This window comes from Mesocricetus auratus, unplaced genomic scaffold, assembly GCF_017639785.1.
Source record: "Mesocricetus auratus isolate SY011 unplaced genomic scaffold, BCM_Maur_2.0 Super-Scaffold_100040, whole genome shotgun sequence".
NCBI classification, from domain to species: Eukaryota; Metazoa; Chordata; class Mammalia; order Rodentia; family Cricetidae; genus Mesocricetus; species Mesocricetus auratus.
This window is the reverse complement of record NW_024429217.1, coordinates 8384220-9537652: the sequence shown is the minus strand read 5'-3', so window position 1 is coordinate 9537652 and position 1153433 is coordinate 8384220.

The following is a 1153433-nucleotide window of genomic DNA, read 5'->3' as shown; positions in this document are numbered from 1 at the left end:
CTTAAAATCCAGGCAAACCCTTTTATTTTTCATTGGGAAAACTGGTGGAAGAAAGAAACTGTTCTGCAGAAGATATTCTGTCTGGTTGGATCTTGTCTAGTAACATATTTTCTTTCTATTTTAATATGAAGATCACAACTCTTCTACCAATATTTACTACTAGTGGCATTAAAGCAGACAAAAGAGGCTTGAGGCATGAATGAGCAGTTAAGGGTACACACTGTCCTTCCAGAGAACCAAGTTTTGTTTCCTAACATGCACACATGAAATGCTTCACAACCACATTTAACTACAGCTCCAGGGGCTTCACCTCCCTCTTTTGGCTCTGTCAGTGTGGTAGTTTGAATATTAGTGTCCCCATAGGCTATGTATTTTAATTCTTAATCACCTGTGAATGGCACTGTTTGAAAGAAGGATTGGGAGTGTGGATGTGTTGGAGGAAGGGTCCAAATGGAAGTGGGCTGTGAGGTTTCCAAATCCTATGTCATGTCTGGTGTCTCTCTCTTGGCCTGAAGAACAGTATATAACTCTTAAGTACTTTTCCAGAACAATGACTAAAGAAAGACTAAGACTCTGAACCTGTAAGCTAGTCCCAAATTAAATGCTTTCTTTTATAACAATTGCTCTCACTATGTATCTCTTCACAGCAATAGAATAGTGATTAAGACACACGGTTATTATACTCTTATGCAAATTCCCACACACAGCCCCAACCATAACCATAAACACACAAGTAAAATTAAAAGCAGAATCTCAAGAGAAATAAGAGAGAAAAGCATTTAATTACCTAAGTTGATTCATAACTGATCTATGACATTTATGAGATTAGGAGAAGAATGCCAAAACTGCATAAGACACTCTAAAGAAATCACTCAGGTAGTCAAAGTCAGACATACCACTGCAACACATGATGCTAAGGATCACACTAGACACAGCTATAAAGGACTTTGGGGATATAAACAAGAAATAACAAACTCAGCTTGAGTGTTGGTACAGAAGTGCCATATTATGGGAGGAAGTCAAGATGATTGAAAGCAGAAGGATAAATATACTGCTCTCCCTAGGAGCACTCTGGGATTCCCTGGCCTGGAGGTAGTTGGGATGGGCTCTCAGATCCATCACAGCCTTTATCTGAGCATCTGACACACCAAGGTCAAGACAACAAGAAACCTCAAACATCCAGCCAGCATCAGCATTGATTGATGACTTAATTATCTTGGGCTCCTGATGAATGAATAGTGTAACCATTCCCAGGAGGTACTATGTGGTCCTCAAGTTGACAATGACTTAGTTAAATGGCTTATTACAGCCATGATCTGGTAAGATAAAAATATTTCTAAGCTACAAAACATCACTGTTTTATCCTGAGATGACTATACAATTTCTTGTGGTATAACAAAATAGCCTGCCTATTAACAGATGGATACCACTGATACCTGTCTGGAAGCACACTTGAAGAAGGACATGATTTCCATTTGCTGCAATAAAAGGGTATTGGTAGACAAGCTTAGCAGAGTGAACTGACTAAATGAGCATCTAGTTTGATGTATACAAATACTCATGTATACATGTATTATTTTAGGTAGCAAAAAGGAGAAGAGATTATTTGTGAGGTTATTAAAATTAGAGATGTATTGATTTGCTTTCAAAAAGGTAGTAACTAACTATCTTGAAGTTAACAAGTATTCAACGACACAGGTAATAAAATGTGTTTAGTTTATACACAAGGTATTTACATCATTTTAAATCAGATACTGTCTCCGCTAATTTGCAGACATTACATTTTATTCTCCTTTTGTGTGGAGGAGAAATCATTTGAAACTTCCAAACAAGTGTGACTACAGAACTGGAGTCATTCTGCTGTCCAGTATGGATAATTATAAGGCATATTGAGAACAGAATTGGTGGGTGAACTGAGAAGAGCACAAACTTCCAGTTTATATTCTGAGGTCCAAACCAGTCTTCTTCGTAATGACCAAAAGCTCTCTTGAGTCACCAGCCTGAGTAGCAGTGCACAAACTAAATTCACTAATGTAGCTTCACAATATAAAAATAGTGATATAAATCTTGACTTATTTGCTACAAATTTCAATCCTATGATCAATGATTAAGGTCATCTTTCATTACACAACAAAGGAAAAAATCAATAAATTGTTGGGTTAAATTTATATTTAAGAAAAATTCAGGTTTGTATATTGTAATATGAATATGTTCTGAAATCTCATCACTCACAAATTATCATTTTAAAAGAATACTCTTAGAGCTCTACAATATTTTCCCATTGTAATTATATAAGAAAATACTTTAAAGATGCACATATTAAAGAAAGCATAAAAGCTACATGATTATTTCAGTAGGTACAAAAAATTCAACACCCATTTATCGTAAAAACTTTACAAATTCAGAATAGAATAAAGTCTTTAATACAACAGAAAAAATGCAGGGCAAGCTGGAGATTAAATTTATCCTCAAAGTGAAAGGTTGTGTCATTTCCTTAGGAATTAGGAACCACTCAAAGATACCCACCTTTTTCATTACTTCTCAGTAATTTTCCTGAACTCTGGCCAGAGAAAGTAGGTAAAAAAAAAGGACACATTGTATGGAACGAATTAAATTTGGCCCATTTTTAAAATTGTATTTCTTCCTGTGTATGTATGTGAGACATTCTGTTTGAGGCAAATATGTGCATAGAAAAGCATTGAAATTGATTTTTGGGGGGTGGGTGGCAGCACATAGCTAAAAGTTGCAAGTTAACTGTAGTTTAACTGTAGTAAAAAGTGGAGAGGTCCATGACTCTCAATAGCATATGAGGATTGTGGGAGTCAAAAAGGAAGAGTATTGATGTAGGCTTTAGAGGAAGATACAAGGGATAGTTCAGAAATGATTTGACATTTGAAAGGTTTCCAAGAGTTTGAGATTGAGAACTCAAAGAGACTCTCAGAGATGGGGCCTCAGGTGAGAAAGCTTTTATGCATAAAGAATGAAATATTTTCCACTTGTGAGAAATCTATTATTTGGCCAGAGGACAGAAAGACTGCAAGGAAAGGACAAGAAATGAAGGATATGATAGGAGGATGAGAAACAGAAACCAAACTTTGAGGGCTGCTGTGACATGTACGCAAGCATTAAGGAGATGTTATCATCCATGACAGGAGAAGGGCACAGAAGTCTTAGCTCCAGAAAAGTAAAATGAGAACATATGACATAATTTTCAAGAGAGTGTGCTGAATTATGTGGGTGACATTTTCAACACACTGGTATCTTTAGTCTACTGGGTGTAATGAAGACATTATCCCTTTCATGTGGATTCTGCTTTTCTCTGTATTATTGTGTATGTGGATATGAGATTTGTAATGTACCTGTGTATGTCTATTTGTTTGAATGATTTACAGGTAAATGGATACACAGAAAGATAACACTTGATAATAGAATAATGGATATATAGAATATAGGTAGATAGATGATATCGAACTACTTGATAGATTGAAGATAGATATACAAATAAATACACGACACACACATAGAGAGAAAGACACACACAATATGGAGAGAGAGAGAGAGAGAGAGAGAGAGAGAGAGAGAGAGAGAGAGAGAGAGAGAGAGAGAGAGCAAACAACTACCAGATTCTCATGTCTGCAGTGTGAATCAAACTTTCCTGGTCTAGCAGGATAGCCTACTATAAACAAATCTAATTAATTTCCTTATATGCATTCAGTATTCTATTAGTTATGTTCTTTTGGAGAACCCTGACTAATACGTTAGTTATATAATTGATCACCTATACTGAGCTTAGGGGCTTCAGTAGAAATTGTGTTCTGTATCATTGTACTATTGCTTGTTTCCTTGTGATAACTTCCTTAGCTCTTCAGGATGACACTATAAACACTGGGAATTTCTGGGCTGTTGAGACATCTCACAGAGCATACCTGGACTACTTAATGTTGTCATACATAAGAATATTGCCACTTTCTTTGTTTTTATTTTCTCTGTTTCAGAAGCATTGGTCCAGCTGAATATATTAGTGAAGAGTTAACATCCCTTCTTTTTAAAGTATCTAATTAAAGTTTTACCTCTGTACTAATTCCTGTGGCTACTGTAACCAATTATCCTGTACTTGGTGATTTAAGCACTAACTTCTCTATGTTCTAAGTCTCAAGACTGAAAGATTCAGGCCTCACTAGTCTAATTAATGTCAAGATGTTGGCAAGCTTTCTCTTTCTAGAGATTCCAGAGGAGAACCCAGTGTTTTCCCATGTTATGCTTCTAAAGGCTGAAAGTATAAGGTACATATCGTTATCAACCACTAACTAAATCCTCATATTGTAGCTCCTTGATGAGCTGCTTTTGTTTCCATCTTCCCACAATAAGGACTCCTATGGTTGTCTTGAGTTAGACTGGTAACTCAGGTCAATCTCCCAATGTCAAGGTCCATTAGGAGTTTTTTCAATTCCCATCATCCTCTTTGAAACCAGCATAGAACCCTGTGCTGACCAAGGTACTGTTTTAGGGCATTTTTCCCGGTGACAGGAGCAGGCCAGCATTATGCTTGAATCCTTAGAGATATGGGTAGCTTTTAGACTGAATTTCTTTGTTATCCTGAATAGCTTTTAAGGAATAAAACTGAATTTTTGCATAATTAAGCAAGTTGTATAGATATGAGCTGCATACGTAATACCTTAAGAAATAGAAACAGATATGCAATATAAAGACAACACCCTTACATTTTTATTAATATGACAAAATATCTTAAACAAAAGTTGAAACATACATACAGTGTAAGAATAAAACAGATTTAAATTTGTATAAATATACAAAAACCTTTTAAAAAGAATAGAGACACAGTGCAACAAATTAACTTAAAATTTGTACTAATTTATCAAAATATATGCCAATGCAAATATCTGAGAATATCAGTCGTTTCTTTAGCCTATATTCCTATACTACCCTAAATAAAACAAACATCCATAACATCCCCCCAACTTTTGGGAATGTGGACATTGTTGTTTTTCCAAACTGCTTCCTAATATCTACAGGGAAAGTACCTTAGGGCCCCTGAGAAAATTTGAGATAGTAGTTAGGTCAGACCATTCAGAGGGCCTTGCTTGATCTAACCATATTAACATGGAAGGAATCCATAGTATCTCACCTTCTGTCGAAACAAAAGCAGAACCTCTTTTGCAAAGTAACATATTCTTAGACCCAAGTTTTGAAATAAAGAATTATTTAAAATATATGTTTGTTTAACTTGGTAGTCTCCACAATAAAATGTCTCTCAGCAGTTATCCTATTAATAGTCAAAAATTCAAAGAAAATATAATAGCATACATAATCTAGACTTTGTATTTTTATGTTACTTTTATTGTCCCTTTAAACAATTTATTTTTTAAAACTATTTCTTTCTATAACTGTTCATAATCTTTCCTCTCTCTCCCAAGTCTATGTACAGAGTTTCCTTTTTGTCTGAAACTGTCTTTATTGTATACCTGTAAACATTTAAAATTAATTTTTATTTGAGTTAAAAATAATCTTATTTTACATAGCAATCCCAGTTCCCTCTCCTGCCTGTCCTCCCATTCACCCCACCAATCCCTTATCCCACTCCCCATCCACTTCTCAGGGAGGGTGAGGACTCCTATAAGGGAATCATCAAAGTCTGTCACATCATTTGGGGTCGGACATAGGCCCTCCTCCGTGAATCTAGGCTGAGAGACTATCCCTCCATAGGGAATGGGGTCCCAAAACCCATTCGTTCACTAGGTATAAATACTGGTTTCACTGCCTGAGGCCCCATAGACTGCTCAAGCACCCCAACTGACACCCAGGTTCAGGGCACCTGGTTCAGCACTACACTGGTTTCCCAGCTGTCAGACTGGGGTACCTGGGCTGGTCAGCTATTTCTGTGGATTTCCCCAGCATGGTCTTGACTTCTTAGCTCATCACTCCTCCCTCTCTACACCAGGATTCCAGAAGTTCAGCCCAGTGCTTATCAGTGAATCTTTGCTTCTGTTTACATCAGGTACTGGATGATGGCTCTATGCTGGCATTTAAAGTAGTCATCATCCTCATATAGAGGAAGGACATTTAAGGCAGTCATTAATGTCATTGTAGGGGAAGGACATTTAAGGTAGCCTCTCCACTATTGCTTAGATTCTTGGTTGGAGTCATCCTTGTGGATCCCTGAAGATTTCCCTAAGTTCCAGGTTTCTCATGAAGCCCATAATGGCTCCCTGTATTAAGATAACTCTTTCCTTGCTCTCCTTCTCTGTTCTTCCCCCAACGTGACCTTCCTGATCTCCCATGTTCTCCTCCCCCTCCCCTTCTCCTCTTTCTCCTACCTCCCTTTCTCCTTCCCCTTGCTCCCAATTTGCTTAGCAGATCTTGTCCCTGTCCCCTTCTGGGGGGGTGGTGGGGGTAGGGGAGTCCATGAATGTCTCTCTTAGGAACCTCCTTGTTTCCTAGCTTCTCTGGGGTTTTGGATTGTAGGCTAGTTATCCTTTGCTTTTAAATTGTTTAGTGGCATGGCTGGGATCAAAGCATCTGCTTTGGCTATTTGTTCCCTCTTATTGTTTCAACACGGTGGAGGTAGCAAGAAGAGTCACACGTATACTCCACATTGCTGCCATTAGGTAACATGCAGCTGGCTTCTAAACTTTTTTTGTCTGTATGAGTATAAGCTAAATACAACCCCACAATGAGGTGTGTCTTGGAATCTGCTGTGGGAATGCACCATGCTGTATTCAAGCCTGTGTGAAAGATACAATTAGGAAGCTGTTTGTGGTTCTGTTTATGTGTCTAGAGCCCCCTTTTTAGCTTTCTCAGACCCTATGGAAAATTAAGATCCCTACATTGGTGTGCCAAATGTAGCTGGAAGCTTTTCTTTGTCCTTCTCAGTCCCCCTGGACTGGTTTCTCTCCCACCCACCTGTCCCTGAAGCTTCTTATAAAACAATCACTCAGAGGATTAATATTAATTATATTTATTTGGCCAATGGCCCAGACTTATTACCAACTAGCTTTTACATTTAAATTAACCCATTTCTATTCATTTGTGTATTACCACGTGGCCTGTGGCTTACTGGTGGTATGTTGCCATGTCGCTCCTTGTGCATGTAATCTTCCATACCTCATCCTTCTTCTCCTGTACCTCTGCTTAAATTTCCCAGCTGGTTCTATCCTGCCTTGCCATAGGTCAAAGCGGCTTTATTTATCAACCAATGAGAGCAACAGATATTCACAGCATAAAGAAAAGACATCCCACATCCGCACTAACCCTGTCTCTCTATCCAACTCTACAAAATAAATGCACTGAGTTTCTGGAGCTCTGTAGTTTTCTCCAGTCATCAGCTCAGAACAGCTGATCCCAGATTTTCTGTCTATCAGTCCATGTGTCTCTCTGTTATTTCTTCATTCTTTACATATTTCTAGGTAGGCCTTTCCTGGAGTCCTTCATGGATGTGGCAGTCTCTCTTTTAAAACACTGAATAAAGCACATAGCTTTATTTGCTCAGAGGCATGAATCTTGAATCCAATAGACCATCAGATAGCTTAAATTTCACCAAACCATGATTCTTATCAACTGTGAATTGTTGGACAAGGGTATTGGCTGACTTTATCTTAAATTTTCTCAACTTTAAAACATAACACTGCTTAGAATGGTAGCATGCTCCTGTAATCCCTAGCACTCTGAAAGTTGAAGTAGGAAGGTTGAAGGGTGAAAGCCAGAGTCAGGTATTTACTGAAAGGTAGTGAGAGAGAGAGAGAGAGGATATGGACAGAAAAGTAGAATATGTAACATTAATTATAGCATCTAGTTCTTGGTAGGGCTTTAGGACAGCCCCAGAGGCAAGATAAAATCAATGGAGAAGCTGTGAACAGTTCTTTCTGTCTTATACTGTTGGACATTTTCCATGATACCTAGCTGCCTCTCATACCCTGGGCATGGCCAGTTTTAAGTTTTTGACTACGTATTAAGATATTATCCTTCTGTTTCTGTTTCCACCTCAGTGACAGGGTCCCCCAAACCTCACAATTCTTGTTTCTCATTTCCCATGAGGCTGTAACCTCCTCCTTGCCACTCCAGGATCACTTGAAAGAATTGCTAACATTAATGAACACAACTGGTGTGGTTTCCTGCAAAGTTGCTCTGGTGGAAAATTAGATAGATATACGCTGAGGATAAATAAAGCATAGTCTCAGAAGGTGCGTGTATCAGGGGAAAATGTCAATACAAATGTGTTTGTATTTGACCTGTAGGGAGATTGAGTTGGCTTTAGAAATACACACAAATATGAAAGAATATGAAGTAATATGAAGACATGAGAGATGATAGAGAGGCATGGTTTTATTTAAAGCAAAATATAATAAGAAAAGAGGGAGAAATAACAATTTGGAAGAGTTTCATGAGTACTAACTTCTATAACTGCACCTAGCTGTGAACATTTCCCCTAGTATTTTGGTCATAAACAGGCATTTCTCAGTTAACACTATAAACCAAACAATCTAGAATCAACTGATGGGTTCTACAAGAACACTTGGAACTGAAGCCAATGTGACATTATATAGGCTAACATAATTCTCTTGTCATAGGTACTGAAGTTTTTAGTACTGAGTATTGAACCCAGGGGCATTTGTGTTGGGCAAGTGCTCATTGCTGAGCTGTTTGTGACATTGTGATTTTGGTTTTACTCATCGATACACTGATTATAGGATGTCCACCATGTTTTAGAATTATTTGGGGTTTTAAACTGATGACATTGCTTACCTCCAGAAATTCTTTTTAATTCAGGAAGAAATTAAATAGGGAAAAAAATGTCAAAACTGAAAAAGAGAGTAGAGCGTTGTAAAATTTATACACATTGTTTCCTATTTTGACTTTTAAAAACCTATACTTTATGATATGTTCAGATTTGACAAAGGTATATAGGTAAGCTCTTTGATTGCTATGTTTGAGGTTATTAAAATATGGAACATAGTTACAAACATTGAATATCAGCAGTATACATAATTTAGTTATCATATCTGTTCGAACAAAGGTTTGAAGTATACTAAAAGGCAAAGCTTAAATTTTAGATAATGATAAGTTCAACTAAAGTTTTCTATATTAAGCAACACATATAATTTATTTTGATAAAGAGAAGTGGGTTGGGCACTGGGGTTGGATAAGTAGGTGAAGTGTTTGCTGTGTGAGTTTGAGGACCTGAGCTTGAAACACCAGAGCTGTGTTAAAGAGGCAGAAGTAGGAGAATCTTCAGAAGCTGAAGATCAGCTGTCCTGGCACACACAGCAGTAACAACAAAGAGATTAGGTTGCCAAAGAGGTAGATGTCCAGGGAAGACTCACTAGAAAGACACATACACATACACATACACATACACATACACATACACATACACATACACATACACACACACACACACACACATACAGAGGGGGGGAAGGGAGGGTAAGAGAGAGAGAGAGAGAGAGAGAGAGAGAGAGAGAGAGACAGAGACAGAGACAGAGACAGAGACAGAGACAGAGAGAAGAACAAAACAAAAACTAGAATACTAGAATTAATTGCTAAAGAGAACTGGCATTTATGGAGGCTGGCAGGCTATCAGTGGCCTAAGTTTTACACCCCAAACTGGCTTTCTTTTGAGTCCTCTGGACGGATGGTGGGCAACCATGCTCTCTCAACTTCACTGCTGACAATATCTTTCCAAGTGGAGAAAATAGGAATACATATGAGAGAAGCTGCAGTCTACAGAAACTCAGTTACATAAGCACCTTTATCCTTATAGAGTGTCAAATGCTCACATTTGCGTTATGTAGGAGATACTTGCGAATATCTTTACTATTTAAAGTAATAACAGAAAACACTGGATCACCTATGACCTTTGAAATTCATCTTTACTTTAATATCCAAACCATAAATATGTGTAGGGATGTATTGGTATTAAGTATTAGAGCAAATTGGAGATGAGAGATGGTTATAGAAGTAAAATAAATTAGTTTCTCACATCTTTTATTAAATTTAAAAATGTTCCCTTGGATTATATTATTTTGATTTTTCAAAGTGTAAAACAAAGTACTTAAAGCTTTTAACAAAATTCATGAACTGAAATCCCTCAGTAGGACTTGTAATTTGTTTTGTCCTGATATGGCAAACCTGAGCTGTAATATAAAATAGGGATATTGAATGCTGACAATAAAAGCTAACACTGTATGACCTAACTAGAGACTGAAGACTGTTCCCTCCGTGGTTTCTTCTCTTGATATTCTTTAACTTCCCAAGATCTGCTGTCTCCTTGAGAACAATAATGTCAGTCTGCAGAATAACATGTCATGTGAATACTCTTGGCCCTCATACTATAACAACAGGGAGGAGTCCAGTGATTTCATTCACTTAAAGATTAGACATTTTGATAGTGATTTCTCCTGGAGGCACTCCGTTTATGAGCTGCAGAGCCAAGCTCAGACACTGGTCTATATGACTCTGCTTTCCTTATGTCCACAGCATATTCTGTATCAGTCCTGCCGACCTTAGATCCAGTGCTGTTCACATTTTCTTACATGCTGACTGCAGACCCAAATCCATTACAGATACCAATACAGGATCACAAAGAAATGCTGGAATACTATCCCCTCCATTGTGTGTTACTGTTTATTCACTGTGAGAATTAATTGAACATCTCATATATATGATAAAATAACATTAGCTTTTTATATACTGTATCTCATATAGTCTTCATAACAGCTTCTTGTGGAAATTCACTAGATTTTTTTTACTTGTTTTCTTCCATTGAGAAAACTGAAAATAAAGAATGAAATTATCTGTGGTACAACAAGCAGCAGTTGAGGTTAAATTTCTATGACCCAAAGCCATAGCACCGTGGGCAACAGAATGATTAACTCTTACTGTGGCCATGAATACACATGTCTTGTGGAAAGTTTTAAATGTATCTATATTAATCCACAATATTCAAAGAAAATAAAATGAGAACTTGAAGCTCAATAGTTTAGCAAATGCAGAACAGCTGTCTGTCTGTATCCATTCATAGTAATATGATGTCTGTCTACACATGATTCTTGAATTGAATGTGTTATTTTAAAAGTGTTGTTTGTTGATTCCGATGAACTAATGAGGGCAATGTATAAAAATGAACATTTTCATCCCAGATTTGATCATAAGGAACAGGCCAAAAACACCCTGACTTTTTATGTAAACAAAGGCTGTGCTTGACAGTCTGTTTTCTCATGTCTTAGAGCTTTAAGGGGGTGGGAATTCAACAGAAATAACTGGACAGAGTTCAACAAAAGCATGCTTTTGGATACCAGAGGCCTGAAACGTATAAATGTTCCTAGTTTCAAACCAATTCCTCTCAAACCCCTAAAATGTCAGTGTGTGAAAACCAGGCAATGCCTTCAATTGCTTTCAGCATTCCAGAGAAAACACTTCCAATGTAAATGTAAATTAACAGAACCTGAATCTATCCACAATGTGCTTGGCACTGCAGAGGGCATGAGGTCCTTCTGAAATGTCTAAAAAATGAAAACCAAAGACTCAGGTTCCCCTCCATCTGTCACCTATAGATAGTCCCCAAAGAGGGGTAAGAAAGATCATAAGACTGAGATGGAATGTTGAGCTATAGTCTGTGAAGACTGGAGCCAAACTTTGAATTACCAAACTCGGGGTGGTGTACCAAACACATGCAGAATTCTAATAGCCATGGCAAGATTATTTTATGTGAAAAATGAATTTTATGTTATAATAGAGTTTCCTTAGAATCATATATATATTGTTTTAAATATTTCCAGTCTAACTAGTTATTGACTTTATCTACTATTGTAAGAGATGAAAGATTGGCAATATGACTTAATCTTTAATAAATATGTATGTTTTTGGAATAAATAAGATTTTCATTTGTTCAGGGATGTGAAGATGTGTTACATGTGCTGCATTTGTTTAATTATGTAAAGTTGTGTTATACTTGTTTCACCTTGCCTGCCTGATTGGTTCAAAAAAATTCTGAATGGCCAATAGTTGGGCATTAGAGGTATAGGCAGGGCTGGCAGGTAGAGAAAATAAGTAGGAGGAGAAATTTAGCCTTCAGAAAGAAGCAGGAAGAGAGAATGAGGGAGAAAGAGAGAGAGACACAACCAATCCAGAAGCCAGGAAGCCACCACTCTGACAGACAAAACAGCAAAGTTGGACATACAGAGAGAAAGAAATGTTAAACACAAAACAAAATGAAAATGAAGGCAAAACATAAAGAAAATAAGATTAAAATAAGAGATAGGTAAAGCCAAACATTCCTAAGTAATAGTAAGTCTCTGTATCATGATTTCAAAGCTGGTTGGTGACCTAAACAAAGCCTGTTTCACACATGTCTGTGACGTCATGTGTGATATTCATTCTGCCTCTTCCTTACACACCATCCAGCTTTCCCATGCTTCCTGGTGTGTGTTTATGTTGATTGATTTAAATTCCTGCTGACAATGTGTCTGGGTATTAGGACTGCACTCCGTGCTACCTCTCTGTCTTATTCTTATTTTCATGTCACTAGGATCAATCAGGCCCCTTTTCTGCACAGTGCACACATAAGCATGCATGCACATGTGTGTACATACACAACATACACACAACATGTATACACACACAAAATGGAACAGAGAGAGAGGCATGTGTGTACACACATACAAACACACACACATATACACACAACTTTCAATTATGACTTATTGAAAAATACATTGGCTTTCACATAATTATCAAGAGCTGATCTAGCTAGTCAATGGCAAATTTGATCTGAATCTTTTCTTTGGGACAATCTATGAAAGTCTCAGTCTTTCAATTCTAAGTTTACTACTAAAGGAAATTTCATAGCCTTAGGAAACTTCCCAATTTTGGACTAATCACAAATCCTAGAAGAAGCCTTAGAAACTATTTTACCTCTTTGATTTATTTATTTATGAGAATTCCATGTATCAGTGCTATATTTATGCTATTCTAATCCTCTTCCCCCTCCTAGGTCTTTTCTCCCCGACTCCCATTCCCTTTCATATTTATAGCTTCCTTTTCTATAGTAATCTACTGATTTAGTGTTACTCATAAAGATGGCTTTAGGACTGACCACTGAGATTACATAACTTATCATAACGCTCATCCTGGGGAAGTCTGATTCTCCTGGTCTCAGTAGTCTTTAACTACCTATAGCTCTTCATCTTGAGGTTGGGAATAGTGAGATTTTCCCACTTCTGACACCATTATGTTAAGAGAAGCTTTTTCTTTGAAAGAAGCCTTCCCACCAGCCTGGTTCTAGAGCCGCATCAGTCCCAAATAAACACACAGGAGGCTATATTAATTATGAAGCTGTTGGCCTTGCTTGTTTCTTACTGGCTACCTCTGCTTTAAGTAATTACCCCATAATTGTTAATCTAAGTATGTCTCTTACCGGAGAATAGTTCCGGGCTCCTACCCCATGGCATTACATGTTGACTCTCTTGTGTTTCTTCTTCCCAGAATCCTCCTGGACTCCTAGTCCCACCCATCTAGATTCCTATTGGCCAACAGTGCTTTATTAACAAATGTACAGGACTTCCCCCATCATCCACCCACGTTGGCAAGTAGACAGTTATTGTTATTACACAGGACTTATTTAGGAGAGCATACTGCTAAGGTTTCAATGGTGCAGCTTCTGGCATTTTGGTCTTGTCTAGACGACACAACCTCTTATTAAGTATGCTGGCCTTCTATGCTCTACAGTCTTCCCATGCCATCTTCCACAATTTTCCCTGAGTCTTATATGTAAAGGTTGCATTATAGATGTGTTAATTGGGGCTGGATTCACCATGAAATCTTATTCTCAGCATCCCAAAGAGTTGTGGCTCACTGTAGTACCCTCTGTCTCCTGCAAACAAAGAAACCTCTTTGATGATGTATGACCAACACTTACCTGTAAGTGTAAGGATAAGTATTAAGAATACAGTTAGAAAATATATAGCAACAGTGAGTGAGTTATTTCTTGGGTCCACAACTTCTCCAAGTATGAGCAGTGAGCCAGGTTTTTACAATGCTAGGCATGAATTCCCTCTTATTGAGCAGACATTCAATCAAAATAGAAAGATCTTGGTTTTTACTTTGAAAAGAATGTACTTACATATTTTATGTATTTTGGTCATTTAAGCAGTTGTCTTGTGGTATGTGTGTGTGAGTGTGTGGGGGCATATTAATGCCATGGTGTCCATGTGCAAATCCTCCTTTAAAAATTGCTTGAAGAAATTGTTTCTTTTCTTACCTAATGTGGTACCTAATGAGGTTACAAATGTCCATGACCCACTCATTCTTTCTCTCTGGCCTCTTTGAATCAGATGGGAGCTCTCAGCTACTCTTCCAAAACCTGTAATGCTTCACACCATAATGAAGGTAAAACTGGAAGCAAGTCCCCAACCAAATGCTTTTTCTTATAAACTGCCTTGGTCATGGTGTCTCTTCCCAACTATAGAACAGTGACTAAAACAGACATGGAAGCATCCTCAATGCAAAGAATTCTGAGCTTACTACCATGGTTGTATGCAGAAATAGAGCAGGCTGTTGATTCTACTTTTCCTTTCTGTAGTGTGGACTCCACACAGTTTTCTTAACCTGAGAGTAGAGGCATCCTGACAGAAGCTGAATGGGTCACTGCACCAGCGTGGACACCCATGAAAAAGCTGGAAGAAAGGAGGGTAGATACAATACCGGTTGCCTTCTTTGTATAAACAACTCAAAAATAATACAAACCAGTTATTCAATAAGGAATTACCTAGCTTTCCCTAAGCAATTAACCTCTCCCCTAAACAGCACTGCCATGTGCATTAACATATATTCAGGCTAACATGTAAATACCAGCATTCACATACTGAAAAGCAGTAACCCAGGATCTTCAAGTTGAATAGTTGCTATTTCCCCTCTTGACTCATTTATGCTAGAATAAAGAATGTTTGTAGAAACTTAAGAAATGGACACGACACAGCTGCTGTACATGAACTCAAACAGTAGCAGTGGCCACCTATACTAAGACTTCAAAAACACCGAGCCCATTGACATTTCATCATGAAGTGACACTAATGACATTTAATCTTTGCTGGGGCACAGGGGCTCATATTCTTCAGTGACATATCCGTGATAAGATGCTCTTGTTGCAGGGGAGCACAAACAAATAAATAATAGCATGAAAATAAGAGAACTTGTTGGAGAAAGAGGGCTCAGGTAAAGTAAAAGGAGATGAGAGCATAAAGTGGGAGAATATGTACAGAGTACATTACATATGTAATGAAATTCTGAAAAATACATAAATAAGACTCAATAAAGCATCATCAAAGCAATGGCTAAATTAGTGTTTGTCTACCTTGGACATATGCCAAGCACTGATACAGGATTCAGTTAAAGAATTATCAGAGCAGACACACCAAGACTCTGTATATAGAACAAAAGAAACATTGTGCAAAAAAGAAAAAAGTTATCTGGCAACATCTGGTTCCTAGTGCCCATTTCTGCACTATTACTTTTAATAGCTCAGGTCAGTCTATGCCCTAGGTAATGCAATAAAAAGACTTAGCCTTGAAGAAACTCAAAGTTCCCCTCTTCTTTCTATCTTCACTTTCTTCCTCTGCTAAGTCAAGGAGAAGGTTTCTTTCACAAAGCTCCTGTAAGAGGCTAATTGGTACATTTGACACGCTTGACGTCCTGCCTAGGCAGTTGCTGCCTGTAGCTTGAGATTTTGATTTCTGGGAAATGTAATCTCCTGTGGGGGAAACACAGCTTTAGTTTGAGAGTTTTGATAATAGATTTTTATATGGTGTCACCATGGAGACCAGGAGTCCTAAAAGATAGAGTAACAGGGAGGGAATGAAGAAAAGAGAGGTATAAGCAGGACTAACCTCCCCAAGCTTCCCTGTCAGTATGTCCTCCTCAGTTATTCCCTCAGGAAGACATGCTTACATAGACAGCATCATTCTCACTCATCCAACTCTTTAAGAAGATTTTAAATATGCTTTTGGCCCAAGGAAAAATTACAATCTCATTTTCAACAATGGACATTCTGCATGACTATGGAGCCTCTTTGCATGACACAACTAGATCTGTCATGCAAAACAGGCTTCCTCTTCAAGACACGTTACACTGCAGTTCTATTCTCAGGGCTGAGGAGGAGCTGAACTGTAGAAGAAAAAAATATCAAGGGATAGGAGTAGAACTTTCTGGGTACAAACTCAATATCCTAAAATCCAATGGTCTTGTATGTCATAGAAAAAAGGTAAAAAGCATCCAAGAATAGTCTGTCCCAGATGCTAACATTGACTCCTGAAACTTCAGGAGCAGGGCCTCCATTATAATGCTCATGGTTTTCAGCACTATTGTCTTCCAAGTTCCTATTAAGGTAACCGGTTAAATCCTGTTCACACACTGTTCCAATCCAAAGGCCTATAGTGTCCCACACTCATAAAAATGGGCAACAGAAACAAACAAGCAAACAAAACACATGTTCAGGCCTGTCATAGTAACTGTGCACTCTAATGCTGGGTTTTCTTAAATGAATCATTTGATTGAGGTCAGAAACCGGTAACTGTAGTTCTCATCCTTCCTAATGCTGCAACCCTTCAATATAGTTCCTAATATTGTGGTGACTCCCCAACCATAAAATTATTCTTGTTGCTACTTCATAACTGTGAAATACTGTTATGAATTACAATGTAAATATTTTTGGAGATGGATGTTTGCCAAAATAGTTGTGTCCCAGAGGTTGAGAACTCCTAATACGTTAGAAAGCTGGGACACATAAAATGGCATGGGTGAAGGAATATTTTGTTCTTTGCCTGCCTTCCCCACTGTCACTGGCAACAAGTTCATTTATCCTCTTGTTGAGACATCCTTTGCTAGTATTAGAACCTACTTTGTCAAGATTTCAACATAGACTAAAGACTGACAATGCTCTACACATTCCTGAAGACTCCATTATGAAATTGTGAGTGTTGAGACATCCAGTCTCATTGACTGAACAACTACTACTACTTGAACTTTCCATCAGGAGACAACCATTGTTGGACTACTCAGAACACAATGCAAGAAACACCAGTAAATCTCTGAGATAACCTTGTTGTTTGCCTATGAAGAGCTCTGATTAATACAGACACTCTGTGTTTAATTCCTTGTCTCAGCAAATGCTTGCGAGTATAAGTAAAATGAACTTCAGTACTAGGCATCTTTAGTACAAGACAAATATGATTGCTCTGTCTTTAAAAGTTCTCGTTCTCTTGGGAGTTATTGCCATGAAAACAAATGCTTAGCAGTTGCGTCTATTTCATTTATTACATGACAGAAAGGAGCATATGTCAAGGCAATTTTAAATCACACAAAGTGTGCTATCTTACTCTCCCACACTTTGAAGAGACTGTGGTCCATGTGGTTTTTTTTCATTTAAAAATTTTTAAATCCTTTTCATACAATATATCCTGATCACAGTTTTTCCTTCCCCAACTGTTACCAGATCCTCCCCATGCTGTCACTATACTCCAGGCTTTTCTTTCTCTGTCTCTCTTTAGAAAGCAAGCCCACCATCAAACAAGCAAACAAACCAGTCAAAAGAACACACACACACACACACACACACACACATGAAACTATACACAAACACATATACACACATGAAACTACACAGACATGCAAACATACACAAGAAACTACAAAGACATACAAATACAAGAAACTACACACACACACATACACACACAAAAAAACTATATACACACACATGCTTGCACACACCACAAATATACATTCATTCACACAAACAAAGCCCATAAAAGCACAAACTTGGAAACTATAATATACAAGGAAAAGACAAATAAGAAAGAAAAATGCCCAAACAAACAATGTCAGACAAAAAGTCTACACAACTTAGTTCTTTTTGTGTTGCCCATCTACTGCTGGGCCAGTTAGAGCAGTTAATATGTCAAATGTGACTCCATAGAAGGAAATTGATTTTTCTTTTCAAGATGGTTTCAGTTGCAGATAGCTTCTCAGTTAGGAGTGGGAGTCCATATTCATGTCCCCCTCACATTGCTGGGACCCTGTCTGGCTTGGAGCTGTACAGGCTGTGGTGCCACCATTTGTCAGTTCACCATTCTTCCTAGTGATATGACCCTATAATTCCTGATAGGCCAATGCCAGCACAAAGTGATTTGGTCACTTCATACATTCCTAAGTGTAATTCTTTGGGGCAGACATGTTTGAAACGGTCCCTTTTCTGAATTATTTCAGAGCAATGGGATTCCGCAGGACATCACTGAACCTCACTGTGTACCTTTGCTTTCCATTTTTGAAAGTGCAGCCTGGAAGAAGGCAGCTTTCACATCCTGTCTCTATGGAGGACATTGCTTTGCTGAAAGATGAGAGCAACGGCTTCATTTTCTGATGTAAGGCCCAAGATGAATTTTTGAATGTCAGTGTGGCATTTAACATTTGAGAGCCATATCCGATGAGTCTATTAGGCTTTAGCAAGTCGACTTCCTGAGGCCTTTGTAAAGGAGAGCTATTGATCACACTTGGCAAAGAGGCTGGAAGTCTGGAAGAGGGGGAGTAGTTCTGAGAAAGGCATTAAATTGGATGGGACGAGGAGAGTAATGAAGTGAAAATGGCTTATGGTGTGAGTGACCAGTGCTCCCTTGAAGTCCCTTATGAAAGTCCCATACAAATGACAGAAAATGTCTTGTGAAATAAAACCTCAGGTGAGTATAAACTTAGGAAGTATTTTAATATATTCAGTGGCAAAATTGTTTCTAGGCCTTGAGAGATGTCATGATTCCCTTTCAGAACTTGTCATTAGCATTTATACCAAACCTTGCTTTTTAGTCCATCAGTTCACACTGTTTATAGGGATGCTTCATGAGGAAATCCCAAGGGTGGCCATTGTTCAAAATCTTCCTTGTTTGTAGTCAACTACACGAAACTGAAATAGCATTGTATGCCTAAAAAAGCAGAGTATATCTTATAGGTGAGAGCCTCATAGAAAACGATGGAAAACACAGTGACATGTCATAATTAACAAGTGACCAGAGACATATTATGCTTGTCATTGTAAATTGATTTTTGTTATTAAAGGTGATTGTTGCACACCCAGACTACTTGAAGAATACAAAGTTGGTGAATTATTTTTTCTTTTAGTTTGATTGCTTCACATTGTCTAGAGACAGAGTATGCTTGTGTAGCCCTGGCTGGTATATAATTTTTTATGTAGACCAGACCTCTGTGTCCTGAGAGCAGAGATAATTCATGTACACTATGCCTTCTTTTTAAGTCTCCTTTATACATTGAGTTGTGTGAAATCTAGCTATTTCTCTTCTGAGAAAAATTCTTGTGAAAGGGTGGCCAGACAACTGAGATTACTGTGTCATGGTTCTTTGATTCGATAAGAACAAAGAAAAATGTGGCACACACACCTATTTGTCCACATGTAGACTTCAGAGGTAAGCTTTGGGTATGTTCATTGGCTGTTCTCCAAAAAATAATTTTGAGACAGTCTTTTGAATGACTTGGATCTTGCCCATTTGCCTAGACTGGTAAGCATGAACCCATGATGTTTGTTTCAGTTATCCCAGGAATGGTGTAACAAAAGCAGTCCATCATGTTGAGCTTTTAGACGTATGCCAGGGATCTGAAAGTAGGTTCTCATGTTGCTCAGTAGGCACTTTACCTGTTAAGTCATCTCCTGAGCCTAACATATGTGAAATTTGAGGCAATTACAAAGTTTTAATAGATGGATCAAAAGAAAAGATAAGGGCTGGAGGTGGGACCCAGTCAGGGTGTGTTTGCAGGGTGAACTTAAACCTTCAACGCAAATAGCAAGAAAAGTAGGTTAGGAGAAAGGCAATAGCATGGTAGAAACGCAATACTGAGATCATATGATCAAATTCATTTTGGAGTGTGTTAATAGTGAATTCATTCATGGCCTTATATATGCTAGGTAGGGAATTTATAGAGCTACTGGCCTAGTCGTACTTTGCTACATATCCCAGGTTGGCCTCGAACCTGTGTCCCTTCTGCCTAAGTCTCCAAATAACTAGGACTGAAAGTTTTCACCACTAGGCCAGGAACAAGCTCATCATTTTTAGTGAGATTTAGGAGAAAGAGACCCAGATTTGTGAGCCTATTAAAATGATGGAAAAATAAATTGTATAATTTTGTGGAAAGAGGTCAGTAAGGATGGGTGGAATCTAGCATTTGGTATGTCTACCTATGCCAAGCACATTTCAAATTGATTCCAAAGCCTGGACTCATATCCCTAAAAAATTGCCTTCCATTGTGATTTATCTTTCTTGTGAAGGGAGCATTGTGAGCCTGGAGGTCAGGAGTCAGTCTTCATAAAACTCTAACGCTCCTGCAAAGAATGCCTATGAGAATGCCTCACTTTCATGGATCTTCCTTTTATGCTATGCACTGTTAGACTTTTGTCTCAAGAATAGTACAGCATGGTGCCCAGAGCACAGGCTTAGCAGCCAAATGGCAAGTTACATGTTATCAGTGCCTCAGTTTTCTCACATGGGCCTGTTGATGACAGTCTTTATATGTACTTTCATAAAATTGTTGTCTTGAGCAAGTGTATTCTTTAATGCATACCAAGTATCAGAGCACATTAAAATATATTAGCTCTTAATAACGTGCCCCTCACCAAGCATTTGAGATTTGTAATCATCTCTCTAGTTTTTAAAATTTTGAATCCCATTAGCCTATAATATATTCCCAATATTTCTATCATATAAATTCTTTAAGTTTACAAGTTTGAACTTGTGGTCCACTCCTTTAAAATACCCAAAGATTTCTGTGGTTTAAATGAATCACAAATCAAGACATAAATCCACATACTGTATGAACACCTTATTTTTGACAAAGAAGCCCAAATTTTATAACAGAAAAGAAAAAATTTTCTTCAACAAATGGTGCTGTTATAGCTGGATATTGGCAAATAGATCCATATCTACTACCCTGCACAAAACTCCAGCTCAAGTAGATCAAAGACCTCAACATAAAACCAGGTACACTGAACCTGATAGAAGACAAAGTGGGAATAGCCTTTAACCAATTGGCACTGGAGACAACTTTCTGAACAGAACACCAATAGAGCACATAAGGTCAACACATAACAAATAGGACCTCATGAAACAGAAATGTTTCTGTAAGGCAAAGGACACTGTGAATAGGACGAAATGGAAGCCTACAGAATGGGGAAAGACCTTCACCAACACCTCATATGACAGAGGACTGATTTCCAAAGTACATAAAGAACTTAAGGAGCCGGGTGGTGGTGGCACACACCTTTAATTCCAGCACTCAGGAGGCAGACGTAGGTGGATCTCTGCGAGTGTGAGACTAGCCTGGTCTACAAGAGCTAATTCCAGGACAGCCTCCAAAGACACAGAGAAACCCTGTCTCAAAAAAAAACAATAAATAAATAACTTAAGAAACTAGACATCAATAACCCAAATAATACGATTTAAAAATGAGGTACAGATCTAAACAAAGAATTCTCAGCAGGGGAATCTCAGATAGCTGAGAAACACTTATAGAATTGTTCAACATCCTTAGCAGGGACATGCAAATCAAAATGAGTGAATTTCCATCTACATCTGTCAGAATGACTACAATCAAAATACAAGTGACAGCTCATGCTGGTGAGAAAGTGGTGCAAGGGGGACACCCCTCCATTGCTGGTTGAAGTTCAAATTTCTACCAACAGTTTCAGAAACAAAACGGCATTTTCTCAGAAAATTGAGAATCCATCTACCTCAAGACCCAGCTCTAACACTCTTAGGCATATACCAAAGGATGGGCAATCATACTACAAGGATCCTTGCACGACTCTGTTCATAGCAGCTTTATTCATAATAGTCAGAACCCGGAAACAACGAAGATGTTCTTCAACCAAATGATGGATAAAGAAAGTGTGGTACATTTACACAATGGATTATTACTTAGCTGTAAAAAACAATATCCTGAAATTTGTAGGCAAATGGATGGAGTAGAAAAAAATCATCATGAGTGATTTAACCCAGATCCAGAAAGATCAACATGGTATGGACTCCCTTTTAGGTGGATATTAGGTGTAAAATAAAGGATAATCATTCTATAATCCAGAGACCCAGAGAAGCCAAGTAACAAGGAGGGCTCAGCTGGGGGGATTTTTGGATCTCCTTGGGAAGGGGCAATAGAATAGTTTTGCAGGTGGACTGGGGAAAGTGTGATGTGAACAGGAAGGGTCAATTGAGTAGGGATGGAGGAAATTACTGAAAGAGACTACTGGAAAAGGGGACTATTTCAGGGTGTGGTAGAATCCTAGTGCAATGGTAAGTCTTATGAATCTATGAGAGTGACCCCAGGCAAGACTCCTAAAATAGGTGACATGGAGTCTTAACTGCCCATCTCTTGTAAACAGGTAAAACTTCCAAGGGAGAGATTGGTACAGCAACCCAGACACATAACCTTCTACCTAAAAGTTGTCCTACCTACAAATCGAGCTGGGGTAAAGATGGCACATAAATTGTGGGAGTGGTCCACTAATGACTCTTTCAGTATGAGATCTATGCCATGCTCACCCCTGACACTTTCTGTAATGTCAGGACACAGAGGACAGATATCCCAGAGACCTAGGATAGAATTCAACAGTGGGAAAAGAAGTAAATGTAATGATGCTTAATGATATTTTGTTATACTCATAGATTGGTGCTTAACCCAATTATCACCAGAGAGGCTTCATCCAGCCACTGATGGAAATAGATACAGAGACCCATAGCCCAACTTTAGATAGATCTTGGGGAATCCTGCAAAAGATGATAACTAGGGATTGTAGAAACCATATGGACTAAAGACACCACATGAAAACTCACAGAATCAACTAACCTGCACTCATAGGGGCTCACAGTGACCGAATTGACAATGAGGGAGTCTGTAAGGACTGACGTAAGTACTCTGCAAATGTTACACTTGTGTATCTTTGTCTTCTTGTGGGATTCCTTAGAGTGGGAACAGGGACTGTCTGACTCTTTGTCACTTTTGGGACACTACTCTTCATTCTGGGCTTCCCTGTCCAGCCTTAATATGAGGAGAGGTGCTTGCTGCATGTGCAGTCTCTCTGCAATTTGATATGCCATGTTTAGTTGATATCCATGGGAGGCCTGACGTTTTCTAAAGAGAAATAGAGGAGGAGTAGATGGACTGGGCAGGATAGAGGAGGTACAGGGTAGGGACTGGAAGAGAGGAGGGAAGGGAAACTTCAGTCAGGATATAATGATAGTAATAATAATATAATAATAACAATAATAACAAACTCATTTTAGAAAATGAATCTCAAGACTCTATGTAAAGTAGGGAGCCCATCCCTATACAGCTCCCAGGACATTAGTTGAACTTCTGGAACTGGCTTCTGGTTCTTATTTTTTACTTTTTCTCTTTTAGAGTTTTTCCAAATAAATCCAGCTTTTGAAGCTAGCTATATATTTTACACATCTTAACGTTATCTGTAGAAACCAATTATTATATCCTTCCTTATTCTCTTCTGCTTCACTCTTCCCGTTTTGTTCCTATTCTCTTTTCTTTCTTTTAGCCTTTCTCTCTCCCTTTGCTACATCTTTCCTTTGTTCATTTGGTTATTGAATCATTTCTGCTTAGTGATAGAGGAAATCTGTTCAAAGTGCCTCCCTTTTCCTCCTGTAAAACATTGAGTTTAGCAGGTTCATAGACATAATCTTCTGAGGTAAACTATCTATTTGCAAACTGTGTTTCTACTGGATTCTAAATATCAGCAACTTCATCTACTTCCACGTGTCCATGCAGTTACCTTAACACATAACATTAAATGCATGTTGTTTGAATGAATTACTCTACTCAGTATTTCTCAATTAGTTCATGAGAACCCTGGTATAGAGAGATGTGCAACAATAATTTAGTGTAGGATAGAGGTGATCACTGTGGTGAGTGTAGACTCTGCTGTGTTGCCTGCTAGTTTGGTGTCAAGAGTTCACAAGCATTAGATCAGGTGTCACAGAAACCTACAAAGATATTCTTGACAGTCATACAGCTTGTTACTCCAAGTAAACACTTATCTGCAGATATGTCATCAGAAATTTCATTAGGGAGACTAAAAAGAGCCATACAATATAGCCATTGGCTTAGTAGTCAAGACACAACAAATCCCATTATCAGTCACCAAATAATTCAGAACATTTTTAGGTTTAGCTAACGCCTTCTCCAGTCATCTTCTCATGACTTCTTTTAATATCATAGGCTATATGCTGTATATATCTGAACTTAAGACTCATGCGGATGCTTGAGTAGAATGGATTTAATATTGCTTTTGCATCTGTAAATTTCATAGATGAAGTGAAATACACTGGTCTCAGTCTTCTGCAGCAGAATTTAGCAGTCATAAGTCATCAGACTAACAGGATAATGCCTCCCTGTACTGGTTCTGTATGGAGGGCTTTGTAGGTATTAACATTAATGGATTGACACTTTCTCCAACCTAAAATACCACTATACATAACATGTATTATTCTGATGACCATATAGGCACTCAACACTGAATAATTTTCTTTGTTGCTATGAAAGTGGGAACAGAGGGAAGATAATGCCTTAGGTGACAATATGGGGATAAAAGACTCCATATAAATACAACTTAAATAAATCTTTAATTTGTTAAATTAACGTAGACTTGAAGAACACCTCCATCATTAAAAACAGGTGGATACTGACTACCACACATATTTAACACTTGGTTGTTCACTAGATTTGCAATGTATGTAGATATTTAATAGATAATCAGTTTGACCTAAGTCATCAAAGGAACCACAGCTTTGTCGTAAAGCCGATGATCACATGGAAGGTAGATTTTCACAGTAAAAGGAAGTACTCCTTGATATTTCAAATTTTCATAACTACATTCATCATTTTCTTTTTTATTATGTCAGAGACATTTCCAATTTATTTATTTATTTGGGGTCAGATTTTCAAGTGTTCTGCACTGACCTCAAATTCAACCTGATCCTATAGCTGAGGATGTGTTTGAACTTCTGACCCTATGGCATTTGCCTCTCCAGAGCTTGAATTAGAGCTCTGAGGCAGCATGCCTGCTTCATGTTATGCTGAGGATCTGGCAAGTGAGCCGAGGGATTTGAGCATGCTAGACAAACACTGTGCCAAAACAGACACATCCCAGTCTCTAAGCATATATTTTAAAAGTAAATTGATGCTGACATCCCATAGTATAAGCTCATATAACAGGGAAATGTAGCTTAATATTCTGAATTTTGGGTTTTTTGTATATTAATGATTTTATACCTTATGTAAGGATTCAAAGAAGACAGCTTCATTGTCTTTGATAGAGAAATCATTAACATTTTTAATAAAAACTCATTATAGAAATTGACAAGGTAACATTTTGAATTAGGAGTTGTCATTCATTTTCATTTGTGAGGTATAAAATCTTTAAGAAAAGGTGTAAAGTCAGGGTTTGAAAATTTAAGAGATACTGTGTTATAAATTACTCATTTTAGGTTTCCCCCCTATACTGAGGAGGAATGAATTCTTCATGAAATATAAAGAATCCATGAATTCACCTTATTGACATGACATTTAGTATCTTACAGAAACTCTCTAGGTTTATGTAAGGATAAAGGCACAAAATACTTCCTAAGTAACTCTGAGAAAACCTGGGAGTTGATGGGTTTCAAGTACTAGGAGAAAAAACTACTACACTGTTTCTAAAAATTGTAATACAACAGGAGGTGGTGGTGTATACTGTTAATCCCAGCACTCAGGAGGCAGAAACAGGCTGATCTCTGTGAGTTCAAGGCCAGCCTGGTCTACAAACTTTTCTCTACAGAGAAACTCTGTCTCAAAAAAAAGATAGAAAGAATTGCAATGCATTTTTATTCAAAATGACAGAAATTCCATTATTCTAAATAAAGTCTACATTACCACTCACATTACTTACCTGAATGACAACCCAGTAATTCTTTTGTATTACTGAAATTGCTCAGCGGTGTCCCCACAAGCATGAAGACTGGAGTTCAGGTTCACAGAAACCCTGTAAAAGCTGAACAGTTGCCTTTAATCATAGAATTTAGGAATCATAGCTGTAGAACTCCTCAGGCAAGTTAATATTTAGACTAGTTGATCCTGGCAAAATCCAGGTTACACCCCATGATATTCTCTCAGAAAAAAAAGGGGAAGACCTTTGAAACTTCAGACTTCCACAACCACAAGCACAGGTCCCCACTTACATATAAACATGATACATGCATGTTCAGTATCCTACAGAAGAGGTTCCTGTGAAAATTTGGATACTTTCTCTAGATGCACTGAGTTACAGACACAAATTTTAGTACTAGATATGTACCAAATGAAATAAGTATGTATATCTTCAGTTCAGTGGTGCTGTGTACTCTCAATGCAAAAACTCACTCAGAGGGTTCTCATTTAGCAGACTGGTTTATGAAGGTGTCACCTAAAAATGAATGTATGAGAAGGCCTAGGCAAACACAGATGGATAGCAAGCATTATGTGGGAGATGTGGCTTCCTGGTAGCAAAAAGCCTGTAGCATATGGGTAGTTAAGGCATAAGAGATGGCATAGCTGGGCAGGAAGCCAAGGAGGGGGCAGAGGCCAGGTTATGTAAGGGATGTAGTGTACTGTAAGGTCTTTGGCCATTAAAAACAGAATGAAAAGTCTTCAGAGTTCAGACCAGAAAAAAAATGGAGTCTTCACCATTCTCAATTACCAGGATAAGTCTGAACTCTATTTGTGCATAGGATGATATATGGGAGTTGGGAAACTGTGTCCATTGAGAAGAATGATGAATTATCAGGTTAGCAGTATCAAGTGTTACAAGGGTATTCATTGTTGGATTTGGGAAAAGGTCTGAATGTGAACATGAAATTAACTGATAATGACATGTGGAAAGTGAAAGGAAAATTCTCTTTTCCTTAAACTAAACCAGGAGAGAAGGTTGAAGTTTTACTGAGATTTACAGTCTGAAGAGAGGGCAAGGCTGAGGCCATGCTATGTACCTAAAGGAGTCTTTGTTCTGAAGTTAGTCTATTTAAATGATAACTTTTAGAATGATGCTTTGTAGAAATCTAAGAAATCTGCGCTCTGGAATTTGTGCACACAGAACAATTGGGGGAAGAAAGAGAAGCTTTAGAAATGGACAGTTGTTTCTTTCTCTTTAGTTGTATCCAGTACATAGACATGCGTGTATGTCCTTACTCATCAAGGGTTAACACAAAGTGCATGCTTGTCTTTAATATCAGACACATCTGTGAAGGTACAGATGCAAAGAGAGGCCTTTCATGGACAAGCCATGACTGATTTCTTTCTGGTCTAACATCCTTTTATTTTTTTCCACATGATCAAGCAATCACAGCAGTTGCTCCTAGGAAAGCTGGGTGTTGTCATAGCAACCTTTAAAAATCCTCTTCAGGGTCTGTTTATACTAATATTAATTGATGAGCTACAACCAAGTTTAATCTAGACAGTACCAGCACAGAAAGCCTCATGTGATCTGAAGGAAATCTTCCAGTCACTCTTGTAGACCACATTAGTAATATACACACTTCATTGACACTGGGGACATGGGACAGCTGGCAACTGACACCATCTGTCCTCTTAAGGCTGAAGACTGAGTCACGAAGAGGACTGAGTAGAGTTCCTCGGTTTTCCTTTGTGTGTCTTTGTTTCAAATAATATCAAATGTGTTTTTTAATCCGGGACTACAAAACTAAGATAGACTCATCACACAATCTGAGATGAGGCTCAGTTAATGGAAAAAATATGGTTTTCAATGGACTGGCAAGCTAAGGAGCCACAAATTTGTTATGCAAAAGAGAATTTTCTGAGATAACAGGATGCCTATTAAGAACATGGGGAGATGGCAGGAGAGAAGGTTCAATGAGTAAAGGCACTTGCCATGCAAGCCTGAAACCTGTATCAAGATATAAGGAAAGAACTGACTACAAAATGTTGTCCCTGATGTCCACACACACACACACACACACACACACTCAGTAGACATGAGTTTGTCTCTCCCCACACAAGCCCAATAATGATAAATAAAAAGAGGATATATAGTAGGAAATCATGAGTAGGTGACTCATGAGGACATGGGAGAGGTACTCATTGACAGTACTGAAAGCTGCCAGAATTTATTTGGTACTGCCTACTTCACACATATGTCATCTAACTCCATTTAACCTTTCTAGCAGTTCCCTGTATCATTGCTGCAATAAAATACCTGACAAAATTAACTTAAGAAATGGTTACTTTATTTTTTAAGCTTTTAAATGAGATAGAATTATATCACAGATTTGCTCTCTGATGGTTCTTGAACTTTTAAAGCTGGATAACAACATTAAGCATTATAATGTGTGTGTATGTTGGTTTGTGGGTACAATTAGGTGCAGAAATGCAGACATGTATGGAGACCAGAGAAGATATCACAACCTAAGAGCTGGAGTTATATCCTTTGCAGATCACCTGCATTTAATGGAGGTGGCCTGCTCTGGACCCCAGTACAGACTACCCTGCTGTGTCTATAGCTGGAAACATCAAACAAAATTCTATAATTTGGGAAATAATGTGGTGATTGGGTGGGGGGCTTGGGAGCTGGTGGAGGGACAAGGGAGGAGGGGTGGGAGAGGGAGCTGGGATTGACATGTGAAGCATTCATGTTTCTAATTTAAATAAAAACATTACAAAAATTTATAACCCTTGTACTAATATATAATTATTTAAGTCCAACAGATACATGATATTTTTATGAAGATTATTCTGAAATCTAGAATGTAAAAGGCAGTAGAATTGTTTGACAGTTCTGAGACCTGTGTAGTCTCATGTTGAATAGTTATATATAATCTCACTGTATTAAGAACTCTAAAATCCCACAAATTGATATAATTGTTGTTATCCAGGTTGTTTTTGTATTTAGGATATTAACAAACAATAGAAAAACTAGCAAAATATGATCACTTCTGCATTTGGTGGATGTTTTACTAACTTGTTTATATTGTTCAGTGAATTCACAGTTGAGACGATTTTCTGATTTTTTTTGTTTGTTTCTGTCTTTGTAACACAAACAAAATAGTCTGTTTACTATATGTAAAGCACTATGATTCTTTCCATTATAGTGAGTACTGGATAATATTTAATGAATTATGCCAAACAGGGGGATATACACACTGTGGAATAATGAGAGCCAATTCCCATTCAAGATCTACTTCAATGCTCAGGCTGCTCCGTTGCTAAGTTATAGCAAAGACATTTCAAAGGTCATTATTTTATGCATCAGCCAGTGATTCTAAGTTAGGTAAAACTCAGGACACCAAACATAAATTTATGCTATGACACAAATCTGCCTGGAGAAAGAAAAAGCTGCATGGACGTTGTCTTTCCCTTATTTACAACAACAGTGACAATCAATGCACAGCTTTCAATCCTGAGACAAATTCACAACGGTATAATTTGAGGCTGTGATTGCTTACTGAGGATTTGGGGAAAATGTTCACGGGAAAATACACACACAGAATGGATGGATAATGAACTAATCAATTGTGTAAACTCTTCAAAGGTGAGGGAGTTGGGTAAGCTCATTTCATAAATCCTGAATGAAGAGGTAAGAGGAGAATGTTGAAGAGCTGATTTAATGAAGTTTTATGCTTTGTGCATAACCATGATGAACCACAGCATGGGGGAGACTTCTGTTAATGAGGCAAACTTTCCTTGATACAAGTGAGCAACTAATAATGTCTACCTTTAGGGCAGATGAATCTATTATTTCAGTCCTGGTGAACAACAAAGAGGAGGGGTGGGGTGGGAGAGGAATATAATGTAATTGCCTCTTGAAGGAAAGCCTATTCTGCTTTGCAATGGAGACCCACTGATTTGGCTTCACAGAAAAGCTTTTTTTTTCCCTTTTCTATTTCCACCTGTATTTGCTAAGTTAATAATCTGGTTAATTCCCTATCCCCTATTCTTAACTCTAATTATCTGAATTTATAAACAAATGCCCATTATCTAGACCTCCCTTTGATTTTGAGCAAAGCAAAAATAAATAATACAATTCCATCTTTACTAAATTTTACAAATGAGATCAAACTCTAGACAATGAAAATAACTAACAAATAGATGGTTTGAGGAGAAGCAGTCTCTCAGTTCTACTTCATCCTTACTTTAATGAGTTAGTTCAGATAGCAATGCCAGGGATGATTTTTCACTTAACAGACCTAATTATAATATGGGACAGTGCCAGGCTGGTTTTATTTATTTTTTCATAATAAATTTTTAATTAAAATTAGATGAAATTTTGATGTAATTCTCATTATTTGCTACTTCTGTTGGCTAGAAAGAAGATCATTGTCCTGATTTCTCCATGAGTCTTCTATTGCCAACCATGTGTTCTAGACAGATATCTCTACTTAGTTGCTTTCACCAGTGTGAGGGATGGCATCTTAGACATTTCCCCTACAGTGAGACTTTGGATTTTCTATTCAAAGGTTTAGAGAAACTGGAGGGAATTGTAGCAGCATATATTAGTGATAATCTGAAGATAGAGGTTTCTGTCCCAACTAGTCCCACCACCCTTCAGCCCCAAATAATCACACAGAGACATATTAATTATTAAACTGTTGGCTGACGAATGACTAGGGCTTCTTACTGGCTAGCTCTTTTTCAATTATTATCTCATAAGTATGCATTTCTATGTGGTCTGATCTTACCGGAAACTCCTGGTGCATCCTGTCTTCTTGGACTCTACATGGCATCTCTCCCTGGTGACTTCTCTGCCCTTCTCCCCAGAATTCTCCTCATTTCCTAACCCTGCCTATGTTCCTACTTCTTCTGGCCAATCAGTGTTTACCCATCAACCAATAAGAGGAACATATATACAGAAGGATACCCCTCATCAATAATCTGTCCAATCTAAAATTCCTTGAGACTTGTGCTTGGCTACTTTTCTTGTTTCAAGGGACAGTCTTTAACTTTATAGATGCAAGGGACAAGCTCTGAACTTTCTCTGTCTTTTAGACCAAGTCTCATATTGTGGGAAGAGGTGAAATGGATTTGGAGACTCCAGGGGGTTTGGAGAACTGCTTTTCCTAACTGAATGCTAATGGATGAAAAAGCAAGTTGCCAGTAATGATGCAAAATTTCATTTTAAGTTTAGTTTGACCTTTCCTGGGCTTTAAGCTCCACTTAAGAATATGATTCTGCTTTATCATTGAATAGAAACTAATTTTACAGAATAAATGGCACATTGTACTCACAAATTAAAATCTTTTGGGAAAGCATTAATTGTAAAATTAATAAGCAATTTACCTCCTTTGATAATCATCAAAACTTAATAAAAATAGGGCAAGAAAGATGACTCTAGATTTATGTCATATGTTTCAGTAAGGTGTTCTTGGCAATGAGATGAGATTCTCTTTGTTTCTAGTAGTCAATGAAATACCTACTGAACTGGAAAATATTGCCATTCTCTGCATCTTGGGGTTTCAAGGTGAAAGAAATATTGAATCAACTTATAGGCTGTTTTCTCATCTATATATTGCAAATAGCAGATCTGCCCTTTCTTATTTGTTTGTTTAAATCTAATGCCTTTAAAACCTTGTGTGTGGTGATACAGGTTTTTTTTCTGTGAATTTGGAGAACTCTGTGTCTAATTACTGATGGCCTCTTCACTAGTAATCTTTTGTGTTGCTGTGATAAAGTATTCTGAAAAAAGAAGGGTGGAGAGGTTTTATTCAGATGACATCTTTTAGTCATAACACATCAATGAAGGAAGGTAAGGCAAACACCAAGTGTCAGAAACCATGGAGGAATGTTGCCTTTTTGTTTGCTGCTTGAGTCATTCTCTCACTCTTGCTCAGCTAGACTCCTTATAAAGCTTCTTGCCTAAGGATGGTGCTGCCCAGAATGGGCTGTGTCCTCCCACATCAATAATCTATTAAGACTATCACTCAGATACTTAGCCTCAAACCAGTCTGATCCTGGTGATCCCTCAATTGTTACTACCTACACAGATGACAGTAGGCTATGTCAAGTTGACCTCTGAGGCCAGATAGGGCAGCCTTACAGCTTTTATCTCCTCCTTGAGTCCTGGTTGTCATCCTGTCTGTATACCATCTTCTCTGAAAGTGCCAGTGTAGAAAAGATAGAATATCCATAACTTGGCATGAATTAATAATATGCTTATGCTTTGTGTAGAGATGTTTCCTTCTATATAAATTGCCTCTTGATGAGATCGTGCCTATTTCAAATGGAGACAATAATAGTAATAACAATGAGAACACAGTTAATGTTAGAATCCACTTCAAGCCAAATTTAATCCTTGAACTACAGCACAAAATAATGTTTATTTTTGCTAGTGTTTCTAGTTTGAATCTTTTTTCTGTCTATAATGCATTTTTAGTTTTATATACAAAGAAAAGATGGAAAATGTCACAAAGATGATTGCTTCTTAGTGGCTTATTTGTGTACATGAAAATAACACATAGTTGTAGTATGTAAGTTTAAAACAAAACACCAGTATATCTGATGGAGAGCCTGTGCTGTGGGAACATAATACACTGCAATACAGACTGTTTACTGCACTCTAATAGCTCCATTGATTACAGCTGGGGTAAGGAATTGCTTATGTTAATTGTAATTGGAAATTGCTTATTTAAACACCTATCATTACTAATTTAAGTTTCAATAATGGGAAGTTAAAATTACACAATTAAATTGATTTTATCAAGCTTTCTTTTGGGGAAAAACATAATTATTCTGATATGAACTCTGTTTCAATACTAGCTTTCTTTTAAGCTAAAAGGTTGATTTTCAATTAAATAAGAGAACTATAATTATAGAAAAAAATTCTAATGTACAGGCTTAGGTGTGAGTTTTTCTGTTTGTTTCCTTAGTGTTTAATTATTTTTCCACTTTTACTGTAAAACTTGTTTTAAAATTTAAGCAAATAGAATTAAAACCCAGTCAATATGTCAAAATTCATTATTGGATGTAAACTCAATAATGCAAGTAAATCTATTTCTGTCAGTACATGACAGCTAAGAGCCAAACTGAGATTATTATATTTTTAAAAATTTCATACACTTTTGTGAGGAGCCGCCCTCGCTATCGCTATCGCCATTAGAAGATGGCGCCGATATCCGTTGTTGGTTGGAGTCCACCGTTTAAGCTCTGCCTCTCCCATGGCATCATCTGTGGTGATGAGCAAACCACCAATCCCGGCTCTACACGTCTCACTCAGAGCTCCTAGGCTTATATAAGGGGCTGGGTTTCTTAGCTTGGGGTCTCCCTCTCAGAAGCTGATCATCTATCTCTCAAGATGCATTAAAGCTTTACTGCAGAAGGATCCGAGTGTCCTGTTTCGTTCTTGCTGGCGAGACTGTGGCGCCGGACATCTGGTGCCAAAATCCGGGAACTCTTCAACATCGCCAGCGCTGCGGGAGACCCCTCGGAAGACGGGGCAGATTCAGAACTGCAGGGAGGTAAGTTCGGAGAGGTATGTTTGATCCTGAACCCCCCCTTCTCGACTTTGGCCTTAATTTGTCCCCACCGTGGGACGGGTCAGTGGTGGCTTTGGTGCTAGTCCTGTTTGTCCTGCTTCTTCATCGTGGCTGGTGCTAACAGAACGGTGCTGTCAGTCTGGTAAAGGAGTCGAGCGCCGTTTTTTACTTTTGTTTTGCCTCCAGCCGCGCAATTAGATAAGCTGCCAGCACGATGGGGTCATCACAGTCAGTGGTTACTGCCCTACAGACTGTGCTGAAACAAAGAGATCTTAAAATTGCACCACGAACACTTCAAAATTTTGTGAAGGAGGTAGATAGAGTGGCACCATGATATGCTTGTTCCGGGTCCCTCACTGTGGCCTTGTGGAACAAGCTAGGTAAAGACCTAGACAGGAAGCATGCAGTAGGAGATCTCCGCTTAGGTACCAAAGCCATTTGGAAGCTAGTTAAAAACTGCTTGGAGGATGAGGCCTGTCACCCTGCTATAGTAGAAAGTCAGGGAACCTTAGAGGAAATTCAGGATAGCATGTCAGAAACTGAATGGAGTGAGAGAATGGTAGCTCGCAAAAGGAAAGACATGTCTAAGAAAAAAGGCCCTCCCCAAGAAGTTAAGAAAGGGGGAGAGAAAGAAGGGAGTGATCATTCACCCCCTAACAAATCTAAGAAAAAGAAAAAGCCAGAATCTAGCCTATACCCTACGGTAGAGCTAGAAGCCTTGGAGCTAGATAATTCCGATCTGACACTCTGGATTCTAGCGAAGAAGTTGGTCTAGAGGAGGAGGCGGCACGGTATGAGGAAGAAAGATATCACCCTGATAGACACCGGCCGCTGAAAACAAAAATGAATGTGAGGCCACTGCCTATAAATCCGGCGGGCTCACGCCCCTCGGCGCCTCCGCCATATGAGCTTCGGCTGAATACTGGTACTGACTCCTTTTTACCTTTAGAGGAACACAGAAAACTACAAGTGGCTTTTCCAGTATTCGAGAATGCGGAAGGCGGAAGAGTACATACCCCCGTAGATTACAATCAAATCAAAGAATTGGCCGAATCTGTTCGTAATTATGGGGTCAATGCTAACTTTACCACAATACAGGTGGAAAGGCTTGCTAATTTTGCCATGACTCCCACTGACTGGCAGAGGACAGTGAAAGCAGTGCTTCCCATCATGGGACAATACATGGAATGGAAGGCTCTCTGGTATGATGCAGCCCAGGCGCAAGCTAGAGTTAATGCCACGGCTGGAGATGAGAATCAGAGGCAGTAGACATTTGAAATGCTGACAGGTCAGGGTCAACATGCCCTTAATCAAACCAACTACATCTGGGGCGTCTATGCTCAGGTGTCGGCCGCCGCCATTAAAGCATGGAAGGCCCTCACAAAAAGGGGAGAATCCGGCAGACACCTTACAAAAATTGTCCAAGGACACCAAGAGACATTTTCGGACTTTGTGGCCAGAATGACCGAGGCCGCCAGTCGCATCTTTGGTGGTTCGGAACAAGCTATGCCCCTGATTGAGCAACTTGTCTATGAACAAGCAACCCAGGAATGTCAAGTGGCTATTGCCCCTCACAAAAGCAAAGGTTTACAAGATTGGCTCAGTGTGTGCAGGGAGCTGGGGGGACCCCTAACCAATGCAGGACTAGCTGCCGCCATTTTACAAACGCACAGGCGTAGAGATTTATCTAATCGAAAAGCTTGTTTTAATTGTGGGAAAATGGGGTACCTTAAGAAAGATTGTCAAGCCCCTGAAAGAACAAGAGAACTGGAGCTTTGCCGTCGTTGTGGTAAAGGTTATCATAAGGTTAGCGAATGCAGGTCAGTCCGGGATATAAAAGGGAGGCTTCTGCCCCCTATTGAAGAACCCAAGGTACCCCAATCAAAACACGGGTCATGGGGCCCATGGTCCCAGGGCCCTTAGAAATATGGGAACCGATTTCAGAAAAGCAATCAAGAGAAGGTAGAGGCTTCCGAGGAACCCCAGGAATGGACTTGCGTGCCGCCTCCGACTTCTTACTCATGCCCCAAATGAATGTTCAACCGGTCCCAGTCCATTCCCCTGGACCTTTGCCCCCTGCCACCATTGGGCTTATTCTCGGCCACGGCTCCTTAACTTTACAGGGACTCATTATATATCCTGGGATTGTTGACCCGTATCATAAAGAGGAGATTCAAGTTCTCTGTTCTAGCCCTCAGGGCGTATTTTCTATAAAGCAGGGAGATAGAATTGCACAACTGGTGTTGCTGCCCTCCCTCGGGGATGGAGAACCTACACTTTACAAAAAAGGGCTATGGGATCTTCTGGAAGTGATTCAGCCTATCTGGCTATACCCCAAAATGAGAAACCTACAATAAAATTGTTAATTAATGGAAAAGAATTTGAGGGATAATGGATACGGGAGCAGACAAAAGCATTATTTCACTCCATTGGTGGCCGAAGTCTTGCCCCACTGTTGTTTCTTCTCATTCTCTACAAGGTCTTGGATACCAGTCCTATCCTGACATCAGTGCCTCAGCCTTAACCTGGCAGAACGCTGAGGGCAAACGGGGCTGTTTTACACCCTATGTGTTGCCACTCCCTGTAAATTTATGGGGACGGGATGTGTTACAAGCAATGGGCATGACCCTAACTAATGAATACTCCCCCCAGGCATCAGCCATTATGGCAAAGATGGGGTATACAAAGGGTAGAGGCTTGGGTAGGCAAGAACAAGGCAGAATAAAACCCATTATGCAACACGGAAATTGGGGTAGAAAAGGACTGGGTTTTATTTAGGGGCCATTGAGGCTTCACGACCCATACCATGGAAAACAGAGGAGCCGGTATGGGTCTCTCAATGGCCTCTATCCTCTGAAAAATTAGAGGCTGTCACAAGATTAGTTCAAGAACAGGAATGGCTGGGGCATCTAGAACCTTCTACCTCCCCATGGAATACACCAATTTTTGTTATTAAGAAGAAATCTGGGAAGTGGAGATTACTCCACAACTTGCGGGCCATTAACAATCAGATGCATCTTTTTGGCCCTGTTCAAAGAGGTCTTCCTTTGCTTTCTGTGCTTCCTCAAGATTGGAAGCTTATTATTATAGATATTAAGGATTGTTTCTTCTCTATTCCACTTTACTCATGGGATAGACCAAGGTTTGCCTTCACTATCCCTTCTCTTAATCATATGGAACCAGACAAGAGATTTCAGTGGAAGGTACTGCCGCAAGGCATTGCCAATAGCCCAAAGATATGTCAGCTGTATGTGCAAGAGGCTTTGGAGCCAATTAGGAAGCAATTTACATCTTTAATCATGATCCATTATATGGACGGTATTCTTATTTGTCACAAAGAGTTAGATGTTTTACAAAAGGCTTTTCCCATGCTGGTGGCTGAATTAAAACAGTGGGGATTAGAGATTGCCTCAGAAAAGGTTCAAATTGCAGATACAGGCCTCTTTTTGGGCTCAATGATTACTCCCAAAAATATAGTTCCTCAGAAAATAGAAATTCGCAAAGACCACTTACAAACATTAAATGATTTTCAGAAACTTCTGGGAGATATAAATTGGTTGAGGCCCTTTTTAAAAATTCCATCTGCTGATCTAAAACCCCTCTTCGAACTCCTGGAGGGTGAGCCTCATATCTCCTCACCCAAAATATTTACCTCTGCCACCCACCGAGCCTTACAGATGGTGGAAGGGGCCTTACAGGAAGCACAATTACAATGTATTGAGTCACTACCTTTTAGTCTGTGTGTTTTTAAGACTGCTCAATTGCCAACTGCAGTCCTGTGGCAACACGGACCATTACTTTGGATTCATCCAAATGCTTCCCCCGCTAAGATTATTGACTGGTACCCTGATGCTGTTGCACAGCTCACGCTTCGCGGAATAAAAGCAGCTGTTACGCATTTTGGCAGGGATCCTGATTCCTTGATTGTGCCTTATACTGCTGCACAAGTTCAGACCTTGGCAGCCACATCTAGTGACTGGGCAGTTTCAGTTACTTCTTTTTCACGTCAAATTGATAATCATTTTCCAAAGCATCCAATTTTACAGTTTGCCCTAAATCAGGCTATAGTGTTTCCACAAGTGACAGCTAAAGACATCACTCCCAGATGGGACTGTGGTGTACACTGATGGATCGAAAACTGGTATGGGAGTTTATGTGGTCAAGGATAGGGTTATATCTAAACAATATAATGAAACTTCACCTCAAGTTGTAGAATGTCTGATAGTACTGGAGGTTCTTGAGGCCTTTCCAGGACCCCTCAATATTGTATCAGATTCCTCTTATGTGGTTAATGCAGTTAATCTCCTTGAGATAGCTGGAATAATAAGATCCTCCAGCAGAGTTGCTAACATCTTTCAGAAGATACAAGCTGCCTTGTTAAATAGGAGATTGCCTGTTTTCATTACCCATGTCTGAGCACATTCTGGACTCCCAGGTCCCATGTCCTCAGGGAATGACTTAGCGGACAAGGCTACAAAGCTGGTGGCCGCTGCCTTGTCTACCCACACACAAGCAGCAAAAGAATTCCATCAGCGCTTTCATGTGACGGCTGAGACCTTGCACCGTCATTTTGCTCTATCCAAGAAAGAGGCTAGGGAAATTGTTACTCAATGCCAGAATTGCTGCGAATTCTTACCTGCTCCCCACGTGGGAATAAACCCACGTGGCATTAGACCATTGCAGATGTGGCAGATGGATGTTACTCAATTTCCCTCTTTTGGAAGTCTTCAATATGTTCATGTTTCTGTTGACACCTGTTCTGGCGTAATGTTCGACACGCCCCTAACAGGGGAAAAGGCCTCACATGTGATTCAACATTGCCTTGAGGCCTGGAGTGCTTGGGGAAAACCCAGAATTTTAAAAACAGACAATGGACCAGCATATACCTCTCAAAAATTCCGACAGTTTTGTCGGCAAATGGATGTTACCCATCTAACTGGCCTACCTTATAACCCTCAAGGACAGGGTATTGTGGAACGTGCCCATTGTACACTCAAATCATATCTGATTAAACAAAAGGGGAGTATTGAGGATGTTTTACCCTCGGTACCAAGAGTTGCTGTGTCCATGGCACTTTTTACCCTTAATTTCTTGAACTCTGATGCCCAAGGCCACACTGTGGCTGATCGCCACAGTTTAGAGCCTGATAGGCCAAAAGAAATGGTAAAATGGAAAGATGTCTTGACTGATCTCTGGAAAGGCCCGGATCCTATTCTTATAAGATCCAGGGGAGCTGTGTGTGTTTTTCCACAGGAGGAAGAAAACCCCCCTGTGGATCCCTGAAAGACTCACTCGAAGAGCTCCTTCACAACTCCAGAATAAGAAGGATGGAGGCCAAGTGGGTGATGAAGACTCTCCTACTCGGGATGATGGTTCCTAGTATGATGGGAGAGTTACGGTGGGCCATCATGTCTACCTTCCCCCTACTGATGCAAGTGATGCATAATGCCCAGGTGTTCCCTAGATTTTTCACAACTAATAGAGAGTTGGGGCTTGCCTTTTTTGCCTTTGGATCCTCAGATACAGAGTTTTCAGGATGAGAGAACCTTGTCATTGGTAGGAAGCTTGTGCTTTACTGTGATTTCTTCATTAAAGGGTAATTTTACTCATATGGATCCAGAAAGATCTAATGCTAATCCTTTTGATCAATGGTTGCTTTGCGGAATTAATGGAAGCTGTACTGATCTTTCTCCTATGGCAATGATTGCTGGAGGATGTAGTGAGAAGGGACAGATTACTTTTGATTGGAAAGGGGCATTAGGCAACAGTCTGAGTAAGGGACAGAGCTCTGGATCATCTGATTGGTCCTCCTCCAATGTTAAGTATACCCCTTTTAAGAGAACTAATTATTCAGCCACCCTTTATTTAGGTTGTGAGTAATGATACCTTAGGTAAGAATCAGAAAGAAATAAATTGCTCTGCTTAGAATTGTTTTTATGCATTATGCTGGGATGCTATTAAGCACCCTTTTGCTTTGGTAATGTACATGCCTCGATTTGTTCCAGTTCCTGTTGAGGCGCCAAGTAGTTTGAGTTTGTTTAGGGAAAAGCAAGATTTTTGGGATCTCTGCTATTATTGTGGGCCTGATAGCCGCCGCTGCGGTTACTGCTTCGGTTACCGCCTCGGCCCTTGCACTTTCCGCCACTGTGCAGACAACTCAAACCATTAATGAACTATAGGCCACTGCCAATTCTCAGATACAAGGAGGCCTGATGTTGGTAAACCAACGGATTGATTTGGTTCAGGAACAATTGGATATATTATGGCAGATGGCCCAATTGGGATGTGAACAAAAGTTGCCTGGCCTTTGTGTCACTTCAGTACAATATGAGAATTTTACAAGAGCGGCTAACCTTTCAAAAGCTCTGTCTCAACATTTATTACAGAATTGGACTTTTGAGTTTGAGCAGACACTCCGTGAGTTGAGAGTGGCGATCCTGCAAGTGAATTTGACGCATCTGGGTCTTTCTCTGATGGAAGGCCTCTCCTCCTGGATTTCATCTGCATTTCCTTATTTTAAGGAATGAGTGGGGGTGGGATTATTTAGCCTAGTTCTCTGCTGTGGAATAGTGTTGATGCTTTGGATGGTGTGTAAGCTCAGAGCCCAAACAAAAAGAGACAAAGTGGTGGTGGCACAAGCACTTGCTGCCTTAGAACACGGAGCCTCCCCTGACATTTGGTTAACCATGTTAAAGCAATAGGTCGCTGGCCTCCCAGCTCTTGCACCCCATGAGGCTAGTCTCATTGCATGGGATAGAGTGGGTAGGCTTCAGCAGCCCAAGGAGTTGCAAGGCTAAGCACTGCACAGGAGAGGTCTGCGGTATAATGACGTTGTCCTGGGAGATAAATCATCTTGCATGAAGGTTCTATGTCATGATCTCCTTCCCCCAGAAAAACGACATTGGGACTGGTCAGGGCTCCCTCTGGGGATAAGACCCTGGAGAGGAGCTTTGTACATGTTCCAAATTTGCACATGGGGATTTGACCTCTATCTCCACTCCAAAGTTGTGGGTGTCCTATGGCTTCAAAAATAAATGAATAGGGGGAGATGTGAGGAGCCGCCCTCACTATCGCCATCGCCATTAGAATATGGCGCCGACATCCGTCGTCAGTTGGAGTCCCCCGTTTAAGCTCTGCCTCTCCCGTGGCGTCATCTGGGGTGATGAGCAAACCACCAATCTCGGCTCTACACATCTCACTCGGAGCTCCTAGGCTTATATAAGGGGCTGGGTTTCTTAGCTTGGGGTCTCCCTCTCAGAAGCTGATCATCTATCTCTCAAGATGCATTAAAGCTTTACTGCAGAAGGATCCGAGTGTCCTGTGTCGTTCTTGCTGGCGAGACTGTGGCGCGGGACATACTTTATTTTGTTCATGTTCATCTTCAATTTTCCCCCTAACTTTTCTCAAATCAACTCCTCTCCTTCCTGAATTCATCGCTTCTTTTTTGTTTTAAATAACTTATTAACTTCAATATGTATTGACTGTCTCTAACTAGATATAGGACAATCTAATGGGGGCATGGTTCACCTACCAAGAGGCACATCCTAATACAAACAAACAAAAACAGCAGCATCAGCAACAAGATACCCGAGTCGTGCTCATGCAGAAGCCATCATTTTTCCAAGTTCTCAAGTTGGGGTTAGAGGCTCATGAGCCTCCTCCCCTTCTGTGCTAGGATACCGACTGCCTCGGCCTTTTGCAGGTCTTGTACAGACAGCCATGAGTTCATGAATGCATTGGCCCAGACAACATTTTCTTTCAGGTCATTCCTAATATTTAGATCTTAAAATCTTCCTTCCTGTCTTCCATGATGGCCCTTGAGCCTTGTGGAGGGCATGTGATGTAGAGGTCTGTAAGGAACTATTGTATGAGGGATTTGTTCTCCATAACAGTGCTTCAGATATTTCTTTAGTGATAATAAATTTCTTTTCAAAGCTATTACTGTGATTCTATGGGTAATAACAATTTTCTCAATTTCACAGATAAAGATGTAGATGATAAAGATAGTTTCTCAGCAGACTGGACACCAGAGGTGATTCTTTTGTGCATGGTGGCTCTTTCTAAAGCCACACAGAGAGAGGTGATCACAACCAATCTCAGTAATGAGTTGATTTTTCTCAACTTTTAAATATTACTTTTTAAATTATTTTATTTTGTTTACTGAGTATGAATATTTTATTTGTATTTATGTCTGTGTACCACATGTGTGCAATGCCTAAGGAGGCCAGAAGAGAATATCAGAGTTCCTGAAACTGGAGTTATAGATGGGCGAGGGACTCCATAAATGTTCTGGGTTCAAATATGAGACTTTTGGAAGGACAGTCAATGCTCTTACACATTGAACTCTCTCTACAAGCCCATGAGTGGACTTCCTTATTAGAATGTGTTGAGTATTCTGGATTTGAGGGACTAGCACTTCCCTGCTCATAAGTAAGTGGAGTGCTGTTGACCAAATAAGTCTCCATCATGATCTAGTCAGTGGTGCTCACACAAACATAGCAAGGGTCATGTATAGTCTCAGATGAAAGTTTCCAAGATTTATTTTTACTTTCAACTGTGATTGTTTTGTTTTTTTATTCTTGTGGTAAATGAAAAAGAAATACCATAGGACATAAAAATTAAGAATATATCTTTAATATGATTCTGTGCATTAGTTTTTACTGTGTTCGTTTCTATTTAAGTAGGATAGCAGAATTACTATGAATTTAGCATCACAGAGATATTATCACAGTTAATATTCTGTGAGAAGTAATAGAGAAAACTTTGAGATAACCCCTGGTATGGTAGGGAACTTGACATTTTCAGGAAGCTGGGGCATATCCATATTTTGTGATTAAATTTGTAGATGGTGTTTGGAATAGAAATTAAGGAGGTATCAGAAGGAAGAAACCAATATGCTTTTGTCCATACTTTTGACATGAGATTTTTTTTCTCCCTGTACAAGTAGTTGACTATCTGGTGAACGTAAGCTAGATGCCTCGTGTTTTGTGTCAATAACTCAGATATAACTCAAGAGACAGCATCAGATTCCACAGTACCTACCTCAGTCACCATGCTTCTGTACAACCAGCTCCACATCATGTTGCTGTGAGCTCACAGATACAGAAGTTAGCTTGCTAGATGTGCTCCAAGGATGTTAGACTTGGTTCACTCATTTGACATGTAGGATATTGCAACAGAGACACAAGAAAGATGTGCAGGTTAACATGTGCATTCCAGTCCACAGGCCTTCTCCAGGTGTGCATTACAGTCTCCCTGCCTTCTCCATGTGTGCTTCACAGTTAACACACCTTATCAAGGTGTGTATCACAGTCTACATGCCTTGTTCAGGTATGACACTTGCTGAGAACCCTTCTGGACTTCTTAGACTTTCAGTTCACTCCTAGGTCCCATTTATTTTCTTATGCACACTACATTATGTAAGCATGATTGATTAAATCATTAGTCACACATGACCAAGTCAATGTTCAGTACCTCTTCTCTCCCTGGAGGTTAGACAGTTGGAGTGAATGTCACTAAACTCTAGTATGGCTTCTTCTAATCATTTTGTCTGTGTAATTATTTTGTTTAGAAGCCTTGATGATCAGTTATCCAAAGATGTAATAATCTCAGTGATCAATCCAATGGTTTGAGGTGCTGTGTGTTGGACTCCAAGGATAGAGACTAAATATATAATTTAGCATAATATTGCAAAAATAGTTTGATTTTCATAATCATTTCCTTGGAGTTTGCAGGAAAGCACCCAGCAGATTTAACAAAGAAGGAGCATAGGGCTGGTTGAGACAGTGATAGGTTAGCCCACTGGTAGCATGCAGCCTGTCAGTCACAGATCTTGATTGGATTACAGTGAATTTATTGAAGCCCACAGATAGCCGCATTCCAGAATGCTTAAACTGAAACAGCAGTGTGTAACTAAGTCAGAAGGCCGTCATAAATACCAAAACTGCTCCAAAGCTGTCTTACATCCTCTCATTGGCAATTTTTATTGCTCTATTTTTTGGCAGTGGTTGACTTTTGACTCTAGACTATGTAAAACTTCTTTCATTTAAGTTTTAATCAGTGTTTTCATGCCTATTAGCAAGGTTGACTATCTTTCAAGAACTTGAGTTCGGAAGTTTTTCCAGTGGGCAAAGTATTTTCTGTGTAATCATGGGGATCTGATTCAAATATGGAACACCTATGTAAAAGACAAGCTGTGATAATACTAGCCAGATAGCCTTGCTATACTGACAAGCTCCAGATGCAGTGAGAGACACACTTTCAAAGAATAAGGTGAATAATGACTGAGGAAGACTCATGACATTGACCTCAGGGTTACACACACACACACACACTCCCATATACATGCAAACACCTTAACACATACATTCACATACACAGAAAATACAATTCAAATATTTGCTGTGCTCCTAATATTCCCCTTTCCTGTGAAGGGTGTTACAGTATTTTCTCAATATTTTCTTTTCTTCTGATTCGCTTTCCCCTACATATTCATAGGGGTTCATTTCATGTTGTAACAGTCATATGCTTAATGAATATCATCACAGTGACAGGCTGTATAATGAGGTTACAGACAGCAACAGGACAAATAACTTGACAGTGGTCCTATAAGTTCAAAAAGGAACTGAAGCATCCCTGTTGCCTAGAGACAATGAAGCTGTCAAAGCATTGCAGTGTTCAAGTGTCTGTAAAGATACTGTTATAAACAACCCCACCGTGCTGGAGTTGAGTGATTATTTATTTCAGCACACAAGAACTGATGAGGAGTGAGCACTGGTCTTACTGGCCTGTGTATCTTTTTCACGTTGACCCACTATTTTCTAGTATCTTCCTATCTTTTAGAAAAGAGAAGCTATAGAACAGTGTGTTCTATAACCCTGACCACAGCCTCTCTGAGTTGTGTTTACCAACTCTCTTCAGTGCATCTGGCCACCATGGAGGGGATCTGACTTGTATCATCTCGAATTTTATATGCACTGAGATAGTTGTGAATCTGTGGAATTCCTGAATGATGCTTTCCTTTCTCAGAATGGAATGCTATGGATAAACTGTGTGTGCATACAGTTGTTCTTCTTTGGGCCTCAATGAGTTGTGTGTAAAACTACCCACCTAGCCCCCTGTCTCTGTCTCTCCTTTCCTGTGCCTCCATCAGGATTTCTTTATAATCCCTTTGGTTAACATGGTACATGAAGACTTACAGTCATTTATTAAGATATACATCTAAGATCTCTATTTGACTGTGACCAGAGATTTTTAAATTTTGAAGTTTTGGGAGGAGTTTTGTTGATCACAACCTTTCCGATTTCATAGCATTCTGAAATCTCAAACTTTTGTACTGGGAAAAAATCTGTAGTCTTCATTTGGTGTTAAAGGTTTTTTTTCCCATTTTCTCCCCAAGTCACATTTCATCTCTTATCTTTGCACTTAACTTCAGCTCGAGGGTGTGTACCTGGAAGAAGGCTTGGCTGCCTTTTTGTGTTCTTTTTCATACATTTTTTTACACACTGCTGGTATCCAGCCGTGGGTCCTGACTTCCCATTACTGGAACATACCAGAGTTTAAAAAACCAACAACAAAACACCGCAGAATCTATTGGAAACTTTTTACTTGCCAGGCTCTGTGTGTCTGCTCTTACTTGAGGTTCCATACACGTTCTCTTTGCCTGGTCAGGTTTTGACCTTGAAGTGCCCTTTCCAAGATGCATGTGGTGTTTTGGTTTTTCTGCTTGGTGCCCTAAATCACTGCTCACAGTCCATAGGCATCTAGCATTTCTTCCTCTAGATTGAGGTCAAATCTGCTTTTCATCCACACCCTAGGCTGGAGTCATCAGGGCTCCCACCAATCATTTCCAATTCCCATTCTGATCTATGAATAATATAAATGGATCTTGCTCGTAGTATTGGTAGAAGTTAAGCATGCTTGTATTGCATTGTCTCTCTTAATCCTTTCATTGCTCAAACTCAGTCCCATCATCTCAATTTTAGATTTCTTCAGAAAAGTCTCTTGATTGACTTCATTATTATATACTTCAACCCCCAACTGCCACAAATGCGCAAAATTCTTTGATATCGCATCCTTAAAAAATCTCTCCAAGTCAGACTTAGGTAAGAAAGACCTCCTACCTCCTCAAGGTACTTATATTCCTGATTATGCATTGGGATAGAGATCCAAAAACAATTTAAAACTTTTTAATGATAAATCCTATAAGTCTTTACTTGGAATTTGAGAGACCAGGCCACAAATTATTTTCTAACTGAAATTTTAATCTTCAATCAAATCTGAGACAGAAAGACATTACTAACTTTTGAAGAAATCTGGCTCATAAGGAATCCCTGATATCTAATATTTGAATAGATGCAATGGGTTCATGGATGGCTGGCATTATATATATATATATGAACAAGATTACTGACAATCAATTTTAAATTAAGAAACAAAAGAATGCTGAATAACAACTTAGTTCATTTAGGTGTTTGATTTAATTTTCAGAATGGTCTCCGGGATGGTCAGTTTTAGGATGGACTCAGTTTTGGCCTTACTGCTTTCTGAATCATTTTTCTTTATTTGAGTGGGAAACTAATTGGTTTTGAGTAGAAAAACAACCCCCATGCATTGTTGTCTCTTCCTGAACTTATCTCAAATACCTCATTCTGTTTTAAAAGACAGCGGTGAATCTAAACCACATTTCATTTTGTGAACAGCCAAGAAGCTAAACTTCCAGTTGCATGTGCATTCATCTCAGAGTCTTTACTTTAACAGTCTTGGGAGAAATGTTTTCCTCATGAAATTGGTAGCTGAAAATATAATAGAGGGTGTTTTTTCCTTAATCGATCATTTATATTAAAGAACTAGAATAAGGCAAAGGAGTGGAGACTTGTGTCTAAGTGAAGCTCACTCCCCAGTTGAGTCAGCTATGAAGAAATTATAGTCGTGTACCTTGTCACTTATATACCTGCTCTCTGTTTATCTCTTGGATCGCCACCCTCAAATCCATTCGCCATTAGTTTTGGTTTTACGGGACCTGATATTCAGTATGAATTGCCTTCACAATAACAATTCCCAACTGAAAGAGGGGAGTTCTATGACTCCCCCGAAACATGTGAACAAATGTCTACCTACCCCTGTAGGGCAATTGCAATAGATAAAACAAATATGACTCCACACAAGTTCGTCAATGAACTAATGAGATTTTGGTGTTATTTGTGGAAACAAGAGTAGGGGTTACCTTCAGGAACATGGATGAATCAGAGACAGCTGTATCACTGAAAAGATGACCCAAGCATGTGAGAAGACTCAGTAAAGTTGCTGCCTTGGAGCTGTACACCTAGCTTGTTGCCTGCTCCACAGAGAACCCCTTTTCCCAAGTGATTTTTTACTGTCCTTGTAATGTGTGACTCTCATAAATGCCTGACCTTGCTTAGCCTTTTAAATTTCCTTGGATTCCTGAGTCTTAGGGGTCTCCTAGTTCTCTCCAGATGGAAGAACTTCAGTGTAAAGGCAACACTGTACATGTTGGAATGAAAGCAGGTCCTTTGGTAAGTCCAGCAATGCTCTTAAGTTCAGCATGGCCTGAAGAAAAGCCAAAGCTGCAAGATATGGCTCTCGGTAGTGGTGCCCTTCCTCACACACCATGGGTAATATTGTTTTATCTTTCATATCCGGATTTTCAAACTTATTAATAACTGATAGTCTTCAGAATTTATTGCTCACTGACCAATGTCATGTCATGAGGGAAAAAAGGGTATATTGGTTTATTGTGAAATCTAGCACTAGCAAAAGACATAGGATGCTAGTCCTACTTTATAACAGATTAACCATCACAAACCATTTTGAGCAAATAAAATAATGCTGCAAATCAGTAGGGTCATGACCTCCTTCCTGCTTCGGTTTGTAACAACGATCTATGTTAGTTAGACAGTAGGATTTGCATCTTTTAATGCCAGGTTGCTTGGTTGGTCAACTTGGCAGATGTTAAATTACACATACATTATTTCTCAGATTTTAAATAAAAGCTCGCTCAAAGACCATATGTCAAAAGGAAATATTTCATGCACGATTCTCTCTGGAAACTCATTTTCTTTCCATGTTTCCTGCCAGCTCTGTTTGATTTTCAGACAAGTACAGGTCTATTTGACATTCTAGGCTTTGAAGAAGTTCTGTCTGTTACTGCCACACAATCAAATGCCGCATAAAGTCATACTGAAAAAGCATGGATGTCTAGACAGAGGAATGGAGGAAGCTCTGGCTTTCCTGCTCAGCAACTTTGGTCACACATAGAATGTCTTCAAACTTTTCACTCCTCCAAGTTGGGCTGCATTAGTAAAGATGGTACAGAGAGGTCTGTGAGATAAACGGAGGGGTCCCTCTAACTGCATTGATTTGCTTTACCAGAGAGGGACTTTCTGTGTGCGTGGTCTCCCTCTGTTTTTCTGTCTTTCTATCTCCCTGTCTCCTTCTCTTTTCCTCCATCCCCATTTCTTCTCTGTGTGTGGGAGAGAAAGATGTGGGAAGAGGAAAATATAATATAGTTGGTGTGCAAGATGGTTTAAAAATATCTGTAGGATTGCTTTAAGATTTACTCTGTTATGATATGGATAATGGGACTATATATGCTGTGAAAAGAATACAACATTGCCATGTGATATTTCAAGTGGTGGAAGCTACTATAAGCATGTGTCTCATTAATTTACACAACAGAATTAAATCCCCCAACCCTTCCTAAATCTTTGCATATAAGAAATACTCATGATTTTGCTTATTGTTATTTTTTCAGAAAAAATGTGTTCCCCAAATCCCCAAACTTTTAATTGACAAATATTTAGGGAGCACTACCTTGACAAAAGGTACTTGTTGCATATTTCTATAAATGTTTTTTCCATTATTGCTAATGGCATTATATTAGACAATTGTTGCTTTCAAGAGTTGAGAATAATCAGACCCATAATTGAATTTAATGAATATTTAATATATATCCATTTTCTCTCTACTAACTGATATAATCACTATCAAATATTTGTTTTTTAATTTTATTTTTAATGGACACAGTGGTTTTCGATGTGGTATTTGGAGACATGCACACATCCTGTGAAGATCAAAGTTATCTTATTCATCACTTCAAACACTTAGCAGATCTTTGTTCTAGCATCCAAAATTCTCTGCTTAGCTATTTTGAAATGTAAAATAGTGATAAAGCTTTAAGGGACAGTGTCAAAGCAAATCAGACAGATGGTGATTAATGTCTCTGAGATATCTACTTACCTATGGAAGTGAAGGGTCTCTCTGCTTCAGAGGCTAGATACTGCTCAGGAGGACTAAGAGAAGGCTGCTGGCCTTACATTTTTGAAGTCAATGATTCTGTGAGGACACTATCCAATCATTTGCTTTAATTTACCCCCAGTGACAAGAGAGAACATTAGTTCATGATCATTGCACACGCACATAGCAGGTTTCTCTGAAAGGAAAGACTAAAAAGAATGGTACTGTAACAGGACAGAGGTGGAGAAGTGCCTGTCCCTGTGAATCTACTCGCTAAGTGGTACAGCACATAGCACCTTCCTTATTACTCCTATGTAAGATGCACAGCATACACTTAATGTTTGTCTCTCTTTTTTATTTAGAAACAATCATTTTACATACCAATGTCCCCATTCCCTCTCCCTCCCATCCTCCCATGCCCCCTACAAACCACCCAACCCACCTCCTGCCTGCTCCCCAAGGATGGTGAAACCTTCCATGGAGGACAATCAAAGTCTGTCACATCATTTGAGGGGAGGGCCTAAGCCCTCCTCTGTGTATCTGGGCTGAAATCGTATCCCTCCATAGGGAATGGGCTCCCAAAGTCTGTTTGTGCACTAGGGACACTAAATGATTTTATAAGAACATACCATGCAAAATATAACATAGCAGTAAATTTCATTCTCTCACAATTTCATACATGTATATGTTGTATTCTGATTTCTCTCTCCCACCCTTGGCTATTCCTTCACACTCATCATGCCTCTACTCCTCGGTATACACTTTCTCCCTATTTGTCAGTTTGGGTCATGTTATCCACAGAGGTTAACGAGGGCATCTGTGTTACCTCGCATTTGTTGCTGACTGAGCCCAATGGGCCCACATGTTGGCATTCAGGTGAATATGCTGCCTTCCCATCTCTCAGAATCTGTTCCCAATAGTAACTAGTGGTCTCCTGTGTCCCTTCCCTTCTACAGCTGCTAGGATGTCCCAACTTTATCCTGTGTTTTAAATTGTGGTACACTATGCACTTTTCTTAATATAAGCTGAACATATTTGGGGAATGAAGTTCTTCATTTGAGTTATTATAAGGAGATAAATGAGTCTAATTATCTGTATGTTACTATTGGTGATATTGAGTTGAGTGTGTAAGATCATGGGATCGGAAATGATCTAGTTGAAATTGTACTTTTTATGTTTTCAATTTGTTATATTTCCAAACACAGTATTTCTGTCCCATCGTGGCACAGCTTCCTTAAGAAATGGCTTGGCAGAATTAAGGCACGTCATGAAAAGGCAAGCTCTCTTAGATGACCAAAAGGAAAGGCAGCCACCCTGTGATGTGTGCTGACATGAAGGCTGCTGAGTAGACCTGGATTGTTGTTAAAAGTATTTGCTTTTAACAACTGGATTTGAACTTCTAATACTTATTTCAAATTTGTTATGTTAAAACTAAACTGGAATTCACTATGGTTCCTAAACTTAGTTCTATCTTTTCTTTGAATACATGGGAATTCTACTACTTTAGGGTGTTCACTCAGGTCAAATTGGAAAGTTCCTATCTTTTATTAATGAAAGCTTTTTGTTATATAATGACTTTTTAATGACTGAGAATTTCATACATACATATAATTGATTTTTATTAAATCACTTCCTCCCTCCAGCTTCTTCAACCATTTTTTTTTCTCTCAACATCTTGTACTTTTAAAAAAATGCTGAGACCCCTTAGTGACGCCTTAATGTGTCTGGCTACAGGACAATCTCCTAAAGTCTTAGTAATCATTTAGAAGTGAAATCCCTAAAGAAAACTGACCCTCATTTGCCTAGAAACCATCAACCACCAATATCTCCTAAGGTAGGGGTGGGATTGCACGAGTCCCATCTCCAAAATGCCCATGCCGGGATTTTGGTTATCCTGGTCTTCTGCACAGTCTAGCCTGTGTTTTCATGTGTGAAACATCAGTGTAATATCTGGAAAACACACTTTCACCACAGTTGTATACCATGTTTCAGTCTTACAATCATTCTGCCTCCTCTTCTGTAATGATCCCTGAGTCTTGGAGGGAAGAGATATGATTTGGATGCCCCATTCAGAACTGAAAAATCCTCTCATTCTAGGCACTTTGAGCAGCTGTGGTCTGTGTTACTTATCCTCTATTGCAAGAAGACACTTCCTTGATGTGGGAGGGTCACTGCATTAAGCACCCACCATGGTCACGTCAGGTAGAAGAGTCTGTCATAACCCCTTTCCCTTGCTCACATTCAAAAGAAAGTCAGCACATCCTACTGGTACAACTTAAACATTATATTTAAGTTCAATTGACTGCCATCCACTGCTGTCATTTTTATTGATCTGTTTTCTGTGTATTAAGTAAATTATTATGAGAAACTTGTAAGCCATTCGCATTATTATTTTGCTGTAGCTCTTAAATACACATGTAGACTGATCATGTTACTGTGTGGCTCAGGAGTTGTTACTGATCCTCTTTTGAAACCCTCCCATATCTCCTACCATTTCTCAGTGTATCATGACTTTCACTGTCGATGCTGGCAGCAGACAGACATCCTGTACACTTCTCCATCCTGACACTCCTTTGTGTCTTATCTCCAGCTCTGCTCGTCACTGACCATACTGTCATCTCAATGTTTGTTGGTTTTCAAGGCTCTTCCTTGCCATTTCCCATGGTTTATTGTCCAAATTCAACTGCTCCCACAGTGGCAGATTGTGCAATTTTTTCTGCCGTGCCCCACATTTTCCTTTTTGTCCATTTGCGCTTACATTAGCATCTGATGTATGCTTTCTTTATATTGTTGCTTTTGTCCATCCAAAAGGATGCTAGTTCTAGCATAATCTGGACTGAGTGTATTCTGATTTGCAAGTCTTGAGTCCAGCAGAATGCCAGGCACACTGCAGCTTATAGTCACAGATTACAGTGTGAAGAAGCATTTCTCTCTCATCACTGCCTGATTATTTTCTCTAGGAAAATCCCCACTTGTTTAAAAGGAAACTATGTTTCTTTCTCTAATTCTCTACAAATAACTACTTCTATTCAATTTTATTAAGCCAGTCTCAGGCTTGCCTTGTCAGCATTTTTAAAGCAAAATGTTATTGAAACTATTTATGTATATTTGGACTTATTTAGAATATTTGTATATTAAATATGTTAAGACTTTATTCTTAACTATACCATCCAATTGCATATTCTTTCACTCCAGCTCATGCTTACATTACATGTGGTGCTTCACAGAATGTTAATGCCATCATCGACTCCTGTTCTTTTTTTCTTGGAATTCATGTTCTTGCTTTCTGAATAACAGCTCTTAAATTCCTGATTTTTTAAAAGTATTTTTACTGTCTCTGGAATTGTCGTCTGACAATGAATTGTAAATCTAGGTACCTGAATACTTTTTAGAGACAGCAAAATGTCTCCCAGAAATGGAAGAGAAGACTTTTCACTTGATCACTTCAAAAATATTAATCTGTCCATGCTTTGAATACTGTATTTTAATGAATTTACCTAAGGATCATAAGTATAGAGTAAAATGAATCTTAATATGATTTTACAACACACAATAGTTGGGTATGATTGGATATTCCTGTAATTGAAATACATGGGAGCAATATCTGTCATATTTGTTTTTATCATGATTTTTTAAAATTTCTGATACTTTGCCTTTATAAATAAAACAGGGACATTATATCAAATGATATTATGCAGATTGAGCAGACTTTATTCAAAGTCTTTGGATACTATCACACTTTGGGTTTTAGAATTTAACAGGATTTTATGGTGTTATTGATGTATCTTGGGAATATAACTCGAGCAAGCCCAGATTCCATTGTTTCACATATGTGTTATACAATGACCTCACAGGTAAGTTTACACTCTCCAATTTGCATACCACCCTTTCCTGCAGATCTATCTTATGGAACCAGAATTTGATGCTCTACTGCTGAATCATGTTGCTACATAAAAAGTGTTTGACTCTGTTAAAAACTTAATTAATGAATATCCTTGACATCGAAAACATTACACTAGAGAAAACAAGGCATTATGTTTGAAACAATGTCTTATGTTGCTCCCACAGACAGTAAAGTCTTTATGTAGGTGAGGGTAATTTTGGCACAGAAGATTGAATTCAGAGCTCCCTGGTTGCTAAGCAAACTTCACTAATTGAGCTTTATCCCAAATCCATTCTTAGGAAGTCTTTTACCTAAGTTGTGAATATAGAGCCCAAATAATCTAGCGAATTGAAATTATTATAAAGATTTTATAATTTAAACATTTTGGTTATTTATGATACATTTAATTCCTATTTTACAAACCCTCTTGGGGATTTATTAATGCTATTTCTACCAATTTTTTCATAGTTGTTTTAAAGACTATGTGAGATAACTCACATGGAAACGCTTTCAAATGAAGAGAACTAAATTACACAAGGGATATCTCTATGGTCAATGCAAAAGACACTCCATTTAAGTGTAAATATTTATATTCAGAATTATTATGACATATGTTCCAGGATGGCATGGGTAACCTAGCTAGACCCTGTCTTAAATGAAATAAAGTAATATAAAGTATAAGGTAAGGTTTTGGAATTTAGTTCATTGTTTGTCTAGCATGAAGTAGGCTGTCCGTTCAGTTCCTAGTGTGTGTTTGTATTTCTGACCTCACATAGACTTTTATTTCTTCTGTGATGTTACTTGAAAACACCATGGAAATTTCTTTTCCTGGGAAATATGACCTATCATATCAGTGAACTCCTTTGCCTCCAAAAAGTTTTTTTCTTAAACTGCTAAGGAGCAGGGAAAGTTTGAACCTCAAGGCTAATAGCTATCTCTTGAAAGAAAATGATTTGTCAGTGTTTATTGCTAAACTCATTGAACCTTATAACAGTCTTAGACTTGACAAGAATAGTCAAGAAACATGGAAATAGTCCCTTTCTTCTAATTTCTTACAATGTTTGCCTCTGGTGAATTTCTGATTTAAAGTTAATTAGGTATCCTTCAGGCTCACTTTTCATTGGTTCCTCAGTAAATGTAGTCTAAAATTGCTACCTTTAAACATTTAATTTGTTAAGGATCAAATAATGTTACTATTACTGCTAATACTAAGTAAAAGCCCAAATTCCTCACATCTTTCTCTGGCCATTGTCCTCCAATATTGAACAAGTTGAGAGTATTAAAAACATTCAGAAAATAATATAGTATGTTGAACTAAAATGTTATTTTGATAGTACTAGTAATGGAATTTAGAAATAGCAGAGCTTAATTTGCTTCAGTATATTTTTACATCTTAAGGCAATGTAACATATAAATAAGTATGGTTTGTAGTTTTAGAGTAATTGGTTATGAACCAAGCTACATAACTATTTTCCTGAGGATAATAAAGAGAGACAGAGAGAGAGAGAGAGAGAGAGAGAGAGAGAGAGAGAGAGAGAGAGAGAGAGAAAGGAGGGATGGAGGGAGGGAGGGAGGGAAGGAGGGAAGGAAGGAGAAAACAAAAAAAGAAGTCCTCCAATTTCCAAGCCTCTGCATGTGTATTACATGTAGGGAAGAAACAGTTCAAACTTCTAGAGCTGAGAGGTTGTGTAACAGGTGCCCTCAGATGTATACAATGAACTGAACTATTCATTCATATATTTGAAAAAATTAGCACAGCATTTTAGAATCTTACCAAATTAATCACTATAACTCCCTTTTGCGAAATATAAGATGAAGAAGAACTCAGAAGACTTTATATTCTCTAGAATTCAAGGCACCTTAATTATGGGTGACAACGTATTTCCTAAGCAAAAATCATGTCATGTTTATGAGGTATTTTCCATGTCAATGTACACTATCTTTATGGAATGTGTAATTCAAAAATGAAGTGTGTAAATATGACTTCGCTATGCAAAGAAGGACTATGGGAATATGCACCAAAGATAACTGAATTATAATTTCTTCTCAATAGACTCTTCATCTTCTAGAAATGCAAACATGAGAAATTACAGGCATATTTGACACTTCCTATATGAATTTCAAGACTAATCATAGGAAGTGGGGAACTATTTGAGCAGGAATGCATGGACACCAATAAGAAAGAGAACTGAGTCAAGGGAATGTGATGTGGGAGTGGTGAACAAAGAATCATCATGTGTGAACATGGGGTATTACAGCAATTTACATGTTAACTAACATTAATGGTAGAGAAAACTCAGACAAAAGTGTGATTTATATTTACAGACCGTCAAGGATAGGGTTATTCGCATTCTGAACCAGCTCCTCAAGAGTTCCTTTACTCCCAGCCTTGCAGTGTCAGTAAGCATCTGTGCAGCTCTGTGAACACCAGGGTGGCGTGGGTGAACTGATGAAAGCTGTGCTCCTTCCAAGGTGTCCGTTAATAAACTCACAACACAGCTGTGATGGAAAAGGGGCACTTGTTTTTCTCTCTTGGTTCTGCCTTACTTGCGGCCTCCAATTCCAATAGTGTTAATTATTTGCTTCTTCAGTGGAACTAAAAACAAATATATACACATGGTTCTAGTTTATATAAATCACTTTGTTCCTGTTTATCCTGCCACCCATTTTTAACTTGCCCTTTTTTCTAATTCCAAGTGTATTGATCTGCATTTTCCATCTTAGGATCATTTATCTTTGGGATGTTTGCCTTGGTGGCATGTGTGTACTGAGGCAGCCATTCTTAACCTGCTCTGAAGCAGCTTAACACATGATTGTCTTTCTAAATCAATGGATTTAACTATCTCCAAATCTCCTCTGAAAATCCATTTTATTTCTATTACCTTTGCAAGTCTCTTTAGTGTATTAAAGAGTCTCAGAAATTGCTGATGAGACAGAAGTTCAAAATAGCTACATTATGAATTTATTAACGAACAGCTCAGAAGGGGAATAGAGCTTCATCAATTCACCAGTTTCTGCATTGTTCTTAATGTAACTGCACATTGGGTTACTTAAATTACAAGACTGAGGATCAACATAATTATAATCACTTTAGGATATCAGACGCAAATTTCTTTTTGTACCATGCAAAACCATCTAGCTTATATTCAGGAGGATTTCCTGAATTTTTATTGTTACAGAAGTATGGAGTATTATGAAAATGTAGAGAGTGTTAAAATTGCCATCTTATCGTTTTGGCTCAGAATTTGTGGCTTTAGTGACTAACATTATTGAGTCTCCACTTTTTTATTTCTATAGTTAATAACAGTGATATGCACTAAGAATATTCTTTTTAGAAGGCTGGTGTGAGAAGTATTCACAAGTAGCATACTCATTTATTGGTTGTTAGAAAGACACAAGTTGTTCTTCTTCTGGGACTCTTCAAACAGCTACTAAAACCTTGCAGAAATGAATAGATCTACTTCTAAAATATAATCAGTTTGATCAAAGCTTCATAGATGCATGGAATGTGTATCATTCGGGATTCTCTAGGGGAACACAACTGAATATATACATATATTCATGGATATTCATATATGCATGTCCTGTTGTATCTATTCAGTTCTATAGTGTATTAACACACATATATAGCATATAGATTTAAATGTATGGGATTTACCACAGTGACATATAGGCTGTGATACAGCTAATCCAGTGATGGCTGTCTTTTGATGGAAAGTCCAAGAATCCAGCAGTTGTTCAGTTCACTAAGCTGGATGTCTCAGCTGGGCTTCAGTATATGTCAGAATCCTAAAGAACTAGGTTCTTGTGCCAGCGAGGAAAAGGTGTTGCTAGTGGGAGTGAGGATAAGCAAACAAAAACAGATAGCTTCCATCTTCCATGTCCTTTATATAGGCTGCGATCAGATGAGGCATAGAATAAAGTTGGATCTTCCCACCTCAAAAGATTTAATTAAGAAAACATCTCTCACAGGTTTACGCAGATGCTTTGGTCTTAGTTAATTTCAGATGTACTCAAGTAGACAATCAAGAATAGCCATCATAGGATGCATGAACACATATGTTTATGCTACTAATTATCATTTCAGTAGTTCATAGCTAGGAAGGGTTTTCTTCCAACCTTTTGTAAATGAGTTGCCTGCAGTCCTCTGCACAGTCAGTCACTGATGAATTCATATCTCAGTGACTGGAACTGGATGCATGAGAATTTCTTGAGTTGAAATTAGGCAGTTCACTATCTTGTGTTTTTTGTTGCGACTTGTTCATTTGGCTCCCTGCTAAACATATGTACAAACCAACCATCCACTTGTGTGTCTGCATTTGGATCATTTGCTGTTTTTGGTTCTGAGGGAGGATATTGTGAATATTTGGGCACATGTGTGTAGGCCTGGTATTTCTATAAGTGAACTGTAACAGGAGGTATTCTTGACCTGGCTAGGTCCTGACATCGTTCTCTGCCCTAAATGAACATGAAAGACTTATATTAGTTATAAATCTGTTGGCCGTTAGTTATGGTTTCTTATTGGCTAACTCTGACTTCATTATTAACCCATTTTTAATAATCTAAGTATTTTCACATGGTCTTCTCTTACTGAAGAAAGGGTCTGGGCATGTTACTCCTCTCTCTTCCTACATGGTGATTGACTGTGCCTACATTTCCCAGAACCCTTCACCTCTCCTAATCCCATCTATCTTGCTTTCCTATTGGCGAGCAATTCTTTATTCATCAACCCATAAGACAAACATATACAGAAGAACGTTCCCCATCATCTCCTCTTTTCTCTCTAAATAAAAAGAAGGCTTTTACCTTTAGCATAGTAAAATTACATAAGGCAAAAACAGTTATCAAGTAAGACTTATAGTTACCATATTTAGTCCATTAAAATTTAGCAAAATTTCCCATCATCTATTCTATCTTTGTATGTATAAAGCCTCATATGTAACTTATCTATTATCATAACTAATGAAACCATAACCATAACTATCTATCATCAACTCCATGAAAGTCCACAGAAGGATAGTACATAAACTCTAGTATTGACATAGACATCTCCCTACTTGGATCGTCATTCAAAGTTCTTCTGGAATCTTGGGGGATCCATCTTTGGCCCATAGGCCATACTGTGTCTGACAGGCTTCTCAATGAAACAGGGAAATTTAAACTGTCTGCCTGCATTGGCAGTTTGTCAGTCATTTTTCTCTTTGTCCTGCAGAATGTCTGGCAGACTTTTCCATGTAGCAGGAACCCCTCAGGAATGTTTTATTTTGCAAATTCAACAGAAGCATTCCTGTGGATCCTGCATGTCCAGTCTATCAAATAGTCCAAACAAGAGTGGTTTCTTGCCCAAATGGTAAATCTTGCCATTTTGAAGGCAAACTCCATATTTAGTTTCTTCAATGCTCATCTTCCTCTCAGATGTAATTGGTGTTGCCAGGAGCATTTGTGTCTCACAGTCATGAAAATCCCTAAACCACTTTAAATGTAATACTCTGAAGGTCTTTGAAAGGTTTGACGGCTATCTATCCATCTCAAATATATCTCTGTATATCTAGGAAGCCTAACTAACCTAACTATAAGTTTTGGCAATTATAGGTGACTATATACAATCTGTAATTATACATTACATTTTAAAATGTGATGTATAAACTCAATACCTAAATAAGAGGAGAGATATACATATAACAAATTGACCTTAAATTTGTATTAATAAACCTAAGTACATTCCAATACAAAATATTCATTCCTATATCCTATTCCACCCTTTTTTTCTTTAGAAATATATTGGTTGCTATCATTAATCATTTATAACCAACCCCATTTAAATGAAAATAAACATTTATAAACAATATTGGGGATTTTGGACACAGTTCTCTCCAAACTACTTCCTGCTCTTTGGGGGCACTGTGAATCATGAGAAAACAGAAACCAGGCCAAACATTGGTTGTTGTAGTCTGTAAGGCTGTATCATGTCTTAACTCAGTTGTTTTGCATGCTGGAGCAGTTGGGCCACTGCTTCAGCTGGTCTTGCTTGATCAAACCATATTAGTCTGGAAGGAATCGACAGCTTTTCATTTTCTGCGGAAACAAAAATAAAGCCTCTTTTCCAAGGTAACACATTCTTATTTAAATTTTGGAGACAAGGCATTTTTTAAAATATATAAATTGGATTAATCCAGCACCATTTCTTTTAGCAGTTGTCGATATTTCCTAAGCAGTCAAACAATTCAAATACAACACGATAGCATATAGTATCCAGACTCTGTGTATTTTCCATCTTTACATGGCTTTTTTCATTATTCTATTTTTTTACTTTTATTTTTTCATTTTTTGAGACAGGCTTTTTCTGTGTAACTTTGGATGTCCTTGACCTCACTCTATACACCAGCCTGGCTTTGAAATCACAGAGATCTGCTTGCCTCTGTCTCCTGAGTGCTGGGATTAAAGGCAAGTGCCACCACACCCAGCTACAATATTTTTGTTTTTCCTTTTCTTTTTAAATCTTTCTCTGCACTTTTTCTTTTCTCTACCAAGTCTAGTATATTTTTAAACACACTATAAATCTTTACGAGATTTTACTTCATCTGAATCTGTCTTTACTGTAAATCTTTATCTTTTTCTAGACACTAGTCATTTATCTGTTAAACAACATTGCTAAAATTAAAGCCACCACTGTTTAGCCTCTGTCTGTCCAATGGCAAGGGTACATTTACCACCAGCACTGAGAGCTGTGCTCACCATCTTGGTCTATGCTGCCATGAAGTCGCATGCTGCCGGCTTGGAGATGTGGTAACTGCCATTGCCAGCTGCTCGTACACCATTCAATTGTTAGCAGGGCATTTTAAAATTGCCTTGCATTTTTTGCCACTTATTCTGACTCAGGAAACCTCCCATAAGGGAGCCATGCAAGTCTGTGCTTGTCTCTAGCAAAACAGAGCTCACCTGAGAAAAATGCTGCTACCAAGAAATCATGCTTGCCTCTGTTACTTTGTTTTTAAGATTCCTTTAAGTTTTTGTCATGTTTTAAGTGGAAGTTCTTAGTACCCACATTGCCAGCCTTGGCCCACTGCTGCGTCAGTCCCAAATGAACATGCAAACGCTATGTTAGTTATGTAAGTTATGAATACTATTGACCGTTGGCTATAGTTTCTTATTTGCTAGCTCTGACTTAATTATTAACCCATAACTACTAATATATGTATTTCCATGTGGTCTTCTCTTACTGGAGAAAGGGTCTGGGTCTGTTACTCCTCCAGTGTCCTACATGGTGACTGTCTGTGCCTACATTTCCCGGAATCCTCCACCTCTCCTAGTCCCACCTATCTTGCTTCCCTATTGGTGAACATTGCTTTATTCATCAACCAGTAAGAGAAACACATACACAGAAGAACATTACCCATCAGTGTGCATTTGAATGGTTTGAACCTTTCAGGATAGCTTGCCCTGATGCACACTATTGGATAGGAGCATTCATGTATCTTGATTTTCTATCTGCTGTAGAGCTAAGCTATCAATTCCAGTTGGTAGACAGGGATCTTGCTCTATCCAGATGCCATCACAGAGAAGGAGAAGCCCTCCCAATGTGGGTCTCCAGCAGCTTTTGATTCCTGTATTGCTTTACAACAGTGAAGGCAGGAGCAGCTAGTGTCCTCTGTAACAAACCTTTCCAGACCTCTGAACTCATAGCTTTTCTACCCATACCCCCCTTCTCTCTCCATAATTTTCTGTTTTTTTTTGAGACAGGGCTTCTCTGTGACTTTGGAGCCTGTTATGAAACTTACTATGTAGACCAGGCTAGCCTTGAACTCACAGAGATGCTCCTCTGCCTCCCAAGTGCTGGGATTAAAGGTGTGTGCCACAACTGCCCAGCGCTAACCTTACACCTCTTATGGAGACACATGGAGACAGGATTCCTTAGTTCTTGGCAGCAACTGGCACTGCAGCTGTGGAATATGCATGCACAGGCACAGGGGTCACCCAGCCCTTGGCAGTCAAAGTCACAGTTCCTGAGCATGGGATAACTGAAATTCCTGACCTTCAGTCTTGACAGCTGTCAAGCACTCTCTTACTCAGGAGAAGCTGCAGCTTCCCTCCTCCTCTCTATAGCTGTTTATCCATCCTCAGCATCAGTTCTCTACTCACTCCTGATGTCCTCTCTTCCTGCTTCTGCTGTCCTCTCTGACTGCTCAGCTGCCAGGGTGATAGTCGCTTTTCAACTGTTTCAGCTTAGCCTGGAGCCTGATTGCCCACCACCACCACTCAGCTGCCTCTGATGTTTCTTCATGTTATCCACTGAATTTGTGCTGTGGAAAGTAGGTAGGAAAGACTGCTTGACTCTCTTGGGACCAGTGTCACAACTCCACATGAGCTAGCACAGGTGTTTCTGAGGCAGCATAGTAGGTGTTCTCCCCAGCCTCCTTAAATAGCTGGAAGAGGGATATTTGTACCAATCATAGGGTACCTCACATATAAAGGGATATTTCTGTGGCACCAGTCACAGAAGTCCCTCTAACAGTGCTCCAAGAAAATTACTCCTGGACTGCACTAGGTGGAATGGTTGCAGGGTCATCTCGGTCCATGTGGGCTTGTGATAGCAAACAGCCTGTGGAAACCCATTTGAAACCACCCTGGCTGAGATTGTCCCTTCAGTAACTGTCACAAGCAGCTTCAGATGTGTGTGGTTTCCTTAAGCTTGCCTAGATTATTTAGGACGACTGTTGTTGGCATGAACAAATTCTAGCTGGCTAGTATTTGAGAGATGGTCTGTTAGCTCACAGTAGTCAGGAGAAAGAGAGAGTACAATTGCTAATTGGGGAGTGAAATTACCCATTTTCCAAATCTTTTTCCAGGAAGTGAATAATAGAAGCAGTATTTGTTCTAATAAGAACATAGGGACTTTATCATTAACTGTATCAATATTTCCACAGGTTCTCACAGTGTTTTATAGTGATTGATATACCCATTTCATTGGGGGAGAGGTGGGTTGTACTCCTTTGTTCCATAGATTGGGAAATTTAATCTTTTAAATTGAGATCTCTTGGCTTTACTATGAATTTATTTGGCTGTAACTTCATCATGAGCAGAGAGATCATTCTATCCAATGGTCAAAGGGCTCATATATTCTCTTCCCTCTTCTCATATTTAAGCATTGACTGTCTGAAAGGTGTACTTCTCTGCCTTGCCATTGTTCTGCTTCATATATAGGAAGGAGCAGGTTAGTAATTCACAGCCAAGGCCAACAGCACTTGTAGTTATAATTTTGAAGAGGACACGGAGTAAGAGGAAAACGATAGCAGCTGCTGTCATCAGTGGGTTGGGCACAACTCCTTCTGTGAGATCCCTGTAAGTACAAAGTCATTGTGTTAATAAGCAGTCAGATGGTACTGCATGGCAGCAGAAGCAGAGGACAAAGTCCTGTCTTTCCTGCTTCTTCTCACTCAGCTTCATACCACCATTCTGGCCCTTGCTGCTCTGTTTATTCAGGAGTAGGAAAAGTCAAGTCATGATCAAGCTGATCTAGCAAAAGGGGAAGTAAATGTTGCTTCTCACATCTGGACTCATTCTGAACTTGGTGTTTGTAATCAGACATAAGACTTTTCTGCAAGAGGAGGTTAAATAACAGAGACCACCCCAGGCACAATGTATTCTTCAAAAACAATGCAGGTAAATGATGGTACAAGTGTAAATTGACTTGTGAAAAGGGAAAAGGAAAGGTGTTAAATACAACCTAAATTCAACCCATTTTCTAACAACACAAGCACAAGTTTGTATTATATGATGAAACATGGCCTCCAACCCTAGCAACTTATTCCCTGCCATTCTTGTGGCAGGGAAAGGAAAAGTGATGTTAGCATACAAATTTTATGTTGCTTTTACTGCTTGTATAAACTCTATTCAGTTATCAGAGTCCATCAAAAGTAAATTCAAAACACTGTCAGATCCAGTCATGGTTCACCAGCACCATGGCAGTTCCCAAGGTCATTGCTCCTCATCTGTGGAATTTCTTCTTTTTACTGGGCTCAGCAACTAGGTCTGTCCTCATTGCTTTTCTGATTCTTCAGTAACTGTAGGAAATGCTGTAATCCTTTGAAAGCACTCTGTGAACAGCAAGTCTAGGGTGGCCCACTGTGCTGCTGATGTGCTGATGACTGGGCTTTAGGCTACACCCTGAGAAGCCCAGCTGCACTCTCCATGGGCAGCAAAGTGGAAGACATCACTTCATTAATGGTTCACAGCACAGAAATCAACAGTAACCCGAGTCTTTACTGTGTTCTGTTGGATACAATGCAAATATCCAAGCTAATCATAAAGCAATGGGTATATAAATTACCTTAATTGTGGGGCCCATTATCTCATATCATTCTTATCCATCAAAATACCATGTTGCATTCCTTAAATTTACATAAATTTTACCAATAATCAGAAATTAATAAGGCCACAAGGACACCATCACACAAATATGACCAAGAGCATGAACTATGCATTATTGCTAAATCTTGACATCATTGATTTAAATCATAGGATGTGCTCACAACACAACATGGATCAGAAACAAATTTGTATGTGCAAAAGTTTGGTGTGGTAACTACATTCATAATACTGACATTTTAATGATTTCTGGCTGGTGAAATTCTTTCCTAGTTAGGGTTATTGCTGTGATGAAATACCATGATCAAATCAACTTGAGGAAGAAATGGTTTATTGGTTTACACTTTTTCATCACTGTTCATCATTGAAGGAATTCAACCCTGGAACTCAAACAGAGCAGGATCCTAGAGGCGGGAGCTGATGCAGATGACTTGGAAGGGTGCTGCTTACTGACTTGCTCCTCAGGGCTTGCCCATCCTACTTTCTTCTACAAACGAGGACCATTGGCCCAGGATGGCACCCTCCTCCAACTATTACTAGTAAGGAAAATATCCTCTAGGCTTGCCTACAGCCTTATCTTAGGGAAAATTTTCTCAACTGAGGCTCCCTCCTCTCCGATGAATCTACCTTGTGTCTTCTTGACATAAAATTAGCACAAATACTGATGAGTGTATTAAGTGAAAGGAAAAAAAGGAGATACTTGTATATGTTACTGGAAATGTAAATTAATGGAATCCTTTTGGAAACTTGTTTGACAATGAACATCAAGAGATTTCATAACTTTTTCACTTCCAAAACACAAACTCTAAGAATAAGCCAAAGCCTGACACGTTTATGCTCAATGATAATTTTGACATTCAGAAAACAGATTAACTCTCAGCTCTTTTCTCTCTTGTTGATGCCTTTGTGCACACTACAATGACAGTTGAAATTTTTACCTTCCCTACTCATCTGCCCTCATTGTATGTACAATAACACATGAGCAAGCACACACACACAGAGAGAGAGAGAGAGTCTATACTAATAGCTGTCTCATCAGAGATTCAACCACATTCCAAATTTGTATTGAAGCCATTTACAAAAAAATTGCATCTGTGCTATACAAATATAGTACTCTGTTTTCTTTTGACATCTTCCCTAAGTAACACAGAGTAAGTGATATCTGGATATCACTTAAATTTGATTAGGTGTTGTAGCAATGTTAGAGTTGATCAAACGATACAAAACGATGTATATCAACTATATGCACGCATTATACTATTCTAAATGAGGGCCAGAGCACCTGTGGGTTTTGTTGTTTGTGGGTGGACTTCTTGCAGTTAGCCTTCTATAGTGTGTGTGTGTGTGTGTGTGTGTGTGTGTGTAAAACTATAGTTTCTTCCTTTACTGAAATAGACCTGTTTTTATATAAGGTTTCACCTTCCTTCATAACTGGCTGGCTTTTCCTCAAAACACCATTTATATATACATTTATTTATGTTATTTATAATATATATTTATATTATTCATTCCTGCACATTAAATCAATACATACCCATATCCATTGTACTGTTTCTTGAGCTTCTGCATTCTACTTGTTCTATGACTTTGACCTAGCTTCGTAAGTTATATTCACCACAGAAGGAATCTTGGGCAGGCTCATCTGCGTATCATGTTTGGTGAATTTCAGATAAAAGTGAAGAATGTGTGTTGTACTCAATAGATTTTGTTTTCTCACATTTGCTGTGACCACATGACAAAAACTATCTGAAATTGCTTTAGATCATTAAGCACTAGGAAGTAGTCTCACGTGAAGTCTTCAGTGTTCATAAGGGAAGAGGAGAACAGGTGAATGAGCAGCCATGATGGAGTGGCCACTTCCCATCCGTGCCGCTGGCTCCTTTATCCTGTGAATGCTTCATCTGTTCTTGCACCAAGGAATTCCTTGGTTCAGCATAAATGGTTCCCAAATGACCTGGGAGCGCTTTGGTGACAATGGGAGAAATAATATTTAAAATTTGCCTTTGACAAACCACACTCTGCTCCATCCCCCATTCCCCTTCCTGAACTCCACTAACACCCACAGCATTTACTTAATACAGTCTTTCGTGGTATGATTGATTAAGTTCCTTTCCTTTTTAGCTTTATGTATTTTTATTTCTTTCCTATTATTGAAAATAGATTCTCACACAATATATCCTGACTACAGTTTCCCTTCCCTGTGCTCCCCATCTCCCCTATGCTCCAGATCAATTTTTGTGTCTCACTGAAAATGAACAGGCTTCTAAGAGATAACAATGAAATATGACAAAATAAAGTATTCAAAGATAAAGCAAAAAACTATCATGTTGGAGTTGGACACAGTTACCATACAGGAAAAAAAGTTTCCAAAGCAGGCACAAAAGTCAGAGACCCACTTGTTCTCACACTCAGGATTCCCATCAAAATACTAAGCTAATAACTATAATATTTAATCAGGGATTCTGGTGCAGACCCATGTAGGTTCTGTGCTTGTCATTTCAGTCTGTGTGAGCTCATATGCATTTTGCTTAATTGATTAAGAGGGACTTGTTCTCCTGGTGTCTTCCATCCCTTCTGGCTCTAACAATCTTTCTCCTTTCTATTCCACAGGATTTCCTGTGTTCTGAGGGGAGATATTTTATGGGGGCCTCCCATCTGGATTCTCAACTTCTTATGGAAAAACAAAAACACCAGGATAGCTAAAGCAATATTTAACAATGAAAGAACTGCTGGAGGTCTCACCACTCCCTATTTCAAGATGTATTACAAAGGTAGGACAATAAAAATACAAGGTATTGACATAAAAACAGACATGCTGATCAATGGAATCAAACTGAAGACCAAGACATATATAATGACTTATCTGAACCCTTATTTTTTACTAAAAAATAAGCCAGATGCACATTAGAAAAAGATATCTTCAACAAATCGTTCTGGTCAAGCTGGATGTTATTCAGCATGTATAAGAATGTAAATAGCCATACTTATCACCCTGCACAAAACTCAAGTCCAAATAGATCAAAGATCTCAACATAAAGCCAGATACACTGAACCTGGTAGAAAAGCAAATGGGAAATACCCTTTAACACATTGGCACAGAAGAAGACTTCCTCACAGAACCATGATAGCACAGGCACTAAGATCAACAATTAACAACTGAGACCCCAAGAAACTGAAATGCTTCTGTAAGGCAAGGACACTGGCAAAGACTTTTACTAACTCCCCTTCCAACAGATGCCTAATATGCAAAATATATAAAGAACTCAAGAAACTAGATATCAGAAAAACCAAATAATTCAATTTTAAAACGGGGTACAAATCTAAACAGAGAATTCCTGCCAGAGGAATCTCAAATGGCCAAAAAACACTTAAAAGAAATATTTATCATTCTTAGCTATCAAGGAAATGTCAAACAAAACTACTTTGTAATTCTGTCTTATATGTGTTAGAATTGCTAAGATCAGGTAATACAAGTGACAGCTCATGCTGGTCAGAATGTGGAGCAAGGGGAACACACTTTCATCGCTGCAGGGAGTATAAATTTGTACATTCTCTATGAAAGTCAATATGCCATTTCCTCAGAAGGTTGGGAACTAATCAGCCTCAAGATTTAGCTGTACCACTCTTGGGTACATACCCAAAGGACACAAGGACACTTGCTCAACCATGTTCATTGCTACTTTATTCATAATAGCCAGAAACTGTAAAAAACCTAGATGTTGCTTAACTAAGAAATGGATAAAGAAAATGTGGTACATTTACAAAATAGAATATTATTCAAATGTTAATAAAATGACATCATGAAATTCTCCGGCAAATGGATGGTACTAGGAAAAAAATCATCTTGAGTGAGGTTACCCAGACCCAGAAAGATAAATATGGTATGTGTTTGCTTATAAGTGGACAACAGCCATTAAGTAAATGATAACCAAGCTACAGTCTGTAGAAGGTATGTAAAGAGAAGGGGCTCAGGGAGCGGCCCAGGAATCTCCCTGGGAGGGGCAAATAGAATAGATTTTACGAGTAGACTGGGAGTGTCTGCAGATGGGAACAATCACGTGTTCAGGAGATGAGGTGGAAAGAGATGGCTGGAATTGGGGGACATTTGGGGCATGATGTGGAAATGTAGTGAAGTGGAAACCTGGAATGTATAGAGGTGATCCTAATGATGACTCCCAGTGATGGGAGAAAAGGAGGTTCCCCTGGGACTGCATTGCATTCAATTAAGTTGACCAAGAGGACCCCACAGAAACATAAAAAAACCCAGACTGTTGCTAAGAACTGTTCCTTTCTTTTCTTTCTTTTTTTACTACTAAGCACACTTCCTGGAATTTGTCTTTCATGATTTGTTTCCTACAGATTTCACAGATTGAGTTTAGCGGTTTCTAGATTTGCTGGTGCATCATCTCAGTGGGAACCCAAAAACCCTGGGATATGTTTGGCCTGTTTGCACGTGCTTAGTGTCTGGTGCTGGTTATGACTTTGTCCTGGATCTCAAATCCCAACACTCCTGATTACAATCTCCTATAGCAGCTTGCTGCACCCAAACATCAGATTGTCAAGGGTATATTGGCAAAATATAACATGTATCACTGAATATAATTTTAAACCTGGAATAGAATTGACCTAGCTTTGTAATAATCATAGCCTTAACTCATTCTATTCTGGCTTCCCTTTAAGTTAGAACAAAGGTGGGGGGCATTACCAAGGACTGTTTTCAGTTGACATATCGTTGTTTTGAGCACATTAATTCCTACTGGGTGTCAAGGTTTGGGGTGCAGAATGATAAAGGTCTCTGCTATAGGTATTTTAGACTTAGGCAAGGATAACAAATAATATCTTAGAGAATTAAGAATGAGGCAGACACTTGCATTCAGAAACACTGAGAAAACTCTGATGAATTACTGCAACAAACCCAACAATTGTCGTCTAGGAGAATTCTTTATAAAGGTTTAATTTGTTAAATTTTATAATGTGCGTATACTGAGGGGAGGCATGTATGTGCGGTACCTAAGGAGGTCAGAAAAGGGTGCTGAATCATCTCCTGGAGTTCAGGTGCAGGTGATTGTGATACACTAAATGTGGGTGCTAGAAACTGAACTCAGGTACTTTGGAGCAGCAGTAATCACTACAACCACCAAGCAATAAGCACTCCTGAACACCGAGTCATCGCTCTACTCTCTGGCATTGAAAACTTAAAAATAAGGTAGAAAATAACATTGGGCAACACTAATAACTGGTATTGTGTGGCATTTGTGGGTTGGAGGAAATGGTTTGGATGCATGTCAGAGTCTTATATGGTAATCAGTTCCTGTGCTTACACAAAAATAGAGAATGCCAGAAGCCTCAGTGTCATTATTGTCTCCAAAAAGTAGGAATGAAGTTAGCCAACATCCAAGGTAAATGAGACTGTGAAGTCCTCCAAAATATGATGTTTACTCCATCAGTAAAGAGAAAAAAAGCCTAAGTGGTTTAAAGGGATATTTGATATGCATGTGGTTTGACACTTTAGAGATTTTAGAAGTGTTTAAATTAGCAAAGAATATCCAAACAGCTCAAGCTGTAATTGTACACCAGGCAAGATTTAGTCTAAAGCACCAACCTAAAATAATTGTTAGTTTAAGCTCTGCAGTAATTCCTATTTACAATGGAAAAGAGGAATGTCCAGGGACAGGCACAATTGGCATACTCAAGATAAAAATGTAAGAATACTTCAAGATCTGCTCTGGGGTACTGCTATGTTCAAATACAAATATGTCTACATATGGCACTTGTTGGTTAATTTTAATTTCAATTATACGGTCATAATTTAGTAATAATGACAGTAACTATTTTGCTTCAACTTCAAGGTATTCTCCATTTTGTAAACATTTTTAACACCGGTTGCTCAACTTCATGGTGCAACATCAGGCACATGCAACTTTTTACTAAATGACAGTTCTATATCAATTGGCATGTATATTAAGAATCCTAAAGTTGTCAATAATTGAAAATTGTCCCCAGATAATTGTGTCTTTACTGACAGATTTTCAGTTTTACATTTTATTTGTTATGTATGTATGTCTGTGTTTGTGAACATGTATATGCCATGGCATTTATGAAGGGATCAGAGAACAAGCAGGGGAGTTAGTTTTTTTTTTTATATCATATGATCCCTGACTAAGGAATTCAGGTCTTTAGGCTTTGTGTCAGGTGGCTTTATGTGTTGAACCATCTTCCCAGGTCATCAGAAAACTTAAATTTCTACTTGGAAAACATTCAGCTTTATATTACAATACACATAGATCAAAAAATTGTAAGTTTGAAACACAGAATTAAATAAAAAGCACCTTAAAATTTGTTGCTTTTATTGATGTTTCCCTCTTTTCCAGATTATTCATATATGAAGTCTTTTCTCCAAAATAGTAGAATTATTTTAGCTTTTTGTATCCTTTCACTATGGAAACTGTCGTTAGCAGGTTTTCTCACACCTAGGTACAGATTTGAGGAATACCAGAGTTGAGAGAGCCCTTGCTTTCTCCACTTGCATGAATGTGATGGCAGATAAACATGAAGCCACCTTTTTTATCATTTTTTATTTTAATTTTACATAGCTTGTTTTTCATGTCAATCCCAGTTCCCTCTCCCTCCCCTCCTCCCGCACTCCCCTTCCCCCCACCCTCCTACCCTATTGCCAATTCCTTCCACATAGGGGATATCTAGAGTCTGTCATTTCACTCTGGGTAGGGTCCAGGCACTCCCCTAAGAGTCCAGGCTGAGAGAGCATCCCTCTTTGTGCTATAGGCACACGATGACTGTTTGTATTCCAGGGATAGACACTGATCCACAGCTCAGGGCCCCATAGGTTGCCCAGGCATTCTTGCTGACACTCACATTTGGGCGGTCCAGATCAGTCCCATGCTGGCCTCCCCACTGTAGCTCTGGGGTCCAAGAGCTCTCCCCTGTTCAGATCAGCTGCCTATGCTGGTTTTGCCAGCCCATTCTTTGCCAATTTGCTCATCACTTCTCTCTCTCTCTGTCACTGGGTTCTTTGGGTTCAGTTCAGTGATTAATTGTGTGTTTGCCTCTGCTTCCATCAGTCACAGGATGAAGGCTCCCAGATGGTTATATACATCAAGTTCATTACCAGGAATGGGCATTCGAGGTGGTCTCTCCACTATTGCTTAGCTTGCCAATTAGTGTTATCCCTTTAGATCACTCCAGGTCACTCTGGTGCCTGATCTGTCTTCTATCCTATGATTCCCTTTTCCCCTATTCTACCCCCACCCCTCAACTTCCTGTTCCCCCATGACCAACTCTCTTCCTCTTCACCCCCTCTCTTCTTCCCAGCTCCCACTGCCCCCCACCCCTCGCCGTGTTCCCCATCCATACAGAGGATCTTGTCTCAATCCTCTTCTCTTGGGTACTATGCATATATGCATATCTTTTAGGTTGTTTCCTGTTTCCCAGACTCTCTATCAGTGGAAGTGCAGACTGGCACTATCCTGATCCATGTCTAAAATCCATATATGAGTGAGTACATACCATGTTTGTCTTTTTGCGACTGGGTTACCTCACTCACGATGGTTTCTTCCAGTGATATCCATTTACCTGCGAATTTCAAGATTCCATCGTTTTTTGTTCTGCTGAGTAATACTCCATTGTGTAAATGTACCACATTTTCTCTATCCACTCTTCAGTAGAGGAGCATCTAGGTTGTTTCCAGGTTCTGGCTATTACAAATAATGCTGCTATGAACATAGTGGAGCAGATGCCCTTGTTGTATGAATTTGCCTCATTTGGATATATGCCTAAGAGTGGAATTGCTGGGTCTAGTGGTAGATTAATTCCGATTTTCCTGAGGAATCTCCATATTGATTTCTAAAGAGGCTGTATGAGTCGGCACTCCCACCAGCAGTGGACAAGTGTTCCCCTCTCTCCACATCCTCTCCAGCATACACTGTCTTCAGTGTTTTTTATTTTAGCCATTCTGACAGGAGTAAGATGGTATCTCAGAGTTGTTTTGATTTGCATTTCCCTGATGGCTAAGGATGTTGAGCAATTTCTTAAGTGTCTCTTGGCCATTTTAGCCTCCTCTATTGAGAATTCTCTATTTAGTTCTGTACCCCACCTTTTAATTGGATTCTTTGGTGTTTTGGAGACTTGTTTCTTGAGTTTTTTGTAAATTTTGGAGATTAGCCCTCTGTCAGATGTGGGGGTTAGTGAATATCTTTTCCCATTCTGTGGACTGCCTTTTTGTCTTGTTGACTGTGTCCTTTGCCTTACAGAAGCTTTTTAGTTTCAGGAGGTCCCATTTGTTAATTGTCGATCTCAGTGCCTGTGCCTCTGGTGTTATATTTAGGAAGTGGTCTCCTGTACCAACTCGTTGAAGAGTATCTCCCACTTTCTCTTCTAAAAGTTTCAGTGTGGCTGGATGTATGTTGAGATCTTTGATCCATTTGGACTTAAGTTTTGTACAAGGCGATAAACATGGATCTATCTGCAGTCTTCTGCATACCAGTACCCAGTTATGCCAGCACCATTTGTTGAAGATCCTTTCTTTTTTCCATTGTACAGTTTTAGCTTCTTTGTCAAAAATCAAGTGTTCATAGGTGTGTGGGTTAAAATTAGGACTTTCGATTCGGGTCCATTGGTCTTCCTGCCTATTTTTGTGCCAATACCAAGCTGTTTTTAGGACTATAGCTCTATAATAGAGCTTGAAGTCAGGTATGGTGATGCCTCCTGAAGGTCCTTTATTGTATAGGGTTGTTTTGGGTATCCTGGGCCTTTTGTTTTTCCATATAAAGTTGATTAATGTTCTTTCCAGGTCCTTGAAGAATTGCGATGGAATTTTGATAGGGATTGCATTAAATCTGTAGACTGCTTTTGGCAAGATTGCCATTTTTATTATGTTGATCCTACCAATCCAAGAGCATGGGAGATCTTTCCATTTTCTGGTATCTTCTTTGATTTCTTTCTTTAAAGACACAAAGTTCTTGATATACAGGTCTTTCCCTTCCTTGGTTAACATCATCCCCAGATATTTGATGCTGTTTTTGGCTATTGTAAAGGGTGATGTTTCTCTGATTTCTTTCTCAGTCACTTCATCATCATCTGTATATAACAGGGCCACTGATTTTTTTGAGTTTACCTTGTATCCTACCACATTGCTGAAGGTGTTTATCAGCTCTAGGAGTAACCTTGCGGAGTTTTTTGGGTCACTTATGTAAACTATCATATCATCTGCAAATAGTGAAAGTTTGACTTCTTCATTTCCTATTTGTATCCCCTTTATCTCCTTTTGTTGTCTTATTGCTGTAGCTAGAACTTCAAGTACAATATTGAAGAGATATGGAGAGAGTGGACAGCCTTGTCTTGTTCCTGATTTTAGAGGAATTGCTTTGAGTTTCTCTCCATTTAGTTTGATGTTAGCTGTTAGTTAACTGTATATTGCTTTTATTATATTCAGGTACGTTCCTGTTATCCCTGATCTCTCTAGGACCTTTATCATGAAGGGGTGCTGGATTTTGTCAAAGACTTTTTCATCGTCTAGTGAGATGATCATGTGGTTTTTCTTTCGCAGTTTGTTAATATGGTGGATTACATTGATAGATTTTCTAATGTTGAACCATCCCTGCATTCCTGGGATGAAGCCTACTTGATCATGGTGGATGATTTTTCTAATGTGTTCTTGAATCCGGTTTGAGAGTATTTTATTGAGTAGTTTTGCATCGATGTTCATGAGGGAAATTGGTCTACAGTTCTCTTTCTTATTTGTGTCATTGTGTGGCTTGGGTATCAAGGTAATTGTAGCCTCGTAGAAAGAGTTTGGCAGTAAGCTTCCTGCTTCTATTGTGTGGAATACTTTGAGGAGTATTGGAATTAGCTCTTCTTTGAATTTCGGGTAGAATTCTGCACTGAAGCCATCTGGGCCTCGGCTTTTTTGTTTGGGAGACTTTTGATGACTGCTTCTATTTCATTAGGGGTTATAGGTCTGTTTAGATTATTTATCTGTTCTTGATTTAGTTTTGGCAAGTGATATCTATCCAGGAAATTGTCCATTTCCTTTAAATTTTCAAATTTTGTGGAGTACAGATTTTCAAAGTATGCCCTGATGATTCTCTGGATTTCCTCAGAGTCGTTGTTACATCCCCTTTTTCATCCCTGATTTTGTTAATTAGCATGCTCTCTCTCTCTCTCTGTCTTTTGGTTAGTTTGGACAGAGGTTTATCTATTTTGTTGATTTTCTCAAAGAACCAATTCTTTGTTTCATTGATTATTCTCAGTGTTTTCCTCGTTTCTACTTGTTTGATTTCAGCCCTCAATTTGATTATTTCCTGGTGTCTGCTCCTCCTGGGGGAGTTTGCTTCTTTTTGTTCTAGAACATTCAGCTGTGCTATTAATTCTCTAGTATGACTGTTCTCCAGTTTTTTCATGTGGGCACTTAGTGCTATAAACTTTCCTCTCAGCACTGCTTTCAAAGTGTCCCATAAGTTTGTGTATGTTGTGTCTTCATTCTCATTGAAATCGAGGAAGTCTTTAATTTCTTTTTTTTATTTGTTCCTTTACCCAGGGATGGTGCAATTGTGCATTGTTCAATCTCCATGAGTTTGTAGGGTTTCTGCGATTTGTATTATTGTTGAATTCTAATGTTAATGCATGGTGGTCTGATAAGATGCAGGGGGTTATTCCAATTTTTTTGTATCTGTGGAGATTTGCTATGTTTCCTATTATGTGGTCAATTTTAGAGAAGGTTCATGTGGTGCTGAGAAGAAGATATATCCCTTTGTATTTAGGTGGAATGTTCTATAGATGTCTGTTAAACCCAGTTGGGTCATAACTTCTATTAGTTCTTTTGTTTCTTTGTTAAGTTTCTGTCTGGAGGTCCTGTCTAGCGGTGAGAGTGGAGTGTTGAAGTCTCCTACTATTAGTGTGTGAGATTTTATGTGCGTTTTGAGCTTTAGTAATGTTTCTTTCACGAATGTAGGTGCCTTTGTATTTGGGGCGTAGATGTTTAAAATTGAGACTTCGTCTTAATGTATTTTTCCTTTGATGAATATGAAGTGTTCTTCTTCATCTCTTTTGATTGATTTTAATTTGAAATCTAATTTGTTAGATATTATGATTGCTACACCCACTTGTTTCTTGGGACTGTTTGATTGGAAGATCTTTTCCCAACCCTTTTCTCTGAGATAAAGTCTGTCTTTGATGTTGAGATGTGTTTCTTGTATGCAGCAAAAGGAAGGGTTCTGTCTTCGTATCCATTCTGCTAGTCTGTGTCTTTTTATAGGCAAGTTGAGGCCGTTGACATTGAGGGATATTAATGACCATTGATTGATGATCCTTGTTTGTGCTTGATTTATTGTTAGTGAAGTTATTTTGTGTAGTTTCTCCTCCCTTTTTCTTTTGGTGTTTTGTAAAGTGTGATTATATATTGCCTGTGTCTTTGTGAATGTAGTTACCTTCCTTGGCTCTAGGTTTTCCTTCTAGCATTTTCTGTAGAGCTGGATTCATGGATATGTATTGCTTAAATCTGGCTTTGTCATGGAATATTTTGTTTTCTCCATCTATGGTAATTGAGAGCTTTGCTGGATATAGTAGTCTGGCCTGGCATCCTTGTTCCCTTGGCGTTTGTAGGACATCTGTCCAGGATCTTCTGGCTTTCATCATTTCCATTGAGAAGTCAGGTGTAATTCAGATAGGTCTGCCTTTGTATGTTACTTGGCCTTTTTCTTTAGCTGCTCCTGGATATTTTGTGTTAAGGATTTGTTGGTTTTGAGATTTTCTTTGGTTGACGACTCTATATCCTCTAATGAGTCTTCAACACCTGAGATTCTCTCTTCTATCTCTTGTATTCTATTGGTGATACTTGCATCTGTAGTTCCTGATCATTTACCCAGCTTTTCTATTTCCAGCATCCCTTCATTCTGTGTTTTCTTTATCGTTTCTATTTCAGCTTTCAATCCTTCAACTGTTTGAGTTTTTTCCTTAATTTTTTTTGTTGTTTTTTCTTGGTCCTCTTTAGATTCTTTGAGAGATTTGTTTATTTCTTGAATTTTTCCCCCATTTCATGGATTTTTGTTTGTTTTTTCTTTTATTTCTTTAAGGGATTTCCTTGTTTCTTCTTTGAGGGTCTCCATCATCTACATGAAATAATTTTTAAGGTCTGTCTCCTCTTCTTCCTCTATGTAGTGCTTTTCAGGTCTTGCTGGTGTTGGATCCCTATATTCTGGTGGGGTCATGGTGGTGTTTCTATTGCTGAGTGAGCTCTTATTCTGTCTTCTTCCCATCTCTTCTTCCAGTGGGTGCTGGTGGGATCTTTCCATCTCCACTGGTCTCCTTCCTTCCTGAAGCTGAAGCTGGGGATGCTGACACGGAGTTTGGGGCCTGGAAGAGCTGATGTGTTTCCTGAAGCTGGACTCTCTGGGGTTGGGGTCTTGGAAGGGCTGATGTCTTTCCTGTGTGGGCGGGTCTTCTGGATGCCAGGAGTGGCCCCGGAAGATCAAGGGGATGGGTGTTGGGCAGGGGGTCCTGCCAGAGACCCAATCTCACCTGAAGCTGGACTCGCTGGGGTTGGGGTCTTGAAAGGGCTGATGTCTTTCCTGTGTGGGCAGGTCTTCTGTATGCCAGAAGTGGCCCCGGAAGATCAAGGGGATGGGTGTTGGGTGGGCGGTCCCCGCCAGAGACCCAATCTCACCTGAAGCTGGACTCTCTGGGCAAGCCACCTTTTTCATTAGAGTGTGTATAGACTGATGTCAGGTAGATTGGGGAACTATGTGACTTGGGTTCAGAGAGTCTTCTTAGATTCAAAACTAGACTCTATAAACAATAATAGTAGTAATCAGGTTGCATTCTAATTATTCCATGGAATGTTGTACCATCATACATGTAATCATAGTACATGTATAAATAAAACTGATTCTCTGTAACAGCACATTAATTTATTCTCAGACAATAAGATCTTCTTTACACAGATGCCTCTGACCTCTGGTTTTGTAAATCAGATATGTGCCAACACTTTGTGTTCTAATGAAATACACCAAGTCAGTTTTCTACCTGTGTATTAACCATAATAGTGACATCAAAATTTCTGACATGACAGCGCAGTCTTGTCATCTAGAAACGTGTTCAACCACATTACTCTGGGACATATATTTCTCCATTGCAGTTCGATGTGATTCTAAAGAATGCTTACACTGGGCATTGAAATAAGTTTAAGACAAACTAAAATAAAGATAATTTTCAGACATATTACTGATTTTTACCAGAGTCATAGGAAGATTAGAAGAGCAACAAACATGGGAGTCTTTCTTTCCAGCCCTGATTCCATGAATATATTTTTCTCTGTTATATATACTATGACACCATAGTAGTTAAAACACCCAAAATAAAACACATATAACTTATCATTAATTCCTCTCAAAATACAACCTGTTTTCTAATGCTGTGACAAAATACATGAGACCTAAAATCTTGGAAGTAATGGAACTTTGTTCCTGCTTCTGGACAGTTCAATGGCATATGGAACTAGATTTTAATGTGGATCTTCTCAATTCACAGCATGAGGGAGAAATTTTATGACAAGACAAGGAGATGTGGTAGATCTGGACTCTCTTCCTTTTCTGTAAAGCTACTTATGCTATGATGAATGTCAGTCTTCATGATCTAAATGCATAAGTCCTTTCCATCATCACTGGTGTATGACCTGAGAAACACATTTCCAACACTTTGGGAGCATATGTAAACCATAACTGTGGTGGTTTGAAGTATAAATGTCACAAGAGGCTCATGTACCTGAACACTTGGTTTCAAGTTGGTGGTTCTGTTGTGGAGGTTATGGAGTCTTTAGAAGATAGAGTCTTGCCAGTAGTATATCACTGGTGGTAGAATTTGAGGGTTTATAGCCCATCCATAATTTTTCTCTCTCCCCTTCCCTTCCCTCTCTCCCTCTCATTTGTCATGTGCTTATGAAAAAGTAATCAATCACTTGTGGCACTTGTGGCATGCTTTCCATGTTGCTATGTAATTTCTATCATGATTAATTCTATCTCTTTTGAAACAGTGAAGCAAAAGAAATTCTCCCTTCATTCCAATACATTCCTCAGAATATTTTGTCCCATGAACTGAAAAGTAGATAGATCACTTGGATATATAAGGTGTGTGAAGCAGGTTACTTTGAGTAAAAATCTAGTTATTCATATTAATTTGGTTTAGAAAGAGTTAGACTGCAAACAAAGTTGAAAGTCATAATTTGCATCTTCAGGAGAGCTTTGTTATCGTTTGATGTGCTTCTAAAGAATGCTTACACTGGGTATTGAAATTAAGTTCCAGGCAAAATAAAATAAAGGCAAACCACCCATAAATGTAAAATTTATTCTGTGAGAAAAGAATGTAAACTTAAAAGTATCTTGTCAACTTGTCAAGACATGTGATATAAGTAACAGCAAAGTAGGACAGTAGTTACCGTCACGAAGTCCATTAGGTTGGAAATACCTGTCATCTTGCTCTCAAACACTGAGATAATGATCAAATACAAATTTAAGATGTGAGGTAGCTCAGACATAGTGTCTCACTTTTCCTTTGTGACAATACAGAATGCATGTCTTCTCTGTGACAGCCATGAGGTTATGACAGTGAAATTCTGTAACCTCAGTAGATGGTATGAATTTTGTGTCCTCTGCATCCATATTAAATTGTATGATAGGAGCTCTTCTCTTTAATATTCAACATTATTGGCCTTGTAGAGGTCTTATTTTAAATGTGTCTCTTACTTTCTGTGTCCATAGTTGCAGCTCTGATTTCAGAGTGACTTTCTTGTGACATCATCTTTTGTTTTTTCCCAGATTCGTGCATGAATTTTTCCCTTCTTCAGAGGGTACTAAACATTTTTTGACTATCTCCTTCCTCATAAACTTTCCATCCAAATGTAATTAATATAAATTTACTTGTTATCTTACAGGTACAGCTATATCTGTTTTCAATACTCATAATAATCTTCTATCCCCATGTATACTTCAAGGATTATCCATTGCTTTCACTCATTGTTCTTCAGCTGGTACTTTCCATTGGCTTTTGTGTCATCTGTAATTCTGGTTTCATGCAGGAAGCACAAGTTCATTTTGCAAGGTCATGATTTCCCTCCATCTCTATACCATAACCATAGGTTAGTCATATTAATGTGGTTTAATATCTAGTATCTACATTTCTTCAGCATTTCTTTATCATTAGGATCATATCAACTAGGGATAGAAAGATGACACAGAACCCAAGACAGTGTTCTCACCACTCATATTCTACCTTACAACTAACCACCTTTAACTCCAGGTCCAAGGGATCTCTTGGACGCCATCTTTCGGCCTTCATGGGCACTTGCACTCATGTGAGCAACCCCCCCAACACAATCCAAAATAAAACAAACCCCAAAGGAGTGAGGAAATTATACAAAGTACAAATTTCTTTAATGTAAATCTTGAATCTTTGTTTTCCTCTGCACAGTGATGATGAAATTCAGATTGAACAAACTACAGGGTTGTCCCAAAGCAAACAAACAAAAAAAACCATAGTGATTATTTTTAGTTAAATACAATTATTCAAATATCCAAGATGTTGAAAATTATAGAAGTGTCCTATACTGAACTTTGATTTTTGCATCCATCCCTAACCCTATGTGTACAAAATTTTATAGGATAATTTAATCTTATTGTTATAACCTTATTGTTAAATTTAACCTTATAACAATAATTTTATATGCTTCATTTATTCTCTCCAATATTCAGTTTCAAAAATAGAGGAAAATTTCTGAGCATAATTGTAAATTAGTATGTAATTTGTTAGCAAAATACTTGGAAATAGACACAAACACATCATTGAAAATTATTATTAGAAATAAAGAGATATTAGACCTATGATATATCAGAGAATGGACTTCTAAAAAATCCCAGGGTCAAAATGAAATGGTTCTTCCAAAATGAATTTGTTCAAATGGCGGCAGGAATCATACAACCAAAGAATGTGCTAGGAAAGTAGTGAATTCAAACAGAGACATAAACAAGATTGTGTCACAACTGGGAGACCAAATAGTGTCCCATAGCTAGATACATCATGGACTATGGCTTTATAGTTTAGAGTAGGTGTGTATTTAGCATGGACAAGAGATACACCAAAGAACACGTATTTAAACTTATGTTCCCACAACAATGGAAAATTTTAGTTGCACTCAACCATCTTCAGAGTGCATTAGGTAATGAAAATGACCATTGATCCTCTGTTGTTAGTCATTCTTCTTTCATGATCCCATGCATTAATAATAAAATACCATGGTTGTGACTCTGACTTCCCTCTTACCATGGGTAAACTGAATGTTACAAAGATTCTCTAGCATCATAGAATTTATCACAGAGCCCAAGCACTTGATTCAGTAGTACTGATTCAACCCTTGCTTTTATCTAAATGAGGTCAGCAATGGTATTGATCATTTATAAGTTTTTACTACAGAGATATTTTCATGCATATTGGGGTGTGTAAGGGAGGAACAAAACTGCACTTTTAACCTATTTTCTGCTTTTGGATAGGTCAGCAACACTGTTATGTAATCTGTTTTGCTCATCAGCATGGCAAAATTCTCAAAGAATCCCAAAGTGAAGATTCTATTGGGTCACAAATGACAGGTGTTGCGGTTTTTGGTAGCCAGAGAGGCTGGCATAGTCTTTTTAGTTTGGTCTACATAGTGAGAGTTGGATTTCAGCTTGACTTGCTTATGCCTTGGAAATATGTGAAGCAGAGAAAGGTAGACCTGAACGGGAAGCAGGTATAACTTTCCAAGTTCTGCCCAAAGTGGTCTGCTCACAGCGTCCAAACACCATATCCTATAAGTGGTACACCTCCTAAAATTATTCCACCATCTGAGGAGCAGAGTTGGATAGGGCATTTCATTTTCAAATCTTGAGATCAGGGAGTCTGTGGAATCAGGCAGTTCTACACACCAGTTGTTTATGGAATCAAGATGCATGTCTCCCACCAGATTACTGTTTGTTTTGTTTGTTGTTTGGGGTATCATATTAATCAAAGTAAAGGTATGGAGGATAGTTATCATTAGTTGATTGTCTGCCTAAGACACATCATCCTCCAGAATGTTTCAAAAAAGTCAATCTGAATTGATTTGTTTAGACTTTAAAAAATAGTATTATATGTATTTCCCATCTGTGTAGAAACCATTTTATTTAAAGTCCACATGCATTTTCAATTGCTCTTGAAGCCAGTTGTCATGGCAAGAGTAACGAGCCATTCTATAAAACTCAGCAACACCCCAGACTGCATATTTGGAGTCGGAAAACTCGAGAAATCAAGTCCTAGACACAGTGAAGAATATATATACTCCATCACCCATGGTAATACTGTATGACTCAGTCAATTCACTCATTCTTCCATTAAATTTTTTCCCATTTTATCCAAAATCATGTCTCTCACATCTTCACTGTGGATCCCAAAAAGAAAAAGGAATATAAGGAATTTTTTCTTACAGACCTGAAACTTGAATTTCAGTTCATAGCAGAAGCATAGCAATATGTATAAAGTATACATAGAACTGACTCAACTTCTATGTCTGGGATATTAACCTGGATAAACATGCAGCAAGAATGGCTCTTATGCCTACACCTGTTATACACAGGTACACATGTGTCAGAGGCACATTTCTGGAAACCTTTTCATAGCTGTACTTAGCAGCTTCAGACATGTTCAGACAAGGCTCAACTGCTCTCAGTGGGGCTGGATGACTCCTGAAGTGAAGCACACCTGCTGCAGCCTGAGCAGGAGACTCACACCACCTGTGTCTTCAGTCTCAGGGAAATCCTTTCCCTGACCACCATGTTCCTGTGGAGGCACATACATACTACATATAGATGATATAGATATAGATGCAAACAACACATTTCACTCATAAAATAAAATAAATCTAAATAAAATTAGGAAATACTACACACTCAATGGCAGCTAGGGGGTATGAACCAGAATGTCAAGTAAGAGCAAAACCCTGAAAATATCATATAGGCTTTAAGAAAAAAAGGTAATCTGTATGAAATGACAGACTATGGACACCCCCATGGAGGGCCTCACCCTCCCTGGGGGAATGAGGGGGATAACAGGGGGGGGGGTTGGGGGGAGGGCACAGAAGGAGGGGAGGGAAAGGGAGAGGGACCTGGAACTGACTTGTGAAGCAACTTTGTTTCTTATCTAAATTTAAACTGGAAAATTAAAAAAAAAGGTAATGCTGGTAGTGATGGAAGACTTTTCTTGTGACCAAAGGATAATTGAATTAAAGAGACCTAGATGTGAGATGTGCAGGAGACCCATTAAGGTCATCTCATTTACTTGCTGGCAGCAAAGGGTGGGTCCCTGTGGCATACTCCATAGCCCAATAGAATAACGTCTGGAAAAATTAAAGACTGAAATGCTTTTCCCCCAGTCCACACTAGATCATCATTGCAAATAAGAAGCTCTCAAGCCATCCATCCTGCACCCTAGCCTCCTTTGCAAATTAAAATGATGAATAGGCTTTGAGGCTCCAGACCTAGACAACAAAGGAAGAACTCGGCACCAAATTTCACAGCAAAAGGCACTGATTTAATGAAAAGGTTTCAGGTGAATGGGGTGAATCATGGAAGAGTCACACACAATAGGGACCGTCCCAGCTGAACAGAAAGGTTCAGGCACCTGTGAGAGCTTACCCGAGTAAGCTTAGGACAAGGCAAAGTTTCCAAAGATCTGAAGTCCAAGCCTTTAGTGCAGGCTTTAGATGGAAGGAATGCTTTATTCTCTTACTTGGGAATCAAGTCTCTATACTGAAAAGCTCTCTTAAAAGTGTCCACAGCATTACAACTTAAAACAACTGTGCATCTTATAAAGGGTAATTGCTATTCCCTCACTGAATTTAGAATATCCTGAGATTAGTGGGCAGAAACCTAAATGAAAAGATCAAATACATCAAAAGGTCAAGAGACTGACTTTCAGGTCTCTCTAAATTGGTTTGTCTTTCTTTGTAAAATGTGTTTGCACAAGTCTCATTTTTCTAATTTTTCCCTCATACCTACAGGTGCTGTAAACTACAGCAATGGTAATGCTTAATCAATTCCTAACATCCATACTTGTGCTAAGAATATTTAAGCACTGGTGGGCATTTTCTTACTGAAATCACCAGTCTCCTTAGATGTGAATGTCTTTTGTAGATTATGTATTATCTATTTTCTTATTGCTGACAAAATATCCAATAAATAACCTAAGAAAGGGTTTATTTTGGATCACAGTTCAAAGAGCTAGTCCACCATGGAAGGGAAGCCATGAGAGCAGGAACTAAAGGTTATGTTGCATCTACAGTGAGGAAGAAAGATGATTGTTAATACTCAGCTCACCTTCTCCTTTTCATTCAGTCCATGTCTCCAAGTCATAGACTGCTGCACTCTTACGTAGAATGTCTTCCCATCTTCATTAACCCACCCTATAAATTACCTCATGTATATCCAGAGTTTGGATTATTCCACAGCCTGTCAAACTGACAATCCTTATTAAGCCAGTACAGATTCCAAGTTCCTGACATCCAGTGCACCAACTGAGTTTTGCTGGAAACAGAAAAGTGCCCAGTGAAGTATAGGCATGTGTTCCTGGAGATACCCAGCTTAGCATTGTTTCTGAAAGAAGACATAGGGAGGCAGTACTGTGTTGGACACGGGTCTGTATAGACGTTCGAGCAATATGGTGATCTCTTGGGTATGAATAGTCATTGCCTCCACATTTACTGTTTACTACATGATAAGAATCAATTTACCTGTCTTGTTGCTGTGACTGAATGCTGGCCTAAATCAACAGAAGAAGTAAAGGTTGTTTTGGCTCACCTTTAAGCACACAGCCCACTGAATAAGGGAAGACTTCAATATTAGCTCTGCCTGTACCGTCATCAGGTTTGTGAGACAGCTGTTAGTGTTGCATCTTCAGATATTTTACACACGCATACACACAAACACACACGCGCACACACACAGAGGAAGGGAGGAAGGGAGAGATGAATATAGGTGTCAAATTGGCTTCTCCCTTTGGCCCTTTTAATTAAGTCCAATATGTAAAGCATGAGGTGGCACTCCTCTTCTCAGCTAATCGTCTCCAGAAATGTCCTCACAGGCATCCACAGGGGTGTCTTCCAGGTGATTTAAATCCAGTCAAGTTGCCAATGAAGATGAACTACCACAGATATGCATGACTGTTCTTGGACCCAAAATCATCAGTAATTTACTAAAGCCTAGTCTTTTCTGAACTAGAATTCCCTCTTATGAAGCCACATAATTGTATCTTCTTTATATCTCACCATTTATAATATTCGCAACTCATCTTATGCCATTTACAGAATTTACTTGAAATTATTTTTGAGTTTTGTTCCCTAGATCAATTTTATTATCTTTTGTTGATAAATAAGATACATTGAATCTTTTCCTGTTTATCTGTCAGTCTGGTCAAGAGCCAACCATACATTATTTTCCCCCTGTATATGTTATATGTTATGCTTATACCCTGTCTAGCACCTCTCCAGGACTCTGAAGTAAAAACAGTCACTTTTTTTGTATAAGTGAATATTTTAATGCTGTATCCTTCAGGTTTAGTTTTCATTGAGTTGTAATTCTTTTTTTTTTTTTGGTTTTTCGAAACAAGGATTCTCTGTATTGTTTTAGAGGCTGTCCTGGAACTCGTTCTGTAGACCAGGCTGGCTTCGAACTCACAGAGATCCACTTGCCTCTGGCTCCTGAGTTCTGGGATTAAAGGAGTGTGCCACCAACACCTGGCCTTGACTTGTAATTCTTAACTGCAGGATGACATTTTGGGTTTAAAAAATATGTGGTTCAAGGATTTTGCAGTATGCCCTCCATAGTAAAAACAAATTTTACTAGTTAAATTTAGAAGAACCTTTGGCAAATGTCAATTTCCACTATTCATCTTATTAATGTTTTCAGATCCATTGAGAATACATTTCTTCATGCAGCTTTATAACATGGCTTTGCAATGAGAATTTCAATACTAGAGTAGGTAGATTTTATTGCACTCTGTTTGAGTTTCTGTTAGCCATATACAATAAGACTAGATGCTCATATTGTCAAAATCATTTTATCTTTTGGAAAGGTGAGACTGATAATATCACCCATATCATGAGACATGAAGAGATAATTGTTTAAATGTGTTTTAAAATTCTGTTTACTTGGATTGTAAATAATATGCTGTCTGCAATGTTGCTTTCTGAATTTGGCCACTATAAGTTATAGTACATAGGTATACGTGCATACATATATAATAACACATTTTCCTTTGTCTCTGTATAAACAGAACAAAATGAAAGTATAATATTACTATGGTCTTCCATAAGGTAAAGTCTGATTGGGTGACACACAAAGATACTGTCACTGCAAGTGTACTGGGGACACCTCATACCTATGCCAATCAGAGATACAGATGTTTAGAGAAGAAATCTGTCTAGTCTGTGCATAACTAACATTATTGCTCCCAAGTTCTGGTTATTCCATTTGAAACCACAATCTTTTGGAGCCAGCCTAACACAGAGACAGACAGAATCCGCTTCTTAGAGGTGTGATGCATGTGTTATCAGTCCTTTTAGATACGCATCATAAGACAGTTTTCAGTGTGTCAATGGGGTTTACCTTGGAAATTATATTAAAGTGAAGAAGAGAAGGACAAAATAAAAGTCATACAAGAGAGAAATAACCTCCTTTTGGTTGAGTTTGGAAATAGAAAGCTAATGAGATGGAGAGTAATAAGAAGCATGTTCGAGGCAATGGAAGTTACTGGGGAGAGTTTCTGATTTCTAGCACCGGATTAATTAGTAGGTTAGGACTGGGTGAGAGAAAATTACAGAGAATAGATTCGATGTGGAAAACTTTAAGAAGTCTATTGCAGGCAAAAAAAAATCAAGAAAACCAATGCCTCAAATACATTACTGGGGAGAGAATAGATGTGTCATCCTATGATGTCCTGTTCCTGTGTTCTCCAGGAAGTCTGTGGTGTGGGTGTGAGACTTCCTGCAGCTCTGTTCTACAGGTCAGTGTGGGATATACCTTGGAACTTGCAGAAAGTGAACCTGGAGAAGCTTCCACAGAAGTGAACAGGGTAGTTAAAATGAGAGGCACTGAAAGTATGGGTATGCAGGTTGCATGGAGATGCCACTGTGTCACAGTGGTACACACAGACAGATTTTCAGAAGGGACTTTAATGTGATTTTAATGTGTTTGTAAAAGCTGGGGAAATCTTGGCACATTGCCCAAACCATCAAGGCTCCATGGAAGTAGGTCGGAGGCAAAGTGTGAGACAGAAACTTAGAGAAATAGCACCAAGCAGACCATCAACAGCTGAAAGGCAAATCAAGTTTATTAATTAGAGGAAATTATTGTAGCTGTGACTTTTGCCTTATGTGATCAAAATAGATGGGCAGAAACAGATGGTAAAATCTATATAGTTTAGTTACTGAGCTTAACATATAATTTTAATGAACCTAAAGAAATAGATGAGTAGGATCAGTAACTCATATTTTTAAAGTGTAATTTAGTGATTCTTATCTTTTAGGGGTCTGGGTTCAAATTAATCCAATAAAAGATGTTAGTCAATTGCTAGGTCGTTAGTTCAATATAAAAAAGGCAGCCCTAAAATAGATATTACTAAAGGCGAAACTGTACTATGAATTACTACTGATTAAGTGAAACAGATTTTTATTTCTCTTTCGAATGTTGAAAGCTTTACTCAAATATGTTTTCTGTGTCTTAATCTTTGAGTTTTCCTGAGGGTTTCCTTGGATTTTGTTTATGCCATACAATTTTCTGGATCAAAACTATTTACTCTCTCTACACCTTGTAGTGTTTATTTTTAGATTTTATATATTTTATGTTTGTGTATGTGTGTGTTCCTGTGTGAGTTTATGTTCACATGTATGTGGAGGTCAGAAGCAGTGTTGGATCCAGTGAAGCTGGAATAACTCGCATGTTTGAGCAGCTGATGTGGGTACTGGGAACTGAACTCTAATCTTCATGATTGAGCAGCAAATGCTCTTAATCACTGAACAATTTTTCCAGCCCCTATTACTACTCTTATAGATTACTTTCAAAAATACAACTTTCAACTTAACAAAACACCTAATCCATTTCTTGTGCAGATAACAACAAGCTGAACACATCTATTTATGTAATATAATACCCATTACATTTGAAGTTAAAATAAATAATTAAATAAGCTCTTCTGTAATCCATATAGCACTTTCTCACAATTATCTCAATTAATGATTAGAATTAATCTGTGCCTTATACTTATATTTTGGAATGGGCATATGACTTGGCTAGTATTTTTGTTTGGCAATATATTTCTGTGGTTTAAATGTCAATATTTGTACTATTAATCCAAAAATGAATATATGAAAATCTTAGGTCTATATGATACATTACAGACAACACTAAGACCTGAAATATAAAATATATTGACTCTCAAACTAAATATCCTTGAGTAGAAGAGAGTTATTTCATTTAGTGTAAATGACAAGAGCCTTGCCTGAATATAGTGTTGAGGAAATGGCATTAGCATCAATATTTTGATAATATCAAATGAAGGATAAGGCAAGATTATGGAAGAATGATTCAAAATGCCTGACCTGGAGTATGTGAAGCAAAAACTATTTCTAAAATTAATAAGTTTTGCAAAGTTATGATACTGTGTAAAGGCATGTGCACATATACACACAGGTATATAGACATAATATCCGTATATAAACATGCATATTTATATGAATATAAATAAATGAGATGGGGAGTGAGAGAGAGAAAGGGGAGATAGGTTACATGTGTGATGGTAGAGATACAGACTGGAAATATGGAGAAGAGAGCCATAAACATGGAACAGACCTTGTGTTCAGAACTTCCAGTTATCATTGTAAATCAAGCATCTTGGTCTCAGTAATTCTCTTCCCTTTCCCTCACATCCTCCTGTAACTTACATTCAGGTGAGACTGTACACATTGAATATTTGGGGAGCTAATCACCTGAAAGAACTCATGGTTCTGCATGTGTTTGTGCTTTGTAAATGATTATATTGGGTTGGAAATATGAACCATTCATTAAATCACTTTCTACAAAAGTATGAGGTCCATTTTCAGATCCCCAGAACCTATTTGAATGCTAGGTAAGCTTGGTAGTCTGTCTAGTAAGGTGAAGAAATGGGTTAACATAGAAAGCTGACCAAAAGGTGTCTTAGTTTGGGTTTATAAGGCTGTGAATTGACACCATGACCACATAAACTTTTCTAAAGGAAAACATTTAATTGGGGCTGGCTTACAGGTTCAGAGGCTTAGTCCATTGTCATCATGGTGGGAGTTGGGAAGCATGGTGGTGTGTTGCACACATGGAGCTGGAAATGAGCTAAGAGTTTTACATCTGGGACAGAAAGAATCAGGAAGAAAGAGACACTGGGACTGTCTGGGGCATATGAAACTTGAAAGCCCACCCCCAGTGACACACTTCCTCCACCTACTCCAACAAGGTCACATGGCCTAATAGTGTCACTCCTGGGTGACCAAGCATCCAAATGTACGATGGGGAACATTTCTATACAAACTACCATACAAGACTACCTTTTTTGCAGAGCTCTGGGATTAATCAAAAGACTTTTCATAATTGAATATGACATACCAACAACCAAAGATAGCTTTCTATGTCAAACTCAGGCTTCCATAAACATTCAGACACACTTCTTGGGTCCATGAATGTAAAAACATGCATATGGAATCATGTAACACACACACACACATAAAATCAAAAGTGAAGATATTATAGTAGTACTCATCAATCAAAGTTATATGTATGGAATTATCTCTTAAAATAAGTTTAGTTATAACTTCATTATTCTTTATAACACCCTAAAAAGAAAAAAATGAAACACTGATAGTGTATAATTTTATCTATGATGGTACATGTTGAATATTTAATTTGGACAAAGAAGTAAATTATAAATTCTACTGAACTTGAACAAATGTTCTATTGACTGTTATTTTTTCTCATTTTCCTTCTATGTCACTTTGATGGTGTCTACACAACAGAAATGCAAATAATACTTTTGTTCATTTGGGAAGAGAGGAAAGATCTAAAAATAAAACAGGTCAGGATTCTAATGGTTCTGAATTCTGAGGAAAATATTTTGTATGCACTTAAATTCTCAAAAATATAATGAAACTCTATTTTTAAAGGAAATTAATGATGTGCTGGATACAACCACTGGGTCATAAGCAAGGCTCTTAAGTCAGGTTCAAATGTTACTAAGCTTCAGTTTCTATAGTCTACAGTAGTTTTTGAATTTTTACCGGTGTTACAGAAGTAAGCTTAGCATGCTCCTTTTTGCGGAATTGTGTGCAGGGAAATGAAAAGGAAATATAACTGTACACTGGATAAGGTTATTGTTGGCTACTTACTGTGGGAAAATACAAGAGAAACTGTTAACCCAGGTCAGTCTCTGCAGCTTTCTGAGACCCAGCCAGAACCTGGCAAAGAGAGCTTGTCCTCTTTCTCCCAGTCTTTATTTCACACACCTTCTATGCACCTGTGACCATGCCTAAATGGGCATGGTCAGTGCTACAGGTACCTAAGAGCTCTCCCTACAATTCCCCCTTTACTCTAAAGAAAAGATTTAGTCATGAAACAAAACTAAGTTGTGTCAATACACAAAATGCCTTAGACATATGTAAAAGCATATATACATAGAAAATGATAAGGATATTTATGCACTAAAAATCATAAGTAGAAAGAAGACTTTACACAGTATGACAAATTACAATAAACAAATTACACATAAGTTACATCATATGAGAATCTATAACAATGTAAGGTGTCTATAGCTAAATAATCACTGAGGTAAATCACAGGAAGATATGATAACCTACCCATGTCTCATCCTAACCATATCTATCCCATCTAAACCCTAAGCTCATCTGAAATAGGTGCCTAAGTGTGAACATCTCCTTCCAAACCAGACCCTAAAAAGGTGTAAATTATTCTTTGGTGTAAACAGTAGGGAAAGGGAACATAGCATTCTCAGAATTACTTCCTGCTGAGACAGCCTCATGGGATCCTGTAGGAAGAAAATATTAGAGTAGTGAAGTTTGAGTGGAGTGGACTAGCTACAACATTTGTAACCATTCTCTGTTGACCTAAGTTCTTATCTTGATTGTCTGAGGCTCTGCCCAGAGTGTAATAAGAAGGGGCACCATATCAGCTAGCTAGTCTGGAATTGTCTAGAGCAATGTAGTCCCAAACTTGTTTTAGAGGGGTCAGTTCAAATACATCAAGTTAGATCAAGCGGAATCGATGAAGTAGGGCCCCATTTTCTTTTTGGAGAGCTCAAAGATTGTCATTAGGAAATCCTTTGTTCACTGTGGGGGATTTAAACATTAATAACAACGTGGAAATTTCAACTTTTATAGGTATGGACACCAGGAAAGTTAATGATAAGTAAGATAATAACTATCAAGGGAATTAGACTTTCAGAGAAAGAACCAAGTATAGGCAAATGACAGTCCCTAGATTTTGTTTTCTTCTGTCTTATGTCAACTGGCCTCTTGATATAATACAGAAACTCTGAATTTTATTTTAACAACATGCTAGGATTTAGAGGAGGAGAGCCAGATCCAACTCCAAAGCCAGTATTGGTTTAGTGAACTGGGACTAAAAGAGTACTAAGAAGTAAAGAGAAATAGATTTTTTGTAAAGATATAGGTTAAGAGAATTAGACATTGGTACAAATATTAGATTCTTCTTTGTTTGATGGTTCTTTTGGATAGCTATACTCTCTTCTTTTGGTATCTACACATTCAGTGTCTTCTCACGTGTTGGAGATGAGTTTTCCTGTTAAGACAAGAGCAAAACACTTCCCTTTCCTTTTTGAGGTCTCCATGCACCTCGTGGAATGGGACTTTGTGAATGACCAGTCATCTTTCCTCATAGCGAGGTTTCTCCCTGTTCGAACCAAATCTTGATCAATTTTGATGGTATCCAAAGTTTTTCTTCTCCTATCCCACTTCTAACCCCAGCTGAAAAGGAAATATAGCTGAACACTGGATAAGGATATTGTTGGTTATTTATTGTGGGAAATTGCTCACAAAAGTACCTGGTAACCCAGGTCAGTCTCTACAGATTTCAGAGAGGGGGCCAAGAGAGTGAATCCTCTTCCTCTAAGCTCTTTTTATTCCACATGCTGTCTACATACCTGTGATCCTGCCCAAATGGGTGTGGTCAGCACTACAAGTACCTAAGATCTCTCCCTACAGGGAAACTTTATTACAGCATTCATACCCTTTGATTTACTAAACACAACTACTCCTCCAGTAGTTGTGGTAAGGTCTCCAGGCTTATTGTCTCTTCTAATGCCTGTCCAGTTGGTGAGGTGGGACCTTAAGTGTATTCCCATGAAATGTCAACAATTTTGCTTCTAGATTAAAAAGACAGCATTCAAACTATATTTCTTTTGAAAAGATTTAATATACTTTACTCTTTGACACAGCACAGAAATAAAGCTATTAAAAGTTTACAGAATTGTGGTCATTTATCATTCATCAGCTTTAGATACATTATTTACAGAAATTTTATGTAAAACAATAACACTGAAGACAATAATTTATGTGATCTGATGCCATTAAACGATTAATTATGATACAGATTTTCATTAAGCATTCTTTTAGTTATAGACTTTATATGTCCATTCTACACTCTCTCCAAATATCCTTGTTGTCAGTTTTATGAAAAAAATTAATTTAGGTGGAATATTTGAGATATAGGTGCAGTAATTTGGAATGGAGATATGTCCTGACACAGTAGAGAGAATAAAACAGGCAATTCAAGAAAAGAGGGTCAACGTTTACAAAAAACAGGTGACAGAGAATAAGACCAAGAAGGGAATAAATCAGAAAAGATGAACTGTCATCACTTTAGAAGGGTTAAAATCCACTGGGTAGTGTGAAGAGTTAAGTAGCAGGAAGAAAAGTTTAATATCTCAGAACAGAACTTGGACAGAATAAAGGAGATGGCAGAATGGGGGCAAGGGAAGGAAAGGGCTTCCTCTCACGAAATGGTGAGAATTCTTTAAGTGAAAGAATGACCTAGAATGAGTTGATATTTTTAGTGTAATGTTACCTTAGAAAAATGCAGCTGACAATTGTTGAATAAAGGTCACTCGATATTTAATTTTAGAATATAGTTTTTGGTCTCAGGAACTTTTAAAAATCAAATTTTGATTAAAGTAGTATATATTTAGGCTATAGAATCCATTATTTTCTGGCTCTTTAGATATGAGTGGTATACATCTAAACAATTACATCATCTTTTAAAATTCAATGTTGTTTGAAAGATATCCTCTCTTGAATTAGAATTCACTGCATTTTCATTTATATAATATCAATTTTTCTTAGAAATTTTAGATTCAAGTAATTCTAGAGCTTATTAGCAGTAGCTCATGAGTGTAAGAGAAACAAGAATGATCATGAAATGTAAATCTCACAAGCAGCCCCCATCTGCTATGTAGGGTTGTCTGATAGTTATGAGGCTCAGCATGTGTCTTTAATACACATGTGAGCAAACATACTTGCATGACACTCTCTCAGGGACCAGTATGAGTCACCTTGCTGTTTTGCCTCTTTCAATTTTTATTTCACCAAAGGTCACTGTATTTGTTCATTGCTGAGACCAAATGTCCAACATGAAGCACTAAGTAAAGGTGTATTTGGTCCCACAGTTTGAGTGTAACAGTTCATCACTGGGGAAAGACAATGCAGAGAGGATGACTCTAGCTGTGATCTCAGAAGCCTGAAACTACTGGTCACAGAGTCCACGGAAACAGGGAGACATCAAGGACAGTGGTTTTTGTCTTGTTTAGTCTCTCACATACTCCATAACATGGGACACAGCTCCCCATATCCATCTTGCAACTTCATCACTGTGGTAGTATGGATGTAACTGATTCCCATAAACTCATAGGGAGTAGCACTATTAGGAGGTGTGGATTTGTTGACGTATGTATGGCCTTTTTGGAGGAAGTGTGTAACTATTTGTAGCAGGCTTTGAGATTTCCTAAGCTCAAGATAGTACCCATCTCATTTTACCTGCAAGTTGTAGGACTGTCAGCTACTTCTCAAGCTCCATGTCTGCCTTCATGCCACCATACTCCCAGCTTCCATGCTCCCCACCATAGAGATAATGGACTGTATTGAGCCACCAAATTAAATTTTTTTCATTTCCAAGAGCTGCCATATTCATAGTGTCTCTTCACAAAAACAGAAACCCAATCTAAGACTGAAGTTGGTACTAGGGACTGGAGAATTGTTGTGATAGGCTTGACCATGCATTTGCTTGGAGGAATTTGGACTTTGAGAGTTTGGGTTACAAATGCAATTGTATGCTTTAAGTGAAGCTTGATGGGCTATGCCACTAGAAGCATGGAAGAGAATGACATTGAGTGTGATTTGATGAACTGTGTTGGGGGACCTACCTCATGTGGTTTCACGGGAGAAGAGTTTCAATACACTGTCTAAAGATCATTCATATATACTTTGGAGAAGAAAGTGGCTGTTTTCTGCCCCTGTCTGAAAAGTTTTCCTTTGAGGTCAGCCTTGTTTACAGAGCAAGTTCTAGGTCGGTCAAGTTTACATGGTGAAGGAAATCATCAGAAACAGAAATCGGGTGAAGGTGTAATTGAAAATGGGAGCCATATTTATTGGGGGAAATTTATCTTAAGGAGTGTGACTTTTGTTTGTGCTGCATTTGTTAACTCTGTGAAACTGTGATTATTTGCCTGTCTACAACACTTTGTGGACCTAATAAAGACCTGAGTGGCCAAGAGCAAGGCAGGAGCAAGGATAGGTGGGGCTGAAAGGCAGAGGGTATGTAGGAGAAATAAGGAAGAGCAACGAGGGGAGAAGGATGGCAGGGGTCAGCCACCCAGCCAGCCACTGAGTAAGACTGAAAGTAAGATATACAGAAGCAAGAAAAGGTAAAAACCCAGAGGGAAAGTAGTCAGGATAATTTAAGAAAAGCTACCTAGCAACAAGCGAAGCTAAGGATGGACATTAATAACTAAGAATAAGCCTCTGTGTGTAATTTGCTTGCAAGCTAGATGGTAGGTGCCCCCCAAAAGTGAACATCAGACTCTTCTCCAGCCCTTGGTGTCAGTCAACGGCAACCCTAGAAGAGGGAGTGAGAATGGGGAGACGAGAGAAGCAAGAGACGGAGACAAGACAGGATTCTGATCAAGTTTCCTTTATTGAAAGTACCAGCAGGGCTTAAGTAACGGAGGTAGCAGAAGGGCGGGGGGAGCAGAAGTTTTTCTTGGCAGAGTATGTTCCAAGGACACAAGTCTACAGCTGGGGCTTTGAAAATGTACTGTACAAGAAGATATGCAGACACAGAGAAATAGAAACTTAACTATGTGTTAGTCTCTAAAAATACAGTAGGAATATTAAGATGGCTTTTATTATGTTATCCTTATTTAGGTCCCTCCACAATACTACAACCCCAGCAAGCAGCAGAAATTGTCAACTTTTGCCATGTGGTTCTGACTTTAGAGTCAAGATGTTAGAGATGTCAGAACAGTAGGACACCTGCCCAGGAGTGTTCCTAGCATGGAGTAGAACAAGTCCAAGAGAAAGAAGTGTGTTGACACTAACAGAGCTACAAGGAGTTGGAGTTCTCTAGAGCATTTTGAAATTGGACATGGAAATGCAGAGTTTGGAGTTTGACCAGCTGGTTTTCAGTCATGCTTTGGTCTAGTATTTCCTCACTATGCTCCCTTCCCTATGTTTTGGAATAGTAATGTATATCCTGTGCATGTTGGAAGTATGTGATCTGATTTTTGATTTAGATTTTATAGAGGATTAATCTCAAAAGAAACTTTGAACTTTGGACTTTCAAACATTGTTGAGACTGTGATAGACTATGGGGACTTTGAAGTTTGATTAAATGCATTTTGCATTATCATATTGTTAAAAGCTTATAAGGTACATGGAGTAGAATTTGGTTGTTTGAATGACATTGGCTCCCACAAACTCATAGGGAGTGGCACTATTAGGGAGTGTGGCTTTTTTGGCATAGGTATGGCCTTGTTGCTGTAGGGATGGGTTTCAAGATTTCATATACTCAAGGTTACCGCCCAGTGTCTCAGACAATTTCATGTTGCCTAGAAAATATAGGATTCTCATTCATTTTTCCAAATAGTTGTGAGCCACCATGTGGGCAGTGATAATTGAACCTTGTTCTTTTGGAAAAGTGGGTAGTGTTCTTAACAGGATTCCTCTCTCCAGCCCGCCCTTTTATTTTTATATGCATGCATTTTCTTTGTCCCTAGCCATGTCTCGTTAGTATTTGTCACAGAAACAACACACATAAGACCACCAATGTGTACAGTGGGCACTAGAATAGCTGTTGCCATTCCTGAGAACCAATAGGCTATTCAGTCCACCCATGCGGACAGGTCTTTATTCTTTCCTTAAGTTTTTTGAAATTTATTACTGTTTTCCATATAGTCAGTTTTATCATCAGTTGGCTTATTAATGTTACAGGAAATAAACTTCCTAGGACCAGTTCCCTCTGCTACTTCCTAGCCAAGCAGGCAGGTTCCAAATTAAGGTGTCTTCTGATGATGTAAACTGAAGCGATAACAAAGTGAATGAATTTTAACCAGATCCTTTATCTGTATTTGCATTACTTCAAGAATATACATGAGGGCAGGTGACATAATTCATCAGGTAAAGACTAACCATCAGATCTTAGTGAATCCTCAGAACACACATGGTACAAAGAACTGACTCTTACAAACTGTCCTCCACAAAGCTTGCTATGACACACATGTGCAGACCACATAGAGACAATCATGCATTTACAAAAGTTGGGGGTAAGAAAAAATATCTAACATTTTGTGTGGGAAATTATTTTATTTTTTTTCCTGTCTTCAAGACTTTAGGTTTTGGCTGGATTACTGTGAAGATACATGCCGAGGACACATCACCTGCACAGGAAATCGACCTGTTTTCTTCTCCATTTTCATCCAACTCTTTCCTGTTTCTGGCCTCTTTCCTTGTCAAATTTTGAAATTTTATCACAACTTTCAAAACTAATCTTAGCTTTAGTGGAAACTCCACTCTTGTACATCCTTGTATTTAACCTTTCCTAAATTTTTAATGGAGAAAAAAAAAGAAAGTAGTGATGATTACTGCTTAGTTTCTCACCTTTCCAGAAGCAACTAGTGAGGTTGTGATTTTCATAATAATTAAGCTAATTGATAGACAATACATTAAAATTGAAGAATTGCTCTATAGTTTCTCCACAGTGGTTTAAGACAAGCTCCATGAAGGTAATAGCTCTTACCAATTTCTGTTTCTCACATGAGTTGGGTAATGTAACAACTATATTCAACCTGCATTAGAATTACAGTGTATTACTAGCGGCATATATATTATACATTTATATGTACATATTTGTTATATATGTAACTATAGTTTATACAGCTAAATATATAAAGTTTATTTTATATTAGTATTACACATACATATTTATGAGTGTGTACATATACTTTATCTGCAAGTAGCTGTTTACAATTGTGCAGAAAACATTTGACAAAATTCAACATTTTTACCTCCTATCTTACCTTCTGTGATAGTTGTGGATGGACAGATGCTGAGCTGGATTGGCAACAAGGGTATGTACCAGTTAGAATGAGATCCCTAACTTCTGTTTCTGATACAAGAATTTGTTTAATGGATTTCAGCAGTCAGTGCAATAATGGTGGCTAAAATACTTGCATGAGTATGCAGATCTACAACTGCAGAATAAAAGTTTCAAAGTCTCTTATCAACTAAAATATTGATGGATTTGAAAATAATTACATTCCATAGCATGCACAATCATAAACTAGTGTTGAATAAATTCGCCAAGACTTGCACAAGGTACAAGAGTCATTATATTTTGGTGAATCAGTCACTAGACTCATCTACATTGCTTTGTTTAGATCATTTTTATTTGATCATGCTTTTACATTTAGAATAAATATTCAGCACTCTCTTAGAAATATTTCATATATTCCGACAATCATTCAGGCCCAAATAGACCCAGGGCTATGTAGTTGGGATTTAACTGCATTTAGTTTATTGCTTTTTAAATATTTATATCTACTCATCCTTCAAGGCCTGACACAAATTTATTCTTTCTGAAAATTTCTACTTGTCCTTTATTTATAACCTTAGGTGTGTCTGTGATCAAATTTCATCATTTCTGTGTTTTTAAATTAGATCGTACTTCTGTAAACTTCATCTACACAGTGTGTGCAACAATTTTGAATTTTGAGAATTGCAAGATTAGTCTAATGGAGAGCAGATATTTATTATCTCTCTTCCCCATCTGTTTTGGAAAGTGAACATAACTTAAGTTTATCCATTTTTATCTTCTGTCTTTGGAATTTCCTTTAGAGAAAGTGTCACAATATGAAAGCTTAGCTAAATGTCTTGGCAGATACATGGATCTCAAAATAGCAGCAAGCTGGGTGCTGGCCTGTGTTCTGGTGTCCACATGTGGATCTCAGGATGTCCAGGGCTGTTGGTTTTGAGGCAGATACAGGACATGAATGTGCATTAGTGAGAAGATGTGGTGGGTTCTCAATGAACCCCATTTTGTTTTACCCAGTTAGTAATTTTCAAGTGCAATTTATGTTGACCCAAATGACTAAAAAATATTTGCTGTGCATTATGGTGTTATAAAGAGTCAAGCTCAAGGAATTGTTGATTTAGATGGGAACAAAGGATATTAGAATTTCTTATCCAGATTAAATAAATTAAAGTTTAGTTACAACTGAGACACAAAAATTAAACATCTATTGTTCTATAACAAATATCTGAGTTATCAAGCTTCCTTAACTGGAATAAATTGCCCAGTGAAGCAACACTTTAAAAAGGTAAGTTACAATTAATGAAAAAAGAAAAATAGAGTCATGGATTTAAAGAGAGCAACGAGATATATATGGGGGGGGGTGTAGAGGGATGGAAGGGATAGGTAAATTATGTAATTTTTATGTAATCTCAACAAAAAAGAATTCATGTGCTGATAGTCTTGAAGCAATATGGAGACAGGAATAATTTACAAAGTGTAGGTGGAAGATCTTTATTTGTTAGTTTTGTTTTTCTACCTACCACAGTAAGTTGTTTTTAAATTGTGGTTGTTTAAATGTAATTAGTCACCATAATCTCACAGGGAGTGTACTGTTTGGAGGTATGGCTTTGTTGGAGTGGGTGTGGCATTACTAGAGGACCTGTATCACTGTGGGGGCAGGGTTTTACATTTCTTTTGCTCAGGATGCTACCTAGAGTCTCATTTGTGTTCATGTTATGTATAAGACATAGGACTCTCAGCTAATAATCCAGCAACACATCTGTCTACATGTTTCCATGGCCCACATTATGATTACAATGCACCTCTGAAACTGCAAGTGAGCCAGCCCAATTAAATGTTTTCTTTATAAAAGTTGTTGTGGCCATGATGTCTCTTCACAGCAATAAAAACCCTAAAACAAGCAGCATTGAGTAATTGCAAGCATACTAAAACAATAAGACTATATTCTAACTTCGTATCAGATGCTAAAAACACCTGATTTTCCATGAATTTGCAAGAAAGGATGTTTCCTTTATTTTGTTGAAATCACTTGTGAATTTTGCTAATATTCATGTTTAAAGGTTAGATACATGACACCCCACAAACATTTTAAGTGAGATCTGTGACATATGCTAGTAATAACTAACCCTGACGACTAAGGTGAAATAAGAAAGCAACGTCCCTCTGTCTCCTGACCTCTCCCCAGTGTGATTACATTTCCTTTCAAGGTACAGTGCCTTCTTTTCTGTTACATCAAGTTCTTGCTTTTTCATTTATTAATAAGCTGTAAGTTCTTTATAAAGAAAGTACTTTTCTCTCCCATTGCAGCCCTTAATTCTCCTTTCTCCTGAATTAGATGGACTACAGCATACTGCTTTCAAATACAGTTAAACTCCTGCAGAGAACAGGGTTCTGTGTTTTAGATCTGTATTTATTTGGGTGTGCCCTCTGACAGTCTACAATCTGCAAAGAATGATAATTATAATGGGAAGTATGAAAGAGAAACCTCTGATCTCTCAGTGCCTGATAAAATACTGAGCAAATAGCATTCCATTCTAGAATGTCAGATAAAGCATTCCCATCAAATGAAAATTCTAGTTGAAGATACATAGCTGACTGCCTATCAAGTTTAACTTCAATAGACAGAAGATGATTACTGTGGTTAGACGCTGAGTTGCCTATTTTTATGTTATAAGGTAGACTTGGGGAAGGAGAAGACTAGAGAAAGTAATAAACTATTGATAGTGTAAGGTAAAAGTTTTGAGCACTGCTTTTGTAAAGGCATCTAGATTTACCAGCTTTGTTACGATGTGCAAGCAACTTTCAGAGAACCAGGTGTTCAGAGCTTTGGCTGTGCTTTCCCATGAGTGATTTAGATAGACTTATGCCATGGCTGGGAATCCTGAGAACCATTCACTCAGAAATATGTCACCTCAGACAAACTACTGAAACTGAGAGTGCAATGGAGAATTTCAAAGGTGCTTCCAGCATCATAGATTATGACCTGAGATGTTAAAGATGTTCCTGAATACAGAAGGCAAATAAAATCAAATCTGCATGATGGCTGCCTAACAGGATATCGTCCGCTAGAGTGAAATGAACTATACTTGTAAAGCAGCTGATATGCCAGGGTTTTCTTTTGTAAGTTTCCCCAATGTTGTTCTTTTGAATCCATAATTTCATTTTCATTCTGGCTCTTGCTTAATTCCTTCCTTCACACCAACAATGGACATTTCTGTGTGCAATACTTGTTTCTGCCTTTAAAATGTCTTTATATGACTGGTGACTAGGATAAAAATGTGGGAACCCCATAAACATGGTTATTATCAAAAATTGGAAGAAGGTAGGAGGAAGGATAGTGTTAGAGTTTAGAATGACATCAGAGTTCAAGGAACAACAAAAATATTTTTACATTTTTTTCTAAGTATACCAACCTCTCAGAATTTTTTTCACAGTGGAGTGTAACAAAAGCCACAGTCATGATTTCCTATGAAGTCTGAATTTTAAGGAAACTTTTACACCTTTTCCTTTTCCTAATTAAATGATCAGGGTAACAGCAGATAAGTATGAAGTTACTGGATTATGCCCAGTCAGAGAACTAAAACTAGAGAGACAGACAGAGGCTCCTATGAAGATGGTTTTTCTTAATGTTATTGTTCCTAGATATCTGTATGTATGTTCAGAAATCCTTGCAAAGCAAATTTACAACTTGAGAGCAGCCTGCAGCTCTGGAATACTAGGTTCAGGTTGCCGCTTTTATGGAAAGCAGGTGCCTTTCTCAGAAAATTCTTAGTTCTTCTGCATTTGGGATTCTCCAGTTGCTTGACTAAAACCTACCAAGATGCCTTATTTAAACTAAACTGGTTTCATGCGTTAATCATGCCTACAAATATCTCCACAACAACGCTTGGATTAATGGGCTTTTCTGAATAACTGTGTACTACAGCCAGGTCTGATTGACATAAAATATTGACTCTCATAGTTCTCTCTCCAGCCATCATCAGCACACTAACTCCATCTCTTTGGGTAATGATTCTACTTTCAACATTAGTTGTGAAATTGTGATGGATGAATGTTGAGAATATGGACTTTCCTCATGCTGTGTCTTGCCTTTGGGTGTGGGGATGTACCTGCAGTTCAATAATATTTGAATCAGAGCACACAATTACATTTTGAAGTGAAAAGGGAGATCTGACATAAAATGGGAAGTCCTCAAAGGTATGAATAACAGCTCCAAGCAATTTCCCAGACAGGAGAATCAGATCATTTCATAGTGCTGGATCATGTAACTTCTATAATTTAGTGTGTTAAAAATAAAACCTTTTATAGAAATGCATTTGAACTTACAAAGTGGTTAGATCACAGTAGCTGAATTCTGTCCCTTATTGTTCTCTGTACAAAGGGACTAAGTACCTTGTTGAAAAGCACCCGACTTTCTGTGTTACAGGTTTTACGTTGTGGGACTTAGCCAGGTAATGATATTCTATTAACTTCTAAAGATTTCTTAGTTCTAATTTCATTGTAAATTAAGTAATAATCATTTACATTAAAGGTGACTTCTTCCACTTTTCCCCTGTCTGGGTTTTAAAAGTGGGGCAGTGTTCAGTTTCCCATGCTTGTGAAGCTCGGAGGCTTTGGTAAATCGCTGGTGTTCTCAGTGCCTCCACCACAATTCCCATAATGCAATAGCAAATCCTGATGTTACCGTCATCATCCTTGTTAACAATAATGCCAGATATTACATCTGCATAAAGTTAATCGACAGAAGGCATGTAAGGATCCATCCACTCTTGTGTCTCCACAATCATTTTGACTAAATTTCTGACTATTCTTGTATCCACTGCCAGGGCAATGCCTTGTACCCCCAATAACATCAATATCTATCTTCATCATAAATCTCAAGATTTGTATGCTACACCTTTCTTTCTTCTCCTTGAAGACTAGTCTTCCCAGGGGCCTTGAACTAAAGCTAGCATGGCTGCTTTCTGAACATTATCTTTCCTTTCTTAGTTTTTTAAATGGTGCTATAAGTTTTCTTATTTAATACATAGACGTTTTTATCTGGCTGCACGCCTGTGTATAATTTGCATGTCTGATAACAATGGAGACAAGGAGAAAGTGTCAGGTTTCCTGGTACTGGAATTACAGATGGTTATGAGCTGCCATGGGCATGCCTGTAAAATAAACCAAGTCCTTTGCAAGACCAGCAAGTGCTCTTAACCTCTGAATCATCTCTTCAGTACTCTCTATTTTTTGTACGTATTGTGTGTGTGTGTGTGTGTGTGTTTGTATGTAGGAGAGTATATACATTTGTAGACGCACAAATGTACATGTATAGGCTCATTGTTGACTTCTGAGGCAAAATCTTTTAATCTACCTGAAACTCATGAATTCTGGTGAATTTAGAGCGTATTCTCCAGGTTTTGCTATTCCCTACCTCCTGTACATTGAGACTGCATGTGGCCTTCATGACTACCCTGCTTGTATAGAGTGTCTAGGAATATGAAATCTAGTCCTTATGGTTGCAGGCAAGTGCTTTATTCACTAAGACACAATGCAGTTCTGTGCTTTCTTTATAGTACACATTCCATAGAAATAACTAAAGGCAATGGACATATACATGTGAGAACCTGAGTGTGATCCCATGACATATGTAAAGCTACATGCAGTAGCGTTGTAATCATGGGACTCCTACAATGAGATAAGGAACAGAGAAAGGAGACTAGAAGCTACGGGGATATCTGGCCTAGCATAAAATGCCTTAAACTCAAATAAGACGGAAGGCAAGGACCAACAACTAAAGTTGTTCTCTGACCTCAGGAACAAACTGTGGCACATTTCCCCCTCCACATACACACAAAATGGCATGCACACATGTATGTATCATATGCAAACATGTGTATATCATGTGCACATACAGATTAAAAGCTAGACAATTGACACTCAATGGCAATATTCTAAAATTATAGGAACGGTTTTCTGTTATGTCACATTCAGATACTCTCAATTAAGTATTAGGACATCAGAGTCTCTCCCACTCCATGTGCTGAACAATTCTTTGTGAATTTTTAACGGTCTCCTGGCATTCCTTGTCTTCAAATATAACTTCCTTAGAGTCATTTGCATCTACATGGACTGGTGAATTTATGTGGATTTATGTGCGTTGTTGTTTTTTCCTCACTTTTCCAGTTTTAAATGTCATACCACAATTTGAAATAATTATTGACTTTACTCTGCATACAGAATGTCTGAATGGCCATTTTAAAGTTCAGTCCACATCCTTATACCATAGAAGCTTCACTGTTGGAATCTGGTCTGCAAGGACTTGTGGATGGGTAGTTCTGCATTCATTCATCTTCATTTCCTTACAGTATAAGAAATGATCCTATACATACCCTTGTTTACTTCAGGCGGATATAATTAATGAATTCCTAGGAGTCTGATCATATATTTGTAAATATGAATCCTGTCTTACTTCCTTCTTCATGAGGATGCAAGTATTTTTCTATCTTCATGGAGCATTTGTAAGCCTACATTTTCTCTGGTTGAGTCATAATACTTGACCATGTTTAAGCAGCAATGTACTGCTCTGCGTCAATTATTATTTATAAGATTTTAGCTAATGATCAATTTAGGATACTTTTAAAACTTTTGTCATTTGAACATATTGGTTATATTTGAAATCCTATCTTTTATTTATTTATTTTTATTACTTTAATTTTAAATAGCTTGCTTCACATGTCAACCCCAGTTCCCTCTCCCTCCTCTCCTCCTACACAACCCCACCATCCCCCCAGCCTCCCTCCCTATCCCCACTTCCTAAATCCTATCTTCTATTCTGAGGAATAGTGTACCATTGTTAATTTCTTGACTGTACTATGAAGGAGATCACAGACTTTCTTCATCCTGTTGCACTGTAACAGTGTATTCATTGTCAACCTCTCTTCCCTTACTACATTGATCTCTGATAAACACATATAGCTGTCAATTGCCACGAGAGCTATACATTTTGGATTTCACATGAGTGAGATCTTAGGATGCTTGTCTGTGGCTGACATTTGTGTTTAATAATGTCATCCATTCACAACCTTTTTGTCACAGGTGACAGAATTTCCACATTCATAGGGATAGACAGTATTCCCTTTGATGTTAAATATTTAATAATACTTTCAAGAGAATGTCAACCATGGTTAATAGGTAATAAATATGTTCAACATCACTAGATATTAAGGAAAAGTAAATCAAATCTACAATGAGATACCACTTCCTTTTAAAACAAAGTTATTATCCAAAAAGTGAAAAATAAATGCTGTCTAAATCTGCCTAACTCTGCTTGAAATCACGTATTCAGTACTTCCCCTTCCTGTCACCCTTGCTGTACCTTCAGTTGTTTTTCTAGTTTTTTTTTTGGGTTTTTATGAGACAGGGTTTCTCTGTATTGTTTGGAGGTCCAGCATGACCTCGAACTCACAGAGATCCACCTACCTCTGCATCCTGAGTGCTGGGATTAAAGGCATGTACCACTAGCGCCCTGCTCAGTTATTTTTTTAAAACTGCTTCCTAAAAAGTCTTGGATGATAGAGTCTTGGATGATACCTAGACCATGTGGTGTCTCCTTTTATAGGTCTCATCTATTTTTCTTTTGTTATTATTTTCATTGTGTATAAATAGTTGCCTTAAATTTAGTAAGTTACTCTTTAAAGGAAATGGATAACTTCCTGGATAGCTATCTTTTGACAAAATTAAATCAAGAACACATAACAATTTATATAGACCTATAACTCCTATGGAAATAGAAGCAGTCATCAAAAGTCTCCCAACCAAAAAAAGCCCAGGTCCAGATGGCCTCAGTACAGAATTCTACCAGAAATTTATTTTATTTATTTATTTATTTTTTTATTTTATTTTCCAGTTAAAATTTAGATAAGAAACAAGGTTGCTTCACAAGTCAGTTCCAGGTCCCTCTCCCTTTCCCTCCCCTCCTCCTATGCACTCCCCCCATCCCCCCCCACGTTATACCCTCATTCCCCCAGGGAGGGTGAGGCCCTCCATGGGGGTGTCCATAGTCTGTCATTTCATATAGGGCAGGGCCTAGACCCTTCCCCAAGAGTTCAGGGTGAGAGTGCACCTCACATTGTTCTATGGGAGTCCAAAGTCCATGTGTATACTTGGGATGGGTACTGATCTGCTGCCCAAGGCTCAATAGATTACCTAGGCATCCTCACTGACACCCAGATTCAGGGGGTCTTGATCAGTCCCATGCTGGATTCCCAGGCTGATGCCTGGGATTCAAGAGTTAACCTTTGTCTGGTCAGCTGTTTCTGGGGGTTAAACCAGCCCAGTCTTAATCCCTTTGATCATTACTCCTCCCTCTCTGTTATTGGCTTTCTTGAGTTCAGCTCAGTACTTAACCTAGGGAGTCTGCCTCTTCTTCCATCAGCCACTAAATGAAGTTTCTGTTTCCCAGACTCTCTGGCCATAGGATTGTAGGCTGGCACTCCGCAGATCTATGTCTAAAATCCATATATGAGAGAGTACATGCCATGTTTCTCTTTTTGTGACTGGGTTACCTCACTCAGGATGGTTTCTTCTAGTGTCATCCATTTGCCTGCGAATCTCATGATTCCATTGTTTTTTTCTGCTGAATAGTACTCCATTGTGTAAATGTACCACATTTTCTCTATCCACTCTTCGGTTGAGGGACATCTAGGTTGCTGCCAAGTTCTGGCTATTACAAATAAAGCTGCTATGAACATAGTGGAACAGACATCTTTGTTGTATGAATGGGCATCTTTTGGATATATGCCTAAGAGTGGAGTTGCTGGGTCTTGAGGTAGGTTTATTCCCATTTTTCTGAGGAATCTCCATACTGATTTCCAAAGTGGCTGAACCAGTTGGCACTCCCACCAGCAATGGAGGAGTGTCCCCCTTTCACCACATCCTCTCCAGCATAAATTGTCATTGGTGTTTTTGATTTTAGCCATTCTGACAGGAGTGAGATGGTATCTCAGAGTTGTTTTGATTTGCATTTCCTGGATGGCTAAGGATGTTGAGCACTTTCTCAAGTGCCTCTCAGCCATTTTAGACTCCTCTATTAAAAACTCTCTATTTAGTTTTGCAGCCCACTTTTTAATTGGGTCCTTTGATGTTTTGGAGACTTGCTTCTTGAGTTCTTTGTAAATTTTGGAGATCGACCCTCTGTCAGATGTGGGGTTAGTGAATATTTTTTCCCATTCTGTGGGCTGCCTTTTTGTCTCGCTGACTGCGTCCTTTGCCTTACAGAAGCTTCTCAGTTTCAGTAGGTCCCATTTATTAATTTTTGATCTCACTGTCTGTGCTACTGGTGTTATGTTCAGGAAGCGGTCTCCTGTACCAATTCGTTCAAGGGTACCACCCACTTTCTCTTCTAAGTGGTTCAGTGTGGCTGGATTTATGTTGAGGTCTTTGATCCATTTGGATTTAAGTTTTGTGCATGGCAATAAACATGGATCGATCCGCATTCTTGTACATGGCAGTCTCCAGTTATGCCAGCACCATTTGTTGAAGATGCTTTCTTCATTCCATTGTATATTTTTAGCTTCTTTGTCAAAGATCAGAAGAAATGTGCTGTTTGCAGACGATATGATAGTTTAGATCAATGACCCGAAGAACTCTACCAGGGAACTCTTACATCTGATTAACACCTTCAGCAAAGTGGCAGGCTACAAGATCAACTCAAGAAAATCAGGAGCCCTACTATGTACAGATGATAAAAGGGCTGAAAAAGAAATCAGAGAAACATCACCCTTTACAATTGCCACAAACAACATAAAATACCTTGGGGTAACGCTAACCAAACAAGTGAAAGACCTGTATCATAAGAACTTTGAATCTTTAAAGAAAGAAATTAAAGATGCCCTCAGAAAATGGAAAGATCTCCCATGCCCTTGGATAGGTAGGATCAATGTAGTAAAAATGGCAATCCTTCCAAAAGAAATCTACAGATTCAATGCAATCCCCATTAAAATCCCAGCACAATTCTTCACAGACCTTGAAAGAACAATAATCAATTTTGTAAGGAAAAACAAAAGACCCAGGATAGCCAAAACAACCCTGTTCAACAAGGCAATGTCCGGAGGCATCATCATCCCTGACTTCAATCTCTATTATAGAGCTATAGTCCTGAAAACAGCTTGGTATTGGCATAAAAATAGACAGGTAGACCAATGAAATCGAATTGAAAATCCTGATATTAACCCACACACATATGAACATCTGATCTTTGACAAAGAAGCTAAAAATACACAATGGAATGAAGAAAGCATCTTCAACAAATGGTGCTGGCATAACTGGAGACTGCCATGTACAAGAATGCGGATCGACCCATGTGTGGGTTAATACCCGGATTTTCAATTCGATTCCATTGGTCTACCTGTCTATTTTTGTGGCAATACCAAGCTATTCTCACTCCTGTCAGAATGGCTAAAATCAAAAACACCAATGACAATTTATGCTGGAGAGGATGTGGTGAAAGGGGAACACTCCTCCATTGCTGGTGGGAGTGCCAACTGGTTCAGCCACTTTGGAAATCAGTATGGAGATTCCTCAGAAAAATGGGAATAAACCTACCTCAAGACCCAGCAACTCCACTCTTAGGCATATATCCAAAAGATGCCCATTCATACAACAAAGATGTCTGTTCCACTATGTTCATAGCAGCTTTATTTGTAATAGCCAGAACTTGGAAGCAACCTAGATGTCCCTCACCCGAAGAGTGGATAGAGAAAATGTGGTACATTTACACAATGGAGTACTATTCAGCAGAAAAAAACAATGGAATCATGAGATTCGCAGGCAAATGGATGACACTAGAAGAAACCATCCTGAGTGAGGTAACCCAGTCACAAAAAGAGAAACATGGCATGTACTCTCTCATATATGGATTTTAGACATAGATCTGCGGAGTGCCAGCCTACAATCCTATGGCCAGAGAGTCTGGGAAACAGAAACTTCATTTAGTGGCTCGTTAAGTACTGAGCTGAACTCAAGAAAGCCAGTAACTCAAGAAAGCCAGTAACAGAGAGGGAGGACTAATGATCAAAGGGATTAAGACTGGGCTGGTTTAACCCCCAGAAACAGCTGACCAGACAAAGGTTAACTCTTGAATCCCAGGCATCAGCCTGGGAAGCCAGCATGGGACTGATCAAGACCCCCTGAATCTGTGTGTCAGTGAGGAGGCCTAGGTAATCTATTGAGCCTTGGGCAGCAGATCAGTACCCATCCCAAGTATACACACGGACTTTGGACTCCTATAGAACAATGTGAGGTGCACTCTCACCCTGACCTCTTAGGGAAGGGTCTAGGCCCTGCCCTATATGAAATGTCAGACTATGGACACCCCCATGGAGGGCCTCACCCTCCCTGGGGGAATGAGGGGATAACGGGGGGGGGGTGGGGGGAGGGCACGGGAGGAGGGGAGGGAATGGGAGAGGGACCTGGAACTGACTTGTGAAGCAACCTCGTTTCTTATCTAAATTTAAACTGGAGAAAAAAAAAGAAAGTTATTTGAATGCATGTTAAAAAAATATATACTAAGGGGTGAATATCTCCTTCTAGTGTACTTATCTATTTAAGTCAGAAGTAGAAAACAAAACAGGTTGAGAGGCCTGAGGCTAATAATTTTCAGTTCCAGGTAAACAAAATATTAGTTTCAAATGGAGTGTCACATACACAGAGTTTCCAGGCATGACTTTCTCACCTCCTGGTTTGTAGTGCTGATATACAAGACAGAGTATTGGCCAAGAAAGTCTCATTAGTCAAGTGGATCCATCACTCAACCTACATTAACTACTGTGACAGAAAATGCTAACTGGGAAGATATAAAATTCTAGTTTACAAGTTCACTTTGCTTCCCTGGACTTGAATTTTATCCTGGGCTTCCTCCTTGTGCCATATAGCTTTGTGTTAACTTGAAGCAAGCTAGACTAAGCAAAAGGAAATGAACCTTCTTTAAGAAAATGCTCCCAACAGATGGTCCTGTCTGCATGCCCATTGGAGTACTTTCATTGTTGATGACTGGTATGGAAAAGCCCACCCACTGTGAACATTACCATTCCTGGGCAGGAGGTCCTGGATGAAAAGAGAGCAGACTGAGGAAGCTATGGAGAGCAAATCAATAAGCAGCCTTCCACCATAGCTTCTGCTCTAGTTCTTGCCTCCTGCTTGATATCCTCCCCTCACATCATTCTATGATGGACAATTTCCTGAAAGTGTAAGGTGAAATCAACCCTGTCCTTCTCAGTTTGCTTTTGGCCCTAGCGTTTTATCACAGCAAAATAAGCCTAAATAAACCACTACCGCACTGTGTCATCCAGCTAAGGAGTTGAAACCAAAGATAAAAGTATGTCACTTGGGAAGTTGAGGAGAATTCATCTATCAGTGATGTCAAAGTCACTTGGGTAATGATCCTTGCTAGGGTGCCCTGTGATTCACTGCTGGTGAGCGGTCTTAGATAATGACTGAATTGCCATATGCATATTTAATTAATGATACTTATTAAAAGTATTTCTTTTCTGAAATGCATGGGTCATATTGTTGTTCACAAGTAGATTTTTGAGCAGCATGAAACTCCTATTTTTAGATTAGGGATTCTGATGCTGTATTAACCATGGTTACTATTCTGAATTGGTATTAATACATACTGTCATGTAGCTATTGATCCAGGAAATGATTTTTATTCAATGCATTCAGAAAAAAAGATATAAGAAACAATTTGCTTTTGTCTATTAGAGAAATAGCATATCATGAAGATTTTATCTTAGGGCATGTGGACTCTTTTCTTTTGTGTAATGGCATAATTTGAGGAAGCTTGATCTGCAGTGCTCAGGATGTCTTTATCTCGAACACTGATGTTTTGTGACAACTTTGTTGGCTGAGTGAGAAATTAAAAACACTCAGATACCTGAAACAAAATGGGATAGAAAATCATGAGGAATTCAACAATAAGATACATCTGAGGGAATTCTGGTGTTTAGTTTGGGGGTTATTTCAGCAGACCTTAGATTTAATGACGAATTAATGTTCTTTAGACCACCTATTAGGTCCAAAGAATAATTAGTAGGCTTCCTTGATTTTTAAAGAGCAGTCACTTACAGTGATGTTTAGAGAAGTCTCTCTGTCCTATCTAAGCTATGGTACAAGCAAACCTGCCACTTAGTCATATGATCCAGAATACATATGCTCCCTTAGCTGACAAGATGAACAGACTGAAATCTGCAAAGAGGTAAAAGTACACAGTCCCAGTAATGGCTCAATTTTGTGTCAGTCATGCTATGTTCTGATGACAGAGTGTGTAGTTCCTCTCCTATTATTGGACCATATAGAGACAACACTCAGTTGTGATGCTTTGAGTGAATAGAAACACGTGATATCCATACTGAAAGATGCTTGTCAGTTGGGCATGGGAACATTAATTCGGATGAAAAGGGAACATATTCTAATTTAAATTTAAATTAGAAACAAGGTTGCTTCACATGTCAATCCCAAGTCCATCTCCCTTTCCCTCCACCCTCCCATGACCTCCCACCAACCTTCCCCCAGTACACCCTCCTTTCCCCAGGGAGGATGAGGCCCTCCATGGGGGTGTCCATAGTCTGTCGTTTCATCCAGGGCAGAGCCTAGATCCTCTCCCAAGAGTCCAGGCTGAGAGTGCATCTCTCATTGTGGGATGGGCACCCAAAGTCCATTTGTATGCCAGGGATAAATACTGATCTATTACCCAAGGCCTCATAGATTGCCTAGGCCTCCTCACTGACACCCACAGCATGGGACTGATTAAGACTCCCTGAATGTGGGTGTCAAAGAGAACTTTTTTATGTTGAGGATATAGCCAGAAGGCACAGAGAGATGCTTGGCATCATGCCTCATACTCTTATGATAATACTTTTAAGCACTTTAACTCCATCTCTCTATACTTAAGTGACCTCAGACATAATTCCATGCACCCATCTTATCAGACCCTAGATAACCAAATCTGGTTCTAGCATATCTTTGGTACTTCTCACTATACTGCTCACAGCATGACAACAGAATCTCAGAGACCTCTTTGATAACTAAGAATAGGAAGAAAATGTTTCTGTGAACAGAATTAGGGAAGCATGCTTGGATTTTGTTGAAAGAGCAATAGAAAGGAATAAGGAGTTACAGATTTCTGGGGCGTGGTGAATGGGCTGATTCCTGGTGAATGAGTTGGTGTTGAAAAGTGTGGGTGTTCTGTGTTCTGGGAGGCAGCCACTCCAGCATGCTTCCTCAGCAGCAGCAGGGGAGTCAGCCTCTGAAAGACAGCCTCATGGGTTTTCAAAAGCTTCTTTATTGTAACAGAGAGACACCTTCAGCAAGTCAATTTCCACACACCAAAATCTCTTATCTGGACTTGTTTGAAGGAACCACTACCTAAGCAATTCTCAGTCACAAGGTACTTCCTGGTTTACCAGTTATGTCTAAGACTAAGCTATGCCAAAGTTCTGTGAATCCTTCAAAAGAGCGATTTAGATAACACTCACTGACAAAGGGCACTTCAGAGCCCAGCTGCCATCTGAGAATTCATGTCAGATACAATGGCTCTGTTCAGTTATTCACTGCAGGAAAGGATAAGATGGCATGCAACTCCAAGGGGTGTCTGCTCATAAAATCCCCACTGAGGGCTTGCTAGACAGTTTCATGCCAGCAAATAAGCTGCCATACTGGTCCACTCTCTATATAGCAGTGTGCCTTATTGCAGAGTCTGCAATGAGCCTTCACTGTACACACCATGTTCTCCATCATATGAGAGCATCTCACTTGACAGAACTTTAAATCGCACTGCCAGCTGCAAAATAATAACCAAGTACATTCTGTGATATCCTATGACATATGATAAATGCCTTAAAACATATACCAGTTTAAGATATGACTTTCTCAAAATTTCCAATTTTGGACGTTCAGAAAATTGAGAAGTCAAACATTCATCAAATAATCCACTGAAAATTACTTGTAGTCTTAGACTAAGAGAAGTGAGAATTTCTAGTATTCAAGAGGACTCTAATTTTTCCAGGAGACAGGAATCTCAACTACTTTCAACTAGAAAGTTAACATTGGACTTCTACAACTTTGTGTTCTATGGCACTAAACTCAGAACATCACTGAATCATTATAATGGGCAGCACACTTGATCTCCATAGCATTGTGTAACCTACAAATAGCCGCATGGTGTAATAGGTAGATCTGTGATGCGAATCTGAGAGGCAAAGTGTGCAGTCCTGTGACCCCGTGTTTAATAATAACGACTAAAAGAATCTGGAATAGCTCCATGGAAACAGGCCCTATTAGGCATTGGTAATTTATAAGAATCGAGTTTGAGTTGTTCCCATAGGGAAGGAGGAAAAAACAACAACAAAAACCCCTGGTAAGCTTTGCTGTTGTTGGAGAAGCCATATAGACAGTGTCTATGGTATAGGCAATGAATCTATGATGACTGATTTAGTTTTCATTGCTGGATACGGGAACTATCACGGCATTATTTGCTCCGCATTAACTGCTACACATTAATCTACAAATATATATGCATCAATACTATTGATGGATTAATTTTACTGGTGCAATCATGGTTTCCCTTGTGGGATAATAGATGAGATGTAGTATTACCTCGTCCTGTGGGAAAATTGGAATTTCTTCATTTTAAAATGTTAGAGTGGATGCTGTGCTGTAAGAGAAAGTGCAATGGTGAAAGCAGCTGCATTTAGGAGTTTTATATTCTAATAATCTTTCAAACTCTATCCCTAAAACACTGAGCATATCTACACTGTGTTATATGAACCTCACTTTGCTCCAATCTTTTAGAAAGAATTGACAGTAATAGAAATCTGTAAGAGGAGACAGAGAGACCAACTATGATTGCCTCTTATTGCTTGATGCCAGATGGACTTCTCTGTTGCTGCAATAACAATACAATGACAAAGACAACTTAAGGGAGAAGGGGCTCATTCCAGCTCACAGTTCAGGGGTACAGTTCACCATGGCAGGGAAGTCATGATTGCAGAGAGTGAAGAATGCTGATGCTCAGCCAGTTTCTTTCTCTCTGTGAAATATAGTGTTCAAGTCCAGACAGTAGTACTACCAATAGTGGGTGGGTCTTTCTACCTCAATTAAATGTATGAAGATAATCCTCCCTACCTTCTGCATTCTTAGAGGCCATATCACAAGTGACACTACGTTTCACCAAGTTAACAATTGACATAACCATTGCAGTGCTTGTCTATAAAAACAGATTCAGGCCAAAGATATGAAGGTCTTCAGCTCTGACTTGCTTTACCCAGACTCTCTCTCTCTCTCTCTCTCTCTCTTGGTTTTTTGAGACAGGGTTTCTCTGTAATGTTTTGGACCCTGTCCTAGAACTCGCTGGGTAGACCAGGCTGGTCTCGAACTCACAGAGATCTGCCTGCCTCTGCCTCTGCCTCCTGAGTGCTGGGATTAAAGGCATGCATCACCAATGCCCAGCTTCCCAGACTGTAAGAGCTACTGTGGATATGTTTTGGAGGGTTTTCGTGTTTGTTTGTTGGCATACTGTTTTGGCTCTTTTTTTTTTAAGATCAGGTCAGTGATGACAATAGAGATGCTAGAATCCTATTACTTATAGTGCTTTACCAAGTACTCTAGATTTTTTATTTTTATTTATTTAAATTAGAAGCAAGCTTGCTTCACATGTCAATCCCAGGTCTCTCTCCTTCCTCTCCTCCCCTACCCCTCCAGCAAATCCCCCAACCCCCATCCAATTCTCACTGGACTCTCCAGGGAGAGTGAGGCCCTAGTACTCAAGTCCCCAAAGCTTGCTGAGGCCTCCTCACTGACAACCACATTCAGGGGATCTGGATCAGCCCCATTCTGGCCTCTCAGCCATCAGTCCGGGGTCCATGAGCTCCCCCTCATTCAGGTCAGTTGTTTCTTGGGCTTCACCTGCCTGATAATGGCCCCTTTTCTCATCACTCCTCCCTCACTGCAACCGGATTCTAGTTCAGTTCAGTGTTTAACTGTGCCTGTCTGCCTCTGCTTCATCAGTCACTGGATGGAGACTCTAGGATGGCATTCAATGTAGTTGTCAATCTCATTAACAGGGAAGGGCTTTAAGATAGCTCTCCATTATTGCTTAGATTGCCAGTTGGTGTCATCCTTGTAGATCTCTGGAAATCTCACTAGTGCCAGATCTCTCCTCAAACCTAAAATGACTCCCTCTATTACGATATCTCTCATCCTGCTCTCCTCTATTCTTCCCGCAACTCAACTTTCCTGCTCCCCATGTCCTCCTCTCCCCTGTCTTCTTCCCCTCACTATACCCCAGCTCCATGGAGCCTTCCCCCATCCTCCCAGTCCACTCCACTCTGAGTCACAAAAAGACAAACCTGGTATGTACTCACTCATATATGGATTTTAGACATGAAGCCAGGGAGTGCCAGCCTACAATCCCATAACCAGAGACTGTGCGAATCAGGGAGGACCCTAAGAGAGGTATGCATGGTCCCCTTGAGAAGGGGAATGGGACAGGATCTCCTGAGTGCTCAAGATTTCTTAATCCTATGTGAGATACTGTTGATTATATCCCAGCCGGGTAGATCTTCACATGCAACTCTGAGTCTTGCCATTATGGTGACAGAAAACAAAATTTTTTTTATTTCTTTTTAATCTTAAGTTTTCTGTTATAGGCAGGAGAAAAATTTCATATAGAAGATATAAAATGATTGTAATGAGTTTTGGGGATTTTATGATACAGTTTAATTAATTCTATGCATCAAACTATTGAATTTTAAATGCCATCCTTTGGGCTGTTGCACCTAAGTAGCATACTGTTACGGGTACATGTGATACTGAGATTTATTTTACACTGAGACACACAAAGTAATAGCCTAATAAAAAGAGAGATACGGTTTTAAGAGGAGGAATAATTATATGGAAATGTTGCCAAGTTGCTAAGGATAATTTATCATCATCTAAGTAAATAATAGCCATCACTTTACAGAAGAACAAATGGGGTTCTCAAGCTCCTGAGGTCATGGGCATGCTATTCTCTCTTCCTTTTGTGGTAGCACATCAGAGAAACTTGTTCTGTCTCCCCTGTGACCTTGTGAGGGAGAGCAAACAAGTCTTTCTGACACCTGAAAGATGTCATTTCTAAACAGCCACCACGACATGCTGGGTATTTAAAGCTTCCCATTGTTTGTCTAAAATAGCTTGTGCAGGCTGAGTGTGTCTCCTGAATATGGTTTGCTTGGACTGTTCATTATTTCACTCCAACCTTCAGGATGGCAATTTCTAACAGCTTCCCAAACAGGTCAAGCGAGAGATGCTATTGAAGTGTGTGGTTTCAGACTATGAGAAAGCTAGGCATTAGTGTGGGTGAGGGGCAACGACGCAAACACAGAAGACTAACTCCATCTGAGGGTGAGGTTAGTTTCACAGAACCTGAAGGACGGAAATCAGGACATTCATTTTTTAAATCAGGTCAAGAAGAATATTGTCATAATTTACAGGAATGAGAATAAATCAAGTCAAGGAGCAATTTTCCTTTCTCAAGCCCATCTTTATCATATCTTCTTTAAGGAGAGTAGAAGTAACTTCCCACAAAGCAAATTCTGTTATTCTTAAAATTTTCCCAAGGACATAGATTTCAAACCTTTTAAAAGAGTTCTACAGTTAAATCAGGTCTAAGCCCCTATATTCCTTTCTCACCTTTGCACATGTTTTAGAGATCTCTGTCACCTGTCTGAAACACTTACAGCAGTTCCCATGTTGACACATATAAAAATGTTTTTCATTGTTATATTTAAATTGCTTGTGTGATATGTATAAATGAGCACTTAGTTTATAACATACAAAATTTAGGAGCCAAAGAGAAGCATTGGAATTGACTGATGGTATATTATACTTTGGTTAGAAAAAGGAAAATTCATGCTATGACCAACTTGGAGATAATCTGTGAACATAATTTCATGTCTCCACAGCTTTTTCAGCCTTCTCCCAGTTTCTTTTTGCTGGAATAGGAATCTAGTGTCTAATCCCCTACATGACATGAAGTCATATTCTGCTGGAGGAACCAAATATCCTCCTACAACATCCCCTGCTATATTATCTGACTTCTCAGGTTGTCATGGACAATTAGTCAATATTTGTGTTAAAATTAATCTCTTTTTCTGATCTCTAGTAAGTCAAATTCTTTAGAGTGAGGCTGAAATTCCTATCTATAAGCACATCACTTGAGACTGGTTACCTTTTTCAGACTATTCAAATATTTAATAGATCATAATTGCAAGCCCTGACTGAGAATCTTAAAAGTTCATGTGATATTTTGTTTGTAATCTTGCCTGAAGATCAGAGAAGCAAAACGGCCAGTCACTAGGGAGTTCTCACCTCTATAAATGCACAGGCCAAAATGATGATCCTGCCCTCAGATTGTATCACCAAACCTCAGACTGCGCTGCTCTCCACCAAACCTCAGACTGCCTCTGACTATATCTGTCTCCACCAAACCTCAGAATGCCCTGAGCTCCTGTCTCCTCCTGCTTTATATTCTTCTCTAGTGCTGTGATTTAAGGCATGGGATACAAAATACTGAGATCACCTTTGTGTGAGTTCTGTTTCTCTTTTAGACTGGATCATTTCTTTGTAGCTCAGGATGACTTTGAACTCACAGAGATCCATCTGCCTCTGTCTCCTGAGTACTAGTATTAAAGATGTGTACCAGCACTACCTGGCCGATATGGCTGTGACTAGATTTGCACTCTAATCACCAGGCAATCTTTATTTGTTTGATCATAGACAAAATATCGCCATGAGTGCACATTTTAATATAAGAGAATACCACCATAAAAATTCAAGACAGACTTCGGTGCTAAGTTAATGCTTGTCTATGGCTGGTGTTACCCATAAGCCCTGGTCTGTGTTTAGGTATTCCCATGTGGGACAATGACAATTCAGCATACCAGAGACAGAGGAGTTCCCTCAACTTGTTGATGTGCATACCAATTGTAAAGCCTGGGGATGTGGTGCTTAGAGACTGAGATACCAGTTTCTTTTGCAAAACAGAGTGAAAGATCAGCGAAGAAAAACAGAAAGAATATATCAAAATGTTCTTCATCTACCTTGAGGTTGCTTTTGTTTGTTTTTCACTGTTTGTTAGCATACCCTATAGATCAGATTCCTCCTCTAGCTTGTCAGGAAACCAGTCCATCATTTAACCTCCGACAGCTACAAAACTGTATCTGTGTATCGCTTTGTGATGTTTGTCATATCACCACCTTAGTGTTCTATTGCTGTGAAGAGACACCATGGCCTGGGACCGTTTTTGAGTAAAACCTTTAAGTGGCCCTGGTGTAGAGTTTCAGAGGTTTAGTCCATTATCACCATGGTGGTAAACTTGGCAAAGACTTGCTCAACTATGTTCATGGTAGAATTATTCTTAATAGCCAGAACCTGGAAACAACCTACATGTCCCTCAACTGAAGAATGCATATAGAAAATGTGATATATATATATATATATATATATATATACACAATGGAATATTACTAAGTGGAAAAAACAATGATATCATGAAATTTCCATGAAAATGGATGAAACTTGAAAAAAAATACCTGAGGTAACCCAGACCCAGAAAAACAAACACAGTGTGTACTCACTCATAAGTAGACATTAGATATAAATTAAACTATAAACAGGATAAAATCTTCAGCCCCAGAGAAGCTAGGAAACAGGGAGGACCCTAAGAGAGAAGTATGGATCTCCCTGGGAAGAGGAAATAGATGATATGTCCTTGGTAAACTAGAGCAGAGACGTCATACAGGCAGGGGATAGGGAAAGGGATATGGGAACATGGGGGATCAGGATAGTTGAGTTGTGGGTGAGATGGGGGGAGTAATAAAGAGATATTTTGATAGAGGGGGCCATTATGGGGCTAGGGAGAAACCTTGTATCAGCGAAACTCACAAGAACCCTCAAGGATGACTCCCAGCTAAGACTCCTAGCTTGCCAATTGGTGTTATCCCTTTAGATAACTTGAGATCATTCTGGTGACTGATCTGTCTTCTATCCTATGATTCCCTCTTCACCTCGAATGCCCATTCCTGATAATGATCTTGATGTCTATAACCATCCGGGAGCCTTCATCCTGTGACTGATGGAAGCAGAGGCAAACACACAATTAATCACTGAACTGAACCCAAGGAACCCAGTGACAGAGAGAGAGGAGTGATGTGCAAATTGGCAAAGAATGGGCTGGCAAAACCAGCAGAGGCAGCTGATCTGAACAGGGGAGAGCTCTTGGACCCCAGAGCGACAGTGTGGAGGCCAGCATGGTACTGATCTGGACCCCCCCAAATGTGAGTGTCAGCGAGAAGGCCTGGGAAACCTATGGGGCCCTGAGCTGTGGGTCAGTGTCTATCCCTAGAATACAAACAGTCATCGTGTGCCTATAGCACAAAGAGGGATGCTCTGTCAGCCTGGACTCTTAGGGGAGTGCCTGGACCCTACCCAGAGTGAAATGACAGACTCTAGATATCCCCTATGTGGAAGAATTTGGCAATAGGGTGGGAGGGTGGGGGGGGAAGGGGAGTGCGGGAGGAGGGGAGGGAGAGGGAACTGGGATTGACATGTAAAACAAGCTATTTAAAATTAAAATTAAAAAATGATAAAAAAGACTCCTAGCAATTGTGCAGAAGGTACCTGAACTGACTTTCTCCTCTAGTTAGATGGTGACTAACCTAATTGTCATCATAGAACCTTCATCCAATACCTGATGAAAGCAGATGCAGAGATCCATGATCAAGCATTGGACCAAGCTCTGGGAGTCCAGTTGAAGAGAGGGTGGAAGGATTATACGAGGTAGGGTGTCAGGATCATGGTGGTGAAAACCACAGAGACAACTGACCTGAGCTTGTGGGAACTCACAGCCTATGGATGGACAGAGGAGGAATGGAGGGGTTTGGTAGAAGGGAGTTGTGCAAAAGGGAATGAGAGGAGAGGAAGGAGGGGAAGTGTGGTTGGTATCTGAATAAAATTTTTTAAAAGATGAATAAAAAAATCTAGGAAAAAAAGACTAGGTGCTGAAGAAGTTGCTGAAAGTTTTACATCATGTTTCACAGGCAGCAGAGTCAACTCTACCAGACTGGGCATAGCCCACAACCCACAGTGACACATTTCCTTCAACAAAACCACACCTACTCCAATAAAGCCACACCTCCAAATAGTGCCACTCCTTATGTGTGCCATCTTCTTTCAAACCAACACAAGCTACTATTTAATGGCAGTAGCAATATCCACCAATTAAAAATAAAAAAGACAAGATAGGAAGAAAAATGAAATTATCTCCCTCTTCTGTATCACATCACATGGGCTTTACTAACTAACCTTTCCAGTTTCACATTTACTGGGATTATTAGATAAGTTTCCATAGAGTTTTTTACATATCCTCCCTGCAGGGTAACCCTCTCTCTACCCCACTGCCTTCCCCCATATCCCAAAGCTATAGATTGTTAAGCCAATACTTAATTTCTCATATGTTCAACTAAGGTAAATTAAGAAAGTGGGTGTTATATAATTCGACACAGTAGGACTCTGAGTCTCAGGAATTCCAAAGGGAAATGCCAAATAGTGAATATTCAATGGTCTAGAAAGTGCCTGATAGGACACAAGCTAGAAAAATGGCATTTTAAACTGAATTTTGATAAAAGGGAGTAAAATATCTATAACCTCTTAATCCGAGAATGATATTGAGATGGAGTTTTCCCTTCTTCTACAAAGAATAAGAGAAAGAACTGCTTCTGTGGCTTGTGCAAACCAGCATTGTTATTTTGCATGTGTTACTAAGCATTGATATAGCTCTATAAACTTGGCACATTTGCTATCCTAATTTTAAAAGAAAATAAATTCTTGAAAATCTATCATTATATATAATGTGTGGTATTGGTATACTAAAATATTAAAATATAAGCTGAGATGTCTATTTAGTGCACAGTTATGAAATTTCTGGGATTGAGACTGAGAAACTGGGATACTTTTCTGTATGAGGACAGGACATTAATTTAAAGAAATACACATCTTTTTCTGTCTATACTGGAAAGACAATAGGCAATTTTATCTTTCATATAAGAATTAAGTAAGGCTATTTGGTAACCAGAATAATGCTTTGATCAAACCCCTGGATAAACAAATAATTTAATTTCCAAGGTGGGACAGAATTCACTGGTTCAAACCATAGTTACATGTTTGTTTCAGTGAATGGATAAATGACATATAAGAGAGGGAATCATTATGTGTTGTGATGTACAGGTTTTACTACTTTGTGTGAAGTTAAAGAAGTAAGACAATCTTTTCTTGTGCTGATTCGAGTCTGTCCCCGGTGGTGCTTTTTGCAGACAATGTGTGCCTCTTCAGAACCTATCTGAATGGGATGCACATTGGTATTTCTGTTATAGCATTTTAGCCCACATCTAAGCCTGGATTCACCATGACTCTGTGAATATCAGTTTAAATGACCCAATGACTCATGCATTTTACAGATGATCGTCATACTTGCTGTTGTGTCAAGACTCTGATAAAATTTAGAACAATTGTTTGACTTATTTTGTGTTGTTTAATTCATTATTAGACTTAATAAGATAATGCTAGTGACCTAATTCCATCCAGGCTTCTGTTTAACTCTCTAGATAACAATTTCAAACATCTATAGAATTGTGTTCACCAAAGGTGCCAAAGAAAGAGAGAGGAGAACTTGGGAGTGAAGCCTGGTCTCATACGTCAAACCGCTGGAAAATAACTTCTTTGCATCCATTGGAGGGTGCAGAGGATACAGATGAGAAATTGAAGCATCTGTCTTGACAGTCCTTGGAGAGTCTCCATCATTTGTAGAATGCTGTCTGAGAAAAGGCAGAAAGCTAGCAGAACATCCCAGAAGTAATGGACAAGCTAAGCAGAGAAGGAACAGTTTCCCTACACCCACTCTGAGTGCCATTAGTTTGAGTCAGTGGGATGATCAGAACATGACTTGCTAGCGTTCATAGCATAGGCAGATAATGATGGTGTTAGGCCAACCATCAACTGTGTACCAAGGGTATGCAGCCCATGATCTGAATCGATCCTGTATCTGGCACAAAGGGATGGCTTCTTCAATGTTGCAGGTTGGTACCAGTTTCATGGCTTTCTTATAACATGATGAGGAAGAGATAGTTGCATCATCCAGCAAGAGAACTAGGAGGTTGACCTTAATTTTAACCCTAAACCTAAACCTTTCCAAATAGAGATCAAATTCTTGGCTAGCCTGTGGCAGTGGTGTTTTGGAACACAAAGAGACAATCCAAAAAGAGACTGATGAGTTGAAATACAGAGTGAATTTATTTTGCATCAGGGACTAAGAGGAGGGAAAGTAGTTAAGGAATCACATTTCCTTGTAGACTTCATTGTGCTTTAAATGTGTAATCTCCCATAGGGTCATTCACTGAAGGACATTATGGGAACAACTGAATCCTGAAAAATATGATTTAAAAATGATTTGCTCATTAGTTTATTTATATTTGAAAAGGGTTTTCAGTGAAGATAGAACTGTGGGAATTTGGAAGAATTGGGTCAGAAGTGTTCTTTGAAGTTTGACTTGCCCAGGTCACTTATGTCTCTCACTCTGGTTCATGGTTCTGGTTTGAAGCTTTTATGACATACCTTCTCAACACAAGGAAGATATGATTCACTTCAGGCCCAGGTCAAGGGAGTCAACTGACCCTGGGCTTGATCCTTGCAATTGTGCTATATTTTGTATTTCTATATTACTGTTTAAAAGTTGATTCTATAAGTGTATCCCCAAATAGAAGTGAAAATGAGAAAGTACAACGGGGAACATTTATTTAAAATTTGATTGCAGCTCCAAACCAGTCTATTCATTGAGTTTGTAGTGAGATAATGACAATGGGATATGAAAGAATAAATCATGGCTCCCAAGCATGTATCCTTCTTGGAATAACAGAATCTTGGAGGATAAAAAACAAGAAAGAAAGACTGTTAACTTAAGCCAAACAAATGAAATGAATACTGCCTGAAATGTGAAATTAGTTGTGTCCTATATCAGGCCAATGAGAGAATTTGATGTTGCCCCTGTGTGGTAGGATGCTTCCAACCCATGTCTTCCCCTAGACACCTCTCCAGCTGCCCATCAAGTGGCTCTAATGAGGACACCAAAGGCAGCTTATTCTCCTCCCTTGAATGTTTCCTCCTTGAAATAGGCTGCCTTAATGGAAAGAGTCCTTTCAAGACCAAAGAAATAATCTGAAAACAAATAAAACAAAACAAAACTGCCTATATTTCTTGTGAGTGGCAGTTCCATCTATATTTTATGTCTTTAAAATTTCCCACCTACTCTTGTTTTGCTTTATAATAGTCTATGTAGTGTAAAGGCACCCTAATTAGATATGACCTTGAAAAGAGCATATCATGTTGATTATTTTGATTTGCATTTACTTCCATGATGATATGCTGTAGCTAGAGGAGATATTTTGAGAATGTAGAATAACATTTATTTTAAGGTACAAGAGTATATACACATTCATACACACACACACACACACACACACACACACACACACACATATATATACATACACATGTGCCCAGTACACACACATACGCATGCAAGCATACATCCAAAGACACACGTATATGTGCACAGACACATGAATATGCTCACATACATATATATGTACATATTCTCATACACTCACACATGCATACACATACTACATGAACACAAATGTACATACAAATCAACAAATGCACTCATACATACATATACACTTGCACACATGCACGTACATATTCACATACACACATGCACACACACTGTTTGACTTCACAGAACAATTCAGAAGATAAACATCATCATTCCTAGGCAGATTCAAAGTAAAGTTAAACTACATAAAAAAAACTGTGCCATCATGGATACACAATTGTAGCTGTGCAACATGAAAGACAAAGGATTATCATACATGAGGTTCCGAGAAAGCTGCTCTAGTCTAATGTAATAACATACTGTTCCCCTTAAAATGCTCTTTCCAGTGTGTTTTTCCATTCCTTATTGCCTAAAGCCCATGCTTGGTGGAGTGCTTTCTGTCTTCATCAGTGTGGTCCCAGAGCCATGTCAGTTCCAAATGAACACGCAGGATGCTATATTAATTATGAAGCTGTTGGCAATTTTCTGTGGTTTCTTGTTAGCTAGCTCTGACTTAATTAGTAAACCATAAATTCTAATCTGAGTATTTCCTCATGGTCTTCTCTTTCCAGAGAAAGGGTCCGGACTTCTTACTCCTCTTGCATCCTACATGGTGAATGCCTGTGCCTCCATTTCCCAGAATCCTTCACCTCTCCTAGTCCCACTTATCTTGCTTCGTTTTTTTTGTATATCTATCAGTATGTTCTCATCTGCTTTTACTTTAAAATGATTTTTCCATGTGGAATACACAGCATGCTCTCCTTAATTGCCAAGTTGAGTTAAGCTGTGTTGTTATGTGTTCTAATATGATACTGTGGTTAAAAAATAAATAATAAAAACAGCTAAGGGCATTGATCTGAACTCCAATTTAAATGTATTTTTGTACGAGTTATGTAACCTTATAAGATCTATTTCAACACCGCTTAATCTTGAAGGTTAAAACACTGACAATGTAAATTTTGTTAGCTCTGTTCAGAGTGGGAGGGATTATTAGTATTTGGTGTCTTCTGTGTGGCGTGGTCACACAGAAGGCTGACTGTGACATGCTGACAACTTTTCTGAAAGATGGTCAGCATCTCTTCATGACCCGCAGATTGAGCCCCTCCTTCCACAACCTGGGAATCTGAAAGCTTCTGTTTCCAAAGGTCTGTGCCAAGGACTCAGTACAAGAGAACTGATGTAGCAAGGACTGGGTACTGAGCTCCCCCTCTCCAGTCATCTCTGCTATCAAAATATTCCTGCCCTTCCAAACACATATTTTTGAATGTCTGTTTTAATGCTTATTCTCCAACCCCTTAAGGTACTCAACTATTTTATTCTGAAATTAGGAAAGAGGAGAGCAGAAGGGCACTTTAAAGATACTTCATTTCATGGTGTCACATTGTAAAAAGCCATGAAAACCTCATCTCTGAGCTATGAAGACGTCAAATTTAACTTTACAGTTACCCCAGGCATAGCCATCTGATGGATTGAAAGATACCGAATTGACATCTGCAGCTTCAGAGAAGCAATGAGAACATAGTGGGCATGTATTGAAAAGGGAAATTGGGCTTTGGGGCATTGAAAATGAGATTCAGAAACATTAATGTCCACATTCGTGACTAAATATATTTATAGATGTAGAACAATAACACTATGATTGCTTCCTATGAAGTGAAATGCTGCTTTGCCAATAGTAATGGTATTGTTGTCAACTTGAGTGATTGATTATTTGAAAATGCTGGGAGAGCAAGTGGGGTGGCTCAGTGGGTAAAGACACTTCCTGCCAATCTGGACGACATGAGTTCAGTCTTGGAAACCAAATGGTACAAGAATAGAATCAATTACTTAAAGTTGTCCTATGCCACAAGTATGACCTGGCATATTTGGAAACACATATACACACTACATGTAAATAAAACAAGTTAAAGTTTGGTGACAGTTCCAATATGTGGAAGAGAAAGCAACAATGGAAAACTCTGGTTGTTTCCCATGAACATTGTTAGATTTGTTTCTTTTTTAAAACTCTAAAAATAAGAGAAGACTCTTTTATTATGTATCTTTAGAAGTCAGATATTTCCTACTAACATTAAATTAATTGCATTTGTTGAATGGCATGTATCCATCCTTTGGAAGTAAAGGGACTATCTGACACATTTTCCTTTGGTAAACTCAAAAGAGTTTGTTAAATGATTTTCTCAATTTGTGTCTTAATCTATCTGTTTTAATATTATATGAAAATATCTGAGGCTGTTATACACATGGGAGAGGAAGACTAGTACAGAATCACGTGGTGGGAGGATACAGGGCAAGCCAGAGGAGCAAGTAAGCCTCCTTCATGACTGACTTGAGACTAATCACGGTGGAGGCAGTCTCAGGTAGTGAGTATGTCTTGCCCATACTGTTGTGTAATCCCTGGCTTCAGACTGGAACGAACACATCATGGACTGAAACCTCTAAAATGAGCCTAAATAAACATCTCCTCCTTTTAAACCGGTGGTGAAAGGTCTCACACACCTCATACCTTGTAATCTACTATAATGCATTTGAACTCATCATGGCAACACCTAGATTTTGGAAAGGATATACACAATGACAAATAAGTCTCTTCCAGATTTACTGATTTATTCCCATTTATTCCCTGCGTGCCTGCATATATACTACCTGTGTGCAGGTGCCAAGGAAGCCAGGAGAGGTGTGAGATCCCCTGATGCTGGTGTTACCTGTGGTTATGTGCCACTTGATTTAGGCAGAGAATTGAACTTGGGATCTCTGAAAGTGCTGCAGTTGCTCCTAACTTCTGAACCATCTCTCCAGAACCCAAATAACATTTAAAATGGTTTGCTTCCAGACACAAGTTTCCTTAAAAAAAGTCAATCATATAATGGAAGCTGTTGATAGTATATGTACATTTTTGTATAAGTATAAAACTGAGATCATCATGTTTATTGTTTTTAAAATGTATATTATATTTTATTTATTTTTGTGTGACCCCAAATAGAGTATTTATGTGAAAGTATGTATTCATGTATGGTCACATGTATGTCACTGCATACCCGTTAAGGTAAGAGGACAACTTGAAAGAATTGGTTCTCTTTCTACCACTGACACCCTCCTCACTGACACCCATATTCAGGGGGTCTTGATCAGTCCCATGCTGGATTCCCAGCCATCAGTCTGGGATTCAAGAGATAATCCTTGTCAGGTCAACTGTTTCTAGGGATTAAACCAGCCAAGTCTTAACCCCTTTGCTCATCAGTTTTCCCTCTCTGTCACTAGGTTCCTTGAGTTCAGCTCAGCATTTAGCTGTGGGAGTCTGCCTCTGCTTCCATCAGCCATTGGATGAAGGTTCTTTTCCCCAGACTCTCTGGCCAGGCGATTGTGGACTGGTACTCCCCAGATCTATGTCTAAAACCCATTTATGAGAGAGTACATACCATGTTTGTCTTTTTGTGACTGGGTTACCTTACTTAGGATGGCTTCTTCTACTACCATCCATTTTCCTGTAAGGGCTGAAATCAATAAAGTAAAAACTAGGAAAACAATACAAAGAATCAATGCAATGAAGAGTTGGTTCTTTGAGAAAATCAACAAGATAGACCTTTGTCCAAACTTACCAAATAGCAGAGAGTGAACATGCAAATTAACAAAATCAGAAAAGAAAAGGGGGACATAACAATGGACTCAGGAAATTCAGAGAATCATCAGGTCATACTTTAAAAACCTGTACTCCACAAAATTTGAAAATTTAAAGGAAATGGGCAATTTTCTGGATAGCTATCACTTGCCAAAATTAATACAAGAACAGATAAGCAAGTTGAATACACCTATAACCCCTATAGAAGCAGTCATCAAAAGTCTTCCAATCAAAAAAAGTCCAGGTGCAGATGGCCTCAGTGCAGAATTCTAGCAGAAATTCAAAGAACAGCTTATACCAATTCTTCTCAAAGTATTTCACACAATAGAAGCAGAAGGGTCTTTGACAAACTCTTTCTACGAGACTTCAATAACCTTGATATCTAAATCTAAACCACACAAAGACCCAACTAAGAAAGAAAACTTCAGACCAATATCACTCATGAACACTGATGCAAAAATACTCAATAAAATACTGGCAAATCAGATCCAAAAACACATCAGAAAACTCATCCACCATGATCAAGAAGGTTTCATCCCAGGGATGCAGGGATGGTTCAACATATGAAAATCCATCAATGTAATCCACCATATAAACAAGCTGAGGAACAAAAATACCGTAATCATCATCCCTGACTTCAGGCTCTATTATAGAGCTGTAGTCCTGAAAACAGCTTGGTATTAGCACAAAAATAGACAGGTAGACCAATGGAATCGAACTGAACACCCTGATATTAACCCATACATGTATGAGCATCTGATCTTCAACAAAAAAGATAAAAATATAGGAAAAATGGTGCTGGCATAACTGGATGCTGGCATGTAAAAGAATGTGGATAGGTCCATGTCTATTTCCATGCACAAAACTTAAGTCCAAATGGATCAAAGAGGTTTTCAGATTTTGTACCACTCAGACCCATGAAGGATCTCTTGGGATTTTGTACCCCCGCACTGCTCTTAGACCTACAGTGGTCACATATCTTTCTTCCTCACTCACGGAGGAATCAAAGGGCCACTTCTACCGGGAAACAGGAATGTGTTTATGGAGGCCTCCATCTTGGCCATTTGGCCTCCTGACCTAGCTGTAGGCATGCCCACTCAGTCTAGCCAACTTCTGCTGGCAAACATTACTGACAGATACAATTCATCTGTGCTTTTATTTTTGTCTCTGATTTCTTCCTTCACTGGCCTGTTTTACATGACTTGTTTATGGATTACTATTCCAATCCAGGGCTCCCTTTTCTATCTGCAAAGGATCTGCCTTCTCACTGACTCTGTCTCTTTAAATATGTATGTGTACTTGAAGCTGCTGTTTAAGGAATGTAAGGTAACTTTGTATACAATTGAAATTCAACTATAGTAAATATCAAATAGTTCTAAACTGTTCTATCTTTAAGTGATGGTAAATATTTAAAGTTATAAAGGTCTACTTCAAATTAACAAAATATTTATAGTACCCAGTCCTTCATGCAAACTGTTTACAAAGGCAAAGGTATTACAAAAGGGAATTTTTCACTAGCCATCTATCTGCTTAAGGAAAGACACTAAAAATAAATTTTATCTGCTGAAATATACTAAAGAGATAGACAGCCCTCAAATGCTCAGAGATCTAGAGAACATGTCATTTAAATGTTTTATTAAAAAGGTTTTTTTATAACAGAGAGACAGGCCAGCTGCTGGCAGCACCCCATTTCCTCCAAGAAGACTGGTGGGCACTGAAGAATCTCCATCCATAAAAGTGGCAACGCTGGTCACCGAGTGACCCTGCCCTTCATTTCAACTGCTACAAAGGACTCTTCAGACAAGAGGACACAGGAATTGACTTTCTCCACGTTGCTTGGGTCAATGGCAGGCAAGTCTTCCTAAAGTCCCTAATCCACAGGTCATACAGTATCAACAGAGGCAGGTTTCCTTAAAATCCTCTAACTTCAACAACTGTGACCTTGGGGATGGCTGTCCATGCAGTCAGCTGGTAATTCTCTCATTCCATAATCTCAGGTAAAATATTTATCCTTTTCAAGAACTCTGATGCTTTTGATGACTGGTAGCTTTGCCAGCTTAAAGTAACAGACAAGGAAATGCTCTAACTGTCACAAAACAGATTTCAGGAACAGGTATTCTAAGGTTTATCTATATAACATGGTAATGTAAGGTGTATAAAGTTATGAAGGTCTGAGAATGGAAGGTCCAACATGGTGATGGACGGTGCATTAATTAAAGTTACGAAGCTCTAAGGATAAAAGGCTTAAGGGCTGACAATGAAAGTGAGTTGAGACATTAAAAAGAATAAAATGCGTTCCAGATTTCTCTCTTTCATTATGTTCATAGTCTTAACATTAATCAATAAAGTTCTGATGAGCTACTAATCTAACTCCAACAGAGTACTAAACATCTATACCACGATATGTTCACAGCTGGGAAGTCACAATTAAGGTACTTTTTATTATACTAAAGAAACATCTAGACCACTATACAATCATAACTACAAAGTCAAAATTAAGGTACTTTTCATTGTGCTAAAAATATCTGTTACTTTCAAAATGTTAATGTTTTCAGCCAAATCATCTGTAACATAAATATGCTGCTATTGTGTCTAGTAGTTATGTTTTCACAAACTTAAAAGATTCTTATAAGTTCTAGGGAGCCAAATTGGACCCATCCAAACAGATCAAAATCACTCCAGATATTATTCAACCTTTCCCCCAGTCCCAGGACTCCCTTCCCTCTTCTTGGGACCCCCGGGGAACCCTCCCACATCTTACAAACTTCCTTTCAAATACAAGGACCTATGAAAAAAATTTTCTAAACTTAATCTTGTCCTCTACTCTGCTAACATCTTGCCAGATCTACAGAGATGCCAGAGCTCCAAACAGCCAGGATGCCAAGGGAGCAATGAGATACTCTGGACATGGCAACACTCCAGCTTTCTCAGGTCCCCCAAAGATGGTCAATAACCCCCAGGTCAGCAGGAAGCAGTCTTAAGAACTTGATGTCCATATTCCCTAACCTGCTTTGTCTAACACCCCACCTCTTGTTAATAATAAGTAAAAGTAAGAATGAGAGGTTCAGGCATGATGCTTGTCTACCCTTGTTACCTGACAGGATTCACTCAGGCAGTTCTCTGGCCAGCCCAGAGTTCCATGAAAACCAGTCTACACGCAGGTGCAAAGGACCCCTTCAAAGGAGAGATCCCTGCCCACTTATGCTCTCTCATCTTCTCTTCTCCCTTACCTTACTCTCTCTCTCTCTCTCTCTCTCTCTCTCTCTCTCTCTCTCTCTCTCATCTGTTTCTCCCTTTCAGTCTTGCTGTAATAAACTAGGATTAGTACAGTCTCCATGGCTCGTGGTGTATCCAGATGGTCCTGGTTCTGTACCCGTGCTCATGTTTCACCATTTGCCCCCTTCTAACTTCTGATTTAAACTAATTAACAATAAATAGAAATGTGTTAAGTTATAAGAGCTAATAGGATAAGCCTAAGTTATATGCTTTCATAATTAATAATAAGTCTCCGTGTTTTGTGAGCTGGTGCCCCAAAGAAAATTCCATTTACATCAAACTACATTTTTGTTTCCTATTTTGTTTGTTTGTAATAAGATTGGACAAATAAAAATGGTGTGGTGACTGAACAGACCATTCACCTGATTGAAAAGTCATTTTACCTCTAAGCCCTTGCATTCTTTAAAAGATACATAGTGTGTTATAATACTGATTACTGCTGGGGAATTTTTGTTAACATAAGTGACAAGAATGAAAATAATTCTATCTTTGAAATACAAAGATTTCAAAAGATAAGTCACCACTGGATGATTGTACTCAAAGATGATTTGGTGAAGTAGGCCATTGATTATCTAAATTGCAATGTGTTGGGAAGAAAAAAAAGACAGTAATTGAATAATATAATCTAAAGATGTGTAACTATGATAAACTATTTAGGGAGAGTAATGGTATTTATTTTGTACATTAGGCATTTTTTAATGTTCTTTAGGAATTATAAGCCATCACTATCAGATGTTGAGATCTAATTCAGTAGTTCTCAACATTCCTAATGCTGGGATGCTGTGGTGACTCCCAACCAGAAAATTATTTTTTTCTGCTTCATGAATGTAATTTTGTCAGTTATGAATTGTAATGTAAGTGTCTGATGTGTAGAACATCTAGCATATGACAGCTATGAAATGGTCGTTTGACCCCTGAAGGGGTTGCAACCCACAGGTTGAATTCTAAGTAATTGGGAGTTTTGTTCCTGATTCAGCTAAATTAAAGCAGCATTGTATGATCCATCCTATTTGAAAAGGGAAGCTAACTTTGTTTGACTCCAGGGCAAATAAATGCACTTTAGTGCTTATCCTTATTTGTTTTCCTTCTTAGACTGAGAAGCTACCGTGAATTCTGCATGCTTTCCAGGTTCCTGTGATCAAGACCAACCCAGCAACACCAGATAAAGGAACAAAGTGTCCTGCCTTCAAGCCTACCCCATCAAAAAAACACTAATGAGGTTCCCTGGTTCCATAAATGAGAGTTTCCTTGCCAGCAGTACAATTTCTAGAAAGTCCTGCTGTGTAGGCTGTAAGACTTCAAGCCGAGCTCTTTATTCAGCAGTAAGCTGCCCTTAGATAAATTACACTGATGACCAAGTGCGGCTCAGGTAATGTGAGACCACAGTATCGCTGGCATTCTTCATGTCACGCACCATTATCAGACGCAATGAAGCAAACCTTGGAGATCAAAGAGAAGCCTGGTCCTACCTGCTTTTTGCTGTGCTGAAATTTTTAACTGCTGGATAGTCTATTTTTAGCTTATTTAAATGGAGCCAACTGCTTACTGGCTCAGAGAGCACTGAGCCAAGGACTCTTGCTGGCTTGTGTGGTTCTGTCCTTTAAGAACTTCGTGCCCCAGATTTCCCAATGCAGGTCCTGTTTGAGGACTTACAGGTTTAAGATCTGATTGGCATCCCTTAGTTAGGGGAAATTAACTTGAGACCAATGTGCTTGGAGAGTAAATTGTTGTTAGGTAACTTTGGACAAAAAACCCTGAGAAGCAGACAAAGTTCAATCATGCCTTGGTCACAAAAAAAGCTCTATGGGATTCTTCAGCTAAGGGCAAACACAATTTAATTTAAAATGAGTAGACTGCTTTCTATCAATTATCTGTAGTGTCATGATGGTACTGAGGTGTTAATAGACCGAAATGCTTCTTTGTTACTTTGTTAATCTACCCTCTGGTTACCCAACTTTATGAACTGGGAAAACTGTGGACCCACAAAATATGTTGCTCTGTGAACCAAGAGCAAACAGATCCAAGAAGAAAGCATACCACAGCAGGTATAGAGGTCTTCAATGACCATGGACCTGTTGGTGAGAAAATTTAGGCACCACAGGACAGAGTAGTTCTCTGTATTTGTGATATATGCTTGCCTGGCCTTATGGAATGAAAGAGAAAATATGTGGGTGGCATGCTTCTAATGTGTGTTAAGTCATCTGGTGTAGTGATATTTTGTTTATGATCTAACAAATAAAGCTTGCCTAAAGACCAGAAAAGCAAAGAAGCCAACCACTAGAGAATTCTTACCTCTACCAAGGTTAGGGTAACCCTGTGCCTCTCCAAACTGCACTGTTCCTCCCACTGCCTAGACTGTAATGAGTTCCTGTCTCCTCTTGCCTTGTATTCCTCTCTCTGCCAAGCCATATCTTGTCTCTATCTCCCTGATGCCGGGATTAAAGTTGTGAGCTCTATTTCTCTTTTAGACTGATTCACTCTCATGTAGCCCAGGGTAGTCTTGAACTCACAGAGATCCATCTCCATCTCTCTTCTGAGTCCTGGGAAAAAAGGTATGTACCACCACTGCCTGGCCTGCACAGCTGACTAGTGTGGCTAGCTTTGCACTCTGATCTTCAGGCAAATTTTGTTAGATCATAAACAATATTATCACCACAATCTGGCTGCTATCTTCATTTATTTTCTATGTACTATGTGATGTCCTGATTACATTCCCAAGATGATATGGCCAAGGATTTAGGGAAGCAGAAGCAACAGTCTTGATTTCCTGTTTCCTTTAGGTGTCCTGTCTGACATCTCAAGTCAGGTCCTGGAATATTCCTTCACCACTCTCTACTACTTAGGATTGGCCTTATGCTTTAACACAAGGTGTCATGAGGAAGGTAGCATCATTTGCCTGCTCATTGTCATATCACAACTCTGTACAGAAATAATAGACACATTCAAGGAAAGTCAAGCCATTGGTCCCTGCAATGCTTCAGCAACATTGCAATGATCCATTGCTGTTCTTCCCATGTGGAACCTGAAGCTTAGTTACTCAGGTGGTTGGGAGATGTTCAAGCTAAATTTGGTGCTGTGTGTCAGATTCCCAGAGATGACTCTATGTGTTATAGTGTCTGACTCAGCAGTGTGTCTGGGAGAGATTGCTTTCATTTCCATAGGCTATTTTCGTATTCATGATCTACTTAGCTATTCACTGTACATAGGGCTGGTAATCTTTGAGAGGGTGACACTGTGCTGTAGCCAATCTTTGTAACTCTAGAATTCTTTCATACACTTTTTTTGTGCTCTTCTGACAATGTATTCCAGGCTATAAAACACTCAAGTGATATCATCATGCATGCTTTTCAGAATCATCCAAGTTCTACTCTTTCCCATGACTGATTTTTCTTCTCTCATTCGCTGTATTTCTTCCATTAAAACAACCATGAAAATGATGGCATATTAATGTTTTCAATCACAAAAGATATACCACTACCATATAGGTTCCTTTTTGTTATTGCTTAGACTAATTGACTCTCTATTTCATGTGAAAGACTGACTGAACATCAGATACTCAAAAGGTAAGTGAACTAATTTCCGAAATTCATAAATATGGTGTATCTGAGAATTACTCTAGGCAGGTGTTGAGAGATTTTGAGATTGGAGAATGCTCTGTGTTTGTCCCCTTTGTTCTCAGTACAGCAAATGTGTGTTGTGTTGCTTTGGAGGAGAGGCATGTGGGGATGTGACACGGGCAGGGGAGGGAAAGGCAGTGGAACCAATGAGACAGAGATGTAAGCAGTGCAGGTACTCGAAGGGAAATCCTGGAAGATGAGGCACGAAAACTCAAAAAGTAGACTGTCCCACCAGGCCATACACACAGCAGGTAGACAGTTTCAACTTAGGAGCAGTGAATCTGTGTTATGTTTATCATTTATTTGTTAAAATTCAAAACAAACTAATAAATTAACCTCATAACAAGTATATCATTAAATTTGAAACAAACATATTTCTGAATAGGAAGAAGTAAAAGTAAGACGTTTCCTGTGGTTTCATTAAGAAAATGCTGGAAACTGTGGCTCATGATGACAGACATTGACTTACCAGTACAGGAGGCTGTAACACAGATTCACTGCTCTTAAGTTGAAACTGTCTACCAGGTTATGGCTATTACAAATAATGCTGCTATGAATATAGTGTAACAAACGTAGCTGGGAGGCCAGCATGGGACTGATCCAGATCCCCTGAATGTGGGTGTCAGTGAGGAGGCCTAGGCAATCTATGGGGCCTTGGGTAGGAGATCAGTATTTATCGCTGGCATACAAATGGACTTTGGGTGCCCTTCCTACAATGAGGGATGCTCTCCCAGTTAGGACTATTGGGGATGGGCGTAGTCCCTGCCCTGAATGAAATGACAGACTCTGGAGATCACCCATGGAGGGCCTCACCCTCCCTTGGGAGTTGAGTGGGGATTGGGTAGGGGGCTAGGGGACCTGGTGAGGGAGGCAGGGAAGAGGAGTGGGAGAGGGAGCTGGGATTGACATGTGAAGCAAGCTTGTTTCTAATTTAAATTTAAAGTTTTAAAAAATGAAAAAATGAGTAGATAGTTTGGGAGAAAATTGAAATGAATTAATCCCCACTGAGGTGATATTGAGGGCAAACAAAAGTTTGAGAGCTCTGAATCTTGTGAATTGTATATGTATACACACATGTGTATATTTAAGTAAAATAATGGACTTGTGTAACTTTACTTCAATTAACAAATGAGTACTAATTGAGAATATAGATTAGTTTTCATACTCTTGAGATGCTTAGATGACTACATGCACTTGCCCATGGTCTGATAAAAGGCACTTGTGATAAATGATATTTTGATGTAATTTCTGGCATATAAAATCTAATACTGGTCTGAAGCAATGTCCTCTTCATATTTTGGCTTGTGTGTTGTATAATCATATCTGTGTATATTGTTCCCCTTGTGTGTGTGTGTGTGTGTGTGTGTGTGTGTGTGCTTTGTGGAGTTCCAAGACTCATGTCAGATGTAACCTTGATCCTTTTTCACTTTACTTATTTAGATGGGGTTTTTACCTCTCTTGAGGATGTAGATCAGGGAGAATGGAGCCAATAATAAGGCAGACTAAAGTATCATGCAAGAGCCAATTTTATTCAGAGTCCCAGACATTTTATACTCTAAGAGTTAAGAGAAGTCAGGCGTTGGTGGTGCATGTCTTTAATCCCAGCAATTGGGAGGCAGAGGCATGAGGTCTCTGTGAGTTAGAAACCAGCCTGGTCTACAGAGTGAGTTCCAGGACAGCCTCCAAAGCAATAGAGAGAAACCCTGTCTGGAAAGAAAAAAACAAAAGAGAAGACACATAAGTAAAGTGTACAGTTACAAGGACAAACCCCATGTGTCAGAGATGTTACACATAGCAGAACCATTTGTGTACGGGCATATAAACAAAAACTAACAACTGGTTGTGTAATAGTCTGAAGAACAGTCTGAATTAAACTCAGTCCTACCCTATACATCTGTGAGGTGGACACAAAAACACATTCTGAGAACAATTCTGTATTTGAAGGCACCAAGGTCACAAGAGTCTTGTCTTGTTTTCCTGAAGTATTCTCACAACACTCATAATTCTGCTCGCATGACTCCATTCTTGGATTGTGTTCAGACAGTAGGTTATCTCTCTGAACCTGCTTGTTCACTGATTGTGGCTAGTCTAGCCAGTATGTTCTCAGTGTGTCTCCATCACTGCTCTTGTTAAAGTGGGAAGGCAGATGAGCTGCCATGCTCTGTTGGCATTTACCTGTCCCAAATGACAGACATATTTATTAACTACATCAGTCAGCTGTACTCTGGGAAGGACAGTCTTGAATAATCTAAGAGCACATACTCAAAAGTCTGTCTTTGTCCAGTTACATCTAAGATCCTGCTGTTTCTTAACCTCTGTGTGGCTAAGATATCTCCTTTGTGAAATTAATAAAATAGCCATAGTATTTTTTTCGGTGATGGACCCTGAGTCTGTCATAGGAGATGATATATGGAATACAGAGAGCTGGTTTACATCAGGGAAGATTTTCTCCTCGCTGCTAGTGTTTTGTCTTACTCTATTCCACTTCAAACCATATTAGGACAGTTTCAAAACCACTTCTAGAAGACCGTGTGCTCCTTTACATTCAGAGTAGTTAAATAGTAGAGGTCGGTGACCTCATAATAGATACATTAACTCAAGAGGCAGTTGGCTTAGCTTCAAGACTCTGCAATGACTCTCTTCACTAAGTGTATTACATGTGAAGGCAATGAAATTACGTTTCATTTGTGATCTGTCTTCTTATCCATATGCTTTCTCAGATACCGTCTCATACTCAGTGTACTCGGTGAAATTGCTGATGATTAATGCAGGACTGAATTATTTATCCTTTCTCTTTAAAGGTTTAAGTAGAACAGATAAATTTATTTGTAGACAGATAAAATGTTGGTATGGTATTAAGTTTTTTCTTACTAGAAAAGCTTTCTCATTCCATTCTCTCATCTTTATTTGTTTGCTTGTTGAATTACCTTTTATACCAAGGCAGCATAGGGATAAGACTGACTTCAATTACTGTTATCAAATGAAATCCTATGAATTGGAAATGTCTTTAATTTCATTATATGGATTATCTCCTCCAAGTACATCAGCAGTTTTCACCCATAACTATACAAGTCTATGCTAATAATAAGTAGCAACAGACTCTTTAAAAACGTGTGGGTAAGGATTCAGCAGTTTGAGCATTAGTCTATCACATTTTTCCAAAGATGTATGTTACATTTTGGTAAATCAGGACACATCTGGGAAAAATGTTTTTATGGCACACAAGTCTTTCATTCTCTCTCACAATAACCCAACTGATGCTGAATATCTGAAAATAACTTGCCAAGAAAGTAGGAAGTGAAGTTTAGATGTAACTCTTTAAAGATGATAGAATTCTCATGCTCCTAATATTGCATGGTTAGTTTAATTTTTTAAATCACCCAATAAATACAATAAATGCTGTTTCAGATGACATAAAACAATCCTGAAATAATTTGTAATATTTAGATCTATCAGAAATCTATCAGAAACAAAGATTTTTTTCTTTTCAGATAAAATCAAGAACACACCTGGAGAAAAGCAGTGTATTTTACATCTATGATATTCAAATAGGTACATGTAATCAACTAGAGAAATAGATTTTGTTAAATTGTGTGTATTTGTATGTATGCACTCTCATGTACAAAAACATATGAACAAGCATCCCCTAGTAATATCTATTAGGAACAGGCTTATTGGAAACCTTTGTAAGCATGGGCAAAAACCTAGAAACATATAAATAATAGTTAAGCTGTACCTTTCCAAAGTGATACATTGTTTTAAGTTGACAAATAGAACCTCCACCAACTGATCTAAAGGACTGAGGGATGACTTCTATGAAAGTTAACAGTCTATCATAAGACACAGGTAAATTCATTGGAAAATAATGAATTTCCACACAAATCAATGACTGTTACTAGGTTACACAACTTAGCATATTACTTACTTCTTATGATTTTCAAAATGGCATTGGATTGACACAAGCTGTAGAATGAACGGCCCTAATGAGATTGTACTGAAAGTGAATAGTAGTGTGTGGGGCTGCCAAATTGTTCTTTATTTATTTATTTTTATTTTTAAATTTAAATTTAAATTAGAAACAAGGTTGCCTCACATGTCCCTCTCCGTTTCCCTCCCCTCCTCCTGTGCCCTCCCACCAACTCCCCCAAAACCCCCTCATTTCCCCAGGGAGGGTGAGGCCCTCAAGTTCCATCATGCAAGAATCTGTCTGTAGTAGATTGCTCATTGGCATCCACATTTTAAAAATGAGGAGTGGATTATTCAATGAATCATGTGGGGACTGGGGACATTATTCCCCCTTTTTTATTTTTTAAATTTTGTTTGAACTGTTGAAGTTGGACCATAACAGTAGAAGGATTTGTCTACCCTCCTTAGTTAACTATCTAGGTGAATTGGGATCACTATCTAAATTATTAGTAGATGTCCTTTAAAAGGGACATAACCATTAAGTTTTTTTTAACTTTTGAGAATCATTTAAGGATTGTAAACTATACTATGTTTTAAATAATTTTGACAATTATTTGAAGTCTGTGAGTAGTCTTTTTTAATCTAAGATTAGGTCAGTGATCACTCCATCATAGGTATGGGAGGGATTCTTGATACTTCACCCCTTTTTGAAGAGCAACTGTCAAGTTAATGATTACTGGGGGAGAGTAATTTTCTTCAGTGGTGTAGTCAATGACGAGTTGCCCAAGGTCCAGTAAATCATTCCCAACTTGTACTCATGCGGGTAATTTTAATTAGACTAGGTGAATTACAAAATTAAAAATGAAAAGATATCATAAATGGGCAGCAACTCATTGGGTAGAAGCAATTCACTGGGAGTAGGAGATAATGGAGTGGAATATGTTAACACTATACTATATATGTGTGTGTGTGTGTGTGTGTGTATGTGTGTGTGTGTGTATGTGTGCATGAAACCATTAGTAAATATGTAAAAATATGTTTTGAAAAACAAGAGTCCATGTAGTAACACAACCAGTTTGACACCATTTGATCCACATAAAGTGTAGCCAGTCAGATGGTGGGGAAATATAGAGAGACAGAGATGAGAATTAGAAGCCAAGGCTGGATTGCAGCAATACAGGTGCTGGTGCTGTCCTTAGACACTCCTTGCCACTTGGTTCACCAAAAACAAATTAAAACAAAGAATTCTAAGCCATCTTGGAGAGCACTGTCCACAGTGGTGTCTAGTCATAATTCTCTGTGCCTTTGTTATCACCCCTTTATGCTCAATCAGATTTTATTTTTTAAATCATGATAGTCATGCCCACCCTCAAGCTTCTATACGCCATCCAAAAGATAAATAGGGGATCCAAAGCTTTTGACATGATGGTAATTCTTATACAGATATTTCTCCCTACCTCTTTGCCATTTATCTCCCTTTATCCAGATTTGTAGGCTACATTGCAGGAAGACTCTATTTCCTACAGTGTGTACTAAGTGTAAGCAGAGTGCCTTTGAGGACTGCAATAACTCTCCTCACTTAGTAGGTTCAATACCTGCCCTTTATGGCGTGGCTATATTTTACTGTATTTGTCATCTACTGAGTGACAGACATTTCTCTATGTGGTGTTGGACCAGCATGATTATGTTTCTTATTTGTAGTCCTTAGGAAAATCTGTTAAATAAAGCTAGGAAGTGGAAATGCGAAAAGCCAGAGTTCTGTTCCAATTCTAGTCTTTGAAGTTTCTTCTCCACTTTAGCCAACATTACCTATTTTCATTAACTGGATGGGATGCTTTCCTTTCAGGTCACTTGGATTAGGAACAGTCAGTACATGTGTACTAATGACTCTGTGCACCACTGAGAGTGCTGTTGAGCCTTAGAGGAACAACTTCCCAGGACACTGGGCTTTGTTGACCTTTGCTTTCATTTTGGATAAAACAAATTCACTTCTTTTTTCAGATTATTTTAAATTTAAATTAGAATCAAGCTTTTTTTACATGTCAATCCCAGTTCCCTCTCCCTCCCCTCCTCCCCTGTCCTCCACCAACCCCCATTCTGCTCCCCATGGAGAGTGAGGCCTTCCATGGTAGATTGTCAAACTCTGTCATTTCACGTGGAGCAGGGCCTAGACCCTCCCTGTATGTCTAGTCTGAGAGAGTATCCCACTGGATCAGTATTTATCCCTAGTATATGACTGGACTTTTGGGGCCCATTGCAAACCCACTGCTTATAGCCTGTGCTCTTATGCATCCAGTCTTGCTGCATTTGGACAGGTTGGTAGCAATGCATGGTGAATCTATTTAACAGTGGCTAGTAGGAGACAAGCTTGCAGATATTGAGAGACACAAACTGTCTTAGAAGGCACTTGCCTCTTTTTCAATCAAAGCAAAAGCCCCTATCACCTGTCAAAGAGAGAAGGCAAGATCTGAAAATCTAGCTTCTCTTGAAACTGGAACTCACAAGGCTCTCAAACCTACTATGTAAAGCCTATTGGAATAGCATCATGCATTCTTCATATTAATATAGAAAAGAAATCTTTTATTTCCTCTTTTAGTTTTTTTCCTATTCCTTCTGTAGTGCTTGGTGTGTAGTGCTACACACCAAGTCTCCATTTCATTGGTTGTATACAACTTTATTTCTAGGACTCTTTCTAATTGACTCTCATCCAGACTGCAGTTGGCATTGTTGATATCTGAGTAGAGCACCATGTTGATAGTCCCTGATGCTCAATTATTCCTCCCTGGTCCAAGTCCAGCACATCCATTTCCACTTTCCAGGCATTTCATCCATATCAAGTGTGTGTTAAAAAGTTCTTCATTTTGACAGAGTCTGTACTTATTTGCTTGGTGTTCTGAACTTCATTTCAGGATTATCCTGACCAGAATGATGGATGGCAGATGTTGGTCTTGAATAGCACATATATGTTTTTCTTTAAGCATCAGCTTCTGTTTTTGTTACAAGCTCTAGCAAGAACAAAGATTTCTGGTTACTGTCAGGGACTGCTGCTGTCAGGCTGCAGAGTTTCTGGGATTTGTGGTTCTAATATTCTCACGCTTATCATCAAAATGTTGACACTGCAGATCTCATTATCTCAGCCAGTCCCATTGGAGCTTTGATTTTTATGGTAGAGATCTTTTGAATATAAGCATAGCACCCCTTTCATTTCTCCCAGGTACTGGATTTGATATTGAGAACATTCTGTAAAAAAAATGGAGTTTTCTTAAGGCTTATCATACACCCCCTCATATGGCTCACTCAGGAACTTGACAGACTTAGTTGACATGTATGGATTTTTTTCTTCCCCAAACAGAAGCAAAGCATCCTTTATTCTATTCAGGGGTACATGCTGTAGCTCCAAACTAAATTAAACTTGGGCTACAGAAACAAATTCCTGATAATAATAAAGCAAGAAAAAATAAAAAATAAAACCAAGAGTTTTAAAATAGATATCTGGAAAAAACTGTCACTTGTGCACTATTCAATATTCAATTATACCAAGTTTTCTGCTTAAGTGAAAGAATTAAAGGCTGGGTAGGCAAGATAGCTTAGGTGGTTAAGGTGCATACTGCCAGCACTGTTAACCTGAGTTAAATCTCTGGAGTTCATATGGTAGAAAGAGAGACTTGATTGAAAAATTGTCCTCCAACTCCCATATACTTGCTGTGACACAACACTGATATTATACACACACACACACGCACACACATACACACACATAGAGAGAGAGAGAGATGTAATAAAAGTTTTAAAAAGAGTTATAAAACCTTATTCTGTTATGAACAGTCCAACAGACAGGAAATCGAAACTCTGAATATGTTGTAGAGTGACAGAAGTAACCCCAGAGTGTTGCCCTGGTGGGAAACTAGAAGGACATAAGAGATTGATGGGTAAAAGAGGCAATGGAGAATGAAATGTGAGAGGAGACTATGTAATGTAACCCTACAAGTAAATTGCTACAAGGCAGCACTAAAGGATGAACTTTTCTTTGTCTGTGTTGAACATTTGTGATCAGAGTTCTCACTTGAGCCCAAGGCTTAGTGGGCTCACAAGAGTCATCTGTGAAGCCTACAGACGTAGATGGGCATCTCCATAAGGACTATTAGAGAAAAATAGATATTCACGTATTAGTAATTAAAATTAAAATACGTTGCTCACTAAAGGTCAAGATGAGTAAGATGTATTTATGGTGACTAATATGTATCCACGGTAACGAGTAGCTGTAAGCCTCTGGCATTTTGAATGTGCTTATATGTGACCTGACAGGGTCTATTTGCTAATTTGGTTTGTGCAATAGAAAATGCTTCATTTACACTAAATAATGTGAAAAATACAGAAAATAGTGACCATGTTTAGAATGATGCTATGAAGTATTTTGCATTCTAACACTTTTATTATCATATAAACAAAGAATCCAAGTGTGTGTTCCATGAGATGTTTATATTAAAGTAGGCAACAGAATCATAGTTATTTCTATTTTCAAAAGGGCAACTGAAAGCCCAAGCAAGTTTTGTGACTAGCTAGAGATGAGAAAATAAGTAAATAAATAAATCTCAAAGATGAGGAAAGATGTCTGCTTTAACCAGGTTCCCAACCTAATGCAATTTGCAGACGACATCGTATTGCGAGGTAATATTTTCTTGCTTTGTGTGCTTACCTGATAATTTGAGCTGTGACGATTACTGCCCTCTCTCTGGGACATGCAGCACATTAAGGGTGAGCTAGGGTAATGGGGTGAGTATGAGGAAGCTTTGAACTTCAGTATGTGCAGAGGTTTTGGTTACTATTCCAATTCACTTCTCTCCTGATGAAGGATTTCAGATAATAATGATTATCACTGTTGGAATTAATTTTCTGTATGACTGTAGTATAACCATTTCATCTAACTGATTTGCATCTGTAGCAATTATAGATTCTCACTATTAACTTAATGAATGCATGTTTTCCTGTTATCCATACGGTTTATGTGGTGTTCAGTGTATTCTAGTTTGGGGCATAAAAACTGTAAGTGAATTCTATATAAAACACATTAAATTATGTTTTCAGTACTGAGAGACTCAATAATACTTGTTCAAAATTTTATATCTACATAAAGTACTGCTTCTTGCAGTTCTTAGGGTGTGTGTTTCTTTTAATAAAATTGATAGACTAGTCATGTCCAACTACTCCTTATCCTTGAAAAATTTTTGTGACTTGATGATGAATACTTAGGAGAGGCCTAAGACAGCAGTATTGTTTTGGGGCCTAGTGAGTCAAAGAAAAAATAAATTATGATGCAAGCATGCTCTATGTATCTTAGGAAAATATCAGAAAATACAAGGAAGTGATCTAATTTATTTGGAAGTTAGCACTCTTAAACACACAGCCGAATGGTCTGTTTGGCAGGGTTTGACACAACATGCCGTTCTATTGAGAATAGAGAAATCTACACCATGGCCAAATGAGAAGGGGTCTGAATGTCTTATATGGGTGAAAGTAGTAGACAACCCCAAAATGTCCCTGGTGATAACCATAGCCAGCATTGTGCATGTGAGAGGCCCTGGGAAGAAATGGGCAGTCATTGGAGGAGGAATATCCAGGGCTGCCTTTTCAATAATTCAACGATTAAGTAAAAAAATATTGTATAATGCTTTTCACCCATGTTCCCATTGTGGTCCTGGCCTCAGTCTTTCATATTATTTTAATTTTGTGTTTTTCTTCAATTCTGTTCCAAAAATAATGCTGAAATTTCTAAACTGAGTCTTGTTCTTCCTTGTGTGACTCATGATGCCTCCCAGAGGACTTTGGTCAAAGTGAACAGTGAATGGATACAACTTGAGTAAGAAATGAACAGTAGATTTAAAAAAAGAATAAAATATATTTACTGCAAAATATGAAATTGGTCTATAAGGGTCCCATTCTGATCATACATCCATTATGTTAGTGACCTAAATGTTTTGTAGAGAAAGTGCATATATTTAAATAGGACTAATTCTAGTTAACAAATCCATAGCTTCTCTTACACTGAAGATTTAACAGTAAGTAAAATGGATAAACCTGTAGCCCAGTGATGCTTATATCCTTGGGAATATTAATGCAGTTGTAAGTGAAGAGCATGTGCAACAATGACAAGAGCTATTAGAGAAAATAAAGCAGAAAGAGTGATATTGCAAGTTATTAAGGGGTAATAAAAGACCTCACTGAGAAAATGGGTATTTGAACTAAGACTGGTGAAGGTAAGAGAGTGCAATGTACCTGTGGGCAAAGAGAGCATCTCAGCAGAATATTCCCATCTTATTTTATTGTGTGTATGTATTTGAGTGTTGTTCATGCATGTAGTATGTGCACTACACACATGCATAGTGCCCATAGGAGTCAGAAAAGGAGCAGATTCCCTGGAACTGAAATTACAGATAGCTGTAAGGACCCAGGTGGTTGCTGGGAATCCAACAAATGCCTTCTGGAAGAACAGTCACTGCTTTTAACCACTGAGCCATCTCTTCAGCCCCCATAGGCAGCCTATCCTTATGCAGTTCTATTGTTAAATAAGCAATTGGAGGACTTACTTACAGTAAATGGCAGCGAGAAATGTGTACACATCATTTCCCTCTGAAAACTAGAAGGAAGGCCAGATAGGTGTGGTATGTCCATCACTGTGAGGACACTGATGTGTGGCAGCAGCCATGTTTGGGGTCAGCTATTGCAGTCACCTGGGCTGCAGGATGAGGAAAGGCATTAATGTGTAGAGAAGTCAATGAAGTCATGTTGAAGTGAGAGGAAGAGTTGAAGACAGAGCTAATAGGATGGATGAGGGGTGCGAGAGAAGATCAGAGATGATGACAAGACTTTCGGGTTGAGTCAATGAGAAACGTTGACATTAACTGCATGGGGGAGAAGGTGTAGTGTGTCAAGAGTGAGAAATAGGCTTGTTTGGTTTTGCTTTCAGTGTTTTAAAATATTGTAATTCTTGGCCAGTCGGTGGTGACAGAGGCAGGTGGATCTCTGTGAGCTCAAGGCCACCCTGGTCTGCAGAGCAAGTGCCAGAATAGCTTCCAAAGCTACACAGAGAAATCCTGTCTCAAAACAAAACAAAAAAAGAAAACCAATAAAACCGTAATTCTTAAATGTCATTTAGTCCAAAGGGAAAGAAGGAGTGAAAAAAGGAAATGGAATGGTGTTTGCCAGCAATACAGAAGTCATCAGCATGCCATCTTGACTTAACAGTCACAAAGGAAAGGTGATTAGCAGAAGCTCATTAAAAAATTCAAAAGCAAGGGAGGGAGCGTGAACATGGGCAGGAGGGAATGAAAGACAAAAAGGGGAGAAAAAGGACTAAGAGTGTTTACACCTCATCGCAGTTTACTTTCTTAAATTCTGGGACTCAGATAGGAAAAACCAGCATCACTGGGTAATGCTCAAAGTGCAGCAGGAAATGCTTTTTCTGGAGCACACAGCAGGTACCTGGCGGGGGAGGGCTGGAGGTGGCTTCACATCTCTTGCCTTTTCCTGGTGCCACAGACTTCTGCAGTTCATGCATGGTACATGATTCCAGGCTCCATCTGAGAGCCAGCCATAGCATCACTGTTGATTACCTGGAGTGTCTTATCCATACATAAGCACTTCAGAATTTCCTTCCAGTGTATTTCAAGTTACCCAAGACTCCTATCCACCATTCTGAGTATATATCTATTGTGTAAACATTTGCCATAAGTAGGAGACATTCATGATATAAAGCTTCTAGATGGACATGGGCAAGTCAGTGTTTTTTAAAATAATATCATTATGGGTGGCATTTTAAACTATCAGCCTGGTCTGCCTGAATGCTCTTGAAGCAAGTATCTGTCCTGAGGCTCCACATGAGTTTTGTTCTCGTGTGTAAGGGGCAAGCCAGGTGATTTTTGTTTTTTCTAATTTTCAAGAGCCCAAGACCAGGTATGCCTGACAATCATGAGGCAGAAGTTTTATTTTTCTCATTCTATAACACACTTTCCAGAAAGTTTTTGGTATAATTGTAGCTAATATGGTCTTACAGCACACATGGACAGATGCATTAAATAGTTGTGCATTGCCTCAGAACATGGAGGTAGAAATTTTGGAACTAACATTTATTCATTTTTTGTATTTCCTATTATTTTGTGATAACACATACCAATTTCCTGCTGTTTTTAAAACCATAAATAGCATAGTGGTTTGCATTATCTCACTCGGTTTGTCTGTGCTGCTGGCATTCAGTTCCCGAGACATATCTTTGGTTGAAGGACGAGTATCTACCCATTTCAAATTGCTTTGCTTTGTTCTATTTCTGCTGTGTGCCTTTTCTGTTATTAATCACTTCATATGATTCTGTCACTTTAAATAGCATCTGTGGGATAAAAGCAATGCGTCGCAGAGCAAACTGTAACAGAAAATGCTCTCCATTTTGCTCTGGGCTTTGAGAGTGCTTTAGCTTACTAAATTCCAAATAGCTGTATTTGAATTGGCCTGTGAACAAGTTCTTCACTGGCTTGTCAGGCCAGGCAGATGAGTTCAGAATGTGTATCTTTCTAAAAATATAAGGTATCATGGGTATGTTGGCACATGATTTTCACCAGTTAACATCATTAGAATGAGTTAAGGCTCAAAAACAATTTCATTAAATACTGTAGAGAAAATTGGCACAAAGAATGTCAGGTTGAAAGTCTGAATGGAAATCCAGGTCTCCCTACTTCAAAAATGAAGGGAGTCCCCCTGCCCCTTGTGTTGTTTTTGTTCCCTTCTTCCTTTTAACCTCTGTTATCTGTTCATTTGGAAGGAAAAATTAACCCTAATAACTGAACCACACATAACTTACCAAGGGCAACTCTTCCGTCAGGTCTGCTTATATGACTAGATATTTATTTGGATGATTTTTTAAAGTTTTTATTAGGGCATATTAATTATATCCAGTGATGGTTATTATGGTATGTTCATACAAATACATGATGTACTATGGTCACAAACCGACTATCATCTCCCCTCCTACTGTTTCCTTTCCTCTTCCCAAATAGTAGTCCCCTTCAACTTTCAAATTCCTCCTTTATTGTTAAAGCTGTTGTTGGTGAACCCATGAGCTTAAATTATGCTTACGTACAGGGGCATGAACATGTTACCTGTGGTTATACAACTGTAGATAGTCTCTCTCACTCCTCCAGAAATTGTATAAATCCTGGGAGAGCCGGAGGCATGGGAACTCCTGCCCATTCCATGCTGGAATGTAGATGGCCCATGCTGATATCTGAAACAGGCCTTGCACAGGTCATAACAGCTACTGAGACTTTTAAATGTGTAGTTGTGACATCATGCCTGGAGGCCAGTATTCCATTGACACTCCCCGGCTCCAGGTCTTACATATCTTTGCCCAATGGTGCCTGGTACTCTCAGAGCTGGCGGTAGGATGAAAAGAGTTGTCTCCTGGGACTGAGCACTCAGCAATTACTTAGTTGCAGTATTCTGACTTGGAGGAAAGACTGATTTTATTGCATTTTGTTGGTTGGAACTGCATTGGTGAAAAACCAAGGAAGTTCAGGGAGAAGTTACTTGCCATCAGGGTGGCAGATTTCTCTGACAGGTAGACACAGTGTATCTGGAAGAGGCAGGAGAGAAATGAATGCAGTGTCTGCAAGTTGTATTCACCTTTTTATTTAATCTGGGCTCCAGTTTTCTGCCCACATTCTGGATGGGTCTTCTGTAATCCTTCTGATAAACCGTGTTATAAATACTCAGAGACTCATACAGGAGTGTGACTCCATGGTAATTCTGAGTCTGAACCCACTGTCAACCAAGATAAAGTATCATAGGTCCAACCCTTGAGTCATATCACACCTCTCAAAGAGGTTTGTGGAAGTTTGTTCCCAGAGTAGTTTTGCAGTAACAACACTCTTAAGACATGAGTTTGCCTGTGATTATGTTTTTTGATAATATTTACTTGAGAATTGTGTGCCTTGATATAATGTATCTTGGTGCCACCTGCCCATTAATAGCTTATGTTAATGTTTTAGAGATTTTTAAGAACAGTACTAGTCCTGTTTCTTCTGGGGTCATAAGCTCCCTCTCTCTAGTCATGCTCCTGAATTACACAAGAGCTCTGACATAGTCACTCCCTCTCCCTGCTCATTCCACTATTCTAGTAATGAGTAAGAAGCAGAAAACCTGCCCTCCAACTTACAATACAGGAACGCCAGGAGCGCTAATGAGGTGAACTGCGTAAAACACTTGGAGCATAAAGAATGACATCAATTATTTCTGCCTATTAATCTCATGAGATGTAATTCTCGGCTTTGTAATGTGGCTCTACACTGCAGTCTCAGGTGTTCAGTGACAGCCCTACTAAAACTGTTCTCAGTTCTGCAGCTGTTCAGTTCTTATAAAGAAATAATTGTGTGGGGAGAAATGAAGAGGCTTTCTGCAAGTTGCAGTAGCAGAGTCTAGAAAACTAACCATACTGTTGAATGTTAAGAGTGGAAATTTCTAGTTCCCGTTGCAGCAGTGAAGGTCCAATTTTCCTTCAGTTTTTCAAGGAATTGGAACTTATCAAAATTCTAAGATTTAGAACTCAGTGGGGGAAAACACTTGAAGTGATCTTATATCTCGATTTCTTGTCCTCAGTTAAAACAGGGCATTGTCCTGCTCCATCCTTTAATTTTCCATTTATGTTTCCTGTATGTTGGGTATCTATGTAAGTATGCATTTGCACATGTGTGAGGATATTTGAGAGTGTAGATATGTGTGCGCATATGAGTGAATCATTTGGGTAGGCTGGAGATTGGCATTGATGTATCTAGTATGTTGAGACAGTGTGGAACTCAGGGCTTACTGATTCTTTTAATCTAACTAGTCACTTTGCTCCATATGGCTAGTCCCTCCTTCATTTATCAAGTACTGAGATGAGAGGTGGGCCGCCATGCCCACCAAGCATGTGCATGGTTGCTAGGGAGCTGGACTCTGGTCCCCTCTCTTTCATTGTGTGTGTTTCACCTCCTCAGACATCTCCACAGTCCTGCTTCAACCTTCCTATATTTTCGTACACTGATGCCTCTTTTTTTAAAAATTTATGTCAATTTTTTTCAAGAAGTTTAAATCTGTGTGGCACAGAGTCAGTGACTTGTCATAGATATCAGGATGGCATTTAACTTAAAACGTAACTGACAAGCTGTGCTGTTGAAGCCGAGTCATTAGAGGCAGGCTGCTGTGGGAGCAGCCACTAAACTTGGATCTCAAATGTCTCTGTGAGGCATAGGTATTGAGTTCTCAGTTTTGTCTTCTTCTGATGTGACTAGTCTTTATTTACCCATTCTTACCACTGCTTTGATTCCTGATATGTGTATATACTCATATCTGTTTGTTACAGTTATAAATTACAATACCTTGAACTTGGTATGCCTACAAAGAGCCATACACGAACACGGGCATGTGCAGACACACACTCACACGCACACACTCACACACACTCACACAAACACACACTCATATGCACACACACTCACACAGATATTCAGACACATACTCACAAACACACACACACATACACACACACACACACACACACACACATACTCAGGCACAGAGTGTGATTTCTCCCCCAGTCACCACTTTAAAGAAGACAACTATCCACGGGCTACTAAAAGAGCCTGTGGTCAGCTGTCTCAGTCCCAAGACCTTTAGAACCCAGAGATCATGTGAGCTGAAGCCAGGCTCTTGCTCAGTAGCATTAGTTGATGAGGATAGTGTTGGCTCTGTATGGGCTTTGGTCACTGTAGACTAATGAAGAAGCCGTCTATTGGCAGTCTTCAAACCTGAGCTTCCTGTGAGGCTGTGATATGTCACTGTGAGGTGTTTCCTACCCAGTGGAGGTCACATTGGGGTCTCAGTCAGCAAGTTTTCCTGCTGTGGTTTACACAGCATTGCACAGATAACCTTTAGTCCTTCCTAACTCTGTCAGACTCTGTGTTGATGACGTCTACCTAGAGAACACCACTGAAGACAGCATAACTCCTGCTTAGTCTTGTTATAGACATTTCTGGCTTTTATAAGCAACAAGTCACTATGATAAGTGGCCCATATTATTGGCTTGGGAGCATCTTGGGCTGTTACTCTGAAGTCTAGGCAGATTGTACTGAGAAAATCACCAGCAACCCACTGGATCCCACATATTGTTTCTAGAATCTCCCTATCTTTATTAGCTGGTATTCTCATTCCTATGACAAAATTCCGGACAATAGCCATTTAAGGGAAGAAGAAATGCTATTTTTCAACTCATAATTCCCCAGGGCAGAGAAGTCATGACAGCAGCAGGAAAGTCAAACAGGCCGGCACATCATGTCCACACTCCCGGAGCAAAGGGAGATAAACACTGAAGCTAGTCTCACATTCTTCCTGCATCCGGTCTAGGAAGTAAGGCAGTAGGATGGTGCTGACCATATTCAGGGTGGGACTACTCTACTTCCGTTAGTCCCATCTAGAAACTCCCTCACTGGTTCGTCCTATGATTGGTTCTACGGTGATCTCAAATCCCATCAAATTGACAATCACTATTAATCACCATAGCATGTCTAGGAATTTGCATCTACAGTTCAAGAGGTATTATTGTATCTGTCTAAGCATCCTAACCTTCTGATCGTACCTTATCCACCTAATACACTCCTGAAACTGTTGGGAATATAATCTAACTTCACGGCTGTTGATAACATTGCTACCTTCCTACCTGCTACCTCAGCTCACTTTTGTCCACAGCCTTTCAAGCATTTCTCTGGCTTTGTTCTCAGATTCGTGTAATGTGGCAATCTGATTTTATGGTTAAATAGCCAAATTATTCTGTATATAAGCTACTAGTTTGTTCAAATTGTAAAGGGTAGACAATTATTAAAGATATGTAATTTCTGTAATCAAATCCACAACACAGAGTTTTGATTGGAGTTTGGTGTAGACAAAACAAGTTTGGTGAAAACATTTCCCCAAAACTTATTTTTTGAAAATCTTTCTCCTAATTATTCCCTGTAGGTAATGGATTTAAACACAAGAACAGTGAAGAAAATATGCTTGTATAAAAACGTGAATTTCAGTTTAACCCAATAAAATATTGAGACAATAATTCAAGTCAATCTCTATATCTCAGTTTCCCCATGTGAAGAATTTGCAGTTGGTTTGCCTGAACTTCAAACAAGGCTGATATTTATTTAAGAATCTCAGCACATTTAAGCACAATTGGCAACATTGTACAAGTTTTAGCTTGAGTCTCCACAAAAGCAAGCTCTTTTCCAGACACTGTAAGAAATTGTCAGCAAAAACAGAATGCAGACAGAACTGAAACAGAAAATGCACATCACTTTTGGAGGGTTTGCAACTCTCAAGTATATTCTATAGCAGTAATTTTGTAAATAAAACAAATCCTGGACAGAAGTTTGCACTTTACAACACCATTTTCAAATCCAAAGGAAATAAAAACAACAACAACAATAAAACCCTGGAGCAAGAAAAGTCTAAGAAAACCCAGAGCAGCAGCAACATGGTGTCTTGCTGGAAAGTAACATGTAAACTATAGAAAAGTAAGACCACAAGGACAATAAGTCAGGCATGCCATTTACTTTTTCAGCTGGGTGTCCCTGACTCATAGATAATTTATAACGCTGTTCAATTAGCAAGTTAGACTCAGCGAGCCCCAGCATCTGCCCATGCAGCTGAAAGCAGAATCTTTGTACTGGGTGTTATTGATGATTATGGGGGAAAAAACCCTCCAGTAGCATGTGAAGGAGATTTAGTTTTCTTCAGGGCTGGGGGTGGGTGGAATGAATCATCAGAGAGGAATCTTTGGAGATTCAAACTTGGCAAATAAATCTATGGTCTGGAGGGGGAAGCCGCAGGCACTAGGTGAAATACGCAGCAGCAGACTTCTAGCTTTGGGGTAAATGTAGGTCTTGACAAGATGGGTACTGGGCATATGTTTTCTATTCTGCCCTTACCCTCTACAATTTCAAACAAGGTGGTTTCCTTGTTTGTATGAGACAGGTACTTCTCATGAATGGACAGATGTTTTCTTAATCCAGATGGCTAAAATAGAGAGGAAATGAGAAGAGACATTCTAACTAGATTTGTGAAAGGTATCTATGCTTTATATTTGAAATTATTGTAAGCATAGAATCACGTGATATTGGGATTTAAGACCCAGAATTGCCTCTTTGCACTGATTCCTTGCCCACCAACTCAACATCTCACTCTCACACTGGGCATCTGGGGTTTGCAGTAGAAGTATTTCTGGCAGTCTCTCCAGCTGATGAAAGTGCACATCTTCTTAAAACCCTGGTCCTTATCTGCTATATCCCTTACAAATAGATGCTGTGAAGGAGACGGGTACTTGAAAAGTTGTTCAAGCACAGCCCATCCATTTTCTTGGCATTATAGCTTTTCCATTAATTCACAAAATTATTAAATATTCAATACCTGTTGTATAAATTAGTAAGTAGAGGATATATGAATTTGTATTTCATTTTACAGTCCCTGGGATAGCCATATGAGAATGACTATTTTATTCATCATGCAAGGGGACAGTGCTAATGGCTTCACATTTCAAGGTTTAAGACCCTTCATGCCATGCTGGAAAATGAGAGTTTCACAGGGTATATGGAGGAAAATGCTTCCAGTTAAAACTAAAGCTGTTAATTTTTGTCAGAAATATGGACCAGATCATTGGCTATTCTTCTACAATTTGGAAAAAAAGTTAACAGACAAAATGCTCATTTATCCTCTGCCATTTTTGCATAATTGCATGGTTTACATTCTCTGAATCCCATCTGTTGTGTGAATTTCTGTTCATGTGCAGAACCTCAGTAAACCTCATTTTCTTTTCTAACTTCTTCCTGGAGTCAAGCATCTCAACAGAAATTAGCCAGTCCCTTTCTGTATAACTTACACTACTTTTATTTAACCCTGTGCAGCTATTTCCTCCATGTAATGATGACAGTTTTTCAATGTGATGTTGGGGAGTTAAAGAAAATACGTTTTCAATCCTCAGAAAATGATTGTGTAACCGTACTATACTGTGAATATTATAAATACGCCATTACATTTTAATGACATGCAACATTCTTTCTTGGAGAAGTTGTACCCTGATTGAAAGTTTAGCAAAAGAAACTGTTCAGAGCCCATGTGAGAGGGGAGAGCAGGGACTGAGTGTACACCTTCCTCAGGTTGGGGGGTGGTCTTTGCTGAAATATGTGGGGAAGTAATTTTGTCATTATTTAAAAGGTGTCATCTGGGCAGCAAATCACTCAAACCTAACAAGGTAAAAGTGGGTGGCCGTAGGTTCGGTGACAGCTGTGCATGTATTCATAGGCACCGTGGGACATGCTGATGACATAGCAGAGAGACTAAAATTGTGGCTGCATTGTTAAATGATTTATCTTTTGAGATAGGTCCTCATGTATCCAACGCTTGCTTCTCACTCACTTTGTAGAGCTAAAAATGACTTTGATCTGAACCACCTCCCTTCCCCTCTCTTAGGCTGTGACTACAGATGTGCTCCCTCCCACATTGGTTATGTGGTACTGGGAATTGTACCAATATCTTTGTGCCTGCTAGGCGAGCACAGCCCTGCTGAGCTACACCCAGTCTATTGCTTAATGAAAGTTTGACTTTGTCAATTTCTACAAATGTTGAATTACTGCTGTACATCGGTTTTACTTACAATTTTCTCTTAAGCCAAGTGGTTTGGTTAATAATAATGTCTGAACAGCTGGCATAATATAGGTAGTAATTTTATTTATTTCCTCTGCAGGCCTTCCTTTGGTAGCTCCTCTTCCCTAACCATACTTTTGCTTAGTCCTTTTCTGGGTTTACACTCACACCCTGTTTTTCTCTCATTCCCCCCTCAACTGCCAGCTCTTCATTTTTCCTTTGATCTTTCACTATTTTATATCATTTTATTCTAACTCAAAAATCAACACTAAGTAAAAATTTAAGAATCCATTCGACCTTTACAAGAGTGATAATGATTCTCCCTTAAGGGTCTCTTGTGTGAGTTTCCAGCCAAGACCGCCCCATTTGACCTTCTCAAACCTTTTATCTAATAAGATGGGAATGGAAAGCAAGGAGACATAGTTAGTCTGAGACTGGTTGGATATAATTCAAGCATCTCCCCTTTTCTCTCTTTTTATTAACCAAGAAATGCATGAATGCCAACTTTGGTTCCTTCAAACCATGAAAATTCTAAGAATAGCTTCTGCTTTGGGAAGTTCAAACAACTATTCCTTCTAGTAATGATAAATGGAAATGCATTTATGACAGAGGAAAGATGGTTGGTCCATATACCAAAGTGACAAGCTGTGTATAATAACGAATTAATTGCCTACTTCATTGGGCGTCCTTCTATCACAGCAAATCTGACACATCTCATAATGCATTTTATTCTTCTCCATGTATAGTCACTACCCACAGAAAAGTTTCCCACCATTGAGACAACAACAACAAAAAGATCCCCTATCTATTAAATGGTTATCTCATGAGCTAACAATAGATTGTTTTAAGATTAAAGCCTAACATAATTTATTCTGGCACTGAAATCATACTGCACATGAAGAGAGGTAATTTTGATACTTTTAACATTGCTTAAAGTAAAATGACATGTTCTTATTTAAATAAGTCTAAATATCTTCACATTCCATGCAAATCCTCCATGCAAATGTCATGACTCACTCCTTTTGAAACCTCTGTGATCATGTGTTTGAGTGAAGCCATTTGTATCCCATGACACGTGTGGAGGTTCGAAGAAAACCTTAGAATTCAGCTGTCCTTTATCTTTTGCTTGTTTGAGAAAGGGTCTCTTCACTGCTCATTGCTCAATTTATAAGACCAACTCTTACAATCTCTTCAAGTAATGACTATATATCTGTAAAGTCTCTGCTACTCTTTGCTGTCTGTATTTCAGCTGAAACAGGTTCTCACAATGGAAAGGTTTTCATTATGTTATCAACTCAAAAAACTTATAGGACTCCCCCTTTGTATTGGGACAAAGAAAATACATCTCTTCATATTCCTCATGTGGCCTCAGGTCCTGGTATGTCATCGTGTTAGTGTTGTCAGAGAGCATCTGTCTTGCTCAGGTGAAGCTGCACTGCTTCCTGCTTTCAGCCCGGTGTCATTTCTTCTTTAACTCTCCTTCCTGGAATTCACTGTCTAGTCCCTGTTCCACTGATAACTCGCTATACCCATTACACTTATCATAAAGATGTCAACCCAACGGGACAGGGTAAGCTTCTCTAAGCTCCATGGGAAGACCAGATTTTGCTGCATATCTTTGCACATGGTAATTAATCTTCACTGAATTTGTCATATCTTGAAAACCTTATCCTTCCATTTGGACCTTCCTTAATATTTAAATTAAATTTAATGTTTAAATCTCCTACCTAGATCCTTGGTATCCATGCTATTTTCTGTTATTTTTGTACGATCTACCAATAATGGCAGGCTACCTGTCACCTGAAAATACGCTGAATGAAAGAATCAGGAAATAGGTGAACCCTTTGTGATGTTGCACATACTTAATTATTAATTGCTCTAGTTATTTTTTAATTCTGGGAATCAATTCTAAAAGGGTTTCCATTCATTAATGAGGGAGATTAATCTCAAAGAATTTCTTTTGGAGCAAACCAACTACTTATTGTAGGGAGATACAGATGATGGTTAACTCTACTTAGTATGTCAATAACAAGTAAAATGTGTGTGACAGTAAAAAGTCCACTAAACATACAATTATATATGAAATATCTACTAATATATGTAAATGCTATACATTATAATGTTACATATGGTTACATATTAGTTAATATATGTCTGTATTGTGTAATGACTAAAATGAACAAATATGTACATGTAAAATTGGCTTTTCTGGAGATGGCAGTTTGAGGAAATTCTTCATTGGTTTGGCTGCTCTTGATCTTGACATTCTCACAGGAAATGGGCTGAAATGACAAGGACAAATACTTGGGAGTCCAGGTTTCATCTGACTTCAGTATTGAAAACACTGCCTTTGGGACAGTCATGCTTCTTCATTTGTGACTTGGAGAACTGAGCTACTAGATCTGCCATTTTCCTTTAGCTCCATATGTGATTTCTTTGGAGTGGGATGACAGTTCTATGAACAGAGTTTTCAAGTAATAGCATGGAACTGAGAAAATGATAACAGAAGTTGATTGGGTAGGCTTCCATCAAATATCACAACATAACAGAGCTGGAAAAGCTGACCTTTGATATTGTTTCATGTCTGATCGCTGAGAACTCTGGAAATTAGAGGAAATGGTTCCACCCCATTTACATGATTAGAATTTTCTAGAATATGTTAAAAGATGATATGCAAAAAAATCTCTTGGATATTTATCATAGAATTTTTTGGATTTATCACGCAATCTATCTGATAAATACAATGGATGAGAAATTGAATATCTACTTAACCGGGACTTACACTCCTAGTCCTTCAGAAACTATAAAATGTATAGACCAGCCAATTAAAACCAGGTAAAATTACTCAACGAAGAAATTGGGTATTATTAGATATTTAAAGTGAGAGTCCTGGTGAGTGAATATAATCAAACATTCAATTTTCAATAAAGTTGGCCAAATCAAAAATGAGTTTTTCATTTTGTAACTGCATAAGAACCATGACAACATAAACACTATTAAGACTAAAAGTATATGGGAATCTAGTTTAGATTTTTAAGTATTTTGTTGAATGTATTTAACTTAGTGTGCATGTGCATATTGTCCCTCCTTCTACCATGTGAATCAAGGCACCAAACTCAATCATTAGACTCAGTGCTAAGTGTCTTTACCCACTGAGATCTCACTGGTCCCTATCTGTGATTTTACATTTTTAGTAGATGGAAAGATGTCTTCACATTTTTTACATTTTATTTTATATGCATTGGTGTTTTGCCATGGGTGTTAGGTCCCTGGACCTGGAATGACAGACAGTTGTAAGCTGCCGTATGAGTACTAGGAATTAAACCCAGGTCTTTTGGAAGATCAGTCAGTGTTCTTAACCACTGAGACATCTCTCCAGTCCCCTATATACTCACAAGTTGTAGTTCTTCATGCTTTAGAAATATTAATTGAAACTTAAATGAGTAGTCATTACTGTAGTGTAGCTATTCATACCTGCTTATAGACCCAAGAGCATGAATGGGACACATTTCATTGTCACTAATAATGTAATGAAACTTGGAGTATGACTAAGATTGTGACAACTCTTAGTACTGTTGTTTCTTTCCTGAAGACATGTACCCAGGACAGCTTTACTCTCATGGATTATATCCAGGTTTCGACAGCTGCATATATCATATAAAGGTTGGAAGCTGGGAGACAGCTCACAGAAATAATTAGGAGCTAGATATCCAATGGTCATCTTAAAACCATTTAGCTAGAGACAGCCATATGGCAGCCAGATACTGCAATGGAAGATGCAACAATGAAGGCAATGGCTATGCATTGTAAAATACAAAAATCCGCATGTCTGCCTTTCTACTTTAATTGAAGCTCCTATTAATCTGATACAAGCAAGCAGAAACTCACAAGATATGAAATTCATGTGAAGTAAGGATTCCATCAGGTCTTGTACAAGGGTTGGTGGGGTTTGTTAAAGTCAGAATCCCTTGAACAAAGACAAATAGTATAACATCCATGAGTTAGAACTAACCTCAGAGACACCCCAAGTATTCCCCTGTTCTCAATGAAAATGTCCCTAGGAAGGAAGAAACAGTGTGAAGGACTCTACTGTTACACATTTTGAAGTTCCTCACTGGGAAAGCCTGACGTGATGCTTCTGAGAACCTTTTGATTGTATGGCTTCTCTGCCTGGATGTGTGAGGAATGATGATTATCTTTCACATTAAGGACATGGGGACAAAAGGAAGAATTCCAAAATTTCTTCCTGACTATTTATAACTTCTGAATATCTTACATTTATTTTGAACTGTTCTTTCCAGTTCTGGTGGGAATAGAGAAGGAAGCATGTGTTTATTCCCCTGTGGGTGATATCAGAGACAGAGAGAAGATTTCTTTTGGATCTGCTCAGTTTTCACTGGTTAAGTTGAAAGCTACAATATTTCTGATCTTAATTTGGATATTATGCCTGCAAGCCTATTCCATCATCACCTGCTTGTGGGTTTGAGTAAAACAAACATTTAAATTCAGCAGTGTAATAGAATTATAGAAGAGAAATAAATGCCACCAATAAAGAATTGAGTCTCTTTGCAACTCTATGACACTTCTTCTGTAGTAAAATCCCCAAGACATTTTGAATTGTTTTATTTAAGATGAGATTTTCTGGAGTTTTGATGCCATTCATGGGCAATGAGCCATTCACTTATATGACTTCCAGGTCTTTTCTTAGCCTGTTTTCCAATACTATCATAGAGTACAGTAGACAAGGCAATTTTGTGAAGAAGTGAGGCTGATTCAGCTATTGTTTCCGGAGCTGAGAAGTCTAGTGATGTATGCAGAGGTGAGTGGAAGTGATCCTGATGCTGTGAAGCAGGAGAAGTTGTGACAGCATAGAGAAGGGTGTGCAAGCAAGGGGAGTGGGCTCACTATTTCAGTAAGTAAATCACAGCATAAGCACTGTGATCTACAATGGGGACATGAGTCATTACCAGAAGCTCTGTCCTCAAGACTGTACCCCTCACCATCACTTCTTAAGTTGCCTCTCCCACACTGCTACATTTGGAGAATCTAAACTCCAGCCAGATTGGACAATTCTAATATTCACACTGAATTTCTTTTTGTTTTCTTAGGCCAAAGTTTCATGTTGCCCAGACTGGCTTACAATTTACCATGTACTTGAAGATTATTTTGGACTTTTGATTCTCCTCTCCTACTTGACAGAGTACAGTCTGTTGAATCTCTCTATGTTGAGAAGTGACACTGGAGCTGAGAAATAGCTCAAGGGTTAAGAGCACTTACTTCTCTTTCAGCGGACTGAGGTTCAGTTCTCAGCACCCACAACTGCCTGTAACTTCAGATACATGGGATACAACCATCAGCATTTGCATGGCCTACACTCAACACACACACACACACACACACACACACACAAACACACACACACGATAAAAAATTAAGAACCATGATTTGACTAAGTAAATATACTTCATCTTCATTGGAATGCTTCCAAGTAATAACTTAAACCTCTATATGATCAATTGACAGTGTGTTATTTTACAAGGGAAAGAAAAATTTGTGTGTTCACGTTTTCTCATGGAAAAAAAAAACAATATAACATATGCCAGGTGAAAAAAAAGAATGGATTGTATGTGTGTGTGTGTGTGTGTTTGTGTCTGTGTGTCTGTGTGTCTGTGTGTCTGTGTGTCTGTGTGTGTGGAGGGAGTCTAGGAAATAGCAGGCCTGCTTTTGAATAAGAGTCCCATGTGGAATTACTGAGAAAGGTCGGTGAATATTAAGGGCTCCTTCAGGGGACAAGGAGTGAGCAGGATACTTTACATGCTTTTTAAGGCTTTCTTTGGGTGTTTTCTGGGTTTCTGGGTGAGACATAATTTAGCAAAGTGTATCTGGATCCTGGTCACACATATGTGGGTAAAACTCACTATGAAGGTTCTTAACTCTGCTACCTAGGTTTTCAGGAATTGAATTTGGGAGGGTAAGCAAGCATGCATTAGACACATTAATAAAATGATCCATGCCTTGAAATTCTCTTTGCTCATCTGCAGTGGACATTAGGAAAGAGACTGCACAGCTGTTGCTAAAGAAAACATTGAACTAAATATGTTGTGTGAGGAGTAGAGTTTATAATTTGAAGGCAAGAGAGATATTTGTTAAAAGCCCGTTCACACATGAGCCTCAGGAGAACTTCTTTTGATAGGCTTGAGGAGGTATTTTTATCACAGCTTAAAAATTCACTGATCTGAGGCACCATGTAGTTGTTAAGGTCAGTTTCTTTCCCCTCAGGCAATGGGTAAAACTCTGCTTTTGTGTAGCAATATGGTTTATCTCACCATGTAGCTTTTGTGTGACTTAATTTTGTAATGTTGCAAAACATGCTACTTTTATCTCCCATGTAAAAAAAATCAGCTATACCCAACTTCTAAACAAATTTTGATAGGTGTAAATATATTCTACCAGTTTAGCTGGCATGAATTTTGATTTTAGCATTGTGATTTTAGTCTATTAATGTATCACAAAGCTGTATTTTCTAATAATATGTACTTGAGCTAATAAATCTAAGTTAAGTCATATTTTAGCTGCTATGTTTGCTTTTGAGGTCAGAGTATACTTTTTCTGATCATTATATTACTTTCTCAATGAGTGTGGCTACATTTGTGAAAACAAAACCAAATGTCAGAACTGAAAGCAGCTAACATTATGTCAAAGTCTTTGTAGATGTGACTGTGTTACCGAAGCAAATACTAACTTCGTGCAACAGATGGGCTTATCCTGTTCTTGCTGAGTTTGTGTGGTTGTTTTCTTCTTATTGGAGATGGTATCATCAAAACAGCCATGATTTATATTGGTGGCTATAGGGGCTAGCAAAATTCCATGCTCAGTTTCCCTATCCTGTGGGGGTGGAGGTTCAATTCAGGTGCAACTGGAAACTTGACTTCAACATGGAAAAGGGTTCCAGGGTGAACCAGTGTGAGGCAGAGTTAGAGTTTATTAAGAGATTCTTAGATATGGAGTTAATGGAATCAGGTGTTTGGAGAAAGTGCCAGACATACCCCAGAGTGGAAGTGTGGGCTTCTCAAAGGATAGTCATACTCTATGGTTTTTTTCAACAATCATATGTAGGATTTTAGTCAGTTATGAAGCTTTTATCTTTATAGACTTGCTTAGGTGTTTAAATCAGAAAATTGGTGGTACCAGAGGTAACTTAGCAGGATTGGATTTGATAAGGTAAAACTCTAGATCCCAAGAGTTGTAAACTTGAGGTTGGAGTAATTACACCATATATCAACTGAAAGTCTTGTTTGTGAAATTTCCTAAAGGAAAAAGAAATAAGTGAAGAAATAAGATCATACCTAAAAGTACTAGGCTTAGATTTTAAACATGGTCCAACAACAGTTCTGATGGGGAATGTTCTTTTTTATATATGTTTCTCTTATGGGTTAATGAATAAAACACTGATTGGCTGATTGACCAGATAGGAAGTTACAAAGCTGGTCAGAATCAGGATATAAGCAGGGACAATCAGGAAATCACTCTCTTCTCTGGGGAGAGGCTGAACAGTCATCATGTAGCAGGCAAAAGAGTTGCAGGTTCAGTATTTCCCAGTAAGTCAAGACCACATGGAAACATGTGGATGAATAGAAATGGGTTAACAGTTAAGACAGCTGGCCAATAAGAAACCCAAGACAAGAGCCAGCAGCTTTATAACTAATATGGTGTCCATGTGTTTCTTTGGGGCTGAAAAGGGTGGCTGGACCTGTTAGGTCAGAAAAAGCAAAGAATGCTCATAACAAAATGGCACCAGCAACATGTGGCATGAATTTCCACAAGGAACCTCACAAAAGTTTCCAAAGGAATTTTAGAGACAAAAGCACAAAGATAAGCATGGCTTCTTGGTAGTAGCATTTTCTTGGGTGGGATCTGTTTTGATAGAGACAAGCAGAGACTCCCAAGCTCCTTTAAAGGAGGTTTCCTGACTCAGCATAAGGAAATAAAAACAAACAAACACCACAGGGCTCTTTTAAGAGGCCCCACTACCAAACACAAATGGTGTGTGCCAGCAGCTGGCAGTGGCAGTGACCACACTCCAAGCCAGCAGCGTGCTGCGTGATGGCGGCATAGTCTAAGGCGATGAGCACAAATCCCAGTTCTAGCAGTAAAGGTACCATCCCACCATGTTGGAAAGTCAGAAGCTATAACAGCTGCCATTTTAATTTTAGCAATGTTGTTTAGCAGATAAAAGACTTGTGGCCAGAAATAAGATAGTCATATACAGTAAAAACAGATTCAGATGAAATAAAAACTCTTAAAGTTTTACAATGTGGCTTGTAAGTGAAAAGACGCAGGATAAAGTGGTTAGAAAAAAAAAGAAAGAAAGCTGAGTGGTTGTGGCACACACCTTTAATCACAGCACTCAGTAGGCAGAGGCAAGCAGATCTCTGTGATCTCAAGGCCAGCCTGCTGTACAAAGTGAATTCCAGGAGAGGCAAAAGTACACAGAGAAACCCTGTCTCAAAAAATGAAAAAATGAAAAGGAAAAGAAATAGAGTAATAAAAAGTCTTGTGAAGATGGAAAATCCACGGAGCCTGGGAGGAACTTTGTGTGACTGACCAGAGGAACTTTGTGTGACTGACCAGGGAGCAAAATGTCTCAGTCAATTCTAGTGTTTATATATTATCCTTCTATGGTCTTTGATGGAGTTAAAGTCATAATTATGGTTATGGTTTTCTTTGGTTATGATAATGGATAAGTTACATATAAAAGTTTAAACTCACAAAGATAAGATAGATGATAGAATATTTTCTTTAAATTTTGTTAAATTGTAATGGACCAAATATTGTTAACTATAGTTTTGGCTTAATAAATGTTTTGTTACATATAATTTTACTAATTTGAAGTTAAAATCCTTTTTATTTACACAGAAAAGAGGAGATGGTTGGGAATGTTAATATATATATATATGTCTTATTGGTTAATGAATAAATACTGATTGGCTGATTGGCCAGACAGGAAGTGACATAGCTGGGCACAATCAGAATATAAGCAGGGACAAAGAGGAAATCACTCTCTCCTCCTCTGTGGAGAGGCTGAGCAGTCTTCATGTAAAGGGCAACAGAGTTGCAGGTTTGTCATTCTCCGGTAAGCCAAAACCACGTGGAAATACCTGGATTAAGATAAATGGGTTAATGAGCTAGCCAGTAAGAATCCCAAGTCAATATGTGTTTCTTTGGGGCTGAGAAGGGTGGTGGTACTTGCCAGGTCAGAAAGGAAAAGAGAGCTCATAATACACTTTAGTGTGTATGTATCCCTATATAAAAGGACTATCTTTCTGTCATCTGTCTACCTAGATTAACATACTGATGAAACAAGCCAGAAATAGGAAAGAATGAGAATGAATGAACGAATGAATGAATGAGTGAATGATTAAATAAATAAATGAATGAATGAATGAATAGTAACACTCTCAAATATAAAATGACAGATCTGGAGCTACTTTCATAATTTTTGATAACTGAGAGTCATCTCTTCAATTCTGTTTGAGTGCTATGTAAAAATTTCAGTGTGTGTTGCTCTAAAATTGTAACTAGAATGAACTTACTTTAAGCTGTTGGAGTGATGTGGTAAAGAAATCAGATAAAGTTTCAAAATTCAAGTTTTAATAGTAACAGCAGTTCACACAATTACGCTAACAATTGAGCAAGCTGCATCTTTTTGCAATTCCCAGCTGTAACACCTCATGGGACAGCATTGTAGCCTGTGGTTTCACATTCTTGTTGATATCTTGTGCTAGTGAAGCATCTGTTGCCCCCATAAAATCAGACACCTATTTCAATGCCTCTCCTCCTCGTAATCTTAGCCTGATTGTGTTTATATAGTTACATAGATGGGAGACATTCTCCGTAAGATTTTGTGCTATTTTCTCATGTCTGTTTTTTAATGGTGGGTATCTGTAAGACACTTTCCTGAGTTCATCTATAGAAAGACAGACACTTTACATGTTCCCATCTCTCCCTTTTCCCTTTTTAATTTATTTATTTCTTGCCTTGAAGAAACTGTCGCAGTCAAAGCCAGGATTACTTTGCAACACCAATGAACAAGTTATTGGTGGTGAGGAACTAAAGCTTCACTGTCTCACAGCCTTGTGACATGGGCTCCATTAGATGTGCATTAGCACATAGAATCTATGTCACAGACTCACAAAGACAGGGGTTGGTCAAGGAATGTGAACTACCTCTATGCACATGATTTCTGAAATAATAAGAGCATATAAATATATAAATGAGAGCCTTTTGGATCTAGCCCCAAGACTCTCTTCAAGATTCAGAATCAGACACTACAGCAAGTAAAAAGGATTTTTTTTGGTTATGTGCTTTTCTTAATCTCTTTATTCTTCTGTTTCTATTCTAATCTCCTGTCCTAGTTCTAATTCCTCCTAGCTTTTTCCTCTAGCTTCTCCCCCTCTAGTCTAAAAACTTTCTTTCTCCCAGGAGCCTTGAAGCAATAAATAAAGTCCAAGAGTTACTTCTCCTTGGTCAAAAGCACATTCCTATGGTAAGCAATAAGGAGTTGAACCATTGCCATGGCAACACAAGGACTTCAAAGTTTCAGGAATAAAACTGTATCCAGACCAGAGTGGGGTGCAACGCCCAGTGGCAAACTTTGAGACATAGATCTATTGTTAGCAGACTGGCAATTGAAGAATTGGTATGCTTTTCCTAGGGTGTTTTGTGTAGTAACTTTGGTTAGACATCTTCGACTCTGACCTTGAGCATAGCTTTAAGGTTTAAAATTTATGTTCTATTTACACAAAGCCTTAAGTCTAGTTTGAACTTCCTCTGAGGTAAAAGTGAGGTAATTGTGTGCAATTAGTCAGAGCAGAAAAAACAAATCAGGTCAATAAGTGTCTATAGTTTTCATGAGACAAATAGATTCAGCTATGAAGCATGTCCCAGTATACTTTCTACATATCAAAGTAACACAGGTAAATGACAAGTCATCTTCCTGACCACCTACAGATATGTGTGTGCCAAGTAGATAGAATATTCTCAGGAGATCAACGTACAAAGTTGATCTTAGGCAGGAGAAAAGAAAGGAGAAAACACTCAAAGTTATTCTTAGGCAAGCAATGAAGTTCTTAGAGAAGAAATGAAGTGACACATGAGAGAAACTACAGACAGGAGGAAATGGTTTCCACAGCCAGTAACTCCACAGTCATCCCAGGTGGGGCCTTCTATCAGAGAATAGCTCATCTGTTAGCATCTGGTAGGTTGAGCCTATTGAACACTAGTTCAATAGACCTGCTCTGTTTTTCATGTCTCCTGACGTATAATACACACACATGCGCACACGCTCGTACACACACATGTGCACACATAAGTATAAACACAAACAGAAAGCACATAACAGTCTTAAATTTCATATATATATATATATATATATATATATACTAGGAATGAGGAGCACAATCTTTGTATTTGTTTAACTGTGATTTTAATAACTTAAAATGAAATGCACAGTGACTTTCAACTAAAGAAAAATACATCTCCTAAATTCTAAATAATGGAGGACAAATTTCTTGATGGTGCTTTCATTTGTTTTAGGCGGAAACACTTCAAACTATGAAGCAGCCAAAATGGGCCAAGTATTCCAGTTAAGGCTTCATTTGATTGACAAGTAATGTTTTGTCTCTTCTTCTTTTTTTTTTCATGCTGTCTTTCTTTTTGTTGTAGTATATAGACGCGAGTAAGTTTGGTCCTGTGAAATTACACAAAGGTTCTTTCATGAAAAGGAATGGGAGGTAACTTATTCTAGAGTCAAACATAAGTGAGCATGGCCCAACAACACAGATTCAGGTTACCTCAAATAACATACCATAGTGACAACAATTTGATGAAGTTTTCTTAGTTACAAAATAAGAAAAGTTATAAATCAAAAAACCTCTGAAATACATTGGTGGAAACATTAGGCCATATTAAACAAGGAAGTATCTGCTAAGATCTTTAGATACTAAATGTCTGTTGACACATTGCAAATAGATTCACCAATACTTATAAGGATGTAAGGTCACACTCAGAAGAAAACAGCTAAATTATAGGGAGATCCCAAGATAATTTGATGCTAGACCTGCAGCATTTTAACTATCCCACTTTGTGGAATATTTCACATTCATGTAGATTTTTTTCATGGGAGTATTAGTTATCATGGAATATAGGAAATAGTATTGACTAGTAGTAGGGGCAGATACAGTGATTGGATGAAAGATAACTTTAACATGAAAGTAAATATTATGTCTAAAGAGGTGTAAAGTGTAAAAGGTTGGGAAACATTGAAACGTGATTTGATAATGGAAATTAGAATAGAAAGTGAATTAGGTATGACCTTCAAGACTGAGCAATATAGAATGGATGTGCAGTATATTCTCTGAATTTGTTCAATGTGTAAATGGACTAGACATTGTTGATGTATTCGTTGCCTGTATATATTGTATATAGTGTTTCCTTATATTAGTGATAACTTTTTTATTTTAGACAAAAAAGGGGAAATGTGGTGATATTTTGTTTATGATCTAACAAATAAAGCTATGCAAAGATAGCCATACTAGTTAGCCATAGAGATCAGGCAGTGGTGGCACATGACTTTATTCTCAGCATTTGGGATTCAGAGGCACATAGATCTGTGTTAGTTCAAGGTTACCCTGAGCCACACAAAATTGAACTAGTCTAAAGAGAAGCATGTCTCATACAAAGGTAATCTCAACACTTGCGATCCTATGCCTTTAATCTCAGCACTAGAGAGGAACAGAAAGCAGAAGGAAACAGAATTCAGTGTAGTCTGAGGCTCAGTGGAAACTCATGCAGTCTGTAAATGCAGTCTGTGGACAGGATCGCCCTTTCAGTCTTAACATAGGTAAAGGTGAGAACTGTTTAGTGGCTGGCTGCTTTACTTTTCCAGTTTTCAACTCTAAACCCAATATCTGTCTCTGGGTTTTTATTATTAATAGCAATTAGAATTCATGCTACAATACCAGGAAAATTAATGAGTACACTTAAATTAATCAAAATGGCTTTCATAGGTGTAAGAGAACAAATAGTACATGTTGGTACATTCTACCAAGATAACATGTAGAGTCTAAATGTAGCTGATCTAACTTCAGTGTCATGGAAAGGAAAACATTTATATTTGTCTTCCAGGTTTTACTGAAGAGGTAAGAAAGTCAGTGAAATGGAGAAAATGAATGTCAGGACAGATAAAAGTTTCTGTTTACATCATTTCAACTAATATATTAAAACTTCTTTGGAATATCATTCTGTAATTGCAGAGGAGGGAACCTGGCTTTCCCATGAGCACACAATCAAATCCACTAACAAGTTATGTTGGAATCCAGGGAGCCATGAGTGGGCCTTCATGTGCAACTTCTCAACAAGGATATTAAAAGGAAACAAAGGACACCATAGGGTGGAGATTGGAAATGAAGCTTTCTCCTCCCTCTTACTGCAATGTAGCTGTGACAAGGAGATTGCAGAAATGGATAGAAAAGCAGTTGTGGTTAATATTCTTAGTAACATAGCTTCTTGAGGAAATAAAAAGAATATGCAGCGGAAAGAGAGCAGAGACAGCAGAGAGTCTCTAGGGAATCATTAAATGTGGTTCCATCAGTCATCAGTCACACTTGGCGTGTTCACTGGAAGTTTTGCAGAAAGAGTCCATTCATCTTGCAGAAGTCTCATTTCTTTAAGGTTCATGGCATCAATTACCTGGATGAAACTTGATTTTTACATAAGTCAGAAGGACACCTTGTGGGAGCTTAAGAACAAGGGAACTATGAAATAAACAGTCCACATTTGATATTTCTACTTGTTGGTTTTATTAGATAAGCTCTGTATGACAAATATTTGAACAGATAATTTGAAAATAAGTTCAAATTTTTTATAAATTTCCTTTTATCTCATTTTCCAATTCTAACACATTATTAAAAATGATTGACAGGAGCACAAATGGATGCAGGCATGGATAAGGCTGTCAGATGCTCAAGTTTACTCAGCATCGGAAATGATGGGAACCAAAGGGCAGAAGAAGGGATGAATTAATTGCTGTTTGTATGCAAAGATGAGTCACTCTAGAGTAAGTGATAACTATGAATCATGACTGTGATGCTGAAAGAGCTGCTTTCAAAGAGCAAGTTCTAGCTGTGACTGATCTCATGTATGGAACCCTGGGCTGAGCAATTGACTGTAGATACTTAAGTACAGAGAGCCTTGAGAAAGGAAGGTATCTCTTACTTAATTACTTATATTCTGGGAGCATGTAAGAATAAAATAGGGAGAAAAGTATTTTCTAGAACTTAGAACTGGACAAACATAGATGTAATTTCCACATGTTGTTTCTAAATTTGTCTGTTTGAGAAGACTACGCATTATCACTTCAATTTTAGCCCCTGGGGTAGCAAATAAAATCAGTACCATGTAACAGTACATTTTAGATTCTTTCAGATAAGAAAATAAAATACAAACCATGGATTTAATCATTTGCTTGTCTGGTGCTATTTTGAGTTTGGCCATGCAAAGTTACACATAGCTATGAACACTATGGATCCCTCTATCTAAAAATTCACCCATTTTGCTTCCATGAGATTTTATTATCAGGTTTGAGTCTTTTGACCTTTAGAAATTTTTTGCTATCATCAGTGTCAGAATGATAAATCCAAATAGATTGGGATATGCAGTTGAGACGATCTGTATTTAAGGCTTCATAAAACAAAGGGTGTTGCAGAGTTGCATGATCTTTATTATTATTTAGAGGGTAATGCTTCCATTAATGTTTTCCAGGAAATAGGTATTAGCATGTGTCAGCTCATATAATTGTCAGAGAAAAGTCTTAACAGAAAATAGTAGATTAAACTGTCAAAATGTCATGCATTTGCATCATTGAACAAAAATTTCAGTCCAGTCCTACTAATTACATATTTAAAACAGAGAGACACTGAGGGTATTTAGCATATCTAGTGGTATGTGCTAATGCCATTGTATACTTATAGGTTGACTGCCTAACTGTATTTATCTACTCTTTTCTAATGTCTGTGTATATACATGTATATGTCTGCATATGAGCATTTGTATGTGCATATGTGTATATTGGTGCATATTTGGTTTTGTGTATGTGCTTGTACATATGAGTGTGTACTTGTAAATATGTGTGTGTGTGTGTGTGTGTGTGTGTGTGCGTGTGTGTGTGTTGGGCCTAAAAAGACACAGATACAATAACTAGTGGAATTTCCTGAGCCTGGCTAGAGTTTGGAGACCTGTCTCTGAGACATCACTTCTGCATCGGAGTGATTCAGCAAAACTGCCTGTGCCCAGCTATAACATGGTGGAATGTAATTGGCCCTTACACCTCATCCCATCCTGAGGTCTTCACCCACTTTCCCAACTCTATATAAGCACATTCCTGCTACAATAAAACAAGACTCTGCTTTGACAGGTCTCTACGACTCAGTGTGGTTCTCTCCGGTGAGTATGAAGTGACACGCTGGACTGGCCTTCCCACATCCCTGACTGCTGGAAGACCCAGCAGAGTAGCAACCGAACCGGGACATGTCTCTCTCTAACAGAAGAACACTGACAGTCCAATTGGTCTCCGGGTGGTGTATCCCCATAAATTATGAGGCAGTCTTTGTTCAAACCAAACCCCAGCCCCTTATGCCAGCCCGAGCCCTGGTATGCATCCTTAGACCCTTTCCGGACGGCCCCCTGACCTGCCAAGGAGCCACGCCCCACCCTAGATACCCTCACTAATTAATCCCTTTCAAATTTCTTCCATACTGCTGCTGTCCTATTACAGGGACAGCACCCCTGGGGCGGGGGAAATGACCAGCCTCTTTCCTGTAAGTGTTAACCCCCAGCGGCAATTGCCCCAATGACTGGTACCCCTGGAAAGCCCAGGAGCACAAGAGACTGTTTCTTGCCATCAAAAGGTTTAGTTGGGTGCATATCCTAAGAAGCAACCTCATTTTTCAGAGGCACCCCCTATTTTTTCCCTTCGTCTTTAGACTAGGTCTGGGGTAGGGACGAATCCTCTACCCATGGCTGGCGGCCAGGTGCTAGCCAATACCTTTTCTCAGAAGGTTCTCAGAGATCCTCACAGATGTGGCCACTGCGACCTCTTCAGGTAGGAGGGGTTAATGACTCTGAAGCAGTCTCAGATGCCTCTATTTTACCCTATTTCAGTGGCCGCTCAGCCTCCAGTCCCCATCACATTTGCGATGCCTTCAGGCACTGCCAATCAATTATCTACAGGCCTTCAACAGGTTGCCGTTCCTGATTTGTATCAGAATCAGATGTGAGTGATAGGGCTAGCCTCATGGAAAAAACTGGAGGAGGGTCTGACTGAAGCCACTGTCGTGGCAATTATTCAAAAAGCTAGTGAGGACCTGACCTCCTTTATAGAGAGAGTTGAAAAATGCCTACAGAGAAAGTTCCCTCCTGACATTCTGCAGGGTGATTTCAACACAACCGAGTTCAATACCCAGCACTGTCCACCTCCAGGTATGGTTTTTGTCTGAGGTACTGGGGGGTTGCCTATGACTTCCTATCCACCAAATGGATATGTGCCCCAACCATCTTAATCCCCAATGTCGATATCATCCCCGGAGATGAGGCCTTTCCCGTACTCTCCTTTGATTACATCCGAGGAGACCCAAAAGAGCTGTACAAATTATACCATTACTCACTGGGTTAGGAATAACTTCACGAATGGCCACTAGAGCTGACGATATGGTTATAAGAAAGGAAGAAGCTCCTCACTTGTGACAGTTAGGTCCAGTAGGTGGACAGTCTACATCATGGGAGACAGCTAGCTGGCTGCCTTGGACCAATCCCAAAGTTAACCACCCGGAGTTGTACTCCCTAGTGGTCTCCAGCCTGACAGCCAACCTCTTAGGTCAAGATATCCTTGGAGAGGCTGAGGCTTATGATTTACTCAAGAAGAGAATGAGCAACAGGGGCCTGAAGAGGACTAGACTACCTCCTCACAGCAGGAAGAGGGTTTGGATGTGTTTTCCCTCAAGATGAAAAAAAGACCCATCTAGGTACCCTCAAGAAACCTCAAATATTTACCCCAACAAGGGGATGATGACAATTACCTTTTCAGGGAGTGTTCCACCCCTGAGAACTGTGCCTCCTTGTTTCTCCTCCAGGAACGACTGGAGATGTGGGTGCTGCTGCCTTTCCTGGTACTGGTGATACTCATCTCGCCCAGTGACAAAATGAAAAGACTTCAAGAGGACTTGGAAAGGAGAGGTCAGGACCTCCAGGCTAACCCTTGTGGGACAGGCCTAATGGCTTCTACCTTACCTTCTCCCTATACTTGGATGTTTCCTCCTACTTCTCCTCCTTAGCCTTACTGCTGGACCCTGTCTTTTCAAAAAGACCATACAATTCATCCGCCAATGGTTAGAGGCAGTAAAAATCATGAGGTCAAAGTACATTGTCACAGGCTCAGTACTCAGGAGTCAAACTTGTCCTATGATTGGCGGCCCTCCTATGAGCATCCCTCCCCTGCCCTCCATATGACCAGTGATAGGTAAGATCTCAGATAGGTTGGGACAACCTAAGACAGGTCATGGAGCTGATTCTCGATGAGTCAGATACACGGTACTCAATAGCGGGTAAGATCTCCAGGTGGGAGACAATCTTAGACAGGGACCATATCTTCCGTCATCGTTACAAAAACAAAAGGAGGAAATGTTAGGCCTAAAAAGGCCTGGACACAAGGCCTAGAGTTTGGCTACCTTTCTCAGCAAAACTGCCTCTGCCCTGCTAGAGCTAATATTATTGGTCCTTACACCTCACCCCATATTGAGGTCCCCCCTACTTTCTCAACCCTATATAAGCATATGCCTGTTACAATAAAGCAAGACTCTGCTCTGACAGGTGTCCACGGCTCAGTGTGGTTCTCTCCAGTGACCAGAAAGGGGGTGTGAATTGCCAACACTCACCATCCTGCTCAGTCCTGGGAAGGGACCAGCTGAATTGGCCCTTTCCACAGCCCTGACTGCTGGAGGACCCAACAAAATGGTACTCGAAATGGGACCCTGGAGTGTGTGTCTATGTGTGCAGGCCAGAAAAAGACATTGGGTATCCTGCTCTGCCTCTCAGGATGGCTCACTGATTGCAGAGCTAGACTAAGCTAGCTAACCAAGTGATTGCCTTTGCTCTGGTGTTAGAGATGCAGGCTGTACACCAATACATTTGGCTTTTTACATGTGTACTGAGTGTTCAAAGTCAGTTATTCCTGCTTGGGTAGCATGTGATTGTACCCGCTTGGCGATCTCCTAGCTCATATTTTTCTCTTTCCATCCAAAATTCAATGGTTCCACACTAGCTTATAAAACAGGCAAGCAGACAGTGTTTTGCCAAAGACAATGGGGCAGTAAGATCAGTTGAGAAACTAATATTTGCTCTAACTTTGAAATGATCTGTCTCTTTGACAAGATAAGTTTTTATGTCATATTATGAAATTGAGGACACATCCAACCTGGAGGATAATCTGAAGATTTTTAAAGAGTTTTCTCTTTCTAACTGTAGTCATTAGGATTTCAAAGACACCTAATTGTCATGTAAGAACTTTAAGCTTGACTGTTAAGACAGTAATTGGTATTTACTACTTTTACCTTTTGACATCAAAGAATCTTCTTCATGCTTTGTGTTTGTGTACCTAGCATAATTTTCATACAGGAGGTATAATCTAGTCAGCCTATTACTTTGGTGACAATGCAATTTGTTTCTAATTCATCATGCCGTGTGAATTTTTATGATAGAATGTGTGATTGGAAGATGTTTCCTTTGAAAGAAATGAGAGGGCTCACACCTTATTTGCATTCATCCCCTGCCTGTATGCTACAGATCTTTCTAACACACCCTGTCATTTACAAACTTTTCTAAGGCTGCTGACAGCACTTAATAAAATGAGAATCCTTTAACAACAATCAAGACTGAAATGCCTTCCAATTTAATTGGAAGTCATTCTGATTCTTTTCTGCATAATAGTAATAGCATAATATCTCACTCTAAATGATAGGGAAGGAAACAGCCCCTCCCTGTGTGATGAGTCATAGTCTTGTAGACCCTGAGTTAAGTACCCTAATGTGGGTTTTAGCCCAGGCCTGGCAGCTTAACTTCAATGCAATTGTTAGTCTCATTAGGTGAGTTGATGGAGTGGTTTTAAATTTAATAGTATCTCAGAAATATGCATAAGGTGGTGACTATTCTTTATATGATATTGTACTGATACTCTGTATTTGATAGTATACAGTGTAACCTTAAACTTGTTATAAAAACACACATTATTCTAACTAAGTAAGTTTATTAGAGTTCTCCAGAGAAACAAAAAGTTGGATATGTGAGTTCAAATATACTCAGAGACAATGAGGCTCTCCATAATCCCTGAGGAGCCAGGTAACAAGGAAGACCCCTAAGAGAGATATGCACAGATGTCCACAGAAGGGGAAATAGATATTATCACCTAATTAAATTGCGGAGCTAGAAAGGGGAAGGGAAGAAGAACATGAGGGAAAGGAGTGGTTGAGTTCTCAAAGGGACAGAGAAGGGGAGCAAAGAAAGAGAAATCTTGATACAGAGAGCCATTATGGGGTTAAGGAGAAACCTGATGCTAGGGAAACTCCCAGGAATTTACAAGAATGATCCCAGTTACAACTCTTAGCAATAGTGGACAGGGTGCCTGTACTGACCTTCCCCTGTAGTCAGAATGGTGAATACCCCAAGTGTCATCATAGAGCCTTCTCCCAGTAATGCAGAGATCCTCAGCCAAGCATTGGACCAAGTTTGTGGATTCCTGTCAAAGAGAGGGAGGGATTATAGCAAAGGGATCAAGACTATGATGGGGGAAACCCACAGAGACAGCTGACCTGATCAAATGGGAGCTCACTGACTCTGGACTGATAGTCAGGGAACCTACATAGGACTGAACTAAGCCCTCTGAATGTAGGTGACAGTTCTGTGACTTGGACAGTCTATTGGGCCACTGGCAGTGGGACCAGGATTTATCCTTAGTGAATTAATTAACTTTTTAGAGCCCATTCTCTAAGGTGGAATACTGTGCTCAGCCTTGATATAGCAGTGAGGGATTTGATTCTGACTCAACATGATGTGTCAGACTTTGTTGACTCCCTATGGGAGGGCTCACCTTTACTGAGGAGTGGATAGGCGGTTGGATAGGGGCAAGGTACAGGGGGAGCAGGAGGCAGGGAGGGAAGAGGAAGTGTGGTTGTTAAGCAAACTGAAAAATACCTTTTAAATAAATAAAATAATTTAAAAAGAGAAACAATGAGACTCATGCATGGCAAGCCGAAGGCTGTTTGTTGGCTGAATTCTTATTTCTGGTGAGGTAAGTCTTTGTGTATTTATGCCATCAAATATTTAGATAATATACCTACAGGATGAAAGGGAAGCTGTTTTATTAAAATCTGCTGATTTAAATGTGATTTTCACCTTAAAATGCATTTATAGAGCCATTAGAATATTGGTGATTTAAATGCCTGGGTTCTGTAGCTGATGATAAAATTTATCATCACAGGAGGCAGGACCTTACCTATGAAATAGGCTCTTTTCCTTAACCTTTCCACAGTTTTTCAAATTAGATATTATGTGTTACAGGTGCTAAGAATAAAATAGCCCTCAGAACTGGCTAACTGGGCAACAGGGAGTGGGAAAGTAGATTCCAAGTTGGCTCCTTGGGCTCATGCACATACTATTACAACAGCAAGGCTAAGTATATCCTAGGGATGGTAAGTATCAGCAATGTGGGCATTCAAAGGGGTTTTGATGGGTTATGAACCTTAACTAGAGAAACTAGAGAGTCAAAAGGAAGAACTGCCAACTAGGAAGAAGAGAATAATTTGAAGATGGTGGCAAGATCAGATTCCCCCTCCTGTCAACCGTAACTCTCTTTAACATCAAAAGGATGCTTCCCAGTTCATTCAATGGATAAGTACTGTGTAGTGATGTGGAAAGGTTTGCCTTGATGGAGCACAGAGCAATGTAGTTTATCATAGCTGGAGACACTGTCACCGCATCTCAAAACTAGATGTAGATGAATTATGGACATTACAGAGAGAAAGTTTCAATCCCTAGTTAATTACTCTATTCATTAAAACATTAAAAGTCTATCATTTCAGGTATTATGTCCTGTGTCAATCTTGAAGGAACAAGCAAGAGAAATAATTGGCGTTCATGAAATCTACAAAGACACTGCAATAACTACAAACATGTACAATATTAAATAGTTGAATAGCTCAGCAAACTTCAAGCTCTTAAGCATAATTTCATCCTTGACTAAATACTGCATGCCTCCATTATACTCAGCAACTAAGAGAAGGCAGCTATTAATACAGTGTCATGTTCACTTTCTGTACACATACATATAAAAGTACATTCTGTGGCATTTCCTTTTGCCACCTCCTTTACTAGGGAGAGTTTGAAAGGTACTCTTCAAAGTACAAAAATATCTTCAAGCTAAAATGTTTTATCATGAGGTCAAATCTGATGAAAAAGTGTGAAGCATGACATTGATTTAATACCCATCCATGACCTTGGGCATGTCAGTCTCCCAGAGATGTGTTTTAGAAAGACAAGTAGCACATTTGTGATTCAGAGCCATTGGGAAGAAACAGTCTCAGACAAGCACATAACATTCAGAGAAGGCAAAGATTCAAGAATATGTGAGGGAAACACATCCATCTTAAGACCTTCCAGTGAGACAGATCCCCTGCAAACATAACAAGTGGGAAACTTCATCCCACCTATGAGAGTAACATGCAGAGATGCAGCTTGAATTTCTCCCTGTGGTTTGGTGGCTCAGGTTTCTCCCTTGGCTGCTTTTGTGGGATCCTACAAACATAGATGTGAATGTGTGAATGCCACATTCCTCTTGCTTGTATACTGTCAATGAGAAGCACTGCATTGCCAAGAAAAGGACTTGGAATTTCTGTACCAATAACGTGCAATATATGTGTATAAAATGCATCAATGCCTTTCAGACTTATTCTTTCTAGATGACAGTGGCTGTTGATGCCACACACAGCCTATCTAAAGCTGCATAAACTTCCATGTCTAAATCACCCCTGGTTCTTTATATTTCTTGTGGAATCATCACCCATTTGGATGGTTTCCTTTCCTGCCCAGTCACAGTGCAGATTTTACTATGAAAAAAAATGAGGATGACAACAGTTCCATTCATGAGATACTTAAAATATAGTTTATGTCATTCTTCTAAGTCTCAGTAGATCTGAATTTTCTGACAAGTTATCTAACATTGCAAATTGAAATAGACATATACAAAGAATTTAGAATTGTTTCAGGTCTTACTGCTATTATTATGTTTTACATACCTTGGTTATGATTCCTTAGTTGTGGGGCATTAGATGAATGTTGAATAATGACAGAATATTTGGGTTTGTGACTAAGTGCAAAAGACACTACCTAAATTGTGGCTGACATTGGCCTGTTTTAGGCAGCTGCTGTTGCTCTTGAGCTAGCAGAAAACTGACATACAATTTGGACTACATGTAGTTCTTAACAGGAAGCCTTCAGTTTTAGAGATATTCAGGTGATGCTAAATGAAACATCCCTCCATCTTTGGTTTATTTGGGGTAAGTAGGGTGATGATGTTTGAGAATTTAAACTCTTTTGTTTTAAAGGTTGGTTAGTTTTCTAATTCATGTGTATGTGGTAGGAAATTATATGAACTGCTCCCTGGGGAGGGCAAACAGACACTGGATTTCCTAGAGCTAGAGCCACAGACCACAGGGTTCTAGCCTATTTGTCAGTGATTTTAGATCCGTGAGTTTCAAATATAAGCCTCATTTTTGGCATGAATCTGGGTACCCACAGACACTAGATGTCTGCTTGCTCAATGCTAGACTATCTGTTATTGCTTGGGATAGGCCACTGTGGTGCTGGGATGATGTCTAAAAGTCCAAGATCCAAGAATATACTGTATACTGCTTAAGGAGATATGCTACATATGGAAGTTCACAAATAAAATGTTAAAAGATGAAAATGTATTTTCCATGCAAATAGAAATAGCAAGAACAGAGGTAACTGAACTCCAAGTCACACAGACAGAATTAAACTAAGTGAGCTATATGACAAGATAGTTATATAATATTAAAAGATCTAGTTAATCAAAAATATAATAAGTATATATGCATCCAATAATAGAAGATAAACATGGAAATATTAATAGATTTTAGAAGAAAGACATGTTTTGATGCATATTGATATTATGATACTTTTCAATATTTCAATAAAACAGATCATATGTAAAAATTCAAAGAGCAAGCTTCAAACACAAATTCATCTGGGCAGGTATCAAATGTACTTACCAGACATGTAAAAAGTGCCATCAACTACACTGGGTTATAGTTGATACCAAAAATTACAATGTTCTGAAAATCTAAAGGAATAAATTACTCCACAAGTATCATACTAATAGTAAGTTAGAATAAAGAGATATAAAACAAGGAACCAGTAATAAAAAATTGAGACAAGTATTTTATTCAAAGTTTTAGGGTCTATATTTATCAGGTATTTGCCTGTAATAGTCTGACTCTGTGTGTCTCTCCTTCTCTTTTCCACTTGGTGTTATTTCCATGGTAACACCATCTTTGTAAAGGTAATTTAAAAGAGTTCATTTTTCTGTTTTATGGAATCATTTGAGGGGTATTGGTGTTCTTTGAAGTTGTATAGAAATTTGTACCAAGTCAATATGGACTTAGGGTTTTATAACAAATGCCATCATTTCTTATAAAGCCTGTTTAAATTATTTACTTCATCTTGTTTTAATTTTGATAGGTCATAACCATCTAGATTTTGAGGTTAGAGTAATACACATTTTTAAAGTATGTCTTCCAGAATCTCTGAATTTCTCTGGTGTTTATTGTAATGTGTACATTTACAAATTTGTTCTTCTCTTTACTTTTTAATGTCAGTTTTGGGAAAGGCATTGTCAATCTTGTTTATGTTTTTCAAAGAGACAACTCTGTTTTATTCTTTGGATTCTCTTTCCATTTCATTAATTTCTCTGCGTGTTTTTCTTATATGCCTCCATATTCTGCTTTGGAAGTTTCAATTTTTTTTCCTTATGAATGCCCAGTCTTAGCTTGCAATTTTCTAGCCAGCTTTTCTTCCTTCCTTCCTTTCTTCCTTCCTTCCTTCCTTCCTTCCTTACTTTTTTCACTTTTTTAATTTAAATTAGGAACATGCTTGTTTTACATGTCAATCCCAGTTCCCTCTCCATCCCCTCGTCCCCTGCCCCCCACCAATCTCCTATCCCATCCTCTTTTGCTCCCCAAAGGATGGTGAGGCCTTCCATGGGGGAATCTTCAAAGTCTGTCACATCATTTGTGGCAGGACCTAGGCCCAAACCTGTGTTTCTAGCCTGAGAGAGCATCCCTCTATGTGGAATGGGCTCACAAATTCCATTCATATACTAGGGATACATACAGATCCACTTCCAGAGGCCCGATAGATTGCCCAGGCCTCCTAACAGATATCCTCGTTCAGAGGATCTGGGTCAGTCCTATTCTGGTTTCCCAGCTATTAGTCTGGGGCCCATGAGCTCCCCCTAGTTCAGGTCCGCTGTTTCTGTGGGTTTCTCCAGCCTGGTCTTGACCCCTTTGCTCATCACTGCTCCCTCTCTGTAACTGATTCCAGGAGTTCAGGTCACTGTTAACTGTGGGTGTCTGCTTCTGCTTCTGTCAGCTAGTAGATGAAGGCTCTAGGACAGCATATAAGATAGTCATCAGTCTCATTATCGGAGAGGGGCATTTAAGGTAGCCTCTCAATTATTGCTTAGATTGTTAGTTGGGGTCATCCTTGTAGATCTCTGGACATTTCCCTAGTGCCAGATTCTTCCTAGTTGGCAGTGCTTCCTTTTGACACTCTAGTTTCCCCTTCTCCAGGGATTTCTTTGTTCATGTTTTTCCAATGTTTAGCATTCAGAAAAATGTTTTATTCTCTCATTAATTAGATTCTATTAATTATAATCAGTAAATTTTGGTGTAATGTATAATACATAAAATTTAATCTATTTCTGTATACTAATGCTAAATAATCTGGAAAGCAAACAAAGAAAGAAATTTTGTTTACAGTAGCAACTTAAACTCCAAATACTTATTAACAAAGGAGGTAGAAGACATACAACAAAGACTATAAAATATTGCTGAAAGATATTGAAAAGACAGAAATAATGAGGGAAACAACTTGTGTTAACTGATGGGAAGAATTTTTTGACCTGATTTCCAAATTACCCCAAATGATCTATAGATCCAGTGAACACATTCAATGGAAAATTTCAATAGTAAAAGGAAAAAGTTTCTTAAAATTCACATAGAATCCTAAAAGTTACTGAGTACCCAAAGAAAGTGTAAACAGAACAAAGTTAGATGCTTCATATACAACAACTAACTTCAAAATTCACTACCAAGAAATAGTGTCTAAAATACTACCAATTGATGTAGTATAAGACACACAGACCAAGGGTGAAGGAGAGTCACATTTTCTTGAGAACACAGGCATTGGTAGGTTGTCAATGACCTGGTGATGACCCCCAAATATGCACATATGGCCAGTGCTAATTGAACTCACTGACTTACATAGTTTAAAAAAAAAGATACAAAGTTGTTAGGGACATGTATTGGAGTGGATACTGTTAACATACATTGTATCTATGCATGAAATTGTCAAAGAATAACTAACAAGAGAAAAATACTAGTTATTGTAGCCAATGAACATACACTATCTTAGTCAATTTCTTCTGCTCTCTTTGGTGAATGTCTAGATGTTTCCTTATGAGTTCTAAATAGATGGTTTCCTGATTTTACCAGATAATTTAAAGTCAACAAAGAAACAGGAATACCTTTCATTGGTTTTTTTATTGTAGAGTTCACTGATATTTAGCTCTAGTTTTCTTTTTTTTATGGAGGTAGGGTTTTTTTTTTCTGATAAATAGTCAAAACACAGCCAGAAAAGCAATTGACCAGTGGATTGTATCCAAGTGAGAAGTCTCAGCATTGTGAAAAGCACAATCAAGAAAAAGAACAGAGAGGAAATATTTGCAGACGGTGTATGTGTCTGTGTATACATGCATATATTATGAGGGTTTCATATCTGTAATATATTAAGAAATCAATAGCCAAAATAAAAATTTGAATTATATGGAGTTTCAAAAAACCCACTAAACAAACAAATAAAGCAAAGCCACAAAACTCTAACAAGAAGTTTCCCCAGAAAGAATGTACAAATAACCAAAAGGTAAATGGACGCATCCTGGTCATTGATCAGGAAAACTGAGACTATAGACAGATAGAGTATAACCCCGGCAAGACTGGCTAATACGACTAAATGATCACAAGGAAATGAAGCCGAGCACAGTGTAGATCTGCCTGTGAGCTTGTGTAGTGCTCATGCAATGAGGTGTGGAGGTTACAAACCCAAGGAAAACTATCATAATCTGTAGCCATGTCACTCGCATTTACTCACACAAAATAAATTGCCTGGCAAGGGAGATCTCTTCACTCCTGTGCTAACTACAGCACTAGTGCTAACAACGATGATGTGTAGTCAGCTTAGGTGTCCACCACCGTGTGAAGGAAGAAAGAGGAGAGGTGGCAAGTAGTCAATGGAATAGTACTCAGCCATAAAGGGGAGGTGGGGCCAAAGAAATGCCTCAGTAGATACAAATGGAAGTAGTAAAACCTGTGTTTAAATCATCAGCACCTTCGTGAAAGCTGGTCATGACAGCCCCTACCTGTAATCCCAGCAGTAGGGATCTTAGACAGTTTCCATCAGCCGGCTAGCCCAGATGATGGCAAGTTGCAGGTACACAGAGATATCCTAACTCAAAAAAGGTGAGAGCAAATATGAGAAGACATCTGATGTCATTCTCTGACCTCCTGATGTACATATTGGGCATGTACACACAAACAAGGAGAACTAGGCACTCCTTCATTCCTGGATGTATTAGCTTAATACTGACCTTACAGAGAAAACAGAATTATAATAACACACAATTAACCCATAACAGGGAGAGAATGAATTAACGAACAATAAAGGGAACGACAGAAACTTGAAGCCCTGTGGGAAGTTGTCTTTTCGGGTCTGCAGTAGGAGCCAGGTAGGCAGCCCATGGTTCGTACCTGAGAGTGGGAGTGTGGATTAAAGAAAGGCTAGCTAAAAGATGTTAAAGGAAAGGACAGAAACACAGGATAAAAGCAGGAGGACAAATCAGTCAATACTGAAGTCCCACGAGTCTATTTTTTACTACTCTTAAATACCTTAACCAGAAAGGGGAACATGGAATCATGTATACAGAACAAACAGACTTTTCCTAATTCCTCCAAGGATTCAATAACCACACCTTAGATTCAACTCCTTGTTACCTGGCCTTGGGGGTCAGGAGTAACCACACCTCAGACTAAATCTGTTGTCATTTAGATAAGACATCCAAGGCCAAGATCGAATATCCTGCTGTAGCCATGCCTTTAGGTCTTATGACCTACTGAGGACAGTTTTTGAACTCTCTGCCCTTGAGCCGAGATAGAGTGGAGCCATCATTATGGGCACTGACACAGTCCTATATCAATCTTATATACTTCAATGAATTTTCTCAAGAATTCACAGTTAATTTTTTACAAAACATAAAAAATAATAGATACAAGAATTTGCCTAATTTGTTTACAAAGCTGTTCCTTACCTCATATCAAAGCAGATAGAAACATTCATAGGGAAGATAGAACTTTATGCTAATAATATTGAAGCAGATACACGCATTTATAGGAAAGGCAGAACTTCACACTAACATCAAAGCAGATAGATACATTCGAAGGGAAAAAAATTCACACTAATATACACTTTAAATATAGATATGCAAAACTCAAATTAGTGAACTAAACTAAAGAGAGTGGCACATACAAGTTATGTGCAATTACTCTTCATCACAGAAACCAAATATATTTTGAACATAAAAACTGACCAATGTGTTATACTGTAATGAAGAGGAAATGCCACAGCAACCTTTCAAGAGAGGAATAAAATCCTTTAAGAATTTCCATTTCTGTCAGCCTTCCATGAGGAAAATCCTCAACATCCTATGAATTGTAGGCACTATCTGCATCCTGATCAAAGATGTGTATTTTAAAGTTCCCACAGGTAACATCTTATGTGATGTTAATCACACATACTCTAATGCAACCTACCATAGAGATAACTCAACACTCACCTGTGCTCACCTGTGCTGCAGAGCTAGTCACAATATAAAAGCCAGAAAACTAGCCTAATGTCGATCAACAGATTCAAATGAAAGGAAAATGTGGTATGTATTAACAATATAATTATGGAGTCATAAAGAAGCATGACATTTGCCATTTCCTGGAAAATCAATGCAGTTAGAGACTACATATTAAGAGAGTCAGATGTAGAAAGACAAATCTCTATGTTTTCTCTCATTTATAGGCCCCAGAATTCTTTATGCTTACTCAAACATATTTATTTACAAATATGTAAATATATATATACATATATATATATATAAAGCACTGGAAGACTACAAGAAGGTATGAGACCAGTGGGAAGGGGAAAATTGAAAGTTCAAATTAAGTGTGGGACTACACAAGGGGGTAAATATAGTCAAATTTCCTGATTCACTTAAGAGAAATGAATCTCATTCAAGACAGAGTGTACATCTTTGCTAACAATGACTACAACCAAACCCTCAATAAGACAAATTAAAGTAAAAAGAGGCTAAATACTAAGTTAGAAGGTAATAGGAAATACCATGGGCTTTTCACAGACTGTGACACAGTATATTTTAGAAGTCTACATACATGAGTTAGAAACAATTGGTCTAGTTGTAAAATTCTTGCAACCAACCTTTATTTGTGACTCTGAATGCAAGTTCAGGGATCCATAAATCAGTCCAATATTATATGATCGAAAGAACAGTGTTTTTCAAACTGTGGGTCACGACCCTTTTACAATGAACAATTATATAGTTGGGGGTCACTGCAATATGAAGAAATGTCTTAAATGGTCACAGGGTTAGTAAGGTTGAGAGCCACTGCAATACAGGGTTACACAAATCTCATGTAAACAATAATGCCCATGTTTTTTTTGTCAAAGGATCTGGGTTTGAACCATTAGTGATAAATGTCTCACATGAGGACCCATGAAGCACTAAGACAGAAATATTCTTTCTCTCCTACGAACACCATGCATACCCTGAAATGGTGCACAATAAAATGTATAGAATATACAGCCACTCTCCTGAGCATAAGCTGGCAACATGTCATCTCCACACAGTTGACTCCCACATGACCAATGTAAATCATCCTTCACTCCAAAGAACTAAGGAATAACTTCTGGTCAGCTGGAGTTTTCATAACTTTCTAAATGTGTTGAAGATAAGAAACCTGCACTTGGACTGCAGTCATGCTTTTCTGTGCACCTGTGACAACAAAAATAGCACCCAGGAGGGGGAGTAACAAAGTCCATAATCGTAAAACGTATTATTTATAGTCCACAACCCCCAGTCACATCTGTATGTCACATAAAGAAAGTGATGCTACGTTGCCTAGACACAAAGTTGCTGTTTTTGTGCCACTGTTGCTTGGTCCACATTATACATTGATAATCTATTATGTTCCAGACTAGGTGTTAAGTATCCTACAGGCAATGTCTCTTATAACCCTTAACAACATGATAACATTGTTGTCACAACCTTTATATGTGGAAGAAAAGCCCAGCAGTCTTCTAGTATGTTTAGAAAACTTGTTATTCATTCTTTGAGGATTTTTTCTCATGTCCTGTGTGTGTGTGTGTTGTTGTTGTTGTTGTTCTTTTGATTATGAACATGGAGGTAACTGTGATGTTCTAATCGTTAACATCTAGGGAACTGTACCACAGTTCTGATTGTGAACATGGAGGGAACTACACCATACAGTGCTGATTGTGAACATCTATGGAACAGTTTCACACAGTTATAATTGTGAATAATTAGGGAACTGCATCACATTTCTGATGGTGAGCATAAAGGGAACTGCACTCCCCAGTTCTCCTTGAAGGACTTTTACATTTTACACCTAGGCTGTAACAATGTGACGCTATGAGGAGTGGTGGTGTATGCTGGTTTTAAGCCTGATTGTAAATTCCTCAGAATGACATTTTAGATTCCATACAACTCTTCCACTGTAATATCCAAAGACACATCGCTCTCACAAACTGTACCTTAAATCGAAAGTGTCTGGATCATGGTGTCTCCTTTGCAAAGGTGATGCTTGGTCAATGTGACTAAAAATCTAATTGTGTCATGTTGTTGAATGTTTGAACACATGTACTATATTTATACTGGCTGCTAGAGTGTGACAGTAATAGCTCCAGGCAAAAACTCAACATGATATGCTTTTTGGTAAACTATGGATAATTGTCATCTTTATAATTACATACTATCTGCCTTCCAAGCCACCAGAGGGAAACCTACTTTTCCACACTGGTTGTGTGGACAGGCATATACTTTACATCACGAACACACTAGCATTTCTATGCTCTCCAGGTAGAATGATCAGTTTTCGTTGTAAATGGTGAGGAGAAGGACTCATATAGACTTCAGCTTTGACAAATATATGTATAGTAATGCAAGAAGTAACTTGAAATATTCTTGTCTCTTTACTTACAAAAATCCCATTGATAACAACTTACATAAGGATGTGTGGCAACATTATGAACACACATTTGCTTTCACTATAACTGGAAGAATGCTGAATATTTTTCCCTAAAAAATGCATTTCATAATATACTTGCCAAACAAGCAGGAGGATTTCAGTTTGATTCCTAGCACACAGATAAAAGTCAGGAATGATGGCAGGCACTTGTAATACTAGAGTTGGGAAGGGCTCTTCATAATTCTCACCAGGGAATCTAATTTAATTGGTGAGCTCTTTGAGAGGGACCCTGATAAATATTAATAAGGTACAGAGATTTGAGAAACATGCCTGATACTGGTGTCTGGCCTCTACGTAAGCATGTGTACACAAGTGCCCACATATCCACTAATTAAAAAATAAGTGCCTATTGTTTCTCAGAAAAGGATGTGATTGGATGAGTCACTAGACCGTCGTATGTCTTCTAAGTCTCAAAAGTTTTTGAATATTTACTGCAATGCATTTACTCTTCAAGACACACATTTACTTGATATGCCTTGCTCCTAGATTTATTTTTCTATGCTGCTCTCTGTACACAATAATATGTATTGTTCCATCTGTTTGGCATAGAAAAGTACAAACTTGGCCATTTCTCCTATTTTCATATAGATACCAAAAAGCAGCATAAAATATACACAAAATCTACCTTCAGCTCACATGGGTTTTTATATGCTGTGATGACAGAGAAATAAATAGATTGGGAAAATGAGTTTGTAATGATGTGCTGGTTAGTGGGCCCAGATAGCCAGTAAAAAAAAAAGCTTTTAGTCTTGTGAACCATATCTAATGCTGAAATTGTGTGACCTCGATGTGAACAGCTTCCTCCCACTTACAACGTTCCTTGGGTCTATGAACAGCACCTCAAGGTCATAAATAGAAGAATAGTGAGCCAGAGCAAGCAAGAGAGAGAGGGGGAGAGGGAAGGAAGGAGGGAGGGAAGGAGGGAGAGAGAGAGAGAGTAGTGATCAAAAATTGTGTCCATACATATTCTACTGAAATTTGGTTTGGTTGTTTTCGTGCATCATCTCAAAGCTCCGTCTGTTCTAGTGACTGGGACCCACTTTAGGGGGTCTTTCTCAAGTGGTGACACATATAGATATGACTCATCTGATATCCACTGAGCAACCTGTCTGTAAGCAGTGGCAGTTAGCACTGGCCTCAGCCTTCTTAGATATGTGCTGGGAGGCAGAATAAGCAGGAAATAGATAGTAAACCTTTATGAGAAGCCATGTAGTCCTTTGCACATACTTTGTAAGCTGAAATAAATACATGATGGAAGATAAAGAACTTCACATCCTGGATAAAATCCCATCAGATGGTGCTAGCTAGCCCATTCTGTAAGGCCCAGGTCCCTTTGAATTGAAATGGATTCAGAATTCAGAGTCCAGGGTGTTTTTATGAATTGTCTATACCTGTGAAGGGAACTTGAGGAAAGAAGTGTTTACTCTACAAAAGTCTAAACTATGTAAGTCTGTTTCAGACATTAGCTAATGGCCTTTTGGGGTTGTGGGCTAAGATGGACCATCAGTTACTCATGTCAGATACAATGCCTACGTTTTTATACCACAACCCTGCTACGTCACTGGGTGCAGACCCACCTAGGAAACATTTGCATTGAAGGTAAGACAGCATCTGAATTTGAAGCCAGTTTTTGCTGTGGTTGACAGCCAAGGTCATCTGCCATGGTACTTCTAGAATCCACTGCCTGCTCTTTCCTTGAAGCAATATCTGCATGGCTTCTTTTTGTTTGTGTGAAATTCAGACCCTTTCTCTACTTCAATGCATTTCTCCACTTGCCACTGGGCAACAGCATTTGTTGAATTTAGGCAAGCATAATTTCTCATGTGAGAACCTTAAACCAAGAAGAAATTCCAACTAGTCCTGTTACAACAGTCCATGTTTTAGTTGGTATATTTTCCAGAGAGAACATCATGTACTTGTTCTAAGTGTTAGGATGTCATATATGAGGGAATCAACTTACCACCTAAGTCAAGGTGTATTCTAACTCCTATAGGTACCACCATGGCCTCATCTTTAACTTCCAAACTGCTTTGAGATTCTGTCCAGTAGACTCTGTGTTATGACCAATGAATCCTGTATCTAAGACAGTATTATTACACTTTCCTTTAGTTTAAATAACATTTATTATAGTCACATAATGTATGGTATGGAAATAGCCATGTTGGCTGGAATTAGATGAACATAAAATACAAGTTCCTATATCACAATGTATTCCTGCAAGATTAGATAGTTGACCCTCATTATGGTAAGATACAACTGTCAATGTGACATAATCCAGCATCATCTGTGTGGGTCTCAACTGGTATATTTCATTGATCATTGACCAGTGGCCATATCTGTAAGGTATTAATGTTTTAATTTTTATTTTTAAATTTAAATTAGAAACAGGGTAGCTTAAAATGTCAATCCCAGGTCCCTCTCCCTTTCCTCCTCTCCTCCCATAACTTCCAACCAATCTCCCCCTAATACTCCCTCCTTTCCCCAAGGAGGGTGAAGCCCTCCATTGGGGTGTCCATAGTCTGTCATTTCATCCAGGGCAGGGCCTAGACCCTCCTCCCAAGAGTCCAGGGTGAGAGTGCATTTCTCATTGTGGGATAAATACTGATCTACTACCCAAGGCCTCATAGATAGCTTAAGCCTCCTCACTGACACACACATTCAGGGGGTCTTGATCAGTCCCATGCTGGATTCCCAGCCATCAGTCTGGGGTTCAAGAGATGCCCCTTGTCAGGACAGCTGTTTCTGGGGGGTAAAACCAGCCCAGTCTTAGCCCCTTAACTCATCAATCCTTCCTTTCTGTTACTGGGATCCTTCTCCGTGTTTAGCTGTGGGAGTCTGCCTCTGCTTCCATCAGTAATTGGATGAAGGTTCTGTTTCTCAGACTCTTTGGTCATGGGATTGTAGGCTGGCACTGCCCAGATCTATGTCTAAAATCCTTATATGAGAGAGTACATGCCATGTTTGTCTTTTTGTGCCTGCGTTACCTCACTCGGGATGGTTTCTTCTAATGCCATCCATTTGCCTGCAAATTTCAGGATTCCATTGTTTTTTGTTTTGTTTTGTTTTCTGAACAGTACTCCATTGTGTAAATGTACCACATTTTCTCTATCTACTCTTCAGTTGAGGGGCATCTAGTTTCCTTCCAAGTTCTGGCTCTTACAAATAATGTTGCTATGAACATAGTGGAACACATGTCCTGTTGTATGAATGTGCATCTTTTGGATATATGCCTAAGGGTGGAATTGCTGAGTCTTGTGGTAGGCTTATTCCTTCTGAGGAATCTCCATACTGATTTCCAAAGTTGCTGTACAAGTTTGCCTTCCCACCAGCAGTGGATGAGTGTTCCCCTTTCTCCACATCCTCTCCAGCATAAACTGTCTTTGGTGTTTTTGATTTTAGCCATTCTGACAGGAGTAAGATTGTATCTCAGAGTTGTTTTGATTTGTATTTCCCTGATGGCTAGGGATGTTGAGCACTTTCTCAAGTGCCTCTCAGCCATTTTAGACTCCTCTATTGAGAATTCTCTATGTAGTTCTGTGCCCACTTTTTAAATTGGATCCTTTGGTGTTTTGGAGACTTGTTTCTTGATTTCTTTGTAAATTTTGGAGATAAGCCCTCTGTCAGATGTGGGGTTAGTGAATATCTTCTCCCATTCTGTGGGCTGGCTTTTTTTGTCTTGCTGACTGTGTCCTTTGCCTCATAGAAGCTTCTCAGTTTCAGGAGGACCCATGTATTAATTGATGACCTCAGTGTTTTTCTTAATGACTGGTGTGGAAGGGCTCAGCCCACTGTAGGCACCACCATCCCTAGACAGGTGAGTAGGAGCTCTACGAGAAAGCCAAATGACCATGAAACAGAAGCGAGGTGAGTAAACTACTCCTCTGTGGTTTCTGTCTCAGTTTCTTCTTGAATTCCTCCTTGATTTCTCTCAGTGATATACTATGTCCTAGGAAGCCAAATGAGTCCCTTTCCCCTGTTGTTTCTGGTTGTGGTGTTTACTATAGGAACAGAAAAGAGCCTAGAGCAATCCTCCTCATAAGAATTAAAATATAAAAGACAAAGAAAGAACAAGCAACTGAAGATTAAAAAATAATAGTGTCTTCTGTTAGTTCATGTAATTATAAGGGAATGTGAATGAAAAACTGCAACAAAGCAAAAACAGTTCATTGTTTAATTATATTAAATGATGTTAATTCCTTAGTGTTCTAATTGCACCGTGTCTCTGTTTACATTGAGGGAAGCGAGGTGAATAATTTATGAGAAAATCTGCAGTCTTCTCAAGCTTCTGCACATCCAAAATTAATACAAAAGTAAAGCAAGTCTATTTGGGGACCATATTTTCCCTAGCTATGTTTCCTATGTAGCAAAATTTGAGGCCAATTTTAATGTTCAGTGTGTTTACTAGCAGTTACCATAAGATTGACACCTATGGAGAGAGGAAGGAAGAGTAAAGGACAGAAGGAAATACTAAAGTGCAATGCTAGATGCCAAGTTAAACATGTCCATATCTATGTGGTTTTTCTGGAGTGACAGTGTCCCAATGACAGCAGTTCACATTGAATTTAACTAGCTGAGCCATTGCTCCCCCACATGCCATGGAACTGAATATATCCTATGTGGGGGAAGGTTTCATCATCAATTTGAATTTTCTTCATTGCAGGTTATCACTACATGGACTAGTAGCTGAGGATTGCCCAGTGTTGAGACTCCCAGCAGAGGTAAGGATGGGATTCCCTTCAGTTAAATAAATGAGGCTAATCTATACCTATGCCCATAATCTTGTCACACTGTGTGAAAGGAGGTATGATATACTCCACAACTCCCATCAGTCTCTATAGCTTTCAATATTTGGTTTCATGGTGTTATATTGTATTTTAGATCTGTCACTGAACACCTACTCTCTCACGGGATACCAGTCTTTAGAGCTTAGCAAACCCTAAAGTCAGTATATGCTGATAAGGTAAGTCTCAATTCCCCAAACTTGAGACTGGTGAATTCTCACAGAGCCTTAATGCTGGACTACTTCTTGTGGCTCAGTCCAACAGTTCAGTATTCTGCCAGTAGAAACCAGTGTAAACCTGACTTCCACAAATGAAGCTTCCAGAAATATTCTTTTATATTGATATTCCTAGATATTCCCAGAAATCTAACTATTCCTTTAAGTTCCAAGCTAGAAATCATCCAACATGAAAGATAAGCCCCTACGGAAAGAGATTCTAAATGGTTCTAAAAAAATCCAGATTCATTGTGATCAGGAATCAGGCCAGTACATGTTATAGACATGACCTTGTATTCCAACTTCAATAGTCTTCCCAGAAGCTGAATGATCTCCATTTTACTATGCCCTAATGTACACAGTGACAAAGTTCAATTTAGTAGACTTCAGTGCCAGGAAGTGACCCTCTGTTACAGGTATCACACTTTGCTAGCTAGAGTAGACTCAGGACTCAGACCAGCACCTGAATTGGGCTCCTGCCCCATCCACTAACCTAGCCAGCCTTTACATACATAGGCTCAAAACCCATGTGAAATATTGTATGACAATCATGGATGCATTTAAATACCTGTCTTACAGATGCTAGTGCCAGACTCAACCCTGGAGAGCCAATCAAATGGGTCAATATCATTGAGTCCAGAATAAACTCTAGAGTGATTCAACACACTCTGAGTATGGTGGAGATCATACTGTAATGTTGATATTGCCCTATACTTGTGATATACAGTGTGATCTTCTCCCTGTGGTACTGGGCAACAGCATTGACTCAGCCCCTTATTAGTCATGGCACTCTCAGGCTAAATATAATGTTCCTCAGGCACTGAGTTGTTAGCACTTTCTATAGGAAATATAAGATCTAGGTGTATATTCTTTATTTTCATATTGGAAGTTTTCTTCAGGTGGAGGTAAGAAAATAAGGGCAGGAAAAAGAAAAGAGGTAATAAGATACAGAGACACAGACACAGAGCAGAAGAGAAGAGCGGGGAGAAATTCTACCCATCAGGTGTTCAGTGGGAAAAGAACCTAGTATATATTCTTTCCAAAGTGGATGTCTAGTACCATTTGTAAAGTATCTGTTCTTCTGTTAAAAATCAGTTGAAACGTGTGTGTGTGTGTGCGTGTGTGCACGCACGTGTGTATGCTATTTTCTGTTGACCAGATGAAAATCTGGAGTTTCAGGTGTCTTAAATACTGACACTGACAATACCAAATGTTGCAGAGAAATAAGTTATCAATCACTTATTTTGGTCAAATACTGTCACTCAATCCCTATTCAATTAGATATAAAGGTGGGCAATAACTTTTGCTGCTATGCATCAAGCACTATCACCAAGAGCTATAACAGGATGATCTGATTTTAGTTCCTTCTCCTAATAAAGAAGAGTGTTTTCATTTAAAAATTCACCCCAAATGGTTCTTTTTATGTTTATCTCTTCCATCATTCATTCTCCAGAGAATTCTATTTCTATGATAACAATGTTGCCATCAAAAATAAGATGAGAGACAGATACATAGTACTGAGACCACAGATAGGTATGTCTGTAAACCAGTTGTTCTCAACCTTTGTAATGCTGTAACTCCTTAGCATAGTTCCTCATGTGGTGGTAAATCCCAACCATAAAATAATTATAACTTTTTGTCACTGTTATGAATCATAATGTAAATATCTGTGTTTTTTGATGGTATAAGGTGACCTCTGTACAAGGGTCATTTGACCACCCAAAGGGGTTGCTACCCTCAGGTTAAAAACCTCTGCTCTGAACAAAGAGTTTGGTCTACAGCCAGAACCATGAAGACAAAAAAAGAGAAGAAATTTGGCAGTAGTACAATACTTAAGGATCATAATATTAATGGGTTCTATGAGCAAAGATCAGCAATTCTATAAATCAAGGAAGGTCTTGGGAGGGAATGTAGATAGCTCATAGAAAATATGACCATGTTGCATAAAGATCACATGCAAGTAGAGAGAATGCCCACTTAAGAATGAAGTAAACAGTAATCCCAGTCACACCTGTGAAAGGCTAGAGTCTTCCAGCAACACCCATTGTGATTATAACATAGCTCTGTAGAAAATCCCAAGACCTTATTTTACATGGACACTTGAAACTATGGGTAATTTCATCAGAGAAATGCAACTCTCATTCTTTTCCATGTTATGCTTTCTTATCAAATTAATACACTGGCATGTATTGCTTTTACAGACATTTCTTTTTCTTATACCAACTTCCTTCCTTTTAGCATGAATAAACTCACAGTTTCTCTGTACCAGGAAAGGGAGCCGTGTGGTATAATCTTGGTTTAAATCTCTTCATTTTAAACACTGTGGGACTCTCTGTCTCAACTAAACATCAACTTGTCTAACATTTTCTTAGTTAGGGCTACACTTTAGTGATAAAAGAGCATGATCAAAACAACTTGGGGAGAAAAAGGTTAATCTGACTTGTATTTCTATGTGATATTCTATTGCTGAAGGAAGTCAGAACAGTACCTCAGGCATACCAGGAATATGGTGATAGCAGCTGATGCAGAAGCCGTGGAGGGGTGCTGCTCACAGACTTGCTCCTCTTTCTACTTTGCTTTCTCAGCCTGCTTTCTAACAGAACCCAGAAACCCAAACCAAGGAGTGACCTATCCACAAGAGGCAAGGCCTTCAATCATGAACCGCTAATTAAGAAAATGCCATACAGACTTACCTATAGTCTGATCTTACGGTGGCATTTTCTCAGCTGACGCTCCCTCCTTTTCAATGACTCCAGCATGTGTCAATTTGACATAAAATTAGCCAGCACACATTGTTATTAATAATATGGACATCACAGGTGATGAATATTTTGAAAGAAACTATCAGAGGTGGGACACTTTGACAGATAGTAACCTCTCTATGTATATTAGTTATCAGTCATATACCATTACCCAGAACTCTGTGACTGTCATCAATTGTATTTTATCAAGCTTATGTTCCTCAAGATGACCTCATGTTAGGACATTCTCTACCAGAGTAAAAAGTAGCTTTGCTTTTGGTGTCTTAGACAGCCTTAAGTTCCATATCATAATAGGGGAAAACCTGTCAGTTTTTACTTTTTAAATGAATAGAAAACGTACTTTCTCTCTTAGTTTGTTATAATAAATACACCTTTCACAATGATATATTTCTTTTTGTTTTATGTATATGAATGTTTTGCTTGCATACTTGTATGTGTACATGTATGTCCCTGGTACTGACATGGTCAGAAGAGGCCTTTGGATCTCCTGTGTTTGGAATTCCTGACAGTTGTGAGCCACCACGTGGGTGCTGGGAACAAAACCAGCTTCTCTGGAAGGGAAGCCTATACTCTTTTACTGCTGAATTACTTCTCCAACCCCAGCAAATACTACTTTGAAGGGAAAAATTCTCTCCATCCCTCTTCCAGCAGAATTATTTTATGGGGTTCCTCTACCTACAGAGTATATAGTCCAGGCATAGCAGAAGAGGGACAGACCGTTTGGGGTCAGAACTGGCAAGCATATTTCCTCAGCTGCGTTTTCCACAAAACTGATCCAGTACAGCAGCTCCTTATGATAAGTCTTGTATATACATCTCACTGTGAAATATATGTATGTGTGTATGCATACATATTAAAAGTATCTTTGCTTCTGTCACTATTGAACACATGCTAATGTATTCTTTCATATTAACTTGACAGAAACTTTATAATAAAAGAATTAGCATCAATGTATTTAGCTATTTGGGAAGTAATATACTAAATTGTTTAATCTCAAATACATTTCAACTCAAAGTGTTGCTATGATTTTATTAAACATTTATTATGCTGTTTCTTAAATTGATTTATTTTTATTTATGTGAGTGTTTCTGCCTGCTTGTCTGTATGTGTACCATGTGTCTGCCTGGTGCCTGCAGAAACTGGAAGAGGACTTCAGATCCAAAACTAAGATTCAATGGCAAAAACAGAAAGTGCTCTTAATCATTGAACCATTTCTCCAGTCCTGTAATTTATTCTTTTAGTTTAGATAAACTGTCGATGAAAATTTCCGTTCCAGCTGGTCCCACAGCCATTTAGTCCTAAACAAACACACAGAGGCTTATATTAATTATAAACTGTTGAGCCAATGACTCAGGCTTCTTATTGACTACCTCTCTCTTAATTATTAACCCATTTCCAATGGTCTGCATATCTCTCTGTGGTCTTGCCTTACCAGTGATGCCTAGATCTCTTTCTTCCTCGGCAGCTACATCATGTGTCCTTGACTCTGTCTACTACCTTTTTCTATCCCTGTTTGGATTTCCCACCTGGCTAAAACCTGCCTGTCTATTGGCTGAAACAGCTTTATTCATCAACCTATAAGAGAAACATATATTCACATACAGGAATACATCCTCCATTAATAAACTAAGATGTTCAATGAGTAAAAGAAAAAATATATTTAATGGCTCTCAAGGAGGAGGCAGACACTGGCAAACAATTTCAAAGCAAGGAATAAGAACAACCTACAGGTTTTTTTCTGTAGAATAGTTTTAGGAAAGATTGTTTCAAAGACTCTTCTTTTGGGCAAGTGTGTTTGAATTGCCTTGAAATATAAATTTCCCTGTCCAGGTAGATATCCAGCATCTTTCTGGGCAATGAGACACAGAGCAGGATATTACATGTTCTGCTATTCTTGCTTATTATTCAGCAAGGCACTCCTGGTCGACATAGATGGAAGTTGAATTGTAGATACTGGGTCTCCTATGCTCTGCTGGGATGTTTGGACACCTTTATCCTTGGTGATGGGTGACCACTGGAATGGTTATAATCAGTGAAGTGACAAGAACCATTTGTTTCCCAGAACAATTGCTCTGTCAGACATATAAAAAATGGAGTAGTGTGACAAGGAAGACATGCTCATACTTTTCTTTATCTTACTGCAATTTTATTTATTTTCTTTTTTCCCCAACAGTTTTGAAGAAAACAAAAGGGTCTTCAGACACTATAAATACTGTATTCAGAATAAAACTAAGCTTGTTTGTAACTTCAATAACTGTGTAATTGATACCTGCTTAAAAATGCAAAAAAGAAAAAAGAAAAAATCCCTATAAAGGTCTCATATTAGGGTCTGTGTTTCTGACTTCTCCTGTGGAAGCAGAATGAAATAAATCAACAAGAACCCAGATTTTAACAGGAACATGTCTCAATGAGCAGATATAAGCTGTGTGGGAAATGCTAGATTAATGGGACAATATTAGCAGAAAGGAACAAACATTTGTTTGCATATGTGTGCCCACATACAGCTCTGCTGGGGACCACAGCTTCTTCTGAACAGAAAGCACGATTTTCCCATTGGAAAACAATTTCATAAGTATGAAATACTGTTTGGGGAATGGTAGGAAGGGTTGTTTCTGTGCAGCCACTTTGTAGCTCCTGCACAATTCATGACACAGTATATGGTACATTAACTTTGAAAACAGAAAAGTGTTGTTGTGAGAATAAGTTGGGAAATGGCAGAAATTTAGATAAGATAAGAAGCAGAGATGCTTGAAAGTAGTATGTTGTGTTGTCTTGGGCTAGACTGTGATGAAATGCCCAATATCATAGATGCTCAACATCCATGTCCATGCTGCTAACTCAAGACAAAGTAAAGTTGGAGAAGCTGATTCCTCTTAAACACATTGCCAAGGATACTAACAGTGTTAAGTCTGCTTGTGTTGTATCTCGTTAACTATTAAGATACATGAAATAAGAATGGAAAACACACTATAGACACATCTAACTGGAAAATGCTTGTTCCATGTCCCCTGTTTAGGATTCTCTCCATTTTCATGAGCTCTGCAGTTATACTTGATTTTTGTTCATGGTAAAAGAAATTGCTGAACTTGGGGTTTGTGGGAGACCACAGAGTTTGTTTTTCTTCTAAGTATACTATCAATTAATGAAATAAATTTCCTTGTAAATAGTTTCATCTGGGTCATCTAAGAAGATATGTGCTCAGTGGATAAATTCTTTACATCTTTCCTCATGAGTGTTTCAGGAGGAAATACAAGATTGTTGCAAACTGTGTTTAGATAATTAATGATATTAGTTCAACATAATTAAATATTCTTATTTTCCTTTTGCACCTATTTTGTGTAGAATGGGAGGTGATAACATGTGAAGTAGACCATAGAAAAGCAAGAGTAAAAAATACACAAATGCAAATAAGCATCTGCTTGAAATAAGTTACAGAAATACTCTTCCATTCTATTTCTTTGTTATAAAATATGTCTATTTATTTTGTTTAAAACTGGTATAACGAAATGACATTGTACAGCTACTTCCTCTTAACAGAGGCTTCATTAGCACAGAGAGTTGCACAGTGTGCAACGCTCCTCTCCAAGGTTATACATACAGTAAAAAAATTCTTGAAAAAGTAGAATTTTTCTAAGTAGCTGCTTTTATGTTAGACAGGAAACTCCAAGGACACAGGTTGTGTATGCTGCCCTCAGGCTGGAGTAGACTTTGTAGTGTCACAGCTGCCATTGAGTCATCTATTCTCCTGTAAATAAGTCCATTAAATTCATAGGCTCATATATTTGAATTCTTAGTCATCAGAGAGTTGCCCTAGTCCAGAAAGATTAGGAGGTGTGGCTTTGTTGGCATAGGTGTGGCTTTGTTGGAGGAAGTATTTCACTGGGTTAGGCTTTGAGGTTTCCAAAGTCCAAGCCAGGCCCAGTGTCTCTCTTAATCCTCCTGTGGCGCAGTGTGTACAAATCTCAGATACTTTTCTAGCACCATGTCTGTCTGCTCACTGTCATACTTTCCACCATAATGAAAAGGGATTAAACCCCTGAAACTTTAATCAAATTCCCAATTAAATGCTTTCTCTTGTAAGAGTTGTGATTGTCATGGTATCTCTTCCTAGCAATAGAACAATGATTATGACAGGCATAGAAAAGAATTATATAATTAGGCAATGCAAAGGCTTCTCACAGACCACTTTGTTGGCGTATAGCAAATTTTTTAAACAAATATGAGATGCGCATAAGGTCTTCCAAATATATGGCTCGGTGCCATTCTTATTTTGGAACACAAGCTAATCAGTGGTTTGTTTCCTCTGAGCTTACTCAGTGCAGTGTTCCTTACACATTTGTATGCCTACATGCAATTTAAATTAATGTAGTACTCATCTTTTAAATAGACATAGCATCTCATTTTTAGTACTTTGTTATTGTTTGGCCTTAAACCTTGAAGAGGTCATAGGAAGTATATTCAAGGGTACAGATTGATAGGACCTTTGATACAAGTGATAGATTGACCATGAATTGTTACTACACTTATATACTGTCCCTGCTTGTTTTCTGTCATTGTGAAAAACAATACCTTGGGAGGAAAGAGTTTATTTAACCTTAATGCTTACAGTTCATTGTAAAGGAAAGTTAGTGCAACAACTCAAGGCAGGAACATGAAGGTAGGAATTGAAGCAGAGGCCATGGAGGAATGCACTCTCCTGGCTTGTTCATGAAATAACCCTCAGCTTGGTACTTTTATATAACCTAAGACCTGAGCCCTCTCATATCAATCATTAATCAATATAGTGCCCCACAGATGTGTCTACAGGAAATCTAATGGAGGCATTTTCCTCAGGTGGCCTCTTCCTAAATGACTCTAGTTTGCGTGGTATTGACAAAACCTAATGAATACATAAAACATAATACTTGTGTGTGTGGGCCATATAGTACCACCAAGTGTGTATAGGTGCCAAATAGAAATGGAAACCAGAGGAGGATGGAGGCATTCTCCTATGTTTCTGTCAGCCTTATTCCATTGAGATCAGTTTTCTCACTAAAGTTGAAGTGGATCTGGCTGCTAGCCAGCCACAGTGTCTTTCATATTTCTACCCGACATAGTACTAAAGTTACAGGTGTTTGTGGCCATGCTTAGCTTTTTACCTATTCTGGGGATCTGAAAATCGGCCCTCCTGCCTGGGACACAAATGCTCTTATCCACTGAGGAATCTTGTCATCCCCTAACAATTGGAAACTATCAATGACTATTAGGACTTGTGCTCATGCTCCATTTTGACCTATTGGTAGGTATAGTTTATCCTCTGGACATATAGGAATGAAGAAAAGTAGAGAGTTTCTATAAGATGAAGACTGCTTCAAAAAGGTGACAAGAACCATGGCATCTACATAGTCTGGTTTAGGAATTGGACTGGCCATGTACAACATTAAGTGGCTACATTCCTTCTTTTCAATGTCAGGGGCCTCTGCCATAAACCAGCTCTGGCAGCATCATGTCCTCCAGACCACCCTGCAGCCTCCTCTGACATAAAGCAAATTCCAAGAAACAGGTCTACAGTTTATCTGTCAGTTCAAGATTAGCTTAATGGAGACTCCCTAGTCTGTCAGAAGGTAAGTCTAAACAAAGACAATAGATAGAATCAGACCCTGCTGTCAGGTTACCAGGCAACATAGAATGTTTTATCCCTCCCACTGACATCTTCCTCTGCCAGCTTCCTTGTAGCTGCAGTACACCCCACCCCACCCCCACCATTCCTTGCACTCCTCATTTCTCCTATATAAATCCCTTAGGGATGAATAAAGTTTGTTGACTTGATCAGAATCCTGTCTTGTCGTCCTTTCTCATATCTCTTGTCCTTCATCTCTCTCCTAGGTGTCCCCCAGACCTACGATGAATGTCCCACGGGTTGGAACATTTTTGGCACCCAATGTTCATGGCCTGAAGTTAGACAATGAGGAGAAAGACACCACTCACAGAGTGAAGGGCCCTTCCACAATGGCACTGTCTTCATTTCGGTGACCAGCTGAAAAGAGCAAGAATACACGGTGGTGAGCAACGGTGCAGATTTTATGGCGAGGTAAGTGATGGGACAAGCAATCTCTCAAAGGTCTCTTTTTATTTCTGGGCTCAAGGAAGCCCTCAAGATATGCATGAGACTCTTAATCTCAGGGTCGTGGATTTGAACCCGTGGAAGAAAAGACATAAACACACTTGCTCCTGATTCTGGACACAGGGGAATCCATTACTTATTAAAGACTTTCCAAATGATGTCTCAATCCTGCACTGTGGCAAGCCAAAAACCATACTGTGATCTGCTCTGCTTCTAGTCCAGGTGTCTCCAAAGCAAACTGTTGTGTAAGCTTTCTTTCCCTACATATGAGGACCCAGATAAAGATATTGAAGAAAAAATGTTGGTTTCTGTCATTCAGGTCTGAAAACACAGATCACTGTGTTTAAACCCAAGCTCATTGACTTGTAAGTCCAGTCATTGTAGATGATTCTCCACTCTCAGTTTCCTGTCTGTTAAACGGGTGGGGATTGCTGCTTGTATGAAGTTGCAAATAAAATAATACTTATTGATCCTGAAGAAATAGATGGCTCATTGTTTATGGGCATTTATTGCTCATGCAGAGGATCTAAGAGTAGTTCCTAACACCTATGTCAGGTGGATCACAATAGTCTTTAATCAAATCTAGTTTCAAGTGACCTGACATGCTTTTCTGAATTGTGTGGACACCTCCATCCATACTCAACACACACACACACACACACACACACACACACACACACACACACATACACACACACACTGAGGCAATACATAAACTAAAAAAATCTAGTATTCATTATACTACAGAAGTATTATAAAATATTCCTGCCTGAGTATTATTAAATAGTCTTTAAAGTATCAAAGTATGCCCTGCAAGGAGATATTAGTATAGATAAAAGACATTTGTATTATCTCAGTATACATACACTTTAAATTGTGACTATATGTGACTGGTATACTCATTTTTAGAAATAAAATTTGTAGGTCATAAAGTATTTGGAACATAATTGATCTTTTTCAAAGAGTTCAATAACTAACCACACATTTAAAACTCATAAAAATTCTACAAAAGTGATGTCAACAGTATGAAACTCCTGTCTACATGATATTAGTTGAGAAGTTTTGGTCCCAGAAAAAAAAAGGTAATATTTTCCCTAGTCAAAACAAAATAAAAGTCATATTTTAAGAAAACTGGATTGTGACAAGCAATGACATAACTTGTCTAAAGTGTTTTCATGAATGATGTCACACTTACATGCTAATTTAGGAGTAGTATTGCTCATAATTATAGACCTTGCTTTCTTTATCGCATACATCTATGTTGTCAGTGTTGGTATCTTTGTTCTAGGATAATTTCACTTAGAGCAGGGATGTGTTTGCCTGACAGATTCCTGTGAAAAAAAAGAGGAAGAAAGAAAGAATGATTGGGAAAGACAGAAATAAAGAAACAAAAAGGAAAGAAGAAAGAAAGAGAGAAAGAAGGAAAAAAGAGATAGATGTTCTTATAAATAGACATGAAAAGAGTTGGGTATGCTTAATTACCTGATACTTTGATCCTGAGTTTTTATTCAAGATAATGGACATTTTTGCACAGTGTACAGTTTTTATGCAATTTATGCCAAAATGATGCTTTTAATTTTGATGAGAATGGAACTCTCTTTTTAAACTTAACTCTATTCCTTTTTTGTAAGTCAGACCATTAATTTTTTGTTAAGCTTATTTTATGTAGGAGTACTGTATCTGTAAGTACACCAGAATGCCAGAAGAGGACAGCATATTCCATTATAGATGGGTAGCCAGCCACCATGTGCTTGCTGGGAATTGAACTTAGGACTGCTAGAAGAACACCTACTGCTCTTAACAGCTGAGCCATCTTTCCAGCCTGCACATGCCATTAGTTTTAATTATATAATTGTTTTCATTTTGAAAAACTGTTGCTTTATCTTTATACACTCATATTCACAGCTTATATCACATGAAGCATGGAATTTTCACTATCAGTATGAGGCATCACTTATCCCCATTTCTTTTAAGTAAATAGTAATACTAAGAAATCAGTATTTTTTCAGAATGTAGACACTGGGGGGAATAACAAAAATGATAGAATATATTCAGGAGATATAGCTGATTTGTAAATCAATAATCAGGACAAATAACTAAAACGAGTAAAAAGAAATTGAGCTAAATCCATGACTCTTCATAATGCGTGCTATGCCTATTTAACTGATGTGGATTCTGGACTGCATGGATGGTTAATGAGTAGTGAAAATTTTTCCATCACTGGTGTGCGAGTGTTGCAGTTTTGAAGTAAAAAATGACATCTACTTGTTAAGTCTTTGCTCCTGGTATAGGAACAAAAGGTATGGAGAAGGGAGAGCCATAAGGACAGAGGGGAGAGAAAACAGCTCCCTACGAAGGTTGTATTTGAAGAGGCTACTTCATGTCAAGTCTGACATTTGCACCATATCACTTTGCCCCTAAAGACAACAGACAGCATCAGCCCATCAGTAATAACAGCATGAACTTTATTTTATGCTAGTAGTGTTTATTAGGAAAAAACAAAAAGAATAGGCCAAATCCAATTTAAAATTAAGTTTTACATTAATTCATTTGTGTGTGTTTGTGTGTATGCATGTATGTGTGTGTGTGTGTGTGTGTGTGTATGACCTCTAACAGTGGAACCAGTATCCCTAGTACACAAATGGACTTTGGGAGGCCTTTCCCTATAGCGGGAAATTATTTCAGTCCAGATACAGGGAAGAAGGCCTAGACCAACACACAAATGATGGGACAGACTTTGATGATCTCCCATGGAAGGCCTCACTATACTTGGGGAGTGGGTGAGGGTGGGTTGGCGAGTTGGCAAGGGGAATGGGAGCATGGGAGGGAGAGGAAACAGATTGATATGCAAAATAGGTTGTTTCTAATTAAAAGTATTAAAAAACATAAAAATGAAAAAACATCATTTCAAATTGCTATGCCAAATGTATGCTAATGAAAAGCAATGTGCAAAAGAAGACACAAATATTTATTCAAAGTGAGTTCTGCTATTTTAAACAGTCCTTATTATTTCAAGTCATTAAGGGAGCATTAGTAAATTTGTAAGAGCATCAACATTTAGAAGTCCAGCAACCACTCCTTTCCTGTGGGCTGCTGAATGCACTCTGTAGTATCTACCATGATAGGTGTATCTGAAGTCCTACATTAATTCATTGCTGGTAATTGGTGAAATTTAAGCTTCAAAGAGCTTATACATACTAAGTGAAATAGTGTATACTCAAGAGCTGTAATGAAACTATCAACTCGGGGTAGCTTGATAAGAACTACACCCATCACAGCTTTCACAATAAAATCCAACTTAAGGACATGTAGAATTAAGGCTTAGCAACTTCTTCCCAATGTGTCTGCGTCTCTGGGGTAAGAAGAACAGCATTTTTATTCCCATTTTACAGATTTAAAAGCATGTTTTCCTCAGACTTGAAATCTTTTTTTTTTCTGAGGAAAATTTCCTACAGGTTTATCAATGTCTGCATTTCTTAACTTTGGGAGAGTTCTTTTCAACTGAGACCATGGCGTTCCCCTTCATTTAAAATTTCAATACTAACACCACTACTGGTGGTAGTGCAAAATCGTACAGCCACCTTGGAAATCAGTATGGCAGTTCCTCAGAAAAATGGGAATCAGTCTACCACAATATTCAGTAATCCCACGCTTAGGCATATCTGTAAAAGATGCACATTCATACAATAAGAAGATCTGTTCAATCATGTTCATAACAGCATTATTTGTAATAGCCAGAAGCTGGAAGCAAACTAGATGCCCCTCAACAATGGAGTACTACTCAGTGGAAATATCAATGGAATCTTGAAATTCAAAGGCAAGTAGATGGAATTAGAAGAAAAGAAACCATCTTGAGTGAGGTAACCTGGTCACAAAAAGACAAAAATGGTATGTACTCACCAATATTTGGATTTTAGACATAGAGCAAAGGATTACCAGCCTACAATCCACACTGCCAGAGAAACTAGGAAACAAGGAGGTCCCTAAGAGAGACAGACATACATGGTCGCCTGGAAAAGGGGAAAGGGACAAGATCCCCTGACCTAATTAAGAGTATGGGGGAGAGGAGAGTGAGTTAGAAGAAAGAGAAGGGGAGAAGAGGAGGGGAGAGGAGGACAGGTGAGAACAGGAACATAGAATCAGGGGAAGAATAGAGAAGAGAAAAAAAGAGATACCACAATAGAGGGAGCCATTTCAAGGTTAAAGAGAAATTTGGCACTCAGGAAATGTCCAGAGATCTACAAGGTTGATCACTACCTTATATGCCATCCTAGAGCCTTCATCCAGTTGCTGATGGAAGCAGAAACAGTCATCCACACCTAAAAACTGAACTGAACTGAACAGCTAAACACTGAACTGGAATCCAGTTGCAGAGAGGGAGGAGTGATGAGAAAAGGGGTCAAGATTAGGCTGAAGAAACCCACAGAAACAGGTGACCTGAACAAGGGGGAGCTCATGGAACCAAGACTGATAGCTGGCAAACCAGCATAGTCCTGATCCAGATCCCACGAAGCTGGGTGTCAAGGTGGCCTGGGCAATCTATGGGGCCTCTGGTAGTGGATCAGTGTTGGGAGCCTATTCCACATATAGGAATACTCCCTCTGCCTAGACAGGGGTGGGAGGGATGGGTGGTGGGGGAGGGTGTAGCCCTGCTCCAAATGACATGACAGACTTTGAAGATCCCCCATGGAAGGCCTCACCCTCCCTAGGGAGCAGAAAGGGGATGGGATAGGGGGTCAGCTGGGGAGATGAGAAAAGGAGAGAGAACTGGGACTGACACGTAAAAGAGGCTTGTTTCTAATTTAAATAAAAAATGGAAAATACTACAATAAAAATTCTCCTCCTGGGGTTAGAGATTGGCTCAGCAGTTAAGAGCCTGGCTGCTCCTGTGAAGGATCCAGGTTAGACTCCCAGGACTTATAGGGTAGCTTACAAATGTCTGTGACTTTGGTTCCAGGGGATCCAATGTCTTCTGGTCTCTGCAGGCACTATGCATATATGTGATATGTACACATGCGTGCTGGCAAAACACCTCAGTACATCAATAAGTAAAAGTATTAAAATTCTCATTCCTTGCTGTGTTTTTCATTTCAATACCATGCATTGTTCTCTAACATAATTACATAGTTAGCCTGGCAGTGGTGGCATGCATCTTTAATCCCAGGACAGAGGCAGGCAGATCTCTGTGAGTTTGAGACCAGCCTGATCTACAAGAGCTAGTTCCAGGACAGCTTCCAAACCCACAGAGAAACCCTGTCTGGAAAACAACAACAACAACGACAAAAAAACCATGAAGATGTAACATATTTATATAGTTATCTGTCTTCCCTGTGGCCTATCTTATCACTTTGTATAAGAGACACTGAGCTTTTATGCAGAGACAGGAGTAGTCACCACTACAGTCTCAGACTGACACTGCTTGATTTCTAGAGGGAATCAAATGTAACTGATTTCTAAGATAGAACTTAAGCTCTTATTCTCTAATCACCCATTCAATTTGGGATATTAAACCTCAGTTATTACTGAAAGAATTTAGAATTTTTAGAATTGTTTATACATAGTTAATACCAAATCAAACTGTTTTTTAATACAAAGTTATTGTGTCATATTTTTAGTGTAAACCTCGCAATCCTTATAAATTTTGTCTGTTAGAAATGAGGACTCTCTAAAATAACATTGACACTTTAAAAATTTTCATGGTATTTGCTATCTTATTTTGCTGTTTTTAACATCTTCATTTTATGTATATTCTAAGGTATATATGATATGTATAACAATGTATACATGCATGTTTAAATATAACAAATTTCCATATAGAAACAGGTGAGGTGGATTTGACCCATTAACGCTGGTTAATTGTGTATGTCTATCTTCATGAATGCCTGCTTATTCATATAAAACACAAGCATGCTGGTTGAGATGATCCAAATCTCCTCCAGATCTTTAAAGGTGACTCCAATAGATAGAGCAATACCCACCTACATGAATTGTAAATAGCATAATATGTAAGACTTTCATATTCAAATAATTATTTGTTTCTAGAAGTTCTCACTTATGAACTGAACTGTGCCTAAATATGTACAGTTGAGAATTATCCTTTCTCAGAATCTGTAAATAAAACTCAAATTAGCAAAGCTACTAGCCCTTGTCTGTTTCTAGCTTCTGCCATTTTTATCTATTTAGAATGAGTGCATAAAATAAATTATATTCCATCTTCCAGTCCTTGTACTTTGAGGAAGTGCTACATTGCCTTCAGCAGCTCATCTGTTATGAAGATCAGCTGATAGTGTAAAAAGACAAGTTGTTGCTAAATCAGAATTGATAGTTGAGTAATGGGATTTTACTGACTAGTGATAAGAGGAGGGAGAAAAAAATCTGGTAATGTAAACAGCTTGTAATAAACATTCTTGACGAATAGCAGTGCAGCTGCCTCAGCACTTTGTTTTGTTAAGTAAATGCCTGCTGCAGCTGTAACCCTGCAGGTTGGCCTATGCCTCCTAATCTGCAGTCCTGCATTGCTGAATGAGCCTCTAGTGTCCTGGGAAATGTCCACTTCTGATTTAGTACTACAGGACCTTTTCAAGCAAATTGAATGTGAGAGCTTAAAGAGTAGTTAATATAAAACAAGCAAATATTTTAAAAGCCTTTATTATTGAGGAGAAATCTTTTTAATGTTCTTTGGGCAGACTCACTGTCTGCAGTGATTGTCTTTGATGAAAAAGAAGAACCTGGCTGGCTACTGTCTATGGTGGGCAAGGGATGCTAGCAATTACATTATCTTGCTCAGATCTCAAGCAAACAAGCTAATAGCTTCTAATTTGGCTAGCTGGTTGTGCTTTCATTCCAGGCCATTATACAAAGAAAAAAAAGAGTTTGTTTGATAATTTTCCACGTGTATCTCAACACCTCATGCTAATGATCCACATACAGCTTCTCCCTTCACATGCTAGAAACCACAGAAATACCATATCTTAACTTACAAACAAAGGTAGATGATTTTCCTGGATCGGGTTCTGACCAACATGTCATCCCATCTTCCACAATAAACACTGACTCTCGGGTGCAGGAATGGTGTTACACATGTATCATTTGGGGCTAAGAAGCATGTGACCTCTTTTTCTCTGCATGTTGACTAGCTGTGGTTTTCTGTAAATGGTCTCTGTCTCTTACAAAGAGAAGTTCCTTTGATGAGGGGTGAGAAAATAATGTCAGAAGTACTACAGCCATAACGTTTATCAACATGGCTGAATAAACAAGAGTCAAACAGTGAAACTGGGGTAGACCTAGGGTGGGAGAAACTGTCTTCCATCCTCAGCTTGTTATCTGTGTGGTCAGCCCAGAAATCTAAACATACAACTGACACAAGTAATATATGAGCTAAGCATGTTGTGTTTCCATATGTAGTAAGTAGTATTAGTATTATTATTATTATTATTATTATTAGTAGTAGTAGTAGTAGTAGTAGTAGTAGTAGTGGTGGTAGTGTTGTGGTGGTGGTGGCAGTGATGTGTGTGTGTGTGTGTGTGTGTGTGTGCACTCACATACACCATATGATAACCATGAAGGAAATAAGAGTCCATGACTTTGCAAAAGAATAAGGACATGCCTGGGAGGCACTGGATGGAGGAAAGGGAAGGGGAAATGATGTAATTATAGTACCAATAAACAAAACAAAGTTTAAAAACTAAGTGAATCTCTACATACTGTGAAAAAACCTTTCATCCCCACAGTGAATAGCACCACTTCCAATCTAGCAAACAATAAAGTCAGTTCTGAATCACAGAGTCAGTTAGAGGAACCCATGAACGATCCTATGACTCTGCCTTGCTGATTTATGGTCATTGATTATACTTACAAATGCTCACTTCTACCTTTGCGTTTGTTTGTTTCTTTGTTTGTTTTGTTTTTTGAGACAGGGCCTCTCTGTGGCTTTGGAGGCTGTCCTCGAACTAGCTCTGTTCTCGAACTCACAGAGATCCACCTGCCTCTGCCTCCTGAGTGCTGGGATTAATGGCATGCTCCACCACTGCCCTGCCCTTTGTTTTTATTTGTATTCCATTCTGATTTTTAATCCCAAGCAGAACACACTTAGCTATGTCTGCTTGACATACCACTGAATGCTTTTATGGAAGGATGACCAGCAATCCTGGCTTGCTGCAGGTTCAAACCCCAGAAATAGTCCAGAAAAAAAGCTGAAGATACAGCTCTCCTCCTCCCAGAACAAAAGTCAAGTCTTGCTATGAACTGACTAACACAGCAGCAACAACTGCTAAATTAGAGAAGAATTTCTCTATTGATATCTTTAGGAACCTGTTTTCAGCCTCCCATTAAGGACACTTTCTCCAGTGAGAAATGTCATCTTTTACTTATTAACCTTTGTTTTAATAGTAAAAGACAGATGATGAGTGTGATTTGAGAACAAAAATTATATCCTTGCATTTATAAAGCCATTTTACCTCCATATATAGGCCAATGTTCTGTCTACTGTATCCACAAGCAGAAATAACTAAATTTGTTAAATCAAGGACACACATTTTCTAAATTCCAGTGTTGTGATTCTCAACCTGAGAGCAGAAACTAAGCCTTCTGATATTTGCTTTGTGTAAAAATTCAAGCACATGATTGATTGAAGAACCATCTAGATAATGCACCTTGATTATTCTTCAGCAATTATTCGAAGGGAGGGAGGGTGGAAAATTTTAGAGATCATTGATTGTAAGATCCAGAGAAGCATACACTTGCTGCAAGATAGTATCTGATAGACACGACAGGAAGCTGCTCCCATGAAATCTCAGCAATAAGGTCACCTAAGCGTGACCTGCATAATGATAATAACAGCAGACATGTCAATATGGATGAGAAAATTTCACAAGGTCCCGTCCCTTGTGTATAGAGCACAGGCAATTAATGAAGCAGTTTTCTCTAGGGTTGAACCTCGGGATAGATTATCTAATCTCAAGTGGTCAACCCAAAATACACATGCATTCAAACAGCACTTAATGTGCTCAGCAGGTAATATTTGTAAGTTACAAGTAAAATATATGTAACCATAATAATTAAAGAAATAGAGGTCATAAATTCAAGAGTAAGTAAGGAAAACACAAGCCAAGTTGGAGAAGAGGAGAGCAAGGTGGAAATAACAAATTTGTGGCTATTGTTTGAAATTCTAAAAATCAAAAGTAAAATATCAATAACCCCAAACCACCCACCCACCAACAAAACATCAAGAACAGCATCCTGGAAGGTCTAGGTAGCTCTGTCATGGCTGATGGTGCTTTATTTCTTTATTTAAATTAGAAACATGCATGCTTCAAATGTCAATCCCAGCTCCCCCCCTTGTCCCTCCACCAGCCCCACCCCAACACTCCCACACCCAGCCCAATCCCCACACCATTCCCCAGGGTGGGTAAGGCCCTCCTTGGGGGAATCTCCAGAATCTGTCATTTCATCCAGGGAAGGACCTACACCTGTCCCCATGTGTCCAGGCTGAGAGAGCATCCCTCCATGTTCATTTGTATGCCACGGTGAATACTAATCTACTATCCAAAGCCCCAGAGATTTCTGAGGCCTCTTCACTGATACTACATTCATGGAGTCTGGATTAGTCCCCTGTTGGACTCTTAGCCGTCAGTCTGGGGTTCAAGAACTCCCCCTTGTCCAGTCAAATGTCTTTGTGGGTTTCACCAACACGGATTTGACCCCTTTGCTCATCACTCCTCCATCTCAGTCACTAGGTTCCATGGGGTCACGTCAGTGTTTAGCTGTGAGTATCTGTCTCTGCTTCCATCAGTCAGTGGATGAAAGTTCTAAGATGTCATATAAGATAGTCATCAACCTTATCATCAGGTAGGGGCTATTACTGTAGTCTCTCTGCTATTAATGAAAGAAGAAATTGGAGTTTTCAGTTGCTGGGCACGTGATCATGGTTTGTAAGAAACTACAACACTAGAAGTCAAAGGGTATTTGAACATGATGAGAAGCTGAAGGGATGTATCAGTAGTGAAATAAGGCTGATGGCCAAACTCACTACAGTCTCAAGCCCCACCCTTGTATTGGTGTATTGATAAACATTCATAATTTTAATGTATTTAGATACTCACATATAGAGAACCTCATCAGATACAAGAAAATAATTACTCTTAGCATAATGCACATATAAATGTTGACATTTATTGTAGTCATCTAAACAGATTTTTACCAATGACCAATATTTAATGAGTCATTTTACATGAAAGACACTTACAGGTAACATCAAATTCTAAAAGATGTTTGGGAAAAATTACAAATTTTTTTTAATCCAGTAAACATAAAGCTGTGAGCCAGAAGCTTGTGTAGTACAGAAATTAAATGTATATATGGGTTTAAATATGTGTTAATCCGTGTACACACATAAATTTGATTAAGCATTAATGATATTTGACCAAACTCTATTGAAAAATGAGATATTTTGTTTAATCTATAATATTCCCTGATTTTTGTTGCTAGCCAGACCTGAGCTCATGAGTTACTTCCTACTAAGTGTTATATCCAAGTACATACAGTTATATTTCATAGGCCCCTATAAGATAGTAAGATTATTACTTTCATATTATATTTCAGTTCATCCAAAATTACTCTCCTGGCATTTATATACTAGTATACATATTGCATATGTAAATATTATACAAAACTTTCATAAATGAAGATTATTTATTTCATATTTCTTATGATTTTTCTCAACATATAAACAGATCAAGAGCTTTAGCTTGTTTCAGAATGCACATTTTATTAATATGAAATTTATTAAAAGATAGAATGCCTTTGTGGGCCTCTCATAGGCCCCAGTGTCAAATTTGATTCCATAATTCGCTATCATCATTGGGGAAACTCCTCCACAGAACAATTTTAAAAACTTAGTACCTCTTATGGAAAACCATATTGCTCTGAGTGGCAAACCAACATTATAAGATTAAAAAAATTCCAGTAGAGACCACAAAGCAAATATTTTGCAAACTTCTATAAAATATCAGAGACCAAAGTTAAAAATATAAACAAATGGCATTGAAATTGAAGGTTTGGTAGACTTGGTGGAATATTTAATAATACTTGCACAATATTACCATCAAAATTGGACTCTTCAGGAGGTAAATGTTTAGTTGTTAGGGACTGGAACTTTATCAGAGGTAAAACAAAGCACAAGACATGTCAAAAGTATAGGGCCAGAAGGACAGAAAGAAATATTAAATCAATATATGGCTAACACAGCAGTGAATTCATGAGGATGTGATCTGTTACAGCAATGGAATAACCACAATAACATTCCTCCAATCCCAGAAAAAAAATACTAACACATGTTTCTGAGAAAAAATAACATGTATTACAAAGAATGATCACTGAGCATTCAGTTTGTACAAAAGTAGGGCACAACACCTGCTTATTTTTCAAAGGTACCAAGAGCCCTACCTTTAAAATGGCTAACTGGCAAACTTGTCTGGGAGAAACAATGGCCTTTAACGACAGAAATGTTACAGGCATTAGAAAGTTGGTACAAGATTAGCTAAACGCTTACCATATTGAAGAATTGACCAGTCCTTGAAATTCTCCTTTATTACTCTTTAAAATAACTCTGCAGATGGAGAATGGCAACAGATCTAAGAGCTATTAATAAGGTGACTTAGGCAATGGGCTTTTAACAGTGTGGAATTTCCTTGCTTTCTACATTACCTAGAGAATGGTTTCTTATAGGGATTAATTTAAAAGACTGCTTTTTAAATATACCTTTGCAAGAACAGGATAGAGAAAAATTTGCCTTCACAGTGCATACTTTTAATAATTCCTAGCCTGTTAGAAGGTATCAGTGGAAAATTATTCCACAAAAAATGTTAAACATCCCTACCTTGTGTACATACTATTTTTACAACAGCCAATGAAAAAATTCATAATCAGTTTCCTCAGCCTATAATTTACCATTATGTGGATGATATCTTCATATCTGATTCAGATGCAGATATTTTATTGAAAATGTTTGAAGAAGTAAAGAAAATTTTGCCTTGCTGGGTGTTATAAATTGCACTTGAAAAAATTTTAAAGAGGAAATACTATGCATTACCTAGGATAAGTGATAGGTTTATAAAAAAAATTAACCACAGAAATTACAAATCAGGAGAGCTCAATTATGAACTCTTAATAATTTTCCAAAAAAATGAGAGATATAAACTGGTACAACTGACAATTAAATTGACAACTTAAGAACTAAGTAAGTTATGTCAAACTGTACAAGGTGATAAGGGCTCAAATAGTCCAAGAAAATTATCTTCTGAAACTGAAAAACAATTTGTTTTGGTAGAAAAGAAATTATAGGATGCACATGTGGATTCTATACTGATGCTGGTTATAAGTCAAGAAATTCAAGTAAAGTGACTTAAAGCCCTTATGATTTTGTTCAAAATCAGAATTACATGGTATTATTAGATTTTCCAGAGCCTCTAAAATAGTTACTGACTCACAATATGAAGAATGCGATGTTTTACATATTGAAACTGCTGACCTATTCCAGATGATTCAGAATTAACTTTGTTATTTATTTAAGAAATAGTCAGAAATAAAAATCATTTCTTGAATATAACATACATCAGATTCCATACAGGTCTAGTTGGCACTCTGGCACAAGGTAATAATGAAGTTGGTCAGCTATTGATAGGGAATGTTCTAAAAGACTCAGAATTTTGTAAAAAAAACACTATGTTAATAGCAAAAGATTGAGAAAAGATTTTTCTATCACTTGTCAACAAGCCAAGGAAATTAAAAGGAAATGTCCTACTTGTTTTTTGTATAACCAAATTCCACTACCTGCTGAGGGTAACCCAAAGGTTATTCAAAGAAATAAAATTTGGCAAATGAATGTGATTCATTTTGTAGATTTTAGAAAACTAAAATATGTGCATCAAAGCATAGATACATATTCAGGATTTCAATGGGCAACTGCTTTGAGTTCTGAAAAGGCTGATCGTATAATTATGCATTTATTTGAAACTATGACCATCATGGGGATACATGTACAAATTAAGGCTGACAATGTGCCAGTATTTGTCTCTAGTAAAATGAAAGGTTTTTTCATATTACAACATAAAGCATATTACAGTTATAGCACACATTTCTACTTAGCAAGCAGTTATAGAAAGCTCTCACTGAACTCTAAAAGATATGCTTAATGAATAGAAAGGAAAAAGATTCCCCAGAGATAGATTACAAAATTTTATTAACTTTAAATTTTTAAAAATGCTAATATCAGAAGAATAACAGCTGTGTAAAGACACTGGATGATAGAAAAAAATCTTCTGAATTAAATCAGTCTCTATACTTTAAGGATGTGTTGAACTCAGAATTGAAACCAGGATATGTTTTTCAATGGAGAAGAGGTTTTCTTTTGTTTCCAATGGGAAAAAAAGCTATATATACCTCAAAATTGATAAGGATTAGATTCAAGCAGTAGAGACCTCTTGATTGTAAAAGGTGATAGTTCATCAAACAGCATGACCAGTCAATCTAAACTAATATATAAGACTAACAAATGGCTTTTATTTGATCAGATATACCCTGCCAAAATGGATATTTCCCAAAGATAGGATTGGAGCAGTGTTTTGTTTTTGTCTTTCCAAAGAATGAAGACATCCAACTAAGGAATATGAAGACCACTGGACAAGTAAGACTTCTGAAGAAAAAGGACAAATCATCCATAGAAAAATTTCCCAAGGAAAAGAGTAAATTGGTCTAATGGAAATGGCACAATTCCAACATGATAAAATTTCTTAAATCTTCCAGATTTTATTCTTGCTGTTCTCTGCAAACATACAAGACAAATGGTCTCTTTGATGTCCCACTTCAATTAAAAATCAAAGCTGACTTTGGAGCTTTGAGAATGACTCTTTCCTTCTCTAAAACCAAGCATGCTTGTTAAAAGAAAATCCAAAATCTCTGTCTCATGTCAGAAGAGTTATCTGATACAGGACAGAAGAAAAATCAAAATTAAGGGGCTATTCTATTGTCATTAATCTCATAAACCTTTGATTTTATTTTGAATCTTTAAAACTTCTCTTAAGGTATAAATTTCTCAAAATTTAAAAATTTTGATCATTCAGGGTCTTACCACAATATCTGACTCCCAATTTTTTATTGATAAAGAATAATTAGGTAAACGCATCCAAAGGGGTTCTTTATTAAAAATCCAGAAAGAAGAGAGTTTACAGTCAGTATCCTGTGTGTCATAAATCAAATATAGAAATGATATTTATCTGTAGGTGAGAAGACAGAAAGAAAAGCTACTGAAATCAAAAGTAAATAATCAGGAAAGTAATATGTAACCACGGTGATTTTCATTTTTGTGGTACATTTACAATACTTACCTGTACTACCCATTAGATTATTGTGTCAATTATATTGGAATTTTTACCATTTACCTTAGAGATCACTATCATTCATGAGGTTTATCATGTTCTACTTTTATGGGCTAATATCCTACTAAATCAGAAGTTTACTGTGAAATTGGGTTTACTTTTCTTATTAAATCAAAAACTCACAAATTCTTTAGGTCCACAAACAGTTGCTGATATATCCTAAGTACTATTCTAAGATCTAGATATCTGACAGTAAATAAGAAGCATTAAGTGTTCTGAATGTGTCAGGCAGTAAAATGTCACCTTTGTTCAGGTGACTTGAATCAAGAGCCCATGGGTTGAGAAAGCATTACAGCAGCAACAGTGTCAAGGGAGACAGTTTTGAAGACGTTCTGTGTGTCCCTAAATGTCTTATGTTCTCTTTTAGTAAAATGGAGTATTGGAGAATTTTTTAAAGTGGAATAACATTGGCTCATGCATTCTTTGTATACAAAAAGGAAACAAAAATACTAAGCTGAAAGTTATCTATACATGTGGGAGATGACAGTGTTTTGAGATGGGTGTAAGTAGCAAAATAAATTGGTGAAAAGACAGTTTTCCTTGGATATTTCATTGTGGAGTTTCCTTTTTTATCTGTACAAGTGGGACAATGTAACATTGTTTAATAAGCTGTTAGATTTCTAATAAAATGCTAGATTTTCTAATAATATTTGAATATTTCAAGGATGAGTTTTGGAGTTACAGAAAGAGGAAATGAAGTTCTCCAAATCTGCAAGACAAGTTATAAAGTAGAAAGCTACTTGTATGAATTTCGTGTAAAAGGGACCCCTCTGACTTAATGCCCTTCTAGAAGGCATAATCATGTAAATGACCATGATACAAAATGAAGTCACTTTACTAGCTATCTATAATTATTAGTGTGATACAACCAAGAATATCCTGTAAGTATAGTCTTAATGAGGAATTGTTAGATAAAGTTGGCCAAAGAGCACGTCTGTAGGAAATTGAAATATTTAATTGATGAAGGAAGATCCGGTAACATATTCTCTATGAAAGAGCTATTGAAAAAAAAGTGGAGAAATCTAGGTGCAAGCAGGGAAGGATGCACTTATATTCTTTTTACTGTTGACTGTAGATGTGTTAAGGCTACTTGTTTAAATTCTTCCTTGACTTCCTTTCAGTTGATATTATGGAGTTGTAACCTGAAATAAATCCCATTCTCCTTTGAGTTGATCTTGTCAGATTATTATGCCACAGAAAAATAAATGAGAGGAGAACCTTCACTGGGAAAACAAGAGATCCAAAAAGAGTAGACCATAAATCATGAGTATTACAATGCTTTCAGATTAGAAGATGAAGAATATTGAGCAAAAAAAAGAAAGAAAAGAAAAGTATGAGATATGGAGGAGGAAACATGAGATATTAAGATACTTTGGAAGTTTGGGAAGAATATAGATCAACTGGACTATTCAACAGAAAAGTACAAAAATGAATAAGAAATATCTTGCAAGTTTTTGTAAACTGAGATTATTGGGAACCAGTTCAAGATAAGTTCAATTACATTGACATGGGTGATACTCTGAGAGCAATGCTTCGAAAGTCTACGTGGAGAGGACAGTGATGACCTCCTCCCAAGACATTTCTGCTGTGAATAAGAGCAGAACAATGAACCACTTTTGATAGCTATGTGATATATGAAGAATTGTATGAAGCTTGCTAAGATGGTTGAAGTTATATTCAATTGCCACCTGATGCAAATAAGTTTTCAGAAAGGATTTTCTTTTTATTACTTCTGAGAGGAAGGCTGAAGATATTCCAAATACTTGAGTTGTGTTTCCCCAGAGCATGTTAGGAATCTGTGAGACAGCTCAAATCTGGGCGATAGGTGAAATGTAGATGAAGGGGAAACCGTGATCCTTTAGAAAGCATGTGTAGTACAGAGGTGAACATCCCACATTCTGCCATGACGAATGATGTTCGTGTCTCTCATTTATGTAGCACCTGGGCAAATATTCAGAGTTTCTTGCCCTTCTTCTTCTCTTCTAAAATTTTGTCCTGGATGTATGATAGCAAGGAGACTGCTCAGCAATCACTAAAGACAAAGGACAAACCTTCAGAAATAGAAAATATTGATCCCAGGTTATCTCACCTCAGATTCTAAAAATTGAAAAACCTTGATGGCAAAGCCTTATCTCCTGAGTTTTAAGGACTCCTTTCCAAAGTGACCTTTAAAAATACTTCATCTCCTTCAGTCAGCACAATACATTGTTTTAAATCTGATAAAATAACTGAACTTGTTATACCATGTAGCTCATTGCTATATTAATAAGCACTTATATTGTTAGAGAAAAAAATGGAAAAAACAATAGGTATTTTGAAACAGAGAACATAGTAAAGATCCAAATATCTTTTCATGAAAAACATGGATATGGTTGAGAAAGTTCAACAGTTTTACCTTGTAAAGTGACTTATTATGAAAATGGGTATTTTAAAACAGCAGATATACTCTGTCACTTTGGATTTATTTGCCAAGGTAACTGGTACTTCATAACAAGAGTTTATCAAAGTTACGTAAGTGCTAAAGAAGCATGTCTCCATAAACTCCAAAGATATGTGACACTGTTTTGTATTTGTTGGGATCTAGTTCCTCAGAAATTTTTCATATATAAACTAAAATGCTTGATATTATTAATTTAAAGAATTCCATATGACCAATGACTGCTAAGAGAAAGGGAGAATATATATTTTTTCCAGGAACAAAATTCTTGATAGGTTATCAACTCCTAAGTCATCAGCCATAAAACATGGGCAGATAAAAGCGTTCCATAACATGAATGATAGTTGAATGTAAATATCCCCATAAGCTCATAAGGCATTATTAGGAGGTGTGGCTTTGGTGCAATAAGTATGGCCTTGTTTGAGTGGGCTTTGAGATCTCATATACACTCAAGCCACAGGCAGGTCTCAGACTGTTTCATGATTCCTGCAGGTCAAGATGTAAGAACTCACCGGGCATTGGTGGCACACGCCTTTAATCCCAGCACTTGGGAGGCAGAGGCAGGCTGATCTCTGTGAGTTTGAGGCCAGCCTGGTCTACAAGAGCTAGTGCCAGGACAGTCTCCAAAGCTACAGAGAAACCCTGTCTCGAAAAACCAAAAAAAAAAATGTAAGAACTCCTGGGCCTTTTGCTTTTCCATATAAAGTTGAGAAGTGTTTTATCAAGGTCTGTGAAGAATTGTGCTGGAATTTTAATGGGGATTGCATTGAATCTGTAGATTGTTTTTGGCAAGATTGCCATTTTTACTGTGTTGATTCTACCTATCCAAGAACATAGGAGATGTTTCCATTTTCTGGTGTCTTCTTTAATTTCTTTCTTTAAAGACTCCAAGTTCTTGCGATACAGGTCTTTCACTTGTTTGGTTAATGTTAGCACAAGGTATTTTATGTTGTTTGTGGCAATTGTAAATGGTGATGTTTCTTTTATTTCTTTCTCAACCCTATTATTGTCTGTATAAATTAGGGCTACTGATTTTTTGAGTTGATCTTGTATCCTGCCACTTTGCTGAAAGTATTTATAAGCTGTAGGAGTTCCCTGGTAGTTTTTTGGGTCATGTCCCGAGCAATCACCATGCCTGATTTCAAGTTCTATTATAGAGCTATAGTCCTGAAAACAGCTTGGTATTGGCACGAAAATAGACAGGTAGACCAATGGAATCAAATTGAACATTCTGATGTTAACCCATACATGTATGAACATCTAATCTAAAAATATACAATGGAAAAAAGATAGCATCTTCAACAAATGGGGCTGGAATAACTGGATGCTGGCATGTAGAAGAATGTGGATAGATCCATGTCTATCGCCATGCACAAAATTTAAGAACAAATGAATCAAAGACCTCAAAATAAATCCTTAGAAGGAACACTGAACCTCTTAGAAGACAAAGTGGGAGTTACTCTTGAACGAATTGGTACAGGAGACTGCATCCTGAACATAGCACTAGTAGCACAGACACTGAGGTCAACAATTAATATATGGGACTTCCTGAAACTGAGAAGCTTCTCTAATGCAAAGGACGCAGGCAACAAGACAAAAAGGCAGCCAACAGAATGGGAAAAGATAATCACTAACCCTACATCTGATAGAGGGCTGATCTCTGAAATTTACAAAGAACTCAAGAATCAACTCTCCAAAATAACAAAGGATCCAATGAAAAAGTGGGCTACAGAATTAAATAGAGAATTCTCAACAGAGGAGTTTAAAATGGCTGAGAGACACTTGAGAAAGTGGTCAACATCCCTACCCATCAGGGAAATGCAAGTCAAAACAACTCTGAGATACCATCTTACTCCTGTCAGAATGGCTAAAATCAAAAACACCAATGACAGTTTATGTTGGAGGGGATGTGGAGAAAAGGGAACATCCCTCCATTGCTCATGGGGGTGCCAACTTGTACAGCCACTTTGGAAATCAGTATGGAGATTCCTCAGGAAAATGGGAATAAACCTACCATATGATCCAGAAATTCCACTCTTAGGCACATACCCAAAAGATGCACATTCATACAACAAAGACATCTGTTCTGCTATGTTCATATTATCGTTATTTGTAATAGCCAGAACCTAGAAGCAACCTAGATGTCCCTCAACTAAAGAGTGAATAGAGATAATGTGGTACATTTATTCAATGGAGTACTATTCAGTGGAAAAAAATGGAATCTTGAAATTTGCAGGCAAATGGATGACACTAGACGAAACCATCCTGAATGAGGTAACCAATCACAAAAAGAGAAGCATGGTATGTAATCACTCATCTATGGATTTTAGACATAGATCAGGGGAGTGCCAGCCTATAATCATACTACCAGAGAGTCTGGGAAATAGGAACCTTCAACCAGTGATTGACGGAAGCAGAGACAGACACCCCCCAGTTAAACACTGAGCTGAACTCAAGAAACCCAATGTCAGAGAAGGAGGACAGGTAGCATAGGGGGCAAGACTGGACTTGTTTAACCCACAGAAACAGCTGACCTGAACATGGGGAGCTCATTAATTCCAGAATGATGGCTGGGAATCCAGCATGGAAAAGATGTAAGAACTCTCAGCTCCTCTAACAAGATATCTGCTTGCATGTTGCCTTGCTTTCCACCATGGTGATATTGTACAATACCTCTTAACTGTGAGCTACCCTTTCACTTTATAAGAATTGCTGTGATCATGTTGTCTCTCCACAGCAATAGAAACTCTAAGAGTGTGTGTGTGTGTGTGTGTGTGTTAAAACTTAATTATGGAAGAATAAGGACCAATGTGTGGTCATCAAATGAAATCTTTCTTTCCTTAGCATAATGACCCTCATCAAGGATTTGATCTTGGAAAATCTCATATCCTCTAACCCTACTCATTCTTTGACAAACCTAGCTTCATATCTCCATCATGTTCTTCACCTTATTGAGGATTAGCTTCCAATGCTGTCAATAATTCCTTTGAGATCTGCAGAACAATTCTTTCCCAAGTAGTCAATTAATTTAACAGTGGCTTCCTAAAAGGTGAATGTATACCACATGAAATTATAATTTCCATAAATCTCTTCAAATCTAACATTTCCCTAGGATCCCAGTTAACTCATGAATAGCCTTGGGGGAACAAATCATCTGGTGGTTGTTCTTGCATGGTACCTGGATAAATTAAGTTTGGTTTTCTAATAACACAGAGCAAATCCTTTTCAGTTTCATAATGCAAAGGTACAGTAGTTTCTGCTCTAAACTATTCCTTCTTTGCGTGAATATTTTTCTTAGGTTCATTAGTAAGTTTTTCAAAGGAGTGTAAATTATTAGCCAAATTTTCATATTTGGCACTGTTAAGAGACAAAAGTTTTAGGGATAAAGGATGAATCATCAAAATGATAATGATTATAAATTGTCATTATAGCAGTCCCAGCTAAGTTTATTATCCATTCTTTTAATTTTTTTTATTTTCAAAGCATCCATTACGGATGTATACAGAGACCTCGATCCCTGAGTCATAATATTTCCCATTTTTTAATGTGGAAATTTTTTTTAAAACTAGTTCTCACTCCCTTAAAATTTCCTAGTTGCCTCATCATCCCTGTTGATAATGACGGTGAAGTGTGAGGCTTATTGCCACTCTTCAGCATGGCTGGGCAGAGAAAACAGACAGTGTGCAGCCTGGCTGAGGGCAGATACAGCCAGCAGTGTGTGCAGTTTCAACTGCAATAGAAGCCCGGGTGGGTGTCAAGGTGACTGATCTGGTATAGCGGGGATCCAGAGGAGGGTATCCAGGAGAAGCCCACAACATGGGAAGAAGGAGCCTGTTTCCTGAAAATGAACACAGTGGAATGTGCAGAAGGAGGGGAGAGGAATGGAGGAAAGAGGAGGGGAGATGAGGAGGGGGAAGGAGAACATGGGGGATTGGGAAGATTGAGTGGGTAGAGGAATAGAGAAGAACAAGAAAATAGAAACATCAATAGAGGGAGCCACTGTAGGTTTAAAGAGAAATCTGGCACTAGGAAATTGTACAGAGATCCACAGGGATGACCCCAACTAGGAACCTAAGCAATAGTGGAGAGGTTACCTTAAATGCCTTTCCCTGATAATGAGATTGATAACTACTTTAAATGCCATCCTAGAGCCTTCATCCACTAGCTGATGGAAGCACAAGCAGAGATCCTTAACTAAACCCTGAGCCAAACTGCTGGAATCCATTTTCAGAGAGGGAGGAGTGACGAACAAAGGGATCAAGACCAAGCTGGGAAAACCCACAGAAACATCTGACCTGAGAAAGTGGGAACTCACAGAACCCAGTCTGACGGCTGGGGAACCAAGATAGGACCAAACCAGGCCCCCCAAATGTGGGTGTCAGCTAGGAGCACTGGACATTCTATGGGGCCTCTGGCAGTGGAACCAGAATGTATCCCTAGTATCTCCCACGGAGGGATACTCTCTTAGCACACATACACAGGGGAGGGCCTAGGCCCTTCCCCAAATGACTTGACAGATATTGATGATCCCTCATGGAAGGCCTCACCCTCCCTGGGGGTAGATATGGGATGGGGGGGTCAGTGTGGGGAGAAAAGAAAAGCAGTGACTCCAGTAGCTGCAGCTCAAATGGCTTCAAAGTCAGGGGCGAGTGGCTATCTCATGGTTTTGTTCCCTGAATTGAATGCCAGATTATATGGTTATCTAATTACTCTTTATCAGTAAAACATTGGGAGATGGATATCAGGGTAGGAACCTGAGTGATCAGAGAAATAGCAGAGCAGACATCAGTGATCTCATTTCTCTTCCATTCATCCATCCAAAAGCACCTAGATACTCTCCAAGCCAGGTCTCTTACTACTCCTTCTCTCAGTGTGAACTCAGTCTGTGGTTAGGTGCTGAGGGATAGCTCTGCCCTCTGATTCAGAGAAAGTTTCGTTGTCAGACTGCAATCAAAATATCACACAACACCTTTTGCTTAATTGTTTACACACACTGATTTACTCATCCCACCTTTATTTTCTAATGACCAATGAGTGACATCTGCAGTGAGATTTTAGCATCATCAGTGCAGAAAATCTTCCAAACGCTCTTATATCTTTGTGATATGATTAACCACAGAGGTAGAAATTCTGATTGAAGAGCATCAATTACTACTAGAAAAAAATAAAATCTTATGGAAGCACATTTACATTCTTACATAAAATGAAGGTTTGGGATACAATAAACTAATAAAGCTGAAAGGGAAATATTGATTAATTCTCTCAGTTACTACTAGTCAGTATTTTTAAGATTTTTATTTATAAGAATACAGTAGTCACACCTAAAGCATGAGATTCTAATAATGTACAAAAGATAACAACATAGCCATGTCCAAGTGTATAAAAGCAAATACTAAACCATTTTTCAGTTATAGTAACTGTGAGTAAGCAAATCATGTTTTTAGTTACAGCAAAATATTTGAACTAAGTGTACACATAAATAGGACAATTGTGACAATAATGGATACCTGCTTTGCATACACAAATATGCTATATATGAGACCAGTTTACAACAACTCTGTAGCAAATAAAAATTTCCCCAAAATAACTAAGGGGTGCCCTATTTCTATGTTCTATTTTACAGATCATAATATACTTTAATACCAGTAGAATGTGTACAGAGCAGAGTGAAAGATTTCATATTCTACATTTTTCCATGTTTTAGGTACTGATATTTTTACTGCAGGACATATAACATTAACTTCAAAGTTGTCAAACATTATTTGGTAAGAAATGAAGACTTGCCGGGCAGTGGTGGTGCACACCTTTAATCCCAGCAGAGGGGAGGCAGAGGCAGGTGGATCTCTGTGAGTTCGAGGCTGGGCTGGACCGATAGCCTCTGAAACAATACAGAGAAACCCTGTCTCGTAAAAACCAAAAAAAAAAAAAAGAAAGAAATGAAGATTTATTAGCTTCATGGCGGTTCTCACTGTTGTTAATCATCCATCAGGGTACAAAGCTAATGTTGATAGTAGTGGGCTGAGCTGAAGATCAAATTGGTCTGTGATTCAGACTATCTTAGTGATAATTAATACGGGATTTAATAAGATGTGTGACTTTAAAATAAGCAAATAGCAATGTGAATGACATGGAAATTGTACTCTTGCTAGAAACAAATTTGTAATTTAAACCACCTGTAGGCTGTCCTGCACTGTTGCAGCAGACTGCTGGCTTCTGCAGAAGTCAGTGGTGACCGATTTATCTCAGATTGAGATGCACATTTTCTTTTTCTCAGGTTTTATCTTCTTCGCTTTCCATCTGTGTTAAATGTACCTATCTCCTACTCACAAACTGTAACCATGCCATTGAAGTGAAAACAGGGCCCTCTCAGCATAATGACTTCTACCTGAAGTGAAGAAGGAAACAAGAGGAAAGGGTTCCTCACAGTCGAATCAGGGATAAGTCAGTTCAACTTTTCTCTTCTGTATTCTTTTTCTGCATTTCTCTCACAGTTAATTGAGATGTCCATGATTACTTCAGATGTACCACGCAGAGTTTTGCCTCTGGAAATTGCTAATCATTCAAAATGAAATATAAACAGAGCATCTTAAGACAGTAGGAAGAACAGAAGCAGATCCCCTGACATGAGCTCTTGCCCTGTTTGTCACTGTATTTCTATGTCTGTGAAGAATACAAATCTGGATTGACTCTAACATAGGGCTAAGGACACAGAATGAATTCAGGTATAATGAAATTAAAGTAGCTATTCCTCTGAGTAATTAATGAGGCTGATCACTCTGGCAGTCTCACAGGGCTCATTCTTGAAGCAACAGTAACAAAGTGTTTTATGCAAGCCACATAGTGTACATCAATCCCTTGATAAATGGTAATATTGGATGCTGATATTAGTCCAGTTGGGTGAGTGTGTGAAGTTGATTACAGGTGAGCACCACTATACCTGGCTGAGCATAAGACAATTTCTGTTACATTTTGTGTTTTATTCTAAAGCCTTCCTTATATTGCACACGATTGATATTAGCATGAACATCCATTAGACAAAGGAATCAAAACTCACTGAGATTATACCGCACTATAGTACATGCCTTTAATAAGACCATCTCCTCAATTACATTTGGCTCAGTTTCTAACTTCACACCCCACTCTTCTATCTGCTCAGCTAAGCATTTAGCAGTAACTTTCATACTGCAGAGAAATCCTGTGATCCCACCGTAAGAGTTTCCTGTGGGGAGTTAATAACATACTATGCCAACTGCTACTGACAAGTCATCACTATTAAAAATACTTGTTAATTTATAATCTCATATAAGAGGCTGTGTAGAAGTCAAATATAAGTAGTCTGTAAGCAATTTGACACTGTTGCTGCAGAAACACTTCTAAACAAATTTGGGGAACTCTGACATCCATAAGTGAAACAGGGGAGTGGATTCCCACATCATTCTACACACAGAATCGAATGCTTTTTGTACTAGAATAACTCATGGAAACTTCCCAAACAGAAAAATTTAAAAATACACTCGAAATACAATTTTCTTCCCTTCAGTATGGGAAAATTTCTTAAACTAGGCAGAAAAAGTAAATCCAATTAAAAATTCCTTAAATCTCCAAATATTTTAAAGACAGGGAAGAGACAATAGATAGAACAGAGAAAGCTGTTTTAAAAAAATGTTGACAATGAAGAAAAAATTCAGACCATGTTAACAATTTCTACCTATCAAAACCTTATTAAAAATGGTAGAGAGCTCTTTGAATCTTAGGATTTCGTAGAGGAGGCCTCAAACTATTCTTATGCAACTTAGCAAGTTTTGGTTCGGATTAACCTTTGGAAATGTTTGCTGCTGAGGTGGTACCTCTTTTTGCTGAACCTAAAAGGAGGATATCACTTGGCCCAAGAGCTCTCTGGGAAAAAATGCTTATTTCTCAGATAACAGGTAGTCCAGTTAAAGGTGTCAAATATTAGAGTGCTTCTGGCATTTCTTGGAAGCCAAAGATCCTATACAAGACCTCCCATGCCTACATAAGCATTTCTCAGATGTCTTATACCTGCCCACCCTGGAATCTCTTGGCCTGGAGATTACAGGTAGGTCAACACATCTCCTGTGGACAAGCATGCTGAGAGTGCTGGGCCATGCTCTCCCCCACTCAGGGCAGATATGAGCTCCGGCCTCTCCTCATGCCCCACTTCTGCTTGCCCACTCTGGGATGTCCTGGCCTGGAGACTGCAGGCAGGTTGACTCAGCCCCTGTGGACCAAGCAACTGTGAGTCTGCTGACTGCACAGTGCTTATCCAGCTCCCACCCACTGGGAGAGAGAGTACCTCAGACAAGTCTGCACCCACCATGAGACCCATCAGAGTATTGGACCTGCTTACACCCACCAGAAGAGAACCTTGGACCTGTATCCACCAGGAGAGGATGAGACCCCACCTGCACCAACTGGAAGAAGGGATGGGAAGACGACAATATAAGAACACATTCAACAACAGAAAACTAATATGAAGACAGCAGAGTCTAGGGACTGTACAACAGCAAGATCTGAACATTCCAACACAGATGAAGCAGAAGAGAATGACCTTAAAAACAACTTAATGAAGATTATAGAGACCTTAAAAGAGGAAATGAGAAAATTCTTTAAAGAAATGGAAGAAAAGACAAACCAAAAATTTCTAGAAACAATTCAAACAGTACAAGGTTTGAAAGCTGAAATAGGGACAAAAAAAGCATAGTCAGAAGGCATTCTGGAATTAGAAAAGGTGGGAAAATGATCAGGAACTATAGATGCAACCATAACCAACAGAATAAAAATGTTGGAAGAGAGACTGTCAGGACTTGGAGATACACTAGGAGAAATAGATTCATCAACAAAAGAAAATCTTAAGTTCAAGAAATCCATAACACAAAATATTCTGGAAATATGGGATACTGTGAAAAGGCCAAACCTAAGAATAATAGTATAGAAGAAGGTGAAGAAACCTACCTCAAAGGGGCAGAAAACATATCCAACAAAATTGTAGAAGAAAAATTTCCCAACCAAAAGAGAAACATGCCAATGAAAGCACAAGAAGCCTACAGAACACCAAATAGAGTGGACCACAACCAAAGTCCCCTTGGCACATAATAATTAAAACACCAAACATACAGAATAAAGAAAGAATATTAAGAGCAGCAAAGGGAAACCTATCAGACTTGTACCTGACTTCTTCATGGACAACCTCAAAGACAGAAGGTCCTGGATAGATATTCTACCAACACTAAGAGGACATGGATGCCAGCACAGAATGGAGAAAACAAGATATTCCATGATAAAAACCAGATTTAAACAATACATATCCATTAATCCAGACATACAGAAAGTACTGGAAGGAAAACTCCAATCTAATTAATTATCTACACTCACAAAATCATAGGCAATAGATAATCCCACTTTAACAAAATCCAAAAGAAAAATCAGCATAAATCCACAAATAATAACACCACCATCAACAAATCAATAACAAACAAAACAAGAATTAACACTCAATAGTCCTTAATCTCCCTCAATATTAATGGTCTTAATTGGCCTGTAAAAAGACACAGGCTAACAGAATGGATATGAAGAAAGAATCCGTCCTTCTGATGCATACAAGAAACCCACCTCAACATCAAAGACAGACATTAGCTCAGATTAAAGGGTTGGATAAAATTTTCCAATTAAATGGACCCAATAGGATTTAACTGATATCTATAGAACATTCCATTCAAACACAAAAGAATATATTTTCTTCTCAGGGTCACATGGGACCTTCCCTAAAATCGACTTGGCAACATATCAAACCTCAACAGGTACCAAAAAATGGCATAACACTCTATCTTATCAGACCACCATGCTTTAAAGTAAGAATTCAACAACAACACGAATTGCAAAAAACCTACAAACTCATGGAAATTGAACAATGTGCAATTGCAGCATTCCTGGGTCAAGGAAGAAATAAAGAAAGAAATTAAAGACTACCTAAAATTCAATGAAAATGAATACACGACATACCCATACTTATGGGACATTTTAATAGCAATGCTATTAGGAAAGTTTACAACACTAGTTGCTCACATGAAGAATTAGGAGAATAGTCACACTAGAGAACTTACAGCAAAACTGAAAGCTCTAGAACAAAAAGAAGCAAACTCAACCCAGAGGAGTAAATACCAGGAAATAATCAAACTGAGGCCTGAAATCAATAAGCTTGAAACAAATAAAACAATACAAAGAATCAACGTAACAAAGAGCTGGTTCTTCAAGAAAATCAAGAAGATAGACAAACCTTTTCTCCAAACTAACAAAAGGATGAGAGAGAACATGCAAATTAACAAAATCAGGAAAGAAAAGGGGGAAATAACAATGGACACTGAGGAAATCCAGAGAATATTCAGGTCATACTTTGAAAATCTGTACTCCACAAAATTCAAAACTTTATAGGAAATGGGCAATTTACTGGATAGATTCCACTTACCAAAATTAAATCAAGAACAGATAAGCAATTTAAACACACCTAAAACCCCTAATGAAATAGAAGCAGTCATCAAAAGTCTCCCCCAAAAATGCCCAGGCCCAGATGGTTTAGCTCAGAATTCTACCAGAAATTCAAAGAAGAGCTAACACCAATTTTCTCCAAAGTGTTCCATATAAGAGAAGCAGAAGGTTAGTTGTCAAACTCTTTTTATGAGGTTACAATTACCTTGGTACACAAGGCACACAAACACTCAACTAAGAAAGAGAACTACAGACCAATAGAAGAATATTAATGCAAAAATAATTGATAAAATCTAATCCAAGAACACATCAGTAAAATCATCAACAATGATTAAGTAGTCTTCATTTCAGGGATGCAGGGATGGTTCAACATATGAAAATCTAACAATGCAATCTACCACATAAACAAACTGCAAAAGAAAAAAAACACATGATCATTTCACTAGATGCTGAAAAAGCCTTTGACAAAACCCAGCACTCCTTCATGATAAAGGTCCTGGATAGATCAGGGAGAATAGGAACATACCTGAAAATGATTAAAGCAATATACAGTAAAGCAACAGTCAACCTCAAACCAAATAGAAAGACACTGAACTGAACGAGATTCCTCTGAAATCAGGAACCAGACAAGGCTTTCCATTCTCTCCATATATCTTCAATATCATACTTGAGGCAATAAGAACAAAAGGAGATGGGCATTGGAAGCTGGGAGGGAGAGGGAACTGGGATTGATATGTAAAATTAGATAGTTTCTAACTTAAATAAAAGTTATTAAAATAAAAAGAGAAACATTCACCAACTCACATATCCTCAACTTTGTAACTTCTACACTCATAATTTGGTCACTTGGAGGCAGACAGTGGACAAGCAGAAAGAAAAGGCATTTGACAAACACTTTGGAAATAGAATTACTACAGATTCTGTGGTAGCTTATTAAAATGGAAATCATAAAGAACCTCAGGCTTTCTCTGTGTACCTCCCAAGAAATGGAGCCAAAGAAAAGTGAAAAAAGATTGGAGAATCAGTAGAATGTGTTTAGGAGAAGGAGGAGAATGGGTGAATTGTGCTACCTAAAAAGATTGAGACTATTTCTTAATTGCATGTTGTCTTCAAGAGAAAGCCGTCTAGAGGAATTCGTCAGAGGATTGTTTATGTGTTACTGAAAATTATAAGGATGGATCAAATTATCTAGGACAGCCATTTATAGTGTACCTCAAGGATACACAGGCAATATTCTGAAGAAATCTAATATTTAGAAGTAGCATTATGGAGAAATAATTGACAATCAGTGCATGTGGAAAAACAGAATACTACAAGAGTGTGATCTCATTCTTTGAAGGCACAAAACAAAAAGAGTGATATATAAGAAGAGAGTCTACCAAGAGTAGATATGGCATTCCTGAGCTCATCGGTATTTCTCAGGCTTACATTGTAAATGTGTAAATATTTTTATGATTACAAATTCACTTTTCAATTGTACATAAGCAGGACATAAAGCAGTCAGAATTTAGAATACAAAAATAGAAAATCTATAATAAAAGGTTAAGAATTCAGAGAACTACCTTGGTATATGTCCTCTTTATGCTTCTCTGGGGAGATAGAGGAGGAAGGGCCGGAAGTTCACAGTCACCCTCATACACACCAGAAATTTAAGCCAGTCTGGACTATGTGAGGGGTATCGAGGAGACAGAGACAGAAAGAAAAGCCAGTCTGGACTTTGTGAGGGGTATCGAGGAGACAGACACAGAAAAGAAAAGCCAGTCTGGACTTTGTGAGGGGTATCGAGGAGACAGAGACAGACAGAAAGATAGAGAGAAAATAATAAATTCTATAGAGTAAATTATTTTAACTCTGATATATTCAAGGCAAAACTTGATAGACCTTAGACTCTAGACATTAGAAACACAAATATCATTTGGAATAGAAAGCAACTGCTTCTTGACCCTGTGACTTATAAGTTCCCAGCTTGTTGACATTCTTATTTCCTACCCACTTTTAAAGACTTTGCCCATAGACATAGGAGTAGGTTTCCATTTGATACACTGGAATTGCATAGTGTTATCTTGCTTGAAACAAAGATTTTACTTGACTAACAAGAGATTCATAGTTTCTTAGGTTACACACAAAATCCTCATATCATTCTTATCAAATCCTTATGTAAAGTTGATTAAAATGCACTAATGATTCATAGATACCCACCAGATAAATTGAGGTCAGGAGTGTGGAGTATTCTAGAACACGCAAATAAGTGAATAGCAAAGCTTTTTGAAAGATACCAGTGACATAAAACCTGTTCTTCATTGTTCTAAAACCTACCAACATAATTTCCCTTTGGTATCACTCTTTAAGTTTATATGCAGGAAATGGATAATGTGGCTTGAGTATCAAGTGCTTGCCAGCTAGCTAGGATGTGCATCAGTGATGTTTCTATCACCCTGGAAATAGTTAGTGCCATCCCACGGAGTGGAAGGATACTGTGTAGGTCTGGTGCACTTTCCACGATGCTTTGTGACATAAGTATAGATCACTTGGGAAATCCCGAATATTGTCTTTATCTCCATGTCAGCATAACAGGGAGTATCATCACTTAATGTGCTTGTTTAGTTTCCATATTTGTTCAGATAATAAAATGCTAATATACCAAGTGCTTGCTGCAACCTGAACTCTTATAGTACAAGGCACCAAGATATAGCTTTCTGAACTTGTGTGTTTACTGGGGTTACTTACAGCAGGGTGGGCAATTCGAGGCATCTAGATCAACCTACAGTGGGTGAGATGGCACTGAAGGTATAACCTGGGCGCTCCTGGAGAATTTGAATGCTGCCTGTGAACCCCAGCATCTCTTTTCTCCAGCTTGGGCTATTGCTTGTGTAACCTTGCAGGGGAGGAAACTTGGTGAATGCCATGAGTTTCAATATTTCCCTTTTACTCTCTGGGCCTGAAGGGCCTTCATCCAGGGAACAATGTTTCAATTCAGAGGAAATAGCATAATTGTGACTATGCATTTGTTACATAGGAAATAATGATAAAAAAGTGAAAACACAGAAGCAAGGAAAGGATTACACACTGTACTTACTGTTAGGTGAATAGTTTATTGTTTTCATTGTCATCCTTAGCTTGATATTCTGTGACTATTGAAACAGTTTAAGATTGTCTGTGAAATGATAACTACTTTTCTCAATGACTTTGGTTTCAAATATTTGTTTGAAGACAGTTACTACCAAGAGTCCCCAGAAGAAAAGCAGAGCTGGGACTGTTGATCTTTATTCAAAAGCATAACCTATAGGGTTGTTGAAATGGCTGCTTTGAACACTAATATCAAGCCACATTGTGGCCAAAATGTGAAGTCTCCAATAAAGGTCATTCAGCATCAATTGATGGACATGATAAATTCTGTCTTAGAATGACTTTTCTAAGATATTTTTACCTGATCCTATTACACTTTGCAAATTTTGTGTATAAATGCAGATGTTCAACATTATGTGGAAAAGAAAATAAGATGCCAACCTAGTACTGAGGCTCAGCTATTTGAACATTTTCCCCAGTTGGTGGCACTGTGTGTTTAAGAGGCTCAGCCTTGCTGCAGGAAGCATGCCACTGTGAGTAGGCTTTGTTTGTGTATAGTATCATTGCACATCCAGGTTTTTCTCTCTGCTTTGTGTGTCCATTCAGGAGACGAGTACTAATCTTCCTCTAATTGCCGCCATGCCTACTACTTGCTGCCATGGTTTCCTGTCACGATGGACTCTTATGCTTTTGTAACCACAAATCCAAATAAACTGTCTCATGTATAAGTTGCCCTAATGATGATGTTTTATCATGGTAACAGAAAAGTACAAAATAAGATTAGTGTATGATTTTGATCAGTCTATAAATTGCACCTATTGGGAGACAAAAATTCACCTCTTCAGGGAGTTCAATCTCCATTTTTAGCATTTGTCACCAATTACAGAAAAGAATCCTAAGTGTTTCAGAAACAGGTAGAAGTACCTGTATAGGGCCAGTAGAAAATTACAGACCTAAACAGAGCGTCACAATGCTGATGAGCTTGAACTGATGGAAATTAGAAGGACTTTGGACACAGTCTTTTTCTGCTAACTGCACTTCCTCCTGCAAAGCAAACTGTGAAAGAGGAGTTTATTTTCTCCCAGATTCTCCCATAGAACTTTGCCTCCTGTCCGCAAAGCCAGTCACAAACTCCAGAAGTTTACATAGGAGTTTGCTCCACATTCCCATGTTAGAGGAGGCAGTGAAGAGACCTCTGCCCTACATTGTTTGAGAGTGGATTCTAAAAATTTCATTCTAGAAGGTTTACTTTATTTCAAGGTACAAGGAAAGCTGTCTGGGGAGGTCAGATTGAACAACAAGGATAGATTATGTTTGCTTTCTCAGTCTATTGGCATTAGAGCACCATCTTTATCTGACCAGCTGGTCATTTATCCTCAAAACCAAGCATAAAAATGGACACTTCCCTATGGATATTTGGATTTTTATTTCAGAAGTATCCTTTCCTGTGCTCCATAAAATATTAATTAAAAATGTTAATATACTGTTTGTTTTGTTAACATATAATTTTGTACTAAGACGTTAGATAAGAATTTAATGATTAGTATAGAAATGTCTGCAGTATCATTTTTGCCCTACAACAACTTTACATTATACTGAACTGTGAAATATAATATCTAGTCTATATGATAAAAATTAGAATGAGAGAACACAATGCTTACATCTATACTATAGTTCTAGGTTATTCCTTAACTTTCATCTGTGCCCTTTGGTCCAGATTTTCAACCTCTGCCCACAGAATTCATTTTGACAGATGTAGACAAGATCCTGGATAATTTTAAAGAACAGTGTACTGCACTTCCATCATTCATTTTTTAAAGAATACTTGCAGGTGGTTACTGCATGGTGTACTAATGGAATGGCAGTCCCACCCACTTATTCACAACAATGATCTGAAATGGAATTCCTTTGAATTTACTCAAGTGGAGAGTATGCTTAACAATTTAGATAAGTGGCAATATTCTATAAAAGAAGTAGCATATATATACCAGTTGTGTATTATTAACTTACTAGTGTATTTTTCATTAAAGTGCTTTGCATATTAAAGGGCAATGTTTTTTTTTACTCGAAAACTTCTGCATGTTTTGAGAGACAGATTTGCCTCTTTCCAGCTGTGCTCCTTTACCTTGGAGTTTGGATTTTCCTGTGCTCTCACATGAATCCCAGTTGTAGCAGATGCACATTCTATTGCAAAATTATAAACCATTAAGGAACTAAGTTAATACAAATCACTATATATCATAAAATACTGAAGGATAATATTTACTTTATGGATATACTTGCCTCCAAATTGTGGATTTACTAAACATCAAATGTTTCATCTAGTACATGTCAGATGAACACAAAAGAAATAAGACAAAGCAACAAAGCAAAGTTATATAATCTGTTTTGTTTCCTTATTATCTGTGCCTTGATATTGTGGGAGTCTGTTCAGTAACTCTCGAAGCAATATAGCATTCTTCATCATTAAGTGGCTAAGATAATTTATGAAATAAACAAGAAAAATGCAGGCCATGAAGATATATTAATTAACATTTACTTTGGAGGGATTTAATGATATTTCTGGATACTTAGTCTTATCATTGGACCTAGAATTAGTTGCAATTTTCTACCATAAAATAATCATATTGCAGACAAAAGTGGGAGGAAAATGCTGTACTGCAAAGTTCCATTTTCTTTTTCCAAATTTCCTAAGTAAAATCTCACAGGGATTAACCAGAATCCCACTAAAATGGAAGAAAAATATCCCCCACATATATCTAAATATTTCTTCTGACAGTTATAACAACCCCAAAGTCAACCAGAATGAAAATGTGAACAGTTTAAAAGAACAAAGTCTGAACCTTGTTTCACCAGTTTAATTATGAAATATGTCTAAAGAGATATTAATTAAATCATTCTGGACCTAGCACTGAAATGTGTACAATTTTTTAATTCTAATAAAAATTTTATGCTCACTCACATTAGGACAAAGAACCTATCAGGGATAGAGAGTTAAAATTTAACATTATCTTTCTGAAATAAGATACCAAAATAACGATAGCCCACAGTAGAATGTAATACCTTATTACTAAATTCTCAGGTAAAATTAAATTTGAAAATAGTGTCCCTCATAAATTAAATTGCTGTGACATTCAACTTCAAAAAATTCACTCTGAAATCAAAGCATCTTCATTTTGAGAGTAGTCTTTCAAAGTCATTTCCCCTTTAGTATGCTTTAATTTCTCTCCCTGAATTACTGCAACTGAGTGAGTTTAGTTGCATTCTACCCAACAAGTTTTTCTTCTACTGATTTTTAATGAGTTGAATATTTGGCTTTGAGGTTCTAAAACTATTCCTTTAGAAAAAAATTCTACTTAATTGCTAATGACCTTTTTCCTGTGTATAATAACTCCATAGTTGCTCTTCTGTCGGGTGATTCCCCAAACCACATCACTTCCAAATTGTCCTTAACACCTAAAATGATGCACTGGTGTAAGTCCCCATTGTCTCATGTACTTTACTGTATCAACCTCTTCACCTTCCTGCATTCATTCTTGAATCCTTTAATCAAAATGTTAATATTTGAAATTTATTTTGAAATAATGGAAGATATATAGAAATTGGCTAAGAATATTAAGACAGATCCCAAGAACGTCACTTATTATCCCCAAATCATTTATATCTGACACAAATGTAGTAAAATATCGAGACCAGAGAACTGGAGTTGAATGCTTGCTTCATCACTTCAGCATATGTAGTGATGTGGTTTGCATCAGCAGAAACTGAAACGCAAAAGCCAGGCAATCATGTCTCTTTGCCAAGCCCCTCGGTGGCCTCTGCTTTCTCCACCTTTCCTCTTGTCTCACTCTCCTGGTTTACCTTCTGTTACTGATATAAACCAGATGTCATTCTATAATACACAATCTGTTACGTTCACTAGAATATAAAGTCTAAGCTGTCTAGTCGGTCACTTTATGACATAATTTGAAAGACCGCTTAAATAAAATGACACAATGATCAACCAATCTAATAAATTCAGCTTTCTCAAAGCCTTTAATTTATCTGAACAGCAACTTTTATTACCAACATCATGCATTCCAGTTTGTATGATTAGCTGCACATGATGTTCACAAGATCAAATCCCAATTTCTTGTACCAACACTAACCCCACTGTTTCTGCAATACATGCTCTAATCTCGCAACTCTGGGTTATCAGCTCAAGCCAAAGGTGACTCAAGACTTTTTTTGGACTGTTACTGTTATGACCATGTGTTACTTTTCACTTTTGGCATATACGCCAGCTTTGTTCTTCTTTTAATATTTTTTACTAGAGCTATGTGTATGAACACCAGTTTATCTATATTGTGATGAAATGACTATGTATATATAATAGGAGCCTGTGCATAATCTTTAGTACGCCATCATAAATCAAAGAGCCTTAGTTATTTAACTCAAGCAAAAGTAGTTCACAACACATAGTGAGATGCCTAAACCCAAATAGCTACAGCATACACATAATCCCCACAGTGACTCTAACAATAAAATGACGATGACCCTCCCCTGAAGTGCTGTGCCTTGTCTATTACAACCTATACTAGGAAACCTTATAAAACTTATATGAAAACATTTCACCTATGTATTCTTGGCTCCAATTAACTTTGTATGATTACATTTGGCTTACCATTCCATTGACATTCAAATCCCCATCATTAGGAAGCACATAGAAATGTATCTATTAGTTTCCTAAATCTCATCTGTAAATGAAAGAAAAAAATACACAGAGGAATATTGCTGTATAGATAACTTATCAACCTGCTGTTTTCCTTTGCTTCCTTTTCTGCTTCTTTACAGCATCATAAGTGTTGCTTTTTTCTTCTCAGCTTTATATTCTCAGCACAAAATAAAGTACCTTCGTTATAATGTTAGAAATATATCAGGATTTTCCCCCATTTCTCAAAGCAAAAATTTATACCCAAACTGCATGGAGTTTAGAGATTAGCAATTAAAAGCCACTTTTGATCTCTGCCAGCAAATAGTTTCAAGCCAATAGAGGGGTCAGCCTGAAGAACACAGTCATCACTAAGCATCTATCTGACCATGTCTCTTAACTCTTGTTCCGTGAATGAGATATTGAAAACAGAAAGCCAATAGAGAATCCGCAGAGGGAAACTCATCTTATCTCCATTTATAGAAGTCATGTTGCTTTGGCTATTTGGCAGTGTGCCAGATTAATTCTCATGGCCTAGTGATAGCTTTATCTGGAAAGTCCTCCGAGAAGCTTTCTCTTTGTAGATAACACAATCTTGAGTTTCTTCAACATACTGTTAATTTTTTTCAGCAATTAAGCAATGGGTAAAACTTGGTGACATTAATCTTCTCTTGTCAGGATGCTGTTGGGTAGAGATCCCAAAGTCAAGCTCAAATTGATCTAAACGGATAAAAGATGATTGAGAAGGTAGAAATTTCTATGGGAGTTATTACTCTACTGCCAATTAATATTTTGATGGTATTTTCTTTTCTCCCTTGCATTTCTACTTAAAAACCCTGCTAGGTTCATTTGCAGCATAATTTTCCTCCTTAGAAGCCCTTTAATCCACTAGCATCATTAAGGGACGTAAATAGTCTCTTTTACATTAGTTCCAAAGGAATTTGAGAAATAATTCTCATTTATATTTCCCAGATCCCATTGCTCTGTTTGAATTTTGTTCTGTGGTTACAGCATCATAAAAAAAAATAAAAACGTTTGGCAGTGACCCTTCTGCTTATATTGTGTGGACCAATTTGGGGATTGCTTGTGTTAGCTCTTCTTTGAATTTCTGTTAGAATTCTGCACTGAAATCATCTGGGCCTGGAATTTTTTGTTTGGGAGACTTTTGATGACTGCTTTTATTTCATTAGGAGTAATAGGTAAAATTTACATTGCTTATCTGTTTTGATTTAATTTTAGTGAGTGATACATATCCACAAAATTTTTCATTTCCTTTAGATTTTCAAATTTTGTGGAGTACAAGTTTTCAAAGTATGACCTGAAATTTCTCTGGATTTCCTCAGTGTCTGTTGTTATATCCCCCTTTTAATTTCTGCTTTTGTTAACTAATATGTTCTCTCTGTGTCTTTTGGTTAGTTTAAATAAAGGATTGTCTATCTTGTTGATTTTCTTGAAGAACCAACTCTTTATTTCATTTAATCTTTGTATTGTTTTCCTAATTTCTACTTATTGATTTCAGTCAACAATTTGATTATTTCCTGGCGTCTACTCCAGAGTGAGTTTGCTTCTTTTTTTTCGTGAGTTTCCAGGTGTGTTGTTAATTGTCTAGTGTGACTATTCTCTAGCCTCTTCATGTGGGAACTTAGTGTTATGAACTTTCCTCTTACCACTGCTTTCAAAGTGTCCCAAAAGTCTGACTATGTTGTGTCTACATTCTTGTTAAATTCTTGGAAATCTTTAGTTTATTTTTTTCACTTCTTCCTTGACCTAGGAATGGTGCAGTTGTGAATCGTTCAATTTCCGTGTTCCGTGTTTAAACCGTGTTGATCTGAAAGGATACAGGGGGTTATTTCAATTTTTTGTATCTTTTGAGGTTTGCTCTGTTGTTTTGTGTTTGGTCGATTTTAGAGAAGGTGCCAGGTGGCACTGAGAAGAAAGTGTATTCTTGTGTGTTTGGATGTAATGTTCTTTAGATGTCTGTTAATCCAAATTGGGTCATAACTTCTGTTAGTTCCGTTGTTAAGTGTAAAGAGAAGCTTTTTCCTTGAGAGAAGCCTTCCCGCCAGCCTGGTTCTAGAGCCGCATCAGTCCCAAATAAACACACAGGAGGCTATATTAATTATGAAGCTGTTGGCCTTGCTTGTTTCTTACTGGGTAGCTCTGACTTAAGTAATTACCCCATAATTGTTAATCTAAGTATGTCTCTTACCGAATAATAGTTCCGGGCTTCCTACCCCACGGCATACATGTCGAACTCTTTCGTGTTTCTCCTTCCCAGAGTCCTCCTGGACTCCTAGTCCCACCTATCTAGATTCCTATTGGCTCAACAGTGCTTTATTGACAAAAGACTTCCCCAACATCTCCTCTTTTCTGTTTAAACAAAAAGAAAGGTCTTAACTTTAGCATAGTCAAATTATATATAGCAGAACAGTTATCAAGTAAGAACACAGTTACAACGTTTTTTCTATCTACAGTAAGATTTAAAGAAAATATCATCTATCTCATTTTTGTGAGTCCAAAGTCCTATATGTAGCTTATCTTTTATCATAACTAAGGAAAAACTATAATTATAACTATCTGTCTTCCACTCCATCAAAGATCACAGAAGGATAATATATAAACCCTAGGATTGATAGAAACATCTTACTGCCTGGACAGTCACCCGAAGTTCCACTGTAACGTTGGGGCATCCATCTTCAGCCCATAGGCCACAATGTATCCAGAAGATTTCTCAGCCAAGCAGGAAATTTTAAAACTGTCCATCTGCATCAGCAGTCTGTCAGTCATTTTTCTGTGTCCTGCAGAAAGTCCCGTAGACTCTTCCATGAAGCAGGAACCCTGTAAGACTGAATTCAGCAGTCACTTTCCTGTGGGTCCTGTATGTCCAGATTATACAACAACAGTCAAACAGTCTAGGCAAGAGCAGTTTCTTGCCCAAATGGCTAATCTTGCCATGTTGAAAGCAAACTCCATAACGAGTTTCTTCTATGCCCATCTTCCTCTCAGATGTAATTGGTGCTGCCAGGAGCAGACATTTCTCATTGTCAAGAAAAACCCTAAACCATTTTAAATGCCAATTTCTGAAGGTCTTTGAGAGGTTTGAAGACTGTTTATGTCAAATATATTTCTGTATATCTATAAAACCTAACTTACCTAACTATAAATTCTATTATAAGTAACTATCTATAGTCCGTATTCAATTATGCATTATGTTTTAAAAGATCAGTGTAAGCACAATACTTAATCAAGAGGAGAAATATACACATCACAAAATTGACCTTGAATTTGTATCAATAAATGAAAAACAATACCCATACCATAATTCTCCTTTTTACCACTAAAGAGAGATTGATTGTGATCATTAACCAATTATAAACAGTCCCATTTAAATGAAAACAAAGATTTATAAACAAGATGGGAATTAGGATGTCGCTCAATCCAAGCTGCTTCATGCTGGAAGGGGGCGTTGTTCATACCATAGGGATCATGACAAAACTCAGAAACCTGCATAAGTCTGTATTTTCGGGGTCTGTAAAGCTGCATCATCTTAGCTGTCTCAATTGTTGGAACACCTGGTCCACTGCTTCCGGGGGTCTTGGTTCGTCAAACCACAGAAGCCTGGAAGGAATCCTCAGCTTTTCATTTTCTGTAGAAACATAAGCAAAATTTCCTTTTCCAAGTAACATATCCTTATACTTAAATTTTGAAGTTAAGGTTTTTTCAAAAGATATAAGTTGAATTAATTTAGCAGCATTTATAAGCAAGTGTACTTTATCAGTTGTTCCTTCCTTAACAATGAAAAAACTGAAAACCACAATAGCCTACAGTATTCAGACTCTCTGTGTATTTTCCATCTTTACGTGGCTTATTTATTTATCTATTATTACTCTATTTCTTTTACTTTTATTTCTTTTTCTCTGAGACAGGGTTTCTCTTTGGAAATCTGCCTGCTTCTGCCTTTGCAGCAAATCTTACTCTGCCTTCCGAGTGCTGGGATTAAAGGCATGTGCCACCAACGCCCGGCTTTTCTATTTATTTACCACTCTGCCTGATTCTTTTTCTCTCTCAATCCTATGTTTTTAAAAACACAGTAAACCTTTAGAGGTTTTGTTCATCCAAGTCTGACTTTACTGTAAATCTTTACGTTTTTCTGGCCACGTGTCTTATCTGTAAAACCGCAGCTGTTTTAAACTGACGTTTCCAAGATGGCGGGCATAAGCATGACTCCAGCTACCAGCTTGGAGACATGGTTACTGCCACTTCCAGCTGTACATACAACTTTTAAATCGTTAGCAAAGCCTCTTAAAAGAACCTTGCTGTTTTTTTCTTTTTATGCCGCGTCAGGAAGACTCCTGTAAGGGAGCCGCGTGAATCTCGGCTTGTCGCTAGCAAAACAGAGCACCTGAGAAAAATGCTGCTACCAGAATCTGTGCTTCTCTCTGTTCTTCTGTTTCTAAAATCCCTTTAAAGCTTTTGTTATTTTGCGTGGAAATTCAATCCTGCTCTGACACCATTCTGTAAAGAGAAGCTTTTTCCTTGAGAGAAGCCTTCCCGCCAGCCTGGTTCTAGAGCCACATCAGTCCCAAACAGACACACAGAAGGCTATATTAATTATAAAGCTGTTGGCCTTGCTTGTTTCTTACTGGCTAGCTCTGACTTAAGTAATTACCCCATAATTGTTAATCTAAGTATGTCTCTTACCAGAGAATAGTTCCGGGCTTCCTACCCCATGGTGTTACATGTCGAACTCTCTTGTGTTTTTCCTTCCCAGAGTCCTCCTGGACTCCTAGTCCCACCTATCTAGATTCCTATTGGCTCAACAGTGCTTTATTGACAAAAGACTTCCCCAACAGTTAAGTATCTGTCTGTTGGTCCTGCCTAGTGGTGAGAGTGGGGTGTTGAAGTCTCCCACTATAATTTTTTTGAGGTTTTATGGTGATTTTAACTTTAGTAATGTTTCTTTTATAAATGTACGTGCCTTCCTATTTGGGGCATAGATGTTCAGAACTGAGACTTCATGTTGATGGACTTTTCCTGTGATGGATATGAAATGTCCTTCTTCATCTCTTTTGATTGATTTTAGTCTCAAGTTCAATTGGTAGATATTAGTAATCCTATATCAACTTGTGTCTTGGTTTCTTTTGATTAGAAAATCTTTTCCCAACTCTTTACTCTGAGGTAAGAACTGTCTTTGAAGTTGAGGTGTATTTGTTGTATGCAGCAGAAGAATGGATTCTGTCTTCACATCTATTCTGTTAGCCTGTGTCTTTTTATTGGCATGTTAATACCACTGATATTGAGGGATATTAATGACAATTGATTGTTGATTCTTGTTTGCTTTGGATTTGTTGTTAGTGGTGTTATTGTGTATGAATTTGCACCTGTGCTTTCTTTTTTGGTGTTTGGTAAAGTGGGATAATCTATTTCCTATATTTTTGTGAGTGTAGTTATCTTACTTGGGTTGGAGTTATCTTTCTAGTACTTTCCGTTGGGGTAGATTTGTACATATGTATGTTTAAATCTGGTTTTGTCATGGAATATCTTGTTTTCTCCGTCTATAGTGATTGAAAACTTTGCTGGGTATAGTAGCCTGTGCTGGCATTCATGTTCTCTCATTGCTTGTAGAACATCTGACCAGGACCTTCTGGCTTTCAATGTTTCTATTGAGAAGTCTATGTAATTCTGATTGGTCTGCCTTTAATGTTACTTGGCCTTTTTCTTTTGCTGCTCTTTATATTTTTTCTTTATTCTATAGGTTTGTTGTTTTTATTATTATGTGGCAAGGGGATTTTTTTGTGCTTCAGTCTATTGGGTGTTCTGAAGGTTCTTGTGCTTTCATAGACATAGCCTTCTTTAGGTTGGGGAAGCTTTCTTTTATGATTCTTTGAATATGTTTTCTGTGCCTTTAAGCTGTATTTCTTCTTCATCATCTTCTTCTTCTTCTATACCTATTATTCTTAAGATTAACCTTTTCAGGGTGGTGCATATTTCCTGGATATGTTGTGTTAGGGATTTATTGGATTTGAGATGTTCTTTGGTCAATGACTCTATTTCCTGTAGTGAGTTCTCAACCCCCGAGATTCTTTTTTTCGTCTCTTCTATTATATTGGTTATACTACAGATGTAAGTTTTTCTATTTCCAGCATCCCCTCCTTCCATGTTTTGTTTATTGTTTCTAATTCACCTTTGAAGCCTTGAACTGTTTGAATTGTTTCCTTTACTTCCTTGGTAGTTTTTTCTTGGCATTCTTTAGATTCTTTAAAAGATTTGGTTATTTTTTAGATTTTTTTGGTTGGCCTTTTTCTCCATTTTATACATTTTTTCTTCTAATTCTTTAGGGATTTTCTCATTTCCTCTTTAAGGGTCTCTAAAGTTTATATAGAATAGTTTTAAGGTCCTTTTCTTCTGCTTCATCTGCATTGGGCATTTTAGGTCTTGCTGGTGTGGAGTCCCTAGATTCTGGTGGAATCATATTGATCTTTCTGTGCTTTGGTGTGTTCTTTTTTTTCCTCTTGATTATTTTTTTTATTTAAGTTAGAAACAAGGTTGTTTCACATGTCAATCCCAGCTCCTTCTCCTTCCCCTCCTCTCCTGCCCTTCCCACCAAGCCCCCCATACCTCTACCCAATTCCACTCTGATCCCCAGGGAGGGTGTGGCCCTCCATGATGGATCTCCAGAGTTTGTCATTCATCCAGGGTAGGGCCTAGGCCCTCCCACAAAAGTCCAGGCAGAGAGAAGATCCCTTATTGTGGGATGGGCACTCAAAGTCTATTTGTATACCACAAATAAATACTACTAAGGGCCCCATAGATTACCTAGGCCTCCTCACTGACACCCACATTCAGGGTCTGGGTAAGTCCCATGCTTTCCATCCAGCCATCAATCTGGGGTCCAAGAACTCCCCCTTGTTCAGGTCAACTGTTTCTGTGGGTTAAACCAACCTGGTCTTAACTCCTTTGCTCATAAGTTCTTCCTTTCTGTCATTGGATTCCAGGAGTTTAGTTCAGTGTTTATCTGTGGGCGTCTGCCTCTGCTACCATCAGTTTTTGGATGAAGGTTCTGTTTCCCAGACTCTCTGGCAGTGGGATTGTATGCTGGCACTCCTCCGATTCAGGTTTAAAATCCATATATGAGTGCTTACCATGTTTCTCTTTTTGTGACTGGGTTACCTCACTCAGGATGGTTTCTTCTAGTGTCATCCATTTGCCTGCAAATTTCAAGATTCCATTTTTTTTCCACTGAATAGTATGTCATTGTGTAAATGTATCACATTTTCTCTATCCACTCTTCAGTTGAGGGGCATCTAGGTTGCTTTCAGGTTCTGGCTATTACAAATAGTGCTGCTATGAATATAGTGGAACAGACATCTTTGTTATATGAATGTGCATCTTTTGGGTATATGCCTAAGAGTGGAATTGCTGGATTTTGTGGTAGAATGATTGCCATTTTCCTGATGAATCTCCATACTGATTTGCAAAGTGACTGTATGAGTTGACACTACCACCAACAGTGAAGGAGTGTTCCCCTTTCTCCACATCCTCTCCAGCATAAAATGTCATAGGAGTTTTTGATTTTAATCATTCTGACAAGAGTAAGATGGTATCTCAGAGTTGTTTTGATTTGATTTTCCCAGATGGCTATGGATGTTGAGTGTCTCTCAGCCATTTTAGACCCCTCTACTGAGAGTTTGCTATTTAGTTCTGACCTCACTTTTTGATCAGATTCTTTGGTATTTTGGAGACTTGTGTCTTGAGTTCTTTGTAAATTTTGGAGATCAGCTCTCTGTTAGATGTGAGGTTAGTGAATATCTTTCCCAATCTGTGGGTTGCATTTTTTTCTTGCTGACTGTGTCCTTTGCCTTACAGAAGCTTCTCAGTTTCAGAGGTCCCATTTATTAATTGTTGATCTTAGTGTCTGTGCTACTGGAGTTATGTTCATGAAGCTGTCTGCTGTACCAATTTGTTCAAGGGTACCTTCCACTTTCTCTTCTAACAAGTTCAATATGGCTGGATTTATTTTGAGGTCTTTGATTCATTTGGATTTAAGTTTTGTATATGGCTATAGACATGGATCTATCTGCAGTCTTCCTCATGTCAGCCTCCAGTTATGCGAGCACCATTTGTTGAAATGCTTAGATTTTTTTCTCAAAGATCAGCTGTTCATATATATCTGGGTTAGTTTGGGGTGTTCAATTTGATTCCATTGGTCTATCTGTCTATCTTTGTGCCAGTACCAAGCTGTTTTCAGTACTATAACTCTGTAATATAGCTTGAAGTCAGGGATGGTGATGCCTACGGAGGTTGCCTTGTTGAACAGGGTTGTTTTGGTGATCCTGGGTCTTTTGTTTTTCATTACAAAGTGAGAATTGTTCTTACAAGGTCTGTGAAGAATTGTGCTGGGATTTTAAAGGGTATTGTGTTAAGTCTGTATACTGCTTTCAGTAAGATTACTACGTTTACTATGTTGGTTCCACCTTTCCAAGAGCATGGGAGATCTTTCCATTTTCTGTTGTCTTCTTTAATTTCTTTCTTTAAAAACTCAAAGTTCTTGGGAAACTGGTCTTTAATTAGTATGGTTAGCATTACCCAAAATTATTTTATGATGTTTGTAGCTATTTTAAAGGTCAATGTTTCTCTGATTCCTTTCTCATCCCTTTTATCATCTGTATATAGGGAAGATATTGTATCCTGCCACATTGCTGATGGTATTTATCAGCTGTAGGATTTCCCTGATAGAGTTTTTGGGTCACTTATGTGAACTATCATATCATCTGTAAATAGTGAAAGTTTGACCTCTTTCTTTCCAATTTTTATCTCCTTGCTCTCCTTTTGTTGCCATATTGCTGTAGTTATTACTTCAAGGACAATATTGAAAAGGTATGGAGATAGTGGTCAGCCTTGTCTTGTTCCTGATTTTAGAGGAATTACGTTGAGTTTCTGTTCATTTAGTTTGATGTTGGCTGTTGGTTTGTTCCATATAGCTTTTATTATACTAAGTAAGGTAAGTTCTTGTTATCCCAGATCTCTCCAAGACCTTTAGCATGAGGGCATGTTGGATATTGCCAAATGTTTTATCAGCATCCAATGAGATGATCATGTGATTATTGTTTCTCAGCTTGTTTATATTGTGGATTACATTGATGTATTTTTGTGTGTTGAACCAATCCTGCATTCCCGGAATGAAGCCTACTTGATCATGGTGGATGAGTTTTATGATATGTTCTTGGATCTGATTTGACAGTATTTTATTGAGTATTTTTGCATCAATGTTCTTCAGAGATACTTGTCGAGTGGATTATTTGGGAAAATCAACAAGATAGACAAACCTTTATCCAAACTGACAAAACAGCAGAGTGTGAATATGCAAATTAACAAAATCAGAAACATAACAATGGACACTGAGGAAATCCAGAGAATCATGAGGTCATAGTTTGAAAAGCTGTACCCCATAAAAGTCGAAAATTTAAAGGAAATGGACAATTTTCTGGATAGATATCACTTGCCAAAATTAAATCAAGAAGATATAAGCAATTTAAATAGACCTATATGCCCTAAGGAAACAGAAGTAATTCTTCTCAAATTATTCCACACAATAGAAGCAGAATGGTCTTTGCCAAACTCTTTCTATGAGGCTTAAATGACCTTGATACCCAAGCTATACAAAGACACATCTGAAAAAGTGTGTGTTCATATACTGTAGTCTTCCCATCCTTTCTTCAAATGGGTGCAGGTGGGTGTCTCTCCCTCTCCTCTAGTCTCCTGGTGGTGTAGGAGGGCCAAGACTTCAGTGTCTACAACTCTGGAAGATCCAGCCTCTCCTGGTGTTCTCCTCACATTCAAGCAGAGGTTATAGAGTGGCCAAGACTTAAGATGAGGGTAGAGGGTGTACAGGGGCCAATGTGAGGTGTGGCCAGACTCAGGGTGGTCCTTCCTGTCTGGACAAGTATACAAAGTACGGAGGTGGGCCAAGACTGAGGGTGGTCCATTCTGCCAAGGCAGGTCCACTCTATACATAGAGCATGCCCTGGAAGATCCAAGGAGGAGGAGATGGCAGGAGTTGGTCCCTTAGCAGAGTCCACAATCACATCCCATCTACTGGATTTTATTCCTCCTGTTTTCCAGTAAATTCTTGCTTCCACATTTAGAGTTAAAAGATGTGGATCGTGACAGTATTCTATGAAACATAATTATAGATGCACCCAACAAATCTGGGGAAATCCCTATTTTAGGTGAGCTATTTGGATGAGAATTGTGCCCCATAGGATCTTGCATTTGACCATTCAGTTCCCTAGAGGATTGTGCTTTTTCTAGAATTATGAAGGTTTTAGCAGGTAGTAAGTTGATGAATGATGTACCTCATAGCACTAGGGTTTTAAGAGTTTATACTATCATCCCACTTATAGGTTTTTTTCTCTACTTTATATATGGGGTTGAAAATATTATCTTCCTATGCCTGCCTTCCTAATGGCTACCACAACACTCTCACAAAACATGGTCACTCCTACTGGAACCAAGAAGCAAAATAAACAATTCCTTAAGTTACTTTTGGTTATGGTGTTTATCACAGCAACAAAAGTAATACAATGGGTAAAGACATGGAATGGGATCTGATGGATACTTGTGCATATATTCAGGGAGAAACAAGGTCAGAGGGATAGTTTCCCACTGTTGCACAATACTACAAAAATCTCCAGCAGGCAAGCAGGTTTCTCAGACTCAGAGTTTCTCATTTACAAAACTCATATAGTGTAAGACTATCCCAAAGCTACTATGGTCACTTTCCCTAGCCTGGGTCTAATCAAGGGGAGAGAAGTCATTGGCACACACATCCACACACACACACACATGCACATGCACACTAACGCAATAACTATATAAATAGAAATAACAGTGTGACGTTGGCTCTAGTCATATGCAAGTTAGAACTGTCTTTGCCTCTGTTCCCTACTGTAATTGGACTTTACTTTAATACGAAACAAAAAACATATGTTTCTCACTCTAGAAAGTAATAGCCCCTCTATTACTATATACTGTTTTGTATTGATCATAATATATTTGTATCTTTGTATGCATAGTGGTGGTTGAGTGAACCTTTGCTTTTTATACAGAATCTGATGTTTGTTAATATTATTCATTGCTTATTAAAGTGAGTTGAATACTTACTTCATCTCTGAAGAGAACATTGGAAAATAAGCTACAGTAATTTCAGCAATCATAACTTAACTACTGCCTGGATATATATAGTTTTAAATTTTTATATGACTTTTTGAAATCTCTATGAAAATAAATAGAGACAAGAGAAAACACTGAAGTCAGAATGTTTATGTTCTAAGCATTATCCAATAGGTTATTTCAAAATGCATGAACTGATTTAATGGGTTTTATTCAAGTGAATAGCTTTTTGTTAGAGCTAAACAGGATAAAACAGGATAAAAACATTGTAATATTTATAAAATCAAAAGTAGAAACAGAATTAAATCTTGTTTGTGACAGAGACAAAAGCATCAAATAGAAGATGGAATATTTGGGTGGGAATGTAGAAAAGAAATCATTTCTGTCTTTCTGTAAAATCTGATAAGCTACAATGATCAAGAGTGCATAGATACCGAAAGTTGTTAATAGCATATGAAAAATGTGTTTTCAATTAAAGTAAAATAGAAAAACAATCACGTGTGTATAAATGCACACAGTTTAATATTTTAGAGATTTTGTTGTAGTGAAAATAACAATAAAAAGCACATTCTAAGTTCTGAAATCATGAAAATTTTTGCAATAAGAAAAATTTTATGTATTCAGTAGTCAAAACTAAAGTCAAAATCAAGTGTTCAAGAGTCATGTTGCTTCTGGCAGTGTATGTCTTAACTGCATTGGGTGTCTTGTTTCTGAACCATGCTGGGTGTATAAATGAATAACTCATCACCCCACACAATACCAGCAACTACATAGAATAGTGTGCTCAAAGCTGCAGTTTTCCCATTTAGACAAAGCGTTCTGCCTTTGTAGAGAAACATAATAGTTTAATTGTAAATACATAAGACAACTAGTTTTCTATTGTCACTCCTTTGCATGGAAATATGAAATTATTATGTCTTTGGTGTGTTCTGTGTTAGATTGGTGGATTATGTAATTGTTGTTTGAGTTGCTGAGTTGAGTTTCACAAAAAATTTTAAATGAATTTTGCCTCATGATTGGTAAAAATCACTAACAATTTGTGAAATGGCCCTAAAAAGAATAAATCAAAAATGTCAATCAACTACAAAAAGCATCGAGGATGGTCTGTTTTCCACAGTAATAAATATTCAGCCAATATTTTTTATACAACCACATCTATCTTATCAGAATGAAAATTTGACTTTATTCTATTAAGGTATAAAATCATACCTACACTGATCTGTTTTAAACTAAAAATTTTTTGATTCAGTGTAAGTAAGCAAAAATTTTATTTGCTCCTGTATTTTACGTACCTACATACCAGATATTATGTAAAATTTCAATGGTCATAAAACGATTAAAATTAGAAAATGAATAAGAAGTCCTGGTTTATAGAACAAAATACAAAATTACAGTGTTTTAGAGGTTTTGAGAAAGAGGACTGACATTCCTAACACATAGCTCAGAAGAGAATTCACAATTCAAAATCAAGCATTTCAATCTCTTCTAATGTTTTTTAACCTTGGATTTAATCTCTCATTTTTTTAACTTCAAGGTTAGTGATTAATTTAAAAAGCAAATACAAGTGTAATTATGCTTTCTATTCCAAAATACTTTATAAATAATCATAATAAAATGCTTTCCCTTTCATTCTGTGAGGGGGAAACTCATCTATTTAGTCAGGTTGAAGCTTACCATTTAACGTCTGTAAATGATTCATCCATTATGCTCCTTCTTCTCTCTGTCACCCTCAAGCCATTTGTAATGTCAGCACAGGAGTGGCACCCCACTACATGTTTTTCTAAAGCTCTCACTCCTCTTTCAATGAATCTGCTAGATAAGGCATAGTTCACCTGATGCAATTTCTCAAACAAAAGTTATGTGGTTGGAATCTGTAGGCTTTCTATATTGGGACTGGACACCCTGTTATCTCATCACTATACAGACTCTTCTTTATTTAGTTGCCTTTTATCATAACCTTGGCATTTATGAGGAGATATTGACAAAACAAGCCTTATAAAAACATATTTTACATTCGCTTTAAAAAGGTGCTGAGAGGAACTATCTAGTTGATAGTTCAAATGTTCTATAGTTTGTTTCACGAGAGAAAAATGTTAGAAAATATGAGATTACTTTATTTCCACTGAAAAATATTATGTTTTCTGCATTCAAAAAGTAGCATGTTTGTTCATGTACTTAATATTTTGCTAAGATTTTCACTAGATATTATTCTGTGTAATTATATTAATCATGTTGATTAATATATTTATTAATCATTTTATTATTGTTAATCATTAATATAATGTTAATCATTTTGATCATAGGCTATTTTAGCTTTTCATACATGTATTTTATCAGCATAGAGTTTTGGATTCGGAATATAAAATTGTCTAAGATTAACAATTAGTAGAGAAATAAAATATTAAGGTAGGTAAACAGATGGTATCACTTTGAGAGATGACATTTGAAGGTTTATACTTGGAAGTAGGTGCTGAACATGACAGAAGGTTAATGAATCCAACCCTCTTCACTTAGGTATAACAATGTTATGGTTTTGATGTACAAAATCTTCTCTTTGGAGACAACACAAAGAATGGTCCAGAAAACAACAACAAAACACACAAAGAACGGCTTCAGGTGTAACACATAGTACCTGACCCCTAAAGAGTTTCAAGATAGGACAGATTTAGGTAATCTCAGAGCAACATATGTTTGTCCTTGGCTTTCCCAGTTCTGGATCTATGTTCAAGTTGACATCCCAAAGTGAGAAGTGTGAGGGGGAAACAAATACAGAATACTACACTGAAAACCTGGAAAGGGTAAGGGATGTTGAAAAGCATGCCACAATTGACTTGTTTTCTTCAACATGTCCCATCTAATTTTCTGAGTGTCTCCCCCGAACAACATCACTGGCAGGAGATCAGTGATACAAATCAGAGCATCTTGTCCCTGCTTCCACACCCAGAGATCTTGGCCATCTCATGATCCAAATGTTGACATAGCAAATACCTCCCTCGAATCTAGTTTTAGCCAGCAGGTTACAAGGGAAGGAAACAAAGGCAGGCAAACATTTCAAAATTTCACTTCTCCCATCTGCTCAGGGGTCAGTCTCCTTTCTGAGATTGGCACAGGTGCTGGGGGAAAGTTTGAGAACAATCATTTCAATGACACCAAGACTGATGTTTAACTTCTGGCAAACACGTTCTGCGCAGTCCCTTCATAGAGATCACTCCCTTCAAGATGAAGTGTAGAAGTGGCCCTGTATGTCATGGTCTTGCCAGTGTGCTTGGTTCTCTTTATGAATCAATGACACAGTGAAAACCCTTCCTTAACAAGTGGGAATTGGGAGCAAGGGAGGAAGGAACAGCGTGAAAGCAAGACCTAAGCTGTACAGCGAAAGCATTTAGTCTCTTTCACATGCAGTATAGAAGGCATAGGGTGTCATGAAAGTAGCTTCAGTATGTTTTGGAAGTGCCATCAATGGAATTGCCACTCATAGCACATAATGTTTCTCACATGCTTCTCATTGCCTGTGGCTTTCCTCAAGGGATATTCCCCATCCCTACATCTCAAGCACTCTGGTTTATCCACCAAAGCTCAAAGCTTCATCCTCACAGCTTTAGGAAACCACTCGCAAGGACTTCTTACAGAGATCCTCATTCTGGCATCTCAGTTTTCCTTTGAAATTTGTCATGTCTGAAAAAAATCACCTGGCTATACCAGAATTGGCCAAGAGACCGAACAGTGGCATTTCCCCTTACACTGTGCCAGAGAACACTAAATACCTGGTCAGTTGAGCATGGAGGAAGTAAATCTGGGAAACACTTTCTTGTGGGAGTAGAACCTACTGGAGGTTCTGTATTCTCAGATGAAGGCCAATCCACCCAGTCTATTTTTCTATGCCCTCCAGCCTGTTATGTGTTTGATATGGTCATTTTCATAAATGGCACCTTTCCTGTTGTCCTCATGCAAAATTGTTGGATTGTGTGTGATAATCTCCTTAGAAATTTTCTCTCTTTTCCTTCTCCCTTTTTTATTTAAATTAGAAACCATCTTGTTTTACATATCAATCCCAGGTCCCTCTCCCTCTCCCCTGTCCCCCACAAACCCCTCATCCTATCCCCTTTTTGCTTCCCAGGGAGAGTGAGGCCTTCCATGGGAGATCTTCAAAATCTGTCATATGATTTGGAGCAGAGCCTAGGCCCTCCCCAGTGTGTCTAGGCTGACAGAGTATCCATCTATGTGAAACGGACTCCAGCTTTAACCCCGTAGCTTTATGACCAAAGCACACATTTTCTAAATATTTTGCCCCAAATTCTCACTGTAAATCTATCAAAGAACAGCCTGTAAATCTATCAAAAGCAATACACACACTACAGCTGGATTGCTAGACTGTTTCAAAATGTTTTTGTCCTGATTAATTCATCTATTGCTTAAAAATAAACTTCCCTTACCATTTCAGTCTACAAAGTACAGTAGTGAGCTTGGGTCTGATGCCCAAGGTGTTCTGGTTCTGAGACTCAATGGGCCCCTTCTTTATCTTCCATTCTGGTTAGTGTTTTGCTCTGCTGAGCTCCTACCAGAAACAGTCGCTGTGTTGTGGCAACAGCCTTGGTTCTCCTGTTTGTTTCAGCCCTTCCAAATTCTTTCCTCATATAAGGTCCAAAGCTTTAAAACCATGAGGCTTAGTCACAGGTACTCTGCCCTTCCCCAGTCAAGTTCCATATTACAGTGACAAAAATGCTTGATGGGGGGGGGTGCATTTCAACTCAGTTTTAGAGGCATCATCCTTATGTCCTGTGTGTGTGCTATAGAAGAAGATCATGAAAACAGAGGCCTGTGTATTGTTGCTGTTGGTTTGGTTTTTATTTTGTTTGTTTGTTTTTGTTTTTTGCTTTCTTTGCTCTTTACTCTTTAGTGGGGGTCAGCTCCCAACTCCCAAATAAATCATTTATGGAGGCTTATTCTCTCTCAGAAAAGCCCAGAGTTAGATTAACATTTTTCTTGTCAGATTTTCTGTTTACCTTTTGCCTTCATGCTTTTACCTTTCCCTATTTCTGTATTTCTTCTCTTTCCTTCGAATCCCTGTCTGGCTGTGTGTGTGTGTGTAGCTGTGTGGCTGACCCCTTCTTTTCTCACTGCTTGACCCCTCTTCCCAGATTTCTCATGTTTTTTTTCTCAGTGCCTGCCAGCCGTCTTTATCTTTTCTCCTGCCTTGCTATTACCCATTAAGGTCTTTATTACACCAATCCGGTGCTTTAGACAGTCACAGAAATAGTTTCACAGAGTTAAAAAATACAACATTAAAGACTGCAGCATATATTTGCATCATTAAACAAATGTTTCTCAGCATAAACAAATGTAACACAAATATAACACACATTAAAATAATATTTCACAACAGGCATTTAGAGGAGAAGATTTCCACCCTGCAGCATACAGGAAAGAGTACAAAGAGTACAGTCAGTACCAGAAAATTCCTTAAAGTGGGCCACACTACTAATGGTTCTGGGACAATCTCAAATAGTACCACTGGCTGAAAACCAAGCTATCTAACCATACACACACACACACACACACACACACACACACACACACACACACACACACACACACATATATACATATATATATGATAGATAGATATAATTAGATGACAGACAGCTATATGCTTTGAGGGACTTGTCTTACTTTTATGATTAACTTAATAGCAGTAGTTGTTGGACACTGCTCTTTACTCTAGTTTTACTTATTTGGTACTGTGTACAGGAAATAGCAAATTAGCATATAGCAATGAAACTCTGAGCCAATTCTCTAAATTTTTATTTTGTAGTAATTCAGTGTTGCAATCATGTTAGGACCCTGTGACGAGTGTTTGTTTAAAAAATGCATCAACTGAGAAACACCTGTGTTAGTTTGAATGAGGATAGTTCCAAGAGGCACATGTGTTTGAAAGTTTTGTCTCCATCTGGTATAGCTCTTTGGGAATGTTAAGGAGATGTGGCCTTGTTTGAGGAGGTGTATTACTGGGGATGGGCTTTGAGTGTTCAAAATTCCCAGTTAACTCTTCCTCTGTGGCTTGTACTTGTAGAACAGATGTAAGATGTCAGCTACTGATGAAGCACAATGTCTCTAACTATCAAGAACTGTGAACTCTAAATATTTTAATTTATGAGTTGCCTTGGTCATAGTGTTTTGTCACAGTAACACATTAAGTAACGAAGAACACGTTTCCGAGATCTTATGTCAAATCCAATAATCAAGTAGAGGAATGCTGCACTGGAACACGGTGTGCCCCTTACTATACAGGCTTCTCAATAATCTGAGCTGCACACAAGAAGGGAAGTTAATATATTCACATGGAAACATTGTTAAGGCATAAAAGTAGTAGAGAAAATGTCCTAGCTGATAGTAGAACATATTAATATTTCAGATGTGAAATTGGAACACATTTTCACAGTGAAATTCTTGGAAACATCAGTGATACCAAGGACATTTTTCAACATAATAAAACCAGTTTACAGAAAGCCTATAGCCAATATCTCTTAAATGGAGAACTGAAAGCAATTCCATTAAATTCAAGAACAAAACAATGATGGCCCCTCTCTCCAGACATATTCAATATCACACTAGAAGTCTTAGATAGAGCAACAAAAGGGCTGAAGGAGATCAAGAGGATACAAATTGTAAAGAGATCATAGAATACATAAGTGCCCCTAAAGGTTTCAAGTTGAATCTCCTACAGTTGATAAACACGTTCATCCAAGTAACTGGATACAAAATAAACTCAAAAAATCAGTTGGTGTCAAACTTTGCCTAGACTTGTGTTTAAAAAGAAAATTTCATACCACCCTTGCAGGAACCAGCCCCCTTAAGAAAACAGATTGGTGTGAAGACAGTGTGTCTCACAGTTTTCCCCATCACACAGATTTTATATCAGAACACACATACCCAGAACTTAAGAGTTTGTCATATATATATATATATATATATATATATATATATATATATATATATATTCACTTGGCTGATGTCACAGCTAATGGAGAGTAAAATGTGAGGCAGAACACCAAGTAACTGTGTAAGCCCAGAAAGATGCCTCAGTTCTTACTGTCAGGAAAGCAATGTTTAAATTAATTCTGTAAGATAGCTTCACAATAACACAGAGAAATATCACAAATGGATATTATAGAAAAATCCATTGTGTCTAAAGAAGATAATTAACAGCCATGAGCAGTTGAAAAGAAATCCCAATCATCTACTGCAGAACACACATTCATTTCAATTGATTTAAATGTCAACAAATCTCAGATGATTAAGTTAAGAATATGTTATTTTGTAACAATCCAATTAGGAAGGAAGTCCATAATTAAATATGCCTGATAAATTGCAACCGAAATACATGAAGCAAACAATTCTTCATAAACTAGTGAAAAAGGAATATATTATTCTGATAGAATACACATATATAGAATCAACAAATATGATGGTTTATATGATAATACAAGCTTTGCTTTGAGAATAAGAATAAATCGAAATTATTTGTCTTCATCAGTTCTGTTTAACACTATGCATGAGTCTTTCATCAAGAAAGTAAGATAAAAAGAAACAAGATTCATGAGGGAAGTTTGTTTTTATTAATCTTAAATATGATCTGGCAGAGAAAATTTACAACTGCCAACTGGTAAATTATATCAGTTTATCTATTTCGTCTCAAATTATCTGGATAAATAGCCAATTGGTGTAGAACATATTTCCAATGCTCTAGCCAGGCCAGTCCCTCTGTATCTTCCTGCTGCTTGTGGACCTGGATGTAGAACTCTCAGCTCTTTCTTCAGCATCATGTCTGCCCGTATGCCACCATGCTTCCCGCCATGCATCCTTCCATACTGATAATAGACTAAGCCTTTGAACTCTAAGCACGTCCCACTGAAAGGCTTTCCTTTGTAAGTGCTGCTGTGGAGCCCATCATGTGCCACTTGGCACAGGTGGGGGAAGGACACCCACGGGCCAGTCTGGGTCTCTACATTCCTTGCAGCACCAGGTTGGTAGATGCCATTATGATGAACAAATATGTGGTAGAAACATAGGAGTGAAAGAGAAACCGTGGTTCATGAGCTATAGAAAGAAGGAGAAATGAAGACATGAAGGCATGGAAGAACAAGCTGATATTAGTGGCCTGCTTGCCATCTGGGACCAGGATGATATCCAGGTCCAGGCTGTTGCAAAGAGCTATGTGTGTATCCATGATTCTACCACATCTGGGGTAGACATCCATAACCCATGTTGCCAACAAAGGCCTCAGGGATGCACGGAGTCTTGGCTTTCACCTGTGGCCATGGCGGTGTCTGATTGCCATGCCATTGCTAGGATCATGACGATCTTATTGGAGTGTGCTGCCACTTGGCGCCCTGATGACATCCAGACCTGACCCATGTCTGGGTCTGTGAAACTATAACAGTGTAGGTCTCTGTTGATGTCCATGGCTTCAATATAACCACTGGTGGCCATGTAGCTGCCAAGGGTTGCATCAACTATTTGAATCTATGTTGGTTATCTGAGGACTGTGCTGCCACACGGAGCCATGGTGACATCTGGTCTCTGACTGTGGCACAGGACTATTTCTGGGTCCGCGGCCCTTCTGCATCCAGGGTCTATGTTGATGTCTGTGGCTCCTGTTACCACAAAAGGCTATGCAAATACCTGGATTCTTGGTTATCACTTGGAGGACAGGGGATCATGTTGCAGTAGGGACCATATGTATCTGAGGGCCTCGGCTTCCACTTGGGGCCGCGGTAACCTCTGAGCCAGGGATTCTGCCAAGAACTGTATCTGGATACATTTTCCTCCCATAGCAGCAATCTCTGTTGATGTCCATGACTCATGTAGCCAACAAAGGTCACATGGATGTCCATGGTCCATGGTCTAGGCTGCAACCTGTGGCCATGCTGGTGTTTGAGCACCATGTCATTGCTGGGGCTATGCTGATCAGAGTATCCTGCATTACCACATAGGGCCATGGTGTCCGTCTGGGCCTGAGGATGCTGCTGTGGGCCATGTCTGCTTTGGGTCTGATCAGCCACCTGAGCCCATGTTGGCATCTAAGGGACATGCTGCTGCCAGGGCCATCATAACATCCAGGCCTGAGCTTCTGCCAAAGGCCACTCCTGGGTCAGTGGTCCCAATGCAGCTAGTGTCTATGCTGATGTCCATTGCACTTGTTACCACCCATCATGGGAGAGCTAGACCCCTACACTGGGGAGATATAGACCCATCCCTCACCACAGGCATCTGATGGCCAGCCCAGATGGAATGGCATTCTACTTGCCTATGGGTGGTGGTCCCACCCCAGTCACTACCCAGACCCACATACTGGGCTTTGGGTTGGCCCACCTTAACATCTAAAACATATGTGAATTGGTCGAGTGCATGAAGGGACTGGTCCTATAGAAAGATAACCACAAGATACTTATGACATGGGGCAACAGCAGGACATCTTGGAGGAGTCTTGGTGAGGGGCCAGTGATGATGATAGTGTACCTGAGGCCAGGGGTGCTAACTTGAATTGGACAAATAACTTATTGTAATGAATATTTGAGGGTGGGGCTGATTAGAGAAAAGTGTGTACTGTGTGATACAATGCATTTGCCAACACCACTAGAACAAATTAAGAAGTGTTTGGGAGATCAGAAAAAAGGAGGAAAAAGATGGTTTTCTGTTTGTTTTGTTTTGTTCTTAATTGCAGGGGCATTTCAGTAGGACAGTTCAGGGGTGAGGGGAAGATGTGGAGAAACTTAGAAGTGAGCAAGATTGGGGTACATGATGTGCAAAAAAATCAACAAACAATGATGTTATATAAAAAAGAAATAATTACTTTTCTCTATACCCAAATGAAGAGAGAATAAACCTAAAGTTATACAATGTAGCACTTACGATGATATCAGAATATTAAAACCTTCATGACAACTCAGGCATCTTGTATTGAGCTTGCAGCATCTCTGTTTATCCTCAGAGAACCCAAAATTTTAACACTAATAAAATATGTGATGACTGAGCTAGTAGTTTTTACATACATTATTCCATGTAGGAGTGAAACTCATAGGAAAGCACCTGTTAATCTTCACTGTTCATGGGCATAGGGGTTGCTGGGTTTCAGCTGGGTTAGCTAGTCACACATCCTGTTTTTAATTTTAGCATAATCCATGAATGTGCAAACTTAGCCAACTAATTTAATTCTATATTTGAACATAATTTAACACAATAAAATCACATACTAAAAGGCCATTGCAATAGAATACAAATTTTCATGTAATCCTTTAACAAATAGCTTAAATTCTAACATTTGGGAGGGAGAAGCACATGGACCTCTTGACTTGAGGCCAACCTCATTTATGAAGGAGGGTCTAAGCCAGCCAGGGCTGCATAGTGAGATATGACAGAGAACTTGCTAAAAACTAGATTAAAAAGTCACAGAAAGATGAAAAATAAGACATATTGCACCAAGGTATCTCAGAAATTACATAAGGAAAAGTTAAATGGGATGTTGTGTTATGCTAAAGGATATTATGTAATAACAATAACAGGATTATATATTTATATATACATATACAATTATATATATAATTGTATATATAAAATAAACACCCAAAAAGTAGATTAAGTGAATAACTTGTTAAGTGCATTTAATTAACATTATACCAGAAGCAGAAAGAAATATTCAAATTGAGGGCTGAAATCAATAAAATAGAAACAAAGAAAACAATAAAGAATCAGCAAGAGAAAGAGTTGGTTCTTTGAGAAATTCAACAAAATATGCAATCCTTTATCCAAACTAACCAAAAGGCAGAGAGGAAATATCCAAATTAAAGGTCAGAAACAAAAAGGGGGACATAACAAGAGACACTGAGGAAATCCAGATAATCATCAGGCCATATTTCAAAAACATGTATTCCACAAATTTGGAAAACGTAAAGAGATGGACAATTTTCTAGATAAGTACCACATACCAAAAATAAATCATGAACAGGTAAACAACATAAATACACCTATAAGTCCTAAGGAAAATAGAAAGAGTTGTCATAGTCTCCCAACCAATAAAAGCCCAGGTCCATATGAATTCAGTGCAGAATTCTACCAGAATTTGAAAGAAGTTCCACACAATAAAAGCAGAGGGATTATTATCAAACTTTTTTATGAGGCTAAAATTACACTGATACTTAAACCACACAAAGACACAAATAAGAAAGAGTATAGAACAATTTCCCTCATGAACATTGATGCAAAAATACTTAATAAAATACTGGCAAACAGAGTTCAAGAACATATCAAAAAAAGCATTTATCATGACCAAGTAGAGTTCATCCCCAAGATGCAGGGATGGTTCAAAATATGAATAGCTGTCAATGTAATCCATCATATAAACAAACTGAAAGGCAGAAATGGAAAAATCATCTCACTAGATGCTGAAAAAAACCTTCAACAAAATTCAGCACCCCTTCATGATAAAGGTCTTGGAGAGAATAGGGATACAAGGAACATACCTAAACATAATAATGGCAATATACACTAACCCAACAGCCAACATCAAACTAAATGGAAATAAACTCAAAGCAATCCCACTGAAATCAGGAGCAAGACAAAAATGTCCACTCTTTCCATATCTATTCAACATAGTATTTGAAGTTCTACCTATAGCAACAAGACAACAAAAGGAGGTCAAGGGGGTACCAATTGGAAAGGACGAAGCCAAACTATCACTATTTGCTGATAATATGATAGTATACATAAGTGACCCTAAAAATTCTACCAGTGAACTCCTACAACTGAAAAACTTCTTCAGTATTGTAGCAGAATACTTTATTAACTCATAAAATTATCAGTAGCCCTCCTATATACAGATGATAAATGGGACTGAGAAAGAAATCAAAGAAACATCACCCTTTACAATAGCCATAAACAACACAAAATACCTTGGGTAATGCTAACCTAGTAAGTGAAAGACCTGTATAGCAAGAACTTTGAGTCTTTAAAGAAAGAAATTAAAGAAGATACAAGAAAATGGAAAAATCTCCCATGCTCTTGGATAGGTGGGAACAATATAGTAAAAATGATAATCCTTCCAAAACTCATCTACAGATACAATGTAATTCCCATCAAAATACCATCACAATTCTTAACTGACAAAAAACCCAGGATAGCCAAAACAACCCTGTACAATAAAGGAACATTGAGAGGCATCACCATTCCTGACTTCAAGCTCTATTATAGGGCTATAGTAATGAAAACAACCAAGTTTTGGCATAAAACAGACCTGTGAAGCAATGGAATCGAAATGAAGACCCCAATATCAACCCACACAACTATTAACATCTAATTTTTAACAAAGAAGCAAAAACATAAAATGTAAAAAAGAAACTATACTCAACAAATGGTGCTGGTATAACTAGATGTTGACATGTAGAAGAATGCGAATAGATCCTTATTTATCACCATGCACAAAACCCAAGTCCAAATGGATCAAAGACCTCATTATAAATCCATCCACACTGAACCTCATAGAAGAGAATGTGGCAAACATATTTGAATGCATATGTGTGGGAGACCACTTCCTAAATAGAACAATAGTAACACAGACTCAGAGAGCAACAATTAATTAATGGGAGCTCCTGAAACCGAGAAGCTTCTGTAAAGCAAAGAACGTGGTCATCAAGACAAAATAGCTCCCTACAGAGTGGGGAAATGTCTTCACCAACTCCAAATCTGACAGAGGGTTGATCTCCAAAATATTCAAAGATCTCAATAAACTCAAAATCAACCTACCAAATAATCCAATTAAAAATTGGGTTACAGATCTAAACAGAGAATTGTCAACAGAACTATCTCAAATTGCAGAAAGACACTGAAGGAAATTCTCAACATCATTAGTCATCAGGGAACTGTAAATCAAAACTACTCCGATCAGAATGGCTAAAATAAAAAATCAATGATAGCTTATGCTGGACAGGATGAAGAGAAAGGGGAACACTCCTCCATTGCTGGTGGGAGTGCAAACTTGTACAGTCACTTTGGAAATCAATATGGCGATTTCTCAGGAAACTAGGGATCTGCCTACTTCAACATTCTGCAATACTACTTTTGGGCATACACGCAAAGGAATCTCATTCACACTCAAAGGACATTTGCTCAACTATGTTCATAGCAACATTATTTGTAATTGCCAGATCTTGGAAACAACCTAGATACCCCTCATCTGAGGAATGGATAAAGAAAATGTGGTATATTTACACAATCTACTCAGCAATAAGAAAAATGGAATCCTAAAATTCACAGGCAAATGGACAGACTAGAAAAATCATGCTAATGGAGGTAAGCCAAAACCAGAAAAAGAAATATAATATCTATTCACTCATAAGTGGATACCAGACAGAAAGCAAAAGATAATCTATCCTAAATTCCATAACCGCAGAGAAGCTAGAACCCTCTTCCAGAAACAGATGGAAGTAGATGCAGAATTTCCAACTGGATACAATCAAAGTGAGAGAGGAGTGATAATATGAAGAAAGGAGTCTAGACCATTATAGGGACGCCCACAGAATCAGCTTACCTGAGCTAGTGAGAGATCACAAACTCAGATCTAACAAATGGGGAACCTGAATAGGACCGAACTAGACTCCCTTAATATAGGTGACAATGGTGTGACTGGGACAATATATGAGGCCACTGTCAGTTGGTCCAAAATCTAACACTAATGCCCAAACTCACTTAGTGGAACCCATTCTATATGGGGAGATACCTTGCCCAACCTAGACACAGGGGTTGTATGGTGGAGAGGTGCCTTGGTTCTGCCTCAACTAGATGATGGGACAGACTTAGTAGACTTAATAATGGAAGCTTTACCCTCTCTATGGAGCACATGGGAAGACAGGGCAAAGTGAAGGGAGTGGAAGGAGAGGAGGGAAGGGGAACTGGGATTGGAATGTAAAAATAATATAATAAATATAATTCATAAAATAGTCATACTAATCTCCCACTGAAAATCCACAGTAGACACAACCACTCAGTATCTCTAAGATATCTCTAAGAAATATACATTAAGTGCAAATTGGTGAAGGCAGAATAATGGGAAAATACACAAAATTGATAAAGAAAAGACAGAAGTAACTAGAATTACTACTAGAGGAGAAAGTGAGATAGTTGAAGATACTGTGACAGTGTAGGGAAGTGTACAAGCACAAACTCAAGGCATGTGCAAAGAAGACAGAAAATTTCAACAGCACATTCATTATTCAGCTCGCAGAGGGGAGGTTCCTAATCAGAAACCCTGACAGAGTTTAGAAGAATTCATCAACACTGTATACAAAGTCAATCCCTGGCATGCAGTTGCCTTGTCTTTGCAGACATTTTCCCTCTGGCACATGGAGCACTCAAGTTGGCTGTGGTCAGAGCTGTAGGATCACTGCTTCTCTTTGCGTTTGCCCCTCCAGCACTCCTCTAGGACCAGTAAGTTGGCCTCTGATATTCCTCGCAGGCCTCATGCCTTGGGACTCCCCAAACCCCCATCTATTTCCCGTGTCACCCTCCGCAGCTCCCTTCAGCATGATGAGGGCACTTGCCAATGCCTTGTCAGCTCTTCCCCCGGGACACCCCAAAGCACTGGCTGCTGCCATCCAGCTATGCTCAGCTGTCCTGCCAAGAGCCACAGATACCTTAGTAACAGTCCCAAATGAGAGCAACATAAGTAAAAGCATCTCAGTGACCTCACATAGGATGGGAATGAATTGTTTGGCAACAGAGAAGACACCAAGAAGCAACAGGACAACATAAGGGTGATCCAGGCTTACAAAGCAGAAATCAGCTGAGTTAGAAATACCAGAGAACACTAAAATTAAAAGGAAGGTAGAAATTTTACAATGCAGCAGAAAACTCCTGTAAGGTCCAGGTTTACCCACCTTAGAAATTCCTGTCCACAGGACTGTGAGAAATAGCTGTCTGTAAATTTCCTGGCTTCCAGTTCAGTTATGCAATGGAAGAAATGATGTTATGCACATATAAAATCTGAAATATTACACTGGTGCAAAGTGAAATTAGAACATAGGCCTCTATGGACTTATGGTGAGGATAGGAAGAGTGCAGTCAATAGTCTAAAATTCACAACAGCTCAGCTTTCAAAAGTTTTAGAGATCTAATGATGCCCTGATGACTATGAGTACTAACAGTATTTTGGGTATTTGAAAGTTAGATGGAATTATCAGTCTTTCAAAATTGCAAGTGTGCAAGGTAATGGTTGTACAGTTACCTCCATTTAGTCATTTCTCCATATTTAAATATCAAACATCATGTAATATACCATAAATAGGTATAATTTTATCAATTAAAAGTCAATAAATTTACATGGATTAAAATAATTTAAAGGGTGTTTTCAAAACACCAGAGAACTCAGTTATGAAACAACAACCACAGAAATGTCAAAATAAATATAAGCTAAGTGAATATAAATAACACTTGAGAAAGTGAAATTCAAAGTGAAAAAATTTTAAAATGCTCACACACATATATGCATATACATATGTGTGTGCACATCCTGTACTGTATAAGTTGGGCTATTAATATTCAGAACATTTTTGTTAACTAAACTGCCAGCCAACTGTAGGAATTTGTTTAACAATATAAAAATGTATTCACAAGAATGTCACATTTTCTACTCCCTTTTTCTTGATAGTTTGTCCTTTTCAGCAAATTTGTTTCCTGCTAGAGCCCTTTGTGGTACAGGTATAAAAAATACAGACTAGTCTGTCAGTTAAGCCTACTTGAAAAAATTAGATGGGAATTATACATAGGAATTAGCAAGAACACATATATTTTCATACTAAGAGATCTATGAAGCTAGGGACTGGGGTAGAGCTCAGCTGGTGGAGTGGTTTCCTAGTATCGAGGAAGCAAAGGTTCAATTCCAAGCACTTCATGAGACTAGGCATGCTGTTTATATCATGAGTTATCTACAGAAACTATAATATCTATGGACTTCTTTCTTAAAAATAAATTTTGTTAACTTCAACCCTATTCAGTATGCCCTTAAAGACCAATAGAAATATCATGCCATATTAATGACAGTGAGAAAAATGAGATGAAAATTATATTTTAAATGTTAGTTAGTAGTGTTCAAAATTCCTGGAATTGACACAGATGTGATTGCTGTTCTCTTCTTCTCATGAAAATCTACTTTGCACATGTGGTTGTGTAATGTTTTTTATGGAAGACAAGTGTGCAATCTGACTTTGAATGCTTTTTTTCCTAAAATAAATAAGGATGCATGCTGAGACTCTGAAGTCCCCTTGACAATAATGTGCTTTAAAAAGCTAAAATACTAACTGCAATATGAAATATATGCAGTGTTTATGGAAATTCAATAGTGATTCTTGGCAGAAGATGCTAGCCTTTATAAAAAGAAAGACTGTAGGTTTCCAATGGTGCAGCTCATCCCTCTAAGTCTTTGAGAAGCAGACACGCAAGCAACGAGCTCTCAATATTACTGATATTTGGATTTTCTGCACATTTCCAGTAAGCCCATATGAACATGAATCCAAAAACATTTTAAAATATCAGCCAAGTGGGACCAAATATCTCAATGAATAATTGAATACTCAAATTAAGAAAAACAAGAAAAAGTAATCCATGGACTTTAGGTGGTGGAAGTGAGGAGATCTTCAGTTCCACTAATCCTAGGTGACAGAATGACTTGTTTCCAAAGAAAAATGGCCACAAAATGTAAAATACAAATGAGAAAACTAGAAAATGCCCAGGACGAGTCTGTCTTCTTGATAGTTGTTAAAGACCCCATATATACCTGTACAAGTGAATATGTATTTTCTATATATATGCAAAGTCAGACGAATTAGGTGGATTTTGTTAGTGCCGTTCTGTTTATATTTGTGTTCCCAGATGTAGCCCTAGTATGTGAGCACCATTGGGTCTCCCCTACTGTTTTTTTGTAGAGAAGTTATGTTGATGACTGGAGAAAATATCCTATATTAAGATATTAAGAGACTGAATAATATAAGCAACTTCATTTAACATGGCTTGAGTTTCACATACCTTTATCAGGCTTATTGTGAATACAATATGAACTTTACATGCATAGGATTAAAAATGAGTATCGAAAAAGTTGCAGAAGTACCTAAGTGAGGGAATATTTGACCAAGACTGTAGTTGGAATTTTCTTTGGGCCACCAACTGGTTCCCCCAAAATGACACAGAGACTTTATTAATTGTGAGTGTTTGACCTTAACTTAGGCTTGACTCACTAGCTCTTTTAACTTAATTTAATCCATTTCCATTCTTCTTCATTTTGCCTCAGGGCTTTTTAACTTTCATTCTGTGTGTTATGCTTTCCTTCTCCTTCCTTGTCTGACAGGCCCTGGGGACTTCCTCTCTCACTCTGTCTCACTCTGTCTCTGTGGAGTCTAGATTCCTCCTCCTAGTTATTCTCTCTGCCTGAAAGTCATGCTTATGCTTTCTTGTTCACTATTGACCATTCAGCTTTTTCATTTGATCAGTCAGGTGCTTTAGGCAGGCAAGGTCAATCAGCAACACATCTTAGCATAATTAAACTAGTATTCCATAACACATGACATCTATCTACCAAGAAAATTTTGAAACTCTATGAAAATATTTTCAATATTGGTCCAAGGTGCATTAAAATTTTATAAACTGGGAAAAATATCATCCTTCCTTGTAACATGTTTTAATTTGCCTAAACTGACCACCACAGGTCCTTCAGTTAGAGGTAAGAAATCTCAACCACACCTTGAAATACAAAATAAATTGAAATGGAAAGAAGTCATGTGTAAAGATAATGCTTAATTAATTCTAAATTTCAAAGAGAATGCATTCTTCTAGTTAATAAAATGTTGATTTTATATTATTAGATTTTTGTGATCTTTGCCTATTAAGGGGTGAGGGGGAATGAATAAACCTTGCTTGAATAATCAATTGAGTAAATGAATAAACATGCATTGTTATGCTAAATTACCTTTAAAACAGAGATATTCTGTTTATGAATAGTATAGTAAGTGTCTGTCTAGCATGGTGGGATTGAAACAGCCAGCTTTCTTTCAGCTAGACCTAGAAGAAGAGCAGAGAAAGCATCTGATACATCAGAAGCAACAAGGCCTGAGACGCTGGCTCATCAACAGGATAAATGAAGCCAAACAGGAAAACATATTTGTCAGATTCCCTGAGTAGCAGCCTTAGTGGTATTCTCACCCCAGCTCCCCTTACCCACTATGCCTTTGAATACATAGCTTGATGTGAGAATTGATTCCTTTTCAAGATCAACATAGATTTTATAGGATAGCATAAATTTCAGTATTTGCTTATGAAACATTATAAGAACGTTAAAAAAAAGCCTTCTCATCTGGTCAAATACATTTTATTTTCATACTAGTCTTAACATAATTAATGTTAATATACTCCTCATACTCAAGAACAAAGACTTGTATGCACACATTCTCCATACCCCATACACCTGCACAACATTGCCATATTTTTTGTTTTCTGTAATAATTGATAAAATATCTTTGATTCAATGAAAGGACTTGAGTTCATGCTCCACCATTGTTTTTGTGTCATTCATATTTTCAAAATGTCATGCCCCTTACTCCTTTCTGTTCTATACATATACATACACATATACATATACATATATACATCTCTTCATCCATCAACTCCCACTCCACCCTAAAGACAACAAATGAGTCAGTAAATACCATCATCCTTTTCCAACTCTGTTTTGTGTTGTTGTTGTTGTGCACTGGAGAAACCTTTTAATTAAATACTTTAGAATTCCATTGCATTAAAATAATTTATTTTGTAGTCTAAAGAAAGAAGAATAGGCATTTTTTAATATTGTAAGATTGAATATACAGATATCAGAATCCACTTTTAACTAATGGCTAATGTTATGATATTTCGTAGTAGTTTAAGGAAAGAAAATAAAACTCCATTCTATTTGTCTGAGAAAACTCATTAAACAAAGAAGAAACGATTGGTTTTTCTTGTGTGGGGAGGTTGAGAAGATGATCCATTGACTCTGTAGATTGCACTGTCTTTGAGTGTGGATGTGTGATGCCTGCAGGCATGGCTGCCAACTTCTATCATGTTTTATTTCTAAAGCACTTAGCCAGGAAAGCTCAACATGGCAGCAAGCAGATTAGTGCCCTGTCAGCTCTGGGATTACAGACAGCTCTGTGGTTTATTCAAGAAAGTTAATTGATAAAAATGTCATGGATGAATATGTATTTCTAGGGATGTTTGTCTTTATTCTAAGTTGGCACAGTGAGTGGGAACTGATCCAGGTCAGAGCTGTCTGCAGCATTTCACAATCCCATTATCTTCTGGGGAAGATTAATGTGCTAATCAGCTGTTGTTCACACATTCATCTTTGGGAGATAACCGGTGGTTAGGGATATCTGGTAGTAGATATGAGCATCTCCTTTTTATGGGTCACCTTTCTCAAAGCAAACAGTGGCATTGTCTGACTTTCCATCAATAGACAACTGTGATGAGTCCTTAAGACGTTGAAGTCTCTGATGAGTTCATAAAGAAATTAGATCTTCAGCCTGCAAGTGACAAAATTCTGTTATAGGTCATGTGGAATCATTCTTGAGTCAGATATTTTTATTTTCAACTTTGTGTATAGCAACTATACAAACCTTGCCAAACCTAACTAAATTACCCCACTCCTTTTCAATGACTGTCCACTTAAGTTCTGGGTGCTTTATCAATTAATTCAAGGTAGCATATAAACTGAATTTGGTCTTCTTGTCTGCACTCACCTGTGTCTCTCCGTTATACTCAAAAGTTCAAACTTTTCAAAAATATCTGCAAAATTGAAAAAGACAGCCAAGAACATTCTTAAAGTACCCTTGGAAAACTAAAGGGTTTTCATGACTAGTAATTCCAGTACAGAAGCCTGGAACACAGACACATGCGCTGAGGACTCAGTACATATATTTCCATTCATCTATGATGTTTATACTATTCTATTAGGACTTGGCAATTTAGAGGGCCTGCCAGAATGCCATTGTTTTTCCTTATGTTTTCCTACTGTTTCAGGTTTCTTCTGTTCTTAAAATAATCATAGATGCTGTCTCCTAGGCCTTAGATGCTAAATTCAAGGTCTGTGCTTTGCTCTCTACTAAATCCCACCTTGGGTGGGATGTCACCTTGATAGAAACTATGTCTCAGTCTTAGTATGAAAGCTTTTAGTCACACAAAGCTAAATGCAGGGTCCTGCCTCATCCTATTCCTAGTAGTTTTGGCACAAAGTTTGTCTTGTGTGCCGTGTTTTTATTTGTCATCTTTCTTGTATACAATCTAAAATGATGAAAGATGGGATTGTGTCTTGTTCTCTGTTAGAGTCCCCATCTCTATTATAGTTTTTCATATTAAAAGGTGTGCAGCCTTTGATAAATTCTACTTCTTAGACTCTTTAAAATTATTTTCTTCATTTACTTTTTCCAATATTTTCAAATTAAGGTACCAGGAGAATGCTGCAGCTGCTCTACTGGGTCACAGTTTATATGGTGGATTGTGTCTCTGCACTGGGATGGATTTTTTGCAATGACATGGTATCAGGATCAGAGACATCTTAAAAAAGAAATGCCAGGCAAGCTGACTTTGTCTCGGGGGAAAAGATGTACTGATTCTCCCGAAAATATTTACCTCTGTTTTTTTGAAGTCCTAATATATTGGTCCAATGTTTTAACAGATGTTGCCATTACAGATACCAAATTGAGAACTATACAATTAAGCTATAAACAAGAAAGCCATACATTTTAGATACGGTTGTGATTCATGGAAGTTCATACTCCTTAAGCTTGTGGTTGGTCTACATCAATTATGCTTGGCTGCATCCAATCCACTGACTGCAGGTTGGGCATGTCTATCCCAATCCCTAAAGGAACACTTCACTTTCAGGATCTTCAGACACTACTCTATTAGGTGACTGGACTGAAATAGTGGACTTCAGCCTCACTCTTAAGCTGTTTAACTTTAAGAGGACAATATATGGGTTACCAGTGTGCAGCACTGACACAAGCATTCTATAACTGTAGTCAAGAGATTCAGGTATTTATCCTGACTTTACTATCTTTTACACTGTCAAAGAACCTAACAATCTCTAGCCCACCACTGGAATTGAACTCAGTTTATGAGCCAGGGTAGCATATCTGTTTACCTATGTAGCCATCTCCCAGCTTCAGAGAGTCAACTGGAAATGTAGCTGTTAATATCCTTGGAGTGAATTTAAGAAATGAACACCCTAGAGGTGGCAATGCATGTAATATTGTACCAATGCAAATCATAAAATTTGTAGGTAAAGCAGTCTTGAACTGTGCTTAGTACTGCTATCACAGGTGACTTTACTGTATCAGGCTGTGTTGTTCTGATTTGATTCTTAGCTTCATTTTAAAGAAATAACTTTTTTCAAAATCATCCAAATAGGAGATTATTTCATCAAATCCCAACAGAGTAAACTGTTGTTAAAGTATTTCCTAAGACTAATTGAGAGTACTAAACAATGATAATAACAAATGCCTATAAGACAGTCTTCTTTATTATTCCATCACTACACAGATATCTAGACTATTACATTTGGTCTTCACTGATAGAGAATTGTTGGTGACTACATGCTCTCCACTGATAATCATGTATGCTATACTTGTAATAATTTGAATACTTAATATGCTGAAGATGAATTTAGATTATACTCTTACACTATGATTGGGACTATTATTTAACCTGGACCATATCATGTTCTTCATCGGCACATATACACAATTATTTTTAACTATCTTTTATTCTGCTAAGCTGAGTTAATAAATTTCTATGTTTCATGGCTGTGCCATTTGTTATAAGCACTGAATTATTGGTGGTTGTTGCAGTATTAGTATTGCTGTTAGCGACTCACATACATTCCCTTATATAAAAATCTCATCCATCCAGGCAACCAGATTGTCTCAGTTACAGTTTTCATTGCTGTGAGGAGACACCATGTCCATGGCAACTCTTATAAAAAACATTTATTTGGGTGCCTTACAGTTCAGAGGATCAGTCTATTATCATCATGGTGGGACATGGCATCATGCAGGCAGACATGGTGCTGGAGAAGGAACTGAGAATTCTACATGTTGATACATAGGCAATTGTAAGTGATCTGAGACAGTGGGCATGGCTTAAACATAGATGAGACCTTAAAGCCCGTCACCAGAATGACATACTTCCTCCAACAAGGCCATATATACTCAAACAAATCTATAGCTCCTGAAACTGCCATCCCCTTGGGGGAAATTTTCCTTCATACTAACACATTCCACTTCTTGGACCCCAAAAGTTTGTAACAATATTATAATGCAAAACTGCATTCAGTCCAACTTCAAAAGTCCCCATGGACTGTTATGTCTCAATTTTATTCAAAATCTAAAGCTCAAAGTCTGTTCTGAGATTCATGTAATCTCTTAATTGTAATCCCCTGTGAAATCAAAATCAAAAAGCAGATCACATACTTCCAACATATAAGGGCAGAGGATATACATTACCACTGCAAAATATGGAGAAGGAAGCATAGTAAAGAACTACTTGAACAAAGCAAGACTGAAAACCAGCTGGACAGACTCCAAACTCTGCATCTCTATATTTGACGTCAAAATACTGTTCAGATCTCCAAATCTGTTCAACCTTGTTGACTGCAACACACTTTCTTTTTCTTGGCTGGTTCCTCTCTCTGTTAGCAGATTTCTTGGGCAGGTATCACACCCCTATGGCTCTGTCATCTCCAACATCTTGGGGTCTGCAAGGCAATTCAGGTTTCACTTTCACAGCTTCATGCAACAGTTACTCTAGACCTCCATTAAGGACCACCTCTAACACATGCCTGGCCTCTGTGGCTTTCCTTAGTCTCTGAGGAAATTCCACAGCCCCTTTCTTCAATCCTTGACTCTAAAGCCAGAGCCATGTGGCCAGAGCTGCAAGATCTGCTTTTTCTGGGGTTGGAACATGGGCCTCTCATCCAATTAAGTCTCCACCAGCTTTCTGTTTCTAATGGTGTCCTTAGCTACCTAAGCGTGGATTATCTGAAACTTGCTCTGTTGATCAGATTAGCCTCAAACTCAGACATCCACTATCTTCTGCCTTCCAAGTGATCAGATTAAAGGCTTGCACCACCATACACTGCCTTAAGCTTTTCTTTAATCCCTTTTCACAACGTGGGATCTTGCCCTAAGGTAACCACGACCTATATTCAATTTCTTAATATGTTTATCTCTTTGAATACAGGAATTATCTCCATTCTCTACCTGGTGTTCCTTTTCTCGTCAAATTGTATATTTTCTGCTTTTCTTTACTCAGCTTGCTCCTTTTCATCATGTATCTTTGTAAGCATGAATACTAGTAGCCACACAACAGAGTTCAATACTAGGCTCTTTTGAGATTTCCTCTGTCAACAAAATTAATACCAATCTCTCCCCTTTACCTCAGATATACTCTTTATAAAAGGTCAAAGAGTAGCCTGGTTCTTCATGAAAATATCACAAGAACAACCTAAAGACAGAAACTCTACCTAAATGGCTCAGAGGTTAAGAGCACTGACTGTTCTTCCAGAGGACCTGAGTTCAATTCGCAGCAACCGCATGGTGGCTTACACTGGTGCCCTCTTCTGGCCTGGAGGCATATATGCAGACAGAATATTGTATGCATAATAAGTAAATAAATTTAAAAATAAAAAAAGAAACCCTACCTAAGTCAGAAGTTGGTCCCAGGGACTGGGTAGGGCTTCTTTTTTTATTTTTTCTTTTTAAACTTATTTACTTATTATATATACACTATTCTGTCTGCCATGATCATGGAAACTCTTATAAAGGACAACATCTAATTGGGTAGCTCACTTACAGTTCAGAGGTTCAGTCCACTATTATCCTGTCAGTATATGGTGGCATGCAGGCAGACATCGTGCTGGAGAGGAAGCTGAGAGTTCTTCATCTTGAAGCTTAAGCATATATGAGCTCTCAAAGCCTGCCTGCAGAGTGATACACTTACTCCAACAAGGTAATACCTACCCCAGAAAAAACATATCTCCAAATAGCGCCACCCCTATGGGGATAAGTATTCTTTCAAACCACCACATAGACCTAGCCCTAGTTTAAATTTATTTTCATATTTGAATATAATTATTCATCATTTTAGCAAGCTGTAAATTGAATGCATTCCTTTTCTTGGAAAAATATGCATTTATTTCCTTTAAACCAAACCACCCTCCCTCTTTCCTACTCTTTTTTTCTCTTTTGTATTATTTCATATAAATTTAAGGAACATGGGAAATATCTGATGTTCTTCTTATCTTCATATATTTCCGTAACACAGTTATACATTCAATGAACTATTTATTGTTCCTCCAAGTAATTCACTGGAGTTCTTCCTTGGGAGTATTATTCTGGAGTACTCAAGACTGTTTTGACCTACCCCGGTGATGCTTCCAAATTATTCCACACCTTTCAGATTTGTTCTTCTAATGTGGCTTCTATGTTACCAACATTCTTTACTTGATTGATCTTTCCTGGACCTTGCCTTGTTTCTCTCTGATTTTTTTAATTGTCTTAATTTTATTGAACTGTATAGTTGTCAGATGAACTGGTAGATAAGTTATATTTTCCTTTTGTTTTTAATGTCATTAAAATGGTTATCCTAGGATCAACATTTCTGCAATGGCTGTCTCATTTCATTTCCGATTATTCTTGGAAAGGCCACTTTGCTCTGTCACTACCATCCTCTGCATAGGCAGGTCTTGTGGCTTTTCTGCAAGACCCTGATCCCTTTGTACATTTCACGTCATATCTAAGCCCACTTGTAAATATTTTACAATACTTAATTTTTGTCATGTTACCTATTGTTATTCTCCACTTAATAGATGGTTATTTAAAAAATTAAAACATGAACTCCAGACTTGGCTACAGACTTCCTTAGGTTTTGTGTGTCAACTCGACACAAGCTAGAGTCATGAGAGGAAGGAGCCTCAGCTGAGGAAATGACTCCTTGAGAGCTAGATGTAAGGCATTTTCTCAATTAGTGACCAAGGAAGGAGGGCCCACTCCATGGTGGGTGGGGACATCCCTTGGCTTTTTGTCCTGGGTTCTACAAGAAAGTAGACCAAGCCAGTAAGCAGCTCCTCTCCTTGGCCTCTACATCATCTCTTGCTTCCAGGATCCTGCCTCCTGAGAGTTCCTGTCCTGACTTCCTTCAGTGATGTACAACAATGCTGAAGTGTATGCCAAATAAACCTATCCCCCCCCAACTTGCCTTTTGGTGATGGTGTTTTGTCACAACAATAGAAACCCTAAGACGAATTCCATCAATCAATTTATGGCAGGATGAGTAATAATTTGAGATCTAGATGACACAATGAGACCTTGTCAACAAAAAAATTAATCAAGTAGTAGCAACAACAGCCTGATAGGCCATATGTGCATGGATATACTTATGCATAAATCAGATTTTTACAGATAGGTTTTCATTCTATGGTACAGGATAGTCTGCAACTTGCTGTATAGATCAAGATGTCCTTAAACTAGTTGAAATCCACTTGTCTCAAGGTTATAAAAATTGATGCCATCTTTAGCTTGAATCAATGTTTCCTATGACAGGGACAAGATATCTACATTTTTCAAAATACTAAAATATTTGTTTTTACCCAGCTATGTTGGAATATTCAGAGTCTGCTCTAATAGGAGAGCTGGGCTCTCTTGGTGACATATTGCCCTGGTTCTTGTTGACTGTTTTTTCACTGGCATGTAGGCTGTGGGTTTGGAATGGTTAAAACTCAAGGTGACGATTTATGAGTTTGTATTTGTCGTATGGGCATTTTTCCCTTCATTTCTGTTTCTCCTTTGTTCTTCTGGTCTTTGTGGTCTGGATTTCTGGTAACCAGCATGATTTCTGGTATAGCAGGGAGTCTCTGTCCAAGTTTGTGGCTAGATTTCTCGTGGCTAGCTTGGACTCTGGTCCCACAGGAAAATTTCTGCCTGAGTTTGGGGGTGGAACAGGATGATGGGAAGTGGAATGGGATTGTGGACAGCACAGGGAAAGAGGATACTGACAGAGTAGGGGAGGTGCACAGGTGGGCTGCCCATCTAAGGTTCTTGGAGTTAGCATGTCCTTTGGTCCAGCAGTGAGTCTCTGCCTTAGTTCACCTTTGTTTTTCTGGCCTGTGTGGTTTGTACCTGTTCTTCTGACTGCTAGGATATGCTGCAATGTGGGCCATGTACAACGTCATAGTCCTCAGCAACAGCACAGGCCAAGGATATCAAAATGTCTTCAGGGCCAAGGACACCAATAGGGTCCCTGTAGCAGCATGAATCACAGACATCAACATGGCTTCAGGCACAGACATCTACATGAATTTCAGTGTAACATGGGTCACAGACATCAACAGATTCCCTGGCTGTGGCACTCATGGATATCAACATGGATTCAAGTGGTATCATAGACCACAGGCATCCTTAGGGCCCTCGGTGGAGTTCTGCCTCTCTCCATCACATGCATCTCTCCATTCCTTCCTATTTCTTACTCCTCCTCTGCATATTTGTTCTTTTCAGTGTGTCACAGTACATACTTTTCCCAAACAGATTTACATGGAAATCTTCATTGAGATGAGTTGTTGGTCTGGTCCAAACTTTCTGATTTCTGATCTACCATATATCCAGAACCATTGTAGGGTTTCATCTTGGATAGCCTGATGTTGTCCAGAGTCAGGGTGATCCTGTGGCTGGGCAAAGCATCTAGGTCAGGTTTTGTGGGAGCCCAGGCTGCCTCATACCTCTCCACACCGATATCAGACTTCCTGAGGCTTGCTGGGGTCTACCTTTGTGTTTGTAGCCTGCTGACAGCACCATTTCCCCATGCTATCCATCTTCCAGCAGGGCAAGCAGCATAGGCTCCAGCCAAAGCAAATACAAGCTGGGGGCCAGCTAACCAGCCTAGGACTGGCCCTAGTCAGTATCGCCGGACTGGTTCCTCCATGAGCTCCTAAAGCTCATAGAATGAGTTGATATCGGGGTAGACAGAGAGTTGGTCAGCCTAGCACCCTCCCCCAAGTGTCTTCCTTTGCCCAAAGTTGAATAATTTGGATTCTTGATTCACTAACTGTTCTAAAAATCATGAACACTGTTAGAACTTTAACTTGCTTCTTATATGAGCTCTTGTATTTTGTATACCCTCACATGACGTTAACACTTACATTAAGTAATCTAGCACACAATAATATTTAGAAGAAACAGAAAAAATCCTGGGGCTAATGTGTATTTTGAAAGGCTAAATAGCACAATATATTTTAAAGCACTTGAAATTATAATTACATTTTTCCTCCCTCAAAATCCTTCCAAATACCCATCTCCAATCTCCTTAAAATTTTTGGCCTCTTTATTCAGTAATTGTTATTGTACGCAAATATGTATTGTATGCATATGCACACATACATATGTCTAAATATAACTTGTTTCCCACCCCTAAGACTCTTGGAACATTGTGAAAGTGGTTTTCTTTTCTTTTTTTTTCTTTTTTTTGGTTTTTTGAGACAGGGTTTCCCTGTGGCTTTGGAAGCTGTCCTGGAACTCGCTCGTTAGACCAGGCTGGTCTCGAACTCACAGTGATCCGCCTGCCTCTGGGATTAAAGGCGTGCGCCACCAACGCCTGACGAAAGTGGTTTTCAAAGCCAGAGGATCAGGGTCTTTGTTGTGAGATCGTGTCTTCTAGAATTGTCAGATGCTACACTCATAAAGTCTCCCCAACATGAGTGTATAAATGAAAGCTGAAAAAGATGATACCATTGGATACACCAAACTGCATTGGGAAAATCCCACAAGGCCTTAGCCTACACAAAGGCTATAAGCAAATGAGGAAAATTGGGAGTTGGAGCATACAAATGTTCACCCGTGAAAACATATATACAGTTAACAACACATTTTTAAATCAGGTATTTGGTATGTAGAAATCATTTTTGTGTGTTTTGATGAAGTGTGGTTAAACTGATCATGGATCTTTAAATATTTTTATTTAAATTAAAAAAATATTATTTTACATATCAATCCCAGTTCCTTCCTGCATCTTACCCCCCTCATTCAATCCACATGGAGTGTGAGGCCTTCCATGGGGGATCATCAAAGTCTGTCCCACCATTTGGGGCAGGGCCTAGGCCCTACCCCTTGTATTTAGGCTGAGACAGTATACCTCCACGAGAAATGGGCTCCCTAAGTCCATTAGTGCACTAGGAATAAATACTGGTTCCACCGCAAGAGGCCCCATAGACTGCACAGGCCTTCTAAGTGTCATGCATGTTCAGGGGGGCTGGTTGAGTCCAATGTTGCTTCCCCAGCTGTCTGCCTGTGATCCAGGAGCTCCCTCTTGCTCAGTTCATCAGGTCAGCTGTTTCTGTGGGTTTCCCCAGCATGGTATTGACCACTTTGCTCCTCCCTCTCTACAACTGGATTCCAGAAATTGTGTTTGGTGCTTAGCTGTGGTTCTCTGCTCCTGCTTCCATCAGCTATTGGATGAAAGGCTCGAGGATGGTCAGTCTTGTTATAGTGGAATGTCATTTAAAGTAGCCTCTCCACTATTAGAGAGACCTGGAATTAGACAGAGCCATCCAGCATCCACCACCATTCCTATCTTGGACTGGCACCCACTGGAAGAGGTGAGTGATGGGCTTTTTCCTGTTGGATTCCACAGAACCACAGCCCAAGTCCCATCCCACCACCAAATACTTCAGAGACACCTGGCTGCAGACTGAATTTGTGTTTTGCTGGTTTATTCTTTCAAATGATGTTTTCCTTTAGTGGTTCATGGCTTCCTGTCTTGCCTTTAACACAATTTTCATCTATAATAATCAGTATTATGTTAGATTTTGCAAAATTTTTATTTTGCCTGATTTAGTTTCCTGTCATTTAAGTCATAGCTTTTTAGTCTATAATAATCATTCATGAAGTTGTACATGTGTATATTGTATCTTGACGTATACTTAGGCAGTTTTCTACATGATGTTCATGCAATTAAACTGTGTGCTTACTATACTCATAGCACAGTGAGTTTGGACCAGGACACTAGATAAATGATACTTTTCCAGAGGATATTACTCCATGCTCAACTCTGATACCAGACATTGCAAGATGAACCTGATTTTGGAGAGAAAGTGTCTGTCTATTCTTAGGTACTTGTGATGAGCACTCTCTAGGTTTCCAGATTACAGTGTGGATACCTGCTGCTGCCAGCTCTTCTGTGTTATTCAGGAGAGATTGTCAGAACCAAGAAAACTCCCAATGCAGTGTGGAAGTCAATATTTCAGACAACTTCTTCTTATAGGATGAAAGTGTAACAGGTAAATACATAAATGCTTCATCAGTGTAAATTCACAGGACCACATTAAATAGAATCCATTCTTCAAGCCAATCTCTGTCCAGAGAGTGTTTGTAGCAACATTATCACAATGATTAGCAAACTTAATAGACAGTTGTTCTTATTTTTTTAACAATAACTTTCTAAGGTTAGTGTGTATTAATTTGTGCACACTAGTGTGTACAGTGACATAATTCATACTGGATTCAAATTATCCCAGAAGGCTTTACGTGCTGTATATAAGCTTGGTCTATAATGAAGTAATGTTGAAAGATGGAGGGACCCTTGAGGAGTGTCTGGAAAGATGCAATTAAATAGATAATTAAGGGCAACTCTTTAGAAAAATATTAATGGTATAGTCATGTCCTAGCTTCCTGGAGAACTAACTGTTAGTTACAAAGGCCAACTATCCAATTCTCCCTCTAGTGCCTTTCTAGCAGAGTGATTTGCATTCATGCCCTTGGCATTTGGGAAGCCATTATCCTTGGACACTTACTGGAGAAGGATGGAAGGTGGAGATGACCATTACATGACAATTACACATGACCCATCCTCAAGTGTTTCAGTTTTCACTGAGAAACAGACAATCATTCCTAGTGAGTACAGAGAATTCTAAGCAATTTATTATAAAATTATAGAAAATAGTCAACATCTGTGAGGTTATGTAAAATTAAACAGCATACTTAAGCTTTTCAAATTCCTTGTGTTCCCAGGGTTACTTTTGATTCTAACTTGTTTTTTATCTTGTGTTTGAGTAACACTACCTTCCCAATTTTTATTACCAAAACCCTTCCTTTTATGTTCTCAGTAGTTAAAATTCATGTGCTTAAATTATTGGCAGACTAATTTGGCATCTCATTTCACAATCCCTCAGTAATATATTATTGATATTTAAAAATCTGGACACATACATTGAATTTTATGTTTCAATTTTTCTCTGCTTATTTACTGAGTGGAATGAATATAATTATAGTCACCAGCTAACATACTTATTCTGATTCTTTTGTGAGTTACATAAAACCTTGATCTAGACATGATGGTCTCCACCTATTACCCAGTGTTTGTGTGGTGTGAGATGGGGGAATCGGGACTTCAGGGAAGGATCCCAACTCAAAAATAACCAACAGAACAAAGCAGAACTCAAATAAAAACTAATAAAAATGTTAAATAATTCATTACCACTTTCTGATATTTAGAAATGGAGCAAAAGGAAGGGTACAGGAAAAATAAAGAAAAGTGAAATACATATCTCTAGACTTCTATTCAATCTTTAAAGAAAATTTCCATACAATATATAATTCATTCCTTCCGTTATTGATGACTCAACTTACTTTTGATATTTCTTAATGTATTCCTATGCCATTATATAACTAGAAATATCCAATTTACTGCTCAGATGTGCTCCATTTGGAATGAAATTTTACATATTAAATTTTCACAAGTCTTTAAAATATTTGAATTTTTGTATTGAAATTCTGGGGAGTTTTGAGGATGGTTCTTTATATGTAAAATATACCCATGTGCAGGTGACTGATGCATCCATAGTAACAGAGCTTAATGAGGAAATTACTTTGAACTATTCCTACTGTTTAAGCATTGTCTGGTTGGAGTCAGTTTTGACATGCATTGTGATTGCTACTATATTCAAATATCTACCATGTTTATTCATTTCCCGGCATTACTCTAAACACTTAAAATATTTTATATCAGGGAAAATCTAAATGCAAACTAAAGTTAATTTCATAATGAACTTCCAACCAGCTAGCGTATCTCTCAATCTTTTTATCACTTGTCCAGCATTTCCCAGTTTGATTATTCCTCATGCCCTATCATGTCCTTTATCCATGGGATCATCATAACAATGAAAAACTGTACTTGACATAAGCTTGTCTGTAACTAGCTTAATATACATCACTCTCTATCAACTTTATATATAAGTCAAATAATGAGACTATAAAATAAAATCTTAGTTGAATTTAAATAATTGCCTTGAATTTTCCTCTACAAAATATTCTCATATACAACAAATAGTTGCTTATTCAGCAATATTTGATCAAGTGTTCATATTTCAGTATGCCTAAAAAGCTAGAAGGCAAGTATTACAGCATTTTATATTATTCTGTATAGAAAGGTGAAGGAAACTCTTGGGATCTTAATTTCAAATTCCTGTCCCTGCTATGTTTCCTATATCACCCTTTGTAAAGCAAGGTACATTAATTCAGAAGACACATATTTGCCTCAAATAAACATTTACAAATGTCCTTTGATCATTGGTAATAATTACAACTTATAATATCTGGTTGTCCTTAGAATCCCTTAAGCATATATTATATTTGATCTTTAACCTCCCTTTTTGAGTTGAGTATTGTATCTTTATTTCATGAATGTTAAAATCTAAGGCCAGAGATTCTGCTTCTTGGATATTAAACTCAGTAGCTCTGTAGATCCTCTTCCCAGAATTATAAACAAACACAACAAAAATGTTTTCCAAAACTAATCTGTTTATCATTTTAAAGGTATCCAGTAATTAAATATTTCATTAATTTTTTTACTCATTAGAGTTTTGTATGAGTTCACATTCACAGTGTCCATTCAGGAACCTTTAGTGTTTAGTAGAGGGCACAGGGGCCCCTATAATGAAGTTACAGGTGTTTTCAGGCTACAATGTGAGTTACAAGAACCAGTGCCAGGCCCTCCTCAAGAGCAGCAAGCAGTCTCAACTCATGAGCAAACTTTTCAACCTCCACCCCAAATCCAGCAATTAAAAAGTAATTACTGCATAAAATAACCTAAAATTTAGCAAAAGATAAGTTTGGATAGCATTGATCCCTGGCCCATGCACTGGGGACATTTCCCAACTTCATAGAGCCAAGAGTCTCCCTCTGTGGGTGCTGCCAATGAGACCAGTCCTCTCTTTATAGCTATTAAACAAAGCTGTCTCTATTTTACCCTAAAGAGCCAGCTGGAGTGAAACTCATCCCCTCTAAGCCATAAAGAATAAACTCCTCACACCAGCAACTGAGAAGTTACACACCTTCCTCAAATCCCCAGCCTCTTATGCTCTGGACCTGACGTTTTGGGGAATTTCAGAACTAAAAGTGGGTAGTGTTAAAGTGTCGGTAAAAGTGAATGGTTTGTTTATGTATGCAAAACATCCAAAAATTAATCCAAAATCAAATAAGGAAAGGTATGAAGTGTGTCTGCTAGTGCTGCCTGTGTTGTATCATGTAACTGCACTGTAATAGCATGTATCAGTACTAGCCATGCATGTGCCGTTGAAGTGTGCGTGCTCTAATGCCACTGGATACTTGTGAACACTGTCTGAAACTCTTCAGCGTGGATTCCAGCCTGATGTTTGAAATGGACTGCAGTGCTCTTACCAAACATACAAACATTTCTCCTCTGATAGGAACATAGTGGTTTACTTCTATGAATTTTAGCATATATGGATTAAAGTACTACATCTTTGGACTTAATTGTATTAGAATGCTTAATTCTGAGGTAGTTGTTTGAGTTGCTTATTTGAGTTTCATTACAAAACTCTCACATAAATTTTGGTCTGGTATTAAAAACAGAATTTTTAACAATTTCTAAAGTGGCTCTAATACATTTCCATCATTTTATGCATGCATTTCTATAAGATGGCCTTCTCAACATTGACAATCATAAAATGAAAATACTGATCAAATATGAAATATTATTTAGTTATTTACTATAAAAACACAGTCACACCCATTGTACTAGTATGGAAATTTGCTTTCCTATTTAGCAAATGATTGAATTATATGTATAGCTAAGAAATCTTCCCAAGTAATTTTCATAAAATAAGGAATGGTTGTAAGTAGTCCCAGCAGTTGGGAGAAGGATCAGATCACCCTCAGCTACACTGTGAATCAGAGTTCAGCCTAGACTGACATGCCATTTCAAAACAAAGGAAAGAATAAAGAAAAGAAAATCAATGTCTTTATGTTTTCAAGTATTTTCAAGAACAATTTGATTTATATACATATATTATATGCTTAGATCATTAAAAAATCTTAGGTGTATTTGCTTAAAAACTCTTTTCTAAGCTTTTATAATTTCAAACATATTAATGCCTATCTTTAGTGCTGAGGTGTTTTTCTTCATTCTAGTAATGCAAGACAGTTCAACATGTGAAAAACTGTCAACATAATGCACCACATAAGAAAACTGAAGGAAAAATACACATGATCATAATCATCTCATTAGATCATGAAAAATCCTCTAAAAAAATCTAACACCCCTTCCTGATGAAAGTCTTGGAGACATTTGGGATAGAAGGGACATTCCTAAATATAATAAAGGCAATATACAGTAAACTAACAGTCAACATCAAATTAATTGTAGAGAAACATAAAGCAATTCCACTAAAATCAGGGACAAGAAAAGGCTGTCCACTCTCTACTTATCTATTCAAAATAGTACTTGAAGTTTTAACTACAACAATGAGACAACTAAAGGAAATCAAGGTGATATAAATTGGAAAGGGAGAAGTCAAAGTATTTCTAGTTGTAGATGATATAACAATACACAAAAATTGGCAGGTTTCATCAATGGAACCAAATTGAAGACCCAGATACAAATCCACATACTTATGGACACCTGATTTTTGATAAAGAAGCCAGAAGTATACAAGGGAAAAAAGATAGAATCTTCAACAAATGCTTCTGATATAACTGGATGTGGACATGTAGAAGAAAGGAAATAGATCCACATCTATTATGCTAAGAAAACTCAAGTCTAAGTGAGTCAAAGACCTCAACATAAAACCAGATACACTGAACATGATAGAAGAAAAAGTAGGGAATAGCCTTGAATACATTTGCAAAGGAGCCAACTTCCTGGACAGAATACCACTTGTATAGGCACAAAGATCAACAATGAATATATAGTACCTTGTGAAATTGAAAAGGTTCTGTAAGGCAAAGGGTCTCATCTAAAGTACAAAATGGCAGCCTACACAATGGGAAAAGATCTTCACCAACCCCACATCTAACAGAGGACTGATTTCCAAAATACAAAAAGAAGATATATGTCAACAAACCAAATAAGCCAATTTAAAATGGGGTGCAGATCTAAATAGAGAATTCACAACATAGGAATCTCAAATGGCTAAGAAACACCTAAGAAATGTTTAATATCCTTCATCATTTTATACCTGTCAGAATGGCTAAGGTCAATAACACAAGTGACAGCATTCTGGAAATGATGTGGAGTAAGAGAAACACACTTCCATTGATGGTGGGAGTGCAAACTTTGGAAGTAAATGTGGCAGTTTCTCAGAAAGTTGGAAATTGATCTACCTCAAGACCCAACTATTCGATACTCTACTATACTACAGGGATGCTTGCTCAACTATGTTCATAGCAATTTTTTTCATAACAGCCAGAAACTGGAAACAACATAGATGTCCATCAACTGAAGAAGGGATGGAGAAATTATGATACATTTACACAATGGATTATTACCCAGCTGTTAAAAACAATGGCATTATAAAATTTTCTGGGAAATAGACAGAACTAGAAAATTCATCCTGAGTCTGGTAATGAGGACAGAATGACAAGCATGGTATGTACTTACTTATAGGTGAATATTAATCATTAAGTAAAGGGTAACCATGCTGCAATTCAGAGACCCAGAGAGGATATGTAACAATGAGGGCTGGGGGGGGCACATGATTCTCACTGCAAATGGGAAACAGAATTGACATCACAAGTGTAGGGGCCAGAGGTATGGGTGGGAGGTGGGAAAAAGGAGGGAATAGGTGGGAAGAAGATAAAGGGAGAGAGTACTGGGAAAGACAACTTTAATGAGGGGCGTCTTTGGAATGAACTAGAAACCTAGTGCAATACAAACTCCTAGGAAACCATGAGGTTGATCCAAGCTCTGACTCCTAGCAATGGTAGACAAGTTACCTGAACTGGCCACTTCTTGTAACCAGGCAAGACTTCCAGCGGAGAGATCAGGACCTCAACTCAGTCACATAGCATCTGACCTACAATTTTCTCTGCCTACCAGATATGCAGGGACAAAGGTGGCACAGAGATTGAGGTAGTAACCAATCAATGATTGGTCTAGCTTGAGAGCCACATTATGAAAGGGATCCCACCCCTACCAATGGCTAAAGGGCCAGGACCCAGAAGCTAGACAGCACAGAGACCCAGGATAGAAAATATGACTGGCAAAAAAAGCAAAACAAAAATAGTCCTTGAAATGATTCTTAATGATTTTCTGCTATACTCATAGATTGTTGCCTAGCACATCTTGTCATTAGAGAGGCTTCACCCAGCAACTGATGGAAACATGTGCAGAGATCCACAGCCCAACTTAGGTTGACCTTGGGAAATCCTGTGGAAGGACTGGGAGAATGGTAAGAGTCAGAGGGGTCAAGGACACCATGGGAAAACAGAGAGTCAACTGACTTGAGGTTATCGGGACTCCCACAGACTAATCCATCTACTAGAGAACCTGCATGGGACTGACCTGGGCCTTTGTGCCTGTGTTACAGTAGTGTGACTTGGTCTTCTTGTGGGACTCTTAGCAGAAGGAAAGGGGACTGTCTCTGACTTAGTGGCCTGTTCTTGGTTCCCTTTCCTCCTACTGGATTGCCCCATTCAGTCTTAATAGAAGATGAAGTACCTAGTTTTGCTATAACTTGATATGCCATAGCTGGCTGATACACATGGAAGGCCTGTACTTCTCTGAAGGGAAAGGATAGGGAGTAGATGAAGGGGAGGGGGAAATTTCAGGGACGGACTTGGAGAGGAGGGAGGAAGGGCAAGAAGGAGTCACAAGTGTAAAATCATCAAGAAGCATTAGTCTAGCCTACACATCAAATACTAACCCTGGCAAGATGGGATGGCAGAGCATTGATGATGTCACTATGGCTGCCTCATGGAGCAGTGATTTATCACAGCTCACCTACTATCCTGCACCTACAGTATTGTCAAAGGGACTTATAGAAATAAAACGGATGGAATAAGTGGACATATATGCAAAATACATCTTCCTTGGAAGCATCCAAGATTCACAGAGCAGGAGTTATGAAAAGAAAGACTTACGTGAAAGGGGAAAGCAAACAAGCAAAAACTTGGAGGTAGTAAAGTACCAAAAAATTCTCAAATAATCTGGGGAATATTAACTTAGATATCCAAGAAGTTATGAGGGCTTTCAAGCAGAATAGATGGTGACCTCATAACAAATTTGCAGAAAGGAACAGATAGACAAAAACTGACTTCACAGGAGAAATCAAAGGACAGTCAGATCAGCTGATTTTGCATCCTGAATGGCAGAAACTTGAGGCAGCTGGGCAGCACCAAGTGACCGGGAATAAAGGCCCAGGTCCATATTTTCCTCAACACGGTGGGACTGTGAACCTGCAGGTGGAAGTTAAAGCTAGACTTTGCATTACATTCCTCTAATCCTAGAATTTAGGGATGGAAGTAACAGAATCCAGAAATCCTGGCCAGGCCTGACAGGATCAGACACTGGCTCAAAAAGCAAAACTAAAATGAAAACAGAGGACAATGAAAGCAGTTCATGGGTAAGGGGGCTTGCTGAGTTCAGTGACCTGAATGTGACTCCCTGGGACCCCTGAAGAAAGCTGGGATGACTGTGCATCCTGTAGCTGTAGCACTGGAGAGGGGTTAGTGTAACCTTCAAGAGGCACACCCAGAGAACTTGCCTGATCACCCATTCTCATGTGTGAGCTTGGGTTTAGTAGGAGAGGGAGACACAAAAGATGTCCTATTCTCATCTTCACACACACACACACACACACACATACACACACACACACACACACACACACACACACACACAGGCATGGACTAGCAAAAGCAGGGGATTGCACCTGAAGTTGGTCTCAGAACCTAATTGACTTAAAATTTACCACAGTATTAATTCAAATGCTGATTTCAATTAGATTCAGGAACACATTCCCTTTCGGTGTGCTCTGGAAGTAACTTTGAAATGGTTGTTTTCAGATTCCAGGAAGTAACACAGGAAGAAAAGAAAGAGCCAGCCCCAGCCCTAGCTGACCTATGCTCTGTGACCTTCACCAGCACCCTCCTTCTGAACTCCTGCCTGCATGTCAAGGTCGAGATGCACAGTCCATGAAGCTTCACCTGGATTTGAGTAAAAAAAAAAAGAAACAAAAAACAACTATAGTAGACAGAGTTGTGTAAGGCTCAAGTAAATGACTATAAATTTTAACTGCCAGATAGGTAAGGTTCAGTTCCCCACCCACAGTCTTTGGAACCATGTTTACCAGTACCCTGTTCTGATGGTATCTCCTCCAAGCATGTGCCTATTTTTATTTTGTCAAAATTTGTTGTTCAGCGCTTATGTCTAGTCTCAGTATAATAAAACATTAACCAATATTTCTCTCATTTAATTATGTGATGCTTTACTTTGCTTTGTTAACAAGGTGTTTTCTATGTCCCCTGGGACATGCTATGTAAACGTGGCTCCAAACTCAAGATTCTTTGGAGATGATCTCCTGAGTGCTGGGATTCCAGGCATGAATCACCACGTCCAACAACAACAAAACATTTTCAAAATGAGACTGTGTGCTTAGATTATTAAAAGGAGGAAATACAGGTATGAAATTCAGTGGGAAATACAAAGAATTTGAAATGATAATGCTTCTATGGAAATGGAAATTACTTTGTTCCTGTAATAAATCTAATATTGACAAATCTTTCTGGAAATAAATAACAAGTGTTTGTATTGAATAATCAAATACACTCCATAATTGTTCTTATACTCAAAGTGAACAGGCTCTTTCTTTGGGTATGCCTGCATGTGTCTGGAAGTGAATGAATGCCACTCATGTTCAAACAGTGTCATAGACACTGTTTCATTAAGGCAATCCAGCCTGCATCCCAAAGGACAGAAAAAGCAATCAAAATTCTCCGTCAATAAAGACTACTCACACTCTTAAGTTGATTCCATGGCAAAATCAGTAAGAACAGTACTAGCAATACAGACTACTCCAAGTATGTCAAGTTAGTTCCTCAGGTTTACATCCTCACCCCTGGCATAAACTCCTTCTGTGACTCCTGCCACTTCCTTCTAAATGTGTGGCTATTTATGATATGTGATGATAACAAGCAACCTGTTATGCTATGCTTAGTAAGACTTTCATAAGAATATTGTGGTATATTTATTACTGCTTCTTTGAAAGAATCAGTGGTTCACAAAGGTGGGAAGCTAAGACACAAGAAAGCATTCCATGGATTGCTACTGAGATGAGGCATCAAAGCTCTATATGGCTGAAGATGTATCGGGCAGATTTTTGCCATCATTCTTAATTATCTTGGGAGGAGATGTATCCTCAAAAGAATCTATCAGACCATCTCCCCAATCAACACCTCAAGAGCAGTATTTGAAGACACCATTCAGAGAAATCATATAGATCACACAACTCCTAATCCCAGAATGAAAAATAAACATAGGGCAAGATAAGCTACTCTATTTGTTATAACTTTACAGCAATATAAAAATAAATATATTTCACTTCTGTGATTTGTGCTTTCTTTCCTTGATTACATATATTTTGAAGATTGCCCAATTTCTTCATTATTTGGACTGTTTTAAACAGTTTTTCAAAACATCAGAAAAATAAAGATATACCAATAGATATACAAATACATGCATGCAGTGCATTTCAACTTCCCAGGTACTTCAGTGTACAGTATTTGACATATGAATATATTAAATCTCTCTCTCTGCCTCCATTCTCTCTCCTGCCTCCCCCGCCCCCTCTCTCACACACATAATAGTATAAGCAGAAAGAATCTTGTCTCCTTCACAAGTAAAGAAGGAAAAGTTCAGGAGTCATAACTAGCCATATTAGCATAACCCAGGAATTAAAGAAAGTTGGTGACAAGATCCAAACAGTCAGGTCAGGTCACAACCCTTTGTTACATGTCCTTAAAATTATGACACTATGCTTTCCATATGCAACTCAGGAAATAAATTGGAATAGTGAAGGACACTAATCATAGAGCAAACTTCTCTGCAACATCTCCCATTCCACAAAATCCACAGACTGACTTGATTATCCAGGTGGCATGACAACTGAGTGGGGGACCTGTGAGGCCATCAAAGCACAGAACCGAGGCTTCTGCCTCTGGCATCAATCATTCAAGATGATGTCATATCAGTACCAGGATCTTCTGTTCACCCTTAGGTGAACAGAACCATTTTATGTTCTGTACAGGTGACACAGTCCTGGTACAGGGTGGCATGTGCCTCCACATAACCTCCCACAGCAGGTTATCATTTTGGTACAGGGTGACATGGATCTCCACATGGAACTACCTAACAGGTTATCATTTTGGTTTGCTGATGTTTAAATTTTATTTATTTTTTAATTTTTATTTCTAAATTTAAATTTAGATTAAAAACAAGGTTGCTTCTTATGTCAATCCCAGGTCTCTCTCCCTTTCCCTCCCTCCCTCCCATGGCCTCCCACCAACCCCCCCCAATACCCTCTCCTTTGCCCAGGGAGGGTGAGGCCCTCCAAGGGGTTGTCCATAGTCTGTCATTTCATCCAGGGCATGGCCTAGACCCTTCCCCAAGAGTCCAGGGTGAGAGTGAATCTCTCATTGTGGGATGGGTACTATTTCTTATATCAATGGAAGCCTGTAACTCTATCGTTTTATTTTTATTTAAATTAGAAATGAGCCTGTTTCACATATCAACCCCAGCTTCCATTCCATCCCCTCCTCCCCCAACCCCTACCAGCCCCCAAAACATCTTTCCTCTGCTCCCCAGGGAGGGTGAAGCACTACAAAATTTATGTGAGATTTTTGTAATGAAGCTCAAATAAGTAACTCAAACAACTACCTCAGAATTAAGCATTCTAATACAATTAAGTCCAAAGATGTAGTACTTTAATCCATATATGCTGAAAGTCATAGAAGTAAACCACTATGTTCCTATCAGAGGAGAAATGTTTGTATGTTTGGTAAGAGCACTGCAGTCCATTTCAAACATCAGGCTGGAATCCACGCTGAAGAGTTTCAGACAGTGTTCACATGTATTATGTGGCATTAGAGCACGCACACTTCAATGTGCCTATAACTTTATAAAAAGTAACTGAATGTAAATTCAAAATCAGTACCTTCTTACTTGGGTGAACCTCATTATTTAGCCAAATGTCAAATGCTGCATACGTCTTTCTACATGTTCATTCTTCACAATAGAATTGGAAGAAAAGAGTGATAAAATTCAGGAATTTCAATTATGTAATAACATATTTGGTTTCATTATTTCAGAGACATTTGAGTGGAAGCAAGTGGAGCTTCATATGATTTTTTTCTCTCCCTTAGCTAAACAAACAAGAACAGTGACATAGAAGGACATTTGTGTGCTTGTCATGGATCACTTTCAGTGTTTGTGGTTCATATATGGTCTTCTACATTCTCTCAGTAAGGGAGCCTGAATGCTCTAAACAGAAGCTGCAATTCAGTGTGTTGGGACAGCATGAGGCCATTTTAAAGGATGTGCACACAATGTGTGGGCTTGTCATTCTCCAAAAGAAGAGTCTAGTGCACAAGAGGTAACAGTAATTCTCTCACCATGCTTGTGCTGAAGTTACATGACCAAGGAGAGGATAAAGGAAGAAACAGTATTTCAAATAACAGGAGTTACCAAGGACTTCTGGACTAGCTTAGGCTTTATTTCTTCTATCTGGGGCCTGTGCCTAAATTAAAGTACCAGGAAAACTGTTGTCCTAAATAATCATTTTTAAGATGTATTTTTATTTTTAATTCCCTGTCTGTGTGTTTCTTTTTTCACACAAGTCCAGTTATCCATGGTGGTAAAAATAAAAGTGCTGTAAGCTGCCAGTGTAGATGTTGGGAACTCAAATCTTAATAGATTGAGTCACTATAGGGCTTGAGGAGAGAGCTGACACTAGTGAGATCTCCAGAGATCTCCAAGGAAAACACCAACTGGCAAACTAAGCAATAGTGGAGAGACTACATTAATTGCCCCTCCTTGATGGTAAGGTTGATGACTACCTCATATGCTATCCTAGAACTTTCATCCAGGGATTGATGGAAGCAGAGACAGATACCCACAGCTAAACTCTGAACTGAACTCCTGGAACCTACTGATAGAGATGGAGGAGTAATGAGCAAAGGGGTCAAGACCATGATGGTGAAACACACAAAGACAGCTGACCTGATAAGGGGGAGCTCTTGAATCCCAGACTGATGCCTGAGAGGCCAACAGGGGACTGATCCAGACTCCATGAATGTAGTGTCAGTGAGAAGGCCACAGAAATCTCTGGGGCTTTGGGTAGTAGATCGGTGTTTACCATGGTGTATGAATGATCTTTGGGAGCCCATTCCAAATAGAGGGATGCTCTCTCAGCCTGGACACATGGGGAAGGGCCTAGGTCCTGCCCTGAATGAAATAACAGACTCTGGAGATCCCTCCATGGAAGGCCTCACACTCCCTGGGGAATGATGTGGGGATGTGGGGGGCTGGGGGGGCTGGTGGAGGGAGCAGGGGTGGGAGAGGGAGCTGGGATTGGCATGTGAAGCATTCATGTTTCTAATTTAAATTTAAAATTTTTAAAAAATAAAGAAAAAGTAAGCTAAAAAATCATTCTAGTCCCCTAACTACTCGACCAAACCTCTGATCTTGGAGGTAGTTGTGAATCTGGGAGCAGGCAATAACTTTTACAAAAAAGGCATTAGCATTACAAGCAAAGAAATGAGGAGAAGTCAGATTAAGGACATTTAAAAATGCCCACACCAAAACGAATCAGATTCTCTCTGCAGGCTCTAAAGAGCACCTAACCTTTTCAGTTTCTTTTTACTTTGGTTTGGCTTGTTTGTTTGTTTGTCTGTTTGTTTTTAATCTTGTTGTTCTCCAAGGTTTGATTCAAGAGTGAGGAGCCTAAGATCTGCTTTCAGGCACTGTATAGTTATTGCATTAGCTAGAATGACAGTGTGAAGTCCTGTCCAGGTGGGCTTTGGGAAGGGAAAAAGAAAAGAATTAACTATCATTCGAGCTACCGGTTAAAGCCATAGTTGCTTTGTCCTTGTATTTATTAAGCTATCTGACAAGAACTTCCTTAGAAAGGCTTTGGAATTGGTCTATGGATTTTTATAGTAGAGGTGGGTTAATGACATGAATCTTTGGGTTTTTTGCACTTGACCTCTGGCTTAGCTTTATTTCTTCTCCTTTAAGGTTCCCCATGCAGAAGTTCATGCTGAAATCTAATTTCATTTACCTAAGTCTCTTTGATAACCTGCAAAGTCCTGAAAGGAAGCAAGAGTAGAGACACTACACCCTTCAATACACTGATTTCAGCTCAGTAATTTTAGGTCTTAACACTATACTGTCTTATATTGAAAAGAGACTTTTTTTCAGATGATGTATCCTGATTGTGGTTTATCTTTCCTCTTCCTCCAAATTCTTCCCTACCTCCCCTTCTATCTGAATCTATTCCCTTTCTATTTTTCATTAGAAAACAAACAGAATTTAAATGATAATAATAAAATAAAAGCAAGCACATATGCATAGGACAAAATAAACAGAAAGAAAGGAGCCCAAGAAACAAGGGTAAGTTTTTCAGTTGTCATGGGTTTGTAAGCTTTCCATTGTTTACATTGTAGCTGATATCCAGCTATAACCCACTATAGTCTGCTGTGTGATAACCCTTTGTACACTATGAATATATGTTACTCTCATTGGTGGACAATGAAAACTGCTTTGGCCTGTAGTAACGCATAATTTAGCTAGGAGGAAAAGCCAAACTGAATACAGGGATAAAGAAGGGTGGAGTCAGGACAGACTCCAAGTAGTCACCCAAGAAACAAGGTGCAACAGACTTGTAAAAGCCATGCCCACGTGGCATACTTAGATTAATAGAAATGGGTTAATTCCAATGTATGTGCTAGTTAGCCTGAACTGCAGAACATACATTCTGTAATTAATATTAAGCCTCTGAGTGACTATTTAGAAACAGCTGCCGGATGTTGTAAAAAGAGTAACCTCCTTTTACAAATGGCACCAACTACTGGGCATGGATCCACATAAGACCTAAAAATAAGCTTAAAGAAGGATTCTAAACACACAAAATGGAGTTAAGCACAGCTTCTTGGTAACCAAACTTTCTCTAGTAGATTGTTTGCTGTCTGTGAGCTCTCCTATGTGAAAGATGGCCTAGATGATCCAATACTTCATAGGGCCTCTGTTGCTGTTTCCTTGGAATTCTACATCCAGAATAGCTTCAAGGCTGCAGGCTGAGATAACCCAGCCTATTAGTCAGGACCTGACCATAATTCTAAGTTTTCTCAATGTCCTTCAGAGACCACCAGCACTCACCACTCAAAAGGAAGTAGCCCAGAGAACCACCCTAAAATTCCCAAAATATTGTAAATAAATGTTTGTTTTCATTTAAGATGTATTGGCTACAAATTGCTACTAGTCACAGTCAATCTCTTTCCAAAGAAGAAAGGGAGATATGATATGGAAATGATGAGAAAGTGGTAGATTATCGAATCTACTTTAATGCAAAACAACAGTTAATCTCAAAATATTTTACATGTATGATTTTAGTTTTTTATATAAATTTAAGGTTAATTTTGTTATACTGTGTGTATATTTCTATTCTTGTTTAAGATATTGTGTTTATGCAGCTCAGTTAAAATGGGATGTATAATTAAGTCAGTATGTTACAGAGCTAGGGATGAGACTGTGGGGTTGCATTTGGAACAGAGGAGGGAGAGTGAAGATTTGAAACTATGCTACCTGCTTCTCAGGCCTACTTGGTAGGCTTAACTAGCAAATTTTAGGGAATTTCTGTTGAAGTTGGGACCTGGGACAAAGGGCAAGTGAGAGGAAGGTTGGAGGAGAAGGTTTGAATGATCTGCTGGAAATAAGGGCAGAGAAGGAGGCACCCCAATAGGTGGTCTGCCACAGAGCTGGGGACTTTACTGGTAGATTGGATTTGGAGAGGAGTAGGGAGAGGTGAAGATATGTAATTAGCCTACCCACAACCTACAGGGGTTGCCAGATCAGTTCCCAGGGAATGTTTGCTGGATTTGGGGCCTGGCTCAATGGGAACAGTTGGAGAGTGCAAGGCTTTAAGAGAAGAGCTGCTGATTTGCTGCTGAGGAGGTGTGGGGTTGCTGCAGTAGGTGCTATTCTCATATGAGATTGCCACTGTGAAATAAATTTGGAAAGGATTAGGGAGTGTGGTGATAACTTGCCTGTACAAATGAAGCCTATGGATAGCTAGCATGCCACTAGGTATCTATAGAGGTCTGGAGGTCTGTGAGGTAGTTAGGGAGAAACAGGATATAAGCAGGGAGAAACAGGAATTTGCTATCTTGTCTGCCAAGATGCTAAGAAGGTAAGGTGTGGCAGTGCTTGCTCCTTCTCTCTGATCTCTCTGCATTTCCCTCTATGCCTGACTCCAGAGTTTTATTATCTAGACCAATTAAGAACTCCACTTACAAGGGAGAGGTGAAAATCTGAAGTTGGTATACCTGATTCCCTGGTTGGGTCCTTTTCTCTGGTAACACCTAGGAGACAAAGATTACAATTACCTCTCCTTAAGAGGTAAAAGTCTCTATACAAAGTTAGAGATACTAGCCCTCACCTATAGAGAAAAACATTGAATTAAGGCAACAAGAGATTGACAATACAGGTCCTTGAAGCTTCATATATGATCATTACGTCTAGGTAGCTTTAATTATATTCTTAAGTATGAGTTATGTAGGGTTGTTTTAGATTGATAGAGATCTCAGGATACAAAACTGTCTATATATCAATAGCTTCTATTAATAGTTAAGATAATATATTTGTATAGCTATTGTAATGTAAACTTCACATATAGCTACCTGCACATACTAAGTAATGTAATATAGAAAATTAATAAATAATTACCTTTAATACTTTTGCTGGGAATCCTGAAAATTATAAATATATTATGTTCATTTTAGGAACTTGTAGAAAAATAATTTATGATGAAAATCAAGCTATTCAACTTTTGAACAAAGAGCACTGTGCCACCACTGACCTCCTATATTAGTAACTTCACTTTCTGCCACAGAATGCCTGCCAACATGTGGTAATGCAGAAAAGGCTTAGTTTGGCTCATAGTTTTCCTCTAGTTCTTCATGGAATTGTGGTGGGGAAGGCATGTTGGTGCAAGCATCATGCAACTGGTCACATTTTCTGCAGAATTGGGAGCTATAGGGAGACAAATGCCAGTACTCAGCTTCTGTAGAGAGCTGCGAAGTGCCGCACCCTTAAGATGGTGCTGGCTTCTGCCTCTGCTAGCCCGATAGCAAGTGCTCTCTGTGATAAACAACTCCTTATTTGGTCAAGGCTGGATATCATGCTTGCTTCCTCATATGTGGACCTATCTGCTGTCGCCACATGGCTTACCGGGGTTGGCCGCCCAAGGGCCTTTTTAAGCTGTGGGCGGGCACTCCCTGGGGTCAGAAGATTTGTTCAAGGTTCCTGAATAAACCGCTTGTGAGAAGGATTCCTGAGTCGCGTCTTCCTTGCTGGTCGAGGTGGTCGTGACAATTGGTGGCCCGTACGGGGACGCTCGTACGAAGAAAGGAATTCAGAACTCACAGCGGTCAGGGGGTGCACCGGTAAGTCCCCAGGTAAGGCGGGGGTCCGCGAAAAGAGCGGGATTATTGTTCTCACCCGTAGAGAAGGGGAGAACGGTCAGCAGAGCCGCGTCAAAGCGGACGGGAAAGCAAAGCAGCAGAGCCGCGTCAAAGCGGACGGGATAAAAATGAAAGTAGAGCCGCGTCAAAGCGGACGGGACAAAAGGGAAAGCAGCAGAGCCGCGTCAAAGCGGACGGGACAAAAAGGAAAGTAGTAGAGCGTCAAAGCGGACGGAGTAAAAGTGAAACAAAGGGTATTATTATTTTTTCTTGGCCCTTTGGGTGGTATTTAATTTTATTTTTTGGGTTTTCTTTTCACTGTTTGTTATTAAAACATGGGTAATTCCACATCCCGCCCAATTTTTCTGGCACTCAATGAGTTGCTGCGATCAAAGAATCTTAGACTAAAAAAGGGACCACGACAAGAGTGGGGCAAAAAAAGGACTGGGACAAGAGTAGTTGGTTTATTCCTCTCTGTAGGTAAAGACAGAGCAGGACAAATGGTTCTTGGAGCAGCTAACCGAAAGTAAAAACATTGTTAGCTTGGCTAGCAGGGAACCCAAAGTAAAAGCTAAAAAGAAACATTAGAAGCTTAAAAGAAACATTGTTAGTTTGGCTAGCAGCAAACCAAAAGTAAAAACATTGTTAGTTTGGCTATGGGGGCTTCTCAGTTGCACCCAATTTTTTGGCTCTGAATGAGCTGCTTCGTTCTAAGAATCTAAGATTTTTGAAAGTTAGGGAGAGATCTTGATTTTACATGGGACTGAGAAACAATATGGAAAATACACAGAAATTCTGGATACTGTATACTATTGTGTTTTTCAGTTTTTTTTTTTTGATTGCTCAGGAAGGAACAACTGCTAAGGTACACTTGATGATAAATGCTGCTAAATTATTTCAAACGCTCAGAGGTGGTGTTCGGCCTGTCTGGAGACTAGTAAAAAGTTCCCTTGAGGATTAGAAGTGTACTGAGGCAGTTAAAAAGGGGAGAAATGCTTTAGAACAATTACAAGAGGAGAGATCAGAGCAGGCAAACGGTGAAAAGGGAGGAAAACAGAAAAGAAAGATGTACTCAGCTCTAGAAGACTCAGAGTCTACGGACTCCGAGGAGAATGAGGAGGAACTCAAAACTATTGTCATGATCCCCATGGTATGAACAGTGCCCCCTTCCAGCAATGAAAAGGTAGATTTGCAAACATGCAGACAGGATATCCAGGACAGGTGTTTGAACAGGTGGATCAGATAGCCATTAAGGCTTGGAAAATCACTGCCAAATTAAGGAGAAGTGAGTGGCAATCTTGGCACCTGGAGGCTGCGAGTGGAAAATGTAAGGATTATATGTGTTCCTGTTCAGTATGCCAATTTTACAAAAGCTACAAATTTGTCCAAGTATTTGTCCAGTTTTCTTTTACAGAATTGGTCACTTATATTTGAAGATACTTTGAAGGAGTTGAGGCTGGCAGTGGTCCATGTGAATTCCACCAGAGTGGACCTTTCCTTTGCATCGGGATTATCGTCCTGGCTGACTTCTACAATGAACCATCTTAAGGAGTGGGCGGGTATAGGAGCATTAACAGGTCTCTTGGTGTTGGTCTCCCTGGTTTGCTTGTGGTTTCTATGTAAGATTAGAGTCACACAAAGAGACACAATGCAGCCATGGTCATTCAGGCCTTTACCGCTATTGAAGCAGGACAGTCCCCCACAGGCATGGTTAGCCACCTTAAAAACTAATTAAATACGCTCAGGATGCGAGGCAGAGCACTTCACTCTGAGTCAGCTAATAATGACCCAGAGAAGAGCATGTCTGATTGCATGCGGGTTGGTACCCAAGAGTCCCGCCTCTGAAAAAAAAGGGTATCGGACGGGTCTGATGTTTGTTGAGTGGATGACACCAAACAAAAATAAGTACAATGTCCCTGTCTATGTCAGAGATCAGACCTCTACTCTTGCCTGTTGCATTTTAAACAAAAAAAGGGGGAACTGTAGAGAGCTGCGAAGTGCCGCACCCTTAAGATGGTGCTGGCTTCCGCCTCTGCTAGCCCAATAGCAAGTGCTCTCTGTGATAAACAACTCCTTATTTGGTCAAGGCTGGATATCAGGCTTGCTTCCTCGTATGTGGACCTATCTGCTGTCGCCACATGGCTTACCGGGGTTGGCCGCCCAAGGGCCTTTTTAAGCTGTGGGCGGGCACTCCCTGGGGTCAGAAGATTTGTTCAAGGTTCCTGAATAAACCGCTTGTGAGAAGGATTCCTGAGTCGCGTCTTCCTTGCTGGTCGAGGTGGTCGTGACAAGCTTCCTTTTCTTTTATACTCAGTCCACAAACTCAATCTATAGAATGGTGGCACCTAGATGAGGTTAGGTCTTCTCTCATGATTTAGTCCAGTCTAGGAAACCCCTTACAGACATGGAGGGTAGGCCTCCCCTTTTTAGTTAGCCCAGTGTGGAAAACACCTTACTGACATGCCCAGAGGCTTTTCTCACAGTGGTTCTAGATCTCGTTAAGGTGTCAATCTGTACTAATGAGTACACCTCTCAAGACTCTTAGGGACCCTTATTTTAGCACCTATATCTTGGTATTCCCCTTATATTTCAATTGCTCCATCATTATCCTAATCAGGACATATTAAAGACACATCTTATATAAGACGTGCAAATCTTTTGAAATAGTCTGACATTTCGTTCCACACTCTGAAACACTGATAATATTTTCATTTATTCTATTTAAACATCACAAGTGTCATTCCCACTCTCTAAGAGATTGGCTATGGTTCCAAGAAACTAGAATCACTACAGTATTATCATGTTTGTTTGTTTTTTGTATTGTTTTGTTTTTTGTTTGTTTGTTTTTTCGAGATAGGGTTTCTTTGTGGCTTTGGAGTCTGTCCTGTAACTCACTCTTGTAGACCAGGCTGGTCTCAAACTCATAGAGATACGCCTGACTCTGCCTCCCGAGTGCTGGGATTAAAGGCGTGCACCACCAACACCCTGCTCATGTTTGTTTTCTTTATGGTGGAACAGGCTTGCTATTACTAGGATTTTGGTAACTGATGCCAGAGGATTTGCAAGTTCAAAACTATATCTTATAGAGGAAGTTCAAGGGTCATGCTAAAGGAAATTTTGGAGGCTTGTTTCAAAATAAAAAGGTAAAAACGATGTTCTAAGGGTATAGGTCAGTGGCAAAATATGACAGAACTTTAACCTATAATGTCAATACACACCTTCACAAGAAACAAACAAGGTTTCTCCGTATATCCTATACTGGCACTGACTCTGCAGACCAGGCTGGCCTTGAACTCACATAGATATGCCTTCCTCTGCCTCCCAAGTGCTGAAATTAAAGGTGTGAACCACCACCTGGCAACACCATGGAATTTAAATGTGTTGGTTTGTGTTACCTGTTCAAGGAGATATAATTACAATTTGAGGAATCCTGTCCCTTGGTTCCATAGATGCTTATCCTACGTATGTTAAGTCAATGTTTGTGAAAGAGATTTTTTAAAATTAGGCATTTTGGTCATCATCAATGCAATCCATTTATTTTGTACATATATTTAACATGCCTATTACATTTGAAAACTCAATTACTTCATTCATATATGAATTTTTAGATAAAGGAGAAAAGTCATCTTCGTATTTACATAATTCTTAGCATGTACTCAGCACAATTAAGTATTCAATAACTGTTTCAGCTCAGGAAATGAACTCAGGGGAGAGAATACAAGGGTTGAATTATGTTGTACCCTCCCTAATAAAGATGCATTTTGTATGCAAAGCTCTGAAGCCTATGACCTGTCAGTTTTCACTTACCAGAAGGAAAGTGGTGAAATCGTTCTACAAATGATGACAAAACCGATCGTAAAATGTTTTGGTTATAACTGAAGCTTTCAGTGCTGTTTACTCAAAAGTACTTTTGACATTACAGTGTAATTGAGCAATTACCATTACAAAGGAGACAGACACACTGCCTTGATAATACAAGTGACTGCTGCCCTCCAACTGTGTTCTGATATTTACCTCTTAAATATGCATATGCAAATCAAGTCAGAAGAAAAATTTTCTTACAGAGGTTAGGAAAGAAATTTTCCATATTTATTTTTGAAGACAACTTTATTATTTAAAACATCATATCAACATAAATAAAGAAATTATTATGTATCAATTAGTTTTTATTGCAGAAATTATTGCTGGCTTTTTTGGCTATAGAGCAGTCAGAAATCATTTCTAAACAGTCAGCCTGTCAACCTTAGTGCCCAACTGAGAACATTTTATTTAAAATGGGCAATGGCAGGCTAATTACCCCAGTGAATACAGAAATTATTATGTCGTTGCAGAAATATTGTCAACAAATACTTATTGAGTATGAGCATCTATAGTGTCACATAGAATAGAATTATAGATACTGTTTTCCAAATGTCTATGAATTATTGTTCAGAAATAACTGTCATGCAGGGCTATGCAGATGTATAAACCTTATGTTTTAAATCTCAGATAGATTTGGGTATATGTTATTAAGTAAGCCATCTTACGTTTCACAATTACTCCCAATAAGTCTATCTTCAAGTAGAAGCTTTATTAATTTTATTTATTTGTGTTTTTTTCATAAGCTTTGGACTCTCTATTTGATTATCAATTGTGGCATCTTAGATATGAAATAAATTCTTACCACTGGAAGTTTCAAAGAGATGAGAAATGTCTTGGTGCATCTTTACTGTGCAATAATATTTTGCAATTTTATCTTAAATTATTGGAAAAACAAAGTCATTTTTCCTCAATAATGTGTTTCTAGTCAGGTCTTATCAATTTTCAAAATTATTTTGCTAAATTTGTGAGACTTATGTGGATGTGGAAAGCATGATCAAAACTAAATGGATAAGAGATACAGAGAAAATGGATTTCTACTCTGGATTAAAATAATGTAACTCTTTTTAAATTGAAGCTGGAAATGTCATAATTTATAACTTTACAACAGGCCTTAATAATAAAGCTGTCTGCTAGCACCCTGTATCTAATGTGGTAAAGCTTACATGTTACACTTGTATCTACCTAGCTTTTCATGTGTATAGTGTATGTGTGCTGATGTTTGTGTGTATGTGGACATGGATGTGTGTGCGTGCAGCTACATGCACTCTTGAGTTATGACCAGAGGTCAGTTTCATGCTCTACATTCTTTTGGGATAGGGTCTGACATTCACAGAGTCACTTAAACCTACTGGACACTGAGTTCAAGTGATCTGTCTGTCTTTGGAACCCCAGGGATGGGATTACAGGGACACTGCCCAGGTTTTGTTTTGTTTTAGTTGTTTCAGATTTCTTTATGTTTGTTTGGATGGTTAAGTATTCTACTTGCCTATAAGTATTTGTTCCATGTGCATGTGTATTGCCCTAGGAAGCCAGAATAGGATGTTGGATACTGTTTGCAAGTATCCTCTTAGGTGCTGGGAACTAAGCCCAAGTTCTCTGCAAGAACAGCAGGTTCTCAGAATCACTGACACATCTCTCCAAACTCTACATGCTCAGTTTGTATTTTGTTATGCAAGTTCAGGTGATTCCGCTTAGGTCCTCATGTTGAGTGCTAAGTACTTTTCATGTGAGCCATCTTCTCAGCCCTAAATATGTTTCTGTATTTATAACTGCCTCACCTAGTCATGTGAAATCATTATTGATTATATTAATGGAATAATTCCTAATCTCCAGACCTTTTCGTTTTCAAAACAAAGCATGTTGTATAAACCTAATCCAGGTGAAAAACTGTAAATCTGTCTTAAGCCATGGCATTTCCCAGCTTTTAAAGTATGAACTCTAGGGAACAGGGATGTAGCACACTTCACTAATCCTTTCCCTGGTGCATGAAGATCTGGGGTTGATGCTTTTCACTGCAGGAACTGGGCATAGCCATGCACACACTGCAGTCCTAGTCCCGGGGAGATGCATACGAGTTGAAGGACAGCCTCGGCTACATAGTGAGTTCAAGGTCAAGTTCAGCTACATCAGACTGTGCATAAACAAGAAAGAATAAATATTACAATCTTTATTTTTAACATTATTTTTATTTTTTATTTTAATTTTAAATAGCTTGCTTCACATGTCAATCCCAGTTCCCTCTCCCTCCCCTCTTCACGCACCCCACCACCATCCCCCCAGCCTCCCACCATATAGCCACTTCCTTCCATCTAGAGTCTGTCATTTCACTCAGGGCAGGGGCCAGGCACTCCCCTAAGAGTTCAGGCTGAGAGAGCATCCCCCTTTGTGTTAGGGACACACGAAGTCCGTTTGTATGCCAGAGATAAACACTGAGTTTTAGAGCAGTTTTATGATCATAGAAACACTAGGTAGGAATGTAGTGAGAGTTTTTGCATTCCCTTTAGGCCCCCAGGCATTGTTTTCCTAACCATAAGTACCTGTCATAGAATCACACCTTCGCTAAAACTGACCAGCCCAAATTAACCCATCACTATTATTCAGCGCCTTTAGCTGGCAGAAGTCCGTTTCCTGATCATGTGCATGCTCCTGGTTTTGAAGAATGTGAGATAGTGTATCCTCTACTATACCCCACACATGGTCCTTTCCCTGTGCCGTCTCTCCCCTGCATTCACATTCTACCTGTTTGTAGAGCACTCCACTGTAGGCTACCAATGTGTCTTTAAAATCTGAACCTTCCAGACTGCCACAGCTGGACTTCTACGGCACACACAAGATGGGCACCTGTGCAAATCAGTCAAAATGCAAGTGCTGAGAAGCAGAAGTAAACACAAAATCACACCCCTAACCAAGAAATTATTTGCAATTGTTACCTTCTGGGAAAGGGAAAATAGTTTTCTCCAATGAAGTGTCAGGTCTGTGCTCCAGGATAGGCCTGTAGAAAACATACTTCAGGGTATTTGTGGGCACTTTGCTTCATTTTGATCTGTTTTTCTAGTTTTGTTTGATTTAATATTTATTTTCTGTTTTTTTTATCGAGATAAAGGGTACATAAAGTAGGTCAGAGAGCAGAGCTTGGGGGAAATCTGGAAGGAGGAAGAACATAATCATAATATATTGCATGAAACAAACTCAAATAGAAAAAAAGAAGACAAAGAATAACAAGAAAGGATTCTACTCAGTTATATCTCATCGACATAGACTATCTGTTTTGAGATCTTGGACGGTGTATTTCTGCTGCCGTGGTACAACGCTATGACAAGACAACTTGTAGAAGAGTTTATTTCACTTTGCTCTTCCAGATGTATGAGAGTCCATCTTAATGGGGAAGCTCAGTAGCAAGCGAAAGGCATGGCTTCAGGAGCAGAACCCGAGAGCTCATGTCCTAAAACACAGCATGAGGCAAAGAGAGAAAATTGGAACTAGGTAAGAATTTTTGCTCTCAAACCCTGCCCCCGGTGATATATTTCCTCCAGCAAGGCTGTAACAGCTAAGCCTCCTTATGCAGTGGCAACCACTTGGATCCAAGTGTTCAAGTGACACAGACTATGGAGGACATTCACAGATGGAGGAACAACAGTGTAGGTAAGTTGTCATCTTAGGTTTTTAAAATGTATTTCCATGCAGGAAAATTACACAGAGAATATGGACAAAATAACATTTCATTTTACATGCAAATGTAACAGATTATTTGTCTAGAAAGTAAGATAGAACCACATCTCAATTCACAGCATCTTACTGCTATGCTCAAACGAGACAGTTGGAGTTTTAATTTTAAACAATTTTCTGCGAATAGGTTTTGTAGTCATTTAATGCATACCACTGCACGAACGCTTCTAGTTGCCTTATGTAGCCATTCTATCCAACCGCCAAGATGAAATAATATAATTATTCATATGATGAAATTAGAATGTACAAGTGTGAGTTAATAATAAAGATATATAGAAATATATTCACATGTATACATATACTGTATTATATGAAAACCGTATTTTCATAATTTGATTTGTACTTAGTGCATGAGTAAGTAGTATAGAGGGGATAGACAGACTAGGAAAAATCATCTCTAATATATCAATCAAAAATGTGCTAAGAATGGATATGAGGATGAGATAAGAGCCGTGAAGGAGTCCTTTCAAGGTCAGCACCTCCAATGCTCTAGCCTGTAAAAGCAACTTCAGACTACGAGAATAAACTGAAATGCTTAGTGTAAAACTTTTAATATGGTCCATTGAATGAAAATGTTCATTTTACTTAGTACTGTACTGTTGCTACTGTTTCATCTGTTTGCTCAGTAAACTTCATCAAGTAACTATGGCATTGGTAATATTTGACCATTGCTGCAGCATTGGGTATGAGTGACAGATACAGGACTATGAGCAACATTGAAACTCTCTAGGACAAATGCAAGTATATATGCAAAACAAAGAAAGACATCAGTTTTCATACATACCCCATTTTTTCCTTTTCTTTTCCAATTAGAAAAAGCTTGTTTTACCTGCCAATCCCAGTTCCCTCTCCCTCCCTTCCTCTTCTTCCCCTCCCAACCGACCTCCTATCCCATCCCCTTTCTGCTCCCCAGGGAGGGGGGAGGCCTTCCATGCGGGTTCTTCAAAGTCTGTCATGTCATTTGTGTAGGAGGAAGTCTGATGCCGCCATTAAACATGTGACTTACTAAGTCTATGCCGCCATTAAACATGTGACTTACTAGAGGCGCATACAGATGAGGTAATAAAAGGGCGGTTTACCACACCGCTAACCACACCCACTTTAGGCAGGACTAAAGACGTATACGGCTGGACGTAAAGACGTATACGTACGTAGGCGGAACTACGTCACTAGCCAGGCCTACTTTTGGGCATGGCTAGGGGCGTTACGGGGGGAAGGCATAAAAGACAGCGCACAGGAAGTCTCGTTCTCTTTTCCTGGAGTTCGGCTTCCGGTCCAGTCGCTAGCTGAGATCTGCTGGGCTTCTCGGGTGTCCATAAAGCCAACAGTTTGGTGTCGGAGCGGGATTGGAATCGGGACCCAGGCGCTTCTCTCGGCCTGACCAGGCACACATGGACTCTCCTTTTGCTAAGTTCCTCACCACTTCGCTCGGCAAGGCACGATTCCTGCCGCCAGGAACCAGCACCTACTACCTGCCGGTAAGGTTAGGCTGTATTCCAAGATTTCTCTTGCGGCCACGTGCTGTTTTACTGGCGGCCTGCTGACTCCGGCCACGTGCTCTTTCGCTGGCAGCCTGTTGATTTCGGCCTGAATTACTCCATTGGTAACAAACATAACTGCTTTATACAATGTCAACAGCTAACACTATGATGCAGGATGTTAAGAATTTTCTTGTTTTTTGTATGGATGGGATTTTAGAAAGGGTTGAGGACCTACCTGAAAGGTACTTCCTACCCACGATGGTGACTATTAGCTTCATAATCAATATAATTTTGTTAATGAAATGGCTCAAAAATAGGAATAAACTTATACAGGTCATACAGTCATCGCAGGATAGTTTTGAAATCTTAATACAAAGGATTCAGGAAATGCAAAATTCATTGCAGGAGAGTAAGAAAGGGTTGGTAGATAATATTCAGGATATTAAAAATGATAATGTAGGTCTGACGAACAGATTTAAAGAGACAGAACACAAAATTGAATTACTATCAGGAAAAATGTGTTCCACAGAGAGAATTGAAAAATTGGAACATAATGTGGAAACATTTAACGAAAAACACGGTTCCATGTTTGATGATTTCACTAGCAAATTACAAAGACTGGAACATAAAATTGAAATGCTAGCAGAAAAGAATTGTTCCATGTCTGAGAGCAATGATAAACTAACTGATAGAATATCATTTGTAGAAGGCAGTTTACATGCTATTGAGGTACTTGCTAAGGATGAGAATATTAGAAATTTGGAATCACATGTAAATGATGAATGTAAAAAAATGAAAGATTCCATGACGTCCTTAGAAAATTATTTGTCCCAAGAACTTCAGGAGCTCAGAGAAACAATGATGAATAGACTGCAGGATTTAGAAGACACTCAATCTGATACTTCAGAATCAGAGATACAGGCAACAGGTCAGGACAGGAGTTTCCCAAAGCTTCTCAAATGCCGGAATGATTTCCCTAAGGTTGCTATGCGTTCCCCTATGGTTTTTCCAGTATCTGTATCAGAAAAACCAGCAATGAAAAAACAATCAAATGGTCCCATTGCTTATCACTGGGAGCCTATACAGATGAAGGATCTAAAAAATATTAAGGAGACCATTGTCATGTATGGTCTTCATTCTCCCTTTGTCAGAGAGCTCCTAACCTCATGGGCTACTATAAATAAAGTAACCCCAAAAGACTGGGCCCAATTAGCCTCTGCAGTGCTCGAAAATTCTTGTCAAATTCAATGGAGGGCTTTGTGGAGGCAAGAAGCAAAAGCAATAGAAATTCAGGAATTACAGAACGGTCATGAAGTACCCCAAGACAAGATTCTTGGGGAGGGTCCTTACGCTGACACGCAGGTTCAATCTGCATATGACGAGCACATGTTGTCTTTGTGCCGTACAGCTGCTTTAAATGCCTTGGATAAGGTTTGTGAAACAGGAGAGATAATGCAACCCTACACCAAGGTATTACAGGGCCCAAGGGAAAGGTTCACTGAATTTTTAGAGAGATTATCCAGAGCAGTAGAAGTACAGGTAGCGAACCCAGAATCCAGGCGTCTTCTTATAGAATCTTTGGCGTACGAGAACGCGAATCCTCAATGCAGGCAGGTAATTTGGCCATTAAAAATAAGATCAGCGCCATTGGAGGAATGGGTTCTGCATACAGCGAACCTGGAATGTAAAAGTCAGGATACAGGAGCTTGGGTAGGTGAAGCTATTTCTACAGGCTTGAGGAGGCACCAGGATGCCAAATACCCTACCTGTGATGATATAGAGGCATGGGTAGGGAAGGCAATCTCAAAGAATTTAAATAGGCGTAAAGATCCAACATGCTTTAACTGTGGTAGAATAGGACATCTTAGTAGGAACTGTAGACAACGCATTCCTAGAAATAATGCTTTTACCAGGAATGCATCAAACAGAAGGCCTAAGCCTCCTGGTCTATGCAGGAGGTGTGGGAAGGGGCACCATTGGACTGATGAATGCTATTCCACAATAGACAGACAAGGTAGATCTTTACAGCAGGGAAACGGGCTTCCGGGGCTCAATGGAGCCCCGAAAAGGAAGATTATTCGGTCATTCCCAGTGACAATGGAGGACAGCCTCTCCCAGGACAATTAGAAAAGGAAGATTATCCGGTCATTCCCAGTGACAGTGGAGGACAGCCTCTCCCAGGACAATTAGAAGATCCACTGCCCATTGTAAATAATACGGCACTGGATAATACATTAGCTCCAGAGGATGAATCAATTACATCAGGAGGAGATACAAAACATATATTTTGGCAAACTTCTATACAATATCATAGACCCAAACTTCCGGTTAAGGTAAATAATAGGGTGATTTACGGATTACTGGACACCGGAAGTGACGTCACTATCCTTAATCAGCAGTCCTGGCCACAAAACTGGGCTTTAAAAGAGGTTAATGTTCAATTCTTAGGGATTGGAACCCTATCTGAAGTTAAACAGAGCGTTAGATGGATTGACTTTATTGGGCCAGAAGGACAGAGAGGAAGGTTAAAGCCATACGTTGCAGATATTGCTATAAACCTCTGGGGTCGTGATCTACTCCAGCAATGGAATACGCAGATTAAAATTCCTCCTGTATCAGCTAGGAATTATAGGCAAGCTCTTAGTGGTAGTAAGAATATAGTAAGACAGTACAGAAAACAGATGCCAAATGTACAGGCTGTACAGAAGCAAGATGCTAGTGCCAAACCTACAGAGCAACCAAAAGCTCTACCATTAAAATGGCTGACAGATGAACCCGTCTGGGTGGGTCAATGGCCTATGACATCTGAGAAGTTAGAGGCTTTGGAGAAGTTAGTTCAGGAACAGCTAGATGCTGGACATATTGAGGAATCAACTAGTGCATGGAATTCGCCTGTTTTTGTTGTCAAGAAGAAGTCTGGTAAGTGGAGAATGGTTACTGATCTTAGAGCCATCAACAAGGTAATTCAGCCTATGGGGTCTCTACAACCTGGGATGCCGTTACCTTCTCTAATTCCTAAGGATTGGCCAATTATAGTTATAGACTTAAAAGATTGTTTCTTCACCATACCGTTACAAGAAAACGACAGAGAAAAGTTTGCCTTCACAGTACCTACCTATAATAATTCCCGTCCGGTACAGAGATTCCAGTGGAAGGTACTACCTCAAGGTATGTTAAACAGTCCAACTTTGTGTCAATATTTTGTGAATAAACCTCTAGAAATAATTCGTAAAAAATTTCCACATTTGTTAATATATCATTATATGGATGACATATTATTGTCTGATTCAAATAAGGATACTTTGGAAAAGATGTTTGAGGCAGTAAAGGAAATTTTGCCTCGCTGGGGATTACAAATTGCCCCAGAAAAAATACAAAGAGGAGATTCTATTAACTATTTAGGTTATAAAATAGATGCTCAGAAAATTAGACCACAGAAAGTACAGATCAGAAGAGATCGTTACCGGACTCTTAATGATCTTCAAAAACTATTAGGAGAAATCTCTCAATTACAGACGATTATTGGTGTAGAAGGGCATGATTTAAAACACCTGAAAATGGCTTTAAAAGGAGATAAAGACCTAAACAGCCCACGAGTACTATCAGCTGAGGCTGAAAAAGAATTAGAATGGGTAGAAAAGAGAATATTAGAAGCACATGTGGACCGTGTGGATCCAAATCTGGACTGTATTCTGGTTATTTTACCATCTAGAGAATACCCCTCAGGAATATTAATGCAGAGGGACGACATCATTCTAGAATGGGTATTTCTGCCACATAAACAAAATAAAAAATTGAAAACATATATAGAAAAGATATCTGATTTGATATTAAAAGGTAAATTAAGGCTTCGTCAACTGACTGGGAAAGACCCAGCTGAAATTATTGTACCGTTAACGAATGAGGAAATTTCCTCCTTATGGAAGGATAATGAGTATTGGCAAATAGCTTGCAGTGACTTTTTGGGAAGTATTAGTAATAACTATCCCAAAACAGAGAGAATCAAATTCATAAAGAAAACAATTTGGATTTTTCCACGTATCGTGAGGCAAACACCTATTTCTGGAGTTCTTACCTTCTACACAGATGCAAACAAATCAGGTAAAGCAGGGTATAAATCAGGAAAAATAAGTAAAGTAGTTCAAAGCCCTTACAACTCCGTACAAAAGGCAGAGTTATATGCCATTCTCATGGTACTTAAAGACTTTACAGAGCCTCTCAATATAGTCACGGATTCTCAGTATGCAGAAAGAGTTGTCCTGCACATTGAGACTGCAGAATTTGTTCCTGATAATACAGAATTAACCTCATTGTTTACAATTGCAGGAAATCATCAGAAACAGGACTCATCCTATATATATAACACACATCAGATCCCATACAGGTCTGCCAGGTCCTCTGGCACAAGGCAATGATGAAATTGATCGTTTATAAGTAGGTAATGTGTTGGAAGCTTCAGAATTTCATAAGAAACACCATGTTAACAGCAAAGGTTTAAAGAAGGATTTTTCTATCACCTGGCAACAAGCCAAAGAAATAGTAAGAAATTGTCCCAGTTGCTCATTGTACACTCAAACTCCATTACCAGCAGGTTGTAATCCTAAAGGTGTTCACAGAAATGAACTTTTGCAAATGGATGTATTTCACTTCCCAGGATTTGGCAGTTTGAAATATGTACACCATACTATAGACACGTTCTCAGGCTTCCAATGGGCTACTGCCCTCAGCTCTGAAAAAGCTGATTCTGTTATTACACACCTCTTAGAGGTGATGGCTGTTATGGGTATACCTAAAACAATAAAAACTGACAATGGTCCAGCATATGTCTCCAGTAAATTGGAACAATTCTTCAAATATTATAATATAAAACATGTAACTGGTATACCTTACAATCCCACAGGACAAGCAATAATTGAAATGTCTAACCGAACCTTAAAAGAGATGCTTCATAAACAGCCAGGGAAAACAAAGACACCTAAACACAGGTTACACAATGCTTTACTAACGTTGAATTTTCTTAATGCTGATGAAAAAGGACAAACTGCAGCAGAAAGACACTGGACTACAGAGAAGACTGCTGAACTGAACCAACCGGTGTATTTTAAGGATGTTATGACCTCAGTCTGGAAACCAGAATATGTGTTACATTGGGGAAGGGGTTATGCTTTTGTTTCCACAGGAGAAGAAAAGATTTGGGTTCCATCAAAATTAATTAAAATTCGATCAGAACAGAAAACATCTCAGGAGGAGGAAGATAACAGCCCTTCTACAAATTCATAGTCCACCATGGGTAAAGTGACCTCCTAAAAGGAAAGAGAAGTGTTTTGTTTTTGTATTCACAGGTAAACTCAGCAAAGAATACTGGACTTATGGATTCCTGTAGAAGAATGAATAGCTACCCTGAGGTCCATCAAACAAACAGTATCTCACTGTGTGGTAGAAAAGTCTAAATCTCTCTATATTGCTTTTTCATAGTACACTTTTATCTTTATTTCTTCATATACCTCAATTCCCATTCATTTAACTGAAGCTGGCTTTGGAGTTGGATTGGCTCTCCTACTCTAAACCCAAGCATGTTATTTAAATACAATTCAGAATTTCTGTATTATATCAAAGAGCCATTGATATAAGACAGAAGAAATAAAATGAGGGACTGTTATCTGTGGATTTCTTTTTCTGAACAGTCTAATTTCCTCCAGGTTTTCCATCTTCCCTATTGTCACCTCTTCTGTATGCTTACATATGAAAGTTAAAATATTTCTTTGTTAACAGTAATGTTTGAGTTTTCCAGAGAACAAGGGATTTCCTGACAGCAATCTTCAACTGCTTCCGAAAGAGAATGAGGATCCACTTCCTTGACTTCACCTGATTCGACTGGAGGCATCTGAACTGCCCCACATCATTGACTCCACCGGACAAGCACTATCCTGAAACTGGCTTGAAACTACATCACTCTACACATCTCCGGACCAAGAACCTGAAACAGCACATCTTCTACAATCTGACCAGAGCTTCAAGATAAGAGCTTCAATCAACACTAGAACCCTAGTCAGCAACTTCAATCAAGCATCTCCTGCCATACTGAGACTGTCTGATCTACTGAGATTTTGTTATACTAACATTTTCTTTTCACAGGTCCCCATGAGATTATCATCGTCCCATCTCAGCAGGAAGTAGTTTTGAGAATTCCACGCCCCCTCTCCCTACTATTGATATTATAAGATTACACCTGTTAGTGTTAGTTTTCAATTATTTTAGAGTTGGGATTGGAAGGAGGTGTTCATATTTGGGTGTTTCTTTAAGATAAGTTTAGGTTTAGATAGAATAGATGTTTGATACATTTTGTTCATGGACACAAGTCCTTTTTTAGACTAAAAGGGGAATTGTAGGAGGAAGTCTGATGCCGCCATTAAACATGTGACTTACTAAGTCTATGCCGCCATTAAACATGTGACTTACTAGAGGCGCATACAGATGAGGTAATAAAAGGGCGGTTTACCACACCGCTAACCACACCCACTTTAGGCAGGACTAAAGACGTATACGGCTGGACGTAAAGACGTATACGTACGTAGGCGGAACTACGTCACTAGCCAGGCCCACTTTTGGGCATGGCTAGGGGCGTTACGGGGGAAGGCATAAAAGACAGCGCACAGGAAGTCTCGCTCTCTTTTCCTGGAGTTCGGCTTCCGGTCCAGTCGCTAGCTGAGATCTGCTGGGCTTCTCAGGCGTCCGTAAAGCCAACAATTTGGATCAGGGCCTAGGCCCTCCTCCGAGTGTCTAGGCTGAGAAAGCATCCCTCTATGTGGAGTGGGCTCCCAAAGTCCACTCCTGTACTAGGGATAGATACTGACCCACTACCAGAGGCCCCATAGATTGTCCAGACCTCCAAAATGACATCCATGTTCAGGGGTTCTGGAACAGTCCTATGTTGGTTTACCAGCTATCATCCTGGGGTCAATAAGCTCCCCTTTGTTCAGGCCAGCTGTTTCTCTGGGTTTCTCCAGCCTGGTCTTGACTCTTTGCTCATCACTCCTCCATCTCTGCTACTGGATTCCAGAGCTCAGCTCAGTGTTTAGCTGTGGGTGTCTGCCTCTGCTTCCATCAGCCACTAGATGAAGGCTCTAGGATGGCATATGAGCTAGTCATCAATCTCATTATTAGAGAAGGGTATTTAAGGGCACTATTGCTCAGATTGAGAGTTGGGATCTCTGGACAATTCCCTAGTGTCATATTTCTCTTTAAACCGATAATACCTCCCTCTATTATGGTGTCTCTTTTCTTGCTCTCCTCTATTCTTCCCCTGACACCATCTTCCTGCTCTCTCATGTCCTCTCCCCTCTTCTCTCACTCTCTTTTTGCTAACTCCCTCCCTCCTTCCCCATGTCCTCAATTAGCTCAGGAGAACTTGTCCCTTTCCTCTTCTTTGGGGGACTATGTATGTCTCTCTTAAGATCTTCCTTGTATCCTAGCTTCTCTGGAGGTGTGCGTTGTATGCTGATAATCCATTGCTCTATTTCTAAAATCCATATATGAGTGAGTACATACCATGTTTGTCTTTTTGTGACTGGGTTGCCTCACTCAGGATAGTTTATTCTACTTCCATCCATTTGCCTGTGAATTTCAAGATTCCATTTATTTTTCTGTTAAGTAGTACTCTATTGTGTGAATGTGTCACATTTTCTCCATCCATTCTTCAGTTGAGGGGAAGTTAGGTTGCTTCCAGGTTCTAGATATTACAAACAATGCTTCTATGAACATGGTTGAACAGATGTCTTTGTGGTAATATTGTACATCTTTTGGGTATATGCCTAAAAGTGGAATGGTTGGATCTTGTGGTAGACTGATTCTCATCTTCCTGAGGAATCTCATACTGATTTCCACAGGGCTGTACAAATTGGCACTTCCACCAGCAGTGAAGGAGTGTTCCCCTTTCTCCACATCATCTCCAGCATAAACTTTCATTGGTATTTTTGATTTTAGCCATCCTGACAGGAGTAAAATGGTATCTCAGAGTTGTTTTGATTTACATTTCCCTGATGGCTAAGAATTATCTTGGCGGGCAGTTTTATGGTTGATAGATGTTCAATTAGTGGAGTTAGCTGATGTGACCAATATCAGATATAAAGATATATTCATATTGGAAAATGCTTTAAACATGTTTCATGGGCGCATTAGATTGAAGTGAAGCCAAAAGTTCCTATGTTGTGCAAGGCATTCATTGCTAACATCACATGCCCATGATAATGCTGTTGTAAAGATATTATAATTCCCCCAATTATGTAAATTGATAGCAGACAAATATAATGCAAGTTATGTAATACTCTATAATATACCATGGTACTGACCTGTGTAAGTGCTATTGTATGTTTTTTTGTGTGTGTGTGTTTCAAGTTTTGTATATATTAAACAGTCCCAGGCAAGCTAAGATACTCCAGAAGAAACAGAGAAGCCACTATGACAGGATATGGCACAACCCTGATGACCATAAACATCTATGTAAGACAGATAAACATGATTTTGATCCTCAGAGTCCCAGCCTAACATCTAGACTTTTGTCTTTATTTTTATCAAAAATTATTTAAAAGTAAGATATCTAAATATAAAAAAATAAAGCATAGTAATAGAATATAGTTATAAAATGCAGTTTGCTATGGCTTCATACTTTGTTTCTTTCAGTCTAATACTTATTAATTGGACTCAGTAGACTAAACAAATATACCATGTTAGGAAGCAATGTGTGTGGCGAGCCAGGACAGTGGTAGGTGTGATCAAAATTAATTGTATGCATCTATGAAATTCTTAAAACAATAGTGTTAAAAATGAAAAGTCTATGAAATGAAAATAACTGCATATAGTTATTCAAGTAAAAGTCTATTCTAGGCTGAAATAAAATCAGCTATGACTGTAGTTGAAGTTATTTTAAAGTAATTTTACAGTAGCCTAAGCATGCAGTGTCTTCAGCGTGTAGAAGTGATTTAGGCTCTCATCTCCTGTTGTTTACGTCATCATTCACTAACCCAGTACTACTTCCAGGCCACTTCCTGCTTCCTAATCTCCACTCAAGGGCATAATTTCCATCATATTATTACCTTTATGCCACACATCTTCTATGTTCGCATGTGCTTGCTTACACTGGTCCCAACGTGTTACGATTTTCAACAGTACTCACTATAGTAACATGTAGTTAGGAGGGGTAACCCAGAGTGTAGTGACTACTCCACCCTAGAGTGTTTGCAAGGCAATAATGTCACAGGTAAGTACATTTCTCATAAGGTATCCCAATTGTTAAGCGGCACATGGCTTTATCTATACATTATGTAGAATGATAGATACCTATACATGTATGATTTAGCTCAGTATGTATATTGTGATCTAAAATCTAACATTCATGAGACTATTTGTGTTTAATACTGATACATAAATTATTATGTATCATATGCCAGTGCCCCATTGTGGAATGAATATTTACCTAAACAGAAAAATATACATTCAATATGCACAAATAATAGGTTTGGGCACAAATTTTTAATAAATGTCCTGCTGGTAGCTAGGATAAAAGAAAGGATATGATGCTTTGATTGTCTCCCATAATACAAAAGAAGCTAGGCATGTTATTTTGAAAGAGGATAGTCTCATAGAGCCCAGCTCTTGAATTAAGCCACTACGGGAAACTACAGGCTGCTAAGAGAGAAGTAAGCCTCAAAGATGAACCATTAATAAGCTGTCCTATTCCAAGTGGTCAGCAATGAAGTCAAACACACATTAGCTACACTAATAGATTCAGTAGCATGCATTTATCTATTTATGTATGCCTTTAGATATATAGCAGTCAAAGAAAAGGAGACCATAAATTTGAAAGGTATCAAGGGAGTAGGATGAGTGGAAGTATTTACAGATAGGAAAGTGTAAGGAAGAAATGTGTAATATTAATTTAATTGAAAAATATAATAATGATATAAACTTCTTAGGCAAGTTTCATTTTGTCTATTACTGAAAGTAAGATAATTTCAAACAGAATTATTTACAAATTGTATTGATATCTAAAAGATAACTATAAAGATGAGTGTGTTGGAATTCCTATTTGACTCCAGTAAATTAAAACCCTAGGCAGGAGAATCCGCTGTTTGAAGTTAGCATAGAAAACAGAAGTATCGAGGCATGCCTGTGCTATACAGTGAGACTGTGTCTCAAAGAAAAAGTAAGCCTAGTTTCTTACACTCAGCGAATTAATAAATGAGAAATGTGAACTGTGACCAGTTGAGAAAACATTCCACATTCACTTGGCATACAAATACGATGGGTTGGTTAAAATTCTTGTTCTAAAATGCTGCTGTTATCACTTTACTTTCTCATATTCTGTTTCAATTCTTGACATGCAGCAAATTGCCTTCCAGACTAATTAAGTAAGAGGATAAATCAAAAGACTATTTCTTTAGAAACATTAAAAATATGAAATTAAAGTAGGATATACTTCAATACAGATGTGTTATTTAAGTCACATTATTAAAATAGAAAATGCACCTAAGAGAAGCATGACTAACAACAGAAGTAGGCCGACATAACAATGTGAAGACCTTCTATGGACATACCACCATGGACACACCTGATCTCATTTGCTTAAAGTTTAAATTAATTTAGTTAGAGAATTGCAATAGTGATTCAAATATGGAAGTTTGCAAAATGAAATATAATGGCTATAAAACCTGGAAAGTCCCAAGACACAGTACTAACCATGTTCATATGTTGACTACAGACAACTGATATCACTGCAAGACAGTACTCGGGCCTCAGACATAGAGGGTCTGACACTGTTTTTAATGATAATAATGGTGGACATGGTTTGTTTGTGAAGTCTCTGCTAGGTACCAGAAAATTTTCTGAATATTGTAGTCAGTAACTTACATGATTGTCTGTCTGTCTGCTCTATCGTCTATCCATCCATTCAAAGATTAGGAAATACAAGTTAGAAAATGTCTACTCCACCACCAAAAGCAACAACAACGAAACCCATTTGATTTAGGTTGACAATAGGTATCTATATGGTAAACACTTTCTGGTTCTAGACTCTGCATTCTGTTTTCTTAAGACAAACCTACATTTACTGATTTAGGTTGAAATGTGACTGGAAAATTCACAAGAGCACTGGGAGGACACAGCATACCTCTTCTGTTTCAGCATAGACTTACTGGGCACTTGCAGTATACTCACCACAAATTCAGGAAAGGGTTTACATAATCTATGTAGGGAGTGGAGGACAACAATACCAACTTAACAAAGACAAACATCTCTGACTATGTGGAATGTTCTGTGGGAACATGGCAGAAAGGAATGTTGAGAGTAGTGCAGAGGATGAAGGCTTGACATGTGAGGTTTTTGAGGTTTTAATGACACTATCAGAACCATTTGCTAGTTTGGTTTATGATTCTGTGGCTCTGGTTAGTTAGGTATGAACAATCAGTTGTGAATAAGAAGGTACCAGAAGTACTAAAGTGAACCTTTGAGTTACTGGGACAATTGAGTTACTGTTTGGCTGGAGATAATAAATTATGTGTGGAGACCAGCATCACTGAAGTGGTCTTCTGAGAAGGGTTTCCTAAGAGTATAGAAACTATGCTCCAGAGGCAGCCAAGTTTGCACCTTGTGCTGGCAGTCAAATTTGGTATGGGTGTCACACAGGTATTATCGGTTTTGAGAGTATGAAGGGGTCATGGAGAGCAGGTGTAGCTTGTCACTGTGAAATGCCAGGAGAGGCCATTAGTGAAAACACAATCTAGTTGAAGTAGAAGATCCTGACATTTTGGAGATGTCAGTGCCATGGGATGACCACCAAGAACACCATGAGCAGTTGACTGAAGACAACAGGAGCCCAGAAGACAAACTTTGTGTGGTCTAGAGGGTGAAGCCAGAGAAGTGACTCAATCCCTTGCAGGAGTCCAGAAGATCTTTTATGGATCCCAGTCATTTGGGATTTTGATTTGCTTTGATTGTGACTGTGGCCTGATTTTCCCTCTTGAAGTAAGAAATTATTTTTTGGAGCCCACAGTTGAGAGGCTTTGAATTTTAAAAGACGTTGTTTGGATTTTTGAAGAGGCTGGCTATTTTTAAAGGTATTGAAATTTTAATGTGTTTGAATTTGTAAAGACTGTGGGAATTTTAAAGTTATTTATGCTTTTTATATGAGATCTTTCAGATTGACTAAGAAAGGAAGAGTTGTGGCTTAATAGTGAAGTGTTTGTGTGTCAAGCTGACAACATGTCAGTTTCACTGGCTGGTTTTGTGTCAACTTGACACAAGCTAGAGTCATCAGAGAGGAATTCAGCTGTAAGGCCTTTTCTCAAGTAGTGATCAATGCAGGAAGGCCCAGTCCACCGTGGGTGGTACCATCCCTGGAATCCTGTCCTGGCTTCTGGGAGAAAGCAGTCTGAGCAGGCCAGGAGAAGCAAGCCAGTAACGAGCACCTCTCTGCAGCTCTGCAGCAGCTCCTGCTTCTGGGATCCTGCCCTGTGTGAATTCCTGTCCTGACTTCCTTCAGGAGTGAATAGCAATGAGGAAGTGCAAGCTGAATAAACCGTTTCCTGTCCAAACTGCTTTATGGTCATGGTGTTTTCTCACAGCAATAGGAAACCTAATTAAGATATGGGGACTTTATGATAAATTATTAAAGAGATAGGAAATCAGAGCCTGGATAATTCTATTGAGTAAGAAACTAAAGCATAGATGGCCCACCAAAAATCTACTGGTATTTGCAGAAGGAGGAGGGAATGAATGCTGAACTTGAATTGCCTGAATAGAAAACCTGTTAGAACTGCAGAAACAATAAACTGATAATTTATGAATGACAGAATCAGTGACTACTTAATACTTCCAAAGTTCTCTCACTAAATTTGAAAACACTTTCCCTTTATATGTTGACTAGAGTTCCATATAGTTATGGTATCTTGAAATGGGATAGTCAACCAAGCTAACTAACTTATCTGTCAATTTCCTAGCTTACCAGTAATCTCCATCACATTGGTGAAATAACCCATATTTTTTAGGCTATTTTCTGACTCTTACTTATTGAATTCTCTATACAATATCATTAATGTACTAGACAGGCAACGATTATTTCATTTTTATTGAATTGTTCTTATTTTACCATACTTTTTTTTTCTTTTTGGTTTTTTGAGACAGGATTTCTCTGTATTGTTTGGCGCTATCCTGGAACTTGCTTTGTAGACCAGACTGGCATCAAACTCACAGAGATCAGCCTGCCTCTGCCTCCTGAGTGCTGGGATTAAAGGTGTGCGCCACCAATGCCAAAGCCTGCCTTATTTTACCATACTTTTACTGAGCAATTATTAAAATATTTATTTTACTTATATGTATGTGTGCCTATGCACATACATGCACAGGTCAGATAAAGGTTGTCAGACACCTGGAGCTGGAATTATAGGCAGTTCTGAGCTGTCTATCCTGGGAGTTAGAAAAAGAGCCTAAGCCCTCTGCAGGAGGAATAAGAGTTCTTCACTTCTGGGATGTCTCTATAACATATTAACATTATTATTTGTAAAAAAAAACAGAGCAGGACTTACAGTAAGTCAACTGCTGATTTCATGTGCTTCAAAGCTCCCCCAAGTAGAAACATGATCCCAAAGAGTTGGTCAAGGTAAAAAGCAGAATGTCAAAAATGATAGCAATCACAACATGTATGAATAAAATAAGGAATTAACAAGTAAAACCTCTGCATTAAAACCAAATATGGCTTTTTTTAGAGCAACAAAAACAATTGACAAATTACAGAGAATTGAACAATAAAAAGGGGAATCAATGTGAAAAACAACAAATGAAAGGCATTATTATACAATTTTCAAAAGAATGAATTATAATGAAAAAAATTAACAACTCCATGCCAGTGAATATAAAGTATTAAATAAAATGGAGACTTTTTTGAAAGGAATTCCAGGGAAGATGTTCACAGAGTAGTCTAGACTCCTATAGAAAATGTGTACAAAATAGCTATTTTAATATATATGAGACTCCCAAATAAAGAAGCAAGCCAGGTAGACTGATGACTTGTTGCAAATTCTTAAGGAATAACACATGTCAGTGTGTTAATACCTCTTCCAAACCATGGAATCACCAGGAAAACACCATATCTCATTCTGGAAGGGCAGGATTACCTCTATTCTAGATGCAGGTCAAGGTGACAGATTTGCTCCATTGTATTGTAATTGCCTACAATGCACATGGTCCTGAAGCATGCATATAATGTACTGTTACTTTATAAAAGGAATGAGCTACAAAGCCATCTAAGAAATGAGTGGGACTTAAAACTTCATATTGCTTAGGAAATACAAAAAGTCTAAGCAACTGTATACTTTATGAATTAAAGCCAATGACATGCTGGGAAGCCAAAGTGATGGAAACACTAAAATGATTGCTTTACCACAAGGACTCTAAAAGGAGGGCAGGCAGAGCAATTACAGCATGAGGCATGTGTCTAGGGCAGGGTGGTGATGTCCTGCATACTACTGTAATGGGGATGCATGAACATGGAGCAACACACAGAGAGTTGCACAGCAAATGGGATGGTATAGTTGGAAGTTTTTTGATCTACCAACCAGCTCCCAAATAAAGACATGGAGACTTGTTATTAATTAGGAATGCTCAGCCTTAGCTTAGGCTTGCCCCACTAGATTAAAAAAAAACTTAATTTAATCTGTTTCTATTCTTCTGCATTTTGTCTTTGGGCTTTTTGCCCTTCTTGCTTTTTACCCTTTTTACCATTTTCTACTTCCTCTGTGTCTGGCTGGCTGGCACCTGATATCTCCCTGTTGTCTCCTTTTGCTTTCTTCCCTTGAGCCTAAATTCCCCCTACTAGTTATTCTCCATACCCAGAATTCCTGCATATACCTCCTCCATTGCTATTTGTCATTCAGCTTTTTATTAGACCATTCAGGTACCTTAGGCAGGCAAGGTAAAACAGCAACACATTTACATAGTTAAACAAATATTCTGCAACATAAACAAATGCAACACATCTTCTCATAGCTAAAGAAAGACACATTTTTTATAGTTAAGCAAATATTCTGTAACAGGGTGGACTTGATATTGAATTAAAACAAAAACATTTGGTTAACTTGACAACACCAGAATTCCTATTTTAATAATAACAACAAAAATATGCTGCATTCTAACCAAGACTTCTAAAGAGATGTGTAAACAAAAACAATACTCACAGAAGTCAACTAAAGTTAATGTGAAACTTAAATGTAAAATTATAAACTGAAAGTTCCTAAACTACAAAGTAGCAGAAAGTCCAGATTATACATTACATAATTTTAGCAAATATTTTGCCCAAAGAGAATCCAATGAGTATTCAGGATCTGGCAAAAGAAGGGACCATGATTCCAATTTAAAATTGGAATGAACTCCCACTGATATTAGAAAAAGAGGAAGTAATCTGCATGCTTGTTTTTTGATATTTGATGGAGGTCTATGCCTGCTAAATGTCAAGTTTTCAGATTTTACTAGTCCCATTTTTGATGGGGGGAAGTCCTTCTGTGTACATGCTTGACTGATTGGTTGATAAATAAAGCACTGTTAACCATTAGAGAAACAAGATAGGTGTGAGAAGGAGTCAATGAGGGATTCTGGGAAATGTAGTCAAGAGTAGAGAGGAGATAAGACCTTATAAAATATATATTAATTATTATGATACTAACTAAGTCAGAGCTAGCCACTAAGAAACCATAGCAAACAGCAACGGCTTCAAAATCAATATAGAGTCCTGCATGTTCATTTGGGATTGATGCGGCTCTGGGACCAGGCTGGTGGGAAGAATGCATGATACACATTCTATACTGTATCATACTTTTTTTCAAAATGATTTAGTGAATTTGGTCCATTTTCAAAGCATTTATTTGCATTACCATCATCATCACCATCCTCATCATTGTCTCCACTCTCACCACAGTCTTCATCATCATTATTCTAGGCCCCAGACATTGGTTCCTTGTCCTATATGTTGTCTACATTATTACAATTACATTCTGTACAAGTAGACATGTTTTAAATGATATTTGGTTATTTTTGCTGTTGAGAATATTCTTCCAATAGTAAGGGTTTGGAGGGGCTCAAATTCACAGTTTGGCTTTTCAGTTTGGGCTTTTGTGGAGAGACAACATAAGAGGAAAAGCAAAGCATACTGGCCACCAGTGTGAAGATGTGTACTGAAAACACTTCATGTCAACTTTGATTTGAAAGTGTCTGGGATTTTATGTCATATCTAATCTTTTCTCAAATAAGAACTACAGTGCATTATATTGACACTGAGTCAAAATGTGTCTTCCCTGGAGTATCTGTCTGCCACTGTTTCACACTTAATTGAAAGTGATATAATGTCAAATGCTTGACTGTTGTCAGCAAAACAAATAACACAATGTATTGTGGAAACATACTGAATCGAAAAGCAAGGGTTAGTGTCTTGATAACATCAGCCAGTGCTTGCAGGGAAATACATATTTTCACCTGATGTGGGAAACTATTCTTGATGGCTGTGATTTCCACGACCAGTGGAAATAATTTCTTTGTAGAAAACTTTAAGAGTATTTAGCATTTTATTCATAGGAAATGTGGAGGGTGATCAGTTATCTCCATTGAATTAGAAAAGGCAACTTATAATGCAAAATAATCATTATAAACAAACCTTAATTTAGTTTTTCAAATATTTAACACAATCCTTTATTAATTCTTTAGCTATTCCTATGCATGAATACAATGTATTTTTATAATATTCACACCCATCAGTCTCTCTAACTCTTCCATGGGCTCCCATCCCAACCTCGCATCACCATCCTAAATTCATGTCCTTTGTGATAACACAATGAGTCCAGTTAATACTGCCCACACACATGTGTGGGGCCTTCTCCTGGAGTACGGTCAATTCACCAGGGGTCACATTCTAAAAGAGACCTTTCTTTAGCAGTCATCATGTGTCTGTAGTTTCTCAGGCAGAGGTGGGTTGAGAGGTCCTTCACCTTCCATGCTGTAATGCTGACTGGCTTGATTTTCTACTGGAAAACAGTTTCTTGATACTACTCCAGAAATTAGTTTAAATTGATTATATGAAATTGACATTACTAGTATTTTATAAAGAACAATGAAGGCTGAAAAATTAAATTACATAAAGGTAAATATGTGTATTCTTCTAATACCATAACAAGTAAATATGAGTTTTATACTAATTTCACTACTATTGAAGACAGCTATATCTAAAGGGGCATATGAAAAAAATTAAAATATTCGATATGAGTGAGTCCTTGTAATAATTGACTGAAATCTTTGTTAGTTGCTTCTTTATGTGTCTCCAAACTTGATGCAATAACACCATGGTGACAACTAGCAGGTGACTTTTTCTTCTTGCCTTTGGGAAATTAAGTGTGTGTGTGTGTGTGTGTGTGTGTGTGTGTGTGTGTGTGGTGTGCATTGCAATTGTTACATCTTTTTTCAAACTTTAGGTGAGTATTCTCCATGGAATCCAGTTTATAGCTAGTTTAAAATGGTGACATTTCAAATTCACCCAGCTTTGTTTTTCTAGGTCTGAGCATTATCCTCTAAATAATAGAATTACAGTGAGCTGGAACAATCTCCCACTGCTGGTGTTTTAGCAGGCAGACTTTTCCCTAAAGCACAGTTGGAATCACTTCTACCTGTCAAGGAAATCCGAAGAGATTATATCAAAAGGTCCATATTGTCTGTGCCCAGGCAGGAAATTTTAAGACATCATTCTGCTTCTACTTGGTAACTGAAGGACTACACAGTGGTTGAGAAAGTAGAAGTTGAGTAATAACTTTGTTAGATATAAATTTAGCATGTTATACACGTGGGGATTTTCACTCAGTTTTTTTAGAGATTGAAATGTACTAAATTGTTAATGGGCAAGAGTCTGGCTCTAACACTAAAGACGCCGGAGACTCAGGTTGCCATTTAAAGAGATATTATAGCTGAAGTGCTAATATCCAACCCAACACTAGACTAATTTTGTGTTTTCATTGCATTGAACAGGAAACCTTTCTGTACTAGGTTATTCAAAATGTAATTGTCTTATTCCAACAAATGTTCACTGAGATTGCTATTCATTGGTATATTGTTATATGGCATTAGCTTCTACTGTAATGTAATATTCATTGTTCAAATAATTGTGGATTAATGTCTTATTAATGCTGAATAGATAATTTTATATCTAGTCATTCATACTTGTGTTAACAAAAATAATAGGCATGGTTTATGAGCACAGAAGCACACATTGCCTTGGTTTCCTTGGAACTGAAGAAACTTTTACTGAAAGAATAATGGTTAAAACAGGTACTACTAGGATTTCAGGAACACCAAGATAAATTTGAGATCAATACTTACTGTAAGAAGGGCAGAATAGTCAAAGAGTGTATTTTGGCTAAGGAGGAAGAAGACAGGGGTGGTGTCAAGTACAGGACTCACAGATGAGGGTGCTGAGGACCTGAGGCATCAAGGTCAACACTGCACTGCACTTCATAGTCACATCAGGAGACTACTAATAGTGCCTTGGAAAAGAGGCTTTTGAAATCAAACTCATATATATCTGAACTTTGACTCTTTCCCTTATTAATTCTGCCACACTGGGAAACAGTCATATTTTCTCACCCTTTGTAAGGTTAAATAATCATGGACTGCTTGTAGAGCTGTTAGGAAGGTTAGAAAGAAATGGAAAGAAGTGTTGGGAGGAAAGGGGCTTTATTAAGAGTCGATACCATGAATGGTACTATTAATAACTCTCTGAATGTCAAGGGAAGGCTTTAACTCAGTGTTCTTCAGCAAACTCAGCAGCAGAGACACAGATTGCAACTCTTCTGCTACTAAGCAACATTCAGTAGTGTGTTTTCTGTATTTGAAATCAGCTTCTTCCATCCACTCTGCATAAACGCCATGTTCTCACTCTTCCTGGAGCTGATGCTTCCTGTTACAGTTCGAATGGCTCCGTTAAATCTTGACAGGGAGCATATTCCCACTTTTTGGAACACATGTGGGACAGAAGAAAGCAAGCAAAATCCCAAAGGCTTCCAGAACAGATGTGACTTTTGTAAAACTCCATCCTCTGGTACAGCTGGTATTCAGGGATGTATTTGGGGAATGTGGGCTTTTGCTCAAAGTGCACACATGCAACACACCACTAGAGGCCGTGAGACGCCCCTATAAACAAATGGCTGCATGACAATTAGAACCTTAATTACAGGCAAAAGTTTGTAATCAGAGCAAGCACAAAGGAATTTTTCAGTTATGGTTACAAACTTAGACCAATGGAAATGAAAAACAATACTTTGCATTACTTTCTCTGCTCAATGTGTGGATTTAATCCTCTGCATTTAATTAGTAAAAACAATGTACAAAGCAGTTGCAAAATATGGATTGAGGATATTGCTTTTCTTATGAAGTACTGAGAGATTTTTATGACTTTTTGTGTAGGAAAATGAGTGACGAATCTATGCTCATACTTCAACTACTGCTTTTGGTGACAAGCCAGTTCATAACACAGTTGTTGGGCAAAACACATTCAAGTAAGAGAGAAAAATCCTATTTGTAAAATCTTGTTAATCTATTTTAAAATTTATTGGATTGAGGGTGTATGTGAATACAATATATTTATGGAGAAATGTGAGAATTTAAGTATGAGTTGTTGATTTTATGCTTTGAGACTTACAATTATTATCTCAAGGAGAAAAACACATGCTTTAAACATGAAGATCATAGCTCAGTGGCATCATTATTAAATGTAACAAAGGAACTTATTGAGAAGCACACATGTTAAATTTAGTGTAGCACTGTATAATAGAATTAGTGACTGTGTCTTTGTTACTCCCTTGTCCCTAAAGAAAGTGGGAAATCTGCCATTAACTTGGGTTCTGGACCTGAAGTCAGGTCTTAATGCTTTCATTGCAAGTAGTATAGCCACTGAGCCATCATCCGAGAAAGTTATTTTGTTTTCTTGCCCATAGCATCACTGGCGCAAGAATGTCTGGGAGTCAGAAGGCTCAATGGGTAATACCATTTTCTGAAGAAGCTTGATGTTCAGAGTTCAATTCCTGAACCCTTTATAAGGATCAAAGGGGAGAACCAACTTCCCGAAATTGTCCTTCAACCTCCACACACATTCCAACACACATATATCACACACTAGTAAATAATTGCAACACTGTGTTTTATTTTGGTATCTGATTAAATTAGGTGGACTTGCCAGAGATTTGTTTGCTTCTTTGTTGATATTTCTTCAAAGTATTTCATGAGAAAATTTGAAGTCTTTGGCTGAGAGTCATGTTTCTCACTGACTAAACTTTGCTGAACACTCTGATAAACATTTGTGATTCATGAGCATTTTTGGCTCTGTGGGAAACATGATTCTAATCGCCTCATATGACCTCTGGTAGCTTGTCTGATATGGGACTTCTTCTTTCTGCAACATCATAGAGTTCAATTTTCCATATGCTATAATTATAACTAGTGGAAGTACCTGGAGGATCCTCTTCATATCCCTGGAGCAACTCTCTGGATTCCCTGTCTTCTGCATTTAACAGCACAGTGTTCCTTCACAGCTGTTACTCCAGTACCTATGCTGAATGTCTTTCTAATACCTGCATTTGGGAACCTTACTATTCTAATTTTCTCAACTTTAAGGAATTTTAATTCATGATATTATATAGTGATCTTTGTATCTCTAAACAGAGCACCATGAGAATGCACCTATGGAGCAGCCATGCCTTCCCAACATCATACACAAATTATAATCCCCTTGCAAGTGTCCATGCTCATATAGACTCACTTAACTCGTACTGTTTCTGTGCAATGCATACTTTCTATTTTCTAAATTCTGGCAACTTCTTTTCATGAGCTCCTTGGTAAAGTAAAATGTATAAGCTTTGGCTTTCTATCAGCAATTCTTTGTATGATAAGCTTCTCAATAATGTGTTCTACAAATGAATCCAGAATCCATGGGAATTCATTTACTATATCTCTTTTGAAACTTCTACAATTAGGTGATTCCTGATCTTGGAATGAATATGTATTTAGAGATATCAACAACATTAAGAAAACAATTCATGAAGTAGTTCTTTTTTTCATATTTTTATTTAAATTTTAGCACATGTCACTCTCAGTTCCCTCTCCCTCTCCTTCTCTCCCATCCTCCAATCATCCCAACCCCTCACCCCCACTCTATTCCCCCTCTGCTCCCCAGGGAGGGCAAGGGCTTCCATGAGGGATTTTCAGAGTTTTTCATATCATCCCGGGAAGGGCCTAGGTTCTTCCCCAGGCTGAGAGAGCATCCCTCCATGTAGTATGGGTTCCCAGAGTCCTTCTATATGCCAGGAATAAATGCTGCCACAATCTCCCAGGTCCCACAGATTGCCAAGGCCTCTTCTCTGTCACCCAGGTTCAGTGGGAGAGTGTTTGGATCAGTCCCATGGTGGCCTCTCAGTCATCAGTCTGGGGTCTATGTGTTCCCCCTTGTTTAGGTCAGCCTTTTTGGGTTTGCCAGCCCGATCTTGATTCATTTGGTCATCACTTTTTTTTGCAACTGGGTTCCAGGAGTTCAATTTGGTTCACAGCTGTGGGTGTCTATATCTGCCTCCATCAGCTACTGGATGAGAGTTTTAGGATGGCATATAAGGTAGTCATCATTCTCACAATCATGGGAGGGCATTTAAGCTAGACTTAATGCCAGTTGGTGTCATTCTTGTAGATTTGTGAAGATCTCACTAGTGCCAGATCTCTCCTCCGATTTATACTGGCTCCCTCTTTTCTGGTATCTCCCATCCTTTTCTCTTCTCTTCTTACCCTGGCTAAACCTTCCTTCTCTCTCATGTCCTCCTCTCCCCTCTTCTTTTCTCCCCCTTTCTCCCATCTCCTTCTGCCCTCCCCTTCACCTCAATCCAATTAGGATAACTCATTCCATAACCCTTCTCCAGGCCCTGCACCTCAGACACTCTGGTGGTGGGATTGTGGGCTGGCAGTGCCCTGTTCCGTGTCTAAAATCCATGTATGAGTGAGTACATATCATACTTGTCATTTTGTGACTGGGTTATGTCACTCAGGATGGTTTCTTCTAGTGTCATTCACTTGCCTACAAATTTCAAGATTCAATTTTATTTCTGCTGAGTAGTACTCCACTGTGTAAATGTACATTTTCTCTTTCGACTCTTCAGTTGAGGGGCAATTAGGTTCTTTCCAGGTTCTGGCTATTACAAATAATGCTGTTTGTTATGAACATAGTTGAGCAGATGTCCTTATTGTATAAGGGCACATCATTTGGGTATATGCCTAAGAGGGTAATTGCTGGATATTGTGATAGACTGATTTCTATTTTCCTGAGGAATCTCCATACCAATCTCCAAAGTGGCTGCAAAAGTTGGCATTCCCACCAGCAGTGGAGGAGTGGTCTCCTTTCTCCACAGCCTCTCCAGTATAAACTGTCATTAGTATTTTTGATTTTAGCCATTCTGAAGGGAGTGAAATGGTATCTCAGAGTTGTTTTGATTTGCATTTCCCTAATGGCTAAGGATATTGAGCACCTTCTCAGGTGTCTCCTGGATATTTTGGATTCCTCTATTGAGAATTCTCTATTTAGTTCTGTACCCCAATTTTTATTTGTATCCTTTGGTGTTCTGGAAACTTGCTTCTTGAGGTCTTCGTAAATTTTGCAGATTAGCCCTATGTCAGATGTGGGGTTTGTGAATATCTTTTCCCATTCTGTGGGCTATCATTTTGTCCTGTTGACTGTGTCCTTTGCCTTAAAGAAGCTTCTTAGTTTCAGGAGGTCCCATTTATTAATTGTCGATCTCAGTGTTAGTGCTACCGGTGTTATGTTCAAGAAGCAGTCTCCTGTACCAATTTGTTCAAGGGTATATCCCACTTTCTCCTCTAAGAGATTCAGTGTGGCTGGATAGATGTTGACGTCTTTGATCCATTGGGACTTAAGTTTTGTGCATGGTGATAGATATGGATCTATCTGTTTTCTTTTGCATGCCAGTATCCAGCTACTCCACCACCATTTGTTGAAGATGCTTTCTTTATTCAATTGTATAGTTTTAGCTTCTTTGTCAAAGATCAGGTATTCAAAGGTGTGTGGGTTAATATCAGGGTCTTCGATTTGATTCCATTGGTATACCTGTCTGTTTTTGTTCCAATACCAAGCTGTTTTCAGAACTATAGCTCTATAATAAAGCTTGAAGTCAGGGATTGTGATGCCTCCAGAGGTTCCTTTATTGTACAGGGTGGTCTTGGCTATCCTGGGTCTTTTGTTTTTTCATATAAAGTTGAGGATTGCCCTTTTTAGGTAGGTGAAGAATTGTGCTGATATTTTGATAGGGATTGCATTGAATCTGGAGATTGCTTTTCATTGAATTGTAGGAAGTCTTTTATTTCTTCCTTTACCCAGGGGTGATGCAATTGAGCATTGTTGAATTTCCATGAGTTTGTGAGGTTTCTGCAATTTGTGTTGATGTTGAATTCTAATTCTAAGCCATGGTGGTCCAATAGGATACAGGGGGTTATTCCAATTTTTGTATCCATTGAGGTTTGCTTTACTGCCAAGTATGTGGTCGATTTTAGAGAAGGTTCTGTGTGGTGCTGAAAAGAAGGTATATTCTTTTTTGTTTGGGTGGAATGTTCTATAGATGTCTGTTAAAACCAATTGGGTGATAATTTCTGTTAGTTCCACTGTTTCTTTGTTAAGTTTCTGTCAGGTGGACCTCTTCAGTGGTGAGAGTAGGGTGTTGAAGTCTCCCACTATAAGTGTGTAGGGTTTAATGTGTGATTTGTGTTGTAATAAAGTTTCTTTTATGAACATGGGTGTCTTTATATTTGGACCATATATGTTCAGAATTGAGACTTCTTCCTGATGGATTTTTCCTGTGATGAATATGAAATGACCTTCTTCATATCTTTTGATTAATTTTAGTTTGAAGTCTATTTTGTTACATATTAGGATAGCTACACCCACTTGCTTCTTATGTCCATTTGATTGGAAAGTCTTTTCCCAACCCTTAACCTTGAGGTAGTTTCTGTCTTTGAAATTGAGGTGTGTTTCTTGTATGCAGCAGAATTATAGATTCTGTCTTCATATCCATTCTGTTACCGTGTGTCTTTTTATAGGTGACTTAAGACCATTGATATTCAGGGATATTAAAGACCATTGATTGTTGATTCTTGTTTGCTTTGGATCCATCTGTGGTGGTGGTTTTCTGTGTGAGTTTTTCTCCTATTTCTGATTCCTGGTAAAGTTAGATTATCTATTACCCTTGTTATTTTGAGTGTAGTTAACTTCCTTGGGTCGGATTTGTTCTGTAGGGCTGGATTTGTGGATACATATTGCATAAATCTTGTTTTGTCATGGAATATCTTGTTTTATCCATGTATAGTGATTGAGAGTTTTGCTGGGAATAGTAGTCTGAGCTGGAATCTGTGTTCTCTTAGTGTTTGTAGAGCATCTATCGAGGACCTACTAGCTTTCATATTTTCCATAGAGAATTCGGGTTTAATTCTGATAGGTTTGTATTTATATGTTACTTGGCCTTTTTCCTTTGCTGCTTTTAATATTTTTCTTTATTCTGTACATTTGGTGTTTGGATTATTATGTGGCGAGTGAACTTTTTTTTTTTTGGTCCAGTCTATTTGGTTTTTGGTAAGCTTCTTGTACGTTTGTAGGCATCACCTTCTTCAGGTTGGGAAAGTTTTCTTCTATGATTTTGTTGAATATGTTTTCTGCACCATTGAGCTGGGATTCTTCACCTTCTTCTATACCTATTATTCTTAGATTTGGTCTTTTCACGGTGTCCCATATTTCCTGGCTATTTTGTGTTAAGGATTTGTTGGACTTAAGACTTTCTTTTGTTGATGAATCTTTTTCCTCTAGTTTATCTTCATACATGAGATTCTGTCTTCCATGTCTTGTATTCTGTCAGTTATGCTTGCATCTGTAATTCCTGATTGTTTTTTCAGCCTTTTGATTTCCTGCATTACCTCAGTTTGTGCTTTTCTTATTGTCTCCATTTCTGGTTTCAGGTCTTGAATTGTTTCCTTCACCTGTTTGATTATTTTTTCTTTGCATTTCTTGCTTTCTTTAAGAGATTTGTTGATATTTTGCATTTTTGGTTAGTGTTTTCTTCCACTTCTTTAGGGGATTTTCTCATTTCCTCTTTGAGGAGCTCTATCACTTTCAGGAGGTTGTTTTGAAGGTCATTCTTTTCTGTTTCATTGTTGATATGTTCTGGTGTAGCTGGTGTAGGGTTTCTAGACTCTGTTGGTGTCATATTGGTTCCTCTGTTATTGGCTGTGGTTTTATATTACCTTCTTCCCATCCTTTCTTTCAGTGGGAGCTCGCGGGGTCTCTTCCTCTCCTTAAGCACCGGGCAAGGACCAGAAGGGACTGAAGACTTAAGCACATGGCAAGGACCTGAAGGCACTGAAGACTGAGGTGTGGACAAGACTCAGGGTGATCCTTCTGGGCAGGGCAGGTCCTCTCTAGGCTCAAAAAATACCCAGGGAGACAGAACAGGGAATGTAGGGAGTTGGGGCTCAGAGCATGACCCCTACTCACCTTAAGCACAGGTCAAAGACCATAAGTCATGAAGTGATTGTTATCAGCTTGAGTGCCTAATGATTTTTAACCTTAGCAGTTTTCTCCTCTGTATTTCCCCTCCTTAAAAATTATTTCTAAAAATTAATATTGCTATGCTTTACCTAATTTTTCTATTCAAGACTGGTTGACTCTCTCACATGTGTTTCTTTTAATAAAATATGTCTATATTTGAGTCAAACACAGATTAGTTGTTTATTTCATTGTAAAACTAAAGTTTATTTAATCTAAGTGACTACAATAGGAATAATATGTTTTCAGATTTATGTAAATCTACATATAAATTTTTTATTTCTGATGCAGCAAAGGGAAGGAGAGAGTACAACCATATAATATTGATGTTTCTGAATCCTTCAGTCAGGATTATAGGTCCCTTGTGAGTGGGCTACACTCCATTACATATTAAAGCAAGATGTAACATACTTATGTGAATACTATAAGCTGTCAACACTACCAGAAGAACTGTCAGGTAACCACAGCAAACATATCAAACTAATATTTTAGAGCTCAGGCCAGCTGAGGAGGCTTAGGTGACTAAAGCACCAGCCATGTCCAAATAAAAGACTTAGGCAAGATAGATCACAGCTATTCAGTGTGACATTGCTGCTCCCCACAGAAGATGCTGGGAAGTCTTTATGTTGATGAGTTTTAAAAGCACAGCTTGGATGCAGCCAAAGATATTATAGAATGTGTGGACCCAGATATTTTTGCCTAACCTGGCTAAATACATGAAAACAAAATTAGTCTTTCTTTGTAGAGAGTGGAAAGACAGGTGTTCCCATGAAAGAAATAGGGAGACTGTGGAGGTGAAACCAAACTTGCATGGGAATAGTGCCTTTAGTGACCAATCTGTATATAACATACCTTTAGAATTTCAGTGTTTTCTACTGGTAAGGAATGTAGACATTAAATACAGTGTCAAGGTGTTCTACAGTGGGCCAACAAAATAGCACTATGAAATGTAGTTGTTCAAAAATGATGTTTAATGACATCAAGAGAAGTTTCTATCTGGAGGACTGTAGCGCTTTGGTGACAATATGTAAGCAAGCCTAGAAGGCAAAAATGCAGTCATATAAGATGCCAGAGAGGATCAAAATGTAGGGGTTAAAATTGAAGAAGGGGAAACAGAAGACACTGGAAGCAATGATATAGTGAAACTTAAAGGTGCAGTAGCTACAAGATACTTAGTGGTTTGTTATTACATATTTTTTCAGATATTATTGAATATGATGTTAGGGAGGCAGGATACACCACCTTCACTAACGTAATCCCATCACAGAGGAAGAATACTGGGCCTAGATAGGAAATACATTAAATTAGACAACAATCTAGTAGCCATTTGTATATTAATCCAGGTGACTGCCAGTAAAACCTCATGTTCCTTATAACACACCTTGCTATTTTGAGGTAGCACAATTACAAAGGTCTTGTAGAACCAGTCAATTCACCTGACTAGTTTCATAAAACCCAAGCAAGATGACAAGTAATGACTTTAAAAATCACACACAAAGTTCATACAAGTGTCCATACCCTCCAAGGACATATTTCCAAAGCAAATTTTGTCTGTGACTCAAGATACACCACCTTGAAATGACTAGAGGCCAGAATATGCCATTTCAAATAGCCCTCTGAGATTCTGTTTACTTCAAGGTGCTCATTTAGCAGACTGCAGCACAGAGCTGTCCCCTTATGGAAGAATTTACATTCACAAAGAAGCTTTGCTTGTGAGAGGGTTTGTATCTGAGAGAGGGAGGGATGCTTAGAAACTACTTAGCAGACCAAGCTTCCCTGCAGTATGTGACCTTCCTTCACCAAACATTGCTCACCCTCATCTTCCTTGAGAAGCACAACAATTGCTTTCTCAGGAACAGTTCCAGGTACTGTTTAAGCTTCAGCAACTTGGCTCTGCTTTCAGGTGTGGTAATATATTATTTATGATTTATTAAAACTTATCTGAGGATTCAGAAAGCAAAGTCAGCCATAAGCCATAGAAGCATGACACACACCTTTACTACCAGGACTTGGGATTAAAAGATAGTCAGATCTCTGTTGGTTCAAGGCTACACTGACTTCACGAAATTGATCCAGTGCTAAGAAAAACAGTTCACACAAAGATGATCACAGAACTTGGTATAACATGACTTTAATCCTAGCACTAGAGAGCTAAAAAATATAAGTGCAGGGTCTTCAGTAGGCTCAGTTCCAGGATTTTCCAGCCATGTTGAGGAGAGCTCCATAGTCTGAGATTGCAATCTGAGGTTTGGTGGAGCCAGGATTGCCTTTCAGTCTAAGGTAGAGGTAAGAGTTAGTGACTGGCTGCTTTGCTTTTCTGATCTTCAGCTTGATGCTTGAACCCCAATATCAGTCTCTGGGTCTTTCATTTTTCATGCTACTTTCAGTCATATATTTTTGTGAGAGTCCTGAGTATTCACACCAGAATAGAAATGTACTTTCCCTGTTCTTTGGTGATGACATCACATGTAGCTCAGGCACAGAACTTAGAGGAGTACAGAGAATCTATTTCCTCTGCCTAGCACTCCCACCCTATCATGTTTCTATTGTAATACTTTCAGATTACCTGTGCTGTATCATCATCAGAGAATCCCCAAATCACTAAGAACTGAAGTTTCTAAGTTGTTTGTTCCAGTCAGCACTCATGGCTCACCAAATCACACTGCAGCCTCTTTTAGGAAACCATTTTCTTCATTTGACAAATGGTGGCATTTCCTTTGAAACAAATTATTTTATGCAATATGTAACATTTATGCCTTTCATTAATAAACTGCCATTAATTTGTCTACACATTTCTATTGTATGTAGTGTTTAAAGCACACCATTGAATAGTCAACAAGGACTTTGAAATCTCTGGCTTAGTTCTTTCATTTCCAAGACACCTCCATTTTCTAATGCTTTGAAATGCTGACAGACACATGAGGGAAATAATGAACAAATTCAAAAGGCAGCTAGATCTCTGGTGTACCACTAATATAGTATTGCTTACCATTTTACCCTTTGATGAAGAAAAGAACAAGATACAAGGGAAACCCAACAAAGCTGTGATTTGGAGGATACGCACACTCAGGAAAAAAAAATGTGGACTAGAGGATACACTGGTTTGGGAAATGTGTGGCACACTAGAGTCAACACTGCTAGAGCCAATGCTGAAAGTAGCACTGGACATGCCAGAGATGGATGGGGGAGCATGGTAATATAAAACTCTAGGAGACACAGTTGTCAGGAATCCCTAACAATTTTGTGACTTTCTCTTTCAGGAATCTTGCATAGTTAGCAAACTGCACTCCTACCCCGATAAAACACAATAGAGCTCTACTGGAGGGCCTAGCCAGGTGTGAGGTAAAACTACCACTTTGAACTTTTATTTCCTGGATTTCAAACCCTTAATTTCTGGGTAATACGATTCTTTATTGCCTCACTGCCTCAGAGCAGGGTATTTGTCCATCTGGAATAACTTGAACATCTTTTCTCTGACAAATAGATGTAGTAAGAGAAGATTAGATACATGTGTGTCTTCCCAAACCTTGAATACAGGATATCCACTATTTGGTTTAGTAATAAGATTCCATGAACTTTGTGACAAACTGACAAGGTATCTGAAAGCAGGGAACCTCAATTGAGAAAAATGCTCAATAGATCCCTCTGTAGGGCATTGTCTTAATTAGTGATTGATGGGAGAGGGTCCTCTTCATTGTGGGTGGTGCCCCCCTTGAGCTGGTGGTCCTGGGTTCTATAAGAAAGCAGGATGAGCAAGCCACAGAAAGCAATACAGTACAATCTGCACATTATGTCTATATTTCAAGGGGGGATTTGAAAAGGTAAAATAGAAGCACACTCTGAAGAGTTAAAGCATACTGAATGATGGATTGCTTATGATGCAAGTGTTGTAAACATCAGACAGGGAGTCTAAGTAGTATGAAGATCTGCATAGGAAAAGTGACTACCATGAAGGAGTGGGTATGTCATTTAAGCATCAAAGAAAACACTATAGGAAAAGACAACTGCAAACAAAAGCCAGTGAATGTCATTGAGATGTTCATTATTAGGGTGAACATGGTTGAGGGAAATCAGTGAGCAGGATTATATGGCAATATAAATTTCCCATATTGTAGGAAGGTGGTAAGAGAGAATAGATACCTCAGACACAGGACAAGACATCCAATAACTGTGATTTCACAACAGACTGGCAGATACACTTAAATGTTCTAATAGAAGAAAGAATGAGAAAAAAATCTTTGTAATATTTGAGTTTGGGGTCTTTTGATAAATTCACCTGTGGTGATGATGGCGTTTGTCCTTCTGAATATAATTTTCTCTTATTGATTGATGAATGAAACACTGATTGACCAGTAGCCAGACAGGAACCAAAGGCAGGGTTACCAGACTGGGAGAAACCTGGGGAGAGAGAGGAAGAAAGAGGCTGCCAAGAGGTGCAGATTATGGGTATGACACAGACTTGTGGCAATGCATAATTTAACAGAAATGGGTTAATAATTAAGAGTGAGCTAGCCAGTAAGAAGCCCTAGCCATATTCCAAACAGTTTATAAATAATATAAATCTCTGTGTGTTTCTTTAGGGCAAAGTGACTATAGAACCAGGCAAGAAAGAATCCCCATCTATAGTCACCACAGACACTGAAGCATTGATTCAGGGGGCTCTGAGATCACAAAGTGAGAGCGTTACCTACATTAGGCAGTGCATTCCTATGTAGATAGTCAATAACAGGATCAGAAGGCAACGGAGCTGGAACCTTCCCCCGCAAAATCTTATCATTCCAAAGACAGAACCTGTAAGGATATAATTCATGGTAAAAGAATGAGACCCCGAAATATCTCTCACATGGGAATAATATGAAATTTGAACTCTCCAAGAGGAATCGTATTTGCCCTCAGATTGTCAGGAAATTTAAACATCTGTCAGACTTTTCACACAAACTTGTCCAATAGTTTTATTTTTAAAATTGTGACATCTTATTATATTGCCCTTTGTGCCACTTATTTAAAATTGTATAAAACAATTACAAATAAATCAAGAAAAAAAACACTTCAAAATAATGTTTGCTAAAACCAAAACAGAAACACCATAAAAGTATTGTAAACTGCTATATGATTGGAATCAATTAGAGAAGATTAGTCTATAGTGATAATCGTTGACTTGCAGTTTTTTTTTATAGAAATAGCAGGTACTGGAAGGAGGCACAGAAGAGACTTCTGCACTCTCAGTTGTAATCCTTGTGTCCATCATAGAAGGAAGCCAGATGCCACTATCATTGTATCCATATTTTTCAAGTAAACGAAAAGTCATAGTCAGTATGTTATTCATTTGGGTTAAGAAGTATTAGTGAACTGATGCAGGAAGCTGGACACCCCAGTTTTGCCATGGTGGTTATTAGCATCTATAAACAGAAGCTAGGGGCATCTGAGAAATGGTAGGAAGGCTGTGTGGTGGTTTGAATAAGAAGGACCTTATAGGCTCCTATATTGGAATGCTTAGTCCTCAAGGAATGGCACCATTTAGGGGGGATTAGGAGGTATGACCTTGTTGAAGTAGATGTTGCCTTGTTGGAGGAATTGTGTGACTGTAGGTTGGGTTTTAGTTCCAGTGTCTCTCTCTCTTCCCTGCTGTCTTTGGATTCTAATGTAGAACTTTCAGCTACTTCTCCAGCACCATGTATGCCTGCACATACCATGCTCCCCACCATACTGATAATAGACTAAACATCTGAAACTGAAAGCACTCCCCCAATTAAATGTTTTCTCTTATAAGAGTTGCCATGGTCATTGGGTGTCTTTACAGCAATGGAACACTGACTACAATGGGCTGATAGTTTTTTCAAGAAGACAAATACAGAACAGGGTAAGACTATTTGATTAGGAAGTACACCCGTCCTGAGATCCTATGGAAGAGCAGGTCTTCACTCATCAGGAAAAATAAAAGCATGTAACTTGGTATTTATTTCATTCCCTCACAATAACAGAAGCATGCACACTAGGAGACACACACTGAGCACAACAGTCCCCACTATTTCTCAGGATGCAGAGGAAAAACCTGGAAGCCTGTGGTGAACAATTACTTAACTTCTAAGAATCCTTCCTAACAAAGACTGACAGTGAGTCAAAAATTATCTTTGTAATCACAAGGTCAACTCTGATTTCCAGATCCTTGAAGAGGTTTCAAATTACAGGTTGTATGACCAAGATACAGCTATACTGCAATAGTAAACACTTTCTCAGAAATATTCTTCTTCACCTTTTCAAGAAGCTCAGCTTGTATCTCAGTCTGTCTCCACCACTTTTATCCCTTTATACTATGTCACCTATATGAAAGGTCATCCAAATATATATAATTAGAAAAGTAATCACACACAATGGGAGAAAGACCTATTGATCACAAAATTAATCTTCTTTGATCCATATTACTTTATGGATCAAAGTTTTAAATTTCTATGCATTTAAGTTTCCTGGAAATATGAACCAGCTTGATTCAAGTCTCACTTTGTAATTTTATTTTTCTGTGACTGAATAGAGAATCAGAAGAAAATAAATATTTTGGCCCAATTTTCATTTAAATTTGAATGTCTCTTTGTCTCTGAAACCCTTCTGGATCTCCTGCCCCCTCTGTTGTCATAGCACATTTAACACAACAATATTAGGAATGTAAGCATAGTGACACAATCCATTGTATATGTACATACTTCAATCATAATTTGCCTTGAGGCAGCATTTTGTCCTTCTACATCTCTAGTTACTGTAACAATTCCTAATTTATACAGAAATTCATTCTGAAAAGTGTTGAGTACATGAAGGAGGGACCATTGCCTTCAAACTCCTATTGGACAAAGTACAACCAGATACTATAAGAAAATTAGTATTTCAGAGCCAGCAAGATGGTCTTGCACATAAGTGCTTGCCACACAAGCTCAATGACCTCAGGTCTGTCTCTAGAATGCAAATGTGAAAGTAAAGAACCAGGTCTCCCACGTTGTCCTCCCATCTCCACATGCCCACTGTGGCACCTGTGCCCACACACAGAAAAATAGTAACTGAAATAGTGTTAAAGAAATGAATATTTCAAATACAATGCATCAGTAACAGAACACTGATATTTGAAGATAAGAGAAGATAAATGATAATCTCAAGATGTGTAATTGTCTCTGACCTGAACCCACAGAGTTTTCCTTCAACAGCTATTTGGCACAAACCTTTCTACTAGTTTTATTTCTAAAAAATTCTGATATATCTTACTCTATTGCCCTCTCTTCCAATTACTTTAGTTCAGTTCTACCAAAGTTCAATTAAAGTAGACTTGCTGTGGTAAAAACATTGTCATAACATAGAGAATGCTAAATTTTAAGGAATCAAAGCTGTAAATTATGAAAATCATAGCATTAATTTCTGTGTGTATTACAGTTACAATATAGTCATGGTTTAGAATGAATCAGATGACAAAAAGCATGAAGTAACTATAGCATGTGTCTAAACCCAAAGAGAATTTCAAATATCTAGCTAAGGTTCTTATGAGCGCAAGCTGCACTTTCAGCTGCCTTATGAATCTCGTTTTTCCTGAAATTTCTGGTCCAGCAGTTAGGCTGCTAGTTCTTCCTTCTTGTCCATCACAACATGTTGACTGAACCCTCAACAACAATGCCTCTAAGCTATCCAGATATTCAAGTGCTCCATTCAGAACTTTAGTGAAACATGTGAGTTTTGCCATAGTTATTGACATTCACACAAAAAGTAAACATCAAAATGCTATATAATAAAAAAAGAATAACGTGGTAAGAAAAATAGGGTATTGCTATGAATTTCTTGTGAGTTATTTTACATCCTTTATGCATTTTCTGGAGTTGAGTTTTTGTGTCTCTTACTGTAATGTTTTTTACTATTTGAGACTCTCAGCAATTTAAAAGTAACATCCTTGTAGAACAGATATTTGACAGAGTTGAGTCTTTTGTGTATTCAATATTTTTTAAAAATTATATCTGATCTGGCCTAGGCCATGTTTATAGTATTCTTGTTTATAATAATAGTCAAATTTACCAAAGTTTTAGACCCACAAGCCTCCATTTAAGGTGGCCCATTGGTATTGTTCTATTAAATTATTATAATTAGCATTGGAGATGAATTATTTTTATTTCTATTTTAGAAATGAGGAAAACAAAGTGTTGGATGATAAGAACATTTGCTCAAAGCCATACACTTAAGTAGCAGCTTAATTTGGAATTATGGATGTTTGTGTCTAAAGCCTACACTCTTTTCAAGAAATGAATTTGTTTTATAGAAATGGACACATATAATAAATACCATATATGATCTAAAAAGAAACTGAACACTTTTGAAAACCTAATAGAAGAGACCTAATCTTCTTCTAGCTAAAATATAAAAACAAAAATATTGAAGCCTTAAAAATTGTATTTTTCTTCAAATTGTTTATGTGATGTACTGTGATACTCTAAAACAATAAAAGAGCCCTAAAACAAAAACACTGTCTCCTTCAGAAGAGCAGGAACATGGACCATTTGCAACAGAGATTCCTATCATTTAGCCCATGATATAAAAACATCCTTTAGTTAGAAAGAAAAGCCTGAAGTTTAGTCACATGAAGCTTGCATCTGTAAAGAAAATTTGAAAGAGAACCCCAGATCACTGCCTCAAACTCCCCAGAAAATCTTTTACAAATATTATGGGAATCCAGATAATGATTTTAATTCTCTGTGTTGGTATCTATTTTTCTAGTTTAATGCTTTATCTAAGGAGATACTCTGCTCATCTAGGACTCTACCAGGAAGAGATAGATGATAGATTAATGATAGATATATGATAGGCATATATATATATGTATATGACAGCTAGCTGATAGACAGACAGAAAGGTAGATGCTAGATAAATAGATGATAAATTATAGATATATAGGTAAATAAGCAGGTAGCAAGAAAGCATCATCTAATTGGGTGCTCACAGCATCCAGGAAAAACCAATAATAGCCCCTTTAAAGTAAAGTACACTTCTGGACTTCCCAGTCTACAAATTGCAAAGTAGAGCGAAGCATCCCCTTGGATGGAGCTTCCAAGTAAATGAACAAAAAAATCAAATTGAAAGCTTAAAACATCCAGTAGAAGTCAAATGCGGAAACCCCATTAAGGCAACCTGCTAGAATTGCCTCAGTTTTCTACTGGAGGTTTTAAGCCCTCAGTTTGATGATGTCAACTTTCCACAGTTATTTGTACATTTACTTGGAAGCCTCACCCAAGGGGATGCTTTGCTCTGCTCTGGATTTTTCCAGATTGAGAAGTCCAGAAGGTTACTTTAAAGGACTTCTTCTGTTTGTTTCTACTGGATGTTGTGAGCACCCAATTAGATGATGCTTTTTTGTTACCTACCTACCTACCTACCTACCTACCTATCTATATTGGTAATTTATCATCCATTTATCTACTATCATATTCCTGTATGTCTCTCTGTCTATCAGCTATCTATGTATCTACCAATAATATATCTATAGTTCATCCACTGTTATCAGTCTCTTGCTATTTACTCTTTTATTCTGGATTACTACAGACATAATGAACTCACTAATTTAAAACCAAAAGTATGGCTATCATAGATCATTCTCTGAACCATACATCACTATGTCTGTACTCAGTATGAAGTTGTGACTCTGGGTCTAGCACATTATATACTTTTAGACTATTTCTATCTTATTGAACTATAAATTTCTATACTTTCATTTGCTAGTTTCCTGTTGAGTCACCAAAGCAAACTCTGCCCTTTACATCATAAAGCACGAAGCCTGGCAGTTTTCACTGCATTACTTTCCAGAGTCTCGTCTTTACTTCTCTCTATCCACCTCTCTCTTCCTCATTGTATGTATTCAAAAAAGACACAGTGTAGAAAAATAGTGAAATTTCCTTGGAATATATTTTTAAAAAGACAAAACTAGGATATATGTTACATGAATACAAAAAATATGACATGCTATTTACAACATATTGAAATGTATTTGTTAAACATTATAGAAGAGAAATTGGTACGGAAGTTCATGTTAGGGTTGGATCAAGATAAAACACTAAATAGGAAGGGTAACATCCATGTCAATCACGTTTGTATTGTAAACATTGAGAAGTACTAAACTTTTACTCCCTCAAATTGTATTGGGTATTACACGCACTATTTACACTCACTTCTCGTTTCATTACCTGTCTCCAATTTATTGTACATGTGTCTTAAGTGCATCTTGCCAAACTCTGTAGCACTAAGCACACTCTTACTTCAGCATACACATCCCATGTGATAGTAGAGTGAAAAACCACAGATTTCAACGGCAGCCTTTCATGGTTTGCACAGATGGCATGCTCTTTCTGAGACATAATTGGGGCAAACTCAGTGACCTGACTACCCCCCCACTCTGCTATAAAATGACTCATAATATCCTGTGAAAAAGCTTACACCACAGAACATTCTAAGAGCAAAACAAAGACCATATGTTACAGGATGGGATGAAGACCCCAAAGTTCTTACCTAGGGGAATTATTTTATTGTTGCTGGCCAAAAATAGCACGGAATCTTTGAAAGTGGACATGGTGCCCATCTGGGTCCACTTGGAAAGGGACACAAATTTCTGGAACTTTTCCCATGACAAAGGTGACCTAGCTCTTAAAATGAGATGCAGCATGCTACTGAATGTCTCTTTAGATTCTGGGCATTTTGTTTAGCAAAATTTAGAGAAAAAGGAAAATTTATAACTAGAATGTGGAAAGGTTAATATAGGTGAGCTGTTTAAAGCAGTGATTGTATTAGTAGAGTTTGGGACAATCCATTGTCATTAGTGACATGAAGGAGCTGCAGGGCTTGACTCTGTACAGAAAGGTCTCAGGGCTGATGTCACAGTACCGAAGTTCACTGGTTGCCTTGTCTATCATTACAGGATGTCTAAGAAACTGAAGCTTCTTCCGGGCTCTCAGTCCACCAAGGTAAGCATACACCAACACTGTAAACATACACTAACAGGGATGCATTTACATATTACTGATATACTTCTTAAATTTACCAAAAGCAAAAAATAAAAATTAAGGGAGAGAGATAAAAGAGCTGTTCACTTAGAGGCAAGAGTTTGCATCTTCAGTGAAATTTCCATGGGTGGAAACACATAGGACAAAGTCAGCTCCATCACAATACAACATAGCCGCCAAGATCTAGCAAGATCCTGATCCATTTCCAGCCACTATGCACACTGGATTAGAGCTGGGTTGGAGCTGGTCAGTATGTTCTCAAACTATGTTTGCTTTCTGTTGTACTTAGAAATGCTCTTTACATAAACTTAATTCCTTCAAAGCCCTGATTGGACACCTTCTTCACTGCATGGTAATAAAAAGGAAGCATTTCATGATGGGGAAAATCATAAATCATTTTTCAGGATATTTGGTGCTTACTTTGTGGCATAATCCTATGGAAATCACCAATGCTTCGAAGTTTACTAGTTTTCTTTTATTTCACTGTTGGATTCCTTTCTCTCCAAAAAAATGATGAAAACTGACAATACAGGGACAAACTAGATTATTTAGCATCCACAAACCCAGGCTTCTCTATTGAGAAACCAATTTTTTAATACAGCTATATTACCACAAAGAACATAAAGTGTTTCATCATCTACTTTTGTTTTAAATATGCGCTAAAGATTTGCAATCCTCAAAATAGAAAGGCTTCTGAGGTACTTTTATATACAGTTTATCAATTCATTTATACATGAATTATTGTAAATTTATCAGAATGCAAGTACCCAGAATAAGTGAATGACCCTAGATAAATAGATAGACAGACAGACAGATAGATAGATGGATAGATATATAGATAATCCAAGGTACTCTTCAGAGCAGATAACTTACTTTGGGAGGCTATATCCCAGTAACATGATAAAAAGCATGTTGTTCTTAATACTGTAAGGGCATGTGGCATCTAAGAAAAGGAATAACCGACACCCTGGGCCTAAATATTGAGTAGAACACAAGTCCTCAGGAAGTGCACCTTCCCAGATGCCCTCTCATTACCCTTGACACCGTCTCCTCTGAATCCCTGGAGTGGCATTCTGGGTATACAAGTTAAGGTGAGTGCTTGAATGTGATGCATTTTAAACAGCGGCAACCCAGAGATACCTCATGGCAGAAACTGCAACTGATGCCAAGATGATTTGCATACGTTCCAGCTGCAACCAGCCCTTCTGCTGATTTCCCCAATGAACTGTGAACCTCAGAAGTGTTTTGCTGACCTTGTGTTGAATGTGCTTTTCCAGAATCCCTGCATGGAAAGACAAAAAATATTTTTAACTCACACTGGCAGCTGTCTTTTGCTCACTGGTTAACCTGGCCAGTGATGACACCTGGATCTGTCTCATTAGAACATTTTACTGGATGGAAAATGCTGGTGAAATTCTGAGAGAGAGAGAGGGAGGGAGGGAACAAGGGAGAGGAGAAGAAAGAGAGAGTGAGAGATTGGTTGCTGAGGTAACACTATACATTAATATTCTGAAACTTTAAAAACTACAAGAACTTCACTAAATACTGTGGATTTGTTTAAAACAGTAACCTAAAATAATGTTTAATTGTCCCAAAGCTGATACCATTCATGAAAACTGTTTTTGCAACATTGAATTTTATTGTAAAATTCTGCATGTATCTAGATAAATTACTTCTATTCACTTACTTTTTTCTATTGCACTGAGTATTAAGCTCGATGATAATGCATTAACACTATTGGAATTGCAAGGTGCTGCAAGCATGAAGTCATACCCATGGACTTTAAAATTATTTTCATGAAAGCTTAGTTTTAAAGCCCCTCAAAGGAAATGTCTGAAAGTTTATATATGCCATATCCTTCTGATAAAATCAAATCACCCCAAAGGGCACACTAGGAAAATCTACAGCTTCCATTAATAAACTTTTCTGAGATTCTTGGATAAGATGATGGCAGACATAATGAAAATTTCCATTTGACATTTCCATCATTTGGAGAGAAATCTTTCCCCAAAGCCCTGTTCCAAACAAAATTCATCTTGAAAAATGTATCTCACAGTGTGAAAGCAAATGGATCTTGAAATGTAAATTCTGATTTTACACAAGGTTGTATTGTAAGGAAGAGTGGTGATCATACCTGTCTTGAGAGGTCTTTCATTAACTGGTGTGGTCATTTAACAAAATACCAATTAATTACAAATGTGGATAAGTTATGCATAGAAAAGAGGTTAGTGAAGGATATGAATCAGCATGAGAAGATAATTTTATATAAGGCGGATTAACTGAGTAGGGATGAAGGAATAATTCATGCTTTTATTAGCAAACATTCACTCAAGGCTGGAAACTGAGGACAGAACTTAACTGGATTTAACAACTCACATGTATTTCATGGAATGACTGGTGGATGGGGTGGATAAGCGATGAATGAACAGGAGTCATTAACTTCATTAATGGAACCGCTTCAATGGAAGATGTCACAACTGAGCCTAAAGGTCTGCGGTTACAGAGAGTGTTCAGTGCTTAGGAGCACATAATGCTCTTCCAGAGGACCTGAGCTCAGCTCCAAGAACTCACAGTGTGCCTCACAACTACAACTTGGTCTGCAGTTCCAGGGGACTGAAAAATTCTTCTCAACTCTGGACTACCAGACATGTATTCAGTGCATATACATAGATGCAGACAAAGCATTTATACACATTAAATACCAAAAAATATAATTTGCTCAATACAAATGTGGATCCATGACGATAACAGGCATTAATCCCTCACTCCATACACAAAATGCATCCAAGATAAATATATGCATGAATCTAAGAAGCTTTTCAAACATGTAATAATGTCTGGATGTAGGTGCCATTGTTAAGATTTTTTTAAACAAGAGCAAACAAATACAGACCGAGAAGTAGAAGACATTAATGAACTCCAGTTGAAAATTTCGTTGATTTTAATATTCACAAGATTGACAGAAGGGAACATTAATGAAAATTCACAGATCTTTGCTATCTTGGAGTTTATAATAGCGAGAGACAGACTGAAAAATAAGAGTACATACCACAAATAAGTTATCACATATGTGAGGAATCTGTATACTACAATAAAAAATTAAAAAGTAGACAAAACAACATTTCTAGTGTAATATTTTTTAGACTGAGGTTTCAGAACAGGCATCATGGATAGGTATTGTTGAATGTTGAGGTTTGATCAAAGACTAAAAAAAAAACCTTTCACCTCACCATGAGGATAACCCAGGGGAAAGGATTTCTGGAAAAAGTTAGAGGCAGTGGAAAAGTCCCAAGGTATGACTGTGTGCATGTTGGTATATGTGTATGAGTGTGTATGTATATGTGTGTATGTTTGCATGTGTGTGTGTGTGCATGCACACATACTCACATTGTATTTACTATGTGCCTATGCATGTCTGTGTGTATATATGTAATATATACATTCTGTTATCCTGTGTATGTATATGTGTCTGTGCTTGTATGTGTGTCAGTGTATCTGTATGTGCTTGTATGTATGTGTTTGTGTGTTTGTGTCTGTCCTTCTGTCTTTCTGTATGTGTGTGTATTTGTATGTTTGTATATGTGTCTATATGTGTTTCTGTGTCTCCCTGTGTATATGTGTGTGCTTGGCTGTTTAAGCAACAATATGAAAGCAAATGTCAATGAAGCCAGTGGCAGAAAGAAAGCTGGTAACTAGGGTGACACAGGTGGGAAAGTTTTTTCCAGGTAAAGTTGACCTTTATTTCTCAGGTACATTTCAGAGATCTTTTCTTATTTAAGATATTAAAGACACCAAGATATACTTTCTCCTCAAAGTTTAAAGTTTTGAGTTCTGCATGGGTGTTTATTTGATATTAACAACTTTTCATTGGGAAATTTAAAAAGTAGATGCAATATAAACATAAAATATTGTTCTTAATGACAGTCTCCTATTCCGTCACTGGGCATCAGATCACTCTTCACTCCCTCTAATTTCTAAGGCCACCACTGCCTCCCTTATCAAGTCTTCCTGGCCAACACCACCTCACCAAGCCTTCCTGACCATGTGCTCAGAGTTGTCCATTCTATGGTTGGTTTGCTGTCCACATATGCAGGATTACTTATTCTCTGCAATAATCTTGCTGTTGCCTTATAAACAAACCAACTATTCTGTATCCTTGAGTTTCTTTAAACAGAGATGGTTGCTGGGTGAACTGTCACTGTTTCTTTGTTCTAATCTTGGTGACATTAACTAAAGATCTTTGTTCTAATCACTACCACACACCTTGGCTCATTTTACTTTCACAGAGCCCTTTTGTGTCAGAGTAGACAGAATATTCCCCTCTGAATATCCCTTGCCACAGAGCTCTGTGCAGAGGAGTTTCTCAAATAGCCATTGAATTATTACTTTAATGTAGCTGAACACATTGTACTCTGGTAATTCTCTCAACTGAATAAAATCAACTTTTACAATTTGCAGAAAATAAGATTTAAGTTAAACTAAACTTATTTATCAGCTCTTTGCTTTTGGCTATTTTTGTTAATATTTCAGAAACTCAAATTCTCAAATATTCTCAGAAAAGAATTCACATTGTTGCTATTAGAGGAAGTCATTTAAAAACATTCATGTATGTATTTACATAAATTCTATTAATATTGATTACCATATAAAGAATTGCCAAACAGGTGGAAGAGAAAGAGGAAACTTTGCTTATTGGTTTCTAAACTTAAGAAATACAACAAGGTACAGATTGAGATGTGACTAAGAGAGAATTGATTAGGTAACTGTTTATCTGGGGTTTATTACTTGTAACCATTGTATGCTTAATATGATTAAAATGTGAAAATGTCACAATTACAAAATCAAGCGTGTTGTAATTTTTTAAAAGTGGCTCTAGAGAGGAAGGCATCGTGCAGCAGAGTTCAAGTGGATTTTTTTTTCTTTTTGGAAAGGAATCTTAAAAAGGGGGAAGGGGAGGTGGGGAGACTGACCTCCAGGGAGGAAAGAAAGGGGGGGGCAGACAGACAGAGGGAGAGAGAGGTAGAGAGAGATGGGAGATGAGGAGGGCCCTTTTAAAAGGGAACATATTGAATAGGTGGTCTTATTGGCAGTGGCTGAGGGCATATCTTGTCAGAACTCCAAAGGCAGGACAGTGCGAATGCCTGATTACTAACAAAGAATGCACAGAATGTGTAGCTGTTGTCAGCTGTCATTAGACGCCCATTTCTAAGCACTCCACAATGACACCTCACACACATGAACCTCATTTCCTTTCCTTGGCAAGCTCATAGCTCATTGCTTAAATAAGTCACAATATGCCAATCATAGGTATAAAAATTATCTTCTAATAACTGTACTGTGTGAAAATACAAAGACTCACAGGGAGGTGAAGGTATAGGTACAGAATGAGCCTTATATATCATGACAATAGATCTAAGGTGTAAAGCAAACCAAAAGGAAATCAGCTTTGAATAGCAGCCACTATGTGTGGCCATTGATTGGATTTATAGTTTCTATGCCCTTCTCTCTTCCTCTTTGTCCTCAGCTAGTCCTCAGCTAATTCAGTTACCTTTATTACTGGGTGACTCAAAGTTTCTTCAATAAGGTGGTTGAACAGCTCTAGTATAGGCATCGCGTGGTGCTGTAGTTCTCAACTGCCTTTCACTGCAGAATATGCACCTGTTATGAGAATCTGTCCTTCTAATCTGCTTGTGATTCTGTGATACTTCAAAGCTTCGCCTCCTTGATGGTGTGGGCATGGCCACAAGAAGGCATGTGCTTGGCAAATGGAGGATCTTGGCTTCAATCAAGCCCTTCAAAACCAACAAAACAAAACAGAAAAATTCAAAACTCACCAGTTCCTAGGAGTTTCAGCTTTGACCATTATCATTTCCTGTCTAGTCATGCTGCAGATACTGCACTGTTAAGGCAACAGAAAACTGTGTGGGTCCTAGAGCACTCATAGGTCCAAGCTAACTGCTAATCACTGTAGAACAAAGAGTATTAAGTTCTTTATTCCCAAACTTATATGGTGTGACACATGGATCAAATGTGTTGTACACATCCAACAATGGCTGTGTAAACAAAATAAAAATAAACATTAATCTTTCTCCCTGTTTCAGTCTCTTCTGCACTGGGATTATAGGACTTCACCATCATTCCCAGGCCCATCTAGCTTCTGTTTTAAAATATGAAGCATTCAAATTATAAGTTATTTGCTTTTCTCAATGTTTGAAGAGAAACAAAGGAAAATCAGCTTTGCAATTATTTTTTTCAAACTACACATGAATTCCAGAGGTTTTCACACTCCTTTCTATCCCATCTCTCACCACACCCTAAATTCAAATAATGATGAATATAATAGACCCAAGTATGGTGCCATGACATTTTACTATTGTGGCCAAGAATGTCTGTACAATTTACCGCTGTTAAAGTTGACAAAATGTTAAACCAATTATTCAATGACATTACTTTTTTAAAGAATTAAGAAAAAAGAGAAATTTGTGTCTTCCTCCCTAAATAAATAATACATAATTTAAATAATTAATCTTGAGTAGATTGACATTTGTGGAATATATAGGAAATACAATCAACTCTCAGAAAATAAAGAAAGGTCTTGAAATAAAAGACAATATGTGAGTCACTAAATCATTTTAAAATCCATATATGGCTTTAAGATGTAAAAGTCACGAAAATCATTATTTTCTGTTGCTGTGTTGCCAATTAGTCTTACAGAAAGCATTAAATTTCTATTGTTATGACATTTTAATATCTAAAAGATTAAAACTTAAGAACTGATATATAAAAGAAGGGACCATATTTGATTAATAATAGATTTCATGTATCACTTAAATATTTCTTTTTTTACTTTTAAGCAGTGTAGGGCTGCATTGGGGGAAAATCTGTGGGGGTGTGGAGTCTTTGCATGTGCTTACACACTGGAATAGTTATAGACAGAAGGGGGTAGAAGAAGAAGATTTATGTTGAAATTAGTGCCTATAATTTTTTAATTCAGTAGCAGTTCAAGCAAATTGTATGTGGGATCAGTCAACAAATGTAGCAGTTCATAATGGCTTTGTATATCAGTGTCCATAGAATTTCAAATATTTCTGCTCTTCAGAGATTTTTAACCACATAATAATGCTAATTGGAAGCCTACGTCCAAAATAGAGGACCCACGTATGGAAGACTGAATGAGAACACTGAAGACCTACCTAATAAAGGATAACAAACAGGAACAATTCTGTCGACTGATTCCAGGTGATAAAAAGGGGACTGCTAGAAATTTATGTTCATTAAGTGTTAACTATTGGTGAGGCTTTAAATCGTAAATATCACTGGAACTAGACACACATTATCAGGCATATTGGTATGTGAACCTGAAATTCTATACCTTTAGGATCTCAGGATTTGTTAAGGATTTTCTTGGTAAAATGGAAATGTGAAAACTATTGTAATTGAGACACCAAAATGAATAAACTTTCTTTCTGCAAATCCGTAAGATCTATGATAACCAAATAAATATAGGAAAAGCACAACATTTTATAAAATAAATACTTGGGCATCGTTTTTACAACTACATTTTGATGCTCAAGTAGAAAATTACTCAGTTTTACTTACAGCTTCCTTAGGCATTTCTGCACTTCATCTATGCATTGAATCAAAATTTTGAAGTAAAAGAACTTCATGGCTGTACAGGTTATAGTTTTAACCTGAATTCACATTGGATGCTCCTCATGGATGAATGAAAGATGTCTTCAGAGAACCACACAGAAATGTTAATCATGGACCCTTCTGTTTGCACAGGTTTCCACAACCTTTCTCATCATCAGGCTAAAATTGCATTGCCTACTTCAGACCTGGAAGCCTTTTGTGTTCCTTATGAATTCTAACTTCATTGGCTGCTATAAAAAGCAGACTCTATTGTAAATATTTTCTTCTTTGGGTGTTTTACTCTCAGCCTTAAAGTCAATGTCCTTAGATATGTAAACGATATTTGGTCATGAGAATAGGTACAGCAACATTCTTTGTAGACAAACAAGATGATGGTGGCAAGACAGCTAGCTATGCATATTCTAGTTTATAGTCTGGGTTGATAAGGCAATAATTCAGTTCTGTTTGTTTTTAAATTCTTATTGCATTTTAACTTATTATTTATTTTGGGCATGTGTGGAGATATGTCTATACCACCTCATGAATGTTTATGCAGATAATCTGAGGACTAGTCCCCTAGTCAGTTCCCCACCCCTCCCACTACTGAGAAGGATTTTGTTGCTATGTTATTCTTTTGCATGTTTTGAGTAAAGATAAAATAGGATATAATTCTGGTAAAATGATTTAGATTAACTCTAATATAAATGCTAGCTCATCTTTGACAGTTTCTCTTGGAACGAGCCTCTTAATATTTGAAATTTCTCTAGTAGTTGTTCAACTTTTAGCATTTGAAATAGTGCCCTCGAATTACATGAGCGAGTGTGCTGTCAAGATGGCTCCCATGAGGGATGGACAAAGAATAAAGGCCAACTATGTGTTTAAAGGAGGAGGAACTTAAACCCAGAGGTATCAGTTATCCTAGTGTAGGAAAACTCGACATGTGAGCCAAGTGTGCTGGATGTGGATCAGTCCTGACTAAGAAAGGGACTCATGGTAAACCATCAAAAAACAGATGGGCATTCTGAGTCACAACACCCCTCAGTGTGCTTTGCTCTGGAGATGGAATTAAAGGCATTTGTGAGTCTCGTGATGTGGGTCCTGAGAACTCAGATCAGATCCTCTATAAGAGCAGCATGCAGCCTTAACAGGTGAGCCATCTCAGCAACCCAAGTAGGGTAATATTTTAAAAACAAACATTTTTAAATTGTATTTTCCATAGAAACACTGCTTAAATTTCAGGCATGCTTAACTTTTGTCCACAAAAATTTCATTCAATATATAAGTAGACAAATCACCTTTGTACACTGAAATTCTGTGCAAGCTATCAAGGAATGAACTCTTGTGTCATGAAAGATAAAAGAATTTGAAATATACTTCACGAAGGATTTCAAAAGGATACCATACATGTGTGTGTATATATATGATACATACATTCACCCATCTTTATACTTAACAGTACTAAGTAGATTCCTTGGGTTTAAAACAAAATGAAAAAGAAGAGAGAGCATAAATTTGGTAAGTAATAAATGTGACAGGAATAGGGGAGGAACTGTGAGGGTATGGGGTGATTTGCTCAAAATTTGAAGGCATGTGTGAAATATGCCATCAAAAAAAAAGTAAGAAAAGAGCAGGCCTCTGGTTGGCAATGCACATATAAATGAAAAGTCATATACATGGGGGAGCTCATCTCCGAGGCAGGAATGCCAAAAGGAAAGTAATTGTATACAGCATAAGTGTTACATAAAAGCAAAAAAAACCAAAAACCATAAACAAAAACAAAATAATATATTTGATTTTCAAAAAATACTAGAATTTTGATGAAGGATGTCCTTCTGTATACATGTTTTCCTTATTGGTTGATGAATAAAACACTGTCCACTACAGGCAGGAATATAGGTGGAACTAGAATACAAGGAGAATACTCAGGAGAGAGGCAGAGAGGCAACACACACAGACCAGGAAGAGAGGATGTGCCAGGCATTCCCTGGTAAGGTAAGGCCATATAGGAATATATAGATTGGTAGTTATGGGTTAATCATTGAGAAAGAGCTATCCATCAAGAAGCACTAGCAATATGCCAACATTTTATAAATTAATATATGTATCTGTGTGCTTATTTGTGGCTCAAGGGTGGCAGCACCTGGCAACAAGAAAACTCCAGCAACAGAATGTATCTGACCATAGTTCATCAGTATATGCTAAAAAACAATAAAAAAAAACTTGGTGTTTTATGGCTGAGCAAGGTTATAAATTGAAATAGGCATAGTTAGCCTTAGAAAATTTATTACTTTAGGATCTACAGAGAGTCACAAAGGCTAGATGATGGAGGATGTCCTTCTGTATGTTTTGAATATATGTTTCTATTATTGGTTGATAAATAAAGATGTTACAGCCATTGGACAGGCAGGATGTAACGAATCAGGAAGTATAGGCAGAGCTACCAGACTAGGAGAGCCTGGGAAGAAAAACACAGAGAGTTGCCAGAGGGACACCATGTAGCTGCCAAAGGAGTAACCTGCTGGATAATTGCAGGTAAGCCACAGCCTTGTGGCAATACATAGTTCAATAGAAATGGGTCAGTGACAGGCGGTGGTGGCGCATGCCTTTAATCTCAGCACGTGGGAGGCAGAGGCAGGCGGATCTCTATGAGTTCGAGGCCGGGCTGGACCGACAGCCTCCAAAACAATACAAAGGAACCCTGTCTTGTAAAACAAAAAAAAAAAAAACAAAAAAAAAACAAGGAAATGGGTCAGTAATTAAGAAAGGGCTAGTGAATAAGAATCCTGAGTCATCAGCCAAGCAGTTTATAATTAATATTAGCGCTCTGTGTGTTTATTTGGGATTAAACTGCTGTGGGACCTGGAAGGACAGAAAACTTCTATCTACAGCTAAGCAGTTTCATGATGTGTGGTACAAAAAGTATTGATCCAAGAAAGTCTAAAAACTGGGAAAGCTGGTACTTACAATATGGGTCCAAAAACTGAGGAAGGAAGAGTTAGAGTTCCTACTGAAATCGACAGTGAAGAAACAAAACATATTGTTGGTTTACTTTTTATTTGAGGAGGGACTATAATACATTGCTAAAAATATTATGCGTTGATTGGCGACTGATAGCAAAATTTGTAATTTAGATTTGGGGGCATGATTGTAAGCTTTGTGATGCCACTTTTCCATGTTTGTGATCTGAACTTTACAACTCGAAACTGAGTTATCACATTTAATCACCAATGACAATTGCCCAATTGAACATGTACTACTGATGTTTTGCCAAGTGAGACGGTGTCTCACCTGCTTCTTAAACCTTATTCAAGAGCTAAGGCTTGGGGAAGAGAATAATGAGATGCTGTTTGGGGGATATAAGGTGGCCATTGGAATCATGAAGACATCACACCTGTGGCCGTGGCCACCTTCACAAGACCTTCATGAACAAAAGGACACAGGTGTAGATTGATGACTATCTGGGAAAAAAAGGAATCAGTAAGAGTAAGTGAAGGGCAAGAGACGATAACTGATGCAATTATGAAAACAGTTACAAGATGCTAGTTATATCGTACAGAAATTAAAAAATAAGGCCCCTTTGTCCCTTCTAAGTACAAAATAAATGCTGTGATGGTTCTCAATCTTCATGACGCTATGACCCTTTAGTATAGCTCCTCACATTGTGGTGATCCACCAAACCAAAATTATTTTTGTTGCTATTTCCTTACTGTAATTTACTACTATTACAAATTGTAATGTAAATGCCTGTGTCTTTCTGAGGGTCTTTGGTGACCCCTGTGAAAATGTCATTCGAACCCCGAAGGAATTGTGACACACAAATTGACAGCCATTCCTTTAGTGTTTTATAGTTTCTATTTCTGTGAAGAGACACTGTGACCATGGTAACTCTTACGAAGGAAAATATTTAATTGGGGTTGACTTAAAGTTCAGAGGTTTAGTCCATCATGGCAAGAAGTGTGCAGACAGACATGGTGCTGAAGAAGGAGCTAAGAGTTCTGCATAAAGATTAGCAGGTAGCAGGAATAGTGAGCCACTAGTCTTTGAGTTAAGCTTCTGAAAATTCGAAGCCTATCCCTCCATAACACACTCCTTCCAACAAGACCACACCTACTTCAACAAGACCACACCTATTCTTACAAGGCCATGACTCCTAATAATGCCATTCACTAATGACAAAGCATTCAAATCTGTGAGTTCATAGGGGCCTTTCCTTTCCAAATAACTACAGTTAGTATTATTGCATTGATTAGACATATAAATTCAAAATGGAACTTTACATATATACACAAATTATTATGGCTGTTAGTGTAAATAAATAGGTTGCAGGAACCTGGCTAATAGCAAATCAAGCAATGTAGTAGGATTTCTCATCCTGAAGATGCTTAGATTCCGTATATTTCCATGATAAAGTAATGTCTCATATTTATCACATCAAATTGCTAATAGAAACTATTGCTTTATAGTCATAGAATCAGTAACTTCCCATATATTGCATTTAAACTGTAAATTTTTTGTGGTTTCATTTTCCTAATAAGAATAAAATGAAGTTTATGTATTATATACCAATTTATGATCATTACAATTTTAACCTATATATGGAAAAAACAGTAATATAAAAGCTACAATGAATATTTCAGTAAAGCACGATGAAATTTTACCTAAAATGTATGCATGCACCTAACGAAGAAAGCTAATCTCTTTACCACAATTATTAATGTGTAGGTATTTGTGCAACATTGTCTATCACCATTGTCTTCCTAAAGTTTCCATATACAAAATAATGAGACAACCTAGCTGTGTTTATGTTATATGGCTATATACATATATATCAAGTCTAGTATCTTAATTTCTTGGTAGCAAAACTAATTCACTAACTCAATGAATTTACATTATAGTTGGTTAAATCGAACAGAATAAATACCAAACTATCCGTTTTAAAAATAATTGTGTTATTTTTTGTATTTTTCTCTAATAGGTGAATGAAAAAGAAGCACTTTAACATTTTTCAACTCACCCTTTAAATAAGAAATAAAATACAAACAATGTTCTTATTTTTTAAACACATTCAAATGTAAGTAACTATAGTGGACAAGCTGAAAAATAGAGCAAAATTAAATTATTGTATTTAGTTTTACAATATAGTTGAATTGATATAAAACACTTAGAAGTATAGTTAAAGTATGTTCAATCTGAAATAATATAAAGATACAATAATATCACTAAAATAAAATTAATATTTATGTTTAAATTTAAACATAAAGAAAAAGAAGGTGCTTTTTCAGTTCATTCCTTTTAGCTTAAATGCTTCAATACGAGTGTCTAAACAGGGAAATCTAAAATTTCCAAATGTAACTTTGTTTAAAAAAACAATAAAAATGTCATAATAAGCTGAACTTATAAATATTTTTAAGGACAGAAAGAGACTTTATAATGTCAAATAAAAATAAATCAAAGAACTTATAAGAAAATTACCCTAGGAAAATATTGTGAATTATAATCAATTATTAAAATGCATTTAAGATTTATAAACATTTTTCTCCATAATTCCCTTTCTTCATTCTACATGAATTAAAATGATATAACTGAATTAAGAAATAAAGCCATGATTATAGTTAGTCATTTAATAGTTGATGAATTATTTAAATTTATAAAACCACAGATTACTTTTTCTTACCAACCTCATGAAATCTTATCACAATTTTAAAAAGTAATAATTGTGTGCAGAGTCTTTGATTTCATGATGTAGTAATTTCAGGTAAAAAATCCAAGTTTTGTACTTTATATATTCATAGATTTACAGTTAATATTTACTATCAACCACATTCTTATTCTCACCAATGCAAAACTGCTATAGATACCTACAGAAAACGATACAGTAAATGAAACTTTTGTTTCTGTTGAAAACCTAGCACCATTATAGGATTGCAAATTACTTCCCCACCTTAAAAATGGGGATCTACTCAGATTAATGCATGCTGGATCCATGGTCTTACGTCAAGAGGCATAATATCACATGTGCGTGTATGTGTGTGTGGGTGTGTTTGTCTGTGAGTGTGAGTGTGTGTGTGTGTGTGTGTATGCAGCGTGTTGATCCAGCTCCTAGACATTCACACTCTCTGCATTTTTAGCAAGAGTGCACAATGTCACAGAAACATTGGTTCTTTGGGATTGGTAGTTGAACTGATTCTTCTGAGTACATGGCAATTATGAGTCAGGAGAAAACCAAGTTTTCCTTCGGGAGAGTTGTCAACAGGAGATACGCTTCTGGCTCAGGGATAGGGTCTTGTGTTCACTTCCCTGTCAGTATTGGTAACCCATCAGGCGTGGAACTGTGCAGGCCTTGTATATGCCGCCACAATAACCGTGAGTTCACACGTGTGTCAGGCCTGCAGTCTCATTGGGTATACAAACCACACTTAAGGGCAGGCCTCATGCCCAGAACTAGATTTCAACCCAGGGATATTTTTGGAGGGTTTTTACTCATATTGCTTTTTCTTGTCATTTTTTTAAAACTTCAGGTCTTTTGCTTATATATTGTGGTTCTCCAACTTCATGTTTTTGTGGGATTTTCTGTGTGTGTGTGTGTGTGTGTGTGTGTGTGTGTTTGAGAGTATTTGTATATGCTTCTTGTGATTGTCACTTTTTATTTATTTTGTCTATTCTGCATTTTTTAGTTGTTCATTGAATTTTAATGACAGATAAAGGGGTGTGGTCTTGGGTGATGGGAGATGAAGATTTGTGAGGAGTTAGGAGAGGACAAGCAGTAATAAGAATATATTGTACAAAAATCTACTTACAATAAAAATAAAATTATATGTAAAATGTACTTTCAAAATGTTACATTTGTCTGGTAGCATTTATTGACTCTACCAATATCTGTATGAGGATAATTTGTACTTTTAAAAAGTATACAGCTGAGAATTTTTGGTTGATCATAATTTTTAAGTTTCTCATTATGTGATACTTCTAATTCTCATGTGCTTTTAATTCTCATTATGTGCTATTAATATATAGGTAACATTTTGAAAAAATATTGTTTATGTTTTGATTTTGGTTGTTTCTATAATTTTATAAGGGTGTCAGTAGCATACTATTTCTGAAAAATATATTTTAATAGTTATTTCTTAAAAAAAGTAAAATGCTTTCCCAGTCAGAATAGATGTCCTCATGGGTTAGGAGTACTTGCTGCTCTTGCTAAAGAAATAGTTGGTTTCAGCACCCCCGTGGCAGTTTCCAGCTATGTGTAACTCTAGTTCCAGAGACTCCACTCTTCTTTTCTTGGTTTTTCATCTACCATGCAGGCATGCAATGCACTTTCATGTATGCCAGCAAGGTACTACTATGCATAAAATATAAGCAAATAAATATTTTAAAATGAAAATATTATTGAGATCATATCATGGTTTCTCACTCATCAATCACAAAGCAAGAGACTTCCTGACTTGGTTTCAGCTTCCTAAATAAAAAACAAGCATCCACAATACTCTGGCAGAGCCAACAAAAGGGCATGCTTGAGAGTCAGCTGTCTCAGAGAACATTGCTTACATTTTGCCCTTAAGCACATAATCATTCTTTGGCTGCTTTCTGTGATAAACACCAGTTTACCTGGGATTTAGGCAGACTTTATATTCATAGATGAATGCAGCAGATGGGGTGAAAATTGATACTCAGAGAGATCGGTCCATCAGAGAAGAAAAATGACAAGCATAAAAAGGCTTAAGCGTTAAGTAATCTTCAATTCAAGAGAGTGTTACTTGTCACTTATTATGGATTAGTAAATCCACAAAAGAACAGTGTGCTACAGTTAGTGTCAAGTATTTTCATTAAAGGACACACACTCTGTTTGGTTTCTGAGTCATTTGCTTTCTTAATTTTCTAGTAAGAAAGAGACCACAGAGATTATACCACAGCCCAGGTTTAATGCAATCCTAATGCCAAATTACTTATATTGTTCATGTAAGTGACAGACAAAAAGATAAATGATGAAGTGACAGAAGGATATGGGTTTCGTTGTACACAAATACTTCAAAGTGTAACTCAGATTATAGTGGAAAATTCTGTTATTGATTCCAAGAATATTTTGAAAATAAAAGCAAGGGGCCCAAGTAGGAAACACCACTTAGATTTAAGAGATCGATCTCCTCTTATCAATAAATTATTGCAAGTGAATCAAGTCATAAATAGTCATGTCACCTATTTCCCCAAATTTTTGCAAGAATGAAATTTGAAATTTAGAATTATTTTTGAATTGCAAATGTGAATATAAGGGGTTATTACTATAATTTTAGTCCTTTCACCGGTGACGTTTTGTCATACTCTTTTTTTTGTTTTAGATATTTCTTCATGTGCTTTATGTACATGGTGTTTTGTCTGTATGTATATTTACATACCAGAAGTGGGCATCTGATCCCACAGTTACAGATGGTTGTGAAACACCATGGGGGTGTTAGCAACTGAACTCAGGACATCTGGAAGAGCAGCTAGAATTCTTAACTGCTGAGCCATCCCTCCAATGCCATTTGGTAATATTCTTAAAGTAGCGCTGTTAAGAACTATTTTATAATTTCAAAAATATTTAATATTTGATGTTTTATTCAAATTTTTTTATTATTGTCTAATGTAAAAAAGTCACAACAGTTATAATTAGATATTTTCACTGCTAAATAACTTCTGGAAATGTCCATGTTGAATGAGAAGGACCTTAGCTCTCAGAGTCAGGGAAGTGATGAGTTCAAGTACTAGGCTACTGCATAAGGAAAATGTCTCCCTGATGACTCTCCTTTGGGTGAGCCAGAAGGGATGTTGTTAAAAATGTGCTGTGGATCTGATTTAGCCCCTAAAGTCTTTGATGTTTCAGGTGTGAAAATGAATTCAGGCTTATTAAGAACAGGATGTTGTCTTTTCCCATACACCTGTGACTAGCCTGAAACAGACACAGTAGTTCACAACAATATTGCAGATTTGTATAACTGTTCTCCAGAGAATGGTTTTAACCACAAGAGTGTTACAGAAATTCTGATAAAGAGGTGATATCATGAATTAATTGGAACAGTCTTGGAACAGGGAATGAAGCAGAATCATAGAAACACACAGCACCCTCATTTCTATAGTTGTGCCAATACTGTAGAATGTTGAGAGAAGAAGTAGATAAGAACAAGGGAAAGCAATGCTAATTATTGAGAGTAAGCTTTTTAGTTATGCAGTTTACATGGTGATAGGAAAACAAACAGGTATATTCTCTATAGGAGCTAGAGTAGTATAGAATGAAGAATGAATCGATTCAGCCTTGGTTGATGAGTTGGTTGTGGGAGCTTAGATTTGACTAGAGGTAAACATTAACCACTAGAGGAAAGTCTCTTTCACTTTGCATGACCCTGTAGCCAAAAATGGCTGCCATTGGTGCACACTGTTCTACAGGTAGGTGTGCCTAGTTAGAAAACTTCATTTTTCACTTGCAATACTGCTTGTGCTTTAATATTAGAGCTAAGAATCAAGTAGGTAATGGTTACTGGTGGGAAAGTTGGTGAACAGAGGAGGAATGAGGTAATGGAACAAAGCAGCAATTATTGTAACCATTATTAGAAACTTAAGGAAACAAATGTAACTGTATGAACTGTAAAACGGTTCATAGAAACCATTGAAATTGTATAAACAAAGACTGCCCAGATTCCATTATTTTCTGCTGAGTATTGAAATTGTATAAACAAAGACTGCCCAGATTCCATTATTTTCTGCTGAGTATTGAAATTGTATAAACAAAGACTGCCCAGATTCCATTATTTTCTGCTGAGTATACTCCATTGTGTAGATGTACCACATTTTCTCTATCCACTCTTCAGTTGAGGGGTATCTAGGTTTTTTCTAGGTTCTGGCAATTACAAATAATGCTGCTATGAACATAGTTGAGCAGATGTCCTTATTGTATGAATGTACATCTTTTGGGTATATGCCTAAGAGTAGAATTGCTGGATCTTGTGGTAGACTGATTTCCATTTTTCTGAGGAATCTCCATACTGATCTCCAAAGTGGCTGCACTAGTTGGCATTCCCACCAGCAGTGGAGGAGTGTTCCCCTTTCTCCACATCTTCTCCAGCATAAACTGTCATTAGTATTTTTGATTTTAGCCATTCTGAAGGGAGTGAGATGGTATCTCAGGGTTGTTTTGATTTGCATTTCCCTAATGGCTAACTATGTTTAGCACTTTCTCAAGTGTCTCTTGGCCATTTTGGAATCCTCTATTGAGAATTCTGTACCCATTTTTAATTGGATCCTTTGGTGTTCTAGAGTCTTGCTTCTTGAGTTCTTTGTAAATTTTGGAAATCAGCCCTCTGTCAGATGTGGGGTTTCTGAATATCTTTTCCCATTCTGTGAACTGTCATTTGTCTTGTTGACTGTGTCCTTTGCCCTACAGAAGCTCCTCAGTTTCAGGAGGTCCCATTTATTAATTGTTGATCTCACTGTCTGTGCTACTGGTGTTGTGTTCAGGAAACGGTCTCCTGTACCAATTCGTTCAAGGGTACTTCCCACTTTATCCTCTAAGAGATTTAGTGTGGCTGGATTGATGTTGAGGTCTTTGTTCCATTTGGACTTAAGTTTTGTGCATGGTGATAGTTATGGATCTATCTGTTGTCTTTTACATGCCAGCATCCAGTTACTCTAGCAACATTTGTTGAAGATGCTTTCTTTTTTCCATTGTATAGTTTTAACTTCTTTGTCAAAAATCAAGTGTTCATAGGTGTGTGCATTAATAACAGGGTCTTCGATTCGATTCCATTGGTCTACCTGTCTGCTTTTGTGCCAATACCAAGCTGTTTTCAGGACTATAGCCCTATATTAGAGCTAATATATATACATATGTATATATTATATATATACATATTTATATATTATATATATATACATATTATATATTAGGAGGGAGAAGGAACTGAAAGTGACATTCTTAAAAAGTTAAATAAAAAATATATGGGAAAAAAGACTGCCCAGGCTATCTTGGATCACTTGTTTGAACCAGATAGGCATAGTTTCTTTGCTGAGCTGACTTCATACATCCATACCCATCACTGGACCCATTTGGAATTAGAGTTTCAGCATATCATTAAACATTATTTGGATTAAGGAAGTCTTTTATACACGATCCCCTGAAAACCAAGCATAAAATAGGATTTTAAGTTTGAGATTTATACTTACAATTGAACTGGGTAACAACCATTTCACAGTCACTCCATGCCACCTCAGCACTTTGAAAAATAGGTTATTTGTTTAAGCCACACTGCAATGTTAACTGTCCCAAGAGACTACCTGAGAACAGACAGAACCTACCATTCCTGATAATAAGCTAATTTCCTTTAAGCTGATAATTTTCACGTTTTATCTAATGTCTTTAAGAAAAATTTTAATTTCTTTTATGAGTGAATGGGTACTGGTAAGTTTATATGTGAAAATCAAGAATAGTTGGCTGGCAGCATTTTTGCTCATCATTTATTTACAAAACACTATTAAAATTCACCATTATGGTTTTCTTTCTTTATCAGAGAAGCTCTTGGTACATACCCCAGGTTGGCCTCAAACTTTCAGTTCTCCTACCTTATACCTAAAAGTTTGTATTACAGGTGTGAGTCACCTCACCCAACCTGCTTATTATTATTATTTTTACTATTATTATTGTCTTCAGTATATAAGTTGGCAGAAAGCCTTTAAAATGCCCTAAAATTTAAGTACAACAAATAGTTGGTTAATTTACTTTTAATGGCTTACCTACAAATTTCCCTAGGAAATGTGTTTTCTAACTCATTTATTGTTGAGTAAAGGTCCTAGATTTTATGAAGTAAGTTGATGTAGAATAATTTTAGTTTAAAATCTGCACATAAATTTTACTTAGTTCAAAAGATAACAGTAAATGTTAAAGTTTATTTTTCAGTAAGACATGACTCAATTTTAAAACTAATCCTAAAATATTAATTTATCATCATTAATTTTTAAATTAAAGCCTAACCCTTCAAATGCAATTTAGAATCAGTCTTAGCATCATGCAGTTTTTTCCATATTAACTATTGAACTGAATAAAGTACTGATCAGTGGCGCGTTACATTTGAAAAGAAGTCATAATTTTATCTGCAGAAAATTATATATTAGCAGTTTTGAAGCTTCAGCATAATACCCAGAGGAGCCAGGCTTAAAACATCCAATGAAAGAGTGCTGTTTGCCTAATGAGGCTAAACTCCTGATATATTTTAGTGATCAAATAAGAAACTATTATATAACACTTATGAATATGGACTGCATAGACTACATGGAGTACTTATGTAAAAGTATTTATAATACGATCATACTTTATATGTTCTAAATTTGAAAATAATTTCAACGCTTTGTAGATAATTTAAAGGATAAAATTGGGCTGGTATTTCAGCAAGCTACTTAAGAGATACTTATTGGTTATTTAACCAGCAACTCCTCTCTTAGGCATATATCCAAAAGATGCCCATTCATACAACAAAGATGCGTATTCCACTATGTTCATAGCAGCTTTATTTGTAATAGCCAGAACTTGGAAGCAACCTAGATGTCCCTCAACCGAAGAGTGCATAGAGAAAATGTGGTACATCTACACAATGGAGTACTATTCAGCAGAAAAAAATAATGGAATCATGAGATTCGCAGGCAAATGGATGACACTAGAAGAAACCATCCTGAGTGAGGTAACCCAGTCACAAAAAGAGAAACATGTCATGTACTCTCTCATATATGGATTTTAGACATAGATCTGGGGAGCGCCAGCCTACAATCCTATGGCCAGAGAGTCTGGGAAACAGAAACTTCATTTAGTGGCTGATCGAAGAAGAGGCAGACTCCCTTGGTTAAGTAATGAGCTGAACTCAAGAAAGCCAGTAACAGAGAGGGAGGACTGATGATCAAAGAGATTTAGACTGGGCTGGTTTAACCCCCAGAAACAGCTGACCAGACAAAGGTTAACTCTTGAATCCCAGGCATCAGCCTGGGAATCCAGCATGGGACTGATCAAGACCCCCTGAATCTGGGTGTCAGTGAGGAGGCCTAGGGAATCTATTGAACCTTGGGCAGCAGATCAGTACCCATTCCAAGTATACACATGGATTTTGGACTCCCATAGAACAATGTGAGGTGCACTCTCACCCTGAACTCTTGGGGAAGGGTCTAGGCCCTGCCCTATATGAAATGACAGACTATGGACACCCCCATGGAGGGCCTCACACTCCCTGGGGGAATGAGGGGAAAATGGGGAGGGGATTGGGGGGAGGGCACGGGAGGAGGGAGGGAAAGGGAGAGGGACCTGGAACTGACTTGTGAAGCAACCTTGTTTCTTATCTAAATTTAAACTGGAAAATAAAATAAAAAAATAATTTCAAAGTAAAATGTGATGCTAAAATTGATAATTTAAGTTCATATGCCTTTACTTTTATATTTTATAATATACACATCTGAGTGTTTCTCAATGACATTTTAATTTTTCTGATACTCAAAGTTGAGAAATAATATGGAGAGATACATAAATGTTGCATGTATTCATGAGTTTCAGCTTTACTTACAGTTGAATATATGCCTCTTAGCTTATAGCTACCTATGTTTCTCATGAAATACCAGTTGGTAGCATTGTTACATTATTATTACTATAGTATTTCTGATGAGTGCAATAATGGCCTGAGATTTCTTTTCATAGTAAAAAGGGTCACTTAAGAGGAGGAGACAGGAGGATTAGGAATTCAGAGTTAGGATCAGTTAGTAGCAGTTCTCTGGTCAGCCAGAGTTACCTGAGACCCTGCCTTAACACCAACAAAGAAATAAGAACCATGATAATCACTGAAAATGTCTCAATAAATTTTTCTAACCAAAGAAAACTTGTAGATCAGAGGTTAGAGAATAAACTGTGGAATAGCAGAAATTATAGCCTTCACAAACTTCATCAGAAATTACATGCAAAGCAAAAGTCAATGGAACAGGATTTTGAAAGTTTGATAAAAGAACAACAGTATGAAGTATTTCTCGAATTAAAGGAAAAAATAACATGATTTCTGACATCCTTGAATTAGCCCTCCCTTGAGCTGAACTAACAGTATCTGAAAGAGGTTCTGCCAGATGAGATAAACAAAAATATAAACAAAAAACTACAAAGAAAAATTATGTTGGAGTAATCTTCTAGAATAGGGCATGATAACAGGATCCCATTTTTTATTTTAATTTTCGAATTATTTAGATGATAGAATTTCAAGCTTGAAGATCAAGAATAAAGGCATGGTGGTATATACCTGTAATTCAAGAGATAGAATAGCCTGGCAATGGTGGTCCCTACCTCTGATCCCAGCAATCAGAAGGTTGAATTAGGCAGGTCTCTGAGGAGGTGAGGCCAGTCTGGTCTACATAGTGTGTTCTAGGTCTGCCAGGAATACACAGAGAAATCCTGTCTCGAAAAACAAACAAAACAAAGAGATAGCATATGTGCGGTGATTTGAAAGAAAATGGCCCCCAAAGGGAGTGGCACTATTAGGAGGTGCGCTTTTCTGGAGTATGTGTAGCCTTGTTGTAGGAAGTTTGTCACTATGAGGGTGGGCTTTAAGGTCTGCTATGCTCTAGGTGTGATAAGTGCAGCACAGAGTTCACTTACTGTTGCCCATGAATCAACAAATAGACCTCTCAGCTCTTTCTCCACAACCATGTTTGCATTCATGCTGCCATGTTTCCAGCCATGACAATAGTGGAAACCCCTTTGAATTGAAGCTAGCCCCAATTAATATTTTCCTTTATATGAGTTGCTGTGGTCATAGGGTCTCTTCACAGAAATAGAAACTATGAGTAAGACAGGATAGCCTATATAGTTTTTGGCCAGCTATAGACTCTGTCTTAGAAAAACGACCAAACAAATGACACCCTGAACACACACACACACACACACACACACACACACACACACACACACACACACGCACACGCACACACACACATGCATACATGAAGGTGCACAAAGAAAAAAAAGAAAATTTTAAGTGTGTTGAAATGTTTTATAAGTTACAAGATTGAATTTATAATTTTCATTCTGAATATAGTTTTTACTATCATTGCAAGTCCAGTCAAGATAAATGCTAATATCTAAGAATATGAAACAACAAATAGTATTTTATACGTACATGGTAAAATAAGTGAAATATAAATAAGTAAGCAGAAGTTGGATCATGTAATTAAACAGTTAGTGCTAAACCAACATAGAAAATAGAAAAGGTGAGTATTTTTAAGAATATATTTAATGTGATAAAAACACTGGGGAGAAGATAATGGAATGTATCCAAATTACTAAAAACTTCTAGAAAAATAAACACACATAGAAATACTTAAGTCTATTCTCTTTAGGGACATAGATGGCAGTGCACTCTGTTGTTCGTGTAACAAGGGAGTTGGTCAGGTCTGGATGGTACATACACAGGAGTGTTTATCCCCAGAAAGGAACAGGCTCTCTGGAGTCTGGGAGCAACATCTGCTCAAGCTAACTGATGGCAAGGGACATCAGCCAGGGAAAAAAATCCTGAGGGGACAGCAAGCTGCAGAGACAGGCACCCTTCACATCAGGACAGCAGCTTTTGTGCAAGGAGGCTTTGAAGCTTCAAAATCTCAAACCTGTCTCCATCCTCTTCTCTTGGGTACTATGCATATATGCATATCTTTTAGGTTCTTTCCTGTTTCCCAGACTCTCTATCAGTGGAAGTGTGGAAGGATTTGGCAATATGGTGGGAGGGTGGGGGGGAAGGGGAGTGCGGGAGGAGGGGAGGGAGAGGGAACTGGGATTGACATATAAAACAAGCTATTTAAAATTAAAATAAAAAATGATAAAAAAATCTCAAACCTGATTTTAAGACAATCTTCCTAACGCTACAAGGGAAATCTGCTAGTGTTTTGTCAAGGATTGTGGCTTTAAATCCTCTGACTACATTGTTTATTATGATCTGAGTTAGTCTCACGTTCCTCTCAATATATATGCAACTCAATACATAGTATATAATATATATAATATATGTGTATATGTTTTGAAAGTCTTTAATTTTCCCATTTGTCAAGCTGCATTTACAACCCTTAAATTCAATCCAAAATTCAATTTCAGTGTGTTTGTTAATTAGAAAGGAAGGAAGTGTTAATTGTGGCTCACTAGTTGAAAGGGCATCAGTCAGTTACAAAAGGGAAGGCATGGCAGTCCAACGGGTTGATCCTTGTTTGATGAAATGCTCATCTCATTTCCTGGAGGAACAGGAAGCTGAGGGTGAACAGGAAGTGGGCTAGGCTTGTGAAACCTCATACCCCTCCAATAGTAGCCCACTTTCTCATTGAGGCCCCACCTCCCGAAGGCTCCACACGTCTCTGAAGCAACATCATTAGCTAGTGGCCAGCCACAATCACAGAGCCTGGAGGAGAGTTTTCTTTTCCTGCTTTTCTTTGGGTCATAATCATGCCCAAACCATGCATGCTTTTTCATTAACGCATTTGCTCCCAAAGAAGCATACCACTGTACCTCTGAAGGCCCTAATTCGATGTCCAGTGAAATAATAAATTGCCAAAATAATTTTAGGTTTTCAGCTTGGGTACACCATTCATAAAAGCCATGAATAATTGATTTGAATAATGATAATAGCACCAAACTCCCATGTGTCTATCATCTATTGCTAGTAGCACTATTGCTAATAGTACTGCCTTCTGTTTTCAATCACATACCCCTTAAAATAATTTTATCACATGGCATAACACTTTCATTTTTCAAGATTTTATGCTTCATAAACAATATTGACAGTTCAACATCTAGGTGGCACATTCAATTATACAACATATTCTTATTAACTGAACTAAATAGTCTCCCTAGAAACAAAAAAATTCTCTTTAATTATGAGATAGTTGATATGGAAACTGTTCATATTACTAATTTAAGATGTTTATTTTATTTAAAACCTAAATGATTCGAGATTTTTCACCCTCTAAAATTTCACCATTTAACTGCATATATTTCTGATTATCTTTTAAAGATTCAGCTGATTTTTCAGTGAGTATATGTGAATGTGGAAGAAAACACTACTTTGAAGCATTCTGAAATAAGCTTTCATATGTAGCTCATTCTCCTTTTCAGTGAGAGTGTCTTGTTGTGTTGTCATAGTTCGAGACAAGCAATAGTAGAAGAGCCTACAGTGAACACTGACACAGACACACACACCATCAATTTATCTTTAGTGCATGTATTGAGTGACAGATGGTATGCAGTTTTACTAAGTCATAAAGTGTTTTGTGAAACGCTTTGTGTGCTGTTACTCAGCTTTAGCTTTAGCTTTAAAGCTATCACTCATGAACTGCTTTGTGATGCTGGAGTTAGGACTCTGTAAGCCACCTTATCAGGTGGTTACTAGTTAGACTTTACCTGGTGCAGGATAAAATATGGCAGGTAAGATGTGGAGTAGGAGGACTGAAAAATTCACCTAGGTTACTTCTGTTTGTTTCCTGTCATCACATGTGTCACCAGAGCAAAAACTAGTCAGCAACGTGGACGTGGTTCTCACTGTCAGAGCCAGCAACTAATTCTAATCACTTTGCCTGCAGTTTGTGACTCCTGAACCACAAGGACAGTAGCAAGGCTACTGTAGACTCAAAAATCCATGTCCAGTGAGAGTGGTTTTTCCTTCAACCATTTGTATAATTAATGCAGTCAAGAGGATGCATTTTTCCAGGACCTGAATCCCAGTCCTTTTTAGCTGTTCCAAAATTCATGGTTCCCCAAGTTCCGGAGTAGTGGCTGAAGTATGTGACTCTCATGCGTGGAACACCTCAGTGTACTACTTTTGCATTTGGTACATGACTAGACCATTTCATATCATATGACGTGGTTAGCTTCCCTAAGGAATGGCATTTATAAATTAAGAGGGTAGTCTACCACAGGACAATGATTTGAGGCATATTTTCATTGACTTTATTTTAATCATAAATAAAAGCTGCTATGTTTCATATTCAAACCACTTATGTTGCTTTTACTGTGTTGAAATCAGTTATTAAGTTTTATTCATGTTTCTAAGAATGAATCTTTCAATGTCTGATCCCTTTTCTCAAATCTTAAAGTGGTGCCAAAAACATCAGAGACAGAAGAGGTGCTTGCTAGTTACCTGGATAAAACCATCAACTCTTCAGCAGTAGTCATGCCACTGATGTATGGATGTTCCAAAACAATTACGTGATAGGATACATTTTGTGCATTTGACCATTTTATGCAGAGGGAGGCAGATCTCTCTGAGTTCGAGGCCAGGCTGGACCGACAGCCTCCAAAACAATAGAGAAACCCCATCTTGTAAAAACCAAAAAAAAACATTGGGGTGCAGAACTAAATAGAGAATTCTCAATAGAGGAGACTAAAATGGCTGAAAGACACTTAAGAAAGTGCTCATCGTCCTTAGCCATCAGGGAAATGGAACTAAAAACAACTCTGAGACACCATCATACACTGGTCAGAATGGCTAAAATCAAAAACACCAATGACAATTTATGCTGGAGAGGATATAGAGAAAGGGGAACACTCCTCCACTGGTGGGAGTGCAAACTTGTACAACCATTTTGGAAATCAGTATGGTGAATTCTCAGAAAAATGGGAATGAATCTACCCCAAGATCCAGCATTTCCTTTCCTGGGCATGTACCCAAAGAATAGAAATTCATACAAAGACACATGTTCAACTATGTTTATAGCAGCATTGTTTGTAATAGCTAGAACCTGGAAGCAACCTAGAAGTCCTTCAACTGAAGAAAGGATAGAGAAAACATGGTGTGTTTACACAATGGAGTACTACTCAGTGGAAAAAAATGGAATCTTGAAATTTTCAATCAAATGGATAGAACTAGAAGAAACCATTGTGAGTGAGGTAACCCAGTCACAAAAAGACAAAGATGGTATGTGTACTCACTCATATGTGGTTTTTAGACATAGAGCAAAGGATTACCAGCCTACAATCCACATTGCCAGAGTTGATAGGAAACAAAAGGATCCCAAGAAAAGAATGCATGGTCCCCTGAAGAAGGGAAGGGAAGCAAGAACCCCTGAGCAAATTGGGAACATGGAGGTGGGGGGGGAAGAGGAGGTACGTGGAAAGGAGAGAGGGGGAGAAATGGGGGAAGGAGAAAAGGAAGACTGAGACAGGGGAGTTATAGAGGAGGGCAAGAAAGGAGATGCCTTGATAAAGGGAGCCAGTACAGGTTTGGAGAGATGTCTGGCACAGAGGAAAGGGTAGGGTATCCACAGGGATAGACCCCACCTAAGAATCTAGGCAGTGGTGGTGAGGCTGCCTTTGATATACTTCCCCTATAATAAGATTGATGACTACTTTGGTTATCATTCCTAAAGCCTTGGCCCAGTAGCTGATTGAAGCAGAATCAGGCACCCACAACTTAACACTGAGCCATACTCATTAATTCAGTTACAGAGAGGTAGGAAAGATTAGCAAATGAACCAAGATGAAACTGAAGATACCCACAGAAACAGTTGACCTGACCTAATGAGAGTACACAGACCCTAGTCGTAAACTGGGGAATCCAGCATTGGACCAAACCTAGGCCTCTGAATGTGGGTGCCAGCTTGGAGGCCAAGGCAATCTATGGAACCTATGACTGTTGAACCAGTGTTTATTCTTAGATCACAAATGGACTTGGGAAGCCTATTCCCTATGGAGGGATACTACTGCAGCCTAGATAGGAAATGAGGACCTGGGCCCTCCCCCAAGTGATGTGATGGACATTGATGAGCCCCCATGGAGGGGTCTCACTATCCCTGAGGAGTGGGTGGGAAGTGTGTTGATGGGTCAATGGGAAGAATGGGAGGATGGGAGGTTAACGGAATGGGGTGATGGATATGTACATAAAAGTGTTTCTAAAATAATAAAACATAATTCTGCAATAAATTTTAGTTCTTTTCATTTTGGAGTATGCTATCAATGAATCTATGATGCATGTCATGAAACAGTCATTTTATAGACGTTCTCTATTCTTCTGGGTACCTTGACATGAATTTCTAGGCTGCCAATTAGCTGTAGCTTTAATTAGTATGGTCTGCATGTATGGTGCCAGATGACTGTCAATAATTGAGGGTAGGAAGAACATGAGTTGGTGCTGCTAAATGTTTCTTGAGATTCTTTCAAGAACTTTGAATCTTCTTGTAACCTTTTATACAATGAACAACTTCATAGTTGGGGGTAGAATAAGTTGAGGCAATTTTGTTTACATTTCAAGAAAGGAAACTATAATGTCAATGACTCTCATTGGCAACTTTGCTGACTGCTTGATCATAATAGATAGCTGACCATATTTCTTAGGTAAAAGAGAAATCTTCATTTTATTATTGTGTATGAGTCCTGTAGCTTTTACTACCCTATCCAAAAAACATCAAGAAAACATAGAAGACATTTCCATATGTACTTAACAGAATTCTTCCACTTATAGAATGAATTAAAATTTTACTTATTTAAATGAGATGTGGGATTTATCAGTTTAGGGGAAATTAGTGTATAATCAGGAACAGTAGGTTCTGTCTGTCTGTGGGTACTTGCCTGGCTCCTTCATGTGATAGGGTAGCTTAAATAAATAAGATCTTCTATTTTCAAAGTGCTCTGAGAAGGCATGGCATGGTGGTGAAACGGTTGTTTCCCAGTTCAATAGAGAGAGATTGTACATTTCAAAAGTAAAATCCTAATTTGTACCTAGATTTAAGGGGAACATATATGCAATGTTTATTGAATCCAAATACTACCTAATGATGTCAAGTGCCAGCAAACCAAGTTGTGGTTCTGAATGAAATACAAACTTTCTCTCTCTCTCTCTCTCTCTCTCTCTCTCTCTCTCTCTCTCTCTCTCTCTCTCTGTGTGTGTGTGTGTGTGTGTTTGTGTTGTGTGAATTTTGTATTCTGACTTTTAACATTTATGGACCTAGCTATTTTGATACAATGGTTGTTCTTGTAATCAAGGAAAACAGTAAGTGCTCATCACATCTGGAATTTGGCTACATCATACAGCAGCAGTTATATATTACATTGAAAATTATAATGCCCCTTTTTCTGTTTAACAATGTTTTACTGGTACCTGGATTCACTTTTGATCATTTTGCTCCAAAGAGCCTGAGGCCTGGGTAATATATTAGGAAAAGTAATTTGTCTCTAGTTGTTTGAAAAGGTAGTCCATAAGGTCCTAGCATCTGACTGGCTGAGGGTCTCCTCACTGTGCTCTTTTTACACAGCAGAAGTCAAAGGACAGCCAGCCAAATGCTGCATTCAAAGCCATTTCACGGCATGTCAATCTCACTAACAATAGCTTAAGTTCTCACTGTCCAATAATTAACCTACTCTCTTTGGCCAAACTGACTTATTCATAGAGTGCATTCAAGACACAGAAGAGTCTTCTAGGGTGCATCCAGTAACAGCTTTCTGGTGGGTAATTTTTTGTGTGTTTGTATTATGATGGAGAACATGTGAGAATAACTTGAGGTAGAAGAGGGATTTCAACCTATTCATGGATCAGTGACCTGCTGGAGTTGAAAACCTGTGTAATGAGCCATGTATTCATGTTACAATTCCCACCATCTCCACAAATAACACAGAATTACTAAATTCAAAATGATCCATCTGTTTGGCATTTCTGTCTTTTGCTCACGTAAATCAGGAAAATGTGTGTACATTGTGAGTCTGTGTGACAATTAACAGTAGGTTATTCTATCAGGAGAAAAGAACCTTAAATTTTTTTCTAGCACATCAATCTCCCCCTCCCGCCACACACACAAGTGTGCATGAGCTACCTTCAAAGGCAACTGCTTTTCATCTCCACCCAAGCACAGCGATTTCAAATAAGGAATATATAATCTGACTTCAAAGGACTCACAGCAAAACATTAGTGAATGACAGACATATCCTCACATGGAAAGCACAGGATATAATTTTAAGAACTTGAGAAGAATGAAATCAACTCTATCCTAAAAAGTTTTTTATGTACCTTTAGCATTTCCTTTTTTGGCACTTGAGTATTTATATGAGTACTTAACATTCATCAAAACATTTTGCTCCATAAATAATATCATAAGAAAAATGATACTTGCAATTCATATAGAAATTTATGCATAATGGGCTTTTCAAATATTATTTACATAAAGGACCAAATTAATTTTAAATGAATTCTTTGAGTTTTAAAGCAAAAGAAATTGAATATTATAATATTTAGCCACATTTTTACTGAGTGTGACCACTTGTAAGTTTCAAGATTTGCCTTGAACTTGAGTTAAGATACCATGGGATCATCTCAGACACATTAAAACTGAATGTATGGAGCAAGTCCAGCTTCAGGTGAGATTGGGTCTCCGGCTGGGACTGCCTGCCCATCACCCATCCCCCTCCATCTTCGGGGCCGCTCCTGGCTCCCAGAAGAGCCGCCCACACAAGAAAGACATCAGCCCCTCCAAGACCCCAACCCCAGGTTGTCCAGCTTCAGGTGAGATTGGGTCTCCAGCAGGGACTGCCCGCCCATCACCCATCCCCCTCCATCTTCGGGGCCGCTCCCTGCTTCCAGAAGAGCCACCCACACAGGAAAGACATCAGCCCCTCCAAGACCCCAACCCCAGCGAGTCCAGCTTCAGCATCCCCAGCTTCAGCTGCAGTAAGGAAGGAGACCAGTGGAGATGGAAAGACCCCAACAGCACCCACTGGAAGAAGAGATGGGAAGAAGACAGAATAAGAGATCACTCAGTAATAGAAACACCAACATGACCCCACCAGAATCCAGAGATCCAACACCAGCAAGACCTGAAAAGCACTACATAGATGAAGAAGAGGAGACAGACCTTAAAAATTATTTCATGAAGATGATGGAGACCCTCAAAGAAGAAATGAGGAAATCCCTTAAAGAAATAGAAGAAAAAACAAACAAAAAATCCATGAAATGGGGGAAAAATTAAAGAAATAAATCTCTCAAAAAATCTAAAGAGCACCAAGAAAAAACAACCAAGAAAATTAAGGAAACAGCTCAAACAGTTGAAGGATTGAAAGCTAAAATAGAAACGATAAAGAAAACACAGAATGAAGGGATGCTGGAAACAGAAAAGCTCGGTAAACGGTATGGAACTACAGATGCAAGTATCACCAATAGAATACAGGAGATAGAAGAGAGAATCTCAGGTGTTGAAGACTCATTAGAGGATATAGAGTCGTCAACCAAAGAAAATCTCAAAACCAACAAATCCTTAACACAAAATATCCAGGAAATATGGGACACCGTGAAGAAGCCAAACCTGAGAATAGGTATAGAAGAAGGTGAAGAACTTCAACTTAAAGGTACAGAAAACATATTCAACAAAATCATAGAAGAAAACTTCCCTAACCTAAAGAAAGATATGCCTATGAAAGTACAAGAATCTTACAGAACACCAAATAGGCTTGACCAGAAAAAGAAGTCACCTCGCCATATAATAATCAAAACATCAAACCTACAGAGTAAAGACAAAATATTAAGAGCAGCTAAAGAAAAAGGCCAAGTAACATACAAAGGCAGACCTATCCGAATTACACCTGACTTCTCAATGGAAACGATGAAAGCCAGAAGATCCTGGTCAGATGTCGTACAAATGCTAAGGGAACAAGGATGCGAGCCCAGACTACTATATCCAGCAAAGCTCTCAATTACCATAGATGGAGAAAACAAAATATTCCATGACAAAGACAGATTAAAACAATACGTATCCATGAATCCAGCTCTACAGAAAATGCTAGAAGGAAAACCTAGAGCCAAGGAAGATAACTACATTCACAAACACACAGACAATATATAATCATACTTTACAAAAAACCAAAAGAAAAAGGGAGGAGAAACTACACAAAATAACTTCACTAACAATAAATCAAGCGCAAACAAGGATCACCAATCAATGGTCATTAATATCCCTCAATGTCAATGGCCTCAACTTGCCTATAAAAAGACACAGACTAGCAGAATGGATACGAAGACCGAACCCTTCCTTCTGCTGCATACAAGTAACACATCTCAACACCAAAGACAGACGTTAACTCAGAGTAAAGGGCTGGGAAAAGATCTTCCAATCAAACGGCCCCAAGAAACAAGCGGGCGTAGCAATCCTAATATCTAACAAATTAGACTTCAAATTAAAATAAATCAAAAGAGATGAAGAAGGGCACTTCATATTCATCAAAGGAAAAATACATCAAGACGAAGACTCGATTTTAAACATCTACGCCCCAAATACAAAGGCACCTACATTCGTGAAAGAAACATTACTAAAGCTCAAAATGCACATAAAATCTCACACACTAATAGTAGGAGACTTCAACACTCCGCTCTCACTGCTAGACAGGACCTCCAGAGAGAAACTTAACAAAGAAACAAAAGAATTAATAGAAGTTATGATCCAACTGGGTTTAACAGACATCTGTAGAACACTCCACCCAAATACAAAGGGATATACCTTCTTATCAGCACCACATGGAACCTTCTCTAAAATTGACCACATAATAGGAAATATAGCAAATCTCCACAGATACAAAAATTTGGAATAACCCCCTGCATCTTATCAGACCACCATGCATTAACATTAGAATTTAACAATAACACAAATTGCAGAAACCCTACAAACTCATGGAGATAGAACAATGCACAATTGCACCATCCCTGGGTAAAGGAACAAATAAAAAAATAAATTAAAGACTTCCTCGATTTTAATGAGAATGAAGACACAACATACACAAACTTATGGGACACTTTGAAAGCAGTGCTGAGAGGAAAGTTTATAGCACTAAGTGCCCACATGAAAAAACTGGAGAACAGTCATACTAGAGAATTAATAGCACAGCTGAATGTTCTAGAACAAAAAGAAGCAAACTCCCCCAGGAGGAGCAGACGCCAGGAAATAATAACACTGAGGGCTGAAATCAATCAAGTAGAAACCAGGAAAACACTGAGAAGAATCAATGAAACAAAGAGTTGGTTCTTTGAGAAAATCAACAAAATAGACAAACCTCTGTCCAAACAAACCAAAAGACAGAGAGAGAACATGCTAATTAACAAAATCAGGGATGAAAAAGGGGACATAACAATGGACTCTGAGGAAATCAAGAGAATCATCAGGGCATACTTTGAAAATCTGTACTCCACAAAATTTGAAAATTTAAAGGAAATGGACAATTTCCTGGATAGATATCACTTGCGAAAACTAAATCAAGAATAGATAAATAATCTAAACAGACCTATAACCCCTAATGAAATAGAAGCAGTCATCAAAAGTCTCCCAAACAAAAAAAGCCCAGGCCCAGATGGCTTCAGTGCAGAATTCTACCAGAAATTCAAAGAAGAGCTCATTCCAATACTCGTCAAAGTATTCCACACAATAGAAGCAGGAGGCTCACTGCCAAACTCTTTCTACGAGTCTACAATTACCTTGATACCCAAGCCACACAAAGACACAACTAAGAAAGAGAACTATAGACCAATTTCCCTCATGAACATTGATGCAAAAATACTCAATAAAATACTTGCAAACTGGATTCAAGAACACATCAGAAAAATCATCCACCATGATCAAGTAGGCTTCATTCCAGGAATGCAGGGATGGTTCAACATTAGAAAATCTATCAACGTAATCCATCATATTAACAATCTGCGAAAGAAAAACCACATGATCATCTCACTAGATGCTGAAAAAGCCTTTGACAAAATCCAGCACCCCTTCATGATAAAGGTCCTAGAGAGATCAGGGATAACAGGAACGTACCTGAATATAATAAAAGCAATATACAGTAAACCAACAGCTAACATCAAACTAAATGGAGAGAAACTCAAAGCAATTCCTCTAAAATCAGGAACAAGACAAGGCTGTCCACTCTCTCCATATCTCTTCAATATTGTACTTGAAGTTCTAGCTACAGCAATAAGACAACAAAAGGATATAAAGGGGATACAAATAGGAAAAGAAGAAGTCAAACTTTCACTATTTGCAGATGATATGATAGTTTATATAAGTGACCCAAAAAACTACGCAAGGTTACTCCTAGAGCTGATAAACACCTTCAGCAATGTGGCAGGATACAAGGTAAACTCAAAAAAATCAGTGGCCCTAGTATATACAGATGATGAAGTGACTGAGAAAGAAATCAGAGAAACATCACCTTTTACAATAGCCAAAAACAGCATCAAATATCTAGGGATAATGTTAACCAAGGAAGTGAAAGACCTGTATATCAAGAACTTTGTGTCTTTGAAGAAAGAAATCAAAGAAGATACCAGAAAATGGAAAGATCTCCCATGCTCTTGGATTGGTAGGATCAACATAATAAAAATAGCAATCTTGCCAAAAGCAGTCTATAGATTCAATGCAATCCCTATCAAAATTCCATCACAATTCTTCAAGGACCTGGAAAGAACATTAATCAACTTTATATGGAAAAACAAAAGGCCCAGGATAGCCAAAACATCCCTATACAATAAAGGAACTTCAGGAGGCATCACCATACCTGACTTCAAGCTCTATTATAGAGCTATAGTCCTGAAAACAGCTTGGTATTGGCACAAAAATAGGCAGGTAGACCAATGGAACCGAATCGAAAGCCCTAATTTTAACCCACACATCTATGAACACCTGATTTTTGACAAAGAAGCTAAAACTATACAGTGGAAAAAAGAAAGCATCTTCAACAAATGGTGCTGGCATAACTGGGTACTGGTATGCAGAAGACTGCAGATAGATCCATGTTTATCGCCTTGTACAAAACTTAAGTCCAAATGGATCAAAGATCTCAACATACATCCAGCCACACTGAAACTTTTAGAAGAGAAAGTGGGAGATACTCTTCAACGAGTTGGTACAGGAGACCCCTTCCTAAACATAACACCAGTGGCACAGGCACTGAGATCGACAATTAACAAATGGGACCTTCTGAAACTAAAAAGCTTCTGTAAGGCAAAGGACACAGTCAAAAAGACAAAAAGGCAGGCCACAGAATGGGAAAAGATATTCACTAACCCTACATCTGACAGAGGGCTAATCTCCAAAATTTACAAAGAACTCAAGAAACAAGTCTCCAAAACACCAAAGGATCCACTTGAAAGGTGGGGTACAGAGCTAAATAGAGAATTCTCAGTAGAGGAGGCTAAAATGGCCAAGAGACACTTAAGAAAGTGCTCAACATCCTTAGCCATCAGGGAAATGCAAATCAAAACAACTCTGAGATACCATCTTACTCCTGTCAGAATGGCTAGAATCAAAAACACCAAAGACAATTTATGCTGGAGAGGATGTGGAGAGAGAGGAACACTGCTCCACTGCTGGTGGGAATGCCGACTCATACAGCCTCTTTGGAAATCAGTATGGATATTCCTCAGGAAAATGGGAATTAATCTACCACTAGACCCAGCAATTCCACTCTTAGGCATTTATCCAAATGAGGCAGGTTCATACAACAAGGGCATCTGCTCCACTATGTTCATAGCAGCATTGTTTGTAATAGCCAGAACCTGGAAGCAACCTAGATGCCCCTCAACTGAAGAGTGGATAGAGAAAATGTGGTACATTTACACAATGGAGTATTACTCAGCAGAAAAAAACAATGGAATCTTGAAATTCGCAGGGAAACGGATAGCACTGGAAGAAACCATCCTGAGTGAGGTAACCCAGTCGCAAAAAGACAAACATGGTATGTACTCACTCATATATGGATTTTAGATATGGATCAGGATAGTGCCAGTCTGCACTTCCACAGATAGAGAGTCTGGGAAACAGGAAAGAACCTAAAAGATATGCATATACGCATAGTACCCAAGAGAAGAGGATGGAGACAAGATCCTCTGAATAGATGGGGAACACGGCGAGGGGTGGGGGGGGAGTGGGACCTGGGAAGAATAGAGGGGGTAAAGAGGAAGGGAGTTGGTCATGGGGGAACAGGAAGTTGAGGGGGTGGGGGTAGAATAGGGGAAGAGGGAATCATAGGATCGAAGACAGATCAGGCACCAGAGTGACCTCGAGTGATCTAAAGGGATAACACCAATTGGCAAGCTAAGCAATAGTGGAGAGACCACCTTGAATGCCCATTCCTGATAATGAACTTGATGTCTATAACCATCCGGGAGCCTTCATCCTGTGACTGATGGAAGCAGAGGCAAACATACAACTAATCACTGAACTGAACCCAAGGAACCCAGTGACAGAGAGAGAGGAGTGATGAGCAAATTGGCAAAGAATGGGCTGGCAAAACCAGCAGACAGCTCATCTGAACAGGGGAGTGCTCTTGGACCCCAGACCGACAGTGGGGAGGCCAGCATGGGACTGATCTGGACCCCCCCAAATGTGAGTGTCAGCGAGATGGCCTGGGCAACCTATGGGGCCCTGAGCTGTGGATCAGTGTCTATCCCTGGTATACAAACTGTCTTCATGTGCCTATAGCACAAAGAGAGATGCTCTCTCAGCCTGCACTCTTAGGGGAGTGCCTTGACCTACCAAGAGTAAAATGACAGACTCTAGATATCCCCTTTCTGGAAGGATTTGGCAATAGGGTGGGAGGGAGGGGGGAAGGGGAGTGCGGGAAGAGGGCAGGGAGAGGGAACTGGGATTGACATGTAAAACAAGCTATTTAAAATTAAAATAAAAAATGATTAAAAAAAACTGAATGTATGAATTGAGTGAGAAAAAAAATATCCCGGGACAAGAATATATCTTTCTAGATTTCAAAGGTAGTGTTAGAGGTTGTAGAGATATTTATATAGTTAAAAGCAATTGGGTCAAAAAGATTGATGACTTGAGGGCAACCAACAACCTTTTCTGGCCTCGGCCGGTTTTCTCTCTCCCTCCCACCATTCCTTCCTCCCCCCTCTCCCCTCTTTCTCTTCCTCCCCCCCTCTCTCTTCCTCCCTCTCTCTCTCTCTCTCTGACTCTCTTATGCACTCTTACATAACCACATGTGCACAATCACACACATCAATGTATAAGAAAGGCAATTCTAAGATTCTCAAATGATTCCACGGTGTTGAGCTGCTTGTAATGGTACCACTTGAAAACACACCAGAAGATTTGTGAATCACTCACATTGAATATGTCGTTATTTTACAAGGAGCTGGCTGAATGGACAGTACTAAAGAGAGAGGTCATGCACATAGCTCTGCTATTAGAGTCTCAGCATTAAATTTAGCACCTAAAAACAAGTACTAAAGGTACAAAGGAGGAATTAGAATAAAATAAAATTAGAGCCAGAGCTCCCAAGTGCACTTCAGAACCCATAATATGATAATTTCTCATAACCAAGCTAAAATGAGAGACCATGGTGAACCAATGACTAAGATTTTCTGTTTACTGAATATGCAAAAGATTCCTGGGTTTAGGTATTGAGGAATACATATATCCTGTGACTTTTCTATCAAATGGTAGTTTATATATATGTAATTCTATCTTTGAAATAAAATTTAGAAGATTATACCAAATGTTTAGTGGTACTGTTTCCATTTAAGTTGTTGGAGCATTGTGAGAAGAAGGGAGACAAAGAGTTTGTTGGAGTCTTGCTAAGGATTGGTGTATTAGGTTCCTTCACATCTATTGTGCTTATTTAGTCAGTATCCCCAGGGCATGTATAACAGAAACATATGTTTAATGGTGCCAATGTCATATCAGCCTACTCTGCATTCACAGTACTTATTCAAAGACACACATACATATTTTTCTACAACATACCCATTGACTCACTGTGTTTTCACAAAATTATACTTTCTTCAAGTGGGCAGATTTTTGGATAAATTTTATATGTCTTGAAGTGTGTGTGTATATATATATATACATATATATATATATATATTTAATCCTGTGTGATGTACTATAGTTATATACTGCAGCTTTCCATCGAATGATAGGATAGTAAGTACATTCAAAAGTAGAATGTAAGTAGAACCTTGTTTCAGGGAGTCATATCCTAAGAGATGGATCCCATGTCAATAAGCAGTTGCCACAGATCCCTGCAAAGGCTGAACATGCCTTGCCTTGAGAGATATAGAGCTTGTAGCAGTGAGAGTGTTTGAGTGAAGGGTGCTCTGCATCTAGTAATTGACACAGGACACACAGCAGAGATGTCTGCATGTGAGGTGGCATTGGTTTCCATAAGGAAACTTACAAACTGAGTCCAAAATACCCAGCAAAAGATCACTGCTGTTGTAATAGGGAAGAACACAAGTGATTGACTTCGGGAGTATGATAAGCTGTGAGGCTCTTTATGGCTCCTTGAGAAGGTCATCTTCCACCCCTGCTCAGGAGAGAAAGGAAGCCACTCCCGTGCTTGACCTTTATTAGGAAGTCCTTCTCAATTCCGAAGATGTTTGATGACAAATGCTTCAAAAAATGCAGGAAAACATTCACAGAAAAAATTAAATTCTATATGGCAGACAGTTTTCATGTTTGAATAACTTCAGGTCAATTTAATTAGATAAATCAACAAAACTATTGATACAGTACTACAATGAGATGTATCATCTTTAGGCATCAGCCTTTCTTATACTTGAATATTACTCTAGCTTATAAGAGGCTGAATGATTTTGAAGATCCCCCATGGAAGGGTTCACCCTCCCAGGGGCGCAGAAAGGAGATGGAATAGCTGTTAGATGGGTGGCTGGGAGGAGGGGAGGGAGAGGGAATAGGGATTCACATGTAAAACAAGCTTGTTTATAATTTAAATTTAAAAGAAAAGAATTTAGAGTGAAAAAAATCACTAACAGCAATTATGATGCAAACAGAGATCTGTATTTCATTGGGAATCATCAATTCCCTTCTATGTAAGGTTTTCTCCATCTCATGGAATGACCTAAAGACAATTCTATTTTGGCTTCAGACCAGCAGGTGGGCTTATAACTTTCAAAGGAATTATCACTGCAATGTTTTTACCTTTGTTCTGTCGTTGCAAGTGCACTCTGATTATTGGGCCCTGAGACATTTTAACTATAAAATGTACATAAGCCTTCCCCATACAGCCTATGTTCTTTACATTAGCATTGTTTTTGCCTAAGCATGTCAAAGAAATACAAACCCATTACATACCATTAATTAAATGTGTACTTTGTCACACAGCAATGATTGTGAAATAAATATTAGTTCCTCAGATATAGTCATCATAATTTGATGGTATTTCCAAATCTTTTTTATTTGGTGATGCTCTTACAATGCTATTGAAACAAGTCACAAATCTAAATAAAGATGAATTTATCTTTTAGGAATCTTAGGAAATGGGATGGTGTTATAATGAGGACTCTGATGTATTATGGAATGAAATAATATGAGAGCATTAAGGTGACACTTAGGAAAGTACATTTTCTCTTGCAACTTTCTCTTTTTACTCTGCACCTGAGCTTTCTTCCCCAACTCACCATTTGTAAAACCATAGAAAAAAAAACATAATAAATAACAACAGAACTAATGATAGCTTATATTCTCTGCTTGGAATGGGCCAGCAATATTTCTCTACAAATTTGATTATATTGCCAAGGAAATTACATCTTTCATATATATAATGTGGCAAAAAGACCATCTTTGTCTTCATTAGTCGTTGACCTCAACTGTGGTCATTACTGAAGTCCTTTGTTCATCCTGCTACATAACAGGGTGACTGTAACATCTAAGAGGCAAACTTCTGAGCATGCTTATGAGTCGTTGCCTAGGTTAGGATAACTGAAAGAAGAAGATCCACTCTAAATGGGGTCAGTGATATTTGCAATCCTAGAATGAATTAAAGGAGAAAAGCCAGAACAGCTCAAGCATTCCTTCATTGATCACTGTCTCCTGACCACAGATTCCCTGTGACCAGCCATATCCTCCTGGTCCTTACACAGTAATAGTCTTTCCCTGCCTTGATAGACTGTGCTTCTTTTTCCTCTTTTTTATTGTTTTTTATTTTTAAATTTAAATTAGAAACAAGGTTGCTTCACATGTCAATCCCAGATCGTTCTCCCTCTTCCTCCCCTCCTCCCATCAAACCCTCCTCCCCCCTCCTCCCAATCCACACTCCTTTTCCCAGGTAGGGTGAGACCCCCTTTAATCTTCACAACCAGGAGCCAAATGAAATCTTCTCTGACAGAAGATTGTAAAACAGCATTGAATCACTCACAATGGGCAAATTTGAAGAGACTACTGGTTTCTCTTTCTCCTGAAGAATGCTGTGTACCAAACCATAAAATATTTTCAGCCATTTCTTATTTTTATAAAGCACCAATGGTAGATAAAAGTTCTAGATAACAAGATGGTTGCTAGCTGTCATAGTTAGGGTTTTTTATTGTTGTAAAGAGACAAGTCTTATAAAGAAAAATATTTAATTGGGACTGAGTTATTGCTTCAGATGTTTATTCAATAATCATTTTGGTAGGAAGAATGGCGGTACACAGCAGACATTGTATTGCAGAAGGAGCCTAACGTTCTATATCTGTGTTGGCAGACAGATGGATGAGAATGAGCCACTGGGACTGGCATAAGCTTCAGAAATCTCAAAGCTAGCCCCGAGTGACACACTTCCTCCACTAAGGCAACACCTACTCTAACAAGTCCAGACATCCTAATCTTGTCAAATACTGTCATTCTTTATAAGTCTATGGGGGTCATTTTCATTCAAACTACCACATGAACTTAGTTGGAATTCTTTCACTTTTTTTTTGGCTTTACTAAGAATATTGTGTTCAGTGATGGAGTGATGGCTCCACAGTTACAGTCACTGGCTCTTTGTGCACAGTACTGGAGTTTGGTTCCTACATGCACGTGGTGGCTCACAACCATCTCTAACTCTAGTTCCAGATATCAGATCCCCTCTTCTGGCTCTGTTCAAACCAAGCATACAGGTTTCACATAAACATACATGCATGCAAAATACTCATACACAGAAAATGAAAAATTAAAAGGAATATTATTTTGTGTTCAAGAGAAAAAGAGATGGGAGAAGGTAGGCCAAATGGGGCCTATGGGAATTGTCTAATTGTATACTAATGAAATCTGTTATGAATTATAAAGGATATGTATGATAAACAAAGCCAATAAATGTCACCTTAATTTCAGTAACTTTTCTTTGCGAGGCAAGAACTGTGTATCTGGAATTCTGTTTTTAGAGGAGCTGCATCCAGTAGTGATTTTTCAGGTCCCTGATACTCCCGTTTTTTAAGAGTTAACTTCTTGGCCTTGTGTTCTATTCAAATCTCCTTTCTTTTTATGTAATATGCTTTATCTTGTCATGGGATCAATAGACTCCTGTAAATTCTTTTGGTATCATAAATTATTAATTTATCCATTCATTGTTGGATATTTTCTCATGGCTTTATTATAATTAATAATTAAGGTTAAAAAGACCCCCTTTTGAGTCTCACATTAAAAATACACTACAGTTAAAAACATAATAAAATAAACATTAAAATGGAATGAAATATTTAAAAGCTCAGCAAATGCGTCAATAAACCAATGGGGAGGAACTTGCTTCACTGAGGCTCCTGAGAAGAGAAACCTGTAAGCACATGTGGTGGAGCCTTATTTCAGAAGGCAACATCTCTTGTTCAATCACTCCCTGGTCTTGTGTCTTTTACTTTCCTGATTATTATTGGTAGATCTGTCATTTTGAAGGATGAATGGGAAAAAATGAGAGACTTTGAGTTATCTGAATGGAGACCTGGCTCCTCAACCAAAATAACATTAGTAAATGTACTTAACAATCTTTTAATAGCTGAATTGGATGTCTCTATGTCTGGCTTGATTTGACTAGATCTAATTTATATGATGTCTTCAGCATAATTAATTAGACAGTGTACTTTACTTAGTGGCATCAGTAGTTGTAGAAGACAAAGGTAAGGAGAATGGTATTCAAATTTTGGGTCTCCTTTGCCTTTCAAATAAATCCCCATTAAGGTTTATTTTTCCAAAATATAAAATGAGAGAACAGATCCTCTATAAGCTGACAGTTACAAATTTGAAATGATTTATTTACTAATGCCTGACACTACCTCAAGTTCAGTGAAAGGAACAATCATCTCAGAAATCATTGAACATCAATAACAAACAAAAATTCCTACATAAGAAACAATGACATTTCATGGTGTTTCAAAAAAGAATAGATGTAATTAAAGATTAACTACAGTTATAAGGATGTCTGTTTATATCTGTGTCCAATGGTATTTGTTTTACTTGGGAGGAAAATTAGACCATAAGGTTTATTCAAAATTTACAAACCAGTCCCTTCATGATTCTCTTAGCTACAATTAGACATGTCTCTACTTCAGCAGCTAAAGTACAGTCTGATTCTCATATTCATCTCCTAATCTCCATTTGTACTTACTCTGGAATATTAGATCATCAATATCTTTCCTGTCATCCAGTTATTAGGAAATTCATGAAGTTTGCATTGTGTGCTATTTTATTAGTAAATAATCTGGAATTTTTGATGTACATATGAGATGTTTTTCTGTATATATGTTTCTATTATTGGTTGATGAAAAATCACTGATTATCCAGTAACGGGACAGGGAGTATAGGCAGAGCTACCAGACCAGGAGATTTCTGGGGAGAGGAAGGCCTAGAGAAGCCTCCTGGGAGACACCATGTAACCGATGAAGGAGTATCATGCTGGAGCCTCCTCTTGTAGGCCAAAACCACAAGGAGGTACACAGTTTAATAGAAACTTGCTAGTAATTAAGAGAGAGCTAGCCAGTAAGAGACCTGAGCTATCAGCCAAACAGTTTATAATTAATATAAATGTCTGTATTTATTTGGGGCTAAATGGTTGCAGGACCAGGCTGGATAGAAACTCTGTTCATATATATTAGTAATTACTTTATTAACAGTCAATAATATTATAAGTTGTTGATGGGTTAAAATTTTGTGCTGTTTTTATTATACTGTTTTTTGGTGAAAATATATCAACTGAAACAAGGCCAGATAAAATAGAAGAGCTACACTGATTGGCATTGTTAACAGGACACAGAACAAGATATAATCTGGGTTACAAAACCATCAAGAAAATGTGAGAAAGTGAGTGGAAAGCTGAGACTGCCTTTGGTAGAGGCAACATACATAAGAGGTGAGTGTGGGTCTGTGGTTATTCTCTGAGGGCAGAAGTGATACCTGACTCACAGCATCCTGAAACACAGCCTGTGCAAAGGCTGTTTTTCCTTATTCTCCTACAGGTGGTGGATGCATTTTATAAAGAAAACTGTACCTCTATTTCACTATTATTCCACAGTAATCCCTTTGCTTAGGAAATTCTTCAGTTTCCCGAAAGGTTACCTACTCATTAAATCAATCTTTCCACCCAATGAAAGAGTCACAGATCAAGTGAGCATCTGGGTCTCTGTAAAGTATTAGAAATGTGACCTCTAGTGATCTAAAGGGATAACACCAATTGGCAAGCTAAGCAATAGTAGAGAGACCACCTCGAATGTCCATTCCTGATAATGAACTGGATGTCTATAACCATCTGGGAGCCTTCATCCAGTGACTGATGGAAGCAGAGGCAAACACACAATTAAGCACTGAACTGAACCCAAGGAACCCAGTGGTAGAGAGAGAGGAGTGATGAGCAAATGTCTATAACCATCTGGGAGCCTTCATCCAGTGACTGATGGAAGCAGAGGCAAACACACAATGAAGCACTGAACTGAACCCAAGGAACCCAGTGGTAGAGAGAGAGGAGTGATGAGCAAATTGGCAAAGAATGGGCTGGCAAAACCAGCAGAGACAGCTGATCTGAACAGGGGAGAGCTCTTGGACCCCAGACCGACAGCAGGGAGGCTAACATGGGACTGATCTGGACCCCCCAAATGTGAGTGTCAGTGAGAAGGACTGGGCAACCTATGGGGCCTTGAGCAGTGGATCAGTGTCTATCCCTGGAATACAAACAGTCATCATGTGCCCACAGCACAAAGAGGGATGCTCTCTCAGCCTGGACTCTTAGGGGAGTGCCTGGACCCTACCCGGAGCGAAATGACAGACTCTAGATATCCCATATGTGGAAGGAATTGGCAATAGGGTGGGAGGCTGGGGGGGAAGGGGAGTGTAGGAGGAGGGGAGGGAGAGGGAACTGGGATTGACATGTAAAACAAGCTATTTAAAATTAAAATAAAACATGATAAAAAAAGAAATGTGGATGCAGTCCACTTATAGCATTTACATGAAATTGTACTTTTTAAACTGACCATTGCACACTCTGTTAGTCAGGGTCACAGAACTTATAGAATGAATCTCTCCCTCCCTCCCTCCCTCCCTATCTATCTGTCTATCTATCATATGTATATATGTTTTGGAATGACTTACAGGCTGCAATCCAACAATGGATAGCCGTGAATGAAAAGTCCAAGACTCTAATAGCTGCTCAGTCCCGTGAGATTGTTTAATCTCAATTGGTGTTTTGTATATGCTAGAATCCCAAAGAAGCAGACTTAATGCCAGTGAAGGAAGGGATGTCCTGACATTGCAAGGGAAAGTAGAAGAAGGAACACTTCCTTCTTCCATTGTTCTTAATAGGTTTCTGACAGAAGGTGTGGCTCAGATTAAATGTTTGACTTCCAGCCTACAGTTCTGGATTAAAGGTGCATTTTCTTCAGCCTCAAGATACTGAACATAGGTATGTTGTCTTGTTGCATCAAGATCCAGAATACAAGTGTGTCCTCAATTTCTGGATTATACTTCATTCTAGATACATTCCTGTTGAAAACCAATAATAGATTCTCTGGATGAATTAAGTAAAATTCTTTCTCCTCCTCCTCCTCCACCTCCTCCTCCTCCTCCTCCTTCTGTTCCTCCTCCTCCTCCTTCTCTTCCTTGTCCTCTTCCTTCTTCTTCTTTGTAATTAACTATATGTTGGGGGAAGTCCTGTTATTTGCCTGTGGATTTGTCAATAAAGTACTGTCTGGCCAATAGAAAACCTAGATAGGAGGGACTAGGAGTCGAGGAGGATTCTGGGAAGGGGAAACACAAGAGAGTTCAAGATGTAACGCATGGGGTAGGAGCCCGGAACTATTCTCCGGTAAGAGACATACTTGGATTAACAATTATGGGGTAATTACTTAAGGCAGAGGTAGCCAGTAAGAGACAAGCAAGGCCAACAGCTTCATAATTAATACAGCGTCTTGTGTGTTTATTTGGGACTCATGCGGCTCTAGAACCAGGCTGGCGCGGCAGAGCCCAGGCGACTGGCGGGGGATAAACCAAAGCGGCTAGCAAAGAAAAAGCTTCTCATAACAAAACTATAGAGTCTTCTTTCATGCAATACACCCCTACCAAGATCTCTCTCCTCCTCTGAACCCATAGTTCCTCCATCTCCCTTCAGAGAAGACCAGGCCTCCAAGAGACAACAACCAAACACAATGAAGCAAAAGTACAATAAAACAAGGCAGAAGCCCTTACACTGAGGTAGGACTATACAACCCAACAGGATAAAAAGAGTCCCAGAAACAAACACATGAGTCAAAGATACACTTGTTCCCCCTGACAGCACACCTACAAAGACACCAAGCTAACTGCCCCAGCCTAGTCACAGAGACCCTTGCAGTCCTGATGCTTGCTGCTTCAGCTTCTGTGAGCCCATTTGCTCCATGCTTAGCTGATTCATTGGGCCAGTTCAGTTCTCACGGAGTCTTCCATCCCCTCCAACTCCTGTAATATCTCTGCACCATCTTCAGAGTTTCCTGAGCTCCAAGTGGTGGGACCAGATGGAGACCTTCAGTTTAGACACTGTCTGCATAATATCTGACAGAGGGTTTCTGCTTCTGCTCCAATATGATGCTGGAGGTGAAGTCTCTCTGGTGAAAACTCAACAAGGGACGGATCTATGAGTAATAACAGAAGTATTATAAGGAATAATTTCATTGATTATTTTTAGACTAGTCATACTTGGTTCTACCTGATTCCTCTGGGCTATCCAGTCTGGTTTATGGCCATTCATATATGGGTTTCTCTCTCAAGGGCCTCAAGTTAAACCAAACACTGGTCGACTATTCCCACAAGTTCAATGCCACCATTGTCTCAGAATGTCTTGTAGGAAGGACAGAGTTTAGGTCAAAGATTTTATGGCTTGGATATTATCTATCATTCTCTTTTGGAAGCTTACAATGTCCCTTCCAGTAATAAAGAGACTAGAACACAAGGTGAAGATTCCATGTAGACACCGCCTCAATGTTTCTATGTTCAGTTTAGCAATGTGGGTGTTGCCCTAGCAAAAGAGCTCCATTGTGCATTTGTACATAGCAACCCTCTATCCTAGCATCAGTTCGTGACATCTGGGGATTACCGTGGAACCCTCTTAGCCAATAACTCAACTGAGTACAGCCTAGAACTGCCACTAGGAGCATTGCCTGGCTGCAAGAAATAGTCAGTCAGACTCTGTCCTGCATAGCTACACGTCCTCACTAGGGCCATGTTCATATATTGCAGGAAGTTTCCACTGCCCTAGGGTTCTACAATGTCCTCCAAATGTCTCCCAATTCCAACTTTCTCTCCCGATACTCTCTTCCACCATACTATCTCTCTCCCACCTGATCTCTCTCACTCCTATCCCCACCTCTCCCCATTCTTCCTACAAAATCTGTCCTTCTTACCCCTCCTGAGAGATCCATACTTCCCCGCTTTACCTACTCTCTGTGGTCATGAACTCTAGCTTGATTATCAATCATTTACATGACTAATACCCACTTATCAGTGAATGTATGGCATTCTTGTATTTCTTTGTATCATTTACCCTACTCAGGAAGATTTTTCTAGTTCCATGCATTTCCATGCAAGTTTCATAAAGTCATTTTTTAATAGTAGAGTAGTAATCCATTCTGTAAATATACAAGGTTTTCTTTATCCTTTAGTTGAGGAACATATAGGTTGTTTTCAGTTTCTGACTATTGACAATAAAACTACAATGAACATATGTAAGTAAATGTCCTTTTGATAGGAATGAGTACATTTTGGATATATCCACAAGAGTAGTATAGCTGGGTCTTGAAGTACATGGATCATCAATTTTCTGAGGAACCAAAGAATTGATTTTGATAGTGGCTATACAAGTTTGTACTTAGACCAACAATAAAGGGGTACTCGCTTCAATCAACATGCTTGTCAACATGAGCTGACATTTGTGTTGGTCTTAGTAATTCTGACAGGAGAAAGATGGAATCTCAAAGTATTTTTGAATTGCATTTCCCTGATGGTTAAAGACAGTGAGCATTTCTTTAACTGCTTCTAGTCATTTGGAATTCTTCTGTTGAGAATTCTCTGTTTAGGTCAGTACCCCATTTTTAACTGGATTATTTGGTTTTTTAATATCTAGTTTCTTGGGTTCTTTAAATATTTTCTATATTTGCACTCTAATATAAGTGAAGTTGTTTAAAAACCTTTTTCCATTAATGTAGTCTGGGACTTTATCCAAATAACAGTTTCCTTTGCCTACAGACGTTTTTCAGTTTCATGAGGTCCCAATTATTAGTGTCTCCACTGCCAGCGTTTTGTTCAGAAAGATTTCTCCTTTGTCAATATAGTCGAGGCTATTCCCCACTTTCTCTTCCATCAGGTTCTGGGTATATGGCTTTACGTTGAGGTCTTAGCCACTTGAACTTCAGTTTTATGCAGAGTGATACATATGTATCTATTTACATTCTTCCATGTGTAGGTAACAATTATGAGCAGCAAAAGTTGTTAAAGACATCTTTTTTCGAGTGTGTATTTCTGGGTTCTTTATTAAAAATCAGTTGTGCATGGGTGTGTGGATTCATGCCTGCATCTTTAATTCCCTTGGATTGATCAACATATTTGTTTTTATGGCAATGCCCTGCAGTTTTTATTACTAAAGCTCTGTATTAGCATCAAGTCAGGGATGGTGAAACCTCCAGATGTTGTTTTATGGTTCAGTATTGTTTTAGCTATTCTGAATTTTTTGTTTTCCCCACATGCAGTTGAGAAGTGTTCTTTCAAGATCTGTGAAGAATTGTGTTAGAATTTAGAATTTTGATGGGAATTGCATTGAATCTGTAGATTGCTTTAGCATGATGAATATATTTACTACGTTAATCTTACTGCTCCATGAGCATGAAAGATCTTTCCATTTTCTGACATCTTCTTGAATTTCTTGATTCAAAGACTTGAAGTTCTTATCATACAAGCCTTTAACTTGCTTGTTTATACTTACCCTGAGATATTTTATATCATTTGAAGGTACTGATAAAGCTGTTGCTTCCATGACTTCTTTTGCAGCCCATTTTTCTTTTGTAAATCAGAGCACTACTCGTTTTCTTGAGTAAGTCTTCTATTCAGCCACCTCACTGGAGGTGTTTATAAACTGTGGGTATTTCCTGGTAATATTTTTCAGATAACTTATGTATAGTATTATAACATCTCCAAATAATGATGCTTTTACTTCTTCATTGCCATTCTATCCCCTTGATCTCCTGAAGTTGTATCATTTCTTTAGCTAAAATTTCAAGTAATATTTGATATATATATATATATATTTTCCATATATATGGAAAGACTGGATAACCATGTACTATTCCCGATTTTAGTGGAAATATTTTGAGATGCTGATTGCTGATGAGGGAATGTTCTTTTGTATATATGTTTCTCTTATTGGTTGATGAATAAAACACTGATGGCCAGCAACCAGTCAGGAAGTTTAGGTGGGCTACCAGATCAGGAGAATTCTGGGGAGAGGAGGCAGAAAGAAGTGGCTAGGGAGAAGCCATGCTGCTTAGGGTGTATCATGCCTGATTACAGGTAAACCGAAGCTTTGTGGAATACCTAGTTTTATAGAAATAGGTTAATAATTAAGAGAAAGCTAGCTAGTAAGAAGGCTGAACCATTGGTCAAACAGTTTATAAATAATATAAGTCTCTGTGTGTTTATTTGGGACCAAATTGTTGCAGTCCCCAGTGGGACAGAAAATTCTGCCTACAAGATACTTCCAATTAATTTGATATTGACAATAGGCTTTCCATAAATTGTGTTTATCATATTTAGGTATGGCTCTTTCATCCTTGACCTCTCCAAGACTTTTATCATGAATTGTTGTTGGTTATTCTCAAAACCATTTCTGCACCTAAAGAGATGATCATATAATTTTTTCATATGACCGATTATTGATTATTGAACCATTCCTGCATCTCTGGAATTAAGCCTATTTCATCATGGTGGATGCTTTTTATGTGTTCTTAGATTTAATATACATGTGTTTTATTGAATAATTTTGCATCTATATACATAGGGAAATTGATCTGCAATTCTCTTTGTTGAGTCATTATGTAGATTGGGTATGAGAGTAACTGTGATCTCATAAAATGATATGGGGAATGTTCCTTCTGTTTCTGTTTTCTGGAATAATTTGAGGAAAATTCTGCTAGCTCTTCTTTGAAAGTCTTGAAGAATTATGAACTAAAACCATGTGGTCTTGTGGTTTTTTGTTTGGGAGACTTTTAATGACTACTTATAATTTGCCAGGGGTTATAGGTCTATTTAATTGCTTTTCTGATCTTGATTTATCCTTGATAAGTAGTATGTATCCATAAAATTATCCGTTTCTTTTAGGTTTTCTAATTTGGTAGAGTATTGGTTTTTAACCACACATGTATGATTCTCTGGATTTCCTTGGTGTCTTTTGTTATGTTTCCATTTTTTCCTGATTTTGTGAATTTTAATATTCTTTCTCTGTCTTTTAGCTAGCTTGGACGACATTTTTTGTGTCTTTTAGTTAGTCTAGATAAGGATTTGTCTATATTGTTGATTTTTTTCAAAGAATGAACTCTTTGTTTCATTGAACTATATCGTTGTTGTGTTTGTTTCTTCATTGCTTTTAGACACCAGATTAATTTTTTCTTTGTTTCCATTGCTCTTGGATGTGTTTACTTTTGTTTTCTAGAGGTTTCAGGTGTGCTGTTAAGTTGCTAGTATGAAATCGCTCTTTTATATGTACTTTTGCTATGGACTTTTCTCCTTGTATTGTTTGGATATGCTGTTTATTCATTTTCATTGAATTCTAAGAAGGCTTTGATTCCTTTCTTATATACACCTTTACCCATTTTCAATTCAGCAAAGAGTCTTTCAGTTTCCATTTGTTTGGAAGCTTTCTGTTATTTCTGTTGTTTATGTCGTGTGTTATTCCATGGTGGTCAGATAGGGAAATAATTCAGGGGATTTTTAAAATTTTGTTATTATCAATTGTTTTGTGTCTAAGTACATGGTCAATTTTGGAGAGAGTTCCATTAGGTGCTGAGAGGAATATGCATTCTTTTGTGTTTTGGTGAAATTTTGTGTAAATATCTTTTAGCTACTTTTTGATTTATTATATTTGTAAGTTCTAGAATTTCTCTATTTTTGTCTTGTTGGCTTTTCTATTGGTGAGAGTTGTGTATTGGAGTCTTCCACTATTACTATGTGAGAGTCAATATGTGTTTAAGGTGTTATAATGCTTCCATTGCAAAAGTGGGTGCCCTAGTTTGGGGGCATAGATACTAAGAGTTGAAATGTAATCTTTGTGGATATTTTTCTTTGATGAGCAAAGAGTGTGTCTATCTCTTTTGGCTAGTTTTGATTTGAAGTCCAACTTTTTATGTATTAAAATGGCTACAATGAACTTGATTCTCAGGTCCATTTGCTTGGAATATTTTTTCCCAACACTTTACTCTGAGGTAATGTCTATCCTTGATGTTGAGGTGTATTTTTTGATGCAGCAGAAAAGCAGATCCTGTTTTACATCAATTCTGCTAGTTTGTATCTTTTTCTTTTTGGAATTGAGAGGTATCAATGACAAGTGTTTATTGATTCCTAGTATTTTGTTGTTTTGGTAGTGGTGATGGTTGTGGTGGGGGGGAGGTTTTGTATGTGTGTGTCTGTGTGTTTGTATTTTTGTGCTTTCCCTGTTTTTATTTTATTTTCAAGGGTGCTGTTAATCTTTTTAGGTTATAGATTTCTTTCTAGTACCCTTTGTAGGTCTGGATTTGTGAACAGATATTGTTTAATTTCAATTTTTATCATAGAATATCTTAATTTTTCCATTTATGGTGATTGAAAGTTTTATTGGATATAGAAAACTGGGGTGGCCTCTCTAGACTCTTAAAGTCTTCAGTACATCGGTCCAGGGCTCTTCTGGCTTTTAGATTCTCTGTTGGGAATTCAGATGTAATTCTAATAGGTCTTTCTTCATATGTTACTTGGACTTTTTCCCTTGAACCTTTAATATTATTTTATTTGTTCTGTATGTATAGTGCTTTGATTATGTAGTGGCAATGGGACTTTCTTTTTGAATTTAGTATATTTTATGTACTGCATTGTAGTTTCTCTATCTATCTATCTATCTATCTATCTATCTATCTATCTATCTATCTATCTCTATCTCTCTCTGAGTTTGGTGGGACCCATCACCCAGCTCCCAAATGAATACATTGAGGTTTAGTCTTACTTACGTATGACTGGTCTTGACTTGACTTGGTTCTAGCCAGCTTTTCTTAACTTAAAGTATCCCATCTACCTTTTGCCTCTTTGATTTTACCTTTCCCTATTTCTATATATATATATATATATATATATATATATATATATATATATATTCTTTGCTTCTTACTTTGGCTGATTGTGTGGCTGGATAGCTAGACCTTGGCATCCTTCTGTGCTTCTCCTTTTATTGACCCTCCCTCTTCCCCTTTTCTCCTTCCATTTATTCTCTTTGCCTGGCATACTTGTCTATCATTCCTTTTTTATTAATTCAGTCAAGTGTTTCAGACAGGCAAAGTAACACTGCTCCACAGTTAACAAAGGTAATGCAAAAGAATGCCACACATCTTTGCATCAGGAAACAAATGTTCCACAGCATAAATGTATGTAGCACATCTTCAATTACACAACACTGTATGCTTCTTGTGTCTTCATAGGTAATTCCTTTATGTTAGGGAATTTTTCTTCTATAATTTTGTTGAAATTATTTTCTAGGCCTTTGAGCTGGGTTCCTCCTCCTTCTTCTATACCTATTATTCTTTCTTCCATACCTATTATTCTTTTTATTGCACTTTTTATTATATATTTAAATTAGGAATAAGCTTACTTCCCATGTTAGTCCCAGCTCCCTCTCCCTCCCCTCCACACCCACTCCCCACCAGCAGCCCCCCCAACACCCTACCCAATCCCCTCTCCATTCCCTAGGGAGGTAAGGCCCTCCATTGGTGATCTCTAGAGTCTGTCATTTCGTTCCTGGGAGAGCCCGGGCCCTCCCCAAAGTGTCCAGATTGAGAAATCATCCATCATTGTGGGATGGGTCTCCAATGTGCATTTGTGTGCCAGGGATAAATACTGATCTACTACACAAAAAACCCATAGATTGCCTGAGTCTCCTCATTGACACCCTCATTCAGGTGGTCTGGATCAGTCCTATGCTGGCCTCTCAGCCATCAGTCTGTGGTCCAAGATCTCCCACTTGTTCATGTCAGCTGTTTCTTTGGGTTTCAATAGCCCAGTCTTGACCCCTTTGCTCATCACTCCTCCCTTTCTGTCACTGGGTTCCAGGAGTTCAGTTCAGTGTTTAGCTGTGGGTGTCTGCCTCTGCTTCCTTCTGTCACTGGATGTAAGTTCTAGGATGGTAGGTAAGACAGACATCAAAATCATTATTAGGGAGGGGCATTTAATGTAGTCTTTCCATTACTGCTTAGTTTGCCAGTTGATGTCATCCATGTAGATCTGTGGAGATTTCACTAGTGCCAGATATCCCCTCAAACCTAGAATGGCTCCCTCTATTATGGTATCTCCTTTCCTGCTGTCCTCTATTCTTCCCCAAACTCAACCATCCTACTCCCCTATGTCGTCCTCTCCCTTCCTCTTTTTTCCTGGCTCCATTTCATCTCCCCCATCCTGTGTCCCCAATCTGCTCAGGAGACCTTGCTTCATTCCACATTCTCTGTGGTACAATGTATGTCTTTCTTAAGGACGTTCCTGTTTCCCTGCTTCTCTAGCAGTGGGATTGTAGACTGGCCTTCGTAAATTCATGTCTAAAATCCATATATGAGTGAGTACATACCATGTTTGTCTTTTTTGAACTTGTTACCTCACTCAGGATGGTTTCTTCTAGTGCCATACATTTGCCTGGAAACTTCAAGATTCCATTTTTTTCTGCTGAATAGTATTCCACTGTGTAAATGTACCACATTTTCTCTATCCACTCTTCAATTGAGGGGCATCTAGGTTGCTTCCAGGATCTTGATATTACAAATAGTGCTGCTATAAACATAGAGGAACAGATGTCCTTGTTGTATGAATGTGCATCTCTTGGAGTAGACTGATTCCCATTTTCCTGAAGAATCTCCTTACTGATGTCCACAGTGGCTGCACAAGATGGCACTCCCACCAGCAGTGGAAGACTGTTCCCCTTTCTCCACATCCTCTCCAGCATAAACTTTCATTGGTGTTTTTGATTTTAGCCTTCTGACAACAGTAAGATGGTATCTCAGAGTTGTTTTGATTTGCATTTCCCTAATTGATAGGGATGTGGAGCACTTTCTTAAGTGTATCTCGAGCATTGTAGTCTCCTGCATTGAGAATTCTCTATTTAGTTATGTACCCCACCTTTTAATTGTATCTTTGGTGCTTTGGAGACTTGTTTCTTGAGCTCTTTGTAAATTTTGGAGATCAGCCCTCTGTCAGATGTGGGGTTAGTGAATATCATTTCCCATTCTGTGGGCTGCCTTTTTGTCTTGTTGACATTGTTCTTAGCCTTGCAGAAGCTTTTCAGTTTTAGAAGGTCCCATTTATTGATTGTTGATCTCAGTGTCTGTGCTACTGGTGTTATTTTCAGGAAGTAGTCTCCTGTACCAATTTGTTCAAGGGTACCTCCTACTTTCTCTTCTAACAGGTTCAATGTGACTGTATTTATGATGAATTCTTTAATGCATTTGGACTTAATTTTTGTGCATGGCAATAGACATGGGTCTATCTGCAGTCTTCTACATGTCAGCATCCAGTTATGCTAGCACCATTTGTTGAAGATGCTTCTTTTTTCCATTGTATAATCTTAGCTTCTTTGTCAAAAACCAAGTGTTCATAGGTGTATGGGTTAATACCAGAGTTTTCTATTCAATTCCATTGGTCTACCTGTCCATTTTTGTGCCAATACCAAGCTGTTTTCAGGACTATAGCTTTATAATAGACCTTGAAGTCATAGATGGTGATGCTTCTGGAATTTGCCTTGTTGGACAGGGTGGTTTTGGCTATCCTGGGCCATTGTTTTTCCATATAAAGTTGAGAATTGTTCTTTTAAGGTCTATGAAGAATTGTTCTGGGATATCAATGGATATAGCATTGAATATGTAGACTGCTTTTGGCAAGATTGCCATTTTTACTATGTTAATCCTACTTATCCAAGAGCATGGGATATCTCTCCGTTTTCTGGTGTCTTCTTTAATTTCTTTCTTTAAAGACTCAAAGTTCTTGTGATAGAGCTCTTTCACTTGTATGGTTAGTGTTACCCCAAGATTTTTTATGTTGCTTTTGGCAATTGTAAAGAGTGATGTTACTCTGATTTCTTGCTTAGCCCTTTTATCTACTGTATATAGTAGGGCTACTGATTTTCTTGAGTTGATCTTGTATCCTGCCACATTGATGAAGGTATTTGTCAGCTGTAGGAGTTCCCTGGTAGACTTTCTTGAGTCACTTATGTAAACTATCATATCATCTGCAAATAGTGAAAGTCTGACCTCTTCCTTTCCAATTTGTATTCCCTTGATCTCCTTTTGATATCTTATTTCTCTGGCTAGAATTTCAAGTACAATATTTAAAAAGTATGGAGAGAGTGGGGCAGCCTTGTCTTCTTCCAGATTTTAGAGGAATGCTGTATATAGCCTTTATTATGTTTAGGTATGTTCCTGTTATCCCTGATCTCTCCAAGACCTTTATCATGAAGGGGTGTTGGATTTTGTCAAAGGCTTTTTCAGCATCCAGTAAGATAATCATGTGATTATTGTTTCTCAAATTGTTTATACTGTGGATTACATTGATGGATTTTCATATGTTGAACCATCCCTGCATCCCTGGGATAAAACCTTCTTGATCATGGTGGATGTGTTTTCTGATGTATTCTTTGATCCGATTTGCCAGTATTTTATTGAGTAATTTTGCATCAATGTTCATGAGGGATATTGGTCTGAAGTTCTCTTTCTAAGTTGTGTCTTTGTGTGGCTTGGGTATCAAGGTTATTGAAGCCTCCTAAAAAGAGTTTGACAAAGACCTTTCTGCATCTATTGCATAGAATACTTTGAGAAGAATTGGTATAAGCTGACCGTTGAATTTCTGGTAGAATTCTGCACTGACACCATCTGACCCTTTCCTTTTTTTAGTTGGGAGACTTTTGATGACTGTTTCTATTTCCATAGGGTTTATAGGTCTATTTAAATTGATTATCTGTTCTTGATTTAATTTTGGCCGGTGATATCTATCCAAAAAATTGTCCATTTCCTTTAAATTTTTAAATTTTGTGGAGTACAGGTTTTCAAAATATGACCTGATGATTCTCTGTATTTTTTCAGTGTCCGTTGTTGTGTCCCCCTTTTTATTTCTGACTTGTTAATATGCATGTTCATATTCTGTCTTTGGTCAGTTTGGATAAAGGTTTGTCTGTCTTGTTGATTTTCTCAAAGAACCAACTGTTTGTTACAGTGTTTCTTTGTATCACTTTCCTAGTTGCTGATTTATTGCGTTCAGAGTATCAATTTGATTATTTCCTGGCATCTACACCTCCTGGGTGAGTTTGCTTTTTTTGTTCTAGAGCTTTCAGTTGTGCTGTAAATTCTCCAGTGTGACTATTATCCAGCTAATTCACGTGGGCACTTAGTGCTGTGAACTTTACTCTTAAGACTGTTTTCTAAGTGTCCCATAAATTTGGGTGTGTTGTTTCTTCATTCTCATTGTAATCTAGGAAGTATTTAATTTCTTCTGTCACCCAGGGATGGTGTAATTGTGCATTATTAAATTTCCATGAGTTGGTAGGGTATCTGCAATTTGTATTGTTGTTGAATTCTAACTTTAAAGCATGGTGGTCTGATAAGATACATGGATCTATTCCAATTGTTTTGTACCTGTTGAGGTTTGATATGTTGCCAAGTATGTGGTCAAGTTTTGAGAAGGTTCTATGTGATGCTGAGAAGAAGGCATATTCTTTTGTATTTGGATGGAATGTTCTATAGATATCAGTCAAAACCAATTGGGTCAAAACTTCTATTAGTTCCTTTGTTTCTTTGTTAAGTTTCTGTATGGTAGTCCTGTCCAGTAGTGAGAGTGTGGTGTTGAAGTTATCCACTATAAGTGTGTGAGGCTTTATGTGTGATTTGAATTTTAGTAATGTGTCTTTTATGAATATGGCTGCCTTTGTGTTTGGGGCATAAATGTTCAGAATCGACACTTCATCTTGGTGGGTTTCTCGTGTGATGAATATGAAATGCCCTTCTTCATCTATTTTGATTGATTTCACTTTAAAGTCTAGATTGTTAGCTATCAGAATTGTTACCCTTGCTTGTGTTTTGGGTCCATTTGATTGGAAAATCTTTTCCCAACCCTTAACTCTGAGGTAACATCTGTCTTTGAAGGCGAGGTGTGTTTCTTGTATGCAGCAGAAGGATGGATTCTGTCGTCGAATCCATTCTGCTAGCCTGTGCCTTTTTATGAGTGAGTTAAGACCATTAATATTGAGGAATACTAATGACTTTGATTACTCATTCTTGTTTGTTTTGGAATGGTTGATGGTGGTGGAATTGTGTGTGGATTTCCACCCCTTTTCTCTTTTGGCTGTTGGTAAATTGGGAGTATCTATTGCCTATGTTTGTCTGTTTGTAGCTAACTTCCTTGGATTGGAGTTTTCCTTCTAGAACTTTCTGTAGGGCTAGGTTAGTGGATATGCATTGATTAAATCTGGGTTTGTCATGGTATATCTTGTTTTCTCCATCTATAGTGATTGAAAGCTTTGCTGGGTATAATAGTCTGGGCTGGCATCCATGGTCACTTAGTGTTGATAGAATATCTATCAAGGACCTTCTGGCTTTCAGAGTTTCCATGGAGAATTCAGGTGTAATTCTGATAGGTTTTCCTTTATATGTTATTTGGCATTTTTCCTTAGCTGCTCTAAGTATTCTTTCTTTATTCTGTATGTTTCGGATCTGGATTATTATGTGGTGAGGGGACTTTTTATGGTCCACTCTATTTTGTGTTCTGTAAGCTTCTTGTACCTTCATTGGCAAGTCTTTCTTTAGGATGGGAAAGTTTTCTTCTATGATTTTGTTTAATATGTTTTCTGCTCCTTTGAGTTGGGTTTCTTCACCTTCTTCTATACCTATTATTCTTAGGTTTGGTCTTATCACCGTGTACAATGTTTCCTGGATATTTTGTGTTAGGGATTTGTTGGACTTAAGATTTTCTTTAGTTGAAGAACCTATTTCTCCTAGTGTGTCTTCAACACCTGAGATTATCTCTTCCATCTCTTGTATTCTTTTGGTTATACTCCCATCTGTACTACCTGACCATTTCCCCAGTTTTTCTGTTTCCAGCATTCCTTCAGACTGTGTTTTTTTTATTGTCTCCATGTTAGCTCTTAACCCTTGCAGTGTTTGAATTGTTTCTTGTAATTTTTTCTTAGTGTTTTCCTCCCTTTCTTGCACGTATTGAATTTTTTGGTTTGTTTTTTCTTCCATTTCTTTAATGGATTTTCTCATATCCTCTTTGAGGGCCTCTATAATTTCATGAAGGTGTTTGTAGGGCATTACTATCTGCTTCATCTGCACTGGGGTGTTCAGGTCTTGCTGGTATAGAATCTCTAGACTCTGGTGGTGTCATATTTGTTTTTCTGTTGCTGAGTGTGCTCTTATATTCCCTCTTTCCCATCACTTCTTATAGTGGGTGTAGAAAGAGCCTCTTCCTCTTCTGCGAGCAGGGTTCCCTTTCTGTGGGTGCAAGCAAATTCAATACTCTCTGGTCTCTGCTCTCTGCTCTCTGTCCTGATTGCCAGTAGGAGTAGACCTGCTCTCTCTGCAGGCTCCCTGTAGCAGGCTCTCTGAGATGTGTCGACATGGCTTTGCCATCTCCCTTGAGTGTAGGCAGAAGTCTTCTCTCTGGGACTAGGTGACCTGGCTGTGCTCCCCAGGCCAGGGGATCCAAGAGAGGGCAAGCAGAAGAAATTCGGATCTAATATGGTGAGCCAGAGCTCACCCCTGCCATCTGCCCTGAGTGTGAGCAGAAATGCCATACCTATTATTCCTAGATTTGATCTTTTCAGAAGGTCCAAGACTTCCTTGATGTTTTTTGTCAGACATTTTATAGATTTTCCATTTTCTTTGACTGATATTTCCCTTTCCTTTTTCATATCTTCAGTGTCTGTCAGACATTTTATAGATTTTCCATTTTCTTTGACTGATATTTCCCTTTCCTTTTTCATATCTTCAGTGTCAGTATTCTCTCTTTCAGCTTTTGTATACTTTTGATGAAATTTGCTGCAGTTCCTGATAGAATTTTTTAACTTTTCATTTCCAGATTTCCCTCAGATTGTGTTTTCTTTGTTGTTTTTATTTTCATTTATATGTCTTGAACAGTTTTATTCATTTATATCAACTATTTCTCCCCTGGCTTTCTTTAAGGGATTTCTTTATTTCTTCCAATTCTTTGATTATATTTTCCCAGATTTCTTTTGAGGATTTATTAATTTTCTATTTAAGGAACTCAATCATCTTCAAATAGGTAATTTCATTGTCTTTTTTCTTGTGCTTCAGCTATGGTGAAATATTCAGGGCCTTCTGTGGTAGGATAGCATAAGTTGATATTTGCAGGTCACATTGACTATACAGCATAGAGGCAGAGAGAGATGAATTGTCATACACAACTAACACGCTCTTTTAATGTAGTATAGGACAGCATCCAAGAGAGTAGTGTTGACTACATTGAGGTAAAGCTTTTCCCTTCAGTTCACCTAACCTTGATAACCCTTCAAGTGAATGTTTAGAAATTTTTCTCTTCAGTAAATATATATATATGTATATATATATGTATATATCAGCATTAACTGTCATATATACCTTCCATTTCTGTACCTTCTACTGTTTAGTCATAATTAGTAGAAATAAAGCACACACATTCATACCCATTCAGAAATAAACTACTTTCTACATAATTCTACATCCTATCTCCAAAAGAGATATTGTAAATTTTTGGCCAGTTTCCTTGTTTAATTTTTATCTATAGGAAACTACAGTCAGCACATTTGTGTGTTCTTACATTTTTTAGACAGATGCTCTTACTGTTTCATCCTAATATTTTTTATTTTACTATTTACCTCCATAAGAAATTAATTTTATAACATTTTATAAATTAAATGTTAATAATTTAAAATATTTTATTGTGATGACCTTTAGGCATTTTATTTTATATAATATTGAACTTATTTTTATTAATATATTCAATCTGTGTACTAATATCATAGGGTAAATATTTATAGAAAATGACATGGAATGAGCTAATTTTCAAAGTGATAATCAATTCCTATTCCCTTACCAGTGATACATGGACCTTTCCACGAAAATTCTTTGAAGAAAGCAACTGCAGGAACATGGGATCCTTTATCAGCATGCTAGTCCTTCTATTAAGGAATCAAGTGTGTTGAAAAAAAAGGGATCTTCCCTCCTCCCTCTCTACAACTGTATTCCAGGAGTTCTGCTCAGTGCTTAACTGTGAATCTCTGCTTCTGCTTCCATCAGTTACTGGATGAAGGCTCTAGGATGGCATTTAAGGTAGTCATCAATCTAAATGTAGGGAAAGGACATTTAAAGTACCCTCTCTACTACTGCTTAGATTCTTAGTTGGGGTCATCCTTGTGAATCTCTGGACATTTCCTTAGTTCCAGATTTCTCTTTAAGCCTATAATGGTTCCCTCTAAAAAGCTATCTTTTTTCTTGCTCTCCTCTGTTCTTCCCTGACTCAGTCATCCTAATCCCTCATGTTCTCCTCCCCTTCCTCCCTATCCCTGTTTCCTATTTCCCTATCCCTCCCCCCATGCTCCCAATTTGCTCAGGAGTTATTGTACCTATCCCTTTATCTGAGGGACAATGTGTGTCTCACTTAGGGTCCTCCTTGTTTCATGGCTTCTCTGGAAGTGTAGATTTTAGGCTGGTAGTCCTTTGTTCTATGTCTAATATCCATATATGAGTGAGTACATACTATACTTGTCTTTCTCTGACTGGTTTACCTCCCTCAAAATGGTTTCTTCCAGTCCCATCCATTTGTCTGAGATCAAGACCATACTAGAGAAACCCACAGAAACAGCTGACCTGACTAAGTGAGAGCACAGGGACCCTAGTCATAAATCTGGGAAGCCAGCATTGGACCTAACCAAGCCCTCAGAATGTGGGTGCCAGTTAGGAGACCTGAGAAGTCTATGGGACCTCTGACATTGAAACCAGTACTTACCCGTACTGGGACTTTGGGATAACAATACCCATGGAGGGATACACACTCATTCTAGAAACATGTAGTTGGGCATAGGCTCTACCCCAAATGATGTGACAGACTTGATGATCCCCCATGGAAGGCCTCACTCTCCCTGGGGAGTGCATATTGGATAGGATGGGGGTTCAGTGGACCTTATGGGAGGATTACAGGGAGAGGGAACTTGAATTGATCTGTAAATTGAGATTGCTTATAAATTAAATAAATACATGTTAAAAGGAGGAATTTTGAAACTCTAAACTTGGGCATCTCAGAATGTGAAGGTATTTGTAAATGGGGGTATTGGTGAACTAGAAATTTTAGTGAAAATCACATTGAAGTAGGGTAGAGACTTTTTAGCTATATGGCTATCTTAAAACAGAAGCAAATAAGCAGATGTACAGATAGGAGAGAGAAGTTTAGTTACAGTGGAGACAGGTCGAGGAGCTATAAAATGCATGTAATAATACCGTGGATTACAGTAAAGCAATGAAAAATGAGAAGACATGAAATAGTCCTGTCTATCAGTTACACATTTAAGAATGTCCTTGCTGAATTCCTATGTACAGATTCCCGGCAGCCAGAAGTACAAGATAGGCTGCCTTTTGTTGTTTATTACAGCAACTCTGGAGACTTTCTCTGCCATGTAAAACACATTGTTTCTTAAATACATGCTGCCCACTGCTTACATATACCCATAAATAAAATCAATTTGGTTCTTTCCAAAGGATTTCAATAGTTTTCTTCAACTGATGTCTTCATTAACCTCTAGATTTTAATAAGCCCTCATTCTAACTTATCAATCATTTTGCATGCCTAAAACTCTGTTTTAATTTTATTTAAACCATTTATTCTTGAAACATCTAGTTTCTTTACAACAAAAATAATAAAATTTACGTTAAGTTAGAAAGGTTGGGAGTTTCTGGAGTATTTATCACAAAAATATCTGTTTTATATGTTGAGGGGAAATATCTCACCGCTACTACGGATAAGAACTGAAATTATTCAGTGAGTTATAGCTTACATTAACTTGTTATTTACATTGGAAGCTTTCATTTTTTCAGTTGAGATGTTTTCAAATGAATTTTAAAAGTAAACTGCCAGCTTATTCATTTCCATTGATTTATAGCCATGCTTACGGAACTGAGAAACTTGATTAAAATAACTTGCTGTTGTATTTGTCATCCAGAACTATAAATTTTGTAAGAGTTTAATACTTCCTTTTGCTCTAATATAAACCAAACCTTCAGTTTGCTTTGACTCACAAGTGTAGTTGGGGCAGAATGAGCAAGTGTCCCATGTACACTTTATCAATCCCACTGGACCAAATCATAACTTTATGTGGAGTGCTTCTTCCAAGTGCCTTCTGCTCCAGGTGTCTCCTGCACTAGAAAGAGCCTGTTAGCCTTTCTTTCAGCAAAATGATTGCCATTGTATTCTGTGGGTGACAAAATACTACCCAGAACCTCTGAGTGTTTTTAAACAAGCCTTGAATCGTGGGTTCCATATCTTGTCTTGTGGAATGTCATTTTAGATATAGGTGTGATAGTTCAGGGTTATAATCATGGAAACCAGGCAACTCAGCCTGAACAACCATGAATAAAATGTCAGTTTGTGCTCTGTAGCTGGTTTAAAGCAAGCCTCAGCTACATGTAAAAACAAAAAACCGTTTCAAAAGAAGTCCGCTAACCATACAAGTGAAAGACCTGTATAGCAAGAGCTTTCAGTCTTTAAAGAAAGAAATAAAAGAAGATACCAGAAAATGGAAAGGTCTCCCATGTTCTTGGATAGGTAGGATCAGCATAGTACAAATGGCAATCTTGCCAAAAGCAATCTACAGATTCAATGCAATCCCCATCAAAATATTGGGACAATTCTTCACAGACCTTGAAAGAATAGTACTCAGCTTTATATATGGAAAAAAGACTACCTTTATAAAACAATTTACTCTTCAGCCACCTCTTTCTGATAAAGTTTTTCAGTCCTGACTCTAGTGCTCAACCACCTATTCCTCTTTCAGCACTAATACTATGGAGATAAAGGAGCCCAAAGATGGCCTCACTCTCTCTGAGTAGTTACACACCCATTCATCCTTTCATACCCACTGTGCCTTTTTGATACAGTCATGCTAACTTTGACACTAGACAAGTTTTATGTGAGACCTATTTTCCACCATTGCAATAGCTTTCCTTCTCTCCTTGTAGAATTATTTATTTTGTCACTTTAGGATAAAGCATCTTCCTCTATCTTTTTTAAAAGCTATACAATATTACTTTATTTTTTCCTGTGAATGACTAAATTGGCCCTCTGAAAGCTGATTTTCCATAGCAATTCTGCAGTTTAGCTAAATCATAAGTAAAGACAGTCATTAGTGATCCAATGATGTTTACAAACAAAGACATGAGGTACAGTCAGCTTGCTTCAGGATGTAGCCACTGAGAGATTTTCCAAGCCCCAATCCTTTGCCCATGCCCATGGCAGCACTAAGTATATACAATGTATTTTAAGAGGAAGAAAACATGCACTTTGGAGGAAACAGAGGTAGTGGGGGAAATATAGGAGGGATTACAGGGGAGGGAATAGGACGTGGACTTGAACAAAACCCATTATAAACTTGTGTGGCATTTCTGATTTCAAAAGAACCTTGTAAAGGGGAGATAGCGCAAGAGTCCTGTCTCTGGGCGAGACTTATAAGCAAGCTTATAGAGTTCTACACCTCCAAGTAGACTCAGAATAATGATGTCTTCAGTCCCTCTGCAGGAGAGCTTTCTTAATTTGGGGATCGTTCTCTTACCGTGTGGTCCACTTCACTGTCCCTTCACAGGAAGTGCCATCTGTCCCATACTATGGGGCCCAAAGGCTGGAGCAGCAGTACAAGCTGCTGCTTTGGCTGCTGACTTTGTTGCTCCTAATGAACTGTCTGTCATTGATCCACAGACATTAAGAATTATAAACATGCCTACTTATATATAAGCCCCATGAATGTTGTCTTATAGGAATACTTATATATGCAGCTATGTCTTTGAATGTACACATTTTCAAATATGCACAGTTCAGGTCTTTCATAGTGATTGGCTTAGTAGTCCACATGGAAATTAAAAATCCAAATACTCCTTATTTAACAATTTTGATTTACCCTATTTTTATTTTATGTCCCTAATTGTGATAATGGGTTTAATATTATTTGAAGAAAAGCATTAACATGTAATATAGATATCAAATAAACATATCAGTATAATGTTTATGTAACTAATATCTTAGTTTTTAAATCTGCATTAATTTCATTTTATGTATAAGAATGTCTTGCTTGCATATGCCTATATGCACCATATGCCTGCCACATACTTGCAGAGGCCAGAAGAGGGCATAAGACACATTGGAACTGGAACTGCTGCTCTCTGGGTGCTGGGAACAAGGTCACTATCAGCTGTTGAACCGTCTCTCCAGCCTCATTTTTGGGATTTAATATGGTTATGTCACAGGCTGTCCAAGTTCTTAAATAATAGGTCCTGCAAATTCAAAGAATAGAGAAGCATCCGGTCTGAAATCACATGAAATTTTAAAAAAATCAGAAGTTTCCTCAAGCAGCAAATGTTCAGTAGTAGAAACTCTATGTGGACTATACAGAAGTCCCCAAAGATCATTGGGAAAACTTTTTGATGAGACACACCTAAGTTTACCAGTAGGTGTGAATACCTCTTGAACAAGTCTTACTGGTGTTTCAAATTGGGTGAGTTAAAAGGATAATGAGGCATTCTATTTTTGTTGCCATTGCTGTGATAAAACACTCTGATTAAAAGTTTGGGGACCAAAGGGTTTATTTGGTTTATACTTCTAGATAATAGTCTATAATTGCATAGTGTCAAGGCAAGCACATAAGCAGACACATGAATTAGGCATCGTGGAGGAATAGCACTTGCTGGCTTACATGAGTGCTTCATGCTCTGCTAGATTTCATATTCAAACCAGGACCACAAGTCTATGAGTAGTCACACCTAAACTGAACCATTAATTAACAAACAAGTCAATCCCATAGACATGTCTATATGTCAGCCTAGGCCAGGTGTTTTCCACCTGTGTTTTGCATCCCTTTTGGGGGTAGAGCAACCGTTTCACAGGGGCTGCTTAAGACCTTGAGAAAACACAGATATTTAGGTTATCATTCATCAGAGTAGCAATATTACAGTGATGAAGTAGTAATAAAATAATTTTATGATGAGGACTATATTAAAGAAGTTAGAGGAAGGTAGAGGGCCATCTCTCTAGGCAATCACTCAAGAGACTTTTCTCCCAGGTGGCTCTAGGTTGTGTCAAGTTGATAAAGCTAGCTAGGACACAATTTAGAATGGAGGACATATAAAGCTAATATGTTTTAGGATTGATGAACAGAGAAAGAAGGAAGCCTAGGAACCATTCCCACTGAAGAAGCTGTTGCCAAAAACACCAGACACTGGACTTGGATGAACACAGCTGGCACTGACCCAACACTGGACTTGGATGAACACAGCTGGCACTGACCCCAAAGCTTCCTTCTCACGACCAGCTCTAGTGGTACCTGGAGGTGCTATACAAACTGTTGCGTAGGAGAGCACTTGACAGCCACAAATCAGCTGCAAAAGCCCATGAAGCAGAGCCATGACCAACTCAGGATGACATCTTCAAGGATTCAGTAGAAGCAATTATAGGTTGAGAATGACCAGCAGCTGTCTAATTGGACTTAAGGCCATATCAGTAGAAGAGAATTTGTGGCTGATACTGTAAATCTAGCCAACAATCAGTTCCTGGTGAGGTTATGACCCCTAGAGGAGAACCTACTGCTGCCACTTTTCTTAATGTCCCCGAACTTCATCTGAAGCACTTGCTTTTTTGTTTTGTTTATTTTTTAATCTACAGATATATGTATCTCTTATCCCTCACCAAGGAAGACTCTATTGCAACAGACAGTGACCATTTTGGAAAGTTACAATGTGGTTAAAATGCATTACATTACATTATGGTCAAAATGCTTGATTAGAGCAGCAGATAAAAAACATACTGTGGTGCTAATTTGCTTATGATCTAATAAAGCTTATCTGAAGATTAGAGTGCAAAGATAGCCACAGTCATGGAGGCCAGGCAGTGGTGGCACACATCTTTAATCCCTGCACTCCGGAGACAGAGGCAGATAGATCTCTGAGTCAAGGTCCTCCTGGGCTACATGAGAGTGGATCAGTCTAAAAGAGAAACAGAGCTCACACTTTTAATGACAGTGCTAGGAATGTGGAGGCAGGAGTGATGTTGCTGGGTGGAGAGTAGAATATAAGGTGGGAGGAGACAGGAACTTATTGCAGTCTCAGTCAGTCTGAAGACCACTGCAGTTTGGATATTCAATCACAGGACATGAATGCCCCTTAAGTTTGAGCATTGGTAGACCTGAGAATTCTAGTGGCTGGCTGCTTAGCTTTTACTGATCTTCAGCCTGAATCCCAATATCTGTCCCTGAGTTTTTATAATTCATACTATGGGATACCTAGCCCTAAGGCTCAGAGAGCATGACAGAAGACAGGAAGAAAGATTGTTGGAACCAGAGAAAGTCTGCTGTATATGATAGAGAAGTTTTATCAACAAAAGGTTTCTTTTTTTTTTTTAAAGATTTTATTTATTTATTATGAATACAACATCCTGCCTCTACATATGTCTGCACGCCAGGAGAGGGCACCAGATCTCATTACGGATGGTTGTGAGCCACCATGTGGTTGCTGGGAATTGAACTCAGGACCTCTGGAAGAGCAGTCAGTGCTCCTAACCGCTGAGCCATCTCTCCAGCCCCCAACAAAAGGTTTCTGTTGCTATGAAAAAACACTATCACCATGCTAACACTAATAAAGAAAACATTTAATTGGGGTACCTCATTTGCAGTTTCAGAGATACAGTCCATTATCATCATGAGAGAGCATGGCAGAGTGCGGACAGATGTGGTACTGGAGAAGTAACTGAGAGTCCTATATCTTGCAGGCAACAGCAAGTTGACTGAGACATTGCTCAATATCCTGAGCATAGACAATCTCAAAGCTCACCCCCACAGTGACACACTTCCTCCAACAGAGTGATAGACACTCCAGCAAAGCCATCCCTCCTAGCAGTGCCCCCATTATCCCTGTGAGATAATGGGGGCCAAATTATATTCAAACTACCACAACATGATTATCTAAACAAGGTCTGAAGAGCACAACATCAGTTGAAATATCAACTTAGATAGTGAAATCTCACAAGTCATGACCTATGGAAGAAGAACTACAGCTACATAGAGTTAAAGCTGCTTAGAAAGTAGGAACCAGTCTTCCCCAGGGATGAGCCTCTGGTAAGTTTTGAAGTCCCAAGTGGTCAACCATAGACACATACAAATATGAACAACACTAAAAGGGCCCATGTTGTGTGTGAGTGTGTGCATGGCATGCATGCATGCGTGCATGTGTGTGTGTCTGTGTGTCTGTGTGTACATAAAATATATGTGAGTATATCTGTGTTTGTGTGTCTATTGCTACCATTTTCTATGTATCTGTATGGAAATCCATCCATGTATTTAATATAATATATGATACAATACATAGTGATGCAAACTTAAGTTATCTCTGTGCTTTGAGTTGAGGAAAAGCAAGTTATTTAACCCATTATATATGATTCCCCTGTTTTTCTATTAATAATACACACAGGCAGATGCACACTTTTTGAATGCTCACTTTTGCAGCCCTGTTTTCTCTATCAATTTTTGCTCTCGAACATATTTAGTTCATCAGAAGTCTAAGAACCTGTTCTCAGCTTCTTAATATTGTTTAAATTTACATGAAAAACAATCAATAGTGTTGTATACTTAAACTTCCTTTGTGGACAGGCAAGAATTAGAGAAACTCATTTGCATTTTTGAAAATTACATTTGCACATTTTCCTGTGGCATGAATCTGAGGAGACATGTCATTATCACACTTCTGAAAGAATGGCTACAGAAATATGCCTATGTGTAATTGAGATAAATAAAATGACCATACATATATAACTACAATTCAAGATATGCACCATTCAATACTTCTGAATTTATGACTTCCTGTTGGAGAATCATTTTAAATACATAACGGTCATATTGATGTTAGGTCTGATCAGTATACGATGCATTTGTTCATTTCTTTTCACATGTTAGATAGCTTATTTTTATTTTCTCCATTGATGGTATTGAGCCTTCTGCCACACTCTACTTGAAAAAATTGAAAATATCGAACTTAATTTTACCTAATCCATTTGAAGATGGAGGATTCACATTCACTGTATGACATTAAATATGTTACTTTATTCTGCAGTGATCATTTTCATCTTCTAATGAGGTTCCATCATAGCTGCAGAATAGGATTGGAGTAAAAGAGGCTCTGGGGATAGGCTGGGTTAAAAATCTCTGCTATGCCTTATACCATTAGCCGGATCATGATGTATTTACCTATCTTCACGTTGTAGCTCCTTGCATGAGAAAGGAGTCTCTGTTCCATAGCAGGATGAAGTATTAAAACACAGAAATCATATTAATATTGAAAATTATAGCTCCTTTTTATAATTTATTTCTATTTTGAAATTTTGTTTTACATTCCAAACACAGCTCTCCCACTCACCTCTCCTCTCACCCCCTCCTCCTTCCAGCCCACCACCAGTCCACTCCTCCTCACAGGTAATGACTCTCATGAAGAGTCAACAAAGTCTGACAGAATAGGTTGGAACAGGGCCAAATAAGTCTCCCATGCATTAAGGCTGAGCATGTCATCCCACCATAGGGAATGGGCTCATATACCTGGATTGTATCATGGGCCTACTTCCAGGGACCCCTCTGATAATCCAAGATTCACAACTCTCTTCCACATATGGAGGGCCTAGCTTGGTTCCCTAGAATCTCTACTGCTGTCAGTCTATAATTTATGAGTTTCCATGAGCTTGTTTCAACTGTCTCTGTAGATTTCTCAATCATGACCTTGACGGCCCTTGCTCATATATTTATCCCCTTCTTATCTTCCACTGGATTTCTTGAGGTAGGTCTGGTCCTTGGCCATAGATGTCTGTGTATGGTTGCATCAATTTCTGGATGAAGGCTCTATGATGATAGCCGAGGTACTTACCAATATGGTTACAAGTGAAGGGCAGTTCAGGCACCCTTTCCAATATTGCTAGTAGTCTTAGCTGGAGTCATCCTGTAGATTCTTGGGATTACCCTAGCATCAGAGTTTTCTGTAATCTCATAGAAGCTCTCTAAGAAGACATCTCTTTCAGTTCTCTTCTACTGCATCTCTTCCCCCATTGACCGTCCCATTCCCTTGTGTTCTTATCCCCCCTTCCCTCTCCCTTACCATCCCCTTATCCCTGGTTTACCTCATATATCTCATTTAATTTCCCTTCCCAAGGTCATCCAGGTGTCCCTGATAGGTCCTCCTTGACAGTATATATATGTGATCCCCAAAACCCAACCTGAGAATTACAACTGATAAGCACCTTCAGTAATATGGCAGGATACACTACTAACTAAAAAATATCAGTAGCCCTCCTGTGTACAAATGATAAATGGGTTGAGAACAATATCAGAGAAATATCACCCTTTACAATAGCCACAAATATAAAATGTATTGGGTTAACTCAAATCAAACAAGTGAACGACCTCTATGATAAGAACTTTAAGTCCCTAAAGAAAGAAATTGAAGAAGATATCAAAAATGGAAAGATCTCTTGCTCTTGGATAGGTAGGAACAATATAATAAGATTGGCAATCCTACCAAAAGCAATCTACAAATTCAATGCAATACCCATAAAAATCCCAACATAATTCTTCACAGATGTGGAAAGAAAAACAGTCAACTTCGTATGGAAAAACAAAAGCCCAGAATAACTAACAACAGTCTAGTACAATAAAGGAACTTCTAAAGGCATCTCATCTCTGACTTCAAACTACTTTAGAGGTATAGAAATAAAAACAGCTTGGTATTGGCATAAAAACAGGTAAATAAATGTAATAGAATTGAAGACTTGGATATTAATCCTCACACCGGTGAACATCTGATTTTTCACAAAGAAGCCAAAATGGTGCAATGGAAAAAGAAAAACATCTTTAACAAATGGTGCTTGTATAACTGGATGCTGACATGTGGAAGATTTCAAATAGATCTGTATCCATCACCATGCACAAAACTCAAATCCAAGTTAATCAAGGGCGTCAAAATAAATACAGCTACATTAAACCTGATAGAAGAGAAAGTGGGAAGTAGCCTTGAATGCATTGGTTTTTCCTAAATATAACACCAGTAACGAAGACACTGAAAGCAACAATTAATAAATGAGACCTCCTGAGACTGAAAAGCTTCAGTAAGGCAAAGAACCCTGTTCACAAGACAAAACAGCAGCCTACAGAATAGAAAAAGACATTCACCAACCCCACATATGACAGAGAGATGATCTCCAGAATTTATAAAGAAGTCAAGAAACTAAACATCAAAATACAGAATAACCCAATTGAAATATTGTGTATAGAGCTCAATAAAGAATTCTCACCAGACAAATCTCAAATGGACAAAAGACATGTACCAAACTGCTTAACCTCTTTAATCATGATGGAAATCTAACCAAAACAACACTGAGATACCCTCTTACACCTGTCAGAATGGCTAAGATCAAAATCACTGATAACAGGTCATGGTGGAGAGGATGTGGCATCAGGGGAACACGCCACTGCTGGTGGAAGTGCAAACTTGTACAGTCACTTTGGAAATCAATTTCTAAGAAAATTGGGAATCAATCTACCTCAAGACCCCGTGATACCACTCCTGAGAACATAAAAAAAAGGACTGTCAATCATAGCACAAGCACACTTGCTCAACAACGTTCATAGCATTTTTCATAATAGCCAGAATGTGGAAACAACCTAGATGCCCCTCAACTAAAGAATGAATAAGGAAAATGTGTTACATTTACACAATGGAGTACTACTGAGCTGCAAAAATTGATGACCTCATGAACTAGAAAACCAAACTGAGTGAGGTAGCCCAGACACAAAAAGTGAAACACGGTATGTACTCCCTAATAAGTGGATATTAGAAGTAAAGCAAGGAATAACCATCTACAACCCACAGTTCCAGAGAAGCTAGGTGACAAGAAAATGGTAACTCTTTTATTAAGGTAATACACAAAATAAATAACTGGTCTGTATTGACCAAGGTTGCTATATAATATTACTTAGAGGATGGAAATAGGGAATCTTATTGCTGTCAATTGAAACCACTTTCAAAATGTAACATTTTTTAGTTTTCAGTTTTATTTGTCATCATTATTATTTGCATGTGTGTCTGCTCATGCACATGCAGACATGCATATTTGAAGTTATGGCTCTGTCCTTCCACCCTTATGTGAATTTCAGAGACTGAAGCCCTGCCACTAAGTTTTCATTTTTTATTTTTGTTTATTTTTGCTTTTGCATTGTTTTTATTTTGCTTTTAGAGACAGGGCTTCTCTGTATAGTACTGGCTGTCCTGGAGCTCACTGTGAACACCAGGCTGGCTTCAAACACAGACCCTGCCTGCCTCTGCCTTCCAAGTGCTGGAATAAAAGGCATACGTCTGCCACAACATTGCAAGTTTTTTTTCTTAATGGTTATTTTTACATATGCATTTATCATGCTGTTGATTTTAGGTCTGACCACTTGGGTCTTGGTTAATGATTCTGGAGTCTGAACCTGCAAAAAACTGATCCTCCTCACTGAAGTGCCTTCCCTCAGGAACAACTGATAGCCAGGAGCACTTCTTTTAGGGGAATTGTGAAATTTCCTCAATTGAAGTTGTCCTGTTGACTGCTGTGATCATCATTCATGTCATATGTGGGAAAAATCTATTGTTGAGGTATCATGGGTTCAGCATTCCTGTCATGTCTAGAAGATACTATCTTACAGAAGATGTTCTGGTCCTGTTTGTTATCATCTCTCTACTCACCCATCCACCCCACTTCCATGATGTTCCCTTGACTTAAATATAGGGTTATATGGTATTTATAATGATTGGGCCTTGACATCCACCTGGTTGCTTATTCTCTGCAGCTCTTTATATGATTATATCCATGTATTCGCAGTCACTTTACAATATGAAAATGCAATATCCGAGGCATCTAACTTCATAAAGACAAAGGTTTGCTTATATAACAATTCATAAATTCCAATTCAAAAATGAGCCAATGCTCCCTGGACTCTGCTGAGGAGGGTTGATAGCACACAGCTTGGCAGGAGGACATGACTATGGATTGGCTTGTATCAGCCAAACAAAAAGTCAGCCTGAGAGCACTTACATCCAACATCACAGCTAACAACGCAAATCCCCGGAGACCTATGAGTTTACCATCCATGTCTACTCTCTCATGTTCTGCCTACCTTCTTAGAGTACTGCTCTGGAAAACCAGATTTAATCACCATGGATTTCAGAGCTGATTCAGAGACTAGGCAAGGAGAAAGAGAATGAAATGGGTCATCTGAAGCCACTGGCTTCCTGGACTCCATCTAGGAAACACACATGTATATGCCATATTCCTCAGGCATGAATGCCAGGGTCAGTAACAGCCCTCCTGACTAGACAGCAGATGCCTCCTTTTGAGACATTTAAGTATTAGCACGGTAACATCCTGTAACATAAACCTCACGATTGATGGCTATTAATTTCCCTTACAAAGGGTGTAGCCTGTGGTTGATAACCTACTTTGATGTAGGTGCCTGGAGTTTCCCTTACCCAGGAGAGCCAGCTAGTGATATCTGGTGACAGGGGGAAAGTCATGTCTTGCAACCAAAAGAGAACATGCTGAAGACATGCTGAAGAAATGCATCAACTGCACCATAACTGAGACACAAATTTATACCCCAAAGCCCCTCCTGAGATGCATTTGCATTCAGGCTTTGTCCTAGATAGTGTTTCTATTGTTATGATAAACCATAGCGAAAAGGAATCTGGAGGGAAGGGTTTATTTCACCTTATAGATTGTAGCCAATCATCAACGGAAGTCAGGGCATTAAAATGAGAGCATAAACTGGTGCAGAGTCCATGGAGGAATGCTGCTATAACCTCTTGACTTGTTCAGCCTGATTACTTAGAGAACCCAGAGCTACCTGCCCAAGGGTGGCCCTGCCCATAGAGACCTGGTCACTCCTTCATCAATCATTAGTCAAGAACTTGCACTACAGTCTTGCCAGGGGAGACTCTGGTCGGGGAACTTTTTGAATTGAGGTTCCTTCTTCCATAATAACTCTCACTTGTGTCAAGATGACATAAACTAGCAAGCACAGGCCTGCAGTCTAGGCTGCCTGCTTCCTGATTTCTAACTGAGGGAATTCGACCTTCTCTCCCACCTCCCCAAGGGAGCTTTTTGCAGCCTGACCTCAAAGACTCATTGAGTTCTATCCCAGAAATTAACTTTTTGTTTTGTTTTGTTTTTACTTCTCACATTTCTGTTTGCAGACACCAGATAACACCTTGGAGCTGGTCAGTTGTGCTGATTCTCCAAGCACTCTGGTGCTCTCTGAACCTCCTTGAAATAAAAGATAGAAGCTCCTCACAAATTTCTATCACTGAGGCTACCTGATTCGCTATTTGTTTGCTTTTATTATGTTGGATTCCACAATGTCATTTTTATGCAAGCATATAACACACTTTGTGAATAGTTCCCACACAGTCTGTTGCTCTCCTTTTTTCTTTACTCCTCATTAGTTCTCTCTGTTTCCCCAGATAGTTTGCTTCCACCTTCAGATCAGCTAAACATCTGTGATTTATGCATCTTGATAAAATTTATGATCCCCAAATGGGCTGCAGGACTGTGTAATGTCTTTCTGAGACTGACTTAATTAATTTAATATGATTATCTCCCATTGTAACCATTTCCAAGAAATGACATAATTTTATTCTTCTTTATGGATGGAAAAATTCCAATGTGTATAAATTAAATCCCCTTTTCCCATGCTCTGTTTATGGACATCTAAGCTGGTTCTGTCACTTAGCTATTGTAAAGAGCCATGTGATAGACACTGGCATGCATGTATCCCTGTGACAGGTTGACTTAGGGGCTGGAAGGTAAATACCTGAGGTTGGTGTCACTGCATCATTGGGTAGATCTAGTATTGCTCATTGAGCTACCTTCTCACTGATTGTCAAAGGGGCTAGACCACTTTACAAAGGCAAAGCATGCTTCTGTTTCTGCATCCTGGTCAACATTTGCATGTGTTTCTTGCTAAGTTCTTCTCAGATGGGGATGGATGGAATCTCAATGTAGGTTTTAACTGTAATTCTCAGATGGATGATGATGCTGAACCCTGCAGCTTACCTGCTTTTTCACCTGTAACTCAGAAAGAATACCCTTTTCCTTTTCTCTCTCCAGCCCCTCCTCTTCACAGCTCCAAGATCTCCCGAGTGCCTACCCTATTGTTTTCCCTTTAGTCTGCCCTAAAATTGTCCTTGATTTTCCTTCCAAGTCTGTTTTTAAAATCTTTTATCTATAAGATTAAGAACGTGCAAAAGAAATACTATGTCCCATTATGTTAAGTGGAAATTGTGACACATTTGAACCATGACATTTATTCCCTGTTAACTATTATTTTGATGAGGTGATTACTAAAATTATTTTCCTTGCAAGAACATGACTATTCACAGTAAAAGGTGCTCCCTTAGTTGTCTGCTAAAGCAATTATAAATGGGATAGGATAATAACCATATTTATTTAATTTTGCATACTTTAAAAAGTATTTCCAAACTCAGTGCCTTAGAAATTTTATTAACTTCCATTGCTTAAATAAAAGTATGCTAAGGTCTAAGGTCTGTGTCTACAAGGAAAAACTCTTGAAGGCATTTTCACAGAGTGCTTCTAGAGGAATAGACTTTGTATATTCTGCAAGTACACCAGACACAGGCAATACAGGACCAGAGGAACCCACATTTCAAAGCATGGCTTTACCTGCAGTAGTAGCTTAGTGTGTGTGGAGGTGTGGGAGAGTTCGTTCTAGTAGGCGTTATCATCTGTGGGCCAGGTAGACTTGTTATTTTTAAAGGTATTTTGAATGCATATCTAAATATGAATATTTTTCTTTGTGGAGGAAGCAGTTAAGAAAATGGATTATACAAATGTTTTTTTCTGTATGAGTCAATATTTGTGACCATACCTAAGCTGCAAGAAGCAAAAATACACTCTGTAAATTTCATGGATTAGCATCATTCCATGATTTTCCTGGGGGAACAGGAGAAATGTCTATACATATGGGGTTGGCCACTACATCTCTCTCTCTCTCTCTCTCTCTCTCTCTGTCTCTCTGTCTCTCTCTCTCTCTCTCTCTTTCTCTCTCTCTCTCTTTCTCCCTCTCACACACACACATACTCAAAGAATGAAAGGAAGGTAGAACACAGAAAGAATGGAAGGAAGGAAGGAAGGAAGGAAGGAAGGAAGGAAGGAAGGAAGGAAGGAAGGAAGGAAGAAAATAAAATACCCAACACCAAAAACAACCTTTACCCAAGTGGACAGTGGTGAACCAGTGAGTTTATTGCCATTGTTTACAGGAGCATGGGTTAGTCAAAGACAGTTGTAATACTATGAAGTTAATCCTAATGTGAGTGAAAACTCATAAAACCTGACCCCTGGGGCTCCTTACACAACTTGCAGACAACTAAGCTGGCTAGAGCATGTCTTCTCCACGATAATGTTAGTGCTCATAAAGCCATCCGGTAAGTCATAGGGGTTTTCTGAATCCTGAACATTGAGTTTATTTGTAGACTTCCTGAGTCGTATGAGACTCCTCCCTTACTCCAGGAGGAGGTATCTCAATTCAGATAAAATAGATATGTAATAGGAAATAACGCATGCACTGTAAGAACTAGTTCACTTACATACCATATAGAAACTTTATGCAATGAATCAGCAACCTGTAATAACAAGTGTCCTGGACCTAGGAACACACAGTGCACCTAAATGATACTTTAAGAGAATTGCAGTAACTAGGAGAATAAAACAAGAAATGTTGGGAGCCAGACTGATCCTACTGCTTTTTCGGAGGCCCTATGAAAGGACAAAGGTAACATTTATTCTGTGTCTTTTCCCAGGGTCAGAATTGTCAGTGTCAGTCTGGGGCTGTGGTCATGGTCTCAAAAGAGTTATGGCTTGTTTGCTGGGTATAAAACTTTTCCATTCAAAGGATACTGGAGTTATCCATTCCAAGGATGCTGAGCATTGGGTCTACCTGACATACTTGAGCTATCCCCTTGTTCTATTTATACAGCATTGCTTCATTAGCTTCCTGCTGGCTTCATCCAATTCTATGGCAGCTTTATGCTGACTGCTTTGTCCCATTCCTGCCTTGCAAACTGTATACATGACGCTGTACTTCTAAATAATTGTTTTGTGTAAGATAGCTTTGGAAAGACCTCCTGACCCCAGCTTTATCTTGTTTATTGTTTCCCATCCCCTGGTTCTCTTTCTCAGGAATTTGAAGAATAAGCTGCTGGTCTAGATCATACTAGAAAACCTTAAATGACAGAAGTCACTCACAGAACACGTTAAGTATGTATCTTGATCATGTCAGTTTCCTGTCTCTAGTCAAATCATTGACATAAATGAAAAGAAAATGATAAATGTTGTAAATGTTAGAAATGGAAAAATAAGGTCCTGAATGTCTAGCAAAAATTAGTGATAGCATTTATGATCCATTTCTTCTAATTTATGTTTTCTCAAAGTATGGATCAAATCATCAAAATTTTCAAACAGAAGACCTCTTAATACAGTAAAATTAAATCAAGACTTTATATAGAAGCTCAGAATTTTCACAGTTTTTCCATACTTATGCTTCATTCAGTTTTTTTTTACTTACTGGATTGTGCAATGCAAGTGTTGTAATTGTTTACAATTGGAGAACACACCTATCTAACAGATCATTCTGGAGCAAACCTTAAGCTATTTTGCTGGAGCACAAAATAGTGTGTCCTTTTATGACTTTTGTACATGTTTACCACTATTCTTTGCTCACGGTTTCTTCCCTAGCACTATTTCCTTTCCTGTCTCAAGTCACTATTCATCTTTCTCAGACCAAGTACACCTATCATTATTTCCATGATTAATATTTACATGATAAATAGAAGATGGATAGTAGATATACATGATTGGATGTGTATATGTTCATCCAGTCTTAGTAAACAACCTTCACTTCATAACTTGATAATCTGAGTGTGAAGACACTTGGAAAATTTAGTAGACCTGACATAGACAAATACGTAGATGATTGTGAGGGATAGAATGCTATAAATACTGTAAACAAAACTGACTCTATTCCCAAGCAGAGTAACAGAATCCTCAATGTGAGTGAAGGCTAAATTACACATTTTGTGTATTTTGTTTGTGTTCTGTGTATTAATAATGTCATTACAATCTCAGACATAAACATAAATTATACACAATATACTTCCTTTTGAATGTCTTATGATTGACAACTAAAATTATGTATAGGATTGCTTTATTCTGAAGTAACTTCTTCTGGGTTTCACAGCCTCGTTGAGTGAAATTACTGAGCTTGTACACACTGTCCATATAACCTCTCAGTCTATAAACCATAACCTGCCGGATTTTCCCACCTCTTGTGCTTCTCATATTCTGCTAGTTTTTTATAATTTCTTTTCTCAAAATAAGGAGCATTTTTAATCCTTCTGATGTTGAGCTGTTGATAGCTAATATGAACCTGAAAACTCCTTATTTGAATTTTGTTTTCCAAGAAAGATGATTGATAATTTTCCCTTGATTTAGTCTTCAGAAAAGTGGAAATACCATTGCCTATGAGAGTTGATGTATTTGGGAGAATATCCTGGATTTTCTCTTTGTAAACAATTCTAAGAATTTATCCACTTATAGCATTCTGTCTGACTAAATCACCAATTATCTGGAAATGTTGCCTCGTGATGACTAATGATCAGAATTAATACAGATTTTGCCTTCATGGAATCTAATGCTTTATAGTTATCTTGACTTTAGCCTTGAGTAGGACACAAATGGAATAGTCAGTAAGTGTCCAAATAGGCTACAGCACCCTGAGTCAGAGGAACTTAGAAATTCCCAAAAATAGCATTTAGAAGATAAGCTTGACAATTCAAACGGCATAGCAATTCCCTTCTTATTATGTAATTGGTAGTATAGTGGCACAAAAATGAAAAGAGTCTGCACTAAGGTTCAGGGTTTGGGGTGGCAGTGATAAAGGAAGATTGCAGAAAATTCTGTGGACTGTTAGAAATGCCTGCTGCAGCTATGATGGATGCTGTTACAGAGGTGTGCAGTTTTCAGCTTTGTGGTGGACATTGTATGCCTGATATCAACAAACGTCTTCAAGATTTCTTGGCTACTCAAAATTTTCCTCATGTATGTCACAGTACAAAAAAAAACCAGTAATAATCATTTTCCCCTTCAAGCAACTTAGTTATTGCCCACTTTATTTTTCGGTTTCAGTTTGCTGACAGAAAACAGCCATGCATGCAAAGGTGGTTGTGCCTGTAGGATCCAGCTAGAACTCACACAGAAGGACCTCATCTATGCTGCTTTTTATGACAAAGAGGTGCCTGACTGACCCAAAGTATTTGAAAGTGCACGTTCATCTCATGTTTGGCCAAGTGCACATGCTCGTTTTCTTTCTTATACTCTGCAAGAAGTTGAAAACCTGGAAGAAGGAACTACACCACGCAGATTTCAGAATAGAACCTTGTCCTAAGAGAACAGAGTAGAATGATGTGTTCAGAAGCAAGGAAATACTGACTATAGTGGAAGTAATTTTAAAAGCAAACAAATAAGCTAAAGGTTTATAAAGGCATTGCTGGTATAACTATTTCTCATTAACAACCATTTCCTTTAGAACTGGCATTTACAATATTTCAGTTGTCAAAAACACATTACCATCTTAGTGATCTGTATATGGCCTCCTTCTTCAGGGATATCAAGGGTATGCACATTGATTTGAAACTAATATCCATGCTTTTAGACTTCGGAAACCATCGTGTTGTATTTATTAATCACAGCTTTTGTTTATCTCTCCACCCCAATACCAAGAATAGAGTGTGAAGAAGATTTAATTTATGGCCACAAAACAGAATTTTCTTTTATAAAAAAAACACTTTTATCTTTGGCTCCTAATATTGACAATACAAGATTCTACTTAAAACAGATTACTAGGAAAGAGGAGGAGTGAAGTTTGTATGTAATAGAATATATCTCACCCAACAAGGGAACTCTTTTTAGATTAAAGATCATGGTCTAAATGTTTTACATTCAAAAATCAATAGCAGTCTAGTATATCAATGGCTGTGGTAAACAACTTTAAAGCTCTGTATAGAACCACACCAAAAATCCACTAAGAAATTGTCATCCTGTTGTACAAAGGAACACAGATAATCTATACAACTCACATTTCCCCCACACAAATATTGTCCTCTTCTATTTTTTCTCCTCCCCTAACCGCCTTGTATCTTGACCTGTTCACTATCGCCTACTGAGTATATCGACCTGGCATTTAAAAGACGTAACTTGGTAAACACATTAAACCTTAACTCTTCCTAAGAGTCTACAGTGCTATGGGTATTTATGATGGTGTGGAGCAAAGCTCCATACTTTCTCCTCTTGGAAAGCTGAACTGTAGTCTCACCAAGAACAATATCCTGGTTTTTCACTGCCTCAAGCACAGACAACTACTATTTTTGTGTTTCCATGAATTTGACTTATACACAATGGAGCCGTACACCATGGTCTTTGACACTGGCTCCCACCATGTAGCATGATGTATTTATGATTTACTAAAGCCATGGTAAGTGTAAAGCCTCCTTCTTTCTTGATGCTGAATATCATTCCTTTGTACATACTTTTCATGACTTATTTATTTATTAATCCATTAACATACTCCTGTCTTGATTCCAAGTTTTTACTCATGAAAACACAGCTTTCATGAAGGTAGCATATCTTTGTCAAATGGTATTGCTAGAAATCAGGTAGGTGCTGCCTTTTAATCGTGGTGGAACAGAACAACCGACTCATATTTGAGGACGTAAATCACACATGTATAAGTCATGTGACAAACATAGTTGTGTAATTATTCTACCATTATTATGTAGAATATTTTCTCTTGGTTGGAATGAGATTAATTATCTGTGGAGGTTTTGTGGGAGAAAAAAAGCTCAGTCCTTATATGGGGTATGGAAATGAAATGGGGGTTCTCAGATAGTCATCAAAGGGAATGGAGTATTGTGACAAAGAAACCGTAGAATAACGTATTTCTTCAGACTAAAACATAATGAAACTTTTATCCTAGGTAATGGCAAATAGTGGTAAATATGTCAAAGTCACAGTAGGAGCTAACAGGCACTGTTATAACTTTCTGGTTCGACACACTGGAGTGACAACTTTGGAGGAGTTTAGCATTTTACTCACGTTGACCATTCATGAATCATGGAAACTACATTCATATTTTTAAAAAGACCTTGCTGGGTTTATATATATGCATAAGTGGTTGCTCAAATGCACTCTAAGGTACTTAAGATAGGTGTTATGGCACAGGGTTCCAATCTCAGCATTAGGAAGATGAAGTAAGAATACTACCAAAACTTTGTGGACAGCTGGGTCTACAAAGTGAAACTCTGTCTCAAGTAAATAAAAATTAAAAATTTTTACAGTGAGACAAGATGCAGAAGGGAATATGTAATCATGAAAGAGTCAACTGAAGAGGTGAATCTGTACAAAAACATGTATGTCTGCTCCTGGCACTGTTTATTCCATCCCTGCCAGATTCCAAGTTTTAAGTATTTCTAGCCTTGCTATAAAGTACAAGATGACAGACTTCCCCTCAAGACTCAAGTATTATTGCTTTTATTTGTGAGACACTGTGAGTTAAAAGATAAGATACACATTTCTAAGAGCCTACAGCAGGTTATTGATATGGTGAGAATATTCTTTTTCTAAAAGAAAGGGAGATGTATAAAGAAATGTTTTCCCTAAGGAAAATCAAATCCCAACAGGGCAGACATGACACCCTAAACCCTTAGTTTGGAATTGTTTTGCTTCAGAAAGAAAGTACATACTGAACACCAGAGGCAACTTTGACCCTGTATCTTTGTTGTTTGGTACTCACATAGCTCCTCTACAGTGCGGGGTGTTGAGGTTGGTGGGTTTTGAAGGCTGAGATGCTGTGCTGCCGCCCACTGTAAATCTACTCTCAGCTTCACAAGGTGACATTCTCTGCAAGGGCTCCATCCTGTGACTGATGTAGGTTTGTTTTTTCTGGTTTCACTTTGAAGTCAAAGTCAAAGTACCCTTGACCTTAAACTCTATTACACAGTGCTATGTGGTCATCCAGTTAGGGACCCAGCATGAACTATGCCTATGACTGCTAGATACTAGAGCAGACGCAGGATGTTTTGACAGTTGAAAGAAAAGAAATGATTTCTCAGACATCTTGGTCTGTGAGTCCATGAAGCATGTCCCTGGGTCTGAGAATGAGTGTTGTTCTTGCAAACCTCTGTGCAAGAGGTGGAACTTGCAACCTTAAAGATTTATGACATGCACCTGAGCACTTTCTTCAGCTGCCTTGATGTAAAGTTGTTGCCCTCCTTTTATCCTCAGACTTTCAATAGCAAACAGTCTATCCATGTGCAAGCCCCTTATAATTTCCTACCCTCACTATAGCTAATGTCAGTATGCCCAAGAACTTAAAAAGAAGGGGAAATTCATTTGCAACATGGATAAGGGGTAACATGGCTATTATTTCCTTCATTTGGTGAGCTTATACATATTTATTAAAGAAAACACTTCATGAGTAGGCACAATCCTGGTCATCTTCAGTTTAAGGTCAAAGAGCTAGTGCGAAGGCAGTATAGTTTTGTGCATGCTTACCTCCGGCTCATAAGGCCTGTGTGAGAGGTGAAGATGTCAGACAGAAATGCTGCTGGCCAGCTCGCTTGTGTTACGAAGATGGCAGTGAGAAATGAGCATCACAGCTTTCTCCAAATGCTTGACATGAAAAGCAAAATGAAATGTGATCGGTGTGTTTTCTCAGTGGAACCTGGGGCCTGAGTATAAGTTATTACATTTTCATATCTTTCTACTCCTGGCCACATTTTCTACAAGATATTCACTTGCTATTCCCGTCTAAAACATGAGGGTAACATTTACTGTCCTTACCTGGCCAGCGTTCTCTTCAGTGATGTTTGACTGTCTCTGAGGCAGCCCACCTTACATTGAACATTGGTAGCGACTACATAACGCAGGTGTAAGTCACCATATAAAGCCTCCTCTCCATCACCATGATAGTAAACTGTCAGATGAGCAGTGTCATGGTACAGAGAAACAGGGTACATCCAGGCAACTGCTGCACACATGGGAAATGTTATGGAAACTGTGGAAAGAGTCTGGTTTGTACTCAGAGGAGCCCCCAACAGACAAAGCAATTCTACTCACACATTCATGATAAACATGTCCATAAGCATGTCTATATTAATGATTAGTATTAGTCAAAAGGAAGAAGCATTTAACTATCAATCACTGAATGTCATATATGAAAAAATGTAGTGTATAGATACTATGAGAAAGAATAGAATAGAGAAAGATGTTCCAATAAGAATCAAATATAATTGGTGACTATTTACAATGGAACCCGGGCGTTGAGCATAAGATACTTTATGTTTATACCTTTCTATTCTTGGCCACGCTTGAAATTTTCTACAATAATATATTTTTATAACAAAAGAATTCATGCATTGTCAATTTTAATTAAATTTATAGATATTTTCTACTAAATTGGATTAAGTATTTAAAAATAGCACAATCAGTGTCAAGAGCTGGAAATGACATTTATAACACTAATCAGCTCATATATGCATCTTTCTAAAAGCTATTTTGAAGAGTAAAATGATCTTTTATATAAATTTTTGTATCAAATGGCAGCTGCTTTTCATAGAGCTATTTGGTATAAATCAGCACTGAAGAGGGAAAAATTTGGTTAGTTGTTGGTTAAAGATGAATAAAGATGAATGTGTTTCTTTTTCTTTTTTTTTCTTTTTTTTTTTTGGTTTTACGAGACAGGGTTTCTCTGTATTGTTTTGGAGGCTGTCGGTCCAGCCTGGCCTCGAACTCACTTTAATCCACCTTCCTCTGCCTCCTGAGTGCTGGGATTAAAGGCGTGCACCACCGCCCGGCTAGATGAATGTGTTTTATTATTAACTAATGAGTACTTGTATAATCATAATTAATTCTATACCTTTATTCACATTTTCTAACTCATATTGCCATTTTACTAGCACACCATTTGTGTTTATTTATACTACTCTTTGTGAATGCACTAAGAATTTCCTACTGTCTTTCCTCTAAAGGCAGTGCTGTGAGGCATTTTCCCATGCTGAATGCAAGCAACAATTGAAGCTTTCCAGGTGGTGAAACAAAGCAGAAAATCTGTTTCCATACCCTATGCTAGCTACTTGTATAAGCACCATAGTGACAGGAAATACATCGCAGCCAGTTCCCTGTGCCCCAGTCTTTTGAAGGATGCCGCAGAGCTGTGCACTGGAATCAGAAAATGCTGACAACAATAAATGGAGTGTTTACGTCTGTGCCTGGATTAAAAGTGAAATGAAGTGCTCTCATGTAAACCATTTAATATAAGTCAGCATGTTGCCCTTCATGTGTCTCTCCTTGCTATGAGACCATTTCCCTGGCAATCCCCAAGACCTTGGGAGCCTCAGGCAATCCTCAGGGTACTTTGTTTCTCACTTGTTTAAATCCCCACTCTCAGAGGCAAATGTCATTAGGAAACTAGTAAACTGGTCTTATCTTGTCCTCCAAATATTTTGTTTGGTTATAGTAAATTGTCTGATTCTTGTCATAGGAGTTAAGTAATATTCCCTTGCTTCCTTCACATATCCATTTACATTTTTATGATAACAGAGGTCTTTTGTGTTTGCGAAAACAATGAGAAACACATGTTGGTTCAATTGGGAAAGTATTTGAATTAATTACCATTAATTCTTTGACCAAATAATCGTAAAGGTATGCAATGACCTGACCTGACTACATACATGTTTATTTTGTAGTCTTTGAAAATCTAAGAAGCTATTTCACAGGGAAATGGCGACACTATCCTAAGAGCATATTCAGACACCCAGACTGCTTCTTCCAAGTCCAGTATGTCAGGTAGACCAGTTAGCATCTGTTATAGTTGCCTTCAGTGACAGTAGGAAGCTAAAGCCAGAGGGTCATGTGCAAAAAAGCTGAGGAGTATTTGAATCACCTCTTCCCAAGAGTGTGTATTTCACTTTTGTTTACACAGCATTACTAAAACCTTATAAGGCTCAGCTTATGACCAGGGAACACTGGATAATCAAAGTCTTTCACTAGATTCCTGACTTCTAGATAGAATTCTGAAATTCAGAAGGTCAGTGCCGGGCAGCGGTGGTGGTTCAGGCCTTTCATCCTAGCACTCAGGAGGCAGAGGTAGGTGGATCTCTATGTGTTCCAGGCCAGACATCCAGAGAAACCCTGTCTTGAGATCCAGAAGATCACCACATGGCTTTTGTGGCTCTTTCTATTTCTGACTCATGATAATTTTCTCAAGATAATAATGTGTGTTGGTTTATGTCCATATCTAAAGATGGAGAACATCAGTTTTGGATCAAAGAGTGCATGTTTTCTGTGACTCTCTTGACAAACTGGTAAAAGACCAAATATTTTTCGTAAGAGGATAATGTTTGCTTTCCCTCGAGGTAATGCTTAAATGACTTATGCCTTTATAAGATATTTGGCTTACATGTTTTATCCTGAAATTCAATTACTTTATTATAAATAAAATGCACTAGATATATTACTAATGATTGGGAGAGAAAATATAGTATAGGTAAAATATTTGGTTGGAACATTACAAGACTCCAGCTATTCACACAAAGCCACCTATGAAAATATTTGTAGCTGAGTGGAAAAATAATTTTAGTAGATGGGAAAGAACATTCTAGCTGCGAATATGGCTAAAAGTGTCATTAATTACTTCTGATAAGCAATAAACTTTGAAAGAACATAGAAAGCTAGTAAAAAAGAATGGCTGAATAGCACATGGAAGAAAAGGGAAATGCCTTAAGTATATGCTAAGCCTTAGCTGTAAGGTAAAAATCTACAGGTAATGAAGATGATAAGGGTGGTGAATGTTGCAACACTACCTCAGTCTACCTACATGGAGTTCTCCAGAAAAAAGAGGCAACTGCTATTTTACCATTTAGAGATGCTTGGAAATCTTGCCCTGTACATGTTGGCGCATACAAGCACAGAAAACCACACCCATGTACCAGGTAACAAAGTATGCCTTGCAGCTTATCGATTTTAAGTGCATACAACTGAGACAGACTATTACGGTAGAAACAATCACTTAAAATCTAAAAATACATTCTTTAGAAAACAAAATCCAATGAAATGAAATTTTCATAGATTTAGAATGCTAAGTGATTTACCATTTTTAAATTTCATACTGTTTTGAAATAAATATGTTAGTCATAGCTGGTTTTTTTAAAGACTTTAGATTGAAGATCCTTATGTTACTTAGGACTAGAAGCTGTTTATATTTTTAATATTTTAATATGCATAAGGAGATCTTCTGTGAATGGGCAGTGCTTACACATGAATCCATTGTTACTTCATATATATGCATTATGAACCTAGACTGAGGTAAGTTCATACAACAATTTTAGTTCTTCTGAATTTCACCAAGACCAGTCATATGGGATACAATGTAGAATTTCTGACTGTGGCGTCATAGTGGTACTCAAGAGAGTTTCAGATTTTAGAAGAGTAAGACTTAAGATATTTTGATTAGGGGTGCTTAAGCTGTGCCATATGGATAAATGTTCAAAAAGTAAAGCCAAGAAACACAATATGTAAGTCAAGTGACATAAAGTGTTCAGTCCTACCACAGTAAACTCTTACAGCCCAAACCATTGCACCAGAGCGCATTTCTGCAGCATGTGAACTGCAATGAATTATAAACATTATTTAAGAAGGCTGAAGAGAATACTCAGGGGTAAACGTACCTGGTTTACAAAACACAAAGAGCTGAGTTTAAATTCCTATGATCCATGTAAATCCAGGCAAAGCACCTCTGTAATCCCAGTGCTCATACAGGGAAAGGGGAGGTGGAGGCGGGTGGTTCCCAAAAGCTAAATGTTCAGCAAGCTTGGTCTATGCATCAGTGACCAACAAAGAGAAAATGTCAAAGACATTTTCCAGCTTCCAAGGTTTTCCTCTGACTCACATGAATGAACTATGACATGCATGTCCCATAATCACTCATGTAAATTCATGCACCCCCACATCCCTCCATGATACACACGTTGCACAAAATAATAAAATATAAATCTGTCCAAATGAAAATTTCTCATTTAGTTTTCCCCATAATAATATCCCATGAGTATGCAAATTTAAATTTATCATAGTTTATTTTACACCTAAATGGACAAGTGGATTATTTCTGCTGTTTGGGTTAAACCTACAGTTAATGCAATCCATGTTTAGATTCCTATGCTTGTGGTTTCATTTATATTCAGTTTGAGTTTTATTTCCTTTTTGTTTCTTTCTTAAAGTATGGGGTACTTTGATAGATATTGTTTAATTTTTTGAAAAGTTTACAGTATTTTCCCTAGTTTCCTGCTATTATTTTTGTTACTATTATTTTTAATTTAGTTACTTTATGCTCTGAGGATGTACTAGGAGCTTAAGGTATCAAATTTTACTCAGTTTTTTCATAAGTAACGGTTTAATCTATAAATGTCCCTGACAAAAAATATACATTTTCCTATTGTTTGGTCCCCTGCTTCATAAATGCAATCACATCAACTGGTTGGTGTTAATTAAGTCCTGCCAGCATGACTGATTTGCATGTTACCCATATAGATCAATGATACAGAGATTGAAAGCACACAGTCATAGAGCTATCAATCAGTTCAATCAATATCTGTTTCATATACGTTGCAGCTCTTTGTTAGTTTCCTAATATCTAAGATGTTTGTGTATCTTCTCTTAGACTCTTGTTTACTTATTGAGTAATACGTTAATGTTATATTTGCTTTTCTGCCTTATGTCATTTAATAATATCTATATTGGAAAATACAGATTCCGTTAGCTATATATATCATGCCCTGTGCAATTCCCTTTTCGCTCTACCAAAAGTTCAGTAGAGACGTGTACTTGGCATCCATCTATCTATCCTGTATCTATTCATCACTGTCATCTATCTATCTATCTATCTATCTATCTATCTATCTGTCTATCTATCATCTATCTATCCATACATCTATCCTTGATCTATCATCTATCATCTCTGTCATCCATCATCTATCTATCTGTTCAATACACTGAATCATTTTCTTCCACATTATCATTTCTTTTCCAACCCCCACAGAACATCTCCCTTTTCCCAGTTCCCGCTCACTTTTTCTCACCTCCTTTGTAGTCTGTTGCTCTTAAATAGACTTGCAGTCATGAGCAAGGATGAAGGTTTATTTCCTAATTAACAGGAACATCCCACCAGTGACTACACCCCTGTGGAATATGACTCTCCTTGCCCCAAAAGGATTAACTGCACATCAATTCCCAGGAAAGAGCAGGAGACTGAGTCATTTCCTTTTGATCTATATTTGTCTTTTTGTGTACAATGTATTTCTTCCATCATTCATTGTAATCGTGGTCTTGAATTATAGTGTTTAAACTATGAATACAGTAAAGTTTGAATCTATCACTCTGTTCTTTATTTATATCCTGGTGTTCTTTGTCACCTGTACATTATTTTCTACATTTCTTTAGATTTATTCACTACTTCAAAGTTTCCATGTTGATTCTTCCACATAATAGATATTACTTTAGCTCTGGATTTAAAGTCATCTGCATATCTGTATATTTATCTGCATATCTGCATATTTAGATAATTTTATATGCATTTATGGATATAGTTTATGAGTATGCATTAAATACATATGTATATATTTACAATATATATTCACACATGTCAAATAATAAAAAGTAGCATCAATATTCTGCATACAATTCTACACATAATAAAACATAAAGATCATACAAAATATTGTAATATGAAACTCTTCATTTCTTAATGATAAACACAGTACATACTACTCTATCTTATCTTGTTGCACTGCTTCTAGATATTTGAGTTGTATTGATTGTTAATATCACAAACAATGTTTCAGAGAATATCTCTGGATATACTATTTCTACTCTTCTTCTCCAGTGAGGGTTTAGATGAGAATGTCCTCCCCAGGCTCTGACATTTGAATACTTGATTCTTAGCTGGTAGAGTAGCTTGGGTAAGTTTTAGAAGTGTGGCCTTGCTGGAAAAAGTATGTCACTCTGGCTGAGACTTAGAAAGTTAAGCCCTGTCCTCAGTTCACTCCCTGTGCTTCCTGCTTGAGTTCCAGATGTGAATGCTCAGCTGTCACTGCCACTGTGTCTGCGGATTCCTGGCAACACTACCTCCTTCATGGACTCCTAAATCTGGAAGTCTAAGCCAAACAAACCCTTCCTTCTTCAGATTGCTTTGGTTGTGGTATTTTATCAAAGCAATAGAAATGTAGCTAATATGCCTCCAGTACCTCCCCGTTTCTCCTCCCTTCTGGTTTCTCTACTTCCAATTCTTTTACTTTGCTGCTTTTCCCCCTTGGCAGTTCCAATAATTTAAACATTTAAAGTTCTTTCTAACTTCCAATTATTAATACCTCAAATACAGCACTAGCTTCTATTGTGTCTACTTTGAAGTTTCAATCTTTGGTCTCTAGGTTTGAAAATGTAAGTTAACCAGCTGTCATCCTTTAGGAGTAATTTGCTAAATTCTATATCCAGGCAGTCAGTGATTACTGGGGGACACAAGGAAAGTATCTTGTTGGGTTATGACATTAAAGAGAAGAGATCTGGAGTTTGCAATGCTTCCTAGAATATGTAGCACATTTGAAGAAAAGGAGGCAGCCAGTAAGGGGAAGGCTGTATTTAACCTGCAGTGTTTAAAATACTAACTAGTATAGGATGTGAGCAGAGTTGCAGCAACTCTCTCAATGCTACTCACATTTGATATTTAAAAAGTGGAATGTTTGACTGTTTTCTTGATTTAATTTACACTGCATCAAATATCTGGCATGCAGATACATGGAGGAATTCCACAGAGATTCCAGGGTTGTTTGTAATATTCAAATCATGAGAGAGTTAGAGCATAGCAAACATAACATTTATTCTTCCTCTGAAGCATTCAAGTCATTGCAAGTGAGATGATCCTCAGAGCTCCAGTCTGAATAGGAGGCTCCCCAAGGAAACATCAATGACACTGCTCTTTCCTCCATACTCACTCAAGTCCTTTGCTCATGACACTGGTTCTAGCTCCATGACAAAGTCTCCTGATGCTGTTTTTCATACAGTGACACAATCATTACAACTTCTTTGCTGTACCTCACATCGTTTGCTTCACAAATCTTTAGAAGCACATCTCCCCACCCCACCCCCACCGGCATGACTTGGCAAGTTATCTGGGGCTGCATGGCTGGACAGTGGGTGTGTCCTCTACGTTCCCAACAGTGCATCAAATATTTCTAAGGTATTTTCCCCTTCTTATGTTCTCAAAGCAACCTTATTATTGTATGTGTGAGTATGTAAACAAAGGGACTTAAAAAAATTTCTTATACTGACTAGAGTAAAAAGTGACTGAGAACAACATTCTGAGCAGACAAGCACATAACACGCTGATTTAAATGACTGTATAGGGTGTTAATTCACTTTCCACCATGCCTTGGCACGGGCGACATTCTTTGCTGAGATGACTGCGTTTCCATGTGTTTTCCTCTAAGCAGAGGGACCTGCTAAATGCAAAGTAGACATAGAGTCCTGTTAGTTGGAGATTAAGCCCTGACAAGCTGCTTGCCAATGCATTTCAAATCCAGCTCTGTAAGTCATTCAAAAGCAGCAGACTTTCAAAGCAATTAAAGTCAGCCGTTCCTGCCTGAGTTTCCTTTCGCTTTGAATGGTAACTTCAAAGCAGCAGGCACGTTCCCAGGTGAGAGTGAACACCTGAGTCTTCCCACAGGAGATTATCATTTCTTTTTAAGGACCTGAGAGACAGCAAAACCACAACAGGAAAACCTATATTCAACAGAGACACCCTTCAAGACAAAGCCAGGAATTTGCTAGGGGTGCCACTGTGTTTCAAGAAATTTTAAACAACTATGAAACAACAGTGCAGTCACATTCACATGAAGGAAAGTAATAGTTTTGTGAGGCAGAAATATTGTGTGCCTGGATAGAGCACTGTCTGCCTTCTCTTTCCACCAATTCACTTTTCTAATCATCTAGTCTGTTTTCTTGTTTGCTTTCCATTGTTGAGCTTAACCTCATAAGCTTACAACACTGAAATACTAAATATTCAAATGGGTAAGCTAGTCAACAACCAAGAATCTGCTGTGTGTTTTCTGAGGCTTACCTTTTGTTATTTCTGCCTAGAGTGGTTGTGTATCATTGACAATTTGCTAGATGTATGACCCTGAGGATGGAGAGACAGCTTAACTGTCAAGAACAGTGCTGCATTTCCAGAGGATGCTGGTTGTGTTCTCAGCATTAAGGGCAGCCAGTTCACAACTATCTGTAACTCCAGCTCCAAGAGATTCCATTATCTTCTAGCCTCTGTGGGTCCAGCAAGATCATGCTCTCTCTCTCTCTCTCTCTCTCTCTCTCTCTCTCTCTCTCTCTCTCTCTCTCTCTCTCTCTCTCTCTCTCTCTCTCTCTCTCTGTTTCTCCCTCCCTCCCTCTCTCTCGCCTTCTCTCTCTCCCACTCTCTCCTCTTCTGTCTGTCCCCTCCCTCCCTCTCTCTCTCCTTCTCTCTTTCTTGCCCCACTCTCCTCCCCTCTGTCCCCTCCCTCCATCCTCTCTCTTGCAAACACACACACACACACACACACACACACACACACACACATAAACTTGTAAGAAGCATACATTTTCTCATCAACTCTCCTTTGCTTTCAGAGCTAGTTCTGTGAATAGGTTTTTTTTTGTACACAAACATAGCACATTGCTATTTTTTTCAGCTTCAAATTAACATCTTAAATGAACAACGGGTGTTTATAAAGCTCTTATCTATTTCAGAGTTTGTCCTGAATATATGTCATTATGGTCATTATGCAAATATCTTAATACATACTTACTCTTCAACAACAATGGAGTCATGATATATATATATATGGTCTCATATGATAGACTGCTTCATTATATGACATATGGAAGAGCATTTGAAATAATCTGAAAGTGTAGTACACAGCATAATAAATTTTATTGTCTGTAATAATTTTAAGCACCTGTTCAATATTTCAATACTCCAATTTCTCTAATTATTTAACAGTCATTTTGTGATTACTGCATCTGCTATCTCCATTTCTTACTACAATGTACTGTCAACAACTACCCTTTAACCGATAATACTACATATGATTATTCTTTTTTTCTTAAAAAAGGAGAATATTTTTTCTTCACACAATATATTTCCCCTCCTTCAACTTTTCCGAGATCCTTTCCACCTTCTTACCCACCAAAATCCATACCCTTTATTGCTTTCTCTTTTCACAAAGCAGACAAACATCTAAAATTTTTGATGAATTAATACATGAGTGCAAAATATAATTTGGGAATGAAATTTCTACATAAAATAAGAATTTTTAAAAAAATCTTTCCAATTATCATTCAAAACAGATGCATGAATTCCTGCTTAATCAAAAGTTTGTCTGAGCATGAATTTAAATGTCATTTTCTCAATTCCTGGCAACAGTATCCATAACAATAAGGAATATGATAAACAAAATCTGAAATTTTCTTGCGAATCTGACTCTGTAGGTATATTAGTACGACATCTAAAGATGTTCATCTCACACAGTAAAACTAAAATATTTATTTCCTGGTACTGTTTGTGTTTCATATTCTCCTATGGATATAAATATATTATTTTAAGGCAATTGATAATTTAAAATAACATCAGAGATGAAAGCTAGATCATTTAATATAGTGCTGGTCTCACAAGTATGTAGACCTGACCTCAACCTCCCGTATCCATGTAGAAACACCAGACATGGTAGCACTAATACGCAGCCTCAGCACGGGGAAAAGGTGGTGGGAGGATCTCTGGGCCCACTGAAACCATGATCCCAGCTGCTGAGCTCTAACCCACTGAGAAATCCCTCTCAATGGAGATGAACGCTGCTCCTGAGGATGACACATGAAGTTCCCCTCTGAACTTTACATGCTTAAGTTCACATAGGTTGATGAGTAAGTGCATACATATAAACATTCATTTTTAAAAAGCAAAATGAAAATAAGCAATATTATTTAAGCATATCTCATTACATTTTTTAATTTAGTAGGTGTATTCACAGAAGTGGTAGGTATAAGGCGGCTCACTAGTAACATGTGGAATTTCTTATGATGGTATTTGTAGGATGGCCTTATTGTGAATACCACTGCATTTATTATGGTGAGATGCGGTTTGACTCTCCAGGACTTATATCATGAAGGAAGGTTGGATTTTCTCAGAGGTTTTCTCCTTACCGAAAGAGGTGATCATATGGCTTCTGCCCTTTAATATACTTACCTTGTGCATTATATTTATTGATTCATAATCATGCATGCACAGCTTTCAGACAGATCTACAGTCAGAATCTCCCTAAGCTGTTTGGCTGGTCGGAATTCCAACACCAGCAAGAAGTTACTCCCCTCTAAGATGCTGCAGTGGCCCTCTGTAATCTTCAAAATTTTCACTCTCCTGTGCATTGATGTTTTGTTTTTGTCTGTGGCTGTCAGCTTACTCTTGCCTCCTGAAGAAAATGTTTCAGTTTGGAGAGAACGTTGCCTTACAACGTGCTGTGATCCAGACCAACTACTCTTGGGTATGTGCCGAGAAAAACTCACTGGGTGGTTCTGCGGCAGCATCTGTACAGTCCTTAATTGTGAGTTTTCATTCTGTTCAAATATGAGGCAGGGCATGGTGGCTCACACTTTTAGACTCAGCACACAGGAGGCAGGCAGATCTTTGAGTTCCAGACCTGACTGGTATACACAGTGACTCAGTCCCAGGTCAAACAGGGCTACACAGGTTTGGCACCAACAACTCCAGAAAGGGGCTCCTGGAGGCTCAACACCCAAGTGTTTTGCTTGAGATAGGCAAGCACCTAGAGTGGTTCAGGCACAGCCAGGGAATGCAGCCAGAGAAGGACAGGAAGGAAAGTTTAACCAAATGGACAGGAGAGTAGAAAACTGACAAGAGCCCGGGGGGCAAAGATGTAGACTTAGCACAGATTTCTGGAGAGGGGTGGGCTTTTCCGGAACAGCCTGAGAGCTTATGTGCTTCAGGAATGTTCACCTCCATCATTAGAGTGTGCCACTTGCCACCACTCCCCCACAGCCTTTATTGTACCTCTTATTGACACTGAGGGGAAGGCAAGAAGCCAGGGAGCAGCTGCAAGAACTTCCTGCCTCCAACAATCTCTAAGCGGCAATGGCAGAAGGACCCTCAGCTGTCTTCATTGTAACACATTTTTCTAACCAGCAATCACTGAATTCTTGGGTAATCAACTAACTGTAAAGTACTTTGTATCATTAATTTGTTAAAAGGCACTCTTTCTCTTGAGCCTAGTACCTTGTTCTTGTAAACATCAGTCACTGTAGATCCTGAGACAAATCTAAAAGCAAACTATACCCAAACTTAAAGCTTTTATTCCATTTGACAAAACAGTGTGATTTATTTTGTTTTGTCTTTATTTAGAGAAGAAAACAGCTGGGAGTCAAAGTGGAATGTCCCATTCCCTCTCTCACTGATCAACACTCAGTTTGCACTTTTGGAAACTGTGCCCTTAAATGCTGGTATCTTGTCGTATTGTGCTCCATTCAGGGCACCCATACCACATCCACTTTCTAAGTGATGTGCTCAACAGGAAAGAGTCCCCTTTGTTGTCCTCCTAGAACAGCTATTGCTACACACATCGGCTGTATTTTCACTTCTGAACAGGTTAACAACGTCTCATTGAACAAATTTGAAAATGATGAACTGTGGATGTTTCTCTTGGTTTTGAATCAATTGTACTTCCAATACTGAGTTTAAATGTGCCAGACACTTTCAGAGTTTATTAGAAAAGTATAAAACTAATTTATAAAGTCATTGCCTGGTGACTTTAAAGATCCATGCCACAACCTGGCACTAGGGAAATGCCCAGGAATATACAAGGATGACCCCCGTTAAGACCTTCCCCTGTAATCAAATTCAAGACTACCTTGGTTATCATCACAGTATCTTCATCTAGCAATTGATAGAAGCAGATCCATAGCTAAGCACTGGGCTGAACTCCCAGAATGCAGTCAAAGAGAGAGGAGCGATAATAGGAGCAAAGACATCATGACAAGTTTGGGGATACCCACAGAAACAGCTGACATGAGTTGGTGGGAGCTCACTGACACTGGACTGGCAATGGGGGAACCTGCAAAGGGCCAGACTAGGTCTTATGAATGTGGGTGACAATTGCATGGCTTGGCAGTCTGTAGGGCCACTGGCGGAGGGCCAGGATTTATCCCTAGTGCTTGATCTGGCCTTTTGGAGCCCATTCTCTTTGGAGGGATTCCTTGTCACACTAGATAACGGGGGGGGGGAGGGTCTTGATCCTGTCTCAAAGTGATTGACAGACTTTGTTGATTCCCCATGGGAAGCCTCACCCTTTCTAAGGAGTGGATAGGGGATAGTGTGGGGGCAGTGGGAGGAAGAGGAGGAGGGGAGGTTGTGGGGATTGGATTGGTATGTAAAATGAGAAAAGATTATTTTTAAAAAATGATCCATGCCACAAAATAAGGTAAAATTAAAGTTAATAGCATTGTCTAGTAGTAATCAGTGACATTAAGTGTAAATCCAGAAGTTATGAGTCCAGAGCAAATAAAATCCACATGTGAACAACATTCATGCTTATTATTGAAGAGCCCAAAGAGCCCAGGCTCTTACCCGGAACCCTAGCATATCAGGACTGCAGAAAAGACCTAGTAGGATGTAGGCCCCTGACTCAGCAGGATATGGCAGAATGTGCTCATCCCTGCCTTGTACAGTGTCCCTGTCTTTGCCCTTCTTGTTAAAAAGAAACTCAGAGGTATCCTCTATGGGGTCAGGAACCAATTAGGAGCTAAGCTAACAGGTTCTGCATGTGCTTCTCTGATAAAGGTGGAATGTAGTTACCACAGCAACCACCCAAGAGATAGCAATCTCCAGTTAACCAAAAATCAGTGTCCCAGTTCTGTGGGACACCAATCCTCAGTCTGTTCCTATAAAATCTGTAGTCCCCTAAACCCTCCCTTGCATTTACCCCCAATATACACCCTGCACCACTGCTACATAAGGTCTTTCTTGCTACCCAGATGCATCGTGTTGACCAGAGACTCGGGTAGGTACTCACAATTAAAAGACTCTGCTTTTGTGTCAGATCTGGTCTCTTGATGGTCTTTGGGTGTTGGGGTCTACCCACCACAGTGTCTCTGAGTTGTTTGTCAGCTGATAGCGACAGATGCATCCTGTTTTCTAGTCCTGGCTTACTGCCCCCAAATTGCCCCACTGACATCAACATCTATTACAAGGAAAACACGCTCTCTTCCACCTGGGGTTTTTCTACTGTGTTGTAAGACTATATATAAGACTATTCCCTCCTACAAGAGAAAGACCTCTTAGCACTTCGTAAATAAAGACACTTCTTAGTACAAACAGCTGGACGTCTGGTCTTTCTTTGCCTGATACGCTGGACTTGCCTGTGGCGTAGGCACTGCATTTGGGGGTCTGGATTCCAGTTATAAGGATTATCATGTCGCCCCCATCTCTGTAGTTGGTATACACACCCAGGTCTTCACATACTCTGCTACTCAAATTTGCATCTCTATCTCCAGGAAAAAAAATATAGAAAAAATATTTCTAGCCTCAAATCAGAGCTTGGCATATATTTAAGTCAACTTAATCTAACTAAAATGAGTTGAAGCACTGGCTGTCAAGAACTATGGAAATGATTAGTCCACTGTTGCCCTGAACCTCCTTCCAGAAGTCCTAGACAATCTCAGTTTTCACATGCAATGGAGAAAAAAGAACTGTGGTGAAACCTGTGAAATGTAGAATTCATTCATGTTCTTTAAAATCATCTTTACATTTTTGATAAAAAAAGAACTTTGTCTTGAAGATAATTTCTGACCTATCTTCCTGGTATTTAAGAATTTACCTTTTATCTCATTTCTTTTGTGAAAATCTGTACTCATGTTATTCACCACCGTCGTGTGCACGTGGGTGACAGTGGACAATGGAGGTCACTTCTTTCTGTCTGTCCTGTGGGTCCAGGGAAGTAAACGCAGGATGGTCTGCAAGTACCTTTATCTACGGACCTCTCTTGCTAGTCCCAGATTATGACTAAAATATTAATACTGTTGCTTACATTTTCACTGGAAATGTTTTCTAAATGATTGAACATATGACAACAGAGTCATGTGGCTAAATAATAAAACACATTACAAAAATACAGTTCTTATTCAACTACCAACATTTATCTTATAGCAATAAATACAATTTTCTCATCTTCACTGCAGAAGAAACTACAGATCTGGGTTCATCTCAGCATATCTCCAATACTTGGGCAAAAATAGTTTTTGTTTGTTTGTTTATTTTGTCTTAACATTCTAGCCAGTCTCAATCAGAGCTACCAATGTTGTCAGATTGAGAATGACCTCTCCAGGAGGTCATGATGTCTCTAGGAGAAACTTATTTAAATGACGGCTTCAGGAAAATCTCTTTCATTATTGATGTATGTTTGTTAATCTGTTATACCCTGGAAATCTGTTCTGCTGTGTCTACTACCCAGGGATCTCTGCTTTGGAGCGTGCTTCTCATCCAAGTGGGGTTTGATTGCTCTGTCCTAAGATAAGCCTCCAGCACTACTGCCAGGATATTTCCTGCATGCTCCCTGCCATCAGTTTTCAAAGCTTGTTTTTTTATCATTATCTGTGAGTTTCTGATGAATCGTAAACTCACTGTGATGGGGACTTCTCTGGGTTTAGTTGCCACCTCGACCTCGCTGAGTACCAATGATGGGATCAAGGCAAGCCAGACCCAGCTCTCCTCCCTCCAGTACCATGACTTCCTCCTATTTCACTTTTTAAAGACTGAGCTCACACCACTGCATTTGCTTCTCTCCCATATGAAGAGAAATTTTGTTTGACTTGTTTCTGAAGAACAGAGTATACTCAGTTATTTCAATTAGAACTTGCCTTTCCTTGCTGAAAACAGTAAGCATGTTAGTCTTTTCTTGCCTTCTAAAATGTCCTTTCATTTCCACTGTGGGAGTAGTTGTAATTTGTGCATTTTTAAAGATTTAATTTATGATATTTATTTATGTCTGCACTTACATATGTATGCTCACATGTGTGTATTGTGCTCATAGAAGTCAGAAAAAGGAGTGTTGGGATGATTATGGAGTTGGGTTTATAAAGGAGCAACTGCTAGTTTCATGTAAAGTATGGAGACCCTAATCAAATACACATACTTTGATATTTAGACTCATGGGATCTTCATGTGACTGGTTGACATACTTCAATTAGTAATACTTTGCCTCTACTTTCTATCCCATTAACTACTCTAAGTTTAAGGACTGCGACAGTGGTGTGTTATTTAATGGTAACTTAGAAGAATTTCCATCCATGTTACAAAGTTATTGTGGCATTTACAGAGATTTCCCCAGAACTAAGAACTAATTTATGGTCCTGACATTTCCACTTTCCTTTAAATATTCCTGGGACTAGTTAGTCACATACAGGGTTTTAACTGCATTTTTTAATTCTACCTTTTTGCTGTTTAAATGATTTTATAGTCTGACCCTTTTTAAATAGATGGCAAATTACATCAGAAAGATATGAATTAATACAGCCATCCTTAAACACTCCAGTAGGAAACATTTTTCTCTTTTCTTTTGTTGCTCAGCCTCTGAGGTGCATATGATACAATGATTTTCATCACCAGTAGCATCTGGATTAACCTGCTAACACTGTCTTTCAGTGCATTCTGTGTATATTATATATATATATATATATATATATATATATATAGGCTTTGATTGAGTAAAGATTTGAGGTTTACTTGTGGGCATAAGAAGTGTCCCTCAGTCCATCCTTGGTATTATATTTGCTAAGAAGCCTATTATCTTTATCTTAAAATCATGTTGGGCACTTCCTTTTTATTACATTTCAAGTTCAAGAGGTACCAACTAGTGTCTGTTGTTGCATCAGGTTTTAAAATAAAATCTTTCAAAATGCCACTCACTTCACTCATCCTCTGAAATTACTGTAGATATTTCTATAGCATGAAATTTGTAGTATATTTCCATGATAACCATTGCTTTTTTAAGATCTTAAAGTAGTTTCATATTGCTCATTCTATATATTCTATGCATCTTGATGTCTTGTGTGTATTTCAAAGAAACAAATCATTTTGTTTTCATACTGCCTCTTTTCTCGTTTTTCCAAAACATATCTATTGTCATATGGACCATCACCCACAGTGCCATGAAGCACACATAGCTTAAATGACCAACTTTCTTTCCTCATCCTGGGTACATAGGAAGTTACTTTGCAGGTTTCTTTGTTGAGGAGAGCACATCCTGTGAACAGACATAGCTGAACAATGTGCTGAATACAATCACGTAAAGTTTCACAATGGGCCCTTGTTCCTAGACAGATCTTAATATCTCTCTCTCTCTCTCTCTCTCTCTCTCTCTCTCTCTCTCTCTCTCTCTCTCTGTCTGTCTCTGTCTCTCTCTCACACACATGTGACACCTACAAATTATTTTTTTATAATTTTAGGTTGCCCATGAGGTGGAATCTGATTATCCCTGTTCACTAGTCAGAAGAGAATCACATTAATATTATCTACTGTTTCCTGAACTCTGGCAAGGATGAAAAAGACGCGACCCATTTAGAGGAAGCAACAACACCTGAAAAATGGAGTAAGAGAGAATATTCTTTGAGAACAACCAAAGTAAAAACATTTATAACACAGTGTCAGTACACAAGAGGCTCTCATTTCAGGGGTTGAAATGTATTCCTAGTGTAAACACTGTCCAGGCTATGCATAAAATGCCTGTAGAAATGGCCACAAATGGTCCAAAAATGTTTTTAAGTATCTCAACCTGATCAGCTCCAACTAGAAAACTAAATTTAATCTCAAGAATAAACATTTCAGTATTCAAAATGGTGAGATTTATGAGTTTTGAAAGAAAAACAACAGGAACAGAAACCACATTAGTACAGCTGCCATTCTAAGGATCAGGTGGCAAGATAAAAGGTTAGACAGCTGGATAGATGGCAGAGATAGATGGATAGATGAGTAGGTAAACAGGTAGATAAATGATAGATAGATACATAGACACATAGATACATAGATAGATGATAAGTACATAGTAACTAAAAGCCTGTCCTAAAATAACTTACTCCCTCCCACAAAGTTCCATTTCCTAAAGGTTTCACCACCTTTCCAATGATGCCACTGACTGGAGAACAGGATTTCAAGCACTTGCACCTTTGGGTGGACATTTCATATTCAAACCACAGCAGTCTCAACCTTAGCGCTAAGGTCACAGTGACGATCAGGAATGGTCTGTCTGTGTCATTATGCTTTCTGAAAGCTCACTGAGCTAATCCTTCCCTCCACTCATTACATATCAACAGACTGAAAGAACTGATGTGTAAAGAGTTGATGTGAGGACATATCCATCTTAAAACAAAGCCTTTTATCTGCTGCAAGACCACCTCCAGATGCAGAGCTCTGAAGTAAGTCATCTTAACATTGGTTATTAGGTTCCGAGAAATAACCCCCCCAGAAATTAGGTGCCTGCTTTATTTATACTAAACTGTTGTGGGATATTTTGGTACCACTCTGATACTCCAGAGACTGCCCAATGAAGTTAGATGTTACATCAAGGAACAGAGACAATTATTAGCTGACTGGAATTGGCCATAGAGAAGCCAACAATCTGGATAGAGAAGAAGCAGAGAAAAGAAAAGGGACAAGGGAAGAGATATATCTTTTGAAGTGTCTCTGGCCAAAAGTTAAGGTCAGCTAGTTGCTACTCAGCCTCTCTTAACTGGTGGAAAACCTTTGTTTTCCCCCAGCCTTTGACTCCTGAGTCTTTCTGATAAATAGAAAAATAGATACTTAATTTAAACCTACATATCATGGCTGTGGCTGACAAGAGCCCTTGGACTTGAAGGCATTCTAGGCTAGGCTATGACCTGAGTGACTAGTTAGACACTGCCTGAGGGGCCCAATATAATAATTAAAATATCAATAGATTCATGTGTAGCCACTAAGCTGGCAGAAAAACATTCACAAAATAATACATGTGTCTGTATTGATGTTTTCTGTGTTTCACACAAGTTTCCAAGAGTTTTATAAGCAGGAACTCATGAGACCCTACAACATAGATAGAAGCATAAAATCCCACACTTGTGGTGTGAGTTCTCTTGTACCACTTATAAGATTATTGAAGTGAAATCCATTAAAACACACTCTTGTTCCTCTTTACTATTCTAAACGAAGATACCAGAACATCTGTGGTGAAGGTGAAATTCCCCAGCCATAGAGAGACAATGGGGCATGTTCCATTGTGACAATGCACCAATTGTAGAAAAGTATTATTAGCAGATTTCTGTCTTTTCCACGGGCACAATATCTTAATCAAGAAGGACAGAATGCTAACATGAGCTGTGATATGTAGAGAGAGGGGACACGCATGGTGAAGAGCTTCCTCTGCTTGGAGAATCACTCTGCAGATTAACCTCGCTGGTTCCAAAATCCAGTGTCGCTGCAGAGGTTCCCAGACTGACATGTGTGGGAGACACACACACAGAAGCTGGTTTTCAGATTACGCCTTGACCATTTATATTGCTGATGAATCAACGGAGGGTGAGCTTTATAATGTTTCAGGTGTTTCCCTTCCCCTGTATATGATTCTTTTCAATTCATTTTCATGGTTTGTTTTATGTTCTTAGAGTTTTGCAATTATATTGGAATATATAAAATATAGTTTCTTGTCTTCAAAGCCAATTTAGAATTTGGACAAGAAGTGTGTGGCTGAAAGTAACAGCAAGAAACTATTTTAGGAAATAATGCAATTATATGTTTTTACCCAGAGGAAGGAGCCTGGATAGTGAACTGTGAGTTGTTTAATTAGCACCTATTAGACACCTGCCATAGGGTATCAGCTAAATACAGTGAAGAGTAAAATGACTGGCCCCAGGCATGAATGAATTATGTGTCTTGTCACACACCTTAAGTGGAGACATGCTGCCAATACTTATGTTAAAGCATCAGTTCATGGGGTCCTTCCTCTTGTTCCAGAGAATTCTAAGCACATCTCTAGCCAAACACATCGGTTTCAACCCAAATATGTACTTCTTCTTCTTCCCACTGTGGCACAGACTCTACAAACACACTATTCATAAGACACCCATGCGCAACCCAGAGGCTTGTTTTGATGGAGTCTCGTGTACACCCTCTATTCTATCAACACAGCCTGTGAGTTATGGCTTGAAACTGAATGCGGATGTCAGTTCTGAGACATCAGCTGCAAGTTCCTACACCCCATGCATTCCAAAAGTATTTGCCTCCTTTACTACCAGAAGAGATACCTGGATGGTTCCCTGTTTTTGCTCTTACGCAACATCCTTTAAATTTAACTTGCCACGTGACAAAAATGTTAAAATACATTTTAAATGTCTAAACAGGATCTATCTAATAGTGTCCATAGCAATACAACCTTTCCTCACTTGAAACCACTCACCCCTTTCTCCGTAACTGTGGCCTCCTTCATAAAACGCCTGGGTCACTCCATCCTCGTTACCCTACCTTCTTCTTTCTGCATTTACTGACCTCAGAAATTCTATTTGTGATTCTCTTAGTGTGTTATGCTGTGTATTTGTCACTTGACAGCAGGCGTTTTGCTTGTCATGACAGTGGCTATGTTCTCAGCAAAAATGAGTTTGACACAGAACAAGGTAGCAAATTTAAAAGTTTTAGAAATCAGAGTACATACATATTGAATAAAGAGAAATGCAAGCTATAAATATACTCTTGGGAACTGAAATATATCTCAATAAATAAAAAATTGAAATTGAAATTCAGGTTTAAAATGTTAAATTTAAAAAAATGTTTCAAGATGCATTATATTGATAATTCCTGAAATCATTGATGTGCATTCATAACTGATATTTTACTACTGGGCATCCTTTAAAAAGAAAGGCAGATAAGTAAAATAAGATTCCATATGTTAAAATGAATAATCCAAGTTAATAAATACAAATAAGACAAAGTATTAAATTAATTTCAGAAAAAGTATATATAAATGTTTAATTATTGCATTAGATATACTTGTGCCAAAATATCCATTATTTATTATAAATATCTACTTTATGGGCAATTTAATTGTTAATTCATGATATTTTTGTTTAACTGGATATCTCATATTTTACAGCAAAATCTTATTACAGACACATTTGAAATTGTTTTTTATTTTTTTGTTTGTTTTTAGAGAAAGGCTTTCTCTATATTGTTTTGGAGGCTGTCCTGGAACTCACTCTGTAGATCAGGCTGACCTCGAATTTACAGAGATCTGCATGCCTCTGCCTCCCCAGTGCTGGAATTAAAGGCATGTGCCACCAACACCTGGCTAAAATTGTTTTTGTGTGTGTGTGGTGTAATTTCTTTTTCTTTATTTTCTTTCTTTTGTTGTAGTTATTTTTTGAGACAGGGTTTCTCTATGTAACAGCCCTCTTTCCTAGAACTTTTGTATATCTGGACTCATAATTAAGATATCCAACTGCCTCTGCCTCTCAAGTCCTGGGATTAAAGACTTTGTCATCATGCTTGGCTTGGAATTTATTTCTTTAAGAAAATACCAGGGAAATGCTGGTCATTGGTAAAGTGCTTTTCTTGAATATACAAGGACCTGAGTTCAATACATCTACTGCAAATGCTGGTAAGAAGAAATTCTCTATTATGGAGTGACATGGACCCCAATGCCAGAAAATACACAGAGAAAACAGAATTTCTACCTGGCTATGGAGTCATAGACCTATGTTGCATGATGTTGTTGGGGCATATATAAACAGAGCACAAACAACAGACTCCATTCAAAACAACTTAGAAAACTATTTATTTATTTATTTATTGGGATAGCTTACAGGAGTGTGGATGAGAGGATTCTGATATATTAACCCACACATGTAGCCAGGCGGTGGTGGTGCATGACTTTAATCCCAGCACTCGGGAGGCAGAGGCAGGCGTGTCTCTGTGAGTTGGAGGCCAGGCTGGACCAACAACCTCCAAAACAATACAGAGAAACCCTGTCTTCTAAAAACCAAAATAAAAATTAACCCACACATGTGTGAACATCTGATCTTTGACAAAGAAGTTAAAAATATACAATGGAAAAAAGAAAGCATCTTCAACAAATGGTGCTGGCATAACTGGAGGCTGGCATGTAGGAGAATGAGGATTGATCCATGTTTATCGCCATGCACAAAGCTTAAGTCCAAATGGATCAAAGACCTCAACATAAATCCAGCCACACTGAACCTCTTAGAAGAGAAAGTGGGTGGTACCCTTGAAAGAATTGGTACAGGAGACAGCTTCCTGAACATAACACCAGTAGCACAGACAGTGAGATCAACAATTAATAAATGGGACCTCCTGAAAGTGAGAAGCTTCTGTAAGGCAAAGGACACAGTCATCAAGACAAAAAGGCAGCCCACAGAATGGGAAAAAATATTCATTAATCCCACATCTGACAGAGGGTTTATCTCCAAAATTTACAAAGAACTCAAGAAGTAAGTCTCCAAAACAACAAAGGATCCAATTAAAAAGAGGGGTACAGAACTAAATAGAGAATTCTTAGTAGAGGAGTCTAAAATGGCTGAGAGGCACTTGAGAAAATGGTCAACATCCTTTGCCATCCGGGAAATGCAAATCAAAACAACTCTGAGATACCATCTCACTCCTGTCAGAATGGCTAAAACCAAAACCCCAATGACAATTTATGCTGGAGAAAATGTGGTAAAAGGGGGACATTCTTCCATTGCTGGTGAGAATGCCAACTTGTTCAGACACTTTGGAAATCAGTATGGAAATTCCTCAGAAAAATGGGAATAAACCTACCACAAGACCCAGCAACTCCACCCTTAGGCATATATCCAAAAGATGCTGATTAATACAACAAGGATGTCTGTTCCACTATGTTCATAGCACTATTATTTGTAATAGCCAGAACTTGGATGCAACATAGATGACCCTCAACTGAAGAGTAGATAGAGAAAATGTGGTACATTTACACAATGGAGTACTATCCAGCAGAAAAAAACAATGGAATCCTGAGATTTTCAGGCAAATGGATTCCACTAGAAAAAACCATCCTGAGCGAGGTAACCCAGGCACAAAAAGAGAAACATGGCATGTACTCTCTCATATATGGATTTTAGACATAGATCTTGGGAGTGCCAGCCTACAATCCTATGGCCAGAGAGTCTGGGAAACAGAAACTTCATTCAGTGGCTGATGGAAGAAGAGGCAGTCTCCCACGTCTAAGCACTGAGCTGAACTCAAGAAAGCCAGTGACAGAGAGGGAGGACTGATGACCAAAGGGATTAAGACTGGGCTGGTTTAACCCCCCCAAGAACAGCTGACCTGACAAGGGTTTTAGCTCTTGAATCCCAGGCTGATGCCTGGGAATCCAGCATGGGACTGATCAAGACCCCCTGAATGTGGGTGTCAGTGAGGAAGCCTAGGTTATCTATTGAGCCTTGAGTAGTAGATCAGTATTTATCCGGGGTATATAAATGGACTTTGGACTCCCATCCAACCATGTGAGATGCACTCTCACCCTGAACTCTTGGGGAAGGGTCTAGGCCCTGCCCTGGATGAAATGACAGACTATGGACACCCCCATGGAGGGCCTCACCCTCCCTGAGGAAATGAGGGCATACTGGGGGGGTGTTGGTGGTCTGGCACAGGCAGAGGGGAGGCAAACAGAGTGGGACCTGGAATTGACCTGCGAAGCAACCTTGTTTCTAATTTAAATTTAAATTAAAAAAAATAATAAAAAAATAGAAAAAATAGAGTATGTAACAATTAGGGATGCTCTCTCAGCCTGGACTTTTGTGTGAGGGCCTACGCCCTGCCCTGGATGAAATGACAGACTCGTGAGATCCACCATGGAAGGTCTCCTCCTCCCTGGTGATTGGAGTGGAGATTGAGTGGGGGGCTGCAGTGCCTGGTGGGGAGGGCAGGGGAGGAGGGTAGGCAGAGAGAGCTGGCATTGACATGTGAAACAAGCTTCTTCCTAATTTAAATAAAAATAAATAAATAAAACATCAAAACAAAAACAAAACAAAACAAAACAAAAGAGTATGGGTGACTCAAAGGCAGTTGCATCACTGAAAATAAATAATGAAAAACCACCTTGGTGTGGGTGACAATTTAGTCCTGAAGCTCACTGTCCTTGTAGGCAGCTCAGCCAAAGCCGAGCAGTCTTCCCAACAGTTGTCAATGCTTTGATAATCCTGAAATCATGTTTTTTTGCAGAGTATTCTTTAAATATGTATTACATTTGTTTATGGTGTGGAACATTTTAATCATGGAAAGGTGTGTTGAATTCTTTTATGTTGCGTCTGTTTAAGTCTGTGAAGCTGTGTTATTTTGCCTGCTTAATACATCTGAATGGTCTAATAAAGAATTGAATGGCCAAAAGCAAGGCAGGAAAAAGGATGGGCAGGACTGGCAGGCAGAGAGGATAAATAGAAGAAAAAGGAGAGAGAGAGAGAGACGAGAAAAGGAAGACAAGAGAGACCATGGGGGCCAGCCACTAAGTCACACAACTAGACACAGAATAAGAATGAAAGAAAAGGAACACAGAAATGAGAAAGACAGAAGTCCAGAGGCAATCAGGGTATTTCAAATTAAGAAAGTCTGGCAAAACACAAGCCAATCTAAGGCTGCACATTCACAAGGAAGAATAAGACTATATGTATTTATTTGGGAGATAAGTGACAAGTCCCCAAAATGCAAAGAGTGAAAAACTACCAACTACAGGGCCTTGGGTTTCTTGTAAGTTTAATTCACTGATTTAGCCTGTTATGTTATATTTACTTACTGAACATTAGTTATCTTCTTCCTCCCTTCCAGACCCACTGTTTCAGTTCAGAGGAAATAGACACATAACAACCAATAACCCTTGCATTTCCGAGGATGATGCTTGATTAGTGACATGACCTACTATCTGGCCTGAGATGTATTCTGGCCAGCTAGATATGTACAGCCGAATCCTGACCCTCTCCGACACCATTCAGCGAGGAGGCTGGAAAGATTGCTCAATGATTAGGCACACTTACTGCTTTTCCAAAGGACCCGGGATCTGTTCCCATTATCCACAAGGTAACTCACAACTATCAGTAACTGTAGTTCTAGAGGATTCCATGTTCCTTTATGCTCTCTATTGATCTACTTTGTATGTATTGTAGATGTGCATGCAAACAAAATTCCATGTATAATGAACTCACTTTCAGTTCCTTTACTGTAATAACCATATCTCATAAAATGATAATATTTAAGGACTAACCCAGAAATATGACAAAACTTTACATGAAATCAAGTTAATGAGGCCATTCTCACATGTGAACAATGCCTACAGACTGAAGAATTTAATGTAATATCCAGCAATATTGAAGAAGACAGGAAATTTCAAAATCAGTAGAGGATACAGATGACATGTGAATCCTGTTTCAAAATTATGGATCAGTCTAAAATTAAAAATGGGAAAAAATGATCCTGAAACTTTCTGAGGGTAAGAAGCTCTTAGGGACTCACAAAGTTGATGGATATCTTCCCCAGAATTACCACATGCAAATGCTTATCATGGACAAACTGCAGGTGTGTAATAGCACAAGCTCATTGGCATCTGTGACATCATCAATGAAGGCTCATCAGGTCACAGAGCAAGAATCTTGTTTTTAAAGTGGCGGAATAGAAGTAGATTAGATCATCAAGAAAAATAAGTCCATAGAGCAAAGGGCAGAAATTAAAACGAATGTCTCCCTCTCTGCAGATGTGAAATAATAGGTGTTGCTCAGAAGCTAGAAATCAAGCCTAGGAGTAACAATTGAGTGTAGGAAGAGAGCATTAAGTAAAAAGGGTCTGAAAACACATGGCATCCAGATCATAAGAAATGGAATGAAATTAGCTCCAGACAAAGGAAAGAACTGGGTTGAGGTAGGGAACTCCAAGATCAACACAGTGTGCTTTTGAATACAGAGTAGATTACCCTACACATTGATAATAAGAAACATGGTTTTCAAAATTTTAGAGACTCAGAGGCTTTTGGAAAGTAGATAAACCATACAGAGAAGAATCAGTCAGGTAAATAAAAATGAATACTAGCCTTGTGTCTGAGGTTGGTGTTTCTAGAAAGAGAATTTTTAACTTATTTGTAATTTTCAATTCAGGTTGCACTGTGTAACCTAGTCTGGGACCAAAGTTTCTACTTTTCTTAGTCATATGAATGCTGGAGTGGCAGGCATGTAATAGGTGTCCTTTAGATAGTCATCTATATTGATAACATCCACACATTGACTTCAGACAAAGATAGAAAAGCAATGCTCCAACAGAAAGGAAACTGAACTGAGATGAGTGTTGCTTTTTAACTGCCCAGCCTAGGTTTGCATTTCAAACACCATTTTCATCATTATTCCTTAATTCTTAGGAGATGATAATGATGACGATTTCTTATTCCATATGGAATATAGTGTATAGTTATTGTGTGTGTGTGTGTGCGTGCATGTGTGTGTGTGTGTGTGAGTGTGTGTGTGTGTGTGTGTGTGTACACATGAATGTAGATGCCTACAGAGGTTAGAAGAAGGTGCCTATCACCCAAATCTGGAGATACAGACAATTGTGGATATATATGGGTACTAGGAACTGAATCCAAGTCCTCTGTAAAAACAGCATTCATTCTTAAGTACTAGCCCCCAACTGCTTTTCTTGGGTATCTAGCATTATCCTGCCACTAGGACAATACATTCTCTCTGTATTTCCTGTGGTTGTTTTAAATGAAAATCAAAGTATATTTTCTCAAGAGATTTTATCTATTTATACTCTACAATACAAAGGAAAATCATGACGTCTTATGTGACTTTATTAAAAAGAAGCAATTGGTAAGATTTTGGAGAATGGTCTCCAAGTCGATCACCAGCAATTTCTCTCCTGTCATCTAGGGATCTTGACTTTGTCTATATATAATCACTCTCAGCACTGACCTGAAATGAAGAAGAAAAAAATGACTGAGATAATGATCTGGCCCTCCCCTGAAGCCAAGCATACATGACACTCTGCAGAGCAAGTATATATTTGTATTTATGTATACCTATGTTTGTGTGTGTGTTTCTTTGGCTACAGAATGTTCTTTGTGTAAAAGCTAGCAGGAAATTTTCAGATGTCAGTTGCTATGGTGACTGCCTTTGTTAAAAAGTGAATCGTAGATTAAATCGCTTCATAAAACATACATACATGGTTAGCAGATAAACTACAGGTGCCCCACAACCACAGTAATTTAAACAACTTCAGAAACTTTTAAAAACTTCACTTCGGAAAGGCACATCTAATAATAAACTCACAGTGGCTGCCCCATCCTTACTGGTGACCATGCATTTCCCTCAGGGGAAAATCGTCCTTGCTAGATTTAACTGGAAATTAGAGGCAGGAAACACAAAGGCCTTACAGGGAAGGTTGTCATTGCCCTTCTCAAATTCTGAGAGCTTGCGGCTTTGCACTTATGTCCCCAGGGCAACACCCCAGACACTGTCCCTTTGCATTCCAGATGTCACTGTGAAACTGAAAGACTATACTCCCAGGCATTGAACACCTGGGCTAATTGTATTCATCGCTCACATTTTAGGGGGCAGAGGAGTGCACATGTCGTATATGACTGCTTAAAAAGTCATGGACACAATTTTAACTACTAATTGATGTCAAACAGTTGAAGATGGAGAAAGACAGACTTCTAGAAAATAGCAGCCAATAATTTTCTAGTGTAGTGCAGCTGAACTTTTAAGAACATCTTAGCTGTATGTACTTACTTTTGTGTTAGCAAAAGGAAAGTTTGTTGCTCTCTGCTTCCATCAGCTCCTAAGATAGAAAATACAAACAACACCTACATATATATGCATACAGCTACTGGACACTATACCCTACTTTGTGAGTATGTTTGAGTGTGTGTGTGCGTGCATGTGTGTGTGCATGAGTGCGTGCGTGCGTGTGTGTGTGTGCATGCGTGCGTGCGTGCGTGCGTGCGTGCGTGCGTGTGTGTGTGTGTGTGTGTGTGTGTGTGTTTGAATGTTACAGGCTGTTCCTATCTCCTTTCTCTGTCTTGGGCAATTTTCCACTTCTTTAACCCTACCTCAGCTCTATGCTACATACTATCTAGCGCCAGCTCTTCTGCATTTTTGATGAATATGCTTCCTTCTTCAGGGGCATCTCTCAGCTCACTGTTCAAGTGTGTGATCTGATACCTGCCAGGTTTCACTGCCTTTGCGTCTGATTTGAGTCCCCCAGCCTAAAACCCAGATTCACTGAGGGAGGCAGTTGCATGCCTGTTATTTTCTCTAAACCTTGTGTTTAAATCTAAACCACACATTCTTGCTTGTTAGCTCGTCTTTAAAATGCGATCCATGACAGCCTGCGCTCACCGTCTAAAGTTAGCCTCTGCTGTCTGCATTTCCTGTTTGCTTGACTGTTTCCTCTGTGCCATACACCTCCCTTGTAAGTGTTGTGAAGATTCAATGTAATTACAAATATGAGAAAAATTTCACTTGCTAACAACTTGCTAGGCATAGGTTGTAAAGCTGTGCAGCTGCTGTGCTGGCAAGACAGACAGACATGGAGACCCTGCTCACAGACTTTCCTTTGGGAATGCACTTTCCATCTATAACACCAGAATCAATAAGCTGACAGCCTTGAGCTATCTCTTCTTGAGGAGTTTGCTTTTGCTACAGAGAAGCCCCTTGCCCAAGGCTATGCCTGTAGGAGAAGCCTTCACTAGTGAGATGGGGAGTGGGGCTGTCCATTCTATTCCAACGCAGGAAGTTTAGATGAGCAGATTCATGACAGAGTCCCCACAAATGGGCTGAGGACTCATCAGCTCTGTTTGAGAATTTGACAGCCCACTGCCTAATCCCCAGCTTTCTCTTGAATGATGGCTGCTGATGTTGAGTGATCATCTTGTATCCATATGGTGCATACCTAATGTGTAACACACACCTCTCACAAGTGTTTGCAGCCATGAACCCAAACTAAAGCAATGACATGCCTTTGAACCTGCCACCCTGCCTAGTGTTACCATAGCCAGATTCCATCATCTACGTGCATATTAAATTCTGACCACAGAAAAACTGATGATCCCAAACTCAGAGCTGACACTGAGGAACATGGCAATCAGAAAAAAAAAAATGTTTATAGTACTTAGTTTTAAATGTTTGCATATGAGACCTTCTTTTACACTTTCATGTAAACATTAGAATATGTTGGTGAATTCCTGTTTATGAAAATCCTACTGCGTTTTTGATGCCTATCATAGTCAGTCAATGAGCTAATTTAGGAGAGCTAACAAGCTTTCAGTTAACTGACAAAAAACTGGCCATCATAGGACATTTATCTGAGTTATCAATTTAGTGAGCACAATGTTATTCTCAAGAGTTCCCTGGTACTATTTCACACCCAAAAAAATATTGAGCGTTTTACCCATAGGCAAAATACTACACGTTTTTTCTTCACAGGGATTTTACTATTGAAATAATGAGTCTGGAGTATGATCAATATGGGAACTTTGTCACTTTATAGAAAATTGGCAGCATGATTTATTCATCTCACTAATCTTGATGTGGAATATTCCCCAAAGGCCATAATTCACGTATTCACCACAAATGATCATTATTAAGGTCATTTCAACAACCATTCTCCTATAGCATCAGAGAATTTGCAAAGTGAAATCACTATTTGCATTTTCATATATTAGGATGTAATTACCTCCACTTAAGCAAGAACACATAAAAAGAGCACTCAAGTGTAAATTATAACTTTGAATAGTTGTACAATAGTGATTATTTCCATTCCATCACCTAGCACATATTCCTGTAATTAACATACTGATGAAGGTGTCTAATTGTTGTAATGAATCTTTCCAGCACAATTATCTTTTTATATGAATTAAGTTGTAGCCATCCTGTAAAAACATCAACATGCTGAAAGAACTGTACAACCCTCCAGGTGAAAGTAATAAAGCACACATCTGGGCCCTGATTTATTTTAATTATGAAAAGCAGCTTTATAAACCTAGAACTAATTTCCTCAATGGTCAGTTTTAATACACATTTGATATATACCAATAATCCTAATGTTAAATTAGTTGTGGAAAGGAATCATTGGTGCTGTGATTTCCCCAACAGAGTCTCTATACCTGTATGCACCCTTTTTTGTCATGGAAATAACGTGTGAGGTATCTGAGCAGTTTACATGACTTAAAACTATAGAGGTGTAGGCACAGTTCTTTTTTAAAATTCTTTTCTATTCCCAAGTTAAGTGAATAAGGCAAAAACATTCAGCTAATTTTGGGGAGTGATTTTATTTTTGTCTGCCCTGTTCAAAACAAAATGTCCTTAATTGACTTGCAGTGGTTGCAAATCGATTCTAGAATGTCAGCGATGTCAGAGAACAGATGGTTGTGTGGAATCCATTCCTCCCAGGAGCTACGGGAAGTTCCAGCTGTCCAGGGCTACATGTAACATGTGCTGTGTTGCTCTCTGTTAGCTGGAAACTTCAGTGATGTGTGCCTGTGCTGATCACCCTTTTCCAGTGAGAGTTCTGCCCCCTTTACACACTGTCTTTGTTAAATGCACAGAACTGCATGGATTCAGGGAATATTAAAGGGTTTTATTTAAAAGGTGAGGGCACACAATAAACCTAATGTCTCAACTAATAAGCACACTCATTCTCTTTAGATTCAGTCTGATACATACAAGCACATCAGCATCCTCTATTTTATTCCACGGAATAGATAAGTTAGAAAATAATAAAAAAGAAGCATCTTCACGAACCCCAACCAAAAGTTTTTGTTCATCATTCAGAACAGTGTGTGAAACTTCAAGTGGTCATTGCTTGAAGAACAAGAAACTGGTTTTATGAAACAAAACCACTGGCAGCCCACACCTGTGAGAAGCCAGCCATGGTTCTGTTAATACTGCAATCATATTAACATAATCATATTGCACCCTAGAAATACTGATTATGCATATAAAACAGAGAAATTCAAACGTGTTATGTGCTAAGATGTGACTGACAATAGATATCTTCAGATTGCGTAAATTATATATTATAAAACTTGTAGCTTTCAGTATGCCATATGCTTGAAGAGTTTTCTTGGAACAAATGTGTACATACAAAACTATGCTTCAAGTATGCCATGGCTAGTTACTTGGCATGATAGCTTATAAGAAATCTGTCTTGGGTTTCACTCTTGTTCTGGAGCGTGTTCTCTGGAACTTCATGAGTGTACCCTCTGATGTTCTTCCTCTCTCAGATACTAGATTGAACGCATGGCTCACACCGATGGCTGACTCATTGTCTAGTCGGCTCCTCCACCTCCTGAAGTGTCAAAGGCAGCTTCTTCTTATGTTCTAACACTGTTTGTTTGCTTAGAATTCCAAGAAAGAAAAAGGGAAAAGAGGGCTTGGAACGGTGGCTCTGTGGTCAAGGGAGTTTGAGGTGGATTCTCCTCCTAGCACCCAAGGGCATCTTACAACTGTCCATGGTTCCAGTTTCAGAATATACCAGGTATGCCCATGGTGCACACAGACAGACCTCTTATAAACATAAAGTAAATACAATTAATAATTTTAACATGGGTAGATTTATGTATCTTCTATAGTCTGCCTCTTTTGCTGGACTCTTCCTCACAACACAGTCCTTTGATTTGCTGTTCATTTTGTAGCGATGTGTCTGAAGTACAAACCACATAACTTACTGTCACAGAACTTTGGACATGCAAACGCATCAAGTGGGAAATGCTGTTAATTTTTAATTACTGATCCACAGATAAAACCAGGTTAGTCATAGCCTTCAAGGCCATACAGCTATGAACTTTACTCCAAAATTAATCATCCATACTTAACAAGCTTGCTAGAACAGATAATTGTCAACTATTAAGCCACAACAGTATTTTTTATAAAATATATGAGCATTTTAAAGAAACCTTTGTAAATGGCTATTTGTAGAAAAATTGTGGAAACTACACATCAAATAGGGTCTATATAGAAAATAATTTAATTTGTGATCTTATAGAAGCTAGTATTGAAATTGAATTTTGCACTCTTAGGGCGCGGTTTACATGAGTGTGGCGGGGGTCTTTCATTCCCCCATTTCTTTTATCCTTAAGTAAAATCCTTTACTTAACTGTTGTGAGGGTTCTCTGTCTCCTGTTGCTTTAGAACCTGATATTGATGAGTTAGGACTAAGGTCTGGATGACTGACAGCCTTTCCTTGATAAACTGAACCAGCCGGTTAAGGATACAGGGACCAAATGTCAGAATAATCACCAGTACAACTAAAGGTCCGATAGGAGTTGAAAGTAAGGTAACATACCAGGGTGATCTGTTATACCATCCTTCAAACCAGCCTTGTTGTGAACTAAATTCTCTTTCTCGCAGGGCCAGGCGCTCTCTTAGCTTAGCCATGGTCTCTCTCACTACCCCTGTCTGGTCTGCATAAAAGCAACATTCTTCTTTAAGGGCCGCACATAATCCACCCTCCTTTAAAAAGAGTAAGTCTAATCCCCGTCTATTTTGTAAAACAACTTCAGATAAAGAGGTCAGGGATTTTTCGAGGGCAGTGATTGACTTTTCAACCGCTTTTAGGTCTGAATGCATGGCGTCATCCAAGGCTTGGAATCTCCCTGTCTGTATCATGGCATGAGTTCCAATGCCTATCCCTGCCACAATCCCCCCGACTCCCAGAAGAATCACCAGGGTCATAGTTACTGGCTCCCTCCTCTGCCTTCTAGGGGTGTCTTCGAAGAACTCATAAACGGTCTGTGAACTAGGATAGGTGATCCTGGGCCACAGCAGGATCAACACACAGAACTCTGAGGTTTGGCTCCACACTTGGGCCGATATACAGTGGGTGAGACCTGTTTTACAGGCCCAGTACGTACCATTTGGGGTGGCCAGATAATAGTTCTCTGCTGACAGAGTTTGGACGGTCTGATTGCAGAGTGGCTGGTGCGACCTAGGAACCTGACCCAAACATGTCCCTTGCCCAGAAACGTCGGGTAAAGTTAGCTTGTGGTGAGGCAGTACCAAACACGATTCCGGGGCTCTGGTATAATTAGAGAAATTTCCTGAAACAGCAATTCCCTCATAGTGTGGGGGGGGGCCCTACGCTGAGGCATAGCCAAGAGTCTCTAGCTCGATCGGGGTCTGAGGAGTTAAGGGCCTAGTGGGCTCCTTTTACTAAGTTAATAAGTCTATCCCCTGTCCCCAGGAAGTCTTCCTAGGACTGGGCATCCTGGGACTGGTTAGGGGGTGAGGTTGGTGTGGTTATTTCAACTCTAACTGAGTTACCTATTGGCAGGGGGGTTGGTATGAAACCGGAGGAGGATGCCGGCCTCTGCTCTGCCAGGACTTGGTTGGGACCGATTGGTTGGGAGGCCTGTTGTACTCTAAGTTGTATTTTAAAGTTAACCCCCTGATCTTCCCCTTCTATGTACCAGCGGAGCCCCCAAGTATATCCCCTGATCCATTCTGGAGCCTTTTTACCACTCGATGTAAAGGTGATGTTAAGGGGAAGGCAGAGTCCTCCAGAACAGCTGGAACAATGTCCCTTTCCCCAGCCCTTTAATATGGTGACCTTGTCCCAGGAAGATGAGGGGTTCCAGTATGCACCGCCGGTGGTCTCACAGCCCCAGGCGGCGAAAAGTAAGAGTCATAGCTTCCACATTTACGAGACGTGTGGAAGTCCCTCCCATCCTTTGGGCACACATAAAAGTCTTAGTGACCCAGTTTACACCGTCTCTCAATGGCGGCACACCCTATTGGGGTCCGGACTCCCCGGACACCATAGCCACGCACGCTTCTATTGCCAGGGTTTGATCTTAGTTTTTCTGGCAATGTGTCTGCCTCATAGTCGGGTATATCCCAATAGTCTGACCCTGCCACCAGTTGGCAGAAGTCCGGGGTGAGCGAGGGCCACCAGGTTCCCACGGCATGGTTCCCTGACTGAGACCACAAGACATTTCCTGCTGGGGAGACTATCTGCCAGGCTAATTGTTTTAGGGTATGGGGGCTGGTCCACAGGGTGGAGGTAGTCAAAAGGGCAAACAAGACAACTAATTGCGAATAAGTCTTGTCTTTAGGGGGTTTTGAGAGCGCTGGAGTCTCCATGCCTGGGCAGGAGACGTGGAAGCATCCGGATGGGCAGCCTTCGTGTGAGATGCGTGGATCCAGGTGGCCATACCGTCAACTTTCAGTGCTGTAGGCGTTATCAGGAGTACCGTATATGGTCCCTTCCAGCGAGGCTCGAGGTTTTTGGTTTGGTGTCTCTGGACGCAGACTGAGTCTCCTATTTGGAACTGGTGAGGCACTGTTTGCGTATCAGTGGCGTCCCGGTAGGCGGCTGCTAAGGGCTTCCAAACTTCCTTCTGCACGATCTGCAGGGCCTGCAGGTGTGCTTGGAGAGAGGGGGAATTAGCATAGTCCGAAATATCAGAATCAAAGAAAGTGATGGCGGGGGGGGGGGGGGTGGAGCCCCATATAGAATTTCAAAAGGGGTAAGGCCGTGAGGGCCTTGGGTGTTCCTGGCTCGATACAGAGCCAGGGGTAGGAGTTGCACCCAATCCTTTGAGCCAGTTGCTGGCGTTAATTTATATAAGACCTCCTTAATTGTTCTATTCATACGTTCTGCCTGACCTGAGCTCTGGGCTCTATATGCACAGTGTAATTTCCAATCAATCCCCAGTATCTTGGCCACCTGCTGACTCACCTGGGAGACAAAGGCTGGCCCATTGTCTGACCCTATTACCTGAGGCATCCCATATCGGGGAAAGATTTCTTCTAATAGTTTCTTGGTGACCACCTTTGCAGTTTCATGTTTGGTGGGGTAGGCCTCTACCCATCCAGAGAAGGTGTCTATAAAAACTAAGAGATATTTGTAGCCATACATGCCAGGTTTAATTTCAGCAAAGTCTATTTCCCACTGCACTCCAAGTCGGTGTCCCTGGAGATGGACCCCGGGGGCAGTCTTGGCTCGTTCTGTGTTGACTTGAGCGCAAGCCATACAAGTCTCTGTGACCTTTTGTAGGGCCTTATCTCTATTGAGGAAAAGTTTTCCCGTCTCCGCTCGGTCCACTGGGACTTGCATTTTTCAGGCACTTAAATGAGTTAGTTTGTGGAGGTTATTAATTAGGTCCATTGTAGGTTTAGTTGGCACAATGGTTTTTCCTTGGTGCACCCATCTGTGCCACTCTGGGTCATAGTCCGCTCCTAGTTTCTGTATCAAATCTAAGTCCTCAGTACTATATTCCCAGTTCATTAGCTGGGTCTGTCCTGGTTCAGTTAAGATCATGACGGTGAGGAGCTAGGGACCCAGAGCGGCCTGTTTAGCAGTCTCATCTGCTAAAAGATTGCCTTTTGCCTCTGCACTGTCTCCTCTTTGGTGCGCTGGGCAGTGCATGATGCTCAATTTCTTGGGGAGGAATAGGGCCTTGAGCAGGGCCAAGATCTCAGTTTTATTTTTAATCTCCTTGCCCTCTGAGGTTAGGAGTCCCCTCCTCCGGTAGATTTCCCCATGTATGTGGGTGGTGGCAAAGGCATACCGGCTATCAGTATACACGTTGAGTCTCTTACCTTCTGCCAGCTGGAGCGCCTGAGTTAGGGCGATGAGCTCCGCCCGCTGTGCCAAGGTGCCTCCCGGAAGGGTGCTGGCCCAGACTACCTAGTTTTCGGTGGTCACTGCTGCTCCTGCTCGTCGTTCTCCATTCAGCAAGTAGCCACGTGTGGTGCACGTCTTTTAATGGCTGATCAGACATGGTCAACCCTGGTCCCATGTGCTTCCGCGAGGATCTGCAGGCAGTCATGGGATGTAGGGCCCTCTGGCAGCGGCAGCAGAGTTGCAGGACTAAGGGCGACTGCTGGGGCAAAGCGAATCCGATCAGCGTCCAGGAGCAGGGACTGGTAATGAGTCATGCGGGCATTGGATAGCCAATGATCAGGAGGCTGGCGGACGATAGACTCAACCACATGTGGTGCCAGTACAGTTAATGGCTGTCCCAGAGTCAGCTTTGTTTCGTCCTTGATGAGGATCGCAATGGCTGCCACCATTCTCAAGCAAGGGGGCCATCTGGAGGCTACTGGGTCCAATTTCTTGGACAAGTAGGCGATGGGTCAAGAACCCCTTTGCAAAGCCTTGCTTCTCGTCCATGAATAGGTTGAAAGGTTTGGTTATGTCGGGCAAGCCCAAAGCCAGAGAGGAGAGTAGGGCCCGTTTGATGTTACTAAAGGCCTGTTGTTGTGCCTCTGTCCATTCAAAGGGAGCCCCTTGTTTGATTAGGGAATACAGAGGAGCCGCCATTTCGGCGAATCCGGGGATCCACAACCTGCAGAACCCAGCGGTGCCCAAGAATTCTCTCAGTTGCGGATGACCCCGGGGAACTGGGATCTGGGATATTGTTTCCTTGCACGCGGCCATTAGCCAACACTGTCCTTTTAATTTATACCCCAGATAAGTCACTTCTGTCTGGCAAATTTGGGCCTTCTTGGTGGAGGCTCTGTACCCAAGATGCCCAAGGGTTTCTAGTAGGGCCCTGGTACCTTTAAGACAGTCCCGTTCGGTTGGAGCTGCCAGTAGGAGATCATCCACATACTGGAGTAGAATCAGGGATGGGTGCTGAACCCGGAAGTCTGCAAGGTCCCGATGTAAGGCTTCATTGAAGAGAGTGGGGCTGTTCTTAAATCCCTGGGGGAGTCGTGTCCAGGTCAATTGTCCTGAAATTTCTAGTTCAGGGTTCCTCCATTCAAAAGCAAACATTGGCTGGCTCTTAGGGCTTAGCTGGAGACAAAAGAAGGCATCTTTTAGGTCTACTACCGTGTACCACGGATGAGTGGGTGGTAGGGTACTCAGAAGGTTATATGGGTTGGGCACCGTGGGGCGTATATCCTCCACCCTCTTATTAACTTCCCTAAGGTCCTGTACCAGTCGGTAGTCGCCTGTGCCAGGCTTTTTGATGGGTAGAAGTGGAGTGTTCCATGGCGACCGACAAGGAGTTAAAATTCCCTGGTCCAAGAGTCTTTTGATGTGAGGCTTAATTCCTTGATAGGCCTCATTAGGCATGGGATACTGTTTAATCGAGATGGGTGTAGCTGTTGCCTTTAACTCAGTGACTATGGGAGGTTTTTGTTTAGCTAAACCCATGCCCCCAGTTTCAGCCCAGGCCAAGGGAAAATCTTCCAGCCAAGAGTCTATCTCGGGTTTCACTGTAGGTTCCCCCTCAGACAATCTGTATTCATCATCCATTTTGAGAGTTAATACTTGGAGAGGGGCTCCATTTGGGCCTGACACTGTGGCCTGATTCCCCTCGAAATGGATCTGTGCTCTGAGTTTGGTCAGTAGGTCTCATCCCAGTAGTGGGTATGGACAGTAGGGGACGTGGAGGAAAGAAAGAGAAACCTTACCGGTATCCAGATGTACCTTCCTTTCAGTAGTCCAATGGTATCGCCTTCCACATGTGGCCCCTTGCACCCAGGCTGTCCGTCCACTGAGTTGGCCCGGGGAGGTGGTGAGGACCGAGTGCTGAGCTCTGGTGTCGACTAGGAAGGTGACTGGTTGCCCCCCGACTCTGAGAGTTAGCCTAGGTGCAGGGTGCCTCCCGGCCTTGGTTCCACTAGTCTTCATCTAAAGCCAGAAGGGAGGTTTCTGGCCGAGAACCCTTCGGTTTTCAGGGTTGCTTTGGGCATTCTCTCACCCAGTGGCCTCGCTCCTTGCAATAGGCACACTGGTCCCGATCCACCCTGGGCCTCCTCTGGTTTCCCTGCCTATCTGACCTATTGCTATTCTGCACTATAGTGGCCAAGAGGCGGCTTAGTTCCTTACTTCGTTTACGGTCCCTAGCTGTCTCCTTCTCTTCAGTTTCTCTGCATATACGGTCCTCTCTCTCTTTTCTACAGTCTCCCTCTTATTATAGATAGGTTCTGCTTCCTTTAGTAGATCCTGGATTGTGTAGCCCTGTAGTCCATCCAGCCTCTGTAACTTATTCTTAATGTCAGGCGCCGACTGCCATATAAATGCCATGGCCAATGCCAGTAGCCTGTCCCGGTTCGTCCGGGTCATAGGGAGTGTATATGCAATAGGCTTCCTTGAGTCTCTCTAGACAGGCGGCAGGAGACTCCTCAGAACTCTGACTTACTTGCTTTACCTGTGCCAAATTGATGGGGCATTTACCAGCCCCTCGGAGGCCTGCTATGAGCAACTGGCAATAAAGGTGTAGGTGTCCCCTACCTGCATCTGTGGTAAAATCCCAGTTGGGTCTGGTCAAGGGGAAGGCGGCATCGATCTCGTTCAGTAGCTGAGTCGGCTGTCCGTTCTCCCCTGGCACATTCTTCCTTGCTTCTAGAAAAATCCTCTGTTTCTCCTCTGAGGTCAGGAGAGTTTGCAAGAGCTGCTGGCAGTCATCCCAAGTAGGTTGATGGGTAATTAATATAGATTCTATTAGATTAGTCAAGGCGACAGGATCCTTGGAGAAAGGAGGGTTGTGCTGTTTCCAGTTGTATAGGTCAGAGGCAGAGAATGGCCAGTATTGCAGTTGGCCATTCCCTCCTTGTCGTAAGGGGAACGCCTGGGAGGTAATCTCTGAGGGCAGTTGGTATGGTGAGTGTGGCGGGGTCTTTCAGTATAACATTGACTCTTTAATTCCCCTACCTAGAAAGCACATAGAAAATATAAATAAGTCAGATAAATTAACAAACAGAAAGTAGATGTGACAACATATTCATCTATACAGGTTCATAAACAACACAGATTCTGTGTGCATGCACATACACACATATAACACATACCTATACACATGCATACAAACACATATATATATACATAAAGACACATTTTCACACACACACGCATACACATGCATGCACACACACATGCATGCACACACAGGCACACACATGCATGCACACACACACATGCACATGCACACACACAGGCACACACAGAGGCACACACACATGCACACACATACAGACACATACATACACACAGACACAGGCACACACACAGGCACACACAGCCACGAACACACACACCCGCAGGCACACACACATGAACACACACACACACACACACACACACACAGGCATGCACACCCCTCTGGTATTTAGCCACACATACATATTCATTCGTGATTCCCTCCCAAAGCAGCAATTGGGACAAGCCAGTGTCCATGAAACATGGCTGTCTGTGCACACTGAGGCATGATGATGTCAGTTCCCAGAGACAACACTGGTGCTATTTGTGCCACTTGCAGCATGCCCCAATTACTCATCAATTGGTGACAGGCATGCTGATATGCAAATTGAAATCAGTGTATCTTGTTTTTCACTTTTTGGTTGAATTAAGACTGTCAAGCTGTGACTTTTACAGCAGAGTACATTTCATTAACACATGTTGAAACTCCTCATCTTTACAGGCTCACAGGAATCTGCTAACTCAGTACAGCTTCTCCATGTTTACAAAGATGTCACCTCTTGACTTCTGCTTACATACCAGCATTGAGAAAGCAGAGGATGCCACATAGGCTTACTTTTCATTCAGGGCTTTATTCTTTTCTCTACTGGTAGTTCCATGCAGGGAGCCAGGTGTATTGTTTGGGTAACAGCCATCTTGAAGAGATTAGGAAATACAAACATAGTTCTGGCTTAATCTCTGGATTTTTCTTGTATTGGCCTGGTTTCACATAATTAGGCTCAGATTGCTAAGATGATTTCTCACCAGTATCAATAGATTCAGTAGTTTTGATTAACTTCCAAGGCTTATATGTTCCTGGAGGAGAATCTTAGACTCTCTAGGAAAGATTTATTCCTTGTGTGCAGAAGGACATGAACTGTGCTGAAAAATCTGAATAAAGATTCCCTGAGGACACCTGATAAGAGGCCCTTCCCTAATTCCACTTGCTGTATCTCTCCACAGTCAAATGTGGAATTTCTTACTCAGGAGATAGTTTTGGTAATCTACCAACCCTGCTTCCCATCCACATTTAGCAGTTCAAAGTGCTGAAGTTATTACAGTACTATAAATAACAGAAACTTGTACTGTAATACATGAAACCATCTCTAAATCATTTGGGTCATTTTTCTCATGAGTTTGAATACTGTTTACCTGGATTTTGAAAATCTGACCTTTACAAACACCTTCAGGCTTCAGGTCTCTGGTCTCATCCTCTACCAAGTGAGATATTAAAAAGGGTTGTTTGTCTGAAGTGGTGGGAGATGAGGACAGGTAAATGGTTTTGTAAATGTTAGTGGGGGTGGAAAAACAGAGGGAGAGAAGAAGGACTTCAAAGCACAGTGGGGATGTGGAAGGAACAGAGGAGATGAGACTCACACTGTAAAGTATCTTAATCATTTTATATACCGCTAAATCCTAATTTCTGAATAAATTGCAGTGTACAATTTTAAGTGAAATCCAACTTCTTAATTTTCTTCTAAAGTATTATTATAGATGATCTTGGAGTTTTCATGTTCGAGGATCTTCATGACAATCAAAGACAAGCAGTAATTGAGTGTTCATAGTCTTGCATCCATTTGTCCTCAGCCAAAACACATGTAATTCATTCTGTTAACATACTGAAGTTTCAGATTGAGTATTAAAATCCACACTGTCCTTAATTACAAACTATACTGCTTCAAATATTTCATGGTGAATGCTTGGTGCCATTGCTACCATAAAACCTGTGCATATAGGAGAAGTGACAAAGTGTGGACATGTTAAGTGGTGGATGATTCTTTGCATTCAAAGATATCAGCAAATGAGAGTCAAGAGTACTCATGCAGTCTTGGCACTATGACTGTACATAATTCAGGAGAAACCTGTGTGATAACAGACATCAAAGAATATACCATTTGAAAATATACATTTTGAAAAGGACAGAGGGTCACCTGGAGCACTGATGTACTGACAGATGGGAGCAGAATTTGCTCTCTGTACTGTTCCTTGAACTCTGATGATTTGGGGTGCTTGACCTGAGGAGCAGTGGAAAATGTGCAAGAAAAATGAGCCTGAGATTGCTAATTGTGGAAAATCTTGGCCATTAAAAGTTCAAATGAGGGTTTTGTCTTGAGAATAAAAGAACTTCATCAGATGAACTGAGAATTCAGCTTGTTTCAGGACACGTTAGTATAAAAAACTGTTTTGAAAGAAATAAATTATTCTTGTGATTTTATAGCTCTTGATTGGACAAACTGGGTTTATCTGGGTGAGTACAGAAAATAAGTTGCATTGGCAGGACCATGGCCTATGGAATCTTCAATTTAATCTTTTTAATACTGAAGACACAAGATTAATAGTTATTCAAAGGTATTAGACTTCCTTCCAGTGCTCAGGACAACTCAAATGCATATAATTCATAGTATTTAAAACTGTCCACAGGATAGTTACAAAGCATGAAAGAAATTTGAGTGTGGCAATAGCATTTCCATTTTAAGAAGCAGGAATTATATCTATGTCTTAGGTTCCATGATGCATAGAGAATTAGGACAGGAAGGGAAGGCAGGATCTGATACAGAGGAGAAATGCATAATCTTTGAAAATATATTAAAAGTAATAATGGCAACCACTCTCCAACTCTATAGCTTAGGAAAGACTAGATTGAAGTGTGGACTGTATTGTTGGGTAAAGCCTTCCCTCCAGCCTGGTTCCAGAGCCGCATCAGTCGCAAATGAACACAAGACACTGTATTAATTATGAAGCTGTTGGAAGTTTGCTTGGTTTCTTACTGGCTATCTCTGATTTAAGTATTTGTCTCAATTGTTAATCTAAGTATTTCTCTTACCGGAGAAAATATCTGGATTTCTTACCCCTATGGCAGCTACGTCACGACTCCCCGTGTTTCTCCATCCCAGAGTGCTCCTCGACTCCTAGTCCCATCTATCTTGCTTCCCTATTGGCCAACAGTGCTTTATTCAACAACCAATAAGAGACAGATTTCAGAATGATGTCTCCCATCATCTCCTCTTTTCTGTCTAAAATAAGAGAAAGCTTTTAACTTCAACATAGTCAAATTGTATATAACAGAACAGTTATAATGAACAATATTTTGTTCATTAACATTTAGTAATATTTAAAGAAAGTATTTTATCATCTATCCTATCTGTTTGAGTCTCAAGTCTTATATGTAGCTTACCTTCTATCATAACTAAGGAAAACTATGATGATAACTATCTGTCTTCAACTCCATCAAAGACCACAGAAGGAAAATATATAAACACTAGGATGGACAGAGACAGCTTGCTGCCTGGGCAGTCACCTGAAGTTCCTCTGTAATGTTGGGGCATCCATCTTTAGCACATAGGACACGGTGTGTCTGGAAGACTTCTCAGCAAAGTAGAAAATTTCAAACTGTCCATCTGCATTGGCAGTCTGTCATTTATTTTTCTGTAACCTGCAGAAAGTATCGTAGACTCTTCCATGGAGCAGGAACCCTGAAGGTCTTTTTGAGTTCAGCAGTCACTTTCCTGTGGGTCCTATATGTCCAGTTTATACAGCAACAGTCAAGCAGTCTAGGCAAGAGCAGTTTCTTGCCCAAATGGCTATTCCTACCATGTTGAAAGCAAACTCCATAACAAGTTTCTAAGATGCCCATCTTTCTCTCAGATATAAATGATGTGCCAGAAACAGACATTTCATTGTCAAGAAAAACTCTAAACCATTTTAAATGCCATTTTCTGAAGGACTTTGAAAAGTTTGAAGACTGTCTATCTCAAATATATTTCTGTATATCTAGAAAACCTAACTAACCTAAGTTCTGACTATTATAAGTAACTATCTATAGTGTGTATTTAATTATGCATTATGTTTTAAAAGATCAATATAAACACAATACTTAATCAAGAGGAGAAATATACACATCACAAAATTGACCTTGAATTTGTATCAATAAGTGAACCATATCAATACAAAGTATTCATATACATAACATAATTCCCTTTTACCATTAAAAAGAGTTTGGTTATGATCATTAAATAATTATAAGCAACCCCATTCAAGTGAATAAAGATTTATAAAAAATATAGGAATTTGGACGTCACTCATTCCAAACTGCTTCCTGCTGGATGGGGGAACTTTTCATACCATGAGGATCATGACAAAACTCAAAAACCTTAGCCAAGACCTTTTTTGTAGTCTCTAAGGCTGCATCATCTTAGCTGTCTTAATTGTTGGAATACCTGGCCCATTGCTTCCGGGGGTCTTGCTTCATCAAACTACAGAAGCCTAGAAGTAATCCACAGCGTTCCATTTTCTGTGGAAAAAGACATAAAATATCTTTTCCAAAGTAACATATCCTTATACTTAAATTTTGAAATCAAGGCATTTTCAAATGATATAAGTTGAATTAATTCAGCAGCATTTATAATCAAGTGTACTTTAACAGTTCCTTCCTTAGCAATCAAAAAACTGAAAAACACAATAGCATACAGTATTCTGACTCTCTGTGTATGTTCCATCTTTACAAGGCTTATTTATTTATCTATTGTTACTCTATTTCTTTTATTTTTATTTATTTATTTATTTCTCTGAGACAGGGTTTCTCTGGAAATCTGCCTGCCTCTGGAGCAAATGCTATCAGAAGTGCCACCACAGCCGGCTTCTCTATTTATTTACCAATATGTCATTTATTTTTCTGTCTCAATCCTACGTATATTTTTAAACACATTGTACACCTTTAGAGGTTTTGTCCTCATCAAAGTCTGACTTTACTGTAAATCTTTATGTTTTTCTGGCCACGTGTCTTATCTGCTAAAACCGAGGCTGTTTAAACTGTAGTTTTTCCAAGATGGCAGGTGTAAGCATGACAAGCAGCAAAAGCTGCTGGCTTGGAGATATGGTCACTGCCACTTCCAGCTGTACGTACACACCTTTCAATTATTACTAGAGCCTCTTAAAAGAACCTTACTGGGTTTTATTTTTTATGCTGAGTCAGGAAGACTCCCTTAAGCGAGCCATGTGAGTCTCTGTTTGTCTCTAGCAAAACAGAGTTCACCTGAGAAAAATGCTGATATCAAGAAGCCATGTTTCTCTATGTTCTTTTGTTTCTAAAATTCCTTTTACATGCAAATTCAATCCCACTCCTGACAACCATTATGTAACATGTATTTTTCTTCTGTCAGCTGCTTTGGTTTCTCCCCCCTCCTCCCCGCCCCTGCCAGCCACAATTGTAGTCCCCAAATAATACACAGGACACTATATTAATTATGAAGCTGTTGACTGTTTGCTTGTTTCTTACTGGTTAGCTCTGACTTAAGTGTTTAACTCATAATTGTTAATCTAAGTATTTCTCTTACAGGAGAAAGAGTTCAGATTTCTTACCCCTATGGTGGCTACATCGTGACTCTCTGTATTTCTCCTTTCCAGAGTCCTCCTCGACTCCTCGTCCCACCTATCTTGCTTGGTGACATCATTTCCAATGTCTAAAATCCCATTAATCACCATATTATTTACTTTAACTGGTAACTTGGGTCTATGATATTATATAGAAGATTGCTTATAATAAATACTTAAATTAGGGATATCCAGTAAGAAACCAAACAAACTGCCAACAGTTTCATAATTAATTCTATGTCTTGTGTACATTGGGACTGATGCGGCTCTGGAACCAGGCTGGTGGTAAGGCTTTACCCAACACTGTATGTATTAAAAGAACATGAACAGCTCACTCAGTTGATGATACATGAGAGAGTGAGAGCAATGAAGCTACAATGTATTTGGATAAAATGAACTTTCTAAACTATCACCTCTATTGCTCTTATGTTGAAATGAGTATCGCCTGAAGGTGCTACTCCAAAAGTTTAGAGAAGATATAGAGGTGGGTGTGTTTCCTTGCATCTATCTGTAGAATTCAAACCTTGGAATATAATAGATATTTTGTGTCAACAAGAATTGAATTGTACCTGATTAACCACATGGACAATTTAAACAAAGGTCAACGAGATCATGAGAATTCCACAAAATGAAAAGATCAAATACAACTGTGGAGGTTGTAGAGAAGTCACATTGCTACCCTGTCAATGTATGTGTGTCTAACAGTGGGTGACAGAGTGGCAGTGATCACAGAGGCACACTTACAGAATAAAGACAGGACACTGTTGTTGAGTCACTGAGGTTCTGTGAGGATGAGTTTATATATGATTCTGTGGACTCTGTGAATCAAAGCCTAGTCAGATATCCCTACACAGAAATCCTATTTTATACAAAATGACACATGCAGAAGCACATATTCATGAAATATCTAAGATAATTTCTTTGCTATAACAATGGCAGCTTGATTGTCTTTCCATCTTATGCGTTATTACTGTATGTGCTTGTGTTTGGGTGTATGTGTTTATATATGATACTGTATTCGTGTGTACTTGTATATATGGATGTGCCTGCCCATTCAGACACTTGTGGAGGCTAAAAACTAGTTTGGGATGTCTTTTCAATAGCTCTATACTCTATTTTTGAGCTGAGGTCTCTCACTGAACCTGGTGTTTGGATCAACAACTGCCTGAAATCCATTTGTCTCTGCTTCTAAACACTGAGGTTACAGATTCGTGCAGTCATGTCAGGTTTTTCCTGGGTGCTAGGTACTGGCATTCTTCCTCATATTTCTTTAGTAATACTTTCTCCATTGAACCATCTCCCCAGACTCTCATCTCTTATTTTGCAATCCTTCAAGTGTTTTTTTTCTAATCTTCCTTCACTCTTACGCTCATGTACTTTATTGCTGATACCAAGACTTGCATTAGCATTCTGAGAAAGATTTGCCCATTTCTGAATATGGGGTGAGGATTGGTGGCTTGCATTGCTCTGGATGCATAATCATTTATGTAAATACATACCAGCTTATATGCTGCAACTTCACGCAAATCAAAAATTCCCACCATTTTCCTTTACTTGACAGTGAGTTAGGATGATATCAAATCAGTAACATTCATTAGACTGAATCTAGTTTTTTTTCTTGTTAGGAACTAGGTCATCATTGGTGCACTTGTGAACAGCTTCATTTGTTACCACTGAAATGTGTATCAGTTTGGGGGTAACATATGCCCATTTGTCATCCTCTGTAAACTGATTTTACTATTACAAACTGTCATTCTGAGGAGAGCAAAAGAAGAGTGGGTTAAAGGCTTGCAATGAGCAGACCATTATAGTGTTGTTTAAGTAATCAGCAGTTAAGAAGGTCTTGGATTCTATCTTCATGAGAACTTCCTGCTATGACCACTGATAATAGTTTCCCCAAACCTATGTGTCTTTGGCATGGTTATTAAAACAGAACAAACAACAACAAAACATATTCACAATAAAGGTGGATTAGAACTCTGAGCTCTGCACACTTCTTTACCCATTGTGTTTCTGTCCCCAGTAGTGTACATTTGTGAACATTAGGAAACATCAGAGTGGTTCCCTGAGAGTAGCAGCACAAAGCACCTCTCTGCTTTGGGATTGATGATGGTGGGTGACTTTGAGGGAAGCAGACATATTCTCAAGTAAAAAAGTTCTGAGCCTTCTGTGGGGTGACGTAGAAGCTTATGGAACACAAATGCATTCTCTTCCCCAACAGAAGGTCCAGAGACCCTTACAACATATTGAAGAATTCACCCTCTTCTCCCCCGTAGGCTATGGAAAAACTGAAGTTTTGACATAAAGTGATAAGCTTTCCTCAAATTCAAATATCTACATAAACAGTCCCAGCTTCCATTGCTGTCTGTTAATGTTCTCTTGGATGCCTTTCATACTGATCCATCATGCACCCTTTTACCAGGATCTCTTGTTCCATCTAGCAGGACAGAGCTGTCATTAACAAGAAATGCTTAATTTTTCCAAATGCAAATAGAATAATTAAAATCTAAATGACCTAAAAGCATTCTTTTGAGATTACTTGTAACACACCCAGATGGTTAAGTAGCAGCTTCTATGTTTTCATATTGAGAGGAGACACCTTGACTTCATACTTCCACTACGTAGCATCTCATGGCCGTGAATTAGAAATTGTAACAATGGGTCATTTTTTCCAGGAGAATTCTCAAGACAAGGTATATTTCAGCAATATTTAGAAAGACATTCTATTGGTGAAGTCACCATCATTTTCTTATTACATGTAATGTATTAACTCCTTTCTTCCCAGATTACCTCTATTACTGACATACAACTTGTTTTATTTTTATCAACTTCTCAACAAACTCTACATGGAGACCGTTGCTATTGAACATGAATAAGCTGAACCAGTTAGCTCCCCCAGCTTGGTCTTTAGAAGCCAGATGTTGCTGGCTTGAGAACTTCCCAAGACCCTGGTGAGTCATAAGAGGTTGTGGTTCTTTAGGCTGCCTTCACCCTGCCAATTCCTAAGCACAGCATTAGCATTCAGGAGGAATTTTTAAAAAGACAATGAGGAGGGAAAATAACCTTTCAAATGATAGCTGCAATATTTTTGAAGAATGATTCATTGGCAATAAAGCTTTCAGATGATGCTATAGTGTATATCACAGGGAGCATGGGCTTCCATATTAGAGAGTGGTAAGAAAATATTTCCCAGGAATGTGGACTCCACCTGACAGGGAACCCAAGTCATTACCGCCAAAGTGATCAATAACCACCACTAATGTGTGCAGCTGGCGACACAGACCTGATCAATAAAACCTGCCACATGCTTTTGTTTTAGGAAATGAAGCCTTTTAGTACTTAATTAAGGGAGAGACCTCACATCCGTGATGATGTCTGCAATGATTATTACCGCAGAGCACAAGGGGGAGGAATATGAGTTTGCTGTTAAAGAGCTGTGTAAGGAAGGTAGAAAGCAAGACCACAAATTAGGAGGTCTTTTTAGTGCTTCCTTACTGTTAAACTGCTATCCTATACAAAATCCTATTCCGATCAAAGTGAGAAAATGATAAAGAATCAGTGTTAGAAGTTCCGGAAAAGGAAGCAAACCTGACTTGCTTAACTGATCTCTTGGTGTTTGTTTGTTTTGTTATTGTTGATTTTGTTTTATTGAAAATAGATGGTTTTTCCTCACATAATATATCATGATTATGGCTTTTCCCTCCCTCTATACTTGCAGTTCCTACACATTTCCCTTCCTATCCAGATCCACCCTCTTTCTCTATGTCATCAAAAAATGAAAGAAAGAAAGAAAGAAATGGTTTCTAAGAGATAATAATATAACTTAAAACACAGTAAGATTACAAAACAAACAACCAAACACAACAGAATGGAATATAACAAATAAACAGAAGGAAAAGAGTCAACAAGAAGGCACAAGAAATAGTTACAAACACTGAGCCAGTTGTTCTTACAATCAGGAATTTAATAAAAACTATCTCAGGAAGGGAAAACAGTTAAGATCTTCTAGGCAAACTGGGAGGGGAGAGAAGGCAGGAGATGGGGAATGGGAACATGAGAGATCAAGTAGGCCAAGTTGGGAGAGGGACAGAGGGAGAGAGAACAATGGAAAAGGTATCTTGATAGAGGAATCCTTTATGGGGTTAGAGAGGAGGCTGGTGCTAGAGAAATTCCCAGGTATCCACAGATAAGGATGATTCCAGCTAAGACTCCTAGCAACAGTGGCAAGGGTACCTGAATGGGGTCTTCCTCTTTAATCAGATTAGTGATTTCCCTAATTGTCATCACAAAACCTATATCCAATAACTGATGGAAGCAGATAGATGTAGGGTCCCACAGCCAAGCACTGCGCTGAGCTCCTGGAGTTCAGTTTAAGAGAGGGAGGAGAGATCATATGAACAAGTGAGGAAAAGTCAAGAGCATGATGGGGAAAACCAGAGAGACAGCTGACTCTAGCTTTGGGAGCTCATGGACTATGTACTGACAGCTGGGGAACCTGCATGGGACTGAACTAGGCTCTCTGAATGTGGGTGACAGTTATATGGTTTAATTTGTGTGTGGGGGCGCAGAGCTGGCACTGGGATCATGACCTATTCTGGGTGCATGAACTGACTTTTTGGAGCCCATTCCCTGTGATTGGGATATCTTACTCAGCCTTGACATAGGAGAGAGGGGCTTGGTCCTGTCTCAACTTGGTGTGCCAGACTTTCTTGACTCCCCAAGGAAGGCCTTACCCCCCTGAGGAGTGAGGAGTGGAAAGGGGGATAGGAAGAGGGAGGTTGGAGGAAGGGAGAAGGTGAGAGAGCAGGAACTAGAGTGACTCTGTAAAATGAAAACAAACAATAAAATAAAGCAATTATCTAGAAGGCATAATATATGCAAATGACCTGTTGGGATATATGTATATAGTAGTAAAATAAGATAAAACTTTCTGAAAAGGAAAAGCCCTGACACAACATTACACAGGCACAAGAAAGCTCCAAAGATACCATTGAGCTCACTGTTTGTTGTCCATCTACTGCTGAGTGTAGAGCCTGCATGTAAGAGGAATGTTTTTTCCCATTGATACTTCCTTGGAGGAAACAAAATTTTCATTTGAAAGTGGTGGGAAATTTGAAATAGTTTCTAAGTAAGGGAAGGGAACATGTTTCCACTTCCTTCAGCTCAAGGACTCCATCTGACACAGACCTGTACACGCCCTGTTCATGCTGCCCCAGTCACTGGGAGTTCATATCTGTGTTGACCCTGTTGATTTAGAGGGCACTGGATTCTTGGGGTCCTCCTCCCATTCTGGATCTTACATTTTATCTGCCTCATCTTCCCTAGGGTTGGTTCCTGGGTGGAGTATTTGATGGAAACATCCTATTTAGGGCTGAGTGTTCTAAGTCTCTCACTGTCTGCGTATTGTCTGGTTGTGGCTCTCTGTGTTTGTTCCCATCACCTGCAAGTGGAAACTTCTCTGATGAGGGCTGTGAAGGGCACTAATCTGAGTATAGAATATAATTTTGAGTCTTTTTTTGCTATGGATTAAGAAAATCAAAATAAAAAACAAAACACTAGCATTTGGTTTTACCCTAAATATCCAGGCTATCTAGTCTCAGGCTTTTGGCCATGCATGTAGTGTCAGGCATGTGTTCCATCTCGTGAAATGGGCCTTAAGGCAAATAAGATTTGTGACACCATTTCACTAGTATAGATCAAAGGTTTTATAACTGGCTTGATGTTTCTCCTTTGGTAACATTCAGAGTACCTTTTTATACCAAAGGTTCTAGCATGCGTAAATGAAGGGTTTATGTGAGCCCCTGCTCAATTTTTCCAGGTTCTGTGATTTGTGTAGGTGTTGTTTGCAGCAACAGGGCCTTGCCATCAGTTGTGGAGAGCAATATATAGTTTTGCCAAGAGCCAAGCTTCTTTGGAGGTGTAAGTGGAACACCTTTGACCAAAAACTCAATTAGATGTAACTTGTTACTGGTACTAGGTTAAAAAGAGATATCCAGTTGGAGCTATGTCTCCCCAGTTATTAGGAGATTTAATTTACATTGCCTTCATATATGTATATACATATATTAGGAAGCTTCTACTGCATTAAGTTTACATACTACCACATAAATGTCCCTGAATTTTAGATGTCTCTCTATTGTCCCCCTCTTTCTTCCCACTCCAGACTCTTCCATCCATAAGTATTCTATTTCCCTTTTGTAGGGAGATTTCTCTGTCCCCAAACCCCAGTCCCTTACTTACCCTCTGTAATTCTAGAGATAGAAGTTTGCTTATTATTGATTAGTAACTAATATCCACATTTAAGAGAATAATACTCCATTTGTCTTTCTTGGTTACCTCTCATGATGATTTTTTCTAGTTCTATCCATTTACCTAAGAATTTCATGATTTTTTTTTTTTACCATTTGAATGATATTCCATTGTGGAAATGTGCCATATTTTCTTTGTCTATTCTTCAGTTGAGAAACATCTAGGTTCTTTTCAGTTTCTATCTATTGTGAATAGTATGGCAAGGAGCATGGTTGAGAAAGTGTCTGTAGGGTAGGATTACCTGTTCTTTTGCATATGACCAGGAGCAGTAGACCCTCCTCTTAAGGAAAAACAATTCCCATCTCCTGAGGAACCACCAAGCTAATTTCCATACTGGATAAACAAGTCTACACTCCCACTGGCAGTAAAGGAGTGTGCCCCTTGCTCCACATCCTGCCAGTATGAGCTGGCACTTGTATTTTTTGATATTAGCCAATATGAAATCTCAAAGCAGTTTGGAGTTGCATTTCCATAATAACTAAGGATGATGAACATGCCTGTAAGTGCTTCTCAGCCATTTGAATTTACTCTTTTGAGAATTATCTGTATGTTTTAAGTGGATTACTTGTGGGTTTTTGACATCTATGTTTCTAAGTTCTTTATATATCTTTGATATTAGCCCTCTATTGGATATGTGGTTTATAAAAATATTTTCCCATTCTGTCAGCTGCTCCTTTGTCTGAATGACAATGTCTTTGCTGTATGATACTTTGCAGTTTTTCAAAATCCCATTAATTTATAGTTGATCTCAGTGTTGGAGGACCTTGAATTCTTGAAGTACTTGTACTAGCAGTGTTATGTAGAGGCAATTGTCTCCTGAATCAATGCATTTAATGTATTCCCCATTTTTCTTGTATCAGATTCAGTGTATCAGGTTTTATGTTGAGGTCTTTATTCACTTGGAGTTGAGGTTTGCGCAGGGTGATAGATATGGATCTATTTGGACTATTCTACAAGCAGTCAACCAGTTTGACCATCACCATTTGTTGAAGATGCTGTTTATTTTTCCAGTATGCATTTTGACTTATTTATGAAAATCTTGTGTTCATAGGTTTTTAGAATTATGTCTAGGTCTTTGAATCTCTGATATTGATCATTCAGTCCTAGTTAATTGATCAACATATCTGTTTTGAGTTTATATATGATTTAGTATCATTTTAAGTTAAGGATAGTGAAAATTCCTGTAATTCCTGTAATTTTTTAAAAATATTTAGGATTGTTTCAGTCATCCTAGATTTATTCTAATTCCACACGAAGCTGAAAATTGTCCTTTCAAGGCCTGTAAAGAATTGTTTTAGAACTTTGATGGGAATTGCTTTCATTCTGTAGGTTGCTTTGGTAGAACATATATTTTTACTATGCTATTCCTACTGATCCCTGAAAATGGTAGATCTTTCTATTTTCTGTATCTTCTTCAAAGGGGAACACTTCCACTTCTGGTGAGAGTGACAACTTGTACAGGCACTATGGAAATCAGCATTGAGTTTCCTCAGGAAAATGGGAATCAGTCTACCATAAGACCCAGCAATTCCACTCTTAGGCATATAACCAAAAGACGCACATTCATACAACAAGGACATCTGTTCCACTATGTTTATAGCATCGTTATTTGCAATATTCAGACCCTGGAAGCAACCTCGATGCCCCTCACCTGAAGAGTGGATAGAGAAAATGTGGTACATTTACTCAGTGGAAAAAAACAATGGAGTCTTGAAATTTTGTAGCTAAATGGATAGCACTAGAAGAACCGTCCTGAGTGAGGTAACCCGGTCACGAAAAAACAAACATGAACCTCCATCCAGTGACAGACAGAAGCAAGGCAGACACTCACAGCTAAACACTGAACTGAACTCCTGGAACCCAGTGACAGAGAGAGAGGAGTAATGAGCAAAGGGGTCAAGATTGGGCTGGTGAAACCCAGAGAAACAGCTGAACTGAACAAGGGGTAGATCTTGAACCCCAGACTGATGCCTGAGAGGCCAACATGATAATGATCCACACCCATAAAAGGTGGAAGTCACTGGGAAGACCTTGGGCTTTGGGTAGTAGATCAGTATTTATTCCTGGAACACAAATGGTCTTTGGGTGCCCATCCAACAATAAGGGATCCTCTTTCAATTTGATATCCTCTCCAATATTTTTATTCAATGAATTAAAAATGTTGTCTTACAAGTTTTTCACTTGCTTGGTTAATGTTATCTCAAGATATTTTGTATTATCTGCAACCATTGTGAAAGTTTTTTTTTCCTGACTTCATTCTCAGTCCATTTGTTATTTTTATACAAGAGTGACTCATTATTATGAGTTAATGCTGTATATACCTACATGGCACAAAGTGTTTATTGTCTGTGGAAGTTTCTTTGTGGTAATGTTTGGGATCACTTATGTTTACTATCATGTGATCTGCAAATAAGGATATTTTGACTTTTTCATTTCCAATTTGTATTCCCTTAATCTGAAATTGTTATTGCTCTCACTGAGAGTTCAAGTGCTATATTGAATAGGTATGGGGAGTATGGATAACCTTATCTTGTTTTAATGGAATTTCTTTGGGCATCTGTGCAAAATTTGGTGTAGGTATAGGCTTGTCTTAAATTGACTTTATTATTTTTAGGTATATTGCTTGCATTCCTATATGTCTTTTGTTTATGTGGTGGATTATATCTATTGATTTATGAATATTGAACCATCTCTGCATCTCTTAGATAAGGCCTACTTGAACATGGTGGATGAGCTTTATCATATTTTCTTGGATTCAGTTTGCAAATATTTTATTGATTATTTTTATATCTATGTTCATAAGGAAATTTTGTTTATTATTTTTTTCTTTCTGAATCTCTTCGTGCTATGGACATCAGGGTAATTTTGGCACTGTAAAATGAATTTGGCAATGCTCCTTCTCTTCCTATTTTGTGGAATAATTTGAGGAGTATTGACATTAACTGTTCCTCAAAAGTATGATAAAATTCTCTGCTAAAATCATTGGGCTCTATAAATTTTTTGTTGTTATTGTTAATAGAGTTTTAATGCTCACTCTGTTTCACTAAGGATTATAGTTGTTTTAATTGGCTATATGTTGTTAAGTTAATTTGATACGGTTAGAACCAAGGAAAATTACCTATTTCTTTTAGATTTTCTGGTTTGATGAAATACTGATTTTTAAAGTCTGTCCTTAAGATTCTCTGAATTTTCTCTGTGTCTATTGTTGTATCCTGTCTTTCATTTCTAATTTTGTTAATTTGGATATCTCTCTGTCTTTTAGTTTATTTGAATATGTTTCTCAATATTATTAATTTTTTCAAAAAATAAACTTCATTGATTATTTGTTTTGTTTTTAGTTTGTATATATCTATTTTATTTATTTCTGTCCTAATATTTATTACTTCTTACAGTCTACTCATTTTATGTATGTATTCTTCTTTTTGTTATAGAGCTTTCAGGTGACCTGATAAATTAATAGTATGAGAGTTCATCAGTTTCTCATTTTAGGCATTTAGTCCTATGAACTTATTTTGGAGACTTCCATCATTGTTTTCCATAATTTTATGTATTTTGTCTATTCATTTTCATTCAATTCTGAAACATCATTAATTTCTTTCATATTTTCTGTCATGATCCATTTTCATTCAGTTCTGAGTTGTTTAATTTCCATGAGTGTGTATGCTTTCTGTTGTTCTTGACATCCAACTCTAATCCATAGTAGTCAGATAAGATTCAGGGTGTTGTTTTGATTTTCTTATATCTTTTGAGACTTCCTTTGTGTCTGAGTATATGGTCAATTTTGGAAAAAAGTTGCACAATGTGCAAAGAAGTATATTATCTTGTGTTTGAGTGAAATATTCTGTAAATATCTATCAGGACTGCAGCTCTTTTCTGTTTAGTTTTTGAGTAGATAATATGTTTATTGGACATAATAGGATACTGAAGCCTCCCATTAATAATATGGTAAGATCAAGTCACTATTTAAGCCATAGTACTGTTCCTTACTTATCCCCTCTTAAAGAACAAATTGTGTAGCTATGTAATGCCAGTAAATCTGAAAGCTGAAGCTTCTAGGATCACAAGTTCAAAGACAGTCTGAGAAACTTGGTCTTACTGTATATGATGTAGTAATTAATCTGAAACCATAATATTACATTCTGAAGAGAAACTTGTTTACATTCTGGGAGGAAATAATCCACTAGGCTAGAAAAATTCCTGAAACTTACCAGGTTCACTAGGTTCCTCCTTACCCTAGCTTACATAAATAGTAATATTGGCTGTGAAAAGAGGAAATCCCCCAGAGCATCCAAGATTCCAGAAGGAACTTTTTGGCTTGTCTACTCATGTGGATGGCAAGCAAAAGTTTCCCAGAGTGAAATTTTCACAAGATTCCCCTTATGCTGGTGCAGGATCTTTGGGGATTTGGCTGTTTCTGAGTCCTCCATTCTCCTATACATAGCTTTCAGATTATACTCCTATAAGTCAGCTCAATAAGGCATTGTTCTTCACATTTGACTAGAGTGGCATTATTATTTTGATCTGTGTTTGGTTCCCTCCATTATATGAATAGGCACTTTTCACATGCTGCAACCTAAAGTTGTGCAATGCTTTGTCTCAAAATTAAACAAAGGATTCCAGTCTTGTCCCTCCACCATCCACTTCAGAGGTTAGTCCCAGGGGCACTTCTAGCCCATCTCCACCTCTTCACATCCCCTGGCTTGTGACCATCAGACCCTTCCTGCCACTGAATCCCACAGAGGGACATAAAGGCAGAACAAAACAGCCAAGAACATTGGCTGCCATTATGGTTTTGCTCTACACTCCAGGAGAGAGAAAGACAGAGAGAGAGAGAGAGAGAGAGAGAGAGAGAGAGAGAGAGAGAGAGAGAGAGAGAAAGGAGAGAGAGAAAGGAGAGAGAGAGTCTAGAAGCCATACCTACCAGGAGAGGGAGAGACCCCACCTATATCCACTGAAAGAAGAATTGGGAAGATGACAACATAAGAACACATCCAACAACAGAAAGACTTATATGACACCACCAGAGTCTAGGGACTCTAAACCAGCAAGACTTGAACATCCCAGCACAGATGAAACAGTAGAGAATGATCTTACAAACAACCTCAGGAAAATGATAGGGACCCTGAAAAAGGATATGAGAAAATCCGTTAAAGAAATGGGAGAAAAACTAAACCAACACATACGGAATAAAGAGAGAATATTAAGAGCAATGAACGAAAAGTGCCAAGTAACATATAAAGGCAAACCTATTAGAATTACACCTGACTTCTCCGTGGAAACTCTGAGAGACAGAAGGTCCTGGATAGATGTTCTACAAACACTAAGAGAACACAGATTCCAGTACAGACTACTATATCCAGAAAAACTCTCAATCACTATAGACAGAGACAACAAGGTATTCCATGACAAAACCAGTTTATACAATACATATGTACAAATCCAGCCCTACAGAAAGTTCTGGAAGGAAAGCACCAACACAAGGAAGTTAACTACACTCACAAAAACATAGGCAATACACAATCTCACTATACAAAAGCCAGAAATAGGAGAAAAGTCATACACAATACCACCACCAAAATGAATTAAAACAAAAAATAATCCTCAATCAAGGGTCATTAATATCCCTCAATATGAATGGTCTTAACTCACATATAAAAAGACACAGGTGAGCCGGACTTTGGTGGCGCACGCCTTTAATCCCAGCACTTGGGAGGCAGAGGCAGGTGGATCTCTGTGAGTTCGAGGCCAGCCTGGTCTACAAAGTGAGTTCCAGGACAGCCTCCAAAGCCACAGAGAAACCCTGTCTCGAAAAACCAAAATAAATAAATAAATAAAAAAATAAAAAGACACAGGTTAGTAGAATGGATACAAAGACAGTACCCACCCTTCTGCTGCATACAGAAAACACACTTCACCCTTAAAGACAAACATTACCTCAGAGTTAAGGATTGGGAAAAGATTTTCCAATCAAATGGACCTAAAAAGCAAGCAGTTATAGTTAACTAGATATCTAACAAATTAGACTTCAAACTGAAATTAATCAAAATCAATGAAGAGGGTCATTTCATATTCATCACAGGAAAAAAATCCATCAAGATGAAATCTCAATTCTGAACATCTTTGTCCCAAGTACAAAGGCATCCACATTTGTAAAAATAACATTACTAAAACTCAAATCACACATTAAAATCCACACATGTATAATGGAAGACTTCAACACAATACTCTCACCACTAGACAGGATTACCAGACAGAAACTTAGCAAAGAAACAAAGGAACTAATAGAAGTTATGATCCAATTGTTTCTAACAGATATCTATAGAACATGCCATCCAAATACAAAAGAATATACCTTCTTCTCAGTTCCACATGGAAATTTCTCTAAACTCTACCACATACTCGGCAATAAAGCAAACCTCAACAGGTACAAAAAAAATTTGGACTAACAAGTTGTACCTTATCGGAACACTGTGGCTTAAAATTAGAATTCAACAATAACCAAATTGCAGAAACACGACAAACTCATGGAAATTGAACAATGCTCAATTGCATCACTATTGGGTAAAGGAAGAAATAAGGAAAGAAATCAACGATTTCATAGAATTCAATGAAAATCAAGGCCCAATATAACCACACCTGTAAGACACCATGAAAGCAGTTCTAAGAGGAATATTCATAACATTAAGTGTCCACATGAATAAACTGGATAATACCCACACAGGATAATTAAAAGAACACCCAAAAGCTTTAGAACAAAAAGAAAAAACTCACCAAGGAGGAGTAAATGCCGGGAAATAATCAAATTGAGAGCTGAAACCAATAAAGTAGAAACAAAGAAAATAATACAAAGAATCAATGAAACAATGAGTTGGTTCTTTGAGAAAATCAACAAGATAGACAAAGCTTTATCCATCATTATCCATCCTAACCAAAAGGCAGAGAGAGAACATGCTAATTAACAAAATCAGAAATGAAAAGGGGGACATAACAATAGACAATGGGGAAATCCACAGAATCATTAGGTCATACTTTGAAAACCTGTAAACCAAAAAATTAGAAAATTTAAAGGAAATGGACAATTTCAGGATAGATACCACTTACCAAAATTAAATCAAGGACAGATAAACAATACAAACAGACCTATATTCCATAAGGAAATAGAAGTAGTCATCAAACATCTTCCAACCAAAAAATTCCAGGATCAGATGGTTTCAGTGCAGAATTCTACTAGAAATTCAAAGGATAGCTGATACCAATATTCTTCAAATTGTTCAAAACAAAAGTAGCAGAAGGGTAAATGCCAAACTCTTTTTACAAGGTTACAATTGCCTTAGTACTCAAATCACACAAAGTTACAACTAAGAAAGAGAACTATAGACCAATATACCTCATGAACATTGATGCAAAAATACTCAATAAAATACTGGCAAATCGAATACAATAACTCATCAGAAAAATCATACACCATGATCAAGTAGACTTCACCCCAGGAATGAATGGATAGTTCAACATCAATGTAATCCACCATATAAACAATCTGAAAAAAAAAAACCCAGCTCACCTGATCAGCTCACTTGATTCTGAAAACGACTTTGACAAAAGCCATCACCCCTTCATGATAAAGGGCTTGGAGATATCAGGGATAACAGTAACACACCTAAACATAATAAAGACAATATAGAGCAAACCAATAGACAACATCAAACTAAATGGAGAGAAACTCAAGGTGATTCCTCTAAAATCAGGAACAAGACAAGGCTGTCCACTCTCTCCATATCTCTTCAATATTGTACTTGAAGTTCTAGGTAGAGCAATAAGACAGCAAAAGGAGATCAAGGAGATAAAAATTGAAAAGGAAGAAATAAAACTTTCACTATTTGCATATGACATAATAGTCTACATAAGTGACCCAAAGAATTCTATCAGAGAACTCGAAAAGCTGATAAACACCTTCAGCAATGTGGCAGGATACAAGATTAACTCAAAAAATCAGTAGCCCTTCTATATATAGACAATAAGAGGGCTGAGAAAGAAATCAAGGAAACATCAACTTTACAATAGCCACAAACAACATAAAATATCTTTGTGGTAACTCTAACAAAACAGGTGAAAGACCCATATGACAAGAATTTTGAGTCATTAAAGAAAGTAATTAAAGAAGATACCAGAAAATGGAAAGATCTCTTATGCTCTTGGATAGGTAGGTTCAACATATTAAAAATGGCAATCTTACCAAAAGCAATCTACAGATTCAGTGCAATCAATATAAAAATCCCAGAACAATTCTTGACTGATCTTCAAAGGACAATTCTCAACATTATATGGAAAAACAAAAGACCCAGGATAGAAAAACAAACAAACAAACAAACAAATAAACTCTGTACAATAAAGGAACTTTCAGAGGCATCACCATCCCTGACTTCAAACTCTACTATAGAGCAATAGTAAGCAATAGTATTGAAAACAGCTTGGTATTGGCAAAAAATAGACAGACCAATGGAATTGAATTGAAGACACTGATATCAACCCACACCCCTATGAACACTGGATCTTTGACAAAGAAGCTAAACTATACAATAGAAAAAAGAAAACATCTTCAACAAATAATGATGGCATAACTGAATGCAGAAATGTAGAAGATTGCAGATAGATCCCTATCTATCAACATGCAAAAAACTCAAGTCCAAATGGATAAAAGACCTCATAAATCCAGTCACACTGAACCTCTTAGAAGAGAAAATTAAAGGTATCCTGGAATGAATTGGCACAGAAGACCTCTTCCTGAACACGAAGCCAGTAGCAAAGACCCTGAGATTGACAAATAATAAATGGGACCTCCTGAAACTGAGAAGCTTCTGTAAGGCATAAGACAGTCAACAAGACTAAACAGCAGCTTATAGAATGGGAAAAGATCTTCACAAACCCCATATCTGACAAAGGGCTGATTTCTAAAATATAGAAATATATTTATAAAATATAGAAAGAACTCAAGAAGCTAGTCACAAAACCACCAAATAATTCAACTAAAAAGTTGTTACAGAACTACAGAGAATTCTCAATAGATGAGTGTAAAGTGGCTGAAAGACACTTAAGAAAGTCCTCAAATTCCTTAGCCATCAAGCAAATGTAAATCAAAACAACTCTGTGATATCATCTTGCACCAGTCAGAATAGCTAGAATCAAAAACACCAATGACAGTTTATGATGGACAGGATGTGGAGAAAGGGGAACACTCCTCCACTGCTGGTGGGAGTGAAAAGTTGTACAGAAACTTTGGAAATCATTATGGCATTTTCTCTGGAAAATGTGAACCACTCTACTCAAGATCCAGTAATTCCACTCTTAGGCATATACCCAAAGGATGCACATTCATACAACAAGGACATCTGTTTACCTGTGTTCACAGTAGCATTATTTGTAATAGCCACAACCGGGAAGCAACCTACGTGCCCCTCAACTGAAGAGTGGATAGAGAAAGTGTGGTACATTTATACAATGGAGTACTACTCAGCAGAAAAAAAACCAATGGAATCTTGAAATTTGCAGGCAAATGGATGGAACTAGAAGAAACCATCCTAAGTGAGATAACTCAGTCACAGAAAGACAAACATAGTATGTACTGACTCATAAGGATTCTAGACATAGTGGAAAGGGTTACCAGACTACACTGCCAGAGAAGCTAGGAAACAAGGAGGACCATAAAAGTGACATACACTGTCTCCCAGTGAAGCAGAAAGGGACAAGAATCCTTGAACAAATGGGGAGAAAGGTGGGAGGGGGAGGGAGGAAGGGAAGAGAAACAGCAGGGGTGAAAAGGAAGGGAGGAGAGCATGAGGGATCAGGAAGATTGAGTGGCGAGAGGAATAGAGGAGAGCAAGAGAAGAGACATCAATAGAGGGAGTCATTATAGGTTTAAAGAGAAATCTGGCACTAGAGAATTTTACAGAGATTCAAAAGGTTGATCCTAGCTAGGACCCTAAACAATAGTGGAGAGACTACCTTATATGCATGTTCCCTATAATGAAAATGATGACTACCTTAAATGCCATCCTAGAGCCTTCATCCAGTAGCTGATGGAAGCAGAAGCAGACTAAACGCTGAGCTGAACTCTGGAATCCAGTTTCAGAGAGGGAGTAGTGACAAAGGGGCCAAGACCACACTGGGAAAACCCACAGAAACACATGACCTGAGCAAGTGGGAACTCATGGACCCCAGTCTGATAGCTGGAGAAACGACATGGGACCAAACCAGTGCCCCTGAATCTGAGTATCAGTTAGGAGCACTGGGCAGCCTTTGAGGCCTCTGATAGTGGAACCAGGATGTATCCCTAGTGCACTATCGGAAATTGGGAGCCCATTTCCCATGGAGGGATACTCTCTTAGCCTAGATACACAGGGGAGGGCCTAGGACCTGCCCCAGATGACTTGACGGATTTTAATGATTCCCTCATGGAAAGCCTCATCCTCCTAGGGGAGCAGATGGGGGATAGGATGGGGGTCCAATGGGGGACATGGGAGGATGGGAGAGAACTGGGATTGATATGTAAAATAAGATTGTTTCCAATTTAAATTATATATATACATATATATATATATATAAATACGCTCAACCTGATTTTCAATTTAAAAAAATAGCAAAGAAACAAAAAACACCTTTTACAAAAGGCCTGGAACACATGTTCAGCAGTAAAATGCTTGCCTAGCTAGACCCTAGGGTTAATTTCTATTTCAAATGGGTGTGGGAGGAAGTAAGGAAATCCCTTGAAATAGGGACCTGGAATTGACATGTGAAGCAACCTTGTTTCTAATTTAAATTTACATTAAAAAATATACATATAATTTAATTAAGTTCTGGAGATTTTCCAAAGAAAGAACACTGAGAGAAAGGTATGGTATCCCAACCGTTAATATGTCTTTTCCAGGGCCCTGGCATTTATCAGGATCTATGGCAGAATTTATATTTAATAGTTTAACAGAGTTCAACTTACAAAACATCTTATAATACAGAAATATCTTTGACAATATTAACAGATATGTGCCCCATGTAGCAATAGTAATAACAGGATTAAATATATATTTTATCTATACATATAGATATATTAACAGTAGTTAATAGTTAATATATAAATATTAAATATGTATAATGTTTGCACACACACCACTGAAATGATATTGGGTTCAGCACCTGAGAGCATCAACCTCATCATCATCATCATTCTAATGTTATTTTCAGTAAAAGTCTCTATTAGTGATAAGCATAATTCTTATTTATTTCTAAGCATTTTATTTACTGTGTTATCTGGATTGCTCATGTTTTGTAAAAAAAACGCCATGATCATGTACCACCATCTGTTTCGTAAAGTGAGTTATTCAAAAGACTCACTTTGTTTCAGAGTTCACATCTGCTCCTACTTCCCTGGCATTTCCATAAAGTTACATATTGATTCTGGCTACATATGTGAGGCACCCCTACTCATTTATTCATGAGCTGTAAAGTTCGAACTCAAGTCTTTATAAACAATTAATAATTGCATAGATGTGATGAAACATATTTACCATCAATGTGCTTTTCTGAATTCTAGGTATATTTCCTTCCTTTAAAAAATTTGACTTATAAGTTACATTAATTAAGAACAATTTTAAATGACCTCTCTTGAGCCCAAGGCATTTGCTTTTTTTGTTGTTGTTATTTTCCTGACTTGTTACAGATTTAGATCAAATTCTACCTTTGGAAGTTCGCCTTTTTATCTTCTTAAAAGACAAAGGCAGATATTTTGAGTGTTTTGTCTTTCTTTAATAATCTTCCAGGCCCCTGCTATTCTATCCAGTGTGTGAATTCTTTTGCTTACATGGTGTATCTTTAATCTTTTTTTATCATTTTTATTTTAATTTTAAATAGCTTGATTTACATGTCAATCCCAGTTCCCTCTCCCTCCCCTCCTCCCGCACTCCCCTTCCCCCCCTCCCTCCCACCCTATTGCCAAATCCTTCCCCATAGGGGATATCTAGAGTCTGTCATTTTACTCTTGGTAGGGTCCAGGCACTCCCCTAAGAGTCCAGGCTGAGAGAGCATCTCTCTTTGTGCTATAGGCACATGAAGACAGTTTGTATACCAGGAATAGACACTGATCCACAGCTCAGGGCCCCATAGGTTGCCCAGGCCTTCTCGCTGACACTCACATTTGGGGGGGTCCAGATCAGTCCCATGCTGGCCTCCCCACTGTCGGTCTGGGGTCCAAGAGCTCTCCCTGTTCAGTTCAGCTGTCTCTGCTGGTTTTGCCAGCCCATTCTTTGCCAATTTGCTCATCACTCCTCTCTCTCTGTCACTGGGTTCAGTTCAGTGATTGTGTGTTTGCCTCTGCTTCCATCAGTCACAGGATGAAGGCTCCTGGATGGTTATAGACATCAAGCTCATTATCAGGGATGGGCATTCGAGGTGGTCCCTCCACTATTGATTAGCTTGCCAATTGGTGTTATCCCTTTAGATCACTCGAGGTCACTCTGGTGCCTGATCTGTCTTCGATCCTATGATTCCCTCTTCCCCCTATTCTATCCCCACCCCCTCAACCCCCTGTTCCCCCATGAACAACTCCCTTCCTCTTCACCCCCTCTCTTCTTCCCAGGTCCCACTCCCCCCCACTCCTCGCCGAGTTCCCCATTCATTCAGAGGATCTTGTCTCCATCCTCTTCTCTTGGATACTATGCATATATGCATATCTTTTAGGTTGTTTCCTGTTTCCCAGACTCTCTATCTGTGGAAGTGCAGACTGGCACTATCCTGATCCATGTCTAAAATCCATATATGAGTGAGTACATACCATGTTTGTCTTTTTGCACTGGGTTACCTCACTCAGGATGGTTTCTTCCAGTGCTATACATTTCCCTGCGAATTTCAAGATTCCATTAATTTTTTCTGCTGAGTAATACTCCATTGTGTAAATGTACCACATTTTCTCTATCCACTCTGCAGTTCAGGGGCATCTAGGTTGCTTCCAGGTTCTGGCTATTACAAACAATGCTGCTATGAACATAGTGGAGCAGATGCCCTTGTTGTATGAACCTGCCTCATTTGGATAAATGCCTAAGAGTGGAATTGCTGGGTCTAGTGGTAGATTAATTCCCATTTTCCTGAGGAATCTCCATACTGATTTCCAAAGAGGCTGTATGAGTCGGCACTCCCACCAGCAGTGGAGGAGTGTTCCTCCCTCTCCACATCCTCTCCAGCATAAATTGGCCATTTTAGCCTCCTCTACTGAGAATTCTCTATTTAGCTCTGTACCCCACCTTTTAAGTGGATCCTTTGGTGTTTTGGAGACTTGTTAATTGAGTTCTTTGTAAATTTTGGAGATTAGCCCTCTGTCAGATGTAGGGTTAGTGAATATCTTTTCCCATTCTGTGGCCTGCCTTTTTGTCTTTTTGACTGTGTCCTTTGCCTTACAGAAGCTTTTTAGTTTCAGAAGGTCCCATTTGTTAATTGTCGATCTCAGTGCCTGTGCCACTGGTGTTATGTTTAGGAAGGGGTCTCCTGTACCAACTCGTTGAATAGTATCTCCCACTTTCTCTTCTAAAAGTTTCAGTGTGGCTGGATTTATGTTGAGATCTTTGATCCATTTGGACTTAAGTTTTGTACAAGGTGATAGACCTGGATCTATCTGCAGTCTTCTGCATACCAGTACCCTGTTATGACAGCACCATTTGTTGAAGATGCTTTCTTTTTTCCATTGTACAGTTTTAGCTTCTTTGTCAAAAATCAAGTGCTCATAGGTGTGTGGGTTAAAATTAGGGCTTTTGATTCGGTTCCAATGGTCTACCTGCCTATTTTTGTGTCAATACCAAGTTGTTTTCAGGACTGTAGCTCTATAATAGAGCTTGAAGTCAGGTATGGTGATGCCTCCTGAAGTTCCTTTATTGTATAGGGATGTTTTAGCTATCCTGGGCCTTTTGTTTTTCCATATAAAGTTGATTAATGTTCTTTCCAGGTCCTTGAAGAATTGTGATGGATTTTTGATAGGGATTGCATTGAATCTATAGACTGCTTTTGGCAAGATTGCTATTTTTATCATGTTGATCCTACCAATCCAAGAGCATGGGAGATCTTTCTATTTTCTGCTATCTTCTTTGATTTCTTTCGTTAAAAACACAAAGTTCTTGATATACAGGTCTTTCACTTCCTTGGTTAACATTATCCCCAGATATTTGATGCTGTTTTTGGCTATTTAAAGGGTGATGTTTCTCTGATTTCTTTCTCAGTCACTTCATCATCTGTATATAATAGGGCCACTGATTTTTTTGAGTTTACCTTGTATCCTGCCACATTGCTGAAGGTGTTTGCGAGTATTTTATTGAGTATTTTTGCATGAATGTTCATGACGGAAATTGGTCTATAGTTCTCTTTCTTAGTTGTGTCTTCGTGTGGCTTGGGTATCAAGGTAATTGTAGCCTCGTAGAAAGAGTTTGGCAGTAAGCCTCCTGCTTCTATTGTGTGGAATACTTTGAGGAGTATTGGAATTAGCTCTTCTTTGAATTTCTGGTAGAATTCTGCACTGAAGCCATCTGGGCCTGGGCTTTTTTTGTTTGGGAGACTTTTGATGACTGCTTCTATTTCATTAGGGGTTATAGGTCTGTTTAGATTGTTTATCTGTTCTTGATTTAGTTTTGGCAAGTGATATCTATCCAGGAAATTATCCATTTCCTTTAAATTTTCAAATTTTGTGGAGTACAGATTTTCAAAGTATGCCCTGATGATTCTCTTGATTTCCTCAGAGTCTGTTGTTATGTCCCCTTTTTCATCCCTGATTTTGTTAATTAGCATGCTCTCTCTCTGTCTTTTGGTTAGTTTGGACAGAGGTTTGTCTATTTTGTTGATTTTCTCAAAGAACCAACTCTTTGTTTCATTGATTCTTCTCAGTGATTTCCTGGTTTCTACTTGGTTGATTTCAGCCCTCAATTTGATTATTTCCTGGCGTCTGCTTCTCCTGGGGGGAGTTTGCTTCTCTTTGTTCTAGAACATTCAGCTGTGCTATTAATTCTCTAGTATGACTGTTCTCCAGTTTTTTCATGTGGGCACTTTGTGCTATAAACTTTCCTCTCAGCACTGCTTTCAAAGTGTCCCATAAGTTTGTGTATGTTGTGTCTTCATTCTCATTGAAGTTGAGGAAGTCTTTAATTTCTTTTTTTATTTGTTCCTTTACCCAGGGATGGTGCAATTGTGCATTGTTCAATCTCCATGAGTTTGTAGGGTTTCTGCGATTTGTGTTATTGTTGAATTCTAATGTTAATGCATGGCGGTCTGATAAGATGCAGGGGGTTATTCCAATTTTTTTGTATCTGTGGAGATTTGCTATGTTTCCTATTATGTGGTCAATTTTAGAGAAGGTTCCATGTGGTGCCGAGAAGAAGGTATATCCCTTTGTATTTGGGTGGAATGTTCTATAGATGTCTGTTAAACCCAGTTGGGTCATAACTTCTATTAATTCTTTTGTTTCTTTGTTAAGTTTCTGTCTGGAGGTCCTGTCTAGCGGTGAGAGCGGAGTGTTGAAGTCTCCTACTACTAGCGTGTGAGATTTTATGTGCATTTTGAGCTTTAGTAATGTTTCTTTCACGAATGTAGGTGCCTTTGTATTTGGGGCGTAGATGTTTAAAATTGAGATTTCGTCTTGATGTATTTTTCCTTTGATGAATATGAAGTCCCCTTCTTCATCTCTTTTAATTGATTTTAATTTGAAGTCTAATTTGTTAGATATTAGGTTTGCTACCCCTGCTTGTTTCTTGGGGACGTTTGATTGGAAGATCTTTTCCCAACCCTTTACTTTGAGATAACGTCTGTCTTTGATGTTGAGATGTGTTTCTTGTATGCAGCAGAAGGAAGGGTTCTGTCTTCGTATCCATTCTGCTAGTCTGTGTCTTTTTATAGGCAAGTTGAGGCCGTTGACATTGAGGGATATTAATGATCATTGATTGGTGATCCTTGTTTGCGCTTGATTTATTGTTAGTGAAGTTATTTTGTGTAATTTCTCCTCCCTTTTTCTTTTGGTGTTTTGTAAAGTATGATTATATATTGCCTGTGTCTTTGTGAATGTAGTTATCTTCCTTGGCTCTAGGTTTTCCTTCTAGCATTTTCTGTAGAGCTGGATTCATGGATATGTATTGTTTAAATCTGGCTTTGTCATGGAATATTTTGTTTTCTCCATCTATGGTAATTGAGAGCTTTGCTGGATATAGTAGTCTGGGCTGGCATCCTTGTTCCCTTAGCGTTTGTAGGACATCTGTCCAGGATCTTCTGGCTTTCATCGTTTCCTTTGAGAAGTCAGGTGTAATTCAGATAGGTCTGCCTTTGTATGTTACCTGGCCTTTTTCTTTAGCTGCTCTTAATATTTTCTCTTTACTCTGTAGGTTTGATGTTTTGATTATTATATGGTGATGTGACTTCTTTTTCTGGTCAAGCCTATTTGGTGTTCTGTAAGATTCTTGTACTTTCATAGGCATATCTTTCTTTAGGTTAGGGAAGTTTTCTTCTATGATTTTGTTGAATATGTTTTCTGTACCTTTAAGTTGAATTTCTTCACCTTCTTCTATGCCTATTATTCTCAGGTTTGGCTTCTTCACGGTGTCCCATATTTTCTGGATATTTTGTGTTAACGATTTGTTGGTTTTGAGATTTTCTTTGGTTGACGACTCTATATCCTCTAGTGAGTCTTCAACACCTGAGATTCTCTCTTCTATCTCTTGTATTCTATTGGTGATACTTGCATCTGTAGTTCCAGATCATTTACCAAGCTTTTCTATTTCCAGCATCCCTTCATTCTGTGTTTTCTTTATCTTTTCTATTTCAGCTTTCAATCCTTCAACTGTTTGAGCTGTTTCCTCAATTTTTTTGGTTGTTTTTTCTTGGTGCTCTTTAGATTCTTTGAGAGATTTGTTTATTTCTTGAATTTTTCCCCCATTTCATGGATTTTTTGTTTGTTTTTTCTTCTATTTCTTTAAGGGATTTCCTTGTTTCTTCTTTGAGGGTCTCCATCATCTTCACGAAATAATTTTTGAGGTCTGTCTCCTCTTCTTTGTCTATGTAGTGCTTTTCGGGTCTTGCTGGTGTTGGATCCCTGGATTCTGGTGGGGTCATGTTGGTGTTTCTATTGCTGAGTGATCTCTTATTCTGTCTTCTTCCCATCTCTTCTTCCAGTGGGTGCTGGTGGGGTCTTTCTGTCTCCACTGGTCTCCTTCCTTCCTGCAGCTGAAGCTGTGGATGCTGAAGCTGGACTCGCTGGGGTTGGGGTCTTGGAGGGGCTGATGTCTTTCCTGAAGCTGGACTCGCTGGGGTTGGGGTCTTGGAGGGGCTGATGTCTTTTCTGAAGCTGGACTAGCTGGGGTTGGGGTCTTGGAGGTGCTGATGTCTGTATCTTTAATCTTAATGACCACAGATCAGCCACACTGCCCAAGCCACTACATCATAAACACAGATGCTAGAGGAAGAAAAATGTGGAACAAGAGAAAGTCCATCTCCACGCTAGTAATGTCATCCAGTAAGCATCACCTTTCTGCAAATATACCCCTGGAATTTGACAATAAAATAACGATTCTGTTGTGTAAAGTCATGCTTTACTCATATTTAGGAAAAATTATTAAATAAACTAATATGATAATGTAATAAATTTTAAAATATACATTTATGTGGATAAATGAGGAAAGCAATAAGAGGAAGGAGAGGAGGAAAATCTAGAGGGTATTAAAATATAGGTTATATGACAATTTGGGGAAGAGCCTGGTGTGCTCCATTTTGTCCATTCCTTTAAAACTCAGCCTTTTGCAAACAAGGCAGTCTTCTGTATCGCCTATCAATTGTTCCCTGTTGCTGAATTTTTACTGAAAGGTCTTTTACTGTCATAGAAAATGGAGGGTTTTCACACTCCTCTGATAGAAGAACACATGAAATATGACTTAACCTATGATTTTTAGGAATAGGATGAGGGTGGGAATGAACTAATACTTTTATGTCTACTGTCAGCCTTCAGGGTTGTGGTGGTAACTCCACAGATCTCACAGGAAAGGCTGCTTTGTATCACCCAGGACATGTATCAAAATCTATGAATTTGTTTAATTTGAAAATGTTGTGCCTGGTTGTAGTAGTACAAGCCAGTGGTGGTGGAGGGTGGATCTCTGTCAATTCCAGGTTCTCCTGGTCTACAAAGTGACCTCTATAACAGTCAGGGGTGTTACACAGAGAAACCCAATCTCAAAAAAAATATTGTAAGGTAAGTCCTATTACGATGTGTATTTCCTCTCCCCTCCTCTGCACACACCAGTATCTGACTTCAGGATCCAGAGTCACATAACTGGAGGAAACGAAACAATATGCCAGGGATTTGCCTCAACTCTGCCATGTGACAGTGACTCTTGAAAACTTTGTTCAATTGTGTGATCTAGTGGTGCTGGGAATTGTCTCTGCTAGGACGAGGATGGTACTAAGGGATGTGAAAGAGAAAGTATTGAGGAAGCAGAAACTCACTGTGGGAAAACACCATTCAGAGAATGCCTAGAAAATGCAAGGGATTTCAAGTAATCATTAATTTTATCAATTAATAAATTACATAGACTAAAACAAGCACAGAAAATTCAACTTAGAAAATGTAACTTCTCTAAGATTAAACAAAAGCTAAGTTGTGCATTGTGGTGGTTTGTGTTTAAAAACCTGTAAGTTGACAAGCTAAGGCAAAAGGGTCTCCTTGAGTGCAAAGTCAGCCTGGGCTGTAAGGGGACCCCTTTTCTTTGAACAACTGCTATAATCTACACAACCACAGAAGTTAGGAACAGAGTGAAGACTAAAAAATGAGGAAGGACTGCCCTAAGAAAGGGAAACAGAATAATTAGGGATGACAAGGACAGGGTTGGAAAGGAAAGATCAAATCTGGAGGTAAAGAGGGCTCTGAGAGGGATTATGGAGAGGGGCTACTAAAACTAAGGGTACTTTGAGAAATTCAATGGAATCTTACTGAGGTAGAACTTTCTTGAGATATATTCATGAATGAAATAAACCCAAATTTTATCACCAGGTAATGGGGGAGACAAAGCCTCAACTGGACATCTTTTGCCACTTATTGAAATATCTAGTGTGAGGCACGGATTGTATCTAATTGATTTGTTGGCTGAAGGAGCTCCACAGAAAATCCTAAACACTTCAGGCTATTGTCAAGACTATTGGATGTTCTTCACAATCTAATGGCAATGCCTCATTGCTGAATACAGCACATAGTTAAGTCACTGAACATGGAGAAGTGGTGCTGGTACCTATCTAGAATCTTTACCCTACTGACTAGTGTACAAGTACTGCAAGTTGTTCACATGTTACCAGAGGAGAAAGGCTAAAAGCTATCCAACTACAATGGTAACCTGTCTGCAATATACCCTGGGGCAGAGGCGACAACTAAAGTTGTTAGAGTACCTAACCGCTAACTGATTGGATGTAAGGCCCACTCCATGAGGTGTAGGCCATCCCCAACACTGCTCATGTAGACAAGAGAACAGACGTTGCTAAAAATGAGATGCTATTGTTCTGTTAAAGGAATCTAACAATAAAATGATTCCTACTGGCATTCTGCTGTACTTACATCAGTGGCTTTCTCAGCCATCATCTGAGAAGCTTCCTACTGCAGACGAAAGGGACAAATACAGAGACCCCCAACTGCACAATATGCAGAGAGTGAGAGACCTTCCTTGTAAAATCCAGGCTTAAATGGGATGTCTCCATAAAATCCCTTCCCACAGGGCTCAGGGAACTATGCAGAAAGGAGATAAGAAAGACTGTAGGAGCCAGTGGGGATAGAAGACACCAAGGAAGCAAGGCCTTATATACACAAAAGGACTAATAATGCACGCATCAATTCAAAGACACTATGACTTCATGCATAGGTTAGGCGCAGGTCTCCCAGTGCTGAGACGGTAATACACAACTCCCCATCACTAAGCCAAAAGATATTTCCAAATAGCAACCACTCTCAAGGGAAAAATTAGTTTTCTTCAATGAAGTTTCAGTGGGTGTACAAACCACACTTGTCCAGACTGAGCAGTCCATGGCCTGCACCAAACACATTCATTGTTATTTTGGGAGTATTTTGCTTCATAGTTCATTGTGTGAGTATTTGGTTGTTTTCCTTACATGTCTTTTGCTTATGTATTATGGTTTCTGCTTTTGTGTTTTTATGGGATTTCTGTGTGTCTCTGCATGTACATCTGGTTTTTTTTTGTTGTTGTTGTTTTGCTTTTCCTTTGGCTCCATTTTGTCTGTTATTTTTGGTGTTGTTGTTACTTTTTGTTCTCGTTTGTTTGCTTTTATTTTGATATTACTGTATTATTCCTTTTATTAGGTACCTGTTTTCTAATAAGAGAGGAGGGGAGGGTGTTGGTTTGGGTAGGTAGTTAGGTGAGAAGGATATAGGAGTACTTAGAGAATGGAAAACTGTAATAAGAATAGGTTTTCATACAGTGTTCATATCCCACAACAGATAATGGACTAAACCTCTAAACTTAAACCAGGCACGAATTAAATGTTTTGTCTTCTAAGAGTTACCATGAGAATGATGTATTTTCACAGCAACAAAACCCTAAGACAGTCTATGTTCAATCAAAAATTATTTTCATTTCAACACATTAATGTGGATTTTATAGAATCTGTTTTTATTGCAGATTTCTTCTATTTATCAACTTTATGAAATTCATTATCATCTGAGACTAATGAAATGTATGCAAATTTTATCTTCTTCTTTTTTAATTTACTGGAGTCTGTAATTGACAGTTAAGAACAATAGATCATCAGGATATGAAACTTTGATCTGTGGAATTAGTATTTACTTTTTCTAGTACCAGCACAATGCCAGTATCGTTATTTGAAACTTATATACACACGTTGGTGTGAAAGATGGCTTAAAAGTTAAGATCCAAATAACAAAAATATCAGGAACATAACCTCTGCTGAGATGTACATTGTTATCAGGTTTTCAGATGGCCTGTAGGAAATTTTTAAGACATTACATCAGTTGGCTTTTCTTAATGGCCTTATTTGTTGGTAGTAAGCTGGATCTGGAAGAGTGACTATGTCTTTCTTTTAGGAAATGAATCTTCTCATCTTTTAACTGAAGCCTTGTTTTTCACTTTCTCTTCAACTAAGGAGACATGTTAGGATTCTAAAGTGGAGAGGAGGCTGCCATTTGGCTCACTACGTGGTGACTGTATCCATATGTTATGCAGAACACCTAGGACATGCCGACTATTACATGTATTCATGAACTCCTCATGGGAAAATAGCTAACACCAAATTAGGAAATTACTATGCATAGTACACAATGTTTCTGTTCAGTATTAGTTAACTTTAATTATCTAACTTTGAGATATGGAAACTCTAAACTCAAGACATTTATTTTCTTCCAAATTATAGGAAACTTATACAGTTTCTCATTTTTCTTTGTGTGCCCTTGCTAAATATGTTTTCATTTGAATATGCTATTGAAGTTAATCTATTAAATTGTATTCTCTGTAATCTCTCTGTGACATTTTTGAAATAAGCAGTCATACTACAACAGTTTGTGTTGTTCAATGGCCATTTGTTTACTCATTAATGAGCTTTATTCCTTCTTGCATCCAATATATTCTTTCCTGTAACTTCTACATATCATAATTAACTGGGTAGCAGATAGTGTCAGTTGTTAAGATTTACCCAATTAAAAGTACTGTGATTAGAGGAAGAAAATACGTACAAGGAAAAATTTTCACAGCTAAGAAGTATTATGAATTTCTCGGAATCATTCCATTATGAAGAAAAATATTTATAAGTTTGCACGAACTTTAGATGATTTCATCAACCTGAAAGGGAAGCTTAGTGAAAATGAAAACTAAAGGTTAATAATTTCATATACTTTGATAATAATTTCATATGTTTTGAAATCTATTTTAATTTTGCAAGTTTATGTAGCACAGTGCCATGCAATATGCAGGGTAGTTTTGAGATTTACCCTTTCTCACTGAGTCACTATATGTAGTTAGTCAACCATGGTTTCAGAAGATATGCCCAACACACAGGTGCAAACGGTTACTGTGCTTTGAAATATTCCATATATTCTCATTGGAAGCCTGAATTTTCCAGGTACTTACAACATTTAGTAGCAGTTCAATAGATCAATGACAATGCTTTTATTGACCAGGATGTTTACTTCCATCCTCAGTAATTAGTTGTGTTGTGGGGGGGCACATAAAGGAAGAGAGACAGGGAGACAGAGATTATACATGCTGCATCTACTTTCATTAACTACATATGAAATTCTTTTTTATCGTTTTTTTAATTTTAAATAGCTTGTTTTACATGTCAATCCCAGTTCCCTCTCCCTCCCCTCCACCCGCACTCCCCTTCCCCGCCACCCTCCCACCCTATTGCCAAATCCTTCCACATAGGGGATATCAGAGTCTGTAATTTTACTCTGGGTAGGGTCCAGGCACTCTCCTAAGAGTCCAGGCTGAAAGAGCATCCCTCTTTGTGCTCTAGGCACACGAAGACTGTTTGTATACCAGGAATAGACACTGATCCATAGCTCAGGGCCCCATAGGTTGCCCAGGCCTTCTGGCTGACACTCACATTTGGGGGATCCAGATCAGTCCCATGCTGGCTTCCTCACTGTCAGTCTGGGGTCCAAGACCTCTCCCCTGTTCAGATCAGCTGTCTCTGCTGGTTTTGCCAGCCCATTCTTTGCCAATTTGCACATCACTCCTCTCTCTCTGTCACTGGGTTCCTTGGGTTCAGTTCAGTGATTAATTGTGTGTTTGCCTCTGCTTCCATCAGTCACAGGATGAAGGCTCCCGGATGGTTATAGACATCAAGTTCATTATCAGGAATGGGCATTCGAGGTGGTCCCTCCACTATTGCTTAGCTTGCCAATTGGTGTTATACCTTTAGATCACTCGAGGTTGCTCTGGTGCCTGATCTGTATTCGATCCTATGATTCCCTCTTCCCCCTATTCTACCCCCACCCCCTCAACTTCCTGTTCCCCCATGACCAACTCTACATATGAAATTCTATCTTCTCCCTCTTCCCCTTCCCATTCTTTGTGTGTGTGTGTGTGTGTGTGTGTGTGTGTGTGTGTGTGTGTGTGTGTGTGTGTGTGATGAAAATGGACCTTAAAGTCCAACATATGACTTTGGGAAATCCCAGCATTTATATTAGAGTTACATGTATACATACACTCACATATATACATAAGTATGTATATATGTTACACACACACACACACACACACACACAAACACACTGTGGTAGGAGTAGTGTCTTTGTGAGGAGGAAAGACTGGAGAGGTCTGTGCCTCAGTCTTGTAAAGGCACAGTAAGAAAGAAACCAATATAAGCCAGGATCAGTTCCTCACAGGGGAATCATCAACACCATTCATCCTGCTTTTCTCAGATGGCAACACTGAGGTTGGTGGTGCTGTTGCTTAAGCCAACAGTTTTTTTTACCCTCTTCTAACACCCACTATTACAAGACTGATTTGTGGATGTGGTCATGGCTGCTGAGAAACCCCTGATGGAGCTATAGACATTTATTGAGAATTCTGCATTTATAAGAAAACATGGAATCTTTCCTTTTGTGCTCTCCCTTTTTCCTCCTGATCTTTCCACCCTGAAATATTAGCAGGGTTATTGCTAAACAGAATTACTTTCCAAGTTGACTGGTGGTTTTGCTATCTTAATATCTAATATGTTGAATTAAAATTTTCATCTTGTAGATTAGTTTTGTGACCCACTAAGCAAAGCACTCACAATCATGAGGGAATTCCAACATTAATGTGCCTCAAAGTTCCTGTTCTTTACTTTCAACAAATCTTTCCCAGTTAGCAGAGTATTCTCTGAGGCATTTCTGTCACCACTTTAATCTTTTATGTGTGTGTGCCATGACCATGAGCTAAACATACTCATATACACATCTATCCTCTTTCCTTTTTCTATTATGATTTTAAGCTGACCATGCCAGGAATGGGCAGACTCCTGTCTATACAAATATGTCTAGGCTCCCTGAATAAATCTGCATATTCTTATTTTTTGAGAATAACTTTGCATACTTTCTTTGATTTATGAGGCTAACAATTCTACCTCACTATACCCTGACTTCTTCTGGATTTTTTGAATTTGGATCTATGAACTTGTAAATAGGCTGTTTTTAGTAATAGCTCTGATGGTGAATTCTGCATATTTATTGTACTGAGAAAGTTTTCATTTTCCTCTCTTTAGGAAGAACATTGCCATGTGTGCAGTTCTGAGAGTTGGTGATTTATTCCAGTTATTTCTGCTTGCCTTTTTAAGATTCCATTCATTCCATTTTCTTTTTTAAAAATAAATACTATTTTTAAAGAAGAAGCCAAGTGTAATTCTTATGTTTTGAGGTGTGGGTGTTTCTCTTCTCTCTTCCTTTCCTACAGTATATTCATGCTTGGTTTTGAGTTTTCAAGAGATTTTTGTTGTTGGTACTGTTTTTGTAATTTTCTCCAGGTGTTCCCAAACATTATTGAATATGTGTGTCAGTAGAAATCATCAATTTGGAGAGTATTTGCTTCAGGCTTTATGTCTTTGTTTCATCTTTTTCCTGGAATACTCACATCGACAATTTTGAACACATAATTTGGCTTACTTCTTCATCTCTGCCCTGCATGTGTGTGTGCATAGATGTCCACTCACTCACATGTACACATACACAAGCACACACCACAAGACTCCACGTGTGTTACCATTTCCCTGAGGGCTAAGGATGTTGAACATTTTAAAATATTCATTAGCAACTTGGGCTTCTAAATTTGAATATCATTAAGTATATTTTCACGTGGGCTTGGAATCTATTTGTCAGTTGGGTTGTGTTCTTTTGTGATATATTTATTCTAGGTAGCAATCTCGTGCCAGGTATCTGCTTGGACTAGTCACTCTTCCATCTTACAGTCCATAGAATGAGATGATTGTTTCACCTAAATAAATTGTGATATTTACCAAACCATGGTATATATTAGCTTTTCCCATGCTTGTGAGTCCAGGAAAGAACTGGTCTATATTGCTAACGAGAATGGTATTTGGATTTTGGCCATATTTATTTTTTATTGTGGTAAAAGCTTTTGTGGGAAGTACCTTTTGTTTTCAGAAACCATAATTTTCCCAAACTTGAAACCAAATTAATGATTTTCCTTGATATTATTTAAAATTGGTTTATAAATATGTCTCCCTACTCTGTATTCAGCATGCTTAACTTGCTTTTAGGAAACAACAAAATCAATATTAACTATAAATTGGAATTCTCATGTAATCAGCTTCTACAAGGTAAACCAAATGCATATTAACCTCATACTGTATTCCCCATCTGTCCTTTGTGGTCCTCCTTCTATGCCTCTGTTCCAGAATGGTGTGTATGTGTGTGTGTGTGTGTGTGTGTGTGTGTGTGTGTGTGTGTGTGCATGTGTATTAGTCAAATATAAATATAGTTAAATATAATATCCACTAAAAGCAGACGCATTAAACAAAATTGCATAATTATCTAAAATTAACGATGGAAACTATGTAGACTTATTATGTATGTTTATGTTTTTGAGTTCTATTCTGGGTCATAAAAGGTCAGTAAAATATATTTTCCCCTGTAAAATTTGATACAATTTGATTATTTGTTGTGTATGTACATATATGCATGGGTACACATGTATGAACATGCATGTGGACACCAAAATCAACCACAGATACTTGTTAGGAGTAATCCCCCACTGATTTTTGCCAAAGGGTCTCTCACTAAACCCTGGGGCTCACTGCTTTCCCATAAAAAGTTTTCTTTGCTCTTTGCTAGATGAAGGACAGAGAGAGAAGTGCTGCATTCAAATTTGGGTTTGCTCTTTTTTTTCTGACAGTACCCCAGAAGAAAGGCTTTTGTTTTCTTTGATGCGGTTCCACCATATTTACCTTAATTATTAAAGCCAAGTTACATGTTAGAAATAAACCTTTGTCCTTTACTAGTATATCATGCTGGTTCACCATTGCTTCCATAATGGTGAAACGTCTTGAAAGTATAGGAATGGAAATACACACACACACACACACACACACACACACACACGCGACACACACACACATTTGGTAATTTCATAAAAAATAGCTCAGTCTGTTTATGTTTCTTCATTGATATTATATTCTTATCCATATAGATTCATTTTAGCTACAGTAGATTTGCCAGTATAATTACCACATCTGAGGAATTTTTGATTCCTTCAAAGAGAACCTACTTGAGATGGCAAGTGAACAGAAACAAGAAATCACTTCTTACAGATATTCTAATGCAGAATTTTCAAACCTTCTATTTCAAACATAGCTAACCAATTTTATTGAAATACAGTACAATTTTCCCTTCTCAACAAAAACTGCAATGTGGCCAAGTTTGGAGATGCATAGCTTCAGCTCATTTTTAATTAGAACAACTAAGATGGTAGTGAAGTGATTTTCATGCCTGAAAACTCAGATTTTCCTGGTCAAAGAATTTCACCAAACATTTCTCACAGTATTTATATTATTGCATTTATCAGGGGTGCTAAATATTAAAATCATGATTAAAGAAACTATAAAAAGTTTGTTGAAATTAGTATCTTTTAGGCTATTTAAACTACATTTGTTTTAAAATATAGAAATATCTATGTACTGCATGCAATAAGTTCATTTGGCCTCCAAGTGGATCACAGAACAAAAACATCAGGCCAGTGATTTGTCTAGGATCCCATATTAGCAACTTGGCCCTCAGCATGGAGATTTTCAGAGATGCCAGGACCTCTAGAGTGAGGGTTTGGGCAATCTTTAACCTATTGAAAGCATGCTTTGGAAAAACTTTTAAAAGATCTCACAGCTTGCCCTCCATTGTCTGTTTGGCTCCCTGTCATTCCCAGGTTCCACCTCTTTCACACTTGCCTGATCCATACCATGTCATTAAGGTGGGACTAAGTCCTCATCTGAAAACACCTTCTGCTATTTGGATGCTTAGCTCCCAAAGCTCAGCTTACACAAACTTCTTTTCTATGACTATAATCCGTAGACTCGGGTATTTTGTCATAATCAGATATAAACTAGCATAGATGGAAAAAAAAGATGTTTCATGGTAATGAAACCTAGGGCCAATAGAGGAGATAAGAAAGAATGATTGTTATATCACAACAAAGGGACAGATTCAATCAAAATAATTTATGATTATTTATGTGCATATGATTATATATGATTTAATGTGCATTCCCCAATGTTAAAGACCTTAAGGGGGAGAGAGATGCCAAGTCAATAAGAGCAAAGGACTTTAAAACCACTTTTTAAATGATGGACAGATCATCCAGAAAGAAAATCAGTTCAGGATAGCCTAACTACACCCTATAGATGTCCAGGTATCACAGCATGTCCCAACACAGCACAAAGGTCAGTTATAAACAAGAGTATCTGTTTCTCCTAGTTTACAAGTAATCACGAAAGTTGACCATATAGCAGTTGAGAATAGCATAATGCCCCCTAGAAGCTGAGAGAATGAGGAAATGGATTGGGAAATGCTAATTAAAGGGCGTTAAGCTTCAGTTACTTGGGGGAAATGAGTTGTGATGTCACCATAGTGTAGGACTGTCAGAGTAATGCCACGTATGATAGTGTTCAAGACAGGTAGGACAGAGGATTCCAATTGCTTTAGTAACAGAACTGACAAATGTCTGAGGTGACAGATCTAAAATAAATGCATAATGCACACATATTAAAGCATCACAGGATACCCCAAAATAAAGTAGTTAGATAAATGTATTTTAAGAGAAGCTGGGGGCATATCATTTGCTAAAAGTGATGATTGCAAATGCCCATCACTATACAGGTGCCTGCAATTCATGTGCTTTTGCATAATTTCCTTGGTAATGATTTCCAGTTCCACAGGGGGAAAAGGAGAAAGAACAGATAGCCTTGTCCTCTTCCTCAGCTTAGGCAGAAGACTCCAGTCTCCCTCCATTAAGTAAAATGTCAGCAGGGATTTTGTGCATGTCCCTTGCCAATCCGAGGAACAATCCTTCTTGTATTGCTTCATTGAGAGTTTTAATCTTTGTCAAGTAAACACTTCCTGCGTATTAAATTAACTATGTATTTTCCATTTCTCTTTTGAGATAAATGTAATGTTTAAATGCTTTTCAAGTGTTAAATTTTGTGTTGTTATGAAACATCATAATTTTTATGTATTCCTATATTAGATTTAATAGGTCATTGATAATGCTATGTTCATATTCTTAAGAACCACTGATGTACATTCTTCAAATTTATATTATTTCAGTATTAGCACAGATAGAATGTGTTCAAAAAACAGTGTTCCCTTTCCTGAGTTGTAGAAGAATTTGTAAATCCTTGATAATTCATACATATGCATGTTATGGGTAATGCATCCTGATTTTAATAACTTAATGCCAGTGATTAGATGGTATGATATATGAATATGAAAGACTTAATAATGAAATATTACAAAGCTTTGTGTTTTAATAGGAAGTGTAGGAAATGATAATTAAAGATCTGTGGAAAATGAGGATTAATCAGATGTTTTGAAGATGAAATAAAAGAATTGCATGCATATAGACCTATTAACAACTTAAGTTGTATAATTTATGGAGAAATTATCCTGTAATATTTATTATTCTATATTTTGCTAGATATCTCTGTTATAAGTATCCAACTAAGACTGGTGTAGCCTTTCAACCTTAAAGATTCAATATAACAATAAATGTTTAACAAACATTTCCCCCATTCTTAGATATTGTCTTTCTACTCAGATTAAAGTTAGATATAACATTAAGTAAAATTGAGTGTCAGTGAGAAGGCCTGGGCAACCTATGGGGCCCTGAGCTGTGGATCAGTGTCTATCCCTGGTATACAAACTGTCTTCATGTGCCTATAGCACAAAGAGAGATGCTCTCTCAGCCTGGACTCTTAGGGGAGTGCCTTGACCCTACCAAGAGTAAAATGACAGCCTCTAGATATCCCCTATGTGGAAGGATTTGGCAATAGGGTGGGAGGGAGGGGGGAAGGGGAGTGCGGGAGGAGGGGAGGGAAAAAAATTGTGAACTTTAAAGAAAAAGTGAAGTTGTTATTCTTTCAGGTAGCTAGTTGTTAATGACCCATGTACCTCTCATCTAACTTGTAGTATTGATTGAATGCAGGAAATAGAAATTTTCACCTATAGAAACTTTTAGAAACTACTTAGACCACTGATCAAAAGGACATCATTAAAGCAAAGTACCTTGTGACCACTTACTGTCTGGTGTTATGTACTGAGAAGAGCTCAGCATCACCTCTGAATTTAATTATGAAATCTCACACAAATCTGACTGAGAGACAGTCTATAAACTAATTGGCAAATCTTTCAAAATGTCAAAGTCATGAAAACTTAGGCTGGAGATCTTAGAAGATGCTAACGAGACATGACAATAATTGCAGCGTGGGAAACTACACATGGTGCTGGAGGACAGCAGGAAACATCACATAAATTAGGGTCATGAGTAATATCACATCAATGTTAACATTATATATATTTTTTCAAGTAAAATGAAATAAGTTAGGGAAGCCACATAAAAACATATGAGAAATTTGAATTTATATTTAGAATGATCTTAAAAATGAGAAATAATTTCAAACAAAGCATTGCCTAAAGAATATAAGATGAAAGTGAAGTTTTGCATATTTTTCTTTCAGTTGCCGTTCATTTTAAAATCTATTTGTAAAAAGTAAAATAAAATTACTTAGATGACATAACAAGGGTGTGGCAGTCATTTTCATAGTCCTTTAAAGATGGAATGTTACTTCCTGAAAATTGTAAATATTTACAGCATAAAAGATCATATTCAGGTATCAATCATTAAGGATCTTTAAACAGAGAAATGATTCTAGGTTGTGGGATGGTCCCAACGTGTTAAGAATTCATTAAAAAGAGTGAACTGGACAATCAGAAGTAGAGGGTGGTATTTGAAGCTTGGTTTGAATTAAGACAGCATCCATGAACGAAGGAATTTAGACGCCCTCTAGAGGACGGGGACAGCATAGGAATGTCTCCAATGGGCATAGCTTTAGAGCCAAGTGTTTCTAGTCTGAAATTTAATTCGTGTGCGTTACTTTGGTCCACTACTCTGTGAAGATTTTGTGCTGATGACTAACACCAGGAACAGACTCTGAAGTCTGACATGGATGCAGTGCACTCACTCTGGCTGGAGGTTTTTGCACCAACCATTTATTTACTTAGAATTACTGCCCAGCCGTTTCTGTTCCTAAAGTCTACATGTGCTGAATGCAGTTCAGTCTCAACAAAGAGAAGCTTAGGTTTGATGTTTCCATAACACAAGTTTTTAGTAACAACAAAAACTTACATGCGTCTGTATCTGTGTGTGTATATGTGCATATGAGTGTGATTGATCAACCCTCTAGAGCTGGAGCTACAAGCAGCTCTGAGCTTGCCAGGAACTGAACTTGGGTCCTCTGGAAAAGAAATGCAAACTCTACACTGCTGAGCCCTCTTGTTCTATGGCATCTCCTTGCCTGAGAATTATTCAACATCATAATCATGGTGGAAGACTTACAGAAAACCTCCAATATGTAGTATTTCAATTAGGGAGTAAAGATGAAATAAATACACTGTATAAATTATAGGAGGCTGCATAGAAATATGACATGGGCCGGGCAGTGGTGGCACATGCCTTTAATCCCAGCACTCGGGAGGCAGAGGTAGGCGGATCTCTGTGAGTTCGAGGCTGGGCTGGACCGATAGCCTCCAAAACAATACAGAGAAACCCTGTCTCGTAAAACAAACAAACAAACAAACAAAAAGAAATATGACATGGATTTTAATGGGCTGGATCAGATGGAGTCTAACAATTCCAGAATTAACCATGTATATATCTTTGGCAACCTATGACATGAAAAAGAAAGAGATAATTTGTGATCTTTTTTTCTTCCTCTTTTTTAAAGTTAGAAACAAGCTTGCTTTACAAGTCAATCCCATTTAAAGTTAGAACAAGCTTGCTTCACAAGTCAATCCCAGCTCCCTCTCCCTAACCTCCTTCCCCGCCCCACCCCAAGCTCCCCAGTCCTTGACCCAATCTCCACTCTGATACCCAGGGAGGGTGAGACCCTCCATGGTGGACCTCCAGAGTCTGTCATTTCATCCAGGGGAGGGACTAGGCTCTCCCCCAAGACTCCAGGCTGAGAGAGCATCCCTCACTGTGAAATGGGCAGCCAAAATCCATTTGTATGCCAAGGATAAATACTACCTAAGACCCCATAGATCACCTAGGCCTCATCACTGACACTCAATTCATGGGGTCTGCGTCAGTCTCATGCTGTGCACCCAGCCATCAATCTGGGGTCCAAGAGCTCCCCCATGTTCAGGTCAACTGTTTCTGAGGGTTAAACCAGCCCCAGTCTTAACCCCTTTGCCCATCAGTTCTTCCTTCAGTGTTTACCTGTGGGTGTCTGCCTTGGTTTCCATCAGTTGCTGGATTAAGTTTCTGTTTCCTAGACTCTCTGGTAGTGGGATTGTATGCTGGCACTCCCCTGATTCATGTCTAAAATCCATATATGAGTGAATACATACCATGACTCTCATTTTGTAACTGTGTTACCTCACTCAGGATGGTTTCTTCTAGTGTCATTCATTTGCCTGCAAATTTCAAGATTCCATTGTTCTTTTCCACTGAATAGTACCCCACTGTGTAAATGTACCACATTTTCTCTATCCACTCTTCAGTTGAGGGGCATCACGGTTGCTTCCAGGTTCTGGTTATTACAAATAATGCTGCTGTGGACATAGTGGAACAGACATCCTCGTTGTATGAATGTGCAACTTTTGGGTATATGCCTAAGAGTGGAATTGCTGGGTTTTGTGGTAGACTGATTCCCAATTTTCTGAGGAATCTCCATACTGATTTCCAAAGTGGCTATACGAGTTGGCACTCGCACCAGCAGTGGAGAAGTGTTTCCCTTTCTCCACATCCTCTCCAGCATAAACTGTCATTCTTGTTTTTGATTTTAGCCATTCTGACAGGGGTAAGATGATATCTCAGAGTTGTTTTGATTTGCATTTCCCAGATGGTTAGGGATGTTGAGTACTTTAAGTGTCTCTCAGCCTTTTTAGACTCCTCTACTAAGAATTCTCTATGTATTTCTGTACCCCTCTTTTTAATTGGATCCTTTGGTGTTTTTGGAGACTTACTTCTTGAGTAAATTTTGTAAATTTTGGAGATCAACCCTCCATCAGATGTAGGGTTAGTAAATAGTTTTTCGCAATCTGTTGGTTGCCTTTTTGTCTTGCTGACTGTGTCCTTTGCCTTACAGAAGCTTCTCAGTTTCAGGAGGTCCAGTTTATTAATTGTTGATCTTAGTGTCTATGCTACTGGAGTTATGTTCAGGAAGTAGTCTCCTGTATCAATTCGTTCAAGGATATCTCCCAATTTCTCTTCTAAGAGGTTCAGTTTGACTGGATTTATGTTGAGGTCTTTGATCCATTTGGATTTAAGTTTTGTGCATGGTTATAGACATGGATCTATCTGCAGTCTTCCTTTTGTCAGCCTCCAGTTATGCCATCACCAGCTGTTGAAGAAGCTTTCTTTTGTCCATTGTATAATTTTAGCTTCTTTGCCAAAGATCATGTATTCTTACGTGTATGGGTTAATGTTGGGGTGTTCAGTTCCATTCCATGAGTCTATCTGTCAATTTTTGTACCAATTTGTTATCTAGATGATATATTACAAAGGAAAGAGAAGAGATAAGAAAATTATCTTCAATTATTCATCAATATGAACTATTAGGAAAGAACAAAACATCCAACACATACTCACAATTTTATTCTTCACTAGAGAAAATATTACCTAGAAATTCCCATAGTTATTTTCATTATCATCATCGTCTTCATCACCACCATCAGCATCATCAATATGACCATCATCATCATCATTAATAGTATCATCATCGTCATCATTTTTATCACCATCTTTATCCAGCAGAAACACCAGTAGAAGTAATCATGGAAATTGAAACATTATTTATATCAAAACAGATATCAATATAATAAGATCATGAAAATAGTTTTCTACATTTAATTATATAGTCTTAGCTGGCCATTAATCTTCAATATTAGTGAGTACACTCTTTCATCTGAGGATATTAAATGATTTTTTTAGCCTGACCTCCTGGATATAATGAATGGCCCATCTGGAAATTTGTACATATATTAATCTATAAATCATTAATAGTAACAGCCCTATGATAAATAATGTAAATACTGATGAATAGTTTCTCCTGATTTTCATATGATTATCAATAAACACAGTCTTCATCAGAAGAAGTCACCTGTCTGATAGCTAAAGGACAGTGCCACAGACGTATGTTATGTACCTTAGAAATGCCTCAATTTTTGCTAAGGGACGTCTGTTCTCAGTCTACAGCAACTGTATGAATAAAACAAGTACCTTAGAATGCAGATTTCATCCTATGAGTGAGCAAACCAGAGAGAAAATGAAAAGGCAGAGACGTTATATGTGCCTTCCAAGGTTGGGTGTCAACTAGAGAACCAAGTAAATACAGAAGAAGCAATGCTCAAGAAAACGGATAGTCTTCTTTACCACAAGGAGGGAGTCCCAATAGAAAGAGTAGTCAGAAACTAAAAGTATTCTGAGGCCAATTCTGTCAAGATTCTGCAGCAAACATCAATACTTGAAAAAAAAATCCTGGCTCCTGGGCTCTTCTCATCCCTGATTCATAACATTGTTCAGTACATGTGGGCTGGCTGGTGATTGCAAGTTTCTGCTGATCACAAATTCCACTAATTAAATTTGGCCTTTCTAAGATCTACTTTCACATATTAAATTACTCTTAAAGCAAAAAGTGCATTTTTCCTTTACAGTAAATCTAAGTGGCAGTTCCTGGGTCATAGTCAGAAATTAACAATCCTTTATAAATGTTGTAGTAAATAAGTGTTTAGTAGAGTTAAGGACTTCACATACTCTCACTCTGCTGTTAATTTCCATTTTCTTTCCTCTTTTATCTTTTACTTGTTATATATTACATTAATGTAATATAAATTATATCACTTAAATTTTGACTTTTACTAACATATTTTCTAACCATGCAGGGGGACGAAAATCTAAAAAGAGTAAATAAAGCAATACAAATTCTAATCTACTATCATGTGTGATTGAATATAACCAAACCAAAAATAACCCAGTATGTAATTGAGCTCCATGAGAGAATGATGAACTAACTAACTTGGCTCTGAGGGGTGGTATTGGAAAGTAAGGAAGAGTTCAGCACACAGTTATGAAATGACTGAGGATGGGGCAAAGCATGATGCTGTTCTGTATTAGTTATTGCTAAATATAGAAAATAGTAGGGGCCAGCCGGGCGGTGGTGGCACACACCTTTAATCCCAGCCCTCGGGAGGCAGAGGCAGGCAGATCTCTGTGAGTTTGAGGCCAGGCTGGTCCGACAGCCTCCAAAACAATACAGAGAAACCCTGTCTCGTAAAACCAAAAAAAAAAAAAAAATAGGGGCCAAAGGAAACAGGAGTGTAAAGAGGGAAATTTGTTTTCCACGAAGCAAGATTTATAGTACTGGGTAAAACAAGTCAATTATGTAGCAACATTCAAATACTTAAGGACAAAAACTGAAATGCTATAAACATGGAGCACCAACATCACAACAGTGAGAGACTAGGAAAGTATCCGTACAAAGTAGTTAAGAATTAAAAAAATGACAATATTGTCCCAGTGAATTAAATTTAGGTATGGTTATACTTGAGCCAGAGTAAAAGGGTTAGGATAACAAATGTCCATTAATATTCTGTTTCCAAGGAAAAACTCAAGAACACACAGCCTTGAGCTCTGAATGAGTTCACACTCTTTTATGACTTGTCTAGACACACGATTTCATCCTCCATTGTTCTCCTCCCCACAATGCAGTTTGTAAGACCTAAGGGGAAACTCTCGAGTTCCTTTGGCCCTGGTATGTACTGTGGCCAATACTTCCCATGCTTAATTTAACTCCCAAATTATTAACCACCTACAACTTCACACTGTGTCTAACTTCTCACCTAGTTATATAACTCTTTATAGAATTTGAAATAGAAACTTATTTCCTGATTACAGAGGCATCTTCATCTACGATGGATCTTCAAGTGCTTGAAGAAGACTCTTTTGAGCCAAATTCCCTAAGAAATCATTATATACCTCAACATCTCAGGATTCTATCTATGCTAAGGGAGCAACTGTCAAATGTGTCTCAGGTAGTTATTGCTAATGTGAAAAAAAGATCATCATGAATGTGGAAAACATACTTTTAAGCTTATACAGAGGAATGATAGAGATTGGAGGGATTTCAGAGAAGGGAAGGGGTTATAGAAACAGAATGCACTTTACACAAATACAAAATTGTCAAAGACAAATTTCAATAAAAATTTTAGGAAGATGAACACAGCAAGAGAAAATATCACTTGGTTAATGTTGAGTAGCATTTGAATTTCTTTTGATAAAATCAAACAATTCATTTGCTTGACTTTTAATATATCTTTCTGAATAAAGAGGAAATTTTGCAAGATATTCATTGACACACCGGGGTGAGTGTAGACTGGATATACGAATCTGAACCACTGAAAGTAGAAATATTTAATACAGGACAGAAGAGTGAAATGATTAGAAATTTTACTATAAATTATAAATGAAACATGCTTGTAAAGGCCTTTGTTTTTTGTACAATTGTATAGTTTTAAAATCTGAATCAAGCCTTCACAATAGATCCTACACTACTCCACATGATGACACCTTAAAATGAAGTATTTAGCCAAATCTTTTCTATTGTATAAGCTTACCTGTTACTTAAAAATGACCACTATTAAATAATTAGTTTGAAATAATTAGGTTTTTTGTTCAGACTTTATCTGATACTGTTACTGGTAATTTAGGATAGAAAAGATGCATATATTACATTAACTGTGGAAAGAGACTAGACAGTGATTTTAAAATTAACTTTCAAAGAATTACTACATTAAACATTGCTTGCTTGATAAAGAAAAACGTATAACTGGAAATAAGAAACAGACACCTTAATCTAATAATATCAGAAACTTGATATTCTTTTCCCAGAAGAATGCACCTTAGTTTCTTGTCTTGTTCAATTGTGGACCAGTTTGTCCTCATACAGCTTCCACATGCTCAGAAGCAACAAACTGTGAGATAGTCCTCAGAAATAAGATATTTCTTACAATGTTTTAGAGTTCATATATATGTATGTATACTGTATATAATATTACATATATGTACAGTATACCTTCCATTCATCATCTGACTTTCAAAGATCATTAAAACCTCAGCAATTGGTGAAGACAGAAAAATTATGGGGAATTAAATATTTTACCGACTTTCTTCTTGTCACAGAACTTAGTTTAAAATTATTTTGTGAAGTTATTCAAAACATTTCATCTAACTTTTCCAACCACTCATGTATAAATAAAATATCCAATTCTTAAATTTCACATGAAATGTTCTTTTTAACATTATTGATAATCTGTTAAAATGTTTTGCACGCTTTAGGACCATTGAAATTTCTAGTACATTCTTTCCTTGGATTGTAAAGACTCTACATCCTTATTCAAGGTCAACCTATTTAAAATCAGATGGGCCTCAGTGATCTCATGTCTCTACTTTCATTGATTTTCACTCAGAAACTGACCAGTAGGATTTTGATTTTCTTTATTACCACTAATGTAACATTTAGTGTCAACCAATGTCTCATCAATATGACAGAAACAGTGTCAGCTTTTATAGTAGAGCCTACATTCTCATCATTCCTCCTGTATGATTACCTCTGGAAGCAACACATTAATATTTTATGTATCGTTCCTATGAAAAGAATTTCCATCATGCTGCTAAGAGCAGGTTTTGTTGTTGTTATTGTTAGAATTTTTTCAAGGAATTGGGTTTGCTGTGCTTATATTTTCCTAAGCTTTTCTGGGAAATTTTTTTCAGTGTGGCAGGAAAGGGCCAGTATGATAGAAGAAAGGAACAGAAAAGAAAGTTAAAGCAAAGACTTCCTATGGTAAATGTCTTTTTATTGGAGCTGTTATGTCTCTTCAGACATGGAAAGTTACGGGTCTACCTGACCTGTTCTCCAAATGTAGACTTTAGAAAACATGATTTAGACACAACACCATCAAGAAGATCAGCAGGAGCTCTGAGTTACATGAAGCACAAGGCCGAAGATACAGTTTGAGAAAGGATAAGCTTATTCTAAATCTAGAAATGGTTGTGATTTTTCTCCTGTAGTGTCAGAACGAAATGGATGCTTCCTAAATCCACTTAATGAATTGGCTTCATCCACAGAGAGTGTGCACCAGTGTAAGTGCTTACTGACTTCTCCTCCACATAGAAAATGTCTTAGCCTTTTTCCTGCCTCCGCCTCACACATTTGAGGCCAGCCTATGGAGTAAGTTCCAGGACAGCTAGCAGGGAATGCTTGTCTTGAAAAACAAATTGAAACAAACAAAAGAGAGAAAGACAGAAAGAAAGACAGAAAGAGGAAAGCAAGAGAAAGAAGGAAGGGAAAGAGAAAGAGAGATTGTGTGTTCGTGTGTGTGTGTGAGAGAGAGAGAGAGAGAGAGAGAGAGAGAGAGAGAGAGAGAGAGAGAGAGAGAGAGAGAGAGAGAGAGAGAGAGGCATCATGGCTATTCCCTGTAGCTTCCATACTAGGGCATTACTAGAACATGAAGACAGGCAGAAACTGAGAGCCTGCTGGCTACCCACCTGATGCTATGAGAAAATATATCATGGCAATAAGTGGAGAACAGCATGGCTGAAGCAGTGCTTCTGAGCGTGTCATCATGATGCCTTTCTTTGGAGGTGGATGGAATAATCCTTTTACAAAGGTCACCTGAGACCATCAAAAAAAAGCAGATATTTACATTACTATTCATAACAGTAGCAAAATTGCAGTTATGACGCAACAATGAAAATATTTTTTTTGGTTGAGGTTCACCACAATGTGAGGAACTATATTAAATGGTTGAAGCTTTATGAAGATTGAGGACCAGTTGATTAGAAGAATTGCACAATGTCCTCCTCAGTCTGACTCAGTCTGACTGGCTCATTCAGGCTCAAGTATGTGAGCACTTAGTCTTTGCATGAGTCTACCATTCTCTCTCTCTCTCTCTCTCTCTCTCTCTCTCTCTCTCTCTCTCTCTCTCTCTCTCTCTCTCTCTCTCTCTCTCCTTGAGGGGGACTCTAATGGTACTCATGTAATTTAAACTTCTGGCAGATGTCACAGTACTGAAGCCATGTAAAACACACGTTCATATGGTAAATAAATAATTAACTGTGCTCATATTCAAATGTGCTTCAGATGAAAGACTTTGGACTGATGGGACTGAGAAACACCATCTCAGTGAAACAATCACATACAGGGATTATCGTCCCATTGAAATAATAGAAAATTGTGGGCTATAGGCTTCATGAAGAAATCTTCTTTATTATCTTTCATTTTAATAAAACTTTATATGAGACTTTCCCTTCAATTTGAAATAGATATTAGACATTAATATAGAGTTTTGAAGTACATTTAGGTCATCTATTTGAAATACATTTTAATGTTATATGCCATTGGTTATTCCATGTAAGCTAATAGAAAATCAGATAAAAAGAAGCCAAATAAATATATTATTTAGTTATCTTTTCTTGAAGCTACTGTGGAAAATAAGTTTTATTGAGTCCAGAACAAATCTTTAAGCATTAAAACACCAGTGTTAGCTGACTTAGAGCTTTATATTTGGAATTAATTTTCAAAACTACCATTATAAAATATAAACCAAGTGTCTATCACAAAGTTTCACATTAGTAGTTCTCACATGTTATCCGAAGTTGAGCATGACATCTGCACATATCCACAAGGAGAAAAGTCATAGCAACAATTCTCAGAATGATGCCTTCAGTCTTTTGTGCATAAATTCACAATGCATTTGGTTTCTTCTCTGTGTGTCTGAATAAAGCATGTTGGTGCAGTACTTTTCAGAACTTTCAGGGCTAAGCAACATAAGTGAGCATCTGTGAATGCTACTACTGATTCACACATGAAGTAGTAGAATCTGTGGATGAACAGAAGATAGATGGAATGGGTGTTTTGTACTTCCAGGGTCTCTCTTTCTCAACACTCCCAATTCCAATGACTTCTGTGCGATGTTTCATTAACACATGACTGAAAAACCCCATGTACTCTCTTGAATAGAGATCTCAATTAATGAATGTATCTGCAGACCCACTGATACTAATATTCTCTTCCCAATAGAAAAATTTTAAATCTTTGTCAGAGCTATCTAGTATATAAAAGGATATTTTTTTCAGGATAGACATATTTGAAATCAGCTTCCTTACCCCTCATCTCATCTGTTTATATTCTTTTAACATGAAGCTGAAATTACAGAATAGCATGACAAATAAAAAAGTCAGTAATTGAAAGTCATGGTCATGTGTATGGCCCCTAGTATGCATGAGAAGAGGAATGGACAGAAAAACAATGTTGAAAATATACCAGAAGCAAATCACCCTGAAAGCAATAGGAGAGGAGAGAAGTTTGTTTGGCACATACTTTAATTTTAATTTGAATTGCACCAGCTAATTAAAATAAATGATAGCGTGCATGTGATCTCTAGACAGCACAGTTTACTTTTACAAAAGAAAGTGATTTCACTGAACTGTGTGGGAAGAGGAGACACCTTGAACAAAAGGTATTTCCAAGAATAGAATGTTATTTGAACCTCAGATGAGAATTCAAAATACGTTTTGACAGATTGTGTATCAGCGTTCAGTTCAATGGTATTTCATGCACGCATTTCCCTCTTTGTAGAAGGTATTAGAATAAACTTACAGCCACCATTATTCCTTCCATTTCCTATATTTCTTTTTAAAGTACATTTTATGGTTGTGTCAGGTTGTGATCGTAGGCTGGTATTTATAGCAAGCTGTGAACATTATCTTGAATACATGTTCTCTGTGGGAAGCCAGCCTATCAGGTTCTCTTAAACTGACTCTGTCGGATTTATTGGAATGAAATAGAAAATGAAAATGTAAAGAGACCATTTATATGCAATCGTGCAATGCGTGTGCATGGGGAAGACAGGTGTGTGGATATATGTACATATGTGAGTATGATGTACATCAGCACTTGTACATGTAGATAGGTACTTATTTCTAATCAAGAAACTGTTTCATGAAGGTGAAAACAGCAATCACGGCTGATAAATTCTGCATGCCAGACCATAATGCACTTGAAATGTTTTCCTTCTTTCCCTTGAGTCAGATGCTAATGACCCTTCTGTGAAGATGCAGAGTACAGCAGCGCATGGCTCAGGCAGCTTCTCCACAGTCCTGCAATGAGGAAGGGACAGACACAGTGTTTGCTCTAAGATGATCTTCTGGAAAGCAAGTGCAGACAGTGTGCTGAGCTTCACCAGGAAGAAGAAGAACAGGGAAAGTGTGGGTGAGGGGACAGGAGAAAGGACCTAGAAGGAGCTTGAGAGAATTACAGCAATGGAGGAATTTAAGGAGGACAAATTGGCCTCAGGAAGGGCTGTATCTTGGGCCTGAACTCACATGTACAAAACTCAACATTCCTTTATATTAAATTATTTAAAATGAAATGATTTTGTAGATATTTTAACATTCTGAGACTGTTTTTCTGTGCTCATCTGTAAAGCACCCCTATTATATAAGTATGAACTTATGAAAACACTGACATTATAATCATGGTTTATAAAATTCCTGTGCAGCACAGTTTACTTAGAGATCAAACTCTCCCATCAAAGCAGGAAGCACCTTAAACACAGGATGTCAGCAAGGACTTGTTCTAAGCAGAGGGGAAATGCACCATCTTGCAGAGAGGCTCATTAACCTCAGGAAGTAACTAACTCAAAACAACATCCATCAGGAAGTCACTGAAACTGACCATGTTCTCTAGGCCCCTCGACCACAGCTGTGTGTGAGCAGGAAAGACTGAGAGACCCCTTCACACAAGCTAAACTGCCTCTAAAAGGCCCATATCAAGGGGGTTTGTGTGGTCTGCTTCAGATTCCGAGCTTTGGTGAGCTGTCACCCATTAAGGGGTGGCGTTTGGTGATGCAGCTATCTTTGGATCGTTTCTGCTCTTGTAAGTAACTCCTTGTTGTTTGCTGCAGCTACAGCAGTGAGCAATGAACCAGAGAACTCAACAAATCCCACGTAGCATGGAATTTCTTAGGAAGGGGGACAAGAGAGTAAGACAGGAAAGAAGTTGGTGTCAGTCGACCAGGAGAGGAAGTGAAGAGAAAGTGTGTGCAGGTGGTACTTTCTTAATAGAGAACCGTAGCATATGTGTAGGGAAAAGTATCCGGCCAAAGAAACACATCCTGAACAGAGTCAGAGAAACACGCTTTGGCCCTGGAATCAGAGCCAGTGAAAGAAATAAACAACGACATTTACACAATGGAGTATACTCAGCAGAAAAAAAAACAACAACAATGGAATCTTGAAATTCGCAGGTAAATGGATGGCACTGGAAGAAACCATCCTGAATGAGGTAACCCAGTCACAAAAAGACAAATATGGTATGTACTCACTCATATATGGATTTTAGACACGAATCACTAGAGTGCCAGTCGGTACTTCCACTGACAGAGAGTCTGGGAAACAGCAAAGAACCTAAGAGATATGCATGGTGCCCCAGAGAAGAGGAATGAGGCAAGATCTTCTGAACAGATGGGGAACACGGAGAGGGGTGGGGGGAGTGGGAGCTGGGAAGAAGAGAGGGGGAGAAGAGGAAGAGAGAGTAGGTCATGGGGGAACAGGAAGGTTGAGTGGGGGGTAGAAAAGGGGGAGAACAGGATGAGAAATACTGTAAAAGAGGGAGTCATAGGTTAGAAGAGAGATCTGGCACCAGTGTGACCTCTAGTGATCTAAAGGGATGATATCAACTGGCAAGCTAAGCAATAGTGGAGAGACCACCTCGAATGCCCATTCCTGATAATGAATTTGATGTCTATAACCATCCGGGAGCCTTCATCCAGTGACTGATGGAAGCAGAGGCAAACACCCACAGTTAAACACTGAACTGAACCCAAGGAACCCAGTGACAGAGAGAGAGGAGTGGTGAGCAAATTGGCAAAGAATGGGCTGGCAAAACCAGCAGAGACAGCTGATCTGAACAGGGGAGAGCTCTTGGACCCCAGACTGACAGTGGGGAAGCCAGCATGGGACTGATCCAGACCCCCGAATGTGAGTGTCAATGAGGAGGCCTGGGCAACCTATGGGGCCCTGAGCAATGGATCAGTGTCTATCCCTGGCATACAAACAGACTTCATGTTCCAAAACACAAAGAGTGATGCTCTCTCACCTGGACTCTTAGGGGAGTGCCTGGACCCTGCCCTGAGTGAAATGACAGACTCTAGATACACCCTATTTGGAAGGAAGAGGGGATAGGGTGGGAGGCTGGGGGGGATGGTAGGGGGGTGTGGTAGGAGGGGAGGGAGAGGGAACTGGGATTGACATGTAAAACAAGCTATTTAAAATGAAAATAATAATAATAATTAAAAATAAAAAAGAAACCAATAAGAAAAATAAAATAAAATAAAACCAGAGCCAAAAGACTAAAAAGAAACACACTCTGGACCTGAAACCAGAGCCAAATCTGACCTTAAACCTGTGCAGAAAACTAGCCAATCCCTGAGTAGAAGATCTAGCCAATCTAAACTCAGGATTGAAATTTGTCCAATACCCACCCTGGCTGGGCGTTGGTTGCTCATGCCTTTGATCCCAGTACTCAGGAGGCAGAGGCAGGTGGATCTCTGTGAATTCGAGGCCAACCTGGTCTACAGAGCCAGTTCTAGGACAGCCTCCTAAACAATACAGAGAATCCCTGTCTGGAAAAACCAAAACCAAGCCAAACCAAACCAAAAACCAAACCTCCCCACACAAAAAGCCACCAAAAACAAACAAACAAACAAACAAAAAACCCCACCCTAGAAAACTCCACCCCCTAAGAAATCTTATATAACCCCTGTGTCTGTTCAGTTTGTGGCTGTTCGTACCATCTGCCAGAATGGCAGAGGACAGCCACTCTCTTAGATTCTTCCATCCCAATAAATCTCTTGAATAAGGTTTGGGCCAGACCTTCTTTCACTGGAGCAGAGACAACCCTGATTAGAGCAGAACAGAGCAGGACTGTAACACTTTTCGCTAGAGTAAATCTTCCCCTGGTGAACTGAAGTCGTTACACATTCTGGGGGAGTGGAGCTGAAGTGTAGCAACTTCAAGGGGGAAGCCCTTTCCTATAAGAGCAGAGCTGATACACTCAGGAAGCCTTTCCTTGAAGCAAGGCTGTAAGCTGCTATGCTTACTGTGACTTGTGGTATTCCTTGACTCCAGAGTGCCAGAATACCTTTCCATCCAAGCTGTAACACTCAGTATTCTTTGGCTCCTGAGTGCCATAATCCATCCCTGTCTATCCCATCCGACCTGTCAAAATGCTTACAGTCCTTACACAGACATACAATGCATGATGTAGTCGAGAAATGCACTAAGTATCTCTTATGGTCCCAGGGCCCTTGAGCTGGCCAAGCATCTGCCTGAATGCTGTGTGAATTTCCTGCTTGTTGACAGGGGTCAGTGTCAGCATAATGCCAGGATTTAACACTCCCACCTATTTTTATATTAAAAGGTGAGGGATTAAAGGGAAGGGTCAGATAAGGTAGGGATAGGGGACACCAAATCCTCAACACTGCTTCCAGATAACTTAAGGGGTGTTGATCATCTTTGTGGGGGGACCTGGGAAAGCTGGTGTGCTGGTAGCTGGTCATTTCACTGCTGTCCAGGCCGTGTGGGACCATCTGAGGTTTTTTGAATGTGGCTAGATGCTGTCAGAGCAGAGGACAAAGTTAAATTTAGGAAGAGAATTCTCTTATGTCTTGGGCATGTGGGGTGAGGCAGTGTCTTATAAAGACTTACAAACCCTCCCTTCTTCTCAGGTTCTTTCTCTCCAAGGGGCACTAGTAGAAGATGCCACATTTACTTTCCAGTCCTGCCCACCCCTCAGTATCTCAAACCTTCTCCCTCAACCTAATACTAACTCTTTCCCATCCCCTTCCTACATTGAAACCCTAGAAGATCTAGTGCTCCATCCTTCACACACGGGGGCGGGGGGCACACTCAGGCTATCTATATCTGGCCCACAGACAGCAGCTTCTTACGAACTGCAGGTCCTCACGATTGGACTGCAGGTGGGCCTTGACACACTAAGATAGAGCTTGACTATTAGGATGAAAGAGTTGTTGTAGATAGGTCAGAATTTGTCAAGTGTCAGGAGGTGACTGGGGGGATGTGGACTGTAGTGTATTAACTCCCTGCGGTGGGTAGATGAGGTGAGTCTGGGTCCAGGAGGGCTGCAGCCCTAGATGCATTGTCAGCCTGGTTGTTTACCCCAGAAATAATGGAGCTGTCAGTCTGAAGAGATTGGCAGTGAATAATCCTTATAGCTTTGGGGAGATGGGAGGCTTTTAAGATGGCCATAGTTTGACCTGAATTAGTTATAGATCCTCCTTTTGTAGTAAATAGCCCGTGCACTTTTCAGATAGCAGCGTAGGAAAGGGGGATATGAAAAACATATTTGGAGTTTGTGTAAACATTTAGGGATTGCCCCTGTGCTGATTGAGAGGCATGGGTGAGAGAAATACTAATTTGGCATGTTGGTTATTAGTGTGGGCAGGGAGTGCCTGGGCCTCCACCACCTCAGTATCTGACACTGTGGCATAGCCTCCCCTTCAGGTCTTATGCAAAAAGAAGCTGCTTCCTTAAAGGAAGAAAGGAGGGGTTAGGTCTGAGAGTTGCATTTGCTGTATATGAGGGGTAAGCTTCAGGTGGAGAAGTAAAGGGTTTGAGATGAGGTAAGTGAATCCACTGAAGAAGTCCCTCATGCTTGGCAGCTGTTGGGACTCTGCTATCTGCTACTTAGTGGAAAGTGTGAGGGTGTCTGGAGGAGAGAGAGGGCCTTGGTCCTGATGCTGATTGGAGATAGAGAGGGGTTGGTAGAGAGTAGTCGGCAAAGTTGCATAGGAGGGACGGAAATGATAAAATAATGGTGTAAGCAGGAGATCAGGGAGAGGGAAGGGTTTAGGTGAGAGACCGTGATGTGGGGGCGGTTAGCACCAGCTACCCATACATGAATTCAAAGGGCAGTATGGAAAGGGGTCATTTGGGGAGAGCCCTGAACCTGAAAGGAGACAGAGGCAAGAGCTTTACCCTGTCAAGTTGAAGGGCTGGAGTTTGGAGGACAGCTTGTTGGAACTTCTGAAATGGCTTAGTAAAAGGATTAAGAAGAGGTTCATGTGGGAGGCCCAGAGCAGCCTCGTATGAGGGGCTGGCTGCCAGGAGGCCAAAAGATGGGATCCAAGAATGCAAGGAGCCAGGCTATTCCTAGGAATAATAAAATCTCCTCTTTAGCAGAAAGGACTGAAAGGGACTGCATTAGGCTTTTCTTCTGTCTTTGTGAGTTGGGGTAATGGTTAATCCCAAGTAGGTGACCTGAGGAGTGCACAGTTAGACCTTGGAAGGTGAGACTCTCCAGCCCCCCCCCCCTGGCTGGACAAGAAATTTAGAAGAGCAGAGGTGTCAGTTTGGCTAATTTCTAATGAGTGGCTGTAAAGTAAAACGTCATCTACATACTGCATGAGTTTAGATTTGGGGAGAGGCAGAAAGTTGGTCAGAAGTAGAGTCTGGCCAAAAAGATGTGGGCTGTCCCAGAATCACTGAGGTAGGATGGTGAAAATGAGCGTGGAGAGGTGTGCACAGTTAGACCTTGGAAGGTGAGACTCTCCAGCCCCCCCCCGGCTGGACAAGAAATTTAGAAGAGCAGAGGTGTCAGTTTGGTTAATTTCTAATGAGTGGCTGTAAAGTAAAACGTCATCTACATACTGCATGAGTTTAGATTTGGGGAGAGGCAGAAAGTTGGTCAGAAGTAGAGTCTGGCCAAAAAGATGTGGGCTGTCCCAGAATCACTGAGGTAGGATGGTGAAAATGAGCGTGGAGAGGTGAGTATCAGGGTCAATCTAGCTGAAAACAAAATATATAGGCACTGAGAGCTGAGAGGAATAGAGAAAAAGGCATCCTTGAGATCCAGAACTGAGAAATGAGAGGTCCCTGGGGAGATATAGGAGAGAAGGTTATAGGGTTTAGACACCATGGGATAGAGGGGCACTACTGTAGAATTAAGGAGTCTTAATTAGATTTCTTAATTGCAACTATAGGGATGTTGAAGGCAGAGGATGTAGGATGAAGTAGTTTTTTTTCCCCTTAGCAGGTCAGAGATGATGGTTTAAGTCCCCTAAGGCTCTGGAGTGGGAGTGGTTACTAGACCTGAGTGATTACTGTGAAGGGTCCTGTAACTGAATGACAATGGGGGAATGGTGTCTAGCCACAGAAGGGGTTTGGGTATCCCAGACTTTGGGGGTCCACCTGAGAGGCTGACAAAGGAAATGACATATTGGAACCAGTAGAGTGGGTGGATAGGAGGAGAAAATCCGCGGGTGAGTCTGGGGTCAGACAAATGTGGGGAGCAAAAGAAATAGAAGCTCCTACTCTGGCTAAAAGATTCCTTCCCAGTAAGGGCACTATCAAAAATGAAGGAGTAAGGGGATTCCCCTGAAAATGCAATTGAGTGGTAGGGTTGATGAGGGAGGTAAGGCTGTTCCCCTACCCCAACAATAGGGAGACAAGCAGAAGAGGTGGATCCCCAAAACTCCCTCAGGATACAGTATGTGACACTTATGTCCAAGAAGTATATGCAAATCACCCTGATTCCATGATGTTCACACTGAGCTTCCTGTCATCTTCAAGAAAGCCTGGAGTCCTTCAGTCATTGTCTATGGCCAGGCCTAGAAAATAAGCTGGAGGGCCATCTGTGTCTGATATCTCCATGCCAGGAGGTGCAGGGGGCAATCGACCGACCAATGGCCCTCTTGCTGACACTTTGGAGGTGGTCTATGTGGCCCATGAGGATACACAGGTCCAGTACCCATTTTGACCAAATTTAAAACATAGACCTTGTAGTCCTCCAGCCCCAGGGGATAAGGCAGCCAGGGCAGACTCCAAGACCTGTTGAATGGGCTTGGCAAGAATTTTGGTATTTGTTATGAGCTTTCTCATCTCTCTCATGCTATACCTTAAAGGTCAGCCTTAAGACTTCTGCCTGTGGTGTTGGAGGTCCTCTCTCCAGACTCATAAGCTTAGCATGAATGTCAGGAAAGATCTGAGAAAAAACAGGTCCTAAGGAGTTGTCTGGTCTGTGGATTTTCGTAAGTATACTGTAAGAAGGGTTGCATGAGGAATTGTAGGAACAGAGACAGATTTTCGAATGTGTCCTGAACAATTTTAAGAAGTTTTTTGTAGTTGGTTAGTGGCTCAAGGGCAGCTTTAAGGAAGCCAGCCAGGAGGCAGGTTGTATCTCAAGCTGCAGTGCACCCTGGGATATTATCATCCCAGTGGGGGTCCTTATCAGGGACAGCCATTGCCTTGACAAGATGAGCTGCATTAGACTGATGAACTTTGACTTCATTTGTATGGACTCTAGGCTGCTCCCAAACTCAGCTGAGTTCCCCAGGTAGCAAGTTACTAAAAAATCACACACACACACACACACACACACACACACACACACACACACACACACACGTGCACACATACATTCATACATGTGAGGGTGAGGCTTTAAGATTGGGTGATATATTGGAATTCTTCTATGAAAACAGTAGAGTTAGAGGCATAAGAACCCAGTTTCTTTTGTATCTGAGAAATTTCTGATAGTGAGAAGGGGTCATGTGTCTTAACCAGTCCATCCAATCTGGCCACCTCTCACAAAGGAAGAACTGTAGCTGGGTTGGATGTGGTGGGTGAGAGCACACAGCTGCTCTAGAATGAGTAAACAGGGTGGGTGAAAGTAGGTGAGAATGTTGAGTGGCTGGGCAGCCTGATTCTGGAGAAGAAGAGGAGGAGCGGTGTTGACAAAAGGGGCAGAAGAATCAGTTGGATGTTAGGGATGAAACAGTGGAGGTTTTCAGCAGGATCCAAACCGGTGGGGGTTTCCTCTGGTTCAGCTTTCATAGGTAGAAGGACAAGGAAGCGGAAAGAGAATGTTTAGCAGATAGGTAGAAGAAGGCTTGGATGTATGGTAACTCCTTCCATTTACCTGCCTATTGGCAGTTGTTGGGAAGGTCCCATAAAATATCAGGATCCAAAGAGCTATTAGGTGGACAATTTGAGTTGGTGTCTAGGGTCATGTTATTTGGGCCATTTCTTAGTTCAGACATGAGTGAGACTGCAGAACTTCACAAAAGGCATTAAGTGAAGGGGTTTTAGGTTCTCTCACAGGCATCCCAGAGGTGTGAATTGGCTTATACTTTTTTCAGTTTGTTTCCCCGTAAGAGAGGCAGAGAGATCCAATAGCTTTTAAACAGAAGGTCAAGATCCTGGCTCAGATCATTTTTACAGCAATTCTACAAAAAAAAAAAAAATGGAAGGCTTTAGCCATGCTGCAGAGAAAAAAAAAAACCTAAAAGCACTATCGTTAGCCTACACAGATTTATTTAAAATACATCAATGAAGCCTACCATTTATGACAAAAAGTATACAATAATATCTATGCAGAAGTGTATATCTACATAGTTAAAACTGTAGAAACCAAGGAAATATTTTGACAAGGCTAAGAGAAAGTCGTTTGGTCAGAAACTGAAGGAATCAGTGCTGCTCAACTGATCACTCCACTCATCACCACTTAAAAGAAAGACTCAATCCCTACCACAACACCAGTGATTTTTTTCATAGTCCTAGGGAAAAACATCTGGAATCTGTAGGGACAACAATAACAACAGCAAATTGTACCACAAATATTCAAGTCAAACTTGTGCAAAAACAACAAAGTGGGAATAACTTACGATCTAACGTCAAAATGTACCCTAAAATTACAGTAATAAAAGCAGCTGGTATTTATATATATTTTGGCACACAGACTAATGGAACCCAATAGACAGCTTAGAGGTAACCACACACATCCACAGCTCTCTGTTCTTCCAAAAAAGGAGCAAAAATCAGGAATAGGAAAGCAACATTATCAATAAATTGTTTTTGTAAAACCAGGTTTTCACATATGGAAAAATGAAAGTGCAATCTTTTCTCTGGTGAGTTATAAAGACCAACTCAAAGACAACTCAAAATTAACTGACAGTTTAAATGCAAAACAGAAGACAAACAAAGATAAAATAGAGAACCTACTGATGAACTCTAAAATAAGCAGGGACATTCTGTAAAATGCATCAAATCACATGAGACAAAAGTAGGAACAAATGGGACTATATACAAGTTAATGCTTATCAAAAGAAACAAAATAGTTGATGTGAAAACACAACCATTTGTAGGGATTATTTTCAAGCAGTACCTATATGGTAAAGTTTAACACTCAATATACAACAAAGTTAACTCAATGGTATAACAGTCAAAAATTTTAAATATTTATTTTTATTTTATACACATTGTCATTTTGTCTGCATGTATTTCTGTGTAAGTGTGCTATAATTCTCTGGAAATAAACTCACAGAGAGTTTTAAGTTGCTCCAAGGGTGCTTGGAATTGAACCCACAATCTACTGGAACAGCAGTCAGTACTCTCAATGTCTAAGCCAAGTCCAACACCAGATAATCAATTTTCTAAAAAAAAATCTAAACAAAAATGTTCACTGTCATTAACAATCATAGAAATATAAATGAAAGTACAGTAAGTCTTCACCTAACACTAGGAATAGTTATAGAAAATAAAATAACAACAACAACAAATTATAACTTCAGAAAGTGCTAGTAAGAATGTGGGACAAATGAGTGTAAACTGTGGGAAGAAATCCAAGGATTACCATTCTGGAAAATGGTGTTCCCAGAATGTTCAAATAAACCCACCATATGAGCAGCAGTTATGGATGTTGTGAGCTGCCTCATAGGTGTTCAGAGCTGAACTTGGTCCTCAGCAAGAGCAGTAAGTACTTTTAACCTGACAGCTCTTCAGCCACATGTCTGGGATAGCAGCATGCCATTCTATACTTCATTCAGGTCTCACCTTAGGTAAACATCAGTGGAGAACTCTCATTGTGTGCACGATCACATGTTGATAGCCCTGTACCTTGTTAGGCTGAGAGTTATGATGGTCTGCAGAAGATGTCTGTGGTTTTACCTACTAAATCTTATGCTTGGTGGGCTGGAGAGCTGGCTCAGAATTTCAAGTTGTTGCTGTACAACCATGACCATCTGAATTCAGATCTTCAGGATCCAGGTAACAAGAGCTGGATGTGGTACCTTGTCGCTGTAGCCATGGGGAGTGACTGCAGGACAGGAGGAGCAGAGTGCTCCAAGTCCAGTAGGAGACCTTTTCTCAAAAAGCAAAGCCAGAAGTTGTGGAAGGCATTTGACCTGGATATTTGACCTTGACATGTAAATGCTCATATGAGCACTCCTGCATACACAGCCACCTGTGTAAAGAATATGTATACTACCCAAACATGTGTGTGTTTGCTTTCCTCAATCTTCGATACAATTTCTTATAATGAGGCTCATTTTCAGGATGCTGAACATTTTTATTATATAAAGAAGCACTGCTTCACTGTCCATGAGGTCATTTAAATACAAGTGTGCTTCTTTTCATTTTGCAAGCATTGGCATGTACTTTCACAAGCTCTGGAGAATAGACAAGCTCAAGACAGAATAATTAATACAGTAGCAGCAGCTTGCCCTACTGAATGCTGTGAAATGCTCTACTGAGTGCCTGTGGATCTGTCCTACTGAATGCCTGTTAACTTGTTCTACTGAGTGCCTGTGAATTTGTCCTACTAAGTGCCTGTAAACTATCCAGTCACGTACCATATCTTTTAAGAAAAACAGAAATCACAAACTGAATGGGTAAGCCAGTCCAGGATAAAAAGAACTTCCAGAAACTGTGCCATAGTGATTCATCTCCGTGTTTTACTGTTAATAATTGAGAGTTTGAGCTGTTTTCAACTTTTAAATCAAATTAATAGATAATTGTATCTATATTTCATAAGTGACCAAGGTTGAATTCTAGTTAGTTTGTATGTTTATGTCAGAATAACATAATTCCCAGCAGACTACAGTGATATGTGTGGGTGCTTGTTGGGATATTGCACTTTAATTGTCACGGCATTTGTGCATGTGAGCTGGACATTGATTCTAAGACATAAACGCACACCCACCACATGTATGTACATATGAGCCCTCCAATATAGTTTCTAGTTCCACCTTGCCTCTAGTTTCCTCTACATCTGTCAGTTCCCAAGTGCATTCTTTCAGTATCACATTGGCCAACTTTTTTAATATTCCCAGGAGGAACAATTAAGAGTATCCTTCGTAAAACATGCACGGCAATCTTTCCACATTCTCCAACCCAGATAGAGTTCTTACTTCTTGCTGTTTCTCTGTGTTCTGCTTATTACTTCCTCCAAGAATGACTAGCAAATTTGCTTTCATGAATTCAATGTCCTGATTATTTGTCCAGCTGTTTGACTCTATGGGTAGCCAAATCCTTCTTTGATTGCACCAATGATTAAAAGCACAGCCCCTGCACAGATTACTACCCACCCATGTGTGCACACCATTTGCATTCAGAGAAGATATATGAACATGCAGTTGCAAATATAGCTTACCCTGAAATGTCAGGAAGTTTGTTTTGCTTTTCTTTGTCTTCACCTTCAAAGAAAAGGATTATTTGAAGAAAATTGAGGTAACTTTGATAGAATTAGATGGATTATAAAATATTATTTTCATAGTCTAGAAAACAATTTGACATGCTGCAAGAACATACATTCATATTTTGAAAAAGGAATATCACTCAAGGCTGCTATTATACACCAATGAAAAAAAGCTAGAAATGGAAACAATAATGAACAGAGATATTCTTCAATACACTGTCACAACCATGAGCACATTCCAGTTATATGAGTTGGGCATGGTGGTTCACACGATTAATCCCAGCACTTGGGAGGCAGAGACATACAGACATCCGTGGGCATCTGTCCAGCCTGGTCTATATTGGTAGTTCCAGAACAGTCAGGAAACCCTGGCTCAATATAGCAGTTGTCCCCATCAGTTGCTGGATGAAACCTCTCTGATGACAATTGGGCTAGGCAGAATTGGGCTAGCAGAATATCTTTATGCATTTTGACATTTTTTCCCTTTGGTACTGTTTGGTTTTATCCTAGGCCTCAGGGTCATCCAAGAAAAATGCTGAAAATAAGTGACAGCCAATAGCTCAGCCTGAAAGAAGTCAGATAATCTATCCAGTCTAAGACTACAGTAACACTTTGGGAGAGCAGACAAAGAATTCAAGCACTGAGAGATGGACAGAAAGATTGGAAATTGCCATCTCCTGGTGTGTCAAAGCTCTTTGAAGGCCTCACAATGACCTCACAGCAGCTGCAAAGTGGCCCTGCCACCCATCTGTCATGATTGGGAGGGGAGCTCACAGGACTCTGCCTCTCCTGCTGAGCCACTGCTTACTGGTTAAGACTTGGAGAGGAGGAGTCAATGTCTTCATGGTGAACCCACTGTGGCCCCACCAAGCTGCGATGGACTGTTCCAAATCCAGGACCACAGAGAGGACTCTGAGTGGGAAATCCAAACGAAAGGCAGACATTAATGTGTGGGAGCTGACAGCAAGGACAGGGGCGGGGGATGAGCATGAACAAGACATGAGATTTATTAGAATGCACTATGTACTATTTGTATCTAAAATTGCCAAAAAGCGTATTTAATTAAGGATTAAAAGTTAGTGAAAGCAAGTCCTTGCCTGTTTCTTTGTCACAGGCTGACTTTGATCATAACATGCTCCCAAGGGGAGAATGACTTGAAACATTGTATGAACTCAAAACTGTTTGGAGAAGACAAAACATCCTGTGAAAAAGGTGGAGAATGTTGTAGTTATAAAATTCCTAGAGTTCAGCAAGGCTGTAACCAAGGATTCTCTTGGGAGCTATTAAAATATCAGTCACCGTAAGTCTGAGTGTAGATAACCTGCCAGAAATCATATATGAAAGTGCTGCCTAAGTTAGTAAAACGTGGGTGTAAAATCCTAGGGAACCATCTCAGTGCCCTTACTAAGACAAATGTGTTGATGGATAATTTACTGACAAATCTGATTGGACTAAGTCTTAAAGAATTGTCAGTTCCATGCTTTTGCTCTTACCACAGGACCCCTGCTCTCATATTCTTTTGTCATGTTCCCATGGTGATACAAATCAAAAATTAATTAATCAACCATTGAGGTGGGGTCTGTCTATGTATTCCTGGCAGGCCTAGAATTTACTGTGTAGCCTGTACTGACCAGGAACCCACAGAGGTTCAACTGCCTCTGCCTCTTGTTTGCTGAGATTTTAGACATACAAGTATATCTATTTCTTACTGTTAGTAATCAAAATCATGTACTTCTCATTACTGGTTTTGCAAGCTCTAAATTTGAGGAAGGGGTTCAGCCTCCATGTCCTTCAGGCTTACTAATATATAACTAGCACTCTCCCTTTAGAATTACAAGATGCCATAGAGAAAAAAAGAACTCCTAGGGATTTTAGGGGGTAAAATCATCCATGCTGTTAGTTTGCTTGAATCAATACATAAGAAATTCAAGTGTATAAATATAGTGACTGAAAGCCACATACTAAAGAAATGTTTGCCAGGAATAAAAGCCCCATAAGGACTCTGTGTACACAACTTTTTCAAGGTAACTAATGTGGCCATTAAATATGCTCTTTCATTTCAGCAATGAAATTATTCAGAATGAAATAAAATTATAGTAGTCATCTTCATTATTTTAAATAATAGAACAATTTTAGCTCATCCATGAGATCAATTTCATCTTCTGCCATTTTATTAATTAAAAATGGAAGCAGGCTGCATTAGTAGATAGATACCATGCTGTCTTAGGTCAATAAATACCAACTAATGACATGTTAGCATCTACTTTATGTGGACATTGTTGCAAAAAAAGGTTAACTGTTTTCTAGTTTCCATCAACCCATGAGCATATCTCTTTGTAATTAACTTAAATATCAAATTTTTATCCATTGACCCCTGTTTAGACATGGTGATATTTGTAGCATTTCTAATTTGTGTGCATGTGTTATAATCTATAGTTCCACACATTCTGCTTGTTTATCATCCTGTGTAATTTCAGTAACAGCACACACTATAAGAATATGCCACCTCCATTTAATCTGATTTCAGTGAGGATACTTTGCACTGTTCTGCTTGAACTATGAAAAGAATGTTACCTGGCTTCTGGTCTATAGCCAGCCATTAACAACTCTCAGACACTGTAAAAATGGGTCATTGCTGGTTGCTCTCTTCATGTGATTTAATTCAAACACTAATTTGCACTGATCATAATCCTGCTACTATATCTAATACAAACTGCAGACATTCTGAGATACAATAAAACTGCATTTTTAAAAGGAGTAGTAGTAGTGACAGCTGGATTGAAGTGTTCAAGAGGTCAAAATACCATATCGAAATGCAGCCTTGAGAAAGACTGAGCACTGATAGAGTATTGCATTTAGATCAGGGAGACTGTGTAGTCATCCAGGGGAGCCACTCATCCCACATGGCACATAAACGAGTCTTGTCCAAAATTATGTGCCACAGCTTAAAACTACGTGCCAGATTTCAAACACTTATCACGAAGGATGTAAAACAGTCCCTTGTTAATTTATACATTTACTCTCTGTTGAAATGATGTTTGGAATGTACTAATTTAAATATGATTTAATAAAGCTAATATTCCTAGTTTTATTTATAGGTTACGGTATCACTATAAAATATATAAATTATGAGTCTCAGCTTATATGTGCATTAGGTAGCATTCAGCTAAAGTGTGAATAAGTCCATAAGACACAGAGAAGAAATATGTGCACCTTTTGTGCTCTGTGGATTCTGTTGAAGAACATAAAAAAAGGAGAATAAACCCATATATCCCAATTTAAAATTTTAGAGAACTTATTCATTGTCCTTTTTATGAAAACAAAAGTGAAATCTCCTCAAATCTTTCAAGAATTCATCTAAAACACAATTCCCGAAGCTGACAAAATTGGAAAGGAAAAATAAAATGGAAATGTCATTGGGAAAAGGAAAGCAGCCTGCAATTAATAAATTATTGAATAAGTGGGAGGAAACAACATGCATTTTTAAAGTTAGTTTTGATAAAATACATTTGATTCTGTGCTCTTTGGAGGCTCCATCTGCCTGTAATCTCAGCTGGAGCCTCCCCCTTCTGTCTCTGGCTCCACGGCTAATGAGGAAATGGGATGTGTTTTGGTCCAAGTAGTCTTGCTGGAGTTTAACAGTATTGATCTCCTTATGAAACACTCTTCATTGTAATGTATTAGGAGACAGGAGGTCTTATTGGATGAGGCATAATGTGGAGGTCCTGAGCACTCATAGTTAGTCAGCATCCCTGGATAGTTGGCTGGAGAACAGGACACCTAGCATGTTCTCTGACCCATCTCTAAGGTGATTAATAGGAGTTCAATTATAAGCTCTCTTGTTTATATTCAGAAATAGGTCATTTTTCAGCTCTCTTACCATGAATTGAAAGCTTTTGCATGTTTTCTAATGAGTGGATATGAATTTTTATTTCATAAATCTTTTCCTATGAGTTAGTTGAAAATACACTTTAAAAATGAAAAATATATCTTTTAATAATCCTGGAATCTTAACACAGAAACTTGGATTGCTGTTATGCTATTCATGTGAAGAAGACAACTTTTAAAATTATAAAAATATCTGTAAAATTATGATGATCTATATGACAGCATTTAGAAAATCATTTTATGTTATTGAGCACACATTTACTAAATACCAATATCACATATGAGTCATAGCAGATACTAGAGATACAAACAAATAAATATGGTCATCATCTTTAAGAAACTGAAGGTTTGGTGGATAAGCTAAAAAATAAATTTATAAAATCATATGCCCTCAAGAGTTACACATACGGGAATTTCCCATTCTTTAGTTTACTTTACAGCAATATCAACTGCTTAATATTTTAAACAGACTACCTGGAGCTTATCTTTGAATAACAATAATTATAGACCTAATATTTAAAGGGATACGTCATTAATCATAAGCTTCCATCTAAAAATTGATTCAAAAAAGACCAAGAACGTTGTAATCAAGATTATTTTTGTGAATTCCTATACATGTAACCAAGTGAATGGGGCTCAAAATTTAAACTGTGTTCCCAAGTAGCCATTTCTTCTAAATTAAACCACAAAACGTATAATATTTATTACTTGTGGATTATTTAGAAGTACACATCCGTTTGCTGGGGCTTCTCTAACAAATATCCTAGAGTGTTAAACAAACTAATTTTTGCAGTGTCTTCATTACTGGGATACAGTGTCTACTAAAGAGAAGGAAAGCAAAGTTTATTTTTTAATCATGCTTCAAGAATGTATTCTCTAATGACCTGTCTGTGGTTCAGGATACAGGACCTGCCTCTAGGATACAGAAACAGACTGAGGGGAAAGGGCTGGTGCTCAGTTGGTTTTCTCTTTCTCATGCAGTCTGCCAGTCAGGGAGGATCTTCCAGTCTCAATTAAAACAGGCTAGAGAACTTTCCAGTTATGCCCAGAGGCTTGTCTTCAAGGCTGTTCTGTAAACTGTCAAGTTGGTAATCAATATACATCACCAAGCCCAGTTGTGAAGAACAGAAGTTCAAGACACTGATAGAAGTAGTTTCTTCTGTGTCATTTCTCCATGGATTGTAGGGATTCTCTTTTCCCTGAATATTTATATGGTCTTTTCTCCATTTCTGTCGTTGTCTTCATAACTTCCAGTTACAAGGACGCAGGCACAGTAGTGTAGGATTCATATGCATGGAGTTACTGTCTCCTAATTATGATCATGAAGGTGTAATTGCAATCAATCCTATTCAGTTTAGGACATCAACGTACAGAGGGGCTTACATAATTCGATGCATATATAAACATGTACATTAGTTCAAAACTGAATTTCAGCCTTGTAGTTTTAGTTATTTTAAGTATAACAATTAACAAAGGAGGGTGTATACAAGAGAAAGTGAAAGAGAACAAAATGTTGCAAGTTTGGTTTCCTTATAGAATGAGATTATACCAGAAAATCAGAGGCAGAGAGATAAGAGTAACAAAAGACATTGCATAAGACACGGCTCATGTAGCATTGAACATGTAAGTCAGACACTAAGGAAGGAAGGCCTGAATTAAATGACCCAGTACTGGAGGGAAGATCTCAAAAATGGTGGCAGTACAAGGAGCTGACTGTTCAGCCCTGTCTGGTGATACCATATATAAGAAATAATTGATTTTGGAGCAATGGATTGGGAGAGGCCCATAATATTAGCTATACACCATTGCCTGAGCAATATCGCCAACTATGCAGTTCAGTAGTTTATAGCCATTATTTGTGTTGAATCCAAAACATCTCTAAGATTCAATAGTCTACTCATGATCACACATCAAGAAGAGTGTTAACATCTATACTCAAGAGCTGATTCACAAAAAAAAGCCCATACACTTAGAAAGTGTAGTTTTAAAACTTTCAAGGTTGTAGCAGCTGCAGAAGTTAGGTTCAATTCTTTCCAGGAGAGGTAGATTTAAAAAAATGGGACCTTCAAATCTGAAGTAATAGAGGGGCCTTAAGTCTGAAGCACGGGGTGTTTAGCATTTATATACTCCATAGATTGTTAGGAGTTGGACAGAGTGAATATGTTTAACATGTGGAGACGAATGCATGGTGCACTCAAGCGTGACAAAGGAATCCTGCAGACCCTGTCACAATCAGATGCAGGACAGCAGGTAGGACTCCACAGTCTTTTTATACATGTCTTAATTTAAACATTGAATCCTCACTTCTCTGCTAAATGCTTTCTGGCTGATACATGACTGGTTTGGGAGAAGAAAAGACCTGCCACATGTTGTTGTGGCTCCAAAGTGTGTTAGAAGGTTGAGATGCTTAGCTCCTATTTCCCCCTCTCTACCGGTTCTCTTGGAATATTGGTTCAGTTCATATAACCAATTCCTGGGACAATGCTATAGCCTGAGTTTTTGCATGGGTTAAGGGACCTGGAAATTGCATCCACGGGTAAGAGAATTTGATGTGAAAGCAAATGAACCTGAGTTCAAATTCTTAGGGTCCATGTGAACCCAAGGCCAAGCCCAGCATATCTGTTTATTTTGTAACTTCAAAACTGATGGAGAGATTGGGATACAAGGAAAGGTAAATCCTAGAGTTCAATAGCCAGCTAACTTAGGGAAACAGACAACTTAAGGGTCATTGCGAAAATATCTCAAAAAAAAAATATGGTGGGGATTGATAAGAAAGACAGCTGGAGAAATACTTCTTTAGTCTCCATAAGTATGAATGGGTACACACACCTCACCCCTAAGGATATGATCCACATTTCAATCAAGTTCCCATTGTGATCGTGTTTTGGGAAGGGACTCTTTGGGATGTAATTAGGTTTTGACATGAAGCCCTCATTACTGGGATATGTGTTTTACAACAAGCCAGAAAGCTCATCAGTGTGTGAATGCCAGAAGTCAGCTTTCTGTGTCATGGACACAGAAGTCACAGAGGTCTTCGTGCCCACAGATCTCCAGGGAACCCTGTAATACTAAGTACCCAGGACTATTCTTTTAAAAGGAAGAACATATAATCTGTTTTCCCAGAAATCTGGGAACTGGAAGTGATTTATATCTTCATGATCTTCTTTATCTTTTGGACCTGACCCCATTAAGCTCCTATAACCAGGACTGGTTGTAGTAGAAATTTAAATGACCCATACAACTAGGTGTTCCCTAAGCTCTCACATCCAGGACAGGAGATATATAAAACTCTACATGACCCTTACACTATTTGTACAGCCAGAGGTTCCCCCAAGCTCTTACAACTAGGGGAGGAGATATCCAATAGTCTAAATTAACCTTGCATTATTTGTACAGCCAGGGGCTCCCCCAAGCTCCCAAAACCATGATCAGAGTAGACCATACTATCTGTATGACTGACACCAGGCCAGAGCCTTCCCAATACCCTGAAGCTAGTGCAGGTAACCTAGCTCTAAAATCTAACTTCTTTGAAGAAATGACATATATCCTGAGGCAAGTTCCAATGTAATTATGCTTCCTTGTAGACCAAGGATTGTATTATGCCAGTAAGATTTTGTTCCCAAGTTGTATTGTGTTTTAAGTATGCTGTCAATGAGCTGCCTTGTATCAGATTATTTAGGAGTCTTGATTCAGGTTGATGAATTTGATATGAATAGAGTTTTCATTCCCATCTCTTTGTTGGAGGAGTGGCTTGACAGAAAAAAGCCAGACCCACATCCTAGTTTCAGAAATTTATTTATCAGTAGGGTGAGAAAAAGTACTTTTTGTTAAAGCCACCAAGTAGATCGTCATTTATTCTAGCAGCTCAAACAGACCAGGGCGTGAAACCGGAGCAAAGCATTAAAACTTGGAAGACATAAGAGCAAGCATGCATCAGTGCATACTTATGGAGACCAGAGCTGCAAAAGCAGGTGGTGGCAGTAGCAGCTGTTTTCTGAACAGTGTGAGAGAAGAGCCCACACAGACTTCCTGGCTCAGTGCATGCCTATGTGTGGGTTCACATGGTGGCATGTATGCAGGCATGCCTGCTCACAAATTCTCCCCTTTTAAAAGATTCCAATCAGCCTAGGTCACGGTCCATTCTGATGGCTCAATTTAAAATAGCTTTAAGAAAACCAATAATGAAGAGGTCATCACATCCTGAGGAACTGGGAGTGAGGATGTTGACCTTTAACCATTTATTATTTTGGGGGTATTCTCAGCAAAATGTGTAAGCTCACCAACAGACAGTGTTTCATCCACACAGACGCAGATTAATTCTGCTGTTTTCTTCAAAAGCATTCATTTAGTATTATTAGTATATCTACGTGTGTGTGTGTGTGTGTGTGTGTGTGTGTGTATGTGTGTGAACACATGCATCCATGAATGCTAACCAGAGGAGTGCTCTCTGGAGGTCAGAGAACAGTTCTTGAGAGAGTCAGTTCTCTCCTTCCATCATGGGAGGTAGGGAGCTAAGTTAGCTTCAGGCTTGGCTCCATCACATTTACCAGGGGAGACATCTTACCAGGTCTTCTATCTCTCTTCTTTCTTTCTTCCTTTCTCTCCCTCCTTCTTTCCTGCCCAGCCTCTCTCTCAGAAGACTCTTACTATGCAGCCCTAGTTCTGCCTGGAAATTGATAAATAGACTGGGTTGTCTTTGAACTCTTGGCCCTCTTCTTCCATTTGCTTTTTGACTATTGGGATTATGGGCATGAGCCACTATGTTAAGCTCATCCAAATTTTTAAGAGTATATATTCAGCATTATTTTATTCTCTCTAGCTTCTGTTAGAACTTTTGTCATATCCTTCTGCGTCTTTATCAGAAGATCTTTCAACTGTCACTTTCATGCAGTATTGTTTGTGTTGATGCAAATGATAATATGAGCCTGCTTCATCATAATTGTTTCCTTCATGAGTCTTTGTCATCCATAAACTGATGGATTTATTGATAAACTGATAAAATACCTGGTCAATGGAATGAAGGTATTTTTGTCATGACTTAAAAATTCTTCCAAAATCTACCTGAATTAATAACATATTTGGAGACTCTATTATAGCAACACATAACTTCCTATTACTATTAATCTCAAGAGATTGGCTCATGTGGTTGGAGAGGCTGATGTGGCAATTTCAAAATCTATAGGTCATGCTATCAATAAAGGAAGTCTGACGTTGACTGGCTAGAAAAGAACCTCAGTGCTACAGGCAAAACTCATTCTTTGTCGAAGATTCAGTTTTGCTTTTAAGGCTTTCTGTCTGATTGAATAAAGCACTCTCAGCTTATCTAGTTTCAAGAATAAGCTTCCCTTCTCTGTATAAACTAATTATTCTTTGATTCCCTTTAGGAAATACCATTAGAGCAGTATCTAGGATAATGTTCAACAAAGACAGTGTACCCATGCTGATGTGTAACCTGGACCCTTCCATGAGTGTTTTCATTTTGTTTTGCACCTTGAAGACTTTATGGGAAAGAATGAGCAACCTGTGATACCCAACAGGACAAAAAGCAAAAAGTCCAGTAAACATCTGTAAAGAGAAGCCTTTTCCTTGAGAGAAGCCTTCCCGCCAGCCTGGTTCTAGTGCCGCAGCTGTGGTTCTATAAACACACAGGAGGCTATATTAATTATGAAGCTGCTGGCCTTGCTAGTTTCTTACTTGCTAGCTCTGACTTAAGTATTTATCCCATAATTGCTAATCTAAGTATTTCTCTTACCGGAGAGGTTTCCGGGCTTCCTATCCCATGGCGTTACATCTTGAATTTCTGTGTTTCTCCTTCCCAGAGTTCTCCTAGACTCCTAGTCCCACCTATCTTGGTTCCCTATTGGCCCAACAGTGCTTTATTGACATATACATAGGACTTCCCCCATCATCTCCTCTTTTCTCTCCTGGTACCATTATTAAAGAGAAGCCTTTTCCTTGAGAGAAACCTTCCTGCCAGCCTGGTTCTAGTGCTGCATCAGTCCCAAATAAACACACAGGAGGCTATATTAATTATGAAGCTTTTGGCTTTGCTAGTTTCTTACTTGCCAGCTCTGACTTAAGTATTTATCCCATAATTGCTAATCTAAGTATTTCTCTTACCGGAAAGGTTTCCAGGCTTACTACCCTGTGGCGTTACAAACATCTGTGTGTAAAAAGCACAGTAGAAATGGAAGTTTAGAAAATTAATAATGGAAGTAACTTCCTACTCTTGGAGTCCTTGAAGGAGATACAAGCATGGAGTAGAGATCGTGTTCTGCCAAGTACAGACAATGATCAATCATCCCCACAAATCAGACAAAAATATATCGAACCACCTCCCCCAAAAAACCCTTTTAGAAAACCTGCAGATTCAACAGGCTGAATAAATCTTAAATGGGACTAACACAGATCTGCATCAAGTAATATGAAAATCAAAAAGAAGACATTTGGAAAGGAGAATTTACACCTTGCCTACTGGAGAGTGTTCACCCAAAGTTAGAGAGCATGGGGGAGCAGACAGGTGATAGAGTGGAACCCCTCATTTCTATATGTGGTGCAGCATATTCTGAGGTACACTTTTGTGTGTCTTCTCCCATGTTTTAGCCTTGGAGAGATGAGACTGGCTGGACCACTATATTTCTCTAAGTAACCCAAACACTCTCCTTGATTTACCACCTTGACTGCTAAGCACTTCTTGATCAGCTTGTTGTTGTTTCCTCTCTGTTTAGATCAAATAGGCATTGCTGCGTGTCTCGCCATGGAAGCCATCCATCAGCATCTAGAGAAGACTTTAGATTTACTTATTCAAGTTAATGTACGTGAGTGTTCCATGTGTACATATGTACATACCCTGCGTGCATACCAGGTTCTAGAGGAATTCAGAAGAGGATGTCAGGTGTCAGGGCATCAGAAGTGCAATTACTAATTGCTGTAAACCTCAATGTTGGTTCTGGGAACTGAAACTGGATTTTCTGTAAGAGCAAAATGTACTCTTGGCCACTGTGTCATCTATACACTCCAAAAATTGTCACTTTTAAGTGTCTTATCTTCCTACAATCTATAAAGCCATCTACACAGGTAATTAAACATGCTTTAAAGAGTTACATTAAACAAATAATAGACTACATCACAGATATTAATCACCCAACATACTAATGACTGGAGAGAAATTTCCAAAGCATATTGTCTTTTCAAGGCACTTATCACTTTTACAGCTTCTCCAAGTGCATCTAGAAAGGCCATTAAGTAGTAGTGTTGAAGCTGATAATTTTCAAGTAAATTCATTTCATTTTACTTACATAGTTTTTTGTTGTTGTTTTGGTTTGTTTCTTTTTCAGATCTTGAAGGATAATTGCCTGTTGTACATCTTACTACAAGGAATTCAGAAAGGATAAGAAGGATTAAGCTACAGACTTGAGCTTACAACCACAGTGATGTTGAAAGGCATTACTCTTTCAGTTGGGTGAGCATGACAAAAGCCAAATTGAGAGTGTCAAGGAGGTAGTATCAGAAAACTAAGCAGAGGAGCAGGTGTAGGAGACAAGATGGGTGGATCGATCAGGGATACTGCTTAAGTATAATTATATGCTGTATTTGCTGCTTGGTTTTTTCCCTTTTTAAGAATGTATAGTTACTTTTTAAAATGAGTGAACTAAAGAATAAATCATTTTAACTCATTTCCATAGGGGCTGTTCCTTTTTTATTAAAGTCTTACCATATTTAAGATATAAAGATATCAAAACTGATCAAGAGAATAAAGATTGTTTACCAGAATCCTCATTCCTCCCTGCTTTCTCAGTTATAGTACAGAAGCCATACATGTCCCTCAAGTACTGCTGGGTTCTCAGCTACTGCAGTGGACTTCTGTGTGGTAAAACCAAAGTGGGTGTGACTACTTCCAAAGATCCTCACAGATGTACCTCTTAACCCTCCCTAATAAAGTGGAGGTGTTGATCAGGTCCTGCCCAGGATCTGTGGGGCATTGTTCACTCCAAAGGAAGAATCTCACACAAACATTGGTAAAGTCCTGTCTCCCAAGAATTAACCTCCAGTCATCTATATGACCTGATCCAGAGGAAAGAAAGTCTCAGAACCTTGGTGTTTGCAAACCTTTGCCTGCTGCAGAGAGACAAGGAAGTGAGTACCAATGACATAAATCAGAAACAAGACTGACAGCCTGCCAGAAGGCCAAGCTTAAAAATGGTGTATGGAGTCATTCCACCCTCCCACTGTCCCCCACCTTCCCAAAGCCCCCCACCCCTTATTATTTGTTGGAGAAAGGTGAGACAGAAGATGGATCTCTAGGACATACATGAAGTCTTATGAGATTGTTGGATCTCTGAATAAATGAGGCCTACACATCCAATTCTTGTATTTTGTCTATGTGTCAGGGGCTGCTAAAGTTTCATAAAATTATGTGGGTTTCAAGTAGTAAAATTACATTTTCTCCTTAATTTTAGGAAATAACTTTTTAAGATATCAGGGAAATAGTATTACAAAGTGCTTTTAAGAATAAGTAAAGCTTTCTGACTTATTCTAATTTGACAGTCCTCATAGACACAGACTGTTTTTGCACACAATGCAATGCTCAGGCTCCCATAGCTTTACATTTAGTTCTTCATAATTGATTTTACATTTCAAGTAGGTTTCAATGTTAACCCATTTTTTGCAATTAAAAATTTAGTGGATCAATATATTTCATCTAGTTGATACTTCGTGGTATCTTTTACCCTATCTATGCTTTCATTTAGAAATGAATACTCCAAATTTAAGTACTAAGTTACAGTGGAGCAACCATTAAAATCTGTGTATCTTGTAAATATTATACAACTAAACATTGAGTAACTTGGAATAAACCTTATATTTAGTCTTCAGATGCCTGGTGTCCTCTGGGAGAAGGTGGCTTTCATATCACATACCAGCTTTTCACTAAAGTGAAATGTAAGCTGGAAATTGGCAAGCTTTTGTACTCAAGAAAGATGCTCTTCAAAAAAAGAAGTTTAACTATAAAGCAGCTCTAACCACCCATTTATATATTGTGCATGGCATGGCAACCTCTAGTCCACAGTGACAGTTAAGAACTTGAAACAAAGACACAGAAGCCCACAAAGTTAGACTGCCACAACACATTGCCAAACACTTAACAATCTGTAAGATTAATCCCTAATGCATTGTTTGTGCTTTAAAGGCTAAAACATTCATTTTAACAATGTATCTACAAACTAGACAAAATTTAGCCCTGAGTGGTACCTTCTTTGTTCTCTTCTCCTTCCTTCATCATATCACATGACTATCATAGAAGAAAAACATAATACTGTCAGTCATCTGGTGGAAAACCAGCTATGCATAGCTTTCATATAAATTTTAATTTCTTAGCATGTTTACATATGAATCGTGAAAAGATATCCTTATGACATCATAAAAGTTTCATTCACAACATACATAAGAAGGCTGTCAATCAATACTTGAATAATATTTGTTGATGCTTTATTCATAGCTTCTTTGTGTCTAGATTTCTTTACATAGCATTTTTCCCTGAATGTATTATTTTATAGCTTTTAATCCCCTATTGGAGGATTTGGATATCAGCAGTACTTTTGTTTGCATAGGCATGGGTACTAAAATAAAAATCCATAGAAGATTTTTAAAACATGACCAAAATACAATTCTTCAAACACTGTATTAAGCACAAAGGTGCCTGCTTTGGGTTCAAGCTAGAACATAAATGTCCCATACTATTGACATTACTCTGATTTACCTTCAGCTCCAAAATAAACCTTTTATGGAAATACAGAGACTCAATAGCAACAAAATCTAAGTGATTTTTTGTGTTTGACCTCATTTAAAAATACAAATAACATTCAGATTGCTAGCATCACAACATGGATTTGAGATTCCTTAAATCTCGACCTCGGATAGGTCTAATGACATTTATCTCCAGGCATCGGTTCTTAGACCACCTCCAGTTTTTCTCAGTGCCAGGCAACTACTTTAACTTCTAATAAATATAGAATGAACGAAAACTGAAATAGTTTACACCTCCTTTGCATATGAAGGAAAGCTGTCTTTTCAAGTTTTGATTCTGGATAGACAGTAAAACACTCTCAATTCAGATGCAGATGTAAGAAGAATAAAAAGTAGCATCCACAGATATGCTTTAAATGGTAACAATTCAAAACAAGCAACCAGCTTGATATCAGTTTATTGAACTCTATCCAAGTTAGTTGTTGATAGAGTAAAGATGTCCATATTTTTCCTAGGTTTAACCCTACAGGGCATCACTACAGAGAATGCCTTTCCAAACTGCACACCAATACTAGTCAATGACACAGAATAGCAATACACTTCATGTGGAAAGTGGTGACATAATGAGGGTAATTGTCTGGGATGATGCCCAGATGGCTCTTTGAATTGCTGGAAGTTTAACATCAAAGTGACCAGATATGCTGCTTACAATTCGGCTTCATTTTGCAATAAGAAGTCTGAGATCTCCATCTCCATGATTCTCTCTCAAAGGGCACAGGACAACCCTCCATGTGATTGAAGGTGTTTAACTGCTTGGAATCTGCATGCTTCACATGAATAAAACCAAGATTTTGCCACAGTGTATGTTGGCTGCTGTGCTGCCCTGCTTCACCGGGAAAGGACAAGAAACTGATGGCTTTTCTATGATGGCAGAGCTCTGCTACTCACCCAGATCACATGCTCCTTCCTCCTCTGATTCAGTGTCAGAGATATTGGGGATGAGCTTCTCCATGTCCTTGCGATCACTGAGCCTTTGAAGTTTTTTGATGCACATCACTGTGCCATTTGAAAATCCTTTTCACTAGGCATGATCTGTAGGTTATAACTGTACAATAATATGGGTTTTTATTCCATTGTTAACTGAGTTGGATAGAGAGCTGATATCAAATTGATTGCTCGTTTTGAATTTTTATCATTCAGCATTGATTTTTAATTACTGATAAGAAAATCCAACCCAAATCCAGAATTAAAAAAATCAGTATCAAAAGCTAAACAGTAGTTTATAAATTAATATTTTTAAATAGCTATGAAATAGTGAAAATCAGGGTAATGGATGAAAATGCACTTGGTCTCTGTAAATGCCAATGCTGAGCCTAGAGCATTCGTACATTTAGGTGACTTGAAAGACCTTGGAAGGAAATAAAACTTTCTCTAGTTAGAGATGATTTCACACTTAAAAGCACTAGCTTTTCTCCAACATGGCATAAGTTTGTTTCCTTGAACCAACATCAGAGAAATTATAAGCTCTCTAACTCCAACTCTGGGTTATCTGACACCCTCTTCTGACTTCCACAAGTACTTGCAAACATGTGGCACACACGTGTGCATGTGTGTGTTTGTGCAAGAACACAAATTCAATGCTAACAATAGTAACAACAAGTACACCCTACATTAGTTGTGTTGGGGAGATGAATCAGCAGTCAAGAACACATAGTGCTCACCCAAATATGGCTCCCTGCATTTAGGTCTAGCTGTTCATAGGTGTCTATAACTCCTGCTCCAGGGGATCTGATGCATTTACCTTGTATGCTTGTGTGGTCACGTGAACTCATGTGCACGTATCCATACAGAGACATACACATAATTTAAAATGTGTTAAAAGCAGTTTAACACTGTATTTTTCCAGGCAGAAAAGATTAGTCCTTTAGAATGCTGAACTTGTTCTATGTTTTCATACTTGATCTTCAAGTCTTTACCACTATAGTTAGATTGCAGGACATTGGGGTCACAGTCATTAAGGTCTCATATGGCTAATGGTCTCTACAACGCTGACCTGTGGGGTTCCTCATAGACACAGACAAACCCACTCACCCTCCTTTCCATTATGGAAGGAAGAGCCAGGTGCACAAATCTAGTAGTAAAGCTAGTGCTCCTGACGCCAGAATCAAGATGACTAATCAGACATTCTTTTAGACATAAGGGCAGTCAGTGCAAGTAGCATGACAGGAATAGAATCAGTCAGATAAAGTTCAAATATCAGACTGTTTTCATAGCAGGGTGGTTTTCTACCATGATGGACCACGCTGCTGACTTTCCGGTAAAAGCAGAAATTCCCTGCCTGGTGAAGTATTCATATCACACTGAGCCCACAGGCGGTTTAAATTACAAACACCACATGCAAAGGCATAACGAGATGCATAAAATCCAATCCTTACATGAAAGTGTTGCTCCAGGTACAGATCCTAGAGGGTATGGGCAATTAGTAGCAAGAAGAGGGATTAGAAGACAGGGGACCAGCATAGTCCAAATGTCAACAGAGGACAATGGATCAGGGTCGGTGAATGAAGGCACACAGAAGCAACATCCAGTTACAAATAGCAAGAGTAAATGAACAGCCAGCTTGAAACTTGAAGGTCAATGTGTTTTCTAAATAAAAGAGCAATTTCAGGGCATTGCCTTAAATAACACAGGTAGACACTGTTATAACAATACCATGCAAAGAGAACTCTAAAAACAGAAGGATGAACCCGAAAGCCAGGGCAATTTCTAAACATAAATTGCTCCATGGAACACTAAATACAGTCCATAACTGGCTTAGTGATTGGTTGTGAATCCCTGCATTTGGTTCTATCAACTACTGGATGAAGGCTCCAGGATGATAGTTGGGATATACGTGATTACAGGAGTAGGCCAGTTTGGCCATCCTTTCCACTATTGCTAGGAGTCTTAGTTGGAGTCATTCTTGTAGATTCTTGGAAATTACCCTAGCACAAGAGTGGCTCTCTCTATTAAGATATCTTTTTCATTGCTCTTCCTCTCCATCCTTCCCCATTTCTACCATCCTGTTCCCTCATGCTCTCATCCCCCCTCTCATCAACTTTACTGCACTCATTTTACCTAGGAGATCTCATCTATTTTCCCTTCCCAGGGCAACCAAATTGTCCTCTCTAAGGATCTTCCTTTTTACCTAGCTTCTCTGGAGCTGTAGATTGTAGTCTGGTTATTCTTTGATTTACATCTAATATCCTCTTATGGGTGAATACATACTGAGTTTGTCTTTCTGGCTCTGGGTTACCTCAAAGCAGTTTCACTTTCTATTTTTCTAATGGAGTGATAAAGCCTAGTGTTCTCCAATAATTCAAATGCCTCTCTGAATGGCTTAGTGTACAAAGCTTGGACTTCTGTGTGGAAATACTATGAGAAAGAATGAGAACTAAAGCTGTTAGACTATTAAAGGTGTTGCCTGTAAAAGGGAATATTGGTCTCTGGCAGTAAATGAGTCCTGATTTCAAGTGGTAAAACTCTGAGCCTCTCCAGCCCCTAGTCCCTTTGGCTTTCTACCTAAAATTTAACAGCCTCCTCTGTGTGTGCTCTGCTATCTGACCTTGCCCTACTTGTGGACTTTAGACCTCGAAACGATGAGCTAAATAAACTTTATGAATACAGTTTCTTCATGAATATAGCCTAACTCAGGTAATTAATTGAAGCAATGACAGATACTAGTACAAAAACTATAATGAGATTTCTCAGAGTGCACTGAGAACACATCTGAGTAACTTTAATGACTGAGTATAAAGATGAAACAATACAACCATCTTTGCTGGTTTACTGTATAAAAACCTAATATACCCCAACTTGAGATTAGCAAGTTTTAGTGTTGAATTCAAAACCATGAATATTTGGACAGACATTTGAACTTACCTGGAGTGTATCCCAAGTGTATACTATCCAGAGAGAAGATTTTTTTCTCAGAGTTTCCATGACCTCAAAGGGGATTGTTTCTATAGAGCATGAGGAAGGAGACCAGCACTTGGTTCTCTACAGTATCTACTTTTCTGTGATTTGGGGTTTTGGTTTCTTCTACTAAAATTTGCCCTGCAAATATCCTCTTAAACAATATTTAAAATGAACTCTTCAAGGGATTAACTACTGGACTCTGTATGGTGGCATTTCAGCTAAATTCCCTAGACATATAGGAAATCTTTTATTTATGTAAATATTCACATATTTTATTATTTCAAACCTTCACAAGATTCCATGTTAGAGAACTAAACATCTGAGTGGATTCAATATATGCACTCAGATGTCCTGGGATATATAGCATGTGAAGAGGTTTTAGCTGTAAATGATAGGATCATGTAATTGAATCAAATATGTTTTAATTTGCAAAAAATAGCCTCTGACTTCAAGTATGGTTTCCAGCAATGACTTGAAAGTGTCATTTTTCATCTCCTAAGTTCTTTCCTCATAGCTTTATTCTTAATATATTAATATGAATCCAAAAATCAAATAGACAAGGGGATGATTTATTTTTAATATTTCTCTTTCTGGTCATTCTGGAAATTTGTCTTTGAAAATCTCAACTCACCCAATTCTGATAAAAGAACAATTTAGTGTGGGGGATTGGTAGCTTTGTGCAGTAGAGGAGTAGAAATACAATAATAATTTTAAGATAATAGTAAATTCTTGCTGAGCTAAGTAACTCATTGTCATGACTTTTCCCACATAGCTGGTGGTGCATGGCTATATTTCCTTTTAGACTTTATCTACAATCCTTGATTCTCCAAATTCTACAAAGTTGATTAGATATCATCTGAATACCTTTTGAATCTGTTTAAATATACTTTAAAGTCACAAACTGTCCTCCTTAAAGTTTCACCAATGGAAATCCCTGCAACTTCTATAGCATAACTTAAGCTAAGTTCAGGTAATTGGCAAACAGGGCTGATTAGTGGGATCTGTCACATATCAATCACATGATGCTGTTTCCAGAGATTACATGAAGAGGATCTTTGATATTCAAGTGATAATTTATCTTGTATCATGATCTATCATCATTTACTAGAGGTGTACTTTTACAAGAAGAAATGACAAGCTGTAATTGAGGAGTCCTAAAAATTATTCTGGGATGTAGGAAGTTAGGAAGCTGCAATTTTTCTATCAAGTAAGTGCCATGGACTTCAGAAACATCAAACACTATGACTGATGACACTTTACCCCCATGAATGGCTCCATGGCTCCTACGATCGAGACAGACAGTATATCTAGTGGTCATAGAAATAAGAACTCTTTATAATCCTATGTACAGATTGAAGAGGGAACACGATTGGAATTAAGTATCCAGTTAACCTACTAATACAGATACTTCACAGTAAAGCCTAAGAATACATCATCACACATCTAAATATCACATATTCAAGAGAAAACTGGAATAAAAAACTGCATGCATATTCTAAGTACTACTCCCTACAATTATGATTGCTGCATAAAATATTCTGTCATCTGTGAAGACAGGTAGACAACCTGGACCCATTCATACACACTGCCTTTCTATTTACCGTACATTTTCTTTTGGAATAAAAGGGCAGTTGTCTAGAGGGTAAAATAGGTTCTTATGCTATGCTTGTCCTGCTTTTTGTGGTGAACAAAGTAATATGTTTTTGTTGTTGCTCATGATCATTACTGCCTGGACAATTTATAAATAATTTGAAACAGTAGTATTCCTCCCCTACCCCAAAAAACAACAAATGTAAAATGTATAAGAAAATCCAACATTTCAAACTTATGAATTATTAATAGAACAAACACACTTAATATTTTTGTGTGGCTGTTGATGTTCATACATTGTTGCCTGTTTACAGAGTGTGGCTAAGCAACAACCATGAAGATCATAGACATGGTTTAGAAGAATAAAAAAGGTTAAACTTGTGCAATTGTGTTGACTCATTTGCCACTCAGCTCCAGAAAATACTGTCCTCCTACCTTCCCATCTGATGTTAGAATGTGATGACCACAAGAGGAACACCAAGAAGAGAAACTAAAACCTAGTGGTCACAAAAGGCCAGACATAAGCCTTGAACAGGAGTGAGGTCAGAACAGACTGAAAGCTGTCTGGGCTTGCTGTTTTTTGTAACATGAAAAATAAAAGACCCAGAGACTGATATTGGGGTTCACCTTGAAGATCATTGAAGCAAAGCAGCTAAACACTAGCTCTCATCTCAAACTCAGACTGAAAGGGCTGAATCACAAACGAGCTCTTCACCATGTCTCAAACTGATGCCTCTGCTCAGCTTGGTGGGAGAATCCTGAGACTTCAGTGTCTATCTATCCTCCATGATACTGAGTCTTCTTCTCTTCAGTGTGACTGAAGAATCAATGCCTTATCATCAATGTGCTTGGAGAATTAATGACTCCTACTGATTCCTTGCTGCTGACTTTTATATACTTCTAGGGCTCAGAATAAAGGTGTGAGCTACAATTCTCTTTTATACTGATTCAGTCTTGTGTAGATCTGGAAGACCTTGAACTCACAGATATCAGTCTACCTCTTAACCTTGAGTTCTAGGATTAAAGCTGTGTACCACCACTTCCTAGCTTCTGGCTGATGGGATTAAAATTGTGTGACTTGATGGGGGATGCCCTTCTGTATATATTTTTCTCTTATTGGTTATTGAATAAAACACGGTTTTGTAAATAGAGTCAGGAAATTAGGTGGGGGTAGGAGATGAGGAGAATTATGGGAAAGGTAGGCATAGGGAGACAAAGGGAGATACCAAGGAGGGACTGGGAGGACAGGATGCACCAGGCTTTCTCCAGTAAGATAAGGCCATGTAGAAATACATAGGTTTATGGAAATGTTTTAAAAATTAGGGGAGAGCTAGCCAGTAAGAAGCCCTAGAAATTGTCCAACAACTTTATAACTAATATACGTCTCTGTGTGTTCATTTGGGGCTGAGGCCATGGGACATGGAAGGACAAGAAAATCTAGAAACAATGTCTGGCTTCTATGGCTTGTGACTGACATTGTTTTCTGAATCTTTAGGCAAGCTTTAGTAAATCATAAATAATATATCACCACAGAGTATATACCACAGAAATTGGTACCCGTTACTGTAAAAATAAACATAACCTGAATCAGATGCTGGAGAAACTAGAAATCCATGAAAAGACAGAACAATTATCAGGTGAAAAAGTAAGCTGAAATTGTTCTTTAAACTATATGAGCTCAAATGTGTCTATTCTTAAACTCTCTGGCAGTAGAAAAAGCTTCTCTAGCTGGAAATTACAAGCAAGAAGACTCTTGGAAGAAAGTTGCAATCAAACTATGTTGAAATGTTACCCAGCCACAGCAAAAAAATCTGGTTCACATTACACTTAGAAATAATATACTACTATGAGTGACTGTAGGAGTACAGTGATTCATATTTGGTAAGTTCACAGGAACTTACAGTGAGAGAAAATATTGAGGATACCTGGATTTCTCAAGTTAAGTCAGAATTGAGACATAGTATGTGGCAGCTGTCACTTGTTAAATTTTGAAAACTTAAAAGACAAGTTTAGAAACAGATAACAACATACAAGCAAAACAAATAGGTATGTGGGTGGAATTTAACTCATAAACAATATTTTAAAATCTGCATTGGTTTATAGGCATCTTGTGTGGCATATGTTAAATTTATTTGAAGTTCTTTCAAACAGCTGCACACATACACACACATGTACACACACAAACACACACACACAGACAGAGAGAGAGAGAGAGAGAGAGAGAGAGAGAGAGAGAGAGAGAGAGAGAGACAAGATGCAGGAACCATTGATATTTGCTGCTAGAATTTTAGACTTAGAAACAATTGTAACATGTACTCTTTCCAGCCAGCTGCCTGGGCCCTGCTGCTGTCTCAGCCCCCAAACAACACAGGAGACAGGATATTAATTATGAAGCTGTTGAACATTCACTATGGTTTCTTGCTGGCTATTTCTGACTTAATAACCAGTAACTCTAATATATATATATTTTCAAGGTCTTACTGAGAACAACAGACTTGCATCCTTTCCTCCCAGTATCACATGGCAACTCTGCACTCTTGACTAAATTTCCCAGAATCCTCTTTGACCCCTAGTCCCACCTGGAAAACAGAGGCACAGTCAGTCACAATGTAGGACACAGAAGAAGTAAAAGATCCGGAACATTTCTCCAGTAAGAGAAAACCACGTGGAAATACTCAGATTAGCAGTTATGGGTTAATAATTAAGTCAGAGCTAGCCGATAAGAAACCAAGCAAAGGGCCAACAGCATTGTAATTAATATAGTTATTTGGGACCTATAGCGGCAACGGGACCCTGGTGGCTGGCATGAAGACTACACATTACACTTACCCCATCAAACAATGGTTTAAATAAGCCCAGTATACTCAAATAAAACTTACTTTTAATATAACACCTGCTAATGTAACATTTTCTTTTAGAGCATTAATGGATCTTACTCATAATCATGAACTTGGATTAAAATTGAGAGTACATTAGTCCCTCTAGTTACCTAAATCCCCAAAGTTTTAAATTCACTATTTGTCTTTTGGGTCATATTTTTCTTTTCATTCCTTAAGGAATGAATGACTTACCCTGATATAAATTATTCATGAAATAATTAAAATAGCATATACCCCACATTTGTGATGGATACAGATGGGACTGTGTATAGATAGCCCTTCATCAGGGACAGTCTTGAAATGACCTGAATATGTTCTGTAATTGCTGTTTAGTAATGCCATTAAGGATGGTAAAATTGCCTATTTTGTAGCTCAGAATGAACCAGCATCATGTTGGACACCATATGTTAGACCACCTCTGCTTTATTTTCTCATACTAGTGGAGCAGCTGGGCTGAGGAGATGACTTCTCATTAGGCTTTTGATATCAAGAAATCACAACAAAGTCAAAACAAGTCACCAAGAAAATTGCTGAATCTGGGTGGCACAAGCATGCATATATGCCTGTACCTATCTTATTTCTATGATGCATAGACTTTGTTGAACATAAATATTTTGTTTTATAAAATATAGAGTTTTAAACAAACTTCTCTGTCTTCAAAAGCCTGTCTGTAGATTTATTTCTCTTGGTAGGCAGAGTCAGAAGACAATATCATTCAGCCCCAGTGCCAGATACTTGAGGTCAAATAAATCCTAATCTGTTTCGAGCACACAGAAGGAAAAATTAGAAAATACCTATATAACCCTTTCATGGAAAGGGCAGAGAGACAGTGGACAGTGAAAGGAAAGGTCAGAGCTGGAGTGAGTTATGTGAGAAGCTATGGAACAACAGAAGTAGAATGCAGAGCTTTGCAGGCATCAGATAATGGTGAGTGAGAGTAAGACCTCTTGATAATAGAATTCAACACATTGTTCAGAGTTTCAACATGTACCAAAAAAGCACTTAAGAGCAAACAAAAGAAGGTGGACATTCTCTACCTCCTCCTTTTTTTTTTTTTTTTTTTTTTTTTTTTGGTTTTTGAGACAGGGTTTCTCTGTATTGCTTTGGAAGCTGTCCTGGACTCACTCTGTATACAAGGCTGGCCTTGAACTCACAGAGATCCACCTGCTTCTGCTTCCCGAGTGCTGAGATTAAAGGCATGAGCCACCAATGCCTGGCTTCTCTACCTCTTTAAAAATATTTTGAATAGAAATCTTATATTGTCTATGTGGGCCTCCAAGTCACTGGTTTCTCAGGTTGACCTTGAACTTGTGCTGCTCTTACCCTAACATCCTAAGTAGTTGGAGTCATAGGTCTGGCCAGCAGACCCAGGTGGTAGATGCTTTTTTTCAGTTTGGAGCCTTTGGTTTGTATTTTTGGTGGTGGGGGATGGGTTGCTGGGTTAACCTGGGAACAGTCCAGGGTCTTACACAGGCTAGCAAGATCCTACCACTGATCTTTATTTTGGATACTGTGTAGACTAGTAAAACTGCAAATTGTGTCTAAGATGCCATGTGTTCAGACTGTCAATATATCTTCATAGGCTGGAGAGATGGCTTGATGTGTAAGAGGGATGTGAAGCAATCTTTAAGACCTAAGGTCAAATGCTTAGTGTCCATAGAGAAAGCCACATATAGCCAAACATGTAACAGTAACTGTAGTCATTGGAGGCAAGATTATTTCTATTTCTTGACTCAGTGCAAGAATAGAGGAGAGCTTGATGAGAGATACCATAAGAGAGGGAGCCATTATAGGTTAAAGGAGAGATCTGGCACTGAGATTTTCAGAGATCTACAAGGATGACACCAGCTGGCAGTCTAAGCAATAGTGGAGACGCTACCTTAAATTCCCTCCCCCAATAATGAGATTGATGACTACCTTATATGTCATCCTAGAACCTTCATTCAGTGACTGATGAAAGCAGAGGCAGACACCCACAGCTAAACAGTGAACTGAACTCCTGGAACCCAGTTGCAGAGGAGGAGTGAACAAAGGGGTCAAGACTGAGCTGGTGAAACCCACAGAAACAACAGCTGACCTGAACAAGGGGTAGCTCTTGGACCCCAGACTGATGTCTGAGAGGCCAGCATGGGGAATGATCCAGACCCCCTGAACACAGGTGTCAGTGAGGAGGCCTCCACAATCTATGGGGCCTAGGGTAGTTGATCAGTATTTATCCCTGGTGTACAAATGGATTTTAGGAGTCTATTCCACATGGAGGGATGCTCTCTCAGCCTGGATACCTGAGGGAGGGCCTAGGCTCTACCTGGGATGATACAATAGACTATGGAGATCCCCCTTGGAGGGTTTCACCCTCCCTGGGGAGCAGAGGGGCCATGGGGTGGGAGATTGGAGGCATAAGTTGGGGGCAGGAGAGGAGGGGAGGGAGATGGACCTGGGAATGACATGTGAAGCAAGCTTGTTTCTAAATTAAATAAAAACAAAAAACAAAAAAAAATATATGGAGAGTAATAACACAGTATTTCTGCTTCTGTCTCAGACACATGCATAGTGCAATTGCACACACACACACACACACACACACACACACACGATTTTCTTGAAGGTGTGGTTAGACTCTTCTCACTTCAAAAATTAAGAACAAGGTCACTTTTCTACTTGCCACTCACTTGGCGCTTTTGTCATGGGATAGCAGTTTGCTCTTTTTAAGTCGCCAGAGGACACAAAGTCAAACTGAATTGTAATGAAGTCTGTGTATTTTTAAAAAGTGATCATTATTAGTTGTGGGGACACCAGACCTTGAGCAGAAACCCACTTCCCCTTCGGCCTGGGAGCAGGCAGCTATGTAATGTTTACTGAAAACAATTCAGTGCTTTAAAGCTCTTGATAGGGCTCAGATAAGGGCTCGCTCACTGAGATACCATGACTTTCACACCCCCTACGGCTAGATGCCTCTTCCTGTCCCCCCTGCAGTGTCTCCCCATTAAACCACCAGCCAGGAGGGTGAGAAGTCTGGAAAGAATTGTATGTAGATGGATGGCAGAAGTCCTTAAAAAGGGAAGCTCTTTTTTCTTGGAGAGACTTCTCCTGAGAGCTCTCTCCTAAGTGGACTGGGGTCTCCTCCTAAGGTGACTTGGGAAGCATAAAGTTTTCTTAAAGCAACCAACCGGTCTCTGTGTCATCTATCCCGACCACCTCGCTACATTCTCAGATGCAGGCCGCACAGCAGGTGCGACAATTAGTTAAACTTAATTGAGTGGTATACAAAAGTACTAAAATCTTGTAATTACTCCCTGAAATTGAAGTTGTCCTTTTTGGTGTTCTACAGCTAAAGCTGGTGGCCGGATGCAATGTAGATAAGGGGCTAAAAGTAAAGCCATTGTGTTTGGCTTTTCCTGTTCAGGTCACACAAGACCCAGGAGATAACAAGACACTCTACAGAGTCCACCATTTCAGAAAGTCACCCATTATCTCAATGACTGAGGCCAAAGAGACCCTCAAAGCTCAGATTTTAAACATAGTACATCTTGTGAATAGGAGAGTATGTGTGGGGAATCTCCTTTGCTAGATTAGTACTATCTTGACCCAATCCTAAAGATAATAAATTAAAAGAATGAGGGATTAAGGATTTCTACCTAAAACCCTAAAAATAACTTCTCACAAACCTTTACTAAGTTAAAGCTGGGGAAAGGTTAAAATTTGGCTACTTTCAGGTGCTTAACTACCAGGAAAGTGTAAGCTCAATAATAGTGGTGATATTTACATGTAGTCTTTTAAAATATTATTTAGCACGACCCAACCTGTACTCTCAGCCTACATACAGTCCATGGGGTGAAAACAACAATAGCAAAAAATAAACTTTAAGTCTTTAATGCACATTCACTCTGCAGGACATGGTTGCTCCTCTTCATTGTTTTTCCTAATGGATAAAAAAAATACTTGATACCAAGCCTGCTGCTCTGTCCCTTCTCAGGTTTTCTGCTCATAGTTTTCAAATTGGCATAGCCCTGCTTGCCCCTCTTATGCAGATTGCTTCTGCATCCTTCAATGGCTAAGAAGTTTTGTTACTTCCAGAATTCAACAAGTTATGTTTCGAAAAGTTTTGCCAAGAAAATAATGAACCATTTACCTCAGACCAGGTCCTAAGCATTGTAACCTATACTGAAGCTGTTCTAATCTCTGTGGAGTATACTTTTAACTTGACTTGGCTAAATGCTTTGATTGCTGAATCACATGCTTCAATGTCTTGCTTTTCTTATTTCAGACTCACTTCGTTATTTGTTTCCTATAGCTGACCTTACTACTTGCTCTAAATGTAGCAACTCCAATTAACAGAAGCTTAGTTTCTCATACTTCAGGAAATCAGACATTCATAGTCAAGATATCAGTGAGCTCCAATGCCATAAGAATCTCTAAGGGCAAAAGAATCCCTTGTTTCTTTTCTGAATTTCAGTTGTTAGTTGCAACCTTGACACTTCTTGACACACAAACCCATCAACACTTTCCCTTGAATATCTTTCTTACATCTGTTGTTTCTAAAACAGCAAATGAAGACTTTCTTGTTATAGTAAAGTCACACTATCTAGTATCTAAAATTCTGTCTTAAACATTGCAGATGTGAAAGCCCATATTTCCAAATAATATCTTACCCTACATTTCTTATGCATATGAAGTTTGAAAGGAGACTCTATTTAATGAAATGCATATGCTTTCTATCAAAGATTATTGAAATCATTAAGTTCTTTCCTAAGATTTCTTTTTAAAAATACACTTAATGTTTATGTATTTGATTATCAGAATATCAAAGTCTATGTGATTTAGATGGGCACTAATCATTTCGTTGAATAAAATAATATCACTATCACATGGGAAGGTAGGAGTACCAGTGGGAGGATAGAAAGGGAGTAAGGGTATAATCACTAATGGGTAGGATCAAAGTTCATGGCATTCATGACAGAGATGTATCATGAAACCCACCCACAATTTCATACAATGAGTAATGGTTAGAGAAAACCTGCTAAATTGCTATGTACTGTAATACTATAGCATTTTGTGACTTTGAGACCCAGCAGGGAAACATTGAAGTCATTTTTAATTGTGTGTGTGTGTGTGTGTGTGTGTGAGTGTGTGTGTGTGTGTTTGTGTGCGGCACACATGCCATGGTAAGTGTATGGTGGCCAAAGGACAAATCCTAGAAGTTGTTTCTCTCTTTCCACCATATAGATTCCAGTGTATGAACTTGGTTCCTTAGGCTTGACAATGAACACTTTTATCCAGTGAACCATCTTGCTGGCCAGAAACATTTTTATGATATAACTTCTATATACTACCCATTCAGACTTCATTTGGAATAATATAGGAAAAATCTACATATGTCTATTTTTCTTAATGCAAGCTCTTTATTGAATTGTGTCCATTTTTTCTTTCTTTCCCTTCCTGCTTTCTCACTTCTTACCCCGTTTCTTGTTTGTGTGTGTGTGTGTATGTATGTGTATATGTGTGCTCGTGCATGTGTGCATGTATATGTGTGTTCCTGCATGTGTGTGTGTGTTATAGAGTGCCCTGTTCAGTAGAGAGGAGGATGCCATTGTAGTTCCCAGTAGCCTTCGTCCTTGACTCAAACCTGAAGTTATGACCTTACTGGTTCTTCATGTAACTTAGGTTCAGTGACGCTTCCAAAGCCATTATGTAGAGTAACAAATGTGTTCAAGTGCTTTATTAATTTCTTTCTTGAAATAAGGGAGCAATTCTAGTGTCACTGTCTTTCTCTTCTTACAGCCCTGGAGTAGAATCTCAGAGGTGAATTGACTTGTGTTACACAAGTGACTCAGACAATTGCAGAGTTGTACCAAGAACTTGTTCATGTCTTTGAATACAATATTTACCGAATAACTGAACAGGAGTTTTCTCAGATATAAATAACATGTAGTTTGCTGACTTCTCTAAACCTGGATCTTTTCTTTTTTTTTTTTTTTACTTTTTTTCTGTTTTCTTTCTTCACCTCTGGATACAGAAGGGAACACCAATATGCAGTCCTGAACCTCAACACTGCTACCTGCCAAGCTTTCTGGTTTCTTCCATGTTGTGCTTGTCTGTCTTCATTGCAGTAAGTCCAGGCATCCACAGGTGTGTCCCTTTCCCCTAATAGGGGACCTATGGAAGATAAATAGCAAGGAAAGTTTGCTTCAATATTTAGATTAATGAGCCCCGGGAAATGCCTCTCTTTCCATTACAAGTGTGTAGTCTGTGTTCACTGGTTCACATGTGTGCGGATATTCTTCTGGGTGAAGCAAACAAATGCGGAATGAGATGCATATATTACTCATTCCAAATCAGCAGGAAATATGACTTGCCACTCAGACAATATACAGAATCTTAATTACTTATTTTCATCCCACCTTCTCAACTTCACTTCTCATCTAGAAATAGGAAATGAATTCGCTAGTTGAAATTAAAATGATTATTTATATGGATCACACTCCATACATGAGAAAAGAAGAAATTGAAAAACCCTGGAGTTCTTCCACTCCATGCTGAACTCCATGTATTACCATCTCAATAACATGTGTACTCTACAGTCACATATGTTAAACGTCCCGTGATAAATATTACTTGTCCAATATTCATATTAGGATTTATATTATATTCATGAAATGTAATTCCTTAAAAAACTGCACTGTGATGTTTCCATTCATGATAATAACTCTCCGTGAAGGCTCTTTCACACAAATGGACTGGGAATCACTTATGTTTTACAGTTCCAGAAGGGCTTTGACACACCTTGATCAAGGAAAGTCATCTGACAGGTATTAACTAGCAACACCATTTCACAGGTGATATAAGACCTGCACATTCTAAGTGGTACAACCCCACCTAAAGGCTTGCATGATGTCTTTAAATCATCAGATTTAAAAACCAGAAATAATACACAAGGGGTTTCAACACAATCTTGATTACTTTTGTTATTTTCTTTTTTGTTATTTCATGATTAGCTGGCTTCTTGGAGAATATGAGGCTTTTACTTTTTATGTTACATCACATATACACAAAGCTGACTCCTATAACTAGATGAGTTAATAGTGTTCACATTGTATATCAAAGCTCTTATTTGCATTGTCCTTGGTCACAAAAAATGATTTTCACTTTTAAGGCAGAGCAATGCATCTGAATTGGAAATTCAATCCTTTAACCCAATTTTGTTGTTGTGGCATTAAAAAGAGTAGTACCACAGTACTTAGAATAAACTGGCATCAATTGCATTTAAAATCTTAAATGTATCTTATAATGTCTACACTGTGAAAAATTAGTGTTCACTAGCCACATCATTACTCTTTATATTATGTTTAAGTGAATTTACATTAATTTCACTTTAATATTCAATTCTTGGGAGGCACACAATAGCTAGTTGTACAAAAAACACTGATCATTAATAAGAATCCTGGAGAAAAGTGCTGCCGTGTAACCTTGAATCAAGCTTCAGCCTCACATATGGGGATGGAATTACAATTGACTCTCGGCAATGTATTTGGGGTCAGCAGGTGTACTGAATGAGTGCATCACAATGCGGTTCTCCAGTGAGATTGCCCATTTAAACTTCCAAAGACATGCTAGTCTTGTAGTGGGGACCTTTAATTCATGCCTCAAGACATGTCCATCTATATCTTCTCTTAGTAATGTAGGGGTGGATAGAGTTCTGCCTAGGAAACTGAATTCTGGTAAGACGATCACTGCATACCTTCTGAGCCAAGACCTTGTGAGAGATGGAATAGAGAACATGAGTAATGGACAAGCAACTTCAACTGGTCCACTCACAGCCTTCTAGGGTGTCCCAATCCCAGGGGTAGATCTCCTGGAGCCTCAGTTATAAGGCATGAGCTGCTCAACATGGGTGCTGAGAATTGACTTTGGGTTCTCTGGAAAAGCAGCAAGCCCTCTTAACTCATGAGTTATTTCAATGTTCCTACAAACAACTCCTGGTTTAGTCTCCATTGTGGTTTAATTTTTCCTTATTAATGTTGACATGATCTAATTAACTATGTTTGCATAAATATTTAAATATATTTGATATTAATAAATATTTAATGCCAAAACAAGTAAATGGATAAGAAGTGTTTATGTATTTTATTTTTGATATTCAAATAAAATTATGTCTTTTCTTCCTCCACTTTTCTCCCTTCACTTTCTTCCATTTTATGCCTCTTTTCTTTCTTTCATGCATACATATAAGTATGTACATATATATTCCTAAATACAACCCTCTCAATCTGTGTGCTACTTGTATATATGCTTTAAGGGCTGACCCTTTGGTATTGGATAACCAGGGACAGACTATTTCTCTTGCTCTCAGCATTCCCTTGTTGCTTGTAGTTCTTTATATAAGGTTACAGCCTGCATTGTGTAGGTGATTCCCCCTACACTTAGCTTGTGTATTGGTATTGTCCTTGTTCAAGTCATGTTAGTGACACCTGTGACTGTTGCTTCTGATATTCCTAGGACGCTAAATCTCACAGCAAACTCTCTGGTCCTCTGACTCTTACATCCTTTCTTTGGGGGTGGAAATGGAGAACAACTCTTAATTGAGTCTGAACTTTTGAATTATTTGTGTCCTCTAGTTTATGATAAATGTTAAAATCTTGTTCCTTACTTATCACATGTGTTTAGAACTTCCTTCATATGCTTAAACTAAAGGTTGTAAGACACACTGGCTACTGATTCCATGCCTCATACTTTAACAATATGCCTCCCAGGAAATTGTAGACATTAGAGTTCAAATGTGTCAATTTAACTGTGCCATGGAATGCCAAGATAATTTTTAAAATGTTTCTAGTTGTCCACTATCAATTATGATTATCAATTTGATAGCTTCTTATTATTAAACAGAACTTTGTGTGTGTGTGTGTGTGTGTGTGTTTACCCTCTGTATCTATGCATTTGGCTAACCTTAAATCAAATACATTTTTAATTACTTGTAATGAAAAGATTTACATTCATATTTTTTTCTTGTTATTATTCCCTAAATAATGTGGCATAGCAACTATTTCAGTAAGATGAATGTGTTATTAGGTATCACAAGTAACTAAAAACTACTTATAATTAGTATATGGGAGGGCATATGGAGGTGCTGTGTAAAATATTTTACATAAGATGCAAGAACATCTGTGGATGTTATTTCCTTAGGACTCAGTCCCTTATAAATACTGAGAGATAACTATGAGTGGAGTGCATGCTGTGTGTGTGTGTGTGTGTGTGTGTGTGTGTGTGTGTGTGTGTGTGTAATTCACTTAAGGTTTGGAAAGCAGGACAATATGATAACTGGAATTCATTTAGAGAAAGTAGTTTTGCTGTAATTTGGAAATATGAATCCCCCATAGAATTGACTTGGATGAGTATTGGAGTTCATCTAAAAAAGTTCTATAATAAACAAAAAGACTATCTTATCTTATTGAAAGAATGTGTTACACAAAAGAAACATTTAAGTTGCTTATAAATTAGCTATTTAACATAAATCAATATTTTATATGGGATTAAAGTCAAACACTGATTGTTTTCAGTCCTGTTTGGTGCCCTAAAGTGAACTGTGGTGATAGTTATGATTTATTAAAGCATACCTGAGCATACAGAAAGCAAAGTCAGTCACACTACTTAGCTGTAGAAGCCAAGCAGTGGTGGTACACACCTTTTATCCCCTATCTCTGTAAATTCAAGGCCCCACTGAACTACATAAAATACTTCCAGTCCTAAAGAGAAACAGTTCACACCAAGATGATCCCAGTACTTTGGATCACATGCCTGCCTTTAAAACCAGGACTCATGAGAGATATTTAAGACAGGAACAAGGTCTCAGAGCTGGCATTCATTCTCCAGCCACACTGAGTATTGGAGGATATTGAAGCCTCAGGATTCTCCAGCCATGTTGAGGAAAGCATAGAATTCTGGGATTTCAGTCTGAGGTTGGGTGGAGCCAGGATCACCTTTCAGCCTGAGGCAGAGGTAAGACCAAGGGGTTTGATTGTTTGCTTCCCTGATCTTCAGCTTGAGGCTTGAAACTCAATATCTGTCTCTGGATCTTGTGTGTGTGTGTGTGTGTGTGTGTGTGTGTGTGTGTGTGTGTGTGTGTGTGTGTTTTACAGTAAACAGTATTTCATCCAGGAGAGTTTCCAGTAAGATTTTTCTCTCCACTTCTGTATTGGCTTCCAGCTTGCTGTAACACAGCACCCTAGTTGAGGCAGCTTCAACAACAGATAGGCCTTTCTGACTAAAGGTAATCTTAGTGATGAATTAAATCTTGTAAGTAACAGCACAGATTATTGTTAGGAGAACTTTATGAATCTTTTTAAATAATGAAACATAATCACGTAAAACAAAAACCAACCCATTAGAATTGGACAAAACGAACCAAAAGAAGGAATTAAAAAGCAGTCATAAGAATCAATAATCCTTACATTTGCACACTCAGGAGTCCCATGAAAATACTAAACTGGAGGCTATATATATATAGCCTGGGGAAGCTGGTGCGTACCCTGTGCATGGTGGTTACGCCTCGTCAATTCATACATGCTTTGATCATGTTGATTTAGCAGACTTGGCTTTCATGGTGTCTCCCATCCCAGGAAGACATTCCATGTAGTGTTGAATGTTCCAAGGTTTCTCACTCTTTGCATAGTGTCTAGTTATGGGTCTCTGCATCTATTTCCATCTGCTGTAGGAGGAAGCTTCTCTGATGATGGCTGAACAAGGCACTGATCTATGAGGATACCACACCGTCATTGTGTCATTACCAGTCATTTTATCACTACTCTTTTTGGTTTTGTACAGAAGAATTAGAAAGTCTACAGGCTATTTCAGAAAGTGAAGAGGTTAAACTCTCCTGCTTTTACAACTGAACTTAGGTTTCAGTTCTCTGAGAGGAACAAACAGATGTCTCTCCAAACAAAGGGCCATTTATCAACAAATTACATTAATTCCAAGGGAGAAAACAGAAAAAAACCTTCAGTCAGCCCCACAGTGTCTCAAGGACAAGTTCTACAGCCCTCCCCCAAAACCCCTTTCTAGGTCAGTGCAAATATGCCCAAAGATAAAACCTCAGCCAATTAAAAGTATACTAATGCAACTGATGCTTGCTTAAACGATTACATTTAAGATGGCCTCACTATTCCTAAAACTCTCATTAGTTGGGCCTAAAAAGAGCCACATGCTCCTTTGAGGGTCATGGCCACTTTTATACAGGTGAATAGCCTCATACATGCTGGTATAGGAAACAGACAATCTTGCTGATTGCATATGTGAATAGTGGTCTTTTGTGGAACTTCTCATAGACTCTAACAAAAGCTGCTTCCAGTAACCAAGCATTAAAAGCCCCAAGGAAAGAAAGCATGAAAAAGACAATGACAATACAGGAGCAGAAAATATATGTGCAGGGAAACAGAGCAACCCTTTGCTATGTAACAGTCTGCTCCTGTTTTGTGCATATATTAAAGCATTAGGCTATTGTGCATAATCATTTGACTATGGATAGAGCCAAGGATTGACAAATGAACTTCCAGGACAGCCAGCCTGCTTAGATTCCAACACTAAAACCATTCCATATAAATACTTCTGATCTTCTGCCACCTTTCAAACGTTTCTTCCCTTTGCAGAGGTTATCTCTCTATATGGTAAAGTACGTTTAAATTCCCCTCCCCATGTCTTATCCCTCTCTTTAGCCTCTCCTCCTCTATGTCTGGTGAGAGTGCAGAACAGTGTCTCAAGTCACTGGCCTTGAACTCCTGAGTCTTCTTCACTCTCCTTTGGGGCATCTCAGATATGTGCCATCTGACTCTGCTTATCATAGTCCATTGTGAAAGCAGAAATGCCCTGAACCAGGAAGCATGCAGTTATGAGCATTTCAATAATTATTTTTATTGAGTTGTTGTGAAACATCTTTAAACATTTAGATGATAGTTGCTAACAAATTTTAAGGTAACTTTAACAAGAAACACTTGTGGCAAGACAAAATCAAGCCAACAACTTCCATGATTTATGTCTGACGTTCCAGTGCCTCCAGAGTGGGGGTGGGTGTCACAGGGCTACACAACAGTGTCAGTGAATACCCACCTCACTGTGGGCCAAGTGCCTCCTAGAGGTGGAGCCTTCCTCTTACCTAGAGTGCAGATCTGAATGCAGACTTACTAAACATGGGCCATTTAATTTAGTTGAAATGATATATTTAATTAAATGCCATTAACCTATATTTGTGCCATGTGGTGACTTTATTACAAACATGAAAAATATGGAACAAAAGCTTACCAAATATATAAGCAATATAAAAACCAAGTTACCTTCTTCACCTTGAAATAAATGCTAGGATTTGGCTTCAAATCTAGACCTTTAATATCCCTCAATTAAGGTAAAATTAAGCTAATATTCAAGCAATTCTGCTTGCCTATGTAGTTCCCCTTTCTGTATGAGGAAGTGGTGTCATTGTGGGAGAACAGTCAAAGTATCTTCCTCATCAAGTTCACTTGCACTGGTGTGTTCAGGGTTAGACTTTAGTTTTCTTTTGCATTGGGCTTTCTGGAAACTGTAACTCATTTTCACATCAACTTTTGTGTGGTAAAGAATCTATTGAGCATAAGACAAATTATGTCTTAAGGCAGAGCTAAAACTTCTGGATTTATTATTCTGAATGTAGTCCTGTGACAGAAATACTGGGCACATAAACATAGAGAGAAAGAAAGGGAGACAGAAAGGGGATGGGGAGGTAGATTGAAAGATAGAAAGTAAGAAAAAGAAAGGAGGAAAAGAAAGAAAGAAGTGCACACACAGGAACATTCAGGTATGGGGTATTAGGCTAGAGATGTTTGACTTGAAGAAAAAGTTACAGAGATGACAATGTTTCTCTGAAATGTTTTCATAGTCCATCTTGTTTTTATGACAACATTGTTTCTGTTTGAAAAATAATCTAGTAAAGGAGGTCAGTGGCTGTCAGATCATCACGCTGCTGTAGAAACGCCAAGTGTAATGAATGGCAGCCCTGACGCTGCTCCCTGTAACAGTTGCGACTGACAGCATGTCTCAAGCAGTGTCTGTCACATGCAAATTCTGCCATTCATAACAATATGACTGTCTCAGGCCAGAAAACAAGGTGTCTTCAATCAGTGTTGACAACTGTATCCGAATGGACTTTCACTGATTCTTCAGTGACTTATAACCTATCTTGATCCTGGATCACCCGTTGTTGTTGCTCACACGTAACCAAATGCTATCCCACAAGCACAGCACATCTAATTATAATAATAATAATAATGTTAAAGGCAGAGGGAAAAACAAAAGTGTTTTGAATAAAAATGTATTTGTATCAAAATAAATTATTTGCTTTTCTGTTCAATTACAATGTCATTGTGGAACGTCTGCCTCTTCTTATTGCCATTTTAGTGTTGTAACTAGAACCAGAAATGTCAGAGACTGAGTTTCAAATAAAAACAAAAAGGGCTAAATTGGAAAATGGATAAGTGTTTTCAGTGCACCCTAGGCCTCCAGGATTCAATACTGTGTCTTTAATGTATGGAGCCATTTGGGGAGGTGTGAGGAGCCACCCTCACTATCGCTATCACCATTAGAAGAACCGACATCCATTGTCGGTTGGAGTCCACCGTTTAAGCTCTGCCTCTCCCGTGGCGTCATCTGGGGTGATGAGCAAACCACCAATCCAGGCTCTACACGTCTCACTCGGAGCTCCTAGGCTTATATAAGCGGCTGGGTTTCTTAGCTTGGGGTCTCCCTCTCAGAAGCTGATCATCTATCTCTCAAGATGCATTAAAGCTTTACTGCAGAAGGATCCGAGTGTCCTGTGTCATTCTTGCTGGCAAGACTGTGGCGCGGGACATCTGGTGCCGAAACCCGGGAACTCCTCAACATTGCCGGCGCTGCGGAAGACCCCTCGGAAGACGGGGTCGATTCAGAACTGCAGGGAGGTAAGTTCGGAGAGGTATGCTTGATCCTGAACCCCCCCTTTCTCGACTTTGGCCTTAATTTGTCACCACCGTGGGACGGGTCTGTGGAGGCTTTGGTGCTAGTCCTGTTTGTCCTTCTTCTTCATCATGGCTGGTGCTAACAAAATGGTGTGGTCAGTCTGGTAAAGTAGTCGAGCGCCGTTTTTTACTTTTGTTTTGCCTCCAGCCGCGCCATTACATAAGCCGCCAGCAAGATGGGGTCGTCACAGTCAGTGGTTACTGCCCTACAGACTGTGCTAAAACAAAGAGATCTTAAAATTGCACCATGAACACTTCAAAATTTTGTGAAGGAGGTAGATAGAGTGGCACCATGGTATGCTTGTTCCGGGTCCCTCACTGTGGCCTCGTGGAACAAGCTAGGTAAAGACCTAGACAGGAAGCATGCAGAAGGAGATCTCCGCTTAGGTACCAAAGCCATTTGGAAGCTAGTTAAAAACTGCTTAGAGGATGAGGCCTGTCACCCTGCTATAGTAGAAAGTCAGGGAACCTTAGAGGAAGTTCAGGATAGCATGTCAGAAACTGAACAGAGTGAGAGAATGGGAGCTCGCAAAAGGAAAGAGATGTCTAAGAAAAAAGGCCCTCCCCAAGAAGTTAAGAAAGGGGGAGAGAAACAAGGGAGTGATCATTCACCCCCTAACGAATCTAAGAAAAAGAAAAAGCCAGAATCTAGCCTATACCCTACGGTAGAGCTAGAAGCCTTGGAGCTAGATAATTCCGATTCTGACACTCTGGATTCTAGCGAAGAAGCTGATCCAGAGGAGGAGGCTGCACGGTATGAGGAAGAAAGATATCACCCTGATAGACACCGGCCGCTGAAAACAAAAATGAATGTGAGGCTACCGCCTATAAATCGGGCGGGCTCACGCCCCTCAGTGCCTCCGCCGTATGAGCTTCGGCTGAATACTGGTACTGACTCCTTTTTACCTTTAGAGGAATGGAGAAAAATACAAGTGGCTTTTCCAGTATTCGAGAATGCGGAAGGAAGAAGAGTACATACCCCCGTAGATTACAATCAAATCAAAGAATTGGCCGAATCCGTTCGTAATTATGGGATCAATGATAACTTTACCACAATACAGGTGGAAAGGCTTGCTAATTTTGCCATGACTCCCACTGACTGGCAGATGACAGTGAAAGCAGTGCTTCACAACATGGGACAGGAACAATTGGATATATTGTGGCAGATGGCCCAATTGGGATGCGAACAAAAGTTGCCTGGCCTTTATGTCACTTCAGTATTATATGAGAATTTTAAAAGAGCAGCTAACCTGTCAAAAGCTCTGTCTCAACATTTATTACAGAATTGGACTTTTGAGTTTGATCAGACACTCTGTGAGTTGAGAGTGGTGATCCTGCAAGTGAATTCGACGCGTCTGGATCTTTCTCTGATGGAAGGCCTCTCCTCCTGGATTTCATCTGCATTTTCTTATTTTAAGGAATGGGTGGGGGTGGGATTATTTAGGCTAGTTCTCTGCTGTGGTATAGTGTTGATGCTTTGGATGGTGTGTAAGCTCAGAGCCCAAACAAAAAGAGACAAAGTGGTGGTGGCACAAGCACTTGCTGCCTTAGAACACGGAGCCTCCCCTGACATTTGGTTAACCATGTTAAAGCAATAGGTCGCTGGCCTCCCGGCTCTTGCACCCCATGAGGCTAGTCTCATTGCACGGGATAGAGTGGGTAGGCTTCAGCAGCCCAAGGAGTTGCAAGGCTAAGCACTGCACAGGAGAGGTCTGCGGTATAACGACTTTCTCCTGGGAGATAAGTCATCTTGCATGAAGGTTCTATGTCATGATCTCCTTCCCCCAGAAAAACGACATTGGGACTGGTCAGGGCTCCCTTTGGGGATAAGACTCTGGAGAGGAGCTTTGTACATGTTCCGAATTTGCACATGGGGATTTGACCTCTATCTCCACTCCAAAGTTGTGGGTGTCCTATGGCTTCAAAAATAAATGAATAGGGGGAGATGTGAGGAGCCGCCCTCACTATTGCTATCACCATTAGAAGATGGCACCGACACCCGTTGTCGGTTGGAGTCCACCGTTTAAGCTCTGCCTCTCCCGTGGCGTCATCTGGGGTGATGAGCAAACCACCAATCCCGGCTCTACACGTCTCACTCAGAGCTCCTAGGCTTATATAAGGGGCTGGGTTTCTTAGCTTGGGGTCTCCCTCTCAGAAGCTGATCATCTATCTCTCAAGATGCATTAAAGCTTTACTGCAGAAGGATCCGAGTGTCCTGTGTCTTTCTTGCTGGCGAGACTGTGGCACGGGACAGGGAGGCTATGGAACCTTTGCGATGCTGTGGGAGGAATTAGATCTCTCTGAGTTTGTAACCAGGCTCTGATGCCTGCCAAAGTCTCTGTTTCTCAGTGCTCTGAGAAAGATGTCACCAGCTCAGAACTCCAGAGAGCTACACCCCTCCATCTTCCCATGTACAATGGACCGGATCCCGTCAAATGCCCAACCCCCATTTGTTTATTGTTAATTAATAGGAAGTGAGATTTTATATGGTTTTGTTGTTGCCCTGTGCTCTAGCTCTCGCCACCATTATTTGAGTTTCAAACAAAGGAACCACAAAGCCCAGTTCTAGTATAAATTTGCTGGTCTCTGCTACATCACGTGCTCATAACCTCAAACAAGCTCTCTTGTCCTCAGCTCTGGGAAATAAAACATCAAGAGGAAGTTGTTGGATACAGCTGCAGTATGGATTCTCTTTGAGGCAAGACAAAAACACTCTTCATTGTTTAGTTTCTATTGGTTGTTGACTCCTAGTGACCTCCAGTCAAGGACTGGAAAATCTTTGAATAGACATGCCTCTGTTTCCTAAGGCTTCTTGCCAGATCAGTCTTAGCTATGCAGTTTATACTGTAACACACCAGTTTTCCTAGTGTGCAGAATCTCCGCATAGCCACTGTGGAAACTGTCTTCACAGGAAAGCCTTTTCATGACTGCTTTTTCTTTGCTGTCATATTTCTATGTTCTAGTCGATCGTTTTCCTTTTGTCTTCCAAGTAAACACCTTTTATTGGTTTTTTAGCTTTAATATACATCATAGTTCAAACAAAAATAATATCATGAAACTATTTATTTCCAACGAAATCAAGCACAAAAACCCTATTTTCATGAGTAAAAAAATTAATTTTCTTACATTTTTTCTGATTAATTCTACATAAAGACACAGTTAAGTTTTTGGTACTGTAATGAGTATCAGAGAGAAATCAAATTTATGGAGACCGGTTGACTTTGTCCTGTGCTATCTAAGTTTTCATCCCATTTCATCAAAGCCTGTGACATGGCAGTCCATATGAGAAGTGGTTGCTCAACCTCCTGGTTGTTGGGAAGGAATGAATGAGAGATCCAAGGAGGTGCTAGAGTTCCGTAACCACTCCAGGAGCATGGGTGCCGTGGAACTAACTTTTTCACTCAATCCTATCATGCCACACAGGTTGGAGCAAGGCTTTTTAACCCATGGAGTTTATTTGTGATTCAAGTGATAACACCCACCATCACAAGCCACAAGACGAGGCAAAACAATATTCCCTTTTCTTCGTTCACAGACCAAGGAAACCACACCTGTCAAATTCAAGTAGGCAGTTTGTTACAAGTATGCCACTAAGCGATTTCATTCCGTTTGATTGACAGTGTTTTAAATTCTCAACAGAGATTTTTCTGAAATTGATTCCAGTTTCAGTCTGAGATGCTAGATAACTGACCTGGATGGGAGCCCGTTCTTTATCTATAATATTGATACTTTTTCTTTCCACTGGTTCCAGAGTGCCTCACTCCAAAATATGTCACATTAAGATGTTGATTACTTGTCTCTACTTATACTTGAGAAATTGAGCTTCAAGAAGGGATTCCTATTCCCAGGTATGCTATTTCTTACCTAAAAGCAAGTCATAAGGTTTCCTTTGAGAAAGATGCTATATTAGACTTCTCTAAAGAAAAGAACAGTTAGAACAAATATGTATATTAAAAGGGGATTTGTAAATGGAGGTTTTTCTGTCCTTCCTGGTCCCCCAACTGCTTTTGAAAACAATCACTCAGAGGTTTGTTATTAATTTCAAACTGTTTGACCTCTTGCTCAGTCTTGGATTGCCTGCCTGACTCTATCCTGCATTGTTAGGGGCCAAAGTAGCTTCTTCATTTAACCAGTGATAATAAACCATATTTACAGTATGCTGTGGGGTTATCCCACAATAGGGGTTTATTGGATTATTTGCAGGGTGAGGTGTGGTGAGTCCAACGTTGTCCTCTCGTGCTAGAGAACACAAGAATTTGGTTAGTCCTTGGGGCTGAATGTCTCAGGGTCCCAACCTACTTCTGGAAGCCCAAAAGTTGATTTTAAGATGTGTAAAGGAATATTGCAGCAACAGGATAGATGAACTTGCCAACTACTAGTGAGGACAAAAAGATAAAATTGGAAGTTCCCTTATTCCATATCCTCTTGGAGTTGCCATCAGAAAGTACAACCCATGTTTAGGGCGGTGTTTCCTACTTCAAATAATCTGATCAAGAAAATACTTCACAGTAGTGCCCAGAAACTTATGTTTTTGTTGATCTCAGATGCTGTCAAGCTGGCAACCAATTTTAGCCATTAAAAAGCGCTATCACTATACCAGGAAACAGGGGGATTATTAGTATCAAAAACTGGGATTTGACTTTGTAATGAGCATGTATGGGTCTGTGAATGTGTCTGTGTCCCACTATTTTCAATGTGTTTCTCAGCCATAAACCACTAGTTGCTGCCTCTAGTATGAGCTCCTGTATTTATTTTGGATCTTAAAAAAGTATGTTTTTGATCCTGGGTCCCACACTGTGGCTCAGGTTGTTCTGACATTCACTATGTAGCCAAGACTGGCCTGAAATCCAAAGCAAACCTCCTGCCTCCATCTCATGGCTGGAATGATTTCAACTCTGAGTCAAGTCTTAGACTTCTTTATTTATCATCCCTCTAGACCACCATCCTTTGCATAAAGTGACAATGAACATACGTTTCTCACACTTTCTCTGGGTCATATTTTTTTCTTCTGAAATCTCCTGGGCATATTTAAAATATCAAATACATGCTTGGGCTTTCCTTGTTTGCCATTGTAAGAAGTCTAATATTCAGGTCAGTTATAGAAATAAGGGTTTTTATAGGAGTATGTCTTCCTTGTTCTAGATCATCAAATAGATCTCTAAAGGAAGCTAGATATGGAAATTTCTCAGAGTAATATGTTCATATAGAACAGTGATATTTATAAAATTCAACCCTCATGGTATATATGGCTTACCCTGCACTCAGAAATAATAACCTATGCAACACTGAACTGCTATTGTTTTGCTCATAAACACATACACAGAAATTTTAATCTCATCCTAATAAAAGGGTAAGTTTTTAACATAAATAACTATTAACATCCTTTGACATGTATAAAAGATTATGATGTCACATATTTTAATCTCTGATTGTATCATATGGGGGTATTCTTAACGGGAATCCATGCAATGACCAGATGAATCAGAGGAAGTAAGCAATAGGGCAAAAACTCAAGATTAAGATTGATTTAAATCAGTCTTAAATTTTGTACTGCTGCTATTGATTATTGCTACAGGGCAAACAGTCATTATTAGAGAAGAAGTATGTTAGTAGACTGGGAATTAAACACCAGTTTAGATTACTTAACATGGATTATCAGTGTGGTTAAAATGTCTAAAGTTTACCCAGTAATGAGACAAGAATTGTGAGTCAACGGTCCCACATGGAGTTTATTGGTAGACAGGAAAGGAAGGGAGGGGGGGTGAAAGGGAACCAACACATGCAGATCTGAGAGAGAGAGAAAGATGAGAGAGAAGAGATGATGAGATGAGAGATGAGATGATGAGAGTGAATGAGAGAAAGAGAGAGAGAGAGAGAGAGAGAGAGAGAGAGAGAGAGAGAGAGAGAGAGAGAGAGAGAGAGAGAGAGAGAGAGAGAGAGAGAGAAAGCAGCAGGCAGGGATCTGTGCTTTAAAGGGGTCCTTTGCATCTGCGGGCAGACTCTCATGGAACTCTGGATGGACCAGAGTGCTGCCTGAGTGCATTCTGCCAGTTAAAAGGCAGACCAGTGTAATGCCTGAACCTTTCATTCTCACCTTTATTTATTACTAAAAAGAGGCGGTGTGTTATACGTGGCAGGTTGAGTTCTTAAGACTGCTTTCTGCTGACCTGGTGGGTGTCTACCATCTTTGGGGGAACCTGAGAAACCTAGGGTGTTGCCACATCTGGAGTAGCTGATTGTTCCGTTGCAGTCCTGGCTGTCTGGAACTCTGCCATTTCTGTAGATCTGGCAAGATAGTAGCAGATTAGAGGACAAAGTTGGGTTTAATTTTCTTTTAGGTCCTGGTATTTGAAGGGAGGATTGTAAGATGAGGGAGGGGTTACCCAGGGGTCACAAGGTAAGGGAAGGTAATCCCAGGACCAGGGAGAGGTTGAATGATATCTGGAGTGAATGTGACCTGTTTGCATGTGTCCAATTCAGCTCCTTGGAACTTATAAGAATCCTTTGAGTTTGTGAAAACACAAGTATTAAACACATTAGTAGCATATTTATGTTAGAAATGACTTGGTTGAAAGCATTAATACTTTTTAAACTGGCAGATATTTTTTTAGCACAATGCAAGGTACTTTAATTTTGACTTTGTAGTTGTGATCCTATAGTGGTATAGATGTTTAGTACTCTGTTGGAGTTAGGTTAGTAGCTTATCAGAACTTCGTTAATATTAAGACTATGAACAGTAGCATAATGAAAGAGAGAAATCTAGAACATATTTTATTCTTTTTAATGTCTCAACTCATTTTATGTTACCATCTTATATAGATAAACCATTGAATATCTGTTCGTGAAAGCTGTTTTATGACAATGAGACCTTTGCCTTGTCTGTTACTTTAACTTGACAAAGCTACCAGTCAACAAAAGCATTAGAGTACTTGAGAAGGATAAAATATTACCTGAGATTGAAGAATGAGAGACTTACTAGCCGACTGCATGGACAGCCACCCCCAAGGTCCTCCACAGTTGTTGAAGTTAGTGGCTCCAAGTACATCTGCATTCTGTTGATAGTCTTGTCCATGGTCTGAAGAGTCTTTGGAGCAGTTGAGGTGAAGGTCAGGGTTGGCCAGTGGCCAGCATTGCCACTTTTGTGGGCCGAGTTTCTTCAGTGTCCACCAGTCTTCTTGGAGGAAATGGGGTGGGGCCAGCAGCTGGCCTGTCCCTCTGTTGTAAAAGGCTTTTTAATGAAACATTTAAATGTCATATTATCTAGATCTGTGAGCATTTGGGGGCTGTTTGTCTGTTTAGAATATCTCATTAGACAAAATTTATGTTTAGTGACTTGCCTTGAGCACATATGTAACTAGAGAAAAATCTTTTGTAGTAGAAGTTTTACCTTTGAAAACAGCTTATAGGAAGGACTGGGTGGTATAAATACTGTTAATTTGAAATAAACCTTTATAACTTTAAATGTTTACAATCACTTAAAGACAACAATTTAGAAATATTTGATATTTAGTACAGTTGAATTTAAATTGTATATAAAATTATCTTATATTTCTTAAACAGTGGCTACATGTACACATACATGTTTAAAGAGACAGAGTCAGTGACAAGAAGGCAGATCCACTGCAGATAGAACAGGGGGCCCTGGAAAGGCACAGTATTCCATAAAGAAGCCATGCACAATAGGCCAGTAATGATGAAATTAGAGACAAATTTAGAGTGTAAAGGAAACAAAAGGTAAATGAATTCTATCTGGAAGCAGGCTTTGTTGGTAAAAGCTGGCTCGACTGAGTAGGCGTGCCTACAGCTAGGTCACGCCATAAACATGGTTGCCACCAGGTTAGGTCACATGTCTCAGACGGCTAAGATGGCAGCCTCCATAAGCACATTCCTGTCTGTTGGCAGAAGTGACCATTTTTCTCCAAAAATGAGGCAGAAAGATGTGTGACCACCGTAGGTGGGAAAAATGAAAATATGAGAGACCCTTCATTTGTCTAAAAAGAGAATGTACCAGTCAGTACAAAACCGAAAACTTTGAACCTCATTTGTGGGGAAAAAAGGAAAAATCTCCCAGAACATCCAGAGTAGACACTAACCCAAGGCAGGCCATTGTGAGCTGCTGGCATTTGCATGGAGAAGAAACACGGTAGAAGCATAGTTGGATAGGAAAGAGGAATTTGCCATGCCAAGCAGAATGAACAGGAGAGAAAAAAACAGGACATTCCCAGGTAGAAGGCAGTTCCAGTCCTGAGATAGGTTTACCCATGGAGGGAAGCCTCTATGGCCAACTTGAGTTTTAGCATGCAGGGAACAGAAAAGCAAGACAAGTGAGGAAGAGTAAAGGCCACATTTCTAACCATGGATCACTGGTAGAATGTGGGTAACAAACAGCAGGCACATGGTTTGGCCAGGGGAGGGGGCAGCTTCCATGACAGAGGAAGAAATCTAAAACCTATAATCTCCAATGTCCCGCAGACTAAGGGAGAATCTATGTGAAAGGCAATGACTGATCTCCCTGATTTGTCAAACACGGATCAGAGTCAGGGCTCCTGGAGCTGAGAGACATGTGGACAACCAGTACTGGGATTTTCAACCAGTCTGAAAATGAGAGAGACCACAACCTTCATAAGTCCTAACTCATGGAAGCAAGGGAAAGGGGGGCTTACCAGACATGGCAATGGTGGGTGGAAGAATTCATAGATCCTTAGTTAGAAAAGTGACTGAGTTAAAATTCACAGGTTGTCGGCATCTCATACAAATCAGGAGGAGATGCCAGAAAACCTGTCAAGTTTCGGCACCATATGGTGTTAATTAGGGAACCATGACCTTTGTGATGGATGGAGCATAAGCCATGGAGCATATTAACCATAGTTTATTATTAAAAAAACAAAACAAAAGGGGGGAGACAGACATGAAAGAGAGTAAGGTAAGAGAGAATAGGAGAGAGAGTGATGATGAGAGAAAAGGAGAGAGGGGGGGGGGAAGAGAGGGAGAGATGAGGGAGAAGAGATGATGAGAGAGGATGAGATGAGAGAGAGAAAGAGAGAGGGGAGGAAGATGAGAGAGAAGAGATGATGAGATGAGAGAAGATGAGAAGATGAGAGCATATATATATATATATATATATATATATATATATAGAGAGAGAGAGAGAGAGAGAGAGAGAAAGAAAGAGGGAGAGAGAGAGTATGTGTAAGGGGGCTGGGTCTGTCCTTTAACGGGGTCCTTTGCACCTGTGTGCAGACTGTTTCTCATGAAACTCTGGGCTGGCCAGAATGCTGTCTGAGTGCATTCTGCCAGGTAACAGGACAGGCCAATGTAATGCCTAAACCTTTCAATCAGTATCCAACAAACACGAGAAGTTGGTTATAAATGTATAAATACCCAACAATAATAAGAACTTTCTCATGTGTTACTGAAGCACACCTGATGTCCAAATGGGATGGGTTGTTAGAATCCTTCCGTGTTTTGCATGAGACATGTCCCCCACAGGCTTCTGGTTTAGAACATTAGTTCCCAGTTGGTTACTATTTTGGGGACGTTATGGAACCCGTTGGAGGTAGCAGCTTGCTGGGTGATGAAGTATGGCATTGGAATGTACACTTTGAAGGTCTATGGACTGACCTTCTTCCTCTTCTCATTCTGAGTCCTGTGCTTGGATGAAAAGGTGATCAGCCTATAAGGTAACCTCATTGTTGGGGAAGGGCATTTAAGGTAGCCTCTCCACTATTGCTTAGGTTGATAGGGTCATCCTTGTAGATCTCTGAACATTTTCCTAGTGCCATATTTCTATTTAAACCTATAATGGTTCCCTATATTATGGTATCTCTTTTCTTGCTCTCCTCTATTCTTCCCCGGACTCAATCTTCCTGCTCCCTCATGTCCTCCTCTCCCCTCCTCTTCTCTCCTTCTCTTTCTCCTAACTCCCTTTCCCCTCCCCCTATGCACCCAATAGAAAGGGAATGGGAAAGGCAGTTGGTGGCAGATAGGGGAGGAGGGGAGGAAGTGGGAACTGGAATTGACATGCAAAACAAACTTGCTTCTAATTTAAATTTTAAAAAGAAAAAAAAGAAAAAAATTGCACAAAAAAACAAGCAAGCAAAAAGCTAGTAAGGCATAAAAAAATTGTTCAAACAGAACAAAAGCCCACAGGTATAAAGCAAAATATTGAGGATTTTTTTTGGTGTGTGTGTGTGTGTGTGTGTGTGTGTGTGTGTGTGTGTGTGTGTGCAGGCATTTTGGTTCACTTTTAGGCAATAGGGCCTGCCCTGGAATGTGGTTTATATACCCAGTGACACTCCACTTGAGAAAAGTGATTTTCTCTTTGTTAGCAACCATCAACTCAAATAGAGTCTTGGTTAGGGGGTGGAACCCCATGTCAATTTCTCTTATTCTATGTTAACTCAACTTTACAGTCATTGAGTTCTTGTAGGGTTCTTCTGTCCATTACATTTTATGTCAACTACAGCTTGAATTAATAAAACACAATTATTTGTACTATAATACTATGATTTTCCGGTTTACATAAAATATTCATACCTAAAAACATAAGAGAAAAGGCTGCAAGAGGATGAACGGGACACCGGGAATATTGTTTTAATTCAAATGAGCAGAACCTAGAAAAAACTATATAGAGAAACATGTTATTCTGAAGAGAAAGCAAATGTGATATGTTACAACAGTAAGTAATGGGCTCTCTAAGGACCTTATCTGAACTTAGATCTGGAAAAGTCTCCTTAAAGGGACACCTACCTGAGAGATATGTAACACTTATAAAGTTAAAGGAAGGAGGAAGAGTTCCATACAAAGAAAAAGATCATATTAAGAATGTGGGGAAAACAACTTCGAGTTACTGCCCCAGTTCATAAAAGGTTGACTGCAGACAATGGAAGGGAGATTATACAGTCTAGGGCAGGTATGCCAAATGATCTATACAAGCCATATAAAGGAATACAGTTTTATACTAAAGTCACTGAGGAATAAGAGACAGAATGTTTCAGATCTCATGGAGATCCAGCAGGATATCAACAGATCACTCTCACTAAGCCACATGGACAGAAATGATGAAACAGCTACTTCTATCGTATTCCTTCGGTAGTTTTAGGGATATTGTGGTCTCCTTATTTTCTTCTGTTTTTTTCTCTTCTTTTTAAAAATTAAGTTAGAAACAAGCTTCTTTCACATGTCCATTCCAGCTCCCTCTCCCTCTCCTCCTCACTAGCCCTCCCCACCAGGCCACCCGGTATCCCATCCAATCTCCTCTCTGATTCCCAGGGAGGGTGAGGCTCACCATGGTGGATCTCCAGGTCTGTCATTTCATCCAAGGCAGGGACTAGAACCTCCCACAAGGTCCAGGCTGAGAGAGCATACCTCATTGTGGGATGGGCACTCAAAGTCTATTTGTATGCCAGAGTTAAATACTGCCCAAGACCCCATATATTACCTAGGCCTCCTCACCGACACCCACAATCAGGGAGTGTGGATCAGTACCATGCTTTCCACACAGCCATCAATCTGGGGTCCAAGAGCTCCCCCTTATTCAAGTCAACTGTTTCTGTGGGTTAAGCCAGCCCAGTCTTAACCCTTTTGCTTATAAGTTCTCCCTTTATGTCACTGGATTCCAGGAGTTCAGTTCAGTGTTTAGCTGTGGGTGTCTCCCTCTGCTTTCATCAGTCGCTGGATGAAGGTTCTGTTTCCAGACTCTCTGGCAATGGGATTGTATGCTGGTACTCCCCTGATTCACATATAAAATGCATACATAAGTGAGTACATACCATGTTTATTTTTTTGTGACCGGGTTAGCTCACCCAGAATGGTTTCTTCTAGTGCCATCCATTTGCCTACAAATTTCAAGATTCCATTGTTTTTTTTTCTGCTGAGTAGTAGTCCATTGGATAAATGTACCACATTATCTCTATCCACTCTTCAGTTGCGGGCCATCTAGGTTACTTCCACATTCTGGCTATTGAAAATAATGCTGCTATGAACATAGTGGAACAGACATCCTTGTTGTATGAATGTGCATCATTTGGGTATATGCCTAAGAGTAGAATTGCTGGGTCTTGTAGTATACTAATTCCCATTTTCCTAAGGAATCTCCATACTGATTTCCAAAGTGGCTGTATGAGTTGGCACTCCTACCAGTAGTGAAGGAGTGTTCCCCTTTCTCCACATCCTCTCCAGCATAAATTGTCATTGGTGTTTTTGATTTTAGCCATTCTTACAGGAGTGAGATGGTATCTCAGAGTTGTTTTGATTTGTATTTCCTGGATAGGTAGGGATGTTGAACACTTTCTTGAGTGTCTCTCAACCATTTTAGACTCCTCTACTGAGAATCTAATTCTGTACCACAATTTTGAATGAATCCTTTTGTTTTGGAGACTTGCTTCTTGAGTTCTTGTAAATTTTGGAGATCAACCTTCTGTCAGATATGGGTTAGTCAATATCTTTTCCCAATATGTGTCATGCTGACTGTATCCTTTGCCTTAAAGAAGCTTCTCAGTTTCTGGAGGTCCCATTTATTAATTGTCCATCTTAGTGTCTGTGCTACTGGAGTTATGTACAAATTTATTCAAGGGTACCTCCCAATTTCTCTTCTAACAGGTTCAGTGTGGCTGGATTTATGTTGAGGTCTTTGATCCATTTGGATTTAAGTTTTTTGCATGGCGATAGAAATGGATCTATCTGCAGTCTTCTACATGTCAGCCTCCAGTTATGCCAGCACCATTTGTTGAAGATGTTTTAATTTTTCCATTGTATAATTTTAGCTTCTCTGTCAAACATCAGGTGTTTTATGTGTATGGATCAATGTCAGGGTGTTCAATTCCATTCCATTGTTCTAATTTTGTGCCAATTACAAGCTCTGTAATACAGCCTGAATTAAGGGATGGTGATGCCTTTGGATGTTGCCTTGTTGAACAGGGTTGTTTTGGCTATCCTGGGTCTTTTGTTTTTCTATTTAAAGTTGAGAATTTTTCTTTTAAGGACTATGAATAATTGCACTGGGATTTTAATGGGGATTGTGTTAAATATGTACATTGCTTTCGGTAAGATTACCATTTTTACTATGTGAGCCTATCTATCCAAGAGTATGGGAGATCTTTCCTTTTTCTGGTGGTGTCTTCTTTAATTTCTTTATTTAAAGACACAAAGTTCTTGCTATACAGGTCTTTCACTTGTTTGGTTAGGTTTACCCCAAGGTATTTTATGTTGCTTGTGACTGTTACAAAGGGTGATGTTTCTCTGATATCTTTCTCAGCCCTTTTATTGTCTGTATATAGAAGGGCTACTGATTTTCTTGAGTTGATCTTGTATCCTGCCACATTGCTGAAGGTGTTTATCAGCTGTACGAGTTCCCTTGTAGTATTTTTTAGTTTACTTATGTAAACTATCATATCATCTGCAAATAGTGAAAGCTTGACCTCTTTTTTCCAAGTTGTATCCCCTTGATCTACTTTGTTGTCGTATTGCTCTAGCTAGAATTCAAGGACAATATTAAAAAGGTATGGAGAGAGTGGACAGCATTGTCTTGTTCCTGATTTTAGAGGACTTGAATTGAGTTTCTGTCCATTTAATTTGATGCTGGCTGTTGGTCTGCTGCATATAGCTTTTATTATGTTAAGGTAAGCTCCTGTTATCACGGATCTCTCCAAGACCCTTATCATGAATGGGTATTGGATTATGTCAAATGCTTTTTCAGCATCTAGTGAGATGATCATGTGATTTTTGTTTCTCAGCTTGTTTACATGGTAGATTACATTGATAGATTTTCGTATGTTGAACCATCCCTGCATCCCTGGAATGAAGCCTACTTGATCATGGTGTATGAGTTTTCTGATGTGTTCTTGGATCTGATTTGCCAGTATTTTATTGAGCATTTTGCATCAATGTTCATGAGGGATATTGATCTGAAGTTCTCTTTCTCAGTTGTGTCTTTGTGTGGCTTGGGATCAAGGTTATTGAAGCCTCGTAAAAAGACTTGGCAAAGGCCCTTTTGCTACTATTGTGTGGTATACTTTGAGAAGAATTGGTATAAACTGTTCTTTGAATTTCTAGTATAATTCTGCATTGAGGTCATCTGGCACTGGACTCTTTTTGGTTGGGAAACTTTTGTTAACTGCTTCTCTATTTCCTTAGGTGTTATAGTTCTATTTAAATTGCTTATCTGTTCTTGATTTAATTTTTTAAATGATATCTGTCTAGAAAATTGTCCATTTCCTTTAGATTTTCAAATTTTGTGGAGCACAGGTTTTCAAACTATGTCCTGATGATTCTCTGGATCTCCTCAGTGTCTGTTGTTATATCCCCCTTTTAATTTCTGATTTTGTTAATTAGCATGTTCACAGTCTGTGATTTTTGTAAGTATGGATAAAGGTCTGTCTATCTTATTGATTTTTTTCACAGAACCCACTCTTTGTTACATTGATTCTTTTTATCATTTTCCTAGTTTCTACTTTATTGATTTCAACCATCAATTTAATTATTTCCTGGCATCTGCTCCTCTGGGATGTTTGCATCCTTTTGTTCTACGGCTTTCACTTGTGGTGTTAATTCTCTAGTGTGACTATTCTCCAGTTTCTTCATGTGGGCACTTAGTGCTATGAACTTTCCTCTTAGAACTGCTTTCAAGGTGTCCCGTAAGTTTGGGTATGTTGTGTTTTCATTCTCAGTGAATTCTAGGAAGTCTTTAATTTTTTTCCTCTTTGAGCCAGGAATGGTACAATTGTGCATTATTCAATATCCATGTGTTTGTAGGGTTTCTGTAATTTGTGTGGTTGTTGAATTCTAATTTTAATGCATGGCGGTCTGATAAGCTGTATGGAGTTATTCAAAGTTTTTTGGACCTGTTGAGGTTTGATATGTTGCCAAGTATGTGGTAGGTTTTTGAGAAGGTTCTGCATGGAGATGAGAAGGAGGTATAAGCTTTTTTATTTGGATGGAGTGTTCTATAGATGTGTGTTTATTCCCAATTGGGTCATACCTTATGTTAGTTCCTTTCATTCTTTGTTAAGTTTCTGTCTGTTCGTCCTGTCTAGTAGTGAGAGTGGGATGTTGAAATCTCCCATTATAAGTGTGTGGGGGCTTTATATGTGATTTGTGTTTTAGTAATGTTTCTTTTATGAATGTGTATGCCTTCATATTTTGGAATTGATACTTCATCTTGGTGGATTTCTCCTATGATGAGGTTTTCATGACCTTCACCTCTTTTGGTTATTTTTGTTTAAAGTCTAATTGTTATATATTAGGATTGCTACTCCCTCTTGTTTCTTGGGTCCATTTAATTTGAAAATCTTTTCCCAACCCTTAACTCTGAGGTTATGTTTGTCTTGGAGGCCAAGGTGTGTTTCTTGTATGCAGGAGAAGAATGGATTCTGACTTTGAATCCATTCTGTTAGCCTGTGTCTTTTTATGAGCTAGGTAAGATCATTAATATTGATGGATATTAATGACCATTGACTATGCATTTTTGTTTGTTTTTGCAGTTATTGATGGTGGTGTCATTATATGTGGATTTCCACCTCATTTTTCTTTTGGCTGTTGGTATGTTGGGATTATCTATTGCCTGTATTATTCTGGTTGTAGTTAACCTTCTTGGTTTTCCTTCCAGAACTTTCTGTATGGCTGGGTTATTGGATATGTATTGTTTAAATCTGTTTTTGTCATAGAATATCTTGTTGTCTCCATCAATAGTGACTGATAGCTTTGCTGGGTATAGCTTTATGGGCTGGCATCTGTGGTCTCTTTGTGTTGGTTGAATATCTATCCAGGACCATCTGTCTTTTAGAGTTTCCATGGAAAAGTCAGGTATGATGCTGAGAGGTTTGCCTTTGTATGTTACTTGGCCTTTTTCCTTTGCTGCTCTTAATATTCTTCTTTATTCTGTATATTTAGGGTATCAATTATTATGTGGTGAGTAGACTTACTTTTGTGGTCCACTCTATTTGGTGTTCTGTTGTTTTCTTGTACTTTCATTGGCATGTCATTCTTTAGATTGGGAAAGTCTTCCATGGTTTTGTTGAATATGTTTTCTGCCCTTTTGAGGTGTTTTTTTTTTCGGTTTCTTCTATACCTATTATTCTTAGGTTTGGTATTTTTATAGTGTCCCATATTTCCTGGATATTTTATGTTAGGGATTTGGTGGACTTAGGATTTTCTTTGGTTGATGAATCTATTTCCCCTAGTGAATCTTCAATACCTTAGCTTCTCTCTTCAAACTCTTGTATTCTGTTGGTTATGCTTGTATCTGTAGTACCTGACCATTTGCCCAGCTTTTCTCTTTCTAGAATTCCTTCAGACTGTGTTTTTATTGTCTCTATTGCAGCTTTCAACCTCTCCACTGTTTGAATTGTTTCTTGCAATTTTAGCAGAGTCTTTTTCTCTCTTTCTTTCATTTGTTGGATTTTTTGGTTTGTCTTTTCTTCCATTTCTTGCATTTTTTTATTTGTTTTTTCTTCCATTTCTTTAGGGGAATTTCTCATATCCTCTTTGAGGGCCTCTATCATTTTCATGAAGTTATATATAGGTGATTTAGGCAAAAGAGATATAAAGATCATGTTACATGGGTAGTGAGAGAACAACTTTACCTAGAGCCTATAGAAAATTGTAAGGCTTATATTGACTACATTAACTTGACTACATTACATTGAAAAAGTCCACCTTTGGCTAGTGAGTTTTCTTGAAAGAAAACCTGGTTCTGTCTTTGTTTGCTTATTGTAATCTTTTTTATTGGGGACACCATAGTCTGTAACTATGTAACGCTGTTAATCAGCAGGCTATTGTCCTTTGGTGTAGATATTCAAATCCTGGGAAAGTAAACATCATGTAAAGAATAGGAACAAATTCTTGTGACTTACATAATTATCAAGCAATAAGTAATGGTGAACACATTTGTCATTGTCATTGTAATCACTGAATTCATAATTTCTTTGAAACATATGTCACCTCAGCACATATATTTCCATGCATTATCAACATAAAACCCAATTATTTACCATCATGTGTTATTTATCCATGCTGTTGTGCTCTTAATGTAATAGTCTGTTTTATATCATTCTTTAATACACTTAGTAATTGAGTTGTCTGTGTGATTATTTCTTTCTTAACAAACTGAATATTTTGATTCTTCTCATTATTAAAAATATGAAATATTACTTCTAATTGTAAACATCTCATAAGAGTGTTTACTTATTTTATATATTTTGTCACTCTTAGGGAGATGGATAAAGTACCTTCTAACCAACTATACCATTTATGATTACTGTAATTTTTAAAATTTTTTATGTTAAATAGCTTGTTTTACATGTCAATCCCAGTTCCCTCTCCCTCCCCTCCTCCCCCACTCCCCTTTCCCCCCACCCTCCCACCCTATTGCCAAATCCTTCCACATAGGGGATATCAGAGTCTGTCATTTTACTCTGGGTAGGGTCCAGGCACTCCCCTAAGAGTCCAGGCTGAGAGAGCATCCCTCTTTGTGCTATAGGCACATGAAGACTGTTTGTATATCAGGGATAGACACTGATCCACAGCTCAGGGCCCCATACGTTGCCCAGGCCATCTCGCTGACACTCACATTTGGAGGGTCCAGATCAGTCCCATACTGGCCTCCTCACTGTCAGTCTGGGATCCAAGAGCTCTCCCCTGTTCAGATCAGCTGTCTCTGCTGGTTTTGCCAGCCCATTCTTTGCCGATTTGCTCATCACTCCTCTCTCTCTGTCACTGGGTTCCTTGGGTTCAGTTCAGTGATTAATTGTGTGTTTGCCTCTGCTTCCATCAGTCACAGGATGAAGGCTCCCGAATGATTATAGACATCAAGTTCATTATCAGGAATGGGCATTCGGGGTGGTCTCTCCACTATTGCTTAGCTTGCCAATTGGTGTTATCCCTTTAGATCCCTCGAGGTCGCTCCGGTGCCTGATCTGTATTCGATCCTGTGATTCCCTCTTCCCCCTATGCTACCCCCACCCCCCAACTTCCTTTTCCCCCATGACCAACTCTCTTCCTTTTCACCCCCTCTCTTCTTCCCAGGTCCCACTCCCCCCACTTCTAACCGTGCTCCCCATCCATTCAGAGGATCTTGTCTCCATCCTCTTCTCTTGGGTACTATGCATATATGCATATCTTTTAGGTTCTTTCCTGTTTCCCAGACTCTCTATCAGTGGAAGTGAAAACTGGCACTATCCTGACCCATGTCTAAAATCCATATATGAGTGAGTACATACCATGTTTGTCTTTTTGCCAATGGGTTACCTCACTCAGGATGGTTTCTTCCAGTGCTATCCATTTCCCTGCGAATTTCAAGATTCCATTATTTTTTTCTGCTGAGTAATACTCTATTGTGTAAATGTACCACATTTTCTCTATCCACTCTTCAGTTGAGGGGCATCTAGGTTGCTTCCAGGTTCTGGCTATTACAAATAATGCTGCTATGAACATAGTGGAGCAGATGCCCTTGTTGTATGAACTTGCCTCATTTGGATATATGCCTAAGAGTGGAATTGCTGGGTCTTGTGGTAGATTAATTCCCATTTTCCTGAGGAATCTCCATACTGATTTCCAAAGAGGCTGTATGAGTCGGCACTCCCACGAGCAGTGGAAGAGTGTCCCTCTCTCTCCAGATCCTCTCCAGCATAAATTGTCTTCGTTGTTTTTGATTTTAGCCATTCTGACAGGAGTAAGATGGTATCTCAGAGTTGTTTTGATTTGCATTTCCCTGATGGCTAAGGATGTTGAGCACTTTCTTAAGTGTCTCTTTGCCATTTTAGCCTCCTCTATTGAGAATTCTCTATTTAGATCTGTACACCACCTTTTAATTGGATCCTTTGGTGTTTTGGAGACTTGTTTCTTGAGTTCTTTGTAAATTTTGGAGATTAGCCCTCTGTCATATGTAGGGTTAGTGAATATCTTTTCCCATTCTGTGGCCTGCCTTTTTGTCTTTTTGACTGTGTCCTTTGCCTTACAGAAGCTTTTTAGTTTCAGAAGGTCCCATTTGTTAATGGTCAATCTCAGTGCCTGTGCCACTGCTGTTATGTTTAGGAAGTGGTCTCCTGTACCAACTCGTTGAAGAGTATCTCCCACTTTCTCTTCTAAAAGTTTCAGTGTGGCTGGATGTATGTTGAGATCTTTGATCCATTTGGACTTAAGTTTTGTACAAGGCGATAAACATGGATCTATCTGCAGTCTTCTGCATACCAGTACCAAGTTGTGCCAGCACCATTTGTTGAAGATGCTTTCTTTTTTCCATTGTAAAGTTTTAGCTTCTTTGTCAAAAATCAAGTGTTCATAGGTGTGTGGGTTAAAATTGGAGCTTTCAATTCGGTTCCATTGGTCTACCTGCCTATTTTTGTGCCAATACCAAGCTGTTTTCAGGACTATAGCTCTATAATAGAGCTTGAAGTCAAGGATGGTGATGCCTCCTGAAGTTCCTTTATTGTATAGGGTTGTTTTGGCTATCCTTGGCCTTTTGTTTTTCCATATAAAGTTGATTAATGTTCTTTCCAGGTCCTTGAAGAATTGTGATGGAATTTTGATAGGGATTGCATTGAATCTGTAGACTGCTTTTGGCAAGATTGCCATTTTTATTATGTTTATCCTACCAATCCAAGAGCATGGGAGATCTTTCCATTTTCTGGTATCTTCTTTGATTTCTTTCTTTAAAGACACAAAGTTCTTGATATACAGGTCTTTAATTTCCTTGGTTAACATTATCCCCAGATATTTGCTGCTGTTTTTGGCTATTGTAAAGGGTGATGTTTCTCTAATTTCTTTCTCAGTCACTTCATCATCTGTATATAATAGAGCCACTGATTTTTTTGAGTTTACCTTGTATCCTGGCACATTGCTGAAGGTGTTTATCAGCTCTAGGAGTAACCTTGCGGAGTTTTTGGGTCACTTATGTAAACTATCATATCATCTGCAAATAGTGAAAGTTTGACTTCTTCTTTTCCTATTTGTATCCCCTTTATCTCCTTTTGTTGTCTTATTGCTGTAGCTAGAACTTCAAGTACAATATTGAAGAGATATGGAGAGAGTAGACAGCCTTGTCTTGTTCCTGATTTTAGAGGAATTGCTTTGAGTTTCTCTCCATTTAGTTTGATGTTAGCTGTTGGTTTACTGTATATTGCTTTAATTATATTCAGGTACATTCCTGTTATCCCTGATCTCTCTAGGACCTTTATCATGAAGGGGTGCTGTGTAGAGAGCTGCGAAGTGCCACACACTTAAGATGGTGCTGGCTTCTAGCTTCTGCTAGCCCGATAGCAAGTGCTCTCTGTGATAAACAACTCCTTATTTGGTCAAGGCTGGATATCTGGCTTGCTTCCTCGTATTTGGACCTATCTGCTGTCGCCACATGGCTTACCGGGGTTGGCCGCCCAAGGGCCTTTTTAAGCTGTGGGCAGGCACTCCCTGGGGTCAGACGATTTGTTCAAGGTCCTGAATAAACTGCTTGTGAGAAGGATTCCTGAGTCGCGTCTTCCTTGCTGGTCGAGGTGGTCATGACAGTCCTGGATTTTGTCAAAGGCTTTTTCAGCATCTAGTGAGATGATCATGTGGTTTTTCTTTCGCAGATTGTTAATATGGTGGATTACATTGATAGATTTTCTAATGTTGAACCATCCCTGCATTCCTGGGATGAAGCCTACTTGATCATGGTGGATAATTTTTCTGATGTGTTCTTGAATCCGGTTTGCGAGTATTTTATTGAGTATTTTTGCATCAATGTTCATGAGGGAAATTGGTCTATAGTTCTCTTTCTTAGTTGTGTCTTTGTGTGGCTTGGGTATCATGGTAATTGTAGCCTCATAGAAAGAGTTTGGCAGTGAGCCTCCTGCTTCTATTGTGTGGAATACTTTGAGGAGTATTGGAATTAGCTCTTCTTTGAATTTCTGGTAGAATTCTGCACTGAAGCCATCTGGACCTGGGCTTTTTTTATTTGGGAGACTTTTGATGACTGCTTCTATTTCATTAGGGGTTATAGGTCTGTTTAGATTGTTTATCTGTTCTTGATTTAGTTTTGTCAAGTGATATCTATCCAGGAAATTGTCCATTTCCTTTAAATTTTCAAATTTTGTGGAGTACAGATTTTCAAAGTATGCCCTGATGTTTCTCTGGATTTCCTCAGAGTCTGTTGTTATGTCCCCTTTTTCATCCCTGATTTTCTTAATTAGCATGCTCTCCCTCTGTCTTTTGGTTAGTTTGGACAGAGGTTTATCTATTTTGTTGATTTTCTCAAAGAACCAACTCTTTGTTTCATTGATTCTTCTCAGTGTTTGTCTGGTTTCTACTTGATTGATTTCAGCCCTCAATTTGATTATTTCCTGGCATCTGCTCCTCCTGGGGAGTTTGCTTCTTTTTGTTCTAGAACATTCAGCTGTGCTATTAATTCTCTAGTATGACTGTTCTCCAGTTTTTTCATGTGGGCACTTAGTGCTATAAACTTTCCTCTCAGCACTGCTTTCAAAGTGTCCCATAAGTTTGTGTATGTTGTGTCTTCATTCTCATTGAAGTCGAGGAAGTCTTTAATTTCTTTTTTATTTGTTCCTTTACCCAGGGATGGTGCAATTGTGCATTGTTCAATCTCCATGAGTTTGTAGGGTTTCTGCGATTTGTGTTACTGTTGAATTCTAATGTTAATGCATGGTGGTCTGATAAGATACAGGGGGTTATTCCAATTTTTTTGTATCTGTGGAGATTTGCTATGTTTCCTATTATGTGGTCAATTTTAGAGAAGGTTCCATGTGGTGCCGAGAAGAAGGTATATCCCTTTGTATTTTGTTGGAATGTTCTATAGATGTCTGTTAAACCCAGTTGGGTCATAACTTCTATTAGTTCTTTTGTTTCTTTGTTAAGTTTCTGTCTAGAGGTCCTGTCTAGTGGTGAGAGCGGAGTGTTGAAGTCTCCTACTATTAGTGTGTGAGATTTTATGTGCATTTTGAGCTTTAGTAATGTTTCTTTCACGAATGTAGGTGCCTTTGTATTTGGGGCGTAGATGTTTAAAATTGAGACTTCGTCTTGATGTATTTTTCCTTTGATGAATATGAAGTGTCCTTCTTCATCTCTTTTGATTGATTTTAATTTGAAGTCTAATTTGTTAGATATTAGGATTGCTACACCCGCTTGTTTCTTGGGACCGTTTGATTGGAAGATCTTTTCCCAACCCTTTACTCTGAGATAACATCTGTCTTTGATGTTGAGATGTGTTTCTTGTATGCAGCAGAAGGAAGGGTTCTGTCTTCGTATCCATTCTGCTAGTCTGTGTCTTTTTATAGGCAAGTTGAGGCCGTTGACATTGAGGGATATTAATGACCATTGATTGGTGATCCTTGCTTGTGCTTGATTTATTGTTAGTGAAGTTATTTTGTGTAGTTTCTCCTCCCTTTTTCTTTTGGTGTTTTGTAAAGTGTCATTATATATTGCCTGTGTCTTTGTGAATGTAGTTATCTTCCTTGGCTCTAGGTTTTCCTTCTAGCATTTTCTGTAGAGCTGGATTCATGGATACGTATTGTTTAAATCTGGCTTTCTCATGGAATATTTTGTTTTCTCCATCTATGGTAATTGAGAGCTTTGCTGGATATAGTAGTCTGGGCTGGCATCCTTGTTCCCTTAGCGTTTGTAGGACATCTGTCCAGGATCTTCTGGCTTTCATCGTTTCCATTGAGAAGTCAGGTGTAATTCGGATAGGTCTGCCTTTGTATGTTACTTGGCCTTTTTCTTTAGCTGCTCTTAATATTTTCTCTTTACTCTGTAGGTTTGATGTTTTGATTATTATATGGCGAGGTGACTTCTTTTTCTGGTCGAGCCTATTTGGTGTTCTGTAAGATTCTTGTACTTTCATAGGCATATCTTTCTTTAGGTTAGGGAAGTTTTCTTCTATGATTTTGTTGAATATGTTTTCTGTACCTTTAAGTTGAATTTCTTCACCTTCTTCTATACCTATTATTCTCAGGTTTGGCTTCTTCACGGTGTCCCATATTTCCTGGATATTTTGTGTTAAGGACTTGTTGGTTTTGAGATTTTCTTTGGTTGACTATGGTGCTGGCAGTCTCTGGGTGGGCTGAATCCCTTTGAGCTGGTATCCACAGTGCACAGTCCCTATGTCTCTTGTGGTTCTGTTCAGGGCACCGGAAAGCACGCTGGAGACAGTTCCAGACTTACCTCGCCTGTCCCATGGATGGAGAATGGGACTTGGAAGCTGGCAATCTCTGGGTGGGCTGAATTCCATTGGGCTAGTGTCCACAGTGTGCAGTCCTCTGGTCTCCTGAGGTTCTCCTCAGGGCACTGGAAGTTCCTTATTTTCTTCTTGCGGAATGTACTCACTGCATTCAATCTCCACTTTGTATATTTATCATGTCACTTCCTTAGTGGGGAAGTATTCCTAGGCATGCCCCCAGAGCTTCCTTTGTCTTTCTTCTTCTCCAGTCATTTGAAATGATGTTTGGATATTTTCCCAAAATATTATTGCCTTTTTTATAAAGTATTCTCTCTGTCTGTCTGTCTGTCTGTCTGTCTGTCTGTGTGTGCACATATGCATGGGGGTGCACATGCATGTGTGTGCAGAAGTCAAAGGTTGTAGTCAGTTGTCACCTTCAATTTACCTAGGCACATTTTTTTGTCTTTTGACAGAAAGACTCTCTCACAAACAAAATGTGATCCACCAGCTTCAACCAGCTTCCTGCTTCTGAGTGTTGTTTTTCCTTCCCCACTGTGATGAAATGTACTCTCTGGAACTGAAAGCACTCAGATAAACTGTCTAATTCCTAAGTTGCTTTTTATCACAGTGTTTTATCACAAATGCAGATGAGTAACTGATGACAAGCCAAGATAGCATGTGAATATCTTTCAAAAATGTTCATTGACTATGAAGACACACAGAAAATAATTATTTGGAAGGGGGAACAAGAAATGTTTTAAGGATCTTACTTTCCCTTCCTCATCTATATGAAAATGATGTAATCAATGCAGAAAATTTTTCAGTTGACTTTCACAGATTTCAAATAAAACATTAAAGCATTTTATCAAATTTAAACCACTTTCATAGGTTTGATAATTTAAGTATGGCAACAAATTTTCAAAACAATGGTGTCATTGAATTTGGTAAGAGATACAGTGAGCACACCTACAAAAAAAACCCTTTCTGCAGCAAGCAGTGAATATAGGAAGCCTTTGTTTGAAATATTGATTTGATGCTTTTAGACACAATGTGCATGGATCATGAAACATTTTAATTATTTCTTCTCTCAGTGCTCAAATATAATAAAAATGTAGCAGCACAGGGAATCGGGTACCAGTAACAAGATCACTAGATGACAACAGCTATTTTGATTTGTTTATTCCCAAATCATCAGTTCTGAGCAAAACATTCCAGCATTGTAGAGTGCTGTCTGGAAATCCATCAGAGGACCACAAGTACAAAGTAACAGCAGACTCATTCATGTGACCTCCTTCTTTATAATGCTCTTGTCCTCAGAGTGTGTCCACTCCTTATGAAATGAGGTCCACCCACACTGTGACTTTTCACATGTCTTTCATTATATTTTTAGTGACTTGGTGGTGATGGCTGGTAACTTGCCAGCCTTCCTTGTAACAGAAGCTCCTCTAATATTTTGTTTTCTAATTATCTATAAATCCATAGAATTGAGTCCTGTGGCCCTCATGAACTAGATAGCACCATACAGCATCATGAGCTACAAAATTGATATAATTAGTCATGTTACACTAACAAAAACACACTTAGTAAGGAGGGGCACACACATTTTTGGGTGAACTCGAATGAGGCTTTTCACTTTTAGAAAATAAAAGGAGAGCCGTCATTTAGCTTTGCATTCTTGTCTGCAGATTATCTTATTTAAAACTTTCCCCTTGTAATCATCTCACAAAGAAAGGAATCACTTTGTTGTTTCAATTTTCTCATCCCTTCAGTGATGATCAGTTTTATTTTTCTCCTTCATTGACTTGGATAGAATTCCAATACCAAATCTTCAAATCCCTCCTTTGTCCTTTCAGCAGCATCGAGCAATAAGCCATCTTTCCCTTGCTGTGAGCTACTTTTCTGTTTGTGGTCATGTGGTCCTCCTCATCATCATTTTAGATTTATCTTCTGCTTAGGTCAGTTCTGTTCTAATATTGTCCCATTAAATCCAGGGATCATGGACTTAATTGTAGATCTGCTGACCTACAACCCTCATTTAAACTAAAGCAGAGTCCAACAGATTTGTTATCCCTGTCAGCTAAACAGAGCTGATGTTCAATAATATGAACATTTAAAATATGTCAAATTATTCAGAGAGAAGTGGTTGTAAGGATGGATTACTTTAGTAGGATTATTCAGGATGCATCCATCTATCTCTCCATGAAAATCCCTGGCTTGTGTTGCTGTACTCCCAGATTTTTACCATAATTTTTCATCTTTTCATTCTTCTTTGTTTCTTCCAAAATCTATACTGAGGTTTATAGCTATTAACATGCTGTAGAAACCACAGCTAAACACATCAAACTGGGAACTCGTTGTTTCATTAGTTTTCTTTATTTTAATGTCCCATTTCTTCTTTATCCACTTGACTTGGTCCTCATTGTCTCCATTTTATTCAGACAGTGAAGATTTGACTTGATCCTCTTTGTTCCCATATTTTCCAGACACTGAAGGCAAATATCCTCAAAGAAGTGGAAATTTTTAAATGATTTTAATTAATTTAACCACCAATGTTTGTTTCTTTTTTCTTTTTCTATAAGTGAAGAATATTATTCAAAAAGTAGGGATTATTTCACAAAAGTATTATGATGAAAAAAGATAGAAATAGTTTGATTTTCTTTTGTACTTTGCAAGAAAAATACAGAGGAAAATAATCACTGGTAATTTGAATGTAATTAACCCCCATAATCCCATAGGGAGTGTTAATATTAGAGGTAAGACTTTGGTGGAGTGGGTATGGCCTTAGAGGAAGTGTATAGCTGTGGTGGCAGGCTTAGATGTTTCCTATGCTCATGACACTGCCAGTGTCTCAGTCAACTTCCTCTTTCCTGCAAGATGTAGAACTCTTAACTCTTTCTTCAGCTCATATCTGCCTGCATGCTGCCATGCTGCTTCACCATGATAATAACTGACTGAACCTCTGCAGTTGTAAGTTAACCTCATACCTATACTATTAAATGATTTCCTTATAAAAGATACTGTGTTCATGTTGTCTATTCACAGCAATACAAACCCTAAAATATAATAAGACAATAGCACACTGCTTTTCAAGGTAAACAGTTTTAGTCATGACAAGAATTATTGATCTATCTAACTGATTTTTCTTATGTATTCAATCGTAAAAAATTCTATCACTTCAACAAACAAATATCTGTACAAATGTTCTGAATTTTATACTAAATTTTATCATGAAGAACAGAGTAAATGTATAGAATAAAAATACTTACCTGGAAATCTCTTTTAATATTGCATGAATAAAAATCCTTTTAGGTTTTGCAAAAATAAAAATAAAAAGAGAAATCAAGAACTGAATCAGTAAAGCAAACATTTTTCATGTTTAAAATAAATAATAACAATGGTACAGAAGAATATAACTCATAGCATATTTAAACATTTAAATTATTTCCCACATTGTTTATACAATTTGTTTTCTGCTTCTTCTAAAGTAATAATTTCCTGATCTTAAATGATGAAGAAGTTGGAGAAATAATTCAGTGCTTAAGAGCACTGGCTGCTCTTCCGAAGAACCCAGCTTCAATTCCCAGTAACACATTAAAGCTTACAACTACTTGCAATTACAATTCCAGGGGATCTTATATCCTCTTCTGGCCTCCACAGGCACACGGTATATACATAGTGCACAGGCATACAGGCAGACATACACAAATCTGCATAAAATCAATGAATAAACATTTAAATAATGGCTTAAAATGAAGATTATTCATGATAATTTTTTTAAAAATTGTTTGAAGTAACAAACCTCCTGCATTATGAATTATAGATTCCCAGGCTAGTGAAAGTATTTCTTCCATCCAACTTGTAATGCTTTAGGGTATAAGTTTTGAAAGTGTTTTCTCTGTCCATAAGAATTCCCTTATCCATTATCCCTGTGCCAGGAAAAATAAAACGATAATGGGAACATTTCAGTGTAAACAGAGGAGTTACCATGCCATCTGTTTTATGTGTCTGGTGTGTCTGGATAAATAGGAGACTGGCCAGTTGCCATCTCAGGCTCCCAAGGCCATGTCAATCACCTGCTAGCAGGAAAGAATTAACTTATTAGGTCATTAAAAACTTGCCAATATTGGTGAACTATATTGACAGTTACCCTGTATTTATACAAAATATTTCTCATGAGTTTGCTTTTAGATAAAAAGGACACTGCTATGATAACTTTGGTACCCTTCATGGCACTCAGCAACTTAATGTTGGATTTAGTTTGTGTGTAGCACATTTTAGGAAAGACTTACCTTCCCTCTGAACAGGAACTTGGCTCCTATTTTGAACATTTGCCACTTCCATTCTCATTTCTGTGGCTTGTTCTACACTAAGTTCTACCGAGGCTTCACTTGTGCTTCCTAACAATAGCTTCTTACAGGCTCTGGCTCCAGCCAGGGTCTGCTTAGGAAATGTGCCTGGTGCATCTTCCTATCCTTTTTCATTGCATATTTGTATTTGGCTCTTGTCTGTCATGTATGGTTTGCATCTCAAATGACTCTATGGATATACCCTTGAAAGTCCCATTATACAGAGTCCCTCTCTTTGTTATATTATTAGTAGCACATATCTTTGAAAATTAATGGGTATGTTTTCTTCTAATGACAAGTGTGGCTTCTTAATTTCATTGTCAAGATTTGCTTCTCTGTATATAATTACAACATGACCAAATAAAACCAATTTGTATCTGGTACAATTGAGCCAGTAAATATTTCATAATGACTTAAATTTAAGGAAAATATGAGAAAGACTGAAGATATCCATCTGTGCTAAATTTGTCTAGCTTATGTAAGACCCTTTATTCAATCAAAGAAGAACAGGAGAAGCTTCAAAACATTAACTAGACACTATCTTTTATTTTTGTAAGGCATTTTCTTTTCTTTTCTTTTTTTTTAACGGTATGTCTGTCTGTATGAGGGTATCATACTTGTAGCTACAGACAATTGTGAGCTGCCATGTGGGTGCTGGGAATTGAACCCGGGTCCTCTGGAAGAGCAGTCTGTGCTCTTAACCTCTGAGCCATCTCTCCAGTCCCTACTATCTTTTATTTTTAAGAAATTAAAAACAAATACTTCCTTGAATAATTTAATATCCCCAAAATATTTTCAATGTAACAATCATGGTAAAATTATTGTTTTCAGGAAATTCTATTTCCTCTCTTGTTTTAATGATTTATTCATATGACAAGTGGTCTATATTCAACTAAAGCCTACCATATCAATTGCTGGTAAAATATTCACTAAGTTTCCTTATGTCTGACAGAAATTCTTTTATCTAGCTATATTTCATGAGAAAATCTTTACATTTGTGATGCTGGTGAACATGACTGGTAGACTCATCTTATGGATATGTGTGCATATTCTGCATATATGTTCATTGAACAATTGTCAGATTTTTACTTAAAAAAACAGTATGATAAAATAGTTGTAATTTGCAAAGTAAATACAGCCATATGCAAACATGCATTGCATGAATGTTTTACCCAAGATATAAATACTGTCTGGTGTTTGGGAAGTCCTGTGTATATGTCAATAAAACACTGTTTGCCAATAGGAAAGCAACATAGGTGGGACTTGGAGTCCAGGAGGATTCTGGGTAGGAGAAACACAGGAAGTCAAGATGTAACTGCCATAGGGATAAGAAGCCCAGAAAGTTCTCCAGTAAGAGAAATACTTAGATTAACAATTATGGGATTAATACTTAAGTCAGAGCTAGCCAGTAAGAAACAAGCAAGGCCAACAGCTTCATAATTAATATAGCCTACTGTGTGTTTATTTGGGATTTATGCGGCTCTGGAACCAGGCTGTTGGGAAGGCTTCTCTTTACATAATGGTGATCAGGAGTGGGATGATGAATTTCCACATAGAATGACAAAAGCTTTAAAGGAATTTTAGAAACAGAAGAATGGAGAGAAGCACAGCTTTTTCGTAGCAGCATTTTCTCAGGTGGGCTCTATTTTGCTAGACTCCCGTGGCTTGCTTAAGGGAGTCTTCCTGACTCAGCATAAAAACAAACAAACAAACAAAAAACCAACAAGGTTCTTTTAAGAGGCTCTGCTAACAATTGAAAGGTGTGTATGTACAGCTGGAAGAAACAATGACCACATTTCCAAGCCGGCAGCTTTTGCTGGAAGTCAGCATAGACTGAGACAGTGAGCTGGAATCACGCTTATGCCTGCCATCTTGGAAAAACTGCAGTTTAAACAGCCGCGGTTTTAACAGATAAGACAAGTGGCTGGAAAGACATAAAGATTTACAGGAAAGTCAGACTTGGATGAAAGAAAATCTCTAAATGTTTACAGTGTGTTTAAAAATATACATATGATTGAGAGAGAAAAAGAAACGGCATAGTGATAAATAAAGAAGCTGGCTGTGGTGTTACAAGCCGGTAGGATTTGCTGCAGAGGCAGAGGCAGGTAGATTTCCAAAGAGAAACCCTGTCTCAGAGAAAAATAAATAAAAGTAAAAGAAACAGAACGATAATAATAGATAAATAAATAAGCCATGTAAACATGGAAAATACACAGAGAGTCTGTATACCATATGCTATTGGGTTTTTCAGTTTTTTGATTGCTAAGGAAGGAACAACTGCTAAAGTACACTTGATTAACTGTTGCAGAATTAATTCTACTTATATCTTTTGAAAATACCTTGATTTCAAAATTTAAGTATAAGGATACGTTACTTGGGAAAGGAGTTTTTGTTTGTGTTTCTACAGAAAATGAAAAGCTGAGGATTCCTTCCAGGCTTCTGTGGTTTGATGAACCAAGAACCCCAGAAGCAATTAGCCAAGTGACTCAACATCTAAAACAGCAAAGGACTTATACAGGTTTCTGAGGTTTGTCATGATCCCCATGGTATGAACAGCACCCCCTTCCAGCGCGAAGCAGTTTGGAACGAGCAACGTCCTAATTCCCATCTTGTTTATAAATCTTTGTTTTCATTTAAATGGGATTGTTTATAATTGGTTAATGATCACAATCAATCTCTTTTTAAAGGAAAAAGGGGATTATGGTATGGAAATGAGTACTTTGTATTGGTATGGTTTTTCATTTATTGATACTAATTCAAGGTCAACTTTGTAATGTATATATTTCTCCTCTTGATTACATATTGTGCTTATGATGTTCTTTTAAAATGTAATGCATAATTAAATATATACAATGGATAGTTACTTATTACAGTCAGAACTTATAGTTAGGTAAGTTAGGTTTTCTAGATATACAGAGATATATTTGAGTTAGATAGTCTTCAAACATTTCAAAGGCCTTCAGCAAATGGCATTTAAAATGGTTTAGGGTTTTTCTTGACAATGAGAAATGTCTGCTTCTGGCACACCAATTACATCTGAGAAGAAGATGAGCATCGAAGAGACTTGTTATGGAGTTTGCTTTCAACATGGCAAGATTAGCCATTTGGGCAAAAAACTGCTCATGCCTAGACTGAGTGTTGCTGTATAAACTGGATATGCAGAACCCACAGGAAAATGACTGTTGAACTCAAACAGTCCTTCAGGGTTCCTGCTTCATGGAAGAGTCTACGAGATTTGTTGCAGGACACAGAAAAATGACTGATATACTGTTGATGTAGATGGACAGTTTGAAATTTCCAGCTTTGCTGAGGAGTCTCCCAGACATATTATGGCCTTATGGGCTGAAGATGGATGCCCCATTGTTACATAGGAACTCCGGGTGACTGTCCAGGAAGCGAGATGTCTCTGTCAGATCTAGTGTTTACATATTATCCTTCTGTGATCTTTGATGGAGTTGAAGACAGATAGTTATAATTACAGTTTTCCTTAGTTATGATAAAAGATAAGCTACATATAGAACTTTGGACTCACAAGGATGGGGTAGATGATACTTTCTTTAAATCTTGCTAAAATATTGTAACTATGTTCTTACTTGATAACTATTCTGTTATATATAATTTGACTATGTTAAATTTAAGACCTTTCTTTTTGTTTAAACAGAAAAGAGGAGATGTTGGGGAAGTCCTGTGTATATGTCAATAAACCCCTGTTGGGCAATAGGGAAGCAACATAGGTGGGACTAGGAGTCCAGGAGGATTCTGGGTAGAAGAAACACAGGGAGTCAAGATGTAACTGCCACAGGTATAAGAAGCCTGGAAAGTTCTCCAGTAAGAGAAATACTTAGATTAACAATTATGGGATAAATACTTAAGTCAGAGCTAGCCAGTAAGAAACAAGCAAGGCCAACAGCTTCATAATTAATATTGCCTCCTGTGTGTTTATTTGGGATTGATGTGTCTCTGGAACCAGGCTGGCGGGAATGCTTCTCTTATAGTCTGGTTTCTATTATCTTGACTATAATATTGCTTGACTATATTATTGTAGGGTAACTACATTTGTACCATCAATCTGTATGATCTCTGCATGCAACAGAAGATGAATATCTAAGTATATAAGTGTCTTAAACAAGAAAAGAGAAAATGGTGAAGTCAATAAATGGGCATATGAATCTGCCTGAAACAGTAAATGAAAGCATACAAACACTATGGTTTTTCCTGTGCCATTCACAATTGTAAGTTCTCAGGTCAGTCTAGTCATGTCTTCATGAATTAAGACATAGTGTCAAGGTGGAGGATACACACACTGAGATTCTTTAGGCTTAAATCAGGAAAAGAATGAAATATCTGGAAAACAATGAGTGGAACCTAAAGTCTTCATGTTCAGTAAAATAAGCCAGAATCATAAAGAAATATCCCATATTATTTCAACCTTTGGAATACCACATGAATAACAGGAAGAACATACAAATAAAATGTGACCGTTTGAGATATGAAATGGTAAGGGGAAAAGAAGGGTGAATGAGATTGGATAATGCAGTTTATGTTCATTTGAATGATAATGGCTCCAAAGCCTTATATACTTACATGTTTAGCTTCCATTTGATGAACTGTTTAATGAGGATTAAGAGGTGTGGCCTTGTTGGATGAGGTATGGCTTTGTTGAAGGAGTAAAATGAGAACTCACAAAAGTCTAATAACCAATTTATTAAGGGATGTAATGACAAATTCACAAACACAGAACAAAGCAGGGGCCTCTGTTGATACTGCTGCCTTCAAACAGTCATTCAGCTCACGGGTAAAGAGCCCAAGCACAAGTTGCCTCTATACTGCTTGCACTCTGACCATGCCTAGAGAGCACTCAAAATGAAAAGAGAGAGACAGAGAGATCCAGAGAGAGAGAGAGAGAGAGAGAGAGAGAGAGAGAGAGAGAGAGAGAGAGACTCCCTCAGCTCTTAAGCTATCATATAAGTAGACAAGACTATGCCTTAGGGCTTGCTGCTCCAAATTTCATTATCTAAAGGGTTCAAGTTCCACAATAGGGGAGGTATGTCACCGAAGTGGATGTTGAGGCCCACAGCAGGCCCAGTGCTCTCTCCTTGATGTTCCTGGAATGGTAATAACTCTCAGCTAATGCTCCAGTGCCACAATGATATGGGAATAAGCCTCTGAAACAGTAGGCAAGCCCCAGTTAAATTCTTTCTTTTGTAAGAGTTGTCTTGGTTATGGTGTCCCTTCAGAGCAACAGAAGTGTAATTAAGACAAATGTATAAAAGCAAATGTAATAATGAAACATCTTTCCTTACACAATTATAGAAATTTCACAGACATCTAATCTGTGATGTAATTGGACTGAGTTTATAAAATGTCTTCAGGAATGGGAACATTCAAACCTTCTTTTTCAAACTAGAATCTGCTGAGTTTTCTCTGACACTCCTGCCTTCCCAGGGCAGAGGTGAGCTCTGGCCCTCACCTTGGGGCTGACTTCCACTTGCCCACTCTGACCTGGGGACTGCAGGCAGGTAAACTCGTCCCTGGTGAAGGCACTGAGCTAATCCAGCTTCCACCCAGCGAGAGATGGAGTGCCTCAGAACCACCTGCGCCCACCTTGAGAACCATCAGAGTTTTGGACCTGCTTGATCCCACCAGAAGAGAACCTTGAATCCATACCCACCAGGACAGGGAGAGACCCCACCTGTACCCACTGAAAAAAGTAATGGGAAGACAACAGTATAAGAACACATTCAACAACAGAAAAACCAATATGATGCCAGCAGAGTCTAGTGACTCTACAACAGCAAGACCTGAGCATCACAATATAAATAAAGCAGAAGAGTACAATGTTAAAATCAACTTAATCAAGAGGACAGAGAACCTAAAAGAGGAAATGAGAAAATCCTTTGAAGAAATAGAAGAAAAGACAAACTGAAAATTGCAAGAAACAATTCAAACAGTGCAAGATTTGAAAGCTGAAATAGAGGCAATTAAAAAATATCACAGTCTGAAGGAATGATGTAATTAGAAAAGGTAGGTAAACCATCAGAAATTACAGATATAAACATAACCAACAGAATACAAGAGTTGGAAGAGAGAATCTCAGGCATTGAAGATACATTTGGAGAAATAGATTCATTGACCAAAGAAAAATTTAAGTCCAACAAATCCATAACACAAAATGTACAGGAAATATGGGGCACTGTGAAAAGGCCAAACCTAAGAATAATAGGTATAGAAGAAAATGAAGAATCCAAACTAAAAGTTACAGAAAACGTATTCAACAAAATCATGGAAGAAAACTTTCCCAATCTAAAGGAAGACATGCCAATGAAAGTACAAGAAGCCTACTGAACACCAAAAAGAGTGGGCCACAAAAAGTCTCTTTGCCATATAATAATTAAAACACCAAGCTTACAGTATAAGGAATACTAAGAGTAGCAAAGGAAAAAGTCCAAGTAACATATAAGTGCAACCTTATCAGAATCATACCTCACTTCTCCATGGAAACTATGAAAGCCAGAAGGTCTTGGATAGACATTCGACCAACACTAAGAGACCACGGATGCAAGTCCAGACTACTATACCCAGCAAAGCTTTCAGTCACTAGATATTCAATCACTAAAACCAAGATATTCTACAACAAAAAAAGATTTAAACAATATAAGCAGAGGACAGTGTTAGGTGCCATTCCTCCTACACAATCAAATCCAGTTTTTTGTTTGTTTTGTTTTTTAATAGCCTGCCACTGTCATAGAATAAATGACATGAACTAGATTGACTGATCTTTAAGGCACCTAAATTATCTGTCTCTGTCCTTCTAGTATTGAGTTTACAAGACCACTTCTGATTCTTTTTAAATTTTATATTTTCCTGTTCACTAAGTAAAGCATTCTTTTAAGATGCAATCCAGTCATTGCTTTCCTTGATATCTAGCCAAATAAAGCACTAACATGTGTCCAACCAAAAATTTTCACATGGATGAGGTGCTAATTTTTTTGGAAGAAGTTTAAATATCTTTGTGGATGAAAAGATAAATAAAACATGGGAATCCAAAAACTTGTTATTATTCATCTCTAAGAAGTGAGTTACCACTCCTTGAGAACAGCTGGAGAAAAAACCCAGCTATGACTGAGTGGAGCCAGCTGACTTCACAAACTGTACTCATGTATGTGAAGTGTGAATCCTCAAAGGATTTTAGTACCAGACTATCTTGGAGCATTGCGGTGGTTTGGATGAAAATGGCCCCTTTGTGTTTAACTACTTGGTCCTAAGGTAAAACTAATTGCATGGGATGGATTAGAAGGTGTGGCCTTACTGAAGGAAACATGTCACTGGGGGTGGACTTGGAGATTTCAAGACTGGACTATTCCCCATGTCTCCACCTACCTTGTGGTTTTGTCTAAAACTGTGAGCTCTAGGCTACTGCTCAAATGTCACACCTGCTTGCGTGATGCCCTGCTCCCTGCTGTTACAGCAATGAACTCTATTCCTGTGGGACAATAGCCCTAAATTAAATGCCCTTTTTTATAAGGTGCCTTGGTCATGGTTTCATCACAGCAATAGAAAATTAAAACAGTTTATTAGTATTAATCCTGGAAGTGAATGAGACTATTAAATAGGGTTTGTAGACATTCTCTTTATGGTGTCAAACACTAGGCTCATGACAGAAAATTCCAAAGAAAAGCATTTCCTAAGACTCCTCTTGCTAATATGAGTATTGATGAACTCAATGATTGTTTTATTACAGTGAGAATTGATAGTTTAATTATTATCTAAGTACAGCACAGATAGGATCCTGGTATCTCACATTTGTATATACTCATCCACTTCATATATTTCCTGAGAAAACAGGTTGTTTTTCTTAAGCAATTCTTGATTTTTTTAGATTTATAAAAATTGTATAATCAAGTGCATTATAATTTAGAAATGTAAAATGAGTTTTGATTTATGAACCTCCCAATATGGAGTATCTTGATTGCTCATGAATGAAGTAAACATTAATTTATGTTGGCATTTAGTTACAAAATGAATCACATTTGCTATTTTTGGTTCAAATGTCAGGAGAAAAATACTTAGCAAACATTACTCCTGTGATTCTGAGCCAACAGTATCACTGCCACTTAGACTTTTTTGTGTGATCTGACATGAAAATAAAATACAATGAAATGAATACAATAGAACAATTAACAAAATATAAAATGTAGCATTCAATTCAAGAACAATTGAGAACATTAAGCATAGAGAGATAGAATGCTGTCTTTTCAGAGAACCTTGGCTTGGTACCTTAAAACACATGGTAGCTGAAAACTTCTGTTAAGTTATAGTCCAGAGGACTTGATGATCTCTGTTGGCAGTACATACATGTGATATGTATACATATATGCTAACACATGTACACATAAAATAAAAATATTTAAATTGCATTACAATGTGAGAGCATAATATTGAAGACTAGTTGTATGCAACAAAAGTTAAAATTTTCTGTAAACAACCTAGAAATGATACGTCCACATTATAATTTCAAGTTAACTTGTAAAACATCTATGTAAGTTTCTGAAAATCACCTTTCTGATAAATGATTGCATCATAAATATCATGCCAGAATCTCATCAAGGGTTTGCAAACATTTTTTCTTAGAAAAGTCCACATAGAAAATTGTTCAGTTTTGGATAATCATTCAACCTCTACAAAACTATCAAATATAGCATTATTGCAAAATAGTAGTCACTTATTCTATATGAAAATATGCGTGGCTTTCATATAGTCCCTATGATTGGCAAGACTTGGCCAGTGGTTTCTTCTCTAGAAGATGCAAGATATACTAAACAGGTTGCTGGTTCTCAAGAAAAAAATTCACTTAGGTGATACTAGAAAGAAAACTTTATAAATCCAAAAGCCAAATGAAAAGTTATCATTACTGTAAAAACATGGACACCTGTCAGAACATTGGCATAATCAATTTGTAGAGGCTTCTTGGAGCCTCATTGAGCATTAGGATGAGATCTTAGAGGATGCTGGGTAATTAAGAAGTAACCAATATCCTGCATTTAGAGTCACAAAATAGTCTTTCTTGGATTGCTTACTCCAGTAGAGCAATGTACTAAGACCAGTGTGTTGGAACAGGAGGGATCAGTTTAAAATAACTGAAGAGGCTGGAAATTACAAAATAAGTGAATTCTCCTCTTTGACTAATGCTAGGGGTTAAGGATTTTTGACTGTGAAAATAGTAGATTAGTGTCACAAGCAGAATGTGGGTGGAATGTATACATTAGTTTTCAGGAGATGCAGTCATCATATACCTCCTGTGCAGCACAGCAATGGATTTGGTCTGTTGAAACTGAAATGAAACAGCTTATTTTGACATGGTGACCAAAGATGTACAACAAGGTAGCCTAACATATTAAATAAATTTTCAGTGTGGTGATATATTATTTATGATTTATTAAAGCATGGCTGAGGATTCAGAAAACAAAGTCAGCCACAAGCCATTGAAGCCAGTTATAAGCCTTTATTCCCAGCAGCCTGAAGCTAGGAAGTGGTGACACACATCTTTGGTCCAAGCATCCAGAAGCTTGAAGGTGGTGTTACACACCTTTAATCTCGGGACTCAGGATTAAGAGGTAGATGGATATCTATGAGCCCAAGGCCATACAGATCTACACAAGATAGAAAGGCATTCAGTCTCAGAATTCTCCAGTCATGCTGAGAAGAGACTGCAGAATCAGTCTTTTCAACCTAAGGTAGCGGTAAGAGCTACTGTTGGTCACTTTGCTTTTCTGTTCTTCTACTCAAAGCTTGAACCCCAATATCAGTCTCTGGATCTTTTATTAATCATGCTACACTTCAGTGCCTTATCTATGAGAAAGATGAAAGGGAGAGAAGAAATTAAAAGCCCTTTCAGGCACGTCAATTGGGTGTACAAGAATATGACAGCCATATTTTTTCTTTTATTAGACCCAACACCCACCAATTAAAGCAAAGAATCCAGGCATTTCTCTTGGTCATTTTCTATGGCAATCTATACAACAAGAGCTACTTATCTAAATTGTCCCAAAATACTAATCCTTTGACCTCTAAGCAGTAGAAATAATTTTTCCTCTGAAAGTCCAAGCAAAGCTAGGGAGATGCAGCACTTGTCGCGAGACAAGCAATTCCAAGGTATCAGGAAAAGAAAGACCAGATGTCCAGCTGTTTGTACTAGGAAGTGTCTTTATTTTGCAAGTGCTAAGAAGTCTCTCTCTTGTAGGAGAGAGCAGTCTCATATATAGTCTTACAACACAGTAGAAAAGCCCCAGGTGGAAGAGAGCGTGTTTTCCTCGTGTTAGATGTTGATGTCAGTGGGGCAATGCGGGGGCAGTAAGCCAGGACCAGAAAACAGGATGCACCTGCCACTGTCAGCTGACAAACAACTCAGAGACCCTGTGGGGGCTAAGCCCCAACTTTGAGTCTTTTGTTAGTGAAAATAAATGCAAAGACTATACCACGCATCATGTGTGAGTCACCTGAAAATGATTACAAACATAAACTGCACTGGGCACAAATTCAGGGCATACTTGAGAAGAAATGAGACATTTTGGAGATGTATACTGCTGGTGATTGTGTGTGGTCCTGTTTCTTGGGCTCCTTTTAATTCTTACTTCTTCACATAGTCATGGACAGAACTATTAATTCATTTTTCCCTCTAGAGGTAACCTAAAATAATTGACTAACATGCAACAGGAAGAGCTGTAAGCAACTCCAGGTTTTGACTGATGAGAGAGGAGCAAAGACATGGGGACAGAAGATTTTGTAGTTTGGGGTTATACCCACTGAGGAAAAGAAATTCTTAAGTTCTAGGCCATTGGTTGGGTACATACTGAAGGCAATGGTAATCATGAGTTCTAAGACTCAGTATAATATTGTAACCAGTAAGGAATTTACAATAAATGCAAAGATAGATGAGACTGTCCATCACAGCTGCTTTCATGGCTGTGAGACTTACACTCTGGATACAAAGCTGAGGAGAGCTACTCATTTAATGACCTGCTATGACTTTCACTTTGAGCTTTTGTTTTCCAGTGAGTCCACAGAGCAGATGCATAAGTAGAGGGGATGTATCATTCACAACCATTTCTGTGTCTTCATTTACACAAAAGACTATTGTATAGTGAGATCCCAGGACTCCAGTGTTGACATGTGAGTGCTCAGTGTGCTCTATGTGCAGTGCTCCTCAATCACTGTCAGTACATTGAGGCAGTGACAATTCCAAGGGATCCCACTGTCTATTTGAACTACACCATGGCCTTAATGCAGAAATAATAAAGTCTCTCTGTACTGAAAATGGGTGTCAGGAGGTCTGGGAAGTCTATGGGGCTTCTAGTAATGAATCAGTATTTATCCCTAGCATACGAATGAACATTGGGAGCCCATTCCACATAGAGAGATACTCTCTCAGGCTAGACACATGGGGGAGAGCCTAGGGCCTGCTCCAAATGATATGACAGACTTTGAAGATCTCCCATGGAAGGAGTCAGCCTCCATGGGGAGCAGAAACTGGACAGGATAGGGGGTCAGTGGAGGGCAGGGGAGGATGGGAGGGAGAGAGAACTGGGATTGTCATGTAAAAACAATATTATTTCTAAATTAAATGAAAAAATGAGAAGATGATAAAAAAAGAAACACAGATAGCCTATATGCATCTTCGTATTCTTGTTGATCCAAGCAACTCATGTGCCAAGAACCTACTGAAAATTTGGATTAGAAGGAAAGGGATCAACAAAGAAATACATAATGAGAGAGGGTGTTGGCTAACAGAGCTACTCAAAGCTAGAGACATTTGGAAAAATACTCCATGAAAGCAAAAGTAATTCCAAATTATTTTTTCTTGAATCTATTTTCCCAGATTTGAATTTTCATGAATGACAAATGGAGTCACTTAAAATACAGATCTCACACTATGAGATGGATTTCTGGAGCCACAGATAGCAATTTATTAGTAGATACATTTTCACCCATGCAAAAATAAGAGCAGGGCTATTTAAGGAAGATTCAATTGCATGGGGATTACTTGAAGTATGGAAGGGTCTTCTGAAGGTCACTCTATCCAGACACCAAAATTGAAGGGGTTGGGAGTCTAATTTTTGGTATGAATTGTTGTTTTAAGAATTTTTCTTTTTACCAGAACAGTTCAACCCTTCTGACTGATAATTTCTGAAGCAAATCCTAAACTGTCAGGAAATAGCCATTTATCTCCATTTATGTCAACGTTGTAAGGAGAAGTTATCCAAACATGGAAGGATGGCATGTGTGAGCTGCTTTTTTTCCTATTCACAAATCATTTATGCGGTGAGCAGGAAATGAAGTGAATTGTCAGTTATTCTTGCATTTCACATACCTGTAGGCATTTTTAAAGCATCTTAAAATACATTAGTTTTTAGATTTATTTGGAACGCATTCCAAAGTCTTTTTTTTAATGTGAGATTTGTGCAGGGATGAGTGAAAACTTAAACCAAATAATAGCAACCAACAAAGCAAATTCATTCAACTAGGGGTTTGTTGTTGAAGTGCTTTTTATAGATAACTAACCTTCTATTGACTGTGTCTTTTTCATATTCTTGCTTAAAAATTATTTGTCATAAAATAATAGGACTTAGGTTGGAGCTCACTCAGTGATGAATGGATACTGGGTTTAGTTTCTAGTCTCTCTTCTAACATATACAAACATACACACACACACAGATACACACACATACACACATATGTTTCCATAATAATAAAATACAATTTCTATTTGGCTTTGTTGAGATTGATCAGTTTATAACCATGAACTTGCACAGTTGTGAGAATTCCCTACCACTTTGAAGGGATTTTTGTTGATCAGATCTTATATGGCGCATAGAACTGTCCCTGGGAAATGGGAGATTCAATATTTATTATCGCATTTAGTAGTTGTAGTGATACCTGCACTAATATGAATTGTAATCAGAATACTAACTTGAAAGGGTAAAGCACACCAAAGACCCCACTAATTAAAGAGGGTTCCATAGCCAAGTTTCCAACTATTTTTGATTTTAGACAATTAGAGTTGCAACTTTAGAATAGGATTTGTTTTAGACAAATGCAATATTGAGCTTTTTTATTGGGATTATGTGCACCATAAACTAGGTGACTTAGAGGCCAGTACCATATTCTCAGAATTAAAATGATTATATGTCTGAACCTATTGTACTGTCCACTAGGAAGTTTTCATAGAATATGTCTCCTTGTCATTCTCTCTCTCTCTCTCTCTCTCTCTCTCTCTCTCTCTCTCTCTCTCTCTCTCTCTCTCTCTCTCTCTCTCTTGTGTGTGTGTGTGTGTGTGTGTGTGTGTGTGTGTGTTATTTTCTCACCCATAGACCTTCTCATAGACCTTGGAATTTACCACAATGACTCATTTGTTAATTTTCCCTGAAAATTAGGGGAAATATTTATATTTACCCACATTTTAGAAAAATTCATTACTTTCCATCTTACTTGGCATAGCATTAATTTTAATTTGGCTGAAAGACTACTGTGACAATCAGTCTCTCCCTCTCTCACTTTTCCTCCTCTTTCAGCTTCTCTTTCATTCTCCCTATGTATTTCCTTTTCTACATGAAAGCCATTGGTTGCTATAGTTTTGTTTGATTTTTACGGCTTCTTTTATAAAGTGTCTTTATTTCATGTCAACTTGATTTCATAAGATAATTTTGCTGATCATAGACTTTCAAGACAATTTCTTTTAAACCAGTCCTTGACTATGACTTACACAGTCTTTTAACAAGTTTTCCATTAGAACCCTTTGCTGTGTATCACTTAAAATTATTACTTTAGCTCTTGCTAAGGGCCAAGGGTGTGACTTAATCATTCATCTACACTCATTGCTAGAACTATTCTATGGCTGTCACTGACATTTTGTTCTCATGAAGTCACTTGACAACTATCAATATAGTCAGAATTGCTTTACATACTTCAGTTTCTTTGAATTTAGCTTAATTAGCATGGGCATTTAAGGATTTCCTCAAAGTGTTTGAAATCTACTCAGAGTGGAACTCACTGAGGTCAGAGTTTATCATTCTGATGAAAGCTTACAGAGGAGCTAAGAGCATTTGCAATCCTTCTGAACTGTTTTCGTGTCTTCTGGATTGTTTTCTTTCTAAATCTTAAATTCCATTTCTACATATGGATAGATGAAAAATTCCTACAGATTTTCAATAACATTCATCAGAATGATTTGTGATTTGTGAGACAGATTCTTATGTTTCTCAGAATGTGACCTGGAACTTGTAATCATACTGCCTCTTGTTCTTAAGTGGGGAGAGTTTTGAGTGTTCCAGGTCTGCAACACTGGGCTCAGTTTATTCTTGTGCAGTGCTGGGATTGTATTCTAGAGATTTCTACATCTAGGCAAGCACTCCTCCACTGGAGCCACAGTCACAGCTCCTAGAGAACCGATTCCTTTTCACACCAGTTCATTTCAGATACACTGTTCACTTCCATAACTAGAGAAAGGTAAAACCAGGAGCAAACTAAGTTGAAGCCTTTATCTTTCCAAGTCTTCCAGAAATACATCCTTCTCCTTTACTTGTTCAGAGTTTCTGTCTTACAGTCATTACTCTGAAGATCTCATAGCAACGACCTCATAAACTTAAACTTTCTCAACCAAATTATCACTTACAAGTTTTATAGCCGTATTTAAAAGAAGGGTACTTCAGAGACTTCCTCAGATGTCATGTGAAAAACAACTCACCAACTAATTAAAATCAGTGGCTAAAAACCTTGCAAGCACCAGCTGAATTGTAAGTTCCATTTTATACCTAAATAAAAATCAGCAGTTGTTCTCATTCAAACAAATACTCTACATTCTTCCCTTTTCCTGCATGCTTAAATTCTCTTGTCAGGAGATTTTTTTAAAGCAACCTTTAATTTCATTAGTAATAAAATTAATTTGCATCCAGACGCTGAAGTACACAGAAGGATGGAATTAGGCAAAAAGCTGCATGACCATTCCACGGGCCTCTAAAAATAGACACCCTTTTAAATGTGAGAATCACACTTTGTCCTTGAATACTCTAGGGGAGTTCAAGTGAAAAAAAGTTGACAAGAAAACCGTTATTTTGTCTTACAAAAATAGATTCATGGCACAGGTTCAAAGTTGAGAGTTCACAGGAGTCTAATTTGAACATTTAGGTAGTTTTTTAAAAAAACTTGGCCAAGGGGATGGGATAGGGGGTCAGTGAGGGGCAGGGGAGAAGGGCAGGGAGACAGAACTGGGATTGACACATAAAACGAGCTTATTTCTAATTTAAATTTTAAAAAAGAAGAAAACTCCCTGAAATTGTAAACTCTGCCTAAGTGTTTAGGCTCTGAAAACCTGAAGAGAAGACTGAGAAGTTAATATGAAAAACTGAAGATAATTTATTGATTCTGGTCACCAAATTTTCCTTGGTGTGTGACTGTCATGTTGCTTTTAGTGCACAACTTATACCTAACCATCACTGTTGCAATTATCCATAGTTTTAGATGTTGAAGAAAATTCTGCAAATGAACACAGTTCAGAATTTATTTTAAGACATGTTAGTGTACTTTGAAAGCATAATTTTAAATCATGAGTAATAGAGTTCTTTGTGTTTTTACATAATATCCACCATTTATAGAAAAATGGAGCAAAGTGGTTTTGGTTGTTAAATAGAGATTAGATCAATAATTCATGAACATCTGCAGAGAGTGATCACTAAACTGTGTATATGTCACAAAAATACTGAATAGAAGCCATAATAAGAAATTATGTTGACTACCACACATTAAAATAGTTTCACTATTTGTTGAAATACTTTTTCAAACCAAAAATAATTTAACCTACATTAGCTACAAATTTACACTTGATAGTCCACCTTAAAGTTTTTTTCTTACAAATTGCTTGATGTGGAAAGTCCTGTGATTATGTCAATAAAGCACTGCTGGCCAATAGAATCTAGACCGGTAGAACTAGGAGTCCAGGAGGACTCTGAGAAGGAGAAACACAGAGAGTCAAGATGTAACACCATGGGGTAGGAAGCCTGGAACTATTCTCCAGTAAGAGCGTAAGAGACATAGTTAGATTAACAATTATGGGATAATTACTTAAGTCAGAGCTAGCCAGTAAGAAACAAGCAAGGCCAACAGCTTCATAATTAATATAGCCTCCTTTTGTGTTTATTTGAGACTGATGCGGCTCTAGAACCAGGCTGGCAGGAAGTCTTCTCTCAAGGAAAAGGCTTCTCTTTACATAATGGTGATCAGGAGTAGGATGATGAATTTCCACATAGAATGACAAAAGCTTTAAAGGAAATTTAGAAACAGAAGAATGGAGAGAAGCACAGATTTTTGGTAGCAGCATTTTCTCAGGTGGGCTCTGTTTTGCTAGCTGCAAGCAGAGACTCGAGGCTGGCTTAAGTTAGGCTTCCTGACTCAGCATAAAAAAAAGCAAGGTTCTTTTAAGAGGCTTTGCTAACGATTTAAAAGTTGTACGTACAGCTGGAAGTGGCAGTGACTACATCTCCAAGCCGGCAGCTGGAGTCATGCTTATGCCCACCATCTTGGAAAAAAACGACAGTTTAAAACTGCCGCGGTTTTAACAGATAAGACACATGGCTAGAACAGCATAAAGATTTACAGTAAAGTCAGACTTAGATGAAGAAAAACCTCTAAAGGTTTACAGTGTGTTTAAAAATATACATAAGATTGAGAGAAAAAGAAACAGCCCGGCTGTGTTGGCACATGCCAGTAGGATTTGCTGCAGAGGCAGAGGCAGGCAGGTTTCCAAAGAGAAACCCTGTCTCAAAGAAAAATAAATAAAAGTAAAAGAAATAGAGTAATAATAGATTAATAAATAAGCCATGTAAAGATGGAAAATACACAGAGAGTCTGGATACTGTATGCTATTGTGGTTTTCAGTTTTTTCATTGCTAAGGAACAACTGCTAAAGTACACTTCATTATAAATGCTGCTGAATTAATTCAACTTCTATCTTTTGAAAATGCCTTGACTTCCAAATTTAAGAATAAGGATATGTTACTTGGGAAAGGAGATTTTATTTATGTTTCTACAGAAAATGAAAAGCTGAGCCTTCCAGGCTTCTGTGGTTTGATGAACCAAGACCCCCTGAAGCAGTGGGTCAGGTGTTCCAACAATTGAGACAGCTAAAATGATGGAACTTCACAGACCCTGAAAATAAGGACTTATACAGGTTTCTGAGTTTTCTCATGATCCCCATGGTATGAACAGCGCCCCCTTCCAGCATGAAGCAGTTTGGAATGAGCGATGTCCTAATTCCCATCTTGTTTATAAATCTTTGTTTTCATTTAAATGGGGTTGTTTATAATTGATTAATGATCAGAGCCAATCCCTTTTAATGGTAAAAAGGGGAATTATGGTACGGGTATTGTTTTTCATTTATTGATACAAATTCAAGGTTAATTTTGTGATGTGTATATTTCTCCTCTTGATTAAGTATTGTGCTTATACTGATCTTTTAAAACATAATACATAATTGAATACAGACTATAGATTGTTACTTATAATAGAATTTATAGTTAGGTAACTTCGGTTTTCTAGACATATAGAGATGTATTTGAGACAGATAGTCTTCAAACCTCTCAAAGACCTTCAGAAAATGGCATTTAAAATGGTTTAGGGTTTTTCTTGACCATGAGAAATGTCTGCTCCTGGCAGCACCAATTACATCTGAGAAGAAGATATGCATCGAAGAAACTCGTTATGGAGTTTGCTTTCAACATGGAACAAGTAGCCATTTTTGCAAGAAACTGCTCTTGCCTAGACTGTTTGACTGTTGCTGTATAAACTGGACATGCAGGACCCACAGGAAAGTGACTGCTGAACTCTTTCTTATGGGGTTCCTGCTTTATGGAAGAGTCTACGAGACTTTCTACAGGACTCAGAGAAATGACTGACAGACTGCCAATTCAGATGAACAGTTTGAAATTTCCTACTTTGCTGAGAAATATTCTGGACACATTGTGGCCTATGGGCTAAAGATGGATGCCCAAAAGTTACAGAGGAACTTTGGGTGACTGTCCAGGTAGGAAGATGTATCTGTCAGTCCTAGTGTTTATATATTATCCTTCTGTGGTCTTTGATGGAGTTGAAGACAGATAGTTATAATTATAGTTTTCCTTAGTTATGATAAAAGATAAGCTACATATAGAATTTTGGACTCACAAGAATGAGATAGATGATATTTTCTTTAAATCTTGCTAAATGTTGATAGACAAAATATTGTAACTATATTCTTACTTGATAACTGCTTTTTATATATAATTAGACTATGTTAAAGTTAAGACGTTTCTTTTTGTTTAGACAGAAAAGAGGAGATGATGTGGGAAGTCCTGTGATTATGTCAATAAAGCACTGCTGGCCAATAAGAATCTAGATAGGTGGGACTAGGAGTCCAGGAGGACTCTGGGAAGGGGAAACACAGAGAGTCAAGATGTAACACCATGGGGTAGGAAGCCCGGAACTATTCTCCAGTAAGAGGGTAAGAGACATACTTAGATTAACAATTATGGGATACTTACGTAAGTCAGAGCTAGCCAGTAAGTGTGTTTATTTGGGACTGATTCGGCTCTAGAACCAGGCTGATGGGAAGGCTTCTCTCAAGGAAAAGGCTTCTCTTTACAACTGCTAATATTTTTAATCAATATAGAGTATGATATAGTATGAGAGGAAATTGTATCATTATAATAACATAAACGTAACAAAGAATAATTACATGGAAAGGACACACCTTGAAGATATTAGAAAAGCCAATTAAACACAGGGGTTGCAGACAAAACTTTATCAATTATAAATGTAGCCTATGTCATGATCTTCTTGTCCTCTGTCGGTTGATTTTGAAACACCAATGGCCTTTGTTTTCTTTCAACTTTGCATTCGTTATTGAGTTAGGTTGTGGAGTGAAAATAAATCAGAATTTCCTTAGACATGCTTGACAACCAGGAGGAAATAGAGTTAGTTTCTTTTGTTGTTGTTGTTGTTGTTGTTTGTCTCTTTTTTGTATTACTTTAATTTTTAAATAGCTTGCTTCACATGCCAATCCCAGTTCCCTCTCTCTCCTCTCCTTCCTCACCTCTACCTACCCCTCCCCCAACCTCCCACCATATCCCCTATTCCTTCCAATTAGGGGATATCCAGAGTCTGTCATTTCGCTCAGGTCAGGGTCCAGGCACTCCCTTAAGAGTCCAGGCTGAGAGAACATCCCTCTGTGTGTTAATGGACACATGAAGTCTGTTTGTATGCCAGGAATAAACACTGATCCACTGCTCAGGGCCCCATAGGTTGCCCAGGCCTCCTCACTGACTCTCACACTCAGGGGGTCTGGATGAGTCCCATGCTGGCCTCCCAGCTGTCCGTCTGAGGTCCAAGAGCTCCCCCTTGTTCAGATCAGCTGTGTCTGCTGGTTTCACCTGCCCATTCTTTGCCAATTTGCTCATTGCTCCTCTCTCTATGTCACTGGGTTCCATGGGTTCAGTTCAGTGTTTAATTGTGGGTGTTTGCCTCTGCTTCCATCAGTAACTGGATGAAGGTTCTAGGATGGCATATAAGGTAGACGTCAAGTTCATTATCAGGAATGGGCATTTAAGGTAGTCTCTCCACTACTGCTTAGCTTGCTAGTTGGTACCATTCTTTTAGATTGCTAGAGGTCTCACTGGTGCCAGATCTCTCTTCAAACCTATAACTAGCTCTATTATAGTATTCCTCATCCTGTTTTCCCGCTGTTGTACACCCCACTCAACCTTCCTGTTCCCACATGACCTACTCTCTCCTCCTCTTCTCCCACTCTTTTCTTCTCAGCTCCCACTCCCCTGACAGACACCTCCTGCCATGTTCCCAATCTGTACAGGAGATCTTGCCTCATTTCTCTTCTCTGGGGTACCATCCATATATCTCCTAGTTTCTTTCCTGTTTCCCAGACTCTCTGTCAGTGGTATTGCAGACTGGAACTATTCTGATCCATGTCTAAAATCCATATATGAGTTAGTACATACCATGTTTGTCTTTCTGTGAATGTATTACCTCACTCAGGATGGTTTCTTCTAGTGCCATCCATTTACCTGCAAATTCCAAGATTCCACTATTTTTTTCCGCTGAGCAGTATTCCACTGTGTAAATGTACCACATTTTCTCTATCCACTCTTCAGTTGACAGGCATCTAGGTTGCTACCAGATTCTAGCTATTACAAATAATGCTATTATGAACATAGTAGAACAGATGTCCTTGTTGTATGAATGTGCATCTTTTGGGTATATGTGTAACAGTGGAATTGCTGGGTCTTGTGGTAGACTGATTCCCATTTTCCTGAAGAACCGCCGTACTGATTTCCATAGTGTATGTACAAGTAGGCACTTCCACCAGCAGTGTAGGAGTGTTCCCCTTCCTCTACAGCATAAACTATCATTGGTGTTTTTGATTTTATCCCTTCTGACAGGTGTAAGATGGTATCTCAGAGTTGTTTTGGTTTGCATTTCCCTGATAATTAAGAATGTTGAGCACTTTTTAACTTTTTCAGTCTTTTTAGACTCCTCTATTGAGAATTCTCTATTTATTGCTGTATCCCACTTTTTAATTGGATCCTTTGGTGATTTGGAGCCTTGCTTCCTATGTTCTTTGTAGATTTTGGAGATCAGCCCTCTGTCAGATGTGGGGTTAGCAAATATATTTTCCCATTCTGTGGGCTGTCTTTTTGTCTTGTTGATTGTGTCCTTTGCCTTACAGAAGTTTCTTAGTTTCAGGAGGTCCCATTTGTTAATTGTCAATATCAGTGTCTGTGCTACTGGTGTTATGTTGAAGAAGCAGTCTCCAGTACCAATCTGTTGAAGAATGTCTCCTCCTTTCTCTTCTAAGAGTTTCAGTGTGGTTGGATTTATGTTGAGGTCTTTGATCCATTTAGACTTAAGTTTTGTGCAAGGTGATAGACGTGGATCTATCTGCAGTCTTCTGCTTGCCAGTATCCAGTTATACCAGCGCCATTTGTTGAAGATGCTTTCTTTTTTCCATTGTATAATCTTAGCTTCTTTGTCAAAATCAATTGTTCGTAGGTGTGTGGGTTAAAATCAGGGTTTTCAATTCGGTTCCATTTGTCTACCTCTCTAATTTTGTGCCAAGGCCAATCTGTTTTCAGGACTATAGCTCTGTAACAGAGCTTGAAGTCAGGTATGGTGATGCCTTTTGAAGTTCCTTTATGGTATAGGGTTGTTTTGGCGATCCTGGGTTTTTTGTTTTTCCATATACAGTTGATTATTGTTCTTTCAAGGTCTGTGCAGAATTGTGCCAGAATTTTGAGAGGGATTGGATTGAGTCTGTATATTGCTTTTGGCAAGATGGCCTTTTTTTTATCATTTTTTATTTTAATTTTAAATAGCTTGTTTTACATGTCAATCCCAGTTCCCTCTCCCTCCCCTCCTCCCGCACTCCCCTTCCCGCCCCTCCCACCCTATTGCCAAATCCTTCCACATAGGGGATATCTAGAGTCTGTCATTTTACTCTTGGTAGGGTCAAGGCACTCCCCTAAGAGTCCAGGCTGGAGAGTGAGGTAACCCAGTCGCAAAAAGACAAACATGGTATGTACTCACTCATATATGGATTCTAGATATGGATCAGGATAGTGCCAGTCTGCACTTCCACAGATAGAGAGTCTGGGAAACAGGAAAGAACCTAAAAGATATGCATATATGCATAGTACCCAAGAGAAGAGGATGGAGACAAGATCCTCTGATGGGGAACACGGCGAGGGGTGGGAGGGAGTGGGACCTGGGAAGAATAGAGGGGGTAAAGAGGAAGGGAGTTGGTCATGGGGGAACAAGAAGTTGAGGGGGTGGGGGTAGAATAGGGGGAAGAGGGAATCATAGGATCGAAGACAGATCAGGCACCAGAGTGACCTCGAGTGATCTAAAGGTATAACATCAATTGGCAAGCTAAGCAATAGTGGAGGGACCACCTCGAATGCCCATTCCTGATAAGATGGCCTTTTTTAATGTTGATCCTACTAATCCAAGAGCATGGGAGATCTTTACATTTTCTGGTATACTCTTTGATTACTTTCTTTAGAGACTTAAAGTTCTTAATATATAGTTCTTTCACTTCTTTGGTTAATGTTATCCCCAGACATTTGATCCTGTTTATGGCTAATGTAAAGTGTGATGTTTATCTTCTTTCTTTCTCAGCCACTTTATCATCTGTATATAATAGGGCCACTGATTTTTTTGAATTAACATTGTATCCTGCCACTTTGCAGAAGGCGTTTAACAGCTCTAGGAGTTCACTTGCAGTGTTTATTAGGTCACTTATGTAAACTATCATATCATCTGCAAATAATGAAAGCTTGACTTCTTCTTTTCCTGTTTGTATCCCCCTTGATCTCCTTTTGTTGTTGCCCTAGCTAGAACTTCAAGTACAATATTGAAGAGACAAGGAGAGAGTGGACATCCTTGTCTTGTTCCTGATTTTAGAGGAGTAACGTTGAGTTTCTGTCCATTTAGTTTGATGTTAGCTGTAGGCTTACTGTACATTGCTTTTATTATGTTCAAGTATGTTCCTGTTATCCCTGTTCTCTCTAGGGCCTTTATCATGAAGGGGTGCCTGATTTTGTCAAAGGCTTTTTCAGCATATAGTGAGATGATCATGTGTTTTTTCTTTTGTAGTTTGTTTATATGGTGGATGACATTGATAGATTTTCTAAAGTTGAACCATTCTTGGGATGAAACCTACTTGATCATGTTGGATGATTTTTCTGATATGTTCTTGAATCAGATTTGCTAGTATTTTATTGAGTATTTTTGCATCAATGTTCATGAGGGAAATTGGTCTATAGTTCTCTTTCTTACTTGTGTCTTTGTGTGGCTTGGGTACCAAGGTAATTGTAGCCTCATAAAAAGTTTGGCAGTGAGTCTCCTGCTTCTATTGTGTGGAACACTTTGAGGAGTATTGGAATTTAGCTCATCTTCGAATTTCTGGTAGAATCCTGCACTGAAGCCATCTGGGCCTGGGCTGTTTTTGTTTGGGGAACTTTGATGACTGTTTCTATTTTGTTAAGAGTTATAGTTCTGTTTAGATTGTCTATCTGTTCTTGATTTAGTTTTGGTAAGTGATATCTATCCAGGAAATTGTCCATTTCCTTTAAATTTTCAAATTTTGTGGAGTACAGGTTTTCAAAATATGGCCTGATAATTCTCTGGATTTCCTCAGTGTCTGTTGCTATGTCCCCCTTTTCATTTCTGATTTTGTTAATTAACATGCTCTCTGTCTTTGTCTTTTGGTTAGTTTGGAAAAAGATTTGATACCTTATTGACTTTCTCATAGAACCAACTCTTTGTTTCATTGATTCTTTGCAATGTTTTCTTGGTTTCTATTTGACTGATTTCAGCCATCAATTTGATTATTTCCTGGTGTCTACTCCTCCTGGGGGAGTTTGCTTCTTTTTGTTCTAGAGCATTCAGTTTTGATATTAATTCTCTAGTGTGAGTATTCTCCAGTTTCTTCATGTGGGCATTTAGTGCTATGAACTTTCCTCTCAGCACTGCTTTCAGTGTGTCCTGTAAGTTTGGATATGTTGTGTCTTCATTCTCATTGAATTCCAGGAAGTCTTTAATTTCATTTTTTATTTCTTCCTTTACTCAGGGATGGTGCAATTGTGCATTGTTCAATTTCCATGAGTTTGTAGAGGTTTTGCAATTTGTGTTATTGTTGAATTCTAACTTTAATGCATGGTGGTCTGATAAGATACCGGGGGTTATTGCAATTTTTTTGTATCTGTGAACGTTTGCTGTGTTTCCTATTATGTGGTCGATTATAGAGAAGGTCCATGTTGCGCCAAGAAGAAGGTATATCCCTTTGTGTGGGGGTGGAATGTTCTGTTGGGTCATAACTTATTTTTTGGTTTTTACAAGACAGGGTTTCTCTGTATTGTTTTGGAGGCTGTAAGTCCAGCCCGGCCTTGAACTCACAGAGATCTGCCTGCTTCTGCCTCCCGAGTGCTGGGATTAAAGGCGCGTGCCACCACCACCCGGCAACTTCTTTTATTTCTTTGTTAAGTTTCTGTCTGGAGGTACTGTCTAACAGTAAGATTGGAGTGTTGAAGTCTCCTACTACTAGTGTGTGCAATTTGAGCTTTAGTAATGTTTCTTTCACGAATGTGGGTGCCTTTGTATTTGGGGCATAGATGTTCAAAATTAAGACTTCATCTTGATGGACTTTTCCTTTGATGAATATGAGTTGTCATTCTTCATACCTTTTGATTGATTTTAACTTGAAGTCTAATTTGTTAGATATTAGGATTGCTACACCAGCTTGTTTCTTGTGTCCGTTTGATTGGAAAGACTTTTCCCAACCCTTTACTCTGAGGTAATGTCTGTCTTTGAGGTTGAGATGTGTTTCTTGTATGCAGCAGAAGGATGGGTTCTGTGTCCGTATCTATTCTGCTAGTCTGTGTCTTTTTACAGGCAAGTTGAGGCCATTGACATTGAGGGATATTAATGACCATTGATTGATGATTCTTGTTTGTGCTTGATTTATTGGTAGTGGTGTTATTGTGTGTAGGTTCTCTCCCTTTTTCTTTTGGTGTTTGGTAAAGTAGTATTATCTATTACCTATGTGTTTGTGAGTGTAGTTATCTTCGTTGGGTCTAGGTTTTCCTTCTAGCACTTTCTGTAGAGCTGGATTCATGGATACATATTGTTTAAATCTGGCTTTGTCATGGCATATTTTTGTTTTCTCCATCTATGCTAATTGAAAGCTTTGCAGAATATAGTAGCCTGGGCTGGCATCCCCCTTAGCATTTGTAGGATATCATCTTTCTAGGATCTTTCCTCGTTTCCACTGAAACTAGGCTTTCATAGTTTTCACTGAAAAGTTGGGTGTAATTCAGATAGGTCTGTCTTTATATGTTACTTGACCTTTTTCTTTAGCTGCCCTTAATATTTTATCTTTATTCTGAAGGATTGATGTTTTGATTATTATATAGCAAGGTGACTTCTTTTTCTGGTCCAGCCTATTTGTATTTTCATAGGGATATCCTTCTTTAGGTTAGGGATTCTTATATGATTTTGTTGAATGTGTTTTCTGTTCCTTTGAGTTGTATTTCTTCTCCTTTTTCTATACCTATTTTTCTCAGGTTTGGCTTCTTCATGGTGTTCCATATTTCCTGAATATTTTGTTAGGGATTTGTTGGTTTTGAGATTTTCTTTGGTTGATGACTGTATATCCTCTAATGAGTCTTCAACACCTGAGATTCTCTCTTCTATCTCTTGTATTCTATTGGTTATACTTGCATCGATAGTTCCTGATCATTTACCCAGCTTTTCTATTTTAGCATCACCTCATTCTGTGTTTGCTAGTTTCTTAATGAAAATAATATTATTGAATGAAATTTTACAGTGAATTACTTCTATAATGACATAAAATTTATAATAATTTCTAGATATAAAATGGTAACTTTTCCTTTCGCTTTCAAATATGTGACTGAAATCTAGAATAGAAGGATTGATTGGCATTTCTTTATTATAGGTTGCTTTAAGAGAACAAAATTAGAAAGCATAGAGTGGTGTGATTAGGCTACTACTGCTTCTCATCAATTTATAACAACAGATGTTTTCTTAGTCTTACATTTTCTGTTTTAATTCAGTGTTGCAAAGCAATATCCCCCTGGACTTCTGTCAGCTTGATTACTATACATTCCTCATGAGACCACGATGGCCAACTCTATCATGCTACGTGAAATTTCTTGAAAGTTTGCTATGTAGAGAGAAGCCAGATTTCATCTTAGGTGACTTGTCCATGGACACAATAGAGTCCCTTTTTGTATATACTTCTTGACTAAATGTGCTCTAGCAAGACTTGGTTAAAGTCTGTCTTCTGAATGTATCACTTCTCAGAATTAAACTATCAAGGCCTTCTCATGTGTGCATGACTGTGAGTATATATGTGTTTGCTTCTGTACACACACACACATACACACACACACACATACACACAAACATCTTCAATATTCTATTAGCTACTTTTAATTTGCTGTCATGAGAAACAACTTATGAAAGAATGAGTGTATTTTGGCTTAAGATTCAAAGGAAGCACAATAATGAGAGAGGAGACCAGGGCAGGAAGATGAGAAATCTCATCTTCTACCACAGACACAAGCAGAGAGAGTATATTGAGTAGAAGGGGAGATAGCAAAGCCAGATAGACCTCAAAGAAGTGAGGAATTAGGAAGTGTAGCTCAGTCTTTGCGGGCCTCTGATGGGAGGCACAGACAGGAAGGTTGTATTCTGCCACCAGGCAGGTAGCACATGAAGCGTCTCCCCTGTTAACACCTCCCATTTTCCATTTCTCTTCTCAGACAGGACATGGTCCTTTTGTTATAAGCAAGTATTTGTGCATCCTCACTTCCATACAAACCACCTTCTCCTTTCTCCAGTTCTCCAAAATTATTACATGCCCTATTCTTCTACCCGATGAAAGTCAGCTAAGTCACAAACATAGCCACATTTCACTTAAAAATACTGATTTGAAAATGGAGTAATACCATCAAAGAGGAAAGGAACTTTGTTAAGAGGAAATCTTTTTACCAGCACAAATCCAATTTCCCACCTTGTGCTTATGCTTTAAATACGTTCTTAGTTGAATATGTTTGTATGTATGTATGTATGCATGTATATGTATGTGTGCACATTTATATATGGTGGTTTAAATAAGGATGGCCCTATAGGCTCATATGCTTTATGACAGATCATAACAGAGTGGCACAGTTTGAAAAGGATTAGGAGGTGTGGCCTCATTGGAGAAGATGTGCCTTTGTTAGAGGACATATGTCACTGGAGGTGGGTATTGGTGTTTCAAAAGCTCAAACCAGAGCCCGTTTCTCTCCTCTTCCTGCCCGAGGATCAGGCTGTGGAACTCTCAGCTATATCTCCAGTGCCACGACTGCTGTGTGCTGCTATGTTCTCTGCCATGACAATAATGAATTAAACCGCTGAAACCATAAACAAGCACCAATGTAATGCTTTCTTTCATTATGAGTTACCTTAGTCATGGTGTCTGCCTTCAGCAACAGAACATTAAGAGTGTATCTACGTACGTATATGTGTGTGTGTGTATATTTGTGTGCATATATGTACATATATACACATATGTATGTACATAGACATGTACATGCACACACAAACATACATGGCAGTTGAAGTAGAAATTAAAAAGCAAGCATGTTTTTGTATTCAGCACACAGCTACACATATTCAATAAGAATCAAGGAATGAAGTAGAGATTGAGCTCAGTAGTGTAAGCCTGTCTTTAAATAAGTTTAAGACCTGTTGTTCCATCTGTGTACTGCCCAACCAGTGGAAATTCAGAGGAATGAGCATCCCATGCTTAAACAAAATATTGACTCCTAAAATTATAATTACAATTATAATCGCAGAGTACCCATTTTATCAAAGAAAAACTAGGTTTAATTAATTTTAAATAAAAATCAAAGAATTTGGATTACAATCTCATTATACTTGATTCTAGGATAAAACTTTATTTTAAAAATCAGTCTTCATATTAGCTATACATGAAAGTGTCTTGGACTAGGAGATGACTCCCCAGGTAAAGTGCTTGTCACAGAGCATGAAACTTGAGTATGAATCTCTAGGACACATGGAAAGCAGACCATGAGTGACTGTCAAATGTCACAGTGCTCCAACTGCAGAAATGGAGATGTAGATGGACAGATCCTGTGGGCTCCTGAGTCTAGAGCTAGTATGGCATACATGGTGGCAAAAAAACAAAAGAACCTGTCCAAACGAGATGGCATTTGATACCAGGCAGACACAGTCATCTACCTCCCACCCCACCACAGACATCATAAACATATCTAAGGCAAGCACTTTTTAACTGTCTCAAGGAATTGAAAGTTAATTTGGAGCTTTAAGATGTTATTGTGGGAATGAAGGTGAATAAACAATAGAAAACGATTAGTTTAATTATATAAAAATCAAGTATTCAATATATAACACACACCAAAGTTTTTCCATTTTGTAATTTTGTTTCATTTTCTTTAAAAAAGCTTATTTTAAGGCAAGTAAATATTAGTCAAAATTTGCCAATATACTTTTGTAAGAAAGTTAAATATTGTTTTCCCTATTCAAATCACTTTTCCTCAGCTAAAAAGTGGTGTATGCTTCCATTTTCATTCACAGCATTATAAAAGTGATCATAATTTTAACATTCTAAAGCCTTGCATTTTTATTGAACATTCATTTAAATAGAACATGGAATGGATGTTCTTATTTGAACTGAAGGCTGTTAGTTTCTATGTGTAGGTGTCCTATGCACCTGTCACAAAGGTGTAAAGGCCAAGAAATAGCTCACTATGGAACTCACATCCAAATGTGTTTCCCTTCTTCCTTACATTATCCCCTTTAACCATCATTTCCTCTGGAAATTTTCATGTACTTCTTGTGGATAACCTTCTGTGTTCAGCTTTAGGAATCTTCTCTCAAGCATGCTGATGTTAGTGTCAGTAGTTTTCTATTTATTATAAGTGGTAGAAATGCTGAATCTCTATCATTTTGCAGCCTCCAGATTTTTCTGTCTCACAGACACAAGGACTCCTTAATATTAAAACCCTTAGGCTTCAGGGTCCTCTAGTCATCTATATTGATTGGCATCTATGGTCATGTCTGTTCCTCAGTTTTAACACCCTATATTTTTTCATCCCTGTTAACATCTCTTACAATTCATTGAAGGCATATATTAATGATCTATGTTACTCTTGATTAATTGATATCTTTGATATCTGGGCATTCAATAATCTTTTTCTTAATCCCAAATAGTTATATCAAACCATTCTTCCTTATAACTAAATGAATTTGGCCTTTCCTTGCTGAATTCTCTCACAAAAATTATTGTGATTTTTCACTCATTTCTGTAAGTTCAAATAATTACATTTTAATTTTTTCTAACATAATGTTTATATTGATTATTTGCAAATTTTGTATAATGCACACTTGCATCCTGGGTCTACCCTCCAAGCCTTGTGCCTTCCTCTCAAAAAAGAAAAAAAATGATCAAGTCCAATTTGTATTGCCCGTATTCTCATTGGAGCTTGGTCAAACTCCCAGTGGCCAGCCCCTTAAAGAATACTGAAATCACCATCTGTGAAGAGCTATATATCAATATCTTTATCACAACTTTTAAGGGCTGTCTTCAATGGCATACTGTCTGGACTGATACTTTTCTTTATTTGGAATGTTGGAGGGTGAGAAGTTGTCACAAAAGCCATCAATGTCTCTCATTCTCAATTAGCATATAGAGTCTACTGATACCACTGCAAAAGAAGCTTCCTCACCCATATCAGTCAGCAGCAGCAAGGATCATTGACCTTTACATTTCCAGTGCCAGCTTGAAATGCGGACATCCACATGGGCTGCAGACAACATGGCCCAATATGTTTCAATGTTCCATTAGTTATTTCCAATTATTTTGACTTTTCTTCAGCCCATCAAATGACATGTCTTCAATACATGACTGTGCTTGTTTATAAGTTCTTAGGAAGCTCACTTTTAATGACTTTTAGCACCACCATGTTGAAAATTTCAAAACAGCAAGGCGCTATGAACACATTTCAGTCTCTGAATCTTGACATCAAAACATCTAAAATGTTCTACAGAGGACTTAATTGCACTTCCATATGTGTTTTTGTGTTCTCTTGTAATAAGGGCTACTTAAGTTCTCCCTTTAACTATGGAATATATTCTATCTGCAATTGTGTTCAGTCTCTCATGGCTAGCAAGAATGTGCTTTCTGTCTTTGTGTAAACAAATACTGAAGCTGTTTATTACATATTTTGTTTCTAAAATCTCCTTGCATTGATAAGCATGAGGTTGTTTTACTGAATTTAGTCAAAATGCACTATTGTGCTTGATGATGGAAATGCATGTGGGATTCCCTAATCTTCCTTATGGAATCCTGAGCTGGGCACCACACATCATACAGCTAGACCAATTGCATTGAATACATATCTATGTATGTATGTATACATGTATGTCTGTATATGAATAATAAAATGGTGTCTATCACTTATTTTTATGAAGAAATCTGAAGAAATCTGAAATTTTCTTTGATAATATTGTTCACAATTCTGACTGACATCATATATATATATATATATATATACATGTGCTTGTGTGTGTATCACAGATATATGACATAATATATAGGACATACACACAGATATACATGTGACATACTATAAATTAGCTGCTTTTAGAGCTATGTAACAGCAGTGTAATCCTGACCTAGAAATTATATAATCCATTTATAATCTGTTACAGATTTATTAACTCTTATTTTGAATCCTGTTATCTGAGTTTCTTAATTCAAAGAATTTGACATTTGGGTAAAAATACTTAGGACTTCCTTTCTCAATACATTCTGATGAGGTTAGGAATGAAGAGATGTTGGCTGTTGTTTCTGGGGAAGTTATGCAGGGGTGCATTAAAATGCTAGCTCTGGTGTTCCCATTACACTGCTCACGTGGAGTCTCTAGCTACAGAAACAACCAGTTAATTTTACTGTACTAAATCTTTGCACATATCCAGTGTATAAACCGCACACCCATATCTTGAGTATATAAACTTATAGTATTTAACTGAATTCTTAGATGGATATAGAAAATAGTCATATTTAAATGTTTGTTTTACTTTATCTGTCCCATAAAATTGTACACTGTTTTCACATAAAACTGTAACTTTTTTGCTAAAGTAAGTTATTCCAATGTCTCTGTGAAAAGCTGGTTAATCCAGGGAATTGAAGTGTTGCTTTTCACTACTGTAACTCAAATAAGAGTCCCCTGGGATATTTTGCTCTTCTATTCAAATTGTCATGATAAAAATAAATGACAAAGCCCTATTCCTTCTGGCTAATCTTTATGCCCTGTCCAGCCATTCAGATAGGCATCAATCATAAATGACATCTGTCACTTCCTTTTGCTTAAAAATAAATCAAAAGAAACCTGAAAATTTCTGTGGTAAAATTATTCATATTTCTGACTGATGTTTTAGCATTCCTCAAATTTTGTTATGAATTCCTAAGTAAGATGCATTTTAACTGCGGTGTTTTTATTTAGCCAAACGTGTGGAGCAATCTTGTGATACGGTTTTTCATAGGAGAGAAGAGTTTATCTTTGTCAGTAGGATACTCTCAGTGATCAGCTCTGCATAGGCCTGGTCTGGTTCTACCTCTCTGCTTTTGTCTTCACAGATGTCTTCATATTGGTGAATGGAATACAGGGAGCAAAGAGTGTATCCCTCTGTAAAAGATCACCGCAAAACTATTATCTTCTCTTGGCCATTTATCTCTACAGTTCATATTTATTTAGTTAGTTAATTTTTCAAAGATAAAATTTTACATTTTATATGAATGTTTGTTAGCGTATATTCATCCATGTTTGTGTATGTATATGCCTTCTGAAGTCAGAAAAGGGTGATATATTCCTTGGAGCCATAGTTGCTGTTATGTGGAACTGAACTTGGGTCCTCTACAAAAGAAGAAAGTGATCCTATTTTGCTTTTGAGATTACAATAAAATTCTACTGTGTTTATAACATTAGGAATATTGTAATTACCACATTTATATTTTCATTTCCTGCCTTTGAACCCTCTGTTATACTCCTCAACCCTCTTCTTCAAATTCATTGTCACTTTTCTCAATTATTGCTATTACATGATGTACTGGAGAGTTTCATGTCAACTTGATACAAGGTAGAGTCATCAGAGAACAGGAATATTCAATTGAGAATATACCCCATTAAGATTTGGCTGTAAGACATTTTGTTAACTACCTATCAAATGGGGAAGGGCTCAGACCAATGAGGGAAACTGGTTTGACATAAGTCAAGACAAAATACACATGACAGTACAATATTCTACAACTGTAACTTGGACAATTTCATGGATATGCTACTTATTATGATTTTATCACTGCTCATTTATGCCATGGAAATCAATGCAATGGGAAAATAAGGAGTCTAGAATACTTACTGAAGAGAGAAGTCACTTGCAGGGAAGCGAGCTATGGCTAGGATGCAAAAGAGCGCCAACAGACCCTCTATCTATATATTTATTTCCCTCACATACCTGTAGCCACACCCACTGGGGTGTGGCTAAACCTGCAGGTACGTATCTCCCTACACATGTAACATTGTCTTGATTTCTTTATGAACAGAAAAACCAAGAGCACAATTCATTGTCATTGCCATTGTTTCAGATAATAAGGTATAGTTCAATATTTGTCTTTTAGCAACAATACAGCATTTATTTTGAATATAACCATCTAGCTGTTCCTTCAGTCAAGTCTTCCAATCTCATCACCAGTTCCGCAGCAGAACACCTTGTTGAAACATTCAATACCCCTTGCTCCATGTCATGTGAGTTCAAGGGATGTTCCCCTTCTAACATCCTCATCTTACTTACACACTGCTTTATCCCAACTCTTGAACCCAGCAGACACCCCACCCCCAAGAAAACCCAATGGATGCTCCTACCAGGGAAACAGGCAGGCTGAGAGCAGATCTGAACTTCTTCTTCCTCTTCTTCTTCTTCTTCTTCTTCTTCTTCTTCTTCTTCTTCTTCTTCTTCTTCTTCTTCCCCCAGTATAATTCCCAGATCTAGTAGAAAATTTGCTACAGTTTCCCTTTCTGTATTCTATGACCCCTCACACTTAACATATTACAAAGATCTTCTCTCCATTCTTTCTTCCCTCAAATCATTCCATTATCCAAGCCTCCAACATCAGCAGACATTCACTAGGAACATCCCAATTGAGTAGGTCAGGGAAACAGGTAAACTAACTGAGGACGTTATACCACTCTTCCCTGCCCACCAAAACCAATCCCCCAGTCTCAATCCTATCTTTGCAATATAACACCTGCTGCAACCTTTCTTCTCGTTCTGCCGACATCACCTGTGGCTCCTTCAGACATTCCCCTTCTAACCACTCCTCACCCAATTTATTGCCTTATCCATGCCCCCAAATCCAGCAGGCATAGCCTGCTAACTCATCAACTACTTTGGCCAAGGAAGCAGACTGTAAATAGATCTTCCCCTCTCCTTCTCTTCCTCTTGACCCACATCCCAAATCATATGTTCATTGCTATAGCAGATATTTGGGGTGACTTCTCTTAACTGTGTCCCCCCATTCCATGTAGATGAACTCAGCAGATCTTGGTTGAACACGCTCATCTCCTGTCTTCTGTGGATCCAATCAAACTGCATAGGCTATTCCTAATTATAAGTGTCAGCTTCCAAACCCAAAATGCATTTTAACTGGAAATCCTAGTGACCACAACTATAGGTGCCAAAGAAAACTTCCGATCAGACAACACAGGCATCATTCTCTCTGAAAATCTAGAAAAAAAAACAGAAACCAAGGAACAAAATGTCCTCCCAAAGAAGATAAATTCAAAAATCAGCAAATAGGTCTGTAATCAACCGAAACCCCAGATGCCCAGACACCACTGTGAAAACCCAATCAATAATAGCCAGGGCAATATATGAGAGACCAACTATCCTATCACAGAAGGCCCTGAAAATCTCAACATAGATAAGGCAAGTGAGAAAAAAATCTTAAAACATCCTGTATATGACGATGCTAGAGGTCATTAAAGATGAAATTAATAAATGACTTGAATAAATCCAGGAAAAAAACAAACAGTGGAAATAAATGATCTAAAGTGTTCAACACCTATAAATTGAAATAGAATCAATGAAGAAAATCATTTAGGAAATGAACAATTCAGGAATTTTAACAGGAAATACAGAGTAAAGTTTCACCAACAGACTACGTGAGATGGGAAAGAAAACCCCAGGCATTGAAGACAAAACAGAAATAAAAATCCTCAAAGAAAATGTTAAATCTACAAAAAAATCACCTGACAAAAACATCCAGAAAATCTGAGACACTATGAAAAGACCAATTTCAAGAATACTAGGGATAGATGAAGAGGAAGAATCACAGTTCAAATGCCCAGGAAATATTTTTAACAATTTCATAGAAGTAAATTTTCCTAAACTAAAGAAGGAGATACCTGTAAAGGTCCAAGAAACATACATAACACCAAATATATTGGAACAGAAAATAGAGTCCCCTTGCTACATAATGGTCAAACCACTAAATATACAGAACAACAACAAAAATAATATTAAAAGTTGCAAGTGAAAAAGAGCAAATAACATGTAAAGGCAGACCTATAGAATTACACCCAACTTCTCAATGAAGACTCTAAAGGCCAAAAGGGGCTGGATACACATGCTCAACATTCTAACAGACCACAGATGTTAACTCAGACTACTATAATCAGCAAACTGTCAATCACCATACATAGAGAAATAAGATACTACATAAATAAATAAAACCAAATTTAAACTACATCTATCTACACATTAAGCCCTACATGTGTTAGAAAACTCCAAACTTAGGAGGCTAACTTTACTCATGAAGACACAGGAAATAATCTCACACCAGTAAAATCAAAAGAAGTGAAGCACAAACACACACACACACACACATACAGACACACAAACTCATACACAGTACCATCTTCTTTAGTCAGTGGACTTGCAGTGGTGGCCCGACATTCTAGGGTTGTGACTAGAATTCAGACATGACCTCTTATAAGGAAGAGGAGGGGCTGGCTTGCTTACTCTCCTAAGTTGTGCTTGGAGCATTCAGGAAGGTAGAGACTGTATCTTCAGGAGCAGGAAGACAACAGTGGTTATTTACCATCATTGTAATGAACACCTGTTAATCATTTATCTGGGTTTTGTGGACTCCTTTAGACATGCCTTTATTTGGCAACCAACCCTGGTACTGTCCAGGGTCCCCATAGATACCAAAGTGCACAAGATCTAGAGACCACAGGTACCACTCAGGCAGGTACTCTATTCCTCCCAGCCCACCGGTGTCACTGGAGTTTTTTCCTGTTTCCCAGAGTGTGCATGCACACACACATGCGTGAAACACACACAAACACAGACAGAAGGCACCACCACCACCACCACTAACAACAATAAGATAACAGATATCAGATTTCAAGAATCAGTGGTTATTGCTCTCCTTTAATATCAATAGTCTCAACACCCCATAAAAAAGACACGGACTAAGAGAATGGATAGTAAAACAGGATTCATTCTTCAACTGCTTCTAAGTAACACATACTAACATCAAGAATGGACATTACTTCAGGGTAAAGTGTTGAAAAAGCAAAGATATTCCAAGAATATAGACCTAAAAAACAGTGTGGCAATTTAAATAGCAATCAAAATGGACTTCAAAGTAAATTTACATAAAATATACAGGGAAGCACACTACATATTCATCAAAGGAGAAAAACCACAAAGATGATATATACTTCTTAAAGTCTATGCTTCAAACACAAGGGAACCCAAGTTTATATAAAAAATAAAAACACCACTACAGCTTAAATCACATATTGACACCCACATACTGAGACTTCAATACCCATCTCTTACCAATGGACAGGTTATCCATACAAAATCTGAACAAAAAAATACTGTAACGCAGAGTTGTTATAAACCAAATGCACCTGCAAGATAGTCACAGTACATTTCACCTAGACACAAAAGAATATACCTTCTTGGTATCTCATGGAACAGTCTCCAAAACAGCCCACATACCCAGATACAAGAAAGTCTCAAGAAATAGAAGAAAAGCAAAGTAATTCCCTATATCCCATCATGCCATCAAGAATTAAAGATAAATATAAATAACAAAAACAACAGAAAGCTTGCAAAATCCTGGAAACTGAACAACTCTTTATTGAATGAATAATTGATCATGACAGATATAAATAAATTAAGGTCTTTCCAGACTTCAATGGCTATTAATTCACAGCATATACAGACTAGTGACACATAATGAAAGCAGTGCTAAGAGGAAAGTGGATAGCAATAAGTGACTACATCAAAAAGAAAAGAAAAACAACTGGAGAGATTTCATACTAGCCACTGTACAGCACACCTGAAAGCTCTAAAATGAAAGTAATCAAGTCCAGAAGAAGTAGACAATATAAAATAATCAAACTGAGGGTTAAAGTCAATCAAATAGAAACAAACGAAAAAATAAAATGAATAAATGAAACAAAGAGTTGGTTCTTTTAGAAAATCAACAAGGTATAAAAACGTTAATCCAAATTTATTAAAATAACCATAAAGAGTATACAAATTAATAAAATCGGAAATGCAAAGTGGACATAACAGACACAGAAGAAATCCACAGAATCATAAAGACATAATTGAAAATGGTATGAAAATTACCAAATTGGAAAATTTAAGCAAAATGAATAGGCAACCATTTCCAATGTTAAATCACCTTCAGATAAGCCATGTAAATAGTAATAAAACTACTGGTAATAACAGGTTATTCATTAAAGGTTTCTCATCTAAAATCAGTGCAGGTGAGATGGTTTGAGCACAGAATTCTACCAGAAGTACAAAGAAGAGTTAACACCAGTACTACTCAAATTATTCCACAAAATACATACAGAATGAACATGGCCAAATTCATGTTTTGTGGCCAAGGTTAAGCTGATACTCAAACCATGTAAAAACATACCAAAGAAAGAAAATTATAGATCAATTTCCCTCATGAGCATAGATATAAAAATACTGTATAAAATACTTGCAAACCAATTCTCAGAACAAATAAAAAAGATCATTCACCAAGATCAACTAGGCTTTATATCAGAAATTCAGGGATGCCACAATAAACAAATGTCATTAAATGCAATCCGCCATATAAACTAATTGAAAGAAAATAAGACACTATCTCATTAAATGCAGAAATGTCCTTTGACAAAATCAAATAACCCTTCATGATATAGGTCCTGGAGAGATTGGGGATACAACGAAAATACCTTCACACAATAAAGTAAATTTATGAAAATCTGATAGCCCTCATCAAATTAAATGGAGAGAAACTCAAAGCAATTCTACTAGAAGCAGGAAAAAGACCAACTGCTATCATCATATTTATTCAATATAGTATTCGAAGTTTTGCAAAAACAATTGCAAGAGGTCAAGGGGATACAAATTGGAACAGAGGTCAAAGTATCTTTATTTGGAGATGATGTGATAGCACACATGAATTACCCTAAAATCTCCACCAGGAAACTCCTACAGATCATAAACACATTCAACATGTAGCTAGATACAAAATTTACTAAAAATGAAACTACTATTCCTCCAGCATAAAAAAGATAAATGGACTGAGAAGTTAGGAAAGCAAAATTTTCTCAACACCTTCAAATAGTATACTACACTTTGGTCTAACTATAACCAAGCAAGTGGAAGATTTGTATAGTAAAACTTTAAGGTTTTGAAAAAATAAATTGAAGTAGATATTGGAAGACGGAAAGATCAACCATGGTCTTGAATGGGTAGGATTATCACAGAAAAATAACTATCATACCTAAAGGAATCTATTGATTAATTCCTTACAGATATTAAAAATGACAGTTTTCAACTTCATATAAAAAGATGATGGCTAAACCAATATTGAAATTTAAAATGATTACTGGAGGTCTCACTATTCTCAATTTCAAGCTGTACTACAGATCATCGTAATAAATCAAGAATGTTATTAGCATACCCTCAACATGATAGACAAGAAAATGGGGAAAGGTATCCTTGAATTCATTGACACAGAAGATTACTCTCTGAACAGAAAAAAATGATATCACATACACTAAGATCAGCATGTCATAACTGAGACCTCATGAAACTGAGAAGCTTCTGTAAGGCAAAGGACACTGGCAACCTGCAGAATGGAAAAGATTTTTATCAACTCCATATTTGACAGATGTCTAATACTAAAAATTTATGAAGAACTCAACACAATAGTTATCAACATGTCATGCCTGCCGTGCAGCCTGTGTCCGAGAACGTGCAGAAGGTGTCGGGGATTGACAACACAGAGACTCGTTCAACGATGTAAAGAAAACTTTAAGCAGGCCCCAAAAAGGTTCAAGAAAACTTCCTAAGAAAGGCTCCCACCAGAGAAGCTTCTGCTCTCTCCTCTACCCTGGCTGGTTCTGCTTTGACACCAGAAACTGATCTGGGCGTGTCAGAAGAGGCGATTAGTCTTTGGACAAAGTCGAGGTCAGGGCGGTTTCTGTGGGCAGGCCTTTTCCAGGACCTTATTGCCCCTGGCATTGTATTGTTCTTAGTAAACATGTTTTTAGTAAACATTGTCTTACAGTTGCCTACTCCCAGGCAGAAGGGGAAGTGGGTCTCTGCTCGAGGTCTGGTGTCCCCACAATTCACCCCTTTTTATTTTCAAATGAGGCACTCCTGGCTTAGGTCAAGTAGGGTCACCCTCCCTTGCCCATCTTCGGGGGAGCTTGAACCCCTGTTTTAGGTGGGAGGGGTCTTCCCCACAGGTTGACTGTCGACAGAGTCACCCCAACCTTAAATCATCTGTAACCAACCTTCATGGCTATCGGGATTGCCATGGGCTAAGGTAAGCAATACTTGGTTACGGATCTCTTGCCTCTGGAACAAGGCACGTTTGAGCTCGGCATAAAGCCAGAATGCCTACCGCCACTGCCACCATTTCTAGGACCCCCATTGACATAGCGCCTCTCCATCACCATACCCATCACCAGATCTGGGCCATAACATTCTACCAGCCTTCATCTGTTACAAGGGTAACATGCACATGATTTACATTCTGTTACAAGGGTAACCCACATGTGATTTACATTTACGATTTGATAAAGTTTACAATCGTTCCAAGATCTGCTCAGGAAAGCATTTAGAAAGTGCACTTGCACAGATACATTAGGTACAATCATTGATGTTACACATGTAGCATTATGAAAAATATGAACAATAGGCTTGTTGCACTATCCACAGAGCACCAATTTGTTCCTGTGGTGATGCACTTTGTTGGTTTAACATCAGCTGATTATGCGACTTGAGTCAAAGTCTCCTTTTTGTCGCATTAGGACAAGTTGCATTTCTCCAGAAAAATACACTGGCCTAGGCGCGATTCCAGAAACAGGAACCACTAAGTCTGATATTTCAAGTGACCATGTCCTGTTCAAATACTGAAAAGAGGCTTTTGTCACTCATCATAGTCCATACCAATGTCCAAATGTTTTAAATGGGTCCTTTGTTCCCCTAGAGGGAAAAACTGGCAAAATGAATTCTGTTGATTCAAGGTGTGTCAAGGGCAGACAGTTAGTCTTTCCAGTTCTCTGTTGGCTTCACGATGAAAACTCATGGGTCCAGAAGGTTGATGCAGCAGGTCTGTTGAGAAACTGGAAATCTCAAACCGACTGTTTTCTTTCTTTCTTGGGCTGTAGATTCGATGACATCAAGGGTCAGGAACACTGATTTAGGAGATCTCACTCAAACTGGCTTAGGTAGGCTCCCATGGTCTCAGGTCCAGTTTTTCTCTGCTCCATGAATCTCACTAAATGGTCTGACAGCTGCCAAAGCTTTATTCTTTTCCTGCAAGAAAACACAAACATGCCCTCGACCCCAAATTAGGGTCTTCTCCACTGTCTAGTTCATGGATGTCTCCATTTGACCTGAGCAATGGTTGCTCAAGTTCCATCATGCCAGAATCTGTCTGAAGCTCACTGGCATTCACATTATAAAATTTTTAAATGAGGAGTGTATTATTTGATGAGTCATGTGGGGACTGGGGACATTATTCCCCCTTTTTTATTTTCTAAAAAAATTTTTTTTGAACTGTTGAAGCTGGACCATAACAGTAGAAGGATTTGTCTACCCTCCTTGGTTAACTATCTAGGTAAATTGGGGTCCCTACTTAGATTATTTGTAGATGCCCATTAAAAAGGACATATCCTTTAAATGTTTCCCAAAAACTTCTGAAAATCACTCAAAGATTGTAAACTATACTGTGTCCAAATAACTTTTGAAAATTATTTGAAGTCTGTGAGCAGTCTTTCCCAATCTAACCTGTAGAGCTCTCACTAGCTGACAAGGCCTCATTTGCATCTTAAATTTTTCTGTTAAAATATTAACAGTCTGGCTGGATGTTCCTTTTGGCTATAAATAAAGCAATCTAGGTCACTTTTTAACTATTTTAAAAGGGATTTAAGTATCCTTTTAATCATATAAGCAGTTCCCTCTCACGCATTCACAATCACATTTCATACATACCGGTGTGGCCACACCATACATTAAGAACATACATGCATCTTTCAGTCATCCTTTTTCCCTAGGTCATGATTGTCTGTTGCAATGAAGCTTCCTTAATTGAAATCTATGTAAAAGAACAACTCCAGCCAATCCTTGAACTAAAAAGGTTAAAAAGTCCTGTATGTTCTTTATCATTCCTCCATTTGAGCTACAGTCATGGGGTACAGCCGTACCTACTCCTTGTAACTCTGTAGATGAAAGGTGGAGAGGCCAGGCTTTTGGCCAAAAGTTTTTAGAGATGACTCACAAAATAAAACTTAAATGCAAACAAAATTTTCCATTCCATATACCTTTGTCTTTTTCTTTTTCTTTACTTAATACCAGTACCTCTTTACTGTTACCATTTTTTTTTGAGTCAGGGTTTCACTGTATTGTTTGAGGCTGTCATTCCATCCTGGCCTCAAACTCACAGAGATCCATCTGCCTCTGCCTCCCAAGTGCTGGGATTAAAGGCATGTGCCACCACTGCCCAGCTTGTTACCAATTTTTTTTTCTGAGACAGGGTTTCTCTGTACTATTTGGAGGCTGTCCTGGAACTTGCTCTGTAGACCAGGCTGGCCTTGAACTCAAGAAATCTGCCTGCCTGTGTCTCCCAAGTACTGGGATTAAAGGCGTGTGCCGCCAAGGCCCGGCTATTCACCCATTTTCAATCCAATTGTCATCCCAGGATGTTCCCTCATAAAGGCTGGTTGGGATTAAAGGCATATGCAGCTGGGATTAAAGGGGTATGCCACTGGAAATCTCTTGGGTTCCCCTACTTCCTGACCCTGGTATCAGGCTTAGGAGGGGGAAACTCAGAATGTCTAGTTTCTGACTTTTTAATCTCATTGGCAGCAGCCACTCCCAATGTATTATTGGTGTTATAAAAATTGAACAGGGAGCTGGAATGACTAACTGGCATCAACATGGGGGGGGAATCCTCACCAACGCCCATATTTCCCTTACCTGAGTGTTCAGCAATGGTTGGATCATCTTTATCATGGTGAGCATTCCTAGTATCCGGAGTAGTATTGGGGTCGACATGCCTGATGCACCATTCGGGAACCCAAATGGGCTTCTCACTTCCTGGAGGGAAAACACAAACAGCCCCTCAGACCATAGCTAGTAGGGGAGTGGGTGGCTGCCATTTTCCTATAATTAAGTCCTTCCATCTGACCCATCCCAAAGACTGGGAGAGTTTGTTCCATTGTCTCTCCATAGCAGACAAATTATTATGGTCTATGGTCAAAAAATTAAGAATATAAAGTATGGTGGATAAATGAATATTGGGGGAGGTAACATACTCCCCCTTTTTATTTTCTTAAAATACTGTTTGAGAGTGGCGTGGGTGCGCTCCACAATAGCCTATGGGTACCCTCTTCTGCACCTGAGAAGAAACCACCACCGTGAAACCCTTGGAGGAGCCATCTGTAAAGACGGAGCGAGCTCCAACTAGATGGTTCTCCTTTAAAATCTTGGGAAAGATCACAGGGTGTTGTTTAAAAATGTCATCAAGGGGCTATTGGGATAATGGTTATCAAACTGGGCACCTGTAGATGTAATAAACATCTTCCACCCATCATGGAAGATCTGTAGATGTTCCACCTCCTCCTTACCATAAGGAAGGATAATTTTATCAGGACTCTTTCCAAAGGTTTGAATGCTAAACTTGTGCAACTTCCACAACAATTGTAAAATGAGATCATAGTAAGGGGTCACTACCTTCTTAGGGGAGGCTGACAAATGTACCCAATAAATAGGACCAGTCTGCCAAAACACGGCAGTGGGCGAAAAGCTAGATGAAAGTACAACTAGAACAAGGGGCTGCCCATAATCTATACGCCGAGGATGGGATTGCTCTATACTTCTTAACAACAATTGCAGGGCTTCCCTGGCCTCTGGGGTAATCTGGCTAGGGGAAGTTGGAGCAGGATCCCCAGGAAGAATATCATAAAGTGCTTTAAGAGCCCCTGTTTTAATAGAAAGAGAAGGGCGAAACCACTGCACCTCTCCCAAAAATCTCTGCCTATCATGAAGTGTTTTTAAATTTGAACAATCGATCTGGAGTCTTTGTGGCCGGAGGCCAGTTTGTTGAATTTGATGACCCAAATAAGTATAAGGGGGTCTCTTTTGGATCTTTTCAGGAGCCAAAACAAATCCTCGGGCCTCCAGAAGCTCCTGTAACTCTGCAAAGGCTATGTAACATTGTCTTTCTTCGGCCACGGCCAAAAGAATATCATCCATGTAGTAAATATTGTAAAGATCAGGTAACTTACGTCTGAGGGGATCTAAACAGGCAGCTACATAAATTTGGCATATAGTTGGACTATTAGCCATCCCTTGGGGGGAGAACCATCCATTGGAAGCGAAGGGCAGGCTCCCTAAAGTTAATCGCAGGAAGGCTAAACGCAAACCGAGGACTATCTTGAGAATGCAAGGGAATAGAAAAGAAGCAATCCTTCAAATCAATGACAATCAAATGCCAGTCTCTAGGAATGGCCACAGGCACGGGCAAGCCAAGCTGCAGAGCCCCCATAGGCTGCATGGTCGCATTCACGGTCCTCAAGTCTTGTAGTAACCTCCATTTCCCTGAAGATTTTTTTATTACAAATATAGGGGTATTCCAAGGGGACGTGGAAGGAACCAAATGACCTGCCTCCAATTGTTCTTGAACTAGCTGGTGAGCCGCCCTTAGTTTCTCCACTGGTAAGGGCCACTGTTCCACCCATACCGGATCATCTGATAGCCATGTGATGGGTATGGGGGCTGGCGGCGCAACAGTGACCCTCATCAAAAATGACCAAAACCCTTCCTATCCCTTGGAGCCCTGGTCTCAAAAGAGAGGGATGCCACAGGGCAAACCTCTCCCTGTTCTAGTTTACCTAGTTCCCTCCCCGGGCTCCAGCCCCTCCCTTGCATCATCTGGGGGCCCCTGCTTTTGGACTTGGGTGCCTGGGTGGTGAGGACTACTCCCATTTCTTGCATGAGGTCCCATCCCCAGAGGTTAATAGGGAGGCCAGGCAAAACATATGGCTGGAAAAGCCCTGTGTGGCCCTCAGAGTCTTGCCACTTTAGGATTCTGAGGCTTTTTTGGGGCACAACCTGTCCTATTCCCTGGAGGGTCACTGTCCCTTCCTCTTTCAGCCAGGTGGGGGGCCAGAATTTATCTGAGAGGACAGAAAAATCTGCCCCAGAATCTAAGACGCCCCTAAAGGACTTGCCTTCTATCTTTAATGTAAGCTGGGGGCAGTTCTCCATAGTGGCTACCCAAAATGCTGCTGGGCCAGTACTTCCAAAACCTTGGTTGCCCCTTTTCTATTTAATTTTTCTAGCCTCACAAGGAGCTGTAGGGAGGAGGAGTAACTGAGCAATCCATTCTCCTGCAGGGATGGCAACAACCCCACTGCCCACTGATGTCATTATTTTAATCTCCCCATCACTATCCTGGTCTATAACACTGGGGTGTACCTGGATGCCTCGAAGAATAGTACTAGACCATCCCAAGAGTGGTCCGACCATGCCTGCGGGCAATGGCCCATGCACCCCAGTAGGTAGGGCCTGGATCCCCATTTCTGGTGTTAGGATTCCCTGGGCAGAGGGAGCGAGGTCCAATTCTGCACTCTCTGAGGTGGCTCTAAGGAGGTCTGTGATATGAAGGGGTTGCTCTGGGGGAGAAAATGAATCCTGCCACTGTCCGGAGCAGGTGTCATTGCCCCATACACATTGGTTTTGGGGCCCTGGGGCGGGGCCCTCCTCCTGTTTACCTGATTATTATTAGCAGGAAGGAAATTTCCCTCCTGGTCAGTTTTAGAGTAGCAGTCATTGGCCCAATGATATCCCCTTCAGCAATGGGAGCATAAACCAGGTCTCTTGAGACCCGTAGTACTATTTTGAGAGCACTCTCTACGGAAGTGTCCCTCCCTACCGCAGTTGAAACATGTTTTTCTCCCTCCCAGAGTAGGTCTTTCTTTCCCCACTTGGGGCCGAATAGCAGCAGCTAACACTTGGCCCTGGATGAAGTTCCCATCAATGTCCCTACAGATCTGGATATAGTCATTTAGACTTTGATTGCGATAGGGGCGAAGGGCTTCCTTACAATATTTATTTGCATTTTCAAATGCCATCTGCTTGATGACTGGCATCGCAGGCCCAATGCCCCCAAATATTCTTTCTGTTACTTGACTGAGACAGTCTACGAAGTCTTGAAAAGGTTCGGAGGGTCCTTGAAGGACTTTGGACAGATGATCCCCTCCTTCCTTGGAAGGCAATGCTTTCTAAGCCCCTTGGGCCACTGCTGCCACTTGGGCATAGACTGCGATGTCATATTGCATTTGTTGCTGAATGGTGGCGTATTGACCATACCCGGTAAGCATCTCCACATTTCTCTGGGGCTATCCGGCTTGTGCATTTCTTTGGGCTGTCTGGCTGCATCTTTCCTGAAACTCACCTCTCCAAATCAAATAATCTCCCCCCAACAGAGCTGCTCTGCAAAGCTGCTGCCAATCACCAGGTGTCAAAAAAGAGGCACAAAAGATTCCACTAAGGAAAGTGTAAAGGGAGCCTGTGCTCCATAATTTAGAGTTGTCTCTTTCAGTTGTATCACATCTTTGAAACTTAAAGGGTCATGGCACCGAATGACCTGTCCAGAATTGTTTGGATCTGGAACTTCCATTATGGGGGCCATCACCGGGCAGCATTGGACCCCTCCTCTGGGTCTTCCCTCCAGGTCTGAGAAGGACTGGGTTATATCATAGGAGGAGTCCCTATTTTCAGAGTATGGAGAAGGGTTTCTCTCCCTGTCCTGTCTTTCCTTAATTCAAATCATTTTAGTTCTTTTTTAAGGGCCACGATCTCAGCAAGTAGTTCCTTTTCAGACTGTGACAAGTCTGAGTCTGAGCTACTTCCATTTTCTAGGTCTGATAGAGAAGGATATAACCGATTCTGACTGGAGCCCTTTTTGCATTTTGCCCGGAGACCTCTACCCGTTTTTTTGTTGTTACTAAGAGACTTCCCCTCATCCTCACTAACAATGGAGCCTCTAGTTTCAGTCACGGTCTTTTCCTCACTCTCTTCCCCTGAACTCAAGGAGGCTTGAGTCTCAGTCTCTTGTAACTCTAAAAAAGCCTCTTTTGTGTCCTGAACTACCTGGTGGTGACAAACCTTATCTGTCAAAAGTGATCCCCTCACTAATCTCCATAAGGAGAATGTCGTAGGGGGCCAGGACTCAGATCCCTCTTTTCGTAAAAGTCTATGAAAATCACGGCGAACCTCCTCCCAATCTGGAATATTTAAGCTTCCACCAGTAATGAACCATGGACTGGCTCGTTCGATGGATTTTAGAAAGCCTTCTAGGGTTTTAGACTTGACTGCAGTCCCATGTCCTTTAAGTGACTTTTTTAGTTGATACTGTAATGATTCTAGCTTCCCGGAACTATTCCCCATAGTTTCTTAACCCCGTCCACTTACCTCACTTTCACGATCTCGGTAGGACCTCCAATTGTCACATCTGCTGCACGGCCTGTGTCCGAGAACGTGCAGAGGGTGTCGGGGATTGACAACACAGAGACTCGTTCAACGATGTAAAGAAAACTTTAAGCAGGCCCCAAAAAGGTTCAAGAAAACTTCCTAAGAAAGACTCCCACCAGAGAAGCTTCTGCTCTCTCCTCTACCCTGGCTGGTTCTGCTTTGACACCAGAAACTGATCTGGGCGTGTCAGAAGAGGCGATTAGTCTTTGGACAAAGTCGAGGTCAGGGCGGTTTCTGTGGGCAGGCCTTTTCCAGGACCTTATTGCCCCTGGCATTGTATTGTTCTTAGTAAATATGTTTTTAGTAAACATTGTCTTACAGTTGCCTACTCCCAGGCAGAAGGGGAAGTGGGTCTCTACTCAAGGTCTGGTGTCCCCACAGCAACAAACCAAATAATTCAACTAAAATGGGTGTATAGATCTAAACAGAGAAATCTCACCAGAAGAATCTCAAATGACCAAGGAACACTTAAAAGAAATGGTCAACATCAGGGAAATGATGATCAAAACTGCTTTGTAACTCTATTTTACACCTGTAAGGATGGTTAGCATCAATAACATAAGTGATAGCTCGTGGTAATAAGGATGTGGAGCAAGGGGAACACTTCTCCATTGCTGATGGGATTGCAAATTTGTGGATTCATTATGAAAGTCTATATACCATTTCCTTAGAAGGTTGGAAACTAATCTTCCTCAAGACCTAGCTGTACCACTCTTGAGCATTTAACAAGGGATACTCAAACCTACCCAGAGATTCTTGCTCAACCATGTTCATTGTGACTATGCATAGTAATCTGAGACTGTAAACAACCTTAATTTTTTCAACAGAAGAATGCACATAGAAAATGTAGTATATATGCACAATAGAATATTACTTAGCTGTTAAAATAATGAATTTGAAATTTTCAGACAGATGGATGCAACTAGAAAATCATCATCCTGAGTAAGGAAACCCAAACCCAGAAAGATAAATATGGTATATATTCAACTATAAATAGATATTAGCCATTAAATAAATGACAGTCAATCAAAATCATAGATAGAAGTAAGGTAAAGAATAACTTTCAGAGAGGGGTGTGTCTGTATCTCTCTAGTATAGAGAAATACATTAGATTTCATGGACAGAGGGGGATAGGATGGGGGTTAGAGCCAGGTATAAGATGGTGGGATAACGGGCAGGGAGTGCCAGGACAAATGATTGGAGTTGGGGACCCTTGAGTGAATGTTTGGAAACCCTATTGCAGTGTAAACTTCATGGAATCAATGAAGGCGATCCTAATGAGTACTTCCAATAAGCAGGGTTATGGAATCTCAACAGACCATCTATTGTTGGCAGGCCAGGGTTCTGGTAGAGAAACTGTGCTACATTCACATGAGTTGTTGGCCTAGGTGGGGGGTGCTCTTGGAAATCTCCTAATAACCAGGCTGCTGCTAAGACAAAAGATTGCTTTCAGGAATCTGGCAGTGGAATCCACTGCTGAGTATAAGACTCACACAACTCATTGAACATGCAGGAGTTGAAATGGTGCCTACATGAAGATTTCACTCTATGTATTAGTCTCTTTGGTGCTAGAAAATGCTCTATGGGTTACCAAAAGAGAAACATGGATGCCTATCCAGCCAAGAAACGTTTGACCAACAATCTGCCCTGCTTACAAAATATGTTATGGCAATGATGGCATAGTACTTGTAGGGGTAGCCAATCAATGTCTGATTTGATTTAAGACCCACTCCACGAGAAGGGATATACCTGACACTGCTTGGGCAACCAAGAACCAGAGTCTAGACAGCCCAGAGGCTTAGGGAAAAACATGCATCTGATCTTTTTATTAAAGTATCCATCAAATGAAACCTAATGACATTCTGCTATACTCATATATTACTGCCTTATCCAGTCACCATCAGAGACACTTCCTCAGCAGCATAAAGAAACAGATGCAGGGACTCACTGACAGCCATTATGTGGACAGTCTAAATGGGAGCTCTCCATCAAATCAGATCGAAGAGAATTCTCATGACAAGGAAGCGGGAATGTGGTAATAATCACAGGGTATGGAGGACACCAGGAAAACAAGACCATCTGAATCAACGAAGCAAGGCACATATGAGCTCTCACAAACTGAAGCAGCAAGCACAGTGCCTACATGGTTCTACAACAGCTCCTCTGTATATTAATTGTAGCTGTTAGGTTAATGTTTCCATGGGAATCTTAATTGTGAGAACAAGTGGGTCTGTAACTCTTGTGCCTCTTCTTGGGACACTTTTATTCTGGTTGGGTTGTCATGGTCAACTTCAATGTGACAGCTTTTCTTCGTGTTTTTATATTTCATTCTATCAAGTTTAGTTATTGTCTGTTAGGAGCCTATTCTTTTTAATGAGAGATAGAAAGGGAATGAATCTGGAGCAAAGGAGAGATGGGGAGGAACTTGGAGGAATGGAAGGAGGAGAAACCATAATTTGGGTATATTGTTTGGGAAAACAATCTATTTTAAATAAAAAGGAACAATAGAAAGTAAGGAATTTAGATCACATTAGAAAATTTAGAGTTCCTTCTAAGCTTACTGGGTTTTCATCAAAGCATATATGGTATGGTTTTAGTGATGCTGTTATTTGAATTTTTACATTTGAATGATTATTCTTTCAAATTATGAATAAACAGTTAAAAAAGGAACATGACTGAATCTATATTCTAAACTTTTCCTTAGAGGAAATCATTTATAGTTTTTGTCAGCTTTTTAAAAAATAAACAATCCTAGTTGAAATACATATATATATATACATATATATATATATATATATATATAGAATTAGTTGGTCACAACATGTTTCTATGTAATTGCACTGTACTCTGTGCAGCTAGGAGACCAAATGTCCAATATTAGCTTCATTATTGATTGCCAAGGAAGGCTTGACAAGTTCATTAAATGCAATTGACTAGCCTACTCATCTTCCAAAAATGTTAAAATTGTCACCCATGGTATCAGAATACCATAAAATTAGTGACTAAATTTGTTTGAAATTGCTTTATGCAGAGCAAGTTTCTATGCAAATAGGCTACTTAAAATGTAAGTGTGGTGATAAAACAAATTAAACATTTCCCTTTAAATTTTGAGTTTCAGAATGATCTACTGAAAAAAAATGAGTGATTTCAGAATTTGTGTAAACTATATGGATATATGACAAACAAATAAATTAGTATTCTTAGAAATTAATGGAATTATTCTGAGCATTTTTAACAATAGTTCAATAAGTCAGGAAAAATACCATGTAATATTTTTAATATTAAAATGCTAGCAGCATATAGTCAACACATATATTACATAGTAAATATGTGTAGGATTAGAGTGATATATTAACCACAATTACAAACATTCAATCCCACCTTTCCTTATTTCATTTTATGTACTTTCTGTTATTTCTTATTGTGTATATGTGTATGAATACAGTTGCCCAGTTGACAATGCATGTACTGGCAATTCTGGGAATTGAACTCAGGTTATTCAGCACTGATACCCATTATAAGCCATATTACTGGTCTAATAAATGTTTCTTAAAGCAGCGCCTCTCTCATTGCTTGGGAACAAGTCTATTATACATACAACCTCAGTCCTTTTTTTCTTTAAAAGCATAGTAAAGAAATATTGAGAAACATTCATCAGTTCATAAATAATAGAATTAATTTATCCAATATCCCTTTTCTTTGATGAATTTCATAATTACCTGTATTGCAATATGTGCTGTACATGCTCTCTTCTCTTCCATAGCCTCCCATTCGCTGCTTCTGTGGTTGTGACTTTTTGGACTGTCAAGTGGTTGTTTTGAAGCTTGCATTACTTGCATTACATGTTCTAAACTCTTTCTCTTGCTGTCCATGAGGCAAGGAGGGGAGAAGAAACATTGCTTTATGAAAATTTAAATTTCCAATCACCATTAATTCAGACTGCTTCCTTTTACTATATTTAAATGACTGTAGTCAATGTGACCAATGCTGTCAGTGTATCTCCATCAAAACAGTGTTGAATCTCCAAAGAATTTAATCTCTTCAAGTATTTAAAAATCTCAACCTCTGCTCCTTGTTAGTTCCCTTTCCATTGATTTCCTGATGTGTTTTTATGTTGTTTGTTTGCTTATTTTCATAGAAACACCTCACTGACCTCTCCCAGATGCAAATGTTGGAATTTTGTTTTGTTTTGCTTGGTATCTACTTCCTTGCACTTTTTCACTTCCTCTCCTTTGCTTGATAAACATTATGATTAATATATCCACAGTTTTTGTCTCATGTCTCCATCTACTCAGACAAGAAAGACAGGCAAATTAAAGGGGAGTTAAGACAGGAAAAGAATCAATCAGGACCTTATTAATGTGGTTTGCTGCCTAAGAGACAAATATATCAACACAATTGACTGAACCACTGCAAAGAAAGTCTAAAAAGAAACAAAACCCTCTTTTAAGAGATATTCAAAGCAAGAGTATTAAAATAGATTATTAACCTTCTTAGAAATAGGGCCAAAATGTTTGCCTACCTACTGGGAACTGTATTTCAACTTCATCTCCAGGCCTTTCTCATTATTAAGCCTGAATGCTCTCCATAAAATAGACACTCAGGCTACTTATTTTCCTCATTGTCCAAAAGAAATCACTGATCACAAGAGAAAAGAGTCATCCAGCTCAACTCTGAATTTTACTCTCAACTTTACCAAATTTTTAAACTTTGGTGCATATTTCAATCTTGCTATGAATTGTATCATTTATGTAATATAACTCAAAAAGGCATGGAGTGTCACTGGATGCATTTACTCATTCTTAACATATTTGAGCGTGTAACTGGCTTAATGTCCATATTGGGAATCTGTCTTCTTACTTCACCTCATCTTTGTTTCACACTACCTTGTGTCCATGCTGCTTCTCGAGTGTAGGTCCCAGTTACATACTGACTGGAAATATCTGAAACTCCCTGGTCTACAACCCTAAATTCAGACTGCCTCTTTTGTTGCTGCTGTCCTTGAGACCCATTCCTCAGTGAGCAAACTAATACCCAGGCATGGTTCCATTCAGACATAAGACTCCATTCTCCCAATGTCAATGGATGCTCTTATACAAATGTTAGCTTTTTGGATACTTTGCCATCCCCTTTTACAAATATAAAACACTAAGGCACCTGGGAGGTCAGTCTGAACTCCATCTCAGCTACTCATGTTTTGTAGAAGGATTGCTTAGTGTTATGCCTTGCCCCGAGTGTTTTCATCCTGAAAAGTTTTACATTTATGTATTTAATGTGTGTGTGTGCTTCAAAGGATAAAGGCAGCTTTCTCATTAGTGAACTTTTAGACATGGTGATGATAGGCAATGTATGACTTGTGCCCTTTAGAAAACACTTAGTGACTAATACTCCAAATGCTTTCTTTTCAGTAGTTTCTATGGATTCTAACTTTTAAAAATTTATTAAATCCTAGAGTTGTGTATACTACTGAGTCAATCATGTAATTTCTTGTTACCCCATAAGAGAGAGTTGATTAAAGTTAAGACCTAGAGATAGAGAGATGCTTTATAAAGTCAATATTTTTACTCATAAAGCCTAGATGATGAAGGTGACTTTGGTCTATGGACAAGAGGGCATGCTTCATTCTCTTGCTAACCTTTTTTAGAACTGTTCACACAGCCATGAGTCAAGTCATATATTATGGGCTTCTTTAACAAGAATGACTCCTGCAAAACAGATTAGTTATGAAAGAGGAAATTCCAGGGCTGTTTTTTGTATTTAAACTAAAAATGAAAGAAACAAAAATAGAAAGCAAGAAACCACCTCAAATTTGCTCATCTCACTCCTCAAACCATCGGTTATATAAGTCATGGAAAATGGAATCTCATACCCTGAAAGGAGAAAGAGAAAAATCGGTCTGTACCTCAGCAATGCCTCTTTGTTCCTTCTGTCACCAAAATGCAAACATTGTGCAGGCAAGAAGAATGTTTGGTTTCTAATAACTGCAGAATTGAAACTCTGCAATATTTCCTATATATTAAGCACACAAATGACTCCTGAGTAGCAAAGAAATAAGCCACATATGTATAACTAATTGTAATATTGTAAAATGTTGTTAAGGAAATTAAATAGTAACAAGAAAATCAAAATTTATATTTCCAAGGAAAAACAGTAGATGGTGTGGTTATGGAATTAATTGCCAACAGAAAAACAAATTAATTTAGGTTGTTCAATTAAAGATGTAAGAGAAAATGATGGCACTTGGTGACTTCTCATTAAATGTGTGTTTTTGTTTATTTATTTCAATTTCTGCTTTTCAGCATGCTTTGTGACAAGTCATTTTCAATGACTAATAATCCAGTATGCGTAGAAGGAAATGTTACTGAAGCAAATATTCCTTAATGTTAGAAAGAACAGAATGTAACATTCAGGGTTCATGATTTTTTTTGAGGGCAAAGAAAAAACCTCTTCCCCAAACTAAAATCTAGAAAAACATTTGGAATGATAAATGTAGAAATGAAAATTTCTTCAGATTAAAGGCATTTTTTATTGAACTAAAAATTGTAGTTTTATAATCTTATATGCAAGGGGCACAGAAGATGGTTTTGTGTGTAAATCACTTGCCCCCCACATATGAGGAGAAAAGGCCAGATCCTGGCATACAATGACATTCCCATATATGCTTTACTGAGGATGATACCATGCCTTCAAATTCAGCATGCAATAGGTGGAGGCAGCAGATGCCCCACACAAGGTGTCTACTTACAGTAGTCCATCTTGAGCACGTTGCTTTCTAATGATAGACCTTGCTTCAATCGATAATGTAGAGAACAATTGAAGAAGATACCAGATGTCAAATCAGGCCTGCATATGCAAATACAAACTTCATGCACAATCACACACATACATGTCCTCAAACAATTAAACATGTCTATGCACTGACATGTACCACACATATACACAAGAAAATAATAATATTCAGCATACACCACAACACGCACACACACACACCAAAACACTTATGTGTCTATATAATTCATATAAATTTGGAAGTTCTTAACTAGTGCTGAGATATGTAGAAATATTATGTCCGGCTTAGTGAACTCTGTCATGTAGATTTTATTATCGTCAACACACACCAAAAATTGTCAACGTTAAACCCTCAACAGTGTTCTGAAATGGTCCCAGGAAGAAGAAATAAAATGAATGAAATGTTTAGTATCTCTCAATTACTTAAAAAATTGTTAGCTGGTTGATGGTGGTGAGAGCCTTTAATCCCAGCACTCAGGAGGCAAAGACAGATGGATCTCTGTGAGGTCTTTAGGACAGCCTGGTCTGTAGTGCTAGTTCCAAGACAGCGAGAAGTGTCATATAGAGAAACCCTGTTTCTAAAAACAACAAATTGTTAACACTGTACAGAAAGTAGAGCATAATGAAAAGACTTAGAGCCAAAATAATTTCAGATAAATTGTACCCATTGAGCAATATATGTCAAAACTGATCTTTAATATGAAGCAGTGTTTCATTAAATCAATAAAATTTATGTGTCATCCTAGGTCAAATACTGTTTGATTATGAATGCATATAGTAAATCAAAAAGCAATGAAAGCTGTATGGTGCTCTGATGTAAATGTGCCACAGTCTCAGCATTGAGTGTCTGCAGTAAAGGGTCCACTGAGGCCTTTAGAGCATGGGGTATCTTACTATTAACCAGAGAGTGGAACTCAACTTGCTCTCATGGGTAAGGCATGTGCAGTGGCATCTGTACTAAGAACAATTTACCATTCTGCACCTAGCACATGTGAAGAATAAATCACTGACACCAACTAAGTGTATGCCCATTGATAAGGCTCAGCCAACAGGACAGCCCCAATTATCTTTCACTTGTTCTAATGTAAAATTGGAAGGAAAAAATAAAGAATGTAAAAATGTTTTAAGCTAAAACAAAAGCCAGAAATTGCAATTACTCCCAGATTTCTCTATATCAAGTTTAAATATAACAACTGCAGCCTGAAACACACATGCTAATGGAAAGGAAATGCATGTGCTCTCAGAATCCGAGTCACCTCTGGAGGTTAACAGGGCACATCGGACTTTATTGACTCATGTTCTGGCATATGTTGCTCTTAGATAGTCACAAGCCATCATTTGTGGGCATCACTATGGAAAACTGAAGTCTAATGTATCAGATGGAATGATGTAGCTGTTTAGAGGGTGACAGTGATTCTAAGTTACTAACTCTTTGAGATCTTTATACAATATTTGTAATACTGTGGCCAGATTTGACTATATACCAGATCCACATAATTTCATGCTCTCCTTTTGGAAATCCACTGAGTTCGATTTGTGTACAATTTTTTAAAAGACAATAAATACAAAAATCACCAAATCATGTGAGATTGGAAGAGTAGTGTACATATTTTTAAGTTACACAACCAGAGAAAAATGGAGTATATATTTAATGACCTGCATGCATTGAAAATTTACTTAGTATTCTCATGCAATTAAGGACAAACTATGAAGGGATTTGTACTATCACAACAGTGATATCAATAAGACTTTTACAGTCAAAGAAAACTATAGAGATATAAGTTTCTGATCCATTGTTATCAGAAAGTTAAAGTACACATATTTTTAAATGTTTTCCTCAAATCCATGATGCTGTCTCATGACAGTTGGTAGGGAAGACCCTTCTTCTTTCTGTTTATGTTGATTATTTAATGTCACAGTTTCTGATCAGGTTTTAAGAATTACATCATGAGAAAGAGTGACTCTGCTTATCAATTATCTTTATTCCCACAGTAACATGAGTGTGGACTGAAAGGGACTGTTTGTTGATTGGCTGCCATCCATTCACTAATAAAGTAAATAACAAAATTCCCAATAACCTAAAAAAATAACTTGTAGCAAATCAAACCAAAGAAGTCAAAGATTCTGCACAATGAAAAATTGAAGACACTGAAAAAAGAAACTGCAGAATATTCTAGAAGATGGGAAGACCTCATGTGCTCATGGAATGCTAGGATTAATATTTATCTACTATTTTCACTCAACACTGTTTTCCAGGTTTGTCCAGGCTGACATAAAATAATTTATTTGTTTTCTTATCTTCTCAGAGGACTGGGCAATGCAGTATTGGAAACTTTCACACATCTGGTTACAGCCTTGCTGAAGTGTGTCCAGGCTCTCTGTATTTCCTGAACGCCTGTTTAACCAATTGTCTGACCACTGTATGCTTTCTCATGTGCCCAACATGACTGTGTCCCCATGGCTGTTTATATTTGTGTGGCCTTTAATGTTTCCCTGATGTCCTGCCTTGTCAGTATGCGGTGCCTGTGCCACAAGCAACTCCGAGGTATGAGGAAAAGGAAGACCAGATGTCCAGCTGTTTGTATTAAGAAGTATCTTTATTTTGCAAGTGCTAAAAGGTCTCGGGGGTCTCTCTCTTGTAGGAGGAGCAGTCTTATATATACAGGGTTATAGCACGTTGGAAAAACGCCAGGTGGAAGAGAGCGTGTTTTCCTCCTGCTAGATGTTGATGTCAGTGGGACAATGTGAGGCAGTAAGCCAGGACTAGAAAACAGGATTCACCTGTGGCTATCTGCTGACAAACAACTCAGAGACCCTGTGGGGGCTAGGCCCCAACAACAGTACATTGTGAAAATTGGGCGTATTGAGACAATTTTATGAGTCTCACAAGTTTACTTTGCCAGCTTCAGAATTAACTGAGAAAGCATTTAATGAAGTCAGTGCTTTTTTCCAGTAGTCACGGGGACCAGGACAAAGAGTGACCTTCTCTCATCTGATAGGTGGACTTGCTGATGTCTTCCTGGCAGGACTTCAGTTACTTGCTTGAAGAAGGACAATTTTGGTCATGGTAACAGTGGCTCCCACATATGACAATTCAAGATGTCACTTTATGTTAGACAAGACAATACCAGGGAGAGATCAGAAGTACCAGGTGTTCCAAGTGTGCAGGTTTCCATGTGGCTTTTTCAAGATATCTTCTGTGATAACTGTCCTTTCCTAAATCTTTCTCTTTCCTATTCACCCCATCCTGTTTCCCCATTTTCATTTAAACCTCCCTGCATTATTCTCCTTTACCTGTCCATATCACCTTTATTCTAATATATGCTCCCTAAAAGTCTCTCTTAACCCAATACATATAAATGATATATGCATACACTGTATATATAATTGTATATGATATGTTACATATTATAATAGATATCTTTTATATAAATATTATAATTATATAATGGTCATAGTAATATATTATTTGTATAAAATAGAAATAAATTAGTGTGTATAAATTTTCCCATTAATTGGATCTAATGAGAACAGATAAGTGTATGTAATATGCCAGAATATTAATTTGCTAAGATAAGTTTACTTGCTTGGATGCTGAACTTATCATGTGTTTTGCTTCTGAAGCTATTATGATAATTACATTTTCTCCTTTAATCAGTTAATGTGTTCATTTACAATGATTTTCAAACATTCAAACAATTCTTCCTTCCTGAAGAAAAATCAGTTTTTCTGACTAACCTATCATGCATCCTTTTGTCTGTATCTGGGCAATTGATATATATTTTATAAATATATTACACTTTTGAAATCATTATAGAAGTTGTACATGTGTCTGCCTGTGTTCATGTTTGTGCAGCTTGAGCATTCTTTAGGCTGCAGTAGACAGAATAGTGTAACTAATCTCTATAACTGGGGTCGACCAGCAGCTGTGAGCTACTATATAGGTGCTGGGAACCAAACCCGGGGCCACTGGAAGAGCAACAAACACTGAGCCATTTCTCTAGCCCCAAACTTCACCTTTTATAATGTAAATCACAAGACAGAAAGAGATCCCCTTATTTTGACATCTATAAGACTAGAATTTCCTGTATTTAAAAGTTAGTGGAATCTGCTAATAAAGCAATCTCAGGCTACAGGTTGTGAAATCCTATGTGTGAAAAATTTTAATTACAGATTCAATTACTGCACTAATTATCCAATTTTGTATTAGAGCACATATCAAAAGTTAGTACTTCCAAGCAACAATTTCAATTATGAGTTTAGAAGTTCTTCACTGAGTCACTTGGCAGATAGTGCCTGAATATAAGCTTGTGTCAGTCCTGCAAATCATCTTGTAGGCTGACATCTAGCCTGGCTTCCTCAAACAGTTGTGACTTGACAAAAGCTATTTGCTGGGTGCTAAGTGAAGTGTCCAGTACACACTGGTGGCCTCTAAAAGCACACGGTGTGGGAAATTTTTCACACTCCTCCCTCAGTCCAATGTCCCATGGTGCTAACTGATGTGTCCAGTGCACACTTGCGGCCTCTACAGGTGGCTGGCCTGAGAGGTTTTGCAAACCACTTCCTCAGTCCGATGGAGCATGGCAAAAAACTGTTGCATAGCATTTTATTACAACGCCCACTCAGTTAGGGAGCTTCTTTGTCAGGCCTTCATGTTTCCACACTATTCTGCTCTCTGTATGGAGAATTTCCACTACGTCTTCTTTAAACACATCCCCTGTCTTAGATCCCTTAACATCTCATGAATTCTACAGAAGTTAAACAACTGGAAACCATGGACAGCCTACTGGAGATTGGCTTCTAATTTTAACTATGCTTTAGGGTGATTTTTATGATTAAATCTTCCTGGCTGCTGGTATTTTCTGTCTATAAACAGCTCATGTTAGCCTGTGTAATTCTTAAAAAAAAACTAGAAGCTGAGTGGTTGTGGCACTCAGGAGGCAGAGGCAGGCATATCTCTCTGAGTTCAAGACCAGCCTACAGAGCAAGTTCCAGGACAGGCTCCAAAACAATACAGAGAAACCCAGTCTTGAAAACCCCCAAAACCATAAAACAAAACAAAACAAAACAAAAAAACAAAAACAAAACACCACTTGTTTAAGCCCTTGATTACTTACTCTGGTCATATTTTCGTTTAGATTGTAGCAGCTTTTCTTCCAACTTCTAGAATCTGAGCCAAGGTCTTCATGCACACTAAGTAAGGACTGTACAAAGAAGTCCGGCACCTACTTTGGGGATCTTGACTACCTATTTCATCATTCTTGTACCTTTATCAGATGATCAGTTTTCCTTATGTTTATACTTATTGGTGGATACATATGGGTAGGTCTAGAAATTTTCTTTTTGTTTTTTAAACTTATAGCTGTAATATATGTTTTATATATTTAAATATTGCAACTTTAAAAAGTTCTTTTTCCTTTAATGAACATTCAGTTCTGCCCTAGAAGATAATTTCCCTATATGGAAAACATCTTGTTTAACCATCACCCCTGTTTCTCATCCTTGAGGATAAAGGATCTTATAATCTAACCATGTAAACCATCTCCCAGTTACTTCTCTCTGCTCTGATGTTTGTTAGGCATTTATTGGCTGAGACTGACTGTTAGTTCATCATTAGAATGTCAGTGTTCTTATGGAAAAGTTCTTCTAGGGTTTCCCTTGAATGCCCTATAGGCTTAAGAGGTTCACATTGCTGGTGAGAATTTGAGTTTCTCCAAGTCCTGTGTGAAAATTTCCCTCATCTACTTCCAGATGATTCTTAGTCTTGTAGCATTTCACTCCATGCAAGACACCAGCGAACTCAGAGGTTTTTTTCATCCAGTTTTTGCATATTTTAATTAAACTGTTTCCTTACTTTTCATTAATTTCTGTCCTCAAATTCCTCCTGTCAGGACCTCATTGAGACAGATCTTTGGAATCTCCCCTGAAGGAAGATGCACATCCTTTTCTGATAATGCATTTTGTATTAGCTCGGGCTGTCTAAAGTGTCTGATGAAAGGCAAGGGACAGCTGTAAACAAAAACAGAATTGTGACAACAAGCTTCACTGGCAGCCAGCCAGCTGCACCATTTTCCTTCACAAATAATTCATCTTGAGGGTTTTTACATTCCACCAAGTACATCTTAGCATAGATTTATAAAGGAATGGGTATTTTCCAAGCTAACAGAAAACATTTAACAAAAATACTCGTTTTGATAATATCATCACTGAGCCCTTAAAGATTATTAGTTTGTAAGTATATCAAAGTAATCATACAATTGCTACTTTTGGATACTTATCAATGTTAGATTCAAATAAAGAGATGGGTATGGTTTATCATTATGACTAATGCTTTAACTTTGTTTATTGATTAGTTGTCTGTTTAAAACTTTCTGGGTACATTTTCTTCTAAACTTCAGTAAGCCAGAATAAAAAATTAAAATACATCATGTTAATTTTTTATAATATGTCAAGTGTATTTTCAGAACAAAGGTAGAAACCTGGCCAATAAACTGTTAGTATGAAGAGAATTGTTATATTGCCATGCTTAATGAAACACTACACAGTGTTTTATGACTAAGGGCCCAGAAGTCAGCCCACGTGAGTCTATTTGGCTTTCCTACAAAGAAATTCAGCAAATTAATTAACTAATCACTTTCTTTACTCAAGCTGAGGATAGGAACTATAGCCAGTACTCAGTGATATAGAGACAAAACCAAACAACATGTTTAATGTTTTGGTACAGTGACTTCCACAAGGCAAAGTGGAAAATGGTCAAATAATTTAATTTTACTAACATAGAAAAGATGAATGACAGGCAAAGATTCTGTGTCACAAAGTATTTGAGCTATTTACTCTGCAAACATGTTTGAGACACGAATTAGCCAGACAACCCATTCATATTCAGTGATGTGCCACTTCCAACCAACTCCCAAATACAGGATAGCACTTTTGATAGTAATTTATTTGTATGAGAAGACAGTGTATTGGGTAAGTTGGTATTGTCTATGTCTGTGTAGAATTTTGAAGTATCATATATTTAACAGATCATAAGCAATTAATAGGAATTTCTCACAGAGCTAGAGGCTTGAATTCTAAGCATCTAAGGGCTGACCAGGAAGTTGTTGGGGGAGGGGCTTCATTTTTGACTCTACATTGGCATCTTCTTTTAGTGCTCACACAATGGCAGAAACTAACTTCTATCTAGATTCATGTTAGAAGTTCATGGATTCCATTGATAAAAGGTTTTGTCTTTATTCCTAATGACTTATCGAATCCACGTTTAATCTTCTAAATTCTGTCCAATATAGGTTTTGGGATTAATTACATGAATAGGAAACAGCATCAACAATTGTTCATCCCTGGCAAATATCACATCTATCTCTTAAGTAAGGGAAAATTAAGACAGCACAGTGACCAACCTCAGAAGCTTTTCCCTAGCAGTGATTCAACAGAGGGCTAGATCTAATATTTTTATATGAATTTTTATTTAAATTAGGAACAATAATATTTTGCATCTCAATCCCAGTTCCCTCTCCTTCACATACTCCCATGTCCCCCAAAATCCCCCATCCCATCCCCATCTACTCTCCAGGGAGGGTGAGGTATTCCATGGGGCACCATCAAAGTCTGTCTAGGCCCTCCCCCATGTATCTAGACTGAGAGAGCATCCCTCCATGGGAAATGTAGTTCTAAGCACTCCTCCTAGACACCAGGACATGCTGCACTGTGCCTTGCTACCTCTTCTCTCTCAGCACTAGGTGAATTATTCTGGATCAGGTTTGCCTTAATGATTCAGTGTGCTAACTTAGCTTTTACTTTTCCTGCAATACAAACACAGGTAGATATTTGAAAAAAGGTACTTTGGATGATAAAGGTAGGAAAGTTTAAATAAAAAAGGAATATCAATGTATTTCTCTTGTTTTTTAGTTATGTTTTAAAATTAAAGAAAAAGGTTTCTGAAATAGAAGAAGGTTTTTAACACCTCATTTAAAGTTTTTACAAATATTGTCAATGATTTACATACTGGGAGAGACATCGATAATAATTCATAGAAACTTGCGCATTTTCCTCCTTTTTCTGTTTTTTATTCATAATATAACTTTTGATAACTTAAAGTTTTAAGGAAAATGAACAAAATTCTTTTGAGAATGCCCTTGATTATACCGACGACTATAAAGCAATGGCTCATGATCCACGCTTCATGAATCGTTACAGCTCTTCACTATAAAGGTAAATAATCTACAAATGCCCCTTACTTAGAGTACCTGCCTGCCAGACCCTGGTTTTTTTCAAGGAAAATAAGTGATTATGAAAAATAAGTAAGGTGAAAAAAAGAATGTCTAAGTTGTGCTGCTAGTCCCTTGTAAATGCCTCCTCACTGAAGAAATAATTAGAAATAAGGGAATTTGTCCTCCAATAAAGTGCAGATTAATTAATTCGTTAATTTTGGATTGAGATACTGGGATTTAATTTAGAGTATCACTTCTGTATTACCTGCCAGGACAACGTAACACACACACACACACACACACACACACACACACACACAGAGACACACACACACACACACATACACACACACACACACCACAGAGGCTTAAAGACATACAGACATACAGACAGTAACTTCTTCTTACATTAGCCTCATCTGGGAGAAGAGGATTAGATGCTCCAAAGCAATAGGTGGAGGTTACCCTCAAATATGAAATGAAGGAGAGCTACTTTATATTTAAGGAGAAAAGTTCCTGTGCCCAAATACTGCATTGTATGTAGTATCTAATTCTAATGCAATCTTAATGTCTCCAAAGTTGATGGTTTGATTTTTCAGTAGTAATTCTTTTAAAAAAAGATAGTTTAGTTCAACAGTACTGGAATTAGATTCAAACTTTCCAGTACTATACACAATATTTATGCATTTCTTACTATGTGACCTGAGGTAGACCATTCATTTTTCTGGCATATTATGTGCATTTTCATAGACTCATAAAAACTTTAAAGAACTTAATTTGAAAAATAGTGAGTCTATAAGAGAAATTATGAAAGAAAAAAAGAAATTGAACATAAATCCATGTACTCACAGACTTTCTGGATTTGTCTAAACAGGAGATTGTCCCAGTTCAATTGATGCATACATCATGCTATAAAATTTTGGGGGTTTAACGTGTGCACATTAGTGTTGAACTATTTAGTGACTGATGTGTTACCACTTATAGAGTTCAGTCATATTTTCTTAATTCCTTTATGAATTTTAAATTTCAACCAAATTTTATTTTTAGAAATAAAAAGACAAGTCAATTTGATTGAGTAGAAAATGAATTCTTATTCTCCTACTCAGCACTATCAGAGTAACTAGAAAGTGATTTGCATTCTAAGGTCCTAGAAAATGTGGACATTCCTAGGTCCTCAGGCTTTAATTTAATGATTTATTATACTTCATTTTTTACACTTTTTATTATATATATAATTAGAAACAAGCTTGCTTCCAATGTCAGTCCCTCTCCTTGATGGCCAGTCCCTCCCCCTAGGCTCCCCAAACCCCCACCCAATCCACACTCCATTCCCCAGGAAGGGTAAGGCCCTCCATGAGGTGAGGTATCTCTAGAATCTGTAATTTCGTTCCAGGGAGGGCCCAGGCCCTGCCCAAAGTGTCTAGATTGAGAAAGCATCCCTCATTGTGGGATGGGTACCCAAAGATCATTGTGTGCTGGGGATAAATACTGATCTACTATCCCAAAACCCCATAGATTGCCTGAGTCTCATCACTGACACCCAATTCCAGGGGCTCTCGGCCATCAGTCTGGGGACCAAGATCTCCCCCTTGTTTATGTCGGCTGTTTCTCTGGGATTCACCAGGCCAGTCTTGACCCCTTTGCTCAACACTCCTCCCTCTCTGTCACTGGGTTCCAAGAGTTCAGTTCGGTGTTCAGCTGTGGGTATCTACCTCTGCATCCATCTGTCACTGGATGGAGGTTCTAGGATGGCATGTAAGATAGTCGTCAATATCATTATTAGGGAAGGGGATTTAAAGTAGTCTCCTCACTACTGCTTAGTTGCCAGTTGGTGTCATCCCTGTGCATCTCTGGAGTTCTCAAAAGTGCCAGGTCTCCTCTCAAACCTAGAATGGCTCCCTCTATTAAGGTATCTCTCATCCTGCTCTCCTCTATTCTTCCCCCAACTCAATTTTCCTGCTCCCCAATGTCCTCCCCTCCCTTCCTCTTGTCTCCCTCTCTTGTTCCTGGCTCCCTTTTTGCTCCCCCACCCTGTGATCCCAATCTGCTCAGGAGATTTTGCCTCATTCCACCTTCTCTTGGGGTACCATGTATATCTCTCTTAGGGTCTTTCCTGTTTCCCTGCCTCTCTGGAAGTGGTATTGTAGACTGGCACTGCCCTGATCCATGTCTAAAATGCATATATGAGCGAGTACATACCATGTTTGTCTTTTTGTGGCTGGGTTACCTGACTCAGGATGGTTTCTCCTAGTGCCATCAAATGTATGCAAATTTCAAGATTCTATTGTTTTTTTTATACTGAATAGTATTCCATTGTGTAATTGTACCACATTCTGTATCCACTCTTCAGTTGAGGGGCATCTAGGTTGCTTCCAGGTTCTGGCTATTACAAATAGTGCTGCTATAAACATAGTATATAAACATATTGTATGAAGGTTCATCTTTTGGGTATATGCGTAAAAGTGGAATTGCTGGGTCTTGTGGTAGACTGATTCCCATCTTCCTGAGTAATTGCCATACTGATTTCCATAGTGGCTGTACAAGGTGGCACTCCCACCAGCAGTGGAGGAGTGTTCCCCTTTCTCCACATCCTCTACAGCATAAAATGTCATTGGTGATTTTTATTTTAGCCATTCTGACAGGAGTAAGATGGTATCTCATAGTTGTTTTGATTTGCATTTCCATGATTGCTGAGGATGCTGAAGACTTTCTTAAGTGTCTCTCAGCCATTTTAGCCTCCTCTGTTGAGAATTCTCCATTTAGGTCTGTAGCCCACTTTTTAAATGGATTTTTGTTGCATTGGAGACTTGCTTCTTGAGCTCTTTGTAGATTTTGGAGATCAGCCCTCTGTCAGATGTGGGATTAGTGAATATCTTTACCCATTCTGTGGACTGCCTTTTTGTCTTGTTGCCTGTGTCCTTTGTCTTGCAGAAGCTTCTCAGCTTCAGCAGGTCACATTTATTAATTGTCGATCTCAGTGTCTGTGCTACTGGGTTATGAACATGAATCGGTCTTCAGTACCAATTTGTTAAAGGGTACCTCCCACTTTCTCTTCTAACAGGTTCATTGTGGCTGGATTTATGTTGAGGTCTTTAATCCATTTGGACTTAAGTTTTGTGCATGGCGATAGACATGTTTCTATCTGCAGTCTTCTACATGCCAGTGTCCAGTTATGCCAACACCATTTTTTGAAGATGCCTTCTTTTTTCCATTGTATAATTTTAGCTTCTTTGTCAAAAACTAAGTGTTCTCATGTGTGAGGGTTAATATTAGGATTTTCTATTCTATTTCGTTGGTCTACCTGTCTATTTTTGTGCGAATACCAAGCTGTTTGAAGACTATTGCTCTATAATAGAGCTTGAAGTCAGAGATGGTGATACTTCTGAACATTGCCTTGTTGAACAGGGTGGTTTTGTTTATCCTGGATCTTTTGTTTTTCCATATAAAGGTGAGAATTGTTCTTTCAAGGTCTGTGAAGAGTTGTGCTGGGTTTTTTATGGGGATAGCATTGAATCTGTAGATTGTTTTTGGCAAGATTGCCATTTTTACTATGTTGATCCTACCTATCCAAGAGCATGGGAGATCTCTCCATTTACTGGTGTCTTCTTTAATTTCTTTCTTTAAAGACTCAAAATTCTTGGGATACAGGTCTTTCACTTGTTTGGTTAGGGTAACCCCAAGGTATTTTATGTTATTTGTGGCAATTGTAAAGGGTAATATTTCTCTGATTTCTTGCTCAGCCCTTTTATCATCTGTATATATTAGGGCTGATGATTTTCTTGAGTAGATCTTATATCCTGCCACTTTGCTGAAGGTATTCATCAGCTGTAGGAGTCCCCTGGTACAGTTTTTTGGGTCACTTATTTAAACTATCATATCATCTGCAAATAGTGAAATTTTGACTTCTTCTTTTCCTATTTGTGTCCCCTTGATCTCCTTTTGTTGTCTTATTGCCCTGGCTAGAACTTCAAGTACAATATTGAGGAGGTATGGAGACAGTGGGCAGCTTTGTCTTGTTCCTGATTTTAGAGTATTTGCGTTGAGTTTCTGTCCATTTAGTTTGATGTTGGCTGTTGGTTTGATCTATAAATCTTTTATTATTTTGAGGTATGTTCCTATTATCCCTGATTTCTCCAAGACCTTTATCATGAAGGGGTGCTGGATTTTGTCAAAGCCTTTTTCAGCATTTATTGAGATGATCATGTGATTTTTGTTTCTCAACTTGTTTATATTGTGGATTACATTGATGGATTTTGGTATGTTGAACCATCCCTGCATCCCTGAGATAAAACCTACTTGATCATGGTGGATGAGTTTTTTGATGTGTTCTTGGATCCAATTTGCCAGTATTTTATTGAGTATTTTTGCATCAGTGTTCATGAGGGATATTAGTCTGAAGTTCTCTTTTTTAGTTGTGTCTTTGTGTGGCTTGGGATCAAGGTTATTGAAGCCTCAAAAAAAGAGTTTGGCAAACACCCTTCTGATTCCATTGCATGGAATACTTTGAGGAGAATTGGTATAAGCTGCTGTTTCATGAGTTTGGATAAAGGTTTGTCTACCTTGTTGATTTTCTAAAAGAACCAACTTTTTGTTACATTGATTCTTTGTAACATTTTCCTAGTTTCTACTTTATTGTGCTCTGCCCTCAATTTGATTATTTCCTGGCATCTGCTCCTCCTGGGTGAGTTTGCTTCTTTTCCTTCTAGAGCTTTCAGTTGTGTTGTTAATTCTCTAGTGTGACTATTCTCCAGTTTCTTCATGTGGGTACTTAGTGCTATGAACTTTCCTCTTAGCACTGCTTTCAAACTGCCCCATAAATTTGGGTATGATGTGTCTTCATTCTCATTGAATTCTAGGAAGTCTTTAATTTCTTTTTTTATTTTTTCTGTGAACCAGCAGTGATGCAATTGCACATTATTCTATTTCCATTAGTTTGTAGGTTTTCTGCAATTAGTGTTGTTGTTGAATTCTAACTTTAAAAAATGGTGGTCTGATAAGATAAATTGAGTTATTCCAATTTTTTGTACCTGTTGAAGTTTGATATATTGCCAAGTGTGTGGTCAGTTTTTGAGAAGGTTCTGTGTGACGCTGAGAAGAAGGTATATTCCTTTGTGTTTGGATGGAATGTTCTATAGTTGTCAGTCAAACCCAATTGTGTCATAACTTCTATTAGTTCCTTTGTTTCATTGTTAAGTTTCTGTCTGGTAGGTCCATCTTGTGGTGAGAGTGTGGTATTGATGTCTACCACTTAAGTGTGTGAGGTTTTATGTGTGGTTTTAATTTTAGTAATGCCACTTTTATGAATGTGGATGCCTTAGTATTTAGGGCATATGTATTCAGAATTGAGACTTCATATAGGTGGATTTCTCCTATGATGAATATGAAATTACATTCTTCATCTCTTTTGATTGATTTTAATTTAAAGTCTAGTTTGTTAGATATTAGGATTGCTACCCCTGCTTGTTTGTTGGGGCCATTTGATTGGAAAATCTTTCCCTAACCCTTAGCTCTGAGGTAACATTTGTCTTTGAAGCTGAGGTGTGTTTCTTGTATGCATAAGAAGGATAGATTATGTCTTCGAATCCATTCTGCTAGCCTGTGCCTTTTCATGGGCAAGTTAAGACCATTAATATTGAGGGATAATAATGACCTTTGATTACTCATTCTTTTTTTCATAATGGTTGATGGTGGTGGAACTATGTGTGGATTTCCAATCCTTTTCTCTTTTGGCTGTTGGTAAAGTGTAATTATCTGTTACATATGTTTGTCTGGGTGTAGCTAACTTCCTTGAGTTGGAGTTTTCCTTCTAGAACTTTCTGTAGGGCTGGCTTAGTGGATACGTATTGTTTAAATCTGGTTTTGTCAAGGAATGTCTTGTTTTCTCCATCTATATTGATTGAAAGCTTTGCTGGGTATAGTAGTCTGGGCTGGCATCTTTGGTCTCTTAATGTTGGTAGAATATTTATCCAGGACCTTCTGGCTTTCAGAGTTTCCATGGAGAAGTTACGTGCAATTCTGATAGGTTTGCCTTTATATGTTATTTGACCTATTTTCCTTAGCTGCTCTCAAATATTCTTTCTGTATTTTGTATATTTGAGGTCTGGATTATTATGTGGCGAGGGGACTTTTTTGTGGTCCACTCTATTTGGTGTTCTGTAAGCTTCTTTTACCTTCATTGGCATGTCTTTCTTTAGGTTGGGAAAGTTTTCTTCTATGGTTTTGTTGAGTATGTATTCTGCCCCTATGAGTTGGATTTATTCACCTTCTTCTATACCTATTATTCTTAGGTTTGGTCTTTTCACAGTGTCCCATATTTCCTGGATATTTTCTGTAAGGGATTTGTTGGACTTAAGATTTTCTTTTGTCGGTGAATCTATTTCTCCTAGTGTGTCTTCAACACCTGAAATTATCTCTTCCATCTCTGATATTCTATTGGTTATGCTTGTATGTGTAGTACCTGACTAGTTTTTCTATTTCCAGCATTTCTTCAGACTGTGTATTTTTTATTGTCTCCATATCAGCTCTCAACCATTGCAGTATTTGAATTGTTTCTTGTAATTTTTGCTTCATGTTTTCCTCCCTTTCTTGCATTTGTTGAATTTTTTGGTTTGTTTTTTTTTCCATTTCTTTAAGGAATTTTCTCATATCCTCTTTGAGGGCATCTATCATTTTCATGAATGTGTTTTTAAGGTCATTCCCTTCTGCTTTATCTGCACTGAGGTGTTCAGGTCTTGCCGTTGTAGAATTTCTAGACTCTGGTGGTGCCATATTTGTTTTTCAGTTGCTTAGTCTGTTCTTATATTGCCTCTTTCCCATCACTACTTCTAGTGGGTGTAGAAAGAACCTCTTCCTCTCCTGGTGGGTTCTTTCGATGGGTGCAAGCAAATCCAATACTCTCTGGCCTCTGTTTTCTGCTCTCTGTCCTTTGTCCTCTGTCCTGAGTGCAGGCAGACATGGACCTGCTCTCTCTGCAGGTTTCTGATTGCTTGGTATTCAGTCCAGAGGTGAGTTGACCTGGCTTCAATCCCCAGGTTAGGGGATTTGAGAGATCAATTTATTATACTTCTAATTATTCTATATTTCTTGTATTTAAGGAAAGAGGGAATAATGAAACATAACTTTGTTCTGTGGTCATTATGGGTCAGCCATGTTCTATGTATTTTAAACTTTTCATGTTTCAGTATGACTAGTTCTTATGGTGCCTTATATATCAGGTGGTATTATTTATCTTTGGTTTAAATACAGGAGAAAATTAGGTTAAAAGGTTAAGTGAAACAACACAAAGAAAACATGAGGCTAATGGGTGTTAGAGATAATATTTTGAAATTCTGTCTGTTAGACTTCAGGGATACTGTGTTTAATTCCACAGAGATTACTGAAGGGAAGTGAAGGTATTAATCTGCACCAGTAAGCCTGATATTTTGAAATTGTAATTAATTTTATTAAAACAAGAAATGAAAAAAGGAGGAAGAGGAATTGGGGGAGTAGGAAAGGGGAAGGAGAGTAAGAGGAGAAAGTAGAGGAGGGAGGAAGAAAGGGGAGGGGAAAAGAGAATCAATTACTACATCTGTTGTTATTGGTGCCTCCTTCTTGGTGACTGTTACCACTTCTGGACATGGGATTATACCTTCAGGACAGATCTCAAGAGTCAGACCCCAGGTCCCTAGTGCTTTCTTTGGGAGAGGGTACCTGTCCTTTCAGAGCCCTAGCAGCAGCTCCAATAGTTGACTCCTCTGTGCTCTCAATTATATATACTTTGTCTAACTAAATCACATAATGTGAAACTTCATGGCACTCCTAAGACATTAAATGTCAAGCTTATACTTTATTCTGCAGAATTCCTTTACAGAAAGATCTGTGGCAAGATGCTAAAAAGTTCCTCTGAGAAAACCCTGTCCATGCTCCTCACCAACTCTCATGATCTCTGTCTTTCTTCCTTTCACTCAGAATAAAGCTCCTCACCTTCCTTCTAAGGAACCATTGTATTAGATGTCCATGTGTAGTACTGTTTCTGTCTACCGTGCTCCCTTGCTCCTCAAATCCCATCTTGGCCTCATGCCTCTTTCATTCTAACAAACCTTCTTGAATACAATTGTGCTGTCTTCCTTTAGGGACTGCCTGCTGCTCGTTTTTGTCACAACTATTAGGTTTTATACCTCTTCCAAGGCTTTTATAGATTCTGCTAGTAATTTTATAACATTATAGTAATATATGATTGTTTTCATTTAAATCCATATTTTAGGAATTCTTATAATGCTGTGCCTTTACATTTATCTTTGAACATTGTGAATATTGACTTTTGAAGCATTTTCATGTTTCTTCAAATATAGGCTGTTCAATTATGTATTATCTATCATTTTTCAATCCCCAAGGACATGTGTTTTATCAAAATTTAACTTATTTTAAAATGTCATAAGGCTTGAAACCAAGAGAATATTAAATTAGATGCAACAATGTGATCTTTGATTATTACTGATTTTTTAAAGTAGATTAAACTGAAACTTCTTATAGTAAGCTTCATATTTCACGGTTTTTTTATATCTTTGCATCATGTGTTAGGCCCTGGTAAAATACTTTTATAATATGTGACAAAATATGAAGGATAGTTTTCATTTGGTGTGCTTTATTGTAAATTGTTCATTTGATAGAGAAAAATATATATTCTCATTTCCCAACTTGAATTATTGCTAATTCATCACCCTTCTTTAATTTTTATCACAATGTACTGAAATTGACAATATGTGCGTAGGATAAATAATACATGAATACATAATTGATGGATTCTTTAAACTAAGGACTGCATGACAAAGCTTTACAATTTTAGTGTGATCTATTCTATGACCCTAGAGATTAACAACTAATCATGGGGCTTACTGTCTTGCTGGTTTCGGTGTTTTTGTCTGTTTTCTAAATCTATATATGGGTAATGTCATTCTAAATATTTGCTCCTGTTCATAGGGAAAAGCATGTTGCTTTTCTTTAAATGATCTGAGCTGCACACTTCCAGGTGAATCCTACAAGTGCCCCATTACAATGTGACTTTTTTTGTTGATACTTCAAGTGAAAGCACAGTTGAGATGGGGGAGGTCTCATAAAATTACAAATTTGTCCAGTACACCAACATTGTTTTCTGGATGAAAGACTTCTCCTTTAGGTGGTATTGTGTACTAAGTTATGGCAGAAGATGCTAATTTCCACCAGTGCCTCCCTGAGGGATCCTGGTGAACTGGCTGGTTCACCATGCAGTGCAAACAGAACCCAAAGAAATGCAATCCAACTTCTTTACTTTACCAGAGCTGCATAGAACTATCTCTGGTCTTGATACATTCTGCTGTGAAGTTTGAGTCAGGATCTTAATAAAAACTCCCCTTTGAGTGGTATTTAATTTTTGGATCCCAGGTAAAGTTATTTGCCAAAAAGTCTAGAGATCAGTTTGGATTTTACTTCATTAACAAAGGAGTGCACAGTAACCAGCACATTTGCTTGAAGGCTAGCATTCTTCTTCAAGGTGAGGGAATCTCCGGTCCTGTGTGTGTGAGAAAACAAACCATTTGATGATTCCCATTCATCCATTCCCACTCCATTTTTCACTGGAAAGTCTAAAAATGTCAAGAATCTGTAGAATGTTTATAGAAAATCAAGATATTTTCTTTGATTGCATACCTAATTCTGTTTAAGTAAAACTGTGTTTATTTCTGGATTGTAGTGTAGGAAGATAAAGAAGTCAAAGCTATGTTATCTGCATCTGCCTCTGTACAGTTAGGAAGTATTAGAATAAAGATCTGTTCTTCAAAATTGGCTCAAAAGTATTTGTTCTTTAATTGCTATTTATAGTGCTTCATTCTTCCAAATCTTACTCTAATTCATTTGCTTCTATGAAACACCCAGAACAAGGATATTCTTATCTTACTTCATTTGCATTTTCTGTCTCCTAGAAGTGGGTTTATGCACATTGAATTTCAACGTGATTTTGTGAATATATCTCTCTGGTCAGAATTAAAGTATATATTTACAGTATTTCACAGTAGAACTTTTGAATAAGAGGTGTGACATTTGCATGCATTTGGTATATCAACAACAAATATGATTATAAGCATACAATATATCCATATATAACTATATTTGCTTATTTATTTTTGAAGCAGAGTTGTACTGTATATTACTTGCTGGCAGTGAGTGCACTATGTAAACCCAGATGGCCCAACTTGGACCTGTCTCTGCCTCCTAATTACTGAGATTAAATATGCTTGCCAGTATTCTCAACTCTAAAATAACTTTAATGCTAAATGAAAATAACAAAATAAAAAACACATGTCTGAAACAATTACAAATGTGACATACTTTTCAGGCCTCCACTCTCTTAATTCCCTTGGGCAGATACCCCTGCCCAATCATAGGCCATGTCTGCCACATGATTAGGTCATCCATCTGCCAATGGAACATCCTTAATCTTTAGCTTCCAACAATTCTCAGATGTCTTCCCCACTCCACAGTATCCCAGCCCCCAACTACAGCAGACACCACTTGTCCATATGCAGGCCACACCTCCCAGAAGGCCAAGTAGGCTACCTGACTATGGTCCTCCTCCACTCTCTTGGTGCCCCCCAGACACTATTCCCATACCCTCTACTCTCCTCATTACCATATCCTATGTAATAACCAAGGAATAGACTTCCTCCTAGACCAGAGGCTACACAGACCACTAGAGTTCCATCCCCCCAAATAGGCAGAGATGCTCTGCTCAATCAGAGGCTACACATGCCAAAAGACCAAATAAAAACCAAAGAGGAAGAACATGCATCCAACAAAGACAATCCCAGAAATAGGCACCTAGGATTATAATTACTCAAACCTAGGCATCAATATAACATCTCAGCTGACAACAGCCAGGGAAAGATGCTAGCTCTAGTCCTCAACTACCTTACTACAGCAAGCCCTGAATACTCCAGCATACCTTAAGCCCAAGAAAAGACCTCTAAAATCACCTTTATGAAGATAATAGAATCTTGAAGAAGTAAAAAAAAAACACTTAAAATATTGAGGAAAAGATAAAGTAACTGGAGGAATGGATAAATCCCTAGAAGAAAGTCAAGAAAAAAACAATCAGCTGAACAAAACTATTCATATCCTGGAGATGGAAATATAAGCAGAAAGAAAACACTAACTGATGGAATTTTGGAAAAGGAAAATCTAGATAATCAAACAGAAAGTGCAGACATAAGCCTCACCAGCAGAATGCAAGAAGTAGAAGGGAGATCTCAGGCAGTGAAGATACAATTAAAAAATAGATACATCAGTTCAAAAAAACTACTAAATTTAAAAAGTCCTTACTCAAAACATCTAGGAAATCTGGGGCACTGTGAAAAGACCAAACATAAGAATAATAAGAATAAAAAAGAATGCCAGTTCAAAATACAGAAAAATATTTTCAATAAACTCATAGACGAAAATTCTTCTAATTTAAAGAATGAGATGCCTATAAAGGTACAAAAAGCATACCGAATATTAAATAGATTGTACCAGAAAAGACAGTCCTCTCACCACAAGTAGTCAAAAGACTAAATATATAGAATACATACAGAATAATAGAAATCTGAAAGGGAAAATGAGCAAGTAACATATAAAGGCAGAGCTATCAGAATTAGAGATAACTTCTCAATGGAGTTTCTAAAAGCCAGAAGTGCCTGAAACCATGACATGCAAACTCTAAGAAATCACAGATGCCAGGCCAGATAACTATACCCAATAGAACTTTCAGTCACTTAAGATCAATTTATAATTAAATCAAACTTAAACAATATCTATCTACAAACTAAGCCCTAGAGAAGTGTAGAGTGTCGTTTTTGTTTTACCTAGTCCAGTGGCCCCTCAACCCCAAATAAACACACTGACACTCATATTAATTATGAACTGTTTGGCCATTGGCTCAGACTTCTTATTGGTTAACTCTCTTCTACTTAACCCATAACTATTAATCTATGTATTTCAAAATGGCCTTATCTTACGAAGAAGGTCCAGCATGTTACTACTTCAAAGGGTACATGACATCTCTCTGGTAGCCTCTCTCTCCTTTCCTCTCTCCAGAATTCTCCTGACCTGGTAGCCCTGCCTATAATTCATGCCCAGCTAGTGGCCAATCAATGTTTTATTCATCAGTCAATAAGAGAACCACATATACAGAAGGACATCCCCTATCATCTCCTCTTTTCTATCTAAATAAAAAGAAAGGTTTTATTTTTACATAGTAAAATTATATATTACAAAAGTTATCAATCAAGAATTATAGTTACTATATTTAGTTAATAAATATTCAGCAACATCTAAAGAAAATAGTCTGTAATCTATCCTAAGATATTGTATCTATGCTGCACATTTAACAGTGTAATACAAATTTCTAACCCTTGGAAGTTAATATTATCAAATATATAGGACAATAAGTAAATATAGTTTAATAATTATTAACTACAACTTTAGGTATGTTTAAAAGGTGAAACTGATTTACTAAAAACGCAGGTCATCTTCAAAAATTTCAGAGATGTACAGAATATGGCATTGAACATGATTTAATAACATAGTTTTTTTAGGACAATGAGACATGCTAGTCCTGATAGCACCAATCTATGTCAGAGAAGATGACAGGCATTGAAGAAACTCCACATGGAGTTTAAGTTCTTTCTGGTAAAGGTAAGCCACTGGACAAGAAAGTGCCCTTGCCTCAACTGCTGACAGTATTCTGTCCAAATTGGACAAACATGACAGGAAAGGGTGACTGAAAAGTTGCCAAAACAAGGTGGTTCAATCCTTCAGAGTATCCTGTTTCACAGAAATGTCTCTCAGATATGCTAGGCCTACAGGTTTGGGTGACTCTTGAGACAGTTAGATGGTTCTGTTATTTCTCACATATTTTGGAAGTCACTTGCTCACACTTCCTGTTTAACTCTTTCTTGGGTTTCTGAAGGAGTTGAAGACTAAACAGTATAGTTATATTTTCCCTGTTTACCACAATCAGTAAAGTAACTCACTATAGATATATTAAGAATAATAGGTTTGAAAGACATTAAAAGATAATTTGATTATGCAAATTAGAATACAAAGTAAATTAAATGAAAAACTTTGGACTCATCAAGAAAAAATAGATAATGGAGTATTTTCTTGGAATTTTTCATATGTTTATGAACTACACATTGTTAATATTGCCATGTATATATTATATATAGTTATTATACTTATTGTATATAGTTTTTCTTGTATTAGTTATAACCTTTTCTTTAAATTTTAGACAAAAAGGGAGATATGTGGTGATATCTTGCTTGTACAAATAAAGCCTGTCTGGGAGTCAGAGAATGGAGCTTGCCACTAGCTAATCATAGAGGTCTGTAAGTCTGTACAATCCAGAAGGAGGTAGCTGGACAGAAATAGAATATAAGCAGGGAGTAACATGAGTAAGGGGGAGTCAAGGTCAATATGCAGAAATCTACAGAGACAACTGAACCAAGCTCCTGGAAACTCATGAACTCTGGAATGAAAGCAGTGGAGCCTCCATGGGACTGAACTAGGTCCTCCATATGTGGGAGACAGTTGTGAATCCTGGGCTATCTGAGGGATCCTTGGTAGTAGGACCAGTATCTATCCCTGGTGCATGAGCTAGCTATCTTGTTAGAGCCCATTCCCTATGATGGAATGCCATGCTAAGTCTTAAAGTTGGGAGGGGTTTGGTCATTACCCAACTTAATGTGAGGAATAGCTTTGAATGCATTGGCACAGGAAACAACATCCTGAATAAAACACCAACAATAGAGGCACTAAAATCAATGATTAATAAAGGGGAACTCATAAAACCGAAAAGTTGAGGTAAGGCAATGGACATCAATATTACCCAATGGCAGCCAACAAAATGGAAAAAGATTTCCACCAAATCCATATCTGACAGGGGACTAATATCTAATACCTATTATATACATATTCAAGAAGCTAGACATCAACCAACCAAACAAGACAATTAAAACATCTAAACAGAATTCTGAACAGTGAAATCACAAGTTGTTGAGAAACACTTAAAGAAATGTTTATCATCCTTAGCCATCAGGGAAATATAAATCATAACTACATTGAGATTCTGTCTTAAACCTGTCGGAATGGCTATGATCAATAACACAAATGACAGCTCATTTTGATGGGGACTTGGAACAAGGGGAACACTCCTCCATTTCTGTTGGGAATGAAAATTTGTATAGTCACTATGGAGTTCAATATGACATCTTCTCAGAAGGTTGAGAATCAATCTACCTAAAGATTCTGCTTTATCACATTTGGTCATATAACCAAAGAATGCACCACCGTACCACAAGGACACTTGCTCAACCATGTTCCTTGTAGCTTTGTTCATAATACCCAGAACCTGTGTAAAACCTAGATGTCCTTCAACCAAAGAATGGACCTTTACACAATGGAGTATTACTCAGCTGTTAGAAAACATGACATCAAGGAATTTACAGGCAAATAGATAGAACTAGAAAAAAAATCACAAGTGTGGTAACCCAGACCCAGAAATACAAACAGTATATACTCACTTGTAAGAGGATATTAGCAGTTAAGTGAAGGTCAATCATGCTACAGTACATAGACTCAGAGACTCTAAGTAACAAGGCAGGCACTGGAGGGGGTCACCTGGCTCTTCCTGGGAAGGGTAAATATAATATATTTTGTGGGTGGATTGGGGGAAGGTGGGATGGTAACAGGAGGGAGCAGTTGAAGGAGAAAGGGATGGAGGGAGAGAGTTTGGGGAGAGATGACTGAAATACATGACATTTAATGAGCACTGTGGAAACCAATTGCAATTGAAGCTTCCTCCCCACAATGATGGTGATCTAGGGAAGATGCCTAGTGATGGAGTATATGGAGCCTAAACAGGCCATCTTCTGTAACCAGGTGCAGCTTCCAGTGAATCTGGGACAACAACTGTGTATCACAACCTTAGACTATATGGTCTAATCTGCTCCCATCATCTGCTGGAAGACCAATACCCAATACAGCTTGCAGATAGGTGGCTCAGAATTTGTGGGAGTGGCCAAGCAATGCCTGATCTAACTTAATGCCCAAGGCATAAAATGGATCTCATGCTTCAGATGACCTGTATTGTCAGGACCTAGAAGCTGGAAGGCCGAGACACATAAATAAACAGCAAAAAGTCAAAGAAATAATTCTTAATGATGTTCTACTATACTCATAGATCAGTGATTAGCCCAATTGTCACAAAAAAGTCTTCTTCCAGCAGATGATGGGAGCAGATGCAGAGACCCTAACATTATACAGGGCTTGGGGAACTAAAGGTAACTTATGAGTCCAGTTCCCAAGACTACCTCCCGACATCAAGAAAGAAGCCATAGCATGATGAAAGGAACTTAGAATTTTTCTAATCTGAGGGGTTACAGAGTAATTCACACACATGCCTTTTGAGTAACACTCTTCATTCTTTTGCCTATTTTACTCTCCCTTAATTTTCTTCTAAGTTCTAATTCTTTCTAGTTCTCCTTTGTTTCAATTGTCATTGCTTCAGTGTTCATCTACCTTAAAAAACATTATTTACATGAGGTTTAAAGCAATAAAAAAAAGTTACAAGAGTCACATGTCATTGGTCACAGCACATTCCTTGGGTAAGTGATACGGGCAGAGCCATTTACCGTGGCCACACACAGTTTCAAGGGTTCTGGTGTAAGACTGTGGCCAGATGATGGGGCACAGGGCCTGGGGAGATGAACTGTGAAATACAGTTCTTTTATCAGCTAGACTTGGCAAGTGAGAAATTGACATGAATTTTTCTTTTGCTGCTCTGTGTTAATAACCTTGGTTAGATACCTGAGACTCTGACCTTGTGCATAACTGTAAAGTTTTTGACTTCTGATTCGTTTACAAAACATTTAGTTTCGTTTGAGCTTGGTCTGAAGTAAAAATGAGTTAATTTTGGTGTAGTTATCATAGACTGAAGACAAATTGTTGTTTTCTGTTAATCAGTATCATTAAAAGGAAAAAAGTAGGTGTTTAAGTGTCTTACAGTTCTCGTGGGACAACAGATCTAGTTATATATCCTAGTATATTTTCGGTGTATCAAAATCATACAGCTTAATGAGAAGTCATCTTCCTGACCATCTATAGACATATGTGCCTATAAAATAGAGATGCAATCATGAGATTATTCATATACATTGCATGAGATTACACACTACAATGCAGAGATTGGGGAGACACCAAAGCTGCTTTTGCCCATGGCAAACTAAGGCAGGAGTAATAGTTTCCAGAGTTATTGATTCCACAGTATTTTCCCAGATGGGATTCTCTTCAAACAGAGAATCACTCCTCTGGTGGGTTGACTTCTGAACACTAGTTATCACCTGCTGTATACTTCCAGAGTCCCTGTTAGGGAACCCCACAGAAGTAATGGGGATGGGATGGAGAGAGCCATAGGGGTCAAGGATACCATAAGGCCTACAGAATCAACTGATCAGGGATCACAGTGTCACACTGAGACTAGAACAGAAATCACAGAGTCTGTATGGGTCTGTGTTAGGTTGTGCTGTGTTTGTTTAGCTTTGGGTTTTTGTGGGGCTTCCAACAGTGGGAATGGGGGTTTCTCTGACACTTTTTCTTGCTCTTGGGACACTTTTTCCTTCTACTTGGTTGCCTGATCCAGTTTTGATATAAGGGCTGTACCCTAGACTTACTGCATCTTGTTATGCGCTGTTCCTTTGGGATCCCTGAGAGGCCTACTCTTATCTGAAGGTAAAGGGAGGGGAAGTCATTCTGGGGAATAGGCAAGGAGAGATGGGCATGGAAGGAGAAGATGTTGGGATGAGGATGTGTTGTATGAGAGAAGAATATATAAGAAGAAAAATATGGAAAAGTTTATTACTTATGTGACATTAGAAAACAAATGAAAATATGGATATATTTTGCCAAGAAACAGAAATTGTTTATGAGAAAAATATTTATATTGATTATAGTCTTGATTATTCATTTTTTACTTTTTAATTTATTTAAATATTTATTTTATATTTATTCATTTCCTTTTCCTTCTTTTAACCCTACAGGTTTTTTATATGTATTATGACTTCCGGTTTTGTTTTTATGACATTCCTGAATATGCAATCAAATGGGTGTCTGTACCTATATCTCTTTCTTCTGCCTTCTTGTGGCTTCTTCCCTTCCTTTTGCTTTGTTTGTCCTACCCCAATGTGTTAGCTTTTGTTTTATATTATTAAAAAATCTATCTTCAATACAGACAAAACAAAGAATAGAACTATAAATTTACTAGCTGCTATGATGTTTCTAATAAAAATAAAATAAGTCAAAAGGACAGAAAACTACAAGATAAAATAAAAGTAGAGATATAAATCAATTAAAACGTGTAACAGCTATTGTTCTTGCAGAGATAACGCATGTCTCCTTTGAAACTAATTCCATCATATATTCAGTAAAATAGAGTTAAGATTTGAAGACATGACTGGATTGCAAGTCCTTCACTTGAGTCTCTTACATTGCTGTTGACAGTGAATTCTGATTCCTGACGGAAAACAGAACAGTAGAGGAGAAAGCTTTGCTACTTATTTATTTTGTGTCTATGATTGTGTATTTGTGTGTGTTTGTGCTTCTGCATATCTGTGTGCAATTGTGCTGCTGAGTATGTGTGGAGGTCAGAGTACAACCTGCAGTTCTTGGTTCTCTCCTACCATATGGGCTCTGGGGACCAAATCTAGTTTATAAGGCCCTAAATTTTTTTTTAAGACTTAATATTTCTTTAATACAGTAAGTGATATAATAGTAATTAATATGCAGTTTTGTTTTAAAATGTGAGTTTTTAAAAATAGTGTTAAAATTTTATTGTATGTTCTTTTTATTTATAGCCAAGAATAATAAAAAGATAATTCTATTTGACTCTGAGGCTTTCGTGTGTCTGTAAAAGGTCACACTTTCAGTATTGTGCATCTGTTGTATTGTGTATTGTATCTATGTATACTTGCATCTATTAGTTTCCTTAAAAGTCACATTAGCAGCACTTATTGTGGTAAATGATCATATATTGCAAGCATCTTTATCCTATGGGTGTTAGGTAAATAGTATTGAAAAGAATGATTGGCAGTGAATTCAGTTCCATACAGTTGATTTTTATTGACAATCCAAGTAGCTAAGGGCATAAAAAATGATGAAAAGATGGCATCCAATCTAGGGAATGTGAATGCATTTTTCTGAAGAGATGTTTCCATAACTACATAGAAAAAAATATAAGGTTGTAAAGAATGTATATTCTCAATTTTGGTCTGAAGTTCAAGTGGAAATCTAAACTATAAAAAGGAAAGGATCACTCTTTCAGCAAATACCTGCTTCATGGAAAGAAAGGTTCAATAAAACCTTCCCTTTTGTGATTGACAGGACACCGGAGAGAGTGTGTGAAATACAGTGCTTGTCTTATGCCTGCGTTGTATGCTGTGTGGGGGGGGGCTGTGTGTGTTTTTATGGGATTCCTGAATGAGTTTGTGTGTGTAAGAATGTGCATGTCTGTGTCTGAGTGTGTGTATATGAATGTGAGAGTGTGTATGTACTTGAGAGGTGTGTATGTCTGTGAGATCATGTACATCTTTGAGAGTGTGTATGTCTGTGAAAGGTGTGTGTGTATCTGTGAGAATGTGTTTGTCTGTGAGATTGTGTATGTCCATATGCCATCTGTGTTTTCAGGAAAGCTTTTTTGGAGGTAGTTAGTGATGACATTTTTTCCTCCACCTTTCTTCAAAATAGATTCTTTTCTCGTACAATATTTTCTGATTACAGATCCCCCTTCATCTATTCTTCCCAGTTCTTCTATACCTCCTCTACCACCCACATTGACTCCCTTTTTCTCATTATCAAAAAAACAGGCTTCTATGAAATAACAACAAAGCATAAGAAAACAAAATATAAAAGGATACATCAAAAACCATCATATTGAAATTTGATAAAGCAAGCCATCAGAAAGAAAAGAGCCCAAGAGAAGGCAAAATAATCAGAAACCCACTTGTTCACACACTCAGGAAAGCCATAAAAATACTAAACTAAAGCTGTAAGTAGAAGAACCATGTCAGCCCTGTATTTGCTGCTTTAGTCTCAGTGAGTTCTTATGAGCTTGGCTTAGTTGTTTTATAGTTGTTTTAGTTGTTCTCCTGGTATATTCCATCTTCTCTTGCTCTTTCTTTCTCCTCTTCTGTGGTGCTCCTTGAGCTCTGAAGGAAGAGACTTGATGGAGATATTCCATTTTGAATGTGTGTTCAAGGATCTCTCTTTCTGCATAATGTCTGGCTATGGCTCTGTATTTGTTCTCATCAGCTTCAGAAGGAACTTTCTCTGATGATGGCTAAATGGGGCTCTGATCTATGGGTATAGCAGAACATCATTGCATCATCAGTAGTAATTTCATCATTCCCCGTTACCATTTCCTGACTAGCAGTATTTTTGCTTCACCCTGGGTTTCTGGGCTATCTACTATCTAGTCTCTAGTTCATGATCACTCAAGCTGTATCAAGTATGGATTTCATTTCATGGATCATACCTTAATTCAAATACACATTGTTCAATTACTACCACAAATTTTTGCAGCAGTTGACCTAGCATAACTAGCAGGCAGAACACCTCTGTAAATCAAAGAATTTGTCTGGCTTGGTGTTTACATTTCTCTTTTTGTAGCTTGCAGAATTTCTTCCCGTACTAAAGAAACTGGATCTTAGGGATAAATTTTCTATATAGGACCAAGATAGAATTCTTCATGTTCAGTGAGCTGTGTGGAAGTTGTCTACAACAAAGGAGCCTTGCTCAAGTAAGTCTGTGAAGAGCAACAAATTGCTTTAGCAATAGCCTGTTTTGTGGGGCAATTTGGAGCCCTTTTGCCAAGAGTTCAATTGGATATAACTGAGTCACAGTACTAAAAGCCTCATTTGGTGACAAGAGATCGAAGCTGGTACTCCTTCTTGCTCATTCTTTGGAGACTTCATTAGGGTTGCCTTGATATATTTTAGTAAGTTTATATTACACTACTAGGATTCCAAACTGTCCTTCAAATGATCCTCAATTATAGCTGTCTTTCCTTGTATTCTCTCTCTGAGAATGCCATCTCCTTTGCCATGCCCACCTGTTCCTCCATTCCTGTCCCCCTTCCAATGTTCACCCATAAAATATATTCCATGTCTCTTTCCCAGGAAGGGCCATGCCTCCCATGTCCCTTACTGTACACATAACCTCAAGGTCTAAGATGTGTAGCAAAGTGACAGCCTACAGAATTTTAAAATAGTTTTAATAACTCTACAACAAATATAAGACTAACATCCAAAATATATAAAGAACTCAAGAAACTAGATATCCAAATAACAAAACAAAAAGCCAAACAAATAATCCAATTTAAAAATGGGGGAAAGGGCTAAACAGAGAATACTTGAAAGAGGACACTCAAATGGCTGTGATGGACTGTCTCAGTCAGGGTTTCTATTGCTGTGAAGAGATATCATGACCATGGCAAGTCTTATAAAACATTTAACTGGCATTGAGAAACAATTGGAGGATTAGTCCATTATCGTCATGGTGGTACACGGTGATGTGAAGGCAGATGTGGTGCTGGATAAGGAGCTTAGAGTTTTCCATCTTGATATACAGTCAACAGAAGGAGAGAACCACACTAGGCCTAACTTGAGCATATTTGATATCACAAAGCCCTGTCTCCACAATACACATTTCCACTGAAAAGACAAAGCCATACCTACATCAACAAGGCCATACCTCCTAATAGTGCCACTCTCTATGGGTGAAGCATACAAATACATGAGTCTTTGAGGGCCATTACTATTCAAACTACCACAAACAAAAAAAGAAATGTCCAATATACTCAATCATCAGGGAAATGGAGATCAAAACTACTTTGTGATTCCATCTTGCATCTGTCAGAATGGCTATGATCAATAAACAAGTGATAGCTCATGCTGTCAAGGATGTGGGGCAAGAGAAACACTCCGCTATTGTACATGGGAGTGTAAATTTGTGCATCCATTAAGGAAATAAATATAGTTGTTCCTCATAAAATTGGAAATTGATCTCACTCAAGACCCAGCTATTCAGATCTTGGGCATATACACAAAGGATACTCCATCCTACCAAAGGATACTTGCTCAACCATGTTCATTGATGTTATAGTCAGAACAACTCAAAATTAGAAATAACCTCGACATCCACCAACAAAAATGGGGGAAACCCATACATTTTCACAATTTACTCAGCTGTTGAAAATGATATAATGAAAAATTTTAGGCAAATGGATGGCACTAGGAAAAAAATTTCCTGTGTGAGGTAACCCAGGCATGGAAAAATAAATATTCACTTATATGTGCATATTAGCTATTGAATAAATAATAGTCTGTGAAAATATTTGTAACATTCTGCAGAAACAGAATGTTACAAGCAAACAGGTTAGTGGTGAGTTAACATTAACAGGGGGGAAAAATGTCAGGATGCAAAATGTGATGATAGGAAATAATAAAGTCTGACATCTAAAAAGATTGTAGAATGAGTTGTATGCAAAAGTGCTAATTTAATTTTTGTTTCTCTAAATAGCAAGAAGCCATAAGTCATCGTAATACACTATATGAAGACTATCCTTCAGATTGTGTTCAAAGTCCATAGACTAAGTGAAAAGAAGATTATTAAGTGGTTCAGTTCCATTACCTGGGCGATAAGGGATGCTATGGATTACATAAACCACACTGTGGTTGCAGGAAGAGGAAGTTCAGTTGACTGTTGACACCTGCTGTGAATCATCTCACCTTTATAACAACACAAAAGCAAAGCCTCTGTCCATTTGTCTCATGCTCAATGTAGAATGTAGGAAGCATAGCATTCCCAAGATGTAGCCCTGGCCTCCTCCAGTGTGCTCCTCATGTCCCTGTCTCAGAACAAGGACTTTGAATACTGTGATAATATGTTCACATGGATACCTAGAAGCTACCTGTAGAAACCCTGTCTTGTTCCAGAGTTAAGATCTCTACCCACTTCAAACTTTTAAAAGTGTCTCTTTCCTCAGAACATGCAGCTCTAAATGAAATGTCTCCATCAAACTCTTCCCCATGAGAGCTCAGAGAACTTCATGGAAAAAGGAGTCAGGGAGACAGAGGAGATGGAGGATACCAGATGAACAAGGTCTTATAAAACAGTTTAGCAAAGCTCAGATGGTCTCACAGATAGTGAAGCAACAATCACAGGGAGGAACTCCATGGGTCTGCATTAGGTCCTCTACATATCTATTGTACCATCCACTTTAGTGCCTTTATGGGACTCCTGAGTGTGCAAACCACTAACTTTCTGGTTCTTGTGCTTCCTCTTGGGTATTGCTCTCTTGTGGCTTTTCTTATCCAACTTTTATAAGATTGTTTTTATTTTATCTTGTTATATTGTCTGTTATCTTTTAGAAGTCTACTGCTTTCTAAAGAGAGATAGAAAAGGAAATAAATTCAGAAGGGAGATGAGATAGAAAGAAACTGGGAGGAGTAGAAGTAGGGAAAAGAATAACCAGGACATGTTATATGAGAAAATAATCAATGTTTAATACAGGGGGAATAAAATTTGTCTCTTTTCTTAATGGTAGAATCCAAGGAGGGTGTGGTAATGCAATTCACAACTATGGTAATAATATTTTATTGTTGTCCTGAAGTTTACATTAAGTAGAAAGAGACTGTTATGTAACAGAAGGCAGACACCTTGTCCCAATCTGACTGCATTTTCAACACTACCTTTCAGGGATCCCATCCTTTAAGTGCCAGATATTAGACTTAACCTACAAGGGAACTTCATTTTCTTTCTGTCTTTCTGTCTTTCTGTCTTTCTTTCTTTCTTTCTTTCTTTCTTTCTTCCTTCCTCTCTCTCTCTCTCTCTGTCTCTCTCTCTCTCTCTCTCTCTCTCTCTCTCTCTCTCTCTCTCTCTCTCTCTTTCTTTTCTTCTTTTCTTCCTTGCCTGCCTGCCTGCCTTCCTTCCTGCCTTCCTTCCATCCTTCTGTCTTTTTTCTTCCAGTGTAATATATGGACACTAATGTGCATATGAATGAAGGGATCAAAGGTCAACCTCAGACAACTTTGTCCACAGTTCCCTCTTTTGTCTGGAGACAGGACTTCCTTTTCTGAGCCTGGACCTCATAGAGATCCATCTTGCTTGGCTAGGAAGGGAACCGTAGGTGTCTTACAGTTTCTGCCTTCCCAGCTCATGTTTCTGGGCCAAGCTTTTGTTTGAGTGCTTGGAGTCCTATTTGCATCCTCATCCTAGAAGAGCCAAAAGTCTATTGACTCAGCCCTCTACTCATTTCCAGCTCTGATGTTCCTAAATAATTTGCTGTGCATCATTTACTCTGTGATATTTGTTTGATTCACAATTCATTTTTTTAACCTAATTCCACCCAATCCAAAGCTAACATTTTGTTGTTGGTGGTATTGTTGGTGTTATATTATTATTAATTATAATTATAATTATAGAGCTTCAGAGTTCCTCACAGTCTTGGTTTAGAGTTGGTTCCCTCTTCAGTACTTTTGTTGTTATTCAATTAGCCTTTCTTTGTTTGTCCTGCTTCTCTTCTCTTGAGGGGCTCAGCTTTCTAAGCTCAATTGTTTCTGGCTTTGAATACCTTACTTAGCCTGTCATGAGTGTGGAACAATAAAAATTTTCACCTTCAATATTTTTTTATTTCTACCCATGCTTACTATTATTTTTATTCACACACCAAATTTAGAAATTGCAGCTGTATATGGAGGCACACACCTTTAATCCTGTACTTGGGAGGCAGAAGCAGGTAGATCTCCATGAATTCAAAGCTACCCTGGTATAAAAATCGGGTTACAGAAAAAAATCCTGCCTGGTAAAACCAAAGCAAAATAAAATTGAAGAATTGTAAGGAAGAAATTTCAATTCATTTTAGTGTTTGCTTTTGTCTTTTTTTACAATTCATTTTCACCTTCTCATGTTTAATTTTGGAGGCCCAAATACACTTTTAAAAAGTCTTTACATTGCAAATGCTGCTATACTCTATGGCAGTTTGACTTCTAATATTATTGGTAAGTATACATATAATTTTTCTTTCAAGAGAGTATGGTACAGCCATCTATAATTGCCATTGTTTTCAACCCTTAGCAATTTCACAGGCAAAAGCCTTGGTATTTGAATGAGGAGCATGTTGTATTATTTAAACACTTAAAACATTCATATAACATTCAGATATTTACTAAATAGTTGGGTAATAATAATAATACATAAAATATTAAAGAAAAGTAACTAGAGTTTCAATTTTTCTCCCACTAAATAATGGGAGTCACAGCCAGGCATTGTTGGTACACGCCTTTAATCCCAGCACTCAGGAGGCAGAGGCAGGTGAATTTCTGTGAGTTTGAGGTCAGTCTGGTCTACAGAACAAGTTCCAGACAAACTCCAAAACAATACAGAGAAACCCTGTCTCAAAAACAAACGAACAAAACATTCTATGGGATTCGGTGTTTGTGAGTCTCCAAAGGGTGTTTGGGTATAAAAACAGAGGTCATAGAAGGCAGCAGTACATGGCTTGATAGGAGAACAGGCAAGAGACATTGGTGGTTTACAGAGAATTAAGGAAGAGAAATGTCATGTGTTGCATGACATTTTTATTTGACAATAATTATTATTAAGTTTATTTAAGACTTTTCTTTTACCAAATTACCAAGTATCATATTACTCATATTTGAATCCATAAAGGTCTAGTTTGTGCCTGCTCTAAATTTCTCCTTTCAATGCATTTAAGATTCTAAAATAAGTACATATATAAAAAGCATTAAATAAATGTGACTCAAGTACCTACATTATGATAAAACTAATCATATTAAACATATAGCCACAAATATGTTAAAAAGCACATTGTGTGGTTTCTAATTTTAGTGTATAAAGTTGTTAACATGGGAGTATAGATTAGTGTATTAGAGTATTAGATACGTGAAAAAATAAGGGGAGAAGAATTTCATGAAGAATTGAATGTTGGAGAGAGCTTTGGAGGGAGTGAGAGAGACAGTAATGGACACTAGTAATGTTCATACATATACACAACTGGGACAAAAGAGATAGCTCCTTGCTATTTCTGTAGAAGACACGGGTTCAGGGTTCAGTTCCCAACACCATCATCAAATATTTTACAGCTACCTGTAACTCCAGATTCAGTCAATCCAATGACCTTTTCTGGCCAAGAACAAATACACACACACACACACACACACACACACACACACACACACACACACACACAGGAAGAGAAAGTGTGTGACAGGCAGAGACTTAGACAGAGAATTTAAAATTAAATAAATTTAAAAAGCAGGAATGATTATTTAATTTGCAGTTAATTAGTTAATTTTCATTTCCTGGAGCTGTCGTTAGCTCATGAGAATGTGACAATACTAAACCTTAATTGATTCAAACCCTGTGAAGAAGAAGAGAAGCTAGGGCATTATACTCCATTCCTACTCTGAAGCTTTCAAACCTGTTGTCATCATAGGGCAGCTAAAGCAGAACTTGAAGACTACATTCACATCCTATCTAGAGAGCAGATTTTTATTCTACAGCTGTCTAGAGTTGGATGCTTCAAGTGTAGTCTGTCCTGGATTTACCCAGACTGGCTAGAAAGACTTTGTTTCTATCCATTACAAACTGATCTAAGGGATGTTTACGTCTGAATCACTTTAGAGCATTAAACACTATCATTGCTATTTTGGCATTTGTTTGGTTAAATGAGGTTAAAGACATTTTTAAAAACATGTATGTCTTCCAAAAATAAAAAAGCAAAAAATGATGCAAATGGTTGATTAAAATAAAGCTCAAAGAAGTACTGTTATTCTAAACATATGTTCTATAATGGCATACACAAGAAAATGCCACAAAAAAACTTTTCAAAATGTGTAAATTTCTAAATATATTAAAACCACACAATATCATACCAAGAAGACAGAAATAATTAAAAAACAATCTTAGAAATCATTAAAAAATAATATTAGAAATAGCTTAAAAATACATCAATGGGAAGTGAGGAAAATCTCAAGAATTTTACTGATCATGTGAACATAATTCAATAGACATTAATATGGTAGAACTAAGAGGAAAATGGAAGAACAATTGCTGCATATTTGAGTCTACACATTTGGGTCTAGTATATCCCCAATCTTGAAAACATATACATTTAAAATTTGACATAAAATTTCCAGGACAAGTTGAAAATTTCTAAATCTTTAAACCCAAAGTCACGCCTGGAAGATATGGATGCCTGTGCGTGTATGAGATTTGGTTAAATATGGAAGCAGAAGTGTTTTTGTTGGGCATTTCAAATGTTGCATCTCACTGCATCTGTCACATTTAGCTGAACTCAGTACGACTGAACTAGTTCTTAGAGAGCTCAAATGAAGTTTCTACCCAACACAGCAGCCACCATTACAGGCCAGAGAAAAGTAGGGGGTTTTCTTTCAGGAAACAGTGTGGGCTAAAGAGACGCAGATGCAATTTAAGCAGCTCCCCAGTGCTCTTGCTCTTCAATATATCGCAGTGGGTGGGAGCTCTCCGCCACGAATCCCTTTCCGTCTCCTTGACAGAAGCATGTCAAAAGAAACAACAAAGGTATCTCTTAATACCTGCTGCAGTTTATTGGGTGAAGCTGTTCATCCTGATGGATGAAGAATAAAGCCTCAGCCTCAAACAGAAGGAATGGGCTCTTTCCAGGATCATTTTAAAGCACCTGAAAGGAATGCTTGGATTCTGAAAGACCCTCTATTTTAGAGTTACAGCCCAGAACTATTCAGAGTGTGTGAGCTGAGATATTATCACTCAACAGGATATAATCGACTTTAAAGAGGAAATTTGATAACTTTGAGATGCTTCTATGCCAAAAGATTTTGGTGGATCTACCGCAGAAAGAAGCTGGAATTATGTGTTCCTGACCAGTAAAAGGTGACAATTTCCCTTTTAAAGAGCTTTTGGTCTCCCATTAATAAATGAAAAAGATGGCAAAGTCTCCCCTATTAATTGACTTTGAGTGTTCATATTATTCTTAAACTGAGTTGTTGTTAGGATAACTCAGATGAGTTCCTGGTGAAAGGCACTAACAGATGAATTCTCCCAGGGAGCACTGTCCAAGTGCTCCCATTGGTAAGTTTCATTCAGATTAGGTCTGTGCCATCTAGTCTCACTGTGATTTGACCAAGTTATCAAAAACCACAGAGTTTTCCTTTTCTGGGTAAAATTTTACTAATGACATGATTTGTACCATTGCTAAGAGTACTGACTAATGTAAATGTGAAATTCAACACAGTGATAGACTAAACAGTTAAAATGGTGATGTGGCACTGTTCCAACCTTATCAGTACAAAGAAACTTCTTTTAGCAACAACATGGGGATGACTATGGGGATCCATTGCTGATCTATATGCAAAAAAATAGTCGACCATAGGTTATGAAATAAGTGACCATTTGTTAAACATTCAATGCAGTCCCACAGAAAGACTCACAGAAAATTGAGTAAGAGAGGTTAGGGATATTTTCAGAACAGAGATTTTGGATACCAGCTGTGAAATCCTGCTCTATGGACAAGATAAACAGAATTCATGAAGTCTTAACAATATCATAGCCTAAATAGGTCCTGCATGATGACAATGGTAGCTGGAATGGAGAAGGAAGTGGAGAGGGAAACTCCACAATATCTTTTCCTTATACAAAAAGCCACTGGTGGTTGCTGAGAAAGAGAGAATTAGTTTTCTCTGGGGACAAAACCCTGCAATAGGTAGCCCAATTCTAGTGGTCAACCATAGGCACATCTGCTTATAAGCAGTGCTAAATGGACTCACACATGTGTGTGTGTGTGTGTGTGTGTGTGTGCTTTACCATGTATAAATTTTTCAAAAAAAAAAGGGACCATGATGAATAACTCAGGATGAAATCTTTCATCTTTTTCTTTTTTTCACGACTACCATCTTGGTATGGTGGAATTTATACATGTTAATCTCAATTTCAAGAATAGATGTAATTTATGATACAGCCTAATAACTGTTGTTATAATAGACTTGGGTAGACAATGGAAATGATCAGAAAGAAAGCACTGAAATGCTGAAGAGGCTCAGTAAAGTTCTTGTGATTGAAGCATGAGCATGAAGACCTGTGTTCATTCTTAGAACACATGTGAAGAGCTAGGCGTGGGCCAAGACTGAAAAAACGACTTTGATCCTGGATGCCTACATGGTAGAAGGAGAGAGCTCATACCTGCAAATTGTCCTATGGTTTATTTTCATGCTATGCCTCACTAGTGCATGCACACACTCACAATAACAATTTAAATAAATGAATAAATACATAAATAAAAGATTATATAAATAAGAAAAAAACCACTAAGCTTGGCAGTATGGACTGTAATTTCAGTGGTGGGGAGGCAGAGATAAGTAGATCCTTGAGGTTTATGGTCCAGATACTTTTTGAATCAGTGAGCTCCAGGTTCAATGAGAAACCTTGTGACAAAAAAATATGTGATGGAGACGCAACAAATAAATATCCTCAATATCTCCCTCTGATCACCACATGCAGGTACCTAGATGTGAATATGCACACAAGCTCACTCCCCATATGGTCACACAGATGAAAACATGCATACACATACATACACAAAAAACAAAAACACACACATATGAACACATGAAGTGGGAGAGATAGAGACACACTCAAAAGGTGAGAGAGAATTAAACCCAAAGCATAGTGCTGATCTTAATTCACAAGTAGGTACCTCGATAATACATATTTTGGGCATAACATTCTTTGGCAAGTTCATTTTTCCCCAACAATGAGGTTTCGGGTTTTGTACTGACTGGTGCATTCATTTCTCAAACCCATGAGGGGTCTCTCAGGTTTTGTACCCTAGCTCTGTCCATAGATGATACATTCATTTCTCGGATCTACAATTTTTTTGTTTTGTTTTGTTTTGTTTTTAATGTTGTGCCCCATGGACCCCGGTGTCCTGTTGGTTTCAAACATCTTTCTTCCTCACTCGTGCAGAAAAGAAGATAACAAAATTATATCTGAAACTTTCTAACGTCTTTCCAATGGGAACATCCTTATGGAAGCAGACATTTTGACCACATGTCATGCACACTCCCTTCCTTCGACATATGCAGAGGGACAGTCTAGCCCACTTCTGCCGACTTTTTTGCCCTTTATTTTCTTGCCTTTAATTTCTTCTTTCAGTGGCTCTGTTGTGCACGGCTTGTTGGTGGAAAGGTGTGCCTTTTCAGGGCCCAGTAGGGGACATAGCTAACACAGAGGCCTTGCCTGTTCCATCTACAGTAGATCTGCTTTCTTATCACTGGTAGTTTTAAATCTACTCTGTCTCTTTAAATCTCTTGTCTGTTTGCTACAATGCTCAAATCAGAGATTACACTCTGGTTCTCCCTTTTTACTTTTATCCAGTCCAGTTTGATATAAGTGCTTGTTTCTGTAAATGTGATTTAAACTTAACTTCATATATGTAAATGTAAGCTAACTCTAGGCAACTTAGATTCCACTATGGTAAGTCTTAAATACTTCTAAATTGTTATGTATCTTTAAATGATGGTCAGCATTTAAGGTTATAAAGGTCTATTTCAAATTAGCAAAATATTTATGCCACCCAGTCATTCCTATAAGCTGTTTACAAAGGTTAACCTTCTATTACAAAAGGGAATTTTTCTCTATTTGTTTGTCCTTTACAGGAGCAATCTAACCTACTAAGTTAAAACCAGTTACAGTTAGGCGAGAGGGCTCTAATTAAAACATCCCTCCGCAGCCCGTGAGCTTCAATCCAGTTCTTCAGGTAAAATTTTATTCCTCTCCAGAACTTTTGATGACTGGTAACTTTGCCAGCTTAAAGCAGCAGCCAAAGCTCCAATGGTCACAAAACAGATTTCAGGAACAGATATTTTGGATTTCTCTATGTAAAGATAGGAAAGTGTAAGGTGTATGAATTAAAGTTATGAAGGTCTGAGGATAAGAAGACTAAAGTGATGACAAATAAAGTGAGCTGAGACATTAAAAAGAATGAAACATGTTCCAGATTTCTCTCTTTCATAATGCTACTGTTCACAGTCTTAACGTTAATCAATAAAGTTTTAATAAGCTACTAATCCAACTCTGACTGAGTACAAAACATCATATTATACAACTATACAGTAAATGCAAAATAAAAATTAAGATATTTTTCTTTGTCCTAAAGATATCTGTCAGCTTTAAAAATGTTAATGCTTTCAGCCAAAATCTGATAGGGTACTAAACAACATGCTATACCGCTATATAACTGCAAGCTAAAAATTAAGGTTCTTTTCATTGTCCTAAAGATATCTGTCAGTTTTAAAAGTTTCAGTGCTTTCAACCAAATCATTTCTGACATGAGTATACTGCTAAAGTGTCTAAAATTTATGTTTTCACAAACTCAAAGGATTCTTGTAAGTTTGAGGGAGCCGAATTGGACCTATCCAAACAGGTCAGATTCACTCCAAATAATTTTAGTAAACCTTTCCCTGGTCCTGGGAGTCACTTCTCTCATCTTGGGATCTACTCTGGAAGCCCTCCCTCTTCTTATGAATCTCCTGCCCTCAAGCACCAGAACCTACATCTAAACTTGACTGTGTACTCTGCTCTGCCAACATTTTTCTAGGTCCAAGAGGCACTGAAGATAATCTGTACAGCCTGAACTGTAATGAAACAACCAGCTACCCCAGGGTGTGGCAGCACTACAGCTTTCTCAGGTCCCCCAAAGATGGTCAACATTCCCCAGGTCAGCAGGAAGTAGTCTTGAGAAGTCTACATCTTTATTCCCTAAGTTTCATGCCTAACTCCTCACCATTTTAATAATAAGTAAAGGTGAAAACGAAAGGATTCAGGCACTATGCTGGCTGGCCCCTTGTCCCTGGCAGAATGCACTCAGGCAAGACTCTGGTCAGCCAATGGTTCCATGAGTACTAACCTACATTCAGGTGCAAATGATGCCTTTAAAAGACAGACGCCTACCCTCTTGCAATCTCTCCCTCTCTCTGTCTCTCTGTCTCTTTGTCTCTCTCTCTCTCTCTCTCTCTCTCTCTCCCTGCCTCCCTCCCTCCTTCTGCCCTCCTCTTGCTCTCTCCTGCCCTTTAATAAACTACATGGATAATGTATCCCTTGGTTTGTGTTCCATCAAGTGCCCAGTAATTTAAACAAAAGAACAATTATAACAAAGAATATGCACTGGTGAACTCCCTACTTGAATGTTCCTAACACATGGATCTCATTTTCCTGACAGTTAGGAACATTTTGACATTTGGCAAAGAAAACATAGAAGGATAGTCAATAGTTTTATTATTTATTAATCTCTTCACCTGACCTGTGCCCCCACCCCTATGCTCACATTTCCCCAACCTCAAGTTTTCAGAAACTGTCCCAAACACCAAAAGAAATGAAGGACTGGAAGTCTTCTGTGTTTGGGGATCAGTATTAGCGGTTGACCTGTTGTCATAGCCATCAGCCATGTTTCACTGCTAATATTCTGCTTTACACCTGCTGAATACACCTGAGTGTCCTTTGATTAATATCTAGCTCAAGCAGGAGAAAGCAATCCTGCACTTTCGTGCCTCCAGTTCTAAACTAAACACACAAAGTATTAAATCAATTACAAAATTGCATGCTTCTGAGTATCTGAACTCATACTTATTCATTAAAATATACACACATGTTTTCCAAGAGCAAGCATGATAAATAGGTACATTCTGTAGCTACCATTGAGCAGGTGGGAGCATGGAGATGAGATGACCTTTATCTTAATAAATACAGTGCTCACTAGGGTGAATTTCTGTCAAGATGACCACAGAATTTAACAAAAGTCCTTATTTTAGAGCTGAGACTAAATTGCTTGTTCCCATTAAGAACAACCTTTACGGCCTTTCACATTTCTTTCCACAAAACTAAAAGCCGACAAAACATGGGTGACAGCACTTGGTAAAAGTGATTGTAGTGACATTTTAGATCTGTCAGGCTTTTCTGCAACTGCTGCACCATAGGTAGCCTAATGAGACACACTGTGTAGTCCCTCAGTGAAGAAAACCCTTTAGAACTCCTGTTTCAATCATTTGAAGGGGAATGTGAATCTGAAGGCCATCACTTCCTGCTGGGCCATATAATCTTATGATAGATACTGAAATGGAGCAAAAGGATCTTTAGCCATATCTGCATGGAATTTATATACTCTGGACTTCTGTGGGTGATGGAAATAGGTCCAATATCTGTGGAACTACACATCATACCCAGTGCAGTGCATTCTGAAAATCTGCAGATTTATGTTACTCTCAACTCCTATACACAGGAAATGTGCAGCTGCTATTAAATTATTGAGCCTTTTTATACTAAACCCTTGCATTTTTCTGTCACAATAATAAACTAGGAAGTATTGAGAATAGTGCTGATGTTTAGATATTTTCTTTAGAAAGATGATTGCAAAAGGATTTATGTTCAGGATAATTGAATATGTAAAGCATCAGGTTTTGGGGACTACAGGAAAATAAGAAAATTGTGTATGCAATCCCAATAAATATTTATTAAGAATATACTTTATGTTATAAAGCATTCCAGGCACTAAGGTAAGAATAATGATTAAGGAAGTTTGCTGTAGCAGGACAGGTAATGATGTAATACGAAGTTGTTATGACACAATGCAGAATCAAACAAGCATAGAAATTCAGAGCACACATGTGCTTTTCACCCATTATTAATTTACACTACCCATTCATTGCTTCCCTTCATTTTTCAAAAAATTATTTGAAGATCATTATTTGTATTTGTGCATATTTGCATATGATTAAAAATTACATTTTGTGTAGATGTATTATGAAATTGAGTGAAAGAAACAATTGGAAATAGGCAAAGGGGTACCCTGGGCATTAGAGGCAGTGAGATCAGGAGTTCAAGGCCAATCTGAAGTTCACAAGGAGGTCATGACTGTTCTGGGACTCATGACAAGTGTTTAAGAAAACAAAGAGTAGAAATTACACCCAAAACCAAAACTAATAATTGAAAAAGAGACAGATGGAGGTATACATATTATCTGATGCACAGGTCTTATGTACTTATCTCTACAAAGAATTATCATGCATCCAACAACCAGGGTCATTTGGACAATCGGGTACTCAGGTGAGGAAATTCCTTGTGAGGCATTTTCTTGATGGTTTATTGATGTAACAGGGCATGGCTTACTATATGTGTGGCCATTTCTAAGCAGTTTGGGCTGAGCTCTATAGGAATTCTACCTGATCAACACTATTTCAGAAAACCACAACTAGTTGTCATGCAGAGAACAAGATATGGTGTTTATCTACTACATGAATCCTGCACTTAATGCGCTGAACCAGTTGAGTATCTACTGAATTTCCCTAATATTCCTGCAGGAAAAAAAAACATGTGATACCAAAGACAATCACTCTTTCCATACCTCATATCCAAACATTTACTCTGTAGGACCATTCTTGACTTTGAATCTGATAACTGAGACAACTAATGACAAGTAGTATATACCACTCGAATATGCTATATACAGTCATTGAGGACCTCCCGATTAGATGGGATATGTTTGTCAAACTACTGTGAATGGTGGTCTACTTAAAACTTCTGGATTGTTTTCTAGAAAACCTTTATTTGTCATTTCAGGCTGTGAAAGAAGAGCAATCTAGAATAGTGGAGGCCAATAGTTAGTGATGCTATCATGAACACTCTGTTGAAATCTGCACTTTTAAGAAGCCAACAGTGAGTTCTTGGGACCACAAAGATCTTTCCCTTCAGCTATGTTCTGTGTTTATTTTCTGACAGTTATAGTTTATACCATGGCTGTTAGTTAATAAGGAAGGTTACCTAACAGTTTAGAACAGAATGTGGAAACTAAGTTATTCTATTAAATGTTTCTTTCCCTGAAATGCCCTAAGGATGAACATGCCTTAAGAATGAAAAATCACATCTGTAGTAAGAAGTAGTGTTTCTGTGAGAAGAACAAGGGACATATTTTGCTTTATTCACTTGTTTTGAAGATTTTTCTCTTAGGATTTTAATGTAAACTTTTGGGGACCAGAAGCTGTGTGTTATCGATGTATCCCCAGCACAACATAGGGACATGTAAGGTTGATAGCAGACTGAACCTCAGCTAAATAAAAAACTAAGCATCCAAATTTAACAGTTTCTGTTTTCTTTGAATGGCACCACTATTATAAACCAATTTTCTAAACTTCTTTTTTTTTTGGTTTTATGAGACAGAGTTTCTCTGTTTTGGAGGCTGTCGGTACAGCCTGGCCTCGAACTCACAGAGATCTGCCTGCCTCTGCCTCCCGAGTGCTGGGATTAAAGGCATGTGCCACCAACGCCCGGCTAATTTTCTAAACTTCTAATTGTACTTAATATGATTCCTATATCTTATATATCAAGACAGCAGGGTTTTATTGTTAAATAAGTTTGATCAGAGTAGAGAGTTCCCAATTCCTAGTACTCTAGAATATTATATATATATAAATTTTCCAATTTTTCACCTTTCTTCTACATTATTATTTATTGGATGCCATGTGGGAAAATAACAGCTTCGATGACTGCTTTAAAACTTTTACTATTTATTTTAAATGAGTAAACTATAAAAAATTAGAATATCATCTAACAAATGATAAACAATTTATATTTAATAAATGTGAAGTATATTCACATAGACTGACATATCTCTTCATAGGAAATGATACTATATTTCTCTTTTGAATTATTTTATTTTATGTGCTGTGGTGTTTTGCCTGCATGTATGTCTGTGTGACAGAGATAGATCCCCTGGAACTGGAGTTACAGACAGTTATGAGCTGCCATGTAGATGCTGGGATTTGAACTTATTTCTTCTGTAAGGGCAGTCAGTGCTCTTAACCACTGAGCTATCTCTCCTTATTTCTTAAGCAAATTCTTTCAGTTTTAATTTCTTGCTTAAGCTCAGAGCCACTGTCACATGAAAATGGACAGAAATAAAGAAAATTTTCTAGATGGTGGCTATTAAGATAGATGCCCTTGATTTCTATTCAGTTTCTTGCTGGTACCATCCTTTTCTGAAATCCATTTGCAAAACTTGTCTAGGGGCACAGAGTACTTACTGCTTATTTTATATTTTGATCATGGTGCTTAACCTAAGTAATTTGTGTGAGTGTGGGTATAGAACTCTGTGTTGGATTTCGTAATTCAGCAGTGGATATACAACTGAAGAAAATGACTGGCCTTTCCCAGAGTTTATAAACAGTCAATAGTTCATAAGGAATGGGTAAGACACTACCAAGTCTAATCTTTGGCATAGCTTTTTTCTTATGGGTTCAATGCAGGGAGCTCTCATGAGCTCATGGTTACAGTGGTTGTATTAGTCTAAGGGACATCACTTTAGAGATGTTTGCTCAATCTTTAGCTTCTAAGATCCTTCTCTCCCTTCCTGAAGTCATTTGGATCTTTGAGTGGTTGACACAAATGTCTTGTTTGAGATAGGCCCTCACTGACTTTCAGTTTCATGGGCAGGTAGGATGCTTGACATTCTTGATGATTTCTCAATAAGAGATCCATTTATCTTTCACCTGGAACACAATAAAAACATGTTGATTCTGTCTGTGGGCCTTTTGTAGTTGAAATATGGAAACCATTGTGATGTATATTTTCCAAGATAATCTGTGGACATTTGAGGAAACACTTTCTATTTCAATTCATAAAATAGTCAGTGCCTTTAAACTGACTCATGTCTCAGTACTGAACAACAACAACAAAAAAGGTGTCTGCACATGGAATGTAGATATAAATATCAAGGGAAGGAGGAAGGGAAGGAGGGGGAGGGAGCAAGGGTGCGAGGAAGGGAGGGAGGCAGAGAGAGATTATTGTAAGTCTTCTCCCATACCTCTGACTTTGGCTTGTAATGATTTTGTGTTCTGTTTACCATTATCTAAATTCTCTGAAGACTGCATTCACTTTGTATCCCTAATTACCATGCCCTAGACCTTACTAGTAAGTAACACCAAATTGTCTCTTCTGCAAAATGGCGCCATCATTCCAACTACAATCAATAAAACACTTTCCGTGCCTTATTTTCTTTATGTCAAAAATGGGCCTCAGGAAAAGAGCTACTGCTGAGACATACAGGGAATAATGTACAGTGCTCTGTAGTATAATTCTGACACATCCTCTGTGGCTGTCTCCTCTGGGAGCAACCTCTATTCTGTTTTTCTGTCTCCTCACCGTGACAGTTTCAGTATCACACCAAGTGATACGAACCACAATTACATACCCAGATGCCATTATAGGAGTGCCTATTAAAAGATGGAAACCTTTATTTTGAGCAAGACAGTTAAGAGAAATGTTCTTATAATCTGACCCAAAGAAAAGGAATGAGGGGGGAAAATCAGGTAGAAATAAAAGAAATTATCATGATTGCAATACAGCTTGTGGAAATTGTGAAGACCTTCAAGGAACTCAGGAGCCAATGTCAGCTATCAAAGGGTGTGAAAGTAATTTTTAAGATGTATTTATTTATTGTGTATACACTGTTCTCCCTGCATATATACCTGCATGCAGAAAAGAACACCAGATCTCATGATAGGTATTATGAGCCACCATTTGGTTGCTGTGAACTGAACTCGGGACCTCTGGAAGAGCAGTCAGTGCTCTTAACCTCTGAACCATCTCTCCATTCCCAGCTGAAAAGGTTTTTAATATTATCCCTGCCTTGCTTTCTGTGTCAGAATCATTAATGACACAAATGCTCACTGAGGAAAGTGTGAATTTGACATAAACATGGAGATGAATTTCAGAGCATAGAATCTGTGACTTTTTAATCATTACAGGCTTCATAACAGGAATGAAAACTCCAGCATTAAAAATTAGCAGCATGAGGGGGTGGACACGTAATCTGACCGCTAGCTGAGGCACCATTAGCATTTGATAGCTGCTGGAAGAGGGGAGTCAGTTTTTGTTTGTTTTGTAATGACATGAGTACTACTATAAGCTCATTGCACACAAGAGAATGACTCATCCTAAAACTAGCTGGCAACACACATTTGACAGAGGAGGAGAAACAGGAGGTGGAAGAGGAAAGGAAAACAATGACAAAAAATTCTCTTAATTGTGTGGGCAGGAATGGGAGACTTTAAAGGGGAGTAAGAGGAGGAATTGAATGGGATGAACATGTACAAAATATTTTGCAGGAAATTCTCAAAGACATAATAAAAACATTCTTTTTAAAACCATACTGCTTACTGAGTATATTTTTATAACTGTCAGTCAGTTTCCTGCATTACATATATATGTTTCTTTACATGGATTCCGGGACCAAGTATTCTACAGTTTTTATGGACATTTGCCTTTGAAGGGAAATGCAGAGCAGTAGTAATGAGGACTTGATCTCCAAAGCTTTTCACTGCAGGGGTCTCAGGGCACAGCTGAGATCATTCTCTTCTCACGTTCTGGTTCTGATCTCTTCAAGCATACCAATCCCCAGCATTTGTGCCTTGACTAGACACACAACCAAACTTTCATTTCTCATGGATCCAAACCTTTGTAACAGTGCCTTCTCAGCTTGATATTTCCCACATTGGTTTGTGGACACATAAACCACGAGAGTGTCCAACGTGATTACACAACATAACACGCATTCTTTTCAGCATCTCCCAAAAGGGGAATTTTCTCTTCTGCTGATCATGTTCAGTTAACTTTGGCTATAGTTAATTCTGTAATTTCCTGCTGATTACTGGGAATACAGTGCTGGAAGTGGCTATGATAAAGATGTTTTTTGGGGAACCTTTTATGTGTTGCCTGGTATTTGATTCCATCTTGGTGGACAACATACAACCTTACAGATTTGTGTGGATAAGAAACCAAACATCCTCCAGTTGGTCATTCGAAGTGCTGTTGAAAGGGAGCCTGCTTTCACCTACAGTGCCGAGAACTCATATATGCTTTCTCTGGAGAATAGGGGATCATATGAGTGTCTTCTTGAGTTCACAAATGCATTGGGTCCTAAAAGATAGTAGTTCATAAACCCTATGATCTCTGTACAAGCTGGCATTAAATGACACATTTGAGAGTCTATCTGTAAGGCCAGATATCTTTGGGTACTAAAGTATAGGATAGGCAATTGGTATTTCACATCCTTAATACTTCTGCCCTTAACATGGTGCTATTGAGAAAGGAAAACTAATACGAACTAGGAATAGATCACATACCACTGTTAGAGCAGATCACACCAGAAGAACATGGCTACTGAAACTCATTTTTATCTAGTTGCACAACCCTTATGAGCAAGCAGAGGCACAACCAGGTCTGTCTTAAGAACCAGCAGAACGCTGTGTAAAAATTTACATTCTCTTCTTTCTATGTTTGAAATGGCACACCAATGAATGCTTCATATTTCAAGCTGTTTTAGTCTTGGGTAATCGTTAGGTAATCATTTTCCAGGACCATCTCCAGAAATATAGTCTTAGGTCAAAATAAAGGTAAATGAAACTGGGATGTAAAATATAGAAACTAAAAGAGCTCTTGTTTATTCTGGAAGTCAGGTTTTAAATATTTATTTTATTTTTAAATATATGCATTTATGTCATGGCACAGTGCCCATATAAACCACAAGAGGGTATCATATGCCCGGTAGCTGGAGTTATAAACAGCTATGAGCCATTACCATGGGTTCTAAGAACTAAACTGCAGTCCTCTGCAAGAGCCACAAGTGCTTCTAACTGCCATAATCTTTTCAGTCCCCAGCAGATCACTTTTTAGGGGATGGAAACAATTCTTTTTCTACATGAGGTAAAAGCAAGTTGTGGCAGTTCACATGGCAAGGAAGTGAGTGGAAGTACTCCAGAAGAACATGGTATGCATCCATGATGACCGTGATGTCCATATGGATAAATTATGAACACAAGAATCACTTTATTATTCCCCATAGTGTAAGAAAAGCCTGACTTGACAGATTTGTTTGAAGCACAACATTTATTTAATCTATGGCTGCTTTTAACCAATTAGATACTGTCAGGCTGACAAAATTGTAACTGTGACTTATTTTTGTTTTCCCATGGAATAAATTTAACATTTTAATCTAAATCTTTAATGAGATGCTGCAGCCTTACAAAAATAAAGCAAAGCAATGTGGACTGAAAATGAGTTTATTTTCTCATAATTTATTGTTACGCCTTTTCATAAATCATCCAAGTTTTCAACGGGAACTGTTTTTAAGGCAATAACTCAGTGTTTGAAAAAGTAAGTAGACAGTTTTTATTTCTTATTTTATAATCAATTGAGATATCTTTTACTATTATCCTCTGTTGGGAAAGATGGTATTTTGAGATATTTGATGCAGTGGAAATGGAAATAGCTATTTTAAAAAGATGTATTTCATTTCATTTTATTTTTGTTTGTGAGAGTTTGCCTACATATATGTCTGTACACCATGTATGTGACTTGAGCATGGTGAGGGTAGAAGAGGATAGTGGCCCTGGAAGTAGAGTTACAGCTAGGTGTGGGCTTCCATGTGGGCACTGGGAACAGAACATGGGTCCTTAAAAGGAACATATGATTATCTTCAATGCTGAGATGTCTTTCCAGTCCTGACTCTTTTAAATATTTATTTTATCACCTTTTATAAGAGCTATTTTAGATAATTTACATAGGATTTTCTTGCCTTAGCATTTCCATTGCTGGAGTTGTGTGGGTCAAAATCTGGTCAATAGTGGCCTCAAGGAGCTAGACAAGGTGGGAAATTCCCATTGGGCCGACTAAGGAACCAATAATGAATAGCAGGGGGTATGTTGGGAAGGATGGCAAACAATTGTTACAGTGACCCTGCAAGCACATATTGATTACCCACATGAGGTTTAGGTTTAGAGGACAAGAGGTGTCCATTGAAAAGCATTCCTGGCTGAGGTTTGTTCCCACCTATCATTGATCCATCATTGTTTGGCTCTGGTCTACTGCTCATGAGGAGGAACAAAAAATTGAAAGAACTATGCAAGATCATCTCCAGTCAGACCCTGGCGCTGAAGTCATTCATCCTTTCCCTCAGCACAAGATTTCTGGGGAAATTTTTAAGTAGTCTGACAGACAAAAGGGGGGTTCAATTGTCTCCTTGGCATATCTCCTCTCCTTGACTGCATAAAATCCCTACAATGTGGAACCCAACTTTAGTGAAAAGGGATCTCAGATGGCCTGGTAGGCCCTTTATAAACCTTTTCGATTTTATATGCTCATTTTATTCACCTTCCCTTCTCAGAGAAATTTGGGTCCTTGGGCCTGGAAATACAGTTGAGAATGAAGAGGTGTCACTGGAAGAAACTCCACAGTGATGGCTCAATGCTGTCCACATCCCATAACGAATGATGACAGACAGCTGCAGATAATCATTAAACGTTCCCTAGTACTTTTTAAAATTTATATCATTACCTTAATGTCATAGCTGAATAACCAAAGTGAGGATATTTTATTAGACTTTATCCCAGGTGGTCATTAAAAAAAAAGCTTTAAATCACATCTCATATCATCTATCAAGTTTCATAACAAACTTGACATTACGTTAAAATGATTTTGTCATAAACACAAGATGTGTCATTTACAAAAAACTGAAGCTTCTGAAGCTGTCTTTAAGGAAGTCATTTATTTGTCTTTTAAAGGGCAGCACATAGGCTAGAGCAGGTGAGAATGAAAAATACTCCATTAGTCTTCGTGGTATGTTCCATTGCCAGTGTTATAGTGCAATGTGCATTTAATTCACATTTCCTTTTGACTGGCCTAAAATGAGTTTAGCTTACTGGCACAAAAATCCAGTTACTTGTTAATTGAATATGGCAAAAAAAGTAGAGATTATTGGTTATCATATATTATTTAGTAAGAAGCTAATATTTTCCAAGGGTTACCATATTTTTTATTTCAAATATATTATAACAATTGAGTCATGAACCATGCTGACACACATTAATGATACTATTTTTTTATTCCTAAATTGATCTTATCTAAAACAGCATCGGAATATGACATCTTTTTATTTATGTGATAATGTATTGTAGGGCTCAGTAGAACAAAACGCTGAGTTGTTTGGCTGTATTTTCCCTTAAAAAATCAGAAAAGGTTACAGTTATGTCACTTTTCCGCTAAAGAAAAACCAACTGCAGCATTCAGAATGCCAGGTCAACTGCTTAGGCGAGAAGAAAGAGCATGCTCAGATCCCGTTCCCAGAAGTACATGAAATAAATAGGAGGGGAACATGGTGGTCAGTGTGAGGACATCTACTGCCTGGCCTGACAACTTGAGTTTTATCCTTGAGAGTTACATGGAGTCCTTTGACTTGCACAGTATTGCACACATGCATTCTCAAACTTACACACAATGAATAAATGTGGGATATTAAAACCAACGAAGAAAGAAGGTATGTGACATGAATTTTAGATTCCATGAATCTAAACATAACATTCACTCCTTGGAAGATTATATATATGTCATTAAAGATCAGTTCATTATTAATCAGTTCTATGATATTAAGCATGTCCTTTAACATTAAGCATGTCCTTTAAGCTCATTTTCTCATGTATAAAGTTGACGGAATACACAAATCCATTCTTTTCAAATTGCCACATACTTAAATGAGATTAATTACAAAAATGGTCAGTACTTGGTGATACTTTTGCAGGATATCACCAAGGCCCATTTTGTATGAACTGAAATTCAGGACTAGGAGATGACTCACTGTGTGAGAATATTTACATGTAAGTAACTGAGCTTAGTTTCAATTCTCTAGCAGGTTTGTAAAAATTGAAATCCAAGGTATGAAAACAGGGAGATCCTAGTAATTTTCTAGGCAGCAAGTGTAGCCTAAAAGCAAGCTTTAGGTTCTCTGTGAGATCATTTCTCAAAAAATAAGGTGGTATATGTCAGAGGAGATAACCAATATCCTACTTTGGCCTTCACATATCAATGCATTGGAACATCCATTCATTCATGAATAGTCATATACCACATACACACTGCATTCTCTAGCATTCAACTGCTTTGCACTGAATTTTTCAAAATGCAGGTATAACAGAGAAATGGTATGTGAGGTTCAACCTTAGGGTGAGCGGACATCTTCAGTGAAAAATAATTTGAATGTACAAGCATAAAAAGAATTGAGTTGGCTTCAGAACCAACCCAGCATGGATGAAAGCAAAGAGGCAGAGAGTAAATAAAATCCTTTGGAAACATGAAATTAGAATTGGCAAGACAGTAATAACTGTCAGAAAAGGCTGAATTATTGGGCTACTATAAACAAAAATCTCTTAGACCACCTTGCAGAGTCATGAAATTGTATTGGTAACAGTCTGTAATATCAGTTTGGATTTGTTCAATGTATCACTGTGATTCGTCTCTTTATCTCTTTGGCTGTCACTTTATCTCTGTGTTGTTTCTACCATCCAGAGATTATTTGTATTTTCTATCTGATACCATCTTCCACTTTTGTAGTATTTCCCTATGTGTCTTAGTAGAGATAATGTTTAAAACTGTCACATAACCTTTGAATAGCCATTGAGTTCCTCAACAGTTACTAGGTTCAGAATTTCTGGTTGAAGCCTGACAAAATGTCTTCTCATTCTAGACAGGGCACCAAGGAAAGACTAAATCACAGATTTAACTTCAGTTAAATAGAGACAAGCAGAGGTTCTCACAGTTCCTTTAAAGGAGTATTCCTGACTCAACATAAGTGGCAAAAAAAACCCTGCAAGGCTCTTTTAAGAGGCCCTGCTAACAACTGAATGGTGTGTATAAGCAGCTGACAGTGTCAGTGACCACATCTGCAAGCCGGCAGCATGTTGTTTCATGGCAGCATAGATGAAGGTGGTGAGCACAGCTCTCAGTGTTGATGGTAAATGAACCCCTGTATCTTGGAAAGCCAGTGGCTAAACAACCACTACCTTAATTTTACCATTGTTGTTTGGCAGATAAGAGACTAGTGGCTAGAAAAAGACAAAGATTTACAGTAAAGACAGATTCAGAGGTAAAAATAAAACCTCTAAATATTTACAATATGTTTAAAAATATACATAGGCTTGGGAGAGAAAAAGAAACAGATACAGTGTTTAAAAAATAAAACAGAAGAAAGAAAGAAAGAAAGAAAGGAAAGAAGGAAGGAAGGAAGAAAGAAAGAAAGAAAGAAAGAAAGAAAGAAAGAAAGAAAGAAAGAAAGAAAGAAAGAAAGAAAGAGAGTAGCTGGGTATGGTGGCTCATGCCTTTAACCCCAGGACTCGGGAGGCAGAGGCAAGCATATCAGTGATTTCAAGACCAGGCTGCTGTACAGAGTGAGTTCAAGGGCAGCCAAAGTTACACAGAGAAACCCTATCTCAAAAAAAATGAGAAAATAAAAGTAAACGAAATAGAGAAATAAAAAAGATGGAAAATACACAGAGTCTGGATACTGTATGCTATTGTTGGTCTTTGAATTGTTTGATAGCTGAGGAAATAGCAACAACTGTGAAAAGAAATGCTGCTGGATTAGTCCAATTTATATATTTTTAAAATGCCTCGACTTCAAAATTTAAGTGAAAGGATATGTTACTTTGGAAAAGAGATTTTATTTGTGTTTCCAAAGAAATGAAAAGCTGTAGGTTCCTTCTAGACGAACTTGGCTTGATGAAGCAAGACCCCCTGAAGCAGTGGCCCAGGTAATACAACATTCAAAACATTTGGGACAAGGCAACCTTGCAGAGCACTATAGCCTGGATTTCTGGGTCTTACTATACCCAAGACAGTGCTCCCTAACAGCAGAAAGTATTTTGGAGAGAAGGATGCCCAAAATCTCAAATATTATTTATAAATCTTTGTTTTCACTTATATGGAGTTGTTTATAAATGGTTAATGATCACCTTGGGCAGTAGATCAGTATTTATCCCGAGTATACACATGGATTTTGGACTCCCATCCAACAATGTGAGATGCACTCTCACCCTGAAATCTTGGGGGAGGGTCTAGGCCCTGCCCTAGATGAAATGACAGACTATGGACACCCCCAAGGAGGGCCTCACCCTCCCTGGGGAAATGAGGGGATATTGGGGGGGGGTTGGGGAGCGCACGGGAGGAGAGGAGGGAAACGGAGAGGGACCTGGAACTGACTTGTGAAGCAACCTTGTTTCTAATCTAAATTTAAATTCAAAAATAAAAAACAAGGAAAAGGGGAATATGATATAGAAATGAATACTTTGTATTGGTATGGATTCTCATTTATTGATATAAATTTAAAGACAATTTTGTTATATGTTTATTTCTACTCTTGTTTAGGCATTGTGTTTATACAGATCTTGTAAAATGTAATGCATAATTAAATGCTGATTATATATAGTCACATAGAAGAGTAAAAACTTATTGTTAGGTTAGTTTGGTTCTCTAGATATATAGAGATGTATTTCAGATGGGTATATATTCTTCAAACCTTTCAAACTACAGAATATGGCATTTAAAATAGTTTAGGGTTTTTCATGACAGTGAGATACAACTGCTTCTGGCACACAAATTATGTCACAAGGAAGATGGGCATCAAAAAACCTCAATATGGAGTTTGCTTTCAACATGGCAAGACTAGCCATTTGGAAAAGAAACTGTTCTTGCCTGGACTGTTTGGTAAACTGAACATGAAGGACCCATAGGAAAGTGATGAATTTGATGGGGGAAGTCCTAAAGGGTTCCTGATTCATGGAAGAGTCTGCCAGATATTCTGCAGGACACTGAGAAAAAATGACTGATAAAGTGCTGACACAGGTGGGAAATTTTAAAATTTTCTGCTTTGCTGAGAAGTCTTCCAGATACATTATGGCATATGGACTGAAGATGGATGCTCCAATGTTGTAGAAGAACTTTGGGTGGCTATCCAGGTAGTGTGATGTCGCTGTCAATTCTATAATTAATATATTATCCTTCTGTGGTTTTTGATAGAGTTGAAGACAGATACTTATGATTATAATTTTCCTTAGTTATAATAAAAGATAAGTGACATTTAAGACTTTAGACTCACAAAGATAGGAGAGATGATAGACTATTTTCTCTAAATTTTCTTTAGATCTTGGCAAATATTAATGAACTAACTATAGTTATCTTATTTGATAATTGTTTGTTATATACTTTACTATGTTAAAGTTAAAACATTTCTTTTTATTTTGACAGAAAGAGGAGATGATGGAGAATGTTCTTATGTGTATATATTTCTCTTATTTGTTAATGAATAAAACATTGGCTGATTGGCCAGGCAGGACGTGACATTGCTGTACAGAATCACAATATAAGCAGGGTCAAATTGGAAATCGCTCTCTTCTTGTCTCTTCTCTTCTTTTCTCTTCTCTTCTCTTCTCTTCTCTTCTGAGATGCTGAGCCAGCCATCATTATGTAGCAGGCAAAAGAGTTGCAGGTCTGATAAACCAAGACCACTTTCAAATACATGAATTAGTAATTATGAACTAATAATTAAGTCAGAGCTAGCTAATAAGAAACCATAGCCAACAGCCAACAGTTTTATAGCTAATATAGTGTCTGCCTGTTTCTTTGGGCCCGAGAAGGGCAATGGGACCTAGCAGGCCAGAAGTCTTATGTTACAGTGTTACCTATAGGAGCATGAAGGAGGAGTTACCGACAGTAGCATGGGTAGGGGACTTACCAAAGGAGCAAGGGGGAGTGCTTTCATACAGTAACATTGGAATGGGTCCCTAAAGGAGCATGGGGGAGGACTTACCTACAGGGCCATGGAGGAAAGCTTACCTACAGGAGCCTTGGGGATTGGTTGCCTGCAGGAGCATGGGGGAGAGCTTACCTACAGGATCATGGGTCTTTTGGAAATCTTAACATGGATGAGACTCACAAAGGCTGCTGCTTAAAGCATCACACATCACCTGGAGACATCTGCACAGTCCAGAGTCTGATATTATTGCTTTAATGAACTTGATGAGTTTTGTTAATCTTATGAATTTATGACCTTACTATGACATACAAATTTGTTTATCATCAGTTTGAATTGCCCATGTGCAGGAGGGAATGCATCAGTATTGAGTGGATAGGATGCTCTTTACCATCATATTAAATGATATGGTGTTCTATGTTCGGTTTCCATAGTGTTAAAAAACCATTAATTGCACTGGAATATTTTAGCTTCACTCTTGGGTTAGGTTAATAAGTCAAATATTTACAACATACTCCCGTTAGTATTGAAAATTCTAAAGAGTTAAAATTAATCAAGGATAATTTAACAACTGAGTCAAATTTCTTCAAGATACTTAACATATTCTACTGTTAAAGTATAAAAAAGATGTGTATGATAAAATGAAGCATGGGATATCTCAGTCAGTGCTTGCTACACAAACCTGAGAGCCCAAGTTCATTCTCCAGAGCCCTTTTAAAAGCCAGGGTTGCTGTTATGTGTTTTTAACCCCAAACACCAGGGAGGCAGAAACAGTTGAATTTCTGAGTCCCACAGGCTGGGCAGCCTAGCCTAGTAAATGGGTTTCAGACCAATGAGGCACCCTGATTCCAAATAGGAAGAGGATAGATGCTGACAAACAATAACAGAACACTGATTTCTATCCTCATAAGCATATGTACACAGGTGAGCCTGTACACAGGTAGCCCCCCACATTCATACATGCACATGTACATATAAAATCAAAAGCAATATATTTTTCTATGTATAACTGTGATTTTATATATGAATTTATTATAGGTTGGTAAATACCATGTTTCAGGTTGCATATAGACGTGTGCATATGTGTATTGAAGCTGGAGATTTTGATGGTCAGTGATTTTTCCATATCTCTTTCAACTTATCTTTTGAGATTGGGTCTCTCATTGAACCTGACACTCATTGATTTGATCTGACTGTCTGGCCAATGAGGTTTAGGGTTCTACTTGTCGTCTTCTACCTTATAGCCAAGGGTATAAGAACAAACCACTATTCCTTGGTTTTTATGTGGGTTCTTTACTAGCAATTATATATATATATATGTATATATATATATATATCCTAGAGGTTGCATAATTTTCCATTCTGTTATGTATCATGTGTATTACACTTTCATGACTCAAATTTAGAGAATATTGTATAACAGTAAGTTGCTACTTCTCTCAGTGAACAACCAACCTATATGTATCAGTTAACTTGGTTTTAACCATCTACAGTAAATCCAGTGTTATTGGTTAGCAAAAGTGGTAACAATATACAACAGAATTTGACAACATGTAAACCCTAAATAGTGCTGTATCAGGTCAGATTTTATTGAGTTTTTAAAACTGAAAGAATAAGAGTTAGTAAATTATTTTTCATAAAAGACCAAAAACATGTTACATTGCCATGTTATAGAATATAGAAAAGGACAAATAGCCATTATGTTATAAAAAGTAAAATAGAATAGCTGGCAGCATAAAGAACAGTATTTGAGATGAGGAACTTACTCAACTAAAATATGAAATGAAAATTCATTAACATACATTCATTGCACACAGAGCCCATCTTTTGAATCTTTAGTGATATCTTGCTTATTGTTCATAAGAAGCCTAAGTTAGCCATAGCCTAGAAATGTTGCAGCATGCCTAGGATATCACCATAGACACAGGTTTCTTTACTCACTGTCCTGGATCATCCATTTCACACTCAGTAGGAACACATCAATTAGCACATTGGAACAATACGTCTTTTAGTATTTTTTAAACTATGTAACAAGCAAACTAAATCTATAGATTTTATATGCAGAGCATGATATTTTAAGACATGAATTTTGGGCCAACTAATTCAACATGACTAGGGCATTCGACAATTCAAAGCAGCATCATTGCTTATGTTGCAATAATTCACATTCTTTTCTATTATCTCTTTTAATTCTGATATTATGATATAAGTTCATCATTTCTCCCTTCCCTTTCCTCCCTAACCCTAACCTTCACATATACCCCTCCTTGCTATCTTACAAACTCATGTACTCTTTTTCCATTAATCACTATTTCCTATTTTTCATTTACATATTCATTCCTAAATGCAAACTTCTCAGGTTATAGTTTGTGTAATGTTACTTGTTTGCATGTTTTTAGGGTTGAGAATTTTGTATTGGATAACCAGTTGGCATGCTCTTTCCTGTGGTAGACTATTTCTCCCATTATCATCATCCTTTAATTGCCTATGGTTCTTTGAGTAGATTGAGGTCTTCCAGTATTTAGCCCTACTCTTTGGCATCTATCACAGTGGATCTTTCTGCAGTTAATGTTTGGCAGTCATGTTAATAATACTTTATTTGTGTAGATTCTGGTATTACTAGGAGACACAGTCTCACAGCAATCTCCCTGATCCTCTGCCTCTTATAATCTTTCTGCCTCCTCTTCTACAGTGTTTCTTGAGCCTTAGAAGTAGGAATTTTTTTTACATTCTATGCTTAGCGATTCTTAAAAATATGCTATGTTGTTACAACTATGGCCTTATGTTGTAAACGTGTACATACTCTTCAATTAACATCTTCCTTTCTGAATGCATATGGGCTGTATTGGTCCCATAATGTATATAAGGCTTGCTACTTACACATTAAGTAACTATCTTACTCATTTTCACAATTTTAAAGTTTTGTTATTTCTCATGTATTATGGCAGAAATTATGTCTTGGTTAGCTTTTCAATGCAGATTGATTCATTGCCTTGAAAAACTAACCTCTTTTATTGGGTTTAATAAAATATATTCTTACTTTTTACCAACAAAGTTCATATTCATGCAGAGAACAAGATATTAAAGAGAGTACCTTTGTTATCAAATGCAACTAAAATTTATTTAAAATTTTTTGACATCTTTAAAGAGAAAAGACTTTTGCTACACTTAACTTATACATGTAATAAAAGGAATTTTGGATGTATCAATCTTGTTTCTTGGTATGTATTTTAAATGCATATTTCTACAGAATTTATATTTAACATTTATAAATGTTCTTTTTAAATAAAGCTTCATTTTATTAAGGACCAAGTTACTTTATTGCTTTCTTATTATTAAATTATTAAATTCTCAAACAGAAAATAGGTTTTTACTTATTGGTTAACAAATAATGATATTTTATTACATTACAATGGTTCATGTCATTTACTAGATATTTGAATATAATATGATTAAGCAATAACAAAATACTGGGGTTTTGCTGGCTTTCATGAGAACACTGTATTGCTGAGCATTGCCATGGATCTTGGAGCTGGTCATCCTTTCAGAAGACCACTCAATGTGGATAGGAAGTCTCCTATGAAGTGTGTATGCTATTTCAGTCAGTCATCTTACCCATTCAAATATTCCCACATGCACTATTTTGACTTGAATTATAATGAAGAGTTGGAGAGATGAGTTAGCTGTTAATAATGCTTCCTATTTCTCCAGACAGCCATGTTTTATTCCTCAGGCAAATGTTAGGTGACTCAAAATATCTTGTGACACCACACACCCTCCCCCACACACACACACATACACACACACTTTAATGCCTTTAATCCCAGCAGTAGGGAACTAGATGCAGGTAGATCTCTGTGAGTTGGAGACCAGCCTGGTCTACTGAGCAAGTTCCAGGACAGGCTCCAAAACAGTAGAGAGAAACCCTGTCTCGAAAAAAACAAACAAACAAACAAAAAGACAAATGAAGCATTGGGATGTAGTTGGAATTTTCCCTGGGCCACCAGCCAGCTCCTAAATAAATACATTATTAATTATGAAAGCTTGTCCTTAGCTTAGGCTTGTCCTACTAGTTTTTTTCTTAACTTTATTGAACCTGTTTATATTCATCTATGCTTTGCCTCTGTGCTTTTTAAATTTTCTTTCATTCAGTATGTCCTACTTTCTGCTTTCTCCATGTCTGGGTGGCTGGCCCCAGTGAAAAACTTGTGTCTCATTTTCTTCTCCCCCCCCCATGGGGAAGTCCTATGTATATGTCAATAAAGCACTGTAGGCCAATAGGGAAGCAAGATAGGTGGGAATAGATGTTGAGGAGGATTCTGGGAAAAAGAGACATAGGCAGACATCATGTAGATGCCATAGAAGTAAGAGGTCTGGACCCTTTCTCTGGTAAGAGAAATACTTAGATTAACAATTATGGGGTAAATACTTAAGTCAGAGAGAGCCAGTAAGAAACCAAGCAAGCAGCCAACAGCTTCATAATTAATATAGCCTCCTGTGTGTTCATTTGGGACTGATGTGTCTCTGGAACCAGGCTGGTAGAAAGACAACACTCCACACCCCCCAGCCTAAATTCCTTCTCCTACTTACACTCACTGTCAAGAAATACTGCCTATACCTCTTTCTTCATTTTCTATTGGTCATTAAGCTTTTTACTAGAACAATCAGGTGCCTTTGATAGGCAGTTAAAACAGTAGCACATCTTTTCATAATTAAACAGATGCAACACATATCTAATTATTAGATATTTTCATATCTAAATAAGTGAAACATATATTTGCAGAGTTAAACAGATATTTTGCAAGTAAACAAATTAGATACATCTTTTCATAGCTAAATAAATATTCTTCAGCATTGTCAAGTGTTTTATATATCACCCATGTCTCTTGGCAAAGTGGTCCTACACATATTCTTGGTATGTAGCTAGAAATTCAATTCTGCCTTTCCTTTAAGACTGTATCTTCTTCTATGCTGTGGATATCCTGGCTTCTACATCCTGGGAATACATGTTTCTCTGAAAAAGGAATTCTTAATTGGTCTATATAATAAAAAACCAGAGTCAGATATAGAAGGAAATGCTGAGAGATCAGAGAGAAAGCCACAGGACACCTTACCTCCTCGGTTTCTCATTAGAGGAGAAAGCTATTTCTTGTTTGTCCTTGCTTATATTCTGTTTCTGCCTAGTTATGTCCCTTCCTGTCTGTCTGCACAGACCTTAAGACCTCTGTGGCTAGCTAGTGGCAAGCTCCATTCTCTGATACACCAGACAGGCTTCATTTGTACAAGAAATGTATCAGTACATTTCTCTTATTGGTTGATCAATAAAGCCATTTCAGACAATGCACAAGCAGGATGTAGCCAGACAGGATGTATAAGCGGGGCTACAAGACTAGGAGAATCCTGGGAAGAGGAATGGAGAGACTGAGTTGCCAGACAATGCCATGTAGCTATTGGGAAGGTAGGAAATCCTGGCATTTTTCAGTAAGCCAAGACCATGTAGAAATACATTGATTAATAGTTATAGGATAATAATTAAGAGAGAGGAAGACAATAAGAAACCTGAACTATACACCAAACAGTTTACAATTAATAGAAGACTCTGTGTGTTTATTTGGGACTGCACAGCATTGGGACCAGGCAGGACAGAGGTGGCACCCAAATGTTTGGCAAGAATTTCCACATAAAATGGAGCCCCAGTGGGCTTCCTAGTCTCATGTAGGCCATGTTTCAGAGACACTGTGTGAGTCTGGCTTGAGCAAAACAAGGAAGATGCCTGCTGCAATACACAGAGGCCTTCTTCAAGCTGCAGAGCACACTGCATGGCAGATTTAGCTTTTACTCATACAGACATAAAAGATTTGTGAGCCGTGCACTACAAACTGCTTGATAGTGGCATAGACCAGAGTTGAGGTGGTGAGCATAGCTCCCAAAGGTGGTGGTAAATATACCTCTGCTAAATTGGAAAGCCTAACTGGATGGAGCCAAAATCTCCACTTTAATCCTAGTTATGCAGTGTAGCATAATAAGGACTCATGTGGTCAGAAAAAGATTGAGATATACAATAAAGAGAGATTCAGGGGAAACCAACAAACAAAAAACTTCTAAATGGTTTGCAGAGTTCTATAAAATATACATAGGCTTGGGAGAGAAAAATTTAAAAAGATAAAGAAAGTCAATGAAAAAGAAAAGGAGTAGTTGGGTGTGGTGACACATGCCTTTAATCCCAATTCTTAGGAGTCAGAGGCAGGCAGATTTCTATGATTTCAAGCCCAGCCTGGTCAACAAAGTGAGTTCCAGGATTGTCAAAGATACACAGTGAAACCTTCTCTAAAATCAAAATTAAAAAATAGATAAAAATTAAAAGTGAAAGGAAAAAGAGTGATGAAAAATGGTCACATAAAGATGGAAAATACACAGAGAGTCTGGAAACTGTATGTTATTGTGTTGTCTTTGAATTGTTTGCTGAGGAAGGAACAACAGCTGCTAAAAGATATTTGATTATAAATGCTGCTGGATTAGTACAACATATATATTTTGAAAATGCCTTAACTTCAAATTTTATTTCTAAAGACATGTTACTTTGGAAAAGATGTTCTGTGCTTTTGCTTCCATGGAAGATGAAAAGCTAATGTTTCCTACCAGACTAATATGGTTTGATCAAACCAGACCCTCTGAAGCAGAGGCCCAGGAGATCCAACATCCATAACAGCTGAGATCATGCAGCCTCACAGATCACTACAGCAAGCATTTCACCATGGTTCTGGGTTTTCTCAGGATCCCCTTGGGATTGACAGTGCCCCAATCAGCAGGCAGCTGTTAAGAAAGAGTATAAGCAAATTCCCAAATATCATTTATAAATGTTAGTTTACATTTCAACAGGTTGGTTATAAATAATGACTGAAGTCAATCTCTTTCCAAAGAAAAAAAGGAAATATGATATAGAAATGAAAAGTTTCTTTATAGAAATTTAAGGTCAATTTTGTTACATATATATTGCTACACTTGGGTAGATATTGTGTTTTTACAATTCTTTTAAAATGTAATGTATATTAAATACAGATTATAGATAGTTACCTATAATAGTCAAAACTTATGTTAGTTAGCAAATGGTTTGGGAATGAATGGTAAATCAAAACCATGTGGAGAACCACTGGTGAATAAAATTGGTTAGTAACTAAGAGAGAGCTAGGCAATATGTTGTCTGAGGCACTGGGCAAAGAATTCATAATTAATATCAGTCCCTTTGTATTTATTTGGGACTAAACACCTGTGGAACCAGGTGGGATAGAAACTCTGTCCACAATTCATATCTCTTTAGCTCTATCAATATGAACCCCTTCTGCTTGTAGGCTTCTTAATGTTACAGGCTTGTGAACAATAAGTTTTTAGGTATTCCTTAATACAGTTGTTTCAATCATTATTTTAATATATTTCTTAGCTACTTTCTACTATTATTTCTGCTTTATTTGCTGTCAAATTTTATAAATGACAATAAATAAAGTTAAGAACTTTAATGCATACTGGAGAAAAGGCTCATTAAATAATAGGACTATTTTTATTAATTTCTGCTCTTTTAGAAATAACTTGGCAGAGCAAAGACAGACTCACTATTTACAGTCCTGAGCACACACGAGGGATCCACTGACTGCACAGCAGGCATTTGTCTTTGTGCACTTTTCTTTATCTGTTTTCCTGCTGATTTTGATTCTAATACAGTTGCTTTTCCCTTTTTCTTCCTCCCTCCATCTCTCCCTCCCTCTCTCCCTTCCTCCCTCCCTCCCTCTCTTCTTCCTTCATTCCTTCCTCCCTCCATCCCTACCTCCCTCCCTTCCTTCCTTCCTCCCTTCCTTCCTCCCTCCTTCCCTCCCAACCTCTCTTCTTCCTTCATTCCTTCCTCCCTCCATCCCTACCTCCCTCCCTTACTTCCTTCCATCTTCCCTTCCTCCCTATCTCCCTTCCTTCCTTCCTTCCTTCCTTCTTTCCTTCCTTCTCAAAGCCCTCTCTAGGAATTCTAATTGATTTTGATTATTTATATAAAATATATTCAGAATTCTGATTTTTAGATATTTTTTGAGTTATGGATTACTCTTTTCTTCTCCAATTAAAAAAAAACTTCATGGAAATAAAGCCAAACAAAAAATTAGAGGGAGGGAAAACTAAACAGGCATATTATACAAGGAAAAATTCTATTTTAAATAAAAGGAAGAAAAGAAAAATTAGAAGATGTTTTATCACACAGCATTCTTGTGATCATTAAATGTAAAGGTATGTCCATCCACTCAGGCTGGAAAGACAGCCAGTCACTCAAGATTTCTTGCTGCTCTTGCAAAGGACCTGGGTTCAATATCAGTAAAAATCACACTCATCTTCTCACTCTCTAAATTGGTTAGGATAAAACTAGAACATCAAGAGTGAATTTAGCTTTCATTTTTATAAATTATGTAATCTCAGATATTATGTTCTCACAATAGGACAAAATATCTGTTCAATACAGAGCTCATAAAGGAAATATGCATATTTAGTCTTGCAAAATAGAGTAACACATAAAATTTGTTTAATGTATTTTAGTGCAGTGTCTGTATGTGTGTGTGCATTTGTGCACATTTATGTATATGTATATATGTAGATTTTCCTCTCTGTCTGTCTATCACTGTCTGTCTGTCTGCCTCTCTCTCTGTGTATGTGTGTGTGTGTGTTTATGTATGTGTGTGTATCTGTGTCAGTGTCTGTGTTTCTGTGTTTGTGTCTGTGTATCTATGTATGTGTGTAATTGAAAAGACTTTAGAGGATGCTGAAAGGAAGTACAATATAAATTCTTAGCTAGGTTCAGTTTGAAGGACATTTAGAATTTTATTTCAGTTACACAATTCATTAGAAGTAGCTTTCATTGTGACTCTTTCTAGCTTTTCTTCATATGAAAATTGAAACTTTTTATTTCATCAGCCAAATTATTCTTTGTTTTCACTTTTAAATATCCAACAAGCATCTGTTCAGCTAAAGGGGTTGAGGACATGAAATTCTTTTTGAGGAATTACTGTATCTTTCTCATTCAGAACAGTATCTACTCCACTGCACAATGGTTGCAGCTCTTAGGAATGATTTTCTCCTTTCATTTGAACCAAATTACTTAATTTAGGAATTTGACTTGAAACCATTATAGTTCTTAGATTGCTGGTGATTACCACTCAATAGTATATAGTTCTTCCATCTATTGTTAAATATAACTTCTATTTTCTCTTTAAAATATGCCATAAATTTCAGCTGTTTTTGTCCTCCATGGATCACATCAAACATTCATCTGAAAGATGATGGTTTCTATTTGTGATACCTGGGGAGCAGTCCAAAGCTCAGAAAAAAATGCAATGCTGAGCTCTAAGTGAGGAATTTGGAAAATACTATTGACAATTTCTCCACTTCCCCAGCAAAACTCTAAAAGAATGAAAGTACTCATCTGTTGTCTGATGTGTGTCTGACTGCCAGTCCTCTCAACACATACCCCTGGTGGAATTCATTTGATCGTATATTATATGTCTTGAAGCTCTCCAGAAGAAAATTCTGGGCAGTCTTTTTTCTTGCCACCAACTGGCCCTTTGATGACCCTATACAGAAGCCTGTTTCACATATATGAAATTCAAACCCATTAATATGGGTTCAAACCATTGAATCTATCTCATTGCAACAAACCGTATCTAGAAACCTAGAATGCAAGGCAGATATTCTTTAAATATTAACACAATAAAATGATTATGAAAACAGCAAGATTAAGTAAAAGTGTCAATACTAGAAGGCTGGGTAGAGTTTAATGATAGTTAAGGCAGATAGCTTAGTGGATCAAACTGTGCAAACAAGCATGAAGATTAGAGCTCAGACCTCCATAAAGACTGGATAACACTGGTGGTTACCTGTAATCCTAGCTCTTGGAAGGCAAAGAGAAGATTCCTGGAGGAGGAAATTGAGAAGCTACACTTCTTCAATTGGCAAGTTTTGGGTTCACATATTACCCCAGTAAATAAAGTGAAAAGCAGTCAAGGAAGACACCCATTATTGACCTTTGGCCTTCATAGGCATAGCATAAGAGGTGATACTGTTGATATTTATTTTCTTGTGTGTATGTGTGTGTGTACAATGCAAATACAAGTATATACTTATGTTTGGATCTTTGTATACTAATTTGCGTGGGTGTGGCCTGTAATGTGTGTCTGCATATTATGTAGTTTAAATGACTAGGCCCTTGTCTAGGTCTCATAATAGGTGGACTGAATTATCTGACAAATCTTTTGTTTATTGAACCCACATCTTTGCAACCTTATTGATGTTTGAGAACTCATTGTTGCTGCTTAGATAGTATTCCAACCTTCCTTTTTTTATGCTATAGTGTGAGAACTGAGCCCAACTCTAGGGAGAGATTTAAGTACCCATAGTGCTTATGACACCCGTATGGGTGTGTTCACAGGGACTTAGAATATAGGGGGGATGAAAGAGTTAGGGGGAGGAGACACTCTCTCTTTGGGTTCTGGTTGTGGCTTGGAGAACAGTGTGTAGACCTTTGGTTCTCATCTTTCTTGACTTCTCACGTAGTGATTTCTCCCTCAATAAAATATCATAGGACATTCCTATTTTGTGTAGCCTAATATTTCCAAATTACCCAAACATTTGACATATAAACATTTCTAAATATATATGATAACCACTTTCCATACCTGCATTTCTTTTATGATCATTCTTAGAAAGTTTTTGTGAAACAAGATCTAACAGCAAATAAAAATGTGACCTCAGAATAGGGCATCAAAGAGAAGTAGGATGATGTTTCTGATAATTGTTCTGCATTCTATTTTTGTTTATCAATACTTCTGTGTTAATTTCGCTATAGGACTTCAGTGTTACCAAGAATGTCTCTATTACATACATGTGTTATCATCCACATCATGTCTTCATCAGTAAAGTCAATGCAAAGTTGAGAAAAACTTCTGATCCCATAAACTGATTACACAAAGCTGGTGTATCAGTCAGAGAAACCACTTAACACTGACTCTAATCCTAGATAGACTTTGTTTGACTTGTAGAATATTCAGTTATTTTTAAATAAAAAGCAATGGTTATTTATCTTCAGTGGAATTATAGGAATAATATGGAAGTATTACACTGAATTTGTACAATAATTATACCTATAAGCAAAATTTCCAAATTATGCATTCTAACATCTGTATAGTCCCTGTTTAATTGGCACGATATTCCCTAGTATGTCAGGCATTTGATGTTGTAGACCTCATAAATGGGAACAATGAACAACGAAAGACTATTTTATCAACAGCCTTAAGCACTGTAGAATTTCTGAATCCTCCAAATAATTTAATGTTGCCCATATTGAAAACAAATAAGGAAAAATAAAAATAAAGAATGAATAGAACAGTGATAGTAAAACCTACAAGCAGTATTTATTAAGGAGCATTTGTATTTCATGTGAGGTCAGACTCTGACCTTTCCTTCAGGAGGCTAGCTTAGAAGGGAAACCCAATAGGTTGTGGACAGACCAGGTACAGTTATCTATCTTACCTATGACACCAAAATTTTTCTTTGGTATTCTGTTTGTGCAAATGAAATATTTAGTCTGCTACCCCTAATTGTTGATTTCTAAGGTAACTTCTTTCCTTTACAATCCAGTTAAGTTCTTGGTTAAATATAGCTGAGATATGGCAGCAATTTTTGAAAAATATCTGAGAGTGATGTACAGAGCCATATGCCTCAATTGACTAGAAGGTGCATATGTATGTGTGTTTATGCGCACATGCATACACACACGTGGGTACAATTACACTAGAGTTTTGTGATTTGAATTTCAATATGTAAATCTAAAATATCTGTTATTGACCAAGTAAACAACAAGCTAATAATGAAAACAGAAGTTAAAGTTCTTTCACTATTCATGTACTACAAAATAATTTGTAAAATTGATATTTTAGTATGTAACTATGGCCACATCCTTGATTTTCTGCCTAATTGTGCCAATAGCTTAAACTACTGTCATTTAAAATGCACCGCAATCAAGTTTTCTAAATGACTTATCCATTTTGAAACTCTAATAGTTCAAAAGTAAAATCAATTGCCCTCATTGTTGTTATTTTGATTAAGATTAGAAATTAGAAAAAAAAAAGTAAAAAGAAAGTGTTGCAGGCGATGAGAACTGAGGGCGGGAACCAGGACTGAGGCCATACAGCATGAGTCATGGCGAGTGTATTAATCATAGTTTGTTAGAGTGAGACCAAAAGGGGGAGAGAGACATGAGAGAGAGAGTAACATAAGGGAGAAGAGAAGATGAGAGAGCATAAGTAGGCAGGGGTCTGTTCTTTAAAGGGGTCCTTTGCACCTGTGTGCAGACTGGTTCTCATGGAACTCTGGGCTGGCCAGAGAACTGCCTGAGTGAATCCTGCCAGGTAACAGGGTTAGGCTAACATAATGCCTGAACCTATCGCTCATGACCAATTTTCTTGACTAAACTTTACAGGGACTCAGTCAGTGTGGTAAATTGACTGATGAGCTAGGGTTTACTTCATACTGCATGCCTAGGGTAGACAAGTTTTCATGGAGATCATATGGCTAAGATCACCAAAATTCTACTATGGACAATTTACAAATTAAAAAATAGCTAATTCTTGCTTGATACTACTAAAGAAACTACAAATATGATCATGTAATTGATCTCAGGTATAAAAATTTCTATACATATTAATGGATGCAGACTCTACTTTTCACATTAGCTTATATAGCACAATGATGGTATTTATGTTTCGTTCTTGCTTGCAATCCATTTAAGATGCAAATATATTGCCTTTGTGTTATATTTATATGTATTTTTAAGTAATACTAAAATATTATTCAGATTTTCTCAGATTTCTGTCTCTATGCCTCTTTAATGATGTATGCTTCCTAGGATATTATGTGCAGTGTCTGATTTAAAAATATAACCAAATTTATTGTATCTTTGGGTGTTTCACCATATCCACTCAGGTGGTTTGTAGAGTAAGAGCATAAAAAATTACCAGGTAAAGGACTACAAAACACTAACCATAATTATTGATCTGTCCTGAAATATTTATTTTCAATCACTTAATTTGACATGTACGATAAGTTTGAAAATATTACCCAACCATAATGGCCTGAGGCTAAAGCTGCATCAGGACTTTGGAAGGAAATCATGTCTGACTTCGATTGCCAAAGTGAAGGACAAGTGTCAATACAAAGGTTAGGGGGCAATGCACTGGCATATGGACAAAGTATTTGCCCTGGGCTTTGGTTGCCATAAATCAGTGAGAATGGCTTGATCGATTTAATTGTGAACCTGTAGAAATGAAATAAAACCTTTGAACTTAAAAGACTGAGTGATCCCAAATAATTCTTTAATCTTTCATTTCTCTTGTTTATGTATTTATTCATAATAAAATGGATGGAAATTCAGAAAATCCAGACAATTAGCTAGTCTGCTTTCTATAGCATATTTGAGATTGTGCCCTAGATTCAGAATACAGAAATATGTGTATATAATGCTAAAGAATATTTTTTTCTGTTTTAGTTATTCAGTTAATGACGATCTAGAATAAATCACAGCCCCACAGCAGAGCAACACATATTCCATACGTATGCAAGTACAAGGCAAGACAGGACTTTTTTTCTCATAAATTTCCTGTCCTGGTAGAGCAAGTCAAATTATATACCTCATCACATACCCTCCCTTCCCTTCTCGGAAGTGGGTGAGCTGCATCTTCCCAGCAAGCTGCTTCTTGCTCAACTTGATTCTGTTCTCCTTTTCTATTCCATAGAATATTATTCTGACACTATTTTTACCTCCTTTATATTTCCAATCACTCTCCTTTTTATACTAGATGTCAGTGAGTGCTTAAAATGTGTCGGGGAAAACAACCAGCACTTTAAGTATGTCTTGACTCATGAATAGCCATTAATCTGCTGGCTATTATCAAAGGAGTAGAGTCAGAATTTGACAGCAGTTAGTGAGGCTGCAGCAGCCTGTGTGATGCAAATACCCTGCTATTCATCAGGGGCCTTCATTTTTAACTCAGAAACCAACTGCCAAACTTTTCATCAGTAAACAAACACCAAAGTAGAGAGTCCTTGTCCCCCTTCCCCAAGCACAGTCACAAACCTTTCATATGTAGGCCAGCAGTAATTTGTTTTGACTGGAGAAATGCTAAACCCACATCCTGCCTGGGTGATCAGCAGCAGTTAGCATGATTGTTTATCTCATTAGCACAAACAAAGCCTTTTCACTCCCTTTTAGCACTATTTCTCTCAGACCAGAGGAAACTCATTCACCTCAGAGTACAAGAGTTCTCTGGCTGAGGCCATCACTGTCTCTCAGTCTCCTCCCCACCTCTACTTCTTGCTGATTTCACAGGAATTGCTTTGGATCTTGCCCTGCTGTTTTCTTGAGTGAGCATACCTAAGCTGGGAAGACTTTCATACATGCACTGTCAAGTCTTCAAGGCTGAGGTTAAATTCATTTTCCATGGATGAAATGAACGGAGAATCTCTGAAACTGTAGTGACCAGGCCCACATTTCAGCAGCCATGACAGGCTACCATGTGTTTGCATGACCTTGCTGCTCCCTGTCCTAGTCAGTAGGGGCTGTACTTTACAGCTCTGGGTGTGCTTTAGAGATAAGTTCACAACAGTGATGGCAGAGCATAGCAACCGCCCCTCAGGGGCCTATGGGCCATAACAACCAGTTGACCAATCAGCACAGGGCAGGTCGTCCAAACTTGGAAGTGCAGCACCAATCTTGAGACTGTTTCATACCCCCTAGACACTCCCCTTGATAGACCCTCAATGTGGAGAGACTCTGTGATGGGTTAGTTGCTAGGGGTATAAAAATGTTGAGTTGGGGTTTCTCATTCCCTACTTCTTTTAGTAAGCAGTTCTAATCACAGAACTGCAAAACTAAATTTCTGACTCTATATAGTCTGGATTGCCCTGTTCTAATCTCTGATATTGCAGGAGTAGCATAAGAATCTGTACAGCACTAACTCTTTGTCTAATAAAAACACCCTTACACTGCCATTTAAGATCCCTGCCTTGAATTTGCTCTGGGTGGTTCTCTAGAAATCTGCCATGGTGGATGGATGAAGGGCCCAAGCTAATGGGTTTAGCTCATTAAATAATGCCATCCTAGAACCTTCATCCAGTAACTGAAGCAGAGACAGATACCCACAGCTAAACACTGAACTGCACTCCTGGAACCCAGTGACAGAGATGGAGGAGCGGTGAGCAAAGGGGTAAAGACCCTGATGGTGAAACCCACAAAGATAAGGGGGAGCTCTTGAATCCCAGACTGATGCCTGAGAGGCCAACAGGGGACTGATCCAGGCTCCATGAATGTAGTGTCGGTGAGGAGGTCACAGAAGTCACTGGGGTTTTGGGTAGTAGATCAGTGTTTATCATGATTTATGAATGATCTTTTGGAGCTCATTCCAAATAGAGGGATGCACTCTCAGCCTGGACACATAGGGAAGGGCCTAGGTCCTGCCCTGGATGAAATGACAGATTTTGGCAATTCCCCCAAGGAGGGCCTCACCCTCCCTGGGGAATGATGTGGGGATTGGGTGGAGGTGGGGGAGGGTTGGTGGAGGGACAAATGAGGAGGGTGGGAGAAGGAGCTGGGATTGACATGTGATGCATTCATGTTTCTAATTTAAATAAAAAATAACTTCAATAAAAGATTTTTTGCTTTTGCATTGAAATGGCCTCTTAGTGATTGTGGGATTCAGAATTTGGGCACAACAAAACATAAACACTGAAAATGTGTCTCAGGTGTTAGACCAGTTACACACAAGTCACACACTTTAATCTAGATTCAGCATAGCATCAGAAACCTTGGGTGATAGTCCTATTATGCTGACAGCTTTTTGAGACTCTATGGAAATAGTTTTGTTAAGTAGATGTGTATATATGCAAAAATACATAGAAGGTATGTGTGTGTGTGTGTGTGTGTGTGAGAGAGAGAGAGAGAGAGAGAGAGAGAGAAAGAGAGATATGCATGTTTTCTTTCTGTGATTTAGCATGTAATATTGCCATAATTGCTGACATTGTTGGCACTGACCCCCATTGCTAGTCCAGAAAAGTGTTTTAAAAAGGCAAAGTGATATCCATTTATTATAACTCTAGTGCTCTTCCAGACTGCTTTTCAGGGACTCAACACTGCAGACAGCAGGCTCATCATCATCATTGCAAATACTGAGGATTTCGCCTGCTTAGCTGAATCGTTCCCTATGGGACAGGTGTACCCTTTTTTTTCCCCCTCTCTGTTCCTTTTTTAATTTAAGTTAGCAACATGTGCACTTCACATGTCAATCCAAGATAACTCTACCTCCCCTCCAATCCTGCCCTTCCCTCTAGGCCTCCCAGTCCATCACCCAATCTCCAATCCAAACCCCAGGGAGGCTGAGGCCCTCCATGGAGGATCTCCAGAGGCTGTCATTTCATTCAGGGCAGGGCCTGGCCCCTCCCACAAGAGTCCAAGCTAAAAGAGCATCTGTCATTTTGGGACTGGTAGTCAAAGTCCATTTGTATGCCAGGGATAAATACTACACAAGGCCCCATAGATTACCTAGGCATCCTCACTGATGTCCACATTAGGGGGGTCTGCAGTCTTAACCCCTTTGCTCATCAGTTCTCCCTTTCTGCTACTGGATTCCAGAAATTCAGCTCAGCAATTAGCTCTGGGTGTCTGCCTCTGCTTCCATCAGTCACTAGATGAGGGTTCTGTTTCTTAGACTTACTGGCAATGGGACTGTGTGCTGGCACTCCCTTGATTCATATCTAAAATCCATATATGAGAGAGTACATACCATGTTTCTCTTTTTGTGAATCGGTTACCTCACTCAGTATGGTTTCTTCTAGTGCCGTCCATTTGGCTGTGAATTTCAAGATTCCATTGTTTCTTTCCTCTGGGTAGTACTCCATTGTGTAAATGTAACACATTTTCTCTACCCACTCCAGTTGAGGGGCATCTAGTTTTGCTTCCAGGTTCTGGCTATTACATATAATGCTGATATGAACATAGTGGAACAGACAACCTTGTTGTATGAATGTGCAATTTTGGGGTGTGTGCCTAAGAGTGGAATTGCTGGGTCTTGTGGTAGACTGATTCCCATTTTCCTGAGGAATCTCCATACTGATTTCCAAAGCGGTTGTACAAGTCAACACCCCCACAAGCAGTGAAGGAGTGTTTACCTTTCTCCACATCCTGCCCACATGCCATTAGTGTTTATGATTTTAGTCATTCTGACAGGAATAAGTTGGTATTTCAGAGTTGTTTTGATTTGCATTTCCCTAATGGCTAGGGATGTTAAGCACTTTCTTAAGTATCTCTCAGCTATTTTAGATTCCTCTACTGAGAAATCTCTATTTAATTCTGTACCACTCTTTTTAATGGGAACCTTTGGTGTTTTAGAGACTTGCTTCTTGAGCTCTTTGTAAATTTTGGAAATCAGTCCTCTGTTAGATGTGGGGTTAGTGAATATATTCTCCCCACCTGTGGTTTACCTTTTTCTGTTGCTGATGGTGTCCTTTGCCTTATAGAAGCTTCTCAGTTTCAGAAGGTCCCATTTATTAATTCTTGCTCTCAATGTCTGTACTACAGAAGTTATGTTCAGGAAGGGATCCTGTACTAATTCCTGCTTTCTCTTCTTACAGGTTCAGTGTGGCTGGATTTATGTTGAGATCTTTGATCCCTTTGGACTTAAGTTTTGTACAAGGTAATAAACATGGATCTATCTGCGTTCTTCTGCATATCAGTACCCAGTTATGCCAGCACCATTTGTTGAAGATGCTTTCTTTTTCCATTGTATAATTTTAGCTTCTTTGTCAAAAATCAGGTGTTCACATATGTATGGATTAGTATGTGTGTGTTCAGTTAGAGTCCATTGGTCTACCTGTGTATTTTTGTTCCAATACAAAGCTGATTTCAGGACTTAACTCTGTAATGAGGCTTGAAGTCAGGGTTGGTGATGCATCCGGACATTGCTTTGTTGAATAGGATTGTTTTGGCTTTCCTGGGTCTTTTGTTTTTCCATATAAAGTTGATTATTGTTCTTTCAAGGTCTGTGAAGAATTGTGCTGGGATTTTAATGGGGATTGCATTAAATCTGCATATTGCTTTCAGTAAGATTGACATTTTTATTATTTTATACCTACCTATCTAAAAGCAAGGGAGATCTTTCCCTTTTCTGGTATCTTCTTTAATTTCTTTCTTTAAAGACTCAAAGTTCTGGTGATACATGTCTTTTACTTGTTTGGTTAACATTTCCCCAAGGTATTTTGTGATGTTTGTGGTTATTATATACGGAGATGTTTGTCTGATTTCTTTCTTAGCCCTATTGCTGTCTGTCTATAGCAGGGCTACTGATTTTCTTGAGTTTATCTTATATCCTTCTACTTTACTGAAGGCATTTATTAGCTGTAAGAGGTCCCTGTTAGAGTTTTTGGGTCACTTACATAAACTATCATATCATCTACAAATAGTGAAAGTTTGATCTCTTCTTTTCCAATTTGTATCCCCTTGATCACATTTTGTTGTCTTATTGTTGTAGCTAGAACTTCAAGGACAATATTGAGAAGGTATGGAGAGAGTGGGCAGCCTTGTCTTGTTACTGATTTTAGAGGAATTTTGTTGAGTTTCTGTCTGTTTAGTTTGATGTTTACTGTTGGTTTGCTGTATATAGCCTTTATTTTGTTTAGGTAAGTTCCTGTTATTCTGGATCCCTCCAAGATCTTTAACATGAAAAGGTGCTGGTTTTTATCAAAGGCTTTTTCAGCATCTAGTAAGATAATCATGTTATTTTTTTTTACCCAGCTTGTTTATATGGTAGATTACATTGGTGGATTTTCATATGCTGAATCAACACTACATTCCTGGAATGAAGCCTACTTGATCATGTTGGATAAGTTTTCTGATGTGCTCTTGGATCTGATTTGCCAGTATTTTACTGAGTATTTTTACATCAATGTTCATGAGGGATATGGATCTGAAGTTCTCTTTCTTAGTTTTGTCTTTGTGTGACTTGGGTATCAAGGTTATTAAAGCCTTGTAAAAAGAGTTAGGCAAAGACCCTTCTGTTTCTATTGGATGGAAATTTTTGAGAAGAATTTGTATAAGCTCTTCTTTGAATATCTGATAGAATTCTGCATTGAAGCCATCTGGACCTGGGATTCTTTTTTGGGTCGGGTGACTTTTGATAAATGTTTCTATTTCCTTAGGTGTTATAGGTCTATTTAAATTGTGTATCTGTTCTTGATTTAATTTTGACAAGTGATATCTATTCAGAAAATTGTCCATTTCCTTTACATTTTCAAATTTTGTGGACTACAGGTTCTCAAAGTATGATCTGATGATTCCCTTGATTTCCTTATTGTCCGTTGTTATGTCTCCCTTTTCATTTTGTTAATTTACATGTTCACACTATATTATTTGGTGAGTTTGGGTAAAGGTTTGTCTTTGGTATTTTCTCAAAGAAAAAACTCTTTGTTACATTGATTCTTTGAATAGTTTTCCTAGCTTCTCCTTTATTGATTTCAGCCCTCAACTTAATTATTTCCTGGCATTTAATCCTCCAGGATGTGTTTGTCCTTTGTGTTCTAGGGCTTTCAGTTTTGCTGTTAATTCTCTAGTGTGACTATTCTCCACACACATGTTGCTATGAACTTTCCTCTTAGCACTGCTTTCAAAGTGTTCCATATGATTGGTCATATTGTGTCTTCATTCTCATTGAATTCTACATAGTATTTAGTTCATTTTTTAAATTTCTTCTTTGACCCAGGAGTGGTGCAATTGTGCATTATTCAATTTCCATGAGTATGTAGGGTTTCTGAAATTTGTGCTTCTGTTGAATTCTTACTTTAACACCTGGTGGCCTGATAAGATACATCGTGTTATTCCAATTTTTTTTGTACCTGTTGAGGTTTGATATGTTGCCAAGTATGTGGTCGATATTTGAGAAGGTTCCATGTGGCTCTGAGAAGATGGAATATTCTTTTGTGTTTGGATGGAATGTTCTATAGATGTCTGTTAAAGCCAATTGGGTCACAACTTCTATTATTTCCTTTGTTTCTTTGTTAAGATTCTGTCTGGTGGTCCTGTCTAGTGGTGAGAGTGGAGTGTTGAAGTCTCCCTCTATAAGTGTGTGAGGTTTTATGTAGGATTTGGGTTTTAGTATTGTTTCTTTTATAAACGTGGATGCCTTTGTATTTGGGGCATAGATGTTCAGAATTTGATAGTTCATCTTGGTGGATTTCTCCTGTGATGTGTATGAAATGATCTCCTTCATCTCTTTTGATTGATTTTAGTTTAAATCTAATTTGTTAGATATTAGGGTTGCTACCCCCACTTGTTTCTTGGGCCCATTTAATTGGAAAATCTTTTCCCAAACCTTAACTCTGAGGTATTGTCTGTTTTTGACGTTGAGGTGTGTTTCTTTTGTACAGCAGAAGGATGGATTTTCTCTTCAGAACCATTCTGTTATCCTGTGTCTTTTTATGGTCAAATTAAGGCCATTAATAATGAGGGATATTAAGGACCTATGACTGCTTATTTTTGTTTGGTTTGGAGTTGTTGAGGGTGGTGGAATTGTGTGTGGTTTATAACCCTCTTTTTATTTTTGGTGTTGGTAAATTGGGATTATCGATTGCCTATTTTTTTCTGGTTGTAGTTAACTTCCTTGGGTTGGAGTTTTCCTTCCAGAACTTTCTGTAGGGCTGAACTAGTGGATGCGTATTGTTTAAATCTGGTTTTGTCATGGAATATCTTGTTTTCTGCATCTATAGTGATTGAAAGCCTTGCTGGGTATTGCAGTCTGGGCTGGTAGACATCGTCTCTTAGTGTTGGTAGAATATCTATCCAGGATCTTCTGGCTTTCATATTTTCCATGCAGAAGTCAGATGAAATTCTGATAGGATTCCCTTTGTATATGGTCTGAACTTTTTCCTTAGCTGCTCTTAAAATTCTTTCTTTATTCTGTACATTTGGGGTCTTGATTATTATGTGGCAAGAGTACTATTTTTTTGTCTACTCTATTTTGTGTTCTGTAAGCTTCTTGTACCTTCATTGGCATGTCTTTCTTTAGATTGGGAAAGTTTTCTTCTAAGATTATGTTGAACATGTTTTCTGCCCCTTTGAGGTGGTTTACTTCACTTTCTTTTATACCTATTAGTCTTAGGTTTTTTTTTTTCACAGTGTCCCATATTTCCTACGTATTTTGTATTAGGGATTTGTTGGACTTAACATTTTCTTTGGTCGATGGATCTGTTTCCACTAGTCTATCTTTAACGCCTGAGATTCTCTCTTCTATCTCCTGCATTCTGTTGGTTAGGCTTCCATCTGTAAGACCTAACCATTTGCCCAGGTTTTCTATATCCAGCATTGCTTCAGACTTTTTTATTGTCTCTATTTCAGTTTGTAACTGTTGCACTGTTTGAACTGTTTCTTACAATGTTTCTTTGTCTTTTCCTCTCTTTCTCACATTTGTTGGTTTTTTTTATTTGTTTTTTCTTCCATTTCTTGCAATTTTTGCATTTTTTCTTCCATTTCTTTAAGGGATTTTCTCATATCCTCTTTTAGGGCTTCTATCATTTTCATGAAGTTTTTTTAAGGTCTTTCTCATCTTCTTCATCTGCATTGGGCTGTTCAGGTGTTGCAGTTGTAGTCTCTAGACTCTGGTGTTGTCATACTTTTTTTTCTGTTGCTGGGTTTGTTTTTATATTGTCTCCTTCCCATCATCTCTTCCAATGGGTGCAGAAGGAGTATCTTCCTCTCCTGGTGGGTATGTGACCACAGTTCCTTTCCAGTGGATATGAGCAGGTTTAATATTCTAGTGGCTTTCCTCTTATATAGATGGAGGTGGCCCTTGTACCAAGGCCTTGGCAATCTTTGGGTAGATTGATTCTATTGGGATGGGATTCACAGTGTAGAGTCCCCAGGTCTCTGGTGGTTCTGCACAGGTCACTGGAAGTTAGGCTCAACTATCCTGTGGGTGAAGAATGGGACTTGGATGCTGGCATTCTCTGGGCAATCTGGCTCCTGCTGGGATAGGAGCTGCAGTCTGCAGTACCCTGCCCTTGGCTAGTTGTAGGTAGTTCACCAGAAGGTGGCATGTAAGTAAGCCCAGGCCTACCTAGCCCAGGGAGTAGAGAAAGGGACTGTGGTGCTAGCAGTCCCTGGGTGGGCTAAATTTGGTCAGGATGGGATCTACTATGTGCAGCCCCCTGGTCTCTAGTGGTTCTGCTCAGGGAACCTGAAAGCAGGCTGGAAATAGTCCCACACTTACCTCACCTGTCCCATTGGTGGAAAAAGGGACTTGGACGCTGTCAGTCTCTGGGTACTCTGACTCCTTCTGGGGTGAGAGCTGCAGTGCGCAGTACCCTGGCCTCGACTAATTGTGCACAGAACACCAGACAGGTACACTCTTTAATAAGCAAGGCCAATCTGGTCTACAATTTGAGTTCCAAGACAGCTAATGTTACATACATTCAGAGAACGCCTGCCTCAAACAACAGAAATAATAAAACATAAACTGTACTTCCAAACATTACAGATCTCTGTTGGTCTCTGTCTCCCTGCTTCTATCTCTCTCTCATGTCTCCATTTCATGACAGCCTTTTCTTCCCCATTCCTAGGTAAACCTTTTCTGTGAGTGAGATCTGCTACATGGTGTGATCTGCTTGTGGCACACCTTGACTAAAACCTGTGAAAGCTATCTTCAGCTGATTAATAATCTCAAGAAGCCTGGAGCATCTTGTGCCAGTTGGTTTTAGTCAAACACTGAATGGAAAATACTGAAGTGATTCATCTAGGAATTGCAGGATAGGTGGAATGGAAGAATGTCAGATTCTGTTTACACTTCTCACCTAGACAACAACTTAGAGAAAAGATGGAGAAAATTCTCTAGACAAAGTCCTTCTCTGGCTAATCTAGTTGTTTTGGTCTTTTTACAGCCTTTCAGAAGAGAGACTTTGTTGTAACAAAGTAGGACACAGTTCATAGAGAAACAATGCTGGAGAGTTATTTCAACATTGTATATCTACAAACTCAGAAGGGGTGAACTTCAACCCACTGATTCTAGCCCTCTGATAGTTAATACTCAGTTCAGGGGGGATACCATGTAGGATAACCAACTTCACTATGTGGGGATGGGGCATCCTGACTCTTACACGAGTCTTGCCAAAGAGTTTCTGAATGAACCAAGGAGATACGTGCAGCCATTAGCAAATTTCACAAAGAAATATACATATTAATCTGTCTCAAGTTCCCTGAATTAGCATCCTAATAATCTGTAATAACTTTGATCCTCTGGTGCTAAAATGAAAACACACTATATTTCTAGTATTCCACTGAGCCTTCACACCAATGCCATGTCTCTAGATTAGGACCCAACCTGACCATTTCCACTGATACCATAAGTTCACCATTGTTCTGTTGTCTATACTCCACCTCTTTAGGTGTTTAAATGAAACTTTTGTATTTAAGGCATTTTTGACAGTTTCTAATACAAGTACTCTCTGACTGCATGAAATTATATCTAAGAGTTTCTTGCTAGATTGCTCATGATTGCTGATGTCTTGTCATTGTTGTGAAGGGACCAGACCCTCACCCAGTCCCCTGCTTTGGCAGCCATGACAGTCTGTAGAAAATAACCAGCAAGATGTAGGCCTCTGGTTCAGCATGTAGTATCTGACCTTCTGACCTTGCCAGATTTCCCAGTCACTAGGAAGCCAGAAACCCTTCATGTGGCAAGAACCAACCAGAAGTTATTTGGATGTGCTTTACAGGCTCTGGATATGCTTTAAAGTAACAGTGATGTGCAGAACATAGCAAATGCCCTGGGAGGACCTGTAGACCATAGCAACCAGTTGACCAATTAACACAGGACAGCCCATCCAAGCTCAGAAGCACACCAGTCCTGAGACTGTTGCAGATCCCTAGACCCTCCCCTTGCTCTCCCCCAATAAAATCTCTGCCCCTTGGTCCCTCCTGGTCCCTTTAGCTCCACCCACTGTGTTGGACAGACAGAGGAACTGAGTTAATACAGTTAACTTGTTAAATAAAAGGCTCTTTGCTTTTGATTGGATAAGTTCTCTTGGTGATCTTGGGCTCCAGAATTTGAGCACAACATTTGATATCTTTGTTATCTTATCTATTTGCTCCCTTTTAACCTTGGTCTTGTGGGGCCCAGGGCAACTTGGTACACACCTCCTTCTTGGTTGCACTGCTGTATGCCAAGGCTCAGTAGATACCAACCAGAAAGTAGGCCTAAAGTTTCAGTGTACCCTGGGGCAACACCTAACTCCAGGAGAGACCAGTGGGAACTACCCAGGAAGAGATACAACCAAGGAGAAAGCACCTAACATTCCAACCATTATAGACAGGATCACCTAATGTCACTTAGCTTAAGCACACATCCATCCCTTTTCACCAAGACACTCCTAGACAAAAGTCAGCTAATCAGGGTCTTGACTTCTAAAAATCCCATCACCCCCAACCTCTACTATGACAAAAATCCTACCCCACCTGGGCTGGGCACTCTGTGCTCTAAGCCACTGCATTGAACAGATGGAGAATCCAAGTTTGAACTTGCTTGAATAAAGATTCTCTGCTTTTACATATGGGACTCAGCCTCCTTGTTGGTCTTTGGGGGACTCCATGATCTGGACATGACAGGTGTCTGATACAAAATTTTTGTTATTAGCTATTTTTTCCTGTGAAATCAAGCATATATTATATGAGATATACTCCATGATAAAAGTTCTCCCAAAAGGATTTAATAAGAATTGGCTAATAAATAAGCATGAATATAAACTTAGTACAAATTACTTTTAATACATAAGATTAAAGGCAATCTCAAAGCTAGCTATTTCAAATATGCAAAAATTACAGTACATTTAATCTTTTAAAGTGTTAGATAATTAAAATAAAGTCTGTTCTTTTTATGTTTCAAATATAGTTGCTAGGGTTTTATTAAATATTGAATTATTGATCTGTAATTGGTTGTGATTAATTAAATTATTTTCAAATTTTTATTTCTGTCCATGTAATTAAATGTGTTACTCTTCAGTTTGTCTACTTTGGAAAACAATATTTTAAAAAATTGAGATTTATTAAAAATTGCTTTTCCAACTTTTATTCACACATTAAATGATAACTAAATGCAAATGTGCTATGTGTTTTTAAAGATGGTCACACATGAACATTCAACAACCATACTTACATATCAAAGTCAATAAGAAAAAGGGCCTAAGCTAGCTCAGCCAATTCCTAGTAAATACTGGGTATAGTTAATCTTAATGATTAGATAGAATTTAGAATCACCATAGAAAGAAAACTCTGGGTCTGTTTGTGAGGAATTTTCTAGGTTAAGTTGCTTAGGCCTCATCATTCCATGGAGCAGGGTTCCCAGAGAATAAAACTGAGCCAGGGAGCTGCAAGCCACATTCATTCCTCTCTGTGTATGGCTGTGGAGGCCCTGTGGCCAGCTGCCTCATCCTGAAGCCATGTGTTCCTCGCCATGATGAACTGCATCCTTGGGACCATGAGCCAAAACAAAGGCCTCCTTCCTTCAGCGGCATTTGTCAGAGATGATGCATGTAACTAACAGAACTGATAGTTATAGAAGAGACTAACTCCACCAGTTCCGGCCTCCTGTGCCACTATATTCATCTGACATGAATGCGTGTGCAATGCTTGCTTTTAAAGTAGGGTGGATGCCGAGTTCGAGGCCGGGCTGCTGGACTGACAGCCTCCAAAACAATACAGAGAAACCTTGTCTCGTAAAAAAAAAAAAAAAAAAAAAAGTAGGGTGGATACAATTGTGTGGGTTAATCCCAGAGGATGTATTTTCTGGGGTTTTATTGGTCCAGATCATCTCAGCTCACAAAACTGAGAAAAAGCTGCATTTTCTAACCCCTCCTTTTATGCCTGTCTGTCTCCTTACTTCTCTTTGTGAAGGGGCCAGTGGCTCATGAACATCTTTCTAGAAATATCTACCAGTACCTGCAGTACTAACTGTCTAATATGAACAACATATTTTCTTGGCTTTCCATAAATTAGCAATTTACTTATATTTAATTAGCTTCGTAATTACATAACACCTGATCGCATCTGTTTACAGAGAGTAAAGTGACCTGGGCAGGCTTTCCTTTGACAGTGGTGAATTCAGCTTTCATCCCCTTCCCCTGTGAAGCCTGTCCATCCTATTCTGAAGTGTGAGAAAAATACAGGATGCTTTAATCTACCCTGAAACTAGAGAAAACCAACTTTAGTGGGTGACTTCTAACTAGTCCAGCCCTGCCTTAAATGTGCCCATGTTGGTAAAGAAACAGCTCTTACTCCAGAGCCAGATGTGAGTTGCCTAGGACACACATAAAGGGTCACCCACATACCACATTCCACCAAGATGGAGATTTGATGGTGTTGTTCATAATTAAATAACAACAACATAAATCAAGACACTTTTCAAATATTGGTTGCTTGATATTGGGCAGATATGTTATGGAACAACAGAGAAATTCAACTACAAGCTTCAGATATAATGTGATGACACTCGTTTGATTGGTGGAAACTAGGGGTCCATTTGCCCATTCCAAAGGATTTACCTAACATTCATGGAGACGTGAGGTCATACACAGAGCAGGGCAATAAATGGCTATTAAAGGGGTTAAGGATGATTTGTCATAGGACTTGCAAAGTTCCAACCTCTCCATACAACTGCAGTTCTAATTAGGTAACTAATCAACTTCAGTAGTAACAGCTCCTTTTTTTGAATTCTCCTTGAAATACCTATGAATGAATGTATTTTCTGAATGATGAAAAAGTCTGTGAATAACGATTATTATTTTGTTTTTACTGATAGTACTACAACTAGCATTTTGGCCATAGAAACTGTAGGTTTTTTATCTTTCTTGTACTTTTGAATTTGATTTCAATCCTTTCACAGCTGAACAGTCTCTCCAACCCTAAACTAATACACTTTCTAACTAAATATTTATCTGTACAAATAAAGTTTTCATTATTTGTCAAAGAACCTCCTTTCTAAAACTTGTACGAGTCATATGGAGACCCACCGATGTTATAAAGCAGAGAGCGAGTCAAGGACCAAGTGTCACAACTCCAATAGTGCCCTGACTCTCAATAGTCAGCAGAGGTGCTGGAAGAGCAGGATGTCTGCTGCGAGTTAGTGCCTTCTCTATAGGAGAGCAAAGCCTCACCCATACATCCCAACCACGTACTTGCCTAAACAAGACCTGGAAAGCCACAGTACCAGTTGATTCACCATTCAAATGGAGGGATATGCCACCAGACCCCACTGCTGGATGAGGTGCTTCAGAAAATCAATGGTTACTGAGAAAGGGAGACTTGCTATTCTTTAGGATTGAGGCTGTTATAACAAAACGCCAGGGGTACCTTGTGTTGGGGACCTTGGGGGATTCCATGGCAGGCCAGGGTGACAGAAGTGGAGGGACAAACACAGACAGACAGAGCTTAAGTGAGAAGTCTTATTAGAAAGGGGAGGTAGGGGGAAGGAAATAGAAGAGGTAAAGAGACATGGAGAGAGGACAGAAGAGAAGAGGGAGACATGAAAAGTCATGTTTGCCTCAGAACAACCAGAAAGAGAGCAGGAGAGAGACAGTGGGGCGAGTGGGAATCAAGCATAAGTGGGCAAAGGTCTCTCTTTAATAGGGGTGTTTGAACGTGGGCTGACCAGGGCACTGCCTGAGTGCATTCTGCCAGGGGACAGGAGCAGGCCAGAATAATGCCTGAATCCTTACAGAGGCTGCTTATAAGTTCTCCAATCCCAAGTGTATTTTTCCCTAAATAGATCACCTATGAGCAACATGAAATGTTCTTTAATAAATGTAGTTGAAATTTCTGTTTTCCTATAATGTGCCTATCTGATACACCAAACATTATGTGTAAAAAGTGTCTTCTTTTATGTTTTATTGTTTGGCTAGTGAAGGCATCACTGAATGTTTCCATGTTGTTGCCTTTTTGGATGGGTATGTATTTATTAATGTGTGTATAAAGCAGAAGAGATTTTGAATTTGAGAGGCAGTGGGAAGGTGGTACAAGAAGAGTTGATGGGGAGAGGGAGGGTGGAAAAGACTCAAAAACATGACTCATGTAGGAAATTCTCAAAAACCTATAATTATTTTTAACGAGGTCTTTATCTCAGGGGAGGAACAACCTTCATGCTGAGGTAGGAGTTGAGTTTACACTTGTTTGTTTCCATGAGCTTTTGCTTGTTCCCAGAATTTCTGCTTTATTATTAATAGACAATTTAAAAAGCAGCTGGTGGGTATTAAAAAATTCTTATTTCTTTTATTCCTTTAAGCCTTGATAGAATTATACCTATTGTTAAATTATTTGGCTTTATTTTTTACTGCTTTCAGCATTTTAAAAGTTAGAGTTCCATGTTTTTATGCCCATATTGATGCCCCAAATATAATGTGCTAAAAATCTTTTGTAAGACTGCTTTATAATTTACATTTTCTTTTTGTGCATAACCATTCTTTCAAAAGCCTGTGGTTATTGGCAGAAAAGTAACTTTATCATGTAGTTATACTTTTTATTTAAATGGATGAACTTCAAGGTATTCAATTTGAAGTACATAAATTTTAAGATTTTGAAATTTCTAACATCAATTCTTAATTTTGAAAGAAAATAAAGCAATGAAAAGAGAAGAAGTTATCACTTCTAAAATAGTATCATTTCCAAAAAGGTAGCATTGAAATAAATGATGTAACAATAATAACTTTAAACAACATACTTTGCCTCATCTATGAAAAACTTATGGAAAGATTTACTTGTAAATATTAGACAAATAACATTATAAAATGCACAAATATAATTTATAAAGATGAGAATATTATGAGAATTTAAAACAAAAGATGATATATTTAATTCCCAGTGCTAATAGACAAATGTAGGCTGAAAACCATACATAGAATATGATGAATAGTGGTTCTAGCAACAGGAAGAGTTGATCAGCTCACTGACTGGACTCACCTTCAGTTCTCTCTCTTTAAACCTGAGTTAGAATCGCCAACTCCACAGACTTCAGGTAAGGTGCAAAAAGTGGAAGGCAGGCACTAGCTGTGGATGACATGGTAGCTGCTGACAGTGTTCATCCCTGATGTAATGGAAGACAGGGAAAGTTGAACACAGAAGTTACTGAGGAATACTATCTTAAAATGTGCTTTCAATATTGTACTTGAAGTTCTAGCCAGAGCCATATGACAACAAAAGGAGATCAAAGGGATATACATTGGAAAGGAAGAGGTCAAACGTTCACTATTTGCAGATGATATGATAGTTTACATAAATGACCCAAAGAACTCTACCAGGGAACTCTTACAGCTGATTAACACCTTCAGCAAAGTGGCAGACTACAAGATCAAGTCAAGAAAATCAGGAGCCCTACTATATACAGATGATAAAAGGGCTGAGAAAGAAATCAGAGAAATATCAACCTTTACAATTGCCACAAACAACATAAAATAATTTGGGGTAATGCTAATGAAACAAGTGAAAGACCTGTACCGAAAAAAATCCTTGATTCTTTAAAGAAAGAAATTAAAGAAGCCCTCAGAAAATGGAAAGATCTCACATGCTCTTGGATGGGTAGGATCAATGTAGTAAAAATGGCAATCCTGCCAAAAGCAATCTACAGATTCAATGCAATCCCCATTAAAATACCAGCACAATTGTTCACAGACCTTGAAAGAACAATAATCAATTTTGTATGGAAAAACAAAAGACCCAGGATAGGCAAAACAACCTTACTCAACAAAGCAACAGCTGGAGGCATCACCACCCTGACCTCAAGCTCTATTATAGAGCTGTAGTCCTGAAAACAGGTTGGAATTGGCACAAAAATAGACAGGTAGATGGATGGAATCAAATTGAACAACCTGATATCATCCCATAGAGGTATGAACATGTGACCTTCGACAAAGAAGCTAAAAATATACAATGGAAAAAAGAAAGCGTCGTTCACAAATGGTGATGGCATAACTGGATGCTGGCATGTAGAAGAATGTGGATAATTCCATGTCTATCACCATGCACAAAATGTAGGTCCAAAAGGATCAAAGACCTCAACATAAATCCAGCCAAACTGAACCTCTTAGAAGAGAAAGTGGGTGGTACCCTTGAACAAGTTGGTACAGGATACAGCTTCCTGACACCAGTAGCACAGACAGTGAAATCAACAATTAATAAATGGGACCTACTGAAACTGAGAAGCTTCTGTAAGGTAAAGGACACAGTCAGCAAGACAAAAAGGCAGCCCACAGAATGGGAAAAAATATTCACTAACCCCACATCCGACAGAGGACTGATCTCCAAATTTTACAAAGAACACAAGAAGCAAATCTTCAGAACACCAAAGGATCCAATTAAAAGGTGGGCTACAGAACTAAATAGAGAATTTTCAATAGAGGAGTCTAAAATGGCTGAGAGGCACTTGAGAAAGTGCTCAACACTTTAGCCATCTGGGAAATGCAAATCAAAACCACTCTGAGCTACCATCTCACTCCTGTCAGAATGGCTAAAATCAAAAACACCAAGACAATTTATGCTGGAGAGGTTGTGGTGAAAGAGGAACACTCCTCCACTGCTGGTGGGAGTGCCAACTGGTTCAGCCACTTTGGAAAGCAGTATGGAGATTCCTCAGAAAAATGGGAATAAACCTACCACAAGACCCAACAACTCTTAGGCATATATCCAAAAGATGCCCATTCATACAACAAGGATGTCTGTTCCACTATGTTCATAGCAGCATTATTTGTAATAGCCAGAACTTGGAAGCAACCTAGATGCCCCTCAACCAAAGAATGGATACAGAAAATGTGGTGCATTTACACAATGGAGTACTTTTCTTCAGAAAAAAAATCAATGGAATCATGAGATTCGCAGGCAAATGGATGGCACTAGAAGAAACAATCCTGAGCAAGGCAACCCAGTCACAAAAAGAGAAACATGGCATGTACTCTCTCATATATGGATTTTAGACATAGATTTGGAGAGTTCCAGCCTACAATCCCATGGCCAAGGAGTCTGGGAAACAGAACCTTCATTCATTGGCTGATGGAATCAGAGGCAGACTCTCACGGCTAAACATTGAGGTAAACTCAAGAAATTCCATGACTGAGAGGGATGACTGATGAACAAAGGCATTAAGACTGGGCTGGTTTAACCCCAAAAAACTGCTGACCTGACAAAGGTTAGCTCTTGAATCCCAGAGTGATGCCTGGGAATCCAGCATTGGACTGATCAAGACCCCCTGAATGGGGGTGTCAGTGAGGAGGCCTAGGTAATCTATTGAGCCTTGGGTAGTAGATCAGTATTTATCTAGGGTATACAAATGGACTTTGGACTCCCCTCCAACAATGAGAGATGCACTCTCACCCTGAACTCTTGGGGGAGGGTCTAGGCCCTGCCCTGGATGAAATGACAGACTATGGACACCCCCATGGAGGGCCTCACCCTCCCTGGGGCAATGAGAGGATATTGGGGGATTGGTGGGAGGGCACAGGAGTAAGGGAGGGAAACTGAGAGGGACCTGGAATTGACGTGTGAAGCAACCTTGTTTCTAATTTAAATTTAAATTTAAAAATAAAAAATATATAAAAAATGTGCTTCCCTTTTTCTATTGTCTTTTTGTTTCTCACATTTGAAAGAGAAAGACAAATCAGGTAGCACAATCCAATAGCCCACTCAAGAGTCCACTGCATTTTCTGATAAGATCCTGATTTATTATGCTAATTGGGTTTGAAGTCCTAATGCATTTCCCCACTATGCTGTCCTAATTCCATAAAATTGAAGCATGTTAAATATATAATGATATTGTTGCAAATAGCTTATTATTTTTACTCCTTAGTTGTTTCTCCATTTTATGATCTTCTTATGGCCATTGTAACCATTCACAATTACAAGTAACACTATGGTATCACTGGAGGCACACTGCTGAGGGTATGGAAAAACAAACACACTTGGCTTTTAAGGAGAAACTTAGCAAGATCCTATCAAGATGGTTATTAGTCACCATATTCCATGGCATATGTAAAGGTTTTACCCCTGAGTAACATTCCATTTCAAGAATCTTCAGGTTTACTTAGGAAGTAGGCTCATTTTGCTTCACATTCCCACTTCTTGGAATCTGAGTGAATGAAGGCTCAGATTCTAAGCACATAGCCACAAATATATCACAATTTGGTTATTGTCAACTCTGCCTGTGCTAAACTTATTGATATCTGCTTCTTGTAAGGGTGCTTGAGGGGGAAAATGATGGAGCAGAACTTGTTACAATTCACTGTAACCTTAGACATGTACTTAGACATGTATTATAGCCCTGGGGCTGTAACAATTACAGATCTTAAGGATCCTTTCTTGGAAAGGAATAAGCAAAGCACTGGTATTTGTCTCAGTGTGGCCTATCCCAGGAAGAAATCTTTTATAAAATGTGCAAGAAAGTTTGACGTTGCAGCAAGTTCAAGACTCCATAGCAGGATTCTCAACCAGCAGTAACCAGGTTCAAATACTGCTGACTTCTTAGGTAAATAAAATTCACACATGTGTCTCTACTTCTTCTATTTTAATTTGTGGTTTTTATACTACTTCCTGAATAGTATAATGTGTTTGTTTGACTGTGCTGTCCTTTCTGGCTTATGTATTTCTGCCTTCTTAAGTCTTCTTGTTTCCTTACATTTCCATGCCTTAGTTTTTAATGAATGGAGAAACAAATGGTTCCAGAGAATCTACTACACTCTGAAAGCTACCCTAAGGTGGAAAGGTGGCTGCGAACAAAGCGAAGTGCTTGCCCTCCCAGCACAGAGTGTGACACAGAAACGGACACATGGGACCTGAACATGTCTGTGTGCTGTTCTGGGAAATGGAAGGAGAGGAGCAGGCATGTCAGAAAAGAAATGAAGGTGCTGTGTAAAGCATGGTGATCCTAGCAAGCTTCAACAAGGCTGTGGAAGAGGTCCCAAGGCGCTGCAAAGAAACTCCAGCTGACATTCCAGACAGCAGCAAAGCAACTAGTGCAAAGGTTAGCATGTGTTAGCGCTCAGCATGGCACCAGGGCTGGGCAATAGCAAGGCAATGAAGTCTACAAGAATTTCAGTGGCATCATCTGTATGTGTTCAAGCTTGTGTGTGGGCACTATAAAATTCATGTGGCTAGTGTAACGGCTGGCTATTGTAAATAAGTTAGAATGCAATTATATAAATAAGCTTGAGTTTATTGCAAATAAAATAGAATAAACTCAAACCTACACTTTGCTCATTAGGTTTTGTGTGCAGCCGGTTACACACACACACACACACATACACACACACACACACACAAACACTCATTCAACTGGTATTTACAACAGATAATATATCAATATATCGATTTCAATGTGTAAAATGTGACCACATGACATTTACAGTTTGCTGATACATAAGACCATTGTACATGGATTAAGAATTATTTGCTTCCTTTTGTAAAGGAAAGCTGAATGTTAGTGTCTTGCTTGTTAGTTGTTTTATTTCATGTTATGGCACTAGGATAAGTGCTTTAGAGTTACTAAATACATAATCAGATATCCTTGGAGATATGTAACTGCAGCATTCTTCAAAGGGATTTTCTATTTTCAAGAGAATATATTGTGGAATTAGCATTGAAAAGATAGGAATTAATTGAATGGTACTCAAAGCAAGAAATCCCTGAACCTTCACCTGGCAATGCATTTAGAAAATAAGAGGTACAAACAAGGGGAATTTTCATTCACTTATCCAGGAAGGTAAGAGAAAGCAAAATTCATGTCGTATTTATGGTTTGGGTAATGGTTGATTGATGGGGGTTCTGGGACTATTATATTTCAGTCAGGTATATGTCAGCAAGGGTTTTAATGTCAGGGATAAACACACAATTTGCAAGTGGGTACCTAAGTAAACAAAGACTGTAGAAGGCTGAAATTATCAGAGAGTAACCAGCTTAAAAAGGAAGTATGAGAATATCCAGTAAGAGTATCTTGAAGAAGAAGTGGGTATTCAATGTGTAGCAGAAAAGCAGTGTTCAGAATGGAGGACAAGGTCTGGAACCTGTCACATTTAAGGGCTCCCCAAGCTGTGAGGTGCCATCCGCTTTGAATTACGTTCTGGGAATTAAAACTGTAAACTGGGAGAGTCAAGGCCTTATTGAAGCCTATTTTACAAGACTGTGAGTCTAAACTGGGTGACGAGAGGCGTAGTGTATTGAAGAATGATGAAAGCAAGGCAGGATAAAAGAACACCCTATCCATAAAAACAAGTCTCAGATTGGAATGCTTGTTAACCAGACCATTCATGGTTCCTAGCAAACGTGCGTCACTCAAAGCCAAAGTTGACTCTGACTTTCCTTCATCTACTTTGGGTAGGAGAATCATTAGAAGCAACTGTAACAATACCTCATATTTAGGCAGTATTTCATAGAACATCTTCACATGCACATATATCAGAATGTTTAAAAGTTAATGAATGGCAAGCAAACTTCTGCATATTGTCTCACAGATCTAATAGATGAAGGAAATTTACCAGTAATTAAAGTGCCAACAGCACATATGTGGACATCATCTACAGAGCAAAATAGAAAATTATTTCAATGCAAGCAGCTTTAAGATATAAGTTGGCCTTCCCTTTGGAAGAATCCCAGTCTTTTGAGCTATACCTATTTGACCAATATAAGATGTTGCATTATTCATACTGAATTATTTTAAAAACATATTCCTGTTTTCAGCTAATTATGCTGCCTAGAATTGAAAAGCTGTAACACACTGTATGGACCCAGAAGACATGAAGCTTTGTTTTTGCGAAAGCGTCACCTGAGCCATACAGCTTCTAACCTCCTATAAATCCTTTGGGGTTTGATGATGACACTAACACTGAGTCTCAGCAAAATAGGTGACACTGGAATAATGCCTCTTCCTGGAATTTTCTTCTTAAATAGGTGGTCCCTGGTTTTAGAGATATATAATTTATATAATTTCATGGAGGAGAAGTATTGAATGTCCCTTGCCTGAGTTAGAATACGTTCTCCTACCGTAGGAATAGGAGTGAGAATTAAGTATTAACCATATTTCAAATGCTTGTTTTATGAATGTAAGCACAGACTCAGCAAGATAATCTAAATATTGAGTATGGGTAGACCTCCACAAGTGCTGCCCTTGCAGAAGCATTCCTTACCATACAGTTCTCTACTATTTAGCCAGCTAGGCTTTATGACTGTACACGTAGCTAACATAGCCCTTTCCTACATCCTGGTAGTCACAGCACAGAGTTTTCCTCTCTCGCCACAGGAGTCAAAAAATTGTCAATATTCTCAACATAAACCTTTTTCTGGGATTATGAACTTTGATAATTCTAATTGCAAACTGAATCAAATGTTTCTCTACAGCAGACAGAAACATAGTTGTGGAAAAAGTAAGGATAGAAATCCTGTTGAAAGGAATGAATATGGGTACCATGGTGCAGATAACAATTTAACACAGTGTTCTACAAGATTTATTTTTAAAATTATGTGTGTGTATGTGTGTGTGTGTGTATGTGTGTGTGTGTGTGTGTGTGTGTGTGTGTAGTTATGTGAACATGGATGCAGGTGCTATTGAGATACTGTGATATTTTTAAATTTTTTACTGTGTCAGGAAAATAACATTTGCATTCAGCTTTGGATTACAAGAAACTCCTTTTTAACAACTGGGGCAAATATGCAACTATGAACTTGCTTTTTTTCTTGGATTTCTCTTCTAAATATAATGGGACATGTTTCCATGGGGGGCGGGGGGCTGATTTATGATTAGAAATATCAAATCCAGTGGGCTTTGGCCTTTATATGAGTCTATATTTGTCCCTGTTTAACATTCACATAAAAGGTCATCTTTCTCACCAACCACTTATTTGCTGGAATGTATTGGCAGTTGTGACACTGACTGACGTCATCTCAGTAGATCTTGTATGTTTTAACAACCTTCCTGGTATTTCTTTCTCTCTACCACTTTCAGAAAAAGCTACCTTTTTATGTTTGATTTTATTCTTTTAAAAGATGTATTGCTTCTTTATGTATATGTCCATATTTGTCTAAGTGCAGTGTTTTTTCCTTCTTATAGCCTGTTTTCACCCAGCTATCTCACTTCCTGTTTGTCTGTCCAGACCTTCAGACCTCTATGGTTAGCTAGTGGCAAACTCCATTCTCTGACCTTCAGATAGGCCTATGCTTTATTTTTACAGACAAGATATCACTACATATACCTACATGTATTTATGTGCAATGTGTGTATGGGTATATCCATAGGCATCTATGTGAAATGTGTGTGTGTATATCCATATGCATCTATGTGCAGTGTGTGTGGGTACAGAAACGTCAAGGGTCTTGTCACATAACCTGGATGAGTCATGTATTAAAAGTTCAGGTTCCCATTGAAGGCAGTTTATAGAAGGGGAATTTGTGAAATGGCTGGTTCTTGAAGGCTCTGGTTTCCTCAATGCATTAATCCACTGGTAAATACCAAATTTAAATAAGTTATAGGAACTTAGTACAACTCTGGAAGCCAGACTCTAGTTAGAGGAAGTTGTTCATTCTAGGTATGCCCTGGAAAGATGTACCTGGTCCCCGACTGTTGCTCCTAGGATGACATGAGCTGAGCAGTGTTGTTCCATCACACAAACCCATCATGACGGCATACTATTCATGCCAGATAGGGACTGATAAATTTGAAAGTGTAAATCAAATACAAAATGACCTATCTGTCTTTAAGAAATTTATGTTAGTATTTTCTTAAAGTTATGAAAACTTGATCACATACATCAATTCTGGAAACGTCTTTGTAGTGTGAAGGATGCTTTGACACGATCAGGCACAATAGGGGAATGCTGAAATGAACTCGAACTGCTTTCTGAAACAATGAATGAGAGTGAGGAGGAATTGGGATTTTTCCCTGATGGCTTTGTTTCCTCAGGATTGATGGAAAATCCTGTGACTTCACAAATCTTTCTTTTGGATGTGTTCAGACCACATTGCTTGGAAGCATGTATAAGACCTTGGCAGGGAGTGCAGAGAAGACAGTCATTGACAGCATGGAATAAGCATGCAGTCACATCATATCCTTAGCTATAGACAGCTGACAACTGAGTGCACATTGTACCAACACCAGACATGGTGCATTGTATGAGCTTTACTGAGCCAGATACGTTTGAAAGAGAATTGCAGAGAGAGGGCAAATTGTGCCCTAGTGATCTGGGAAGGGAAAAATATGTAATAATGCAGAGAGAAGAAAGCATCCAATCTTTCTCTATAACCTATGAACTTGAGTTGGTGAGAATTTTAAAAAAAGAGACTCCAAGGGAGAAGAGAAGGGTAGAGCTTTGGACAATTAGTGCAGGGGATAGAAAAGCAGCTTCCTACTGAGTTGCACACAAGAGACACCTTATGTTAACAGTGAAAGAGAACATTATAGAGTTGCAGGCACGTGAGGGGAGCTAGTAGCAGAGTGGCATCCTGTGGTAATGAAAAGCATTGAGTGTAAATATAGCGGGGACCCTAAGAGAAAAAAGGGCTGTGAGTTTGTTCTTTTTTTTCTTATTCTGTTTATTTTTCATGATAAAGATAAAAGATATGGTATGTAAGCAATCACCATTCACTGGGCACTTGATGTTCCCATTCACATCAAGACTGCACAGGAGACACAGTTAGCCGTACTTCGTTTGAGAGAACTGAATCTCCAACACAAGCAGCTTTGTAAGTACAGACTTTCAGGTCTGCAAAGGCGGTCCCCACTACTCTTTCATGTTTACTCACCGGGAGACAGGAAAAAGTTGATAATTAGACCTCAGCTATAGCATTGTTGATTATGAAGATAGCAACTGACATGCCAGTGGTTAGTGCAAATTCATCATGATAGCTATAATGTAGACTATATTTGGTTGTCACATTCTGTTTGAACTGGTTAAGCACTGATACTGAGAATAAGAAAACATGTTTAAACATTCTTGGATACTCCTTGTCCTGGAATACTGGCCTTATACGAGGGAGAAAAAAAAACCCTAAAACAACTAAGGCTGTTGAATTACCTAGAAGGTTAAACCATAGCTGGTAGATATTACTATTGCTTCTTTTATGATATTAAATGCCTTCAGTGTTGACAAGAAGCAAGAAGCTCACCCATCGATGGAGAGTTTCAATCTGGAGCTTTGGCATGGTGGCATCTTCCAAGATTCATAGGGATAACTGTTTTAAGTATTTAATTGACAACATATTTGTTCTTGTAACTGGACCACTCTGGCTGTCTCTCTGTGATGCGGGTGCCTGATGTTGAAAATCTCTTATGTTTACCTGCTACTTACTATGTACTTACTATACTAAATTTACAGCTAATGTAGATCAGTCCCCCCACAGAATTCATGGGAATACACAGAAGCAGAACTGAGTCTCTGTGCACTGTTTGTGATGACGAGCAGTAGGGACAAGGAAGAACTGTGGGAACGCAGAAGACCCTGATTAAGAAAGTAGAAAGGAGATGAAAACTGAAAGTGAGAGCCTACTAGAAAGACTGCAGCCAGAGTAGGGGGCTCTGTCAGATGGAGAAGCACAGCAGAAAGCCATACTTAAATTTCAGGGTCTTGCTGTTTCCTCACTCCTGCTGGGTAAACAAACCTATACCCTATACTTGGTAGGATTCTAGTGTTGAACACAGCTGAAATTCCATCCTCAAATTTTCTTTCTTGTGAGGAAAAGATGTGTAAACAAATATTAAAGAAAAATGGCGATAAGTGGCCAGAAGGTAACATGCAAAGACTCACAATATATAGTGCTGTACTGTTTTCTAGATTATAGGGTTAAGAATCAACTCCTGTGTAAAAATAAATAGATAGATGGATAAATGATAGATGATTAGAGAGAGAGAGAGAGAGAGAGAGAGAGAGAGAGAGAGAGAGAGAAGATATTTAATGAATCACACCAGAAAACTTAATGTCTAGTCACAGCCTTGGCTTGGGATAAGTCTCTCATAGTGCTCTCATCCACTTGCCTTTCTCCCAGAACATAATGGAACACTCCATCCATCACATTTCAGGATTCTTTTGGGGTTAGGGGACAGCTCTGTCTGTGAAGCACTTGCTTTGCAACCATGAGGACAGGAACATGATCTCCAGAAGGCATCAAAACCAACTTGTCTGGTGGTGCATGATTGTAAATCAGTGCTGGGGAGATAAGAGTAAGAGAGAGAAACAGGAGGGACCCCACAGCTCTCTGAGCAGCTGGCCTAATGTGCTTGTCAGGCTTCAGGCTAAGGAGAGACCCTGTCTCAAAAGAGTTAAATTTTGGACCTGGAGAAGTTGTTACTTGACCTCTGATCAAGCAATCACATGTGTGTACATATTCTTCCACACAATCCAGTCATATGAATATTCTATGCACACATGCATTCACAAACACGCACAGGCCCACCATTTTATTAATTATTATTTGAGCAACTTCAAAACAAATGTCTGTAAAAATCACTTTTAAACAATCGTATTTGGCAAGAAAATCTCACCCCCCACCCCATCAGAGTGGTAGGAAAACATTCAAACCACATGGAAGCTAAGCATTTCTTAAAAACAATGTTCCTGTCAAAGTCTGACAGGCATGTCACAGATCCCTTCCAGGCGGTCTCTGGCTTACCAGTCACCCAGAGCCATCAATTCTGATGGGTCTTCTTCAACACTAACACACTTTTTTTTGAATCCTGACCTTATTAGGAAACAGCAAGACAGGAACACAAGCACCAAGAGAGCAGGATTAGCTGTCAGTCACCTCGTCAAAACAACAGAGAACGGACCACTCTGAGACACATTCTTAAATATGCTGGATGCTGCTTTTAGTGAGTTTAACAGGATGGAATACTTTGTTCACAATCAAAAGAAACGTTAAATAATAATGATACAAATTGCCCATCAAAGAATGATGGAACATGGGCATTGTAGATGTCTATCGTCTGAGAAGTCACCTAGAGCATCAATAGAAGTCTAATGCTGTCAAATTCTATTTCTAGACCAAATTTTCCCTGTCCTCGGGGAGCAGCTGTCAGAAGGCTCCTTGAGTAACATGCAGATAAGTGGTATACTTGTTTGAGTACTCCTAATGAATAAGGTCAGCTGAATAAATACTTGTTGAGTTCACTGGAAGGAAGAAAAGGCCCTATGCTGTTTCTTTGCATTTTAATGTTATACTGTGAAAGGAATGTGGAACAAAAAAAGACCATAATTAAAAATAGCCATTGCTTCATTGCCACCCCAGAAATGTGGCTGCTCTTTAATATGCAAGCATGGGTAACTTGGCTGAGAAATGCACATAGTGTACCTGTTGTGCCTTTTCATTCTGAGGATGTGAGATATTTCATTCTGAGGATGTGAGATACAGTAGTACATTTATTAAATACAATTACATTTATATCATTGGTAAAAGTAGAGATGTATTTTTTTCAGAAGCAACTTGTCGTATGATTTTATTGTATTTTGGTGTGCAAGTCCCTGTGTACACAAACATACACAGTTGGTGAATGTTTCTATAATGTTCTGGAATGTCCAGGGATGAGAATTCACACCCCTAAATTGAAGCTCTCAGTTCTTATTTCATAACAATTTCATGTACACAACTTTGTGCAAACCTATTTCCAGATGAAGGGTGAAGAACAGGCATAATAATTGTGTTAATCTTGACTTGGTAAGTGCTAAATTTCATTATCATATTAATTAATTTATTCACTAATAACTGAAGGAAACAGGAACAACTTGCCTTACAAGCAGGAAGACATGAGTTTGCTCTGAAAACACATATAAACAAACAACACAAACAAAAATATATGCCTTGTAGTATGGATCTGCAATCCCAGTATTGGAAAAATAGATGCAGGCACGTACCTGGGGCTCATTGATCAACTAGCTTAGCCCTCCCGTTGATTTCAAGGCTGGTAAGGGCCCCATTTCAAAATAAAAATAAAGCAAAGATGCAGTGTCTAAAAAACAACCCGAATGTTGAGGTTATTCTTTGGTTTCCACATACATGTTAATATAAAATGTGTCTGCACACGCACCAACATGTAAACATACACATACACACATGAAATTGAAAGCATGCATTTTTGGACTACACTTTATAGGACTGCTGTAATTTATTTTATTTAAAGTTAAAGTACATTTGAAACTCCTCTTCTGTTATCAGCTTAGCAAAGTATGCCATATGTGTGAAACCCCACCAGGTAATGAAATGGAGATGAAAAAGATACAGTCCTTCTCTCAAGCAGTTTGCAGACAGTAGGAGGAATGTGATAATTAGATGCTTGTAAAGAGACACTATTGAGTTAACCACAACTTTGGAAAGCAAAGTACTGAGGTACAAACTGATGCTTAACAGGGAGTTATCACAGAAAAGAACATGTGCCAAGACAGATGGTTGGAATATTACAGTGTATTTGAAGAAATTTTCAATGTGCTGTAACTGTAATGGAGGTTGCTCTCTGGAAAGTCAAGGAAGACATTGCTTTAAACACTTGAAGGTAGCACAAAGTATTAACTGCTCATAACTGGGGAAGTTCAGGGAGGAGGCTACCCTGATTCCATGCATGATCACTTTCTAAACAGGGCAAAATAAGCATGTTTTTTTCTTTTCTCCATGATTACATTTACATGCATGCCATGCACAAGATAGAAAAAGAAATCTCATCCTTTGACAGGTTGGAAAAGAGAAAAACATAATTTTTAACAGATGCACATCTTTAAAATGTGTACAAAATATAATTTCATTGGACATAAAATGCCATGTCAAATCTCACACTTCTCTGGTGAAGTCAGTTACACATTGGTGCTTATAATATAACACCACTATGTCCAGGCGTCTAGTATTAGCAGGAACAAATCGCTATATCCCCCTTGCAGTAACTGCCATGCATATATCCCTGCTAGAATCTACAGAAATTGTCAAAAACTAATATAGACCAAGCCCCAGGTCAGAATGTACAGACTTAAGTACAGGGCACAGAAACACTGAATTAAAATTTATAAAACACAACGGACATCTGTAGAAGATTTTGCTGTGATGCCAGATTTGGCACCTCAGTCCTGTCAATATTTCCTACAACTTATTGTGTCACTCCAGTGTATTATTAGTACAGTGTTTGCAAATCACTTTCTGACTTTTTACCTTACCAAAACTGTTTTCAAGTTATAGGAATGAGTGAGAAGTTCAGAGTGGGTAATGTTCTTGAATGAGGACCTGAGTTTTTTTTTGACAGTACCCATATACGGCTCACAAACAAATATACCTCAGGTTCAGGAAATACAACAGGTGTGCTGGACACCACCTACTTAAAAAAATCTCTAATTTTCTCTGTAATTTAAACAATTGACTTTCAAGAACATACATGACTGTGGATGTGTGTTCAAAAGTATATGAACAGCAAATTATTAGAGTTTATTATACTTTTCTCAACTGTATAAATAATGACAAGGCTTTATGAACTATCCCTGCACAGTATTCAATGAACAGTTTTATAGAACCCAAGCTTCAAAAGACAACCTTATCTTTCTCCTAAGAACAATTCACTGCTACTTAGATTATGTGATACAAAGTAAGATTCAAAATAGTCAATCTGTTGTTTCTGTTATATCTGCAGAAGGCAGAAAGAATCACGTTGAATCAAAATACTAAAGCATTACATTTACAAATCTATAGTAATGTTTTTTTAGGATTCTAATCAAAGTTATCTACCAAGACACTTTTTTTGTCAATCCCCTTCCTTAAATAAAATATACCAAAATTAGATTTGATCAACTGAGAATCTCAAAACAACAAACAGCCTTAGTCACCTACAGATTTATTTCTCATTTTCATTGAGTTTAATAAATGCATGGAATCAGTTTTTAATCTCTCTGCTGTAATCCAGTCTAAGGTTCTTGTTGCACCATGTAATCACAGCTAAACACACTTCCTTTTCTCTTTTAAGTGACCCATTGCATGTGTTTGGAAGAGCAAATGTTCTGACTAGGACAATAAACTAACTGTTGTTAGAGTGTTTGTCCATAAAGTGAGACCTAGGTGTTGATCGATGAAGGGCAATAAGGAATGTGTCCTTTGTTTCCTCCTTGTGTCAGTAGAGGAGCTTGCATGGCTGTCAGACACCCATTAAGAGCAGTTTTATTAATAGTTACTGCTTACGTAAGAGCTCTCCATTTATCAGCTTCATCGACTACGACAAAGTGCTTGTGCCACCAGCAAAACCTGGCTCAGCCAAGAGGCAAAGAGATGGCAACTTGAGCTGACTCCCGTAAAGAACCCAAAGATGGACCTCCTTGTTAGACTGAAGAGAGATGGTGAAGTATAAAGTTCGTGTGATGTCTTTTGCATACTTGAATTCTTAATAGTGGCAGCAGTTGAGTAGTAATATAAAATGATATAATCTGTGTCATAGTATAATCTAATACAATTCCTGGAGCTTTTGCAGGAGTGATTGGCACCAGTACTTAATGATATGTAATAAGACAAGAAAGAAACACTTGTTTCGTGTTGTTTCAGGGTGGTCCCTTCAGCCATCTGTGTCATCTCAGGTTACTTGGAGATGAAGAATTAGATTTGATTTACACTTAAGATGTAGTTCTAGTGAGAAAGCACTTGCCTCACATGGGAGAAGCCCCGAGTTCCATCCCAGGTACAGGAGTGTACACCTTTAATACCAATCCCAAGAGTAATTTAGTACATTAGTCAGAAATTTAGCATTTTCAGCATAAACCATGGGTCCTGCTCATATTTTCACCATTTCTTGTGATTTGAGTGTATTCGAGTTGACTTTGGAGTATTTAGTGGCAGGAATATAACTTCTGGTGTCTGCTCTGCTAAACAGCACTGTAGGCATGGGCTATTGCACAAGCTGGGACCTTTATACATCTTAATAAGAAATGGGTGTCAAACTTAAATTTGTATCTATACATTTCTCATAAAAACAAAAATTAGCATATAAGCAAAACCAAACCTATAAATCACACATTTAGTAAAACAAAGAAAATATTTAAACTCCAAGTGGTTAAAATGATACTAAAATTGCTCATATTGCTAAAGTCAAGAAAGAGCTCACACAAAATATCACTATGTATATGTTGGTTTATGTATGATCTTAGATTTTTTTTCTACCATTAAAGGAGATAAATCAGCTTTCTCCACTAAGATCCATCACCCACACTTCCCCTTGATATACCACAAGAAATTACCAACAAAGTAGAAAGAAGATCAGAGTTCGCATAGCACAAACTAATGAAACAGCGCATCAATAATGAAATAACATTGCCCACAAGCAATAATTCCTAACCCAGATGAGACTTTTGGAGTCGTTGCAAAGCAGCAAACATGAGAATATTTCATAGAAACCTGGCAGAGGTACTTGCAAGGCAAAATAAAGAAGAAAACATTCACATGCCTTTGGAGGAGAATCATAATGTGTGCTTAGTCAGTTGCTGAAAAAAATCATTCTTAAAAACCAACATAAACCCTATAGGAAAAAAGTAAGATCCTAAGTGAATAATACAGTAACACCTTAAAGTCCAGTCTTATGAGGGCCCGAATTTGAGTCAACACCATTCCCTTATTGAGACTTAGACAGGGCTTGGGCTGTGGGCAGCTGGGAGGCACAGTACTGCTCAGCAACTATCAGACAGAGTGGGGGGTCATTTCAGATGTGGGAAGTAACTGAACAAAATTGCATCTATTATAAAGTAACTGCTTACTTTATAACCTATCATCAAAGCTGCCTCCCAAAGTAGGATGCCACTTAATTATTAGGATGGGTTAGAGGGGCTCAGATATGATCTTCCATACTTGGAAATAAGACATTAATACTACCCTTTCATCACTCAGGTAACAAATTCTTTCCTCATGTAGCCCAGTGGTTCTCAATTGTCTTAAAGCTGTAATCCCTCATGGAGCATTGACCCCCAACCATAAAATTATTTATGTTGCTGTTTCATAGCTGAAATTTTGCCACTAACCTGAACTGTAATGTAAATATCTGATATGCATGATATCTGACATGCAACCCAGGTGAAACGATCATTTATCCTCCAAGGTGTCATGACCCATATAGATTGAGCACCATTGATGTAGTCACTTAGCTGGTCTGATGTTCAGAAATGTCTTCTTTCTGCTAGAAATTCCACCTAAAGTCAAAATCTAATCACAGACATCTTTGTAGCTTCTCCATTGTCACTACTTCCTCCTTACCATGTATATCTAGAAGCTGTCCTGGCTGCTGTGTATAGGACAGCCACCATGGTCATGCTGCTGGTCACCCCCTACAGCGTTAGCACCCCTTCCTACCACATGAGGGACAGATTTTGATTTGAGACAAAGAAAAAGTAAAAGATGTCATACAAACCAGCTTACACCTTCATGTTAGGGTTCATCTTTTTCTTTCTGGAGAAAGACAGTGTCCTGGGATGCTTTTCATGACAGATTGACTTCTTGCCTCCTTGCTGGTGTAGGAACAACACAATTGGAATTTTACCTCCATATATGCCTATGTGAGTGTGTTGGATCCCCTGGAACAGAAGTGCAGACAGTTGTTAGCTGCCATGTGGGCGCTGGGAATTGAACCCAGGTTCTCTGAAAGAAGAGCCAGTGCTCTTAATTGCTGGGCCTTCTCCCAAGCCGCTCTTCCCCAGCACAAACTTTTCAGTATGGAGTAAGATTTGGGAACCCTTGAAGTACGGTAGCAAGAAACTATGAACACAGCCACTCAGTGGAAAGAACAGTTTAATGAAAACAAATAAACCACCTGGTTGCTTTGGGCAGTGGAGTACAGCTCGAAGCTGGAAAGATCTCGGGTTTTACGTGGGTGAAAAAGGGGGTTGGGCACTCAGTTCACATGCACCAGCTGGGTGATTAATGTGCGGAATTGTTCAGCAGAGGCACTGATAGCTGGGGCTAGCAGCATTTCTTCAGCCTTTAAGGCAGTTCTCAACCAGTGAGTCATGGCCCACTTGGGGGTTGCACATCAGATATATAATTATGATTTATAACAGTAGCAAAGTTACAGTTATGAAATAGCAGCAAAATAATTTTATTGTTGGGGCTCACCACAACATGAGGAACTGAATTAAAGGGTTGCAGCATTAGGAAGGTTGAGAAACGCTGCTTTAAGAGCCACTGAGAAATGCTGTAGGTTTACATTTCCTGGCAAAACCTGGTTCAAGCGCAGGTGAAGCTGTTACACCAAAACGTGTCCACAGATACTGCCATTCAGGGATTGGCTTAACGGTCCACAGTTCTAGCCTTTTGTTGATGAAAACAACCAAAGGTGGTCCACTGGCTACTTCCAGCTGAGTGGGGATGTTGGAAAAAAAGGCAGTTTTGAGTGTTGCTCCAAAGCAGGTGGTGGAATTGTAATGGTAGGATACCAGAAGGAACACCATAATTAGCATCTGGTTCACTGAGCATTGTGTCAGCTCATTGTTAATTCTTTCTGGGATCAATATTTATTATGAGATCCGCGGCATAAGTCACAAGCCCACATGAGACCATAAAAAGAGTCCTGTACTGGGGAGACAGATTCTGTGCGCCAGCTACTGCGGGTTGTTAATCTGCTCTTTTACCTGACCAGAATGGTTTATGTAGTAAAAACAGTTTTCCTGGGAAGAGATAAGTGCCTCCTTTTGGGCAGTCATCAGGTCACAGGCCCTTTGGTTTTGAGGCCAGCCCATGCTAGGGAGGAAGCCGGTTTCAGAGTATCTGTTGGGTTAAGGTGGTTCTAGGTTGGTTTCTGCCAGCCAGGAGGAAATCTGATGAGATAGATAGAGGCTGTGGACAGAAGGCAAAGTTAAATCGTAATCTGACGAGATAGATAGAGGCTGTGGACAGAAGGCAAAGTTAAATCGTTTAGGGATAGTTTCCTCTTGGGTGCATATTTGAAATCTTTCAGCCTGTTTGGAGGTGGCCTCAGGGCTATTTCCTGAAGATGGTATTCTGCCTAAAATGGGAAGCCTTTTCCTCTTCCCTCCTATTAAATGCCTGCAGTGCATATTCAACAGATATCTGAAAGGCTTGAGGAGCATTTTCTAGTGCCTGGTTTCGAATACTATTTTTAATAAATTTTATCAGGCTTAACTTTGAGACTACACACAAAATGCCAAAGCTTGTCCTTGTGGATAAATTATATTTGTACTCAGTATGACTGTAAACATGTTTTGAAGTGCGTTAAAGAATTTGATCGTTTGTAAGGTGACTGCCCATTAACTTAATCTTTTATATTTAATAGTTTAAAATAAGTTTTAACTATTATAAGATTTTATAATTTTATCACTGTTAACTTTGCGTCTTAAAATTTTGAATTGAAATTCATTTAGCAACAAAATGAGTTTTAAACCATAAATACATTTTACAGGGAGACTCAGAACATTATTTTTAAATCTTTCATAATATACTCTTACAAGATATCACAGTTTTCTTTATGACTCAGTTTTTTCAAAAGCTTAAGCTTATCAAGTTCTTGGACCCCTTAGTGGTACATCCTCAGGTGTGGGGACACCAGACCTTGAGCACAGACCAACTTCCCCTTCAGCCTGGGAGTAGGCAACTGTAAGACAATGTTTACTAAAAACATGTTTACTAAAAACAATACAATGCCCGGGGCAATAAGTTCCTGGAAAAGGCCTGCCCACGGAAACCGCCCTGACCTCGACCTTGTCCAAAGACTAACTGCCTCTTCTGACACGCCCAGATCAGTTTTTGGTGTCAGGGGAGAACCAGCCAGGGTAGAGGAGAGAGCAGAAGCTTCTCTGGAGGGAGCCTTTCTTAGGAAGTTTTCTTGAACCTTTTTGGGGCCTGCTTAAAGTTTTCTTTACATCGTTGAATGAGTCTCTGTGCTGTCAATCCCCGACACCCTCTGCACGTTCTCGGACACAGGCCACGCAGCAGACACGACACTCAGGTCCAGCTATCAAAGTACTGAAGCACAGCAGTCAATAGTCACCTTTTGACTACTCTAATTAATATTCCCAATCGAAATAGGCCAATGCATCCTAACCAGGTTTCCCCTTTCCCCTTTATAAACTGCCATTTGCCCGTGCTACACATCTTTTTTCTCTCTATCCAGAGGCAGCCCTTTGTCCCTAAGAGGCAAACATCCCATAGCTCTTCCCTTGTTTCTTTCCCCTCCTCCCCAGTCCTTTGTCTCTTATTCTCTGTCCTTTGTTTTTCTGAGGAATTATTATTACCTTTGTACTTGGTATTGGGATGTCTTGTGAGGCAGAAACAAGGTTGCTGCTTCACATGTCAACCCAGCTCCCTCTCCCTCTCCCTCCCCTCCTCCCACACACTCCCACCAACCCCCTCCCCCAATCCCCACTCCATTCCCCAGGAAGGGAGAGACCCTCCATGGGGGTGTCCATAGTCTGTCATTTCATCCAATGCAGGGCCTAGGCAATCCCCCAATAGCCCAGGCTGAGACAGCATCTCTCATTGTGGGATGGGCACTCAAAATCCATTGTATGATCTACTACCTAAGGCCCCATAGATTGCCTAGGCCTCCGCACTGACCCACATATTCAGAGGGTCTGGATCAGTCCCATGCTGCATTCCCAGTCATCAGTCTGGGGTTCAAGAGCTCCACCTTATTCAGATCAGCTGTTTCTGTGGGTTAAACAAGCCCAGTCTTGACCCACTATGCTTATCAGTCCTCCCTCTCTGTCGCTGAGTTCCTTGAGTTCAGCTCAGTGTTTAGCTGTGGGAGTCTGCCTCTGCTTCCATCAGCCATTAAATGAAGGTTTTGTTTCACAGACTCTCTGGCAGTGGGATTGTAGGCTGGCACTCCTCTGATCCATGTCTAAAATCCATATATGAGTGAGTACATACCATGTTTATCTTTTTGTGACTCAGTTACCTCACTCAGGATGGTTTCTTCTAGGGCTGTCCATTTGTCCATTGGTTTTTTTCCACTGAATACTGCTCCATTGTGTAAATGCACAACATATTCTATATCCACTCTTCAGTTGAGGGACATCTAGGTTGCTTCCAGATTGTGGCTATTACAAGCAATGCTGCTATGAATATAGTGGAACAGATGTCCTTGTTGCATGAATATGCATCTTCTGGGTTTATATCTAAAAGTGGAATTGCTGGGTCTTCTGGTAGACTGATTCCCATTTTCCTGAGGAATCTCCATACTGGTTTCCAAAGAGGTTGTATGAGTTGATACTCCCACCAGCAGTGGAGGAGTATTCTCCTTTCTCCACATCCTGCTATTCTGACAGGAGTAAGATGGTATCTCAGAGTTGTTTTGATTTGCATTTCCCTGATGGCTATTGATATTGAGCACTTTCTTAAGTACCTCTCAGCCATTTTCAACTCCTCTATTGAGAATTCTCTATTTATTTCTGTAGCCCACTTTTTAATTGGATCCTTTGGTGTTTTGGAGACTTGCTTCTTGATTTCTTTGTAAATTTTGGAGATCAGCCCTTTTTCAGATGTGGGGTTAGTGAATATATTTTCCCATTCTGTGGGCTGCCTTTTTGTCTTGTTGACTGTATCTTTTGCCTTACAAGAGCTTCTCAGTTTCAGAAGATCCCATGTGTTGATTATTGACTTCAGTGTCTGTGCTACTGGTGTTATGTTCAGGAAGTGGTCTCCTGTGCCAATTTGTTCAAGGGTACCTCCCACTTTCTCTTCTAAGAGGTTCAGTGTTGCTGGATTTATGTTGATGTCTTTGATCTATTTGTACTTAAGTTTTGTGCATGGTGATAGACATGGATCTATCTATAATCAACCCTTTTGTTGCAAGTTTTAAACTAACCTTTCTTTGCTGTTATTTTGAGAACTTACATTACTTTAGGCACATCCCAATGAACTTGAACATACTGAGAAAAAAGTTAACATTTCAATAAAAGCTCTAAAATTAGTAGCAAAATCAAGGAAAAGTGGGTAGGGGTTATTCAGAGTTAAATGTCTGTGGTTACACATGTCATTTATAACCTCTATTAGAAATGGTTTATGTCTTAGCTGCTCTCAAGAACATAGTGCTGTTGTATTTTGTTTTCCCTTTCCCTGTTACAGCAGTCAGGTGGCCAGCAAGACCCAGGACAGAAACTATAGAGAAAATTTTAAACAAACACATCTGGGTCTAGAGCAAGTAGGTCAAATACCTTCTCCAGCTTTGTAATAAAGTAAAATAGCAAGTAACAAAATTGCATCATTATTCATACTGCAAAGATATTTGAATCTCTATAAGACTAAACCCAGTGGTCAGCTAATGGGAAGAGAGTGGACAGCTAAGAAAGCTTAGAAAAGTGTGATTTTTGGATTATTTTTCTGTGTGGAAGCAGAAATTGTCATAATCTGTGAGCATTCTGAAATCAAATGTGCTGTGTTTTGGCCACTAAGACTGTGTATCAAGTTTGTATTGAGGCCAAACCATATTGGAGTAAAAACTAAATAAGATGTTAAGAATTAATGCTATAGTGAAGATACCATTAATGTATCATGGAGTTATATTGGGGAATTCAAGAGCAGAAAAGATTTAAGGAGACAGAAAAGACAGTAGATAGAATCAGTTTTGAAATAAGAGCATCTCCTCGTTATTGAGACAAAGGCATCTTGAAAATGGGACAACAGAAAAGGAACTCCAGGATCAGAGCAAAAAGTAGATAAAACACAGCTAGGAAAAGTTTTTCTTCCAATTTCAGATACTAGAGACTATAACTAGAAGACATACTAAAGGTGGAAACCATAGAGTATACAAGTGTAAGGAAGTAGGGATTGCAGCTCATAAAGATGCAGGAGGAATGAACTGTGAGGGGCAACTGTCCCTGGATGGATACTCAACTCAAAAGGCACTGCAAGTAGACTGGTATTTATTAAGATGATGCCTAGATTACCAGGAGTGGGCAACTCTGACCAATGGATGTGTTCCTGGAGGGCTTAAACACTCCCCTTGGGAGGTGAAAGCTTTAAAATAGCTGTAGCACAGTGACTTTCAACTCCCTACCCAGGTAATCTCAGATGTCTTTGTGAATTTTATTTCATTTGCCTTTAAGGAGTCATTTTTAAACAACAGGTATTTTAGTCAGTATCCTCCATATATGGGTAAAGGAGTACAGAATCTAGATTCCATCTTTTTTTATTTTTATGATCACATGGAATTTAATCCTTTGATTTTATCTCAATCTATGATGGTTAACTTTATGATTCAACATGTGTAGCAATGTTGAATACATGTATCTTGGACATGTACAAAGATGCATAATCAAATGATTGTCTAGAGAGTACTATGAAAAGTTCTTTAGGTTTTTTTTAAACAGAAGATTCTAAATAAGGCCTATTGACATCTACAATGTAAAAATGAATTTTCCCAAATAAAGAGGAAGTTGCTAGTATGCAACTTTTGGACAGAATTTGGGTTGTTTCTATTTGCTTATGTAATATGACAACTTTCATTACATCAGTCTGATCCACAGCCATGCCATGAGTTAATTGTATAAAATGAATTTCCATTGTGTCTGTTTCTGTCTTTTAGCCTCTGTTTTTCTAAACATTTAATTTATAAATGCACACATGCACACACATATGCATACAGACTAACATTCTCTCAATTATAGCCTTCCAGAGAACCTTAGAACCACTCTCCGATTGTTGAAGAATCTTCTCAATGTCCATTGAGTTTTTTGGATTTCCAAAAATAATACCAGCTGTTCTTTAATTTACATAAACATCTTTGGTAAAATACTCTGATAATAAATATTCATTGTTGACATGACTGGATTTGGAATTTCCAAAGAGGTATATTTCTGGGTGGGTTTAAGAGGATGTTTTCAGATAGGTTTAACTGAGAACAAAACCTACTCTGGGTGTGGGTAGCACCATCCTATGAATAGTATGTGCACCTAGAATAAATACAAAGAATGAGAGCAGCAATATTCATCGCTCTCGGCTTCTTGATGTGGACTCAATAGGAACAACTACCTGGTGTCCTTCTCACTGTGATAAACTATGTCATCCTGTCATAAGCTATGAAGCAAGTGAATCTTTCTTAGAGGCTGGTACATGGCCCAGTGATTTAAGAGCACTGGCTTCTCCAGAGCACCAGTGTTTGGTTCCCATCACCCATATGATAGCTCACAGATATCTGCAACTTCATTCCCAATGGTTCTAACATCCACTTAGGGCCTCTGTGGACAGCAGGCATAACTGTTGCACATAAACCCGATGTAGGCAAAATATCCATATACATAAAATAGAATAAAGTCTTAATAAACTAAATCCTCCCTTAAATTGCCTTTATTAGGTATTATGTATAATTATCTCACTAATATTTAAATGTTTTTATATATCCTTCTTAGAACATTTACAAGAAGGAACAGGCTCTATATCTGCTTTACATAGTTGGAATGACCTAACACAGTCTGTTTCATCTGAATGGCAAGGCTCACATGTTTTCTGTGAATGAAGGACTGAAAAGATATGAGATTAATCTTAGCATCCAATCTACCACTGCATCTCTAACTTGCCTTTGCCACATCTTTGACTTCTCTCCTCCTTCCCTCATTGTTTTCACATGCCTCTTATCTTCTATATTTAAGAGCACTGCTATTTTCATATGTATGATAATTCAATGGCTAGCTCAGAGCCTATAAGCTATTTTGAATGAAGACATCGCCATCATAGAAATTAAAGATTCTATCAATGAATTCATTTTATTTTAGCTTTGAACTGGTAGCTCTGGAAAAATGGCAGTGTTAATTGGGTTGACTTTCTCACTACTAGGAGGATTTCACTTAATAAGGGGATACAATTTTGTCTCCTCATAAAGCAACCATTCCCTTAAGTGTCACAAAAAAATTAAATTTAATCCCATGTGGTCCTGAGTATAAATTGTTGTTGTCTTGATATGATTTTTCAATTCATTCTTTCCATCTTTTTCTGCACTTTCATTATGTTCTTTGATGCATCAAACAGTCTACGTGTTTATAGACTAATAATTTTCTATGTTATTCAAATGATTATTACAGGATTGTAATTGTGCTGGCTTGGAGTCCCTCTGGATTGATGAGTTCAGAAACATTCACTTGTCTTTTTCTTTGTCCCATATTTTCTCTCTTTCCCTGATGTCTTTGCACCTAATTAGCTGTGAACGAGTTCTCACTTTGCAGCAACAGTGAGCAATTCTATATATTAAAATAAAAATACATTTCCTGATAGGACAAATGCTACAAAAGGTTTATTCATTTTGAAAAAGTTCCTGACCAAATAATGTATTGTAATGTGTTCATAGTTTTCTGTTCTAGTTACAGAACTAGAACCCTAGGGTTAGGGTTAGGGTTAGGGTTAGGGTTAGGGTTAGGGTTAGGGTTAGGGTTTGGGTTAGGGTTAGGGTTAGGGTTAGGGTTAGGCAATTAATATTGCCTGCAATTACTAAGTCTGTCCTTAGATGAGTGTGGATGCAGACAAATCAAAAAGTCTCACTGTAGTTTCATTGTCTGGAGGAGGTGACCCAATTTGTGGAGAGAAGCCCTTAAACTTCGATGGGAAGCATAACCAAATCAGGTGCCGCACACTGTATCACAGAATTCTGCATACCAGTCTACACATTAGAGTTCATGGGAGGCTAGCCACAGGCAAGGAGGCAGTTGCAGAAGAAAAACAGATGAACTGACTACACATTAACAGAAATTAATGTTCCAGTGTTCTACACAGAGAATGTGTTAAGGAAGATGAGGCTTGACCATGCTCAATATATATAATATTACACTCTATTCATTGTTTACTAAATTTTTATCCTATAGAAAGTACCTGAGACTCATCTTAAAAATAGGGAAGGTTCATGCTGCCCACTGACAGACGCTAATGCTTGCACTATTATAAATCCCCGAAGAACATACAAACATTGTGCACATGTATAAAACAAATTTCTTTATAAGCAGGACTATGAGCACATGATTTCAAATGATAGGCATGATATTTAGACCTTTTAAATAATGTGTGGTTCTCTTATTTTCTCCTGTTTCAACTCCATCTTTCTGTATCTCATTTATGTCCTTCCCAAAAGGTAAAGGAAAATAACGTAGAAGACAATGAATCTGCCTTCTAAGCAGCACTCTTAAGAATTTAGTCTGGCCAGACAACGGTGGCGTATGCCTTTTATTCCAATACTCAGAAGGCAGAGGTAGGCAGATACCTGTGAGTTCAAGGCCAGTGTGATCTATAGAAAAACCCTGTCTCAGAAACCAAAAAACAAAACAAAACAACAACAAAAACAAAAAGAATTCAGTCTGAACAGAAACGTTTTTGTGATTTAAGAAAAATGTCCTGGATACATGAAAATAAAGAGTTTATTTTGCTTATTTCTAACAGTGATTTTATTAATTTTTAACAGTTAAATAGATTTTTTTAATTTTGTTCTATCAGTGAAAATTATTTGTTTGGAATAACATAGGATTCTATAATGTACAGAATAAGTCAAGACAAAAGAAGGAGGTAGAGGAACACCTGTTAGCCAGATGTTCCTCAGAGAATTGTGGAGAAGAGTGAATAGGCACTCTTAATACGTGTACTAATGCCTATATAATTAGAGCCTGTTTGTAGTGGTGGTGGTGTTACAAGGTCTTTGCTACTGAAAAATCACCTGAGAATTTGTTTGACAGGTGCCCCTTGGCCTGTGTGGTTCGTGGCATGGTGGCTGTTTTTCTAAACATAAAGTTAGTCAGGGACACATGGAAGTGGAAATCTGTTATAAACTGCAGTAGAAGGGCTGTTCTTTCTGCCACTATAGAGCCCCAAAGAGTACAGAAGAAAATTACAGAGTATAGATTTTCAAAATCCACAAGTTTGTGGCTCTAATATGTATCGATGTGAATTCTACACTGTATCCAAATTAAATCAATGTAAGTGAGGGAAAGAACACTTGAGGTGTTTCTAAGGATGTAAGATATGGTACAGAATAGAAACACATGACCTTTAACTTGAAATTTAATAATTCATTTGCACACTCAATAAAGTTTTTACCAAGATACGTATTGATTGTCTACTGGGTGGGTGGTGACCTTTCCATTCTATCCCCAAGCACACAAAATATATGATTAAAAAGAAGAGCAAGCAGTTAGGAGACTATGCTATCAAATTTGTTATCATTGAACTGTGGATTTTACTTACCAGATGAATTTTACACTTGCACTTTCTATACTTTTATAACAGGATCCTGCAATATGCTTAAGCATGCTGTGTATAGGCGGTACAGCAACCTTTTGAGTATTGTCATTGTAGCTCATTATAAAAGGTAAGTGCACACTGGGCTTTCTTGCTGACATGAATGTGCTTGTCCCTTAAATTACCTTCCCATAATAAGTCTTAAGCAGTAGCTCAATCGCACTTCATTCATTTATGAAGTGCAATTTTACGTCTTCTTTCTCATGGGGATTGTTCACATACAATTCATATTTCAGTCTTTTAAATATCCTGGTGCCTCTATTCCTTGTTCATTACATGGCAGTCATCTTGCTGTCTTTTTTTTACCCTGAAAGTGTATTTCAGGTTCACTGAGGTCAGATACCTTAAACAGAATGGTTTCTTCCTCTGTTTTACAAAGCTCAAAACACAGTCGTTAGCATAAATTTTTACAGTTCTTCAACAAAATCCAACATGCATTGTACTACATAGTCTGGGTACCTCTTGTAATTCTCTAAATCTACTGTGAATACAATTTAGTTTATCAAAGGCTATGATGATTGAACTATTATACTCACTCTTAACCCATTGTGTAGTCAATATTACCATATATCACTTCTGTAGACATCGTTTTTCTGACACCATGGAACATGTGCTTGTATATATGCACATACAATTATTCATCAACAACAGGCACATTATAGCAACCTCAATATCTATGCTTCTGCTTTCCTGGAAAGCTGACATATTATATTTACTCTGAGTATTTTGGTTGATACATCTCATCCTCATTACTCTGGTCACTGCTTTATTTTGACAGTGTTTCGTTGTGTCATTTATACCAGCCAGTTTTTCAGAAGTAAATACACACAGGAACTATCCTTTTGTTTTTCTGCTGTGCTGCTGAAATTTTGTTATTCAGAATTTGTAGATGGAGAATCTGAGGCCTTAGGAATATACATACTGGGATACTCAGTCGCTTTGCAATCATCAATGCCCCATGTGTCTACTGGCCACTTAATTCCTCTTACTGTTCTCTCCTAGGTATAGTCAATTTTAAACTTCCATCTTCTTTTATACTGCATAGGAAAGAAATATGTAGGTCATTTATGCTCTAGTCAAATTATTAGGTATCAAACTTTTCTAAATCAATGATGATACATTAGTTTCCTTAGAAACACTGATAAGGTCAGTCTGACTCTTTAAAAGATAGGTGGTACAACTAGACTAAGCAACGAGTCATGGCCTGTAATAATTAATTGAGAGTCATCCAAATTAAACTATAAGAACATACATTTTTATTTCACATATACTGATTTTTAATCAGGAAATATATAAAATTATTGTATAGTTATTTTATTAATATTATATTTTTCATTGTTATTTAAATTAAAAATATGTAATCAATTTAAAATGAAGTAATATTTATTTAATTTTTTATTAATTTTTTTATTTTTAAGTTTAAATTTAGATTAGAAACGTGGTTGGTTCACAAGTCAGTTCCAGGTCCCTCTCCCTTTCCTTCCCCTCCTCCCGTGCCCTCCCCCCAACTACCCCATTGTCTCCTCATTTCACCAGGGAGGGTGAGGCCCACCATTGGGGTGTCCACAGTCTGCCATTTCATCCAGGGCAGGGCCTAGACACTCTCCCCAAGAGTTCAGGGTGAGAGTTCATCTCACATTGTTGGATGGAAGTCCAAAGTCCATGTGTATACTCGGGATGAATACTGATCTACTGCCCAAGGCTCAATAGATTACCTAGGCCTCCTCACTGACACCCCCATTCAGGAGATCTTGATCAGTCCCATGTTGGATTCCCAGGCATCAGCCTGGGATTCAAGGGTTAACCCTTGTCAGGTTAGCTGTTTCTGGGGTTAGACCAGCCCAGTCTTAATTCCTTTGGTCATCAGTCCTCCCTCTCTGTTACTGGCTTTCTTGAGTTCAGCTCAGTACTTAGCTTTGGGAGTCTGCCTCTTCTTCCATCAGCCACTGAATGAAGGTTCTGTTTCCAAGACTCTCTGGCCTTGGGATTGTAGGCTGACACTCCTCAGATCTATGTCTAAAATCCATATATGAGAGAGTACATGCCATGTTTCTCTTTTTGTGACTGCATTACCTCACTCAGGATGGTTTCTTCTGGTGTCATCCATTTGCCTGCAAATCTCAGGATTCCATTTTTTTTTCTTCTGAATAGTACTTCATTGTATAAAGGTACCACATTTTCTCTATCCACTCTTCGGTTGAGGGGCATCTAGGTTGCTTCCAAGTTCTGGCTATTATAAACAATGCAGCTATGAACATCGTGGAACAGATATCCTTGTGGTATGAATGGGCATCTTGGATATATGCCTAAGAGTGGAGTTGCTGGGTCTTGTGGTAGGTTTATTCCCATTTTTCTGAGGAATCTCCATACTGATTTCCAAAGTGGCTGAACAAGTTGGCACTCCCACCAGCAATGGAGGTGTGTTCCCCTTTCATCACATCTTCTCCTGCATAAACTGTCTTGGTGTTTTTGATTTTAGCCATTCTGTAAGGAGTGATATGGTATCTCAGAGTTGTTTTGATTTGCATTTCCCGGATGGATAAGGATGTTGACCACTTTCTAAAGTGCCTCTCAGCCATTTTAGACTCCTCTATTGAAAATTCTCTGTTCCCACTTTTTAATTGGATTATTTGGTGTTGCGGAAACTTGCGTCTTGAGTTCTTAGTAAATTTTGGAAATCAATCCTCTATCAGATGTGGGGTTAGTGAATATTTTTCTCCCATTCTGTGGGCTGCCTTTTTGTCTTGCTGACTGTGTCCTTTGCCTTACAGAGGCTTCTCAGTTTCAGTAGGTCCCATTTATTAATTGTTGATCTCACTGTCTGTGCTAGTGGTGTTATGTTCAGGAAGCTGTCTCCTGTACCAATTCGTTCAAGGGTACCACCCACTTTCTCTTCTAAGAGGTTCAGTGTGTCTGGCTTTATGTTGAGGTCTTTGATCCTTTTGGATTTAAGTTTTGTGCATGGCGATAAACATGGATCAATCTGCAGTCTTCTACATGCCAGCCTCCAGTTATGCCAGCACCATTTGTTGAGGATGCTTTCTTTATTCCATTGCATATTTTTAGCTTCTTTGTCGAAGATCTGATGTTCATACGTGTGTGGGTTAATATCAGGGTTTTTAATTGGATTCCATTTGTCTACCTGTCTATTTTTGTGCCAATACCAAGCTGTTTTCAGGACTATAGCTCTATAATAGAGCTTGAAGTCAGGGATGGTGATGCCTCCAGACATTGCCTTGTTGAAAAGGGTTATTTTGGCTATCCTGGGTCTTTTGTTTTTCCATACAAAATTGATTATTGTTCTTTCAAGGTCTGTGAAGAATTGTGCTGGGATTTTAATGGGGATTGCATTGAATCTGTAGATTGCTTTTGGCAGGATTGCCATTTTTACTACATTGATCCTACCTATCCAAGAGCGGGGGAGATCTTTCCATTTTCTGAGGGCTTCTTTAATTCCTTTCTTTAAAGATTCAATGTTCTTGCCATACAGGTCTTTCACTTGTTTGGTTAGCGTTACCCCAAGGTATTTAATGTTGTTTGTGGCAATTGTAAAGGGTGATGTTTCTCTGATTTCTTTCTCAGCCCTTTTATCAAGTGTATATAGTAGCCTGCCACTTTGCTGAAGGTGTTAATCAGCTGTTAGAGTTCCCTGGTAGAGTTCTTTGGGTCATTTATGTAAACAATCATATCATCTGCAAACAGTGAAAGTTTGACCTTTTCCTTCCCAATTTGTAGCCCCTTGATCCCCTTTTGTTGTCATATGGCAATGGCTAGAACTTCCAGTACAATGTTGAAAAGGTATGGAGAGAATGGAAATGGACAGCCTTGTCTTGTTCCTGATTTTAGAGGAATTGCTTTGAGTTTTTGTCCATTTAGTTTGATGTTAGTTTTCGGTTTACTGTATATAGCTTTTATTATGTTTAAGTATGTTCCTGTTATCCCAGATCTCTCTAAGACCTTTATCATAACGGGGTGTTCGATTTTGTCAAAGGCTTTTTCAGCATCTAATGAGATGATCATGTGATTTTTGTTTTTCAGCTTGTTTATATGGTGGATTATGTTGATAGATTTTCATATGTTGAACCATCTCTGCATCCCTGGGATGAAACCTAAGTGATCCTGGTGAATGATTATTTTGATGTGTTCTTGGATCTGATTTGCCAGTATTTTATTGAGTATTTTTGCATCAAAGTTCATGAGGGATATTGGTCTGAAGTTCTCTTTCTTAGTTTAGTTTTTGTGTGGCTTGGGGATCAAGGTTATTGAAGCCTCATAGAAAAAGTTTGGCAAAGACCCTTCTGCTTCTATTGTGTGGAATACTTTGAGAAGAATTGGTATAAGCTGTTCTTTGAATTTCTGGTAGAATTCTGCACTGAGGCCATCTGGACCTGGGCTTTTCTTGGTTGGGAGATTGTTGATGACTGCTTCTATTTCCATAGAGGTTATAGGTCTATTTAAATTGCTTATCTGTTCTTGATTTAATTTTGGCCAGTGATACCTATCCAGGAAGTCGTCCATTTCCTTTAAATTTTCGAATTTTGTGGATTACAGGTTTTCAAATTATGACCTTATGATTCTCTGAATTTCCTCAGAGTCTGTTGTTATATCCCCCTTTTCATTTCTGATTTTGTTAATTTGCATGTTCACTCTTTACTGTTTGGTAAGTTTGGACAAAGTTTGTCTATCTTGTTGATTGTCTCAAAGAGCCAACTCTTCTTTGCATTGATTCTTTGTATTGTTTTCCTAGTTTCCACTTCATTGATTTCAGCCCTCAATTTGATTATTTCCTGGCGTCTACTCCTCCTGGGGGGAGTTTGCTTCTTCGTTTTGTAGAGCTTTAAGCTGTGCTGTTAATTCTCTAGTATATCTATTATCCACTTTCTTCATGTGGGCATTTAGTGCTATGAACGTCCCCCGTAGCACTGCTTTCAAAGTGTCCCATAGGTTGTGTCTTCATTCTCATTGAATTCTAGGAAGTCTTTCATTTCTTCTTTGACCCAGGAATGGTGCAGTTGTGCATTATTCAATTTCCACGATTTTGTATGTTTTCTGCAATTTGTGTTGTTGTTGAATGCTAATTTTAAAGCATGGTGGTCTGATAAGATGCATGGAGTTATTCCAATTTTTTTGATGTGGCTGAGGTTGGATATCTTGCCAAGTATGTGGTCGATTTTTGAGAAGGGTCCATGTGGTGGTGAGAAGAAGGTGTATTCTTTTTTATGTGGATGAAATGTTCTATAGATATCTGTTAATCCCATTTGGGTCATTACTTCTATTAGACCCTTTGTTTCTTTGTTGAGTTTCTGTCTGGTATTCCTGTCTAGTGGTGAGAGTGGTATGTTGAAATCTTCCACTATAAATGTGTGGGGCTTTATATGTGAGTTAAATTTTAGTAATGTTTCCTTTACGAATGTGGTTGCCTTTGTATTTGGGGCATAGATGTTCAGATTAGACAACTCATCTTGGTAGATTTCATATGTGATGAGTATGTAATGACCTCCTTCATCTCTTGTGATTGATTTTATTGTGAAGTCTAATTTGTTAGATATTAGGATTGATACCCCTGCTTGTTTCTTGGGTCCATTTGATTGGAAAATTTTTTCCCAACCTTTAACTCTCAGGTAATATCTGTCTTTGAGAGTGAGGTGTGTTTCTTTCATGCAGCAGAAGGATGGGCTCTGTCTTTGAATCCATTCTGCTAGCCTCTGTCTTTTTAATGGATGAGTTAAGGCAATTAATATTGAGAGATATTAGTGAACATTGATTGCTCATTCTTCTTTTATTTGGAATTGTTGTTGTTGGTGGAATTATGTGTGGAATTTCACCCCTTTCTTTTTTTGGTTGTTGGTAGAGAGCGATTCTCTAATGCCTATGTTTTTCTGGTTGTAGTTCACTTCCCAGGGTTGGAGTTTTCCTTCCAAATCTTTCTGTAGGGCTGGGTTAGTGGATACGTATTGCTTAGATCTAGTTTTTTCATAGAATATCTTGTTTTCTCCATCTATAGTGATTGAGAGATTTGCCGGGTATAGTAGTCTGGGCTGGCATCCATGGTCTCTTAGTGTTGGTAGAATATCTATCTAGGACCTTCTGGCATTCAGAGTTTCCATGGAGAAGTCAGGTGTAATTCTGATAGGTCTGCCTTTATATGTTACTTGGCCTTTTTCCTTAGCAGCTCTTAATATTCTTTCTTTATTCTGTATATTTGGGGTCTTGATTTTTATGTGGCGAGGGGGACTTTTTTTATGTGGTCCACTCTATTTAATGTTCTGTAAGCTTCTTGCACCTTCATTGGCATGTCTTTCTTAATGTTGGGAATGTTTTCTTCTATGATTTTGTTGAATATGTTTTCTGCCCATTTGAGGTGGTTTTCTTCTCCTTCTTCTATACCTATTATTCTTAGGTTTGGTCTTTTCATGGTGTCCCATATTTCCTGGATGTTTTGTGTTCAGGATTTGTGGGACTTAAGATTTTCTTTGGAGCAGGCAGCAGTGGCACATGCCTTTAATCCCAGGACTAAGGAGGCAGAGGCAGGCAGATCTCTGTGAGTTCGAGGCCGGGCTGGACTGACAGCCTCCAAAACAATACAGAGATTTTCTTTTGTTGATGAATCCATTTCTTCTAGTGTATCTTCAACACCTGAGATTTTCTCTTCCATCTCTTTTATTCTGTTGGTAATGCTTGTATCGGTAGTACCTGACCATTTGCCCAGCTTTTCTACTTCCAGCCTTTCTTCAGATTTTGTTTTTTTTTTTATTTTCTCTATTTCAGTTTTCAACCCTTGCACTGTGTGCATTGTTTCTTGCAATTTTCAGTTTATCATTTTGTCCATTTGTTGCCTTTTATGAATTTTTTGGTTTGTTCTTTCTTCCATTTATTGCATTTTTTGGTTTGCTTTTTCTTCCATTTCTTGCATTTTTTGATTTGCTTTTTCTTCCATTTCTTGCATTTTTTTTGGTTTGCTTTTTCTTCCATTTATTGCACTTTTTGGTTTGCTTCTTTTTCCAGTTCTTGTATTTTTTGGTTTGTTTTTTCTTACATTTCTTGCATTTTTTTGGTTTGTTTTTTTCTTCCATTTCTTGCATTTTTTCTGTTTCTTCTTCCATTTTCTGCCTTTTTTTTGGTTTGTTTTTTTTCCATTTCTTGCATTTTTTGGTTTGTTTTTTCTTCCATTTCTTGCATTTTTTTTGGTTTGTTTTTTCATCAATTTCTTTGAAGGATTTTTCTATATCCTCTTTTAGGGCTTCTATCATTTTCATGAAAGGTCGTTCTCTTCTGCTTCATTCACATTGGAATGTTGGAGTCTTGCTGCTGTGGAGTGTCTAGAATCTGCCGGTGTCATATTTGTTTTTCTGTTGTTGAGTGTGTTTTTGTATTGTCTCTTTCCCATCTCTTCTTCTAGTGGGTGCAGAAAGAGCCCCTTACTGGTCTGGTGGTTAAGGGACCAGAGTTCCCTTTTGGTGGGTGCTAGCAAGTTCAAAATCTGATTGTTCTTCTATTCCTCCACCTCATTCTGGTCCCTTTGTTGGAGAAGAAGACCAGGAATCTGGGATGTTTAGCCACCCCCTTGGTCCCCTGGTTCCTTTGCTGGATCTGCTGGTTTCCTGGTCTTGTTGGTGAGAGAGAAGACCTGGAGTCTGCGGTGTTTGGCTCCCGCCAGGATTGGAAGCTCTGTGCAGTTCCCAGGTGATCCCCAGGCACTGGAACACAGGCCTGGATGCAGGGTCTGTTGTACCTGTTCCCGCCAGGAACAGCTCATCCCCTGGTCTCCCTGGATCTGTTGGTTTCCTGTTCTCATTGGTGGCAGAGAAGACCTGGAGTCTGGGGTGTTTGGCTCCTGTTCCCACCGGAACAGCTGGTCCCCTCTAGTTTTTCTCTTAATGTGGATCAAAATTCGTCAAACAGTTAGCTCTTTGACCATAAATGAACAATTGGATGAATCTGTGCTGAGGACTTGATAAATGATTCAATGGTTATGAGTGCTTTTAGAGGAACTGGGTTTGGTTCCTTGACCTCTAGCTAGGAGTCTCATATCTTTCTGTGATTTCAGGTTCAGAGTCAATCATGTTCTCTGGCCTCTGTAGGCACATACACTATATATATATATATATATATATATATATATATATATATATATACTGGGATATATAGACCTAATTAGAAAGTAACTTAAAAATGAAATCTGATTGCCTGGGGACTTATGCTAAATCTCACAATGGATCCAGCCTTCCTCACTCACTGCATCTGTTGTGTGAGCCACAATTACACAGAAGTACTCTCTACATAGCAACCCAGTAAACATACCATCCTTTATCAGGTAGGCGATCTTCAACCCTCCTTCTCAACTTTCAAATTGGTCTTCCCCTCCCCAGTCCTCAAATACCTGATGATTCCACCAAACCATATGGCAGACCTACCTTTACTCATTATTTTGGATTCTCTCAGCCAATACCCATTCTGGCCAATCCCTATTCCTTCCTGTCATGTTCTACCTGGGACTTCCCAGAAGCACTCCCTTTGAGGCAACCTACAGAAAGGGCAACAGAGGTCAAGGAATGGAACACATACACAACAAAGACACGACCCTTTATCAATTCCAAGAAATACAAACACAGATGCCTATAAATCAACTCAAAAAGATAATCATTAACACCCAAAACAATCTGCCTCTGCCACAATTCAGCAAAATTACTACAGTGGGGCCAGAGAAATTGAATGTAGCTGTAGGACAATCTAAGAACTTCACAATAGTTATTATGGATATATGTTCAAGAACTTTAAAGAGGGTATGAACAAAGTCCTTACTGAAGTCTTTGAAAACATAAACACTGTAATGAAATGATGAAAACTGCTCAAGAGATGAAAGTAGAAATAGACTTATTAGGGAAACCCCTACCTGAGGTAAAACTAGAAATGGAACATTTCAAAACTCAAATAAAACCTCAGGTGTAAGCACCATCAACAGAGTACAAAACTTGAAAGAGATAGTCTCAGAATTGATAGCAATTAGAAAATATTTTCAAGAAAACTACAGAAGAAAATTTCCCTGATCTAAATTAGGAAGTGCCAATAAAGGTACAAGATGCATGGAGAACACCAAATCGACTAGATTAGATAAGAAAGGCCCCATGACAAAGAACAATGAAAATACTAAACATATAGAAGTGAAATATTTTAACCTGCAAGAGAAAAGGACAGAGTAACACATAAAAACAGACCCTTTGGAATAGCACCGCTGAATATGGGTGACAGTTCTGTGCCTTGGGAAATCTGTGAGAGCAGTATAAGTGGGATCAAAGTTTCTCCCTATTGCATGAATTGACCATTTGGAGCCCATTCCCCATGGAGGGATACCTTTTTCAACTTCTATGGGGGGGAGGGCTTTGTCCTGCCTCAACTTAATGTGCCAGACCCACAGAAAGCCTTAACCATTACTTTGGAGTAGAGGGAAGTGGGTGGGGGAAGTGGGATGGAGAATGGGAGGAAAGGAGGGGGGGGGAAATGTGGTTGGTATGTAAAATGTAAAATGAAAAAAAATCTTTTAAATAAATAGAAAGCTAAAAAATAATAACATCTGATTCTAAATGGATACTCTAATATCCAGAATGGCCCACACAAATATTCTATTGTCAGTAAAACTATCAATCATAATATATGGATATCTTCATTCATATTTCTATTGCTGTGCCAAAACATCATGACCAAAAAGCAAGTTGGAGAGGAGAAAGGGTTTTTAGGGCTTACACATCCTTAGCACTAATCATCTTTGAAGTAAGTCAGGTCAGGAACTCAAACCGGGCAGGATCATGCAAGCAGGAGCTGATCCAGAGATTATAGAGGCATGTTGCTTACAGTCTTTATTCCCCTGGCATGCTCAGCCTGCTTTATTGTAGAATCTGTAATTACCAGAACATGGATAGAGTCACTCACAATGGGCTGGACACACTTCTATCAATCACCAATTAAAAAATTCCTTATATCCATACATTATGGAGGCATTTTTGCAATTTATGTTACTTCCTTACAGATAACACTAGTTTGTGTGCCAAACTGATATAATACTCTACAGCACAATGGTTAAAGAAAAACATTACACAATAAAAACCAATTTATGCTGTATTTATCCAGATATCAGTGTCTGAAGAAAGTGCTAGAAGGAAAGCCTTCCATGAGAAAATATTAACTACACCCAAGAAAATAGAGGGAATAAATATTATCAGTCCAGATGATTAAAAGAGGGGAAATTATCCACACTACAAAAACAAAATTATGTGAATCTCCAAACACTGCTCATTGATAACTTTTAGCATAATTTTTCTCAATTTCCCCATAAAAAGACATAGAGTAACAGAAAAGATGGAAAAAACAGGATTAATCTTTCGGCTTATTCCCTAAAACACATCTTAACATCAAGAACAGATATCAATTCACGGTAAAAGGTTCAAAAAAGGTATTCCAACCAAATGGACCTAAGAAGCAAGATGGTAACATATTCTGTCACCAGTGAAATGTAAATAAAAACTACTCTGAGATTCCATCTTAAACAAGTAAGAATGACCAAGACCAATAAAACACATGAGAGCTCATCCTGGCCAGGATTTGGAGTACAGGGAACACTCACCAATTGCTGGTGGAAGTGCAAACAGCATGGAAATCAGTACTTTGGTTCCTCTTTAGGCTACCATAATTCTATATGGAGATTTATCTATAACACTCTTGGTCATGTGCCCAAAAAATTCTGTGGTCTACTACAAAGATTCTTATTTGATCATATTGATTGCAGCTCTCTTCATAATAGCAGGAAATTACAAAAAGACTACATGTCCACCAATAGATGGATGGTTTAAGAAAATCTGGTACATATAATCAATGGAATATTACTCAACTGTTAAAGCTTATGAAATTCACATGTAAATGGATGGAGCTGATAAAATAATTAATGAATTTGCTTATATATGAATGTTAGTTGGTAAGTCTTCAATTAGAAGACTACAAATGATATAACTGTAGAGATTGTATAGAGAGTAATGGAATAGAGAGGATGCTTGGATCACTCTAGTCTGGAAAATTAGAAAAGTAATTATGAATGGATGGGGTAGGGCAGCACTGGAAAGTGAAGATAAAACAGGGTGGGGAAGAAAAGAGGGAGGGAATACATAGAGAGACAACTAAAACTAAAGGCCATTTCAGGAGTCACATAGAAACTTAATAGAGTAGAAGATGTGTCTATACATAATATATATACATATGTATATATACATATATGCACATGAAGGTGATCTAAACGGAATCACCAAGTAGTTATAGCTCCAACTGGATGTCTACCAAATGAATTCATTTAACCAAATGAATCTTCCAGTTCAGAAACAGATTACATCTAATCAAGTCCAGGTGCCCCCATAGGAACCCTCATATAACCCAGGTTATCACTAAGGCTTTTAGCTGCTTGATACAAACAAAAGGTCAAACCTTATTGCTGAAGACAACACATGCAAAACTCCTTGAAAAAAGGCCTTCTAAACACAGCAGGAGCATTGCGCACATGAACTCACAGAGATTGTTGCAGCATGCACAGGGACCTTACATGTCTAAGCCAGATGGGGTCCCAGTGCCTGCACATCACCTGTTTCTGGAAACACATACCTTGCTACTTATATGTCTAACTTTTACTTGTTTCTGAGAATGAACAGAAGTTCAAATGCAAAAGCACAAATTGAGATCAAGTAGCAAGCATAACTTGGTTTCATTTTATCATTTCAAGGCCACATTTTTTCCTTTTTAAATTTAAATTACAAACAAGCTTGTTTTAAATGTCAATCCTAGTTTCTTCTCCTTCCCTTCCTCCCCTGTCACCCACAGACCAACCCCCTATCCCATCCCGTTTCTGCTCCCCAGGGAGCGTGAGGACTTCCATGGGGGATCTTCAAAGTATGTCAGATCATTTGGAGCAGGGCCTAGACCCTCCCCCCATGTGTCTAGGATGAGAGAATATGCTTCTATGTGCGATGGGTTCCCAAAGTCCATTAGTATTCTAGGGATACTAGCAGAGGCCTCATAGATTGCCCAGTCCTCCTAACTGACACCCAGTTTCAGAGGGTCTGGTTCGGTCTTATGCTGGTTTCCCAGCTATCAATCTGAGGTCCATTAGCTCCCCCTGGTTCAGGTCAGCTGTTTCTGAGCATTTCTGCAGCCTGGTCCTTTTTTGGGGGGGGTTCTATATGGTTTTGGAGGCTGTCCTGGAACTGGCTCTGTAGATCAGTCTGGCCTCAAACTCACAGAGATCCACCTGCCTCTGCCTCCCAAGTGCTGGGATTAAAGGCTTGCACCACCAACTCCCAGCTATAGCCTGGTCTTGACCCCTTTGCTCATCATTCCTCCCTGTCTGCAACTGGATTCTGGGAGTTCAGCTCAGTGTTTAGCTGTGGGTGTCTGCTTCTGTTTCTATCAGCTACTGGGTGAAGGCTCTAGGATGGCATATAAGGTAGTCATCAATCTCATTATTGGAGAACGGTATTCAAGGTAGCCTCTGGACTATTGCTTAGATTGTTACTTGGCATCATCCTTGTAGATCTGTAGACATTTCTCTAGGGCCAGATTTCTCTTTAACCCTATAATGGCTCTCTCTATTATGGTGTTTTTTTCCAGCTCTCCTCTATTCTTTCCCTGACTTTGTCTTCCTCTTGGCACATATCCTCCTGTCCCCTCCTCTTCTACCCTTCTCTTTCTTCTAACTTGCTCTCCCCCCTTGCTTCCAGTTAGCTCAGGAGATCTTGACCCTTTCCCCTTCTCCTGAGGTCTCTCTTAGAGTCCTTCTTGTTTCCTAACTTCTTTGGCAGTGTATATTGCAGGCTGATACTTCTTTGTCCTATGTCTAAAATCCATGTATGAGTGAGTACATTCAATGTTTGTCTTTTTGTGACTGTGTTACCTCACTCAGGATGGTTTCTTCTATTTCCACCCATTTGCCAAGGCCACATTTTTAAAAAGTCTTTTTCTTTTCCTACTGGGACTTAAAAATTTGCACTGTTGCTCCAAAAACTGGCAATCTGGCACCAAAATTGTAATTATCATTGTTATTACTAGAACCAAATACATGATGTCACTCTGTCAATACTGCAAGTAAAAGGAGTTTTAATAAAAGCATTTATTTAAAAAATTATTCCCCAGGGAGAAATGTAATCTTAATAAATCAGGACTTTGAAAGTGTGCCTGCTTATTGATGTTACTTACCAGGGAGAGCTAACCAAATGAATTTCCACCACGATAAAACCCTTGAAGGCATATGTCACCTAATCAGCTTTATTCATCTGAGACTTAAGTAAAACCAACTTGCTTCTAGAGGTGTTAATTAGGAATGTAATACACATCATCAGATAAATGAATACAGGTTGATTTCTCCATGAGGTATCAAAATGTATCTCATTTTCAGTCAAATTACACACAAATCACTGCAAATATGTAGTTAAGATCAGCCTGAAGAAATAAAATATTACTCTTATTAAAATGTCTTAGAATCAGTGGGATCAAATGTATTTCTTCTGCTGAAGTAATATTGTATTGATTAAAATAGTGACACTATTAGATGTGAAAGGGACCTTACTACACAAACACATCATTTTCTTCTTGTACTATTCACAGTATGAAACACCATGTATGCAGTTTAGTAAAAATTGTATGATGTTATTCATAGTGCACAAAGGAATAATGAGAATCAAAATACTAAATAAAAGATAAGATTATGAAAGACCTTAAAATTCATTAAATTTTGGAGTGGATAAAAATCCCAAATATGCATATTTCACAGTGTGATATAAATAAGATACTATCTAGGATTAATATATACTAAAACCCTGTGACTAACATATTGCATATACTGCCACATTAAATACTAATAAAACACAAAGGTCAGTTTATTAGTCTATTATTCTGATTAAAATATTATGCTTGCAACAAGTGACAAATTGCTCACCATGGTGTATGTATTAGGACTTCCTCATAAAAGTACAACAGAAATTTGATCCTGTCACAATGACATAAGAATATGAAATCCCAAAATCTTCAAGGTCAAGAGTATGTCAAGGCTAAAAGGAAACTTTCTGCTTGACTTTGGAAGTAAATAATGAACACCTCGACTCTGTGTGCTTGTTTTTTTTTTTCTGGTTTGAGATTATGTAGGTATTGTTCATGCTATCCCAGCCCCTATGAGTTCTTGTGTTATATTGTCCTGCTGTGTCTGAGAAACACTGTTTCCATATAGTCATCCAGCACAAACACTATTTCCAAATGGTCATCCAACACCGCAAGCCCTTATAGTCTTTGCTCCCTAAGCTGCAGTGGTCTCTGAGCCTTGGGAGAAGGACTGTGATCAAGGTCCCATTTAGAGCTCAACGGTTTTGACCAGTTGTGGGTGGCTGTACAATAAATGTTACATCTTGATAACTTAGAAAAGGAAGAACATTCAATAAACAAAATTGGTATACCTAGAGAGTTAGAAATTAAAATCTGAGTCATTTTAATGGGATGCCTGGAATTCATTCTAGAAGTTATTTCTAGAGATTCAAAACTTAAAACATCAATACACTTTATTTAAATGAAAGAGTCACACCAAGAAATTCACTCTTATAAATGGAAGGCTTGTAAGGAAAATGATCAATACAAATGGAGAAATTTAGTAGCTGAATGCTTCCCAACTTTATACTTACTTCATATGTTACCAAAAAGCATATTTTGCCCATCCTTTGAATGCTGTTAGTACTTTCACAATTTCATAATCATACAGTTTTGAAATTACTGATATTCAGCTGGGAATTTGGTGGGATTATATCTCTCTTTTAAATATTTATTTTTTTGTTTGTATGTTTACTTGTTTTTCAGTTTTCATGACAGAGTTCCTCTGGGTAACCCTGGCTGTCCCAGAACTCACTTTGTAGACCATGCTTGCCTCAAACTCAGAAATCATAGATCCACCTGTATCTGCCCACCATGTGCTGGTATTAAAGGTGGGCACCACCCCTGCCTAGCCTTAAATATTTTCTATTTTGTAATTTGTCTGCATGTATATCTGTACACCACATATGTACAATCTCCCTAGAAGACAGAAGAGGGCATAGATTATGGGTCTTCTGGAATTGCATAGACAGTTCTGAGTTTACCTGTGGGTATTGGATATTGAACCTTGGCTATTGTGAGAGCATCCAGTGCTCCTAACTGGGTTTCTAGCTTTATGCTCTCTCTCTACTTAGTTGTAATAAAATATTCTTTATTTTTTAATTTGTTTACTTCAATAGTGGAAACACATTTGGTGGCATTACTGATTTATTCATAACTTTATGGCACTCATTCTGTGACATGGGAGGTATAGGGTTGCCTTTAACATCCTATAAAATACAGTCTTGAGAACAATCATCAGAAGATGAAACAAGCATGGCCCAACTTTTCACAAAGCACCAGGAGAACTCAACTCTCCTGTTAAAGAAAAGGCATAGCATCCATACTTTAGACCTCTGGAACCAGATGCAGCTTACTGGGCAAAAGATCTCCCTTCATTATTCTTATAAAATGTTTGTGACATTGCTTATATAAACTATTCTATCATTAGTTTTGTTCTATTATTATTTTTGTTTTACATCAAAATAACCTTCTATACTAAAATGAGGTACACTGTGAGGCATGCTGATTTGTATATAGGAAGGGAGGAAGAGTAGAGATTGAAATGGGAAGAAAAAGATGGATGTTAGTAATATTTGATACCTATGTAATCATTTAAGATGCTTTCAGATTTCCCATTTGAGTAAGTCATAGCACAAAATTGTTTTGGCATGCCAATGGCTGTGCATTCCCTGTAAGTTACTGCTTTGGCAGTGTTGCAGCTTGTGAGCTGCAGAAATGGAGCAGCTCAGTGTGATAGAGGGAAGTCAAGTACATAGAGAACCAGGAACTTAGCAGAACAGCAATTCAGTATTAGTCATCAGTAAATACTTAACTCATGAAGCAATGCAGTATGGTAGAGCTTTTCTTAAGCTGTGAAAGGGTGAAAGGATTTTGTGAAGTCACTGGGTCACTGGCATCAGTGTGATTAAAAAAAGGAAAGAAATGCACTATAGAGAACTGTGTGGATATATATATATATATATATATATATGTGTGTATATATATGCATATATATGTTACATTTATTTTTAGTATGAAATTTTGTTTACCTTGAGGTTTGAAGCCCACTTGTACTTCAGTATAGGTTTTGTCCTTTTCTTTCTGTGAATAATAAAATTTTATAAAGCTTTTGAGAAACCTTAAATGTGAGTGAGAGATGAGGACAGCATGGGAGAGCTGTGTTAACAAGAGCGGTAACAAAAATGAAAGTATAAGAACTCACAGTCATTTTTTCTTTCAGAAAGGATGATTTTTTCCAAACAATCTACTTTAAACTATTCACTGTTAAGATGTCTTTCATTACATGCAAAATTTGTGGCTTGGGTCATTTATTTTTAGATTTTTTTCAAGGGGGTTACGGGGATGACTCAACAGTTAATGACATCTACTGCTCTTCCAAAGGACTTGAGCTTGGTTCCCAACATTCATGTTGTGTGGTTTAGAATTTATTGTAACCCTTCACCTCCAGGAGCTCCAACACTCTCTTCTGGCCACTGGCTGTGCACTCATGTGTATATACCCACATATAGATGCATGCACACTTGTAATTAAATGAAAAATAAAAAGTAAAATAAAAAATATCACTTTAGAGAACACCAAATTAAAATAATCTCACAAGAACATGAAAGAGATGAAAGAACTCTTTTCTAATTTTTTTCATGTAAATAATGAAACAATTAATTTTGTCAGAAATTCTCCTAGTATCTATCATCTACATACATGTGAACTATGACTTACTTGATTATTTCCACAGAATTTTATTCTCATGAAGTTTAAAGTAAAGCATTCTACATATAAGCCAGTCTTCGAAAAGGCAAATGACTAACATACTCTGCCTAAGCAAACTAAAGATTAAATTGACAAAATAACAATTTGTTTCAATAAAATCAATAAAGACAACACCACTTGTTTAAAAAAAGTCAGTGGTATTAACAATCAATCCTATCAATTGTTGACATGGCTCAGACATGGTGAAAATTTACAGCTAACGCAGAGAAATCCAAAGGTACCTGTGTAGTTGTCAGAAAAGCATCAGAAAAGCAGGCACCATGTTCCAAGAGATTGCCAGTGCCAGACGCCAGCAGAGGGGTCAAACTGTCTTCAGGGTAGTGACAGAGAACTCACCTACTGTGGATTCGTAGTCTAGATTGTTGCCATTGGCTTTGTAGTTTATGTGTGCTTATTTGCTTTTGGCTTCGCCTTTGTAGTTATGAATATCTGTTCTAGCACATCCTGTTTGACGTTGTTTTTTTTTTCTTGTTCTGTTTCATGTTTTTTTTTTTTCATTGTTGGGAAGAGAATTCATGACCTTGGCATTCTAGGTAAGCACTGTATCACTGACATGTATGTTTCCCTACTGAACCTTACTGATAACATAGAACTGTATTGTTGAAGATGTTGAAGCGTTCATCAGGATCATAATAGTTTTCTGTGGGTTAATTTTTAAGTTTTACAGCGTTCACCTGCAGCATACAATGTTATAAACATCTAACTTCAGTATAGAAACCAACTCCAGAATTGTAGTTTCACAGAGAACAAGAGGTAGAGCTTGGGTTAGAAGATGTATCTAGTTTATAAATCCAAAATCAGGGTTGGAAGTATGGATAAGAAATGACAGTCAAACCAAAGATGGATATCTACTGTCCAGATCATGACCTGGAAAGTTGGAGGTTTTAAAGTGCTTGCTGTGCTTTCCACCCCCTCATTATCATTGGTGATTGATAACTGTTGGGAGAGGGAGACTCAATTTTCTCAACACAGCAATACTGGGTCTACACCCCAGGACAGGATCCATGTCAGGACTTGCCCAGCACAAACTGCACTCCATATTTGTTTATTTAGTTAGTTAGTTAGTTTGAAAAAGAGAAAAATCAGAATTTGGGTTACAAGAAGGTTAGGAAAAAGAAAATATGATTGAAAAACATTTCATGATGTTCTCAAAGAAAAAAATTAAAATATTGTTACAGAACTGGCTAAATAGTCATAAGATGCATATGAAAGTATAAAATTTACACATGTAAATTCTCCCTTCAATTTATGGGAATAAATGTATTACAATTTAAAATTTCCTTAGGTACCAAATTTCCCAATAAATTGGAATGGATTCAGGGTGAGTCGTGTGAATGTTTCTATAATTTCATTAAAATGAAACAAAATATCATGCAAATGGCCCAAATCTACTCTAATATCAAGCAATAATGTTGAAATCCTCTCTACCAATTAGTTCTCACAGTATGAAATGAAGCACATATTTTTAAATTGTTTTGCCATTTTCTAAGCATTTTCCTTTATATTGCTATTTTACAGATTTAATGGAGGCCACCCCGCTGGATAAGAATGTGCCCCGTAAAACACAAGAAAGATAATTATAAACTATCAGTTTGTCTAAGCCCTCTACAGCTCTCTGTGGAGGTATACATTTAGAAGGCCATATGATTAACCATTACTCCATATCTACCTCAAAGCAAAATCTGTGAGGTTAAAGGGGATAATATCTACAAAGTATTCAAATTCCAGGGGAAAATAATACTCAAGAATAAGGGGGAAACACATCAAAAGAAAATAATACTGTGCATGTAGCTGTAACATAGGCCCAGGTCAAAATGTGACAGACTGTATGTGGGACACAGAAATGAGTTGCTTCAAAAATCTATTGCATGTTTTATTAGAAAACACTGAAACTGAAGCATTATGCAAACACACTTGACAAAGAGCAGGAGGGCAGCACATTTTATTCCTTGCCTTTTTCTAATCAACTGTAAGTCTGTAATGCTATCAGGTAAATTCTCAGACTCAGTTTCCTTAGGTTGACAACATTCTCACATATTTGACATGCTTCTCTGATGCGAACACATGGTATAGCTTATATGAATTTGCTTGAAAGTCTTTAGGCTTGTCAACAAATGTTGCCTAAATGTCACAATGTAATTTTAAACACAGAATGAAACAATATAGTGTTTTGCATGCATGCATACATATATGTACACCATGTGCATGCAGGTGCCTATAGAGGTCAGAAGTGGGCATTGGATCCTCTGAAACCAGAGTCACAGTTAGTTGTGAGGCAGGAAACCACTCCAATAACTATATGGGTGCTGAGAACTAAACCCGGGCCCACTATTAGAATAGCAAGTGCTTTTACCCTCTAAGCTGCCTCTCTAACATCAAGTTCATTTGATTTTTAAAAATTAAGATGATTTCTTTTCCTATTTACTTTTGCTTATTCTGAGGTACACTGGGTCCCAGAGGGTAAACTGAATTCCTCATTTAGCAGCTGAATTTTGACTCGCCAACCTCAGTATAACTTCTTGGAGACTATTAACAGTCTTTTTTTTCCTCTTACAGATCTTTAATCAAAGAAATCTTCCTATGGTCGTATTCAGTTACCAAGGAACAGTCCCAATGAGGAAAGAAGTCTCTTTCTGTACCCGTTCTCCACACCATCCATGAAACTACCTAGCTTAGCCACTGTGAATTAATCCTTTTATAGGATCTCCTGTAACCTATAAAAATAAGTCCTATATATGTTTATGTACAAACTTCTGGTAGTGAAACTACAGTCAGACTACAGTTTGATTACTCCAGTAGTCATCATCATGCTACATTGTGGTTAGTTTCAGTACTTGACCTGATAACACCATGTCTTGTTCTTTTTTCTGCCTCATTTGCCCTGTTTACAATTTGTCTTCCCATATTGCATGTGTGAATTAAGTGTTCATACTTAATTACTAGAAGGAGGATCTATGTGGTTATTGTGTACCTATTCTGGTTTCTTACCTGATTTCATTAGCTCTAATGAATGTATTTTGATGAGTAAGTTATGTTTGTATGAATGTTCAGAATGATGGGTGTGGAGACCATTGGTGATGGTGTCCTAACTATGCTTTCACTCCCCTTTTTTGTTATGCTAGATGTTAATGAGGAATCTGCTTCCAAATACTTCCTGGAGTTGATTCTGTGCTGTGGTGACCTCAGTGCATGCTGATTTAATATTAATTCAAACTCCTGCTACAGAGGAGGCTGTTCTGGACAGTACTAGGTCGCTTTGGTTTTTCTCACTGATTCTGAAGAATCCAGTTTCTATCCTTGTCTTTTATTTTCACCTCCTTAAGGGTCCTCCCACTACATTATTATGTAAATTCCTTACTAAAGAACAAGTTTTAATTAAAAAATACATTGTGGAATATTTGCTTAACCAGGCAAAGATGTGTTACATTTGTTTGTGCTGCATTTGTTACTATGTAAAGATGGATTGGGTTTGCATTAATTAAATACAATTAATCAGGGCTCAAAGAGGTGGGGTTTACAACTGATTGACAGGCATGATAGGAAGTGGCTGGATGAGCTTAGCATGTGTTATTTTTTTTGAGGGGGAAGTTTAGAAGGGACACAAGCAAAGAGAAAAAGTTAGCCAGCAACAGCAACTACGGCTTTAGTGGTGAGGGCTAGTAGAGTTAGTAGAGTAAAGAGCAGCCACTGTAACTAATGAAGGTACAAATCAACAAAAATACATAATCTTTATGAAGTCATCTCTGGTCTATCCAGGTTGTCCTCCACCCACTGGATCTTAAAGTATGTTTTCTAAGTATGAAATACTAATGTGTAAAACAATCCTGTTCATAAATGTGTTAATGTTTCTGTGTTTGTGTACATTGTACCAGGCCATAAATTTCATACAAATATTGTCTTTTACTCTTTCATTTGCATCCTAACTCCTAAAGATTAATTACCTTACTAACATAACAGATATTTTTGTGTGAAAGGTGAAATAGCATTGTGCATAATTTCTAGAGAAAATTGCAGTTAGTATATGTGTGCACACCATTATCTACAATGTACTAGGAAATTCCTGAACTGTTTAAATGTACATTAAAGAGAAGCCCCAAACAGATACTAAACTCTGAAAATTATGCATGTTCACCAGCTACTTTACCACTGAGTTATATCCTTAAACCTACATGTGGTTAACTTTTATATGATTTTATTTTTCATGTGGACATAGGTCTGAATGGTTTTAATTTTATATATAACATTGTGAGTGTACAAGAAAATTACAAATCAAACCTCCAATATATTACTTAAAAGTTTCTTTACACCTACATTATATCCGAGAGTCATTTGATAGCACTGAGTGAGAAAAAAATAAAAATTGAGCTTTAGAATATAAAATAAGTTTTACTGAAGGAAGTCAACTGATCAGATCACTCTGCTCACCGAAGTTTGGCTGGTTCATATCACACTATCTCAACTGGTCTTTTAAAGTTTACTCAAATTTAAATATAGAAAAGGAAGGACTTATGATGCTGAGAAACACAAAAATGAACATGAAGTAGGGATTGGATTTTTCCGCATACTATCCAGTTGTCTTTGAATTCAGGGCTGGTGTGCAGCAGGACAGAGGAGCAAACAAATATCACCATAGTCTGCCCTGCACTTTGACGTTCCTTATGTGACATTTCTCTGCAATTCCTGATCTTCTAGTTTCTCTGACACCATTACTGCCTAAGTTTCTGCTCTTTCAAAGAAGAGTAGTTAAGTGGATTTGGAGGAATTGTTACTAACATTTAATTCCAAATACACATTTTAAAAAGCACCTGCATAATCTTCTCTGGCCTAATTGTTATGATTCTTCTAAAATGATGTATTGTACCATGCTTTTATAATACCTTCCTACATCTTTTCTTGAGTACTGTTGTGACAGGAGGGCATTAAATATATTCCCCACAGTCCGTAAGATAAAAATGAATTTTAAGAGGCAGACATTATACTATGCTCTAGCCTATAAATATGTCCTGGAACCTTTCTCCCACAGTTCTGAATGCAAATTACATTTTAAATTGTAATAGATTATAAAATTTATAGGGTTCCCTCTTGTATAATTAACTATGCAAAACTCAAAGAATACCCTTTTTGAAGATATAGACAGAGCATTAAAGCAAAACTCAGATATATTAAGTACAGTCTGAGTTTTGATGATAACAATTTTCTGTTGTTAGCTGCAGCAAAAAATATCTGCCTTGCCTTCAATTTCATTGTCTGCATATCAGAGTAGCCTATCCTGTTGATTTTTGATACTTATAAGAGATAACAATGAGTCTTATGCATATGACAATATACCATGCATTACAATAAAGCCCACGAAAAGAAAGAATAAAATAAAGCAACAGCAAAAGAAATTATGTCTGAAAATACATGCATCTGGATGAAAATGTCCATAAGTATTAATTTTTAAAATTAATGTTAAGAAGAAAGTTAATATAGTTGAAACATTATAGAAATAATTCTAACACTTTCAATAGCCCAACATTTAATGAGATTTCATGTTAGAAATGATCCAATTCTTGTAAGAAATTCAAATAAATTGGTAAATATTCTAGATCTTAGTTGATGTATTTTCCCCTGTATTTCTCATTGATAACTCTATAAGGTCATAGCTTAACTAGTCCATCTATGATTGAAGAAGGATTAAGTATTTCCTGTTATAGGAAAAGAGTCTTCAAAAGGCGTATTTTTATTTCTTTTGTTGCCATGCACCAGTTTCTTAGCAACCTGGCATTCATAAACTTCAAATCCACTTGTGGGACTGTCTGTCCATTAAGCTTCATTTAGGTTCTTTGAAGTGGTTCCAACAACCTAGCTCTTTGCTCATCAAAAAAAAGTGTGTTAATCTGTATGTTGATACTTGCTCTCTCCATAGTTGGGGTTTTGGGGTTAACAGTGAGTTGCTAAAGTGGACCGATTGTGGAGTCAAGGATTTCTATTCTAGCTGCTGACGCTAACTTACTCCCAACAAAAATAAAAAGAAAAAAAATAAATAAGAAAAAGGAAACACACAGACTTCATTTTGTAAAGTATTCTCCAGTTAATTCTCACTTCACTGAGATTCCATATATTTTTATTTTAGAAACAAACTTATTTTACATATCTATCCACCCATTTCCTCACCCTCCCATCCTCCCATGCCCACCACCAACTCAAAATTCACCCCCCACCCAATACCCCAGGATATTGAGGCCTTCTATGGGGAATTATCAAAGTCTGTCACTTAGGGGAGGGTCTAGGACCTCTTTCAAGTATCCAGGCTGAGAGAGTATCCCAACATAAGAAAAATCACATGGTCCAGCCTGTCCTCAAACTCACAGAGATCTGCCTGCCTCTGCCTCCCGAGTGCTGGAATTAAAGGCATGCGCCACCACCGCCTGGCTATAAGTATGGTGGCAAGGCCAAAAAGAAGAAGTGGTCCAAAGACAAAGTTCAGGACAAGCTCAACAATCTAGTCCTGTTTGACAAAGCTACATATGACAAGTCTGTAAGGAAGTGCCCAATTATAAACTTATTATTCTGGCTGTGGTCTCTGAGAGACTGAAGATTCAGGGGTCCTTGGCCAGGGCAGCCCTTCAGGAGCTACTTAGTAAAGGACTTATCAAGCTGGTTTCGAAGCACAGAGCTCAAGTGATTTACACCTGAAACACAAAGGGTGGAGATGCCCCAGCTGCTGGTGAAGATGCATAAGCAGGTTCAATCGGCTGTACATTTGGAAAAATAAAACTTTATTAAATCAAAAAGAAGGGGAAAGGGATGAGAACCTCTGAGCAAATTCAGAGCAGGGGGAGGGAGGATAAGAGAAAGGCAGCAAAAAGAGAAGGAGAAAGGGGGAGAGAGAACTAGAGGGATGAGGAAGACTGAGACAGGGGACTAATAGAGGAGAGCAAGGAGATACCTTGATAGAGGGAGCCAGGATAGGTCTTTTTTTCCCCTTTTAATTTAAATTAGAAACCAGCTTGTTTTACATGTCAATCCCAGTTCCTTCTTCTTCCCCTCCTCCCCTGCCCCCCACCGAACCCCTATCCCATCGCTTTCTACTCCTCAGGGAGGGTGAGGCATTTCATGAGGGATCTTCAAAGTTTATCATATCATTTGGAGCAGGGCCTAGACCCTCCCCTGTGTATCTAGGCTGAGAGAGTATCCCTTTATGTTGTTTGGGCTCCCAAAGTCCATTCCTGTACTAGGGATAAATACTGATCCACTACCAGAGGCCCTATAGATTAACCAGACATCCAAACTGACATCCTCGTTCAGGGAGTTTGGAACAGTCCTATGCTGGTGTCCCAGCTACCAGTCTGAGGCCAGTATAGGATTAGAGAGAGGTCTGACACGAGGGAAGTATTCAGGGATCCACAGGGATGATCTCAACTAAGAATTTAGGCAGTATTGGAGATGTCGCCTTTGATGCCCTTCCCCTATAATGAAACTGATAACTACCTTGGTTGCCATCTTAGAGCCTTCATCCAGTAGCTTATCGAGGCAGAAGGATTCACCCACAGATTCCCTTTTTTAAAATTTCCCATTTGTGTAATGATTCACTCATAATTTCAACTTATGTCTTGGAACACTAAGTCAAACTCCTGGAATTCAGTTGTAGATAGGGAGGTGTAATGAGCAATGGAGTCAAGACCATGGTGGGGAAACACACAGAGACAGCTGATCTGAGCAAGTGGGAACACATGGATCCCAGTCTGACAGCTGGGGAACAAGCATAGGACCAAACCAGGCCCCCTGAATGTGGGTGTCAGTTCAGAGGCAGTCTATGGTACCTCTGGTAGAGGAACCAGTGTTTATCCCTAGTGCATGGACATTGGGAGCCCATTCCCTATGGAGGGCTACACTCTCAGCTTAGAAACCTGGGGGAGCATCGAGGCCCTGCCCAAGTGATGTGACAGTCTTGGATGATTTCCCATGGGAGGCCTCACCCTCCCTGAAGAGTGGATAGGGGTGGAATGGGAGGTGGTGGTGGGTAGCATGGGATGAGAGGAGGGAGGGGCAACTGGGATTGATATGTAAAATAAGACTGTTTTTAATTTAAATAAATAAAAAATGTTTAAGGGAAAAACGTTGTAATTTGAAGGCTCCTGACAGTTTAATGTGAGGATCTACACTCTATCAAGAAAGGAGTGACAAAAAATGTGGCTGAATCTAGTGTGTGTGTGTGTGTGTGTGTGTGTGTGTGTGTATGCCCATGTGTGTTTGTGACTGGCTGTAGGAAGCTATACCCCAGATGCTTTAAGATCTGAGATGTAATTAAGGATACACTTACTGAACTAAGACATAACACAAATTTTCTTTTTTGAGATTTCTTATTAAAAACAAAGACTTGTAAGACTTATTTTTGTTAAAAGCTGTATTAGTCTTGGTCTTTTAATTAGATTTCAATGAAAGGTTAACTGGTTTTTATTTGATAGTCTCTCCAGAAAGTGAAAACCCTATCTTTCCAAACGAAAGTTTTGACTTCTGTTGATTTTATGTTCCCATAATAATTTATCAAAAAAGCAAATGGAGAAAGTCCCTACTCAAAGTTTCTAACATAGTTTTCTTCTAATATTGAATTGGATTGAATTGGCTGCCTTATTCATTCAGTCAATTTTCTATAGATTCATAACTCTTGTAATAGTCAAGTAATCATGTCTCCTGGTAATTTAAGGGTAACGAATTGCCTATAATTTCTCTAACTTACTCCAATCTCCCAGAAGCTGCGATAATCAGAATTTTATTTTGGTATTGTTTTTGTGTGTCATATGTGTATCTGGTCACTATCACGAGAGCTGCATAATCTTGTGAAGAGAAAGGTAATTTGACTTTTCTGGCTTGAGCTTACATGGCAGGGACATTGTCCCTGACAAGATGTTCTTCTAGAAGCAGGCATTCATGGGCATCACTGTGTATTTCCTGTTGGGCAATCTTGCTAACAATACCCTTCCTTTTGTAGAACATGGATCCCCCTATGTAGTGCTTCTGCAATATAAAGGGGAATATGCACTCCTCCACATCTACTTCAATAGCTGTGGAAATAAATTAGACACAGCCATTCAGATTTATCTTCTTTCCCATGTGTTCTCTTCATACTCTCTTTACATTCCTTGCTAATGTTTGGAAGCTGTGTGTTAAACAAAGAAAGGTCCCCCAGAGATCTTTGGAAGAATCAAACCAGATGTTTAGAAGTACCCTTTTAAAAAATCAAAACAATCTCAAATTCATATGTCAACTGAACATCATTTCAAGCTTGTAAGCACAAATTACTGACAAAACACTGAAGAGGAAGGAGCTTGTGGGCAAAACTGAGTGGACCAATATGATGAATGTCATGGTTGCCCTTGGTTGGGACTGCTGTTGAAAACAGGTTTTTAAATCTGAGAGTTGTAGTGACAGATCCACCCTGCCTGCACACATAGTGCTGACCACAACAATTTGGGCGTGGTCACAGGTGTGGATATGAGTGAGTTTAGGCCTGGGGTCCAGGCAGGTGGCTCTCTCTTGTGTCTGGTCAGGTCACAGGGAGCAGCCTGTGTGGGAACCTGCAGCGGCCATCTGGTTCTTGTGTAAGTGACTTCTCCCAGAAATAAATTATATTTAGTGTATGTTTGAGCCTAGTCCGGTGAATCATTATCTGTGCCTCCACAGAGAGTTAGCACTTCAAGTTTACACTTAGTACACTGAAGAGTGGAATCCCACTAAATCAGAGCCTTGTAGACAAAATGAGTGTTTTGCTTGGTGTCCAATTTCAGTATATAGCAAATAACTGCAGTCACTGGGAGTAAGTTGAATGCTGTTCAGAAACATTTATGGTGAAGCATAGATCTTGGGAAAATGTTACTGACTACAAAATGCAAAAACTGTCTTGAAATTAATTAGCACTCTTCTTGATTCCTAGGTTCAAATCTGCTAGGCTTATTATAATTAATCTATGATTTTATAAATTATGATGATATGGTAGAATATTTCAAGAGGAACAAGAGGAAAACCTATAGTGTTTTTTTGTTAATTTCCATGGTATGTTAAGATTGTAAACACCTATCTTCTGTTATGCTAAGGTGTTGGGGAAGTCCTGTGTATATGTCAATAAAGTACTGCCTGGCCAATAGGAATCTAGATAGGTGGGGCTAGGAGTCCAGGAGGATTCTGGGAAGGAGAAACACAAGAGAGTCGAGATGTAACGCCATTGGGGTAGGAAGCCCGGAAACCTCTCCAGTAAGAGACATACTTAGATTAACAATTATGGGGTAATTACTTAAGTCAGAGCTAGCCAGTAAGAAATAAGCAAGGCCCACAGCTTCATAACTAATATAGCCTCCTGTGTGTTTATTTGGGGACTACAAAGTGGCAGAGCCCAGACGGCTGGCGGGGGATAAACCAAAGCGGCTAAGCAAGAAAAAGCTTCTCGTAACACTAAGGGTATGTACTTTGGAGTATATACATCAGCAAAGAATGTGTCTGTATTATCCTGATGAGCACATGCATGTGGATATATGTTTGTGTGCATGTTTATGCATGTGTGTGTGTGTGTGTGTGTGTGTGGTTTTGTATATATTTCTCTGAAAATTTGCCAAATTTTAAAACATTCTAATGATAAACTCCCAAAATCCGGACAGTCCACAAGGATCACACTGAAAGGAGGTATGAAAAAATACTAATGTGATAATCAAAATAATATTCTAGAACCTAGGAAAAGTCACTAACTACCGATATTTTTAATGAGATAAATTATGAATTGGGGTTAGCTTTTCCCAAGTTGACCTAAAACTAGAATCACCTTGGAAGGGAAAAATTATTTGATGAATTGCCCCTATCAGATTGGCTTGCAGGCATTTCTATGTTATGTTTTCATGACTGACCATCGATGTAGTAGGGACTAGCCCATTGAGGGCAGTATCTTCTGTGAGGTGGTATTCTGGGATGTTTAGGAAAGAAAGATGAGCCTGGGGCTAGTTACCTGTTGCTTCAAACCCAGAACACCGTAGGTACAGGCAAGTGGATCTGTGTGAATTAGAGGCCAGCCTGATCTACAAAATAATTTCCAGGACAGCCAGAGCTGTTACACAGGGAAGCCATGTCCCAAAAAACTGATAATAATAGTAACAATAAAAATAATAAATAAGTAAAATAAAGAATATTGAGAATTTGTAATCAATAATAAGACTCAGACTTGTTATTTGGGAGTGGCTTATGGGACACAGAAAAATTGTGCCTACAGTTGTGATTGATAATTGTAAGCAAAATGAACTCTTTCCTCCCTGTAGGATGTTTATCAGAGAAAGAGAAAGCAAACTAGGACAACATGTTTCTAAAAATTCATCTGATATATAATCAGGTACATGGGATAGTAAGTTCATTCAGTGGGTAGAGGGACTTACCACCAAGCTTGACAGAACCGGGTTTCATTCCCAGGAGCCCATGAGGTAGAGGAAAAGAAGTGATTGCTACATAAACAACAATAAATACAAGTGACACAGTTAAAAGACATGGATCAATACATTGTGTGTCATTGTAAAGCCAGAAACTCTTTATCGATATGCAAAGGTATTTACGGCTGATGACGGAAAAGGACAACTGCAGAATATCTTCCAGAACAAATATGAGCACATTATCTGCTATATTTATAGATAAGTGCCTAGTCCAATAGTCATCAGAAAGGCTTCCGCCAGCAGCTGATGGAGTAGGAAACATTAGCTCAGGGAATACCACCAAACAGACGGGGAGAGAATGTGGGGGCCAGAGGCCCTAAGGACACCTGGAGAAAACCACAGAATAATGTAGGCAGGGCCTATAGGGGCTCACAGAGACTGAAGTGACTGCCATAGAGCCTGTAAGGTTCTGGGCTAGGTCCTGGGATAGGTCCTCTGCACACATGCTGTTGCTGTGTTGTAAAATAATCATCTTGTACACTGCAAAGATTTTCTGCTTGACTTAGTTTAATAAAAACCCGATTGGCTGGTAGCATGGTAGGAATTATAGGCAGGAAAAAAAACTTGGAGAATGATGGGAGAAAGGAGAATTGCCAAGGGAGATGCCACCCAGCCACCAAAAAAGCAGCAAGCATAGAAAATGAAGTCACAAGTCATGAGCCATGAGGCAAAGCACAAGCTAAGAAACATGCTAATTTAAATAAAAGAGGTAGAAAGGATCCTGCGGTATTAACTGACCATTTGTAATTTATATTAAGTCTCTGAGTTAGTTATTTGGGAAGCAGGTGCCAGTTATTAGGGAGCAAGTAGTTGGGACAAGGAAACTGCACCTACATATCTGTTTAGCTTGGGGGATTGTGGGACTCTTAACAGTGGGATCTGTGGCTGTCTCTCACTCTTTTGTGTCTTCTTGGGATCCTTTACCTCCTACTGGGATGCCTCATCAAGCCTTGACATAAAGGTTTTTGCTTAGTCTTATTGTAACTTGTTATGTTATAGTCAGTTGATACCTATGAGAAGTCTGGTATTTTCTCAGTGAAAACGGAGGAGCAGTGAATCTAGGGAAGAGGGAAGATGGGGACTGGAGGAGTGGAGGAATGGGGTGTTGCTGTCTGGATGTATTATATTAGAGAAGAATAAAAATGAACAAATCAACAAATAAATAAACAAAACAATATTACTATCACATGTTTAGGTTTTCAAGAAAATTCCTTGAAGACAGAATGGATTAACACAGTGGAATATTTACAGTCAGTGCAGTGTGCTTAGAAATTGTTGGAAAGAAGGATTGCTAAACTGGATCTTCAACACACACAGTATGAAAGTTCAGTCATGTGAACTAATCACCTTTAGAGAATTAACTATAAAAAATGCAAGAATACAGTGCTGTAGAGTATTATTTTAATTAGGCTAAGATGGGTCAAATTTGTTTATGCTGAAGAATACTGTGTAAAGCTGTGTTTCTTTTTTTATGTTGTTTTTGTTTAATTATGAAAAGATGTGTTGTATTTGTTTCACTTTGCCTGCCTAAGGTACCTTATTGGTCTAATAAGGAGCTGAACATCCACTACCTAGACAGAAAAAGGATAGGTGGGGCTAGTAGGGAGAGAGAATAAATAGGAGGAGAAATATTATCTCTAGAAGAAGAATGAGAGAGAGAGAGAATGAGGGACAAACCTAGGGCAAGAAGCCAGGCAGAAGCCAGCCAGCCAGACATAGAGAAGGATCGAATGTGAGATATACAGATGTAAGAAAGGTAATCATCACCGATGCAAATAGTAGATAAAGAGAAACAGGTGGATTTAAGTTTAAAAAAAAGCTACCTAGCAACATGCTTAAGCTAAACTGAGCATTCAAAATGAATACATCTTCATGTCATTATTTGGGAGCTAGTGTTGATACAAAAGAAAATGCCTGTACAGCGAACCACACATTAAAATCAACAACTAAATATGTGGCAATGTCAGTTAGCACTGGGTATGTGGAAAAGCATTTTTATCCCATTCTATGAAAAAACAACTATGAAGAGATGTTTTGTGAGACACAGCAAACATGAGTCTCGGGAGTCTCGAGATAAACATTAGGTAAGATCAACACACTCCTGCCTGTGATGTCACAATGCAGAAGAGATGGTAGGAGGACATTGTGTGTAATTTCGTCTACTGTTTCAATCCCTATTAAAGTGGCTGGGAGTTGCTTAAGAGCTATGTGCGTTTTGCTGTAGGTAATAAACTTTCTTCCTGCAGTTTCTATACTATGCCAGCCTTTTAAACAATTTATTCCATTTATGACAACTCAGAAGTAGCTATGATAACAATGAAACGGTGAGCATATGTCACATGCTGCTAAAAAAGTAATTTATGTAGATTGGCTCATTTCAGAATATCAGTATTTGTGAAGAAGTATGGAGAGGCTGTGTTTTTTTAAACAAGTCAGAAGCTGCCAAAGATGACCAGGAAGTTGGATGAACAGCACATCTTATCACTTCATGTGAGGGTTCAATATGTTATTTAAACCTTGAGTGATCACTTTAACATACCAGACAGGTTGTAAATCAGAGGATAAATAGGGTTTCACTAACAGGAAGGAGGAACTCTCAAAGGTTTATGAAGACTTTTCTTCTCTTGGTGGAAATAAATCAAGACTGTAGGATAGCTATATGATTTTAAGAACTTATTTATTTGTTGATATAGAGTACATGAAAACTGATACACAAACAATTTTACAACATGAGAAAAAACTGAAGAGAACTCTGAGCTTTGTGGATGGGCTGGGGTCTGTGTTTAGTTACTTGTCAGCTCAGAAATCGAGGGATAAGGGAAGGGATAGAGATTATGGTTCATACTCATAGATCACAAATAGTACAGCAAAATAAATATTAACAAAGCAGACTGTGACCTTCATGAAAATGTAAAAAACATATAAATCAGATTTTAAGGTTACTATGCATTTCATTCTTCCTTCAAAAAATAATGCTATCCTAAGTAAAGGAGAAGTATGTTCAAAAACAAAAATTGAGAAAGCTCTTTGTGCCCAATATTCAGCCCAACTACATTTATGGGGTTTTAATGACTCAAAAACACTATCTATTCATCCTATAGATTTTCACAAGCCAAAAGTTGAGAAAATATCTCACAGAATTTTCAAAGGATGGTGATAGTTCATGAATGATCACTAAGTGAATAGAGGCAAAATTTAAAGAAAAGAATAATTGGTAGTGCTTTGCTGTTTTTTTGCCTTTTAGGTATTCCTTGAACACGTGAACTGCCTGTTTCAGGTTCTAGTACTTGGATTACAGATGTGTGCCATGCTACTATGCCTAGATGAATATTTTCAAAGCATAATAGAAATTTACTTCAATTTGTTTGCAGTAAAAATGCAGGCTACCATTTCTTATATCTAATGATTACTCCTTAGTGGTGACCTTGCTGCATTCAAAAGAGGGAATTCACTATGTCACTTATCTCCCATATCAAATGTAAATTGCTTGAGGAAATCCTTAGACTGAAACCATATTCAAAGCTTAAAAAATAGGAATTAGAAAAACTATTTTCCTGACACAAAACCCACATAGCCATGGGTAGCATACCTTCATCTTTGAAGGGCTGGGATTATAGGCTTGTAACATGTCAGGACTTTAAAGTGGATTGTGATGACATGTTTGTGTGAAAGGAAAGAAGCACCAGAAGAAATGACCAGAAGTAGCTTGATTGGAGATCCATCACTTTAAAGATGCTATTATATGTCTAAATACATTAATCAGGACTCTATAGTCCAGTAGTTTACAATGTTCAGCTTTAGTACTTGGATATATATATATATATATATATATATGTGTGTGTGTGTGTGTGTATGTATATATATATATATATATATATATATATATATATGGACATCACTTTGTTGGCTAGGGGAAAAAGACACTCTGTTGCTTAGTCTCTATTTTACACTCTCATATCTGCTATCAGAAGGGTTGGAAAAGGAGACAACAGTGTATGCAGGACTGAGATTCTTTATTCAGAGCATCTGCTGCAGAAGGCAGAGAGAGACGTGAGTGCAGTTAACAGGGATACTGGGTATTCCAAACAGCAACATCACATTTCCAGCATTTTATGATAGGCACACTCATTCAAATGAAACACATCTGAATGAAATGAAGATGAAAGAACAAACTTTAGAAGACAAAGCAGTTTTCCTTTCTTTGCATTATCCTTGTATTTCAAAGAATTTGCACTCTAGAATTACTAGCCATGGAGGGGATGTGCTAACTAATGCTTTAGAAGTTTAACCTTTTGTGTTGGTTAGCATTGTGTGTCAACTTGACCCAAGCTAGAGTCCTCAGCTAGGAAGGAGCCTCAGTTAGGAACATGCATTAATGAGACACAGCTATAAGGCATTTTTTTCAATATGATCAAAGAAAGAGGGCCCAGCCTATGGTGGGTAGTGCTATCCCCGATGGGTGGTCCTGGGTTCTACAATACAGCAGACTGAGCAAGCCATGGGAAGCAATCCAGTAAACTGAACCCATCCATGGTCTCTGCACCAGCTCCTGTCTCCAGGGTCCTGCCCTGTTTAAGTTTCTATCCTGACAACCTTTGGAGATGAACAGCAATGTTGTAGTGTAAGCCTAGCAAAGTCTCTCCTTTCCAACTTGTTTCTAGTCACAATGTTTTGTTGTAACAATAGAAATCCTAACTAAGACATGTTTGAAAGGAAATTTTACAACATGGTACCTTTTGTAAATATCTAGGTTGGATTATCAGATAAACTGCTCTTTCTCCAAAGTCTGGAGTTATCTCAAGTGAGAATATTCCAAACATTTACAATTCATAAAACATATAGGTATCTGTACAACCTGTTAAAATCTACTTTAATTGAGTTTTCAGTTACTGTATTTATATTCCCAAATAACTGTCTGAGAAGGAAGAGGTTCTATTATATTTCAGTGAAGCACAAGTGTCTGTTGCAAGTAAAGTCTACAAAGACAGACTGAAAGCCTTACAGACAATTATCATGGAAGTACAATTTTGTTCCTCCATTTCTAGGACCTCCAGGAGGTGTCCATGTAGTTTTCAGAGAAGAAGGAAGATGAACTGAGCCTGATCCATCTGTTGGTATCAACTGTCAATTCCCTCTTCTATATAATGCCCATGTGCTCTCTGTAGGACAATTTCAATGGGAAAGCTTAGTCTGAAAGTTCGGAGAAAAAGAGGTTCCCAGAAGAAAATATACAGACTTAATTGGGGATATGTGCTTCAAAAGGAGGAATAATGGTAGCCTAAGTAAGAGCATCAACTACTCAAGGGACAGTAAAGAATGGATTGGTTTAGCATTGCCATATGTACTCACCTTGTTCATAAGCTATACCTCAAATGGGTACAGAAAACCACAGGTTCTTGTCTTGGAAGCAAAACTGGTCTCCAGGAGCTGGTAACTGTGCTAAAGCACTTGTGGCGGCAAAGGCATCAACCAGATTCTAGGGCAAGGAGTTCCTTTCCCTCTCTCTTGTGTCAAAGGTGTTTCCTGTCTTTCTATACTGCCTGAATATGATAATAACATCTACCAGAAAGTTCTTTGAATTGGCACTTCCTTCCAACATCAAATGAAAATGTTCATGGAAATTTCAGCATTTGATTTGTTTTTATTCTGAATTCACTTTAATCAGTGGTTTTGCCTAAGAAATTTTTGATGACAATTTAAACAAAAGTAAAGCAGTTCAAGCCACAATTAGAATGTGTTATGAGCATTCTAAAGCAAGGAAAAGCAGAGCTAACTGATAATGACTGTGCTGTCATTAATGGCTTGAGAGCACCCTGTACTTATGCATATTATTTTGTTATTATTAATAATAGCATATAAAGGTCAAGAATGCAGAATACAGATCTATTGTTTTTCATGATAAATTTTCCAAATGAGTTCAAGGAAATTTGATTTTACTCAGAGATTTGGTTACAGTGTCAAAGTGTAAGTCTGCTATCATCATGGTAAAGAGCATGGCAGCAATCAGACATGGTGCTGGAGAAGTAGCTGAAAGTTCTCCATACAGAGCAAAATGGGCCTGGCCTTTGAAGCCTCAGATCCCACCCCAGTAACATGGTCACAAACCTACTCCAACAAGGCCAGGCATTTTCTCAAACAGTGACACTCTCATTTGATTAAGAACGCAAATAAGAAAGCCTATAGGGGCATTCTTATTCACATCACCATGAAAGCTAATATGAGGAAATGGATAAGGGTATTAACACATGTGGGATAAGAATGTTGAAAAGAGACCAAGGTGGTGAGGGACTACAAGGGTGAACTTGGACTAACAGCGGTATGGGTAAGTAGGTGGAAGAGCTACAAAACATGTTTTCACATATGTCCTATGCTAACTAACGCATATTTGGTGATTTTACAAATAATAACATAAAAAAGAGTTTTTTAAGTTTTCACCTAATTACTAATCTATACTAAACTAATCAAAGTTATTAATTCTTATCACACTAATTTAAAATGTGCTGTGTGATTGTTTAACGTGTATACTAAGCTAAACTTACTTGTATGTGCACATGTGTGAGTATGTGTGATTAGCGAGGGAGAAAAGAATGCTCCACAGTTTAAAACTCTACAGGGGTGTGTCATGACATTCAAGCTGCATTTCTGTACTGAAGGTTTTAACTGACCAGAAGCAACCTTACAATACATGGTTTCCAGTGCCAACATCATAGTTTTCAAGTACATTCTAAAGTGTTTCAGACCCTTTAACAAATTAGGCAGAAATGAATATTTGGTACTTATAAAGTTTGAAACTCTGTAAGACCATATGTAGTGTGCTCCTAATTGGCATGATTCATTTGACAAAATTTAGTATTTTATTGCAAACATGAGTTTGGAAATGTATCATAATGGATGAAAAATAGCTGAGGAAGTAAAACATGAATTGTAAAGACTATGGCCTCAAATTTTCACACCTTAGAGGAACCATTAAGAAACAAATGTTCCTAATAGTTTATCTCCTTTACTGAAGGACATCAATACTTTCAAACAACAAAAGCCTTCACACATTGGCAAAGTTCTAAGTAGTCACTGAGTCACCCATACAAACCAACATGCATCCCTAATGTTGCTTAGAGACCGAAATAGAAGATTCTCATGTCTTCACTGTTTCTTTGTTTCTCTTCTCTATGACTGTTTCCCAACAAGTGGGGGTGGTCTTAGCTCTAGGCACCAGCATCTCCAGAAAAGATGCACTGCATTCGCACATTCACACACTTGAGCCAAGCAGTGGTTTGACATATTGCCATTTCTGTTTTATTTTCAATTTCATAGAAATCAAGTTGGCTAGCTTCATGTGATGCTCTTTTTGAGTTCCTTCACTTATTTTCCTCCTCCTCTAGTCTCTGTAAATGATTTTCTTAAATAGAGTATCATTATTTCTCACAATGTACTATATTTATTTGAATACATCTGTGTCAGACAAGGTTTTCCCTTGAGATTTATGTTTATAAAATTGAAAAAATATTTTGATTGTCAAGCTATTTTTCTGAAATAATTTCTTCTGAAATTCTAACAAAATAAATACAGGTATAGTCAAACACACAGGATCACACCTATGCTTGATGTGGGATGTCCTTCTGTGTGCTGCGAATATGTATTGCTTTTATTCGTTTTAAATAAAGCTGCTGTGGCCTATGACAGGGAAGATATAGCTAGGCAAGAAATCCAAACAGAGATAATGAAAGAAAGAGGGTAGATTCAGGGAAATGCCATGTAGCTGCATGTAGATGCCAGAACATTACCAGTAAGCTAAGGCCATGTGGTGGTACACAGATTTTTAAAAATGGGCTATTTTGATTGTGAAAGCTGGTCAGTAGTATGCCTGAGCCATTGGACAAACAAACAAAATTTTAATTAATGTAAAACTCTAATTGGTTATATGGGAATGGAGGGCTGGATGAGAAACCTCCAAATACACGTGGCATACAAAATGTGATAAGAATATCTACATACAACCTGAAAAATTCCTAAAAAGGGATGCCAAACACAAAGGAACAGAGCCAAGTATGGCTTCTTAGTAGCAACATTTTCTCAGATGAGCTCACTTTGCTAATGGAAAACAGAGGGGCAGCTCCTTTAAGAGACAGCTTCCTGACTCAGCAGCATTAGCAGCAAAAACTGCTTGGCTTTTTAAAGAGGCCCTGCTACCAAACACTTACATGTAGTTCATGAGTAGCTAGCAGTATGGACCTAAAACCTCCCCAGAGTAGGGGGCAATAAACTTGACTCCTGTCAGTATCTCTGCCATGAAGGTAGACTCTAAGGAAGCCAATGACTGGGGTGAAGCCAGCTGCTTTAGTCCTAGCCAAGTCTGCTTACCATTTTAGAATCTCTCCTGGTCAGTAAGGGATTACAGATGCATAATAAGGACAGATGTAGACAAAAAGACCCATAAAAAGCTCACAGTGTGTTTGATAAATGTGCATGGTATTGGGAGAGAGAGGATAAAAGATAAACAGAATTATACATTAAAAAATAATTTTAGGATAATAAGCTGAAGTCTTTAAATGATGAATACAGTTAAATATTATAATGGCCCATATAAAAATGGAAAATACACAGAAAATCTGAGTCATGTATATTATTGTATTTAAATTTTTGACTGTTAATGACCTAACTCCAGAGAGATATTTATTGTGGGGGCTGCTAAGTTAAACTAACATAAGTATCTTAAAGGTGTCTTGACTTCAAAATTTAAGTCTAAGGATATGTTACTTTGGAAAAGTGGTTCTGTGCGGCGCCTAACTCACAAGCAAGTCTAAGGTATCAGGAAAAGAAAGATCAGACATCCACATGTTTGTACTAAGAAAATACATTTGCTTCCTTTATTGCCAGGAGGATGTGTGTGTGTGTTTATTTTGCAAGTGCTAAGTGGTTTCTCTCTTGTAAGAGGGAGCAGTCTTATATATACAGGCTTACAACACAGTAGAAAAACCCCAGGTGGAAGAGAATGTGTTTTCCTCCTGCTAGATGTTGATGCCAGTGGGGCAATGCGAGGGGTAGGGGTGGGCATAAGTCTGCTTTTGTTTCCACAGACGATGAGAAGCTGTGGATTCTTCCAGGCTAATAAGTTTTGACCAAACAACACCCCCTGAAATGATGGCTCAGGTGATCCAACATACATGTAAGCTTCAGAACCTCTGGCTGGCATAGTACAGCCACACAAAATACTCCAGCCAAGATTTAACCACAATTATATGTTTTCTCTGGGTCCCCATAAGATCACTGCATGCAACAATCAGCAGGAAGTAGTTTAGGAACTGTCCAAATTCCCACATGTTGCTTATAAATATTTGCTTTCATTTAAAGGGGGTGGTTATAAATGGTTAATGGTCACAGTTAACCTCTTTCTAAAAGGTGGGGCTTTGGTATAGAAAAAAATACATTGGTATTTACTCTGGTTTACTGACTCACATTTAAAGAAAATTTTGTTTATATATATTAGAAACACACACATATATATATATATATATTTAATCTTGTTTAAGGTATTATGCTTGGGCAGCTTATTTAAAAATGTAATGTATTCATTAGAAATACAAACTAATAATCATTTATGATAGTTAAGCTTGTACTCATGTTAGTTAAGTTTTCTAGATTGGCAGAAATATATTTCAGATGGATAAGTAATCTTCAAATACTTCAAAAACGTACAAAATATGGCATTAAATGTTTTAAGAATTTAGACTTTTCTTGACAATGAGACACATCTTCATCTAGCATCATCAGTTATTTCAAGAGGTTAATGACCATTGAAGAAGCTCCCTATGGAGCTTGTTTTCAACGTGGTAAGACTTGCCTTTTGGGCAAGAAACTGCTCTTACCTGGACTGCTTAACTGTTAGTGTATAAACTGGACATGCAGGACCCACAGGAAATGACTGCTGAACTTGCCAAAACAAGATGGAACACTCATTCAGGATTCCTGCTTCATGAGTCTGCCAGAAATCCTACAGTAAATAGAAGACAGTGACTGACAAATTTTGCCAGAATAGGTGGGAAAGACCTTCAAAGTTCTTGCATCACTGAGAAATCTGCCAGACACTCTAGGCCTATAGGCTGAAGATGGATGCTCCAGTGTTACGGAAGAACTTTGGGTGACAGTCCAGGCAGCCAGACATCTCTGTTATTTTTAGAGTTCTGAAAGTTACTTATAATGCACTTCCTGTTTACTTAGGTTATATTATATCTTTCTTGGGTCTTTGATGGAGGTGAAGACAGATATTTATAGTTATAGTTTTCCTTAATTATGATTAAAGATGCATTAGATATAAAACTTTTGACTCACAAAGACAGGATAGAGTATTTTATTTATTTTTGTCAAATAGAAATAGTCTAAATATTGTAATTGTAATTCTTGCTGAGTAACTGTGTTTTTATATGGGATTTTACTATGTTAAAGTTAAAACTTTCCTTTTTAATTAGACGGCAAAAGGGAGATGATGTTGGAGGTCCTTCTATGTGCTGCAAATATGTGTCGCTTTTATTGCTTTGGCCTGTGATGGGGAAGAACATAGTTAGGTGGAAAATCCAAAAAGAGTTAGAGAAAGAAAGAAAGCAGAGTCAGGGAAATGCCATGTAGCTGTAGAATATTACTGGTAAGTCAAGACCATGTGGTGATACACAGATGAGTAAAAATTGGTTAATTTAATTGTGAGAGCTGTAATATGCCTGAGCAAGAGGACAAACAATTGTAATTAATGTTAAGCCATAGAGTGATTATTTGGAAACAAGAAACATCAAACTACATATGATTAAGCTTTCTTTTAAAAATTTATTTTGAATTTAAGCAAGGGCAATGTTGACCAAATTATTTTGTTTTTCTATAGAAAAACAAAAAATCCTGAAATTACTATAAACCTTTCCTTATTATAAAATTTATATTATCTCAAAGATTGATAAAGTTTATTTTTCCCTCGTTCCTTATTTAAATATATATGGGTATGTGGGGGTGTGCTTGAGTGTAGGTGAGTGTGGACATATGCCAACACATACACATGGAGGCCAGAGGACACCTTGCAGAGAAGCCAGTGTCTGCCTTCCACCATGTGGGAGATGCACATTGTCAGTAGTGGAGAAATCAGTTTTCTCTAAGACTGTGCCCCAATTTCAATTAGTCAGTCAACACCCACAAAAAGGCAGCAACAGTAGATTGTGATATATTTGGTACCACGTTTATGATAAACACATATAACATATATAAATAGATACTTTTCAGCATCAGCTAGCTAGCTTTGGAGGTGACATATGGCAGTGATATAATTCCTGTAAACTCTATCACAAAATTGTCTTGTCTTGGTTTAAAAGATGAGTGAGTTGTACACACAGAAAGATTGAATGCCAAAGAGGCATTACAATTTTCATAGACATTTCCCTTCATTTCCTCATGAGGCACATGTTTAAAGATATTTATTTTTAAATTTGAAGGGATGTTTGATTGATCAGTGTACATTTCAGCTGGAATTTTCACATTATTCGTTTGTAATGTTAAATATCTCTCTATATCCAGGGCATCTCTGTATTGGGTGATCTTGTGTGTAAAGTTGACACATGCTACAGTTACCACAGAGAAAGGAGCCCCAGTTAAGGAAATGCCTCTGTGAGATAAAGCTGTAAGGCATTTTGTTACTTAGTGATCCAATCACTAAAGACTGTTAGAATTTATTTTTTCCTTCCTTCCTTCCTTCCTTCCTTCCTTCCTTCCTTCCTTCCTTCCTTCCTTCCTCCCTCCCTCCCTCCCTCCCTCCCTTCCTTCCTTCCTCCCTTCCTTCCTTCCTTCCTTCCTTCCTTATTTAAATATTATTTATGGGGAAGTGACCAATGTGTAGGGCACATCCCATGGTGGGTGGTGTCATCCCTGGGCTGGTGGTTCTGGGATCTATAAGAAGGTAGGATGAACAAGCCGGTGAAAACTAGTCATTAAAGCTGCATCTATCTATCTTCTCTGCATCTTCTCCTTCTTCCAGGTTCCTGGCCTGCTTAAGTTTCTGTTCTGACTTCCTTTAAAGATAGTGCTCAACATCCTTAGCCATCAGGCAAATCAAAACAACTTTGAGATACCATCTTACTCCTTTCAGAATGGCTAAAATCAAAAACACCTAAGACAATTTAGGCTGGAGAGGACACGGAGAGAGGGGAACACTCCTCCACTACTGGTGGGAGTACCAACTGATACAGCCACTTTGGAAATCAGTATGGAGATTCCTCAGGAAAATAGCAATCAATCTACCACAAGACCCAGCAATTCCACTCTTAGGCATATATCCAAAAGAGGCAAATTCATACAACAAGGGCATCTGCTCCACTATGTTCATAGCAGCATTATTTGTAATAGCCAAAACCTGGAAGCAACCTAGATGCCATTCAACTGAAGAGTGGATAGAGAAAATGTGGTACATTTACACAATGGAGTATTACTCAGCAAAAAAAAAAAACAATGGAATATTGAAATTCCCAGGTAAATGGATGGCGCTAGAAGAAACCATCTTGAGTGAGGTAACCCAGTCACAAAAAGACAAACATGGTATGTAATCACTCATATATGGATTTTAGACATGTATCAGGATAGTGCCAGTCTGCACTTCCACTGACAGAGAGTCTGGGAAACAGGAAAGAACCTAAGAAATATGATGGTACCCAAGAGAAGAAGAATGAGGCAAGATCTTCTGAACAGATAGGAAACACGGCAAGGGGTGGGGGAGGAGTGGTAACTGGGAAGAAGAGAGGGGGAGAAGAGGAATAGAGAGTAGGTCATGGGGATACAGGAAAGTTGAGTGGGGGGTAGAATAGGAGGAAAAGGGAATCATATGTTGGAAGACAGATCAGGCACCAGTGTGACCTCTAGTGATGTAAAGGGATGACACCAACTGGCAAGCTAAGCAATAGTGGAGAGACCACCTTAAATGCCCATTCCTGATAATGAACTTGATGTCTATAACCATCCTGGAGCCTTCATTCAGTGACAGATGGAAGCAGAGGCAAACACCCACAGCTAAACACTGAACTGAACCCAAGGAACCCAGTGATAGAGAGAGGAGCGATGAACAAATTGGCAAAGAATGGGCTGGCAAAACCAGCAGAGAAAGCTGATTTGAACAGGGGAGAGCTCTTGGACCCCAGACTGACAGCTGGGAGGCCAGCATGGGACTGGTCCAGACCCCCTGAATGTGAGAGTCAGTTGGGAGGCCTGGGCAACCTATGGGGCCCTGGGCAGTAGATCAGTGTTTATCCCTGGCATACAAACAGACATCGTGTGTCCATAACACACAGAGGGATGCTCTCTCAGCCTGGACTCTTAGGGGAGTGCCTGGACCCTGCACTGAGTGAAATGACAGACTCTAGATATCACCTATGAGGAAGGAAATGACAATAGGGTGGGAGGCTGGGGGGGGATGGTGAGGGGGTGCAGGAGGAGGGAAGGGAGAGGGAACTGGGATTGACATGTAAAAGAAGCTATTTAAAATTAAAATAAAAAGATGAATAGCAATGGAAAGTGTAAATCAAAGAAAACCTTTCCTACCCAGTTTGGTTTTTGATTATGGTGTTTTGTCACAGCAATAGAAACTGCAATTAAGATAGACCCTAAATAAACCATAATCTAAATTACATTTCTTCTAAAGGCAATTTTATTACATTTTATTCCATGTGTTACATCTATTTTCAAACAATAATGGTGAATATTTTATGAGCCATAGTTACATATTTGTGTAGTCTTATATAATGCATACTTGTAAACATTTTAATGATAGGGAATCAACTCTTTGATAATCACACTAATTTACCTGAAGTTTTTCTGCAGATTAGGTTGATGTACTTTTGCTTATTTTTTTATTTAAAATATTACGACTAGTTTTAATTTGTATGAGAAACTGGTAATTTTTTAAAGTATATAATTGCATCTAAATGTTTTAATTATCCTTCTAATGTTTAAATTTTTAAACATCCTGTACTTCAGTGTGTACTTCATATGTATTTTATGAACTTGTTGAAATCTGGAGGTAGATGACATATCCTAAATACTGTATCTCCCAACATATATAACTCTATTTGTTTTCATATTTGCTTCCTTTAATTATAGTGTTGTGGTTTCAATAGTGAATATTTCACAAAGTATTTCAGATCAGTTCTGGAAACAACACTAATGGATAGCATTGTGTGTTCCCACATGGATTCCATGGCTTTGTCTTATTCATATTTTACATCCTTCTCTGAGTATGTTTGCTGTTTTACATTTCCAATTTGTTATATCCATTTGTGTGCAGATTTTTCTCATTTATTCATGAGTAAATAAAATTATCTACAGGTGGGGTATTTGGGTTTATTTTTATAGTACATTGGAGATTCCCTTGATCCATTATAGTAGCTCAGTAGATATTTGTCAAATAAAGTAATGAGCTGAAAAAAATGAAAGCAAAGCAAGGGTGTGCAGGGCTTATTCATATGGTTAGCTAAACTTGATGAGTAGTGATCTCAGCGACCAGAATTTGACAGGTGGTCAGAATGCAGCATTGGTGTCAGACACTTCATCTGTTTAATATAATTTATTAGCCCTAGGAAACAATGAGTGTTTAGAATGAGGATGAGCCCTTGGTGACTCCCTGAGTGCTGTATTAGGTGTTGTTCTTTGCCAGCATAATGACCGAATCCTTACATTAGGAAACAGGGAAAGCATAAAAGGCCATTCATGCTGAAATAGTGTAATAAGGGAGAGTGGAAAGTCAGCTCAAATTTAGTTGAGTATGAAAATCCTATTTTTAGAAGGTACAAAGTCAGGAAGTTAAATTTGGATTACAGTGTAATATCCTTAAAACTGGAACACATTTTGAAAGACCTTCTACAGAAACCATGCCCTCATCCACAACACATGAATGTGATTTTTCCAATTTTGTTGGGCAACTTTACCCAGCAACAATGTTGGTATTATAGATTACCTCTTATAAGAGAGACCTACACAGTCATTATACACATCCATAATGAGACTCAAATGCCCAAGAGGAAAGGAACCTAATTTATCACCATAGTAATTAAGATTTACACAGCCTATGTTCTGACTATTCTCACTCCCTTCCATATGCATTATTCATAGACACATTTCTACAATTTCCTTTGTTACAGGAGAGGCTATTTTTCTCTCTAAATGATGAGAAAGCACAGGAAATGTTGTATCAGTTAGCCAACATCATATAGTTAATAAGTGACTTACTTGCTCTTTGAATAAAGTAAACTTCCAATGAGTCTTTCCTTTGACAATTTGATACACGTATACAATGTATTCCAATCACTTCTGCACCCATCCTCACTATTCCCTTCCCTATGCCTGTTAACTTCACCTCCTCCTTTAAGTTCACTTTCCTTTTCATGGCTTTGGCTTGCTTTTGCTCTTCACTGTGTTTCATCAATGCTCTCTGAGTGATCAAGGGTTGGAACTGAACAATGAAGTAAGTATACTGCTAAAGAAATCCTCCAGAACTCAGTACTGTCAGGTAGCTAGATTGGCATGACTTTAACCTTCCTTCCAACAAATACTTGACCTTAGGTGAAGGTCAATTCATTTTATCTCATAGTAACCTATAACCCTGTACTTAAATGTATTTCATTTTCTCCAAGTATATATCATATTCAACATTTTGTATACATTTTCAACTTTTATAAAACTTTTAGAGCATTACCAATTTATATGCTTAATAAAATGTCGTGATAATTTAAATTTTATTCCATGAAGTCTTTTTCTATAAAGAATAATGCCACTATAGTCTGTGTCTGCATGTGTACACATATTTATGGGTACTTTATTTGTCTCTCTATTTTCTTATCATGTATCTTTAGTTTTGATGCTTCACTAATATTATATAGTTATAAGCCTTCAGTATGTGAATTTCATGATGTTCCATTTATATTATTTCTTTAGGAATTTACTGAGAATATACTCTATATCAATTATTTCTTTTTGATGCTACATATTATTTTATAGAACATTTACCCATTAAGTAACAGCTGGGATGTCTTCTACTTGTAATCATTATTTAAAATGCTATGATAACATTCATCTATTGTGCACATAAACATTTCTTAATTTCTCTGTAGTATGTACTGAGAAATGCAATTGCTAGGTTAAATAGTTTCTTTATAGTTAGTTATTCTGTCTACTGGAATATTGTCTTCCCTGAATGTGTATCCAATTCTGGATTTCCACTAGTGATAGATACATAAATTGCTTTTAGCATATTCTTCTAAGTATAGAAGTGATGACACTTAAAATATTTATGTATAATATAAATGTTTAATAAATGTTTACTTACATTTATTAATATGCATACAAATGTGTTTATTATGTATAAATATGTAAAGTATATCTAAAATAGTATATAATTATGTCTAATCTATATTCTTCATAGTAATTTTGATTCAAAATTTAAAATTATATAATATTTATATAATTTATTATCTATAATTTAAATGTATTTAATATACCATATTAATTAAATGAAATATATTTAATAATATGTAAGTATATGTAATACAATATATAATAGTTATATATATGTTTTATTTTCATTTAGAAAAATTTGATGTGGCTTCTTGTATTCATTTGCCTCTATATCAAGTCCTCAGTGAAATGTTTTTCTATTCTCTATTCATGTTTTAATAAAATTGTCTAGATTTTTCACTGTTTTGATAGGATTTTAATAATTTATATAGTAGTAATTGATGAATGCGTGGCTTACAATCATTTTCTCTGGATCAGTAACTACTAGTCTTGTCATGAATTTATATTATTTTGCTAGTAACAGTTTTAATTTTGATGCAATTTTTTTCTTGTGGATTATTATTTCAGTCACAAGTCTTAGAAAACGTTGTGTGCCTGAGATTCTTTTTTTTTTTTTTTTTTTTTGGATTTCGAGACAAGTGTCTCTGTGTAGGTTTGAAGCCTATCCTGGCACTTGCTCCGTAGACCAGGCTGGCCTCAAAACTCACAGAGATCTGCCTAGCTCTGACACCCGAGTGCACCACCAAAGTCCGGGATGCCTGTCTACTTGTTTCCCCACTGGGGTGAAAACTGAAAATTTTGCCTTATGCATTTTTTTCTGTGGTCATTTTTTAGCTAAAGTTAGTATCAAGTATGGAGGAGACCAAAGTTTATCTTTATACCCATGATAGACCACCTGCTGTAGATTCATTTGTCCACAATGTTGTCTCTTTCCCATTGAATTATATCTTTCTGTAAAATAGGATGGATATACTGTGTGAGTCCAGTTCTGGGTTTCTCCCTCAATTCCATTTGTGCAGGCCTTCACCCCTTCTTGAATACCATGAATCTTTGTGGATTCATCTTAATAGTGTATCTTGAAATATTGTAGATTCATTGGGCTGACTTTGTTATAATTTGGGAGATTGCCTCATAATGTTATTTATTTAATATTTCAATAAAACTTGTGCAATAATTTTGTGCATGACTACACAAATTCTTACTGGAAATTTTATGATCCCTGCAATAAACCTATTTATCAAATTGTGATCAGTAACATTTAAGATGTCTGAAGTTCACACCTTATGTCTCTCTTTTTGTAGGTATCCTGTATCTTTCAACATGACCCTGTATTCTGCATGTAAATGTTTTATCTTTTTACTTACATTTGTGCTTGCATATTTATCTTCTGAGAAATTCTAAGTGGCATTACACTTTGAATTTTTCTTCTTTAATTATTTTTTTCTGCATCTCCTGCTAGTGGATAGATACATGATTTAGTTTTGCACACTAGTCTGAGGTTTGTGACTTTACCATAGTATTTTACTACTTCTAGGAGAGCTAATTTAAATTCTTTAAATTATATGAGTTAATAATCATGTTATATGGAAACAGGGCTGCATTTATTTCTTCTTCATGAACTGTATGTGCTTTATATCCCCTCTTGTATTATCTTTATAAAGTCTAGGCTATCCACATAGTGAGAGTATGTGGTAAAAACAGGTATCTTTGATTTTCATCCTCCATAAATAGGAAAAGATGCTTTTAAAGTTTTACCCATTTAAAACAACATCAGTGTAACTGGAGAGTTTTTTTTTGTCCTGTCTGCTCCTGCAGCTGCTTTGCCAAAAATAAGCACACAGAAATGCTATATTAATTATAAAACTCTAGGCAGGTGGCTATTGCTTCTTACTGGCTAGCTCTTTCTTAATTATTAAACCATTTCTATTAATCTGAGTATTTCCATGTGATCTTATCTTACTAGAGAATACCTGGACCTGTTACTCCTTTTGGCTATGTGAAGATTCTTCCTCAGTCTCTCTCTGCCTCCATTTCCCAGGGTTCTTGTCATCTCTAGTCTCACCTATTGTCCTGCCTCCATTGTCTAAACAGTGTTTTATTCATCAACCAATAAGACAAACATATATACAGAAGGGCATCCACAATCCTACCAGCTTCAAGGCTCTTGAAAGTCTTCAATCAAGTTGTGAAATATGATAAATAAAATATCTAGAGACTGATATTGTGTTCAAGCTTCAAGATAAGTATCGGAAAATAAAGGAACCCACCACTAGCTCTTGCCTCTACTGATGTTCAGACAAAAGGGGCAATCCTCAAACTGCTCAGATTTCATTGGTCCTCAGATTCACTCAGGCTGACATTTTCTCTTCCTTATAACTACAGATTCTCACAGTGAATCCCAGCTGTGAGACCCTGATCCTGTCTTATATACCTCCCCAATGCTGGAATTAAAAGGGTGTGATCCCAGGTTCTAAGATCACCTTTGTGTGAGATGTTTCTTCTAGGACTGGATTGTGTAGTCAGTGTGGCCTTGAATTCACAGTGATCCATTTACCTCTTAATCCTGAATCCTGGGATTAAAGGTGCATACCACCATTGACTGACCTCTACAGTTTGAGGCTTTGCATGCCTGCTGTGCAGCCTGTGTCCCAGAAAGTGCAGAGGGTGTTGGGGATTGACAACACAGAGACTCGTTCAACGGTGTAAAGAAAACTTTAAGCAGGCCCCAAAAAAGGCTCAAGAAAACTTCCCAAGAAAGGCCTCCCTCCAGAAAAGCTTCTGTTCTCTCCTCTCCCCCTGGCTGGTTCTGCTCTGACACCAAAAACTGATCTGGGTGTGTCAGAAGAGGAGGTTAGTCTTTGGACAAGGTCGAGGTCAGGGCAGTTCCCATGGGCCAGCCCTTTTCAGGAACTTATTGCCCTGGACATTGTATTGCTTTTAATAAACATGTTTTCAGTAAACATTGTCTTACAGCTGCCTACTCCCAGGCTGATGGGGAAGTGGGTCTCTGAACAAGGTCTGTGTCCCCACAAGGCTTCTTTGATTTTTGAAACATAAGCTTTAATAAATCATAAATAATATATTACCACAAAGTTGAAGAAATATCTCTATTTTTATTTTTCTGGGGATGTATAATAAGTATGTAGGAAGCCTTTTCATAATCCTTTTGCTGCTTAGTGTACTATTAAATTATCAAGCCAATGACTGCAAACTATTTGGCTTCTTTTAGTATTCCCAGGCCTGTCTGCCTTTTCTTCTCGCCTTTTTAATTCCCTGTTATCTGAAGACCTCACAGAAAGAAAACAAAAACTCACAGCTTCCAAAGGGTCTTCCACATATGAGGAGCATTGAACTCTTTGTACTTTCTGATGGAAGAATCTCTGAAATTACAACTTCTCAGCCTATGACCTATTTTACTGAATAGTAATCTGCTTAATTATTCGAATAACCCCCAATTAATCAAATTAATTATTTCATTCATAATATTTGAATTCTTAAATGAGTGTGTACCATTAGATGAGCTTGAAAATAAAGCATTTTGGGTTGTTTTCATCTATGTATCCATGTTCTTTTTTTTTTTTTTGCAGCCAGAGAATTACTGAATCTATCAGTGTATTTGTCTATTTTTAAGGCCTAAATGCTTTGATATCTTTCTTTAAATATTTTTGAAACATATATTAAAAATTATTTAAGCATATTAGTTGTATGTAATTCAAAGAACACAACCAAATGAAATAGTGATATTTAATTTAGTAAACATTAATGATTAAGTGACCTTTAATTTCAATGCAAATTATGCAAAATCAGTGTTGGCAATTTTTACACAGGAACAAGAGACAAGAATTAAATAAGAATATGTAGGAAAATAGGATTCCAATTAATTTGAAAACAGCAATGTGTTAATTAACAATATAATAGAAAGCAATATCAAAATGTCAATACATTTCAATATCACTTTTATTTTCAGTAACTATGCAAGCACACCTGCATTTAACCATAGAATAAAAATATATCTTTTTATATTGAAGTGACTTCTACTTCAATGTTAAATTCTATTAAATGATTTGCTTTTAATTTTTAATGTTTGCAATATACAAGATAATCTAATTTATACATTAACAATATTATGGTAAATGCTTGTCAAGTTTTAAGTATCAATGCATCATATTTCTTGTATCCTATACAGATTTAATTTAATTTTGAATTTTGAACCACATTCATTGTAAAAACAGTTTATCTCTCCATATATTTATTACAAAATTCTTTCTCTTGAAGAATGCTAAAGTACTAGTTGAGTTATATTACATGATCTTTGTCCTTGAATTGTTTTACAAAGAGGATGATGTAAAGGTCACACAACAAAAATGCTTTTGACTTAGAAGGAAAGGATAGTTTCCATAGAGACCCAAGTAAATTCTATAAACCTGAGTGCTTTACTCAGATTCAAGGGAGAAAAGAAGCCAATAATTCTTGCAGTTAAAACAAGAATTCTGGTGATATCAAAGAGAATTGTTAACCTGCTTTGCCACATTAGTGGGTATTGAAATTTTATATGATATTTTTAAATGACAAGTAAAGTAGAACTTTCTCCTAACACCACTTTTTAAAGCTTGTAACATACCTTTCAACCTTCCATAGAACATATTTATGCAAAGTATGACTGTTAGCTCAAAGCTGGAGTTACTGAGCAAATGTGAGGCATATATCTTAGGAAAACACATTTGCTTTACAGTAAGTACCATGTATACATGGCCAAATAAATTATAGTGCATCACACTTTTAGTAATGAGTACATTATAAGTATATTAAAATAGTAATGCAAATTTATAAACATTATCATGAAGGAGATTATAAGATAAATTTTATTCTTTTATATGGGTTTTGATTCTGCCATTAATTAAAGACAGCCTCAGACATTATTTTGCTTTTGTACACTATCCAGTTTTTGTCTATATATAGCTCGGTAAATTATTTGTAATATTGAAATTATTTGGAAGTAATGCATCAATACAAAACATGCATAGACTATCTAAGGGTAACTGTAATGCATTTACATTCTACAGTATACTGTATACAAATCAATATTGGGAAATTATGAATAAATACTAATATGAGACAGTTTTATAAAATATATTTACACATGCAGGTTTTGGAGATAATCAACGATGATGCAGATAAAAATGTTTGTGTGTCTATATGTATAGACACACTTTTATTAGGACATACAAAACATACCCATATATAAAAGTCCCATTCAGAGCACATAAAATATGTCTAACTATTTTTTATTTAAAGGTTAAAGTATAACATGGAAAACTACATATTCTGTACCTTCCTCTCTATCCACACATGAATTTATATGTTCCTGAATTCAGAACTCATAAAAACAGAAGTAATTCTGTACTCAACAAGTATAGTATGGAGGGATACTATTTTATCCCAGATACATGGAGAAGGGCCGAGGCCCTCCCCAAAATGATGTGACAGACTTTGAGGATTACTCATGGAAGGCTTCAGTATCCTTGGGGAGTGGGTGAGGGGTAGGTTGGGGGGGGTTGGTAGGGGCATGGGAGGATGGGAGAGAGAGGGAATGGGGGAATTGATACATAAAATAAAATTCCTTCTACTTAAAAAAAGAAATAAATTTAAAATACTATGATACATATGTTAGCAGTAAAAAACTTATGGTTGTATCATAATTTGTTCATTCATGAAATATGTGCATATTTATAATTTCCAATTTATGAGATTGTTTTGACTAAAATGAATTGTAAAACCTTTGAAAATTCATGTATTTGGGTATGTTAAAAATTCAAATATTTCAGCAATTAACATGCCTGAAATAAGTAAGAATTTGAAAGTTTTGCATAGCATGTTTCTTTTTCTAAAAAAACAAACTGTGTCAAAAGAAATAATTTCATGATGAAAAGGAAAATAAATTATAAACCTTGAGAGATTAAAACAAAAATTCTCATGAATATTACTCTTATCCAAAACCAATTGCTTTCCATGTATTTGTGTAGGCAACAAGAGCAGTTCTGTTTTTGCTTACTTCTCCAATTTATCCCAGTGTACTTAAAAATAGGGAACTGGGATTGGTATGTAAAATAAGATTGTTTTTAATTTAAATAACAATTTATTTATAAAAAAACAAAGAAATAATCATTTCCGAATGATTTAGTTCATTGGAGACTTGGACCCACCTGGAGAGGAGAGGGTGGGACCTTCTCCTGACCACTTTTCCACCCTTCTTGGTGTCTTCCCACTGGGGAATGCACACAATAGTCCCATCCTGCCCACCGAATCCCCCAAGACTTGGGGGAAGACCAAACTATCCAGTCTCTGCTGCCTTTGAAATGTTAGAGCTGCCTACACCCACCTGGAGAGGTGAGGATGGGACCTTCTCTTGCCCACTTTCAACTCCTCTTTGGAGTCTCTTGACCCAGGGAAAGCATGTAGTAGTTCTGTCTGACCACTGAATCCCCCAGAGAATTGGGGATACAACTAATCATCTAGTATCTGCAGCTATTGGTGTCTTGGACCCTCCTGCACCCACCAGGAGAGAATCATGGACCCATACCCACAGGGATAGGGAGACTACACCTATACCCACTGGAAGAGGGATGGGAAGATGACAGTATAAGAACATATTCAATAACAAAAGGAGTAATAAGACACCACCAGACTCCAGGGATTCTACACCAGCAAGACCTGAACATCTCAATACAGATGAAGCAGAATAGAATGACCTTAAAACCATTTCATGAAGATGATAGTCTCAAAGAGGAAATAAGAAAACCCCTTAAAGAAATGGAAGAAAAAACAAACAAAAATGCAAGAAATGGAGGAAAAGACACACCAATAAATAAATAAGAAATAAGAAAATCCCTTATGGCAAATGTCCTGGACAGATCAGGGATAACAGGAACATATGTGAACATAATGAAAGCAATATACAGTAAGCCAACAGGTAACATCAAACTAAATGCTGAGAAAATGAGGAACAAGACAAGACTTTCCACTATCTCCATATCTCTTCAATATTGTATGAGATCAAGGAGATAAAAATTGGAAAAGAAGAAGTCAAACTTTCACTATTTGTAAATGATATGATAGTTTACATAAGTGATCCAAAACACTATACCAGGGCACTCCTACAGCTGATAAACACCTTCAGCAAAGTGGCAGGATACAAGATTAACTCAAAAAATCAGTAGCCCTTCTATATATAGTTGATAAATGGGCGGAAAATACATCAGATGAATATGACCCTTTACAATAGTAGGCAGGATCAACATAGTAAAAATGACAATGTTGCCAAAAGCAATCTGCAGATTCAACGCAATGCCCATCAAATTACCATAACAATTCTTCACAGACCTTGAAAGAAAATAATCAACTTTATGTGGAAAAATAAAAGACCCAGTATAGCCAAAACAACCCCGTACAAGGAAATTACAGAAGCATCACATCACTGATTTCAAGCTCTATTATAGAACTATAGTCCTCGAAACATTTTGGTATTGTCACAAAAAAAGACAGACCAATGATCTATCAAATTGAAAACCCTGATATTAACCCCCATGCCTACAAACACTTGATTGTTGACAAAGAAGCTAAAATTATACAATGGAAAAAGAAAGCATCTTCAACAAATGGTGCTAGTATAACTGGATGCTGTCATGTAAAAAACTGCAGATAGATTCATGTCTCTCGCCATGCAAAAACTTAAGTCCAAATGGATCAAAGACCTCAACATAAATCCAGCCACAATTAATGTCTTAGAAGAGAAAATGGAAGATACTCTTTAATGAATTGGTGCAGGAGACAGCTTCCTGAACATAACACCAGTAGGACAGACACTGAGACTGACAATAAATGGGACCTTCTGAAGCCACAAAAAAGTCCCCTGGCCACATAGTAATCAAAACACCAAACATACATGATAAACAAAGAATATTAAGAGCAGCAAAGGAAATGATGGAGTAACATATAAAGACAGCCTATCAGTATTACAGCTGACTTCTCATTGGAAAGTCTGAAACCCAGAAGGTTCTACAAACACTAAGAGACCATAAATGTAAACCAAGACTCCTATACCCAGTGAAGGTTTGAGTCATTATAGACAGAGGAAAATAAGATATTCCATGACAAAACCAGGTTTTACCAATATATAACCACAATCCAGCCCTATAGAAAATACTCAAAGGAAAATTCCAACCCAAGGAAGTTAACTAAACTCACAAAAATTTAGGGAATTGATGATCCTACTTTATCAAAAGCAAAAAAAGGAGGGAGGTGGAGAATCCAAACACAACACCACCAACAACAAATACAAAAAAACAAGAATCAATAATCAATGGTCATTAATATCCTTCAGTATCAGTGGTCTTAACTTCCCTATAAAAGGACACAGGCTAACATATTAGATACAATGACAGAATTCATCCTCCTGCTACATAAAAAAACATACCTCAACTTCAAATAAAGATGTTACCTCAGAGTAAAGAGTTGGGAAAATATTGTCTAACCAAATGAACCTAAGAAACAAGCTGGTACATATTCTAATTTCTAATAAATTAGACTTCAAACTAATATTAATCAAAAGAGATGAAAAAGGGCATTTCATATGCTTCATAGGAAAAGTCCACCAAGATGATGTCCCAATTCTGAACATTATGCCCCAAATACAAAGGCACCCGCATTGTAAAATAAACATTACTAACACTCAAATATCACATAAAACACCACACACTTAGAGTGGGAGACTTCAACACCCCACTCTCAAAACTAAAGAGGACTAGCAGACAGCAACCTAACAAACAAATAAAGGAACTAACAGAAGTGATGACTCAAGTGGTTTTAAAAGACATCTATATAATATTTCATCCAAACAAAAAACAATATATCTTCTTCTCAGCACCACATGGAACATTCTCTAAAATCAAGCACATACTCAAAAACAAATCAAACCTTAAAAGATACAATAAATTGGACTAACCTTATCTCCATGATTTAAAGTTATAATTCAACAACACAAGTTTCAGAAAACCTTCAAACTCATGGATATTGAACAATGCTCAATTGTATCACTCCTAGTTCAAAAAAGAAATATAAAAAGAAATTAAAGTATTCCTAGAATTCAATGAAAATGAAGACATGACATACCCCAAATTATGGGACACTCTGAACGCAGTGCTATGAGGACAGCTCATAGCAACAAGTGCCCATATGAAGAAACCAGAGAATAGTCACATTAGGTTGTTAACAGCATACCTGAAAGTTCTAGAAAAAGAGAAGCAAACTCACCCAGGAGTAGATGCCAAGCAATAATCAAATTGAGGGCTGAAATCAATAAAGTAGAAACTAGGAAAACAATACAAAGAATCAAAGCAATGAAGAGTTGGTTCTTTGAGAAAATCAACAAGATAGACAAACCTTTGTCCAAACTTACCAAACAGCAGAGAATGAGCATGCAAATTAACAAAATCAGAAATGAAAAAGGGGACATAACAACAGACACTGGGGAAATCCAAAGAATCATCAGGCCATACTTTGAAAACCTATACTCCACTAAATTGGAAAATCGAAAGGAAATGGATGATTTTCTGCATAGATATCACTTACCAAAATTAAATCAAGAACAGATAAACAATTTAAACAAATCTATAACCCCTGAAGAAATATAAGCAACTATAAAAATTCTTCCAGCTAAAAAAAATCCAGGGCCAGATGGCTTCAGTGCAGAACTCTACCAAAAATTCAAGGTAGAGCTAATACCAATACTCTTCAAATTGTTCCACACAATAGAAGTAGAAGGATCACTGCCAAATTCTTTCCATGATGCTATAATTATTTTAGTACCCAAAACACACAAAGACACAAACCATGATAGGGAATTACAGACCAATCTCCCTCATGAACATTGATGCGCAAAAGTTCAATAAAGTACTGGTAAATCCAATTCAAGAACACATCAAAAAATCATATACCATGATCAAGTAGGCATCATGCCAGGGATTCAGGGATGGTTTAACACATGAAAATCCATCAATGTAATTCAGCATAGAAACAATCTGAAAAAGAAAATTACAATATCATCTCACTAGATGCTGAAAAAGCCTTTAACAAAATCGAACACTCCTTCATGAAAAAGGTCTTGGAGAGATCAGGGATAATAGGAACATACCTAAACATAATAAAAGCTATATACAGCAAACCATCAGCCAACATCAAACAAAATGGAGAGAAACTCATGGTGATTCCTCTAAAATCAGGAACAAGACAAGGATGTCCACTCTCTCCATATCTCTTCAATATTGTACTTGAAGTTACTGCTAGAGCAATAAGACAACAAAAGGAGATCAAGGGAATACAAATTGGAAAGGAAGAGGTCAAAGTTTAACTATTTGCAGATGATATGACAGTCTATGTAAGCAACCCAAAGAATTCTACCAGGAAACTCATACACCTGATAAACACCTTCAACAAAATGGCAGGATACAAAATTAATTCAGAAAAATCAGTAGCCCTACTATATATAGACAATAAAGTGTATGAGAAAGAAATCAGAGAAACATCACCCTTTATAATAGCCACAAACACCATAAATTATCTTGAGGTAACTCTAACCAAACAGGTAAACAAGAATTTTGAGTCTTTAAGAAAGAAATTAAAGACGATGCCAGAAAATGGAAAGATCTCCCATGCTCTTGGATAGGTAGGATCAACATAATAAAAATGGCAATCTTCCCAAAAGCAATCTACAGATTCAATGCAATCCCTATCAAAATACCATCACTATTTTTCACAAACCTTGAAAGGACAATCCTCTAATTTATATGGAAAAAATAAAAGACCTCAGGATAGCCAAGGCAAACCTGTACAATAAACTTCAGGAGGAATCACCATCCTTGACTTCAAGCTATAGTATAGAGCTAAAGTCCTGAAAACAGGTATAGGATTAAAACCAGACAATAGACCAATGGAATCAAATTGAAGACCCTGATATAAACCCACACATATTTGAACACCTGATCTTTGACGAAGAATCTAAAACTATACAATTGAAAAATGAAAGCATCCTCAACAAATGGTGCTGGAGTAACTGGATGCTGACATGTAGAAGACTGTAGATAGATCCATATCTATCATAATACACAAAACTCAAGTCCAAATGGTCAAACACCTCAAAATCAATCCACCCACACTGAATCTCTTAGAAGAGAAAGTGGGAGGTACCCTTGAAAGAATTGGTACAGTAGACCACTTTTGGAACATAACACCAGTAGCAGAAACACTGCAATTAATAAATGGGACCTCTTGAAACTGAGAAGCTTCTGCAGGGCAAAGGACAGAGTCAACAAGACAAAATGACAGCCCACAGAATGGGAAAAGTTATTCACAAACCCCACATCCGAAAGAGGGCTGATCTCCAAAATTTACAAAGAACTCAAGAAGCAAGTGTCCAGAACACTAAAGGATCCAATTAAAAAGTGGAATACAGAAATAAATAGAGAATTCTCAATAGAGGAATCTAAAATGGCCAAGAGACACTTGAGAAAGTGTTCAACATCCTTAGCCATCAGGGAAATGCAAATCAAAACAACTCTGAGATACTATCTCATTCCTGTCAGAATGGCTAAAATCACAAACACTAATGACAGTTTATGCTGGAGTGGATGAGGAGAAAGAGGAACACTCTTCCACTGCTAATGGGAATGCCAACTTGTGCAGCCACTTTGGAGATCGATATGGAGATTCCTCAGGAAAACGGGAATCAGTCTACCACAAAATCCAGCGATTCCACTCTTAGGCATATACCCAAAAGATATACCCTCATACAATAAGGACATCAGCTCAACTATGTTCATATCAGCATTATTTGTAATAGGCAGAACCTGGAAGCAACCTAGATGATCCTCAACTGAACAGTGGATAGAAAAAATGTGGCACATCTACACAATGGAGTATTTCTCATCAGAAAAAAATTGGAATCTTGAAATTTGAAGGCAAATGAATGGCACTAGAAGAAACCATCCTGAGTGAGGTAACCCAGTCACAAAAAGACAAACATGGTATGTACTCACTCATATATGGATTTTAGACATGGATCAGGGGAGTGCCAGCCTACAATCCCATTGCCAGAGAGTCTGGGGTGCAGGGAAGACCCTAATAGAGATATGCATGGTAAGCCAGAGAAGGGTTACAGGGTGATATTTCCTAATCGGATTGGGTGGGAAACAGGAGAGAAGAAGGAGATGGGAGAAAGAAAGGGGGGAAAGAGCTTGGGAGAGGAGGACATGGGAGAGCAGGAATGTTGAGCCAGGATAAGAATAGAGGAAAGAATTATGGGAGGTACCATAAAAGAGGGAGCCATTATAAGTCAGAGGGCAGATCTGGCACTAGTGGAATCTTCACAGATCTACAAGAATGACACCAACTGGCACTAAGCCTACCTTAAATGCCCTCCCATGATAATGAGAATGATGTCTACCTTATATGCCATCCTAGAACTCTCATCATGTGGCTGATGGAGGCAGAGGCAGACACCCACAGCAGAGAACTGAATCAAACTCCTGGAGCCCAGTTAAAAACAGGAGTGATGACCAAAGTGAAACCCACAGAGGCAGCTGACTTAAACAAGGGGGAACACATCGACCCCAGACTGATAACTGAGGGGCCAGCATGGGACTGATCCAGATATGCCCCCTCCTCACCAAACCTGGGTGTCAGAGAGGAGGCCTTGGCAATCTGTGAGACCTTGGAGAGTAAAACAGTATTTATTCTTCGCATACACATTGAATTTGGGAACCCATACTACATGGAGAGATGCTCTCTCAGACAGGACATATTATGCCTGGCATAATGTGACAGACCCTGAAAATCCCTCATGGAAGCCCTTGCCCTCCCTAGGGAGCAGAGAGCAGTTGGAGTGGGGATGAGGGGTTGGGAGGATTGTGGGAATGAGCAATCAATGGTCATTAATATCCCTCAACATTAATGGCTTTAACTCACCCATAAAAAGACACAGGCTAGCATAATGGATTCAAAGACAGAACCAATCCTTCTGCTGCATACAAGAAACACACCTCACCCTCAAAGACAGACATTACCTGAGAGTTAATGGTTGGGGAAAAAATTCTAATCAAATGGACCCAAGAAACAAGCAGGGGTAGCAATCCTAATATCTAATAAATTATTTTAAAATAAAGTCAATCAAAAGAGATGAAGGATGTCATTACATACTCATCAGAGGCAAAATCCACCAAAATGAAGTGTCTATCCTGAACATCTATGCCCCAAATACAAAGGCATACACATTCGTAAAAGAAACATTACTAAAACTTAAATCACATATACAGCCCCAAACACTTATATTGGGAGATTTCAACACACCACTCTCAACACTAGACAGGAATAGCAGACAGAAACTCAACAAAGAAGCAAAGGGTCTAATAGAAGTAATGACCCAACTGGGATTAACAGACATCTATAGAACATTTCATCCGCATAAAAAAGAACACACCTTCTTCTCACCACCACATGGAACCTTCTCAAAAATCGACCACATACTTGGCAACATATCCAACTTCAGCAGCTTCAAAAGATGGAATAACTCCATGCATCTCATCAGACCACCTTGCTTTAAAATTAGAATTCAACAACAACACAAATTGCAGAAAACCTACAATCTCATGGAAATTGAATAATGCACAACTGCACCATTCCTGGGTCAAAGAAGAAATAAAAAAGAAGTTAAAGACTTCCTAGAATTCAATGAGAACGCAGACAGCATAACCAAACCTATGGGACACTTTGAAAGCAGTGCTACGGGGGAAGGTCATAGCACTAAGTTCCCACATGAAGAAACTGGAGAATAGTTATACTAGAAAATTTACAGCACAGCTGAAAGCTCTAGAACACGAAGAAGCAAACTCCCCAAGGAGGAGTAGACACCAGGAAATAATCAAATTGAATGCTGAAATCAATAAAGTACAAACTAGCAAAGCAATACAAAGAATCAATGTAACAAAGAGTTGGTTCTTTGAGAAAATCAACAAGATAGACAAACCTTTGTCCAAACTTAGCAAACAGTAGAGAGTGAACATGCAATTTAACAAAATCAGAAATGAAAAGGGGGACAAAACTACGGACTCTGAGGAAATTCAGAGAATCATCAGGTCATACTTTGAAAACCTGTCCTCCACAAAATTTGAAAAATAAAGGAAATGGATGATTTCCTGCATATCTATCACTTGCCAAAATTAAATCAAGAACAGATAAGCAATTTAAATAGACCTATAACCCCTATGGAAATAGAAGCAGTCATCAAAAGTCTCCCAACCAAAAAAAACACAAGTCCAGATGGCCTCAGTGCAGAATTCTACCAGAAATTCAAAGAACAGCCTATACCAATTCTTCTCAAAGTATTCCACACAATAGAAGCAGAAGGGTCTTTGCCAAACTCTTTCTATGAGGCTTCAATAACCTTGAGCCCCAAGCCACACAAAGACACAACTAAGAAAGAGAACTTCAGTCCAATAACCGTCATGAACATTGATGCAAAAATACTCAATAAAATACTGGGAAAACGGATCCAAGAACACATCAAAACAATCATTCACCAGGATCAAGTAGGTTTCATCCCAGGGATGCAGAGATGGTTTACCATACGAAAACCCATCAACGTAATCCACCATATAAACAAGCTGAAAAACAAAAATCACATGATCATCTCACTAGATGCTGAAAAAGCCATTGACAAAATCCAACACCCCTTCATGATAAAGGTCTTGGAGAGATCTGGGATAACAGGGACATACTTATACATAATAAAAGCTATATACAGTAAACCAACAGCCAACATCAAACTAAATGGACAGAACATCAACGCAATTCCTCTAAAATCAGGAACAAAACAAGGCTGTCCACTCTCTCCATACCTTTTCAACATGGTACTTGAAGTTCTTGAAGTTCTACCCATTGCCATATGACAACAAAAGGGGATCAAGGGGAGACAAATTGGGAAGGAAGAGGTTAAACATTCACTGTTTGCAGATGACATGATAGTGTACATAAATGACCCAAAGGACTCTACCAGGGAACTCTTTCAGCTGATTAAAGCCTTCAGAAAAGTCGCAGGCTACAAGATCAAGTCAAGAAAATCAGTAGCCCTACTATATACAGGTGATAAAAGGGCTGAGAAGGAAATCAGAGAAACATCACCCTTTACAATTGCCACAAACAACATAAAATACCTTGGGGTAATGCAAACCAAAGCAGTGAAAGACCTGTATCGCAAGAACTTTGAATTTTTTTTAAATTTTATTTTCCAGTTTAAATTTAGATAAGAAACAAGGTTGCTTCACAAGTCAGTTCCAGGTCCCTCTCCCATTCCCTCCCTTCCTCCCGTGCCCTCCCTCCCGTTATCCCCTCATTTCTCCAGGGAGGGTGAGGCCCTCCATGGGGGTGTGCATAGTGTGTCATTTCATATAGGGCAGGGCCTAGACCCTTCCCCAAGAAGAACTTTGAATTTTTAAAGAAAGAAATTAAAGAAGCCATCAGAAAATGGAAAGATCTCCCATGCTCTTGGATAGGTAGGAACAATGTAGTAAAAATGGCAATCCTGCCAAAAGCAATCTATAGATTCAATGCAATCCACATTAAAATCCCAGCACAATTCTTCACAGACCTTGAAAGAACAATAATCAATTTTGTATGGAAAAACAAAAGACCCAGGATAGCCAAAACAACCCTGTTCAACAAGGCAATGTCCGGAGGCTTCACCATCCCTGACTTCAAGGTCTATTATAGAGCTCTAGTCCTGAAAACAGCTTGGTATTGGCACAAAAATAGACAGGTAGACCAATGGAATCGAATTAAAAACCCTGATATAAACCCAGACACGTATGAACATCTGATCTTTGCAAAAGAAGCTAAAAATATACAATGGAATAAAGAAAGAATCTTCAACAAATGGTGCTGACATAACTGGAGGCTGGCATGTAAAAGAATATGGGTCAATCCATGTTTATCGCCATGCACAAAATTTAAGTCCAAATGGATCAAAGACCTCAACATAAATCCAGCCACACTGAACCTCTTAGAAGAGAAAGTGGGTGGTACCCTTGAACAAATTGCTACAGGAGACAGCTTCCTGAACATAACAACAGTAGCACAGACAGTGAGATCAACAATTAATAAGTGGGACCTCCTGAAACTGAGAAACTTCTGTAAGGCAAAGGACACAGTCAACAAGGCAAAAAGGCAGCCCACAGAATGGGAAAAAATATTTACTAACCCCACATCTGACAGAGGGTTGGTCTCCAAAATTTACAAACTCAAGAAGCAAGTCTACAAAACACCAAAGCATCCAATTAAAAAGTGGTTTGCAGAACTAAATAGAGAATTTTCAATAGAGGAGTCTAAAATAGCTGAGAGGCACTTGAGAAAGTGTTCAACATCCTTAGCCATCCGGGAAATGCAAATCAAAACAACTCTTAGATACCATCTCACTCCTGTCAGAATGGCTAAATCAAAAACCCCAAAGACAATTTATGCTGGAGAGGATGTGGCAAAGAGGAACACTCCTCTATTGCTGGTGGGAGTGCCAACTTGTTCAGCCTCTTTAGAAATCAGTATGGAGATTCCTCAGAAAAATGGGAATAAACCTACCACAAGACCCAGCAACTCTACTCTTAGCCATATATCCAAAAGATGCCCATTCATACAACAAGGATGTCTGTTCCACTATGTTCATAGCAGCATTATTTGTAATAGCCAGAACTTGGAAGCAACCTAGATGCCCCTCAACTGAAAAGTGGATAGAGCAAATGTGGTACATTTACACAATGGAGTACTATTCGGCAGAAAAAAAAATGGAATCCTGAGATTTGCAGGCAAATGGATGACACTAGAAGAAACCATCCTGAGCGAGGTAACCCAGTCACAAAAAGAGAAACATTGCGTGTACTCTCTCATATATGGATTTTAGACATAGATCTGGGGTGGGCCAGCCTACAATCCCATGGCCAGAGAGTCTGGGAAACAGAACCTAAATTCAGTGGCTGATTGAAGAAGAGGCAGACTCCCACAGCTAAGCACTAAGCTGAAATCAAGAAAGCCAGTAACAGAGAGGGAGGACTGATAACCAAAGAGATTAAAACTGGGCTGGTTTAACCCCTAGAAACAGCTGACCTGACAAGGGTTAACTCTTGTATCCCAGGCTGATGGCTGGGAATACAGCATGGTACTGATCAAGTCCCCTGAATGGGGGTGTCAGTGAGGAGGCCTAGGTATTCTATTGAGCCTTGGGTAGTAGATCATTATTTATCCCTTGTATACACGTGGACTTTGGACTCCCATCCAACAATGTGAGATGCACTCTTACCCTGAACTCTTGGGGGAGGGTCTGGGCCCTACCCTGGATGAAATGACAGACTGTGGACACCCCCATGGAGGGCCTCTCCCCTCCCTGGGGAAATGAGGGGATATTGGGGGGGGTTGGGGTGAGGACAGGGGAGGAGGGGAGGGAAAGGGAGAGGGACCTGGAACTGACTTATGAAGCAACCTTGTTTCTAATCTAAATTTAAACTTAAAAATAAATAATAAAAAGTAAAAAAAAACTATCAATGTAATCCACTATATAAACAAACTGTAAAAGGTAAACCACATGATCATCTAACTAGATGCTGAAAAAGCCTTCCATAAAATTAATCATCCCTTTATGATAAAGGTCTTGGAGAGATCATGGATAACAGGAACGTAGGTAAACATGATAAAGGCAATATATAGTAAGCCAACAGCCAACATCAAACTAAATGGAGATAAACTCAATGATAATCCTCTAAAATACGAAACAAGACAAGGTTGCTCACTCTCTCCATATCTCTTTAATGTTGTACTTGAACTTCTAGCTAGAGCAATAAGACAACAAAAGGAGATCAAGGGGATAAAATTTGGAAAGGATGAAATAAAACTTTCATTATTTGCAGATGATATGATAGTTTGTATAATTGACCTGAAAAATTCTACCAGGGAACTTGTATCACTGATAAACACCTTCAACAAAGGGGCAGGATAGATTTTTTCAAAAAAAAAATCAGTAGCCTTCCTGTAAATAGATAATAAATGGGATGAGAAAGAAACCAGAGAAGCATCATCTTTTACAATAGCCACAAGCAAGATAAAATATCTTGGGTAACTCTAATCAAACAACTGAAAAACCTGTATGACAAGAACTTTGAATCTTTAAGGAAAGAAATTAAAGAGGATACTAGAAAATGAAAAGGTCTGTCATCCTCTTAGGAAGGTAGGATCAACATAGTAACTCTCATACACATAATTACATGTCTGTTTCTTTCATCTCCTTTCTAGAAATAATTTTTAAACTTTTTTTGTCAAATTTAGAAAACATATCTGAAAGTTTAAGATTCAATACAAGCTCTATTATTTATTTCAACTGTATTAATAAGGTCTGTTTCCTCCATCAGACACTATACCAGGCTTGAGTCAATAAGAGCATGTATGGAAGTAGTTACGATTCCAGGTCAAGGAAAAATTCACTTTTAAGAAGATATTGTTAATTCACATATTCAAAATATTAAATACAACCTTTTTAAATAAATCAATCTTCTGCTTTTGCATATATTTTATTTAAATTAAAAGTAGTCTAACTTACATACCAATACCAGCTCCCTCTACTTCCTGTCCTACCAGACCGCCCACCAACATCCCATCCCACACCCCATCCACTCCACAAGGAGGGTGGGGCCTCCCAAGGGGGGGTCATCAAAGTCTGTCACATCATTTGAGGAAGGGCCTAGGATCTGCCCCATGCATCTGGGTTAAAAGTGTATCCCTCCATGGAGAACAGGTTCACAAAGTTCATGCACTAGGGATAAATCCTGGTTCCACTGCCAGAGAACCCATAGACTGGCCTCCCAACATACAACGACATTCAGGGTAGCCTATTGGGTACTATGTTGGTTCCCCAGCTGTCAGAATACTGTGTGCTACCACTTGTTCAGGTCAGCAGTTTCTGTGGGTTTCACCCATCCAGTCTTGACCCCTTTGCTCATCACCCCTCCCTCTCTGCAACTGTGTTCCGGGAGTTCAGTTCAGTGTTTAGCTGTGAGTGTCTGTTTCTGCTTCCATTAGCTACTGGGTGAAGGATCTAGGATTGCATTTAAGATAGTCATCAATCTCATTATAGGGGAAGGGCATTTAAGGTAGCTTCTCCACTATTGCTTAGACTCCTAGATGGGGTCATCCTTGTAGATATCTGGACATTTCCTTAGTGCCAGATTTCTCTTTAAATCTATAATGACTCCCTCTAACAAGGTATGACTTTTCTTGCTCTCCTTCTCTATTCTTACCTTGACTCGATCTTAATGATCCCACTTGTTCTCCTCCCTCCCACTTCTTTTTTTTTTTAACTTTTGAATTCCACTTTATTTTTCAAAGTGCGTCCAGAATAATACAGGTGGGGAAATGAACAAGCAAGACATTCCCACTTCTTTATCCAACCTCCGGCCCCCTCCCCCTGTGCTTCCAAATTGCTTAGGAGATCTTGTCCCTTCAGATTCTCCAGGTGTCCATGTAAATTTCTCTTATGGTCCTCCTTGCTTCCTAGCATCTCTGGGGTTGTGGATTGTAAGCTGGTATCTGCATCCTCTCCAGAAAAAACTGTAGATGGTGTTTTGATTTTATCCATTATGACAGGTGTAAGATGGTATCTCAGAGCTGTTTTGATTTGCATTTCCCTGATGACTAAGGATGTTGAGCAATATTTTAAGCATCTTTCAGCCATTTTGGATTCCTCAAGTGAGAAATCTCTATTTAGTTCTGTGCCCCACTTTTAATTGGATTGTTTGCTGTTTTCGGTGACTAGCTTCTTGCGTTCTTTGTATATTTTGGAAATCAGCCATCTATCAGATGTGGCGTTGGTGATGATCTTTTCCCATTGTGTGGGCTGCATTTTGTCTTCTCGATTGTGTCCTTTACCTTACAGAAACTTCTCAGTTTCAGGAGGACCTATTTATTAATTTTTCATTCTCAATGCCTATGCTACTGGTGTTATGTTAAGGAAGTGGTCTCCTGTACCAATTTGTTTAAGGGAACTTCCCACTTACGCTCATAAGAGGTTCAGTGTGGCTAAATTTACGTTGAGAAATTTGATCCATTTGGACTTTAACTTTTGTGCAAAGCAATACATATATATAGATCAGTCTACACTCTTCTACATGCCAGCATGCAGTTACTCCAGCACCATATGTTGAAAGTGCTTTCTTTTTTCCATTGTATAATTTTAGCTTCTTTGTCAAAAACAAGGTGTTCATAGGTATGTATATTAATACCAGGGTCTTCAAATTGATTCCATTTTTCTGCCTGTCTGTTTTTGTGCCAATACCAGCTGTTTTCAGAACTATAGCTCTATAATAGAGCTTGAAGTCAGGGGTGGTGATGCCTCTGTAAGTTCCTTTGTTGTAGAGGGTTGTTTTGGCTACCTGGGCCTTGTGTTTTTCCATATAAACTTGAATATTGTTCTTAAAATGTCTGTGAAGTATTGTGCTGGAATTTTGATAGGAATGTATTGAATCAGTAGATTGCTTCTGACAAGATTGTCATTTTTACTATGTTTATTTTCTGCTACCTTGTTGTTGTGTTCAAGAGGGTCAGAAGAGGGCATCAGACCCTTGAAACATTAGTTACAGAAGGTGTGAGCCACCATGTGGGTAAGGGAACACAAGTCAGAATCCTCTGTAAGAACAACCAGTTCTCTCAACCACTGAGCCATTCCTTCCACACCCTAGGCATGTAATATTTAGTATCGGCTTCATTTTTAGTATTTTTCTATTTTTAGATAAGTGTGTTTTATTGTTAAAATACATAGAAAACCCTTCTTCCCCTGAATCTGAAGGACTCTAGATAAAATTCTGAAATGGAAAATGAATTCCTAAAAGTAGATCTTTATTTTCTGGGTAGTGGAAAATACAAATATCTCATTCCAGATTATCTAAGGACTTTTTCTAGCCTCAATGGGTGATAGGCACGCATGTGGTACATACACATTCAGGCAAAATATGTATACATATAAAATAAAATATTTAAACATAATAGTGATGCTCAGTTTCCAAAGAATTTTCTCAAGAGCTTCATTCAGGGGTAACTGCTAAGTGTCTCAGGACATAACCTTTCACAGAATGACCATTTAGATTAATTTTCATTGTACAGACTGGAAGAGAATTGACTGGTTCCAGGAGTTATTGCCCTCTGCTTTTGTAGTCCAGTCCAGGGTAATAGATGAATAATTTATACTCTGTACTGAGAGGTATTAAACAAGCTGCTAGTAATAAACTTGGAATTTACTAGAACCTGAAAAGGAAACTTTTTCCTTCCTAGAATGTGGGCTTGTATGTCAATTCTACATTCACGCAAATACTCTCTAAACATCAGTGTTCATCGTAAGCTCATGTGTTCTTAAAAATGTTCTCTGTGATACTAAACTGACTGTTTAACATTTTTCAAAATGAAGGTGCATGTACTAAAAAACACATGAGTATAGTGTAATTGGATTTGGTTACTTCTTTAAATGTTCTTCCCTTATTTCTAGGACACTTTTAAATTTTTAACACCTCTATCCGCATATAACTCTAATTATGTAGCCAAAATTGTTTAAATTTTTAGAAAATACGTTACTAAAATATTTGCTAGTTTACACTGACATTTCACATCTTCAGGTTTTTACAACAACATCTCAAATGTTTTGTACCCAAATTCTTTCAAATGTGGGGATTTCTGCTTTTTGAAATTATGCTTCAACAATAGTGTGTTGGCATATAGTGTTATTGGCAAATCAATGAATACTATTAACTTTACTTACTAGTATTTCATGTCATTGTAGAAAATTTGGAAATCTTTTTTTAATCAAAGATGTAATCAGATAATATGGGGAAAACAAATGTTCAGTAAATGTGAATAGATTCCACCACATTGATTATCATGAATACAAATAAGATAATGTAAGATTAATTGAATGCCAAAATTTTTAATATGCATATCAGAATTTTTGGTCAATTTAATAATTATCTTACATTTGTAGTCAGAGCAGGAAACTGGATAACAGAATTAGAAATTTCAACTCAATGAGTGCTTAAAAGTTGTGTGCCCCTCCACTGCTCTCTTTTGTGTGAGTGTATTTCTTTTTCCTCTCTCTCTCTCTCTCTCTCTCTCTCTCTCTCTCTCTCTCTCTCTCTCTCTCTCTCTCTCTCCCTCTCTCTGCGGGTAGCACCTGTATTTGTAGATGATATTGTTTACTAATCATCCACAAGTGTCTCCTCACAGACAGATGTTCCTTTCGTGTATGAAATAACAGACTTTAATGATCCCCCCAAGGAGGGTCTCACCCTCCCAGGGGAATGATGTGGGGATTGGGTGGGGGGCAGGAGGGCTGGTAGAGGGACAAAGGAGGAGGGGTGGCAGAGGGAGCTGGGACTGACATGTGAAACACCACGTTTCTAATTTAAATAAAAACATATATTGTGGGAAAAAAGACTCCAACACTGCCTGTGAAGGAGTGTAAAAGTTGAAGAAATCATGGTAGTACTTATACAAAATGAACTTGAAGAGGAATTTATCAGCTTTCTGAAATTCTGGAGCATAGAATGTGGGTTTATATACATAAATTCATTTCAGTAAAAGGACTAAATCAGTCTTCTTGTCTTCAAAGTCCAGTGTTTTGGGAGAGTAATGTTTTCTGTTTGATGAATGAAGAGTTCCCAAAGAAGATAAATCAGTGTCTTTGTGACGCCAGCATGACGTCTTTTAGTCAGGGTGAAGTTCTGGCTGAGTGTGAGGACAGAGTGTGACACTAATGCTCCCAAATAGGTGCCAAGAACAGATGAAAACAGCTGTGGCTTCAGGGTGTAGCTGAAAAGGCTTGCTTTCTCTCTTCTTGATTTTGGAGATCCCAGGTTCCACAAGATAATTCTGGAAGGATTCTTATAGGTTCTACAATGTTTTGGTCCTCTGTACCCCCTGCGAGGATGGCATTTCAATGTACACAATGTTGGTTGTGGCTGGCAGATGTTCAGGATGGTCCTGTTGTTGTTTGCTTTTTGTTTTCATATGAGTTGCTTTTCTGTTGAAGAAGTGGTGTGTGTTCAGGGGAGACTTAGGAAATGTAGAAATAGGAAACAAAACTAAACATAACAAGTCACACTCTAAACACGAGTTTAACTGTCTTGGTGTGTTTCTCACTAATCTGTGCTTTACTTTAGGTCTCGCCCAGTATTATTAGTGTCTCATAATGTATATGTCATTGATTGCTTTTAATTAATCTTATATGCATTTCTTTATATATAACACATATATCATTTTTAGTTCTTTTTGATTTTTTCTTGAGCCAAGGTCATACATACTATGTAGCCCTGGATAGCATAGGCTCAGCTTATAGCTAAGGCTAGCCTCAAATTTACAGCATTTCTCATATCTCCACTCCCATGTGCTGTGATTGTGAATGTGCATCACTTTACCCAGTTTAAAACACACCATTTTCAATGAGTATGCTAATCTTTGGAGAAGTCTAGGATTGAGCATTTAGAGGATTTCTATCTTTTGACATTTATGTTAATAAGGCTGCATTAGCAACCAGCATCCTATTGCTTTGTGTTGAAGTCTTATTTTTAATTATTTATCTAGGGCATGTTCTTAGAAGTCATACAGTTGGGTCAAACATGACAAATATTTTAAAGATGATAACACTTTATGAGATTGCTATGAAAACCATGTCTACCGGCATCATCCTGACCTTGTTGGCATTTGTATTATTTAGCCCATGTCCTTCACTCCTAGGATGTATTTATTATGGTCCATTTGTAGCCATTGTAGAATAAAAAGTTATTGCTAATTGGATAGAAGTCAAGATTATCTTGTACAGTTCTTTAATTAAAAAATATTGAGGGAGTGCATGAATGTCACAGAATGTGTGTGGAGTTTAGGGGACAATTTGGGGGAGTCAGTCCTCCCCTTACACCTGATGGGTTCTGGAGATCAAACTCAGGTCACCTGGTATGGTAGTTTGAATGTAATTATCCCCCATAATCTCATAGGGAGGGGCACTTTTAGGGGATGATTTTTGTTGGAGTGGGTTTGACCTTGTTAGAGGAAGTGTGTCACTGTGGAGGTGGGCTTTGAGCTTTCCTATGCTTAGGATACTGCCTAGTGAGTCAGTCAACTTCCAGCTGCCTGAAAGATGTAGGAGACTCAGCTATTTCTCCAGTACTATTCCTGCCTTAATGCCCTGCTGTGCTCCCCGTCATGATGGACTGAACCTCTGAAGTGTAAGTGAGCACTACAATGAAATGCTTCCTTTATAAGAGCTATTGTTGTGGTAATATTTGTTTGTGATCTAACAAATAAAGCTTGCCTGAAGATCAGGGTATGGAGCTAAGCCGCTTGTTAGTTATAGAAGCCAGGCAAGATAGCACAAACCTTTAATCCCAGAACTTGGGAGGCAGAGGCAGATGGATCTCAGTGGGTTCAAGGCTACCCTGGGCCACACTGGATTGATCCAGTCTAAAAGAGAAACAGAGCCAGGAGGTGATGGCTCACACCTTTAATTCCAGGACTTTGGAGTTATATGCCTTTTATCCCAGCACTAGGAAGGTAGAGACAGAATGGATATGGCTGGGCAGAGAGAGGAATATGAAGCAGGAGAAGACAGGAGCTCAGGGTATTCAGTCTGAAAATTCCTAGAGATAGGATAGATCATTTGGTCTGAGGATTCTGTAAAAGTAAGAACTAGTGACTTGTTGCTTTGCTTCTCTGATCTTTCAGCATTTACCACTAAAAAGATAATGTGACATTTTCCAGAAAATTACAGATAGTCCCAGTATATGCTGACTAAATGTTTTGATCTGAACCCCTTTTATTATCCATTCCTTGTTCCTTAATCACTGAATAGGAGTTTGAATGATGTTGAGATGCTCTTTATATGTCCTGTCTGTCACAACAGCCCCCAGAAACCCATGGCTGTTAGATGGATTGTGTCTTAATTTCAGGTTTCTATTGTTGTATTGAAACACCAAAACCGAAAGCAATTTTGGGAGGAAAAGGTTTATTTTGCTTACAATTCCATATTACAATTGATCTTCAAAGGAAGTCAATTCAGGAGCTCAAACCTGGCAAGAAAGTAGGTACAGGAGCAGATGCAGAGGCTATGGAGGGGTACTTCTTACCTGACTTGCTTAGCTAGGGATGGCACAGCCCTCAATGGGTTGTGGTCTTACCCATAAATCACTAATTAAGAAAATCCTGCAAGGCTTTCCTACAGTCTGATAATATATTCATATATCAAATTGAGATTTTATTAAATTATTTTGCATATAAATCACTTTGCACTCAAATTGCATTTTGCCAAATGAGGTTCTCTTCTCTCAGATAACTTTATCTTTTGTTAAGCAGACATAAAATTGTTGCCCACAACTGGCATCTTGTCAACTTGACACACAAACACCTCTCTATTTAACCATAACCTTCCCTTTTATCATTCATCTCTAAGATCTCACTTTAAAATATAATTTACTTTAGAAATCCCATAATCTTGGCAAATTTTAACACATTCAAAGTTTCACCTCTTTAAAATATCCAATCTCTTTTCAAATCTAAAGTCTTTAAAAATTCAAAGTCTCTCAACTGTAGGCTCCCATAAAATCAAAAAGAAACTGAATACATTTTTATTTCAATACAGAAGAAATAGGACATAGTCACAGTTAAATCAAAGCAAAACAAAACTCCAAAAGTGTAAATAACTCAAGGTATAATAGTTGTATTTCACTCACAATTTTCTGGACTCCTCCAAAGTGCCTGGGCCTCTTCTCCAGCTCTACTCTGCATCATACACAGCTTGTCTTCTAGGTCCTGCCTTGCTTCACTTCATTGCTCCTGCAGTAATTAGTGGTCATCCCATGGGCCTGACATTTCCAAAATGCTGGAGTCGCCTCCTGAAGCTGTGCTTCACTTTCACCGTTAGCCTTCATAATCTCTCTTCATAGTTACAAACCTCAACTTCCCTTCATAACCCATTCAGTTCTGGTCCTTCTACTGCCACTGAGGCTGTACCTTCACCAATGGCCTCTCTTGGTTTTGTACAATGTCAAGCCTCGGCTGTTCTCCATAACCCCTTCATGCCTTCAAATCCAGTGCCACCTGGGTAACTCTTACACTACCAAGATTAGTTGCCAGCATGAGGTATAATCTTGGCTGTCTCTGGAACACAGCTTCTGAGTGCTGTCATGGAAACATTCCAGAAGATTTCATCACAATGATGCTGGTCTCTTTCATCACCTTAATTTCTCAACTGCAGCTGACCAATCTATCATATCCTGGGAAAGTATAGGTTTTACTTTAGAACGTCTAGTTTTTAGTATTCAGGCACATCTACAGGTGTGCCCTTGGAATTCTGACAGGAATATGTCCTCACCTGCAGCCACTAAGAGCACCACCTGTGCACATTCACTAAAGAGCCCTGCCCACATTCCATCTCTCTCTCTCTCTCTCCCCCTTCCTTTCTCTCTCTCTCTCTCTCTCTCTCTCTCTCTCTCTCTCTCTCTCTCTCTCTCTCTCTCTCTCTGTCTGCTTCTCTGCATGTCTTTGTCTCTCCCGTCTCCCTGTCTTTTCTCTTCTATTACTCCTGTCCCTAGAGGTTATTCTCCTCTCCTACCTTCCATTTCCCCATTTGCTTTTCCTCCAATAAAAACCCTCCATCTAAGCACTGTTGCATGGTATCTTTCTTTCATGTGCAGAGTTTTAAAATTACAACACTGTTATCTTATTAATCATAATCAATTATTCTGCCCCAGCTAACCATAACCATAACCACACAATCTTAATTCAAAATAATAAATGTCACCAATAATCTTTAAAATTTTCTCTAAAATTTTACATGCCAGGATTCCATCTTCCATAGCACCCACCATATTCTTATCTTCTAAGCTCCAACTGATCATTCCACTTACATAGAGTGGCTTTACTTACACAAAGTTCCAAAGTCTTTCACAATCCTCCCCAAACATGATCAGACCTGTCGCTGCAATACACTGCTAACCAAAAGCCACTTGAGGAGTCAAGGGCTTATTAAACTTACACTGCCACATAACAGTACATCTTAAGTGGATTAGGCCAGTAACTCAAACAAGGCAGGAAACTAGAGGCAGTAGCTAATGCAGAGGCTATGGATGGGTACTGCTCAGTGGATTACTCAGCTTGCTTTCTTATAGAACTTGAACATATCAGTCCAGGAATGCCACCAACCACCATGCCCTATGTCTTCCCCCTCTAATCACCAAGAAAATGCCATACAAGTCTTTCACTTGCTTGGTTAAAGTTGACACATGATATTATATATCACTTGTGGCTATTGTGAAGGCTGTTGTTTCCATGATTTCCTTTCTCAGCCTGTTTGTTTGTCATTTGTGCACAGGAGGGCTATGTTTTTTTTTGTTCTTTTTTTTTTTTTAGTTAATCTTGTATCTAACCACTTCACTAAAACAACTGATGTGAGCAGATGCAGAAACCCTCAGCCAAACACTAGATATAGCTAAGAGAACCTTGCAGAAGAGGTGCAGAAAGGATTGTTGAAGCCAAAGGGGGAGAGATGAAAACATGACCAAGAGAATAAAATAAGCAAGGCTCATAGGGCCTCACAGAGACTGAAGGAGAAATCTTGGAGCCTGCATGTGTTTGCATTAGGTCCTCTGCATGTATGCTATATGTTATAGATGTGTAGCTTAGTGCTCTTGTGGGACTCCCAACAATCAGGGTGGGGGTGTCTTCTGCTCTTTTTACCTACACTTGGGATAATTTTTCTCCTGCTGGTTTGTCTCATCTAGCCTTCATATGATGGCTTGGGCCAAGTCTTGCTGTGTCTTTTTTAGGCCATGCTTGATGGACATCCCTGAGAGGCCTATTCTCTGTCTCTGTCTCTGTCTCTGTCTCTGTCTCTGTCTCTGTCTCTCTCTCTCTCTCTTTCTCTCGAAGAAAAATAGAAAAGGAATGAACTGGTGGATAGGCGAGGTGAGGTGGGGAGAGAGAATGGAAATAGTGACAGAGAGAAAACTGCAGTCGGGAGGTTAATGTATGAGAGAAGAATAAAAGTAAAAAGAAAATGAAAATGCTTGACATGCTTGCCTTCAGCCTTATCTTATAAATGCATTTCTTAATTGAGGTTCCCACCTATTAGATGACTCTAGTTTGTGTCAATTTGACATAGAACTATACAACACAGATGAATTATGGCCAATGGTTTTGAAATCCTCACATCTTTGTTGTGTCTAAATGTAGTCCCATAACCATCTGTACCTGCTATGAGACTGATGCTGTGGTCACCCTCTAGAATGATGCCATCCATACCTACTTCTTGAGTCCTCTCCACAGAAATCATAAAGAAAGGAACTACAGCAGAAAGAGTTTGTGATCTTTTTAGCAATGTGTTTGAACATAACACTCCAGCTCCTAGTCCATGGCTACACTGGAGGCTAAAAGATGGGAAAACTTACCAACAACTTATACAGTTAAATATATTCATAAAATAATATAGTGACAAAGGATCACTCTGTTGAGTTTTGAAGTTAAAAATGAAGATATTCAACACTAATTAAAATTGTACCCAATTAAGAATAGTATGAAGATATGACCAAGTCTAACAGATCTGAAAACGTTTCCATGTCATTCATTGTGATGCGAGTAGAGGGAAAATTGGTTTCATATTAGAGAACACCAACGAAGGAGTAATAGAAAAACAGTCTTCCAGGAACAAACGATTAAAAGAACATTTTCTTATATAAAAAACAACTCTGTTCCATTATAACAGTCATAACATTTCTCCTTATCAACTTTTGTCACATCATGGAAAAATAATTGCTGACTATATCATTACTATAAATCATGACTTATGTTCATTTTTATGACAATATAGATGATAATTTGTTAAACTACAACATAAATAAAAATTAGTAAAGCAAATAAAATCACAGATAAAATGTTCAACCTTTTTAACAGAATGGAGATTTCAAAGGAATTGTCAATTATCTCTGACAATTATTTAAAAACACAGAAAACAGAGAATTTAAAAGTTATTACAATTACAAGTAATTTTTATGGCATGGTTGACCTGAATCTATCTTACACAGACCTAAGAACTCTCATGGTAACAATGAGAGGGAAGAGAAAAATGAGTTCAGCATGTACAAAAGAGGTTCATGGTCAAGGCCTTACAGGATTCTCTGTGAGTGAAATGTAAATAGTGAATATTGCCAAAATGATTTATGCCATGCATATATAACCTATAAGAGTTACACAGAGTGAATATTAATGATGGATTGTAGAGACAACATTAGCAGCAGTTATATTACTAATACGACAAATTTTCCATGATGTGCACTGTTACACTATTCACCCCAAAGTGGGAATACTAAGATTTGACTAAAAATGAATCACTCTGAATTTGTTTCTATACACCATTAGTTGAATGCTACTCGTGGCCCAGTTTTAAGAAAACTAGATACTTAACATGGAAAGGTCAATAATGTATATTTTCACGTTTGGTGGTATTAGAAACTCTTCAAAATAAGTCTCTAATATTGATATGTACATTAAAACCCAATGGAATCACTTCCGAGTTGAACAGAGTGGATAGCTCAGGGACAGATCCTAGGATGGGTTCATAGCACAAAATAAAACTTCATTGTAGAGACCAAAATTCTAACTGACATTTAAGAAATTTCTTGTGACAGAAACTTGATGAGTCACACTACAGAAAAATGAAGGGAAACCTTACTGATTAGGCCTCCTTCCAACATACTTTCCCTGCTGTGCTGGACTGTGTTCCCTTAAAACTGAGAGTCAATGCTTCTTTCAGTGTCTTTTTCCATGACAGTGCTTTGCCAGGTGTTTAATCTTATCTAGGAGAAAAAATAACTGATAGGAATTATTTAGTAATTTAAATAAAGTAAAAGACCAATTGAGGCCAGTCACCTAAGCTCCTTTCAATACAGATTTACAAAATAAAATAAAATAAAGATAGCATTGCTGATCCTAGCCTTCAAGGTAGACGGTCACTGTCTTTAGCATCCTTCTGTAGGTTGTCTTGAATACAACCCAGCTGCTCCAAACATAACAAGCTTATTTGTTTGAATATTCTTCCCATGATCTTTCTCCACCAGAGTGTCATTTACAAACCAAGGCTCCCGAGACTCCCTTCTGTGAGGAGACACGGCCCAGAAATAGTCAGCCACATTAGAAAGTACACATGAAAAGGCACTAGGTCCCCACATCTAAATAAGGGGAAATTCTGCAGGCTTTGTGGTAGTTTTCAGAGAATTATCTCTCTGGTAAACATAACTAGACTGTAACTTAACTAAAAACAGTGAACTTAGTGAGCAAATGATCTTTTTTTGTGCATCTGATGGATGCCTCTTAGGATTATAACAATTGCCATTATTTTCCAAGCTGGAAATTAATAGATGTCTAATGTGTGTTATATTTTCTGTCTCTATACCTCTACAAGAGAGATTTAGTAGATTACAAAATTATTTGTAAGACTGTCTAATAATTAGTACAGTTGTATTTATTTATTATATTATAAAACACACAAAATGATAAATATATTCAATGAATTTGAAGTGTGAAGCATGATGTCACTTCTTAGTACGATTTTCTGTTGATTTCCAGAATTGGCTCTTAACTTCTATGAAACTGAAGATTCTCTTTGTTTCTCACAATAAAAAACTTGGGTGACCACAATTCTAATTTTTAAGCAAATGAATTTATCATTTTAGATACCTGACCAATGACCTATTCCAAGTCATACACATTTTGCTTTTCTTTATGGGATGTACTGTTCTTATTCCTTGCTGTATAACCTCATAGTGTTAAGAACATTTCTTCTGTAGCTAATATGTGGAGAAATGTAGTGATGAAGGGGTATTGAATTTTATCAGATATTCCCTTCATCTACATAAATGGCCATGTTCTCCATTATTTTGTTCCTGTGCTTCATGCATTGGTTCACATGTCCTTAGTCATCGCTGGAGAAATCGGCCTAATCATTGTATATGATGGATGAGGTTCTTTAGAGTTTGGCTGAAGTTTCTGGTGTTGGCATGGTCTTGGTCTCAACAAATTAGTTTAGAGAAGTTCCTTCTAAACCGTATTTATAAGCTTTAGCAAAATTGGTGTTCTGAAAAATGCTAGTAACTTCACAAGCAAAAGGACCATCGTTCTCCCCATCCAGATTGACTGTCTACAGAGCGGGTCTTGTGTTGATCCAGTGCATGAAACTACAGCTGAATATAGTTGTTATCGTTACCATGGTTCCACTGAATGTAGAGGATGATTTTTTTTTCATCCCTTCATTCTATGTTCCGGAGAGAATATACTTCCTGCTCCCTTCCCCTCAATGTTCTTAAGTGTAATTTTTGGATATTTGTGCTCACATTTTTTTTCAACAGCAGTTTTAATACTTTTGCTAACTTCCTTTCTATTTGTGCCATTGCTGAAGAAACGCATTTTCTGTAGATAAAAAACAATGTGATGACTCAGGCTCTAGAAATTTTTTTTCATTATTCCCCTTAACAGCAGGCTTAAAGGGAAAACCACTCAATTCCAGGAGTGTCTACTACTGTATGATATGGCACACATATTCCCTGTTGTAATTGATACATTACCCAGGGGGTTATTCAGTGTCTAAGTCTTCATCATAATTAATATCACATGGAATAATACTATCCACTTTCCTTTTCCTTTGTAAAATACTTTTGTGCAGTAACTAAACTAAGATAAAATAGTGAGCTACATTAAAACTGTAACACCTCTGATACAGTAAATCATAAACATATATGAGGTTTAAGTTCCTCAACCAGTAAAACATACACTTACAACTTGCTACACCTCATACTCAGATTACCTATTTCTCTCTCTTCGCTTAGTTCAATAGTTCTTGCTAAAAATTAGAATTGTAATTTTATCACATTATGCACAGTGTGAAAAGAGTTGAAAATGAACACTTCAGAGTGAGGACAGAGACAGGGCATATGGCCAGCTCATTATAACACCTAAGTGAAAACTTTATTGTTCAATTAGAGATCATCATTTCTCACATTTCGTAATAGGAAGTGAACTTTTGGCCCTAAAAGACACCTGAAAAAAACACTGTATGTCAACTTTCCTTCCATATTAGTAGGGGAAGGATCACATTTACACTCAGAGTTTTGGAAATCTGCAAGCTCTGTTTCTCCATAGAAAGTTGTGATTGGCTGGGGCTGTGTAAGCTCTTATGATGTAGTCCGCAGCACACGTGGAAAAGGCTGAGCACTAAATATCATATATATTTTCATTATTACATTCTGAAGAACATTGTTTTAGTAAAACTTAAAGTTTTAATTCCATGTTTCATTCATAAATTAATGTAAAAGTTAATGACCATATCTATTATCTGTTTTCATCCTACTATTCATGTGAAAGTATTTATCATAGGGAGTGTTTAGCACACAAGTGATAAAAAGTGGAATTAATTTTTAAAATACATATTCACAAATCACAGCAGCTCCCAAATTTATTCTTTGATTTATGAACATGTGCTTCACTTAAATATAATTTATTAAGAAAGTGTTTGAAAATATACATTTTTCTCATTTCTTATTAAACTGTTTTGTCAAGATCAGAAACCATTTCACATGTCACCAAATGTAATTATCGAGTTACAAATATACTTGTAATTATTTTACTATTATTTTGAAATGCTTTCATTGTGTAGCTCATAGAACTCAGGAACACTGGAAGTACAAGGTTAATAACTATAGCCCAGTGTTGTATGAAAAATAAACAGATGTCAAGAAGAAGAGGCTCTGGCACTATCCACACTGCCTTCTTCCCTTCATTGCTTTGCTTATTTCTTTGGGTTTAAATGACACCATCACATTGTATGGCTATGGGATTGATCATTACATCATGAACTGAGAAAAAATCTAATCATAACATCAACCAAGGAAATATTCAATCAGAACCAATCATACACTTCAGACAGATAGGTAGGTACATAGGTAGATTATAGAAAGATAGATAGATAGATAGATGGATAGATAGATAGATAGATAGAGATAGATAGATAGATTGATAGATAGGTAGACAGATAGATAGATAGTGTCCCCGTGGCTACAATATGTTACCATGAGATTTATTTCCAACAATACTGGTCTAACTACATATCTAAAGATATAATTCTCATATTTATATAATACAGTCATGTGAAGGCTGTGTCATCACTATGGAAGTGTACTTGAGTACATGGACTGCTTCCATTTACCTTCCCCAAAAGTGAGAAAGAGGTCACCTGTACTAAAAATATTAAAAATACACAACAACTTACGTCCATTTATTTTCACAGTGGAATGTCAACACAACCAATGAAGAAAGTCTACACACAATTGTCCATGAGAATTGGGCACTGATGCCCAGTGCGTTTTCCACAGCCTGCCAGGGATTGTTTTCCCTGGCTTTGTGTGAGTGTGCCCCTGGATTTCTGATGGCCACATAGTTTTGACACTTGTTCCCTCCTCTAATTCATCTGCTGCTCTCTTATTTCCCCACAGACCAGCCATGGTGCCATGCCACTTTCACATCTGCTTTAAGTCCTTAACTGCTTCTCTGACTTTTCAGCCTGGCTGTTGCTCACCACAAAGCACCTTCCAGGGAAATCAGCTGCAGTACATGTGGCTGTCCTTGAAATCATGGGATGTTTTTAGAAATAAGGGAAAAATCACTTACGGAACTGAGGCCAAAAGACACATCATTTTTTTTTCTAGAAGTTGATTATTTATTTTATATTGGTGGTGGTTCTTTTTTATTGTTTGAGTGGCTATTTGAGTTATAGGATACATAATATGTACAGGGCCATGCTAGAAAGCAAGAGTTTTGGACACTGAATTTTTGGCTTCATTAAAAAGCTAAACAAAGGACCCATTCCAGTAGCACAGATTTACAATAGTGTCTTCCTCTTGATGACAACTGTCTACTCTTTCTTTTTTTGTGACCTTGTCAACTATCACTGGTGAAGGTTAGTTTTACAATCAACATGTCATTGTACAGGTGCCAGGCTTAAGGAATTAAAGAATCTACCTCACACTAATCTTTAAACTGGCTATAGCTTTTTAGATAATGTCACACCTGGATGTTAGAAGATTCAGTGAGAAGTAAACATTACTTTTTTGGATGGCATAGAATGAAGGCTTATCTCTACAATCTAATAAATATTCCTGTGGTGATATACTCTTTATGGTTTAGTAAAGCTTGCCTGAGGATTCAGAAAACAAAGTTAGACACAAGCCATGGATTCCAGGCATACACATTTAATCCCAGCAGCCAGAAGTTAGGAGGAGGTGGTATACACCTTTAGTCCTAGGAGTGAGAATTAATAGGTAGACTGATCTCTGTGACTCCAAGGCCACCCAGGTCTACACAAGATTGACCCAGTCCTAAGGAGAAAGAGCTCACAAAAAAGATAATCTCAGCACCTGCGATTACAGTCCTCTAATCCCAGCATAGGAAGGCTTATAAAACAGGAGCAAGGGCTCAGCATCAGGCACTCATTCTCCAACCACTTTGAAAATATAAATGCCCCCATCCTTTTAGAGGTAAGAGTTTTCTGATAGCTTGAATGGTTTGCTTCCCTGATCTCCAGATTGAATCTCAATATCGCTATCTGGGTCTTTTTTTTCATGCTACATATCTGAAATGAATAAAGCTTATTCTTCTTTAACACATAAATTTTTGTTTCTAATAAAATAACATCTGCAGGGTAGTGGTGGCACATGCCTTCAATCCCCCACACTCAGGAGACTGAGACAGATGGATCTATGAGTTTTAAGCCCACCTTGTCTAAAGAGTGAGAACCAGGGAAGTTGGGGCTACAGATAAACCCTATTTAAAAACTTAGAAAAAGAAGGAAGAGGAGGAAGAACAACAAGGAACAGACTAATCTTGTTTCATAATTCAGAGTCATGTCATTTCATTGACAACAACATTTACATTACATATGTCCCATAAAGAAATTTTCCTACTAAGACACATACAGAATCCAATTATGTTATCTTTGATCCACATACTCTCCAGAGGACAAAGAAGGAGGAATTACCTATCCTTAACAAAAATCCTTCCTGAACACTTAGTAACATAATTCTTGGATGATTTTTACAGATTATGACTTTTATTTTTAATTCAGTAAGAGTCTGCCAACACAGGGTTCCCCCATTCACATTTGAGACAAAAGTGGACAATGTATATTTGAGGTTTTCTCTCTCTTTTCCATTGTTTTTTGTTCACTAAAAACACTACAGTTCTTTGTTTTGATATTTTTTATTTTTAATTCAAATTGAAATTAGAAACAAGGTTGCTTCACAAGTCAATTCCAAGTCCCTCTCACTTTCCCTCCCCTCCTCCCATACCCTCCCACCAACCCTTCCCAATATCCCCTCATTTCCCTAGGGAGGGTGAGGCCCTCCATGGGGGGTGTCCATAGTCTGTCATTTCATCCAGAACAGGGCCTGGACCCACTCCCAAGAGTTCAGGGTGAGAGTGCATCTCTCATCATTGGATGGGAGTCCAAAGTCCATTTGTATAGCCGGGATAAATACTGATCTACTACCCAAGGCTCAAGAGATTATCTAGGCCTCCTCCCTGACACCTACATTCAGAGGGTCTTGATCAGTCCCATGCTGGATTCCCTGGCATCACTCTGGGATTCAAGAGCTGAACCTTGTCAGGTCAGCTGTTTTTGGGGGTTAAACCAGCTCAGTCTTAACCCCTTTGTTCATCAGTCCTGCCTCTCTGTCACTGGATTTCTTGAGTTCAGCTCAGTGCCTAGTTTTGGGAGTCCGCCTCTGCTTCCATCAGCCACTGAATGAAGATTCTGTTTCCCAGACTCTCTGGCCATATGATTGTAGGCTGGCACTCCCCAGATCTATGTCTAAAATCCATATATGAGAGAGTACATGCCATGTTTCTCTTTTTGTGACTGAGTTACCTTGCTCAGGATGGTTTCTTCTAGTGCCATCCATTTGCCTGCAAATTTAAGGATTCCATTGTTTTTTTTCTGCCGAATAGTACTCCATTGTGTAAATGTACCACATTTTCTCTATCCACTCTTCAGTTGAGGGGCATCTAGGTTGCTTCCAAGTTCTGGCTATTACAAATAATGCTGCTATGAACATAGTGGAACAGACATCCTTGTTGTATGAATGGGGCATCTTTTGGATATATGCCTAAGAGTAGAGTTGCTAGTTCTTGTGGTAGGTTTATTCCCATTTTTCTGAGGAATCTCCATACTGATTTCCAAAGTGGCTGAACAAGTTGGCACTCCTACCAGCAATGGAGGAGTGTTCCCCTTTCACCATATCCTCTCCAGCGTAAATTTTTGTTGGTCTTTTTGATTTTAGCCATTCTGACAGGAGTAAGATCATATCTCAGAGTTGTTTTGATTTGCATTTCCTGGATGGCTAAGGATGTTGAGCACTTTCTCAAGTGCCTCTCAGCCATTTTAGACTCCTTTATTGAAAATTCTCTATTTAGTTCTGTAGCCCACTTTTTAATTGGATCCTTTGGTGTTTTGGAGACTTGCTTCTTGTGTTCCTTGTAAATTTTGGAGATCAGCCCTCTGTCAGATGTGGAGTTATTGAATATTTTTCCCATTCCGTGGGCTGCCTTTTTGTCTTGCTGACTGTGTCCTTTGCCTTACAGAAGCTTCTCAGTTTCAGGAAGTCCCATTTATAAATCGTTTATCTCAGCGTCTGTACTACTGGTGTTATGTTCAGGAAGCTGTCTCCTGTACCATTTCATTCAAGGGTACCACCCAGTTTCTCTATAAGAGGTTCAGTGTGGCTGGATTTATGTTGAGGTCATGATCCATTTGGACTTAAGTTTTGTGCATGGGGATAGAAAAAAAAACTACAGTTCTTAAGATTTCAATCACATGGAACAAATTACATTCCAGAGACTTATCTCTATCCCTGTAATCCAATGGGAAACCATAGTTTTAAAGACTGATGATTTTCCTGGAAAATAGCAAGGCACAGGTACTAGGAAAGGGATGCTTTTCAGATTTCTCTTTTCATGTGGATACTCTTTCTCAAGTAACTAATTCAATGTCAGTACGTTTCTATCATAGTAGGTTTCCATATGGCTTTCCAAAAGTCCTTCAGTATTACAATTCCCCCGATAACTTGCTCTCCCAAAACCATCTACATTTTATCCTTCTAGTCCATTTTCCCCTGAATCTCGTTACTACAACAGCACTATGTTGTGTTTCCCATCCTTGGAAGAACCCCTCTGCTCCCTGCCTACCCCCCCCCATTCCATATTACCTGTCTAACCTTTGTAGTCATTCTGATTGACACTCACTAAACTCTTAACAGCACCTGTATATAAGAGAATACTTGTAGAAATTGTGCTTTGGAGTCTGGATTGCTTCACTCCAGACGTCTAACACTGTTTATTCTTATAAACCATTTCTCTTGCCGACTTTCTGCTTTTTGTCATTGCATGCTCTTGTCTCATCAAGTGCCTCATTTTTCTAATGATTAGTGATCAGTTTGGTAATATGTGAGAGCCACTCTGGAAGTAAGTCTACCTTTTCTTTCCAAACTTGTGAGTGCTTTTCTTGTTTCTTCTGGGATTTAGATAAAACAGTGAAAGTCATGAAAGTTTGGAAAAGCCCATTTCTCCTGAAATGTCAGTAACCTTCTAGGGCCCTCAGTGTGAGCTTAGAAGTCACAGTCACAGGCAAATACTTTTCTTCTTTGTCTGTAATTGTTCTTATTTGGTGGCTCTGTTGGCCTGGAACACAGAAGTCTATTATAATAAATTATGCAGGCATAGTTTTTTAAAGTCATTCTAAGTGGTCTGTTTGATCCTCAAGAGCTCTTTTTCTTTCTGTTTCCCTCTAGTAAATAAGGCTTATCTTCTTTCATGTCATTAGCAGAAACTGTTTATTCAATAAGGTCCTTAGGCTTAAAATTTCTTAGTCTCATTCAGACAATAAGTTATCTTCCATAGGAACTATCTACACCCAGGGATGCTCTTTTGGTCACCTCCTCAGTCTCTGTACACAGCATAACATTTTATCATACCCTCCAGTGTAGACAACTCTATTATATTCTGATGGTCAAAAGAAATGGTACCTACTGACCTGGTGTCTTGGCCTACTGCATCAGATCCTCAGCCCAACAGATAGAAGCTTAGCAGACATGGGGAAAGGGTGAGTGATTATCAGGTGTGCTTTTCTGTCACTGGAGCAATATTAACTTAGAGGTGAAGGGAGTGAGAAAAGTCAGTGGTCTTCTTGTCACAGTGAACCATAGTAACTCGTGCTTGAAAGTTGAAGGACCTGCAGATTTTCTTGGTCATTTTGGCCCAGGATCGAGCTTCAACCAAGCTGAGTGGTAGCTGGAGGGCACTGAGGATATGGCTATTACAGAGTTTCACTATAACCACCAGAAACTTTGTAGAGTTCCATGATGTTGTAAGGTGAGGTAAAATGTTCCATCACTTAATACCCAAAATACATAAATAAGCAGGGGGGAGAGAGAGATTGAGTGAGTGAGTGAGTTGAGTGAGTGAGAGAGTAACTCATATTTCATAGAATGTTGGTCAGTGAGACTGTCGATGTTTATGACTGTGATTTGTGCTTATTTTACTCCACTGTCATGAAAGTTGCTTTTGACACCTCTCTTGTCAAGCTTGGCGTACCTTTGCCTCTTGTTTTCACTTGTAAACTCTTACCAGGTTGGTTGCTTTCAAGTGGATACAACACATGGAGAAAGAACGAATGTAGGATGTGCTTCATAGAAACTAAGCATTGAAGAAGCAGCCTAAGACTTGGCCTTAGGTTACATTTTTACATGTAAACAGAACCAGACATTACTGACAAATTTTGAATAAAAGTGATAGCTATTGGAGAAATCTTTATATGAGGGAAAAACTGTTCAGTTTCTCAAACTAGAAAGTAAACATAGGAATATGACTAGGAATGGTAACATAAATTTGTAGTTCCAGGACTTGGGAGATGGAGAAAGCAAGAGGATCAAAGTACAAGGCCATTCCCTAGGACAGTGGTTTTCAACCTGTGGCTCATTATCCTTTCATAAGGGTCACTTAAGACCATCAGGAGATAGTTACATTATGATTCATAGCAGTAGCAAAATTACAGTTAGGAAGTAGCAATTATTTTATGGTTGGGGATCACCACAGCACAAAGGAACAATATTAAAGGGTCACAGCATTAGGAAGGTTGATAACCATTGTTCTGGAAAATAGCAATTTTAAGGCAATTCCAGGCCACATGACACAATGTTCCTCACAAAAAGAGAACTGGGCTCATATATTTTTATAACGTTGAGTACCTATGGCAGATATACTTTAAAGTTACTTAGCTATTGTTTCAGTTAAACAACCAGGCTGGCCTTGAACTCACAGAGATCTGCCTGCCTCTGCCTCCCAAATGCAGGGATTAAAGACATGTGGCATCAATGCCCGGCCAACTGTTTTATTTTGTAAACTTTACTATATGCATTTATTCTGCACGTGTTTTTTATGTATAAGTGTATGTGAGAGCACATGTGAAGGTCAGAAGATAGCTTGAAGCACTCTGTTATCTTTTTCAGCCAAGTAGATCTTGAGATCCAAATCTGGTCAACAACTTGGTAGCAAACACCTTCACCCTCAGATCCTTTGTGATGGCTACATGCTGTGTAGCGGATATTTTATTTGTAGACTTTTTTCCTCATTGTGTAGGGAGTTTTTCTATTCTCTTATAGAATCTTTTAACACACAAGTGATTTTGATTTTATCAATTTAACAACTTTTATTCCATTATAATGATTTTGTTTGCTGTATTAGAAGGCACATACTCTTTTGAGAAAAGTTTCATGGCACTCAATATTCTTTGAATTTATACATTTAGTGTCAGCTTTTTCTTTTTTCTTTCTTTCTTTCTGTCTTCCTTTTTCTTTTTTTTTTTTTTGGTTTTTCAAGATCTCTGTATTGCTTTGGAGGTTGTCCTGGAACTCACTCTGTAGACCAGGCAGGCCTCAAACACAGATCTGCCTGCCTCTGCCTCCTGAGTGCTGGGATTAAAGGTATGTGCCATCAATGCCCGGCTCAGATTTTTCTTTTTACACACAATCTTTGAAATTTTGTTAAGGATTACTTTGAAGCTGTAGATATATCTGAGGAGTATTTGCCTCCCCACGATATTCTGTCAGTCTATATAAGAAAATTGCTATTAATTAATTATATACATCTTCATTATTTTCCCCTAATAGTCTATAATTACCAATATATGTCTAGACACTTTTTAATTACATTATTCAGAAACATATTATTTTTCACATCATTGGAAATACAATTTTGTTTTTATTTCACTCTATAGAATTTCACTTTTCTTTTCAAGTATAATTTCCATTTTATTTTTCCCAGATTTTTTTTCTTCTTTCCTTATGTTGTGGAAGTTGTAGTGTAGTACCAGCATCTAAGTGAGTGGTTCTTAACCTTCCTAATGCCATGATCCAGTCATACAGTGACTCATGTTGTAGTGACCCACAACCATTATATTATTTTTTTGTTTTTTCATAACTGTAATTTCGCTACTGTTATGAATCATAATGCAAATATCAGATAAGTTGGATATCTGATATAAGTTCCCCAAGAGGTCATAACCCACAGGCTGAGAACCACTGCTCTAAGTCCTGGTGGGGGTTTCCACACTTCAGACTTCCATATCACTTCCTTACTTCCATGCTATGAATTGTACAGTTCATGCAGTAATGCAGCTTGACAGAATTTGGCAAGCACATAAGCATCAAAAAAAAAACATTTGCTTCAGGTATGTCCCTGAGAGCAGCAGCGTCTGCAATGTTCTTAATGGCTTTTCTCATGGGCACTTACTGAATACAGTTCACACAGAGATTTGGCTGTACATGGCCCCAGTTTTTCCTTTTTTGGAACTAGCATTGTTTCTTTTTTGTGTCATCTTGGAGCCAAGACCTGAAAACTAGAATTTTCATTCTAATGCATTAAATACTAATTTTATAAATATTATAGCTATATCCTGCCACACTGCACATCTAATTTACTAGCCTAGAAATTTTTGATTGTGTGACACACATACAGCATCATAGGTGTTATGAAGCAGATGTTTATTTCTATGATGATGAAGAAGATGTTGGCAAGATAGAATTACAGCATAGATCATGACAACTGGACTACCCTGTGTTTTCAAAGACCCATGAAGATAATAATGTTAGTTTAAAGAAAATTTATCATGAATCTCATATTAAATCATACATGCAATTGCAAGAGAACTGAAATTTGAACAGTATCTTTATTCTCTTGCCACAATGACTACATTATTGCTATGACTTGTAGCAACCTGTCTTTGTGTTAGTACAAAGGACCTGACTTTGTGTGGTTTCAGTTAGATCCAGCAAACTTGCCCAGTTCATACTTGAGACAGGGAATAGGGATTGAGAAAAGGCAGGTAAAGATACTAAGGAAAAGACAGAGGCGCAGAATAGAATCAGACGGGCAATCCAATGACTATTGAATGCATCAAGTTTATTCTTCAACATTCTTATATATCCCAACTAAAAAGGGGGAAATGGCAAAGGACTTCTTTATCACGATACAGAGAAGAAATAGGCTTTCTTCGTTAATTCTCCAAATGTTTAGTAACCACACACATATAATCGTCTTGAGGGTTAAGGGTAACTTCACAAAGTTTTGCATGTAAGTGCTCTGACAGCGCACTAGAGACCAAGTCTCTTGTTATTTAGATAAGACATCAACTACTAAGACCAAACATCCTATGGTAGCCATGCCTTAGATCTTTAGGTCTTATGACTTTAACCTTGGAAGTATAAGGATAGTTTTGAACTCTCTGATCTCAAGCCAAGATGAAGTTAAATCATTTTTATGGGCTCCAGAAGAGACTTTCAGTTGGTAGATTGAAAACACCAATAATATTTTATTGCTCCACCAATTTCCTTGTCATTGTTTCCTGCAATTAATAATCAAGCACAATGTGAATAATACAGATTTTATACATATGTATATGCCATAAATATGTTACTTAATTATTCTGATAAATATTAGAGTAAATTAATATTTTATAACATTTAGATGAATATAATATTTAATACTTACAGTGACAGTGGCTCTTAATTTTATTTGAAAATAGATATTTTTCATACAACATATTCTGGTTATGATTTTCCTTTCTCCAACTCCTCCCAGATACTCCTCAATTCTCCACCCATGCAAATTCATATCCTTTCTTTTTCTCTTTCATTAGAATGCAAACAGGCATCTAAAAATAACAGAAAAAAGTAAGACAAAATAAAAACAAACCAACATAGGACAAAAACAAATGAACAGAAGAAGAAAAATGTCAAGTACACAGACATGGAGACACACATATTTGTAGATGCAGAAATCTCATAAAAGCATTAATGTGAAAACTATGGTTGAATATTATTTTAAGATGTGTGACATTTTTATTTTGCATTTGTTTAATTCTGTGAAGCTGTGATTCATTGCCTGCGTGAAATACCTGATAGTCTAATAAAGAGCTTAACGGGCAATAGCAACAGAGGAGCAAGGATAAATGGGACTGGCAGGCAGAGAGTAAATATAGTAGGAGAAACAAGAGAGGAGGGGAAAGAGGACAAGGAGAGGAGGACATTGGGGGCCAGTCACCCAGCCACTCAGTCAGTCATAGAGTAAAGTAAGACACACAGAAGAAAAGGAAATAGGATAATTTAATCTGGCTAGAAAGAAGCCAAGCTCAGGGTGGGCATTTATAAGTAATAATAAGCCTCTCTCTCCCTCTCTCCCTCTCTCCCTCTCTCTGTCTCTCTGTCTCTCTCTCTCTCTCTCTCTCTCTCTCTCTCTCTCTCTCTCTCTCTCTCTCTGTATGTCTGGGTGTGTGTGATTTATTTGGGAGCTGGGTGGTGGGCCCCTCTAAAAGACCAAAGAGTAAGAAGAATAAAACTTCTCACTACCAAACAGCAAACCAATGTGGGGCGGGGCTTGTATATTCATCTACAGCCTGAGAGAGCTGGAAAAAAGACACAGCTGCTTTAAGAGGCACTGCTGTGCAGCCCATAGTGCTAAATACAAGCAAGAAACAGCTAAGTAAAACCTGCTTGTGTGGCAAGGCTTCTATAGCTGGAAAGGTGTAATGCCATTCTCAGTCATGAACCTCTGATTACGCTGTGAGCTCTACATATGGCTTTCCCAGCCTTAGAAGCAGGCAGAGCCAGATCAAAGAGATGCATGAGGAAGACCCAGGTGTGACTTAACGAGTTTGTTCATACAGTCAAAAAAGACTAGAGATACATAGTAAAAGACGTCCAGACAGGAAAAATAAAAACACCTAAATAGTTTCCAGTGTGTTTTACATAGTCCATAGACTTAAGAAAGAAAGAAAAAGGGTGTAGACAGTCATAGATATAGTTTAAAAAATAGTAAAATAAAATCTTTAAAGAAAGTAAAAATAATATAAAATAATGTAATAATATAAAAACATATAAAAGGATAAGCCGGGGAAATATGCGGGGAGTCTGGATCCTGAATTTCGTTGTGAATTTTTGATCGCTGAAAAGCAAAGAACGGCTGCTAAGAGATCTGGCATTGGAAGAGGGATTGTGGAAATAAATCAGCATAGATAGCTTAAGACTGCCTTAACTTCGAAAACGTAAAAAAAGATGTATTCATTAAATGGGAAAAAAATGCTTTAGAGAAGTGGTTTTGCTTTTGTTTCCACAAGAAACAAGAAGTTGTAGATCCATTCCTGAATCTTGAGAGGTGATGTTTATCAACAAAGGTTATAACTGGTCTTCCCAGGACTTAGTCATTATTTCAAATTTTTCTCAGGAACCCCTGGGAATGTCTTCACCCACAACCAGCAGCAAGCAGTGTGGAGAGGACTGTGCCCACACTCCCAGGAGAAAAGGGGCTGTGGGTGGTCTTTGGTTATTTTGTAGGTCATGGTTGTTTGTTATAATTTAGGGAAATATAGGGATATATGAGTATAGGATAAAAATAACTATTAATTTCAAAATTTGTACTTGTGTGTACTTTCAATGTGGCAAGGCTAGCTTTTTGGGCTAGAAGCTGCTTTTGTCAGGACTGCTTGACAGTATTTTGTATAACCTGGACATGCAGGACCCACAAGAAAGTGACTGCTGAATTTTGCCAAAACAAGAGTTCCTGCTTCATAGAAGAAATTGCCAGACATTCTATAGTACACAGAGGAAAGTTACTGACAAAGTGCTAATATAGGCAGGACAGTTTTCAAATTTCCTGCTTTATTGAAAAGTCTGCCAGTCTCTATGGGCCTGTAGGCTGAATATGAATGCCCTAACATTGTAAAGAATCTTTGAATGACTGTCCAGGAAGTCAAATGTCTGTGTCACTTCTAGTCTTTAGAAGTTGTTTGCAATATACTTGTTGTTTACTTAAAAATTATTATATCCATCTGGCGCCTGTAGTGGATTTGAAGACTAGGTAGTCATAGTTGCAGTTTTCCTTTGATGTGATAGAAAGTAAATTGGATATTAAACTTTGGATTTACTAACATAGGATAAATAATGCATTATTTTCTCTGTATATGCTTACTACAAATGGATAGGATATTGTGAATTAATTCTTACTTGATAATTATTTTTGTTGTATATAGTTTTACTATGTTAAAATTAAGACCTTTCCTTTTATTTAGACAATAAATGGAAACTGTGGTAGAATAATATTTTCAGGTGTGTCTCTTTTGTTTATGCTGTATTTGGTTAACTCTGTGAAGCAGTGATTCTTTGCCTGTCAAAAATACCTGATGGTCTAATAAAGAACTGAATGGTCAATAGTGAGCAGGAGCAAGGATAGCAGACAAAGAGTATAAATAAAGGGAGAAAAAGGGAGTAGGGGCAAGAGAAAAAGGAGAGGACATTAGGGGCCAGCCACCTAGCTACCCAGCCAGGCATAGAGTAAGAAGGAAAGTAAGATATATAGAAGAAAGATAAAAGCCCGGAGTGAAAAAGTAGGTGGATTAATTCAAGACAAGAAAAGCTGGCTAGAAACATGCAGAGCTAAGGTTGGTCACTCATAACTAAGAATATGCCTCCCTGTATTTATTTGAGTGCTGAATGGTAGGCCTCTCAAAAAGTCAAAAGAATTAAACATTGAAATACAGGAAACCATGATAAATGTGCAAGGAACATATAAAGTCCAGAACAAACAAACAACAACATTAAAAACCTTACAAAATATTATAAGATTAAGAACTTCCAAAAATAATATTGAGTTTATTTGTTTTGTCCATCTATTGCTGGGCATGATACCTGCCCTCTAGATTGTTTTGTATCGCCAGTGAGATTCCCTTAGAGGAAACCAATTTTTCATTTGAGAGTGGTTGTCAGTTGGAGGTAGTATCTGAGTTATAGATAGCATATTATTATTATTATCATTATTATTATTGTTGTTGTTACTATCAGTAGTAGTATTACTATTATTTGGTAATTCATCCTTACTCTAAAACTGCCAACAGCATATGTATTCTCATTCTCCCAAATAATGTTCAATCATTGGAATTTGGAAAATCTGAATGACATTTTAGTCTATTGAGAGTAGTCTTTACACATTTTGTTTTCTATAATCTTTTTTTAAATTTAAATTGGAAACAAGCTTTCTATATATATATCAATTCCAGCTTCCTCTTATTCCCTCCTCACTAACAACCCAACCTCCCACCCAATCCCAACTCCACTCTGCAGGGAGTGTAAGGCCCTTTATGGGGGATCTGAAAAGTCTGATATATAGTCCTGGGGCATGGGCTAGGCCCTACCCCTGTGTCCAGGCTGAGAGAGCATCCTTCCATGTGGTATGGGCTCCCGAAGTACATTTGGATGTCACGGACAAATACTAATCTATTGCCCATACTGGTCTCTAAGCTATCAGTCTTGAATCTATGAGCTCCCCCTTGTTCAGGTCAGCTGTTTCTGTGGGTTTCTCCAGCCTGATCTTGATCCCTTTGCTCATCACTCCTCCCTCTCTGCCACTGGTTTCCAGGAGTTCAGTTCAGTGTTTAACTGTGGGTGTCTGCCTCTGCTTCCATCAGCCACTGGATGGAGGCTCTTGGATGGCATACAAGGTAGTCATCAGTCACATTACTGGGAAAGGGTATTTAAGGTGTCCTCTTCACTATTGGTTAGACTGCCAGTTGGTGTCATCCTTGTAGATCTCTGGAAATCTCACCAGTGCCAGATCTTCCCTCAAACCTAGAATGACTCCCTCTATTGTGGTATCTCTCATCTTACTCTCCTTTATTCTTCTCCTGACTCAAACTTCTTTCTATCCCATGTCATTCTCTATCTTCCTCTTCGAAACCTTTCTTTCTCCCAGCTCCCTTTCACCTGCCCACATGCTCCCATTCCTCTTCTTTGGAGTACCATGCATATCTCTCTTAGGGTCCTCCCTGTTTCCCAGACTCTCTGGCAGTGGTATTGTAGGCAGGCCCTACCATATTTCATGTTTAAAATCCATATATTAGTGAGTAAATACCATGTTTGTCTTTTTGTTACTGGGTTACCTCACTCAAGATGGTTTCTTCTAGTGTCACACATTTGCCTGCAAATTTCAGGATTCCATTGTTTTTTCCCTCTATCCACTCTTAAGTTGAGGGGCATCTAGGTTGCTTCTAGGTTCTGGCTATTACAAATAATGCTGCTAAGAACATACTGGAAGAGATGTCCTTGTTGTAAGAATGTTCATCTTTTGGGTATATACCTAAGTGTGGAATGGCTGGGTCTTGTGGTAGACTGATTCCCATTCTCCATACTGATTTTCAAAGTGGCTGTATGATTTTGCATTCCCACCAACAGTGGAGGAGTGTTCCCCTTTCTCCACATCCTCTTCAGTGTAAACTGTCATTGGTGTTTTTGGTTTTAGTAATTCTGACAGGAGTGAGATGGTGTCTCAGGATTATTTTGATTTGCATTTCCCTCATAGGTAAGGATGTTGATCACTTTCTCAAGTGTCTATTGGGCATTTTAGAATCATCTACTGAGAATTCACTAACTAGTTCTGCACCCCACTTTTTAATTGGATACTTTGGTGTTTTGGACACTTTGTTCTTAAGTTCTTTTTAAATTTTGAGATCAGTCCTCTGTCTTATGTGGGATTAGTGAACATATTTTCCCACTCTGTGGGCTGCCATTTTGTCTTGTTGCTGTATCCTTTGCCTTACAGAAGCTTCTCAGTTTCAGGAGGTCCCATTTATTAATTGTCAATCTCAGAGTCTGTGCTACTGGTGCTACATGTTAAGGAAGAAAGCTCCTGTACCAATTCATTCAAGGTTACCTCCCACTTTCTCTTCCAAGAGTTTCATTGTAGCTGCACTGATATTTAGTTCTTTGATTGATTTGGAGTTAAGTTTTGTCCATGGTGATAGACATGGATCTATCTGCAGTCTTCTTCTTCCACATACCAATATCCAGTTATGCCAGTACCATTTGTTGAAAATGCTTTCTTTTTCTCATCATATAATTTTAGGTTATTTTAAAAAATCAAGTGTTCGTAGGTGTGTGGGTTTATATTAGATTCCGTTGGTCTACCTGTCTATTTTTGTGCCAATACCAAGCTGTTTTCAGGACTTTATCTGGATAATAGTGCTTGAAAATAGGGATGGTGTCCATCCTCTTCTCTTGGGTACTATGCATATATGCATATCTTTTAGGTTCTTTCCTGTTTCCCAGACTCTCTATCTGTGGAAGTGCAGACTGGCACTATCCTGATCCATATCTAAAATCCATATATGAGTGAGTACATACCATGTTTGTCTTTTTGCGACTGGGTTACCTCACTCAGGATGGTTTCTTCCAGTGCTATCCATTTCCCTGCGAATTTCAAGATTCCATTGTTTTTTTCTGCTGAGTAATACTCCATTGTGTAAATGTACCACATTTTCTCTATCCACTCTTCAGTTGAGGGGCATCTAGGTTGCTTCCAGGTTCTGGCTATTACAAACAATGCTGCTATGAACATAGTGGAGCAGATGCCCTTGTTGTATGAACCTGCCTCATTTGGATATATGCCTAAGAGTGGAATTGCTGGGTCTAGTGGTAGATTAGTTCCCATTTTCCTGAGGAATCTCCATACTGATTTCCAAAGAGGCTGTATGAGTCGGCATTCCCACCAGGAGTGGAGGAGTGTTCCTCTCTCTCCACATCCTCTCCAGCATAAATTGTCTTCGGTGTTTTTGATTCTAGCCATTCTGACAGGAGTAAGATGGTATCTCAGAGTTGTTTTGATTTGCATTTCCCTGATGGCTAAGGATGTTGAGCACTTTCTTAAGTGTCTCTTGGCCATTTTAGCCTCCTCTACTGAGAATTCTCTATTTAGCTCTGTACCCCACCTTTCAAGTGGATCTTTTGGTGTTTTGGAGACTTGTTTCTTGAGTTCTTTGTAAATTTTGGAGATTAGCCCTCTCTCAGATGTAGGGTTAGTGAATATCTTTTCCCATTCTGTGGCCTGCCTTTTTGTCTTTTTGACTGTGTCCTTTGCCTTACAGAAGCTTTTTAGTTTCAGAAGGTCCCATTTGTTAATTGTCGATCTCAGTGCCTGTGCCACTGGTGTTATGTTTAGGAAGTGGTCTCCTGTACCAACTCGTTGAAGAGTATCTCCCACTTTCTCTTCTAAAAGTTTCAGTGTGGCTGGATGTATGTTGAGATCTTTGATCCATTTGGACTTAAGTTTTGTACAAGGCGATAAACATGGATCTATCTGCAGTCTTCTGCATACCAGTACCCAGTTATGCCAGCACCATTTGTTGAAGATGCTTTCTTTTTTCCACTGTACAGTTTTAGCTTCTTTGTCAAAAATCAGGTGTTCATAGGTGTGTGGGTTAAAATTAGGGCTTTCGATTCGGTTCCATTGGTCTACCTGCCTATTTTTGTGCCAATACCAAGCTGTTTTCAGGACTATAGCTCTATAATAGAGCTTGAAGTCAGGTATGGTGATGCCTCCTGAAGTTCCTCTATTGTATAGGGATGTTTTGGCTATCCTGGGCCTTTTGTTTTTCCATATAAAGTTGATTAATGTTCTTTCCAGGTCCTTGAAGAATTGTGATGGAATTTTGATAGGGATTGCATTGAATCTGTAGACTGCTTTTGGCAAGATTGCCATTTTTATTATGTTGATCCTACCAATCCAAGAGCATGGGAGATCTTTCCATTTTCTGGTATCTTCTTTGATTTCTTTCTTCAAAGACACAAAGTTCTTGATATACAGGTCCTTCACTTCCTTGGTTAACATTATCCCCAGATATTTGATGCTATTTTGGCTATTGTAAAAGGTGATGTTTCTCTGATTTCTTTCTTAGTCACTTCATCTTCTGTATATAATAGGGCCACTGATATTTTTGAGTTTACCTTGTATCCTGCCACATTGCTGAAGGTGTTTATCAGCTCTAGGAGTAACCTTGCGGAGTTTTTTGGGTCGCTTATGTAAACTATCATATCATCTGCAAATAGTGAAAGTTTGACTTCTTCTTCTCCTAATTGTATCCCCTTTATCTCCTTTTGTTGTCTTATTGCTGTAGCTAGAACTTCCAGTACAATATTGAAGAGATATGGAGAGAGTGGACAGCCTTGTCTTGTTCCTGATTTTAGAGGAATTGCTTTGAGTTTCTCTCCATTTAGTTTGATGTTAGCTGTTGGTTTACTGTATATTGCTTTTATTATATTCAGGTACGTTCCTGTTATCCCTGATCTCTCTAGGACCTTTATCATGAAGGGGTGCTGGATTTTATCAAAGGCTTTTTCAGCATCTAGTGAGATGATTATGTGGTTTTTCTTTCGCAGATTGTTAATATGGTGGATTACATTGATAGATTTTCTAATGTTGAACCATCCCTGCATTCCTGGGATGAAGCCTACTTGATCATGGTAGATGATTTTTCTGATGTGTTCTTGAATCCGGTTTGCAAGTATTTTATTGAGTATTTTTGCATCAATGTTCATGAGGGAAATTGGTCTATAGTTCTCTTTCTTAGTTGTGTCTTTGTGTGGCTTGGGTATCAAGGTAATTGTAGCCTCGTAGAAAGAGATTGGCAGTGAGCCTCCTGCTTCTATTGTGTGGAATACTTTGACGAGTATTGGAATGAGCTCTTCTTTGAATTTCTGGTAGAATTCTGCACTGAAGCCATCTGGGCCTGGGCTTTTTTTGTTTGGGAGACTTTTGATGACTGCTTCTATTTCATTAGGGGTTATAGGTCTGTTTAGATTATTTATCTGTTCATGATTTAGTTTTGGCAAGTGATATCTATCCAGGAAATTGTCCATTTCCTTTAAATTTTCAAATTATGTGGAGTACAGATTTGGGAACACGGCGAGGGGAGGGGGGGAGTGGGACCTGGGAAGAATAGAGGGGGTAAAGAGGAAGGGAGTTGGTCATGGGGGAACAGGAAGTTGAGGGGGTGGGGGTAGAATAGGGGGAAGAGGGAATCATAGGATAGAAGACAGATCAGGCACCAGAGTGACCTCGAGTGATCTAAAGGTATAACATCAATTGGCAAGCTAAGCAATAGTGGAGGGACCACCTCGAATGCCCATTCCTGATAATGAACTTGATGTCTATAACCATCCGGGAGCCTTCATCCTGTGACTGATGGAAGCAGAGGCAAACACACAACTAATCACTGAACTGAACCCAAGGAACCCAGTGACAGAGAGGAGTGATGAGCAAATTGGCAAAGAATGGGCTGGCAAAACCAGCAGAGACAGCTGATCTGAACAGGGGAGTGCTCTTGGACCCCAGACCGACAGTGGGGAGGCCAGCATGGGACTGATCTGGACCCCCCAAATGTGAGTGTCAGCGAGAAGGCCTGGGCAACCTATGGGGCCCTGAGCTGTGGATCAGTGTCTATCCCTGGTATACAAACTGTCTTCATCTGCCTATAGCACAAAGAGAGATGCTCTCTCAGCCTGGACTCTTAGGGGAGTGCCTTGACCCTACCAAGAGTAAAATGACAGACTCTAGATATCCCCTATGTGGAAGGATTTGGCAATAGGGTGGGAGGGAGGGGGGGAAGGGGAGTGCGGGAAGAGGGGAGGGAGAGGGAACTGGGATTGACATGTAAAGCAAGCTATTTAAAATTAAAATAAAAAATGATAAAAAAAAGAAAATAGGGATGGTGATGCCTCTGGAGGTTTCTTTATGGTACAGGGTTGTTTTGCATATCTTTCTTTTTCCATATAAGGTTGATTTTTGTTCTTTCAAGGTCTGTGAAGAATTGTGCCAGTATTTTCCTGGGAATTGTGTTGACTCTGTAGATTACTTTTGGCAAGATGGCCATTTTTACTATCTTGATCCTACCTATCCAAGAGCATGGGAGGTCTTTCCATTTTCTGCTATCTTCTATAATTTCTTTCTTTAAAGACTCTAAGTTCTTGCTATACAGGTCTATCGATTGTTTGGTTAGCATTATCCCTATATATGTTATACTGTTTGTGGCTATTGTAAAGGGCGATGTTTCTCTTACTTCTATCTCATCCCGTTCATCATCTGTATATAATAGGGCTACTGATTTCCTTGAGTTAATCTTGTATCCTCCATTTTCCTGCAGGTGTTTGTCAGCTGTAGGAGTTCCCTTGCAGAGATTTTTGGGCCACTAATGTAAACTATCATATCAACTGCAAATTGTGAAAGTTTGACTTCTTTCCTTCCAAATTGTATCCCCTTGGTCTCCTTTTGTTGTCTTATAGCTCTAGCTAGAAATTCAAGTACGGTATTGAAGAGATAATGAGAGAAGGAGCAGCCTTGCCTTGCTTCTGATTTCAGAGAAATTGTATTGTGTTTCTCTCTATTTAGTTTGATGTTAGCTGCTGGTTTACTGTATATTGCTTTTATTATGTTCATGTATGTTCCTGTTATCCCTAATCTCTTCAGAACCTTTATCATGAAAGTGTGTTGGATTTTGTCAAAGGTTTTTTTCAGAATCAAGTGAGATGAACATATGATTTTTCTCTTTAATTTGTTTATATGGTGAATTATGTTGATAGATTTTTGTATGTTTAACCATCCCTGTATCCCTGGGATGAAGCCAACTTGATCATGGTTGATGAGTTTTCTTGGATCTGATTTGCTAGCATTTTATTGAGGATTTTTACATCAATGTTCATGAGGGATATTGGCTTGTAGTTCTGTTTCTAATTTTTGTCTTAGTGTGGTTTGGGTACCAAGGTAATTGTAGCCCTGGAAAAAGAGTTTGGCTGCCGGGCAATGGTGGCGTACGCCTTTAATCCCAGCACTCGGGAGGCAGAGGCAGGCGGATCTCTGTGAGTTCGAGGCCAGGCTGGACCGACAGCCTTGAAAACTGTACAGAGAAACCCTGTCTTGAAAAACCAAAAAAAAAAAAAAAAAGAGTTTGTCAACAAACCTCCTGGTTGTATCGTGTGGAACACTTTGAGGTGTATTGGAATTAGCTCTTATTTGAATTTCTGGTAGACTTATGCACTGAAGCCACCTGAGCCTTTTATTGCTTGGCAGACTTTTTCAGTAGGGTTTATAGATCTGTTTAGGTTGCTTATCTGTTCTTGATTTAATTTTGGTAAGTGATATCTATCCAGAAAATTGTCAATTTCCCTTAATTTTTTTTAATTTGTGGAGTACAGGTTTTCAAAGTATGACCTAAAGATTCTCTACATTTCCTCAGTGTCCATTGTTATGTCCCCTTTTAATTTTTGATTTTTAAATTTGCATATTCTCTGTCTTCCTTTTGGTTAGTTTGGATAAAGTTTTGTCTATCTTGTTGATTTTTAGACAAACCAATGCTTTGTTAAACTGATTCTTTGTATTGTTCTTTTTGTTTCTACTTTATTGATGTCAGCCCTCAATTTGATTATTCCCTGGCATCTACTCCTCCTGGGTGAGTTTGTTTCCTTTTTTTCTATAGCTTTCAATTGTGCTGTTTATTCTCTGTTGTGACTATTCTCCAGTTCCTTCATATGAGCACTTAATGCTATGAACTTTCCTCTTAGCACTGATTTCAAAGTGTCTCACAAGTTTGGGTATGTTATGTCTTCATTCTCATTGAATTCTAGGAAGTCTATAATTGCTTTCTTTATTTCTTCCTTGAACCAGGAATGGTGCAATTGTGCTTTGTTGAATTTCCATGAATTTGTAGAATTCCTGCAATTTGTGTTGTTGTTGAATTATAATTTTAAGCTTGGTGGTCTGATAAGATACACCGGGTTATTCCAATTTTTTTGTATGTGTTGAAATTTGCTATGTTGCCAACTATGTGGACAAATTTAGAGGATGTACCATGTAGCTCTGAGAAGAAGGTATATTCTTTTGTGTTTGGATGGAATGTTCTATAGATATCTGTTAAATCTAACTGGGTCAAATTTCTGTTAGTACCTTTGTTTCTTTGTTAAATTTCTGTCTTGTGGTCCTGTCTAGAGGTGAGAGTGGGGTGGTGAACTCTCCCTCTATAACTGTGTGAGGTCTTATGTGTGATTTGTGTTTTAGTAATGTTCTTTTTATGAACATATGTGCCTTTGTATTTGTGGCATAGCTGATCAGAATTGAGACTTCATCCTGATGGATTTTTTTTCTGTGATGAATATGAAATGAGCTTCTTCATCTGTTTTTATTGATTTTCGTTTCAAATTGAATTTTATGGATACTAGGATAGCTACACAAGCTTGTTTCTTGGGACCCTTTGATTGGAAAATCTTATCCCAACCTTTCATTCTCAGGTAATGTCTGTCTTTGAAGTTGAGCTCTGTTTCTTGTCTGTAACAGAAGGATGCATTCTGTCTTCCTATTCATTTAGTTAGCCTGTGTCTTTTTATAGGAAAATTAAGACCACTAATATTGAGGGAGATTAAGGACCATTGAGTTTTAATTCCTGTTTGTTTTTTATTTGTTGATGGTGGTGTTTCTGTTTGTGGATTTACCCTGCTGTTTCTTTTGGCTTTTGGTAAGGTTGGAGTATCTACTGTCTATGTTTTTGTGAGTGTAGTTACCTTCCTTAGGTTGAAGGTTTCCTTCCAATACTTTTGGTAGGGCTGGGTTAGTGGATATGTATTGTTTAAATCTGGTTTTGTCATTTAATATCTTATTTTCTACATCAACAGTGATTAACAGCTTTGCTGGGCTGGCAATGGTGGTCTCTTAGTGTAGATAGAATAACCATCCAGGACCTTCCGGCTTTCAGAGTTTCCATGAAGAATTCAGGTGTTATCCCGATAGGTTTGCCTTTATATGTTACTTGGACTTTTCCTTTGCTGCTCTTAATGTTCCTTCTTATTTCGTATGGTTGATTTTTTTTATTACGTGGTACGGGAACATCTTTTTGTGGTCCACTCTATTTGATGTTCTGTAGGCTCTGTAGGCTTGTTGTACTTTCATTGGCATATCTTTCTTTAGGTTGGAAATTTTTCTTCTATGATTTTATTGAATGTGTTTTCTGCATCTTTGAGTTGGGTTTCTTCACCTTCTTGTATCCCTAATATTCTTTTGTTTGGCCTTTTCATGGTATCCCATATTTCCCGGATATTTTTTGTTAGGGTTTTTTTGGATTTAAGGTTTTCTTTGGTCGATGAATCTATTTTTCCTAGTTAAACTTCAATCCAAATCTCATGCAGGTCTCTTTGAGAGTTCAATATGATGGCCAGTATATCATGATGTAAAGGCAGAACTCTATAATGCCATACAATTTTTCATTTTTATTTTTAAATTTAAATTTAAATTAGAAACAACATTGCTTCCTATGTCAATCCCAGGTCCCTCGCCCTTTCCCTCCCCTCCTCCCATGCCATACAAATTTTAACATTGATCTATATGTATTCATGCACATACATATAAACTTGTATATACAGACACTAATAGTTTTTTTAACGGAATTGCATTAAAATTGTACATTAAATTAGGGGAAATTACAAGGTTAGTAATATTTAATATTGGTTCCATAATTGTGTTACTATGATAAAATTATAATGTAAATGTAAGCACAAAGAACACACAACCTAATCAACACCATTGAAATACCTGCATGGTTGGGGGTGATAGCAACAGCAGCCAGAGGTAATAGTTAAAAGGCAATTAAAGACAAACAAAGTTTACAAAGGACAGGTCAGAAATGACTAAGAATTTTGACCAATCACTATATAGATACCACATAAACAGACTATGATCACCTCTCTTTGGGCCATGGGGATATTCATACAATATGTTGGCCTCCGTTGGTCAGTCCATGATTGCCCAGATAAGTAATCAGTCTCTTAGCAATTATCTTAACTTTTGTTCAGTTTCTTCCATCACAGTATACAATTCCTGAAAAGTAGTTTTATGGCTTTAACCCCCATTGGACATCCTTTTTATACTCAGATTTCTTTTCTTTAATTGTCAGTATTTTCTCAATTTCTCTCTTTTCTGTAAATCACCTTGATGAAGCTTGCTTCCATTTTGTGTATAACCAAGAGAGTCTGCATTTTTAATACCCACTGGAACAAGACAATGGACTGCACCTACCAGTTCATGTCAATCATTAGTGTCTCTGGGAGTTCAGTGTCCTAAACTTTTGCTCATGCACAGCTTTTGTAACATTCCTCTCATAAATTCACATCACTAGAAACATATAAAAACCAAATATCAACTGTATCATTTAAACGACAAGGGTAACACAATCTTGTCCTGACTATATTTTGTGTCTGCTTTACACTCCTCAGCCTCCTAACCGCCTCAATATCTTTGCCTTGTTAACGTATTTGGGATTTTCCGTGACCCTGTTGATGGTCCAGATGTTTCAAGTAGTAATTAATGTTTGTAAAATAAAACATAAACTAAAATAACCAATAAAGGTATAATTAAAAATAATTGTCACGAGGAAAGACATCAGCTCCTCCAAGACCCCAACCCCAGCGAGTCCAGCTTCAGGTGAGATTGGGTCTCCGGCGGAGACCGCCTGCCCAACACCCATCCTCTTGATCTTCCGGGGGGCCGCTCCAGGCATCCAGAAGACCCGCCAACACAGGAAAGACATCAGCCCTTCCAAGAACCCAACCCCAGTGAGTCCAGCTTCAGGAAAGACATCAGCCCTTCCAAGACCCTAACCCCAGCGAGTCCAGCTTCAGGTGAGAGTGGGTCTCCAGTGGGGACCGCCCGCCCTTCCCCCATCCCCCTGGATCTTCGGGGCCGCCCGGCATCCAGAAGACCCGCCCACACAGGAAAGACATCAGCCCCTCCAAGACCCCAACAGCAGCTAGTCCAGCTTCAGGTGAGATTGGGTCTCTGGCAGGGACGGCCCGCCCTTCCCCCATCCCCCTGGATCTTCGGGGCCGCCCGGCATCCAGAAGACCCGCCCACACAGGAAAGACATCAGCCCCTCCAAGACCCCAACCCCAGCTAGTCCAGCTTCAGGAAAGACATCAGCCCCTCCAAGACCCCAACCCCAGCGAGTCCAGCTTCAGGAAAGACATCAGCCCCTCTAAGACCCCAACCCCAGCGAGTCCAGCTTCAGCATCCCCAGCTTCAGCTGCAGGAAGGAAGGAGACCAGTGGAGATGGAAAGACCCCACCAGCACCCACTGAAAGAAGAGATGGGAAGAAGACAGAATAAGAGATCACTCAGCAATAGAAACACCAACATGACCCCACCAGAATCCAGGGATCCAACACCAGCAAGACCCGAAAAGCACTACATAGATGAAGAAGAGGAGACAGACCTTAAAAATTATTTCATGAAGATGATGGAGACCCTCAAAGAAGAAACGAGGAAATCCCTTAAAGAAATAGAAGAAAAAACAAACAAAAGAATCCATGAAATGGGGGAAAAATTCAATAAATAAACAAATCTCTCAAAGAATCTAAAGAGCACCAAGAAAGAACAACCAAAAAAATGAAGGAAACAACTCAAACAGTTGAAGGATTGAAAGCTGAAATAGAAACGATAAAGAAAAAACAGAATGAAGGGATGCTGGAAATAGAAAAGCTGGGTAAACGATCAGGAACTACAGATGCAAGTATCACCAACAGAATACAAGAGATAGAAGAGAGAATCTCAGGTGTTGAAGACTCTTTAGAGGATATAGAGTCGTCAACCAAAGAAAATCTCAAAACCAACAAATCCTTAACACAAAATATCCAGGAAATATGGGACACCGTGAAGAAGCCAAACCTGAGAATAATAGGTATAGAAGAAGGTGAAGAAATTCAACTTAAAGGTACAGAAAACATATTCAACAAAATCATAGAAGAAAACTTCCCTAACCTAAAGAAAGATATGCCTATGAAAGTACAAGAATCTTACAGAACACCAAATAGGCTCGACCAGAAAAAGAAGTCACCTCGCCATATAATAATCAAAACATCAAACCTACAGAGTAAAGAGAAAATATTAAGAGCAGCTAAAGAAAAAGGCCAAGTAACATACAAAGGCAGACCTACCCGAATTACACCTGACTTCTCAATGGAAACGATGAAAGCCAGAAGATCCTGGACAGATGTCCTACAAACGCTAAGGAAACAAGGATACCAGCCCAGACTACTATATCGAGCAAAGCTCTCAATTACCATAGATGGAGAAAACAAAATATTCCATGACAAAGCCAGATTTAAACAATATGTATCCATGAATCCAGCTCTACAAAAAATGCTAGAAGGAAAACCTAGAGCCAAGGAAGATAACTACATTCACAAAGACACAGGCAATATATAATGACACTTTACAAAACACCAAAAGAAAAAGGGAGGAGAAACTACACAAAATAACTTCACCAACAATAAATGAAGCACAAGCAAGGATAACCAATCAATTGTCATTAATATCCCTCAATGTCAACGGTCTTAACTTGCCTATAAAAAGACACAGACTAGCAGAATGGATACGAAGACAGAACCCTTCCTTCTGCTGCATACAAGAAACACATCTCAACATCAAAGACAGACGTTATCTCAGAGTAAAGGGTTGGGAAAAGATCTTCCAATCAAACGGTCCCAAGAAACAAGCGGGTGTAGCAATCCTAATGTCTAACAAATTAGACTTCAAATTAAAATCAATCAAAAGAGATGAAGAAGGACACTTCATATTCATCAAAGGAAAAATACATCAAGACAAAGTCTCAATTTTAAACATCTACGCCCCAAATACAAAGGCACCTACATTCGTGAAAGAAACATTAGTAAAGCTCAAAGTGCACATAAAATCTCACACACTAATAGTAGGAGACTTCAACACTCCACTCTCACAGCTAGACAGGCCCTCCAGCCAGAAACTTAAAAAAGAAACAAAAGAACTAATAGAAGTTATGACCCAACTGGGTTTAACAGACATCTATAGAACATTCCACCCAAATACACAGGGATATACCTTCTTCTCGGCACCACATGGAACCTTCTCTAAATTGACCACATAATAGCAAACATAGCAAATCTCCACAGATACAAAAAAATTGGAAGAACCCCCTGTATCTTATCAGACCACCACGCATTAACATTAGAATTCGACAGTAACACAAATCGCAGAAACTCTACAAACTCATGGAGATTGAACAATGCACAATTGCACCAACCCTGGGTAAAGGAACAAATAAAAAAAGAAATTAAAGACTTCCTCGACTTCAATGAGAATGAAAACACAACGTACACAAACTTATGGGACACTTTGAAAGCAGTGCTGAGAGGAAAGTTTATAGCACTAAGTGCCCACATGAAAAAACTGGAGAACAGTCATACTAGAGAATTAATAGCACAGCTGAATGTTCTAGAACAAAAAGAAGCAAACTCTCCCAGGAGGAGCAGACGTCAGGAAATAATCAAATTGAGGGCTGAAATCAATCAAGTAGAAATCAGACAAACACTGAGAAGAATCAATGAAACAAAGTGTTGGTTCTTTGAGAAAAACAACAAAATAGATAAACCTCTGTCCAAACTAACCAAAAGACAGAGGGAGAGCATGCTAATTAACAAAATCAGGGATGAAAAAGGGGACATAACAACAGACTCAGAGGAAATCCAGAGAATCATCAGGGCATACTTTGAAAATCTGTACTCCACAAAATTTGAAAATTTAAAGGAAATGGACAATTTCCTGGCTAGATGTCACTTGCCAAAACTAAATCAAGAACAGATAAACAATCTAAACAGACCTATAACCCCTAATGAAATAGAAGCAGTCATCAAAAGTCTCCCAAATAAAAAAAGCCCAGGCCCAGATGGCTTCAGTGCAGAATTCTACCAGAAATTCAAAGAAGAGCTAATTCCAATACTCCTCAAAGCATTCCACACAATAGAAGCAGGAGGCTCACTGCCAATCTCTTTCTACGAGGCTACAATTACCTTGATACCCAAGCCACACAAAGATACAACTAAGAAAGAGAACTATAGACCAATTTCCCTCATGAACATTGATGTAAAAATACTCAATAAAATACTCGCAAACCGGATTCAAGAACACATCAGAAAAATCATTCACCATGATCAAGTAGGCTTCATCCCAGGAATGCAGGGATGGTTCAACATTAGAAAATCTATCAATGTAATCCACCATATTAACAATCTGCGAAAGAAAAACCACATGATCATCTCACTAGATGCTGAAAAAGCCTTTGACAAAATCCAGCACCCCTTCATGATAAAGGTCCTAGAGAGATCAGGGATAACAGGAATGTACCTGAATATAATAAAAGCAATATACAGTAAACCAACAGCTAACATCAAACTAAATGGAGAGAAACTCAAAGCAATTCCTTTAAAATCAGGAACAAGACAAGGCTGTCCACTCTCTCCATATCTCTTCAATATTGTACTTGAAGTTCTAGCTACAGCAATAAGACAACAAAAGGAGATAAAGGGGATACAAATAGGAAAAGAAGAAGTCAAACATTCACTATTTGCAGATGATATGATAGTTTACATAAGTGACCCAAAAAAACTCGACAAGTTTACTCCTAGAGCTGATAAACACCTTCAGCAATGTGGCAGGATACAAGGTAAACTCAAAAAAATCAGTGGCTCTATTATATACAGATGATGAAGTGACTGAAATCAGAGAAACATCACCCTTTACAATAGCCAAAAACAGCATCAAATATCTGGGGATAATGTTAACCAAGGAAATTAAAGAGCTGTATATCAAGAACTTTGTGTCTTTAAAGAAAGAAATCAAAGAAGATACCAGAAAATGGAAAGATCTCCCATGCTCTTGGATTGGTAGGATCAACATAAAAAAATGGCAATCTTGCCAAAAGCAGTCTACAGATTCAATGCAATCCCTATCAAAATTCCATCACAATTCTTCAGGGACCTAGAAAGAACATTAATCAACTTTAGATGGAAAAACAAAAGGCCCAGGATAGCTAAAAATCCCTATACAATAAAGGAACTTCAGGAGGCATCACCATACCTGACTTCAAGCTCTATTATAGAGCTATAGTCCTGAAAACAGCTCGGTATTGGCACAAAAATAGGCAGGTAGACCAATGGAACCCAATTGAAAGCTCTAATTTTAACCCACACACCTATGAACACTTGATTTTTGACAAAGAAGCTAAAACTGTACAATGGAAAAAGAAAGCATCTTCAACAAATGGTGCTGGCATAACTGGGTACTGGTACGCAGAAGACTGCATATAGATTCATGTTTATCACCTTGTACAAAACTTAAGTCCAAATGGATCAAAGATCTCAACATAAATCCAGCCACACTGAAACTTTTAGAAGAGAAAGTGGGAGATACTCTTCAACGAGTTGGTACAGGAGACCACTTCTTAACATAACACCAGTGGCACAGGCACTGAGATCGACAATTAACAAATGGGACCTTCTGAAACTAAAAAGCTTCTGTAAGGCAAAGGACACAGTCAAAAAGACAAAAAGGCAGGCCACAGAATGGGAAAAGATATTCACTAACCCTACATCTGACAGAGGGCTAATCTCCAAAATTTACAAAGAACTCAAGAAACAAGTCTCCAAAACACCAAAGGATCCCATTAAAAGGTGGGGTACAGATCTCAATAGAGAATTCTCAGTAGAGGAGTCTAAAATGGCCAAGAGACACTTAAGAAAGTGCTCAACATCCTTAGCCATCAGGGAAATGCAAATCAAAATAACTCTGAGATACCATCTTACTCCTGTCAGAATGGCTAAAATCAAAAACAACGAAGACAATTTATGCTGGAGAGGATGTGGAGAGAGAGGGACACTCCTCCACTGCTGGTAGTTGTGCCGACTCATACAGCCTCTTTGGAAATCAGTATGGAGATTCCTCAGGAAAATGGGAATTAATCTACCACAAGACCCAGCAATTCCACTCTTAGGCATATATCCAAATGAGGCAAGTTCATACAACAAGGGCATCTGCTCCACTATGTTCATAGCAGCATTATTTGTAATAGCCAGAACCTGGAAGCAACCTAGATGCCCCTCAACTGAAGAGTGGATAGAGAAAATGTGGTACATTTACAGAATGGAGTATTACTCAGCAGAAAAAAAAATAATGGAATCTTGAAATTCGCAGGGAAATGGATAGCACTGGAAGAAACCATCCTGAGTGAGGTAACCCAGTCGCAAAAAGACAAACATGGTATGAACTCATTCATATATGGATTTTAGACATGGATCAGGATAGTGCCAGTTTGCACTTCCACTGATAGAGAGTCTGGGAAACAGGAAAGAACCTAAAAGATATGCATATATTCATAGTACCCAAGAGAAGAGGATGGAGACAAGATCCTCTGAATGGATGGGGAACATGGCGAGGAGTGGGGGGGGAGTGGGACCTGGGAAGAAGAGAGGGGGTGAAAAGGAAGAGAGTTGGTCATGGGGGAAAAGGAAGTTGAGGGGGTGGGGGTAGAATAGGGGGAAGAGGGAATCATAGGATCAAATACAGATCAGGCACCAGAGCGACCTCGAGTGATCTAAAGGTATAACATCAATTGGCAAGCTAAGCAATAGTGGAGAGACCACCTCGAATGCCCATTCCTGATAATGAACTTGATGTCTATAACCATCCGGGAGCCTTCATCCTGTGACTGATGGAAGCAGAGGCAAACACACAATTAATCACTGAACTGAACCCAAGGAACCCAGTGACAGAGAGAGAGGAGTGATGAGCAAATTGGCAAAGAATGGGCTGGCAAAACCAGCAGAGACAGCTGATCTGAACAGGGGAGAGTTCTTGGATCCCAGACTGACAGTGAGGAGGCCAGCATGGGACTGATCTGGACCCCCCAAATGTGAGTGTCAGCGAGAAGGCCTGGGCAACCTATGGGGCCCTGAGCTGTGGATCAGTGTCTATCCCTGGTATACAAACAGTCTTCGTGTGCCTATAGCACAAAGAGAGATGCTCTCTCAGCCTGGACTCTTAGGGGAGTGCCTGGACCCTACCAAGAGTAAAATGACAGACTCTAGATATCCCCTATGTGGAAGGATTTGGCAATAGGGTGGGAGGGTGGGGGGAAAGGGGAGTGTGGGAGGAGGGGAGAGAGAGGGAACTGGGATTGACATGTAAAACAAGCTATTTAAAATAAAAAAAATTTAAAAAAAGAAAAAAAGAAAAAAATAATTGTCATGTGTATCTGAAATAAATACTGTGTTCTACCAACAGAGATATTGCTGCAAGGTTATTCTGACCCTAAGTTAAGATTGATATAAGTGGGTTTGTGTGTGTGTGTGTGTGTGTGTGTTTATTTGCCTTGGTGAATGAGAAAGGATTCTATAATTCGCCTTTATATGTCCGTGATGGTCTGTAACTTTCCTACTTATGCATTGTATAGATCATAACATTGTCAAACATTGTGTGTCTCACATCAACCTACACAGACTGTCTTCTCAGAATGAGTAGCTGGGCAGTTTTGTGCACATCCCAACATGTACTGACCCAAACTCAATGGAGTAGTGAGTTACACAACTAGTGTGCCTAATTTTGCTATGTTTTCATTGAAATATTTTTGCAGCAATTTTCTCTGAAGAAAATAATCTCTTTTGTAGAGTTTCTCATTCAGACACAGGAAGTAAACGAAACAAGGTTTAGGAAGAAAGCAACTTGTAAGCTTCAGGAAGTATTTGAAACATATAATAACTCATAAGCCCCTTCCCTCTGCCAACCAGATTATAGAAGCAGTAATAATTGCTAGAGAGAGGAGACCCTCTCACCAGCAAAGCTGAATGTAGGTCATGGAGGAAGCCCCAGCAATGCAACTCCCATCTGTGCTGTGGCAGAACTCTTGAGTGGTGCAAACAACTATCAGTTATCACAGTCCTATGAGTAAACTCCTCACACATACTCCTGCAAAAACCATGATAAAATCATCACAGGCTCACTATACTAAACTTGGCCAGAATCATTATTTCTTCTAGAATCACTTCCCTATCTAGGGAAAACAGACATTACTCACATTTTCCCAGAAAAATGCTCACAACAAACTGGAACTGAAATAAGTGTGATTAAATCTGTAATGAATCACACAATTTTGAGATGGCTAAAATGTCACTAAGTGATGAGAAATTCCAGTTCCATTATGAAAATCTTATTGAATCACCATATGTGAGCCATCTTAACTGAAATGTTACTTGGTGCATGGTTACATAAAACATTTTATGCATATGTAAATGTATACTTTCAAGGCACACACCTGTTGTCCCCTTTCAGGGCTTTACTCAGATCCACATAGTTCTAATAGATAAGCCTTTGTTCCATGTTCTATTACACCCATGCTATATACTTATTATACAAAGCATATTTAGTGTTTACTTTTATAAAAAAATGAATCCTCATAGCGAATTAAACATTGCTCTATTCAGCAGTACTTAATCTCACTTTCAGAGAACTGCTATTCAGAAGCAGACACAGACATATGAAAACATGCAGCTTAGGTTCAAATGCCATTTCTGGGATTTATTATTGGCTTTAACTATTCTTCCCATTTCTTTTCTTTTCTTTTTTTGGTTTTATGAGACAGGGTTTCTCTGTATTGTTTTGGAGGCTGTCGGTCCAGCCTGGCCTGGAACTCACAGAGATCTGCCTGCCTCTGCCTCCCTAGTACTAGGATTAAAGGCGTGTGCCACCACAGCCCGGCTCCCATTTCTAATCCATCAATTACAAATGATAATAGTACCTACTCATGAGTTGTTGTGAATAGTAATACTTTCTTTTTTTCTAGAGCATTTAATTGTCGTATGAGTATTTGCTTGACTATTATAGTTGAGAAATTTAGATGACTTGAAACAAAATGTTTTCAGAAATATAGAGAGACCTAGCAATTGGTAACTTTGTACATGCTCAGAAAAGCTGATTCTGATAGGCATACAACATGATGAAACCTCATTTTTTGCTGGGGAAGTAGAATGTATCAATAAGAGAATTGCAGTAGGACCTTTATTCAAATATATTCCTTTCTATTATGTCTCTCAATTAGATGGTCTGGGAGTGTTTTAGGAGATGTTTCCATCCTATTAAATGCACAGCAATTCAATTAATTAGCCAGACTGCTGACTTCTGCCAAATAACAATGATCATCACTCTTCCTATATTACCACCATTGCATAATGCACATGAAGGCTTTACATAGATGGCAAAAGCTATACAAATGATATTAGCACCACAAATGCCTGTTTTATAGACGCCACTGGTCATTTACGTTCCTTGGACTTTTCACAGCTTTCTGAACTCCCTATAATCACAGATGTCTCATTTCCCCACAGCTCTCTGTCTGTGCTGATAGGGAGGTATATCTTGTTTCTGGCCTCTTTTTTCTGTCTCGTCTCTTATCTTTCTCTGTCTGCCAGACATCTCCACTTAAATGTCTCCCTATCACATTAAATTCCCCAGGACCAAGACAGAATGTCTGATCTCACTCTGAAGTTCTTTCTTGCACTTATTTTCTATCTCCATTGAAGATATAATGCCTTATCAGAGTTTAAATGAAGAATTAGAAAACTGTTCCAGAGCATACACCTCTGCTACAGACTCTTGTCTACATCACAAAAACCTGAAATAACTCCACTATTCTCAGTGGAAAAATTCTAGTATTAACAGTATCCTGTGGTCATATAAATCACAATATTAAATTAGGGTGTTGTAATGTCTCACAGTTATAGTAGTCAATGAAATATTTCCATGAACAATTCAACTTGGTAATGAACATTTAAAATTAAGTTCAGTATAAGGATGAGAAAATAACTATTAAAACTATATGAAGGTAAGGTAGAGCAATGTAAATTATTTAAATTACTAAGAAATCTGGGCTATTAGATAACATAAGGTAATTCTTTAGAGAATCTCCTAAAAAGAATGTAAATAAAGAATATATGCTATTGTTCCACATTCTGCTATTTTATTTTTATCAAACAAAGAATGCATTTCCAGGTATACTACATTAAAAGGCTTTGCTAGATTCCATAATGTCCTTGCTAATGTATATTGTTCCAATTGGGTGGTTGCTTTTTCTACTTTGCGATTACTTTGTACTTAGGAACAATGAGAAAAAAAAACCTCTTCCCATCTATAACTAATCTATATTAAAAAGAACTATTAAGCAAGGTCTTATTTTTATCTTAATGATCAATTTTGATATTTTGTTTAATTAATTAGTTTTGACCAACAAACTGAATTGGCTGAACTTCTTATGAAGATCAATATTTTGATGTCACCTTTTATTTACCCCCAGAAACTGAGCAGCATCTTACAAACTTGTTGAAATTAATTTGCATACAAGGGTGTGCTATCCAAATTCTAGTGTAGACCAAGTGTAATAAGACTGGAGTGTGAACGACCTGCCTTATCCTTCTCAGTGGGAGCATCAAGCTGTCACGGAGTACCTCAGCCCCAACTTAAAAGATGCGATGTCTTCTCCTCATCTCCTCATATATTAGGAAAGGAGGGACTCCCCAAGTGGAAGAAGTGACGTGGTAACCCAACTCAATTTTACTTTGGGGTGTGCATCAGGAGAGACTAGGCTCGGGGTATACACTGAGTTCAAATTTCGACAAGCTTTATAGGTCTTCATAAACGCTGCTTAATGTCTCGTGGTAAATGGCATTTTAGAGTTAGAGAGATCAAAGAAAAGGGCTTACCTCATGTTCATTTAGTGAAAAAATGTAAATCCAGCTCAAACCAGAGCTGACATTGGGTGTAGGATCTTCAGTATGTGGCTGAGTGAACTTGATGCCTTCCCCAAGATCAGATTATAGCAGAAGTTATGCAGCTCTTTATTCACAGGTCAATTTAAACATGGCACAGAGTCAGCTTTAGAAGCTTAAGAAATTGCCCTATTCTGTGTTCTGTGTCTTAGAAGGTTACTTCAGGAAAAACACTTGCTGGTGGTGCACAGAGCTAAATTTTTTCATGTGCAGGTTCATGGCAGCATGAGAGATACTTACATGCTCAAACGGTAAGATCTTGAGTCCCTATCCTGAAACCAAGGGAAGGAGTGAACCTTAAGCATGTTATCCTGTCTCATGTCATGCTTTGCTGCCAACCTGTTTTACCAAAATCATCATTCTTAGAGTGTTTCCACAATAACTCCATGTCATTTTTGTAATCTCTTTCCCTGTACTAAGTGAGACCAAAGGTAACTGAACGCTGCACACAGGAAGGGGTGGTTAATCTGGCATCCATGATCCTTCACCAGAGACAATTCATCAGTTCAAGAACTTCATAAATATTTGATACTGCATTCATTAGATAGAGGTTTTAAAAATCCAGAATAACAACTTCTACATGTATGCATATATGTCATTCTGCTTGGTAACTTCAAACATACTTTGTAAAAGCTGCTGCAGCATAGTGGTTAAGCATGAATGGCTCTGAACAAATAGTATGGACACAATAATCTCAGTTTAGGTAATCTTGTTACATCTTCATAAGACAACATTATCCATTTTTAGTTTCTCTAACCTGCAATGTAGGGACACTGGTTGTAAATATCTTAGAGTTTTTGTGATAATTCAATGAATTTATTAACTTGGTCCTGTGATTGTGGAGTACATTCTTAAAATGTATGTTGTATGGCAAGAATTTTTTCCATGATGTTTCATATTGAAAATGTAGTTCTACTTGGCAATACTGTGTGTGGCCTCAAATAGTCTCAGCAAAGCTTACTTTTTCTAGAAAATAACTTGAGTGCTGCATTTGTGGATGTGTGGGCATTTAACAGAAGTTAATCCATGCCAACTTTAAGTATATTAGTTTAATTATTTTCTTTGACAAACATTGTTATAAACTCGAAGCTCACCCTGTATTCTAGACTGGCCAGTGAGCCTGGAGGCTCATTCTTTCTCTCCTTCCCCAGAGCAGGGATGACAAGCATTTTGCCATACCAGCTTATTTCACATGGTACCTGGATCAAACTTTGGTCCTCATGATTACTTCACTTACTGGGCTACTATCATATCCAATCTTTTCAGTTCCCTGTCATCACTTTTATATTTATATAAAACATCATTCCAAATCATAGTACATCTTACAATTTTTACAAAATATCCTACACTCTGTTTCTTAAATTATTAGAAAAAACCTATTCTTTAATAAGGTTGAAGAATTAAACTTTCTTAAGAGTTAGAAATAAAAAACAATCCACAAAATATCAGTCATTTCAATAAAATTCTAAGCCTGAAACCAGTTCACTCAGTATGTAATATGAAATCCTTGTTTTATTTTATAGTGTGGTGTGTGTGTGTGTGTGTGTGTGTGTGTGTGTGTATAGTTTTGCTTGCATACATGTGTCTCAGAGGGATGCTGAAGTTCATAAATTCAGAACATCTTAATTTCTATTTTTCTTTTTTATTTATAAGCAATCATTTTATACATTAATCCCCCTCGTTCCCCTCCCTCTCATCCTCCTATGCCTCTTACAAGCACCTACACACAAAAACCACCCACTTTCTGCTCCCCAAGGGCAGTGAGGTCTTTTATAGGGAATCATCAAGTCTGCTACATCATTGGTGGAGGGTCTAGGCCCTCCTCCATTTATTGGGACTGAAATAGTATCCCTCCATAGGGATTAGGCTCCAGAAGTTCATTTGTACACTATGGGTAAATACTGGTTCCACTGTTAAAAGTCTCAAAGACTTCGCAGGCCTCCTAACTGAAACACGCATTCAGAGGTTTTGGTTCAGTCCGATGCTGTTTCCCAAGCTTTAAGACTGGGGTCTGTGTGTGCTCACTAGGTTCTTTTAAAATATAATCACAGTATTCACTAAATAAGATAACATTTCTCTCAATTGGGAATTTTACACATTGAAACCACAAGTGTCACAGTACATTCATAAGTGAACAATAAATTATAAGGTGGTCTCTAAATGACAAGGTCATTCCATTTGCTTATTTCAGAATGTGAGCCTTGCCAGTGATGTAATTACAGTAGTCAATTCATTTTCTTCTCAAAATCTTTAAACTTCTTATGAAATACTTTAATTTGTTTTTCAAGCCAGGGTTCCTCTCTGCATAGCCTTGGCTATCCTGGAACTTTCTCTAGAGACCAGACTAATCTAGAACTCAGAGATCCACATGCTTCTCTCTCAAGTTCTGGTATTAAAGATGTGTGCCACCGTTGTCCTGATTGAAGTCCTTTAAACCAGTTTACACTATTAAGTTTTATTTGATAGGTAACTGAGGAATACATTTAGTTGTATGTGTCTCTTAGGTTCCTTAGTGTTGTCAGTTCATATCTATCTATCTATATCTCTTCTGGAGAATAGATATGGATGAAGACATACATTAACATTCAACTTCAGATCACAGTAAAGAAATATAGACATGTTCCTTCTCTTTCATTTACAGAAATACCACTGTAAAATTTTTCTTTTAGTTAACATTCTTTTTCTTTCATAACTTCTGAGATCTTTTGGTCTATTTCCATTTCTGTGGTGGATATGTGCAAAATTAGTCATGATATCTGAATTTCTAGTTGTTTTCCAGTTGTCACTGACTCATGCACATAAGAAATATAATTTGGGGACAATTATCTCTGGTTCATGATTTCTGTGAATCCTGTTACATTCCTGACATGTGTTAATGTTGATGATCTTACCTAATAACCCTGTGCTTCTGCAGCTAAATGTTACTTCTGACATTGATATCTCTCCTTTGCAAATGGCTGTGATGTTGGGACCTATTGCTGTGCTGAGATGAGACCTTAATGTGCAATGCTCAGGAGCCTCCATGGGGTGTCTAAAGCCCACTTCCTACTACGTAACCAATGTGGAAGGAACTCTGTCATCATTACATCCTTGGGGTTATCATTTAAGACTTTGTTGAGAATAGAGACATTATGTAAGGGTTGGCATAAACAATAGGAACCGCAAATTAAATTTACAATGGTGGGAAGAGTTTCTCTGGTTATCCTTTATGGAGGATCTAATCATTCCCGATAAACCATAGTATCCATTTCAGTCAAACATACAAAGATGTGTGCAGGGAACTTGGAATGATTTATTTATCTTTTTAAAGGGAAATTAAACTAAGAGAATAACCTTCAATGAGAATTGTACTAATTTGTTACAGCCATCATTTTTAAATGTGACTAGGTATTAAACAGTGCTAGAGAGAACACTTTTTTCAAATTAGATCATATCAATATAATGGAAAATCACACATTATCTTGTGGAAAACATGAACTATTTCTTCAAGAAAACATGGAAAAATGAAATAATTTCCATCTAAGACTCATGCAAAAAAAGCATGTTTATCCATTGAGCAGATGTCATGATTTACAAACTAAATCTCTAAGGCTCATGATTTATAGGTAAGTCAAAGACAATTTTAGTTATTGGTATGTTTCATATATGGTTTCTGTCTTCTTCTTAGTTGACAGTTTGTCTGTAAAGGGAATATCAGTTTGCTTACACCTTTAATATTGAGGACCCAGCACAGTGTTGGTCAGAGTAGAAATTATTGATAAATAAAAAATAGACATACTGATTAATGGTTAACATCAATTGCTTTCTTTATAGGATTTAGAATGCCTTGGAGGCAAATTCTGGGCATTCTTGTGAGGTAAATGGAATAATTAGAGGATCTACATGTGTGGTATCATTATATGGTCTGTTCTCAGCTTTATGAGATGAAGAAATTACTCTGAGTACTGGATGTCCTTGCTCTGCATCCTAACTGCTAATGCAGTGTGGCAAAGGATCTCCTGGCCCTGTTGTAATTCCTTCACCATCATAATGCACAAAACTCCCAAATCATGAACCCGAAGACACCTTTCATAATTTACTGAATAAAATATATTTGGAAGTCTTTAAGATTGGTATAAGTGTCCTTAGTCATGAGCCTAAGGTAAGAGTGAGCTTTCATTTCATTGGGAAAATAAGAAATGAAGACTTCATCGATGGCAGTGATCATTTCTCTGACAAAAACTCATTCCTGTGAGGAATGAATGAATTCAAGAACATATTCTCCATCAAAGAGTCACAGATGTCAGGGATGAAGGATGCAGCCAAAGGAAAACCATCACAGACAACTCTGGGACTGCTAACAGACTGAAGCATATTGACAGGGAATGTCCCCTGCTCACATCTTTCTGCCGAGGGACACTGACCTATTTCTGGATTGTTTTCTTCCTTCTGCTTTGAACAACATTAGAGGCCTGTTACTTGTCCTCAGGGTTTAGTTGCTATGGGAATACATATGTGGGTGTAAGAATCCCTGACTTTAATTCAGAACACCAGAAAGTATGGTATTTCTTTAATAATTTGATGTTGTTATCAAATGCTATTGGTAAAAGTAATGCATTTGTATGCCCTAAACATTTGCTGCATCTCCTAATACTCACTGGCCTTTCTGGTTGAACCACATTGTAATTGAGGTCAAGTCCTTCACTAGAAATATTGTTTTCTTGTGGGTTTTAGGCCTTCAGTCAAATCTTCGTCTCTTAGGTAAGTGAGCTTAACATGGGGCTCATAACAGCATAGAACACAGAAGCTATATCTCCTGTTCTTGTGATCTACTGGCCCCTGAAGTTCAGACTGATGAGAGTTCCTTGAAAATGGTGACTGTTCTCATGAATCGAGGCATACATGATAGTATTTCTTATTCCTGCAGGAGTAGACATCCTTAGCATAGTAGCTATTATAAACATGAAGTAAAGAAGACAACAGATTCAGTCCCTGAAAAGTTACACCTCAAAAGGCAGCTGGCACCATGGTGTTGAAGTCAATACCAGAGCAAAATAGGACAAGAATCAGCAGTTCATCACAGAAAAGGTGATTAATCACATGGAATTTTTAAGAAATGCTGCTTGCTGAAGCATGTATAAAACCCTTAGTGTAAAAATCAATAAGAAGAAGTATGAAGAGTCCCTGGGACATGAATACAGGGTTTTTCATAGGTTACAGATGGCCAGATAACAGCAGCAAGGATGAATGAAGCTGTCACTGGTCAAACAAGTACAATAGACAAGTAATTACACTCTACATCTTACAAAGGAGATGGCTGGTTCTGAAGTGACTTGGGAGTAATGACAGAGGAACAGCACAGAACAGCAAAAGACAAGTGATAGAGGAAAAAGTACAAGAACATGTATTGGGAACAAAGAAGTCTCATGAGGAGTGTCATTCCATTTTCTTTTCTGCCAGAGTATTATTTATTTTTACAAGATGATTTGTTTTAAAATGTGCTTTATTCATTCTTTGAGAATTTCATACTATATATTTTGATCATGTTCACCCCTAGCTCCCTCTTTAATTGCTGCAATATCTGACCCTATTGCCCTACCTCTCAACTTCGTGCTTTCTTTCTTGATGATCCATGTACTACAATTTGTGCTGCCCATATACTCCCAAGTATGGATCCATCCACTAGCACATGGTACACCTACCAGGAGTCACATCCTGTAGGAAAACTAACCTCCTCTCCAGAAGACATCTACTCTCCATAGCTTCTTAGTTAGGGGTGCATGCCTTCCACTCCATAATAGAACATTTACTGGCTTCTCCTGGTGGAGATCTTATGCAGGCAACTACAACTGCTGCAAGTTCATGAATACAGAAGACGCTGTTTTGTTTTGTTCCATTCCTCCCTGAAGTATTCTGCAGTGGACCCTGAACCTTTAGTGTGAGTGTAATGATATCAGTGTCTAATTTGCTGCTAAGCACTCCACATTTACTTCTTTTCCACATGTGGACCAGCTGTTAGTTTCTAATAACCAGTCTTTACTGCACAAAGAAACATCCCTGATAAAGTCTGAAAGTTCTACTAAACTTCAGGCAGAGGGGTATGAATTCAGAAGGCAGTTTGATAATAGATACCTCTTGGAAAATGACAGCCATAGGTTCATCCTTGTTTATTTCCTGTGAGCTGCCCATCCACAGATGTCTCATCAGAAAAATGAAAAAGAATACAAATGATCTTTCCTGTATCACGAAGCATACAAGAGTACTTTCTGGTTCCCATACTATAAAATAACAAAATAGCTGTTATAAAAGTATGAAAAGAGTAAGAGGAGTGTTGGAGAATGGATAAGAGTTACCAAAACAAAATTCTATAGGAAGAATGGTGTTTAGATCTCGGCAGAACAGGAAGCATAAGCTTCGACAACTTAACATACATTTGAAAATACCTGGAAGGGTTTGGGGGTCCCTAAACAGAGAAGTGTAAAATGTGTGGGGAAGATACAAAAATGAATTATTGTGATTTGATCATGATATAAGCTAGATAAGCATTAAGCAATCCTCAGTATTTCAGAAATATGTACAACATCATGGGACATTCAAAAATTGGAACAACAAATATTTAAAATAATGTAGTGCTGTAAGGAAAAGCAATCAGTCTCAGGATGACTTTTTAACTTTAATGTACTCTAAATTACGATGGAAATATTATTAGATGGCATTTTCCATGAGTTGAAATTATTTATTATAATAATCAGATATAAATATCTAAATATCAAAAGCCAAAGGAAAAATTCAAGCTAAATATAACATGTTGATAAAGATACCTCCTTACATTGCAGGAACTGACAAAAGTATAACTAACCTACTGATCTTTTATTTGTCTGAGTAATATTCTGCATTTATTTATTTTTTATCAATCAAAGAAAGTGTCAGGCTTTTCAATATCTCATTCTCTTTTCTCATGACCATCTTGATTAATATCAAAGGTCTCACACACACACACACACATCACATCACACACCTCTCTCTTTCTCACACACACATACGCTGAAAAAAATGGCACCTTGTACTCAAACTTCAAGGACTGTGGAGAAGTTTCAGTGTTGCAGCTCCACAGACGAATTGCAATTTATTTTGAGCTATCTGTACCAGCCTTGCTTGTCGACCTTGTACCTGGCCTAATTTCATATGAATAATAAATGAAACTCCTAAAATATCATCAGGTAGCATTGAAGTGTAGTGGCAGAGGTTTCCCACTAAAGCATTTGAAGTGTGCTTTGTTATATGAATTTCTTTGATCTGTAACACTAAAAACTTCATGAAATTCCATTCACCTCATATGTTTGGTGGTTTTGTGTGTCAACTTGACACAGGCTATAGTCATAAGAAGAAGAAGTCTCAGCAGAGGAAATACCTCTATGAGATCCAACTGTAAGGCAATTCCTGTTTTAATGATTAAAGGGCTCTTAGTCAAAGAAGATGGGCTGAACAAGCCATGGGAAGAAAGTCTGTAAGCAGCTTCCCCCCCTCCCCATTGTCTTTGCATCAGTTCCTGCCCTATCTGACTTCCATGTCCTGACTTTCTTCAATGATGAAAAGCAATGCTGAAATGAAAGCCTAAAAATAAACCCTTGCCTCCCACACTTACTTGTGTGTCATGGTGTTTCTTCCTAGCAATATAAACCCTAACCAAGACTCCATGGGACAGGGAATTAGAGGTAACATGAGTCTGTGTTACAAGGCTATGGTCATATATTATTTCTTATCCCAATTGAGGTGAGAGCTGTTTTTATGTCAACACACACACTTAAATATTCAAAGCCAAGATATCATTTGTCTTTCTGAGTTGGGGTTACCATACTTTGTATAATATTGTCCTCATTGGACAAGGAATAGAAGCACCACCAGATTATTGGACTTGCTAGCACCCACCAAAAGGGAACTCTGGTCCACAGACCAGTAAGGGGATCTTTCTGCACCCACTAGAAGAAAAGATGGGAAAGAGACAATGCAAAAACACACTCAGCAACAGAAAAACAAATATGACACCACCAGATTCTAGAGACTCCACACCAGCAAGATTCCAACATTCCAATGTGAACAAAGCAGAAGAGAATGACCTTAAAACCACTTTCATGAAAATGATAGAGGCCCTAAAAGAGGATATAGGAAAATCCCTCAAAGAAATGGAAGAAACAACAAAAACAAAAAATGCAAGAAGGGGAAGAAGAAACATACCAAAAAAAGCAGGAAATGGAAGAAGAAACAAAGCAAAAAATGCAAGAAATGGAAGAAAAAACAAAGCAAAACATGAAAGAAATGGAAGAAGACACTAGCCAAAAAAAGACAGGAAATGGAAGAAGAAACAAAGCAAAAAATGCAAGAAATGAAACAAAAAGCAAACAAAAAATGCAAGAAATGGAGGAAAGAACAAACCAAAAAATTCATAAAAGGCAACAAATGGACGAAAAGATAAACTGAAAATTGCAAGAAGCAATGCAAACACTGCAAGGGTTGAAAACTGAAATAGAGACAATAAAAAAACACAATCTGAAGAAAGGCAGGAAGTAGAAAAGCTGGGCAAACAGTCAGGCACTACCGATACAAGCATTACCAACAGAATAGAAGAGATGGAAGAGAGAATCTCAAGTGTAGAAGATACACTAGGAGAAATGGATTCATCAACCAAAGAAAACCTTAAGTCCAATGAATCCTTAACAAAAACATCCAGGCAATATGGGACACCATGAAAAGGCCAAACCTAAAAATAATAGGCATAGAAGAAGGAGAAGAAAACCACCTCAAAGGGGCAGAAGACATATTCAACAAAATCATAGAAGAAAACTATCCCAAACTTAAGAAAGACATGCCAATGAAGGTACAAGAAGCTTACAGAACAACAAAAACAGTGGACCACAAAAAAATCGCCTTGCCACATAATAATCAAGACCCCAAATATACAGAATAAATAAAGAATATTAAGAGCAGCTAAGGAAAAAGGTCAAGTAACATACAAAGGCAGACTTATCAGAATGACACCTGACTTCTCCATGGAAACTCTGAAAGCCAGAAGGTCCTGGATAGATATTCTATCAACACTAAGAGACCATGGATGCCAGCCCAGACTACTATACCCGGCAAAGCTCTCAATCACTATAGACGAAGAAAACAAGATATTCCATGGCAAAACTAGATTCAAGCAATACGTATCCACTACCGCAGCCCTACAGAAAATTTTGAAAGGAAAACTCCAACCCAAGGAAGCTAACTACAACCAGAACAACATAGGCATTAGAGAATCCCTATCTACCAAAAGCCAAAACAACAAAGGGGTGAAATTCTACACATAATTCCACCACCAACAACCATTGCAAATCGAAGAAGGATGATCAATCAATGGTCATTAATATCCCTCAACATTAATGGCATTAGCTCACCCATAAAAAGTCACAGGCAAGCAGAATGGATTCGAAGACAGAACCCTTCCTTCTGCTGCATACAAGAAACACACCTTACCGTCAAAGAGAAACATTACCTGAGAGTTAAAGGTTGGGAAAAAATTTTCAATCAAATGGACCCAAGAAACAAGCAGGGGGGGCAATCCTAATATCTAACAATCTAGACTTTAAAATAAAATCAATCAAAAGAGATGAAGGAGGTCATTGCATACTCATCACAGGTGAAACCCACCAAGATGAAGTGTCTATCCTGAACATCTATGCTCCAAATACAAAGGCATCCACATTCGTAAAAGAAGCATTATTAGAACTTAAATCACATCTAAAGCCCCACACAGTTATAGTGGGAGATTTCAACACACCACTCTCGCCACTAGACAGGAATAACAGACAGAAACTTAACAAAGAAGCAAAGGGTCTAATAGAAGTAATGACCCAACTGGGATTAACAGACATCTATAGAACATTTCATCCACATAAAAAAGAATATACCTTCTTCTCAACACCACATGGAACCTTCTCAAAAATCGACCACATACTTGGCAATATATCAAACATCAGCAGCTACAAAAAAATTGGAATAACTCCATGCATCTTAGCAGACCACTATGCTTTAAAATTAGAATTCAACAACAACACAAAATGCAGAAAACCTACAAACTCATGGAAATTGATTAATGCTCAACTACACCATCCCTGGATCAAAGAAGAAATAAAAAAATAAATTAAAGACTTCCTCGAATTCAATGAGAATGAATACACAACATACCCAAACCTATGGCACACTTTGAAAGCAATGCTATGGGGGAAGTTCATAGCACTGAATGCACACATGAAGAAACTGGAGAACAGTTATACTAGAGAATTAACAGTACAGATGAAAGCTCTAGAACACAAAGAAGCAAACTCCCCCAGGAGGAGTAGACGCCATGAAATAATCAAATTGAGGGCTGAAATCAATAAAATAGAAACTAGGAAAACAATACAAAGAATCAAAGCAACGAAGAGTTGGTTGTTTGAGAAAATCAACAAGATAAACAAACCTTTGTCCAAACTTACCAAACAGCAGAGTGTGAACATGCAAATTAACAAAATCAGAAATGAAAAGGGGGATATAACAACAGACTCTGAGGAAATCCAGAGAATCATCAGGTCACACTTTGAAAACCTGTACTCCACAAAATTCGAAAATTTAAAGGAAATGGATGACTTCCTGGACAGCTATCATTTGCCAAAACTAAATCAAGAACAGATAAGCAATTTAAATAGACCTATAACCCCTATGGAAATAGAAGCAGTCATCAAAAGTCTCCCAACCAAAAAAGATGCAGGTCCAGATGGCCTCAGTGCAGAATTCTACCAGAAATTTAAAGATCAGCTTATACCAATTCTTCTCAAAGTATTCCATGCAATAGAAGCCAAGAGGGTCTTTGCCAAACTCTTTCTATGAGGTTTCAATAACATTGATCCCCAAACCACACAAAGACACGACTAAGAAAGAGAACTTCAGACTAATATCCCTCATGAACATGATGCAAAAATACTCAATAAAATACTGGCAAATCAGATCCAAGAACACATCAAAACAATCATTCACCAGGATCAAGTAGGTTTCATCCCAGGGATGCAGGGATTGTTCAACATATGAAAATCCATTAACGTAATCCACCATATAAGCAAGCTGAAAAACAAAAATCACATGATCATCTCACTAGATGCTGAAAAAGCCTTTGACAAAATCCAGCACCCCTTCATGATAAAGGACTTGAAGAGATCTGGGATAACAGGGACATACTTAAACATAATAAAAGCTATATACACTAAACCAATAGCCAACATCAAACTAAATGGACAGAAACTCAACGCCATTCCTCTAAAATCAGGAACAAAACAAGGCTGTCCACTCTCTCCATACCTTTTCAACATGGTACTTAAAGTTCTAGCCATTGCCATACTACAACAAAGGGGGACGAAGGGGATACAAATTGGGAAGGAAGAGGTCAAACTTTCACTGTTTGCAGATGATATGATAGTTTACACCAATGACCCACAGAACTCTACCAGGGAACTCTTACAGCTGTTTAACACCTTCAGCAAAGTGTCAGGCTACAAGATCGACTCAAGAACATCAGTAGCCCTATTATATACAGATGATAAAAGGGCTGAAAGAGAAATCAGAGAAACATCACCCTTTACAATTGCCACAAACAACATAAAATAACTTGGGGCAACGCTAATCAAACAAGTGAAAGACCTGTATCGCAAGAACTTTGAATCTTTAAAGAAAGAAATCAAAGAAGCCCTCAAAAAATGGAAAGATCTCCCATGCTCTTGGATAGGTAGGAACAATGTAGTAAAAATCGAAATCCTGCCAAAAGCAATCTATAGATTCAATGAAATCCCCATTAAAATCCCAGCACAATTCTTCACAGACCTTGAAAGAACAATAATCAATTTTGTATTGAAAAACAAAAGACCCAGGATAGCCAAAACAACCCTGTTCAACAAGGCAACGTCCGGAGGCATCACCATCCCTGACCTCAAGCTCTACTATAGAGCTATAGTCCTGAAAACAGCCTGGCATTGGCACAAAAATAGACTGGTAGACCAATGGAATCGAATTGAAAACCCGGATATTAACCTACACACGTACGAACATCTGATCTTTGACGAAGAAGCTAAAAATATACAATGGAATAAAGAAACCATCTTCAACAAATGGTGCTGGCATAACTGGAGGCTTGCATGTAAAAGAATGAGGATCGATCCATGTTTATTGCCATGCACAAAACTTAAGTCCAAATGGATCAAAGACCTCAACATAAATCCAGCCACACTGAACCTCTTAGAAGAGAAAGTGGGTGGTACCCTTGAACGAATTGGTACAGGAGACAGCCTCCTGACCATAACACCACTAGCACAGACATTGAGATCAACAATTAATAAATGGGACCTCCTGAAACTGAGAAGCTTCTGTAAGGCAAAGGATACAGTCAGCAAGACAAAAAGGCAGCCCACAGAATGTGAAAAAATATTCACTAATCCCACATCTGACAGAGGATTGATCTCCAAAATTTACAAAGAACTCAAGAAGCATGTCTCCAAAACATCAAAGGGCCCAATTAAAAAGTGGGCTGCAGAACTAAATAGAGAATTTTCAATAGAGGAGTCTAAAATAGCTGAGAGGCACTTGTTAAAGTGCTCAACATCCTTAGCCATACAGGAAATGCAAATCAAAACAACTCTGAGATACCATCTCACTCCTGTCAGAATTGCTAAAATCAAAAACACCAATGACAATTTATGCTGGAGAGGCTGTAGTGAAAGGGGACACTCCTCCATTGCTGGTGGGAGTGCCAACTGGTTCAGCCACTTTGGAAATCAGTATGGAGATTCCTCAGAAAAATGGGAATAAACCTACCACAAGACCCAGCAACTCCACTCTTAGGCATATATCCAAAAGATGCCCATTCATACAACAAGGATGTCTGTTCCACTATGTTCATAGCAGCATTATTTGTAGTAGCCAGAACTTGGAAGCAACCTAGATGTCCCTCAACCGAAGAGTAGATAGAGAAAATGTGGTATATTTACACAATGGAGTACTATTCAGCAGAAAAAAAACAATGGAATCCTGAGATTCGCAGGCAAATGGATGACACTAGAAGAAACCATCCTGAGTGCGGTAACCCAGTCACAAAAAGGGAAACATGGCATGTACTCTCTCATATATGGATTTTAGACATAGATCTGGGGAGTGCCAGCCTACAATCCCATGGCCAGAGAGTCTGGGAAACAGAACCTTCATTCAGTGTCTGATCGAAGAAGAGGCAGACTCCCTTGGTTAAGTACTGAGCTGAAGTCAAGAAAGCTAGTAGCAGAGAGGGAGGACTGGTGACCAAAGGGATTAAGACTGGGCTAGTTTAAACCCCAGAAATAGCTCACCTGACAAAGGTTAACTCTTGAATCCCAGGCGTCAGCCTGGGAATCCAGCATGGGACTGATCAAGACCCCCTGAATGTGAGTGTCAGTGAGGAGGCCTAGGTAATCTATTGAACCTTGGGCAGCATATCAGTATCCATCCTGAGTATACACACGGACTTTGGACTCCCATCCAACAATGTGAGGTGCACTCTCACCCTGAACTCTTGGGGAAGGGTCTAGGCCCTGCCCTATATGAAATGACAGATTGTGGACACTCCGATGGCGGGCCTCACCCTCCCTGGGGAAATGAGGGGCTAATGGAGGGGGTTGGGGGGAGGGCACGGTAGGTGTGGAGGAAGGAATTGGAGAGGGACCTGGAACTGACTTGTGAAGCAACCTTGTTTCTTATCTAAATTTAAACTTAAAAAATAAATAAATATTGTCCTCATTAATCCACTTACCTGAAAATTTCATTATCTCATTTTTCTTTATAGTTCAATGAATTTTCTTTGTGTACAAATGCTATATTTTTAAGACTGAAAATATTCACATATACTTGGATACTTTGTATAGAGTGAATTTATAGGATTATCTCTAGGATAGTATTTTTATACATAAATGTTAACACTTTTTAATGGACCATATTTGTATATATTAACCATACATTTTATAGAAAATATTAATGGTTTCATCTTTATTAAAATATCTAGGGTGTGTTTATGTATTCATGTGTTGAAGTTTCATTTGTTATTATCCTAATCATCAGGCATATTTCAAAAGTGGAATAAATACTCTAATTTATTAGATATATAAAGTGCAAATAAGCCAAATGAACCCTGTCTCCAAATACAGTTAACCCTAATACACAATTGTCATTCAGGGGCGCTCATTCCAAGTGTGCATTCCTGTGTAGGGCATGTATGCCTGTGCTGCAGTGTGTGTTTATTTATGGTTGTTTGGTGTGTGTGTGTGCATGTGTGTTTAGTGTGTATATGGTATGTTTGCATGTTTGTAAGCCTATATGTGTGTATATGTGAGTATTTGTGTGAGTGTGTGTGAGTGTGGTTTTACATGGGTAGTATATTTTATGTGGCAGTGAAATGCTGCAAGTTAGTGCTCATTTGTGTGAAACTGAGTTGTTCTATCCATAACTTTCACATCCATGTGGAAAGAAAAGGCCCCTTAATTTGGATTGGACTTCCTCTCATTTTTTCTAATGTAATATTTTTATTGATTACTTGGGAAATTCACACCATGCACCCTGGTCACACTCACTTCTCAGTCATCAAAGTTCCACCCCACCCTTATAACCTAGCCCTCCAAAGGAGAAGAAAATAAAAACAAAATACAAGTCCAATTTCTGTTGCCTACATACTGACTATCACACCATCAAATTGCCAGTAGCCAGTCTCTTAAAGAAAACCAAGTCCTTTCCTACCTATACCCCTGCCAGAAGCCCCAGTTATGGAGTTCTACACTTGGGCATCCTCATCACAATGTTTAAGAGTTCTTTTCAATGGCTTCCTGTCTAGACTGTTACTTTAGGAGGGACAAGGGGATTGATTGTCACAGAAACCTTTCATGTCCCTTTTTTCCCAACTGTGAGTCTGCACTCAACAAGAACATGGCAAAAGTAGCTTCCTTGCCCTTTACAGTCAGCGGGAGCACAGATCATAGATTTCCACATAGTTTTTGGTAACAGATGGGACCACGGACATCCACATGGTCTGTGGCATTAACACATGTTGTGGATTTCAGCATGCTCTGGGCCGGCAGTACAGACCGTAGACATCAACACTTAAAATATGTCTCTACCGCAGATGGCCCTTGACATCAGCACAGGACAAGGATATCCACACGGCCTTTGGGGAAACACACGAGATGAATTCAAATATGGTCCCCAGTGGCATACTGCCCACAAACATCAACATGGTCTCAGGTGGCACCATAGGCCATTCAAACCAACACAGACCTTGTATGCTGCACTGACTACAGACACCATCATGTTCTTTGGTAGCATTACAGGCTACAGACATCAATAAGACTTCCCACAGCAGCACAGCCCATGGGTATCATCATGGCTTCCAGAAGCAGCATAGACAAAGGACATCCATCTGACCTTCAGTGATAACACCTGCCACTGACATCAAGATGGCCTACAGCTGCAGCAGGACCACAGACCCATGCATGATCCTTACTGGCTGCATGGACCACAGACATTAATATGGCCTCATGGATTTATTCTATAGCAAGAAATTGACTTAGCTGTCATACATATACCAGGGTATTCATCGAGATTACAGTCAAAAGAGAAATCCACATACATACTGAAGACAGAGTATAGGTCCCTAGTGGAGGTCAGACAGTGTCCTGAGAGATCAAGGTGATAACTACAAATTCTGGACATGGATTTAATCTAGTTTTTTTTTCTAGTCATATCTAAAACTGTTCTACCACACTGGCTATCTTAAGATTTATGATGTTCATTTCTCTTAATTCATAGTTCAGTTACATAATAAATAAAAAGGTACTGATAATTGAACCATGACTCTGTAAATAACACTAACTAAACCCATTGGCGCAGTGGCAGAGTAAGGGGGAAATTTTCAATAAACCAGTAAAATAAATTTAAAATTGTATTTAAAACCTAAAAGCAAGTATTGCACTTTTTAAGTAGCATAAGCTATTAAGATCATTTGATAGTCCTAAAATGCTACCAAAATTTCATGAATGTTCTAATTATCAAAAGTAGAAGACTATATTTAGTATATTTACCCTAATCACATTATTTGTACCAGGTACAAATCTGTGCAGCCTAAACTGTACAACCTTGACACACTTTATTCATGTGGATCTCCTTTTCACCAAGACTCCACAAAAGTATTAAGCACACTATGGTGTTCTAGGAATTATTTTGTGTTTAAGTGTCAACCTGCCTACACATAAATCTTAGGCTATTTTTCCTGTAACACATTTGGTATTTGTCTATTGTGGGTCTATAATTATGGTGAACTAGCCACTCCTCCACGTAAAGGAGAAGCAACCTCTGTTTAAAATCTCTGTTGAATCACATATGATCCCTGAAAGGCCTCATAAGGTACTGGCTTTTGTGTTTGGGTAATTATATGCACATATTGCTAAGCAACATATGTAGTCCAAGTAACATTAGGATTCTGAAGTTGGTAGATGTCTGTTTTATGGGAATATGGTACCAAACGTAAACCATCAACATATACCCAGAGGACTGAGATAGATTAGTATACAACTGTCTACTGGATTTTTAACTTTAGTAACTTTGGAATTTAGCAGCAAGTTTTCATAGTTTTATTGAAATACACTAAATGCTGCTAAAATGGGGTTTAGCTTACCAATGAGGAGTCTGAGAATTAAAAGGGATATGAATTGGTACTGGAAGAAGAAACCAATACTCAGGAGAAAATGAGATGGAGTGATAACAGGTTATATACTATTTGGATGGCTACTTGTGATGTATGTCTCGTGGCAGTCTTAAAACAGAATTGAGTTGTGATGTGATGAATCATTTTCAGCATCATTACTGGGACATGACAGTCATTCTGAATATATATTTTAATTTCTTTTCTTGAATATATGCATGATGAGAAATTATACAGTTACACTGTTTTCAAAAGACATTAAGAAAAATGCCTTCAAAACACTTGTCATGTGAAATATAAAATAATGAGGTGTTATTTTCCAGAAGAAAAACCAAGAAAATGAGAAATTATGACTAATGCTTTCAAAAGATATTAGTTTTTCAAAGCTACTTTTGAACTTCAGTTGGTATTTAAGCAGAAACTCTACAAATATCACATCAAATCTTACCAAAGCTTCCTTCAAAAATGCGTTCACAGTCAGGGAAAGCCATAGATATACATGGCCTCTCTTTTACTCTTATCGTTTTGTGTAGAAGTCATGTTCCTTTTCTCTGGTACTTTCATAATGAAGCTATAGGAAAAAAAACAAATTGTGTTGGAAATATCCATGGAGAATCCTGACCACTATGTTGATTTCCAGAAGCAGTAATGCTATCCTTGTGGGATTTGTCCCATCTGCACTCTTCCCTTCTGTCCAAACATTACCTCCATCTCCCTAAGACTTAGTGGCAGCTGGCATGTGGGACTGTTGACAAATACAGGCTATCCACGATTTTGCAAGAGTGCAAACATTTGTATCAACATAGTGGTTGAAACAACTGTTTATTTCAGGAAACACATGTTATCAAATCAAATTTGAATATTAAAAATGCCCCCAAAGATTAGGCTTTGTTCTTTGAATATTAGAGCTGTGGGAATGTCCAGGATTTCTGGCACACTTTAGGGTAAATCAGGGCAAATCATTTGTTAATACTAGACTTAATGTTGTAATCTTCTGAAGTTGGAGCCATGGACTTAGTCTCTGCAAAATACATAATAAATATGTTTACTGTGAGAAAATGCTCTAAGATCATTTCAAGAACATGTGCTATTTAAGGTTATAATAATGAAATGGAAAAGCTCAGTCAATTCCTCTTCCAACTACAAACTGCTTTGCAGAATGGAGTAGTCTCATTTCCCAAGCACTTTTTCATGGTGAATAGCCATGCTGACTGTTCCTGGAATTGCCTCAAGAAGTAGACTGCAAGACCTTTAACAGGGCACTTGAAGTCTCTTGTTTTATCAAAATGGGTGTCCACATCCATACTATTTCATGGCATTTGCTTGCTCCTTTGAAAACAGATTGTCTATTTCTCCCTGAATGTGGTTTTCTATTGTCACCTATTTCATCTATCATTCTTTTCTTAGCTCATTCCCTTGTTTTTCCCCAGAATTTTTCTACAATCTTCCAATTATAATCTATCTGTCACTAAACTATTGAATGTATTTGCTATTGCATTGCAGTTCAGGTGAGATTGGTTTTTTGTAGGTTGCATATAATGGAGATGCAAACCAAACATTTGTGAATATTTAGCTGGTAGCAGAGTGACTCATTACTCATTTTGAATAAAACTATTTCTACTTATTTGTAGAAAATTCATATATGTATAGGAGGTATTTTGATTATATGCATTCCTTCTGTCTCCCTCCCAGGACTCCTGAAATGGTCTTACTCACAACTTTATCAACAATACCTCCCTGTGTTCAATTAGTGCTGCCCAGCTGTTCATAGATTTGGGCATCTACTGGGGCCTGGGCACCCTGTCATGAGCCTCATCTCCAAATAAAAACAATTGTCCCTTCCTCAGCTCCCATCAACCACCAATACCTCCTCTCCTAGGAATGGGGAGCCTCAGGAGTTCTATTACCCTGTCACACTGGAATGCTGACTCTCTATCCTTTGGCTTTTACATTTTTTCTTCCCGTATTTCATGATGTCCACCAAGCAGAAGGCAAAGTATATCGATATATAAAATCCTTGGCTAATATAGTATATTTCTTAGTTACACCAACTAGATGAGTCTTGTTTTGGATATTTTGATTATTTCTATTTTAAATAAGTTCTTGCATGGGTTTATGTATACCATATACATGCATGAGTCTTTGACGCCAGAAGTGCATTGAACATATGGGACTGGTGTTATGGGGGATTGGTAAACTTCCATGTAGGTGCTAAAAACTGAACCCAGGTCCTCTGCAAGTGTAACATGTGGTCTCAGAGATGCCATATCTCTAGACCCTGGATCTCTTTTGCTTGTAATTCTAGTTCTCCATTCTGTTGTTTGATTGGATATATGTGGTGAGGTGAATTTATTGTTGTTACTTGGAGACATGTGCTGCTTCCTAGAATTCTCTTTCACTCCTCCTCATAATTTTGAGTAAGGTTTTCTTCTTCTTCTCCCTTGTACATTAGGAGTTTGTTGGTCTACCAATTAGAACATAGCTCGTTACTCCCCAACCACCATTTGTTCATCCATTTTTCTTATGTAATTTGGTCTTCCCATGTACTCTGGTTATATTTGTTATCCGTGAAGGATTCCTTGAAGTGTGATCTCTCTTGTTGGCTTGCTGGCTGGGTATTGCTTGTGTAAGGCTGTTGCTGGGAGGCCTTCATTTTGTGGTCCATTTTCCAACTGTTGAGTTGGAATCCTGGGTTGCTCATGAGTGTTCTTATATTTTTCTCTAATTTAGCATTTCAGTGGATAGATCTGTTACAAACTTGAGATTATTTTCCTCTAAGTTACTGTTTACTGATTGTGGATATTTACTCCTATGTATTCTTTGAATTTCAACTATAACATGTGATATGGAAATATTTATTTTCTGGTCATGTCTGAGTGGGGTCTGAAAGGCTTCCTGCCTCCAATTGGATGTCAGCATCTTTCTCTAGATTTGGGAAATTGTCTGTGCTATTTCAATGAGAAAATTCTTTCTGTAGCTCCCATCCCAGCCCATTTTTCTATCTTCTTGGATGGTTGGATTTGGTTAATTTCCACGTGGGCAAGATAGTTCTTTTCAATTTTATCATTTGTTTTCTATTTTCCTTGGGCAGGGTCAGCTGTTCTTCGTCTGAAATCCATTGTGTAGTCAAAGCTGCGTTCTTGCCTCGGACAGCCTGATGGGCCATCAGAACCACCTGGCCTGTGCTCTTGTTTTCTGTACCTTAAATGTAACCTTGCTTCAGTCTCCAATATTTCATTTTCCTCTTTGATCTTATATATGTGTTGTAGCATATGTTCGACTGATTATTTTTCATTGCCAAATTTGACTGCAAGGCCTCCTTTCAAGATGACCTCTTATCCCAGCATCAGAGAGCTTTCTAGGAGAGCTGATTGCCTAGCCAGTGTCAGCATGCTGTACAAATCACAAGTCCCCCATCCAAAGCTTTATCTTTGCTGTATCCCAGGTGACCACCTGTGAGTTCAACAGTACTTTCCCTTTTCTTTTATCAAAAGTCCTGCTGGGTTGGAATATACCTCACTCATTTCTTTAATATTTTTTGCTTGTGTTTATGTTCACATTCATTGTATGCTTCTCATAATGTTTCTGGATTTCATCTGAAAATTTTCAATTTTTTTCTGAACTCCAGTGTCTTTGCACATCACTCATCTCTCCCTGTTGCAATGAAGCTGACATTTCATTTCAGATTTATGAAGATGTGGAAAATGTGTGGTGCTTCTAATTCATAACATTTCCAAACAACTGCAAACTATCTTGTGTTTGGTATCTGCATATTGTAAGCCTGGTAATTTACTTCAAAATTCATATCATTTATGGAATATTTGGAATGAAGTGGCAATATAAAGTCTTTTTAAACTCAGAAAACCATATTTAGATTCACTGTTTAGATTATCTCTGGCTTCTCTAACAAATGATATTTTTGTTGTTGTCCATTTGGGCACCCAGGTATAGTAATCCATTTATTTGTAAGTTATATAATAATCATCTTACAATACTTTGTTTATTAATAAACAGCAATAAATTCAATTGTTTATTACTATATTTAGAAACAAATTTGGGATCAGTTCACTGAAAATTGCTATCTTTTTTTGTAATGTTTTTATTTAAATTAGAAACATGAATGCTTTACATGTGAATCCCAGCTCCCTCTCCCACTCCTCCTCGCTGGTCCCTCCACCAGTCCCCCAGGCTGCCACACAATCACCACATCATTCCCCAGGGAGGGTAAGGCCCTCCCTGGGGGGATCTCTAAAGTCTGTCATTTCATCCAGGGCAAAACCCAGGCCCTTCCCCATGTGTCCAGGCTGAGAGACCATCCCTCTATTTGGAATGGGCTCCCAAAGATCATTCATAAACCATAGTAAATACTGATCTACTACCCAAGGCCCCAGTGATTTCTTGGCCTCCTCACTGAGACTACATTCATGGAATCTGGATCAGTGCCCTGTTCGCCTCTCAGGCATCAGTCTAGGATTCAAGCTCCCCCTTATCCAGTCAGCTGTCTTTGTAGGTTTCACTATCATGGTCTTGACCCCTTTGCTCATCACTTCTCCATCTCTGTCACTAGGTTCCAGGAGTTCAGTTCAGAGTTTAGCTGTGGGTATCTGTCTCTGCTTCCATCAGTCACTGGATGAAGGTTCTAGGATGGCGTATAAGGTAGTCATCAACCTTATCATCAAAGACGGGCATTTAATGTAGTCTCTCCACTATTGCTTAGTATGCCAGTTAGTGTTATCCTTGTAGATCTCTGGAGATCTGACTAGTGTTAGGTCTCTCCTCAAGCCTATAATGACTCAATCTAATAAGGTATCTCTCATCCTGCTCTCTTCTGTGTTGAGGTAAGAATAGAGAAGAAAATAAAGAAAATTGCTGTCTTATCAATTTCAATTTTTATTACAGTACTTAGTTATTTTTGTAGATTGTTAGGGGGGTTCTCATGAGACAAGGATGTCTTCAATAAGAAAATGTTATTTCTTCTGTTCTAACACCATTGGCTTATGTTACTTTCTTTTCTTATTTTTTTAAATTTTATTTTTAATGTTTAGCAATGGAAAATGCAATTTATTTACACCAGCAGCCACATGGGCAGGGAAACACATGGAGCTAATAACTATTTATATAGGATGGATTACTTATTAAAAAATAAGAGTCTCCAAAACAAGAGACAGTGGTAAGTTTCACACTACCCTCTCCCAATGATCCCATCATTCGATAATGCCAGGCAGTGGCCCCTGGGCATGTGGTGATGGGAACTATTTTATGGAAAAACTCACAAACCACAGTAATTTTAAAGAACCTCTTTCCCCCATACACACACACACACACACACACACACACACACACACACACACACACACACAACCAGACACACACACTCAGATACATAATAGGATTACAGAGTAGTTAATACAATTAATTGAAGGAAAGTATAGAATTCAGCTGTTACAGGAAAAGCAGGGAAGGGACAGTTCCTAAGCACTGTCAACTATATTGTGAACATTAGCTTCCAAAAAAGTAGTGTTCCCTCAGGGCTGTAATAGCTGAACTGAGCCCACCTTATATCTACACACGGGGGGAGCTATGGCTCTAAAGGAGATGATAGGGAGCTCAAATGTGACTTTCGTATGTTACTTTCTTTAGTTATTATAGTAGTACAATCTTTACTCATTTTATTGATGAAAATATTTCAGCATAATATTCAATCAAGTTGTTAAGTATATATGGCTTGCCCACAAATCTGTGGGGTTCTCACAAGTGCACTCTATTACTTCAATCACATGAAAACTGAAAGAAAGAGGGCCAAAACTGAATAGATAACCGTGTCCTTGTTATTTCCAGTATATAAGTAGAGAACACATTGCTGTTCATTTAAAGACCCTGCAAGATTTGGCCAAATTTTTGAGTGATTCAGCTCAAAAGATAAAAATCAATCCCCAAGTTTAATCACTTTTTAAAACACCTTGTTATTATGCTGAGAACAAGTGGAATGTAAGTGTATTCACAATGGTAAATTAAGTGAAATGAAAGTGTGTGATGGTCTTTATAAGTCAATGATAAATGTCAAAAATCCAGATGCGTCAGAAGCAGTAGAAGCAGCTTGAGGCCATCCGTGAGAAGTTGCTAGGGATTGTATCACTACTCTTTCATGGCTGTGTGTTTGGTTATAATCCATTCATGAATATGCAATGAGTAGATTTGCTTACTACCTCTACTCGCTCTTAATTACCATACTCATTCCTCTTTACAATTTAGTTGCAAACATTTAACTGTATGTGGAAACGAAGCAATATCATTTGGTCACAAATGGAAGAATGGAGAAGTCCGGAGTAAAGGCAGGCTCAGTGGCATAAAAATTGCACTGTGTGACGAGCCTGAGAGATCCAGTTATGTATGTTTCCTCACAAGAGAATTTGCACTCAGTATCTTCTGTGTAAACATCGTTCTTAGGGCAGTATTTCTTTTGAATATTTCACTGTTTATTTTTCTAAAGTAATAGATGGCAAGTTGTGCTTACCTAACTCATTTACATAATTTGACTCATAATGGCTTTGGTAATCCAAAATTTTTAATTTTATTAAAGTGTGTTTTTAAAATATGCATTTGTACTACCAATGATATAATTTCTAATTATTAACGATTTTTGTTTTTAATTTAAAAATAATTTTACATGATGATTTATAGGAATTTTCAAAATATGTGTCATCAAATAATCAAAATTTAAGGTTTTGAATATGGTAGTGTTTAGTTTGAATATTTAAGTGAATGCTACAAAAGGTAATCTTGTCAATTTGAAGTTTTTAAAACTAGACACTGTTTAGTTTGAATAATATCTGTTTTTTTCTTTTTTGGTTTTTCGAGACAAGGTTTCTCTGTATTGTTTTGGAGGCTGTCCTGGAACTCGCTCTGTAGACCAGACTTGTCTAGAACTCACAGAGATCCACCTGCCTCTGCCTCCCGAGTGCTGGGATTAAAGGTGTGTGCCACCAACGAATATATTTGTTTTTAAGAGACAAGCAAAACCCTTGAAGATGAATCAGCATCCCTCTGTCCAGCCAACATGACATTGAGCTTGTTCCTCTTCTCTTGAAGAGATGGTCTTCTTTGAGGGTGTATGTGATGTAGATATTTGTTTGAGATCCTTTTGAAAAATCCAGTTACTGAGAAATAGCCTATTGGTAATAAGGAAGTGAATGGCAAGCCCTGTCTTGTTTGCCAGTTTAGTTTCATCCTCATAAGGATAGGATGAGTTGAAACTAACGTCTGTGTACTGTAGTTCCCAAATATTATTTTGCTTTGCAATGTTTTGGAAAGAATGGAAAATGACTAAAATAAAGTCCATGAAATGAACACAAGGCACACTTTCTTGCAGTGCCATTATTCTATGTTGTATGAATTATATATAAGCACATATGGTGGGACTGGGGGTAGGAGAGGGTATGAATTTGCAACTAAAAGCAGATTCATTGTTGAAGGAGGTGGAAACTCCCTGAGCTTGTGTTTCTAATGCTGGCTGTGTATGTAGGGGAGTTGACTGTTAGTTGTCACCTAAAAATGAAGACAATATTAGGGAAAGTAAGAGGAAGGTAACAACAGGAAGATATATGTCCTAGAATCACAGTTTCTCTTCTTTGGACTACTCAGGTTTAGTTTCTCACCTGGGTGTTTTACCGTCATTTCACTCTGCAGCTCTTCCTGGAAGAGCAGTCACTACCATCACATAACAGCACGCACCAGTTCCCAATGTCCTGCTACAGCTCCCTACTCACTGCTTCCTAGCCTTGAAAATGGAAACCCCAGCTAGATACGTTCTTAGCATCCCTTATTGCATCTACAGCCTCATATTCAACCTCTGTCTTTCTCTTCTCATCCAGTCTTAGAGTTCATGATGCTGTTAAAAACAGCAGGCTGGTTCCTGCCTCTGCTGAGAAGAAGATATTATTTTGACAGAATTGAACTTTATGTGTCCATTCCTGTGTAGTATTCAGACTCAAATTCATATTCAGGTAGATTTCATCACCAAAGCAAAGGCGAATGTAATTACCTTCACAGCAACATTTTTTTTTGAAATTTAAGTTTACTTCAAAATTGATGATTTTGTTCTAAATTTGTAATTACTCTGATTTCTCAGGATAGTGGAGAAAAAACTAAAACCAGCTTTAGTCAGCAGGCTGACACTTATTCATAAACACACAGCATTGCCAATTTTTTCCATTTGTGAAAATTACACAAGACTATCTCATTTAACTCATATGAAAGTACTTTGAGTGCATTTTAGAGTTTTCTAAGTCAAATCTGGAATTGAAAGAACTTCATAAATGTTATGGTTTGTTAAATTTTTTGTTTGTTTCTTAGTTTCTAAGAGATTTCCAATTTGTACTACAGAAAATTGTCTCATTATGAACAGCTTAGATTAATGTGATGGATTTTCTGCAATTACAATTCTGATAGTAATATTTTATTTTAATAAAGTAGTTTAAAAATAAAGTAGATATATTTTGTGGTTTTTAAATGTGTGTTTACCTCTTCATATAGTGTGGGGATCTCATGTACAGAGGTCATAGAACAATTTATGGGAATATGTTCTCTCCCTCCAACTTGTTAGTCCCAGGGACAGAATTGGCAGGTGTTCAATATGGTGGTAGGCACCTATAGCTCTGATGGCCCATTTTGCTGTCCTTGCTGATCACTTACCATGCTTCTGCCATCCCAGAACCCCACATATGGCATCAAACTACATTTATTCAATTGTCTGCATAGTTCTATTCTGGTTTGGACAGTACCTAAGCATTTTCTTTTTTTTCTTTTTGCTTTGGTGTCATGTTTTATTCTTAGTCACAAAACTAAATCTATGGATCCGTAACATAAAATGACAACTAATAACTCCTAACAAAAGAAAACTTTGCCTTTCTCAAGCATGAGTCCTCTTACTGATTGTCTAATACTGAGTGATCAACACCAGCATGATATATACATACAAACAACAACAATGGACTCAGGAAATTGTATTTATAAATTCGTGCATACCCATGAATATATATGTATGTAAAAATAATAAACAATGGCTATCAACTTGAAGGGGTATATAGGAGGGGTTGGAGGGAGAAAAGAGAGGGGGACAGTAATGTAAATTTATTTCAATTTAGAATATTGAAAAATAAATGAATAATAAAAAATAATCTGAGCACACCCAGGTGAGAAAATCAGATAAACGTCTCTAAACACAATGGGTACAAATGACAATCAAGGCCAAGACACCAAAGGAACTCTCATAGACTAATGCTTAAGGCTGGAATTCCCTAAGGTTCCCAGACAGTAGGCATTTATAGTCTTTAGGCTTTTCTGTTATCTTTCCAACTCCATCTGAGGACAGGTTCAAGTGAAATGGTTCACACACTTATTCCTGAATCACATGACATCACACATACTCAACTAATATCAATAATTACATCAGGAAAAATGTGTTTACCTTGGTTTCCTGCCACACAAAATTGGTTCAAAATGATGTTAAACATACGCCTTTTGTTCCTGCTTCTATTGAAGGACAAATAAATTAACAGGTGGGATTCAGAATTCCAGGGAGGGTTTTTTTAATTTTTATTTTATTTTTACACTAGAGTATTAAACATTCCACTTTGCTCAGTGGAATTTGGGACCTTTCTTGACAACCCTCAATAAGCTCTATTTATTTTGCAAAAGGCCTCCCCCATCCTCATCAAACTTCATATTAGTGGTAAGTTGGAAAAGCCTGGAGAGCCAGACTGTTCTCTTACATGTTACCACTACAACATACTGTTTCAACGGAGTGACCAAATTCTCACTCCTCCAAGAATTGATCCATACAGCAAAAAGAGAGGAAATCAATTCTACTTTAGGAATACAATTAGTCCAGACTTCATACAATAATCATTTCAATCTAGAATTTTCACCATCACTGCCAAAAATGGAAACATTGTATGGCTCTAACTCTAAAGAATAACAATCTTGTTCCAGGCCTAGGTAGAAAGAAAGGAATTAAAGGGAAAGGCCATATGTGGCACTCTTAACTATTTCTCACTGCATTGTTACTTCTCTTTCTTGTCTTCATGCACCATGTTGTTTTATTTTTCTAATTATAATTAGTACCTCTTTTAACATTTTTCATTACTTTTGAGAATTTAGTACACGTATATCATAAAATATGACCCTATCTATGACCATCTCTCCCCTCAAATTTAAACCATGACCTTCATAACTATACTCCCTTCCCTACTTGATTTCATTAAAAAAATCACTAAGCACATTTAGTGCTACAAGTTTGAGCTTGGGTGCAGAGTCATCCACTGAAGTATGGGAAACTACCAATGGCCACTTCTTCAATAAATGGCTGTAGGAAGACTTTCTTTCCCTCATACCAGTTCTCAAATAACTAACACAGAGACTTAATATTAATTATAAATGCTCAGCCAATAGCTCAGGCTTATTACTATTGAGCTCTTACAACCTAAATTAACCCATTTCTATTAATCTACACTCTGCCATGTGGCATTACCTCTCTTTTATCTTGAACCTCCTCTCCATGTCTTGCTGACACTGTCCTTCCCAACATCCTTAGTCTGGTTCTCCCACCTAACCTTATACTGTCCAGCTATTGCACAGTCAGCTTCTTTATTAAACTAATCACAGTACATATATTCACACAGTGTAAAAGAATATTCCACAAAAATGATTGCTTTTCATTGATGCAATAAACACTGTGACTTAACAAACTTAGGAAGGAAAGGGTTTACTTGGCTATGGCTATGCACTATCATCTAGGGAAGCTAATGCAGGAACAGTAACCTCTGGAATCAAGAACTGATGCAGAAACTATGGAGAAATGCTGCTTATTGGATTGCTCACTTTCTCATTATACAGGTCAGGATCACCTACCTAAGCATGATAGTGCCCATGTTAGGCTGGGCACTCCCACATCAATCATTTATCAAGAAAACATTCCAACAGACATGTCTACAAACCAGTCTAGTAATAGGAATACCTCAATTAAGTTTCCTTCCCAAGTGACAGTAGGTTAGTTTCAGGTTAATAGTATTAAGCTAACTATGACAGTCTCCAAGCAACTTTCCTCTTCCAATAGCATCTATCTATGTAAATTCTGGAGATAATCTACTGTGTTTATGCCTGGATTGTAGTTAATTTGATCTTTTTCCCTAAATATGTGCTTTTATTTAAATTAGAAACATTAATGCTTCACATGTCAATCCCAGTTCCCTCTCCCACCTCTCCTCCATTGACCTTTCACCAGCACCCCCCTTCCAGCCCCCCACCCAATCCCCATATCATTCCCCAGTGAGTGTGAGGCCCTCTATAGTCTGTCATTTCATCCAGGGTAGGACATAGGCTCTTCCCCATGTGCCCAGGCTAAGAGAGCATCCCTCTAATTGGAATGGGCTCACAAAGTTCATTCGTATTCCATGGTAAACACTGATCTACTATCCAAGGCCCCAGGGACTTCTGAGGCCTCCTCACTGACATTACATTCATGGAGTCTGGAACAGTCCCCTGTTGGCCTCTCAGCCATCAGTGTGGAGTTCAAGAGCTCCCCCTTGTCTGGTCAGCTGTCTTTGTGGGTTTCACCAACACTGTTTTGATCCCTTTGCTCAACACTCCGCCATCACTGGATTCCAGGAGTTCAGTTCAGAATTTAGCTGTGAGTATCTGTCACTGGTTCCAACAGTCACTGGAGGAAGGTTCTAGGATGGCATATAAGGTAGTCATCCACATTATCATCAAGGAGGGGCTATTAATATAGTCTCTCTGCTATTGTTTAGTTATCAAGTTGGTGTTATCCTTGTAGATCCCTGGAAATCTCACTAGTGTCAGCTCTCTCCTCAAACCTATAATGACTCTATCTATTATGGTATCTCTCATCCTGCTCTCCTCTATTCTTACATCAACTCAACTTTCCTGCTCCCCCATGACTTCTTCTTCCCTCCTCTTATCCCCCCTCTCTTTTTCCTAGTTCCCTCTCTCCTCTCCTGATGTTTCCAATCTGCTCAGGAGATCTTGCCTCATTCCACTTCTCTGGGGTATCATGCATATCTCTTGGGAATCTCCCTCTTTCCCAGACTCACTGGCATTGCAATTGTAGGCTGGCACTCCCCAGATCTATGCCTAAAATCCATTTATGAGAGAGTACCCACCATGTTTGGCTTTGTGTTACTGGGTTATCTCACTCAGGAAGGTTTCTTCTAGTGCTATCCATTTGCTTGCAAATTTCAAGATCCCATTGTTTTTTCCTCTGTGTAGTACTCCATTGTGTAAATGTACAGCATTTTCTCTATCCACTTTTCAGTTGTGGGGAATCTAGGTTGCTTCAAGTATCTAGGTATTACAAATAATGCTGCTATGAACATAGTGGAACAGACATCCTTGTTGTGTGAATGGGCATCTTGTGGGTATATGCCTAATAGTGGAATTGCTGGGTCTTGTGGTAGACTGAGTCCCATGGTACTGAGAATCTCCATACTGATTTTCAATGTGGCTGTACAACTTTGCATTCTAACCAACAATGGACAAGTGTTCCCCTTTCTCTACATCCTCTCCAGCATAAACTGTCATTGGTGTTTGTGATTCTAGCAATTCTGACAGGAATAAGATGATATCTCAGAGTTGTTTTCATTTGCGTTTCCATAATGGCTAAGGATGTTGATCACTTTCTCAAGTGTCTCTCAACCATTTTAGCCTCCTCGATTGAGAATTCTCTATTTAGTTCAGTCCCCCGCTTTTTAATTGGATCCTTTGGTGTTTTGGAGACTTGTTTCTTGAGTTCTTTGTAAATTTTGGAGATCAACCCTCTGTCAGATGTAGGGTTAGTGAATATCTTGTCCTAATCTGTGGGGTGCCTTTTTGTTTGCTGACTGTGTCCTTTGTCTTACAGAAGCTTCTCAGTTTCAGGAGGTCCCTTTATTAATTGTGTGTCAATATTTGTGCTACTGGAGTTATGTTCAGGAAGCAGTCTCCTGTAGCAATTTGTTCAAGGGTACCTCCCACTTTCTCTTCTAAGAGGTTCAGTGTGGCTGGATTTATGTTGAGGTCTTTGATCCATTTAGACTTAAGTTTTGTGCATGGTGATAGACATGGATCTATCTGCAGTCTTCTACATGCCTACATGCCAATATCCAGTTATGCCAGCACCATTTGTTGTAGATGCTATCTTTTTTCCATTGTATAATTTTAGCTTGCCGGGCATTGGTGGCTCACGCCTTTAATCCCAGCACTCGGGAGGCAGAGGCAGGTGGATCTCTGTGAGTTCGAGGCCAGCCTGGTCTACAAAAGCTAGTTCCAGGACAGCCTCCAAAGCCACAGAGAAACCCTGTCTCGAAAAATAAATAAATAAATAATTTTAGCTTATTTGTCAAAATTCAGGTGTTCATAGGTTTGTGAATTAATCTCAGGGTTTTCAGTTCAATTCCATTGATCTATCTGTCTATGTTTGTGCCAATACCAAGCTGTTTTAAGGACTATAACTCTATAATAGAGCTTGAATTCAGGGATGGTGATGCCTCCAGATGTTGCTTTGTTGAGCAAGGTTGTCTTGGCTATCCTGGGTTTTTTGTTTTTCCATATAAAGTTGAGAATTGTTCTTTCAAGGTCTCTGAAGAATTGTGCTGGGATTTTGATGGGGATTTCCTTGAGTCTGTAGATTGCTTTTGGCAAGATTGCCATTTTTTACTACATTGATCTTACCTATCCAAGAGGATGGGGGATCTTTCCATTTTCTGGTGTCTTCTTTAATTTCTTTCTTTAAGGACTCAAATTTCTTGTGATACAGGTCTTTCACTTGTTTGGTTAGTGTAACCTAAAGGTATTGTATGTTGTTTGTGGCAATTATAAAGGGTGATGTTTCTCTGATTTCTTTCTCTGCCCTTTTATCATATGTATATAGTACGGCTGATTTTCTTTAGTTTATCTTGTGTACTGCCACTTTGCTGAAGTTGTTTATCATCTATAAGAGCTCCCTGGGAGAGTTTTTTTGGGTAACTTATATAAACTATAATATCATTTGCAAATAGTGAATGTTTTACCTCTTCTTCTCCAATTTGTGTCCCCTTGATCTCCTTTTTTGTCTTATTGCTCCAGCTAGAATTCGAGTACAATATTGAAGAGCTATGGGGAGAAGGGACAGCCTTGTCTTTTTCCTGTTTTAGAGGAATTACCTTGAGTTTCTCTCCATTCAGTTTGATGTTGGATGTTGGTTTGTTGTATATAGCTTTTTTTTGGAGATAAGGTTTCTCTGTATTGTTTTGGAGCCTGTCATGGAACTCACTCAGTAGACCAGGCTGGTCTCGAACTCACAGAGATCCACCTGCCTCTGCCTCCTGAGTGCTAGGGTGCTGGGATTAAAACCACTGCCTGGCTGTATATAGCTTTTATGATGTTTGGCTTTGTTCCTGTTATCCCAGCTCTCTCCAAGACCTTTATCATGAAGGGGTGTTGGATTTTGTCAAAAGCTTTTCAGCATCTAGTGTGATGATCATGTGGTTTGCCTTTTTCAGTTTGTTTATATGGTGGAGTACACTGATGGATTTTCATATGTTGAACCATCCGTGCATGTGTGGAATGAAGCCTACTTGATCATGGTGGATGAGTCTTCTTATGTGTTCCTGGATCCCATTTGCCAGTATTTTATTGAGTGTTTTTGCATCAATGTTCATGAGGGATATTGGTCTGAAGTTCTCTTTTTCAGTTGTGTCTTTGTGTGGCTTGGTTATCGATGTTATTGAAGCCTCACATATCAATGTTGCCAGTAAACAGAATTGTAGTTATAAGCCCATGCATACATTTGTTTTGACCAGCTTTAAAAACTGAATGGATGAACTGCTGTGACATACATTCTTTCTTTCCTTGTTTGTAACTTTGATCTGAGATTTCTGTGAGTCTATATAATAATGTGGAGGAAACTGATGTGTTAAAATGTCTTCTCCTCTAAGCTATGATTATGTCTAGTTTCCTTAAGAACTTACACTGGAATTTAGTGACTTAAGACAATAAGTACATATTTTTTTTTCCTTTTCCACCCACGAATCTTCAATCAGTGCAGGTGACTGTGAATGCAGTTTCTTTGCCTTCTTCTGGCCACAGCTTGAACAAAGCAAAATGGATGGATCACACTGGGACAGGCTGGGGAAGAATCTGGGCTCTGAGTTTGGCTGAAGCTGTTGGGTTTAGGCCACAGTATGGAGCTATATCCCTCTCCCAGCACAATGGAAACCATCCTCATTTTTCATAAAAAAGGAAATAGAAGTGGCCATTGGGCTTCAGCATCAAACTTACAGGCAGATGATGCTGTGATTGTTCTATCTTTTCATCTGAGAAGAGCATCAAAGAGGGTTACTAGAGGACAATTCTCACTTCTTGGTGGGAAAGGTATTAATAATTTTGTTCATTTTAATACCTGATATAATTTTAATCATATTTCCAATCTAAGTATTTAATTTACTATTAGGCCAGTGATGTTTTTAAGGGTCTTGTAATATTTTGTAAGTGATATTTTATAATTATTTATTGTAGACATATAGATCTGTAGATGATTGTTTAAAAATAACTTGCATTGACTACACTTGGTAAATGTTTCTATTAATTTGAAATACTTTCCTTGCTTTTTGACGATTTACAAGTTAGATTTAAATAATGATTATTTTATTTTTATGTGCTAAATAATTTCTTAAAGTTACTAGGATGTATAGTAATAATTGGTTTCTACATAAGTTACCATTTCCTAAACTCTGATCTCAAATAAAATTTATTCATTTACCTTAGACCTCAAGTTCTCTCCAAGTTAAAATATGATCACTGGAATATTCTTTTACTATGATCTCAGAAAGCTATTTAGGGACTAGGGAGCGACTTGTGGGTACCATAAAATGCTGGAACCTAGGACAGGATGACTAGAACCTCCTCAAGAGCTGGATGGGTGCAACAATACAGCAGTAATTGAGATACAGAGACAAGTTGCCCCAGAGGCTCAAAGACCAGCTGCCTCAGCTCATTTAACTGGGAAGAGACACTGTCTTAATTAGGAAATCGAGAAACGATACTCCACAATCGTCCTCTGGTGTCCACACACATTTTGGAATTGTTAGATGAAGCCACTTGTACAGCATTTTCCCATTTCTTTATATTTAAGTAATTTCAGAGGTGACTCTGTAATCTGAATGCTAGACAACCAAACCACCGTGGAATGAGAAGGAGCCACAGTTAACCTTTTGTATAATCACAGAAAAACTCACTCATGTTGCGATTTTTCTAAATCACGTCTGTTTCCTGCAGCTCTAGGCTTAAATACTGTCTCCACAGCTATGAAATATGTGGACCAAATATCTTTGTTGATGGTCAAGTGATAAAGCCTTTGCTTAATTTGTTTTCATGATAAGGGTTGGAGAGAATAGTGTTTGGAATTTGTGCATGTACACATGCATGTTTTGGGTTTTTTTTTTCCTTCTCACTTTTCCTAGATTTTCTCAGAGTAATCCTAATACAAACCTCATACATGGTGTCAATTAAATTTAACTCATTAAAACTTAGCAAAGTTGAAGTATTGAATTCAGTCACCCCATTTTTATTACATTTTGAAGGACATTTTTTTAGATAGTTTCTCAATATTTAAGCTATATTTACATGGGTTTGGTGAGATCTGGCCTCGATCTATTGATTGCCAGCATTGTGGATGTACATCACCATGTTCAAAACATTCATATTTTGTAGGTGAAGTGACCATTTTGAAACTCATGTACCTACATAAAGCATATTCATTCATAAATGTATGGGGTTATTTAAGTAGAAAGCTAAGTAAATGGCATGTTCTGTGCATTTCACAGCTCATCTGGCTCTTGACTTGGCTGTGAAAAAGGTTTCTGGCCCATCCAGACGTGGTACATTCTCCTGATTATTTCCCACAAAATACTGCATCATTGTCTTGATTTGTTAATAATGGTGATTACTGGAATGAATATCTTGGTAGCTGCATTTTGAAATACTTCAGCACTTTGTAATTACTCTAGTGTATTAACCAATCAGCATTATCTGTACAGACTCAGTGGACAATAGTATTTCAGACAAAACAAAGCTAATACTTATTTAAATATTAAAAATAATTGAGTTTTTCTGTGAAGTAACGAATATTTGAAATTATTGTTTCAGTAACTGACATTAGGAAAACTCCAAATATTTCTTTTTTCCTTTTCCTTCAATATTAGAAATTCCCTGCTGCTCATTCTCCTGACCACCTTCCATGCCACTCATCATCTATTTTCTCATTATTAATCTGGGAGCTTTCTTCTCATTGTATTTCACCCTCCTTCCTCACATGTTCTGAACCGGTCACCCACACATGAACAATTTAGCTGTTTGTTCTTGAATGACTCAAGTTTCATAAAATAGGCAATCAGTATAAGGGAAAGATTTAAGGGGCAATTATTCAGTTCTGACCTGGAAAGTTATTACTCTGAGTTTATCAATTATTATAATCCATATTATAAAATATGCACTGGCCTCATTAAAGGGTTTGTATGTGCACCTCACTTTTTTTGTTGTTGTTGTTTTTACGAGACAGGGTTTCTCTGTATTGTTTTCGAGGCTGTCGGTCCAGCCCAGCCAAGAACTCACAGAGATCCGCCTGCCTCTGCCTCCCGAGTGCTGGGATTAAAGGCATGCACCACCACTGCCCAGCATGTGCACCTCACTTTTAATGCTTAAGTAGATACCTGATGTGTGTGTTAGCAGACTTCTGGTGCATATAGTAATTTAGATTATGGGTTTCAGAAAGCTGAAATTTGAAAATGAACTGACACAAGCATTGTGCACACTGCATATTTTATGATAGAATTGCAGGGAAGGCAGACTGAGAAGGATGTGGAAGAATCTAGAAAAGTGGTGGCTTGATACAGGAAGGAAATCAATGAGCTCTGGCTGATAGATTCTCCATCGTTTAGTAGATGTGGAAATAACAGATCCTGATCTGTTATTTAATCTCTATACCATCATACCATCAGAGAGGGTATCTGGGATTGGTGAGTTATATCAACATGCATTTTATTGAACAGTAATGGACATGAAACAATGTAGACCAACAGCTGAAGGCAGGAGTCATTGAAGGGTTTGTGACTAGAACCTCTTAGACAAACCTGGAATTAAGAATCAGAGCTGACTGAAACTCACATCCTAGTCTAGAGATCAGAGATCACACAAAGAAAAAAGTGGATGCTATTATAAGTCTCAAATTAGCCAGACCAAAGAAACATTAATGCATAGGAAAACTCAGTTCATTCTTAGATCCCTTGATCTTGTAGCTCATGTTTCTCTTCTGTGAAACTGAACTACAAGTTAGAGTATTGCTAATTTCCAGGTCAAATTAAAAGGACAAATTAAAAGGACAAGTTTGAATTATGTTCATTAGCCATTCTAGTCACTATGATTAACAAAGGGATCATTTTGTAGCTCTCTCTCTCTCCATATATATTACCTAGTATATATGATATTTGATAAATGGTATTCTATTAGTTAAATGTATGTTAGATATATTTAACATCTCTTTCTAGCCAGGAGCTGGTGGAGCATGCCTTTAATCGCAGCACTCAGAAGGCAGAGGCAGGCGGATCTCTGTGATTTCGAGACCAGCATGGTCTACAAGAGCTAGTTCTAGGACATCCTCCAAATCACAGAGAAACTCTGCCTCAAGAACCCCCCCAAAACAACAAGAATAAAAAACAAAAATATCTCTTTCTAACATACATGGTTAAATAAATTTTATTTATATATGAATAATTGGATAGATCTAATATATAATTCATGGCATATATGTACAATATATAACATTGAATGGCTCTAAATAAAAATATAACAGTCATTATAAACTTTCAAATCCATTATTATATAGAATCCATGTTTTCTATATTCATTGGAGTTTATAAGTGGGTGATTTTTATCTTTTTCAAAAACTGTAAAAGTGTACTTAGACATTCAGGAAGAGTTGAGTAGTGAATCTTGAAGAGGGATGGAGATCAATTCTTTATTTTTCCTAAGAAACAACTTGATGCTAGTATCTCTCAGTTGAGGATAAATTTCTAGTACTTGTCAAACATGGAGATGTTTGGGTTGTTTGGCATGAAGGAAGAGATATACAACAGTCTGCATAGTGGTGCTCACTTGTCAAAGTCCACATAGGCATGGGGACCTTAGTTTCCCAGATCACATATGAAAAATTCTAAGCTTAATGCCCTTGGTTTTCCCTGAGCTGTGGAATATAAGTCCATATTGCTAAAGACACTATGCATTCAGACATGGCCCAGAAACACCTGAACTGGAACTGAATTGAATGCCTTCTCCCTGAGGGCTAACTTTCGTGATATAAGAAGCTGTTCCTGCCTCAACTAGATGATGGGACAGACTTAGTAGAATTCCTATGGGAGGCCTTACCCTCTCCATTGGGCAGATGGGAGGAGGGGGGAGTGGAAGGAGTGAGAGGAAATGAGGGAGGGGCAGCTGGAATTGGAAAATAAAAAATAAATTAATTAAAAAAGGGGGAAAAAGAAGCTGCCATGTAAGCTTCCAAAGATGCTTACCCATCTATAACACATAACAAGTTCCAGTTGACACAATAACCCTAAGGATTCGGAAATGCCATATATAACTTGGTGACAGCCAACAGCTCTCTTGTCAGACCTAAGACCAGCTAAACAAGAGGGAAGTCATGCCTAGTCCTGGATACACAGCCCACTACACACAACCAGTGAATGCATGGATCTTAGAGAAGAACTTGTATCTGCCACTTCCAGCATAATCCCTAACCACACTCAAATACTATACTTTTACCCACATGTAAATGTTGTACTCGCTCTATATCAAAGAAATTTCCTTTTGCAACAGACTGAGAGTATTACAGAGAAGCACAGCTAATCAAAATGCAGAATTGTGGAGGTTAGTTCCAGTGGACACTCTCATGTTGAAGACTCGGGGAACACTGCAGGAAAGGGTGTGGGAAGACTGTAAGCCCGAGGATAAGAAAACATACTCTAAGAGTGTGTGTGTGTGTCCTAATCTTAGAAGTTACAACAAGTAGAGCATCTCCAACATGAACAGCTAAATGGGAACTGAAAAATGACAACAAAAAATACATATGTGAAACTAAGTGGAGGTGGGTGGGGAGAGTCTACACTTACTCAACAAAAAGAACTACAGGCAAACAAGGAATCGTGATGTTAGGGTCTGTGATAAGTCCCATAGAAGACTACCATTCCTGTATGCAATCAGCAAGAACATTTATTAATCAACACCTGCCAACAAGTTGGCATGGCACATGGTGACAGCTTGGGAGGTTCACAGTTCCCCCTGTAAACTGGATTAGGAGAATTGCAGAGAGGAGAGATTAGTCTGGGGGCTGATTGGTGAGTAGCTTTAGTGGTTAGGGACTTCCCAGCAGCAGGGTAGGGAGAAGTCTCTTTAGCTATCAAGAGACTGTGATCATCCACTAAGCCAGCAGAGGGCTGTGTTCATATGCTGAGCTAGTAGAAGGCCGTGAGGCACCTAATGATTGGTTGTCCCTGAGTTATGGTTTTCCCAAAAACAGTTTGCTCAGACCAGCCATCTGTAGTAAATTGAAACTAAGGCCTGGCCACTGGCAGGGGCTATTAGAAACCTGTCATGGCTCTGGTCTGGCTCCCTGGCCATCCCATGAAAGAGAAAAAAGGAAGGGTACATTGAAGGTATGTGAGATTAGAGGGAGAAAGAGAAGGAAAAATAATCTTATTATATTAATCTTAGCATCAAGCAAACAAAAAAACCTAAGCTAAGCATGGTTGCATACGCTGATAATTTCTATATTGGAGAGGTAGAAATAGGACAATCCTGGGAATTCCTGCCAATCAGCCTGGTCTAACTAGTGAATTTAAGGACAATGAGAGAACTCCCTCAAAAAAAAAAAAAACCACACAGAAACCTAGATGGAACCTGCTAAAATATATCTCCTTGACCTCTGATCTCCACAGAAATGCACATGTACTTTTAAAAACAATTGCACCTGTACACAATAACATCCATGTGAATATGTATGCATATGCACGCATGCACGCGCGTGCACACACACACACACAAACTGATATTATCTATGACTCACATCTGTTTATTTTCTTCAATTCTGATGTACAGTACAACTTTGCATCCAAGCCTGAGCTATAGACTCAGGATAAAATAATGCTATTTTATATTCAGCATTAAACACATAGTCATATAACTTTCAAATCACTACACCTGTTTGTCTTAATTGAACTGTCAAAACAATGTCCAAGAATGGAGTCCTGTGAGGACATTTCTGATTGCTTGTGAGAAAACTGCAAGAAACAAAGACAAGGGTCTAAGACTTCAGTCATTTCAAGGACATGGAGTTGTTCTTGGTTTATGCTTTCAGGTCCCTCTCAGGTGTAGTGGAAATGAACGAAGGTATGTCAGATCACTCATTGCAGCTAGCTATTGTTATTTGTTTATATAGCTCTATGGAAACCATGGTTTTACCTCTTGTGGCTTGACCTTGTGATTAAAAACTTTTTTCTCATGTGACTCTTTTTAACACTCAGAATACAAATCGTCTGAGCTTCTGAATGAAGTACACTATTCCATGATTCTTTAGTTTGCCACATTTGTCAGCTTCATTGTCCCAAGTCCCTCTGCACCAGAGCTCTTCCAAAATGACAGTCCATGAGAAGGAATAGTCATTCCAAATTCTTTCAATATCTGCTATATTAAAAAACTGACTACATTAAAGGGGAATGAATCAGAGCATTGTTCTTTGGGAAATATTAGAAACTGAGAAACCAAGAAATCATTTTAGAAAACCACTACGTGGTGGTTTTGAGATGGCTGAAATTAATTTATTTTCATCTTTAATCTGACTTCTTCATATTTGAAATATTTGTCTTTTTTAGGAAGATTTTACTGAGTGGTGCATTAAATATTTATGTCTTATTTCCTTATATGAATCAAAGTTATCACCATTCCTCTTCTCACTGATTTTACAAATGAAACAGCATGCCTAATCCCTAGCATTTCTAGAGAAGAAAAATGACATGCCATATGACAGGAATATGCTCACCTGACAAGCCATCACTCTAAAGTTTCCATTAGCTCAATCAGAAAACAGCGGCACAGTGAAATAGATGGGGGCTTGGAGTCTATTACTCCCATGACTGCAGTTTGACAGACTTACTCATAATGAAAAGGAAAAAAAAGTAACCAAAACACCTATTTTCCCCATAGTCAGATGATAATCCAACTTTTAAAAGGTCATTGTCTTATATTTGTCACTATTTTCTCATGTCACAAAACAAAGACAGACAGGGTAAGAGAAAGGAAAGGGAGTGTGCGGGGATGGAGAAAAGGATGAGTAAGGAAACATGGTTCGAAAGGAGGAAGAATGCATGATATGCAGCCCACTGAAGACTGCTGTTGTCTTCACTTGGATACCTTCCTACACAGCAGAACTGTCCTAAACTGACTCATTTCATCTGGATCACAGCATACTCCATCCACTCTCTAAAATACCTAGCCTAGCAGTGATGTCTATATGATTGTGAGTATGGATGTCTTTGTAGAGGCAGGGTCTTGCTATGTAGTCTAGCTAACTTGTAACTCAGAACCCTCCTATCTCATCTGACCAAGTGTCACAAGTAAGGCAATGCACCAGCAAGATGACTTAGGGAGGTAGTACTGGATCCTGTAGCTTGATTGCGAGTTCTCGTAATGATTCACACACTCTTCTAATAGGTTCATTAGAGTCTCTTCACTAATAGGTTTTTCCATTAGGGTTCATCTACAAGAAAGCAAAGCCAAACAGATGTAAATATCTCTCTTTCTCTCCCTCTCTCTATCTACCTCTCTCTCTCTCACACTTGCTCTCTCTCTGTGCGTGTGTGTGTGTGTGAGTGTGTGTGTGTTATGAAATGTAAGGTTTTTAAAAATTATATTGAAATAATAATAAGAATGGAAAACTGAAATGTTCAATCATGTCACTGTTAAGATATTTAATTAGGATAGATTTCAAATGAAGCACTATATACCGTTTCTTGTTATATGGGAGAAAGTACCCCATTTTTATAGATCTACTTTGTATTTTTAAAACCCACTCTATTCATTTTAAGTTTCTTAATTTACAACAATTTTCAACTCTTAATGAAAACCATTTGAGTGCTGAAAATATGTGGGGGCATATGTGAGTCATTATGGGTCAGGTTAGTAGTAATTCAGGACCAGACAGCATGTTACATATTGTCTAACCACAAAGAGAGAGCAATATCTCAGAATTAACATGGATGTCCATGAACAAATTAGTATATATATTTATAGTGGAAAATAACATGGATTTGCTTGTCTGATGACTCTTCCATTTAATGATTCCTGGCAATTCTGATGTCTTCTCTGCCTCATTGACCAATTTTTCTCTGACTCATTTGGTGGCTGGCTCCTTCTCTTTTATGTGACTTTCGAGTTTTGGCAAACCTCTGTAGTTGTACAGTATTTATATGTTTTCTTGCTTGATTTTTTCACATTTTTCCCTTTGTTCACCCCAGTAATTAGTGAACCACTTGTGAAACTTTTTTACTATTCTTGTAGTTTTTGACAGTTCAAGTTATAAACTCAACAGTCATTTTCATCCTTTATTGTCTCTCTACCCTCTACCCCTCCTCACCTCGTGTAAGCCTTCTTAAATCCTACTCAGTGCTCACGCCGTGTGTGTGTGTGTGTGTGTGTGTGTGTGTGTGTGTGTGGTATGTGTGTGTGTGGTGTGTGTGTGTGTATGTGTGTATGTGTGTGTGTGTGGTGTGTGTGTGTGTGTGTGTGTGTGTGTGTGTGTGTCTGTCTGTCTCACCGAGTTTAATGGGAATTAGGGTGGGAGATAACTTAACGAAGGCCACACCACTGAAGAATATAACACCTGCTCCACAAGCTGTTCGAATGACTTTAATATATAAATCAGGGGGTAATATCATCCTGATCTAGCCCTTTATTTTTCACTGGATTCAAATGGCAAGTATTCAAAACACTAAGTTTCTAGAATACAGCAAGCTCCTTCACATTTCTTATAATTCTTAACGCCTTCAGACCCTTATTTTCCTGAGCAGAATGAACTATTTTCAGGGAGGCATTCCATGCCATTCTATTTATCACAGAGTTGTCAGACACAACCCTCATTTTCTCAGGAACTTTTTATAAGTGTAAGCCTGTATAGTAATGCCAGGGTAATAAATACATAAATATATAAATGTACATGCTGACTTTTATTTCTTATCATGAATAATCTATCTTATCTACAAGATAGATTATTACCTAGAGAACAGTCTCATTATCACCCAGTTAAGAAGACAAAAATGAGGGGATAACGGGGGGGGGGGGATGGGCACGGGAGGAAGGGGAGGGAATGGGAGAGGGACCTGGAAACTGACTTGTGAAGCAACCTTGTTTCCTATCTAAATTTAAACTGGAAAATAAAATTAAAAAAAAAAAGAAGACAAACATAAACTCAGTAGTTAACATTTTTCTGTTTATTAATAAGCAGGTGATTGGATAAACTCTTTTGTTAGTAATAATTGTCTTTTTAAAATAAGAAACACTTCTCTTCAGTAACCTATGAAGGAATATCTTAGTTGATATGAGAGATTTTTTAAATTACCTATATAGTCCTCCAAAGTTCACTTGTCCCTGATGCTTTAATTCTATATAAAGTCTGTCTCTATGTCATATTGTGAAAACTAGTTCAGGTTTACATGAAATTGGTCATGTAAATGTAATTAGACAATCTAATTCATATTACACTGAATTTTAAATGTAGTCATTTCAAAGTGGTATTGACAGGATAAAATCGAATCTAAGAATCAGCTAAAAGTGCAAATTAATTCTTTTCTGCACTACCAAAGTAAATTCACAGCAAAGTAAAGGTCTCTGCTTATAAATATCTAGGAATTATTTATAATATTTCATAGAAGAAGCAACCTTAATGATTATATAATAGGAAACGATTACTTTATGCTTGCATAATTTTTCAATATAAAAAATCAAGTCACTAGAAAATGATGAAAATGTTGTAAAATCATTATTGAACAAAAACAAGGTAGGTGATTATTGTAGGAGAGTGAGCATATGCAAATCAGCCTGATGACAAAGGCCTTAAGTAAAAGAAGGAAGCAGGTAAATATCCTGGACTATGTAGTATAATTTTGGAAACCTCAAACTAACGTAACACTGGGGGGAAACTAAAGCATGGTGTTGTCTTTATTTCAGTGAGAATAGAACATACAATGATGCAGGTGTTCACAGGAACCTGATATGTCAAGGCCGGATCTTCATCTACAAAAGTAAAACACATGTTAAAATCTGTTTACTAAGAACTGCCACTCCACCCACCTTAAGGTTTGACATTGTATTAAATCATTGTGAGCATTATCATTATTTTGACATTAAAATAACTTCCTATTCACACATATTGTCTCAGAGACACCATTAACTATGTGCAATCAAGATGGAATCAAAACAGAACAAGAAAATAGCAATTTCTGTAAATGAAGCCAATTGAGGAACTACTGTGAAATTGCTTATGAAATAATACTAAGTTTGCACTTAATTCTAACCTCTTGGAATGAGTGAAAAAAAACTCAAAAAAGCAATAGAGTGTAAGTAAATCAGTAAGTGGCAAAGATAAAAGCAAAAAAGAAAATATAGGATCCTCACTGGGTAAGAATACATCATTACACCAGACTAAAAATGTACTTACTGTTTTGTTGTTCCTGTTTGTTTTGTTTGATTTTATTTATTTGAAATATGATCTCAACACGAATCTCAGGCTTATCCCACTTCCTCAGCCTCCTAAAGTGTCACCACACCTGGATGAAGTAATTTTTAACAAGCTTAAAACCAAGGACAGGGAGCTAGAAGAGACAATTCCCAAAGAACTATCTATAGAGTATGCTTAGACATACATCGTATGATGTAAGGAGAAAAAAAATCTCACAAGGAAACTTCATTTTAATACACACCTTTGATCACAGCACTAGGAAAACTGAGGCAGGCAGATTCCTGAGTATGAGGCCAGCATGGTCTACACAGAGAGTTACAGGACAGCTGGGGCTATGTAATGTGACCCTGGGAAAAATGAATTTAGCACATACGGGCAGAACATCAAAAACCTGTTGTGAGGAGCTGTACATGAATCGAGACTCCAGGAAATATGAAAACTGCCCTAATCTCCCTGTGCTAGTCTTTCACAAAATCCATTTTGTTTCAAAATTCCAGACCTTAACACGTGAAAGACTAGTTACCTTTAATCCCATCATGCAGAAACCTGAGTTTCTAGCAATGTAAAAACTGTTCATGTTGAAACCACACATTTGACATTTCACTCCAAATTGTTACATCCCAGTGTGAAGCTCATTCTCATTTTCTATGTGTATATCATATCATATCCTCACACTTCTCACAGAGGCCCTTGTCAGCCATAGTGTCTCCTAGCAAGAAATATGTAAATGTTGGACCTCTCCTCATTTCTTCAACTGGAAAGCTACTCATAGTGAATGTCGCAACTCAGAATGTATCACTTGGTTATATATGTGTATGTAGGAAAAATGAAAATGTATCTTTTGTGGTAGTCGAGATTTCAATATGCAAGAAAACTTTAAATTTGATCTCAAATGTATCAGGGAATACTAAACTATATAAGGTACATTGTCATATGATATTTATTTAGGGGGAAGTCACATACATGAGAAGCTGAGAACCTGAGGTCAACGCTCCACTGGTGTCTGAGACTGGACTAGAACCCAAAGACAGTGTCTCCTCTGCACAGCACTTTATTTCCCATGTACACATGCACCTGTATCCATACACAAAGCGGGCGCAGTCAGCGCACAGGTATATAAGACCTCTCCCTGCAATTCCTCTTTTAGTCTAAAGAAAATATTTAGTCTTGAAACAAAACTAAATTGTGCCAATATACAAAATGTCTCAAACATATATAAAGAATATATACATAGAAGATGATAAGGATATTTATGCATAGAAAGAAGACATTATGCAATATGATGAATTGTGATAAACAAATTATAAATCACCTGAAGATAGAATAATCTACCTATATCCCATCCTAAGCATATCTATTCCATCAAAATCTAAATTTATCTGAACACCTCCTTCCAATCCCAACCCTAAACAATTGAAAGCTAACTCTAATCAGTGTAAATTATCTTGTAATATCTATCAATAGTAGGGAAAGGGGACATAATATTTTTAGAATTACTTTCAGCTGAAATGGGACAATGATAACCTCATGGGATCCTCTAAGAAGAAAGTGTTAGTGTAGTGACAATCTCGAGTAGACTAGCTACAATATTTATACCCAGTCTTTGTTTGAGGCAAGATGCTTGATCGAAGTTCTGGATTGAAGTTCTTGTCTGAGACTCTGACCACAGGGTAATAAGAAAGTGCACCATTACCAGGTAGTCTGAAGTTGTCTAGAGCAATGTAGTCCCGAACTGGTTTCAGGGTGGTAATCGTCAGTTCAGATGCATCAAGTCAGATCAGGTGGAATCAATGAAGTGTGGCCCCACTTTATTTCCAGAGTGTTCAAAGATTGCCATTAGGAAATTCTCCATTCTCTGTGGAAAACTCAAACATTAATGTCAATAAAGAAATTTCACATTTGTATGCATACATACTGGGAAAGGCAACAGGAAGGAAGATAGTAAATATGAGGGAAATTAGACTTTCAGATAAAGACCCAAGTATAGACAAATGACAGTCTCTAGGTTTTTGTGTTTTTCTGTCTTACAATTGTCTTTTAGATATAATACAGAAACTCTGAATTTTATTCTAATAACATGCTTTGATTTATTTGAGGAGAGTCATATTCAACTCCAAAGCCAGCGCTAGTTTAAATGAATTGGAACAAGAAGAGTATTGGGAAGTGAAGAGAGAAAGATTTTATAAGAATATAAGTTAAGAGAATTAGGCATTGATACCAAATATCGGATTCTTCTTTGTTTGATGTTTCTTTTGGCTGGCCATCCCTTCTTTTTTAGGTATCTACACATTCCCTGTCTTCCTGGCTCTTAGAGATGAGTTTTCCTGTTAAGACATGAACAATACACTTCTGTTTCCTTTGTGAGGTCTCTAATCACCTCGAGTACTGTGACTTTGTGGATGAGCTGTCATCTATCCTCCAACCAAGTTTTCTTCTGTTCATATTCAATCATAATCTGCTTTGATTGAATTGAAAGATTTTCTTCTTATGCTGAAACAAAGGTGAAACCTCTTCTCCAACAAAACACATATCCTGGATTATAAACTGAGGTCATTACATCATTGAAATACACTGACTGATGTAGTTCAGAAGATTTTTCTGTAGTCCAGTGTCTTTCTACAGCTATTTGTCCTTTCTCAATAGCATTAAGAAAGTTTAATATTAATAAAGCACTATGCAATCTGTGTTTGCGGGTCTTTGTTCTCCCTGGATACTTATGGAGCATTTCTTTTAAAGGGTGGTTAGATCTCCAACCACAATCCTGTGGGATTGTGTTTTATACCAGTTATGTGCTTTACATTATAAGATTTGAAAAACTGTTCCAATTTGCTGGAGACATATCTAGGAGCATTGTCAGTTTTCATTTGTGCAGGTATACCCATAATGGCCTCTAATGGGTGTGTGATAACAGAACCATTCTTTTCCATAGCTAGGAGCAGTGGTCTATTGAAACCCTGATAATATGTCTGTTGTGTGGTGTACATATTTTAAACTTCTAAATTCTGGAAAGTGAAACATTCATTTGCCAAATTTCATTTCTATGAATACCTTTGGGATTACTGCCTGCTGGTAATCGAGTTTGGTTATAGAATGAACAGGTTGGTTATTTTCTTTTTATTTCCTTGGTTTGTTAACAAGTGATAGAAAAATCCTTTTTTAAACCTTTGCTATTGACTTGATGTTTTTTAATGAAATTCTGAAGGTTCTAGCATACTTTCTATTAATAAGCAATCAATCTCATCATTACCTTTGCTAGATACAGGACCTGGCAGACCTGGATGGGATCTGGTGTGATATATATATATGATGAGTTCTATTCTTGATAGTTTCCTGCAATTGTATAAACAATGAAGTTATTATGTATCATCAGGAACCAATTCAATGGTCCCAATATTCAAAATGACTCCCTTTACATATTGGGAGTAAGTAAATACAATGAGAGTCTCTATAAAATCCTTAAGTACCATGAGAAGGACATTCAACACTGCCTTGTGTACAGAGTTGTAAGGGGTTTGAACTACTTTACTTGCACTTCCTGATTTGTAAGCTAGTTGCTTTTCCTGACTTGTTTGCATAAGTGTAGAATGTAGGGACTCCAGAAATTGGCAATTTTATTACAATACATGAAAGGATGCAAATTGTTTTCTTTATGAATTTGATTCTCTCTGTCCTGGGATAATTGTTACTAAGTATTCCTCAAAAGTTACTGCAAGCCCTTTGCCAATGTTCATTATCCTTCCATAAGGAAGCAATTTCTTCATTTCTTAAAGGTACTATAATTTCCATTGGGTCTCCTTCAGTTAGTTGACAAAGTCTTAATTTATCTTTTAAAATCAAATCAAAGCTCTTTTCTATATATGTCTTCAGTTTTCTATTCTCTTTATGTGACAGAAATATACATTCTAATATGATATCTTCCCTCTGAATCAAAATCCGTGAGGGGTATTATCTAGATGGTAAAATAACCAGAATACAGTCTAGTTTTGGATTCACATGGTTCACATGTGCTTCTAGTGTTCTCTTTTCTACCCATTCTAATTATTTTTCATCCTCAGCTGATAATATTCTTGCACTGTTTAACTCCTTGTATCTTTTTGGGGCCCTTTTTAGGTGTTTTAAATCATGCTCTTCTACTCCAATAATTGTCTCCACTTGAGAAATCTCCCCTAGTAATTTTCGAAGATCATTAAGTGTCAGGTGACAATCTCTCTTGATCTGTACTTTTTGTGGTCTAATTATTTGTAGATCTATTTTATAACCTAAATAATAAGTAGAATCTCCTCTTTGTAGTTTTTCAGTGACAATCTTCAATTCTCAGTGAGGCTAAATTTTCTTTACTGCCTCAAAAATCTTTTCCAATGCTCCTTCCTTTGAATCAGCCAAAAGTATATCATCCATTTAATGGTAAATTATTCATTGTGGAAAGCTTTTGCAAATTATTTCCAAAGGTTTTGCACTAAATACTGTCACAAAGTATGACTATTTAACATTCCCCAATGCAAAACATTTCATTTAAATCTCCTAATTTGTTGAGAATTGTTATAGGTACCAATTGTGAAGGTAAATTTTCCCTATCTTTTTCTTGTAAAGGTACAGTGAAGAAGCAATCTTTTAGATCAATGGCTATAATAGGCCATCATTTATGTATCAAAGAAGGCCATGATTTCCCAGGCTGTAGAGGGCCCATAGGCTGAATTACTTTATTGATGGGTATCAGATATGTGAGCATTCTCCATTTACCAGATTTCATTTTTATAACAAACTCAGGGGAATTACATGAATTTGTAGATTCATCAATATGTCTAGAATTTAGCTGTTCCTGATCCAGCTTTTCTAAAGCCTTTAGCTTCTTAGAGGTCATAGGCCATTGCCCTATACAGACAGGTGCATCTGTTAAGCATTTTAAGGGTAGGACTTTTGGTTCCTGTGTAGGTTTTGTACTCATATCCTGTTTATGTACAACCTGTATTGTTGACATTTATTTTCTGTAGTGCCCTACAGTATTTTTTCTATCATCAAGAGTTTGGTCATGGTTCATATCTGATACTGGAGGAATGTGAATCCATGTATTCCTTTTTTGCAATAGATCATGAAACCAGACATTTATAACCATGTCTGCAATATGTGGCCTCTGTTCCTTTTTGTTCTTCTGGCCCTATACACTCAACCCATCTTGTGCTTAGGTTTACTTGATATAGAGATCCAGTCACAAAGAATTGATTGTTTATCTCTTGTAGGGGCCATCTTAAGGCCAGTTTTTTGAGTTATGATGGTAACATCAACTCTAGTGTCTAAAATGCTGACAATTACCTTATTATTTCTCTGTCCACTAGTTTGGGTCTGTGATTCTCTATAAAAGTTTGTCAAATTATATATTGTTTGCTTCCTTCAATTATGTTAGATTTATGCTCAATAGGCAATATGTTATCCAGAGCAGTATTATTCTTTACAATAGGCATTGGATCTTCTAATTGTCCTGGGAGAGATTGTCCTCCACAGTGACTGGGAATACCCTGACCACTTTTTATATGGGAGCCTTCAAGAAGCCCCCCAAGAAGTTTCCTGATTTAAACATTTACTTTGCTTGTCTGTGGTTTTCCTAAATTCACTGGTCCAATGTTGGACTTTGCCACATTTCCTGCATAAGACAGAAGGCTAAGGCTTTCTGTTTGAGTCATTCCTAGGAGTAGCATTATTACTAGGAATGCTTTGCCTACAGTTTATTCACAGATGTCCTATTCTATCACAAAATATCTGGTAATTTGATGTTTTTTAACCTCTAGAGATTGCCACTCCTACCCAAGTTTCTATATCTTCAGAGTTAAGGCAATTGCCATGTTGGTGCCTCTTCAACACCTTTAAAATTGCTTCTCTTACCAATGTTTCTGTATCTTGTTATTTATATTCATATTAGCTATATACAGGACCTATTCCTTCAGTGGTACTGATCTGAATTTTAATGGGCAATGTATCTGTTTGCATTGTGGATTTACACTCTCATAATCCAGATGTCATATAAGTATTTGCCTAGAATCTTACTCAGTTACCTGCAATTCTACTGCTCTGCAAATCTTTCTAAAAATTCAGTGAACCTTTATCTAGGACCCTGTACCAACTTGAAAAGGGTTTTCTTTGCTCTCCTGGCTCATGAACCCTTTTCAAAGCATTCAGAGCTGCTGTACAGCATAAACACAAGACGTATTCATCATACACATCCTGAGCCTGTAGATCAGCATAAACACCCTCACCAAGAATCTTATCTTAGGCAGCTTCATAACCTTTCTTTAACCCTTGAAGCTTGAGGGCTTTTGCTTCTTCCCTCCATAACGCTTCCTAGTGTATTTGAGATGACTTTTCAACACCGATGAGGGCAATTGGCTCCAATCGTTAGGAGTCGCTATATTCATGGTTGCCCATGAGTTCAGGAGTTCCCTGACATAGGACAATTGTATCAGTTCCCATTGATGAGCAACAAAGCCATTTGGGTGTTTTCCTGTTGCTGGATTTTCAGTCACAGATATTGGGAAGACCATAGGAGAGGGCATAGCAGCCTTAGGAAAATCTTCCTGGCCTCTGAGAGGTTTAGGTAACCTCTTTCATGAATGAAAGCTATTATCTCTGATTCTGATGTATCAGAATGGAGATAGTTTAAGACCTGTAATTTTTATCATTGTTTCCCTGAGCTCTTGAAGTTTTCAGTTGAAATGAATTTCTAAGGACTTCATAGAATCTGTCAGTTTCTTGGATTCATCATTTATATGTGATTCCAAACATTTAATATTCTTATCCTTAGATATTATCTGAATGGCATGTATGTTTCCTTCTATGAGCAGTGTTCTATCTGCTAACTGGTCATTATCCTCAGAATTTTTTCTGTAAGTTTTCCTATCTGAAATTCCACTCTTTGAGTTTTATTAACCGTGTCATCAGACATGGAACAAGTGGTTTTTGCTAGTCTGGTAATGTAATGTTAATTTGATCTTAATATGGTCATTAAGGCAGCTATTTTTAAATTCTAAGTTATCTACTTTGTCGGTCATTTCCCCATTGGCCTCAAGATTTTGTATTCCTGTCTCTAATTTACCAATAGTTTGCCCAACTTCCCTGTGTTCCTATTATCAAGCACTGTATTCCAGGATATTATATGGATTATGAAACTAATCGTTAGAATTAAACATAGATATATTTTGTGCAAGTCATCATTCTCTCCCAGGATGTCATCCATATAAGAGGCAATGAGATCCCTAATGTTCAGCATTGTAAGATTGTCTGCCATTGGTGCAAAGTAGTTAATCTTATTACCAGCTTATGCTAAAGGAATACAAGCCATACCATCAGTGATTTCAGACTGAGGCGTGGATTTTTTACCTGCAGTAACTATGTTTGGACAGCAGGTAGCACAAGTTACTGGCAAACACAGTTCTGTTGTAGGGGCTCAGTATGTTTCAAGTGGAGCCTGAAAAATTCTAAGTAGCTTTACAGAAATTTAGTGATCAGGATTTTGATAAATTTATGGAAAAGAGCCCCGTGCAGATTTTAGGGACCTGCTGGGAGAAGGGGGTTGAGTTCTGACTGATTTCTGTGCAGGACAGAGGCAGTCAGAGCTGGGAAGATGAACAGGGAATGGAGGAAGGCTGTTTCGTCTCTTGTGGTTCCTTGGTAGTGGTGGCAGCAGTGGGAGAGAGGCGGACCCAGGAGTGGATCCCAGTTAAGCAGCCACTTGGCATGGCATCGAGGTGCTGACACCGGCCAGGGAGGGAAGCAGAGGGCACAGGAGGCTGGGTATACTTATTAACCATTCCTACACCAAATGTAAGGGAATATTATGCTACACAGGTAAGTTGTCATATGATATTCATTTAGGGAGAAATTACATGAGAAGCCGAGAACCTCAGGTCAGTGCCATGGTAGTCTCTGAGACTCAACCAGAACCCAAGACAGCAAGCATCTCTTCTGCACAGCCCTTTATTTCCCATGTCCATATGCATCTGTAGCCATGCCATGAGTGGGCATGGTCAGTGGCACATGTATCTAAGATCTCTCTGAACACAAATGCCCACCTCATATTCTTTGTTTCCTAAAGTCTTCAGATTTCAGTCCAAATCACTGCTTCAGGACTGAGTTCTGAGACCCTTGAGGTCTCTCCAATTTCCATCACGGGGTTGTGTTACTGAAGCACTTTCTGGTCATTGTCTCTAGATCCTCACTTCAAAAGAACATATGGATTATGATCATAAAGACAGGTCAAGAAGAACCCACACATTAGTGTAATATTCCTCAGAATACAAGACATACCTTAGGAACCTTAGGACAGAACCCAGGCATTTTCAGATGATAGCAGAAGGGACCAGACCTTCACTAAGCCCTCTGCTTTAACAGCATTACAGGCTACAGAAAAAAAACCATATAGTCCTCAAACACAAGGAAACTCCAGTTCCTGGCCTCCCAGAGCCTAGGGCCAAAACTGAACAACAACAACAAAAAAAAACCCATACCCCTTCCTGCCCCTGCCAGCCTCCTAGATGCTTGGTTCTTGGGAACTGATGGCTCCAAAAGAAACTCCAGGGGAAACCAAAAACTGCCTCATAGTCTCCAGGATACAGTTCTTAAAACTATTGTTATCTATGAACAACAGGTCACCTGCAAGTAATAAGACAAAGCCACAGAAACCACAGACTGTTCCCTCTCAGTATTGACCAATGAGAATGATTGGCACACAGATATTTCTTGTCAAAATATGACTTTGAGAAATCTCCTAATTGTTCCCAAATGTTAACCAATCAGAATCCAACCCGAACCTACTGATGTAATCCTGCAACTTTTGTCTTTTAAACCTAGCAGGAGACAGGGAACTTCACTCCCTCTGGATGAAAAATAAAACTTGCTTTTACAGTTCAGTAGGTCTATCTCACTGGTGCTCTTTGGATGTCTTCTTGACCTGGGCACAACAGTGTCAAGAACCAGGGAATACATGTCTCCTCCTACAGGCACAGTGACCTGTCCACAGCTGAAGCCATCACTGGAATAGCATGCTAGCTGGGTGGGTTTCAGTGGGGAGTAAAATGGGAAGACTTTCTGCCAGAGGTTGGATTATGCACTAGAACTTGTAGTTTGGTGTGCTTTGTTTTATTTAGTTATTTTTTTGTTCTTGCCTCTATTTCTTCACATCCTGTCTTTGGGAATGAAAATCCTGGCTCTATTATAATGTTGTGGAAAGTAGACTGTGTACTAAGTTTCTTTCAGGAGGTTTGGGACAAAGACAGAGTCCCCACTAACTTTGATTGCCCCTGTTTTCAAAGCCTTGTCAGGATAACCTTTTACTTCTGTGTTGTATATCATTAGAAATGTCTAACTCAGAAGCACAAACAATGAGATCGACAATTAATAAATGAGACCTCCTGAAATCGAGAAGCTTCTGTAAGGAAAAGGACACAGCCAGCAAGACAAAAAGGCACCCCACAGATTGGGAGAAGTTATCCACTAACCCCATATCTGACAGAGGACTGATTTCCAAAATTTACAAAGAACTCAAGAAGCAATTCTCCAAAACACCAAAGGATCCCATTAAAAAGTGGGGGACTGAACTAAATAGAGAATTCTCAACCTTGGAGTGTAGAATGACTGAGAGACAATTGAGAAAGTACTCAACATCACTAGACATTAGGGAAATGCAAATCAAAACAACTCTGAGATATCTTACTGCTGTCAGAATGGCTAAAATAAAAAACACCAATTTTGGTGTTTATGCTGGAGAGGATGTGGAGAGAGGGGAACATTCCTCCACTGCTGGTGGGAGTGCCGACTAGAACAGCCACTATGGAAATCAGTATGGAGATTCCTCAGGAAAATGGGTCTGAGTCTACCACAAGACCCAGCAATTCCACTCTTAGGCATATACCCAAAAGATGCCCATTCATACAACAAGGATGTCTGTTCCGCTATGTTCATAGCAGCATTACATGTAATAGCTAGATCCTGAAAGCAACCTAGATACCCCACAACTGAAGAGTGAATAGAGAAAATGTGGTACATTTACACAATGGAGTACTACTCAGTGGAGAAAAACAATGGAATCTTGAAATTTGCAGGCAAATGAATGACACTAGAGGAAACCATCCTGCATGAGGTAACCCAGACACAAATAGACAAACATAGTATGTACTCACTCATATATGGATTTTAGACATGGATCAGGAGAGTGTCAGCCTACAATCCCAGTGCCAGTGAGTCTTGGAAACAAGGAGGTTCCCAAGAGAGATGCAAGATAACCCAGAGAAGTGGAATGAAGCAAGATCTCCTAAGCACATTGGGAACATCAGGGGAAAGGAGAGGGAACCAAGAAAAAGAGAGGGTGATAAGAGGAGGGGAGAAAAAGGCATGGAGAGCAGGAAGGTTGAGTCAAGGTAAGAATAGAGGAGAGCAGGATGAGAGACACCATAATAGATCGAGTCATTTTAGGCTTGAAGAATGAGCTGACCCTAGTGATATCTCCAGAGATCTACAAGGATAACACTAACTAGCAACCTAAGCAATAGTTGAGTGACTACATTAATCGCCCCTTGATGATAAGGTTGATGACTACCTTATATGCCATCCTAGAACCTTCCAGGGATTGATGGAAGAAGAGACAGATACCCACAGCTAAACACTGAACTAAACTCCTGGAACCTAGTGACAGAGATGGAGGAGTGATGAGCAAAGGGGTCAAGACCATGATGATGAAACCCACAAAGACAGCTGACCGGATAAGGGTGAACTCTTGAATTCCAGAGAGTTCCAACAGGGGACTAATCCAGACTCCAAGAATGTAGTGCCAGGGAGGAGGCCACAGAAATCACTGGGGCCTTGAGTAGTAGATCAGTGTTCAATATGGTTTATGAATGAGCTTTGGGAACCCATTCCAAATAGAGGGATGCTCTCTAAGCTTGGACACATGGGGAAGGGCCTAGGTTCTGCCCAAGATGAAATGGCAGACTTTAGAGAGCCCCCCAAGGAGGGTCTCACCCTCCCTGTGGAATGATGTGGGGATTTGGTGGGGGGTTGGGGGGCTGGTGGAAGGACAAGAGAGGAGGGGTGGGAGAGGGAGCTGGAACTGACATGTGAAATGTTCCTAATTTAAATAAAAACATATATTGAGAAAAAAGAAATGTCTCATTGAGATAATTTCCAAATACCTAGTGCATGTTATAGTCAAAATGTTTAATACTTTTCCATGTATTCATACACTTGAGTTTTCTATCTTCTTTTACATCCTAGGACCATGAGTCATCTCAAGAAACTTCAGTGCCTGTTGGTCAAGTCACTGATTCCTCACCTGTTTAATTCACATTATCTCGTGTTTCTGTTTAAGTCCCTCAAACCCATATTTAGTGCTTATTTTAAAAATGGCATTCTGAATCCCCACACATATAATTTTCTCCAAATATTTATTCCTCACTCACTTTATGCATGTTCTTAACACTTATCAAAAATTATTTGTTGAAGATCCCCAACTTAATCACTATATACTCACAGTATTTTAAGATTTTTATCCTGGGTATTAGAGCATATGATAGGTCACTTGAACAAACTTATTTCCAACCCTAACACATGTTGACTACAGTATTTTACTGTCTTAAATTTTGTAGATATTCTCCTTGGAAACATTACTCTGAAATTTTTGAGACTATCTTTTTCATGGGTTGAAAAACAATAAAATGTCACATTTGCAAAATGCAAACACTCTGATAAAATTAAGGACTTTCTGAGAATATTTATTAGATGATTTACTTAAACACAAAGTGTGTAACTTAATTTCAATTTACCATACAGTTATTGTTTTATTAGCCATAGAATCCATACATGGTGTTATATGTCCAAGTGTGTATAGTTTTCTATCTTTCTCCCTAGCTTATTGTTCCTTCCTCCCTCCTTCACTCCCTTCCTTCCTCTCTTCCCTGCTCCCTCATTCAGAACAAATAAAAGTATTCACAATGGATGGAGGGATGCATGTGTTGGGGATCTGATTTTTTTTTATTTTATCTGTTGAGATCCATCAAGGAAATGAAAAGCAAAAGCAACAATGAATAAACAGAAAAATACAAAATCATGAGACTTTTAGTGGCTTCAATAATTCAGTGTGTGAACCAAATAGACCTTATGGAAAATTAATATTTATAGAATGATCAGAAAACGTAAACAATACCTAGTGGTTAGATGGTTTGAAAATTGTAGTTATGAAAAAAAAAAGAAAATTGTAGTTATGTTGATGATATTAAAGATTTATTTAAGATGAAGCTATTTGAGATTGTAAGGAAATCATTTATATATGACAGTCTTCCTTTAATTCAAAATGATCAGGGACTCAAAGAAGGCTAGTAATGTACAGAAAAATGAGTGGCTGGAGGTGTGATTACAAAATACCTGTGTTGAGTTTTAAACTGAATAGCTTAATTCACACTTTATCCATGATTGATGCTTTCATTATCCAATTGTTAAGACTGATGATTTGAAAAGAAAATTTAAATAATTTCTCAAAAATTTTTCGTGTGAGTTTAAGTGATTGGCAGGATAAATGATGTATAATTTAATCAACACAATGGTGATTTTCTGTATTAATCCCTGCTGTCAAATACTCACCTGTAATAGAAGGGTTATATTAAAGGATACTTGTTATAAGAGGGGACTTACTTTCTTTCTGTCTCAGTGACACATTGTAGTTATTTTTCAACACCAAAGAGCCAGCAGAGAGTAATCATGAGTCAGTGATATATCTTGTGCAGCAGAGTAGGAATTAGGACATGGAGTTGCTATAAATTGAAACAGAGACAAGAGCTACTCTGTTATATAAAACACTCTTTGAAATATAACTGGACTGCACATTAAGGTTTATGACAACATTATGCAGACTGAAACTTGAAAATATATTATAGTCAATGTGAGTCCCCAAGACATGGCTGTGTGAACATTGAGACATGAAATAGAGTGAATAAGAATCTGAAAATAACATGGGAAACTAGGTGTGGTTTCTTCCTGCCACATTCACTATCTTTCTTTCCTCTATTTCATTAATAGAACTAGGGTTGAACTATTCATTCCTAGAGTCTGATAGCATTTAGCCCAGTGTATAGGATAAGAATATGAAAGAAAATCTACTTAAGTTGCCAATTAATGACATTTTTAACTAAATTCACCAAAAGTAGGTAAATACTTTATAAAAGTATAGCTGTACAAAATACCATAATGTAACAACTTTGCGTCCTATTTAAGCCTAATTATGAGAAAGAAACTTTTTATTCTTTATTAACCATCAGTTAATTGTGTTATAACGTTCATATTCTTCACCTAGCTTATTTCCTTATATAAAATAAAGTTGCAGAAACATTAGTGATATGCCCACTTCTCCATTACTGTTGCTGAATGATCAGTGAGACAAAAAGATCTTAAATCACAGGATTATATTCCATTTGAACATTCTAAATTAGAATTAGCTATGTGGAAATCTACATTTATTCATTTTTATAGTTTCCAAATTTATCTGTCTGTGTAGTAAACCTGAAACACAAGACTAACCATTCTAAAACTGTCCTTTCATGAAGACAGGAATAATCACTGTATTTTACGTTTCTGCTCTGAAGTATTTTCAAAGACATTAAGTTGATCTCAGGACCTTACTTTCATCTTTAAAAACTTTGTAGAAAGCTCATGTTTTTGAAGCTGATTTTCAAATAAAATTGAAGGCTGGCCTCTCCGTAATTTTGTTTATGTTGATTCACTTCTAGCATATCTCTCATGATTTCTCCATGGCAGGCAATTCTTTTCTTATGCAGAATCCAGTGTGAATAAACCAGTGGTAAATACCCATATTCTATGTATATTTATCTATCTATATATCTATATATATTGGATATACACATGTGCATTTGTTCATTTATTTATTTACACATTGGAGTCTTCTGTTTTTTTTCCAGAGACAGGGTTTCTTTGTAGCTTTGGAGCCTGTCCAGGAACCTGTCTGTGTTCCAGACTGGCCTTGAATTCACAAAGATCTCCTTTTCTTTTCCTACTGAGTGCTGGGATTAAGGCATGAGCCAACACCACCTGGCTTGGAATATTTTTTTAAGTGGAACAGAATGCTTCTCTTTGTGTGCATTCAGTTTATTCTATATCTCATGAATTTCCTACTAACATGTTATCCTAGCTGCTATCTGGGTTTTTCAGGCTTTCTTCAGGATTTTGTAAATCTTGTGTTAGTAATGTCTCTTTGTTTCCTCATTGATATATATTTCGTATATCAGTAAATTTTAGATCATGTTGAAGACAGAAATTATTTACTACTTTTAAAAAGGGTTCCAAGTGAATTGCTGAAATATGAAATCCACGAAGAATGCAGAGAGACAAATCCATTGCTTTATACTGAGGAAGCTAAAGCTGAGCTAAGTCTGGCTACTTAGACTCCTCTGCCACCCTGACATGACCATTGCTTTACTGTGACTGTGGGAATACCCGATGGATCTTTTCTTCACGCTGGTTTTCAACATATCATCGACTTTGAGCTAAAATTTTGGCATCAGCAATTACCTAAGTGTATTAATAATAGTCACGATGGCTGATCATGGTTGACAAATTGACTGCATCTCAAATAAACTAAAATCCAAAGAGCTGGACACACAGATTTTTTGGTGATTGAATCATTTGAGATTGGAAGACTCACCCTAAGTATGGGCCACACTCTGGTGGCACCATGCATAAGAAGATCTGCAATGAGGAAGCTTTTTCTCTTGGTCTGTTAATACTCTGTGGTAGTGTCTCTATCATATTCCTGAGGTGTTCCTTCACTGTATTAGCATGTACTGTTTTAGGATCCAACACAGAAAAACAATCAGATGAGATATCCACTCTCATAGATGGAAAAATCACATGATTTCTTGCCTTTCTATTGGCAGATAGCCATTTAATGAATGACACTGTAAGCCACTGTAATAAATGCCTATTTGAGATATAGATAATTCTATCAGTTTTGCTTCTCTGCAGAATTGGGACTAACATACCATTTTCATTTAATATTATGACATTTTACAGTTATAGTTATTTAATCTTCACAATAAACTGATGCATTTTCATTATTAGGTCCCTGATGGGCTAACCCTGTTCCATTGGAAGTCCACATACTAAGGGATATATAAGAAACACATATTAAACACAATGGGTTATTTTTTTATGAAGGACACAAAGTTAGGAGAGGATGTGGAAAGATGAGTATGGATCTTAGAGGAGTAAAGGGGGGGAGTAGTGGACAAAGTTCAACAAAATCAATTTATGAGATTCTCAAATAGTAAATATTTAAAACAAAAAGATGAACTCACTGATCTTCATTTATTTCATACAACAGACTTTATGGACTTTGAAGGTAATGTACAAAATGAGCACATAAGTGAAAAATGAAGATATAGTTTTAACCTGAGTGTATGACCTATGTATGTATATAGCCTTATTTCCTGAAAATTAACTGCATGATAAATCTGTCACCATAAACTAAAACACATAAAAATTTCAAAGTTTCAAAAACTGAAGGGACAAATATATTTCTGATTAAGCAGGAAGGATTTTTTATTTGGCAATTCATTTATAACTGAAATATCATTGTCCAGCATAACTTAGGCTAGTGAATATCTTTACAGCTGTGACACAGGCATAGAAGCCCGGAACATCATTGGTGAGAAAATGGTTAGAATATTAACATCAATTGAGTTTCTCTTCTTCATATTACTTCATGGGATCAGGGCAACCTCAAAATATTATTTTATTAATATAGCCTTATGTCTTTAAAATGCAAAAGAGTAGATGTTCTGTACGGTGGGACTGGTGTTGAAATAATATATTTCTCCTCCAACAGTCTATTACACAAAACAATCATATACAGCTTCTAATTGACGGTAAAAATGAAAGTGTATCACTTATAGATGGGAGGGAGGACACAGAATTGACATGCGTATTTATCCATGCAGAAACTGAAGTGAAAAGTGTAGCTTTATTTAAAAACTGGTGGTTTTTAAAATGTCAAGCAGCATCCCTGTGGAACCCAGGGAAAATAACTTTCCTTTCTAGAAGACTCTGAAAACAGCTGTAGAGGCCATCAGCCAACCAGAGCTAGAAGCAATGCCTTGTAGCCATATCTGGGTTTATTGGGAAGATGCTTCTGGAGAACTTTAACTGATAGGGGAACGTACGCTCTGCACTTAGATAGCAGTGCATTTTTCTTTCTCTTCTGCAGAGGGAAAGGGCAATTGATGCCTTCCACCACAGAAGTGACATGGTCTTACTTCAGTACTTTCCCTAGCATTTTGGAGTGTATTCTCTACACCTTGAGCCAATGTCAACCTTTCCTCCTTCCAGTTGCTTCTTCTATAGCATTTGGTCACAGCCATGAGAAAAGTACCTAATATACTTACTACCCTACACACACTCACCCCTCCACAGGGAAGCTGGCATCCAATGACTGGTCCAACTACAGCAGACAGCCCTATGGTTGACATTTCAGTTCATAGCGATGCTCTGTTGTGATCCTAGTTTGAGTGCTGAAATCTTATTTTCATGATACAAATTAATTCCTCCATCTTCCCACATCCTTTCATCCCTGCTGCTTGTACCAGAAACATCAAATACACACTAAGAAACTGCATTATGATTTCTTGGGAGATTAATCAACATGACCTGTATAATATATCTTAACCAGCAATGCAGCAACTATAAATCATGAAACATATATCTGTATTACATGTTTTTGACATGAAACATACTATACATGCACAGTTTACCTATGAAGTAGCAAGATCATCAATCACAGGAAAGAGTTTTATTTGAAGTTTGATATCTATCAAGTTATTTTCATAATTCTCATAATACTTTTGTAGGAAGCAGGTATTTCCCTGCAGTCATTACTTGTGATTGAATGGCAGTCCACAGTGTTTGCCCCATGGTGTTTTCTTTCTTTGTAGTAAAGTTTCATAACAACATTTCCTTAGCAAAAGTTCAAACACATAGTGCCATTATTTATAATACTATGCTGACCTGTTGTCTTATTTAAGGGAATTTAGGCTCATTTTAAAACTAAATCCTACCATTAAGGAGTTTAAACCTTAAGGGGGACAATCAAGACTGCAGGAATCCTGCAAATCACATTGATTTTAAGACTAAAGGTGTGAGAGTGAATGAGATAATAGTAATGTAAATCTCAGTACAAACTCAAAAAAATCATTCTGCTCAGTTGACAAAGGGTATCCTTATTTTTGTTAATTTTCCATATCTTTTTTTTACTTCACCTACTTCCTGATCCTGAGATTTCAATGAATGGAAGTGATGATGGACTGAGTGCCACACATTTGGACACTAAATATTTCAAACCTGGGGAAAAGCTCTAGAACCGTATTTGAAATTTCTGTCCAGATTCTCTATTTGGCGACTTGGACATCATCTGTCACAGAAGCTGTGTTCAGTCACTCTGTTCTCTTCACCTGCCCCTCCTTATCACTGATCTTTTGGTCATTTTAACTATTCCCTTTGGCTTTTGTGTTCTGCATATGGCTTGGGTAACCAATGTTTTAATCTTCACATAGTCTTCTGCTATTGCTTTCTTTGGAAATATTGCAAAGTCCTTATGATGCTGAAATGTCATACATTTGTGCTTCTATTCCCATCTTATGCATACTCAGCATTTCACTAAATATATGACTTCACATCTGATCAATAAGACCAAAGCTTTTGTCTTGATCACCACAATAGAAAATATTTCTCCAGAATTACTGAACAGATACTGAACAGAGTTTAAACATTGACTTACCTTTTATATTTATCTTTTTATATGTGTATGCCTGTGTGCCTAATTGCTGCTGTGTGCACGATGTGTGCACATGACAGAGACAAGGAAAGGTGCCGGAGCTACTGGAGCTAGAGATACAGCCAGTTGTTGTCAGATGTGGATCCCCAGAACTCCAGATTCTCTGCAAGAGCAACAACCTTTTAACCAGCGAGCCACCACGTTAGCCCCATATTGCCAAAATTTTCTTCCTTCTGATCCTTATGTAAAGTAAAGTCAAACTTCTTTGTTAATCCTGCTTAGTTTGTCTTTAGTGTCTTATGAACCTTCCATAGGTTCTTGTGCAACACATCTGGAAGACTGACTTCTATACTCTCCAGGAATCTCAATTGATTGGGAATGTTTTGCTAGTTTCTATCCTGGGATTTTGAAACGAGTACACCACAGTGGTAGTTACAACAATCAAAGCTAAGGACTTTCTCCAAAACGAAAAATTCTGTAAGATAGGAATACAGGATATTGGGAATATAAAGGTGATAAAAGAATTTCTGGTGTCCTCAGCTATTTATTCTTTAATTCAAATAACATGTCCACGTACAGTAGTCCCTGCATTTAACAGACAATAACATATATAAGAAAATTTAATGATGAACGCACCACAATTTCATTAAATGGAAATGACAGCCTATGAACCAGGGTGCTAGAGATGATATTAGTCATAAATGCACTTTAATAACTTATAGTGAATTTCCAGAAGCTCAAAGATAGCCAAGTAAATGCCACCTTAAGCAAATAACCTTTTCTGCTTTGAAGTATGCACTCCATAGCTTGAGCACACCATTCACAGTTGATCAGATATTATGCTATTTTGTTATTTATTTTGAAATTTCATAAACTTACATATTTTATATTAACAGGTCTATATGTACCAGATATAATGTTTTGCTTTTTAAATTTAAATTAGAAACAATCTCATTTTATATATCAATCCCAGTTCCCTCTCCCTCCCATTATTATGTGTCCCCCACCAACACCCATCCCATCAGTCTTCTGCTCCATAGAAAGGGTGAGGCCTCCTATGGGGGATCATCAAAGTTTGCCACATAATTTGGGGCAGGGCCTACACCCTATCCTGTGTATCTAGGCTAAGAGAGGATCCATCTATGGGGAATGGACTCCCATTTTCCATTTGTACAGGAGGTATAAATATAATTCTTATTTCTGTTTCAGGTGACAATATTAAATGTTTCCCTGCTACCCTGCTTATAGATGTTTTGTTGTATCATTGTAACAATCTGAAGTTCTATTTTTTTCTGCAAATGAGTAATTCTAGCCTCTATAAAAACAAAGCCACCAGTTTTTACAGTTTATAAAAATTTATCAGAAGCCTTTTCAGAGTTGCTTTAATTTCTTATAAAGGCAGGAATGCTCAATTTTGCACTCCCATTAAGAGGAGTCATAAAGCCTGCTTTTGAGAAATCATGATATACATGTATTATATAAAGTTCATCCTAAAGAACAGATGTTAACCCTCTTGGGTCATTTTGCTGAGACTCTCCTAAAAATCATCACACATGGCTGTGTGCCCCGTCTGCTTCAGAAACTTCTGCCGTAACGCACGCTGCTGGTGCCCATGCTCTAAATGCAAGGTCCAGACTTGGGCCCTGGCATCAAGAAACCATTATTAGAGTTAATTAAGATAATTGTTTTCCTAAAGATTGCTTGTCTAAGAGAAAGTTAAATCACTGGAGAAATTCCTCCTTTCATATCATCTGTACAATGCTGTTTGTAATTAACCACACTTCAAATAGTTTGAAAATTATGTTTACTAGCCCTGCTAATAAGGCTCTACCTCTTAGAAGGAAATGAAAATCCCTTCTATAGCCATATACAATCTTTTCATTGTTCAACCTAGAATTCTTACTAAATTCTTTTCTTAATGCTGTGTCCCCTTAATCTAGAAGTTGTCCATCTATTATAAAGAGAGAAATTTTGGAAGTGTAACTTGAAAAATCATGTAGTTATAGGCAAGAATAATATTCCTTTTTGGTTTTTTTCTTATTTTCCCTAGACTTTTTTTCATTTAAGTTAGAAACAAGCTTGTTTCATATGTCAATCCCAGCTTCCTCTCCCTTCCCTGCCCTCCCCTCCAGGCTCTCCATTCCCTCACCCAATCTGCACTGGGATCCCCAGGGTGGGTAAGGCCCTCCATGGTGGATCTCCAGAGTCTGTAATTTCATCCATGGCAGGGCCTAGACCCTCCTCCAAGAGTCCTGGCTGAGAGGGCATCCATCATTGTGGGATGAGCACTCAAAGTCTCTTTGTATGCCAGGGATAAATACTACCCAAGGCCCCACAGATTACCTAGGCCTCCCAACTGACACCCACATTCAGGGCATCTGGGTCAGTCCCCTGCTTTACAGAGACATCATTTCTTGTAGATTTTTTGGGTTACTTCTTCAGATAAGTTAATATTAATCATGCATATCTGTTTTGAGCATATACAAATGAACATTGACAGGCTCTCCTGAACGTTTTCACAGCATCACTTCAGTACGGACTTACTATGTTTCCTCTCTAGATGCCTCTGTTGGCTTTTATACTCTTCTCATAATCTCTAACGTATATAGAACATTTGGATTTTGAAATTTGATCAAGCACTTCTTTCCAGAACTTCTTTTTTATTATACAGTTCATTATTATTTTTTTTTTAAACTAAAAACATGCCAATCCGGGCTCCATCTCCCTCCCTTCCTCCCCCAGCCCCCAACAGCTCCCCAACTTCCCACCCTATACACCCTCCAATCCCTAGGGAGGGTGAGGTCTTCCATGGGGAAATCTTCAAAGTCTGTCATATCATCCCTCCCCCATGTGTCCAGGCTGAGAGAGCATCACTCCATGTGGAATGATCTGCCAAAATCCATTTATACTCTAGCGCTAAATACTCATCTACTATCCAAGACCCTATAGATTGCCGAGGCTTGCTCCCTGACACCAACATTCAGGGGGTCTGGATCAGTCCTATGCTGGTCTCTTAGTCACCAGTCTGGGGTCCATGAGCTCTCACTTATTCAGGTCAGCTGTCTCTGTGGGTTTCACCAACCAGGTCTTGACCCCTTTGCTCATCACTCCTCCCTCTCTGCAACTGGGATCCATGAGTTCAGTTCAGTGTTTAGCTGTGGGTGTCTGCCTCTGCTTTCGTCAGCCACTGGATGAAGAATCTAGGATGGTATATAAGGTAGTTGGAAGACTTTTGATGGCTGCTTGTATTTATTTAGAGATTATAGGTATATTGAAACTGTTTATCTGTTCTTGATTTAATATTGGTAATTGATAACTGCCCAGAAAATTGTCCATTTCCTTTACATTTTCTATGTTTGTGGAGTACAGGTTTCCAAAGTAAGATCTGATGATTCTCTGGATGTTCCCAGTGTCTCTTGATATGTCCCCCTTTCATTACTGATTTTTTTAACTTGCATGTTCTCTCTCTGCCTTTTAGTTAGGTTGGATAAAGTTTGTTTATCTTGTTGATTTTCTGAAAGAACCAACTCTTTGTTTCATTGATTCTTTGTATTGCTTTCTTTGTTTCTACTTTATTGATATTAGCCCTGAATTTGATTGTTTCCTGGCATCTACTCCTTCTGGGTGAGTTTGCTTCTTTATGTTCTAGAGCTCTCAGGTGTTCTGTTAATCCTCTAATATGACTATTCTTCAGTTTCTTCATATGCATACTTAATGCTACGAGCTTACCTCTTAGAGCTGATTTCAGAGTGACCCATAGGTTTGGGTACATTGTGCCTTCATTTTCACTGAATTCTAGGAAGTCTTTGATTTCTTTCTTTATTACTTCCTTTACCCAGACATGATGCAACTGGGCCTTGTTAAATCTCCACCAGTTTTTGGAGTTTCTGTAATTTGTGTTGTTGTTGAATTCTAAATTTAAGCCATGGTGGTCTGATAAGATACAGGGGTTATTTCAATTATTTTCTATCTGTTGAGGTTTGCTTTATTGCCATGTATGTGGTCAATTTTATAGAAGGTTCCATGTCGTTCTGAGAAGGTATATTCTTTTGTGTTTGAATGGAATGTTCTATAGATATCTGTTAAATCCAATTGTTTCTTTTGCAAGTTTCTGTCTGGTGGTCCTGTCTAGTGGTGAGAGTGTGGATTTGAAGTCTCCCACTGTAAGTGTGTGGGGTCTAATGTGTGATTTGTGTTTTATTAATACTTCTTTTACGAATGTGGGTGCCTTTTTATTTGGAACATAGATGTTGAAAATTGAGACTTCACCCTGTTGGATTGTTTCCTGTGATGAATATGAAATGACTTTCTTCATCTCTTTTGATTAAATTTAAGTTGAAGTCTAATTTGTGAGATATTAGGATAGCTACACCCCTCTTGCTTCTTAGGTTCATTGGATTGGAAAAATCATTTCTCAACCCTTAACTCTGAGGTAATGTCTGTCTTTGAAGGTGAGATGTGTTTTTGTATGCAGCAGCAGGATAGATTTTGTCTTCATATTTGTTAGCGTGTGTCTTTTTATAGGTAAGTTAAGACCACTGATATTGAGGGATATTAATGGCCATAGATTGTTGATTCTTGTTTGTTTTGGATTCGTTTTTGGTGGTGGTATCATGTGTGTTTTTCCCCATATTTCTGGATTTTGGTACAGTGAGATTTCCTTCTACAAAGGAGTTATGTTCAAATGATTTCAGACCTTCATAAATTTTCTTTCCAATTTTCACATGTTCTCATTTTGATGCTATCTTCCAAAAGCCAACAAAAAACTGAAGAAAGAGTTTACATTGGCTATGGTGTCCTTCCTTAATATTTACTCTTTGTAATTACTTCTGGTAGCCATTGCATTGATTTAGCTATGACTCCCTTGTATCAGTAACCATTTTCATTACTTTGAGAATCAAGGATACTTTGTAGTCTAGGAAGTGATTTGGGTATAGAATCTTTATGTAGGAAATAAGTGTTCCTTGATGGTCTTATTCTAATATCGTAAGTTGTTGAAGCTGAACAAGTAATAATATTGAAGTAAGCTGAGGACTGATTGAAGTATGCTGAGGACTAATGTAAGCTATATAAACAGGAACCTGAATATTTCAGGGTTTGGATAAACTTCCTTTGAGACACTTAAAAACACAGCATATAAAAGACAGAAAGAAAGTATATAAGCTGCACATGTTTACAGGAAACAACAAGAATTTAATGATGTATATAGATTGGGGGATTGATGACAAATGTAAGGAATTATATATTTCACAAATTAGCTGGGATGACGACAGCCAAAGATGAAGCACAAAGTCATAATAAACAAAGCAATTTGAGAGATCTAAACAATTTAATTATATTAACAACTCACTAAATTTACAGTTTGAAACATCTCTTTTCATAAATTGTTTAATTTATTGAGACATGTTGACACATCTCCATGGGGTTTACTCCAAAGGTCTGAAATACATGTTCATGTCCATCTTCACCAACATTAACCATTTCTAAGTGTTCTTGCATTGCAGTGTTCTCGGTATTTTGAAATATATCTTCTGTTTTATATCAAAAAGATACCTGTGCAAAGGTGGGCAAAGGAGATGTATAAAGTATGGAGTGGATATTAGAGAAGTGGTGTTTCACAGTTACAGTTATGACAAGAATATTACAGAAGCTCCAAGTAGAGTATGATTGGAAAATAAGTAGTTTTGAAATTTGTTGAATTATTAGTAGATATGAGCAAAAGTTTAAAAAAAGTGCTTAGGTTTAACTGTTGGGAAGCTGGGCGTACTAATCTCAGATTTAAAAAATTATGTAAGAGTGGAGGATCTTGAGCATAACAACAATCACAAAAAAAATCTGAAATGCTTGTGAAATGTGAAATGCATTGGGAAACTACCAATGGATATATGCTTACATATGCATTTCTGAGAAGTGAATGATATTCATGAACTCAATTTTTGGCAGATTTGTACACAAAATTGAATGCTACCCCAGTTTTTTCAATTCTTAGCCTTTCATGATGGCATCTGTAATGAACACTAAACCCAATTAAGAGCTATTTCAGTTATGACAAAATGCTATCAGGCTAATATCAGTGATGTTCATAAATAAAATGATGTGTCCAAACAGGTGTGTTGTTTCTGTCAGCTGAGGAATTGTGAGAAATGTAATGATATATTATTTATTATTTATTAAGTCTTTCCTGAGAATTGAGTCAGCCACAAGTCATAAGCCAGGCACACACCTTTAATTCCAGAAGCCAGAAATTAGGAGGTCGTGGGTACATACCTTTAATCCAATAGCTCAAATCAAGAGATAGATAGATCTCTGTGAGTCCAAGGTCACCCAGATTGATACAATACTGATGCAGTCCTAAAGAGAAATAGCTCACATGAATATGATCTCAGTACCTGGAACCACACACTTTTAATTCCAGTGATAGGGAGGTATATATGAGAGTAGCAAAGTCTAAGTAAACGGGCACTCATTCTCGAACCACATTGAGAAGAAGAGCACTCCAGCCCTTTTAGAAGTAAGAACTTTCTGGTAGTTTGGCTGCTTTGATTACCTGATCTTCAGGTTGAAACCCAATATTTTTCTCTGGATATTTTTTTGTATTAAAGAGAATTCAGCCCTTCATTATGTGAAGACTGTATGATGCCTTTCAGTGGGTTTGATGTGAGGGGACTTACCAGAGCTACTTAGATCAGTTACATTTACAGGAGTATGTCTGTGTGTCCATCTATGTATAATGTATGTGCATGCAAACATATATACATGTGTATACACACATTTGTATTATGTGAAATGACCATGTTGAAAAGAAATTCAAATAAATAATAAATGAGTAAAAATAAAACTATTTTAGATAACTACTTTTCACAATATGACATAGAGAGAGACTTTATATAGAATTAAAGCACAAGTGAATTTTGGAGGAGTATAAGGTGGAAACTTGAAGATCACAGTATTTTAGCCTTGTTAAATATGATTATATCCTGAAATTCCTAATGGGAAAATAGTGGATATAGTTGTGATTTTTAAATTTACACAACTGTGAAATTTCACAAAATAGTAAACTTAAAAATTGACTTTGCAAATTGAATGTTCTCTGAACTACTGACATAAGTAAACATGTGTATTTCTCAATATGTCTTAAGCAAAGTCATCTGTCTTTGAATTTTATGTGTGGACTAAAGGGGACATATTTTTCCACAATCCTTAAAATTTATTAAAAATGACCATATACTAGTCTTTAAGATTTTGTTGAAGAGACACGCAATAACCGTTAAAAACTACTTAATCAAGTGAGCAAAATATTTTCCAAGTATGTCAAAAATTAAAAATATAAATACTCCATCTACTACTAAAAGAAAAACATAAAATTTAAAATGGAATGTGAGATGGGAAAAGTGAGAATCAAAGTGCATGGTGACATGTAGATCATAGTTATGCTAATAATATTAAAATAATTGATATGATATAGACAGATTATTTATTTTAGAAAGAAATAACAAATTATTTTCTTGAAAAAATCCCTACCACATTTATGGATAAGTACTGGATATAAGTAAAAACGAAAAGGTGAAAGTCAAATGTGCTGCAGGGGCCCTAATGAGAAGAAATATTGAGTCATGTAGTACACATAGAATTTTCTGTCCAGCCTGGACCTGCAACACTTCAGTGCTCATAAACACACCATGGCTTATATTAGTTATAAGCTCTTTGGGTAATGGCTCAGGTTTCTTATGGGCTAGCTCTCTCTTAATTATTAAACCATTTCTATTAATCTATGTATTTCCACATCGTCTTGGCTTACCAGAGATACACACACCTCTTTCTTCCTCAGCAGCTACATGGTATCTCTCCAGATTCACTCTCTGCACATCTCTCCCTAGAATTCTCCTAGTCTGGTATCACACATGACTACATCCTGCCTTTCCGTTGACTGAAACAGTCAACCAATAAGGGAAACATACATTCACAGCATACAGAATAACATCCCCATCATCTCCTCTTTTCTGTCTAAATAAAAAGGAAGATTTTAACTTTAATGAAGTAAAATTATATCTGAAATGCATTTATCATGCAAGAAATATAGCCAACAGTATTTAGTTCTGTAATATTTGGCAAAATTAAAAAAGCATTCTATCATCTAGAATTTGTGATTCTAAAATTTTATATGTACCTTTCTTTTTTATCATAACTAAGGAAAACTGTAGCCATAACGCTCTTTAAAGTCCATCAAAGACCTCAGAAGGATAATGTATAAACTAAGGATGTGACAGAGACATCTCACTGCATAGACAGTCACTCGAAGTCTCTGTGTAACATTGGGGCATTGCTCCTCAGTCTAGGCCCAAAGTATCTGGGAAACTTTTATATAAAGCAAGTACCTTGAAGGACCATCCCGACCCTTGGCAAGTACACCAGTCACTTTTCTTGGTAACCTGCTTGTCCAGTGTTGACAGCATGCTGTCAAGCAGTCCAGGCAAGAACAATTTCTTATCCAAATGACTATTTCTGCCACATTGAAGGCAAACACCATAATGAGTTTCTTTGATGCCAATTACACTCTCTGAAATAATTGGTGTTTCCAGGAACATTTTGTAGGTTTTTGAAAGGTTTTGAAGAATGCCTCTCTGTTTGAAATATGTCTGGGTAACTAACTAACTAACATGACTATAAGTTTTGACTACTATAGGTATATGCATTACAATTTTAAAAGAGCTTTATAAACACAATAGTTAAAGAAGAGTAGATGGAAAGATAAACAGCACACTTGATGAGGGTATAGGTAACTATTTACTGTGGCAAGTACTTACAAGAGAAAACTGGCAACCAAGGTGAGTCAGCAGCTTTCGCTACAGGACCCAAAGCCTGAAAGAGAGCATGCTTCTCTCCTGTACCGCCTCTTATTACCACCTCCATACATGCCTCTAGCCACGCCCAAAGTAGGCATGGTTAGTGGTGCAGTCCTAATATCTCTTCCTACAAGTAGAAATATACATATAGCAAAATTAACCTTAAATTCGTATCAATCAACCAAAATCCATACAAATGCGAAGTATTCATTTCTATATCATTGACAACAAACCTGTTTAAATGAAAACAAACATTTATTGATAATATTTAGTAATGTGGGTGTAGTTCTTTCCAAAATGCTTCTTACTGTTTGGGGGTTCTGTCAGTCCTAAGGGGATCCTGATAAAACCCAGAACCATGGCCAAATCTTGGGGGTAATGATCTGTGATGCTGCATCCTTTCAGCTGTTTTGGATGTTGGATCAACTGGGCCGCTGCGTCAGGGGTCTTGTTTGACCAAACCGTATATGTCTACAGCTTTTCATCTTCCCTGGAAACAAAGCAGAACCTCTTTTCCAAAGTAACATGTCCGTAGACTTAAATTTTAAAGTGAAGGCATTTTCAAACTACGTAGCTTGGATGAATCCAGCAGCATTTATAATCAAATATCTTTTAGCAGCTGTCACTCCTTGCTCAGCAACCAAACAATTCAAAGACAACACAATAACATATATTATTCAGATTCTCTGTTTATATTCCATCATTATGTAGGTTCTTTTAAATTACTTTGTTTTTTATTTTCATTTTTTATTTTTTGGTTTTGTTGAGACAGGGCTTTTCTTTGTTTTTGGCAGTCCTAAAATTCACTCTGTAAACCAGGCTGGCGTTGAAATCATTGAGATATGCCTGCCTCTGCCTCTGGAATGCTAGGATTAGAGCCATGTGCCAGCACTTCCAGCTACTCTATTTATCTATCAAGACACAATTTCTATGTATTGTTTTGGAGGCTGTCCTGGAACTCGATCTGTAGACCAGGATGGCCTCAAACTCACAGAGATCTGTCTGTCTCTGCCTCCCGAGTGCTGGCATTAAACGCGTGTGCCACTGACACCCGGCTCTATTTATTTTTTAAGTACCTTATCCTTTTGTATTTACTTTTGTAAACACACTGTATACTGTTTAGAGGTTTTGTTCCTATAACTCTTTCTTTACTGTATCTCTATCTTTTTCTGACCACATGAGTCTTTAATCTGCTAAACAGCATGAATAAAATTAAAGTGGTGGCTGGCCTGGCCCTATTCTTTGGATTTCTTAGAGTCTAGCTTCATAGTGGGAGTTGTGCTTATTGCCAAAACTCTACAGATTTTCTAGGTCTATGTCTCCAGCAAGAAGCATGCTACTGGCTGCTTGTAAATACCATTTAATTTTTTCATAGCAGGGATTTTTAGAAGAGCCATGCAGTTTCTGCTATTATAGCTGAGTCAGGAAGCCTCTTTTGGAGGAGTCATGAGCTTCTGCTTGCCTCTAGCAAACAGAGATCACCTGAGAAAATGCTGATACCCTCATATCAGCTTGCCTCTGTTCATTTGTGTTTAGAATCTTTTTAAAGCCTTTGTCAGGTTTTATGTGGAAATCCTTCCCAAACATTTGAGAGCCACAGGCAGTTAGAAGTTTCTCACCAGCCTGATCTCACTGCCCTTCAGTCCCAATAAGCACACAGAGGCTTATATTAATTACAATTTGTTTGGTTGATAGCCCAGGCTTGTTATTGGCTAGCTGTCTCTTAATTATTAACCAATTTCTATTAATATGTGTACGTATCTCTATGCTGTCTTGACTTACCAGAGATGCCAGAGCCTCTTTCTTCCATGGCAGCTACATGGCATCTCTCTGGAAACTCACCCTCTGCATTACTCTCCCCAGAATTCTCCTATTTTGGTATCCCCACCTATACTTCCTTGCTGGATATATCCTACCAGTGATTTGGCTTTATTGATCAATGAAGAGGAGAAACATATATTCACTGCATACAGAATGACATTCCCCATCAATATAGTTAATTTCAGAGGACACCACTAAGGAATATAAAGTTACTAGAACAGTTTTTTAAATATTAATTTCTCAATGTTTATAATAACTCCTAACTAAAGTACAGAGCAAAAATCAGGCATTCAAAGAGCAGAAAGAAAAACACAACATTGGAGTCATATATCTCAACACTCAATGAGTGAAAAAATAAACAGAGGAAATTTAAGCAGACATTTAGGAACTTGGCCCAGCTCCCACAACCAAACTGGTCTGAGTGACACTAATAAAATGCATCACTTAGCAATGAGAATTATACAATTATTTTAACATTTGTGACAAATTCCAAAAATTTGCTGAACTAGAAGATAGGTACAAAACCAAAACCAAAACAAAATAATTTACTGATAGGAAGTGTTCTCTCTAACTACAGTATAATTTAATTAGAAATTTAAAACAGATTGGCATGGAAAATTCTTAAACTTTTAAAAATTGACCTACATCATGAATATATGAGAAAAATGACTCAAAAGATTTAAATACATAATGAACTGTAACATATCGATAAAAATTTGACATCTTGACAATTGAACTAAATCAAGACATAGAAACTTATAACAACAAATGTTGAGATTATAGGACAGTTTCAAAGCTGGGAACAAAGAAACAACAAAAAATGAGACATAAAAGTAAAAAACTTTGTCAGGAATTAGATAGTAAAAATTAGAGTAACTATTATATGGATGAGAATTTTCTGTACATGATATTTCCAAAGTAATTCTATGAGTTCTCTTACTGTAATAAATACCTCCAAGTAACCCATGTGAGAACTTGAAAAACGTCTCAAAATACAGCTTCAGGTATAACCCAATGCCATAAAGATAATCATATGCAACTGTTCTAGTGGCAGTGACACCAATGATTTAACCATTGACATTAGGTCAGCAAAGAAACGACAGTCAAGTGTGAAGCAGAAGTTTGGTCACCTAAGCCAGAGTACCACTCTGTAATTAGACTGCATCCATTTGTTTATTATATGAAAATACTCAAACTGATAGACAAGAAGGTGCCTGGCTATGTGAAATGAAAATTTAAAAACCAGAGTGAACTTTTGTGGGTAGTACTCTGGTTCATATGACACCACTCACTTAGTGGAGTCCATATATATCACAGACATGTGTCTCTTGCACTCATACACACACACACACACACACACACACACATACACACACACACACAAACACAATCATACACAGGGTGGGACAGCACATAAAAAAGGAAGAATTCAGGGCACTAGAGGCTTACAAAGGTGAGATCAGAGATTATAGATAGATAGATCGATAGATAAAGATTATCGGAATGAGATCTTAAAATACATATGGTGGCATTTTAGCATTTTTATATGTTTTCATTTAAATTAGAAACATGCTTGCTTCACATGTCAAACCCAGTTCCCTTTCCCACCCCTCCTCCCTTATTCCTCCACCGGCTCCCTCCAACTCCCCCCCAGTCCCCACACCATTCCCCAGAGGGACTGAGGGCCTCCAAGGGGGATCTCCAGAGTCTGGCATTTCATCCATGGCAGGACCTAGGCCCTTCCCCAAGTGTCCAGGTTGAGAGAGCATCCTTCCATGTGGAATGAGCTCCCAAAGTTCATTCATAAACCATGGTTAACACTGATCTACTACCCTAGGTCCTGGAGATTGCTGAGGGCTCCTCACTGAAACTACGCTAAGGGAGTCTGTATCAGTCCCCTGCTGGACTCTCAGCCATCAGCCTTGGGTTCAAGAGCTCCCCTTGTCCGGCCAGCTGTTTTTGTGTGTTTCACCAGCACAGTCTTGACCCCTTTGCTCATCACTCCTCGATCTCTGTCACTGGGTTCCAGGAGTTCAGTTCAGTATTTAGCTGTGGGTATCTGGTTCTGCTTCCATCAGTTAGTGGGTGAAGGTTCTAGGATGGCATACAAGATAGTCATCAATCTGATAATCAGGGAGGGGCTATTTAAGTAGTCTGTCTGCTATTTCTTAGTTTGCCTGTTGGTGTTATCCTTGTAGATCTCTTAAATCTCTCTCCTCTCAAACCTATAATGACTCCATTTTTTAGGTATCTCTCATTCTGCTCTACTCTATTGTTACCCCGACTAAACTTTCCTGCTCCCCTATGTCTTTCTCTGCCCCACTCTTCTCTGCCCCTTTTTTCCTGGTACCCTCTCCCCTCACCCACTGTTCCCAATCTGCTCAGGAGATCTTGCCTCATTCCTCTTCTTTGGGTTATCATGCATATCTCTCTTGGGAACCTCCCTGTTTCCCAGACTCACTGGCAATGGGATGGTAGGCAGACACTCCCCTGAGCCACGCTTAAAGTCCACATATGAGTGAGTACATACCATGTTTGTCTTTTTGTGACTGGGTTACCTCACTCAGGATGGTTTCTTCTAGTGTCATCCATTTGCCTGCAAATTTCAAGACTCCATTTCTTTTTCTGCTGAGTAGTATTCCATTGTTTAAACGTACCACATTTTCTCAATCTACTCTTCAGTTGAGGGGCATCTAGGTTGATTCCAGGATCTGGCTATTGCAAATAATGCTTCTATGGAAAATAGTGGAACAGATATCCTTGTTGTATAAATGCATAAGTTTTGGGTATGTACTTAAGAGTGGAATTTCTGTATCTTGTGGCAGATTGATTCCCATTTTCCTGAGGAAACACCATACTGATTTCCAAAGTAGCTGTACAAATTTGCACTCCTACCAGCAATGGATGAGTGTTCCCCTTTCTTCACATCCTCTCCTGCATAAGCTGTCATTGGTGTTTTTTATTTTAGCCATTTTGACAGGAGTAAGATGATATCTCAGGGTTGTTTTGATTTTCATTTCCCAAATTGCTAAGGATGTTGATCACTTACTTAAGTGTCTCTCAGCCATTTTAGACTCCTCTATTGAGAATTCTCTATTTACTTCATCCATTTTTTAATGGCATTCTTTGGAATTTTGGAGACTTGCTTCTCGAGTTCTTTGTGAATTTTGGAGATCAACCCTCTGTCAGATGTAGGGTTGATGAATATCTTTTCCTATTCTGTGTGCTGCCTTTTTGTCTTGTTGACTGTGTCCTTTGCCTTACAGAAGCTTCTCAGTTTCAGGAGGTACCATTTATTGAGTGTTGGTCTCAGTGTTTGCGCTACTGGTTTTATGTTCAGGAACTTGTCTCCTGTACCAATTCATTCAAGGGTACCTCCCACTTTCTCTTCAAAGAGTTTCAGTGTGGCTGGATTTGTTGAGGTCTTTGATGCATTTGGACTTAAGTTTAATTTTCTTCAAATTTCCTTGACTCTGTTAAGTTAAATGCCAGTTGGAATAACTTCTTGGTGTCTGGTAGGGTAGATGTGAAGGAAGGGGAGGGTCTTTAAACTCACTGCACAGCTAAAGGACAAACTGGTGTTGATAAATAAAATTAGCTATTTCTTCTTGGAGCAATGCTCAAAAAACTGAAATGTAAACTCATGGTCAAAAATTAGACAAGATCCTCTGAATGGATGGGGAACACGGCGAGGGGTGGGGGGGGAGTGGGACCTGGGAAGAAGAGAGGGGGTGAAGAGGAAGAGAGTTGGTCATGGGGGAACAGGAAGTTGAGGGGGTGGGGTTAGAATAGGGGAAGAGGGAATCATAAAATCGAATACAGATCAGGCACCAGAGTGACCTCGAGTGATCTAAAGGGATAACACCAATTGGCAAGCTAAGCAATAATGGAGAGACCACCTCGAATGCCCATTACTGATAATGAACTTGATGTCTATAACCATCCGGGAGCCTTCATCCTGTGACTGATGGAAGCAGAGGCAAACACACAATTAATCACTGAACTGAACCCAAGGAACCCAGTGACAGAGAGAGAGGAGTGATGAGCAAATTGGCAAAGAATGGGCTGGCAAAACCAGCAGAGACAGCTGATCTGAACAGGGGAGAGCTCTTGGACCCCAGACTGACAGTGGGGAGGCCAGCATGGGACTGATCTGGACTCCCAAAATGTGAGTGTCAGCGAGAAGGCCTGGGCAACCTATGAGGCCTTGAGCTGTGGATCAGTGTCTATCCCTGATATACAAACAGTCTTCGTGTGCCTATAGCACAAAGAGGGATGCTCTCTCAGCCTGGACTCTTAGGGGAGTGCCTGGACCCTACCCAGAGTAAAATGACAGACTCTAGATATCCTCTATGTGGAAGGATTTGGCAATAGGGTGGGAGGGTGGGGGGGAAGGGGAGTGTGGGAGGAGAGGGAACTGGGATTGACATGTAAAACAAGCTATTAAAATTAAAATAAAAAATGATAAAAAGTCAAAAAATTTGATTGGTTATCTCCCCTATAATTGTTCTTTGTAGGACAGCACAGAACATACATCAACTAACCAAAATTAGTACCTAAGAGTAGAGTTACCATTGTAACTAATGTGGTTACGAGTCCATGGTGAACTGAGGAGCCGTAGCAGGGTTCAGTTCCAAGTCTCATGATCTCATGGAACGAATGCAGTTTTCCCTCCTACACCAATAGTTCTTTAAGGTGCAGAGACTCAGCACGGCAAGTCTTTATTTCTTTCTCCATTTACCCAACTTGCCTTTTCCTGTAATGGGTACAGCTTCAAGCAAGTTCTTCAATATTCCTGTCTGTCTGGAGTACAAGATGCTTTTAGCCATCTTCCCTATTTCTAGGCTGTTACACCTAAGGACCAAAGTGATTCCTTTTCCTTTATTTACACAGTCCTCACAGTTTGTCTCTTAGTTCACAGCACAGTGTTACTTTCCGTCATAAGACAGACATGCACGTATCATGCAATATCATAAGCATTGTTGTATGAGACTTAGTCATTTGAACTTTAATATTACCCTCCTAAGTTTACAAATCATTGTAAATAATAAAATTAAGAATCATGATTTAAATTAATTAAACTTAAAATAATCAATATATGCGTATTGGAAGGGAAATAAAAACTTCCTTAGTTTTCATTTGTTTGTATAAATGCCTAGTATCTGTTTCAACTGACAATTTATGAATAAAAAATCAAACAGTACTCATCTGTCTATCTATGGAAAATATATATATAGAGAGAGGTAGGTGACAGAGCATATATGTGTATATATATATATATATGTTTATATATCATAGAGTATATGTGTTTTATACCTATAAGCGTACATAATGCCTATCTTTGGACATGAGTTTAGGAAACTTATCTTTCTTACACTTATTTTTTATTATTTGTATGCCACTGTGTATATTAAGCACATGGGATTGCATCAATTCTCAGAGGCCAGAGATATTGGATCCACTGGAACTGGTGTTACAGGTGTTTTTGAGTTGCCAGCTGCATGTGTTATAAACTGAACCCTTATCTTCTTCAAGAGGAACATGTACTCTTGTCTGTTGAGCCACCTTTTCAAGCTGGAAGCCCACATGAAAATGTAATTTTAGCTGCATGGTGATGGTACACATCTTTAATCGCAGAAATTGGGAGCAGAGGTAGGGAGATCTCTATTGAGTTTGAGGGAAGTTTGGTCTACAGAGGGAGTTCCAGGACAGCCACGACTGTTGCATAGAGAAACCATTGTCTTGAAAAATCAAAAAGAAAATGTGATTTTGAAGCAGAATAAACTGTGATCCTGATGAGTGAACTTCATGACCAATCGATCTTTTTCGTAGCTGATTGTGGTTTGCTCCAGGGTGTAGCAGCTCTGTTTCTATAATATCTTCTGTGATTAACCTTACTTCAATGTTACTAGCCTTGCTGTCTTTCACTGCCCAGGTATTCTGAGAGCATTAGGTCTCATTATACAACATTAATATTGTGCTAGTTTTTATTAGTTACAGTTAAACACATACTGTGTCTCATGAATCAATAACCAAGTTCATAAATTAATCTTTCTCCCAGTATACAAAGGAAGAGAATTTTTGTATCTGAAATTGCTAAGTACACACACACACACACACACACACACACACACACACACACACACATGAAAAATTGAAGAGCTGAAGAATTCAGGAAGTGAGTTGATAGATTTTCATAATTTTACCATTTATTATAATTTTAAGAGGTACTTTAGTTTTAAGAGATTTTTTAGCTACCTGTAAATTCCCTCTTTTGTGTTTACTGGTAATCAGATAAAAAAATGCAGTAGAAAACTGATCCACCCGCCATATGGAAAGACTAGATCTCCCCTGCAGATTTTTGGGGGCTATGACCTGCTGGGAAAGAACTGCAGGCTCTAGCTTCTTCAACTGAAACTACCAGCTCGAAAGGAAAAGCAATTAGAAACAGACATTTAAGTTTTTGGAAAACGTATCAGCACCTTTAATTTACCACTGCTCAAGTCTGTTCCTTCCCTGGCTACTGGACCATTTTTAACTATTTTGAGAAACTGTCGACTTGAGAATCTCCACAGCTGCCCTGGTAACATTTATTTCAGTTGTTTATGTGAGCCATATTTGGAAGGGTCATTCTCTGTTTTCATCATTTTAAGGCTCATGTTAACTTGAGGTTGAACATTGAATAGTTAACAAATAAGAATTAGGGCTTGATTAGATGGCTCAGCTGCTGAGATCACTGGTGATTTGGTAGAACACCTAGATTTGGTTCCCTGCACCCAAGGAGTTCTGAAACTGCAGTTTTGTGGCATCTGATGTTTTCTTCTGACCTCTCTAGATATTGTATACAACTTACAGACACATCATTCAGACACACAAAATAAATAGTTTAAAAGGTTTTTCTTTGTTTTTAAAAAGCTGGGCTGGATGACTTAGAGTTCACACTGAATACTTAGTTTGTTCTTTATTAAGTGTGATGGAATCCTTAATATTTAGAACTTTCAATGGCCCTCTATATAGCTAATGTAATTATTTTCTAAATATACAGTTATATAATATTCCTTCGTTTTCCATTGTATTACAGGACCACACTGCATTGTAAAGCACAGGTAATGGAAGTATTTATGTATTCTATACAAACTTATATATAATAAAGCTAAATTCATAAACTTACTTATCCTTATGAGACACAGTAAGGGATTAACAAACTACCTAACTAGCACAATTACAGCATTGTGCAACAAAACTTCTCTTCTCGGGGTATCCTATTGTAGTTAACTCCTCTGTCTTGTCCTGATATGAGAGGGGGCCAGGTCTACAATGAGCAGAAATGAGGCCATTGACATTATTGTGGAGTCGAGGATGAAACCATTCAACATATATTTCATAGTAACACCTGCATATACAGCTAGGGTCATCAGCTACTACAACAAAGGCTTCTCAAATTCTTGCCACTACCTGATCTTCTGCTTCACAAACTCAGATCAGATCTGTTCCTTAGGGTCAAGTCCAGCAGCAGCAAACACAGGTCTAGCTCTGTGCAAGACAAGACTCCTAGGAATATCTTCTGATCTGTGCCATTCAAATGTTACTTGTTTATTCTGGAAGTGTGCAATTTAATGGAAGCTCCAGCTTCCATTCTGAGTGCCTATTCTAACTTTGTAGATGTTCATTGAGTTACATAGATTTTGGGTCTGGGAGGGATCATGACTGAGTGTGTAAAGAAGTTGAGCTGTAATTCAGTAGTAACTGAGGTACCAGTTAATTCTACCAGAATTTGGGAATGGAGATGGGTTTTCAGGAATGCTCTCAAATACAGGTAAGGAAGGGGGGCTTGCAATATGCTATGGTGCTGCCCTATTTTAAAGGTGAGATCTAATAGTTGATAGTTCACACCTATCTGGATCAGTAATTAAGGAAAGCACTTGATTCTAGAAGTCTGTAGACAACCCCCCAAAGATGCAGCTGCAGTCCCTCTATCATTGAATGTAATGTGGTTATTTGTAGAAAACATCAGTCCTAGTGACCTAGAGGCATGTGAGGGCCTGCAAATGTTAAAGAAGAAGGTACATTTACCTACAGAAATATAGTCCTGTGTAAGAAGAGCAGTCCTCAGGTGTCAGTACAGGATGTACATAGATACTGAACTCAGCAACTCAGCACTATCGAGATTTATTATCCCAAGGGGCAACAGTTTGGGCATGGTGACTGCCTCTGGATCAGACTGAGAAGACAGCAAGCAGCAGAAAGCAATAAGCAGGTATGTTTTTTTGCAGGAGAGGGTTTTTAAGGGGACTATTGGGGATTCTCTGCTAGTCCTGTTCGGATATATTAGGAAAATAATGAATTTTTATTATTGGACCCTGGTGTTTTGTCTCAGGAATGAGCCATTGGCAAAATAAAGGCTTGACCTTGGTTACTAGCTTTAGGAATATAATTTAATGGTTTCTAGCAAGAGAGAGGGAAAAGGGGAAAAGGACAAAAACCCATTAGCATCATGATTGGCATGCTCTGGCCTGCTAGAGTATACTTAATCCTGGATTTCTTCCACCAATATAGATTATATCTAAGAGTAGGTACAAGACACCTGTTTCAGAAGGACATATAGAATAAGGGAGATGAATCAAGATAGTATTACTTTAATTCAGTAAATCACAATACATGTATAATAAACTTGATGCCAATTCTATTGCTTTTAAAGAAAAATAAAATGGAATATGAACTAAATTTTAAACTGCCTCTGAAAATAAAGCCCATTGGATTTTTTAGAAGCATGATCCTTTCTTAAAAATTAAAAAAGATTTATCCTGCAGATAATACAGTGGTAGACTTCAAAGAAAGTATCTTGTTCCTATTTGAGTATATGAGACTGAATAACCATTTCAAACACGTCTTTCTTCTGCTATCTTGGAAGACTACTCAGCTAAAGTACCATGAATGACTACCCTGCCAAGAATCATCGATAACTGCTTTGCTCAAGTATCAGAGGAACTGTTTCAACTCGGACACCTGTTACCATTCATACAGACTTGGTAGTCCTGCTGCATCTGTTATACCAGAATGTGTATAATTCAAAGTTTTTCAAGTTATTACTCATGCTACCTCATCAGTCATTTCCTTATTAGGGTAAAAAAGAAACTCAGCATTGATGCACTCCACTTGCAATTTCTTGATGCCATCCACTGAATATGAGTTTGTGGAATGTTTTATTAGTTGTACATTAATTTATCTAGAAGATTTATTTTGTTTCTGGTGTTTGTTATCTAGGAGTCGCTTGCCCTACTGAAATGTGATTAATTTGTACTTGCAATGATAGGCAAGATCAAACAAAATAAAAATGCCAAACAGATAAATATATAATAATCATTTCTGGGATGTCCTGTGCCTCAAATCACATTACTAACAGATGAAAATTAAAGTTAATTAGCATATTGATTTGAGGATGAGAAGGGCAATTAATTTGTGGATCCTCTAAATGAGAACATTTATCAAGATCGTGTTTCTTGTTCCTTTATTTAAAGGGCAATTTAATAATTCCAGAGGATGGTAGATTTATTGCATTATAAAGGCATATGGAAGCAGTAGATTTAACAAAAGTTACTGAGACTTAAGTTTCAAGGAAGAAAATTTGGGCAATGTTATCTGAAGCTCCTGGAGGTATATTTGCAAACATGTATTTCATTGGTTTGTCCAAAATGATGATGTTTGATTTGGATTTTGTTCTCTTTCATATCTTGTTTTCTAATTTTTTCATACTTACATAGATGTCGACATGCATTTTCTTTTATTTTGATAATCTTTTTATTTTAGAAACAATCCTATTTTACATATCAATCCTTCCATTCCCTCACCCTCCCTTCCTACCATGGTTTCCACCAACCCCTCCAACCCACTGGGCACCCACTTGCCAGGGACAGTGAGGCCCTCAATGGGGGGGCATTAAGTCGGTCACATCATTTGGGGTAGGCAAGGCCCTCTTTCATTTATCTGGGCTGCAATAGTTTTCCTCCATAGGGAATGGGCTCCCAATATATACTTGTGCTCTAGGGATAAACACTGGCTCCACTGTTAGAGTTCGCAGACTGCCCGACCTCCCAGCTAGCACCCACTTTCAGAGAGCTTGGTTCTGTTCAATGCTGGATCCCCAGCTTTACGACTAGGGTCTCCAAGCTCTCACTAGGTCAGGTCAACTGTTTCTGTGGGTTTCTCCAGCACAGTCTTGGCTCCTTTGCTGATCCCTCCATTGTCTCCACAACTGGATGATAGCAGTATGGTTCAGTGTTTAGTTGCGGTGCCTGCTTCTGCCTTGATCAGCTACTTGGTCAAGGCTCTAGTAATGGCAACCAAGGTAGTCATCAATCTCATTATAGGGGAAAGGCATCAAAGGCAGCCTGTCAACCACTGCCTAGATTCTTAGTTGGGGTCATCCCTGAACATTTCTTCAGTGCCAGACCTCTCTCCAAACCTATACTGGTTCCCTCTGTGAAGGCATTTCCTTTCTTGCTCTACTCTATTCCTCCCCTGTCTCAGTCCTCCTGATCCCTCTTGTTCTCCAACCCTTACTTTCTCCTCCTCTCCCCTTCCTACCCCCCCTTCTCTCCACCCCATGCTGCCAATTTGCTCAGGGGTTCCTGTCCCCTTCCCTGTTTTGGGGGGTCATTTATTCTTCATTTGGAGTCCTCCTTCTTCCCTACTTTCTCTGGTGATGTGAATTGTAGGCTGGTAGTCCTTTGCTCTATGTCTAATATCCATATATGAGTGAGCACATACCCTGTTTGTCTTACGTGATTGGGTTACCTCACTCAAGATGTTTTCTTCAAGGTACATCCATTTGCCTATGAATTTCAAGACTTCATTGTTTCTTTCCGCTGAGTAATACTCCGTTCTGTAAATGTACCACATTTTCTCCATTATCTTCAATTGAGGGGCATCTAGGTTGCTTCCAGGTTCTTACCCTCAGAATTTTACTAATTTCTAATATATGATGCTATCTTATAATATCTTTCTATCCTATGTCTATTTCCTGGAGAATTACATCTATAAATGTAATACTCATTCAATTTTCATTTGTACATATACAACATTATATTATTTCTTTAAGAAAATGAAAAATTAATTATTTAAAGTGTTTAACATACTTAGTGTAGAAAGATGACTACAGGGGTTAAAATATAGAAAACATTTCACATTGTTTTCATACAAATCAAAGTCTAAAGATATATTTAATGGCAATTCATAGAATGAAAATTAGAAAATGCCTTCCAAAGGCAGAAATAATAATAGCATGTTCAAGTACTCAAAAACACAATCACTCAAATTAATTTTAAATATAACATTTCTACAATTTCTACACTGCATAGATTCATGGTGAATACTACTAAGAATAATAATCATGAAATCTTTGAGGCATCATTATCTACTTACTTAACATCTGTATTTACTATTTTTATATACTGTGAATATTATTCCTGAATATGAGAGAATTAAAATTTCTAGAGATTATTCCAGGTTGTGCAGAGTGACTGTAACCTTCACAAGATTTAAGTGTGTTAATTGTTTCTCTGTAGACCTAGAAACAATATCCTTACTGTGTGCAGTTGGAGTCTAGTATTTCCTTTTCATCCATTCATCTGTCTATTTATTTAATTATCTTCTATATATCTATCTATATATCTATATATTTATCTATCATCTTTCTTCATATATTAATTTCTGCCTACGTTTCTTGGTGTTCATCTTTATCTAATCAATCAATATTTCCTCCATCGATGTAGTATCCATCTGTTTCCATGTATCCATCTATATGCACAGATATTTATATGTGTAGGTTTACATGTATGTGTGCATGGAGATGAGATGTTGATATTGGATGACTTCCTTAATCACTCTGTATCTGATTCTTTGAGACAGAGTTGCTCATTCAACCTAGAGCCCATAGCCAGCTCCTAATCTTCAAGTGTCTGCCTCCTCACCCAAACCCAAGCCTAGGAGGTCACAAACACATGCAACAATGTTTCTAGGTTTTATGTGGGTGCTGAGAATCTGTCTTTCTTGGGGTTTATATCCCTGTGAAGAGACACCATAATCACAGCAACTCTTATAAGGAAAATATTCAATTGGGGTGACTTACTTACAGTTTCAGAGGTTCAGTCCATTGTCATCATGACAGGGAGAATGGGAAAATGCAAGCAGACATATTTTTGGGTACATCTTGAACAGAAAGCAATAGAAAGTTGTTTCAGTGTCACACGGAGCAAAATTGGAGTAAAAAAAAGCTCAAAGATGTTGCAAAGTGACATACATACTTCCTCCAACAAGACCACACCTACTCACCAAGACTACACCTCCTCTTCAAAGTCCAATCTCCAAACTCATGTCCAGATTCTTGTATGGCTGCCACTTTAATTATCATCTCTCCAGTCCTATTACTTCTACAAAGTGTTGTTTATTCTCAATTGAAATTTTAAAAGCTGGACACTATCAATATCACATTTCAAATAATGTGAAGACTCATTGTCCTAGTAAAATCTGTTACAATTAAGAGAAATTATGTCAAAGAATTATGTCAGTCTTGACATACTCAACAATATGTCTTGTGTTATGGTTGTAATAATTTTTTTCTTAATCATATTATCTTTATTTTACCCTGATTGTTTACTCAGATCCTGTGCATAATTATTACAGGCTCTTAATGGCTGAAGCATGTCTGCAGCTCCTTAGCAACTGACTTATTGTAAAAGAAAATTAGTTGTAAATTCTCAGCTCATTTTTTTCTCCGTGTCTCGTAGATTCTTTTATTTTTGCTTTAGTTTTATATTTGAAAATAAAATACTTTAATTCTGTAAAAGCACTCACACTTTCATAATCCCCCTTCTGTGGACATTTGGAAGAACATAGTGGCTGGGGATTATGAAACAGAAAACTGTAGAAATTCTAGCATGTGACTTTAAATATTAAATAGAAACTAGCTGCCACCTGGACCTTGTCTCTCAGTCTGTCTTCAGTACACTGAGATATCATGTGCAAGCAGCCATTTGGAGAGTCTCAAATGGTGACTAACTGTGACAATGACTGAGCAGAGATGTGAATTCTTTTGGTCCCTGCAGAACAACTGATGATAACCTCCCAAGAAGTCTCCTACATACCTTACCAGTAAGGATTGGAAAAAAACACATACGTTTGTGTCTAGTTTAAGTGAGAATTTAGTTAATGTTTCTCAACAGCTTCATGAAAATAATGGGAGGATTCGACGTTATATCTTTTCCTTAATCCACTATTTACTTTTAACATTTTGAATTGTATCTAAAGTTAAAATCTGCCCTGGCTCTATCGTTCAATGGATAGTGCATAGGATTTCTTCTAAAGTTAAAAATCTGTCTTAGAATGCAAATGGTTGTTCACTGAGTGATTGTGTCTGTCCCTTGGAAATAACTATCTTTGGTTCACAATTAATTTATGGCAGTGAAATTACCTTGTGTCTTTCAGTCTTATAGAGGTGAAATGTCAAGGATTCTTGTAATACTGAGTATTGACTAGTTGGGATATTTTGCCAAAGACTGCACATCTAGCATCTTATTTTCTTTCTATTGTGCTTTGCATTGGTGTCTGAAATTTTTGCATCTTTCTCTACTTTGATTCAATTTTCTATAAACATGCTCTCCCACTCACTTGAGACCATTATCTCAACCTATACTCATTTTGTCCTGTATTATAACCTCTTTATATTCCTTGATCTTCACTTACTTAAGAATCTTTTCCTCAATATTCCATCCTGAGTTTGGTTATGCATCCCAAATTTAAGGTTTTTCTGTAATGTTGGTGTCATTTTTGTAATTGTTAAAAGGTTTAAAAACTCACTAAATCATTTCATCCCATGTTGGTATAATTGAAGACCATTTAAAAGCTTCCTTTCTTCACTGTAAGTTGAATGGGATTCTCATGATTTAATGCATCAGTTCTGCACACTGAATGTCCTTGTGAAGTATGCTTTCATGTTTCTATATTGCTTTCTGAACAAGATGAAGAGTGTATTTGTACATGAAGTGGTCTGGGTAGCAGGATCTCTTTTGGACCTGCTCTTCAGCAATACTCTCCTGTCATTATTTGCTCTCAAGTTTGGCTGTCTCATCGTTCCTTCGATCTTCTTCTGATTTCAATCTTCCCAATGTAAACAACCATTGCCTTCTTTAACTGCCTTGCATGTATACTATGCAGTATTCATTGTTTCTTCCAAATATCTCTCTATATCTCCCCAATAACTGGTGCTATGAAAACTGTCTAACTTGTGCTTTTTCCCTTTTTTATATGAACATATTTTTTCCTGGATTGATTTCTCTTGTTCAAAAAGAATTGTGAGTTATGAACAGAAAATATTTCTGTTTTATCTTTAACATTTCAAAACTGGTGTGTTGGTCTGCCCTCTGCTTGAGGTGAGTGTGGTCTCTGATTGGGCCCCAGCTTGCACCATTCCCTCCTCCTTGTACCTTCCTGGGCCTGCTCCTCAAGTAGAGTGGACCTGCCCTGACAGGAAGGACCACCCTGAGTCTGGCCACAACTAACTCTTGGCCTCCCCTCCACCTCTGCCCTCCATCCTCTGCCGTTTGCTATCTTTTTCCACTTGAGCCCTGGCCCCTATGTCCTCCCCTTGAGTGAGGAGAATACAAGGAGAGGTCAGACCATCCAAAGTTGCAGACACTGAAGTCTTGGCCCATACATACAACCAGGACACTAGAAGAGAGGGAGAGACTCCCCCAAATGCACCCACTCAAAGAAGAGATAGGAAGAGGACAATATAAAGACATACCAAACAACAGAAAGACTAATATGACACCACCAGAATCTAAGGACTGCACACCTGCAAGATCTGGAAAGCCCAATTCAAATTAAACAGAAGAGAAGGACCTAAAAACTATTTTATTAAGATGATAGAGATTTTATAAAGATGACAGAGACCCTTAAGGAGGAAATGAGAAAATCCCTTAAAGAAATAGAAGATAAAACAAAGAAATAGATGTAAAGAAAAACCAAAAAATTCAAGAAATAAATAAATCTCTTTAAGAATCTAAAGAAAGCCAAGATAAAACAACCAGACAAGTGAAGGAAACAATTCAAACAGTTCAAGGCTTGAGGGGATGCTGGAAATAGAAAAGCTGAGTAAATGATCAGGAACTACAGATGCAAGTATAACCAATAGAATACAAAAATGAAAGAGAGAATTTCAGGTGCTGAAGTCTCACTAGAGGATGTAGAGTCATCAAACAAAGAAAATCTCAAGTCCAAAAAAACCCTAACAAAATATTCAGGAAATATGAGACACTGAAATGATTAAACCTAAGATTAACAGGTATAGAAAAAGGTGAAGAAATACAGCTCAAAAGTACAGAAGATGTACTCAACAAAATCAGAGAAAACAACATTCCCAATCTAATGAAGGATATGCCTATGAAAGTACAAAAAGCTTAAAGAACAATAAATAGACTTGACCACATAAAGAAGTCCTCTTGCCACACAATAATCAAAACACCAAACTTACAGAATAAAGAAAAAATATTAAGACCTGCAAAAGAAAAAGGCCAAGTAACACATAAAAGCAGGTCTATCTGAATTACAAATGATTTATCAATGGAAACTTGAAAAGCCAGAAGGTCATGGATAGATGTTCTACAAACACTAAGGCAACACAAGGATGCCAGCTCAAACACCTGTAGCCAGCAAAGCTTTCAATCACTATAGATGGAGAAAACAAAATATTCCATGACAAAACCAGATTTAAACAACACATATCCACTAATCCAGCACTACAGAATGTACTAGAAGGAAACCTCCAATCCAACAAAGTTATCTACATTCAAAAAGACATAGGCAATAGATAATCCCACTTTACCAAACACCAAAAGAAAAGAGGGATGGAAATCCACACACAAAAACACCAACATCAGGAAATCCAAAACAAACAAGAGTCAACAATCAATGGTCATTTATATCCCTCAATTACAATGACCTTAGCTTGCATATAAAAAGACACAGGCTAACAGAATGGATACGAAGACAGAAACCATCCTTCTGTTGCATACAGGAACACATCTCAATGCCAAAAACAGACATCACCACAGAGTAAAGGATTGGGAAAAGATTTTCCAATAAAATGGGCAAACTATTCTAACTGGTGCCACAATCCTAATATCTAACAAATTAGACTTCAAAGTAAAATCAATCAAAAGAGATCAGGAAGGGCATTTCATTACAGAAAAAGTCCATCAAGATGAAGTTTCAAATTGGAATATCTATGCCGCAAATAAGAAGACATCCACATTCCTCAAAGAAACATTACTAAAGTTCAAATCACACACAAAAACTTCATAGGTTTATAGTCGGAGACTTCAACACGTTGCTTTCACCACAAGACAGGACTACCAGACAGAAAATTTACAAGAGGCAAAGGAAATAACAAAAGTTATGACTCAATTGGTTTTAACAGACATCTATAGAACATTCCATCCAAACAAAAAGAATGTACCTTCTTCTTAGTGACACATGGAACCTTCTCTAAAATTGATCACAATCTTGGCAACATAGCTAACCTCCACAGATAAAAATAATTGGAATAACCCCCTGTATCCTATTGGATCACCATAGTTTAAAGTTAGAATTCAACAACACAAATTGCAGAAACACTACATAGTCATGGAAATTGAACAATGCACAATTGAACTATTCCTGGGTCAAGGAAAATATTAACAACAACAACAACAACAAAAAGAAATTAAAGACTCCCTAGAATTCAAGGAGAATGTAGACACAACATACTCAAAATTATGGGACACTTTGAAAGCCGTGATAAGAGGCAATTTCATAGCACTAAGAGCCCACATGAATAAACTAGAGAATAGTCACACTAGAGAATTAACAACACAACTGAAAGCTCTAGAATAAAAAGAAGCAAACTCATCCTGGAGGAGTAGATGTCAGGAAATAATAAAATTGAGAGCCTGAGTCAATAAATTAGATACAAGGAAAACAAAACTAAGAATTAATCAGAGTTTTTTCTTCAAGAAAGTCAATAAGATAGACAAACCTTTATCCAAACTTACCAAAAGGCAGAGAGATAAAGCATTCTAATTACCAAAATCAGAAATGAATATGGGGACATAACAAAGGACAGTCAGGAAATCCAGAGAATCATCAGGTCACATTTTAAGAAACCTATACTCCACAAAATTAGAAAATATCACAGAAATGGACATTTTATGGATATGTATCATTCACAAAAATTAAATCAAGAACAGATAAGCAATTTAAATATACCTATAAACCCTAATGAAATACAAGTAGTCATGAAACGTCTCCCAACCAAAAATGCCCACGGCCAGATGGTTTCTGTGCAGAATTCTATCAGAAATTCAAAGAGGAGCTAACACCAGTACTCCTCAAATTGTTGCACAAAATAGAAGAAGGGCCATAGCCAAACTCTTTTTATGAGGCTATAATTACCTTGTTACACAAGCAACGCAAAGACACAACTAAGAAAGAGAATTACAGTCAAATACACCTCATGAAGTTTGATGAAAAATACTCAACAAAATACTGGAAAATTGAATCCAAGAACATATCATCCACAATGATCAAGTAGGCTTCATCTCAGGGATGCAGGGATAATTCAACGTACAAAAATCCATCAATGTAATCTAGCATATAAACAAACTGAAAAAGGAAAACTAAATGATCATCTCACTGAATGTTGTAAAAGCGTTTGACAAAATCGAACACCCCTTCATGATAAAGGTCTTGAAGTGATCAGGAATAACAGGAACATACCTAAACATAAAAAAACTATATACAGCAAACCATCAGCCAACATCAAACCAAATGAAGAGAAATAAACACAATTCCTCTAAAATCAGGAACAACACAAGGCTGTCAGCTCTGTCCATCTCTCTTCAATATTGTACTTGAAGTTCTATCTAGATCAATAAGACAATAAATGGAGATCAAGGGGATACAAATTGAAAATCAAGAAGTCAAGCTTTCACTATTTGCAAATGATATGATAGTTAAATAAGTGACCTGAAAAAGTCTACCAGGGAACTCCAACAACTGATAAACACCTTCAGCTAAGTGGCATGATGCCAAATTAGCTCACAACAATACTATTTATAGTATGGCTCACAGCAGCCATACTATAAATAGACATAAACACGCTGAAAAAAAATCAGACAAACATCACCCTTGACAATAGCCAAGAACAGTATAAAATGTTTTGAGGTAACTAACCAAACAAGTGAAAGACCTGTTTAGGAAGAATTTGGAGTACCTAGTCATAAAGCTATGGAAACAGTAGTGGACATAACCAAGCCCTCTGAATGTGGGTGCCAGCTAGGAGGCCTGGGCAGTCTATGGGAACTCCATCAGTAGATCCAGTGTTTATCCCTAGAGCAATGTATATTGGGAGCCCATTCCCTATGGAGCAATACTATTGCAGCCCAGATATGGGTAGGAAATTGTGAGCCCTCCCCCCACATGATGTGAAGGATTTCAATGACTACTGTGGAGGACCTCACTATCTCTGGGGAGTGGATATGTGGTGGGTAATGGGTTGATGGGGAGGACAGTAGGATAAGGGAATGGGGGGAGTGATATACAAATAAGAATGTTTCTAAAATAAATAATATTTTTAAAAAATTAAAACAAAACTAGAGTGTTTACAACTTTAAAACTCTCCTACGTGCCACGTACCTATAACTAGACTAGTCATAGGTCTAGAAATGAACCCAGTATTCCTTAATGGATATATTATTAAAACCACTCCTAATGATTATTGCTATACCCATAGATAATAAAACATCTCAACACTAATCAGAGACGCTGCTCTTTGCAGTAGGTAATAATTAAGGCAGAGAACTTCAACTGATCAAATGTAGAAAAAAAAGTGACTAAGGAGTAATCAGCCATTAAATGGACATACAAAAAAGAACTCCCCCTAAACCCTCTAAGGCACAGTATCTTTGCAGAAAGGGCAGAAAGATTGTGAACAGCAGAACTGTAAGATAACATGACAATATCAAAAAAACATCTCTGTTGGGAGACTAGTCCTACATATCTGTTGGGAGACTAGTCCTACCTTTACATGAATTTAATTGAATGAATTTTACAATGACTAGACAAAGATAGAATACTTCACCTTTCTTCCCCCTGCCCCCATCTCTTGTTCCCATTTCTATGCATATTTCTCTATCTTCATTTTCTTTCATTTTAATTAAGTTTCTTCAAGTAAATTAAAAACCCAGATATTTCAAGGAAACTAATACTTTGTTGTTTGTTATTCTAATGTCACTTGACTCTTACTATGTTAAATAATGTTTGTTAAAGAACAATAATCACTAGTTTGTGAAGAATTCAACTACTAATGGTTAAGTATATTGCATGTGTATATCTTACCATTTACTAGCCATCCATACCAATTCCATCAATGTAAAGATATTTAGTTGGTGTGAGCAAATAGATTATTGAACAAATTGGAAATCCAATGCACAGTTGGCAATGGCTGTGAATCTCACAGTTAGTTACTGGTGTGACTGGAACCACAGTTGAAAACTGTCTTCAAAGTTCTTGTGTTTGACACTGTGTTATCCTCTCTCTTACACAGCATAATGAAGGCTTTGCAGAACACAGGGCTTGTCACCAGTCACACTTGCACTGTGCATAACAGATTAGATGACCATGTCTCGGAATGGTGTCTTATTTATAGTTACCTAATTTAGAGTAAAACTTTTGTGTTTTAATCCAATATTAAATCTTGTATCCTCTGGCAACAGACAGACTGATATACCTACATACAGTATAAATGGTGTGTTTATGTTAAGAAGTAGTTTTCCTAGATCTAGCAGATTATTTATATTTTTATTAGCTGTTTCATATTTCCCCTTGTTTAATAAAAACCTAAAATAATTCAATACCCTCTTGGGATACAACTATTTTACACTAAAAATAAAATATCAATCATCACTTAAATAAATACTAGCATATACTTCATTGACTCGGTAGTCTAACATGTTTCTCAACATGGTTGGGAATCTGAATAAAAGAGATGCATTATTAAAATTGAGAAGACTATGCAATCTTAGAATTTTAATACATACATGTTTACAAAATCTCCCTTTAATGAATAAGGAGCACACATTTTACATGGATTTCCCTTTCCTAATATTGTAACAATTTACGGAGAATGAATGGACTGTGTAAAGCAGCAATGTTGCCAATAATGACTGGATATCATTGATCTCTGGGGCAGCAGCTGCAGTGTTAGGCTAAGGACATTTCTATCATCCCTTTTAAACTACATAGAGCTCAGGATCTCTCTGTCCACCACAGAGAGAAAAGCGTGAAAACTACTAAACAGTCTTCACCAGACATGAATTCAGCCTTCAGAACCTATGTGAGTCACCAGGCTAGAGTGGCAACAATGGAAATGCTAGCTGCCCAGTCATGCAAAAATAAAAAAGAGACCAGACAAAGTGGAGTACAACTGAGGAAGATACCAGATACACACACATTAACACATCTCCACAGACACACCTCAAACCCTAAAACTGGCCAATCAATATGGATTTTGATTATGAGGAAAATAATAATATACTAACTTTACTGAACCTTTGAGATGAACACATATTAGACGTTAAGCAAACCTGTCCAGTGATTCAATGGTTACTTTTGTCTTTTACATTTATGTCTTCATTTTGTGTATATTGTGGAGGAATACTTGCTACAGAACTGGATGAAGGTAAGAGGATAAATTTGAGGGAGTCTATTATCCTATCCTGCCATGTGGCTTCCTGTATAAGGATAGACTAGGCATCCAGGCCTAACAGCAAGTGCCTCTGCCTCCTGAGCCATCTTGCCAGACCTTACACAAATTTCAGTAAATGAGAACAATTGTTGTGATTTGCAAAGAGGAAAGTGACAGAAATCGTCTTTAATGAGAGGCGTTTAGTCATCTGTGATTTCCTCACCTGCTATCACTGATTTGAATAGTGACTTACAACAAATTAGAATCACCTGAGTCAGCAGCCTCAACCAAAGAGTTATTCTGGTTGCCTTAGTTGATGTGGAAAGACCAACTCTCCCCCAACTCGAGGGCACTTTGTGGCAGCAGTCCACATTGAAGAGGCACCACAGAAGAAAGGTTGTTTGCCTTTTGCTCCTTGATCTTCTCACTTGCTCCAAGTTGGTTTACACATTGCTACTGCTGTTGCTGATTGTGTCACTGGTATGAGAATTGGTGTTTTCTGACTTCCATCTTTGACAAGGCGGCAGCTGCTCTTCTGAAAGCCTTGTGTTCCAGACTAGTGCTGCTGAGGCACCCATCCTGGTGCACTGGGGTTTGACAAGGTTTTCAGCCACTCAGGTGTGTAACAAGCATTTGATTATTTCAACAGACACTGATTTAATAAATTCTTCTAAAACACTCACACACACACACATTCATTCATTCATTCATTTGAGCAGTACTATTCTTCTAGAGAACCCTAGCATAATTTGACAGTCGTATTTGAAGATAGTTTGCTGTTATTCAAAATTCATTCACACAAATCAAAATGCTAGAATCCGGGCTTTGTTTCTCTAAAGAATGAGGTTATATATATTCATGTAATATTTAATTATTGCTTTTCTATTTAATGCTGTTAATAAATTTTTCCATGTTTAGTGTATGTCTCTCTCTCTCTCTCTCTGTGTGTGTGTGTGTGTGTGTGTGTGTGTGTGATTGTGTGTCACAGCCTGCAGATGAAGGTCAGAGGACAACCCATGGAAGTTGTTTTTTCATTCCACACGTAGGTATTGAGAATCAGATGCAAGTCATCCTCAGGTTTGCCCGCTGGAACCCAGAACTGAGCACTCCCTACTTATATTTTTAGAAGCATGCTCATATTTGACATGTGCCATGAATTACCATTTTCTAATTTATGATCAGATAACATACCTAAGAATAAAGCTTCATTTTCTAAAGACACTATCTATTCTTTCTTTATATTTATGGAAGACTAGTATTAATATTTTTGTATAAACAAGCAGAAAGGGAGTCTTAGTGTCGATGAAAGTCAATTTTTTGTTCCATGGATGCAAGGTTATAATCTGTATTATTTTTGCCAGATGATATGGTGGATGTCTGCCTTATCTGGTGGCACTCTGGAACTCACCCTCTTAATTAGATGTGCCTTACAACTATTCACTGTCAGAGAGAATGGCATTCTACCAAAAGTGTGAATCAAGTTATCATTGGGAAATATGTATGCAGAGTAACAGCTGAAAACTATGGGGGACTTTGGGGATAGGGAAGGTTAATGGGAAATACTGAAGGTAACATTCATTAACTTAATTATCAAAAGGTCCTTCTTTCCTTGTTAAACATTGAGTGAACTACTTCCCTTCCACTAATAATGCCTGGTGTTTATTTCCAGAGATTCACTTTAGATATGAAAATGAATGGATATAGAAGTTTTTTTTTAACAAACAACGAGTATTCAAAAAGTTTGAATACCAATTCACATATATTTGACATAATCACCTGAAGCCTCTGATTCTTTCTGTAAATTCTATTTTTCACTTGAATATTTCTATCATTCAACAACTAACAGTGATTGATATGGGTGTGGAATTCAGGATGCTTGAGCAGTATGATGGAGTTTATTTACAGAAAATAACTTACACAGGAAACAAATGACTGTCAGATTTCTGCAGCCCCAAGGATTCAGACCCTGCCATCCTGATGCTTCCTGCCACCTGAAGAGGTTTCCAAGTCTCCCTCTTATTCCTTTTAACTGGTCATGCCCCCAAAAAGTGTGGTCAGTGCTACTGGCACAGAGGGTGAATATATCACTAGAGTTCCCCTATTAGTCTAAAGAACAACATTTAGGCTTGAGACAAAACTATATGCAATGATAACAAATATCGAGTATGCTCTAGGAGAAGAGAAGGTAAGTTACCTATTGTCAAATTTTGTTCCATAAGAAGCTTTTCATTCAAGACATCTGTGTGATAAAAACACTGTAAAACATTAAAGATTCATTTTATCAGAATTGTGTGCTTGTTAAAATTTACAAGTACAGCATTTAACCTCAGTATATATTGGCTTCCATATTTATTAACTTTCAAAGTAACACATATGAAATTATACTGACCTCAAGTCATTCAAACTGTTTGTAAAACACTACTTTGTATATTTTTCATTTAATTATCTTCAGAGAAAAGTTGGAGGTAATAATATTTCTAAAAATATGACAAGCTATAAACAATAACTTTATTTGTTTTAACATAATGAGAAGATTATGGAGAGCTGGAACGCTGCATGATAGTTTATGTGACACACACACATTTTCACGCCAATCAAGTGAAATAAATGGGAAGGAGAAAAAAAATCCCATCCACTGGTGAACATAGTACAAAGTGGAACATTTAATTAGAAATTCTTGATTTTAAGGTATTTTTCCAGTTTTAAAACCTAAACCCTGTTTTGTTTTGCAAGCTCTCACATTTACAGTCCATGGAAAGGAAATCAGTACAGGGTCAGCATATGATGAAGCAACACATCTGCTTCAAACTTAGCATGTTCTGTCATGCCCGAATCACAGATAATTTTGCCATTCCTTATCTTTCAAGTTTAAGAGTTTCACAACATAGAAACAAATACGGAAATAATTTTGTTTCTCTCAAAAATTTCCAATATATGGAATAATCTATCTTTATGCTACATACATAACTGTAGTGTGATAATTGTGATAGTTTTGTAGCATATAAAATAACGTTTCACTATGATATTTTAATACATATTTATCATACTGTTTCACATTTCTTTGCCATTCATTTTCCCACTATCCTACTATATCCTCTTTCTTGCTGGTTTTCAGCCTTCTTCCTAACAATTTAAGTAATATATCTTTGAGAAAAATCATGAATATCCATCCTTCTTTATGATTCGATACTTGTATGTGTATATTCCTATCTAAATATACTGAAGATGCTTTGATATGCAATGCATTGTCTAGCCCTGTAGCAATGTACATTGTTTTCTTGCCACATACTAATACATGCTCTGGTAGTGTAAAATTAAAAGACTGTCAAAACTTTGCCTTTATTTAAGCCCTCCTTATTGTTCACAATATAAGAATATTAAGAACATATTGATATATTAAAATAGTAATATATTCAGAATACACATTTGAGAACCTTTACATGTATACAACAAAATAAATGTTTGGATTTGATTTACAAACTAATAGTCTCACAAGAGCTTGCAAACCCCTTGATTTAAATTATGTCACCTTTGTTAATTGTTGGGTTAAATTTATGTCTTGACAGTGTACAGTGTACATACATTCAGGAAGAACCATGGGCGAATAGTTGATTTTTAAACTCTAATATATCCTCCAGAAAGTGTCCAGCTCCTCCTCAGAGATTCTCATAGTGCTGAGATTGTTTACAGGGTATTTGCTATCATGAATGGAATCTGTGTATATTTTTTATTTAATTGATTATGGTTGAAGCAATAAGCTTTAGTACTCGTGATAAGTAGAAAACAAATAATATAATATATGCATGTCTGAGATTTACATTTTATATCATGAAATACTTATATTGCAGATCACTTATGTAATCCAGGTTGTTACTGTCACATTTTATGTTTGAGGAGAAAAGTTACAGATGTATTTTTCTTTAAAAATTTCAAGTGTGGTCTCACATTACATCTCTAGTTCAGAATTCATTTCTTTATAACTAATATTTTGTAATGTTTCAGGATTTCAACTCAGTTGCTCCTACCTCTAACCCTGATGTAATAGTTAATATTGATGATGTGACAGGATCCAGACTAGATTATACCCTTATTTCTAAGTGAAAGCATTCCATGTCCTGGAGTTCCAGGATAAATAAAAAGAGGAAATTAAAACTTGTATTCACAACAATGATTTTTCAGAGGTGAATGTGACCAGTTGATCCAACTGCTACTTGACTTTCTCAATCATGATAGACAGTGCCTTTTAACTACGAGCCAGAATTGGCTCTATCTCCTGGTATTGTGTTTTTCAGGCATTGTCTTACAGTAACTAACACACTGGTAACACTGCTATTGATGTTTGTGTACACACTTTGGAATATGTAATACTTCAAGTGTGAGATATATTAGCTTGCCATTTTGTGTCTGGCCTATTTCACCTGACCTAATGATATCTAAGTTAGTCCATACTGTTGTAAATGACAGTATCTCATTATTCTTGTAGAATATTTTGTATATATACATTGTTTATATACATATATACATATTGTGTGTGTCCATATCAATATTATTCACATACAGTGTTGAATTGAGCATTTAAAATTCTGGTGTAGGTTTTCTTTTTTTCTTAGATGTTCATTCCCACAGCCAGGCCTTGTTTAGGTAATGTATGCTTGCCTTTTTTCAGCATGATAAAGATGAGGAACCCTCACAGAGATCAAATTTTACCTATTCTAGGATAAGATTATTGGTTTATAAATGGAATATTTAAGAATACAAATATTCATTCAGAAAACCAATACACGCCTGCTACATTTCTCAACAAGATTATATAATTATATATATATATATGTGTGCGTGCGAGTTTATGTGTGTATGTTTCTGTACATCTATGAGTGAAGCTATGTGTGCATGCTATGTATGTGTGTGTATGTAATGTATGTTTGTGTATGTGAATCTGTGTATGAACTTCACATGCACATGCTGTATGCTTATGATTGTGTCTATGTGTACACATGCAAATGCTGTGTGTGATGTGTATATGATGTGTGTGCATGTTTGTTTTTCTGTGTGGTTACTGGTGTCTGCATGTGCATATAGTGTTTGCTTACTTGTGGTATATTTGTGCGTATGGTGACATAAATTGCATACATGTGTGTGTATATGTGTGATATATATATATTTACATATATATGTATACATTTGGTATGTATGTGGTTTATGTGTGTGTGATTACCTATCTGACTCTTTCATAGAATTGACAACCCATGCATTTCATCATACATGGAAACTCCATCTCCAGTCAGCATAATATTGTTATTTCAATACTTCTGGAATGAATTTTCTTTTCTAGCATTTTCTAACATATATTTTTTTCTGAGTTTCTATATATCATAATTTGTTTTCTTTTCCTCAATTCACTGGACATGGGATTTGAAATCTACATTATTTTTCCCAGAGCACAAAAGATTATTTTCAAATATTCACTCTGCATACTTGTTCCACTTACTTTTTATATACCGATTTTCTACATACTTACTCATTCTTTCATGAGTATTCAGGGTTTAAAATACATATTTTAAATGTCTTGAATTTTGATGCAAAATTAACACACACACACATCAGAAATGTGCAGATCTATCACACTACCTGTAAAATTCTGTACACTTAATTCCTATGAGGCATCCAAATGAAACAGCTGTTCTGTGGGGAATGATGGTCATAAGGATCATTTCATTCTCTCTCTCCTATCCCAACCTTCTCCTTAGTCTGCAGGTACAATCGAGATGGCATTGGAGCAAATGGCATTCAGGGAAGACAAGCACTTCTCCTTCCTTGAAGTTTAATCCATTAGTTCCTCATTGTTTCCACTCCCACTGATGCTTTAAAAAAATATGATTCCTCTAGCATAATTGCTATTTCCTTACAGTCTTCTGTATCTCCCTACATCCTTCTCAGCTGTTCTTTGGTATTTTGATATATTATTACTGTTTTATCTTTGTGTTAATATTTGATTAGAACCACATCTAGTATTTGAAATTTTGTGGTTACCATATCAGGAAAACTGACATAATGGATATTACTTATTTGGGCATTGAGAAGCTGTGAGTCCTATTGACTCAACCAATGGAAAAAATCATCAATTAACGTATTCAAACTGATACGCTATGACCAATAATAGTCAGGATTTCATACAGGAAAATCAGAAGAGACACTATAACCTATGTGTTTGTAAATTCATATACACACACACACACTCACCCACACTCACATGTACATACGCATGTGTATGCATGCGCATGCGTACACACAAACACACACCATGTAAGAAACAATAAAGTTATCCTTCATAAGCTACATTGTGTTGATCACAGTGAGTTTGTTTATATAGCTACACATTTATTCATTTTAATACAGTGGTACTGGACTCACTGGGTCTTATCAGACAGGCAAGAGACCCACTGCAGAAGAGAATTACAAGGCTTCCATAACTTAAAGCTGCGGTGGGTAAAAATCTTAAGCAGGGAGTGAAGCCTTTTCGGTCATGACAGAAGGACGGATGATAAAGAGGTTATACTTAAACGGTGACTTGAAAAGTGGCCACTGGTAAGACTTCCCAATTTATGATAAACTTTATGAGCGTTTAAGACAAACAGATGGGACATAAAATTGACACTGAATTTTATTTTACAGAAACTGAAAGATGTCAGGGATAACATAAATATGAAGATAAAAATGGGCACTGTAATCTCAGCAAAGAGACAGGCTTTAGAAGAGAGAATAATTTGGATATTGTACCCTGGGGAAATAGAATTTTGAAGATGTGGCTGGATGAGAATTGCTGCAAAAGAAAGGCCAACCCAGAGGGAACTGAAAAAAATAACAGGAACAATAAAATAAAATAAAACTGAACAAACAAAATGTAACAGGCAATGTATCTCCCTGGAAACCCATTAACAGAGTAAGAAAAAAAGCTACCAGGAGGTGTTTACTCCCTATCTTTACCTATCTCTTGCACCCAGATCTACATGTGAAGGGGTTCCCTCAACTTTACCCTACTGATCACTCTTGTTGATCATGTTAAACTCCTTATAGCCATAGAAACATCAAATAAAAGCAAGAATGGGAGGTTTAAAATAGAAGTTAAAATCTGTAAATAAATTAGGTTAACACCAACATTTAATCTTTAATGGTTTCCTGTAACCCTTGAAATAGAACCAAACTGCCTATTAAGGAGTGCAAGACCTTCAAATCCACTGTGATTTATGGCACCTATGCCAGCTGAGAAGCATTCTCTCACTGATGTTTTTTTTTAACAAGCCAATCACATGTAATGCTAATATATTGCAGACAGGTACTGGGTATACCGGCCTCCAAAATATCTACAATTTTTCTTTTTTCTCTATGCTCATGCTTTTATGAGAAACTGTGGCTAGACAGAATACGCTCATATGGAGAAATGTACTACTTATCTTTCTGCTAAATGAATATTTAACCCACTTCTACTGAAGTATATTTATCCTCACAAGTCAATGCAACTCTCAGTCCTCATCAGAGAAGCTTCTGTTTGCAGTAAATAGTGATTAATACTTAAATTCACAACTGAAGAAAGCACACAGGATATGAGACTGAAGGATTCTCGGAGGAAAATGGACATCTTTACCACATATGCTCCACCCAAGGGACAGAAGACTCTAAGAGCAGAGAGTACAAACAATGTCCCCTGCACACAACAGTGTAGTTGCATATATGACCTCACAGTGTTTGGGAAAACATTCACAAGCCCAGTACCAGCCATATTAAATACCCATGTGGAGAGAGAATGTGGATAGGGTGGTTAGAATAAGAATCGGCCCCACAGGTCCATATATTTGAATGCTTTGTTACCAGGGGCTGGAACTCTGTGAAAGGAATAGAAGGACCAGGAAGTGTGGCCTTGTTCAGGGCAGTGTGTCACAGGAGGTGGGCTCTGAGGTTTCAACAACACATACCAGATCCAGTCTCCTTTTCTCTCTCTGTGTCTCTGCCTCTTTCCATGTCTCTGTCTCCCTCTGCCCGTGGATCAGGACGTGGGTAGCTCTCAAATTCTCTAGCACCATGTCTGCAATTTCCTGTTGCATGTTCCCTGCCGTGATGATGGTTACCAAGCTTCTGAAACTGTGCATATGTACCCAATTTAAATGTTTTCCTTAATAAGGGTTTCTGTGAACTGGCTTCTCCTGTAATCAGATTTATAAGCATCCTAAATGTCATCACAGAACGTCCATCCAGTAACAGGTGGAAGCAGAGATTCATAGATAAGCACAGAGCTAAGCTCCTGGTGTCCATTTGAAGAGAGGGAGGAAGGGGGTATGTGAGCAAGGAGGGGGTGAAGATTGTGATTGGAAAACCCACAGAGAGAGCTGACCCAAGCTAGTGGGAGATCACTGACCCTGGACTTATAGCTGGGAGTCTGCATAGGACTGAACTAGGCACTCTGAATATGGGTAACAGTTGTGTGGCTTGGGCAGTCTGTGGGGCCACTGGCAGTGGGACCAGGATTTATTCCAAGTGCATGAACTGACTTTTTTGGAGTCCAATTCCCAGGATGGAATTATCAAAATCTTTAAAATGCCTTGTTTCTAAAATGTTTCCTCTAGGTTTAAAAAAATGAAACTTCAAATAAGTGAAGGGACTAAAATCTGAGGAAAGAAGGAATTGACTCACACATGATTGCACCCCTACATGCTACTTTTTAATTCTTTTTTGTCTTTCTTTGTCTTTCTCTCTCTCACTCTTTCTCTATTTCTCTTTGTTCTTCTATCTCTTCCTACCAGTTCTTGGGGATATAGTATATATACACATTTGCAACAGTAAGTCTTTTTGCAATACAAAGTGAGGCTTGAGTTTTTCAGGGTCAGCAAGGCAGATAAAATTTACTCAGGAAACAATAAACTAAAACTGCTAAGAGAAACTTTTGTATCAGTTGGTTATGGCTATAGGTCAAAGAGAGGGTCTAAGTTTAGTTTCTACAAGAAACAAAATCTGAATCATTTCAGTGCTCTGACCTCAGTGATGGCACAGGTCTTTAGGAAAGTTCACTTTTCCCTGCAGAGGAGCCAATGGGCTGATTACCTTTGTTTTTATCTTCTCAGGGGTAACAGGAGGGAGCAATAAATTTCTCAGCTAAAATCTTGAGTTACTAAAACAAGAAGCTTCAGAAACTTTTAGTGCAGGGTTAGTTTATATTATTGCTTCTTATCTGTCAGTGAGGTAAAACCAGAGCATGCTTAATTTTTCTATCCATCTAGGCAGCTATGAATCAACAATTTTGGTGGGGGTGTAGCAATTCTATGTCCTTGAATACCTGGGAATGTCTTAGATGGAATGCTTCTGCCTGTGCACTAAACACCGACCAAATTTCTGTCAATAAAGATGATTGCATGAAAACAGATCTTTGCCATTGCAATGGAGAGGGGGGGAAAGGACCTGATAGTGAGAAACAGGTATCACACATAGTTAAAAGATATAATCATTGAACTAGTACCTGCTAAGGGAGAACAGGTTTCACACATAGCTAGGGAGTATAATCAGTAAACTCCAAATGCGTGGGAGAAATTATCCCTAGTAAGTGATCAGGTAGTGCAGAACTGTGAGAAGTAAATCCCAAGTTTGTTGCAGAAAGGAATAAGCCACAGGAAGAATCTACAGCAAGAAACAGCCACTTCATTCATGAGACTATACTGCCAAATATAACTTAAAAAAATTTTTTTTTGTTTTTAGGACAGGGTTTCTCTGTATTGTTTTGGAGGCTATTCTGGAACTCTCTCTGTAGACCAGGCTGGCCTCGAACTTACAGAAACCTGTCTCCCTCTGACTCCTGAGTGCTGGGATGAAAGGCATGTACCACAAATGTATTGGTTTTATCCATCAGAAGAATCCTTAATTCTTCTGAGTTATCTCAAGATATGATAGCAACATAAATTACTATGTGATTTTCTTGTTTTGAATACCTTGCTAAGTCTAGATAGAGGGTGAACATGTTGGGCCTAAAAGGCTCAGGTGTGCGGCCCAGTGTAACCTCCTGAGCCTGGCTAGAATTTGGTGACCTGTCTCTGGCCTGTGACTCATCAAGCCCTGATGTAAACTGCTCCCTGCCTAGCTACATGCCAGCTTGGTGGAATATTTATTGACCCTTACTCCTCATGTCACCTTACCCCATACTAAGATTCCCATCCCCTACCTCAACCCTATACAAGGAATAAAATGAAATTCTACTTCAACAAGTCTCAGGGGGAGGGGGAATCAGAGTGGTCAACACTCACCATCCCACTCAGCCTTGGGAAGAGACTGTCTGGATCAGCCCTTCCCCAGCCCTAACTGCCCTAGTACCTGACAGGGATGGGCTTGGTCTTGCCTCAACTTGATATTCCAGACTTTGTTGACTCCCTATGGGATGCCTTACCCTTACTGAGGAAGCTGGGTGGGGTTAAGGAGTGGGGAGCAGGAAGAGGGGACTGGGAACTGTAGGTGATGTGTAAAACGAAAAAACTTTTAAACAAAAAATTAAAAGCGGCTGTGGTCCTTCTGTCTCTTCATAGCTACAGAGAAATGACTAAGACAGTGAACATAAATCCCCACCCCTATCTGAGGAACTATCGGTAATAGCTTTCAGGAGAGGATAATATAGGTTCTTTTAAGAGTGTATTCACTGGTAAGTTGACCACCCATCCAAGTGTATATGAATAGCACAAATTAGACTTGATGGATTTACTAAACAAGAAACACACAAACAAATAAAAATCAGGACACAAAGTTCAGTAGCTAAACCTAGAAGGAGAGAGGAGGGCATTAATAGCATCAAAACACAATACATGAAAAATTTAAATAACTGATGAAAATGTAATAAGACAGGAATTCACAAGAAATAATACTTTACAATCTAACATCACATCATACTCATCAAATATAGAAGAATTTTCTTTCTCTTTTCTTTATTTAATTATTTGACTTTGGACTGAATTTATGATCAATGTATCTTAGGTCAAAAACTAAAACACAGTTATTGGATACTCAGTTCAGAATGTGCGTCCAAAAAAAGGATTGGGGAATTTCCTCCTCCCTGAACTAAATCATGGACTAACCTGTTAAATAATACATTTTATAGAGGAAGTTTAATTTAATCTAGCCCAAGCTGTTTGAAATGTATCTACTCCCTGTTTAGGTGGACAGCTGAAAAAGATGCAGAGCTGACTCTCTAGTGAAAATATTACCCAAAGGACCCACGATATAGTCATAAAATCAACAATTCAAAGATCTTATTTTTTTAATTTGCAGAGTTGTTTATATTACAATAGCTTACTGACAGTTTTAATATTTTATATGAATTTGCAAGGCATTAAGAGCTTTCTCTTTTTATTTAGACCTGTTTCTATGTCACATTTTTAAAGGAACACTTCTCATTTACTGAATGAATGAGAACAATGTGAACTAGATGCTACTTCAACATTTTCCAGTTACGTAATTGAGCTAGACAAAGTCATGACAGAATGATTGTGGCCAAAAGGCTGGTATGAAACATGTTGTGTTGATTACCAAATCATTAGCTCTTGAATATATCAATGACCCAATAACATAGTATTACAGGTGATTCACAAGTCAAGCTTTGATTTGTAGTGCTTCACTGAGAGACTGAAGTGTCCCACACAGATGGAAAATCTGATGAAACTTTGTCCCATGTCTGGACTAATTTGTCAAAGTACACTCAGAAATCTATCTCACATTGGATTGTCTGTTAAAACATTCCCACACTTAAATCCAACAGCTATGCCCATTGTTGATACTAGACAAAACTACACCATTATGTTCTGAGATAATTATTTCAAGTTTTATAAGTGGAGGCAAGCATGCTTTGTCGGTACTATCAGCTTATGGGAGGCTGAGGGAGGTGTACAGTTGCAAGGCTGGCCTGGGCTATATAGAGAGACCCTGTCTGGAAAAACTAAAATGAAATAATAGAAGAAAAAGTTACAAGCAAACAGAACCACTTCACAAAGACATTTTATACCTCCTTCACAACTCCTGAGTCAGAAAGTGTTACCTGATAAAGTTGGTGAATAGTCTGGAGAAATTAAGCTGACAACAACTTAAATGTCAGTTCATTCAATTTCCAGAGACATAAAACAAACAGTGTAGATTACTAATATATATCTTTCCAGTATATGGTCTGGAGAATTCCTATAGTTAACAGGTTCTTTAACAGTAAAAGTAGCATGACACTGAACAAAATTGTTATTTGAATTCATGGCATATAAACTTGGAAAAACCTTGGTCAGTTAAGATTGTCACAGAGACCCCGGACCCCTTAGCAGAACTATCACAGAGACAAGCATTTGCATTCTGTGCTTTGGCAAAGCCGTGTTACTTTGGTAACTTGTTGAGGAAGCTAAGTCTTGTTGAAGTGGAAAGCTCTCAGAGTGAGGTCGGGAAAACCTCAGCTGATTCTCCTGCATGCAAGTGAGATTGGTAGTTAAGGAGAGGAGGGATGCTCTTTCCATGGCAAAATAGAAAGACGTCAAAGGTAGTTTAAATCTGTAGAAGAAAATCCTCATTGCTGCTAAGTCTCTCTGCTCTTTACAGTGAGTGTTCCTGTTGCTTACGCTTCCATCAACAAGATGACACTGGGATTGGGCAATTTGCTTCTCAAATTGACACCTCATGGGTTCTCTCTTCTCACTTCTGCTCTTTTTGGAAAAAGGACAGCAAACCCAAAGACAGAGAAGTAGCATTCTTAACTCTGACAAAAACCTTGAAATAAAAAATAGGTAAGGTTTTAGCTGGTTATGCCAGATCCTGATGGTGCAGATACAGCCAGGATTGTTTGGGATTTTCTGTCCCAGGGTTTTGCTATCCCCAGCCTCCTGGAATGGTAACAAATAGTAGAAGACTCTGCAAGCATTCCCACGTAGGCCTCTGGATGGCTTAGAAGGAACAAGGCACTTACTACTGCAAGAGCTATGACTGTGACTGGTGCAACAAGAGCTTTCCTTTGCATGTGATACACATGATGACAGGAAACGTTCTTTCCTGGCTATATAACCAGGCTCATGGTCCTCTGGTTGGAGTCAGCTTTTAGAGCTGTACCGTTTGGTGTTGCAATCAAAGGCTTCTAAAAAGGATCTCTTTTTGTACTTCTAACAGTGCAGGCTGGGCTGGTGTGAAGCATTATGGACAATTGAGTCATCAGCAAGCCCAACCTACAGAAGTGCAAAGTCACTGCTTGACGGCTGAAATCTAAGTAGCTTCACAAATAGACAGGTGTGGGGAGCCACCCCCACATTCTCCGTTACAAGATGGCAACGACACCCGTTGTCAGTTGGAGTAAACAACCTTGGTGCGCATGTGCCTGCTACTTTTCCATCCCTTACTCTCTGCCTCTCCGGTGGCATCATATGGGCTGAGGAGCAGAAGCCAGTCAGGAGATGACACGTCCGAGGCGGGGACTGCTGAGCTATATAAGGGTTGGGCTTTTCGCTCCCCGGGTCTCTGCTCTGTAAACTTATGCTCTCCCTCTCAAGACGCATTAAAGCTGTTCTGCAGAAGGATCCTAAGTGTGCCACATCGTTCTTGCTGGCGAGACGGTAGCGCGGGACAGACAGGAGTTGCAGGGCAGGAGCAGGAGGGATGGTGGACAGAGGAAGAGCAGAGAGCTGAGGCTGACGAGTAAGGGTAAGGTAAAGCCAGAGAAGAGAAACTACAAAGCATTTTTGCAGAAAGGCTTCCAGAAAGCTGTCAGGACTTCAAAGCTGAGAGTCTCAAACATTGCAGACCAGGAGCTATAACAATGGTCCCTGTCAAAAGCAGGAGAATCCCAGTAACAGGTAACCCTGTATACACAAACTACAATACAAGCTGTTTCCTAGGCCTAAACATCATGACATCCTTGGTCTACAGGGCCTATACCAGAAGGGGAGCTAAGGGTTGCAGTTCACAGGGCCCACGTGAAAATGCACCACTAAAAAGCACTCCGTTCCACTGCTCCTTCTGGTCTGTGATGTCAACTCCTCTTTGTCAAGCACATGGACAAACAGAAACTTCCCAGAGACCTCCCCCTGGGGGCCTTTTCTTATCTACCTCCCCCCAGGAATCCATTAGGGCAGAGCAAAAGGCCTCCAGCCAGGAGAACAACAGCCCAGCACACAAATGCATACATTAACAGTATATGAATCACTGTTAAAACAAATAGTTCAGGCAGACACATTTATTCACAGAAACATCCATGAACAATTCAAACTGAAAGAACAGAATGCAGTTTTCAACCAAGATTAAGCCCCACTTTCGCTTGTCCTGGCTTACAAACATTTAGGGCTTAGTTTTGACATTAATTCTCCTTATCAATGAATATTATCGTATTTCCTGTTTATACAAGTAAGACTAACACTGTAGCAAGTGTTTCTGACAAGCAAAGAAAAGAATAGTTGTGAACATGAAGCACAAGTTTTAAAGCTAACAGGAAAGGTGTTATAGGTCCTGGGCCTGAAGGAATCCTGCCAATATGTCCCTCTGGATGTCTCAATTTGATGACACTTGAGTTAAGCTCAAACAAGTAAAATTTGGAAGGTAGCTAAGAAACCTTCTGATACCAGTATGGAAGGAAGGATAAAGAACACAAAACAAGATAACCAGCTAATTGATGCACCAGCTAAAATTCAAATTCCCCTGAAGGAAAATAAACCTCCTGGTGGAAACTTTCATATATGGGCAACTGGAGATAGAGAGAAAATGGAGTGCTACATAAATCTCCTAACACCACACAGAGATAGACGTGCAGATACCTGTGTGCATGAGGAAGCCTGCATAACCTGCATTTAAGAAAGGGAGCCTGGTGGAAAATTTTTGCTGTATAGGAACGTGGGAGAGGAAAGCACTATACAAATGACACATGCAAGGTTACATACCCCCTACCTCCTGCTTTCTTTGCTCTCTTGGAGCCAAGCCACTGACTGGCCCTTTCTAGCAGACCTCCAAGATCTTGTGTATTTCTGCTTTAATAAACTGTCTTTACTGTAGCTACCTTTGTTTCCCTATGCACTCTATTGATCAAAGCACAAGAAACAAGAAAGCATACAAACTGTCTCAAACTCAATTGTGTTCCTGCAATGATATCAAGAAGTTTTGGTTTTGAATTCTAATAGCATATATCCCAAGACCAGGACCCCCTCTATCTGTAACACTGGTGATAACGTATTTCTCTCTTGATGTAAGAACGTCCCACTGTATAATAGGTGCTCATTTGTGGGTTTCAGTAAACAATTAGCCCTAACAACTATCATAAAACAATACTGTGCTTTCTTTTCTTTACAACCAATAATAGGTGCACCTATTTTATATGTTGTATTATGAATGTAAGGAAATAGCCTGGCAGCACACATCATAGTGTTTAGCTTGCTGCATAATCTGCAGAGGCAGAGGAAATCAAAGTTGAAATAATATAAGGAATTTGCTTTCTCTTGATGGAAAAAACTCAATATGTAACTGATAATTGAAATGTGAGACATTTGTTTATTCCTAATATACCCTTAAGTGATTTAGAGCTGAAATGAACCCTATCGTCATTTAAATATTTTAGTATTCAACAAAATGTATTGCATATAGATAAAAGGTTTCCTTTTCTGATTTGTAATAAAGTACCTCAGAATCTCAAAGCACAGATCCTCATGCTTTTGAGCTATTGTACAGAAAATGAGTAGGAATTTAATTTGTCTGATAAGTGATTGCCTCTTGCTGAAACAGCATTGTGTCACCAAGAATGAAATGAATCCTATTAAAAATAAGCCAAAACAGAGCATAAGAAAATGGCTAGGGATTTCCAGTTTAAAACACCAATACATCTACCTACTGTGTTCACATCTGTAGTAACATGCTGTTTCTTCCTGGTAGTAATGTTGTGTACAAAGAATAACTAAAGAGTTTTCTCCATTTAAATTATTTGATATTCCATGGCTAGAATCTTCATATAGTGGGATATTGGCTATAGTCTTTCTTCATAACACAGGCTCTCTCTCAGTCAGTATTTTATTGCTGTGAAGAGACGCCATGACCAAGGCAACCCTCACAAAATCAAGCATTTAATTGATTTTGCTTATAGTATGAGAAGTTTACTTCATTATCATCAGGGAAGGGAATGCAATAGCATGCAGGCAGACATGGGGATGAAGAAGTAGCTGTGAATTCTACATCTGGATCCACATACACTAGGAAGGTAAAGTGACACTCTGCCTGGCTTGAGCTTTTGAAATCTCAAAATACACCCCAGTGAAACACTTCTTTTACAAAGCCACACCTAGTACAATAAGGCCGCACCTCCTAATCCTTCTAACTAGTGCCACTCTCTGATGAATAAGAATTCAAATATATAAGCCTATGGGGGACATTCTTATTTAAAACACCACACTCTATGTAGAATTTGCCATAATCTAGGTAGAATTACCAGATCAAATGCGGAGTTTGTTTCTGGTTCTCCTGAATTCTTGGAATGTCTTATCTTGAAGCATTCAGAATTCAAAAACAGGGACTTCTGGGAAACATACAGGTTAAAATTAAATTTTCTAAATAAACTTTGATCACGGAATGTGTTTGCAAGATATAGATGAATACATTGGCTTAGTGTATATACATGTGCAAGTGTTGACAGATGTGTATGCTTCAGCACCTTTGTAGATAGGTATATAAAATATTCTTTACCAACTATGGTTCTCCTGTACAACAATACACAGAATAGGTGGATGATGATAGACAAATGATACATAGATAGGTAGGTTGTTGCTGTAGCTCTAACACCCTCTTTTCAGACCCAAATAAATACACAAAGATTTAAATTATTAAACTGTTAGCTGATGAGTAGGACTTCTTTTTGGCTAACTCTCTTAATTATTGACTATTTTCTATTAATCTATGTATTTCCATGTGGTCTTATCTTACCGGAGAAGGGTCTGGACAAATTACTCCTTTGTGGTCTACATAGCAACTCTCTGCTCAGTACTCCTACCTACCTTTCCCAGAATTCTCCTTGTCTCCTGGCCCTGCCTATCTTCTTGCCTGTACTGGCTATAGGCCAAATAGTCTCTTATTCATCAACCAATAAGAAAAATATATTCAGAAGTACATCCCCTATCAGTAGGTCGGAAGGTAGATAGATAGATGATAGATTACAGATAGATGATAGGTGAGAGACCAAGATGAGAGATGAGAGATAGATAGATGACAGAGATACTTAACAGGTTCAGATAGATAAATGGATGATGAATGGATAGATGGAATATATATATATATATATATATGTGTGTATATATAATAAACAATAGATTTCAGATGCATGATAATTAGACACACAATAGATTATAGATAGACAATAGATTAAATGATAGATGATAGATAGACAGATATGATGGGGAAGTCCTGTGTATATGTCAATAACGCACTGTTGGCCAATAGGGAACCAAGATAGGTGGGACTAGGAGTCCCGGAGGACTCTGGGAAGGAGAAACACAGGAAGTCAAGATGTAACGCCATGGGGTAGGAAGCCCGGAAACTTCTCCGGTAAGAGAAATTCTTAGATTAACAATTATGGGGTAATTACTTAAGTCAGAGCTAGCCAGTAAGAAACAAGCAAGGCCAGCAGCTTCATAATTAACATAGCCTCCTGTGTGTTTATCTGGGACTGATGTGGCTCTGGAATCAGTCTGGTGGGAAGGCTTCTATACACAGATAGATATAGAAAAATAGGTAGATAGATAGATAGACAGACAGACAGATAGATATTTGGACTCTCCCTATATGTTTGATAGGGAAGAAGGTTGAGGAATTTTGGCCCTAACAATGCAATCACCTCTGTTAAACCATTGCTCTATCAAACAAGCAAGCACATTGATCTCAAAGAAGAAATGACTTTGCTATGGTAACAGAAAGAAACTTGCTGCCAAACAGTATATTGCATATGGGATAATAAGCATATTTTTATGTATTTCCAGATACCTCTCTACCTACAGTCCCTATAAGGCTTAATCCATTTACTGATATTTGATATACACTCTTTTCATATCTCATTTATAAAATTTTGGGAAACAGCTTTAAAAACTTATGTCTGTTATCAGTGCTCAAGTCTTGAAGCAATTCCTAACTTAATATGTCCAAACGAAAGCCTTGGCTTACTGTTTCAAACTGAAAGGTCTTGTCACTCTCAGAGGTCTCAATACAATGAAGTCTGACATGATGGGTTACTCACACCTAAGTTTTTGATCAATCCATTTCTCACTCTAAGATGAAACTCTAGGCCAGATAAAGCCTGGAGTATTCAATTGTCATTAACAAACTGAAATCGGCACAACATTTGAACTAAAACATTAGAGTAGCTTTCTTATTAACACCCCATCAAAATATATTCCAAACACAATAGCCACACTAACAATGTAAAACACCCCAGGACACTGCTTGGGAACAAGTGTTTGTGGTTCCCAGTGTACTTTTTTCTTGTTTTAATCAAATTCACCTTTAGGTTCTCTTGTTAAGAAAGCATATTGTGTGCAATGTTAATGCTTAATTTTCATCAAAGTTTGTTGGTTGTACTATCAATTCTCTACCTGCGTTTGGAAGAATGTTTGTTCTATGAATTTCGAAAGGAATGTTCTAAAAATATCAATTAGACAAAAACCAAAGTTAGTGCTGTTAAAAGTCTCACTGGATTTGCAGATTTTTGAGTGTGTTTTGTATTAGTGAGGGAATGTATTAAAATTTCTTCTTATGACAATTAAGTTATCACTATTTTTTAAACTTCATTTATTTTAATTTTCTATTATTAAGGATTTCTATCACCCTAATGCTGTAACTCTTTAAACATTAGCAATGACTCTATCCATCTTGACTAATTGTCTACTTAAACATAGATTTGAAATTTATTATCCAATGTTAACAAAACCATTTATCTCTATACACTAATTCTACAATATTTGTTTCTGTATATTTATTCTTAACTCATTTTTGTTTAAATTTTTATCTTTTATACAAAACAGAAACTTGTTGATTTTATCATCCTCTATAATATATTCATTTTAGGTGACTGTATACAAATAGCATTCAAGGAAACAAGCTAAAGATTGGCTTTTGAACTGTATTGTCATAGTTTTAATTTGCATAATGTTACTTATGACTTTATTCCCTATTTTACATTCCCATATCTTTCTTTTCTTGACCACCTTTAGATTCCTTATGTGTCAGTTTCACTTTCATGCTAACTGGTAGTGAGAAACATGTCTAGCTGTAAGTTCTGAAAAGTTTAATAATTTTTAAGACTTGTTTCAGTAATATCTCACTATCATTCATCAATGTTTTATTAATGTTTTAGTGACTATATGATATTATAATATAATAATGTGTTCATTAACAGCCCCTTATAAATTAGTTGTGTGCCACCTCACATGGAGAACACTACTGTTTGGCTTTCTCTCCCATCTGTCCTATGACATTAAGTGTGTGTGTGTGTGTGTGTGTATGTGTGTATGTGTGTGTGTGTGTGTACATGATGCTCTTACAGTTACAATTTGAGTCACAGAGAAATCTAATGTAAATAAATGTTATCTGGTGGTATTTTCTCAGACAATTGTGATTTTACTGTTTTTCTTTGTATCACATTCAGAAAGAAAATATTCTTCAGACAACTAACATTTCTGATCTTCTTAAACCTCTCCTAGGGTTGTTTCAGCTTCGCCATTTGCGTCTTTTATGTATTTTTCACAAACCTCATACAGCTAGCTTTTGTTTCCTTTTCCCCTTGAGTTTCCCCTTGAGTGCTTAGTTGGAATCAGCAGGAGAGATTGACTGTTTGACATGTACAATCCATAAAAAAGTTTATTTCTATTCTAGAGCTTTTGATATATTTCCACTAGTATTTTAGACCAAATACATTCAGTGGATTATCTACAGTGACCCGTGAATTTATGTGCAGCCAAATTAGTAATTTGGAGGGGGGTAAAATCACCTCTATGGTTTGCTGTTATTTTCTGTTTCAATTCAGAGAAAATACTCTTAATTCTGAGATCTGAAAGTTTACTAACACAGATTTTATGATCACATATTTGCTATGTGGTCACTATTGTGATTTGAGTATGCAATGTCTCCCACATGCAAACATGCTTGTGTACCTTGTCCCAGCTGATGGTGCTCTTTTGGAAGAGCACCATCAAGCAGCTTTAACCTGTAAAAGGAAGTAAATCACAGGGACAAGTGGTTTGATCACCAAACTCTACTTCCTTTCACCCTGATTCCTCATTGGAGGCAGAAAATTACCCGCGCCTTCCCTCCTATTGTTGTGCCTCCTCTGACATGGTGACCACCTGCCTGAACTTGCTTTTTGCCATATACCTGGTCATGCAAAAAAAAGTAATGAACACAATCACTTTTTATGCATGTTCTTTGTTCATGTAAGAAAGTGTGTTTGGTTTCACTTCAAAGAATGTATACATGTGCCATCTTGGCTAAGTGGATTAATTTTGCTGTCTTGGCCTCCAATGAGATACTGTTTGCTCTATTGTCTTAGAAATATATTACAAACATACAGCAGGGTGTAGGAATTATCTGTCACCTTAGAGGTTTTCTAGAGTATCCAGCTATGGTGTGGAATTATGACTTTCTTTAATTGTCAGTTAGTGCATGCTGACAAGTGTTACACCTGGCTGGGATCTTGTCATCTGTGTTACATTGCAGCTATGTGAAACTGTAATTTCAAGGTAATGATGACAGCTTCAACTGATTATTTACCAGATGCCTCTCCTAGTAGAGTTTTTTTCTTTTGTCTGAGTGCCTACATTCCTGCCATTTCTTGATCCTTTTAATGTATCTATTCTTTCACTATTATTTCTTCTTAGTCTATAGTATACTTCTTAACATGGTTTAAATAGTTACTATTATTTTATTTCTCTTGTTAGTATGTTTTATCTGATATAAAATTATATTAGTTTCATGCTTTAAGCATTTAGTATTCTTTTAGTTTGTTGTTAATATGTTTTAGTTGAAATAGAATTATGTCACTTTCCCTCCTTCCTTTTCTTTTGCTGGATCAAATCAGATAACCCCCTTCAAACCTTCCTCATGGCACCTATAATACTCATGTTCCTTGTAGGCCATTCTTTCATAATTATTATTATTTTCATTATTTTGCATATATGTGTTGTATACATTCATATGTTTATGCATGCTCACAGATGATTGAGTGTATATGTTTTGGGTTATGCATGCTCATTTGTGCACATGTGTATATAAGCCCAATGTTAGCAATGGGTTTCTTCCTCCATCACTGAAGTTTCATTCTGAATTCAGAAATTGACAGTATAGGCTAGAATATCTATCCAGCATGCTGGGAAGTTTCATTGTCTCAGTCTCCTCAATTCTGGAGTTATATGTGATCTACCAATCTCTCAGTCTACTATGTGGGGTATCAGAATCTTAATTCTGCTTCTGACCTGTATGCGAAGACTTGAGCAGCTCACTGCACTGAGCATCTTCACAGTCCAGAAACCTAATCTTCTTGTGTTGAGAATATGCAATTAGTTGGCTGCTTTATTCTGTCCTGAAAATGTTTTCTTAGTTTGGTTTTGTAGTTCTGTAAAAGTCTGGTGATGATATTCATAAATTATTAGAAATTTTATTTTCTTTAGACTTGATTAGGTTTATATCAACAATCTTATTATTTATTTTCCATTTCTGCTTATTTTTATATCCTAGGCCCTCTTTTACTTTCTTATGTTTATACAGATTTTTGTTTTATCTCCTGTAATTTGCTCATAATGCTTTATTCTACTATTACTACTAAGCATTTGCCCATAAAATGCAATATGCACTAAGACATATTAAACTATTTGTTAAATTATGTTACATTTTCAGAAACTCACAGGAAACTACACTTTATGATATTTCCTGAAAGTCTCTCCTGCACTTAGCTCTACTTAGTTCACATAATATGCTCTTAGTGGCTCCTGGATGTCTCGATATTTCCATTCCTGGGACTTGGAACTAAAGGTAGCATTTAATGCTCATTGGATTTAATCACAATAATACTTAAGCCAATTGTAGTTTGCTCAAACTAAAGTTTGCTTTGTAAGAGTAGGTATGAAGCAGAATTTATCACAGAGTGAATTTAGCCACATAGCAAGAGTGAGCTACTCACATATTATTGTCCTTAAACAACTGATAACTTTCCAGGCTTTTGTGTTCCAGGAAATAATGGACCAAAGACATAGAAATAGAAGCCAATTATTGATAAAGGGCTAGCAACCTGAGCAAAGAGCATGGTTCAAGGTACAGAACCACTAGCTGCAAGAATCTATGTAGGACATTGAAATAATGACCACTTGTCTCATGTTAGCATTACAGAGGCTTCTTTGTTCATATGTTTATGCTGTGTGAAGTCCAGGTTAGGAAAGGCATTTAGTTTGTCTCTGTTATTTCACTTTTGTATATGTTGTCCTTTTGCTTATATTAATTAATGTGATTAATTAATACCGTGTGTGTGTGTGTGCGTGTGTGCGTGCGTGCGTGCGTGTGTGTGTGTGTGTGTGTGTGTGTGTGTACCACAGTGTGCATGTCCAGATAAGAGTACAACTTTTAGGAGATATTTCTCTTCTACCATGTAGATTCTCAGATAAAACTCAAATGCAAGGCTTGCTGCCAAGTACCTTTTCTCTGAGTCATCTGGTCACCCAAGCATTTAGTAGTTTCCACAATTCTCTCTCAAGTCTCCACTATTCTGCCAGAATACAATGAAGTCTTTCTATTCTGAAAGGTGGGAGGAAGGACAAGTTAACTATTCCTGGAACTACATGAACTACTGCAATGATCTGGTGTATTTCTGGTCTCTTGTGTTTCTTTCCCAGCAGTGAGCAATTTAATTTCACACCCCTCAGACCAGTATACAGACAATGGCAAGAAATTAATACCTTCCCTCCACAAAGATCTCTGAAGTTCTCAGTGAATGTCTTTTCTTTTCCCCTCAGTGCTCATATCAAAATTGAAATGTTTGGCTCTCTCGGCATCCAGTGATCTCCCATATTCATTGAGATAGCCAGCTTTAACTGTCCCTTCTTACTCTGTGACTCCAAACTGCCTCTAGGAAATGACTGTGGACAATGGATCTCATACTTCATTTGTTTATGTCCCTCGGGGACCACAAACCTGCTTTATCTGTTGTGATGTTCAGTATTTGAGGCAGTAAGTTCAGTTATTTAATTTGGTTTTCTAGTTGAGAGCAATTCTGGCACTATCATGATGGAGGTAGATGTCTTCTCAATTTCATTTTAGAGAAATAAACAGTTTGAGAAGATATGAACAAAGACAGTTCTGTGAAACTAAACAAAGTAATTGAGACATTCAATCCAGAATAAGGCATCCCTGTAAGATACCAATAACACAAAAGAATCCTCAGTGTTTCTAATTGGCCACAAACCTGGCTGGTTTGTTATGGTTGGTCAGATTGCCCCTTGTCAAATTGAACTAAAATGGGAAATGAATGCAACAAATTAGTTCAATCTGTTGTTGTCTATTCTATAGATGTGAGTCAGGAAAGAGACCAATTTCCACATAATCAGAAAGGGTGCCAGGACTCTGAGTCCATTGAAAATAGTTTTAGATTTTGCAAAGATAGTAAAAGATCAAATGACTGCATTGCAACTGAAATTTAAAATTCAAAATGTGATAGTCTAAACATAATAAAAATCTCTAAGTAGTTTTCTCTAAATTAATAAAAGAAACAGCACAAAAGAAAGTGAGAAAATAAGGGAATATATTTCATTTCAGTATCATGTTATGTTATAACTTTCATTCCTTTTGGTCTTACATTTTCCCCTTTTTAGAGACACACTAAAGACAGTCCCTAGAATCTCAACAAATCAACTGGAAGAATGAATTAATTTCTATGCTTTGGGATTATAAACACATTATGTATGCTGTCCAAATTTTACAAGTTGGATTATACTTTAGCCTTTTTCTCTTCATCTGTTGTGACCAATTAGAGACACCATGTCTAGTAGACTATATAATGATAAATGATGAGATCACTGATTGATACAGAAAGTCAGTCCTTTGATTTCAGGCTTTTCTGTCCATTGCTATCTTCAAACAATGAATTGTGTGGGATTGGCAGTATTTTACTACTCATGTTCATATTTCTGTGGGTGTTAGTCATCCCAAGGTAACACATGATGGGTCATCAGCTTTAAATGCTTACATATTTTTACATATAACAGTATCTGATGGATAATTTTATTAGGGAACATTGTAGCAAAGAGTATGATCAACAAATTTTTTACTCATTCTAGCGTCAGGTACTCAAGATGCCCACGATGATAATTTATATGATCTCTGATGATCAACACTAGGCAAAGCAAATGCTGTACTCATACATTCATGTATTCTATGTATATATATGTTTGTTTATGTATGTATCTGACAAATCATATTGGCCAACTTTTTTCTAGTTTTTACTTCTTTAAAAATTTTCAACAAAGTATTTTTTAATATTCTTTCCTTTCCAGAAACACCTGTCAGATCCTCACCCTCCAAACAAACCAATATTATGTTCCTTGTGTTTCACCAAAAATAAAAAGATGAGGCCTTATCTTCAGTATGGCTGATATATCCAGTGCATCTCCACTGGGGAAAAAACTGATTTCCCTCTGCTAGCAGATATCAATAGCAAAAATCTTTTCGCCAATGATGGGACTAAGTCCCTACTCTCTCCTTTCTCCATATTGAAACTTTATCTAATTGTTCAAGCCCTCAGAATCTCCGTGAATTCATGTATACAACAGCCCTGTTGTCTGGAAAATGCTACTTCTTTGGAATTACCAACCAACTGTGATTCTTATAGTCTTTCTATTTCCTCTGATACAGATATCTTTGAGTCATGAGGGAAGGTTTTGACAAAAATATCACCTTTAGAGAAGTGTGATCCAAGGTCTCTCACTCTCTGTACATTGTCCAGTTGTTATTCTCTGTTAATTGCAAGAAGAAACTTCTCTGACTGGGCCTTAATAATAAATGGATCTATAGTCATAGCAATATATAGCAATACATCATTAAGAGTTATTTAACCACGTGTTTCTGGAATCCAATCAAAAAGTGTTTTGTTGCTCCAATAACATTTATGCAATTATTTATATCATTATTTTGCATATAGGTCCCAACTGTTTTTTGCTGGGTTTGTAGTTGTTTGAAATTGATAGTTATCTTTCTCCTTAAGTAGAATGCACAGTACCTTGCATCATGAAACTTTTGGTTAGGTACCAGCTCAATTTCTCCATGTTTGATGGCATGAGTATATGGTGTCTTCAGTCATAAGGTCATATTATCAGGTTGGAGAGAGTAACAAATAGTGCTGTGCAGCCATCTAACTAGTGGACCTGTAACAGTGGGTGTAGTTTCAGGCAGATAGAAGGGGAAAGAGGAGTTTGAGGCATGGCTTTGCGCACTCATTCTGGAGGATCAGCTTATCCCGTAGGAAGAGCAGGGAAACACTCATGCACTTCTTTATATTTTTCAAAGTAATTGTTCTCCAATAAACACCCAATTATCATTTATTTTTGGGTCTAGTGATATAATTACATCTTCACCTTAAGCACTGGCAATAGACTGTAATGTTTAGGGTATATCTATGGGACTCCTTTAGCCAATACAAAAACTACATTAAATTCATATTATATATGTATATAAAATCACTGTAAAATTGGAAACTAAATAAATGTAAATGGCAAGAGTTCTTTCCTCTGGTAGCATAAAGTAAAATTAATCTTTCTTTAAAAGATGTTTTATGACAGGCCCCCACCCCATACTTTTCTTATGTTTTTGAATTTACTATTTCTCCATGACAAACCCATATGCTTTTAAGTATAAATCAGGATATGTAACATAATTTATTTCTGTAAGGAAAATTGTTCCAAACCAGTACAAATTCTATAGTCATTTTGTATGTTGCCTGTTTATATCACTGTCTCCAGAAATAACTTTTCCACCATATTTTATTTCCAAGAGGCATCCCTGTCAGTGGACAGGTCCCAGGGACGATGTAAGGCATCGGCAAGAGAAGGAAATGAGCCTGGCCACGAAGGTTGGGAGTATCTTGCAGCCTGATTGACTAGCAGACAAGTTTCTTCTTCTTCTTCTTCTTTTTCTTCTTCTTCTTCTTCTTCTTCTTCTTCTTCTTCTTCTTCTTCTTCTTCTTCTTCTTCTTCTTCTTCTTCTTCTTCTTCTTCTTCTTCTTCTTCTTCTTCTTCTTCTTCTTCTTCTTCTTCTTCTTTTTCTTCTTCTTCCTCTTCTTCTTCTTATTCTTCTTCTCCTTCTTCTTCTTCTTCTCCTCCTCTTCCTCCTCCTCCTCCTCCTCCTCCTCCTTCTACTTCTTCTTTTACAGAATTCAGTAAGAATACATTCATGTTCCAAAACATAGATCATGTCAATTTTGTTTTGGGGCATGTGTTTCACTTCCTCTTGCTCATCTCTTAGTCATCATTAATAAATTATGACAGAACAAATGTCATTTCTAGTCATTTTCCTTCAGGTCTTGACATCATTGGTAAACAGTTATCTTTCATAACTGTTTTCACTCATCAACCTCATAACCCAATTTTTAAGAATCTAGAGGCATATGTCATTCTGTACTCAAGCTGGTACCTTTTGTGGGTACAAGGATTCTTGAACAAAACAACATGCAAGTCGTCAGGGGCATACTGCCATGTCCTAAGCAGTGTATTATTAACTCTTAATGGTCAGAGTACCTAAGAAACATCCCCAGGACAAAGCTGCCGTGGTTATTATTCAAATTATGGCATAATACATTCTCATATTTTATATCTTTATAGAATACTTTTATCATATTTCTATGTCATTCTTTGTCCATCACTGTAAGTCCCTAAGTAGGACAGAGGTAACTTCAGGTAATCTTACTTACATAGTCTCCTGAGTGTATAGTGGGAAGACTTAGGCTTGCAACCCTAACTGTGGGCAGCTCCTCTAGCCCAACAAATCTTGTTTACCTTTTTGAGTTTACTTAGTTTTGAATATCTTGTTACTATATAATTGCAGGGACTGATGTTTCAAGATGTCTCATAGACTCATAAGGAGACTCCTGGCTTCTTTATGTGTATCATAGCCTCCAAGGCTTAAGGAAGACCTTGAAGTAGATAAGGGAGTACACCTGGGGAAGGCATAAATGATTCATAAGAAATTTTCCACCAATCCAATATCCCTAAATTCTAAATATTAAAAGTCTCCCAGGTATGCAACTGGTAGAGATGGAAACCAAAGGTTGCATGGCAGCCATCATGCTGCTCAGCTTTGCTGGATTTTGTCAAACAGCTTTGCCGGCCTTATCACTTTTGTCATTCACATTAGTTACGGCTGTACCATTTTATGATAGTTAGCAGATTACAGAACCCTGGAGCTTCTCATTCTCATGGTGTTGTAGATCTGTCCTTCAACTCCCCAAGCAACGTATTCCAAAAGAAATGCCATGAGTTTAATGGACGTAATGCTACATTCGTGTAATCCTATCATGTGTGAGACTAAGGCAAGATGAAGAAATAAACTGCAAAGTGTATGCTGTTTGCCACATAGCAATTTTTTTTCAGATTGAAACAGTCTCTCCAGGACGGTTTCTATTTAAGACTTAGGAAGTAAATAAAACACACAGGACTTAGGAATATGCTTAAATTTACAGGTTTCACAAGGCACTCACTCTACTCCAGGCTATGAAGCAGCAATGGTTTCTAGGGAGAGGAGATTTCCAAAACTGTAGCACTTCCCCCTCAACATATAGGGGACATCAGGAATGCAGGTTTATGAATCATCCCTGGGATGGGCTTTTCATCTATCCACTGCCTTTTTTCATCATACACTTCTGTAAGTGACTCCAATCAGCGACAATAGACTTGGTGGAATCTTTTCTTTTTCTGTTGACAATGCCCTATCTCAGGTAAATCAATGGTTTTCATATCACTGCACAACGAAGTCTTAGAGTATCATCAAATTATGCAAATTTATATACTCATAGGCTGCTCTTAGCAATAGCTGTGGATTTCTCAGTCTTCAAATTTCACAGTGGCATTATGTTTTGATTTTCTGCTCTTTGTCTGCTGTTATAGAAATTGGCATGTGAACTTCAAACTCAACATATTCTGACCAAATGCAAAATGCATGAAGTTATATTTTGATATCAGATAAAGTCAGCTTTTTGTCAAAGAATCTATCAAACATTGGAGACAAATTTCTCAATAATGAAAATTGATTAATCAGAAAGACTAAAACTGTCTTAAATATCATCATAAACAAGTGAAATTCAAGGTACAATGTGTATAGATATTAAAGGAAGTAGAAATAGAAATTGTTCTATAACAGCATGAAAGTACAGAGTTATGTTCTTACCTTTTATAAATTGAATGTTTCTGTCCTCTACCAAATTTCACAGTTAAAATACAAAATCTCCTATATGATGGAATGTGTGTAGGGATCATTTTGTATGTAATTATATTACAGGATCTCATGAGGGGAGATTGTCCATGATGGAATTCCTACACTAAAACAAAGCATGAGAGAAATTATTTCTGCTCCATCTTGCAGAGATACAAAAAGAAGATGACTGCTCTAAAGGACATCTACTGCTTTCAACAGATCAATTATTCTGATACCATTTTCTGAGCCCCAACACACCCTACCATGCAAAGCTGAAAGAAATGAATGATATTTGTGTAAGCTATTTGTCTCTGTTGTCATAACAACAAGATAAACACAATGAATCACCTTGCCCTAATTGACCTTAGAAGGAAACTCAATGGAAAATAACTGAGTACACCTACCTTTATTTAAATTTTATGTGATATTTTCATTGGAGAAGGGTATGTGCCCAGCTACAAAAAACTTCGAAGTAAGGAAAATTATGCATGTCAAATGAAAGCAAAAAAACATTATACTTAATTGTTAAGTTGCTTAAAAAATACTAAGTTATAGAAAACACATTAAATAATTAATGGATCAAAGATGAAGTCACAAGGAGCTTTGAAAAAATAATGCTAAAGTATATGTAAAATTATAAAATACTAAATATCAAGAAGGAAAGTTACAGTTTTAATATTTATATTAGGAGTAAAAACTGAAGCATAAACTCATGCTTGAACCTTAGGCTACAAAAGAATGGGGAAAATAAAATACAAATAATGAAACTAATAATGAAACAGCAAAAATTTGGAATAGAAAGTAAACATGATATAAAATAAGTAGAGAGTAAGCAGAGGCAAAAATTGAAATTTTAATGAGTTCACAACATCAAGAAACTTGTAGGTCTGCTGATTAAAAAAGAATATGCATGCTAGGATTTCAGAAATAGAAGAGATCACAAGCAATAACTATGGGAATTCAAATTACTATGAAAGCCTGAAACTTATAAGCAAATTTGTTCCAACAAGCTTGACATCTGAAATAAAACTGACAATTCACTTGAAATAGTTTATTAAAATCCTAGAATAAGTAGCGAAAATTTTAAATATCTAAATAACACTTAAATTAGTAAAAATAGAAATGAGTATACAAACTAATTAACAAATACTAAGTAATGATGAATACCAGCAAATATCAAACTAAAACTATGTCTAATTACTGACTAAAATTTAAAAGACTAATGATAAGAAGGATTGGCCAAGGTCTGAAATAAAGTATTTGATCAAAGAATACAGCTTGCAAAGATTTGGCACATAAAGATACTTCAATTCCAATCTCCTAATTGTTTGCCAAAGGCATGCAAATATACAGCCCCACAGGTTACTTTCTAGGTCTTCCCAAGAGTATAAATAATACTGGTGTTAAATGTTCAGAAAGAAAAATCTGTATTTACATTTTACAGAATCAATCAACCATAAAAAGCAACAAATATGGAGATATTTGAGGATATTGTTGAATTTCAAGCCTTGTTAGTTCAGAATGTGTGATAGAATAGGGTTACTTGCATGCAATTTTTACAATGTCTTTATTTAAATTAGAAATAATCTTATTTTATATATCAATCCCAGTTCCCTCTCTGTCCCACTCTCCCATGACCCCACTCACCCCCCTACAACCCCTATCCACTCCCCATGGAGACTGAAGCCTTCCATGTGGGATCATCAATGTCTGTCATATCATTTGGGGCAGGGCCTAGCCTCTTCCCATGTATTTAGGCTGAGAGACTATATCCTTCATTGGGGGAATGGGCTCACAAAGTCCATTCATGCACTAGGGATAAATGCTGGTTCCACTGCCAGAGGCCCCATAGACTGCCCTTGTACCCAAACTGACACCCATGTTCAGGGTGTCTGGTTAGGTCCTATGCTGGTTCCCCAGCTGTCTAGCTGGGACCCATGAGCTTCCACTTGTTTAGGCCAGCTGTTTCTATGAGTTTCTCCAGCATGGCCTTGACACTTGTGCTCATCACTCCTACCTCTCTTCAACTGGATTCTGGGAGTTCATCTCAGTGATAAGCTATGGATCTCTGCTTCTGCTTCTATCAACTACAAGATGAAGGCTCTAGGATGTCATTTAAAGTAGTCATCAATCTCATTTTAGGGGAAGGCCATTCAAGGTAAACGCTCTATTATTACTTAGGTTCCTAGTTGCGGTCATCCTTGTGGCTCTCTGGATGATTTGCTAGTGCCAGATTTCTCTTTAAACCTATGATGGCTCCCTCCCTCTACTAAGTTATCTCTTTTCTTGCTCTCTTCTGTTCTTCCCCAGATCAGTCTTCCTGTTCCCTTATATTCTCCACCAATCCCCAGCCCCCACCCCTGCCTTTCTCCCCTCCTCTTTCTCCTACCTCCATCTCCCTCTCCCCTCTAGCATACTGCCAATTTGTTTAGGAGCTCTTGTCCCTTTCCACTGCTCTGAGGGACCATGTATGTCTCTCTTAGGGTCCTCATTGTTCCTTATCTTCTCTAGAGGTGTAGATTGTAGGCTGGTAATCCTTTGCTTTATGTCAAATATCCATATATGAATGGGTATATACCATGTTTGTCTTTCTGTGACTGTGTTACCTCACTGAGAATGATTTCTTCTAGTTCCATCCATTTGCCTGTGATTTTCAAGATTTCAATTTTTTCCCACTGAGTAGTACTTCTTGTGTAAATAGACCACATTTTCTTTATCTATTGTTCAGTTGAGGAGCATCTAAGTTGTTTCCAGGTTCTGGCTATTACAAATAATGCTGCTATGAACATAATGGAACAGATGTCCTTGTTGTATGAATGTGCATCCTTTGGGTATATGCCTAAGAGTGGAATTGCTTGATCTTGTGGTAGACTGAGTCCCATTTTCCTGAGGAATCTCTATACTGATTTCCAAAGTGGCTGTATGAGTTGGCACTCCCACTAGCAATGGAGGGTTGTTCCCCTTTCTCCAGATCCTCTCCAGCATTGGTGTTTTTGATTTTAGCCATTCTGACAGGAGTAAGATGGTATCTCAGAGTTGTTTTGATTTTCATTTCCATGATGGCTAAAGGTGTTGAACTGTTTCTTAAGTGTGTTTCAGCCATTTTTGATTCTTCTATTGAGACTTCTCTATGTAGTTCTGTACCCCACTTTTTAATTGGATCATTTGGTGTTTTGGTGACTAGATTCTTGAGTTCTTTGTATATTTTGGAAATCAGCCCACTGTTTGAGGTAGTGTTGGTGAACGTATTTTCCCATTCAGTGGGCTGCTGTTTTGTCTTGTTGTGTCCTTTGCCTTACAAAAGCTACTCAATTTCAGGAGATCCCATTTATTAATTGTTGATCTCAGCATTTGTGCTACAGGCTGTTCAGGAAGTGAACAGGAAGTGGTCCTCTTTACCAATTCTTTCAAGTCTACCTCCCACCTGTTGTTGCAATAGGTTCAGTGTGGCTGGATTTAGGTTGAAGCCTTTGATCCATTTGGACTTAAGTTTTGTGCATGGTGATAGATATGGATCCATCTGCAATCTTCTACTTGGTAGTGTCCAGTTATGCCAGCATCATTTGCTAAAGATGCTTTCTTTTTTTCCCTTGTATAATTTTAGCTTCTTTGTCAAAAATCAGATATTTTTATGTATGTGGATTAATATTAGGGCTTTCAATTCAATTCTGTTTATCTACCTGTCTGTTTTTGTGCCAATATCAAGCTGTTTTCACTACTATAGCTGTACAGTAGAGCTTGAAGTCTAGGATAGTGATTCCTCCAGAAGTGTCTTTATTGTACAGGGTTGTTTTGAGTATCCAGGTTATTTTTTCTTATTTTGTTTTTCCACAAATGTTGAGTATTGTTCTTTCAAGTTCTATGAAGAATTGTAAAGGGATTTTGATGAGAACTGCATTGAATCTGTAGATTGCTTTTGACAAGTTTGTCATTTTTACTGTGTCGATCCTACCTATCCAAGAGCATGGGTGATCTTTCCACTTTCTGGTATCTTCATTTTCGTTTTTTAAAGACTCAAAGTTTCTATCATACAGGTCTTTCAGGTGTTTGGTTAGAGTTACCCTAAGATATTTTGTGTTGTTTTTGGCTATTGTAAAGGGTGATGTTTCTCTGATTTCTTTCTCAGCCCATTAATCATCTCTATATAGTAGGGCTACTAATTTTTTGTTAGTCTTTTATCCTGTCACTTTGCTGAAGGTGTTTATCAGCTGTAGGAGTTTCCTGGTAGAATTTTTTCAGGTTACTTATGTAAACCATCATATCATGTACAAAGAGTGAAAGTTTGACTTCTTCCTTTCCAATTTAACCCCGTTGATCTCCTATTGTTGTCTTATTTCTCTAGCTACAACTTCAAGCACAATATTGAAGAGATATGGAGACAGTATTTTCCATTACCAAATGTCATTGCTCCCTCTTCCATTTTAAATCTAGTCTTATCATTTTACCCCTTGATTAGATGTTGCATTGAGTACATTAATTACTACAAATATAAATATGATTATATGACTCTGTAACGCACAGACTATGCTATTTTTTAGGGTATCAGAGGATTGCAAAGTGAGAAAAGAAATCTAGGAGAATTTTCACAGGCAGCATCAACATTAAAATATTGACTTAAATTATGTATCAGTATTACTCAGTCCACTATTATAGTGTGCAGTTATAGACAACATGCATGGAAATGCACATAACCTTGTGCCAATAAAATTTTATTAGCAAAAACAGACGTGTAGCCAATTGTAAGCCCTTTCCTATTTAATCTTTAAATTTGTTCTGAGGAGGATATAGAGAGGACATTTTGAAGTTCACGGGAAATGCCTTTTAGCACTGACTACAGAATATAATCTAGGGTTATGGAGTTCTCCAGTGAAAGGGATGCTATGTGGGACTGTCCACAGTGCTGACAGTAAGAACCCTGGCAAAATCTACAAGTACTTTTAAAAAATACATGCCAAGTTGTAGTTTTTATAATATTTTGCATTATAGCCTTTTATTTAAATATGGAATACAAATAGTCACAAGACTAAAACTGTCCACATATACGTTTAATTAAAATTACCAAACAACAAAATATGCATCAAAATTATATGAAGCAATATTTGACTAAACAAAATTGAGTACACAAATGTAAGTACACCGTCAGGATTCAACATGTTGGAAGCTCTACTATCCACCATGATTATGTAGTCAGAATCCAAATTAGCAATTTCTCCCAAAATGAACAAATAGAATGTATAATGAATGTTCAGATAGATGATAGATGATTGATGGATGATAGATAAGCACTAGCTTAATAAAGGTACATGATAGTGAATATTGTGTTTTGAATGTGGAATATCCTCAATGACTTCCTGCATCTGAATATTTGGTCTCCAAGTGCTGATGCTTTCCTGGAACTCTGTGATATCTCTAACAGGTGGAGCATCATTAGAGGAAGTGGGTCACTAATGAGTGTTTTGATAATTAGTCCCCTCTTCCTTTTTGTTCTCTGCTTACTAACTGGCATGCTCAGGGATCAATTGTGGCCTCAATCTGCTAACCTGCTCTCTCCATCATGCCAGATTTAAATCCCCTAAAATTTTAAGTCTCATTTACTTGACTTGTCAGTGACTTAGTCACTTGAATTTGAAAAATAACATAAATGTATGACAGATGGGAAAATGCCAAGGAGGGTTTCCTATGTCAAGGGTGTGAGAAATGCATTACATGAAATGTACTAGTGTCCCGCTACAGAATCTCTGAGGAGTTCTACCACACAGCAAAGTATGAGGAACATGACTTCAGTGGGACAAGTAGAACTGTGCCCCTGACTGCCTATGTACCAAATAGGGCAACAGATACAGATATAGAGTTAAATACACTCATAGACAATGACTTGGCATGACAAATTAATAGAGCTAGTCTGACTATCTCACAACACATGATCTTGGAACAGAATATGATACACACTTTTAGTCAAAATCATGCACTGTGTTTAGGCAAAATATAATATTTTGCCAGTATAAGACATAGAGAGACTAAACCAATAAGCATTACAAGAAAAAGGGTTCTCAATAACACATATAAAGACAGAAATATGGGCATATTGAAAATCTAGGACTGTTACTTCACAACAAGACATGTACCCAACTCCTATGGAATTCTCAGATTTGTTAAATTTTTATGCTAAAGATACATTAAATAACATATGATAACGTTACAATACCATAAAACTGCTAAGAGCACATATATTTAGAGTCAGGATGAAATTCAAGTTACATGGAGAAAATAAACAACACTGAGCATAGAGCTCTAAGTCTAGTGAGGGAAAGAAAATCAATATGAGTATAGTAAAAATGAATATTTAACATTGCAAAGTTTTCAATTTACAAAACATCTCAAAACATCCATTATTACAATTAAGAGATACAGGGTCTGAACTTTCTTTGGCTTGGCAGAAACATATTGAACAGCTTATATTTTCAAGAAGCTATGGTAATACACCACCTACCTATAAAAAGATCTATTTATTAAAAGTGTTTTTATTCACTTTCTTATTTTAATTTTAATTTTTAAATATAAATTTAAATTAGAGACAAGGTTGCTTCGCATGTCAATTCCAGGTCCCTCTTCCTTTCCCTCCCCTCCTCCCTTGCCCTCCCACCAACCACTCCAATATCCACTCATTTCTCTAGGGATGTTGAATCCCTATATGGCGGTGTCCATAGTCTGCCATTTCATCCAGGGCAAGGCCCAGACCCTCACCCAAGAGTACAGGTTGAGAGTGCAACTCTCAAAGTTGGATGGGCACCCAAAGTCCATTTGTATACCCAGGATAAATACTGATCTACTACACAATGCCCAATAGATTACCTAGGCCTCCTCACTGACACCCACGTTCAGGGGGTCTTGATTAGTCCCATGCTGGAATCCCAGCCATCAGTCTAGGATTCAAGAGCTAACCCTTATCAGGTCAGCTCTTTCCGGGCTTAAACCAGCCTAGTCTTAACCGCTTTGCTCCCTCTCTATCACTGGATTTTGGCAAGTGATAGCTATCCAGAAAATTGTCCATTTCCTTTAAATTTTCGAATTTTGTGAAGTACAGGTTTTCAAAGTATGACCTGATGATTCTCTGAAATTCCTCAGAGTCCGATGTTATGTCGCCCTTTTCATTCGTTTCTGATTTTGTTAATTGCATGTTCACACTCTGCTGTTTGGTAAGTTTGGACAAAGGTTTGTCTATCTTGTTGATTTTCTCAAAGAACCAACTCTTCGTTGCATTGATTCTTTGTACTGTCTTCTTAGTTTCTACTTTATTGATTTCAACCCTCAGTTTGATTATTTCCTGGGATCTACTCCTCCTGGGGGAGTTTGCTTCTTTGTGTTCTAGAGCTTTCAGCAGTGCTGTTAATTCTCTAGTATAACTAGTCCCTAGTTTCTTCATGTGGACTCTTAGTGCTATGAACTTTCCTCATAGCAGTGCTTTCAAAGTGTCCCATAGGTTTATGTATGTTGTGTCTTAATTCTCACTGAATTCTAGGAAATCTTTAATTTCTTTTTTTATTTCTTCTTTGACCCAAGAATGGTGTCATTGTGCATTTTTCAATTTCCATGAGTTTGTAGGGTTTCTGCAATCTGTGTTGTTGTTAAATTCTAATGTTAATGCATGGTTGTCTGATAAGATGCATGGAGTTATTCCAATTTTTTTGTAGCTGCTGAGGTTTGATATGTTGCCAGGTATGTGGTAGATTTTTGAGAAGGTTCCATGTGTTTGTGAGAAGAAGGTATATTCTTTTTTATGTGTATGGAATGTTCTATAGATATCTGTTACTCCCAATTGGATCATAACTTCTATTAGACCCTTTGCTTCTTTGTTAAATTCCTGTCTGGTATTCCTGTCTATTGGTGATAGTGGGGTGTTGAAGTCCCCCACTGTAAGTGTTTTATATGTCATTGGAGTTTTAGTAATGGTTCTTTAACAAACGTGGATGCGTATTTGGGGCATAGATGTTCAGAATTGAAACTTCATCTTTGTGGATATGTCCTGTGATGAGTATATAATGACTGACCTCCTTCATCTCTTTTGATTGATTGTCTTTTAAAGTCTAATTTGTTAGATATTAGGATTGCTACCTACGCTTGTTTCTTGGGTAGATTTAATTGGAAAATCTTTTCCCAACCTTTAACTCCGAGGTAATATCTATTTTTGAGGGTGAGGTGTGTTTCTTGTATGTAGCCGAAGGATGGGTTCTGTCTTCAAATCCATTCTGTTTGCCTGAGTCTTTTTATTTGTGAGTTAAGGCCATTAATATTGAGGGATATTAATGACCATTGATTGCTCATTCTTCTTTGATTTGAAATGGTTGTTGTTGTTAGAATTATGTGTGGAATTACACCCCTTTTTCCTTTTGCATGTTGGTAAAGTGGGATTTTCTAATGCCTATGTTTTTTGGTTGTAGTTAACTTCCTTGGGTTGGAGGTTTTTTTTTCAGAACTTTCTGTAGGGATGGGTTAGTGGACATGTATTGCTTGAATCTAGGTTTGTCATGGAATATCTTGTTTTCTCCATCTATAGTGACTGAGAGCTTTGCCGGGTATAATAGTCTGGGCTGGCATCCATGGTCTATTAGTGTTGGTAGAATATCTATCCAGACCTTCTAGCTTTCAGAGTTTCCATGGAGACCTCAGGCCATTTTCCTTAGCTGCTCTTAATATTCTTTATTCTGTATATTTGGGGTCTTGATTATTATGTGTCAAGGGGACATTTTTGTGGTCCACTATATTTGGTGTTCTGTAAGTTTTTTGTACCTTCATTGGCATGTCTTTCTTTAGGTTGGGAATGTTTTCTTCTATGATTTTGTTGAATATGTTTTCTGCTCCTTTGAGTTGGTTTTCTTCACCTTCTATTCCTATTATTCTTAGGTTTTGGTCTTTTCATGGTGTCCCATATTTCCTGGATGTTTTGTGTTAGGGATTTGTTGGACTTAACATTTTCTTTGGTTGATGAATCGATTTCTCCTAGTGTATCTTCAACACCTGAGATTCTCTCTTCCATCTCTTGTATTTTATTGGTAATGCTTGTATCTGTCGTACCTGGCCATTTGCCCAGCTTTTCTATTTCCATCCTTACTTCAGATTGTGTATTTTTTATTGTCTCTATTTCAGTTTTCAATCTTGCACTGTTTGAATTGTTTCTCGTAATTTTTGGTTCAGTTTTTCATCCATTTGTTGCATTTTATGAATTTTTTGGTTTGTGTTTTCTTCCATTTTTTGGTTTGTTTTTCTTCCATTTCTTGAATTTTTGGTTTTTTTTCTTCCATTTCTTGCATTTTTTGGTTTGTTTTCTCTTCCATTTCTTTGAGGGATTTTCCTATATACACTTTTAGGGCCTCTATCATTTTTATGAAGTTGTTTTTAAGGTCATTCTTTTCTGCTTCATTTGCATTGGAATGTTGGAGTCTTGCTGGTGTGGAGTCTCTAGAATCTGGCTGTGTCATATTTGGTTTTTTGTTGCTGAGTGTGTTTTTATATTGTCTCTTTCCCATCTCTTCAGAAAGAGCCACTTACTGCTCTGAGGGTTAAGGGACCAGAGTTCCCTTTTGGTGGCTGTATTCAAGTTCAGTACTCTGGTAGTTCTTCTCTTCCTGATCCTAGTTCTGGTCCTGTGGGTGGAAAAGAAGCCCAGGAATCTGGGGTGCATAGTCTCCTACCTGGTCCCTTGTCCTGTTGGTGGTAGAGAAGGCCTGGGATCTGGGGTGGTTGGCTCCTGCTGGGATGGGAGGCACTGTGGCAGCCAGTAGGCAGTCCCCAGGCACTGGAAGGCAGTCCAGCATGCTGGAGCTTGTTTACCTGGACCTGCTGATTCCCTGGTCTCATTGGTTGAAGAGAAGACCTGGTATCTGGGGTTGCATGGCTCCCAACTAGATGCTAAGCTCTGTGGCAATCCCCAGGCAATCCCCAGGCACTGGAATCTTAACGTGATTTTGATGGGGTTCACTCAGCACATAGACCAGTATCTATGACCATAATCAACATGTGAAATATTCTTGACATTCACCAAGTTCTCCTTTATCCAGATTAAGTAAATGCTTGGCCACAGTTTTGGCAGTCATTTCTGCTAGTTGTCTGTTGAGTTTGTAGTTTGAAATCTTTCTTATTTATGATTTTTACTCCTGTTGTTCTGTAAACCTTTGATTAAATTACATGTTCTGATAATTTTGGGGGTATTACAATACTTCATATACTCATCTTTGATTTTGCTGTGGCTTATTGCCTCTCTAGCTGTACAATATACTCTATGACCTCTCCAAGTTGTGTAGGAGGCAACAGGAATGAGCAAGTATGGTCCCTGTATTTTCAAAACCTATTGTGTGTCTTGAGATTGACTGGCATCAGCCTCGTGAAACACTTCAAGTGTTCCTGGTTGTTTTTCATTATTATCTTTATACTATTTTGTGCATTCTATTTTTTCCAAGAAGCATTTAAATGAAGGCCACAGTACATATTTTTTGGATTAAAATTGTAAATTCTTTATCTCCAGGGTCATTTCTGAACATAATACATAAATGTGTAATAAAGAAGAATGTGAGTGTTTATACTTCTTTTTGTTTTTTTTTACCCCAAATATTTATTTTTTGTATATGGAAACTGAACTTTAAATCTTTAGTTGTAGTAATTGCTAAAATTCCTAGTCTTGTCCTTACTTTATCTGAAAATTCCAGTCTTTCATTATAAATTGACTATTCACTTTAAAATAATACTAAGGAAAAATTACAAGGTACACAGCTTAGTAGACTGTGCTAGTCATCTCTGGAAATGATCCTTACAGATATATTCTGGAGAATACACACACTGGAAGAATACAAGGGCTGAGATGTTTTATTTGGGCTCAAGAAGTCCCAGCTATTACCCTCTTGAGATGATGGCTATTTTCAAGCCTTGGCTTGGAAAGACTTCTCCTAGAAGAATTAGAATGATTACTGGCTCTGGGGATGAAGACGAAATGGCTCTTCAGGGAGCAGGGTCTGCTTGAGTGTGTTGTTTGAGCTACTCGGTAGTCCAGTTTTGTGTAGGTTGAGATGGCACATCTCAAACACTTCACACATCACAGAATCATGGAATCAGAAAAGGAGGAAATGGAGGTAAGTATACTGAATGTCCTTTTTTGATAACAAATAACCACAGAGTGTCTGTTGAAGCTAATATCCATTTCCAGTCTCCCACTGTGCAGCTTTCAGTGTTAGTGGGAAATCACCCTTATTGCTAAAATATTATGCTCCACAAAATAGGTAAGATATTTTATTAATGGAGAAATCACATTAGAAGCCAAGAGATCCGAGAACCAAAGTTCCACAAAACCTCCAAAACCAAAACCAAAATAGAGAGCGAGTCTCCTCCCCCGAGCTCTTTTATCCCCCATATGTTTGAAATACTTATGACCATGCCAATTGAGTATGGTCAGTGCTATGGATACATAGGCCTCTCCCTACACACCCCATTGTTAATCTCCAGGTTTCATAATGAGAAAATTAAAAAAAAACCTGGAGGTCTGTGTTTCTTTCTAGACACTATGCTATTTCAAACATTTGTGGTACAGACAGAAATCATTCTCATGTGGTTATAAGACTCAGGCTTCCTTGTCCTTGGTGTTGTTTAAACACAATCCCCATCCTCCCAAATGACACCCCTTTCTTTGACTCATGTTCCTTTCCTATCCTCTTCCTCCTGTTCTTCCTCTTTCTCTCCCAAGCTCTAGCAACATTTCATGAACTTCCCTGTCTTCAAATCTCTCTCATCTTTCTTCTGCCTACTCTATGCTGGCTTAACAGATAATGGAAGCTTTTGGATTTTAAAGGATAATGTTATTAGTTATGGGCCAATGGAAACTCTTTGTGTTTCCAATTCTCCAACTTTAATTACATCTGCAGAGTTCCTCTGACTATGCATCCTATTTAAAGTTTGTGGGGTTCAGAGAAGACATCATTTGTGTGGTGATATGTTTTCTTCCTATTATAATAGGTTAGAGAAGAGAATTAAATTCATCATGAGACTTTATTTGCTGTTGAAAATACAGACATTTGAAATACTGTCCTGTTTCAGGGAAGCACACATTAATAATCTTAGCATGTGACAAATTTGTGCTGCATTCTAGGTTTTATCTTAATGAGTGTAGCTCCTTCTAAATCTGTTGGCAATGTGTCTAACTTCAATGTCAGGATTATCTTAGGAAATTGAAATCTAAGCTATACAAGAAACATGTAGACATCTGCTGTACACCTTTGCAGCAGGTCCCAGATGCTGGGGACAGATGTGGAGGAAGCCCCCCAAACTTTCTTTGAAGAATAGCTCCTCATTGAATTGTCAGCAACAAAACTGTTATATTACACCAAGAACCACCACATTTTTGTTTAAATAAGTAAGAGGCATTGGCTACTTTCAGTTGGTTTCCTTTCATCTGAATATTAAAGGGCATCTGTGGTTCTCAAAAATCTAATGACATTTTCTGTGGGTTTGTGAAGTCTGTGCTCTGGACTTCATGATGCTTACTGATGAGAGTCACAGGGCAAAGACAACTATGTGCTGATCAAGAAAATTGCATTTCAAATGGCAGAAATAATAGAATATGCTGCTTGAAAACTTCTTCCAAGAAACACTGTGGCAAGCACTCCCATGAAGCATCTGTAGGATTCTGATAGAATATTATGTGCTAGTGTAGTCTCAAACTCAAGTATGGGAAAATTGGGGTTAAAAATGTTAAAAGTCATTGTATTGGGGAACACACTGAGAGGGTAGAAAGGAAGAGAGAGACAGAGAGAGATACAGAGACAGAGATACAGAGACAGACAGAGAGACAGAGACAGAGAGGCAAATAGAGACATAGAGAGACAGAGACAGAGAGATTTTTACCAGGATATTTTAAGAGTTTAGTGATCATCCCTTGCCTAGACCTTGGTACATAGATTCTGAATGTTGGAAAGATGCCAGGATTACTGGGTTGAGAAATACAAAAGCATTGTTTTCTTTCACAAAGCATTCACATATATTCCTTTTGAAATGAAGTTGTCCTGTTACTTCAGGAAGGGCCTCTGACTATACAAATTTAGCTGAAACAAAGCTATGATAAAGATGTGTGGATAAGCCAGAATGTAGTAAATTACAACCTAAGCGATGCTGCAGATCAGTGGATGCTAGCTCTCATCAGGGGCATTTAGTTGAAAGAGATGTTAAGTGAACTTCTTAAAATTTGAAGTAATTGGGACAAAATACACTGGCCCTACTCCAAATTTGCAGATAATTGAACTAAGATTCTTTAAAGGGAGTAATTAGTCCTAATTTGAACAGGTGAGGTCATGTGAGAAATTTTCTGGTGGAAAATGAAGTTAATTGAGATTAATGACTCTTAAATACATTGTTTCTCTACTTAGCATTTCAAAGCAATACTCCCTGGAGAATAAAACATGTTCCTAGAAATCTATTAGGGAGACAGTCTCTTCATTCTTATTTATTTTATTACACAACACTGTTAAATTTTTCCAAAGTAAGTGCAATGTGTGTTACATGCCTGTTGACACATCTGTGGGCAAGTGTGTGGGTTTATATGTGCATGAAAGAAAATGGGAGAATAGGTGACATACATTTCTTATGTGATATCTTCATTTTATTTCTGCCTGAACCCTCAAATTTTACCCATTGACTAGTCGCAGTAGCCAGCTTGACTCAGGAAATGCATGTCTCTCATCCTGGACTTGCAACTCTTCTACCAGGACTGTCTGAAGGGCTCTAGAAATCCACACTCTGGTCCTCATCCTTGCGTAGCAAACACTTTCCCCATGGAAACATGTCCCCAGCATAAAAAAACAATGTATGAGAGTCTAAGAAGAAGCAATAATTTTTAAATTTCAAATCAGTTTCACCTTGTACATTTTCCCCCACTAAATTTCTTCGGTTTCCTCTCTACCTAAGAGGGGTGGTTTTTTTTTGTCACAAAAAAAATACTCATGAATGTTTAATACATGTTTTTCTCCTTTAAAAACTGAACATGTTGATGCTCATGTAGATCTAAGTACTATTCTGCCAGTAAATGATGTCAGCCCAGGAACTTGAACCAGAGCATGTGAGTACCTAAACCCAACACCGGGCTAAATTTTAAAGACATTAATAGTAAAATAGATGCCCAGGTTGACTTTGGATGAAACGCTGCCTGGCTCTTCCTTCTGGTTCCTGTTCTCACGTGTTGCTTACCAAGTATAAAAAATACAAGAAAATAAACTGTTGCATTTGTTCCATGCTGCTCTACATTATGTGTAGACACAGGTGGCCACAAACAAGTTAGATGAGCAAACATATTAGCTTATCAATTTCCTTTTTTAAAAAAAGCCAGAGATACCTGGGCAAAGAGGAAAAGATAACAAGAGGTTTGTTGCAGCTGTAGTGTCTGTAAATATATGCCCTGGGCAGCGCAGACCTACAGATGCTGTTTACCTGAATGGTCGCTATCCTCACCCTCAGTGATGATGGATGGGTAGTGGGAAGTGAACCTGTGAGTCTCAAGAAAGATAATAAATCCAAATGACTCACCTTGCCAACAATTAAAACCATAACCTCAGACACCGATCCAGTGCCCAGCTGTAGTCTTAAAAGTGCCTACCAGAAATCATATGATGCTGTATTTAGATGTAGAGTCGTGACTCTAGACTCTGAGCATACCTAGAAATGGAGCCTTCTGTGGCTACCCTAATTGTCATCACAGAACCTACATCAGAGATCAGCAGCCAAGCACTTAGCTGATCTCCTGGAAATCAGTTGAAGAGAGGGAGGAGGGATCATATGAACAAGGGGGGAGGATTAAGCCCATGATGGGGAAAACCTGGAAGAGAGCTGACCCTACCCAATGGGACCTCATGAACTATGGACTGACAGCTGGGGAACCTACATGGGACTGAACTAGACCCTCTAAATGTGGGTGACAGGTATGTGACTTAATCTGTTGGGGGAGGTCCCAGGCAGTGCCACCAGGACCATTCCCAGAGCATGAATGGGCATTTTGGGGCCTACTCCCTATGGTAGAATAGCTTACTCAGCCTTGATATGGGGGAGGCGTATTTGTCTTGCCTCAACTTGACTTGCCAGAAGTTGCTGATTCCCCAAAGAAGGCTGTACCCCTCTGAGGAGTGGATAGGAGGTGTGGAAAGGGTGGGAGGCAAGGGGACAGGAGAAAGATAGGGAGGAGGAACTGGGGTTAGTACATAAGATGAAAAAGAAAGTTTTTTAAATAAAAAATAAAAAGTAATAAACATATATATGCATATATATATATATAAAGAAATGGGGCGTTCTAAAAGACAGTAAGGTAACCTGAGAGTACTGGGGGGGTCTTCTCACGTGAGACAAGGATAGTTGCACCCATGAACAGAGGAGGAAAGAAGCTGAGAGAAGGAATGGAGATTAAGAGAAGAGGGAAGAGAATAAGAAGCAGGAGGAAAAAGACAAGGTAAAGGGAGATTGCCAGGATCCTTCTCACAGAACTTGTCTGTACCTGTGTTGTTACATTTCCTTTATTATTCTGTTTGTTTTCTGACATTACTACTAAAAGGAAGCAGCAGAACTTACAGCTTCAGGGGAGTAATGTTACAAAACCTGGTACAGGAGTCACATTAGTGAGAAGAATGAAAGCACAGTCCCAGGGACTACAGGACAGACGTACTCAGTGTTTATTGACTTGATTGTTGACTTACACTTATAGGCTTTTTAGGCTTTATTTTACTTTGTGTGCCTGTGCTTTGGTCATTTGTTGTTGTCACCATGTTAGTTATTTTTATTCATTTGTCTAGTTTCACTATGTCTCAGTTCTATGAAGATTGATATTGCATAAAACAGTTGATGTACTGCACAAACACCAATTTCTCCCTGACTCTTTCAAAAAAAGAATCTAGCATTGCAGTCCTGCAATGAAATGAACATGTACACCACAAGTCAGTTGCTCAAGCCCATGTCTTTCAATACTGAGTGATACCAGAAGAAGACACTCTGTGTTCCTTTGTTCTCTGATTCTAAAATAGACATACTTGAATATAGAAGTCAAAACAAATTTACATTGGTGAAATCAGTGTATGTGTGCATCATTATGTCTCTCTCTCTCTCTCTCTCTCTGTGTATGTGTGTGTGCGTGTATGCATGTACACTGCCATGTCAGTCTGTATGTGTATGTGGATATGTATGTATAATATTTAGAAGACTTCCTCCTTTGCTGAAATACAATTGAGTGTTGATCATTCCAAACTTCCTGAATTCACTTCCATTCATTCATTAATTAGAGCTTATCCATTGCATACCAAACAACCGGTTAAATATGTTGGCTTTAGACTTGTGTTTCTTCTCCTGACAGAATAAACTGCAATGACTTTGAAAATATACTCATCCTATTTTCTGATTCTGCGCTACAAGCAGTTAGTATTTATATCTCCAGTAATGAGCTTTCTACTTACTACCTAAAAAATTTTCTTTAGACAGATTCTACATGTGAATTAAGTCATTCTATAGGAATCCTGGAATACTACCATGGACTTTGTTTGAAGTTGTGTACAGTGAAGAACAGACACCATTCCTAGTCATTAATTCACTTTTCAAGACCAGAGTAGAAAATGCACTTTGAAAGAAGTTAAAGAAATGAGGTAGATATTCAGAGTGGTAGCATGGAAGGCAGTCTGGAATTAGAGCAAAAAGCTAGCTATCCAGTGCCTGGGTTCACTTTAGCAGTTGTTGAAGCATGCATTTATCTATATTTGTCCAGGATCAAATAAACTTTGGACACAGAAATTTCTCTGACTTCTCCAGACAAAGGAGAAAAAATTACTTCATTCCATCTATTACTGTTGGTTTTAAGTTGACAGTCAGTTAAACATTTCTCTATTTTGCATGATATCTATGGCGGGTGGGGAGAGCTGATGTTTAATAATTTAAAGTTCCTACTATAGACCCATTGTTCACCTGTCAGTTACAAGTCCTGAGATTCTTTTTCATTTTATGGTATGTTGGAGAATTTCCTTTTGAAAGGATAGCCTTTGAAATTTCTAAGAGTTTTCAAAAGATAAAACAAAAATTGCTTAGAAACACATAGATAAATGTCCAACATCCTTAGTCATCAGGGAAATGAAAACTACTATTAGATTTTATCTCTTCATAATTCAAGTAGCCAAGATCAATAAAACAAGTGACAGCTCAAGTTGATGAGACTGCGAAGGAAGGGAAACATTTAATATCCATTGCTGATGAGAGTGCAAACTTGAAGAGCCACTGTGGAATTCAGTGTGGCATTTTCCCAGGAAGAAGAGAATATATTTACCTCAAGATTCAGGTTCACTACTCTTGGGCATATACACCAAGGACTATAGGTCCCACTACAGACACACTTGCTCCTCCGTGTTTATTGCTGTTCTATTCAAAATAGCTAAATGTTGGAAGTACCTTAGATAACTATCCACCGATGAGTGGATCAGGAAAATGTGATAAATTTACAGAATTGTATATTACTCAGCTCTTAAAAAACATCATGAAAGTTGCAGGTAAATGGATGGAACTAGAAAAAAAAACATCTTAAATGAAGTAACAAACACATCCTCACAAACAAAAAAACAAAAATAGTATGATCTCTCTTATATGTGGATGTTTGATTTGAGACTTCAATAAACATAATCCAATTTATATAACCACAGACATTAGGTATGAGTTAAGGGACTAGGTGAGGAGACTCTCTCAAGTATTATAGAACATACCATTATTAAGAGACACATGTGATAACTGAATCAGTGGACTATATAGAGATGAGGGATGAGGAGGGTAAAAGATGGAATATTGGTCGAAACAGGCAAAACTAAAGGCCACTTGAGGGGCCACAGAGGAGCATATTATAAAAGAAACTTTAAAAATATATATTCATAAGAAAGATACATAAATGGGATCACCAAATAACAAAGGAGACACAATCTCAGGACGGTTCATATCACCAAATGAGGTTTCCATTGGTCAAGGCAAGTCATCCTCAAAGAGAAACTCCCAAACAACTCAGGTGATTGCAAAGTTTATAATTGGTTGCTCTCTACAAAGTGATGGTAAGGCACTATTGCTGAAGGCAACACCTACATATCTCATTGAACAATACAAGTCATGTTGGTGCTTAGCTAGAGCCTTACCCCCTACTGACTACTGCCCATGATGCTGGGAAGTATTCTGCACACTATTTCAGGAGAAAGGTAAATGCCAGCCCAGCTACAAAACCATCCAATCTACAAAGTGACCTTTCTACACAATATGCTGAGGCAATAGTGACAAAAACATTGTGGCAGTAACCAACCCCATCAGAATGGATCTAAGGCCATTCCATGAAATGGAATCTGTGCCTATCGATGCTCAGATGGCAAATAATCTGTGACTAAATAGGCCATGGACAAGGGGGGAAACAAATACCTAAGTTCTCCTAAAGGAACATAGCAATAAAATGACTCTTAATGGCATTCAGTGATTTGCTCAACTATCATAGGAAAAGATTCTCCAGCAGATGGCAGCAAATAGGGACCTACAATGCCACGATGTGATGGAAGAGAAAGACCTTAGAACATTTAGTCCTAAATGGGGTGTCTTCATCAAACCCCTACTTTCATATATCAGAGAAATATGGGGAAAAGGAAAAAGAAAAAAATTTAGGATCCAGTGGTGATAGACGACACAAAGGAAACAGGACTGTCCAAGCAAAACAAGACTGAAGCACATATGAACTCACAGAGAAATGCAAAATGCCTGGATAAGTCCAAGCTAGATGGGGGTCTTAGAGCTCAGAGTCAAATTAGACACCAGTCCCCATTCCAAATTCAAAAGCTATTGTCAAGGATCAAATTCTTGCAAAGGAAAAATAATTTTCTGCAATGGTGTCTCAGCTAGGTATATGAATCACATTTGAAGGAGATCCCATGTCCAGCAATTGATGATCAATACAAATTATTCCTACATTACTTGATGGGAAAAGTCCTTCTGTGTATGTTTGTTTTTTTGGTTAATGAATAAAACACTGTGAGCCAATACGGAAGCAAGATAGGTGCAACTAGGAGAGAAGGAGGATTCTGGGAAATGTAGTCAAGAGTAGAGGGTCGCCATGTGATCCCAGAGAAGAAAGGACATGTCAAGATGCCGTCCTGGGAAAGATAAGTCCTTACAGAAATATATATTAGTAGTCATGGGTTAATACTTAAGACAGAACTAGCCAATGAGGCGCCCTGGAAATTGGCTGACAGCAATGTAACTAATAGAGTCTCTGTGTGTTATTTGGGGTTGACATGGCACTGGGACCAGACGAGCAAGAAGAATACAAGTTACAATTACTCTATGGAATTTTCAGAGAATTTTAGCTTCATAATTCTTTGTTTTTTTCTACCTTGCTATTATTTTGCTAACTTATAACCATTCCCAATTTTGTGTCTTTTATGTGCTGTGTATTTTTTTCTTAATGTATATATGTGTTTCTTCTGCTTTTTTCTTTTTTCTGTTTGTTTTCCTACTTTGTTTTATTCCTTTTATTTTTACATTTGCTTGACTGTTTTTTAATTACCTAGTTGTTTGCTGAAGAGGGAGAAAGAAGAGTTATATGGATAAGGAAGTGTGGAGAATCTGGAAGGAGATAAGGGAGAGGAAACCATGTTCATAACAAATTGTATGAAAAAATAATTTCAATAACACATAGCTTTAAGCTACTTTTTGATAATCTTCTATGTCAGAATTTTTAACTCTATGTTTAACCCAATAATCATATGATATTTGAATTTCTGTTTGTCTAAATATTTCAAAATTATTGTTTATTGGGTATAAATGAAATTTTCAATAAGTTAAAAATCAGAGTATTTACTCCCTGAGCTGAATAATATCCATGAGTACTGAAACTTGAGTGCATATAAAGGAAGGCCTATGGCTTGAAATGGGTGAATCATGAGTGCCTCAGCCTAGCAGCAACAGAGAAAGGTCAGAGTAGACACCAGTTCATGTGGATGCAAAGAAAGCAGTCAGCATAGATGATAAAGAAATACAGGTATTTAAATAATGAATAATCGGTCTTCTAAAATATAGTTAAATTCATGAGATAGTTGTGAAGTGTATCTGAATGTAAACATAATTATTTGTTTACATAATAGTCTATTTATAGTTATTAGGATATATATTATATCTATGTAGAAATATTTTCTATTCTCATGTTAAATCTGCATCCTAGAAAGAAGTAACCCAAAAGCTTTACTTAACTGAAAAGCATAAGATGTGAACACAATGGTCAAAAAGTAGTTTATGGGCATGAATTTAATTAAAAGTATATAACTAAATTTTCATTAAGTTCTTTATTAGTTTCCTTAAAATAATTTCTATAATACATTTTTAATTGTGCAGCCTCAGTGTTTTGATTAGATTATATAAAATGTTATTTAGAAAGAATGAAATTTATATGTCCTTCAAAATTCAATTTATATCTAATTAAAATGTTTACCTAGTCTAATGGATTAATTAATTGACTAATTAATTAACTGTTGTACTCCTCCTCAATTGTTAACTTTTTCAGCGAATTACCGGGCAGTTTTCAAACTGTATTTAGCTTGTTCTAATGCTTCTTTTTCTAACATAGTGTAGTGGTCTACTGGGGAGAAGATTATACATATTTTGTGCAAAGAAACAGTGTCTTCATTTAGGAAACTTGGCCAATATGCTCTGTGTTCCTGAGATTCTAATTAAAATAAGAGTTTTAATTGGTTCCATGATTGAGACAGATCTGAGGGATCCACCACTGTCTAGAGTCTGGAATTGGCCCTGGCCCTGTAGAACGTGTTGAGTACTGTTAAGTACGATGGTAATTTTACTTAAGACTTTATATTTTCCCGTAGTAAGCAGCTTGATGATTTTTTTGTGGCTAAGAAATCTAGAGAGAGTAGAATATTGAACAAGCCACACCCACTTCTATGCCTGGCAGTCTTGTGCAGAGAATCTTTTTTTAAATTTAAATTAGAAACAAGCTTGCTTCACATGTCAGTCTCAGCTCCTTCTCCCTCCCCTCCTCCCCTGTCCCTCACTAGCCCCCATCCCCAACCAAATCCCATTCTGAACCCCAGGGTGGGTGAGGCACTCCATGGGGGATATCCAAAGTCTGTCATATAGTCCGGAGCATAGCCTAGGCCCTCTGCCATGTGTCCAGGCTGAGAGAGCATTCCTCCATGTGGAATGGGCTGCCAAAGTCCATTCATATGCCAGGGATAAATACTGATCTACTCATTTCCAAAGACTCCTCACTGACATGCAAATTTAGCGGGTCTGGATCAGAACATTGCTGGCTTCTCAGCCATCAGTCTGTGGTCCATGAGCTTTCCCTTGTTCAAGTCAGCTGTTTCTGTGACTTGTGTTTCACCAGTCTGGAGTGACCCCTTTGCTCATCCCTCCTCCCTCTCTGCAACTGGGTTCCAGCAGGATGTTTGCCTCTGATTCCATCAGCCATTGGATGAAGGCTCTAAAACGGCATATAAAGAAGTTGCCAATGTCATTATCGGGGGGGGGGGGTGCACTTAAGGTAGCCTCTCCACTATTGCATAGATAGCCAGTTGGTGTCATCCTTGTAGATCTCAGTAGTGCCAGATCTCTCCTCAAACCTATGACTCTCTCTATTATGGTATCTCTCATTCTGCTCTCCTGCATTCTCCCCATCCCCCTGAATCAACCTTTCTGCTCCCCCATGTCCTCCTCTCCCTTCCTCTTCTCCCCTTTTATTTCTCCCAGCTCTCTCTCCCCTCTCCCATGCTCCCAATCTGCTCAGGAGATCCTGCCCCATTCCTCTTCTCTGGGGTACCTCTCTGTTTTCCAGACCCCTTGGCAGTGGAATTGTTGGCTGGCACTCCCCTGCTCCATGTTTAAAATCCATATATGAGTAAGTCCATACCATGTTTGTCTTTTTGCGACTGGGTTACCGCATTCAGAATGGTTTCTTCTATTGCCATCCATTTGCCATGCAGAGAATCTTAAGAACTACACGGCACTCCAGCTTCATGGGACACTATAGTCCAATTTCAGCACTGCTTCAAGAAGGCTGTTTCTTTTACAATGAGAATCAGGGCTCTGATCCTGCCCTCTAGACAAGTAGTGCAGAGGATGTGTCATGTGTAACTGCTATCACAGAGAGACACAACCCTCTCTGTCCTCTAATTTGCAGAGGCCATCTTCAAACAGATCTGAAAGACAAAGAACACTTCTCCAAGTATCCCAGGGAAAAGTCAGTGATTGTGAAATGGGAGCTTGGTGCCTGCATGCAGCTCCCATTAGTAGATGAAACTACTGGAGGGTCTGTGATTATTGTGAGTTACAGCCTTCCTATCAACTTACCACATTTATGCCACACCCTTTCAGGTCTTGTAATAAGGTAGTTCTGTATCACAAACCACAAATATATATATATATATATATATAGTATATGTACGTATATACATGATACAGATATCGCTATATGTGTGTGTATTAAACATATGTGTGTGGGTGTGTGTGGGGTGTTTATTAAGGGCTGATATGGGGAAAGAGACTCACAGATACAGGACAAGTTATATCCACTCGAAGAGTTCTTCTGTTTTGTCCAAAGGAGCTAAGAACCAACCACACTCTGCTTCGTGATGCCTGACCTGATCTCCACAACCCCAGAGCCAAGGACTCCCCCTTTCACTTTTTAAGCAGTCACATATGCAGATAAGAAGTCATGCACTAAGGCTGCTACCCCAAAAATACTGGCAGAACGAATTCCCACAACAGAGTTCCTTTTAAATTTTGAGGCAACTAGAAGGCACTTGTTTTTTCATCATTAAGTTTTATAAAAATTTCACATGAACTATCTTTCTGTTTCTTGATCTTTCTAACTAGTGTGGTAGGCTCTGCTGGGAACTTAAAGAGGAGAAACAGGTTGTAGTAGTAGGGGCAGAGACAGCAGCAACGTCATCAGCAGTGTCAGCATCCTGAACAGCAGCAGGCAACACATAGTAGGTAGCAATGTTAGTAGCAGTTCTGTTAGCAAATGGATGAGTGAAGAAACCCACACAACTGCTCGTAGGAGAAATAGGGGCAGTGATGAGGTTCTGGGACTACGGAACTGTAGAAATGGTGAGAGATGATGAAAAGACAAATCCATAGGTTGCTTGTAACCAGAATATATCCAGGGAGCTATAAGTCACAAGGGTCCAGGGTCCCAAATCCTATAAGAATAGCCCCCTTTAGAAACAAGAGTCCCACACTTATAGCATGGAAGCTATAAGACTAACTAGCACCTGCTGTTGTCATCAGCATCTTTGAAAGATGGATCCCTCGTCACAGACTGTGAGACTGCTGGCAGTGAACACCTAGAACCAAACTTCTGGGCAGACCAGTTGTACCTGTAAATTTATGACCTCTAGAGTTGGAGAGCATGATCTCTTTGTCCCATGACACAGGCCTTGGGTTTGCATTTGTAGACCACAGACCCTTTACTCTCAAGACCTGACCAAGTTTATGTGAAGTGTTTGACAGAATTCTTTTTGTCTTATTTGTTGCAATTACTTGCTGAACATCTTCACTTTTGTTCAAGAACCATATCTCTGAAATAAATAATTTTGTGACAACCTTTCAGACAACTGACATGGACTTCTAACTTGGTTCCAACTTTTCCTTCCCTAGGCACTTACATTCATAAGCATACTTTAACATTCTGTCTTATATCCAGAATATGCCAGGAAAAATGACAAAACAAACTCAATCTTTAAGCTAATTATAACAGTGTGATTTTACTATGAAATGAATGATAAATAAAAAGACCACAAGTATTAATTAATAGATTATTATAATACTAAGAACAAAATTATCATTGGACACAAGTTAAGCAAAAGATTTTATTTTATTTAAGAAGTGTTTTATACTGGATAGAGCATGAAGATTCACAAACTTAAAGAGGCTAGTGCTGTCTTCCTGTCTACCAAAAATTGTAAAGCTACTTTTCTCACCAGTACCTTGGGTACAATAATAAAATTTAAAAATTACTGCAATGATAAGGTGACACTTATGATCATGTAATGCAATGTGTTGAAAATAAAATCACTTTTCAGTGAGTGGTGATTTGTTAAACATTTTTTACAAGTTCAGGAAGACCTGGAAAATGAAAAGGGCTGTTGAGGAGTGCATCAATGAGAAGGAATGTGGTGAATAAAAGTGATTAGAATGTGGGCATGTGCAAAATGGGAGGTCTTTATCTAGGGAGGAGGAAAGATTAATATGGAAGGAGGGGAGGGGATGACATAGCAATAATATGTCTGTACAAGTCAGAGAATTGTATTATCTACCTAAAATTAAATAAAACAAATACAAATCTGAATATAATTCAATTTCCCCATTTGGATTTCCAATGCCTCTATGAAAAGTCAAAGCCCTAACAACAAGCATGAGAAATACCCTTTTGAATTGTTGATCAGTGTTGGCTAAAAGATTCCTCAAATATTGTTGAATATTTCTGCTGCTCTTGGTTTCCTCCCAGAGTAGAAAAAAATCCCAAATATTAAAGGAACCAAAAGCTTTTTACACAGGACTCTGAGATTCCAACTGGTTTTTGCCTGAGAGACTTCTTTCCAAGGACTAGTTTTCATGGTGAACTACACACACGCATTTGCACATGTACTGGCTCATACAGGCAAATAACACAGATTTCCCCTGGGGACGAGCTTTCCAATTGGCTATTCAACAACAAATGGCTAGACCTAAAACTATATAATTATATACATAGAAGTTTATATATATATGCATAGAAGGGACTTCAAATGCTTTATTTAAATATTTAGAAATATATATATGCATGCATAAATACATATATATATAATATAGAACACACACGATTTAAAACTTAAGGTACATGTATTTGAGACAGAGGGCGGTATAAGGAAAGGTTAAGAGAAAGGAAAAGGTAGGAGACAAATGGTGTAATTATACTTTGATTTCAGCAAGATAAAAAATTTTTAAAAAATCATACATAAAGAGCTGAAATTATTATACACTTAATCTCATGGTGTGGAATTAAATGAGCATTTTAGATACCTGACCTATTGTCAGACATGCTGGGTCCCTCGTCACAAATGTCGATGAGTAGGAACACTGTCAAAATTAAGGCACATGTATTTGAGACATGGTGGAGCGTGAAGGAAGCAAGGGATACGCTGGACGTTTTCTAAAGCAGGTTTCTACTTCCCCCGCACATGAGTGGAAGGGCAAATGAAAAGGAGTGGCCAGCTAAACATCAGGAATGCCATGTTTTCATTCCTTTGCTGTCTCCTGCACAATCACTGAGGCCCCACCTTTACATGCAGGACACACTCAAAAGCACATTGACAAACCCTTTTACAGCTGAGGACTCACTGTTTTCATTTTCAGTAATGAAAATAAATTCTATGCTTAAGACAGGCAAGTGCCAAGAGGAAACTTATCAACTGAGTGGCTCTCACACAGATTTAGCAGCAATGGACTTTTGCCTGTGTAGTGTCCTTACAGCTTTCCCTGGCTTTGCTTTCTGGCTTCTCCACCCCTTCATTAATCCACAGGAGAAAAGGTTTGAGGACGCTTTGAAAAACAGGTGGAACATATAACTAGAAGAACATGTAACTAAACCAATGTGTCATTTTAATAGAATGTCATTTTAAATGATAATGCTTCAAGAAAACTCTGATTGACACCACAATGTTTCCCAGATATCTTAATGAAGTTATAGCCAGTGTTCAAAGTGTCACAAGCCTTCTACCATTGATTTTTCTCTTAAATAATTGTGTTCATTCATGTTTCCCCCGATATTATCTGATTTATAGCAGGTAGATAGGCATGCATCCCCTGGAACACACTGTTTGCAGGATTTTACAATACTCACATACTTAGCCACAAAAATACCCCATGATCTTACCGAAATGAAACTAGGCTGGCCTTTGGAAGCCTCTGGCGGCCTCCTTCCTGAAGAAACACTTCCACTTTGTCTCTGTCATTATAATGTTCAGGGTTCAAGCATTGGCTGGCCATTCTTTATGCTGCCTCCTGACTTAACACATTCGTAAGTAAAAATTAAAATATCTAACATGGAGAATATAGAGCCAACATCCTGGTGAAACACATCCACTATTTTTTCTGTTTAGAACATTTTTCCCTTTTTAATTATATCTAAGCTTTACTTTTGTTATTTCCTCCTATCTCTGAACCACAAAACATTCTCTGAAATAAGAATTTAGACATCTTACCTACTTCTACTTTCAGATACCATGTATTGTTGGATTGAAATTTTCCTCAATATCTTAGCCATTTGTAGTCATCACAAGGTGTGACCTCGTCCTTCCTTCACACTCCATGCCATTTAACAACAAACATCTAATCTGCAATTATATTTTCTGACTGCTTGCCTTTTTCTTCATGACAGGTCTGTCTTAACTAAAACTTCTGACTTCCCTACAAAGAACATGATGAGGGAATTTTCAGAATGCACTCTGCAACCTTTGAAGCCACAAACTTCAAGATATCTGTGCTAATCTGGCAGCTTTGCATTATCATTTTGGTATGAGGTAATATTTTATCATCAGTCCAGAATCTATCTGCCAATTGTTTGGATTCTTACTCCCAGTTGCCAATAAAAGCATAGTAAATATTCATGAAGTGAGGTAAATATTCATGAAGCAAAGTAAATATTCATAAAGCACTCCTTTTTTTTTGATATGGATAGCCCTATGTGGTTGATTCTACTTTCCCTTCAAACACATAATTGCTCTGCATACTACTTTGCTTTCATATTTTAAAATGCCCTTTGCATCTAATTGTATGTTTACTCAGGAGATGTTTAAAGTGTTGGCTTACAATCATGACAGCCTGCATTTGGATCCCCAGAAGTCACATAAAAACCACCTATGAAGGAGTATGCATGGAGAGGCTATGACTGATGAAGTCCTGTAGCTCACTGACCATCCATCTAGTCAAATGACAATTCCAGTGTTGGGGCCTATCCACCACAGGGTCTCTGAGTTGTTTGTCAGCTGATAGCCACAGGTACATCCTGTTTTCTAGTCCTGACTTACTGCTCTTGCATTGCCCCACTGACATCAGCATCTAGTAGGAGTAAAATACGCTCTCTTACACTTGGGGTTTTGCTACTATTTTGTAAGACTATATATAAGACTGTTCCCTCCTACAAGAGAGAGACCTCTTAGCACTTGAAAAATAAAGACACTTCTTAGTACAAACAGCTGGACATCTGGTCTTTCTTTTCGTGATACATCGGAGCTGCTTGTGGCATAGGCACCGCATTCTAGATTCCAGATTCACAGAGAGATCTTGTCACAAAAATTAATATAAAGAGTGGCAGAAGAGTTATAGGATATTGTCCACTGAACTCCATATCTGCAGGTGGGAAAACCCACACAGAAACACATACCTTCATCTGTACAAAGGCACAATAGACTCAACTAACCCAAGTCATTGCCACATACCCAGATGTGCTTGCACATATGGACATAAAGTGCACACATAAACACACACACACACTTTCACACATACACACTTATACACACACACCTCTAACATCTATACCCTTACTTTGAATCACTATGTATTTCTTTACTGTTTTAGCATAAATAGAAACTATTTCTCTGATTTTATAATGCATCCCCAACCTATTATTTTACCCTGCTCCAATAATTGATCAGTATCCAGGATCGCAATTTTCATAAAAGGTGTTTATATTCGATGCTTTTAGTTCTCTGTGTTTTGTTCTGTAAATTTTCTCCAAGAAAGGAAAATTTCTCCATCCACTCCCAGTATCACTTCATTCAATTGTAGCAATGGTTTCTATGTTGTGGTTGAGATTATCAGTCTGAAGAAAATAACAAGTAAGATGCATCTTTTATAGATTGATAACAACAGCCATATTGGCTCAATATTAATCATTCATATTTTCATCTTCCTTAAACTTTTAATTTCCTTGTTGAAATCCTGGCTGCCACCTGATTGAAAGACTTTAATGCTGCTTATTAAGTTACTGAAATTCAGCTTACATTGCCATATTTTCTCATATAGTAATCATGATAATTAGTTTGAAATATTGTTAGGAATAACTTAAAATTAATCCATATGTGTCAATGTATACATAAAAGTACATATGGAACCAAATGGCTAACTTTTATGAAGGAGTTAATAAAAAGTCATGATATTTAATTTTCAAAGCAACTCTGTCTTGTGTTGAGTTTGATTTTTTGTTAAATGCAAGTTAGCAGGAAATTTTCTGTTTTTATACTATCTTAAGTTCAAATTTGAGGTCACACAGCAAACTGTGAACCATATCAAGAGACCATTGAGTGATTGTTACATTGAATTCCACTCTTCCTAACTCATTTTTGTCACAAAGAAGCAACCACATAATAAATTCACATTCCCCTTTAACAGAATGACAAGTGGAAATCACCAAGGTTTGTCACCCCAAGCAGCACCTATCTTCACTCTTGTCAGTACAGCTCATGAGACCTCTTAGGATTTGCCAGGTAGAAGATGTTGAAGACTTTGTTTCTTAAGAAAATAGAGCCAAAGCATTTTGTTGACGGGCACTAGCGGTCCTTCAATGTTTTTTTTTAATCACTCTCTGAGCTCAAAATGTATTAATTTACAAATTGTCCCTTATTTCTCATTGCAAACTTTGTCAATTAGAACTTAAAATAATGATATATGATGTGGGAAGTCCTGTGATTATGTCAATAAAGCACTGTTGGGCCAACAGGAATCTAGATAGGTGGGACTAGGAGTCCAGGAGAACTCTGGGAAGGAGAAACACAGAGAGTCAAGATGTAACACCATGGGGTAGGAAGCCCGGAAACTTCTCTGGTAAAAGACATACTTAGATTAACAATTATGGGGTAATTACTTAAGTCAGAGCTAGCCAGTAAGAAACAAGCAAGGCCAACAGCTTCATAATTAATACAGTATCTTGTGTGTTATTTGGGGACTACAACGCAGCAGAGCCCAGGCGACTGGTGGGTGATAAACCAAAGTGGCTAACAAGGAAAAGCTTCTCTTTACAGACATATTATTGAAATGGTTGTGTCTATATAGACGCACATTCCAGATAGGAAAACATTAATCCATATATGTCAAATTCCAATGCTTTAACCATGGCATCATCCACCTCAAATCACCCACATATTTAAGTTACACATTAGTACTGGGTAGTATGGCCCATATGCAGCAGCAATTCCAAGCTCTCTGTCGGTAATCTGGATCCTGATTTTCTCTGTGAACTACAATTTCATACATTCTAGTTTCTCATGATTGGTAGGTTCTGGGAATTAACTCATTATGAAAACAGCCGTGCCAGTATAACCATATGACTTTCAACCAACTGTGCTTACATCAGTGCTCAAACAGGGAACAAACTTTACAGCAATAAGAGCCTTATATGACAGTTGTTTCTTTTGAAGATACAAATGTGATAAGAGAATGATTTAAAAGATGTGTTTGCGGGTTAATGTATAGCGCACACAGTTTTCTGGTAACCAGTTGGCTTTGCTCCATCTGCCTTGGTATTTTATCCCCTCTCACGGACTTGGTTTATTTGTCACTTGGCCTCAGATATACAGACCTCTTGTGAATTTTCCCCTTTCCCCGTAAGTGATGAGCAAGGTTGTGGCACATGAACCTGTCTCAGGCAGGCTTCTTTACCAATGTTTATTCTCTTGATACAGGACATGCTTTAGAAACACATTCTTTCCATCAGCTACTGGTGTTTTGTATAAGTGCATATCTAAGCATCCTTTTCTATGAACACTGGTCGTTTTTAGACTTTAACCTCCAGTCTAGCCCCTGCCTGATATTCACACTCACATTCAACCTCTTGATATGACAACATACAGGAAGGGCAAATTGGAACTATTTCTGGAGTACATCATCACTCCATAGTTTCTCCAGCTATACTAGGGTTTCTTTCTCATTCAAAGCCAATAGTACCCATCCATTTCTCATGTCAAGCCATTTGATTATCTATTTTCTATTAGCTTACTTCATCAGTAAATGGTACAATATTTTCTCAGTAAAAACATCACAATAGAATGGCATTATTTGAGACATTCTCAATATCCTATTTCCTATTTCATTCATTCCACTCCCAAGCCTTAATAATCCTTAAAACCAGAATTTAATTCTGTGTCACAGTCTTACTCTGACACAGTAATTTTCTAGAGGAAAAGATAATCTCGTGAAAAAGAAGTTTTGTCTTCCACTGGGAGCCCATTCAAGTTGTTACTAGACACAGTGCCAGCCTGAGGGAAGTGAGTACCATAACGTCCTCCAAAAGGAAGGTCTACAACAACGGAAACTAAAATACTAGAATCTAAACTTTGGTTTGCATTTTGAAAAGGCTTGTATCCACAGAATTCCTTCATTTCCATTCTTGCTACTATCAAAAATTATCTTTCCCTTCCCTACATAAAATACACACTGTTGACTTATGAACTGATTTTCATTTAAGAATTCATCTTTAACACACAGCATGACCATGATAAGCTAACTGCATGCAGCTCTACTCCATCCTTGGAAGCCATCTTATAAAATGAAAATTAAACTTTCCAATTCAATATCAAAGTGAGTTCTTGGAATGGCAGGATATGAATTGGCCAGAGGTAAATCAAATTTTGCCAAACAGGGACCCTGAGTGTTTTTAATCAAATTGTAAATTTGCATCCCCACTGAGATTCATGAGTTTAAAAGCTGGTACAACATTCATGACGGAAATCACTTCAGCTGAGGGGTTTGAAAGAGCCACAGTGCTTTGGTTTGTTACTGTTTTATTATCAGGACTGATAGAGGAGAGCACTTCATGAAGTCTTTCCCTGTTTCTGTCTGCTTATGCAGACCACTCAGCTAATTAAGGTATTCTATTCCTCTTTTATACTTGCTTTCTTTTTCTAAGTATGTTAGGCTTTCATTTTTAGTTCTGATTGAACAAAAGCATTGAGGCATGCAGTTTAGATTAACAGCTAATGTCTGTATTTTACCAGGAGCTCTCCAGAGATGACCACTCAAACACAGTGAATAACCCATTGAAAGTCTTTATTTCAGCCAGCTTTAACCACACCCATATTTTCAGGGACCGAGGAGAAGTCCAAGTGCTCAGAACACAGGCAAAATCCATGGCCTGGCATCTCATTCGGCAGCCATCAGCATCCACAGGGGGGCTTTTAAAAAGCAAGTAGTTTGAAGCAAGCAGTTTTAACAGAAGCTAAGAGATAAGCAGCTAGCTGGAGGGACTTCCATACAAACAGACACTTAACAGAAACTAAGTCAGCTAGGATATCTTCAACTTTGATCCCTAAAATACAGTTGGGAAATTTTCACTGGGATTTTCCATCAAGGAGATCAAATTCTAGTTAAGCCTGAAATGACCACAGCAACAATACAAGATAGAGGAACTTCTGTACTGCCTTGCCAGTCACAATTGAAAACAAAACTGGTAAGCAAAAACAGCAATGGGAATCAGAAAGGTAGCCAAGTGGATAAAGCTACCTGCCACCAAGCTAAATGCATTTTGTTCACTCCCACAAGGTAGAAAGAGGTAATCATTTCCTCTAAGTTGTCTTCTAGCTGCCACAAACACAGGTGCATGCACATGCAAACACAAGCACACAAAATAAATCTAATCAAAGATTACACGATTTAAGATAACTGAGCTCTAAGTGTAGAATGAAGTTCAAAGGATTCATGATATGACCAGTGAAAAGCAATGACTGTGGCATAATCATAGGATGATGTGAGAATAAGGACATACAGCTATTTATTGTTCTTTCTACTGATCTCTGACATGCTTCAGGATGGAAAATAGTTTTTCAGTATTATAAAACAGAACATACATACCCCTAAAAGACAAATGAAAATGGGTAACATAAAATTTCTCTTAAAATGTCTAGCATCCTTAGTCATCAAAAAAGAAAGAAAGAAAGAGAGGCAAAAGGAAAGAAAGGAAAAAAGGAAGGAAAAACTCAGTAAAACTTAGTATCCAAATTTTTGTCATCAGAGCAAAATTACAAAGAAACCATTGACCAATTCTCTGCTGAAGAGGAATGCAAAAAAATAAATAAAATAATTATTAACTGAATTCATAAACACATTAGGAAGTTCAAACACCACAGCCAAGAGGTTTCCTCTTCAGGGATTCGAGGTTGAATGAATATATCGTGTGTTTCTTACAGCACATAAACAAACAACAGAAGTTATATGCCATTCTAACAGAAGCAGAAAAAAGTTTTCAACACGACTTTATTAAAAGTCCTGAAGAAACTATGAATTTAATGAACTTTTAATTATTATTTTGTTTATTTATTGATTTGGAGGGCAAGGCACATGTATGGAGGTCAGAAATTAACATGTAGAAATCATTTCTCTCCCAGATTGTGAGGCCAGGGTTTAGCATGTGTGGTAAGACTTGGCTACAAGTATATTTATAAGCTGACCACTTTCCTTTGCCCACAGTTGGCTCGTCCTTAAGACAAAGCGTCGCATATCTGACTGGCATGGGATTATCTATGTAGCCATGGATAACCTTGAACTTCTGATTCTTCTGCCTCTACCTTGAGGTCCCTGAGCATACTGATGTGTGCCAGAACGGCTGTATATGTTGAGCTGGTGATGGACAATTAGCTCACCTGTTTTACTAAGTCACACTAAGTCCTAGGACTCTATAATTAAAATAAACAAATACCCCTACCAAAAAGCACTGAAGATGATAAATACTATCAGAAAATAGCAATGAAAAAATCAACACAGTACATGAATGATTTTCCTATACATGAAGTAAATAAAAGAAATAAGAAGGAAAATCACATACCCAAAATTTAAAATATGAATATTTAAGAATAATACTAAGAAGGCACCAGGTTTCTACTAAGAAAACTTTAGATAACTCTAAAAAGAATTACTAGAAGTAATCAGAATATTAGATGAATCCTTGTGCTTATAAATTTTCAGTATTAATCTTATGAAATTATTTACATTATTGAAGGTGATGTACAAATGCCATACAATGAATTTCAGAACCTCAAAATTATTACCATAGGTAGAAAAAGCAGTACCAAGTTTTGTATGAAAGTTCAAACCCCATTAATGACAAAGCAATGCTAATTAGACAGTGTCATGCTGGATTTATCATAATACCAGATCTCAAATTGCAATACAGAGTCACCTAGGATTTGACAAAGGTGTCAGTAAATATGTTGGGGATGAGATTTTTTTCTAGACAGTGACTGGAAAAATTGAAATCAACACATGGAAGACTAAATTGGATACATGGATCACCCTTTACAAAAAGCCATCAAAAATAGAATAATGCTATTTATAAAAGACCTGGACATCCACACTTCTTGTTAAAAAATATGGAGGAACTAAAATAAGCACAAGCATTGACTTTATAAGAAGCAGCTTAGTAGCTCAGGAGATAATGGAAATTGAGCATAGATGGGGTTAAAATGTTTCTTTTTTTTTTTTTTGGTTTTTCGAGGCAGGGTTTCTCTGTAGCTTTGGAGGCTGTCCTGGAACTCACTTTGTAGACCAGGCTGGCCTCAAACTCACAGAGATCTGCCTGCCTCTGCCTCCCGAGTGCTGGGATTAAAGGCATGCGCCACCAACACCCGGCCCAAAATGTTTCTTGACAGGGAAGAAGGGAAGAGTATAGTAAAGAGGTAACCTGTAGAATATGTGGAGAGTTTTTCCAGTTGCAGACTGCATGTTGGATTAATAATGAGATTCTAAAAGCAATTGAAAATAATCCAAATCCAAAATCGTCATCCAGTAAATGAATAGGCAAATGGATCAAATAGGCATTTCTCAAGCAAAGAAATAAAAATGGCTAATAGACATTTGGAAAAAATATAAAATAGGCTTAACTATTAAATGTCGTTTATTTTTCAAGAAAAAAACAATTTATTACATTTTTCTAGAAAAGAGATTGCTTCACATGTCAATCCCAGCTCCCTCTCCCTCCCCTCCTCCCTCACCTCTCCACTATCCCCCTTAGCCTATCACCCCATTCCCACCTCCCTCCACACAGGGGATATCCAGAGTCTGTCACCTTGCTCAGGGCAGGGTCCAGGCCCTTCCCCAAGAGTCCATGCTGAGAGAGCATCCCTCCCCGTGCCATGGACACACAAAGTCCATCTGTATGCCAGAGACAAACACTGATCCACTGCCCAGGGCTCCACAGGTTGTCCAAGCCTCCCTACTGTCTCTCACACTCAGGGGGTCCAGATCAGTCCCATGCTGGCCTCCCAGCTGTCCATCCCGGGTGTGAGACCTCCTCCTTTTTCAGGTCAGCAGTCCTTGTCGGCTTCGACAGCCCATTCTTTGCCATTTGCTCATCCGTCCGCCCTCAGCTCTCTCTGTCACTGGGTTCCAGTGTTTAGCTGTAGATGTTGCCTCTGCTTCGATCAGTCACTGGATGAAGGTTCTAGGATGGCATATAAGATACTCGTCAAGTTCATTATCAGGAATAAGCATTTAGCGTAGTCTCTCCACTATTGCTTAGCATGCCAGTTGGTGTCATCCTTCGATCGCTAGAGGTCTCAGTGTTGCCAGATCTCTGTTCAAATCTATGACTCCCTCTATTATAGTATTTCTCATCCTGTTCTCTCCTATTATACCCCCAACTCAAGCTTCCTGTTCCCCCATGACCTACTCTCTATTCCTCTTCTCTCCCTCTCTTCTTGCCAGCTCTCTCCTCCCATCTGCTGACGTGTTTCCAGTCTGTTCAGGAGATCTTGCCTCATTCCTCTTTTTTGGGGTACGATGCATATCTCTCTTAGGTTCTTTCCTGTTTCCCAGACTCTCTGTCAGTGGAATTGCAGACTGGCACTCCCCTGATCCACATCTAAAATTCATATATGAGTGAGTACACACCATGTTTCTCTTTTTGTGACTGGGTTGCATCACTCAGTAGGGTTTCTTCTGGTGACATTCATTTGCCTGCAAATTTGAAGATTCCATTGTTTTTTTCCACTGAGTATTACTCCATTGTGTAAATGTACCACATTTTCTCAACCACTCTTCAGTTGAGGGGCACCTAGGTTGCTGCAAGGTTCTGGCTATTTCAAATAATGCTGCTATGAACACAGTGGAACAGACACCATTGGTGTATGAATTTGCATCTTTTGGGTATATGCCTAAGAGTGGAATTGCTGGGTCTTGTGGTAGATTGATTCCCATTTTCCTGAGGAATCTCCATACTGATTTCCAAAGTGAGTGTATGCGTTGGTACTCCCACCAACAGTGGATGAGTGTTCCCCTCTCTCCACGTCCTCTTGAACATAAATTGTCATTGGTGTTTTTGATTTTAGCCATTCTGACAGGAGTAAGATGATATCTCAGAGTTGTTTTGATTTATAATTTCCTGATAGCGAAGGATGTTGAGAAAGTGTCTCTCAGCCATTTTAGACTCCACTATTGAGAAATCTCTATTTAGTTCCATAGACCAGTTTTTAGTATTCTTTGTTGTTTTGGAGATTTGCTTCTTGAGTTCATTGAAATGTCATTTGACTGAGCAAACTAACCAACTTTGATGAAACACTGACCAACATTTTTCTACTATGGGGTAGAAGACAGTATACTTGAGTCACATGTTGGGGCCTACTATTTAGGGAAGTTAAGGCAGGAACATAAGAATGGAAACTTGAAGCAGAAACTGAAAAAGGCCAGAGTAACACTGTTTTCTGGTTTATCAGCCTCTGCTCAGATTGCCTTATTTCACAGTTCAGGCCCACTGGCCAGGATGGTGTGACCCATATTGGACTGTCTTCTTATGTCAATCTGTAATCAGGAAAATGACCTGGGGATATGCTATGCCCCCTAGTCAATCTTATGTAGATAACTCCACAACACATATTACCTCTTTTCAGAAACATCTTTGTTCAACATGTTGACAAAAAGAAACTATGATAACATAATACAAAAATTAAAAGTGCTATCATTGCCAAAGACCTTGCATTCATTGAATACAAAGAAGTTGAACAATTGCCTATCTATCTAGAGCCTTCTTCACCCTTACTGACCCTACTTTACCTTTAGTGTTCCTGGTACTGGAGTGTACTCTCAACACACCAAAGGTAAACACCAACCCAACTATAAACTCTGAGATCTACAATGATCACCTCCTGCAAAACAGAGGTAAAATTGTGCCACAATATTTGTGAGAGAAAGTAACCAGTATCTGATGCATTTAAGGTCCACCCCCATGTGATAGAACGCATGCCTGAGACTGCTCAAATGGATAAGAATTTGAGACTAAATAGGTCTTGGACTTGGGGAAAACCAACTACTACTGCTCTATGAAAGGAACATAGCAATGAAATGACATTGGTTAGCATAGATGAGTGTCTGATATAGCTATCACTTGGTAGATTCCTCCTGCAGTAAGTAGATAGTAACTATCATGAGCAGGAAGATACACATAGTTAGTATAACAAAGTTATGTTTCATTACCCTTGGATTTATCACACAAGCGTCACACTCAAAATTCCTAACTATTGTTCTAAGCCTATCTCCCTAAGGTTCCTCACCTGTGCGAAGTAAGGTTCAGTCTCTGACAGAAGTCTCTGATTTGAAGGTCAGAGTCGTGGGGGAGATTCTATAGCCACAGGGCAGATGTGCAGAGCAGAACATTGCTCTTGGTCTCTGCTTAACACTGTCCAGGAACTGTCATGTCATCTAGAAGTATATCTTGTTATCTAGAATGATATCACTAAGATCTGGTTATCAGGTGCAGCCTTGGGTGGAGGGATAATTTTATCTATGTTGCTGGTTTGGTTTGATTCTGTACATTAGACTGAAGGGATACTATCTTATCCATCTCTAGTTATCTAAGCTGTTTAAGAAAGTTAATAGCTTCTCTTTTTTTAATAGCTTCTCCAACAGTTTGGCAATTGTCCAGAGTTGCTGTAAATGACATTATCAAATGTAGACCGTCACCATTAATTAGAATTTTCCTTTTGCTGGGGAGCGGTGCAGACAGCTGTGGTGTTGGGCTATTATTGTATATTATGTAAAGTGTACCAAACTTTCTAGCCAGTTCAATTACTTTTTTCATAGTTTTCCATTGTCCTTTTGCCTTAAATTGAGTTAGAATAAGTGTGGGGAAAGTTTGCCTCCATACATCCATTATCGAATCCAATAAAGGAAGGGTTTTCCGTCTAGCTATACCTAAAATTAGTTCCAGGCCTTCAAATATATGGGGATTTTCTAGAATCCCTTTGACTCCCTTCATTTCTTCTGATGTTAACCTTATTATATCAATTCCATTTTCCATAAGTGAGCTATATGTGATGCATCCTTTTCTACCATTTTTGCAAAAATCTTGTCTTATTCTCTGCAACTCTTTACTTGGATATGGTCTGGTTGCTATGCCAGTGGTATGAGTATGGCACTTTTTCTCCATCTTTCTGACAAGTTGCTACTGAACTATTTGTCTTTCATTTTATTGAGTCAATGTTTTACTTGCTTTTCAAAAGAACACAGTGACCTCTGTGGTGGTCTGCTCTCTCTCTCTCAAGAATCACTGGGGAGGACTATGGAATATTGACTTTAGGTTCCTTCTTTTTTATTTAAAATTTTATTAATTTTATATACAAAGCAAAGTTGCCTTCTCTCCTTCCTCTTACCCACCCACAATCTTCTTCTCCAAACCACCTTCCATTGAGTCCTCAGAAAGGCTTAGTTTCCTTCTTAAGCCTAGGTAACTTTTGTTTTATCATGTGATATGTTCTGTCAAACTACCCTTGGAACAAGTTCTCATCCTTTCCATTCATTTTCTTAATTTTTCTTAATAGTCTCTACATCTTGATATTTTATTTGCCAAATAATAGAAGAATTCAACTTCAGTTTTTCTGAAGTACAATTTATTTTGCTGATAGAGTAGCCTGAAAGACCAGCTTTTTAAATTTAAAATCTGCCCTTCTAACTATTCTCTTGGCTTTCCAGTCATTATGTAAAGCTGAGAGAACTGTTCCTGCCACCTAGTCTTAAGGCAGAAGCCTGTGCCTTCATGGGAGTTCCTGACCCAGAGGTTCTTACTCAGGGTTCTGGTTCCTTCCTTCCTGTGAGCCCCTCTCCACTACCTAATCTTATAACAGAAGCCCTTGCCTTTGTGGATGGAAGGGGTTCAGTCAGGAAATCACCTTTCTCCCTGGGGTAAGCATAGGAATGCACTTGGAATAACAAGAAGCCACCTTAGTTTTGCACTTGTAATGAGTCTCTAAGATCCTGTTGATTAAGTCAACTATTGGGAGAAAGAAGGTAGATACAGTTTGTTAGTACAAGAAAATTATATCTTATTATGCTGAGGGACATCACACAAGTTTCATACTCTAAATTCCTAATGTTCCAAGCTTATTTCTCCAAGAATGATCACGTGTTCAACATATTTTATTTGTTTCTGATTATATACTTCACTGTGGACTTCTTGGGGTCCTAGGACCATGTCTGATTATCTTGAGTAAGTGATGTAACTGACTTCTGCTTAACAGGTTATCTGGTTATCTAAGACCTAAAGTGAATACAAACCTCTCTTCCTAATCCAGAAGCTGTGTCCAAGGTTGACCCCTTCCAAAGAGCAATTAGTTTTCTTTTATGAAGTCTCAATGGGTATGCAAACCACACATTAGGGCAGGTCCCATTCCTAGAAATAGATAATCAACACAAAACACAACATTTTTGGGAGGGTTTCTTTAATTACCCCATTTTTTTCTTATTCCTTTTTATGTCTCATGTTGGAGCATGTTTCCCCTTACAGTTCTTTTGCTTAAATATTATGGTTTCCAAATTAGCTCTCACTATGGGATTTATGTGCATGTGAATTGTGTGTGTGTGTGTTCCTTTTGCTATTTCTTTGACTTTTTCTTTTCTGTTCATCCACTTGTTTTGACCTATTCAGGTTTCTTTGTTTTTCTTCTCTATTCTTTTATCTTGTCAAAATGCCTCTTTTATGATAGAGATCAAGAAGGGCTGTGGATTTAACTGGGCAGGGATTTGGAGAGAATATGAAAGCAGTTAGAGGAGGAGAAACCACAGTAAAACTATTCATGAAAAAAAAACATTTTCAATAAAAATAACAGAAACCTTAATAATCTAAATTTTTGAGAGCAAATAACAAAAATATTCTGGCAAGAATATGGAAAAAGATGTGGGGAATGTCTTACTTTTTTCTCCTCCAGGAAAACCATAGATGTGTTGTCCTAGCTACATTTTCTGTTCTTATGATGAAACCCTGTTACCTGAACCAACATGGGGGAACAAAGGAATTTTTTTTCTTTTATACTTCTGGGTCATCAATAAGCAGGGTCAGGGTAGAATATGAGGGTAGGAAAATGGATTCAGGGGCCATGACAGAACACTGTGGGCTGTCTCTAGTCCTCCATCAGAGTCACTCTTTGAAAACTTCCTTATGTAGCCCAGGACCACCTGCCTTGAAGAAAGTGCCCCCTGCAGTGGACTGTGACTTCATACATAAACTAAGAAAGTCTTGCTCAGATATACACAGACAACCTGATACAGATAATTACTTCCTTGACACTTGTTTTTCTTGGTGATTCCAGGCTGTGTCAAATTGACAGTGAAAACTAGGAAAAAGCATGTAGGCACATATAATAGAAACACATTACACACACACACACACACACACACACACACACACACACACACACACACACACACACACACGGCAGAATGGAATCTTTATGGATGAGGAAAAGAGACGCCGAGGAGGGAAGTTAGATGAATGGGGTAGGGTAATGAGAGGCTAAGTGTATGCTACAGTTTCATAAATAAATATGTGCTATATGGACATGTCATAACAAAACTCATTATTTTGTATACTAAACCATAAAAAGATCAAATAAATAAAAGTTCTCATTAAATCAGGGATGGTCTAGAATTACTTTCTTGCTGCTGGGTAATGTAAGTGGGAAATCTCAGTGGGAGAGCAATGGTGTAGAAATCCTGCAGCAAATCACACTCATAGGAAACAGGAGTGTCAAGAGTTTTCAGATCAGGAGAGGCATAAATTCATGGCGTCATCTTGTGGCATTGACTATTCCTCCTCTGCCTTTGGAAAACTACAAAACTAATAGAACATATGTTGCATGTGGCTATCAATCAATTAAATTAATGTCTGCTCTTTCATTCCTGTCTCAATGTTACTCTGTTTATATAAATTGGAAATTCTGAATTGTGAAAATTATGCTGGCCATCTGGAATATTTTTGTACTTAATCTTTCAGACATCTGTTTCCTTACTGCATGTGGATGGAAGAATATGAAGTGGAGATCTGTTTGTTACAATCCTTCAGGTGGTTCTCTATTTCTGTAAAACCTCATTAAAATGTACACAATTTATAGAAAATAAGTTATTTATTTATTTGTTTATTTGCTTATTTAGTGTGTGTGTGTGTGTGTGTGTGTGTGTGTGTGTGTGTGTGTGTGTGGTGTTCATGACTGTGGGTCTATACATGCCATGGCATGAAATTAGAGTTCAAAGGACACCTTTCACATGAGTTTGTGGGATCAAACTCAGGTCTTCAAGATTTTCAGCAAGTGCCATTACATATTGAACTATCTTGCTGGCTTTTTATGCCTTATTTTGGGGTGAATAAATATACTAAATGCAGCATAACTTTTAAACTAACATTTATTGACATTGGGTAAAAAGTCATGAATACAGATAAATATTTAAGAAACTCATATAATAAAAATGTAATCTTCTTTCAATTCATATTTTGGCACCACTACCAACCACAATGGCATAACAACAGTGAGCTATAATGAATCTGTGTGCTTGTTACCTGTAATCATGGCATTATGAATTTACACTGTGCCAATGTATGAGACAGTACTTCCAGTCCTTCCTAAGATTATAAAGTTAAATCAACTGCTGAGAAACATTTTTTTCAATAAAGAAGAGAATGAAATTTCTGATTATGTCATCACCTGTCTTCCTAGACCCAACAGACTCCAGAAGAAAAAGTGTATCAGGAGTTGCAAATAAATTTGAAATCCATGCTCTGAGTCATGATAAAGAGAAAACAGCATGGGATGAAGTAAGGAGACCTAATAAGGTAATAGAATATGGATATTAACATGTATCCAACAAAGTAAAGAAGAAGATTAAGGGGATATTATCTGTATCCAATAGGTCACAGACAGAGACAATGTATTCTCCACAGGACAGCTAGACATAGAAGATGTAGAAGTTAATGACATCCATTATGTGGTATCCACAGCACTCAGGTTTCTTGGACTAACCTGAAGAGAACAGTATCACCAGAATATGTGAAACTGAGGTAGTCAATTCCCTCTTTCCCAGGGAATGCCAAGTGGCACCTTTGGTAACAACTTCAACCTCCTGAGGATCAGTGTGGGAAGCTTTCAGATTTTAGCCATCACCTCTCTAAGTTCTTAAGCAGGCCTTTATGCAAGTATCCTGCTAGAGTCTAGAACAGAGCTAAACATCATCAGTTCATACTTCAGAAAATAATCATCATGGTAGCAAGCCAGCTTGCATTTCCAAAGGTAAGTGCCTCTATAGAGTTCAAGCTCAGATCCCCAGCTAAGCTGCCATGATGCTTATCTGGATGATGCATGCACAGCTACATTTTTGACTCTAAACATATACTGTTTGGTATCACATCTCAATAGCAACCATTTCAACTTGCTTTAGCATATGTAGCACCTACTAACCAAAATATCTCTGCCTGGGACTGCACTTGTGGAGCCACTAAACTTCTGCATAGACCTGATCTGGGTCCACAAGAGCCACTACAGTTTGTGTTTTCTTGCTTTGTCCCCTGGCTTCCTATTGCTTCACAAGAACTTATACCTGACATATACTCGCCAATTCAACAGCAAGGATTCTTGTGTACTGGCACCAGTGCCAGGAGCAAAACACTGAAACACAGAGCCATTATGCCCTTACCTATTCCTGTGCTCAGATCCTAGACCAGTGCATGAGCATTGCACCTCACACAAAGATGTTGGTAGAAGTATGAGGGTTACAAGGCATACAGTGCTAAGAGCAAGCCACTCACTAATAAAAGACATAGCTGAATTCAGAAAACACTAATAGATCGTGGTGTTCTGAAAATTGTTTTGATCTTTGCAATAACTCTTGAAAGAAAAGGTTATTTAAGTCTTTGGAACCCTACTCCTTGTTCTGGGTCACCATGTCTAGACTTACTATATGGGAAGGTACTTAGTCTTGCTGCAATTTGATATGCCATGATTTGTTGATATCCATAGGAGACATGCCTTTCCAGGACAGATGTGGAGGGAGACTGGATTGTGAGGTGGGAAAAGAGAAGGAATGGGAGGGAGGGACTATGAGGAGAGGAAGGAGGGGAAACTGCAAAGATAGTTGGAATGAAAAATGAATATGTTTATTAAAAATAAAATAATTACAAATTTTAAGATAGACAAAATACAAAATCTTCAAGTTTTGACACAACATATAATACATAAACTGCAGTTTAAGAAGTAAAGATGTAGGGCTTTTCAATGTCATTAAAATGTTTTCTTTGATCATTATAAAACAGCATATTAAAACTGTTGTTCTAGGTAGGTTTAATAGGAAACATAATAAATATGTAGCTTGTGTTTAAAAATGTTTCTATTGCCAGCTTGTCTTGAGATGTTAGAAATGCTAAAAATAATGACTCATGGTGAACAATGCCTTGGGGAATTCTGAGAGAGGTTCCAGGACAAAAGGCAGACAGCCTTCTACCTCAAGTGCATTTTGTTCCCTAGGCTGTTCTTGGATGTGATTCTGTGACTCCTGTGTTAAACAGTTGCATTCCATTTGTAGGACATATTTATTCTTGTTGAATGTCAGAAATAGCTATAGAACCCAATACGGTGAGAGGATGAGCTGAGTACTGTCTTCAGTATACGCTGAATCTTCTAAAAGCCTTCTCTCATGCTTTCACACATAGAATCTGCAGTGCAGGCCAGGCAACTGTGTTAAACTGGTCTGTCCTGAGAAAGTTCTGGGAAAGGGTTGCTCTGCTAACATTTAGTATGTACTTGCTGGTGTTTATTTACATGTTTTTCCGATCAAAATTTCCTGAACTCAAACAACCTTCCTTGGATCATTGATTTCTTTGTTATATTCATATATAAAAGTACACTGACACTGAAGAAAAGTTGTCTACAGCATTAGACTGTAGTCTACCCTATTTTTTAAGGACCTTAAAGCCCACGTCTTGCAGACAGATCTGCATAAGTAACTAAAAGGTTTATGTATTCAAAAATTATATGAAATTCTTATAAATTAAGAAAAAGTAGTTTAAAATTTAAAAAGGTGGCAATGCAGAAAAAAAATAGTTAACCACATAGGACGATGATTTGAGTGAGGATGAAAAGATAACAAAATCTATAATAAACCAGGCATAGTGGTAGGAAATCTTCACCTATCAATGACTACCTTAACCTGAAAGATTTGTGCTTTCGATTCATAAGGCATATGCACCTACATGGATAAGAAGTGGCTCAAATATTTAGGAGCTGGAATAACCTCACTTCATCTTCAAGAACATATACGGATCAAAATAAGGAAATGAAACTGTAAGTTTTGAAAATGGAGATAAAAATTATCCAGAATGTTTTTACCTGTTTTATAAAAACTGCATGTAGACACTTTACACTAAGTCCATAAAGTGATGAAATAACAATACCAATCGAAAGGATATAAATACATGTGGACATAACAATAGATAACTTATATCCATGTGGCAAATATTACTAGATGTAAACAGGAAGGAAAATTCTGTGTCATAGATTTGGTTACATCACTCTCTAAGTAATGGCAATTGTCTAAACGGGAAGTTGCTAGAAACTTGGACTTCAAGTTTTAAACTTGTTGGATGTAATGACAACTGAAAACCTATCATTCAGTAAAAGCTGGATCAACATTTTTCCTATCCATACCTGGAATGCTCCACATGTATTTCAGGCTAGAAGTCAAGTCTTAACAAATAAAAGAGAGTGACATTGGCTCAAGTATCATTTCTAACAACAATGGCATCAGACTAGAAATCAGTAACAGAAATAAATTTAGAAAATTCAGAAGAGCATAGAAATACCACCTCCTTGATCAAAAAAATAATACAACAACAACAAAATTGATAGAGCAAATAAAAAAACATAACAAATTAAAACATCTTATGGAAAATATTAGTAAAAACAGAGCTATCAAAATTATGGTCATATCAATAGAAATACTATGAGAAAAACCATATAACAAATGAGTATATTGCAAAGCATAAAACCTCAAGGGTTCATATTTTATTTCAAACCACTAAGCAAGCAACAAAAAAGCTAAAACTAAAATAAGTGACTCAAGTTTTAGTAAACGTTTTAGTATATATAGACAAAATGGAGAACAACGGTACAAAATATTTTTATATAAATATAAAATAAGAGTACCCAAAAAGTAGAAAAAATAAAATAAAATCAGAAAGCAGAAACTGGCATCATTGACATACTTAAAATGCTGAGTCAGGGAGTAACAGGAATCCTCTTCAGAACAGGACAACAATGTCACCGGTCTCACCAGTAAGAGGCACTGATGAAATAAATAATACTGACTTTTCTTAAAATGTTCCAAAAATCTAAAAGGATATATCTAAAACCCTTACATGAGGATCAAATTACTGTAAAATCCCAACCAAACAGAAGAAAATTACATTCCAAAATGCTATTGGATATAAATTTATAAAAAATGTCCAGTGAAACTTTAGAAAAGATTTTTCAGTTACATTTTTATAAAGATTCTTGACTACTGAGTCAGATTTGTTTCAAGGATTTATAACAGTTCTTAATATTCAAATTCATCAACATTGAAAATGAAATATGCTAATCTATAAATGTAACACAGGATATATACAGGATTAAGAATATAATCATATGATCAATGCAATGAAAATAGAAAAGCATTTAACAAATACTATCTCCTTTCATAATAAACAAACTCACTTAAAAATTAGGTTTTGAGTAAAGTGTTTGCTGTGCAGGCATCAGAATGCAGGACTATACCCTAGTACCCACACAGAATCCCACCTGGAGATTTATGTGTGTCTGTGGTCCCAGTATCGAGAGGTGAAGACAGGAGGCCACAGGAGCCCCATATCTGGTTAGCTCTAAGTTCAGTAAGAGACTTTATCTCAAAAATCAAAAATGGAGAGAATGACATTCAGCATTCCTCCACGTGTATTTGTGTGCACAGGAATAAACCCCCAAATCTCTTCCACAAACACTAGTACCACCAACAATAGTCAGGGTTAGAAGAAATACATGCGTTTTAGCAGTGCACAGTCAGTGGAGGAAAAGATGAAGGACGTTTGCATATATGATCAAATATTGTCAACATTATCCCTTCTTGTCACTTTTTACTAAACATAATACTGCTATCAGTGGTCCTAGCCAAATAATCACAAAATAGACAAAAGGCACCTAAATTAAAAATGAATAACTAATTGTCTCAATTTTCTAATTATGTTATTAAAATTACAACAAATTATAATTAATTTAATAATGTAAGTAAAATAAAATCAAATTACAAAATTCAGTAACATTTCTATATACTCATATTGAATTATCTGCAAAAGAAATCAGAAATTCAACGAACAAGGAAAATACTCAGAAACAAACAGAGGAAGTGAAGATTACACAGCCTGATAGCTGAGTACATTGTATAGGGAACTGAGGATGGCATAAACAAATGGGAAGATAAGTCATACTCATGGAACAAAAGAACGAGTGCTGCTAAAAGTCATAGAAACAAACTTCACATTCCATGCCATCCCTATAAAATTCCACTGACATTTTGCCCAAATAAAATAAAGTATCTTACAAATTTGTATAAAGTCGTCAAAGAAGTAAAGCTGCTAAAATATTTTTCAGCAGAAAAACAAAAAGAACACAATATCTGATTTCAAATCGACCAAAAAATATAATAATTAAAATTACTCTGAATACAGGCAACAAGCACAGTATGGGAGACTTCTTACAGTCAGTGAGAGGGTCTTCAAAAGTCAGAAGTTCCTTCTCTATTGCTAGTATACGTGTGTGTGTGTGTGTGTGTGTGTGTGTGTGTGTGTGTGTGTGTTTTAGGAGAAGAACTCCTACATTCCACTTGTCTCTGTACGAAGAAAATAAGCATCCTCTTAGTAGTCTCCTCAATCATGGTTCAGGCAGCCTGGATACTTACCTTGGAAGGAGCTGAGTCAGATGAACTTGTCCCCAGATGTCTGCACTTGATTTACAAGCAGGGAGCAGACACCTTGACTGTTTAAACACACAGAAAAAGCAAAAAAGAATATGGACTATAAGACAACAATAAAATACACTTAGAAATAATGCTTTCTTTAAAGAACTGGGGCCAAATTCTGGAGCCTACAACCATTATTTCATTGTGTGAAAAGCAAAAGTCCATTATTATCTGCATTGTTGTACAGATTACAGCAGTGCTGGGAGCACCTGAGAGAATTTCATTAGCAAGAGGAATGATCCCACCCACCCCCTTCCAGAGGAAACTGCTACCCATATTTGTTTAGGTGCTTCTCAAGCTCTAACTTTTTCTCTCCAGCAAAGCTAGACTTTTTATTCACATGGGAGGGATTTTCAAGTGTTTGGTCATGATTTGTCAAAATTCACTATGACAATTTTGCAGCTTTATTACCATAAAAATAGTGTTTACTTTGTGAGAAGCGTTTAAATGATAATTGCATTCTCTAAATATGTTGTTGTAGCAGGCTTTTACTTTTGGGCAACCAGCCAGCTCCCAAATCGTAACAAAGAGACTTACTAATTTTGAATGCTTAGCCTTGCTTGGCCTAGCTTAGGCTTAATACTGGCTAGCACTTATAACTTAAATTAACCACCTTTTGCCTCTGAGCTTTTACCTTTCTTTCTGTATGTCCTCTATGATGGCTGCCTGTCTGACACCAGGGGAGGTCTCCTTCTCTTTCACCCTTGTTCTCTCCTCTCTTCATCTTCTCTTGTTCTTCTCAAGACTAGATTTCTCCTCTTATTTATTCTTCCTGCCTGTCTGTCCGGCCTTTCCCTCTTTTTCCTAGTTATTGGCTATTCAGCTTTATATTGAACCAATCAGGTGACTTAGACAGGCAAGGTAAAACAGCAACACCACTTTTTATAAATAAACAAACGCTGCATAAACAAATGTAACACATCTTTACTTCATTAGGCAAATGCAGCAGAAACAAATGTTACACACCGTTAAAGTAATAATCCACAGCATAAACAAATATAACAGATTTTTCATAGATAAATATTCCACAACAATCTATGACTAAGGGTTCCTACACATCATGGAGACACCAATAAAAACATCAACTGCAGATAAGCATTTACAAAGCATATCTACATGTTAAAACTTCAGGAGTAACACCCAAAGTTAAAAATGTGCCTCACTTCCAAATGGATATATTATTTATTTGGAAAAGGTCAAAGAGAAAGGAACAGAAGAAAGCAGAAGAAAATATAATGGTTAAAAGAGGCAAAATAAACAAAATTAGGCAATAACAAAATACATCAGTCTGTAAGCAGAAGTAAAAGGCAAGAAACTTTAATTCTAATTTTCCTTCATTTATTGAAAATAGAATCTTTACTCACACAATACAGCCTGATAATAGTCTTCTCTGCATCCACTTCAAATTTCTCTGTCCCCATCTCCCCTACCCTGCACATCCAGTCTCTCATTATCTGTATAATCAATGGTAACCAAGCAACAATCTTTAGAACCACAAAGGTTGAGTATAAAGTAAGGCATTGTGAGGAGACAAAGGACCCTAGAAAGGGAAATAGAATATATAGTTATTGATGGTAGAGGATGCTGAAACAGGAAGATCAAGTGGAGAGGTGAAGGGAACCGGCAAAAGAAATACCAGGAGAGACAGCTAAAATAAAAGGCCATTTGAGGGGTAATATGGAAACCTAATACAATAGAAGTCTCTTAAAATATGTACATGTATGAAGGTGAAGTAAATGAAATTGCCAAATCACTCGGGAGACATAGCCACAAATGATCATCCTTTATCACCAAATGAAACTTCCAATCCTGGTATTGGGTTACATCTAATTGAGTTATTCATCAAAGCGGTCCCATGTGAAATCCCAAATAACCTAGGAGGTTACCAAGACTATAGGTTGCTCTCCAAAAACCAACAGCAAGCCCCCATTGCTGAAGAAAATACCTTCAAAACTCATTGAACTCAGAGAAATCTAACATGACCTACGTAGAGCCTTCACCCTGAGGTGCTAGTGTTTTAGGTATAGAAAGGTACTCTGCATGATACCAAAGAATGAATTAAACATCAACCCACCCACAAACCCTTTGACCTACAATAGTATTCTGCCTACAAGATACACTAGGATAATGTTGGCACAAATCCTGTGGAACTAACTAATGAATACCTGTTTTTACCAAATGCTTACTACACAAGGTAAAACCTAAACTCAACACTGCTTAGGTGACCAAAACCTGAGACTAGATAGCCCAGGGACTTAGGGTAAAACATATATTACTGGGGGAAAAAGATTCTTAATGTCATTGTGCTATACTCATAGATCAGGGCCTTGCCCATTATCAGAGATGCTTCCTCCTTTAATAAATGGGAAAAAATACAGAGACCTTTAGCCAGACATAATGCAGTGAGTTTGAGACCTTGGAACACTCATGTCTAAACCGTATGTCTCCATCAATTCCCTCTACTTAGAGCTCATAAAACCCTACTGAAGAGGAGGAAAGAATGTAAGAACCAGAGGGGATGGAAGACACAATGCTAACAAGGCCGTATAAATATGTCAACATAATCGACGCACATATGGACTCACAGAGGCCTGTTTGTTTTCTGAGAGACAGAAATAAAGGGTTGATCTGAATTGGAGGGGATGTGGAGAGAAACTGAGAAAAGCAGAGATAGTGGATAAATTATGCGTATTTATAGAAAATAGAAAAGAGTCTATTTTCAACAAAAGGGAAAAACGAACAAAAAACCCAAACATATTGTTATAGAGTAAGATCAAGTAAAATAAAACATAATAAGATAAAATAAATACTAACATATTAGATTGGGAAAAAAACAAAGAGAAGGAAAAGAGTCCAAGATAAGGACTAGGAAACAGGTATACCTGTAGATACTCACTCTTGAAAACACTCAAGAATCCCATTAAAACACTAAATTGGAAGAGATATGCAAAGGATCTGTGGGTCTAATTATAACATATACTACATAGTACATAATAAAATAAAAGTTATGATAGAATTAAAACAAAAACAAAAAATCACAACAAACAAGAAAACAAAACAAAATAAAAGACAAGCCCACACACAATGTTATGAGCAGGGATCCTCCAAGAACTCATCTTTAGGGTAGATGGTATGCCCTGCAGTAGATGACAACAGAAAACTGCATCATTTGAGGCAGTACTATTTAAATAGCTGGAGAGCATCAACTGCTTGTAATTCAACAAAAGAAGTAGCTTCAACCAGAATCAGCTAATGGATTTTTCTTGCTAAGTAAGGCTAGAAGAGCAAGGGAGGATAGAGGAATGGAAGCCAGGGAAACAGATAAGTGTGGTTCTACAAAGTAAATTCACCTTTCCAAAAAAAGTCTATCAACAGGTACTGACTAGATCACATTTGATCATTACTTCCTGGAGGAAGTATGTATATAACTCACCATTCTCTTCTTAACCGACCATTGCTCAGTTCGTCACCTCTTCAGGCTGATAATGACAAAATTTGTTGGTTTTACCTTTCATAAAGGGTGCTGAAAAGATGGCTGAGTGGATAAGAGCACTCACTGCTCTGGCAGAGGACAGGGATTTGCTCCCAGCTCCCACTTTAAGATCTCTCAACTGCCAGTGGTTCCTACTCCACGGGTTCTGATGTGCTCTCCAGGCCTCCTCGGAAAGGCAACTACATGCTCATGGTGTACGTACTTATAGATATCATACACATAAAATTGAAATAAATATTTAAAGGCACAACATCATAGTAAGTGGATTAATTGTAATGAGCTTAGACTATGATAACGTCATCAAATTAGAATGCTACAGAATAATCATAGCTCAAAATATGGCTAATACAATTAATATTTGCAAAAGTTTACATAATGATATATTAATAAAATTCTCATGGAATTCAGAAAATTCTAAAAATTATTCTGAAAATGGCAAATGTGAAAAATTTGAGGTCAGTAAAAGATGTTGATACAAATGTTCATGGACTAGTAAAAACTGAACTGTGTGAACTGGGTAATGATAAGATTATAATTATTTTATGTAATTTTACATAACTAAATTACACTATTCTAAATTACATAACATGATTACTATCAGGGTTAAAAGTCAGTAAAGCTGATTATTAATAAAGGAGATTGCATGAAAGCAATAGATTGAGATATAAATATGTGACATTTGTTGATGATGTAATGTATTATACTATATTATAAATGGATACATAAGAATTAATGAATGCTTCAAAAATACTAATAACACTGAAAAGTTGCATTGCACAAGAAAAAGAATTGCCCTAATTTAAATACCATGGGCAGACAGAATAGATGACACTGGACTTAAAAGATAAGAAAGCATTCTAGAGCAATTATACTTTTGTGTATGAGAAACAAAGTGGAAATACCTTTAGAATAATCACAAGCATATTAGTCAATGCTGTTAAAATACTTCCTTGGAAAAAACATAAAGCAATATCTGTCTCTTCTCTAGAGGTCCCAAGGACAAACTGATGCAAATTTTCACTAACATTCACTCTGGGAACTAATTACTTATTAGGCTTCTTTTCAGAGCATAGATGAGGGGCTATTTACAAGTGTGTGGGAACTCCTCCCTCAATAGGATGCCCAGAAAAGCCTCACTGAGCATCTGGGAGCCACATAGGAGCCCAGGCTCTACTCTCTACTCCTCTGTACACATCAGGCCTTGTGCCTAGGGCAGAAGGTACAGGGTACTCTGGCAGCTGGGTACTCAGGTTATGGCTGGGTTTTTACCCCTCTATGAGTTAACACTCTCGGCATGCTCAGCTGGGGTAATCTTTGGCACAGGGAGGGCACAGATGAACTCTCTACAATGGTAGATGCTTGGCTTGCAGGACAGTCAGTCCCTCATGATAGTGAGTTAGATAGCAGTGTTTCAGTACATTATAAAATCATGGAAAATGCATTTCTATAGATGAAATACCCAAAGTAGGTCACAACATGATCTAGATTTAGTGACTAGAATTCTTTAAGAGAATGTGCCTGGTTTATCACAGACAACAAACACTCAAGATATTAACAACGAGAAAATATTATGTTCCTTTGGTAAATTCAGAAATCAGTTCATTTAAAATATATAATTCACCAATAAAAACTAGAAAAATTCTGTCCTATTCTTAAAGTGTCATTAAAAATGTGTGGATGAGCTGGGTTGGTGGCACATACTTCTAATCCCAACACTGAGAGACAGAGGCAGGGCAGTCTCTGTGTGGGTAAGACCAGGCTGATCTACACAGAGAAGTTAGGCATATAAGAAATGCATAATGAGACCCTGTCTAAAAATAAACATACAGCTGCCTAGGAATGCGAATGAAGGTCTGATGGGGAAGTCCTGTGTATATGTCAATAAAGCACTGTTGGCCAATAGGGAAGCAAGATAGATGGGACCAGGAGTCGAGGATGATTCTGGGAAAGAGAAATACTTAGATTAACAATTGTGAGTTAAATAATTAAGTCAGAGCTAGCCAGTAAGAAACAAGCAAACGGCCAACAGCTTCATAATTAACATAGCCTCCTGTGTGTTTATTTGGGACTGATGCAGCTCTGGAACCAGGCTGGCAGGAAGAATGCACTCTACAAAAGTCACTTGATAGAGTGCTAATCCAGCATGTAGTAAATCCTAGATTTCTTCTCAGAAGACAGCCCGTTTGGTGGCACATGCCTGTCATCACAGCATTCAGGAGGGAGAGGAGAGACAGGAAGATCAGAAGTTCAAGATTATTCTTGATTGTGTAGAGCTTTTGAGAATAACCAGGGCTTAATGCAGATTCAACTCCAAAAATCAAAGTACACAAAACAAAACAAAAACAAAAGGTGAAGAAAATAATATTTTCTAATTATGATATTCTCAAAGTGTTATCTTATATACCAAGAAAAAAAAAACACCCACAAGATGGCTATCAAGAAAGTGCTCCCGGCACAAGCATCATGCTATGACATCCATGTAAACATCTGGGTGCACAGAAGCAGCAGCACATGCCTGTAATCCCATTCTTGCTGAGGTAGAGACAGAGAGGCCTAGACTGTTGCCATGACAGAGTAGCTGAATCACAGAGCTACAGGTTCTGTCAATATGACACCCTGGGCTGGACAAAGAACTCAGTGACTGAGAGCACAGAACTATAAAACAAAGAGATCTTGCCTTGCTTCCTATAGTCTGGTCCTCAGTCTAGCAACTGCAATTCCTGCTCACCTTAGAAATTCTTCAAGCTGCAGCATCCTATGCCCAAAGAAAAATGACCTCTTAGGAACTACTTTCATTGCTCACAATATAATGTACTTTTAAGCAAAATAGTCCATATTGATTTATGTAGTACTGAGAGAACTTCAACTCGGTCTCTGTCTATTTTAATGTCTTTCCATATGACTTATTCCCCTCATAATGAAGTAGTAACAGGTGTGACAAAATACCCCAACACTATTCATTTTAAACTCATCAAAATGGAGACAAATGAGAAAAATGAGGCTTCTATTACAGTTCAGCCAAGTGGGAAGTTGGTAGTTTTGATTTTCCCAAATCCCAGAGTGGAAGGCTTTATAATTAAGGTGCCTTTTCTTCCTTCAATTGCCTCTGATTTTTGAGTTGACTAATATGCATTTCAGTGACACCCAATAGAGAACCTAGGTTCAAATAATTTTCAGTAAGTGGGAAATGTTCTCACCTTGATGATAATTGGTATCTTGGGCTTTGGAAACAACAAATTATTTCTGCATTGACTTCGGCTCCTCCAACCTCTCATTGATTCTCACTACTGTTTTCACTTTCCCAGGAGGCAGATTTTGGGATTTAAAAAACTCTAGGTCAAGAAATTGATTTAAAAAGTCATTCGTGTTTTAAATGTATTTGTTTATTATTTATTTCTTTGCTCATTTTGCTGCAATAGCTGGATATGTCTAGTTGATCACCAGGCTTGATGTGTAAATTTCTAGAAATTTCTCAAATACTGCCATTCTCTTAAAATAATGAAATACCTTTAGTAAGAAAATAACATATCATATTGGAGTATATTCATTCCTTTCATTGTCTGTCTGAGTAATCTTTCTCATAAAAGAATATTGGTTGTAATCATGAATTGGTGTCCACAATCATTTTGACCTGTGCTCCAAGGTATGCTTGACTTCACCAGGCTGATATGTAATAATGGGTTTGCTCTGTAAATTCCTGCTGATTTGGCATTGCTGTGTCATTCCAATGGCAATTGCCCAGCACCTGACGGTCATTTAGAATCATATTGGAAAAGTTGACAACTTATAATAACCAAACTAAGAATTAGACTGAAAGGAAAAAATGCGTAGGATACACTCTAAGGCTCCTCCCCAGAGATAGCTCATGGAAAGATGCTTCTTGGAGCATGGCCCTGACAGGGCAGAGGGACTGATCCAGAAGATGAGTTTACAAAAATGTGAAAGATAACTAACTCATCCCAATGATGTTTAAATGGGATCTCCTTAAAATACAAAGACTCACTTTGTCTATGATGGAAAGTAGCCCGAGATGGTAAAAACGGTTTATGTTCAATTATTTACTGTGTCGTATCTCCAAGGACTTGGTGTTTTCTTTGCTGTTATTGCTGTTTTTTTCTGCCTTCTGATCTCTTCACATAGTTCTTCAGTCTTTTAAAAACAACACCCATGCCAACTTTGTAACTGAACACTTACCTCTTTGTTTACATGGTTTGTGTTCTAAATGATGGGACCAAAATTTTACCCTGTGATAATATAAAAATTGGATCTAAACTATCTTATTCAAAGACCATTCAGGACATACTTGTCTGTAATTGAAAAGAAATGATCTATAACTATTTCTTGACAAATCCATTACCTCAATCTCAGGATTCCTGACTGTACGTTTTTTAGTTTTTTTTTTTTTTTTTTGGTTTTTACGAGACAGGGTTTCTCTGTATTGTTTTGGAGGCTGTCGGTCCAGCCTGGCCTCGAACTCAGAGAGACCCGCCTGCCTCTGCCTCCCGAGTGCTTGGATTAAAGGCATGTGCCACCACCGCCCGGCACCTTTTGCAGTTTTAATTAGCCTCACTTTAAAAAATTATGAATAACGTTTCTTAGTATAAAATGTTGACCATTTGGTTCTATGATTCAAACTTTTCATAGGAATTGGAAATTGATTTGGCATGGCTTTAATCCCAGTGCTTGAACAGCAGAGGCAAAGTGATCTCTGTGAGTTCCAAGTCACTCAGGGTTCTATACTGAGAAACTGACTCATCAAAAGATGAAAACTGTAGAAATAATTTTATAATATAACAACTCAAATAAAATATATTTACATTTTAATAGATGCTAAAATAACATTGTCACAAAGAATGAATTTTAAACAGAATGGTGTAACTTTGATGACACAAAATACAACACTTTTAACTACAGTTCAGATTATTCAAAAAACACGATTGCTGTTGTAATTTTAACAAGCACCGTGCACAAGAAAAATGCTCTGTGTAAAGGCTTAGGTGGAGGGGTTTTTTAATGGGGGAAAATGAATGGAAAAGCATGAAGGGGAGAACTGCCTCTGAGGAAGGAGTGGGGAAAGAGAAGAGAGAGGCAGAGAGAGAGAGAGAGAAAGAGAGAGACAGAAGTAGAGACAGAGAGAGGACAGGCACAGAGACAGGCAGAAAAGCAGAGAGAAAGAGAAACATTGGAGGTGGGCAGGGTCCTTTTAAAAGGGAACACAGTGAATGTGCACACATGTTACACTCTTATTTACTGCAGCTGAGTTCATATCCTCTCATAACCAGTAGGAAAGGCCAGTAGGGATGCCTGAAAAGTAACAATTGCTTTTGGAGAAAATCTTCTTTTGTATCATGTCAAAATGCATTTTTAAAGAAATGTTATACTAATATTTTAACTGACTATTTTTTCATTTGCTTAAAAAACAAGGGATATATTATGAATTTCCATGAAGTATAAACCCAAATATAATCATGCTGTATAATGAAACTTTCTCCAGATTTCATTTGGTTTTGGATGATTTGAAATAGGATGAGTCTGCAAATGTTTGCATGTCTGTCATGCTGAATTTGAATTCATTCTTAACTTTTCCACAGAAACAAAAATATCCATATTATTCTGCAGCTTGCTATTTTCATGTGTCATGAAATCTATACCACACATATACCTTGGTCATCCCCCCTACCATATTGCTCCCAAACTAAATGTTATTCCTTTATCAGTGGGTTTCACCAATTAATTATAAGTTTCCCTTCTGAGAACCAATGATGAACTCATGTACAACTAAACTGCCTCATCTAGAAAACTAATAAATTATATATGGATGGGGCTGACATTTACTAATATAATGCTTCCTAACATGCATGTGGCCTTAGGTTCAATTCCTAATCCTGACAGTAGTGATGTTTACAGAAATGATTGTATCAAGGTTTAATTAAAGCCATGGAATTTTACCAGTTAACAAGAGTACACCTTTTATGTATGCACACATATCCCTATCTTAAGAAAATAGTTTCAACCATTCCTGACTTTCTATTTTGTTAAGGCTTTTGGAAACTGTGGGTTTTAGCCTTGCCTTGATTTTGTACTTGAGAGTTATGCAGCATGGGGAAGTTCCTATCAATATCATGATTTACATAAATAAACTTCTTTACATTCAGCTATCCTTACAAATCTACAATAAATCACACAAATCATGACATTAATCTGGTATGAGATCACTGAAAGACAACCAACTTGGGGAAAGAGCATCTTTACCACTCTCAACATTCCTTGGTAACCTGTAGTTCTATATGTAGGGCTGAAACCCCATGTTAAAATGTCTGTCAGTTTCATTGCTGTTCAGTTTTACTTTAGGCAGCCCTCTTGATTATAATTCAGAGCTTCCCTGACATTTCAAGGTGTCAAATCCCAGCAAACTTCACATCATGTTCTGCTGACTCTTATAAACTTCCTAATTCCTTTTCTACAAAATTCTCAGCCTCAGGTGCTGCGGGGTTTGTTTTGTAAATGGATCAGCAGAAGGAGATGAGAACTACATGGATGTTCTTGCATTTAGATGAGCTGCATTATGCCTTTACTTACTGATCAGCCTGAAAATTGTGTGTGTGTGTGTGTGTGTGTGTGTGTTGTGTGTGTGCCTTTGCTGTGAAGAGACACCCTGACCACAGGTACTCTTATAAAGAAAACATTTAATTGAGGTGGTAGCTTACAGTTTTAGAGGTGCAGTCCATTACCATCATGACAGGAGGCAAGGCAGCATACAGGCAGACATGGTGCTAGAGAAATAGCCAAGTGTCCTACATTTTGCAGGCAACAATAACCCTACTGGCAGTCACACTGCGGGATGTTTGAGGAAAGAGACCTCAAAGCCCACTCCCATAATGACACACTTCCTCCAACACGGTACAATTCCTAGTAGTGCCACTCACTTTGGGGCCATTTTCTTTCAAACCACCACACAGTGTGTATAGCAAAATTGAAATATTGAGAGAGAGCAAGGAGTGTAGTAGTTATCTGATAGGGTTGGAGGGAGGAAAGGAACAGGAAAATATGACAACTACATTATCATCTCAAAAATAAAATAAAAACCCTATTCTGAAACATGTTTTAAAAGAAGCTTTAAAAGAATAGCAAACTGTATTTACCTAGAAATGAATATAATTCTTAGCTTTATCTTACACTAAAAGTATTTGTATCAGACAAAATATTTCTCTCTTTGTGTGGATGTTATGCTTGCTGCTCATTTTTAACTCTGGTTTCATTGTGCCTTGTTAATACACAAACAGTCTTTGTTAAGTAAAGAACATAAAACATTTTCCTGTTGTGTTTACTCGGGTGTTTCAAACAATGCTCAAGTTGCATGAAATACAGTCATTATTTTTTTGTGAAAATATGTAGGGCTTGGATTTAGCAACATGAGTGCACTGAGTTCTTCATTTTCTTCTCTGGCAAATGGTGTTTGTAATACAGGTGTCTTTGTCATCCTAGTCCCTCTCTTGAACCACATATGGCTTCATCTTTGAAATGGAAAAATGAAAATCACTGTTCTGCTATCAGTACCTCTATGGAGAAAAATGTCTTCTCTTGCATTGGAAATACGAGATTGCCTACAGTGTGGTTTCTGATAGCTTCCAATCAGGGTAGGTTCTTAGATTCTTCCTAGCACAAGAACAGCAAAGCTCACGTCTCCCTTTTGTTTTAAAATGAGAACCAATGTAACTAGAACTAAGCAAATTTGTGAAAGTCATGGAAAGACATTTCTATTTTAACTATCAAAATCCACCAGAAGTTTCAGGGATAAAAGGTGCCTTATTAATGAAGGGAACAAATACAAAAACAAAAACCTTTAATTTCCTACTCATAGTCCTTAACTTTATGATTTAATGCATACTGATCATCTGCATAGCTACAGGATTTTTGTGTGAATAGCATACAATTATCTTTTCAAAACTGATCATTTCATCATTATACATGGATGTTATATTTCTCTACTTTGTTGTTTTACTCACCTGAAAGAAAGGAACGAGAAAATGTTGAATGTCGTAGTGATATAGTGAGGCAAGAAAAAAAGAATGGAAAAGTATAAATTATGATTCAAACCATGAAAATAATTTGGAACAGCATCTAAAAGCAAAGTTATAATCCATGTTTTTCTTTCTTAATAAGTGACTTGTAACTTGGATAATATTTAAAGAACATTTTGTACGTGCCCTGCAATGATTTGCTATTCGTTAATTTAGTTGTGCTAATTATATATGCAAACATGACTTGTGTGATAGACATTTTCAGTGCTATAATTCTTTAAGTCTTAATACTATGCAACCACGAACACACTCAAAGGACAAAGTGTCATGGAGAGTGTCAAACACCCTAAACTTAAAACATTTAATGGAAATGTTTTTATTCATTATTAATTAATTATTATTATATGGTTATTTTACACATCTTGATCCCATTAACCAACCCTCCTCTCTCAGATGTTTCCAGACCCACCTCTTTGTTCATCTCCTCTACTTCAAGTCTGATGTTTTTTTAGAAGACATTATCCCACAGCAGGTTGTTCTAGTCACCTGGCTCTTTAAATCTTCCTGATCTTTATTACACCATATTATGTAAGCATTAAATGTAGGGTTTATATTGTTAATGTACTAATTTGTGACAAGTGTCACACCATTAATGGATCTCTGCATTTGACTAGTTGTGACTTTCTGTACTGACCTCTGTCTGCTACAAAAAAGGAAGCAATTTTGACACTGAGTAATTGCTAGTTACCTTTCAATATAAGGATAAGTATTTATAATGCAGTTAAATATTATGGAGCCTTAGAAAATTGCAGTAGTACATTATCCTCTAGATTGCCAGACCTGACCAGGTGCAGGTAATTGGCTAAGTTTACAGTGCTTGGCTTGGCATGGATTTCTCCATATTGAGGAAATAGTTCATCTAGGTGGCTGTTTGTTTATCCTGAGATGAAAGTGGCATGGTTGCCCTTTAGGAATACTGTGTGTGTGTGTGTGTGTGTGTGTGTATGTGTGTGTGTGTGTGTGTGTGTGTGTGTGTGTGTGTGTGTGTTGCAGCACCTCCAGAGTCTGGAAATGGGAGTTGCACCTATGGACCTGTAGTTGGAGGTGGTTGTAAGCTACCTGTAATAAGTCCTAGGAATAGAACACACATCCTTTTCCAGGAAAGAACATGCCCTAAACTGCTGAACTCTCTCTCTAGCTCAACCTTTCAACATTCTTTTCTCTCAGTAGCAAATGCATGGTTTTTTTAATAGGCTGCAACTCTGCAGTCTCACATATGATTAGTTGAAATAGAAATTAATATAACTTGGTTTTCTCTATAATTAGGAAAATAGAAGTTATTGGGAAATTTAAAGCCCATTTTGAAATCAATGACAAAGTGATTATCTAATTATTTGTCTTGCTTTATTAATAAATTAGCTGTACAGATACAACTAAGATAATCTGAGAATGAATAGTTTTAATCTACTTTCCTACACTGAGACCAGGAATATTATCTAGTGCAATCTGTAGTAATTCAGAATGTAATAGGTTTTGACAAAGGAAATAATTTTTTTTGCATTTGGAATGGACAGAGTGTCCACTCTGCAGAAACAAAACTGAGATTGTGAAATATACGAATACAGGTCATTTCCTTTTAAGTTAGTGAACCCAAACAATTTTCATGCAACACATAATAAACTAATTTAGGTGTACATTGTAGAAAATCCTGGCCTATACCTCATTTACTGTTATAGATGTGCCAGAAGGCCTTGGGTGGCAGGAAAGTCTCAGTGAAACATGCTGGACTAACTGAAGCAGAATGAAATAGAAGAACAGCAATCATGAGTGATTTTACATTCTGCTAACTTCCTGGATTGAAGGCAATATCTTCTTCCAAGGGGAAGATGCCTTGGCAGCCTTATCCCAATTCTTCATCACCTGGTGTCTCATTAGAAAGAGTAGGATCTGAAAGAACTGTTTTTCATTATCAGGTAAAAATACCTAAGAAGGCAGGCGTGTTTATATATATAGGACATGATGCAAACACTGCATAAATGATGGGTGGGTTTACAGGACCAACTGTAACTCTGTTTCATCCTCAACAGCAAGAAACAGGCATCCCTCATGCAAGTGACTCACTAGACTGTTATTGTAAGTGAGCTCTGTGTTCAAATGACCTAGCCTATCTCCCTATGGAAGATGGATAATGAACACAGAAGGCACTCAGTGTCCATATGTATTCACAGAAATGTACTCATAAGCCAACTCTCTCTCTGAATATCTGTGTCTCTGTGTCTGTGTCTATGTCTCTCTGTCTCTCTCTCTCGTCTCTCTCTCTCTCTGTCACGCACAAACACCTAAAATCATAGACACATGCAGAGATATCACATAGACAATCAGACACTAAAATTACAAACAGAAGTAGTGAAATGAAGAAGCACAACAAAAAGAACACTATGCCCTATGTGGTTACCTCATCTGGTCTCCGCGTCATATTTATTTATGTATTTATTTTCATTGTTATCCCCTTTAACCACATTTTTCTTGTCTTAAAAAGTTTTGAACAAAATAATATATGTGTAAATTATTAAGTTACGTCATAACTTTTAGTCAGTAATAATACTTACATTTAATACTCTTGTCCATTTCAACTTCACCATAAAGGCTTACCTGAAGGAAATTAGGAGGGCTTCTTGATGCATGTATGAAAGGGTTGTCACTAAACAACCTGCACTTTTGGCAGAAGTAAGAGTCATCTTTTTGTAAGAGAGAGAGGAACACTGATGGCAGTCTCGAGTCAAGACTCTTCTTTTACATGGCAACTGATATTGATTATTATATGTTTTTGAAAACCATTAAAAAGTTTGATCTTTGTGAACAATCACTTTTCGAAGGAATACACTATGGAAAATTTACCTCATTGACAAAACAAAGATAGATTTATATTGCATTTTGACAGTGTCTCAATCTTAGGCAACTTGGATATCTTTCATGCAATACAATTAGTTATTTTAGTAAGAACACAGCTGCAATAAAAATGAAATAGTACTTCATCCACTGCTTGCATATTACTGTAACATGGAATATGACACCGTCTTTTATTTAAAGTCTGAATGAATTAAATATTTAAAGAAAAGATAGTACCATGTTAACTACGAGGGCATTCTATTTATGAGTGTAGGAGAATTACTCAGAGAAACTAAACTTTCTAAGAAAAATATATGGTATGGAATGTTTAGAAAAAACTTTCCTTATTGAGTTGGAAGATACAATGTATATATATGTATATATATATATATATATATATATATATATATAGTGTGTGTGTATGGGAATAGCACATTGTATTCTTGAGTGAGCAGGGGTGGAAAGAGTCAATAACTCAAAACTCAGGCTGATGAGATGGTTCAATGAGTAAAGGCACCTGCTGCCTTGAAAGATGACGTCAATTTGCTATGTGAGACATGCAAGGTAAAAGGAAAGAGCTAACCCTTAAAGTTGATATCTGACCTACAAAAGCACAACATCACACACACACACACACACACACACACACACACACACACACACGCACGAGAGGGGGGATGAGAGAGAACAAAAAACAAACAAATAAATAGTGTGATTGCTATAATTTTAGCACAGAAAATACAAACGGCATTTTCTAATTGCTTAGTGATTGATTTTCCCCGTGAACTGGGTCATTTCAGAGGACAGAGCTAGATATGTACTTGTTACAGCATGAAGAAAAGCACATGTTAAGATACATGTGTTTTCCTCACTAGATTATAGTGGAGACATGATAAGTAATGGAGAACATGGAAGAGCTAAGTCTTGAGACCCATGGTTAGAAACAGCCACATACCACATTCAAGAAAAGTAAATAAAATACAAACTATTCTGTAGAGCTATACCTTGCAAGTAATCAAAGAAACCATTTCCAGAGATCTTGGTTCTTTAGCTGTGAGGGAAATTAGATATTAAGTGATAATTATGTGAGTGTGAAGTAAAGTTTTATGGAATGGTATACTTGGTCGTTTTTTGTTCTAGGCTCTCACACTCCACAGAAGTCTATTTAATCCAGTTGTGCTGTTACTTTGGATTAGACAAAAAGAAAAAGGCATAAGCAGCCTTGATGCCAGGTGGATATATTTCTAACTCAAACAAGATATTACGTATTTATAGTAAAGCCTGCTGAGATATCTCAATTGGTTAGGGGGGATTTTTCTTTAAGACTGTGCATTTCGTGACATACTTCTATATGATAAACAAGTAGCATTTATAGGATAAAAGTCTCATGGTCAAGAGTATCTTTCTGATACTATTTGCATGTAATGATATTAAAAATATATTTGCTTCTGTAGATTTATTCTATTATTGTGCTTATGAACACAAGGCAACTGCAGTCTCAAAAGTGCCCACAGAGAATACTATGGGGGAGTTCTCTGTTTTTGGAAGAGTCTATGAAGTATTGTTGTTAGTCTTTGCCATCATTTTATTTCTATCTTACTAGAAAGTTTGAAGTGAATGCCTATTTCCATGTCTCTTTCACAATGAAAAGCTCACATCATTTGTAAAATTCCACTCTGACATTCTATTTCTATCATTTTAGTATTTATGAGGAAGGTACATTCTCTGTAAGTTCTGAAGAGATAGGGCTTGTATCAGCCTTTCTCCACTTGTTTATCGTGTACTTCATGTCCTCTGTTTTAATATGTTCTTCCATCTTTGTCTTTTATGTAGCATATAACTTGTAGTGTACTTTATAATTGTTCTCCTCCATTTTTAAACTAGCTTTGTGATTAGTTACCTGGGAGATTACACATAATATTTACAAATGAATAAGTCGCTAATTACTAAACTTCAAATTGCCTGTGGAAATTTTACTATTTCTGGTCCCCTTTGTGAGCTATGTCTCCATGCAGTATCAGAGATTCCTAATCTTTGGTTTCCTCCTTCCAGAATTCCCATTCTTCTGTACAGCAGATTTATCATACTGGTTAGTTCCCAGTGACCCTGGAAACACCTGTCTGAGATGTTTCTATGGACACGTAGGAGCATATAAAAAGGATGTTAAAGATGTTTACCTCAGTCCTTCTCTCAATTCTTTCAAGAATCATTTTTCCTCCAGATACTTTATTTTTGTTTGTGTCACTTTTGCTGGAGCCCATCATTTTCTTAAAGAATTTTCTCTACTGTGAAATGTAACAAATCTGGCTTTTGAATCAATTAAATTCCATGTATTTCTCCAGATCTACACTCATCAGATAACAACGGAAATATCATTGCATTCACTGTTTTAACATAAAACACACTAATTATATACTTCCAGAAATATACATATGTTTCAGTATTGCTGTATTCTCAACCATTTCTTCTAGGGACATTATTGTTACATTGAAGCTTGCCTTCTCTGTACTCGCATAATTAGATAACACGGGAAAAAATCTATGGTAATGAACCCATTTTACCCACCATTAAAAGAAATGAGAAACACTGTAGTCTTAGTATGGTTTACTATCTTATTGCATGTCCAACTGTGAGGCACTAAATGAAATATGCAAACTGAACATCTCTTTTGACTCGTATGAGTGCCTCAAAGTTCATGGTCAAATAGTATCTTTTGAGGAGCATCTCCTGACCCCCTCAGGCAACAACTTCTGGTTGACAGAGTCTCTGTTTTCTTTATGTGTAAACTTTCTTCAAGACATACTTTATCATCTCCTGAAAAGTTTTCAAACGTGTGCTTGCCATTAGAGTGCAGTGATAACAGGACCCATGTCTTGATTAGAATCTTTGTGGAACAATTAGAGAACATAACTTTTTCTTTTAATTTAATAAAATCGTCAAAATTACCACTAACATAACTATTTCCAGTTCTTATCTTTATCCCATTTAGAAATCCATGGGATTAAGATTTCTGCAAAAAGAAGCAACCACAAAAGTGATTCCCAAGCATAATTTTATCCAAGTCACTAGTCAATGGATAGAAACCAATAGAGTTCAAATTCTGATTGTATGTCTTTCTCATGTATTGCCCCTCTGGTCTCATCTTTGTTGTTCTTGCTGCTATATTTTATTTGTTTTGTTTTTTGCTTCTCTTTTTAAATTTTTTATTTAAATTAAAAGCAATCTTATTTTGTACATCAATCCTAGCTCCCTCTCCCTCCTGTCCTCACATGCCCACCAACAACCTCCCATCACATGCCTCATCCACTCCTCAGGGAGAGTGAGGCCTCCCATGGGGGATTACCAAAGTCTACTACATTATTTGGGGTAGGACCTAGGCACTCTCCAATGTATTTAGGCTGAGAGAGTATCCCTCCATAGGAAATGGGATCCCAAAATCTGTAAACTAGGGATAAATACTGATTCCACTGACAGAGGTCCCATACATTGCACTGGTTTTCCAACTGACACCCACCTTCAGGAAGCCTTATTGGGTCCTATGCTGGTTCCCTAGCTGTCAGACTGGGCTCCTTGAGTTCCCACTTACTCAAGTTCACTGTTTCTGTGTGTGTGTTTCCCCAGCACTGTCTTGACCCCTTTGCTCACCATTCCTCTATACAACTGGATTCCATGAGTTTGGCTCATTGCTTAGCTGTGGATATTTGCTTCTGCTTCCATCAGCTTCCTGGGTGAAGGCTCTAGCATGGCATTTAAGGTAGTCATCAATCTAATTATAGGGGATGGGCAATTATGTTAGCCTCTCCACTATTGCTTAGATTCTTAGGTGGGGTCATCTTTGTAGATCCGTGGACATTTCGCTAGTGCCAGATTTCTCTGTAAGCCTTTAATAGCGCCCTCCATTCAGGCATCTCTTTTCTTACTCTTTTGCTATATTCTTCCCTCACCTCAATCTTCCTGATCCCTCATGTTCTCCTCCAATCCTCCCCTTCCTCCCTCCCCCCATGCTCCCAATTTTCTCAGAGATCTTGTCTGTTTCCCCCTATCCAGGTGTTGATGTATGTCTCTCATCTTAATTCTGGTTGTTTGTCCTTCCCCATGCATTCCTCTCTGGTCTCATCTTAAGTCTGGTTGTGTGGCTTTACCCACACATGTCCCCTCTGGTCTCAAGTAATTCTGGTTTCATATCCTTACCAATACAGGACCCCTCCAATCACATTTTCTTTCGAAAAGGAAGGTTAATTTTCTCATTTGCAATTTCTGTTGCTTTTAATATTCAGTACTAGACTGAGGACTCATAGATAATCAACTCATATAAAGTGTGGTTTTTCCTGAGTCTGATACTTTCATGATTTGAATATATAATATTCTTCTATTTAGTATTATAGGAAAATATACATGCCTTTAGCAATAATTGAAGTCTATCTATTTTATACAAATTCCAAGTTAATATTTAGCTCGAGGGACAGATACTATTGTGAGAGATACTCCAATGAATCTTAGGATTCTTATCAATCAAAATCTTATAAGTATGTTAAAAGTATAATTTTACTTTTAACACTAAGAGACTTGTCATCTTTATATAGTTAATTTCATCTTCTATAAACTTTCACCAGCTGTCCATAGTTGTACTAGAGTTTGCAGTAGTTTTTAATTCACTAAATATGTAGAGGAAGAGCCAGGCATGGTATGATTGTGACTAATGCTGATAAGAGTGATACAGATGATGGCAAATGAACACAAGTGTTTGAACAAAGGAGGCAAGGGCTCTCCATGGATCCACATCAATACCTTAAGTTCTTGATATTGGCCACCTGTTAAAGATCAACCGCAAAGTGCACTTCCAAGCTGTAATTAAGGAAATGACAAATCAGCACTCCAGAAAACACTTTCCTAACTCAACTTATCTGAAAACACCACTTGACTGACATTGCTTCTTGAGGTAAAGTCAAAATCACCTTGAGTGTCATCTACTTTTACTCCAACTATATAAAGCAGGTTGTCTGTTTGGTCCTCCTCCTGTCCACTCCACATGAAAAAACTAAAACTCTCCTAAGAAATGCACCCACCACCAGTGTGGGGAAGAGACACAAGGGAACAGATGATGGAGAAATGGAAGTGACAGAGAAGCAGAGTGGTGTGTACACTCTGGAAAGATGTGGAACTGGTCTTATGACAAAGGCTATGGCCATGAGAGAGGCCTGAGGTCCACTGTGGAATGTGCAGTAGCCTGAAGCTATGCCGATGCTTGTCAGCTCTGTTGCCACCAAGGGCCATGGTGATACCTAGGTTGGTAATGCCAATGAAGGTTATGACTATGTCTATAGTCTTATTGCAGCAGGGTCTGTGTTGATGCAGTGGCCCAGGTTGACACAAAATGCCAGCTGGATGTCTGTGGTCTAGTCGTCCACCTGAAGCCATATTGATGAACTAGTCCCTGCTGCATCTGAAGGCTAGGTGTGGGCCTGTGGCTTTACTGCAACCAAGAGCCCAAGAAACCATGTGAAAGTTCATGATCCATGTTCCCACAGACTTTAAAGAACAAATAAGCTACTTTGGGCAGTAATAAGAATGGCTGCAGAGACACATGGAAGACTTCTATGACAACCCCTACCTCCACCCATACCACCTAAAAATAGTAATAGACTAAATAAGAAGCCAACAATAGAAGCTTTCAATAGCTATGATAGGATGATGAAGTGTTTGTCTCTACAATAGATAGCTTCCAGCATGGGTGTGGAGGGGAAGGACTCAGTTCTATTTAAGAGGCAGGCCACAGACAGTTATAGCATGCTCCAATTAGTATATAGATAACACAAATTATTTCATATTTGGTGGGGGCTTGGTCACAAGTTCAGGGAGTGGACAGAGAAGGACTGGGAAGCAGTGTGATAGGTGTGTACATGTGAGATTCCCCAAAGAGTCAATAAAAATATTATGTTAGAAAAAAATGAAGTTCCAAAGTAGAGCTGTGGAAAAATGAGTGTTGCTTTCAATTTTTGGTGAAATGTTTGTTTATAGGAAAATGTTTATATTTTTCTGCAGAACAGGACTTGGATTTTATTTGTCTATTTGTTTGGTTTATGAAACAGGATTTCTCTGTGTAACTGAGATGTCCTGGAACTCACTCTGTAAATTGGCTTGACTTCAAACTCAGAGATCCACATGCCTCTGCTATCTAAGTGTTGGGATTGAAGAAATGCGACATCACTGTCTGGCTGAGGTTTAATTTTATGGAATTGGTGAATTAGTAAGTATATACCCAGCAGTATCTCATTTTTATGGTGTGTGAAATGTCCTGAATCCCAGTTACATTTGTATGGTATCTTCGAATGATCTCAGTCCGAAAGAAAATTCTCTGCTATTGCACATTATCTATCATTCATAAATCTATCATAACATTTACCACAGTTATATTTTGCTCAATAAGCCAAACCTCTTTGGGTTTGGAAGACAATTTATTACTCATTATACTTTATAATCTAACCCTGGGAATTGTTCATTAAAAGCAATAGTACTATGTTTTTTTCAATAATCTAACAAGGCAATTAATTACCAAATAAAATCACAGGGAAAGCTGTTTCAACTGATCTATAAAGGAAAACTCTCCTTCTGGATTTCCAGAAATTCTCATATTTTCACCAATATTTGTTATTTCACACCATGTTATCAAACAATTCCCTTTCCCATACCATAGGAAGCAGGAAGTGAGAAGAGAGATTCCTCACTCCAAAGGAGAAGACATGAAGATATCAAGGGGGTTCAGACATGAAAACTGAGTATAAAATCTCACTGTTAAGAAGAGTTCAGGATGCTACATTATATCAGAATCCTCCCATTAGTTGCCTTGAGACTAACCAATCTTTCTACAACTGTCTTTTTGGTGAATGCAGTTATGTCCTGGTGTTTATTTTGTATTTGTGTTTAGTACAATCATGCCTCTGGAAGTAGAAATGATAACACTGTCTAACTTGCACTTATCTTCAGATAGCATGACTGTCAGTGTGTGGCAGGAGAAGGTTATGTGTGATGATAAGCAAACGATTGGATGAAACTAGAAGCTACTCAGCAGAATCACATAACTAGGTTAATGTAATATAGAAGGAAAAAGACATCAAGTGCAGCTAATCACTTTAATTTCACATATAATAAGAATACATACATGTGTGTCTTTAAGTAGGAAATTGAATATTAATAGAATTATAAAATGAAGACATTTGTTGCAGGACAGTCTTGCATCTTGGTTGATTGAGTGCTTTTCTAGCATGTGTTCTGTTCTCTGTATCAAACAAATTTGTAGACTTTTTCATTCCAGGTCTTGGGAGGTCAAGGTAGGATGATCAGGACTTCAGTATCATCCACAGTGTGTTCAACATCAGCCTATTGTAGAAACTTTATCTCTAAAAATGTTTCTAATTCTATAGTAAATAAACCGTGGGTTCATGTCCTGTTTTTTTTTTTTGCCTCTTCCAAGTTGCACATTGATGCCCACTCTTCTGTGTTTTCCTTTTCTTTTACCTATATTTCAAACTGGTTGTAGCACATGTTAAAACACAGTTGAGGCATCATTGACATTTTGCTCATTCTAAGTGGGTTAATATTTTTAGCTATCAAATAGGCAGTATTCTGTTTTCCAGCTCTTCAATGAAATTGGATGGTTCTGTGTGAAGTCTATATAAGTAATAGCTGATGTGTCACTCACACTTCCTTTAGTTTAGTTCATTGCCATGACTTCCCATAGTGATAAATAACAGAAAGAAGAAATCACTGACTAGAGCTGTTACTTTTCAAACTGACTCACTTCTTGATAAAGATGTTCGCATAGAATCATATACTATCAAAGGTTATATTTCTTTTAACCACCATTCTTTTGATGTCAGAACTTTGCATTGTAACTGTGACATTGTGTAGAGCTGGAAATTTTTATTCTGTATCCCAGGAAAGTGTGAATCACTTTGAGTAACTGAACAAGACCAAAAAACTTTTCCAAGGAACTAGGCCTCATCCTTCAATGGCTGGTCAGATAGTGCTGCTTATAATCAATTTTAGATGTACATGTAGCAACTTGTTAATCCTTAGTATTTTAAAATTAAAGTCCTGTTTTATCTACCTTTATTTTTAAATGGTGTGTGTGTGTGTGTGTGTGTGTGTGTGTGTGTATGCAAATCAGAGAATAATGTAGCAGTATCTTAATTTAGTTGGATTTTTCTGCAGAAAGATTCTGGAAGAAGGTTCTTACAGTTGTGTCAAAAAACAGTAATGGTAAACTTAAATATTATACAGTATGAGCACTAATCAATTTTGAGTTTTTGCATATACCCTGCATCTGAAATTTGAGAACTTGGATATTTTATTCTGATTTTATTATGTGCATGAATTCAAACCATTTGCTGAATTGAAGACATATACAATGAAAACAGGATATCAGACCCACATGAGGTCTCTAAGTGCATCTCCTCATTCTGTCCTCTCCTTTTTAACAAATGTCTTCATGGGTTAAATAACCAGCTGCTTCCCCAAACTGAGCAGTGCAAAATGGGAAATCTGATTGTATGAGTGTATGTAACTAAAAGATTTCTGGAAACCACTGTTAGGCTGTTGCTGGGAGACTTTCTTCAAAGTCTTTGTCAAAGTCTTGCTAGAAGGTATCAGGCCTTTGAAATACATTATCAAAAGCAGGTTGAAAATTCACAGGCACTTGTAGACACAGACATTCTTCCAGCAATATGAATTAAGAAAAACAAACATTCTGAAGGTTTTTACTGCTTGTTTTTACAAAGAACCCCCCTTTTTGCAGAAACACAAGGTCACTATCCTTGTATAATACCAAATGTTGCAGACCAGTATGCCATAGTCAAATAATAAAGGAGGGTAAATTGCTTCTAAAGGGAGCAAGATATTCTGATAGCTTACCTGCTTTGGATTTCACTGTGTGTTTTAGTTTGATTAGCCCTTATTAAAAAATAAAAGTCTATGTGTTACTTAAAATAGCTATCCTTTACTGATAACTCAAATATCTGTGCATTTTGACATATTATAACTCAAACCTGGAAGCTTGGGAAAATGACTTGAGCAAACTCATAAGATTAAGACAAACTTATTATTGACAGGTTTACTGACAGAATTTTATAAAGGACCCCAGAGAATATAGTTATAATTGTGACTTTATGTTGAGAAGTTTATGAAAAGCCAGACTTCCAATGCCCAGGCTTTCCCATAGCTTCAGATATATGTTATTTGAAACTGAAGTAAGCAGGCTTCACAAGGCTGGTATCTCTCCAGACAATACCGGGCTCTGTGTAAAACACGAGGTTTCCCCCCATAGAAAACAAAAAGACAAAAAAATGCATGAGCAGGGCAGTCACAACGATAGATAAATGATAGATAGATAGATAGATAGATAGATAGATAGATAGATAGACAGATAGATAGGTACATAGATATCATACTGCAAAATTGAGCTTGTACCAAAATATCTTCTATTAATTTAGAAAAGTCAAAGTCATGGAATTTCAAATTTATACCCTTAACCTTCTAGTTAGATTAAAGTAAATAATTATTTGTGTCAGATACAGTTCTTCTCCAGGCTGATAGACTGCAATATCCTTGTTGATGTAATTCTGTTGATTGGGCTGATTGGTCTCTGAATGATACTACTTACTGAACATAATATTATGTAATACAATATTCCATTCACTTATTTTTTTGGCTATCTTTAACCTCTTTCACATGCTAAGTCCCACCGTTTCATGACAACTGATCATAGATTGTGGTGTCAGAGTGTTAACCCTTTCACCTTGGAGGAGAGCAATTAAAAGTGTTATCTTGATAGAGGGAGCCATTAGAGTGTTAGGGGAAAACCTGGAGCTAAAGAAATACTCAGAAATCCACAAGGATGACCCCAGCTAAAACTACAACCAATATTGGTAAGGGTGCCTGAATAGAGGCTTCCCATTTTATCCAATTAGTGACTACCCTAATTGTCATCATAGAACCTACATCCAGCAATTGATGGAAGTAGATGCAGTGACCCACCGCCAAACACTGGGTTGAGCGCCTACAGTTCAGTTGAAGAGAGGGAGGAGGGATAATATTAACAAGGGGGATCAAGAGCATCATGGAGAAAACTAGAGAGACAGCTGAGATAGTGGGAGCTCATAGACTGTGGACTGAAACTTGGGTAACCTGCATGGAACTGAACTTGACCCTTTGAATGTGGGTAACAGTAGGGTTAGGATCTATCCCAGATGCATGAACTGGGTTTTTGGAGCCCATTCTCTATGATGGGATAGCATGTTCAGCCTTGATTGGGGTGGGGACCTTTGTCCTGCCTCAACTTGGTATGCCAGACATTGTTGACTCCCCATGGGAGGCCTTACACCCTCTGAGTGGTGGACAGGGATAGGAAGATGGGAAGAAGGGGACAGAAGAATGTGAGGGAGGAAGAACTGCTGTTGGTATGTAAAATGAAAGAAATACATAAAAATATGGTGGTGTCATGATGTCCTTTATATCATTACTGGCTGACTGACTGATTTTGGTTTTTCTAGGGATTGATTTTGGGGTCTCATATGTTTGGCAAGTGCTCCACCTGTGAGTGCCCCCCTAACCCACCTCCTAGTACTACAAGAGTAAATTTATAGTCATGTGTACATAGAAATATATTTTACTGACAAATTTATAGTTGGATTAGTCATATTTTCATACTTGTCTTTTCCCTTTCACAGTAAGATATAAATGCTATTCTGAGGTAAAGCATTCTATTTTCTTGTAAAAGAGATATACTATAATTGAGATCTGATGGAAATTTTCATCTGAACTCGTGAGGATGATTTAAAAGTAATTTTTATGTATGTTGTAACATAGCAATTCTTTCTTTAAAAATGACTACAAGATATTCCCAGTTTTAGACATGCACCCGGTTTACCCATTCTGTCAATTTTTGATACAAGTTTTGTGTGAATCATATAGAAACTATGACAACATCTTAGACATTTTAAAAATTATTTATAAACATGGACACTAAATTACCTGTAGATCACGAGACTCCTAAATGGAGCAATTACACCCTTTAATTGGAAGAGGATGCTACAAAGAATGTTTCTTCTCTTTAGACAGCATTTTGTGTTCCTTATTAGTCTCCAAAGAAACACACATCATTTATCAAACTCATTGAACACAGTGTTTATTCTCCTGAGTGTCTTGGCACAGACAAGCCAGGTGTTCCTCATATAGGCATTCTTTGAATCTAGGCAATATTCACTCATTCACCCACATGTTGCATAGAGAAGTATCTTGTGCTGCACATTGGAGCATGAGCAGACATCATGAATGTCGGTAAGCCATTTTGAGTCCCGGTTGCTTTTGAGCATAGGTATCCAGCACTAAGTTACATCTGTTACTCCCTTGAGCATCTATGTTCCAGACAATTTTTCTTAGAGAGTGAACAGGAATGGCTTCCAACTACAGGGACTAAGCTTGTATGAAATACAAACTTTCACATGGTCAGTCTGCTGAGAGAGGAAGGGTTCTGCATAGCAATTTTGCACATCCAATTTTTCTGTCAATATTCTTCTCTTTAATATCCTCCAACTTGTATATCCAGGCTGTACATGTTATGGGAAGCTCACCAACTCATAATTTTTCTAATAATATTTTACTCCTTTTTATAGATAATTGAATATTTCTTTTGTGTCACCATGTACAAGTTGGCAATAATTTGATAGGTACTTGGGAAGCTGAAACAGGAGGATTGCTTGAATACAAGTGTACAAGACAAATTACATGAGACTCCATCCTCTCTCCCTAGAAACGCCAAAGATCATTTAATATACAAGAATCGTTTCTATAACTTTTGTTTGTTTTTGATTTTTGGTTTTTTGAGACAGGGATTCTCTGTGGCTTTGGAAGCTGTGCTGGAACTAGCTTTTCTACACAAGTCTGGCCTCAAATTCACAGAGATTTGCCTACCTCTGCCTTCCAAGTGCTTGGATTAAAGGAGTGTGTTAACACTGCCCGGGCATTTTTATAACTTTTTAAGTATATGGCATCCCTGTTTGTCACCCAAGTTAACTAGGAATTCAGTATTTATTCCAAGTTGATCTGGAACTTGTCACAATTGTGTGTGATTGTGTGTGTGTGTGTGTGTGTTTGTACTTTTGTGTGTACATGTGCTCTACGGGGATTGCATGCATGACCCTAATAATATTAGGAAAGTTATATACCATTGGCCTATATCCAAAGTTCTTAGTTTTCATAAATGACAATAACTCATGTGAAACTAGCATATGACATTTTTTCTACTCAGTGCCACTAAAGTAGGGCATTACTTGTTACAGATGCGCCACTTTAACTCAAGCCTGTTTGAATGATATTTCTTGTGAAAATATTGTAAAGAATATCAATTAAAGGTTCAGTTAAAAATATCCTCAACATTTCTGCATAAAACAGATATACCTAGACAACAAACACACACCTACACTGTCACACAACACTCACAGAAATACACACATACCAACACACACATCACATACATGCACAGACTCATATCTTTCACATACATATCATATACCCACACCACACACACACACACAAACACACACACACATCCACACACATACTCCCCCCACATATATAGACATGTACACACACAGAAACATACATATATGAACACATACAACATACATACATACATGCCAATGGACACACATTATTTAGAGAGACCTGAGTCTAGAGGACTGATTCAGCTCAGAGTACTGACCTCTGTGGTGATATTTTGTTTGTACAAATAAAGCCACTAGTTAACAGACAGACAGGAAGTGAGATGGCTGTGCAGAGAAAGGAATATAGGGAAGAGAAAACAAACTTTTTCTCTTTTCCACTGGGAAGTGGCCAAAGTAAGGTGTAGCTGTGTTTTTGCTCATTCATTTCAGCGTTTACCCCCATATCTGTTGTCAGGCTTTTATTAGTAAGACATATTACAGATTGGTACTCACAAATTCACAAAAAGAACCTCTTTGAGACACCAGCCCAGACCCTGGCCTGAGATGTTTGAATCGCTGAACTGCCTACTAGGTTTTGCTGTTTTTCCCCAAATTCATGAGCAAGTGAGAGAAGTTTCAGGTGGAGCTTTTCAGAACTGACTTAGCTGCAGCCTAAACCCTGGTAGCTTTGCCCTCAGGCAAATAACTACCACACATTTTTCTTCATAGCAATCTCATGTGTGTTTTTCAGACAGACAGCTTTTATTTTCTCTATCTCTCTACCTCTCCACACCCCATGGGTTTTGGGCCTTCCTTACAGCCCCTCTCCTCTGGCTCCTACTCTCAGATCACAGCCACATTCTAGTTTTAGGATGAGACATGTTATACCTCAAAGTTCACTGGCATTGTTGGCAGATTTGGTAACTATATAGGGAATACTTAAATGAAGGAATTAGTTTAAAAAGAGAATTTTTCCCACATTAAAAATGGGAAACATTCAGCACTCGGGAGGTAGAAGCAGGCGGATCTCTGTGAGTTCCAAGCCGGCCTGGACCGATAGCCTCCAAAACAATGCAGAGAAACCATGTCTCATAAAAAAAAGGCAAACATTATTTAAATGGAGAGTGTTAGGACTCTTTATTATTATACAATGTATGACATAAAAACGGAGCAATTAAATGAAGGGATAATCAGCTTAACCTGGATTGATATACTGTTAATTATCATTTTGATAATTCTTGGTTTATGTCTAAAACAGTTGGTTGACATGAGGGCCAAGATGTAGGTCTTAGAAAAACATATTAAAGCAGATTGCAGAGACATTACATCTCAGACTGAGAAATTAAATGGGGACACAAGTTCAGCATTGCATTTTCAGGTTAAACGGAACACTCTAAGGTCTTAAGGGAACCAACCTTAATATATCCAGCAGCCTTACAGGAATTACCAAATGAAATTTGAGAGCTAGTTAAAAGCCTTTGACAATATTAAATTTAGGGAAATTCAAGTAAGTAGTAGTTTTATATGGCATGCATTCACCATTTGTGAAGAAAATGGTAAATACATGGTAGATTGCAATGGGGTTATCCATATAGAGTAATAGATTTGATTATAGCTGTCCTAGAGCCTGGTACATAATTACAATGGACTTCCTGGTTTACAGAAGAGACTAAGGACATTGAAAAAAGGGCTAAAGCAAGAGATATGAATATCTGCCAAGTTCAATTCCTGGGAGGAGATTATACTACTTTGGAGAGGCAATGTCTGTATGATTACCACCTCTTTGTTTTAGGCCATTCATCAGCTGTCAATGCTTGAGACAGAATTGGAGTAGTAGGAAAGAAATTTTAGTCATTACAAAAGTTATACAAGCCTCAAAGGAAGCCTTAATATTGATGCTCATGAAGATGATAATGGTACGTAAATAGGAGAGGAGATTTCAAGAATTTTAAAGAAAAATTGAAATGTCAAAATTTTAATTGTGTCAAACAAAGTTACTTTAAAGGGGTTTGAAAGCAGGATTTTTCTAGAAACACTGCTTTATATGAAGATAATCAGAATAGAATGCCTCCCCATTCTGGATTATGCAGAAGGTGGGCTAAAGGCAGGCATGGGAGAAAATAATGTAAGTCAACAAGATATTATCCAACAAAATATTATCAAGGAAATACTTTGCCATTGGGAAATTCTCTGAGGGGTCTTTTGCAGGTCCCTATACCAAGTTTGACTCAGCACTTTCTTGTCACCATGGCAACTCCTTTCCTGAGCAACTGGAAAGCCTAATACATATTATAATAAAAACACTGCATGTGATGATAGAAGAGCTGTAAAAGAAAAGGATGAACAGATGATGTTATCATTTATGGTTTGATAGACACAAACACAGGCAAGACAATTATATCACAAGAATATTGGCATCCAAATCAGCATCTTCAGGAGGTAAATGTTCAACTTTTAGGTATTGGAACTTTATCTAAGGTAAAATAGAGAAGAATAGCTTGAATGTACATGGACAGAAGGACAGAGATGAATATTAAAATATATTCCTAATATTATAATGAATTTGTGGGAACATGATTTGTTCCAGCAATGGAATATTCAGAACGGCATTACCCCAAACTTAGAAACAAACCATAAATGAACACATGGCTCTGGAATATGCACAAGAAGGTTATATAAAGAATGACCACCAACCATTCAGGTTGCACAAGGACACAACAGCTACTAATCTTCCAAAGGTACCAATAGACCCACCTTTAAATTGGCTGTAAAATAAACCTGTATGGGTTGCAAAATAGTGTTTAACAACAGAAAAACTGAAGGCTTTAGAAAAGCTGGTACATGAGCAACTAAATGGTGAGCATGTGGAAGAATCAACCATCCCTGGGCAACCAACTATATTTGTTAGTATAAAGAAATCAGGTAAGTGGAGAATGGTAACGGATGTAAGAGCTATTTATAAGGTGATACAACAAATAGACTCTTTGTAATATGGAATTCCTTTGCCTTCTCTGTTGTCTGAATGATGGCCTATCATAGTTATTGATTTAAAAGTTTGTTTCTTTAGTATACCATTACAAGAAAAACAAAAATTTACTTCATAGTGAGCATGTATAATTATTCTCAGCCTGCTAAGAGATACCAATGGAAGGTACTTTAACAGGGAATGTTAAGTAATATATGTAATAATATGTAAGCTCTTTCCTCAATCTATTGTTTATCATTATATGGTGACATTTTATTTTCTGATTCAAATGTAGGTAATTTAGAATGTTTACAGAAATAAAGAAAACTCTACCATTTAAGGAATTAGAAAATACTCCTGAAAGCTCTAGAACAAAAAGAAGCACACTCACCCCTTAGGAGTAGATGTCATTAAATATTCATTTGACGGCTGAAATCAATAAAGTAGAAATTAGGAAAATGATACAAAGAATCAATTTAACAAAGAGTTGGTTCTTTGAGAAAAACAACAAGATAGACAAACCTTTATCCAAAATACCAAATGGCAGAGTGTGAACATGCAAAATAAACAGGGGGACACCAAGGAAATCCAGAGAATCATCAGATCAAACTTTTATACTCCACAAAATTCGAAAATTTATAGGATTTAATTTTGAGATAAAACTCAAAGATTGGAAAGCTTACAGAAAAAATTCATTCCATGTCTGAGGACAATGATAAACTATCAGATAGGACACTGTTCCTAGAAGGCAACTTACATGTCATTCAGATAATATCTAAGGATGCGAATATTAAATATTTGTTATTATATACAAATGATGAATCCAAGAAACTGACAGATTATATGAAATTCTTGGAAATTTATTTGATCCAAGAATTTCAAGTGCTCAAGGAAACAAGGATTAATATATTGCAGGTCTCCACCGACCTACAATTTGATATAACAGAATCAGACATACAAGCAATCATTCATGAAAGAAGTTTGCCTACATCTCTCAGACACTGGGAAGACCTTCCGAGGGTTGCTATGTCCTCTCCTATGGTTTTTCCAATATCTATGACTGAAAAAGAAACAATGAAAAAACACCCAATGGCTTATCAATGGAAGCCAAATTAGATGAACGATTTGAAAGAAAACTAGGAAGCCATTGTTTCTTATGGACTTCATTCATCCTATGTCAGGGAACTACTGAACTCATGAGCAATGACCAATAAAGTGACCCATAAGTAATGGAGCCAATTGACCTCAGTGTTTCTAGAAAGTGAGTCTCAAATACAATGGAGATCTTTAGGGAATGAAAAAGCACAAGCTCTAGAGCTTCAAGGCTTAAAGAACGGTTATGAAGCTCCCCAAGATAAATTTTTGGTGAAGGTGCTTATGCTGATCCACAGTCTCAGGCTGCATATCCTAAACACATCTTGTTTTTATGCCTTACAACAGCTTTGAATGCTTTGGACAAGGTTCATGAACCCAGAGAGATACTTTAACCCTATAGCAAAGTGATACAGAGACTCAGAGAAAGGTTCAATGAATACTTACAAAGATTGTCCAGAGTAGTAGAATTTCAAGTAATTGATTGAGATCCTAGGCAAATACTAATAGAATTCTCTAGCTTATGAGAATACAAATCCACATTGTAAACAAGTACTTTGGCCATTAAGAATAAGACCAGCACCATTGGAGGAATGGATCCTCTACACAGCTAATCTTGAATATAAAGGTCAAGATAGAGAAGCTTGGGTAGAAGAGGCAATTTCTAAAGGTTTGAAGAGGCACCAAGATGCCTAATGCCTTAACCATGAGGATATAAAAACTTGGGTAGGAGAGGCAATCTACAGAGATTTAAAAAGACATCAAAATACCAGATGTTTTGACTGTGATAGAATGGGACATCTGAGAAGATACTGAAGAGAAAAGATATATTGAAAAATCTATCAGTCTTTGGAATTCTCCTTTCTTCATCAAAAAGAAATGTGGTAAATGGAGAATGCTTACTGATCTGAGAGCCATCCATAATCTAATTCAGCTTATGGGACCTTTACAGCCTGGGATGCTGTTGTCTTCGCTGAAACCTAAAGGATGGCCTACAATAATAATTGATCTAAAAGTTTCCTTCTTCACTATACATTTTCAGGAAAAAATAGGGAAAAAATTTGCTTTCAGAGTGGCTACCTATAACAATTCTCAATCCATTAGGAGATTTCAATGGAAGTTTTGGATGTAGGGAATGTGAAATAGTCCTATTTTGTGCCAGTGTACTGTGCAATAACTCTTGGAAATAATTTGCAAACAATTTTCACAAAACATAATTTATCCATTATATGGATGCTATACTGTGTCCTGCTTTGAAAGAATGAATGTTGGAAAAGATGTTTGAGGCAGTAAATGAAATTTTAACCTCACTGGAGATTACAGATTGCCCCTGAAAATATACAAAGAGAATATTCAATTTATTTTTATGTTAGAAATTGATCTACAGAAAATTAGACTACAAAAAGTACAGGTGAGCAGAAATTGTTACCAGACTCTTAATGATCTTCGAAAATTACTAAGAGAGATTTCTCAACTACCTAGAATTATTGGAGTAGAAGAACATAATTTAAAACATCTAAAACTGGCCCTGAAAAGAAAAAAGTACTTAAATAGTTCATGAGTATTATCAGCTGATGCTGAAAAATAATTAGACTGCATAAAAAGGAGAATACTAGAAGCACATGTGGACCATGTTGATTCAAAAATAGATTGTATTCTGGTTATGTTACCATCTAGGGAATACCCCTAAGGTATTTTTGTGCAGAGGGAAGATATCATATTAGAATGGATATTTCTACCACATAAACAGAATAAAAAATTAAGACATATATAGAATAGATCTCTGATTTGATTTTAAAATGCAAATTAAGGCTTCTTCAACTAACTGGAAGGGACCAAAAAGAAATTATTGTACCTTTAAATAATGAAGTAATGTCCTCCTTATGGAAGGATAATGGATATTGGCAAAGGGCTTGCACTAACGTTCTGGAAAGGATTAGTAACAATTATAACAAAATAGCGACAATCAAATTCATAAATAAAACAATTTGGATCATTCCGCGTATTATAAGAAAAATGCCAATCTGTAGAGTCCCTACATTCTAAACTGATGGAAACAAGTCAGGAAAAGCAGGTTATAAATCAGGAAATACAGGTAAAGTAGTTCAAAGACATTACAACTCTACAAAAGGCAGAGTTGTATGCCATTTGCATGGTACTTATGGATTTTACAGAGCCTCTCTATATACTTACTAACTCTCAAAATGCAGAGTCATTTTATACATTGAGACTGCTCAATTTATGCCTGAAGATACAGAATTAACTTCATTGTTTACACAATTGCAGGAAACTATCAGGAATAGAATTCATCCTGCATATATTACAAACATGAAATCCCATAAGTGGCTGCCAGGTCCTCTAGCACAAGGTAATGATAAGAATGATTATTAATAAAAAGTGTGCCAGGAGCTTCAGAATTTCATAAAATTGCTTTGTTAATAGCAAAGGCTTGAAAAGGGACTTTTTTGTCACTTGGCCACAAGTCAAGGAAATAATAAGAAACTGCCCCATTTGATCACTCTATAATCAAACTCACTTAGCAGTAGGCAGTAATCCCTAAGATATTCATAGAAATGAAATTTGGCAAGTGGATGTATTTCATTTTCTAGAATTTGGAAGTTTAAAATGTGTGTACACCATAAAATAGACACATTTTCAGGGTTCCAATGGCCTACTGCTCTTAGCTTTGAAAAAGCTGATATTGTTATCACATGTCTCTTAGTGGTAGTGGCTGTTATTGGCATACCTTCACAAATAAAAACTGACAAGGATCCAGCATATGTCCCCAGCAAATTGCAACAATTATTCAAATATTATAACATAAAGCACATAACTGGTATACCATACAATCCCATAGGACCAGCTGTGGATTAGAGATTTAACAGCACTTTAAAAGAAATGCTCCCTAAACAGCCAAGGGGAACAAAGACCCCCAAACACAGATTACATAATGCTGTATTAACATTAAAATTTATTGATGTTAATGAGAAAGGACAAACAGCTGCAAAAAGACATTGGACAATAGAAAAAAGTTCTGTACTTAATCAGCTAGCGTATTTCAAGGATATAATGACTTCAGTTTGGAAACCAGGATATGTGCTATGTTCAGGAAGTAGCTTTACCTGTGTTTCTGCAGGAAACAAAAAGCTTTGGATTCCATCAAAATTAACAAAGATGCAATCTGAACAGGAGAAAACACAGGAGAAGGAAAGAAGACATCTCAGTCACAAAGTCATATACCATGAGGTGTATATAGGCCTCACAAAGGAAAGGGAAGAGTTTTGTACTTGTCTTAACAGGAAAACCTATCTCCAAACAGCAATAAGATACTGAACATGTAGAAGAAAGGATGGCTAGTCAAAATAACCATCAAAGAAGAATGTGATATTTGGTGTCAATGTCTAATTCTCTCAATATATATCCTCATGCAATCTATTTCTCTTTACTTCCTAATACTCCTTTCGTCTCAATTCACTTAAACCATCTCTGGCTTTGGAACTGTATGTGGCTCTCCTCCTCTGAATCCAAGCGCCTTGTTATAACGAATTTCAGGGTTTCTGTACTATATCAATAAGCCAATTGATATAAGACAGAAGAAAATAAAAATCTAGGGACTGTCATCTGTTTATACTCGGTTCTTTTTCTGAAATTTTAATTTCCTACATATTTACTATCTTCCTTATTGTTGTATTTCTCAGTATTCATACCTATAGAAGTTGACATTTCTTTGTTGATATTAATGTTTGAGTTTTCCATAGAGAACAAATAATTTCCTAACAGCAATCTTCGAACACTCTGGGAAAAAAATAAGGCTATGCTTCTTCGATTCTGCCTCATCTGACCTGCAGCATCTGAACGGACAATTACCGCCCTGAAACTGGTTTGGGAATACTACATCGCTCTAGACAAGTCCAGACTAATTGGCTAATATGGTGGACCTTATTACACTCTGGACAGATCTTTAGACAAGAACTTCAATCAAGATAAGAACGTCAATTAAGAACTCCAATCAAGCATCTCCGATCAACAGAGTCTGGGTACAAATGTTGTAAATACTCCACTTCAGACTTTTAGTACATTAACATTTTCTTCCTACAGGATCCCATGAGGTTATTATTTTCCGATTTCAGCAGAAGGTAATTCTGAGAATACTTTGCCCCCTTTCCCTACTGTTGACATTACAATACATATGATAAGATAAAAAGGTAAATTCTTGAATTTACTACTAAAAAACAACTACTAGTTTTAAATACTCTACATTGGGTTGGACTTTTGTATATTGTACACAAATATTGTATATTGATATAAACTTGAAGTTAATTTAAGACACATTGTATATATGCTTCAAATATTTTTCAAGGTATTGTACTTATACAGCTCATTTCATAATGTAACGCAAATATCTAGTCCTTGAAAATTATTATTACCAACCACATAAGATAATAAGGAAATGTACATTAATAATTACTTGACTATTACAATCAAACTTATAGTCATATTAGGTAATGTCTTCAAGGTCAAGTAATGATATATTTTTAGATGGACTGGTCATTTTCAAACACTTCAGAGAACTACAGAACATAGCATTTAAAGTGTCTGCTCCTGGAAGCACCAATCTACTTAAGACAAGATGATGGGAATAAAAGGAACTACAGAGAAGATAATGTGCATCAAAGAAACTCCACATGGAATTTACTTTCCTTTCTGGGACATGTAGCCACTGGGCATTAAAAAATCTTCTTTGCTTAATTGCTGACAGTATGCTGTCCCAATTGAACAAATAGGACCAAAGGAGATTGACTGCAAACCTTGCCAAGACAAGGTGGGAAAGTCTATCAGAATATCCTGCTTCACAGCAAAGTCTGTCATAGCTGATAGGCCTATAGGCTGAAAATATATGCCCCAAATTTTGCAGAAGAACCTTAGTTAACTGCACAGGTAGCCAGCTGCTTTTGTCATTTCTTAATTTTTTGGGAAGTTGCTTGCTTTTAATTCCTATTTACTCAGTTAATATTAATTCCTTCTTGGGTCTCTGAGGAAGTTGCAGTCTAGATAGTGTAGTTATTGTTTACATCATTTACCAGTCTCAGAAAAGAATCTCACTAAAGATGTGTAAAGTTTAAAAGGCTGAGAGACATTAAAAATAATTTGATAATGGGAATTATAATAGAAAATATATTAGGTACAAGATTTGGACTCATCAGGATAGAGAGATAATGGAGTAGTTTCTCTGAATTTGTTAAATGCTAATGGAATAGACATTGATGATCCTTATTACCTGTATATATTATATGTAGATATTATACTTATTATACATAGTTTTTCTTATATTAGTTATAACTTTTAATTTTTAAACTAAAAGTGGTATGTGTTGATATATTGTTTGTACAAATAAAACACATATGAAGATCGGAGGGTGGAGCTTGACACTAGCTAATAAACAGACAGGAAGTGAGATGGCTGGGTGGATACAGGAATTATGATGAGTGGGCAGTGAAAGGAATATAGGCAGGAGGAAACAAGAGTTTGCTCTTTTCAGCAGAGAAGTTGTCAAGGCAAGGTGTGGATATGACTTGTTTCTTCAATTCTCTGATCTTTCATCTTTTACGCATATATCTGACTCTGGGCTTTTATTATTATGACCTATTAGAACTTGTGGTGCAGACCTTTTATCTGGGCCTTTGAGAAAGTTCAGAGTTGATTGCGTGTCACATAATTCTATGAAAAACTATGCAGAAAATAGGACAAAAATAAAGTCAAACACATAATTGGACTAAAATGAAAAAAAGAAATGAAGAATATTTTTCTGAGTTCTCTAAAATTTTTAAAGGACTCCCATCTCCTTAGCTTTTGTTGTGAGTAGAAATAAGTAGACCACCTGTATAACCTTGATGGTGTGACACTCTTGCCACCTTTTGCATTCATTCAGGACAAACTATACTTGAATTAGTTCTGTCTCTTGGGATAGTATATATATATATATATGTATATATATATATATACATATATATATATATATGTTTGGACTCACATAACCCATTACTGACTAGGTTATCCATAGACAACAGTGATTTAGACTCATCTGCAAAGAAAACCTATCTGCAGGTATCCTGTATTTCTTTCTTTAGAAGCATGGTAATTCTTGACAAGTTTATTGGACTTAGTTGGCTATCTATATGTTATGAATCTGTGGTACAAACCAAGCACATAAAGTATATTTCTGTTACTGAGACTATGTCCAGGAAATTTTGGTGTCAAAAGGAAGGCAATTAGACTCTGCAAGGAAATATATATTGGAGATTTTTCTGGTTAGATTTGGGTGTGACAAAAAGCAATAAGGATGTAATATTCCAGAATAATTATGGAACCAGGATAAATGACCAAATGTGTCATAATTTTTCTTTGCTATAGTATTTTACATGTATCAGACAATAAAGACATATTTTACTGAAGAGTAAGTTTTTTAAATGTAATTTTTAATTGAAGTTCAAGCCAGCTTTGTGGTTGAATATAAAATGCCCCCACAGACTCATGTGTTTGAACAGTTGTTCTCAGTTTGTGGGGCACTGTTTAGGAAGGTAATGAAACCTTTAGGGCTGGAGCTATATTAAAGGAAGGGTATCACAAGGTGGGTGGTTTTTGAAGTTTTATAACCTGACCCCTCTTCCTGTCCTCCCTCTGGTTCCTGTATGTGGATTAAGTTGTGACCAGTCAGACTCTCCTCATCATCTCCCTGCTTGTTTCTTTGTCTTCCACACCATGACCGACCCTGTTCTTCTGGTGCCACAAGGAAAACACTAGCCCCTGTAAACTTCTTTTGATCAACGAATTTCATCACAGCAACACATATTAAATAATATAGCTACTTAAAAATCGAAAACGCATACATTTGTCAAGTGGTGGTGACAAATGCTTTTAAACCCAGCACTTGGGAAGTAGAGATAGATGGATTTCCATGAGTTCAAGGCCAGCCTGATCTACTGAGAGAAGTTCACGCTAGTCAGGAATCACACAGAGAAACCTTGTCTTTAAAAAAAGAAACTTAGAAAAAATAAAGGAATGAAGGAAGGAAGAAAGGAAACACATACAGTTATATAAACAATAAGACTTGTCTCAAATATTGCAAAAAGAATTTTTCATCTTACATTAGATAATACCATCCTATAAGTTCAGGACTAACTAAAAGTCACAGTCCCATTTAAGGCAGCTGCTGATAACCAGTAAGTAGTGAGCAAACTTTCCATAGATGTTAATGTTTGAATTCACAACCAAAAGTAATCCTATAACTGATACAAAAGAAAAGAATGCTGAAGCTATGAAACAATGATAAAAAAATGCTACAGCAGAGAGAACAGAAACAGAAAAAATTGAAATGAGAAAAATGAAGTTGTAAAAATTTTTATGTAACTTTCTGGAATACCAATCATCTAGGAGAGATTAGAATATATCTTAGTCACTCTCCTACAACTAAGACAAACATCACAGGAAGGATAACTTATAAGAGAGACACTTGAGAAAGTGCTAAACATCATTAGCCATTAGGGAAAAGCAAATCAACGCAACTCTGAGATATCATCTTACTCCTGTCAGAATGGCTAAAATCAAAAACACTAATGACAATTTATTTTGGAGAGGATGTGGAGAAAGGTGAACACTCCTCCATTGCTGGTGGGAATGCCAACTTGTGCAGCCACTGTGGAGAACAGTGTGGAGATTCCTCAGGAAAATGGAAATCAGTTTACCACAAGACCCAGAAATTCCACTCTTAGGCATATACCCAAAAGATGCCCACTATGGTCATAGCAGCATTATATGTAATAGCTAGATCCTGGAAGCAACCTAGATACCCCACAACTGAAGACTGGATAGAGAAAATGTGGTACATTTACACAATGGAAAACTACTCAGTGGAGAAAAACAATGGAATCTTGAAATTTGCTGGAAAATGGATGGCACTAGAGGAAACCATCCTGAGTTAGATAACCTAGACATGAAAAGACAAACATGGTATGTAATCACTCATATATGGATTTTAGATATGGATCAGGGGAGTGTCAGCCTACAATACCAGTGGCAGTGAGTCTGGGAAACAAGGAGGTTCCCAAGAGAGATGCATGATACCCCAGAGAAGTGGAATGAGGCAAGATATCCTGAGCAGATTGGGAACATCAGGAGAGGGGATAGGGAAACAGGAAAAAGAGAGGGGGATAGGAGGAGGGGAGAAGAAGGCATGGGGGAGCAGGAAGGTTGAGTCAAGATAAAAATAGAGGAAAGCAGGTTGAGAGATACCATAACAGATGGAGTCAGTAAAGGCTTGAGGAGAGAGCTGATACTAGTGATATCTCCAGAGATCTACAAGGATAACACTATCTGGCAAACTAAGCAATAGTGGAGAAACTACATTAATAACCCCTCCTTTATGATAGGGTTGATGACTACCCTATATGCCATCCTAGAACCTCCATCCAGGGACTGATGGAAGCAGAGACACATACCCACAGCTAAACACTGAACTCCTGGAACCTAGTGACAGAGATGGAGGAGTGATGACAAAAGGGGTCAAGACTATGATGGTGAAACCCACAAAGACAGCTGACTGGATAAGGGGGAGCTCTTGAATCCCAGACTGATGGCTGAGAAGCCAACAGGAAACTGATCCAGCCTCCATGAATGTAGTGTCAGTGAGTAGGCCACAGAAATCACTGGGACCTTGGGTAGTAGATCAGAGTTTACCATGGTTTATGAATGGGATTTTGGAGCCCATTCCAAATTTAGGGATGCTCTCTCAGCCTGGACACATGAAGAAAGGTCTAGGTACTTCATTGTATGAAATGAAAGACTTTGGAGATTACCCCAAGGAGGGCCTCACCCTCCCTGGGGAATGAGGTGGGGATTGGGTGGGGGGCTGGGAGGGCTGGTGGAGGGACAAGGGATGAGGGGTGGGAGAGGGAGCTGTGATTGATATGTGAAGCATTCATGTTTCTAATTTAAATAAAATGCATATATTGAGGAAAAAAGGAAAGTGTTTAATTTTAGTCTTCCCATTCCAGAGCATAGTAGAGCCCATCAACAGCATGCAGAGAGCATGTTACCAGGCAGACAGACATAGCCCTTGAACAGTAACAGATAGGTTACATCTTATCCATAAGCATGAGGGATAGAATGAGTCAACTGGACTAGCAGGGGATTCTGAAATAAGAGACTCTGCCCAATAACACATTTCTTCCAACAAGGCCATGTCTACTAATCCTTTCCAAGCAGTTTCACCAACTTGGACCAAGCATGCAAACATATGTGCCTACATGGTATCCTCAAGGTTAATTCAGTTATCACATGAGTTCATTTTTCTCATCTATAAAATAGAAATAGCACTATAAAACTTTGTGCAGTTCATACATATCAGAATTAAGCCATGACTAGGCACTATTAATTGGTATAATTAAATGCATAAGTTTACAAATCAAAATAGCCACACATACCTACTATCTATCAGACACTCTAACCATTAGGAATGTAATGACAATTAAGACAAAACCTACCACTGACAGATGTTGAGATCCTGTAAGAAGAGTAAAGTAGGCATCCTATCACAAAGGTCAGCTATGTGTTTTACAGTAAGTCTGGTTGATGGGCAAACTGAGTAGTCAGGTTTATCTTTGGGGATAAAGCTTTGAAATATCCCTTTAACATAGTTTTACAAAGTGAATAGTAATAAAAGAAGCTTGTGCCAGGAGACTATGCAAGTACATTACTTCATACTAGACCTTAGAGTTATACCATGGCCTAGTAGTCAACACTGAAATCATACAGGAAGAAAATAGAGATAATTGAGAAATCCCTAGTAGGTGTCTGTGATATTCAAGTTCTTGGATGATATAATAAACTGAAAGTACTACCATATGGGTTTGGTTAGAGGATGGGTTTATAATTCTTTACACCAAATTATGTACAAATAATCAATGCTCAAAATCGCTAGAAAATAAAGAAATCAGCCAATTGGTTTAGGAAATTAGGTTGAAACATTTACTTACTACCTTGTCCTCCACAAGGACTTTTTCTACTATGTCCTGCTAGATCATCATCACCAGATCATCATCACCAATATATCAAAGAACCTGGTGACATTGTGTTAGTTCAGCTCATAGCACACAGAATTGGCTCACTATTTTTGGAAGCAGCTTATTAAGTTGTTATCAGGGAGAGTAACTCTGGGCAGACTCCATCTTAACTCTGCCAATAAAATGAAATCTTTTTTAAATGAGTAAGATCCTGAAATTTCTTAACATCTGTTATCTTGATTCTCTTCTATATCTCGTAGAGAAAAATAAATTTCTGAACATTTAAACATGTTGGCAGCTCTGTTTTTGATTCTGCTTTGAACGCTTTTCTCATTGTTCCCAGTGGTATTGTGATCAGATAGACACATACCCTGAACTAAAACTTTGCTGTTTCCCATTGCTGCTTTTGTCTTTTGATTTGGTGTGGGGTTATGCTTGCTCTCCCTTGCACTCTATCTCACTGTGCTGCCTGAACTTGGCAGTAAGTAGTCCACTATTTTGATTTTAAGTTTCTTCATACACGTAGATACTAGTGGGCTTTTTACTATTAATAACCCCAATCTTGCTGCCACAAACATCTCAGTAATCAATGAGCTCCTTATTGTTCAAGCACAACTCCACAAAGATGTGGAGACATTTCACTTTCTTTTCTTACAATTCCTTCTGAAAGAGCTAAAAGCCTAGAGGTTGGAATTGCTTAAGGAGTTTCTCAGATCCTGGCGAATGGAATCAAACAAAACAAGAAAACTCTCCTTGTTGAAAAACAAAGGGTACTTCTAGTTTGCAAAGCACCAATTAGGTGAAGAAAAAATCTGGAGGAAATATTTCTGAAGGCTGTGTACCAAGATATCCCCCCATGAACCCTAGATAGTCTGCCTTTTAAACTTCAATAGCTTTTTATGGTGATTCTCACCAGAACAGAAAAGTCAATGTACAGGAATCTCAATCCATTTCAGGTAAAGACAAAAGCTGGCAGCCACCATGGCTGCAATTTTGTAAGAACTGGGACGGGCCACAGATTCTGTGATTCTTTGCTCAGTCAGCTTGATAGTGCAGTTCTCACCCACTGACAGTGTGCTACAATTTTAACTATTCAACACTGGGTGTGAATAAGTATAAGAAAATGACTGTGAGTAGCAGCATGTTATTTAGCCAAGAAAAGTGGCAATATAAACATAGAATGTCTACATAAGATGGTGGCATCCATGAGTAGCTGAGTTAACAATATCTTTGTTGTTTGTTATATTTCAAGGTGTGTAAGTTCAATTTTACTTAAAAACCATTGAAGTCCTGTACATCCCTGGGGGTATAACTTGTTCAAAGAAGAATTATCTGACATACTGCAAATCTGTATTTTTATTATAGCATGGCAAACAAATCACATATAAAAATAAAAGCATATTGGATAGCTTATCTTTAGGCCATGTCCAGAAGTTGCGTAATAAGATAATTTTTTGTATATGCTGAAGTTCCAATCCCAAGATAACACAGTACATATTTATAAGCATTCTAAATTGGAAAAAAAACTAAAAAAAATTTTGTGGCACTCTTTTTTATATTTTATTTTTAATTTAAATTTAAATTAGAAACAAGATTGCTTCACATGTCAATTCCAGGTCCCTCTCTCTTTCCCTCCCCTCCTCCTGTGCCCTCCCACTAACCCCCCCAATATGCCCTCATTTCCCTAGGGAGGGTGAGGTCATCCATGGGGGTGTCCATAGTCTGTCATTTCATCCAGGGCAGGGCCTAGACCCTCCCCCAAGTGTTCAGGGTGAGAGTGCATCTCTCATTGTTGGATGGGAGTCCAAAGTCCATTTGTATACTGGGATGTATACTGATCTACTACCCAAGCCTCAATAAATCACCTAGGCCTCCTCACTGACACTCCCATTCAGGGGGTCTTGATCAGTCCCATGCTGGATTCCCAGGCATTAGTCTGGGATTCAAGACTAATCCTTGTCAGGTCAGCTGTTTCTGAGGGATAAACCAGCCCAGTCTAAATCCCTTTGGTCATCAGTCCTCCCTCTCTGTCACTGGATTTCTTGAGTTCAGCTCAATGCTTAGTCATGGGAGTCTGCCTCTTCTTCTATCAGGCACTGAATGAAGGTTCTGTTTCCCAGACTCTCTGGCCATGGGATTACAGGCTGGCACTCCCCAGATCTATGTCTAAAATCCATATATGAGAGAGTACATGCCCTGTTTCTCTCTTTTGTGACTGGGTTACCTCGCTCAGGAGGGTTTCTTCTAGTGCCATTCTTTTGCCTGCAAATTTCAGGATTCCATTGTTTTTTTCTGCTGCATAGTACTCCATTGTGTAAATGTACCACATTTTCTCTATCCACTCTTCGATTGCTTCCAAGTTCTGGCTATTACAAATAATGCTGCTAAACATAGTGGAACAGACATCCTTGTTGTATGAATGGGCATCTTTTGGATATATGCCTAAGAGTGTAGTTGCTGGGTCTTGTTGTTTTTTCCTATTTTTCTGAGGAATCGCCATACTGATTTCCAAAGTGGCTGTACAAGTTGGCACTCCAGACATCTATAGAACATTGCATCCACATAAAAAGAATATACGTTCTTCTCACAACCACATGAAACATTCTCAAAAATTGACCACACACTTGGCAACATATCAAACCTCAGCAGCTACAAAAAAAATGGAATATCTCCATGCATCTTATCAGACTACCATGAGTTAAAATTAGAATTCAAAAACAACACAAATTGCAGAAACCCTACAAACTCATGGAAATTGAATAATGCACAACTGCACCATTCCTGGGTTAAAGAATAAATAAAAAAGAAATTAAAGACTTCCTAGAATTCAATGATAATGAAGACACAACATACCCAAACCTATGGTACACTTTGAAAGCAGTGCTACAGGGGAATTTCATAGCACTAACTGCCCACTTGAAGAAACTGGAGAATAATTATACGAGAGAATTAACAGCACAGCTGAAAGCTCCAGAACACAAAGAAGCAAACTCCCCCAGGAGGAGTAGATGCAAGGATATAATCAAAATGAGGGCTGAAATAAATAAAGTAGAAACTAGAAAAACAATACAAAGAATCAATTCAACGAAGAGTTAGTTCTTTGAGAAAATCAAGAAGATAGACAAACCTTTGTCCAAACTTACCAAACAGCAGAGTGTGAACATGCAAATACACAAAATCAGAAATGAAAAGGGGACATAACTATTAACTCTGAGGAAATTCAGAGAATCATCAGGTCATACTTTAAAAACCTGTACTCCACAAAATTCAAAAATTTAAAGGAAATGGATTACTTCCTGGATAGCTATCACTTGCCAAAATTAGATCAAGAACAGAGAATCCATTTAAATAGACCTATAACCACTATGGAAATACAAGCAGTCATCAAAAGTCTCCCAACCTAAAAAAAAAAAAAAAAAAAAAAGCCCAGGTCCAGATGGCCTCAGTGCAGAATTCTACCAGCAATTCAAAGATCAGCTTATATCAATTTTTCTCAAAGTATTCCACGCAATAGAAACAGAAGGGTCTTTGCCAAACTCTTTCTATGAGGCTTCAATAACCTTGATCCCCAAGCCACACAAAGATACAACTAAGAAAGAAAATTTCAGACCAATATCCCTCATGAATGTTGATGTAAAAATATTCAATAAAATACTGGCAAATTGGATCCGGGAACACATCAAAACAATCATTTCACCAGGGATGCAGAGATGGTTCAACATATGAAAATCCATCCATGTAAACCACCATATAAACAAGCTGAAAAACAAAAAAGAAAGAAATCAGAGAAACATCCCCCTTTACAATTGTCACAAACAACATAAAATACCTTGAGGTAATGCTAACCAAACAAGTGAAAGACCTGTATCACAAGAACTTTGAGTCTTTAAAGAAAGAAATTAAAGAAGCCCTCAGAAAATGGAAAGATCTCTCATGGTCTTGGATAGGTAGGATCAATATAGTAAAAATGGCAATCCTGCCAAAAGCAATCTACAGACTCAACTCAATCCCCATTAAATTCCCAGCACAATTCTTCACACATCTTGAAAGAACAATAATCAATTTTGTATGGAAAAACAAAAGACCCAAGATAGGCAAAACAACCTTACTCAACAAAACAACATCTGGAGGCATCACCATCCCTGACCTCAAGCTCTATTATAGAGCTGTAGTCTGAAAACAGTTTGGTATTAGCACAAAAATAGACAGGTAGATCAATGGAATTGAATTGAACACCCTGATATTAACCCATACATGTATGAACATCTGATCTTCAACAAAGAAGCTAAAAATATACAATGGAAAAAAAGAAAACGTCTTCAACAAATGGTGCTGGCATAACTGGAGGCTGGCATTTAGAAGAATGCGGGTCGATCCATGTTTATCACCATGCACACCATGCACAAAGTCCAAATGGATCAAAGACCTCAACATAAATCCAGCCACAGGGAACCTCTTAGAAGAGAAAGTGGGTGGTACCCTTGAACGAATTGGTACAGGAGACAGCTTCCTGAACATAACACCAGTAACACAGACAGTGAGATCAACAATTAATAAATGGGACCTCCTGATACTGAGAAGCTTCTGTAAGGCAAAGGGCACAGTCAGCAAGACAAAAAGGCAGCCCAAAGAATGGGAAAAATATTCACTAACCCCACATCTAACAGAGGGCTGATCTCCAAAATTTACAAAGATCTCAAGCAAGTCTCCAAAACACCAAAGGATGCAATTAAAAACTGGGCTACAGAAGAAAATAGAGAATTCTCAACAGAGGAGTCTAAAATGGCTGAGAGGCACTTGAGAGAGTGCTCAACATCCTTAGCCATCCGGAAAATGCAAATCAAAACAACTCTGAGATACCATCTTACTCCTGTCTGAATGGCTAAAATCAAAAACACCAAGGACAATTTATGCTGGAGAGGTTGTGGTGAAAGGTGAACACTCCTCCATTGCTGGCGGAAGTGCCAACTTGTGGCACTTTTTAATTGCTTCCAGTTAAGGATTCCAAACCATATTACCTATAATTCATTAAACTAGTAATTGCTTCCCTGAAACATTTTCTTTAAAAACACATGGTATCTTTGCCTTAATAATGGTGTGGCTATACAGATTTAGACATTATCCTGGCCTAAGCTTGTCACCTGGCTGAATGGCCGAATGCATTCAGGCAGTACCCTGGTCAGTCAAGGTTGAAAGGACCCCTTTAAACGAAAGACCACCCTACTTTTATGCTGTCTGCTCTGTCTTTCCTGTTCTCTTTCCTTCTCACTTCCTTCTGTCTCTCATGCTGTTCTCCTGGGCAGACAGGACATTTTCTGCCCCCCTCTTCTCTTCTGTCTCCTCTCTGTCCCTGTGTCTCTTTACCTCTTTTCTCTCTCCTATCACCCCTTCCTTTCTAATAAAACTTCCCACTTAAGCTCTGTCGGCCTGTCATTTCCCACCCCTCAACCTCGCCTGCTGTGTAATCCTCCAAGATCCCTCAGGCTTTATTCCTACCAGTGGTAACATCCAGTGGCTGTCTCTCTTTTTCATGAATGATTTGTGGCTTTTTTCAAAGCTCCATTTTCTACAGATTTTTCTATACTCTGTATACTATGCTTACTTAAGGGAAGATATTTTCACATATTTTTGGTTGGGAATATACTGAGGTATTAATTTCTGTTTGGAAATTTGTTTGGAAAGCTATTATCTGTAATATATAATTCCTAGTTCCTTCAAAATTACTATTGAATATTCTCAAGGAAGAAGGACAAGGAACACTGATTGGTAGCATTGTCACATAACCATCAAGTAAGCTAAATCACACTGAACATTCTATGCCCTGAAATCCTCTTGTTGCGGCAAATACTGATCACCCCACTGCACACAAATTGTCAGCAATGCTGAGATACTTGCCAGTATTGTTATAGATATTAATTCTCCAAGATATCATCTGTCTCTGGTAGTAAGTTTGCATTAAGATTGCCTTGAGTTTTTAAAAACACATCTCATAGCTATTAATAGTTAATTGTTATATTTTAATTAACTAAACTTTTCCTAACAAGAATAGTTCCCAATCATTTATAAGCTCTATTTAGCAGCATAGGGATTTCAGTCAGAAGCAGCAGCCTTAGCTTTTACTGAGCTGTGGGATAAAGATGAATACTAACTTCCAGACATGGCTAAATGGAGGCTAAAATATTGAAAGAAAATACCCAGGTTATGAAATATTTAAGAACTTGTTATGAATAGAGCCTTTAACTGTAAACAGATTTATTTGTGTGTTTTTTCCACACAGACACATTCATAATCAATGCTACTTTTTAAACGTAGTAGCATTAAACAGACAAAAAACTCCTGGGTGAATGGAACAATTCATATAAGCATATATATTCATATAATATATATAATTTACATATAAAATATTTATATAGTTTATATATTAATGTGCATTTGCAAAAGTATTTTTCAAGAAAGCAAATTACAACAGTGTGCTTAATGAGGGCAGAAATCTCTGGAATAGTAATCTACAGCTTCTTAGGAGAACTGAACAAAAGATTTGAGATCTTGGAAATTCTGATCAACAAAAAACTAAACTCTGTGGAATTGTGTTTTATACTTACGTCATTGTGAGCTCATTTTATAGCATCCAAGGTGTCCTGATGACATATGTGCAGGGGAAAATATAGTAACTCTTTCATGATTTTGGTTAACAGACTATGTATCAGTGAAAAATACTGTATGTACCTGGACTGAGTGACAGGGTTGAAAGGAAACTGCCTAGGTTGTCTTGGAAACTGCTTGCAAATTCAGGGGGCAGTCTTACCTGCTGCTTTCTCACCAAGGAATGTCATTGCCAACTGTAGCTCTCATTAATACTCACCATGAGTTAAAGTCAGGATAACATTCAAAAAAGGGATATCTCTGGGTTAAATATGAATGAGAACTGAATTTGTTTTTTGTGCCTTATGAAATGGACACATTGAACTCAGTGTGCTTTGATAAAACACAAAAATTAATATTTCACTTGCAGTTATTATATCTGTCTATACAACAGAAAGATGAGATTATAGCATATTTTTCTTATTATGATTTCTTAATCTAACCTTTGATGGGGGATGCCTTCCTCTATGCTGTGAACATATATTTCTCTTATTTGTTGATTAATACATGCTGATTGGCCAGTAGCCCAGCAGGAGCTATAGGCAGAACTACCAGACTAGGCAAATGTTGGGAAGAGGGAGGAAGAGAGCAATCTAGGGGGAGATGCCATGTAGCCACCAGAACGGTAGGACACCAGGTAATCTCCAGGAAGGTAAGGCCATGTGAAGACATACAGATTAATAGTTATGGGGTAATAATTAGGAGAGAGCTAGACAATAAGAAGCCTGAGGCATCAGCCAAACAATTTATAATTAATATAAGCATCTGTGTATTTATTTGGGACTAAAGTACTATGGCACATTGTAGGACAGAAATTCCATCATCACTCCTTTAAAAATAAAACTAAAGTGCATTAGATATATACTTAGTGTATAGAAATTATTTTTGTCAAATTATTTTTTTCATTTTTTACAAAACAATCTTTTCTCTCTCCCACCACTTTTCCAGCTCTAACCACATCTCCTCTAACCCACTTCTCATGCACTCTCAAAATACCTTAATTGAATATTCTTCAAGCATCCAAAGACAAAGTTCAACGAAGTTTTTGCTTTGAAAGTAATGTTGAATATAACATTAGGGATATGTACTCCTGACTTAATGGGGGAAGTCCCATCAAGTTAATGTTAATAAAGCACTGATGGCCAATAGGGAACCAAGATATGCGGGACTAGGAATCCAGGAGGACTCTAGGTAGGAGAAACAAAGGAGAAACAAGGGAGTCAAGATGTAACACCATGGGGTAGGAAGCCCGGAAACCTCTCCGGTAAGAGAAATACTTAGATTAGCAATTATGGGATAAATACTTAAGTCAGAGCTAGCCAGTAAGAAACAAGCAAGGCCAACAGCTTCATAATTAATATAGCCTCCTGTGTGTTCATTTGGGACTGATGCGGCTCTGGAACCAGGCTTGGAAGAAGGCTTCCCTTTACATAATGGTGATCAGGAGTGGGATGATGAATTTCCACATATAATGACAACAGCCTTAAAGGAATTTTAGAAACATAAGAACAGAGAGAAACACAGATTTTTGGTAGCAGCATTTTCTCAGGTGTGCTCTGTTTTGCTAGCTACAAGCAGAGACTCATACGATTCGCTTAAGGGAGTCTTTCTGACTCAGCATAAGCAAAAACAAAACAAAAAAAACCCAAAAAAAAACGAGGTTCTTTTAACAGACTCTGCTAATCATTGAAAGGTGTGTACGTACAGCTGGAAGTGGCAGTGACCTCATATCCAAGCCGGCACCTGCAGTCACGCTTATGCCCGCCATCTTGGAAAAATGGCAGTTTAAACAGCCGCGGTTTTAACAGATAAGACATGTGGCCCGAAAAACATAAAGATTTACAGTAAAGTCAGACTTGGATGGCGAAAAATCTCTAAATGTTTACAGTGTGTTTAAAAATATATGTAAGATTGAAAGAGAAAAAGAAATGACATAGTGGTAAATAAATAGAGAAGCTGACTGCGGTGGCACAAGCCGGTAGGATTTGCTGCAGAGGCAGAGGCAGGCAGATTTCCAAAAAGAAACCCTGTCACAGAGAAAATAAATAAATCAAAGTAAAAGAAATAGAGTAATAATAATAGATAAATAAATAAGCCACATAAAAATGGAAAATACACAGAAAGCCTGGATACTGTACACTATTGTGTTTTTCAGTTTTTTGATTGCTCAGGAAGGAACACCTGCTAAAGTTCACTTGATTATAAATGCTGCTGAATTAATTCAACTTATATCTTTTGAAAATGCCTTGACTTCAAATTTAAGTATAAGGATATATTACTTTGGAAAAGAGTTTTTCTTTATGTTTCTACAGAAAATGAAAAGCTGAGGATTCCTTCCAGGCTTCTGTGGTTTGATGAATCAAGACCCCCGGAAGCAGTGGCCCAAGTGATTCAACATCTAAAACAGCTAAGATGATGGAGCTTTACAGACCATGAAAATAAGGACTTATACAGGTTTCTGAGTTTTGTCATGATCCCTATGATATGAACAACGCCCCCTTCAGGCACGAAGGAGTTTGGAATGAGCGACATCCTAATTCCCATCTTGTTTATAAATCTTTGTTTTCATTTAAATGGGATTGTTTATAATTAGCTAGTGATCACAGCCAATCTCTTTTTTAATGGTAAACAGGGGAATTATGGTATGGGTATGGTTTTTCATTTATTGATGCAAATTCAAGGTCAATTTTGTGATATGTATTTTTTCCTCTTGATTAAGTATTGTGCTTATATTGATCTTTTAAAACATAATGCATAATTAAATACAGATCATAGATAGTTACTTATAATAGTCAGAACTTAGGTATAGTTAGGTAAGTTAGGTTTTCTAGATATACAGAAATATATTTGAGATAGATAGGCAGTCTTCAAACCTTTCAAAGACCTTCAGAAAATGTCATTTAAAATGGTTTAGGGTTTTTCTTGACAATGAGAAATGTCTGCTCCTGGCATCACCAATTATGTATGAGAGGAAGATGGGCATCAAAAAAACTCATTATGGAGTTTGCTTTCAACATGGCAAGATTAGCTATTTGGGCAAGAAACTGCTCTTGCCTACACTGTTTGACTGTTGCTGTATAAATTGGATATGCAGGACCCACAGGAAAGTGACTGCTGAACTCAAACAGTGCTACAGGGTTCTTGATTCATGGAAGAGACTACGAGACTTTCTTCAGGACACAGCAAAATGACTGACAGACTGCTGATGCAGATGTACAGTTTGAAATTTCCTGCTCTGCTAAGAAGTCTTCCAGATACACTGTGGTCTATGGGCTGAAGATGGATGCCCCAAAGTTACAGAGGAACTTTGGGTGACTGTCTAGGCAATAAGATGTCTCTGTCAGTCCTATTGTTTATATAATATCCTTCTGTGGTCTTTGATAGAGTTGAAGGTAGAGAGTTATAGTTATAGTTTTCCTTAGTTATGATGAAAGATAAGCTACATATAGAACTTTGGACTCACAAGGATGGGATGGATGATATTTTCTTTAAATCTTGCTAAAATATTGTAACTGTGTTCTTACTTGATAACTGTTCTGTTATATATAATTTTACTACGTTTAAGGTAAGACCTTTCTTTTTGTTTAGACAGAAAAGAGGAGATGATAGGGGAAGTCCTGTGTATATGTCAATAAAGCACTGTTGGCCAATAGGGAACCAAGATAGGTGGGACTAGGAATCCAGGAGGACTCTGGGTAGGAGAAACAAAGGAAAAACAAGAGAGTCAAGATGTAACACCATGGGGTAGGAAGCCCGGAAACCTCTTCAGTAAGAGAAATACTTAGATTAGCAATTATGGGACAAATACTTAAGTCAGAGCTAGCCAGTAAGAAACAAGCAAGGCCAACAGCTTCATAATTAATATAGCCTCCTGGGTGTTTATTTGGGACTGATGCTGCTCTGGAACCAGCCTGGTGGGAAGGCTTCTCATTACACTGACTCACACTCTTTATACACTGATGTTAAAAAGGAGAACTCTTACTTTAGAAAGAGCATGTTTTGTCTTCAAAATCCACCAAGTTAGTTCAAAACCACATATGTTGTGTTGAGACAAGATATTAGCAGTTCCTGTTGAAGGACTACATAAAGGTCTTTGAGAATAAAGTTATGTAGTATAGAGTTTGTACTTCATTATCCTTATGAGGTACAAGGAGCATTACCTAAGAGAGGAACCATCTTCTATCAATATATTATAAACATTTTTGGTCTTTATCATCTTTCTGTCTGTTTCTCTACATAACTAAAATCAAACTACACATTCTGTAGTCCTAAATATTTGGAAAAGGAATAAAATATCATGGATTGCTTCTGAGTCCCTGAAAGCTATTGAAAACCTTAAACCTAAGGAAAAATAGAAAAACAAAGAAGTAAAACATTGCAACATATTGTAGCTGAGGACATTATTCTCTCCTTGAACTTAAATGGTATTTACTAGGCAGATCCTGAGATGTCAGGATCAAATACTTGCTTCCTGATCTGAAATGAGAGAAGAAAAAATCAAATCACTGGCATGGCTTTCCAAAAATGCAAGGCTTATATCACAAAATATGTTATCAAATTTGATGTTTGCTTAGAGAATATATATGGCATAGGTTAGAGCAATAGATATACACAGAATTGCTGTGACATTGCTGAAAATAAACCTCATATATCTGCATTAGCCTCTATTCTGTTACAGTGCTAAAACACACTAGAGAAGTAGAATAGAGGAGAAAGGATTAGTGTTGGATTACAGTTCCAGAAAAATACAAACTGTCACAACAGGGAAGGCATGGAAGCAAGACTGATTTCAGTCAGACATCGAGAAGTGCAGGCTATAACACCTAGAATTCCTCAGTGATGCACTTCCTCCATCAAGAATTCTCCATATAGTTCCCACAACCTCCTGTAGTGGCATCAGAATCTGGGGATCAAGTGTTCAAACTCATGAGGTCACAGAGGATATTCTATATTCAAATAGCTCTTGTATATGAGAAACAGGCTCTGGAGAGTTTTGGACAATTTCTGCCTCTCAGACTCAAGATGCATTCTACTCTGAGACTGTTATTGTGATGTGATTAAAGCATTTTGTTCACAGCTTATTAAAATTGATGTAAAAGAAAGTACAGAAACTCATTCATATACTTTTAACTAACAAGTATGCAAATTGGGAAATGAACCTAGATTTACCAATTACTGTCAGTGTTATAAGCCCAGAGCAAACCCTATCTTTCTGGTAAACTTTTCAGAATCACACAGCATTCAGGATTTGCTCCTGGGTCATGTGGTATGCCATTGGGTAAGCGGTGCACAATTTGCATATGTTGAATGGAAAAGGAAGCCAATTTTACTGTATTTTCAAGATTATGAGACTTGGACTAGAATTCATCTCTCAGTTTATGGTGCAGTCTTAGACAAGTATTCTCAAGTATGAATCCTTGCAATGTGAACAGAAGACATTCTGTATTAGAAGTAACAACTGAGACTAAAGGACAGTCATAGGAAGGTTGTAACTAACTGAGAAGTCAATTCATGGCTGTAGTCTAAGGATGTCACCTGACAAGGGTCCCATTAGGTAACATTTCTAGTTGATGTTTATATCCAGATGAAGCTAAAGACTATCTTGAGCATATGAAATATGTGCTATCATACTTGCTAGGTAGAAGCCAATAAAAATAGATTATATACATGTATATTTTTCTTTTTGAAAAAGGAACATAACAGCTCATAATAAATCAGAAAGTAGCTGAATTTCATGGGAACTAAAACTGCAACACCATAATTTTCTTGAGTAATTATTATTTTTTAATTTACTATACCCATTGATTTTACAGTTAAAATAACTCACATTTTTTGGTGACAAAATGTTGTTCTTGTTTTGACCAATTTTGTTTATTTTGGGGGTTTGCCTTAAATATACTTAAGAATTTGTCAATTATGAATAATAGTTATTCCATACTGGAATTTTCAAATGAAGATAATTTCACTAACTTATTTAATTGGTATTCTGTTGGGTACGCTAAATGATACAGCATTCCACTTTCTGATGGAGGAAGACTATTCTCAGAGTTCTGCAATTTGAAGCAAGTGCATATTAGGCAAATTTACAATAACAAAATATTACAAAACTAAGAGTCTAGGTTCTATTTCAGGAAATTAAACTTGGAAAATCTAATGCTTTTCTCTGCCTCTGAGAATCATCTACAAAAACTGGCTAAACACAAAAATAGATTGTGATCCCAGTCACAACAGTGATTTCACCAGAAGAGCTGGAAACTGTGTGATGTAGAACTTTGAGCAGAGAGAAAGTGGAGCAGTGGGCACTGACAATGCTTTGGTCCTCTCTGTGGAAGCTGCAGTGAGAGGATGACATGCTAAATGAGCTTTGCCAGTATCAGAGGGATGAAGGACACTGGCATGTAGGAATCAGAGAAGGGACACACCATTTGCAAGACTCCAGAATTATTAATGATTATGTAAAATGGTTAAGAGAAAGGAAATAAATCCTCACAAAGCTTAAGTCTATAGTCAGATCATGTTAGTGTGTGAATGGTTTCAACTCCAATTATAAAGGTGGTCTGATGATGTAAAATGAGCCATGCTAAGGATACCAAGCAGGGGAGTCATATGATACTTTATTAGAGAGGGAGAAGTGGCTTACATGAGAAACCAAGAACTGAGGTCAGCACTCTACTGTCTTCAACCTCGATCGCATCCCCAATAGAGTGAGCTCCCCTTCCTCCAAATGGGTGTGGTCAGTGTTACTAGTGTGTGAGATCTTCCCTACAGTGGCCTCCTGTGCAGAACAGCAAAGTCAACAAGACTTTCAACTATTTATCAAAATTTCAAGTTTTGCCATTGACTTTGTAGCAAAAAACAAGCATACAAATTCAATTAGAATTAGGACATAAATAAGAACATATAATATGTCATATTTATAAAGTTCTTTAAAAACTTAAAACCTGGATGCTAAAATAGTTTTAGTCAAATATTTAGTTGAATTTAAAAATGACAATATTTTGCAGAGAAGTGAAAATTACAAGAATTTTTTTTTGTTTCTTGAGGCAAGATCTGTCTGTGAATTGGAGGCTGCCCTGGAACTAGCTCTTGTAAACCAGACTGGTCTCTTACAGAGATCTGCCTGCCTCTGCCTCCCAAGTGCTGGGATTAAAGGCATGCATCACCACTACCCAGCATAAAAGAAGTTTTTCATGAAGCAATGGCTAATGGTGTAATAAGATTATTGAATTTAATCTCAGTAGTACAGTAGTCATATACACAAATGGAATTACTGAAGTAGAAATAAAGCAAGGTCATATTCCACACTAAATGTATGGAAAATATAGTAATATTTACATGGCAAAAATATTATGGTACTTTATTTTAAATATTATAAATGGAGTAAAGACAGGATGTACATAATATGTTTTGTACTCTAAGGAATGAGAAAAATATGGTTAATCTTTGATTCAAGAAGGATAATAAAGCTGGGCATTGGTGGCACACACCTTTAATCCCAGCACTTGGGAGGCAGAGGCAGGAGGATCTCTGTGAGTTCGAAGCCAGCCTGGTCTACATAGTAAGTGCCAGGACAGGCTCCAAAACAATACAGAGAAAACCTGTCTGGAAAAAAAAGAAGGATAATAAATGCAAACTTCCTGATACACACCAAGGATTTGATTCAATTTCTCTCATAAAAAGAATACTGCCCTGGATGAAATGACAGACTATGGACACCCCCATGGAGGACCTCACCCTCCCTGGGGAAATGAGGCAATATTGGGAGGTTGGTGGGAGTGCACGGGAGGAGGGGAGGGAAATGGAGAGGGACCTGGAATTTACATGTGAAGCAACCATGTTTCTAATTTAAAATTTAAAAATATAAAAAAAGAATATTTACTGATTTTGTGAGTTTTCTTGTATCCAACCACTTTGCTGAAGGTGTTTATCAGCTGTTCGAGTTCCCTGGTAGAGTGTTTTGGTTCATTTATGTAAACTATCATATCATCTGCAAATAGTAAAAGTTTGACTTCTTCTTTTCTAATTTGTATGACCTTGCTCTCCTTTTGTTGTCTTATTACTCTATCTAGAACTTTAAGTACAATATTGAAAAGATAGGGAGACAGTGGACAACCTTGTCTTGTTCCAGATTTTAGAGAAATCACATTAAATTTCTCTCCATTTAGTTTGATGTTGGCTGTTGGCTTGCTGTATATTGACTTTATAATGTTTAGGTATGTTCCTGTTATCCCAGATCTCTCCAAGACCTTTATCATGAAGGGGTGTTGGATTTTGTCAAAGACTTTTTTTAGCATCTAGTGAGATGATCATGTGGTTTTTCTTTTTATTTTTTATGTGGTGAATTACATTGATGAATTTTCATATGTTGAAACCTCTCTGCATCCCACATGATCATGGTGGACAATTTCTCTAATGTGTTCATAGATTTGATTATCCAGTATTTTATTGAGTTTTTTTTCATCAATTTTCATGGGGGATATTGGTCTGTAGTTCTCTTTCTTAGTTGTGTCTTTGTGTGGCTTGCACACCAAGGTATTGTAGTCTCATAAATATAGTTTGACAAAGCCATGTCTACTTCTATTATATGAAACAATTTGAGGAGTGGATAAAGAAAATGTGATACATTTACACAATGGAGTAATAACTCAGTGCTGGGGGGATGACTAATGAAATCTTGAAATTCACAGGCAAATGGATGGAAATAGAAGAAACCATCCTGAGTGAGGCAACCCAGTCACAGAAAGACAAACATGGTATTTACTCACTCATATACAGATATTATATATAGAGAAAAGGATTACTAGAATACAATCCATACCTCCAGAGACACTAAGAAACAAGGAGGGTCCTAAGAGAGACATAAATGGTTCCCTGGAGAAAGGAAAAGGAAAAAGAGCTCCTGAACAAATTGGGAGCATGGAGGAGAGGGAGGGGCATGGAGGTAGGAGCAAAGAGGAGGGGAGAGGGAAACATGAGGGATAAGGAAGACTGATTCAAGGGAAAAATAGAGGGAGTCATTATAGGTTTAAAGAGAAATCTGGCACTAAGAATATGTTCAAGGATCCACAAGTATGACCCCAAATAATAATCTAAGCAATAGTGTGGAGACTACCATAAATGACCTTCACCTATAATGAGGTTGATGACTACCTTAAATGCCATCCTACAGCCCTCATTCAGTAGCTGATGGAAGCAGAATCAGAGATCAACTGCTAAGATCTGAGTCAAATTTTTGGAATCCAGTTGTAGAGAGGGAGAAGTGGTAAGCAAAGGGGTAAAGACCATACTAGGGAAACCAACAAAAACAGCTGACCTGAGTTAGTCAGAACTCATGGACCCCAATCTGACAACTGGAGTCTGAACAAGAACCGGTGATCTTGGGTGTCAGGAGGCCTGGGTAGTTTGTGGGGCATCTGTCACTGGAACCAGTATATATCCCTAGTGTGCAAATGGATTTTGGGAGCCCATTCCCCCATGGAGAGATATTCTTTCAGCCTAGATACATGCCTAGACCCCCCCAAATTATGTGACAGACTTTGATGATCCCCCATGGGAGGATGGGAGGGAGAGGCAACTGGGATTGATATGTGAAATGAGATTGTTTCTAATTAAAAAAAAAAAGAATATTTACAAACAAGATCTAGTGGCAGTCCAAATGCCTGTAATCGCGTCATTTGGCAAACTGAGGCAGGAGGCTAAGGAGTCTGAGGCCAGAAAGGGAGGTTCAGTGCAATTCTTTTTTCTAACCAAAGAAAAACAAACAAAGACAAATAAAATTAGGAGAGAGTCAGCAAGTGATCGAGAATGGGATGGTGATTTTCAAGTAATATGACTAACCTATTGCAGAGTAGTGTGCACTAATTCATAAATAAACCACACTGGAACAAGGAAGAACCATCCTTTTAGGGAATCAGTTCATCTCCTCTTAAGTTAATATGTAACAAATATCCATTATGCCTTACTCATTTGCCACGTTAAGTAACACATAACACAACAATTACTACTTAACAAGTTTATGAGGAAGCAGGTGTTTCAGACCCAGAAACAAGAACCATAGAGAACTTGCAGAAAGATGATAGCTGTTAACACACTAAAATACACTCTTCTTGATTCACTGTCAACTCAGTTTAGCAAGTAAGTATATGAGAAAATTTGTGCAAGGCATTGGACTTCTTTATATCCCTCTGTTCTAACTCTACAGAGACAAGATATTTAGTTATCATTAAGGTAGAGAACAGTGATGTTCAATTTGTCTGAATAAGCCAATGTTAATGGGAATTCAGACATCTGGATGATAACATCTTATAGAGCGAAACAAATAACCACCAAAACACAAAGCAAGGCGTATTAGGTGGACAAAATGAGCCATACTTTAGTCTTGAAAATGGTGCTGACATTCAGCTACTCTGGGTGTTTATCCCAATCATCTTGTGCTGTTTTCAAATAAATATATACATATAAATTGCTTTGTAGAATAGGTTATCAGCCCAGAAGTAAGAGCGACTTTGAATTAATTTTAATCCTACTTGGGCTACGTATCTCTTAAGTTACTACTGGAATAAGAACTTCTGAGAACTTCCAATTTTGTAAATATAGTTCTTCCCATTTCCTGGGCTTTAAAGCTTCAGGCAGCTTCATCATCATAGATCACATTCACTTTAAGTATCTTTATATGCATGTCTGTTATTCGTGCCTGGAATATATGTTACTATGAAATCCAGAGCCTGCCAAAGAGTGACACAATGCTCTTTTTCTGCTGTGCTTCCAAATGTCGTTTTCCAGTTCCACTTGTGGTAGACAGAAAAAGCTGGCATCTCGGAACCAGACATGTAGGGGCAGATGAAAACAAAGGAGATAGTTCACACTTGTTTATAAAAGCTACAGTTATCTTGTCTCCATATTTTTCTGTAAATATTTCTCCATATTTTTATGTTTTATGATGAACATGAAAGCAGTGTAGAGTTCCTTTTAAAAATAGTTACCCATAGAACAATGTGAGGTGTACTCTCACCCTGAACTCTTGGAGAAGGGTCTAGGCCCTGCCCTATATGAAATGACAGACTATGGATACCCCCATGGAGGGCCTCACCCTCCCTGGGGGAATGAGGGGATAACGGGGGGGGTTGGAGGGAGGGCACAGGAGGAGGGGAGGGAATGGGAGAGGGACCTGGAACTGACTTGTGAAGCAACCTCGTTTCTTATCTAAATTTAAACTGGAAAATAAAATATAAAAAAAAAGAAAAAAATTTAGTTACCCCACTTCTTTAGAGTAAAATAGGAACAAATTGATTTTCAGAGATCTGAGGCAATAAAAGTAGCAATCAATACTTGAATGGTACTGTGTAGTTTTCAATATACCTAAAACACACAACCTGATTTGATGTAGCTATTGTGTGACAAAGGGAGACAATAAAAATTATTGATAAGATTGCAAGGATCAGAATTTCCTAAACTTATTAACTTAGCAAAGCTTCCTGTGTTGTTACTGTTAATGTTTATATGCTCTATTACCACAATGATAAGAGAGTTATCCAAATATGCTTTAAATTGTAGCTATATTGGCTAGGATCACAGGTGCAGAAACATAAGCTGCTGTCCTGGAATCTCTTAAAGGATGTTTTACCTATACATAGAGGGTGAGACTGCAGGAGGGTTTCTGAAAACTCATTACTGCACAATATCTCAGGCGGATATTTCCTAATGTAGAAACTGGTGGAGTTTGTGAGTCATGATCTCGGCCGTCTAATATATGTATGTATACCCAGTCCTCAAAAGGAAAACCATTAATGATTAGCTTAATAATCAAGAACTGCATTGTGTAATGAAACATGTGTTTCTTACTAATGATCTATTAGCCTGTAGCAGGATATTATTTTGAGGTGTGTGACTTTTTTTATGCTGTAACTTCTGTGAAACAGTGTCACTGTTCCTGTCTAAAACATGGGGCAGGCATAATGAAGAGCTGACTGGCCAACGGCAAGGCAGGGGTAATGGTAGGTGGGTTTGAAGGGTAGTGAGTATAAATAGGAGAAACAGGAAAGAGGAGAGGAACAACGAGAGAGCAAGGAGTGAGGGCATCAGAGGTCAGCCACTCAAGTCACCCAGCCACCCATCCCACCATGGAGTAAGAAGGAAAGTAAGATATGCAGAAGTAAAAAAAAAGATAAAAGCCCAGAGGGAAATGTAAAAGGTCTTGAATCAATCCAAGATAAGGCCAGGCATTCATAACAAAGAATAAGCCCCTGTGAGTGAGATATTTGGGAGTTGGATGGTGGGCCCCTCAAAAGTCAAAGGAGAAAAAAAAACATTTCAAACAACATTAGTCCTTTATGGCAAACTTTGATGTCCCTAACTTAATTCCAAACCTTTCAATTATAATTAATAAACTATTAATAAATCCTGTATGTGTTAGTGTTTATTCCAGATAAAGCTTACTTTTAACTTACTTATCTAACACTTAATACTGTGATAAAGTTGGAAGGTAATGGAATGATTCAATAAAATCATTAAAGCATTATTTTGAAAAGTTTGAATTTGGGAAGTAAGATCAAATGTGCTGAGATGAAAAGGAACTTTGATAAAGCAGAATAATTGAAGCTGTGAAGAAGAGAAATACTGTACTCTAGGTGTTCCATAGGGAAGTGGCAGCACTAGAGGAAGTGGTCTACTCCCCAGAGTTTGGAATGCAATACTTTAAGTGTAGTAATGTGTGTATATTTTTAATTTGATATGATAAAAGGTGATGTGGTCCTTTAAGATTTAGGTGTAACAAGTGCATGTCTGCTTTTAACTCAACAGAGTAGCCTGTCATGAAAGTAGGTGACTGATTTGAACCCAGTTGTTTTCTGAAAATAGCATGAGAGACAGAAAATATGTTCAAAACCTCCATGAGTGACACCTTTTACTAGATATTTATTTAGAATTACAACTGATACTTTTAAAGATGCCTGAAATAAAAGCTTGTAAAAAAGACAACATCTTCATCAAGTGGTGCTGAACAAATTGGATGAGTGTAGAAGAATGGAAATAAATTCATACTTAGCATACAGCACAAAACTCAAGTGAAAATGGATCAAAAACTTCAAAATAAAGCCAGAAACACTGAATTTGATAGAAGAAAAGATAGGGGATAACCTTAAACTCATTGGCACAGGAAAAGACTTTCTGAACAGAACACCATTGATATAGGCACTAAGATGAACAATTAATAAATGAGTCTATCACATTGGCCTCTGAACAAGACTGTTGTGCATTTTTTTGATTAACGATTGATGTGGGAGGGACAAGACCACTGTGGGTGGTGCTATCCTTAGGCATCCAGCTGATTCTGAATTGAAAACAAAAATGAAGATGAGCAAGCCTGAAGAGAAAGTCAATAAACAATATTCCTATAGTCTGTCTTTGACTTCTTGGCCCAGGTTCCCTTCTTGAAGTCCTGCCTTGACTTCCTTCAGTGATGAACTACAACTATAATGTGAAATAAATATTTCATCCCTGAGAAGCTTTGAATCATGGTATTTTGCCTTAGCAATATAAACTCTAACTACAATACCTTTAGAAATAGCCATTTCTAAATAACATAACCCCCTACTATAGACCTGTTAAAGTTTGGAACCAAATTGGAACTCATTTCTTCCCTCTCAGATGTATTTTTAAACATCTCTACTAACCTTATGGATTTATTTTATACTAATATAATTTATTTAAAATTTTCCCATTTAGTGGTTCCTAAGGACAATTGTTACTACCATTTAAATATTTATAATACTATTCTTTGAAGAATACTTTTTCCTTTTCCTTGCCATGCATGTCTAGTGTTGCTTTGTTTCTGTAGCTTCCTTTGATGTAACAATAATTGTGAAATCAAACATGAATATTTATGCTGCCATAGATGCATCGAATGAATTTTTATTATTGAGGTTATCTGAAGTTACTTACCTTTCATTCATTCAAACATTAGTTTGCAAACAAAACAAGCGACAAAGCAGACATTGTGTCACAGGAAAGGAGAGTAAGCGGGTTGAGAAGGCAGAGAGTCATTGAAAATCCTCACAGACTTCTTAGTCAACTTACTTCTTTCATGTGTGGTGACTAAAGAAATTTCATTTTCTGTCAGTCATCATCTTTATTAGCTGTTGGCCTCTGACTTAAATTCCTCAAGTTTTTTGACTTCTTGTCCTGTCCCCCAAACTATGTAACTGAAAACATGATTATTGCTGTGGGCAATGGTAATGACAATTTCTTATGTAGCTGGGGAACTGGGACAATACTTCACATAGCTGTAAGTGGAGTAATTGTAATGTTCACATTCAAAAATCTTTCCCCACCCATATTTCTGATTACTAACATCTGCCCTGCTTTCAGAGTTAGTAAATTTGGCTAATTATAATTATGTTAAGTCTGTGGTCATTTCCTCATAGTCTTCAAATTTATAACAAGTGTGGTTGATCTTAATCTATAATTCAGAACCATTCAATGCACTGCATCTTGCTGAACTAATAATATGTCCTTTTACTACATAAAAGGAATAGTTTTCCTTCATCGTTACTGTACTAGCTATACTAGTTGTAAGTAGAAGCAATGTAGAATGGTAGTCTTTTGGATGTCAAAAGATACTGCATGCCATTGATATTTACTTCACAAAAATTGTTCTCAGTTGCTAAAAGTTCTCCCTGTTTAGTGTGAGATATGGTTGCTTCAGAGGAGATGCCTGCTACTGGCTTCTCAGGGGACTGAAGGGGACTGGCAGATGAGATATTCTATCCAGTGACTGCAAAACTGGCATGTTCAGTAGTCTATCATTCCCCATACAGTGTCCTCTGAAAAGTTCACCAGAAAGGAGTGGCATCAGCCTACATTTCATCGATCCAGAACCTTTCTTATGAGAAAGCTCATGATTCCTAGCAAAAAGATGCTAAAAGAAAGATGAAAATATCCACATGTTATAAGACAGGGAAAAAGCCTCATAGCTCCTTCAGGGGAAGAGTATAGATGGACCTGTAAAACATATATGGTTAACATCTTAGCACAGGATAGGAGAAAAGCAAAAACTAATATTCATACTCACAAACACAGTCCAAGAAATAAGGAAATAACAACAGATGCTCAAGCAAAAGAAAATGAGTCAAGACAACTGCAAAGAAAACAAACAACACCCTGAAACATCGTCAAGGAAATGTGCAAGGAGGGGGAACAAACATGAGGATAACGATGTGAGAAGAAATTGAAGGGAACATTCTAGAATTTTGTATTTATCTCTTCTGAGCTGGTTTCACAAAGGATGCTGGCCGAGTGTAGCTCAGAGAACTAATTCCTCAAAATTGATGAGCAAATATATCGACAGAAATCCAGATATAATTAGCCAGCTTTAATGGTTTGAATGTGTTAATATAAACCCAATAGGATTTGCAGCTGTATAAGGGGTTCATTTCCTTTCTGTCCTGTGAGAAAGTTCAAAGCACCCATAAGAATGATGCAATGGATGTAACAACAAACCAAGAATCTGTTAATAATATTTATTGTGGGTAACAATGGTGTAAACCTCTTCCAATAACCCATTTAGTACAGTTCTGGTTTTACATATAAGAACACAAGATTGTAACATAATTCTGTGTGAAAGCAGCAATGATTATTGTTCATAAGCAAGGTCATGATCTTTGAATATTAATTATCAACGTGTGTATGTGTGTGTGTGTGTGTGTGTGTGTGTGTGTGTGTGTGTGTGTGTGTTATTGCCATGGAAAGAAGCAAAAAGCAAAAAATGAAAACATACGATGGACATACACTTTGTGACACAGGAAAGATGTTAGTAAATCTTTTGGAAAACTTCAAAAAACCAGAGGGATAGAAGGCCAGGTAAATATTGACAGACAACAAGAAAACAAGGCTTTCTAAAGAGAATGCGAATGACACATGTATGAAAACACAGAGCCTAGGGAAGCACACATAGGACTTGCACAGGTCTGTACAAGATGGGATCCTATATCCGAGAAGATAACTGAACACACTACACCATTCCTAATGCAGAATCGATCTCCAATTGATAACTGCTTGCTAATGAAAATTTAATTGTATCCAAGGGAGTCTCACTGGAGAAAAAGAAAACTCTTAATGGTCGGCCTCATGTCTAGCAGTAGATAGTCAACACAACACAGGCTGATTCACCAGCATCTTGGGGGTTCTCATTTCATAATGTTGAATCAGGGCCTTCTTTCGCCCTTAACCTTACAAAAGTCCTTTACAAACATAATATGAAAAATATTGCTATGGGTTTAAAATTTTTATAGGATCCCTGTGTGTGTGTGTGTGTGTGTGTGTGTGTGTGTGAACATGTGAGTTTGTGACTGCACTTTCCAGTTTCCTCTTTTTCTACTGTTTGTTTTCACACTCCAACTTGTTTGTTTTTGCTTTAGCTTATTTTACTTTATTACTATTTCAGATGCATGTGTGTTTTCTAAGAAGAGACAGAGTGTGGATCTGGATGGCAGGGGAGGTCAAAGGAACTAGGAAGATTAAAGGGACAAAAAGCTATGATCAGAATGCTATATAAAAATTTATTCTCAATATATCAAAAAATATTAAAACATAGGACCACTTTCTATTTATTATTACTATTACCTAGATATTATAATCAAGCAGATAGGAAAATATATATACAACTCAATTCAACTTTCAACTAAGAATTCAATATTCTGATAATAAAATGAATTGAACACTACTTCAACAAGGAGACTTGATTTGGAATAACACATTTTTGAAGACTATCAAAGATGTTGGGAAAATTCACTTCCTTGCTGTCACATGACTAAGAGTCTTTCTGGCAGTGGTGTCCTATCAGCTACCTCCAAGTTACTCCAAAACTGAGTGTTGTCTTTTGAAAGTCAATGGTGTTATTTACTCCATTTCAAAGTCTCTTGTGGGGATTTGCTTGATTCATTCTATCCTGGATTGAATATAAAGCTGAGTGACATCCACAAATCAGTAGAGCACTGCTGTCCATGCTTGAAGAGTATGAACTTGAAAGTGTGAGGGTCACTGGTGTCTTCCAGAAAACACACTCACCACTGTGTGCCACACTGAGTCAATTTAAAACAACAGAATTACAAATAACTTTTAAAAAATGTTTCACAGGTACCCCAAGTCTATTATTTATGTATTGTTAGGTAAAAAGTTAAGCATAACATTGGAAGCTATGCGGAGGAGAGGAAGATGATGGCAGAGACTGTTTGCTCTTCTTTATTTCTCCACCATCATTTTCTTTGCTACCAAAAGCTTTGGGTATTATGTGTTGGTCTGTTTGAGCTATGCTCTACATGTAGCAGGACTGTTTAAACACATCATCTTGGTAATAGATGCTAGCCAAGGAATTCTTTCGTCATAAGACTATATCTTGGCCCCTCCTCATCCCTGCAGTGATTGCAATCAACTCAATTCCACAAATGCCTTGCAATTGCTCATTGTGTTTTGTTTACTCCAATTCATCATAAACTAAATTTCTAGGTGACATCTGTGTTTCTTGTCTTCACCTTCAAATATAGTCTCCTCTTGTTTCCTTTCACACCTGTGAATTATGTTCAGTTTTCTTTATCACCCAATGATGATAAAGATACCACTATGGAATGATGCATAATTACTCTTTATTCTCAGAAATAAGATTCTGGTCAGAGTGAGGCAGGGGGACTTAGGGACACAGAGACAGAAGGAAACTGCTGAGCTAATCAGGAATTTGATGGAAGAGAAGTCTCCTAGTACTTCTGCTCCAAGCTGACAAAATGGTCCTGGTGTATCCCAGTAGCTTTGTTTTAATTCAAACAACTCTTTGTTTATCAGTTTTTCCCTGAAAACTGATCAAATGGTTCACTAGATAGAAATGAAAAGCCCCCAAGAGTACAATCCAATTATGACTTCTGAAACTGCACTGTCTAGAGTGATAAACAATAAAAGTGGAGAAAATACAGCAGATTTATGCTTTGTTGTATTTCATACACATATCTGGATCAGACTCGTTTATTGTATTCTTTTGAAGGGCAAAGGGAATTTCAGATGCTTTAAACGTTTAGTCTGAACAAATTTATTTTAAGTAAAAAACTTTTTGACTTTAATTTTATGCAGCAGGATATGTATTTTTCTTCACTACAAGTAACCATTATACATCTATCTATGTATCTGTCTGTCTATCTGTCTGTCTGTCTATCTATCTATCATCTATCTATCCATCTGTCTATGTACCTCCAAACCATATATCCTCTCTTCATTCATGATATACAAATACTTAGTCCTCTAAATTTCAGACAGTTTTGAAACATGGAATGTTTTATATTAAAAATGAAATGAGCTATGAAATCCAAACAACACTGCAGAATGAAATTCATAATTTGAAGTAGTTGAAGATGAATTATGTGTCAAATAATGAAATATTTTTGTCATTTGAGTATACATACCATTTGTACATCAGGATGCTTTGTGTGAGCAAGAACCATGTTCTAGTTCCTATACAAGTCAAGGGTACCTGGAAACAAGTCAGTGTCTGAAATATGTAGCTACATTCAATCATAGGAGAAATCATATTGCATTAATGAGAACAAAATCTAAGAAAATATTGTTCATCAGAAGATCTTTGCCATGTTTCATTTCTGTTACTGTGACAAAAATACGTTGGCCAAAAGCTTCATTTATGAATAAAGGGGTTAATTTTATCTTATAGTTCCAAATCAGAATACGGGGAAGTGAAGGAACTTCCAACAGCTAGTCACATCACAACCACCATACAGGGCAGAGAAGAATTAATACACAAATGAGCGCTTGCTTATCTTCTTGTGCTCAAGTAGATTTTTCCAATTGAATACACTCTAAGACATCACTACCTAGGAGTGGTTCCACCCACAGTGCCCTGTGTGTTGCCACAGAAATTAATTTAGCGCAGACATACTTACAGAGTAACCCACGTAGACACTTCCCATTGATATTCTTTTCCTGTGTGATTCTATGGTGGGTCAAGGTGACAACTAAAATTATTCATCACAAAACTAAAATGGAATTATATTTGCATAAGATAACACAAACTTTAAAAAATTAACAAAAAGAGACTTCAGTGAGAAGGATAATAAATATGGGTATGTTGATGCACAGAACTAGAGCAAAATAAGATAAAAAATAGAAAAGAACTCAGTAACAGGTAGTTATGAGAAAGCATCAGTAATGAACAAATGTTTATTGTCTAAAGTGCAACACAATATAATTCCTGCTAGAAAGTCAGCAGTAGCATACTCCAAAGAGCTGCAGATTCATGGAGTGTGTGCCCGCAGTTTAGCAATGTGTCACTGAAGTAGACTGAACTACAGAGAACATTATGATTGCATTTCAACAATACAACTGAGTTAAAGACAACATTTCATAAGGATAACTGTGTTAGGAAAGTTGAATCTAAATGAGTATCGTTGAATAATACTACATAGACAATATAGAATTCAGCAAATTTGTTTAACTAGACATCAAAGATAGAAGTTTACTTTGAAGCATAGGTGATAAAATTTGAAGACAATATAAAATCTTCTAGAATATTCTTCTTTGCTTCTTGTGCATGATACAGGTTTTGTGTAGTATTTATTACATTGTGTTGGAATATTACATATACATATCTCTAATAACATTTTAAATAAAATGAGGTTTTCTATTGATGTAAATTCACATACCATTGTTTGTGTAACTTTATGGGGCTATAGTGTTTATTTTTAAAGAATGTTGAATGCTTTAGTACATGAAACAATTCTAGGTAGGATTCTGTGGCATTGTATTACTACTGAAATATTGCTATTGGCCACTTTAATGTAAAAAAGAAAAAAGCATGAAGCATCTCTATTTATCTGAAAAGATTAAATTAAAATAATACAAAAATGCCGTGAGGAAATGACTGCCTTAAGTGCACTTTTGTCTTATGTTATATCAAAAGGTAATCCAAACCTACAATCCATCCTAAACTCACAGTTTAATTTCATTATCTCCATTGATTAAATAAACAGAAATATATATCTAATTTTGTTTGATACTAATGAATGCTCCACAAATGACTAAATTATATTGCTTTGATGGAAACAGGAATAGATAAATGCAAATGGAAATGAGGTTTCTGGCTTCTCAATTACATTTTGCTAATTTCTCGTTTTTACATGGTCATGTGACTTCATTGACTAGAGGTATAAGCTATCTCCTGTATTTGAACTGTTGTCAGGTTTAATCAGAAGCTCAGAAATAGTCACTAATCTGACATTAACATAGATTACAACTATTTTTGTGACTTATTTTCCTTGAGTTTTAAGTACTAAGGGTCAGGAACACCCCTTTCATTATAGTCTTTATCTCTCACAGAACTGTCACTATGGGCTGCCACTTGGGAAGCATCCTATATTATGAAAACAGAATCCTTATGGAGACTATATAATTGTATTTGGCATTTCTTGTGATAAACCATCTAGTGTCCTGTTTTAATATACACTGTCATTAAAAGCAGTTTAGTAATACTTATATAAATTATGTTTTGGGTTTTTTTGGTTCTTTTTTAATTTTCTTAATTTTCAGTTTAAATTTAAATAAGAAACAAGGTTGCTTCACAAGTCAGTTCCAGGTCCCTCTCCCTTTCCCTCCCATCCTCCCCTGCCCTCCCCCCCAACCCCCCCATTATCGCCTCATTTCCCCAGGGAGGGTGAGGCCCTCCATGGGGATGTCCATAGTCTGTCATTTCATACAGGGCAGGGCCTAGACCATCCCCCAAGATTTCAGGGTGAGAGTGCACCTCACATTGTTGGATGGGAATCCAAAGTCCGTGTGTATATTCGGGATGATTACTGATCTGCTTCCCAAGGCTCAATAGATTACCTAGGCCTCTTCACTGACACCCACATTCAGGGGGTCTTGATCAGTCCCATGCTGGATACCCAGGCTGATGCCTGGGATTCAAGAGTTAACCTTTGTCTGGTCAGCTGTTTCTGGGGGGTTAAACCAGCCCAGTCTTAATCCCTTTGGTCATCAGTCCTCTCTCTCTGTTACTGGCTTTCTTAAGTTCAACTCAGTACTTAACCAAGGGAGTCTGCCTCTTGTTCCATCAGCCCCTGAATGAAGTTTCTGTTTCCCAGACTCTCTGGCCATGGGATTGTAGGCTGGCACTCCCCAAATCTATGTCTAAAATCCATATATGAGAGAGTACATGTCATGTTTCTCTTTTTGTGACTGGGTTACCTCACTCAGGATGGTTTCTTCTAGTGTCATCCATTTGCCTGCAAACCTCAGGATTCCATTGTTTTTTCTGCTGAACAGTACTCCATTGTGTAAATGTACCACATTTTCTCTATCAACTCTTCGGTTGAGGGCCATCTAGCTTGCTTCCAAGTTCTGGCTATTACAAATAATGCTGCTATGAACATAGTGGAACAGACATCCTTGTTGTATACTTGGGCATCTTTTGGATATATGCCTAAGAGTTGATTTGGTGGGTCTTGTGGTAGGTTTATTCCCATTTTTCTGAGGAATCTCCATACTGAGTTCCAAAGTGGCTGAACCAGTTGGCACTCCCACCAGCAATGGAGGAGTGTTCCCCTTTCACCACATCCTCTCCAGCATAAATTGTCGTTGGTGTTTTGGATTTTAGACATTCTGACAGGAGTGAGATGGTATCTCAGAGTTGTTTTGCTTTGCATTTCCCGGATGGCTAAGGATGTTGACCACTTTCTCAAGTGCCTCTCAGCCATTTTAGACTCCTCTATTGAAAATTCTCTATTTAGATCTGCAGCCCACTTTTTAATTGGATCCTTTGGTGTTTTGGAGACTTGCTTCTTGAGTTCTTTGTAAATTTTGGAGATCAACCCTCTGTCAGATGTGGGGTTAGTGAATATTTTTCCCATTCTGTGGGCTGCCTTTCTGTCTTGCTGACTGTGTCCTTTGCCTTACAGAAGCTTCTCAGTTTCAGGAGGTCCCATTTACTAATTGTTGATCTCACTGTCTGTGCTAGTGTTGTTATGTTCAGGAAGATGTCTACTGTACCAATTCGTTCAAGGGTACCACCCACTTTCTCTTCTAAGAGGTTCAGGTATATTTTGTTTTACACGCCTTAGGTACACCTTAACAATTTAAATTGATACATGTTCGTGTATTTTAAATCATATTAAAAAGAAGAGACAGCAATTTTAAAATAAACCTATAAGTAACACTTTACAAAACTTTAGTTGTTTTCATATAATTTTTAAAATATCTAGGAAAGACAATCAATTCTTTTGGATCAATCAAGTATCTCCTATTTCCTACTATTCCATTATTTGCAATAGAATCTAAATGACTGTTTTCCTTGGACAGAAGCTTTCATGTGTTGTCACTGCCAAAGGCAAAATTTGTGACTTTTTTTCTATAATGTAAAACTGAACCTGCCTTTGAAACCAAGCTGCAACGGGTCATGTCATGATCTCAGGAATCATAGTAAATCAACAAACACTGTAGCCAAGTCTTAGAGGACACAGAATCCTTTCTGCAGATTCCTGCAGTTATATTTTGAGATATACTTGGAATGTCTTTGCTCCAGGGGATTCTGAATATTCTGGACATTACACACTTGGTGACAATAACCTGGTGCCATGTTCTCCATCTTCTATTAGTAGCTCAAGAAATGAGCATTCCTTGATGACAGGCTGAGGGAAAACACAATCATTTTTCACCCATGATGCATTGGTGGAGGTCAATTCACTCCAGAAATAGGTTTACTGAAAGCTGAGCCAGCTAAAATATGAAAAGCTGCATTTGCTTATATGTAATTTGCTGAACATAGAGGATACATTCAACTTTCTAATGAGCTTATTTTATCCCCAAGCTGGCAGTAATACAAGTGCCAATGTTTCACTCTTAGTTTTTCATAATTGTAAATTAAACAATAGTGATTTTTAACAAAACACAATTCAACTCATAATCAGAAGCAGATAATGTTTGGCAGTTATCACAGCCAATAGGTAGCTGTTGTAAAGGTTGTTGTTACCTTACGCATACATGCATTGGTCATGTGATAATCATTAGAGTTACCTGAAGTCATCTGCAGACACATAGCCATGATAAAACTGAGAGGGGTATCTTGTAAATTATAGTATATTCTTTACAGTTTAAACTTTTTTCCATTAGCCTCAGGACTATTGTTTGGGCATGTGTGTGGGCAGCCAACAACCTGGATTCACAAAAACATCAGTGATGCATAAAAACTAAATCAAAGAAACAATGAAACCATGTAGTAAGTACAGAGCCTTCAGTGCTCTTTGTTATTTCATACCCCGGTGGAAGGGCCACTTACGAATTTTTGGAAAGGCCTGGGAGGTGCACTCAAAGATCAGGATTTGAGTGCCCTATCCTACATTTTGAGCCACAAAGTTGACCTTTGTCATCTGTGAAACTTGAACTCTTCCAATTGTCCTATCTCTAAAATCCATTCAGTGATTGATGCTTAATGTATTTCCTTTAAGTAAAGTGGCAAAGTGCTAAATCATCCATCAGTTTGCCTGAATTGCTGTACATCACAACATTATAAGTTGCAAAATTCCATGAATTAGCATCAAAAGGTTCTGTGATGATTAAGGCTAAATTTTGTATTCTTATATGGTATGAATGCTTTTAGGAGTTGGATTTCTTCTAATATCTGTTAATTTTATTTCTAACCCAAGCTGCACTCATAATATCTAAAGGAAACTATACCAAGGCTCCAGACTTTTACTTCTGCTCACTTTCTATGTCTCCCTGTAGATATCAACACAACAAAGAATCAGGGGAGTCCTCTCCTTCCAAAATTCCATCACCACAACCATCAACAGCAATAGCTAAAATGGCAGCAAATAAGAAAGGGGAAGGGGAGAAAGGAAAAGGGAAAAGTCACTAAGACTAAACAAATTAAATAAGATGAATCCCCAAACTGTACAATGTTTGAGCCTTCCTTATGAATACTTTCTAATATAATGCTTTCTAATGAAGGTCTCAGTGGCTATGGAGCATATTCTTGGCTACTCATGTTCAAAAACTTAAACACAGGTTTATTTGCACCTGAAGAATATGATAATTTATGATAAAAGCTTAATTAATTGGATCTACTAGCCTCGTGTTATCATACTATTTGATCACTTATTGATTGTACAACTTATGCCATGTTGATTTATAAATATCAGGTATAAGTTGTGTTACTAGAAATTCTTTCCTCATTTTCTTTTCTATGTGTCCGGACCTCCAGTAAATCCTGATCATTTATCTCACAGGTGTCATAGTGTATTGCTTTTATTTCTTTCTAGAATGTGTAATGACTGTTTAGGTAGAAAAATAAACAAAACACATGATACCAAAAAATAAATTATACCTGTATGCAAAAGAAAAATTTGCATATATCACCATTGAAGTTCATAACTTTTAATATATTTGACATTATATGGACGAAGTATTGTTGGATGAAGTATCGTTGGGGATGCTAGACTGACAGGTTAATTATAGAAGATGTAAAACTGTATGTTCAGATAGAAAATCAAAGGAGCATTCACTCACTTGGCACACTACCAGAAAGCAGCTGACAACTTCTATAGGGAACTCTTTGAGGAAAGGAATCCTATAATACCTGACATTGAAAATCCCAGGACAAGTGTGCTATGAGACAGCCAGGAAATTACTGAGTCACATCCAAACATGAGTGTGTGGAAAAAGGAAGAAAGCACCTCCGTTCCCTTCAAAGCAAATGCATTCTCCCATTACGAAGGGGTTCTCTGCAGTGTTCGGCACAGCACCCTGCTGCTGAAATGCACTTACCTTCACAGGTACCATTACCACACTGATGCCTTGACGTAACCTCAAATTATTTCTTTTGTCATTTTGCACTGAGAGGTGGAAATGCACCTGCAAGGAACTTCTTGATATACTGTATTCATGTCAGTGATAAAAATTTGTCCACATTTATACAAAGAAATTCACCTTGCTGTGAATGGAGTCTGGATTTCTTAAAGCAGAAACAAGTGATATCTGTTTGAATGACCCTATTTTGAACACACAAAGCTTCCACAAGAGATTATTTCAAGGTAACATTCTGATATTCTTGAATGTTATGTAGCCCTTAAAGCTTTGGCATTTATTAGTATGGCTAGAAATTCTCCTGCTCTTTCATGGCATCTGGGCTTATAAATGAGTTTTTAAGAGATCCAAGGCATATTTCATGAATGCAGGAATCTCTATGTTCTTTTTTGCCAAAATAATTTCTCTCCCTACTGTGATTCCATATGTTCTGTGAAGAGTGTCACCTTGGCTCCAGCTATCAGCCCTGAAAATGGCTTCATTTTAGTTGTGAAGTCATCCCTGTAGGTCAGGAGCTTGCAGGGTGCTTTTTGGTCTCACCAAATGAGTGGATCTATGGCATTAAAAGCTATTGAATTAGTATGAGACTGCCTTCAATTCTAGCCAATCCACAAATGGAACAAAATAACTATATTCTAACATTAGATCCTCAACAGGAACATAGTGTGAATGCATTTATCTTTAATTAAATTGCTGATTTCTGATGGCGGGCAAGAATTGGCTTTCTCAGTTTTTTCCACTATCTTTTCCTACCTTTTCCCTACTTCCTTTTTCCTTGTTTTGAAGTCAGTGAAGAAACAAGAATGAAATCTAGAAAAATGTCATGCCTCATTTCGGTGTCTGTTACAATGTACAGGTGTGAAAAAAAAATAAAAAACATGAAAGCTTTATTTGGCCATGTGATTAAAGTACACAGGCGCTCAGCCTTATCTCCTCAGAATTTTGATAAATCCGAAAACTGTGAAATAGACACACAGTTGCTTTAAATGGTATATTTTATCTATTAATGGAAGCAAGAGAACAAGAGAATGAGAACAGAGGCCAGGAAGCAAAGATTAAGAGAAAGGAGTCAGGGACAAAACAGCCACCAATAAACCAGACCCCAATCCAAAGTGTGTACTTCCTCAATAACACATCGTTATCTGAATCCGTTGCTGAAATCCAAGCCTTTGTCAGCCAACCATGTCCTTAAAGTTCTCCTAAGGCAAATATCCACTGGATTTAGGATTGGAGATGCAACTTTGTACATGTCTGTGAGGATGTTTCCAGAGAAGTTTGGGAAGGGAAGACATGCACTGAAAGTGAGTGGCTGTTTCTTATGTACTAGCGTCCCAGCTGAATAAAACTGGAGAAAGAGGAAGCAAATGAAATACCTGAATTCATTTCAGCTTCTTTGACTGTGGATGCCTACCACATGACCTACTGTTTCTAACACCCTCTCTGTGATGCCTTCCCTGAGTGATGAGCTTTTCCTTCAAATCATGAGCCAAAAACAACTGCTAGTCCTTAAGTCTCTCCTGTTTCTCTCTTTGTTTCCTTCCTTCCTTTTTTCTTTCTATCTTTTTCCTTCATTCCTTCCTTTCTCTCTTTGTTTTCTTTCTTTCTCTCCCTACCCTCTTTCTTTCATTCTTGTTTTGTTTTGTTTTGTTTTGTTTTGTAAATACAGCAATGAGAAACATAATGAATTCAGTTTGGGACTCAAACCTTCAATGGAAGTACTTGAGAGTATGACTGAAACAATACCCCCTAACTGAACATAGTTTCTGTGTGGCTTAGTCTTCAATGCCATCAGGGATGCACTCAATGAGAACTGTGTGTGGCCTACGCATTTTTCTAAGCAGTTTACATGTATTCGTATGTTCCTTATAACAGTTGCATGGAAAAAAGGCTTTCATTTTCATTTTCTAGAAGAAATAGTTTCAGTCAAGTTGAACTGATTTTTCCAACAAATAATTACCCAAAACAACATATTGGAAAGCTACTGAAAGTTATAGCTCATAGCTTCCTTATATTGATGCCTGCCAGAGAGAACTGATATGGTGGTTTTTGTTGTGTCATGTCTCTCGATATTTAAAAGATATTATTATTCTCTTAAAAAGGATTAATGAGTTCATACATGATTCAACAGTCAAGTATTCTGCGTGGTTAAGAGCATGTATTACTTTTGTGGAAGGCCAACATTAGGTTTTTAGCACCCAGATTGGATCATCCCAACCACTTGTAACTCCAACTCATCCTCTTGCCTCTACAGACATATGCACAATTAAACATACAAGTGAACATTTAAAAATTAGATTTGGCTGGTACAAAGTTGTGCCCTTGCCTTTTCAATTTGAAAGCATTTCCTTCTGTATGTTCACTCCTTTTGTCCCTCTGAATAAGGACTGTGATAAACAAATGAAGTCATTTCTGGCCTCAAGACCTAAACTTCCTTCAAAGTCTGCACCTACTAATACAATCATGTTCACAGTGAGAGTCTCAAATCATGAATTTAAGTAAGACCTGAATAGTCAGCTATAAAAACAAACAACAACTAAAACAATGAATTAACATCCTAGATACTACAGAGTATATTCAAGAAATTCCTAATCTCATTAGAAACAGGTGCCACAGCCCAGATATACAGGACCAAAGGTCACAGAGTCCCAGTGCCCCAAGTTGCTGATTGTCTATCAGAGCTAGATCTGAAGACAGGCTTTTAAGATCACCAAAGGTGGAATGTGCTGACAAAACATTTTATGGGAAATGTGGTATAGTTCATTACCGGATTCATACCTGATGAAGAACTTGTCCAATACATCTGCAAACTTATGTCCTCCTCTTAAACCATTAGAAACAAACACTTTAATCCTATAGCTACCTGGAATGGTTTACATAACGCAGTATTCTGAGCATCTCTGCGATGTTAGCAATACATACAATATAGATGAGGTTCAGAACTGTGCAGAAAATATGTCATGTTTTACATTCATCATTTGATAATAATACTAGCTATACACTGGAGTATATATTTAAAAATAAATTATCATTTCTATATTTAATGAATTAAAGGCATTAATTCTTTAATATCCACTAGAACATTTAACTATTTAGAAATAACTGTAGAACCAGTCATTGGTGGCTCATGCCTTCAATCCCAGCCATCTGGTCTACACAGCGAGTTCCAGGACAACATCCAAAGCAATAGAGAAAATCCTGTTTCAAAAAATAAAAAATAACAGTAGAATAAATGTATTACTATGAAAGAATAGTTTTATTCATGTGATAAATGAAGTAGCCTAACTTTACCTTGAAGCACACATTCATTAGCCTATGTCTTATTATGTTTACTTTTGCATGGTCCTATATTCACCAACAGCTATACTTTTGCATAGTCATATACTCACAAACAATTGTTGAATTTGCAACATCTGGTAAAATTTTAAATGATTAGAAAAATATTAATTATCTCTGTTTGCTCTTGTGGATGCTACTATCATTTATAGCCAGAGTTGATGTAAATATTGAACAAGGATTTAAATGTCTCTCATAAAAAATCACTTTCATACCACAAAATCACATCAGGTAGGGTTGAGTTTATAAAAAATAATATCAAAATGATGGTGCATGACAGACAGATCTAGATAATGGGAAGTAACTTTACTTTCTTTTAGCTTTCTGTCTCATGACAAAGCCTGATTATGTATTGTGATGATCAGTTATAGCCCCTTGAACAACCCTGCCTGAAGATTGAGAGACCTCAAGTAAATATGTTTGTGACAGTCCTCAGTAACACATATGCTAGTTATCCTTCAGAAAGCCACATTCTAATCCATCCTGGTGGCAACTCATGTTGTTCTCAAAGTCAGAATCCCAAACGATGTGAAACACTAGTGTGACTTTCTTTAAGGAACTGTTAGTTTTCTATACAGAGAATAATATTTGCAAATGAAGTTTTTATTTTAAACATCCTAATTCCCAAAACCAAGCACAATGGATTCATCAACTGTTCAGCAAGCTGTTTCCCAAATTCCTCCTTTACAGAAGATAGCCTACAACACAGAAAACTGCCATTACCTTTGGGTTTACAGTCAATGTAGACATTGAGACAAGATTGCAAAACTGCTAAATAAAAGGCAGGGTAGTGGTGACACACACCTTTAATACCAGCACTCTAGAAGCATAGAAAAGCAGATCTCTGTGAGTTCCAGGAGAGCCTGATCTACAAAGCAAGTTCCAGGACGCCCAGCACTGTTACAGAATGAAATCCTGTCTGAAAAATCCAAAACCCAAACCAAAGCAAACCAAAACAACAACAGCAACAACAAAATGAAATCAAAGTGTGCACAGATACAAGAGCATATGGATATTCGAAATTCTTTGAAACTTGAAAAGGCAAAAAGAAAATAGGCAATTCAACTAGGCTTGGCCATTTAATAGCATCTTTAGGTTAAAAACTGCACATTTATTTGGAGAAAAAATGGTAGTATCTACTGATGACATGTTTAAGACTATTTTTATATGTACACATTTTGCAAATTATAGTGAAGATCTAAATGACTTTTTTTGTTTTTTTTTTTTTGAGACAGGGTTTCTCTGTAATGTTTTAGAAGCTGTCCTGGAACTCACTCTGTAGACCAGGCTGGCCTAGAACTCACAGAGATTTGCCTGCCTCTGTCTCCCAAGTGCTGAGATTAAAGGCATGTGCCACCAACACCTGGCTGGCATTTATTTTATAGTACCTATTTGTCAGCTGCCATTCTTGTGTTGTTGAGTATTTCTTTAGCATCAGGGGTGTGCATTTCATATTTCCTCTTTATTTCTTTACAAAATAATCTTGTACCTGATTTGTGTGTAATTTATTTTTACCTCATGTAGTGACACCAAGAACAGATCATTGCACACCTAAATGGCCGTTCTTGAAAGTTATGAGCTCTCAGTCTCCAGTTAACACCAAGAACTTGGCATTTACAGACCTTAGAGAGAAGTGATAGTCACCTCTCTTCTGTCAAATTGTCTTTCTAGTGTCAGACTTGAAATTTCTCTGTAGCATAAACTTAAAATAGGTAATATATTAGGGAATTTGTTCTAATTAAGATTCTAATTGGTGTTGCCAAAGTGGTCACCTTTATTATTACTTTATGTGATTAACTACTTTCTTTTCTTCCTGGCATTGCTGTATAAAAATGTCTTCTATTCTATTTTGGTGATTGCATCCTTTTCATCTATCCTACTGAGTTTTCCTCCATCACTGCCCCTTACATTGATTTTTCTCAGGCTTTGCTGCCTTATACCCTTTCTGCAGGATTTCCCGAAGGTTACTACCATCCACATACTGATGCTCTTCCCACAGAGATTTCTAGTGCAACCTTCTTTCCATGCTTTTCCCCTTAAGCTTTTCTGCCTGCATCAAAATAGCACACAGCATGTTAAAATGTACATTTTTATTAGTAAAATATAAGTATAGATTATATTCTTTAGGTTTTTCAGGAAATAAAATAAGTAGTAACAAATGCTTATCTTTTGCTCTAAAACAATTGTTTAGAGGTAGCACAAATTAAATTTTATTATGTGCAGTATTGAAAATGTGTATATGTACACTGAAAGTTGCCCAATATGTTTCTAATATCAAAATCTGTTTTTTTAAGCCTAGTACACATCAGGTTATTTTGGGGGATTAAAAACATCATCGGTGTCATGTTGGAGGAGAGAGAGGGTGGGGGCATGGCATCTGTCTTCATTTGGAATCTTTAGCGGACTTAGGCTGATTGGGGGTCGTCTGTTCTGATTGGACAACATTCACTCCCTTGTGAATAAAAGGGCTTCATAGGGTATGAGTAATGCCTTCTCCTAGGACACTTCCAGGATTGCAGAGAAAGCAGGTCATTGCTGTGTCAGCTACTCTAGCATGCCCTAGTGGCCACTGAGAGAATGAAGAGGATATGTCTCTGCTCTGGTTCCCCAGAAGACACAGTCTTTTCCCAGCCTTTGTAGGGCTAATCTCTTTCCACTCACTCATGAAAATGATATTCGTGCTTCTCCAGAAGAAACTTTCTTTCAACTAACTTTTCTAAACCCTTTTTTAGGGAAGGAATCTGACCATACAATCTAGCTGCAGTATTAGCAGCTGATGATCATCTGGGCAAAGACTGGGCTGCTACTTCTGCTTGCTCAGTAAGACTTGGTCTCTCTATTCACACTGCACTAAGACTAAACTGCTTATAGTGATAAGTTATCCTCATGTTTCCACATGAAAAACTCAGTTCTCTGAGCCCCACTTGTCATGGTTTGTTACCTTTCCCAGTGTATGAGAATACATATTACTGCCAACTATAGGTGTTCTACCTAATTCTGTATTAGTCATCATACTTCCTCTCTAATTAGCACCATATCTCCCTCTGAGTAACACACCTCACATGTTAAAGGAGAAATAAGTATCACTTGGAAAACCTAGACACAACAAAGCTTAGAACGCTGAATTAATCTTTGATGTTGGAAAGAGGAACAACAAAATGACTGGAAACAGGCAAATACATAAATCAAAATATACATGTTTTATACTGTGAAAGTCCATCTGTCCTCATTTCAATGTGCCTCTTGATTGTAATCCATATGCCATTCTGATTACTGACATCCTTTCATTTCTATTAAACTTAAACCATTATCTTTACACGTAATGAGCTGAAACCACTTGTTCATTAGGCTCCTTGAGTATTTGTTGTGGAAAGCCAACTAATACTATGGAATAAAAGGTTTTCTGACAAAATCTGTGCTTCAAAAGGAAAGTCAATGAATTAATGGAGACTTAATTCAGGGTTTGGAAATGGTAATGGGATGCATAATTAATGGAGTTTATTAGAAGCAATGTGAAGATGTCTGTGGTGACTGTAAGTCTGCAGTGTAACTTGCTAATGTATTTGAATATTTTAACATTATGGGGAGTTAGGGAAAATGTCATGTAGAAAAATCAATATATTATCAGTGGAAATTCAAAAGTACATCATAGTAATAGGAAAATTATAGGAGAAGTGTAGAAATGATAGAACACAGGTGGAATGGCCAAGAAGACAAAGAGGTGAGTTTGAGGAAGAATGAGGAGAAAGGCCTATCAAACACCACCATGGGAAACTCCTAAAATTGCTTTCCTCGTTCCCTGCCATGGTCTCCTATTCGTTGGCCCTGATCCCATAATCAATTCAAGCTTTCTCTCAGAAATATCAGAATTTTATGTTGAATTACCATGTGGCATCCCTACCCAGTCACCCAGTATTAAATCAATTCTTTGAAGATGAACAGATGCTATAGGTAAGCCACTTCCTTAGGCATTTCATGGTATAGAAAAGAGTTACAGCACATTTCTGTGATATTTGCCCTTCTGATTACCAGAACATTAGTATGAAACCCTTGAAAGGGAATTGCTGTAAATGCCAAGCACAGAAAGGAAGAAAATTCCGGACAGGAATACTCTCTGCTAAAAAAGAGAATGACGTATCTTACTGGATTGTAAAAATGACACAGAAAATTCTAACAACATATCGACAGGCATAAGGAAGCAGATGTTCTATAAACAGAAAAAAGAATATAAAAGGATAAAGGTACTTATATTCAATTTAAGTGGTCAGTTTCTGTGTGAGGAAAATTATTTAGAGGAGGTCTCTTGTTTGGATGAATATAACATATAACAGAAGGTGTTCATGATTCACAACTACTGTTACCATCAGAAAAACTATAGAAAAGTCTGTACATATCCTGATTTGCATTCGACATATACTGTCAATGATACATTCAAGCATCAGGAAAGGACATGGAATGGCTCTGTTGGGTATAGAAAGACCTGGAAGGCTGGAATGAAGCACAGGTCTGAAGTGCTTATGAAATATAATCACTGTGTCCAAACACACACACAAACACACACACACATGCACACACACACACATGCACACACTGAGAGACATGCACAATCATCCACAGTATATGTTATGTGGATATCTGATAGAAGGAATGTTCTTTCTTAGAGATTCTGTAGAGACTATATAGTAACACAAATAAGAGCATGGAAAGAGGATGTTAATGGGGTAGCCTTAGGGGCATCAAGATACAGCAGTTCTATTAAGTCATAGATGATGCTGTAAAGGTACCTATTTCACTTTAGGATGTGCACAATACTTGTAGGTCACACAAAGACATTTCATTTTTTTAATTTTAGTTATAGAGGTTAATGGGTAATATCAAAAACAGAAAACAAATGTGGTTATTACTATTCCCTTGCCTGGGGACATCTTAACCCAAGGAGAAGGAAATTAAGCTTGCTGCTCTAAATTCTTTTTAGTATATGTAACTTAAATTCTTCTCAGGGAAAAGAAAACATCAAGAAGCTGATTTCTTTTCAACTCATTCATGTTTAAGCACTCTGCCATCCATTTACTTCATATTTCATTTAAGGTGGAGTTGAATAGCTAAAAGAAAATCACTTCAGCTTGGATTTGATGCTAATTAGGATCATTATATTTCCTTCTCTTCTTCCTTTTAGCTAAAGTGATCAGAGGTACCACATGCATACCAAGTCAGTCATACACAATATAGCAGCTTGTTTTTGAACAACAATGTACTCTCTCAATTTAGAAAAGAACATCTTGTTAACGGGCTTTGCCAATCCTGTTTTCAGATGCCATTAGGTTCACATGGGTAATAGCAACATGCAGAACTGCAGAGCATATCTGGATTAAAATAGCAAATCAAGAGTGGGTCATTATTTCTCCACATCCATGCTTCTAGATTCATTTTTACCCATTTACCATAACGACAAATTGACAATGCATTAATTTAAACGTTCAATTTAAAATCAGCCTTGGAGTTAATGCATTTAAATTGGTAAAAGCAAAGATAACAGCAGGCTAAAAGCTTTATGTAAATTGAAAAGCTATCAACCCAATTTAAATAATTTTGGTTCTCACATGCTTTGTCTTTGTCACACTACGATAAGGCTTGCCCACCTTACCTTGAAGATTTGGAAAGCTTAAATGCTTCTCTTTGATGCCACTGGAAAAGAGGGCTGGGAAATTCACAGAATTAATTAGGGTTTTGTACAATAGTCCTTCAAATAAAAATAAATTGAAATAAAAATGTTGGGGTGTAATTATCAGGTATAGATGTTGAAGGTAAAATGGCATTTAAATACAAAAAGGTCACAATGGGACCCAATTTTGCATGCTATCCAAATATAATAAAAATACAAAAATCAACCCATAATTTTTTGTTTCAGAAAATCACATTTAAGAACATTTCAGATGCAGTAAGGTATCCTGTGTATAAAAATCATAGGTAAGTGTGGGCATAACTGAGCAACAAAACCAAAGCCTACTTAGGGCTTAAGTACTTGCATTAAATCTGAAATTAGAGTTCTAGACTTTATGTACAAAATCACATCCAACCTGTGTACTATTAAACAAATAATAGTAACAAGATAATCCAATTAATCTGGTCTTCAATGTAGACATTTTCACTAACCATTTCATCAGTCTTTTGCAAAAGATTCTTGTTATTATGGCTTCTAAAGAGCTATTCTTTTTGTTTAACCTCATATGGCAATAGTAAACACCAAAACCATCAGAATCCTCATTAGCCAAAAGCTAAGCGTTTTTCAACATGATTCAATAGCAAGTGTTAGTTCAAACTTTAGAGTATGGCACCAGCCAACCTGTTTAGGCACATTTAAGTACAGTATAATTCCAGAGAAATTTTCAAGGTGACAACTAAATCACATGAGTGAAATAAAGGTTAAGTTTAGTCTAACTTCACTGTACTCCATATTGAGACTCTTTGTAACATCTTCCATAAAGTTGGGTTTTATAGACTGACAACAAGTGATATCTTGTGGGTCTAGAGGAAGATCTGATGTTGACTTACTCACACAAATAGAGCTGAGGTCATCTGGCTATTAACTATAACCATTACCAGGATTCTGGGTGGAAAAACAATTTACACATCTCTTCTTTCAAGAGATAACCCTGAATGTTTAACATTTTTGGCTTCCCTAGTGCTTTTCTGTGAGCCCAAGGACCTTGCGCCTTCTATATTTCTATTTCTAAGATTTAAAGAAAAAATAGCAGCTATGATAGAGGCCAGGGTTGAAAGCATTGCCTCTATCTAGTCTGGTAAATAAAGGCAAGTGCAAGAGAATTATAAGAATAGCTAACAAAAGATTGAAGGGAGGGGAAAGACATCCTAACCCAGATGGCCATTCAGTCATAAAAAGGTCACTTAAGATATTTTGTTTATCTCTCTATGCAAGTCAATACTTTGTCCATCAAGAATCTGAGAAAGGTCTCACATAGTAAAGCAACACCTGAGAGGACACTGTTCTCAATCACGATTATGACTCAGCAATAAACAACCTATAGTAGTTCTATTTTGTAAAAGTATGGTCTTCAATTCACCCACCCCTTGATTGGTTCCCACTAGAATTTGTGTTGTCACATTAGTAGTTTTACTAATCATATAGGCTGTTTTGCAGACCTTCTTTGCATTCCAGCATTCGTTCCTGGGGCTGGCAATAAAAAAGCCCTCTGCATGAATTGTGTTTGGGTAAGACCTTTTCTTAACGGTCTGATGATATACTCACTATTGTCTGAATAGGAAATATTCGCCTTAGGCATATTTAAGGACCAGTTGTTGGCACTGTTGTGAGAGTGTCTTACAGGGAAGACCATCTAATCAAGAAATGTGTTGGTACTTGTGGGAAGAGTATTTGTAGCTAGCCCCACCTCCTCCATAGTGTTTGCTTCCTACTCCAAGGAGATGTGGAGTCCCAGACACATGCTTTTGCCACCAGGAAACATGCAAGCCTTCTGTGGCATAGTTGTTCAAAATAAATCCCTCCTCTGTGAACTTACTCTTTGTTTTGTATTTTGCTAAGTAAATTAGACAGGTGAAAACACAATAGCATTGATTCCCATACATTTCCTCTATCGCTAACATTACTTTTTTTCCACTTCCTTATTCCTTCAGGGAAATAACATGCGTGTTTCACTCACATAAAATATTATAGTCTAACTTGTTTCTGAGTAATTTTTCATAGAAATATAATCCCTTTAAAGATGAGCTCCAAAAACTTTCCTAAGAGGTGTCGATATATTGACCAGAAAATAACACATGGATTGACAGCCAAGACCTCAAATCAGTGTTACCAAGCTGACACTGAGTTTCATTCACAGCTCAAATGATTTTCTAGTATCTTAGAGTTACAGAACCTGTCTTAGAACAGACTGAGGAGGACATAGAGAAACCTAGGGGGCATTTTCAATGTCTTCTAGAATAAGAAAATCAACTAATCAATTATCAGTGAGAATGAAGATTGACATACCTAACTGTGTGAGTGAACTCTGAGGCTAGATATTTTCTAGGTAAACCAGTTTGACAAGATCATGTGACTGGCAGTTTCATTACAGGGCAATCTTGTAAAGAAAAGGTACTTCATTTGGACAAACTCATTGATTGTGTGCAGGAAGAAAACAAATTGAAAATATCATGGATGGTATATCTCCAGCTAAACTCATAAACTCATATTATTTATCTAAATATATATGGAGCTTATAAAACAGTACATTCTTATGTGGCTTTTTAAAACAACTCAGAGTTAATTATACCTTCCCAGCCTCTCTTCTATCCTACCTTTCCTTCCCTCTATCCATTTAACCCTTGTTTTTTGTTTGTTTGTTTTGTTTTTGCCTTCCACAAGTTATACCATTTGTGTTCTATTATCTCTCCTCCACTCCAATGCTGACTTTCTAATTTATGGGATTAACAAGTCTATAGATGAATGCACAAATCAAAAAGGGATTTACCACAGGATCTGCAGTAGTAAGACTATGTTTTGTGTCTTTCTGGGTTCCAGAACCTGACAGCATAAAATAGATACAAAGTTGGAAGAGGTTAGATCAAGGGGTAAGGGGTGAATAAAATAAAATTATATTATGAGTGAAATTGTTAAATAATTAACAAAAATGTTTATTTGGAAAAAAGTGAGGAAATGATCATTTATGTGATTCAGCATTATAAGACATGTTCATCCTGTGAGGGGCTCTGGGCTGTATCTCCAGTACTACTAAAACCCAATAAGTATACATTTTAAACAATAGTCAAATGAGACAATCTGTTTCTTCAAAAATACAGAATGAAGCCCTTGGACTATAACAGAAGGAGCATTTGCATAATTGGAAGAGAGTGTGGAAGTTTACATTTTTGCAGAAATCCTCAACTATTCCTACAGGTATAGATAATGATACCAACTGAGTTTGCTCTCAGTCAGGGCACACTGCATAGAACTTGTGATCAATATGTGTGCCCAAGGTCTGATTATCTGAAGAGTTACATGTCAATATTAATCTGAATCCTGTAGTTTTAAGACAACTTGAAATTAACAATGATAAACTGTCCATTTTTGGTGAATTGTTTGAACATGAGGCTCAGCAGCACTGGATGCAAATTTATTCACGTTGGCCCTGAGAAGCAACAGATTTTTTATTTGAAACACAGTGTAATGTTTTCCAGAGTGCCATGGAAGTTAAGGAAGATGAAGGTTTTTCTAGTATGGAGGTGAGAATGTAAAAATGAATAGCACAGCAGCAGCAATTTATGAACTGTGCTTGTGTGATATAGGATGTGGTATCTACATTCTCAGAAGACTGCTGTCTTGTAATGGATTTTAAGTGATACAGGAATAGACAGCCTTTAAAAGGGAATGGAATGAAAAAAATGTTTATAGATAAAAAGTATGGAAAGCATTGTAACTCCAAAAGAAGCCAGCCAGCTCACAGATGTAACCAGAGAAAACCTATGTTGGTGTTGCTATGCGGTTCAGTTAGTTAATATCTAATCCTAATAACCTCCAAGAAAGCAGACAATTGGCCCCAATGACGCAGCTAGTAAAAGACAGAGGTACAACCTGAACAAACCACATCTCTGTATTAAAAGGCATTGCACGGAAACATTTTGCTGCTTTTCAAAAATTCATCAGTTGCTCACCTACAAAAGGAGCACTTGGACAATTAAGCAGACAGCTGTCTAGAAGGTTGAGTAAATGTGGGTGCTTGTCAGCTGTGAGCACTTTCACCTAATCAGCCTCCAGCTAAATACATTTGCATTGTCTTAAACAACTATTGAGTAGAGTCTGTGAAAGAAAAATCTGGGAAAACACGGCTCCCTGGAAGGAGGTCTCTCAGGTGACTACACCTGATAGAGACGTTGCTCAAAAGAGAAATATATAAGGAAGAATCAAAAATTATGGCACTACCTGTGCTTTGGAATGAGACTGTACAGACAGTGTTTATTTGACATTAAACAAAGTGAAAATTAATACCAAACAGAATAACTATACAACTGAACCATTGCAGGAAGGTGCTGGGTATTTTGACATTGTGTTCCCAGGTAAAATCAGCATCACTTAAATCTCTGTTTTTCTATTTAGTAATGGGGCAAAGAACATGTCTTAGTCACAATGGGAGCCCTCATTCTCTAATTTTAGTTCTTTTACTGAAAATTTTATTCTCCCTTAATTATTTTCTTCCTGGCTTATTTCCTTCCTTCCTGACCCTCTTCCTCTCTTCTTTACAATCCATGTTGAATTTTCTCAATACTGTTTCTTTTCCATTGCCTTCTTGCCTATACTCATTCCGTCTTTGCATAGAGGAAACCTAAATTAGTGACCATTATTATTATGGCTTAAGACACGTTCCTTTTACCCCATTACTAACGAGAGAAACAGAAATTTGAGTGATGCTGACTTTGCCTGAGAATGCCTGGTGGTGGTGGGTGATGCAGGCCTTTAATCCCAGCTCTTGGGAGGTAGACGCAGGAGAATCTCTGTGAGTGTGAAGCCAGCCTGACCTATAGTGTGAGTTGAAGGACAGCCTCTATAGCTAAAGGGAAAACCCATTCTGAAAAAAACAAAAACTAAAAAAGGAAAATAAAATATAAAAATGATATATAAGTATTTGTATTTGGGGCAGGGCTGAAATAGCTCAGTTGAATCTTAGACTGAAGTATCTGTACGTGGATAAAATTTTGCAACCAACTTGCATAGCTAACTACCTGTATTTCTTACTTGAAAAGCAGTGATCCAAATTTTCTTGTTTTATTGGAGTGTTGCAGTTAAACTTGCTTACCAAGAAAATTGATTTGCAGTGAATTTCTGCCTGGAAAGTGAAAGAATATACTATTTCCTGTAGCTGGCTACCTTCATTAGTAATTATATTTATAAGTGCAAATTTCTTTCTTAATTACAAAGCTGAAGTTATCTTTTCTTTTGACAACTGTAAACATAAGATGACAAAAAGAGTTTTGAGTTCATCTTCTAGCACTAATCATTTGCAATCTCATCTAGCTTCTACTCATGCACTATAAAGAGGGTTTGAATAACAGTTCTGGCTTTCCATTTTGCTATTTTGATTCTACTGAGTCAGTAAAGTGGGAGGGACAAAAATTCCTAGAATCTTTTTAGTATTGAGAATACTAGGAAATACTTAACTGTAACACTATTGATGTAATTAAGTTTAAATAAATTTGTCAGTGAATATAGCTTTACTTAGCTAGATCACAAAAATGTTTACTAGACCTCAACATAAATCCAGCCACACTGAACCTATTAGAAGAGAAAGTGGGAGGTACCATTGAACAGATAGGTACAGGAGACCTCTTCCTGATTATAAAACCAGAAGCATAGACCCTGAAATCAACAATTAATAAATGGGACCTCCTGATATGGAGAAGTTTCTGTAAGGCAAAGGACACAGTCATCAAGAAAAAAGGACATCCCACAGAATGATTAAAGATCCTCACCAAGCCCATATCTGGCAGAGGGCTGGTTTTCAAATAAACAATGAACTCAAGAAGCTAGCCAACAAAAAACAATCAAATTAAAAAGTGGGGTGCAGTTTATGACCATCGTAAAAGGTTTATGTTTCTCTGATTTCTTTTTCAGCCACTTTATTATCTGTATATAATAGGGCAACTGATTTTTTTGAGTTAACCTTGTATCCTGCCACTTTGCTGAAGGTGTTTATCAGCTCTAGGAGTTCTCCTTGCAGAGTTTTTCGGGTCACTTATGTAAACTATCATATCATCTGCAAATAGTGAAAGCTTGACTTCTTCTTTTCCTATTTGTATCCCCTTGATCTCCTTTTGTTGGCTTATTGCTCTAGCTAGAACTTCAATTACAATATTGAAGAGATATGGAGAGAGTGGACATCCTTGCCTTTTTCCTGATTTTAGAGGAATTGCATTGAGTTTCTCTCCATTTAGTTTGATATTAGCTGTTGGTTTACTGTATATTACTTTTATTATCTCCAGTATGTTCCTGTTATCCTGATCTCTCAAGGACATTTATCATGAAGGGGTGCTGGATTTTGTCAAAGGCTTTTTCAACATCTAGTGAAATGATCATGTGGTTTTTCTTTTGCAGTTTGTTTATACGGTGGATTACACTGATAGATTTTTCCAATGTTGAACCATCCCTGCATTCCTGGGATGAAGCCTACTTGATCATGGTTGATGATTTTTCAGATGTGTTCTTGAGTCTGATTTGCTAGCATTTTAATGAGTATTTTTCATCGATGTTCATGAGGGAAATTGGTCTCTAGTTCTCTTTCTTAGTTGTGTCTTTGTGTGACTTCGGTACCAAGGTAATTGTAGTGATTGGCAGTGAGCCTCCCGCTTCTATTGTGTGGAATACATTGAGGAGTACTGGAATTAGCTCTTCTTTGAATTTCTGGTAGAATTCTGCACTGAAGCCATCTGGGCCTGGGCTTTTTTTGGTTGGGATCCTTATGATGACTGCTTCTATTTCATTAAGGGTTATAGGTCTGTTTAAATTGTTTATCTGTACTTGATTCAGTTTTGGAAAGTGAATTCTATCCAGAAAATTGTCCATTTCCTTTAAATATTTGAATTTTATGGAGTACAGATTTTTAAAGTATGCCCTGATGATTCTCTGGATTTCCTCAATGTCTGTTTTTATGCCCCCATTTTCATTTCTGATTTTGTCTCTCTCTGTCTTTTGGTTAGTTTGGACAGAGGTTTGTCTATTTTGTTGATTTTCTCAAAGAACCAACTCTTTGTTTCATTGATTCTTCACAATGTTTTCCTGGTTTCTACATGATTGATTTGAGCCCTCAATTTGTTTATTTCCTGGCATCTGCTCCTCCTGGGTGAGTTTGCTTCTTTTTGTTCTAGAGTATTCTGCTGTGCTATTAATAAACAGCATCAAATATCTGGGGATAATGTTAACCAAAGAAGTTAAACACCTGTATATCAATAACTTTGAGTCTTTAAAGAAAGAAATCAAAGAGGATACCAGAAAATGGAAAGATCTCCCATGTTCTTGGATTGGTAGGATTGACATAATAAAAATGGCAATCTTGCCAAAATCAGTCTAAAGATTCAATGCAATCACTATCAAAATTCTGGCACAGTTTTTCATAGACATTGAAAGAACAATAATCAACTTTATATGGAAAAACAAAAGGCCCACATACCCAAAACAACTCTATACAATAAAGGAACTTCAGGAGGCATCACCATACCTGACTTCAAGCTCTATTATAGAGCTATAGTCCTGAAAACAGCTTGGTATTGGCACAAAAATAGACAGGTAGACCAATGGAACCAAATTGAAAACCCTGATTTTAACCCACACACCTATGAACACTTGATTTTTGACAAAGAAGCTAAAAGTATACAATGGAATAAAGAAAGCATCTACAACAAATGGTCCTGGCATAACTGGGTATTGGAATACAGAAGACTGCAGATAGATCCATATATATTGCCTTGCGCAAAATTTAAGTCCAAATGGATCAAAGACCTCAACATAAATCCAAGAGAAAGTGGAAGATACTCTTCAATGAGTTGGTACAGGAGACTGCTTCCTGAACATAACACCAGTAGCACATACACTGAGTTCGACAATTAACAAATGGGACCTCCTGAAACTGAAAAGCTTCTGCAAAGCAAAGGACACAGTCAACAAGACAAAAAGGCAGTCCACAGAATGGGAAAAGATATTCACTAACCCCACATCTGACAGAGGGCTGATCTCTAAAATTTACAAAGAACTCAAGAAGTAAGTCTCCAAAACACCAAAGGATCCAATTAAAAGGTGGGGTACAGAACTAAATAGAGAATTCTCAATAGAGGATGCTAAAATGGCCAAGAGACACTTAAGAAAGTGCTCAACATCCTTAGCCATCAGGGAAATGCAAATCAAAACAAATTTTATTTACTGTCTTACTCCTGTCAGAATGGCTAAAATCAAAAACACCAAAGACAATTTATGCTAGAGAGGATGTGGAGAGAGGGTAACACTCCTCCCCTGCTGGTGGGAGTGCCAATTCATACACCAACTTTGGAAATCAGTATGGACATTCCTCAGGAAAATGGGAATCAATCTACCACAAAACACAACAATTCCACTCTTAGGCATATATCCAAAAATGCAAATTCATACATCAAGAACATCTGCTCCAATATGTTCATAGCAGCATTATTTGTAATAGCCAGAAACTGGAAGCAACCTAGAGGTCCCTCAACTGAAGAGTGGATTGAGAAAATGTGGTACATTTACACAATGGAGTGCTGCTCAGCAGAAAAAAAAACAATGGAATCTTGAAATTCGAAGGTAAATGGATGGCAACTAGAAGAAACCATCCTGAGTGATGTAACCCAGTCACATAAAGACAAACATGGTATGTACTCACTCATATATGGATTTTAGACATTGATCAGGATAGTGTAATTCTGCAATTCCACTGACAGAGAGTCTGGGAAACAGGAAAGAACCTAAGAGAGATATGCATGGTACCACAGAGAAGAGGATTGAGGCAAGATCTTCTGAACAGATAGGGAACACAGCAAGGGGTGGGGGGATTGGGAGCTTGGAAGAAGAAGGGGGAAGAAGAGGAAGAGAGAGTAGGTCATGGGGGAAGAGGAAGGTTCGGTTGGGGGTAGAATAGGGGCCAGAGGGAATCATAGGTTAGAAGACTGATCTGGCACCAGTGAGACCTCTAGTGTTCTAAAGGGATGACACCAACTCTTGGAAGCAAAGCAATAGTGGAGAGACCACCTTAAATGCCCATTCCTGATAATGAACTTGATGTCTATAACCATCCTGGAGCCTTCATGCAATGACTGATGGAAGCAGAAGCAAACACCCACAGTTAAACACTGAACTGAACCCATGGAATTCAGAGACAGAGTGAGAGGAGCAATGAGCATATTAGCAAAGAATGGGCTGTCAAAACCAGCAGAGACAGCTGATCTGAACAGGGGAGAGCTCTTGGACCCCAGACCCACAGCTGGGAGGCCAGCATAGGACTGATGCAGAACACCTGAGTGTGAGAGTCTGGGCAACCTATGGGACCCTGTGCAGTAGATCACTGTTTATCTCTGGCATACAAATGGACTTTGTGTGTCCATAACACAAAGAGGGATGCTCTGTCAGCCTGGACACTTTGGGGAGTGCCTGGACCCTGCCCTGAGTGAAATGACAGACTCTAGATATCCCCTATATGTAAGTAAATGGCAATAGGGTGGGAAGCTGGGAGGGGTGGTGGGGGTGCAGGAGGAGAGGAGGGAGAGGGAACTGGGATTGACATGTGAAGTGAGCTATCTAAAATTATAGTAATTAAAAAAGTCGGGTGCAGAGCTAAATAGAGAATTATCAATAGAGGAATCTAAAATTCTTGAGAGACAGTTTAAAAAGTTCTCAAAATCCTTAGCCATCATGGAATTGAACTCAAAACACCTCTGAGAAAACATCTTACTCCTGTCAGAATGGTTAAAATCATAAATACCAATTACAGTCGATGTTGGAGTGGATGTTGAGGAAGAGGAACACCCCTCCATTGCTGGTAGGAGTGCAAAAATGTACAACCACTTTGGAAACCAGCATGGCGGTTTCTCAGGAAAATAGGAATCAGTCTACCTCAAGATTCAGCAGTTCCTCTCGTGGGCATATTCCCATAATATGCAGGTTCATATAACAAGGACATATGTTCAACTATGTTTCTATCAGCATTGTTTGTAATAGCCACAACCTGGAAGCTACTTAGATGCCCCTCAATTAAAGAATGGATGGAGAAAATGAGGTATATTTGCACAATGCAGTATTACTCAGTGGAAAAACAATGAAATCCTGAAATTCACAGGCAAATGGATGGAACTGGAAGAAATCATGCTGAGTGAGGTAACCCAATCAGAGAAAGACAAGCAGCGCATGTATTCAATGTATTCACTTATATATGGATATTAGACATTGATCAAAGGACTACCAGCATACAATCTACACCATCAGAGAAACTAGGAAACAAGAAGGAACCCAAGAGAAAGGAGCATGGTCTCTCAAAACGGGCAGGGGAATAACAACCCATGAGCAAATTTGAGCACAAGGAGAGAGAGGATGAATGTAGGAAGGGGAGAGGAATAGAAGAGGAGGAGGAAGGAGAACAGGAGAGAACAGGAGGACTAAGACAATGGAGGACCTGAGGAGGGCAAGAAAGGAGATTCCTTGGTAGAGGGAGTCAGTACAGGTTTTGAGAGAGGTCTAGCACAGGGGAAAAGTTATGGAATCCACAGAGAAGACCTCAACTAAGGACCTAGGTAGTGGCTTTCTTTGATGCTCTTGCTCTATAATGACACTGATATCTACCTTGCTTGCCATTCCAGTAGCTGATCTAAGCAGAAACAGGCACCCACAGCTAAACACTGATCCATACTCCTGAATTCCAGTTGTAGAAAAGAAAGAGGTTTGAGCAAAGTAGACAAGACTGTGCTGGAGAAACCGCAGAAAGCATTGACCTAGTGAGAGCACAGAGACCCTAGTCGTAAAGCTGGGGAACCAGCATTGGACCGAACAAAGCACGTTGAATGTGAGTGCCAGCTAAGAGGCCTGCGACATCCATGGGACCTCTAACAGTGGAGCCAGTGTTTATCCCTAGTGCACAAATGGACTTTGAGAGCCCATTGCCTATGGAAGGATACTATTGCAGCCCAGATACAGGAAGGAGAGTCTATGCTTTCCCACAATACGTACTGACTTTGATGGTCTCCAGTGGAGGGCCTCACTATCCTTGGGGAGTGGGTGGATGGTGGGTTGGGGGTGATGGTGGGGAGGATGGAACGGCAAGGGAGGATTGGTATGTAAACAAAAATGCTTCAAAAATAAATTAAATGCCTATAGCCACTTTAAGTCACCCAACAAAAGATCTTTCAAAAGTGTGATAACTGAAAATCAGAGAAAAGATGCAGTCCTTTTATCTGTGATTGAAATATCTTGCATCTATAAATTTAAAAATTGGAACTTTTTATGTTTATTTCTAAATATGGATTTCTCCCACTGCCCACCGGTTTCATGATTAGTAGACCTGTGTTCATGAGAAAGACAAAATGAAAACATTTTCCTTGTTTCCCTTCAGTGTTTTATTTGTCAGCTGGCATTTTGATGCTTCTTTTACACCTGTATGTCATACCTGCTGGTTTTCCAACCCTGCATATTTCATAACTAAAAAAGCCTCTTCAAAATATATGTGCTTCCTCTTTTTGACTGTAGCATTTAACAGTGTTATTGGAATGACAATAGAGGGGATCTAGGACAATGAAAACACAAGATAATGTTTCTGAGAGCTATTTTAATGTTTTTGCATGAGTGTACCCCCTGCTGTCCTCAGTGAGGACATCACCTAACAAGGCATTCTCAGAATGACTTAAAGAGACTTAGAACTGACAGTTTCTGAGTTCAAGGCCAGCCTGGTCTACAATGTGAGTTCAGGACATCCAGGACTGTTACACTGAGGAATCCTATTACAAAACACCAAAAGCAAAACAAAACAATAAATCTTGAGTGTTTTCTATTGTTCTGTACTACCTTATGTCTCTCCATTTCTGATGAATTAATGGACACTAAAAAGGAAGCACCATTTTTACTCAATATTCAGTAGTGGGAGCATGTTGGTGGTGTGGCAAAAACTGGGTAGGAAATGAGCTAAGAGATGTTATTAATGTATGTATTTAATATGCTCACAAGCAACACTGGGGAATGCAGTATACTCAAAGAATGACCTAGAGCCCAAGATCATAGATGCATCTTTAACAAACAGTAGTGAACTACCAGAAATGTACCAAGAAAAAAAAAAAGGAAAGTGACTTTCTAAGCACAAGTGCTCATATGTTAGCAGCAGTTGAAGGCTGCTCAAGGAATGTGAAAGCAGGGTCTGCAGGGCTTTGTCCAGCCTTGGGAGAGCTGAATTTGAGTGATTAACCTTATAAAAATGATAGTAAAAATTGTGTGTGTGTGTGTGTGTGCATGCATTGTTGTGTTTGTATATTACAGGTATAGATGTGTGACCTCTGTGTGCAAACTTTTATATGTAAACATAGTGATTCAGAATTTTAGGCTAAAGGATATTAGAGCACTGTTTTATTTTTATTCTTCTGTTTTACTAAAAATATATCGAAACTTCTTCCAGATCTTCCTCACCCCAACACAAAGAAGTCCATATCCATTCCTTCTCTCAGACATCTAAAAAAACTAACCACAGTAATAATCAAGATAAAATAAGGGCAAAAATCATAAATAGATGAAAACAAATAAAAGAACAGGAAAAAAGCCAAAAGAAAAGCAATTGAAACATGTATATACTCAGAGACAGATATTTGCTTAGACATAAATACCAAGAAAAGAGAAAATCAGAAACCATACTATAAAAAGAAGAACAAAAGAAAGAAAGAAAGAAAAAGAATCCTTAGTATATTACCAAAAACCTTGGAGGATTAAAACAAACAAAACAAAAGACATGTAAGCAAAACACCTACCAAAATACACAGACAGCAATATAAGATTTAAAAACCTCCAAAACTATGGAAGAAGAGCACTGAGCTGAACTCAAGAAAGCCAGTAACAGAGAGGGAGGACTGATGACCAAAGGGATTAAAACTGGGCTGGTTTAACCCCCAGAAACAGCTGACCTGACAAGGGTTAGCTCTTGAATCCCAGGCTGATGCCTGGGAATCCAGAATGGGACTGATCAAGACCCCCTGAATGTGGGTGTCAGTGAGGAGGCCTAGGTAATCTATTGAGCCTTGGGCAGTAGATCAATATTTATCCTGGGTATACAAATGGACTTTGGACTCCCATCCAACAATGTGAGATGCACTCTCACCCTGAACTCTTGGGGAAGCGTCTAGGCCCTTCCCTGGATGAAATGACAGACTATGGACACCCCCATGGAGGGCCTCACCCTCCCTGGGGAAATGAGGGGATATTGGGGGGTAGGGGGGGGTACATGAAGAGGGGAGGGAAAAGGAGAGGGACCTGGAACTGACTTGTGAAGCAACCTTGTTTCTTGCATTTTTTGGTTTGCATTTTCTTCCATTTCTTGCATTTTGGGGTTTGCTTTTTCTTCCATTTCTTGCATTTTTTGGTTTGCTTTTTCATCCATTTCTTTGAGGGATTGTCCTTTATCCTCTTTTAGGGCCTGTATCATTTTCATGGAAGTGGTTTTAAGGTCATTCTCTTCTGCTTCATTTGCATTGGAATGTTGGAGTCTTGCTGGTGTGGACTCTCTAGAATCTGGTGGTATCATATTTGTTTTTCTGTTACTGTGTGTTTTTGTATTGTCTCTTTCCCATCTCTTCTTCTAATGGGTGCAGAAAGAGCCCCTTACTGGTCTGGTGGTTAGGGGACCAGAGTTCTCTTTTGGTGGGTGCTAGCAAGTCCAATAATCTGGAAGTTCTTCTATTCCTTGTCCTCCTTCTGGTCTCGTGGGTGGAGAAAAAGACCCGAAATCTGGGGTGCTTAGCCTCCTACCTGGTTCCCTGGACCTTTTGCTGGATCCCCTGGTTTCCTGGTTTCGTTGGTGGGAAAGAAGACCTGGAGTCTGGGGTGTTTGGCTCCTGCCGGGATTGGAAGCTCTGTGCAGTTCCCAGGCGATCCCCAGGCACTGGAACACAGGCCCGAATGCAGGGCTTGTTGTACTGAGTCTTGCTAGAACAGCTGGTCCTCTCCAGATCGCTTTTTAATATTCTGCTAAAAAAATATACTCTTACGACTTTTCTGTTTCCTCTTGCACATATTTACTGGAGTCCTAAGGGGACAGATTTGATGAAGACTTCCTTTTTAGGACTAAATCTTCCATGGTTTTTGACTCTCTGCTCTTTGTGCAGTTTTGGATCTCTATTTTTGTTCCTATGCACTACAGGAAAAAACGTCCTTGTTCATGGTTGAGTCCTACACTGATCTATGGGTTTAGCAGAATGTCATTAGGAGTCACTTTATTGCTACATTACTTTAGCAAAACGATAGTATTTTGCTTTTCCCTAGGCTTATGATCTAACTAGTCTTAGGTTCTGGTCTGAGCACTGTCAGAAATGGTTTCTATCTCACAGAGTATGCCTTAAATCCAATCATATATTGCTGTAACTACACGAGCCTTGAACCATTATTGCATTAGTACATCTTGCAGGCATGATCACCATTGTAGATTTCAGGGTTGGTGTTTATATTCATCCCCTGGCTGTATGAAGAGTACCTTCTAGTCCATGAACACTAGGCAGTATGAGTAACTTTGTGATGTAGGCACCAGCTCCACTTCTAAGTATTCAGTGAGTATTATAGGCATTGTCTTCACCAATAGGGCTTTACCATCAGTTTGGTTAGAGTTCCCCATGGCTTTGGCAATAGAGTGGGTTTGGACAAGTTTCCATGGGTCGCCTTTGGACAACAACTTAATTAGTTGTAATTAATTCCTAACACTGGAGGTTTCATTTTAATGGGCAAGAGATGTCTAGATGCAATTTGTCTCCAACATCATTTGATGATTCCATTTAGATTGCTTTCACATATGTATATATTTTAGGAAACATTTATTGTAATAGTTATCTGTATAACCCCTCAAATGGCACCTAGTGTTGACTGCTCTCCTGTAATATTCTCTTACAGGCCTCTTCCCTACCACTTCCCATGTGATCCACTAGTTGGAGTGTATACCCACATCCCCATCAACTACAAGTAGGAGGTCACATAACCTCTGTAGTTATATGAATTGTAACCTGCTCTTTAAAACTTCAAAGTTAATTTCTACACATTAGTGAATAAATAAATATTTGTATTTGGGGGTAAGGATTCCTTTCATCAGGATGATTATTCCTTATTTCCAATCACTTACCTATGAATTTAATAATTTACATTTTTAAATAACTGAGTAATATTCAATTGTGTAAATGTACCATTCTCTTCTTGCACTTATCCCTCTATGTACATCTAAGCTGTTTCTAACCCACTGTGTGTTATAAACAGAGCGATTATGATCATGGTTGAGCAAGTCTCTTTATAGAAAACGTCCTTTGAGTATGTGTGCAGCAGTGACACAGCTGAATATTGAGGAAAATCTACTCCAATAATGCTGAAGACCTGCCACAGTGAGTTCCATAGTGGATGTACAAGATTGCATTCCCACCAGCAAGAGATGAGTGCTTCTCTTACTTCAGGACTTGCCAACTTGAGCTGTTATTTTTCTTTTATTTAGTTTGCTATTCTGACTGATGTAAGATGGACTCTCAAAGTAGCTTGATTTTCATTTCCCTGATGGCTAAGGGTGTTAACATTTCTTTCAGTGTTTCTCAGCCATTTAAGTTTCATCTTTGGCAGATTCTCTATTTAGATCTCTAACCCATTTTTTTCTTTTTTCCTTATTTATTGTTCTGCTGGGTTTTTTTAGACACTGTTTCTCTGTATACCTGAAACTAGCTCTATAGACTAGGCTGGCCTTGAACCCAAAGAGAACTGCCTGCCTCAGCCTCCCAAGTGTTGGGATTAAAGTTATATGCCACCGCCGCCATGCTCTGTTCCCCATTTTTAGTTGTGTATTTTCTTTTCTTGTTGTCAAGATTTTTAGTATTTTATATATTTTAAATATTAAACATCTATGGGATATTTAGTTGAAAAAAATAACTTTAACCATTCCATAGTTACTTTGTTCAAATGATTTTGGCCTTTGCCATACAGAAGCTTTGCTCTTTCATGAGGTTCCAATTATTAATTTTTTATAGTGCCCACATTATCAATGTTTTATTCAGCAAGTCTTTTCCTGTGCCCATGAGTTCAAGACCATTATCCATTTTCTCTTCTACCAGATTCAGTGTGTCTGGTCTTTTGTTTAGGTCCTTGATCCATTTGGAGTTGAACTTTGTACAGGGTAATAAGTATGGATTTTTTTTACATTCTCTTTCATGATATCATCCAGCTTGACTAGCACCATTTGGTGAAGATGGTGTCAATTTTCCAGTGTGTGCTTATGTTTTTATTATTAGGGAAAAAATGTACCTATAGATGTGGGGACTTATGTCTAGATCTCCATTTCATTTCCATTGATCTACACGTCTGCAAATACCATGCTTTTTTATTACTATATTTCTGAAGAAAAATTTGAGACCAGTACTGGTATAGTGATACTTCAAGCAGTTCTTTTATTATGCAGGTCTGTTTAGCTATTCCAGTTTCTGGCGTGTGTGTGTGTGTGTGTGTGTGTGTGTGTGTGTGTGTGTGTCTGTGTCTGTGTGTGTGTCTGTGTGTGTGTGTATTTGTGTTTCCATGTACAGTTGAAAAAATTGTATTTCAAGAACTGTGAAGCACTATGTTAGAATTTTGATAGCAATTGTATTGAATGGAATGTGTAGGTTGCTTTTGGTAGGATAGTAATTTTTAGTATATTAATTCTCCCAGTCAATGAGTATTGAAAACATTTCCATCTCTGATATCTTCTTTAATATTTTTCCAGTGCCTTAAAGTTTTCTATCCTACAGGTCTTTTACTTGTTTGGTTAGAGTTACATAAAGCTAGTTTATACTATTTGAGGGTGTTGTGAAATAGGTGTTGTTTCACTGAAGTCTTGCTCAGTCTTTTAATCATTTGCATATAGGAAAGCTAATAATTTCATTGAGTATCTTGAATTCAGATACTTTGATGAAAGTTTTTATTAGCTATAGGGGTTTCCCAGTTGATGTATTTTTTCTTTTTTGGTATTTTTATCTTAGAAATATCTTATTTTATATATGAATCTCCCATTCCCTTGCCCTCCAGTCTTCCCATGAGCCCAACTGAAACCCCAACCTACCCACACCCACTCCCCAAGGATAGTGAGGCCTTCCACAGGGGATCATCATTTGAGGGAGGGCCTAGATCTGTTTCCTGTATCTGGCCTGCAATAGTATCCCTCCATAGGGAATGGACCCCCAAAATCCATTTGTGCACTAGGGATAAACACTGGCTCCACTGTTAGAGGTTGCATAGACTGCCCAGGCCTCCTAGCTGTCATGCACATTCAAAGGGCTTGGTTTGGTCCAATGCTATTTCCACAGCTTTAAGAATAGGGTCTTTGTGCTCTCACTAGGTCAGATCAGCTGTTTCTGTGGGTTTCTCTAGCATGCTCTTGTTGCCTTTGCTAAACCCTCTTCCTTTTCTAAGACTGAATTTCAGGAATATGACTCAGTGTCTAGCTGTGGGTGCCTACTTCTGTTGTGATCAGCTACTGGATGAAGGCTCTAGGATGGCAACCAAGGTAATCATCAATCTCATTATAATGGGAAGCACATCAAAGGCAGCCTTTCCACTACTGACTAGATTCTTAGTTGGGGTCATCCCTGTGGATCCGAACATTTCAGTAGTGCCAGACCTCTCTAAACCTATACTGGCTCCCTCTATCAGTGTATCTCCTTTCTTTTTCTCCTCTATTCTACCTGTCTCAGTCTTCCTGATCACTGCTGTTCTCTCTCCCCCCACCTCTCTCCTTTTCTCTTTTTCCTATCTCACTTCTCCCCACATGCTTCCAATTTGCTCAGGGATTCTTGTCCCTTTCATCCTTCTTTGGGAGAACATGTATTTTTGTCTTGGGGTCCTCTCAGTTTCTAGTTTCTCTGTTGGTTTGGATTATAGGCTCATAGTCCTTTGCTCTATGTCTAAAATCCATTTATGAGTTAGTACAGACCATGCTTGTATTTCTGTGAATGGGTTACCTTACTCAGGATGTTTTCTTCCATTTCCATTCATTTTCCTGCAAATTTCAAGATTTCATCCTGTTTTTTCCCACTGAGTAATATTCCATTGCATAAATGTACCATATATTCTCCATCCATTCTTCTGTTGAGGGACATCAAGGTTGCTTCCAAGTTCTTACTATTACAAACAACACTGATAAGAACACAGTTTATCATCAGTCCTTGTATGAATGTGCATTCTTTGGGTATATGCCTGGGAATGGAGTTGCTGGGTCTGCTCCTCTGTTGTGGACCCACTGCAGCAGGAACGACTACCCAAAGTCTGGCCACATCTCAGTCTTGGACCACTCTCCACCCTCTGCCCTCTGCTTGAGGTGAGTGTGAGCTCTCCTCCCAGTTGAATTTTAGCCTACATTCTGTGTACTACCATATCATCAGCAAATAAAAATAACCTGATTTTTCCTTTCCAATTTGTATCCTTTCGATCTGCTTTGGTTGTCTTGTTCTCTAGCCAACACTTCAAGTACTACATTAAAAAGTTATGATGAGATTGAACAAACTTCTCTTTTTCCTGATTATTGATAAATTGTTTTGAGTTTTTCTCCATTGAGATGATGTTAACTACATTCTTGCTGTAAAGTGCCTCCATTATGTGGAGGTATCACCCTTGTAGCTCTAATCTCTATAGAACTTTTATCATGAAGAGTTGGTGAGGTTTTCAAATATCATTTTGTATCTAATCGATGATCATGTGTTTTTTGTCTTTCAGTTTGTTTATATGGTACATTGCTGTATTTATATTTGTTGGATCATGCATGCATCTCTGTGATGAATTCAACTTGAACATGGTTGATGACATTTTTGTTGTGTTCTTGGATTTATTGCAAGTACTTTATTGAGAACTTTTGCATGTATGCTCACAAGGGAAATTGATCTGTAATTCTATTTATCTATTGTGTCTTTATATTGTTTGTGTATCAGAGTAACTGTTGCCTCTTAAAATGAATGAAGCAATGTTCCTTCTGTTTATATTTTGTGTGTTAATTTGAGGAGTGTTAGTATTAACTCTTATTTATGAATCTGGTAGAATTCTTCTGTGAAGCAATTCTGCAATTCTGGCCCTGGGTTTTGTTCTTTTGTTGTTGTTATTTTTGTATTTGTGGGGAGACTTATTTACTTCTTCTATTTCAGTATTGTTTATCAATCTGTTTAAATGTTAAAATGCTTATCTGATCTTGATTTAACTTCCTTAGGTGATATGTATCTAGAACATTACGAATTTCTTTTAAATTTTCTAAGTTTTAAAAGTATATCCTTATGATTCTCTGGATTTCTTTAGTGTCTGTTGTTATGTCCCCCCTTTTATCTCTAATTTTGTTAATTTAATTAACTTTTATCCCCATTATACTTAATCTGGGTAAGGGTTTGTCAGAGGTTTTGATCTTCCCTAACAACCAAGTCTTTGTTTTACTGATTCTTTGCGTTGTTTGTTTTTTTATTTTGTTTCTATGTTATTACTTTTGGCTCTGAGTTTGATTATTTATTAATGTCTACTATTTTGGGGGATGATTGCTTCATTTTGTTAAGTTACATTTTATAGAGGAACTTAGTGCTATGAACTTGCTCTTCAATTTGCTTTCATTATGTCCCACAAGTTTGAGTATTTTAGATAATCATTTTTAATGAATTCTTGATATACTTTAAATTCTTTGCTAATTTGTTTCTTGACCCATTTTTCATTCAGTATTTTGTCAATTTCCACAAGTTTACATGCTTTCTGTTGTCACAGTATATTCCTTGATAAAACAGAAAGATGACTCCAGTGTTTGTATGCAATTTGTTATTTTTATTTGGGAATTGAGACATTGATATTGATAGACATCAGTGACCAATGATTGATAGTCTTCCTTATTTTTTGGGAGGTGAGTGTGGTGTGGTGTGGTGTGGTGTGCATGTACACATGATCATGTGTATGTGTGTGTGTGTGTGATGTAGTAGTAGTAGCAGTAGCAGCAGCAGTAGCAGTAGTAATATTCTATGCAGGCATATGTAGTCTCTGAGACTGTAAATCCCTTTTTCTCTTTTACATTTTAATTTGGAATTTCTTCGTTCTTCAGTTAATTCAGCTACGGGTTTACCAATACTATTGCTTTTCACAAAGATCCAATTATTTGTTCCAATGATTCTTGGTATTATTTTTAATTTGTTCCTATTTTGTTGATTTCACCCCTGAGTTTGAATAAATTTTGCCGCCTATTAATTTTATGTATTCTTATTATTCTAGGACTTTCAGCTGCTGCATTGAGATACTAATATGAGACATCTCCATCTGTTAAACTAGTGTGGGAGCTATTTAGTTGTCATGAACTTGTTTCTTAAAATCACTTTATTGTTCATACATATTTGTATATGTGATTTTTAGTTTTTCATTCAATTTTAAATAATTTTTAAATTTCTTTCTTGGTTTCAGTCTTGGCACACTTTCATCAGTAGTGAGTTTTTCAGTTATCAGTAGTTTATAAGCTTTCAGAAGTTTCAATAGTTTGTTATGTTGTTGCTGATATTCATATTTAATCTATGGTGGTTAGATACAATGTAGGATGATTATATTTTAATTTAGTCATATCTATGGAGGCTTGCTTTGTATTCATATATATTCCATTGGCTGCAGAGAGGAATATGTACACTTTAGTGTTTGGGTAAAATGATCTGTAAATAACTGTTACTTAAATTTGGTTCACATGTTTTCACTGCAGTGTTTCTTTGTTTTTATTTAGATGACATATCTATTGGCAAGAGTAGAATGTAGAAATCTCCCACTATCAGTGTGTGTTAGTCATTATGTGAGGTTAGCTGTAGTGTTTCTTTTATCAACTTCTATGTCTGTTTGGCACATAGATATTTAGAATTAAATGCATTTTCTTTGATTAGTGTGTGTTGTCCTTCCTTATATCTTTTGTCTCATCTATCTTTTAAGTGTATTTTGTTAAGTATTGAAGTGGCTACACCAGCTTGCTTCTTAGGTTCATGTGATTATAATACCTTTTTTCATACTTCTTCACTGAATTGATGGGCATCCTTGATGTAAAGGTGTGTTTCTTGAATAAAGCAGAAATATGAATTCTGTTTTCACATCCTTCCAATATGTTATTCTTTGTCTTTTGTGGTTAGAGAATTGAGACTATTGAGTTTTAAGAGAGATCAATAAGTAGCTTATTGATTCCTGTTATTTTTTTACTGTGGTATGAGCTTTTGCACACCTTATAATTTTAATTTGCTGGTCTTAAAATTGTTCCTTGTTTTCTCTGGTGTTGTTAACTTCTTCAGGTTCATATTTTCCTTCTATTGCCTCATGTAGAATTGGAATTAAAAATAGATACTGTTTAAATTTGGTTTTCTCCTTGAATATCTTTCTTTTTTCTGTCTGCTGTGATTGAAATCTGTGATGGTTATAGTAGTCTGGTTGATATCTGTGGTTTCTTAGTTTCTATAGATTATGTGTCAAGGTCTTTCTGGCTTTTAGAGTCTCCATTTGACAAAACAGGTGTTATTTTACTAGGTTTGCCTTCATATATTAATAGGTCCTTTACTCTTAAAACTCTTAATATCCTTCCTGTACATTATGTGTTGTGGGGATTTTCTTTGAAGTTCTTGTCTCTTTGGTGTCATGTATTATCCTTGTACCTTGAAACGCACCTCCTTCTTAGGTTAGAGACATCGTCTCTTATAATGTTGTTGAATATATTTTCTGTATATTGAAACTGGGGTTATTTTCTGTCTTTTATTCGCATTCATCACAGATTTGTTTATTGAGTGCCAGCAGCACTTCTGGCTTCCTCCCAGGATTCAGTCAGTTGCCATAACGTAGTGAAGTGAACTTAGAAAATTTCTAGTCTGAGGGATAACAGAATGAAATCATACATGTGCTGTACAAGTTGTGTCCTTTGTTGCTCTGCCTCTCTAGTTTTCCTGTCCTAATTGTGTATAATTTTGAGGCTCTAATTCTTTAGTTTCAGTTCTGTAGTTCTAATTCTTTTCATAATTCTCTGCAAATCACCCTGATTCTCTGTTCATCTAGGACAAATACATATTTTACTGGAGGCTTGAAGCAAATAATAAGATTTTCATCTTATTGTAAATATAAGATCGACATCTAGTTGGTCAAAAACACATTCCATTGGGTGAGTGATAAGGGTAGAGCTCTTTACCATGTCAATGGAAACATTCAAGGTTTTTGTTGTAAGACTGTGACTAACTGGGGTAGTGGGGAGGGCATGCGGGAACACAAAGCCTAGTGATGCAGGCTTTGAAACAAGGTCTTTTATCAACTAGACTTGGAAAGCAAATAATTGGTATGATTTTTTGAGCTATTTTATATAAATAACCTTTGTTAAATACCTGCAACTCTGACATTGTGCATAAATACAGAATTTTAACATAAGATCCATTTACAAGTCACACCCACTGAGATAGATGAGTGCCAGGTCTTCTGCTCACCTTTCCATGTTGGAGTTCCCTGACCTGCAGCCCCCAGACCTTTGCCCCTCTTAAGGCCCCAGAGAGACCTGGAGGCAGACTGAATCATCCAGCATCTGCTGCAATGGGAGCCTTGGGCCCACCTGCACCCATCTGGAGAGAGCATTGAACCAGTATCCACCAGGAGAGGGAGAGATCCCCCCTATACAACTGGAAGAAGGATTGTGATATCAACAGACTAACATCACATTAAAAAACAGAAAGACTAATATGGTGCTACCAGAGTCTAGGGATTCTACGTCAGCAAGACCTGAACATCCCACCACAGATGAAGCAGAAGATAATGACCTTAAAACAACTGTATGAAGATGATAGGGGCCCTTAAAGAAGAAATGAGAAAATTCCCTAAATAAATAGAAGGATTACAAACAAAAATAGAGGAAAAGAGGAACCATAAAGGCAGAAAAATCAATAAGTCTCTTAGGAAAGCAAAGAAAAAAAATCAAGCAGATGAAGGAAACAATTCAAACATTTCAAGACCTGAAAACTGAAATAGAAAGAAAACACAAACTTAGGTAATGCAGGATATAGAAAATCTGGGTAAATGATCAGGAAATACAGAAGCAAGAATAACCAACAGAAAACTAAAAATGGAAGGGAGAATCTCAGGTATTGATGATAAAATAGTATCAAATAATGTCTTAAATCAAAAAAGGCCTTAATGTAAAGTATACATGAAATATTGGAAACAATGAAAAGACCAAACCTAAGAATAATATGTATAGAAGATGGTGAAGAAGCCCAGCTCAAAAGTGCAGAAACATATTCATTAACATCATAGAAGAAAATTTTCCTAATCTAAAGGACGTGCCTATGAAAGTACAAGAAGTTTACAGAACACCAAGTAGACTAGACCAAAAAAAAAAGTTCCCTCATTGCATAATACCTAAAACAACAAACATACATAATAAAGAAAGAATACAAAGGGCAGCAAAGGAAAAAGACCAAGTAACATATAAAGGCATACCTATCAGAATTACACCCAACTTCTCAGTGAAGACTCTGAAAGCCAGAAGGTCCTTAATAGATGTTCTACAATCACTAAGAGCCCACAGTAGCAGTCCCAAAATACTACATCCAGCAAATATTTCAATAACTATAAATGTAGAAAACAAGATATTACATGACAAAACCAGATTTCAATAATATGTATCCACAACTCATACAAAAAATATTGGACTATCCCCATGTATCTTACCGGATCACCATGGTTTAAAGTTAGAATTCAGCAACAATAGAAATTGCAGAAACCCTCCAAACAAATGGAAATTGAACAATGTTCAATTACAACACTACTGAGTCAAGAAGAAAAATAGAAAGAATTAAGGACTTCCTAGAATTCTATGAAAATGAAGACAAAACAAAACATACACAAACTTTTGGGACACATTGAAAGCAGTGCTAAAAGTAATGTTCATAACACTAAGTAATTACATGAAGATACAGGATAACAGTCTTACTAGAGAATTAACAGCACATCTAAAATCTCTAGAACCTAAAGAAGAAAACTCACCCAGGAGGAGTTTATGCCATGAAATAATCAAATTGAGGGATGAAATCAATAAAGTAGAAACAAAGAAAACAATACAAGGAATCAATGAAATAGAGAGGTGGTTCTTTGAGAAAAACAGCAGGATAGACAAACCTTTATCCACACTAACCAAAAGTCAGAGAGAGAACTTGAAAATTAACAAAATCAGAAATGAAAAGGAGTACATAACAACAACACTGAGAAAATCCAGAAAATCATCAGGTCATACTTTGGAATCTTGTACTCCACAAAACTGGAAAATTAAAAGAAAATGGACAACTTTGTGAATATATATCACTTACCAAAATTAAATCAAGGACAGCTAAGTATTTTAAATTGACCTATAATCAAAAATTTCCCAAACAAAAAAATAGCTCATGGACAGTTGATTTCGCCTGGAATTCTACCAGAAATTCAGGAACAATAGGAACCTACGTAAACATAATAAAGGCAATACATAGAGGCAATAGACAACAAAAAACTAAATGGAAAGAAAATAAAATGTCTATAAAATCAGGCACAAAACAAGACTGTACCTTCTCTCCATATCTCTTAAATATTGTACTCAAAGTTCTAGCTAGAGTATTAAGATAACAAAAGGTGATCAAGGTGATACAAATTGGAAAGGAAGAAGTCAACCTTTCACTATTTTCAAATGATAGGACAGTTTGCATAAGTGATCCAAAAAATTTTTCCAGGGAATCCCTACTGCTAATAAACACCTTCAGCAAAGAGACAGGATACAAGATTAACTAAAAAATCAGTAGCCCTATAACATATAGATGGTAAATGTGCTGAAAAAGAAATCAGAGTAATATCATCTTTCATAATATCTCAAACTACATAAACTATCTCTGGGTAAATCTAACCAAACAAGTAAAAGACCTGTATGACAAGAACTTTAAGTTGTTAAAGGAAGAAATTAAAGAAAATAGTAGAAAATGGAAAGATCACCCATGCCCTTTGATAGGTAGGATCAACAGAGTAAAACTGGCAATCTTACTAAATGCAATCTACAGATTCAATGCAATCCCAATCCCAATCAAAATCCCAGCACAATTCCATACAGACATTGAAAGAACAATATTCAACTTTATATAGAAAATGAAAAACCCAGGGTAGCCAAAATTTCCCTGTAGAACAAAGGAACTTCTGGACTTATCACCATTCCTGACTTTCAAGTCTACAATAGAGCTAAAGTAATGAAACAGGTAGACCAACGTAAACAAACTGATAACTGATTATTACTCCACACACCTAAGGAAATCGATATTTGACTACTTCTTGAAAAGAACACCAGTAGCACAGCAACTTAGATTGACAACTAATAAATGTGACCTCCTGAAGCTGAAAAGTTTCTGTAAGGCAAAATACACAATCAAAAAGACAAAAAGCAGCCCACAGAATGGGAAAAGATTTCTGCCAACCCACATCTGACAGAGAGGAGATTTCCAAAATATACAAAGAACTCAAGAAGCTAGTCACCACAATACCAAATAATCCAATTAAAAAGTGGGGTACAGAACTGAATAGATAATTATCAATAGAAGAATTTAAAATGGCTGAAAGACACTTAAGAATTTGCTCAACATCTTTAACCATCAGGGAAATGCAAATCAAAACAACTCTGTCAGAATAACTAAAATAAAAATACACCAAGGATAGTTTTTGCCAGAGAGGATTTAAAGAATGGAGAACACTACTCTGTTGCTGGTGTAAATGCAAACTTGTATAGCCACTATGAAAATCAATATGTCAGTTTCTTAGGAAAATAGGAATAAGTCTCCCTTAAGATCCAACAATTCCACTCTTAGTCATATACTCAAAGGATGCCCACTCATTCCACAGGGACATCTCTACAACTATGTTCATAGCAGCATTGTATGTAATAACCAGAAACTAGAAGCAAACTAGATGCCCCTCAACTGAAGAATGGATAAAGAAAATGTGGTACATTTACACAACAGATTATACATTCACTGGCAAATGGACTGAACTTGAAGAAACCATCCCGAGAGAGGTAACCCAGTCACAGAAAGACAAACATGGTATGTACTCACTCATGTATGGATATTAGACATAGAGGAAAAGATTACCAGCCTACAATTCACACCTCCAGATAAGCTAGGAAACCAGCAGGACCCTAAGAGATTATGACATGTTCCCATGGAGAAGGGGAAAGGTAGAAGATCTCCTGAGCAAATTGGGAGCAGTAGGGTAGTGTAAAGGGTGTTAGGAAGAAGAGGAAGGGAGAATCGGTGGGGGAGCAGGAAGATTGATTCCACAGAATAGAGGAGAGTAAGAAAAGAGATACCTTAATAGAGGGAGCCATTATAGGTTTAGAAATCTGGTACTAGAGAAATATTCAGCGATACAACAATGATGTCCCCAAATAAGAATCTGAGCAATAGTGGAGCAGCTACCATAAATGCTCTTCCCCTATAATGAGAATGATGTCTACTTTAAATGCCATCCTAGTGCCATCATCCAGTACCTGATGGAAGCAGAAACAGACATCCACAACTAAGTACTGAGCCAAACTCCTGGAATCAAGTTGTAGAGAGGGAAAAGTGATGAGCAAAGGAGTCAAGACCATGATAAGGAAACCCACAGAAACAGCTGATCTGAGCAAGTGGAAGTTCATGGACCCCAGTCTGACAGTTGTAGAACCAGCATGGGACCAAATCAGGCCCCCTAAACGTGGTGTCAGTTAGAAGGCCTGGGCAGTCTAAGTGGCCTCTGGCAGTGGAACCAGTATTTATCCCTAGTGCACGAATGGACTTTGGGAGTTCATTCTCCATGGAGGTATACAATCTCAGTCCAGATATATTGGGGAGGGCCTATGCCCTGCCCCAAATGAGGTGACAGACTTTGGTGATTCCCATTGAAAGATCTCACCTTTCCTGGGGAATGGATTGTGGATGACATGGGGTGGTAGGTGGGGAGCATGGAAAGACTGGAGGGAGAGGGAACTGACACTGATAAGTATTATTGTCTTTAATTTAAATAAATAATTATAAAAAAGAACCACTTACCAAAACTTTCAGTCAACTTTGAACTTTTTCTGCGGTAAAAATGTATTAATTGTGTACATTTTCTGTTGGACTGAGGAGAAATTTCTAGTGTTATTCTGAGTAAAAGAAACAAAGCAGGCTTTAAGTGTCCTACAGTTTCATAGAACAATAGATCTAGTTATAAAGCATGTTCTAGGATATGTTACACATATCAAAGTTACCTTTAATGAAAAGTTATCTTCCTGACTATTCAAAGATATATGCGTAGCCACTAGATAGAATACTTTCATGAGAGAAACACACAAGCAATGGTAAAATGTCAAAAGTCATTGCAATGGAAGAAATGTAATGACTTGTGAGAGAAACAACAGACACAAACAGTTATCTAGAGCCTGTGACCCCGTGACCATGCCATGTAGGATTCCCTAGTAGAGAATATCTCATCTGAGAGCTCAGCCTGCTGAACACTGATTGTTAGCTGCTTTATACTCCTTTAGACTCTGACATTTGTTCTTTTCCACTGCCTGAGATTTCCTAGGTGTTTGTACCTGAATATGTATACATACATGCTTACATACATACATACACACATACACATGTAATAATTTCTTTGACCCTAGATAGGTCTTATTTTCAATGCCTAGAATTCTTTCTTCCATCCTTGGCATTATGTTGGTGAGGATTGTCTCTTAGATCCCTGTTCAATGTCCTAAATTTTTCTTTTCTTTATTTCTCTCAGTTTGGGTTTTCTTCATTATTCTAATTTCACGTGTTGAACAGTTTTCTTCATTTAATTCTGTTGTTTCTGTGTGTTTCCATAGCTTTCATTAATGGATATATTCATATCATCTTTGAGGTCCTTGTATGTATTCATAACATAATAGCTATTATGAAGCCCTTGTCTTCAATCATTTTGCATTTATTGGGGTCTACCACTATAATAAGTTAACTCTAGTTTAACAGAGATGTATTATGGTGGCTGTTATTTATTGTGCTTTTATGCTGGTGTCTAGGCATGTGGGTTGAGATTATTGTAATTCTAGGCTATGATATTTTGTCTGGTGTTTGTTGGATGTGTGTTCTCTTCCTTGATTTCTGTTGTTCTCTCTGAATTTTAGAAAAGCATAGTGGCTGTTCATTGCCTGGTAGAGAATGCTTCTGAAATTCTGCCATTTGCTGCCACTGAGTTTCCTGGATAGAAAATTTTTCATGGTCATGGGAGATGACACCAAGGAATGAGAATAAGCTAGAAGGGGATTGCTCAAAGGGTCCATAAGTAGCAGGAAAGCTGGGTGTGTGACAGTGATTTTTGTAGACATGTGGGAACAGGCTTAGAAAGGATAGAGATGTCACAACAGTAGAGCTGATAGGTTACTACAAAGCTGGGAGTAACACCAGCATATTGAAATTGTAGAAGAGGGAGAACGAAGATCACCTACCTGATTTCCTATAAAACTTGGCTGATGAATTCCAAGAAATTGCCTGCCTCAAGTGGTGGCTGAGACAAAAAATCAAAACTATCTTCACCACCAATAAATGCAATTGGGATTAGCATGTTCTGGATTCGTAAGTAGCAATGTAGTGAACTGATACACCAGCAATGACTTAAAAGAGTATATCTGTAAATGATATACCTTATGTCACCCAAGTATCTAGATGTTTGAAGAGTAAAATTATGTCAAGTCTGTAAATTTTTAGCTTTTACCAATTAGAAATTATATATGATGACAAACTTCAGGAGTATCCAGAGCTTTTACACACATACAACTTAATTGGCAAATATACAAAGAAGTTATTGCTGTATATATTTCTTTTGGAAATGTGATTTAGTCTTTATCCTCAGATTTTGTGTATATCCTCTATGTTCTATTTACAGTTTTCATAGATTCTGTCCCTCCATTTAAAGGAATAACTAAAATATATTCTAATGTATAAGCAATATGCAAATTTCTCTCAAATTTCTTATCCAATAGATATTTTTTCATAATTGTTACTATAATCTTTCCAAATAAATGGTACTTTTATTTATTCCAAATCCAAATCAAAACCTCATTGTTGTCAAATGTTTTCAACACCTACCGAGAATATGTATTTCTAGCAATTTTCTCGAAACATCAATTGAAGACTACATGTTAAGAGTCAGAACTGTAAATATGTTAATGCCATTTTCAGCCTGTTATGACGATTATGTGTGAGCTCTGTCATATATCCAATGTGTATCACTTTAGGTATAATGTATTAAACAATGAGTATCATATCTGCTGCTACTCTGCTTTACTCTATCCCATACCAAAGGTGGATATTTCTCAACATTCCTGTGCACAATCAGAGTCAAGTATTAAAAGTATGAGTGTATATTTTAGTACAAGACATTTAACGCTCCCATGTATCCTAAAGTGTCATGCATCAAAATACTGGCTGCACCATAGCTGATCTCATGAACGTCATGGGAACTGAAAAGCCCTCTTATTGCACACAGTAAAATAATAAAACAAAGAACTGGAAAAAAATCAAGATTTGGTTTAGTACTCTACTGAATGGGATCATCCTTTGTCATCCCAGTTTATACATATCAATCTTATAAAGTTGTTCATCTTGTCACTCCTCATACATTTCAGAAACTGGGAGGGATTTATCACTTTTGTCTTTGCATTATTGAGAAAGCATTCTTGTATCAGAATCACATCTGGAAAGCAAAGACATTAAACCACCAAATTTCAAATATTTCTTGTACTTACTCTGAATAGCCATTACCTACTACACCTAAAGGATGAGTGAAGAGATCTGTGAAGGATTTTAAAAAGCCAAGGGACAATGCCCATCCATTGACAGCATTATATTGTAGAAAGAAGTTTTGTCTTCCCAATGAAATGTAAGGTCTCCATGTAGGATCCACTTCTGTGGAACTAAGGACCCTGTCAGGAGTAAAGAAGATGAGTGGGATGTGAAAACAATGTGGAGATAGGTGTCAGCACATCCAAACACAATGATCTCTCAAAATTCAGATGGTGTGCTTCTAATCCACTGTCCAAAATGCATATGCTGTCACTTATTTCAATCGCGCTTGGTCTTTCTTGGGAAAGGAGAGTCCAAGAAACAAGTCAGTCCTTGGCTGATATATTCCAGTATCTCTTGAAATCCTTGTCACCTATGAATCTATAAATTCTTACTTGCTTTTTACAAAGGAAAAGTAACTAAAACATGAATATATTGACATCTCTTTGCCAATTTCTATTGCACTAATACACTCAAGTAACAGACATAATTCAGGATATGTCTTAGTAGCTTCTATTGGATCAATATAACCCAGGTTTGAATTATTACTGCTCTCCTTTTGTACTGGTTGTCAATTTACTTCCTAAATTTGCAACACAGGTTTTCTCTGTGACAGCCATCACCATGCTTTGATGTTGACTTTAAATTAAATAGATGCCTTTATTTTGTTTGAAATATTTTACATATATATCTAAGTATCTATTTTTCTCTTCGTAAAATTTTCATGTAGACATCAGGAATTCTCTCACTTTCTTAGGTGATGTGTTGACTTCCTAACACCCATCACAGACTGAGTCCTTTCATTTGACTCAGTTGAATTTTTCAATTTAACACGATTGGAGATAGTGCCAGGAACTTAGTTGAGCTTCTTGAGGAGTCTGAATGTACTTCAGGTGAGAAAAGTCTTTACTTCATGAGATGAAATCTAGTTGCTTATGGATATCAACCAGTCTTTATACATTAACAGAGAACAGCCTCAGCATGTTATTAAATACTGTGGCTTATATGACCATAAGAGGCCCATGGTACCCTAAATTAAATTATCTTAACTAAACTAAACTAAATTATCTTAACTGATGTCTAATGCATCACCTTGTTTATAAATGCACCTTTTGCTTATCCGCAAATAGAAAAATTTCCAGGATGCATTACAAGATTGAACACAAGATTAAAATAAATAAGAAAATATTTATGATATTAGATTGAGTTTATTTTATGAGTACAATACCAAAGAATTACAAATCAGCAAGAATAGGAAGCTTAGAAATACTATATGAGTACATAAAATTTAATAATTTACATATTTGAATAACTGACAAGTTAAGGGAGAGTGAAGAAAAAACTACAAAATTTCAATGAAAGCAAATATTCACTATACCAAATTTATGTGATACATCAAATACAGTGAAAGAAACACTAAGAGCAATCAATATTACATTGACAGTGCCCTCTGATGAGCACAGCAGATTCCACTGAGTACTTCCAAGCCCATGATCACACAGATGACCCTAGTTAATCTCAGTGTGGGCTTACATCTGTGTCCTCAATTCTATTCAATAGAATAATGAGTCCCCTTTTAATGGCAGTACCATTTTTATTACTGTAATTCTATTTTACAACTTGAAATCAGAAATTGTGAACGTTCAATCAGTGCTGATTGTTTAGAATTGATTTGGTGATACTAAGTCTTTCTGATTACTGATAAATTCTAAGATTATTTATTCAAGTTTTATGAACATTGCATTAGAATTAGATGATCTGTCTTGAATATAGTTTGCTTGCTTATTTTATACGAATATAAAATATTTATTTCTATCTTAGCATCTGAGTTTTAAACATGACTGAGTTTTAAAATGCTCCAATTTGATAATAATTGAATGATCACTTAAGTTAAAAATCTTACCAAATACACACTGTGAATTTGCGTACTCTTGAGCAATTTACACCAGTCCACATTTCAGGGAAGAAAAGACTTGGTGGGGAGTAGGAAATGTCTATTCAACCTATGCACAAAGTTCAGGGTCAAAACTTATGCGATTTTCATGAAGAAAAGTTCTGAAATGTGTTATAATCAAGCACTTTAAATAAAAATTTAAAGAAAAAGATAATGAAGGCATCGTCGGAAAGTCCATTAGAAAGAAATTAAATGAGACAAATGATTGCTAAATATCATAGTGATAACTGAGTAGAGCATTTCTAAGAAAGCATCGATTTTGAAAAGAACAGATTCTGTTTTGAACGCCTGCTTTTTTTTTCCAGTCCTGTTTCTCACTAATTCCATTTTACGTATATATTTTCTCACACTATTACTTCTCTTTTCCTGTCTTTCCTAAATCCAGATGTGATATGTTATTATTTGCTACCATTGCTGTCTAACATTTTCAACTTGAAATTATTATTACCAAATGAATTAAAATTATTTTACTGTGTATAGAAAAAGAAAATATTACATTTTAGATACTTTCACATATTTAATTATGGAGTTCCTTTCCATAATTTATGATATTCAAACATAATCAATACTTCTTTCCCAAAGAAGTTGATAATATTATCATGAGGGATAGCGAGTTTTTAATAAATACTCTGAAAGACTATTACACAATGTAAGTTTCCTGTTAATTGCTAACTTTTAATGGGAAACCAGGAGACATTTTCTTTTCAAATATATTAAAATGAAAAATATTTTAGGAATGATAATTTTAATGTTACCAAAAAATTTTAGAGTTATTTCAAGAGTTGCCACTATTAGAATCTTGTTGGTGATAACTAAATAAATATTTATCATTCTGACAAACTTTTAATAAGTCGACAATCTAGCTATTTTGTAGCTAAATGAAATGAGAAATTGTTCCTGAAATAATACATTCTTCTAGCAGGTTGTATATTACAGCTGTTACAGCTATAATGGAAATAGAGTGTAAATTATAAAATATTGATACTTTTCAAATTTTTCAGGAGAAAAATCAATGTTATATAATTTTATACATTTTCAAATAAATCCAGCAATAAATTAATTTACATTCCAAATTCATAGCATAAGAACATAAAATATAGTGTTTTATATTCCTGTTTGGTTCTATTGGAGAGATTTTATGAGTCTAATTATTGTGAATTTGAAACATCTGGTCAATTATCATTTTGTTCATTAGAAAACACTAGGAAGAGTTTTTGTTATGCTTGCTTTTGGCATATTCTAAAACAGTTCAATCTCATACTCACTTTTCTTACTCACTGAGACCATATGCTCTTCTTATTTAAGTGAGGTCACCAAAAGGCAAAGAAATGTAACATTGTACAGTGAAATAGTTCTCAACAACTTGCACAGAGGCCAGAGATTTGTAATCTGTAAACCAATAATTTAACACCTTAAGTCACTCTCATTCAATGGATATGTTTCAATTATTTTTACAAATAGATAAATAAATGTGCTTTTCCCACCTAAATATTTGTTTTCTCCCTAAATTGAACATAGAAAAAAATCATCAGAAGGCAGGTCTCAGACATCCAGTAAAGCCAGATGAAATTCCTGTCAGATATTCTATTTCCTCCCTAAAGTAATGACTGAGTATCAATAAGGGATCACCCAAAACAGCACAGGCTATTGCTGCTGCTCTTGGCTGTTACCAGAACCATATGATAAAACACAAGTACTGAAGATACCATACATTTAAATGTATAGGACACATAAGAATGAATCTGGAGCAGTACAGTAAATGACCCTACTGATATCTAGAATCCATGCTGACAGAAGGTGCTATTCTGGCTGTTTTTGAGAAAAGTAATCAACATCTAACATAGCTTTGTAGTCTGTACAGTTCCATGATGACGTTGACATCAAGGATATGTTCCTTTATCTCCTTCTTTCTGTAATTTTGACCAATTTATAATTATTTGTCTTGCAATTCCTTTTGTTTTCATTAAGAAGTAAAAAGGAATGGATGATTAGGAAAATATTTTCTCCCTTTTCCACACCAGTAAAGCTTGAAAATGGAAAAATTATGAAGATTTTAATATATTATATCAAATGTGTCATTACAGTGATGTGACATCACTGAAGAATATAGAGTAACAGCTTTGATATTGCTTCACAGAGGAAAACAAAGTAAAATGCACTCATATCTGTGAACTAAAACTCAGTATCTTATACTAAAAGCTCTGTTGTAAAGGCCCATGGGAAATCTAGAATTGAGTGGTTTTCAGGAAAAATAAACATTAAGATATAGAAATAGAGGTAAACCAAGGTCAATTTCCAGGCCACCTGCCTGTGCTTGGGATCTACCACTGTGCCTTCCATCCCGGTGGCAGGAGGCAACATCATACTAGTATCCTGCTCCACACACAAGACTAGGAAAACCAGGACCCATTTCTGGGCTACCTGCCTGTAGTTGGTGTCTGCCACTGTGGCTTCCATGCCAGCAGTGGAAGGCAATGCACCATAGCATCCTAGTCTCCTGCTCCAAGCATGGGACAAGGATCCAAAGCACCCCAGGATACTACTCCATTTCTCCACACACATGAGTTGAGGAAGTGGAGAGCCACCAGACAATTGGGAATTGGACTTACCTACACTCACCATAAGAGAACCCTGTTCCTGCACTCACCAAGAGAGGAAGAGGCACCTTCTGGAGCCCACTGGAAGAACAGATGGGAAGAAAACAATATAAAAGCACACTGAGCAACCAAAAAACCAATATGAATCTGCCATATTCCAGAGACCCTACACCAGTAAGACCTGAACATCCCAACACAAATGAAGCAGAAGTGAGTGACATTAAAAACAACTGCATGAAAATGATAGATGACCTCAAAGAAGATATAACAAAATCTCTGAAAGAGATGGAAGAAAAATCAATCCAAAAAATGCAAGAAATGCAAGAAAAGACAATGCAAAAAATTGCAAGAAACAATTCAAACAGTGCCAAGGCTGAAATCTGCAATAGAAACAATAAAAACCACAGTCTGAAGGAATGTTGGAAATAGAAAAGCTGGGCAAACAGTCAGGTCCTATGGATGTAAACATAACCAACAGAATAAAAGATATGGAAGAGAGAATCTCAGGTGTTGAAGATAAACTAGGAGAACTAGACTCATCAACCAAAAACATTTTTAAGTCCAAAAAATCCCTAACACAATATATTCAGGAAGTATAGGACACATGAAAAGACCAAAATTAAGAATAATAGGTATAGAATATAGTAAAGAAACACAACTCAAAGGGGCAGAAAAAATATTCAACAAAATCCTAGAAGAAAATTTCCCACCCTAAAGAAAGACATACCAATGAAGCTGCAAGAAGCTTACAGAACACCAAATAGAGTGGACAAAAAAAAAAAAAGAATCCCATGCCACATAATAATCAAGACCCCAAACATACAGAATAAAGAAAGAATATTAAGAGCAGCTGGGGAAAAAGGCCAATTATCATATAAATACAAACCTATCAGAATTAAACCTGACTTCTTCATAGAAACTCTGAATGCCAGAAGGTCCTGGATAGATATTCTACCAATATTAAAAGAACACAGATGCCAGCCCAGACTACTATACCCAGCAAAGCTTTCAATCACTATATATGGAGAAAACAAGATACTTCATTGATGGGGAGGTCCTGTGTATATGTCAATAAAGCACTGTTGGCCAATAGAGAAGCAAGATAGGTGGGATAGGAGTCGAGGAGGACTCTGGGTAGAAGAAACACAGGGAGTCACAATGTAGGCTGCCAGAGAAGTAAGATGTCTGGACCCCTTTCTCTGGTAAGAGAAATACTTTGATGGGTTAAATACTTAATTCAAAGATAGGCAGTAAGAAACAAACAAACGGCCAACGGCTTCATAATTAATACAGCATCTTGTGTGTTATTGGGTCTACAATGTGGCAGAGCCCAGGCAACTGGTGAGGAAATACCAAAGCAGCTGGCAAGGAAAACACTTCTCTCAACATTTCATGACAAAACAAGAACTAAAAAATACACATCCACTAACTGGGCCCTACAAAAAACTCTGGAAGGAAAACTCCAACCCAAGGAAGTTAACTACAACCAGAAAAACATAGGCAATAGATAATCCCTCTTAACCAACAGGCAAAAGAAAAAGTGGTGGAAATCCACATACAATTCCACCAACAACAACCATTAGAAAGCAAGCAAGAATGCGCTACCAATGGTCATTAATATCCCTCAATATTAGTGGTCTTAACTCACCCATAAAAAGACGCAGACTAACAGAATGGATTCGAAGACAAATTCCATCATTAAGCCTTCTACAAGAAATATATCTCAGCTTCAAAGACAGATGTTATTTCAGAGTTAAGTGTTGGGAAAAGATTTCCCAATCAAATGACTAAGAAAAAAACAAGGGGCAGGGAGCAATCTTAATATCTAACAAACTAGACTTTAAACTGAAATCAACCAAAATAGATGAAGGAGGTCACTTCATACTCATCACAGGAGAAATAAACCAAGATGACATCTTAATTCTGAACATCTATGCCCCAAACACAAAAGCATTCTCGTTCATAAAACAAACATTACTAAAAGTCAAATCACATATAAAACCTCACACACCTATAGTAGGAGACTCTCACAACAACACAGGACTACCAAACAGAAACTTATCAAGGAAACAAAGGAACTTTGAGAAGTTATGAACCAATTGGGTTTAACAGACATCTATAGAACACTGCATCCAAACACAAAAAAAATATACCTTCTGCTCAGCGCCACATGGAACCTTCTGAAAATTGTACCACATACTTGGTAACATAGCAGACCTCAACAGGTACAAAAACATTAGAATAAATCCATGTATCTTCTCAGACCACCATGTTTTAAAGTTAGAATTCAACAACAATGCAAATCACATAAAACCTGCAAACTCATGGAAATTAAAAAATGTACAATTGCACCATTCCTATGTCAAAAAAGAAGTAAAACAGAAATTAAAGTTTTCCTAGGAATCACTGAAACTTATGGAAAACTTTGAAGGAAAAGCTAAGCGAAAATTCAGAGCACTTAGTTCCCACGTGAAGAAACTGGAGAATAGTCACAATAGAGAATTAACAGCACAACTGAAATCTCTAGAACAAAAGGGAGAAAACTCACCCCAGGGGAGCAGACAACAGGAAATAATTAAATTGAGGGCTGAATTCAATAAAGTAGAAACTAGGAAAACAATACAAAAATCAATGTAACAAAGGGTTTGTTCTTTGCAAAAATCAACTAAGATAGACAAACCTTTATTAAAACTTACAAATGGCAGAGTATGAACATGGAAATTAACAAAATCAGAAAAGAAAAGGAGACATAACAAGAGACAGAGGGAAATCCAGAGAATCATGAGGTCATATTTTGAAATGCTGTACTGCATAAAATTTGAAAATTTAAAGAAAATGGACAATTTTCTGGATAGATATCACTTGCAAAAATTAAATCAAGAACAGATAAGCAATTTAAGTAGACCTATAACACCTAAGGAAATAGAAGCAGTCATCTAAAGACTCCCAACCAAAAGAAAAAAGCCCAGGATCAGATGGCCTCACTGAAGAATTTTGCCAGAAATTCAAATAACAGCTTATACCATTTCTCCTCAAAGTATTCCAAGCAAAAGAAGTAGAAGGGTCTTTGCCAAATTCTTTTAACAAGGCTTCAATGACACTGATATCCAAGCCAGACAAAGACAAAACAAAGAAAGAGAACTTCAGACCAATATACCTCATGAACATTGATGCAAAAATACTCAATAAAATACTGGCAAATAGGATCCAAGAACACATCAAAACAGTTTTCCACCATGATCAAGTAGGTTTCATCCCAGGAATTCAGGGATGTTTCTAAATATGAAAATCCTTCAATTTTTTTCACCATATAAACAAGCTGAGAAAAAAAATCACATGATCATCTCAATAGATGTTGAAAATACCTTTCACAAAATCCAACACCCCTTCATGATAAAGGTCTTGGAGAGATCTTGGATAACAGGAACATACAAAAACATAATAAAAGGTATATACAGCAAAGCAACAGCCAACATTAAACTGGATGGAGAGAAACTCAATGAAATTCCTCTAAAATCAGGAAAAGACAAGGCTCTCCCCTCTCCCCATACCTGTTCAATATTGTACTCGAAATTCTAGCCAGAGAAATAAGACAACAAACAGAGATCAAGGGGATGCAAATTAGAAAGGAAGAGGTCAAACTTTCACATTTGCTGATGATATGATAGTTTACATAAGTGACACAAAAAACTCTATCAGGGAACTCTTACAGCTAATAAACACCTTTTGCAAAGAGGTAAGATACAAGATCAACTCAAGAAAATCAGTAGCCCTACTCTATAAAGGCAATAAAAGGGGTGATAAAGAAATCAGAGAAACATCACCCTTATAGTTGCCACAAACAACATAATATACCTTGGGGTAATGCTAACCAAACAAGTGAAAGACCTGTATCGCAAGAACTTTGAGTCTTTTTTCCCATATATTTTTTATTTAACCTTTTATGCATGTCACTATTAATTCCCTCACCTTATCCTCCTCCCCTCCTTCTCTCCTCCCCCATCCCCCAATCTTCCAAACCCATCACCTCTAGTCTAATCCTCCTCTGCTCCCCAGGGTGGGCAAGGGCTTCCATGAAGGATTTTCAGGGTCTGTCATATCATCTCAGGAAGGGCCCAGGTTCTTTCTCATGTGTCAAGGCTGAGAGACCATCTCTCCACGTGGTACGGGGTCCCAGAGTCCTTCTGTATGCCAGTAATAAATATTTCTCCACTCTCCCAGTTCCCACAGATTGCCAAAAAAACTATGAGTCTTGAAACAATGAAATTAAAGAAAACATCAGAAAATGGAAAGATCTCCCATGCTCTTGAATAGGTAGGATCATTATAGTAAAAATGGCAATCCTGCCAAAAGCAATCTACTAACTCAGTGCAATTCCCAACAAAATCTGAGCAAAATTCTTCACAGACCTTGAAAGAACAATTCTCAACTTTATATGGAAAAAAAGCCCCAGGATAGCCAAGACAACCATGTTGAACAAAGCAACATCTGGAGGCATCACCATTCCTGACTTGAAGCTCTATTATAGAGCCATAGTCATGAAAACAGCTTGGTGTTGGCACAAAAATAGACAGGCAGACCAATGGAATTGAATTGTACACCCTGAGATTAACCCCAAAACCTACAAACACCTGATTTTCGACAAGGAAGCTAAAATGTTACAATGGAAAAAAGATAGCATCTGACAATAGCATACATCAAATGGTGTTGGCATAACTGGATATTGCCATGTAGAAGACTGCAGATAGATTCATGTCTGTTGCCATGCACAAAACTTAAATCTGAATGGATCAAAGACATCAACATAAATCCAGCCCCATTGAACCTCTAAGAAAACAAAGTGGGAGGTACCATTGGCTGAATTGATATAGGAGACCGCTTCTTGAACATAATGCAAGTAGCACAGACACTGAGATTCAAAATTAATAAATGGGATTTCCTGAAACCTTCTGTAAGGCAAAGGACAGTCAACAAGACAAAAAGACAGCCCACAGAATGGGAAAATTTATTCACTACCCCACATCTGACAGACAGCTTATCTCCAAAATTTACAAAGAACTCAAGAAGCAAGTCTCCAAAACGCCAAAAGGATCCAATTAAAAAGTGAGGGATGAACTAAATGGAGAATTCTCAATAGAGGATTCTAAAATGGCTGAGAGACATTTAAGAAAGTGCTCAACATCTGTAGCGATTTGGGAAATGCAAATCAAAACAACTCTGAGATATCATCTTACTCCTCTTAGAATGGCTAAAACAAAACAAAACAAAACAAAACCAATGCAGCTTATGCAGGAGAGGATGTAGAGAAAGCGGAACACTCATCCATTGCTGGTGGGAGTGCAAACTTGTGCAGCTACTTTGGAAATCAGTATGGAGATTCCTCAGTAAAATGGGAATCAATCTACTACAAAACCCAGCAATTCCACTTTTAGGCATATACCCAAAAGATACCCATTCATACAACAAGGATGTATGTTCCCCTATGTTCATAGCAGCATTATTTATAATAGCCAGATCCTGGAAGCAACCTAGATGTCTGAAAACTGAAGAGTAGATAGAAAAAAATGTGGTACATTTACACAATGAAGTGCTACTCAGTGGAAAAAAACAATGCAATCTCAAGATTTGCAGGCTAAAGGATAGTACTAGAAGAAACCATCCTGAGTGAGGTAGCCCAGTCATAAAAAGACAAACATGGTATATACTCACACATATATGGATTTTAGACATGAATAAGGGTAGTGTCAGCCTACAATCCCATTGCCACTGAGTCTGGGAAACAGGGAATTTCCCAAGAGAGATATGCATGATAACCCAGAGAAGTGGAATGAGGCAAGATCTCCTGAGCAGATTGGGAATAGGGCTCAGGGGAGAGGGAACCAAGAAAAAGAGAGGGGGAGAAGAGGAGGGCAGAGAAAGACATGGAGGGGAAGGAAGGTTGAGTCAGGGTAAGAATAGAGGAGAGAAGGATGAGAGATACATTAATTGATTGAGTCATTATAGATTTGAGGAGAGAGCTGACACTAGTGAGATTTCCAGAGATCTACAAGGATGACACCAACTGGCAAATTAAGTAATCACAGAGAGACTACCTTAATAGCCCCCCATGATGCAATTGATCACTACCTTATATGCCATCCTAGAACCTTCATCCAGTGACTGATGGAAACAGAGGCAGATACCCATAGCTAAACAGTGAAGTAAACTCCTGGAACACAGTGACAGAAATGGAGGAGTTATGACCAAAGTGGTCAAGACCGTGTTGGTGAAACCCACAAAGACAGATGACCGGACAAGGGGGAGCTCTTGAACCCCAGACTGATGGTTATGAATATAGTAGGGGAATGATCCAGGCTCCATGAACGTAGTGTCAATGAGAAGGCCTCAGAAATCTCTGGGGCCTTGGGTAGTAGTTCAGTGTTTACCATAGGTATTAATGAATTTGGGGATCCCATTCTAAATGAAGGGATACTCTCTCAGTCTGGACACATGGGGAGGGCCTAGGTCCTACACTGGATGAAATGACAGACTCTGCAGATCCCCCATGGAGGGCCTTACTCTCCCTGGGGAATGGTGTGGGGATTGGGTGAGGGGGTAGGACAGTGCTGATAGAGGGACAAGGGATGAGGTGTGCAACAGGGACCTGAGATTGACATGTGAAGCATGCATGTTTCTAATTTAAATAAAAATATAAATACTAAAAAGATTTAGAAATAAACATTCAATGATATCATTATCATAGTGTTTTAAAACAACTCTGTTAGACAAAAGAATCTCAATTCATTTTATGAGTGAATGAGTAATTTTGAAAGTAGCATTTTAATTAATAAAGCAAAGAGTGAATTTGAAATTGTCACTCTCAAACAATGAAAAGCAATGCTAATTATGAAGTTTAAAGGGGCAGGAATATAGCACTTTTCTTTAGCAATGGAGCAAATTAATTTATATATAAAACAGCACAGCAAACATTGAAATTACTAATGATATAGTTAATATTTTATTACCAAAAACCTAGAATCCATTACACCCCAACTTATGATGAGAAGCTTCATAACAAGTTATCCTGTGAATGTGGTCATTTAAGGAAAGATTTAGGAGAGCCTGAGTGGTTCTTTAGCACTGGAACAGACTCATGCTCTCAGTACCTGTGAAGATGCATGCCTCAGTTTTGTAAACAATAACCTTGAGAAGTCATTGATGAACAAGAATGAGGAATGTTCCCTGTTAGTGGAGAGAGTTGGGTTCATTCTGGAATTCCACATGAGATACATCTGATGCACAAAGACATAAACCTCTAGCTCTGTTACTAATTTTGGTAGTTTGAAAGAAAATGGTCCCCCAAGAGAGTGTACCACTAGGAGGTGTGGTCTTGTTGAAATAGATTTTGCCTAGTTGGAGAAAAGTTTGTCAATGTGGGGGTTGTCTTTGAGGACTCTTTTGCTCAAGTTTCACTTGGTTTGACACTCAGTCCACTTTCTGCTGCTTTCTCATCAAAATATAACCACCACCAAGTCTTCCTTCACATCACCATGCTCTTCACCATGATGATAATGGACTGAACATTTGAAAGTGTAAGTGAGCCATCCCAATTAAATGTTTTCCTGACAAGAGTTGTTGTGGTCATGGCGTCTCTTCAATGCAATAGAAGCCCTAACTAAGACACTGATTTAATTTTAAAAAACTAGCAATTTGATTTTCCATGTATATTTGCTACCCCCACACCTTTGCTCTGAATTAATTTAGTTACACATTGGAAAAAGTAAAACGACAAAAGCACCTGCCATGATTGAGTCCTTAGTACTATAGTAGTTTTGCACTTTGTTGAAAATCAATAGGAGTAGAATTTAGGGAGCAAATTAGGGAGAAGCCCTGTTGCCCATGGACCTAAAGGGTGCTGCTGCATGACTTTTGGAGGTACGCACTGTTGCATCATGGTGAAGGATTAGCTTGTATCTTTTCTAGTCTTGTAGTTGTGCTTGGATTTGACCCTCACTTTTATGTGCTGTCTTCTCAGTAATTGTATCCCCAGCTCTAGAGCATACCTTTCTCGGAAGGAGAGTGTCATTTACTGTTCTTACTATGTGAATTCATTACAGTCATTGGAAGGAGTTTACTTGTAAGGACCTCCACAAACCTCAGGCCTTTGAACAGGGATAGGACAGCTGAACCTTAGATTACCTAGATATACAAGGGCAAGCCTTAAGTTACCAGGGTGAAGCATGTCTGGCAGGGTTGCTAGTGGACAGTGACATTTATTTGGAGTGTTTTAACTGCAAGTCATTTATATGCAACCCAGTAATAAAGAATTAAGGAACACTATTTAAACCAGCTGCTTTTAGGCTCTACCATGGTTACTGCAACAGTCAGTTATCTGTCTTGAGTCTGTCTTCAGTTTTCTCCATGAGAATAGATAAGCTTTCCTAGAACTTCATATACTTCATAACTTGGCATGAATTTTAGTCTCAATGTGTGTTATGATTCGGGAACTGTGAAAGCTACTATACTCCAAAGAGATGCAGTAAGCCAATTTTTACTAAGCATTCAATGGCCATGTACTATTAAAGAGAAATAAAATCATATTTTTGATTTTAAATTAAAACTGGCAAACAGATTGGTGACTTACTATACAATGCAATTTCTGTTATGGGTCCCTAATATACTCAGATGGAATCAGACTTTATGGTAGAGACTGAGATTATAGTAAATTAACTGAGACTCAGGGGAAGAAAGGATACCAAGTGTGAAGAACCTAGCGACTCAAGGGATGGGGGGTGTCCTGTATGTTGTGAACACAGCTTCTTTTATTGATTGATGAAGAGATGTTGGTTGGCCAGTAGCCAGGCCAGAAGTACAAGCAGAGTCACCAGACTAGCAGAATTCTTGGAAGAGGAGAGGCAGAGGGAAGCTGCCAGAGAGACACAATGAAGGTTCTAGGAAGATAGGACACCAGACATTCTCTGGTAAGGTAAGGTCATGTAAAAATACTTAGATTGATATTTATGGGTTAAGAATTAAGAGAAAACTAGCCAGTAAGAAGCCTAAGCCAAACAATTTATAATTAATATAAGCCTTTCTGTGTTTATTTGATTCTAAAGGCTGTGTGATCAGGCAGAATAGAAAACTTCATCGCCGGGCGGTGGTGGCGCACGCCTTTAAGCCTGCAGAGGCAGGCGGATCTCTGTGAGTTCGAGGCCAGGCTGGACCGACAGCCTCCAAAACAATACAGAGAAACCCTGTCTCCTAAAACCAAAAAAAAAAAAAAAGAAAACTTCATCATGACGAAAGACATGGACTCTTAGTTCCCAAATATGGTTAGTTGTTAATATCAGTGCCTGTTATTAGTTATAACGCAGAAATGATATCTGATCAAATTGTTGATTCAATAGGAGAGTATGAAAGAAATCAAATGTTAAAAAAATATATCCCTAGGTTTGTGTGGTGGACAGTTTTACATCAGCTTCATACAAACTTATCTGATAGGTGGGAAAATCAATTAAGAAAAAGATCCATAAGATCAGAATGTAGGCAAAACTTTAGGGAATTCTCTTAATTAGTGATTGACGGGGTGAACCCATCCTATTGTGGGCAGTATCTTCCATGGGATGATGGTTCTGTATTCTATAACAAAGCAGACTGAGTAAGCCATGGAGAGCAAGACAGTAAGCAGAATCCATCAATGGCCAATGGCTTAGTTCCTGTCTCCGGATAATGTCCTGTTTGAGTTCTTGACCTGACTTCCTTCAGTTATGAACTATATTACTATAAACACTTTCCTCCCCTAGTTTCTTTGGTCATTGTCTTTTATTATAGCAATGGTAACACTCATTAGGACAGAAGTTGGTAGCAATATAGTGGGGCATTGATGCATGAACATGACTGGTTTTGGAGAGGATTGAGAACAGACTTTGAAACTTTGGGTTAGAAGAGCCAATGGATGTTGAAGCTCAATGGACTGTTCCATTGAAGCTTTGAAGATAAGAATGTGGAGAGAAGTGCAAACTGTGTTAAGTCTAACTTGTTGAGTTTATTTTTCTTCTTTCTTTTGTTTTTTACTTCTTTTTGCTGTTGTTGTTCTAGGAGAGGTTAAGCATTCTTCTTAAAAATGTATTATTTCAGCTTGTTTATATGGTGGATCATCTCACTAGAGGCTGAAAAAGGCTTTGACAAAGTCCAACACATCTTCATGATAAAGGCCTTGGAGAGATCTGGGATACCTAAACATAATAAAAGCTATATACAGCAAACCAACAACTAACATCAAACTAAATGGACAGAAACTCAATGCAATTACTTTAAAATCAGGAACAAGACAAGGCTGTCCATTCTCTCCATACCTTTTCAACATTGTACTTGAAGTTCTAGCAAGAGCCATATGACAACAAAAGGAGATCACAGGTATACAAATTGGAAAGGAAGAAGTCAAACTTTCACTATTTTCAGATGATATGATAGTTTGCATAAATGACCCAAAGAACTCTACTAGGGAACTCTTACAGCTGATTAATACCTTCAGCAAAGAGGCAGGCTACAAGAAAATCAGTAGCCCTACTATATACAGATGATAAAAGGGCTGAGAAAGAAATCAGAGAAACATCACCCTTTATAACAGTCACACGCAACATAAAATACCTTGGGGTAATGCTAATCAAACAAGTGAAAGACCTGTATCACAAGAACTTTGAATCTTTAAAGAAAGAAATTAAAGAATCCCTCAGAAAATGGAAAGATCTCCCATGCTCTTGGATAGGTAGGATCAATGTAGTAAAAATGGCAATCCTACCAAAAGCAATCTACAGATGCAATGCAATCCCCATTAAAATCCCAGCACAATTCTTCACAGACCTAGGAAGAACAGTAATCAATTTTGTATGGAAAAACAAAAGACCCAGGATAGCCAAAACAACCATGTTCAACAACACAAGGTCCAGAAGCATCACCATCCCTGATTTGAAGGTCTATTATAGAACTATAGTCCTGAAAGCAGCTTGGTATTGTCAAAAAATAGACAGGTAAATGAATGGAATCGAATTGAAAACCCTGATATTAATCTGATCTTTGACAAAAAAGCTAAAATATACAATGGAAAAAAGAAAGCATCTTCAACAAATGGTGCTGGTATAACTGGAGGCTGGCATGTAAAAGAGTGCGGATCTATCCATGTCTATCGCCATGCACAAAAATGTAAGTCCAAATGGATCAAAGACCTCAACAAAAATCCAGCCACACGGAACCTCTTAGAAGAGAAAGTGGGTGGTACCCTTGATCGAATTAGTACAGGAGTCAGCTTCCTGAACATAACACCAGTAGCACAGACAGTGAGATCAACAATTAACAAATGGGACCTCCTGAAACTGAGAAGCTTCTGTAAGGCAAAGGACACAGTCAGCAAGACAAAAAGGGAGCCTCCAGAATGGGAAAACAATATTCACTAACCCCACATCTGACAGAGGGCTGGTCTCCAATATTTACAAAGAACTCAAGAAGCAAGTCTCCAAAACACCAAAGGATCCAATTAAAAGGTATGTGGGAGAACTAAATAGACACTTTTCAATAGAGGAGTCTACAATGGCTGAAAGGCAATGCGCGAAATGCAAATCAAAACAACTTTGAGATATCATCTCACTCCTGTCAGAATGGCTAAATCAAAAACACCAATGACAATTTACACTGGAGAGGATGTGGTAAAAGGGGAACACTCCTCCATTGCTGGTGGGAGTGCAAACTTATTCAGCCACTTTGGGAATCAGTAAGGGCATTCCTCAGAAAAATGGGAATAAACCTACCAGAAGACCCATCTATAACGATACTCGATACTATATAGTGAAAACAATATATTTATTTACCAGAGAGAGAGAGTCGCACTGACCAGGAGTCAGAAGCGTAGCTGGCTTCCAGCAGAAAAAGGAAGCCCCTTTTCCTTTCACTTCCTTTTATCTCTACCTTGACCCCGCCCTGTTGGGCGGGTAGCTTTGTGGCATTCACTCCTACAAACTCCATTCTTAGGCATATATCCAAAAGATGCCCATTCATACAACAAGGATGTCTGTTCCACTATGTTCATAGCAGCATTATTTGTAATAGCCAGAAGTTGGAAGCAATCTAGATGCCCCTCAATCAAAGAGTGGATAGAGAAAATGTGGTATATTTACACAATTTAGTACTATTCAGCAGAAAAAACAATGGAATTCTGAGATTTGCAGGCAAATGGATGGCACTAGAAGAAACCATCCTGAGCGAAGTAACCCAGTCACACAAAGAGAAAAACGGCATGTACTCTCTCATATATGGATTTTAGACATAGATCTGGGGAGTGCCAGCCTACAATCCCATGGCCAGAGAGTCTGGGAAACAGAACCTTCATTCAGTGGCTGATGGAAGAAGAGGCAGACTCCCACGGCTAAGTACTGAGCTGAACTCAAGAAAGCCAGTAACAGAGAGGGAGGACTGATGACCAAAGGGATTAAGACTGGGCTGGTTTAACCCCCAGAAACAGCTGACTTGACAAGGGTTAGCTGTTGAATCCCAGGCTGGTGCCTGGAAATCCAGCATGGGACTGATCAAGACCCCCTGAATGGAGGTGTCAGTGAGGAGGCCTAGGTAGTCTATTGAGCCTTGGGCAGTAGATCAGTATTTATCCCAGGTACACAAATGGATTTTGGACTCCCATCCAACAATGTGAGATGCACTCTCACCCTGAACTCCTGGGGGAGGGTCTAGGTCCTGCCCTGGATGAAGTGACAGACTATGGACACCCCCATGGAGGGCCTCACACTCCCTGGGGAAATGAGGGGATGTTGGGGGGGGGGGGAGGGAAAGAGCAAGGGAGGAGGGGAGGGAAATGGAGAGGGACCAGGATTTGACATGTGAAGCAACCTTTTTTCTAATTTAAATTTAAAAATAAATAATAAAAATTACAAAAGGAAAAAAAAATATTTATTTAATTTAGAAACAATCTTATTTTACATATCAATTCCAGTTCTGTCTCCCTTCTATTCCCCCATGCCTCCCACCAACTTCCCCATCCTACCCCGTACTCACTCCCCAGGGAGTGTAAAGTCTTCCATTGGGGATCATCAAAGTCTATCATATCATTTGGAGGAGGGCCTAAGCCCTCCTTCATGTATCTGTGCTGAGAGACTATTCCTCCATGGAGAATGGGCTCCCAAAGTCTATTTGTGCACTTGGGATAAATACTGGTTCCACTGTCAGATGTCCCATAGACTGCCCAGGCCACCTAACTGGCAACCACATTCAGAGGGTTTGGTTCATTTCAGTGCTGGTTCCCCAGCTTTGTGACTGGGGTCCGTTTTCTGTCACTTGGTCAGATCGGCTGTTTCTATGGGTTTCTCCAGCACTGCCTTGACCCCTTCACTCATCCGTCCTCCCTCTCTACAACTAGATTCCAGGAGTAGTGCTCAATGTTTAGCTGTGGATGTCTGCTTCTGCTTCTACCAGGTACTGGATGAAGACTCTATGATGGCATTTAAGGTAGTCAGTCATCAATCTCATTATAGGGGAAGGGTATTTAAGGTAGCCTCTCCATTATTGCTTAGATTCTTAGTTGGAGGGTTTCTATGGAAAGCAAACAATCTACCAAAGTCATTTTTTTTCTGAAGAATCTTCTTAGTCTTGTCAGCTGGGGCTGAAAATCAGCTGTGATTAACAGGAGACCAGAACGACCAAAGGAATACCTTTTTTTACTGATCAAATTGATACTGGCTAAGTGGAACTCAGAAATTAGTGATGGTTTGAAAAAGACCAGCATCATTGAGGTAAAACTGTCTAGGAAGTGTTGTAGAGCCTTCATTAGTTTAATTCTAAGTTAGTGAAGCTAGCAGAGTTACTCAGATAAGAAATGAAAACTAAGTTAGTTGGTTCAGTGGACTTTTAAAAAGGTCGTGTAGTTTAAAGATGGATATAATGTTTGAGGGGACTGGGAGGAGTTGGGCTAATGGATTTCATTTTGGTACTCTCAAGCATCCAACTTCACATTTGTGTACAAATCTAACAAATCTATGTTAACACCTACATATCAGTTGTACTGTTCATGTCCTGCTTAGAAAACTTACTTGCCCACTCCCAGTGAAATAACATTCTGATTGAGAATGACTCTACTCTGTCTATACAATTTTCTGTCTTTGTATTCTTAACAATCACTTACATGATGCAGTGCATGCAAGCAACTTTTTCTAACAAGGGGCAATTAGTGCATCTGGAGAGTGTTTCAATGTGAAAGGGATGTAGGATGCTGAGTATATGTGGATATTTAGGGTTCAGGAATTATGTGTTATTTTTTGTGATTTTTCAAAACTGGATTTCCCTGTGTAGCTTTTGAGCCTCTCCTGGCACTCACTCTGTAGGCCAGGCTTACATTGAACTAACAGAGATCTGCCTGCCTCTGCCTCATAAGTGCTTAGATTGTAGGTGTCATCCTTGTAGATCTCGGGAAATTTCCATAGTGCCAGATTTCTCTGTAAACCCATAATGGCTCTCTCTATTATGGTATCTCTTATCTTGTTCTCCACTATTCTTCCCCTGACTCAATATTCCTGCTTCCTCATGTCATTCTCTCCCCTCCTTTTCTTCTGTTCTCTTTCTCCTAACTCCCTCTCCCCTCCGCCATGCTCCCAATTTGTTCAGGAGATCTAGTCCCTTTACCCTATTCTGAGATACCATGTATGTCACTCTTTGGGTCCTCCTTGTTTCCTAGCTTCTCTGGTGGTATGGATTGTAGGCTGCTGATCCTTTGCACTATGTCTAAAATCCATATATGAGTGACTACACACCATGGTTGGTTTTTTGTAACTGGGTTGCCTCACTCAGGATGGTTTCTTATACTGCCATCCTTTTGACTGAATTTAAAGATTCCATTTATTTTCTGCTGAGTAGTACTCCACTGTGTAATTTTCAATATCCATTCTTCAGTTGAGAGGCATCTAGGTTGCTTTTAGATTCTGGCTTTTACAAATAATACTGCTATAAACATGGTTGAAAAGATGTCCCTGTTGTATGGATGTGCATCTTTTGGGCATATGCCTAAGAGTAGAATTGCTGGATCTTGTGGTAGACTGATTCCCATTTTACCGAGGAATCTCCATGCTGATTTCCAAAGTGGTTGTACAACCTGGCAATCCTACCAGCAGTGGAGGAGTGTACCCTATATTCTACCTCCTCTCCAACATAGACTATCATTGGTATTTTTTATTTTAGCCATTCTGACTGGAATAAGATGATATCTCAGAGTTGTTTTGATTTGTAATTCCCTGATGGCTAAGGATGTTGAGCACTTTCTTAAGGGTCTCTCAGCCATTTTAGATGCCTCTATTGAGAATTCTCTATTTAGTTCTGTACCCCACTGTTTGGTGTTTTGGAGATTAGCTTCTTGAGTTCTTTGTAAATTTTGGAGATCAGCCCTCTGACAGATGTGGGGTTGGTGAAGATCTTTTCCCATTCTGTGGGTTGCTGTTTTGACGCTTCTGTTTCTATTGTGCGGAACATTTTGAGGAGTATTGGTGTTAGCTCTTCTTTGAATTTCTGGTAGAATGCTGGGCTGGACTATATGGATCTGGGCCTTTTTTTGGTTTGGAGACTTTTGATGACTGCTTCTATTTCATTAGGTTTATAGGTATTGTCCCAGGCGGGAATGAAGATTCACTAGTCTCAGTACAGTTTGAAAGGTTTATTTGCAGTGAAAACACTTAAGTAAGATGCTGGTAGCTGCCCCAGGTTCCAGCTCCAAGGGTCTTACCAGGCTGTTCCATGACCTGGCCAGCTGCCCGAAAGGAAGACACCCCTCCCAGAGCCAACCTAAATGCTCCCCTCCTGTATGCACCTGTCACCATACTCAGATGGGCATGGTCACTGCCACGGCACGTAGTTAGATCTCTTGCTACAAGGTCTATTTATTGCTTATCAGTTCTTGATTTAATTTTGGTAAGTGATATGAATTCAGAAAATTATCCATTTCTTTAAATTTTAAATTTTTGGAGTACAGTTTTTCAAAGTGTGATCTGATAATTCTATGAATTTCCTCAGTGTCAGTTGTTTTGTTCCCCTTTTCATTTCTGATTTTGTTAATTTGCATGTTCTCTCTCTGCCTTTTGGCTCTTTTGGATAAAAGTTCATCTGTCTTATTGATTTTTTGATGTACCATCTCTTTCTTTCATTGATTGTATTGTTTTGTTGTTTCAACTTTATTGATTTCTGCAATCAATTTGATTATTTCCCAGCATCTACTCCTCCATGGCAAATTTGCTTCTTTTTGTTCTAGAGCTTTCAATTGTTCGGTTAATTCTCTAGTGTGACTATTCTGCACCTTCTTCATGTGGACACATAGTACATAGTGCTGTGAACATTCCTCTTAGCACTGCTTTCAAAGTGTCCCATAAATTTGGGTATGTTGTGTTTTCGTTCTCATTGAATTCTATGAAGTGTTTAATTTTTTTTGTTTTTATTCTCTGACCCAGGAATGGTGAGATTGTGCATTGTTCGATTTCCATGAGTATGTGGATTTTCTGCAGTTTATGTTGTTGTTGAATTCTAGCTTTAAACCATGGTGATCCAATAAGATGCAGGTGGTTATTCCAATTTTTTTTGCATCTGTTGAGGTTTAGTATGTGGTGGATTTTTGAGTAGGTCCCATGTGGCACTGAGAAGAATGTATAATCTTTTGTGTTTGGGTGGAATGTTCTATAGATGTCTGTTAAACCCAATTGTATCATTACTTCTGTTAGTTTCTTTGTTAAGTTTCTATCTGGTGTTCCTGTCTAGTGGTGAGAGTGGGGTGTTGAGGTCTCCCACTATAAATGTGTGAGGTTTAGGGTTTTTTGTTATTGTTATTGTAGTTTTAGTAATGTTTCTTTTATGAATGTGAATGCTTTTATATTTGGTGCATAGATGTTCCGAATTGGGACTTCATATCGATGGATTTTTCCTGTGATTATATGAAATGATGTTCTTCATTCTTTTGATTAATTTTAGTTTGAAGTCTAATTTTTATATGTTATGATTCCTAAAGCAGCTTGTATCTTGGGTTCAAATGATTGGAAAATATTTCCCAACCCTTTAATCTGATGTAAAATATGTCTTTGAGTTGAGTTGTGTTTTATCATATTTGTGATTAGATTTTATTTTATGAGATAACACTCAAGGTATTACTCATGCTATACACCATGATTATTTCAC